General features: G+C 42.3%; 3 protein-coding genes, 2 non-coding genes and 1 pseudogene across 11 annotated transcripts; 3 read left to right on the forward strand and 3 right to left on the reverse strand.

Annotated features, from left to right (window-relative positions):
* Nucleotides 1-24198: 24198 nt before the first annotated feature.
* On the reverse strand, nucleotides 24199-221057 carry LOC126272386 (beta-glucuronidase-like). Of its 3 annotated transcripts, none has more exons than XM_049975224.1 (13): nucleotides 220992-221057; nucleotides 141010-141207; nucleotides 111294-111476; nucleotides 105055-105221; nucleotides 86349-86494; nucleotides 79010-79203; nucleotides 76378-76524; nucleotides 59149-59321; nucleotides 57785-57928; nucleotides 55691-55775; nucleotides 38553-38729; nucleotides 38018-38156; nucleotides 24199-24508 (listed from the first exon to the last, which is right to left on the reverse strand). In XM_049975224.1, the coding sequence occupies exons 2-13, from the start codon at nucleotides 141199-141201 to the stop codon at nucleotides 24339-24341; spliced, it is 1917 nt and encodes a 638-aa protein (XP_049831181.1). In that variant the 5' UTR covers nucleotides 141202-141207; nucleotides 220992-221057; the 3' UTR covers nucleotides 24199-24338. The 3 variants fall into 3 exon arrangements, with proteins under 3 accessions (XP_049831181.1, XP_049831173.1, XP_049831165.1); XM_049975216.1 differs by lacking the exon at nucleotides 220992-221057 and adding an exon at nucleotides 186417-186524; XM_049975208.1 differs by lacking the exon at nucleotides 220992-221057 and adding an exon at nucleotides 149135-149274.
* On the forward strand, nucleotides 121691-121809 carry LOC126288014 (5S ribosomal RNA; annotated as a pseudogene).
* A 64238-nt stretch (nucleotides 221058-285295) lies between the features above and the next one.
* On the reverse strand, nucleotides 285296-753277 carry LOC126272419 (beta-glucuronidase-like). Of its 5 annotated transcripts, none has more exons than XM_049975282.1 (14): nucleotides 753224-753277; nucleotides 500017-500105; nucleotides 372231-372433; nucleotides 362201-362383; nucleotides 352431-352597; nucleotides 345631-345776; nucleotides 335917-336119; nucleotides 331035-331181; nucleotides 329155-329327; nucleotides 324275-324418; nucleotides 311742-311826; nucleotides 306743-306919; nucleotides 293576-293714; nucleotides 285479-285892 (listed from the first exon to the last, which is right to left on the reverse strand). In XM_049975282.1, exons 3-14 carry the CDS (start codon nucleotides 372426-372428, stop codon nucleotides 285693-285695), a joined length of 1962 nt encoding a protein of 653 aa, XP_049831239.1. In that variant the 5' UTR covers nucleotides 372429-372433; nucleotides 500017-500105; nucleotides 753224-753277; the 3' UTR covers nucleotides 285479-285692. The 5 variants fall into 5 exon arrangements, with proteins under 5 accessions (XP_049831220.1, XP_049831239.1, XP_049831259.1 ...); XM_049975302.1 differs by lacking the exon at nucleotides 753224-753277 and adding an exon at nucleotides 683349-683367; XM_049975271.1 differs by lacking the exon at nucleotides 753224-753277 and adding an exon at nucleotides 603118-603201.
* Nucleotides 478015-478089, forward strand: Trnar-gcg (transfer RNA arginine (anticodon GCG)). Its single transcript has one exon. It is a non-coding gene; the product is annotated as a tRNA-Arg (tRNA).
* On the reverse strand, nucleotides 745665-745737 carry Trnaa-agc (transfer RNA alanine (anticodon AGC)). The gene has a single exon. It is a non-coding gene; the product is annotated as a tRNA-Ala (tRNA).
* Nucleotides 753278-945387: 192110 nt separating the features above from the next.
* On the forward strand, nucleotides 945388-992065 carry LOC126272438 (DNA replication licensing factor Mcm2). The gene is made up of 14 exons (XM_049975314.1): nucleotides 945388-945531; nucleotides 946300-946436; nucleotides 952254-952313; nucleotides 952444-952607; nucleotides 958759-958844; nucleotides 958940-959334; nucleotides 959415-959607; nucleotides 972455-972890; nucleotides 973969-974219; nucleotides 975611-975775; nucleotides 980201-980515; nucleotides 982642-982824; nucleotides 983025-983180; nucleotides 990910-992065. Exons 1-14 carry the CDS (start codon nucleotides 945529-945531, stop codon nucleotides 991036-991038), a joined length of 2673 nt encoding a protein of 890 aa, XP_049831271.1. The 5' UTR covers nucleotides 945388-945528; the 3' UTR covers nucleotides 991039-992065.
* Nucleotides 992066-1153433: the final 161368 nt, after the last annotated feature.

The raw sequence follows: 1153433 nt of genomic DNA on the forward strand, positions 1-1153433 counted from the left end.
TGCTTTCTTTGCGATTGGAATTATTATATTCAAGTCTGAGGCTATTTCGCCTGTCTCATACATCTTGCTCACCAGAGGGTAGAGTTTTGTCAGGACTGGCTCTCCCAAGGCCGTCTGTAGTTCTAATGGAATGTTGTCTACTCCAGGGGCCTTGTTTCGGATGAGGTCTTTCAGTGCTCTGACAAACTCTTCACGCAGTATCGCATCTCCCATTTCATCTTCATCTACATTCTCTTCCATTTCCATAATATTGTCCTCAAGTACATCGCCCTTGTATAGACCCTCTATATACTCCTTCCACCTTTCTTCTTTCCCTTCTTTGCTTAGAACTGGGTTTCCATCTGAGCTCTTGATGTTCATACAAGTGGTTCTCTTATCTCCAAAGGTCTCTTTAATTTTCCTGTAGGCAGTATCTATCTTCCCCCTAGTGAGATAAGCCTCTACATCCTTACATTTGTCCTCTAGCCATCCCTGCTTAGCCATTTTGCACTTCCTGTTGATCTCATTTTTGAGACGTCTCTATTCCTTTTTGCCTGCTTCATTTACTGCATTTTTATATTTTCTCCTTTCATCAATTGAATTCAATATTTCTTCTGTTACCCAAGGATTTCTACTAGCCCTCGTCTTTTTACCTACTTGACCTTCTGCTGCCTTCACTACTTCGTCCCTCAAAGCTACCCATTCTTCTTCTACTGTATTTCTTTCCCCCATTCCTGTCAATTGCTCCCTTATGCTCTTCCTGAAACTCCGTACAGCCTCTGGTTCTTTTAGTTTATCCATGTCCCATCTCCTTAAATTCCCACCTTTTTACAGTTTCTTCAGTTTTAATCTACAGGTCATAACCAATAGATTGTGGTCAGAGTCCACATCTGCCCCTGGAAAAGTCTTACAATTTGAAACCTGGTTCCTAAATCTCTGTGTTACCATTATATAATCTATCTGAAACCTGTCAGTATCTCCAGGCTTCTTCCATGTATACAACCTTCTTTCATGATTCTTAAACCAAGTGTTAGCTATGATTAAGTTGTGCTCTGTGCAAAATTCTACCAGGCGGCTTCCTCTTTCATTTCTTAGCCCCAATCCATATTCACCTACTATGTTTCCTTCTCTCCCTTTTCCTACTGTTGAATTCCAGTCACCCATGACTATTAAATTTTCCTCTCCCTTCACTACCTGAATAATTTCTTTTATCTCATCATACATTTCATCAATTTCTTCGTCATCTGCAGAGCTAGTTGGCATATAAACTTGTAGTAGGCGTGGGCTTAGTGTCTATCTTGGCCACAATAATGCGTTCATTATGCTGTTTGTAGCAGCTTACCCGTACTCCTATTTTCTTTATTCATTATTAAACCTACTCCTGCATTACCCCTATTTGATTTTGTGTTTATAACCCTGTAGTCACCTGACCAGAAGTCTTGTTCCTCCTGCCACCGAACTTCACTAATTCCCACTATATCTAACTTTAACCTATCCATTTCCCTTTTTAAATTTTCTAACCTACCTGCCCGATTAAAGGATCTGACATTCCACGCTCCGATCCGTAGAATACCAGTTTTCTTTTTCCTGATAACGACACCCTCTTGAGTAGTCCCCGCCCGGAGATCCGAATGGGGGACTATTTTACCTCCGGAATATTTTACCCAAGAGGACGCCATCATCATTTAATCATACAGTAAAGCTGCATGCCTCGGGAAAAATTGCAGCTGCCCTTGCTTTCATCCGTTCGCAGTACCAGCACAGCAACGCCCATTTGGTTAGTGTTACAAGGCCAGATCAGTCAATCATCCAGACTGTTGCCCCTGCAACTACTGAAAAGGCTGCTGCCCTTCTTCAGGAATCACACGTTTGTCTGGTCTCTCGACAGATACTCCTCCGGTGTGGTTGCACCTACGGTACGGCTATCTGTATCGCTGAGGCACGCAAGCCTCCCCACCAACGGCAAGGTCCATGGTTCATGGGGGGAGGATAAAAAATATATCGAGGTCAAAACATTTTCAAATAAAGCGGAAATCATTTTAGCGAAAGTCTTTCCAATGAGAGACAATGATTCCGAAAGAGGAACCTTTGCGAACAACGACACTACATCGAAACTGACTAAAATATCGGATTTGTTCAGTTTCAGTGATTTCAGTTTGTCAGTGAAGTCCGCAGAGTTCCGTGTGTGATGAGTGCATTTTTCCACCAGAGGCTTTAATAACGACAAAAAGTGTTTGGCATAATCATAGGTTGGAGAACCAATGTTATTCACGATCGGACGTAGAGTAACGCCTTCTTGTGGATCTTTGGAAGTACATAAACCCTTGGAGGAACGGCACCACTTAGTTTCAATATTTGCACAACTTCTGGTAGAAGGGGGGCGGCGTTCAGAAGCGAAGCAGTCTTCTTACCACCTGGTTGGTGGGGTCTTTACTGATCTTCCGTTATGTGTCGTCACTCAGTAAACTGTTCATTTTTTTATGGTAGTTGTCACGAGACATTAAAACAGTCGCATTGCCTTTATCAGCTGAAAGAACCACCGTCTCGGAATCCTGGCGAAGCTTACATAGTGCAGCCCTCTCTGCCACAGATACGTTACTCCTTTGTGGGCAAGCCTTCATAGCTGCCCGACAAGTTTCGTGTCTTACTTCTTCTGCTGATTCTGCAGAAAGAGGACGAACAGCTTCTTCAACGGCAGTAATGAAAGCCGGTATTGATAAAACCTTTGGTGTGGGTGCAAAAGGCCGGCCGGGATGGGCGAGCGGTTCTAGGCGCTACAGTCTGGAACCGCGCGACCGCTACGGTTGCAGGTTCGAATCCTGCCTCGCGAATGGATGTGTATGATGTCCTTAGGTTAGTTAGGTTTCAGTAGTTCTAAGTGCTACGGGACTGATGACCTCAGAAGTTAAGTCCCATAGTGCTCAGAGCCGTTTGAACCATTTGGGTGCAAAGTTCAGTCCTTTACTTAAAACCATCATCGTAGAGTCACCCAAATCTTTATCCATCTTATTAATAACGAAGCGTCGAAAAACGGTTTCTTTCTGCGAAGACGTCTCAAGCCAGCTAAATTTTGCCATCTGTCTCAGTGTGACTACCTCACGAACCCAGTCGGACTTGGCCCACGTTATACCATCAATCCAGTTCCATGAATCGTAGGGTAACTCTACAGATAACTTTAGACGCAAGAATATCCTCACACTGCCTACAAGAGCTCCCAGGGCAAATTCCAAACGACAAAAAGGATTAAAAATAAGAGCAAATAAATAACACAATACGATCATAAAAAATCATAGGTTAAAGTATTAGAAATAAAAAAAACTTCAAAACCAGTTATCCGAATAAAAATAATAATGAAACTCTGTTGGTTAGGTTCAGAAACAAAACAAAAAATACTGCATTTGACGAGATTCGAACTAAACATTGTGATATGTTACAACACTGAGTTTAGTAGTTTTATTTACAGCTGTGGTTACTCGGTCGCACCGAAGAGTTACAGCCACCAGAAATTCTACTTCCCGCTAAGTAATGCGAGGCTTATTTGACGTTAAGTCGATCTCTGTGACTGTGATTATATATGAAATAAAAGTGCCAGACCCATGATTCGGGATCCAAAGATATCAAGAAAGAAAGCCGGACTAAGAACTGAAAGTGAACTGACCAATTGTTTCAGTTTGGCAACGGCGATCGTTTCGGGCGTGACGTTGAGCGCTGTGATTGGAAGACACCAGCACGAATTCGTGAAGTGTCAATTTTAAAGTAATTTTAATCGGTCTATAACAACTAATGGTCGAATCCAAAATCATCAACTAACGTTAAGAGATTCAAAGAGTGTAGTATTCTTGTTCAGTAACAAACAAAAACAGGTACAGCCGGAAGCTAAGTGAAGCTGGCCGTTTTCCTTAGAGGGGTGGGGTTAGATAATGCGAGAGGGGGAATGTTTTTCTTCCAGTAGTGACATCTCAATGACGTGCGTGACTAGTGCCAATCAGATGGTATGGCAAATTTTCAAACTGAAGTAAAATTGTTGTGCAACAGTTTTACAATATTTTTGAAAGGAACACGGCGCAATTTGACTGTTTTATTGTTTATTAAGTGCAATGTAGGTTTCGCCTTTTTATGCCATTTTCAAGTATTTTATTTTTTGTCTAACATATATTGCAGAACACTTGAACCTGAGGACATACAGGAGTGTATATTCGATGTTAACAAATTTCTCTTCTGCAGAAACGCATTCCTTGCCATTGCCAGTATACATTTTATATCCTCTCTACTTCGACTATAATCAGTTATTTTGCTCCCCAAATAGCAAAACTCCTTTACTACTTCAATTGTCTCATTTCCTAATCTAATTCCCTCAGCATCACCCGACTTAATTCGACTACATTCCATTACCATCGTTTTACTTTTGTTGATGTTCACCTTATATCCTACTTTCAAGACACTGTCCTTTCCGTTCAACTGCTCTCCCAAGTCCTTTGCTGTCTCTGACAGATTTACAATGTCATCGGCGAACCTCAAAGTTTTTATTTTTTCTCCTTGGACGTTAGTACCTACTCCGAATGTTTCTTTTGTTTCCTTTACTGCTTGCTCAATATACAGATTGAATAAACGGGGATAGGCTACAACCCTGTCTCACCCCCTTCCCAACCACTGCTTACCTTTCATGTCCCTCGACTCATATAGCTGCCATCTGGTTTCTGTACAAATTGTAAATAACTTTTCGCTCCCTGTATTTTACCCCTACCACCTTCAGAATTTGAAAGAGAGTATTCCAGTCAACATTGTCAAATCTTTCTCTAAGTCTACAAATGCTTGAAATGTAGGTTTGCCTTTCCTTAATCTATCTTCTAAGATAAGTCGTAGGGCCAGTATTGCCTCACGTGTTCCAATATTTCTATGGAATCCAAATTGATCTTCCCCGAGTTCGCCTTAAACCAGTTTTTCCATTCGTCTGTAAGGAATTCGTATTAGTATTTTGCGGCCGTGACTTATTAAACTAATAGTTTGGTAATTTTCATTTCTGTCAACACCTGCTTTCTTTGCGATTTAAATTATTATATTATTCTTGAAGTCTGAAGATATTTCACCTGTCTCATAGATCTTGGTCACCAGATGGTAGAGTTTTGTCAGGACTAGCTCTCTCAACGCTGTCAGTAATTCTAATGGAATGTTGTCTACTTCCGGGGCCTTGTTTCGACTGGTTTTCCATCTGAGCTCTTGATATTCATACAAGTGGTTCTGTTTCTCCAAAGGTCTCTTTAATTTTCCTGTAGGTAGTATATATCTAACTCCTTGTGAGATAAGCCTCTACATCCTTACATTTGTCCTCTACCCATCCCTTCTTAACCATTTTGCACTTGCTATCGATCTCATTTTTTAGACGTTTGTATTCCTTTTTGCCTGCTTCATGTACTGCATTTTTATATTTTCTCATTTCATCAAATAAATTCAATATTTCTACTAGCCCTCGTCTTTTACCTACTTGATCCTCTGCTGCCTTCAGTACTTCATCTCTCAAAGCTACCCATTCTTCTTCTACTGTATTTCTTTCCCCCATTAATATCAATTGTTCCCTTATGCTCTCCCTGAAACTCTGTACAACCTCTGGTTTAGTCAGTTTATCCAGGTCCCATCTCCTTAAATTCCCACCCTTTTGCAGTTTCTTCAGTTTTACTCTACAGTTCATAACCAATAGATTGTGGTCAGAGTCATCTACCCCTTGAAATGTCTTATAATTTAGAACCTGGCTCCTAAATCTTTGTCTTACCATTATACAATCTATCTGATACCTTCTAGTATCTCCAGGCTTTTTCCATGTATACACCCGTCTTTCGTGTTTCTTGAACCAAGCGTTAGCTATGATTAAGTTATGCTCTGTGCAAAATTCTACCAGGCGGCTTCCTCTTTCGTTTCTTAACCCCAGTCCATAATCACCTACGAAGTTTCTTTCTCTTCCTTCTCCTACTATCGAATTCCAGTCATCCATGATTATTAAATTTTCATTTCCCTTCACTATCTGAATAATTTCTTTTATCTCATCATACATTTCATCAATTTCTTCGTCATCTGCAGAGCTAGTTGGCATATAAACTTGTACTACTGTGGTAGGCGTGGGCTTCATGTTTATTTTGGCCTCAATAATGCATTTACTATGCTGTGTGTAGTAGCTTACCCGCATTCCTATTGTTTTATTCATTAAGGCCAGATCAGTCAATCATCCAGACTGTTGCCCCTGCAACTACTGAAAAGGCTGCCGCCCCTCTTCAGGAACCACACGTTTGTCTGGCCTCTCAACAGATACCTCTCCGTTGTGGTTGCACCTACGGTACGGCTATCTGTATAGCTGAGGCACGCAAGCCTCCCCATCAAAGGCAACGTCCATGGTTCGTGGGGGGACACAAAATGTATTGTGTCTCAAATGTTTGATAGTTATCTAGTTAGTCTTTTTAAGGGCGTTCTCCGCAGAATCGGTGAAAAAGGAACATATAGAAAACTCTGAAGAGGAGTCAGAACGATAGGGCATGCGCTAAGACATCAAGGAATAATTTCTATGGTACTAGAGGGCTCGGCAGAGGGTAAAATCTGTAGAGGGAGACAGAGGTGATGATACTAAAAAAAAATTAAAGATAGATTGCTTTGATATTTCAGTGGTATATGAAAAGTATACCTTCTTGCTCTGACGATCTGAAATTGCACCCGTGTATGACTGACTCTGACGAGTTCTGAAATAAAGCTAGAATATATTCACAAGCAACTAGTCATAATGCATAATGTTGAATCGTGTTGGATATCGACAGTAACTAATACAAATGCAACTCTCTGATTTAATAGTTCTGGAAACGGAGAAACAGTGAATAACTTTAATAAGTTTGTTACACGCTGATAGCACTTTCAACACATTTTAAGCTTGCGAAACCTCACATCTGACGACGTTAATCAACTTATTGCGTTATTTTCATGCTTTCTTTCTTCTACTGTTAAAGAAAAAAATGCCTTGTGGCTAGGGGCCGTCGGGGAGACCGTTCGCCTGGTGCAAGTCTTTCGTGCTGACGCCACTGCGGCGAATTGCGCGTTGATGGGGATGAAATGACGATGAAAGGACAACACAACACCCAGTCCCAGAGCGGAGAAAATCCCCGACCCAGCCGCGAATCGAACACGGGCCGTTAGGTAAAACATTCCGACGCGCTGACCACTCAGCTACCGGAGGAAGGGGGGGGGGGGGGGACAACTCTTCATTAAATACAGAGAACCGCAGTTAACAGCACAGTGAAAAAGACATTTTCACCATTTCGGGACCTCTTTGGAACTCAAAGTCAGTGTTATTCTATTTCTAACACTATTGCTTCCCCTCTACTTATTTTGTGCGTTGTTATTCTTTCCGAGCCTAGTGTGGGGTAACAAATGTTTCATGTGAGCTAAACCAGTGGTACTTCACTGCTTTGTTTTCTCGAAATGAAAGGCATGTTCTCCCAGACTGCACCATAGATTAATAAACCCGTACATTTTCTCATGACCCTTTGCCTCATAAACACACCTCAAGCCAATATGAGCGTGATTCGCTGGTGCGTGATATAAATGAAACAGTTGACACATACGTTCTGCCTGGCGAGTTTCTGAATCAGAAACCGACAACATTATCTCAACAAGTTGACCATTTGTGTATCACACGTTTAAAACCAAATATGTCACTTTTTATCTTGTTATCAGAGAACAGATAAAACAACAATCATAGAAAGTTGGAAACTTCAGCCACGTTATCGTCGGTTGACTTCAAAGACATAATTACTCACACACTTTCAATTAGCGTATCACCCTGTATCGTGGGCGTACTCGATGAGGGGAGATCAGTGAGAGCAATTTATTTAATTAGGTGTCCTATCTGTTACCACTTACCCTAACAACAGATAAAGATATCTTACCTGCAGACATCTGTTCACTGACCCGTGTCAGCATCGTAGATCGAATCTCAAGTAGGTTTTTCATCCAGAAAACTTATACGTATAATAAAATACAGAGGCAAAGCAACAAACACGCAACACACAGGCAGTAAATCATTGGTTCAAAATGGTTAAAATGGCTCTGAGCACTATGGGACTCAACTGCTGTGGTCATCAGTCCCCTAGAACTTAGAACTACTTAAACCTAACTAATCTAAGGACATCATACACATCCATGCCCGAGGCAGGATTCGAACCTGCGACCGTAGCAGTGGCACGGTTCCGGACTGCGCGCCTAGAACCGCGAGACCACCGCGGCCGGCAGTAAATCATTAGAATAATTATATATTGATCATTTAAAACACATTTGAATTTGAAGTAGCCTTGTTATCCCTGGGACGACATCATTCCGCAAATCCAGATTATTCGTCGGATAGCCAGCTCGTTACAGGAATTAAAAATTTCAAGAGTAAAACAGTCGAACAGGAAATAAGGCCCTATTCAGGCGGGAATACTTAAGTTTCCGAACGACTGAGGTATTCTGCAGCCAGGAAACCTGGCACGTGTAATTAGATGATAGTTCACACGGGGATACTTCAGTAGCGGCGTTCCAGTCACCGCGACTCGTTGTGCTAGTTGCCTAGTCTCCCAGTCTCTCAGTTGCATTTGTGCCATTGGGTTGCGCAATGTGCGAACAAATGTGTAATTTGAAATTCACTGGGAGAAGTGGAGAAATATCCGAAACTATAAAATTCAAAGAAGGAGGTGACAGAGAGAGCATGGCACGAAGTAGTCAAGGAGGTTGATCTATCACGTAAATTCGTTACCGGTAATTAAAATTTTTTGCGTGAAATAAACACTCCCTATTCACTATGCTTTAAGATCAATTCTATTGAAAAACTAATCAACGATTTATTAGCATCCACTATTCAATGAATGCAATAAATACGTAACTAAAACGCTTTTAATTACGTATTAATACATAAATAAAAACGTACAGAAACTCATTTTTAAGTTTCGCGGAAATACGCATTAGACATAAAATTTTTGTAAAGAAAGACAGTTATAGTAGATCCTGATTATTGTTGATACAGTACTTCTACTGCCATGGGAGGGAAGCACGAGGTGTCAGAAGGTAGTTGGCTAACTATTTCCTTACTTCATAAGCAATAGAATGAGGATGCAGTGCAACGTCTTACCTTGGCTGGATTCTGACTGTTTGCATTTCGAAGTTGCATTGTTGTTCACCACGACTGTATTAGATATCTTCATGTTTTCGAATGAACTTACGCGGTATGCACACGGATTTTATTACGTCACCACTCCTTCTGTAGTTCGAGAACGAATAGGACTGCTCAGGACTTGGAACTTCTGTGTCAGCATTTCAGATGCGCATTCGACAGATTTTCTTCCTCTTCTTAAACTATGCTAATAAATTCTCTTCATATTATCGAATGTTCTTTGTGGGTACTGTCGCATCACGTAGCGTGTTAATGGAAACGCTTCATCTCCTACAAAGTAATAAGGGAAATTATAATCATTGTCATCATCTGGTAATCTCGAATGCAATGGCAAGTTTAATCTTCCATTTGTAATCCAGTGTTTGGTTCCTGAAGCACGAAATATCCCTCCATCACTTTATCTACCTGCATAATCAGTTTCAATGATAATGAATAAAGCATCACCGCATGCCAACAGTACTGTAGAGTGGTACTGTTTTTAATTGAAGTTAGTTGAACCCGTCCCAGGAAATTTTTCGATGGGGATATGTTTCCCGTCCAACCCACCCAAGCAATTAGACAATTAACAGTTTATATTATTCTCAGTGTAAGGACTAACCTACAGCTTCATTCTGTACCGTCGGTAATAATAATACTGGATTATAGTATCATCTTAACCAATAGAGTCACTGGACATTGTAAGACTGGGGCTGCGGCACACAAAAAAGCGCACTACATACGTGCGTCCTTTGCCCACAGCCAATGAAACTGATTTAATTTTCTGTTCACACTGCAAGTGACTTGGCAGTACAGGAGACTAGTGTTGTGACTGTGTGAATGTGATCGGCCACTCGAGTCGTCCAATCTCCGAGTCTCTTTGTTGTCAAACCTGATTTGAGTATTCCAGTGTGAATAGAGCCTATATGTCTGGCCAGACCATAGAGAATCATAGCTAGTGGAACGTGGGAAACCATATTAAGAAACAGACAGGAGATAATTGTTGCTAAGTCTGAGAGATAAGAGATTCGAATACAAATGGCGATAAACGCGGCAACTCTTACACCGTCAGTATCGGTGAGTGGTCCGCAGACACTCTCAAAGCAAGCTCTACCAAGAAAGAACAAATATAAAACTCAAAACAGCATTTTCTATCTTGGAATAAAACTGTACAATAAATTTCCCAAAGAGATTAAAAAGATTACTGAAGCAAACCTACTAAAAAAAGACAGTCAAAAAGTACATGTTAAGCAACAAATTCTGGGTAGATATTTGGTAACAAGGTGTAACACAAATCTATACAGACCTATATAAAAGGCAATATACTGACTGACTCACTGACTCGTCCTCACCCACCCCTAAAGGCTAAGGATGGAAACTAGAAATACTATATTATACTGTAATATATTATATTATGTATTTTAAGAAGGAATATTTCCAAGTTCCATCCGTAAGGGGGTGAAATAGGGAATGAAAGGTTTTTGAAACACGTCACTATTAAGGCACTGTCGAAACTAAACCTACTAAAACTGACGTTTCGTTTGTTGAAGTTAAATCTATTAAATTTTGAATTTGGATTCTCAGAAATAAAAAAAAGTACACATTTCACTGTTTTTGGAAATTCAATCCTATGTGGGTAAAATAGGAGATGAAAATGTTTACGGAAATACTTCATTATGCAAGCATTTTTGAAACTAAATCTTTGAAAATTGTTATCTGGCTTTTCAGTTATACATGAGATTTTCACAGTGTTTGGAAATTCAACCCCTAAGGGGGTGAAATAGGGCCAAATTGAATCATTGACTTATCTTCGTCCAGCCAAACCGCTAAAATAAAAACTTGAAATTTGGAGAAGATGGTGCTCTTATACTGACAGTGTTGTTTATGAAGGGATTGTACGAAATTCCAATCTCAAAGGGATGAAATGGTGAACGAACTTTTTTTTGAAAAATTTCGCTATTAAAACAATCTTCATGCTAGAACTACGAAATCTGGTTCTAGGTTTCCAGTCAAAAATTAACAAAATATGTGTTTCAGCATTTTTGGAAATTCAACCACGAAGAGGGTAAAATAGTGAGTGAAGGATTCTTTGAAAATAAATCATTATTAAAGAAGTACCAAAATATTTTAAAGCTACATTTACGAAAACTGGTATTTGACTTCTCAGTTACAAATAAAGGACTACATGCTTCAATGTCTTTGAAAATTCAACCCCCTAAAGAAGTGAAATACGGAAAAATGTTATGAAATTACTTCATTGTGAGAACATTTTCAAGCTAAACCTATTGCAATTTGTATTTGTCGTCTCTATTAGAAATTAAAAAAAAATACATGTACCACTATTTTGGGAAATTCAGTTCCTAAGTGGGTGAAATAGGAGATGAAAATTATTAAGAAAATTTTTCGTTAATAAAAAAATTAAAAAACTAAATCTGTGAAATTGGTATGTATTTCACTTATCGGTTAGTATACAGAAATATATGTTAGGAGGTGAAAGGTTCTATGGAAATAATACAAGAGAACGCAAAAGGTATGATAAAGAAAAATCTTCCACTCTAGTGACCAGAATAGCTTCTTGGTCAGAAGTACATTCGGAAAAGCTTCTATGACCTCAATTAGCGTGAAAAGCTTAGAAGATGTTGCAATTTGTGAACTACATTTAAAAAATCGGTCAAAGAAAAACAAAAAAAAAAAAGTCTTTGAAGGCCATACAGTCTACGCGAGTGAAGCAGCGGGCACTAAGCTACTAAATGATAAGTACGATAATAAGACATTCGACACAACACTTTCACACTATGTTTTCTTCATTTTTTCTTTTCTTTTCTGGAAAACTTACTACTGAAGCTATGCTTGTAATCTTCAGAAGCTAAACAAGTAACTTATTATGGAGGGATACTAACTTAGCCTATCAGGATAACAAATGGGAAGTCACGGTACAAAAACAGAAATCAGACATCTTTACTATGACCCTGATATCAGCTGAGAGTGTGTGCAGCGTCACATCATGAAACAACGAGTGTGCATTGTGTACAATAAATGGGAGTTAAAAATGAATAAACAGTGCAGCAGTAGCCTTTTACATTTTTAAATAACTTATTTGTAAAACAATATTGTACGTTAGGAATTAACCGAATGAGGCTGCACAGTTTTAAACAGATTGGCATTGTATACGGCAATCCTGATTTACATTTTCTGTGGGTTCCCTAAATTACTGCAGGCAAATGACGGCATGGCTCCTCCTACAAGGCAGTGCCGACTACATGTTCCATCCTTATCAAAGTAGACCTGTGAGAATATAAACTTATGTTCAGTATTTTTGTCAAAATGATCTACAGATAAATAAAATAACAACTACTAAAACCATTGCGAAACTATGCCTAAGTGGGCTCTGTCTGAAATATTCAATCAAATGTAGCCCAGTCAGGGCTTCCCGGTATTTTATCGCCTCAGAGAAAACACGTTGAAGCGAGTGATCCGAAAACAAGTAGTTCCAATAGCTATCCTTACCCGGGAGTCAGCACCGACCACATCTGCGGCTTTTTGCCGGAAGAGTGGAAAAAATATCCTGGTACTTAACATTCGTCATTTTGTGATGGCACCAGAAGGGCAACTAATTCGAAAAAAAGATCTCCTATCATGCTCTTGTGTTAATGTTTCCAACTTTAGCACAACTGCTTCATTCTTTGCCGTTTGCACCATTCTGTGACATTCTGAAACGACTTGTTTGGCTGGTATTAAAATTAATTCCTATCCAATATCCGGTGGTCTTTTACCTAGCGAATACATTGGTGCCTCCAGAAGGCCTATAAAAATTGATACGATACTGTAATAGAAATTTTCACATAACATTTTCCGATTTGTTAAAGATTCATTCACTACCACCACCAGCAGCAGCAGCAGATGAATCAGCATCATCACTAATCCCAGTAACAAGACCAAATATTAACAGAGTGAGAAAACGGAAAACAGTGCTTCCCTCCCATCTAAATGTTTTTTTAGTGGTAGGCCGAAGGGGGAGGAAGATCTCAAGGTAAACAGACTCAGGCACAGATCAGACAATTTTAATGTCCTTCACTGGAATGTACAGTGTTTATCTAATAAGTTGGAAGTAGTGGAAGATGTCATAGAGACTTGTCACTTAGATGTAATCTGTCTCGTAGAACACTGGTTAAAGCATGATGAAATAGATCTATACTGCCCTGAGGGCTACACACTAGCTGACAAATATTGTAGAACTAATAAAAATCTTGGTGGGTGTGTTATATTTCTAAAAAAAAAAAGGGGGGATTAAATATGAACCAATAGCAAAAGTTAAAGCATTATCTCTAGAAATGATATGTGAAATTGCAGCTGTTAGGTTAATAGATTTAAATTTAATAGTTGTAGCTTTGTACTCAGGAGGCAATTCAGCAGATGATTTTGTTGACAAGTTAGTGTCTTTATGTGAAACAGTCTGTAAGTATAAGTGTAGGATACTAATCTGTGGAGATTTCAATTTGAATTTTTAGTTGTCCACTATCTACAACTCATATGTAAATAATTTATTAAATTCTTTTGGTCTTTATATTACAACCACTGAAATAACAAGGACACATTATAAAGGTACTGGTACCTGTATTGACAATATAGTTGAATCGAATGAGTTAATGCATCTCAAGTCAGAGGTAATTAAGACCTGGGTATCTGACCACTGGCCACTACTTCTTAGAACAGATATAACAAGAAATTGTAACACTGACTCAGTGCATATGGCAGAAAAGAAAGTGTGTGTGGTCAAATATGTTTAAGTCTCCTATTGATAAAAGTAACTGGTTGCATGTTTATGGAGAACATGCAATAGATAGAAAGGTGGAAGAACTCATATCTACTCTTTCTGTATATGCTAAGATGTCCTTTCCCATTAAGTTACGAAATAATAAAAAGGCACTTAGAGTAAATAAGGTCAGGGATGAAAAAGTGTTGAAGATCAAGAGGGAGTGTGGTCAATATTATGACTGGTATAAAAGTACAGGTTCTCAAGTATTTAAAGACATGCTCACAGTGAAAAAGAAAACATTAACACAGGCCTTAAAGGAAGATAGGTGTGAAAAAAATGAAGATATAATACTAACATCTGAAAATAAGACAGGTGCAATGTGGAATATCATTAACAGTCTGTGCAACAGGAAAATGACTTCACAGGCTGAAAGCAGTAATCTGAATGCTGCATGGTTAAATAAATTCTTCACTGAGAAGGCGCAAGAAATAATAAAGGTGATTGGCACTTCCAATATAGCTACTGACCATAAATACTACCTGAGAAACAACACAAAGCCTGAAAGTAGATGTAGCTTTAAACTGGTCAAGGTACAAGATGTTACTAATATACTGAGGAAAATGAAGAACAGTTTTAGTAATGACGTTTATGGTTTAAGTTCAGCCATGTTAAAGTGTGATTCAGTTCAACTGCCAGAATTGATAACACATGTAGTGAATACATGTATTTTGGAGGCTCAGTTCCCAAAGGCACTAAAGTTTGTTAAAGTCACTCCAACACACAAAAAAGGCAGCCTCTTAAGTTGTGATAATTTAGGCCTGTTTCAGTTGTGCCAATCTTGTCTAAAGTGATAGATGCTATATTAAATAATCAAATAGTAAAATACTTCGAAGAAAATATTCACTGACAGTCAATTTGACTTCAGATCAGGGTTAGGAAGTGTTAAATCGGCCTTATCACTTTTAACACAGTGTGTGAAGCAACTAGAAAGCAAGCTAGTGGTTCAGAATAAACGCTTTGATTTATCAAAAGCTTTCGACACTGTATCTCATGAAATCTTATTGAACAAACTGAAAGTCTATGGCTTTACAGGAAGTGCTCTGGAATTGATAAAATCTTATCTAAGTAATAGAGTGCAGAAGGTGGTTTTAAATGGTGCAGAATCAAGATTACTTTCCTGTGGGCATGGGTGTCCCACAAGGTTCTGTACTTGGCCCAATTCTATTTATTATTTATATAAATGACTTACCATGTAACATAGTTGGGCCATCAACTAGGACTTACATATTTGCAGATGGTCTTGCAGTCTGTATAACTGCAGAAACAGCACAGGAGGTGAAATATGAAGCAGACTAGTGCACTGTCAAACTTGAAAACTGGTGTAAAGCTAATTCCCTTTGTGTCAACCAAAACAAAATACAAGACCTGTATGTATCGTGGAATAATAACACTGCACTTGAGCAGATCTCAAATGCTGTTAATTTCCTTGGAATCTCAATTGAATCAAAATTATCCTGGAGTAGCCATATAGAAAAAGTGAGAAGCAGCATTAGCAAAGGAATATTTGCTCTAAGGAAGCTCCGTCTTTGTCTAAACGTGCCAGTACTTAAAGTGGTTTATTTTGCTTTAATACACAGTCACATTTCCTATGGTACAATACTGTGGGGACATCAAAGCAGGGCAGCTAATGTCTTCAAACTACAAAAGAAGGCAAAAAGACTGATATGTAGCTTGGCACCCAGAGCTCACTGTAGGCCAAGCTTTAAAAAATTACAGATTATGACCCTGCCATCAATATTTATACTACAGTCTGTAATGCATATTAAGGAAAACTATCCGAGTTATCAACAGTATGACATGCGACATAATTATAATACAAGAAACAAGCAGGACCTAGTTTCTTTCCGATGTAACTATAAAAAAAACACAAAAGTGCTTCTTATACAAGTCCATAAAATGTTTTAATGCCATACCCCAACATATCAGGGATATTCCAATTCAACAATTAAAAAAAAAAGTAAAAGAATTTCTTCTTGGGCTCAGCATTTGTGAAACTGATGAATTTTTAAGGGAGGCAAAGAATATGGTATGACTACACTTTGTGATCAGTTTTTATGTGCTTCTATATATGAGTAAGTCTGTAATTGGCTAAATTTACTATGCAATATCAATTTGTACCAGACGTTTATCTGTTTTGGTTTTGTGTGAAGGTACCATAGTTATTTGTGTATTGTGTAATATTTTTCTTGTTTTTGTAATTATCTGTGTAACATTTATACTATGAAATATTGACTTTTCTAATGCCTCAGATGATCTCTGAGGTCTCTACAACAATAAACAATCAATCAATTAATCAATCAATCAACCAGTTCGTGATTGCACACATTGGAGTTGTAATTTTGTTTACGGTATTGTCATTCAAATAATTAAACACTGTTCCTTTGTAAGGAAGCCGAGGGCTGTCGACATATAGGTGAAGCATCGCGGGAAAACTCAGGTTTACAGCCCTTATCACTTTCACTGTGATTGCTTGCCTAAGAATCATGCAATGTGTGTGTTCTGTATCGCAAGTGTTAGAAATATGCCTTGGTCTCAAATAAGAATCTTTTGAAATAAGGCAGCACCATAAAAAATAAAATTAGAGGACAAGAATTAGAGAAAGATTGCGCAACAATTCTGCTGCTACCACCGTAGGGACCACAAGAGTGATATAAGAGAGATCAAGGAGCCTTGCATTGGATGTAAGCAATCATTTTTGTGTTGCTCAATACATGAATAGAGGACTAAGACAGAATCTCACTAATACTGATACGGAATATCCTCCGCAACGCACTGTACAATGGGTTACAGAATATGTAGATATAGAAGTTGGCGTCTAATGAAGCAGTAGACTGCCTTAGCTTCGTTATCCAGCTGCTCATTAAAATTTGTTTCAAAGGTTTGAAGCTTGTTGTGATACAGTCAAAAGGTTGCTATCGAAATCCAGAACTGAGAGATGACTTGTTCTTGCGATCCTATTAGCACTTTGTAAACAAAGTAACCTTACCTAAATCCATTAGGCACACCAATCAAGATGGTGCAGTGATGTCGCACTGGACTTGGCATGTAGGAGGACGACATCCCACATTTTTTACTTTAGCGTACCAAAATGAATCAAGGCAAATGGCAGTATGGTTCATACGATAAAGTCAGGACAGATTTCCCTGTGTTTCGTCTCTAATAACCCCATCGTCGACAGAGTGTTATTCGTCACCTCTACTATCTTCCTCCCTTTCTGAGTTCTACAAGCGACCGTTTCCTTTTTTCTTTTCTTTTTTCATGGTGTTCTTCACCCTTTATATAACAGGTGTTCGTCAACCCTCTGTGATTGTAGCAATGACGATTAATATTTCACCAGTTTGGCGATCCGTTTGATCCGTTTAGCCATCCGTTTGATCAGTAACTTTTTTTAATCGTCTTATACAGCACGTCACGATTCTTCCGCTTACAGTCCTTGATCATAATGATGACGATCGCATTCTCCATGGCAGTAGGTAAGTACCATTGTTGGCGAACTCGCTGACTGCCTATAGGTTTCCGTATCTCACATTAGAAGTTCATTTGCTTAACCAGCACATAACTGCGTCAGTTCCTGAGAGCTTTCTGTAGCTTGTACAGAAATATCATAGCGGAGAACCTTTCTGTACCAGTACTGGCACCCTACACGTACTGATGAAACATAGTCTGATCGTTGAACAAGGATGATACCCCTAAAATTAATATTCGTTTATTTAGATTGACAGTGCTTTCCATAGCAAAGAGTGGCTCGCCAACATGCCTTTTGCATCTGTGAGGAGTTAAGCGCATCACGTCCTCAGGATTTGGCGAGCACCCCAGAGAGCTCAGCATTTGTTTGCTACTTCCATGTTTGCCAAATCCAGAGTTTCTGAGCTGAGGGTCCGGTGAGTAATTCCAGCCCTTGGTAACCATTAATTTCTGGGCATGCGTCAGCAACCACTGTGCGACATGATGTCGGAACATTGTGCATCACGGACAGCATGGATCTTGACTTAACTTCCCACATTGCTTAGGAAAGTACAAACCTCTGGGGGAAAAAACCTTGTGTTAATGAGTGCCACACGGTGAAAATATGGATGGCTGTGAAGGCAAAATAATTTATAGGGTAGCCTCTGGAAAACCTGTTGCATCTCAGTTTTAAAAGGATTACCTAGGCAAGCAGAGATCCAAGTGGTGGACTGATTCCTCAGCTTCTCATGAGATGCAAATGGCTCACAAAAACAAACAAGAGACTCTCAATGGGTGGGGTGGGCCACTGAAAGATTTTCTCACTCACTCTATAAAGAGCAGTGCTGCTTACCCTCTGTATACAAAGTATGTTTAATTCATCTCATTTGTGGTTGTAGCACAGATGATTAAGAATTCGCTGTTTATGATACATTCTCACCACAATAGACTCCGCCTCCTGAAACTCCTGTCTGGCCGGACATGGGGACTGCTTCCTTACACCATCCTTCACACCTACAAATCCCTGATCTCCCCCGTCCTTTGTTATGCCAGTGTCGGTTCGATTTCCGCCCCTCCCAGATCCTATAAAGCCCTCCAAATCCTAGAATGCCATGAACTCCACCTCACCTTCCATATCCATCTTCCGTCCCCCTTGTGCATCCTCTATGACCTCATCCCCCTCCCTCAACTTCTTCCTCTTTTCCTTCAACACACCTGCACCCTGTACTTTATCCACCAACTCCATCTCCCCCTCCCCCTGGTGTCCCCCTTCCTCTCCTCCCCCAGCCTGTTGCTGCACCTTTACCATTGTGTCCCACCCTCTCTCCATCTCCACACCCTCCACCTCCTTTCCCAACACAACTTCCAGCACCTACCCGTCACAGATGATGAGCTTCACCCTGGCATCTACCCCTCCTACTAACTCTAACCCCACCTTCCCCTTCCTCTTCCTCAGGGCTCCCTCTCCCATCCTCTTCCCTTCCCCTGCATGGTTTTCCTCCTTCCTATGCCCCCCTCCCTTTCTCATGTCCCTCTTCTGTGTCTCTGCACTCCCTCCTGACTTGCCTTCCCTCTTCGTATTCTGCCCCATCCATCTCCTGCCTCTTAGTGTGGTCCTGCCCCCTTTTTTTTCCCTCACACCCCCTCCCGCCAACCCCCCCCCCCTCCCCACTGCACCTTCCTTTCCCCTCTTTTTTCCTCCTCTCAGGCCCCTCATCCCTCGGCAGGTCCCTACCAGCAGTTTTTATTTTTCGTATGTGCCCTGTCACTTACAGTGTCTCTTGCTCTGTGCATTTTTATACTGTGGCCAAATTTTAACTCGTGTGTGTGACTTTGGTGTATTTTAAGTGCCCCACAAATCGCCAACTGTGTTATTTTAACTGTATGTCGACTTTTTTTAACTGACTCTTTTATGTATAAGTTCGCCCTTTTATTATTTATATGCCAGTCAGCTGAATAGCGGTGGCTTGTGCCACTGCCAGCCCTCCCTTGCCCATGCGGGGCTGGGGAATGAAATTACAATAAAGGAAAAAAAATTGCATTCTCATTACAGAGTTCAAGTAATCATTAGAAACCAATGCTCTTATCCTATGTTGTGCAGGTTCTTTCTTGGTTATTATTACATCTGTTTCAGAAATGGATAATATGATGGATATTCGTAGTAAGACAAGAATGTCAAAGCATAAAATGTATTCGTTTTAATGAAGAGAGAAGAGCGTACATTCGATACAATGTTCCTATTCTGTATACAGAGAGATGTAATAGGAACTGTATTAAAAGGCTGAGAAATGGTGTTTTGCTACTAGAGACAATGACATCCATTCAAGTGCAAAGCAAAAAACTTGGGAAATATCCCCTCAATTATTGTAAAGGCATTGCATCAACCTGTGATCTAATGGATTTTGGAAACAAAGAACTGCTACAAGCATGGCAAAATGAAGGCATGACTGAGGTGAAGGACATTTTGAAATGAGTGCATGATGAGTTAGAGAAACATTCATCTTAATATTCATCTTTAACTCATCCACGTTATCCAAATAAATGAAGGCTGGCTTTGTACATCTCTATATCCATCCATATGCCTCAAACTCACTGCACCGCTTTCATATTAAAGATTTGGGCTCACAGTACCAGTCTGCAAGGGGAAGCCAACCTGTGGGAGATGTAGTATGGATGTTCAAGATCCTAGCTCAATATGTACATTACCAAGAGCTCCTTTTAACTGCTCAGACAAACATTCAGTATGGTCTAAGGAATGCTCTGTCTGTTTACAGGAACAGAAAATTCAAGAATTTGGGCCATAACACAGCTACCACACACACAAGAGAAAAAGATTTTCAAGGTTATGCAGTGTTTGCAATATTGTTCTCTACCAACATAATGGAAACATTCTCCAAGTCAGATGCCTCACTACATATGCTTCATGGAGAGGCTGTCACATTCATCTGCACTGGGAAATGTGCTGTTGTAGTTGTTAGTATGACTGACAAACTAATCCTGAGTACAAAAGAAAAGCAGATGGCTTACACCCAGAAAACCAAATTTGGAAATAAGATATCTCTATCTATCTCTTTACCACCTTAATTCATTAGGTGATAAATTACAGGTCACTGGCACATTTTGCGATCTGTCAAAGGCATTTCACTGTGCAAATCACAATATGTTTTTAAGTAAATTAAAATATTCTAGTGTAATAGGAAACACTGCAAAATGGTTCAAAGTGTGTCTCTCTGACAGGAAATACAGGGTATCAATAGTGAAGAGTCCTGTATTAACCTGTTAGGCATCATCCACCTGGGAATAAATTACATGTGGTATCCCACAAGGTATCATCTTAAGGCCCTTACTTTTTCTTGTGTATATCAATGACTTTTCGTAAGTAACATTACCAAATGCCAAGACTGTTGTGTTTGCAGACAATACAAACATTACTCTAAACAGCAAGACAAATACAAGTTTAGAAATATTTGTTAATGAAATCTTCGTGGACATTAATAAATGTTTCTTAGGCAATTTTTATCACTAAACTTAAAGAAAACACACACACAATACAATCAGTTCACAACTTGTAAGAAGTTTTCCCCCTATATATGCTTAAATACAATGAGAAGCAGATAGAAAGTGTTGACTGTATTAAATTCTTGTTGTTACAGTCTGCTAAGAAATGCAACAAGGTGGAACACCCATGAACTTGCTGATGTCCTTAAACACATGTTTATTTTAAATGCAGATATTTTCAGATACAGTTGGTATAAAAATAAAAAAAAGCTAACATTCTTCACTTACTTCCATTCCATTATGTCATATAGTAACACTTTTTGGAGTAGCTCATTAAGTCAAGTTAAAGGTTTTCCAAGTCCAAAAATGTATAATATGCATTATTTTTGGCATGACCTCAAGAACATCCTGTAGAGGCCTGTTCAAGGAACTACAAACATTGATACAAGGCCAAGTGGATGGAAACAGATGAGAAGGATTGTGGCTATATCAAAATAAGTACCCTCAGTGACAACAACAACATCATGCAACATTTGAAGCCCTTTTTGAGTGTTTGTGTGACCATGGGTCTCTTCAGACAGACGAATGTGCAGGGAGGTGGCAGACTGTATGTACCAGATTTGGAGGACTAGTTTCTACAGTATATTAAGACAAACACTAGTACAAATTCTAGGCAAGCGGTCCGTGAACATGGTGTAAGTCAGAGTAGAATTATGTGTGTCCTACATGGCAACTACTGCGTTCCATGGAGGCCACTTTGAAAATCTGTTGTGACATGGATGCAATGCAGCTCTGTGCTGTGTTCCGGGATTTGTAGTCATTTCATGCACACTGTCCATTTCCAGACACATGTTCATAAGACCTTTTTTCCTTCATTTCTAGTCAGGAATCTATCCCTGCAGTTCATCAGTTTTATTAATGTTCACCCTGTATTTATTCATAATGTAATTTGTCACACACTAAGGTGACAAAAGTCATGGGATACCTCCTAATATTGGGCTGGATCTCCTTTTGCCCAGCGTAGTACAGCAACTCAAAGTGGCATGGGGTTGACAAGTCACTGGAAGCCTCTGCAGAAATATTTATTCATACTGCCTCTAAAGCCATCCATAATTGTGAAAGTATTGCTACTGCAGAATTTTTTTCACAAACTGAGCTCTTGATTATGTCCCATAAACACTCAATGGAATTTGTGTCAGGCAGTCTGAGTGGCCAAATCATTTGCTCAAATTGTCCAGAATGTTCTTCAAACCAATTATGAACAATTGTGAGGTGGTGACATGATATTGTTGTTTAGGAAGTGGAAGTCTATGAATGGATGCAAATGGTCTCCAATTGAACCAGAGAACCCAGTCTGTTCCATGTAAACACAGTATTGAACCCATGAACTGAGATGTTGGTTCGAAAAAAGAGATTATTATTTTCAGTGAGGTGACAAAAGTAATGGGACAGTGATATGCACTATACAGATGGCAGTAGTATCACATACCAACTTCCATTGTACCTTGTTATCAATGTGGGTCCATGGCTTGTGGGGTCTGTGCCACACTCTAATCTTACCATCAGCTCTTATCACCTGAAATTGTGACTCATCTGACCAGGCCACAGTTTTCCGGTCATCTAGTATCCAATTGATATGGACACAAGCCCACGACAGGCACCGGAGGTGATCTTGTGGTGTTATCAAACTCACTTGTGTCTGTTGTCTGTTGCCATAGACAATTAAATTTAAATTTCACAGCATTGTCATGGATATTTTTGTCATACATTCCACATGGACTTCGATGGTTATTTCACACAGTGCTACTTGTCTGTTGGCAATGACAACTCTACACAAATGCTGCTGCATTCAGTTATTAAATAACAGCCGCAGTGAGCAGTAATGCCTGAAATTTGGTATTCACACACCCATGATATTGGGGATCTCAGAATATTGAATTTCCTAATAATTTCTGAAATTGAATACCCCGTGTGTCTAGCTCCAACCACCATTCTGGTTTCGAAGTCTGTTAATTGCTGTTGTGAAGCCACAGTCACATTGGAAACCTTTACACATGAATCACCTGAGTACAAATGTGAGTTGTGTCAATGCACTGCCCTTTATAACTTGTGTATGTGATACTACTGCCATCTGTATATGCGCATATTGCTGCCACATTACTTTTGTCATCTCTGTAAAAATAACAATCTCTTTTTTTGATCCAACATCTCAATTCATGGAATCAATATTAGAAATAAAAATAATTTTCACAAAGATTTAAAGTCACCTACCATGGTCTAGAGAAGTATTCATTATTCAGAAACAAACATTCTCAATAACTTGCCAGTGGCCACAAAAAGAAATAACTACTGTAGTAACAAAGTTCCCTTTAAGAGCAGCCTCAATGATTTATTGGTGGCTGACCCCTTCTACTTGGTAGATGAATGTCTTAGTACAAATAACTGATGTGTGTTTATCATTAAAAATGTCAAATAAGTGATATATAAAATCTGACTCTGCACATCTTCAGTGCACTAATGTGATCCATGAAATGAGAGTTGTAAATGAATTTTTCTCTTTGATGAGACATGGCTAACACAGCCTAAGAATTATCATATGCACCTTAATGTATTGTACATTTACATGTTTTGTGGCATGTTTGTTATTACATTTTAAACAAAAACATGTTTTTTTTTACTTATTCTACATTCTTGAGGACCATTTCATTTGTGATCAGTGGAAGGCACATTAGGACATCATTTTTTTCATAAGAATGTATTGTTTTTTTTTAATGTTATGTATCCTATGGATCTGTGGAGTGAAAATCTGTTATCTTCCAGATAGGAACATAAGTAGCTGTGTGGTACACACATTATACCTCATCTTTCTAATTTTTGATTCAAAATAGTATGTCTCACAACATTTCAAAGTGATGGAAAATACCTACTGTGAGTTCACATTGGTGGAAAAGTGTTATAGATCGGCTGAATAAATTGAAAATTGGCACATGGTAACATCACTACTACTGCTCCCTAGCTGATTCTTACCACATATGTAACTGCCCCTTTACATCTGCAATACTCTCCACACTCCAGCATTTAAACCAGTCCACCCTTGTATGAAATATGCCTCAACACGGTCTCTATTCAGCCTCATGTTATTGGTTGTCTCTCCTCAAATTCCGTTTATTGTTTACCACATTTTAGTTATATTACGGAATATACTATTTATAATGATAGCAGTTAACTGTTTGACAAAGTAATTATGTATAGAAATACATGCAAATTTGTATTTGGTTGTAAACAGACACAAAGGATATGGATATGCGTTTTATTTACAAAAGGTTTATTTGAAATAATCTGATGTCATTTAACAACTTATTACATAAACAATATGCATAAAAGCATTAAGTAAAGAGCTGTGAATACTGATACAGGTACAGGTTGCAATGTGGACAGTGGTATCTATTTTTGGCAAGTATTACAGACATATGGAGTAAGATCTGCAGGAACTGTTACATTATCATCTTCTCTTGCAAGGGACCAATAACGTTGCCTCACCAAATTTGCTGCCATCTTTGGTTGGCGTGATCTTGTGAAGACTCCCTTCTTGTTTCCACCAACACGTGTATATGCTGCAATTAATCATTCATATTTTCATATTTAAACATCATGCACATACCATAATATTATAGAGTGATTCATATTATGTAATACAAAAAAGTGGAGGTAATTGGCTCACATTCTGCAACAAATAAAATTGTCACTACTGGAGAAAATCATATAAAAAGTGACATATCCACCAATGTCTGAGTAGCTTATGTCAGGTGTGGTATGTTATTTACAATTCATGCTTAATGCATAAGCTTCCACAGTCAGTGATAATAAAACCAATATTTTGGCCATCTTTGCAATAGTTCTCTTCAGGGAATCTTAACTGGTGATTTCTGGGGATGTTCTTACCTAAACACCATCGTATTGCAGTTGTCATTTGATGACTGACATCATTGTGCTGGAATGCCAGTGGACATTTCAAAATCAAGGTGCCTAGGGAGAGGTGCTTGTACAGAAGGCTATTTGCCTGTCATATTCTGACAGATGATTTATAGAATACAGCAAATTGGCAGCTCTTAACCAGTAACTGTGTTTCCCTGCAACAAGATGATGAGTTGCTGCATGAAAATTCTCTTGTTGCCACTTGTTTATCCTGGTGACGCCCACCCATTGGACTGGGTTCACTGGCAGCCCACTGTCAGCAAATTGTAACCATTATCTGCGTTTGTAATGTTGCACATTTAATTATTTCAATAGCCTCTCTTATTTTCCATTGTTCCATCCATAGCTGTCAGGCAGTCAAATACACTTCTTGAAAACTGATGTGTCAGACATAATCAAGGTGGTATTTGACTATAGCAGATTTGCTGTGTAGCCCCAGTCACAGGCAACATTCCTGTGCCAATATGCGAGTACTTCTCAGTCTCCCAGTTTTCCCAGACAGACATACTTGCATGTTCACAGATGCCTATAGCATAGCTAACATCATCAACAGAATCCTTTTTGGCTTCAAATGATCTCTGATCTTGTGGTCACTCTGAAATACTGGTTGACACCTGCCAATCATCTTCCAGAGCAGAACAGAGAATAGCCTACTATAGAATCACCACTCCACAGCTGTCTTGATTTTAAGCTGCCCAGTATGAAGTTCTAGGGTGGTGATGTCAGTTCTCATGTGACAACAAAAATAGCATGGAATGTAGGAAGACCATCCCAGAAATCAATAGTTTACTCACCCAGAAGAGGATTCCTGCAAAGACAGTTTTAATTGCTGTATTTAGTTTCACTATGATGTGGCCTAATCCCCCAAAAATATTTTATTCAAACATGAACTCAGATTCCATAAATGAAATAATTTGCATCAAAGAGACATATGCACTTCCACATTTTCCTTTAACAGTAGAAATGCACTTGCAAAGAAATATAGCCATGTTATGTTTAACACAGAAGACAGTATCATAAATGATAATTGACAATATGATGACACTCATGTATAACACACAAACTAGAAACACACTGAGGTGACAAAAGTCATGGGATATCCCCTAATATCATGTCAGACCTCCTTTTGCACAGTATAGTGCATCAATCTGACGTAGCTTCAACTACTATTCCATGTTCAATGTCTATCAGTTACTGCCATGTGGCCATAATCATGTCACAAACCTTTTCACATGAATCACCACAGTACAAAAGACAGCTCTATCAATGCACTTTCCTTTTATACCTTGTATGGATGATATTATCATCATCTGTGTATATAATATCACTTTTGTCAGCTAAGTGTATATTGTTAGAAACTGCTGGAGTTTCCAAATACAAAATAATTTAAACAAAGTGTATCAGATTCTAGTGTAGTGTAGAGGCATAAAATATTCCAAAAAGTACCCAATGCATCGAAAACTATTTTCACCAATAGAACCTTCATTGTGATGTTGCAGTTTTTGACTATTCCATGGGCAGATGAATGAAAGTCCTGGAAAACTGATGGATTACAACACAACAACTTCAGATTTTAGAATATTATTATTAAGGATCAACTAGGAAACCAAGAAACTTGTGCCCAATAGGTTCCATACTAACTAGTGAACAACAAGGCTCAAAAAACAGCTGAGTTCCTAAGTCATCCAAAATGCTGAGAGCTACAATATGATTTTATTTTCTCATTAATACTTGTGACAACACACACACACACACACACACACACACACACACACACACACACACACAAGATCTGCCCACCTTTTGTACAGGACATGAATAAATATATTTTCATCTGCAATGGCTGTTTCCATCTTGATCTTGTTATGCATGGGACCTCAGTGAGATGATAGTATTATAAGGAAGAAAATCTGGATGTTCATGGGCAGTGTTATTCTTGTCTTTTGTTTTTAGAAAACAAAAGGCAATGCTCTTTAGGCATTTGGGTGGAGAATACTTCACTATTCATCCATAGCCTGATACCTTTGGTGTACGATTTACACAAGAATACAGTTTACCACCCAGTGGTGGAACATGTCACTGAGCACAACTGCTTCATTCCAATGGCTGCTTCACAATGTGTCCCATCTAGAGTCTTCTCCACAAACAAGTTTCTGTGTGCTACGTAGATAGTTATTCCTGCAACACATCTTTCATTTCTATAATTCTCCTGGCCTCTATTTCTGTTAACCCCTGCCTCAATTCCACCACCAGCCTGCTCCAAGAACCTTTATTTCACTCATCCTGCACCCACACCCTCTTGCACTCTCTCCTTACTCTGTTCTTTCTCCCCCTCCCACTCCACTCCTTCATCTCATCATTATCATCATCATCATAAACTGTAGAAAATCACTAGTGCTAGTGCCTATGTTGCATTCCTACCTCATGCCCCTGCAATCTCTCCCTCCTACATTCCTTCCTGCTCCTTGCTTCCTTTTTCCTTTTGCTCACTCCACCCAATGTAACCCTTCACCTCAGCCAAACTGCAGAACTGCAATGTCAGCACAGTATATTCAGCTGGCACAATGTACAGGGCGTATACATGGACAAGGAAAAAAAATTCCCGGATTTCTCGGTTGAAAATACACTTTCTCCCGGGTCAAAATACATTTGTCCCTGTGTTATGTGAGAGTATACTTTTCCTTGGCACCGTAAAACTTATCAGTCTTTTGGATGTTTATGGTTTTATACGCTGATGCAGAATTTCCCGACACTTTAGAAAACGAAACTTGGGGACCGGGGAGGGAGGGGGGGGGGGGGGGGGCGGGACACATTTTGGAAAGATCTTTGATGTGCAGCACCAATGTGTACATTGCATATGTTCGTGTTACAAAGATATGAATTCGAATTCCACCAAACACCGCATGTTACTTTCCAAGGCATTGAAATCGAGATTGCAACAACCTTTTGTAAGCCAGTCATAGCTCATATCATGTGATCTCGCCAGCTGATGACAGCATACGACACCTGATGTACTCAGCCAATAGCAAGATCACTCTTAAGTAGCGCGAACACACAGATAAGAAAAGTTGATGGTTTAAATTAATATATACAGTGTTGCTACAAGAAAAACAGAGGTTTCACATAAAATCGTAGTCTCGAAGATTAATAAGCTGCAAGAGAAGCTAAGCTTCCATATATAGTGTTGATCTTTTTTACGCGTGTTACACTTTAAGGTATATCACACAAATGTGCCTATAAAATTTTAAATAACGACATAAATGTCTGATCTTCTGGGCTCGAAATTCTTCTAGATAGTAGTCCTCAAAGAGTTGATTTTTAATTGACAGACAAACTCTCTGTGGTTTAAGAAATGCATCATACATTCTCGCATATAGTTCATCTTGTGTGAAAGGAAATTTACTTTGAAAGTAACGATTTTCCAATCATCATCCCCGATAAAACCTGAAAATAATAACATGTTTTAGTCTTCTGTAATTATGCAAATGTATTTAAATTCTTTTGATAGCTCCCGGCAACAGAAATACGTTTTGTTTTCATTTGACGTGAGAGTAATAAATGAAGAAGAAACAGCAAAATCACTAAACGTAAACACAAGTCACGTGGAGACTACCCACCTCCCCACCTCAACTCAGACTGCTCTCTGCATCAGCCCCGGATCTACAATATTTCCGAACTGGGGCAATATTAGATAGTGGCGCCCAGCCACACATCCATAGCCAGAATCGGGAGAAGGTACTACCCATACGTGACTCATCGGTGCATGCACAAGAACCCGCCCGCAACTGCTCAAACGAATCTAATGTCAACAGCTGTCACGTCACGCCCATCGAAGGAAATTCGTCATTATGAATCATTGCATAGTCTTTCTAAAGCCTTTGACACACTTTGCTGTTCGCAGATGCTTGTATGAGCACTATGTTTTGTTGTTGTATATGGTGGATTTCCTTTGCGACGTAAGTTTTATTTTCGTTTTTTCTTCCTCTGGTTAATGTTTTGTTGCTGCAGTATTATCCTGCAGACACGGGATACAGTAATATCCTTTGTTGGAGTATTGGTTCTTACCAGTCAAAGTCACAAAAATTTAACTGAAAACTAAAACAATGAAACATTCCCGGAATCCTAAAAAATTTTCGGGTTTTTCCCGGTTTTCTCCCGGATGAAAAAATTCCCATGTTTTTCCCGGATCTCCCAGTTGTCCCGGGTCATATACATCCTTAATGTAGCTACACGTGTGTGTGTGTGTGTGTGTGTGTGTGTGTGTGTGTGTGTGTGTGTGTGTGTGTGTGTGTGTGTGTGTGTGTGTGTGGAGGAGGGGGGGCAGGGGGGGGGTGAAGGATGGGGGTGTAGTGGGAGGGTGGGGGGCACACATGTACATGAATGTTCAGAATGTTCACGTGTCTGCTCCCAGCTTCTCTTGTATTTGGTGAGTTGTTCCCTTTCCTTCTAAATGATTTACATTCCACCAGAAATTTCCACACCACGTATATTTCCATTTGGAATGTTTTAACATCCGTGGACACAACTGCTGCACTAACATCATTTACTGATACACTCATAATCTTTTCTTTGCTCTGATATTAAGACATTGTCCTCCTGCTTTCATAAGTGCTCGTTAAAACAGTTATGCCACAGGACTCCTAGCATTTGCAAAATGGTCCTAATACTAAAAGGGAGGGAATATATCACAATAAATATCTTTTACTTTCAAATGTGGTACATCTTTGGAGGTAATATTACAGTGATGGACACACAGGTATTGTGACTTCCAAGACAGGTATGTAGATTAATGTTCAAGCTGATCTCATTTTTCTCGTTAAAAAAAGGGTACAGGTGTCAATTTATTATTACCATACTGACCCAAAAGTATGCTGCATTTTTATCCAAATTTCACCCTCAACAAGTAAGGGTGTGGATTATGCTACCTTGTCTTTTTATAAACAACTGCTGTAAAAAATTAAGTTCATTTGCAATAATACAACTAACATCTCTAGCTAAAACTGATGTCAAGACATTTTATTATGCAACAATACAAACATTTACAGGTGTTTTAGTGGTGTTAACATTGTTTTATTAGCTTATAATTCAGTTTAATTTGGCTACTGGTAAGAAAGCCTGATTTATGATGATATGAATGACCATTGAGAGTGCAAATCACCATCAAGCCAAGGACTTTGGCATATTTATGATGCAAGCTTCAAACTTACATTTGTGCAGTGTGCCAAAACCACAACCAACAAAGGGGCTGAAAGAAAGGATGGACTCTATGAAAATAATGTGCAACGGTGAGTTGCTTCAGGAGAAGAATGGAAGAAGTCAGTTTCAATAAGAAAATCATTCAGTGGATCTAAATGTCACAGTATCTGGAACTTGAAGCTAAGGTTCTTTCCTATGTGCAAGATAAGAAGAAAGATGGTGTGCCTATCTCAAGAGAAATTGTCCAACTCAAGACTTAAGTCTTAAACATGCCACAATAAGAATTTTGTGTGAGTATTAGTTGGTATCATCAGTTTATGCAGAGAAATGGTCTTTCCCTCCAATGAAGTGCAGCACAGATAATGCCAGCAGATTTCAGAGAGAGGCTGGTCAACTTCCAGTGTTATGCCACCCACTTGTGAAAGTGAAACTCACTCTCCTTTCATCGAACTATCAATGCTGATAAAACACGAGTATTTTTTCACACACTAAGCAATACAACAGTAGATATAAAAAATTCAAAAAGTATCTCATGAAGAGGAACAAAGAATGAAAAAAAATAATAGAATAACTGTGATGTTAGTTGCTCTGAACAGAAAAACCATGCCCATGGTGTAAGTGACTTGCTGCCAAGAAAAGGACTGGAGACATTGTAACTAATGGCTGATTGGTTGTCTACTGTTCAGAATCACTTGCTGCTTGGTAAGAGAGCCATGCTAGTTTTGGATGCTTTTAAAGGACATCTAACTACTGGAATAAAAAATAAACTTGCTACACAAAACAAGAGATGTTGTTAGAATAACTGGAGGAATGACTACAAAACTACACGTACTTTATGTGGCCATTAACAAACTGTTCAAGGACAACCTCCAAAAAATGTATTCAGATTGGCTCCTGGAAGAAGACCATGTCCTTACACCCTCTGGCAACATTAAAAAGCCACCAGTCACCATTTTGTGTGATCTTAACATGATCTTCTGTTTTCCAAGCTGAGTAGGCCTCCAGTGGTTTTCATTTTTTGTTTCCTCACTCTTGAAGGTGTGGTTTTGGTGTCAAGCTTATAAAGGTACAAACACAATATCAAGCAGTGTTTCAAGAAAATGTCTTTTGAGAATTCTGCACAGTGAAAGTATTTCAACAAAAGATTGTCATCAAAGAGATGTACAGGATTTTTTTTTTTTTTTTGGTCATCAGTCTACTGACTGATTTGATGCGGCCTGCCACGAATTCCTTTCCTGTGCTAACCTCTTCATCTCAGAGTAGCACTTGCAACCTACGTCCTCAATTATTTGCTTGACGTATTCCAATCTCTGTCTTCCTCTACAGTTTATGCCCTCTACAGCTCCCTCTAGTACCATGGAAGTCATTCCCTCATGTCTTAGCAGATGTCCTATCATCCTGTCCCTTCTCCTTATCAGTGTTTTCCACATATTTCTTTCCTCTCCGATTCTACATAGAACCTCCTCATTCCTTACCTTATCGGTCCACCTAATTTTCAACATTCGTCTATAGCACCACATCTCAAATGCTTCGATTCTCTTCTGTTCCGGTTTTCCCACAGTCCATGTTTCACTACCATACAATGCTGTACTCCAGACGTACATCCTCAGAAATGTCTTCCTCAAATTAAGGCTGGTATTTGATATTAGTAGACTTCTCTTGGCAGAAATGCCTTTTTTGCCATAGTGAGTCTGCTTTTGATGTCCTCCCTGCTCCATCTGTCATTGGTTATTTTACTGCCTAGGTAGCAGAATTCCTTAACTCCATTGACTTTGTCACCATCAATCCTGATGTTAGGTTTCTCGCTGTTCTCATTTCTACTACTTCTCATTACCATCGTCTTTCTCCGATTTAGTCTCAAACCATACTGTGTACTCATTGGACTGTTCATTCCGTTCAGCAGATCATTTAATTCTTCTTCACTTTCACTCAGGATAGCAATGTCATCAGCAAATCGAATCATCATTGATATCCTTTCACCTTGTATTTTAATTCCACTCCTGAACCTTTCTTTTATTTCCATCATTGCTTCCTCGATGTACAGATTGAAGAGTAGGGGTGAAAGGCTACAGCCTTGTCTTACTCCCTTCTTAATACGAATACCTCGTTCTTGACCGTCCACTCTTATTATTCCCTCTTGGTAGTTGTACATATTGTATATGACCCGTCTCTCCCTATAGCTTACCCCAACTTTTTTCAGAATCTTGAACAGCTTGCACCATTTTATATTGTCGAACGCTTTTTCCAGGTCGACAAATCCTATGAACGTGTCTTGATTTTTCTTTAGCCTTGCTTCCATAATTAGCCGTAACGTCAGAATCGCCTTTCTCATGCCTTTACTTTTCCTAAAGCCAAACTGATCATCACCTAGCGCATTCTCAATTTTCTTTTCCATTCTTCTGTATATTATTCTTGTAAGCAGCTCTGATGCATGAGATGTTAAGCTGATTGTGCGATAATACTTGCACTTGTCAGCTCTTGCCGTCTTCGGAATTGTGTGGATGATGCTTTTCCGAAAGTCAGATGGTATGTCACCAGACTCATATATTCTACACACCAATGTGAATAGTCGTTTTGTTGCCACTTCCCCTAATGATTTTAGAAATTCTGATGGAATGTTAGATATCCCTTCTGCCTTATTTGACCGTAGGTCCTCCAAAGCTCTTTTGAATTCCAATTCTAATACTGGATCCCCTATCTCTTCTAAATCGACTCCTGTTTCTTCTTCTATCACATCAGACAAATCTTCACCCTCATAGAGGCTTTCAATGTATTCTTTCCACCTATCTGCTTTCTCCTCTGCATTTAACAGTGGAATTCCCATTGCACTCTTAATGTTACCACCGTTGCTTTTAATGTCACCAAAGGTTGTTTTGACTTTCCTGTATGCTGAGTCTGTCCTTCCGACTATCATATCTTTTTCGATGTCTTCACATTTTTCCTGCAGCCATTTCATCTTAGCTTCCCTGCACTTCCTATTTATTTCATTCCTCAGTGACTTGTATTTCTGTATTCCTGATTTTCCCGGAACATGTTTGTACTTCCTCCTTTCATCAATCAACTGAAGTATTTCTTCTGTTACCCATGGTTTCTTCGCAGCTACCTTCTTTGTACCTATGTTTTCCTTCCCAACTTCTGTGATGGCCCTTTTTAGAGATGTCCATTCCTCTTCAACTGTGTTGCCTACTGCGCTATTCCTTATTGCTGTATCTATAGCGTTAGAGAACTTCAAACGTATCTCGTCATTACTTAGAACTTCCGTATCCCACTTCTTAGCGTATTGATTCTTCCTGACTAATGTCTTGAACTTCAGCCTACTCTTCATCACTACTATATTGTGATCTGAGTCTATTTCTGCTCCTGGGTACACCTTACAATCCAGTATCTGATTTCGGAATCTCTGTCTGACCATGATGTGATCTAATTGAAATCTTCCTGTATCTCCCGGCCTTTTCCAAGTATACCTTCTCCTCTTGTGATTCTTGAACAGGGTATTCGCTATTACTAGCTGAAACTTGTTACAGAACTCTTTCATTCCTTGTCCCAAGCCCATATTCTCCTGTAACGTTTTCTTCTACTCCTTCCCCTACAACTGCATTCCAGTCGCCCATGACTATTAGATTTTCGTCTCCCTTTACATACTGCATTACCCTTTCAATATCCTCATACACTTTCTCTATCTGTTCATCTTCAGCTTGCGACGTCGGCATGTATACCTGAACTATCGTTGTCGGTGTTGGTCTGCTGTCGATTCTGATTAGAACAACCCGGTCACTGAACTGTTCACAGTAACAGACCCTCTGCCCTACCTTCCTATTCATAACGAATCCTATACCTGTTATACCACTTTCTGCTGCTGTTGATATTACCCGATAGTCATCTGACCAGAAATCCTTGTCTTCCTTCCACTTCACTTCACTGACCCCTACTATATCTAGATTGAGCCTTTGCATTTCCCTTTTCAGATTTTCTAGTTTCCCTAGACGTTCAAGCTTCTGACATTCCACGCCCTGACTCGTAGAACATTATCCTTTCGCTGATTATTGAATCTTTTTCTCATGGTAACCTCCCCCTTGGCAGTCCCCTCCTGGAGATCCGAATGGGGGACTATTCCGGAATCTTTTGCCAATGGAGAGACCACTTCTTCAACTACAGGCCACATGTCCTGTGGATACACGTTACGTGTCTTTAATGCAGTGGTTTCCATTGCCTTCTGCATCCTCATGTCGTTGATCATTGCTGATTCTTCCGCCTTTAGGGGCAATTTCCCACCCCTAGGACAAGAGAGTGCCCTGAACCTCTATCCGCTCCTCCGCCCTCTTTGACAAGGCCGTTGGCAGAATGAGGCTGACTTCTTATGCCAGAAGTCTTCAGCCGCCAATGCTGATTGTTGTTGTTGTTGTTGTTGTTGTCTTCAGTCCTGAGACTGGTTTGATGCAGCTCTCCATGCTACTCTAGCCTGTGCAAGCTGCTTCATCTCCCAGTACCTACTGCAACCTACATCCTTCTGAATCTGCTTAGTGTACTCATCTCTCGGTCTCCCTCTACGATTTTTACCCTCCACGCTGCCCTCCAATGCTAAATTTGTGAACCCTTGATGCCTCAAAACATGTCCTACCAACCAATCCCTTCTTCTAGTCAAGTTGTGCCACAAACTTCTCTTCTCCCCAATCCTATTCAATACCTCCTCATTAGGTACGTGATATATCCACCTTATCTTCAGTATTCTTCTGTAGCACCACATTTCGAAAGCTTCTATTCTCTTCTTGTCCAAACTAGTTATCGTCCATGTTTCACTTCCATACATGGCTACACTCCAAACAAATACTTTCAGAAACGACTTCCTGATGCATAAATCTATATTCGATGTTAACAAATTTCTCTTCTTCAGAAACGCTTTCCTTGCCATTGCCAGTCTACATTTTATATCCTCTCTACTTCGACCATCATCAGTTATTTTACTTCCTAAATAGCAAAACTCCTTTACTACTTTAAGTGTCTCATTTCCTAATCTAATTCCCTCAGCATCACCCGATTTAATTTGACTACATTCCATTATCCTCGTTTTGCTTTTGTTAATGTTCATCTTATATCAAGACACTGTCCATTCCGTTCAACTGCTCTTCCAAGTCCTTTGCCGTCTCTGACAGAATTACAATGTCATCGGCGAACCTCAAAGTTTTTACTTCGTCTCCATGAATTTTAATACCTACTCCAAATTTTTCTTTTGTTTCCTTTACTGCTTGCTCAATATACAGATTGAATAACATCGGGGAGAGGCTACAACCCTGTCTCACTCCTTTCCCAACTACTGCTTCCCTTTCATGCCCCTCGACTCTTATGACTGCCATCTGGTTTCTGTACAAATTATAAATAGCCTTTCGCTCCCTGTATTTTACCCCTGCCACCTTTAGAATTTGAAAAAGAGTATTCCAGTCAACATTGTCAAAAGCTTTCTCTAAGTCTACAAATGCTAGAAACGTAGGTTGCCTTTCCTTAATCTTTCTTCTAAGATAAGTCGTAAGGTCAGTATTGCCTCACGTGTTCCAACATTTCGACGGAATCCAAACTGATCCTCCCCGAGGTCTGCATCTACCAGTTTTTCCATTCGTCTGTAAAGAATTCGCGTTAGTATTTTGCAGCCGTGGCTTATTAAACTGATAGTTCGGTAATTTTCACATCTGTCAGCACCTGCTTTCTTTGGGATTGGAATTATTATATTCTTCTTGAAGTCTGAGGGTATTTCGCCTGTCTCATACATCTTGCTCACCAGCTGGTAGAGTTTTGTCAGGACTGGCTCTCCCAAGGCCGTCAGTAGTTCTAACGGAATGTTGTCTACTCCGGGGGCCTTGTTTCGACTCAGGTCTTTCAGTGCTCTGTCAAACTCTTCACGCAGTATCGTATCTCCCATTTCGTCTTCATCTACATCCTCTTCCATTTCCATAATATTGTCCTCAAGTACATCGCCCTTGTATAAACCTTCTATATACTCCTTCCACCTTTCTGCCTTCCCTTCTTTGCTTAGAACTGGGCTGCCATCTGAGCTCTTGATATTCATACACGTGGTTCTCTTCTCTCCAAAGGTCTCTTTAATTTTCCTGTAGGCAGTATCTATCTTACCCCTAGTGAGATAAGCTTCTACATCGTTACATTTGTCCTCTAGCCATCCCTGTTTAGCCATTTTGCACTTCCTGTCGATCTCATTTTTGAGACGTTTGTATTCCTTTTTGCCTGCTTCATTTACTGCATTTTTATATTTTCTCCTTTCATCAATTAAATTCAATATTTCTTCTGTTACCCAAGGATTTCTAGCAGCCCTCTTCTTTGTACCTACTTTATCCTCTGCTGCCTGCACTACTACATCCCTCAGAGCTACCCATTCTTCTTCTACTGTATTTCTTTCCCCTATTCCTGTCAATTGTTCCCTTATGCTCTCCTTGAAACTCTGTACAACCTCTGGTTCTTTCAGTTTATCCAGGTCCCATCTCCTTAATTTCCCACATTTTTGCAGTTTCTTCAGTTTTAATCTACAGGTCATAGCCAATAGATTGTGGTCAGAGTCCACATCTGCCCCTGGAAATGTCTTACAACTTAAAACCTGGTTCCTAAATCTCTGTCTTACCATTATATAATCTATCTGATACCTTTTAGTATCTCCAGGGTTCTTCCACGTATACAACCTTCTTTCATGATACTTAAACCAAGTGTTAGCTATGATTAAGTTGTGCTCTGTGCAAAATTCTACCAGGCGGCTTCCTCTTTCATTTCTTAGCCCCAGTCCATATTCACCTACTATGTTTCCTTCTCTCCCTTTTCCTACACTCGAATTCCAGTCACCCATTACTATTAAATTTTCGTCTCCCTTCACTATCTGAATAATTTCTTTTATTTCATCGTACATTTCTTCAATTTCTTCATCATCTGCAGAGCTAGTTGGCATATAAACTTGTACTACTGTAGTAGGTGTGGGCTTCGTATCTATCTTGGCCACAATAATGCGTTCACTATGCTGTTTGTAGTAGCTTACCCGCATTCCTATTTTCCTATTCATTATTAAACCTACTCCTGCATTACCCCTATTTGATTTTGTGTTTATAACCCTGTAGCCACCTGACCAGAAGTCTTGTTCCTCCTGCCACCGAACTTCACTAATTCCCACTATATCTAACTTTAACCTATCCATTTCCCTTTTTAAATTTTCTAACCTACCTACCCGATTAAGGGATCTGACATTCCATGCTCCGATCCGTAGAACGCCAGTTTTCTTTCTCCTGATAACGACATCCTCCTGAGTAGTCCCCGCCCGGAGATCCGAATGGGGGACTATTTTACCTCCGGAATATTTTACCCAAGAGGATGCCATCATCATTTAATCATACAGTAAAACTGCATGTCCTCGGGAAAAATTACGGCTGTAGTTTCCCCTTGGTTTCAGCCGTTCACAGTACCAGCACAGCAAGGCCGTTTTGGTTAATGTTGCAAGGCCAGATCAGTCAATCATCCAGACTGTTGCCCCTGCAACTACTGAAAAGGCTGCTGCCCTCTTCAGGAACCACACGTTTGTCTGGCCTCTCAACAGATACCCCTCCGTTGTGGTTGCACCTACGGTACGGCCATCTGTATCGCTGAGGCACGCAAGCCTCTCCACCAACGTCAAGGTCAATGGTTCGGGGGGGGGGGGGGGGGGGGGGGGGGGGTTTATTTATCAAAATTTAGGCAGTGGCAGGGATTGAACCCGGGACCGAAGACGTTTTTGATTATGAATCAAAGACGCTACCCCTAGACCACGGGTCTCTTCCGTTATGTATAGGGTAATGCACCATAAAAATTGGATATTTTGAAAAGCAGTAAAAGTAATGCATCAGTTTATAATTTTTTTATGCAAACAGTGTACTCAAATATATGTTAATGGGTCAATTACAGAATAATTAATATTGTTACTTGCTACTTACTTTGAGCAGTTTTGAAATCTGCAAAATTCCATATCATTTCTCCTATAAAATAACCTCTTTCTCGGAGCCTGTCAAATGCCTTGAAATACTCAGAAAACAGAGCTTCTTGGTACTCCTCTGACCAGATGTAACTTGGTTGCTGTATTAAAGAAAAGCCTTATGATTTTATGTAGAATTTTAGAAATTAGTTTCAGGTTATTAAAATTCTCATCTCTGCTTCAGCAGTTAGTTCTTTCATTTCCTTGTCATAATCAAGTATACATTAAAACTAAAAGTGCAAAGAAAAGATGAAGCAGATGATAAAGGCATAAATTAAAACATTTACTTGACCAAAATGAACTCTAGTGATTTTAGCTCATATTACTTTCTCATATCTTTGTTTACCATTATAATTTGATGACGTTACTTGTGCAACTGGTTCAGACTGATATGAACTTAACAGAAGCAAAAGTCTACAATTATGTTAGGTCAAGTATAACAAAGTGTTAGTTTTAAACAAAGTATTTGATAAAATGTCTGATATAGCTTTTCTTACCAAGTGCAGTCCTTCCATAGCATCAGCTCCATATTCTGTTATTATTATTGGCTTGTTGTACTTTGTCCTCCAGAAAGCAATTTCCACCAGTAACTGTTCCACAATGGTCTCAGTAAGCCCTCCATTCTCATACCATCCAAGGTAACGATTAACTCCAATGATATCCAAATATTGACTCTGCAGACAGACACATGGCAGAATTATTGAAATACTGTAATCATCAAATTTAATGTTGACATAGAAAAATAACCAATAGTTACTCTCAGACATTTCTGTCAGTAAATAATCTGACTTCCATGCTTCATAAATGTTTAACATCCATGAAAATATACCAAACTTTTTATACTAAAGGTGAAAAAATGTGTTACAACATATAAAATATTGAAGTATCATATACAGTGAAGTAGAGCTGTCATAATACATGGCTTCTGAAGTGTATATACTCTTTCATAGAACTTTGAGAACTATTTTACAACAAGAGCTACTAGGTTGCCTTTCTCAGATGTCTGACCCTGAATAAACTGAGCAATACCATGATAATTTCGTTTACGAGGAACAGTCCATCCCTACCAAGCTAAGATGCTCCTGTGTCACTAAAGACCTCTTAACCAACAACTGCAAACCACTATGAAGTGCTTGGTGGAGAGAATATCAGACTCTGGGTAAACAGAGGAATGTAATGATAGTTTTTTCGGTGAGCCACAGTTGATCCACAGGCACAGTACATTCCTACCATGTTAAGCTGCTCCTCTGTTTCTAGAGAGCCTTCTCCATCCACAAGCATACTCTGCAAACCATTGTGAAATGCATGATGGAGGGTATGTTAGGGATTGTTCCCATTGAGTCACATATGGAGTGCTGGAAAAATGACTGTATGAATGTCCCTCTGCTCATTGTCATTGCACTTTACATCCTATAAAGTTATTATATGCAGTTGGTGTGTGATCTGACCAATTCCAAGTGTGAATCACTGATATTGTAGTCCTGTAGTCACAGGATGCTACTAGTGCACAGCATTACACTGATGAATATTTAAGGCAAGTTAAAACTGTCTGCACCATTTTGAAATCTTATCAATATATGACTGGATTTTTTAAAAAAGTATTTTCGATAATACTTATTAACTGCATCATCTGTGAAAAGTTTGAGGTTACTATTAATAGTGTCTGCAATGTAGTTAATATAAACATAAGCAGCATGGGTACTGATACACATCCCCGAAGCATGCCCCAAGTTACTTCTCCTTCTGTTAATGAGCCTGCATCCAAGATAAAATGCTATACCTTCCTTCTGAGAGATCCTCAAACTAATAACATTTTTTTTTTAATGTGGAACCCCATATGATAACATTTTGAGTAATAAGAATTGATGTGGCAGTGATCCAATGCCTTTTGAATGTTAAGAACTACTTCACCTCTCTTATTTTCTTCATCCATAGCTTTTAGGATGTCATGTGAGAAAGATGTGACTTGAGTTTTGTATGACTAATGTATCTATAATCTATGCTTGTTGCCATATGCATGGTCATTCTCTTTGAGATAGTTCATTATGTCTGAGCTCATAACATGTTCTAAGATTCTTCAACAAATGGACAACAATGAAATTTGATGCACACTTTCTTTGGGTCACTGGACAAAGGTTTTTGTTTGAGGAATCTACGGTATATTATGGTTAAAATTGAAGGTAACTCAGCCAGAAATTCTGTATAAAATCTGGCAGGGAAACTGTTGGGCCCTTGTTTGATTTTTGTTGTTTTTCTGTGCCACTGACACTAATATCTGTTTCACTTGTCTCTGCAGTAGTGTGAGAATTACAGTCAAGCAGTACATCTGGAGCTTCCTCTGTAAATAAACATTTGAAAACAGAGATCAATAGTTCTGCTCTGTTTTCCTACCTGTGTCATCTATGTGTGTCTGAATACTAACTGTGGTGGCAATGAAAGCCTTTAAATATAACCTGAATGTATTCAGATTTTCTGTGAGATCTTTCAATAATATTCTGAATTTTTCTGAAGTACATGACATAAATTATATTGTACATGATTTAAAAAATTGTTTTGAGAATGCTGTTTGAACTGTTTGTGAAATGACTTGACAAAATTATTTTAAGTGTATCTCAAAAAATACCACTATGAATACATGTATTACATAAGTAACTTAGTTTATTAATAAAATTATTTTGTTACTGATTTAATAACAACCATTCAAACATTTATTTTTAATGGCATAAAATATAATGAAAATTTTTGTTGGATATGCAAGGTGCAGTAGAATTTTATTGGAAATTTGTACTACTTTTCTTTGAAACTGCTAACTGTGCTCTAAGTGATTCTTCATACCTAAATTATCTGGTACTAATACAAAATTATTTTTATTTAAAGGGTCTGTGAAAGAGAGAAATGTCCTCATTTGTATTATCCACACCCATCTTTCTCTGCCACCAGACCACATTCTGTAACTGAATAATGGTCATCAACTTTTCTGAGACAGACTGAATTTTTTTGTATATTGTAATGACTGATATTACCACCACAACATTAGGATATTACAAGGGAATTATATCTGATTAGAGTTTGATAACTCCATGTTCATTCCATATCTCTCATTTAGCAGTAGCACATTTCATATTGAAATTTATGCTCAAGGTTGACACATGTTATTTTGAGACAGTCCATTCTACATCCATTCATTTTGTCTGGCATATTTGCCCTTGAGCAGATTCCATCCTTGAATTACAGTACCAGAATATGAGCAAATTACTCATCTAAGGATGAAATGAACTCTTCAGTGGGCATAATACATTATTCACCTACAAATTTAGCTGTGGGGATTGGTGAACATCACAGGCTACCAAATTTAAGGACTTGGTTGGATATCCCCAAGAACTAATAGTTCAAATCTCTTAGATTTCCCATTGTGAAAGCACTTTTGCAAGCCAGCGCATTGTCCTGAGTAAAGGTACAGTAATAGGTTAATTAGTAATCAATGAAATAAATTATTTTTTCATTCACAAAAATATTGGCCACAACATATCTGCAAATGATAATGACTTGGCTTACTTTAGTGCAAGACTGTCGACTAGTTTGGTTATTGTTTCATTCCAAGCATTAAGTCACAACAGTCAAGACTAGGTATCTTGTGTATCATTTCATTAAAATTGCATAACTATGTTCCATTCTGACAGTGGTGAATTCTGTAGATATCAGCAGTTCCAGGTTACTGTAATGTATTTACATCTCTTTACAATCTTCTGACAAATGACCAGGGAAGTGAGTATTTTATTCAAACATTCTATGTTGTTTTACATTATACTTTCTGACATGTTCCACACAGATGAGAGTCATCTCATTTTTGGGTCTATGGAATGGGAAAAAGCAAGAGAGATATGAACATGATATCACCTACACCAAAAACCAACGGACGAGGGGAAAGCCTTGGACGTGGCCAAATGATTCTGTTCATATTTGGTAGGTTGCTTGTTTACAACATAAAATGAGAGCCTTAGGATATTTTGACTCCTCAACACCCCCCACCTCTTCCAACCCAATCTTTGAGAAAATCACCCCTACAGTTCATGACACTCACTTGACTCAAACAAAATTGGCAGACTCAATAGATAACTCAAAACTGAGCATTTTTCATCATCATATATGAAGTCCACAAACATTCATTTTCCTAGAAACTGAAGAAATAAATGTTATTGACTGCTGCTTATGTACCCATAAGGTACACATCATTAACCACAAATGGTTCTGATGTAGCAACCAAGGTATCTGCTGGCTAACACAGAACCTCTGACAGAGTCCCACATGAATTGTACAGATTTTTTTTCCCTTTTCGAAATTGGTAGTAATAGTAAAATTAATCATGTAAGTAAAACAATAAATAGTAAGAAAAAGACAGGAAAATAAATTTCTCTAGCATCTTGCATGAGTAAAGAATTAAACACTTAATTCTGACCACTTTACATTCACTCACTCTGTTATGTGCCCACAGTTTCCTTTGATCAACTAGATGTCATATATTCATCAAAAAACAGACTTTGTTTGCAATATATTTATCTTGAGAATTAATTGTAATGCATAGCAAGCATATGATAATACTGTCTGAAAAACTGATACTGAAAGTTGATCATGAATTATGCTGTGAACAGTTATTGCATGCATGTAGTTGTGCAGTTCTTGCTGGGTTTTCAAAAGTACATTGCAGTTTTGAAGCTTTGACACACAGTAATTGACTTGGCAATAAAAACAAACTTTACAGGGATGACACAGTTGGGTATAATTTGGTGGTACGGCATTTCTTCTACCATGTGAGGCAGTTGAATCTCATCACCTACAAACACGCTTTCATACATGATAGCATTAGTTTGTTCACTTCAGGAATTCAGAATAAGACAAAACATGTTTTTGGCAATGTAAAAGTTTACAATGTAATCAAGAAATGATTTGTAAACTGAAGTTTTCAATTCTCTGGACTTGGAGAGCAAGTGATGTAAACATTTTTTAGTGAGTTGGTTATGTGATTGACCTCTTCTACATGTTGAAGGCCAAATTAATTATTAGTATCTTATAAGCAGAGGAAAATTGTAGGCAACAGTTTTCCAGGTGCTGTGATGGAATATTGCACCATGTATGAATGCATTATTTTATGTATACTACCTACTACATGGGTTTCTTTTTCTCCCTTACGTGACAACATGCAGGAATGCTTGTCTTCCCAGCAGTCTTACTCCAAATTGTTTTTATATAATGGGGTTTAAAATTTTAATTCTTTACTAGTCCAAGTCATCTGAGAAATGTATTTGTCTACTTTGATACTATGTCTTACTTACTTACTTCATTAATACTCCTATTATTGTGAGTTTTTATTCAGAGAGGGTGGGTGACAGGTGGAAGAAGCCTATGAATACATCTGGGAATAAAACACAGGGTTTCTGCTCCCCGGATGCCTTAGTCACTACAGCAGTGATGCTTTCGCTGAACAGTGTACCTTATGAGTATATGGAATTCTGGCTACAGATCCTAATATACATAATAAACAGTTCCAAAGCTTTCTATAAACACATATATTTTACCATAAAGACTTATACACATGAACACTGCATGAAGTACAAAGGTAGACCGAATTAAACATGGCAGTTCATCAGAGCAGTTAATGTTCCAAAGATTGTAATTTGTGTGGTCGATGTGACATATCGACGCCACACAGCCCTCCCCCCACCCCGACCCCCCACACTATGGAGTATGGCCTATGAGCCCTGAGGGGGTGGGGGAGGGGGGAGGGGGAGGTCATGTGGGTGTCAGCGTCGGCATGAGTCGTGCGAGGCAGCAGGCGCACAACCGGAAACTCCATCTCCAATGCGTTAATGTGCGAAGATGATCAGGCAAGTCAGTCCAATAACATTTTCTTGGTGAACATGTACTTTGGTGATGGTGGAGGTGAGTAGGAGATCACAAATTAAATCCGAATACTCGTGAAGATGTGTCACCAAACATAGGAACTTGGAGTTGTCATCAGTCACTTGATGCAGCTCGAAGAGCTGGATTGTCCTTGTATAGGCGAGGCAGCTTGGATAGGTGGCGTGGAGGTGGAGACGAAGGTGGCTTCAGCATGTCTTGGAAGGCCTGCGGCCCCACTGCACAAGAGTTCATGCTGCGATCCGGCATCACCAGAGTGGAGAGGTTACTAGCACACGCGTTCGGAACATCGGCTGGTTGTAATGTCTGAAGACACCTGAAAGCTCAACGCGGCAGGCACGGTCGGTACCATGGAAGCAAACAGGCAAGCAGCACGTAATGAGGGCCCATAAACTGGACCAGAAATTGCAGGAATGGCACTGACATTGTCCAACTCGGAAATGACATGGAAGGCCGGCACAGCAGATGCAGATGGTACTGCGGAAGGAGAGAGCGATTGTATTGTCGGAATCAAGGCCCCCCTGGGTGAGGGGGGGGGGTGGGGGAAGGGGAGTGGCTTGGAGTTTAAAGTGGCAACAATGAGAGTTTTCCATGCACATTGGCCATGCACCCTTCATGATAGGACCGTATAATACTAGTGAAACCTATTGGTGGTCACACTGTCATAGTACAATGTTGCTGTACCGCTGATCTGGTGGTTTGTTCTGGTGAACTGGAGGCATAAAAATGTATGTTACTGATTTGTGAGGAAGGCGAGGCTGGTGTAGCTTGGTAATAGTTGACTGCATGTGTGTTTTGCACAAATGGCGGCATTGCACACAGCACTACTGTAACTGACATGTTAAGTAGAGGATCAAAGCACATGTGCGAATTTCGGTCCCTTTGAACTTGTACGAGTGATTGATTTTCACGCTATTTAGTAGATCATCCACTTCACTTTTCACTTGTTGTTGTGTGTAATCCGGTGAAACAAAACCTGAGTCCATTGTTTGAGGTAACTGCGTAACACACGGTGGTTGTGGAGAAGCTAAAGTAGAGGGTATCCCCATCAAAGATCATAGATCATTGTCCATTAGCTGTGAAATAACTGATGGTGGAGGGTTGTGTTGGCCTAGTTGTAAGAGCTGGGCCTCCAAGTTTTCGTAAAGAATGTTTGGTGATGTAGCCATGTCGTCGTGTCGTCGTACATGAAACCAGCACAGAAGTCACGAAAGACATAGAACTTTTTGTCTGGGTTCATCAATACGGGGTTCTGGATATGGATCGTAATGTGTATAAAAAACAGTTCCCAAGTTTTCTTTATACACATATGTTTTACCATAAAGACTGATACACATGAACACTGCATGAAGTAGGAAGGCAGACTGAATTAAACATGGCAGCTCGTCAGAGCAGTTAATGTTCCCAAGATTGTAATTTGTGTGGCCGATGTGACCTATCGACACCACAAGTACATAATGACAGTGTTAACCCTTAACTCTCGAAGTGTGATCTCTCAGACCAACTTTCAGTCTTGCTCTCTAAGGTCAGCTGTGGTGGAATGCTTCTATAGTCTGCCTACCCTACTTGAGCTGATAGCCCAACAATGTTTTGCTGCTGCTTGCATTATCGCCTTCTTTGGTTGTTGTTAACATGTCTTATTAGGAGGTGTTAGAGTCTCCTAGACTATGCCTCATGAACTTTGTACGAGTATGTTTTCTTCAGTGTTTGCAAGAGCATGACAGTTTTAACTTTCCGGAGTTTGTTGAAATTTCTAGTCAATGGACAGAAAAAGGTGTCAGTGATATAGATCGAGAAACAGACAAAAAAAATGACTATTTTACAGTAGCCAGTGTTGTTAGCCAGTGACCATAATTGTGCAGCTGAATGGGGATCTTCTTGTTGCTCCATAAAGTAATTAAAATGTTAATTAAAATCAAATGTTTTCTGAGTGATGATAAATAAAAATGTAGATCCTATCACTGAGTGTCAGTTTTGCAGACTTTCTCTTTGCACCTACTGAGTGGAATAATTATGTTCAAACCCTGGAATTTAGTTTTAGGCAGAAATTTACTTGCCACAGGGATACTATAATCTTTCACAATGTAAAATTCAGTTCTCTAACATTCCATATAAGTGTACTGTTTAAAGAACCACACAGAAGTAGCCGACTGTGTGGGAAAAAATGAAATGCTGCAAGATTTCTTTAGTACAATAAAATAAACAAGGAGCATTCAAATAACTTTTAAACAACCGTAAAAATAAATGTTATAAAACATAAATTTACAATTTATTTATGCCTTAAATCTCAGTTTAAACATAGGAGTCCCTAAGACCCCTCCTTGTAGCGTATGTTACAGAAAATTCGCCACATGAGTTCTGGTTTAATAGTTTCTTTTCATGATTTCTAGGAAAATATGCATTTGCAGACCCCATATACGATGATGAAAAATGCTGTTTTCAATTATCTGTCAATTCCATCAATTTTGAGTTGATTACACAACACAAACTTTACGAGTGGTTTCCTCAAAAGTGAATGAGCATTGAGCCAAAATATCTTAGACTCCTTCATTTAAGGTTTACATAAGTGACCAAATAAAAGCCAAATCAATGGGCCATGTCTGAGTTCTTCTCCTTGTGAGTTCTTTGTAAAGCAGTCCAAACATTGGTGAAAAGTCCATACTTCATTTCAGTATTTACTTTTTCTCAGCATTCAGCAGCTGTGGCCCACATCTTGAACAGTTGTTAATGTTTCATTTCACATGCAATACAGTTTTTCTCCTGATAACTCTGTTGCAACAGCTACATCACACATTTTTCAATGTCCATCAAATGAATCTTGTGCAATTATTCTTATATTTAATTTATACACACTTCTTAATTGATGGAAACAGTAATTACAAATGAATAAATAAATGAAAGGTGCACTTACGTGATGCCATCTAACAAAAAAAGACCCTAGAATCACATAATTTTTCATTGAATGAAGTCCTTATTTCAGCCCCATAAATTCTGATCATGTAATAGAAATTTCTTTGTCACCATATGAGAATTTAGTTTTTTATATATGCCAGCACTAGTCACTTGTAGCATATCTTTGTAATGAAACTAGTCACTGATACACTTTAACTGTTTTATAAACAAAACAATATTCTTATTTAATCCACATTGCAATCCAATAAACATCTCATAGAATAACATTTTTACATCTGTACTTACAGTGCAGATATTATTAACTTAATGTTCACTTATGTATCAATGTAAAATGTTATTTATCTAAACTGTTTCCACTGAAATGATTAAACCTGAAAATGGTCAAACATATTTTGTGTATTTGTGTAATTTGATACATTGTCATTCTTATTATGATTATCATTATTATCATCATACTGATTTTGATGTCTGGAAAATTTGAAGTAGTTTACAAGAAACAACCTCTGATGAAATTTATAAAGAACCAAATGCCAACATAAAGTTTAATATATTCTATGATAAATTCATATCAGTATTTGAAATTATCTTTCTGTAAAAGCTAATCAGAAGGGAAATCAAACATCCATGTATAAAACTATGAATCACTAAGGGCATTAAAGTATCTGCGAAAGAAAAGGGAAATCTATCTTTTGGCAATAACGAGTAAAGACCCTGGAGTAGCTGCACACTACAAAAACTACTCAGAATTACTAAGAAAGGTTATTACAAAATCAAGAAACATGCACATAATATCAGAAGTCAGTATGACTGACAACAGAATATAGTGAAACAAGAGATATGACAACCAAACACAGAAGAGGATAACATTACTATTCAATTGAATGGAAGGGTTATAAATGACAAGTAACAGGTAGCAAATGTAAATAATCATTTCTTAAACATAGTAGAAAGCATAGGGACCAAGAGTTCAAGAGAAAGATCACTGCTATATGTTGAAGAAATAATTCTCATAAAATTACATCATATGAATGTACCACCAAATTCTACTTCTTAAATTAAGAGGGTCATAAATGCTCTCAAGAATAAAAGTTCTTCTGCTTTTGATGGAGTTTCAAACAGAGTACTAAGGATTTGTTCCCATATAATAACTCCAGTATTGTCTGACTAATACAAGGCATTTATTCAGAGAGACTAAAATATGCTGATGTTAAACCACTCTTTAAGAAAGGTGATAAGAGAGACTTCAGTAACTACCGACCTATTTCACTCTTGACATAATTGTACAAAATTTTTGAGAAGGTGATGTATTCTAGAACAGTATCTCACCTTGGTAACAATGATACCCTCAGCAAATCACAGACTGGGTATCAGAAGTGTTGTTTTACTGAGAATGCCATTTACACCTTCACGCACCAGATATTACAAGCATTAAGGAACAAAATAGCATTGTTAGGCATTTTCTGAGACCTATCCAAGGCATTTGATTGTGTGAATCATAATATACTCTTCGGTAAATTGAAGTTTTAGGGGACTGATGGTATAGCCAACCAATGGATCATGTCATATCTAACCAAAAGAATGCAGAAAGTAATTCAACCAACAAATCCAAGGACATAATTCTGACCTGGCGGGGGGGGGGGGGGGGGGGTGTGTGTGAAAGAAAATTCATGTATTGTATGGGGTCCCCAAGGCTCAATCTTAGGTCCACTACTCTTTCTTATACATGTAAATGATCTACTGCCTAATATACAACAAGCAAAATTAGTTCTTTTTGCAGATGACACCAGTATTGTAATCACTCCCAGTATACATACAGAAATGGAAGAAATCGAGAACAATGTTCTCAAAACTATCATTGACTGGTTTTCTGCAAATGGCCTCACCCTGAATTTCACAAAGACACATCATATTCAATCCTGCACCTCTGGGGATACTGCACCAGTGATAAGTGTAATACATCATATGAAATAATACATAGGTTGGAAACTTCAAAATTCTTAGGTGTCCATACTGATGAGAATATAAATTGGAAAAAAACCATTTTGGAACTCCTAAAACAACTTAGCTCGGCCACATTTGCACCTAGAATCATAGCATATTTTGGGGAGAGAGAGAAATCAGTAAGTTGACATATTTTGCTTATTTTCATTTAGTAATGTCATATGGAATAATGTTTTGGAGTAACTCATCTTTAAGAAAGAAGGTCTTCATTGCCCAAAACGTATGTAAGAATAATATGTGGTGCTCACCTGTCTTCATCTTGAAGACATCTTTTTAAGGAGTTGGACATTCTGACTACAGCTTCACAGTATATTTATTCCCTTATGAAGTTTGTTGTAAATAATCCACTACAGTTCAAAAGCAACAATGAGGTACATAATTACAATACTTGAAGAAAAAATGACATTCATTACTCAAAATTAAGGTTGTCTTTAGCACAGAAAGGAGTGCACAATGCTGTAGCACAAATTTTTGACCACTTGCCCAGTGATATAAAACTTCTAACAGACAGCAAAGTAAAACTTGAAAACAAACAGCAAACGTTTCTCCTTGACAACTCCTCCTGTTCTGTAGAAGAATTTCTATGTTTGTAATGTGTAAAAGGTGGTGGGTAAGAATTGCTAACTGGATCTGCCTATCTTGTTTTCATTTTGGGGAAAAAAAATCATCTGGTGATGTTTAGAGTACAAAAAGATCTGAAAATTAATTAGTAATATGAGTGTAAAATGACTCATTCCACATAATGACAATTTAGTGTGCAAACTGATCCATGGAACATGAAAATAACTAACTAAAGTAAAAGTACGTTTTAAGTGTTAGATGTACAAGTTGCATTTATTTGCATTGTGATCAATATCTGTGAAATGTATTGGCTTTGGAGTTGTGCCCTTGGCGTGAGGAATCATATTAGACTTCTTTTTTTATGTAGAGCTATGTGCTATGTAGATCATGATGGTGAATTCATTATGGTTTTAGCCATCATCCATTTGTTCCAGTCTTCTATCATATATACTTTAAATGGTTTATTTATCAAGACATCAAGAGGTAAATTTTGAAGTAATTCCTTCTGTAATAACAACAACTTTTGTCTTTCCCTGTCTCAATTTCTCTTTCATAAAATTTTTCAAATGAGTACTGAATTTATGGCGGCAAGTGTCAAAGTGCATCGTATTACTCCGCGAAAAAACGGTAATTTTGGTGGTAAAAAGGAAGCCAGCCGAAAATGTACACCCTAAGGTCGAAAAGGTGAAACTAAGGGAACGCTTATCAAGTGTGCAATTCATAATCAGTGGGCAACAAATAGAAATAAATGAACTTAAGGCACGAAATGGTCAACTGGCGCATCCAAACACACCGAGACCTATGCAAGAAATCGCGGACCCTGCAGATAAGTGGAATAAAGTTTTAAGGAAAAACAGCTTTCAGAAAGTGGTAAAAGGTGTGAACAGTTTATATTTAGAGCACGAAAATTCAATCGAAGTATGCCTACTTCCAGAAAAGGACTGTTAACAGTGAATCACGTGGAGATAAACAGGACTGTACAGTAGAGATAGGCATAAAACAAGAAAGTATTGCACCATGGAAAGGAAATTAACACAAAGTGACTGTGAACAAAAATCTGCCAAATGCAAGCCAACAAAGTGGGACATCGATGTCTCATGTCAGAGCTAGTGAAGTTTGCCAACTACTACTATCATTAGTTCAAAAGATGGCATAGCAGTCCACAATGCCGTAGTGTTTTTGAAACATATGAACTTCCCTTAACAAGCACAGTTAAAATTGATCTATTTACAGATAGTCAAGAACAAGGAATAGCCACCGAATTCAGTTACTGATGTACTTACAAAATCAACATTGTTGTGAAACCATGCACCAATTTCAAAGCTGTGACTATAGTAAACTGTGAAAAAGTATTGGAACTGAGTACAAATGATTTACCTGTTTTCCTCACTGGAACATACGACATAGCAATCAGCAATACAAAAGAACTCACGAATTCTCTTAAGCAAAGATTACTTGAATTCAGAAACACAAATGTGATAGTTTTTTCAGTTGCACGTCGCCATGACTTACGGTATCAAACTGGTCCTGCATAAATGAAGAGGCACGAAAAGCAAACAAAGACATTCAAAATATCTGCAGACAATTTAAAAAGGTAACATTCGTAGATGAACTTGAAAGATCAAAAGAGTGGGAAAGAAATTCATTATTTGCAAGATTTTAAAAATAGTAGGTCAAAAATTACACCTGAAGCAGGATATCTCGATAGCCATGCCACTCAACGACACATGTGTTGTGTCTAATTCTTTATATAAGAAGTTCATGGTAACAGAAGTGACATCTCTCATGGCTGGAAGTGGATCATTTATCTCTGTGCCGGATAAGACAGAAAACCATCAAATGGAAGCAGCCAGTAAGGCTGAAAAAGCTAAGAAATGATGGGTACAAGAAGCCAACAACAGCACCACTAAAGATCAGTACATGGATGAACATCCTGGGTGCAGAAAGCATTCAGAAGTCAAGGAGAGAAAAGAAGACTCCAAGCACCTGCACTGGTGATTTTTTGTGGACAGAATCCTTCCAAATAAAACTGGAATAATTGATGTAATAATAATGCTCTTAGGAAATTTTGATGTTAATTTAAAATCCAGTAGACAAATAAATTGCAGTGACAAGTATCTCTCCATATACCACCAGTACGTCCAGTCAATCACAAACAAAGTTTCAGACATTGAGGTTTTGCTAAACACTAAACTGCATTTTGTCAGTGTTCCATGTTTCTTGAAAGACTGGTTAAAGCCAGATCAGATTGCTTCATTCATAATACCAGGCTACACACACTTGCAAGCTACTTCCGTAGAAGAAAATACAAAAATGGGGGTACTGCTATTTTAATTAAATGTGGGTTGGAATTGAAAACTATTGATACTTTACAGTTCCTCAATACAGAAAGAGACTTTGAAGCAACAGTTGTAGAAATCAGTGGTGCAAAGACCGTTGTTGTGTGTATCCATTGCTCTCAAAATGGTAACTTTAAGGCTTTAATCTATAAACTTGAAACTTACTAAACAGGACACGTGTAGGCAAGAAATCAATAGTACTATGTTGGGATTTCAACATTGACTTTCTTGCAACAAGCAGGAGAAAAGAACAGTTGTTCAACCTAACAGATACTTTCAATTTAAAGCAAAAAATTACAACCCCAACAAGAATTACGAAAATGTCTGCTGTTACTGTGGACCAAATATTTGTTAACACACCCTATACTGCAAAATGCGTAAATACAAGTTTTAGTGATCATGAAGCTCAAGTGATAACCCTCTCTGACTGTTTACTATACAGACAAAACCATAAAAGGACTGTGACTGCAACAAGTTTCAAAACACAATGCATAGGAACATTCATTCACTTGTTATAAAGACAATGGCAGGAAGAAATTTCTCAGTTGCATGACACCAACAAAAAGTTTGAAAAGTTCTGTGACATCTTCAACTATTATTTTGAAACAGTATTTCCTCTCAAAATACAGGTGATAAGGAACACGGATCTAAAAGCAAAGTCATGGATTACAAGAGGCATAAAAGTCTCAAGCAACACAAAAAAAACCAAAAAAGCTCAGGTAGAGAAAAAACTGCAACATATCCCCTTTTCTCAATGGTTATAAAACAAAATATATTCAGGTGTGTTGAAAAGTCATATGTCAGCCAAAAATAATGGCCAATAATAAGTTTATATCAGAGCCAGAAAATAAAAGTAAAGCAATCTGGAAAGTAATAAAGCAGGAAGTAATAGGGAAAAGGAAAATATCACACTGAACTGTGACAACAAGAGAACTACTGACCGCAGCAAATTGCAAATCTGTTCAGGCAGTACTATGAAGACAATACAAAAAAGCTAATAATTAATAATAAGAAAGATAGCCCAATTAACCAACAGAATAAAGTAAATTCCTGCCTCCACTCAATCTACCTCTATGACACATCGCCGAAAGAAACCTCCAGAAAAACATACCCAGAAATTGATAGTATTCCAGACTTCATCATAAGAAAAGTATTATAAACATACCAACACCCCTTGCAGACAATCAACTCATCTTGCTCAACTGGAACCTTTCCTGACTGTCTTAAAATTGACAAAGTGATCCCTATTCATAAAAAAGGTGACATAGCAAATTTGTAAAACTATAGACCACTTTTAGCCAAACTCATTGAAAGATTTAACAGATTAATGGAATTTCTGGATAAGAACAAAATCCTTGGTGATGCCCAACAAGGTTTTCGGGAAAATAAATCTACAGCCTGTGCCATATATGATTTCTTACAAAATGCTCTAGAAGCACTGGATAATAAACAAAATATTGCTGGTATTTTCTTAGATCTGAGTAAATCCTTTGACATTTTGGACCACAGAATTCTGTTGGAAAAACTCCAAAAGTATGGAATTAGAGGCAATGCATTAAAACAGTTCTCCTCATATCTGACAAATTGGAAACAAAAAGTAGTAGTAATGTATGAAGTAAATGATAGCACTAGAACACATTTTTCAGATGCAGGAATAATTAAAACTGGAGTCCCTCAAGGATCCATTCTCAGATCTATTCTTTTCCTTCTATATATAAATGACCTAGGTGTAAGCATAGAATTGCATTTAAATATTTTGTTTGCAGATGACAAGCACCCTTCTTACAGGGGAAACATAAACATAGCTACAAGAAAACATAAATAAAGCTACAAACCAGCTAAATGACTGGTTTGGAGGAAATAAACTAATAATAAACACTTCCAAAACAACTGTGCTTAATTTCAGTTTGAAAGAGGAAGCCTGCAACACTTCTGTGACAATAAACAACAGTGGAATTACACCCTCACTGGAAACAAAATTTATTGGCACATGGCTCCAAAATGATTTGAAATGACAGGTACATGTAACAAAAATGAATACAACATTGAAAAAAGTATGCTGTAGCATACACTTACTTGCACACAAAGCAAGCTTCCACACTGTTAGCATTGCATACTTTGCCCAGTTCCACAGTATTCTACAGTATGGAATTATATTCTGCGGTAGTACAACTGCTAGCTCAGTAAACTTCCACACCCAATAAGGAACTACAAGAGCAATGCACCATGCAAAACATCCTGACTCATGTCGGCCTCTCTTTCAGAAGTCTTCCATCGTCCCTCTCCCCTGTATTTTTTTCTAGAAAATTGTAAATATGTCAGGAAAAATATCAAAGAGATAAATAAAATCTGTAATGTGCATGAAATTAATACCATGCAGAAAGAAAAACTCCATGTTCAGTCAGTAAAGACAATAGCCTTTAAAATCTCCAGTAAAAATAGCCCATACAAATGTATGATAGCCTGCCACTTAAAATGAAAGTTATTTCTTCATTTTTTCTGTTTCACAAGTACCTAAGAGCATTCTTATTAGATCACTGCTTCTTTCCAGTGGCAGAATTCTTAAATTATGTGAAGTACAACAGACATGAAGCAAGAATATGTAAAAACTACTGCTGCTAAACCAAGATCAAATATAATGAATTTATTGTACAATTAAAATAAATTTTGAAGTGATTGTAACCTGCGTATGTGTGTGTGTGTGTGTGTGTGTGTGTGTGTGTGTGTGTGTGTGTGTGTGTGTGTAACATGCAAACATCATCCCCCAGATGAATACATAAATAAAATAAAATGGTGTTTTATTTTGGAATAAGTGAAAATGTTGTTAAATAAAATGTGGAAAAATGCAACAAATGGCCTGTAACATTTCATTTAATACCTCATATTAGAAAACTGAGACCTGAAATCTATTGTGGAAGCAGGATCATACCACTGGAAATACTGTGTCAAAAACAATGAAACTGAATAACAAAAGAAAGTAATTTCTTTCAACTTGAAAATATTAATGAACAGTTTTAATTGTATCTTTTATTTTACTTCTCAAGGTATTGAAATGTAATTATACCAAATCAGATCAATGTCAGAGCTAGTGAAGTTTACCAATTGCTACTATCATTACTTGGAATATTTCTGCATAGCATTAATAAGAGATAGGTTAGAAGTTTGTTCGTCCTTTTTGTCTCCATTATCTTCACAGGTGCTGTATTTATTAATCAGTCTGTAATTTTATTTATCTCTATCATCATTACAAGACAGTTGTTGATGATAAATCGAGTAATAAATCTAGTACTCCTGAAACATTTCATTTACGTTGACTACTAAGACATGTCTAAATAAAAAAAAAAAAAAGCAAAGCAGCATTATAAAGATATTATAGCAATAATGGAAATACCTGTGGGAAAAGATATGTAAAATAAAGGAAAGGCAACCACTTACCTATAGCAGCCTGACATGTGGTGTATAACACATGTAACAGAAAACAGAGGGCTCTTTTTCTGGTAGAAAGTACACATATTCGCACACACAACCACACAGACACCAAATGCACACTGTTATGGCTGAGGCAAGCAACTTTGTGACCATAGTAGAGAGCTTTTGGGTGGTTGCATGTACTTTCCACAATAAACAGAGCCACTGCTTAACAGCTAGTGAACAATGTTTTCTGTTACATGTGTCTATGCATCACATTTCCATCTGCTGTAGGTGAGGGGTTGATTTTCCCTTATTTTACTTTATGAAAACATTAGCTACATAAAGTCTTTGGTGCCAATGTGAGTCATGCCCCACCATTACTTTTCTATTAATGAACCATCTGTGATGAACTGATGGGCTTATTTCATACTGAAGAATTCTATAGGAAGTGTACATCACAGTCATAAAACATAAATTCTGTTATTTGTACTTACTGAACGATCTCTGTTCCAAGCTTGGGCCTGTGCAATCGTAGTTGGACGAGTTGTGTCAAGACTTTTTACGTGGTCAATTATTTCCCTGTAACACACACAAAAATATTGTTCAATATATGAGTGCACTCTATATCATGTAAAATATGTTACCTTCAACGTAAAATGTTTTTACCCAGGCTGAACAGTTTTACACAGCCACTGAATAAGAGAAGAAAAGTGTATGTTGTGAATTGAGGAACTGAAGAGCAGATTTATTTTGCAGTATAGTTATTTGCAGCAGTTTAATAAAACTAGCACATGGAGATTTCACCTTACAATTCCATACTGGCAAGTGGACTTCAGATTACATGAGAGCAGGCAGTTTTGGGACATTGCCTACATTAATGAAATACTGCAGAACAAAATTGTATCCAAAGAGTAGTTGTCATATACGAAGACTAAATGAAAAGTGAGAGAAAAAGGCAAATGAGGAAGAAAGAATTATTAAAATACAAATAAGATGAAGATATAACAGGAAGAAATGATGTGTAAAGAGAACAACATAGAAAAAAGTAAAAGAAAAAGAAAGAGTGAAGAGAAAAATGTGAGACATAAAGATCTGTGTGCAGAACAGGATTAAGAAGATTCATATTTGACATTTAGCATGACTTGTTAACAGGCACACACATAAGATGGAAAACTTACTAGCTTTCAGAGTTGTCTAGCTAGTAAGTTTACTTTCTTATGTGCATGCTTGTCAACTAACTGCTTCTGCTTTTTGATATGTGGTCTCCCTTAATTCACAAAAATTTTCCTACAACATTGTTTAACATTTGTAAGATGATAATAATATGCCAATAATAGAATATCTATGAACATATGACTCTTCCACTTTGTATTGCATCATTTGGATATGACATCAGTTTTTAGTTTTTCTCACAGTATAGTGTAATCACAGAGTGCATTGCATTTTTGTGGGCTTGCAAAGTAGAGGAATATTCAATATTTTCTACCTGATAACAGTCTTTCTACAAATTTATTGTTCAAATATTATCTGACTTTATAAAAAATCTCACAATCTGTAAGCAAGTGAATGCTGAAATGAATGTTTGTGATAAATTAACCAAGGATTGATTTTAGTCTTTCACATGGTATTGAGCAATCATTCAACTGAGACAACCAGCACAGTATGTTAACATAGCCATACATCAATGCCCTTTTTTTATTTTTATTTTTTTTCCCACTCTTACATTCTGGAACCACATGTGGCTTGGTCACTCTTCAACACATTCTTCCATCCAATGCTACAGGTCCTGCAAATTTAGTAGTGCAGTCTCTGTGGGTTATGAGAAATTAGAAGTGCCAGTTGAATGAGCCTTTGTGTTGTTCCATGTGGTGGAACTGTTTAGCTTAGCTAGAGAGTTATGTTTGTAAAATGCAGTGATCTGTTCAAGAACAGTTTAAACAGCATTCAAGAATCATTTACTGCATCATTCATCTTTTGATATTCCTTCAAAATGTCTTTTATTTGGTGAATGAAAGGAAGGTTTTTGTTCCTGAATGAGAGTAATAAATCAGTGGCCAGCATTTATACTCAAAACTTGATTTATAGTTTTCACTTTCTGTATTTTTTTTATTCTTTTGTTAGACTATACTGGTTAAAATACTAGATTTGTATTTGAAGTACAGGTTTCCAATGACCATCTGGCATTCCTGATTTGAATTCTCTATTGTTTCCCTAAATTGTGTCATGTCAGTACCAAAAGAGTTGCATCAACAGGGAATGAACAAATTATTTCACAAATTTATTTAACTGTGTTAGGCTTCCACTACTGCAGATGTCAATAATGATAGACATACTAAAGAATTATAGTTAACAACTGCAACCTCCAAATCTATCGCTTTTTACACATTGTGCATTCTGTGTAGTACACTGACATCAATGTTCGTGATTTAAAATCACAGAGATGAAATATGACAATACATCAGTGCTTATGGTCACAAGTGAATGATACTTTGTAAGCCAGAATACTAGTTAATTTGATGAATCTTTTCAGCTAACTAACTTAATATAATTTCAGTTGTTCACAGAAATAATAATTCTACTTTCCTTACCTATAATAATCCTCTGTTCCATTTAAGTATGTGCGTGGCTCGTTAGCTACAGACCAAATGATAGCACTTGGCCGATTCTTGTCTCTGTTGATTAATTCAGTCAGAGAACGCTTATGATTTTCAAGTAGCTCATCTGAATAATTTCTGAAAAAGACATATTAAGAGTTAAAAGTTATGTATTCTGACAATTATGTAACATGTAGAATGAAGGAGGTCACAAAAAGAAAATACCAATGAAATGTAATGCTGTTTGCTCAAGTATAAAAATAACTATTCTAAAATATATTCTTATTTATGTAAGAGTCCCTTTACATATAAAGGTAGTATGTGAGACCATTCAGCTCTCTGTCCATTCAGGACTGAGTTGGTGCATGTGTCATATTGTCATCAACATCCACCTGGCCAGTGATATCTGTGCTGGTGTGATTGTGTAGGTAGGCAAGCAAGGGCAATAACATTGTATTTACATAATTGTGGTAATAAATGTAGGATTACTTGGATTATCTTCTTGCTCCTTCATGCCCATGCATCTGCAACTGCTCATCCTGATGGTAACCTCAAGGAAATCCTTATATCTAAAAGACACAGAGTGCTGAAGTAGAAACTGAGGGAAAATGGCAAAACTGTGGAAAACCTCAAGGAATTTAAATCTGACATATTGTACATATGACTTGCTACATGGGAAAATGAAACACCCCGGGCACCCCTAGTAAAGCAGTGGTGGTCAGAGTCAGATGAAGGTGACAAATAAAAGACAGACTTGATGAGCTTATTGATGTGCATGAGCTAGGGCAAAACACTGAAGAACCAGATTTTTTAAAAAAAATTTCAATCAGAAGATCAAATGGTGGTTTCAAACTTGACTGAAGGCCTTAATTCAATTAAAAAGTGGTTACAAATTCTAGAAAAAAAATAGACTCCAATAAAATACACATTTCTGTTACTAGAAGGAGGATTAGTGTGCTATGAGAAAATTTTATGTGACAAAAAAAAATTAACAAAGAAATGACTTGTCAGATGGTACACTTGGATTTTACGAAGCCTTCAGTGTCACAACAACTTTGGTATACATTGTTGTAATACATAATACTGTACTGTAATATAATTTGTTGTATTGCTGAACACATTATTAAAGATTTTTCTTATAAACTAGATTGTTTTCTTTAGTCTCTGGTCCCAACTGTACATAATTTGGGTGTATTTATATGTAAAATTGGATCTCGACTTATACAAATTCGACTTACATGGTTATCACTCATTCTCACCTATCACATAAGTATGTGGCACTACAATATGCTCAAGTGCTGGTTATTTATGGTAAAAATGTGGCATATTATTTTATTTATTGCAGTTGCTGAACTTACTCAATATTTACTGCAGGGCATTCATCAATGATGATGAAACCTTCTTTATCTGCAAAGTCCATGATTTCCTCTGCATATGGATAATGAGATGTCCTGTATGAATTTGCTCCCACCCACTTCAGCAAATCATGATCACGAGTTACCAGTGGGAGATCAAGACCTTTCCCACGAATCTGTAATATAAATAGCTAGAGAAACTACAGAAAATTTCAGTTTTAAATGAAGAACCATCTCCAGTCTCAACTTTTTGATTGTAAAAATGAAAGAGATAGCTCCACAGATAACATTCAATAATACTGCCATGTGTTTTAGTTTGTATATTGAAAAACTAGAACTCGCCTCGACTGCGAAAAAAGCACCTAGTGTTTACCTAGGTTTCGACCTAGATAACTACACCTTCTTCAGAACAATAAAACCCACAAGTGCCTAAAAAGACCTTTGTCAATTATTAAACGAACACCATGGCTATACATTTATGAACAAAAAAAGGGAACACAAACAGTACACATGTTCAAAGTCTAAAACCATTACTTAACTTAATGGGGCAACCTCCACCTCACACCGGCTTACGTTCAATGGGCCACAACCCGCCATACACTGCAGCTACAAATGGTCGCACCGACAAGTGCCTAAAAGGACCTTTGTCAATTATTAAATGAACACCATGGCTATACAGGTCTTTTTAGGCACTTGTGGGTTTTATTGTTCTGAAGAAGGTGTAGTTATCTACGCCGAAACATAGGTAAACACTAGGTACTTTGTTCGCAGTTGAGGCGAGTTCTAGTTTTTAATATATTAACCAACAACTGCTGACAAGCTGCAATGTTGAAAGTTTTAGATTGTTACATGCCACACATTTCTGCTTTTCAGGGCAGTTTCCTCTTTGGAGCAGACTGAAGTAGTCTGTCCCAACTCTTACTGATCATATACACACTAAAATAGAAGACAATAGAATGAAGGCTAGAATTCTAAATGTTTTGTTATGCAGCTATTTCACAAAAGATCATATTGCAGTACTTACACAAAGAAACATAAATATAGCACTTAATTTCTACATCTACATCTAAGTGACTACTCTGCAATTCACATTTAAGTGCTTGGCAGAGGGTTCATCGAATCACGATCATACTATCTCTCTACTATTCCACTCCCGAACAGCAAGCGGGAAAAATGAACACCTAAACCTTTCTGTTCGAGCTCTGATTTCTCTTATTTTATTTTGATGATCATTCCTACCTATGTAGGTTGGGCTCAACAAAATATTTTCGCATTTGGAAGAGAAAGTTGGTGACTGAAATTTCGTAAAAAGGTCTCGCCGCGACGAAAAATGTCTATGCTGTAATGACTTCCATCCCAACTTGTGCATCATATCTGCCACACTCTCTCCCCTATAACATGATAATACAAAATGAGCTGCCCTTTTTTGCACCCTTTCGATGTCCTCTGTCAATCCCACCTGGTAAGGATCCCACACCACGCAGCAATATTCTAACAGAGGGCGAACGAGTGTAGTGTAAGCTGTCTCTTTAGTGGACTTGTTGCATCTTCTAAGTGTCCTGCCAATGAAACACAACCTTTGGCTCGCCTTCCCGACAGTATTATCCATGTGGTCCTTCCAACTGAAGTTGTTCGTAATTTTAAAACCCAGGTACTTAGTTGAATTGACAGCCTTGAGAATTGTACTATTTATCGAGTAATCGAATTCCAATGGATTTCTTTTGGAACTCATGTGGATCATCTCACACTTTTCGTTATTTAGCATCAACTGCCACCTGACACACCATACAGCAATCTTTTTTAAATCGCTTTGCAACTGATACTGGTCTTCGGATGACCTTACTAGACGGTAAGTTACAGCATCATCTGCGAACAATCTAAGAGAACTGCTCAGATTGTCACCCAGGTCATTTATATAGATCAGGAACAGCAGAGGTCTCAGGACGCTTCCCTGGGGAACACCTGATATCACTTCAGTTTTACTCGATGATTTGCTGTCTATTACTACGAACTGCGACCTTCCTGACAGGAAATCATGAATCCAGTCGCACAACTGAGACGATACCCCATAGCTCCGCAGCTTGATTAGAAGTCGCTTGTGAGGAACGGTGTCAAAAGCTTTTCGGAAATCTAGAAATACGGAATCAACTTGAGATCCCCTGTCGATAGCGGCCATTACTTCATGCGAATAAAGAGCTATCTGCAATGCACAAGAGCGATGTTTTCTGAAGCCATGCTGATTACGTGTCAATAGATCGTTCCCTTCGAGGTGATTCATAATGTTTGAATACAGTAAATGCTCCAAAACCCTACTGCCGACGTCAATGATATAGGTCTGTAGTTAAATGGATTACTCCTACTACCCTTCTTGAACACTGGTGCGACCTGCGCAATTTTCCAATCTGTAGGTACAGATCTATCGGTGAGCGAGCGGTTGTATATGAGTGCTAAGTAGGGAGCTATTTCTATGGAGTCAATCAAAAATACAGTAAGTAAACCTGAAATGGTATCATTTTTCATGAGTATAATACTGGTTCAACATCTGTTGGCAGAAGAAAACACTTAAAATTTAACAAATTGTTAAATCTGAGTTTTGCAATGATGCCAACTCACATACTAACTTATCATTGTCTATTATGGTAGGACATGTATAAAAGAATGTGCCTACTGTGCACACAATTTTGCTATCAGTCAAATTTTCTAATTTCTCTAATTCATTTTTCTATTTATCATTTCCTTCATAAAATCTGAGAGGATGAGCTCCCAAAAATTTTGAAAGTTCTTTTATATATTAAAGATATAACAAATGTGCATGATACCTTAAGGTCTTCATCACACTGAATACTACTTTTACTCAAAGATAACTTTCTTGAATCACCAAACAATATGCACCAACTCTTTAGATTAATGATATAAAAAAAACATGTAAAACAAACTTAGATTAGAAAGATGAAGTAGGTAATATCTGCAGAAGTCTGGAAGAGACCTGTATCTCAACAGCAGATAATAATTATCACCCGTGGTCTAGGGGTAGCGTCTTTGATTCATGATCAAAACGTCTTCGGTCCCGGGTTCGATCCCCGCCACTGCCTAAATTTTGATAAATAGTCAGCATTGGCGACCGAAGACTTCCGGCATAAGAAGTCAGCCTCATTCTGCCAACGGCCTTGTCAAAGAGGGTGGAGGAGCGGATAGAGGTTCAGGGCACTCTCTTGTCCTAGGGGTGGGAAATTGCCCCTAAAGGTGGAAGAATCAGCAATGATCAACGACATGAGGATGCAGAAGGCAATGGAAACCACTGCATTAAAGACACGTAACGTGTATCCACATGACATGTGGCCTGTAATTGAAACAGTGTAATGATGATCTCTCCAGTGGCAAAAGATTCCCGAATAGTCCCACATTTGGATCTCCGGGGACTGCCAAGGGGGAGATTACCATGAGAAAAAGATTGAATAATCAACGAAAGAATAATGTTCTACGAGTCGGGGTGTGGAATGTCAGAAGCTTGAACGTGGTAGGGAAAGTAGAAAATCTGAAAAGATTAGATATAGTAGGGGTCAGCGAAGTGAAGTGGAAGGAAGACAAGGATTTCTGGTCAGATGAGTATCGGGTAATATCAACAGCAGCAGAAAATGGTATAACAGCTGTAGGATTCGTTATGTAGTTGCGCTGGAAAAGTCCCTGAGCTTCAAGCACTAATAGAAAGCACAGAAGCTGATATCGTTATAGGTACAGAAAGCTGGCTAAAGCCTGAAATAAGTTCTGCAGAAATTTTTACGAAGTCTCAGACGGTGTTCAGGAAGGATAGATTAGGCAGAATTGGTGGTGGAGTGTTGGTGTCTGTCAGTAGTGGTTTATCTTGTAGTGAAGTCGAAGTAGATACTCCGTGTGAATTGGTGTGGGTGGAGTTTATACTTAACAGCCAAATTAAGTTAATAATTGGCTCCTTCTACCGACCCCCAGACTCCGATGATACAGTTGCGGAACAGTTCAGAGAAAGTTTGAGTCTCGTAACAAATAAATACCCCACTCATACGGTTATAGTTGGTGGGGACTTCAACCTACCCTCGGTATGTTGGCAAAAATACTTGTTCAAAACCGGTGGTAGGCCGAAAACGTCTTCCGAGATTGTCCTAAATGCATTCTCTGAAAATTATTTAGAGCAGTTAGTCCACGAACCCACGCGAATTGTAAATGGTTGCGAAAACACACTTGACCTCTTGGCCACAAACAATCCAGAGCTGATAGAGAGCATCATGACTGATACAGGGATTAGTGATCACAAGGTCATTGTAGCTAGGCTCAATACCATTTCTTCCAAATCCATCAGAAACAAACGCAAAATAATTTTATTTAAAAAAGCGGATAAAGTGCCACTAGAAGCCTTCCTAAAAGACAATTTCCATTCCTTCCGAACTGACTATGCGAATGTAGACGAGATGTGGCTCAAATTCAAAGATATAGTAGCAACAGCAATTGAGATATTCATACCTCATAAATTGGTAAGAGATTGAACGGATCCACCGTGGTACACAAAAAAGGTCCGAACGCTGTTGCAGAGGCAACGGAAAAAGCATGCGAAGTTCAGAAGAACGCGAAATCCTGAAGATGGGCTAAAATTTACAGACGCGCGAAATTTGGCACGTACTTCGATGCGAGATGCCTTTAATAGGTTCCACAACGAAACATTGTCTCGAAATTTGGTAGAAAATCCGAAGAAATTCTGGTCGTATGTAAAGTACACAAGCGGCAAGACGCAGTCAATACCTTCGCTGCGCAGTGCCGATGGTATTGTTATCGACGACTGTGCCGCTAAAGCGGAGTTATTGAACGCAGTTTTCCGAAATTCCTTCACCAGGGAAGACGAATGGAATATTCCAGAATTTGAAACACGAACATCTGCTAGCATGAGTTTCTTAGAAGTAGATACCTTAGGGGTTGCGAAGCAACTCAAATCGCTTGATACGGGCAAGTCTTCAGGTCCAGATTGTATACCGATTAGGTTCCTTTCAGATTACGCTGATACTATAGCTCCCTACTTAGCACTCATATACAACCGCTCGCTCACCGATAGATCTGTACCTACAGATTGGAAAATTGCGCAGGTCGCACCAGTGTTCAAGAAGGGTAGTAGGAGTAATCCATTTAACTACAAACCTATATAATTGACGTCGGTTTGCAGTAGGGTTTTGGAGCATATACTGTATTCAAACATTATGAATCACCTCGAAGGGAACGATCTATTGACACGTAATCAGCATGGCTTCAGGAAACATCGCTCTTGTGCAACGCAGCTAGCTCTTTATTTGCACGAAGTAATGGCCGCTATCGACAGGGGATCTCAAGTTGATTCCGTATTTCTAGATTTCCGGAAAGCTTTTGACACCGTTCCTCACAAGCGACTTCTAATCAAGCTGCAGAGCTATGGGGTATCGTCTCAGTTGTGCGGCTGGATTCGTGATTTCCTGTCAGGAAGGTCGCAGTTCGTAGTAATAGACGGCAAATCATCGAGTAAAACTGAAGTGATATCAGGTGTTCCCCAGGGAAGCGTCCTGGGACCTCTACTGTTCCTGATCTATATAAATGACCTGGGTGACAATCTGAGCAGTTCTCTTAGGTTGTTCGCAGATGATGCTGTAATTTACCGTCTAGTAAGGTCATCCGAAGACCAGTATCAGCTGCAAAGCGATTTAGAAAAGATTGCTGTATGGTGTGTCAGGTGGCAGTTGACGCTAAATAACGAAAAGTGTGAGATGATCCACATGAGTTCCAAAAGAAATCCGTTGGAATTCGATTACTCGATAAATAGTACAATTCTCAAGGCTGTCAATTCAACTAAGTACCTGGGTGTTAAAATTACGAACAACTTCAGTTGGAAGGACCACATAGATAATATTGTCGGGAAGGTGAGCCAAAGGTTGCGTTTCATTGGCAGGACACTTAGAAGATGCAACAAGTCCACTAAAGAGACAGCTTACACTACACTCGTTCGTCCTCTGTTAGAATATTGCTGCGCGGTGTGGGATCCTTACCAGGTGGGATTGACGGAGGACATCGAGAGGGTGCAAAGAAGGGCAGCTCGTTTTGTATTATCGCGTTACAGGGGAGAGAGTGTGGCAGATATGATACACGAGTTGGGATGGAAGTCATTACAGCATAGACGTTTTTCGTCGCGGCGAGACCTTTTTACGAAATTTCAGTCACCAACTTTCTCTTCCGAATGCGAAAATATTTTGTTGAGCCCAACCTACATAGGTAGGAATGATCATCAAAATAAAATAAGAGAAATCAGTGCTCGAACAGAAAGGTTTAGGTGTTCGTTTTTCCCGCTCGCTGTTCGGGAGTGGAATAGTAGAGAGATAGTATGATTGTGGTTCGATGAACCCTCTGCCAAGCACTTAAATGTGAATTGCAGAGTAGTCATGTAGATGTAGATGTAATAATGGCTGATGATGATAATGATGATGATTCTCTTATTACCTGGCAAAAATATGAGGTATCATGCATGATAAGCTAGAATAGACAAAAATGAATAAATTAATATCTGATGATGAGAAGATTGTCATCCAGAAAGATGGATATATATTTAAACTATGGTATACTTTAACAAACGACCCACGAGGGTAGCCGAGAGCACTAATGCACTACTTCCTGGACTTAGGTAGGGGCGCTGGCCCCAGATCGAATCCACCTGGCAGAATAACGATGAGGGCCAGTATGCCGACCAGCCTGGATGTGGTTTTTAGGCAGTTTTCCACATACCACTAGGTGAATACTGAGCTGGTCCTCACATTCCACCTCAGTTACCCAACTAGCAGACATTTGAACTCATTCACACTATTCCATGTCTTCCACTAGACACAGACAGCTGGGGTACACTAATTCTGTCCTGGGGGATTGGGGGTGGTGGCAGGAAGGGCATCTGGCCACCCTCTGCAACTAACACTGCCAAATCAAGAGTAACACAGATGACCCACATAACACGGGACAAAGGCCCCAAAGAAAGAAAGAAATACATTAACATATTATGTACACTGTAGTGTTATATGAGTATTGATCTTTGCTGGTGTCATGTTGTAGTTGGAACCATTGAAGCACTCAATCATAAATTAATTTTACTTGTTTTCTATGAGCTTTAGGCCATTTGAATATTGGAGGAAGATGTGGAGGGTAAAAATCATAGCGGGAGACTGACAGATGAATACACTAAGCAGATTCAGAAGGATGTAGATTGCAGTAGTTACTCGGAGATGAAGAGGCTTGCACAGGATAGAGTAGCATAGAGGGCTGCATCAAACCAGTCTTTGGACTGAAGACCACAATAACAACTCAAATTGTAATTGTGTACTAGCTATGTTGAAAGATGAAAACATACCACATGGTATAACAATACTGTGATTAATTAATTTTGAAAAGCTCATTGTGTCTTGAAAAAAAGGGTAAGCCATACTCAACGGACCAAAATTCACTCAAAGGTTTCCCACTCACCTTCTGTGCTATTATAAGTTGACCAAAGGATGCTTGCAATTCTGTAGAGTCAAGTTCAATCCAGCATTTAAGATATGGGTGTAGAATTTTAGTGGCATCTGCACAATCGTTGGTATGCTTTACTATTAAACTTTGCATGTGATTGATGATAAAAAGTCTGAGCCAGTCTGTCCTTATCTGTAATTGTAATACAAGGAGAGGTGGAATATGTGCAGTTTCACATCACGTGATACTACACTGAGGTGACAAAAGTCATGGGATACCTCCTAATATCATGTTAGACCTCCTTTTGCCCAGTGTAAAGCATCAGCTCGATATGGCATATACTCAACAATTCATTGGAAGTGCCCTGCAGAAATATTGAGCCATCTTGCCTCTATAGCCATCCACAATTGTGAAAATGTTGCCAATACATAACTTCCCAGTTATGTCCCATGGCATTCATGATGGCAATCTGGGTGGCCAAATCATTCACTTAAACTGTCAAGAATGCTCTTCAAACCAACTGTGAAAAATTGTGGCCTTGTGACATGACATCATTACTTGGGAACCTGAAGTCAATGAATCACTGGTCTCCAAGTAGCTGAACATAATCATTTCCAGTCAACAGTCAGTTGAGTTGGACCATTCCATGTAAACACAGCCCACACCATCATGGTGCCACCACCATCTTGCACAGAGTCTTCTTGACAACCTGGTCCAGTGCTTCATGGAGGCTGTGCCATATTGAACCCTACCATTGGCTCAAACCAACTGAAACTGGGACTCACCACACCAGGCTTTAGTTTTTCAATCATCTAGGATCCAACTGATATAATCATGAGCCCAGAAGAATTGCTGCAAGTGATGTCACGCTATTAGCATTGGTTGTCTTCTGCCACAGCCCATTAATGCCAAATTCCATCACACTGTCCTCACAGATACATTTGTTGTACATCTCACATTGATTTCTGTGGTTATTTCATGCAGTATTGCTTGTCTATTAGCACTGATAACTATATGCAAACGCTGCTGCTCTTGATTGTTAGGTGAAGGCTGTCAGCCACTAGGTTGTTTGTGGTGACAGGTAATGCCTGATATTTAGAATTTTCGGCGCGTTCTTGACACTGTGGATCTTGGAATCTAGCTCTTTGTCTGCATTCTAAGTCTATTAGTTCCCATCATGCAGCCCTAATTATGTTGAAAACCTTTCCAAATGTATCACCTAAGTACAAGTGGCAGCTCCATCAATGCAGCACCCTTTCATAACTGGTGTATGCGATACTACTGCCACTTGTATATGATGTTGCTATTCCACAACTTTTGTAATCTCAGTGTTAGTGATATGTGATGTGTTCACTTCTAGATACATGAGGAGGTGCCCTTGTTTCTTGAATAACACTATGATCTTCTTCACATTAATTCACATCCACTTCATCATCTCTCATATCTACATCAGAATCACTCTCATCCTCATTTACAAAAACTGATTCAATATCATTATAACTCTTCTGTAAATCTGCTAAAGCCTGCTCAAGACTATAGCCCCTTTCAAAATGTACGTCATCACCCATGATGAATAAAGTACAATCCCACTTTTTACTTCAACCAAGCTCAATTCCTAGCTGTGAATATGTTTTCCTCTGAATTGTTTACAATTTACAATTTACAAATGTCAGTTTAGAAGTTGCATTGTTACCAAATTTTTATTTTTGTGATAATGTTAAACACTGAAAATCATAACATAACATTGAATATAATAGAAAGAAACATTCCACATGGGAAAAATGTATTAAAAAAAGATGCTGTGACTTACCAAATGAGATAGCGCTGGTACATAGACACAATAAAAAAACACACAAACACACACACACAAATTTTAAGCTTTCGCAACCCACAGTTGCTTCATCAGGAAAGAGGGAAGGAGAGGGAAAGATGAAAGGATGTGGGTTTTAAGAGAGAGGATAAGGAATCACTCCAATCCCGGGAGCGGAAAGACTTACCTTGTTTGCTGTGTCTGAATATGTGGGAATGGATATGCGTGTGTGTGTGTGTGTGTGTGTGTGTGTGTGTGTGTGTGTGTGTGTGTGTGTGTGTGTGTGTGTGTGTGTGTGTGTGCGCGCGCGCGCTCGTGCGCGAGTGTACGAGTGTATACTTGCCATGCACAGTGTAATTTAACCATGGCAGCATGTGAACAGTTTACAAACTCATAAATATTGGAACCCTTGGCACAAAAGCCAATAATCATGCCTTTCTGTATGTCAGGCAAACTGCCCTATTTCAACATTATGATGACTGCACTGTTTTATATACCCTCTAATATTAGTGCTGCCATCTGCGAGTGGTTACTGCATGTTGATGTTGAACATATGCAGTGGTCATGTTAATGTTACTAGATAGTGTACGAAAGGGATAGACTGCTGTTCACTACAGGGTGGTCCATTGATAGTGACTGGACCAAATATCTCAAGAAATAGGCATCAAACAAAAAAACTACAAAGAATGAAACTCGTCTACTTTGAAGGGGGAAACCAGATGGCGCTACGGTTCGCCCGTTAGATGGTGCTGCTTAGGTCAAATGGATATCAACTGTATTTTTTAAATAGGAACCCCCAATTTTTATTACATATTCGTGTATTACATAAGTAAATATGAATGTTTTAGTTGGACCATTTTTTTCTCTTTGTGATAGATAGTGCTGTAATAGTCACAAACGTATAAGTACATGGTATCATGTAACATTTCGCCAGTGCGGACGGTATTTGCTTCGTGATACATTACCTATGTTAAAATGGACCATATACCAATTGTGGAAAAGGTCGATATCATGTTGATGTATGGCTATTGTGATCAAAATGCCCAACAGGTGTGTGCTATATATGCTGCTTGGTATCCTGGATGACATCATCCAAGTGTCTGGACCGATCAGTTATGATACTTAAGGAAACAGGAAGCGTTCAGCCACATGTGGAACATCAACCATGACCTGCAACAAATGATGATGACCAAGTAGGCGTTTTAGCTGCTGTCGCGGCTGATCTGCACATCAAAATCAGACAAATTGCACTAGAATTGGGAATCTCATAAAGGTCAGTGTTGAGAATGCTACATCAACATTGATTGCACCCGTACCATATTTCTACACACTAGGAATTGCATGGCAATGACTTTGAATGCCATGTACAGTTCTGCCACTGGGTACAAGAGAAATTATGGGATGATGACAGATTTTTTGCTACGTTCTATTTAGTGATGAAGTGTCATTCACCAACAGCGGTAATGTAAACAGGCAATATGTGCACTATTGGGCAATGGAAAATCCTCGATGGCTCCGACAAGTGGAACATCAGTGACCTTGGCAGGTTAATTTATGGTGCAGCATTATGGGAGCAAGTATAATTGGCCCCCATTTTATCGGTGACAATCTAAATGGTGCAATGTATGCTGATTTCCTACGTAATATTCTACCAATGTTACTACAAGATGTTTCACTGCATGACAGAATGTCGATGTAATTCCAACATGATGGATGTCCAGATCACAGCTCATTTGCAGTTGAAGCGGTATTGAATAGCATATTTCATGACAGGTGGATTGGTTGTCAAAGCACCATGCCATGGCCCACACGTTCAGCAGATCTGACATCCAGGGTTTCTTCTGTGGGGAAAGTTGAAGGCTATTTGCTATCGTGATCTACCGACAACGCCTGACAACATGCGTCAGTGCATTGTCAATGCATGTGCGAACATTACGGAAGGCAAACTACTCGCTGTTGTGAGGAATGCCATTATATGTATTGCCAAATGCATTGAAGTTGACAGACATCATTTTGAGCATTTATTGCATTAATGTGGTATTTACAGGTAATCACACTGTAATAGCATGCGTTCTCAGAAATGATAAGTTCACAATGGTACATGTATCACATTGGAGAAACAAAATAAAATGTTCAAACGTACCTACGTTCTGTATTTTAATTTAAAAAACCTACCTGTTACCAACTGTTCGTCTAAAATTGTGAGCCACATGTTTGTGACTACTACAGTGCCATATATCAGAAAATGAAAAACCTGGTCCAGCTACTAAAACATTCATATTTCTTTACATAATACATGTATATGTAATAAAAAATGGGGGTTCCTATTTAAAAAAAACGCAGTTGATATCTGTTTGACCTATGGCAGCGCCATCTAGTGGACCAACCATAGTTCCATCTGCTTTCCCCCTTCAAGCTAGAGAAGTTTCGTTCTTTGTAGTTTTTTTTTTTTTTGTTTGATGCTTATTTCATGAGACATTTGGCCTGGTCATGATCAATGGACCACCCTGTATATAGAGGAGTGATGGGCCATGTTGTGTTGGCAGAAGAGCCAACACTGTGTTACTAGTGGAGGCCGAAATGCACGCGTTTTAGCTCACACAGGCTGGCGTGAGGAGGAAATAACTATACTGACTTGAGGTCTGGAACATGGCAAGGATTCAGAATTCAGAAAGCGGATGTAATTAGTTTGATACTTAACTTTAATCCATTAATGATGCATGTCACTCTTGACAATATTATCTGTTCAGATTATAGTAACTGAATATGGCGCCTTGCTAGGTCATAGCAAATGACGTAGCTGAAGGCTATGCTAAACTGTAGTCTCGGCAAATGAGAGCGTATGTAGACAATGAACTATCACTAGCAAAGTTGGCTGTACAACTGGGGTCAGTGCTAGTTAGTCTCTCTAGACTAGACCTGCCATGTGGCAGCGCTCGGTCTGCAATCACTGATAGTGGCGACACGCGGGTATGAAGTATACTAACAGACCGCGGCCGATTTAAACGCTACCACGTAGCAAGTGTGGGGTCTGGCGGTGACACCACAGGTCATAGGCTGGCACAATTAAAAGAGTGACGTACATTTCATGCACACGCACACATCCATACACACACACACACACACACACACACACACACACACACACACACACACACACACACACACACAACACTATTTCCAACCACTGGAGCCAGACTGCAAACCACAACTACAACTGTGCCTTATGCAAGCAGCAATCTGGTGTGGATGGTGAGGATAAAGAGGAGGCAAAGGGAGAGGATTGGGAGGGGTAGAAGATTACGGGTGGAGGAAGGTGTAGTGCTCCTTGTGGCATATGGGTAAGACGTGGTTGGGATAGTTTAGGACTGCTAGGTGCAGTCAGGAGATTGGGGAAGGGGGCAGGGAAGGGGACCAGGAAAGGGAAGATGTAGAGAAGGGTAGAAAGCTAATGAGTATGTGGCGGAACAAAAGGCAGTGTAGTGCTGGAGTGGGAGCAGGCAAGGTCCCAGGAACATGGAGGCCAGGGGCTAGTGAAAGTTGAGGTAAGGGGGTACGGGAACATGGGCTATACTGCACAAAGAGTTCCCAACAGCACAGTTCAGAAAAGCTGGTGTTGGTAGGAAGGATCCAGATGATGCAGGCTCTGAAGTAGTCACTCAAATGAATCACATTATGTTGGGTAGCATGTTCAGCAACTGGGTCCAATTGTCTCTTGGTCACAGTTTAGCAGTAACCATTATTGTAAACAGACAACTGTTAGTTGTCATGCCCATGTATAAAGGAGCACAAACTTTGCAGATTAATTTGTTTATCAAGTGGCTTCTTCCACATATGGCCTTGCCATTGATATGAAGTAGATGCCTGTGGCTAGAATGGATTAAGTGGTGGTGGTGGTTTGAGGATGAATGGGCAGGTCTTGCATCTAGGTCTGCAGCAGGGATATGAGCCATGATGGAAGGGATTCGGAGCAAGGGCGGAGTATGGATGGACAAGGATACTGCACAGGTTCAGTGGGTGGTGGAATACCACCATGGAAGGGGTGGGAATGATGGTAGGTAGATATTCTTTATATCCAGGGACAATGAGAGGTGGTCAAAACCCTGGCACAGAATGTGATTCAGCTGCTCCAGTCCTGAGTGGTACTGAGTCCTGAGAGAAGTGCCCCTTTGTGGCCAGACAGTGGATATGTGGGAGGTTATTGGAGAAAAAAGATAAAGCAGATCTGTTTCAGCTGAAAGCATAATTTTGGTATGCTGTAGTATCTGGGAATAAGCAAGCCACTTCTAATCACAGACATATTTCATTCCTCTCAGTTTTTTCAAAAGTGTGTGAGAAAGTTGTCTTTGATAAAACACTGATTTATTACACTAAGCAGTACAGACTGGCTTTCATAAAGGATTCTCTGCAGAGTAAGCAATACAAGACCTCTCAAATTATGTGCTAGCTGAGCTAAACAAGAAAAAAATCCTGTACATATATTTTCTGACTTTGCAAAGTGTTTGACTCATGTATCTTCAAAATTCTTCTAAAGTTTTATGATGCCATTCTTCTTTATCAAAGCATAAAGCAGAGTGTGTCATGGGTAGACTATATCACAGACATGGAACTATCCATCGAATTGGGGAACATAATGTGGGGTCCCAGAAGGATCACTACTGAACTCACTCTTGTTCTTAACCTATGTAAATAACCTTTCAGTGACTTTAAAACACAGTTAAAAAAATGTAATGTTGGTTGATACCGCAAACATACCAATCAATGGTTTAAACTCAACATTAGCAGACACAACTCAGATGGTCGCTGAAAAGACATACAAGTGGTTCACACATAATGGTTCAAGCCTTAATTCCACAAAGACTCACATAATGTGATTTAAAACAACCATCAGTAGCAAAAATTAGTATCAGAATTAGATGTAAAATACTGTATGAAACACACTGTGTAATATTCCTTGTGATCCAGTTGGGTAACAGGTTAAAATGGACTCAATACATATACAAACTGAATGAGAAGCTCAGTTCTGTGTGCTTTGTCCTCAGATGCATTTCTCACTGTGTTGACCCAAAGACAAGAATGTTGACTTATTTTACATTTTTCCAGCCCCTGTTGTCTTATGAATTATCTTCTATTGTAATCCTCTTTAACGATCTTGGAATTCTTACATTACTTCCCAATACAACTACTACTTAACTTTTTCCTGAAAAGTAATCATTGGTGCCTCTAAAATGATTAAATATTTTACTCAGCATAAGTTACCAGTAAGGATATTGTGTAGAGTACATAGTCATATATGTTGGAGAAGCCCTTTTAAGATATTGGAATTCTTACAGTGGCTCCAAAATACAGTTGTTCATTAATGGTTTTTGTTACTGCAAATAATCTTCAGTTCCAGCTGAACTATAGTGTAAGATATTAAATATGCTCCCAACTAACACCAAGTCAGACATCAGGAATCCTTACCAGTTCAAAAGAAAAGAAAAAGAAACCATACCTAATTAGTGACACTTTCCACAAATTATCTGAATGGCTGGCTTCAAAGATTGAAAATTTCTGTTAGCTATTTAGTCAGCAACATTATTTTTTGTATATCTGAATGAGAAGAATTAATGTACTGTAAATAGGACTCAGTATTTATAGATGTAGGTAACTATGTTCTTTGAAAAATGACACTGAAAACAACAAAATGTTAAGCTACCAATTGCAAATAAACAGCAACTACTTAATTTAACTAAGGAAGCAGAAACTTTTTCAGAGTTGTTGCGAGTTTTCTAATTTAATTGACTGAAATTACTTGGCAGAAGTGTGGATAGGAATCTGCTTTGTGTATTAATCTCTTGGTCTCCCTCCATGATTTTCACCCTCCATGCTGCCCTCCAATACTAAATTAGTGATCTCTTGATGCCTCAGAACATGTCCTACCAACTGATCCCTTCTTCTAGTCAAGTTGTGCCGCAAATGTCTCTTCTCCCCAATTCTATTCAGAATCCTCATTATTAGTTATGTGATCTACCCATCAAATCTTCAGCATTCTTCTGTAATGTACTGTTAATACAGTATACAAATTAAGTTCCTACCTTTTACTTGTCTCTTGTTAATATAGACCCTCTCATTCTAGATCTCCAAAGATACTCTTTGTTTATTGGATGTGCAGAACACAATGAATGAATGAATGGATATAACAGAGCTTCTGTGAAATTTAAAAAGTAAGAGACATGTACTGATGGGTTTCAAACTGTGACTGTGGGTCAAGAGTTTTGCCTTGATAGCTAAACTGGGAAAAGCATTGCCTACAGAAGGCAACAATCTGTGTTTAAGTCCTGGTCCAGTACACAGTGTTAATGTCAGGAAATTTCACAACAGTGTGCACTTGCTATGGAGTAAAAGATCCATCGTTCAACAACAATTTCCTGTGATGATAAATATTTATTAATGAGTTGGGCAAAGCTCCTTTGTTTAACTTTAGCAGGGACTTCCAAAGCAATTGGCTTAGTATAAGGAATAAATATACGCCAATGGATCATACACAAACCTGTTTTGATTTACCAAAAATATAGTTTCATTTGCTTTGCCTGCAGAAGAATTTCAACAAGGAGTGAATGATCTCAAAACAAAGTTTAACTGAATAATTGTGGGACAAGATTGATATACAGTCAATATGCAGCTGTCCTGTAATGGGTCCATGGCTGTACAAAGGATTATGAAATTGAGTTGTCCTCACTCAGAATGCAGACTGTTGTACAATAATGAGAATCAGTTATGATCACATGCTTCATTTTAAAATCCAAACATGGACTATGATTGTGTTGCATACGATGATATGGTTTATGAATTTATAATATGGCAAGTGCTAATGCACTTTAGTGACACTTGAAAATATCTTATACATTGAAAACAGTTTTGGAGTAAAAAGTGGATAATTCCTAAAGTTGCCTCATGAAAATGTTGTTTCATAAATACAATGCAAACGTATTGCCAACCAGAATGAAACAAAAAGTCGGGATCTGGAATAATGTTACTGAAATAGTTAATGAATTCATAAATTTATATGAATTGAAAATTGTGATGTATTGGCACAGAAACAAGTAAACAGGATGATACAGTGACTTGGAGTTCATTTGATTCATTCAAAACTGGATTCCCAATGTGACTGCAATGGAACATGGACCTAAAATGTGCAAAACCTTCAAAAATTGAAAGCTGCCTCATGGAAATAAGTGTCGTGAATAATGAGCAGGAAAATACATGGATCTGTTGTGTAAGAACTGAAGGTATAGTGAAACCTATGAAAGTGATGGTCATCACATATATTCAGACAAACTATCAAATGAAAGGTGAAGGAAGTTCTTAACTGATCTGCTCACTGAATAACATCCTAGGTGACAATCTAAGGCAAGATTGGTTCATTAACCAGGAAACAGAAATAGCATTCTGCTATGTGTTAAAGTTTAGAATCATAATATACCTAGAAATTTATAAGAAGCCATTATTGAGCAGTGAATGATAGCCAACTGATTATGATAAAGCTTACAATACGATTTTAGCAGAAACAGCAACAAGAGTGTTATCTCATAAGACATAAAATACATGTCTCAATCACGCCAGTAATAGTAACAATAAAATCACTTTGAATAACAGATTTATGTAAGGGCCACAACACTGACAATTATTTACAGTAATTAAAATATAATTTACTCCCTCCTTGTTCACTGAACATCACAGTATGGAAATCCATATAGAATTCATAATAACAGTCTCATGCTAGTTTTCGCTTAATACACAGATTTAGCAGGATCATTTAAAAGAAATAACACTAAGCTACATCAACACTGCCCACTGTTAATAATCTGTTTTCATGCTAATATCACATTCACACTAAAATATACAGAAATATAAAATAGGTGTGGGGAGAGGTCAGAGGTGGAGAACAAGTCTTGGGTGCTTACATCAGAATCTTCATGTCTACCAAATCCTCTTATGTAAATAGGTTTCCCATTAATAAGCAATGATGAATTGTCCCAGGAGAGCTGCCGTATTCCTACTGGTAGCCGGTATACATCATCTGTTGCCATCTCTGAAGAATTCACATGAACCTGTTTGCAAACAACATAAATGAATTATGCTTGACAATGATAATGTACCGATTATAGAATACTATATATTTAAAGGAAAACTAATTTGTAATGAATCTACTACTAAATAATGGTAGTTACACAGTAGGCCTGCTCAGCTGGTAGCATTGTAAGCTACATATAAAACCTTTTAGACTGCTAGGTTAAGAGGTGAAAAGCCTCATGGAGACAGGTTGGTTGGTTTGTGGGGTTGAAAGGACCAGACTACAAAGGTCATCGGTCCCTTCCTCATGGAGACAGAGCAGGTCAGATACAAAAATGGTTAGAAAACACAATGACTTGGAAATGGCAGTGAGATATGTTGAAATGTGGAAGTGAGACTGACATTAGAGGCATACATAGAAAAATGATTTAAAAACAATTGATGAAATTAAACATGCACACCAAATGAAAAGAAGACAGAAGAATCCAGAGAGAGAGAGGGGGGGAGCAGAGAAAGGGAGAGGGGTAAGGAGAGAAGAAATGAGGAAATGGAAGAATATAGGAAGCTGTAAGTAAGTGGAAGAGGTAGAATCAAAGCTGGAAACAGACTGCTGATTGACAGTGGATATGAGGAACACATGAGGAAATAATGGCTTACCTTAGAAGACAGGTTAAAGAAAGGGAAACCTATATTTACAGTCTGTGCAGACTTAGAGAAAACTTTTGACAATGTTGACTGGAATACACTCTTTGAAATTTTGAAGATAGCAGGGCTAAAATATAGGGAGAAAAAGGCTACATAGAAATTGTACAGAAACCTGATGGCAGTTGTAAGAGCCTAAGGACATGAAAGAGAAGCGGTGGTTGAGAAGAAAGTGATACAGGACTGTAGCCTATTCCCAACATTATTCAATCTTTACATCAAGCAAACAGCAAAGGAAGCTAAAGAAAAATTTGGTGGAGGGATTAAAATTCAGGGACAAGAAATAAAAAAAATGAGGTTTTGCAATGACATTGTAATTCTGTCAGAGACAGTAAAGGACTTGGAAGCACAAGTGAATGGAATGGGAAGTGTCATGAAAGGGGGCCATGAGATCAACATTAACAAAAGCAAAACAAGGATAATGGAATGTAGCTGAATTAAATCAAGCAATGCTGAGGGAAACAGATTAGGAAATGAGACACTAAAAGAAGTAGATGAATTTTACTGTTTTGGTGGTAGAATAACTGGTGATGGCTGAAATGGAGGGTATATAAAATGTTTACTAGTAATGGTGAGAAAAGTATCTCAAGAAGAGAAACTTGCTAACATCAAATATAAATTTGAAGTTAAGAAGATTTTTCTGAAGGTATTTTTCTGGAGTGTAGCCTTGTATAGAAGTGAAATGTGGACATAAGAAGTTCAGATGAGAAGAGAAGTTTCTTTAAAATAGTGCTACAGAAGAATGCTGAAGATTAAATAGGTACACTGCATAACTACTGCACAGGAACTGAGCAGAACTGGTGAGAAAAGAAATTTAACTAAAACAAGAGAACAGATGACAAGACATTCTGAGATATCAAGCAATTGTCAGATTAGTACTGGAGGGCAGTGTGGGGGTAAAAATTGCAATGGGAGGCCAAGAGACAAGCACAGTAAGCAGATTAAAATTGATGTACCTTGCAGTAGTTATTTGGAGATGAAGAGTCTTGCACAGGATAGAATAGCATGAAGCACTGCAGCCAACTAGTCTTTGGACTTTAGCTGCACCTCTCAAAAACTGATGAAGTCAAATTTGAGATGTCTCCATAATTGCAAGTAACTTGTTCAGTTCCCAACAAACTACCTGTACAGCTTTGTGAAACAGAGACTATCATTCCATTACATATTATCAAAAAAAGTTACATTCATTGGTGCAGAAGCTGCTCTCTGTCAGGTAAGATCAATAAGCCATTTTCTTATAGAATTTGATTGACAGAATGTCTGTCTCAGCACAGAGTAATATTTGCCTTACCAATGTAATAGAGCTATGGGACTGAGGTCTACAACTTGGTGTAATTTTTGCTCATTCACTATTATTTCCACACAAGCTTTGTTTTAAACAAACTGCAATCATGTATAAAAACAGACTTTTCCTTATACTAAACTTTCTTTATTTTAAGCTATTTCTATTTCTTACAAATTTATCAACTAAAATACACAATTTTTCAGTTCCAATATTTTCTTTTAATTATTTCAATCACTAGTTTTCTCCTCTGATTGTGAAAACATTCTGTTGGCACCTACCTGAATAGGGAAAAATGATCATCATGATAAAATACGAGAAATCAGGGTTGACACAGAAAAATGTAAGTGCTTGTTTATCTCGTCCGCTGTTCCAGAGTGGAATGGTAGAGACAGCTTGAAGGTGGTTCATTGAACCCTCTGCCAGACACTTAATTGTGAGAAGCTGAGAAATCACATAGATGTAGACATAGATAACATTTTATGCAGTATGAGACTGATACTGCTGACATATAACTATAAATTCAATGTAACACTTGCCTCAAGAGTGTAGAGGTAGCCTGGATTGGGATGCATGAGGTATGGCCACCAAGGATTGGCATTTGTCACAATCAGTTCTCCTGTGAAACCAGTGCTTGTAGCCACAGACAGACCTTCTGCATCCAAAAGGGATACAGAACAAGAAGGTATCTCAGCAGACTGTCCATCAAATGTCACATTGTAGTACACAGTGCCTGCAAATACATTACTTCATTTATTATTACAAATATAAAGGAGACAAAACATGGAAGTTTTTTGTGAAAAAAAAGCCTGACAAATTTTTCATTTCTGCAAATACTTTGATCGTATTATTAGCAGTCATATACATAATATTCATATGCTGTAATATTTGTAACAATATGTATATGTACAAAAATTGTACCTTTTTCAGGATTAAGTTAAAAAACGGCATATAATTATTGAAAATGTTCTCCAACTGGTTGCACAGATGGATGTGTTTGTCATATCATGGACTGTTGTACACTGTCAAACACAATGACTAGCGATTAATAGAGCCAGCCAAAGTCTCATTGGACAGAATCTATACTCTGCTATCTGACAATTTTACATACAAAAATGATTGTGGTAGCTGCTAAACTAAGAAAAGAAATGCAACCTTACGCAGCCTGGGTTGTTGACCTACAAGGATTCAACTGTAAATGCAAATTTAAATGGATGTTGGCTACTGTCAGCCTAAAAGTAAGAATTGTGAGTAGATGCAGTGGAACATTAGCTCCCAGTGGCCAGTAAGCACAGTATACTGATATTTGGATTAAGACAACAAGCATGTGAAATTATTACAAGATGGGCTAGCCTCACCTGGTGGAACTTGCCAATTCAATGTAATGCACAGCATGAGCAAGACAGTTTCTGCATCACTGGAGTCTTGGTAGTATCGCCGAGCACATGCGCAGGAGAGGCATATTGGCACAACAAGTACACTGCTTTCTGGTATAAATAACAGCTGATTTTGTTGGTTGGCTGGTTTGTGGGGGATGAAGGGACCAGACCTCAAAGGCCATCAGTCCCTAGTTGACTTTGTAACAGACTCATTTGCAGTCTAGCAATACCAGTAGGATTGGGGAGAAGAGAAGTTTGTGGCACAACTTGACTAGAAGAAGGGATCGGTTGGTAGGACATGTTCTGAGGCATCAAGGGATCACCAGTTTAGTATTGGGGGGCAGCGTGGAGGGTAAAAATCGTAGAGGGAGACCAAGAGACAAATACACTAAGCAGATTCAGAAGGATGTAGGCTGCAGTATGTACTGGGAGATGAAGCAGCTTGCACAGTATAGAGTACCATGGAGAGCTGCATCAAACCAGTCTCAGGACTGAAGACCACAGCAAGAACAATACCATCAGGATTCAGGGACAGTACCAGATGAGGAGATGACATGGAGCTGCCAGCAGCAGTCACAGGGTCTAGTCCCCATTAGGGTACCTGCTTCCTGCATTAGATCTAACCACCAGACCTTGTGCCACAGTGCAGTGGCCCACTGGACCACACCAATCGCATCCAGACTCCTGCACTGAGGTAGGGGGTTGCACCACAAGCACAGTGGTCACCTTCTGACAATGTTGCGACTTGCCTTGACTGCCTGAATGGTGTGGTCACCTATCAAAGAGAGGCTACCTCTGCAAGATTCCAGTATCTGCAGCTGGCATTGGTGCTCTGTTTCATGTAACATAGCTTCAGGACCAGCACAGAGTGTGGATGTCAGCAGAGCAGGTCACCAGCACATGTTGCAGCCAGGTGGATGGATGCTAGTGGCTAACTGAGGGTCTACTGACCCACCCTGCGGCGCAGGGGCATGATTACCCCACCACACTGCAGAATCAATTTATAAATCGGAAATAAAGTGTCAATTTTGACAGCCACTTCTTTCTGGGCCTCTTCATCCACCCATCCAGTCTCACCTCTCAGCCACTCTGCCTCCTGACAATATATCCACCCAATACCCCCCCCCCCCCCCACACACACACAAACTATCCCTGGGGTTGGCTATAAAGTGGTATCAGAAGTACTGACATCACCTTCTGTGGGCAGCAGAGAGTGCAAAGTCTATGCAGCATCATGTCTGGACCACAATCTGCAGTATCGATGTGGTGAGGTGAATGGAGAAACTGTTTGTTACTTTTTATGTGTTTCACAGGGTTGGTGTCTAACAGAGAGTGTCATTGTAACTTGAGGGTTACTTTGCTCAGACTAGAAGAACCAGCTAATGTGTGTGAATTTCATGGCAACATTAAAAAGCAGCATTTAGAGCCTGTGAGGTGTTCACAGTGTAGTCTGCTTGGGCATTCTGCACCGTGATCTGAACTGGTATCTGTAAACTGTTTTACATGCCATAGCTCTGGTCATGTTGTGAAGCAGTGTAGAGAACATAAATGGTTGATGACACAGCACAAGGTATAATTATTTTCTTTTTGTCAGTTGGTAATTACTGCCTATTTGCATTGTGTATGAATGAAGGATAAAGGTGTTGCAATGGCTAAGTGAGAGACTCAGAGTGTCACTGGGCCAGAGGCAGTCAAAGCATTAGTACATCAAGTAGTGTAATGAAAGTTCAGAAAATATGGTCTTGCAGCTAGAAATGAGGACTTAGCACTGCTCAGGGTGCTGAGCCTTGTAATAGGTACAGCTGCTGCTATCTTAGTCAGCCCTTTCTCTGGAAAGTTATTTGAGGATGTGATGTTATTCATGGAGAGCCAGCATTGTTGGCAAGTATTGGTGTTGGTCCAATAATCAGGTGCTGCAGGTAATGAAGTTATATTTAACAATTTAACAGGCAAGGCAAAGACTTTTTTTATATGCACAGAATCAACCAAAGGGAGCCAGTGCAATCTGCTATACTACAGATTGTGTGGGCAGTGTGATAATGATACAAGATCATTGGAATAAGTGGAAATAGATTTTCAGTTGGAGGCAGTTGGGTTTATGTAGCATGTGGAAGTGCCTCACATAAGTGAGGTCTATGGTATGATCCTGTGGTTAGACATTTTGCATTAACATCATGCCATACTTGACCTTTGATGATGTGTGGTCAAACTTAGTGGGAAGACATTACAGCTAGGGGAAGCCATCACCAATACAGATCTGTTGCAAGGTGTGTATGGCATCATGATCAGTCCAATTAAACTACATACGAATACATTAAGGCTTGGTTCGCATGACTGTGTGCCAAGTGACACCCGGAATTCACCTTGGGTGAGTGTGGAGCCACACATACCAGTCAGAATGTTATGCATAACACATGCGCTGTAAGCAAACTGTTTGGTTAAAAGGAGTACTGTAGGCATACACAGAAGGACAGTGGGAAGGTATCACTTGTCAATACTGACAGTTTTGGTGCCGAAGAAGTATAATTGAGAAAGTGGATGTCGATAGCAAGACTGGACATTGTGGAGGAGGAGGATTGCTGCACAGAAGGTGTAAGCCATAAGCAGCCACAGACCACCGGTAAGATTGCGTTACATAACAAGGTGGAGCATCTAAAGGTAGTGGAGATAATAAAGGTAGAGAAGCTGTAGGTGGAGTTTGAAGATCTGATTTTTTCTAAGCGTCCATGGCCTGCGACAGAGAATAAAGCAGATCTCTGACAGAGAATAAAGCACCAGTGTACCACAAACCATGTAGAATACCTCAGTATTTGCAGCCAGTTCTGAATAAGTTTATTACCCAGCAGTTGGATGATGGAATAATAGTCAATGGGGAGCAGGAATTGTGATCATGTCAAAACATTCTATGGATGGTCCAAGAAATACAGATTTTTCTGTGCTTATCACCATCTTAATAGTAAGTCTGAAACAGCTGCATATCCTATTTCCAACATCTGAGAGACCATTGACAGTATGGGGCAGAGGCACTATTTCTTGACCATGGATTGAAGAAGTAGATACCATCAGCTGGAGGTGGTCCCAGAGGGCTGAATGAAGATAGCTTTTCCAACACACTGAGGCCATTACCATTATTGGTAAATGTTGTTTAGCCTGAAGAATACTCCTGCAATATTTCAGCATTTGTTGGGTGGAATACTGGAGGGGTTGAAGGCTTGCCAGCATCTAGTTTGCCTGTATGACATAAATGTGTCAAGGGATGTGAAAGAACACAGACAACATTTGAGAGAAGTATTTGAGAAGTTGTGAGCTACACATCTGATGTCGAATATGCAGAAGTATTACTTTGTATTGGAGGAAGTAATTTTCACAGGGCACATGATTAGATGAGATAAGGGGGGAACAGATCCAAAACTGGTACAGGCAGTGTGTGATTTTCCAGTTCTAAAGATGAGTGAAGAACTACCATCATTTTTGGGACTCTTAAACTATTATAGGAAATCTGCAAGTGGGTTCACTGGGATAGTACAACCACTCACACAAGTGCTGAAAAATGGTGCAAAATTGTATGGATGGAGAAATGTAAGGGATATTCCAAGACCTGAAGAGAACTTTTGATATCACATCCAATGTAGGTGCTCACAGATCCAAGAGGGAGTTGATGTTGTCCAGTGGTGCATCTAATCATGTTCTACGTGTGTTCTGAGTCAGGAGATCAATGGTGAAAAATATTCTATTGCTTTTGCATTGAGACAAGTTAACAGGACTGAAAGAAACTATTTGACCATGAAGAGAGAAATACTTAACCTCACATGTGTAATGATGTATTTTTGATGTGACCTTCATGGGAAGAAGTTTAAAGCAGTGAGCAATCATGCTGCTCTGAAATGGTTATTTGAGGTGAAGGACCTGACCAGTAAACTAATGAGAGGAGGGTTAGGATTCAGTGAGTTTTACTCGAAATTAATTCACAAGCCAGTAAAGAAACAAGGAAATGCAGACACATTAAGCACAAAGGTAGCGGTAGTAAAAGTAATGGGTCAGGACCTTGCTGAATGGCAGGTGGTATAGAATGCTGACAGTGACTGCAAACAAACACGATACAACTGCTGCTCAGCACGTGTGACTGTCTGTTGGGCAAGGTAACAAGGATAGGGGCATGAGTGATGGCACTGGATAAGATGAAGGAAGAAGTTCAAAGGAAGTGCATGATCATGTGCTGTCTGATCATGGAGAATGCAGAGCAAAGAACCAAAGGGTCACGGAGAAATACTGGTGGAAGATAAGAAAAAGGAAATATGGATCAGTATGTGAAGAACTGTGTGCAGTGCGCACAGCATGCTGACATGAAATGTAAGCAAGTACACTTACAGGCACTGCCAGAAGCTCCAAAACCATTTGAGATGATTGGGGCGGATGTGTTAGAGGCATTTAATTGGTCTCCAGTGGAGAATCATTTTGTGCTGCCAATGACTGACTATTTCTCTACTCTGCTGAGTAGTTAATACAGAATGTTAGTCAATATCAGCAAAGGCAATGATAAGTAACCATGATGCCGAGTGCCACGATATCTAGTAGTGACTAACTCTGCTTCGCATAGCCTTCTTGAAGTTGACACACAGAGCCACCCAGCAGTCCGATCTAATGGTAATACAGATCCTGGTAGTATAGATTTCCAGAGTGTGAAAGAGAATATGGTACTGTAAAAAAGCTGTATCTGACAGAATTTAAGAAGATATAAGACCGCAGAGTATATAGTGAATGTTTACAAATTGTCTATGGCATATGTCTTGGCAGGCCATTAGAAGTGTAGAAGCACAAAGTGATGAAAGTTCTTGAGGAACTAATGGACTGTTAAGTGAGGTAGATGTAAGCAACTAAATAGCATAAGGAGGCATTTAGCATGTACGGGTGGAAGTCAAATATGGGCTCCGATCTCTGAAAATCTTGCTGCCAGATATTTTCTAAGAGTACTTTTGTTGTACATGTGACACATGGTAGGGAACAAGTCCTAAAGAAGACCCAAGGGACAAGGTCTTCTCCATGAAGGAGGTAATCTAGTGCCACTACCAGACTAAGGGTGAGAAGGTGCAGCAGAACATTGTATTACACAGTGGTGGCCAGTGAGCACAGTGTCTTGGCATTTGGATTAAGACAAGAACATTTGAAATTATTGCATGATGGGCTAGCCTCACATGGTGTAGTTTGCCAACACTCTGGTAATGCATGGCACATGCAAGATGATGTCTCCATCATCAGAGTTTTGGTGATGTTGCCTACTACGTGACCAGGAGTGGCGCAATGGAACATTAAGTGCAATGATATTTGGTATAAATAACATTGATTTTATAACAGATTCATTCACATTCAAGAAGCACTATCAAGACACAGGGGCTAAACTATGTGGGGAGACAGCATGGAGCTGCAGCTGTGGGTTGGAGAGCACACTGAGGTACCGGCTTCGTGCACTAAGTGAACCTGGTGCCCAGTGCAGCAGGTCTGCTTCTCCACCCCAGCAGCAGTTGAACTCCTGCCAGGAGGGGTGGTTGCACCTCAGACACAGCAGCTGCCTTACTAGTACATGGTGGCCATGTTTCCTCCTGCTTGCCTTTGCCACCTGGGTGCAGCCTGTTTCTGCAAGTACCACTAATGCCAGTGCTGTGGCTCACCGTGGGCCTGACACTGAGTGCAGATGATGGTAAAGCTGGGCACCATCATATATTGCCACCAGCTGGATGGACGCTAGCTGTTGGCTGTACCAATGCACCCCTGTGGAGCAGGAGTGTGATTGCCTATTCACCACACCACAGAACCAATGTATAAGCTGGAAATAAAGTGTTAAACAGCCCCTTCTTCCTGAGCCTCATCAGCCTGCCATCAAGTGTCATCCATTAGACCCTGAGTCTGCTGATAATACAGTCATCCCGTGCCACTCCTGTGGTTGCCTATATTACATATTGTGGGATCCATTTAGCATAAGATTGAGATATCTTTTCACAGGCATTATGCAAGTCAGGTGTGGTGTTAGTGAAAGTGTTCTGAACAGTCAAAACCTTTTTGATTTTAAAGTGGTACAGTGCTTTCTCAACAGATTACCATGTTTCTAAAGTTTCTCATCTACCTCCCACGACTCAAACTCACTGTTCATTACACTGCTTATGAGAAAAGAAAAAAGTGTCTGCTTTATCAAGAGTGCTTCAAAACAACTTGTCTCAAAACTATTGCCATTTGACAATTTACCCAGACTGTACTGTGAAACATACACACAAGGAACTGTGAATTGTTCTTGTTGGTACTGCCATTCAGATGCTAATCATTTGATTACAGTAAAGAGACATGTCAAAATATGGTTACCATTCCCAGTGTGAAGCTACTTGCTAAATATGCCTCAAAAAGGGCATATAGTGGAAGTTTCTTGTAATCAGTCTCAGGATCCCAATGTCTGGATGATTTAAATAAAACAATGAATAATTATTAATGATTCAAAAGTATAAGAATTTACCTGTCCCATCATCTGAGTACTCAGTTGTAATGGTGATGTCATCAATGAATACCTCAGGAGTCGTGTAGAGATGAACCGAGCGATCAATCCCCGCATAATTGAAGAAGTCAAATGTGTAAGTTTGATATGTCCTACTGCCATTTTCACTGCATAAAAATATAATGTAAATAACAATATTCATGACACACAAGACATTCACTGACATTATTTAGCACTATAAAGATTACCTGTATGAACATACGTACACATTCATTTGCAATGTAGCAAAACTCTTAACAGTCTAAAACAGTTGCTGAATCAAGGATATTACTGTAAGAAAAAGTTAAAATATGATGTTTTGTAACTAGTAATTATTTAGTAAGAAACAATTGGTAAATGTGCAATAAAAGGGATGACACCAAGAGTTATGTGAAGTATCAAAGAGATGAGTCTACAGTGTTTCAGAAGCAATAAGGTCTGTATTTTTTTTTAAATTATTAATGATGCTCATTTAAAAAACAAAAATCTGTACAAAAATTAGTATAAATTTTTATGTGTGGGTAAAATGAACCATTAATTATATAATTTCAAGAAAAAAGCAGTTGTAATCATTCATAACATTGACTTCAGCCTTTGATCCTGTTATTTCATGTCAACTGGGTGGTCAAGTCTTGCACTTTAATATGTTACTGCAAACATTGCTAGAAAGATGTTATAGGTGAGACAACAATTAAGACACTAGACTCATGTTTGGGTGGAGTGAAGTCAGTGCCCCTTGTGAATTTCTATGTTTCTCACTAGAAACTTTATAGCATGCAACAATCCAAAGCTAGAATTCTACCAACTCTAGATAAGGAGAGAAAAGAAATAGGATTAAGATTTACCAGCTCCTTGACAACATAGTCACAGAAGTGAAGCACAAAGGGGAAGGAAATCAGCTATGTTGTTTTGAAAGAAACCATCCCAGAACCTGTCTTAAGCAATTTAGAAGAACCATATAAAATGTAAATCAGGATGACTGGAAAGGTATTTGATCACTCTTTCTCCATGACTCAAGGTCCATGTCTTAATCACTGCACCACCCTGATCAGAAACAATTTCAGACATCCTCAGTCATTGTTGTAACAAAAGGGAAAACTCAGTGTAATGTATTGGGCAATATTTGTCAAAAAACCAGTTTTGTGAAGACTTTGCTGCAGGATTTTTTAGGATTTACACCAGACATTATTCTTACAGCATGCATTTGCATTCTACAAAATGTAAATTCCTCAAGAATGATTCCTTGACTCTTTATCAAATGTTAATATGAAAACTAACATAATTTTTTCATTCATAAATAACTCATTGTTTTATATGTTTACTGCAACTGTTGCTGAACCACAGTGTTTCATTAGGTCTTTGGTGAGGGTTATCCAATTCCAGACTGGTCCATCTGTAATCCCAAAAACTGAACACTACAAATTCTTGATATTTTTAAAACCACTAGTTTTATTTCTCCCATTCTATGAGTAGTGACAAAATGTGTGCTCTCAGACCTGAAAAATTAAATGATAATCCATTTACTCTAAACCATCATTTTACATTTTCAAATATTTCTTTATTATTTTCACAGTGAGCGCTCTTGTACTTTCTTTTAATTCTTTAATTCATAAATCTGTATAATTTTCAATAAGGACATAATTTACATCTTTCAATAAGGGCAAGATGAAAATTCTTCTTGGCAGTGAAAGATTAAAAAGGTGCTTATTTTTTGACCAAATTAAGTCATGCATTTTCTCTTTGTCTTTCTGTCGAAAATGCTCCATCATAGAAGAACAATTATGGAAGAACTGCAGACTATCTCTGGCTGCTGTAAGATCTTTACTTCACTCAATATATATTCCAGTTACAATTGTCTTTACCTGCTGGGCATATGTAATTCAGTTTTCTTCTTCTAGTGAATAAGGAATGTACCAACAATTCCCGCTTCTAAGTGTTTAGTTTTCCAGTTTCAAAGCATCTTTAAATGCCCCAATAAAATATTACTTTTTTCCTTGTCACATACTGGAGAGCAGTTCTGTTGTCATATCCAATAGCTTCCCACACCATGAGTCCAGGAGTTTGAGAGGTACACATCTTGATAACTACCATTTCCTGAGACCTTTCACTGGATCACCTAAGTGTGTATTGTGTCTGATCTGATTGCCACTGACAGAATGAAAGACTCCCAGTTAAACACTACAGTATGCCACTTAATGTCCTAGTTGGCTCTGACTCGACACAATGTAAGTCTCTATTGTCTTTGATATGGTGTCAGCAGTAAATGATGGTTAGCAACTCGAGATACTGACACACCTTTCAGTAATCTCTCCTGACAGTGCATGATGGCACTCTGCCTGTAACCTCTACCCAGATTCCAAGTGCCAACATAATTTGTCAGAGCCAGTCAAACAATCATAAAATCTTCTTCCTTCTGGAAGGATGCATGCCTACTCTCATGGTATTGTACTGTGTCTGCTTCACTGCTATCCATTCTACAGCCACTGTACTACCCTGTTGGTCCCTCATGCCAATGATTTGACTTTACCAAATTCCAAAAGATGGAAATAACTGCATGTACTTATCCTGTGGGCATGCTACATTGCAATTTCCACCTGAAAAATTCTAGTAATTTTTGATACACCCAGTATTCATCATGTACTCACACGATACTTCATCAATAGGAATGGCTATTTTTGTACTGAAAATAAGCTCACATAGGGGAAAAAGGGGAAAATGTCCAGATTGGGAAATGTGGCCACTGCTCATTTGATGTGTTCAAAAGTGCTGCTTCCTGCTGAGAAGTGGCCAAACTAGCTGTAATCAAACTGTTAGTGTTGTCAGTGACATTAACAATGGAAGTTTTCTCTGTTATCTGTCTATGTGAACATTTAGGTTTTTCAATCATTTTATGTAAGTTATGTCACTTATATTACTTTAGTTGCTTTATTTTTATATAGAGCAATATATTTTCGTGATATCACAGTTCACGCACTGCCTTTTGGCTTACAAATATAAGTCGCTGTCATTTCCTTTGGTTGTACTGTTTAAGGTATGAGCCACTTATACAAACATGGTGTTCAATCAGGAAAACTGTCCATGCTATACACTGGGAAAAGTGGGCAAGGTGGCCACATTTCCTGACAGATGGCTACTATTCCCAACAATTCATTTTCAGTTTGTTTGTCCCAATGAGAATTAGCTAATTCCACATTGTGTGTGTAGTATAATAATTGAAATTAAAACATTACAAATCAATTTATACTTAAAACTAATATCAGTTGTAGGCCCACCCAGTTAGTTGAGCAGTCTAATGCTCAACTTTCCGGAGTGGGAAGGGGAGCCTGGTCCCTGGCACGAATCCGACCAGCAGACTTGTGTCAAGGTCCAGTGAGCCGGCCAGTCTGTGGATGGTTTTTAGGCAGTTTTCCATAAGCCTTGGCGAATGTGGGCTGGTTCCCCTTATTCTGCCTCAACTACACTATGTTGGCGATTGCTAGGCAAACAAGTTCTCCATGTATGCGTACACCACCATTACTCTACAACGAAAATGTAGGGGTTACACTCATCTGGTGTGAGACGTTCCCTTGGGAAAGGGGGGGGGGGGGGGGTGTACACGGGGGGCCGAACCACACAATAACCCTCAGTATGGTGTGGGGCAGTGGAGGGGTGAAGTGGACTGCAGTAGTCATCGTGGGGTTGTGAACCACTGTGGCTGCAGCAGGGATGGAGCCTCTCTGTTGTTTCTAGGTCCCCGGTTAACATGCAATACATACAATATCTGTTGTACTACTTTCCTGAAAGGTTTTACTTGAGCTTCAAGATGGCAAGAAAATGCACTCAGAAAACAAAGCAACAAACTTGGGACACTGTTATGATGCAAAATGTAACTGAAGCAGTAAAGAATGATAGCATGTCTTTTTCAGCAGCAGAAAAGCAATCCAATATTCCAGGTGATACACTAAAACAAGGAATGGTAGGGAAAAATAGAGGTGCACTTTTTTGAACTACAAAAGAAATTTTATGGAATTACAGAGAATGATCTGCAGCAATCATAATCCCAGTTGGCAGAGCACAACAAAGTACCACAGTGTTTTAACAAAGAGTCTGGATTGGCAGACAATGACTGGAGGGAGAAAATGTTGGAGTTGTAAGCTGGGATCATGAACTGTGCACTGGATGTGACATGGGCGATGACAATTTCATGAGTGGATTTTGTACATGACTTAATATTGTTCCTGAGCATATAAATTGTGAATGAACTAGACTGAAATAGTAACCCATAATTAACCATTTATTTCTCTATTTATATTTGTTGACCTTTTTGTGCCAACAACGCATTGCGACACATTTCTTTTTCATTTTATTATTGTTCTCCTAATAATAATCAATGGTGAAATAAAAACTATAAACCTACCAATCTTGTAAAAGCAAACCATCTGTTTGGGAATGGTGGCAAAGGTCTGGCCACCTTACCCCATTAGGTAGAGAATAGTGGTCACTATTGAAGCTAATGAAGACAGGAAAAGAAGCCGGACCTGACAACATCCTACCAGAATTCTTAAAGGAATTGGGAACTGTAGGAAGAAGGTGGCTGGCCAAACTTTGTACGGAATGCGTAAGCGTGGGGGTTGTGCCTAAGGAATGGAAAGAAGCAAAAGTCATCGCAGTGCTGAAACCCGGAAAGACTGGAGATAATCCTAGGAATTACAGACCAATATCTGTGCTATGTACCTCCTATAAATTATTCGAGAGAATATTGCTGACTAGATTAACTCCATACATCGAAGCCAACCTCCCAACATACCAAGCGGGTTTCCGAGCAGGTAGAAACTGCTGCGATCAAGTGCTGTCCCTCACAACCTATATTGAGAAAGGCTTCCAGAACAAGATGAAAACTGGCCTCGTCCTCACAAACCTCATATCAGCTTATGACACAGTATGGATTGAAGGGTTACTGCTTAACCTAACTAGAATCATAAACTGCAAGCAGACTTACAAACTACTCAAGAACATACTAACGAACAGGAAAATCCAGGTCTCACTCCATGGTACGAACAGTAAGAGCATGGTTGTGAATAATAGTGGCCACAGGGTTCGGCACTAGCACCCGCTCTCTTCAATCTATATATAGCTGACTTGCAAGAAACTAAATCACGCAAATTTGCATATGCAGATGACCTGGCCATCGCATATCAGAGTAAAAACTACAACGATCTCGACGAAACACTGAATGCAGACCTTGAAGTCCTGAACACCTATTACTCCAAGTGGTACCTACTTCCCAACCCCAACAAAACAACCAGCACCATAATGCACCTCAACAACAGAGAGACACACAGAAAATTACAGATCTTTTCGAATGGCCTAAACATAAGACATGAGGATAAGCCTAAATATTTGGGAGTGAAACTAGATCGGAACCTAACGTACATCTCACACCTCGAAGACACAAAGCAAAAACTAAAATCCCGCAATGCTATCCTTTCGAAACTGGCTGGAACAACATGGGGATGTGGAGCGAGCACTTTGAGAACTTCAGCATTACGCCTTGTCTACAGTGTAGCTGAATACTGTTCACCAGTCTGGAGGAGAAGTGCACACGTATCTAAAGTGGATGTCCAGCTGAGAGAGACAATGGGAATAATCTTGGGAACACTCAGGGCCACCCCCTGTGCATGGCTTCCTGTACTAGCGGACATAGAGCCTCCAGAAATCAGGCGATCACAGCTAGCCCTAAAAACCTACAGGAAAATTATAGACAACCTGGACCTCCCTATCCACCAAGATCTGACACCGACAAACAGGCTTAAATCCAGATCACCTTTTTGGAAAATTGGTGAAGAACTACAAGCCTTTGTGCCGAGAACGGCCTGGAATGAAGTATAGTTGGCAAGTGAATTTAAGAACAAAAATTTAGTACACGATCCGAAAAAGAACATTGATGGCTTCAACCTACCAAGAAGAGTGTGGACAGCTCTAAACCGGGTCAGAATGAGTGTTGGGAGATGTCAACACCTGATGAACAAGTGGGGCCTGGCAGACAGCACTGTATGTGAGTGCGGTGAAATACAGACAATGGACCATCTACTCGTGTGCAAAGTGTATGACTATGGTGGTGAACTCATGGACATACATAGACTCAGTGACTCAGCCAAAGAGTGGCTCAAAAACATATCTAATATAGTGTAGAATTATATTGTTTTCTATTTTAGTATATAGTGATAAGAATATTGTAAATTATGCCTCTGTGATGCGGAACGAGTAAGTAAGTAAGTAAGTAGGTAAGTGGTCACTATGTAAGCATTCAGAAAAACATTTACATACCATATAAAATGTAGACTTACCTTAGCTATAAATATTTGGTGTGATACCTTACAGTATGTAGATTCAAGATATATATGCCCCAAGCTTCTGTTAATAGTCATGGTTTCACAAAAATTCAATTTCATTTAGAGTGGCCACTTTACCCCACCTTCCCCTAACTATAAAATTTTAAACAAAAGCACACAAGCATTTGAACACTGACTATCAGCCTGGTAGCATTCAGTGAGTATGTTGTCGGTATTACATATTAAATTTCCATCAATTTTTATGTTGTTGTTGTGGCCTTCAGTCCAGAGACTGGTTTGATGCAGCTCTCCATGCTACTCTATCCTGTGCAAGCTTCTTTATCTCTGGGTACCTACTGCAACCTAAATCCTTCTGAATCTGCTTGGTGTAATCAGCTCTTGGTCTCCCTCTACGATTTTTACCCTCCATGCTGCCCTCCAATACTAAATTAGTGATCCCTTGATGCCTCAGAACATGTACTACCAACCGATCCCTTCTTCTAGTCAAGTTGTGCCACAAACTTCGCTTCTCTCCAATTCTATTCAATACCTCCTCATTAGTTATGTGATCTAACCATCTAATCTTCAGCATTCTTCTGTAGCACCACATTTCGAAAGCTTCTATTCTCTTCTTGTCTAAACTATTTATCATCCACGCTACACTTCCATACATGGCTACACTCCATACAAATACTTTCAGAAACGACTTCCTGACACTTAAATCTATACTCAATGTTAACAAATTTCCCTTCTTCAGAAACTCTTTCCTTCCCATTGCCAGTCTGCATTTTATATACTCCCTACTTCAACCATCATCAGTTATTTTGCTCCCCAAATAGCAACACTCTTTTATTACTTTAAATGTCTCATTTCCTAATCTTATACCCACAGCATCACCCGACTTAATTCGACTACATTTCATTATCCTTGTTTTGCTTTTGTTGATGTTCATCTTATATCCTCCTTTCAAGACACTATCCATTCCGTTCAATTGCTCTTCCAAGTCCTTTGCTGTCTCTGACAGAATTACAATTTCATTGGCGAACCTCAAAGTTTTTATTTCTTCTCCATGAATTTTAATACCTACTCCAAATTTTTCTTTTGTTTCCTTCATGTCTCGCTCAATAAACAGATAGAATAACATCGAGGAGAGGCTACAAACCTGTCTCACTCCCTTCCCAACCACTGCTTCCCTTTCATGCCCCTCAACTCCTATAACTGCCATTTGGCTTCTATACAAATTGTAAATAGCCTTTTGCTCCCTATATTTTACCCCTGCCACCTTCACCTTCAGAATTTGAAAGAGAGTATTCCAGTCAACATTGTCAAAAGCTTTCTCTAGGTCTACAAACGTAGGTTTGCCTTTCCTTAATCTTTCTTCTAAGATAAGTCATAGGGTCAGTATTGCCTCACGTGTACCAATATTTCTATGGAATCCAAACTGGTCTTCCCCAAAGTTGGCTTCTACTAGTTTTTCCATGCGTCTGTAAAGAATTTGCATTAGTATTTTGCAGCCGTAATGTATTAAACTGGTAGTTCGATAATTTTCATTTCTGTCAGCACCTGCTTTCTATGGGATTGGAATTATTATATTCTTCTTGAAGTCTGAGAGTGTTTCACCTGTCTCATACATCTTGCTCACCAGATGATAGAGTTTTGCCAGGACTGGCTCTCCCAAGGCTGTCAGTACTTCTAATGGAATGTTGTCTACTCCTGGGGCCTTGTTTCGACTCAGGTCTGTCAGTGCTCTGTCAAACTCTTCACGCAGTATCATATCTCCCATTTCATCTTCATCTACATCCTCTTCCATTTCCATAATATTGTCCTCAAGTACATCACCCTTGTATAGACCCTCTATATACTCCTTCCACCTTTCTGCTTTCCCTTCTTTGCTTAGAACTGGGTTTCCATCTGAGTTCTTGATATTCATAAAAGTGATTCTCCTTTCTCCAAAGGTCTCTTTAATTTTCCTGTAGGCAGTATCTATCTTACCCCTAGTGAGATAAGCCTTTACAACCTTACATTTATCCTCTAGTCATCCCTGCTTAGCCATTTTGCACTTCCTGTCGATCTCATTTTTGAGACGTTGGTATTCCTTTTTGCTTGCTTCATTTACTGCATTTTTATATTTTCTCCTTTCATCTATTAAATTCAATATTTCTTCTGTTACCCAAGGATTTCAGCTAGCCCACATCTTTTTACCTCCTTGATCCTCTTCTGCCTTCACTACTTCATCCCCCAAAGCTACCCATTCTTCTTCTACTGCATTTATTTCCCGCATTCTTGCCATTTGTTCCCTTACAGTCTCCCTGAAACTATGTACAACCTCTGGTTTAGTCAGTTTATCCAGGTCCCATCTCCTTAAATTCCCACCTTTTTGCAGTTTCTTCAGTTTTAATCTACATCAATTTTTATCCTAAAAAAATTATTTTCTGGCTTTTGATATTTCTTTCTGCTAGTGAGATATGGTTCAGTTAATATCCACATGCCTGCAGCTTCTTGTTTATTGTGCAGCAAGTACTATATCTTAAGAGGCTACTTGCTATTTGTGGAATGACCTGCTGTCCACTGTAATTGTTACTTCCTACTATTGGCCAGTTTTGGCTATTATTCCCCATTTTGAGTAGTAGTTGATATTTAGGAGCATAAGCCACCGTGGTACTTATGGTGTGGGGAGAGTTCCAGTATGTTCTAAATAATTTTTCATAAAAGCTCGAGATGTAGCAGTATTATTGCATTTCCCTTCCCATGTTCATCCCACATTCTTAATTTTTGTAATAACTTAATAATATTGAAAAGTATGATTGTTCTTTGTGTTTTACAGTATGCACCTGAAAAGTCTATGTTTAGTGTTGCACTCCACATCAAAATCATGGCACTGTCAATTTTAAAGGTAGCAGAATTCAGAGATAAACAAGGGACCTGTGTTTTACTTTGTTCTGATGTATGGTGAGGAAGAACACCTAGCAACCAGAGATGACTGCAGACAGGGTGACATAAGTTGCTGGTATGGATGGGAATACACTAAATAGATTCAGAAGGATGTAGGTTGCAGTAGGTACTGGGAGATGAAGAAGCTAGCACAGGGTAGAGTAGCATGGAGAGCTGCATCAAACCAATCTCAGGCCTGAAGACCACAACAACAATGACAATATGGATGGAAGATGTTCCCAGTGGAAGTGCCAATGTAGCTTCTTAAACCCTCTTGATATACACATACACTTCAGAATTAAGGAGAAGCAAGGTGCAGTTTAAGTGGAGGGAAACCCCTTGAGTCAGGAGAACTGGACTTGGCCATTTTCCTGAAATGGAGCAGAGATAAAACAGTGCATCAAGAATGGGGATTACTGTAAGATTAATAGATGTAATAAATTTTCATAATGATTGTTTTGAATGGGAAAAAGCATTCATCACATTTTGTACTAGTAAAACTATTCTGTGTGTTTTATCTAAAAATTGATGCATATTACAATATTTTAGGAACAGTATCTGTCTTTCCCTAAGGAATCTAGTCATTTATTGAACAATTATCTTTTTGCTGTGGATCGTGTTCATTACTAACATTTCACAGTTGTCCACAATTAAACCTCATAATTTGAACAATTAACTTTGGAATACCATCTGTAATACTTATACCTACACCACATCATAAGATTTGGCCTGTATTCTTAAGATTAGCAAATAAAAGAAAGTTTTTAATGAACTAAGATCACAAACACATTTGCAATATGGAAATATTCAAAGTTAATAGAACTCAGATCAATTAAAATATAAATAGCATTTAGTGTAGTTTGGTAATTGCCACAACATTTGCAATGGCATGAAAGGTATCTGAATTGGTACAGAATATTAATGAAACATAATTTTGAGAAATATGTAATTTGAAATTTGCTTATTTACAAAAAGTAATTACCCTTTTGAGAATTTACGGGTCATCAGGAAGCTTAGGACATGGAGTATCTGTAATGTTCTGTAAATCTTGGTAAACTTGCTATATTGGATTGTTATTGAATATCAAATATTTAAGTTGCTTCATATATCATATTTTTTCTTGATTCATAAAATTTTTGACACTAGAATTTTTTGCTGATTTGTGGATTATTCAAATAATACAAGCAATTAAAAAATCACTTTCAGAGAGAAGCAAACTTTAAAACCTAAATTTGTCTAGTAAATTTCAAAACAAATATTGTATTCCAGTTACGTGTAATGTTAAACACAGAAAATATATTTTTTTCATAATTAATGATTATTACATAATGTAGAGATAGTACATGAAAGTATTTTACATATATTTAGTCTTTATTGTAACTACTACCTTCTATTTACTCTCCACATAAGGAGATTAAAATTTAGTTTCTTATTTTATTTTGCAGTAAGTTCACCATGTCTGATGCTTACAAGCTAATGAGCAGAAGATTTTTGGATATTAAAGGAAACAGAAATATTTCTGTAGTGGTTACTTATGTTGAAGTATTGTGCAACAATGGCACCTAATTTCAAGTTCTTCATTACAATGAGTCACAGTGAATCTACAGGTGGAATAAACAAAAACACTCAAATGAGTCACATGGCCAGTGCTTGTGCTTATAATGATATCGAAGCAATTATTCCAAAACTGCACAGAGCGGTATCTGGTTCTGAAGCAGACTACTATGCAGTTTCAGTGTCGAACTGTATGTCAGGCATCGAAGTAAGTACATAAAAACACACTGTTTTTCTGATATAACATGTAATTGGTACATCAATAACCATGTTATGTGAGAGAAGAAAAACTAATTTCCAAATGTGAAACCAGGATAGCATTTGAATATGACATCACATATGGTACAAAACTAATGGCAGGTAGATTAGAAAATTTAAAAAGGGAAATGGATACGTTAAAGTTAGATATAGTGGGAATTAGCGAAATTCGGTGGCTGCAGGCACAAGACTTTTGGTTAGGTGAATACAGGGTTATAAATACAAAATCAAATAGTGGTAATGCAGGAGTAGGTTTAATAATGAATAAAAAACAGGAGTTCGGGTAAGCTACTACACACAACATAGTGAATGCATTATTGTGGCCAAGATAGAAATTAAGCCCTTGCCTATGACAGTAGTACAAGTCTATATGTCAACTAGCTCTGCAGATGACAAAGAAATTAAAGAAATGTATGATGAGATAAAAGAAATTATTCAGATAGTGAAGGGAGACGAAAATTTAATAGTCATGCGTGACTGGAATTCGATAGTAGGAAAAGGAAGAGAAGGAAACGTAGTAGGTGAATATGGATTGGGGGTAAGAAATGAAAGAGGAAGCCGCCTGGTAGAATTTTGCACAGAGCACAACTTAATCATAGCTAACACTTGCTTCAAGATTAGATTAGATTAGATTAGATTAATACTAGTTCCATGGATCATGAATACGATATTTCGTAATGATGTGGAATGAGTCAAATTTTGCTATACATGACATAATTAAGTTAATTTAACAACATAATTAAGTTAATAGAACAACTTTTTATTTTTTTAATAATTTTTAATAATGTTTTTTGTTTGGTTTTTTTCTTTTTTTCTTAATTTATATGTAAAAATTCCTCTATGGAGTAGAAGGAGTTGTCATTCAGAAATTCTTTTAATTTCTTCATAAATGCTTGTTGGTCACCTGTCAGACTTTTGATACTATTTAGTAAGTGACTTTAGTGGCAGACAATTCACCCTTTTCTGTGCCAAAGTTAGATTTAATCTTGAATAGTGAAAATCAACCTTTCTCCTAGTATTGTAGTTATGCACACTGCTATTACTTTTGGATTGGGTTTGGTTGTTAATAAGAAATTTCATGAGAGAGTATATATACTGAGAAGCTACTGTGAATATCCCTAGATCCTTAAACAAATGTCTGCAGGATGATCTTGGGTGGACTCCAGCTATTATTCTGATTACACACTTTTGTGCAATAAATACTTTATTCCTCAGTGATGAATTACCCCAAAATATGATGCCATATGCAGGCAATGAGTGAAAATAGGCGTAGTAAACTAATTTACTAAGATGTTTATCACCAAAATTTGTAATGACCCTTATTGCATAAGTAGCTGAACTCAAACGTTTCAGCAGATCATAATGTGTTTCTTCCAATTTAATCTCTCATCAATGGACATGCCTAAAATTTTTGAATATTCTACCTTAGCTATATGCTTCTGATTAAGGTCTATATTTTTTAATGGCGTCATACCATTTACTGTATGGAACTGTGTGTACTGTGTCTTATCAAAATTCAGTGAGAGTCCATTTACAAGGAACCACTTAGTAATTTTCTGAAAGACATTATTGACAATTTCATCAGTTAATTCTTGTTTGTCAGGTGTGATTACTATACTTATAGCATCAGCAAAGAGAACTAACTTTGCCTCTTCATGAATATAGAATGGCAGTTATTAACATATATTAAGAACAACAAAAGACCCAAGACCGGCCCTTGTGGAACCCCATTCTTGATAATTCCCCAGTTTTAGGAATGTGCTGATCTTTGCATATTATAAGAACTGCTTATTTCAACTTTCTGCACTCAACCAGTTAGGTACGAATTAAACCATTTGTGCACTGTCCCATTCATGCCACAATACTTGAGCATGTCTAGCAGAATTTCATGATTTACACAATCAAAAGCCTTGGAGAGATCACAGAAAATCCCAATGGGTGGTGTTTGGTTATTCAGGTCATTCAAAATTTGATTGGTGAAAGCATATATGGCATTTTCTGTTGAAAAACCTTTCTGGAAACCAAACTGACATTTTGTTAGTACTTCATTTTTACACATATGTGAAGCTACTCTTGAGTACATCACTTTCTCAAAATTTTTGGATAAAGCTGTTAGAAGGGAGATTGGACAGTAACTGTTGACATCAGATCTATCCCCTTTTTTTATGCAAAGATATAACAATAACATATTTCAGTCTATCAGGGAAAATGCCCTGTTCCAGAGAGCTATTACACAAGTGGCTGAGAATCTGTTGAGAACAAGCTTTTAGTATTTTGCTGGAAATGCCATCAATTCCATGTGAGTTTTTGCTTTTAAGTAAGTTTATTATTTTACTAATTTCAGAGGGAGAAGTGGGTGAGATTTCATTTGTATCAAATTGCATAGGTAGGGCCTCTTCCATTAAAAGCCTACCATCTTCTAATGAACAGCTGGATCCTACTATATCCACAACATTTAGAAAATGATTATTAAAACTATTTTCAACTTCTGACTTTTTGTTCATAAAGTTTTCATTCAATTTGATGGTAATACTGTCTTCCTGTGCTCTTGGTTGACCTGTTTCTCTTTTAATAATATTCCAAATTGTTTTAATTTTATTATCAAAGTTGCTGATTTCAGACATGATACGCATAGTTCTGGGTTTTTAATAACTTTTCTTAATACACCACAGTAGTTTTTATAATGTTTGATAGATTCTGGGTCACTACTCTTTCTTGCTGTCAGATACATTTTCCCTTTCCGGTTATAATATATTTTTATACCCTTAGTAAGCCATGGTTTTTTGCATGGTTTGGTTTTTTACGAGTATATTTAACTATTTTCTTGGGGAAGCAGTTTTCAAATGCATTTACAAAAGTGTCATGAAATAAATTATATTTTAAATTGGCATCAAGTTCACAGTACACCTTATCCCAGTCTAACTGCTGTAGGCTTTCCCTGAAATTGGCAATTGTTAAATCATTGACTGCACGTACTACTTTGGAGGACTGTTTAGTACTGCTGAATGGAGCTATGTCATATATTGTAACTAGCTGTGCACCATGATCAGAAAGACCACTTTCAAGAGCCTGAGCATTTATCTGGTTAAACTTATCCTGGCCTATAAAGAAGTTATCAATCAGTGAGCTGCTATCCTTTACCAACGGAGTAGGAAAATCAATAACGGGTGTCAAATTGAAAGAACCGAGTAATACTCCTAGGTCATTTTTCCTATTACCCTCTTTCAGAGAATCTACATTGAAGTATCCACAAATAATAATTTGCTTCCCCCTGTCTGACAGATAGCACAACAAGTAGTCCACATTTTTCAGAAATAGATGAAAATTTCCCGATAGGGACCTATATACAGTTACAATTATAAATGTGCCTTTATTTCATTTAAGCTCACAGGAACATGCTTCTATATGTTTCTCTACACAAAACATATTTGTTTCTATACTTTTTGCACAATGATAACTTTTGACATACATGGCAACTTCTCCTTTCTCCATATTTCCTCTAATTACATGTGCAGAGAGCTTATATCCACTTACATTTACCTTATCCATATCAGTAACAATGTGATGCTCAGACAGACGTAGTATATTTATTTCATCCTCAGCTCCTAAATCTTCTAAACAAATCAGAAGCTCATCTATTTTATTCTTTAAACTCCCAATATTTTGATGAAATATACTTACATTATTTTTAAATATACTTTTATGAGAACCTTTCCTTATTCTAACATTTGCAGTACTCTCCTGCCTGAGTTTCTCATTGTGTTAGGGCCTAGTTCCTATACCAGTGGTCACATGGTGTTCAGAGAGGCAGATTATGTCAACTGGGTTGGGTGACTTTAATTCATTAATGCAATTACCTAGGACTGAGATACAGCTTGGTGGAGATAAAATTTTTGGTGATTGGTGAAAATTTATAAGTGACAGCTGTGATTGGTGATCCAATGTGCTAGAATTGTGCTGTTTAATTTCTTTCCTAAACTGAAGATTTGCTTCAATCCTGACCTCTCGTAGAACTTGACATTTTTATGTTTTACCTATCCTAATAAAGGTTCTGCTCCAACATCAGTAACCACTAGTATTTTACTATTCATGGCAGTGCCTCCCCCCCTTAAATTTCCTGCTATTACCCCAGCCAGTTTACCCTTCCCAGCAAAGAATCATAAAAGGAGGCTGTATACATGGAAGAAGCCTGGAGATACTGACGGTTTCAGATAGATTATATAATGGTAAGACAGAGATTTAGGAACCAGGTTTTAAACTGTAAGCCATTCCCAGGGGCAGATCTGGACTCCGACCACAATCTATTGGTTATGAACTGTAGATTAAAACTGAAGAAACTGCAAAAAGGTGGGAATTTAAGGAGATGGGACCTGGATAAACTGGAAGAACCAGAGGTTGTACAGTGTTTGAGGGAGAGTATAAGGGAACAATTGACAAGAATGGGGGAAAGAAATACAGTAGAAGAAGAATGGGTAGCTTTGAGGGAAGGCAGGAGAGGATCAAGTAGGTAAAAAGACGAGGGCTAGTAAAAAACCTTGGGTGACAGAAGAAATACTGAATTTAATTGATGAAAGGAGAAAATATAAAAATGCGGTAAATGAAGCAGGCAAAAAGCAATACAAACCTCTCAAAAAAGAGATCAACAGGAAGTGCAACTAAGCAGGCATGGCTAGAGGACAAACATAAGGTTTCAGAGGCTTATCTCACTAGGGGTAAGATAGATACTACCTACAGGAAAATTAAAGAGACCTTTGGAGAAAAGAGAATCACTTGTATGAATATCAAGAGCTCAGATGGAAACCCAGTTCTAAGCGAAGAAGGGAAAGCAGAAAGGTGGAAGGAGGATATAGAGGGACTATACAAGGGTGATGTACTTGAGGGCAATGTTATAGAAAGGGAAGAGGATGTAGATGAAGATGAAAAGGGAGATATGATACTGCATGAAGAGTTTGATAGAGCACTGAAAGACGTAAGTCGAATCAAGGACCCGGGAGTAGACAACATTCAATTAGAAGTACTGACAGCCTTGGGAGAGCCAGTCCTGACAAAACTCTACCATCTGATGAGCAAGATGTATGAGACAAGTGAAATACCCTCATACTTCAAGAAGAATATAATAATTCCAATCCCAAAGAAAGCAGGTGTTGACAGATGTGAAAATTACCGAACTATCAGTTCAATAAGTCCCAGCTGCAAAATATTACCGCGAATTTTTTACAGATGAATGGAAAAAACTGGTAGAAGCTGACCTCGGGGAAGATCAGTTTGCATTCCATAGAACTATGGGAACATGTGAGGCAATAGGAACCCTATGACTTATCTTAGAAGCTAGATTAAGAAAAGCAAACCTGCGTTTCTAGCATTTGTAGACTTGGAGAAAGCTTTTGACAATGTTGACTGGAATACTCTCTTTCAAATTCTAAAGGTGGCAGGGATAAAACACAGGGAGCGAAAGGCTATTTACAATTTGCACAGAAACCAGATTGCAGGTTTAAGAGTTGAGGGACATGAAAGGGAAGCAGTGGTTGGTAAGGGAGTGAGACACGGTTGTAGCCTCTCCCCACTGTTACTCAATCTGTATATTGAGCAAGCAGTAAAGGAAACAAAAGAAAAACTTGGAGTAGGTATTAAAATCCATGGAGAAGAAATAAAAACTTTGAGGTTCGCCGATGACATTGTAATTCTGTCAGAGACAGCAATGGACTAGGAAGAGCAATTGAATGGAATGGACAGTGTCTTGAATGGAGGATATAAGATGAATATCAACAAAATGGAATGTAGTGGAATTAAGACAGGTGATGCTGAGGGAATTAGATTAGGAAATGAGACACTTAAAGTAATAAAGGAGTTTTGCTATTTGGGGAGCAAAATAACTGATGATGGTCGAAGTAGAGAGGATATAAAATGTACACTGTCAATGGCAAGGAAAGTGTTTCTGAAGAAGAGAAATTTGTTAACATCGAGTATAGATTTAAGTGTTAGGAAGTCATTTCTGAAAGTATTTGTATGGAGTGTAGCCATGTATTTAAGTGAAACATGGACGATAATTAGTTTGGACAAGAAGAGAATAGAAGCTTTCGAAATGTGGTGCTACAGAAGAATGCTGAAGATAAGGTGGATGGATCACATAACTAATGAAGAGGTATTGAATAGGATTGAGGAGAAGAGAAGTTTGTGGCACAACTTGATTAGAAGAAGGGATCGGTTGGTAGGACATGTTCTGAGGCATCAAGGGATCACCAATTTAGTATTGGAGGGCAGTGTGGAGGGTAAAAATCATACAGGGAGACCAAGAGATGAATACACTAAGCAGATTCAGGCGGATGTAGGCTCTAGTACATTCTGGGAGATGAAAAATCTTGCACAGGATAGAGTAGTGTGGAGAGCTGTATCAAACCAGTCTCAGGACTGAAGAGCACAACAACAACAACAACAACATGGTACAAAACATATTTATAGGGTAGAAGTGACTATTATCATAACCATATCATAATACCACGTACTTTGCATTCACTGTTGGCATCACACTTAATGGTAACATAATCCAGCCGTTTGCCAACCCAAAATCCTTCCAACAGATTGCCACAGGTTGTAGGGTGACTCATCATATCAAATTAGCAGAGGGATGTGCAGTTTAGGAGGAGCTGCTGAACCACTGTACTCCATTCTTTTTAATTTCCTACACATAGCAATTGTGTTAGCTGAATAGCTGATAGCACTTTGGAACTCAAAATTGATTCCTTCTGCTGATTTCATGTGAGTTTTTACCACCACTCTCTACAGTGCTCAACAGTCTCAGTCAGTCAGTACATATGGGCTGCTGGTCTTGGTTTAGCTGCAGCTTTTCCTTTGGATTTCTATTTCACAGTCACATCACCAACAGTAGATGTGGGCAGCTTTAGAAGGGTTGAACTGTTCCTGGCATATCTGTCACTCAGGTGACAGCCAATGAGTAGTCCATATTCAAAGTCACTGAGCTCTCCTTACTGACCCATTCTTCTCTTAATGCTTCTGTACTGACGACATTCTACTTCCCACCTCCCTTTACACTAGCAGGTCCACCTCTTGTGACATTTAGTGGTCAATACCACAGTATGTAGGGCTGTTTGGATACTTTTCACCAGATAGTATATACTCTCAAAGAAGGTTCAAAATTATTGCTATTTTAGGTAGGACATATTCTTAAAGCTAATGAAATTAAGTAGTGCATTCCATACAATCTGTGTACAGTCTACTAATTTACTCATCACCATATAACAGACTTTAAATTCATATCACTCATTGTCTTAATGAACAGTTATAACATCCTGTAACATATCTCAGCTCTGTTCTATGTAACATACTGGACCTTGTTGCCTATTTATCCCACTATATGGAGAGAACCAGAGAGAAGGTTTAACAATTCCATTATGATAGATCAACATTCTCATTTAAGTTATTTTTAGTTGATCATGATCAGACTTTTAATTATTAAGATGTTTTAGAATTCGTGAGATGATGTGAAGATATTTTCATATGTTATTGGCATAATGTCATTTTAATTTCATGCAGAGCATTAAACACAATATAAACACAATCTTGGTTTTGAAACTGTAAATTTTAATATGTTCCTTTGCCTAAAGCTACACACTTACGTTCTCAGAGTTTCAAATGCACCTTGTGGAATGGTTGTATTGGTAAGTATATTGTTCACTGCAACAGTTATTCGGTTGCTTGCTCCAAAATTCAGCAGCGATGTGATCTCAGATTGAAATGGTAGATGTCCAATATCATGTTCCATCACTCTGTAACCATTCAACCACTAAAAAAAGAAGGGAAATATAAGGTGTCAAACTGTTTCCTCAATGGTTGACCCCATAAACTAGAAATGTCTGAAAGACCTGAAGCTAATTGAAACTAAATACTGAAATAGTGAAAATTTTAGCTTTGTTGATCAGAATTGTTTATTGTTGTAGTTTCATTATGGTACAGAAAGTTCCGGAAGAACATAAATAATTTAGAAGTAATGGAGCAACTACCACCTCTTGCCAGACCCACTCACCCATGACTTTAACCCCCCCCCCCCCCCCCCGCCACAGACACACACACACACACACACACACACACACACACACACACACATGTGTAGCTACATTGTGCCAGCAGAACATGTAATGTCAGCGCTGCAACTCGGTTGGTAGACTGGGCATGAGGTGTTGTGTTAGGAGGAGTGGCTAGAGGGACAAAGAGGTAGGACGCAGGAGGGGTGGGGAAGGTTACCTGAAAGCTCAGAGGGAGGCAGCAGATGCATGGGGTAGGAATGCCAAGCATGGGCCCCAGAAACACTGAGTTTGTTTGTTGAGGCCACATGGATTATGAGAGCAGAGGGCTGCCTTGGTCAGAGAAGCTGGTGCCGGGGGTTAAGGACCCAGAGCCACAAGTTGTGAAGCAGCCATTGAACTTGAGCATATTGTGTTCAGCAGTGTGCAACAATTGGGTGATCAACCCTGCTCTTGGACACAGTTTGGCTGTGACTATTCATTCTAATTAACGGCTGGTTTGTGGTCACTTGCACACATAATCCTATGTAGAAATTGTAGTAGATCTGGTAAATGGTACGGCTGCTTTCACATGGTATTTTATCTAGGCATTATCAGCACCCAGCTGCCACCAGAATGAATGGCCATTGTCAAACTGTGTTCAAGAGTAGAGCTCACCACTTAGTAGCAGAACACAACATGCTTCAGTTCATTGGCTGCTTCATAATCTGCACCACTTTGAGCCTTCTGCCCAACACCAGCCTCTGAGCTACGCAGATGAGAGTTGTCCTTGCAACATATTGTCCATTCACACAGCCTTCCTCTCCTCAGTCTTCAATGACCCACTACACCCACACTCTCTACCCAACAGCTGCCCTTTCTTCTATACTATCACTCCTTCCCAATCCACTCCACCAGCTGACTGTCTTCAGTATTCATATCCCAAGCATGTGCTGCTTCTGCCTCACACATTTTTATCTGTTACACATTTTTTCCCCTCTGAGCCATCCACTACCTTTCCACATCTCCTCCTCCAGCTCCCCACTTCTTCATCCTATAGGCACCACACCTGACACAACCCCTCCCCCAAGTATACCTGTTGAACAGCAGTTCCAACATTGTTTCTTCAGCTTGTACAATGTAGCTGTTTACGTGTGTGTGAAGGGGGAGGGAGGCAGTTGTATGACATTGTGTGTGATCAAAGGAATCATCTGAAAGTTAGCAAAGTTTTCATTCTAAAGAATGCAATCTTGTGGCTGTCAGTGACTCAACACTTCCACTATTTGGTGAGTAGTCTTCATTGCTTCTAAATTGTTTACATAATGTAGACGAGTGTTATTTCATAGAGAAAAATCTCAAACAGTTAGGTTTTAGAACTCACAGTCTTGCTAATGGTTGTTTAGTGAACAACTTGCACTGCCCTTGTTTGGAACAAACCTATAGCAAACCTTTGGAACAGCATACAGCAATTATTTACTGTTTTTCCCTTAAATCAGTCACAATAGTGCCTCACTGTTAATTTCACTAAATGATTGTTCATATTGTTACCAAAATTCTAACAGTTTGTCATCAGATGGATGGGATACCACTCCTAACAAGCATTATAAATAACATGAAACTAGTACAAGAATGGCTATGTATCATTTTATTACAAAGTCGCATTATGAATTGTCATGCAGCAGCCACACTAAGCAACATGCAGAAAAATTACTACACTTATAATTAAGAATATCTGGGCTCATGGCTAAGTGAGGACATGTTAGATGCATTACCTGTGGTTACGACAAATCAGTCCAGCTCAGCATCAGAATTATTCCAACGCATTGGCTGTCAATAAATTCTATTTAAACTAATATTTTTGGAGAAGAAAAACAGAATATATTCTTTATTATGTAAGGAAGATTTTATGCTCTGATGATACTAACATTTATGTTTAACTTATAATGAGCAGCACACTATTTTCACTTGCAGATTCGGAACATAATATAGATTGACAGTTTTCAGTGTGGCATAGATACAGTGAGCCTATTTCATATGTAAGCTGCATTGTAAAACAACCATCCTAATTTAGGCATTGTGTTGAGAGGAATCAACATCTTTTAGAGCAACAGTAACTAAAGATCTGGAAAGAGGCTGAATCTATGAATGTCACCACACAACCTTCACCTCTGAGCTCTGTTGTACAAAGCAGGAGGGTGAAGCCAAAAAGTTAAGTAAAATGCCATACATATTTTGCACATGTTGTGGTGCACTTTAATACAAACAAATGCCCAAGATTCAGTCAGGGAAAATTGACATTCATAATCACAATTAACAGGTTATGATTCAAGAATTACACATTATGATTTAGAATTTATTAATATTTAAACTAAGTTTAGAAACAGCTAGAGTTGTACCGAACTTCCCACATATTCACAACGTTTCAGTAATGACACAATCACTAAGAATCTCAGTGGCACAACACAGTTAAATAATATCATATCTTTATTGGGCCTCACAGTTTCAATATAACATTGGAACAATAACTACACACTGTGACACCGAACACTAAATCAGTTATCTGCACTAATTGCTCATTTTAATATTTCAAAACATAGTTTACTGTAAAAACTTAACAATTTCTATCCTTATAGTCCCTTTCCTGCTGGCTGAAGCGATAACACAAGAACTTTCAAACTTTCAACAATATAAATCATTCTCAATGCAAGAACATGTTATTAGTGTCAGTTTCCTTTTAGACCATTTTACATATAAAATAAATCAGCCTGAAAACTGTAATGACCAGGCTTATAGACCATAGGTCCATCTTCAGCATAAAAAACTGCAGTTCATAATTGAATCAATTGAAATTGTCCTCCTCATGTTACTGGAGGTAGACTAGCAACAATATGAACAATACAGATCGCTACTCACCACATGGAGGTGGTGCTGTGTGACAGACAAGCTGAATGAAGAAGACTGCTAGATATTAAGCAGCTATCAGATGAAGTCCTTCATCAGATAGACATCAAAACTCAGTCACATTCACACAAATACAGTTCTCACACACATGGCTGCTGTCATCTTTGTGTGCTAAGACCTGACTGTGAGTGCATCAGAGACAAACTGTGATCTTTAGTGGGGTTACAGAGGAGATGAAGAAGTAGAGAACGAAAAGTAAAAGGCTATGCACTTCTGCTGGGAGCATAGGGGGCACATGGAGGGCTGGAGTAGGTACAGCGAAGGGAATAAACAGGAGGCAGACAGGGATTAGTGAAGACGGAGCCCAAGGGAGTTACAGGAATGAAGGATATGTCACACGAAGAGTTCCCACCTGTGCAGTTCAGTAAAGCTGGTGACAGTGGGAAAAATTCAGATGGCACAGGCTGTGGAACTGTCACTAAAGTGAAGCACATTGTATTGGATGTCATGATCAGCAACTGTTTGGTCCAACTGTCTCTTGGACAGAGTTTGCTGTGGCTGCTCACATGGACATAGAGCTTGTTATAATGGTCACATAAAATGCAGCACAGTGGTTGCAGCTAAGTTGGTAGACCACATGGTGGCTTTCTCAGGTGGTCCTGCCTTTGATTTGGTATGGGGTAGGACACAGCTTTGATAGGATGGGATTAGGAGTAAAGGGTGGATGTATGGGACAGGTCTTGAATTTAGCTCAATAGCAGGGTTTGAGAAATCAGGCAATGGGTTGGGAGTAGAGGTGCAATAGGGACATACAAGGATATTGCATGATGGAATATCACTGTTGGAGGGGTGGAGAGGATAGTGGGGAAGATATTTCTCATTTTAGGGCATGATGAGGGGTAATGAAAACCAAGACGGAGAATGTGATTTAGTTGCCCAGTCCTGGCTGGTACTGAGTAATGAGAGGGGTGCTCCTTTGCATCCTGATATGGAGGGCATGCTCATGGGTTGCTGTGGAGACAGGGCAAAAGAGATCTATTTCTGAACAAGATGGGGAGGGTAATTTTGGTTTGAGGTGACCTCCGTGAGACCCTTGGCATGTTTGGAGAGGGACTGCACATAACTACTCATGCAGTGACCATGAGTGACTAGGCCGTATGGCCTTTGGCCCTCTCCTCTTACCCACAAACCACTTTCACCAAGTGCTGCACCAAAGAGGCCACTACCCTGTAACCGCTATGTCACTGCACACTCCCACGGGCAGCACTAGTGTCTTAGCCTATTCCTACTCTGCTGTCCCTCCCTCTGTCTGCACTACACCCCCTCTACTACTCACACTGACAAAGATCACTGTTCACCTCAGATCCAGTTGTAGTCAGGCTCTAATGTCTGGAGATGATAGTGGCCATGTGTCTCTGAGAGTTTTGCTTATGTTAATGTATGTGAGTTTTGTTGTCTACTTCTTATGAACGTCTTAGTCCAAGAGCTGAATTATATCTAGCAGTCTTTTCCATTGTGTCAGTTTTCTACTGAACACCTGCTATACGTGGTGAGGCCGTCTATCATTTTCACATTGTTGTTATTCTATCCTGGACATCCACTGTTTGGAGTTAAACTAAACTAGATAATCATGCACATCTTACAGTATACATGTACATTATTATATAATGGTTTATAAGCATCAAGCAAGTCCAATCAGTTCAGTAGGCTCTATAACGAATCCAAATCGTCAACTAGCCATCTCCAGACTCAAGAAAACAATATTGTTATATATTTTTGCTTGTGTCATAGAAAATGGTGAGATCAGTCAGAGGTCAGTAACACTGTAAAAGTAATTTTCAGCCAAGTAGATGCATGGTATAACAACTTTAGCTCTCATAGGAACTGAGGTGAATGTCCCCACAGTAGAATTCTGGCTGTGCATGTTTTGCAGTGCAAATGTCAAGCAGCAATTCTCCTGGAAGGTGATGTAACCTGACATGATCACTGTCCAGGCAATTTGTTGTTAGTAGTCCACTCACATTGGTCCATGGAACTCTACAATTCCGGCTGATGAAGCCTTTGATTTAAGAAGTTGTCTTCTGAAGAGAGATTTTTTCACTGACTGCTAATGAACACTTGCCCCAAAGTACTTGTCTCTTCCTCCACTGTTAACTGAATGACAGATTGCTACCCACTCTACTGTACTGCCAGAGCAAGCTGCGAGCATATAGACTCTTGCAAGAGACCTCGATACCTAATATCTTGTCATCTATTGGTTGTTTTACTAATGACCATAAATGACATACTACCAAAGATGGCAGTATGAGAAATTCGTTCATGGAGGGCATAATAAATTATCTGCATGACTGGCACCTTTACATTTCTATCATACAGCACTGTATAACATCCTTTCGACATTAGGTGTGATCATTGCCAGGGCAAAGGGGTGGAAATAGAGTTCTGGTATGGGAATAAACTTTCCAATTGATAATTTTCTAATTTATTGAAAGTGTATGACACATTGGCATCAATCAGACTGAAAAAATATGAACTAAAAATTTTGGACTAGTGGTAGGCCTACACCTCTGTAGGAAAATCAGTGATTCACAAAGGCAGATAGGTAAAAACAAAGTGGTGGTCTAACTTGAATTTCACTTCACTTTGTTCCAGGGTGCTCATTTATCTGGTGGTGGTAGGCACTTGCCTTTCTTCAGTCAGTAAACTAATTTGTTTGGCGATGCAGGACATGGCATTTGTAACACAAGGCGTGAATAGCCATAGGTGAAAGTGACATTTTGGTATAATGACTCAAGCTGGGTGGCTCACCATTCTCAAAGCACAGACCCACAAAATGTCTCCAGGTAGCCTAGATAAGAACAGCCAACGTTGGGTACTTTTGGCCAAATTTTCTGTCTGCAGCACTAGGCGAGAAAGCATTTGGAATGGTTAAATTCACAAATCAGGTTACTGACCACTTCAGCAGAGTAGCAGACACTGCCAAAGCGCAGCCAGACACGTGTGTCTCTGTGCTTCCAGTATCGTGGCACGAAGAAGCTCCGGTCATACCAGACGAGCCCCACATGGTCACGCACCTCCTTCAGTGTTGTCACGTCATTGTAGCTGGCAGGCACTGGCATCGTCAGCACACCACCAGTCTGAAACAGAGAAATAACTTGCACTGTAAACTGGCAGTTACATGTACGGTAGTAAAGCAGAGAGTTCAGTGTCTGAGTCCTACTACAATATCTTTCGACATGAATACTTCTCTTGATTCTATTATTAGTTTTGGATTATACTGTATGGTGAAAACAGTTCTCTATCTATTTATCTTTCCATCAGTCTCTTTTCAATAATACCCAACATTTTTATGGTTGCTGATGCAAATCCATCAGAAACAAACGCAAAATAATTTTATTTAAAAAAGCGGATAAAGTGCCACTAGAAACCTTCCTAAAAGACAATTTCCATTCCTTCCGAACTGACTATGCGAATGTAGACGAGATGTGGCTCAAATCCAAAGATATAGTAGCAACAGCAATTGAGAGATTCATACCTCATAAATTGGTAAGAGATGGAACGGATCCCCCGTGGTACACTAAAAAGGTCCGAACGCTGTTGCAGAGGCAACGGAAAAAGCATGCGAAGTTCAGAAGAACGCGAAATCCCGAAGATGGGCTAAAATTTACAGACGCGCGAAATTTGGCACGTACTTCGATGCGAGATGCCTTTAATAGGTTCCACAACGAAACATTGTCTCGAAATTTGGTAGAAAATCCGAAGAAATTCTGGTCGTATGTAAAGTACACAAGCGGCAAGACGCAGTCAATACCTTCGCTGCGCAGTGCCGATGGTACTGTTATCGACGACTGTGCCGCTAAAGCGGAGTTATTGAACGCAGTTTTCCGAAATTCCTTCACCAGGGAAGACGAATGGAATATTCCAGAATTTAAAACACGAACATCTGCTAGCATGAGTTTCTTAGAAGTAGATACCTTAGGGGTTGCGAAACAACTCAAATCGCTTGATACGGGCAAGTCTTCAGGTCCAGATTGTATACCGATTAGGTTCCTTTCAGATTACGCTGATACTATAGCTCCCTACTTAGCACTCATATACAACCGCTCGCTCACCGATAGATCTGTACCTACAGATTGGAAAATTGCGCAGGTCGCACCAGTGTTCAAGAAGGGTAGTAGGAGTAATCCATTTAACTACAGACCTATATCATTGACGTCGGTTTGCAGTAGGGTTTTGGAGCATATACTGTATTCAAACATTATGAATTACCTCGAACGGAACGATCTATTGACACGTAATCAGCATGGCTTCAGAAAACATCGCTCTTGTGTAACGCAGCTAGCTCTTTATTCGCACGAAGTAATGGCCGCTATCGACAGGGGATCTCAAGTTGATTCCGTATTTCTAGATTTCCGGAAAGCTTTTGACACCGTTCCTCACAAGCGAATTCTAATCAAGCTGTGGAGCTATGGGGTATCGTCTCAGTTGTGCGACTGGATTCGTGATTTCCTGTCAGGAAGGTCGCAGTTCGTAGTAATAGACGGCAAATCATCGAGTAAAACTGAAGTGATATCAGGTGTTCCCCAGGGAAGCGTCCTGGGACCTCTACTGTTCCTGATCTATATAAATGACCTGGGTGACAATCTGAGCAGTTCTCTTAGACTGTTCGCAGATGATGTTGTAATTTACCGTCTAGTAAGGTCATCCGAAGACCAGTATCAGCTGCAAAGCGTTTTAGAAAAGATTGCTGTATGGTGTGTCAGGTGGCAGTTGACGCTAAATAACTAAAAGTGTGAGATGATCCACACGAGTTCCAAAAGAAATCCGTTGGAATTCGATTACTCGATAAATAGTACAATTCTCAAGGCTGTCAATTCAACTAAGTACCTGGGTGTTAAAATTACGAACAACTTCAGTTGGAAGGACCACATAGATAATATTGTCGGGAAGGCGAGCCAAAGGTTGCGTTTCATTGGCAGGACACTTAGAAGATGCAACAAGTCCACTAAAGAGACAGCTTACACTACACTCGTTCGTCCTATGTTAGAATATTGCTGCGCGGTGTGGGATCCTTACCAGGTGCGATTGACGGAGGACATCGAAAGGGTGCAAAAAAGGGCAGCTCGTTTTGTATTATCGCGTTATAGGGGAGAGAGTGTGGCAGATATGATACACGAGTTGGGATGGAAGTCATTACAGCATAGACGTTTTTCGTCGCGGCGAGACCTTTTTACGAAATTTCAGTCACCAACTTTCTCTTCCGAATGCGAAAATATTTTGTTGAGCCCAACCTACATAGGTAGGAATGATCATCAAAATAAAATAAGAGAAATCAGAGCTCGAACAGAAAGGTTTAGGTGTTCGTTTTTCCCGCTCGCTGTTCGGGAGTGGAATAGTAGAGAGATAGTATGATTGTGGTTCGATGAACCCTCTGCCAAGCACTTAAATGTGAATTGCAGAGTAGTCATGTAGATGCAGATGTAGATGTAGATGCAGCAAGTCGAATTCGTAAAACATTAAAGTTAGCGACTCCCTTATCGAATCCATGTGTTGGATAGACTGATACAACCGCCAGTCTTGTGTTGATTTTGGGGAATTTCTCACACTCGTTTATGCAAATTGTGCAATCGAATTTCCATTTCACTCAATAGATATAACAGAAGCGTACTGTGTACAACTTCCTATATGATGTTAAGAAGGCATTCTGCTGACAGATGAGGCTTCTGGCCATGAAGATAAAGAATTTAAATCAAGGAAGAGCAGATGCCCTCTATGTGCACAGACCGAAAAATAGAAAACAATGTGAAAGAGAATGAAGAAGAATAACACGTCAAATACCCTTTTCGAACGATAACCAGTCATATAAGAAATGAGGTTAGTGGCTCTTTCATCATATGAAAACCGTTATGCAAACTACGTCTACCGTATTTAAACAACAGTTACTATTTGTAACCAGTACCGTATCTAAGCTTGTGACTTTGCATAACTGTCTGCAGTATCAAGAATATACTGTAACTACCGTAACTCATAAAGGAATGATCTTTATAGGACAAAGGAAGTCTGCTATGATTTGCAAAATCTCAGTGTTTTATTGACCTTGGCCCCACGCCATAGGACGGGAGCACTTCAACATTATCCTTTTACCCTCTAACGATGATTGTACATATCTGGATATACTGCAAATCTCAGATGTGTTACAGTTGCAGTATCACTGTTACGAAGTCAATGCTAGAAGCGATATTAACGTATGCAGTGCAGTACCGACTGGTATTACAGTCGAACTGCTGGAGAAAACACTTCAAATTCATAAACTGAATCTCAGTGCGAGTTACTATGGAAGAAATATTCGATAATGTGAGAAAGTAAGAAATCTGCTCAGTCTTCTCTAGGTGCATACAATAAAGGCTCCGACGGTAAAGAATCGAGATTTATTTTGTAACTAACAGTGCTTTTGTCTTACTGTATATGGTCTTGAATTGTGCCCCTGCAGCCTGCCAATCACGCCAGTGCCTTTGGTCGGTCAGTTTATTGCAAACTTGATTTGCTGCTTGCCATATAATCTATTGTAAGAGGACCTGCAGCGGCTGTTTTATATAACCTTGGGTAACTTATAAGAGGTTTTCCACTGAGTCGGTAATTCAAGAGGAAAGTGTTAAATGAAAGGTAGGTGCGTTTATCTTAAAACAAACACGCTAAAGAAACAGCAGAATGAAATGATGGAATACTAATTAGCGTGATTACTGGACCTGTCTTCCTTATTATACTTCCTCGGGCTACCTTCAGATAAATAATAGCTTACCTGTAAGATCTTCCTCTCTCCTTGACTGGGGCAACATCGGCGAACGGAACCTAGAGTAGTTGTTCTAGCTGGAAAGAAAGCCCCAGACAAGTGACGGGATAGAAAAAGGCGATTATTTTTATCTGTACTGGACAGCAAACGCAAAAGAAACTCGAGGCAGCCTTTACAGATTGGGGTAACCCCCATCCCCAGTGCCTGCCCTCCACAGGATTATGAATTTATAAAAGAAGAATACAAAAGATGAATAAAATTTTTGTCCTAGAGAGTTCTAATTTGAAAAAGAAGGCTTGAAATTGCTTTGAGAGAAAGAGGAGGAGACATTGATTGGCCATAAGAGTGCATGAGGTTCGAATGGAAAGGGCGGCGACTGTGGCAACTCTTACATCAGCGTTTGGTGTGCAGTCAGGTTGTAGATGGGTTTCCAACTCGTTTAATACGTTCGAAATCGACCCATGATTACAGCCGTTGGATTCGTATTTTTTTTCTTTTCTGCCTGAATTTGTAATTGAATTTTATATCAGTTGAATAATTATGTACTCTTTTTCTGCAACTGCTGGGCGAATCAACCGCTAGGGCCTCTTCACTTATGTGGGAAACCATGAAAAGTCTCAGTTTTATACAATACACAAAAATAAATGAGACGGATACAGGAAACTTATGTTCAGTTATTGATGGCCACTTTCACAGAAAGGATTCCTTTATCTTACATACGTTAGAATCTGTTCTTTCCACAGATAAAAAACATTTCTGCGTGTCATTTCCACCAAGGGTGCGCAGGAGTTCCACCATTTTCGTCCAACGTCGATGCACACGGACACTATGTAGTAAACTGCTCGACCACCCCAACAGAATACACGGATCTTGATAAAACTTGACATATCGTACGTTCTCGGATACCGGGATCGTGAAGTTGTTCAGTCATGTGCTAACGACAGCATACTTCATGCACCGCGACGGAAGGTACGAGATGACGGATAGCACAGCGATGAGAACACCACTGTCTCCTGTAGTACAAGAATTTCTTCATCAAACACTTTGAAGAGCAGTCTATGAACACAGCGACGTTTCCTCCTTGCTTCCTATGGTACGTTGATGACACCTCCCTTATATGGCCTCACGGTGAAGATGCACTGCGGAAGATCACATGAACGGTGTACATTCCAACATTAAATTTACTATGGTGATGGAGAAGAATGTCAGGCTACCATTCTTGGATGCTTTAGCTGAGCACAAGATAGGAGGTCGGCTTGGTCATTCAGTGCACGGGAAACCAACGCACACCGATCGATACGTGAACGCCAACAGTTTTCACCACCCTGTACACAAGAAAGCGGTCCTGACCTCGCCAGCACACTGAGTAAACATTATTTCCGATGACGACCACTTTCAGTCTGCATTGCAGCATTTGAGACGCGTGTTCAGAGATGACGGCTACATCAAGAGAGACATTGCACATGCTTTCAGGTGCCCGCAGAAGAGGCCAAGCCGGCCACTGCCCAAAACAATCTGTAAAATTTTTTTGTGGGGAGCATGGGGGCTATGTAAGTAGGCTGTTCAGGTTTTTTTTATTGGTAACGCCACGTAGCGCTCTGTATGAAAATCATTGGCTGTGCTGTGTGCAGTCTGCGGATGGTTTGCATTGTTGTTTGCTATTGTAGTGTTGGGCAGCTGGACGTGAACAGCGCGTAGCGTTGCGTAGTTGGAAGTGAGTCGCCAGCAGTGGTGGGTGTGGGGAGAGAAATGGCGGAGTTTTGAGAGCGGATGATCTGGACGTGTGTTCATCAGAGACAGTAAATTTGTAAGACTGGATGTCATGAATGACTTTTGAACACTATTAAGGTAAATACATTGTTCTTTATCAAAGTCTTTCATTTGCTAGCTATGCCTATCAGGAGTTAGTGACTTCAGTAGTTAGAATCTTTTATTTAGCTGGCAGTATTGGCGCTCGCTGTATTGCAATAGTTTGAGTAACAAAGACTTTTGTGAGGTAAGTGATTCATGAAAGGTATAGGTTATTGTTAGTGATTCATGAAAGGTATAGGTTATTGTTAGTCAGGACCATTTGTAGGAATTATTAAAAGTCAGATTGCGTTGCGATAAAAATATTGTGTGTCAGTTTAAGCACAGTCATTGATAATTTTTCCAAGGGGACGTTTCAAATGTAGAGCAACGCGCAGCAAGTTAGGAAATGTGCTGCAGAGATATGGATTGAGACAACTATTCCAGCACGCCCCCAAGATACGAGATGTGTTCGCGCTGTGAAAGACGACATAGCTCTTCGAGTGCCCGATGTCCCTTGCGAATGGAGCAGATCTATATAGATCAAACAATTCACACAGTTGTGGAGCGTTGTACTGATCACAAACGGCATAATAAACAAAGGAAGGTTGTGAAGTCAGCCTTAGCTAAGCATTAACCGGAAGAGAACATAAAATACAATTTGAAAAGACGAGAGTCTCGGCTCATGCGTTATCGTATTGGAGTTCCGTTGTAAAGGAAGTGGCCGACAATAGAATAAACAGCAACAATTTTAGGTATCGAGCAAAAGCAAAGACGGATAGCTTACACTTCTAGAAAAGCAGCTGCGGCAGTTTCAAACATGGCGCCGGCTCCTCGCGCCACGTGACGTCACTGGTCCTGCGGCCGTGGCCTACGAGAAAGGCAGGCCGCGGCGCGTACTTCATGAAAGTAGGTAGGCCTGCGCTCGCTCGCTCGCTCGGCCGCTCAACTTAGCAGACAAACTACATTTCTGCACCTGTTAACTCGTAACTAGGTGTGTACGTAGAAACGAGAATTGCATCTTCTACTGGAGTCCTCTATCATCGAGTCTTAGTGTTATTAGTCCTACAATGATTGGAAGTCCATAGGCCTACTGATCTACATCTACATCCATACTCCAATAGTTACAAAAACAAAAAGCACTCCTTCAGGCTGCAAGTGGCCTACCGGGACCATCCGACCGCCGTGTCATCCTCATGGAGGATGCGGATAGGAGGGGCGTGGGGTCAGCACACCGCTCTCCCGGTCGTTATGATGGATTCTTGACCGTAGCCGCTACTATTCGGTCGAGTAGCTCCTCAATTGGCATCACGAGGATCAGTGCACCCCGAAAAATGGCAACAGCGCATGGCGGCTGGATGGTCACCCATCCAAGTGCCGGTCACGCCCAACAGCGCTTAATTTCGGTGATTTCACGGGAACCCCTGCATCCACTGCGGCTAGGACGTTGCCCTATCAATAGTTACAGCCTTTGAAAATGTTTCTGTTGTGCAATCCTCTCCTGAATCCAAATTATCTGCTGAAGTCATACAAGTGGACTTGAGCAAAGCATTTGGTTCTGTAAACCACAGATGGTGTCACATCATTAGGGACCTGGACTCTCCCTCGTTACATCCTATCTCTGTAACAGGAAATAAACTGTAGGCTACTATGGTCAAAATTCTTAGTTTCTGAATGTTACTGGAGGTGATTCCTAAGGATGAGTGTTTGGGCTACTACTGTTTATAACATGTATAAATGACCCGCCCAGTAATGTACCTGCAAATCTGAGCTTTATGCAGTTGATACAACTTTCATCAATTCTGGAAAGGACGTAAATAAACTGAAGGGGCAAAGTAAATATTTTCTTCGATTATCCATTATGTTGTTTGAAGTCAGTGAGTTAGCAAGAAAGTATGTAAATATTTTTTTCCAGTTCATCCTATCATCGGGCTCAGTCCTCAAACTGCTTGGCATACACACTGATACAAAGTTAACTTGGGAGAGTCAAATAGACTACATAGCTCGAAAAATTTCACGAGTTACCTATCTACTCAAAAAATTACACACATCTATTTTTGAAAAACTTCTGATTAACTTCTGTTATGTCTTCTTTCATTGTTGTTTAAACTATGGCATTCTTCTAAGGGGTGATTCTCGAGGGGGCATGAAGATTTTTTATTTGGCAGAAAAAAGTCATCAGGAGCATCTCTGGGATTACGAAAACTAATATAACACTTAGGCCTAATTCCAAAGAATTACAGGCAATGATAGTCCCATCTCTTTTTATATACAGCTCTTTCCTAACATAAAAGAAAACCTTGACAGCTGTAATCTTAAGCTGTCCATTCCTAACCACTATACTCGTCAAGACAGACATACTTACAACTAGATTTTAAGAAAAGACGACAAAGTAGTTAGGAATACGTAGGAATAAAGCTTTTCAACACTTTGCCCGTGCAGGTACATGATACCTCTTTAAATATCTTTAAAGATAAGATCCAAAACTGGCTAAAAGAGAAAGCTTTTTCCACTTATAAAGAATTTGAAAACTCTTCAAAAATAGACCTGATTTACTAAATAACTCGTAGTACTGCTTGCTTGTACCTCCTTTCTACGCTTTTCTGCCTCCTCTGGTATCTTGTCTTCTGTGTGTAATGAAAGTGCAAGTAACTAAATAATTTTAGCTCATATTTTACTGTTAACCACATTGGGAAAAATTTGTGTATGCCCTCTATTCTTTTATTATGAGAAACTTAGTAAGTAACTCAAAGATGTTTAGTTTCATATTTAACCATTAACCGTGGGGAGAGATCTTTATGTATCGCCTGTACTGTTTTATCGTGCATATTCTTTTATTATGTGTAATTTAATTATATGTAGTATCATAGTGCATGTAAGTCCGCGGGACTTTGTGTCAGCAGTGATCTATTACACCTGCATCGTGCAACTGCCAGAGAATTGGTTGCTGACTGGCCAATATCCATGACGTCATAAGAAAAGCATAATAAAGTCCGTAACAATGTCGCCTGGGGCTCGGCCTGCCAGGAGCACTATTGACATTTAAGCTGTGCTCTTAGGTTCGTGCCAAGCCACACCCTCGAAAATTGAGAAATATTTAGAATACACCCAAATGTTTGTGACACCTCGCAGCAATTTCATCTTTCGTCTACTAATCAGACTGAAATTACAAAGTCGAACAAACCCATTCTTGAGACAGCGCGCTCTTGTATGTAAATATTATCGAATATTGCAGAACATACTTGTATTACGTTAATACGAAAGCCCTAAAATCCATTACGAATGCGAAGACGAAAATAAAAGATCATGTAACTACAGTCATTATTCCTCATCTTACGATTTCCTAACTACTTTTACCACTGATGTGTCGGTAGCTGATACTTATTTATAAAAACTCGTAACAAGAATGACGTGTTCGTCATAAATCTTCAGTGCATCATTGCCTTGAAACGACATACATAATAACACCAACCTATAATAGAAACACAATCAAATACGACTAAATCCTATCGAGGGTCCAAATGCTACCGAATTTCGTGGTCACACCGAGTTGCACTACGACTTTGTGAACGTTAGCCAATCAACAAATCTAATTCCTTGGCATCCTCAAGATGCAGTACTCGACTGCACATTTGCTCTGGACATCTGTGCTGTCGAGGCCTGTATCGTGCAGGACACTCTGAACTTGCTCACGTTATTGCACCCTTCGATAACGCTGAACTTTTGGAATCCAAGTGTAAGTTCATTCTATTTCATTTATTTTCTTGTAGACTTTAATTTTTCATTATACAGAAATCTGGCGATTTCGACTGTATTAATATGGGATGCTGTAATTGTGGAAGTGCATTTTTATTGCTATAGCTTACAGCACATCCTAACACACCATGAGAAATAGTTGCTTAGCATTACATCTACATCGGTACTCCCCAACCCATTGTATGGTGTGTGGCGGAGCACACCCCCCTACCACTACCAGTCATTTCCTTTCCTGTTCCGCTCGCAAATACAGCGAGAGAAAACCAACTGCCTATAGGCCTCCGTATGAGCCCTGATTTCTCGAGTCTTATGTTCGTGGTCTTAACGCGCAACGTATGTTGGCGGCAGTAGAATCGTTCAGCAGTCAGCTTCAAAAACCGGTTCTCTAAATTTTCTCAATAGTTTTCCTCAAAAATTTTCGTCGCCTTCGCTCCAGGGATTCCCATCATTTATTGTTTGTAGTACCTTGTGTCCACCTGTGAAGTTAGCCAAAATGGAAGTATTTTACCGCCTTTAAAGTTACGGAGACGGTAAAAAAAATGTTCACATGTGTGTGGATTCCTAAGGGACCAAACTGCTGAGGTCATCGGGCCCTAGGCTCACACACTGCTTAAACTAACTTATGCTAAGAACATGACACGCATCCATGGCCGAGGGAGGACTCGAACCTCCGGCGGGAGGGGCTGCACAATCCGTGACATTACGCCTCTAATCGCGCGGCCACTACGCGCGGCAAAACGGTAAACTGAAGCGTGGTTTGTAAATTCGTCGGACTTGTGATTGCACAAAAATTGTTAAGTCAGTGTTGCTTCGTTTAAAAAATTTAGCTTCGAGGTGGACGACAATTTAGTATTGGATGAAACAGGCCCACTGAGAACTCGTAAGAATTTCCTGTACGAAGCTGTCTTTACTTCAGTTTCACTTCGCAGTTTAGCTACGTCCCTATTCAGACTTCACAGTATTTCCCACAGCTTACTCAATCTTGCATCATCTTATTCCACATGCTAGATACGCAATGCCAACGGCCTTGCCGCCAGCGGTAACACCGGTTCCCGTCAGAACACCGAAGTTAAGCGCTGTCGGGCTCGGCTAGCACTTGTATGGGTGACCGTCCGGTCTACCGAGCGCTGTTGGCAAGCGGCAAACTGAGGAGCTACTTGATTGAGAAGTAGCGGCTCCGGTCTCGGAAACTGACGTACTGCCGGGAGAACAGTGTGCTGCCTGCAATCCCCTCCACATCCTCATTCGGTGGCACCTGTGGGCTGAGGACGACACGGGGGCCAGTTGTTCAAGTTGGGCCTTCATAGCCTGTCAGGGCGGAATATAATTATCCTTAGGTACGCAATAAAAAGAAAGAAAGTAACAAGTATGAAGGTTATATTTAGTGTCATAGGGCCGCATTAGAATCTTACTGTTGACACTGAAGAATTAGAATGCTGTCCTTAACGTTACATGAAGTTCATATCAACTAATGTACAGCATACCACAATACTAATTTACATTTAGTGGATCTAAAATATCCACTCAGGGTAATAAACCTTCTAATTTTTTTGCTTTTTTTCAGATAGTCTACATCTACATCTACATCCATACTCCGCAAGCCACCTGACGGTGTGTGGCGTAGGGTACCCTGAGTAGCTCTATCGGTTCTCCCTTCTATTTCAGTCTCGTATTGTTCGTGGAAAGAAGGATTGTCGGTATGCCTCTGCGTGGGCTGTAATCTCTCTGATTTTATCCTCATGGTCTCTTCGCGAGATATACGTAGGACGGAGCAATATACTGCTTGACTCTTCGGTGAAGGTTCTCGAAACTTTAACAAAAGCCCGTACCGAGCTACTGAGCGTCTCTTCTGCAGTCTTCCACTAGAGTTTATTTATCATCTCCGCAACGCTTTCGCGATTACTAAATGATCCTCTAACGTAGCGCGCTGCTCTCCGTTGGATCTTCTCTATCTCTACTATCAACCCTATCTGGTACGGATCCCACACTGCTGAGCAGTATTCAAGCAGTGGCCGAACAAGCGTACTGTAACCTACTTCCTTTATTTTCGGATTGCATTTCCTTAGGATTCTTCCAATGAATCTGTGTGGCATCTGCTTTATCGACGATCAACTTTATATGATCATTCCATTTTAAATCACTCCTAATGCGTACTCCCAGATAATTTATGGAATTAACTGCTTCCAGTTGCTGACCTGCTATTTTGTAGCTAAATGATAAGCGAACCATCTTTCTATGCATTCGCAGCACTACACTTGTCTAGATTGAGATTAAATTGCCATTCCCTGCACAATGCGTCAATTCGCTACAGATCCTCCTGCATTTCAGTACAATTTTCCATTGTTACAACCTCTCGATACACCACAGCATCATCTGCAAAAAGCCTAAGTGAACTTCCGATGTCATCCACCAGGTCATTTATGTATATTGTGAATAACAACGGTCCTATGACACTCCCCTGCGGCAGACCTGAAATCACTCTTACTCCATTGAGAATGACATGCTGCGTTCTGTTATCTAGTAACTCCTCAATCCAATCACACAATTGGTCTGATAGTCCATATGCTCTTACTTTGTTCATTAAACGACTGTGGGGAACTGTATCGAACGCCTTGCGAAAGTCAAGAAACACGGCATCTACCTGTGAACCCGTGTCTATGGCCCTCTGAGTCTCGTGGACGAATAGCGCGAGCTGGGTTTCACACGACCGTCTTTTTCGAAACCCATGCTGATTCCTACAGAGTAGATTTCTAGTCTCCAGAAAAGTCATTATACTCGAACATAATACGTGTTCCAAAATTCTACAACTGATCGACGTTAGAGATATAGGTCTATAGTTCTGCACATCTGTTCGACGTCCCTTCTTGAAATCGGGGATGACCTGTGCCCTTTTCCAATCCTTTGGAACGCTACGCTCTTCTGAGACCAACGGTACACCGCTGCAAGAAGGGGGGCAAGTTCCTTTGCGTACTCTGTGTAAAATCGAACTGGTATCCCATCAGGTCCAGCGGCCTTTCCTCTTTTGAGCGATTTTAATTCTCTATCCCTCTGTCGTCTATTTCGATATCTACCATTTTGTCATCTGTGCGACAATCTAGAGAAGGAACTACAGTGCAGTCTTCCTCTGTGAAACAGCTTTGGAATAAGACATTTAGTATTTCGGCCTTTAGTCTATCCTCTGTTTCAGTCCCATTTCGGCGGCAGAGTGTCTGGACATTTTGTTTTGATCCACCTACCGCTTTGACGGTAAGACCAGAATTTCTTAGGATTTTCTGCCAAGTCAGTACATAGAACTTTACTTTCAAATTCATTGAACGCCTCTCGCATAGCCCTCCTCACACTACATGTCGCTTCGCGTAATTTTTGTTTGTCTTCAAGGCTTTGGCTATGTTTATGTTTGCTGTGAAGTTCCCTTTGCTTCCGCAGCAGTTTTCTAACTCGGTCCACGAAGTCTTTAAACGGGACGTTCAAATATCCAAGGAAGGAGATACACCAATGCCAATTTCCTTAATTTATTATAGAATAAACACTGATGTATAGTTACACGTAGCCAGCGTCGAAATTCCTCCGATATAGTGAGTAAACAAATCTCTTTACAGTTGTGTAGTGTGGCTTTATAAATTTATTGTACACACATTGATAAAAATTGTGATGCTGCATCAACAATATCTGGTATAGTTTATTGTTTAGGAAGAGAAAGTCGTTTTGCGTCAATCTGTTTGTTCCTTTATTTTCTCACGCTGCCTTAGTTTACTGCTCTTTCGACTTTTTTTCTTTTTTGCTTTCTCTTAATCATTGAAGGCATAAGCGCCCATAGGCTATTTAAGCATAGCACGAGCCTAATTATGCTGTGTATTACAAGATAACCAGTGGAAAGAAGCTTCTATCGGAGCACAAAAAAGGGCGAATATACACCTGTTTAAAAGAGTTTGCCTGAAAAGTGGGACACTGGCCGTCTCATTCTACGTTCCACAGCATCTTTAGAAATTTTGGCACGAGAACAGCTCTTACTAACATGTACCTCATGTCTTATTCCCACAAGTTCCCCCGCCTGTAACTCACTCACACCCACTGATACATCACTAAAGTCACTCATATCCACCCACTCCCCTTGCCCATTCTCATCCACTCATTCAGCCCAACTCATTATCATTATTTCTTTGTGTCTCTCTGTCACTGGCTCCTGTCTCACAGCCACAGTCTCCTTCGTTCTGTCCTACTACCACTGTCTCCCCTCTCACGTTATTCTCTCCCTCGTGCCCTCCGTTACTGCTACTATCCCATTCATTCATTGCCACTGCTGCTGTCTCTTCTCGCTCTCACTTACTCTCTTTTCCTCGCTGTTAATGTCATAGACTCATCTCCCATTATCACTGGCTCTCACCCACTTCCACTTCCTCCTCCTGTTTATTCCGCAAAAAAATGGTTCAGAAGTCTCTAAGCTCTGTGGGACTTAAAATCTGAGGTCATCAGTCCCCTAGACTAACTAACCTAAGGACATCACACACATCCATGCCCGAGGCAGGATTCGAACCTGCGACTAGCAGCAGCGCGGTTCCGGACTCAAGCGCCTAGAACCACTCGGTCACAGCGGCCGGCCTTTATTCCTTTTCCACTGGCACTGTCTCCTTCACTCTTTTCCTAGTACTGTTCTGTCACTGTCAACTGTTCCGCTGTCACTGTATCCCTCTCTTTCTCTCGCACTGCGGTTGTCTCCTTCGTTCTTTCTACTCCACAACCACTGTCTGCTAGCTTCCATATTTATAATCATTCCGACTCCTTCCCACTGCCAATGTCTCTTTCTCTCTCAGTATAAAAAAGCGCGAATACATTCCTATGTCAAAATGTTTGTAAAAAATTTTAAAGGTCCTGAGAAAGGCAGACTGAGGCAGCTGATTTCCCACTTCCCAGTCAGAGTCTTTTAAACAAGGGCATATTCGCCTTTTTATGCTCAGATAGGAGCATTTTTTCGCTCGTTCCCATGTTTTCCTTGCCACCGCTGGGCATGTCATATGAAAAGAATTTTATGGGCCACTAAAATTTTGACAGGTTACGTATGTGAATTTGAAATAATTTTACGCGAAAAAAATTGTGCATATGCCCTAGTACTACAACACGGGGTTTCCAGAACTCTTATGATGATAACGGAGACTCTTTAAACGATATATATTCGTGCTACGTCACTTCATATACCACGTTTATGCCTCACACCGGATTTTAGGTACTTATTTTATGTGTACAAGCAAGGTAGCTTTAAACCTTTGTATCTCGGAAACAATAAAATATCCGTAAAAGTTTCACTTTTGTTGCAGATCGCTGTCCTGGTAATATAGCTCAAAAATGCCAGCCATTTGCTGTTCTTAGCTGTCTTGGCATCCCCGGTTCCGTCTTGGCACCACGAAAAATGGTAAGAAAACCCTTTTTTGGGGTTTTGAAGGAACCGTCCGTTAACTAACGGTGCCCCATAAGCCTTTCAAGGCCCACCGCAGACCAATCAAATGCAAATAGAACCAACCGATCTGTTCTGTTTGCCTAAGCAGGAGAAAGTGTGCAATATTCATACTTTGACCTTGTAGTGTAGGTTAGTAACACTAAGATGATCTTTGTGTTTGATGTACAAATGGTTCCTGATGCCTAGCCCAAGGGCTGTCCAAAACAGTTGACCCTATCTCTATAGCCCCGCGGGATTAGCCGAGCGGTCTTGGGCGCTGCAGTCATGGATTGTGCGGCTAGTCCCGGCGGAGGTTCGAGGCCTCCCTCGGGCATGGGTGGGTGTGTTTGTCCTTAGGATAATTAACTTTAGCAGTTAAGTCCCATAAGATTTCACACACACATTTTTTATCTCTATAGTATCAATAAAATCAGAGATATGAGCCGTGGAAGATGCGCGTATTTATGCACGTCGTCTTGGAACATAGACAGCGCATGCTATCTCATGTGTACCAAAAATGTGTAACGTTGTCTACTATATTAATCACCAGCAGGATTATTGTGGCATCAAGTTTCTCATCCAAAACATGAACCAGTCAGTGTCACAAACAGAGCAAGACGCGTACTATACCGCAGATACTGCGTCGTCACCATAAAAGGGGATGGCTACCGCAGTGGGAGAAATATCTGGAAACACTGCGAGAAATTCATGCTTGAACATGAATGGAGACGCTAGCCACGTCTGCAGATTGCGCTACTGTATTTAACCAGGAAGGGAACCTAAGAAATGTTGTCTACATATTGCAAGTGTCAGTCGCGGTCAGAACAATGTTCTGTGTAGCTTAGTGAATTATGACGGAGCTAAATAAATTCGAACGTGGGCAATTTTTTGGGCTCGTATGGAGTCTGCTTCCGTAGCCAAGGTAGCCTAAGTGTTTGGGGTTTCAAGAGGCACCGCATTGTAGATTTAAACCTCATACAAGGAAAGCTGCAAAGCATCATCCGCGAAGTCGCGACGTCGACGAAAGTGTGTGTTGAGTGATCGGACGGACCGTCATTGAAGACATTTGAGACGAAAAATAAAGAGGACAATTGCAAAAGTCACTACGGAACTGAATGTAGCACTCGCGAATCCTCAGCACAAAAACAACACGAAGGGAATTAAAGTTGAAGCAAATAAGCAATCGGTCGCAATTTTTAGTCTTTTTGACCAGTTTTCAACACTTCTATGAGTGCCTTCATCAGAAATTAAATATTTAAAGTGGCCTATAACGTAAGTGCAAATTTATGAGAAACAAATGTTTATATAAAAGTGTAAGTACTGACTAACAGTACAAGAAAGAGACAGTACTGGCACGTCACGTATAAAATAACTCAGCCAGAAAGGCTTTAGTCACAAAATTTTTAAAAAGAATACATGAAAGGCGAGCCACTGTGGGTTGCTCATACCTATAAAGCCACAGGTAGCAACAGAATTAGGTGCCCGTCTTAGCAAGTGCGGACAGCTGAACATTACACCAAGAGTGCCATCTAGTAGCCGTAAATATAAGTAGGCTACTTAACATTTAAAATATAGACAGCTGAATGTTAAAATGAACAGTATTTAGTACATGAACTCACAGGCAAAGTTTTATTTGACAACAGCAGACGTGGTAACTCTTTGCTTATGTAAAAGCACAGAAATACAGTTTGAAGACTGAAAACTGAAGGCGTTCGATACAATTCCGCACTGTCGCCTGATAAATAAAGTAAGAGCCTACGGAATGTCAGACCAACTGTGTGGCTGGATTGAAGAGTTCTTAGCAAACAGAACACAGCATGTTGTTCTCAATGGAGAGACGTCTACAGACGTTAAAGTAACCTCTGGCGTGCCACAGGGGAGTGTTATGGGACCATTGCTTTTCACAATATATATAAATGACCTAGTAGATAGTGTCGGAAGTTCCATGCGGCTTTTCGCAGATGATGCTGTAGAATATAGAGAAGTTGCAGCATTAGAAAATTGTAGCGAAATGCAGGAAGATCTGCAGCGGATAGGCACTTTGTGCAGGAAGTGGCAACTGACCCTTTAACATAGACAAATGTAATGTATTGCGAATACATGGAAGGAAGGATCCTTTATTGTATGATTATATGATAGCAGAACAAACACTGGTAGCAGTTACTTCTGTAAAATATCTGGGAGTATGCGTACGGAACGATTTGAAGTGGAATGATCATATAAAATTAATTGTTGGTAAGGCGGGTGCGAAGTTGAGATTCATTGGTAGAGTCCTTAGAAAATGTAGTCCATCACAAAGGAGGTGGCTTACAAAACACTCGTTCGACCTATACTTGAGTATTGCTCATCAGTGTGGGATCCGTACCAGATCGGGTAGGCAGAGGAGATATAGAAGATACAAAGAACAGCGGCGAGTTTCGTCACAGGGTTATTTGGTGAGCGTGGTTGCGTTACAGAGATGTTTAGGAAACTCAAGTGGCAGACACTGCAAGTAAGGCGCTCTGCATCGCGGTGTAGCTTGATGTCCAGATTTCGAGAGGGTGCATTTCTGGATGAGGTATCGAATATATTGCTTCCCCTTACTTATACCTCCCGAGGAGACCACGAATGTAAAATTAGAGAGATTCGAGCGCGCACGGAGGCTTTCTGGCACTCGTTCTTCCCGCGAACCATAGGCGACTGGTACAGGAAAGGGAGGTATGACAGTGATACGTAAAGTGCCCTCCGCCACACACCGCTGGGTGGCTTGCGGAGTACAAATTTAGATGTAGATGTAGAACAGTGCAAAAGGAAGCAGTACGTACGCGTCATGTATAAAATAAATATTAAGCAAAAAACTTAAGTCACAATTTTAAAGTAGAATGCATGGAAAGCAAGCCCCTACGGGCTGCTCGCAATTGCCGAGCTACAGGTAGCACCAGACCGAGGCGCCTGCGTGAACAACTGCGGGCAGGTGAACATTACACCGGGAGAGCCGTGGCAAACCCGGTCGCCTCAGTCTGATGCTATCTGTAGCTCGACAATTGTCTCTTTCTTGTACTGACTAACAGTACACTTTTATATTTAAAAAAAATCTCGTAAATTTGTACTTGTATTATAGGCCACTTTAAATATTTAATTTCTGATGAAGGCACTCACAGAAGTGGTCAAAAAGAGTAAAAGTTGTGACCGAGGGCTTATTTTGTTCAACTTTAATTTATAAACGGTCACCGAACCAAGTAGGCATGTTTAAAACACGAAGGGAGCTCAATAAGCATGGAAGTGCAGGGCGATCTGAATTGCTATCTGCAATCTTCTTCGGATCGAGCCAGATTGTAGACGCTAATTTCACAGGTTGACGGACATATAAGAAATTGTCCAGTTGCATGAGTAGAAGTTGTATCGAAAGCTCATTATTTGCAATAGTATAACTAACGATGCTCTCCAAGGTTATTCACTGCCTTTTCATATCTTGAACCGTAGCGGTCGCTCGGTTCCAGACTGTAGCGTCTAGAACCGCACATTTTTGTGACAATGTTCATATTTGGTTTTGTTAATGTATAGGTACTCCGATGTATCGATATATTACAGTGATATGGTTCTTGTGTGTATTCATTTCTGTGAAACTGTCATAATCTTTGACTTACTTGTAATCGTTTTGGCGTGAATGCGCACAGAGCAGTCTTTGTTTTACTTTGCAGAAGTTATGTTGTTATTTCGCTTTGTAAAAGAAGAGGCAAGTCTTGTATTTGGTTAAAGTGGAAGTTAAATATCTGAAGAGTGATACAAAACGGTTTTCTCGATGATGTGAAAATTAAAAAGAAGTATGCACCAAGTCATAAATTATTTCTATCATGCCATTGTTCCAATCTGGGATTGTTTCATCATTAAGAATTTCCTGAAAAACGTATTTGTTAGATCTTCAAATATTGCTAAAATACAGATCCGGACCTTCTAGCAGCCAAAATGGAATCACCCTAGAATCAACAAGATGAGCCATAACGACTTCGACGAAATCTACGTGGGAATCCATTCAAGATAAGTGACAAATTAATGACTTCTTTACAGTGACCTCATTATTTCGATTCTGACGATACCATCCACAGTCAATAAGTTGTTGCCCGAAAAGCGAACATATGCTGCGTGAGCAACATTATTAATCTGATTTCTAATCGACTTTGCAAGTGGTGGTATTGTTAGACGGCGCACAGGATAACTGAAATACGCCGTCACCCCGTCATGTTAGAATCATACGCCCCGTCATGATAGAATCACATGCGCTGTCATGTAGCAAGTGGCACGTCATCCCGCAACTCTGGCGAGGAATTTATAATAATGTCATTTAATGGCCTAGACAGGAGACATGGCTCAATTAAACAGTCACCAATAACATCTGCTCAGACATTCACGCAGAACCACAACTGATGAGCGCTAATAAATATGTTATGTAGATTACCCTCATTCAAAACGTGCGAATTGTGGATGTTGAAAATCCCATCACGCCTGAACGTTGTTTCATCTGTGAACACCACAGAGGACAGAAATGTAGGATGTACTTGTTTTAATGATGTCCACCCCAAATCCTGTATCATCTCAGAGACCCTCTCTCCCCTATTTTGCGATAATACAAAATGTGCTGCCCGTCTTTGAACTATCTGGTAAGGATCCTACACCGCGCAGCAGTATTCTAAAAGAGGACGGACAAACGTAGTGTAGACAGTCTCCTTAGTAGATCTCTTATATTTTCTAAGTGTCCTACCAATAAAATGCAGTCTTTGGTTAGCCTTCCCCACAACATTTTCTATGTGTTCCTTCCAGTTTAAGTTGTTCGTAATTGTAATTCCTAGGTGTTTAGCTGAATTTACGGCCTTTAGATTTGACTGATTTATCGTGTAATCGAAGTTTAACGGATTCCTTTTAGCACTCATGTGGATGACCTCACACTTTTCTTTCCCTGTAATCTCCCAGAGTTGGTCGGTTTAAATAATTTTCACCCTCTGTAAAGTCCACCTTCTTCACACAGTTATGACACTATATGGGTGCTTTATTATTCGTACCAAGCATCGACGAGATTAGATATAACAGACGCTCCACTTACGTGTCGTAATCCTCAGAGTAGTACGTAATGCCTGTGACGGGCCCAGACTGTCTACCTCAGTCATTTTAAAACGTACATACCAACAGCACAACAGGGTATTTACAGCGTAATGGACTCTGTCAGGCTGGCAGAAATCGGACACAAGGCTTTTAAGACATCTTAGGTGTGACTGGTTTGTTGGGAATTAGGCTGCGGTATTTCTGAGGCATATTTTGTACTCGATGTTGCGTCATCTACAACGGGAGACATACTCATAGGCATTGGGGAGGTAGGTAATTTATTCTTCAACGTAAACCGTTTTAAGAAGTGAATCAACGTACGTTGTACTTCATCAGTTAGCCTATACTGCCGAATAAACAGACTTTTTATCGGCATTTTGTGAGTTCTGTGAGCGAATAGCTTTGGTGCACAGGCTCACGGAATCTGAAAAATAAATAAATAAGATGGTAGCCCCGAATTATATCAGGACCAACAAAATGAGCAGATGTGTCCATTTTGTGCGGCTCAGAGATGACAGCGCTGAACATATCAACATCTGCGGTTCAGAGCGCAGAACTGGCAATACATAATGGAAGACTAGAACTATGACTGGACCAGTTTCATATAATTTCTTTCATCAACGGTAATACTTCTGCACTGGTAAATAACGCTCGCTATAGTATATCACCAAAGAAAGTACAATATACGTAAACTACAAGCGTCACCGCTGTACTATATTTTGACAACTGTTACAGAAATTTTATATAACACAGCCCAATGGACAACTGTGGCTCATTCACTAGTGTTAACTGAAAGTGCGTTCTGATAAGTGCTAATGCATTAGTAATACTTCTATATGTTTGAATACCGTGAAATGTGTGAGCAATTTTGACTGATGCGAGAATGATTCTGTTTCATCTTGAGGTTGAAGGTCGCCCTTGCTTACCAATAAATTTGTTTTCGGATAGGTTCCGCCTTGAGCAAACACAATTTTTTCTCCTAATTCATTTCAGAACTGATGTCACTGGCTAAGACACATAAGAGATTCTGAGCTCGGGTGTAGGGACAAGTGGGTAGAGGGGTGGGGGGTGGGGGGGAAGGGGGGGGGGAGCGGATAAAGACTCCCTAATTGTGGGTTGAATGACAAAATAGTTTTGATATTTAACGACATCTACGTCTACATAGACACCCTGCAAATCACATTTAAGTGCCTGGCAGGGGGTTCATCGACCCTCCTTCACAATAATTCTCTATTATTCCAGTCTTGTACAACGCGTGGAAAAAAAACGAACACCTGTATCTCTCCGTGCGAGCTCTGATTTCCCTTATTTTATTATGATGATCGTATATCCCACTGCAGGTCGGCGTCAAGAAATTATTCCCGCATTTGGAGGAGATAGTTGGTGATCGAAATTTGGTGGGAGGATTCCGCCGCAACGAAAAACGCATTTATTTTAATGATGTCCACTCAAATCCTGTATCATTTATGCGATACTCTCTCCCATATTTCGCGATAATACAAAACGTGCTGCCTTTCTCTGAACTTTTTCTATGTAGTACGTCAGTCCTATCTAGTAAGGATCCCACACCGCGCAGCAGTTTCTATAAGAGGACGGACAAGCGTAGTGTAGGCAGTCTCCTTAGTAGGACTGTTACATTTTCTAAGTGTCCTGCCAATAAAACACAGCCTTTGGTTAGCCTTCCCCACAACATTTACTATGTGTTCCTTCCAGTTTAAGTTGTTCGTAATTGTAATTCCTAGGTTTTTAGTTGAATTTACGGCCTTTAGATGTGACTGATATATCGTGTATGAGCTCACACTTTTCGTTATTTAACGTCAACTGACAATTTTTGCACCATTCAGATATCTTTACTAAATCATTTTGCAATTTGTTTTGATCGTCTGTTGACATTACTAGTCGATAAACAACAGCATCTTCTGCAAACAACCTAAGATGGCTGCTCAGATTGTCTCCGAAATGCTTTATATAGATAACGAACAGCAAAGGGCCTGTGACACTACCTTGGGGAACGCTAGAAATCTCTTCTGTTTTTCTCGACGGCTTTCTGACAGTTACTAGGAAATGTGACCTCTCTGACAGGAAATCACGAATCCAGTCACACAACTGAAACGATATTCCATAAGCACGTAATTTCACTACAAGATACTTGTATCGTACAGTGTCAAAAGCCTTCTGGAAATCTAGAAATACGGAATCTATTTGAAATCCCTTGTCAATAGCCCTCAAAACTTCGTGTGAGTAAAGAGCTAGTTGTGTTTCACAAGGGCGATGTTTTCTAAATCCGTGTTGACTGTGTGTCAATAGACCGTTCTCTTTGAGGTAATGGAAAACTTGTGGTATGGTCTTATGGGACCACAGTGTTGACGTCATCGGTCCCTAAGCCTACACACTGCTTACTCTAACTTATACTAACTTACGCTATGGACAACACACACCCCTGCCAGAGGGAGGACTAGAACCTCCGACGGGGTGAGCCGCACGGACCGTGACAAAGTGCCCCAGACCGCTCGGCTACCCCGCGCGGCTCTCTTCGAGGTAATGCATAATGTTCGAATACAATTTATGTTCCAAAATCCTGCTGCATATCAACGTTAATGATATGGGCCTGTAATTTAGAGGGTTACTCCTACTATCTTTCTTTAATACTTGTGTGGCCTGTGCAGATGGCTCTTGGTTCACTTGCTACTAGTAAATATCCATTATTACATCTTGTAGCTTTCTTCAAAGTAATACTGAACTTTTCTGCCTGTCTTTTTGATAGAGCAGTATGCGAGTTAGATTTGCGCAGATTTTTTTTTGTTTGGTTGAGAGGCAGCTGCCGCCCCCAGTCCCCGCTATGTATACCATACAGGGTGAGTCAGGAGGAAAGGCATATGCTGTAACGGGTGATAGTATTGTTTGAAAATCACGGGTGTCAGTCCCAGGTAGTTCTTCACCAGCACTCGCATCGAGATACAACCATACCGACGTGCTGTTGTCTCTACTGACCATTTTAATGCGCACTTGACTTGCGCACGGTTGGGGTAACGAATCCTGCAAGTATGTATGTTATTTATATCACAGTGCTACAGTGGTTGCACCAGCGTTCTTCAGCGTTGTTATGTTTACAGCCAAAACAGTACGGTTCAGTGTAGTGAAAATTAACCAGGTCTTCACACGTGCGGAGTATAGTTACGTGATTTTTGTCTATGGGTTTTGCAGTGGGAATTTCAGAGCTGCTGTATTCGAATACGAACGACGATTTCCTAACAAAAAAAATGGCTCTGAGCACTATGGGACTCAACTGCTGTGGTCATCAGTCCCCTAGACCTTAGAACTACTTAAACCTAACTAACCTAAGGACATCACATACATCCAAGCCCGAGGCAGGATTCGAACCTGCGACCGTAGCAGTCGCACGGATTTCCTAACAGCTGACTTCCGGATAGAAGAGTATTTAGTAGGATGTTTGACAGATTGCGTGATCGTTGTATGTGAACGTCCCGTTCAGCAAGATCTTAGTGAAGTTGAGGACACACTTGAAATGGTATAACGCAGGCCAGGTATTTTACAGACACTAGTGCTGCGCACAGTACATGAGCAGGGTCTGCATCCGTATCCTCGGTAGAGAGTGTGACATCTGCATGTCGGTGGTTGTGCCAAACAAACGGAATTATGCAATGGATCACTGTCAATGAACGCTGTATTCCACATATTCTGTTGACAGATGAGTCAACATTTATCGGCGACGGTGTCAACAAGACGCGCAGCTCTCACGTGTGGACAAAGGAAAATCTGCACGCCACTGTGAGAAACAAATTTTCACCAACGTTTCTCAGTGAACGTGTGGTGCGGTAATATTGACGGCCAACTCATCGCTCCAGTTGTTTTATATAACCGTCTTAATGGAGAACGGTGTCTTGATATTCTTCAAAATGCGTTACGAGAATACTTTTCGGATATTCCTTTTGGGACACGACGTCGTATGTAACTGCAGCACGACGGAGCTCCCGCGCATTCCGTACGGCCAGTGACACGGTTCCTAACTGAAAGGTGTCCTGGTCGTTAAATCGGCCGCCGTAGAGTAATTTCTTGGCCACCGAGGTCACCCAATACGTTACTAGTTCTGAGGTTGGCTTAAGAGAGAAGTCTACAAGACCAGTGTGGACACAGAGGAGGAACTTCTCGCTCGTATCTTACGTGCATGTGCTCAAGAATAGGACTGTTCGAATGAGATCTTATCAGCAAGACAGCAGCTGTGAACAATAGCTGCAAGATGTTCTGCAGTTGACAGTGGGCTTTTGAACATCTTTTGTGAGGAAACGTCAGACCATAATATTTCATTTACTATCACATGCAATTGACTTGCCCCAATTGTTTTCATTAGGTTTCTCAGAAACCGATGAAACGGAATATGGCATTGTTGGCCAGGAGGCCCCATTCGGAGGAGTTCGGCCGTCGTATTGCAAGTCCTTTTTACGTGACGACACGTCGACGACTTGAGAGTAAATGACCAACATCTACATCTACATTTACACTCCACAAGCCACCCAACGGTGGCGTGTGGTTCGCGGGAAGAACGACTGTCTGAAAGCCTCCGTGCGCGCTCGAATATCTCTAATTTCACATTCGTGATTTCCCTGGGAGTTATAAGTAGGAGGAAGCAATATACTCGATGCCTCATCCAGAAACGCAGCCTCTCGAAACCTGGGCAGCAAGATACACCGCGATGCAGAGCGCCTCTCTTGCAGAGTCTGCCACTTGAGTTTGCTAAACATCCCCGTAACGCTATCACGGTTACCAAATAACCCTGTGACGAAACGCGCCGCTCTTGGATCTTCTCTATCTCCTCCGTCAACCCGATCTGGTGCGGATCCCACACTGATGAACAATACTCGAGTATAGGTCGAACGAGTGTTTTGTAAGCCACCTGCTTTGTTGATGGACTACATTTTCTAAGGACTCTCCCAATGAATCTCAACCTGGTACCCGTCTTACCAATAATTAATTTTATATGATCATTCCACTTCAAATCGTTCCGCACGCATACTTCCAGATATTTTACAGAAATAACTGCTTCCATTGTTTGTTCCGCTATCATATAACCATACAATAAAGGATCCTTCTTTCCATGTATTCGCAATACATTAAATTTGTCTATGTTAAGGGTCAGTTGCCACTTCCTGCACCAAGTGCCTATCCGCTGCAGATCTTCCTGCATTTCGCTACAATTTTCTGTTGCTGCAACTTCTCTGTATACTACTGCGTCATCTGCGAAAAGCCGCGTGGAACTTCCGACACTATCTACTAGGTCATTTATATATATTGTGAAAAGCTGTTAGAAGGTGGGCAAGTTCTTTCGCGTACTCTGTGTAGAATCGAATTGGTATCCCGTCAGGTCCAGTGGACTGTCCTCTGTTGAGTGATTCCAGTTGCTTTTCTATTCCTTGGACACTTATTTCGATGTCAGCCATTTTTTCGTTTGTGCGAGGATTTAGAGAAGGAACTGCAGAGCGGTCTTCCTCTGTGACACAGCTTTGGAAAAAGGTGTTTAGTATTCAGCTTTACGTGTGTCATCCACTGTTTCAATGCCATCATCATCCCGGAGTGTCTGGATATGCTGTTTCGAGCCACTTACTGATTTAACGTAAGACCAGAACTTCCTAGGATTTTCTGTCAAGTCGGTACATAGAATTTTACTTTCGAATTCACTGAACGCTTCACGCATGGCCCTCCTTACGCTAACTTTGACATCGTTTAGCTTCTGTTTGTCTGAGAGGTTTTGGCTGTGTTTGAACTTGGAGTGAAGCTCTCTTTGCTTTCGCAGTAGTTTCCTAACTTTGTTGTTGAACCACGGTGGGTTTTTCTCGTCCCTCACAGTTTTACTCGGCACGTACCTGTCTAAAACGCAATTTACGATTGCCTTAAACTTTCTCCATAAACACTCAACACTGCCAGTGTCGGAACAAAAATTTTCGTTTTGATCTGTTAGGTAGTCTGAAATCTGCCTTCTATTACTCTTGCTAAATAGATAAACCTTCCTCCCTTTTTTTAATATTCCTATTAAATTACATATTCAGGGATGCTGCAACGGCCTTATGATCAATGATTCCCTGTTCTGCACCTACAGAGTCGAAAAGTTCGGATCTGTTTGTTATCAGTAGGTCCAAGATCTAATCTCCACGAATCGGTTCTCTGTTTAATTAACTAAACTCAGGGCCCATCCTTTGGATATCTACTGTATGATCATAATAAGTTTAGTACTCAGCTGCTCTAATATTAATAATACCCGTATTAATCTGGCTACCATTTGGCTTCCATTGGGATTTACACGTGATTCTACGCTGTTGTTACCACACAAACACACTAATTGACAAAACAATTCACGGTAGGCCGACATGGTACACGTACCACGGAACGTACCATACAGGGCAGTGCTTGCAGCACGCTAGCTCGCGTGTTAGTGCAGTCCCGTGACATGCGACACACACGAAAATGCGACAGATACATCAACGAGCACCAGCTGCGCGGCCCCCCTCTACAGAGTCAGCACAAAGTACAAAGAGGCGCCGAGGATATGAGACGCCAAAGAGAAGATACTGGCAAGTACGAAAGCTCAAACTCTGCCCTTCGATGTCCCCCATTAAGGATCAGGGGGCCAACGTGAAGTGCACGTAAGCATCACCGTCCCCGTGCAACCAGCAGAAGACATCGCCAGCACTGCGGTTTTTTTAACCTCCACAACACGCTCTTAGCGCCCAGTGGCACAGATAGCAATGTGCTTACAATCTGTTCACATGAATTCCGCAACTTTCACCAGGTCGGTTCAGGAACTCCGCAACTTGCCTAAAATTGATCTTATTGCTACTACCCGAACTCGGTAACTAGCAGCAGACTTCTGATTATGCCATGGCCACTCCCCGAAATGTTATTAAGTCATATTATTGGAACAGAGAAATGTGCTAAAGATTAACATCACATTTTTATTACACATTTTCGGAAAGGCAAACAATTATCTAAAATGCCCAACTGACAGAGAAATGACGATAAAGTGTTCGCGGGAAAGAAGTTATAGTAATGAGCACTCATTGAAAGTACTTTTATGCAGGTGATAAACTAATGATAATATTTACACTTTGTACGAAACACATTTAAAAATACAATCTATCCATTTCACCATTTTGCCGTTGTACAATTTTGATCTGGATGAATCGTTCTTTTTATTTGGTTTTCTTGTAGTTTTTGGTACGGAGCCAGAGCCGATATTATTTAACCAACTACAAGAGTCTGTAATCATCTCGAGTTATTGACAAAAGTGTAACATTTAGAGTGATCCGACTCAAAGAGTTAAAACGACACTGAAACCTGTCGCACGTATTTGTCGTTTTCCCAAGCGCAGAGGACTCCTCTGCCAAATAAAAGGATGTAAAAACGCATTTTCCTCATCAGTACAATTGTCTACGAGAGTGAACTGTGCCGATTACGAATATTCTGGCATGATATCATAGATTATAAAAGTGCATGAATGAAACTGTTTCCCTTTTTGACACTTGGTGCCCTTTATTTTTTATTGCGTTTGTTACCGATTTCTTGCCTATCTGTTGTAATAAAAATGGATCATGAATTTATTTCCCATGTATGTAGACAAAAAAATGATCATTTCTTAGCGTAAAAATTTTGACGTAAGTCATCTTGTTCGATCATCCCCAACCGTATTCACCAGTAGATTTCGGTTTCCTATAATGTCTGATTGTAAATTTTTTAAAAAGTTTCTGGCTCCTTTCATTACCCATGACGTTTACATTATTCTCCATCTTCATTGTCACTACCCTACATGTCTAACAACACTTTGAAGATACTAACTTTCTGGGCACAAGGGACAGCACTACTATGCTCGTCTTTTCCGCGAACAGCAAGCTACCTGGCCAAAGGTGACGTTGCCGGCAGCATCTATTTGGCTAAATACCCTGTTTCCTACCCGAAGACCAAGCTGCAGAATGCGGGTAGGGAGATTAGAGGACCAGCCCTTGACTTTTTCTGAGTCGCGGAGTTCATGTCTGCCTCAAATACCCAGAAGAGGTTTAAAAACGATGAAAAAAATTCAAGAACACAACAGACACCGGAATAACGACAGAATTTGGATCAGACACAAATATAGAAAATCCATAGACGCTATAGCACACAGAAGTCCTGTGACAGTTACCAAATGATGACCTGTAGAACGGATAGAAGTTAATGGTGCCTGATACGATCAGAAAAAAAGGTATTTGTTCTAAAACTTGATGTCTGATGACTGAAGACAAGTTCGCGCGAAAATGTAAATCTAAATCCGTTTGAACCAGCGATGAAAAGAACCGTAGCAACAGCTGGATACACTAAGTCAATTAAGGCTTCCTCAATTAACAGTTGTGTCGAACACCTGTGAACAGCATTAACATTCATCAACAAGGCTGCAGTCTGTTGCTTCAAAGCTAAACTCTGGCCACCTCAGAACTGACTTTGTTGAGTGCTGAAGAGCGCCTCGGGTAGGAAATACACTACTGGCCATTATAATTGGTACACCAAGAAGAAATACATATGATGAACGGGTATTCATTGGACAAACATATTATACTAGAACTGACATGTAATTACATTTTCACTCAATTTGGGTTCATAGATCCTCATAAATCAGTATCCAGAACAACCACCTCTGTCCGTAATAACGGCCTTGATACGCCTGGGCATTGAGTCAAACAGAGCTTTGATGGCGTGTACAGGTACAGCTGCCCATGCAGCTTCAACACGATACCACTGTTCATCAAGAGTAGTGACTGGCGTATTGTGACGAGCTAGTTGCTCGACCACCATTGACCAGACGTTTTCAATTGGTGAGAGATCTGGAGAATGTGCTGGCCAGGGCAGCAGTCGAACATTTTCTGTATCCAGAAAGGCCTGTACAGGACCTGCAACATGCAGTAGTGCATTATGCTGCTGAAATGTAGGGTTTCGCAGGTATAGAATGAATGATAGAGCCACGGGCCGTAACACATCTGAAATGTAACGTCCACTGTTCAAAGTGCCGTCAATGCGAACAAGAGGTAACAGAGACGTGTAATCAATGGCACCCCATACACGCTTCCAATGTGCGTTCACCGTGATGTCGCCAAACACGGATGCGACCATCATGATGCTGTAAACAGAAGCTGGATTCATCCGAAAAAATGACGGTTTGCTATCCGTGCACCCAGGTTCGTCGTTGAGTACACCATCGCAGGCGCTCCTCTCTGTGATGCAGCATCAAGAGTAACTGCAGCCATGGTCTCTGAGAGAGTCATTGGATCTCGACCAAAGCGAGCAGCAATGTCGCTATACGATAAACTGGAATCGTGACAGGCTACAATCCGACCTTTATCAAAGTCGGAAACGTGATGGCATGCATTTCTCCTCCTTACACGAAGCATCACAACAACGATTCACCGGGCAACGCCGGTCAACTACTGTTTGTGTGTGAGAAATCGGTTGGAAACTTTCCTCATGTCAGCACGTTGTAGGGGTCGCCACCGGTGCCACCTTTGTGTGAATGCTCTGAAAAGCTAAACATTAGCATATCACAGCATCTTCTTCCCGTCGATTAAATTTCGCGTCTGTAGCACGCTATCTCCGTGGTGTAGCAATTTTAATGGCCAGTAGTGTAGTTATATGGTGTTCTGTGCACGAAGAAAGATGGAAAAGCTAACTGCTGGTATAGACGTCAGTCCAAAGTGCCATTAATCGCTACACAGGAACCAGAGAGCACGAGGTCTGGTTAGTATTCCCAATTTCTAAATGCTGACGAAGTTTTGACTGAGAGTCGGTATAGACTTACCTTGGCGAGGTCATCGTTGAACCACGCTTCAGTATAGCCTACTTCGTCCGTGTCCAGCTTGAAGTTCCAGAGGCCGTCTAGAGGCCTCACCTCCCTGGACTCGGATTCCCTGGGATACAGCACGCCACTTTTCGCGACTGGCGCCACTGCAGCTGTAGTCAGCAACAGACAGAACCTCCACATCCCGGACATGGCGGCCTGTGAATAAGATGGTCAGAAACAAAAATTAACGTTTCTTCAGTATTTGGGACATGAAGCACATTTAGATCAAAGGAAGTCAGAAGTTAGATACCCTGAAATGAAAGAAAAGTGATGCGTCATCAAAGTTTCCTTTTTTTTAGAGCTCCGTACCTCAATCGGTGAGAGCGGTAGCCTCATAGGGTCACTTCGTTATCCGTCTGTCTGTCTGTCTGACCAACTGTTCAAGTCTTTATTTCAATTTATTTCAATTTCACAACTCATACACATTTCTTTAGGATTGTTACCAAAAGTAATCTGTGAAAAATTTGTCACACTTTACAATTGTCTTTGTTTTTAATTCTGTTTTCTTTAAAGGATTTCGATTCTGTATAATATTGACCTGCACTCACAGCTACATTTCTGTTCATGTATTGTTGTAAAGATGTTATGTTGTAATGATGTAATGTTAATAAATAAATAAATAAATTACAAAAAAAGTGCGACCTTCCGCCACATAATTTTTGAACGTCGGGATGGCGTTCGCACTAACCTGACGAATTTAAAAATAATAATAATAAAGAAAATCCCATTTTCTCAGGAAGGGGAAGACTTACCAAGTTGAAATTTATGTCATACATTAGGGTCTAGGTATAACAAACGTTAGCTTCAAAGTCAGTGCCATCAACATTTATGACACACTCGTTGATACTTGCAAACTCATTCATTAAAACCTATAGGATCCTTCCAGTTGATCTAGAATCATGAAATTTGGCAGGAAGCAATGTTTCGCAGTACAGCCAAAGAAAAAAAATCCCAAAATTGTTAATTTGCAAGTATATCACATTAAAAAATATTTCGTTAGTCATATGTCACCCGACTTCAAACTTGAAATTAAAACATTCTCGAAAGTCTTGGAATACCTGGGAGCAACACCTTGCCACTATCAATGTCGATAACAGGCAAAAATCGTCGAGATCCTCGATTTCCGGATAGGACGAACTGTGTATATACGTAATTAAATGTGTACGGAACCTTCAGTGCATGGGTGCTGCTTACACCTCGACAATTTTTGTTTTCGGTATGACAGAAAAATATTTTAATCACACACAAAAAAAATCGAGTAGTCTAACGGATTCTTACATCACTTCTACAATTCTGCTGTTATATGAGAGCTGTAAGTATCCGACCCTTTTTTATCACTGACACCAACAACGCTATGGGGCGGTGTACACTCTATGTTTGTAGGCATACGTAGTGTGCATGTCTCATTTTTTTCAAGACAGCAGAAACAACCAGCCTCTGCTAGCTGTTGGCAAGTGAATAATTGTAAGTGGTAATCGTCGGATTTTGTTTTGTGGGCAACTGACAAAGTGGAACAACATTGTTGCATCAAATTTTGTTTTAAGATTGGCGATTCTCAAGTTGAAACATACCACAAAATTCGACAAGTGAGTGGGAACGAAGGAATGAGTACCACTCAGATAAAGAAGTGGTACAACTTCTTCAAAGATGGCCGCTCATCAGTGAAGAATGAAGCACGTTCACATAGGCCCTGGACATCCAGAAATGAGGTTGTTACGGATCGCATAAAGACCCTGGTAATATAGGGTAGACGAATCATGGTCAGATAACTTGCAGACGAGGTTAAAATTAGTATTACAACCATTCATTCCATTTTAGCGGAACATTTGAACCTAAGAAGGATCTCAGCAAAATTTGAGTCACAGTTGCTGACATCTGGGCAGAAGCAACTTCTTTCGGAGATCGCACAGGTCTTATTGGATACTGTGAACAGTAATGCCACGTTCCTTGACACAGTGATCACTGGTCATGAGTCCTAGGTTATTGTGGTTACGACCCAGATACAAAGTTCTAGTCATCCCAATGGAAGCATCCATCATCCTCGAGACCCAAAAGAGCGACGTAGGCCTGCAGCATCGCGAAACTCATGCTGACCATGTTTTTTACTACAATGGCTTGGCCCATCATGAGTAAGTTCCAGAAGGTACTAGTGTTAATATGGAGTACTACCAACAAATTCTGCGTCACCTTCGTAAAGTAATGAAACGCAAACGGCCGGACTTGTGGGCAGCGAGCAGTTAGCACCTTTACCACGCTAACGTAACTGCTCATCGTTCTCAATTAATTCAGACCTTTTTGGCCAAACACAACACGACTGTGGTCTGTCAGCTTCCCTATTCGTCCGACCTAGTACCGAGTGACCCTGAACTGAAAAAGTCTCTGAAAGAAGCAGATTTCAGGACAGGAAAGACGTTATGCAGAATTCGACGGAGTAGTTGCGCACCATACCGAACGATGTTTTCAGAGATGTTTTCAGCAGCGACAGCAGCATTGGGAGAGATGCGTAGCAGCTGTAGGGGGCTACTTTGAAGGTGACTGGTGCCAAACAATTCTATCTGAATAAAGACAAATTTCATAAGTAAAAGTCGGATACTTTTCGAACAGCCCTTCTACGTGTGGACCGTGGGTGATTCTCAAATTCACGTAAGAGTGAATTAATTCTTGAATTGCCTCGAAAAACGTTTGTGTACCATGCCCTAGACTCATCAAAAACTTGCAGAGATGCTTTGTGAACATAGATGGAGCTTGACAAGCGATAATTTGACTGGCTCTCAAGTGATTTAATATAATAATAATTCATTTTCCTCATTTTGAGATTAAGAGCAATGAAAATCAGGTAGCGTCCCTGTATTTTGACATTGTGGAATATTCTCACTTGCTATTCCATTATTTATTGTTTACTGCCCGCTTGTTAGGATGTGAGGCCGGCGGCGAAGGAAACCAATGAGGACATTGAGACAAAGTTAGAAGACACGAGGAAAGTAAACCTCTCCTTCTGTCTGGTCAGGGAAGAAGAAAACTCGCTACACCTTTTCAATGTAGCCCTCCACATGCAGCAATTTGGGAAGAACCACTTGCGCTGTTAGCGGGTCCCAAAAAGTAATCTGTTACGGGACGAACATTCCGTATCTCATCCTAATTAGTTAAGTAGTTCGGCAGTGGGGTAAAAAGCCCTAAGACGAAACCGTTCCTAATTACAATAAAAAAGGTTTGAGCCTCACTTAATCATAGTGCAATGATGAAGAGAAAATATTCGAGCAAATTGGGAAAACAATATAGAGGGTACATTTTCAAAAACAATGTCCTAGGCAAAAGCGACATTGTGCCTGTATATATCACAAGGCAGAGTAAAGTTTAGTATCTCCATTACACTGGCAGAATACCACCAGCGCTTCATTCTGTCAACACCCAAAGGACACTCAAGTTACAACAAAATCGGAGTCCAGACGTGAAGTGTCTTGAACAAAATGACCTACATAGTTATCATCAGAAATATCTAAAACACGAATTAGTACCGAGCTTATGCTTACAAAAGGAGATATATTCCCATAGGATAGGTAGATTTCACAACAGAACTGAGGACTTATTGACAACAGAAGTAATCTGTTGAATTACAAACCTATATCACTGACATAGATTTGCAGTCAGATTTTGGAACATACATTGTATTTGAACATTACAAAGTACCCCGAAGAAAATGATGTGACACTAAGCCAGCACGGATTCAGAAAATGTAGCTTTTGTGAAACATCGCTCGCTCTTTATTCACGCGAACTAATGAGTGCTATCGACGAGGCTCTCTGACTGATTCCACATTTCCAGATTTCCAGAAGGCTTTTGTCATCATTCCTCACAAGGGGTTTGTAATCAAATTCCGCGCCTATGGGGTATCGTTGAGGTTGTGCGACTGGATTTGTGATTTCCTGTCAGAAAGGTCACAGTTCGTAATATCTGACGGGAAATCATCAAGTGCGACAGATGTGTTATCTGGCGTTCGTCCCGCGAACCATACGCGACTGGAACAGGAAAGGGAGGTAATGACAATGACACGTAAAGTGCCCTCCGCCGCACACCGTTGGGTGGCTTGCGGAGTATAAATGTAGATGTAGATATATCACCCCCACCCCAATATGGAGCTGGTCGTTCTTACCCCCACCGAATTTCTTTCCAGATAATAAGTAATGTGTGTATCAAGTTTAGTTGGAATCGATTCAGGGGTTTAGGAGGAGTCTTTTACCCATGGCTTTGTCTACATACACACAAGTCACCATGCATTTCACATGTATTTAATATAATTCACACAAATTCGTAGCCGGCCGCGGTGGTCTCGCGGTTCTAGGCGCGCAGTCCGGAACAGTGCGGCTGCTACGGTCGCAGGTTCGAATCCTGCCTCGGGCATGGATGTGTGTGATGTCCTTAGGTTAGTTAGGTTTAAGTAGTTCTAAGTTCTAGGGGACTAATGACCACAGCAGTTGAGTCCCATAGTGCTCAGAGCCTTTTGAACCATTTGAACAAATTCGTGCACGTATTTCACAAGTATCTCTTGTGAATTTCGCCGCGTAGGTTCATTTTCATGCAGCTCAATGTTTATAACGTCGTATCTCCAGAACTATGTGTCATAGTAACGCAGTAATAAATTAGAACGCCATGATTCATGTGGCACTTTCACTGCATGAACAGCGAAAATCTGGTAAGGGATAACCTTTCTTTCTTTCTTTCTTTCTTTCTTTCTTTCGTCATTTTGCAGGGGTTGTCAGCGAGAACAATTTTCGTAAAAGCTTGAAATTATGTGTAATGTTTGTTGCAAGTCACTTAGTGCTCTCATTCTCAAATACTGGCTGAATTAATGATGGATATTCGCGCGTCCTGGGCTGCATAGCTTTTTAAAATCAAATAGTTTAAATGGCTCTAAGCACTATGGGACTTTAACATTTCGCGGCCCTGTGAGCAACTGTATAAATATTAATTTTAATTTTCATAACCAACAGCCTCAGTTGCAATGTTTACCTAGGTAAACATTGCAACTGAGTCGGTTGGTTACTAAAATTAAAATTACTATGGGACTTAACATCTGAGATCTTCAGTCCCCTAGACTTAGAACTACTGAAACCTAACTAACCTAAGGACATCAGACACATCCATGCCCGAGGCAGGATTCGAACCTGCGACCGTAGCAGCAGCGCGGTTCCGGATTGAAGCACCTAGAACCGCTCGGTCACAGCGGCCGCCTCCTTTTTCACCCCCACCCCTCTAATAGATAGGTGTTCTTACCCCACAGCGATTCTTTCCAGACAGTAAGTGATATTTGTAGCACGTTTGGTTTAAGTTGGTCCAGTATAGCTATGGAATACAGTACATCCATACATCTTTTTTGTAATATGTATGGAAGAGGATTACAGTGTCTCAGCTGGACACGTATAGGATAAGAAACTAGTGCTTTGATCACTGAGCTGAGATATTGGATAGCCTGATTGTAACAATACGAGTGAAGATAGATGTAACGGAACTTGAATAGAGTATTTGCCTCTATTGGTTACGGTAGAGAGATCGATCTTTCGGTCCTGTCTGTATATTTATAAATAATATTGCATGAATAAAGGCTGGGCGAGTGTAAAGCTATCGTTAAAAACGCAAGCCGCGCGATTTGTTCAGTCATAATAATAGTAACATGCTTTTGAATACAATAAAAATATAACGGCGATACCGCAAATTAATGAGTAAGGTAGCCGATCCTATAAGAAGAGGTAAAATTGGGCATATTGAGGGGTTTTGCTGTATAGCGACGGAGCCGATGATACGGCATCATTTTTTCGTTTACTCTTAGAAATAAACAAGTAGAGAAGTGCTAATTGTGCGTTTTAAATAACTACGGTATACGATCAGAGTAACAGAAGGACATTCAGTTACACGAAATCGCGGATAGAGAAGTGTGGTCATTAAATTGAGTACACCTACAGTGCGGTCAATTCCGGGATAAATCTATACGCATCTCACGAGGGACGCGGTATTGAGACCTTTTTGTTTTTGTTTTTTTAATTATATTGCGGAGAGCTGGCTCCAATTTATGAAAAGGAGAAAAACGTTAACATTTTCGCGGACCCTTAATAATAGCGGACCGCAGAGAAAAGTGTGTAATTGTCTTACGTCTAACAAACATTCGTGGAGGGCGGTGGCTAAACTAGAAGAGTCAATTACAACATACTGTATGATTATCATTGACTGTTGGTGTCGAGCAACCGAAACTGTTCTTCAAAGGGTTTCGATGGAACTTGGGAGTTAGGGTTCAGGCACTAGCATATACTCCACATCAGAAAGTGAATGAGTGGTGAATGCGAAATAAAACTGTGAACAAAGTTACGTTAAATAAAAGAGAAGAAGCAAGACAGTTTGGTCGTATCTGTTATTATTCTATAAACTGTAACATTTCTTATCGTTGTACGAAGCCTTTATAGACGATCTTTATGACAATTTGCTTCGAAGGGATCTCGTTACGAGTTAAGTTTTGGGGACCTGGTCAAGAGGGGGTAGTTCATAGATCTTAGAAGCCGACCTCGGGGAAGATCAGTTTGGACTCCGTAGAAACGTTGGAACACGTGAGGCAATACTGACCCTACGACTTTTCTTAGAAGCTAGATTAAGAAAAGGCATTTGAGGACTTAGAGAAAGCTTTTGACAATGTTGACTGGAATACTCTCTTTCAAATTCTGAAGGTGGCAGGGGTAAAATACAGGGACCGAAAGACTATTTACAATTTGTATAGAAACCAAATGGTAGTTATAAGAGTTGAGGGGCATGAAAGGGAAGCAGTGGTTGGGAAGGGAGTGAGACAGGGTTGTAGCCTCTCCCCGATGTTATTCAGTCTGTATATTGAGCAAGCAGTGAAGGAAACGAAAGAAAAATTCGGAGTAGGTACTAAAACCCACAGAGAAGAAATAAAAACTTCTAGGATCGCCGATGACATTGTAATTCTGTCAGAGACAGCAAAGGACTTGGAAGAGCAGTTGAACGGAATAGGTAGTGTCTTGAAAGGAGGATTTAAGATGAACATCAACAAAAGCAAAACGATGATAATGGAATGTAGTCGAATTAAGTCGGGTGATGCTGAGGGAATTAGATTAGGAAATGAGACACTTAAAGTAGCAAAGGAGTTTTACTGTTTGGGGAGCAAAATAACTGATGATGGTTGAAGTAGAGAGGATATAAAATGTAGACTGGCAATGGCAAGGAAAGCGTTTCTGAAGAAGAGAAATTTGTTAACATCGCGTATAGATTTAAGTGTCAGGAACTCGTATCTGAAAGTATTTGTATAGAGTGTAGCCATCTATGGAAGTGAAACATGGACGATAAATAGTTTGGACAGGAAGAGAATATAAGCTTTCGAAATGTGGTACTACAGAAGAATGCTGAAGATTAGACGGGTAGATCACATAACTAATGAGGAGGTATTGAATAGGATTGGGGAGAAGAGAAGTTTGTGGCACAACTTGACTAGAAGAAGGGATCGGTTGGTAGGACATGTTCTGAGACATTGAGGGATTACCAATTTAGTATTGGAGGACAGCGTGGAGGGTATAAAATCGTAGAGGGAGACCAAGAGATGAATACACTAAGCAGATTCTGAAGGATGTAGGCTGCAGTACGTACTGGGAGATGAAGAAGCTTGCACAGGATAGAGTAGCATGGAGAGCTGCATCAAACAAGTCTCAGGACTGAAGACCACAAGAACAACTACTGCAGGTATTCTGGAATCAGGTGCTACCGTGACCGTTGTGTGTTGTCAATGACTTAAGGTTACCATATCTCATGCTCTAAGATCAACACGCCTTTTCACTTGACATAACGGTGCCTCACGGCAACAACGACAACGCCGACGACGAAGGAAGATATGGTACATGATGTCTTGATGGAGGAGATATGACTAATTACCGGTGAATACAGACGAGATATGTCGTTATCCGGCGTCTAATACTTTGTATGCAGCTTCTGCACATTATGTTGATAGTTCCAACAGTATCGGGTCAAGGCGCAGCGTGAGTGCCGCAGAGGACAGCGAACGCGCTTCTCAGCAGGAGTCGATACGTACCCTGACCGCCGACATTGCAGCCACCACCCACGCGGGCATCTTCCTCTTTGCTCTCCTTCGTAGCAGCCTCCCTCACAGCGTACAGGCCGCAGACGGAGTGCAACTGACACAAACAACCGGCGACTACACCTCATTGGTCTATTCGAAACGTAGCAGGCGCGCGTTTCGTTAGCGAGCCTTTAACATACGCCCGGGCGTCACGTGACACGCGCCGACGCTGAGTCAAGCCCCCACGCATAGCTGTGAGCGGGCCAGCTGTTAGGTCATCGCAGGCGGGGCTGCAAGGTACACTGCGACTTCGGCACGTGCGCCAAGACGCGCCGCGCTTACGCAGTGAATAGACTTGAAAGCGGAGGAACGCCGTAAGCGATAAAGATCCTTACGAACCGTCCCGTAAGATTCCGTGTGCTATGTATGCCGATTCCGAGGAAGTGCTGCTACTGAGTGGTTATAATTAAAGTACAGCTATTTATAGATGCAGCGAAACTTTGTAGATATGTTAATGCGGAACCGATTTACGTTGGAGCCAGCAAACGGGCGCTGTGAATGCCAGGAAGACGTACACCAGTATCTCCTTATGTAATGGGTAAGGAACAGAATGTGGGCAGGAATTGCCAAACAGGTAAGAAAGGATTGGGTTGTTTGGGGAAGGAGACCAGACAGCCAGGTCATCGGTCTTATCGGATTAGGTAAGGATGGGGAAGGAAGTCGGCCGTGCCCTTTCAAAGGAACCATCCCGGCACAGGCCTCGAGCGATTTAAGAAAATCACGGAAAACCTAAATCAGGATGGCCGGACGCGGTATTGAACCGTCGTCCTCCCGAATGCGAGTCCAGTGTGCTAATCACTGCGCCACCTCGCTCGGTGGTAAGAAAGGCATAAAGTTGATTTTTATTACTAAGCCCCCCTTAAACACTTCATTCAACATGAGCACCAAGACGTCGATGATACGCTGCACAGGACAGATTTTCACCTGATGGCCAAAATTTGAACTAATTTTTCCAGCGGAGGTCGGTTCCGTATTAACGCGTTAGTATATATACCAAGTTAAGCTGCCGTACGGTATCTGCAGTAAAAAATAAAAAAAATAAAAATTAAAAAAAAAATAAAATAAAAAATGCTCTGAGCACTATTGGACTTAACATCTGAGGTGATCAGTCCCCTAGAACTTAGAACTGATTAAACCTAACTAACCTAAGGACATCACACACATTTATGCCCGAGGCAGTATCCGAACCTGCGACCGTAGCGGTCGCGCGGTTCCAAACTGAAGCACCTAGAACCGCTCGGCCACACCGGCCGGCTGCTGTCCACACTGGACTTCAGTGGATAGCTGCACTTTAATTATAACGGCCCAATACATTGTCTTTCTGCGATACATGCCAGTGCCAAACAGAATTATTGATGCAAAATTTGATTGAAAAGAATTTGAACGAGTCTTTAATCCACCACAATTACACGCATTGGCAACCGCAATAATGTCATGGTGCTCGAACTGTAGGCAGTCGATCAGAATTCTAGTGAGAACGATTTTCTCCTTCCGAATTTTGTTCCTTGCATGAGGCACTAGATGGTGATCCGCCCGTCGGTCGGTAACGTGTTTGAAGTCTCGTGTGTCTCACTCCATACCTTTCATTTCATAAACATTTAGAACAGTACAAATGGTCAAGCTTCTTAATTTAGAACTCGTACACAGCTCACACATCAAACACAGGTTTCAGAAAGCTGAGGGCAAACCAAGAGCACCCTAGCCCTTCCCGCTAGCCGCACGGTCTAACGCGCTGCATCACGAGCAGGAAAGCATGCCGGTCCTCGGCACGAATGCGCCCGGCGTATTAGTGTCGAGATCCGGTGTGCAGCCCAGCCTGTGGATGGTTTGTAAGGCGGTTTCCCATCTGCCTCGGCGAATGCGGGCTGGTTCCCCTTATTCCGCCTCAGTTACACTATGTCGGCAATTGCTGCGCAAACACTGTCTCCAGGTACGCGTACACCATAATTACTCTACCACGCAAACATTGGGGTTACACTTGTCTGGTATGAGACGTTCCCGGGAGGATCCATTGGGGGCCGAACCGCACAATAACCCTGGGTTCGGCGTGGAACGGCGGTGGGGTGGGTGTACTCCTGTGGCCTGTTGTGGGGTTGTGAACCACTGAGGCCTCCGCCGGGACGAAGCCTCTCCATGGTTTCTAGGTCCCCGGTTTTATACACACCCTTCCACATTGTCGGAAAAGTCTATTGAGCAAACGCTTCTTGTGGAATTTACATCTGCATGATTACTCTGTACTTTACAATTAGATGCCTGGCAGGAAATTCATCGAACCGCCTTCAAGTTGCTTCTCTACCGTTCCACTCTCGAACAGCGCGCTAACACTTAAATCTTTCTGTGCGAGCTCTGGCTTCTGTTATTTTATTATGATAATCATTACTTCCTATGTAGGTGGGCGACTACAAAATATTTTCCCGCCCTAAGGAGAAAGTTGGTAATTGGAATTTCATGAGAAGATCCTGACGCAACGAAAAGTGCCTTTGTTTTAATGATAGCCACCCCACTTCACGTGTCGTATTCGTGGCACTCACTCCCCTATTTCGCGATAGTGCAAAACGAGCTGCCCTTCTTTGAACTTTTTCGATGGCCTCCGTCGATCCTACCTGATACAGGTCCCACGCCGCGCAACAATACTTCAGAAGAGGACATAGAAGCGTAGGCTAGGAAGTCTCTGTAGTAGACCTGTTGCATATTCTCAGTGTCCTGCCATAAATTGTAGTCTTTGGTTTGCTTTACCGCAAACATTATCTGCGTAAAGGTACTAATTTAAGTTATTCGTAATTCTAATCCCTAAGTGTTTAGTTGAATTTACAGCTTTTACATATGAGTGATTTGTCGTGCAACCGAAATTTAGCGGATACCTTTTGCCATGTGCACGACTTCACACTTTCCATTATTTAAAGTCAATTGCCACTCTTCGCACCATACATTTATCTAGTCTAAATCGTTTTGTAATTTCTCTGGTGACTTTACGAGACAGTAAATGACAGCATCATTCGCAAACAATCTAAGAGTGCTACTCATATTGTCTCCTAAATCGTTCTTATAGATCAGTAACACCAGAGGAGTATAACACTTCGCTGAGGAACGCCGGATATTACTTCTATTTTACTCCACGTCTTTCCATCAGTCAGTAACACCAGAGGAGTATAACACTTCGCTGAGGAACGCCGGATATTACTTCTATTTTACTCCACGTCTTTCCATCAGTCTTTACGAACTGTGACCTTTCTGCCAGTAAATCAAGATTCCAGTCGCACAACTGAGACGATAGTCCATAGGTACGCAGTTTGATTAGAAATCGCTTGAGAGGTACGGTGTGAAAAGACTTCTGGAAATATAAAAATATGGAATCAGTTTGACATCCCCTGTCAACAGCACTTATTACATTGTGAGAGTAAAGAGCTAGTTGTGCTTAACAAGAACGATGCTTTCTGAATCCTTGTAGGCTGTTCGTCAGTAAATCGATTTCTTCGAGATAACTCATAGTGTTCGAACACAGTACATGTTCTAAAATCCTACCGCAAATCGACATTAGCTATGTGGATCTATAATCCAGTGGATTACTCCTATTTACTTTTTTTGGCACTGGTGTTACTTGTACAACTTTCCAGTCTTCAGGTGCGGATCCTTCAACGAGCGATCGGTTATATATGATTGCTAAATAGAAGCTGCTGTACCAGGTACTCTGAGAAGAACCTGAATGACATACAATCAGGACCGAAAGCTTTGCCTTTATTAAGTGGGTATCTACTTCTAAGTTACTCATATCGGCAGTTGTTCTTGGTTCGAATTCCGGAATATTTATTTTTTATTCTTTGGTGAAAAAAGTTTTGATTCAAATGGCTCTAAGCACTATGCGCCTTAACATCTGTGGTCATCAGTCCCCTAGAACTTAGAACTACTTAAACCTAACTAACCTAAGCACATCACACACATCCATGCCCGAGGCAGGATTCGAACCTGCGACCTTAGCAGTCGCGCGGTTCCAGACTGAGCGCCTAGAACCGCTAGACCACCGCGGCCGGCAGGAATTTCGGAAAACAGTATTTAGAAACTCTGCTTTAGCGGCACTCTCATCAGTAACAATATTAACAACAACACTGTTATCGCGCGGTGATGGTCTTTGGAAAGACCATATGACCAGATGGATTTTCTGCCGAATTTCGGGACAGTGTTTCGTTATGGGAAGTATTAAAAGCATTTCACATTGAACTTTGAGGTAGATTTCGAGCTTCTGTAAAACTTCGCCAATCTTGAGGGTTTTGCGTCCTTCTAAATTTGACAAACTTTTTTTCGTGGCTCAAACCACTGTGGCGACGAGTGGTGGTGGTGATGAGTTCCTATGGGACCAAATTGCTTAGGCCATCGGTCCCTAGGCTTACAAACTACTTAACCTAACTTCAAACTAACTCACTCTAAGTACATCACACCCATCCGTGCCCGAGGGAGGGCTCGAACCTCCGACGGGGGGAGTCGCGCGAACCGTGGTAGAGCGCATTGGACTGTGCGGCTGGTCACGAGTTGTTGGATATGAAAATCATTTCAGAAGATAATACTTAGTGCTACCGATATGATCTGAGACCAAGCGAAAGTCAGTGACATGTTCATCGTCTTCTCTGCCTACGTCTGGTAAGATCAAGCACTTGATGTCGAAAAAAGCGATCAACGTTATCTCGTATTTGTCACTCGCTTTTTTTGGGGGAGGGGGGACACTAGGAACACTATGCCCTGAATGTCGCTTGATCTTCGGATCGTACTGTTCGACCGGTTCCACAAGAAGCGTTTGCTGACAATCTCCAAGAGATTTACAACCGATGTCGGAAGTACGGTGAAGATCAATAAAGATACTTTATTTGTAACTCTTGTTTTTTTTCTGAGAACATTCACCGAACTATTCACACGTATCATCTATAGGAATGAGTATTCAAATGCAGAGAGATGTAAAGAGGCAGGATACGGCACTGCTGTCGGCAACGCCTATATAAGACAACAAGTCTCTGTCGGTTACTGCTGCTACAATGGCAGGTTGTCAAGATTTAAGTGAGTTTGAACGTGGTGTTATAGTTGACGCACGAGCGATGGGACACAGTATCTCTGAGGTAGCGGTGAAGTGCGGAATTTTCCCGTACGACCATTTCACGAGTGTACCGTGAATATCACGAATCCGGCAAAACATCAAATCTCCGATATCGCTGCTGCCGGAAAAGATCCTGCAAGAACGGGGCCAACGACGACCGAAGAGAATCGTTCAACGGGACAAAAGTGCAATCCTTCCGCAAACTGCTGCAGATTTCAATTTTGGGTCATCAATAAGTGTCAGCGTGCGAACCATTCAACGAAACATCAACGATTGGGCTGTCGGTGCCGAAGGCCACTAGCATACCCTTGATGACAGCACGACACAAAGTTTTACGCCTCGCCTAGGCCCTGGGTTGATGACTGGAAAAATGTTGTCTGGTCGGGAGAGTCTCATTTCAGATTGTATCGGGCGGATGGACGTGTACGGGTATGGTGACAATCTCATGAATCCATGGACCCTGCATGTCAGCAGGGTACTGCTCAAGCTGGTCGAGACTGTGTAATGGTGTAGGACGTGGTTAGATGGAGTGATATGGGATCCCTGATACGCCTGCCAAGTGACACATATGTAAGCATTCTGTCCTATCATTTGCATCCAATCACGCCCATTGTGCATTGCGACGGACTTGGGCAATTCCATCAGGATAGTGCGCCCCCCCCCCCCCCCCCAAAAGTCCACAATTGTGAGTGGCTCCAGGAACACTTTTCTGAGCTTAAACACTTCCGCTGCCCACCATATTCCCCATATATGAACATTATTGAGAATATGTGCAATGCCTTACAACGTGCTTTTCAGAAGAGATCTCAACCCCCTCGTATTCTTACGGATTTATGGAGGGCCCTGCAGGACTCATGGTGTCAATTACCTCCATCACTACTTCAGATATTGGGAGAGTCGATGCATTTCTGCGGCATTTCTGGGTGTTTTCGGGGGTGGGGTTCCTACACGATGTACCAATTTATATAGTTCCTCGGTGTAGATTTCTCTGTACTATTCAATTACTTCACAGTCTATGTTTTACTGTCCGCTTACTACATTGGTGTTTTAAAAATGTAAAATGTTGTGGTCTTCAGTCTGAACACTAGTTTGACTCACCTGCCCACACTACTCTCTCCTATGCATGTCACTTCGTCTCTAGGTAACTGCTGCAATTTAAACCCGCCTCAACGCGTTTATTCTAATCCTTGGTCTCTCTCCTCAGTTTCCGCTCTTCTTCCCTCAAATACACTTACCTGCGTTATACAGGTGCAAACGATAACTGTTTACAAAGTACTACCATCATGTATGGGAAGTCGAGACGAACGATTTGATATGGGACACTTCCGGTCTACCAAGCCGAGGAACCCTTTAAAATGATCTGCAAAAGTCTCTTAAGCTAATTTGGAATATCCTCTCGCTCTCTACGCCAGCGGACTGGTCGAATGTTAGATGTTTTTGGTTAACTTCAGCAATTTAAAGTTTCCCATGTGGGTAATGAAAGAAAAAAAAGACTTTCGTGAAAATTATACAAAAATTAATTAGGTTTACAGTTCAGCAAACAAAGTAGCCTCGTAGTAGATAGACCAGAGGAACAAAACGATTTGTTAACTGAACGCTAATAAATTCGCAAAAATTTGATTTAAAATTTACACAAACGTCAATTTCATAATAGTTAAGTGCAAGGACAAAGTGTGTTTAATATTCAAGACCGATTGGGAAAGTTATGAACTTCAAATGGTTAAGACCGACGAAGCCGGTGTTGTAAAAGGGCGAGAGGATATTGAGAAAATCGCTGGGTGCGAATGCGCCGAATGCGCTGTACCTTAGATTTTTTCTGTGGGCCAATTTGACGTTGTTTTCTGAAAGACATCATGTTTACGCCAGTGACTGTTAAATTTTTCATTTCCCCTCTTGCAATTTCGGCCTTAGGCCATTATCAAGTGAAGCTGAAATACAAAATGTTTATTTCAGCCGCACTTGATAATGGCCTAAGTTCGAAATTGCAATAGTGGAAATAAAAAGTTTAACAGTCACTGGGGGAAACATGATGTCTTTCAAAAAATTTTACATGACTGACAACACCAGTTACGAAAAGTTAATTAATTTGACGTTCTTTCGTGGCTTGATAGACCTCAAGCGAATTTGTATCCAATACGTGGCAGAAGTAAATCCTCGAAACGACTGGGGATTGAACCTAAATCATTGGATTTCCAGTCGTGCATTGAACTACTCCTTTTTGATAGGTCCTCAAACATCCGGTACATAAGAAGATAAGTCTGCCAGCTCTGGAACGTACCAATATAGGTGCAGACCCTGTGTTAATACAAGGGACGATCAAAATGATTCCGTTTGGTGGCGTTGCTGCAGCGTATTTGCAATGTAGCGCGACTCCGATGCGGGTATGTAAGTACCGGCAGGTATGCAAGGGACTGGTATGGCATTCGTGTCTTTCCGATGTTCGTGCGGTAAATGCGGAAATGTGAACTATAGCTACGTTATTTGCAGATGTGTCCAAACAGGATCGATGAGCTGTTATAATTTCATGGCTGCCGAAGGACAAAGACCAGTGGACATCCATCGGAGAATGAAGAATGTGTATGGGGCATCACATCTGTCGAAAACCATCCCACCACAAAGGCTGCTGCTGCTGTATGGTAACGCACGCCCCAACCGCACATATCGTAACTCAAGTGGGAGACACTCAAGCACCCGTCCCTAGTACTGATCTCTTCCTAAGCAGTTTTCATGCCTTTTGATAGGTCCTCATACATCCGGTACATAAGAAGGCCTTGAAGGGTCGATGATTCTTGTCGGAAGAGGATGTTCAGCAGATAGTTACGACCTATTCCACGCAGCAGGATACGGTATTTTACCAAACGGATATCTTCATGATGCGTCGGTGGGGTGATTGTCTCAATGGTCACGTGATTTTGCCTAATTGGCATAACCATGCATAACCATTCTCGACTGTACTGCCTTCGAATGGAAACTTTTTGACCTCTCTCTCATATGTTTCAAGATCGATTCCTGGTTCGGCCCGTCTTAGAAAATGGGAATTTGATCCTACTCCTCATGATACGACTCCAGAGCCTTAAAGACTCTTCGCCCTCTCTCGATTTAACAACGCGTAACAGTGATCTTGAGTTCACTACAAGTGGCCTATTAGATGTAAACATCGCAGGTAAAATAAATGTACGAGTGTAGGACTTTTGCGTTAACTAAATGAGGCACTCGGTCGTAAAACATGGCATCTAACAATTTTTTCCAATTGGCGTTTTTGACAACGTCGGACTCCTTACAGCTGATTTCACAGGTTTGTGAAGGAATTTGTGGGAGATGTGTACGTTGTAAGAAATTATGTTGGTATTATGTTATGGTAAATGACAGCTGACTGCAGGTAAAACATTGTAAGTAACAAACATGGCGGCCTGACACGGTCTGTTCCGTAGTGATGAGGAACTTGAATCGAAAGTTTCGAGCGCTAACAATAATTCTGACTACAGTTCTTCCTGTAAAGACGAAGATGAAAGCCCAGAGTATTATCCTGTTTATGAGTTCAAACAAATCGGATGCAAATTACTCCTCAGAAAGTTAAGAACAGATGCCTTTATTTCTTACTCTGTTTGAAGTAAAAGATGGCATGTACTGCACTTACCAAGTTTTACTGCCTGTTCCGTATTGAAACTTTTCAAAAACGGAAATTCTGAACGTTCCTTTCATCAAATATGAACTGAGTACGTGGTAATCAAACTTCGTAAAACATAAACACAATGCATTATATAGAAATAACCGAAATAGGTTTCATTTTGACTCTTAAATTATAAATATGTGTGAAGGTGACCACGGTATCTACTAGAGTTACCATGCTTTACACCCACTAGGTTAAATCACTCAGGATTTTTTCTATTATCATGGTGTAACTCAGCTCTTCAGAAGAAATGTCTACCTGAATCGTAAACACAACACTTTTACCTTACGTCCTGTAGTGTAGCGACTTAAGCGCTTGACTACCGAGTCAAAGGTCACGAGATTGAATCCTGGTCGGATCACGAAGCGTTTTCAGTTAATCTTCGGACCGATCGTTTTCAATAAGATACGAATTACGCCAGATACAGCCGCGGTTCGGCTTCCACGATGAACTGTAGATCCCTTCTCTAGCCAAATGGATTCAAGTTGATATACTAGCAAAAGCATCTGGAGGCACACGAGATTTTTATTATTATCCCTTGCACCTTTTTTTTTTGGGAGAAGGGTAATGAGCTTTTCGATACAAGTATTCCTCGTTTTGTTTCAGAAATCGACCGCGCTCAATACCAGTCCGGATTGTGAATCGGAACCATGTACCAGTAGGTCAACAACCAACAGTCATGATGAAAACAGTGTGGATGTAAGGTCACCTACTGCTTCTGGAAAATCTAATCCGCCTAGTAGAGTCCCTAGTGCAGGATCGTCGGTATCTCTTGAACAAATGGTTCAAATGGCTCTGAGCACTATGTGACTTAACTTCTGACGTCATCAGTCGCCTAGAACTTCGAACTAATTAAACCTAACTAACCTAAGGACATCACACACATCCATGCCCGAGGCAGGATTCGAACCTGCGACCGTAGCGGTCGCTCGGTTCCAGACTGTAGCTCCTAGAACCGCATGGCCACTCCGACCGGCCCTCTTGAACAAAAGGATACTGTAGATGATCAGGAAAAATCAAACAAAAAAGGTAGAAAAAGCAAACGTGGGGTAAACCAACAGGAAAAAAGTAAAAAATTAAGAAATTTAGGTAAAAGCTATTTGTCTTATCGAGGAAAAGGAAATCCACAAGCACCTCGAGAAGCAGGCCCAGATTGCCTTTGTAAGAAAAAACATGTTTTTCAAAGATTGATGCTGACGAACGACACTCGGTGTTTCAAGAGTTCAATAGAATGGGAAACTACAACATCCAAAACGCTTATCTATTTGGTCTAACAAATGTTTAAAAAAACTGCCAGAAGTACGAAAAATGTGGAGGTCCCTCTCGAAGAAAATTTACCATTACTTACAATATCTTGGTTGAGGGGCAAAACGTAGAAGTATGTGAAACTGCTTTCCTCAACATCCACGGACTGCAAAAAAGTAGGGGGAGAGTCGAAAACAATGGTGCTCATACTCCACCATCAGATAAAATAGGTACACATGGGCACACAAGAAAAAGTATTCAGAAGACGATATAAAAAATGTGCATACTTTTATATCAAAACTTCCCAAATACGAAAGTCACTATACCAGGCGCAAAAATCCTTATAAGGTGTTTATGGCTATGGAATACACAGTTAAACGTTCTTTTGAAAAATATACTCAGTTCTGTTCAGAAAGTGGTAGCCGTCCTGTATCTTCAGACAAGTTCAGAAGAATATTTACGGAAGAATTAATATAGGATTCAAGTCTCCTAAGATAGACACATTTAAGGACTGCGACTCAATGAGAATTGAACTGCAACAGGCCGAAAACGACAAAAGTGACGCTAATGTCCAAGAAATAGGACACAAAATAGAGAGACACCACCTACATGCTGCTGCCGGCCAAAAAATTTTTGCAATGTATCCCAGAGGACAAAGAAGCCCTTGTTCTAACATTTGATCCCCAACAGGCGTTGCCCATTCCAAAATTATCCACTGGACCTGCATATTACAAAAGAAAATTGTTTTGCTACAACCTCAGCATTCATGATTGCTCCAATAACGTAGGGTACTTTTATTACTGGGAGGAGGCTACTGCTAGGAGAGGAAGTGATGAAACTGCAAGTTGCATATTGAAACACTTCACCGTGAATGACATACAGTGCAAGAAACTGATAGTAATAGCAGATAACTGCTGTGGCCAAAATAAAAACTGGACAATAGTCGCTCTCTGGCTTAAACTACTGGCAAGTGGCCGTGAAAAACGTGTTGAACATGTTTTTCCAGTAGTTGGCCACACTATGTTGCCATCGGATAGAGATTTCTGCCGAGTAGAGCAGTATGTGAGGGATCACATTCAGTATGTGTACTGCCCGGAGGAATGGGGACAGATCTTGTAAAACGCCCAACGCTCACCTCCCTTTAATGTGTACAGAATGCAGCAGGCATTGTTTAGAGCACCCTAGAATGTAATTGTTGCGTCTGTCAAACTTCTGTTGGTCCGCGAAGAACCAGATTCTCTGACTGTTTATAAATCATATTTCGGATCTGGTGAAGAAATATCATTGAAGCTGAAAGATCGTCCTGTTACAGAAGATTTTCTGGGGAAATTTAACGCACCTCCTCCACTGCTGTATAATACACCAATACCAGTCAATAAGGAAAAATCGCGCGATGTCCTCAGCCTGTTCAAGTATATTCCAAAGGCATATCACAGATATTATACGAGCTTAGTTCCTGAGCATTAAATGTAAAATTATTACCTAAAAACTACTAATAAAACAATTGGTAATGCAACTCGTGGCTACTTTATTTTATTTCCAATGTGATTACCATGTTATACCACTGCACTGTAAACATCCTGGTAAGGTTCCATCTATGTGGTAACTGCCACGTACTAGAAGCAACATTAACGTCAGTTGTTGTGAAACATGATAACAAGGTAGCAATGTCTCATACGTGAGTGAAAAATATGGTATCTACGGGCATCTTTCCTCTGATTTTAGTTCTTATATTCGCAAACAAAGAGTTATGAGGAGCAGCTATGACGAATTTTACTGTTCAGTACACATAGAATATCTGCGCAGCATAATTATGTGAGTTTTGTTAGAGCAAACTATTTGATATTTTCCTCAAAACTTAAAAGCCGATTTCCCGCAAGTTTTCAGTTTGTTGGGTACGATGTTTTACGACCGAACGCCTCAAATATTTATAGCTACTCACTGTGTATGAGTGCACTGTCTACGGGTACAGAATCGGCAAACTGTGAACTGAATACCGCAGTATCGAACCCTGTCATCACCGAAACAGCACGATGGTAGCTCCATAAGCTGAAAATTGTCGGACGAGCAGGAATTCCAGAACCACTCATGAGAGTTGCAAAAATGGTTCAAATGGCTCTGAACACTATGGGACTTAACTGGTGACGTCATCAGTCCCCTAGAACTAAGAACTACTTAAACCTAACTAACCTAAGGAAATCACACACATCCATGTCCGAGGCAGTCGCGCGGTTCCAGACTGTAGCGCCTAGAACCGCTCGGCCACCCCGGCCGGCTGAGAGTTGTAAATGCTCGTAATAGCAAAGTATGGTGCCGAACCCATAAAACCTGGGCTATGGAGGAACAGAAGAAACTCATTTGGTCCAATGAACTGTTTCGAACTTCTAGCCGAATTTACGTTCCAAAAGTGATTATTTGGGCAACCATATCGTGGTATTCCATGGGATCCGTGGCGGCCAAGCATTATTTAACTATATTGGATGATCAGGCCCATCCAGTGGTACAATGTTTGTTTCCGAACCATTATGCTGCGTTCCAGGACGACAGGGCTCGTTCAGCCGAGCGATCTTAGGCGCTGCAGTCATGGACTGTGCGGCTGGTCGCGGCGAAGGTTCGAGTCCTCCATCGGGCATGGGTGTGTGTGTTTGTCCTTAGGATAATTTAAGTTAAGTAGTGCGTAATCTTAGGGACTGATGATCTTAGCAGTTAAGTTCCATAAGATTTCACACACACACACACGCGCTCCTGTTCATACAGTTCGCGTTGTCACAAAGATGAATTATCTTATCCCCTCCGGCCACCAATGTTACCAGATGTCAATACTATTTAGCCTTCGTGGTCCACTTTGGAGATAAGGATATGTGATTGCTATCCATCTCAATCATCGTTACCCGAACCTGTCACTATTTTGCAAGAAAAATAGGAAACCAGTAGAACGAAAAACCAATCCTAGTTACAAAATTTTACTTTTTATTCATTCGATGACTAGTTTCTGGCCGAAATACATTTTCAAATCATCATAACAAAGACGAAAATGGCATTTCCGAGGATGTAAAAATGCGCAATGAACATAAATGTTCACTCTCTTGGTGGTGTAAAAAATTAAATCTTAGTCAATGCAATGAAAAGATAAGACCATGTACGTCACATATTTTTCTACTCGCAAGCTCACTAATTAACATACACAGTTGAACTTTCTGCATGCAGTACATGTCGATCCTCGAGGTCCAGTATTCAGTCCAGCTTCACCATCCGAGCAGAGCGGAAATAATGTGCGTTTCCTCCTACAGCGCAAACACGATCGCCTTGTTTACTTCCTCTGGCCAACAATAACCTGACGCCATAGCGCAAGAAGAATCAAAACCGAAAATCAACGTTGAAATTCGGGTTTGGAAACGACTTTGACAAGGCAAATGCGCTCGTTTTAAAGGAGGAGGCCAAGATCCCGGCTCTCTACATCGTCTGCATCCGCTTGTATATCGTATGGTCTACGGGAAACTTTATCTATCATGCTTCGAAATGAGGAGCGTCTTGCTCAATTCATCCATGTGGATCGGCGAAAAACGACCAGAGAATTGTGCACAAAGCTGAATTTCGGCTGCAGTGCCTTTCAAACAATGTTAAAAGATCTTGGTTATGGCAAAGTCTGTGCGAGATGGGTCCCATGGATGTTTACAGAAGGACAAAATACTCATTGAATGGTAATTTATTGGCAGCTGCTATACAAGCGGATGCAGACGATGTAGGGAGCCGCGATCTTGGCCTCCTCCTTTAAAAAGCGCTCGATATCGAGCGCATTTGGCCTGTCAAAATCGTTTCCAAACCCGAATTTCAACGTTGATTTTCTGTTTTGATTCTTCTTGCGCTATGTCGTCACGTTATTGCCGGCCAGCTGAAGGTGATAGTTTTTTGAATAGCATCGCACCACTACGAGCCAGGATCCAAGAGACAGTCCTTGCGATGGCGACATGCGCATTCTCCGTTTAAGAACAAGACAGCCGTCTGGAGGCAAAGTGATGTGCACAGTTTTCAGGGACAGCTAGCATGTGGTTTCTTTTGGATGTCGTGGAGCCTGGAGAAACTGTCAATTCAGGACGATACAAACGACACTGACTAAGCTGAAAGCCCGAATTTCCAGGGTAAGACCAGAGAAGAAAACCAACTTTCACCTGCAACACTATAACGCCATGGTCCACACCAGTTTGCGACCACACAGCTTGTTGTACAATTCGGCAGGACTGTCTTACCAAATCCACAGTACAGTCCCGATTTAGCGCCTTCAGACTTCCAGCTCTTTGGGCCTCTGAAAGATGGACCGCGTGGCGAACATTTTCAAGATTCGGATGCTGTTGTCAAAACTGTAAGGAAGCGGTTAGCCTCAGCTAGTTCCGATTTTTACAGGCGCGGCATCCATGCCTGGTTCATCACTGGCAAAAGTGCATAACGAACGGCGGTGACAATGTGGAGAAATTACAACTGAAATAATGCCTTATTTAGCTGTGCTGTTGTGATTTATGTATCTCCTGTAGTTTCCATGAATAAAAACAGGAGGCATTACTTTCAGAACGACCCTAGTACATAGGGCCACAGAGTATTGCAGAGACTTAATAGCGATCCTTGGCATGCCGCCTGAGAGCGGCGATCTTCTCCATCGATTTCTATAGGACCTTCTACAGAGCGCACCTTAACTTCCTCCTATAAGTGATTCACTGTATGGGATTTCCGCCAATCCTTATCGACAACCTGCGGCGCCTTTTGGCAACAGTCAGCTCTCAGGTACAGGTCAACACAGACGGGGGGGCCCAATGCCTACCTTTATGCAATCATGCTCGAGCCACTCCATGAGGGCCCCAACCGCAAGCTATCTGGCATCACACTGTGGGCATCATCTTCTGCTATAGGGCATACGCTGACGATCTGCTATTGTTGGTTCATCCACCCATGAAGTCTGGATCGAGCGATAAGGACAGGCCTTGGGAAGTCTTCTGAACAAGGTGGCTGTACTGGATATTGGGCGCTGTCTTGAGCTGAGCGCTTTTACCCCCTCCCACCAGCAACTGAACTGAGATATTTGGAAGTCACGTTTATGAATGATGTTCGCGAAACTGCCACAGCAAACTATCGATGGTTACTATGGATCGTACACGTGATGGTATGACAGAACCTACTCCTGGACTTGAACCAACTGCAACGTGTGGAATAGCTGGACCTCTATGTGGTGTCATAACTAGGTCACATGGCACAGGTACTCCCCTACCGGTGGTGATAGGTCGCAGACTTCAGGTGGCTTTCAGTTATAACCTGTTCACAGTAAAGTACGTTATGACTCACCCGTCCCCTGTACGATGGAGGGCTAGGGCTCGTTAATGCCAGGGTACTGGCAGATGCCCTCTATATGAGCAATACGTGGAAACAATGGGCCAGTCAGCGCAGGTACCTCACATGTCGTCTACTGGAAGTTCACATTCCTCTGGTATCAGTGGCACATACTGCGACACATCTCTCCCATGTATCGATATTCATTCTAGAATTCTGCTATGTAATATCGGATCTCCCCGCAACACGGCCGCCAAAGACAAATGATTTTTATACCGGGCAGTTCTGAACAGTGTGGTAGACACCAAGTACCCAATTGTCCATTGGTCTTGAGTGTGGGAAACGACACACCACCACTCTCTGTCCATCACTAGGCGCCCCAGATGATATTATGTCACCAAGGAAAAATGCTATTGCTGCATGCTACTGGATTAGCGGACTCTCTCCTTTGTCCTAACTGTCAAATCCTGGACACCGATGAACATTGCTTCCGGCGTTTGGCGATTGACACAGAAGATATTAGCTTGTTCCCTCCGCATCACACCCGACGTGTTTGAACCTCTGGCCATGCTCTGTCGCTTCCCCCTGTAAAATATCATGCGCTTACATGGTTCAAGGGAATGGCCATGGAAGGGGAGAAATGCTTGATTACTGGTGGTACCTGCAAAACGCTCACAACGCGTCTGAATGCACAATGAAGTGCCGTACGCTCTTCATAAATATTTACACAGTGTTTTCTCCCGCCCCCCTTTCCCTCTCCTCCCTTGTTTGTGAGTACTAGGCTCAGTTTGACGTTCCGCACAGCATCACATTCAAGATAGAAGTCCTGAATTGTAAGGAGTGAGGAAGGAAAGAGATTGGCTGATTCACGGAATACTGCATTCGTTGAGGCATTAGCAAGGCAGAATGAGTCTGGTAGATATTTTGTTGAAGATAGGAAACACCGATGGCAATAGACAAGAAAAATCCAGTTGGACCATTCCTTGAACAAACATCCTTTAGCTGAAGTTGCGTAAGATATACACAAATGTTATTTCTGTTTATCTTTTGAATAACATTCTTTTGTAACATCTGGATTTTCGTTCGAACATGTTTAGTAATTATAATCCTGTAAAAAAATTATACAAATTGTCGATCTTATCACCTTGGGAGATTTTTTGGGAATAGCTATGGGCAACGCCTAAAGAGGGATGTTCATTTCTTTAATGGTAGGGTAAAATTGTCGATGCCAAGTAGCATTGCTTTTTTCTTCATTTAAATGGAAGTGATGTGAGTTCGAGCTCCTTAATCGATGGATCGCCTGTCCGAGTCCCGCTTAGTTTTTTTATTTTTTAAATGCATATTGCACCCAACTGTGGTCATATTATTTTATAAATGTGACATTTGAAAGGTATAATGAAAAGACGAGTGTATTTGCATGACCTTGTATGTGTTTACATGTTGGTATTGCGGTTGCTATGGGTTTATTTGTACATTGACATTTTTTGTAGTTACTCTTGCTACTTAAGTTTACGCATTGTCATTCTGAGATAGTCAGTGGACCTGCGGACGCTAGAAAATGAAGTGCCCAGTGAAGAAATCGGAACATTTCCGACGCAATCTTCTGTTTGAATTCAGTAGGCGGGTGACAGCAACGGATGCATCCATAATCATTAGCGTGGAGTGTAAGGATAATGCCATTTGACAGAGAACGGCAATAAAATAGATTTCTCGTTTTAGGGAAGATTGTTTCGCATTAGTGATTTTCAAGTTCAGGAAGATCTTCAGACTTTTGATGGAGATCGTTTAAACGCGTAAATCTACAATTATCCACGTCAGAGTACTCGAGAACTGGCAGATGTGATAAACTGTGGTCTTTGCACAACAGTGTGACCACTGCATGCAATGTGAAAGGTTGAAAAACCGGGTATATGGGTACCACATGCTCTAAGCCAAAACTACAAAAATCAGCTCGTGGCCTTATGTGCACCTCTACTTGCTTATCAATTGTCTCGTGAACAACACTGACCATTCCCATCTTGTATCGTTACGTATGACGAGAAATGGTGTCTTTACGCTAACGTATGGTAAGGAAAGGAATGGTTGAGCCCAAACAAAGCAGCAAGCCCCCGTACAAAGACCTGCGCGCGTCCGCAAAAGATAATGTTTTGCATCTGGTGGAACAGCGACGGTATGGTCTACTACGAATTGCTTCCCTGAGGTGTAACCATCACTGCTGACATTTATTGTCAGCAAATGAGCCGTCTTGCAGACGCAGTCCAAGACCAACGAACAGGAATACAGTGTCAAGAGGTATTCCACGACAAAGCCCGCCTGCTGCTATGCTAACTTCGCTTGAAGCCTTTCTAAGAGACAGTCCCCATTCCAACCAAAATTAATATGTAAACGTAGACCAGATGTGGCCTAAATTTATTAAAAAAAAGTAGTATCGACAGCAAATGAGAGTTTCATACCAAATAAATGCATGTTATACAAATAGACCAGATTTTTATTGCAGAAGTTACGAAAAACTCATGTCAAATTTAAAAGAACGTAGAATCTCCAAGGTTGGCAATGTTTTACAGAATGTCCAAATTCAATGCGGACTTCAGCGTGAGATGTTTTTTAAAAGTATCCACAACGAAACTCTGTCTCGAAATCTGGCAGAAAATTCAAAGAGATTCTGGTCGTACGCAACGTAGTCTTGCGGCAACACGCAATATATGGATTCACTGCGCGAGAGCAATGGTAAGGCTACTGATGACAGCGCCACTGAAGCTGAGTAATGAAGCACAGTTTTCTGAAATTCTTCACCAAAGAAGTACACTCCTGGAAATTGAAATAAGAACACCGTGAATTCATTGTCCCAGGAAGGGGAAACTTTATTGACACATTCCTGGGGTCAGATACATCACATGATCACACTGACAGAACCACAGGCACATAGACACAGGCAACAGAGCATGCACAATGTCGGCACTAGTACAGTGTATATCCACCTTTCGCAGCAATGCAGGCTGCTATTCTCCCATGCAGACGATCGTAAAGATGCTGGATGTAGTCCTGTGGAACGGCTTGTCATGCCATTTCCACCTGGCGCCTCAGTTGGACCAGCGTTCGTGCTGGACGTGCAGACCGCGTGGGACGACGCTTCATCCAGTCCCAAACATGCTCAATGGGGGACAGATCCGGAGATCTTGCTGGCCAGGGTAGTTGACTTACACCTTCTAGAGCACGTTGGGTGGCACGGGATACATGCCGACGTGCATTGTCCTGTTGGAACAGCAAGTTCCCTTGCCGGTCTAGGAATGGTAGAACGATGGGTTCGATGACGGTTTGGATGTACCGTGCACTATTCAGTGTCCCCTCGACGATCACCAGAGGTGTACGGCCAGTGTAGGAGATCGCTCCCCACACCACGATGCAGGGTGTTGGCCCTGTGTGCCTCGGTCGTATGCAGTCCTGATTGTGGCGCTCACCTGCACGGCGCCAAACACGCATACGACCATCATTGGCACCAAGGCAGAAGCGACTCTCATCGCTGAAGACGACACGTCTCCATTCGTCCCTCCATTCACGCCTGTCGCGACACCACTGGAGGAGGGCTGCACGATGTTGGGGCGTGAGCGGAAGACAGCCTAACGGTGTGCGGGACCGTAGCCCAGCTTCATGGAGACGGTTGCGAATGGTCCTCGCCGATACCCCAGGAGCAACAGTGTCCCTAATTTGCTGGGAAGTGGTGGTGCGGTCCCCTACGGCACTGCGTAGGATCCTACGGTCTTGGCGTGCATCCGTGCGTCGCTGCGGTCCGGTCCCAGGTCGACGGGCACGTGCACCTTCCGCCGACCACTGGCGACAACATCGATGTACTGTGGAGACCTCACGCCCCACGTGTTGAGCAATTCGGCGGTACGTCCACCCGGCCTCCCGCATGCCCACTATACGCCCTCGCTCAAAGTCCGTCAACTGCACATACGGTTCACGTCCACGCTGTCGCGGCATGCTACCAGTGTTAAAGACTGCGATGGAGCTCCGTATGCCACGGCAAACTGGCTGACACCGACGGCGGCGGTGCACAAATGCTGCGCAGCTAGCGCCATTCGACGGCCAACACCGCGGTTCCTGGTGTGTCCGCTGCGCCGTGCGTGTGATCATTGCTTGTACAGCCCTCTCGCAGTGTCCGGAGCAAATATGGTGGGTCAGACACACCGGTGTCAATGTTTTCTTTTTTCCATTTCCAGGAGTGTATATATTCCAGAATTCGAATCAAGAAAACCTCCCAACATGAGTAACTTTGACGCTTAAATCATTTAATAAAGGCCTGTGGTCCAGATTGTACAGCAGATAGATTACTTTCAGAGTATGTTGATACACTAGCTCAATATTTAGCACTCATGGACAACCATTCGCCAGTCGGAAGATCCGTACCTAAGGACTGGAAACTTGCGTAGGTCACACAAATACTCAAGAAATGAAATTGAAATAATCGGCTGAATTATAGATCCATATCATTGACGTCGATTTGCAATGTAATTTTGAAATATATTCTGTATTCGAACATTATGAATTACCTCAAATAAGTTAACCTACTGACACACACTTAGCACGGATCCATAAAATAACGTTCTTGCAGAACACAAGTAACTTTTTAGTCACAAGAAGTAATGAGTGCTATCGACAAAGCTTCTTAGATTTATTCCCTAGCTCTAGGTTTTCAGAAGGCACACCGTACCGTTCCTCACAAGGAATCATATAGGGCGCCTGTGGAGTATTGTGGCAGTCGTGTGGCTGGACTGCGATTTCTTTCATTTACTATGAATTAAGTCATCGATTAAAACAGAAGTGATATCTTGCGTTCCCCAAGGAAGTGTCATAGTCCCTCTGCGGTTCCTCATCTATATAAAAGATTCAGGAGACAATTCTTTTTAGACTGCTTGCACGTGATGCTGCCGCTTACCATCTGGTAAAGTCATCAGAAAATCGTAACTAATTGCAAAATTATTTAGACAAGATATCTGTATGGTGTGAGAAATGGCAGGTGACTCTAAATAATAAAGATTGTGAGCTCATCCACATGAGTACTAAAAAAATCGGTGAAATTTCGGTTATACGATAAATCACACAAATCTGAAGTCTGTCAATTCTACTAAATACCCAGAGATTACAATTACTAAAAACTTAAATTGGTACCATAAAACAGAAAATGTTGTGGGGAAAGCGAGCCAAAGATTGCGTTGTATTGGCAGAACACTTAGAAGATACAACGGATCTACTAAAAAAACTGTCTAAACTTCGCCTGTCCATCCTCTTCTGGAATACTGCTGCGCGGTATGGGATCCTCGCCAGACAGTGCTGATGGAAGACGTTGAAAAAGTTCAGAGAAGGAGAGCTAGTTTCGTATTATTATAAAACAAGAGAGAGAATGTCGCGGATATGACACGCGGGTTGGGATGGCTGTCATTAAAACAACGCCGTTTCCCGTTGCAGCCAGATCTTTTCACAGAATTTCAATGCCCAACTTTTTCATCCGAGAGCAAAAATATTGTTTTGACGGCTACCTGACTAGGGAGAAATGATCATCATAATAAAATAAGAGAAATCAGAACTTTCACGAAATGGTTTAAGTATTCATCTTTTCCACGTGCCGTTCTAGAGTGGAATGGCAGAGGAATAGTCTGTAGGTTGTTCGATGAACCTTTTGCCACGAGCTTAATGGTGAATTGCAGAGTAGTGATGTATACTGAGGTGACAAACGTCATGGAACAACGGTATACGGATCTATAGATGGCGGTGGTATCGCTTACACAAGGTAAAAGGGTTGTGCATTGGTGGAGCTTACATTTGTACTCGGGTGATTCTTGTGATAAGGTTTCCGACGTTATTATTGCCGCACGAAGGAACTTGACGAACTTCGAATGCGGAATGGTAGTTGAAGCTAGACGCATAGGCCATTCCATTTTTGATATTGTTACGGAATTAAAAATTCTGAGAACCACAGTTTCAAGAGTACCGAGAACATCGAATTTCTGGCTTTATCTCTCGCCACGGACCACGCAGTGGCTGACGCCTTCAATCACCGACCAAGAGCAGCAGCTTTTGCATTGAGTCGTCACTGCCAACAGGCAAGCAACACTATGCGAAAAAACCGCAGAAATCAATGTTGGACGTACGACGACCGTATCCGTTAGGACAGTGTGGCGAAATTAGGTGCAAATGGGCCACGGCCACACACGACCGTGGAGAGTACCTCTGCCAACAGCACGACATCGTCACCTCCCCTGGGCTCGTGACCCTATTGGAAAACCGTGGCCTGCTCATACGAGTTTCAATTTCAGTTGGTAAGATCTGATTGTAGTGTTCGAGTGAGGCGCAAACCTCACACACTATTTAACGTAAATTATTCTAAGGACAAACAAACACACCCATGCCCGAGGGAGGACTCGAACCTCCGCCGGGATCAGCCGCACAGTCCATGACTGCAGCGCCTGAGACCGCTCGGCTAATCCCGCGCGGCAGACCCCACGTGGCCATGGACCAAAACTGTCAACAAGGCACTGTGCAAGGTGGTGGGAGCTCCATAATGGTCCACCTGAACAGATCACTTACTGTAAATAGTTATGTTGGGCTACTTGGAATCCATTTGCAGTCTTCCAACAATCGAATAAATATGGCATTGCGCCATGTAAGCGGGCCCCAGTTGTTGGGGATTGGTTTAAAGAACATTCTGGACAGTTCGAGGGAATGGTTTGGCCATCCAGATCGCCCGACATGAATCCCAACGAACACTTATGTGACATAATGGAGAGGTCAATTCGCGTACAAAATCCTACACTGGCAACACTTTTTCAATTATGCACGGCTATAAAAGCAGAGTGGCTCAATATTCCTGGAGAGGACTTCCAGCGACTTGTTAGTCCACGCCACGTCGAATTTCTCCACTACACCAGGCAAAAGAAGGTTCGACACGGTATTCGGAGGTATCCCACGACGTTTGTCATCTCAGTATAGATGCAGGTGTACTCAGTCATCACGTCTTCCACAGATCGCCATCTATTCTGCTTTACAGAGAAGGCAAGCCTCCTACCTGCACTTTCTGTGATGGGGCGTGGTCGTCCAATACCTTGTCACTTACTCGTGGTTTCATCAAACTCTTTCCAAAGACGCTCACGATAGTAGCACGGAACGGCCGAACACCCTCGCGTTCCTAGGCGCCAGAGCGTAACAATCGGCCCGTTATCATAATCATATCAGTGGATTTCCCCATTTGCTGCTCATATCGTCGTCAACATGATTCCCTACTGGGCTCTGCTTCGGTTATGTGCTTTGCTTACCGATTCAAGTGCCCATAACGTCAGCAGACGGTATTCCCTACCGGGGCAGTCTTAAAAGTGGTTTGGCTCTTCGGTGACGTCACTGCAATCCTTTGTCACTACACAGACTCCGAATGACAGCCAAGTGACAAGCACCTATGCATGATGGACAAACAAACGACAGCTGCTGCTCATTGCATCAGTGATAACATTACGATTTTAATCAAAACAGATAAAGCTCCCATGAAAATTAACGATTGTGTGAAAAAAATTCTTTGTGAGAAACCGATTGCTGTACTTTGCTCCGGATGTTATTATTAAACTTCAGTTGGATACTTCAAACATTGTGAAACGCCTTTAATGTTACTGTGGTTATCAGATTAACGTTACAAGCGGTCTATCACGGAATTGGAGTTAGAGGTAGGTTCATGAGACAGCAGATTTTGATAGATTTTTTTTAAATTTCACATTACACGATGGAAAACATGACAACAGATCACTTACTGTAAATAGTTATGTTGGGCTACTTGGAATCCATTTGCAGTCTTCCAACAATCGAATAAATATGGCATTGCGCCATGTAAGCGGGCCCCAGTTGTTGGGGATTGGTTTAAAGAACATTCTGGACAGTTCGAGGGAATGGTTTGGCCATCCAGATCGCCCGACATGAATCCCAACGAACACTTATGTGACATAATGGAGAGGTCAATTCGCGTACAAAATCCTACACTGGCAACACTTTTTCAATTATGCACGGCTATAAAAGCAGAGTGGCTCAATATTCCTGGAGAGGACTTCCAGCGACTTGTTAGTCCACGCCACGTCGAATTTCTCCACTACACCAGGCAAAAGAAGGTTCGACACGGTATTCGGAGGTATCCCACGACGTTTGTCATCTCAGTATAGATGCAGGTGTACTCAGTCATCACGTCTTCCACAGATCGCCATCTATTCTGCTTTACAGAGAAGGCAAGCCTCCTACCTGCACTTTCTGTGATGGGACGTGGTCGTCCAATACCTTGTCACTTACTCGTGGTTTCATCAAACTCTTTCCAAAGACGCTCACGATAGTAGCACGGAACGGCCGAACACCCTCGCGTTCCTAGGCGCCAGAGCGTAACAATCGGCCCGTTATCATAATCATATCAGTGGATTTCCCCATTTGCTGCTCATATCGTCGTCAACATGATTCCCTACTGGGCTCTGCTTCGGTTATGTGCTTTGCTTACCGATTCAAGTGCCCATAACGTCAGCAGACGGTATTCCCTACCGGGGCAGTCTTAAAAGTGGTTTGGCTCTTCGGTGACGTCACTGCAATCCTTTGTCACTACACAGACTCCGAATGACAGCCAAGTGACAAGCACCTATGCATGATGGACAAACAAACGACAGCTGCTGCTCATTGCATCAGTGATAACATTACGATTTTAATCAAAACAGATAAAGCTCCCATGAAAATTAACGATTGTGTGAAAAAAATTCTTTGTGAGAAACCGATTGCTGTACTTTGCTCCGGATGTTATTATTAAACTTCAGTTGGATACTTCAAACATTGTGAAACGCCTTTAATGTTACTGTGGTTACCAGATTAACGTTACAAGCGGTCTATCACGGAATTGGAGTTAGAGGTAGGTTCATGAGACAGCAGATTTTGATAGATTTTTTTTAAATTTCACATTACACGATGGAAAACATGACAACTGAGCTGAGAGTGCAGCTTTGAAACATATCACCTCTCACCATCAAGTCTCTCATCATGTCTAATGACCGTCTGTGAGGACAGTCGCACAGCCACTGTGGCTATCTGACATTTCGCCTTTGGATCTTGTACAGATCTACAATAAATATGAAAATTGTGTAACGATTATGGTACCTCTAAAAATGTCTGGTCAGTGTGAATCAAAGCAACATGACTCGTCTCCGTACAAATTCCAAAGGCGAATTGTCAGATAGTCACAGTGAATGTGAGACTGTGCTCACAGACGGTCAGCAGACATGATGACAGACTGTAATGTCGATGGTGAGAGGTGTGTGTTTCAAAGTTGTAATCTCGGCTCAGTTTTCATTTTTTTCATGGCGTAATGTTAAATTCACAAATTTCTACCGAAATCCATTGCCTCATAGACCTACTCTAACTATAGTTCCGTGAACACCTCCAATAATGTGAACCTGGTAAACACGATAACGTTAAAGGCGTTTCATAATGACTCCCGAATCCAAATAAAGAACTAATAATGTCCTCTCTATAATCTTAGACGTAACATCAGGAGCAAAGACAGCAGTCGGTAGCATACAGTCGTTAATTTTTACTTGAGCGTTACCTATTTCGATTAAAATCTTAATGTCATCGTCGACACAATCAGCAACACATACAAGGTGCATTCAAGTTCTAAGGCCTCCGATTTTTTTTTCTAATTAACTACTCACCCGAAATCGACGAAACTGGCGTTACTTCTCGACGTAATCGCCCTGCAGACGTACACATTTTTCACAACGCTGACGCCATGACTCCATGGCAGCGGCGAAGGCTTCTTTAGGAGTCTGTTTTGACTACTGGAAAATCACTGAGGCAATAGCAGCACGGCTGGTGAATGTGCGGCCACGGAGAGTGTCTTTCATTGTTGGAAAAAGCCAAAAGTCACTAGGAGCCAGATCAGGTGAGTAGGAGCATGAGGAATCACTTCAAAGTTGTTATCACGAAGAAACTGTTACGTAACGTTAGCTCGATGTGTGGGTGCGTTGTCTTGGTGAAACAGCACACGCGCAGCCCATCCCGGACGTTTTTGTTGTAGTGCAGGAAGGAATTTGTTCTTCAAAACATTTTCGTAGGATGCACCTGTTACCATAGTGCCCTTTGGAACGCAATGGGCAAGGATTACGCCCTCGCTGTCCCAGAACATGGCCACCATCACTTTTTCAGCACTGGCAGATACCCGATATTTTTTTGGTGGCGGTGAATCTGCGTGCTTCCATTGAGCTGACTGACACTTTGTTTCTGGATTGAAAAATGCCATCTACATCTCATCCATTGTCACAACCGACGAAAAGAAAGTCCCATTCATGCTGTCATTGCGCGTCAACATTGCTTGGCAACATGCCACACAGGGAGCCATGTGGTCATCCGTCAGCATTCGTGGCACCCACCTGGATGACACTTTTCGCATTTGCAGGTCGTCATGCCGGATTGTGTGCACAGAACCCACAGAAATGCCAACTCTGGAGGCGATCTGTTCAACAGTCATTTGGGGATCCCCCAAAACAATTCTCTCCACTTTCTTGATCATGTCGTCATACCGGCTTGTGCGAGCCTGAGGTTGTTTAGGTTTGTTGTCACACGATGTTCTCCATTTATTAAACTGTCACACCCACGAACGCACTTTCGACACATCCATAACTCCATCACCACATGTCTCCTTCAACTGTCGATGAATTTCAATTGGTTTCACACCACGCAAATTCAGAAAACAAATGATTGCACGCTGTTCAAGTAAGGAAAACGTCGCCATTTTAAGTATTTAAAACAGTTCTCATTCTCGCCGCTGGCGGTAAAATTCCATCTGCCGTACGGTGCTGCCATCTCTGGGACGTATTGACAATGAACGCGGCCTCATTTTAAAACAACGCGCATGTTTCTATTTATTTCCAGTCTGGAGAAAAAAAAAATCGGAGGCCTTAGAACTTGAATGCACCTCGTATTGTCTGCCTGTCTATCAAACAGAAGTGTGAGCCGTTTAGCTGTCATTTCGAATACAGCATTCGAATAGACAGCTAAAAAAATGGTTCAAATGGCTCTGAGCACTATGGGACTTAATATCTATGGTCATCAGTCCCCTAGAACTTAGAACTACTTAAACCAAAGTAACCTAAGGACATCACACAACACAAGAGACAGCTAAGCTCTAAGTACATGATATAGTTTAGTCAGTCAGAAGATGGGTGCTAATGATTGGCGAGGTGATAAATATAATGTCTGAAGATAATTAATCATAGTTAAAGTGCTTAACGGTCACGTCAATATAAGCGATTTTGAGCTACAAGCTTTATTTAAGATACAAAGGAATAACAGGACTTGTCTACGAGTGAGTATTGATTGATATCAGTGGGGAAAATTGAAAAGTTGTGGAGGGCGGGGATTCCAAACCAAGTCTCCTCCTTACTAGGCAGATACTCTGGCCACTGAGCCATCCGGAGACGGCCGTCATCGCAGCTGCACGGACTAACCTTGCACGTCCTCCCCCCCTCCCACCCCTCCCCCGCCAAACCGAAATTTTCTAGTTATCCACACACCACTACTACAGGGTGGTCTATTGATAGTGACCGGGCCAAATATCTCACGAAATAAGCATCAAACGAAAAAAGGAAGGATAATTGACCCTTATTTTACCGATGGCAATCTAAATGGTGCAATGTATGCTGATTTCCTACGTAATGTTCTACCGATGTTACTACAAGATGCTTCATTGCATGACAGAAAGGCGATGTACTTCCAACATGATGGATGTCCGGCACAGATTTCGCGTGCGGCTGAACCGGTATTGAATAGCATAGTTCATGACAGGTGGATTGGTCGTTGAAGCACCATACCATGCCCCGTACGTTCACCGGATCTGACGTCCACGGATTTCTTCTGTGGGGAAAGTTAAAGGATATTTGCTGTCGTGATCCACTGACAACGCCTGACAACATGCGTCAGCGCATTGTCAATGCATGTGCGAACATTACGGAAGGCGAGCTACTCGCTGTTGAGAGCATTGTCGTTACACGTATTGCCAAATGCATTGAGGTTGACGGACATCATTTTGAGCATTTATTGCATTAATGTGGTATTTACAGGTAATCACGCTGTAACAGCATGCGTTCTCAGAAATGATAAGTTCACAAAGGTACATGTATCACATTGAAACAACCAAAATAAATGGTTCAAACGTAACAACGTTCTGTATTTTAATTTTAAAAAAACCTATCTGTTACCAACTGTTCGTCTAAAATTGTGAGCCATGTGTTTGTGACTATTACAGCGCCATCTATCGCAAAGCGAAAAAAGTGGTCCAACTAAACGTTCCTATTTCTTTACGTACTACACGAATATGTAATAAGAAATGGTGGAAACTATTTAAAAAAAAACGCAGTTGATATCTGTTTGACCAATGGCAGCGCCATCTAACGGACAAACCATAGCACCGTCTGGTTTCCCCCTTCAAGCTAGACAAGTTTCAAGTGGTTCAAATGGCTCTGAGCACTATGAGACTTAACTTCTGAGGTCATCAGTACCCTAGAAATTCTAACTACTTAAACCTAACTAACCTAAGGACATCACACACATCCATGCCCGAGGCAGGATTCGAACCTGCGACCGTAGCGGTCACGCGGTTCCAGACTGTAGTGCCTAGAACCGCTCTGCCAATCCGGCGGCTACACAAGTTTCGTTCTTTGTAGTTTTTTCGTTTGACGCTTATTTCGTGAGATGTTTGGCCCGGTCACGATCAATGGACCACCCTGTATAAGAGCTTTGTTTCTTTCAAGCGGTCGGTACAAGCGTCAGTTGAGTAATGGATGCTGCCCTTGCATGACAAAGGATGCATGTTAGAGAGTAACGTTCCGTCAACGTCAACATCATAAGAGACGCAACACCACCTCAGTCTGACACAAATCTGAGACAGGCACTGTGCCCTGCGTAAGGAACCACTTTATGGTGCGCTTAATTGTTTATGAAAACAAGAAAATCAATATTTTCAGGAATAAATTTGATCTCTGTCCCCCGCCCCAAATCTTACTACTCGGACTTTAGCAGTTTCAATAACTCTAGTAACACACTTTCTTCATTATTCTATATTTCACGCGTTTTGAGTCTGTATTTTAATGGATAGCCGTGCCTATAAGTATAAATTTGGCGAACAGCTACTTACTTTTCGAAGACAATGAATTCTAAATAGTGACGAAAGACTGCTTCCATTAGCGTAAGACGAGAAAGAGCGGTTTAAGAGATGAAAAGCCTTTCAGCTGATCACTAGCATTAATAATAAGGGGAAAGTTACGAATCAATTAGTAGTAGAAGTTAGAGAAAAATACGTGAGTGAGACTGAAATCACAACATACAAAAATGAACGCACCATAAATGAACGGAGTGCGTTAGAGAAAATGCCTCCAGACTATCTGAGAAGAAAGCTTTTGAATAGGAATGCGGCCTCAGTTAAATTTTATGGAAGATGAGAGATGAGAAATCGATATACACACATATCCTACACACTTATTCAGTTTTGAAAGTACCATTATCACAAACGTCGGAACTCTAAAACTGGAAATGAAGGTAACCGAAATCATTGTGTGAGCCGTGACGAAGGGAAAATGGGAGAATTTCCAAACGATGGCTGTAGATGTTGCAACCTAGCCGCTCTTTATATATACACAAAATTTGTGTAAACAGGCTTAATAAGTTGTGTGACCAATTTTGAAGATTGTAGGGTACGTTGATGTCTAGGGGACAGTCACTAGTAGAATTTAATGACTAGTATTCTGCTTATTTCCTGAAAACTGACTAAATTGCAAGCAATACAAACACGCTAATAAAAAAGATACCCGAATCTACTCGAATTATAGGAGAATTAGAGCAAAGGAATTCAGTAAACATTGCTGATTTCGTTTCCACACGGTGTTTTATCTGACAAGATTAGAGCCTCTCTTACATTTAACCAGTAATTTATGAATATTGGTAGTGTTTAACACCACAGCAGATTTTGCTTAAAAGTGCTAATGTGTTTCTACATATGCAAGAATTATTTTACATCTAACGTTATTTTACATCTACGTATGTCAGGCGCTTGAATGCTGTTTATTTCTAAGATTGTAGTTTTTGTGGCGAGCTGATTTCAAATGGAACACACGCGCTACGGCAACTCCGAAGAGTTTCTGCTTGTACGTGGTAACGCCTCCGCCCCCGTCATTCCCTACCCGCCACCCAAAGTAAGATTTGCCTCCGAGTGGTGACCGACTATCAGAAAGAACGTGTTCATTCCACGCTACTCCCAGTTATTCTGTAGTGACTCTCCTAAACAGCCGAGATTGTTAACTGTGGCGCTCCACTCTGCTCAGATCTGGATAGTGGTAAAAATGTTCATCACCACTATTTAGCGATGACTGATACTGAACTGGAGACACTACTCCACGAAGCCAAGCCACGACACATGACGTCACGGCCGCCATGATAGCTCGGGCCAAACTGTCAAACTGTTCAATAAACAGGAGAAATGAAGTTACTGTTTGCTAATACTACGTGCCGCTGCCTAGTTTTAGTCTGAGTTCACTGAATTGATCACTCGAAAGTATAAAGCACAAGCACTACTAACGACCCCGAATGACCCTCGACAGAGCCGCTCACAGTTTTCTCTGTAAAGACGCCTTCGAGAGTTTCTGTTTATCTGCATCTTTGTACAAATTAGCCAGTATTAACACTATTGTTACAAATGATAATAGTGATGACGAGAATAAGAAGTGGACAAAACATGCAACGAAGATTCACAATGGTCGAAGGAAAGTGAAACCTGAGCTAATGAACACTGTAACTTTAAGAAGATAAGCATAGATCTGGTACATGAACCTATGGTGAAAACTGTTAAATAAAAAAAATAAAATAAAAATAAAAAACCAGCGTAAGAAAAGAACTGCAAGGTCAACAGTCGCGGAAGCATATTGACGAGCTGATAAAGAATTGAAGCTGCGACAAGCAATCTGGTTTTGAGGCCAAAGACAATAACTACGCCATGAAGACTAAATTGTGGCAGACTAATTCTTTGACATGCGGCCAATATGAGGTGACGTAGTGTGTTTGCAAGTGGCAGTGTGGCCAGAGGGCTTGGGGATGGTAGCTGATTGCGTGATGTATGCATTTGGGACATGACCCGTGTTCGGGTCGTGGGGAAGCAGAGTGGCACGATAAACACCCGTGAATGACAGTAAGCGTGTCTGGCTCACTGGCAGATCAGTGACAGGAAACAGTACGCAGTGTGGGGGACTTGAAAGTCGTCCGTGGCGCCTTTCTAAGGTTGCGGAGAGGACTCTATGCAGAAGGCGCATTCAGTGGCAGGAAAGAAAAGACGGTCACGCTAAGATTGTTATCTTGCTTCAAGTGTCCAAAACTGACTAACCAGCAAAGGACCTACACTGATTAGAACGCAACAGCAGCATTTGGGTCACAGACTACCAGTCAGACTGTAGCTTTGCATTCGAGAGATCGATCTGTTTGCTCGCCGATCCGCTACGTGCTTCCGCGCTTGTATTGTGAAGAGAGATCGCTATGATGACCCTGCCCGTGGTAGAATGATACCAAGAGCCAGTTCGTGTGTTTCGTAGAGGTACTGTGGCGACTGATAGAGCCTCCGACCACCGACTGTCACTGACATTGCCAAAATCTTTGTAACAATGCCGACCCAGTACAGAAAAGGGAAAAGGCTGGAAGCAGGAAGAGGAGGAGGAGGAGGAGGAGGAGGAGGAGGAGAAGAAGAAGAAGGAGGAGGAGGAGGAGGAGGAGAGTGTGAGAGCTACAGTACAACTGGGACGATATACCGCAACAACAGGTGCGGCATTTCTCTAGTGCATGTGAACGTCGGTACCAGCTGATGGACTACACTACTCGATCACTCAGGGCTGGTGTTGTGGACGAATACCTGTAACTTGAGAACATCATACGCCTGCAGTGATAACGTCGTTTCTCAGGTTTAAATTCAACTTAATATGCATGAGGCGACACTAGACTGAATCGCCGCAGCGCTAAGACCACCTGATGAACCAGGGGGCTCTTGTACATCAGTGATAACGTTACCGCAAAACATGCCGTACAGAAGATATCGTCGCCGTTCTAAACAAACAGTCTATAAAACCATTGAGAACATTGAGTTTGCTACAACAGCAGGAGACAAGAAGAATCGTATACCAGTCAAGTCTGTTGCTGCCCAAGCCTTGCTGGACGGACCTTCTGTTTTCTGTGGTTGCCGACTTAATTTTAGTTTAGATATTAATGACTCATTTGGTCATAGTAACGGATGGTTTACTGTAGGTTCTGGAGTACCAAATGTTCCTGAACTTGAAAGTTTCGTTGACAGAGACATTATTGCATTTCGCACCTACCATATGGCCGAACTTGCTAATAAAGACTTTGGTAAATCTGCTTATATGTCGCCTTCTTCTTTGTCTTTGTATACTCGTAACAGGAGGAAAATATCTGTAAATGAGTCTGTATTCATTTGGGTAAAAGGTAAAGGAGTATGTGAATATGTAAAGTTTGTTGGTGACTGTACAGTATATTTTCATAAATAAATTGTTTATTTGCAAACTGATCTGTAGCGTAGCTGAGAACCGGACAGTATAGTGAGTATTCGTGTGCTCTGTGATGCACTGCGAGAGCATCACATCTCGTACTGATGTTCTGTGTGCATTTGGCAGTGGAACACCACACTGTCCATCTCACAATTTTCTTCTGTAACTTCATCAGTGGACGCACGTTTGCAACAAAGAAAGGCTTAGCGTGCCATGCTGCATCTGACCCACGATATTTAGCGGAACCTAGGTATAATAAATACCAATGACAATTTATTCTCGCTATTCTAACGTCTGATAAAGTCGGCGTTCACGCAGGCTGCGAGTTTAATTTCTTGTTGACGGCGGGAACTAGATCTGTCATTGACTATATAATAAAAGATCAGGAATTCAGGAAGGTTGTGAGGGACACACGTGTATTCAGGGGATTCTCTGATGACACTGATCATTATTTAATCTGCAGCGAAATTGGTATTGTGAGGCCGAGAGTGCACGAGGTCAGGTCCATATGTAGGAGGATATGAGTGGAGAAACTTCAGGATAAGGAAATCAGGCACAAGTACATAACAATGATCTCATAAAGGTACAAGTTAGTTGAATGTAGTCAAAGGTACGAGTTAGTTGAATGTAGTCAGTTACAGTCATTGGAAAAGGAATGGACAAGGTACAGGGACACAGTAGTAGAAGTGCCTAAAGAATGTCTTGGAACAGTAGTGTGTAAAGGTAGGATGAAGCAAACAGCTTGGTGGAATGACACAGTCAAGGCAGCCTGTAAAAGGAAGAAGGCGTATCAAAAATTGCTACATACTAGAACTCAGGTAGACAGAGAAAGTTATGTTGAAGAAAGAAACAAAGCCAAACAGATAGTTGCAGCATCCAAGAAGAAATCTTGGGAAGACTTTGGAAACAGGTTGGAGACTTCGGGTCAAGCTGCTGGAAAACCATTCTGGAGTGTAATTAGCAGTCTTCGAAAAGGAGGTAAGAAGGTAATGACAAGTATTTTGGACAGTTCAGGAAAACTGCTTATGAATCCTGTGGATTCCTTGGGCAGATGGAGGGAATATTTTGAAGATTTGATCAATGTAGGTGAAAATACGATCAGTAATGTTTCAGATTTCGATGTACAATGGGATAGGAATGAGGATGGAAATAGGATCACATTTGAGGAAGTAGTGAAAATGGTCAATAGATTGCAGTGCAATAAAGCAGCTGGGGTGGATGAAATTAAATCGGAACTCATAAAATACAGCGGAATGTCAGGTCTTAAATGGCTACACAGGATAATTGAAATGGCCTGGGAGTCGGGACAGGTTCCACCAGACTGGACAAAAGCAGTAATCACACCAATCTTTAAACATGGAAACAGAAAAGATTGTAACAACTACAGTGGTATCTCTTTAATCAGCGTTGTGGGTAAAATCTTCTCAGGTATTGTTGAAAGGAAAGTGCGAATATTGGTTGAGGACCAATTGGAGGAAAATCAGTGTGGGTTTAGGCCTCTTAGAGGTTGTCAGGACCAGATCTTTAGCTTACGGCAAGTAATGGAGAAGTGTTATGAATGGAACAGGGAACTGTATCTATGCTTTATAGATCTAGAAAAGGCATATGACCGAGTTCCTAGGAGGAAGTTATTGTCTGTTCTACGAGATTATGGAATAGGACGCAAACTTTTGCAAGCAATTAAAGGTCTTTACATGGATAGTCAGGCAGCAGTTAGAGTTGACGGTAAATTGAGTTCATGGTTCAGAGTAGTTTCAGAGGTAAGACAAGGCTGCAACCTGTCTCCACTGTTGTTCATACTACATATGGATCATATGTTGAAAACAATAGACTGGCTGGGCGAGATTAAGATGTGTGAACACAAAATAAGAAGTCTTGCATATGCGGATGACTTAGTTGTGATGGCAGATTCGATTGAAAGTTTGCAAAGTAATATTTCAGTGCTAGATCAGAAATGTAAGGACTATGGTGTGAAGATTAGCATCTCCAAAACGAAAGTAATGTCAGTGGGAAAGAGATATAAACGGATTGAGCGCCAAATAGGAGGAACAAAGTTAGAACAGTTGGACAGTTTTAAGTACTTAGGATGCATATTCTCACAGGATGGCAACATAGTGAAAGAACTGGAAGCGAGGTGTAGCAAAGCTAATGCAGTGAGTGCTCGGCTACGATCTGCTGTCTTCTGCAAGAAGGAAGTCAGTACCGAGACTAAGTTATCTGTGCACCGTTCAATCTTTCGACCAACTTTTTTTGTATGGGAGCGAAAGCTGGGTGTATTCAGGGTACCTTATCAATAAGGTTGAGGTTACGGATATGAAAGTAGCTAGGATGATTGCAGGTACTAGTAGATGGGAACAATGGCAGGAGGGTGTCCACAATGAGGAAATCAAAGAAAAACTGGGAATGAACTCTATAGATGTAGCAGTCAGGGCGAACAGACTTAGATGGTGGGGTCATGTTACACGCATGGGAGAAGTAAGGTTACCCAAGAGACTCATGGGTTCAGCAGTAGAGGGTAGGAGGAGTCGGGGCAGACCAAGGAGAAGGTTCCTGGATTCGGTTAAGAATGATTTTGAAGTAATAGGATTAACATCAGAAGAGGCACCAATGTTAGTACGGAATACGGGATCATGGAGGAATCTTATAAAGGGGACTATGCTCCAGAATGAACGCTGAAAGGCATAATCAGTCTTAAATGATGATGATGGCTTGTCACGACCAAAAAATGTTCTGTAATGTGTTTTGAGAGCATTCTTTTTTTTAATAGTTGGCTGTAGCCATTCTTTATTTATTCTGTCCTTAACGGTATGTGTACTCATCTTGGTGCGATAAGGGATCTTCGAGTTTCACGATACAGCATGAGGCACGGCGATAACGTGTGCAATATGAGTTCCTATAGAGTGTCCTGCGAAGGATCTCTGATTTCAAAACGAAATGTCTCGAAAACTAAGATCGATAGATGAGGGCAACAAACAGCATGTTTAATGGAAAAGCTGTAAGAATTTTATACGGAAGTTATACAGAACTTTCGAAATAGCTCGTAAAGCCGATAAAAGAGGATGCCTGTAATCGCAGTACTTAGTGCCTATTTATTACGGCGCCAAATCTCAGAAAGATCACTTCCACAGCCAAATCCTTAAGGGAGGTTAGCGTACCGAAGAAAGAGGTTGAAATCATGTGTTCCATTGAATAAACGTGCTGGAAGACATCAGGTTGCAGCACAGTCCTGTAGCAACAAGGAGCAGTTTCCAAACACAATTTAATGTTCTAAAAGAACCGGATGCGAAAACATTTCGCAAGTTCTTTGCCAATTTTCTACGGACAGTAAAGCGTGGCTGATGACCTAGCGGGGAATGTTGGCCCCAGGTAAACTGTCGTTACCCCTGAAAATGTCGCTTCGTTTTCTGGAATTACTCAGAAAAATACAAGTAAATCCGTACGAACAATTGCTGCAAAGGCTGGTTTTAAGCGCTCCAGCTACACACATTTCAGCTCAAATCCAAAGTCACCAGATCATACCTGGACGAGCTGTGCAATAGAGGACTGATGCTAGCTGCATCTGATTCACAGATGTAGCACACTTCCACCTGGCTATTTTGGGATTCCGAAAATCCCCATTCGTGTGACGCGAGACCACTATATTCTCCCATAGTAACTGTCAGGGCTGCGCTGTGCAGCAGAGGCATTATTGGCCCTTGTTTCGTGCGAGAAACAATCGCTAGTGAACGTTACGTTCCAATTTTGGCACAGTTTGTTGCCACGCAGCTAGCGTTGGAGGGTCGTTCAGAACCAAGTGGTTCACGCAAGATGTGGCCTGGCCACATCGCCATCGAACAGATGTTGCGCTTTCTTGCTGACTACTTTCGGAAAATGAGTCATTGCGTTGCATTACTGAAAATTTATTGGGGAAAGAGTGTATTGGCCTCCATATTTCCCCAAACTGACTTCTTGTGAACACTTTTTTGTGGAGCACATTGAAATACACTATTACAGCCACCTTACAACTCTTGACGAGCTTCAATCCGCGATCTGTGTATCACCTGAATTCATTTCAGTTGACACAGATTCCGTTGGCAGATTTCATTGTTCGTTTGCGCCGTCTCCTTACTGTGAGTGGTGGTCGTTTCGAAAATATTGTGGTGTGATTGCCAGGAATGCTTGCACAGGACGAGTTTAACAACGTATAATGATACTGTATGAGCGTCATCTGTTAGAAATTTTTCGAAATATTACGAAACTTCTTTATAACTTCTGCATAAAACTCTAATCTCCCTCACGATAAACATGCCTTTTGTTACATTCGTCTATCGGTCTTAGTTTTCGAGAAATTTAATTTTGAAACCTGGGACTCCTTCGCTGGTCACCTTGTATGTACTTTGTGGCACGTGACACAGCTATACAGTGTGGCGTTCCGCCGCCATACGCACACATAACGTCAATGGGGATGTGATGCTCTCGCAGTACAACACAGAACACACGAAGACTTACTGTACTGTAGGTCAGGTCATCCGGCCTGTTTTAGCGTAACGTGAATTATCGAAATCAGAGTTACCTACCAGGTCCATTTTGAAGATTAGTGGTAACCTATTTCTTAAGTCCAAAAATTGGGGTACTATTACCATATTGCAGCATCTATATTAAGCTCTACACTTCATACCATGTTGAAAACTGTAGAATGAAACACGCTCATTCACTTTTAAAATTGTGTGTTGTGTTTAGAGGCAATAATAATTTCAATGCGATTTTTTTCTTGTATAGCATTCTGTTTAAGAGATGCGCATTATTAGGAAGTTGTTCTCCTTGTGGTCCTGTCAGAGCCTAATTCGCACGAAACTGATAACTCACTTAAGAGATGCTCGCGCGGAGGACAAGCTTATCTGTGCCAAGCGATTAACTCCCAACAACGTGATACGGACATTATTATTTTCCGAATAGTCGTATAACAATGTGCCTTGTTCAGTGGAATTGGTTTCTATGAGGTTATAGTAGCGCAGCAGCTGAGGAGCCTAATTTGCCAATCATATCTCTAGCCAGATGTAGATCAAATCTAGATCTCTTCTGTGGTTGCTGCAGCCTTTACGTCTGCGAAGCCCGGATTTTTACCACAGTGTAACTTGCTGCTGTTGTAAATGACTCACACGTTTACATTGTTGAGTTACGTTAATACAGTTGTCAAAGAACGCATTTACTCGAGAAACCATGAGGATCTCGCTTGAACGCTATTGTCGTAATGTACCTATGAACGCGAAAGTCATGGTGCAATGTAGCATCACTTGTCATCAACTGTTCGATTTTGCATAGCGTGCGCGCGCCAGTTATTCTTACCTTTCGTAATGTTCAGCTGCGTGCAGATCAAAAAGACGAATGAAGACGCAAAGATTTCCTGCGCGACCACCAACTGATACAGCGGCTAGCCTCTGCGTCGCTTATCGCTGTCCTCTCGCGTTTCTAAACACAAACACACACACACACACACACACACACACACACACACACACACACGTTCAGGAGGGGGAAGACGAGAAGGGCCAGCCCCTCTGCCCTGACGTCAGCCAACCATCAACGAGGAGCATTGGGTAAACTCGACAAGCCCGCTGCTGCAACAGCTGATATTGTCACGTGACCGCTTTACATAGCTCTTTTTTTTCCTACTACGCATACATCCATAAACTGCAATCACTGTCAAGCAAACGGCACATCGTATTTGGCACAGTGTCATTTGTCACAAATATTATGTCCGTTACAGTCCCACTCAGAAGTGACGACTACGGGTGCTCGTAAATGAGTCGACCGCATGCGAAACCTGCTATGTCCCTTTCTTTCGCAAAATAAGTAAGACTGCTTTCTTGTTAATGTCTTCATACAAGGGTAAGATTTGTGCAGGCTCAATTTAATCAATAATACAACAGCCATTGAAATAATGGAGCTCCTACAGAACACAATATGATCCGTGGCTATAATCCAGCAAAACACGCCATGTCCGTAAGCAGCGAACGAGATGCAATGTTTGCTATGACCTACAGTAATACAGTACATAAGTTTAAGTGGCCGGTCGTGGAAAGATTCTTTTCTTACGGGCTGTATTCAGGTTCTTTATTTTCAATGCGTATACGGAGATCTTTGGGAAACTTTAAATGTTAAGCTTGACAATTATGCTTCAAACTGCTGCATTTACCAGCAAAGTATCTGTCAACAGTGTTAGGCATCACAACTTCTAAAATGACATATTCACTCTTCAGCGGAGTGTGCGCTGATATGAAGCTTCCTGGCAGATTGAAACTGAGTGACGGACCGAGACTCGAGCTCGGGACCTTTGTCTTTCGCGGGAAAATGCTCCACCACCTGAGCTATCCAAGCACGACTCACGACCCGTCTTCACAGTTTTACTTTCGCCAGTATCTCGTCTCCTACCTTCCAAGTTTTACAGAAGCTCTCCTGCGAAACTTAAAGAACTGTCACTCCTGGAAGAAAGGTCCCGAGTTCGAGTCTCGGCCCGGCATACAGTTTTACTCTGCTAGGAAGTTCATTACAACTTCTACTGCGTGTGCGTGCGAGTCTAGAAGAATCCGTAATCAGTTCTATGGCGCGCTCAACCGATTTGTTGAATCTATTCAGGTGCCTGAATTGCATCACAGACGCAGAAAAGCGTAATCTTTAGGTATTTTCAAAATGAGCTACGCATTCAAGCACATTGCATAAGCATCAAGATTGTTAAGATGAAAACCTAATTATAGCGTTCGATTTAGGTTCATACTAGATTGCAGCTCCAAGTGCCTCTCGCTTCCGGATGCGCTGTGCCGACACTGTCACATAGCAAAGTCTGCAGCTGATCTAAATATTTATAAAAGGATAACGAGCTCCACGTCGAGGCCACGGAGGCCCAAGGGATGTCTGCCGGCCGAGGAGTTAGTAATCCTCTGCGGACACTGTGCGGTGGGCCGCGTCGGCCAACATACTGCCCTCCTTACCACTTCGCAGATTCTTCCATACAGTGGAGCCACTACCACTCTGTCACATAGCTCCTCAACTGACTTCACGAGGCTAAGTGCAGCTCGTACCAGCCCTCCCACCAAGGAAAAATTCTCAGCAGCACCGAAATTCGGGACCAGGTCCTCCTGATGGCAACTACTAATGCGGGCCACTCAGCTATGAAGGCTGACTGGAAGAGGAACATCGTTTGAGTTTTCACACTCGGAAGAGTCATCCAATCACGCAAATTTCTGACCAGGCAGCGCATTATTTATGCCAATTATACGAGGAGCTCTCACCAAGTCATGTAACACATTTTCTTTCTCGGCCAAGTTCGGTTGGAAAAACGCGGAATTTGCTGCGAGACGTCGTGGAATATTCTCGTTTCAACCCCTATAGTTTCTTGAAGTTCCGACAGGTGGCGGCGCTATACGTAGCCTTCAAAATGTCGTCTAACGGTAGCGCGTTCCAAGCAGACAGCTGTCGTATTTCTTTTGGCAGAAAATCAAAGCATCGCGGATATTCATAGGCGCTTGCAGAATGTCTACGGAGATCTGGCAGTGAACGAAAGCACGGTGAGTCGCTGGGCGAGCGTATGTCATCATCACAATAACATCTCACTAACTGTCCGATCGACGGATCACAATCAAACATTTCTCTGCAGAACTAACTCACATAAATCTGCCCACCCGGGAGGAGATCACATAATATTATTCGACTGTTCTTCCTTAATCTACAGCTCGGATGTCGCACCTTTCGATTTCCATCTGTTTGGCCCAATGAAGGATGCACTCAGCGAGAAGCAGTACGTAGATGATGGGGAGCTTACTGATATCACAAGACGTTGGCTGCGACGTCGTTCAGCAGAGTGGTACCCTGCGGGCATACAGCCCTTCCCAGTGAGGTGGCGAAGACCGTCGCATTGAACAAAGATTGTGTTGAACGATAAGGTTTAGTTCAAACGGTTCAAATGGCTCTGAGCACTATGGGACATAACACCTGTGGTCATCAGGCCCCTAGAACTCAGAACTACTCAAACCTAACTAACCTCAGGACATCACATACATCCGTGCCCGAGGCAGGATTCGAACCTGCGCTCACGCAGTTTAAGACAGAAGGACCGAGAACCGCCTGGCCACACCGGCCAGCAAGGTTTAATAGCCCAAAAAAAGAGGGAATAATATAGTGTATTGTATTACTGAATAAAACCAACTTACTTGCAGAAACGAAATGTACCGTATTATTTACTGAACGCCTTTCGTGCATTTACAATTTCACTTCTTATGAAGTCTCTCAAATATAAAAATGCAGTAAATGAAGCAGGCAAAAAGGAATACAAACGTCTCAAAAATGAGATCGACAGGAAGTGCAAAATGGTTAAGCATCGATGGCTAGAGGACAAATGTAAGGATGTAGAGGCTTATCTCACTAGGGGTAAGATAGATACTGCCTACAGGAAAACTAAAGAGACCTTTGGAGAAAAGAGAGCCACTTGTATGAATATCAAGAGCTCAGATGCAAACCCGGTTCTAAGCAAAGAGGGAAAAGCAGAAAGGTGGAAGGAGTATATAGAGGGTCTATACAAGAGCGATGTACTTGAGGACAATATTATGGAAATGGAAGAGGATGTAGATGAAGATGAAATGGGAGATACAATACTGCGTGAAGAGTTTGACAGAGCACTGAAAGACCTCATTCGAAACAAGGCCCTGGGAGTAGACAACATTCCATTAAAACTACTGACTGCCTTGGGAGAGCCATTCCTGACAAAACTTTATCATCTGGTGAGCAAGACGTACGAGACAAGCGAAATACCCTCAGACTTCAAGAAGAATATAATAATTCCAATCCCAAATAAAGCGGGTGTTGACAGATGTGAAAATTACCGAACAATCAGTGTAATAAGCCACAGCTGCAAAATACTAACACGAATTCTTTACAGACGAATGGAAAAACTGATAGAAGCCGACCTCGGGGAAGATCAGTTTGGATTCCGTAGAAATGTTGGAGGAACACGTGAGGCAATACTGACCTTACGACTTATCTTAGAATAAAGATTATGGAAAGGCAAACCTACGTTTCTAGCATTTGTATACTTAGAGTGAGCTTTTGACAATGTTGACAGGAATACTCTCTTTCAAATTCTAGAGGTGGCAGGGCTAAAATACAGGGAGCGAAAGGCTATTTACAATTTGTACAGAAACCAGATGGCAGTTATAAAGAGTCGAAGGGCATGAAAGGGAAGCAGTGGTCGGGAAGGGAGTGAGATAGGTTTCTAGCCTCTCCCCGATGTTATTCAATCTTTATATTGAGCAAGCAGTAAAGGAAACAAAAGAAAAATTCGGAGTAGGTATTAAAATCCATGGAGAAGAAATAAAAACTTTGAGGTTTGCCGATGAGATTGTAATTCTGTCAGAGACACTAAAGGACTTGGAAGAGCAGTTGAATGGAATGGACAGTGTCTTGAAAGGAGGATATAAGATGAACATCAACAAAAGCAAAACGAGGATAATGCAATGTAGTCGAATTAAGTCGGGTGATGCTGAGGGAATTAGATTAGGAAATGAGACTCTTAAAGTAGTAAAGGAGTTTTGCTGTTTGGGGACCAAAATAACTGATGATGGTCGAAGTAGAGAGGATATAAAATGTGGACTGGCAATGGCAAGAAAAGCGTTTCTGAAGAAGAGAAATTTGTTAACATCGAGCATAGATTTAAGTGTCAGGAAGTCGTTTCTGAAAGTATTTGTATGGAGTGTAGCCATGTATGGAAGTGAATCATGGACAATAAAGAGTTTGTACAAGAAGAGAATAGAAGCTTTCGAAATGTGGTGCTACAGAAGAATGTTGAAGATTAGGTGGGTAGATCACGTAACTAATGAGGAGCTATTGAATAGGATTGGGGAAAAGAGAAGTTTGTGGCGCAACTTGACTAGAAGAAGGGATCGGTTGGTAGGACATGTTCTGAGGCATCAAGGGATTACCAATTTAGTATTGGAGGGCAGCATGGAGGGTAAACGTCGTAGAGGGAGACCAAGAGACGATACACTAAGTAGATTCAAAAGGATGTAGGTTGCAGTAGGTACTGGGAGATGAAGAAGCTTGCACAGGATAGAGTGGCATGGAGAGATGTAACAAACCAGTCTCAGGACTGAAGACCACAACAACAACATTCCATTACTCTCTTTTGCTTTTGTTGACGTTCATCTTCTATGCTCATTCAAGACACTGTCCATTACGTTCAACTGCTCTTCCTGACCCTTTGCTGCCTCTGACAGAATTACAATGTCATCGGCAAACCTCAAAGTTTTTATTTCTTCTCGATGGATTTTAATTCCTACTCCAAATTTTTCTTTTGTTTCCGTTACTGCTTGCTAACTATACAGATTGAATAACATCAGGGATAGGCTACAACCCTGTCTCACTCCCTTCCCAACCACTGTTTCCTTTTCATACCCCTCGACTCTTATAACTGCCATCTGGTTTCTGTACAATTTGTAAATAGCCTTTCGCTCTCTGCATTTTAGCCCTGCCACCTTCAGAATTTGAAAGACAGATTACCAGTCAACATTGTCAAAAGCTTTCTCTAATTCTACAAATGCTTGAAACGTAGGTTTGCCTTTCTTTTATCCATCTTCTAAGATAAGTCGTAGCGTCAGTATTGCCTCAAGTGTTCCAACATTTCTACGGAATCCAAACTGATCTTGCCCGAGGTCGGCTTCTACCAGTTTTTCCATTCGTCTGTAAGGAATTCGTGTTATTAAACTGATAGTTCGATAATTTTCACACCTGTTAACATCTGCTTTCTTTGGGATTGGAATTAGTGATAAGGAATATATAAATATAGTGTTATATATACAGTGATACACAGTATATAAAAGTCTTTATTGCCACGTACCAGTGATTCGGTTACGAATGACCTGTCCTGGTGTGGACCGAAAGGAACAACATACAGTACTAATCGCATTACGAGCTACTATCATAATGTAGGCACTGCAAGACGAGAGATGAGGTAAACTATAACATGGCTGCTGTGAGTTGAAAGCGTACTCAAGCGAGATAAACAATTGACAGCAATCATTTCACCACCACACGAGCGCAGGAGAAATGTGAAATTTCAACACTCGAAAAACTTGCTCATCAAATATTATCATAAACACTTTTAGCCGTTTGTCGGTGTTATTACTGATTAATGGAACGAAAATGAAACCCAGGCTATCGCCCGTCACTGTTTCCCTATCAGCAGATAAAAACATTCTCACCTCGCCAATCTTCTGTTTCCTGGACAGTGTAGACATCAGCCTTCTTCTCCCACAGCAGCCGTTTCTATTGCCTGGATTAACAACTAAATTAATGAAGGGAACAGGAGGATAACTACAGACTAGTAAAAAAACAATGAATTGAAAATAAATCAGATACTCGTATACTGACGAAAAATACGATAAATGCGTGGCAGTCTTGTCACATAAAGTGGAACTTAACGCAGTCCACAAGTATGGGCTATGCGAGCAGTTGCCATCGCGTTGTAAGACGAGAAAAATACATGGAAATGCATATAGAAAGAGATGAATAGTAGGAAGTAAAAATGACGAAAGAAAGTTGTTAGTCATGAGAAGTCACAGGTACCTTCATACCGATAACCGAAATTCGGTTGACAAACTGTTTTCAGTTCAACGTTTCACTTAACTTTCAGATATTGTCAACTTTGACTGCGAGTTTGAAAAACTAGCTGAGGAGAGTTTTGTTTCGAGTTTATTTCATGGTCAGAGAACAAAAGCACGACATGTGGTGTTACTAACCTCAAGATTTCTTCGAGGTGCCTACGTCATTGTGACAAAATTCTTGAAACTTGTCTGTCTTCAATTAGAGCTCCTGCAATTCAGGATTATAAGCTCCACGGGTTTCTCTATGTAAGAAAAGCTTTCTGGACCACGTGCTTCTTTATGGGATTGATTTTCGTGACTAACAATTATACCAATAATTATAGCACGAAGTGCTAACACATCTTGTAACGTTCCCTGGCAGCACACACACTATTAATAAAATGAAATGTCATTTAATTGTACTATGTACGCCGCTATGAAGCAATTCGTATGTACTGTAATTGTTTACCAAAAAATGTTATTTAATTTTGTGTAAAGAACGTTGGTTATTATTGTAATATTTTCTGTAATAATATTCTCGATGTATTTATGATTGTAATATTTCTGTACTCATAATGTAATGACGAAATATGTTAATATCTGCGATGAAAAAATTTAAAATATAGCCACAGAGGAAAATAATTTAATTTAAATAAGTTTCAAATAAATGTTATTAATCAGTTAGTTTGAATTTATCAGCATGAAAGCGTTGCTAAGGTTCACGTAATTTTAAATGTGCTTAATTCTGTCTAAATGAATTTTTATTACCACACGTAAATAAGGGTTCTACAACAAAGTTCGTACTGAAAGAGTAAATAACATAAATATATAAAGCCATTTCACCCCATTTTTTCATCCATTCACATTTTTACATAGTAAATATTTCACATCCTTTTTTTTTTCATCAAAATCTTCAGTCAAAATCCATTTTAAATTGCAGTTGTTTCAAAGAAAATGCCTTTTGCATGCTGCACATCGAAATTTTTAGTTTGTTTATGCACCCAGACGCGTTTCGCCTTTTTTACAAGGCATCTTCAGTGGGTGTCAGGTAACTACTAATTCACTGCATGTAAGCAAACTGCTTTTTCTCATCTGCCAACCAGGTGGACATCTTACAGTTCACCTATTTCGCTACACATCCATTTTCTTTTCTGTAAAAAGGAAAAAATGGAAGAAAAGAGAGAAAAAAGGAAAAGAAGCACCTAAGTGTGTATTTACAAGAGTTTGAAACTGTTGCCGACATTTTGCAACAGTTGAAAATAGTTGCGAGTTATGACAGTTGTAGGTTTTGTTTCTTACAGTCGGTTTTCAAAGTGAAAGCAATTAATACACGGACAGAGGGGTGCGAGTTGTTTGTGATGCTAATACTGTATTTTCCTAATAACGGCGGCTGAGGCTGCCACGAGCGTTCTACTACTAAAGATCTTAACTATAACGGACTGAGTCTATGCATGACTATTTCGAAATTAATGGGTGCCACCTCAAGTGCAATAAAACGGCAGCAACATCCACATTACTAATACTAATGAAGTGAAGCTGACCAGTATCTGCATCGAAACGGACATCGCCTCCTCATGCTTTCTTAAACACGGACGCAGCACAGCAGTGTGCGTGAGTCGACAGAGAAAGGTTGCTGTAGCCAACTAGACTGCGATGGTGGTTAAAACGGTTCCTGCTGTTTTTGGTCGGTGGGGCATTTCGGCCTCTTGGCAGTCAGGTTGGGAAGCCTGTGCAAGTGATGGCAGAAGCGGTCTCCCTACGCGTCGGAATTGTTTCAACTTGAATTTGAAAGTTACAGTCCTCAACTTCTATAGATTCTCACAATCTCGTGAATTTTCTGAATTAACTGAGTGGTGAAACTTCGTCTGGCCTCATCATTTGATAGACCTCTACTCAAGCAGGTCACTGGTGATATTTCTTGGCCAGGGAAAATTGCTTTTAACGTATAAATTGACTGATTATTTTTCTTAACTTTTTTATTAATTGACTTATACATCTGAGACTGATATCATTAAACTAATGAGTCTTTATGCAAACGGACTTTGTAATTGAGAACGTGGTTTTTAATAAAATTGTTTTTCACAGTAAGGGGCCTGGGCTGGATAGCTGCTGAGGCTTCTCCTTGCTTTTATGTGGCTTACGAAAATCTACGGTTTACAGACTGAACAGAAACAAAGTTCTCTTTAGTTGTCTTGCAGCGCAGATTCTAGATGATCTTGAGCTTGAGAGATGTAGGTATTACTCCCTCCCTTCCTGCCTCCTTACAAATGACGAAGTCACCAAGCCACTGTGCATGTACAAGTACCAATATGAACCAAGATAATGTATTCACGCTCCCCTGGGCCAAGATCAATCAAGTTCTCCCCCTCCTGACTCATTATAAATACAATTGCCATTTATCCTCTGTACGTTGTAAGGAAAAGTACCATGTTTTTTTGGGACCAGGTTGTCGGTAATACTTGTAATAATAACAAATCAATATCAATTTTGTTATTACAATGTTTACTTTCACACTTTCCCTTACCCCTATTATTATTTGGACCTCATCATTTGAGGTCTATACATCGTAATCGGAAGAACATAAACCGCAGGGCTGTCCACTTATAAAATGATGGTAAGACACAGTGGTATTCTGAAATACTATACCCTGAGAGGTGATAAGAGTTATGGGATATCGATATGGACATATATAGATGGCAGTAGTATCACAAACACGAGGTATAAAAGGGCACTGCATTGGCAAATCTGTCATTTGTACTCAGGTGATTCATATAAAAAAAGTTTTCATCACGATTATGGCCGCATGACAGGAATTAATAGACTTTGAATGCAAAATGGTAGTCGGACCTAGATGCATCAGACATTCCATTTCAGAAATCATTAGGGAAGTCAATTTTCTGAGATCCACAGTGTCAAGAGTGTGCCAAGAATACTGCATTTCAGGCATTACCACTCACAATGGACAATGCAGTGCTCAACGGCCTTCACTTAATGACCAAGAGCAGTGAAATTTACATAGACCTGTCAATGCCAACAGACAAACAAAAGTATGTGAAAGAACAGCAGAAATCAATGATGAATGTATCTGTTAGGACAGTGTGGCGAAATATAGTGGTAATGGACTATGGCAGAAGATGACCAATGTGGGTGTCTTTGTTAAAAGAACGACATCGCTTGCACTGCTTCTCCTGGGCTCATGACCATATCAGTTGGACCCTAGAAGAATGGAGAACTGAGGACCGGTCAGATGAGTCCCAACTACAGTTGGTAAGAGATGATGGGAGGGTTCAAGTGTAGCACAGACGGCTCAAAGCCATGGACCCACGTTGTCAGTACGGCACTGTACAAGTTGATGGTGGCTCCATAATGGTGTGGGCTATGTTTACATGGAAAAGAAAGGGTCCTCTGGATGTTCAGCTACTTGGAGTCCATTTGCATCCGTTCGTGGACGTCATGTTCCCAAACAATGATATAATTTTTAAGGATGACTATTCGCCACACCACTGGACCACAATTGTTTGTAATGAGTTTGAAGGACATTCTCGACAATCTGAGCGAATAGTTTGACCACCCTGATCGTCCAACATGACTCCCATCGATCATTTATAGGACATAATCGAGAGATCAGTTCGTTCACAAAATCCTACGCCAGCAACTCTTCTGCAACAATAAACAGGTACAGAGGCTGCATGATTCACTACTTCTGCAGCGGACTTCCAACGACTTGCTGAGCCCATGCTATGTTGAGCTGCTGCACTACAACTGGCAAAATGAGGTCCAACGTGATATTAGCAGGTATCCCATGGCTTTTGTCACCTCAGTTTAATGACATGATATCATGACATTTTCTGTATGCTCTCCAACCTCCCATTACCACATGCTACAAGTTCCTCAAACACTCATGCCTCCATTCTACGATGTATGTAAAAAGAATAACGTTTAACCAGTACTTCAGAATGTTATTCTAACATGATGTATTGCGTGATATGTTTACGAAACAAAGTATTATTAGTGTGTAACATCAGGATAATGCATGGTGGTACAAGAAACTAGTCACAGAAAGATTATCCATCACAGGAATGACCACTCAGTCACTGCAAGAGGCCCATCAAATGAGCAACGCCACCAGACCTCGAAGAATAATGATGTAAAAGAGCATTCGCAGTGGCAGTCAAATGCCTCTGCATGTCTGATGTGCATACGTTCTTCAAACAACTGTCGCTATCAGCAACAATGGGACCACTAATGACTGACCTTTGCATGGCTGCCCAGCCAAGACTCTTGCACGTGCTATCCAGTGATTAGCTGCAATGCACTGCCCAGTCTCGGGCTGTGCCGTAACCAACTGTATATCACTGTGAATCACCCAAGCATCGCCACAGTATAGCATAGGATAGGAACAGTAATAAAAAGTAAAAATAAAAGATTAAAAGGCATGCACGTAACAGTCCTGGTGTCCACACACAACCAACCAGGAAGCTGACTCTAGAGAGACTGATGCAGCAGACTCCGACCATGACATGGGGTAAGGTAACTGCACCACTGTGCAGGTAAGACCTAAGATAAGGGACTAGGACAAGATCACGCCCTATGCAAGCCAGCAGGAATCGAATTCTCCTCCCCCCTTCTTAATACGAGTCCAATTGCAAAAGTGTTGTCATTCACTTTCTAAGTGCCAGCAGCAGCAGAGATCAGTAGAAGACTGTTTTGGATGCATCTGGAACCAGCAAGCCAGTCTGTTTGAATATAAAGGAGGCAGACATCTTACTGAAGATAAGGGGGAAAATACATCTCTCACGTATAGGAAAAGAGTTTGATATTGCCTGATATTGTTCATTGCTTTTTTTTCAGAAACATAATTTACTACCAAGGATTCCCCGTGACAGACAATCGATTTGTTCGGAAGGTCCTTGCATTTTGGATGTTTTGCTGTTTTCAAAGTGGTATGATAGTGTCTTTCTGCTATGGACAGTGACTAAATATGAGTTGAGAGAAATCTCTGAAGAAATTTTAATGGAAAACCTCCACAGTCAAAGTAAGGGCGCAGCTGCTGTGCCATTGGAGACCGTGCTCATTGGAATGTGTGTAGTTATCCCACCACAGTGCCACTGTAAAATGATGTGCATGATATGAGGACAAAAGTTACACCCCACTTCCTGCACGTTGACAAACACCAAGCAGTGACTGGAGAGTTAAATGTCGAAATGCTGGAGCAGTGGTGGTGCAAATGCCACAGACAAGATTTCCCACATAATGCCAGTAAGCAGAATGAACCTTGCTTTGAACAATGAGAGAAATGTATTGTATCAGAATGATTGTAAATATGTCATTTAAAGTCTCACTAGAGAGAGACAGAGAGAGAGAGAGAGAGAGATAGAGAGTGAGAGAGAGAGAGAGGAGGTAGAACAATTGGACGTTACAGTGTGTATTGGATTACTATAATAAAATGATGCCACAGGATAAGCTGCAAAACAGGGTACCATTTACAGCAAAAGACGCTTTGGCATTGCAGCATGTTCCTGAATATCTGAGTATTATTATTAAATAAGGATGTAATGAGATTTAATGTAAGTTCTCCCACTTCTCAATGCTATTTTCTATTAATTTATCGATGTTACCCCAATTTCCACACATCCATTCTAAGATATCTGACTGAACAGCTATCACAGCATGATATTTAAACAATATACACAATTAAACAATGATGTTAATAACACAAATTCCACAACATGTACCCCATATTATAAATCTACATCTACATCAACATTCATACTCCGCAAGCCACCCAACGGTCTGTGGCGGAGAGCACTTTACATGCCACTGCCATTGCTCCCCTTTTCTGTTCCAGTCGCGTATGGTTCGCGGGAACAACGACTGTCTGAAAGCCTCCGTGCGCGCTCGAATCTCTCTAATTTTACATTCGTGATCTCCATGGGAGGTATAAGTAGAGGGAAGCAGTATATTCGATACCTCATCCAGAAACGCACCCTCTCGAAACCTGGCGAGCAAGCTACCCTCTCGAAACCTGGCGAGCAAGCTACACCGCGATGCAGAGCGCCTCTCTTGCAGAGTCTGCCACTTGAGTTTGCTAAACACCTCCGTAACGCTATCACGGTTACCAAATAACCCTGTGACGAAACGAGCCGCTCTTCTTTGGATCTTCTCTATCTCCTCCGTCAACCCGATCTGGTACGGATCCCACACTGATGAGCAATACTCAAGTATAGGTCGAGCGAGTGTTTTGTAAGCCACCTCCTTTGTTGATGGACTACATTTTCTAAGGACTCTCCCAACGAATCTCCACCTGGTACCCGCCTTACCAATAATTAATTTTATATGATCATTCCACTTCAAATCGTTCCGCACGCATACTCCCAGATATTTTACAGAAGTAACTGCTACCAGTGTTTGTTCCGCTATCATATAATCATACAATAAAGGATCCTTCTTTCTATGTATTCGCAATACATTACATTTGTCTACGTTAAGGGTCAGTTGCCACTCCCTACACAAAGTGCCTATCCGCTGCAGATCTTCCTACATTACGCTACAATTTTCTAATGCTGCAACTTCTCTGTATACTACAGCATCATCTGCGAAAAGCCGCATGGAACGTCCGACACTATCTACTAGGTCATTTATATATATTGTGAAAAGCAATGGTCCCATAACACTCCCCTGTGCCACGCCAGAGGTTACTTTAACGTCTGTAGACGTCTCTCCATTGATAACAACATGCTGTGTTCTGTTTGCTAAAAACTCTTCAATCCAGCCACACAGCTGGTCTGATATTCCGTAGGCTCTTACTTTGTTTATCAGGCGACAGTGCGGAACTGTATCGAACGCCTTCCAGAAGTATAGGAAAATATCGTCTACCTGGGAGCCTGTATCTAATAATTTCTGGGTCTCATGAACAAATAAAGCGAGTTGGGTCTCACAAGATCGCTGTTTCCGGAATCCACGTTGATTCCTACAGAGTAGATTCTGGGTTTCCAAAAACGACTTGATACTCGAGCAAAAAACATGTTCTAAAATCCTACAACAGATCGACGTCAGAGATACAGGTCTATAGTTTTGTGCATCTGCTCGACGACCCTTTTTGAAGACTGGGACTACCTGTGCTCTTTTCCAATCATTTGGAACCTTCCGTTCCTCTAGAGACTTGTGGTACACGGCTGTTAGAAGGGGGGCAAGTTCTTTCACGTACTCTGTGTAGAATCGAATTGGTATTCCGTCAGGTCCAGTGGACTTTCCTCTGTTGAGTGATTTCAGTTGCTTTTCTATTCCTTGTACACTTATTCGATGTCAGCCATTTTTGCATTTGTGCGAGGATTTAGAGAAGGAACTGCAGTGCGGTCTTCCTCTGTGAAACAGCTTTGGAAAAAGGTGTTTAGTATTTCAGCTTTACGCGTGTCATCCTCTGTTTCAAAGCCATAATCACCCCGGAGTGTCTGGATATGCTGTTTTGAGCCACTTACTGATTTAACGTAAGACCAGAACTTCCTACGATTTTTTGTCAAGTCGATACATAGAATTTTACTTCCGAATTCACTGAACGCTTCACGCACAGCCCTCCTTACGCTAACTTTGACATCGTTTAGGTTCTGTTTGTCTGAGAGGTTTTGGCTGCGTTTAAACTTGGAGTGAAGCTCTCTTTGCTTCCGCAGTAGTTTCCTAACTTTGTTGTTGAACCACGGTGGGTTTTTCCCGTCCCTCACAGTTTTACTCGGCACGTACCTGTCTAAAACGCATTTTACAATTGCCTTAACCTTTTTCCATAAACACTCAACATTGTCAGTGTCGGAACAGAAATTTTCGTTTTGATCTGTGTGACGTCTATGAAGCTGCCGCTTGTTCACTTGTAAATAACTCCACACACAAACACACACATGCACACATTCATGACATCACATTGTAAGTAATTACTACCAGCGTAAGACACGAATGCACCTTTATGTAAAAACGTTAGGGGGAGGCCCAGCACTAACACACTAGAGGTGTGCCTAACTGCCCCATTCTCAACACCCAACAGGCAGCTGCCACCTAACACAATGAAGACACTACCCGTCACCATTGGGTCAATAGTGAGCCTGCTGTTAACTTAGCACTGCAAGCACTGCACACCACTGCCACTGCCATGCGACTTATCTGCTGGCCAAGGAGCAACTGACAACATTTCCGTGGGTGCAAAGAGCTACGCATCCCTCTGGTCGCGATATCAGGTGGCAGATCCACAACACGAGACAAGGCCACCTCCAGTGTCCCACACGTGCTGAAAAGGTGGGAAACACCCTCAGCCAATAAGAATCAGATTTCCCTCTTCCCCCACCCACTTTTGTTACTACAGTCTCTTCATTCTTTGCTCAAGACACTGCAGTCGTATGAAGCACTAGAGTTCTCCTACTTGGCAGATATCCACCACTTATGTTCAACACTGTAGCTGGAGCATTCACTGCCGTAAAATACATAGCAGTGACCATCTGGAGCAAGCCAAAACATATACTAGGCTCCTATTCATTTGCAGGAATCCTATGGGTGTTAACTTAATATCTATGAAAAAAGTGTGGGTGAAAGCAGTACCTAACGCATGACAAAACAATCAATCAAGTAACGCGACTTCATCAGTAGTGTCAGCTAGATATGATACTGGTAGGTTCGATCAACATGTGAGTAACATGGAGCTGTTCAATGAACTCAAATGAGAATCCTGGAAGGCAGACAACAGCGTTTTCGTGGAACAATGATGAGAAAATTTAGAGAACTAGCATTTGTGGCTGTTTTCAGACTGACTTCCCTGCCATCAACGTAAATTTCGTGTCAGAATCTCAAAGACAAGATAGAAATTGCAGCTAGCACAGAAGAATATAACAGTCATTTTGCCCTCATTCTATTTGCAAGTAGAACCGGAAATTGAATAACTAGCAGTGGTACAAGGCACCTTCCGCCATGTACCATATGACGGATTGCAGTGTCTGTATGTGTGCAGATAATGGAGTAGTTGTGTTCTAAAATTTAGGAGTCATAACCAGACGTGACGTCAGATTACGGTGTGGTGATCAGAAACTCTTGACAGAGACAACATTGTAACCTTACACATCGATTCCAATTGTGGCATAGATTCTACCAAGCATTGATGTTGCTACTGTCGAAAAATACGTACATATTTTATAGTAAGTCCCCAACCACATCTTGCTTCGATGCATCCCTTTAAACTAACTTAATGGAGGTTCCAAACACTCGCCCCTTACTAAAGTCATGTAACTCTTCTGTACGAGGTCTCCATTATAGATGAACTACACTTTTCTAGAATTCCCTCAACAAACCGAAGTGGACCAGCTGTGTTCCTACAGTCAACCTTACACATTGCACTCGTTCAATTTCATGTGACTTTGCAGCTGGTGCCGAAACTATGCCCGTCGGTAGCTTAGTTAATTTCTCTGTTGTGCTCATTTTCATTATGTGATCATTCTTTTGAAATTATAAACCATGTGAGTGACCTTGTCTCGGATGCTGGAAATGTGTTAACATTCATATACATTATTTTCGTGGTGTTCATCTCGTCAACACCCTACGATAACAATCTCGCTGATTTAAACTTTATCCCGTTCAACAGACTTGCAATTTTATGTCAGTCATACTGCAGTATTGGCAGTAAGGATGATTTGCAGTTTTGTGTATGGTGATGCGATGCTTTCGGGATGAGATTACTTATAAAGTTGTCTGTGAGCTCATGGGTTGAAAACCGAATTTTTTTTCTGTCAGTGGTGTGACTTCTGCAACATGCAGCATTTTTAGCAGAGCCAGTGTATTGACGCATTCAATCCTTTGAATGATATTGAATATCCTTGTGATATTCACTGTCAGAGCACTTTCTATTTTCTCTATCATTCTTTTGGTGGAGACAATTCAGTACCGGTTCGGCAACAGTAAAGATACTGTTCCTTGTGGAAATCTGAAGTGTTCCAACACACTCCTTGGGTATCAAAAGCTGGCATTATCGAAGGGTTTCTCTAAAACGATGTTCAATACCCCTAATGTTTATGCATGCTGTTGTCATAAGAAGGCTGTTTCTCTATTGTGCTACAGTCTGTTCCAGCCCAACCCTTGGAAAAACAGAGGCGATGCCAACTACAGTTGGCAGTGCATCATCGTTAGTAAACATGTTTCCCGGTCTTGGATCAAACAGTTACAAAGCAAGGATCTGACCTGAGTAAGCTGGTCGCTGAATCAATTTACACATAGTTAACCATTCCGCCAAAAACAGATGCTTGTTAAGTATAATAATTCCTCACGTTGAAAAACCTCAGCAACAAACCTAAAGACTGATGTAATGCATCTGTGCATTCCCTTCACGTGTTTAAGCCAAGTATTATGCATATTTATGCGATCGGGAATGCTCAGTAGTAGCGAGGCTACATGTACATTTAACAATATAGCGTCAGCAAAGAGCATTAGTCATGAAATCATAGGAGGCAATGTTGTGCAACCTTAGTAGGGACTGGATACGACTATTCGGGAGTAGGATCTTACAAACTGAGACAGTGTTCCGTGACAAACTGCCGTCACAATATCCGCAAATGTGACGTAAGATCCGCCTAGCAACAGCGATCTTAACGCCCATTGGCTGAATGTTTGGATATATATATATAGGAAACGAGAGAAGTATCCCTATGGGCTGAAAGAGAAAGGTGGGGTGGTCTCTCTTGTCCTTCGGGAAGACGGGGCGAGTTAGTCGCGAAGAGCCACGCAAAACGCACGATCGAGTGACCGGGGAGGCTCTAAAAGGTGTTAAACAAGATATAAAGTTGATGTTAAACAAGATTTCAGATGTTAAAAAAGATATAAAGTGAAGCTATTAGTTATAAGAACGCTACGTGTCGTGGCAGTGTCTATCATTATACAAAGTCAGAAAACGGTGTTAATGTGTGTAAAGGGTCGAATATAACGGCGTAGTCCAGAGCCGCCCTATTGCAATTGCTGATTCTGTAACGTGTGTGACAAAGCAATTTCTGTATTAAAACAAGTGTAGTACAAACGTTGTTGATAATTAACAACTGGCATCCCTAACCACTCCACTTCAGCAGGATCACCATCTATATGGAACCTGGAAACTGAGCCCTACTTCTGTGCTACGAGGGACTTGCCGAAGCAGCAAGTCACCACGTTAGTGATACCGTCCAGAGAAGCACTTCCATCTCGCTACAATGCCACTGAGGGTGTTGTAGTGACTGTCAGTAATCTCTACGTATTAGCTCTAACATCCTGGATTTTCTTGTTGTGAGATGTATATGGGGGGAAGCATTACCCGTATCTTGCGACTGTATGGATGTTTTGCCTCTGGCTGTGATCTGTACTTAGGCTGTCTAGACTGGCTAACTAACATCCTCTTGGCCAAAGTTGCCCCATCAGTATCAGTATAAATCACACTAACGGGAACTACTCTCTAACCATCCAAATCCCATATGTGCACGATATCTCTGGGTGTAAAACATTGTGCTGCGTCCAATACACAGTTCTCCAGCAGTATTCTTACATACACAACATGTCAGCAGATAGTAGCGCACAATGCCCAACTAAAGTAATTTCCAGGTGCCTTGTGGTACTTTACCATGTGAAATGAGCTTTAGTGAGTTTATCTACAATCTAACTGGATTGTCCTCCATGAAAAATAAACATTGGATATGTATTTGACAATACTATACAACGCCCATCACATCTTTGTTAACAATTTCCTTCTCCTGGTTTACAGGTATAAAATTAAAAAAAACTACAGGCGTTCCGAAAATTCTCCAGTAGACAGAAATGCAGAATGACAGCAGTGTCACATATACAGCTTATACTCCAAAGAATCAAGATGGTAGCACTTTCCATCAGAGATCTTCTAGTCATACCTTCTAAATTTGGTTGTATTTTCATGCAGATGTAAAATTCTAGCCAAATTATACTACGTTATGTGTTTTGGACTGTGAACACCCTGGGGCCAAGGGTAATAGGTGGAAGTGCATCTACTAACAACAAAAAACAATTTACATGTGGTTCTTATATGTGAAGTGTTACTCTGCACATCTGAAGACATACTAAGCAAGAAAATTTAGTCGCTTACATTTATTAGAGCATCAGTCACAAGTGAACAGTACTCCACCGGCTGTATAGAAGAACCGAAGATAATAATGAGGTAATGCAAACCAAATGTTAATGCTGGAAGTGCCCCTAGCATGAAGGGGCACCATAATCTATGAATGACTTTGATATTGTTTTAAATAGAACTAAGATGAGTATTTTGACGAAGTAATAAGGACAATCTAGACATTGGTATAAACAACCATGCATGCCTTCTCCCCCCCCCCCCCCCCTACACCACAAACACACCAAATAGCGTAATGATATCATCCAATACTGCAAGAAGTGATACTAACTCCTATACGACAGTGTCTAGGTCATGTGGAAGAGCAGACCAAAGACTGTGAAACGGGAAGAAAACATAAAATACTAATATTCCCTATCCTCATCTAGGGTATTTCTGGGCAGTTCAGTAACCCTATGAAATAAGTTTTTCATAGGATGACACATACGATTTACATCTAAACCTTGCCTATCCACACATACGATTTACATCTAAACCTTGCCTATCCATCCTCCGTGGTAAATGTTCCAGACTAAATTATTCTATGCTAGTCCACCAACTACAAGAGTTTGTGTAAACAGTTTCCATATTAACTAATTAAAATTATCGACAGACAGGTAATAGTTGATAACTCTATCTTGGTCTTGGTTATTTTGAAGATGTACTTCTATACTAGATAACTTTCGTACGTTCTAATTACGCCAGTGGACAAACTGCAGAATGACAACCTGAAACCATTAATATGGAATGGCTTAACTTTGCTCGACACATTGATTCCTTCAGGAATTAACCATTTTCACCGCTTTAACAGGGTCCTGAATTGAGAAAAAATATATTTTCCATAGAGAGTTGCTTATGTTGAATAATTTTCTTAACACTTGTGGAGTCATATTATTTTTAGGAACCAATCATATGTTAATAACACAGAATACTGTCTTAACTATACCTGTGAGAGCTTCATATATACGCTAAATATTCGATGTGGAAATAATGATTGGATTACTGAGGAACTACAGCCATCAGAACTTCTATATACCTGCACACTAAAGATCCAGGATGTATGTATGACGAAATAAAAATAATAATATCGAGACACTGGCTTTATTCTGCTATAAACACATATTGCACAACTGCGCTATTTCTGCTGCAACTATCAGATCTTCTATATACACTAAATATCCAAGAAATATGTATCTAAGTAATGGAAAATAGTAATAATAATGTTCAAGGAACTAACTTTATCCGTTTGTAAACACAGACAGCCTAATTACGATTTTTGGAGTGTCTGTTTCTCACACTGGGCCCCAAGTGTAGGGTAGGTTCAGGATCAGGGTTGGAAGCGTATCCACCCTCTGTAGATTTGGGGCAGCTTGTGAAGATGGATCCATCAGAGTTGTGTCTTTGGTGAAGGTTGTGCCCCACCCCCCACCCCACCCCCACCCTGCGAGAAAAACACACACCACAAGTAGCGTAATTGGGCACTATTTGTTTACAGTACGATATCATTGCTGTCAGTTTCTGTGCCTATCAAAATGTAATTCAACACCATTTTCTGTTATGGCTTCTGAGTTTTAGAACACAACTATTACTACTTCATCTACATACATACTTCACAAGGTGTCATATGATACACGGCGAAGAGTGCTGGTATCACTATTGGGCATTTCCTTTAGAGTTGTGTTCGCAAGCAAAGTGAGGGCAAAAGGACAGTCTACATGCTTATGTATTAGCCACAATTTCTAACTTATCTTCGCGATCCTTACGCAAAATGTACATCGGCGGCACTAGAACCATTCTCCAGACAGATGCAAGTGCCAATTCTCCTAATTTTCTCATTAGTGCTCAGTGGAAAGACTATTGCCTTCCCTCCAGGGGTTCTCATTGAGTTCGTAGAGCAGTTCTTTATTACATATCAATAAAACTTACTGGTTGGATGGTTGGCTGATTTCGGGCGAGGAGGCGTGGGAGTGACACAAACAGCGAGGTCATCAGTCCCCTAAGTTGGCAGAAACCAAGGGAGGAACAATACAAACAGCACATTCCAGTCAAGGGGTAGGGAAAACAGGCAAACAAAGGGGTAAAATGTACATCGGAGCAGCAGGAAGTGTAAATAATAGGAGGGGAGAGGGCAGGGAGGAAAACAGTGAGAGCAAGGACACCCCAGACACACAGCGTGTGTCTGGGCAACAGTACCAATGCCGACCCTTCCCAGTCTCCACACCATATCATCGAAGTTGCTGGTATTTATCTAGCTGATGCTACTGATGAAGTCGAATTACTTGATTTACAGGAACACGAATGAAAAGGCAGTAGTAATGAAAGAGACTGGGAGGGGTTACAGGTTGGGGAGTCTCATTCTTATTGGCAGAGGGTGTTTCCTGTCCTTTTAATATATGTAGGGTGTTGGTGGTGGCCTCACCTTGTGCCATCAAACTGCCACATAATTTCGTGGCCGTAGACGGAAGCAGCACTTTGTGTGCCTAGCAGTGGAATAGCCACTCTTTGGCTGGCAGCAGCCTTGCACAGCTTGCTGTGTTAGAGAGAAACATTTAGTGATGTGTGTGTGTGTGTGTGTGTGTGTGTGTGTTGGGGAACTCATTTCTTCCCCTGGCACCTGACCTTTTCTTTATTTGTGTAATTTCAGATGTGGTAGAAGATGTTTCTGCATCTACTTCAATATTAGCCTTCCCATTTTTTAGAAGCCATAGCTCCTACTGATGGTTTATTGACTGGACCGTTGAATAAATCATCAATTATTCCTTCATTGCTGGCAATGAAATCTGCATACATGAAAATATGATCGTTTAATAGGTATATTCGTATCATCCTAGTTCATTTACTGCTATACCCCCTGCCTGGCACTTGATGTAAGTCTTCCCAAACAGTTCGGCTTTATCCATGTTTGTTACAGGATGTGCATTTTCCCTCATGCATACACATACCTGCTCAGAATAATAGGCTTCCAAAGGACTCATTAAAGTTCTGTTTAATGGTTACATCCTGTGGGAGGCTTGACGAAGCAGATAAAAGGTGCTTACATAGTTTTACCGTGCGAGATTTAACATCCAGATTCCTGGATTCCTTACAGTGTACCTCCAGAATACGAAGTACCGGTGACTCTGCTGTCAGGTTCACCTTTCTCAGGAAACTTTGAAATCAATCGATGAAGAGCTGGCTTTGAATTCGTCCAGAGGGATGACATGCAAGAATGAACCCAGGTGGGGCACCCCTCATTAGCTCACAGCTGTAGTTCTTATGAGGGAATACCAATATGGGTAGGACAGAATTTCCTGTAGCACTAATGCGGGTGACAACGGCCACAAGCGAGCTATGCTCTGCAGAAGAGATGGCTGCTGCTTGGCGCTTTCCCTCTCTTGCATCGGCGTCTGGAACACTGCTCTGCACGATTCTTAGACTAGTTTTATCGGGTCCGTATATTTTGTCAGGTGGAAAGCTGTTTTTTCATCTCTTGTGAAATCAGAGAGAAAAATATTGCAACATTTTCACTTGTGAAACCTAGAGCTCTTTTAAATGACGTTGCTCTCGGTTTTCAAATCGAAATATCCTTTTCATGCTGATTCAGGAAAACACGTAACCTCCGTCTTCGAAACGGTTCACCCAAAAATGGATCATGGATAGCATTGGCTTTGGCAGACTGAAATACCATCTGTTGGAGGGCCTTTGGGTAAGTTCAAAAACTTTACTGTCGATTGTCATGTTATATTCAATCAGCTGTTGTTCTTGTTCGGGAGATAAAACAGTTTTTCGTCCAAGTTTGGTCTTTGTGGCTAAATCAGCTGGTAAATCTGATTTCACTAGCTTAAATAGAATCGAAGAATCATAAGTGCTCACAGATCTTAAAATTCTCACATAAGACCCATGTTTACTGGACTTTTTTTCTCGTCTTGGTCCATAACACCACCTCTCGAAATATGGGAAGCATAGAGCTTGCATTAGAAGAGATTTGTTTCACAGTATTGAAGAAGAATTGCTCATACCTCTTAAGATATGTATTTTAGGACCTAAGTTTACTAGGCTTTTTAGCTTCGAGTGATCATTCCTGGCATATTCCTGAATATTGACCAGTCCTCATGGGTCACCCTGTCTAGTCCAGCCAATGAAGGAAAATTAGGGGAAAAAATTATTGTACGGTGGCAGGAGTTAGGGCCATGATCAACGTACTTAAAATCATCCTTATCAATGGGGAGTGAGCATGGGAGTAGGGTCGTTTAAAGATCTCGTTTTTATGTTTTTCTTCAGTAACTTAAAATCCGCAGTTTCTAGCGAAAATATTTCCCAGTACAAAATTAAATAAATAAATTTACACAATAAAGGTCCTATTCAATTTTTCAGTTTTTCTTCAGTGATAATGATATGCAGAGAGAGAGAGAAATCAGAAATTATTAAAAATAGTGATTTGCTAGTATGAAATTAACGTTTGTTGTTGAGTGAACTGGGTTAATAACAAACATTAAACGTATGTATCACACGTAAGTGCAGTAGAACTGCACTAAGGGATAAACTGTGTTCTAGTGGTGTAACAGGGCGGAGGGGAGGATGGTGTGAGGGGTGGGTCGATGTGTGAGGGAAGGTAAACTATGGACACACCTTTCTTCATAGGTCTGCAAACTGAAGAGCAAGCACGCGATTCCCCACTTTGTCAACCCCACTATATCACGGGAAGCAACTACACATATACCAACCCTTCTGCTGTGTGACACTGTATGCAGACATGACTTGGATTAGATTAGATTAATTATTCATTCCATAGACCCACAAAAGAGGGGATCCCCCTGGGTGTGGAACATGTCAGATAAATACATTACAAAAATGTAATTAAAAAACTTGAGTTTCATTAATTTTAATGATCCTCAGTCAATAAGGAGTAAAAATTTTTACATGAATTAAAATTAAACTTGGCTGGCTATAACAACCAAGTATTGTCCAAAATTACGGTTTAATACATTTTCATTAAAATGGTCTATTGCACTTGTTGAGAAATTCATGGATGGAATAGAAGGAGTTGGCCACCAAATATTCTTTTAAATTATGTTTAAATTGTGCCTTGTCTGAAACTAAACTCTTAATGGTTGCTGTTAACTTATTGAAAATATGCGTTGCTGAATACTGGTCTCCGTTCTGGGCAACAGTAAGTAATTTTAAATCTTTATGTATGTTTTTCTTATTCCTGGTATTGATATTGTGTACTAAGTAGTTAGTTGGAAAAAGAGATGTATTATTTCCAATGAACTTCATTAAGGAATAAATATACTGAGAAGCTGTTGTTAGTATGCCCAATTCTTTGAATAGGTTTCGACATGATGTTCTTGGATTTACTCTACACATTACTCTTATTATACACTTCTGTACTCTAAAAAATTTTTCTCGATTTGTGGAGTTACCCCAAAATATGATACTATATGACATAATGGAGTGATAATAAGCAAAATATGCCAGTCTTTTTATATTTATATCTCCTACATCTGACATCATTTGCATTGCAAATACAGACTTGTTTAGGCACTTTAGCAGTCCGTTAGTATGTCGCTCCCAACTAAATTTATTATCAGGTTGTAATCCCAAGAATTTTACACTCTCAACTTCTCCTATTTCCATGTCATCATATTTTATACACACACTAGAAGGAAATCCTTTGGAAGTTATGAACTGCATATAGTGAGTCTTTTCAAAGTTTAATGACAGTGAATTGGTTATAAACCACTTATTAATGCCAGTAAAAATTTGATTAGCTGCCCTTTCTAAATTTGTGTTTGATTTACTACTTATTGCAATGTTTGTATCATCTGAAGATAAGACAAACTTGGCGTCTGGTAATAAGACAAACTTGGCATCTGGTAATGTAACAGATGACAGGCCATTATATATACAAGAAAAAGTAGTGGACCTAGTATGGAACCTTGGGGAACACCACATGTAATTTCTTCCCAGTCAGATGATGTCTGATTGCCTACTGCTGAAGTGTTACGTAATGACACCCTTTGTTTTCTATTAGTACGATATGACTGAAATCACTTTGCAGCACTACCAGTGATGACATAATATTTTAATTTACTTAAAAGAATGCTGTGATTCACACAGTCAAAAGCCTTTGATTGGTCACAGAATACAACAGTTGCCTCTAATTTGTTGTCTAATGAATTAAGGACATTTTTCACTGTAAGTGTAAATAGCCTTCTCAATATCAGAACCCTTAAGAAACCCAAACTGTGACTTTGACAGTGTGTTATTTTCACTACGATGCTGAAATAGGCACTTGAACATAACCTGTCAAAAGTGAGATCGGTCGGTAATTTGACGGCATTTCTTTGTCCTCTTTCTTGTGGAGAGGTATAACTTCAGCATATTTAAGACAGTCCAGGAATGTTCCTATGATAAGCGATCGAACACACAAATAACTTAAGATATGTCTATCCTCACATGAACACTCTTTTTTTAACTTTGTTTGTATGTTATCAGAACCACTAGAATGCTTCGATTTCAACGATTTTATGATGGATTCTATTTCTTTGGGTGAAGTAAATGTCAATTCCATTTTACTGAGCCGCCCGCGGTTCTAGGCGCGCAGTCCGAAACCGCGCGACTGCTACGGTCGCAGGTTCGAATCCTGCCTCGGGCATGGATGTGTGTGATTCCTCAGGTTAGTTAGGTTTAACTAGTTCTAAGTTCTAGGGGACTGATGACCTAAGATGTTAAGTCCCATAGTGCTCACAGCCATTTGAACCATTTTACTGAGATTGCTCGTGTGCACTGATCTCAGATACTCCATTTCATTATTTACTGAACCTGACAACCCCACACTATCAGTAACAGAGACAAAATACTTGTTTAAATGGTTTGCAACACAACATGTGTTTGTTACCAGGGTTTCACATAGTTTTAGAGCTATTTCTTCCTCCTCATTTCTGGTCCTATCTGTCTTTGGCTTAACTATATCCCATACTGTTTTTATTTTATTGCTGGATGTATTTATTTTCTTCTCATAATGCAGGAGTTTAGGTTTCTGGATAACCTTCTTCAATATTTTGCAGTCCCTTTTTGTTTCGCATGATATCTTTATCCTTTGTGTGATCGATGGTTTCTTATTAGACTTCTGCTTAATTTGAGTTGCCAGTGATTCATAAGGCGAGTTGCGGACGGGATGGTATAACTTTGTGAAACACGTAGTTGCTTCGTGTGACGTAATAGGGTATAGAGAGTGGGGACTCGTCTGCTTGGTCTTCACGTTGCAGACCTACGAAGGTGGGAAATGCATGCTCACAATACGGTGTGAGAGGCCGCGCAGTTCGTGACATGGCGCCTCAAACCCGGCGGTCACTCCCCGCGGCTCTGCAGGGATAAATACGTGACTGATAACGTACATTTATCTGCATATTTTGTAGTTAGCATGTGTAGGACACCTATTTCAGTCAAAATGAACAATACAGACGTCTTCAGAAGTTAAACGTGTTCGTTCCTGCCGCTTGCAGTGAAGTATGAGTCCAGGAGACTTTGTCTGAAAAGTTGTCACAGTGGTGGAGGAGGAGGAGATTAGTGTTTAACTTCCCGTCGACAACGAGGTCATTAGAGACGGTCTCACAGTGGTGGATGATATGGTTCCCAAATACAATATTCATCTCGTCAACTTAATTTCTTAAATCTTCTTTTCCTCAGTGAACTCCAGAAATTCGTGACTGCAAACAGCAGGATTGCTGAAGGAGTTCACTGCGGGTTATGGTGGTGAGTATAAGGTTCCGGGCTGATGTGTAAATTGGCTGACTTTCTCTCTAATTCTGAGTCTCTTCTAGGAAACGATGATGCGTGTCTACGGTGTTGAATCTTAAAATAGCACACTCTCTCAGAGACTTATCGTCTGGCTCTAAGGCGGTTTAGTACTGCCTTTACTTGTTCAGATAATGTTGGAATGCCGAGAGTCAACATAAAACCAATGTTTTCTCCAGTTCTTCATTTCGATCATTATCTCTCCATGTCACATAATTCACCTCCTACTTTTGCTTCCGCGCCTGTCCATCATTGTTCTGCAAGTCTTTGTACGAGACAACATTATCGCTATGTTGGAAAGCAATGTTAGCTCAAGCCAACCATATTCGTTCTGTTTGCGTTCGTTTTGCTCGAGAAGCACATTAGTTTTCTCCAAACAGATAAAATTCGTTAAGAGCTTGCCTGATTTCCATGTACAGTACCTGCTATGCGCTGCAAGCCTTTGTGTTTGTAAATGACTACAAGTACTTCTTCTGAAGCGAAGGAGCAGAAGTTTAACAAACACTTACTAAAAATCTAGGTAAGTTCCACTAGTACTACAAAAGTGAAAACTTTGCCTGAACCCAAATAAAACTGAAGCCAGCTCATTCCACCTAAGAGAATAGGAAACAGAGAATAGAACGTAATCGTCCGCAATAAAACTTACGGCATTGTCGACACCGCAGATATTTGGGTGTGACTCTCGACATATCCCTGACAATCAGAAAACACCTACAGCTAACAAGGGAGTAGCTAAAATTGAGAAATAACATATAAAGTTAGCTGGCTGGAGTTAGCTGGGGATCAAATGCAAACATCTTAAGAACTACAGCACAAGCACTTGTGTGTTCTGAGGCTGAATACTGTCTCCTGTTTGGAGTAGAGGTAACCATTTCACCCAAATAGAAATGAATCTAAATGATGCGATGAGAATCGTGACAGGATTTCTTAAAATCCACACCAACACCATGACTGTCGGTACTCGACAGTAGTGGCCCTCCAAGTGTCCGACGACAACAATCAATAACACCGTGAACGGACGAAACTCGAAAGATCCAGAGACTTGCAAACTCAAGAAAAATAGAACAACTTACGCCGCACCCGATTAAAATCTGGAGAACCTGACTGAGTAAATACTGGCCATCTCGCCCCACAAAGCTATAATCTAAGAGATGAATGGAAAATATAGTGGATGTACTTTCACGGTTGTAGTAAGGAGATCCGAGAATCAAGCACCCGAGTGTGAAGCAACCAACAGAAACCTCACACAACCCTATCAGAACTTTCCACGCCGTGACCAAAGCAACGCTACACAAGTAGAATGGTGACCACTGCGCCTGCAGAACAAAAACTGGAGTGTATTTTGTACGACAACACAAGGAGGAAATTCATAGTTCCTGGGTTGGGTTGGTTTCTTTTTGGGGAAGGAGACCAGACAGCGAGGTCATCGGTCTCATCGGATTAGGGAAGGATGGGGAAGGAAGTCGGCCGTGCCCTTTCTAAGGAACCACCCCGGCATTTGCCTGGAGCGATTTAGGGAAATCACGGAAAACCTAAATCAGGATGGCCGGCGTAGTTCCTGGAAAGACCTCGTAGACGCAACATTTACAGCACTTACCTGGCTGGAGTCTTTGGATACTCAACTATGACAGAAAATCAACTTCTTCTATCTACTGTCGTTTCTCTAGCTTTTATTGTTACCTATACATACATACATGCAGGGCGGTCAGAAAGTCTGAAACGTTTGTACAGGTGTTGCAGCGTAGGCTGTGCTGCGAAATAACTGTTAAGAAAAATATTCGATACGTTGAACCTTTTTCAAGTTAAATAGCATTGAAGTTAGCCAATCAGGCCGCTGCATGCGGCGTCCCGCCGCAGACAAAGTCGCCAGATGTGTTCTGCGTACCGTTTCCTAAAACCAAACAAGAGAGTGATACAAAAATTGTGCAAGGTACGGCGGTAAGACGCAATCAATACTTTCACTGCACGATAACAACGGTGAAGTCACTGATGACAGTGTCACTAAAGCAGTGTTATTAAACACGGTTTTGCGAAACTCCTTCACAAAAGAAGACGAAGTAAATATTCCTGAATTCCAATCAAGAACAACTGCCAAGATGAGAAACGCAGAAGCTCGGTGTAACAAAGCAGCTTAAATCACTTAATAAAGCCAAGGCCTCCGATCCAGATTGTATACCAGTCAGGTTTCTCTCAGAGTATGCTGATAAAATAGCTCCATATTTAGCAATTATATGCAACCACTCGCTCATAGAAAGATCCGTACCTAAAGACTAGAAAATTGCTCAAGTTACACCAATACCCAAAAAAGGAAGTAGGAGTAATCCGCTTAATTACAGGCCTATATCACTAACATCGATTTGCAGTAGGATTTTGGAACATATACTGTATTCAAACATGAAGTACCTCGAAGAAAACGATTTATTGACACATAGTCAGCACGGATTCAGAAAATATCGTTTTTGCGAAACACAACTAGCTCTTTATTCTCATGAAGTAATAAGTGCTATCGACAGGGGATGTAAAATTGATTCCATATTTTTAGATTCCCAGAAGGTTTTCGAGACCGTTCCTCACAAGCGTCTTCTAACCAAACTGCGTGCCTATGGAATATCGCCTCAGTTGTGCGACTGGATTCGTGATTTCCTGTCAGAAAGGTCACAGTTCATAGTAATGGACGGAAAGTCATCGAGTAAAACAGAAGTAATATCCGGCGTTCCACAAGGAAGAGTTATAGGCCCTCTATTGTTCCTGGTCTATATTAAAGACATATGAGACAACCTGAGTAGCCGTCTTAGATTGTTTGCAGATGATGCTGTCATTTACCATCTTGTGAAGTCATCAGATGATCAAAACGACTTGCAAAATGATTTTTATAAGATATCTGCATGATGCGAAAAGTGGTAATTGACCCTGAACAAAGAAAAGTGTGAAGTTATTCAAATGAGTACTAAAAGAAATCGGCTAAATTTCGATTATGCGATAAGTCACACAAATCTGAAGGTTGTAAATTCAACTAAATACTTAGGGATTACAGTTACAAATAACCTAAATTGGAATGATCACATAGATAATATTGTGGGTAGGCCAAACCAAGGACTGCGATTCATTGGGAGAACACTTAGAAGGTGCGACAGGTCTACTAAAGAGACTGCTTACACCACTCTTGTCCGCCTTATTCTGGAGTATTGCTGTGCAGTGTTGGATGCGCAGCAGGTGGGACTGACGGATGACATGGAAAAAGTAAAAAGAAGGGCAGCTCGTTTTGTATCATCGAGTAATAGGGGAGACAGTGTCACAGACATGATACTCGAATTGTAGTGGCAATCATTAAAACAAAGACGTTTTTCGTTGCGACGGGATCTTCTCATGAAATTTCAGTCACCAGTTTTCTCCTCCGATTGCGAAAACATTCTGTTGCCACCCACCTACATAGGGAGGAATGATCACGATAAAATAAGAGAAATCAGGGCTAGCACAGAAAAAATGTAAGTGCTCGTTTTGCCCGCGTGCCATTCGAGAGTGGAACGGTAGAGAGACAGCTTGAAGGAGGTTCATTGAACCCTCTGATAGGCACTTAATTGTGAATAGCAGAGTAATCACGTAGATGTAAATGTAGAAGGATCGAACATGAGCCAAAGGTTGAGTGGTCCCGTGCGCTATCACCTACGCTATGAGAACAACTGATACCCGTTGTACCTGGCGGGCCGCTTGAATTTGCACGCTCATTGGCCTGATTGGCTAACTTCAGTGTTAACTGACTCGGAAACGGTGCAACATATCGAATTTTTTTCCATAATTATTTTTCAGCACTACATACCCTGCAACACCTTTACAAGCTTTCCAGGCTGTTCTGACCACCCCGTATAGATATATTTGCTTGTACTGATTCATACCATTTATCTTATCTTATAAATTTATCAGCTTAATTGTGTCTACTTGTAAAACATAATTCTGTAAGCCACACACTCTTCTTAGACTCATTCCCCGGGATATGCTACTGGGAGAAAATTTCTTTAAATTCAATGCTCTAGGTGGGCTGCCGGAAGCCCTCTTTACTGAGTTGATGTAGCTGCACGTACACGAAAGGCAATTTAATCATCATGAAAACATATCCAGAGCACGCTGTACACGCTTTCCAAAATATTTCATACTGCCCTTCCCATGGGGAACGTATTCAGTTAAGGAATTGAAAGCCATTTCGTTCCTACAAGCAGCCAAGGAAACAAATTCGAATTATGCAGAGCCTTACATATTTGAACAAGTCTAATACAACTGGTTTGCGGTAGATGCTCCAGTGGTTGCTGCCTGCCCATTATCTCGACAACCGTTTGTCACAGTGCCCGAGCTGGGTTGGACATGGACAGGTTGCTACTCAGGTAGCTGACTGTGTGTGCGGTGCACACAAGGGTTTTTTAGATCAGGCGACTCAACATCCAATCCAGATGGTGACAGCTGTAGGAAACCCATAAGTATCAGTGTAAGGTCGAAAGAAATGCCTCCCACAGGTGAGAGTATTAAAATCGTAATGATAAACTGCCTCAGCATTTTCAACAAAGTGCCACAGTTTAAAGCGCTCATGAAAGGCAGTGAAGCTCACATAATAATAGCCACAGAGAGCTGGTCGAAACCCGAAATTTATAGCAGTGAGATTTAAACGTATGTAGAAAGGATAGGCAAACGGGAAATTAAGGCATGTGTCGCAACAGACGCAATACACCGAGGTAGAAATTGATGCTACATGTGAGATTGTTTAGGCAAGACTCAGCATCAGAGGTGGACATAAAATGATAACTGGACCTTCTGTGACACACCAGACTCATATCCTGATGTAACCGAAAACTTTTGAGAAAAGATCACTTCACTTGTATGCAAGCTCCATAATCATATTGTAATCATAGGTGGAGACTTTAATCATCCAATTCCAACAGTTAAATGGGAAAATTGCAATTTTGTTTGTGAAACGTTACTAAATGCCCTCTCTGAAAACTACCTAGAACAGACAGTTAGGAACACCCTCATGATGGAAGTATACTGGATCTAATGGCAACAATAGACCTGACCTGTTTGAGAATATCAACATCGAAACTGGTATCAGTGACCATGACGCGGTTGTGGCAACAATGATTACCAAATTACAAAGAACAATCACAACATGCAGAAAGAGAGATACGTTCAATAAACTAGATAAAAAATGGGTAGTGTCATATCTTAATGAGGAACTTGAAACTTTCAACGCGGAGCAAGAGCATGTATAGCAACTGTGGCTCAAGTTTAAGAGAATAGTTGACCAGAACCTCCAGGGCATACAGTCACTGTAAAGAAACTTCTAAAGGAACAGTCTATAATTAGATTTGCTTACAAATCACTCGTGCGAACTGGTTCTAGAATATTACCAATGAGTGTGGGACCCGTATCAGATAGGGCTAACAGGGGATATTGAACGTGTATAGAGAAGGGCAGCACGAACGGTCACAAGTTGGTTTAATCCGTGGAGAGTGTCATAGTTACTGAAGAAAGAACTGGAAGACTCTTGAAGAGAGACGTAAACTGTCCCGAGATAGTGTATTAACAAAGCTCCAAGAATCGGCTTGAAATGGTTACTTTAGGAGTATCATACAACCATCTACGTATCGCTCACATAGGGATCGTGACGATAAGATTAGAATAATTACTGCACGTACAGAGGCATTCACATCCCTGCCGTGAACCATACGTGAATCTAACAGACAGAAACCCTGATAACAGGTACAATGCGATGTACCTTCTGTCATGCTCTTCAAGATGGTTTACAGGGTGTATATGTAGGTGTAGGAAATCGACCATGGACCATGCCAACATACCGCTATCTGTTACAGTGCGTAGTTATTACATGGATTCTCTTCTGATTAAACGGTCTGCAACCATTATCTTCATCGCTGTGAACATCAGTTACACGTGATAAATCGCGATCACCAAACAGCGCACCACTCACAAGGAGAGCGGTGCAGTCAACTATGGAGCTCCAACACTAGGTTTGCACGAAATCGTGTCGTTTACCGGTTGCGTAATTCAGCTTTCAAAAGCCATCAACTGATGAAGTCCAAATCGTACAGTCTTCGTACAAAACTCGTTGAAAGGGTGCAGTTAATTTTCTTAACTAGGATTTTGGAAAATATACATAACATTATTTTTACATGCAGCAGATGATTTAAGATAATAGAAACTCGCAGTAAAACTAGGACAGATAGAAAGTGAGGACTCCGTCACAATGTAAAATTATACGTCGAAAGAGAAGAGGAAAGACGATCATAAATACTACACAGTAGTTATTCATTGCTATCGGAGACGTGTCACAACAGTCGCTTACAGTGGCAATAACGTCTAATCTAATCTAAAAGAACATTGAACGGACACAATGAATTGGAAAATCTTTAATAAGTGTGGTATATTCGAATGTTGAAATAATTCATGTCAATTTTTATCGATGGATTTTTTCATTTGACAGGCGTCTTTCTGTACGCTCCTCAGTGATTTTATTTACAATTTCCTTTGCACTGCAGAACTCATCATAAAGTTCGTCCATATCTATGAAGTTGGTGGGTGATAATTTTTCGCAACACATAAACAGATCCTTGTGAATAAATGTATTTTCCATGGCAAATATTCGCATTACTGCCAAATTATTATCTTCCGAAAAATAAAAAACACGCCTGACTTCAGTAGTTTTTCCACGCTATCTTCGATTGATGCTGGCGCCAGAACATTGTAAATTAAAGAGGATGACTTAATTCTACAGAGCGATATTTTGGATGTGATTTGGAAATCATTAAAGATCACGTGGAATAACTCTGAATCGCAGCCAATACAATTGCACGACATGTTAAGGTTTGCGTAATGGTAAACTTTTGCAAACTCTGCAGCTGTCACTTTTTCCTCGCCTGTCGTCAACACATCGAGCTTTAAAAAGTGTTGCACAGTCTTGAGACTCTTTCGGGCTCTTTCATCCCGTTGGCGTTCAGGGACGGTCCCATGCCGCCTAACATCATTCAGATCTCCACGCGATATCATTAAGGATTTCATACGCACATTGCTAAAAGCTTAAAAAAAGAAAAGTTGCGAATTCTCCAATTCTTGTCGGTAGGAAGACATCCGTTTATTCTTAGCGTATTTCATTTTTTCACTGTCACTGTCAATTGTTTCTAAATCAGACATAACTCAAATCCAAACAAACTTTTCAAAGAGAACAATAGCAAAGTGTCGACAACACACTCAACAATATTTATTTTATGACTCGCATAAAAACACCGAAACTCTGCGACAAGTGGAGTACTGAGTAGTAACTGCTGGGCGCCGGCATAATGCGAGACAGCGTTGTAGATGTAGATGAAGGGGAGCGAGCGACCGAACGCGTGCGACACTCTTTTCTTTTCTGTTTCCAGGGGCGGCGCGGGCGCGAGCGGCCTCTGTCATTGTCTCCGCGCCCGACACCGTTGCACATACGCAACGCGTCGCCCGTGCTTTATATGAATGGGGTTTATTTCTAACCTAGGCCAGGTTTACCAAAAGCTGGACAATTAGCGTCCCTCAGTCACAGATCGTGGATCACACTATTTGAGCCGTGGAAACGGGACGTCCCGCCTCACGCAAGGCGATTGGCAACCCGTGTCCACCACCGAATGTGAAATAAAGCTGTGCGGGCCCTTGGTGTTATCCTGGATGATGCCATTCATTATTACCTCTAGGTACCTACATCGATTAGTGGGTGTCACGCTATCATTCCCATAACAATCGATTATAATAAATACGTGTTACACTTTCCATTTTTCCGCACGAAGAGAATACTTGTTAAAGCTCCTCTTCCTAGTGCTTATAGGAACTTTTATTGAGGAGCTTTCCTCCTTACGTTTATATGAAAAGGAGTCCGACAAAAAGCAGTTTCGGAACGAGACGTTGATAGGTGAAGAAAGTGCATTCAGCAGGCGCTCATCAGCATGATCATGATATTGTTTTTCTGCCACAGTCTCTATGAGTACATATTTTAGTATCGTTCTTACATATTCCGACGGCATATGTGATTATTGCAAGCTTAGGTATTCCGATTACATTGACGATAAAGCACTCGAATTGCTATCCAAAGGAAAGCAGATATTCTCTTTATTTCTACCCGTTTTTTCTTGGTATCCCTTTACAGACAAAGTAATAATTCTTGTGAAATATAAGAGAACATGTTATTGGTCACTTAACGCCAATCTACTCTCTTATTTTATCGTCGTTAAGATCTAACATGGAAATTGAATACTAACAAACTGCAATATTGAAATATTATCTAATGCACAATTTATGCGGTAACTACTGCATGCATACAACAATACACTGAAATTAAATAAGTCAGCGCTTTGAACGCGCTACCTGTTATTCGCTACTGCTTTCTGATCTTGCCGCTGCCGGCTGTTTACTAACATCGTTACTGCCAACGAACGACTATCGATGATATTCGGCGCGCATGCGCTTAGTCACGTGATGTAACAACTGCCGCACAGAAGCCGTTGGTAATTTGGTATTGTGGCAGAGCAGTTCGTTGTTCGTAGAACCATTATGACGCAGGTGTATGGGACAGCCTCGACGCTTACTGACTGAAGAAGTAGAACCAAACTTATACAAATCAAACTAATACAATTCACGTTTGGCGTAAGAGATAGTACGTCAACAGATCTCACAACGTGTTACTGTAACGTAACAAGCATCCTCCGAGCGTACAGCATCGACACGACATAAAGGGTCCAGAGGAATTTCCCAATGGGTACTGTTGTAATTTCTACTTTCTTCTAACTAGAACTGTTAAAGACTAGTAACTTGATTCAGGGCATTATTATATTAATTGGAACAAATTCGTTTTGCACTTGCAGATGTTGGTTACTGATTCCTTTTGCTGAATTAGCGGTCTAATCAGTAGGGGAGAGTTGGTGGATTGTATTAACGCGCAAAGTTGACACTCGCCATGGTGTCTGATGTGAGTGACTGGAAAATGTCTTTACGGTCGCTCCCAGCAGCTACCGCGCCAGGTGTCAACTTTGTTTGCGTATACAATATGAACACTAGGATCCTGTGCACGTATGCGCGTCGTATATTAAACTTCTCCTCTCCCTACACCTACAATTTTCCGCGGGTGTCCCGTTAGCTCCATTTTATTTTTAAAGGATATTTGTTGGCGTATGTGTGTAGTGATTTCATTGTCGCCATATTGTATTCGCTGGAACTAGCCGTTCTCACCATATTTATGATCTCTTTGGTCAAAGCAGACTGATTGAATTGGACACTTCTGCCTGAGTGTCACGGAGCACCGGGGGGGGGAGGAAGGGGAGGAGGAGGAGGAGGAGGAGTAGTTGCTTACGCATCCCATTTAGATTTTTACATATTGTAGTGTTCGTTCATGTAGATATGCAGGTTTTGCACTTCGTATACCAGTCATGAACGTTTCTCAACAAACCATCCACAACTTCAAGCATTACTTAATATTACCATTGCAGCACACGTTTTTATATTTCCATAAACAAGGATGTTCCCTTTACAGTTCAATAAATTATGCAATTGATGATAAGAACCACTAGGAATTTGGTGATTTTACAAGCAACTTTGGTAATGTCACTTGAGTGTTGGCCATGCAACGTCACTTTTATTGCTTGTGGAAACCTGGCCCTACACACACGAGCAGATACGAATAACATGAAACATTTTTAATTTCAGAAATAAGATGAAACTAACAACGATTTTGTAACTTAATTTCAGAATATAATGTAGCCTCCATTAGTAAAAAATATTTATATGAATGCCATGAACATGGAACCAGAGTAAACAGGGGAAAAAAGACAAAAAACAGACAAAGGAAACTCCAGGTTGGAATATTAAGACTATTAGGAAAAGGATAAATTGCTACTCACACATAGAGATGACGCTTTACGTTGCAGACAGGCACAACAAAAACCTTCTTCAGAAAGGAAGACACACCACATTCATACTAGCAAGCACACCTCATGCGCACTTGACCGGCACCTCTGACCAGAATTCCAGTCCGAGCTGCCGGAGATGGCAGTCGTGTGTGAGAGGTAGGTAATCAAACATTTGATTACCTACCATTGTGCCCCGAAATGAGGGCATCCTACATGAGATACTTCCCACCCCCTTTTAATGTGGTGTTCCACTGCCCACCCAACATCACTATGCCACACCCAACTACAACCTCTTGCCACAAAGGCTCACATCCATGTGGAAGAACCAGGTGCAAGACCTGCCCAATATTCTCACCCGGCACTTCCTATTCCAGCACTGTCACATGTTTATCCTACCCCATTAATGGTTGGGTCACCTGTGAAAGCAGCCATGTCATTTACCAGCTCTGCTGCAAATCATTCCATAGCTTTTTTGGACTGATGTGTGGAGCACAGAAACATGTAACAGGAAACAGTATTCACACTAAATTTCGAGCTCTTAATCTTTTTCCAGTAAAAGTATATATATTGCTGCGTGCCTGCTGGTGTTCACATTCTGAACAATGTTTATTACAGCACGTAGTGCAGAAATGTGCATTAATTTGTATTTCTTGATTGCACTGGCACCAGTGGACAGGAGATTGGGTACAGGATCTTATTCAATGTTTTGAACCTTGTTTACTGCTACTGTAAAAACCCTTAAATACATATTGTACTAAAGAGAATGGAGTGTGTGGCAGCTGGTGCACGCACAGTACCAGGCATGAACCTCTGCTGTATCTGCCAGTGGCCTCATGGCAGTCAACATGTTAAATAACTTTTTTTTACTTATAATGTAATTGGACAGATTAAAGATCTACTCACCAAGTGGCAGCAGGAGAGTACACATATAAAGATATAGAAATTTGCAAGCTTTTGGAGTCAATACCTCCTTCTTCTGGCAGAAAATTTGAAGGGGAAGGAAGAGGGATGAAGGAAAAGGACTGGTGGGATGTAGGATATAGGGAGAGTTCAGAAAAGTCACCCAGAAACCTGGGTCAGGGGAGGCTTACTGGATGGGATGAGAAGGAAAGACTAATTGTTGGGGACTGCACATGATGCATTTGAGAATTTGAAAGCTTGAAGTTGGGAGGTGGGGTAATATGCAAAACAGAGATTACTGACAAAACATTGTACATCAGTTAATAAGATTGATAAGGTAATTACCTCGCATGTGGCAGAGATGAAGGGGAGGAGGGCAGGGAAAAATAGATGGCACAGAAACTAAAAGAAACTGAACAAAGGAATAGTTACTGAGAAAAAAAATTGAGATGGAATAAATCGACATAAATTAACGCCAGGTGGGTGGCAAGAACCAAGTACATGTTGTAACACCATTTTCCATCTGTGGAATTCTGAAAAGTTGCTGTCTTTGGGAAGAATCCAAATGGCAAGTGTTATGCAACAGGCATCGAAGCCATGCGTGTTCTGCAACAGGATATTGTGTGTTGCCAGTACACCCAACCTGCCTACACCCATTCATCCTAACTGATAACTCTGTGGTACTCATGATGATGTAAAAGGCCAAACAGAGTTTCCTTATTCACATTCCTGCCCATTGTGAGCCATTCCCCACACATTGTACGCAGTTACTATTCAGGGTAGAAAATTATACAAAAACACACATTTGAATAGAAACTTGTTTTATTGTGGTACACAATGTTTTCATTCAAATCTACATTTTTTTTATGAAAGTGGGATAAATGGAGAGATTTTCTTGAAAGTTCCATTTTTTTGTTTACTGTGTGTTTCAAATTTATGGCAAACAATGCTTAAGTGCACACACTTAGTTCCCTCTAGCACCTGTAGTACTTATAACAGATATAGTTTCTTTCCAACTCTAATTAGACGGCAGAATAATAATCTTGGCGATTGTAACAATAATGTAGCAGCTTGGTGACACTATGGGAATTGGGTGATGTGGCATGTTGATTAGCAGACTGGACTTACACTCGGGAGAGAGATGGTTCAAACCCCTGTCCAGCCATTCACATTTTGATTTTCCATGGTTCTGACCATTTTTTCATTTGACTTACATCAAATGAAAGAAATGGTCAATTTCCTACACCATCATTTCCCAGTCCAATTAGTGCTCTGACTCTAGTGACCTTGTCATTGAGAGGACATTAAACTTTAAGCTTCCCTCCTTCCCATTGTTGTATAGAAGAAATATTGTCGTATTTCATAGGGAAAAACACTGAAATTTGTGTTAAAGATGTTATAGTAAATTATACATAAAATTGATACAATCATAATTCCTAATAAAAGCATTCAAAAAAAAGTAACTTAGGTTAGCAATATAATGAAGGAAACTTAAGAAGTACTATTTTAACTGTAGGATTTTTTTCCATTCACTTACGAACACAATGGAAAGAGTGGTACAGGAACAGAAGCCTTGTTGTTGTTGTGGTCTTCAGTCCTGAGACTGGTTTGATGCAGCTCTTCATGCTACTCTATCCTGTGCAAGCTTTTTCATCACCCAGTACCTACTGCAGCCTACATCCTTCTGAATCTGCTTAGTGTATTCATCTCTTGGTCTCTCTCTACGATTTTTACTCTCCACGCTGCACTCCAATACTAAATTGGTGATCCCTCGATGTCTCAGAACATGTCCTACCAACCGATCCCTTCTTCTAGTCAAGTTGTGCCACAAACTTCTCTTCTCCCCAATCCTATTCAATACTTCCTCATTAGTTATGTGATCTACCCATCTAATCTTCAGCATTTGTCTGTAGCACCACATTTCGAAAGCTTCTATTCTCTTCTTGTCTAAACTATTTATCGTCAACACTTCACTTCCATACATGGCTACACTCCATACAAATACTTTCAGAAACAACTTCCTGTCATTTATATCTATACTCGGTGATAACAAATTTTTCTTCTTCAAAAACGCTTTCCTTGCCATTGCCAGTCTACATTTTATATCCTCTCTACTTCGACCATCGGCAGTTATTTTGCTCCCCAAATAGCAAAACTCCGTTACTACTTCAAGTGTCTCATTTCCTAATCTAATTCCCTCACCATCGCCCGACTTAATTCGACTACATTCCATTATCCTCGTTTTGCTTTTGTTGATGTTCATCTTGTACCCTCCTTTCAAGACACTGTCCATTCCGTTCAGCTGCTCTTCCAAGTCCTTTGCTGTCTCTGACAGAATTACAATCTCATCGGTGAACCTCAAAGTTTTTATTTCTTCTCCATGAATTTTAATACCTACTCTGAACTTTCTTTTGTTTCCGTTATTGCTTGCTCAATATACAGATTGAATAACATCGGGGATGGGCTACAACCCTGTCTCACTCCCTTCCCAACCACTGCTTCCCTATTATACCCCTCGACTCTTGTAACTGCCATCTGCTTTCTGTACAAATTGTAATTAGCCTTTCGCTCCATGTATTTTACTCCTGCCACCTTAAAAATTTGAAAGAGAGAATTCCAATCAACATTGTCAAAAGCTTTCTCTAAGTCTACAAAAGCTAGAAACGTTGGTTTGCCTTTCCTTAATCTTTCTTCTAAGATAAGTCGTAGGGTCAGTATTGCCTCATGTGTACCAATATTTCTATGGAATCCAAACTGGTCTTCCCCAAGGTCGGCTTCTACTAGTTTTTCCATTCGTCTGTAAAGAATTGGCATTAGTATTTTTAAGCTGTGATGTATTAAACTGGTAGTTCGATAATTTTCATTTCTGTCAGCACTTGCTTTCTTTGGGATTGGAATCATTATATTCTTCTTGAAGTCTGGGAGTATTTCACCTGTCTCATACATCTTGCTCACCAGATGATAGAGTTTTGTCAGGACTGGCTCTCTCAAGGCTGTGAGTAGTTCTAATGGAATGTTGTCTACTCCTGGGGCCTTGTTTCGACTCAGGTGTTTCAGTGCTCTGTCAAACTCTTTACGCAGTATCATATCTCCCATTTCATCTTCTTATACATCCTCTTCCATTTCCTTAATATTGTCCTCAAGTACACCACCCTTGTATAGACCCTCTATATACTCCTTCCACCTTTCTGCCTTCCCTTCTTTGGTTAGAACTGGGTTTCCATCAATGCTCTTGATATTGATGCAAGTGGTTCTCCTTTCTGCGAAGGTCTCTTTAATTTTCCTGTAAGCAGTATCTATCTTACCCCCTAGTGACATAAGCCTCTACATCCTTACATTTGTCTTCTAGCCATCCCTGCTTAGCCTTCCTGTCAATCTCATTTTTGAGACGTTTGTATTCTTTTTGCCTGCCTCATTTACTGCATTTTTATATTTTCTCCTTTCATCAATTAAATTCAATATTTCTTCTGTTACCAAAGGATTTCTACTAGCCCTCGTCTTTTTACCTATTTGATCCTCTGGTACCTTCACTACTTCACCCCTCAAAGGTACCCATTCTTCTTCTACTGTATTCCTTTCCCCCATTACTGTCAATTGTTCCCTTACTTTCTCCCTGAAACTCTGTACAACCTCTGGTTCTTTCAGTTTATCCAGATCCCATCTCCTTAAATTTCCACCTTTTTGCAGTTTCTTCAGTTTTAGTCTACAGTAGATTGTGGTCAGAGTCCACATCTGCCCCTGGAAATGTCTTACAATTTAAAACCTGGTTCCTAAATCTCTGTTTTACCATTATATAATCTATCTCATACCGTTTAGTATCTCCAGGCTTCTTCCATGTATACAGCCTTCTTTGATGATTCTTGAACCAAGTGTTAGCTATGATTAAGTTATGCTCTGCACAAAATTATACCAGGAGGCTTCCTCTTTCATTTCTTAGCCCCAATCCATATTCACCTACTATGTTTCCTTCTCTCCCTCTTCCTTCTGACGAATTCCAGTCACCCATTACTATTAAATTTTCGTGTCCCTTAACTACCTGAATAATTTCTTTTATCTCATCATACATTTCTTTAATTTCTTCATCATCTGCAGAGTTAGTTGGCATATAAACTTGTACTACTGTAGTAGGCATGGGTTTCGTGTCTGTCTTGGCCATACTAATGCGTTCACTATGCTGTTTGTAGTAGCTTACCCGTTCTCCTATTTTTTTTATTCATTATTAAACCTACTCCTGCATTACCCTTATTTGATTTTGTATTTATAACCCTGTAGTCACCTGACCAGAAGTCTTGTTCCTCCTGCCACCGAATTTCACTAATTCCCACTATATCTGAGTTTAACCTATCCATTTCCCTTTTTAAATTTTCTAGCCTTCCTGCCTGATTAAGGGATCTGACATTCCACGCTCCGATCCGTAGAACGCCAGTTTTCTTTCTCCTGATAATGACGTCCTCTTGAGTAGTCCCCCACCCGGAAATCCGAATGGGGGACTATTTTACCTCCGAAATATTTTACCCAAGAGGACGCCATCATCATTTAATCATACAGTAAAGCTGCATGCCCTCGGGAAAAATTACGGCTGTAGTTTCCCCTTGCTTTCAACCGTTCGCAGTACCAGAACAGCAAGGCCATTTTGGTTAGTGTTACAAGGCCAGATCAGTCAATCATCGGGACTGTTGCCCCTGAAACTACTGAAAAGGCTGCTGCCCCACTTCAAAGAACAACATGTTTGTCTGGCCTCTCAACAGATACCCCTCCGTTGTGGTTGCACCTACGGTACAGCTATCTGTATCGTTGAGGCACGCAAGCCTCCCCACCAACGGCAAGATCCATGGATCAGGGGTGGGGAACAGAAGCCATATCTTCTTTGAAATAATGTGATGAAAACAGTACTAATACCTAAAGAGGAATTCCAGTTTTGGCACCGATCCATCTGCCATCTGGTACCCATCACCCAGTAATGTAATGGTACAAAAAAGTTACACGGTAGCTCCTTACTGCAGGAGATCTAAGAAGTTGCTTTATTTATCCTACGTAAATATTATAAGATCAGAGAAGAGGAAGAGTGAGCAAACAGACACAATGGAAGTCAGTAGTACCATACCCTCATTCCATATTTTTTATACAATTTGTGCATCACTGTCTGAGTGTAAAATTTTTGGCTTCTCATCCAGGTATAATTCAGCAGATTGTTCATAATGGGTTAAAATGTCAGTGTAACAGTAACTTAAGCAGTACTCAGAAGTATCAGAGGGATGATTTATTAAGTAGGTAGCTTCAGAATTCTGAGATTGATTATGTGTGATGCTGTTGCATGCACATAAATTGTGACAGGAGATAGATGTACTAAGTTGCAGGGAGACTGCAGATGCTCAACACTTAGTGCAGGGATTAGCAGCTGGCCCTCAACATAAATAGTAAGAAATTTCACATTAATCAGTGGAAAGATATTATTATTCAGATACACAACTGATAGTAAATCACTGGAAACACTAACATCCATAAAACATCTGTGTGAGTGACCTAACTTTCACCTTCTAGTACTTGTTGCAAGGCCTCATTATACTGTGTGTTCTCTAGACTTTACCACAGATATATATACTTTTTAGTTTATCAGTACACTTCTTCAAACCTACATAACTCAGGTGGATATAGTCAAGAGACTGTAACATAGCTACATAGCTCAGCTGAATATGGTCAATCACTGTAGTTATGTTTCTTTGGCCAAAATACACCCAGGACATCTGCACTCACATTAGTTTGTATAAACAGGACCACTTGATATGTGTCCAAAAGATTTGGGAGTTTGTTATTCCCTTTTTTCTTCCCAAATTATACTGTGCCAGTTTCCAAATATTTCCCTCTGCTTTTTTTCTTATAATGTCTCTATTATTTCATTCTATATCTTTGATGCTTCATGTCTTTATGCCTGTGCCTCTATAATTATGATCACTAGGTTTTGACCACCCCCTCCCCCTCACTGTTGCTAACCTTGGCAAAGTATCTGGAACTTTACAAACTATTTAAATCAATTCAATTTCATTGTCAGTATAGAACACAATAGCATAAGCCTTTTCAGCTACATTAAAGGTCTGTGACTGGTACAAACAATAGTTTGGTAGCCACACCGACACAGTAGATATACACTCCAAAACTGATAGCTCAATGGTAATAAAATGTGATTTTTTTTCAATCAGTTATAGTTTCAAGCCTGTTTTTAGTAACATCTGAAAAACTCATTTAGTAATTGAGAGTATCCTTCTCCTCAGCACCCCATGCACTCTGCTTTCCCATCCTCAGTAGCAGTTAATGGTTGGTACACATTAATAGTTGTACTTGAATTAAACTCAGTCTGAAATACTCAATTTAAAGTGTTGGAGTAAATGATAGAACTTTGTACTTATAATATTTACTCTGAAAATGGAAAACTAATTTCTGCATACTCAGCTAACAGCACTTGCCAGTAATCTACAAAAAGGAAGAAAGGTTATATGTTAACATCTTGTCAATAGATAGGACTTCAGTTAATTTGATGTTAAAAGTTATGTGTTTTAAATAATTTATTAGTGCTTATTTTTATTCCTATGGTATTATACGATAGTGCAGTTGTTTGTTTTGTGTTTATTATTTATTTGAAGTATTCCTTGTATGCTGTGCAGTGCTTGGAGTTCACCACTTGGTACCTTTGTGTCACAGAAAGTATGGCATAAGCTTCCAACATTGCATGGAGTGCTTAAATGTGGTCTCGGAGAAGATTATGTTGAGAGGCATCAATGAATTATATACTAAAGAATGAAGTATAAAAAAGTTTTGTAAAATATTTGCAGATTATTTTAGTGTGAATGATACTGTCACTGAGATTTCTTAGATGTACATGATTTAGTAATAAATGTTCATGGTTATGTGAAACAATTGAAAGTTATTTGAAGAGAATAAATGGAAGAATAATTAATACACAGTACACTGAAATTAAACATGCATCAACAATGTTTTATTATTCTGCCCCACACGACCATTTCATCATCATCTGATGTCTGTGGCAGCTGCTCTGCCCTTAGTAGTTTATGTAAACTGATACATTTACTTATAATTCCTTCAGTTAATTACTTATTAATATTTTAAACGATGGAAAATCCAGGATGGAATCACACAATCTCTCTCTCTCTCTCTCTCTCTCTCTCTCTCTCTCTCTCTCTCTCTCTCTCTCTCTCTCTCACACACACACACACACACACACACACACACACACACACACACACACACAGAGCCATGACACATTAAACTGTGGTAGAGACCAAAGAAGAATGAACATTTATAGATGTACACAATGCTCTTGCAGTACATGTAACAAAAATAATGTAAACTTACAGCTTATGTCAGCTATAAGAACATTTGACTGAATAAAACAAAGTGTGAAATATACAATGAGTTTTAATTGTATTAAACAGACAGTAGATAAGAAAGAGGTCAATGTGGACAAATAATGAATTCCAGGAAAGAAGCAATTCACAGTAAGACAAAAAATGATGGCACAAAGGAATTATCTGAACGGGAAAGAAATTGGTAGATGTGATGCACAGGTACAGACAAACAAATGATTACAGTTTCAGAAAAATTATTCAAGAGAAAGAGCTTCACAATTTGCCAGTAACACATTGGTCCACACCTGGCCCAAATGCAAGTACTTATTCAACTTGGTCTTGATTTATAGAGTTGCTAGATGTCCTCCTCGGGGATACTGTGGCAAATTCTGTGCAATTGATGTGTTAGATCGTCAAAATCCTTAGGTGGTTGGAGGGCCCTGCCCATAACTTCACAAAGCTTCTTGGTTGTGGACAGATCTGGTGACCTTTCTGGCCAAGGTAGGGTTTGGCAAACATTAACACAAGCAGCAGAAACTCTAGCTGTGTGTGAACAGGCATCATCTTGCTAAAATGTAGCTGCAGCATGGCTTGCCATGAAGGCAACAAAACAGTGCATAGAATATCATCAACATACTACTGTGCTGTAAGGGTGCCATGGATGACAACCAAAGGTGTCCTGCTATGAAATGGAATGGCAATCCAGACCATCAGTCCTGGTTGTCGGGCCATATGGCGAACAAGTTAGTTTGGTGTCTCACTGCTGTCCAGGGCATCTCTAGACAGGCCTTTGCTGATTGTCGGGGCTCAGTTTGAAGCGGGTATTATCCCTGAAGACAGTTCTACTCCAGTCAAAGACATTCCAGCCTGAAGACATGTCTGGAGATGCCCAGGACAGCAGTAGGATACCAACCTGATTTTCATCCACTATACAGCCTGACAACCAGGTATGATTTTCTGTGATGCCATTTCATTTCATAACAGGACCCCTTTGGGTGTTATCCATGGCACCATTACAGCACAGCAGTATGTTGATGATACTCTGCACCCTACATTTCAGCATGATAATGCCCTCCGAGATATGGCAAGAGTTTCTATTGCTTGTCTTCATGCTGGTCAAGCCACACCTCCACCAGCAAGGTTGCTGGGTATCTTCCCAGCTGATAGCATTTGGAGAATTATGGGCAGAGCCCTCTAACCAGCTCATGATTTCGATGATCCAATGCATCAATTGGGCAGAATTTGGCACAGTATCTCTCAGTATGATGTCCAACAACTGTGTCGATCATTGCTGAGCCAAATAACTGCTTGCACAAAGGCCAGAGGTGGACCAATGCATTACTGACTTGCTCAATTTGTGAAGCTGTTTCTCTTTAATAGATAACATTTTTTTTAAAAGTGTAATCATTTATTTCAGAATCACAGGTCTCTGGGGGCTGATATTTGACAGTATGAGACTTAATATGATCCAACCTGATCCGTCCATCCTCTTGAGCTGTAAGAGGATTTACTGAATAAAGCAAGCTTGTGTTCCTAGCACTGGCAATGTACTCAATCTGTTGGTGTTTGCCAGCTGTTGTGGTCGAGCGGTTCTAGGTGCTTCAGTCCGGAACTGCGCTGCTGCTATGGTCGCAGGTTCGAATCCTGCGTCAGGCATGGATGTGTGTGATGTGCTTAGGTTAGTTAGTTTTAAGTAGTTCTAAGTCTAGGGGACTGATGACCTCAGATGTTAAGTCCCATAGTACCCAGAGCCATTTGAACCATTTTTGTTGGTGACTCAGTGCAATAAAGAGCCAATAAAGTACGGTGAAAGTGATTCATCTTTGTATTAGTAGCTCATCCCGACCTAGCTAAAATCGTGGACTGGGTGTACTTATTTATTTGTTGTTAGCTAACATTGTTGAAATAGATAGTTTTATATTTCAAGTTTTATGTCACATTTAATATACTACCACCTTATTTCTAGAAATTTGCTTAGTGCTGTCAAATTGATGTGCTGCACTTGGAGCTGGTAAGAAACACTATACACACTCTGCGTTATACAACTCTAGTTGTTTGCATGTACTTTAACAGTTGCAGGAATACAAAGTATTGAATTTTTAGTGCTCTAAGTGATGGGTTTGAACAATGCATGGGGATGAAAAGATTTACTGTGTACATTCAAATTACTTAACACTGCAAAACACTCATCGACAAACAATTTATGAAGATGTTTCTCGAAAGTATCTCTCATTGATGATGGTAGCTTCTGATATAATTTCTTTCCGGTGTGTTTAAAACTACCTTGTATCTTGCATGGCTTTGTAAATTCAATGTCTAGTTTATTTCTGTTTGTATTTTTAGTTTTACAGAAATGGATAGCTGTTCTGTACATTTAAGTATTTATTTGGTTTTTGCTTTCTTCTGCCATGAGAATACTGATCACCAAGAGAGTTGTCCTATAGTTTAATTGCACATTGAAGGTGAGTCTGGCAGAAGAAGTAGTAGGAAGATAGTAGCTGTTGTTTACTAACCAATGTTTTTAATTTGCTTAGCAAAAAGCTTACTCTAGGTAATTTGGTACATAACTGTTCAGCGTGCTGTTCCAGGTCAGTCTGGGATTTACTTTTTCATTTAGCTTCAGCAGAAGGAAGTAGTGGTTCCAGTCTTGCTATTGTTTAATAAAAGCCTGATATTTTTCAGCCTGATTTCAGACTTTACCGGTACTATTGTTTTTTTCTTCACTTTCTCTAAGTTGTTACCCATGGTGTCGTCAGCATGCATTATGGACTTGTGAGGCAAGAAAGTAGGCAACTCATTCATGTAAACCAGAAAAAGGAAGGGTCTGAGCACCAAGCCTTGTGGTATACCTGTAACAACTGGTATGGCATTTGATTGACATTTATTTACCATGGCCACTTGGGTTCTGTTATTCAGGTATGATTTAATTAGTGCCAATTCATAACTCTTGATACTGTACCACTCTAGCTTATTTATGAGTATTTCATGTGACAACAGTGTTAAATGTTTTGCTCAGGTCTAGCAGCAAGGCACAACTGAAGAAATATTCTCGAAACCATCAAGAATATCAGTAACAATAGTTTCAACTGCATTTACTGTAGACAAACCTGGCTTAAAACCAAGGAGCAAATGAAAAATAAATTGTTATCCTCAAAATTTTTGCTAACTTCTAATTTAAACAACATTTTATTACCCTGGATATTATTGGTATGAGTGATATTGGATGGTAAGTTTTGGGTCTGTTTTTGTACCCCTTCCTTTGAATTTGGGTAACAATAGTAACCTTCAGGACCTTGGGAAATTTTCCAGTCTTAAAAGTATTATTGGTTAGAAAGATGAGAAGAGCAACAATAATGTCAGTTGTCTGTTTCACTATGATGTTTGAAATGCCATAGTGATCTTCACTGTAAGAGCTAGATTGGTTTGTTACTACTTTGTATACAGTTTGGCAAATACCTGTCTTCATTTAAAAGATATGTTATTTGAGTCAGGTATGTTATGGACAGTACTTCCGGAAATTGCATCATCTGCAGTGGAGGTAATAGGAGCTTCACACTTAGTGCTATTTACAAAGAACTTAATTAGTACGAGAGTTGGAACTTAAATAGTGGCAACTATTTATTCAGAACCAATAAAAAAGAGCTACACATTTGCACCTGGTACAGTCCTTCAAAACCGTCACTAGCATTGTGTAGGACCCTTTACTAGTGATGTACATGGCGTAGTATACTGTTGGCAGAGCCTGTTCTGTTGATGGTGCGAATGGAGCGGTCTACTGCCTGTCAAATCTCTGGAATAGTTCTGAAGCGAATGCCACCAAGTGGTTCCTTCATCTTTGGAATCAAATCAGTCACAAGGACTTGAGTCTGGGGAGTATGGTGGCTTTTACAGTACTTCCCAGTCCCATCTACCAGACAGAGCAGCCACAGCTTGCACTCTATGCACCCGCACATTGTCATGCAAAATGATGGGTGGGTTGTGCAGAAAGTGTTACCACTTCTTTTGCAAAGCTGGTCACAGGTGATGCTCTAAAAATCAACAGTAATACAGTGCATTTGATTCTGAAGATGAAGGAACAACTTCGTGACATTCACTTCAGAGCTGTTCCAGAGATTTGACAGCTATAGACCACTCCATTCATATCATCAACAAAACAGGCTCTGCTAACAGCATACTACACCTTCCACATTACTGGCAGCAGGTTCTACACAATGATGGCGACTACTTTGAAGGATGGTAACAGGTGCAAACGTGCAACTCTTTTGTATCGGTTGTGAATAAATAGTTGACACTATTTAAGTTCCAACCCTCGTACTGCTGGCAGCATTGAAGTTTGTCTGCTCTTATATTTTTTCCTGCTATTGTGTTTATTGGTGTCCAGGCAGCTTTACTTTGGTGTTGGAATTTTCTATGAAAATCATCATTGGCTCTCTGCTTTGCTTTTGTGTTTTGGCCCTGTATTTCTTCCTGGCTTCTTTGTGCCTCTGATTCGATTCTATGTTACCAGTTTTAGCCATTTTTTGTAGGACAGCAACCGTGTTTTGTTATGAAGTTCAGTTGTAAACCAGTTGTTCTGTTTTTTGTTTGTTTGTTGCACCATCTATTTTCACCTCTTTGGTTACTTGTGGCAACAGCTTTGAACTAAGCTTATTAAGAGGTTAATAAATAAGCTAAAAGCATTATAATTGTTGTCACAATTATATAAGCCTGCTCTATCCCAGTCAATATCTGATAATTGTTGTCTTAGTCGTGTAATGTTGTCTGGATATAACTGTCTGATCCTCTTTATGTCTTTGGGTTGTTGAACTGTTAAACAACAACCTGCATGTGTGACAGGTTTAAAATAACAGATGAATGTCACAAGTAGCTGTTTTCTGCAATGGTGTTCAACCAGCTGTTGTAAACTGAGATGAACATGAATTTCTCCACAGCCATTATAAGTGTAGACACTGTGGACTGGAAATTTGTAGCAACAACAGGGAAGCTTCGAAATTGTTCCACCTGTTGTAGGAAACCATATGTCAAATGTAGTTACTGTACTGACTACATCTGACCAGAATCTTTGAGGCATTTGCTGACAAAAGAAGTATGTAGGTGTATAATGATGAGAAAAGTACATACTGTATGAGTTCTGTTCAAAAAGTTCTGTGACATTTGTAATTTTCCACCAGTGATGTGTTGGAATGAAATGCGGTTGTCATTCTTACACATACCTATGTTTAATGTGTAACTGCTGGAAGTCCCATTGTTGCATGTCTATTAGTTATTGTCCAGTGCAGTATTGAGTAGAATGTTGTGTCACACAGTTTGCAAATTTCGAGATGGAAGAGTTGGGAAAGCAATTTGTTTGCCTTACATTTTGCACAAAACTCAAGAAAACCTGTACAGAGACACACCAAATGATGCAGGAAGCCTACAGTGATGAGTGCTTAAGCTGTATTCAGTGCTATGAATGGTTCACAAGCCTTGAAAATGACTGGATGAAAGTTAAAGATGACCTTTGTTCAGGTGGCCCATCAATGTCTACCGATGATGCTTGTGTCAGGAACATCAGTTAAATTGTGCATGCTAATTGAAGTCTGACTGTTCAACAGATTGTGATGAGGCAAGCTGGGATAATTTTAATTCCCATCTTGTTTTGCCATCTGCCTCCTAAAACTTGTTTTGTTACTTTTTATTTACTATTAACAAATGTGAATATGAGAGACTGGCCCTCAGTTTTAAATAACACGACGCCAGACCTAATTTTGTGCATTGTTTTACATATGTAATTGATTTTCTAATTTATTTAGACTATTCCTAGTTAGTATATTTTGTTTTAGGGTGAAATCAGTGATTATTTCATAATTTAAATTCTATTGTTGATGTATAAACAAATACAAATTCAGTACTAATTATAAACATTTGGAAGACAAAATACTAGTAATCTTAAAGTATCTATTTGGCTCTATTTTAAAACATGTTAGCAAAGCCAGCCTTTAATTAATTCCAAAGTAATTAACAGTTTTGTCAAAAGTATTGTTTGCATAATGATATTTGTTAGTTTCATGATTTAAATAAATAATTCTGCCTAAATCTTGTAGTAGAAGAAACTGTTAAAAAGATGGAATTTTTTGATGTATTCAGTTAATTTAATGAATTAAGTTTTAATTGTAATTTCTCTAAATTTTGCTTGAAACAATGTGTAGTTTCAGACCTAATATTGTGAGGATATAGACGGGGGACGATTTTTGGGCACAAGTCAGTCAGTCCATGGCTGAGTATCAGACGAGTAACCTGTACTGGTTAGGACAACTACAATGCTTCAGTTTAACTGTGTAATAAGTATTAAACAATTAGGACATGTGTTAAAGCAGTGACAGTGACTGGTCCATATGTACTTGATTAGTCTTTAAGAACTGTGAACTTTGTGGTTAGGTTTTACTGCTTGTAGATGCTCAACAGTAAACTATTGTAGCAGTATGTGGACAGTTCACCTGCTAACTATTAATGAGGCTTATCAAAAGCTAAACAATAGTGCACTGGCCATGTACCTGTGTGTTATTGTGAGGTTGTGAACAGCGAAATTAAAGTACTGTGAAACACCACTGTGCACCTGTCAGCTACATAATTTACAGTAGTCAGTGTCAGAATCCAGAACCCATTTTTTTCAGTCAGTGTAGCACTGCAGTACATTGACACCAAGGACACTCAACAAACGAAGAAATAAAAGCAGTTGGAACTACCACAAGATTGCAGAAAAATGTAACATTTGTTAGATAATGTCATGAAATCCTTACACAGTGTCTTGTAACGCATGGTGTTGCCTCCAAGTTTGTCCCATGACTCATGAGTCAAGACCAAAAATACCTGTACCTCACAGTCTGTAAAGACCTTTTGGATCATGTAAATGAGAATGAGATGTTCCTCAAGAGAATCATAACTGGTGATGAGATGTGAGTCTCCAGTTATGATGTTGAGACCAAGGTTCAATCTTCACAAAGGGCCAGGAAAAGTTCTCCAAGACCGGAGAAAGCCTGTCAGATCAGATCAAATGTCAAAGCCATGCTGATAGCTTTCTTTGACTTTGAAGGACTAGTTCATCATTAATTTGTGCCCCAGGGTCAAACTGGTAATTGATGGTAATTGTAGGAAATGTGATACCTGTGAGAAAATGTCAGAAGGAAATGACCTGAAATGTGGTGAGACAATTCATGGCTCCTGCATCACGATAACATACCCACACATCACTGTTTCACAGAAAACAGAACCACCGTGCTTCCTTATCCTCCACAATGTATGGACTTTCTTTAATTTCCAAAGTTGAAAACCACATTGAAAGGGCAAAGACTCGCAATGACAGATGAGATAAAAGAAAATCTGCAGGTGGCACTTCACTTGACCCAGCAAGAGGCATACCAAGACTGCTTCTGAAAGTGGAAATGGTGTTGGAAGCAGTTTATCAATTGTGGAGGAGAGTATTTCAGAGGAGACCAGGCACAATAAGTAAAAGCTAAGCATTAAAAAAAAGTTGTGGACAAAGTTCCAGAGGTTTTTTGAACATATCTCCTATGTGTGTATTTAATGTGTTTACAATAAACGCAAGATATTGGTAGTTGCATGCACTTACTAAATTCACAGACATCCTAGGATATTCTGACTTTAGTAGCAGTGTAAAAATGATGTAAATGTTTCTTCATAACAGGGTGGACCATTTATAATGGTGTCACAATTTCCATAACAACATTGGTCAGAAAGTACCAAAATACCTCAACGGTCACTAAAACAGGGCCAGGGCTATTTTGTAGTTCCAACTGGATAACAGAAATTAAAATACTCATTTGCAATTGTACTGTGTTTGCATTGTAAGACATATTTGCATGGCCTTGGTCACAATTAAAACAGATGCTATGTTCATAAGTTCAGTTTAAGTTATTTGCAAGTTGCTGCTGAAAATATTCTGTATGTCTCAGGAATGGTGTATTAAATCAGTGGTAATGGTATGATTCATATGCTGGGAAGCTGGTTGACAACTGTATTCCATAATCACAAAATAGTAGCTACATACATAAAAAGGTTTTGCACTACCTCGGTTCCAAGAGACCGGAACCTGTACAGGAAATTTGAATAGAGATCAACATAAACATCATTTCCACCCTTTTTACTGCTCATGAAAACCACACATGGCATGTTGTACTACCATACAGCGAGACCTTTAGAACTGGTGGTCCAGATTTCTGTACACACTGGTACTTCTAATACCGAGTAGCATGTTCTCTTGCAGCGACGCATGTCTGTATTTTCCGGGGCATGCTATTCACAAGTTCATCAAGGCACTGTTGGTCCAAATTGTGCCAGTCCTCAATGCCGATTCGGCATAGATCCCTCAGAGTGGTTAGTGGGAAACTTCGTCCATAAACAGCCCTTTACAATCTATCCCAGGCATGTTCGATACAGTTCATGTCTGGAAAACATGCTGGAAACTCTGGTTGAGCTATGTCATTACCCTGAAGGAAGTCATTCACAAGATGTGCATGATAGTGGTGTGAATTGTCCTCCATGAAGACGAATGCCTCGATAATATGCTGCAGATATGGTTGAACTGTCGTTCGGGGGATGGCATTCACGTATTGTACAGCTATTACGGCATCTTCCATGACCATCAGCAGTGTACATTGGCCCCACATAATGCCACCCCAAAACAGCAGGGAACCCCCACCTTACTGCACTTGCTGGACAGTGTGTGTAAGGCGTTCAGCCTGACTGGGTTGCCTCCAAACATGTCTCCGATGATTGTCTGATTAAAGGAATATGCAACACTTATCAGTGAAGAGAATGTGATGCCAATCCTGCGCAGTCTATTCAGCATGTTATTGGGACTGTCTGTACGACACTGCATGGTTGCATGGTTTCGTGTTGCAAAGATGGACCTCGCCATGGACGTGAGAAGTGAAGTTGCACATCGTGCAGCCTATTGAGCACATTTTGAGTCATAACACAATGTGCTGTGGGTGCACAAAAAGCATTATTCAACATGGTGGAATTGCTGTCAGAGTTCCTCAGAGCCATAATATGTAGGTAGCGGTCATCCACTGCAGTAGTAGCCCTTGGGCAGCCTGAGCGAGGTATGTCATTGACATTTCTTGTCTCTCTGTATCTCCTCCATGTTTGAACAACATCACTTTGGTTCACTCTGAGACGCCTGGATGATTCCCTTGTTGAGAGCCCTTCCTGGCACAAAGTAACAATGTGGACACAATTGAACAGTGGTATTGACCCTCTAGACATGGTTGAACTACAGGCAAAATGAGTTGTGTAACTCCTTCCTGGTGAAATGACTGGAACTGATTGGCTGTCAGACCTCCTGTGTTTAATAGGTGCTGCACAGGCATGATTGTTTACATCTTTGTGTGGATTTAGTGACATCACTGAACAGTCAAAGGGACTGTGTCTGTGATACAATATCTACAGTCAATATCTATCTTCAGGCGTTCTGGGAATTGGGGTGATGCAAAACTTTTTTTTTTTTAATGTGTGTAAAAGAAATCCAAGGAATCATCTTAATAAAGATTCAAAACTTTAAATTTTAGAAGCACTCTGTAATTAAAAAAAGGACAGAACAACAGTAACTGAAAGCCACACTGATCACATCACAAATTGACTTTTCCATTATGAATCAGTAATAATACCCAATAAAAAGTTGACTAGAGAAGGTGCTGTCACTACATAAGAATTCCCATAAGGCATAAGACAACAAAAAATCATTGTAAGGAGTAAAGCAACTAATGTTGCAAATGATGATATAAATGGTGTAGATATCTGTGTGAATGAATGAAGATAGTGCCTAGTATTCATAACAGGCAACTGAGCAAGATGTTTAAGGAGTCTCAGTCCAGCACACAGTTTTAATCTGCCAGGAAATTTTCAAGATGTTTAAGCATCTTACTGCCAAATGCCTGAAACTCTCACTCATAAGCAAAGTAAGAAGGTAACTCAATACTTACATTCATGTAGACATCACAATTAGGAGAAACAAATTATATTTATTAAGTAACTATAATGATCATCTAGCTTACAAACATGGCTAATGCAACATAGAAACACAATAAAAAATTGGTTTCAATAAATGCCTCAAGGCAACCAGTAAATTTGTATGGTGAGAGAAGCTGTCAAATGTCCACACAAAGTCATGTGTATACAACAAGCAGAAAGTGAGGGTGTAAATTATGATAAAGCACTAATTAATAATAGATGTCAAAGAAAGTGCAGGAGAAGGGTATAATATTACAGTACTATCTTTAACTCATGGCAGGCAGCATCTCATAGACTCTGAAGATTTCAGAGATTTTAGCTGCACACATGATTTGTTTCCACCAGAAATCTGAACTCTTAGGCATTGTGAGTAAGTTTGTATTCATGCACCAAAATTTTCCCCATTGAGTTAACGTATAATAATTATATTTCATTAAGGACTTAATGTGCAGTAATCCATTTTATAACATCAGAGTGCATGAAAATTTGTAAACATTATGTTGGGACAGTGGTGCAACCAGTGCAGGTTGCTAACAGCACAGACACAAGTTACTTGGCATATACCTATTGGAGCAGAGCTGATGTGGAGTCAAGATTGCAAACAGTGAATTATATCACTTAACAATGATTTTTCTTTGCCCAACCAGCTGTATAGGTTTTAATGAATCATGAGTTAATTCAAAAACTCACACTGCAAAGTAACAAAGAATTGAGTATAAATCATCTCTTAGAGAGCCAAGTAAACAGTAACATGTAATGTGAATATTTTGAACTGAAGTGTGTCCATTAATGTTATAAATGAGAACTTATTTGGAATGTCTGAATCATAATAGACCACCTGAAGGCAGCGTAGGTTGTGGCAAGCAGTGGAGGAAAAAGACAGCAATGATTCAGCATTTCAGCAGAAGAGTGATGGAAAGCCAAGTAGTGGGAACCACTTGGGCAGCAACTGATGTGAGGAGAATGGTGTGACAGACTATGGCAGGTTTGATGTTGCAGCATCTTGTGGTGCAACATATAGTGAGAATGAAGACAAAGACTTGTGAAGTTAAGTATTTTTTGAGCAACTGACACACACAAATCGTTTTTAACAGAGGGGAATGTTAGTGTTGCTCTAATAAACATTAATGTTGTAGATGCATTAAAAGAATTATGAACACTGTTGCACAATTGCAAGGAAGTGTTAATGAGGTTCAAAATGACAGGAAAGCACAAGATGTGCAATTAAGAAGTCAAGGAGAACAATGGAACTAACAATTATATGTGGTTAGGTGTAGGCTGAGGGAAATGAAACACAGCATTCAGCCTGTGAAGAAGAAATTAAGTAAGGGGCTTGCTGGCACAAATAGAAGGCAAGTTAAGGTTAGAAATGGGAGAAACACACAGGAATGTGGCAGATTAAATGTTGAGGTAAGGGAGAAAACTGTTAAGTTAGAACAAAGATACACAATTGAAAATTACAGATTTGTACAAAGGCGGAAAGAAGAATTGAAAAGGTGTCACATTAGAAGAACAAAGACTTTCAGTGAAGTAGAAATTGAAGTTGGTAAATTTAAACTTGATGTCACCACTATGATAAAGACCGATTTCTGTATGAAATGAGTGCTCTGCAAAAGGTTAAGGATTTGAAACAGGCGTTGGAAGGAAAATCATCATGGGTAAATCAAAATCAGAACTGTTTTGTTACCTCTGAAGTCTTTGAGAAGGGATTTTTAAATAAATATGGGGGACAGGTAAAACAATCCAGAATTCAAAATGATTTTTAAAATGGAAAGAGAAATATGAAAGACTTTTAACTTTTATAAAATTGGCAAATTTGGGCAAGCCATTGGGGACATTGTTACACACACCACCAAAATGACGACAACCTCACCCCCATCCCCCACCACTGAGAATGCACTCACACCCACCCCTAACCTACCAGCCACCATGGAAGATGCTACCAATGAATTTGAGTGCATTAATTAGCATCTGTTTGAGGAAGAACTTGGTGGTAAAATTACTACCTAAAATTAAAGTATGTATAATGCAGTGGGTGGGGAGTGGTTTGAGGCTGAAGCACTTTTGGATTCAGGCAGTGAGTGACATAATTACATGGTGATTTCAGCTAGATTGGGATGAGTTATTAATATAAAGATAAATTACTTTTACTATAGTTGCCTAACACCCTGTTGCATTGAGTCAAATGGTTCGAATGGCTCTGAGCACTATGGGACTTAACATCTATAGTCATCAGTCTGCATTGAGTCACCATGAGAGACTGGCTACATTGCTTATGCTCAGAACACATACTTGCCTCAAGCAGCAGATCTCTGAAATTTTTATGAACATCAGAAATCTATTACACCAGTCACCGAATTACCAGTTGCTTGAATACCAATTACAGATGCAAGAAACATGTTAAACCTGTTAAGGCATGGGTAAGGTTGTGTTTTAACATATGTGATATAGGGTTTTGTCTCAGTTGAATCATTGTATCTAAACTATGTATGTATTGTATTATTGGAGTAGATTGGATGAATAATGTAGGTGGTGTGCTAGATTGTAAAACAATAACAATGAAAAATAGAAAGAAGTTGGAGTGTTCTGATAATAGAACATAACAAGGCATTATCTTTGAAAATGATTATAGAGTCACTTGAAGTGGATAAGAGGGCCAGAAAAAGTTCAGAACATTGAAGGGGAAACTACAGTGACATGAAGAAGATAATGTCAGAAATTAAACTCAAAGTAGAGATTACAGAAGTGATAAGTGAAATACAGGAACTGCATGATTTGCTGTGTGAATGTAATGATGTCTCTTCTGAAGTGTCAGGAAGGGCAATAATTCAGAATATGTTATAAATGTCAAGCAATATCATATAAGTAACGCACTAATTAAAACTTGTAATGGGACACTCCCCTTCAACACTACCTTTTTTATGTAGAAATAACCAATACCATTTATATTATCGATTCTTGTGTAGGTTAAAATTATCTCAACTGCTTCATTAAAAGAATTCACTTGATTTTGTATACAATGTATTATGTTTCGAGCTAAATTACATAAAAAGAAATCAGTTTGTTAGTACTCTGTATGTACAGTTAAAATTATTCTTGTTTTAGAAATACTTGAAGCTACAAAATTGATGGCATGCTTAAAATTCATGTTATTAATTGCACTATCTATTCCTAACTATTAAATTTATTTCTGTATTCAGTTATAAAATAATGTTATAAATTGGTGATGATTTTTTTTTGCCAAGAAAGTTTGCAAAGTTTTTTTTTCGTGTAAACTCTTTGGAATATTGTGAGGACAGCAGAAAGTAATGCCTCTGATGGACGTAGATGTTTTTCTGAGTTTGTCGACAACAGTGTAATTATTGGTTTTTTGAAAGTAGAAAATGTAAAGATGGTGTGATATTTAATAGTGTGACAAAGAATAAATTTCAAGAAATATACAGGCAAATCTTCATCAGGAACCCACCATGTTAAGTCAGAATTTCAGCTGCAAGAATGTAGCCCTAGATTCAAGACTTGGGAGCCAACAATAAGAGATAATGAACGTAAGTAAAAAAGTTTTTCTTTAGTATATCTTAGACCTCTCGAAGCTTTTGAAAATAATGAAGAGACTAAAAGAAAATTAATGGTAATGTATGGGAGTGCCAGATTACAAACTGAACTGAAAGAATGCTGCTAGGGATAATAGAGGCAAGTAAAAGGCAGTACAACAGAAAACTGAATATTATTATCTGCAGGGAAACTGATCATCCAGAAAGTATGTATGATCTGGTACATCATTTCTGTGATGCTGAAATAATGCCAGTTTTGTGACAAGTTGCACTAGTCAAGAAGAAGAAGCTGTACTTTGCTTTCTTCTGTGGAGGCAGATGTTACAAATTTAAAGTATACATTAGCAGGTATTTTCTTTGACTGTGAGTACTTAACAATCTCACTTCTTTTTACACATTTTCTAAAAAATATGCTTTAACACAAATGTGTTTCAATCTAACTGCAACACAGGATTAATGACAATCTAATAGAACCCTGGTTGTCATGGGAAATGATTACAGGCTTTTGATATTTATTATTTAACAGTTCTACTGTTAGACATCTCAAACACACTGCCTATTTGGATGCAGAATTTAAAGCTGCATATTGAGCTTCAGTAGTTGAGGTCGCAACATGTTTCCACTTCTTTCTCTTCCAGGGAATTATATCTGTCCCAACAGAAAAGCATATCCATACTGTGATAACCCTATGGTTAAATTATCTACAAAATTTGAGCCAACAGAACAGTTATAAGCAGATCTTTGAAATCTTCTTTGTGAAACAAAATGCCATAATTCATAGTACCCTTGAGATAATGAAGAACTCTCTTTGCTGCCTTCCAGTGCACACCAGTAAACTTAGATTATATTGGCTTAAAACACTACCTGCATAAAATATATCAGGTCTTGTATTAGTACTGACATACAGCAAACACTGCACAAGTTCTTGATACGTTACTTGAGCTTTAGCACCCTGCACATCCCAAAGATTTAATACAGCTTCCCTTAGTGTTCCAATAGAAGTACAGTCAAAGTGTTTCAGTACCTCTGCAGTATAACCTTTCTGGTAAAATTTTAAAGTACTGGAATGAGATTTTCACTCTGCAGCAGAGTGTGCACTGATATGAAACTTCCTGGCAGATTAAAACTGTGTGCCAGACCGAAACTCGAACTCAGGACCTTTGCCTTTTGCGGGCAAGTGCTCTACTATCTGAGCTACCCAAGCATGACTCACGCCCTGTCCTCACAGCTTCACTTTTGCCAGTACTGTCCTCCCCGTTTCTAGTTAAATATGTACTGAGACAAGACTTTGCTTGTCCTAGATCTTTAACTTCAAAGTAATCAGATAATCCTTGATACAATTTGTCTTTTGTCACATTGTCATTACAAAAGACATAAAAATCATCTATGTACAATGCAACAATTTCAAGATTTTTTTAACTTACTTTTTAATGAACACACCATCTTCATCAGTGTTTGCCTAGGCCTGAAAGCACACCTTTTGCCTTTTCTTTCCACTGTCTAGTTGACTGTTTTAAACCATAAATGGCTTTAGATAGTTCATTTCCTTTTGATACAAAACCCTCTGGTTCCTTTGTGAGAATAGTTTCTCTTAAGTCTCCATACAGAAAAGCAGTCTTAATATCAAGATGATAAATCATAAGATTAAGATTCACAGCTAAACTCATGAGAGCTCTAAGAGTACTACATCTCACAACAGATGAAAATGTTTCACAATAATCTGTACCAATCTTTTGTGAAAATCCTTTAGCAACAAGTCTAGCATGTAGAGTGCTGTACCATCATTATCCCTTTTCAGCTTAAATATCCACTAGCTACCTGCAATATTTTTACTCTTTGGTGGGTCCACAAGTTCCCAAACACCATTGTTTTGGAAACCCAATATTTCATCTTTCATGGCCTTATCCAGTCTTCTCTGTCACTCCTCGATATGGCAGCCTCCAAGTTCACAGGATCTTTTCCTAAACTGGAAAAATCACTTACTAAATAGGTGACATAATCGGAGTACTCCTTGGGTTTGGGTACACTGGCTGACCTTCTGACTGGCTGGTCCTCTTCTGGAGCACCAAGATCCATCAGATGCATCTCAGTCTCTTCCATGTCTACCACTGTCTGAGCATCCGGGATGTAGTGTTTGTCTTGATTGTGTCGGGTCTGTCACTCTCAGCACTGCTGACTTCCACTACTTCCTCTGCCTCTAGCCATTCAGCATACTGTTCATTCAGCCAGAACATACAGTAATCTTAATTATTTACAGATGTTGTCCTGGTGCTGTCAGTCATGAACTCATTCTCCACAAAAACCACACTACTGCTTTTCACAATTTTCTTGGGGTTATGTGGATCAGTTAGTCTGTAACCTTTGTCATTTGATTATAACCTACAAAGAATAAGTTCTTTAGCTCTGGCATCCCAGTTTCTTCTATTCTGATCTAGTATATGGAGAATGCCTTGAAACTTTTCCCTTATGTAACTCCTGTCTCTGAGAGGAGCATGCTTCTTTATGTAAACAGCTGTACTGCATGCCTCTGCCCAGTGTTGCTTAGGCAGACCAGGTTCAAATGACACACACAGTGCAATCTCACAAATTGATCTATTAGTCCTTTCCACTCTACCACTCTACTCTGAACTGTAGGACAAATTAACCAAGCTCTATTCTTTTCTCTCTGAGAAATGAATCTAAGTTCACAAATTCACTGCCATTGTCTGATCTACCTGCTTCGGTGTTTCCACCATCTATATTTTCTGCCCAAGTTTTAAATGGACAGAAAAATTCAGTTGTTTGATCTTTAATCTCCAGAAAATAATACAATGTCCTTCTGGAACAGGTATATGAACTTAGTCATAGCATGTGACAATGTTCCATACGGCCATATAAATGCATATGCATAAGGCCAAGCTACTCAGCTGCATATTGTCCTCTAGTCTTAGGAACATAGAATTTTGACATCTCACCAAGCACACACAATTTGAACTTGTCAACAGGTTTGGATTCACAAAACTGCAACTTAAGCCACCACTCTATAAACATAACTTAAGTCCAGCATCAAATCTAACATGACCAAGTCTATAGTGTCACAAGTCTTTCATATTCCTTTTTTAACAGTGAGAGCATGCTCATATGATAATGCACATTCAACATTTTTAGCTTGTAAATGCCATTTAACTCTGACCTAGAATAAAAGTAACTCAACATTTTCTGAGCGTCTTACAGCTATCTTTGTCGGAAACAACACTTGTAGGTTCTTAACCAAATCAGAAACTGGGAAGAAATTATTGACAAGAATAGAAGTACTGATTAAATACATGTCTAGTGAATTGACAGTAACACCTCTTTTGGCTTCGCTTACCAATCCAACATTATTAGCATACTTTGCAATTTTTTTGCAGTTTTCTGGAAGAAAGTCTTATCAATGATGCACTCAATCTGGTTGAAATCTGACATAACAAATGCACAAACCAATGATTTCTTCCCTCTCTTGGAATCCTCATTTGATCATTCTTGCTTCTGGGGACAGTTGGACTTGAAGTGACCATACTTCCAATAATTGAAACATTTTATTTTCTTCTTTCCTTGCTTGTCTTGATAGAAACCCTGCTGTGACATCTTACAATGCTTTGTAAAATAGGCACTGTAACTGTCATCTTTTTCCAACTTGAGGTATTCTTCCACACTTCCATTTAGCAACTATGCTTTGATGCAAACAATCCTGTTGGAAAAACATCTACAACTGAGCATTATACCAGAGGTTGAAAATACTGCTTCAGTTGTAAATTTCTTTTATTATCACGACCTGTTTTGGGCTCTCATAAGCCTATCCTCAGCTTTCATAACTGTGCTGTGGCCCTCGAGCACCATGGTGGACATATACGTCCACCACGGTGCTCTGGGGCCACAGCACAATTGGAAGACCTGAGGATGGGCTTATGAGGGCCCGAAACTGGTCGTGATAGTAAAAGAAATTTACAACTGAAGCGGTATTTTCAACCTTTGGGTTTTCTTCGCTGTTTTAGGATGTGAAATTTTCATCTGTTGTACTGAACTCCGTACCCATCCAGTAAGGTGGACGACGTTTTACTGAACCTTTAAGCATAATGAGTGCAATTAGTTGGCTCTGTCCAGAATATGAGTAACATAACTCTCAACATTTCCTTCAAATCTGAATAATGTAGTATCCTACAGAGCATCCCAAAAGTTAATCCAGTTTGTTTTACTCTTACCAGCAAGCAGATTTTTCCAGGGTATCTGAAGCTTTCTTTGTTTCTGATGTATTTTCCACATACACATACGTAGGTTTATCTACATGCAAAAGGATAAGTGCCCAAGCATCTACATCCTTCTCTGCATTGGAAGCAGCACGTGCACCTATGGCACAATCCCACATTTTTTTACACATTAGAATGAGTTTCATTTCAAAATTCCATGTGTCGTAATCATCCTGGTGTCCCAGTTTGTCTACTGCTGGAATAGTGATTTTCATCAAACTTACATTTGAAAACCTGGATTCACAGGCGCTAAATCACATAACTGATATCTTTTGAAAGTCAAGAGTTCAAACACCAAGGAATGTGGCGAAACACAAATTGAAACAAGTATCACTCACAACATGGTCATATAACATCAAATGCTTATTCATTTATTTATCTCCCTACTTGCACAACATACATAGTTCACTGCACAGATTTACCATTCTGGGCATATAACCTGTTAGCAGAGTGAGGTTCATCGTGACAAAGATAAATGATGATTACATTGTTCAGTATACTTGTATTCACAGAGAATGTATTATGTGGTAAACACACTCAACAGTCACTACTAGTCAAAGGTAGTCCACAGCTCATAGACAGTGAGGACCCTAATAATGAGATACCGGTACATTTAAAGCCCTAAGGAATGTGTGGTTTAGGCCAGAAATTTATCAGGAAAGAAATTGTCAACTTGCCAAATTAACAAGTTACTGAAGAAACATGCAAGTTGGATGTGGTTACAGAACTGTATCAAAAGTTCTCAGGAACTAAAAGACTGCTTGAGTAACAGTGGACTGCTGTACCAACCTGGCCCAACTTTGCTTTACTGTTTGCGTACTGATTATGGTTTCAGTGTGACACTGTCGCAGAAAAAAAGTTAGATAAAAATGAAGGACTGAGGACTATAGCATTTGCATTCAGGATACTTTCCGAACACAAGTGTAGTTATGGGATAACTGAAGAGGCTTTGTCAGCAATTGTAAGGGCATTCACAAAGTTCAATACTTGTCTACTAAGTCATGAAATAATTGTTTTTACTGAACATAATGCAATGAGCTACCTACACAAGCAGTGAATAGCAGCCTAATGTGGGCCAAGTATCTGCAGCAAATTAACTACAGTATTCAATGCATAAAGAGAACTGAAAGTGTCCTGGTTGATGCCTTCTCAAAATTGCCAGCAGGAGATGGGGATATTTACACAAGGAGGAAGAATAAAATAAAGAATTTATATGTTGTACATAAAGGACGTGCCAAGTGAAAAAAAGATCAGGAGAAAATGTAGGGGCATGTGGAGGTCACAGAATCAGGATACAAAGCAAAAATGGATAAAGAGGCACCTGGGCACTAGAGAAGTGAAAAATTTCAATTAGCACTACAAAATACATAAGGAAATCTTTTTCAGGAGGGCAAATAAAACAGTGGTATGTGGGTTATGTTTTTCAGATGATTATGTCAGTGATTTAATTCGGAGGATTATGTCAGTGATTTGAGCTAGAGCATTGTGAACCCAAAAAATGCATTGAAATAATAAAGGAAAAAGTTGTGTTCATTAATATGATCATAAGAATATGGAAACAACATGAGAACTGTGATGTGTCACAATGTTAAGGCCCTGGTCAGAAATACACACACTGTATGATACCTGAGGTTGTCAGGGCTCTGGTAGCTGTTGATCTCTTTAGGCCAATGTCTGCTGGAAGAGGTGGATGCAAATACTTCTTTGTAACATTGGATATATTTAGCGAATAAATCAAATTATGTGCATACAAATGAGCAATCTGTAAGAGTTTGATTTCCAAGTTCATGCATTATTATTAAACTTTGACTGGTGGACTGAAAGCCATTTTAAGTGACAATGGATCCCAATTCTCTGGTAATGAATGGAATACATTAATAGACATTGCTGGGATACAGCCTATTGGGAATCTCAGTATATAATCCATCAAGCAGTCTTGCAGAATGATATGTGAGGGATTGCTAAGGCTCAGCAAGACGTACTTCAACAGTAAACATAATACTAAATGCAATATGTGAAGTATTTTGAAACTGTAATGAACTGTGTGAGGTATAGCTCAAATGAAATTTCACCTTGGAATGTGGAGTTTAACATAAAGCTTCCATATCTGATCTCTAACATTTGCTCAACAGAAAGAAATGAGACAAGGTTTGGAAACACAGGAAAAACATTGAGAGTCACTCAAGGAAAAGAGGAAATAGTCTGTGTCAGTTCTGAGGTATAATGATTAGTTCATCAATACTTTGGTCACAACACTGGATTTGTATTGCATTTTTGTCAAGCTGTGCATGCAGCATGGATGACAAAGTGTTGATTTTTTAAATATCTTTTTGGGTTTATCAAGCTGTACATTTGTCATGCTTTACAGGCAACATGTAAGATGAAAAGGAGATATATTTTGTGAATTTTTGAAGGAAATCAATATGTTTTTGTCATTTTACAGGTGCTGTTCAGGCATTTTGGGACAGTATATCAAGTATACATTTAAAGTTGTTTTTCTTATTAGATTTTAACTTGTGTGTGATTGTTGTACATACAGCAAGAGACAGAACTGAACCAACTGATGACTTATTGAGGGGATATAGTTGGGGACATAGTGTGATATAAAGGGACTGGAGATTTAGTTTTGTTGGTACTGAGAGAACTGTTATCAGATCACGGCTGGGAATTGTTATGCTTTTCTCATTTCAGTTTAAGATTTGAATTCTAACCTTAAAGTCTCATTTGTGAATTCCTTAGCTTAGCTTTGTTTTGTTTTGTTGTGTGGCTATAGTCACATTAAAACTGCAGCTGTTAGGTGCTTTATTTGAAAATCTTTGCTTGCTTCACATTTAGGGATTTGAATATGTGTATGATTGAGGATGGACAAATAGGTCACAGACAAACTGATACTGTGCTCATTTTCTTGTTGTGTAGTCATATTTTGCTTATAGAGGCATAGGGACACACTTGAAGTGCCAGCGACACAATGGCTCACCTGTTGCAGGATGTGAGGCTAATGACACCTGAAGTAGCAGCGAGTGTTGGAAATTTGTATTGTGAACAGGGAAACTGAAAGTGGAATACACAGAAAGCCATAAAATTTTCTGCATTGATGCAAAAATTATGTGTGTGTGTTTTAGAGGGACAACAGCAAATATATTTGTGGAACTGATAGAAGATGTCATAAAATTTGTTGTTTTGATAAATTCTCAGAAGCATCAGAGTAAATTCATTTTCAAGTCATTCATTGTGATTTTTTTTTTTTTTTTTTTTTAAACGCAAACATTTTGAAAGATGAATATACATTCAAGGCATAAAGAGTGGTGAGCATGATATGGAAAGTTATTTTAAGTATCTTCTATACATTTGACATTTAGGTTAATGTCTTCTGTACATTTGTGAACATAGTAGTTTTTTTAATTGTTTTGTGTACTAAGCAAAGAAGGGAAAGCTGAAAGGACTGCACAGCGGGTTAGTATACACTGGATCACGTGGTCGAACAGCTGCTGGGTTATAGCCTCTCATTCTTGCACCAGTGCCTGTAGGAGCTCCTGAAGTGTTGTAGGGATTCGAAGACGTGCAGCAATATGTTGACCAAGAGGATCCCAGACATGCTCATTGGGGCTAGGTCTGGAAAGAGGCAGGCCACTCCATTCACCTGATATCTTCTGTTTCTGTTTCAAGTTACTCCTCCATGATGGCAGCTCAGTGGAGCCATGCATTAAACGTTACACCTGACCTGTTACAGTTCCTCTGTCAAAGACATACTGGGGCATACATGCACCAATCATAATCCCACCCCACATCATCAAACCATGACCTCCATACAGATCTCTTTCAAGGACATTAAGGGGTTGGTATCTGGTTCCCGGTGCACACCAGATGAAAACTGTTCAGACTTTATCTGGACTCATCCGTGAACGTAACCTGTTCCAATGTCCACGTACTGTGTTCTTGACACCAGGCGTTACGGGCTCTCCTGTGACCAGGGTTCAGTGGAATGCACCTTGCAGGTCTCTGGGCGAATAAACCATGTCTGTTTAGTTGTATGTAGACTGTGTGTCTGGAGACAACTGTTCCAGTGGCTGCAGTAAGGTCCTGAGCAAGGCTACCTGCAGTACTCCATGGCCGTCTCTGGGCACTGATGGTGAGATATATTGGTCTTCTTGTGGTGTTGTACACTGTGGACATCCTGTACTGTAGTGCCTGGAGACGTTCTCTGTCTGCTGGAATCATTACCATTATCTTGAGATCACACTTTGTGGCACACGGAGGGCTTTCGCTACGACCTGCTGTGTTTGACCAGCCTCCAGTTGCCCTAGTATTCTATTCCTCATAATGTCATGATCAATATGTGTTCTTTGAGCCATTTTCAACACACAGTCATCATTAGCATATCCGAAAATGTCTGCACTCGTACTCGCTGCACCATACTCTGACATGCACCAACACACCTCTGCGTGTATGGACTGCTGACAGGGCCACAGTGTGATGACCGCAGGTCAATTGCACCATGTGGTCATACCCCGAGGTGATTTAAACCCACAAACTGCCCACCAGAACTGATGCCCTACAGATGTGAATCTGGTAATCTTTCAAATGGTGTGGGCAAAGGCAAGGTCAACTAAACAGTCAGTTCATAGTAAAAATATTTCTGTTAATTATAAATCAGATATATGTACAGTATTTGACAGTCACTTTCTGAGCACTGCTGGTGAATTAAATGAAAACTTAGTTTCTACAGGAATCGTATAACTCTCGTGGAAAATGCCTTTCCGAGATTGATGTCTGAAATACTCCTCTGTGATACTGACAAGGGGGAGATTGAGCTAATACTTAAGTCACCGAAGACTAAGGACTCCGATGGATATGATGGGGTGCTTAGCAGGATATTAAAGCACTCTACTGCACACGTTAGCCCTGTACTAAGCCATATTTGTAATTTTTCATTTAAGAGTGGTCATTTTGCTGAACAATTAAAGTACTCAGTAGTAAAGTCACTTTATAAAAAGGGAGAAAGGGGCAATATAGACAATTTAGACCTATTTATATGCCATCAGTGTTTGCTAAAGTTATTGAAAAGGCTTTGTATGTAAGGATAATTGGTCATTTTGTTTCACATAATTTGCTATACATTGTAGAGTTCGGTTTTAGAAGTGGTTTAAAATTTGAAAATGCTATATTCTCTTTTCTCTGTGCGGTACTGGATGGATTAAACAAAAGATCTCAAATGCTAGGCATCTTTTCTGATTTAACTACAGTGTTTGACTGTGTTGATCACAAAATATTGCTCCAGAAGTTAAAACCATCATGGAATACTGGGAGCAGCTATTAATTCACCTCTTACTTTAACAACTGACAGCAAAAGGTCATTATCCAAAGTGTCAAGAATGGCTCTGATGTAATCTCTGAGTGGGAGATGTTCAAATGCGGCTTGAGCGACAGGGGTAGTGCCCCAGCGATCAGTTCTGGGGCCATTCCTGTTTCTTGTTTACATAGATGTTATGCCCTTTAGCATTACATGTGATTCTAAAATATTTCTGTTTGCTGCCGACACTAGCTTGGTAGAAAAGGATGTTGTGTGCAATATTGATACTGTTTCAAATAGTGCAGTTCATTACATAAGTTCATGGGTTGTAGAAAATAAACTAACTCTAAATCACTGTAAGAATAAGTTTCTACATTTTCTAACACACAATTCAACAAAACCCAACATTTTAATTTCATAGAATGGGCATATGATTAGTGAAACTAAACAGTACAAATTTCTATGTGTTCAGATAGATAGTAAACTGTGATGGAAAGTCCACATTCAGGATCTTGTTCAAAGACTTAATGCTGCCATTTTTACTATTCAAATGGCATCTGAAGTAAGTCATAGTTCGAAATGAAAAATAACCCACTTTGCTTATTTTCATTTGCTTGTGACGTATAGTATTATATTTTGGGGTAGCTCTTCCCATTCCCAAAGGATGTATTTGGCTCAGATATGGGCAGTTTGGGCAGTAAGTGGTCTAAGTTCAATGTATATACAACAGGTGTTTGAAAAATAACTCTCTAGTTTTAATGTGTCCTAACATGACATATACTATTCTAGTTTGTGGTGTTTGATTCATCAACTGTCCAGGTTTGGCTTCCCTGCAGTGGGCAGGTCTTCTTGACCTTGAGGTGGTACCAGAGCTGTTTTTTTCATCTGTTCCCTCAGTTCAGTCCAGGCGTGCGTGCAGTGATGAGGCTAATTTCATGTCAGTGGAACAGTTAACTGTCATAATTGCAGAATTTGGGGGACAGAACATCCACATGAAGTTATTCAGCATCAACGTGACTCTTCCAAAGTTAATATCTGGAGCAGTTTGATGGAAGATTGTGTGATTGGTCCTTTCATTTTCGTAGAAAAAGCAATAAATGGGGATGTTTACTGTGACATGTTAACAGAGTACATCTTTCCTCAAATGGATGATATTGAGGCAGGAAAGGGGCTTGTGTTTTTCCAACAATATCGTGCCCCACCACAGTAACCACGTGTGTGCAACTCTTGACATTTACTTTCCAGGAAGGGGATAGGCACCTTGGCCACTATGAAGCACAGACTCACCCCACTGGACTTTTTCTTTTGGGGCCACATAAAATATGTTGTTTACAGTGAAAAGATCAGACACATCAATCATTTACAGAAAGAATAGTCATGGCGATTGGGACAGTTACACCAGAAATGTCTGTGAATACGTGGCGACAAGTGGAATATCGTCTTGACATGTGCAGGACGACAAATGGATCCCACATTGATGTCTACTGAACAAAACTTGAGGGAATTCTCTTTCATGATATGTAGTTACTGATGTAATTTTTCATTAATTTCCCCATTAAATTTATACATAAAAGTAGGGAGTTTTGTAACGAGGAGCTCCTCGAAAAATTAAGGTGATTTCTGTGTTACACTGATGGTTGTGTTTTCATAAACTTATAGCTTGTCATTTTTTGGGTTCATAAACACTTTATGTTATATGTTACTACTTTTATGTTGTGATTTCATGTACTGACACATCCCATGACCTTGGAGATTTGCTCCTCAATTTGGTCCTACAGAACTAGACATATAAAATAAATAAAATAAAATAAAATAAAGCATTTGAGAGACTAAGCAGAAGTCTTGGCAAGAGTTCCTGAACTCTGTCAATAGGTCCACATCTGCAAGCAAAATATGAGAAGCCATCAGGAGGATCTCAACGTAGAACTCATGAGCACCAACAGCAGCTGTGGGTCCCCTGACACCACCAAGAGACATTGCTCAGACAGTGGCTGAATTGTATTAGACAATTACAGCCAATTCTAGCCAGGATCCAGCTTTCTGTAATTTTTGGGACACACAGGAGAGGCTTAGTTTAACGTTCCACCAACAACCAAATGTTCTCCCTGTGAGAGTTGTATTCTGCACTGTCAGTAGCTTGTGATACTTGCACCTGGTCATGACTTGATAATATAGAGCATGTTGAAACTGTTCAACTTGTGACTGAAGAATGCTCTCTTTCTGTTATTTAATTAAATTTGGATAACTGGAGACTTAACCAACTCAATTTTAAAACCAGGGAAGGCTCAGACTAACACCTTGAAATTTAACAGCTAGGACCTTCCCATTTCTTTAAAGTTTGTTCACAAGAGATTGCCCCTCACATTAATTAATAGAAAAGCTAATAACATGTTAAAAAACAGAAGTCCTAAGCACAGCAAGATATGGCAAACATAAGTACTACTATACTTTGGGAATTGTTATGTTTGAAATAAGACTGTACAATGTTTTCCTTATTCCTCAAATAGACACTGTAGTTGATGGGAATGTTTGAAATCACACTATTTTCTTAAAATCACTAAAATTCAGTTACAATCATTATCTATGACATATATTTTAAATCCAGTGTTATTTGAAAGCAAAGATCAGAATCAAATTAAAATAAGAGTCTTCTCATGTAATCGCAAAGCACTATGTTGTCTACCAGGGATATTTTTGAAGACTTCTTATGAAATGAAGTACATTTTTATTAAATCTAGGAATATGCTAGGAAGAAATTATATTCCATATTTTATGAATAATCTGCTAAAATGTAATATGTGTTGTTATATTTACATATCTAGCTATTTTCATTATGACTGAGATTGATCTGTAAAGAAATTCATACAGTATGTGATGTCATTTTATTTTATGATTTACACAATGTCATTTACTGTTCTGATATCTGACAAAATTCATTGTATTTCTTTAATTTTCTGGTTTAACAGTCATGTCATTGTGGCAAACTGTATGTAAGGCTCACTCAGAGCATTGTTGTGCACCCAGTTTAGCTCAAAGTTTTGATGTGGCCTCCGTGTTGATCTGATATGTGAATGTGTAATGGATTCTTAAAGGCACACACTGTACCCACTTCATATGGCTGCACCATGGCTTGCCTTCTTGCTAGAATGACTTCAACACAGAACTAAACAATGTTGAACTTCAAAATCATGTGTGGCATGAATTAATGTGGGTGGTGCTGCCCACTTTGTCTTTGCTGTACTAGGACTTCAACTTATTTCTTTTCTACAGCAACAGCAAATGCAACAGATCAACTTGATAAATTTAAGTATTTGATCCAAGCCAAAAGAGGAAACATTTCACCCTGTATCTGTCATTGCATTAATCTCACAAGTTGTGCATGAAAGACGGTGCCTACTGGGGGTTTTTGAAACCAGGTCGCCACTAAGTCACTCCCAGTGTGGGTTCAGGAGGTATCAGTCTACACTTGATAACTTAACCCTGCTCAAAGCAGCAATTAAAGAAGCTTTCCACCACAAACAACACCTTATCAGTGTTGCCTTTGATTCTGGAAAGATGTACAATGCTATCCAAAGACATAATACTTTATTGCAGCTCTGTTAGTGAACATTCCATGGACATCCATCCATTTTCATACAATCCTTTCTGTCAGGCAGGTATACAGGTATTTTAGATACAAGGCTGAGAATATCCTGTCTGACCATTTTAAGGAGGAGTGTGGCATCCTTCAAGAGAATGTTATTAAGTGTCATGGAATTAACCATTGCAATCAAAAGTATTGTGTTGACAGTGCTATTTTGTAACTGAATTTGACCATCAGGTGGTTGGATGAATGGTCAAACAGAACATGTTTTAAATTCTCTTTGGAGAATACTGTTGTGCTGCTTTTAATTCCTCCCACACTCTTTCTGATTCACCTGTTTTAAATCTCACCTTTAAGGAAATGATTAAATATCAGGGCCCTTTGATGAGAGGCTATTGTGGCTGCTACACCTTAAAGAGCTGAGGATCAGATGCCTCAAGGCTCAGAACATCTTTCAGTGCACTATCACAGGTTCTGGGGAGCTGACAGGCCACATTTGACCGAACTCTATAATGCATTTATGTGATCCAGCTTGAATATGGATGCCAGATTTATGCATCTACAACACCTTCATGCCTCAAAATACTGTACACAGATCACCACAAAGGTGTCAGGCTGTCAATAATGGCTTATCACATGAGTCCAGATGATAGCCTGAATGCAGAGGCTGGTGAGCCTCCATTGTCTATTTACCATCTTCTCCTCATGCTACACCAAGCATACTGAGCTCTGTTAAAAAATCACCAACATTCGTCTCCACTGCCCATCCACCACTGTCTGTGGGAAGTGAGATCACTTAGGATCCATGTGAGGGAGGGCTTTGAGTTCCTGCATTAAGACCACTAAGGTTGAAAGCCACAGGTAGTGTAGAGGATTCCTGTGGCTAACAAAGGGGCCTGGGTTAATTTTTGAACTGAGTGTATACTGGAAGAATTGTTCCTCAGATTATATTTTTAGACTTAAATTTAATGTGATTTTAAACTGCCATTTGGATTTTATTAATCTTTACACAGATGAGTGTAAGGATGGGGGTTTTATTGGCTGCTACATCATGTTCCTCAACATTTTCCATAGGATAGGTCTTCAAGAGCAGTTTTCAGTTTATTACAGGTAATTTTTTGCTTTGTTGAGGGCACTGGAATAGATGAGACATCTACTTGCAAGAAATTTCTCATCTGCCCAGATTCTCCATTCTTGCAATGGTAGAAAAAGGAAATAATTTCTTATTGGTTAAAAACAGTCTTGGTTGCAATTTTATTTATTTTATTTTTCAACAACACACTTTGCCTTATTTAGGTATCTTCAGGTTATCTTTTCTAGATGGAAGCGAGTGACACCAAGATCTGCATAACGCATTCCTGTTCACAGGAGCGAGAACCTGAAGACGCCTAAATAAGGCGAAACACGTCGTTGAAAAATAGAAAACTAAAATTGCAACCAAGACTGTTTTTAACCAATACTGTTAAACACTGGTTTCTGTATACCACATATGGACTGAAATAATTTCTTGCTGGGTTCCAGGGAATATAGGGGTCTGGGGAAATGAACTTGGTGATGCAGCTGCCAAGGAGGCCCACTTCCTTGCACCTGCTGCTCAGTGTTCAGTCCCCAAGCAGTCCGTTGCCACATACGTGACTCAGAATACCATGTGTTGTTTTTGGGAGGCTTAGTAGCCATAAGTGAGAAATAATAAGCTGTGTTCAGTGAAACTTTCAGTGTGGCTGTGGCTCACCACCCTCTGGCTACGATAAGCTGAAGAAGTAGCCCTTACAAAGCACAGAGTGGTTTATTGCACTATTACACATGGGTTAGTAATGAGGAGCCAGTCACCCATTATTTCGAAGTAGTTAACCACCCACAATTGTCTGTCCCCTTTTAACTATACCTGTTCTGGTATTTTATCCTTGAATTTGTCTGGTTATTTTGCTGTGTTTTGTTTGCTTTTTATGGTTGATCTCTCTAACTCTTACACAGTCAGTGTTGTGTTCTTACAACTTGTGTGAGGATATCACTTGGATTTGCATTTCATTGTTACACTTACATTGTATTTTTTTACCACCCTTGTAAATTTATTTTAAGCAAAGACACTGACGACCTCACTGTTTGGCACCCTAAAACACCCACAACCACACCACCACGGAAATGATGATGTAATACAAAAGCAAAACTGGAATGTGGAAAATAACTGAATATTAATTATCTCCTAGAGAGCCATAAAAACAATAACATTTTACACGAATATTTCAGTCAGAAATGTTGCTTAGTAATATTATATGGAGGAGACACATCATGGTGGTAAGGAGAAAGTACTAAGGCACTAACTCGTGTGAAGGGGGGAACAGCTACCTCATGGTACTGATGCACAAAATGCATGTTCACCAAGAGAAAGGACTGTAGATAGCAGCACAAATATTTACTGGCAACAGTTTGTTAGAAGTGGCACATTGGGCAGCTTCCATCTAATACCTACTGTGCTTTGCCGATTGAGGCAAAAGCAAAATGCGTACCACATCCAGTAGACATAAATCCAATGTTCAATGCTATGAGATCACGAGTCCTACCTTACTCCTTGGCATTATATAGCTACAAAATCTGAGTTGAGGAACAAACAATTTACTAGGCAGAGGAGAGATCATCAGTACTGATTATACAACATTTTGTTGAGTAAATAAAATATGTAAAAACTACAGTAGATAGCTTTGAGGACCTGCAAAGATATATGACTGAGTGAGGTGGAACAGTAGTTAGCACATTAGGCTCTCATTTGGGAGGACGACGGTTCAATCCTGTGTCTGGCCATCCTGATTTAGGTTTTCTGTGATTTCCATAAATCACTTCAGACAAATGCTGGGATGGTGCCTTTGAAAGGGCACAGCTGACTTCCTTCCCTAATCTGATGGGATTGATGACCTTGCTGTTTGGTCCCTTCCCCCAAATCAACTGACCAAATATATAAAATTCCAATATATCAAAATATTTTAATATGGCTCTTTATTTTGTATCACATTGGAAACAGACGGGTGTGTCTGTGAGAAGACAGCAATTCTTGAGTGTGTTGATCTTCATTCTTAATGTTCACTTTCTGTATTGAAATCACAGTATTCAGCAAAACAAAAATAAAAATACCAGGGAAGTATCAGTATGCTAGAGAATAGTATAACTTAGATTTCAGGTTAACTTGGACCATATAAGGCAAGCAGCTGATGAAAAAATTATATATGTATATATAAATTTCATTGAAATTTGATGCAAGAGTGATTAAAAAGTATCAGTATGGAACAAATGTGTACTATTATCATTGATTATTTACTACTACTACTACTACTACTACTACTACTACTACTATATTGGGACTCCACTTCTTGCCAATATTAGGACAATGTAATGACCTCATAAAACTGGTTATACAAGTAAATTCCAGGATGAGATTTATTGGAAGGAAATTTAATTCATGGGAGAAGTAAGTGACATACAAAATACTAGTTCAACAAGTTCCTGAGTACTGCTCATTAGTCTGAGGCCTTTTCCTCAGTGAATTAATACAAGAGAGAAGCCTTTTAAAAAATAGCACTATTGAAATCTTGTTAACTCAGACAAATCCTTGGGTGTAACATTTTATGGGGACATGTTATGTTGTTATTAATTGATGAAGCATTTACAATGAAGTGCCAGTTTTTTAAGTACTCCTAAAAAGCAGCGGAGCTCACATAATACTGCGTACAGTAAGCTAATCATTCTTTCCAAACTACATATAAGGGTGGTTTGAAAAGTTTTCAGAATGGAATAGAAAAAAGTACTTACATCACTAAAACTTTTTTTATTTTTCAATGTAGTCTCCTTTTAGATTAATGCACTTGGTTCAACGATGTTCCAGTGTCTTGATCCCATCTTAAAAATGAGTTTCTTCCAGGCCTGCAAAATAGTTGTTAACTTCGGCTATTAATTCTTTGTTTGATGTGAACCTTCATCCGACCAAGAAAAATTTTCAGTTTTGGGAAGATATGAAAGTCCGACGGAGCTATATCAGGTGAATAATTCAGGTGTGGTAACAATTCATACCTTAGTTTGTGTAATTTTCCCTGGCAATGGCACATGTGTGCGGGCGCATTGTCTTGATGGAAGATTATGTTCTTCCTTGCTAAACCTGGCCTTGTTTCGCATATATTTTGTTGCAGTTTGTCCAGGAGGTTAGCACAATATTCTCTAGTAATTGTTTGTCCAGTGGGGAGATAATCTACAAACTGAACCCCCTTTGCATCTCAAAACACTGATGCCATGACCTTTCCCACCAAAGGAATTGTCTTTGCTTTCTTTGGTGGCAGGGAATCAGCATGTTTCCACAGCTTAGACTGTTGTTTTGTCTCTGGTGTGTAGTAGTGCACCAAAGTTCCATCTGTGGTCACAAACCAGCGCAAAAAATCTTGTTTGTTTCTCCCAAAACAGGCCAAAACATTGTTCCTGTATGTCCAATCTCTTGCATTTCTGATCCAGCATCTAAAGTAGTGGCACCCATCTTGCAGATATTTTTTTACATTTCTGATTCTTCTGTTAAAATGTGATATACCCTTTCAGATGACTTCTGGCAAGTGTGAGCAGTTTCATGCACTTTCATTTGACGATCCTCCATGACCATTTTGTGCACTTTTGCAATGATTTCTGGAGTAGTGACAGATCTTGGCCCACCACTGCGCACATCATCATCTAAGCTCAACCAACCAAATTTAATTTATTTGTCCACTTGGCAACAGTTGAGTATGAAGGAGCAGAGTCCCCCAGTGTATTCTGGAAATCAGCATGAATGTCCTTTGCTTCCATAGCTTTTCTTTACAAAGTACTTAAACATTGCTCGAATCTCTATTTTTTCCATCTTCACAAACAGAGCCACTGATGTGGCACATGTTTACAGGCAACAGTACAATGAGTATCACATGAACAACTCATTGTGCTAGTGCTGACCTCTCATGGTGATTCAGAGAACTTTTCAAACGACCCTCATACATGAACAGGATGGGGAAATACTCTTAACAATTAGTAAAATGAGATGCACCCTATGCTATGTTTTTCACAGAAGTTTGCATAGTTTACAAGTAGATGTAGAAGCTGTGGCTCGGGTTCAAAAGAATGGTTGACCAACACTTTATAGATATGTATGTATGTAGTAGAGCAAGTTCATGGTTCATACCATAAAGAAACTTCTAAGGAAACAAAGACTACTTCACAATAGGCACAAAACCAAGTGTAGAGATAAGGATAGAGAGAGATGCTGAATGAGATACCTTTGGCTGTCAAGTGGCTATTGCCTGAAATCTTCAGCAACTTATAATGATACAGCCTTCCCCAGAATTCATATTAAATGTCTGATACCACATTTTTTTATATGCATCTGGATCTTTATCAGACAATTCAGTGCTCCCTAAGGCCTTGTATATGTGTCTTTGTATATATAATTCTGTCCTATTTGATAAAGAACTTGATATTCTTTGGGAAGGTGTGTGGAATGTTCTGGAAGGACATAAGTTGTCATAATTATCAATGGATTGTTGTCATTGCTAAAATTATTCACATATACAAAATTAAGTAACTAATCAAGAAACTGAAGTAATGAGTCCTTAGAAATAAATAACTAGAGACTGCAGAGATATTAGCATGAAAAATAAATGTTTTAATTAAGAAAATGGTAATCTAAAAATCCAGTGACAGAAGACCTCACTATCTTGAGAAACAGCTTAAAAGTTATTACCAAGTGATGTATCTTCATTTGTTATTTATTTTTATGTCTTCCTCTGTAATTAATATTCTTTGTAATTATATTTCTAACTAACTCTCCAATTGTTTACATCTGACAGTTTTCCAATTTCCAGAATTTGAGGCCTTATTTGTGCATTTTATGTATGTAATCGGACGAAGCACGAGCTCTGTACTACCATTGAATATTAGTAACCAAATCCAAACTGTAATTAATTAGGTAACAAACAATATGAGATACATTATTGTAATTAAAGCTCAGAATGATTTTCTTATGGAAAACTAAAGATATTACTGTAATATATTGTCATTCAATATTGTATTTTATACCTTATTTGGCTGCAACATCAGTTTCTTTACATTTTATAAATTTTAATTGCAACATAAAAATTGTACAAAATTAATAATGCTTTATTTTGGAAGCTATTGTTAAAAGTATATATAAAGTGATGCAGTGATGCTGCGTCAGGTCAGTTTTGCAGTTACTTTTGGAAGTCAAAGAGATCAGTGAAGTCTGTCCGTGTTTTGTTTACATGGCAAGTGTGCAGTTCGGATGTCAATTAATATGAATAAATTTTGTGAAGCATGAAAATTTTGCATTCATCCAGCAATGGACCAGGCAGAAGAAACTTAAGTAACATTCAATGTGAATCATTACAAACTGTTGTTGCATAAAAGGAGTGTTATCAAAAGATCTTGCATAAAATGCTAAGAAAATCTGGTCATATAAGGGCTTTTAGTAGTATCAGAGTTACTTTTTAGACATTGATTGATGACACAGGAACTGAAGTTGAGGGTAGCAAGGCAAAAGCAGAAATGCTGAATTCAGTTCTCAAATGTTCCTTGACAACAGAAACCAAGAGGTAATCTCCTAATTTAATTCTTGCACCACTACAGAGATGAGTGATAGAGGTGTTAATGGCAGTGGTGTTGAGAACTAGTGGAATCCGTATCAGTTTCCGTTCCAAATTTGCAGCCAAATTATAACTATAACCTACTTTACCCCCCTCAAACAAAAAACCGTGCCCAGTAGTTGGAAGCAAGCACAGGTCTCACTCATTTACAAAAAGGGTAGTAGAACTGATCCACAAGGCTACCATCCAACTTCCTTGACATCCATTTGTTACAGAATCTAGAACATATTCTGAGCTGAAACATAATGACATATTTTGAACAGAATGACTTCCTTCATGCCAACCAAACTGGAATCTGCCAATTAGTATGGGCAGAGGTCATTGTTGGCAAATAATAATTGTATCCTTTTACCGACCTCCCAATTCATGCGATACAGTTGCTCAGTGGTTCAATGAAAACTTGAGTTTGATTTAAAACACATACCCGGTTCATACAGTTATAGTTGGTGGAGACTCACCCTCAATATGTTGGGAAAAATACATGTTTAATACTAGACGTATGCATAAAACATCATCTAAAATGGTGCTAAATGCATTCTCCGAAAACTATTTTCAGCAGTTAGTTCATGAGCCCACAGGTATAGTAAATTGTTGTGAAAACACACTTGACCTCCTAGCAACAAATAATTCTGAGTTAATAATGAGCATCAAAATGGATATCAGGATTAGTGAATGCAGGGTTGTCATAGTGAGATTGAATAGTGTAAACTCCCAAAGCCTCCAGAAATAAAGAAAAAATATACCTATTCAAAAAAGCAGATAAAAATTCACTTGATGCCTTCCTGAGAGACAATCTCCATGCCTTTGAAATTAATAATATAAGTGTAGACCAGACATGGCTTGAATTCAAAGAAATAGTATTGGCAGCAATTGTCAGATTTATACCAAATAAATTAACAAACGACAGAACTGATCCTCCTTGGTACACAAAATGTAAACAGCAGCAAAATCTCCAATAATGGTGATCTTTTACAGAAGCCTGAAATTTAGTGCAGACTTCAATGTGAGATGCTTGTAATAGTTTCCACAATGAAATTTCATCTTGAAACCTGGCAGAAAATCCAAAGAGAATCTGGTTGTATGTGAAGTATGCTTCTGGAAAGACACAATCAGTGCCTCCTCTGCACAATAACAATGGAGATACTATCAAAAAGCCGTGCTGCCAAAGCAGAGTTACCAAACACATCCTTCCGAATTGCCCACAAAAGACAACAGAATAAATATTCCAGAATTCAAATCAAGAACAGCTGCCAACATGAGTAATGTAGAAGTAGATATCCTTGGAGTAGTGAAGCAACTTAAATCACATAACAAAAGCAAGTCTTCTGGTCCAAACTGTATACCAATTAGGTTCCTTTTGGAGTATGCTAATGCGTTAGCTCCATACTTAAGAATCATAAACAACCATTTGCTCGACGAAAGATCTGTACCCAAAGACTGGAAAGTTGCACAGGCCACACCAATAATTAAGAAAGGTAGTAGGAGTATAGGAGTAATCCACTAAATTACAGGCCCATATCGTTAACGTCGATATGCAGCAGGATTTTGGAACATATATTATGTTCAAATATTATGAATTAATTTGAAGAAAACTGTATATTGAGACAGTCAACATAGGTTTAGAAAACATAGTTCCTGTGAAACACAACTAGCTCTTTATTCACATGAAGTGCTGAGTGCTATTGACAAGGGATTTCAGATCGATTCCATATTTCTGGATTTCTGGAAGGCTTTTAACACTGTACCACACAAGTGGCTTGTAGTGAAATTGTGTGCTTATGGAATATTGTCTCAGTTATGTGACTGGATTTGTGTTTTCCTGTCAGAGAGGTCACAGTTCATAGTAACTGATGGAAAGTCATCAAGTAAAACAGAAGTGATTTATGGCATTCCCCAAAGTAGTGTTATAATCCCTTTGCTGTTCCTTATCTATATGAACGATTTGGGAGACAATATGAGCAAATGTCTTAGGTTGTTTGCAGATGATGCTGTCGTTCATTGAATAATAAAGACATCAGAAGATCAAAACAAATTGCAAAATGATTTAGGAAAGATATCTTTATGATGTGAAAATTGACGGTTGACCCTAAATAATGAAAAGTGTGAGGTGATCCACATGAGTGCTAAAAGGAATCCATTAAACTTCAGCTACATGATAAATCATTCAAATCTAAAGGCAGTAAATCAAACTAAATGCCTAGGAATTACAATTTTGAACAACTTAAATTGGAAGGAAAACACAAAACATGTTGTGAGAAAGGCTAACCGAAGACTGCATTTTATTGGCAGGACACTTAGAAAATGCAACAGATCTGCTAAGCAGACTGCCTGTACTTTTATCTGTCCTCTCTTAGAATACTGCTGCATAGTGTTGGATCCATACCATATAGAAGTGACGGAGTACATCAAAAAATTTCAAAGAGGAGCAGCATGTTTTGTATTATCACAAAATAGGGGAGAAAGTGTGACTGAAAAGATATAGGATTTGGGATGGACATCATTAAAACAAAGGTGTTTTTTGTTGTGAAGGAATCTTCTCACAAAATTCCAATCACCAACTTTCTCTTCTGAATGCTAAAATATTTTGTTGATGCTGAACTGTATAGGGAGAAATTATCACCATGATAAAATAAGAGAAATCAGAGGTTGTACAGAAAGATATAGGTGTTTGTTCTTTCTGCATGCTATATGAGATTGGACGAATAGATAATGTGAAGGTGGTACAATGAACTCATCTGCCAGGCACTTAAATATGATCTGCAGAGTATCCATGTAGATGTAGAACATTGACCATGTGATACCCAATTTGCACATTTGTCATATGACATCCTGTAGCCAAGTATCAAGGCAGTTGGGTAGATGCAATATTTATCAATTTCTAAAAAGCATTTCACACAGCTCCACGCCTGTGTGTACTATTGAAAGTATGATTCTATGGCATATCAAGTAAAATTTGTGACTGGATAGAGAATTTCTTGGTAGGGAGGATGCAGTATGTTATCTTGGAAAGTGTTTCATTGGCTATAGAAGTAATTCCAGGGAGTTACTTCTGTTCATTTTGTGTGTTAATGACCTTGCAGTCAATACTCATAGTGACCTCAGACTTTTCACAGAGGATGCAGTTCTTTATAATGAATTATACTGCCTGAAAAAGCTGCACAAATATTCATTTAGATCTTGACAAGATTTCAAAGGGGTGCAAAGACTGACAATTCACTTCAAATGTTCAGAAATGTAAAACTGTATATTTCACAAAATGAAAGCACATTGTATTGGAATTTATAGTATCCTATTACTGTATGATAAGCTCACAATTGGAATAAACTAGTACAATCACCTGGGTATAGCAATTTTTGGGGATATGGAAAGGAATAATCACATAGGCTCAGTCATAGATAAAGGAGGTGGCAGACTTCACTTCATTGGGTTGATACTAGGGAAATGCAACCAGTCTACAAAGAAAACTACTTAGAAAATGATTTCACTACCCACCCTACAATACTGCTTCAGTATATAAGACAAGTAGAGGGTGTGGACCATATTATGAAAATACTGAAAACAAAACACATAATCAAGCCTCATGCAGTGCAGGAAAACCCTTGGCATTCAAAAGAGCTCCCAGTCATCTCAGAATGGGTACGTACATGTTCTGCATGGTTTTCATACAATCTTATACCATTCTTACTGCAAAACAGTTAAAAGTTCAGGTAATGGTTATGAAGGTGGATAGCAATCACACACCCTTCTCTCCTAAGTAGACCATAAAGACTCAATATTGAGATCTGGTGAATTTAGTTCCCAGGGGAGATGTGTTAATTTGACATACCCACAAAACCAGTCCTGGATAAGGCAAGCTGTGTGAACAGGGGAACATAGTACCACCATTTGGAAACATATATTGTGCCATTGGATGGAACTGAACAGTCAAAGTTGGCAGTGATCTGTCCTTGAAAAGTACCAATGAAACTATGGGATACCAGAATATGGCTGCCCATATAATTACCAAGCTCCTGCTTTTTGTCGCTCTTGAGATGTAAACTTTGCCAGAATTTGAAAACTCTCCAAATGACATTCTTTCATTACTCCATATTTCAGGTTTTATGTCACTTGTACCACACTTTATTGTTACAGACATATGTGTTGCTGCTGAGTGACGCTGGAATTGTAGCTCACCTTGCAGTTCCCAACTTACGAAGCTCTCTTCATGCTGTTTTGTTGCTGACAGGTTTGTTCAGTGACCGTCTGTCATGATCGCTCAGTACACACTTGCATCCATTTTGATTTAGTGGATGATTTTTGTCCCCCCACTTTCCATGTGTGTGGTGTAAGTTCTAGATATGGTAATTCCTGATATGCCAAACGCTTTTGCAACCTTAGTATGAAACCATCCACCAAATGAGCACTAACAATTTGACCACGTTTGAATTCAGTTAGTTCCAACTTCATGCACTCACAACTACACAGAACGCTTTTCTGGCCTAGATTCGTTCTTGGAACAAATTAAGAATGTTGCATAGGTGTCGTTCATGATCAGATTCAGCAGTGCACCCTGCAAGTTGAGTAGCATCTGCATTTATATTCAAGCAGGCATGTCTCATAGTGTTTCCTTATTTCTGTGCAACCACAGTACAGCATGGGACTAAAAGGGAATGTTGGATATATAGAAACAACAGATATGGTCAGAGATTGGTCTGATGAATGGAAAAGTGTTATGGAGATTCTGAAGAAACTGAACTGGCAGACACTTGAAAATATATGCAAACTGTGCTGAGGAAGTCTACTTACAAAGTTTCAAGGAACATGTTTCAATGATGAATCAAGTAGTATACTTCTGTCACCTATGTATTGCTCCTGTAGGAATTTTGAGGCACAATTAACATTTGATTAATTACAGTAGGCATAAAAATGTTTAAACTATCATTCTCCCTGTGCTCCTTACGTGAAGCGGACAACAGACATTAGTTTCTCTTGCAGCAATTATAGAGTCAATGCATTAGGAATGGTTTCCACAAAGAAAAACAGCCTAAAATTTTTTGGTTAACAGCACAAATCATTCACTGTAGGGAATGGATGGGCATGTGGCACTTTTATACATCAATTTCTGTGTGATCCAACAAGATAAAGTAGAGTAAGACAATTATCATTGTGTTATACTGACTCAAAGTACTATTACATTAGAATCTATGGCATTAAAACAGCTTTTGATCTGATACATCTCTGAATTTTTACTCCGAAATTATGTTAATCTGGAGGGATCTATGACCTCGAATACTGCGTCATGTATACTCAACTTAGTTAAGAGATGTAGCATACAATACAACAGGCACCTGACAAATGTTTCTTAGATGATTTCAAGAACTACTGCTTAAGTCCTGACTGGACTGTCTGCTTTGTTGTACACAAATAGTAATTCTCTATAACCTTGTAGGTTGTGCACCTTTTACTGTGTGTTTGGTGATAGTTGAACTTTTGCACAGAATCACCTACTTACTACTTTAGGTACAAATATGGGTCTTTCTTATTAGTTAACTGCTAAATTTGTAAACACATTATGGCATTTAATATTAATTTACATTTGGAAAGTTTCACAATGCACTGAGAGAAGCCTCTTCTCTATCACTATTATTGCTTTATCATCATCAACATACAGTTTAGACACACTTTCTATTCCACTGTACTCAGTTGAAGAGCCATGCAGTATATTTCAGTTGTTGTCACCTGTTTTTGCATCATCATCATCATCATCATCATCATCATCATCATCATCATCATCATCATATCAGTCATTATATAACAGTTTTTCACTTCACACACAAGGTTCAGATTTTTATTGGCAGTTTGACTCTCAGCTGACCTACTTTGCTAGAACAGCAATGACTTTAGATTTGGTTCAGATGTAAGAAATGTAATACCAATAATACTACTTTGTGCAAAAATGCAGATATGGATAACAGCCTTTCTCAACATCCATAATGTTGTCAGTAAAGCATCCTCACATTCTGAAAGCTTTCCTGTGTTTCTCATCAGATTAGTACTCTGTTAGGCTGGTGGTAATTGAGAGGTAGCTTTTTGTGTGTCTCAAACAAGTACTTCACAACATTATTCAGTTTTCTTTGTCATGGACACCAAATTTCAATAACATCCTTAAGCTTCCAGCAGCATCAAGTTGTTGAATTTGCATGATCTTTTAAGTGATTAGTCCTTGGCCATTACCAAGTGGTAACTGACTTCCATGATGTAATAATCTTATCCTTACAGAGACATGCTGTGCGATCAGTGGCAGTCACTACATTTCCACCTCATAATTGTACTGAGTTGCAAATTATCACCTTTGTTAAGGGCGTTCTCCTATATTTTACATTTAACTGGCCCAGAACCCACTTGTTAATGTAATGACAGGTGCACACTACTAGTGAAGGGTGAAAATATTGCCTTATTTGGTGATGGACTGAGCACTACTCATATCAAAGCCATCAGTACAGCTGTATAAGATAATGTCATCCAGATCATAGTGTTTACCATTTGACAACGACTGACTTGATTATTTCTTTATTACCAGATCTGTGTCATATACTAGTCTTGACCTGATGGACTTTGTTGAAATTATATACATACCAGTTTTTCCAATTTTGCATATGACGTATGATGAAAATTGTTCACAATGAGAACATATATAGTAGTGATATTAATTTGTCCAATCACTTTGATCACTGTTGAAAAATTCTTCAATAGAGAATGAAGAATGCCGTTTCAAATCCTGTGCACTTTTCCTTTTGAATGGTCATAGTGTCAGACATTGCCCTTCTTGACGCAATGTATTAAACATTTTTAGAGCAACCACTGGAAAACTACCTTATGTTCCCAACAGTCAACAGATTGATATTTCAATGTTCTTTTTGTTGTTGTGTCATAATTATGTATTTCTTGCCTCATGCTGAAAGCCCCTTGGTCATCTTTCACACTACTGAAGCATGAAAACACACAAAGGCTGAAAATAGTCATCATTCCTAACTAGGTGAAATAGGCTTGCAGTGCAACAGTATTTTCAGCATTTTTCTTGAAGTTATGATCCTGACAGCATTTTTTTTTTCCTTTTTTTTTCTTAAGCATCAACACGAGTTTGCAACCTGAAAAGTGTCCTCATAGCTGCAGGCCATAATGTGGTTATGAAATAGTGCATAATACTTTGTTATTACGTGCTCCTGTATATCAGATAATGTGTTTTTCCTTCACTAATCATCTGTGGTGTTGATAGTTCATATCGACCACGAAACTTAGTATCTGTGAACTCTAAGTGCTCTGTCGAGCCCCCATCTTAACTTTACTGTATTCAGTTCTTTGTTATACTTCATTCTCTATGGACACAGTGTCAAGAGTAAATATATACACGCTACAACATATATGGGAATTAGGTTTTCTATATCCCAATTACCAATTCCGTTCCCATACTGGTGACCCTTCACGTCTTCCGTGCCGGTGTTTATGCAACAGGTTATATGCACTACACAATGACCATGCCAAACAATGCCTGGTTCAAAGATGTGGAAGCACAACTCCACTCACTGAGTTTTGTTGCTTCTTCGCCAACGGCGTATTCATCATTTACGCACAGTGATTCGCGTTCTCAGCCAATGCCATGTGCTAACCTCATTAGTTTTTAATGGTCGACAACTATGCTATTAGAGCGAACAATGGACTCAGGCTTCGAATCACCAGATTATGCCCATCTGACAGTGAAATGTGAACTAAACAATATTTCAAATTGTGTCTCTTCAAATAGAGTGTTTCATGAACAAAGTGATCTTCATTCAAACACGTGTTTAGCCACCCTCCGGCATGCTATATCAGTTACTGTAAGGCCATGTGCAATGCCACCATCACTACAAACTGTGCCAGATCTATTCTGCTCACAAGGTGTTCCAGTTGTGTCTAATTTACATGCACACTTGAGTTTCACGTATCATGGACCCCTTTCCTCACCTCAGTGGCCCGCCACATGCACTACAGGCATGTTATGCATCAGATGGTGTTCTAAACTCCTACCCCCTCTTGCGGGGGTCCCCATTTCCTGTTATGGTCACTCAACTACCTGCTGCTCCTACAGCACCACCTGTGTCTGCGCGTCAGTCTCTCACCCTGTTCCGGAAGCTTGTTGTTTCTATCCACCACTTGCACTCACGGTCCAATTTCCGGGCCCCCCCTCATTTGCTGTCCATCCATTCGTTTCCACGGTACCATCCGTGCCTGCCGCACTGTGTTTTCATGACACACAGTCAACTATGCCAACTGCCACTACTATGGATTCACTCGCCTGGTTTAAATCCGGGCCTACCGTGTCTGCCTCTGACTTAACCTCAGTTCAGCTACTACCCCAGGAGACACCGAAGCCACCATCGTCACCCCCTCCTGACCGCCTGCCGAAGCTACTGCCCTTATATGAGGACAACTCGGCATTGTGGTTCACGCTCGTCGAGCATCTGAGTCACTTCATGTGTCTGACGACAACTCAAAGTTTATCTGCTTCGTCACACACCTCCACGATCACTCGGATTCGATTTGTGGCCTGCTCCTTTTGCCACCGCCTGCACCAAAATACGAGTTCGCAAAGAAGACTATAATGGAACGACTTGTCTGCTCGCCACAAGAATTAATAATCAAGATTCTCTACGAGAAGCATCTGGGGGAGTCCATTGGCTCCCACCTATGCAAAGCTCACCAGTTGTATTCGCTGCTGTGGCAACATCAGCTGGTTCATTCCACACTGTTCGTCAGCACAGCCGCCCAAGCATATTGACCTTCGGCCAGCAGAGGCAGGGCTCGCTCTGCTGCCAAATCGTCTACTTCTCCTGGCAGCGTCGGCTCACTCTCTCCTCTGTCCAATACTCCAGGATCGACCACACTCCTTACGTATTGGTCTATTTACCGGAACAAATCAACTAGAACAAGCTGCCCCCACTGTTGCAGTCTCCACCTCCTCCTCACCGTGCTCACCCTGCTCATCCTTTCAGCTGGCACCACAAAATGTTCAGCGACGACGCCAAGAAGTGCAGGTTGCCATGCCAACACCCAAACGCCGACCACAGGCACTAAGAGACGCCGAGTCCAGCGGGGAACCTAACCGGCGTCCTCTTACATTACACTCCGTTCACTCGTCCGCCTGGCCGAGTGCTTGTCTCTATGTGGCTGACATTGTATCAAGTCTAGCTTTTCTGGTCGACGCTGGTGCTGATGTGTCGATCACACATACTTTGAAGGCTCCATATGCTTCTTCACAGACAAAGTCACTTCTACGAGCTGTCAATGCAATGACGTTACCTAATTCAGGCTCAGTAAAGGTTACTGTGATTCCTTTTCCTTCTCTACATTTTATGTGGGCGGTCTAGATTGCTGACATCGATGGACCGATCATCGGCATGGTTTTTTTGTCTCATTGTGAACTATCTCCAAACATCGTTCAGGGTTCTGTGCTCCACCATCCTACGAAAACTCACATACTGTGTAGCCGCACCTATGTCCAACGCTCTGTTTCCACCACAACATACAGTATCATACAGGAGTGTTCTACCCTCGTGTGCAACCGTTACTGACCTACTGTCAGAATACGACTCGGAGACTCAACTCCACCAGGACAACGAGAAGCTGAAAAAACGCATCGCATCCTCTTACAGTGAGTCGTCGCGGCTCGTACCTCAGTTCTACAACTGCAGTCCACGGCAGCACCACCTAAACAAGATTGCTCGGCCGAGCCTAGCTCGAACTCTCAGCAGGTTAGCCCACAAACTTTACTTGCGTATGACGGTCCAACCCCCACCCCCTCGCTGACGCGTTCGCCTCATCCAGTGGCGTGTGTTTCAAACAGTGCTGCTAATGACAGTCGCGCGCGCGCGTTGCGCCCACGCCCAACTCTCGCCGCCTGTTCCCCTTTGCTCGGCGCTGCGTGCGAACCCACCCCATCCACACAAGCGCACGCCACGCTCCCGTCAGAGACATGTGACTTTCGTGCTACCTTTCCCCACTCGCGCTAATGGCCACACCTCGTCACGCTCTACTCGTCTGAAGACTCGGCGCCAGGACGTTAACCAATCTCGTGTGCAGTTCTCAGTTTCTTCCATCACTGATGGATGACACACGAGTTAGTTACCACTGCCAGACCTCCTATTAGGCATAAGGTCCGACGCCTCAACCCTATCAAGTTGCGTGCCGCCCGGCAGCAGATTAATGAACTTTTGGTGGCAGGTGTTCTGCAACTTTCAAACAGCAACTGGTCTCCACCAATTCACCTCGTCCCCAAACACTATGGATCTTTTCGAATGTGCGGCCATTACAGATGCTTAAACGCTCGTACTGTCGTGGACAATTACCCAGTGCTGAATATCAATGGCTTCACTCATATGTTATCAGATCCGCCACAATTTTCTTTGCTATTGACTGTAAACGCGCCTACCACCAGATTCCCATGGCGCCGGAAGACATTCCTAAGATGGCTATTATCACGCCGCTCGGTTTATTCCAATACCACTTCTTGCCGTTCGGCCTAAAGAACGCAGTGCAAGCGTGGAAAAGTTTCATTGACTCTGTCTTGCGAGAGTTCGAGTTTTGCTTTGCTTATCTGGACGACATTCTCGTTTTCAGCATCCCAGCGGAGGAACATGAAAATCATCTGTCTACCATCCTCCAGACCTTAAACTCCAACGGTGTCAAGGTCAACAAAGGCAAGATTCAGTTGCGCCAGGCGTCAGTCTCCTTCTCCACTGACGGAATACAGCCTCCCAAATCTCGTTTGCACGCTATCACGTCTCTGTCACCCCCAGCTACTTACAATGAGCTACGCCGTTTCCTCGGCACCATCAATTACTATCGTTGCCATCCGCCTTCCGCCGCCGCTGTTCAGCCACCCCTGACGGGTGCGCTATAAGGCAAACAAACTCCCAGTATCAAATCCGTCTCTTGGACTGCTCAAGGCTTCGAAGTCTTTAGCTCACGCTGTGACACTCGCCCACCCCGACCCCGTGGCCGAGTTATTCATCACTACAGACACCAGCGACATCGCAGTGGAACAGTGTTGCAACAACGCAAGGGCGACATGGTTTCTTCCCTTCATTTCTTCTCCAAGAAACTATCTATGGCTCACAGAACATATTCTGCATTCGACAGAGAGCTCCTTGCCGTTTATGAGGCAATCAAACATTTCCGCCCCGACGCCGAGGGAAATTCGTTTTTCATCCTCACTGATCACAAACCACTGGCAGAAGCGTTCTGCAACCCACCTGAGGACCCACCCCCTCGACTTTACGGCCACTTTGACCTCGTTTCTCAGTTCACAACGGACGTCCATTACATCAAGGGTGCGGATCAGTGCTGTTTCCCACATCATTGATCTTTCCAATCTGGCTTCCCTCCAAGCTTCTGACGAAGATTCTCAGGCTCTCCTACGAGACCCACAAACATCACTTGTTTTCACAAAGGCTAAATTTCCTGGCGTTCCCAACGAGGTGTGGTGTGATTCTTCAACCGGCACCCTACGCCCTTTGCTCCCACCCGGGCTGTACCAACAGGTTTTTGACGCCCTGCGTAACCTAGCCACCACATGTCTCGTGTGAGAACGTTTTGTTTGGAAGAGTATCAGACGGGACTGTCAAACCTGGGCACACAGCTGCGTCGCTTGCCAGCACAACAAGATCAGCCGCCACACCTTCCCACCTCTGGGCAAGTTCAACATTCCCACAGGACGATTCCGTCATGTATATATTGATCTGATCGGGCCTCTTCCTCCTTCATAGGACCATAGATATTTCTTACCAACTATCGACTGTTTGTCTCGTTGCGTCGAGGCTGTTCCTCTCCCTAACATTACTGCCGAGGCGGTAGCCAAAGCTTTCATTGGCTCGTGGATTGCTCGTTTTGGGTGCCCGACCACTATCAGCACTGACCAGGGTTGACAGTTCAAATCCTCCCTTTTCAACATCCTCTGCAATATCGGCAGTATTAAACAAAATACACACTACTGCCTATCACCCACAAAGCAATGGGTTGGTGGAGACATGGCACCACACCCTCGAGACGGCCCTTTGATGCCAGGATTGTCTCTGGTCAGAAGCTCTCCTGTGGGTGCTACTTGGTCTACACTCGACCTATAAACCTGACCTACAGGCGACTATATCCGAATTAGTTTTTGGCGAGAATCCGGTCCCACCATGGGAACCTATTCTTCCCCAGGTTATCAAGGATCTTCCCCCCCTCACCAGATTTCATTAGCCATATGCGCATGCATTTTCAACAAACGTGATTGCACCCACCCATCAGTCTCTCACCGCCTGAGACTTATGTTCCCATCGCACTCTCTGACTGCTCCCACGTCATGCTGCGTGATGATGCAGTTAGGCAGCCTCTTCAACCTCCTTATCTTGGCCCCTAAGCAGTCTGATTGTGCAGACGATCCATTCTTGATCGAGAAAAAAGATGTGCTCCTATAAACCTCATCACACACCTCTTCCACTGAAGACTGTTCGCCACTGTTCACTGGTTTCACGCCCTCACCTAATACGTCGGACACACACACACACACACACACACACACACACACACACACACACACACACACACACACACACACACACACACCTACTATCAGTTTGTCCTGCAGTGTGCCGCCACACTGAGTGACTGACGTTTCTATAATGATGCTTGACGACCGAGTGCTCATTCTTTTGACTGATACCAAGGTCCCACCATCTGACAGTCCCTTACACGTCATCACAACCCCACTCTCCTGTGCGAGTGTGACCAAGCATCTGTACGTGCTTTCATTTCTACGGACAGCTCGATCCACTTAAGGGCACACACACCTCCACCACACCATTGACTGCCCCGCCCGCTTAATCCTGCGCTGGCCATCATCTCATCCGGCCACAGTGGCTGACTGACTATGAAGTGGACCTGCCTCTCACTGCTCCGCCTGCACAACCCACCTCGTTCAAGATGGAAGTACCTATGGTGCACCTGCCTATGCACACGATTTCCACTGATGTTGGCACCTGCGTGCCCTCACCCTTGGACATCTGTAGTACTTCGTACAGGGGTGGGGGGGCCTGGGGGTGGGGGGGGGGTGGGCTGGGGGGGTGGGGGGGCTGAGTGGCATCAATAGTTCCTATCAACCACAAAACTTAATATCTGTGAACTCTATGCGCAATGTCAAGCCTCTATCTTAACTTTACTTTAGTCAGTTCTTTGTTATACTTCATTCTGTATGGATGCCGTGTCAAGTGTAAACATATACGAGCTAAGACATATATGGGAATTAAGTTTTCTATATCCCGATTACCAATCCTTTTCCCATACATCATTTTATTTTTGACAAACCTTTCTTTGATGTTCACAGAGAGCACATCTGTTGCTTTGAGATATTATGGAGCAGTTTTTCCTTTGGAAAAAGGGAATGTGTCATCTGCAAACTATACCATGTGACTGTTACAGTCTGGATCATTGACAGAAATTAGAAACATGAGAGGTCCTATAACAGATCTGTGGGGTATGCCATGCTCCAATTTTAGCTCTTTAGAGATTGCTCGAAGGAATGCCTTTGGTTTTCAAGATAATATTGAATAATTGCCCAAACATCACCTCCAATATCATAATGCTTTAGCTTATTAAGCAGTATTTTGTGCAAGATGTGGTCAGATGCCTTACTAAAGTCACAGAGGTGTCAGTGCAACACTTACCTTGTCCTCAAACCAATGACATACCTATGCAGTTAAGTCCAGTGCTGCTGCAACTATTGCATTTCCTTTCCAAAAGCCATCCTGAGTGTTCTGGAAGATTTTGGTGTCTGTCTTCAAAGTAATTTAATATGTGATATTTTATCAGAGACCCCATAACTTTAGTTAAAATTTGGATTACAGAAAGTGGTCTAACACTGGACACTTCACACGAATCAGCTTTTTGTGGACTGGTACTGTCTAGGAAGTTTCAGGAATTCTGAGAAGACGCTGAAGAAGATAGACATTTGTTGTTTACTATGGCTAGTGGATGAGCAATCTCTGCAATAATTTTGTTCAGGACTCCGCAGGACATGTCCAGGACATCTGCAACTTCTGGTTGACTATGTGAATTCACTGTTTCTGCAATATCCTTAGGATGCACTTCATTCCAGTTTTTAATATTGTAAGGGCCTACATTTTTATATGAAGCTATAGGATCTAGGCGTCAGTCTGGAATTTCATTTGCATTATTTTTTACTATTCCCAACGAAGTTCTGAATGAGGACATAAAGACTGCAGGAATTTGAGACACACAAACTTCTTCCTGCACTCATTTACAAACTTCTAAGCTGCTTTACATGGATTATGAGCCTCTTTAATGAATCTGTCATTGTATTTCTTTTTTGCATCCTCCACTCCCTTTCTATAAACTCTCTTGGCTTTTAAGTTGCTGCAGCAAAGCAGATATTTAGTTAGAAGATCTAAAGCTGTCTTCATCCAGTCCACGAGTGTTATAACAATGCATTTTAATTTATCTGACTCGGGATTGTGTCATGTCTCCCCTTTAACAGAGTTTTTCCTTTCCTTGTCATTAGCCTACAGGGTTCTTCTTGTGGATTTTTGGGAACATGTCATCAGATTTCATTTGTAACATTCGGAATGGAAATTCAAATGAGTCACTGCAGTTTTCTGCTGCCTGTTTACATCAGGCAGTGCTGCTTTCAGTTCATTTAGCCTTTAGTCTTTAATAATCTTTATGTAAGTTGAATGCCATGGAAATGACAATGAGATCAGTGTCTGTTAACACTATTGTAGCCAGTTCCACATGAAGATCTGTACAGAAGTTTTTTAAATCAATTTTCTGTACAGTAAGATTTTTTTTTGCTAACACTGACACACCGCCATGTGTAGATGTACTTCAATGTGTTGCATTTATCATACCCAGATATTCAGTGGGTCAATAATAGTTGCCTTCTACTTCAGTCAGTCAGTACTCACAGGTTTCACTTCTACAAAGAATGATAAAAGGTCTACCTCTTTTCTTGAACACTGCATTTTAACAATTGCTATAACTAAAGACATATCACTGTTAGCACTAATAGCCTTTCTGTGTGATAATCCATTGCAACATTTATCGTCCATATAGCAGAGCCCGTTACCATGTCCCTAGGATGAAATCCAACACCAATCTTGACACTACTGTTTATACGAACTATTGTGTGCTATAATCTGGATAGATTTTTTCCAGTAATCTGTTTACATTTTCAGTTTTGTACCATTTTTCACTTTTCCTAATTGGGACCATACCCTTTTCTCTACATGTATCATTTCTAGCGCACATTTAGTAACCTAATGCAGCTAGAAACATGAGAATATTTTATTAGTGTGTGTCTTTGTGTGATTATGCATTTGGATACTATGGCCTGTTATTCTTAACACAGTGCAAACACATTGCAAGAACATTAAATTAATTTATTACACAAGAAAATATACTTTTCCCATGTTTCATAAACAGATTTTTTAGTATAAAAACAACAATTTTTTGTCAACAATAACTAGTCACATTAATGAAATTGGTGACTTGACTTATTGTGAACAGAAAATAATGGTACCGGTACTCAAGGCCATAGTGCTAAGACACATGATATTATTTGATAGAGACTGAAGGTGCTTCCAACAACAAGTTAACACATATTGAACTGTGAAAGTGCAAGGTGTTCAACTTTGCTTTTGCCTTTTGCTGATAGGTGGCAACAATGGTAAGTAGTGGTTGAAAGAAACAGATCACAGGTGTCAGACAGTTAGCTTGGACCTTGGTCAACATAAACTCATTCAAACATTAGTCCATTTGTGCCTGCATTACAACGTTCTTCTTCATTGAAAATGTCAGTTTATGAGCCTATTTCTCGTCATTTGTGGGAGGTGTTACTGTTTTGTTTCAATATGAAGAAAACAGAGGCTGAGTCTCATTGAATGTATGGTAAGGACGCTATTAGTGAAAGAATGTGTTCTGAGTGGTTTCAACGCTTAAAGGATGGTGATTTTAACGCCGTAGACCAGCATAGTGGTGGGAGAGAGAATGTTTTCTAAGATGCAGAATTGGAGACATCGCTGAGTGAAGACTCAGGTCAAACTCAAGAAGAATTAGCATGATTAGTGGGAGTGACACAGAAAACCATTTCAAAAGGTCTTACAGCTATGGGCAATGGTTCAGGAAGAAGGAAGTTGAGCTGAAACCAAGAAATATTGAACAGCATTGGTGTGTTTGTGAACAGTTGCTTCAGAGGCAAAAATGGAAGGGATTTCTGCATTGCATTGTGACCGAGGACAAAAAATGGGTTCATTATGATAACCATAAACGCAAAAAATCATGGGGATATTCCAGCCATGCTTCCACATCGACAGCCAAACCGAATATTCACAGCTCCAAGATTTGCATTTGGTGGGACCAGCTTGGCCTCGTGTACTATGAGGTGTTAAAACCAATTGAAACAGGCACAGGTGTTCGTTACTGAATGCAATTAATGTGTTTGAGCAGAGCATTAGAAGACAAACAGCCACAATACAGAGAGGGGCACAATAAAGTGATTTTGCAGCATGATAACGTTTGACCCCACATTGCAAAAGAGAACGAAAATGTACTTGAAAACATTAAAATGGGAAGTCCTACCTGACCTGCCATATTTTCCAGACATTGCTCCCTCCAATTGTCACCTGTTTAGATCAATGGCGCATGGCCTGGCTGACTACCACTTCCGATCTCATGAAGTAGTCACAAATTGGATTGATTCGTGGATTGCTTCAAAAGATCAAGAATTTTTTCAATGCGGGATTCGTTCACTGCCCGAAAGATGGGAGAAAGTAGTGGCCAGTGATGGAAAATACTTTGAATTATACACGTGTAACCAATTTGTTTCATTAAAGCCTAAAATGTTGAGGAAAAACAGTGGAAGCAAAGTGTACATCTTGTAGCAAGAAGATGTGCATATGTGTGGGATCCACTGAAATTTATTATTAATTACATCAGTTAGTCACTATCCATGACAAAATAATTTAGAACAGTCAGTTTTACTTTAAGATTTTATGCCAACTGCTATGAAATTTTTTTTTGTTCATTTCTATTTACTATATGGAAGCAGTGGATAAGTTTTACTTATTTGGCATATTTAATTTTTGGTAATTCTGCAGTGTTTGCAACAATAGCAGTGCTGTTTTACTTTATCATGAATTTGGACACACTTTAGTATGTCATGCTAAACTTACCTCTTCATTTTTTTTAACAAGAACAGGACTCTCTCTCTACAGAAATAAAGAAAATTTTCAGCCATACACTTAAAATTTGATAAATCCATGACCTGGAAGATGACAAGCCACATGGAAGTTAAATTTCTGTACAAGTGTGATAGAATTTTTGTGAAAAGCTTCTTTGGAGAAAGATTTGATATGAAAGACTGCTTTCTATCTGACCCATTGCAGCTGCTGAAGCAGAAGAAAATAGTATTTTTTTAGCTGTTGTTACAGTGAATAACATTTCTCTTGTATTATTTCTTTATTAAAGATGATAAAAAACAACACATAATTGAGTAGTTAACAATAATTTAATTACATGCTATTACTGCAGTACAAATGTATATTATTTATAAGTAATTGGCACTTAGAGTTTTCTTAAGGTCAGTTTCTTAAAATAACTCTAATGTCTTCCTCTATATACTGGCATTTTGGAAGTAAGTTAAACACAAAAACATCTTTTACTTTGCAGGTTTTTGCATTACCAACTTTCTGGCAGCCAACCTCGAGTCATTGATGCTTAAAGATGTGCATCAGCTTTAGGTGCTGGTACAAGAATGAAGTCTCAAAAATAATAACCTTAACAGACTGATGGAAGAAGGATTTTAAGTATGAGTGGATCACATAGTTAATGTGGCTCATGTTGTTGCTGCTCCCTTGACATTAGCAGTAAGTGGAAAACTCAAGAAGATATTTCTCTCTCTCTCTCTCTCTCTCTCTCTCTCTCTCTCTCTCTCTCTCTCTCTCTCTCCTTCCACCCTCACACATCCACACCCACACCCACACACATGAGAAAAGGGAACTTGAGTAATAACAACAAAGTCTAGGCATGAATAGCTATGTTGGCACTATTCTGGATAGTATGAAATTATCTCAGATATATGTTGAACAAAATGTTGTATGTTGCAATTGGAATAAAAAATAAAAAAAACACTGCCAATGAAAGTTTGTATTTTTCAATATGTTTTGCTATTTATGTTAAACTAGAGCACTGTATTATCAGTGTCGAGACATCCCAGGCAAGGATAAAGTACTCTTGCCATGAATGGTCGTCTTTTAAAGCAACTGTTAGACTAGTATGACATCTCTTCCAGAGGAAACTTCCAGTCTCTTATACATCACTTATGAAAGACTCCCTCTCCAAAGGAGAACTCTAGACTTTTTCATACTTCATTTATAAAAATCAGAATGAACCCAACGGATGGTCAACAAGTTACCCCTAATGGCAATAGCAGCGACAAAGATTTGAATATACAGGGTGGCCAAATAAAAGTGGCTCGAATGAGTAGATACAATTAGTCATGAATGTTTGTATATAACCACACCTCATGACACACATAACACCTCTACACCTGCCATGTGATCTACACAGATTCTGAGCATAGAGCAGGCTGTGTCAGTGTGAGTGGAGGAGAGTACAAGGGCTGATGGTGCTCTCAGTGGAGCAGCGGGTTTTTGTTGTTGAAAGTTGTGTGACAACAAAGTCATGGGAGTGTCATGGTCAGTTGTTTGCTGAGAAGTTTGTGTCAAAATGCAAGCAAAAAACATTCTGAAATGTGCCCACACACCAGTAAATGTGGCTGCAGTCACCATAAAATGCTTCAGAGTCCTACCACATCAACTCGAAGCCTGTCTGTTCATGCATTCAAACTGGCAGATGCCCCTAAGTGCCTCCAGTTTTTGAGTTGCTGTTGTCTGAGGTAACTGGACAGGGCTCTGCTCTTTATGTCTGATGAAGCTTGGTTTCACCTGAGTGGTTATACATCTTCAGCAGCTTGCTAACCAGGGCCCAAAAGTGCCAACGGATGAATGGTAGGCATTTTCAACATCTGCTATAGTCAGTTTAGTTCTATATTTCCTTTCCTCTGATGTCTCTCTTTGTACCCTGGAACTCCGTTCTCTGGGCCATTTTTATTTGCCCCACCCTGTACATATTCCAGTTTGATCACCTTGAAGTATCTTATGTATGAAGTATCTTACTTCTGAATGCTGCTGTGAAAATTTTTTCATGGTACAGTAACACACTCATGCATTTCCATTAGATATTGCAGGTAGAGAGGTGACACCTCACCTGACTGTCATACAAAGAGCGACAATAAAGTAATGAGACTTATTTTCTTTGCAAGATGTGGCAACCCTGCAGGCTTACGTCGGCACAATACCTTTGACCTTGGGCTATAAGCTGCTTCTGGTCCAAGCGGCACATCGATGCAACAGCTCAGTAGTGAGTTGTACTGTAATAAGTTGACACGTGTTTGTGTCTCTAGTCACGGAAATGGAAGCACATAATACTGTGCAACGGCATGCCATTTCTTTTTGCGTTACATTGGGTGAAAAATTGAGGACAACTTATGGTAAGCTTCATAAGGCTTTTAGAGAGGAGGTTATGTCAAGAGCTCAAGTTTTTCTTGGCATAAAATGTTTAGTGAAGGTGGAATGAATGTTGAAGGTGAAGACTGCAGAGAACGACCATCAACCTCACAGACAGATGTCAGCTTGGCCAGGGTGAATGAATTTCTATGATCTGATTGAAGATTATCCGTGAAAATGATTGCAGAAGAACTGAACATCAATCGAGAGACAGTTTGTCTAATAGTGTTGAAGATCTTGGTATGAGAAAGATTTGTGCAAAAATGGTCCCCAAAAATCTCACACCACAGTGGTGAGAAACATGGAAAAATGTGGCACCTGGGCTGTTAGACAAACAGACATCAATCCAGAATTGTTGAGCCATGTTATCTATCACTGGTGATGAAAGTTGGTTTTTTCAGTAAGATCCAGAGACAAAACGCCAAAGTTCGCAGTGGTGCTCAAAGGGATAACCCAGACAAAAAAAAAAAAAAAAACACACGCATCTCAAAGTCAAAAGTGAAATGCATACTTGTGTGCTTCTTTGATTCCAAGAGAATTGTTCATAAAGAGTGGGTGCCTCCTGGATTAACAGTTAACCAATATTACTACAAAGAAATTTTAGAAAGACATCGTAAAAGAGCTCTTCATGTCCATACCAACATTGCTGATAACTGGATTCTGTGTCACAATAATGTGCCATCACACACTGCTGTCAGTACAGCAATTTTTAACCTCAAAACAAATTTCAGTACTACCACATCCACCTTATTCACCAGATATCGCTCTGTGCCACTTTTTTCTATTTCCAAGAGTCAAAACAGCAGTCAAGGGACACCATTTTCAAACAACACAAGATGTCCAAAAAAGCTGTGACAAGGGTCTTGGAGCATATTACAGAACATGAGTTCCAGAAATGTTACCATCAGTGGCAGAAGCGCTTGAAAAAGTGTGTGCAAGCAACATTTTTTTCACACTGGTGTCATTACTTCATTGTCGCACCTCGTATAAGCATACCTTCTTGTTGATGTTTAGATACTGATGCTGTCTTCCAACATATGTGCAAAACTCCCATACATCACAGTCCACAATTTCAGATCATATATTATAGCTCTGCTCAAATATTCAGCAGTATTTCTTTTCCTAGCTTAAACACTTTTGGTACAATATCTTCATCAGTTGTCAACTAGATGCTAAAGAAACTCTCTGTTCTATGGGCCTAACTGGGCATCCTTATACAGTGACTTGATAGTAAAAAACTGAAAACAAATTCTGTAGGTATGATAACATACAAGTTATCCATGTTTCATTTCTGTGAAACATAACAAAAATATTGATGATTTTCCCACTGTGGTTAAATCTACATTAAAGTTCCACATAGCCCAACAATATTTTCAGAGACAGAGTTACAGAACATTCTGACAAGCACATCAGCTGAATTGCTTCCCTGTTAAAACTGTAAATGTGAAATAGTTACAGCAGGGAACGAACGGGTTGTGAGTGATGCAGCAGGAAAAAAAAAAAAAAAAAAAAAAAAAAAAAAAAAAAAAAAAAAAAAAAAAAAAAAGAGGATGACTGCTATTGTCAGTGAACACAGGCCACATACGAAAATCTATGAAGCTATTACTTCTTCTTCCACTGACAGTGGGATAAGTCGATGGGATATTGATTGTCAGTCGTTCTTGGGAATGAGTGTCGACTAGAGTGGTTTGTATGGACAACAGATACTGGCTTCTGAAAGTTAATGTCACTTGAAAGTACAGGCTTCCACAGCAAGGCAGCAGTCTGCAGCATGTGATACATAGCTGCCAGTTAACTCAGGACACTGCTCCGGTCTCACCACCTGGCGGATGAAGTGTTTGCAGAGTTGTCCGTACTGCTTCTGGACGGAAGAAGGGACGGCTGTCGGCTGTCTGTGACTGCACTCAGCTTACAGCTCGCGGCGCACTGCATTGACAGAGTCTTTCGGGGGAGCGTCGATGACGTAACGGCGGGTGTCCGCCGGTGGCTGTGCACCGTCGAGGCGCTCCGCCAGCGACCAGTAACGTTTCCGCACCAGGTGCGCTGCCGACTTGGGCTGGCGCGCCCGAGTGAAGATACCCTTCTTGTTGCCGCCGACCCTCGTGTACGCTGCGAAAGAAATGTGTCTTGATGAAAAACGCAATAAACGAGCTGGATTTTAGTATTCTGCATCTGCTTGCAATTTTTATTGGATGGTAATTGTTAATTGCTATGTAGTCGGCAAATGAACACAGTCCAACAGAAACTGATGCACATTTAAAAAATATTGAAATCCTGTCACGTACAATTCCAGAAATTTACAATCGAAAGAAACCTCCATACACAGGATGAACCAGAAGTCCACTGAAAAACTTCCAGATTTTGTTTAAGGACCGGTGTGGCCGAGCGGTTCTAGGCGCTTCAGCCTGGGACCGAGCGACCGATACAGTCGCAGGTTCGAATCCTGCCTCGAGCCTGGATGTGTGTGATGTCCTAAGGTTAGTTAGATTTAAGTATTTCTAAGTTCTAGGCGACGGATGACCTCAGATGTTGAGTCCCATAGTGCTCAGAGCCATTTGAACCATTTTTTGTTTAGGGATGTCTTCTGAGGATATTGGTATAAGAGACCCACAATTTCCAGCAGCTCGTTACAGAGTCATAATGTAATTATGATTCATTTGATTTGTTACCACAATCACTCGTTCCTGTAAAAATAACTTCACAACAACGAAGAAGCCTGTAACACGCAATAACGTGACCAACACGTACAACACACAACACAGAGTATGGTTCTGAGCACTATGGGACTTAACTTCTAAGGTCATCAGTCCCTTAGAACTTAGAACTACTTAAACCTAACTAACCTAAGGACATCACACACATCCATGCCCGAGGCAGGATTCGAACCTGCGACCGTAGCGGTCGCGCGGTTCCAGACTGTAGCGCCTAGAACCGTTCGGCCACTCCGGCCGGCCACAGAGTAATGCCGCAACCCTCAGATGAAACACGTACACTTTTATTGTCTACCGGTTTCAGTTGCAAACCATCAATTGGTACGAAACTCTGACAAAAACACATTACGAACTACGATAGTGGAAATGTAGGAATGCAGCTATTGACACACATTGACAAGAATACGTCAGTCATGTTCAGTTGAAAAATAACATTACATGGTATTAGAAACCCACTAGAAGAGCTGAGTACGTACAGATGAGATATAAACAGTTCAGCTGCGTAGTAGACTATTATTTAGTTGATGTGTTTACACCTCATCAGTACGTATGCAGCTCCTCTTGTCGATTTCTAACACCCTGTAATGTTACTTTTCAACAAAGGAAATAGCTTACAATACGTTAGTTCGTACAGTCTTGGAGTATTGTTCGTCCGTATGGGACCCTTACCAGTTGGGTCTGATTCAAGAGATTGAGAAGGTCCAAAGAAGAGCGGCAAGATTCCTGACTGGTACATTTAGCCATCGCGAGAGCGTTACAAATCTCATAGAAAGTTTGGGACACATTTTTTGCAGATAGACGGCGCACTAAACAGAAAGAGCTGCTCACTGAATTCCGAAATCCGATCTTCACCGAGGATGTAGAGCACATATTATCACCACCAACTTTCAAATCGCGCAGTGATCGCTATTCAAAGATAAGGGAAATAAGAGCTCGTACTGAGGCGTTCAGACAGTCGTTTTTCCCTCGCGAGATTCGCGAGTGGAATAGAGGGGGAAGGGGGGGGGGGGGGAAATGACTTTGGCGCGAATTGTGCCTTCCGCCACACACCGCTTGGTGGCTAGCGGAGTATAGTTGTAGATGTAGAACCTGACTGACGTATTTCTGTCAATGGAAATTTGTGGTAAGTTCCTATGCACTAAACTGCTGAGGTCATCGCTGCCTAGGTTTACACACTACTTAATCTAACTTAAATTAACTTACGCTAAGGACAACACACACACACACCTACGCCCGAGGGAGGACTCGAACCTCCTACGGGGGGGGGGGGGGGGGGGGGGAGCCGCGCGGATCATGGCAAGGCGCCCGAGACCACGCGGCTACCCAGTGCGGCTTTTGTCAATGAATGTTTTTATTTTGGTAACATGTAAGGTGTTATTGTTAGAATTCCGTATCAGGTGATGGTTTGTAACTGAAACCGGCATTACAATAGAAGGACCAAACACAGCTTTGTGTTATGAATTTTGCGAATTTTTTTGCGCTATTGACAACTGACTGACGAAAACTTACACAGCGTGTTGAGTCTGTTCTGCCAGTGCACAGCCTAGCACGTAACCAATGCACAAATTTTTCGGGTACAGATGATGTTCAAAATTTCTACCACCATGGTCACGGCAGAGTACAGCTACACACAATCAACTGTCTTACACGCTTAGGGTCTCTAGGAGTTTGGCGTACTGCTTCTGCAGCTGCGAGAATACTAGAAACCTAGTCCGTCTGATTTCGATTACAGTCCCGTGAAGTAGACTCATCACATGCCCCCAGACAAGTAGTTCATTGGTGTCACTTCTGATGATCGAGCAGTATTTAATGCAAACTTGAGGTTAGTGAGGTAAGTAGGTCATTACTGTAGTCAACAGCAGGTACCGTGAGCAATTGGAAACAAGTTACACGGCGCACACCATCGACATTGCAGTGTTGTTCACTGTTATCAGTGCACTGCAAATACAAAGATAAAATAGCGACAAGAAACCAAATTAAATGCCATAACTCTGGAACCTGGTGCCGAAGATAGTGGGTTCGCTATATCAAAAACCTACTGAGCATTCCCGTACAACCCGTGAAAGTTCGTCGGTGCATTTCTGGTTCGCCCCGTATATTGCATAGGGTTACACTACGCTACAAGACCCCACCAAGGTGAAGGCCATAAACAAAATACATTTTGTTTTACTTTCAATATTTTTAGAAAGTTTATACTACTCGTAACTCACTTACTACAGTAATATGATTAATTTGACGTATGAAGTATTTTTGATGTATACAGGGTGGTCCACTGATAGTGATCGGGCCAAATATCTCACGAAATAAACATCAAACGAAAAAACTACAAAGAACCAAACTCGTCTAGCTTGAAGGGGGAAGCCAGATGGCGCTGCCAAAGGTCAAACGGATATCAACTACGTTTTTTTTTTTTAAAAAATAGGAACCTCCATTTTTATTACATATTGGTGTAGTACGTAAAAAAATATGAATGTTTTAGATGGACCACTTTTTTCGCTTTGTGATAGATGACGTTGTAAAAGTCACAAACGTATAAGTATGTGGTATCACGTAACGTTCCGCCAGTGCGGACGGTATTTGCTTCGTGACACATTACCCGTGTTAAAATGGACTGTTTACCAATTGCGGAAAAGGTCGATATCGTGTTGATGTATGGCTATTGTGATCAAAATGCCCAACGGGCGTGTGCTACGTATGCTGCTCGTTATCCTGGACGATATCACCCAAGTGTCTGGACCGTTCACCGGATAGTTACGTTATTTAAGGAAACAGGAAGTGTTCAGACACGTGTGAAACGTCGACCACGACCTGCAACAAATGATGATGCCCAAGTAGATGTTCTAGCTGATGTCGCGGTTAATCCGCACATCAGTAGCAGTACAATTGCGCGAGAACCGGGAATATCGAAAACGTCGGTGTTGCGAATGCTACATCAAGATCGATTGCATCCGTACCATATTTCTACGCACCAGGAATTGCATGGCGTCGACTTTGAAGGTCGTGTACAGTTCTGCCACTGGGCACAAGAGAAATTACACGATGACAGATTTTTTGCACGCGTTCTATTTAGCGACGGAGCATCATTCACCAACAGCGGTAACGTAAACCGGCATAATATGCACTGTTGGGCAACGGAAAATCCACGATGGCTGCGACAAGTGGAACATCAGCGACCTTTGCGGGTTAATGTATGGCGCGGCATTATGGGAGGAAGGATAATTGGCCCCCAGTTTATCGATGGCAATCTAAATGGTGCAATGTATGCTGATTTCCTACGTAATGTCTACCGATGTTACTACAAGAAGTTTCACTGCATGGCAGAATGGCGACGTACTTCCAACATGATGGATGTCCTGCACATAGCTCGCGTGCGGTTGAAGCGGTATTGAATAGCATATTTAAAGACAAGACGCTTGGTTGTTCACCGGTTCTGACGTCCCCGGATTTCTTTCTGTGGGGAAAGTTGAAGGATATTTGCTATCGTGATCCACCGACAACGCCTGACAACATGTGTCAGCGCATTGTCAATGCATGTGCGAACATTAAGGAAGGCGACCTACTCGCTGTTGAGAGGAATGTCGTCACACGTGTTGCGAAATGCACTGAGGTTGACGGACATCATTTTGAGCATTTATTGCATTAATGTGGTATTTACAGGTAACCATGCTGTAACAGCATGCGTCCTCAGAAATGATAAGTTCACAAAGGAACAACCGAAATAAAATGTTCAAAAGTACGAATGTTCTGTATTTTAATTTAAAAAACCTACCTGTTACCAACTGTTCGTCTAAAATTGTAAGCCATTTATTTGCGACTATTACAGCGCCATGTACGACAAAGCGAAAAAAGTGGTCCAACTAAAACATTCTTGTTTCTTTACGTACTACACGAATATGTATTAAAAATGGGGTTCCTATTATAAAAAAAAACGCAGTTGATATACGTTTGGCCTATGGCAGCGCCATCTAGCGGGCCAGCCATAGCGCCATCTGGTTTTCCCCCTTCAAGTTTAGTTCTTTGTAGTTTTTTCGTTTGACGCTTATTTCGTGAGATATTTGGCCCGGTCACGATCAATGGACCACCCTGTACAGTCGATTTTAATAATGTTTTTCAATTATGCATTTTTACTAACCGTACTTACAAATTTATAAAACTGACTAAACCCACATATAAAAGAATTATAGAGGGTTGGTTTTAAGTGACGGGACTGTGTTGCAGCTTTGCGTGTTCTGCGCAGTGTCACCTCTGTACTGTTCTGTTACACTATGCAATGACTTAATATTCGGTACAGTAAATAAACTACCATATCGTGTTACTACTTTCTGGAATTTCCACTGTTTAGACACCATTTTGTGTTAGGTGGCAAGCTATTCTAATGTCCTACAAAATCTAACCATCGAGAAACTAAGGTAGTAATTAGAATAGATTCGTCTCTAGGCCTAATTTTCGATGAGTAATTGTTCCACAAAACATGACTCACTGATAATGATATAGACCTACCTATGCTGAAAAATGTATAGATAACGGGAAAGTAGTTATTTGCGTAATCAGTCGGAATCCAATCCTCAACATTTAGTTTGCAAACGCAGTCGCTCTTAGGATACCAAAACACAAAATAATAATGAAAATCATTCGTCGATAAAGAAGCACATATACCTTTATCTTCTCCCAAGTTAAACTGAATTCTCCAGCTAGGAAGCCAAAGTACCGAAAAAAGAGTTAGCGATCAATTGCGTTGAGTTTATAACGAGTTATTTCCCTGCATTAAATCTCACGCACAATTTTACATAGGTTTTAAAATCGTGATCTTTGGAAACACTTTCCGAAAGCTAGGCGCGACGTAACTGCGATCGATAGCATCATACATCATCTTACCCCTCTCCTACGTAACATCATAGAAGCGGAAATTCTGATAGGAAGTGGCAGAGGGGAAGGGGTTTTTATACACCGAATCCTGACCATTCCCAACAATTTACCGTTTTGCTTTAAACATGTAAAATGCCCGGTGACCATAGGTTGTGCCATGAGCACAAGCACAAGCACAAAGCCACACACAGCGTGTTGCGGGCGTGGACCTTAGCATCAGTTGCTTTTAGCAACTTTAGTTGCTACGTTGCTCCCTCTCTCATGTTAGTGAAGCAAACCAGCTCTTCGTTCATGTTCTCTGTCAGATTACTTCAAACGTTGCATATAAAGATGCTTTAGAAGTCAAAAATAAATTCCAAGCGTACGAAGTGTCTAACACAGCTCTAAATAAATATCCGGATAACTCCGATTTTCTCTGCCAATATTATTACTCATAAGCCCCATCCATGGCTTAACGGTAGCGTTGAAGATTTTCACGTAGTGGAACTGGGTTCGATTGCTGGTGACATAACCAACTGAAACTGACACTCCCATCACTGAATTAGTATCAGATGAAAATACTTGCAACAATCTCTAAGTCATTCGAGATTATTTATTTGTTAATTTATAATTTTACAATAAGGATTCCATCATTATATGTAAAGTGTGGATCATAATTAATAGCCGAACTGACAGTGCGAAAGTATACGATGACAGAAGCAAAAACGTCCCAGTAAACACGCTAACAAGCCGTTTGCGAATGTGTGGTTACGAGCCGTCGCTTAATTCAGTGTGGAAGACAGACCTTCGTAGCACAAATGTATCTGAGATGTAAAGTTAGCAATCAAGTCCGCATATAACTGGGCTCAAATTTGGCCAATGGCCTACCTTATCTTGGAGAACGTGGGGGACTGTAATACATACATGATAGAACAAAGGCAGATTTTCCTAATGCGTAATATGATCTGAGGCAGGCAACATCTGTTTCCTGGCCTCGAGGAGCAAAAGGCATCAATCATCTGCATTCTTCTCTCTAGGACCGTATCAAAAGTGAAGTGTACGGCACTCCTGTTGACACGGTTGAGAAAATGGAGCAGCAATCTTACAGTGTTGTCAAATTTACGTGATAATCTCGGGGTATTTAAAAGCATTTGTAATCCAGTGCAGAGACAGGAGCAGTATTGTCTCCGTATGTGAGAGCATGTGAGAACGTGTGGAAATACTCGTGGAACACCCAGCTTTGACAGGTAAAAGTGTAGAGTAAATTGTAACATGTGACGACATTCTGAAGTAGTATCGTACTGCTTGTTGAGGTAGGTCTTGCGTCAAATTTGAGTCGAATTTCATCGGAAACTATACATTTGAAATACGTTTATATTTCTAAGACAGTATCGGTACCGAGGTCATTGGCAGCACATAACCACACATTCGCAATTATTTCCCAAAAGATTCGTTTGCAGACCCATGTTTACTGGAATGCTTTTACTTCTGCTATCGTATAAATTTTCCAGTGTCAGTTTTCGCTACTACTTACGATGTACTCTGTATATAAATTGTTTTAGTACGCACGCAACGCGAGTTACCCTCTAAGCCTACATAACGAGGCATCCGATGCAGGATTAAAATCCCACGAATAGAATTCGGCTCAACTTGGGAAGTTCGTAGACGGCCTAAACTACTTTCGTCAATTAACTGATTTTTCATCATCTGGGACGCTCTTGTGTCCATCCACAACTTAGACTCATCAATCACCACTTAAAACTGAAATCTATTGGCCCCGGTGGGGGAACCGCACACAAATATGGTAAGTGTGACTATCACGATTATTAAAAATAATCGGTGACTGTAATGTTTAACTTTCCAGGTGTTTCGGAATAAAAGGCAACGGAATTTCGTTTGTGCAGTTGTCCGCTGGAGCACGGCGCACTCAAGTGAAATAACGAACCGAGTAATTTTTTTGCTCTGTGCTGCCAACGGTAATTCAACGGAGTACAGCACGCAGCCACATTAGTCCGGAGAAGAAACTTCAACGCCTGAGTAGAAAAGTTGGAGTTGACAAGACGTAATGACTAGGTACAAGAAAAAGTTACAACATGATTTAAACTAGCCACGAAGTCTTCTGTCTCATTATGTGTTATGATCCATGCAGAACAAAAAAAAATTATGAAGGTTCTGCTGTTTACGATTTAGATTCATGGGTGTTAGTTATGATTTAGGTTTTAGACAGATAACTTACTTTGTGCAGTTTTGAAATCTGCAAAATTCCATATCATTTCTCCGATGAAATAACCCTTTTCTCTGAGGATGTCGAATGCTTTGAAGTGTTCCGAGAACAGCACTTCTTGGTATTCTTCAGACCATATGTATTCAGGTTCCTGTAAAAACGAAAATAACCAGTTAATACTTCAAGAGAAGAAACGTGAAGGCATGTGTATCGCGAATCCTGTATCTGTGTACAATAATTAGGATGCTGGCGGAAATCATGACGGAATACTGTGAGACTATTGTAGAGACGTTGTTGTTTTCCTAATAGTAAAATGTGTTTGTGTGACTTAAAATTTAAATGTTCATTTTTTAAACCAAGAATGAAAAATAATGTTGTTAATAAATACAATAATATTTTGAAGGACTTAACGATTTAGTTTATTGTTTAGGTAATTTGATGTGCACGAGTGACGAACAGTTGGTAGTAATTACGACGACGAAGGTCAAAGCATAAAATTTTTGTGATGGTACTGGGTTATCTAAAAATAATAATAATAACAATAACAACTTAATATCAATAACGGCAGATGATATTCAGAAGAGCAAAGATGACTATAGACGGAAGGAAACGAGAATAAATACAGCCTCTGCAACTTCACGGGATGAAGGCTACTGTCATGATAAGATACACACTGTCTGGTATCTTCTGAAGCTGGCAGGTGGTAGGCAATAGTTTTGTGTAAATGGAGAAATCGAGAAACAACACTTGTTCTGCGGTTGTCTGGAATGGAGACTTTACTGGTGGAAATCAGTAATTGCATCGTGATTCTGAGACAGGGTGACAGCTCTTTAGTGAAACGAAAAGAAAGTGAGGAAGAATTAACATTTTGTTAGCGTCACTAGAGACACAACATTGGCTCGGGTGGGAAAGGTAATGGTTGTGACCCGTTTAAGGATGTCGTCGTTGTTGTTGTTGTTGTTGCTGCTGTTGTCGTCGTCGTTGTGGTCTTCAGTCCTGTAACTGGTTTGATGCAGCTCTCCATGCTACTCTATCCTGTGCAAGCTTCTTCATCTTCCAGTACCTACTGCAGCCTACATGCTTCTGAATCTGCTTAGTGTATTCATCTCTTGGTCTCCCTCTATGATTTTTATCCTCCACGCTGCCCTCCAGTACTAAACTGGTGATCCCTTGAAACCTCAGAACAGTCCTCCTAACCGACCCATTCTTCTAGTCAAGTTGTGCCACAAACTCCTCTTCTCCCCAATTCTATTCAATAGCTCCTCATTAGTTATGTGATCGGCCCATCTAATCTTCAGCAGTCTTCTGTAGCACCACATTTCGAAAGCTTCTATTCTCTTCTAGCCCAAACTATTTATCGTCCATGTTTCACTTCCATACATAGCTACACTCCATACAAATTCTTCCAGAAACGGTACCTGACACTCAAATCTATAATCGATGTTAACAAATTTCTCTTCTTCAGTAACGCTTTCCTTGCCATTGTCAGTCTACATTTTATATCCTCTCTACTTCGACCATCATCAGTTATTTTGCTCCCCAAATAGCGAAACTCCTTAACTACTTTAAGTGTCTTATTTCCTAATCTAATTCTCTCAGCATCACCCGACTTAATTCGACAACATTACATTAGCCTCGTTTTGCTTTTGTTGATGTTCATCTTATATCCTCTTTTCAAAACACTGTCCATTCCGTTCAACTGCTCTTCCAAGTCCTTTGCTGTCTCTAACAGAATTACAATATCATCGGCGAACCTCAAAAGTTTTTATTTCTTCTCCATGGTTTTTCTTTTGTATCCTTTACTCCTTGCTCAATATACAGATTGAATAACATCGGGGAGAGGCTACAACCCTGTCTCACACCCTTCCCAACCACTGCTTCCCTCGCCTCTTATAACTACCATCTGGTTTCTGTACAAATTGTAAATAGCCTTTCGCTCCCTGTATTTTACCTCTGCCACCTTTAGAATTTGAAAGAGAGTATTCCAGTCGACATTGTCAAAAGCTTTCTCTAAGTCTACAAATGCTAGAAACGTAGGTTTGCCTTTCCTTAACCTTTCTTCTAAGATAAGTCGTAAGGTCAGTATTGCTTCACGTGTTCCAACATTTCCACGGAATCCAAACTGATCTTCCCCGAGGTCGGCTTCTACCAGTTTTTCCATTCGTCTATAAAGAATTCGCGTTAGTATTCTGCAGCTGTGACTTATTAAACTGATAGTTCGGTAATTTTCACATCTGTCAACACATGCCTTCTTTGGGATTGGAATTATTATATTCTTCTTGAAGTCTGAGGGAATTTCGCCTGTCATATACATCTTGCTCACCAGATGGTAGAGTTTCGTCAGGACTGGCTCTCCCAAAGCTGTCAGTAGTTCTAATGGAATGTTGTCTACTCCCGGGGCCTTGTTTCGACTTAGGTCTTTCAGTGCTCTGTCAAACTCTTCACGCAGTATTATATCTCCCATTTCATCTCATCTACACCCTCTTCCACTTCCATAATATTGTACTCAAGAACATCGCCCTGTATAGACCCTGTACATACTCCTTCCATCTTCCTGCTTTCCCTTCTTTGCTTAGATCTTGATTTCCATCTGAACTCTTGATATTCATGGAAGTCGTTCTCTTTTCTCCAAAGGTCTCTTTAATTTTCCTGTAGGCAGTATCTATCTTACCCCTAGTGAGATAAGCCTCTAAATCCTTACATTTGTCCTCTGGCCATCCCTGCTTAGCCATTTTGCACTTCCTGTAGATCTCTTTTTGAGACGTTTGTATTCCTTTTTGCCTGCTTCACTTACTGGATTTTTGTATTTTCTCCTTTCATCAATTAAATTCAGTATCTCTTCTGTTAGCCAAGTATTTCTACTAGCCCTCGTCTTTTTACCTACATGATCCTCTGCTGCCTTCACTATTTCATTCCTCAAAGCTACCCATTCTTCTTCTACTGTATTTCTTTCCCCCATTCCTGTGAATTGTTCCCTTATGATCTCCCTGAACTCTGTACAACCTCTGGTTCTTTCAGTTTATCCAGGTCCCATCTCCTTAAATTTCCACCTTTTTGCAGTTTCTTCCGTTATAATGTACACTTCATAACCAATTGATTGTGGTCAGAGTCCTCATCTGCCCCTGGAAATGTCTTACAATTTAAAACCTGGTTCCTAAATCTCTGTCTCACCATTATATAATCTATCTGATAACTTCTAGTATCTCCAGGCTTTTTCCATGTATACAACCTTCTTTCATGTTTCTTGAACCAAGTGTTAGCTATGATTATGTTATGCTCTGTGCAAAATTCTACCAGGCGGCTTCCTCTTTCATTTCTGAGTCCCAATCCATATTCACCTCCTACATTTCCTTTCTCTTCCTTTTCCTACTGTCGAATTCCAGCCGCCCATGGCTATTAAATTTTTGTCTCCCTGCACTGTGTATGTGTGTTTGAGGTTTACGGGCGCTAAACAGCGTGGTCATCAGCACCCACTCCCTGCACTACCTTAATAATTTCTTTTATCTCATCATACATTTCATCAATTTCTTCATCATGTGCAGAGATAGTTGACATATCAACTTGCACGACTGTCGTAGGCGTGGGCCTCGTGTCTGTCTTGGCCACAATAATGCGTTCACTACGCTGTTTGTAGTAGCTTACCCACACTCCTATTTTTTTAATTCATTATTAAACCTACTCCTGCATTACCCGTATTTGATTTTGTACTTATAACCCTGTATTCACCTGACCAAAAGTCTTGTTCCTACTGGCACCGAACTTCACTAATTCCCACTATAACTATAGCCTATCCATTTCCCTTTTTAAATTTTCTAACCTACCTGCCCGATTAATGGATCTGACATCCCACGCTCCGATCCGTAGAACGCCAGTTTTCCTTCTCCTGATAACGATGTCCTCCTGAGTAGTCCCCGCCGGGAGATCCGAATGGGGGACTATTTTACCTCCGGAATATTTTACCCAAGAGGACGCTATCATCATTTAATCATACAGTGAAGCTGCATACCTTCAGGAAAAATTACGGCTGTAGTTTCCCCTTGCTTTCAGTCGTTCGCAGTACCACAACAGCAAGGCCGTTTTGGTTAGTGTTACAGGGCCAGATCAGTCAATCATCCAGTCTGTTGCCCCTCTTGAGGAACCACAGGTTTGTCTGGCCTCTCCACATATACCCCTTCCTTGTGGTTGCACCTACGGTACGGCTATCTGTGTCGTTGAGGCACGGAAGCCTCCCCACCAGCGGCTAGGTCAATGGTTCAGGGGAGGGGGGGCGTTGTAGGATATGGCTGCAATTATATATGAAAACAAACTCCAGATCTGGATGGCTTGATGGCGATTTAAAGGTCGTTCATTCAAACAAGGAGTGTTCTACTTTCAGGTCTGTTCTCTCGTGCATTCATTCATACGTCATGTAATCCACGATTAATAGAAGAAATGCCCGACTGCACTGCACGCAAGCACGTATCACCAGCCTGAGACATAAAGAGAAAGTCCGTCTAAAAGATTTTCGTAGTCCAGCGACTGTACAAAATTTTTTCTATGTTTCTGGAATCAATGGTCAATGCCATTCTGTAAACTGTAACTCTGTTTTCAGCCTGGCTCTAGTGCTCATCTTGTAGAGGCAATTTGTGGTAAGTTCGATGATTCCTCTTTTGCACATTGACTTTTTAGAGAAATTGAATGACAAGAGCGCTCGCACGAAATCTCTTTGAAAATCAGAAGACTGATATTAGGTTCTCCAATTCCAATCACCAAGAGACACTATAAGATGACAGCTACAGTCATAATTATATTTTTGTTTGCATGTAAATACCGTATTTAGTTTAGTATTCTTTCTCACACTTTCTATTGGAAAGGTGCGCACTGACCGACTTTGATGTGGGCATGACCCTGGAGTGGCGGTAATCTAACATGTGGGGTCCCAAAGGGAGCAGTGCTGCAGTAACTACGTATATGTCTACAGGGGCATGATTTTCACTTTTAACTTTCGACTACTCCGTTTCCGGACCAGGGACACTTGCCTCAAATCGATATATTTGTCCACCTCCTTTGTCCTTGAAAGTTTTTAGCATCATCACAGTATCATCTTGCATATACGTACATTTAGGAACTCTGGCGTCTATAACTTTGACCTTCTGTAGCTTCGTTGGATGACGTTTCCGGACAGGTGATCCCATGTAAAACTTAATCTACTAAGTCCCCTCTACAACCTCTAGAAGCGTGTAACATAAATTGTGGAACACCCTATACATGCGTGGTTTGCGACGTTTCCGGTAGTACAATCACGACACATACGTATGTAAGTAGTAACATGTTGTTAATTGGACTCTGTATTCACTATGCATTTAACTATTTTCTTTGAAAAATAGCAATGTAATCTAGTAAATATCGAGCCAAGACACCAGCTAATTAATATAAATGAGGAAGCAGGAGCTTTATTTCTAATTTACTTAGTTAAATTTATCTGGTATAAGAACGAACGGCATTAAGCAGTATCATTATAGTCCACTGTTAACACAGTGTCTTTTTTTTAAATTTGTAACACGCCCGTGTCTTTGACTTTATCATTCCTAACGACGTGATTTATTCAACATCCCCGAAAGTTCACCTTCTTGATTGGATCCACGGAACTGAATGAATGATTAAATTAATTCAGTGAGTTTAATGAACTCACTTTTGGTTTGCAACAAAGTAGTAAATTGTAGAAAATAAACCATGAGTATTACCATTGTCGTTACGAATGACGTTAATACGCAACTGAAGAGACAGGAAAACGCGTAAATTTAAATCTGCACAAGACGTAAATAAATTCCAAAGAAGTCATTCTTAACCGCCCCGGAACCGTGCGACTGTTACGGTCGCAGGTTCGAATCCTGCCTCGGGCATGGATGTGTGTGATGTCCTTAGGTTAGTTAGGTTTAAGTAGTTCTAAGTTCTAGGTGACTGATGACCACAGCAGTTGAGTCCCATAGTGCTCAGAGCCATTTGAACCATCTTAACCGCCGCGTGAAGAAACGTTTCTGGGCAGTGCAGAACAGCCTGTGATTGAGAAACTGTAGTACCTCTCGCCATCAGCTGTGCTAATAAACTAGATGGAGCAGAATACTGAGATGGGCATCTTTAATAGCTCACTGGTCTGAGGAAGAGGTCCAGCGAGATGGAGACTGATATGTTTGAGTAAAGGTACCTTCAAAATTGCTTCAAAGCGTGGATTGCACCACTGCAACGTACAGCGATACGTCTACTTTACATTCTTTACAGATAGGTATTGGCTTGACATAGTGCCAATTAATGATTAAAATAATTCAGTGAGTTTAATGAACTCACTTTCGGTTTGTAAATTGTAGAAAATGAACCACGAGTATTACCATTGTTGTTATGAATGACGTCAATGTACAACTGAAGAGCCAGAAAAAACGTGTAAATTTATATCTGTCGTTCCGTCCGTATAAATGTACAATAGACTGAATATTAAGTTAAAAACTAAACTAGTGTGCTCGTGTAAATTATTGTACCCTGTTGCACAAATATTTATACCGCACCAACTAATGACAACAATCGGTAACTGTTAGAAGAACATAATTTCAGTTCTGCATAAGAAGCTAATCGCTGAATTACTCCAAATTTACCAAAACATCTAGTAATGTTATTTTATGCTCCAACATGCTGCCACAGCTGATTTGCAATGTTTCATGGTAATCATTAACATTATGATGTTCTGTGATGTATGTTTGTATATAAGTGACGTGCTACATTGCTGAGACGTGGATGTATCCCATTATCATCATTTCTTTTCCGTAAGGGTATTTGCTTAAACTGGAATGACTTCTGCAGTGTAGTCTAAATATACGGCTTTGTTACAAAAAGAGCAATGTTGTAATGGTGTCATTATGTATAAAATGTTTATGTTGTTGTGGCTCCGAAGTAGTTCAGAATTATTTTGGGAATGTATCAGTTTTATGTATCGCGTTCCCAGTGAGTAATATGTGATGGATTATTAGGCATAGCCGAGATATGTCTGATAGCCATTCACTGCAAATGTTATACTGTGTCTATCAAGCGGTATAATTAATGATAAAGTGGATCTCTGCTCTGCAATAAACTTAACTACGACAAAACATTTTGGAATCTAAGCAGCTTGCTTAATGTCAGCAGCAGCGTAGTATTTCAGTGAATATCTTGGAGCTAAGTAAAAAAAAGAAAAAAAAAACTTTTTTTAAATTTGACTGGTTTCGGCCTCAGCCCATAATATGGAAATTGAGGATGACTATGTGCTGTAAACATAGTCTTAGAACCATGATACTTTCGGGGCTATTTTTCATTAATAGGTTTACTCTGTTGTGTTCCGGGATTGCGCCTTTCGCCAGGCGATGCAGTGAAGACAACACTTTTACGCCAGGCAAAGCTCTAAATCTGTCGAATAATAAAGTTTTTAACACAACTGCGAGGCATTAGTTTACAGAAGCGGTGACGACGGCTCTCCCTACTCCTAGTTCAGCACGACTTTGCTTAATAGTTTGACATGCACAAAATAACTTGGCCCATAGCTGCAAAGGTGATGTGCTAGGAGATGGAGCGGCGGCGACGGCGACGACTCGGTTGTGAACGACCAAACTGGGGTAGGGAATGAGCAGTTAGACACCTTTATATCTCGCATATCTTGTAAGCTACAGCTGTTTTCATCCTTATCGTTATCGTTACTGAGCGACTGGAATAGCTAACGGTTTCCGCAATCTTCTCAAGTAAAATTTTCAATGATATTTTTGCTTTCTTGTTTGCCTCTTCCGACAAAAATCTAATGGCATTGCATATTATCACACGTGCCTGATTGCAAAGAACGTTCCCTGCACGTTTGATGCGTTGAGACTCTGGTGCTATCCGTCGAGGGCTATTCGGAAAATAAGATCCGATCGGTCGCGAAATGGAAAGCGCTGTGAAGATCCGATGAAGTTCTGAGCAGATGGGTTGTGTGTCTGGTACGCACGTCGATCGCGTCAAGCCGCTCTTTTCAGTTCTAAGCGAACAGTGTTGCCTCGAAAGTAATATCTCCCACCAAATACGAGAGTCTAGTAAGAGATTTCGCCTGATGTCTTGCAGCCCTCATAACATAACCGTGGTCACGCGTTTCGTTTTTCCTGACAGTTCTATGCTGCACTCTGCAGGGACAATTAAGATGCTCCTGTAGCGTTTTCGATGGGAAGTGTTTGATTAGCCACAGCGCACCCCGTAACTGGCTCATCCTGAGTTCCGTCTCTGCGCATATGAACCGCTGCCTATGATGACAACGTTTTGTCACGGACAACGTGCTGTAGAAGAGCGTAGAGAATTGGCGGAAAGCACAGGCGGCTGCCTGCTGTGACGATGGTACTGGAAAGTTGATATAACGCTACGACAAATGTCTAAGTGGGAGTAAAGACTATGTAGAGAAGTAACTGTAAGGTGTAGCTGACTGTTGGAAATAAAATATTTTTGATTTTCACACTGGTTTCCATTTCGCGATCGATCGGAACATTCTTTCCGAATAGCCCTCGTATAAACGAGGGCCCACTGAAAAGTGATGTCCCCTAATTATTTATGTGAAAACTCAAATCTTTTTAAATAAAACAAACTTTATTAACATGGTACTTCTTTACTCTTCATGTCTACATATTTATTTCTCAACATAGTCATCCAATGGCGAGCATTTCTCCCAACGAGAGACAAGTTTGTAGATACCGTTACTGTAAAATGTTTCAATTTGTTGACAGAGCGACAATCTTACCTTTGGTTCCACCGCTTCATCGCTAAGTGAAATGCTGGAAGGTGCTCGTAAGTTTCAGCAACAGATGAGAATCGTCTGAGGCCAAGTCGAGATTGTATGGAAGACTGATTGATTGAGGGGTTATGGGACTAAACAGCGAGGTCATCAGTCCATCAATTCAGAAGTTACATGTGTAAGATAGAGATTTTTGCTAAAACTGGACGGATTTAGCCAGAGAGGTGAAACTATAAAGCGAGGGAGCTAAAAACACACACAGTAGAAGGCATAACTGGGTAAGCCAAATCTAAAAAACTGGAAGATCAGGGAGAAGAAACAGCGGTCCTTTCAAGAGGATTGATCATGGGTCCCAGGCCGGGAAAACACTAAGTGAGGCTCAGCCACAACCACCATGCCCCTGCTCCAGGAGTAAACAAAAACCTTATGTCTGAAAATAAAAACCACTTTCACATAGGAAACTGAAGACCAGTTTGTTTGAAATAAAATTACCGCTACGTTAATGTGAGCAAGTGTAAAAAAAATGTAAATCATACTGGGAATATTCTTTCGAGTTAGTAACAGTGCAGTGTCGTACTGTAAAATTACAATATGGTATACAAACAAACAGTGAAAACGACGGGAAAACGACAGAAAAGTCACAAATCTCCGACACATGTAAACGCAATAGCGTTCACAAAAAACTGATTTATGGAAGACAAGTTTTCAAAATAACAGCAATCGTCGAAAGCTTAAAGATTTATTTCATATTCACTCACGTAATTTAACTACAGCCAACATGAAATGAACATTAAAGCGCATTAGTTTCATTGGCACGGAAGAGATGCATGTGGAATTACACATTAAATTTTATAAATAATTCCTTGATAAGAGAGTGAATTTACGTTATTAATTATAAACTGTGGGCTAGTTTTTCCACGAGGGAACTGGTGCTGGTCACATCAGTTGGTCATGAGGTTTCTCGTGAATCTGGACTGAACTCTTGTGTTGTGGCCCAGGTACTGGTGCACGTTTTTCCACATATGTGGTGTACTTACATCAGACTGCCATTTAAGTACATCCACAGGAACTGCAGATATGACAATCTAAGTATTACAGGTTTTGAAAAACATTTAACAGGCACAGCAACTGATGTCAGAGAAGATGGTAAGCATAACCGCATCACCTGAGATTGAGATCTCCAACCGATTGTCTGGCATTGACTGGATGGTGAAAAGCTTCTGGATAACGCCAACGCTGTTCCCGGCATTTGACAGGAAGACAGAATCATGAACGGGCTATGTTGTAGCTTAGAACAGCATTCCGTTGCCCATGGGGTCTCAGGTGATACCCAACAGTTTGCTTCTTTTGTTGACTTACGCAACATCTGATGTCTATCACCTCTTACAGCAGTTAAATGCTGACATGATACCACATACCTTTAATTTGATTTATGGACATTGAAAACATGTGGGTTAGCGCTAATGGGAGTGGATAGCACAACTGCAAGGACTTTCTTGAGACTTCTGTTTTCATTGTTGCAATACTGAGTGCAAACAGTCGTATGCTGAATCATTCGTTAGGGACATGAGCCTGGTGTATTCTCCAGATGAGGAATTCTGGAATGAGCTGTTCAAATTGAATGAACCATCATTAGCTATGTGCCTTCTCCGCCTGCCTCACATGTGCAGTCCAGGCTTGACCCCACCCTCAAGACTGCCCATTCCACCAGACAAGTGTCCCTCTAGAGATGAAATCACAGGAAACCATCACAACCTTAGGTTACCCTTGAGCAGAAGCTTTTTATCACACATCACAACCAGCAGTGGGGGAGGAAATACACATGGCACTTTCCAGTGAGTGGAGATGGAGGTCCTGATAGAGGAATGTGAGACGCATTTTAGCCAGCAATCCGACGGTGATCAGGAGGGAGATGTCCTTTGTTTGCAAAGAGGGACAGGGTACACAGGATGGCCAGGGACTTATCAAATGGTGATTGCATAAAAAAAATCAGGAGTTGGCTCCATTGTATTTGTAGATGGGGGAATCCCCGCTTCTGTGAGGAGACTCTCGACAAGCGAAAGGTACCGATAGCCAGGCGCACGCCATAGTGATGAACAGGGTCAAGTAGTTTCAGAGCAGGAGGAGTCTCCAAGCCATTAGGTTGACACCTATAATGTAGTCTGGGCAAAACAAGAGCCTGGTTAAGATGGAGGAGAGTAGCATGGTCTGCATGATAGGATGTGTGAGCCAGTAGGTGCAGAGCATTAAGCTTCCACAAGCGAATAGTCTTAAGGTGGCGAATATCAGGCAGGCATGTCAGCTTTTTATCAAAAAGAAGTCCCAAGAAACGGGACTGTACTACAACATCTAGGCGCTGGTTGCCTAAATAAAGTTCTGGATTGGAATGCACTGTGGGTCAACAACAAAAATGAATAACCCGCGGTTTGGAGGGAGAAAATGAAGCCATGGAAAGGGCCCATGCAGAGGACCGTCAGATGGCATCTTGGAGGTGGTGTTCAGCAGATGCTACAAAGTGGGGGCATCGTCGACATACAACACCAGGGTAACCAGAAGCCCAAGAAAGGCTACAAGCCCACTGATGGTGGTGATGAAGAGCGTGACACTTAATACAGAACCCTGTGTGATACAGTTCTCCTGGGCCCAAGGGGTGCTAAATGAAGTGCCAACTTTAACCCAAAACAGCCGGTGGCATAAAGAATCGTGGATAAAGATGAAAACGGGGCTGTGAAAGCCACAGTCATGGAGGGTAACTAAAACATCACGGCTCCAAACGATGTCGTATACCTTATAGACCCAAGAAGACCGCCACAAGGTGTCAGCGTTTAGAAAAAGCCTGTCGGATTGCTGTTTCCAATCTTAATAAATGGTGAGTTGTTGATTGCCCTTCCCGTAAGCCACACTGGTATGGTGACGAAAGACTCCGAGATTCGAGTACCCAACATAATCGGAAGCTAACAGTCCTCTCAAGCAGTTTACAAATGTGCGTTTGTTGGCTAATTGGTCTGTAGCTTTCGAGAGACGTTGGTTTCTTCCTGAGCTTAAGTAAGTAGATGACTGTGCTTTCTCGCCATTATGAGGGAAAGACGCCCATGAGACAGCTGAAGATTCTGAATAGATGTTTCCTCTGGGTAACATCCAATTTTTGTATCATCTGGTTGGATGGAATCCGGACCTGGGGGTGAGTCATATGAAGAGGTAAAAAAAATGAAAGATCTTCCATTCAGTGAATGGTTCATTATAGACTTCAGCTTGGTGGGGATTCAAACAGAGGGGTTTTCTTCAACTCCTCATTTCTGCAGGAGAAAGGTAACAGGAACGTAAGAGGACACCAATGCTGTCTCAAAGTGTGTTGCGAGTTGTTCCGCAACGGGGTCAGGCATTTTCTCTGCCTCGTGATGGCTGGGTGTTGTGTGATGTCCTTAGGTTAGTTAGGTTTATGTAGTTCTAAGTTCTAGGGGACTGATGACCATCGATGTTAAGTCCCATAGTGCTCAGAGCCATTTGAACCATTTTTGAAGTTGTTCCGCAAGGACCAATGGATCAGAACACAGATTATCATGTGGGATAAGACCCTACACAGTTAATTGTCGCTGGTGGCCCGGAAGGATACTGTCGTCGTCGGACATCAGTTGTATTATAGAACAGCACCATGCCTAATCTGGAAGCATTTAACGAACTGCGGTATCAATGACGTACAATACTCCATTTGCTTCAACAGATTAAAAATGTGTGAGACTACAACAAAATTAAGACGAAGAACTGTTCTTCAACCTCAGTTTTCACTCTTTACCACCGACAATCCGAAATGCCTAAATACCGGTACAATCCTCGATTACAACATGATTTTTGAGCAGAGTTTTAAAAGATTTGAATTAATAGGAAAATAATTGTGTTTTTTTTGTAGGATTCAACCACTTACCACTTTTCGAGAAAAGCAGCGAACGGCGGGCTGACTAAGTTTTATTTTATTTGCCTATTTTGTTTGATATTTTGATTCCACCTATCTTTAAACTGCGGGAGGCAAAGTTTTTCAATCTTTGTTTGATTTCTACGTTTATCACACGAAAAAATACAAAAAACCGAAAAGCAGTTATTTCAGAAACCCTTTGTTGTGGGCGATTTTAGATGTTGGGTTAAACTGGCTTTGCAAAAAAAAAAAAAAAAAACTGTGTGACCGAAAACTGATTGTTGCAGCGCGGCAGGCAATAATCAACTGAATCAACCGCCCCTTCGGAACAAAGCACACTCCACGATAGTGCGTTTCTGCACCAGTGCCACGTTATTTATGCGGGTTCTACACACTCATTACCTAATCAAGCCACACTTACCAAATAACTTTGGTACTGGGTACTCTGTCGCTACTAGTAGAGCGCCGCAGTGAGAGCTGAAGTGCTGCGCTGAATTGCGGTTGCAGACTCACTCACCAGGTGCAGGCCCTCGAGCGTGTCGGCGCCGTACTCGGTGACGAAGACGGGTTTGCCGAACCTGGCGTGCCAGCCCTCCGCCTCGGCCACGACGCGCGGCACGATGGTCTCCGTGAGGCCGCCGTTGCTGTACCACGCGTTGTAACGGTTGAACGCGATGATGTCGATGAACGGTGCCTGCAAACACCGACGTAATCCAATGACGTTACCGTCACAAATGTGTTGAAAATTACAGCAGTCACACAATAGACGTCAATCAACATGCAGCCGAAAGTCATACATATACACTATCTGGTCAAAAGTGTACAGACACCGCTACGAAATGCGAAAATGGCCAGTAAGTGTCACGGGGGAGCGGGGAGTATTGCGTTGTCAGTAGAGAAGCAGTGATAGCAGAATGGGCGGTCAGGAAAGCTTAGTGACTTTGGACTGGTCAATGGATGTCGCCTGAGTAACAAATCCATCAGGGACATTTCAGCCCTTCTAAAACTGCCCGAATCGACTGTTGGTGATGTGACTGAGAAGTGGAAGCGTGAAGGAACAACAGGCAGACCTTCTGTACTGAAGTGTATGGATCATCGAGCACTGTGGGGTTGATTTTAAAAAACTCCCGCGAAATCAGTGGAAAGCGGCACCCGTGAGTTACAAAGTGATGTCAGCAGACCAGCTAACACAAAAAAGGGTTTAAATGGCTCTGAGCACTATGGGACTTAACATCTGAGGTCATCAGTCCCCTAGAACAAAAAACTACTTAAACCCAACAAACCTAAGGAATCACACACATCCATGCCCGAGGCAGGATTCGAACCTGCGCCTAGAACCGTTTTTCCACCACGACCGGCTGCTATAACAGTAAATGGCTTGGGGAATGGGGCACAGTGGTCGAGCAGCTCATCATTAGCCATATATTTTCTTGTCAGTGCAAAGCGACACTTGAAGTGGCCTAAAGAGCGACGCCACTGTATTTCAAATGACTGGAATTGAGTGATTCGGAGCAATTAATCACACTATAGCCTGTGGCAATCCGATGAAAGGGTTTGGGTTTGGCGAATGCATGGGAAACGCCATCTGCCATCACGTGTAGTGCCAACAGCTGGTGCTGTTATGGTATGGAAGTGTTTTTCGTAGTCCGGTTATGGTCCCATTACTGTGGTTAAGAAGATGCTAAATGCGGGAGGATATGAACTGTACTGCATACAGCTGAGGAATAGTTCCACAAGATGATTGTTGGTATCAGTCTGATAGTGCACCTTGTCAAAGGAGCACCTCTGAGGCCATGGTTTGCGTACAATAACAGACCTGAAATGAACTGGCCTGCTCGTAGTCCCAAAGTGAGCCCAACGGAACATCTTTGGGATGAGCCAGAACGTAGACTTCACACCTCAACCCACAACATCAGTATCTTCTCTGGTTTCAATTCTCGAGAAAGAATGGACTGCCACTCCTCCACAGATAGTCAGGCACCTCATTAAATTCATCCCCAGCAGAGTATAAACCATCATAAAGGCAAAGAGTGGACACACATATTAATGTCCACTATTAAGTGTCAAAATACCTTTGGTCAGATAGTGTACTCATAATTCGTTCTCTAGATATGAAGCAGTAAATAGTTCAGGTTGCAAATGAATATTTCCTGAAGTGATGCAAAACCAACCACGGCGAACAAAATTTACAAGAAAACATTTTATATTAATCATTAGGAAACTCGCTTGAGACGAATACAGGCAGCTGCGACAGTAAGCTAGAGGGCCCATTTGCCTCCCCCTGCAGTCAGGATCTCAGAATTTTTATTCATTTTAAAAAGGTCAGTAATCTTTAGAAATGTCTGTGATTCCACTAAAGCTGAGAAATACTGTGCTCTTCGAAGTCGTTACGTATCCCTTATTTCATTGATGCTACGATAAATTCTAAGCGTTGGATTACGTGCGTTTTGGTACAACCTCGCGTGTATTACCATTCGTTAGACCTTATTTTACATTTGGTTCAAAAAATGGTTCAAATGGCTCTGAGCACTATGAGACTTAACATCTGTCGTCATCAGTCCCCTAGAACTTAGAACTACTTAAACCTAACTAACCTAAGGACATCACACACATCCATGCCCGAGGCAGGATTCGAACCTGCGACCGTAGCAGTCGCGCGGTTCTTTACATTTGGTTGCTGACAAAATAAATATCCAGAGATGGTTGAACGGAAACCTTACCGAGTGAATCTCAACTGCATTCGCGAAATCTTCAAGGCACTCCGACTTAACATGTATGCTACTGTCAAATGTAAACTCCATAAAAGCTCATCAACAAAGAGAATACAATGTGAGCATCAACTGAGTGATTTGTGTAGATATTATCACAAAATCAGCTTTATTGCAGACATCAGCTGTAGATTTTTCACATTTAATGGCCTGACTTAGAACTTTCATTATAAAAAACTGACATTTTTACCTGATCTTTTTCTGCCCCCAAGTTTGTATTTGTGCGACACCGTTTAGATGACAAAGTCTTTATTGCCTCTTCTTCCACTTTTGAGGAATGCTACCAAACAACACTTTATAACTGGTTATGTTCTTACACAGGTGAGGATTTTTGCTGCTATTCTCTCTTTATTTTTCTATCACATTTCAATTTTTTGGATCATCCGAACATTTAAGAATATTTCATACCTTTATTTCCAAATTTGCAATTTTTTAGACTTAATAAAGTAAAACAGTAATGAGAATAACTTTTTTACATCATTGTGGTAGAACAGGCGACACCAACAATTGTATTAATGTTATAAAAAGTTATTATTAGAGTAGGCCTATGCTAACGATTCATGTGAATCTATAACAAACATTGAGTGGATACCTATCACAAGATCTGGAATGCAGCCAGTTTCATTTATCTCCGGTAAAATTTAATGCTTGGTGAGTGATACGTCTTCAGACTCTCTGCCTCAGTAACATAACAACAATTTTAAACTCGTTCCTCCACCTTTGACAGATCTTTATGGACGTCCATGGTGACAAATACTGATATAAATAAACGACTGCAGTTCCAGGCTAGTAAGACCAAATCAATGCCGAACAATGTTTTTAGCTACTGTAACTGAAGTAAGAACTTCTGTAGCTAACAATAGCAAATCATTAACGTGTTATGATGATTTTCAGAGTTATTGACCATCAGTATCTTTCAAAACTATATCACAGACCGTTGGTGGTGTCTACAGGAGATTATTTATGAGCCACTTACCCTGAATAACTCTTGCATATCTACATAGTTGAATTTATGAATGTTTAATGGGCAGGATAAACACTCGTGCGCTTCAGTCACACGACCTTCAACTCTACGAAACTACATGAGCACTGAAATAATGTGCTCAGTAAAACATGAATCAATAAGGTTATGACACGTGATGATATAGTAATTGTGCACCACAGACCGAATTAGAAGAGCCGTTCTTATCATTGGTATCCGCAGACATTTTTCCAGGGGAAGGCAAGACTCTAAAATTGCAATTTTTGATGTAAGTTAGTTGGTTAGTTTCGAGACATGTTATGCCACAAGAACTGCACGAGTAACTTTCAATATCCCGGAAAACCTATGGTTATCCACTGACTATACAAATAAAATCTTAGTACTCCAGATTGCAGTGGGGGGTGGAGGTGTCCCCTCTTGCCTCCAACCCATCTTTCATCGTGCCATTGCGGACGCCTACAATACTTACCTCTTTCAGCCGTGAGCCAAAGGAGCTGCCGAAGGATACTAGATGTGCATCATTTTTCAAGGATGTATTCGTTCACAGCGTATTGTCTCCTAAGGACTCTGTCAGTCACCTGTCTGCGGGTAAAACAAAAGATTTCTCTTCTATTGCTAGTTTATCAGTTTCGTCTTGCCGTTCAGGTGGAATGATCAGTAACATAATGGAGAACCCACGTCTTTCGTAAACCTCAACAACCATCTGACAGTGAGATTGTAAGAAGCTAAATTGATGCCAAACAATTTCTTCGCATGAGGGTCCAGTTAGTAGATGGAGTAACGCTGACAGTCACTGCAGCCAATATACGTGTTACACCAGCCATATTAAGGGCAACTATTGATAACATATTCATAGAAAATTTCTGAGACATGCCCGAGTTTCTTATAGCAATTTTCGTTTATTTTGGTTGCAACGTGGTCGAATCCATGACGATTGTATAAATGGTAACATTTGGCCTTCCTGGTTGTCAAAGGATGAAGTGAAATTGTCCGTTTACATTTGTTTTACTTAATTCAAAGACAGTCATTGGGTTAAAATATTTCTTAGACAATTTTTGTTTGTGTTGCTTATTTGCCAGAACTACACTACTTATAAAGAGTTCTGCTGCTATCTATTCGTAATAATGTGTAATTCTCTATTACCTACACGCCATGCTACCATTTTACGTGACTAAAATATTGTTATGAGAAGATTATTACTCTGTGCATGTCTGTAAAGTTAGGAGGGAGGGAGGGAGGGAGGGAGGGAGGGAGGGAGGGAGAGAGAGAGAGAGAGAGAGAGAGAGAGAGAGAGAGAGGAAACGGAGGGTGGCGAGGGCGTTGGAGGTGGTCTAACTGATCGAAAATCGAACTGAATGCTGTGGTGGTTAGTACAGTGGCGACAGCCGCTGTCGGTAGTACGAGCGTTGTACGATAATAAATGATGGTATCTGTTTTTTTAAAAAAATGCAAGGTTTCACGCAAAAATGACTGACGCAGCAATAACGCTTTACTTGACAGACATGGCGCTTTTTGGTTTCCACGTTATCATTAAGATAGATTACGAACTGTTTGTTGGCTTTTCTAGTTACCTATGTACCTCAAATGTGTAAGTTTGTTCCTAGGATAATATCGTAATTTATGTACAAGGAAAAAATAGAATATCCTATACATTAAACTACGTCAGATTTAAATTTTGACAAATTCTGTTTGGTCGATGTACAGAAAGATGAATCGGTAGTTTTCAAAGTTTAAGGAAACGTAAATTTCAGTAGAGAAATACTTACAGCCCTGTCCTCGCTGAAGCCCCTGGCGATGGCCATGGTGGTCGGACGCGAGGGGTCCAGGCTCTTCACGTGCTGCACGATCTCCCTGCAACAGACAGCGGGCGGCGTGGTGGGTGAACGGCGCTCTTCCGTATCGTACACGGCAAAGGCGTACCATACTTGAACGGCAGGTCAGCTTTAACGTGTAATAGATATGTACGTGCCAAGTGACTAATCACTAGCTCGGAAGAAAACGGTTAGGAGAGTAATGCTGTGTGTGCCTCACTGCCTTTTTTTTTTTTTTTTTTTTTTAACTAACCTGTGCCTGATTTTATTCTGGGAAATTCATTAATGTATGTAAATACCGTAAATGTAAATGCGATTCAAAAAGTACTTGAAGTGAAGTGCAGCTAGACAGCAAGAAACTCTTTAGCGTGCAATCCCCGCAACGATAGTAGTTGTGAATCATTGAGTATGGCCTCTAAAAAAAAGACAATTGATTTATTAAAAAAAAAACTGTTAATCTGTATCTTGTGGAAAGAAGACGTATTGCTAGGCCATCGCTCAGAACGTATTGTTACATTTAATGAAAATTGATATTTTAATAATAAAACCGAGTTAAGTATGTTTAAGAGTTGCCAAACATTTATGTATACAAATTTCCTGGAAGTGGAGAATTGAAATATCTTGTTTTTGGAAAAGGAGGTGAACATTGTCGTCGCCGTCTATCAATCGACAGAATTTTAAGTGTACAAAGTTCACTAAAATACAGGAAAAGAAATGCATTCTCCATAGTTTTCATTCAATAAGAAACCACCTCTCATAATTTCTTAATTACAGTAATTGGATTATGTTCTTGTACAATAGTATGGTGCTGAACTCCACTGAACAATTTTGATGTAGCGGAGCGGGACGTGTAGTTTGAAGGAAGTTTGTGTGCCAAGAAATCTCCTTTTCTCACGAAAAGTGGATTCCTGTTTAATCTTATCTACTTACAACAGTGGTCCCTTAGGTATGAAAAGCTACGAAAACTTGGGCTCAAAGCTATCCGCAATATGGCCAAGTAACTAACAGAGTCGTATTTTAAACCTTAAAGAACAATAACCTCCTCCAAATTGTAATACGTCACCAACTGGTGCAGAAGCTGATCATTGAAGGAGGCAGCAACCAAAATTCAGATACCAGTTACGACTTAAAGTAAAAATTTCAATCAAAAATCAATCTCTCTCTCTCTCTCTCTCTCTCTCTGTCTCTCCAAACACATATATAAATATTCATATTATTAAGATAAAGGTCATTTTATAACATGCCAAGTGACTACTAGCTCGGAAGAAAACGGTTAGGAGAAACGATAGTCTCCAACTTTATCAAATTCTTGTCAGGTTTACCGCCGGATCAAACTGTCATCAGAGCACAATATTGTGCTCACATGACAGTTTGATCCGGCTGGAAACCCGACAAGAATCTGATGTACTAATACGCTGGGAAAGTCTACATAGTCAGTCTCCAACACTGCTATTGGAAACATCAATACATTGGCCTGAAGTGATTTAAGAAAGCTAAGAAACTTTAAATCAAGATGCCGGGATGGGATCTGGTATTCAAGTCCTGCCATGAAAACAAACGTACGTCTGGGTCTATATGTTTAAAATTTTACCTTTGACAGAGAATTCGCGCAGAAAGTGTGTGTGTTAATTACAAGCTGTCTACCATAATCTTATTATACCGAAGTTTTTCATGCCTCAGTTCGAGATGCAGCAAATGATGGCACTGAATCTTGTTACAGTGAAGTAGATGGCCATATAACATTAAGATTGAACAGTGCGAATACAAGGATAAAAAGAATACTTGATGTAGAAAGGCTCCAGACATAGACCATGTACATTTTTCTTTAATTTATAACGGGACAGGCATGGTTCCTCTGAAAGGGGACGGCCGACTTCCTTCCCCATCCTTCCGTACACCGATGAGACCGATGACCACGCTGTCTGGTCTCCTTCCCCAAACAACCAACCAACCTATAACGGGACACACAATGAGACCATCATCATCTTGAATATTTTCCAGCTCCAGGGTTGGCCTGTACGGAATGTAAGCCTCACCATCTAGTCCTGTTTTCCTACCGTCTTTGTGTGAACACTCTGATCCATTCCTCGTTTCTTTAGTTAACACACTCCTCCACATCGTTCAGACATCTATGCTTTGGTGTACTCTTTTGGTCGTTTTCTTCGCTTCTATATTTCATGTATCTCCTTGGGAACCCTATTTTTTCCATTCTCTTTAAGTGACCATACCATCTTAGCCATGATATGTCTATCCTGCTCTGCAAGAATTCTTTTCCCTTACGCTTTCACTCTTTGTCCTCCCTGTCCTTGTTACTCCTACCCTACTTTTGAGGAACTTTATTTCACATGCCTGTAATCTGCTTAAGTCTCTGTTCTTCATTTCCCATGTTTCAGATGCATAGGTCAGTACTGGGATGTAGTAACTACTACATTTACTTCTTTTCTGTTTTTGAAGGACGTCTTTGTTCCAAACAAGGCTCCTAACATTTCGCAGAAACGTTTCTGTCTGTCTGCCTCATTCGTCTCCTCGCCACCTTATTTCTTCTGCTTTCCTGTTTCACTCTGTGCAAGTACTTTAACTTCTTCAATTGTTCATCTCCAATCCTTATTCCGCTAGTTGGTCTCTTTCCAGCAATAATCAGGATTTCTCATTTTTTTGCATTATATTTAATTCCATACTGTCTCCCAGTTTCTTCCCAAGCATTCAGCTGTTCCTAAACTACCTCCTCCCCCTTTCCCCAGATCGAGTGCAGATTCTGTGAAGGAAATAATACGAGAGCCAGCAGCTGCAATTAAATGTGAAATACTTCAATCTTACCGACAACGTTGTATGGACGATAATTCCGAACAGTCAAGACTATTTTTCAATACAAAGATAGGCACTGTTGAAATAAAAACACTAGAGAAATCATCTACGGGTTTGTCGACTGTAACAGTAAGGAATGACCAAACGTTTCAGAATTGAAGATAAAACTAAATTCATTTACAAAATAAAAGGACTGTAGCTAAAGTAACGTAAAAGAGGCGGTAAAGTCATCATTAGGACATGCAGGAGGTTCGAAGTAGACGCCTAGGTGGAATGACTTTCTCTAGATACAGATGCTACTCAAAATACACTCCTGGAAATGGAAAAAAGAACACCGGTGTGTCAGACCCATCATACTTGCTCCGGACACTGCGAGAGGGCTGTACAAGCAATGATCACACGCACGGCACAGCGGACACACCAAGAACCGCGGTGTTGGCCGTCGAATGGCGCTAGCTGCGCAGCATTTGTGCACCGCCGCCGTCAGTGTCAGCCAGTTTGCCGTGGCATACGGAGCTCCATCGCAGTCTTTAACACTGGTAGCATGCCGCGACAGCGTGGACGTGAACCGTATGTGCAGTTGACGGACTTTGAGCGAGGGCGTATAGTGGGCATACGGGAGGCCGGGTGGACGTACCGCCGAATTGCTCAACACGTGAGGAGTGAGGTCTCCACAGTACATCGATGTTGTCGCTAGTGGTCGGCGGAAAGTGCACGTGCCCGTCGACCTGGGACCGGACCGCAGCGACGCACGGATGCACGCCAAGACCGTAGGATCCTACGCAGTGCCGTAGGGGACCGCACCGCCACTTCCCAGCAAATTAGGGACACTGTTGCTCCTGGGGTATCGGCGAGGACCATTCGCAACCGTCTCCATGAAGCTGGGCTACGGTCCCGCACACCGTTAGGCCGTCTTCCGCTCACCCCCCAACATCGTGCAGACCGCCACCAGTGGTGTCGCGACAGGCGTGAATGGAGGGACGAATGGAGACGTGTCGTCTTCAGCGATGAGAGTCGCTTCTGCCTTGGTGCCAATGATGGTCGTATGCGTGTTTGGCTCCGTGCAGGTGAGCGCCACAATCAGGACTGCATACGACCGAGGCACACAGGGCCAACACCCGGCATCATGGTGTGGGGAGCGATCTCCTACACTGGCCGTACACCTCTGGTGATCGTCGAGGGCACACTGAATAGTGCACGGTACATCCAAACCGTCATCGAACCCATCGTTCTACCATTTCTAGACCGGCAAGGGAACTTACTGTTCCAACAGGACAATGCACGTCCGCATGTATCCCGTGCCACCCAACGTGCTCTAGAAGGTGTAAGTCAACTACCCTGGCCAGCAAGATCTCCGGATCTGTCCCCCATTGAGCATGTTTGGGACTGGATGAAGCGTCGTCTCATGCGGTCTGCACGTCCAGCACGAACGCTGGTCCAACTGAGGCGCCAGGTGGAAATGGCATGGCAAGCCGTTCCACAGGACTACATCCAGCATCTCTACGATCGTCTCCATGGTAGAATAGCAGCCTGCATTGCTACGAAAGGTGGATATACACTGTACTAGTGCCGACATTGTGCATGCTCTGTTGCCTGTGTCTATGTGCCTGTGGTTCTGTCAGTGTGATCATGTGATGTATCTGACCCCAGGAATGTGTCAATAAAGTTTCCCTTCCTGGGACAATGAATTCACGGTATTCTTATTTCAATTTCCAGGAGTGTAGCTCCTGTTCAGAGAGATGCATTTTCTTCTCTGAAGATAGTCATGTGAGCACTGTTGTATCGTTGCTTTCATATCACGTGTTGCATCATTTCGTTGCCCCGAAGGCATTCTTCACAGAAGCAAACGGGCAATAGTTGGAAGTTGGAATGTGTGATATCTAGTCTGGAGTGTGGATGGGCGACCATTGACATACAGGATTTGTCTATCACTTGATATACTTCCAAAGTGTTGTGTCGTCACCCATTGTCGATTTAAATCTGTTTAAAATTTTGTGCAGCCTCTTCTTCCTAATGGTTCCTCATACTTTCTGAATTGTATCACTGTGACGCTCGATTTTGACAATTGGCCAAATTCCAGAAAATATAGGAAAATAGCGCAATTTTCATTCAGAAGTACAATCAGCAAGACTTTCTTGATGGCCGCTTTAAATGGTGTGACATCATACATTGGTGTCCGTTTATGAATTACGAGTATTAACATACGCCAAATTTCATTTATTGTCACCAAACCGGAAAACAATTGATTGTTGGCTTCGAACGCTTCAGGAAAATCGGAGCACATTTACATTCTCCTTTTCGCTCAAAGGTACACATTTTTGCATAGTTTATAATATGTACAATATTTTCGGAGTACCTGATACACGAAAATATAATTTCTGGGACAACTGAAGGCCAAAGGCAAAGAAAAAGATCAAGAATGAGGTGTCGAAGTAATTGTAGTCAGTTGCTGGCTCAATGGATAATTAAACAAGTGTCAGACTATCAATTCAGAGCTCCAGGGTTCGATTCTCTGTAAGCCATAGGGCTTTTTCTACGAATTCTTTCGCCTCTAGCGATAATCAGTCCCTATCTTTCAAAAATAGTTCAAATGGCTCTGAGCATTATGGGAGTTAACATCTGAGGTCATCAGTCCCCTAGAACTTAGAACTACTTAAACCTAACTAACCTAAGGACATCGCGCACATCCATGCCCAAGGCAGGATACGAACCTGCGACCGTAGCGGTAGCGCCTAGAACCGCTCGGCCACCCCGGCCGATCCCTATCTTTCATGCTGGGATTAGTTATCTACCTGTTCTGATGCCACTAAGTTTATCTCCTGTGTTTCTGGGATCGACCTGTTATGTCTACCCCTGCTTAGAGATTGCAGTTCAGGATTTTCAAGGATAATCTTGCACCTCTCAAACAATTCGCAAGAAACCTATCGCTCTCCTCGAGAATAGTATCTTTGCTGCTTGAATTCTGCTGACATCTTTGTTTTTATTTATCAGTTTTCCACTTTCACACAACAATGTCACCTCCATAGTTTAAGAAAGTATATCTTTTGCAGCTTTTCGGATTTTGCAGTTAAATTTCTCCGTTTGTTGTTCCCCATATTATTAGACACTTGCACACATTTTCTGCTATATATTGCGCTGGCCATTAAAATTGCAACGCCATGAAGGTGGCATGCGAAAAAGATCAAACTGATATAGGGAATACTACATTTTTTGATATACAAATGGCTGGTATTTCACCGCAGCTATGCGTAGTATGTAGGCGTAGCTACGTTAACGGTCTATATAAAAGGAAAGATGCTCCAGCAGGTTTGGTTTCTGGTTTTGAAATCGCGTTTGGATGTCGTTTTTTTGAGAGATCATGTCGTGCCTTGTGTAAGAAAAAGATACATCTACCAGCACACGTCGGAATTCGACAGCAGCAGTATCGTGAGCTATGCAGATTATCATGACTGTTACTCGAATAAGGAATCAATAGATTCAGGGCGGTCATTCTCAATGCTATGCAGGATTTCAAACACTCCATGTGACTAGCGGCAGAGAGCGCATGTATTTTTCAGTCGACAGCACAAGTGTAGCCACTTCATGCACTTTGAGTGAAGAAATGGGCTTGTATCAAGGAACTATCTGCAGGGACAGTGCGACGGCGTCTGGAGGAGCGCCGATTGTCAACACGCTGACGGTTGTTGCAGCTTGTTGCCTTGATGGGGCAGGACACAGTAGAGTCGACAGCAGTCATGGACCCAGCAACGCTGGACACAGGTGTGGCAACATGCCGTCTTTTCAGATTAAGCTCGCTTCTGTGTGTATCATCACAATGGCCATATTCATCTGCGGATGCTTAAGAGAGAACGTACGTTGGTGGCGTCATGCGTGGTATGGTGTGCCACTGGGCACACATCTCGTTCTATTCTGATTCAAACAGCTGGTAATTTGTATAGTGGGCATTACATTCATATCGTGCTAAGGCCGGTAGCTTTGCTCTGTTTTCGAGGTCTTTCAACAGGGTAACACAAGACCGAGTGGTGTCTATACTGTCCTGACATTCCTATTTACAGAGGGTGTTCAACTGTTATCCTGAACACCACGTTCTGCAGCTATCTCACCCAGTGAAAACATTTTATCACATTTTTCCGAGAGATTTGCGCGCCACCATTCTCCACCCACTAACATTGATGACTTTGGCAGAGAATTTAAGCAACTTCTAGTGACATATCCAAATGTGTCATCCAAGTTCAGCTCAACTCCGCTCCCAACAGAGTCAGTGCCATTGCTGCAGTCAGGTGGCAGCTCTGTGTACTAAATTTGCACCTTGTATATTCCCAATGCACCAAGAAATTTAACTGCGTATTTTTTCTAATATACTGTATACGCACAAGAAGTAAAATTTTCCTATTCAATATCGTTTCTGCTGTTGCAGTTTTAATTGCCAGCATTGCTTACCATATCAAGGTTGTACCACCACCCAATACTACAGCACTTAGTTAACTACTGTAACGCTCGAATCAATCTCCTGTTGAAGAAAGATTTACTTTATGGAAGAGGAAGAATGGAGAGAAAGGTGTTGTAGTGGAACATGTTATTACAGAGTGTTTACAAATTAATTGTACAAGTAACCGTTAATTGTGAAAAAGGCAATTAACTTAGAGAAATGTTTGATGCAGCAGTGAATGCTGTGTATCTTCAAGTTTTATTTACAATTGATCAGTGTGGTAATATGTTTTGCAACACAGCAAATGTCCCATGTGTAATCAGCTTCCTGCCAAATCCTATAAAGCAACTGTTGATGTATGATATCAACCGCTAGTGTTATCCATTGTCGCAGATTGTCAACGTTTTGCGGAAGAGGAGTAACAAACACTGTCTTTAGTGCAACACCATACACGTATGTCTTTCAGGGTTAAACCACGTGATCGTGGTGATCAGGCTATTGTTTGACCATGTCCAATTCAAGTCAGCTCATTCCTACGGAGATACGTGACAACTTCACGATGACAATGAGGTAGCGAGCCCTATTGCTGAAAAATAAATTCTGTTGTAACTGAGGCATTAGACAATGTTCAAGCATGTTGTAATGGTTCTTTATTTACGTGGCCATAACGGCACTCCAACCCCAGCTCTCGATACCAGTAATATCGCACTACTTTAATGTGAAGTAAAAGACATTTTTGTGACAATACTCACATTTGGTTTTATTAATGTATAGGTACTCCGATGTATCGCTATATTACAATGATATGGTTCTTGTGTTTATTCATTTCTGCGAGACTGTCATAATCTTTGACTTACTTGTAACCGTTTTGATTCGAATGCGCACAGAGTAGTCTTTGTTTCACTTTGCAGAAGTTGTTATTTTGCTTTGCAAAAGAACAGTCAAGTCTTGTGTTTGGTTAAAGTGGAAATTAAATATATCAAGATTGATGCAAAACTGTTTTCTTGATGGTGTGACAATTAAGAAGAAGTATATGTGAATTTACAAGAAATTTAATAAAAATGTGGATTGTGAACACCAAGTCAAAAATTTTTTCTACTATAGCATTGTTATGATCTGGGATTGTTTGATCATTAAGAATTTCCTGAAAAACGCATTTGCTATGTCTTCAAATATCGCTAAAATGCAGATCTGGACCTTCTAGCAGTCAAAGTGGAATCATCCTAGAATCAACAAGATGAGCCATAACAACTTCGACGATATCTACGTGGGAAGCCATTCAAGGTAAGTGCCAACATTAATGACTTTTTTACAGTGACTTCATTATTTCCATTCTGACGATACCATCTACAGTCAATAACTTTGTTGTTGCTCGATAAAGCGAACAAATGCTTCGTGAGCAACATTATTAATCTGATTTCTATCCTACTTTGCAAGTGGTGGTATTGTTAAAATGTTATGGTAAGAAATGTCAGTGACAATTAACTCGGCAAAAAAGAAAAGACCGTAAATCTTATTACAGAGTACAGCGCAAAAAATATTTGCCTTCATGAGACCCGTACAAGTTCGATTTTATGGCGCAGTTTCTGCTCCCCCCCGTATTCGAACATTGTACCGATTCACTTTACCGCAGGTGTGGAAGGTGTCTCGGTCAACGAAAACAATTTTATTTGAAAAATGATTTTCAGTTTGTATTTTGTTGAACATTTTTACACAACACCCCATTTCGTTTTTCTTTGCCTTTTTCTCTGAAAACTTGCAGCACCTCCAATTTATAGGGCTTGAATGACAGGCGCTTCCGTGATACTTTCAATTCTAAGCTACCCAGAGTACGAATGTAAGGATGCCGCACTTGTTCACTTGCTGCGACAGAGACTGTTGGCTGACCCTGGCCTTTCGTCCTATGTCACACACAGCCAGGTTTGGTGAAACGATTTCATCAAGAACAGTTTTTTCTGAGGTCGTGGCTTGTCATATTTAGTCCTGAACTGTCTCTTGACTGTAGGAGCGGAGTTGGATTCGTGAAACCATAAACACTGCATACACTCTGCTCTGTTACACGACACCGTGATGACTGCTGGAATAACACACTCGTGCATGCTACCTAGCGGAATCGTCGGGAGCTAACAGTGTTAGGTGGGAATAAACTTTAAGATAACCACATTCAGCGCTGTATCAAACATTTCTGTAAGTTATTTGCCCTTTCCGCAATGAAATATTACTTTTTGTGACTAATGTATATAAACACCCTGTATGTTACTGAATGCTACACTTCTTCCTATTAAACCGATGAAATATGGTCATGGAGGACAGTTATTTACATAAGAACTATATAGAGAGAACTTCCCACTGTGCACGCACTTTTTTTTTATATCTATGAACAGGTCTGGGGAGACTAGTGTGAGCGCAGAGCATCAAAAAGAAGCGACAGCGATGAAGCGTCTCCACCTGCGACGGAGGGGTCACTTATACTTTGACGTCGCAGCTTGGATATGTCTTGGACATTCTGGAAATTCACAGTACAAGAGTGACTGGCGACAATGGTCACATCCCGAAACAAATGTATAATGTTCTGTAATTTGGCACTTACTTTTGCCATAACATTCTGAGCGATTCTGTCATGAGCTTGGCTATGTGGAAGTAGTCAAACTGTTATCTGTACACCGGCCATTGCAATTGTTTTATGAGAGAAGAGTTTATTGGAAGAGGTCATGTTATTGCCCAGCTACGTGGCGTAGATGTGAGCCCCTTTACAGTCCTCGACTCTCTGCAGACGGTGAAGAAATCACACAGTGAATTAGTGGCACTGCATAGCAAGTCCACAGCAACAAGAAACTATGCGAAGGCAACCGGAAGAAAATAATCAAGGTACTTGCGTAAACGTCGACAAGTGCGAAGCCGTTCTGTTCACTAGAAGACCGAAGCAACTGCGCAAACACTGATACTGCAGACCAATAACTCTACATGCACACCCAATACGTTTCCGTGAGAAAGTCAAATACTTCGGTGTCTGGCTGGACCGGAAATTACTCTGGGGGGAACACATACAACACGTGACCAACCGAGCTAGCGCGAGGCTCAAACAGCTCTACCCCATGCTCAACAGGCGTAGCACACTGAACAGAAGGGTGTCGAGGTCCACGTACATGACACTTTTCCGACTCCTGATGTACGCAGCTCCTGTCTGGGGATACGCTGCGCCACACGCCTGTGCCGTCTGCAGCTCATAGAAAACAAAGTACTCAAAATCATAAGCAATGCTCCACGATACACACGCATCGCGGACCTTCACCGGGAATACCGACTTGAGACTCTCACGGAGGTAATCCACAAACTCACCACAAGACTATAGAGAAACTCCAGACATTCGCAGAACCCGTTTATTCTGAATCTGGGGAACTACGACCACAACCATAGATGGAAACATAAAAGACCAAAAGACATACTTGTAAGGATATAACATATATGGCCAAGCACACGTAAACACAACGGTACAGGTGAGCCCCTGTTAATCAGACGCCATTACTGGATATCCAGCTGGAATACACTGCCGAATAACTGGCACAACGCAGGGAAGTCGTACCGTACACTGCATGCAGATAAGTTCCACACATCCCCCCTACAGTGAGATGACCTATGGCCGATCTCCCACTACTATGTAACGATCTTGATTGTTCCAGGAATGTAGCGGCTGCAGCAACTGGGATACATTGCCATCGCTTGCCACGGTAATGATGCATGATACCCATACAAACAAATCCAACTTTGCATGAACTATCGCAGCTAGTAAACCACTACTACTGCTCTTACTACCCATCCCACTGTCGCAGAGGCTTTTTCCCACGGCACGAGCCTTGGCACTTTTTTCCTTCTGCTCTTCAAATCGCTACCCTCACTCGCGTTTCGTCCACTATCTATCCCCTGATGGACCGTGTTAATGCGTTGTCTTACCCAGACGCACGGGTAACATCAGAGCCCAGCATCCCGTGATCCACTTACTAGACAACTAACATGTTGACGGAAGTGACAATATAACTTTTGGTTTGGTCACCACGTCGGTGCGGGCGTGGAGAGGCCCCATCTCTTATTACAAGGTACTAGTGATCACGAAAAGAACGAGTGTGACAGACCGTTAGTAAAGTTGATGACTCAGCTACAATCCCTAACTTCAAGCGTTCTAACAACCCTACCACAACAAAGGTCAAAATATAATGATTGTGATGTTGCTCACGCTGCTAAATACTGCATTTTCGGGCAACAACTAAGTTATTATGTGGCAAGAGTCGTTAGAGCACAGTTAATAAAGTCATTTCATGTAATAATAAAAAACTAGGCACTCATCTTTTCGTGTTTACCACGCTGGTCTCGTCGTAATATCATGGCTCAATCGTTGAAAATCTAGGTGGTTCTGATTCAAAGCTCGGATGCAAAGAAGCCTAGGTTTTATTCTGCTATATTCAAAAGTTTTGTAGGTGCGCTTCAAAAACCATTGTTGAAGCTTACACTTTTATTGGACAATGGTGATGTAAAAAAAAAAATCAGCACTCCGAATTTAAGCTACACTTCCTTTCAATTGCTTTTATTGCAATATCACGTGACACACAAACATCACTTCACAATACAAAACATGCTTGAAAACATCTTGATCACTGTCACTGTTAAAGCTCACATTTTATAAGCGGACTACAATACGCGTCTTTCCAACATGACGTCCAAGACTTGACTTTTTCAAGGTCCGACTCTCTAACAAATAACTAATAATCGCTAACGCGCCCAAAAATCAGAGTTACAAGTACGTCAAAGATCATAGTGACAAAAGAAATAATACACATAAGAATAATATCATTGCAATATAAATATATCGATGTATCAAAAATGAAATCAAATCTGAATGTTGTCTCATAAATAAGTTAACTACTTTAGAGGAACACAGTAGAATATTACTGGTATCGAGAGGTTCAGGTGAGGTGTCGTAATGGTTGCGTAATTCAAGAACCATTACACCATTTTGCAGTCAATTTATTCGTCATGCAATCGGGAGTCAGAAACGACTTAACGAAAGATAAAAAAAATGCCTTTTGTGAAACGTAATTAGAACATCTTAGACACATTCCTGAGCAAGTGTACCGATCACAATTAGAAGAGTAGAAGAAGGAACACAAGACAACGCATAGTTTCTCCAGCGTGTGGCTTTTACGTGGGGCATATGGGGCCGGTGGTGAGGTTGTGGGTGAGTGAGTGAGTGTGGCATTACCTGAAGTAGGACTCGGCGGCGAACAGCTGTGTGCGCGCCTCGTTGGCGACGGACCACATGATGACGCTAGGCCGGTTCTTGTCGCGCCGAATCAGCTCTGTCAGCGAGTCCTTGTGTTTCTGCAGCAGCGCCGGCGAGTAGTTCCTGCGGCGTACGGGGCAACACGATACATAGTACAGTGGGAGCCAGCAGTCTACTTTCTATGAAAGGAATAGCCGCCGTTCAGACGTTACTACTACAGTATGAAGTAAAAATCGTATTTGTTATTCGTGTAAACCAAAATAAGAGACACCAGCAGCATGTACAAATTACAGCTTCAAATGTTTCCTTAGGTGCGAATTCAAACGCAACTTACATGGGAACCTCCCCATCGCACACCCTCAGATTTAGTTATAAGTTGGCACAGCGATAGACCTTGAAAAACTGAACACAGATCAATTGAGAAAACAGGAAGAAGTTGCTTGGAACTATGAAAAAAATAAGCAATATATACAAACTGAGTAGTCCATTATTAAATAGTGCTGAGACACAAACACCTATCTGGAGGAACCAGTTTTAAAATACATTCCTGGAAATTGAAATAAGAACACCGTGAATTCATTGTCCCAGGAAGGGGAAACTTTATTGACACATTCCTGGGGTCAGATACATCACATGATCACACTGACAGAGCCACAGGCACATAGACACAGGCAACAGAGCATTCACAATGTCGGCACTAGTACAGTGTATATCCACCTTTCGCAGCAATGCAGGCTGCTATTCTCCCATGGAGACGATCGTAGAGATGCTGGATGTAGTCCTGTGGAACGGCTTGCCATGCCATTTCCACCTGGCGCCTCAGTTGGACCAGCGTTCGTGCTGGATGTGCAGACCGCGTGAGACGACGCTTCATCCAGTCCCAAACATGCTCAATGGGGGACAGATCCGGAGATCTTGCTGGCCAGGGTAGTTGACTTACACCTTCTAGAGCACGTTGGGTGGCACGGGATACAGGCGGACGTGCATTGTCCTGTTGGAACAGCAAGTTCCCTTGCCGGTCTAGGAATGGTAGAAAGATGGGTTCGATGACGGTTTGGATGTACCGTGCACTATTCAGTGTGCCCTCGAAGATCACCAGAGGTGTACGGCCAGTGTAGGAGATCGCTCCCCACACCATGATGCCGGGTGTTGGCCCTGTGTGCCTCGGTCGTATGCAGTCCTGATTGTGGCGCTCACCTGCACGGCGCCAAACACGCATACGACTATCATTGGCACCAAGGCAGAAGCGACTCTCATCGCTGAAGACGACACGTCTCCATTCGTCCCTCCATTCACGCCTGTCGCGACACCACTGGAGTTGGGTTGCACGATGTTGGGGCGTGTGTGGAAGACGGCCTAACGGTGTGCGGGACCGTAGCCCAGCTTCATGGAGACGGTTGCGAATGGTCCTCGCCGATACCCCAGGAGCAACAGTGTCCCTAATTTGCTGGGAAGTGGCGGTGCGGTCCCCTACGGCAATGCGTAGGATCCTACGGTCTTGGCGTGCATCCGTGCGTCGCTGCGGTCCGGTCCCAGGTCGACGGGCACGTGCACCTTCCGCCGACCACTGGCGACAACATCGATGTACTGTGGAGACCTCACGCCCCACGTGTTGAGCAATTCGGCGGTACGTCCACCCGGCCTCCCGCATGCCCACTATACGCACTCGCTCAAAGTCCGTCAACTGCACATACGGTTCACGTCCACGCTGTCGCGGCATGCTACCAGTGTTAAAGACTGCGATGGAGCTCCATATGCCACGGCAAACTGGCTGACACTGACGGCGGCGGTGCACAAATGCTGCGCAGCTAGCGCCATTCGACGGCCAACACCGCGGTTCCTGGTGTGTCCGCTGTGCCGTGCGTGTGATCATTGCTTGTACAGCCCTCTCGCAGTGTCCGGAGCAAGTATGGTGGGTCTGACACACCGGTGTCAATGTGTTCTTTTTTCCTATTCCAGGAGTGTATAAACTGATAGAAATTTTGATACAGAAACTATCTATCCGAGGGAAATTGTTACCAAAATCCAGTCGTAACGGCCAAATGTACGTGTTTATATACTAGATCGAGGATATAGACGTCTACATAATTACAATGGTTCTAAAAGATGAGGTGTGAGTCAGTATAATCCATATTACAGAAACTGTGAGCAGAATGTCAATGTAGGGCAACTGAATCACCACATAATAATGATTTCTGACGTTAGCATGGTGAACATTGAACAAATTTTGGAAGAGAGAACAATGGGAAGAATTGATAAGCAGCAGTCGACAGTCTTATCAAGGGTAGATAGTTTTTTTAAGCCACTGGCTGAATACTGCTTACGAAAGCAGACTTCACTCATCTCACTTAAATGCATTTCATGTACGAGCTACTCTAGAACGCCTCTCTTCAGACGCAAATTCTCCACCAATGTAAGAGCGTCGAGTGTCACGTGTTTGTTTGGTTGGTTAATGTTTTACCTCTGAACGAGATACTTAAAAAAGTACGTTTTTTTAAATGGAGCCGTAGACTTTTTATAACTGCATTCAGTAGCTCATAAGAAGACAATTACAGAGATACAGCGTTTGTTAATGTTGACGTTGAAAATTGTCATAAAAACATTCGAAAAGTGTCCTAGAATTTAAGAGCCCGTTGGCTGGAATCTGCGTTAGCGATGCAAAGACCGCCAAGCAGAGTTCTCGTGCTACGCTGTGTCAGAACGTCAACAGGTTTTTTTTTTTTTTTTTTTTTTACTTGTCTGCACCACAGGCCGCTTATTTCTGCTTCGATATTCATTGCCTGCAGACATGTACACCACAGAGGAGAAGTTATATACACTACTTTTATATGGTGGATGTAAAAGAAATACCCTAAAAACAGTACAGCGGTAATGTTGTCGGTTTGCCCTCCACCAACTGAGGGACGAGCCTACGTTTTTCCAACGTGTGCTCTTAACGATGAAGCAACGTTTACTACCCATGCTAATGTAAATTTCCATAACTTTTACTGCTGAGCAGCCAAAAATCCACACTGGCTTTGTCAGGTACAACATCAACGGCCGTGGAGCGTAAACGTATGGCGCTGCGTCATGGGAAATTAAATTGTGAGACTTTACTGAATCTCAGAAATTCTAAGTGAACATTCGTACGCACACTTTCTGACGAACATTCTGGTGGTTCTTCTAGAAGAGGTACCACTGGATATTCGACAGCGTATTTGGTTGCAACACGACGGTTGTTCAGCTCAAGCGTCCCATGCTGCAACGCGAATACTGAGTGAGAACTTTCCTGGACGTTGGATAGGACGGAGTTCTGTTGTCAAATGGTCTGCGCGGTCCCCCGATTTGACTTTTCGATTTCTTTCTTTCGGGAGCATTCAAAGACGCAGTGTGTGAAGAAGCCCCAACTACACCAGACGACATATGTTTCCTGTGCATGCTCCACCATATCATCCACTGTAATTACGTCTGTTCTGTTCGAACAGCGATTGCAAATATGTCTTCCAGCCAATAATCAACAGTTTAGACACACGTTTAAATAAAGGATAAAGGTTTTTTTTTTTTTTGGAAAACAAAATTTGTGTTATGTGATTTGGGAAGTTACCAAATCATTGTCAGTTATTTGCTTATTTCATTTACGGGTGTACGAAATTTCATTTGAAATTCAAGTAAGTCGACTGCGTGTATTCAACGTAGCTGGTGACACTGTCATTACGCGCTTGTGTTCAGCATGAAACGACGTTTCGCTAAGAAGATGATTTATTTTGCGGTGTACAGATGATCACCAAAGTATTCTTAATCAAATGTTTTGTTCAGCGAATGTATCGCATATGATATAATTTAGAACAGTTTAGGTAGGGACAATTAGCATGTATTTTACCTCTAAGAAGCACACAGCCACGTTTATGAAAATATAGGTCAAATTTTCCTTCAGACGTTTAGATTAAATACAGTAGTCCCTTTTTGCAGCGTATAAAATGGCTCTGAGCACAATGGGATGTAACATCTGAGGACATCAGTCCCCTGGACTTAGAACTACTTAAACCTAACTAACCTAAGGACATCACGCACATCCATGCCCGAGGCAGGATTCGAAGCTGCGACCGTAGCAGCAGCGCGGTTCCGGACTGAAGCGCCTAGAACCGCTCGGCCTCAACGGCCTTCTTCGCAGCGTATAGTACCACTTTAGTTTTGAATAATGAGCAGCTGATTTCTCTGTTTCAGCTCACATAAACCTGGGAGGATACACAAATGTGAAAGAGTTTTCCGAAGCCCTTTGTGATACGCTTGATTCTAGCCCTTGTCATATTTCCATATGCAACAAGCGTAGATGAATCTGCATCTAGTTTGTTCAAGGGGAAATACAGCTTTATTGTCTTAGCGCATTCCTACCTTACAGTGTACAACAAAGCAGCCTGGTCCTAGACGCCTACTTGGCAGTGCTTGCACCGCAAATGCCGATTCTAGACACAGTGCTCTCACATTCTAGGACATTTCTCGAAATTTTTGATGACCGGTTTCAATGTCAACATTAAGCAATGTCATATAATTTTCTTCTCAATAGCTATCGAATTTTGTTATAGAAAGTATGCGGTTCTTCTCAAGAAACGTACTTACTTTAGTATCTCCGTGGATACCAACGCTATAAACATTTACCAAACGCGAACACACGTACCTCTCGACGCTCTAAAATTTGCCGAAAACCGCCTCTCCATATGTGTAACCGTTCACGAAATGGAAGTGGTGTTATGTCTTAGGTGACCCAATGGGTATCGTCGTTAACAACAACAACAACAACAACAACAACACCACTAACAACAATAATACAGCAGCATCAACAACAGCAGAAGAATGCAAGCTGCGAGGCACAGCATACTCACTCTGTGTTGACGCTGGGACATTCGTCGATGATGAGGAAGCCCTGCTGGTCGGCGAAGTCCATGACCTCGTCAGCGTACGGGTAGTGGGAGGTGCGGTACGAGTTGGCGCCCACCCAGCGCAGCAGGTTGTGGTCCTTCGCTACGGTCGCCAGGTCCAGCCCCTTGCCGCGGATCTACGGAAGCACCGTCCGTCTGTGGCTGTCATTGCCGCTCTGGGCGGAAACGTAGGGTATGTGACACTACCGGATAAGACCGTGGCAGTGCATCCGAGAAATGTATGGATACAGTATCGCTGAGTAATAAGGTCTCCTGGTGCTGTGTCCTGATTGATAATACAATTAAATAAATTATCAGAACGGTATGAAGATATTAGAGATCAGAATTTCCTGTAAAACCATGCCAAATTACGCTACATCTTTTGGGTGTGCACATTTATCAAACTTCTATAATTAAATCTAGCACATGTAAAAGATACAGGTGGCACTCCTGTATCAGTGCTCTAGGGCCCGATTGGCTTTGCGAAATGTGTTTTGTTGGGCGTGTAATGATAGGAAGTACAGTGACTTATTTTTTCGCAGTTTATACTCTAGTTACTACTATTTAGAAGAGGACATTTAATCCGAACCCATCTTGCTTTGAAACAACTAGGTAGTAAAGTTGCAACAACGCGAAGAAATGTTCGAAAAACTACGAAATTTTTACTATGACAAATAACGTACTGATTAAAATTTCACACCGACTCACTGGGTTTATGTTGAGGGAGAAGCAATGGAAAAACTGTAGACCGTCGGTAGTATGCCGAGGTTAAGGCGCCAAGTGTCTTAACAGTTTCATTGTCTTCTTCCTAACTGGCATATGGTATTATCTGGAGATATGCTATGCTTTTAGGCATAGTTTGCTGCTTAATGCCCCATCTCCTGGTAATTAGCATCGTCGGAAGATAGGTATATGAATTCTTTGGCGTTAACTTTTTCATAAAACGAGTACTTCGACCCCTTCGGTAGTAGGGAGAAAGAAATGCTGTTTCTAGTAACAATTAGTTATTCCATATTCTATAGGTTACTGTGCCATTTCTATCGAAATGAAGTGAATATTCGTCTGTATTGCTACTTGATAGCCGTTTACGGGTCAATAATAATGCAGTGGCTTAAATGTCATAGAACTGGGCGTATTAGTATGTGACGATATACACGTTAGCAATGAAATTAATTATTTTTAGAAGCAAAGTAAATATCTTTGTCTCCTATACTACGCATGGCCCTAATCTTAAATTTTCTATTTCTCTTCATCCTTACAGTTTGAGATGTAAGTGATGAAATACTTTTGTACCAGCAGTTGCAGTTTGAACGTCTTTATGAGTCAATAATACCAAGTGCTATAGCTGTGGACAGTTATGGTCCCTTCAAGTCGTTATTTCTTTTCATGTTTTGGCAGATTTATTTTGATTTGAAGTTTATGACCGGGCGTCCTTGCTGCCACCACAGCCATCAATTGACAAAAGCGAAGGCTTGTGCGCCTTTTGTGTGACTTTTACCATCTTGGTTTTCTGTGCTACCGTATATTCTGCGGTGGAGATTGGGACCAGTCAATCATACCTCTAAACGGGCGTGGAATACCGTGTAAACACACACCGAGGCTGTTCGTTGTACCAGACGAACGACCGTTAACCCGCAGAACGCCTTCCATTCGGGTCTATCCAACCTCCCTGTCTCGTAACGTAGTGTGCTGCCACATAAGCTCTATGAAGAGGTCACACGTGAATAATTTAACTACCTTGTGTATATATATGCTGAAATTGTTGTCGGAATGCCTGTCTACAAGGAAAATGTTGGAGGTATCGCTGTAGGTCTACCATGCAGACAGCAGTGTACAGTACTTACGTCAGCGTCCTCGTGTCGGCCAAAGCCTCGCAAGTAGACGGGTCGGTCGTTGACGAGCAGCGATGAGTTGTCCCAGGCTAGTCGACGGATACCGACGGGCAGCCGGTACACGTCCTCCGTACCCCATTCCGATGACGTCAGCCGCACCTGCAGCGTTGCAAGGCAGCGAATTAGCCAACTTCGGCCACTGTAGATGCAGGGAAACATGTACCTGTCTTCATACAGATCGAAGCTGTTAACTAGGCTACCACACGGTCGGTAAAGTATACGCACTGATTAAAACAGCTTGTCTTTTTCATCTTCCACTATGATTACTTAAAGAATTTTTCATAAATCTATACAAATTACAGCATTAATAAATTCTTGAGAATCCCAAGAAATTTACATCAGGCGGGTATAGAAATGCGAAGATCGATGCACAACCCCCGATATGCAGATTTTGCCCAATATGAACAAAAAATTGATCCAGTCCTGTAACAGAGGCTGTTTGTGAGTTTGACAACTATAATTCTCTGGCTGCGTTATGAGCGCTGCCCATGTTCTGATAAACACAGGTACGAGTCGATTAGAGCAAATAATTACTAACCGAGGTGTTAGACAAGGGTGTGGACTTTTTTGTATTCACATTAACTTCATTCTTTGTAGACGGCAAGGTAAAGTAAAGTAAAAGAAGGAATTAAGGTAACGAATGAGGCATAAGTGAAGGCCTTTTTGTTAACAGGCGACGTCGTAATTATCCAGAGATATGAACAAGACCTCCATACATCATTATACCAGCTGAACGAAATTTGCAAGAAATACAACTTTAAGATTTCTAATAATGAAACGAAAATAATGGAATTCCGATGAAGATATTTATAAAAAAAACTGTTTTGGATAGTTCAGTGTTTGAACAAGTCTCTCAAATCTTTTATTTAGGGTGTACTATAACGTTTGATTTTTACTATGATATTGAAAAATAAACACGCAAATTCCAAGCTGTCTGTGGTACCATTATCAGAACATTTGGCCGTGCAGTACAAAGGGACACCATCCTGAAATTCTAAAAAGTGATAGCAGTTCTTGTGCTAGGCTATGGCAGCGAAATCTGAGGTACCACAAAATAAGAAAGAAAGACACGAAAATAAAATTCAGAGAGCAGCGATGACTTCCCTAAGGCAGTTGAAGGGCTGCAAAAGAAGAGACATGATTAGAAATGAAGGTATTAGAACATAATTAAATAATTTCAACATGAATGAAGAAACTCAAAAATATCATGACGACTGGAGACACCACCACAAAAAATTGCGAGATCACGAGGATTTCCCAGAAGATCGTGAAATACAAGCGAAGTGGGAAAAATGAGATACCGGAAGACCTCGAAAAACATCGGAGTGATTTTGTTTGTCTGGGTTTAGAACAGGCAACAGCCTACTCGTTGCAAAGAAGAAGATAATGAACCAAAAGTCTTAATTATTAGTGTCGCTGCAAAAGCCATGAATTTTAATATTTTAGTATTTCTTCCACGTTTTCGTTATAACTTGTATGTTTTCCAATACGTAGTTTAATGTAACGCATGGAAGGTTGAAGTTTCAACTTAAAAAAAATTCACACTGTCGTTCGTATCAGCAATTCCGTGGCTGACAAACTACATTTGTTCCTGCCTTTTTCAGCCTGACGATAACTAGATAGCATAAGAACGTTATTTAAATATTTAAAAAAATCTGTAGTGTGTCAAGGAAATGGAAAGTGGGGAAGAGTAATCTCGGAAGATAGGTACAAGTGTAATATTAACTTCATGTTCAAAGTTAGCTCTCCCTTTGAGCCCTTCAGTAACTGGAAAAAGGATCCCAGCCGTTTCGGTTGGATTTCGTGATTGAGAGATCTCTAAATAAACCTGTTCTATGCCGTCGTTTGGTTGGCTTGCTCGGAGTTTGTATAGACACACCAAATGCTCATTGTAGACTGAGGTGAGAAAGCTCATGGGATAGCAGTTTGCACATATACATAAAACCAGTGCACTGGCAGAGCTGTCATTTGTACTCAGGTGATCAATGTGAAAAGCTTTCTGAAGTGATTATTCGTGCGCGAATGGAATTAACAGACTTTGAACGCGGAATGGTAGCTGGAGCTAGACACATGGGACATTCCATTTCGGAAACCGTTAGGGAATTCAATATTGCGAGATCCACAGCGGCAAGAGTGTGCCGAGAACACAATATTTCAGACATTACCTCTCAGCACAGACAATGCAGAGGCCCACCGCCTTCATTTAATGACAGAGAGCAGTGGCATTTGCATAGAGTCGTCAGTGCTAGCAGACAAGCAACACTGCATGGAACAACTGTAGAAATCGATGTGAGATGTTCGTCGAACGTATCCATTAGGACAGTGCGGCAAAACGTTGCGTTGATAGGCTATTTGAGCTGACGACCGACACGAGTTTTTCGACGTTGGCTGCAGCGCCTCTGCTCGGCTCGTCACCATTTTGGTTGGACCCTAGACGAATGGTCAGGTGAGTCTCGATTTCAGTTGGTAAGAGGTGATGGTATGGTTTGAGTGTGGTGCAGACCCCACGAAGCCATGGAGCCAAGTTGTCAAAAGGCAATGTGGAAGGTGGTGGTAGCTACATAGTGGTGCAGGCTGTGTTTACATGGAATGGAGTGGATCTCTGGTCCAACTGAACCGATAATTGAATGTAAATGGTTATGTTCGGCTACTTGGAGACCATTTGCAGCCATTCAAGGACTTTATGTTTCCAAAAGACGACGTGACTTATCACTGGGCCACAGTCGTTCACGATTGGTTTGAAGAATATTCTGGACAATTCGACCGACTGATCTGGTTACCCAGATCGTTCGACATGAATTCCATCGAACATTGACGGGGTATAATCGACAGATCAGTTCGTGTGCAAAATCCTGCATCGGCAAAAATTTCGCTTTTATGGACGGCTGTAGAGGTAGCATGACTCGGTATTTCTGCAATGGACTTCCAACGACTCGTTAAATCCATGCCACGTTGATTTGCTACACTACGCTGGACAAAAGGAGGTCGGACACGGTATTAAGAGGTGTTCGTTGACTTTTGTCACTTTATTGCATTATACGTCGCATAAGGTGTGAAAATGTTTCGTGATATAGTTGAATCTCAACTATTGTGTACTGACAGCTTTAAACTACGAGGCGTGTTTTTTTAAGTAAGTACCGTTTTGAAATTAAAAAAAGACGTGGTAAGATATCTCAATAATTTTACTTTTACATGAAAGCCAGTACCTTAATCCACTTTTCTACATAATTTCCGTCAATATTGAGGCACTTGTCGTAACGTTGTACCGGTTTTTGAATACCCTCCTGATAGAAGTCTGCCACCTGACTTGTTAACCACTGCATTACGACTGTTTTGACTTCGTCATCGTCTTGAAGACGCTGACCGCCCAGGTGTTTCATCAAGTGCAGGAACAGATGGTAGTCACTGGGCGCAAAATCGGGGCTGTGCGGAGGATGAGCTAGAGTGCCATCGAAAAGATGTCATGAGATCTTTGGTCTGATTCGCCACATGAGGATGGGCATTGTATTGCAGCAAAACGATGCCCTTGCTCAACTTGCCAGGTCTTTTGTTCTGAATTGAACTGCGCAGATTGTGCAGTGTCTTGCAGTAAGCTGCCGCATTGATTGTCTCATTACGAGGAAGAAACTCCTCAAAGGAATACTCCTTTTCTGTCCCAAGAAACTGTGCACATGATTTCCCGGGCAGAAATTGTATGCTTGAACTTCACTTTTCTGGGTGAATCTGAATACCGCCTTACCATGTACTGTTGCTTGATTGTGGTGTGACGTAGGCCATCCATGTTTCATCGCCCGTAACAAAAATGGTTCAAATGGCTCTGAGCAATATGGGACTCAACATCTGTGGTCATCAGTCCCCTAGAACTTAGAACTACTTAAACCTAACTAACCTAAAGACATAAAACACAGCCATGCCCGAGGCAGGATTCGAACCTTAGACCGTAGGAGTCCCGCGGTTCCGGATTCGACCGTAACAATTTGGCTTAAGAAATCATCACCGTCTTTGTGGCACGGCTCAAGGTAAGTCAATGCACTGTCTAAACGTTTGGTTTTGTGCACATCCGTCAACATTTTCAGTACCCAACGTGCGCACAATTTCCGGTAATTCAAGTGCTCGGTCACAATGCTAAACACAACACTACGAGAAACAATAGTAAAGTCATCCCGCAAGGAGGAAATCGGAAAGCGTCTGTTTTCTCTCACCTTATTGTCCACTTCCTGCACCAAACTTTCATTAACGACCGAAGGACGCCCACTCCGTTGTTCATCATGCACATTTGTGAGGCCATCTTCAAATGATCTCACCCACTTTCTTACCATTCCATCACTCAATGTTTTCTCCGTAAACTGCACAGATCTCGCGATGAATATCGATCGCTTTTAGGCCTTTAGCACTAAGACACCTTAAACACCCCGTACTTCATATTCGGCTTGACTGACGATTATAGGAGGCATCTTGAACACTCAGTGCACAACGTAAACAAGGAAGAATCAGACTGTAATGGCGTCAGTGCGTAGACAACAGATGTAGGTACCCAGTGCGCATGCACAGAACGCCGACCGCAGCGCTGCGGCCGCTGTGTGGCAAAACAGTACTTACTTAAAAAACACGCCTCGTACATGTCCTAATTATAGCTTCTAGCCTCCAGTACAAAGGCACTTGTGGTTGTGGAAAGTTATTCCTCTCCAGGACAGGAGCGAAATTATTTCAACTACTTCAGGTGGAGATTAATGTCATAAGGGAAGACACTGAATTGAGAAATTGAAATAGCGTGCTTGGATAACGCTTGAAATAGAGACCAGGCGTGTGAGGCGAGGTGTGGCGTGCCGCATACCTGCAAGGTGTAGAGGTATCCCGGCCGCGGGTGCATAAGGTAGGGCCACCAGGCGTGCGCGTCGGGCACGCGGATCTCGCCCTGCAGGCCGTTGCTGGAGTCGCTGGAACCCACCACCACGCCGTCCGCGTCCAGAAGGTCCACGCGGCACTGCGGCGCCTCCATGGAGTAGCCCGCGTACGTCACGTTGTACCGTACCGTGCCTACAAATCGCAAGTTACACGATGCCAGCCAAGTCTAGTTATGATGCCGTCAACCACAGCCATTCATAAAGTATCATAATTTCTAAAATGCTGAAAAATCATTATGTACCATCATTATAGCTTGTATAGTTAGTGATTTTATTGAAAATCTCTTTCCCGAGGGTCTTTTCAGCACAGGAAAGAACTAGGCAGAATAACCAATGTGATAGAGTTAAAAGTAAACCTGCATACACTGCAATGTCATTTCGTCGAGTCCGCCCCTGGTAGATGAGTGGTCAACGCGACGAAATGTCATACCTAACCGCCCGGGTTCGATTCCCGGCTGTGTCGCAGATTTTCTCCGCCCAGGGACCAGGCGTTGTGTTGTCCTTATCATCATTTCATCGCCACTGATACGCAAGTCGCCGAAGTGGCGTCAACTCGAAAGACTTGCACCAGGCGAACGGTCTACCCGACTGGAGTCCCTAGCCACACGGCATTTCCATTTTCCATTTCGCTGAGATCGGGTGTTCTGCCCGTGGTCCACATGTTCCCATCACGATATTTCGACGTTGAAACTCGACGTCTTCTTCAGGTGATCGGGAGACTGTCCCAGGGAACACCTGGTGAAGACTTTAAGTTACGGCGTCGAAACATCTAGTTGGGAAGATACGCACAGCCGGCAGGACACCCTATCTCGACGAGGTAACAACGAATCACCGAGAAATACTAAGGAATTACGGCATTCTTATTGTTAGAGCACTTCAAAAAAATGGTTCAAATGGCTCTGAGCACTATGGGACTGAGATTATCAGTCCCCTAGAACTTAGAACTAATCTAACCTAACCTTAGAACTAACCTAACTAACCTAAGGACATCATACACATCCATGCCCGAGGCAGGATTCGAACCTGCGACCGTAGCGGTCGCGCGGTCCCAGACTGTAGCGCCTAGAACCGCTCTGCCACTCCGGCCGGCAGTGCACTTCAACAGAGCACATCGTCTGCCCAATAATTACCGTATTTCAAGGATTTTTTTCTTCGAAAAATTGCCTCTAAAATTCTGGTGCGTCTTATACTCGAAATTAACATAAAAAGATCCTGTGTTTGATTTAAAATTCCCGCTAGTCTTAAAAATGGCCACATATTGGATGCCGCGGGAAATCTGTCTATATCTGGCAATATTGGGTTCAACTGGAAGCAGCAGTGCACCGATGCGACGAACACAAGTTGCGGGGATCCACAAGCTCTCTAACACTGTTGCCTTCAGGCCCCGCCACCACAATCGAGGTGTCCAGCCTATGGTGCGTTATTGCAGTCTACGTTGCCAGTGAACGTGAACTGAAAGTGGTTTGTGTTATCGGTAGCAGCACAATATTTTTGCTGGTACTTGGTTTCGTAAAGGAAAAAAATAAAAGGTATCCATATGCTGTGGGCTGTAAATTGAGACTAATAGCACATTCAGAAGAAAATGGAAACAGAGCAACTGAGTGGCATATCGGCCTTCTACCAATAGAAAAAATTATTCCAGGTCGGCAAGCCAGTAAAGAACGGGAAAAAATTAAGACGACTAAATTGGCAAAGCGAGGACTGAATGTACAATGACCAAAACTAGTAGATGACTACTGAAATGGATTCAAGGACATCGTCGAAATGGCATTGGATTTAATACAAGAATGATTCAGACACGTTTATATGGAACGTAACAGACCTTAAGGGTGGAGTTGGTTGGTGCAACAGGTTTATGAAGCGTCATGGACTGAGCACGCGAACCAAAACGAAAATACCTCAGAAAATGCCGCAAGAGTATGAAGAAAAAATATCTTTCCGCCTATTTATTATTCAATATCAAAAGAAAACCATTGCGGAACGACGTCAAATAGCGAATAAGGACGAAACTGCTCTGACATTTGATGTGCCGAGTAACACAACTGTTGCCACAGAAGGTGCCAAAAATAACTATAAAAACAAGTGGATATGAAAAAATGCTCTACGCTTTTGTCCTTTCACGCTGTGCTGACGGTACTAAACTTAATCCAATAATCATTTTCAAGCGCGAAACAATACCAAAGCCTTCTGAAGTACCGCCAGGTGACAGTGTTCACGTACATCGCAAGGGGTGGATGAACGAGGCTGCTACATAATTATGGATTAACATAGTGTGGAACAGAAGGAAAGGTGTTTCATTGAAGAGGCGCTCTCTTCTCGTGCTAGATCGGTTTAGTAATCATTTGAAAAATTCTGTGAAAGAGAAACAGACAGTGAAATACAGAACTTGCTGTTATTCCGGGAAGGCTTATTTCAGAAGCACGCGGAGTGGCCGCCCGGTTAGAGGCGGCCTCTCCCGCCGGAGGTTCGAGGACTCCCTCGGGCGTGGGTGTGTGTGGTGTTCTTAGCAGAAGTTAGTTTAATTAGCGTGTAAGTCTAGGGACCGATGACCTCAGCTGTTTGGTCCCTTAGGAATCCATTCACATTTGATCATTTTGAACATACTTCACATTTGCAACCTCTTAATGTCTCGATAAATAAATAAGTAAATAAATACATAATTTGAAGTATATGTGAGAGAGGAATGGAACAAATGGATGAAACCCAACACGAATTCGCGCCGAAGGGAGCTTTAAAATAAACTACGCTGTAACAAGTGTGTCATTACTGTTAAATATCTCAAGAAATGCGGAATAAGTAACACTCTCGATGGCAGTGAAGACCATCTTCCATACAAAAATGATGACGATGAATAGGAGGAGGAGGTGGTTCATATGACGATTTTCAGAGATTTTAAAGGTCGGTTCGGTTTGTAAACTAAGAATCTTTTTTAGTCTGGCTTTGAAAATTAATAATAAAAGAGGGAAAAATTTTTAAATTCTTAAAAATTAAGGTGCGTCTTATAACCAGTAGGGTCTTACAGCCCATAAAACGCGGTGACTGAACAATACGACTTGAGTACGGTGTTCAGCCTGCCGATATGGGTTCTAGGGTGATTTCAAGGTTAGACAGTGGGCGCATTGTCACTCTGCGGGAGTCAAGGCTGTCAGCACGGGTTGTTGTCCGCCGAGTACACCGACACCACGCCATCCTAACATTCAACCACTACCGTGAGAGAAGATGATGTGCCTCGAGATCGGCCGAGGTCAACAGCTTCAGCTGACGTCTGCTACCCACAAGCTGTAGCTCATAGGTTACCCAAGGGGACTGAATAAGAACTGCACGCTTCCGTTCTGGAGGGAACAGTACGCGACCCAATCATCTACGCACAATGAATTTCACCTATAAAAGATAGAATAACACTTTACGAGCAGTAAAGATTCACGTGGTGCCCCATAATGCATCTGCCATTTTCCGGAAATTTGTGGAAGATAAGGTAGGCCTTGGGTGAAATTTGAACCTAATTAGATAGGAACTTAATCGAGAAGTTAATATTTAAAATACGTTTATACTCATTGAAGCAATATTTGAACCGAAGTCAGTGGTGACTCGCAGTTACGCATTTGAACTTTTTTCTTCTAGTGCCGTATACTTTCATCCGTATCAATTTTCGCTGCTAATTATGGATTCACGTTGTATACTCTTGCATCCCTCATCCTGGCCTTAAATCAGGTCTCTCTCTCTCTCTCTCTCTCTCTCTCTCTCTCTCTCTCTCTCTCTCTCTCTCTCTCTCTGTCTGTCTGTGTGTCTGTGTGTGTGTGTGTGCGTGAGAGAGAGAGAGAGAGAGAGAGAGAGAGAGAGAGAGAGAGAGAGAGAGAGAGAGAGAGAGACTACCATCACTGGTTATCTGGATGGCTCAGTTGCTCGCAGTTCGACGAACATACTGGGCCAACGCGGTCTCTCAGGCATACAGATCGTCTGGGATGTATTGTTGAGAGAACTGTATCCTGCGAGCTTCCACCAAACGCCTGTCCAAATTTACGTACAACCCGTTCTCGGAGATGGAATGGACACACAATAGAGCTCTTGCATCATGTCAAGTATGTATTAGATTTAGAGATAGCGACAAAATCCATTAACTAAAATGTTGTGGGAAACAAGTGTTTGATTTTGTTTCTCTTTCTGAATGATTATCTCCTTTCCGGAGTCTACCTATTGGGTTGGTGCGTACGTTCGTATCGGTTTTGTTTTGCATGTTGGTATTCCTGTTGTTATGAGTTTATTCATCGATTTTTATTTATTTATTTAGTTAGTTATTTATTTATTTTGGTGTTTGTGCCCACATATTATTATTTGGAGGCAATGAGTGGAGCCGTGCACACTAGAAAATGGAATACCAAGTGGAGAAATCGGAACATTTCCGACATTCTACTGTTTGTGTTCAATAGACGGTTGAGAGCAGAGGATACAGCCATAAACATTTTCGTCTTTTGTGGAGTTAATTACATTAGACAGAGCACTGCAAGGAAATGGTTTTCTCGTTTTAATGAGGATCATTTTGACATCATTGACTCTCCACGTTCAGGAAGACCGTCGGTGTTGTTGATGTTTAATCAGATTAATCCACATTTATCCACGATAATGTATTCGAAAACTGGCAGATGTGATCAACTGTTATCATTCCACTATCGTCCGACGTTTCCATGCAATAGGGAAGGTTCAGAAATCATGTGTATGGGCACCACAAGCTCTAGGTCAAAATCAAAAAAAATCAGAGGGTGGCCATATGTGCATTTCTACTTGCTCGTCATCAATTGGCTCCTGAACAACGCCAACCATTCCTATCCCGTATCGTTCGCGGTGACGAGAAATGGTTTCTTTAAGCTAACATAACGAAAAGAAGGGAATGCTTGAGCCCAAACAAGGCAGTAACTCCCCGTACAAAGATCTGCACCCATCCATAAAAGAAAATGTTACGCATCTACTGGAACAGCGACTGTATAGTGTACTACGAATTCATTCCCCGAGCTGTAACCACCACTGCTGTCAACAACTGAGGCGGCCTGTAAACGATGTCCAGGGACAACGACCAAGAACACTGGGTGAAGTGATGCTTCCCTTCGATAACGCCCGCGCGAATTCTGCTAGACTGACAAATAACACTTCGCAGAAGTTAGGTTGGGAAGTCATTCCTAAGTCATCTTATTCATCTGATCTCACGTCCTCAGATTTTCAGTTTTTCCGCTCTCTGTCTATCAACCCTCAAGGAACCTCCTCTCCGGATGAAAATGCGCTCCGAACATGGGTGGACGAGTTCTTCGGCTGCAAACTACGTGATGCCTACAGTCGCGGAATATACAAGTAACACCAGTGTTGGCAGACTGTTGTAAACAGTGAAGGAGAATATATTATTTATGAAGATTGACAATGGAATGTGTATCTGTTGTGTTTACTAAACTCGTGGGAAGACGCAAGGAACTTATAGACCAAACTATATTTACGAGTACTTGTTTGGACCGTATTATGCACAATGTTTTGTGATTAAACTTTGCCTTGAACAGTCGAGAGAATTGCAATCAAATGCTCAAAATACACTCCTGGAAATTGAAATAAGAACACCGTGAATTCATTGTCCCAGGAAGGGGAAACTTTATTGACACATTCCTGGGGTCAGATACATCACATGATCACACTGACAGAACCACAGGCACATAGACACAGGCAACAGAGCATGCACAATGTCGGCACTAGTACAGTGTATATCCACCTTTCGCAGCAATGCAGGCTGCTATTCTCCCATGGAGACGATCGTAGAGATGCTGGATGTAGTCCTGTGGAACGGCTTGCCATGCCATTTCCACCTGGCGCCTCAGTTGGACCAGCGTTCGTGCTGGACGTGCAGACCGCGTGAGACGACGCTTCATCCAGTCCCAAACATGCTCAATGGGGGACAGATCCGGAGATCTTGCTGGCCAGGGTAGTTGACTTACACCTTCTAGAGCACGTTGGGTGGCACGGGATACATGCGGACGTGCATTGTCCTGTTGGAACAGCAAGTTCCCTTGCCGGTCTAGGAATGGTAGAACGATGGGTTCGATGACGGTTTGGATGTACCGTGCACTATTCAGTGTCCCCTCGACGATCACCAGAGGTGTACGGCCAGTGTAGGAGATCGCTCCCCACACCATGATGCCGGGTGTTGGCCCTGTATGCCTCGGTCGTATGCAGTCCTGATTGTGGCGCTCATCTGCACGGCGCCAAACACGCATACGACTATCATTGGCACCAAGGCAGAAGCGACTCTCATCGCTGAAGACGACACGTCTCCATTCGTCCCTCCATTCGCGCCTGTCGCGACACCACTGAAGGCGGGCTGCACGATGTTGGGGCGTGAGCGGAAGACGGCCTAACGGTGTGCGGGACCGTAGCCCAGCTTCATGGAGACGGTTGCGAATGGTCCTCGTCGATACCCCAGGAGCAACAGTGTCCCTAGTTTGCTGGGAAGTGGCGGTGCGGTCCCCTACGGCACTGCGTAGGATCCTACGGTCTTGGTGTGCATCCGTGCGTCGCTGCGGTCCGGTCCCAGGTCGACGGGCACGTGCACCTTCCGCCGACCACTGGCGACAACATCGATGTACTGTGGAGATCTCACGCCCCACGTGTTGAGCAATTAGGCGTTACGTCCACCCGGCCTCCCGCATGCCCACTATACGCCCTCGCTCAAAGTGCGTCAACTGCACATACGGTTCACGTCCACGCTGTCGCGGCATGCTACCAGTGTTAAAGACTGCGATGGAGCTCCGTATGCCACGGCAAACTGGCTGACACTGACGGCGGCGGTGCACAAATGCTGCGCAGCTAGCGCCATTCGACGGCCAACACCGCGGTTCCTGGTGTGTCCGCTGTGCCGTGCGTGTGATCATTGCTTGTACAGCCCTCTCGCAGTGTCCGGAGCAAGTATGGTGGGTCTGACACACCGGTGTCAATGTGTTCTTTTTTCCATTTCTAGGAGTGTACTTTATTGCTTAAACTTGTTTCAACTTACCAGTCATTTCACTAGACCATGCTCTTGGAAAGCGTCATGGCCTAAGGTCATGGTCGTAAGCGCGAGATTCCGATCAGTGGACTCTACTAAAAGGAGCTTGGCATAGTTTGAAGCTGCCTTTTGCCATTAACCATCCCATGGCGTAATAAAAATAAGCGATGCTTCGAAACCGGTTTGGGCACCAAAATGTTTTACGCAGTATGTGACTTCAGTACACTAACTTATATTACTTAACTGCTAGCCCCATTAATGCGCCACAGACCCTGTTGCACGTTGCTTATGTGACGGCTTCCAACGGCAACAGAAATGTGATTTTGAATGTTCGTGTAACAACTGACCAATTTAAAATTCTGCATAATCTACTCATTAATAGCTATAATCTTATGTTCAAGGTTCAACATGGTAACACGAGCATTATGGTTAGAAATTGTGTTTGCGCGTGCGGTAGCGTTCTCGCTTCCCGCGCCCGGGTTCGCGGGTTCGATTCCCGGCGGGGTCAGGGATTTTCTCTGCCTCGTGATGGCTGGGTGTTGTGTACTGTCCTTAGGTTAGTTAGGTTTAAGTAGTTCTAAGTTCTAGGGGACTGATGACCATAGAGGTTAAGTCACATAGTGCTCAGAGCCATTTGAACCATTTTTTTTTTTGTGTTCGCGCTTTGAGCCACTTGAACTCAGAGCGCGCAAATTACCCGGACTCTGTGCATCCAGTGCTTGATATTGACTTCCAATAAACCTTAACACATGGTCCCAAACTTTTTCTAAACTTTATCTCATTTGCATGCTTAACGAAATATTTAACACATTAACTCATTTGCAACTTAGACGATTGGAACTGTTTTATACACGGGAGTTCGATTATTTAAACAACTGGTTCTATTATTTAAGCAACTGGGGGAGGAGAGTTTACGAGTTAAAAGAAAGATGGCCGTGTCGCTCTGACGGCAACACAGCGAACGTGATAACGATTCATCTTATTCTATAAACCTTCTGACACCTCTTCAGGAATTATACTCTCCTTTCTGGATTGTGTTAAATTTTGCCTTGAGAGAATAACAACGCCGTCTATAATTTTTGGAATGTTACTAAGCGCACTCCTCAACTTCAAGACACATTTTTATTGCCGGCCAGAGTGGCCGTGCGGTTCTAGGCGCTACAGTCTGGAACCGCGAAACCGCTACCGTCGCAGGTTCGAATCCTGCCTCGGGTATGGATGTGTGTGATGTCATTAGGTTAGTTAGGTTTAAGTTGTTCTAAGTTCTAGAGGATTGATGACCACAGTAGTTGAGTCCCATAGTGCTCAGAGCCGTTTGAACCATTTGAACCATTTTTATTACCGTGCCGTGATGGGCACCGCACCGCTCAACTTTGATTTCATGGTGGCGCTTTAGTACGATTCAACTGGGGATGTAGAGGATGCAGTTGCCTTCGCCTTGGCCGGAATACGAGCATCTAAAATGAGTACGCTACAATGGTGTTCGCTGGCGTTTATCTGAAATGGGAAATCGGTCAAATAATGTTCCTTGATCGCTGAGCGGTTCGGTGTTTGTTTTGACAACCGATTTTACGAAAGCGTTGTTAAGGATTCGGTCGCAGCTAAATATTCGTGAGAACCAAGCTTATGGGTGTCATATCTGCTCGTATCACACGCAGCAGTTTCATCTTCCGTTTTTTAATCAGAGAAGTCACAAAATCGAAGAAACTCATCCCTGACACGGTGAACTGTTACATGCAAACAACATCGAATATTGCAGAACGTACTTCTACTGATGCATTCTACCAGATTAAAACTTTGTGCCGGACCGAAACTCTAACTCGGGACCCATCCCTCTCGCGGGCAAGTACTCTGCTATTGAACAGCCCAAGCTTTACTGTCGCCAGTACCTCGTTCCTACTTTCCAGACTCTGCAGAAGCTCTCCTGCGAAACTTGCGAGACTAGCAGTCTTGGAAGAAAGAATATTGGGGACACATGGCTTAGCCATAGCTTGGGGGGGGGGGGGGGGGGGATGTTTCCAGAATGAAATTTTCGTTCTGCAGCGGAGTGTGCGATTAAATGAAATTTCCGATCAGATTAATATCGTCGGACACTGACAAGCTGCATGAACAGGCGTGTGCCCCACAGATGAAGGACAGGTTTTAGGGTTTTAGACAAGGAACTGTACACAAAAGGAGAGAGCATTTTATTAATACCCGTCCAACACATAATTGTCAACAGACATTGAGAATTAGCTTTGATAAGACAAGGATGGGAACGTAGAACCATGTAAGCATTCGCTTCAGTCGAGTTAGGGACACCACGAACATCCGAAGCTTACCTTGAGCATCATTTGAGATGAAACCAACATAAAAATACTGTTTATTCCACTATTTTAACAAAAAGCACAACACACAATTAAAACGATTCATGACAATTGCAACAAGTGTTTTCGCCAGTCCGACTGGACTTTCTCCTTGCACGGATCAACAAACGATTTCTCTGTACATTTGCATCATTAGTTAGCAATGTTCGATTTTCTGCATTGTATATGCATCAGTACCATTAACGACAACGTAAAATGGTGGTGCCTAGTCGAGAATGCGTTTACAGTTGAGTTTGCTGTGCTGGTGTACGTTGCGCACTTACCGGTCCCGTCGAGCGAGTAGTCCGTGGCGACGTTGAGATCGTCTATGAAGACGGAGGGCGTCGTGTAGAGCAGGACGGGCCGATGGATGCCCGCGTAGTTGAAGAAGTCGAACGAGTACGACTGGTACTCCCGCGTGCCGTTGGCGCTGCAACGCGCACAGGAAGAGCACCTCAAAACTCACTGAGTGTCAGGCGTGAGATTTATGAAACAAATGTATAGGAAAGGACAACGCTATGCTGCATATCCTGCTGTAAAAAATCAGAAATTACATTACAGCTTCTAACAAAATACTTTGACAATTTTAAGCTGCTCGCACGCACATGTACTCTGATCAACCAGAACATTATGACAACCGACCCGCTATCGATATAAACCCGTCGAGGCGATAGCAGCGTCACCTGGCGAGAAATGACTGCTATTCAGACACTCACACGGTGTATGTAGCATCAGTCAGCGTTTTCTACGTGTGTAGAATGGGGAAGGCACTCGATCTATCTGAGGGTGACCGAGGGCCGATTGTGATGGCCCGGATGTTCGGCACGAGTATTTTGAAAACTGCACTACTTGTCTGTTGTTCGATGGTGCTGTGTTTAGTGCCTTCAACATGTGGTGAAGCCAAGGTGAAACCAAGATCAGAACTCGTGGGGTTGGGCGGCTACCCCTCATAGGTGGCAGACATCATAGGCTCGTCAGACTGGTAGAGTAGGACAGGGGGCGAACTGTGGCGGAACTAACATCAGACTTTAATGCTGGGCAGAGTACAAGTGTGACCGAACACACAGCGCAGCCAATACTCCTAAAGATGGGCCTCCGCAGCCGACGACCCATGCATGTGCCAATGTTAACACCACAACATCGGCAATTACGACTGAAATGGGCACGTGACCATCGGCACTGGACGTCGGTGCAGCGGCAGAGCGTTACATCTGATGGATCCCGATACCTTCCTCGTCATACCTATGCGACTGCGCGAATACACCGTCTTTCCTGGGAATAACCCCTTGATACCTGTCAAAAATGGTTCAAATGGCTCTAAGCACTATGGGACTTAACATATGATAGATTTAGAACTACTAAAACTTAACTAACGTAAGGACATCACACACATTCCTGCCCGAGGCAGGATTCGAACCTGCGACCGTAGCAGCAGCGCGGTTCCGGACTGAAGTGCCTAGAAGCACTCGGTCACAGTGGCCGGCCCTTGACATCTGTACTGCGGGGTGGAGACAAGCTGACGGTGGCTTTATTATGCTCTGGAGAATGTTCACGTGGGCATCAATCGGTCTAGTGGAGGCCGTGCAAGGCACCATAACGGCCAAGTATTATCGTAAATTGGTTGCAGATCACGTACTCTCCTTCATGACGCTCATGTTTCCCGACGAAGTGGCATTTTCCATCAAGATAATGCGCCATGTCACAAGGCCTGGGGTGTGATGGAGAGGTTCGAGGAACACAGTGGCGAGTTCCAGTTGATGTGCTGGCGCCCACAGCTCGCCACATCTGAACGCTTCTTGGATGTGAATGAACGTGGCTTCAGAGCTCATGGCCACCCCCCCCCCCTTTCCCCGGAATTTACGAGAATTATGTGATTTGTGTGTGCAGACGTGGTGCCAGCTCCCTCCAACGACTCACCAGCGCCTTATTACTTCCATGCCACGATGCGTTACTGTTTTTATCTGTGCCAAAGGCGGACACCTATTGATAGGTGGTCATGATATTCTGGCTGATTAGTGTGTGATCTTCAGGTGGAGATGGGATCTCGATGTCTTAATTTTAGTGGCGTGAAATGCACTTGAGTTTGTATCGTGGCGTCTAACATAACATTCGATATCAATTTCTATTATCTGTATTGTTACACCTGCGCATTGCCACCTCCAGCCCCTTCTCCCCACTGTCGGCTCTTTCGCAATCGTAAGTGTCCCTCTCGTAGTCGTGCAAGACAACAGATCTATATTTTGAGCGGGACATTGCCGACGTCCACCATTTCGTCCTGCGAAGAGCAGAGTGAGCAGTGAATGATTTCCGCGTATATCCGTTATCGCTACCATAATCAGCACCACTTGTCTCAACAACAAACTGGGCTATAAATCGACGTATCTTTTCCTATTATCTTCAGCTCTGGAGATGTTATCATTCTGAGGATCGTCTTTGAGGTCATCTCCAAGATTTTTGCATCAGGTGTTTTGCATCTGTACCTTTTTGACTGATGTCCACCAGGCAACACCTTATACTCATGATCATGTATGAGCAGGATGTCATGAGCCATCTCTGTCCGTAGAACCATGACTTTTTTATAGAATTATTTGGAGGTATATCTACACAGTACCTCATAATTTGTTACATGGTATTGGTATGAAAAGTCACTGATCATCCTGAGACAGTATTGCTAGAAAGTCAAATGTTTGCAGTTTCACAACTGTTCATCGCTGTGGTAATGGCAATAGTCCCTATGAACTTTTTTTGTTATTGAATGAAACGGGAGTAGGCACTTGGATTGAAATATCGCAGACGGCATCTTGTTCGACTTCCATTTGTGACCTGGCATGGTATTATCGAGGGTATGTCCAATTACCATCAGAGACTTATTTTCAAGTTAACACAAAAACCGATCTTTCATGGATATTCGAATTGTCATTTATTTCTTTCAACAATCTCTGCCACTCACTAAGTAGAATGAAGTCCTCCGCAAAAAGTCGATATGTTTAGATTTCTCTCCCATATGATGTGCAATTACATACGAAGAAGGCCATACCAAATGAAAATGGAAGAAGGTGGCAGAAAGCGTCATTGTAGGACCTGTTTACGGAACAGGTGCTACTGTACTGAGGCGCTATGGAGCATCTTCGCTTGAGATGTAGACTGTTTAAATTAATTAAAAGTTTTGTGAAAACATCTGGTATTTGTGACAACGGTTCTCGATGGATTGTATTGAATATCTTCTTCCTGAGTAAAACTAAGTACTACACCGTATGAGCATCGTTTCGCAATGCTGCTCATTATCCATCAGATGTCTGTTCATTTCATGTTGCAATCGGTAGAACCTTATAACAGAGACTTTCCTAGGAATCGAGTAGAGCTAGGAGCTTATCTAGATTTTTCCAATCATTGGGATTTCTTTATTTTTAGTTTCTCATCTCCGGAGATGGTCAGTAATGTAGCGAGCTCATAATCAGTGATTTACCTAATTTAAATCATGTGTATCGTTACTCACTTGAAATGCTGTTACACGCTTGCGTTGTGCTTTCGTGCTTGAACCCACATCTGCTTGTCGTTAGTCTACTTCCGTCATGCTAGTACCATGTTTGTTACAGAGTTATACGAAATATTATAAAAAACATCTCCCTTCTCTTTTCTCCCGAGTGTACTACCGTTCTTGACGTTGATAGTGGTCCTCACATTGTTTTCGGTGACATTTCATTACTGCATTCACTACATGTTATTCGTCTTTGTATCCTCTGCTTTTTGTGTTAGATAAAATCTGAACGCTGCGACCGATTTTCATATATACATTTGATTATCTAGGTAAAACCACTGAATTATCTCTGGAGCGTAATATGTTGAGAAAGTATGCGTATAGTGAGCGCTGGTGGAATATAGTTGTGTGTTTGCGTTGTCACGGGTGATTACAGAAAATATAGGAATGGAGAGCATGAAAGCGCTGCTGGTACACAGCCTTCTGTCACTGCACAGCGTCAATCGACCGCCCAACTTACGTCTGAATCTGACAGACTGATTTACGTCAGCAGTGGAACATGGTATACTGATACACTGAGGAGATGTTTTAGATTTAACCCTATTATAGGGTGTAGCTGTCAGGATGATTTAGCTTTTCTCTCTCCTCCACTTGTCACCAGATACTGGTGATGAAAACTACTTCCACCATAGGTGTACGGGACCTAGACCATCGAATGGAAAGTTACTTAATTGGCGTAGGACTCGAATGATAGTAAGAATAATTACAATAAATAAAGCAGAAAGAATAGTAACCATGGAAACTCTTAGGAAGTTACAAAAGAATTAAAGGAAAAAAAAGCAGAAAACAACTGAGTAATAATTCAATGATGGTAGCATATTTAACTACAGTATAGTACTGAAGGTCGACCAGGACAAAAGATTGTCCAATCAATTCCGTTTTGGCTCCAGTGAATATAGTAATACGTACCGTTGTTTTCGAGAAGCGTAGAGAAAGAAAAGTGTTTCATTTGGCAGAAGAGTGAGTTGTGCTGTTCTTGGTTTGTAGCACGTTTCAGTATTTGGGACTGGTTTTATTGTAGCAAGTGAACACATTCTTTTACGCCACGCGTGAGTATGTGGAGAGCGCGTATGTTGTATGGCTAACTGATGAATTGTTGTTCACCATTCACAGACATCTTGGGTTGAAAATAGCATTTAAAAGTGTCGTTAAATACAGCGGCTAAGTTATATTGGTGTCTAAACTTCCCAAAAAATTCGAATTATGTGTTGGTCCGGGACCAACAGGAAACCTTGCCTTTCTCGGGCATGCTCTTACCGGCTGAGCTATTCAGGCACGGCGGGTGACACGTCCTCAAGGTACCAGTTCTAACAGTGCTTCCCTCTTACTTCCCAAACTTACAATTAGACTTGCAGTGCTGAAAGAAAGTTGTAAATTTCAGTTTTTGAGAAAATGCAAAGGATGTCAAAGATATCTAAGAAAAAGCATATCTCTTAAAACACTGGTATGTTACATTCTGGAGTATTATTCGTCTTTTGTAACCTCACTAAGCTGAGGAAACTAAAAAGGGCAGAGAAACGAGATTTATATAATACGATCAGCATCTCAGAACTCACTCAACTGATCTTAATGGAATTTTAAACTCTGTTCCTGCGCTTGCAAGAAGACAGACCCTCTTAATTCATTATTCCTTTGACTTCACGTTTTCGTCCCACTTCTTATGAATTTTTAGTGTTGTACCTATCTATGTGTGAGATTTCAGCCCTGAATGTCAGATGGGATATTTGAAAGTAACGGTTCTCCTACTCACGAGCATTGTTTAAATTTATTTGCATCTATGGCAAGCTGCTGTTAATTAGGTGACAGCTTGCTATATGCCGGATCAGTTCTACAAGACGAAGAAAATAGCGTTACAATAAAGTCAGGCCAGGATAGGGGACATCATCGAATCGAGCAAAAATTCTCAAAAAACTGTTATATGGATCTGCCCCTTTGTGGAACCACGACCATAAAAAGACAGAAAATAACCAGCGAGGAATGCGCAGAAATTTGCTCGGCACGCGAACGTGCTCTGTTGTTGATAGCACTGCGGTTTTGGCCGGGTAAGTGCTACTGAGTTATGCTGCGGGGATTATGGTCCAGTGCACTTGTCTCCGTGAGTCAGGATTTTTCGAGGGTGTGAGCCAGAAATTGCTTCAATAATGTCATCTACCTAGCGACATCAGAGGAATGAATTTCCAGCGTTCACTATACAGAAAAAATAAAAACAATATTTTAAGAAAAATAGTTCGGTATTTAAGTTGTGGCATTTTCTTAGTTCACACTAACTGATTTTTTTTTTTTGGGACTTCTTAGATTTAAAGTTTATTCATGCAGTCTGTGCATTAGTAAAATTTAAAACATTAGCCTTCCGCTTTCTTGATAACAGTATGGCACATCACATGGCGACTACCTTACTGCAGTGCTTTTTCTGCCTTCGTTCTATGGCCGTAGCTACACAATTGTCCATTTCCAACCTCTGAGTAACATGTAAAATTTAACTCTATCTGAAGTATTCTACCCTGCTCTGACACTACTATCACGTGGGTTTTCCTCCTGCATGCAGATACCGTTCCCTAACAAGTGCCGGCCAGGGTGGCCGAGCGGTTCTAGGCTCTACACTCTGGAACCGCGCGACCGCTACGGATGCAGGTTCGAATCCTGCCTCGGGCATGGATGTGTGTGATGTCCTTAGGTTAGTTAGGTTTAAGTAGTTCTAAGTCTAGGGGACTGATGAGCTCAGAAGTTAAGTCCCATAGTGCATGAAACGTCCCCTTAGAAAAATTATAAATGACTCTGCTTAAACTGACACACAATATTTTTGGCGCCACGCAATCTGACTTTCAATAATCTCTACAAAAGAACGGCCCTGGCTAACAATAACCTATACCTTTCTTCGTTACTCGAGCTACTGCGATACAGCGAGCGCCAATACTGCCAGGTAAATAAAAGATTCTAACTACTGAAGGCACTAACTACTGATAGGCATAGTTCGGAAATGAAAGATTTTGATAGAGAACAAACAATGTTTTTACCTTAATAGTGTTCAAAAGTCATAAAATATATAAGTTCATGACATCCAGTCTTACAAATTGACTGTCTCTGATGGGCACAAGTCCACATCATCCGCTCTCAAAACTTCGCCATCTCTCTACCCACATCCACCACTGCCGGCGGCTTACCTCCAACTGCGCAACGCTACGCGCTGTTAACAGCCAACTGCCCAACACTACAATAGCAAATTCCAACAATGCAGACCAGCCACAGACTGCACACAGCACAGTCAGTGATCTTCATACAGAGCGCTACGTGGTGTTACCAACATAAAAACCTAAACAGCCTACTTACACCTAAACAGCCTACTTACATGCTCAGAGCTATTTGAACCCTGACAAGTTTAAACAAAATGCTTACGACCATTGGAATAGGTATGCGAGTCTTTCTCGGTCACTGCTGTGCCGTAAGGATCATTCCATGATGCCTCGATGGTCATTCAACCAGCTGTGCCCGTCGCGAGCTTCCCGAGAGAGGGAGCGTGGCGGCGCCGCGGGCTGGCGCGGTACTCACGTGTCTACGTGGTGGAGGGAGCCCTGCGGCACGCTGGTCTGCAGCAGCGTGTTGTCCACGGCGACGGTCAGCCGGTTGCTGGCGCCGAACTTCAGCAGCCCCGTCACAGATGCCTGGAACGGCAGGTGGCCGATCTCGTGGGCCATCGCCAGCTCGCCGTTCACCCACTGCGGACACACACCCTGCTCTCAACGACAAGGCTCATTAGCTTCCCAAACGTCTATAATGTAGGCTTTGGTAACAAGTGGTGCAGAGGATCATCGCTTGGTGCAACGAGTGGCAGCTGACCCTCTACATAAATGTAAAACACTGCGAATAAATAGTCAGGAAGACCCATTACTGTACTGGATGGTTATAACTGAACTGAAGTTACCCACAGAGGCCCATTCTGGGCTGTAATTATCGTAAGCGAAGCTTGGTATGTATTCTAATGCGGAACCAATTTGCTTTTATTAGTCCCATTTTTGGCCAACAGGTGGAAATCTGGCGCTGTAAATGCAAGTAAGACATGCAAACGTTTTCATATTTAATGACCGTAGGCAGGCAGGCAGTAAAGGTCAAACAAGTGATAAAGGGGTAATGTTGATCTCATTATTAACTGCTGCTTGCACAGTTTGTTCAGTATGAGCATTGGAGACGTCGGCGAGATGCACAGCGCCAAATTTGCTCCTGGAGGGCAAAGCTGTAACTAATTCTTTCCAGCGCAAATAACTTCCGAATTAAACATTAGGATATCTACGAAGTTTCGTTACCATACGATAATTACAGCCCACACTGGACCTCCGTGAGGCCGGCCGGTGTGGCCGAGCGGTTCTAGGCGCTTCAGTTTGGACCCGAGCGACCGCTACGGTCGCAGGTTCGAATCCTACCTCGGGCATGGATGTGTGTGATGTCCTTAGGTTAGTTATGTTTAAGTAGTTCTAAGTTCTAGGCGACTGATGACCTCAGATGTTAAGTCCCATAGTGCTGAGAGCCATTTTGAACCTCCGTGAGTAATTGCATTTTAATTATGACCACCCGGTAGGAGTGTGATTACACAATTGCCTAACAATTACTGGAAACAGTCACAACTATGAAATATCTAGGAGTATGCTTACAGAGCCATCTAAAATGGAACGACCACGTAAGACCAATCACGGGTGATGCAGACGTCAGCCAGATTCATTGGAAGAATCCTCGGGAAACGTAGTCTAGCAACAAAGGCGGTGGCTTACAGAACCCTCACATGACCAATACTTTAACAGTGCTCCACCGACTTGGATCCGCACCGGATAGCATTGATGAGGTAAATCCAGAAGATTCAAAGAAGATCTGCACGTTTCCTCACATGGTGATTTATTAAGGGGAGCAGCATCATGGGGATACTCAGCCAACTCCATTTGCAGGCGCTGCAACAGAGGCGGTGCATCAAGGTATAGTTTACTCTTAAACTTGCCAGAGCTTATGTTCATAGAACAGTCAGCCGATATATTTGCTTCATGCTGCGTATGTCTCGCAAAGAGAACATCAGGATAAGATCAGTGTGTCCACATATGGGTTACCAGCAGTCGTTCTTCCCGTGAACCTTTGTCGACTGGAAGAGGAGACGGGGAGGGGTTAGTGACAAAGATACTCAAAGTTCCCTCCATTACATGCCGGCTTGCAGAGTATGGACGTAGATGTAGAAAAAAGGCTGTTGTTATACGTTAAAGCTAATATCTTCCTTTCTAAGCATTCAGAATGAAATATTTCAAAGCTATTTGTTAGCCACATGAAAAAAGTTTCTAGATAAGTGGCGAATTTCGGTTTATTTATTTATTTATTAATGTAAGGTCATTGTGTCACAACTAATTACACACTTTGTAAAATATATATGTATCTACCGCGCCGCTTCGACATTTTTCTAGCTCATCTGTTCTTACCGAGTTTATCTCAAGTTGGTAAGGGAGTGCAGAAAATTTATGGAACGTACATAGCAAATGTAACGTAAAATATATCATTACGTGACTAGTTGCGACTACACAAAGTGAGGCAGCTAACGCAGGGTACCAAATAAACGAATATATCCAGTATGAGTAACTGTATCTACGAGCGGTTACCCCTGAATTACAGCACCCACGAAAAAATATTTAACCCCATTTTTATTAGGTTACTTTTTTGGATGTCGGTCTGTTCGGTACAAATTTTGCCATTTATTTTAAATTAACTTCGTGATGAGCTAGAGACCTGAAATTTTAGAGACAGTTCAGAACTGGATGACAATACAGTACTAACTAATTTCGTATATGGTGTGTGGCAGAGGGTACTTCGCGTATCACTTCCTCCTCCTCCTCCTCCTCCTGTTCTAGTCGTCAATGATTCGTGGGAAGGAGGATTTTTGGTAAGTCTGCGTGGGCTCAAATTCCCTAATTTTTACCTTCACAGTAGGTATTCAGGGCCACAATAGTAAAATAGGGGCCAGTGATACGGTTCTTGAAAAATCTACACCACACGTTGACAGCTCAGGGACGATGTTTATCCACTTCTTTCAGCGAGCGTAGGTTTTCAAGTGACCCGTAGAGACTATTGAGAAGATAGATTTTCCCACCATTTATGAATTATTTTTCATCCATAGACAAATTAGTGTACTGAAACGCTGCATCACTTAGAAATTTTCGTAGACGCTATTCAGATTCCTTTATCTACGATAATGACACAGGCTGACGCAATTGAATTAAAGTTTGTACCAGCACTTGGATTCGAACCCCGGTCTCCTGCTTACTAAGCAGATCCGCTGTCCATTGAAACGGATAGGGCATCTGTCTAGTAACCAGGAGACCCATATTTGAATTCCCGCCCTAGTACAAATTTTAATTCATTGATTCAGCCTACACCATTATCATAGGTAACAGACAAGACTCAGTATGTCTCGGGAACATCAACTATACATAATTACTGTTCAGAGAACTATAACTGATATTGAAAATATCTGCCATGAAAATGTTGATGGAGCTAAATGTGGAAAGGATGAAATGTGTTAGAATAAAGTATTCACAGAACACTTCTTTGTATGAATCAACACGCACATTCAATCTACATCCTAATGATGTGTCTCTGTCTTCCCATTGCTAAAATTTTAGTGGCATTTCTCTCATGAAATGCTGTTGGCGCCTAACATGTACTTCGCACTTAAAACTTACTAATTTTTTAAATTATGTTTACAAATACATGTCAAACGGCTTGACAGAATAGCGATACCTTCCAGCATACAACCGCACCGATTCTCTATAACGAAAACCATATCCACTTTTTAGGCTGTAGAGTTCATTGTGAGTGTCTGAATAGGTTCACAATAACTTATCTGTTAGTTACAACTGCAGAAAATATATTAATGACCTCACGTGCATGGATATACACACGAACTGTAACCGACTTGCGTCTCTGTTTAAATCTGTTAAAGTAGGAGAGATGTTTGTGAGGCTTCCATATTATTTTTTGTTTGGCCTTGTCGAACGAAACATTAAGCTATAAACAATGTACATGAAGCGTAACATGAAGATGTGTGTTTAATCTTAAAGTACACCCACTTACATAGATTAACACGGCGTAGTTACAGTTCAGTGTCTGAACTCCATCAGGAATACGTGAATACAACATACATTCTCATTATACAGTCAAAACCTAATACCCACTCTACAATGTGGGATCACTTTCCTCGTGACTGGGCACTGCTTTGCTGCTCTGTTATACTGCTACTATTCGCTCAAGTTCCATCATTTAATTCCATTCTTTAAAAAAGTCATAATTCAGCTCCTGGAAACATTAAATTTTACTTGTGTACATTAGATAAATCGTCACATTGCCGGCAGTAACTTAGAGAAAACCCCGCCTCTACATGTTGCTGCCGTAGTGGGTGTACAGTAATGAGGTTGCGTCACTCTAGACATATAATTTTCGTCACGACCATGGACAACTGGGAGTCAATATCACCACCTCTGTGTTTAAAGTAACACAATGCATAGGAGTTACATGGAACATCGCATCAGTAATTGACGTTCATGTGAAGTGACTTCCGATTAACATTTACCTAACAGGCAAGATGTACTTACGGATCTGTGATACATCTTTCAAGCGAATTCTGCAAAAATTGACAATGTCCTTATTTTGTTCGGTGACTTACAATACATATTATGGTGGTAGCCGAACATGCTACTCATGTAACGGATACAGTCAGCTCTGAGGATGCTTGATGTTGAACCGCAACCGATCATTTAAAAAAAAAGGTAATACTATCAAGACGACCAGTAACAAATCTGTTTTAAAGTCAGGAAATATTAAAGAAGACTGAATACAGCGCAGCTCGCCTTATTTGATGTGGCCACGTAGCTACACCGGATGGAGAAGAGCACTGCCGTCTACAAATTGGAAGCAACTGCCAATGCCACCAAAATACGACTGAATAATTTCACCCTCACTCGAGACCCAATGAAACGTAGCGGCTGACATGCAAGGTCTGTATACTCCACTGATATTGACTCCTGTCTACAGAACCAACGCTGTACAAGGTAAATAAAAAAGGACTTTCAGCTCTGGAATGACATAGAAATTTATTGAGATAACTTACAGAATGGGCAGATTTGTCATCTTGTAGCAAACAAGCTCAAGTTTTGCATGAAAGTGTCAAGTGCATTTTGTTTTTATGTGACTATCATTTCTGATGCGACAAACATGCCACCGATAATCAACTTCTTCTGCAACTTGTTGCAGCGAATCGGGCAGCTGCAGCGTAGATTCGATTTTTCAGGTCGGTTAATTGTTTGGTAGGGGAGCAACAAACACTATGTCTTTAATGAAACCCTAAAGAAAGAAATCCAGTAGTACGTGTCTGGAAGAGAGGTGGCCTTGCAATTGGCTCTTCAAGGCCAATACACCGACCTGGGAAGCGATTATCGAGGAAACCTCGAACCTCCGTGGGGAAATAAGGTGCTGCAGCGTCTTGCTTGTAGTAAAACATCCCATTTCGGTCATCGTCATCTTTCTGCGGATTTAAACGTTTGTCAAATACATCCAGATTCACAATACGAATGACAGTTTTCTTTATAAACAGGAAAGGGCAGAACACTTTCAGTTTGCTACAGGTACAAACTTTGGGTCTGTGTTTGCATTTTCACTGCCCCATATTCTGGAGTTGTGGGTTAACTGATTGATTGAGAGAGTTTAAGGGACCAAACGGTGAGGTTATCAGTCCTGCGATTCCGAAGTTACTTACAGAAAAATGAGAGTCCACTAAAGGTGGAAGGATCCAGTCAGAAGAGTCAAATTATAAAACAACGAAGTTAAAATACACACACCCTAAAAGGCATAAAACGTGAGACCAAATCTAAAGACTGGAAAAGAAGAGCGCTCTTTCCATGGGGGAGCGGTCATAGAGTTCCAGACTGAGAGAACATGAAGAGAGGTCCAACCACCCTGCCCCAGCTCCACGAGTATAGCAAAACCTTGGATCTGGAAATAAAAACCACTGAGGACCAGTTCAGCCATCCGTGAGTCATTACTAATATTAAAATTAAGGAACCTGGAAGACTATACGCAGCACGAAGGGCCAAAAGAAGGGGACATTTCACCAATGTGGGATACCATCAGTCTGGCTTCTGAACCACATTTTGGGGGTGGTTCGTTACGAAGTAAGAAACAATGGGTGAGCGTGGTATGCCCAATGCATAGGCGGCATGAAACAGTGGACTCCTTCAGAGAGGAACGGAAGGAAGAGCGCCAAACTGCGGTAGCTCCTTGATTGGGCGGAATTCATTACTGTGAGCAGTAGCGTACCAAATGTCATTCCACTTTTGGACAAAGAGAGATTTGACGTAGATCCGTACATCTACAGCTGGAATCAAGGAAGGGAATGGGGGGTAAGTATCTGCTTCTCTAGCCAAACGGTCAGCTAAGTCATTCCCTGGGATGCCCACATGACTTGGGACTCAGAGAAAGACAACGGAGCAGATAGCACAGCCAAGGGCAGAGAGAAGATCATGGATAGTAGAGACCAAAAGGTGACGAAAGTAGCACTAGTCGATAGCCTGCAGGCTGCTTGTTGAGTCAGTATAAATTAAAACTGTGAAGGAAGGCCTGAGAATCAAAATAGAGGGCTCTGTGAATGGCTAGATGCTCTACTGTGAACACATTGCATAATTCCGGCAATAAATGGTGTTCTAAGCCAGTAGGAGACGTGAAAGCACATCCCACCTGTGGAGGAAGGCCCGAGAATCAATATAGAGGGCTCTGTGAATGGCTAGATGCTCTGCTGTGAACACATTGCATGATCCCGGCAATAAATGGTGTGTTAAGCCAGTAGGAGACGTGAAAGCATATCCCACCTTATCTACTGTCTTAGAACCATCATCAGTGTAGAAGATGGTGGCACCCTGAAACTTTGCAAGGATGGCACTTACAAGACGCCAGAAGGCCATGGATTCGACAGGGACCTTAGAACCCTGGAATAGGTCGGTCCTAATCCATGGTCTAGACACCATCCAAGTGGGATATGGGAGGAAATACACGGGGTGCATTCCAGAGAGGGGAGATGGCGATCCCGACAGAAGGAAGTGAGATTCATGCCAACCGGAAACACCATCCATGGGCGGTTGTCAGGAGGGAAACATCCCTCGTTTGCTAAGACATGGTAGACGGGGTGATCAGGGAATTGGCGAATGGCGATTGTATAAGAAACCGTATTTGTAGAGGAAGAGTCCTCATTTCTGCAATGAGCCTGTCAATAGGACTGGGACAAAAGGTACCAATAGCCAGATGCACACCCGGCAATGATGAACAAGCTCAAGTATTGGGAGAGTGGAAGGAGCTGCTGAGCCATAAACCTGACTGCCATAAGCTAGTCTGGACAAGACCAGAGCATGGTGAAGATGGAGAAGAATGGTATGGTCAGCATCCCAAGACGTGTGGGCTAGGAGCTGGAGAGCATTAAGCTTCCACATGCATGCAGTCTTAGGTGGGGAATATTGGGCAGCCACGTCAGCTTTTTACCAAAAATAAGGCCCAAGAAATGAGACTGTGGTACAACACTTAGGAACTGGTCGCTTAAATAAAGTTCTTGATCGGGGAGTACTGTGGGTCGTCGACAAAAAAGCATAACTCGCGTTTTGGAGAAATAAAACTGTAAGCCATGGGAGATGGCGGAGGCCCCTCAGATGGGGCCTTGGAGCCGGCACTCAGCAGGTGCTATCGAGTGGGAGCTGCAGTGGATGCAAAAATCGTTGACGTATGATGACGTGGTGAACACAGGCCCAACAGAGGTTGCAAGCCCATTGGTGGCTATGAGGGAAAGTGTGACACTTACCATACAATCCTATGGAATACCTTTCTCCCGAATCCGAGAGACGCTGACTCGTGCAAAACTCGAACCCGGAAGATCCGGCGAGATAAAAACTCGTGGAAAAAAGTGGGAAGGGGACACGGAAACCCCAGTCATGGAGGGTAACTAAAATGTTATCGTGCCAAGTCGTGTTGTATATGTTATTTACGTAGATCAAAGACGACTCAAATGGATTTGAGCACTATGGGGCTTAACTTGAGGTCATCAGTCCCCTAGAACTCAGAACTACTTAAACCTAACTAATCTAAGGACATCACACACCCCCATGCCCGAGGCCGGATTCGAACCTGCGACCGTAGCGGTCGCTTGGATCCAGACTGAAGCGTCTACGCTCGGCCACCCCGGCCGGCTAAAGACGACTGAGACAAAATGCCGGGGGTTAGTAAAATGTCGGATTGCTGTTTCCAATCTGAGCGTATGGTCAGTTGGAGACCGTCTTTCTCGGAAACCACACTGATGTGGGACAAAAGGCCCCAAGATTCGAGTATCCAACATAATCTGAAGTTAACCATCCTCTCTAGCAGTTTAAGAAGTACATTCGTGAGGCTAATCGGAGGTAGCTGTCGAGAGACGTTGGGTTCTTCCTGGGCTTAAGGATAACTAAATAGCCATTGCCATGGGAAATCACCCGTGAGCCAAATGCGGTTGAAGACCCTGAGGAGATGTTTCCTCTGGGGAACGTCCAAGTGTTGGATCATCTGGTTGTGGAGGGAATCCGGGCCTGGGGGCGTGGAACGTGAAGAGATAAGAGCCTGCTAGAATTCCCATTCAGTGAACGGTTCATTATGGGGTTCAGTGTGGCGCGGATGGAAGCAGAGGGGGTCTGTTCAACTCGTTGTTTCTGCCAGAGAAAAGTAGTCGATGCCATAGCAAAGTGTGTCGAGAGAAGTTCTGCGTGGACCAATGGATCAGTGCACAGAGCCCCTTGGAGGATGAGGCCCTCGATAGTTGACTGTCGCTAGCAGACCAGAAGGCTACGGAGCTTGGACCAAACCTTTGATGAGGAGGCATACGTCACCATGGAGGAAACAGTTCTCCCAGCAATTTACTCTACTTAATAAGGTAACGAGCCTTAGCACAGAGACGCTTGAAAGTGAGGAGGTCAGTCTGTTAAGGGTGTCATTTAAATCGCTGCAGCGCCCGTCGGCGGTCCTGGACAGCGACTGGTAATCCTTGGTCCACCACGGTACCAGTCGACGCCGAGGGGGACCTGTGGATAGGGGGACAGCAGTGCCAGCAGCATGTAGTGGTAGAGATGCCTTGCACGACCGCATTACCGCAATTCGAGAGGGAGTTGTCAAAGTGCACAGCAGACGCATATAAAGGCCAATTGGCTCTGCGGAATGCCCAACGTGGGAGCCTGTCTGCCTGGCGGCAGCAGGGGAGCAATAGAATCAATGTCATAACGATCGTCATGGTATGGCCAATGTAGGGAAGCCGTGGGAGCTGGGGAGGAGATCATCAGATCGACAGCAGTAAAGGAGGCATGAGTGGCACTGAAGTGGGTATGGGAACTATCATTGAGGAGATGCAACTCGAATTCTGTAGTAAATTGGTCAATTAGAAAACCCCCTACCCTTTGAAGTGGCACTGCCAGACAGTGGGTGGTGGTCACTGGTCGCCAAGGAGGAGAAATGGGTGTGGGAGTCGCTGTATTAACGTAGACAGTTCAACATAAGGAAGTGGCCTACCTGGAGAAGGGGTAGACATTTTAAACGGTGATTGCCACAGTCGTTTTCACTCTACCCACTATTGCTTCCATGTTGGTACATAGGGGGTTCCAGTCGCTAATGACAACGCATCGAACCAAAAAGCAGACGCCGCCAAATGCTACCCCGAGACCGGCAGGTTCCGACAGAATCCCCGATATCCACGGAATGTTGGAGAGTCGTCATTTTCAGTGCATTTTTTAAGATCAAGACAAAGTGCAGAAAAGGGATGCGCAAGAGAGGATAGGCGATGAACGTAATCCAAAACAAGTGCTATATTATATCCCTGTGGCAAGATCAAACGTTGTCTGGCCTAGTGCATAAGGAGGATGAAGAAAAGGCGAAGAATGGTAAGTGACAGTCGGCAGATCCGAAAAGACTCGAGACACCACTCAGAAAAGAAGAGAAGCTAGAGTCGTAGCATTGTCGACGTCGATATAATTCGACACGAACTGTTAGCTAACTACCCGACGTTTGGGAATGGACATCGGCTGTAAATAAATGTGTGATCTATGTCTTAACGATCTGGACTAACCACAATACGGGTGGGTAGGAATATGAAACCCGCTTCTCTTTAACCCAGTGCTGTAACTGTGGGAGAATCTCGATCGGTGGCAAATGAATTCAGGAGGAGGAGTGGGCAAGGGACTTCAGGCACTTCACAGCGTCGAAAGCTGCAACTGTTAGTGGAAGAAAGCTGCGCCAGCACTTACCACTTGGGCGACGTAGTGTACGCTGCCGAAGCGCAGCCACACTCGGATGTTGGGCGACTGCCAGGAGCGCGGCACGAAGAACCGCCGGTCGTACCAGACCAGACCCACGTGGTCGCGCACCTCCTTCAGCTGCGTCACGTCGTTGTAGCTGGCCGGTACCGGCATCATCATCACTTCTCCTGTCTGGAAATTCCGCAATGTCGCATGCATTAAAAGTAAGAATCAAATTGACGCGCCACTCTGATTACTCGAAGGGGCTTATCCCAGTCGGTAAACGCATCAGAGACTGAGGAAGGTTAAGGGAGAAGGCAGCCCCTTCACCCTTGACACAGCGGCGAAAATGGAAAGTATCGTATCAGAAACACCTTGACCGAGCACTACCTAACATACTCCGTTATTTCCGTACCTATGCGATGTTGTTGTTGTGGTCTTCAGTCCTGAGACTGGTTTGATGCAGCTCTCCAGGGTAAAGCTGCGTGTCCTCGGGAAAAATTACGTCTGTAGTTTCCACTTACTTTCAGCCGTTCGCAGTACCAGCACAGCAAGGCCGTTTTGATTAGTGTTACAAGGCCAGATCAGTCAATCATCCAGACTGTTGCCCCTGCAACTACTGAAAAGGCTGCTGCCCCTCTTCAGGAACCACACGTTTGTCTGGCCTCTCAACAGATACCCCTCCGTTGTGGTTGCACTTACGGTACAGCCATCTGTATCACTGAGGCACGTAAGCCTCCCCACCAACGGCTAGGTCCATGGTTCATGGGGAGGACCTGTGCGATACGTTGGTTAAATTTTCGTCCTTCTACTCGTTTCTTTTCTGTACAGAGAAAAGGCATTCCTACAGAGGAAAAATGAATGAGTACTTGATCAGTATTGGCCGTACGTTACTGGAATTTTTCACGTGGAGATCAAAAGCACTGTGCTCAGAGGACATATACCCGTAGACTGTCACCATCTTTCGGACTCAACTCTTTGGCACTTGCACGAGAGACGTGGGAACATCATGTCAACAGATCGCTGTGGTCCAACGAATTCAGGTGGTAATGAGATTGACTTTGGACGATGGTCTGGCAAAATGAACAGGCACTGGTCTTCCCAGATGGATTGTATCACGAGAAGATCGGACGATTATTTGACTGGCTCTGATGCAAGCACGAATGAGAAGAGCTGATATCTGAGCAGAGGTTAACAGGCAGAGTGTTACCACGAACCGTCATGAACAGAGTACTGGAAGCTGGGTTGAGATCTCGAGTTGCCATGCATCTTTCATCGCTGCCATCGTATGACATACGACATACACCGCGTGTTGCAATGTCAGAGTTAACTGGGACATATAGTGGCATTTTTTCATGTTCAGAAATGAGTGTAACATCTGTTTGCGACTGTCATGTCAACGCTAACATGTATCTAGACAACGAACGTTACAGGAAACAGCCATTGTCCGATCGCTTCTCCAATCAGGTCGCTTCTGTCTCCAATTCCTGGAATCACGGTGACAAAAGGACTGATCTAGTAACTGGTGAAAAGAGGTTGAAAGCTCACCGATATGTGGCAAGAACTGCGAATCCTGTTGTCATACTCTTCATGACCAGGTCACAAAATTACACATTCTAGCAGGATAGTGTAAGACGCCACACTGCCGTTCACACCACTAGATTCTTGAGGAATGTACCAGTCAGTCCTGCCCAGCCTTCTCCTTTGTCACCCACAGAGCATGTCTGGGATAAAACGGGAGGACGTACTCTCATACCAATCTCCATCTATCAATATTCGCGGATTTACATGTGTTTTGGGCATGGCAAAAAGGTGACGATGGTACTCAGAGGCGGTTTGCTTTCTGGCTGCAGTGAATACAAGAGCGGATTAGTACCTGTGGGTTTCACACCTCGCACTCATGTTGACGATGGACATCAGTTCGAAATGAAATAGAAATTTAATCATTAATTACCCATTATGTGATGAGTGTCTCTACAAAATATAATAAATACCAAACAGGTGTTGGGTAGTGTAACACTTTCCATTTCCGTCAGTGTGTGTAGAGTGATTTCTAAGTCTACGTGGAAATGACTATAACTACTGTTAGCTTGATGCTAGTGCACTCCCGCTGTCGAAACATAAACACTATAAATGAATACTGTGTGTATTGAAAGAAAAACACAGTTATTTTAGGAGTAGTGATCAGTATCTTTAGAGAGTCAAAACAGCCACTTAAATTCAAAATTCAATTTATTTTGCCGTCGAATGACTCAATAGGATTCTTCTATCTGACGTCTTGTCACTATGGAAGCACTTATATGGAAATTTTTCTTTGCGCCAAAAGCGTTCATGAAGTTTTATTCTCTCAAAAGTAATCTTATTGGTTTTTATGACTTGTCGTAAAAGTATACACACTTTCTTGAAGAGGTTTCTCAGAGACTGGCACGAGTCACAATTCTTATATAATTCGCCTAAATTATCTACTATGACAATAGTTTTTGATATGTGGTCACATCAGGAAAATGATGAAAAACAGTGTGAATGCTTACACTAGGTGTGTTCAAAAAGTAATAGAAATTTATGTTTTCTGTAAAGAATTTTATTTATACATCTACATGAATGTTATCACCTTCACAACAGTCATCATTAGATACACATTACGCCATCGTTTTGTCCAGTCACCGAAACACTTCTGGACTATCTTTGGGGCATTTTTTAGCTCTCTCAGCGATGTGTTGTTAATCTTGCCTGTGCTTTTAAAACACTGGCCCTTTAAGGTTTTCGTTATTTTTGGGAACAGAAAGAAGCCACAGGGGCACATGTTTGGCGTGTATGTAGTCTGGGGCATTATTATAGTGTTGATTTTGGCCAAGAGTTGATAACAGATGCATTATTGTGGTTCAAAGCCATGGACCTTTTTCGCCACATATCCGTCCATTTCTTCCGGATTGATATCCACAAACGGCATTAGACCTGTAAGTAGTACTCTTTATTAAGCGTTCGGACTTGTGACATGAATTCACGATTAAGTGAGCCGGTAAATCGAAGAACACACTGATCCTAACTTCCACATTTGACAGCACTTTACGAGCTATTTTTGGTCTTGGCGATCCAAAATGCTTCCAGTGGGAAGCCTGACAACGAAACAACCTCAGACACTGCCAAGCGATTATGCTAACGTTTTGTGGCTCGTTTGTATAGAGCGTAAAATGAAAGACTAATATTTTAGCTCAACAATCCTCAGTTTTTGAGAAATCCGTTCCTGAAGTTCATGAAGCATGATAGGCTCACTTCATTGGATCAGTTAACTGCAAATTGAACATTTTTAATCGTAATGGGGTCCGTAAACGCATATTTTCCTAGAAATCTAGGAAAGAAACTGTTTAGACTGCTGTTTACGTTCCCACATGGTAAACGCTATTCGACGAAAGCACCGCTTGGGTAATTCCCGAAGAGGAAGTACTTTTAAAGGTAAACGAAGTCTGTGTTTCGTCGAATATTCGAAAGGAACGGCGTAGTTCCGCGAAGATTGCATTGCTTCGAATGTTTACATGACAAGTACTATTCACGTAGTTGTTGGAAGGAAAGTCAGGACACTCAACAGAGTGAGTGAAATAGCTATTGTAAAGCTATCAGAATGAAAATGTTCTCAAGATATGTTTTGTAAACAGAATTTGCCTATTTACAGGTTTTTGAACAAGTGGCGAACATTTTTAAGGAGTCAGTTAAATGATTTACCCCTTCTGTACTCCGAGGACCAAATTAACCGTTAGTTGTTATAAGGGCAAGAAAACTGTATGCAACGATTTTCCAGGCACTGTGATGGAATATTGCACTTTGAACGAATGCGTTATTTTTGTATACTACCTACTGCGACAAGCGTTCGTTTTTCTCCTTTATGCGCTAACGTATGTCAAATGCTTGTCTTCGCAGCAGTCCTACTCGAAATTGTTTTCATATGACAAGGCTCAAAATTTTACTTCTTTATTAATCTAGTTGCCCGAGAAATTTATTCCCCTACTTTGTTGTTGTTCCTTATTAATTTACTCACTTTATTAATTATCTATTCCTACCAATTTAAAAGCGGAAAGAAACACGAATGAGAAAACTGCAGAATGCATCGGACAGTTGAACACAGGTTCTCCGCTATATGGACTAGTCGCAACGCCAGCGGCGCTTTCGAAAAGTTACCTTCATGTAATGGGGACATAAGCGGCAGTCGTAAGCGTTTCTTTCCTAAGTTTCTAGGAAAATATGCATTTGCGGACCCCACATACAACGTATGACGACGATGAATGCTCAGTTTGCAATGGTACAATATGCGTTAGATGAGTATGTGCCAAGCAAGATCGTAAGAGATGGAAAAGAGCCACCGTGGTACAACAACCGAGTTAGAAAACTGCTGCGGAAGCAAAGGGAACTTCACAGCAAACATAAACATAGCCAAAGCCTTGCAGACAAACAAAAATTACGCGAAGCGAAATGTAGTGTGAGGAGGGCTATGCGAGAGGCTTTCAATGAATTCGAAAGTAAAGTTCTATGTACTGACTTGGCAGAAAATCCTAAGAAATTTTGGTCCTATGTCAAAGCGGTAGGTGGATCAAAACAAAATGTCCAGACACTCTGTGACCAAAATGGTACTGAAACAGAGGATGACAGACTAAAGGCCGAATTACTAAATGTCTTCTTCCTAAGCTGTTTCACAGAGGAAGACTGCACTGTGCTTCCTTCTCTAGATTGTCGCACAGTTGACAAAATGGTAGATATCGAAGTAGACGACAGAGGGATAGAGAAACAATTAAAATCGCTCAAAAGAGGAAAGGCCGCTGGTCCTGATGGGATACCAGTTCGATTTTACACAGAGTACGCGAAGGAACTTGCCCCCCTTCTTGCAGCGGTGTACCGTAGGTCTCTAGAAGAGCGAAGCGTTCCAAAGGATTGGAAAAGGGCACAGGTCATCCCCGTTCTCAAGAAGGGACGTCGAACAGATGTGCAGAACTATAGACCTATATCTCTAACGTCGATCAGTTGTAGAATTTTGGAACACGTATTATGTTCGAGTATAATGTCTTTTCTGGAGACTAGAAATCTACTCTGTAGGAATCAGCATGGGTTTCGAAAAAGACGATCGTGTGAAACCCAGCTCGCGCTATTCGTCCACGAGACTCAGAGGGCCTTAGACACGGGTTCACAGGTAGATGCCGTGTTTCTTGACTTCCGCAAGGCGTTTGACACAGTTCCCCACAGTCGTTTAATGAACAAAGTAAGAGCATACGGACTATCAGATCAATTGTGTGATTGGATTGAGGAGTTCCTAGATAACAGAACGCAGCACGTCATTCTCAATGGAGAGAAGTCTTCCGAAGTAAGAGTGATTTCAGGTGTGCCGCAGGGGAGTGTCATAGGACCGTTGCTATTCACAATATACATAAATGACCTGGTGGATGACATCGGAAGTTCACTGAGGCTTTTTGCAGATGATGCTGTGGTGTATCGAAAGGTTGCAACAATGGAAAATTGTACTGAAATGCAGGAGGATCTGCAGCGAATTGACGCATGGTGCACGGAATGGCAATTGAATCTCAATGTAGCGAAGTGTAATGTGATGCGAATGCATAGAAAGATAGGTCCCTTATCATTTAGCTACAAAATAGCAGGTCAGCAACTGGAAGCAGTTAATTCCATAAATTATCTGGGAGTACGCATTAGGAGTGATTTAAAATGGAATGATCATATGAAGTTGTTCGTCGGTAAAGCAGATGCCAGACTGAGATTCATTGGAAGAATCCTAAGGAAATGCAATCCGACAACAAAGGAAGTAGGTTACAGTACGCTTGTTCGCCCAATGCTTGAATACTGCTCAGCAGTGTGGGATCCGCACCAGGTAGGGTTGATAGAAGAGATAGAGAAGATCCAACGGAGAGCAGCGCGCTTCGTTACAGGATCATTTAGTAATTGCGAAAGCGTTACGGAGATGATAGATAAACTCCAGTGGAAGACTCTGCAGGAGAGACGCTCAGTAGCTCGGTACGGGCTTTTGTTAAAGTTTCGAGAACATACCTTCACCGAAGAGTCAAGCAGTATATTGCTCCCTCCTACGTATATCTCGCGAAGAGACCATGAGGATAAAATGAGAGAGATTAGAGCCCACACAGAAGCATACCGACAATCCTTCTTTCCACGTACAATACGAGACTGGAATAGAAGGGAGAACCGATAGAGGTACTCAGGGTACCCTCCGCCACACACCGTCAGGTGGCTTGCGGAGTACGGATGTAGATGTAGATGTAGATACCTATTGATCCCCTGAGTTTTGTGTCGATAGTGCGTCGTCAACTCTTTTTCTTAAAATCGAACGCTTGTTCAGCTAAAACATAATCATTTCAAGTTGTACACAAGAGACCTGCGAAATATGAGCCGAATCGGTTGGCCGTGTGTGGGCGTTCCTTTGTGGGCCGTCGGCCGGGGTGACCGAGTGGTTCTAGGCGCTACAGTCTGGAACCGCGCGACAGCTACGGTCGCAGGTTCGAATCCTGCCTCGGGCATGGATGGTGTGTGATGTCCTTAGGTTACTTAGGTTTAAGTACTTCTAAGTACTAGAGGACTGATGACCTTAGAAGTTAAATCTCATAGTGCTCAGAGCCATTTGAACCTTGTGGGCCCTATTTCTGCATCATATTCGTAAACCCATGCTTCATCACCTGTTACGACACGTTTCATAAGTTCTGCAGTGCTGTAGACGTCATCTAATGATCCCTTACCAACTTTTATTCGGCGATGTTTTTGTTAGAAATTTAACAATTTTGGAACAACTTTGCTGTCACATGTTTCGTAACCAAAATTTAAAAAAAGAGAAAATACTGTGCCTGACCCCTGTTTATGTTTCGGAGATCGTTCAGTATTGTTTCATTCACTTTCTCCCGATACCACCGGTTGCTGATGAACTGGAGCAATCAGGGCGCTCATCATCTTCAACGTCTTCAAGACCGGCTTCGAAATGCTTATACCAGGACGGGGCGTGAGTCATGCTTGGGTAGCTCAGTTGGTAGAGCACTTGCCCGCGAAAGGCAAAGGTCCCGAGTTCGAGTCTCGGTCCGGCACACAGTTTTAATCTTCCAGGAAGTTTCATATCAGCGCACACTCCGCTGAGAGTGAAAATCCCTTTCTGCTTATACCACTCGTAAACTTTTGTTTTAGTCATAGCCGGCTCAGTGAAAGTAATACTTACCATTTCTATAACTTTGCTATACTTTATTCCGATATTACAGCAAAATTTAGTATAGATTCTGTGATCCATTTTTAGAGAAAATAAATAATATAATTACCTGACAGATTGGAGCTGCCGATCTGTGAACATCGCTGTTTCAGATTTTTTGATAATACGTTATTTGGCCAACATAGCAATACAGAGAACACGTTTACTAGTTTCAGCCGCTTAAAAGGTCCTCATAAGATCTTAAAATTGTTACAAGATTACAAGTCAGATATACTGCGGAGCAGAATATCATTGACCAGAAATAATTAGGCAAAAGCTGTGAAGAGTTCATCGCATAATACAAACATGCAGTGTCTAAATCTAGGGAATAAGTAAGATATTTTGTCCTCCTTGTGTTAACATATATAACGAAATGTCTGTGTAAAACAAATTTAGATGGATAAGATCGAAAGTAAATGGCACGAAGTTATGTGCAACAAGTTTATAGCGAGGAACGTATTTTAGTCATATTTACAACATTCGTATGCGAACCAGTGCACGAGAATCGTTGTCGTATATACAGCTGTAGTGCCTGAGGACAAAGACAGTCAAAGTTAACTGGATCAAAACAGTAGACAGACAGACAGACAGACAGACAGACACTTTGTACATTGGCTCACAGGTTTTTCTGATGAAATACGATAAGGATGCTTATACACTGTTTCACATTCGTATGTCGCAAATATGAGCGTAGGGCATGTTTTTCACCGTAAATTCGTTGCTCGTAGTTTCGTGCCAGTGGCTTTGGATCTTATCCATGTAAATTTACTTCATTTTACAGTGACACTTCCTTATGGATATTGACTCTGTCATGACAAAGTTTCTTACTTATTCTCTGGATTTAAGCACCGCATGTTTGTATCTTGGTGTGTAGTGATCAAAGACTTTGCATAATTATTTCTGGTCGGAGCTCCTGTTCTTCGAAATATTTCTGACTTGTAACCTTACAACGTTTTCCAGATACAAAGATGGCCATTTAAGCGGTTGAAACTCGTAGTCTATATTTTTATATTGCGATCTTGGCCAAAGCAAGGTTTCGACAGTCAAAATAAATAACCGCCGAAACTAAAAAGCATCTGCAACCTTCGATACAGCTTAAAACAGACTAAACATCCGTTAGTAGATACTTTTAAACGTCTTACCAATACAACGAGGAAATTGAGTAAATTGGGCTAATACACTACTGGCCATTAAAATTGCTACACCAACAAGAAATGCAGATGATAAACGGGTATTCATTGAACAAATATATTATACTAGAACTGACATGTGATTACATTTTCACGCAATTTGGGTGCATAGATCCTGAGACATCAGTACCCAGAACAACCACCTCTGGCCGTAATAACGGCCTTGATACGCCTGGGCATTGAGTGAAACAGAGATTGGATGGCGTGTAAAGGTTCAGCTGCCCAGGCAGCTTCAAGACGATACTACAGTTCATCAAGAGTAGTGACTAGCGTATTGTGACGAGCCAGTTGCTCGGCCACCATTAAACAAACGTTTTCAATTGGTGAGAGATTTGAAGAATGTACTGGCCAGGGCAGCAGTCGAACATTTTCTGTATCCAGAAAGGCGCGTACAGGACTTGAAACATGCGGTCGTGCATTGTCCTGCTGAAATGTAGGGTTTCGCAGATCAATGTAAGAACGACTGTTCAAAGTGCCGTCAATGCGAACAAGAGGTGACCGAGACATGTAACCAATGGCACCCCATAGCATTACGCCAGGTGATGCGCCAGTATGGCGATGACGAATACAAGCTTTCAATGAGCGTTCACCGAGATGTCGCCAAACACAGATGCGACCATCATGATGCTGTAAACAGAACCTGGATTCATCCGAAAAAATGACGTTTTGCCATTCGTGCACCCAGGTTCGCCATTTAGTACACCTTCGCAAGCGCTCTTGTCTGTGATGCAGCGTCAAGGGTAACTGCAGCCATGGCCTCCGAGCTGATAGTCCATGCTGCTGCAAACGTCGTCGAACTGTTCGTGCAGATGGTTGTTGTCTTGGAAACGTCCCCATCTGTTGACTCATTGATCGAGACGTGGCTGCACGATCCGTTTCAGCCATGCGGATAAGATGCCTGTCATCTCGACTGCTAGTGATACGAGGCCGTTGGGATCCATCACGGCGTTCCGTATTACCCTCCTGAACCCACCGATTCCATGTTCTGCTAATAGTCATTGGATTTCGACCAACGCGAGCATCAATGTCGCGATACGATAAACCGCAATCGCGATAGGCTATAATCCGACCTTTATCAAAGTCCGAAATGTGATGGTACGCATATCTCCTTCTTACGCGATGCATCACAACAACGTTTCACCAGGCAACGCCGGTCAACTGCTGTTTTTGTATGAGTAATCTGTTGGAAACTTTCCTCATGTCATCACGTAGTTGGTGTCGCCACCGGCGCCAACCTTGTGTGAATGCTCTGAAAAGCTAATCATTTGCATATCACAGCATCATCTTGCTGTCGGTTAAATTTCGCGTCTGTAACACGTCATCTTCGTGGTGTAGCAATTTGAATGGCCAGTAGTGTACAACAACACAACACTTGAAATTACAAGATTCCCGTTACTTTCCGAACACACCTCGTAGAACTTAATTTACTATTTTTTTGTGTTGGTATGTGCTGCGTCCGTGAGCAGAATGGAGAAAGAGGAAAGCAATACTTCCAAGAGTCATCGACCCAGTTGGGAATTGTGTATGTAGACACGCGGAAACTGATTTGGCAGTATTATCACGCCTTTCGGTACAACGCACAACTAGGGAGGCGAGCTGCGTAGTTACTCACGGAGCGCAGGTCGTGCTCGTACCAGCGCTCCCAGTAGCCCTGCAGGTTGTCGGAGAGCCGGAAGTCCCAGACGCCGTCGAGGGAGCGCACCTCGCGAGACTCTGACTCCCTGGGGTAGAGCATGCCGCCCAGAGATACCTCGCCGCGGGTCGCTGACAGCGCCACGGCCACCACCAGCATCGCCGTCACCACAGACATGCTGCCTGCAACGAGACACGTCACTGGGGTCTCGCTAGCACGCAAGCCTACTGATCATCTGGTAGGTAGAAACTACCACCCAACAGCGCTGCAGCAGTCTCTACCAAACATTTACAACATAGGAGCACTTCCGCAAGCATGAAACAATAAAGTAAGTTTTGCACGATTACACAATACTATGCAGTAAGACACTGTTTCCAACATTTATGTGAGTTTTACAAAGACACTTCCGAAAGCATATTGTTTGAAACATTCTCAGTGATCCAACAAAGACAGTTGTTTCTCAACTCATCCCCATTCCCCTCCCCCCTCCCCCCCCCCCCCATACATACACACACACACACACACACACACACACACACACACACACACACACACACACACAGTGGCGATATTTTTCCCAAATATCATTTTCGTAAATTAAAACCTACGTATGAACATGTGCTACTGTTGCAAAAGTATTCAAAATAACAATTTTCTGCTGCTGTCGAGGCCTTCAGTCCTGAGACTGGTTTGATGCAGCTTTCCGTGCTACTCTATCCCGTGCAAGTTTCTTCACCTCCCAGTACGTACTGCAGCCTATATTCTTCTGAATCTGCTTAGTGTATTCATCTCTTCGTCTCCCTTTACAATTTTTACCCTCCATGCTTCCCTCCAATACTAAATTGGTGATCCCTTGATGCCTCAGAGCATGTCCTACCAACGGATCCCTTCTTCTTGTCAAGTTGTGGCACAAACTCCTCTTCTCCACAATTCTATTCAATACCTCCTCATTAATTGTGTGATCTACCCATATAATCTTCAGCGTGCTTCTGTAGCACCACATTTCGAAAGCTTCCATTCTCTTCTTGTCCAAACTATTTATCGTCCATGTTTCACTTCCGTACATGCCCACACTCCATACAAATACTTTCAGAAACGAGTTCCTGACACTTAAATCTATACTCGATGTTAACAAATTTTTCTTCTTCAGGAACTCTTTCCTTGCCATTGCCAGTCTACATTTCACATCCTCTCTACTTCGACCATCACCAGTCATTTTGCTCCTCAAATAGCGAAACTCTTTGACTACTTTAAGTGTCTCATTTCCCAATCTAATTCCCTCAGCATCGCCCGACTGAATTTTAGTACATTCCATTATCCTCGTTCTGCTTCTGTTGTTGATCATCTTATATCCTCCTTTCAAGACACTGTCCATTCCGAAAATTTATTCGACTACTTTGGAGATGACACGCTGTCAAGCCGTAAAAAGAGGTAGAAGCAGGCTAAAGGTACAAATCAATCTTCACTATTAATGTAGCTCCAGGTGAGTAATCAGAACAAAATAAGAACATCTTATTGCTTTAGACCCGAAATAGACAAACAATGATTAACGTTTCATACAATTTTCTTATAGAAACAAATCGATAGTCACTGAAGACGACATGTTAGTGTCGAAACACTTGAGTAAATAGACAAAGAAATACATAGTGTTTTGCGGAAGAAGGATTTTAAAAATTCACATTTAATTCATGAGCACTAAAAAACAAATAGGACCTTCCAAACCCAAAATGATGATAATTTACCACTTCTTATTTACATTCTCGCTTTAACTAACTTTATTTATTGCCGAATGTACTAACTACTTTATATGCTGAGGAAGCGACTTAAAGATGGCAGAGCTTTAAAATTAACAAAACATATATGATAGTGGGTGTTTACGATCAGCACGATTTAAATGCTGGGAATTTTAGTAGTTAATATTTTTCTTCTTTTAAATGCCTACATGCAATTACAGCTAAGATTGGAAATGATGTGTAAGATATTAAAAGTAAGATTGGACTAGGGAAACGTCTTTCTCGACATCAATCCTTCGCAGCAACAACTTCACAAACAAAATGAGAAAGTATTATATTTAAAACAATAGTAGAAATCCTATGGATCAGAAGTGTAGGAAATAAAAAGGAAAAATCAAGTTCAACTACTAGCCATGGAAACAGAAGAGGTGCTGTTAGGTATAACGCGCTCAACAGCGAGGTCGTCAGCGTTCTTACTAAAGTAATTGGAGGCTTTGTATCACAGAACGTACACACCAAACGGTAAAATGTTATCAGCCACCCTGCTTCTCTCTCTCTCTCTCTCTCTCTCTCTCTCTCTCTCTCTCTCTCTCGCCCTTCCCTACCCTTCCATCCTCACACATCCAGCTTCTATATAGTGTTACCATTAAATATCTGATACCAATCAGCAATTTCAATAGTTGTCAGCACCGATAATAGTATGGACAGTGATTGCACATTATGTTCAATTATAAATCTAAATTTGTTATAAAATTTCAGTTGCCTAAAAAAGAAAGGAATTTTCAGATCATTATCTCTCATCTCCCAAAGCTCAAATCCATAATTGTAAGATTAAAAACTCTTATTACCTAAGTAAATAATGCCAAATCAACTAGCATTCTCTCTCTTCTTTTTTGATAACCCAGTAGGAATGTGAGCATAGGCCTTAAAAATGCTATCGCTTACAGTCCCCCTTACGGAGTGCATTGGTTTTGTGTGTGTCTTGTTATCCGTTGCGTGCACTAGTGTTTTATCAGTAATTAAAAGTCAGGGTCGTACTCACACAAAATATTATCACGCATATTCTACCACAGCATCCAGTAGGGGAGATACGAATACTGTGTCGTACTAGTGTATGACCGCCAAACAACCAAGCTCCTTTTGTTTAAGCACGAGGAAATGTGTAATATTCACACTTTGACCCTATACTGGAGGATAGTCACACTAAGACGATATGCTGGGTATACAAATGGTCCTTTGCCTAAGAGCTATACAAAACACTTTACCCTACCCTTTCATTACCAATACAAGTTTAGGTATGGGCACCGGACAAATTCACACACTTATACATTCGTGCACTTTAGAACTGCATATTCTCAATCCATGCGTCAACAAAATACACTAAGAATAACAAATGACGCACCACAGATGAATTATCCGAGTGGGACAGAAATCGATAAATGTTAAGATGTTATCTGTGTGATCGTTCCAATTTAAGTTATTCGTAATTGTACTCCATAAATATTTAGTTGAATTTACAGTCTTCAGATTTATGTGTTTTATCCTATTACCGAAATTTAGCAGATTCCTTTTGGATGACTTCACACTTACCATTATTTTGAGTCGGTTGCCACTGTACGCAATACAGATACCATGTCTAAATAATGTTGCAACCTAGAACGACGTAAACCTAACTAACCTAAGGACATCACACAACACCCAGTCATCACGAGGCAGAGAATGTATATAGATTACTCAGTCTACTATTTATTTAATAAACTGGGAGCAAGTACGTAAAATGCGTTAAATGAATACTTCAAAGTGTCACCAGTAAGAAAAATTGTGATTTAGGTCTCAAAAACAAGAAAATAAATATGCAGAATTAGCAGAAAAAAGGACGAATTAGCAGGGATATAATCGCTAATGTGTGGCAAATTCGGTGTTTTCGGACACTTGCAAAAGTACTAGCGTACTGTCAAGTCGTTTTGCAAGATTATCACAGCAAAAATGTACGTCAGGCTCTGTAAGACTATAAAGTGCCGTACCATACCGAAAACTACCAAAAAATCGAGTGGATCTGAACTGTGACACCTATCGCAAAGAAGCAGAATGTAATATCACTTGCCCTTAAAAGTTACGTAGCTTGTTCATTCCCGGTATCAAAAGAATACTGTTAAAATGTCTGCGCAACATATATAAATAATCCACGACACGTACGAAAAGAGTCCGTCTGTACTAGGGATTTAGTGACATTCTAAATATACAGGGCGCTATACTGACAAACACACGACGTCCTGAGAACACGTGACCAGGCCGGCAATGTATGTTGCGAACACAAAATCTGTTATGCGCATGTGAATGCTCACTCCAAAGATATTTACTCTATGGAAATAACCGCAGATATCACGCAGTACGTAGGACGTACGATGAACGTATCCGTTAGGTCAGTGCGGCGAAATTTTGGGTTAGTGGGCTATGGCAGTAGACGAGCGATGCGAGTGCCTTTGGTACAGCACGACATCGCCTGCAGCGCCTCTCCTGGGCTCGTGACCATATCGGACTCTAGGTGACTGGAAAACCGTGGCCTCGTCAGATGAGTGCCGATTACAGTTGGTAAGTGCTGATGGTAGGTTTCGAGTGTGGCGCAGATCCCACGAAGCCATAGAACCAAGTTGTTGACAAGGTATTGTGCCAGCTAGTGGTGGTTCCATATTGGTGTAAGCTATGTTTACATGGAATGGACTGAGCTCTCTGGATGTTCGGCTACTTGAAGGCCATTTGCAGCCATTCTTGGATATTATCTTCCCAAAAAGCGATGCAGTTTTTCATAGATGGCAATGCGCCATGTCAACAGGCCGCAGTTGTCCGCGATCGAGAGGCCAGTTCGTGCACAAAATACTGCATCGGCATCACTTTCGCACCTATGGGCTGCTATAGAGGCGCATGGCTCAACGACTTGTTGAGTTCACGCCGTGTCGAGTTGCTTCAATATGTCGAGCTAAACGAGGTCCGACACGATGTTAGGAAAGATCCCATGGCTTGTCACCTCAGAGTACGCCTGTCAATAAAAGTAGTGACTGTACAGGGCAGCGCGCTGAATCTCTTGTCGGGGACCGAGCCAGGTGGCACAGTAGTCAGCACACTGGAGTCGCATTCGGGAGGACGACGGTTCAAACCCGCGTCAGGCCATCGTGGTTTTGGTTTTCCGTGATTTCCCTAAACCGCTTCAGGCAAATACCGGGATGGTCCCTTTGAAAGGGCACGGCCGACTTCCTTCCCCATCCTTCCCTAACCCGATGGGACCGATGATCTCGCTGTTTCGTCCCTTCTCGATAATTAACCAATCTTCTCTGGAACCTTGCTGAGCTATGAGGCAGGTGCTTACTCAGACATCGGCATCTTTTCAAAACTCTTGACAGAAAAAGCTTTAATAAGATCAATAGAGAAAATTGCCTGAATCGAAGCTAAGGGAAGCAGAATACTGAGGAAAGAAAATAGACTGGGGTTTAACGTCACGTCGAATAACGCTGACAGGACAAGTATTAGTATTAATTGCTTTGGAGATGCCACGGAAGCAGAATATGTCTGCGACGCTTGGCGCTTCGCGGAAGCGGGGCGTTTACGATAGCTTATCACCCGGATTACGAGCAGCGTTAGATTACTCTTCCATTCTTACCAAGCGATGTGTTTACCAGCTGAAAAATATGATATTGCTTTATGTCATGGGACTACTGAAGCTCCGACACCTATGAGTACAGGGATGAATGAGAATAAAACCTGTAAGATAGCAATACAAGCAAACAAGCTTACAAAAAAAAAAAAAAAGCAAATGACTACATGGAAATAATAAAAATCGTGTTGTGTAGAAAAATTGCGATGATTCGTCTGCAATAGGTGTGTGAAACGTGCAGGGTAATCTTATAACTTCCTTAAATTTGATGAAAGCCCACGGGTGTGTGCATACATCATACTCCTAGTGTAACTGGAAAATGTGGTAAGAAACAAAAAATCCGTGGCATCATCATGAATGAAAGAAAAATTCGAGGAGATTTGCTAGCCGTGTCAATAGTATAAAAAGGAACCGGGCACATATTGATCAAAAAGAATAAATTGTTGATTTAAGGAAGTCATTCTATTTACGTAAACGTGTCTATCCCAGATCAATTTAACTTCCTCCGTTAAATCAGATTCTTTGGAATCGAATGCTTTCGCCGAGACGCGGTTGTGTGTACTGGTCTATATGTTTCCCTTTCACACTAAAGCTGCCCTACTTTTCGTTGGTAGCTGTGCGTAATTCTGACGGTGCGTTATTCGGATGGCGTAACAATGGTTTACCACAGTTTCACTTCTGATGATGTATGAAAAGTTATTAAAGTATACCTTGTGTAAAGGTAAGGTACTAAAATATATGAAAATCTATAGATGAAAACATACTTGCACAGGTAAATGATAGATTATTTCATTTCTTAAAATCAATAACCATATGCTCATATTTTTCCACTATAAGCTGCCCAGGTCGACAATAATCGACTCTAACCGAACGTATTCTATATACATGTGATGCACATTTTGTCATGCAACGTATAATGAATGGTCAGTGAAGTGATCTCTTAATGCGTTTCGAAGAAGCTTGACGCTTAAAATATTGTGAAGGAAAGGGGCATTACCGATAGAACAATGCCAGTTGGAAAAGGAGAAAGGAAGAAATTCACCTTGCTCTCTTTAAGGAACCATCTCGGCATTAGCTGTACGGAAAACACGATAAACTTAATTCAGGATTGGCAGATGGAAATTTGGATTTCAAGTTTCCCGTATACCACATATTTATGTGTGTGTGTGTGTGTGTGTGTGTGGGAGGGGGGTGGTAAGATCTTATGGGACCAAACTGCTGAGGTCATCGGTCCATGGGGAAGGGGCGCGGAGGAGGAAGGGGGAAGGGGGGAGTGTAGAGACAGAGGAGCGGTCTTTTGAAATGGGGTTAACTGTTTTGGACGATGGTGGAGGTAATGTAATTGTTTATTTTTCTGAAATACATTTGCACCCTGAAGATGCAAAGCATATATTACCGATTTCGCCCATCGGGGACCGCGTTTGTGTTACAATGTAGAACCCACACGGAGTGCTCAAATCATTGCTGAGATCTCAAAAACTTGAATGGCAAGTCTTGACTCATTCGCCGTACAGCGAGATCTAGCGCCATTAGAGATTATCTTTCGGGATACTAAAGCAACCTTATCACTGTCGTAACTTTGCTGGGGCATGGAATACGTAACAGCGAGCACCAACGTCTGAGTAACAGAGGCAATGATTTCTTTTCCGCGAGAGAATACGTGCTCTTACTCAAACGTGCGTAAAATCTGTTGAAAACGGCAGGAAAAGTTAACTTGCAAATGAAAGTGTTTTTCTTCGAAATAGAAATAAGGTCAGAGGCATTTTTGCTGACCGATCCTCTTAACCTAAAATCTCAGCTTCTGAGTACTAAACTATAAGAAATGCCGGATTCGAAAATAAACTTACTTGACGCGGCGCTTTTTTGAGCCAGACGCTAAAGTTTTTGTTTCTCTGGGCGTTGAATCTTTAGCTTGCAGAGACTTGTCCAACTTTTTTTCCAACTTTATCAGCAAATACGCGTAAAGCCCTGTACGTTTTCTGTCACTCGGGAATTGGAAACGAAAGCATTCTGAATATGAGTGTGTAGTACGAAATCTGTTCTGGTATAAAAATAAATTTAAAAGTATTTACGGCTTATTGCATTCTTCGCCAATAATCCTTAACGGCAGCGGTGTTCACCAGGTCCAGCATGTGTAAAGTAACGAAAAAAGATAATAAATTTACTGGCATAAGAAAATTCGAAGAACGCAAATAGCAATGACGCGGCATAATACCCAGAAGAATTTTAATCACTATGACAGCGGCCGCGGAAACGTACTTTCTTATAACGCAAATTTTAGTTTCAGAGCTCTTGTGCTTCCCACCTGGAGTTTCATGTTGTTGTGAAGTATTCCACGTCACTGCTATACATCGAGCAATTAATTCATAATGGATTAAGGATTTCATTTTGGAAGGTGCATTATTTATTGCTGCATCAACTTTGCAGAACAAATTGCAACTAATATTAAGAACGCAGGAGCTGACAGCTTTGTCTTCCTCGTATGTTTCTACAGCTTTTCGCAACGTTAATTGCGATAGCTCGCGAATATCTCGAAGGCAAAAACGAGGAAAATTGAAAGACAAATGGCTTATAAACTCACTAATATGAAAAAAAGGCGTCGGAATCCGGAAGAAAAGAGCACCTACAGAATAGAATTACGGAAATATTTAAGATACGATTGTGGCTTCTCATTACAATTCTAAAAAAATATTTAGAGCATACGACTGTGCGTAGATTCCTAATGGAGAATGGGGTAAGAATCGGTGGCTGAAGAATATAGTGTTTGAGATCTGAGGTTTTTCTATCCAGAGACTGAAAGATGCTTCAAGAAACGGTAGACAAGATCGAAACCATGTGTGGTCTGCAAAATGCTGAACAGGTCACTGAGGGAAAAGCCATTGTCAGCAACCTACTTAGACATATGTTTCAACATGGTCGCATACCACCTTCGTGACTTGATGTCACGGTTGTGTTAAGATCAAGAGAATTGGAAAATATTATGGAATAAACATTAATACAAAGGATACGAAAATAATAACAGTAAGACATAAATGATAAAACTAATGCTGAAAAAGTGAGAAATTATAAAGGTGCAGAACAGAAAGTAGAATAGAAAGCAACTGTAGGTGCAGCACACACATTAATTAGAAAATGACAGTGGCAGAAAATGGGCATTTTCTAAGAAACGGAGGATGTTCTATAACGGTAAGGAAATGAGAAAAAGAGAACTTTTAATAAAATGTTTTACCTTTTGTGTCCTACTGCACGGTGCCGAAACGTGAACCATGAAGTTAGCACGGGAATAAGTTGGAGGCGTTTGGTATGTGGACATGGTGCAAAACGGAAAAAAAGACTCATGGTGCATGAGTGTGACTAACGAAGAGATGCTGAGAGAGACTAGGAGATTGATCTGAGAAAACGCGGTGTTCTAAAAACCGTGTGAAGCATACGTGGAAGAAAGGAAAAGGCAAGACGAGAGATCCTGAACGATTTGCTCCGTGGAAGTCATTACATCACCCTGAAGTAGACAGCGCTCGAACGCAAAAAGTGGACACAACAAGGTTTCACACAGAGATAATAATAATAATAACTATATAAATAAAAATATACATGTTCGTGCGTTCAAAATCTTAAATCTCTGGGAGTTCTTCACCGATTCCTCTGAAATTTTGGCCCATCGACTCGTTCTAATAGTTTTTATTTGCCTACCGGAGCGCCAAATGGTGTGTGTAAGAATGCTATCTATGCAATATATACGGTGCCCCAGTGAGTAGCCTATATAAAAATACGAGCATATTCAAATGCGACGTTGTGTTAAAATTTCGAAGCTATCGGCGAAGAACTTTGGGAAATTTAATATTTTGGAGAAAGGAACTTTTAAATCTACATAAATAAAAATGTAAATGTTCGTTTGTTTAACTTTTTGATATTATTATTATTTCTTTCTTATCTCAGACGTTATGTCTGGTCAAAAGTGGAAAGTGACGCGGACCTTGATCAAGTGTGACTTCTTTTAACTGTACAGTATATGTTATATTGCATTTAGGAACTTTCGGGTAATTGAACATGTATCAATAATTACGGATTTCTGTAGTTGTATATATAAGTTTGGATGTAGCTGTATTGCATTGATGTACTGGTGGATATTGTGTGGCATGACTCCTGTAGTTGATAGTATAATTGGTATAATGTCAACTTTATCCTGATGCCACATATCCTTGACTTCCTCAGCCAGTTGGATGTATTTTTCAATTTTTTCTCGTGTTTTCTTTTGTATATTTGTTGTATTAGGTATGGATATTTCGATTAGTTGGTGAGTATGATGTCAGGTTTGTTATGTGATGTTGTTTTATCTGTTATAATGGTTCTGTTCCAATATAATTTGTATTCATCGTTCTCCAGTACATTTTGTGGTGCACACTTGTATGTGGGAACGTGTTGTTTTATTAGTTTATGTTGTAAGGCAAGCTGTTGATGTATTATTTTTGCTACATTGTCATGTCTTCTGGGGTATTCTGTATTTGCTAGTATTGTACATCCGCTTGTGATGTGATCTACTGTTTCTATTTGTTGCTTGCAAAGTCTGCATTTATCTGTTGTGGTATTGGGATCTTTAATAATATGCTTGCTGTAATGTCTGGTGTTTATTGTTTGATCCTGTATTGCAATCATGAATCCTTCCGTCTCACTGTATATATTGCCTTTTCTTAGCCATGTGTTGGATGCGTCTTGATCGATGTGTGCCTGTGTTAGATGATACGGGTGCTTGCCATGTAGTGTTTTCTTTTTCCAATTTACTTTCTTCGTATCTGTTGATGTTATGTGATCTAAAGGGTTGTAGAAGTGGTTATGAAATTGCAATGGTGTAGCCGATGTATTTATATGAGTGACTGCTTAGTGTATTTTGCTAGTTTCTGCTAGTTCTAGAAAGAATTTTCCTAAATGGTCTACCTGTCCATAATTTAGGTTTTTTATGTCGATAAATCCCCTTCCTCCTTCCTTTCTGCTTAATGTGAATCTTTCTGTTGCTGATTGTATGTGATGTATTGTATATTTGTGGCATTGTGATCGTGTAAGTGTATTGAGTGCTTCTAGGTCTGTGTTACTCCATTTCACTACTCCAAATGAGTAGGTCAATATTGATATAGCATATTTATAGCTTTTGTTTTGTTTCTTGCTGTCAGTTCTGTTTTCAATTTCGTATTATATATTCCTATTTTTTTCTGTGTCCTAGATATTTATAGGCATCTGTTTTTTCCATCGCTTCTATGCAGTCGCTGTGGTTATCCAATATGTAATCTTCTTATTTAGTGTGTTTTCCCTTGACTGTGCTATTTTTCTTACATTTGTCTGTTCCAAAAGCCATATTTATATCATTTCTGAATACTTCTGTTATCTTTAGTAATTGGCTGAGTTGTTGATTTGTTTCTGCCAGTAGTTTAGATCGTCCATGTATAGCAAATGTGTGATTTTGTGTGGGTATGTTCCAGTAATATTGTATCCATAATTTGTATTATTTAGCATGTTGGATAGTGGGTTCAGAGCAAGGCAGAATCAGACAGGACTTAATGAGTCTCCTTGGTATATTCCACGCTTAATCTGTGTTGGCTGTGATGTGATATTATTTGAATTTGTTTGGATATTAAGTGTGGTTTTCAAATTTTTCATTAGTATGTTTAGGAACTGTATCAATTTAGGATCTACTTTGCATATTTCCAATATTTGTAGTTACCATGAATGGGATACACTGTCAAAAGCTTTTCGGTAATCAATGTATGCGTAGTGTAGCGACCTTTGTTTAGTTTTAGCTTGATGTGTCACCTCTGCATCTATTATCAGTTGCTCTTTACATCCTCGTGCTCATTTGCAACAGCCTTTTTGTTCTCCATTTATAATTTTGTTCTGTGTTGTATGTGTCATTAATTTCTGTGTAATGACTGAAGTTAATATTTTGTATATTGTTGGTAGGCATGTTATGGGGCGGTATTTAGCTGGGTTTGCTGTGTCTGCTTGATCTTTAGGTTTCATATAAGTTATTCAATGTGTAAGTGTATCAGGGAATTATTATTATTATTATTATTATTATTATTATTATTATTATTATTATATAACCACTGGAGATATATATTTATATATGTGTGTGTGTGTGTGTGTGTGTGTAAAATATATAAAAGTGAGACGTTGCTAACAAACAGAAAGTTGTATTTATGACTTACTGGCTTATCATTAGAATAGTTCTGTAAATTTGCAATAACAATGAACGATGTTCGAAGAGAGAGAGAGAAAGAGAGAGAGAGAGAGAGAGAGACTGGGGAGGAGACGAACAGAGGGGTGGGGGCAAATGGACATAGAAAGCAGAAAGGAGGCGACGAAGAGAAAAGGGGGTAGGGGCAGGAAGAGATGGAGGGGGAGGGAGGAGGAGAAGAAGAAGAAGAAGAAGAAGAAGATGATGATGATGAGAGAAAGGGGGAAGAGGTGGTTGTCAGAGAGAGGGGTAAAGGGGGCGTAGGAGGCGGTGGAGGAGGAGATGGACAAATTGAGGGGCACGATAAAAGAGGCAGAGACAGGAGAGAGAAGCAGATGTGTATCCAGTTACTACACATATTAGAAACGTGTGCTTCTTCTTTTCCTTCTTTTCCAGTTAACCAGACTGAGCCACAGAAATGCAATAATAATAATAATAATAATAATAATAATAATAACAGACTAATAATAATTGTCCACGCGTAGTCGTAATGCGTAGATTATTTCTGGAAAGGATCTATTTAACGAGTGTGTTAGTACTTCACTTATTTATGGAAAGCAGATGTGGTTCGTGTGTAGCGTCGAGTGTGCAGATTTATCTACTACAGTTTCTTGCGGATTAATGTGCGTTCAGCGTCCCTGCTACTCTCCTTACAGGGCGACAAAGTCTTACTCCAGTAGCGCTTGCTGTCTGGTAGTCCCGGTGGTTTACCTTGGAGTGTCGAAGAGACATTTACACTTGTTGGACAAGTGTGCACAGCCGTGGCTCATAAATCAACCGCCGCTGTTTCGGGCAAGGGTCTGTATAGTCCCTTTATACATTCACGTCAGCTGGCTGAGAACAGCTTACAGCAAACAAGCTGTTGACTCCAGTGGTTGGGACTGTCGAAATATTGTTCGTAACGAAACATGACATTTAGCTGGAAGCGGACAACTCGTTCAACCTTCAAACGAGGCAGGAGAGTCTCAGAATCAAGATTTACTTCGTCCGTAATTTCACCGAATTAGACTCAAATAAATGCACAGTCGAACTTTGTCTCATTTATAATTTACTAAATACCACTGGCTTTAGATGAAGACTGGTATTTGTGTTTCACATTAATTCTGCACAATGTAGAACTGTTTTTTGTACGACTGTGTTACCTGCAACATTGTTTCTGCATGTGCGGGCCACATTACTGTGCAAGGCACACACACACATTATATATATATATGATTAATCCTTCTCAGTTACACAATCATAGCAGAGGGAAGAGAGAATGGAGGAGTAAATTTTAATAACGGTTGGGCAACGGGGTCCTTGGAGCCTCATTTGGGAAAGCACGCGAAAGAAAATTGGCTTTAGCCTCTTCGAATGAATCATGCCAACATTCGTCTCAAGCGATTTAGGGAAATCAAGCAACGAATAAGATCGAAGGCATCACAGAGCAAAAGCACTTACGGTATATCGGCGTATATAAAAATTTACCAATTACTTTAACAACAGAAATAGAGTTTAATACTCAAACATACCCATTCTGTGGCTTCCTCCAATGATTACTTCCTGTCGGTTGCCAGAAACATAGGGATGCGCAAAGCATTGCAATCTATTTACATAAGTTGCAGCCGTTTCGCCAAATGGGGTCTTTACCAGATAAGCTTGACCAAGGACATCTATTAAGTTCAAAGAAACAGGAGCGAGTGTCACGCTTACGATAAGCTAGTTGCTGTGGCCATCTTTAAAATTGCTCCTTCTTCATAATGCCTGACATTTTCAATGAAGGAGAAAGCAATCTTACGTAATTTTTTAAAATGTAAAAAATCGTTATTGCCTAGATCACGTACATATATGAAAGTTAAAATACAATGGCTAGACTAGTTTCAGTTGTCAACCCAATTATCTTCGTGGTTTTTTGCGCTTGTTCGCAGATCTGAACTAGTGTGGTCGCCATACTTTAACTCCCTCGTGTGTATACGATCTAGGCAATTAAAAGATTTTTTTTTTTTACTTTTTAACAAAGGCTTCTTCATTGCAGCCAGACGTTTTTACTAAATTTCGGTCACTAACTTTTGTGTTCTGGTTAGGAAGGAATAACCATCATCGTAAAACAAGAGAAATCAGAGTTCGCACCGAAGGCTGTAGGTGCTCAATATTTCAGCGTGCTATCTGAGGTTGGAACGGTCGGGAAGTATCCTGAAAGTGGTTCTGTGAACCATCCGTCAAATATGTAAGTATGAATTTGTAGAGTAATTATATAGATGTAGCCTCACCGAAGGGTAACTGAAGACGGCAGTGTCATTCAAGCAACATTTAATAGCACATTCGAGACTGCGCCGAAGTAGACCTCTAACACGAGCGCGTACCGTTCACAGCCAATACTTTTTCCTTTGAGCCATTTTCGTACAGGATTTCTCACGTAGCGATTCTTAGCGTTAAATGCCAATAACTGTCTCCTGCTACTTCAGACTCTATACCGTGCTACAACTTTCTGTACTTTATAAAGAGGATATAATTAATAATTCTAGATGGTGCGACAAGTAATATTACTGTTGTTGTTGCTGCTGCTGCTGCTACTGCTACTGTTTCACAGCGTTGGACCTCGGATAATCACCTGTACGAGATCTCTCCGACGTCTTAATCGGAGTTACTTAAGGGCGGCCTCTGTCATCCACAACATGCTGAATAGGTCAGCGGATCCTGGAGACGGTTTTACCGCAATGGCAGTGTTCACTGGAAGTCCTCAGGATGGCCATTCGGGACTTGTTTGTCTTCTCACAGTTTCCGCAAGCAATAAACCGCCCTTTACACAGCCGAGTAAAGCTGCAATCTTCGTGGAAGGCCGGAAGATCTGATCTTCGAGGAAAGAGCACCCACATAGGGAAAAAGCACACTTGATATGAAGGAATTACTATCTTCTTCCCCATCACATACCTGCATTCCAGGTGGTGGTGGTGGTGGTGGTGGTGGTGGTGGTGGTGGTTAGTGTTTAACGTCCCGTCGACAACGAGGTCATTAGAGACGGAGCGCAAACTCGGGTTAGGGAAGGATTGGGAAGGAAATCGGCCGTACCCTTTCAAAGGAACCATCCCGGCATTTGCCTGAAATGATTTAGGGAAATCACGGAAAACCTAAATCAGGATGGCCGGAGACGGGATTGAACCGTCGTCCTCCCGAATGCGAGTCCAGTGTGCTAACCACTGCGCCACCTCGCTCGGTGCCTGCATTCCACATTTTACACTGAACGCTCTACGAATTTGTTGCGGCGAAAATCCATTCGCCTTAAAATGATCTTGAGGTATGCGAGTTGTTCCTGCAAATTATCATTATCGGATATACAATGCACCCGATGCGCTAACGTTTTAAGGACACCTATGGTATGTGAAGGGTGATGGCATGTAGATATAGATTACCTCTGGATATCATGTACATTTAGGTTTGGCTCTTTCCTCGAAGATAGGCCGTTGTTGTTGTTGTGATGGTCTTCAGTCCAGAGACTGGTTTGATGCAGCTCTCCATGCTACTCTATCCAGTGCAAGCTTCTTCATCTCCCAGTACGTACTGCAACCTACATCCTTCTGAATCTGTTTAGTGTATTCATCTCTTGGTCTCCCTCTACAATTTTTACCCTCCACGCTGCCCTCCAATACTAAATTGGTGATCCCTTGATGCCTCAGAACATGTCCTACCAACCGATCCCTTCTTCTAGTCAAGTTGTGCCACAAACTCCTCTTCTCTCCAAGTCTATTCAATGCCTCCTCATTAGTGATCTGCCTATCTAATCTTCAGCATTCTTCTGTAGCACCACATTTCGAAAGCTTCTATTCACTGCTTGTTCAAACTACACTCCTGGAAATGGAAAAAAGAACACATTGACACCGGTGTGTCAGACCCACCATACTTGCTCCGGACACTGCGAGATGGCTGTACAAGCAATGATCACACGCACGGCACAGCGGACACACCAGGAACCGCGGTGTTGGCCGTCGAATGGCGCTAGCTGCGCAGCATTTGTGCACCGCCGCCGTCAGTGTCAGCCAGTTTGCCGTGGCATACGGAGCTCCATCGCAGTCTTTAACACTGGTAGCATGCCGCGACAGCGTGGACGTGAACCGTATGTGCAGTTGACGGACTTTGAGCGAGGGCGTATAGTGGGCATGCGGGAGGCCGGGTGGACGTACCGCCGAATTGCTCAACACGTGGGGCGTGAGGTCTCCACAGTACATCGATGTTGTCGCCAGTGGTCGGCGGAAGGTGCACGTGCCCGTCGACCTGGAACCGGACCGCAGCGACGCACGGATGCACGCCAAAACCGTAGGATCCTACGCAGTGCCGTAGGGGACCGCACCGCCACTTCCCAGCAAATTACAAATTAGGGACACTGTTGCTCCTGGGGTATCGGCGAGGACCATTCGCAACCGTCTCCATGAAGCTGGGCTACGGTCCCGCACACCGTTAGGCCGTCTTCCGCTCACGCCCCAACATCGTGCAGCCCACCTCCAGTGGTGTCGCGACAGGCGTGAATGGAGAGACGAATGGAGACGTGTCGTCTTCAGCGATGAGAGTCGCTTCTGCCTTGGTGCCAATGATGGTCGTATGCGTTTTTGGCGCCGTGCAGGTGAGCGCCACAATCAGGACTGCATACGACCGAGGCACACAGGGCCAACACCCGGCATCATGGTGTGGGGAGCGATCTCCTACACTGGCCGTACACCTCTGGTGATCGTCGAGGGGACACTGAATAGTGCACGGTACATCCAAACCGTCATCGAACCCATCGTTCTACCATTCCTAGACCGGCAAGGGAACTTGCTGTTCCAACAGGACAATGCACATCCGCATGTATCCCGTGCCACCCAACGTGCTCTAGAAGGTGTAAGTCAACTACCCTGGCCAGCAAGATCTCCGGATCTGTCCCCCATTGAGCATGTTTGGGACTGGATGAAGCGTCGTCTCACGCGGTCTGCATGTCCAGCACGAACGCTGGTCCAACTGAGGCGCCAGGTGGAAATGGCATGGCAAGCCGTTCCACAGGACTACATCCAGCATCTCTACGATCGTCTCCATGGGAGAATAGCAGCCTACATTGCTGCGAAAGGTGGATATACACTGCACTAGTGCCGACATTGTGCATGCTCTGTTGCCTGTGTCTATGTGCCTGTGGTTCTGTCAGTGTGATCATGTGATGTGTCTCACCCCAGAAATGTGTCAATAAAGTTTCCCCTTCCAGGGACAATGAATTCACGGTGTTCTTATTTCAATTTCCAGGAGTGTATTTATCGTCCACGTTTCACTTCCATAAAAGGCTACACTCCATACAAATACCTTCAGAAACGCCTACCTGACACTTAAATCTATACTCGATGTTAACAAATTTGTCTTCTTCAGAAACGCTTTCCTTGCCATTGCCAGTCTACATTTTGTATCCTCTCTACTTCGACCATCATCAATTATTTTGCTCCCCAAATAGCAGAACTCATTTACTACTATAAGTGTCCCATTTCCTAATCTAATTCCCGCAGCATCACTCAGTTTAATTCGACTACATTCCATTACCCTCGTTTTGCTTTTGTTGATGTTCATCTTAGGCCGTAATCTCGGGAAACAGTGTGGTAAGGTAATCTTTCGGGCTCCCACGAAGATGGCAGCTTTACTCTGCTCTGTGAAGGACGTTTTATTGCTTCGTAAGGCGGGTGTGCATCAGATACCTTGCGCAAATTTCGAGAAGTCAAACACCACACACCGTTCATGAGAGATGTGAGGAACATCGAAGATACACACGTTTATCACAGTCGGACAAGTCAGCTGTGGCCGGACATTGTATAAATATAGGGCACTCCATAAACTACAGTGATGTGAAGATCCTAACATCCACCTTTTCCTTTTGGAATTGCCTTCAAGGGGGCTATAGAGAGTAGATTAGCTAATAATTTAATAAATATAGATAATGGTTTTAATTTGGACAAAGCACGGAATCTGGCTCTTAGGATAATTAAACTGCAAAGGAGTCGTCATGGCGTCATCGCCGTCGAACATACATCGATAAGAGAACCGAATGTCTGTACGCCACATGCGTCTAGTCTCTAAGCGTATCTGTTTGTTGCCGCCCACCGTCTGTAACTCGAAGGCGCGTACCACCGCGGTGGAGGATATAAGGCCGCGCTTGGCACCTCGTCGTCAATTTTGCTATTAATCTTGTTAGTAACTAGACAATACGCAATTGAAATATTAGTGGAAATAATTAAATTTTAGAGGCTGAAAACCCGATATCTGATGATGTATCAGGTATTTCTGCTACATATGGGGATTGTGTCCCAAGCACAATGAAAAACGGATGGCGTTTAGCTCTTTATGCGCCTTTTTGTCTCAGGACAATTATGAACTGAATTTTCGCATCAGATGCGGTACGATCTTGCCGTGGTGTTTGCGGTTACCTACTTGACAGTGGAACAACTGTTGACTGCCGAACATGTGCAGTATGAATGATATGAATACTACACATGATGCGATGTGCATTTCAAACTATGACGGTCGCATTGCGATGCATCTGTCATTTGTAGCACAGCCCATTTACGTTAAGAAGTTAGAGCACCATCTGTTGGTTGTTTCATTATGTTCCCCCCATCAATAATACGCCATTGAAATCTGACGTCATTCTGAGCAGTGGTTCCATTTCTACATCGTTTTAAAAGAGAAACTTTAATTATGGGCACCCTGTAAAATACACACGAACCAAAAAAACCACTGAAGATGTGTAGTATGACTGGGCAAAACATGTCTGACAAAAGCCGTAATAAAAATTCAGTTGCAGAATACAAATAACATTTAGTCTTTTCTATGTGATAAACGTAATTGAGGTAGCAACTGAGGAAGAATGGCTACACGTATTAACTATGTAAATAGTTTATTAAACAATGGAAAATCCAGGACGAAATTTAACACTGTTGTGAAAAAGAAAGTTGCTACTCACCATATAGCAGAGATGCGGAGTCGCAGATAGGCATAACAAAAAAAAAGATTGTCACAAATAAAACTTTCGACCATTGAGGCCTTCATCAATAACACACACACACACACACACACACACACACACACACACACACACACACACAGTCTTACGCAGCTAAAAGCAGAGTGTGAGCAGCAGCACCAGAGCATGATGGGAGTGGCAGCTGGGGGTTAGGAAGAGGCTGGGGTAGGTAGTGGAAGGGATAGTATGGTGGGGGTGGTGGACAGTGAAGTGCTGCAGGTTAGATGGAGGCAGGGGAGAGGTGGAGGGGGGACTATCGAAAATGAAAAAAAGTAAAAAGACTGGGTGTGGTGAAGGAATGATGACTGTGTAGTGTTGGAATGGGAAAAGGGAAGGGGCTGGATGGATGAGGACAGTGACTAATAAAGGTTGAGGCTAGGCTGGTTATGGGAACATAGGATGTATTTCATGGAGAATTCTCTCCTGCACATTCAGAAAAGCTGGTGTTGATGGGAAGAATCCATATGTCACAGGCTGTGGCATCCTCCCACCATTACTTACTCCAGTCCAATCACTAACATCACCCATCCCATCAAAAGCAAGGCTACCTATAAAACCAGTCATGTGATGTACAAGCTTTGTTGCAACCACTGTGCTGCATTATATGTGGGAATGACAACCAGCAAGCTGTCTGTAGACATGAATGGCCACTGACGAACTGTGACCGTGGACCACCCTGATGCAGAGCACGCCGCCGAACACAATATCCTTCATTTCAATGACTGCTTCACAGCGAGTGCCATATGGATCCTTCCCACCAACACCATCTTTCCATAACTTTGCAGGTGGGAACTCTCCCTGCAATACATCCTACATTCCTGTAACCCTCCTGGCCTCAACCTTCGTTGGTCACAGTCCTCACCCATTCAGCCCCTTCCCTGTTCCCATTCCAACACTACACAGCCATCATTCCTCCACCACACCCAGTCTTGTTACTTTTCTCATTTTCGATAGTCCCCCCTCCACCTCTCCCCTGCCTCCATCTAACCTGCAGCACTTCACTGTCCGCCACCCACACCATACTATCCCTCTCCCTCCCACCCAGCCACCTCCTTACCCCGCCCAGTGGCCACTCCCATCATGCACCGATACTGCTGCTCGAAACGTGGTTTTAGTTGCCTGGGACTTCAGATGTGTGTGTGTGTGTGTGTGTTGGAGGGGGGAGGGTCTCCTTAATGGCCGAAAGCTTTATTTGTGACAGTCTTCTAATTTTGTCGAGTCTATGAGCGACTCAGTATCTCTGCCATATGGTGAGTAGCAACTTTCCTTTTCATAATATTGTTAAATAATTCATTAATTGCAGACTGATTTGGAATTCCTAAGGCAAAGGAAGGCGAAAATTTCAGTTTCTCCTCCAGTAAACTTAAGTTTACATCTTTAGTAGATAAAACATAGTAGGAGCAGATTAAAAGATTTGTACATTACCTTCCTTGTTACAAACCACACATTTTATCACCTTAATTGGTAGCAGGGCAGAAGCTAATCACAGTCCCCTAACAGCGCAGCGTGTGCGGCTTCCTTATATAAAAATGTTTGGAAACCGTATTCACTGAAAGTATATCCGAGGGGCGTTCAATAAGTGGGGGCAACACATTTTTTTCTCGGTCAATTTCGATTGAACAAAAGTTGAATTTGTGGTGGAGAATATTCTGGCTTGTGTCCTTATAGTTTCATGAAGTTCCTATATGTTGCGGCGCTGTACGTAGCCAACAAAATGGCGTTTGTAGCGGAGGTGTGTTCCAAACAGAGAGCTGACACTGTCTTTCTTTTGACGGAAAACCAGAGCATCGCAGGTACTCAAAGGCGCTTGTAGAAAAGTTACGGAGACCTGCCAGGGAAGATAAGCACGGTGCACGGTGAGTAATTGGACGCGGCGTGTGTTATCATCCCGGCAAGGACGTGCAAACCTGTCTGATTTCCCACAGGCCGGCCGACCGCACACAGCTGTGACTCCTACAATGTTGGAAGGCACAAATACATTTATTGGAGGTGATCTATGGACCACAATCAGACACCTCGCTGCTCAACTGCATGCCACTGTTGGCAGTACTGACTCACTCTTCTACCAGCTGGGGACTCAAAGCTGCCCATTAGGGTCCTCGCCGCCTAACCGTAGACAATAGTTTCCATCAAATTAGTCCAATGAAGGATGCACTCCACGGGAAGCAGTACGTGGATGATGAGGGCGTTACCAATGACGTAAGACGTTGGCCCCAACGTCGACGGGTAGGGTGGTACCACGTGAGTATACAGCCCCCTCCCCCCCCCCCCCCCCCCCCCAGTAAGATGCCGTCGCGTTGACAGGAGATTACGTTGCAAAACATGGCTTTGCAGCCAAAAGAGTAGGGAATAGTATGGTATACTGAAATCCTGAATACAATCGACCTGTTGCCAGAAGAAAAACCTGTGTTGCTTTACTCATTGAAGGCTCTTCGTAATACGTGATCTGACTGTACCAAATGAAGCAGACCAACATCAAAAGTAGATATAAACGTAGGAGTATAGATTAGTACCAGTAGCAGTAGTTTGGTATAAGTAGTCACTTTTATGCTGCACCAGCATCAGGCTCCAAAACTAAACAAATGAAGTAAGAAGAACTGGAAATATTTTTTGTTGTAGCCGACTAAATGGAAATGTCCCAAAAAGTACACACAGAGTAGGGGGTAGGTAGCCACCAGCATACACTACTGCCCATTAAAACTGCTAAACCACGAAAATGACGTGCTACAGACATGAAATTTAACCGACAGGAAGAAGATGGTGTGATATGCAAACAGCTTTTCAGAGCATTCACACAAGGTTGGTTCAAATGGTTCAAATGGCTCTGAGCACTATGGGACTCAACTGCTGTGGTCATGAGTCCCCTAGAACTTAGACCTACTTAAACCTAACTAACCTAAGGACATCACACACATCCATGCCCGAGGCAGGATTCGAACCTGCGACCGTAGCAGTCGCACGGTTCCGGACTGCGCGCCTAGAACCGCGAGACCACCACAAGGTTGGTGCCGATGGCAACAACTACAACGTGATGACAAGAGCAAAGTTTCCAACCGATTTCTCATACACAAACAGCAGTTGACCGGCGTTACCTGGTGAAACGTTGCTGTGATGCCTCGTGTAAGGAGGAGAAATGCGTACCATCACGTTTCCCACTTTGATAAACGTCGGATTGTAGCCTATCGCGATTGCGGTTTATCGTATCGCGACATTGCTGCTCGCGTTGGTCGAGATCCAATGACTGTTAGCAGAATACGGAATCGGTGGGATCAGGAGGGTAATACGGAACGCCGTGCTGGATCCCAACGGCCTCGTATTACTAGCAGTCGAGATGACAGGCACCTTATCCGCATGGCTGTAAGGGATCGTGTAGCCACGTCTCGATCTCTTGAGTCAACAGCCGGGGACAACAACATTCTGCACCAACAGTTCGACAACGTTTGCAGCAGTATTGACTAACCTCCCGGAAACAATGGCTGCTGTTACCCTTGACGCTGCCTGCGATGGTGTACTCAACGACGAACCTGGGTGCACGAATGGCAAAATGTCATTGTTTCGGATGAATCCAGGTTCCGTTTACAGCATCATGATGGTCGCATCCGTGTTTGGCGACATCTCGGTGAATGCACATTGAAAGCGTGTATTCGTTATGGCCATACTGGCGTATCACCGGCCTGATGGTATAGGGTGCCATTGGTTACACGTCTCTGTCACCTCTTGTTCGCATTTACGGCACTTTGAATAGTGGACGTTACATTTCAGATGTGTTATGATCCGTAGCTCTACCCTTCATTCGATCCCTGCGAAACCCTACATTTCAGCAGGATAATCCACGACCGCATGTTGCAGGTCCTGGATACAGAAAATGTTCGACTGCTGCCCTGGCCAGCACATTCTCCAAATCTTTCACCAATTGAAAACATCTGATAAATGGTGGCCGAGCAACTGGCTCTCCTGGAAATTGAAATAAGAACACCGTGAATTCATTGTCCCAGGAAGGGGGCCGGCCGTGGTGGTCTCGCGGTTCTAGGCGCGCAGTCCGGACCCGTGAGATTGCTACGGTCGCAGGTTCGAATCCTGCCTCGGGCATGGATGTGTGTGATGTCCTTAGGTTAGTTAGGTTTAAGTAGTTCTAAGTTCTAGGGGACTGATGACCACAGCAGTTGAGTCCCATAGTGCTCAGAGCCATTTGAACCATTTTGAACCAGGAAGGGGAAACTTTATTGACACATTCCTGGGGTCAGATACATCACATGATCACACTGACAGAACCACAGGCACATAGACACAGGCAACAGAGCATGCACAATGTCGGCACTAGTACACTGTATATCCACCTTTTGCAGCAATGCAGGCTGCTATTCTCCCATGGAGACGATCGTAGAGATGCTGGATGTAGTCCTGTGGAACGGCTCGCCATGCCATTTCCACCTGGCGCCTCAGTTGGACCAGTGTTCGTGCTGGACGTGCAGACCGCGTGATACGACGCTTCATCCAGTCCCAAACATGCTCAATGGGGGACAGATCCGGAGATCTTGCTGGCCAGGGTAGTTGACTTACACCTTCTAGAGCACGTTGGGTGGCACGGGATACATGCGGACGTGCATTGTCCAGTTGGAACAGCAAGTTCCCTTGCCGCTCTAGGAATGGTAGAACGATGGGTTCGATGACGGTTTGGATGTACCGTGCACTATTCAGTATCCCCTCGACGATCACCAGAGGTGTACGGCCAGTGTAGGAGATCGCTCCCCACACCATGATGCCGGGTGTTGGCCCTGTGTGCGTCGGTCGTATGCAGTCCTGATTGTGGCGCTCACCTGCACGGCGCCAAACACGCATACGACCATCACTGGCACCAAGGCAGAAGCGACTCTCATCGCTGAAGACGACACGTCTCCATTCGTCCCTCCATTCACGCCTGTCGCGACACCACTGGAGGCGGGCTGCACGATGTTGGGGCGTGAGCGGAAGACGGCCTAACGGTGTGCGGGACCGTAGCCCAGCTTCATGGAGACGGTTGCGAATGGTCCTCGCCGATACCCCAGGAGCAACAGAGTCCCTAATTTGCTGGGAAGTGGCGGTGCGGTCCCCTACGGCACTGCGTAGGATCCTAGGGTCTTGGCGTGCATCCGTGCGTCGCTGCGGTCCGGTCCCAGGTCGACGGACACGTGCACCTTCCGCCGACCACTGGCGACAACATCGATGTACTGTGGAGACCTCACGCCGCACGTATTGAGCAATTCGGCGGTACGTCCCCCCGGCCTCCCGCATGCCCACTATACGCCCTCGCTCAAAGTCCGTCAACTGCACGTACGGTTCACGTCCACGCTGTCACGGCCTGCTACCAGTGTTAAAGACTTCGATGGAGCTCCGTATGCCACAGCAAACTGGCTGACACTGACGGCGGCGGTGCACAAATGCTGCGCAGCTAGCGCCATTCGACGGCCAACACCGCGGTTCCTGGTGTGTCCGCTGTGCCGTGCGTGTGATCATTGCTTGTACAGCCCTCTCGCAGTGTCCGGAGCAAGTATGGTGGGTCTGACACACCGGTGTCAATGTGTTCTTTTTTCCATTTCCAGGAGTGTATTTGTCCAATGAATACCCGTTTATCATCTCCATTTCTTCTCGGTGTACCTATTTTAATGGCCAGTAGTGTATTACAACGGTAGTGATCGGAGGAAACCAAGCATAGGATAATTAATATGAATCTATTTCACAAAAATTGAGAAAAACTTCCCGATACCGATAACTTCCAGCCACGATATTCGATCCAGGGTCTTCTGACAGTCTTCTACTGTGAACTGGCTGAAGTAATCTCCCCTCTACGGAACCCGCTGCCAAAGTGTACAGAGTGTTCTCCCAAGTTGAGGCGCAGGAATTACTTGAGTCTAAACACCTTTACTTTAAGCAGCATGTTCAGAGAGTCCCCCCGACGCCCACTCCCATTGACTGGTCTCAGTTTTTAAAAGCTAGATTGAGTATCCTCAATTCCTCACTTTGATCATTCGTATCTCCGTTTGCATGTGAAGTTACGGTATTGCAGCCTTCGAAACCAGTAGAAGAAACTAGAGATGAAACATTTAGTAAGATAGTTTCTCACTTCTAGTGTAAGTAATATAGCTGAAATCAGTTCAAATAATCGTAAATATGAAGATGGAAGTGAAACATTGACGATAAATAGTTTGGAGAAGAAGAGAATAGAAGCTTTCGAAATGTTGTGCTACTGAATAATTCTGAAGATTAGATGGATTGATCACGTCACGTAACTAATGAAGAGGTATTGAAATTGGAGAGAGGAGGAGTTTGTGGCACAACTTGACTAGGAGGAGGGATCGGTTGGTACGACATGTTCTGAGAAATCAAGGGATCACCAATTTAGTATTGAAGGGCAGCGTGGAGGGTAAAAGTCGTAGAGGGAGACCAAGAGATGAATACACTAAGCAGATTCAGAAGGATGAAGGTTGCAGTAGTTACTTTCAGATGAAGACGCTCGCACAGTATAGAGAAGCATGGAGAGCTGCATCAAACCAGTCTCAGGACTGAAGACCACAACCAAAACCACAACATCAACATGAAGACAAATGAAGTAGACAGTTATCTATCAACAGATAGGAAATAAATCATTGTATAATGCTGAAAGTTCTCCCCTTCCGGTGATATAGGGAATTCTTTGTTCAAAAATGTCGATAACTGTACGCACTGAATAAATGCATGTTAGCACATACTACTGAGTATGAAGATGGCATGTGACCTCCCACAACACATTGCTCTTAGAGATGGCGATTTGCGATTGCCTGTATTCGGGCTGAGGATGATTTCATATTTACATATTTCTTTCGTAAAAAGAACTGAAGAATACTTGTGTACAGCATTATCGTAATTTAAAATTTATTTCGCTTCGTTTAGCTGCATTCAATATACTGCTACGTGATAACCCATACGCTCAAATCGGAAATATTTTTCAACGTGCAACATGTGTGGTCAGTTCAACCCTAAACCTCACTGTCCACACACCTTGTGGTAGCGCTCGATACGAAAGACCTCACGCGACCCGAAATAGAAATAGCAACTCAGAGAGGGGTGGGGGTAGGGGAGGGAGGGAGGGAGGGAGGGAGGGAGTGAGAATGTGTACGGTAGCGACGCAAATTTTGCAGACGGGCGTGCTGCGAACGGCATGCAATCAGGGGCCGGCACGCGACTGCTGCTCGCTCCTGCCCCGTGATAAATGACAGTAGATGTGCCTTCATGATACGCTCTGTGCCAGCTCTCACACTCGTCCGTTAGTTGTACATCAACGCTCGCCGAGTGCCATTACAGGCAAAAAAAATTATGTACCAAGATGTCAACATTCTTCCACGCGCTCGATACAATACTCGTACACAGTCTGAGAAAACACGACCCTGGCACAACACGATATTTGTCACGCCTGAGAACCAAAATAAAACGTTGCTATTGGAAACGAATGAAGGCATCCCCCGTATGCCCAAGAGAACGCCGAACAGACTAATACGAGTCAACAATTTATCTGCCGTGCAGCAGTTCGATGACAGTGACAGACATTGCTGAAAGTTCAGATGCATCAGCGAGCAAAGACCATATCGACATGCATCCGAATGAGCTGCGAGGGCGACCAAAAGCGACTACGCGTACAAGTGCGGTAATCCGTGGAAAGCGTTAACCATTCAGAAAGCTCTTTCAGAAGTTAAAGCCAAGGCTTAATAGGAATCAAAGGCATGTCATCAGCAACTATTCGCAACGTTGCAGTCCAAGCAGGTACACGGTCCATCCACATTAATGTGACTACCGTGGACGTCAACGTGGAGTAACCACTCTCAGAGGGCAGATGGCAGCACTAGTTATACAAAGCGTGTCGAGGGACGCGGAAAACAGTGCAGAGGTTGTCACAACGCGGGAACGAAGAGAGATATCTGAGGTTCAAAAGGACATGATCATTGGCTTTCGGACCAGACGGCTAAGTTCATAGGTTGTTGGCATGCCGCAGTGCTTACATCTACATGGATACTCTGCGCATCACTTTTAAATGCCTGGCAGAGGGTTCATCGATCCACATTCACAATTCTCTATGATTCGAATCTCTCTCTCCCATATTTCGCGATAATACAAAACGTGCTGCCTTTCTTTGAACTTTTACGATGTACTCTGTCAGCCCTATCTGGTAAGGATACCACACCGCGCAGTAGTATTCTAAAAGAGGATGGACAAACGTAGTGTAGGTAGTCTCCTTGGTAGGTTTATTACATTTTCTAAGTGTCGTGCCAATAAAACGCAGTGTTTGGTTAGTTTTCCCACAACATTTTCTATGTGTTCCTTCCAATTTAAGTTGTTCGTAATTGTAACTTCTAGGTTCAAAATGGTTCAAATGGCTCTGAGCACTATGGGACTTAACATCTGTGGTCATCAGTCCCCTAGAACTTAGAACTACTTAAACCTAGCTAACCTAAGGACATCACACACATCCATGCCCGAGGCAGGATTCGAACCTGCGACCGTAGCAGTCGCGCGGCTCCGGACTGAGCGCCTAGAATCGCTAGACCACCGCGGCCGGCTAACTCCTAGGTATTTAGTTGAATTTACAGCTTTTAGATTAGGCTGATTTATCGTGTAACCAAAGTTTAACGAATTCCTTTTAGCACTCATGTGGATCGTTTCACACTTTTCGTTATTTAGGGTCAACTGCGACTTTTCGCACCATTCAGATATCTTTTATAAATCGTTTTGCAGTTTGTTTTGATCTTCTGATGACTTTATTAGTCGATAAACGACGGCGTCATCTGCAAACAACCGAAGACGGGTGCTCACATTGACACCAAAATCGCGTGTACATCAAAGGGCCTATAACACTACCTTGGGGAACGACAGAAATCACTTCCGGTTTACTCGATGACTTTCCATCAATTACTACGAACTGTGACCTCTCTGATAGGAAATCGCAAATCCAGTCACATAACTGAGACGATATTCCATAATCGTGCAATTTCACTACGAGCCGCTTGTGTGGTACAGTGTCCAAAGCCTTCCGAAAATCCAAAAATACGGAATCGATCTGAAATCCCTTGTCAATAGCACTCCGCACTTCATGTGAATAAAGATCTAGTTGTGTTTCACAGGAACGATGTTTTCTAAATCTATGTTGACTGTGTGTCAATAGACCGTTATCTTCGACGTAACTCATAATGTTCGAACACAATGTATGTTCCAAAATCCTGCTGCATATCGAGAGCCAGTGCTGACAAAACTCTACCATCTGGTGGCAAATTGTATGAGACAGACGAAATACCCTCAGACTTCAAGAAGAATATAATAATTCCAATCCCAAAGAAAGCAGGCGTTGACAGATGTGAAAATTACCGAACTATCATTAAAGTCACGGCTGCAAAATACTAACGCGAATTCTCTACAGACGAATGGAAAAACTGATAGAAGCCGACTTCGGGGAAGATCAGTAGAAATATGGGAACACGTGAGGCAATACTGCCCCTACGACTTATTTTAAAAGCTAGATTAAGAAAAGGCAAACCTACGTTTCTAGCATTTGTAGACTTAGAGAAAGCTTTTGACAATGTTGATTGGAATACTCTCTTTCAAATTTTATAGGTGGCAGGGGAAAAATACAGGGAGTGAAAGGCAATTTACAATTTGTGCAGATACCAGATGGCAGTTATAAGAGTAGAGGGACATGAAAGGGAAGCAGTGGTTGGGAAGGGAGTGAGACAGGATTGTAGCCTCTCCCCGATGCTATTCAATCTGTATATTGAGTAAGCAGTAAACAAAGAAAAGAAAAGTTCGGAGTAGGCATTACACTCCATGGAGAAGAAATAAAAACTTTGAGGTTTGACGATGACATTGTAATTCTGTCAGAGACAGCAAAGGATTTGGAAGAGCAGTTGAACGGAGGGTATAAGATGAACATCAACAAAATAAAAACGAGGATAATGGAATGTAGTCGAATTAAGTCGCGTGATGCTCAGGGAATTAGATTAGGAAATGAGACACTTGAAGTAGTAAAGGAGTTTTGCTAGATGGGGAGCAAAATAACTGATGATGGTCGAAGTAGATAGGATATAAAATGTAGACTGGCAATGGCAAGGAAAGCGTTTCTGAAGAAGAGAAATTTGTTAACATCGAGTATAGTGTCAGGAAGGCGTTTCTGAAAGTATTTCTATGGAGTGTAGCCATATGTGGAAGTGAAACATAGACGATAAATAGTTTGGACAAGAAGAGAATAGAAGCTTTCGAAATGTGGTGCTACAGAAGAATGCTGAAGATTAGATGGGTAGATCACACAATTAATGAGGAGGTATTGAATAGAATTGGGGAGAAGAGGAGTTTGTGCCACAACTTGACAAGAAGATGGGATCCGTTGGTAGGACATGCTCTGAGGCATCAAGGGATCACCAATTTAGTATTGGAGGGAAGCATGGAGGGTAAAAATCGTAAAGGGAGACGAAGAGATGAGTACACTAAGCAGATTCAGGAGGATGTAGGATGCAGTACGTACTGGGAGATGAAGAAGCTTGCACAGGATAGAGTAGCATGGAGAGCTGCATCAAACCAGTCTCAGGACTGAAGACCACAACAACAACGACATCGACGTTAACGATATGGGCCTGTAATTCAGTGGAGTACTCCTACTACTTTTCTTTAATATTGGTGTGACCTATGCAGCTTTCCAGTCTTCGGGTACGGATCGTTCGTGGAGCGTACGATTGTACATGATTAAGTACGGAGCTAATGGATCAGCATACTCCGAAAGGAACCTAACTGGTATACAGACCGGACCAGAAAACTGCCGTGCAAGGCAAAAATGATGCCACCGGAAACTGGCTTGGAGGCAACTGTGGTTCACCAGGGGCCATGGATGACATGGGTGATCGACAGTTCCGAAGATGTGGATGTGTACAGCGAATAGACGTCGAACTGTTGAGCGGCTGACGGCACAGATGAACCAAGCGGGCTACGAACAGTGTCTCCTCAACAACTCTCACGGACGCTGCTGCATACGGGCCTCCACAGCAGGCGCCTGAATCGTGCACCCGTGCTGACTGCTGCTCATCGACGACGAGGGCTGGGATTTGTACGCACTGACTGATGACAGGCGGTCTTACCAGGTAACAGACGGGCGTATAACGCTTGAAAGCGAACACATCCAGGCCGGAGGAGGGAGCGTTATGGTCTGTGAAATGTTTTCGTGGCTTTTCCTGGGTGATCTCGTCATTCGTGAAGGTCTAATAGGTCAACACAAGTATCATCTATCCTTGAGGACCATGTCCACCTCAACATGCAGTTCATTTCTCCACGGCATGATAGCATCTGCCAGCAGGTCAAAGCAACGTGTCATACAGCTCGTAGCGCACTTGTGTTATTCCGAGAGCGCCAGCGTAGTAAGTTTACCGTAGCTCCCTGGCCACCAGACTCAACTGTTTTAAGCCCAATCGAGAATCTGTGGGACTACCTCGATCGAGCTGTTCGCTCTATGGATCCTCAACCGGGGATCCTATCGCAGCTGGCCACGGCACTGCAGTCGGTACATCTACATCTACATCTACATCTACATACATACTCCGCAATCCACCATACGGTGCGTGGCGGAGGGTACCTCGTACCACAACTAGCATCTTCTCTCCCTGTTCCACTCCCAAACAGAACGAGGGGAAAATGACTGCCTATACGCCTCTGTACGAGCCCTAATCTATTATCCTTGCGGTCTTTCCGTGAAATGTAACTTGGCGGCAGTAAAATTGTACTGCAGTCAGCCTCAAATGCTGATTCTCTAAATTTCCTCAGTAGCGATTCACGAAAAGAACGCCTCCTATCCTCTAGAGACTCCCACCCGAGTTCCTGAAGCATTTCAGTAAAACTCGAGTGATGATCAAACCTACCAGTAACAAATCTAGCAGCCCGCCTCTGAATTGCTTCTATGTCCTCCCTCAATCCGATCTGATAGGGATCCTAAACTCTAGAGCAGTACTCAAGAATAGGTCGTATTAGTGTTTTATAAGCGGTCTCCTTTACAGATGAACCAAAATTCTACCAATGAACCGAAGACGACTATTCGACTTCCCCACAACTGCCATTACATGCTTCATATCGCTCTGCAATGTTACGCCCAAATATTGAATCGACGTGACTGTCAAGCGCTACATTACTAATGGAGTATTAAAAAATCACAGGATTCTTTTTCCTATTCATCTGCATTAATTTACATTTATCTATGTTTAGAATTAGCTGCCATTCTTTACAAGAATCACAAATCCTGTCCAAGTCATCTTGTATTCTCCTACAGTCACTCCACGACGACACCTCCCAGTACACCACAGCATCATCAGCAAACAGCCGTACATTGCTATCCACCCTATCCAAAAGATCATTTATGTAGATAGAAAACAACAGCGGACCTACTACAATTCCCTGGGGCTCTCCAGATGATACCCTCACCTCCAATGAACGCTCACCATCGAGGACAACGTACTGGGTTCTATTCCTTAAGAAGTCTTCGAACCACTCACATACTTGGGAACCAAGCACATATGCTCGTACCTTAGTTAGGAGTCTGTAGTGGGGCACCGAGTCAAACGCTTTCCGGAAGTCAAGGAATATGACATCCGTCTGATACCCTTCATCCATGTTTCGCAAGATATCCCTGTTTGGATCTTCCAGAACCTCAATTACTCTCTTCCTCCACGTCTCGCAGCCGTCCACGCTACAAAAAGTGGTTATTGAGGCTTTTGAGAAGTTGTGAAATGGGACTTGACATCGTGAAAGCTGGCCTCTAAATTTCTGAAACTTCTTGTCTTTCTACCTTCTGCAGCCTACTACGACATACGCAACGACAAACGTATTTTTCAGTTTCATGCATTATTTTATTCCAGTAGCTTACATTGGATGTTCCATTCTCTACATTTCGTCTTCCTAGAACGTGCCACCTTGTGATATATTGTTTCTTAGACCCTGAATTAAACGCTACCTAGTGTCCACAGCTGTCAACTGTTCCTTTTTTCGGCCTCTGAGAGCTGCCATTGACCCAGTTTTGCTTATACTAATGTAAAATTTTGTGCAAAGTCATCTGAAAATCTTGTAAGTTTACTTTGAGCCAGAAAGACTGTTTCATCTATAAATCTCAACCATATCTTAATCTTAGCACAATCCATATTAATACTTTCGTTTTCCTTCATACAACAAGGGAATATCTTATTCAATTGATCCTCGCAATCCGCAGAGGACTTTTTTGAGTTTGCTGCTCTGGTTAACAATAACAAGTTGATCGGAGCAAACTGTTATCAAATGATTTGGTGACTTTAGTCATCAGCAAAAGGCAATTGATTCACAACTGCCTATATATATTAGAATAAATAAGAGTCCTAACTATGGTGAAGACACGCCATACAAATGTGTTCCAAAGCGAACTTTTTAACTATTTCCCTTAAGAAACATATAGAAGCAGTATCAATGATGATCACTTCGACTTTAGGGAAGACAGGAGGCACATGAAGAGAAAATCTGGCTTCCTGCTTAGTAGTGGAAGAAAGTATTTTGATAAACCATTATATCTCGTCAGAATTTATGGGCACCTATTTCACCAAATGTTAGAGCAACATGACAAGATTTACGAGAAATATACGAAGAAAGTCACTTCATAATCTGTAAACTAATAAAAAGAACGAGAAATCAATGAAGGGCCGCTCTAAAGACAAGAGTATGATTTCACCAAATGTTAGAGCAACATGACAAGATTTACGAGAAATATACGAAGAAAGTCACTTCATAATCTGTAAACTAATAAAAAGAACGAGAAATCAATGAAGGGCCGCTCTAAAGACAAGAGTATGATGCTGTATTTTGAAATCTGTATTTTTTAAATCGAAGAAACAGTCAAGAACCAAAGTTTGTACTGAACACAAGTAACGATACAGTATACTTCAAAAACTAAGGACATATACGTCAAAGTATTAGGATTCAGTCACGGTAACATAACTATACGAGAACTCTTAATAACATGATAAGTTTTAAAGAGCTCTTTATATACAACAGAATTATTATCTTCGATATATGGCAATAGGACTTGGATAACCGCAGGAAACGGCAGCAAAATCCAAACTGAAAACTTAGTCTTTTTAAAGAGAACGGCAGGCTAAGACGATACGAAAATGGACGCAAAATTAGCAATGGAATAAGAAGGAAAAGTGTGAATGTGCAAATCAAGGAAAACAGGAATAACTGGGTTGACCACATAGCAAGAATGAGAGCTGCAGTAAGAAACCGTAAAAAGTTGCCGGATGCAAGAGGGATACTGAAGTACTAGTGCAGAATTCGACTTACATAGAAGACTAACAATTAAAGGGTTAAAACGTGAAGAAATCATTAGATTTATTTTAAATGTGTGTGGGTAGCATTACACTGGGTTGCTAGAATTAAGTGTATAGCATAAATGGCATAATAAGAAACTGCAGGGGTTTTGACGACGAGTATGGTTAAGATAATGCCACGAATAGAGTTTCGGAATCCACAAAGTAGTAACTAAAATGCCAAAGCAGTTGTGTGTGGGTGATCATTAGAGTAAAAATCGGTAAGCCACTCTGCAACATACTGGAACGTTCACAATAAAAACTTAGAGTGGATTCTAGACAATGTAATTTATTCTTTTATGTTGTACCACAGGTATCTCTTCGTGTGTTAAAACTGAGGACAGGTCTGCACTTCTGTCTACCGGTACCCTCTAGTAGAGATATAAAACACCTTCTGTTAAAGTGTGGCATGAAATAACTTGTCTAACACAAAACGACGTTAACTGATGGAGGCCTAATAAATAAATAAATAAATAAATATATCAGTCTTATTCGGAAGTCGTGTTGACGTTTCTGACCACATCCGTCACTTCATTCTTTGTATATTTCAATAGAAAACGCTGCGTATTGCGTTATCAAGAGAGATCGCTCTGAGACGATGTAACATCGGAATCAGGTCTTATGGTAAACTGACGCATCCACCGAGAGCCGACAGAGACGGAGGAAGGTCTTGTATGTAATGTGATTACAATCATTCTTAAGCCGGAACCGCACATAGGTTTTCTGTAATAGCAGTAGACCAGGTATGTCTGTTTCTCATTTCTCGTGACAAATGCGATTTGAAACGTCCGTTTTCTGAGGGGCTGCGCTCTCAAAAAATGGGCCTGAGCACTGTGGGACTTCACAGCTGAGGTCATCAGTCCCCTAGAACTTAAACCTAACTAACCTAAGGACATCACATACATCCGTGCCCGAGGCAGGATTCGAAACTGCAACCGTAGTGGTCCCGCGGTTCCAGACTGAAGCGCCTAGAACCTCTCGGCCACTCCGGCCGGTCTGCGCTCTCACACTCCTTAGGTGATAGTCAGTTACATGTTCCACAGATCATCTGAATGATTCGTTTACCGAAATGTGGAGTGAGTCCCTTTACAGGATATGGATGCACGATTACTGTTAACAATGTGTCTAGCAGGTGAATTTATATAGCAAGCAAAGATGATAGACCTCAGAATTTTTTTAAATTTTGTGTCGCTTATTCTAATCAATGTAATGCTAAAAATGACGTGAGTGGATAAAACAACAACATGGCAGTTCAGTAGAAAATTTAAGACCAGTATTTTCTGCCCACATCTGTAGTCTCTTAATTGTGTATTGCAGACTGTCCAATGGTTGCATGGATACGGCAAGACTGGAAAATTAGAAAATGAAGAGCGGTAAAACGTGCTTCTCACCATGAAGTTACATTATTGTGGCTATTTAGGAAAGAGATGTATTTAACACATTATCATCGGGAAACCGGGTTATCTAGTATAAAAATATTTAATATGACGTTACTGACCGTAAGTAACGCGAGGATGTATAGGCTGACCAGAAACAGTCTGAAAAGCTTGTAAGGTTGTTGCAGGGCATGTTGTGCTGAGAAACAACTGTTGAGAAAAAAAAGAAACATCGAACATTTCGCCGTTTCCGAGTTAACTGACACTGAAGTTAATCATTGGGTTGCGCGCGCAAACTGAAGCGGCCTCCCAGACAATTAGTGTCAGCTGTTCTCATAGCGTAGATGATAGCGCAAGAGAGTCAGCCTTAGGTACGCGTTAGATCCTTACTACCGTCTCGTGTCCAATTTCTGCATCTTGTTCACTTTTAGGGTATCAAACTAAGACACCGTCTCTGGCGGACCACTTGAATTTGCTCACACAATGGTCTTATTGGCTCTTTGCTAGTAATTAACCCGGAAATGGCGAGAAGTATCGGCTTTTTTCTTAACAGTTATCTTTTTAACAGTCGCGTCTCAGCACAACCTATCCTGCAATCCCCTTACAAGCTTTTCACTCTCCTTCTGTCTACCGCGTAGGAAAGAAGACTGGCTCGGGACCACCATGCGTTGAACTGGTTGAAGGTATTTTTGCCTGCAAATACACTTACAGGCAACCTGGAGGCGGATAAGGGTTTCTATTAGATGAAACGTGCGTAGGAAATCATATCGTCTAGCCATCTTCAGTAGGATCGGATGATCAACGATGCAATTTCGCTTCCTGAACCCACAACGAAAGTGATAAAGGAGCTGCACGTATTTTAAGATACCGAAAAGACAGGATGTTGATTAAACTGAAAGTGTCACTGAAGAACAAAACCAGCCATATTACAGTGGGCTTCATTTGAGTATACTAGTGTATTGTACTGTCAAGGGTCCACTCACATTTCATCGCAAGCTACCAACTGTGCGTAAAATTAAGTCACCATTTTAGAAACTGTTAATGTGTTTGACCTCCTATGGTGGAACGAGCGGGCACATATTATTAGATTACTTTATGTGATGGAAGAAGCAGGATCTGCTGTTGTCTGCTTAAAAATCTATACTCCTCCCGAACTATCCTGAAGGCCCAACGGCACTGACCGGCCGGCGAGTCATCCTCAGCTCATAGGCGTCATTGGATGCGGATATGGAGGTGCATGTTGTCAGCACACCGCTCTCTCGGCTGTATGTCAGTTTCCGATAGCGGAGCCGCTACTTCTCAACCAAGTAGCTCCTGAGTTTGTCTCACAAAGGCTGAGTGCATCCCCCTTGCCAACAGCGCTCGGCAGACCGAATGGTCACCCATCCAAGTGCTAGCCCAGCCGACAGCGCTTAACTTCGGTGATCTAAAGGGAACCGGTGTTACCATTGCCGCAAGGCCATTGGCGCTGTTGTCTGTTACCCTTTTCAATAAGAACCACTACTGGCAGCCACTGACAATTGGGGTATGGAGTGCTGCGAGCGCTATTTTCCACATGCAGAACAATGGGCGCGCACAGGCATATTCTTAGGTTGTTTGTGCGTGCCGGTTTCGCTCTGATGGCTCACAGCCATGAGGCGAAATCCATAGCCATCTCCTCTATTCGTACTGTTCAGATCTTCTTTGTCTTGACATTCACCATCCCTAGTTGCACGGGAAGTTTCTCAAGTTTAAAATAACTGTTACTGGGCGAGTACAACCAACGTTTCCGTTATGGTTGCTATCAGGCATTCCTCTGGCGCTACTGGTGTCTGGTCACTGCCAATTTGTTGTGGGGCCCCAGTCGAATTCTTACTGCTCGTAATCTCGAAGCGTGTTGCTGTTGGCCCACCTGTTTTGCCGATAAACCGGGTGGTTATAATTGAAGCGCAGTTACTCAGAGGTCCAAAGTGGGCTGTATTTGTCGTGCGGCAGTAAAACATGGTAGGGACGCCGCAAAAGAGTTAGTTCCACTTTTGGCCACCAGGTGAAAGTCTGGCTTTCTTATATAAGAAATACATACAGAAATAATTCTATTATTTTTATTATTATCTTTTTTGCAGTCGTCAGTTTTCTACTGCTTTGATGCGAACCGCCATGAATTCCTCCTCTGTGCCAACACCATATCAGAGTAGCTTTTGCAACCTGCGTCCTCCACTAGCTCCTGGATGTATTCCAGCCTATGTCTTCCTTTACAGTTTTTATCCTCTACACCTCTCTCTAGTATCATGGAAGTTATTTCGTGATTTTTTTAAAGATGTCCTACCATATTTCCCCTTCTTCTTGTTAGTGTTTTATGTACTTTCCTTTCTTCACCGTTTCTCTATAGAAGCTCCTCGTTCCTTACCTTATTGGTCTATATGTAATAGGAACGGGAAGTGGACAGAAAAGGTAAAAAAAAAGAGAGAGGCATCATGTTTATTTTATTGATAACTGCCGCTTACACAGCTGGCTCAGTATGAACGCCGGAGTCTACAAGATCAACAGTTGCTAACAGCTATTCCGGTGCTATCTGACTAATGTGTTCCTGTGTACTCGCCTTCTGATCAGGTAGAGACCGAACGTGTCCCTGGTAAATGCGTTCTTTTTTATATTCCCGGAGCCAAAATGGATTCAGATCAGGTGATCTTGCAGGTCATGCATTTGGAAAACCTCTGGAGATAACACGTTCGTGGAAGGCTGCATTAAGCAGATCGTTCAGTGGGCGAGCGACACGAAGTGTCGCCCCATCTTGTAAGAAAACAGTTTCGAGCTTGCGAAGCAGGAATCACATGCTGTAAAGGGGTCTCGATAAGGTGCAGACGCTACGGTAAACCTAGCAGAACCGCTTGGGTGTATTCTCATCAAAGACCGAGGAAAAATATGCTTGTGAATCCACACCAAACAGTCATACATGGAAAATGCAATGGCTCTTCGCGCACAACACGTGGTTTAACATTAGTCCATGTTCGGCAGCTCCGTGTATTCATTGCACCCTGTAGTCTAAAATGTGCCTTGTCACTCCATACAATATTGCCCGGCCATATGCCATCAACTTCGAACCGTGCCATAATCAGAAGAGTAAATTCAGAACGTTATTGAAAATCACGAGATTTCAGTGTCTGCACGATCTGGATCTTGTACGGGCGTCAGTGTGAAACAGACCGCAAAACTTTCCGTGTTGTTGACGATGGGATGGGTAATTACAATGAACGAACACTAGCGCTATCCAGGGTATGTGCTGCGTGGACAGCTAGGGAAATATCGACCTCGTCAAGAACTTTCACCGGGACAGGACGCCTCCTCCTTCCAGGAGCCACACAAAGCTCACCTATGTGTTCGAATTTCTTCATCATCATCTTTAAACCGTTTAATGACATCGGGCGTCTCCTCAGACCTTTCAGTTGGCGATACTCAGTGCATTCCTGTAACTGCTGATGTTCGCAAAGAACAGTTTCACTATCAGCGCGCGGTCTCTCTTCTCGATAGCCATACTATTCACTCACATTATGGCTTGCCAAATGACAGTGTGAATGTCATATCGTCATACAAACAGTCTACAGCGCTAGATTTACAACTGTTGGGACAACTTAACTTTTTTTGCAGCGTAAATCGGTTCCACATTAACAAATCTACTAACTTTCGTTACCATACAATAAAAACTGCCCGCTGAACTTCAACTATAACCTACCGGTATAATACTACCAACTGCCTACTACTACTACTACCACCACCACCACCACCACCACCATTTTCTCTCGGGACCCCTTTGCACACGCCCACGGTGTGTAGACTGTATGTTTCGACTTTGCACTTAAACAACACACCTAATGGAACAGTAACATCACCCACAGTTTAGGTGCTGGAGTGATGCACAAAACCTTATCAGGTTTCATTTCTGCTTTAAAGGTGAGGGTTAGGCTATCAATTTTCAAAATGTGAACGACGTGTTGCAAAGGTCATGGAAATCACGCCCGATACTGTAACCGGTCGAATAGGCATAAATTTTCCTTTTCCGTCTCCGTCACGAATTTTTACAACTGTTAAACCGAAGTTGGTTTTTTACTCTCGGGATTAGTGACAGTCTTTTTCGTGCGCTCTTCGGTACAACATCTCGATTATCTGGAAAATTTGAGCGTAGTAGCTCTATACTGATGAGTCAAAACATTATGACCACTTTCTTAATAGCTTCTTTGTCCGTCTTTGTAACGAAATACATCACTCATTTTGGATATCAGGGCTCCAGCAGTTTAGCTGGCCGTGGTGGCCGAGCGGTTTTAGGCGCTTCAGTCCGGAACTGCGCGACTGCTACGGTCGCAGGTTCGAATCCTGCCTCGGGCATGGATGTGTGTGATGTCCTTAGGTTAGTTAGGTTTAAGTAGTTCTAAGTTCTAGGGGACTGATGACCACAGCAGTTGAGTCCCATAGTGCTCAGAGCCATTTGAACCGCTGATTTGCGTACATAGTGATGGGACCAGGTAGCAAAAAATGTGTATGAAATCTTATGGGACTTAACTGCTAAGCTTACACACTACTTAATCTAAATTATCCTAAGGACAAACACACACACCCATGCCCGGGGGCGGACTCGAACCTCCGCCGGGACCAGCCGCACAGTCCATGACTGCAGCACCTTAGACCGCTCGGGGACCAGGTAGCGACCCAGGTCGGTTCCACAGGATTTACGTCAGATGAGCTGGTCTCGGAGACATCAACGTGAGTTCACTGCAATGCTTCCCCAACCACTGAAGCACGGCTCTGGCTCAGAGAACCGGACAATTATACCCCTGAAAGATCACATCGCCGTCGGGGAAGACATCGAGCATGAAGGGATACACGGGGTTCATAGCTGTCAGCGTGTCTTCGATTACCACTACAGGTACGATGCAAGCTCAGGAGATTGTTTCCCATACCATAACACTGGCCCCACCAGCCTGCGTCCGTGGCGCGTTGCGTGTTTCGTGCCGCCTTTCACCTCTATGACGGCGTTTGTGGAGACGAGCAACGACCTAGTTTAGCAAAAATGTGATCCTCCTAAAGAGCCGAAACGTTTCCATTGATCGACGGTAGAGTCCTGATGGTCCCGTGCCCACTGCTATCTTAACTGACGACGTGTGAACAAACAGAAGTGGTCCGCTGTGGAGCTCCATGTTCAACAATGTACGATGAACGGTAGGCTCCAAAACACTTGTGTGTGCGCCAGCATTTTGCTCTTTTGGCAGAGATGTCACAGGTCACCATCTATCCTACTTTACAGAGGAGACTAGACTCCGAATCCCACCGTTCTGTGAAGAGTAGTCGACGTCCAATCATTTAACGCCTAATGGTAGTTTCACTGCCTTCCTACCTCTTTCCGTAGTTCCTCACGACAGTAGCACGTGAACATTCAACCAGCTTCGCCGTTTTCGAGATGCTCGTTCAACGGCTCTGCATAATAACAATCTGTCCTTTCTCGAAGCTGCTTGTCTCATTGGATTTTCCCATTTGTAGCCCATATCTTCGATAGGGTGATCCTCCGTCCTGGTCTGCTCTGCTTACGTACTTTTGATTAAAAAAATAAGAGCGGAAGGTAAGAAAGATAAAGAAGCAGTTGTTAACAGTTGGCATGAAAAAAAATTGATGTGGGTCAAAATATATAAATCTTGGACCTCCAATGATTGGAAGCGTGTAGTTTTCAGTGATGAGGCACATTTTATTTTTCAGTGTGAGGGTTGCCAGGCGAAGCATCCATGAGGCAGTGAGAGCTGACAGTCTTGAACAGACGTCTTTACCGCAGGTGGCCCTCGGACACTGTTTCCGGTTGATGGCATGATGAATTCAACCAAATACATGTAAACACGTAGGCGTATGATTGTGGCATTGCTACAGACCTTTTGCAGATGGAGGAGGAACATTTCAACATGATCTGGCCCTATGTCACACTTCTAAAGCAGTCAAGACGTTCATGGAAGCAAACAACATTGATAAGCTTCAGTGGCTTGGTAAATTACCAGACTTAAACCCCTTCGAGAATTTGTGCAGTACTGTGAAAAGGCATCGTGAAAAAATCTTTTCAAGAAGAGATGGCATGTTAGTTTATGTGGTAGAAACATAGTTTCATGACGAAGTGTGGAACACTTGCTCTAAACTGGTCGAATCTATGCTACAGCGTCTTCAGAAGCTCATTGAGGTAAAAAGGAGGACACAGTAATTATCAATATTCAGTAAGCCATTAACTGTGTTGTACGTCTAGTAATAAGTGTGCAGAATTTAAGTGTAATCGTCTTGCCCCACTTAATTTACACGCTACTGTAACATGCTAATGATTTTGTAGATGACCCGGAACATCAACATGAAGAGCCAGTACTGAATCGAATATTTCATACCGATCGTTTTACTCGATCCAAACTTCACCTGTTTTCTCGCCAGAATTATAGCGGAAATAAGTTTGCGGTTAAAAATTTGGAGCGGAGGCTAATTTGCTGATTGGCCAACGAAGAACATTACTACAAAATCATAATTTCTAATGAACCATATTTTCATATGAACCTTGTTATACACAGATCTAATGTTGCACTCTGGGAAAAGCAGTAACCGCAGACGGTACAAATGAATGACGTACTGGCTGAATTGAAGCTGTGGGGACGGGCCGTGAGTCGTGCTTGGGTAGCGAAAGGCAAAGGTTCCGAGTTCGAGTCTCGGTCCGGCACACAGTTTTAATGTGCCAGGAAGTTTCGTATCAGCGCACACGCCGCTGCAGAGTGAAAATCTCATTCAGTACAGACGTTGTAATGTGGGAACAGAGCGATTTGTCTGACGTGGAAAAGGCTGCGATCAGTGGCTTTTGGACCAAGGGTGGAAGCATTTTCCAAATGGCTAAGTTTTTAAACTGTTCGCGCGCCACCGTTGTTAGAGTAGTGTCTCTTCGACACTCGTTAAGTGAACGTTTCTGCGTATGAGCCAATGTAGCAGGCGCCTGGTTCATGTACGCATGGTTACTGCCGTTCGTCCACGGAAAAGGCTGGAACTTGCACGCCAATGTTGTAACTGAACGTCCACTGATTGGCGGCAAGTGGTCTTTTCAGAGGAATCACTTTTTATGCTCCATCACACAGATGTCCGTTGCAAAAACAGACAATGTCTGATGGGATACCGCAATCACTGGTTACAAAATGTTACTTATAAACCGTCTTGTTAGCAAAAATCTTTATATCCGTTGCGTGTACCGCGTGAAATGGAAGAAAACAACCTTGCAACAATCGTCCTAAGGGTTCAGCCCTTAGGAGGGATTGTTATGGTCTGGAGATCTTTTTCTCAGCATTCCGTGCGTGATGATCTCATTCTACACTCATGCTCATAAATCAAGGATAACTGCAGAATCTGGTTCCGCAGAACGTGGCACTACACAAAACCGAGCGCAAATAGCGAAGGCACATAGGGAACACACACACGACACAGATCTGTAAGTCCACGGTGTTGATGATACGTTGAGAAAACCGTCCCGAAACCCATGTGCTACAAAACGCCACTGTTTCCTGCGCATGTATCCCGACATCAGTATGGCATATGATCACCATGCACAGGTACACAGGCCACACAACGGGTTGGAATACTCTGGATCTGGTGGTCGAGCAGCTGCTGGGGTATAGCTTCCCATTCTTGCACCAGAGCCTATCGGAGCTCCTGAAGTGTCGTAGGAGTTTGAAGTCGTGCAGTGATATGTCGACCGAGAGCATTCCAGACGTGCTCGATGGGGTTTAGGTGTGGAGAACACTGAAGCCACTCCATGCGCATGAAATCTTCTGTTTCAAGGTACTCCTCCATGATGGCAGCTAGGTGGGTCCGTGCGTTATCATCCATCAGGAGGAAGGTGGAACCCACTGCACCCCTGTAAGGGCGGACATACTGGTGCAAAATGACGTCCCGATACACCTGACCTGTTACTGTTTCTCTGTCAAAGAATGCAGAGGTGTACGTGCACCACCGCGCGACTGCTACGGTCGCAGGCTCTAATCCTGCCTCGGGCATGGGTGCATATGGTGTCCTTGGGTTAGTTCTAAATTCTAGGGGACTGATGAGCTCCGATGTTAAGTCCCATACTGCTCAGGGCCATTTGTACCATGCACCAATCATAATCCCACCCCATACTATCAAATTACGACCTCCATACAGGCCCCTTTCAAGGACATTAAGGGGTTGGTATCTGGTTCCTGGTTCACGCCAGATGAAAATCGGGCGAGAATCACTGTTGAGACTATAACTGGATTCGTCCGTGATCATAACCTGGAACCACTGTTCCAATGACCATGTACTGTGTTCTTGACACCAGGCTCTACGGGCTCTCCTGTGACCAGGGGTCAGTGGAAGGCACCTTGCAGTCTCCGGGCGAATAAACCATGTCTGTTCAATCGTCTGTAGAGTGTGTGTCTGGAGACAACTGTTCTAGTGGCTGCGGTAAGGTCCCAAGCAAGGCTACCTGCAATACTCCGTGGCCGTGTGCGGGCACTGATGGTGGGATATCGGTCTTCTTGTGGTGTTTTACACTGTGGACGTCCAGTACTGTAACGCCCGGACACTTTTCCTGTCTGCTGGAATCGTTGCCATAATCTTGAGATCACACTTTGTGGCACACGGAGGGCCCGTGCTACGACTTGCTGTGTTTCACAGCTTCCAGTCGCCCTAGTATTCAACCCCTCATAACTTCGTCAATATGTGTTTAAAAAATGGTTCAAATGGCTCTGAGCACTATGGGACTTAACTTCTGAGGTCATCAGTCCCCTAGAACTAAGAACTACGTAAACCTAACTAACCTAAGGACATGACACACATCCACGCTCGCGGCAGGATTCGAACCTGCGACCGTAGCGGTCGCTCGGTTCCAGACTGTAACGCCTAGAACCGCTCGGCCACCCCGTCCGGCTCAATATGTGCTCTTTGAGCCATTTTCAACACAGTGTCACCACTAGCACCTCTGAAAATGTCTGCACACTTACTCGCTGCACCGTACTCTGACATGCACCATCACACCTCTGCGTATGTGGACTGCTATCAGCGCCACCGTGCGACGATCGCAGATCAAATGCACCGCATGGTCATACCCCGAGGTGATTTAAATTCGCAAACCGCCCACCAGAGCGTTGTTTCACCATGTATCAGCATTATCCTTAATTTATGAGCATGAGTGTAGAAGGAGCACTGGATCAACACAAGTATCCATCTGCGCTTGGGCCACTCCTACATACAGTTTTTTTTTCGTCTTCTAGGTGGCATCTAAGAACAGGAAAATGCTACCTGGCACACAGCTGTAAGTGTATGTGCGTGGTTCGAAGAGGACCAGGTTGAGCTTACCGTACTTCCCTGGCCACCAAACTGCCCGGATTTACACCAAATCTATAATGTGTGGACCCACCTCTATCGGGCCGTTCTTCTAAACCGAGAAACCTAGCGCCACTGGCCATGACATTGAAGTCGGCATAGCAGCACACCCCTATCGATGCCCAATCAGAACCACGCTGACACTCTTCCCGCGGTCCGTGCGGTATCAAATGCTTTCCCAAGCTTTTGACACGTTGTGACTGGAGGGTGTACTTACTGTGCTATGCTTTTCACGATATGGCCGGTAGCTAACATTTCTATCTATTAATTGTTAAGTAATGTATTGTTGGTACTTCGGTGAGCTGCGTACTGTAAGTACAGTGGATGGTGACGGAATGGAGGAATGTTCTAGTTCCTTTGGAAATGTGTGTTTTCAATCTGACATTTCCTCGCTTTAATAGTGTCCTGGGTTGACTTCTGTTGTATCTGAGTGGAATTAATTTGTTGTCGGTTCCTTATCACTTTAATTCCTCATGAAAATCAGAGCTTTCGACAGTATCCAACACTCTTCGCTAGGAAAACAACTTGCTGTCGAAAAACTAACGTATCTTACAGATGAAAATGATGGAAACAGAGAATGTCAGGTCGCCAATACCCATGGCTTACTTCAACGTCAAGATATTTATTTTTCGACGTGCTTCTAGCACTGTGTTTTAAGGGGTTCAATATAACTCTTTTGGGCAGAACGATGGAAGCTGTGCCCATTGAATTTTCGGACAGTGTAGGTCGGTTTTCATTACATCGAGTGGATTAGTCATAGTTTGAGGGCTACTCAACTAGAGAGTCTACGAAAGGTAGCTCTCCTTCCTTCTTCCTTTTCCGTATTTAACTTTATATTAGGACGCATGTCATTTACGTGACACATAGATGAATTCCTCGTTTCCTCCCTAAGAGACCAAAGTAAAAAGACGCTAGTGACTTACAGAGGCTGCACACAGCACACGAAACTGACGAATTGTTTTGTTGCTGAAACGTACTTTAAGATCAGAACATCTTCCATACCGGTTGTCATTGTAGAGACAAATGCGACAATAAGCTGTAATAAATATTAGAACATAACGGTGTCAGAGCAGGCTAAGAGATGCAGTCAGTTGTTTTCCTGACGAAGGTAATGGTGAACATGGTCGAAAGATATTCTTTTTGTATTTCTTTTACACAGAGAACCAACATGCAAACGTATCAAGAACTTGTAATGCAACAAATCCTCTGCAAAAAACTTCATGTTTATCTACGCATAACGTTTAAAGACTTTGAGGACATCTAAGCGTGAACTCTAAATTTCCTCCTTAGTGCCACTATCTTCCTGGAAAATTATGATGCTGATTATTTATCAAAAAATAAATCATAATTAATGCCTAGACTTACATCTGAAGTGTAGATAGTAGTACAGCATTTAATTCCCTACATTGGTGATATTTTTTTCGTATTTGAGCACATCCGTAATCGTTGAGGTAATGGCTTAGAAAACAGTTACCAGGAATGCGGTCTTCTTAAGAACTGTAGCGACACCCGCGGTTCCTAGAATTAAAATTTCCAAGAACTGTTGGAATCTCCGTCACGCGATGCTCCCGTGTTAGGCTCCTGAACTTCGATTTTCCCTATTTGCCGCCACCCTTCACCTGCAAGAACTTTCCGTGAGCTAGCCATGCGATTTCACGGTTCATTCATACTGGACCATGGTTCATTCAAGCATTTGTTACGCTAAGACACTTGTCATATCGAGACGCTGGAAATACAATATTTTGCACCGAAGATAACAGCGAAAAGAAAATCACCTAGCGCATACAATGAGAATTTACTGCCAAGTCTTTTTCATGAAATCAGTAAATAAAATAATATGATACTCTAAAGAAACGAACAGGCGGTATGAACTAAGTATCTGCGCAAATATGAACTGATATCTCAGTAGCAGTGTCTTACTGTGTAGTGTCAAACAGCATACAAATTATTCTACGGAACACACAACGATAAAGACTGCGGAAAAGTATATCTCAGTATCATTAAAAATGATGGTCCTAAGGTAAAATGTTCGTTTGATAATAGGTACCCTCTTGCCTGCTCCAACATGAGAAATAACACCGAGGATGTAGGGCTAAAGTTTATACGAGAATGATCATTGTAATGCAGCTTAGCATTTATAACACTGACAAGTCGTGCTACCATAGCGAAATTTGTTTTTTAACGGCAGGAAAGAAGTACTAGTATCGGCACCTAATTTCGATCCACCACGTAGTCTGATCTTCACCTGCTGAAACTTAGCCCCACAATAATATCGTTCAGTGAATGCTTCAATTAAATCTATTGTCCACTAGCTGTAGTGTGGTGACGGAGAGACTGGATGGCTAAGGACAGTCAGATGTGTGCATGCAGCTATCACGTCCAAATGCAGGATGAATGAATGTAAGAACAAGATTATTTTGTTTACTACTTTCCATCGAAGGTGACGAAGAGAGAGAAAGCGGTAACGTGGAAAAACATGAAAACATTAAGTGACTGGAGCGGAAATTGAGAACTGCAAGGACCTACTATCAGGACGCTAGTGGTGCTATAAACAGCTTGCGTCGTCTATACTCAGTGGCCAGCTACCGTTCAGAAGCAGAACTGTGGTCTGTGCAGAAGACGTCAGCTGGGATAATCACATTCGTTTAATGACAGCTTCCAGAAGCACTTCGGAGGAGGACTGTTGACGGATGTGAGGTAGGTGGCTAAATGTTTATGCTTATATTGGTTCAAATGACTCTCAGCACTATGGGACTTAACATCTGAGGTCATCAGTCCCGTAGAACTCAGAACTACTTAAACCCAACTAACCCAAGGACATCACACACATCCATGCTCAGGATTCTAGCCTGCGACCGTAGCAGTCGCGGGGTTCCAGACTGAAGCGTCTAGAATCGCTGGGCCACTGTGGCCGACTATGCTTTTATTGTGACTAGAGCGTGCCATCAATGGTTCAGCAACTGAAAGAATCAAACAAGATCGACTATGACATATTTGCTGTTATATGCTCGAGATGGTAAGTTCACCTCATCCAAGTTTTTGTGATTATTTCCCTTGATTTACAGAGAGCAGTATGTAGAACAATAGTTGTGAGACGTAAATGGGCACAATCATATTTTTTGCCGCTATGACAGAACAGTTTTAAGAGCATTTAAGAGCAGGAAAGAGAAAAGCGGTCATTGTGGTTCCATTTACACTGCCAAAAAAAAGAATCGTCCAGAAAGGGAAGAGTAAAAGAAATGAAACTTCAGGGGTTGGGAATGTGCGTGGTGTTTTTGCAATGATTACGAAATCTTGTTAAATTTACAACATAACTAGGGAGTATGAGCACACTTACCAGTATGACGTTCCAGTTCCTTTGGAATGGATACGTACACTGATTCAGTTGGGAAGGACGTAAAAGCCGTTGTATCCTCCCCTGAGGCAATCTGGCCCACAACTGCTGTAACTGGTCCTTGATATCTGGGACGGGTATGACATCCTATGTAGTTCCACACACGTTCTGTGCAGACAGATTCAGGGACCTTGCTGGCCACGCTTGTACCTTAACAGTTCGTAGAGACACGATGGATGTTTGGAGGAGCATTGTGCTGTTGGAAAAGGGCGCTACAATACTGTCGTATGAGAGGTAACGTGACGACGTATTGTATCTGTGACATACCGTTGTGCCATATGTTCCCTCCCTACCGACCGTGACCTGGAGTCATATCTATTGGTTGTCCACTCCATGACGCTAGGAGTAACGCCGCTGTGTCACAAAACGCTGCAAACATTGAAAGTCCCCTAATGTAGACGATGGCCATCCGGGGCAGGCAGAACAGCGATTCATTGCCGAACTCAATGCGACGCTCTTCACCAGTAATCCGCGCTTCCTGGTCACGGCATCACTCCAAACGCTGCCGTTTGTGTTGTGGTGTTAACGGGAGCGCACACGTGGGACGGTGATTCTCTAGACCGGCTGCTGCTAGTCCCCGACCAATGGTGTGAGATGGCACATGATTTTGCAGGGAATCCATTTCTTGCTTTCGGGTGACAGGCTCGGATGTGAAGGTGTTCCGATGTGCTTGATGAGCAATAGGGTGATGTGACGTGGTCGACCACAATCTTGGCGGCATGAACGCACGCCCTCTAGGTTGGTTGGGTGCGGGATTGAAGGGACCAGACTGCTAAGGTCATCGGTCCCTTGTTCCACGATAAAATCACACGAAATAAAAACTGTCAGTCGTTAAAAACGGAGAACTGAGACAAGGGACGACACAATACAAGAAAGACAGACAAAGACCAGACAAACGGAACTAAAATCACACCGAGTGTGAAGGTGGTTGGCCGACCACGAAAATAAGGAAAAGCCAACCACCAAATGACATTAAAACCCACAGTTTAAAACCACAGGCCAAAGGCCCAAGTCAATACAGGAAATAAAAGGACAAACACTCAAATCATACGATAAAAACCCCCTGCCCGAATAAAACTCAACACGAGGTCCGCCATAGCAACGTCATCACATAAAAGGGCAGGGAGGGTATCAGGCAGCGCAAACGTCTGCCTGAGTCCTGTTAAAAGCGGGCAGTCCACCAAAATGTGGACCACCGTCAGAGCTGCCCCGCAGCGACATAGCGGTGGGTCCTCCCGGCGCAACAAATGGCCGTGCGTCAGCCACGTGTGGCCAACGCGCAGCCGGCAGAGGACGACAGAGTCCTTCCGAGAGGCCCGCATGGAGGAGCGCCACACACCGGTCGTCTCCTTCACCGCCAGAAGTTTGTTGGGCGTGGGCAGGGTGCGCCACTCGTCACCCCAGGCACCAAGCACTTTCTGGCGCAAAAGCGACAGGAGATCACACTCCATAAGGCCGAGTTCCAGAGCCAGTGAACTCACTGCCTGTTTGGCCAGCGTGTCAACCCGCTCATTGCCCGGGATGCCGACATGACCTGGGGTCCAAACAAAGACCACGGAGCGGCCGCAACGGGCAAGAGCATGGAGCGACTCATGGATGGCCATCACCAGACGGGAACGAGGAAAGCACTGGTCAACAGCTCGTAAACCACTCAGGGAGTCATTACAGATGACAAAGGACTCACCTGAGCGGGAGCGGATATACTCTAGGGCGCGATAGATGGCAACCAACTCTACAGTGTATACACTGTTCCCGGGTGCCAGCGACCGTTGCTCACAATGATCCTCTAGAGTAAGAGCGTAACCAGTGCGACCAGAGACCATCGAACCGTCGGTATAGGCCACGGCAGATCCGGGAAACTCGGCAAGGAGAGAAACAAAGCGGCGGCGGAGGGCCGGAGGAGGGACCGAGTCTTTCGGACCCTGTGCCAAATTCAGCCGAATGCATGGTCGGCGCACACACCAAGGGGGCAGACGGAGATTGGCCCGGAAAACAGGCGGGAGAGGAAAAAACTCAATCCCTCACAGTAGAGCCCGGACGCGAACCGCGATCGTACACCCTGACCGGGGCCGCCTGTCTGGAAGATGGACGATCGAGTGCGGGAACAGGAGACGGTAGTTGGGATGCCCTGGCAAGCTACAAACGTGGGCAGCATAAGCGGCCAGAAGTCGGTCGCGCCGGATCCGCAATGGAGGAACACCAGCCTCCACAAGTAAGCTGTCAACAGGGCTTGTCCGAAATGCTCCTGTGGCGAGTCGGATCCCGCAATGATGGATGGGATCCAGCAATTGCAATACTGATGGCGATGCCGAACCATAAGCCACACACCCATAATCAAGGCGGGACTGGATCAGCGCTTGATACAGCCGGAGAAGGGTGGACCAATCGGCACCCCATCCGGTGTGGCTAAGGCAACGGAGAGCGTTTAAATGCCGCCAGCATGTTTGTTTAAGCTGCCTAATATGAGGCAGCCAAGTCAACCGGGCATCAAATACCAGTCCCAAGAACCGATGCGTCTCTACCACAGCAAGAGGTTCACCGTCAAGGTAAAGGCGTGGCTCAGGGTGAACCGTGCGACGCCGGCAGAAATGCATAACGCAGGTCTTAGCGGCCAAAAACTGGAAGCCGTGCGCTACAGCCCACGACTGCGCCTTGCGGATAGCGCTCTGCAGCTGGCGCTCAGCAACTGCAATGCCAGCGGAGCTGTAGTAGAGGCAGAAGTCGTCTGCATACAACGAAGCTGCGACGGACGATCCCACCGCCTCAGCGAGTCCATTGATCGCAATTAAAAACAGGGAGACACTGAGGACAGACCCCTGTGGGACCCCGTTCTCCTGGACCCGGGAGGAACTATGGGACGTAGCAACTTGCACGCGGAAGGAACGAGACGACAGAAAATTCTGAATAAAAATCGGGAGCGGGCCCCTAAGACCCCACCCATGAAGTGTGGCCAGGATGCGATATCGCCAAGTCGTATCGTACGCCTTTCGCATGTCGAAGAAGACGGCAACCAGATGTTGGCGGCGTGCAAAGGCTGTACGGACGGCAGACTCTAGGGAGACCAGATTATCGACGGCAGAGCGGCCTTTACGGAACCCACCCTGAGACGGAGCCAGAAGGCCTCGAGACTCGAGGAGCCAACTCAACCTCCGGCTCACCATACGTTCTAGCAACTTGCAAAGAACGTTGGTGAGGCTTATGGGGCGGTAGCTGTCCACCTCCAGCGGGTTCTTGCCAGGTTTCAACACGGGGAGGACGATGCTTTCTCGCCAATGAGACGGGAACACACCCTCAACCCAGATGCGGTTGAAAACATCTAGGAGGCGTCGCTGGCAATTCACAGAGAGGTGTTTCAGCATCTGGCTGTGGATGCGGTCGGGCCCAGGAGCCGTATCAGGGCAAGCAGATAGTGCACTCTGGAATTCCCAGTCGCTGAAAGGAGCATTGTACGACTCCGCGTGGCGCGTGTGAGAGGAAAGCCTCCAACTTTCCAACCGCTCTGTCCGGGAGCGGAAGGCCAGTGGGTAATTCGTAGATGCGGAACACTGAGCAAAATGCGCTGCTAACCGGTCCGCAATCGTGTCGAAGTCAGGACACACTACTCCATTCAGCGAAAGCCCAGGGACAGAGACAGGCGGCCGATAGCCACGGAGTCGCCTAATCTTAGCCCAAACCTGCGATGTAGAGGTACGGACGCCAATGGTGGAAACATACCGTTACCAGCACTCCTGCTTCCGTTGGCGAATAAGGCGTCGGGAACGGGCACGGAGCTGTTTAAAAACGATGAGGTTCTCCAAGGAAGGGTGCCGCTTATGGCGTTGAAGAGCCCGCCGGCGATCTCTAATCGCCTCTGCGATCTCGGGCGCCCACCAAGGCACAGTCCTCCGCCGAGGGGACCCAGATGAACAGGGAATCGCAGATGCCGCTGCAGAAACGATGCCGGTGGTGACCAACTGAACCACCGCATCAATGGTGTCATGGGAAGGAGGTGCAATAGTGGCGAGAGAGGAGAACAAGCCCCAATCAGCCTTATTCAGAGCCCATCTGGAGGGGCGTTCAGAAGAGTGACGCTGTGGTAGTGACAGAAAGATGGGGAAATGGTCACTACCACATAAGTCGTCATGGACACTCCAGTGGATGGATGGTGAAAGTCCGGGGCTGCAGATAGAAAGGTCGATGGCCGAAAATGTGCCATGGGCTACGCTGAAATGTGTTGGCTCTCCCGTGTTCAAGAGGCAGAGGTCAAGCTGCGAGAGAAGAGTCTCGACATCTCTACCCCGGCCAGTAATCGCGGCGCTACCCCACAGGGGGTTATGGGCGTTAAGGTCGTCCAGTAACACAAAAGGAGGAGGCAGTTGTGCTATCAATGCAGCCAACACATGACGCGAGACATCACAATCTGGCGGAAGATACAAACTGCAGACAGTAATAGGCTGAGGCGTCCACATCCTTACAGCGACAGCCTCTAAAGGTGTGTGAAGAGGTACACATTCGCTGTAGACAGAGTTAAGGATGTAGACGCAGACTCCACCAGATACCCTCTCATAAGCTGCCCGGTTCTTGTAATAACCCCGATACCCACGTAGGGCAGGGGTCCGCATTGCCGGAAACCAAGTTTCCTGTAGGGCAATGCAGAGGAAAGGGTGACTGCTGATGAGTTAGCGAAGCTCAGCAAGGTGGTGGAAAAAAGCGCTGCAGTTCCACTGGAGTATCGCTTTGTCCATGCCCGAAAAAGGCGTGAAGGGGCCGAGGAGGCAGATCACGCCACTGGGTCACCTGCTGCCACCGATGGAGGACCAGTACAATCTGCTTTCATGGTGTCCGAGGGTCCGGCGAGATCCAGGTCCTCAGCAGACGCCCGGATCTCCACCTTATCCTCGGACGCAGAGCCTGTAGGGAGCAGTGGGGTGGATGCCACCGCGTGTTCCTTGGCCTTAGAGGTCTTCTTCTTCGTCTTGTCTCTCTGGTCCTTGGGTTTCATTGGCTGGGAGGGCTCCAGCGAGTCAGTCTCCGGGACGGAGGAGGAGCAGGAAGCCCTGCGACCAGCCGCTGGTCTGCTTTTCTTCCATTGGCTGACGTCACCCTTCCCAGAGGCGGAAACCTGGGAAGGAAGGGGCCCAAGGGACCCTTTCCGTGCTATTCGAGCCGGGGAAGTTTGAGGCTTCCCCAGCTTAGAAGTGGGGACTGATGTCCCCGATGGTTGGGGGGTTGCTGCTCCTGAGGCAGGTAGTGCAGGAGCAGCAGGGAGTGAAGTGCCCCCCACCATCAAGGGGGCAGGTGTAGCATTCCGGCTCTGAGAGGTGGCAGCCTGAGGGAGAGCTAATGGGGCCATAACAGTAGTAGCCGCGGCGTAAGAGGCAGTCATTCGAACAGGATGGAGGCGTTCGAACTTCTGCCTGGCCTCAGTGTGTGTCAGACGGTCCAGGGTCTTATACTCCATGATTTTGCGCTCTTTCTGGAAGATTCTGCAGTCCGGCGAGCAAGGCGAGTGGTGCTCTCCACAGTTTACACAGAGGGGAGGCGGAGCACATGGAGTATTGGGATGTGATGGGCGTCCACAATCTCGACATGTGAGGCTGGAAGTACAGCGGGAAGACATATGCCCGAACTTCCAGCACTTAAAGCACCGCATCGGGGGAAGGATATATGGCTTGACGTCACAACGATAGACCATCACCTTGACCTTCTCAGGTAAAGTATCACCCTCGAAGGCCAAGATGAAGGCACCGGTGGCAACCTGCTTATCCCTTGGACCACGATGTAGGCGCCGGACGAAGTGAACACCTCGCCGCTCTAAATTGGCGCGAAGCTCGTCATCGGACTGCAATAGAAGGTCCCGATGGAATATTATGCCCTGGACCATATTAAGACTCTTATGGGGCGTGATTGTAACCGGAACATCCCCCAGCTTGTTACAATCGAGTAACCGGCGGGACTGGGCGGAGGACGCCGATTTGATCAAAACCGAGCCCGAGCGCATTTTGGACAAGCCCTCCACCTCCCCGAACTTGTCCTCTAAGTGCTCGACGAAGAACTGAGGCTTCAAGGATGTAAAGGATTCACCATCAGCTCTCGTACACACCAGGTAGCGGGGCGAGTATGGTTCGCTGGCATCCTTAGTCTTTCGTTCCTCCCATGGTGTAGCCAGGGAGGGGAACGATTTGGGGTCATATGTAGTTGCGTTGTATTGAGCCCTGGAACGCTTAGAGACTGCTGGCGGCTGGCCGCCAGCAAGAGATGATGTACCACGCTTCATTGCGGGTCATCCGCCCTGATGCCACCTACTCCGACCAAGGGCCCTCCCCACGGGCGCCACCCAGCCTCAGCAACGACCACCTGGCAGGATGGCCATTGCCGGGAGTCCCAATGCCCCAAGGAGATAGGCATCTACTCCTTGGCATACGTGGGGAGTTAACGGCGCTGGCATCAGCAGAGCGATCCCTGTGTAGTCAGGGGGCTACAACCAACAGGGTACATGGCGGCCCCACCACAACGGACTGGCTACCGTGCTGGATTTCAGGTGATGTAGTCCAATATCGTCATTGGCGCACAAAGCGACACAGCATAGCAGACTGCCATAAACAGCACCCAAGAACAAATCCACGCCCAAGAGATGGTAGGTGAGCGGGACTGCTAAGCGATGACGACAAACCTGGCTAGAGATGGTAATGCATGATGGACACATCGCTCCTTGTAAGGCGCCCTTCCCCAATCGGCTCGCTCTTCGGAAAATTTAGAAGGATGGAGGTCAAACCCGTTAGGGGACCATCTCACAAGGCCAAAACGTTTGAGACTCCTTTTAGTCGCCTCTTACGACAGGCAGGAATACCGTGGGCCTATTCTTACCCCCGAACCCACAGGGGGGCACGCCCTCTATTCCCATACTTCCCAACATCGGGAAAGTGCCACATCCAAAGGCCCCATAAATGTGAATATACCACGATTCGACCAGTCAGCCAAATGGTGATTCACAATGCACAACGAGCACCCTTTTAAAACTGTCAGGTGCTGGTAACGCAGTCTCACACGCGTGTGCGGCATCTCTGTGTTCTTCACAGTGACTACAACAGCTGATACTGTTCACGCCGAGGCCTGGTGACAACAATAGAAACGAACAACATAAATTGACTCTAGTGACCGTTCTATGTCTCAAAGAGAATTACAACTATCATTTACGTGCCCATCGATATCGTATACGTGTACGTGTACGAAATTACACTGACATTCAAACATCTCTTCTACATGATTTACTTTTCTTATCAGACAGTGTCAGTATCGACAAAGATGTATTTTTAAAAATGATCGCATATTAGGGCTTTTCTACTGTTTCGTCAGACTTTTTCACGCATACAATGTTCCGATTTTTCTTAATTTTCTACATGCGCACGTTTTAATGTGGTACCATGTGCCCTCAGGCGTATGCAAATGTTTGTATTAAGATGTTAACGACTGCAGAAACAACGAGGGTAATTCTGACGGATGAAATGAATACTAAAGTCATTTGTGAAGAAACTGCTCAAGTGAGCTTTATCCCACAAGAGCGCGGTTTTCATTTGCGTTTGGTGACACGACTGTGTGTGTGGTGTGTGGTGTGTGTGTGAGAGAGAGAGAGAGAGAGAGAGAGAGAGAGAGAGAGAGAGAGAGAGAGAGAGAGAGAGAGAGAGATACATACCCCTTCTGGGCAGCTATGGGTATTTATGAACGTACTATATTTCTGTAAAGTTCTTTCTCTCCCTAAAATAGCTTCCATGTACGGAACCTCATCAAATGCTTAGCCTGGAGCACAACTCGCAGATGCAGCATGTACCAATATGTGTGAACAGTGTTATGTAAGCGAGTGAATGCTGACAGAAAGGCATAGAAACCGTAGTGCTCGCGTGCGCAATGCAAGAGAGCCTTACAGGACGCTATGGAACAACAGAAAACAGCTGCGAATATTGTCTAATTACACCAGGATCATCTTAATGTCATGAGTAAAATTGTGCTGTACACCCCAGCAAAAAGTAACACATCAAGACGAGCAAATCCGTGTTCGCCCGTTTAGTTTTGACAGCTGATATCTTTGACCTCAGAGCCGGACGATGTGGCCGAGCGGTTCTAGGCGCTTCAGTCTGGAACTGCGCGACCGCTACTGTCGCACGTTCGAATCCTGCCTTGGGCATCGATGTGTGTGATTTCCTTAGGTTAGTTAGGTTTAAATACTTCTAAGTTCTAGGGGATTGATGACCTCACATGTTAAGTCCCATAGCGCTCAGAGCCATTTTTCGGCCTCAGATTTATCGGCGCTTGCGTCTCACTCTTAGTGCAGCATCGCTGCTCACTGCTACACGCTGTTATTTGCTTCTTCTACATCGACATGGAAGTCGCCCTCACTTCGAACTCTACACGATATATTCTTGAAGTAACCAGCTTTGCAACTGCCTAAATTCATAACTAGCTGCCAATAGTTCCACCATGTTGGTTGTTCACCGATTCCCGAATAAAACTGCCACATATTTGATCAGATACACTTTCTTTGCTATACTGTGACACACTAGCTCACCAATGCAATACGACAATATATCCGTAATTACCATGTCTTAACGACACGTTAATTATGGGATAAATGAAGTAAAAATCCTGTTGTGAACACACGTATCATTGCAATTCCATCGGTAGAAGGTATTCGCCTTACGTAAGGAACATACCTGTTGGACGATCCTTCGAAGGAAATAATGTACATGCCAAAAATGGTGCAAATGGCTCTAAGGACTATGAGGCTTAACATATGAGGACCTCAGTCCGCTAGACTTAGAACAACACTACTGGCCGTTAAAATTGCTACATCACGAAGATCATGTGTTACAGACTCGACTTTTAACCGACCGGAAGAAGATGCTGTGATATGCAAGTGATTAGCTTTTCAGAGCCGGTGGCGACACCTACAACGTGCTGACATGAGGAAAATTACCAACCGATTTCTCATACAAAAACAGCAGTTGACCGGCGTTGACTGGTGAAACTTTGTTGTGATGCCTCGTGTAAGGAGGAGAAATGCGTACCATCACGCTTCCGACTTTGATGAAGGTAGGATTGTAGCCTATCACGATAGCGGCTTATCGTATCGCTACATTACTGCTCGCGTTGGTCGAGATCCAATGACTGTTAGCAGAATATGGAATCGGTGGGTTCAGGAGGGTAATACGGAACGCCGTGCTGGATCCCAACGGCCTCGTACCACTTGCAGTCGAGATCACAGGGATCTTATCCACATGGTTGTAACGGATCGTCCAGCCACGTCTCGATCCCTGAGTGAACAGATGGGGACGTTTGCAAGACGACAACCATTTGCACGAACAGTTCGACGACGTTTTGCAGCAGCATGGACTATCAGCTCGGAGGCCATGGATGCGGTTACCCTTGACGCTGCATCACAGACAGGAACGCCTGCGATGGTGTACTCAACAACGAATCTGGGTGCACGAATGGCAAAACGTCATTTTTTCGGATGTATCCAGGTTCTGTTTACAGCATCATGATGATTACATCCTTGTTTGGCGTCATCACGGTGAACGCACATTAAAAGCGCGCATTCTTCATCGCCGTACTAGCGTATCACCCGGCGTGATGGTATGGGGTGCCACTGGTTACACGCATTGACGGCACCTTGAACAGTGGACGTTACATTTCTGATGTGTTACGACCCGTGGGTCTACCGTTCATTCGATCCCTGCGAAACCCTACATTTCAGCAGGATAAAGGACGACCGCATGTTGCAGGTCCTGTTCGGGCCTTTCTGGATACAGAAAATGTCCGACTGTTGCCCTGGCCAGCACATTCTCAGGCTCTCTTACCAATTGAAAACGTCTGGTCAATGGTGGCCGAGCAACTGGTTCATCAGAATACGCCAGCCACTACTCTTGATGAACTGTGGTATCGTGTTGAAGCTGCATGGGCAGCTGTAGCTGTACACGCCATCCAAACTCTGTTTGACTCAATGCCCAGGCGTACCAAGGCCGTTATTACGGCCAGAGGTGGTTGTTCTGGGTACTGATTTCTCAGGATCTATGCACCCAAATTGCGTGAAAATGTAATCACATGTTAGCTCTAGTATAATAGATTTATCCAATGAATACCCGTTTGCCATCTGCATTTCAATTTTAATGGCCAGTAGTGTACTTAAACCTAGCTAACCTAAGGGCATCACAACATCCACGCCCGAGGCAGGATTTGAATCTGCCACCGCAGCAGCAGCGCGATTCCGCACTGAAGCGCCTAGAACCGCTCGACGAGAGGCGCCGATAGAGGATTCCAAATCTGATATTCCTGCATCATTATTTTCCTTTGAACAGAGTAAGTTCGAAAATGTTGCTACTTCCTCAAACAAGTCATCCACACATGAAATACTTCTTGTGGAAGAGAAAGGACTCCCTAGTTGTACTCCTTACTGAGCAGTTCTTGGGTGTCTTGGAATGGTAAACCGCCTCTCTCTCAGTATGCGCCCTACCTCCTTTTATACATTGATGGCCACTTTACACGCACCGCGGTTAGCCGAAAACACACTGCCTCGTCGGATCAATGTGCACGGACAGAGAAAGGAGAAGCTGTTATTAGGTAGGGTGTTATAACTCACAGCTCATACATGGTACAGTTACTTCAATACCTATTTACATAGGAAAGTTTTGTTAGGCTGTCCCCATCAGCTCAGACAGTTTAAATTTACTTCTATCCACCGATACGACGGAATGGAAGAGTTCTTGAATGATCTGTCAGGATGATGTTTCAGTGGCACATGAGCCACAAAAGTGGTCTACCGACTAATAAAAATGTGTAATTTGATGTTCTTTTTACAGTGTTGCCTAACGCAGGACGTGATTTTGAAGAGAATCACGAGAGGAAGACGCATACTGAATTCTGCAACCAGCCAAACGTAGCACAGGACCCCTGATGATTCAAACGCCCGTGCCATGGTTGTTAGTTGAACTATATTCACAGTCAAAGGAAATGTCAGTGCAACCATTGCAAACGATAACGTTCGTCACTGATAGAGAGGCACTTTTATGGTTAGGACATTGTTTTCTCCACACTACCTGATTGTCGCTTAATGATACGGACCCCTCAGTCGTCGTAACTGCCGTCCGCTTCACGTCTGCTGTGGAGCGAGCTACCTTAATTTAAGTATTAACTGTATTTTTCATACTTGTCAATTCTTCTTCCGTGTGTTTTTGCTTATAGGAAGCTTTGTCGAGTGCTAGTAATACTGTTCCATAGATTTCGTATTTGTTTTGAAAACAGCCAGAAAGAGTCCCTTTAGTCAGCCATAGTGCCAGTAGTGCTAGTGTTTGTTTTCAATACAGTCCAGAGACAGGTAGTGCTATTGTTTTCTACTGGAAGTGGCTAGCAAGCACAGTTTAGTCAACTATCAGCCGCCTTTAGTGAATTAGCAGCTTAGTTAAAAGTTGATTAACTCTACAGTAAACTGATTTCTTAGGATGGATAGGATGTGTGACTGCTGTGTACGGACGCAGGAGGAGCTGGCCACTCTTCGCCAATAGCTGAGCATGTTGATGGCCGCGGTCAGCCGTCTTCAGGCTGCTGCCTCGGAGCGTAGCGACAGTGGGGAGTCTGGTGCGTCGCATGGTACACCCCAGGTGTTACATGCTTCACCCACTGTCCCTGCTGTCGAGACATCTTCGCGGGTACCGGGCGCGGTTGGGCCACCCTCTCCCCAAGGGGAGTGGCGGGTTCAGCGGCGTTCGCGGCGCACGAGGCGGAGGGTCAATGTGGAGGCTGGCCGTGTGGCATCGCCCGCTCTGCCTGTGAGTGGACATGTGGCCGCTCCTTCAGCAAGGTCCGAGCAGGCACACGGGGGGGGGGGGGGGGGGGGGGGGTTTATTAGTTATTGGGAGCTCCAACGTTAGGCGGGTGATGGAGCCCCTTAGGGAAATAGCGGAAAGGTCGGGGAAGAAGGCCAGTGTTCACTCTGTCTGCTTGCTGGGGGGTCTCTCATACGAGATGTGGAGGAGGCCCTGCCGGCGGCGATAGAGAGCACTTGGTGCAGCTGACTGCAGATTGTTGCTCATGCCGGCACCAGTGACTCCTGCCGTCTGGGTTCAGAGTTAGTCTTCAGTTCGTACAGGCGGTTGGCGGAATTGGTGAAGGCGGAAAGCCTCGCTCGCAGGGTGGAATCAGAGCTAACTATTTGTAGTATCGTTCCCAGAACCGATCGCGGTCCTCTGGTTTGTAGAGGAGTGGAAGGCTTAAACCAGAGGCTCAGACGATTCTGCGGAGATCTGGAGTGCAAATTTCTCGACCTCCGCTATCGGGTGGAGAAAAGTAGGGTCCCCCTGAATAGGTCAGGCGTGCACTATACGCCAGAAGCGGCTACAAGGGTAGCGGAGTACGTGTGGAGTGCACATGGGGGCTTTTTAGGTTAGAGAATTCTCTCCCTAGGCCCGACAAGACGCCTCCTGAGACGCGGCAAGGTAGGAGCAGGCTAAATGCAACAGGGAATAACAATATTAATGTGCTAATAGTAAAATGCAAAAGCGTCTATAGAAAGGTACCAGAACTGCTCTCATTAATAAACGGTCACAACTCCCATAAAGTATTAGGGACAGAAAGTTTGCTGAAACCAGACGTAAACCGTAATGAAATCCTAAACTCATATTGGAATGTATACCGCAGAGACAGGCTGGACAGTGAAGGGGGAGGCGTGTTTAAAGCGATAAGAAGTGCAATAGTATCGAAGGAAATTGACGGAGATCGGAAATGTGAAATAATCTGGGTGAAGGTCACTGTTAAAGCAGATTCAGACGTGGTAATTGGATATCTCTATAGGCCCCCGGGCGCAGCAGCTGTTGTGGCTCAGCAACTGAAGAATAATTTGGAAAATATTTCGAGTAGATTTCCCGACCACGTTATACTTCTGGGCGGAGATTTTGATTTACCATATATAGACTCAAACGTTTATAACGGGTGGCAGGGACAAAGAATCCAGTGAAACTATTTTAAGTGCTTTATCTGAAAACTACCTTGAGCAGTTAAACAGGAACCGACTGGTGGCCATAACATATTAGACCTTCTGGTGACAAACAGACCCGAACTATTTGAAACAGTTAACGCAGAACAGGGAATCAGCGATCATAAAGCGATTACAGCATCGATGATTTCAGCCGTAAATAGAAATATTAAGAAAGTTAGGAAGCTTTTTCTGTTTAGCAAAAGTGACAAAAAGCAGATTTCAGAGTACCTGACGGCTCAACACAAAAGTTTTGTCTCAAGTACAGATAGTGTTGAGGATCAGTGGACAAAGTTCAAAACCATCGTACAATATGCGTTAGATGAGTATGTGCCAAGCAAGATCGTAAGAGATGGAAAAGAGCCACCGTGGTACAACAACGGAGTAAGAAAACTGCTGCGGAAGCAAAGGGAACTTCACAGCAAACATAAACATAACCAAAGCTTGCAGACAAAGAAAAATTACGTGAAGCGAAATGTAGTGTGAGGAGGGCTATGCGAGAGGCGTTCAATGAATTCGAAAGTAAAGTTCTATGTACTGACTTGGCAGAAAATCCTAAGAAATTTTGGTCTTATGTCAAAGCGGTAGGTGGATCAAAACAAAATGTCCAGACACTTTGTGACCAAAATGGTACTGAAACAGAGGATGACAGACTAAAGGCCGTAATACTAAATGTCTTCTTCCAAAGCTGTTTCACAGAGGAAGACTGCAGTGTAGTTCCTTCTCTAGATTGTCGCACAGATGACAAAATGGTAGATATCGAAATAGACGACAGAGGGATAGAGAAACAATTAAAATCGCTCAAAAGAGGAAAGGCCGCTGGACCTGGTGGGATACCAGTTCGATTTTACACAGAGTACGCGAAGTAACTTGCCCGCCCCCCCCCCCCCCCCCCCTTCTTGCAACGGTGTACCGTAGGTCTCTAGAAGAGAGAGGGAAAGGGCACAGGTCATCCCCGTTTTCAAGAAGGAACATCGAACGGATGTGCAGAACTATAGACCTATATCTCTAACGTCGATCAGTTGTAGAATTTTGGAACACGTATTATGTTGGAGTATAATGACTTTTCTGGAGACTAGAAATCTACTCTGTAATAATCAGCATGGGTTTCGAAAAAGATTGTCGTGTGAAACTCAGCTCGCGCTATTCCTCCACGAGACTTAGATGGCCATAGACACGGGTTCACAGGTAGATGCCGTGTTTCTTGGCTTCCGCAAGGCGTTCGATACAGTTCCCCACAGTCGTTTGATGAACAAAGTAAGAGCATACGGACTATCAGATCAATTGTGTGACTGGATTGAGGAGTTCCTAGATGACAGAACGCAGCATGTCATTCTCAATGGAGAGAAGTCTTCCGAAGTAATAGTGATTTCAGGTGTGCCGCAGGGGAGTGTCATAGGACCGTTGCTATTCACAATATACATAAATGACCTGGTGGATGACATCGGAAGTTCACTGAGGCTTTTTGCTGATGGTGCTGTGTTGTATCGAAAGGTTGCAACAATGGAAAATTGTACTGAAATGCAGGAGGATCTGCAGCGAATTGACGCATGGTGCACGGAATGGCAATTGAATCTCAATGTAGACAAGTGTAATGTGATGCGAATACACAGAAAGATAGGTCCCTTATCATTTAGCTACAAAATAGCAGGTCAGCAACTGGAAGCAGTTAATTCCATAAATTATCTGGGAGTACGCATTAGGAGTGATTTAAAATGGAATGATCATATAAAGTTGATCGTCGATAAAGCAGATGCCACACAGATTCATTGGAAGAATCCTAAGGAAATGCAATCCGAAAATAAAGGAAGTAGGTTACAGTACGCTTGTTCGGCCACTGCTTGAATACTGCTCAGCAGTGTGGGATCCGTACCAGATAGGGTTGATAGAAGAGATAGAGAGTATCCAACGGAGAGCAGCGCGGTGCGTTACAGGATCATTTAGTAATCGTGAAAGCGTTACGGAGATGATAGATAAACTCCAGTGGAAGACTCTGCAGGAGAGACGGTCAGTAGCTCGGTACGGGCTTTTGTTAAAGTTTCGAGAACCCTACCTTCACCGAAGAGTCAAGCAGTATATTGCTCCCTCCTACGTATATCTCGCGAAGAGACCATGAGGATAAAATCAGAGAGACTACAGCCCACGCAGAAGCATACCGACAATCCACCTTTCCACGAACAATACTAGACTGGAATAGAAGGGAGAACCAATAGAGGTACTCAGGGTACTCTCCGCCACACACCATCTGGTGGCTTGCGGAATATGGATGTAGACGTAGATACACAAGGTGTCGACGTCCAGGGTTAAGCCCCTAATCCTTTCCACAGTGGCTCTCGAAAAGGCATCATCTGACACGTCTGAGAGACTACCGCAGACAGACATGAGAGTTCACAAAATACATATCCGAAGTAATGTCGCAGCCAAGATGATGTGCCAGGTTTGATACGGCGTAAGACTGAAAGAAAACAGTTCTGGTAATTATGATCATTCACTTTCAGTTATTCGTTTAACAGTTTTTTTCTATTTTCTGGACATTTATAGTGTGCTGTTAACCGCCATTTGAGGAGGGCACCAACATACGCCTATTTTTTGTTAGTGAGTTTGAAGGTCAGGTAGGGTATTGCTATGTTAGTCCCCTTTTCCGCCTAGACTCACTCTGGGGTCGACAGGTATCTCGGTTTCGAGGCGTGACTGGGTTCAGCAGGCCATTAAGATCTGCAGCTAGGCTCTTGCGAGTAAGGCTTCTTGAGTAGCTTTGCAGAGGTCTGCAATCAACTCGAGTATTAAGCAATTAGCTTCTGCTCTAAACAACTGCCTTCAAGGTAGAGACAAGATCGCAGAGCACAGGGTATTGCGCGTGCAAAAAGCCTTCCTAAAACGTTTGTCTAAACTGTACTTTATGTGGTGGTTGTACAAAGAGAGACACATCACAAGAGTTATGCAATTGACACAGGATACAGATTCCTTACGTGCTCTGATCCAGCCTATATAAATAACAGCTAACAATAAAATCAAAAAGGCACTAAATTCAACCCTGTCCGACGAGGTGTATAATTTGTCGAATTCATAAAGAGACGTTCGCTTATGAACAACTGTATTTCAACGAAAGCACTGGGTATTTCTCCATGAATTTTTCTACGTCCCAGTAGGGTCTTGGTACTGTTTAAAGAAATTTCTGGTATTTTAAAATCATATTTTGCATTCTTACAGTCCTCGCAGAATCGGAAAAGCTGGTTTTTGAAGACTGAACGCAAAAATGATCCATCCTGTCACATTACTTTAACAAACGTTACTTCCCTGGAACAAAGAACTTTCTTCACTTCAGATTTTCCCAGACCTGAGAAGTAACCGGAATTACAAGAAAGAACCTACAAATATCTTTGTAGTGACACTAAAAAACCTGTTGTCATGCGAGAGTAAAAGCATTTTTGCGATGTTTTTCTAATGCATCCTATTCGAAGACAGAGATCCGTACCTAAAAAACACATTTTTGTGCATTTGATAACAGATCTATCAGCAGTAAATTATGACATTATTACACGATCTAAGTGAGAGCATAAAAGCGATTTTCAACGAAAACATTTTTACTTATGATTTTCTGTTAATAGATTTAATGCTAGGAAAGTCATAAGATATTCCGCCTCCAGATGACATACTTTGACAAAACAATCTTCGTCTTAAAATATACATTTTGAAGTAGGGAGCGGATTTAGTTCTACCAACAATTTCTATGAAAGAATTGCATAATGCACACCTCCCCCTCTCTCCCCTACCCATCCATTATTCATAGCTGTTGTACGATAAACTTATACAATATCCATGAAAATACTTGTTCGGGGGTTGTTTATTACGTAAAACATCTATTTTTTATATAGGTAGGGAGCACCCCTCTATCGACTCTACAAACCAGTTACCACAATCTTTACGGGTATAATATTCGCTACGAGTTGTCAGATTTGTCCATTGACATAGGGAACATGCGACAAACGCCGTAAACCATATGTCCATCATAACTATGTTATTGGCGATGTTTTGAAACGGGCTGAGCTACAGATCACGTTGTGTTTCTAGTACCACATTTTTTGGCTTCGCCAACTGTCAACCAAACTGTTACCTTCCAACTTAACCTATGATTCAGGCTAAGCTACAGAGCATTGTGTCGCCACCACCAGGTTTTTTTACCTTTTTTTACTTTCACATTAGGTGGCTTTGCCAACTACAAACAAAACTGTGAATGTACGCACCAAAAGTGAGTGACAGTAGCCGTTAACATTACGTCACTGGCCAAACCCGAAGACTGATAACGAACATTCGTATTGTACCCTCCTCTATTTCCTGTATACATTCGGTGCCTTTACCAACTCTTAATCATACTGCACCTAACAGCAACACCGAGACCTCGGGCTAGGTGGTGATGTCGTTCATCGCAACGAACAGTCGCACTTCGTTTATTGCCATAAAATTGAGACAGGAGATTTCCGTTATTGTTTGTGAGTACAGGCCTCTATACGCGCACCAATTCATCGATCGAGCGACCAATTTAGTGGCAGCCTACACACGTCCCGACAGACTGCACCCAGCGATTACGCGTCGCCATGCTGTTGTGTTTTGTTTATCTTTTAAGTTCATTGTGTTTATTATACGCGAGATCCCGCTTGGTTTTTACACAGAAACACTAACGGGTGGTTGGCTTGGTTCTTACAGAGGTAACAAAGCCAGAAACAGCTGAACGAAAGCTGTGGGCAAGGAAGTGGCTTATACAAGGAAACAAATTCACCCAAGTTCTGTTTTTAGAACCGATGGGATCCGATGATTTTCGTAATTATAGAATAATGGACGAATCATGTATTCATAAAACAATTCTTAATTAAAAACAACACGGTCATGAGAGAGGCTGTAAGCTAACGGGAGGGACTGTTAACTATTTTATGATTTGTAGATACTGACAGAAGTGGACTTCAAATTCAGTGCTGTCGTATCTGCGCTATCATTAACTAAAATGATTCCTGAAACCTACAACTTGATTTCTGGTTGACTCAGGGAATACATAAGCCTACAGGAAAATAAACAATATAAAAGGCAACTGAATAAAACACAATTTTAGTGCCTTACGCGTTTCGCACAAAAAAAAAAAATACGCGCGAGCTCACACACACACACACACACACACACACACACACACACACACACACACAAATGCATACATGAACAGATCACAGATACTTCAATAGTTACACTCGAAACTTTAGCAATAACATTCGATATTTGGCAAAAACATTTGACAGTCGGCAACAGAAACCGAAACATTGCATTGAAACAAGCGTTCAGTTCATAGTGCTGTGGAATGTGGAAAAACAACCGCAAATTAGCATTCATAAGAAGAACAACACCAAAAATGCAACAGGAGCGTAATATGTAAGAAATTCCAGAATGAGATTTTCACTCTGCAGCGGAGTGTGCGCTGATATGAAACTTCCAGGCAGATTAAAACTGCATGCCCGACCGAGACTCGAACTCGGGACCTTTGCCTTTCGCGGGCAAGTGCTCTACCATCTGAGCTACCGAAGCACGAACGTAACGGTGGTGAAAGTATATAAGCGTGTTGATTACTGTGTGACTGGACACCGAGTAATGAAACGCAAATATTTGTGCCTCTGACTATTGTATCGATATACGTGCACAGTTGGGCAGAGGGAAAAGTCAGTGTGGTAGCCACCGACAACTACCACATTACATAGCCAACACTGGAGTACACCTGTGCCTACACTGTCGTTTCGCTACGACGAAGACGACTCGCGGCGAGCTGACTTACCGACGGACGCGGCGTAGACGACGTAGCGACGCCGCCGGTGACGGCGTCCGCCGGCGTCGCTGCCCCCATCGTCGGCATCGGCCATGCAGCGGCAGCGACTCCTCGCCGGCCCGCGTGTACACGCACTGCCCTCTCAGCACGTAGCGCTGCACGGCTCGGCTTATCCGCCGGCGCGCGGCGCGGATCGCGTGTCCGATATCACACTGCGGGCGGCGCACTCCTCCTGCTTCCTCCTCGCGGCTTGCCCGAGGTCAAGTCGCTGCCCAGCCCTCTGTTGTTTCCAGGCACTCACGTCGCTCATCGATCTCGCTGCTCAGTCTGCGTCCTGTTCGCTCCACTTTTCCTTCTTGCGCAATTATATGGCAAGCACCACTTGTGGGAGGGAGGGGGGGGGGGGGGGGGGGGAAGTACCTGGAAGTGCCGCGTCATCGTCATCCTGGCGGGTCGTGTTTTGACCGCCGATAGCGTGAAAATGTTTCCACGTAAGGAAACGAGTGAAGTGGCTTAGAAGGATTCATTTCTGGTAACCAGTATAAAAAGAGTTACGAATTACAAGTTTAGGCAAGATATCTAGGTATCTGGATAATTTCCCAGAAACACTTGCAGCGATGTATATCGAACGGGCGACTATCATGGTCCTAGATGTCGATTTCATTTACAGCGTTGACAACACAGTGTAACATAACAGTCACGTCACTCCGTTTGCTTTTTGTTACACATGGCTATACTAGCGCGTTAAGCGGCCAGAAAGTGACACTTCCGAGTACGATACCGGATGAGTGCGAATACTATCGTTTATATTTATTTGTGACATAATTCTTACCATACGGAGCGTGCGTAGTGCCACAAAAAATCGACAATAACTAAAAAAAAGTCAATCACGTTTGTCAGTTTTCTGAACACGCATGGGGGTATAAAATCACAGGTTAGAGGGCAGTTCAGTCGGCCGAGGTGGCCGAGCGGCTCTAGGCGCTACAGTATGGAGCCGCGCGACCGCTTCGGTCGCAGGTTCGAATCCTGCCTCGGGCATGGATGTGTGTGATGTCCTTAGGTTAGTTAGGTTTAAGTAATTCTAAGTTTTAACGGAAGTTAAGTCCCATAGTGCTCAGAGCCATTTGAACCAGAGGGCAGTTTACTTACGATTCTCCTGCAACATACGGATACTTACTGATGAATATCATTTTCCTTTAGTAAAAAAAAAAAAAATTGCCAATAAACAACAGGAGACCTGACCTTTTGCAGAAAGATGTCATATATCTACCTAACAACGCGATATTTTGTTCGCTACACTTCCAGCCAAATCATTGAATGAGGAATGTAGGAAACCTGTATGGAACGTAATACCTACATTATTTAATGTACCACACCTGTAGCTGAAGGGGCCGGCCGCGGTGGTCGAGCGGTTCAATGCGCTTCAGTTCAGAATCATGTTGCTGCTACGGTCGCAGGTTCGAATACTGCCTCGGGCATGTAGGTGTGTGATGTGCTTAAGTTAGTTAGGTTTAAGTAGTTCTAAGTCTAGTGGGCTGATGACCTCACACGTTAAGTCTCATAGTGCTTAGAGGCAAATGAACCATTTGTAGCTGAAACTAAAACCGCACAGACCACAAAATAAAACATCAAAAAGCAATAAAACAACTTCACAGAAGGGAATAAGCCGATTCCACAGCTGATGCTATATTTGAGCCACAAACAGCAAGATTCTGCAACGTACTTTTGAAGCAGCAGTAATTACTTTTAGAAAAATATTTGTCTACCAGAAAGTCGAGAGAAGTTTAGTTTAGTTTAGTTACACTCCTGGAAATTGAAATAAGAACACCGTGAATTCATTGTCCCAGGAAGGGGAAACTTTATTGACACATTCCTAGGGTCAGATACATCACATGATCACACTGACAGAACCACAGGCACATAGACACAGGCAACAGAGCATGCACAATGTCGGCACTAGTACAGTGTATATCCACCTTTCGCAGCAATGCAGGCTGCTATTCTCCCATGGAGACGATCGTAGAGATGCTGGATGTAGTCCTGTGGAACGGATTGCCATGCCATTTCCACCTGGCGCCTCAGTTGGACCAGCGTTCGTGCTGGACGTGCAGACCGCGTGAGACGACGCTTCATCCAGTCGCAAACATGCTCAATGGGGGACAGATCCGGAGATCTTGCTGGCCAGGGTAGTTGACTTACACCTTCTAGAGCACGTTGGGTGGCACGGGATACATGCGGACGTGCATTGTCCTGTTGGAACAGCAAGTTCCCTTGCCGGTCTAGGAATGGTAGAACGATGGATTCGATGACGGTTTGGATGTAACGTGCCCTATTCAGTGTCCCCTCGACGATCACCAGAGGTGTACGGCCAGTGCAGGAGATCGCTCCCCACACCATGATGCCGGGTGTTGGCCCTGTGTGCCTCGGTCGTATGCAGTCCTGATTGTGGCGCTCACCTGCACGGCGCCAAACACGCATACGACCATCATTGGCACCAAGGCAGAAGCGACTCTCATCGCTGAAGACGACTCGTCTCCATTCGTCCCTCCATTCACGCCTGTCGCGACACCACTGGAGGCGGGCTGCACGATGTTGGGGCGTGAGCGGAAGACGGCCTAACGGTGTGCGGGACCGTAGCCCAGCTTCATGGAGACGGTTGCGAATGGTCCTCGCCGATACCCCAGGAGCAACAGTGTCCCTAATTTGCTGGGAAGTGGCGGTGCGGTCCCCTATGGCACTGCGTAGGATCCTACGGTCTTGACGTGCATCCGTGCGTCGCTGCGGTCCGGTCCCAGGTCGACGGGCACGTGCACCTTCCGCCGACCACTGGCGACAACATCGATGTACTGTGGAGACCTCACGCCCCACGTGTTGAGCAATTCGGCGGTACGTCTACCCGGCCTCCCGCATGCCCACTATACGCCCTCGCTCAAAGTCCGTCATCTGCACATACGGTTCACGTCCACGCTGTCGCGGCATGCTACCAGTGTTAAAGACTGCGATGGAGCTCCGTATGCCACGGCAAACTGGCTGACACTGACGGCGGCAGTGCACAAATGCTGCGCAGCTAGCGCCACTCGACGGCCAACACCGCGGTTCCTGGTGTGTCCGCTGTGCCGTGCGTGTGATCATTGCTTGTACAGCCCTCTCGCAGTGTCCGGAGCAAGTATGGTGGGTCTGACACACCGGTGTCAATGTGTTCTTTTTTCCATTTCCAGGAGTGTAGTTACATGTTCCATTGATCAATAGCACGGAAAACCTTTATGATGTGGAACGTGTGAAATGCACATGAAACGAGCACAGGATAAAAGTTTTTTTTCTTTTTTTTACATTATAGCGTTATACCTAAATATTTCTATTATCTATACCATTCCCTTAAATGACACAAAATGCATATATTATATCTCCAGATTTATTTACTCATATTCAAGAATTCATGTATGGCATAGAAGTAGTTGTCATGGAGGTTCGATTTCAATTTGTTCTTGAAACTATTACTGCTGTCTGTCAGACATTTTGTTTCATCTGGTAATTTATCAAAAAGTTTTACAGCAGTATATCTTGCCCCTATCTGTGCCAAAGATAGGTTAAGTAAAGGATAGTGTAGGTCTTTCTGTTTTCTGGTATTGTAATCATGAATGTCGCTGTTGATTTTAAACTGGTCTATGTTGTTGAGAAAAAATTTAATTACTGAATAAATGTACTGTGAAGCAGTTGTAAGAATTCCTAACATTTTGAACAGATGCCTACAAGATGTGCGATTATGTACCCCACACATTATTCTAACAACTTATGAGCAGTGAATACCTTTTGCCTAAGTGTTGAGTTGCCCCAGAATATTATTCCGCATGACATCAGAGAGTGGAAGTATGCAAAGTATGTTAGTTTACTAATTTATACATGCTCAAAATTGGCAGTTATTCTGATTGCAAAAGTTGCTGAACCTAATCGCTTTAGGAGATCCAAAATATGACTCTTCCTCGCAACGTAAAGAAAATATAATGCAACGTACCAATACTGAAGTCACACAAACCGTATTTTTCAGAAAATTGGTGCTTATCAAGAAGTCAGTTGTGCGATTATTACACATAAATATATTTAACAGAAGTCACTATTAAGTTATGCTAACATTCTTAAATTATCTCTAATTTTTTTGTGGTTGCCGATCATACAGTCCATCCATGATATCTTGATAATTAACGTATATATACGTTTCAAGACGCCTTGCAACAGGGAAGAAATTACTGCCTCTTCTTGTGATTGCAGGTGAAAGTCACGAATAGAAACAAAAAATTTTCTTGCGTCTATAATACTTCGTAATATATATAGTAAAAATTACACGTCCTTTTTGTGTGAGATCTAAAACATAAATACTCTCAGGCGAAATTCAAACAAAAGTTGCAAAAGCTGATAAAAAATGAGTATTCTCCTGAAATCCTTCTTTTGTTCCAAAAATAATTTTAAAAGCCTATATTTGCATCTTCTGTGGCGATGTACTATTTCTTGTTACTAATAAGTAAAAGAAAACATTCATATAAATTGATACTGCGAGAAAAAATAAAAGGGTATTACACACTTTGTACGGAGAGATTGCATTCGGGATTTGGTATAGGCGTTTTGTAGGCACGTAGCAGTTTACGTTTGATACCTGGAATAAACTGGGTTCTCCGCTTTGAAGAGCAAGATGAACGGCCATCACGGCAGGGCACCGTCACGTCAGCGTGTATTTACACTGTCAGTCAGGTCTCGTCTCATCTCGTCAATTCGCTTAGCCCAGCATTGTACAGCGAAACAGAGGTTACGAGTCGCTATCCGTAATGAAAACGAAGTCAGAGTATAGTATCGTAACTGAGGACCCAACAACGACAAAATTTATTAATGACCAAAGAAAACTAAATAACTTACGATCATAATCAATTTTGTTCGGTAAGGTGCTGAGGAGTGAAACAGTATTTCAAAATATCGACCTTTATTTGCTACGGAAAATATATATTTACAGACACATCGAACAATAACCGTAAAGGAATATATACTGTTAATATTATCAGAAAGTTTTTGTCTTATCTAACTAATGACGTTATAATCAACTGTATTTTTCTCTTTCATAAAAGCTTACTTCCACATCTACATCTAGATCACTACTCTGCAATTCACATTCAAGTGCTTGCAGAGGTTTCGTAGAACCACAATCATAATATCTCTCTACCATGCCAGTTCCTAATAGCGCGCGCGAAAAACGAACACCTAAACTTTCTGCTCGAGCTCTGATTTCTCGTATTTTATTTTGATGATCATTCCTACCTATGTAGGTTGGGCTCAACAAAATATTTTCGCATTCGGAAGAGAAAGTTGGTGACTGAAATTTCGTAAAAAGATCTCGCTGCGACGAAAAACGTCTTTGCTGTAGTGACTTCCATTCCAATTCGCGTATCATATCTGCCACACTCTCTCCCCTATTACGTGATATTACAAAGCGAGCTGCCCTTTTTTGTACCCTTTCGATATCCTCCGTCAATCCCACCTGGTAAGGATCCCACACCGCGCAGTAATATTCTAACAGAAGACGAACGAGTGTAGTGTAAGCTGTCTCTTTAGTGGACTTGTTGCATCTTCTAAGTGTCCTGCCAATGAAACGCAACCTTTGGGTCGCCTTCCCCACAATATTATCTATGTGGTCTTTCCAACCGAAGTCGGTCGTCATTTTAACACCCAGGTACTTAGTTGAATTGACAGCCTTGAGAATTGTACTATTTATCGAGTAATCGAATTCCAACGGATTTCTTTTGGAACTCGTGTGGATCATCTCACACTTTTCGTTATTTAGCGTCAACTGCCACCTGACACACCATACAGCAATCTTTTCTAAATCGCCTTGCAACTGATACTGGTCTTCGGATGACCTTACTAGACGGTAAATTACAACATCATCTGCGAACAACCTAAGAGAACTGCTCAGATTGTCACCCAGGTCATTTATATAGATAAGGAACAGCAGAGGTCCCAGGACGCTTCCCTGGGGAACACCTGATATCACTTCAGTTTTACTTGATGATTTTCCGTCTATTACTACGAACTGCGACCTTCCCAAGAGGAAATCACGAATCCAGTCGCACAACTGAGACGATACCCCATAGGCCCGCAGCTTGATTAGAAGTTGCTTGTGAGGAACGGTGTCAAAAGCGTTCCGGAAATCTAGAAATACGGAATCAACTTGAGATCCCCTGTCGACAGCGGCCATTACTTCATGCGAATAAAGAGCTAGCTGCGTTGCACAAGAGCGGTGTTTTCTGAAACCATGCTGATTACGTATCAATAGATCGTTTCCTTCGAGGCGATTCATAATGTTTGAATACAGTATATGCTCCAAAACCCTACTGCAAACCGACGTCATTGATATAGGTCTGTAGTTAGATGGATTACTCCTACTACCCTTCTTAAACACTGGTGCGACCTGCGCAATTTTCCAATCTGTAGGTACACATCTATCGGTGAGCGAGCGGTTGTATATGAGTGCTAAGTAGGGAGCTATTGTATCAGCGTAATCTGAAAGGAACCTAATCGGTATACAATCTGGACCTGAAGACTTGCCCGTATCAAGCGATTTGAGTTCCTTCGTAACCCCTAAGGTATCTACTTCTAAGAAACTCATGCTAGCAGCTGTTCGTGTTTCAAATTCTGGAATATTCCATTCGTCTTCCTTGGTGAAGGAATTTCGGAAAACTGCGTTCAATAACTCCGCTTTAGCGGCACAGTCGTCGGTAACAGTACCATTGGCACTGCGCAGCGAAGGTATTGACTGCGTCTTGCCGCTTGTGTACTTTACATACGACCAGAATTTCTTCGGATTTTCTACCAAATTTGGAGACAGTGTTTCGTAGTGGAACCTATTAAAGGCATCTCGCATTGAAGTCCGTGCCAAATTTCGTGGGTCTTTAAATTTTAGCCAATCTTCGGGATTTCGCGTTTTTCTGAACTTCGCATGCTTTTTCCTTTGCCTCTGCAACAGCGTTCGGACCTGTTTTGTGTACCACGGTGGATCAGTTCCATCTCTTACCAATTTATGAGGTATGAATCTCTTAATTGCTGTTGCTACTATATCTTTGAATTTGAGCCACATCTCGTCTACATTTGCTTAGTCAGTTCGGAAGGAATGGCGATTGTCTCTTAGGAAGGCTTCTAGTGGCACTTTATCCGCTTTTTTAAAAAAAAATTATTTTGCGTTTGTTAATGGTGGATTTGGAAGAAACGGTATTGAGCCTAGCTACAACGACCTTGTGATTACTAATCCCTGTATCAGTCATGATGCTCTCTATTAGCTCTGGATTGTTTATGGCTAAGAGGTCAAGTGTGTTTTCGCAACCATTTACAATTCGCGTGGGTTCGTGGACTAACTGCTCGAAATAATTTTCGGAGAAAGCATTTAGGACAATCTCGGAAGATGTTTTCTGCTTACCACCGGTTTTGAACAAGTATTTTTGCCAACATATCGAGGGAAGTTTGAAGTCCCCACCAACTATAACAGTATGAGTGGGGTATTTATTCGTTACAAGACTCAAATTTTCTCTGAACTGTTCAGCAACTATATCATCGGAGTCTGGGGGTCGGTAGAGGGAGTCAATTATTAACTTAGTTCGGCTGTTAAGTATAACCTCCACCCATACCAATTCGCACGGAGTATCTGCTTCTACTTCACTACAAGATAAAGCTCTACTGACAGACACAAACACTCCACCACCAATTCTGCCTAATCTATCTTTCCTGAACACCGTCTGAGACTTCGTAAAAATTTCTGCAGAACTTATTTCGGGCTTTTTCAATTAAAATGCTATGTAACGGCATTTGGTTCGTCAACTTACGTTCTTATTTATATACACTGCCTCCTCCCCCGGTAACTGAGTGGTCAGCGCAAAAGACTGTCAATCCAAAGGGCCCGGGTTAATTTCCGGCTGGGTCGGAGATTTTCTTCGCTCAGAGACTGGGTGTTGTGTTGTCCTAATCACCATCATTTCATCCCCATCGACGTGCAAGTCGCCGAAGTGGCGTCAAATCAAAAGACTTGCACCAGGCGAACGGTCTACCCAACGGGAGGCCCTCGTCACACGACATTTCATTTCATTTATATACAGTCATGCTCATAAAGTAAGGATAATTGCAGAATATGGTGCTACAGAACGTGGCACTACACAAAACTAGCCCTAATAGCATAGGCACATAAGGGAACACACGTGACACAGATCTGTAAGTCCACGGTATTGGTGATAAGTTGAGAAAACCGTCCCGAAACACATGTGCTACAAAGCGCCACTGTTTTCTGCTCATGTACCCCGACATCAATATGGGAGATGATCACCATGCACACGTAGATAGACCGCACAACGGATTGGCATACTCTGGATCAGGTGGTCGAGCAGCTGCTGGGGTATAGCCTCCCGTTCTTGTTTGCACCAGTGTCTGTCGGAGCTCCTGAAGTGTCGCATTGGTTTGAAGACGTGCAGCCATACGTCGACCGAGAGCATCCCAGAACTGCTCGATGGTCTTCAGGTCTGGAGAGCAGGCAGCCCACTCCATTCGCCTGATATCTTCTGTTTCAACGTACTCCTCCACGATGGCAGCTCGGTGTGGCCGTGCGTTATCATCCATCAGGAGGAAGATAGGACCCGACCCACTGCAAAGATGGGACCTACTGAACCCTTGAACAGGCGGCCATACTGGTGAAAAATGACGTCACGATAGACCTGACCTGCTACAGTTCCTCTGTCAAAGACATACAGGGGTTGTACATGCACCAATCATAATCCCAACCCCACACCATCAAACCACGACTTCCATACAGATCTCTTTCAAGGTCATTAAGGGGTTGGTATCTGGTTCCTGGTTCACGCAAGATCTCTTTCAAGGTCATTAAGGGGTTGGTATCTGGTTCCTGATCACGCAAGACGAAAATCGGACGAAAATCACTGTTCAGACTATACCTGGACTCGTCCGTGATCATAACCTGGGACCACTGTTGCAATGACCATGTACTGTGTTCTTGACACAAGGCTATACAGGCTCTCCTGTGACCAGGGGTCAGTGGGATGCACCTTGCAGATATCCGGGCGAATAAACCATGTCTGTTCAGTCGTCTGTAGACTGTTCCAGTGCCTGCGGTAAGGTCCCGAGCAAGCCTTCCTACAGTACTCAATGGGTGTCTGCAGGCACTGATGGTGAGATATCGGTATTCTTGTGTTTTTGTACACTGTAGACGTCCCGTACTGTAGCGCCTGGACTCGTTTACTGCCTGCTGGAATCGTTGCCACAATCTTGTGATCACATTTTGTGGCACACGGAGGGCCCGTGCTACGACCTGCTGTTTTTGACCAGCCTCCAGTCGCCCTAGTATTCTACCCGTCATAACGTCATCAATATGTGTTCTTTGAGCCATTTTCAACTCACAGTCACCATTAGCACGTCTGAAAATATCTGCACACTTACTCGCTGCACTGTACTCTGATACGCACCAACACATCTCTACGATGTGGACTGCGCCACCGTGTGACGACCGCAGGTTAAATGCACCGCATGGTCATACCCCAAGGTGATTTAAACCAGAAAATGGCCTACCAGTGCGTTGTTTCACCATTTATCAGCATTATCCTTAATTTATGAGCGTGAGCGTAAGTTCTGTTGTGTTATTGTAAAACATGAACAAGTCTTCGCTTTCAGATATCTGATCTCGCTTGTGTAAGAAAACTCAGTGCAGAAAAACATTCAAGTCGGCATGGAACATTTACAATTTGCCATTACAATAACGCATACTAATAAAATAAAGATTATGAAGACACAAAAGGACGAAATTCACTGATATAAGACTCGTGGAGGCGGCGAAAATATGTTAACTGACGATGTTAGCAGACGACGATACCCTCTACACTTGCTTCCCGAGGATCTTAATGTGCTGTGACGTGACGTGCCGGTCCGCTGACGACCTGTGTGGATGCTGCCATTTGAAGTGCACTGTGGAATGTTTTGGCGTGACGCGAGGAGGCGGCGCATACGAACTGGCCTGAAGCAATTAGCGTCCTACCAAGATACCGTGACAATTCCAGCTTAATGTTGACAACTTGTGCAGTATGCACTGCTGGCGCCGGAGATACTTCTACTCTAAGGTTGGCAACAACGACAAAACATGAATCCCCAGCAGTGATGAAAGTAAAGGTCATTTAACTCATCTCACTCATCGCTGATGCCTTCATCCTGGACATTTCCGCGTGTTGTGTATGCAGCTGGGAGCAATTGCTTTTTCCCGAGCCCGGATGCACTGTGGCTATATGTAAAGAAAATGGGAAGCGTTTCTGATGGAAGTTTCTTGCAGCATAAGTGAGTTTTGTGGAAGTACAGGTATTGAAAAATAAACGTCACTGTGTACAAGTCAACGACTTCTTCTGATAGAGGATTTAAGACATTTCCACAAGCCCTCAGTATTTTGCGTTTGAACTGACGAATCTTGGGAAGACACGCATTCCACTGAGTGATTCACAAATTACTAATCAAATCGTCCTTTCTTGAAATAGTTGTACGAGTTCTATTTGTCAGTAATTACTCTGGTTACTTCTTGATAAGGGCCACTAAAGTTCCTCTATCTCTCGAATACACTTTAACTATGAAACACTTCTGAGACTCTCTTTCTATGCCTTCAGTTTCCTTCTTCAAAAGTCATCATTTCCGGTATTTACAAGTTATGACGTACGAGTCACCTATTTCTGCAACCTTGTTTAAACACCTATAGCAGCAGTGTCATTCGTCACAATCACGTAACATGCCTCACGACAAATAACAGTCGCGAACAGTCTTAGTGGATAATTCAGTTTCTGAAGTTGTGTTTTCCAGTAAGACACCAAAATTATACTCTGCTGTATCGTTCATTTACACGTCGAACCACGTATTTTTTATGGCAGTTCTTTTGCGACATTTGGTGCAATATAACTGTAATGTGAGGTCGACATCGCTCGTTTTTGTGCCCAGTTTGACACACATCTCACCATAACAACTCACGCTATTCGTACTGCCGTTAGTCGGCAGCAGATGGTATTCTGAACATGACTGTACACAACGTTGTATAGTGCTCAGTCTCGTAATTAACTCACGGCATGTGAGAGTATTACACGTCGAAGCTGCACCGGCTTCACTCATCTCGTTCAGTTGTCCACGGAAGTCGATCAGAAACAGTCGCAAGACTCTCTCAGTGATATTGTCATCGTTACTGCAGCAGGGCCAAGCGACTGGTATATACAGGGTGTTACAAAAAGGTACGGCCAAACTTCCAGGAAACATTCCTCACACACAAAGAAAGAAAATATGTTACACTCCTGGAAATGGAAAAAAGAACACATTGACACCAGTGTGTCAGACCCACCATACTTGCTCCGGACACTGCGAGAGGGCTGTACAAGCAATGATCACACGCACGGCACAGCGGACACACCAGGAACCGCGGTGTTGGCCGTCGAATGGCGCTAGCTGCGCAGCATTCGTGCACCGCCGCCGTCAGTGTCAGCCAGTTTGCCGTGGCATACGGAGCTCCATCGCAGTCTTTAACACTGGTAGCATGCCGCGACAGCGTGGACGTGAACCGTATGTGCAGTTGACGGACTTTGAGCGAGGGCGTATAGTGGGCATGCGGGAGGCCGGGTAGACGTACCTCCGAATTGCTCAACACGTGGGGCGTGAGGTCTCCACAGTACATCGATGTTGTCGCCAGTGGTCGGCGGAAGGTGCACGTGCCCGTCGACCTGGGACCGGACCGCAGCGACGCACGGATGCACGCCAAGACCGTAGGATCCTACGCAGTGCCGTAGGGGACCGCACCGCCACATCCCAGCAAATTAGGGACACTGTTGCTCTTGAGGTATCGGCGAGGACCATTCGCAACCGTCTCCATGAAGCTGGGCTACGGTCCCGCACACCGTTAGGCCGTCTTCCGCTCACACCCCAACATCGTGCAGCCCGCCTCCAGTGGTGTCGCGACAGGCGTGAATGGAGGGACGAATGGAGACGTGTCGTCTTCAGCGATGAGAGTCGCTTCTGCCTTGGTGCCAATGATGGTCGTATGCGTGTTTGGCGCCGTGCAGGTGAGCGCCACAATCAGGACTGCATACGACTGAGGCACACAGGGCCAACACCCGGCATCATGGTGTGGGGAGCGATCTCCTACACTGGCTGTACACCTCTGGTGATCGTCGAGGGGACACTGAATAGTGCACGGTACATCCAAACCGTCATCGAACCCATCGTTCTACCATTCCTAGACCGGCAAGGGAACTTGCTGTTCCAACAGGACAATGCACGTCCGCATGTATCCCGTGCCACCCAACGTGCTCTAGAAGGTGTAAGTCAACTACCCTGGCCAGCAAGATCTCCGGATCTGTCCCCCATTGAGCATGTTTGGGACTGGATGAAGTGTCGTCTCACGCGGTCTGCACGTCGAGCACGAACGCTGGTCCAACTGTGGCGCCAGGTGGAAATGGCATAGCAAGCCGTTCCACAGGACTACATCCAACATCTCTACGATCGTCTCCATGGGAGAATAGCAGCCTGCATTGCTGCGAAAGGTGGATATACACTGTACTAGTGCCGACATTGGGCATGCTCTGTTGCCTGTGTCTATGTGCCTGTGGTTCTGTCAGTGAGATCATGTGATGTATCTGACCCCAGGAATGTGTCAATAAAGTTTCCCCTTCCTGCGACAATGAATTCACGGTGTTCTTATTTCAATTTCCAGGAGTGTATGTGGACATGTGTCCGCAAACGCTTACTTTTCATGTTCGAGCTCATATTATTACTTCTCTTCAAATCACATTAATCTTGGAATGGAAACACACATCAACAGAACGTACCAGCCGGACTTCAAACACTTTGTTACAGGAAATGTTCAAAATGTCCTCCGTCAGCGAGGATACACGCATCCACCCTCTGTCGGATGGAATCCCTGATGCGCTGATGCAGCCCTGGAGAATGGAGTATTGTATCACAGCCGTCCACAATACGACCACAAAGAGTCTCTACATTTGGTACCGAGGTTGCGTAGACAAGAGCTTTCAAATGCCCCATAAATGCAAGTCAAGAGGGTTGAGGTCAGGAGAACGTGGAGGCCATGGAATTGGTCCGCCTCTACAAATCCATCGGTCACCGAATCTGTTGTTGAAAAGCGTATGAACACTTCGACTGAAATGTGCAGGAGCTCCATCGTGCACGAACCACATGTTGTGTCGTACTTGTAAAGGAATATGTTCTAGCAGCACAGGTAGAGTATCCCGTATGAAATCATGGCGGTGAATCGAGGAAGTACAGTACATGCTGACGAAACTAAAATGAGCTCTAACATGGAAATGAAGCATTTCAGGGCACATGCCCACATAACATCTTTTCTTTATTTGTGTGTGAGGAATGTTTCCTGAAAGTTTGGCCGTACCTTTTTGTAACAACCTGTATAAACAAAATCGATATCATGAAACAAAATCGATATCTGGAGCTCTGACAGTGACACGTTCGATATATATCGCTTGCAAGTGTTCTTGTAGTTGCCAGCATCTGTAACGGTGCGAAAAATGGCAGTTGGCCCTGAACAATAAAGAAGTGTGAGGTACTCCACAAGAGTTCTAAAAAGAATCTTTAAATTTCGGTTATACTATAAGCAATATAAACTGAAAGGCTGTCAACTAAATAACTAGGGATTACAATTACGAGCAACTTACATTCGAACCATGATACAGTTAATGTTGTGGAGACGGCGAAACTAAGACTGCCTTTTAGTGGCAGAACACTTACAACATGCAACAAATCTGCTGTAGGTACTGCCAATCTCTCGCTTGTCAGTCCTCATCTACAACGTTGCTGCTCTATATGGGATCCTTGCCAGATAGGATTGTCGGAGGATGTAGAAACGTTCAACGAATAGCAGCTGGTTTTGTATTGTCACTAAAACGGGAAAGGATGTCACAGTTGGTGTGGCAGTCATTAAAAAAAGAGTGTCTTTCGTTTTGGCGAGATCTTTTCTCGAAATTTCAGTCAAGAATTGTTTCCTGCGAATTCGAAAATATTTTGTTGACTCCCATCTGCATAGGGAGAAATCACCTTCGGAATAAAATACGGGAATCAGAGCTCGGGTGCAAAGATTTGGGTGTTCATTTTTTCTAAATAGTTTTCGAGAGTGGAACGATCGAGAAATAGTCTGAAGATGGTTCTGTAAACCCTGTGCCAGACATTTGAATGGCAACTGTACAGTAGTGACGCGGATACAGAGGCTGTTAACCGCCCCTTTTAGAGAAGCACCTTTTTTTTACTCTTGGTAAGTGAGGGTAAGTGAGTCTACTGCTGTACCCCTGTCGTGTTACTCCTGTACTAGGTTTCTCCTGTTACAAATGGTCGTTTACCTTTATATGTCAGCAACTCATAATCACGATGTTGTTATGGCTGTGTGCTGTGCACTGAGCGGTGAAAGTTAAGTTGTAGGGACCATCATTTTCACTTAAAAATCGAAATAGAGAAAGAGAATATTGAAGCATGCAAAGACAGAAAACTTAATGAGCAATGCAAAATTCATATTGGATATTTTTGACAAAGATCACATGGTCAACATTTAACACGCCGGAGAACTCGAAGCAATGGGAACTTGTCGTCCAGACGTTTCAAAACACTATTTACTCGAAAAACTGTCAGATAACATCGAACACTATTTTTCTCTTCAAACAGGTGAGCGACTGATCCCGGCGGAGGTTCGAATCCTCCCTCGGGCATGGGCGTGTGTGCTTGTCCTTAGGATAATTTAGGTTAAGTAGTGTGTAAGCTTAAGGACTGATGACCTTAGCAGTTAAGTCCCATAAGATTTCAGACACATTTGCACATTTCGTTCTTCAAACAGGTCTGACATTTTCACTGCTGAAACAATTTTAATTAGAAAGCTATTCCCTATATATGCTGTCAATTATTCATAGTCTTTTTCTTTGTCCAGGTATCATAAACTGGAAATACGTTGCGCATACTCACTCAGAAGCCTACTCAAGATGTTAGGACTCCTCGACAGTCAGATGAGCATTAACGTCACTGACCCATTCACGACATGGTAGGTGTCCGATTTACTCGGAAGCATGTGACACTCATCCACAATGGGTACTCGATTTTGAGCAGAAGGTCATCGTGGTCTCCACTGCTGTTTACTAGACCTCTCGGATGTATCGTTCTTGTAAGTTCAGCCACGGTAGGGTAACACCAAAGCAAGAAAAGTTCTGGATTCCACTGTTTTATTTGTTAATCTTTCCGTCTTTAATGTTTTATTGTTAGTTTCATGAGTCGCTATTGTTAGGTACATGGGTCTCGGATAATTTGTAGGACATATGTGAAATGATGTGAAACGAGTCAATTTATGAGCTCTCCGATGCAGTTGATATTAATGTACAGCTGCATACTTATTAATTACATTTTAATAGATCCAACGGTAAAATAATAACACAAGTAGATACATAACCCTTTTGAATTACATACGTTGTATGTTTTTAGAAGAATATTTCTCTACGGGATAAAATTTGAGTAGAATAAGTGTTTCACATATACTTTTAAGTGTAGTTTTTCATGTAGTCGGTTATTTAACTTATGATAAAAATTAGAATAGTAACGTCAATTCCATTTTCTGATCCAAAATCATTTTGGATATAGTACTGAAACTCATTATATCTTATAATGTCATGATTGTAGACATCATTACCATACCGTAATTAGCTATCTGCTACCAATGGAATGAGGGAATGCGTATATAGACGTTGCCGTGAAAAAGAGTGACTCCTTTATCTGGTGTCTACAAGACGACTGCGTGAGCACTGCCTATCACTCTGTGCTGCAGATTTTAGTCAGTAAAAATTTCCTTTCTTAAAACTGAGTCGCCGTAAGATATTACTGAATAAAAATAAGAAAATGTCGTTAACTCACAGTTTTGGTTTTCTCACAGAGACTTGCAAATTCGACTGAAAATAATTTTTTTTTAAATGTCCAGAATGTGTTTTCTCCAATCAAAGCTGTCGTCAAATATGTCTGAAAATTTGGAATATTCTGCTTTTGTCATTACCTTTTGGCAATATGCTGAGTTCAGCGTTAGCAAAGTAATTTCGAAAGTGAAAAATTGACTTTTGTCTTTAGCAAAGGCCATTTGCGTGCAACAGGACAGTAATTCTTTACAATTAAACCTGTTACTTTATTTTATTTTAGCTCGGAGTTACCCAAAAACAAAAGATTCATGTTTAATGACAATAGAGGAAAAGTTTTGATCTTACTTAGTGGCATTGTTGTGTCCTCTATTGTCCTATGTGCCACAATTATTTTTATCTCGTTCTCCGTCACTTTCAAACTTGAAACTTGAGATCAAAACAGTCAAGTCGATTTCATATCTGACGGTGTTTGCAGTCCATGCTATATATAACTGGAATATACTTTTTCTGGTTGTAACGTTGAGATAGACGGTAAAACTTGAATAACTCATCTCATTTCTGAGAGGAAATGACATGTCATCAAATATCACCATACGTACACCATCATCAAAAAGAAACAGTGAAAGAGATAAAAAGGAAAAAGTCTTGCTCTTCACCTTGAAGTACATTTCCAACTGTAACACTTTCTGGCAACTACTTGCTGTGCACTGTGTGTGGTCCACGAGAACTGATGTTACGTTTCAGATGCAACATTTTGGTGCACCAACAATACAAAGAACCTTGTGATTTACCTCCACTTTCAAAATGAATTTTCGCTGCACAACAGATTGTGCAGTGTTTCAAAAATTCCTGATATCTTTAAGCTGTCTGGCGACCAGGGGAGTACGGTAAACTCACCCCGCTGCTCTTCGAACCACACACGTACACTGCGGGCTGTGTGACACGTCGTATTGTCCTGTTGGTAGGTGCCATCGTGCCGAGGAAAAACAAATTGCATGTAGGGGTAGACACGATCCCCGAGGATACATGCGTACTTGTGTTGATCCATTGAGCCTTCCAGATTGACAATATCACCCAGAAAATCCCAAGAAAACATATCCCACATCATAACACCCCCTTCTGCGGCCTAAACCATCCAGACAATTACTGCAGGATGTTTGCTTTCAGACGTTCCACGCCGTACGCGCCAACGGCCATATGCCCGATGGAGCATGAAACGTGATTCATCTGAAGAGGTCACCCGTCGCCACTCAGTGGACGTCCAGTTGGGGTTCTGGCGTGCAAGTCGTTGCCTTCGTCAGCGATGAACAGCACTGATGCACGAACCAGGTTCCGCTGCGGATGCCCATAGGTAGCAACGTTCGATGAAGGGTCGTTGAGGAGACACTGCTGGTAGCCCCTCGGTTCATCAGGGCGGTCAGTTGCTCCAGAGCTGCGCGTCTATTCCCCTGTCCACATTTCCGCAGCCGTTGTTCACCCCTGTTATCTATCGCCCGTGGTGCATCCCAGTTGCCTAGGCGTCGGTTGTGGCTAGCGCCGTTTTGCCATGCGCGGTGTACTTCAACCACAGCAGTACGCGAACAGTTTACAGACTTAGACGTTGCGAGCATGCTTCAATTCCTTGACCGAAAGAATGATCATACCCTTTCGAACTTCAGATGAATCACTTCGTTTCCACCTTACAACGACTGCATTGGTTACCCATTCCCTACCCCTCCCCTCCCACCTGACTCACTTTATGTAACATTCGCTGTTAGTGCTGCAATCTGATGTCTATGAGTGCTTACTAAACGTTGACGTCGTACGTGGAGATGGTGTCACATTAATGCGACTGGACTGTGTATTATTATTACTCGTATTATTGTTATTATTATTATTATTATTATTATTATATATTGCTTATGTACTCCGTCTTCAGGCCACGAGTGGGCCTATCGGGACCATCCGACCGCCGTGTCATCCTCTGAGGAGGATGCGGGTTGGAGGGGTGTGGGGTCAGCACACCGCTCTCCCGGTCGTTAGGGTGGTATTCTTGACTGAAGCCGCTACGATTCGGTCGAGTAGCTCCTCAATTAGCATCACGAGGCTGAGTGCACCCCGGAAAATGACAACAGCGCATGGCGGTTGGATGGTCACCCATCCAAGTGCCGGCCACGCCCAACAGCGCTTAACTTCGGTGATCTCACGGGAACCGGTGTAGCCACTGCGGCATGGTCGTTGCCCATATATTGCTTATGTACTATACAAACTGTAGTGGTCCGCAGCTCGTGGTCGTGCGGTAGCGTTCTCGCTTCCCGCGCCCGCGTTCCTGAGCTCCATTCCCCGCGGGGTAAGGGATTTTCTCTGCCTCGTGATGACTGGGTGTTGTGTGCTGTCCTTAGGTTAGTTAGGTTTAAGTATTTCTAAGTTCTATCTGATGGCCATAGATGTTAAGTCCCATAGTGCTCAGAGCCATTTGAACCATTTTGAAATTGTAATGTTGACTCACTAAGGATGTCTCTTAATGTACTACTCTTGCGAAGTGAAAGAGATGCAATAGAAATTGCCACTATGCCATGCAAAAAAAAAAAAAAAAAAAAAACAACTGCAGCTAGCGTAGTCTGTATACATTTTTTGTTCGTGGGTTTAACGTCCAGTCTAGACTATAATCATTGTTGAAGGAACCTCATTTCGGTTGGACGTGAAAGGAAGAAGGAGATGGGCGTGTCTATCTTGAGAGAATGGCCCCAGGACTGCTTACACAGTTACACCGTTCAAATAGAGATGGCTCACGCTATTTTTCCTATCATCTTTATTGTTAGACAGACGTGATGATGGGGCAACAGGAAGCATATCCGGCCAAGGAAACAAGATATCGGTAATTCCAATAGAAGCTAGTGTCTGCTGTATCATAGACCTTCATTCCTGCATTAATTAAGTTTTGACGCTGCAGATCGAGATCCTTTCCTTTCGCTGAGGAATGTCACTATATGAGTATGTCAGGATGATGACATGGCTCAAAGCATTTCATGTACTGACACTGGCTCCGGCCGGCGTGGCCAAGCGGTTCTAGGCGCTTCAGTCTGGTACCACGGGACTGCTACGGTCGCAGGTTGGAATCCTGCCTTGGGCATGGATGCGTGTGATGTCCTTAGGTTAGTTAGGTTTAAGTAGTTCTAAGTTCTAGGGGACTGATGACCTCAGATGTTAAGTCCCATAGTACTCAGAGCCATTTGAACCATTTTTTGAACTGACACTGGCGATTTCGACGCAGTGCTCAAAAGGAAACACGACAGCACAGACCAGGGAGAAGTAGAGTTACGAGATTCTTTCCGAGTACTAATTCACGTACTGCAACGACAGGTTTAAGTAGTTCTAAGTTCTAGGGGACTGATGACCTCAGATGTTAAGTCCCATAGTACTCAGAGCCATTTGAACCATTTTTTGAACTGACACTGGCGATTTCGACGCAGTGCTCAAAAGGAAACACGACAGCACAGACCAGGGAGAAGTAGAGTTACGAGATTCTTTCCGAGTACTAATTCACGTACTGCAACGACAGAATCGCTCTGCTTATAATCGACACTCACGAAGGTAATTACTGTTATTTTCATAATGCTTGGGCCCGGTATTTTCGTCCTTCGTTAAGCACAGTTTACGAAAATGGCGCCGGCCGCGGTGGTCTCGCGGTTCTAGGCGCGCAGTCGGGAGCCGTGCGACTGCTACGGTCGCAGGTTCGAATCCTTCCTCGGGCATGGATGTGTGTGATGTCCTTAGGTTAGTTAGGTTTAAGTAGTTCTAAGTTCTAGGGGACTGATGACCTCAGATGTTAAGTCCCATAGTACTCAGAGCCATTTGAACCATTTTTTGAACTGACACTGGCGATTTCGACGCAGTGCTCAAAAGGAAACACGACAGCACAGACCAGGGAGAAGTAGAGTTACGAGATTCTTTCCGAGTACTAATTCACGTACTGCAACGACAGAATCGCTCTGCTTATAATCGACACTCACGAAGGTAATTACTGTTATTTTCATAATGCTTGGGCCCGGTATTTTCGTCCTTCGTTAAGCACAGTTTACGAAAATGGCGCCGGCCGCGGTGGTCTCGCGGTTCTAGGCGCGCAGTCGGGAGCCGTGCGACTGCTACGGTCGCAGGTTCGAATCCTTCCTCGGGCATGGATGTGTGTGATGTCCTTAGGTTAGTTAGGTTTAAGTAGTTCTAAGTTCTAGGGGACTGATGACCTCAGATGTTAAGTCCCATAGTACTCAGAGCCATTTGAACCATTTTTTGAACTGACACTGGCGATTTCGACGCAGTGCTCAAAAGGAAACACGACAGCACAGACCAGGGAGAAGTAGAGTTACGAGATTCTTTCCGAGTACTAATTCACGTACTGCAACGACAGAATCGCTCTGCTTATAATCGACACTCACGAAGGTAATTACTGTTATTTTCATAATGCTTGGGCCCGGTATTTTCGTCCTTCGTTAAGCACAGTTTACGAAAATGGCGCCGGCCGCGGTGGTCTCGCGGTTCTAGGCGCGCAGTCGGGAGCCGTGCGACTGCTACGGTCGCAGGTTCGAATCCTTCCTCGGGCATGGATGTGTGTGATGTCCTTAGGTTAGTTAGGTTTAAGTAGTTCTAAGTTCTAGGGGACTGATGACCTCAGATGTTAAGTCCCATAGTACTCAGAGCCATTTGAACCATTTTTTGAACTGACACTGGCGATTTCGACGCAGTGCTCAAAAGGAAACACGACAGCACAGACCAGGGAGAAGTAGAGTTACGAGATTCTTTCCGAGTACTAATTCACGTACTGCAACGACAGAATCGCTCTGCTTATAATCGACACTCACGAAGGTAATTACTGTTATTTTCATAATGCTTGGGCCCGGTATTTTCGTCCTTCGTTAAGCACAGTTTACGAAAATGGCGCCGGCCGCGGTGGTCTCGCGGTTCTAGGCGCGCAGTCGGGAGCCGTGCGACTGCTACGGTCGCAGGTTCGAATCCTTCCTCGGTCATGGATGTGTGTGATGTCCTTAGGTTAGTTAGGTTTAAGTAGTTCTAAGTTCTAGGGGACTGATGACCTCAGATGTTAAGTCCCATAGTACTCAGAGCCATTTGAACCATTTTTTGAACTGACACTGGCGATTTCGACGCAGTGCTCAAAAGGAAACACGACAGCACAGACCAGGGAGAAGTAGAGTTACGAGATTCTTTCCGAGTACTAATTCACGTACTGCAACGACAGAATCGCTCTGCTTATAATCGACACTCACGAAGGTAATTACTGTTATTTTCATAATGCTTGGGCCCGGTATTTTCGTCCTTCGTTAAGCACAGTCTACGAAAATGGCGCCGGCCGCGGTGGTCTCGCGGTTCTAGGCGCGCAGTCGGGAGCCGTGCGACTGCTACGGTCGCAGGTTCGAATCCTTCCTCGGTCATGGATGTGTGTGATGTCCTTAGGTTAGTTAGGTTTAAGTAGTTCTAAGTTCTAGGGGACTGATGACCTCAGATGTTAAGTCCCATAGTACTCAGAGCCATTTGAACCATTTTTTGAACTGACACTGGCGATTTCGACGCAGTGCTCAAAAGGAAACACGACAGCACAGACCAGGGAGAAGTAGAGTTACGAGATTCTTTCCGAGTACTAATTCACGTACTGCAACGACAGAATCGCTCTGCTTATAATCGACACTCACGAAGGTAATTACTGTTATTTTCATAATGCTTGGGCCCGGTATTTTCGTCCTTCGTTAAGCACAGTTTACGAAAATGGCGCCGGCCGCGGTGGTCTCGCGGTTCTAGGCGCGCAGTCGGGAGCCGTGCGACTGCTACGGTCGCAGGTTCGAATCCTTCCTCGGGCATGGATGTGTGTGATGTCCTTAGGTTAGTTAGGTTTAAGTAGTTCTAAGTTCTAGGGGACTGATGACCTCAGATGTTAAGTCCCATAGTACTCAGAGCCATTTGAACCATTTTTTGAACTGACACTGGCGATTTCGACGCAGTGCTCAAAAGGAAACACGACAGCACAGACCAGGGAGAAGTAGAGTTACGAGATTCTTTCCGAGTACTAATTCACGTACTGCAACGACAGAATCGCTCTGCTTATAATCGACACTCACGAAGGTAATTACTGTTATTTTCATAATGCTTGGGCCCGGTATTTTCGTCCTTCGTTAAGCACAGTTTACGAAAATGGCGCCGGCCGCGGTGGTCTCGCGGTTCTAGGCGCGCAGTCGGGAGCCGTGCGACTGCTACGGTCGCAGGTTCGAATCCTTCCTCGGGCATGGATGTGTGTGATGTCCTTAGGTTAGTTAGGTTTAAGTAGTTCTAAGTTCTAGGGGACTGATGACCTCAGATGTTAAGTCCCATAGTACTCAGAGCCATTTGAACCATTTTTTGAACTGACACTGGCGATTTCGACGCAGTGCTCAAAAGGAAACACGACAGCACAGACCAGGGAGAAGTAGAGTTACGAGATTCTTTCCGAGTACTAATTCACGTACTGCAACGACAGAATCGCTCTGCTTATAATCGACACTCACGAAGGTAATTACTGTTATTTTCATAATGCTTGGGCCCGGTATTTTCGTCCTTCGTTAAGCACAGTTTACGAAAATGGCGCCGGCCGCGGTGGTCTCGCGGTTCTAGGCGCGCAGTCGGGAGCCGTGCGACTGCTACGGTCGCAGGTTCGAATCCTTCCTCGGGCATGGATGTGTGTGATGTCCTTAGGTTAGTTAGGTTTAAGTAGTTCTAAGTTCTAGGGGACTGATGACCACAGCAGTTGAGTCCCATAATGCTCAGAGCCATTTGAACGAAAATGGCTGCAATTCTTGGTAACACAAATCCGTCTGTGTTATCACCGAGCGAAATGGAGTGGTTGTCAGCACAATAGATTCGCATTCGGAAGCACGACGATTCAGACACCCTCCGGCAGTTCAGATTTAGGTTCCTCGTGATTTTCCTAAATCGCACCAGCAGTCTCCAGGAGGTTTCCTTTGAAACGGACACGGCCGATTTCCTTCCTCATCCTTCAGTAATCCGTGGTTGTGCTGCGTGTCTTATGACCGGGCCGTCGATGAGACTTTAAGCTATAATCTTCTTTCCTCCCATCTTCTGTGTTCTCACAGTCTATCGATTGGGTTGACCTCAGCGTCACTCACGTCCCACTCAGAGCCATACAAATATTTGGAGAAGATAACTTATCTCCGACGCCATGTGTGACTGGCAGCTGTTGTAGTGAACGCCCCCAACTCGTAGGTGTGCAGTGAGAAACGCACACTTCCTTTTTCAATCTGACGTATGCTTTGTTGATGCCGATCTACATAGAGAGAAACGATCATCATAATTAAGTAAGGGAAATCAGAGCTCGCACGGAAATATATAGGTGTTCGATTTTTCCGTGCGCTGTATGAGATTGTAATGAAAGAGAATTACTGTGAAGCTTGTTCGAAGAGTCATCTGCCAGGCACTGAAATGTGATTTGCAGAGTATCCATGTAGATGTAGATGGTATTGCCCATTCCTTTTTGTAGCTTTCGTTAAGTACATATACTGCAGGCACTAAAACAATGTTGTTTACCGTCGTTAATTCTTAGTTATTAGCTATAATATGCAGGTTGTGGCCCAATTTCACTAGCTGTTTTTCCGTCTTTGGGCATTATGGTAGTATATCAATGTGATATAGAAGACTTGTGAGTGAGAGTTTGGCGTGTGGTGATAAGGGTGAGCAGAAATGAACTGAAAGAGGCAATGAAATCCAGTGGTAGTACACAGCCTACCCCGTGGAATACCACTAACATGACTGCAGATTAGCATTATCCCTCTCATTATTTTTGATTCTACAGACAAATTTGTAGTCCAACCCACGATTCACACACAATCTGGCGATACGTTAATGTATCAAAACACATTTCCTCCAACCGACGGCCAGATAATGGAGATGAATAATCGTTTCAGAACTGTCATATGTCAGCAATGTTAGTCATGGGATTAGGCAATTCCATCACACGTTCTTGGAAAACATGGACAGAAAAAATAAATCTCCCTCACGCCTCATATTTTTTTTGTATCACTAAAACTGAAATCCAATACGATTAGATTCTTAATGGTCAGTGTGCTGTAGTGTACAGAGAAGTTGCAGCATTAGAAAATTGCAGCGAAATGCAGGAAGATCTGCAGCGGATAGGCACATAGTGCAGGAAGTGGCAACTGATCCTTAACTTAGACTAATGTAACGTATTGCGAATACATAGAAAGACGGATCCTTTATTGTATGATTATATGATAGCGGAACAAACACTGGTAGCAGTTACTTCTGTAAAATATCTGGGAGCATGCGTACGGAACGATCTGAAGTGCAATGATCATATAAAATTAATTTTTCGTAAGGCGGGTACCAGGTTGAGATTCATTGGGAGAGTCCTTAGAAAATGTAGTACATCAACAAAGGAGGTGGCTTACAAAACACTCGTTCGACCTTTACTTGAGTATTGCTCATCAGTGTGGGATCCGTACCAGGTCGGGTTGACGGAGGAGATAGAGAAGTTCCGAAGCAAAGCGGCGCGTTTCGTCACAGGGTTATTTGGTTAGTGTGATAGCGTTACGGAGATATTTAGCAAAGTGGCAGACTCTGCAAGATAGGCGCTCTGCATCGCGGTGCTACGGTCGCAGGTTCGAATCCTGCCTCGGGCATGGATGTGTGATGTCCTTAGGTTAGTTAGGTTTAAGTAGTTCTAAGTTATAGGGAACTGATGACCTCAGACGTTAAGTCCCATAGTCGTTAGAGCCATTTGAACCTTTCTTTTTTTTTTTTTTTTTTTTTTTTTTTTTGCATCGCGGTGTAGCATGCTGTCCAGGTTTCGGGAGGGTGCGTTTCTGGATGAGGCATCGAATATATTGATTCCCCCTGCTTATACCTTCCGAGGAGATCACGAATGTAAAATTAGAGAGATTCGAGCGAGCACGGAGGCTTTCCGGCAGTCGTTCTTCCCGCGAACCATACGCGACATGAACAGGAAAGGGAGGTAATGACAGTGTCACGTAAAGTACCGTCCGCCACACACCGTAGGAGTGGCTTTCGGATTATAAATGTAGTTGTAGATTTGCTGTCTGGCTTCTCGCCACCGTTACACTACACTTCACATACGACGTATTCTGAGGGTTGTTTCGTGGACTCACTTGGAACGCAGTCTCATAACCTGCAACGGTGTTACTAAAATTCCGCAATTCTAGTCAATACCTCCTCATTAGTTATGTGATCTACCCATCTAATCTTCAGCATTGTTCTGTAGCACCACATTTCGAAAGCTTCTATTCTCTTCTTGTGTAAACTATTTATCGTCCACGTTTCACTTCCATACATGGCTGCACTCCATACAAACACTTTTAGAAAAGACTTCCTGACACTTAAATCTATACTCGATGTTAACAAATTTCTCTTCTGGAGAAACGCTTTCCTTGCCATTGTCAGTCTACATTTTATATCCTCCCTACTTCGACCATCATCAGTTATTTTGCTCCCCAAATAACAAAACTCATCTACTACTTAAGTGTCTCATTTCCTACTCGAATTACCTCAGCATCACCCGACTTCATTCGACTACATTCCATTACCGTCTTTAGCTTTTGTTGACGTTCATCTTATATCCTTTTTCAAGACACTGTCCATTCCGTTCAGCTGCTCTTCCAGGTCCTTTGCTGTCTCTGACAGAATTACAATGTCATCAGTTTTTATTTCTACTCCGTGGATTTTAATTCCTATTCCGAATTTTTATTTTGTTTCCTTTACTGCTTGCTCAGTATAAGATTGAATAACATGGGGGTGGGCTACAACCCTGTCTCACTCTCTTCCCGACCACTGCTCCCCTTTTGTGCCCCTCGGCATTTAAGGAGACAGAATTTTAGCACAGTACGTTCATTGAAAAGCACCCTTTACCACTGCGCCTGATAGTTAATTTCTCCACATTCTTGTATTTTCAGGTATCAATTAAATAACAGTACCTCCCCTCTCTCTTTAGTTAGAGTAAGTGATAGTGTGGACTGATTTCTACATTAACTGCTAAGTGAAGAAAAGGAACAAGGTCACCTTTACAAAACTTAGGAGAGTCACAAAACTGTTTTATGCAAAAACTTAATAGCAAAATTATTCTACAGTTTATTCTAAGAATATGTAGTTGTACGGTGTTTCGATTTTATTTTTAGCTGGACATGTTACCTTTTTCCAGTAAACAATGTGGCATATAAATTAAAAGTCTTAAAACTGTTTCACACACTTCCCTCAAACTAAATACATTTTAAACATTATTACATCAAAACAAGTTCATGGACCTAAAAACTCTCTTCACATTCACCTCTCTTTGTTGTCGGATACGTCAAAACGTCTTTCCAAAATTGACTGTTTTTCTCATTTTCATTTTAATCTTCCTTAAGTAGATAACGTTTTATATTTTTCTAAATAGGCCAATAGGATATGTTAGCTAAGATGAATTTTATGAACAGTGACCTTTCGTAATATAACATTATTTTATTTTCTAATATAAGAGTATTTTACAAAAGTAACAGTTTTAAAATCGTATGAAAATGTTGCTTTTGATGGATGATCCCCTTTCCAAATGCTCAATTGTCTTTATTCTTATTAATAGTAGCATTAGCAATGGTAGTATAAGCAAACAATAGCGTCAAGTCCATAGCGATGAGTTTTCAAGTCACCAGTAACTTCATTTCCTTGAACCGTCCAGAAGTCAGAAGCCCTACATCAGAGACATCACGTATCCTTGGGCTAATGGCAGAGGTGTTCCCCAGCCGCCGCCAGTGTTATCACCCCAGCCATTAGGAGCGACCTCCTTCTGTTGCCAAGCAATACGTCTAAGCTCAGAAATAATCTGCACATTTTTTTACAGTAAAATCAAGCCACTGATCGATTGGAGCTGATCTCCAACTCAACAATAAAGTATCAAAATTCTAATGCCCAGCAATCTGTACAAGGTGGCAGAATTCTCTCGGTAGACTATGTGTTTAAAATGGTTCTAATGGCTCTGAGCACAATGGGACTTAACATCTGAGGTCATCAGTCCCCTAGAACTTAGAACTACTTAAATGTAACTAACCTAAGGACATCACACATATCAATGCCCGACGCCGGATTCGAACCTGCGACCGTAGTAGTCGCGCGGTTCTGGGCTACAGCGCCTAGAACCAGACTATGTGTTTATTAAATGCACAAATCCAGTCCTGTGTACCAGTGATTCTGCAACAGTTCAATAATACATTTCATCTGTTGGTTGAAAATGTGTATACGATCGAAGCACAGGCATTATTTATTTCGTTTCTGCTCCAGCAGTAATAGCAAAGCCACCCTAAAATATTTTCACAACGTACCTACTGGCTGCCTTTCCTCATCTGAACATCTCTTGTAACTGAGCTCTGCCAGTCGGTGAGGCCGAGCGGTTCTAGGCGCTTCAGTCTGGAACCGCGCGACCGCTACGGTCGCAGGTTCGAATCCTGATCGGGCATGGATGTGTGTGATGTCCTTAGGTTAGTTAGGTTTAAGTAGTTCTAAGTTCTAGGGGACTGATGAAAATGGTTCAAATGGCTCTGAGCACTATGGGACTTAACATCTATGGTCATCAGTCCCCTAGAACTTAGAACTACTTAAACCTAACTAACCTAAGGACATCACACAACACCCAGCCATCACGAGTCTGATAAAATCCCTGACCCCGCCGGGAATCGAACCCGAGATCCCGGGCTCGGGAAGCGGGAACGTTACCGCACCGCACGACCACGAGCTGTGAACGGGGAGGGGGGGGGGGGGCGGGGGACTGATGACCTCAGATGTTAAGTCCCATGGTGCTCAGAGCCATTTTTGGACAGAGCTCTCCAACACTCGCATCAACATATGGGTTCTCTTTTCTCGCGTAGACTGCTTCTGATCTCCAGCAGCCGTTCTGCTCGTCACTGTATCATGAGCAAAAAATAAAAAAAAACTGTGTCATTTTCTATTAATATTTACTATTACAGTGAACAGCAACACAGACACTCTATTAGATTCTGAAATTCATGAAAAGCTTCATGGAGACCTCGGTTGACTAGACGTGATACTGACGGAATTAAAGTAATTTTTCCAGAATGATATTTTCACTCTGCAGCAGACTGTGCGCAGATATGAAACTTCCTGGCAGATTAAAACTGTGTGCCCGACCGAGACTCAAACTCGGGACCTTTGTCTTTCGCGGGCAAGTTTCAAGACGTCACTGGTGGCAGCACAAGTCAGTTGGTGGACATGGTCATCCACGAGGTGGCAAATGGAACAAAGTGGAGAGTCCTTTAGTCCGATGGCGTGAAGACGATGATTTGTGGCGAATTTTTCATTTGCGACTTGGTACCCTGTGGTCCGGACGTTGGAGGGAAGAAAAGGCTGGTGGATGTGACGCCAAACCCTGGGCCACCGCGTAGACGGATGCCTCAGTTCGATATTGTTGCTGGATATGGAACGAAAGAGTGGGGTGTAAAAATCTTTAGGTCGAGGAGAACGCGTGGTCGGTAAGTGTGTGTGAGCATAACTGAAGTCGACGATGAAATCAGAAATGTGTGTCAGATGGTGCTTGATGTGTCCGACTGGTACTGGTGGTGTTATGGTCGTGGGCACAAGAATTTCCAGTAAGCTGCGCGTAAGGGAGGTGCCCCCGTGCCACTGCTTGTGCATGGTGGACATGTACAAGGACGCCGCGCGGAGTCGCACATTGACAAGGCCGAGGCCCCACGCTCGCGGAGGAAGGGTGAGCGTGTCGTAGCGGACCTTAAAGAGCGTACCGGCCGTAAGGAAGTATCCGAAGGCAGCCTGGAGGCTGCGTCCAATAGTTGATGGCAGCGGGAGGACCTGTGCAATGTGGACCATTCTGGACGCCACATGTTGATTCAGGTATTGGACACGTTGTAAAGAATCGAGTCGTCGGAGAAGATTTTGTCGCACCGTTGTGCGGATAGTTTAGAGTGCCCGCCGAAAATTGATGGCAGCGGAGCGGCGCACGGTGGAGGTGAAAATGATACCAAGGTATCGTAGGTTTTGTACACACGGGAGAGGTGCTAAGTCGTCGTGTGAGAGGCCGCGTCCAATTGGCATCGCCGCGGATTTAGCCACATTCAAGTTACTGCCCGTATCAAATGAAGTACCGTGTGTGTTTCACTCCGTGAGCGGATAAAGAGGAGGAGGTCGTCCGCATACGCACGACATCGAAAAGTGTGCTGTCGCAGAGTGAGACCAGAAAGGTGGCTCGTCAGACTCCCGATGAATGGCTCCAGGCTTCTGGCATAGAGTAGGGTCGAAAGTGGGCAGTCTTGCCGTACGGAACGCTGGATCGGCACTGGACCCGCCACACGGCCATTAACCTGAATCAAAGATTCGGCGGTGCCGTACAGGCGCCGGATCACGTCGATAAAGGCTGGTGGAAAACCCATGCGGTTCATCACTGAGAACAGAAAACGATGCCGCACTTTGTCAAATGCGCTGTCAAAATCAATGGCAACCATTGCGGCGCGGAGTCTGCACGCCGCTGCCAGTGCAATTAAATCGCGACATTCTCCTGTGGCCGTTTGTATATTAACAGAGCCGCCGGGAGTTGTCTGTTCCGGAGATAGAATGCTGGGCAGGACCTTGCTGCATCGCGTGCCAGTAGGCGTGTAAAAAATTTACAGTGTGCGTTAAGCAGAGTCAGGGGACGGTAATGTGCAGTCGTCACACCTGGTGTCGGTTTGTGGATGGGTATAACAATTCCCGTGACGAAGGACGGCGGTACGGCGTTCCCCGTCGTCAGCAGTTCATGAAACATCGTTGTCCACCGTGACGCCATTAGTGTGAAGAAAGCGCGATAAAATTCTATTGGCAATCCGTCGACACCAGGTGACTTATTCAGAGCACCTTTTTTGATTGTATCGTGGATTTCGTCACGCGTAATGTGGTCCATCACCTCGTCCGCTTCGTCGCTGGTGAGGGTGAGAGTTACGTGTGGTAACACAGACTCCTCAGCGTGGTTGTTGGTAGTCTCCTCCTGGTACATTGTGCGGTAGTGGTCGACAAAGGCACTGACGATTTCGGCCTGGCAAGTGACGTGCTGGCCGCGACAGGTGGTGATCTCGGTGATGAGTTGTTGTCGTCGATGTTTCCGATCGGAGGCGATATGATGCATGGTCGGATGTTCTTGTTCCGCCGAATCTTGACATCGGGTTCACACCATAGCCCCCTGCAGTCTACGGCGTGTCAACGTTACAATTTGCGCCTTAATCCTGCTGCGTTCCCTCTGGGTGTCGGGGGTGGGCGGTTGGGCGTCTGGGTCGCGGAGAACGGCGCAGAAATAGTCGGTAGTGTGCCGGCGCCACATAGCAACTTCCTTTCCATACTGAATCAAAGTACGTCGAATGGCAGGTTTGGCACATTCCAGCCACCAGGTCAAGGTCGTGCAGTATTTCGGTATGCGACGTTCACAGGTGGCCCATGTCTCGGTAACACGTTGAAGACATTCGGGATCATGAAGATGGGAGGTGTTAAGCTTCCACGGTGCACGACTACGCCAGACCACTTGCTTGTGGAAGAGAATGTTGCAGATTTAGGCACAGTGGTCCGAAAAGGCCAGGGGCCAAAGTTCTGCACCTTGGAATGCAGGTGTGAGTTCCCGAGAGACGTAAATTCTATCAAGGCGGCTCGCGGAGTGACTCGTCTGGTAAGTATGTCCAGGCGCGTCGCCGTGCTGGACTTCCAAGTGTCGCGGAGCAACAGATCTCGGACGACAAGACGCAGTTCTTGACAAGTGTTATAGTGGGCCAATTGATCTTTAGGGTGCAATACACAATTAAAATCACCCCCAAGCAAGTAATGGTCGCAGCGTCCAAGAAACAAAGGAGCGATTTCTTCTGAGTAGAAGAGTGCGCTGTCGCGTCTGCGGGTGGAGCCTGACGGAGCGTAAACGTTGATGATACACGTCCCCATGACGGTGACGGCCATGCCTCTGGCAGATGAAAGGTATGTGATATCGGCCACTGGAATGCCTTCTCTGGCGTAGATGGCTACGCCGCGTCCCAGCTGGTCACCAGGAGAAGGATAAGTGTTATATCCCGCGACGTCTGGAAGTGTGGCCAAGTGTACTTCCTGTACTAGTGCGATGTCGACGTCCGATGCCCATATTATCTCTCGCAGCAGTTGAAGTTTCACTGGTGAGCTAATAGTGTTGATCGTCGCTATTCGGTAGGTTTGGAGCCGTACCCCGCCGTGGAGGGGAGCTCCACCGGTGGAGGATGAAGAGGGGCGAGGCAACGGCGAGTCGTGCCGTACGCCACCTGACGGCGCTATCAGCGGCGTAACGATGCTTCCGTCTGGGGTAACTCTGTCCCCAGCGTGTGGTCCGGGTCCTCATCGACGTCCTCACTCCAGACCATTGAGGGCGCTGTCGTTGTGATGGTCGTATGTTCCACTTCGGTAGTAGGGGCGGAGGACGTCTCGGCGGCAGTCGCAAAGGTGGAGTCCATTGGTTCAGGAGCACCTGAGCGAGCCAGTAGAGTAGGCATCGACACAGCCACAGTCGGCGTCATGTTGTCGTCATTCGTATCGTTGTGTAGATTCTCCGAGGCCTCGTCGGGTCGGACGGCCTCTGGAGCATCAGGGGGAGGTGATCCGTCTCGTTCCGAAACCGTACGGCGCCTCCTCTTGCGCCTCTTAGGTGAACGTTGTTTCTGGTTTCTTCCCTCCGTGTCGGAAGACGGCAGGGAGTTACGTCGCTCTGAGAGGAAGGCTGTCACGGGAACGTCAGATGAAGGGGCGTCCATATGGTCTGGCGGGTGGGGGTCGGAATTCGTCGCTGTTGGTAGTGGCGCCGGAGTAGCGTCAGGCTTTGAGCGCGACGTGTCGGCCCCGGCGGTATCCGTAGCAGCTGGAAGAGTCACCGGTACGTGGTCCGATGGGCGGCGGCCAGTGGGAGGAGAAGAGAGCGCCGATGCGTAGGTGATCGGTAAAACCGTCGTCGGAGCCGGAGATGCCTCGGTAGCGGCTGGCAATTGGGTGATTCGTCGCAGAAGACACTCAGATCTGAGGTGTCCTTCTTTGCCGCACCCGGAGCAGGTCTTGGGTTGACCGTCGTATATGACAACCGCGCGGCACCCGCTGATTTGCAGGTAAGGTGGCACGTGGCGATGGAGGTCGATGGTGATCTGTCGTAAACCGTTAAGAACGGGATACGTTTGGAATTGCGCCCAGCGTTCGGCAGTGTGGCCATGTACAGTGCCATAGGGGCGAAAAGCCGCGATAACGTCATCCGCCGGAAGCTCGAACGGGTGTTCGAAAACTCGTATGGTGCGCATTCCTAAGCCGGCATGGTCGACACTGACCGCTCCGACATTGCCGTCGGCTTGGCAAAAGCGTAATCCATGTTTGGTGTCACGAAGTATTCTTTCACACACCGCGTCGTTGACAACTTTCACGTACACATTACTGCTTAATATAGACAAATTGATGCCCAAGATGTCGGAAGCTGGGATCTTAGCAACGTCGCGTAGGAAGCGTTCTACTTCCAAGGCCTTTGGTCGTGCGTAGTCGTTGCAGAAGTTGAATCGTAATGTTGATTTTCGAAAACGGTTGGCCATGGTTCTAGTGCACGTTAGCGACACGTAAGTGACGGCCGTGGAAATGTAAACAACAGCGAGCGCGAGCGCTCCGTCGGCGGAAACAACAACACGTCCGCACTGCACGGCGGCGAAAGCCGGACTGTCATCTGAGCTACCGAAGCACGACTCACTCCCGGTCCTCACTGCTCTACTTCTGCCAGTATCTCGTCTCTTACCTTCCAAACTTTACAGAAGCTCTCCTGCGAACCTCACAGAACTAGCACCCCTGAAAGGAAGGATATAGCGGAGACAAGGCTTAGCCACAGCCTGGGGGATGTCTCCGCTATATCCTTTCTTTCAGGGGTGCTAGTTCTGCAAGGTTCGCAGGAGAGCTTCTGTAAAGTTTGGAAGGTAGGAGACGAGATACTGGCAGAAGTAAAGCTGTGAGTACCGGGAGTGAGTCGTGCTTCGGTAGCTCAGATGGTAGAGCACTTGCCCGCAAAAGGCAAAAGTCCGGAGTTCGAGTCTCGGTCGGGCACACAGTTTTAATCTGCCAGGAAGTTTCAAACTAAATTTCATTCATAAGAATCTAGTTTGGAAGATACCTAGTGCAATAACGGGCGAGGAATTGTCGGTTGCCAATGACAGTGTTATCGGGCTTGACACAAGGGTGACAAAGTAGACGAGGCAACATTCCTTTACGCAGGATTTGGCGGCAAGTAAATAATGTGCCCTGAAATGTCTAACCATTCGCACAGTTCTTATTATTAGTTAACTTCAAAATTATTGCGAAACAAATATACCTCTAAGGTAACAAAGCAGTAAATCTTACTTCAGAATTTAGTATGTCCAAGTGAACTTTTGTGTAAAACCATAAATAACGCTTCACAACTACTGCAAGAATGGAGAAATTTTGTTACTGGACAATTAAAATAATGAACCCTAATTAACAAAGTGTCCGCCGCTCATGGTCTCAGGGTAGCGTTTTCGCTTCCCCAGCACGGGGTCCCAGGTTCGATTCCCAGCAGGGTCAGGGATTTTCACCCTCGTCGAGATGACAGGGTTTTGTTGTGCCGTCTTCGTCATCATCATTCATACATATTACGGTCGGAGGAAGGCAACGGCAAACCACCTCCATTAGGAACTTGTCTAGTACGCCGGTGCGGGTCTCTCGCATCGCCCCCCTACGCTCTATCAAGAGGCATGGGACTTCATTTCCATGTCAATTAACAAAGTATCTGATGCATTATCATAACTAATCGTATTGTACATTCACAAAACACTGAAAATTGTCTCTTAGGGTGCGGAGATACAAACACGGATATAAGGAAATTTTCTGGACTTGTTGTTGCCGCACAGAGAAATGATACGAATCAGTTTTTCGTTAATTATATAATTTTCCGCCTGGTGCAAGTCTTTCGATTTGACGCCAGTTCGGCGACTTGCTCGTCGATGGGGATGAAATGATGATGATTAGGACAACACAACACCCAGTCCCTGAGCGGAGAAAAATCTCCGACCCAGCCGGGAATCGAACCCGGGCCCTTTGAATTGACAGTCTGTCGCGCTGACCACTCAGCTACCCGGGGCGGACAGCACTTTTGCTATTTTACTGATTACTACGCGCAATAACATGCAATTGGGAAGAGTTCAATTCCCAAACAGTGAAAACGAAGAGTCTCTGTGTTTGTCTGCAATGTTGGTGATTATAAGTTCCTATGGGACCAAACTGCTGAGGTTAGACGGCAGGAGTGGCCGAGCGGTTCTAGGCGCAACAGTCTGGAACCGCGCGACCACTAAGGTCGCAGGTTCGAATCCTGCCTCGGGCATGAATGTGTGTGATGTCCTTAGGTTAGTTAGGTTTAAGTAGATCTAAGTTTTAGGGGACTGATGACCTCAGAAGTTAAGTCCCATAGTGCTCAGAACCATTTGAAGCATTTTTTGTTGTTGTTGTTGCTGAGGTCATCGGTCCCTAGGCTTACACCGCACTACTTAATCTAACTTAAACTAACTTACGCTAAGGACAACACACACACTCATGTCGGAGGGAGGACTCGAATCTCCGACGGGGCAGCCGCGCGAACCGTGGCAAGGCACCCCAAACCGCGCGGCTACCCTGCGCGACGCCTGCATTTTTCCCTTAATTAGGTGGTACAGAACTTGTCGAAATCAACCATGCAGTCAACATCGACAACAGCTATGTGTCACCAAAGGATAGCCTGAAATCAATATTAATGTTACCTACTGAGTTCTATTAAGCTACAAATGGAGCACTAATTTTTCTAACATACCTCAACAGTTCTACATAGAAGTTCCAACAGCTTAAGAGAAACTAACTGGAACTAAATTAGAAACACACAGCGCTAAACTTGCAGGGTGCCACTTAGAACCATAGCCGTAGCTCAGCTTCACATCCTCTTAACTTATCGGTAGTCATAATCGCGTCCGAACACTTTTTTTTAGCTACTCTTTAGCCGTTCATACAAACAACAGAAACTGGAATAAAGTCCCATGGAGTACGTTTGTGATATTTTGGTACTCCTCCAGCTCGACAGCCCACAGCGCCTCATCTCTGATTGCTGGGCGGTGTGCGCTTCGCTAAGCAGCGTCATACGTTGAGATCCACTCAAGGAAAAGTTTGGCCTCGGAAACACTCTCTTCCTACTGTTAGTGTAGGTGGCCGGAACTGATGGGCAACCATATTATCGTCTTCTGACTTCCTGGCGTTGCGCTAAATCGTTCCTCTAGATTATGTTTATAGTAGCTTTTCAACTTGACGAAATATTCTCATACTTCACAAGAAAGATGTGAAACTGAGTTCGTATGTTCAAGGTCGTTTCACACCTCATCTGCTACTGCTCGAATCTTTCATGCGCAGTGAGCACTCTGTCTTATACATTGTCAGATTAATAAGAGAGTGTTCAAAGCAGCAGAGTCTCACTAATCTCGTGGAGCAATACCCACGTAAAGGTCATTGCATAAGTTAAAATCTCCGTAAAGGATGAATACATTTGAAATTAGTTTTTCTTTCTTTCTCTTTAATCGATCTGTAAACAGCCAGAAAGAAATTCGATAACGAAATGGTAGGAAAATGAAGACCCCGGCGGTCAAACTGATGCTGTTGCATAGTGTGTTCGTCAGTTTCTAATAATTGTCAACCTTCTGTTTGAATGTGATCAAATTCACTCGTTCTTAGTATATTTTCATTACTATTATTTCCTGCTGATGTCAGAACTATAACATGATGAAGAGTTACCAGCAGAAGCTACTACTCTGAATTTCTGGATTGCCGTAAGTTTTATCATATTTATCACTCACCGTCGTATATGTTTTGGAAAATTAACTGCTTTTTATCATATAGTGGGAAAGGGAGGGAGGAGGAGACATCCTAGCATTCAACTAACGAGCCGGAACAATATTTTTCTTCGGGGAAGCACATAAAAATGCGAGTATCAAAAATGACTTCGAACTTACGACCATCCTTATAGGAAGTTTCGGTGTTGTTCTGATCCACCAGTTGCTACCCAGTTTATCTTTCAATAGTAACAGAAAAGTTTTTGTATCTTGGTATTATACGTGTAGAATACAGAGAAGGCCATTTACCCGTAATTCTTGAAGTAATATTGAGGGCATTGCTAAAACTGCAAAACCTAAATGCTGCGTTACGTACGTGTCAGTGTTATACAGGAATTTCACTGTGTTTCCGCCGAGAAAATTTTGTGCTTGTGTATCGATATGATACTGCGAAGGAATATTATATCTCGTTACATTTTGAAGAGGACGTGGTAAATATATACGCCACTTCGGTGTGTATATTCTGACAGCTTATTGTGCGATCTGAGGAACGCTTGAAGGATGTAGCTGCACAAATACGAGTGAATCCAAGATGTGTGCAGTACGCCTGGTTTTAAGAGGGCAATAAATGAATGAGTGCAACCGTTGATGGCAGTGGTACAGTAGGCCGTGGATCACGCTGTTACGCACGATGACACGCCACCGCAGCAATCGGCTAATGGGCTACATCGATTACCGAGCACTAAGTTGCGTGACTTTGTGCTGCTGAAGCGAAATGTTTTCGATGGTAACATGTGCGTTGTCTAGTAATGTCCGTTAATGAATATTGCAATTGAAGGAAGGACGGAAGATTATGGTTTAACGTCCCGTCAACATGGAGGTCACTAGAGACGGAACACGAGCTCGGACTGTATCAAGCCTGGCGAACGGATTAAGCTGTGATCTTTGAAAGGAACCATCTAGATACCTTCCAGGAGCGATGTATGGAAATCACGGAGAACTCAACTCTGGATGGTCCGTCGCGGATTTGAACCATCGTCCTCGCGAGTAGGATTCCAGTGTGCTGAACACGGCACCCTCTCGCTCATTTATTCAGATTGCAACAACATATCGAGACAATGTTGCTGTCGGTATAGTGTCTCCTTGTCGTCCAAAATGAAGTTCTGAAGTGATGAGAGACGATTCTCCTGTTATCAATTTGCCGGCCGTGGTGGCTGAGCGGTTGTAGGCGCTCAGTCCGGAACAGTACGACTGCTACGGTCGCAGGTTCGAATCCTGCCTCGGGCATGGATGTGTGTGATATCCTTAGGTTAGTTAGGTTTAAGTAGTTCTAAGTTCTAGCGGACTGATGACCTCAGATGTTAAGTCCCATAGTGCTCAGAGCCATTTGCACCATTTGTTATCAATTTAAACGGGACAGTGCGACGTGTCGTATGACGTTAGACCTTGTAAGGGCGCGACTGTTGAGCGTCACATTAATGAGCATATGCTGATGGCGAGCTTAGCATACCACTTGCCAGCTGAAAACAGTTATGTCATCGTTGATCTTTTCTTGAGTGGAGGATGTTTACATCGGTGAAAATGAGCATCTGATGCGCCTGCCGTTCTCTCTCATCAACGAGCGATACAGGAATCTGGTGTCCAATCACGTTCGCCCGTTTCTTCACTTCAGCTAATACGCGATCTCTTCGGTAAGCATAATAATATTCGACTTTATCGTACTCGCATGAACTGTGGCAATTAAGTTTGATATTAATTCATGAATACGCGGTTTAGTTACCTGGACTTTTGTATAACATAACTGCTGAGAGAAGTCAACGATTTGTTAGTATGGCGAATTTTATGTATGCTTGCATGAATGAAAGTGATGGGGAACTCTGTTACTTGCTAAGAGTCATGTTGTCGGCTGCCAGGCCTATAGTAACTGCCCAGTGGCAGCTTGCTCCATGAGAGTTACGCGATCATACGACAGCAGCCAACGAGCTGGAGGGTGCGCTCGTCGAAGAAATGAAATGACTCATAATAATGTTATATTCTCAGTTCATGCTTGCTTTGTATAGTGCCATGATCACCGCAACAAGCAAAAGTTCATATGATACTGATTGACCACGATAAATGATGACAGCCAAAACAGTTACTGTTTCAGCCATGTTTAAAATCTTGGAATACTGATTGAAACTGAACTCACAACGCCGGCCGTTGTGGCCGAGCTGTTCTAGGCGCTACAGTCTGGAACCGCGCGACCGCTACGGTCGCAGGTTCGAATCCTGCCTCGGGCATGGATGTGTGAGATGTCCTTAGGTTAGTTGGGTTTAAGTAGGTCCAAGTTCTAGGGGACTGATGACCTCAGATGTTAAGTCCCATAGTGCCCAGAGCCATTTGAACCATTTTGAACTCACAATGTTCAGTAGATAGAGAATATGACGGCCCAACAGCTGTGTACAGGAATTCATAGTACATGAAGATTAGCGACGTAAATGCATTCTTCTGACTTGTGGTTGGTGATCATTGAAGTTTATGATATGTAATGAAGGTTTACTATAGTTTGCCCGTAAACAGTATTTTATACGAGTCTGAGAAATATTCAAGCGAATGCGACAGACTGTTTATTCGTTGGAAAGGCTGAAAGGTCTGTGGGAAGCTGCAATTTTAGGAGCGTTAGCATGTGCGATCTCTCTATTGTAGCCTTTCGCAGTCAGTCACTAGAACATTTCAGGTCCTACTAATGACTGAAAACAGTGATTTAATTTAGGACCCTTTGTTGTCGTATTTGACCCGGGTCGATGGAGAGTGTTAATACATCGAGGTTTGGATTGGCAGGGAAGGTGTTCTCTACGTGGGTCAAAGAAAAGAAGAAAAAAAAGGTTCAAATGGCTCCAAGCACTATGTGACTTAACATCTGAGCCGGTTCTAGGCGCTTCAGTCTGGAACCGCGCGGCCGCTACGATCGCAGGTTCGAATCCTGCTTCGGGCATGGATGTGTGTGATGTCCATAGGTTAGTTATGTTTAAGTAGTTCTAAGTTCTAGGGACTGATGAGCTCAGATGTGAACCATTTGAAATTAATATCTGAGGTCATCAGTCCCCTAGACTTAGAACTACTTAGCAGCCGCGTGGTTCCGGACTGAAGCGCCTAGAACCGCTCGGCTACAGCGGCCGGCTCTACGTGAGTCACCAAGAGTAATTAAAACTGCTTCCGATAGAAAATTGTGTCACAGCAGTATGAAGAACGGTAGACGAAAGTGTTGATGCTTGCGTGGCTCTTCAGATAACGTGACCTCGGTGCTGTTCAGCAGATCTGGGACGCCATCAAGCGGCGTGTGCATGTCTTCGCCCGGTCGTGGCCAGCTGTCGTGAGTCGAGCGCCGAGGTGGAACACTCGAACTCTCACGGATGAGAACGGCTCCAAATGCTTCAAATGCCTCGTGGTGTCGTTATCATGGCGCGGCGACGTACTGCAAACTACTGCGAAGTTTTCTGGTGAATATGTGCCATATAAGTATTAGCAATAAAGTTTCAACTGTCACTTCTAAAAATAAAATTTCGTTACTAACTTTTAGTTTGTTTAGAGGTACGTGTCTGAGTTGCTCCTAAACACTGAAACCTCCGCGCCACAGTATCGGAGCACATCGCTGGAAGAGGCTAAACAAAATAACACAGCAAACTGATAAAGTTGGGTTCACGGTAGTTCATTTTTGTTTGATGGGAAACAATGCTGAAACAACCCACGCTGAAATGACAGTAGTATACGGCAACAATACAGCATATGACAAAGTGCGTACGTAGAGTAGGGGCTTCCAGTGCGGTCGAGACGTCTGAGTGACCAAGAATGAAGTGGAATGAAATTTTCACTTCCGCCAGTACCTCGTCTACTACCTTCCAAACTACACAGCAGTTCTTTCGCAGGAGAACTTCCAAACTTCACAGAAGTTCTCCTGCGAAAGAACTGCTGTGTAGTTTGGAAGGTAGGAGACGAGATACTGGCAGAATTGAAGCTGTGAGGACGGGTCGTGAGTTGTGCTTGGGTAGCTCAGTTGGTAGAGCACTTGCCTGCGAAATGCAAGGGTCCCGAGTTCGAGTCTCGGTTCGGCACACAGTTTTAATCTGCCAGGAAGTTTCAGAATGAAGTGGCACACCTCTCTCTGTGAAGAATCGGGAATCGTAAAAGAATCAGAGGTCCTGGTGCTCGAAGGCCGGTGTACTACATCCGAGGCGATAGTAAAAACGCCGACCGTGTTGGCCGAGCGGTTCCAGGCACTACTGTCTGGAACCGCGCGATCGCTGCGGTCGCAGGTTCGAATCCTACCTCGGGCATGGATGTGTGTGGTGTCCTTAGGTTAGTTAGGTTTAAGTAGTTCTAAGTTCTAGGGGACTGATGACCTCAGATGTTAAGTCCCATAGTGCTCAGAGCCATTTGAACCATTTGACAGTAAAAACAGTGCAACTCAGTGATCGATCAGTTGTCAACATCTTGCACAATATTTTCAACATGTCAAAGGTCTGCGCCGTCTCGGCTCCGCGATTGCTCTCCCCTGTTCAAAAAACCCGCCAAGCCGAAGCTGGGTTTTAAATGTTGCAGCTGTGGTAGGACTAATCATATGACTTCTTTAGCCCCTTAATCAACTTGGACGAGTGCCGGATGTACCACTGTGGCCCCGAGACAAAGGAGCAAAGTAATCAGTGGATTCACCACTGACTGCATATTCACCACCGCCGAAAAAGATGAAGAGCGAATAGCCGTCATGTGACATGACACTGGGTGTCTTTCGGTACTGCTGTGTCGCGGTGCTAACAGGTTATTCTCGTAAGAGGCAGATCTTCACAGGAGCATACTATCGAAATCTCCTGTCGTGATTTCTGAAGGCTCGCAAGGCGAAGCGTCCCAGGTAGCTGCCAAAAGCGATGATTTTGCTCCATCCTCCATAGGACACAATCAGATGTGTTGCCTCTTTGCTCCATCAAATTTTACATAATCCCTCGAAATTTCCTGACACAGGACCAAGTGACTTCTTCTTCTTTCCTCGTATGAAGAAATTATTTCGTAGAAGGAATGACATCGAAGACGTTTCCTCTTCTTCTAGTGCCTTTGTCCGGCATCGACGCACCGTCTGAAAGTTTATTTACGGATGTGGCATGGTTAATTTGAGGGGTGGCTGGATACCCTTCCTGTCGTCATCTCCTCACCTCCAGAAACGGAATATGTGTACCCCCAACTCTATGCGTATAGTGTTATTCATAAGGATGTTTGCGGACAGTTGTACTTGCGTACTAGCCCTGTATTCACCTAATGGAATGTGGGAAACCGCCTAACCCTCACACCCAGGCTGGCCGGCACACCAGACCTCGTCCCTAACCCACCGTGCTTCAGTCTGGAACCGCGCGACCGCTGCGGTCGCAGGTTCGAATGCGGCCTCTGGCATGGATGTGTGTGATGTCCTTAGCTTAGTTAGGTTTAAGTACTTCTAAGTCTAAGGGACTGATGACCTTAGATGTCATAGTGCTCAGAGCCATTTGAACCTAACCCACCGAGCGGACTCGATCTCGGGCCGGCTCACCTCCCTGTCCCAGGAGCGGCGCTTTAATCCGCACTGCTACCCGGGCGAGTACGAAGACGAGGACGACGGCGTTTCCTGAACAGCCAAAACAGAGACTTCTTCAACAAACGTCTTCGTCAAGTCATCCGTTGTTGGGAACAATGTGTTGCACTAAAATGTCCTGTGGTAGCGTAATTTTTTTTAGGCGATAAAGAAAACTTTATGACTAAGTGTCGTACATACATTGTTAATCGGCACTCTGCGGAAGTGTTATTTCGCAACTCTGCAAATATGACACTACCTGGATCCACTGCTTATTTGTTTTTTAAGAGCTCCTAAATGAATTACGACAGTCAGATGTCTTCCATGCATTTCATAGAGAATTTCTCGTTTTTACATAAACAGCTTTTATATAACCAACTTTTATAATAGAGATTGAAAATACCGCTTCAGTTCAAATGTTCAAATGTGTGTGAAATCTTATGGGACTTGACTGCTAAGGTCATCAGTCCCTAAGCTTACACACTACTTAACCTAAATTACCCTAAGGGCAAACACACACACCCATGCTTGAGGGAGGATTCGAACCTCCGCCAGGACCAGCCGCATATTCCGTGACTGCAGCGCCTGAGACCGCTCGGCTAATCCCGTGCGGCTACGCTTCAGTAATAAGGTACTTGTTTCTTTTTTATTTTTCAGTGCATAGTCCATGACCCGTTTCGGGCTATTTCATGCCTATCGTCAGATGTGATACTGAAAATAAACAATGCACATGAAAAAAACAAAAAAGAGAAGTACCATATAACATTTTTAGAAAACAGCGGTCGGGCTAGGTGCTGTAAAACGCAAGTCAGTGCTAAAGCGACAACAGACAATACAACGGACGACTGCCTGGGTAAAGAAGCATGGAATGAACACCCAGACACGTACACTTCGTTCTGTGACGTCAAGCGCCGTAGTGAATGGGCACAGGCTGCGGTGTACAATCAGCGAGCACAGAGCACAGAGTAGCGTACACTTAGGAAGAGGCAAAGTGGTAAACAAGATTGGCTGAAGTACTGCCATCTTCTGACGGGGAGAAAACGCGGAACCAACTAGCCCGCCCGTTCACAGTTTGAAGTAGTGATTTATATGCACAAGAGGAAGAAAAAGATTACAAGAAAGTTGCATGAAAACCGTTAAAAGTTCGTTATGCGTAGTAAAGGAATAGGAGCAGTACAGAACTGTAGTAAAACTCATAACTGGAAGCCGGTGACATAATGCTTATGCACAGACAGTAAAAAACAAGGATTTTTTTTCCTGTCATGAGTGGTATGCAAATTTTTGACTTAGTGGGGACGCATATGGCGACGTGGAATAACGTGACATAACAATGAGTTAAAAGAATCCACACGTGTGCTACTCCTATTTAAAAAAAACGACTTGCTACTAATCGAAATGAAAGGTAGCTAAACCATAAAATCGACACTGACAAAACCCCTATACGATTTAACACCTAGCAGCAATGGCAATAAAGGAACACATTAAAAGTGCGAGCAATTCAAAAAGCTACTGACTAAAAGCTGGCGACTCAAAAAATTTTCGTAAGATAAGAAGCGAAACAATTAAATTTTACATCGTGAATGGCAGGCAAATTTAGTTTAGGGGGAATGCAGATAATGACGCACAATAACGCGCCATAGCCATAGACTAAAAAACTAAAACCACACAAACTTCTATTAAAAGAACCCATTTTACAGCTATGCAGTTTTTTACGCTTTTCATGCAACTTTCATGTAATGTCCTTTTTTCCCTTTTACATGTAAATCACTAATTCAAATTTGAACGAGCGGGCTAGTTGTTCTTCTCGCCAACAGATGGCAGTACTTCTGCCAATATTGTTTACCACTTTGCTTCCTAATTCGTGCCCTGCGCTCGCTGGTGTACTCTACACCCTATGCTCATTCATGGTGGCGCTCGGGGTCACAGAACAAAAAATTGTGTGTCGGGGGTGTCCGTTCCATGCTTCTTTACCCAGGCAGTCGTCCGTTGTATTGCCTGTTGTCGCTTTAGTATTGACTTACGTTTTGTAGCACCTAGCCCGACTGCTGTTCTCTAAAAATGTTGTATGATACTTCTTTTTCTGTTTTCTGGTGTGTATTGGTGCATGTAAAAATTATTATTAGCTTCGGGCTCTTGTTTACTTTAGTATTATATCTGACACATGGGCACGTAGTAGACCGAAACAGGTCGTGGTCTAAGTACTGCAAAATAAAAAAAACTTTACAACTGAAGCGATATTTTCAATCTCTACTACAATGATCAGTTGAGGATTCTCCTCCGGTAGGATTGTTTGTAGTTTTTATAGCTATTTAATGTTGTTTGCTACTGGCTATTGTACAATCAGTTCCATGATAAACAGGTTGTCATGTAATGATGGACAAAATCTTGGAAGAATAGAAGAACATAAAATGGTATCTTGAACTCCTTCCTTTTCCCTACCAGACAGTCTTCAGTATTGGAATGTGGACAAATGGAGTCATCTACTCTGGTGAAGAAAAAAGGAGGAGCCCGTGACAAGCTGAGGCTTTGCGTCTGTGTGTGCAGTTATTGGATGGTCTATACCGTCGTGCGTCCGAATCCTGGTCTCGCACACAGTTACGGCTTGCCAGTCAGTTCGCCTATCACATCGGAATGTGAGAAGCGACTGATTTGTAAGGATCCAGGGGGAGATAAGAACGGATTTGTTTTTAATTGCCTGCCGCGGTGGCCGAGCGGTTCTAGGTGCTTCAGTCCGCAACCGAGCGACTGATACGGTCACAGGTTCGAAACCTGCCTCGGGCATGGATGTGTGTGATGTCCTTAGGTTATTTAGGTCTAAGTAGTTCTAAGTTCTAGGGGACTGATGACCTCAGGTGATAAGTAACATAGTGCTCAGAGCCATATCAACCATTTCTTTTCTCCAGCCTTTAGGCAAAAATTCGCAGGCTTGTCCTTGTCACTTAAAGCGGCCTGCACAAACTCAGTTTCTGTTAACAGGAATGTATGAAAGAAACACATTCAGTATTAGTTCAGTTTTATCTCCACGAGTAACATTTATCAATGCTGTCAAATGAACTGCTAAAAACTGCTGTTCCTGGGTACTAAGTGAGTTGCAAATTCCAGAGAATCGCAGTTATGCACAACCGTGTCAGATAAACTACAAAAAGGAACTGAAGATTGCTTTAGGCATTACGATCTGTATATGTCGTGCTGCTGTCTGCTAATAAGCCCTCAAAGCTGTGCAGCAACCATGCAGTGCATGTGCATTCTGCTCCGACTCTGCTACAGGCGTACATTCCTCGAGCCACCAGCCGCGATTACTCCAAAACAAAGTTTCGAACGAAGTAAAAGCGTACGGACAGCTATATGAAAAGCGTTCAATGAAGTTGAAAGCGATATATTTGTATATTCCGCAAAGCATTGGATATAACACAGATGAAGGTACTTTGTATCAATATTAGTCACGAATTGCCTTACTTTATTCACGTGAGGAAGAGGGAGAAACCTTCGGTCGGACTCTGATCCTCCTATGAAATTCTGTTCATCGAATGTCAAATGCACGTAGAGTTGTTGCATAGTCTGTTTCGTATAGTGGTTGCCCAAATATCCCATCTGGGTAAAGGCAACTTTCTGTCAAAGATTTTCATTTAAATTCCCTGAATACCTGTGTTATACTTTCTTAAAACGCCCTTTTGCGATTCTGTCACATCGTCTTTATATTCCTTTGACATCCGTTGTCAGTTCAACTGATGAGGATTACAAATACTCTCGAACAGATCGCACTAGTTTGCGGCTTATTTAATAGATATAATGCAATTCTCCAGAATCCTTCCAACAGTAGACCTAAGACACTCGTTCAATTTCTTATCGATTTTTAGTGTTATCCTAAGTATTTAATCAATGGGATAGGCACCAGCAGCATACCACAAATTTAGTAATAAGATACTGCCGATATTTCTTGCTTCTTCATGAGCATTATACTGCGTTGATTCATGTGAAGAAAGTGTTGTCATTCAATACAGTGAGAGGAAATACTGTAGAAGATATTTTGTGTTTATCTACAATGAGGCAGCGACGTTAGTTTCATAGAGGCAGCTGCATCGTCTCTAAACAATTTAAAAAAGCTGCTAAGTTTAAAAAAAATGATAATTATTATTGAGAAAGCTAGAGATTCTATTACACTCCTTTGGGGCACAAATGATATAGCATTTAGCCTTGCTGACCCTTAGCAAAACGCCAACTTTGGCCAAGTTATACTGAAGCTCGAAATTTAAAGCGAAATTCAATGCGAGATGCTTTTGATAGTTTCCAAAACGAAACGCTGGTCTTAAGTACATCGGCGGAAAAACACAATCAAACCTTCACTGCACGATAACAATTACGATGTTGCTGATTATAGCGCCATTAAAACAGATTTATTAAACACGGTTTTCCGAAATTGCTTCACGAACGAAGACAGCGATTAATTATCTTCAGTGCCGCTGCATTATTTTTCTGTTCCAGTAACGAACATTCGTCAGGGAGAACGATTGTAGGTAATCCACTGTGTGAGCTCGAATCTCTCTAATTTTAGCTCCACGGTCTTTTAGCGAGGTAAACGTAAGAAATTGTATTATCTTGGTAGATGTTCCATGAACGTGCGCTCTCTGAATTTCGACAGTGACCCAAGCTGTGATATACAACGCCTCTATTATATTTAGATGACCATTACCGTGACGATTACTGGCTTATTAAACGTAATTGTAACGAAACGCGCTGCTCTTCTTTGGATTTTCCCTATTTTCTCTGTCAATACTATCTGTTAAGAGTCCCAGACATTCAAGAAACACTTCAGTGTCGATCGTACAAGGATTTTATACGCTATCTCCTTCGAGAGTGGAGTACGCTTTCTGAAGATTTTTCTAACGAATCTGCCTGGCATTTGCCTTTCCTACTGTTGCTTTTATGTGACCGTACCACTAAAACGTTCCTTAGGCTGATTCCCCGATGTTTAACGGATAAGACTGCTTACATGGATGCTTTTTTTTTTTGCATTCGTGTAACCATGCAGTAACGGGTCTCCGCCTATATATAAGAAAAACATTAAATTTGTTTATGTTGAGGGTCAGTTGCCGATCCCTGCACCAAGTGTCGATCGCCCGCTGTTTTCTCCACTGCCACTTCTCTACATACAACAGCAGCATCTGCGAACAACCTCATGAAGCTTTCGATGTTATCTACTACATCATTTATATATGTTGTAAGCAGTAATGGCCTTAAAATATGGCCGTGGGGTACATCCGAAGCCACTGATGAACTCTCTCAATTAAAAATGGCGAGTTTTTTTACTATTTGGCAGAAAGCCTGTAACCCAATCAGAAAGATTTATTACAAAAAACTTAACAAAAATTAAAAAAAGAATTCCAGACTGTTATCCTATAGTGGTGTTCCTACTTGTCTGGTACGAAGCTAACTTTACATAAAAAAGACATGCAAAACGGAAACAGTCTATTCCCTGCCCTACTTTTATCCTCCCCTTCACTTTGATTCAGAGTACCAGGGACGAGCCAGTGTTAAAGAGAGGGAATCGTGTCCCCTTCTGACCACAACGCAGGAAGCCAGAATGTGAAGCTATCGACCAGCACAATTAGCCCGCTGGAAAGCTTGAGCAAGGTAGCGAGGAAGTCGTTAAGATTTCCTGTCACCTCGGAGATGTCATCAGTTGTGAAACCGTGCGCCTGCCGCGGTGGTCTAGCGGTTCTAGGCGCTCAGTCCGGAGCCGCGCGACTGCTACGGTCGCAGGTTCGAATTCTGCCTCGGGCATGGATGTGTTTGATGTTCTTAGGTTAGTAAGGTTTAAGTAGTTCTAAGTTCTACGGGACTTATGACCTCAGCAGTTGAGTCCCATAGTGCTCAGAGCCATTTGAACCATCTTTTTTGAAACCGTGCACTGTTGATGTAGATGGAGATTTAGAAATTCTGTTTTCGGGTACTATGGCCTCTAAGATCTCAACTAATGCTTTTGGAGAAGGATCACACGTCATCGAACAGAATCCTGTATTTTAAAAGACGCCTTGACTAGTTTTCTTCCACTTGCAGCCTTCAACGAGTTCCATCGTGTATGTTCCTAAGCTCTTTTTACTTATCTTATTTGTTCAACATGATCATTAATAAACTACCTGAAAAAATGATAAAACCACTAATGCTTTACTGTGAGCATATAACATCATGGTAATGATGGGCAAGGAATTTCGGAACACAGGAATGAGTCAGAAGAAAACTTCAAGCTTGCAAAAACACTGATTCTAATGAAAATAGAGGAACTTCAGAATGCTACGATCGCTTTAGCAAAGCATTTATTCATATTACCGGTTTCGGCAAAATATGTTGCCATCTTCGAATCTTATGCACAACACTTCAAAAATCTCGTCCATGCGTACAATAAGTTGTGTCACATAATAAATAGACATTCGAAGAACATGCATGGAATAGTACGCGCATCAAAAAGAGTTTTCCATCACCGCCGTTCCCAGAACTCCTAAAGATAGACGTTTACTGTGGATTTTGTATCACAGACACAGTCTCTTTGACCATTCAGAGATGTCACTAAATCTGCCCAAAGATGTAAGCAATCATGCATGAACAGTCCCTATTAGACGGAGGGGGTCCGACAGCCGATAGTTTCAGTCATTCCACCAGGAAGGAGGTACACGCTTTGTGTTGTCTGTAGTTCAGCCATGCCTAGACGGTCAACACCTCGGTTCGATCGCGTCCGCATTTGTACTTTGTGCCAGGAAAGGCTCTCAACAAGGAAAGTATCCAGGCGTCTTGGAACGAACCAAAGCGGTGTTGTACGGACATGGAGAAGATAACAGAGAACAGGAACTGTCGATGGCATGCCTCGCTCAGGCCGCCCAAGGGCTATTACTGCAGTGGATGGCCGCTACCTACTGATTATGGCTCGGAGGATCCCTGACAGCAACGCCACTATGTTGAATAATGTTTTTCGTGCAGTCACAGGATCTCGTGTTACGACTCAAACTGTGCGCAATAGGCTGCATGACGCGCAACTTCACTCTCGATGTCCATGACTAGGTCCATCTTTGCAACCACTCTGAGGTATCTATGCCGAATCGCCATTGAGCAGTGGGACAATCTGGAGCAAGAGTGCCTTGATGAATTTGTGGATAGTATGCCACGACGAATACTGGCATGCATCAAGGCAAGAGGTGCCGGTGTGTACAGCAATCTGGACCACCATCTCTGAAGGTCTCGCTGTATGATGGTACAACATGCAATGTGTGGTTTTCATGAGCAATCAAAAGGGCGGAAATGATGTTTATGTTGGTCTCTATTCCAATTTTCTGTACATGTTCCGGAACTCTCGGAACCGAGGTGATGCAAAACTTTTTGGATGTGTGTATATCGGCATGTCGAAAGTGAGACAGTCACAACACAGAATATTATACGCAGTGCACCGAATATACGTTCTTATTATCGTTTAAAAGTCACACACAGACTCTGTGTACAGAGTCCGGATGATATTTTATATGCTGTCCCTTTTACGTTCGACATTGCGATATACTATGCCATGCATGTTCTATCGTGACACAAATTATTGTGCCCAAGGACGAAATTCTTTGAAGTGTAGTGCGTAAGATCCGAAGATGGCAACGTAGTTAACCACAACCGTCAATCTGAATAGAATCTCTAGTAAAGTAAACGTGGCGGTTTGAAATTTGATACTTCTATTTTTATATGAGGCTACATCATTCACAGAATTGATTAATGTCAAGTATATAAAATACTGGTTCAGCTACAGGTATCAAGCTACAATCTTATAAACTGACAATGAAGTTAAAAATAATCCGAGGAACGTATATAGATAGCAACAGAACGCTAATATGCCAACACTGCTACTAAAATAGTGTAAGTAAGTTTATAAAGTTGGTAGTTAACAAACACTCAGTACCGATTTCTCTACCTCTGATCAGAGTTCTGACACTAGAATTCGTAACAGTAATTGAAACGATGTTTAAACATTAACAGGCTACATGATCAGAGTTCTGACACTAGACTACGTAACAGTAACTGAAACGATGTTTAAACATTAACAGGCTACATGATCAGAGTTCTGACACTAGAATACGTAACAGTAACTGAAACGATGTTTAAACATTAACAGGCTACATGATCAGAGTTCTAACACTAGAATACGTAACAGTAACTGAAACGATGTTTAAACATTAACAGGCTACATGTTCAGAGTTCTGACACTAGAATACGTAACAGTAACTGAAACGATGTTTAAACATCAACAGGCTACATGATCAGAGTTCTGACCCTAGAATACGTAACAGTAACTGAAACGATGTTTAAACATTAACAGGCTACATCACCAAATTCCAACATGTGTGTACTAGTCTCAGATTAGCACACTGTTTTTAGCTGTCATGAAGTTTCATATTTGTTAAATTATGGCACTCTAAATAACATTGCGGATATTTAAGGGTATTGAGCAAATCATCACTGTAAAGATACAGTTACTTCATTCTTATACTTGCACAAAGAATGTCAAATACCAGTTAGGTAGCAGTCGTACATCCCTAAATCGGTCGCTTGTGCATACAGGGTGTTTAAGACGGGATACCAGTAAACCAATACCCTGTCATCTCATACATTATACGTTCCAATTCCAGTCGATGTTTTCCTTTATATATTATCCGATCCCAAGCCCTTTTTTTGCCTTGAGAACTAGAATGAGAAACTAGTCTATTTTTTCTTAACTCTTCTGTTCAATCACTTCTTGTCGATAATGTTCTGTAATCACTTTATTGTTCACCCTATAATATTTTCTTAAATTCTTTTCTTTGGAATAATAACCACTCACACTTTAAAAAAATATTATTCTTGGGAAAATGATAAGATTATGAACGATTTAGAAAGAACTAAATCTTAAATGTAAAACAGAGAACTCCCATAGTAGCAGTGCTTTCCTCTAAATTATTAAGTTTCTCTTTGCGCAAATAACTTTTCTTTCTACTTTTGCTTGTTCTCTCTGTCGGTGACAAGTACAAACATGCATTTTGCGTTTGCTTTCGACATACAGTTTTATGTGTAGAAAAGTATCGTACAAGCACAATCTCTGAACTTAATGTCAAAGAGAATTGTTCACAAAGCTGAACTTCGCTGATTCGTGAGGTCAGAGTAATATACGTCGTCGGATTTTCATTAAGTTTTCTGAAGAACAAAACACACTTAAACAGAATTTTGGTAAGACAGTTCAACGTAGATTGGCTATTGCTGGCTTTTAATGTCATTTAAGAGTACGAAATTTGATAATATTTATTGCAGAGTGTTTCACAAAATGTACAGTAGTGGCACTAACAGCTTTAGGAGAGTCACGTGTAGGAGGAGTTCGTTTAGATTACAACAGAAAGGTAATGTGAATATTGTTGTACAGGATGAAGACTTCGAGAGATATTGACAGTTTTTACATAATGAAAAGCCTTTAGGATTACCGTCGCAATAGTGTGAGTTTGTTTTCAAACAACTCAGCAGAAATATGTAGAAAAACAGAGTAAAATGAAACAATGTCCAACGTATTTCTAGGTAATTTTTAAGTATTTTGTTGAAATGAGAAAGGAAAGGACGATTTGTGACTGGTATGGAAACCACACTCTGAAAAATAGATCGGATAAAGCAATTTCCCGAAACATTCATCGTTATGGTACATTACTGACTGTGGAAGATGCTTGTGTTTACAAGCGAGAAAATAAGTACTTTTTATCTCCAATTTTTGATAGTTTGAACATCTAAATTACCGTTTGTGGAATGCGCACTCGAAAATTCTGTCAGGAAATGTTACTTTCGACACAGTGTCTGATGTTGCACTTTCATATGCCGCTTGAAATTTGACACCGTCGACAATGAAGTTTGCACACATGAAAGTTATCACTAACAGAAATATTGTTGTATTGCTTATTGGGGGTTTGCATTCTGAAAGAGCCTTTCCACCACTGATTATATATGTCATTCAAATTACTATGTTTTCTACTGATCAATCTGTAAGTACTGAAATGTGAATGTCAAAGTTTGCAGCAGTGTGGGCGTTAGAACCACCTACGTCCCATATGATGGAAGTTAGGATGAAAAAAGGTTTTTTCAACCCATGACATCTAGGCTGCCATCCCTGACAGGTGTTCTGTGTGGATAGCATCAGTATGCATTGCTGGGGCTAGATGTGTGGATGACCATGACTCAATGGAGAGAGGTGAAAGGAGGTGTTGGATAGGGACAGAGGGAAGGATGAGATGTGCCGAGATGGGCTGGACGAGATGAGCAGAGTGAGAGGGGTGAGAGATGGATGGGCAGTGAGTGGGTAGGAGGATACGTACTGAAAGAGGGGGGAGGAGGAGATGGGCATATAGACTGGGGAGGAGCAGATTACAAGAAAGGGGGTGGAGGGGATGGTCAGAAAGAGGGGAAGAGGTGGAGGTGGACAGATAGTGAGATGGAGAAGATGGACTGTGATAGGACGGAGGAGGATTTGGACAGAGAAACTTGAAGGAGGTGATGGATAGAGAGGGGTTAGGGTGAGATGGTCATAGAGAGCGGGGGATGAGGTAAACAGAGACGCAGGTGATGGACACAGAGAAATGTGGAGGGGGACACGGAGGGAGACGGTGTAGGAGGAGGTGGACACAGTCACAGAGATGGAGGAGATGGACGGACACGTGGTACATCTACATCTACATCTACATTTATACTCCGCAACCCACCCAACGCTGTGTGGCGGAGGGCACTTTACGTACCACTGTCATTACCTCCTTTTCCTGTTCCAGTCGCGTATTGGTCGTGGAAAGAACGACTGCCGGAAAGCTTCTGTGCGCGCTCGAAGCTCTCTAATTTAACATTCGTGACCTCCTCGGGAGGTATAAGTAGGGGGAAGCAATATATTCGATACCTCATCCGGAAACGCACCCTCTCGAAACCTGAACAGCAAGCTACACCACGATGCAGAGCGCCTCTCTTGCAGAGTCTGCCACTTGAGTTTGCTAAACATTTCCGTAACGCTATCACGCTTACCAAATAACTCTGAGACGAAACGTGCCGCTCTTCTTTGGTTCTTCTCTATCTCCTCTGTCAACCCGACCTGGTACGGATCCCACACTGATGAGCAATACTCAACTATAGGTCGAACGAGTGTTTTGTAAGCCACCTCCTTTGTTGATGGACTACATTTTCTAAGGTCTCTCCCAATGAATCTCAACCTGGCACCCGCCTTACCAATAATTAATTTTATATGATCATCCAACTTCAAATCGTTCCGCACTCATACTCCCAGATATATAACAGAAGTACCTGCTACCAGTGTTTGTTCCGCTATCATATAATCATACAATAAAGGATCCTTCTTTCTATGTATTCGCAATATATTACATTTGTCTATGTTAAGGGTCAGTTGCCACTCCCTGCACCAAGTGCCTATCCGCTGCATATCTTCCTGCATTTCGCTGCAATTTCCTAGTGCTGCAACTTCTCTGTATACTACAGCATCATCCGCGAAAAGTCGCATGGAACTTCCGACACTATCTACTAGGTCATCTATATATAACATAGTGACAGAGGGGAAGCACAAGATGTGCAAAGATAGGGGGAGGCTGAGATGAACAGTCTGAGAATGGGCTGGACGAGATGAGCAGAGAGCCGGCCGCGGTGGTCTCGCGGTTCTAGGCGCGCAGTCGGGAACCGTGCGACTGTTGCGGTCGCAGGTTCGAATCCTGCTTCGGGCATGGATGTGTGTGATGTGTTTAGGTTAGTTAGGTTTAAGTAGTTTTAAGTTCTAGGGGACTTATGACCACAGCAGTTGAGTCCCATAGTGCTCAGAGCCATTTGAACCATTTTTTTTAGATGAGCAGAGAGATGCATATACCGTAGCGACAGTATACCCCAATAGTTGATACAGCGTAAGGGAACTCCTGGTAAATGGGTACACTTCGAACAGCTTTCATCTGTGAACCCATATCTACTACAAAATCAAAACGACATCCATCAACATAGCACCAGTAACACTGATGCGTTTCCATAGAGACGTACACAAATCCGTCTCACTGATGTAAAGAGGTAGACGCGCAAGGCAGTGGCGCCCTGCACAGTGCACCTGTTCGTACCCATCTTACGCCGCCGCGACATTAGATTTACGTCTAAGGCAAAAAAACCTGATAATTTTCGCTTATTTGTTCCAACGAAGCATTCCTGTACCAATACGAATACCGTTCCCTCACCACAGCTGAGCACGTTGTGCACATCACTGTTCTGCCGGTCACCAGCGACAGCATACTGAAACCTATCGCCATCGACACTGCCCCATCAATAATGACGCGTTCTCACTGAGACGTGCACAGATTCACGTCATTTCATTCGAGGAATCAGGTGCGTGCAGAAACGGCGCTGCACCCACACCAACTGTCTGGCTTCATATCGCGCCAATGTTCCTATAGAAGTACGCACGAGGTAACAACAAACGGCTACTTTCCGCCTATTTTTGCAACATACCATTTTTTGCATCTCGAAATTTGATAGAAAATCCGAAGAAATTCTGGTCGTATGTACAGTACACAAGCGGCAAGACGCAGTCAATACCTTCGCTGCGCAGTGCCGATGGTACTGTTACCGACGACTGTGCCGCTAAAGCGGAGTTATTGAACGCAGTTTTCCGAAATTCTTTCACGAGGGAAGACGAATGGAATATTCCAGAATTTGAAACACGATCATCTGCTAGCATGAGTTTCTTAGAAGTAGATACCATAGGGGTTGCGAAGCAACTCAAATCGCTTGATGCGGGCAAGTCTTCAGGTCCAGATTGTATACCGATTAGGTTCCTTTTAGATTACGCTGATACTATAGCTCCCTACTTAGCACTCATATACAACCACTCGCTCACCGGTAGATCTGTACCTATAGATTGGAAAATTGCTCAGGTCGCACCAGTGTTCAAGAAGGGTAGTAGGAGTAATCCATTTAACTACAGACCTATATCATTGACGTCGGTTTGCAGTAGGGTTTTGGAGCCTATACTGTATTCAAACATTATGAATCACCTCGAAGGAAACGATCTATTGACACGTAATCAGCATGGCTTCAGAAAACATCGCTCTTGTGCAACGCAGCTAGCTCTTTATTCGCACGAAGTAATGGCCGCTATCGATAGGGGATCTCAAGTTGATTCCGTATTTCTAGATTTCCGGAAAGCTTTTGACACCGTTCCTCACAAGCGACTTCTAATCAAGCTGCGAGCCTATGGGGTATCGTCTCAGTTGTGCGACTGGATTCGTGATTTCCTGTCGGGAAGGTCGCAGTTCGTAGTAATAGACGGCAAATCATCGGGTAAAACTGAAGTGATATCAGGTGTTCATCAGGGAAGCGTCCTGGGACCTCTGCTGTTCCTGATCTATATAAATGACCTGGGTGACAATCTGAGCAGTTCTCTTAGATTTTTCGCAGATAATCCAGTAATTTACCGTCTAGTAAGGTCATCCGAAGACCGGTATCAGTTGCAAAGCGACTTAGAAAAGATTGCTGGATGGTGTGTCAGGTGGCAGTTGACGCTAAATAACGAAAAGTGTGAGATGATCCACATGAGTTCCAAAAGAAATCCATTGGAATTCGATTACTCGATAAATAGTACAATTCTCAAGGCTGTCAATTCAACTAAGTACCTGGGTGTTAAAATTACGAACAACTTCAGTTGGAAGGACCACATAGATAATATTGTCGGGAAGGCGAGCCAAAGGTTGCGTTTCATTGGCAGGACACTAAGAAGGTGCAACAAGTCCACTAAAGAGACAGCTTACACTGCACTCGTTCGTCCTCTGTTAGAATATTTCTGCGCGGTGTGGGATCCTTACCAGGTGGAATTGACGGAGGACATCGAAAGGGTGCAAAAAAGGGCAGCTCGTTTTGTATTATCACGTTATAGGCGAGAGAGTGTGGCAGATATGATAAACGAGTTGGGATGGAAGTCATTACAGCAAAGACGTTTTTCGTCGCGGCGAGACCTTTTTACGAAATTTCAGTCACCAACTGTCTCTTCCGAATGCGAAAATATGTTGTTGATCCCAACCTACATAGGTAGGAATGATCATCAAAATAAAATAAGAGAAATCAGAGCTCGAACAGAAAGGTTTAGGTGTTCGTTTTTCCCGCTCGCTGTTCGGGAGTGGAATAGTAGAGAGATAGTATGATTGTGGTTCGATGAACCCTCTGCCAAGCACTTAAATGTGAATTGCAGAGTGGTCATGTAGATGTAGATGTAGATTACGCAGTCTGTTACTGTCACAATGCGTTTGAGGAAACGTAGGGAAATCGGTCATTTGTACCGACAGCTCAAGAAACTTAAGCAAAATCGCAGACGAGAAAGAAGCCAGGAAATGAACGCAAGGCTTGTAAGGCTGCACGCTACAGCTTCTACACGCAGAGCATCGGATACGGACCAGCAGCGTGATACCATTTAAAGGTTGGAATAAATGAACACTCCGCATCCGTACAAAGAAGTGGCGGGAGGAAAAGGTGAACATGATATGGGGAAGGAGGTGTATGTGCAATCTATGGGTCCAATGCGTACGTGGGCGAAGCCGTGGGGAAAGGGCTATATTTCCTAACTCATAATTTTTTTAATTTGCCGTTGTCTTTTTAATTCTTCGATGTGTGTGACAACGGAAATTTTACACCTTTTCCTGATCGACGTTTTATTCTTGGTAACTGTAATAACGATCAACTAACTGGAAAAGTATTAGGAAACAGCTGACACTTGTAACCTGGGGATGCAATGGGAACATGGCCATATCTTGTAGTTACCCAGCTGCTGACGACAGTATATGTTCCATATTCCTTGACCTTAAACACATTCATAACGTGGGAATAAAGCAAGGTCCGATCCTACTCCTCTGCTTTGATCCATGACATCAAATAACGAGTAAGGAACACACTTTACGCTAGTTGCTAAGACAACAACAGATAACATTTAATAACAGGCTGATTACATCTCTGAAGACTGCAACCATAAACACGAAAAACACGCCAAGTTTCAGTCACCCTATAAAATGAAATTAACTGGACAACCGGGGCAGTGCCGGGATTTTGGACGGGGACAAACTAAAAAATTTTTAATAAAGCTAAGATCATTCCTAAGCAACCAAAAAATCGAAATATCAGGCACACGAAATTTTCTAGAATAATCCGAACGCAAAAATACAAGAAAACACGAAATTGGAATAGAATAATTTGGTTGACCTACGAGGGTTGGAACTTAAATAGTGGCAACAGTATTTAGTCACAACCGATACAAAAGAGTTACATTTTTGCACCTGTTACTGTCCTTCAAGCTAGTCACCAGCGTTGTGTAGAACCCTTTGCCTGCGATGTGGAAGGCGTAGTATACCGTTAGCAGAGCCTGTTCTGTTGATGGTGCGAATGGAGCGGTCTACTGGCTGTCGAATCTCTGGAACAGCTCTGAAGCGAATGCCACGAAGTGGTTCCTTCATCTTCGGAATGAAATCAAAGTCACAAGGACTTAAGTCCGGGGAGTGTGGTGGATGGTACAGCATTTCCCAGTCCCATCGACCGAACAGAGCAGCCGCAGCTTACGCTGTATGCGCCCGCGCATTGTAGTGCAAAATGATGGGCAGGTTGCGCAGAATGTGTCGCCGCTTCTTTCGGAAAGCTGGTCCCAGGTGATGCTCGAAAACCGAATACCGTGCATTAACGGTCTGCCTTGGAGGAACGTAATGCGTTAGGATAACACTATCACAGTCGTACACGAGAATCACCATAACTTTAGACCGCTCCAATCGCACCACCAACGGAACAGGCTCTGCTAACGGTATACTGCTCCTTCCACATCGCTGGCAACGGGTTCTGCACAATGCTGGTGACTACTCTGAAGGACAGTAACAGGTGCAAACATGTAACTCTTTTGTATCTGTTGTGAATAAATGGTTGCCACTATTTAAGTTCCAACCCTCGTATATAGGGCAAACGAAACTAGCGATACCAGATGGCCCCCCACAAAACAGCATAATCGAACAATGACGCACACACGAATTTCTCCAGAACAGACCGAAAAAAAACTCGCACAATTATTGGAATCAAATATTTCACTTGATTAAGCAGCTCAAACGAAGACAGTTAAACTAGACATCCTGCCTCCCACAAAACAACTACAGAATCGAAAAATAACAGATGATTTCCTCCAGAATAAACCGAACAAAGAATGTAAAAAAAAAAACCACAAGCGGAATCGTAGTTTACGCTGGACCTACGTAATCAAACGAAGACAACGATATTAGACACTCTTCTCACCACCCTCCAACCCTCCCCTCTCTCGACAGAAACCACATAATCGAGGTATGGCACACATGGATTCCGCTAAGATAAACCGTCTTTGGAATCACATATACAGCTATAAAGATGTTTATAGCCATATAGCTAAAACGAAGACTGTTATTAAAAAAACTGGACTAGCCTACACAAAAAAATCAACAAATAAAAGACCAATAAATACCAAAGATTCGATGCCTTTCAATTGAACCATTGTTACAAACCACATCACAAAAACAAAAACCCACAATACGAGCCCTATTAAGTACCACCGATTTCATATATGCAGCGCCTCCACGTGACACAAATAAAGCTAGATATTTGTGAGGACCAAAACTGTAAGTAACATCGCTACTCGTCTCACTAACCACCTCTTGAGCTATGCACTTAGGTTCTCACTAACCTCGCCCTCAACAAATTTGCCGCATTACAAAAACAACCAAATAATTATAAGGAACAACACGATAATTATAATCACTAATCGTTTCACTAGCAAGAATTTAACTTGTGCTTTTATATTCGTGCCTGATCTTACCCTCGGAAATCGTACCAAATGCAGGAAGAAACAGCCAAATATACGCGAGAAAAAAATAAAAATATAATCGCTGCTATTTTCTCAATAAATGACTTGAGCTACGCTCTCAGGTTCCACCCAAATCATACCCCCGTCCATCAATACATATTTGGAATAAACAACATATATTAAAAACATTACAGATTGTAATAGTAAGTAACATTTAATAACAGGTTGCTTGCATCTTTCGCAACGTAAACTCATGACGTCACACACTATGCCATGGGTCAAAGCTGACGGGTGGAATCAGACCGTGTGCTTGACCCCACAACGTTGACTGTATGTTCAAACAGTTGCTGAATACGCACGAATCGTGACATGAATTATTACAAGTCGAGAGAAATCAAATATTTCACGGAGCTCCTTGAGATACCGGGATATGTTGCAGTTACGCCTTGTAATGTTTTGTTGGAACATAAATCTAGTCAGTTGGTGTCACAGTGCACGTAGAGGCTCATAAACGTCAAATAACTTCCGAAAACCACCGTAATGTTGACAGTCAGTAGGCAGTGAACTTTTCGCATAAACAATATGCGAAATATTTTGATTAAGATAGTAGAAAGGCTTTTCAGTCTGACCTATCGCACGTGTTTAGAGCATCCCCAACATTACCTTTTTAGGGTTTTCGCCATCCAATAGAAGGAACTGCGCTACGTAAGGTAAAATTTGGTCGAGCCTATCACACTGTGACACAACAGAATAGAAAATTCTGAAATATTGCTTTTTTCACTTTTATAAATTGTTCTCACTGTTTCTCATTTTGTGTGGCGATATCGAATACTGTATAAATATTGAGAACTATATATAAACAACGTAAACACTTAGAACTTATACCATGTGAAACGTGAAAAAAATATTTTTAAAAACTAGGAGTATGTTAGTAGACGCACTGGAAATATCAGGGACTTTTTGTAATGTTACCTCAAATATAGTGTTAGTGGCAGATCAAAGCAGAATAATGCATATTTGGAGGCGTGGAAGGGTGGTCATCGAGGCCTTTAGTGGTGGAAGAGAGACAGAGAAATTGAGAGAAATAGAGAGAGAGAAAGAGAGAGAGAATCTGAAACGTCAGAATCTGGAAGCGAGCCATGTTACTGTGGAAGAATGAAACTTTGTCGGTAGCGAGCTCTAACTGCACGTCTGCGGTAGTAAAATTGTGTAGACAACAACACAATTCTATATGAAATGTTACAGTCGTCACTAGTGATCATTCTACCAAGCCAACATTGCAGGCAACAGGATTATTATCTTGTTGTCCTGTATTTCGAATGTCATGCTATGATTAACTATTTAAATGAGAAATGATTTCATTTATGTTTCGAGGAAGTAAAAGTAAATTATTCTCTGTATGAAAGTTCAGATTTGCTTCTAAATAATTACCTCATTAATCAAATATAAAATAAAAATAATAATAATAACAATAGTTTTAAAGTTCAATTTTGCAAGCAGTACTGTGAAGGGTATAGTCTGATAAATTTCAATAATCTTCTTTTGGTTCTGAGTACTTTGATTAATTTTGTGATTATTGTAACTATGTGTATTGGTATCTTGGCTGTCGTGTTCAAGAGTTGGAATAGTGTTGTGTTGCTTATCTGAAAGTACTAATAGCTCTATGAATGAATACTAAACTGAATATTCGTAACTGAAAAGATGTATTTAAAATAATTTGTGACAGTAAGGGCTATAAGGAAGTCACGCATTATCACTATAACGTGTTGCATACATTCTGTTTGTCAGTGTATTAAGTGACTCTATATAAATATATGATACTAAAGTGTAAACAACTCAAATTTGCGATCCTCTAAGTGCAAATTTTGCGTGCTCACGTGTAGTGACTGACTTCTTCAGTGCGAGTATAATAGAACGTTACGTGAATCCAATTACAGTCATAAGTAATTGGTTCTTACGCAGGACTAGTGAGTGAATTCATTTATAATTTAATTACTATTTCATTTAAATACGAATACTGATCAGACATACTTCCTGCTGTTCGGCTGATGTAACTGAACTAGAATTACGATTTCTTTACCTCGGTGTTTGCAAAGATAGGCAAGTAAACTATAATATATAGTGTTGTGTTGCTTATCTGAAAGTACTAATAGCTCTATGAATGAATACTAAACTGAATATTCGTAACTGAAAAGATGTATTTAAAATAATTTGTGACAGTAAGGGCTATAAGGAAGTCACGCATTATCACTATAACGTGTTGCATACATTCTGTTTGTCAGTGTATTAAGTGACTCTATATAAATATATGATACTAAAGTGTAAACAACTCAAATTTGCGATCCTCTAAGTGCAAATTTTGCGTGCTCACGTGTAGTGACTGACTTCTTCAGTGCGAGTATAATAGAACGTTACGTGAATCCAATTACAGTCATAAGTAATTGGTTCTTACGCAGGACTAGTGAGTGAATTCATTTATAATTTAATTACTATTTCATTTAAATACGAATACTGATCAGACATACTTCCTGCTGTTCGGCTGATGTAACTGAACTAGAATTACGATTTCTTTACCTCGGTGTTTGCAAAGATAGGCAAGTAAACTATAATTCTGCTGATAATATTCACAATTTCCCATATCGTTTCGATTGAAGTACTATTGAATCGATGGTGTATTCAGATCTAGTAAGTACACTTAACCACGATGTAATCAGTTAAATGAGCGAAGTGGTAAAGATGCAGTATATCTACGAAAATATTTTCTAAGCTCGTTTTTTTTCTTTTTTCTTTATCGGTTGACAGTGTATCGCATTATGGGGTGCATCTCGTAAACATAGAAATACAATATGTAACATCTCAGTTGCTTTCGCAACTTGGAAGATAAAGAGAGAGAAAAATGATATAGAACATGTTTGCACCTTTGAGGAATGTAAGCACGACAGCGGATACACAGAGATAACGATGATTGACGTCCGTCGTTAGTGAATATACATACAGCTTTTTTAGATAGATATGTTTACTTTAAGGAATAGTACGCAATGGGTTCCCGTCATTTTATTAGCTTCATATTTTTTTCTAGAGCAGTTTTATGTGAACAATCTGTATCTAAAGTAGTTACCGTTGCATTTATGTTACTTTCAGAAGATTTACTCGGCTCCTGCATGGTTTTGGTTTTTACTTACATTTATATAATGTCCCATTCATGCATCCATTTGTTGTTCTGTATGTGCTAAATGCACATTTAAACATTTTTTTGCACATAACCTTTATTGGAACACACTGCTCGTATTCTTTTTCACTTGCTTTAGGGCTGACTGTTGGATCATAGGATCTGGAGAGGTGGAGAGAGAAGTGCGCTGTTCGAGTTGGGATGGAGGAGAATGGGTGATGGGGCACTGTGTGTGTGTGTGTGTGTGTGTATGTGTATGTGTGAACTTTTTTATTTTGTTTTTTATATTTTTTATTTTTATAATAACTATGAAGTAGCTTGAATATTGTTGTTCTGTTATTGAAGTTAGCAACTGAGAGATATTGCAGCAAATATTAACAGCATTACTTCATATTACTTTCTTTTAAGACTTACCTAACTGGTTGCAGGTACGAGACGCAGAAACACAACGTTTCCTTACAGCTTCGACGATACAGTCAGCACCTTAGCAGTAAAGTGTCGACCTGTTGATGAGAGAACGCTTATGACACAAATTTGAAGTAATCACACAATACCATTTCAGATAAGTAACAAAAAATATACAATTTTTTAATCAGAAAGTTGAAAATCGGCGGCGAAGGCGGAGATGATAATCTGGCGGTGCTGGCGGAAGAGGCGACCCGTTATACTGTCTTGTTGGAAGGATGTTGAATCATCAGAGGTGAAAGGAAGAAAGCCTCGAACCGAAGTTACCTGGTCCTCGTGGTATAGGGCTGGGACGATGCACCTACATCCGTTCTCCTCCCAAAACGCTAAACCCGCTGATAAACTTCAAAGTAATCCTCGGAACCTGACTAAAACCAAAAGACAAAACAACAAACGAAAACTGATTTTTAGCATAGGAATTTGGTACATGCAAGAGTTAAGTACCAAGCAAGCAGACGTCTTCGAAAAACTAGATAAGTATAAGATCGACACAATTGCCCTTACCGACACCAAAAAAAGGGACAGGATGGATGTAAGTTGAAGAGTCAAAGCGTTCAGGAGTCGTGTAATGTTAAGCGAACTATTTCGCTGCGTCCTGCTACGTGGCGCAGTTGTTAAGAGTTCTCCAAGTAACTGAAACGACTTGATCAGTCCATGACAAGAGAAAAGTGCAACTATCAAGATAAATCGCTAATCACTTCACTTATTTCCCCATTTTGTCGGTGAGTACGTGTCATCTGTACAGAGATTTTGACTCAAAGACGGCCCGGAATTTCCTGCTTCGAAATGTCTGATGATTAACAAATTGATGGACGAAACCTTAGCATCGCCACAACAGGACGATACGTTGTCTATGAGCAAATCAAACGAGTATATCAGGATTTCAAAGGTAAGGAACTGCGGCAAGGAAAGAAACAAATTAAACCGTACACTCATTATACCATGTCCAGCCGCAGAAGGACGCAGAATTCAAAATAAATATCTGAGCGAATATAAAAAAATAGAACCAAACTGTACTATAACCTATTTACGATAAATTATTTTTCTTCATTCATTTTGTTTTTCTGTCCCTTACTATTAAGTGGATCGCTCTGTATTCAAGAGTCCCCTTCGTCTCTGAACTGTACTTCTACGATATAAATTTTCTGCCTTGTCACTGGCGTTTTGCTGGGTAAATTTCTTATCTGTACAATACTGAAAAATACTCTTATCTTATAAAGCCCAACGTATAGCACATTAAAAATGTGTCACATTCTTAGAAGAGACGGTATCCATTAGAATTATATAAACTCCAGTTTTCTTACTCCTGTAAGACTATCGGAAATATAAGGAACTCAAAATAAGCAATATTTCAATTTTAAACGATTCAAATGATGGAACCGATAGTTATTTGGCCTCATTTCGGCCGGCCGTTGTGAATGAGCGTTTCTAGGCGCTTCAGTCTGGAACCGCGCAACTGCTACGGTCGCAGGTTCGGATCCGCCTCGGGCGTGGGTGTGTGTGATGTCCTTAGGTTAGTTAGGTTTAAGTACTTCTAAGTTCTAGGGGACTGATGACCTCAGGTGTTAATTCCTATAGTGTTCAGAGCCATTTGAACCATTTGGCCTCATTTTTCTTGAGATATATTGGTAGTTGTTGCTTTTCTAATTTAAGATCTAGGAGTTATGCTCCGTGTTTACTTTACTGTAAACTTACTACTGACTTCTGTCAGTCGTCTTGTACATAACAGTTGATGGTAATATCAATTCGAATTTTTAAAAGTTTATTCTAGCTAATCTTCTGATGTGCATCATGATGCTGATACAGAGGAAGTGACTAACAGGGTCGAACAGCTAAGGTCATCAATCTTCTATTAACCCCCCAGGACAGAAGCGATGTAACCAATCTGTGTGAAGAGTAAATTCTATGTGCAAGTGTACTGTTTGCATACTTTATATCTGGGGCGATACACAGGAAAGAGGCCGGTATTCACTTAGTGGGATGTGGGAAACTGCCTAAAAACCATATCTAGGTTGGCTGGCACACCCACCCTTTCTCGTTACTCCAACGGGCGAATTCGATCCGGGATTGGCATATCTCCCGCCATAGAAACGGACGCGTTAACACGCACGGCAACACGTGCAGGTCTTGTATACTGTTAGACAGACTTGGCATTCCGGTTGTTATGATATTTTATGTCATTAGTCTTCGTGCTGTGTTAAAAAGGAAAATGTAATGTAAAATCGGTTATAACTTGTAGAGTTATGGGTTTTAAGCTAATTTAATCAAACTCTATAATTAAGAATGAACAAATGCTGTAACTGTGGGATCATGCTCACAAGGTATTAAAAAAGCAACAAAATGAAAATAAATATAACTGTTTCAAATCATAATTTGAATCACCTGTACACAGAAACCCTTCAAGAAAAATTTGATGCGCATCAATGCAGAAAGAAGTGACAAGTTACAAATTAGTTTCTCACGTAACATTTTGCCCAAAGAAGGATGTAAAGACACTGTGGCAGAAGGAATCGCCGAAACTACTACACAGGCAAAGAAAAACTGCGAATAACTCAAAACGAGAGTATATCATAAACACAGGAATAGAAATCAAGAAATAGAATAAAAATTATATGAAATCTCCTACAAGAATGAAAACTCTTAGTACGTGTAAAATTGAACAGAAGTTCAAATGCCCGACGCACCACGAAGGAATTATCCGAATGGGGCGGAAATTGGTAAACAGACAAAAGATTACAATTTCAGAAAAGTTGGATGATTTATTCAAGAGAAAGAGATTCGCAAATTTAGCAAGTCAATAACGTATTCGTCACCTCTAGCTCGTATTAAGCATCTAGTCACCACGGCATTGCTTGATACAGTTATTAGGTACAGTTATTAGATGTCCTCCTGAAGGGTAGAGTGCCAAATTCAGTCCTGTTGGTGAGTTAGATCGTCAAAATCCCGAGCTGGTTGGAGGGCCCTGCCCATAATACTCGAAATGTTCTCAACTGGGGAGCAATCTGGTGACCTTGCTGGCCAGGTTTGGCAAGAGTGAGAACAAACAGTAGAAGCTCTTGCTAAGCGCGTCGGGAATTATCTTGCTGAAATGTAAGCCCAGTATGACTTGCCACTATGGGCAACAAAACGGGGTGTAAAATATCGTCGATGTCCAGGCTGCGCTGTAAGGATGTCGTGATTGACAGTCAAAGGTGTCATGCTATGAAAAGAAATGACACCTCAGACCAGCGTTCCTGGTTGTCTGGTGGTATGGCGGGCGACAATCAGTTTGGTGTCCTACCGTTATCCAGGGTGTCTCCAGACTTCTTCGGCCTGCAATGTCGTTGGCTGGAGTAGAACTGTCTTCCGTGATGAGTCCCGCCTCGAATAACTGTGCTATATGGCCCGACAACCAGGAGTGATGGTCTGGGGTTCCATTTCATTTCATAGCAGGGCTCCTCTGGTTGTCATACATGGCAGCCTTCCAGCACAGCAGTGCATCTACGATATTCTATGCCTAGTTTTGTTGCCTTTCTTGGCAAGCGGCCCTGGGCTTACATTTCAGCAAGATAATAATCGCGTGCACACGGCAAGAGTATCTACTGCTTGTTTCCGTGATTGCCTAACCCTATCTTGGCCAGGAAGGTCGCCGGATCTCTACGCGGTTGAGGACGTTTGAAGCGTTATGAGCGAGGCCCTCCAACTAGGTAGAGATTCTGACGACCTAACGTGCCAGTCGGACAGAATTTGGCATGAAGTCCCTAAGGAGGACATCCAACAACTCTTTCAATCAATTGCAATTCAAATAACTGCTTTGCATAAGGGACAGAGGTGGACCAGCGCCTTATTGACTCTCTCAATACGTGAAGCTCTTTGTTTGGAGTAAAGCATCCAATTTTTCTGAAACTGTGCTCATTTGATTCTCAGCATATGCATATCACATCTATCTATTTCCGTCCCATTAGGGTCATTTTTTCATGATGTGTCTTTTTTATTTTTTCTTAGAGTGTATTATACGGAAACTGTTGCAGAGATAGAAAGAGAAACATGCAAACACCTTTCACTGGCAAGACAAAGAGGCCAGTCTGTTGTACTTTTCTTCTTCATGTGCTGAAAACGATCATGAACGTAAAGAATCGAGATATTTCACGTACTATCGACGCGGACTTCATTAAAGGCAGCGTTCATCACAATCGCATCGCATTGTAGGACCGCGCTGCGAATTGCGTAGACTGTTCTGCTATGTGTCGCAGCGCGAAAGTAATTTCATTTCTGACACGCTTTCTCTGCGATGCTAACTCGTGCCAAACAGGTCGTCGTCGACACGCTTGGCGTTGATCCGTGCGTTCTTCTGCCGTGTCACTTCATCCGCGAAAAGGGTTTACAGCGAAGCCCTAAAACTTAAAGCAACCTGACTGGAAAGGGGCACAAGAGGAAAGAGGCATTCATTGGTAAATTGTAAAAGGAGCAAGTCTCCAGTAGTTAACTCCACCAAATCCAATAACGCTTACAACACGAAAGTTATAAATAAGTCATGAGAGATGAATTCGTAAGTACGGGTTTTCAAACTGTGACGGTCTAATGCACAGCTGATCTTAGAAAACTTGCCTTTGGTATGGATTTACAGTTGGCCCGCGTTACTGAGATCAATACATCCAATTTGCGGGATTTATCGTTTCCAGTCTACTGGAGCGAGATATAGCTGACTGTCGGAGACTGTAGGATGCGATAGACACAAAAATAGGCCGACTGTCAATGCAACGCTTTGTGTCTTGAACATGTTTTCAGTGTGTGGCTTCTTCCCTCTCCTCCCACATTTTTTTAAATAGCCCAAGGTTGTCGTATAAGCGACTTCCTTAGACTACGGTGCAATGCCCTGGAAGAGTTTATGAAGAATCTTTGTGGAAGTATGGGTATTTAATTCTGAGGCATATGAGAGAGATATATAGAGCCGTTTCTTATCCAAAATACGGCAAATTTCGTGCCCGAAATACGTAAGGTATGTAATATTCTCCATGTTCATGGTTAAATACGTTAACCAATAAACAATTAGTTTACCCGAAGTAATAATAGAATGTTAAATAACTAGTGCGTCTTCTGCGGTAATACTAAAGCGACTTCAGGCACCAGAGTTAGCATAGTGGAGATAACGATGATTCCACGTCAGTTGGATGTGGCATGCTTTCTGACCGATGCGTTACGGAAAGAGGCGTAGAGTTACTATTTTACATTTCATTTACTCTTCTTGCTATGATGAAACGACTCCGTATCTGAAATAATAAACTATCGCATTTGACACATGTTCTTTCCTCTACTGTGAATTCAGCGATGGTGCGCTTACAGTACGCTAAAGTTTCAATACATCAGTAACAGACAATATGAGAGACATTAGTTTAGAAGCAATCTACTGGTGAGTGATAAGCGAACTCTTTTTCACTATTTCAGAAGACAGCAGGGTAACATACAAGACGCTATGTAGCCCTCTGCCGTTGGAGACAGTGAGCGAGTGACAGAGCATTCTTTTTATTGTGGACCATACTTCTGTATAAGGAGTATGACCAAAGGGAACTCCAGATTGAGGTATGAGAGTGCTTCTACGACTAAAATGTGACGTGCTCTTATGCTCTTATGCTCAGCGGTGACATACAAGACGCTATGTAGCCCTCCGCCGTTGGAGACAGTGAGCGAGTGACAGAGCATTCTTTTTATTGTGGACCATACTTCTGTATAAGGAGTATGACCAAAGGGAACTCCAGATTGAGGTATGAGAGTGCTTCTACGACTAAAATGTGGCGTGCTCTTATGCTCTTATGCTCTTATGCTCTTATGCTCAGCGGTGGCAGTGGGGACAATCCAGTGTTGTAACTCCTGGTGAGTTTGGTACCGATGTATTAAAAAGGCAATTATAACAGAGAAAGATTAATTCACTCGGAAGCGTAAGAAACTAATGGTTGCGCGATTAACAGCAAATCACCAAAAACAAAGAGGAAACAGCGATACCATTCGTAGTGCAGATATTGGCGCGCTTACAAAGGAGCATCTGAAGCGGACACGTTGTCTCACTTTCTTATAGGACGTCGTTCTTGCTCAGTGTACTTACATTAAATACCGAGGCGACGAGGAGCGTCCAGCACACTGGAAGCTGTCGTGCTAAGATGTCCCATGTACCAGAAACACTGACCAGTTCGGCTCCCGTTCCGTTTTGACATAATTATAAGAAATCACATCTCTTAAGAATGATATTACTCCGTAGTGGACCGCGCACTGACACCAGTCGTGTGTGTGACGACAACGACGTAGCAGGTTTGTAGGTCGCCTGGGGGTTCCTTCACTGTAAACATGCTGTCAATGCATATGCAGCGTCATTTCTGAGCGGAGAAGCAGCTGTTGGTTGCACCATCGCCTCACGAGCGCTCCTCGGACGATAACGCAGGCAGTGTCACACGTGTCAGTGTTGCAGTCAGCACTGACAAGTCTGTTTTATTTATGTCGTTACGCCGAAGCAGTTCGTTGCAGTGCATCAAAGTTTCCGCAGCTTGCTACTGCCAATCTCATAAAGAGGACAAACTGCCTGACATATACTACCTAGGTAGTGGCTCAAATGGCTCTGAGCACTATGGGACTTAACATCTGAGGTCATCAGTTCCCTAGCCGGCCGGGGTGGCAGATTAGTTCTAGGCGCTACAGGGTGGAACCGTGCGACCGCTACGGTCGCAGGTTCGAATCCTGCCTCGGGCATGGATGTGTGTGACGTCCTTAGGTTAGTCAGGTTTCAGTAGTTCTAAGTTCTAGGGGACTGATGACCTCAGATGTTAAGTCCCATAGTGCTCAGAAGCATTTGAACCATTTGAGCCATCAGTCCCCTAGACTTACAAATACTTAAAAGTAACTAACCTAAGGACTTCACACATCCCTGTCCGAGACAGGATTCAAATCTGCGACCGTAGCAGCAGCGTGGTTCCGACTGAAGAGTGTAGAACCGCTTGTCCACAGCGGTCGGCTAAATACCTTTCTTTGTCTCAAGTGAACGAAGTTAACATAACCTTTAAGCAACTAAACTTCTGAATGTTTGATTACAAATAAGTTCTTTCTCGAAAGTGATAACCTTTCTACTCTTTTCCTAGCTTTAATTCTGATTCCACTTTAGCATCAGAATCTATTGTTTTAAAGGGGTATGTCTCAAAATTTGAACAATTTTCACTTTCAGGTCTTTTCGGAAACTTTTTAGAAAACATTACCTATCAGTTTTAAAAGACATTTGTAATGCCTCAAATTCAGCATGAAACTCAGACAAAATACTGCAGTTGTCTTTGAATGGGTTGAGCTCACTGTCTTACGCCTATTTATAAAGCTGTTTCAGTTTGCTCCTTATTTTGTGACAATTTAGAATATATATAGGTTTTGAATTATCGCTGTCCAGTTCACAGTTAGTTCACATCAATGAGTGATGTTGATAACGTGTGTTACGGTGATCATTCGGACAAATCATGTAAAAGAAAATGTGGTAGACAACCTGAATACAACAAATTCTCCCTGTGACCTCTTGGCCACAAACAATCCAGAGCTGATAGAGAGCATCATGACTGATACAGGGATTAGTGATCACAAGGTCATTGTAGCTAGGCTCAATACCATTTCTTCCAAATCCATCAGAAACAAACGCAAAATAATTTTATTTAAAAAAGCGGATAAAGTGCCACTAGAAGCCTTCCTAAAAGACAATTTCCATTCCTTCCGAACTGACTATGCGAATGTAGACGAGATGTGGCTCAAATTCAAAGATATAGTAGCAACAGCAATTGAGATATTCATACCTCATAAATTGGTAAGAGATGGAACGGATCCCCCGTGGTACACAAAAAAGGTCCGAACGCTGTTGCAGAGGCAACGGAAAAAGCATGCGAAGTTCAGAACAACGCGAAATCCTCAAGATGGGCTTAAATTTACAGACGCGCGAAATTTGGCACGTACTTCCATGCGAGATGCCTTTAATAGGTTCCATAACGAAACATTGTCTCGAAATTTGGTAGAAAATCCGAAGAAATTCTGGTCGTATGTAAAGTACACAAGCAGCAAGACGCAGTCAATACCTTCGCTGTGCAGTGCCGATGGTACTGTTATCGACGACTGTGCCGCTAAAGCGGACTTATTGAACGCAGTTTTCCGAAATTCCTTCACCAGGGAAGACGAATGGAATATTCCAGAATTTGAAACACGAACATCTGCTAGCATGAGTTTCTTAGAAGTAGATACCTTAGGGGTTGCGAAGCAACTCAAATCGCTTGATACGGGCAAGTCTTCAGGTCCAGATTGTATACCGATTAGGTTCCTTTCAGATTACGCTGATACTATAGCTCCCTACTTAGCACTCATATACAACCGCTCGCTCACCGATAGATGTGTACCTACAGATTGGAAAATTGCGCAGGTCGCACCAGTGTTCAAGATGGGTGGTAGGAGTAATCCATTTAACTACAGACCTATATCATTGACGTCGGTTTGCAGTAGGGTTTTGGAGCATATACTGTATTCAAACATTATGAATCACCTCGAAGGGAACGATCTATTGATACGTAATCAGCATGGCTTCAGAAAACATCGCTCTTGTGCAACGCAGCTAGCTCTGTATTCGCACGAAGTAATGGCCGCTATCGACAGGGGATCTGAAGTTGATTCCGTATTTCTAGATTTCCGGAAAGCTTTTGACACCGTTCCTCACAAGCGACTTCTATATCAAGCTGCAGAGCTATGGGGTATCGTCTCAGTTGTGCGACTGGATTCGTGATTTCCTGTCAGGAAGGTCGCAGTTTGTAGTAATAGACGGCAAATCATCGAGTAAAACTGAAGTGATATCAGGTGTTCCCCAGGGAAGCGTCCTGGGACCTCTACTGTTCCTGATCTATATAAATGACCTGGGTGACAATCTGAGCAGTTCTCTTAGACTGTTCGCAGATGATGCTGTAATTTACTGTCTAGTAAGGTCATCCGAAGACCAGTATCAGTTGCAAAGCGATTTAGAAAAGATTGCTGTATGGTGTGTCAGGTGGCAGTTGACGCTAAATAACGAAAAGTGTGAGATGATCCACATGAGTTCCAAAAGAAATCCGTTGGAATTCGATTACTCGATAAATAGTACAATTCTCAAGGCTGTCAATTCAACTAAGTACCTGGGTGTTAAAATCACGAACAACTTCAGCTAGAAGGACCACATAGATAATATTGTCGGGAAGGCGAGCCAAAGGTTGCGTTTCATTGGCAGGACACTTAGAAGATGCAACAAGTCCACAAAAGAGACAGCTTACACTACACTCGTTCGTCCTCTGTTAGAATATTGCTGCGCGGTGTGGGATCCTTACCAGGTGGGATTGACGGAGGACATCGAGAGGGTGCAAAGAAGGGCAGCTCGTTTTGTATTATCGCGTTATAGGGGAGAGAGTGTGGCAGATATGATACACGAGTTGGGATGGAAGTCATTACAGCATAGACGTTTTTCGTCGCTGCGAGACCTTTTTACGAAATTTCAGTCACCAACTTTCTCTTCCGAATGCGAAAATATTTTGTTGAGCCCAACCTACATAGGTAGGAATGATCATCAAAATAAAATAAGAGAAATCAGAGCTCGAACAGAAAGGTTTAGGTGTTCGTTTTTCCCGCTCGCTGTTCGGGAGTGGAATAGTAGAGAGATAGTATGATTGTGGTTCGATGAACCCTCTGCCAAGCACTTAAATGTGAATTGCAGAGTAGTCATGTAGATGGAGACATGTAGATGAGAGCTCATAATTATCTTGTGACCGCGATTTTGCAATCATCAACAAACGTCTTTTTTTTTTTTAAAAAAAAAAAAAAGGGTGTCTGCACCATTGAAGTTTGCGGTGAAAGAAGTGGCAACCAGAGATATTCTGGATTTCAAAAGCTGATGGAAACTTCACAGCAAAAGAATGCATTCTTTCAAGAGACAAAATGAAACCCGAGAGAGGAAAGAATTAAATTTCTATCCAGCAATCTTTGCCACTATGTTGATTGCCATGAAAGAAACGGTTAAATCAAGCGGTATTCGAATACAAACGATTTGGTCTGTCATACCTTCTTCATGGGTCTTTGTTCAAAGTCGCCTCCAACGCCCTCATCACCATCATACTCTCCTGGAAAAATTCCCATTAAAAGAGCAAAGACTGAATACCCGATGAAAATCATCGATACACACATTTCTGAAGAGGAGAAAGCTTCTGAACAGAAATAATTTCGTGTTTAATTGAACATGAAAAGACACAGAATAAAAATAAAGAAAACGTTTAATATAGTTGAAAAAGCTATTGATGGTATGCTAGTTACTAATCATCGTGATTTGAAACAAAATATAGCCTTAATAAGGCGTTGCATGCCTTAGAATAATCATTAAAGCAATTCACAACATAAATCGAAATTCAATAAATACTGACTTTATTTGTTTAAATTAGGTTGTATTTTTTTGAAAGTGCATGTATCAATAAAGTTTACAGTTCTGTAAAACATAACATAATTACCTAAGGTGAATGTCCGTTCGATATAACCTCAAATTCTAACTTTCAATCACGTAAAACCAGCAAAATGCATATACACTTTGTGATCAATAGTATCCGGAAACCGCCAAAAACATACATGTTTCATATTAGGTGCATTGTTCTGGCACCTACTGCCAAGTACTCCATATCAGCGACCTCAGAAGTCATTAGACGTGAGAGAGCAGAATGGTCGCTCCGCGGAACTCACGGACTTCGAACGTGGTCAGGTGATTGGGTGTCACTTGCGTCATACGTCTGTACGCGAGATTTCCACACTCCTAGCATCCCCAGGTCCATTCTTTCCGATGTGATGGTGAAGTGGAAACGTGAAGGGACACGTACAGCACAAAATCGTACGGGCCGACCTCGTCTGTTGACTAACACGAGACAACCGACAGCTGAAGAGGGTCGTAACTTATCCAGACCATGGAGAGGAATTCCAAACTGCATCAGGATCCACTGCAGATACTATGACAGTTAGGCGGGAGGTGAGAAAACGTGGATTTCATGGTCGAGCGGCTGCTCATGAGCCACACATCACGCCGGTAAATGTCAAACGACGCCTCGATTGGTGTAAGGAGCGTAAACATTGGACGCTTGAACAGTGGAAAAACGTTGTGTGGAGTGACGAATCACGGTGCACAATGTGGCGATTCGGTGGTAGGGTGTGGGTATGGCGAATTGCCCGGTGAACGTCATCTGCTAGCATGTGTAGTGCCAACAGTAAAATTCGGAGGCGGTTGAGGTATGGTGTGGTCGTGTTTTTCATGGAGGGGGATTGCACCCCTTGTTGTTTTGCGTGGCACTCTCACAGTATAGGCATACACTGATGTTTTAAGCACTTGAAGAGCAATTCGGGGATGTCGATTGCATTCTTCAACACGATCGAGCACCTTTTCATAATGCACGGCTCATGACGGAGTGGTTACACGACAATAACATCACTGTAATGGAGTAGCCTGCACAGAATCCTGACCTGAATCCTATAGCACACTTTTGTGAAGTTCTGGAACGCCGACTTCGTGTCAGGCCTCACCGACCGACATCTATACCTCTCCTCAGTGCAACATTCCGTGAAGATTGAGCTGCCATTCAGCAAGAAACCTTGTAGCTCCTGATTGAACGTATGCCTGCGAGAGTGGAAACAGGTCATCAAGGCTAAGGGTGGGCCAACACCATATTGTATTCCAGCATTACCGATGGAAGACACCAGGAACTTATAAGTCATTTCCAGCCAGGCGTCCGGATACTTTTGATCACATAGTATATATTTCTCACTTTAGTCTGGACGCAGATTTTAGTGTTCCCTGAAAAGTTTATTCCGCATTACGTATGCCCCTTTAAAAAATAATCCATTAACTTTCACTCTCATAAATAAACATTGATCTATATCGTTCTCAATAGCTTCACCTACTTCTCTCTTCATCGCCGAATCCAGTCAGAGACGAGAGAGATGTCAGAGAAGACATACCCTGGGATGGCATAGGATAACTGATGCTGCAACAAAGTCTGCCGCCTTCGTTACACCCACCAAGATAAAATCACAGTCTGTAAAATAAAAGATCTTGGTAATGGCATATCTCTAATGTTTAACATCCGTAAACAGCAGATTAAAATTCAGAGCGTTAGGACTTTGCGCTGGAAGCCCACTGTTAGTTTGCGACTTGCTAAAAACCTTAACATTCATGGACAGATTCCAGGCTGAGAATTTGATGTCCAGTGGGAGCAAAATAGTATCAATAGGATAAACAGTACACGCTCGTTCGAAGTTCATTTTATCAGATCGTGCACATTTATTTTATTTCACACGCACTCAACATGTAAAACGCGCGAATGGCAAATACAGGGTGGCGCACTGTAAGTCACCTGATTTGTTTCGTGAATAACATACTTGTTATGTTAAACATTCTCGGTTTTCTTGCCGCTTCATTTCGGGATAACATCTCAAGCTTTCGACGATGGTCTCCATCTTCACCGTCAGGAGCAACTGACTGTCTTCACTGCTTCTGTGGTGGCCTTATACAGCCCGTGGACGGCTTCTGAGTGATGTGTTTGTGATTGGTCGGCGGTTACGTACTGCTGTCGCAGACGGTGTCAATGTCTGCGCTGGTGGCGCCACCGCTTCCGTGGGAGCGTAAACCTTGCCAGGAATATGTCTGCTGCTTCTCCGCATCGAGCGCTCGTTTCCATGCACCGTTCAGATAGTGTCCACTATCACGGTTGAAGTTCTTCTCGCTCATTTTTATTTCAACAGCCTCCTTAATAACAGAATCTCAGTATCTTGAGGCATGGGACAAAATTTTGGTTTCATCGAACAGTATTTTATTTTTGTACGTGAGGCTGTGCTCTATTTTTAATAATGCCGTTGGTTTTCTGAACAGCGGTCGGAAACGGTACGAATGGTCTGACCTACATAATTGCTTCCACACTCACACGGGATACTAAAAATTCCAGAGTCCCTTGAGGCCGAGACTGTCCTTAACAGGGCACATCATCTCCTTAATTTTATTGGGATGACGAAAAATCGGTCTCATACCCCGTCTACCCATGACTCCTCCTGTTTTGCTGAATATAGCTCCACAAAAAGGAGGAACAGCAATCGGTGTTCCATCGTGCGAGTGTGCAGCATTTTCGCGTTTCCTTTTCTTGGAGAACGCTGCCTTTATATCGCGTGCACCATAGCCATTCTTTCGGAACACCTACTTCAGATGGTTAATTTCGGACTTCAAGTGGTCCTCGTCAGAAATAGTTTTTCCTCTATATGCCAACGTGTTCAAAACGGCTCTCTTCTGAACAGGATAATGGAAGCTCTGTACATTAAGGTATAAATCGGTATGCGTCAGCTTAAGGTACACAAATGGCCGAGACGCCCGTCAGCCCGTCGTTGTAGTAAAACGTCTAAGAATGGGAACCTTCCTTCCTTCTCCATCTCGACTGTGAGCCGGATGTTCGGATGTACGCTGTTCATTGGTTCCATGAATTGTTCGAGAACTTATGCGCCGGGTGGCCATACTATCAATGTATCGTCAACATAACGATAAAATAAGGAAGGATCATAAAATTGATTACCATACTAGAAGTAGGGGGTCGTCATCACAAACCGAAACAACTTTATAGTTTCAGGAGGAAAAAGATCCTCCAGAATTTGCAAAGTGTGCTCCACAGGAACTTTTGTGATCAGCGATACCAAATACAGGCTGACTAAAATGTCATTTGGACCAATTCAAATCTGTTTGAAATTCTCAATGAACGTCTGGAAGTTTTTGATGTGATGTTCACGGCGTTCGACTATAGGAGTTATCAACATTGTTAGGTATCTGGCCAGCTTGTAGATAGGAGAACCAATTGCACTGACTAGAGGTCTCAAGGGAACATTATCCTCGTGGATCTTCGGTAGTCTGTACAACCTGGGAAGCCGAGGAGCACGGACTCGACCGGAATTCTTCAGCAGAGCCATGGCTTTTCTGCTGTACGTCAAAGCTGGGTCCTGTTTAAGACATCTGTACGTACTGCCTTCCAACAATGATGTCATTTTGCTATGATATTCGGTAGTACAGTACACTAGTGGCCATTAAAATTGCTACACCAAGAAAAAATGCAGATGATAAAAGGGTATTCATTGGACAAATATATTATACTAGAACTGACATGTGATTACATTTTCACGCAATTTGGGTGCGTAGATCCTGAGAAATCAGTATTCAGAACAACCACCTCTGGCCGTAATTACGGCCTTGATGCGCCTGGGCATTGAGTATAACAGAGCTTGGATGACATGTACAGGTACAGCTGCCCACGCAGCTTCAATACGATACCACAGTTCATCAAGAGTAGTGACTGGTGTATTGTGACGAGCCAGTTGCTCGGCCACCATTGACCAGACGTTTTTAGTTGGTGAAAGATCTGGAGAATGTGCTGGCCAGGGCAGCACTCGAACATTTTCTGTATCCAGAAAGATCCGTACAGGACCTGCAACATGCGGTCGTCCATTATCCTGCTAAAATGTAGGGTTTCGCAGGGATCGAATGAAGGGTAGAGCCACGGGTCGTAACACATCTGAAATGTAACGTCCACTGTTCAAAGTGCCGTCAGCGCGAACAAGAGGAGACCGAGATGTGTAACCAATAGCACCCCATACCGTCACGCCGGGTGATACGCCAGTATGGAGATGACGAATACATGCTTCCAATGTGCGTTCACCGCGATGTCGACAAACACGTATGCGACCATCATGATGCTGTAAACAGAACCTGGATTCATTCGAAAAAAAATGACGTCTTGCCATTCGTGCACCCAGGTTAGTGGTTGAGTGCACCATCACAGGCGCTCTTGTCTGTGATGCAGCGTTAAAGGTAACCGCAGCCATGGTCTCCGAGCTGATAGTCCATGCTGCTGCAAACGTCGTCGAACTGTTCGTGCAGATGGTTGTTGTCTTGCAACCGTCCCCATCTGTTGATTCAGGAGTCGAGACGTGGCTGCACGATCCGTTACAGCCATGCGGATAAGATGCCTGTCATCTCGACTGATAGTGATACGAGGCCGTTGGGATCCAGCACGGGGTTCCGTATTACCCTCCTGAACGCACCGCTTCTACATTCTGCTAACAGCCATTGGATCTCGACCAATGCGAGCAGCAATGTCGCGATACGATAAACCGCAATCGCAATAGGCTACAATCCGACCTTTATCAAAGTGGGAAACGTGATGGTACGCATTTCTCCTCCTTACACGAGGCATCACAACAACGTTTCACCAGGCAACGCCTGTCAACTGCTGTTTTTGTATGAGAAATGGGTTGGAAATTTTCCTCATTCAGCACGTTGTAGGTGTCGCCACCGGCGCCAACCTTGTGTGAATGCTCTGAAAAGCTAATCATTTGCATATCACAGCATCTTCTACCTGTCGGTTAAATTTCGCGTCTGTAGCACATCATCTTGGTGGTGTAGCAATTTTAATGGCCAGTAGGGTATTAAGAAATAAGGTGGCATTTCCATTCCCAGCTGGTAATACGACAAGATCTTCATCTCTCCGCAGTAAGCGGAGCCCCTCCCTCTCCTCTCTACTGAAATTAGATCTGGGAGGCTTAACTGAGACCAAAAACCGAGAATGTTTTACATATCAGTGCCATGGCGAAAGACTTCGTTCTCAACACATTTGTTATTGACAAGATTTGTAATTTATTGACGTAGAAGTAAAGAATACAGCTTGTAAATACAACCTAATGTATCACATGTTCAGTATGACTGCCATTTTAGTTTAAAACTTCTTCAAATCGCGCACGTGCATTTGTGACGACTCTCCAATACAAATCTTCTGGAATGGCGCTTCATAACTCCACAATGACAATGACAACTTAGTTGCACTGCATTTTCCGGTTTTCTGCGGTACACCTTCTCTTTAAGGAACCCCCAAAAGAAGAAGTAACATGGGTTAATGTCCAGGCTGTTGCGGCCACATTCCTCCTCCGGCATAACGTCCTGGAAATCTATTTGACAATAACCCAAGGCCAAGTCTTTTGTGTAGGGAATTAAGCACAACGTTGGCAGTATGGGGGCATGCTCCATCCTACATGAACTATTGTGTCTGCAATGGAAGACATAAGGCCGTGAGTTGAGGAAAGGACTGGTTTTGCAGCATGTGTAAAAAGCGTTTACCGGTTATTGTAGCATCGAAGAAGAACGGACCGGTGATATCATGGCTCGACATTGTGACCCACACGCTCACTTTCTCTTTGTAGGTGTCTGGATTATTCGCAGAGGTTCACGTGCCCAGGATCGAACGTTCTGTGTGTTCACAACACCGTTCACGTAAAAATAAGCTTCATCAGAAAACCATGTGTTGTGCAGCCCTGCTTCTTGGTCTTGCTCGATTTCCCACCTTGCAAACTACAGTCTCCACTCCTTATCCCTCGCAGCAAGTTTATGCGCCACGGTCATCTTGTATGGATACAAGCGAAGGGCGGGTTGAATAATTCTTTGTACAGGTCGGCGTGAACTTTGCAACTCGGCACTGGCTGTTCTTGTTGATTCACTCGGATTACGAGTTAAAGCCACTCGAACTGCTTCAATGTTTTGCTGCGAACGTATGGTACGTGCATGTGACCGCTGACACTCCAAAACAGATCCAGTACCTTTTGATGTAATCTGCGTATTGTCTGTATGCTGGAAGCCAACCGTGTGCCGAAATGAACACGAAACGTTCTCTGTGTCAATGTAACGCAGTTCGTCCCTCCGAACAGTAACACAATCTACGTCTTTTGTGCAACGGTCAACCATGCTTTGTCCACCATCGTGGCAAATTGAAATGACGGACTTACAATGGAAGCCGTGAACTCGCAACGACGTCTGGCGTAATTTCCATGAACTGCACGAAGCGCACAATTTGAAAGCTGTTGAACCAGTAGTATACTTGTAGGATCAAAAATCAATCGGGTGACTTGTGCGCCACCCTATATTATCGTCAGCTTCTGGCTGTTTAAATTGTGGCCTATTACTTAAGGTTTTAACTTCTCCTTAATACAGCCCTGAAGAACAAATCACACTCCAATACACTTCAGTACCTAATTAACAAATTCACAGTTATTATTAGAAATTCTCACTTAATAAACTTCCACGTACCAATTCAAGAGCGTAGTTAATTTTTTATAACCTTCGAGTGTAACTAAACAGTTACCTCCATTTGTATAAAACTGCGGCGGACGAAAGGAGCAGCCGACAAGCTTCGCCATTATCGCGATGCTCCTTTCCTTGGCCGGACCATAGCAATCTTCCATTTGTCACTCTTATGTCAGTGGGTCTCCCGATTTTCGGCCCGTATTGTTGCAAGAACGACTCCCCATTCTTTTTTTCTCTTATTGTTATTTCAGTTCCCCACAAGGGTGCCGGGGAGGGGGGTGGGGGGTGAGGCTGGCAGCGGATAAAAACCGCTCTTCAGCCAAAGGTAACATGAACTTTCCGTTAATATATCTAAAACATGACAATAACAGACGATTTTGTAAAAAACGTATTTGTGGACGGTAGTTACGATTTTTACATAAGAACAACTGACAATAAATGAGGTTCTTCTGAAATACACATAAATGGAAGATGTTGATGGTTATTCAAATCGTCTGATGATTTTATATAACAGTTAAAAAGTAGTCACTGATGAATGTGAATGTTGCTGTGGTGTAATGGTGTTGCTAGATGGTATATGAAAAAATCGTCATGATGAAGGTGCGACGACAGGTATGACTATGACGTCCTGTAGAACCACAGCTAGCGACTAGAAGTCAGCAAGGTGAATGAAGGGGGAAGGAGAAAATTCAAGGAGGACGTGAGCTGGAGCATTGTGATTAGGGTTGGAAAGAGGGGTATATGTCGGGATGCATTTCAATGTTGCATAGTGGGAGTTGGTTGAAATTCCGGCGGGAGGGGATAGATAAGGTATGAAGGTAAGTGGAAGGTGCAATATGGTTGTAGTGGCGCAGCATGGTACCTGCATTGGTTATTATAGGGTAGAAAATTGGGTGTTGAGACTGGGTTTTGCGATTAATGCGTCAGATCCGAAGATGCTCTAGGAAGAGAAGAAGGTGTGGGAAGTGTATGAAATGGAACAAGTTGCGAGCTGGGGAAGGTAGATGGATGCGGAAGGTGAGACGGAGTGCATGTCTTCCCAGGATGTCAAGGGATTTGCAGAATTTGGGCAAGGCAGACATCCAGGCGGCGTTGGCGTAGGTTAGGATGGGGCTGATGAAATACTTATAGGTGAGGATAGTGGTAGAAGGATGTAGATCCCAGGCGCGGCCTATTAGTTGTTTCAGCAGTTTTAATCGGCTTCAGGCTTTCTGTTGGTAAGGAGATGTGCGTTCAATGTTAGTCTTCTGTCGAGAGTTAGTCCTAAATACTTTACAGTGTTATTCACAGGGATAGGTTGGTTGTAATTGGAGAGATGGAAGGCTGGGCGACGAAACGCCGAGTGGTGCAACCAAAGATGATGTCTTGCTTTTCTGTGGATTTACTTGATGTTTCCACGTATTACGCCACTCGACCAGGGGATTTGGGTAACGTTGGAGGGAGGCATGGGAGAGTTGAATGCTGTGGTGGGTTTCTATGTAGGCGGTGTCGTCAGCCAGTTGCAGGAGTTCGTTTGTGATTGGGCCACCCATTCGTCGCTGCCCCGCTTTAGTGCCTTCCTTACTGCCGGATGTGGCAGTACGCCTACAGGCTGCATTAGTCTCGGGCTGGGCATTGATTAAAACGTTTTAGCTTATGAATACAAGGAGGTCAGAAACAGTCTGAAAAGCTTGTAAGAATGATGCAAGGTAGGCTGTGCTGAGAGATAACTGTTAATACAAAATTCAATAAGTCGCGCCATTTCCTGAAGTTAACATGGAAGTTCGCCAGTCACTGCGTTGCGTGCGCTAATTCAAATAGTCCTTCAGATACAATCATTGACAGGTGTTGCCATAGCGTAGATGGTAGCACACGAGACTGTTCTACTTTTGGTTCGGTTCGATCCTTTCAACCTACCGTCCCATGTCCAGTTGTATCGCTCTCTTCTTCATGTTTAAGAAACCAAACAAGAACACGTTCGGCGACACCGTCTCAGGCTGGCCGCTTGAACTTGCGCGTGCAACGAGCTCTCTGGCTACCTTCAATGATCGGAAACGGTGAAACTTATCGTATTTTTTGTTAACAATTATTTCTCAGTACAAACTACCCTGTGACACCCCTATAAGCTTTCCATATTGCTTCTGACGACCCTGCATAGCTGCCTTGTATTTCGATTTCCACGTCTACATCTACATTCATAAGTCATAAGCCAACGTCTAACGCGGGGAAGGATACACTGTACCACAACTAGACATTTCCTTTTCTTGTTTGCTCACAAACTAAGCGAGAAAAACGACTGTCAGTATGTCTCCGTACGAGTCAAAATCTCTCTAATCTTATCTTCGTGGTCTATACAGGGAATGTTCGTTCGCGGAAGTAGAATCGAAACGCAATCAGCCTCGACTGCCGGTTCTCTAGATTTTCTCAGTAGTACTCCTCGAAAAGAGTCATCTTCCCTCCAGTGATACAAATTTGAATTCCCAAAGCATCTCCGTAATACTTGCGTGTTGTTCGAACCTACCGGTAACAAATCTAGTAGCCGATCTCTGAACTGTTACGATGTCTTCCTTTAATTCGACCTGTTGTGGATCCCAAACATTAGAACAGTATTGTTCTAATGTTGGGTTGCACTAGTGTCCTATATGCGGTCTCCTTTACAAATGAACCAATCTTTCACAAAATTCTCCCAATAAACGGAACTCGATCACTCGTATTCCCTATTACAGTCCTTACATGGTAATTTCATTTTGTATCGGTTTGCATCGTTACACCTTGACATTTAATCGTCGTGAGTGTGTCAAGCAGCACACAACGAACGCTGTATTCGAGCATTAAGGGGCTGTTTTCCCTGCTCATCTGCATTAACTTACATTTTTCTACATTTAGAGCTAGCTGCCATTCGCCATCTCGCGGGTGTTTGGCGCTCGGGGCAGTTGTTGCTGGACTCGCTAAGAGGCGCAACGACGTCCTTGCGTGGACGAAAGCCCTGCACAAGGCCGCACGCACGGAGACAGAGCTCACGTGAAACATAAGTAATTTAGGTTGTAATTAATTAAAGTTGAACACTTTTAAGTAATTAAATATTTCATTTAGTGTACTCTTCAAGCTCACCATTAAAAGTTTTTCTTTTATTGGCGTGGTGTTCTAGTAATCGCAAAAAGTTCGTTTGTTTACTTACTACTGCTTAGGCCTAATTTTTCGAGTGTGCATATTTAGAATTATACCGCAATCGTGTGCATTTGCTGTAGTTTAACTGATTAAATACGTTCATTACGGTGCATTTCAAGCTCACCATTAAAGGTAAATATAGTGGTGAATGAATATAATAATTCCAATCCCAAAGAAAGCAGGTGTTGACAGATGTGAAAATTACCGAACTACCAGTTTAATAAGTCACAGCTGCAAAATACTAACGCGAATTATTTACAGACGAATGGAAAAACTGGTAGAAGCTGACCTCGGGGAAGATCAGTTTGGATTCCGTAAAAATGTTGGAACACGTGAGGCAATACTGACCTTACGGCCTACCTTAGAAGAAAGATTAAGGAAAGGCAAACCTACGTTTCTAGCATTGGTAGACTTAGAGAAAGCTTTTGACAATGTTGACTGGAATACTCTCTTTCAAATTCTAAAGGTGGCACGGGTAAAATACAGGAAGCGAAACCAGATGCCAGTTAAAAGAGTCGAGGGATATGAAAGGGAAGCAGTGGTTGGGAAGGAAGTGTGACGGGGTTGTAGCCTCTCCCCGATGTTATTCAATCTGTATATTGAGCAAGCAGTAAAGGAAACAAAAGAAAAATTCGGAGTAGGTATTAAAATCCAGGGACAATAAATAAAAACTTTGAGGTTCGCCGATGACAGTGTAATTCTGTCAGAGACAGCAAAGGACCTGGAAGAGTAGCTCAACAGCTGGACAGTATCTTGAAAGAAGGATATAAGATGAACATCAACAAAAGCGAAACGAGAATAATGGCACGTAGTCGAATTAAGTCGGGTGATGCTGAAGGAATTAGATTAGGAAATGAGACACTTAAAGTAGTAAAGGAGTTTTGCTATTTGGGGAGCAAAATAACTGATGATGGTTGAAGTAGAGAAGATATAAAATGTAGACTGACAATGGCAAGGAAAGCGTTTCTGAAGAAGAGAAATTTGTTAACATCGAGTATAGATTTAAGTGTCAGGAAGTCGTTTCTGAAAGTATTTGTATGGAGTGTAGCCATATACGGAAGTGAAACATGGACGATAAATAGTTTGGATACGAAGAGAATAGAAGCTTTCGAAATGTGGTGCTACAGAAGAATGTTGAAGATTAGGTGGGTAGATCATGTAACGAAGAGGTATTGAATAGAATTGGGGAGAAGAGAAGTTTGTGGCACAACTTGACTAGAAGAAGGGATCGATTGGTAGGACATGTCCTGAGGCGTAAAGGGATCACAAATTTAGCATTGGAGGGCAGCGTGGAGGGTAAAAATCGTAGAGGGAGAGCAAGAGATGAATACACTAAGCAGATTCAGAAGGATGTAGGTTGTAGTAGGTACTGGGAGATGAAGGAGCTAGCACAGGATAAATTAGCGTGGAGAGCTGCGTCAAACCAGTCTCAGGACTGTAGACCACAACAACAACATTAAAGGTTTTTCTCTTATTTGCGGATTGTTCCAGTAATTGCGAAAAGTTCAATCTGTTTATATTTCGCGGCTTTGCCTTACTTTCCGAGTGTGCATACTTAGCTTTACACCGAAATCTTAAGTGCATTTTGTGGTGTCACCGCCAGACACCACACTTGCTAGGTGGTAGCCTTTAAATCGGCCGCGGTCCAGTAGTATACGACGGACCCGCGTCGTGTCGCCACTATCAGTGATTGCAGACCGAGCGCCGCCACACGGCAGGTCTAGAGAGACTTCCTAGCACTCGCCCCAGTTGTACAGCCGATTTTGCTAGCGATGGTTCACTGACTTCTACGCTCTCATTTGCCGAGACGATAGTTAGCATAGCCTTCAGCTACGTTATTTGCTACGACCTAGCAAGGCGCCATTATCAGTGGCAATTGATATAGTGAACTATGTAGCGTCCAAACCGACGTTCGTCATTAATGGATTAAAGTTACGTATTACACCAGCTACGTCCGTTTTTCTAAATTCTAATTTCCTTGTCCTGTTCCAGACCTCACGCCATCCTGCGTGAGTTAAATGCGTTCATTAGTGTGCTATTCAATCTTGTCATTAAAGGTTTTTCTTTTATTTACGTATTCTTCCAGTAATCGCAAAAAGTTCGTTTTGGTTACATTCGGCTGTTTAGGCCAAATTTTTGATCGTGCATATTTAGCGTTATACCACAAATTTAAGTGCATTTGGTGATAGTTTACTTACATATTAGTTTCTAAAACATATTTAGTGTCCTTTTGCATCTGTATTTAATATATTATCGTTATCATTTAGTAAATCTCTTAACTAATTTCTAAACTACCATGGATACTAAGTGTGTGAGTTGCAGTAGGAAAGTTAATTCAGGGGTTTTGTGCAGCTGCTGTGACAGGTGGTTTCATAGGGGAAATTGTAGCGGCGCGGGAATTGTGGAAGCAAACGAGACTCCTCCATTCTTTTGCAGGGTTTGCTCAAGAGATAGAATTATAGCTGAACAGGAGGAGAAAATTAGAGCCCTTCAGCCTGATTTGGACAGAGCGAGGGAGGAACTGAAGAAGTTAAGGGGGGAAGGGGGTAAACAGCGGTGGGAAGTGGTAGCTGTAAACAGGGGCCACAAAAAGAGGACAGTGTCTGACAGGTCCCCTATTGGTACAACCAATAGATTTGTCTTGATACCACAGTTATATAAGGATGAGGCTCCAGTAGAAGTAGATGTAGTTAAGATGCAACAGAATCTCACAAGGAAAAAAACTGTTTGAAAAAAAGTAGAAAGTAAGAGGAAAGTTCTCTTGCTAGGTAGCAGCCCTGGAAGATGTGTGGGCCAGATTTTGCAGGAAAAATTAGGTGAAAGGTACCAGGTTACAAACTTTTTCAAGTCAAGTGCATGTCTTAGCCAGGTGGCAGAGGATATAGGTTCCTTGTGCAAAAGTTTCACAAAGCAGGATCATGTAATGTTAGTGGATGGAGTGGGAAACAGTATTGACAGAGATCTGGGCTATAGTATTGAGTGTGACCTGATGAAAATAGCCTCTGCAACGATCCATACCAATGTTGGGCTGGTGCCTTCTTTTGTACGGCATGATAAGCCCCAGTTGAGCCGCTCTGTCAAGAGGGTAAATGTGGAAGTGGATCAGTTGCTAGGGTGGCCACTCTGTCGAGGTTATTGATAGGGGGGGGGGGGGGGGATTTCACAAGGCATGGCCTACACCTCAGTAGGAAAGGGAAGGGTAAACTGGCAGGGTTGTTGATGGAATACATAAAGGGGGACACTAGTACTCATGGATGTACCTCTTTTTTAGACTAATGTCAGTGTCCAATGAGAAGTTCAGGCAGGCAAGTGCTAAAGAGATCCAAAACTCACAAAATTCTCACAACAAGAAAGTAAATAATAATGTTACCATATTTAACCAAAATATTGGTGGATTAAAGAAAAAATAGATTCTCACAAAAGTAAAGTAGAAAATAATGTTACCATCTGTCACCAAAATATTCTTGGATTGAAGAATAATGTAGAGGAGCTCCTGGTTTGTTTAGATGACATTTAATCTGATAATGTAATAGATATACTATGCCAGTCTGAGCATCACATTGTGTCTGATATGGAAAAGGTAAATATCAGTGGTTATAAACTAGCTGCACATATGAGTAGAGAGAATAAGGTGAGAGGAGGAGTTTCCATATGTGTCAAAAGTTATAACTATGTAAAAAGCTTAGATACAAAAAAGTTTTGTCTAGAGCAACATATAGAAGCATGTGCCTGTCAACTTAAACTGAAGGAGCGATCTTTTATAACTGTAACAGTATATAGGTCCCCTTCAGAAAACTTTCATTTATTCCTGGAAAACTTGGATGCCTTGTTGCGTTATCTGTCAGATAGGGGAAAGCAAATTATTATTTGTGGGGACTTCAATGTTGCTTCACTAAAAGAGTGCAATAGGAAGAATGACCTGTAAGTCTTCCTCGGTTCTTTCAATTTCACATCTGTCATTAATTTTCCTACTCGAGTAGTAAAGGACAACAGCACATTGATAAATAACGCTTTTATAGACCAAGATAAGTTTAAAAACATAAATTCGTGTCCTGTTGAGAATGGTCTTTCTGATCATGGTGCTCAGCTAGTTACAGTATATGACATAGCTCCATTCAGTAATTCAAAACTACCCTCCAAAGTTGTGTGTTCACTTAATGACTCAACAATTAGAAATTTCAGAGAAAATCTTCAGCAGCTAGACTGGGATGAGGTGTACAAGGAACCTGATGCCAATTTAAAATATAACTTATTTCATGATACAGTTGTAAGAGAATTTGAAACTGTTTCCCCAAGAAAGTAGTTAAATCTAATTATGAGAAACCATGCAAAACACTTTGCCTTACTAAAGGAATAAAAATATTTTGTAACCACAAAAGGGAACTGTATCTGACAACAAGAAAGAGTAATGAACCAGAAACAGCCACATATTATAACAACTACTGTGCTACATTCAGAAATGTTATTAAAAAGTCCAGAAGAATGTGCATCATGTCTGAGGTTAATACCTCTAATAACAAAATCAAAACAATTTGGAATATTATTACAAGAGAGACAGGACAAGGAAGAGTACAGGATGATGGCATCACCATCAAAGCGAATGGAAACTTGATAAACAACAAGCCGGAAGTCGAAAACATTTTGAATGATCATTTTTTAAATGTTGTGGAGAAAATAGTATCTAAATTTCGTTAGAAGAAGCAAGGCAGTTAATGGAAGAGGCCTCACCCACACCATTTGATACAATTGAAATTCCACCTACCTCTCCTTCTGAAATTAAGAAGATAATAAACTCTCTCAAGAATAAAAGCTCACATGGTACAACCACAACAGAGGGGTATCTGTTGAGAGGCCAGACAAACGTGTGGTTCCTGAAGAGGGGCAGCAGCCTTTTCAGTAGTTGCAAGGGCAACAGTCTGGATGTACTTGAGGACAATATTATGGAAATGGGAGAGGATGTAGATGAAGATGAACTGAGAGATATGATATTGCGTGAAGAATTTGACAGAGCACTGAAAGACCGGGGTCGAAACAAGGCCCCCGGAGCAGACAACATTCCATAGGAACTACTGACAGCCTTGGGAGAACCAGTCCTGACAAAACTCTGGTGAGCAAGGTGTATGAAACAGGCGAAATACCCTCAGACCTCAAGAAGAATATAATAATTCCAATCCCAAAGAAAGTAGGTGTTGACAGATGTGAAAATTACCGACCAATCAGTTTAATAAGCCACAGCTGCAAAATACTAACGTGAATTATTTACAGATGAATGGAAAAACTAGTAGAGGCCGACCTCGGGGAAGATCAGTTTGGATTCCGTAGAAACACTGGAACACGTGAGGCAATACTGACCTTACGACTTATCTTAGAAGAAAGATTAAGGACAGGGAAACATACGTTTCTAGCATTGGTAGACTTAGAGGCAGCTTTTGACAATGTTGACTGGAATACTCTCTTTCAAATTCTAAAGGTGGCAGGGGGAAAGTACATGGAGCGAAAGGCTATTTACAATTTGTACAGAAACCAGATGGCAGTTATAAGAGTCGTGGGACATGAAAGGCAAGCAGTGGTTGGGAAGGGAGTAAGACAGGGTTGTAGCCTATCCCTGATGTTATTCAATCTGTATATTGAGCAAGCAGTAAAGGAAACAATAGAAAAATTCGGAGTAGGTATTAAAATCCATGGAGAAGAAATAAAAAGTTTGAAGTTCACCGATGACATTGTAATTCTGTCAGAGACAGCAAAGGCCTTGAAAGAGCAGTTGAATGGAATAGACAGTCTCTGGAAAGGAGGATATAAGATGAACGTCAACAAAAGAAAAACGAGGATAATGGAATGTAGTCGAATTAAGTCGGGTGATGCTGAGGGAATTAGATTAGGTAATGAGACACTTAAAGTAGTAAAGGAGTTTTGTTATTAGGAGAGCAAAATAACTGATGATGGTTGAAGTAGAGAGGATATAAAATGTAGACTGGCAATGGCAAGGAAAGCGTTTCTGAAGAAGAGAAATTTGTTAACTTCGAGAATAGATTTAAGTGTCAGGAAGTCATTCTTGAAAGTATTTGTATGGAGTGTAGCCATGTATTGAAGTGAAACATGGACGATAAATAGTTTGGACAAGAAGAGAATAGAAGCTTTCGAAATGTGGTGGTACAGAAGAATGCTGAAGATTAGATGGGTAGATCACATAACTAATGAGGAAGTATTGAATAGGATTGGGGAGAAGAGAAGTTTGTGGCACAACTTGACCAGAAGAAGGGATCGATTGGTAGAACATGTTCTGAGGCATCAAAGGATCACCAATTTAGCATTGGAGGGCAGCGTGGAGGGTAAAAATCGTAGAGGGAGACCAAGAGATGAATATACTCAGCATATTCAAAAGGATGTAGGTTGCAGTAGGTACTGGGAGATGAAGAAGTTTGCACAGGATAGAGTAGCATGGAGAGCTGCATCAGACCAGTCTGAGCACTGAAGACCACAACAACAACAACAACATGGAATTGATGGCATTTCCAGCAGGATAATAAAAACTTGTTCCCAAGAGATAAGTTGGATTCTTAGGCACATATGTAATATCACTCTGAAGCAGGGTATTTTACCAGATAGACTGAAGTATGCCATTGTTAAACGACTGCATAAAAAAGGGGATACGTCTGATGTCAACAACTACTGCCCAATCTCCCTCCTGACTGCGTTATCCAAAATTCTTGAAGAAGTAATGTATTGTAGAGTGGCTTCACACCTTTGTAAAAATAATGTTTTAACAAAATTTCAGTTTGGTTTCCAGAAAGGTTTTTCAACGGAAAATGCTATATCATGTTTCACTAATGACATATTAAATGTTCGGAGTAACCAGAAGTCACCCATTGGGATTTTTTGTGATCTGGCAAAGGCTTTTGATTGTGTAAGCCATGGAATACTTCTAGATAAGGTCAAGTACTGTGATATGAATAGGACAGCGCTCAAATGGTTTAAATCATACCTGACTGGAAGAGTGCAGAAAGTTGAAATAAGCAGTTCGCATAATATGCAAAAAACTGGTGATTTCTCAAACTGGGGAACAATCAGGGATGGGGTGCCGTAAGGTTCGGTCTTGGGTCCTCTGCTGTTCTTAATATATATTAATGACTTTCATTCTGTATTCACCTAGATGCAAAGCTGGTACTTTTTGCCAGTGATACAAGTATAGCTTTCACACCCAACAGACAAAAATTAACTTGTGAAACTGCAAACGGTGTTTTTCAGAAAATCATTAAGTGGTTCCCTGCAAATGGGCTCTCATTAAACTTTGAAAAAACACAGTATATACAGTTCCACACAGTAAATGGAATGACACCATTAATAAATATAGACTTCGATCAGAAATCGGTAGCTAAGGTAGAATATACAAAATTTCTTTGTGTATGCATTGATGAGGGGTTGAACTGGATGAAACACACTGAAAATCTGCTGAAACGTCTGAGTTCAGCTACTTATGATGTTAGGGCCATTGCAAATTTTATCTATACACATCTCAGTAAATTAGCTTACCACGCCTATTTTCATTCTCTGCTTTCGTATGGCATCATATTCTAGGGTAACTCATCATTGAGTAAAAGAGTGTTCATTGGACAAAAGCGTGTAATCAGAATAATTGCTGGAGCTCATCCAAGATCATCCTGCAGACACTTATTTTAAGAGCTCGAGATCTTCACTGTAGCCTCACAAATTATGTATTCACTTATAAAATTTGTTATTAACAATCCGAACGAATTCAAGAGCAATAGCAGTGTACATGGCTACAACACTAGGAGAAAGGATGATCTTCACTACTCAAGGTTAAATTTAACTTTGGCTCAGAAGGGGGTAAATTATGCTGCCACGAAAGTGTTTGGTCACTTACCTAATAGCATCAAAAGTCTGACAGATAGCCATATAGCATTTAAAAGGAAATGAAAAGAATTTCTTAATGGCAACTTCTTCTACTCATTAGATGAATTTTTGGATGTAGTAAGTGGGTAAATTAAAAATATTAAGTGTCATGTAATATTTTGTGTAATGTAATATCTTGTATAGACACATTTTATTAACCTGACGTGCTCCACATCATACCGAAGTGTCGTGTTCATGATCAGTGGAACAAGTACTAATCTAATCTAGTCTAGAAATGTTGCCTAAGTCATCTTATATAATCCTACTGGCACTCAACGACGTCACCTACCCATACACTGCAGCATCACCAGCAAATAGCCACAGGCTGCTGCTTCCAGCGCGTCAGATCATTTATGTACACAGAAAATAACAGCGGTCCTATCACACTTCCTTGAAGCATTTCTGATGATGTTGGCGGTATGAGTGCTTAAAAACACAGAACGCCCGTAAATACTGCGTCACAAGTGGTCAAGACGAACTATTCATTACCGACCTACAGGGGTTGAACAAAAGTACGGAAACACCAAAATCACACAACATTAAGGTGCCTAATACGGCGTAGAAAGCCTTTGGCGTTCAAAACAGCTTTCACAGGTCTTGAATGGTTTTCAACGGAATATTACACCATTCTTCTTGCAAAGTAGTTCAAGTTCAGTAACTATGACGGAGTAGGATAGTGGTCACGGTCTTGCCTTTCCAAACTTGACGAAAAAGCTCAATAGTGATGATATCTGGTGACTGTGGAGGCAGGAGTAGATGCGGCAATGCATCCTAGTGGTCACAAAACCATCTCTGGACGATGCGAGCTGTGTGAATGGCGGCCCTGTCGCTTGGAATGCAGCATTACCAGTAGGGAACAGCCCAACCTATCATAGGACTGATCTGATCAGCTAAAATGGTCAGATAATCCTTGGCAGTAATGCGACCTTGCGAAGCAAGCAAGGGCCCACGAAGTGTCCAAATCATCACCAAACGTCCGCTGACTCCTGCGACGTAAACTTTAGAACATGTTTTTTGCTTGCGTATCATTTCATTTCTGGAAACCCAGAACCTTCTCTGCAGGGATCAACATGGGTTCCGGAAACAGCGATCGTGTGAGACTCAACTCGCTTTATTTGTTCATGAGACCTAGAAAATATTAGATACAGGCTCCCAGGTAGATGCCATTTTGCTTGACTTCCGGAAGGCGTTCGATACAGTTCCGCACTGCGCCTGATAAGCAAAGTAAGAGCCTACGGAATACCAGACCAGCTGTGTGGCTGGATTGAAGAGTTTTTAGCAAACAGAACGCAGCATGTTGTTCTCAGTGGAGAGACGTTTACAGATGTTAAAGTAACCTCTGGTGTGCCAAAGGGGAGTGTTATGGGACCATTGCTTTTCACAATTTATATAAATGAGTTAGTAGATGGTGTCGGAAGTTCCATTCGGCTGGGCGCTGATGACCACGCTGTTTAGCGCCCGTAAACCTCAAACACACACACACTCCATGCGGCTTTCCGTGGATGTTGCTGTAGTATACAGAGAAGTTGTAGCATTAGAAAATTGCAGCGAAATGCGGGAAGATCTGCAGCGGATAGGCACTTGGTGCAGGGAATGGCAACTGACCGTTAACATAGACAAATGTAATGTATTGCGAATAAATAGAAAGAAGGTTCCTTTATTGTATAATTATATGATAGCGGAACAAACACTGGTAGCAGGTACTTCTGTAAAATATCTGGGAGTATGAGTTCGGAACGATTTGAAGTGGAATGATCATATAAAATTAATTGTTGGTAAGGCGGGTACCAGGTTGAGATTCATTGGGAGAGTCCTTAGAAAATGTAGTCCATCAAAAAGGAGGTGGCTTACAAAACACTCGTTCGACCTACACTCGAGTATTGTTCACCAGTGTTGGATCAGTACCAGGTCAGGTTGACAGAGGAGGTAGAGAAGATCCAAAGAAGAGTGGCGCGTTTCGTCACGGGGTTATTTGGTAACCGTGATAGCGTTACGGAGATGTTTAGCAAACTCAAGTGGCAGACTCTGCAAGAGAGGCGCTCTGCATCGCGGTGTAGCTTGCTGACCAGGTTTCTAGGGTGCGTGCGTTTCTGGATGAGGTATCGAATATATCGCTTCCCCCTACTGATGCCTCCTGAGAAGATCACGAATGCGAAATTAGAGGGATTCGAGCGCGCACGGAGGCTTTCCGGCAGTCGTTCCTCCCGCGAACCATACGCGACTGGAACAGGAAAGGGAGGTAATGACAGTGGCACGTAAAGTGCCCTCCGCCACACAACGTTTGGTGGCTTGCGGAGTATAAATGTAGTTGTAGATGTAGATGTAGAAACTCGGCTAGAAATTGGAAGCAGTGTGAAGCAAGACTCTTCCGACCAAATGACTTTTTTTCCAATGCTCCATATTCCAGATTTTATAGCTTCTGCACCACATTTTCCTAATATGGGCTTTTGCATTACTAACGAGTGCTTTTGGAATTCCAGCGCGCCTTACAATTTCCTGGTTCGTGTTTTATATACATTCTGAAATGGATCACGAGTGCGACATTCAGTTCTGCAGTGACTATTGCAGGTGTCTTCCTTTTATTTTTCATCACAGTCCTCTTCAGTCACGATCACACAACAGAAACTGTCGTCCTCGTTGCGACTTAGGGGGTGATGGTCTTCCGCTTTCACTGTATGTGGTATAAATTTCGATACGGTGCCTCTTGAAGTACCAAACCCTTCCACTACCGTGGTTACGGAAGAACCAACCATACGAGCATCGACAATTTGTATACGTTTGAACTGATTTCGAAATGATGCTCTCACAACTACACAGAACACTGTTCGCAGTTCGATGGACACTTGCTCTGTATTGAGGACAATGCACAAGTGCCTTTCGTTGTGAAATACAAGAGCGCAACCTGCCATCTTGGCTAGCATCGGCATTTATGTTCACGCATGAACTTCTGGCGGTGTTTCCGTATTTTTATCCAACCCATGTATCTGCATTGCGTAAAGGTGACCAGTTACCAGAAACGTCAAGGACTGCTGGATACAACCCTTTCCTGTCTGATGGCGTTGCTAATGTACATAAATATATGCATTTACAAATTAATCTGTGCCTTCCCCTGCAAGAAGATAACCAACCTCACTGACGATATGTTGTCAAACAGAACCTTCCAAGTAATAATGGAGATTGAGAGAAGTAAACAGATGAAACTCAATAATGGACTCCCACAATGCTCTGCCCTTGCGCCCCTTTTTTTCAGCCTTTAAATCGCTGACATGCCTGCAACCAGATGGCGCATATTAGGCTATGCTGACGACTGGGCCCTGGCAACAGCCCACAGAAATACAGAAACTGCCGAAGATATCCTTACGAGTGACCTAGGGATTCTCAGCGAGTACTTTAGAAAATGGAGGCTACAACCTAGTGCTACAAAGACGGAAGTATCTGCCTTCCATTTGAACAACAAAATGGCCAACAGAGAACTACATGTACATCTAGACGGGAAATTACTAAATCAGAACAAACACCCAAAGTACCATGGAGTTACCCTAGATGGGACACTAACATTCAAAGAACGCCTGACGAAAACTGCAGCGAAACTTAAAACACGCAAAACATATTGCAGAAGCTCTGTGGCACCACTTGGGGCTCCACAGCATCTACCTTAAGAACATCCACACTTGGCTTGGTGTATCCAGTGGCTGAATAATGTGCCCCAGTGTGGCTCAACAGCAAACACACACACATGGTAGATATCCAACGTAATGCAACAATGCGTATTATATCAGGCACAATCAGACCAACTCCTACAGTGTGGCTGCCCGTTCTCAGTAACATAGCCCCTCCTAGCCTGCGCCGAGAACACGCTCTGTTTAGAGATTTCAACAAATCATGACCAACCCTCAATTACAAATCCATGAAGATACTCACGATATCCAAGGAATCTGACTCCGGTCTAGGCATCCTCCACTGAAGACCGCACAGGCGGTGCATCAAACCAACTTTAAAATAAATTACCGATGGAAAGAGGAATGGGAGAGCAGAACAGCAGTAAATGCCACAGTATGCCATGCATCTTCAGTAAACAAAAAGGATGTGATTGCCGTCGCAAGTTTGGTCAACTCGTAATCGCATCAGAACCAACTGTGGGATATGAGCCGACTCCTTACACAGATGTGGTAAACTTCCTTCGGCCGCTTGCGACTGTGGCGCTGAGAGAGAGACGGTCAAACACATCGTGCAGGAATGCCCATCAAGAGCATATGAGGGTGACCCACAGGATTTCCTAACGGCGACCCAAGAGGCAATCGACTATATATTATCTAAGCTGGACGTTTCTTTGTGATTGCTCTTCTGTGAGTGTATATTTACAGTTGGTGGTGTCCTTGTATACAAACTGTTATTTATTGTTCTGCTTATACATATGTGATTTTTTTTTTAAATCGTGTTGTTTCTGTAATTTTTGCTGTGTTGTTATGAGCCATACGCTAAATAAATAAATAAATATGCATGAGTAAGCTAATAAACTCGATGACTTGTAGCTAAGTCGGAGTCGATGGTCGCACTGAAATCTGAATTATCATACGAGTCTTGGGGTTCATGAATATAGACCGGAGGTAATAGTAACCGATCTTAAACAGTGGAGAAGCGGTGCGGTAGAAAGGTCGCCAAACAGTGACCATATGCACTACAGCCGCAGGTGCCCGCCTCAGGTTGTTGCACCACACGCATTACACCAGTGGTAAGAAGTGGTGACCCAAGTCGTCATCTTACCGCATCCGCCTCAGCAAAAGTCAAGTGGAGGCAGCGTACCACCGGTATTCTAGCACATGACACGTCCTAATCTTTTACAGGCGTTTGGTTACCGAATGCTGAAAGCACCTTGTAGTCTCGAGAGACATAGTCCGTGTATGTTTCTCTATCTTACATTTCACGAATATTTCGGAATTAAGGCAAAAACCGTTCTACATGCGCTTAGCTTTCCCCCCTTGCAACAATACCGCTCACTATTCTCAATAAACCATAACTGTCATCTGATATTTCGAATATGAGTATAAACAACACTTTATTTCTCCCAAAATATAAATATATAATCCTAAATATTTATAATGCGAACAGAAAAACTGTATTTTAGTTTCATCAAAGTCACTGGCTGGATGCAGCTGAGTATGTGCGCCGCTTCCCTACTCCCTCATTCCTATTGCTTCTCCCCTTCCTACCACTCACCTCAGCTTTGCAGTTAGTGCTACCGCCACATCTTTCTGCTAACCTATCAGCTGCCAACGAAGAGTTTGTTTGGATTTGATTCTGAGAGACTGTAGACACACCAGCCAGAGATAATGATCATGTGTGTTTGACTTGTCTGAGTGATAGTTTCTTCTCGTTTCCTAGCTATGGCTAACAATTCAGTTGTGAGAGTGTGATTGCCTGTCTGCAGCTCAACAATCATCTTTACGATATGTTGCTACCGATGCTCATTATTATTGATTCGCAGAGTATTTGAACAAGTTACCTATTGCGTGGATAGATCACCTTGGTCTCATTTCGTCAACTTGCTGTCTGTAGCTTGTGAATATATGGTCACACAAGTGGATTTCCGCGACAGGCCAAAACAGGAGGCTGTTTCTGCGCGTATCTGTAATGGATTGGGCCTGCCGATCTGAAACCATTCAGTTCCCACTAAAGTGCATGCCCTGTCTGTCGGGTCTAGTGTCACTCATCTGTCCACAGGCCGGGTCTGTTTGTGTGTGTGGCATAATACAGTGGATTTCCATGGTTTATCCATGGACCCAGGACGGCAGTGCTTCTCAGCAGGACAGAGGCCATGGGCGATGGATTTCAGGAATTGCGACTGTCTCACCGCAAGTAAATTGTACAGTGTGGCTTTGTTATAGACGTTTTAGGTGTTCTAGTATACTTTGCCACTTCAATAGTAGTTTATATGTTAGAAAGTATAGACCATAAGAAGAAAAAAATTGTCAGTCGCTCGTGGTTTGTACACTACGTACTCGTATATTTATTGGAAGAAAAACCACGCAATACCGGTAATGTAATAGATGTAACAGAGTGGGTAACAACCGACAATAAAGAACATAGTAGAATCAACATTTTATTTGTGGTCTCCTACAGTGTTAGTTTACACAATTCTTCCCCTCCTTAAAACACGCTCCTTTCAAGAGGCCTTCTTGTTTCTGAGGTTATTTCTGATATCAGTGAAGGTATTTTAAATCTGTCATGCAACTCCATGGAAATGTGTATTTTTGTCACCAATGGATTTAATTACTGCATCAAAAAATTCTAGGCCGCAATCAATAATTTTTTGCAGGTTTTGCGAGTCTATACGATTTAACATAACCTTAACGACGAGAGAGAGATGTTCCTCGCTTATTAAGTGAACTTCACGGATACGTCTGTCCACTGTATTCCAGACTCTTTCCACAGGATTACAATCAGGTTTCGGGACGGCCATACCATATCGTTCCAAACCCCTGTTTTTTCTTTGATCCAATGTACCCCTTACAGAACGTCAGCCGATGTTTTAATGTAATGTGAACCCTTTCCCTGTTAAGCGCAACCCACATAATATCGTATGATACTGAGCTATGCGGTGGTAGTGCTTCTGGTCCATACAGTCTTTTGTTTTCACGATGTCGCCATCTCTATCTTCTGCAAAACACCCCAAAATCATAACAGAACCCCCACCGTGTTTCACTGTAGCTAGAATGCAGTGATGGGACACACTTTCTCCTTCAGAACGACAAACAAATATCTTCCTTCTGTACCAAAAATCTCGAATTTCAATACATCTGTGAATAACACTTTCTTCCACAATTTGTGTATCCACTTATTATTTCCTAGACTATTTGAGCATCTTCTTTTTATTTATTGGCCTCAGAATGGATTTTTTGGCTACCACACGTCTTTTCAAACCGGCATCAGACAGTATCCATCTTACTTTTGAAACGGTGAAGTTTTCCTTATTCATTTCTACCAATTCTGCACGAATCTGTGTCGCTTTTTGGATCCATTTATCTTACTATAAATTCTGATGAATTTGTCACCACATTCAGTTGTTTCAAGAGGTCGCCCTGTTCGTGATAGGTTATATTCTAGTAGTAAAGGATGTGTTGTACTCGCCCAATAGGCACGAGACATTGTTTCGCAGTGTGGGGCATAGAAAAGTCTGCCTGTCTGATCACTACGTTAGAAGCAGGTTTGTCTGTGGAAACCTCCATTCTTGGAGCCTTAATAACGATGTGCACACTGTCAACTGTCTCTGAGGAACTGAAGTTCAGTAATCATGTAGTATGTATCGTACCACTGCTTCCAGAACACTGCCAATATCACAACAATACAGGGAACAACAGTTCAGGCAACTATTTAGTATGTACACAACACTCTTCTGGATAAAATTGCCTACAGATAAAAACAAACACATAAACTTGACACGTTTGCCAATGTTGTACTATTCCTTTGTTTGTATGTATGTAAACTGGGGGCCTGGAAACTACGGAGAGACTCTGTCCCCTCCGCAGCCGCAGTGGTCCACAACCCCACGACGACTACCGCAGTCCACTTCACTCCTCCGCCGCCCCACACGGAAGCACTCATTCAGAGTTATTGGGCGGTCGGTTAGCCCCCCCCCCCCCCCTCCCCCTCGGAACGTCTCACACCGGACGAGTTAACTCCTATGTTTGCGTGGTAGACTAATGGTGGTGTACGTGTACATGGAGAACTTAATTGCGCAGCAATGGACGACATAGTGGAGCTGAGGCGAAATAAGGGGAACCAGCCCGCATTCGCCGAGCCAGATGGAAAACCGCCCAAAAAATCATCCATAGACTGGCCGCCTCACCGGACCTCGACACCTTCGGGCGGATTCGTGTTCGGGACCAGGCGCTCCTTCCCAATTCGGAAAGCCGTGCGTTAGACCGCACGGCTAACTGATTCCTTTGTTTACTCAACCGTAGCGACGGTATTATATAGCATTAACAGAAAATTAGATGTCAATTATTAGGTTTATTCAAATTAATGAGCAATAGTGTATTTGTACAGATAGCTGAATGCTGTGGTTATCTGTTCATGATAGTGTTCAGAATAGTTATCCATTACTTCATCACTGATCGTTACAATTGCTACACCATAAAGATGTCATGCAACAAACAAATTGTTATGAAGTCTACTACATGGACGAGCAAATAATTAGCATTTAAGTATAACCACACAAAATAGAAAGGGGTAATGCCATCCACGATCTGTATGTAAGTGAAGATTATGCAGTGGGTTCCTCATTCAGTAACCGCATTATTTGGCATCCCACGACTGCCATCCACGATCTGTATGTAAGGGAAGATTATGCAGTGGGTTCCTCATTCAGTAACCGCATTAGAATATTTTTTGTATGTGAGAAGATTGTATTATGCCTCGAGTAAGAACAAAAACCGCCTACCAGCACGTGTCAGAACTCGACAGCTTCCTTATCATGGTGGATCAATAATGCGATTTATCATTCCGTGATATTGCTTCTGGCATTATTTGGCATCCCACGACTGCCATGTGAATATGGAATCGATGGGTTTAGGGCAACCATACTCAACGCCATAGTGATCTCAGTGGACCACGTGACTAGCGCCAGAGAGGATATCGTTTGCTTGGCTGTACAGAATCGTTCAACCATGTCCCATACCTTGAGTCAGGAAACAGGAGTTGTTTGCATCGAGACAAGTACACACACGGACAGTCCGACCATGTCTGAAGCATCACGGACTGTCAGCATGGTTACCATTGTTGCAGCTTCCACTGATATAACTGCAGAGGGAGAAGCGCTGACAGTGGTGCGTCCAACGACAACAATGGACGCAAGTGTGGCACCACGTCGTCTCTTCAAACGAGTCTCTGTTCAGAATACAAAACTGTGATGGGAGCATCAGTGTGTGGAGGCTCCGAGGAGAATTAATGTTGCCAGATTACATTTATTATCGATATATTGGCACTGATCATGGCGTGACGCAATGGGATGCCATTTGGTGCCTGGTCCTATCTTCGACATTACGTGACGTTGACATTCAACAAGATAACGCATTCGAGCCTGTTGCTCGTACAGTCATGACCTACTCCGATACGTGGTGTTGAACAGTCAACTAGACCACAATGGTCTCTAGATTTCTCACCCACTGGAAACATCCGGTCATGGGTTCTCGAGATTCTAGCATGCCACAGCTCACCATCAACTGCGACTACGACAACTACGACAAACTCTGTCATAGAGTCAAAGCAGCGTGAAATGAAGTATTCGCGTCTGTCATCCAAGCTCAATTCGTCTGGATGTCCAGTCGGTTCAGAGCCACTGCTGCTGCCCAAGATGGTTGCGCTGTGTACTACTTTTAACAACCTGTATATCTCCAGATTACCTAGAAATTTAATCATTTATTCTTTCTACTATGTTTTACACGCGATACAAATAAAATTTCATCATTAATTTAATTGCTAACAGTTTTTCGATTTTCCCTTACTCAACATCTGGGCTTTTCGCTATCGACCGAATGTTTATCCTGTATTTAAAAGGGAAACGAGAGCCTTTTTTCTCATTATAGCTGAAATAAACCATCTAGAGCGATGAACTCAACTTCGCTGAGCTACAAACTTTTTCGGGAGAGAACTCGATGAAGGAAAGTTTCACACCCTTTGACATCACTGTCACTTTAAGCCTGGGTGGGGCTGGTAGGAGACTCGAAAGAGCAAAATCAACAATTACGTGTAGTGGTTTAAAGAAATGAAACGAAACTTCAGAAGAACTATGATCGCGAACCCCATGCGCTATGGGGTGTGTCTACCAATGCACCACATAGCTGGTTATACCAACTCGGGCTCTTTTGGTTCTTCTTTTCCCCCACAAGGCGGCACTGGACTGTAATGCCAATTTGTTTGAAACTGCCTTTGTTTCTTCCTACCGAGAGAGGTGGCGCAGTGGTTAGCACACTGGACTCGCATTCGGGAGGACGACGGTTTAATCCCGCGCCCGGCAATCCTGATTTAGGTTTTCCGTGATTTCCCTAAATCGCTCCTGGGAAATACCGGGATGGTTCCTTTGAAAGGGCACGTCTGACTTCCCATTCTTTCCTAATCCGATGAGACCGGTGACCTCACTGTTTGGTCTCCTCCCCCTAACAACCCAACTCAACTCTTCCGACCTCCACTGAATCCACGAGGATTCTAAAAGTTGTGTGGTCTGATAAGAAATGACGTTCTCCGCAGAGTCGGCGAGGAAAGAAAAATAGAGGGTGATTCAAAAAGAATACCACAACTTAAAAATGTGTATTTAATGAAAGAAACATAATTGAACCTTCTGTTATACATCATTACAAAGAGTATTTAATAAGGTTTTTTTTCACTCAAAAACAAGTTCAGAGATGTTCAATATGGCCCCCTCCAGACACTCGAGCAATATCAACCCGATACTCCAACTCGTTCCACACTCTCTGTAGCATATCAGGCGTAACAGTTCGGATAGCTGCTGTTATTTCTCGTTTCAAATCATCAATGGTGGCTGGGAGAGGTGGCCGAAACACCATATCCTTAACATACCCCCATAAGAAAAAATCGCAGGGGGTAAGATCAGGGCTTCTTGGAGGCCAGTGATGAAGTGCTCTGTCACACACTGCCTGGCGGCCGATCCATCGCCTCGGATAGTTGACGTTCAGGTAGTTACGGACAGATAAGTGCCAATGTGGTGGCGCTCCATCCTGCTGAAATATGAATTGTTCTGCTTCTTGTTCGAGCTGAGGGAACAGCCAATTCTCTAACATCTCCAGATTCTGTAGTCCAGTTACAGTAGCACCTTTGAAGAAAAAGGGACCAAAAACTTTATTGGCTGAAATGGCACAGAAAACGTTCACCTTAAGCGAGTCACGTTCATACTGAGTTGTTTCCCACGGATTCTCAGTGCCCCATATACAGACATTGTGACGGTTGACTTTCCCGTTAGTGTGGAAAGTTGCTTCATCACTAAACATAATGTTTGAAACGAAAGATTCATCTGTTTCCATTTGAGCAAGGATAAAATCACAGAAATCGATTCTTTTAATCTTATCAGCTGCAGACAGTGCTTGAACCAATTTCAGACGATAAGGTTTCATAACTAACCTTTTTCGTAGGACTCTCCATACAGTTGATTGTGGAATTTGCAGCTCTCTGCTAGCTCTGCGTGTCGATTTTCCTGGGCTGCGAACAAATGCTTGCTGGATGCGTGCTACATTTTCATCACTCGTTCTCGGCCGTCCAGAACTTTTCCCTTTGCACAAACACCCATTCTGTGTAAACTGTTTATACCAACGTTTAATACACCACCTATTAGGAGGTTTAACACCATACTTCGTTCGAAATGCACGCTGAACAACTGTCGTCGATTCACTTCTGCCGTACTCAATAACACAAAAAGCTTTCTGTTGAGCGGTCGCCATCTTAGCATCAAATGACGCTGACGCCTAGTCAACAGCGCCTCAAGCGAACAAATGTACAACTAAATGAAACTTTATAGCTCCCTTAATTCGCCGACAGATAGTGCTTAGCTCTGCCTTTTGTCGTTGCAGAGTTTTAAATTTCTAAAGTTGTGGTATTCTTTTTGAATCACCCTGTATTGTGAACAGCGACAAAATGTGGGGCACAATGACATATAGTGTGTTCAGGCATCGTTGAATAACTTCCATGGTACCAGAAGGAACTGCATAGTGTAAAAACTGTAGGTGTTTCAGAGATTGGAATACATGCGATGGTAACTGACAACAGTGGGTCCATGCCGCATCAGAATAGAAGATTGATGAACGTTCAGCTCTAGGTCCTTATATTACATAAATAATGCCTATATTTGAACCGAAAGCCGATGGTGACTCTCACAATAGCTTCTTCCTTTTCTCATGACAACAGCGAATGATACCGCGCAGATAGTGAGATACCCTTATGCGTGTCGTGCCCCTTCTGGATTATTGCTGCACGATGAAGGATCCGCATCAGATACAATAACAAAGAAAAAATTCAAAAGAAGACAGTTGCTTTTGTACTACTGTGAAACAGGAAAGAGGGCCACAGGTATGATACGCGATTTGGGGTGGCAATAATTAAAACGAAGGCGTTTTTCACTGCGGCAGGAACTTCTCATGAAATTTCAATCAACAATCTTCTCCTCCGAATGCGAAAATATTTTTTTGGGGCCCGCTTTCTTAGGGAGACACGATCATCATAATAAAATAAGAAGAAATGAGGGCTCTCAAGGAAAAGTGCAAGTGTTCGTTTCCTACTCATGTTGTTCGAGAGTGAAAAGGTAGAGAAATTTCTTGAAGGTGTTTCGATGAACTTTACCAGGCATATAATTGTGAATTGCAGAGAAAACATGTAGATGCAGATCTAGATGTAGATGCGCTAACTTCATCAGTACACATCAATTAATAATACCTTTACGTACTGCAGGTATTCCTTAAATGTGGCTCGACATTGCAAGAAGTAGTGGAAACCGTCTCCGTACAAGTCACATCACCAAGAAAGTTCGGTAGACGGCTCAGCCTCTGATAGAGGCACTTGCTGCAGCTCGTCTGTGTTGTCCAAAATCGATTTCCAGATTCCTGGAAGCAACGAATCTGTGATCTCCTTACAAGAGCTTTTTTAATAACAGAGGGATGAGAGTCCTGTCTGCAGTGGAACTGAGCATGTCTAGGATGGATAGCAACAACCAGATTACAGCGAGAACTAACTCCCGTGAAATCTCTACAGGAATGTTCGGCATACTGCAGCAGAAACGACAGAAATTTTCAGGCGATAAATACGAGGAAGAATTCAGTAAGTAATGCAACACATTTTATAAATCAGGTTGGTTTTATTCAGAAATCCAATACACCATACGATTCCACACTCTTTTGGCTACAAAACCCTATTTTTCAACATAATCTCCGTTCACTGCGACAGCCTTACACCACTTTACTGCGAAAGCTTGTTAGCCCGCATGGTATCAATCTTCTCCACATCATCTACATACTGCTTTCCGTGGAGTGGTCCTTAGTACTCTTTATGATCTTCTGTTAAGCGGTGGATAACCCAGCGGCCATACACATCTTTGAGTACCCCAACTGGTGGACGAGTGTGTCAGCAAACACTGACGTCACTGACGTCCAGTTATGCAGCGAGGTGTTTGTTTCTCATCCGTCGATCACCTCAAATGAGAGTGTCCGCACGTTCTAACATTGCAGGAGTCACAGCTGGGTGCAGCTGGCCGGCACGCGAGGAGATAGGACGTGTTTACGCTACCTGGTAGCGATGTTGTCAGACGTCCGTCCAACGACTCGCTGTGCTTTTGTTCACTTCCGTGACTCCACTGACATTCCGCAAGCGCCTGTTAGTGTTTGCGATGCTCTGGTTTTCCGCCAAAAGAAACTCTATGACTTCTCTCTGCTTAGTTATAGGTGCCTTTTTGAAGGCGATCACCTATCTAACTTCATGAAACTTTAGGGGATGAAGCCAGTTCCGCATTTTCTTCCACCGCAATTGGTCCCGATAAATAAATGTGTTGCATTACTTATTGAACGCCCCTCGTACAGCAAATTGTTGGAAAGTGTTGTGATAGCTTCGAGGTACGAACCTACGTCATCAGAACATCTCGAGATAATCAGTTTCCTGTTGGTGTCTGATCATTCCTGGCAGCATCCCAACATAGAGGCGGCTGCAGTTGGGCTACAGCCGGTGCACACAAAGTAACGAGTAACACGGTGACAGCAGGCGGCGAGGAGTCGTGGGAGAGGTCGTGTGACGCAACGCGGCAGCCGCTGGACAGTGGACACTGGCCGCGCGGCGTCCTCGCCCACGGCTTTCGCCGCAGCTTTCTCCCTGCTCTGCCGCGGCCGCTGCAGCCACTCGGTGCGGCGCGGCGCCGCCCACACACGGCGGGATCAGCGTTCACTCGGCATTAGCCTGCGATCGGGCAACGCTCCGAACAGAAGGTCTGATTCAAACATCACCTGCAGCGGGAACACGTAACTACGACGCTGTGCTATACAGGGTCTAAATTTTTAGCTTCACAAACCAGAATAACTCGAAAAATAAGCTTCACACGAAAAAATGTGCAGAATCCAAAGTTTATTATTTTCGAGGGGGACATCTGATGGTGCTAAAATTAGGCCGCCAACCCAGCTCCCTGGGGGTGGGGCGGGAGGCAACTTTAAAGTTTCCAATGGTAACCCCCATTTTTTATTGTATAATCAGATTCTACATAAAAACCTACGTACATTTTGTCTCAAACATTTGTTTTTGGTACTTGGTAGTTGGCGCTGTAGTTCAAGAAAATCCATGTTCTCATTTTTGCTTGGAAAATGGCTACGGATAAATAAAATAAATAATTAAAATAATTAAATTAAAATAAATAATTGAAAGTTGTGTGGCCTCATGACCACGAAACAAACAAAAAAAACTTATCCGAAACTGCGGCAAAAATTAATATTTGAGTCAACATTTGTAAAACTCTAATGCCTCTCTCTCAAATCCCACCCTAAGGGGAGAGACGGAGAGTTTTAGTTTTAGCGAATCAAAATTTACGAATCAAATAAGTATTTTTTATTTATCCGTAACCATTTTCCACGCAAAAATGAGAACATGGATTTTCTTGAATTACAGCGTCAACTACTAAAACAAATGTTTAAGACAAAATGCACGTAGTTTTTTACGTAGAATCTGATTATACAATAAAAAATGGGGGTTCCCATTTGAAATTTTAAAGTTGCGTCCCACCTAATCTGCAGGAGGCTGGGGTGGTGGGCTAATTTTAGCAACAGGAGACGTCCCTGTCGAAAATAATCAACTTTCGATTCTACACATTTCTTTGTGTGAAGCTTATTTTTCGAGTTATTCTGGTTTGTCAACTTAAAATTTACACCCTGTATATTGTAAATATCTGATCGAAAGTATCCGGACAGAAGTCTGTTGACATTAATATGGGCAGTGTCCACACTTCGCCTCTATGGCGGTTTGAATTCTGCTGGAGACACTTTCAATGTGATGACTGGGTGTCTGTGGAGGACTGACAGCCCATTTATTTTCAAGAGCGAAAAGTAGAGAAGGTAGTGATGTCGGACGTTAGGGTCTGAAGCTGATCTGAGGTCCTAACTCGTGGCAAAGATGCTTAGTTGGGTTCAGGTCTGGATTCTGGACGTGTCATTCCAATTCAGGAATGTTATTGTCCACAAACCATTTCCTCACAAATGTTGCTTTACACTAAGGTGAAAAAAATCGTAAGGTACTACTTAATATCGTGTCGAACCTCCTTTTGCCCGGCGCGTTGCACCAACTCGACGTGACAACAAGTCATTGGAAGTACGCTGCAGAAATACTGAGCCATGATGTCTCTATAGCCGTCCATAATTACGAAACTGTTGCTGGTGCAGGATTTTCTGCTCGAACTGGCCTTTCGATTATGTCCCATAAATTTTCGATGGGATTCATGTCAGGGAATCTGAGTGGCCAAATCATTCACTCGAATTGTTCATCAAACCAGTCGCGAACATCTGTGGCCCAGTGACATGGTGCATTGTCATCCATAAAAATTCCATGGTTGTTTGGGAATGTGAAGTCCATGAGTGGCTGCAAATAGTCTCCAAGTAGACGAACATAACCATTTCCAGTCAACGATCTTTTCAGTTGGACCAGAGGACCTAGTCCATTCCATGTAAACACAGCCTACACCATTATGGAGCAACCACCAGCTTGCACAATGCCTTGTTGACAACTTGAGTCCATTAAATGTAACTCCATCCTACACTCCTGGAAATGGAAAAAAGAACACATTGACACCGGTGTGTCAGACCCACCATACTTGCTCCGGACACTGCGAGAGGGCTGTACAAGCAATGATCACACGCACGGCACAACGGACACACCAGGAACCGCGGTGTTGGCCTTCGAATGGCGCTAGCTGCGCAGCATTTGTGCGTCACCGCCGTCAGTGTCAGCCAGTTTGCCGTGGCATACGGAGCTCCATCGCAGTCTTTAACACTGGAAGCATGACGCGACAGCGTGGACGTGAACCGTATGTGCAGCTGACGGACTTTGAAAAGGGCGTATAGTGGGCATGCGGGAGGCCGGGCGGACGTACCGCCGAATTGCTCAACACGTGGGGCGTGAGGTCTCCACAGTACATCGATGTTGTCGCCAGTGGTCGGCGAAAGGTGCACGTGCCCGTCGACCTGGGACCGGACCGCAGCGACGCACGGATGCACGCCAAGACCGTAGGATCCTACGCAGTGCCATAGGGGACCGCACCGCCACATCCCAGCAAATTAGGGACACTGTTGCTCCTGGGGTATCGGCGAGGACCATTCGCAACCGTCTCCATGAAGCTGGGCTACGGTCCCGCACACCGTTAGGCCGTCTTCCGCTCACGCCCCAACATCGTGCAGCCCGCCTCCAGTGGTGTCGCGACAGGCGTGAATGGAGGGACGAATGGAGACGTGTCGTCTTCAGCGATGAGAGTTGCTTCTGCCTTGGTGCCAATGATGGTCGTATGCGTGTTTGGGGCCGTGCAGGTGAGCGCCACAATCAGCACTGCATACGACCGAGGCACACAGGGCCAATACCCGGCATCATGGTGTGGGTAGCGATCTCCTACACTGGCCGTACACCTCTGGTGATCGTCGAGGGGACACTGAATAGTGCACGGTACATCCAAACCGTCATCGAACCCATCGTTCTACCATTCCTAGACCGGCAAGGGAACTTGCTGTTCCAACAGGACAATGCACGTCCGCATGTATCCCGTGCCACCCAACGTGTTCTAGAAGGTGTAAGTCAACTACCCTAGCCAGCAAGATCTCCGGATCTGTCCCCCATTGAGCATGTTTGGGACTGGATGAAGCGTCGTCTCACGCGGTCTGCACGTCCAGCACGAATGCTGGTCCAACTGAGGCGCCAGGTGGAAATGGCATGGCAAGCCGTTCCACAGGACTACATCCGGCATCTCTACGATCGTCTCCATGGGAGAATAGCAGCCTGCATTGCTGCGAAAGGTGGATATACACTGTACTAGTGCCGACATTGTGCATGCTCTGTTGCCTGTGTCTATGTGCCTGTGGTTCTGTCTGTCTGATCATGTGATGTATCTGACCCCAGGAATGTGTCAATAAAGTTTCCCCTTCCTGGGACAATGAATTCACGGTGTTCTTATTTCAATTTCCAGGAGTGTATTTCCTGAGTGCGGAACTTCGGCTGGTCGATTTACAATAATAAAATACCAACAGGCGTTGTTTTAGTTTTATTTGTTAAGCCTGAAGATGGCATAATGTAATGCCGAAACTGGTTGACTAACAAATAAATCCTAAATAACGTCTGTTGGTTTTTCATTATTGAACTTGCGTCCATTGTTTCATGGGGTATGTGTCACACTTGAACCCTAATAGCAGCTCTTACCAACTGAAATCGAGAGTCATCTGACCAGGCCCCGGTTTTGCAGTCGTCTAGGATCCTACCGATATGGTCACAAGCCAGGAGAGAGGCTGCAGGGGATGTCGTGCTGTGAGCTAGGGCACTAACGTCGCTCGTCTCCTGCCATAGCCCACATGGAATGTCCCATGCGTCTAGCTGCAAAGTCTGCTAATTACCGTTCTGCTGCGTAACCTCACTGGACACATTTTCACATGCATCATCTGAGTACAAATGACAGCTCTGGCAATGCTTTGTTCTTTCATACCTTGTGTTCGCAACACTACCGCCGTCTGTACGTATGCATATCCTTGTCCCACGACTTTTCTTAGATCAGTACATGACGGGGTCATTGTCATGCTAGTGCGATCATCGTCTTCGAAATGTTCCTGTAATGCACGCAGTACGCAATACTTTATATCCTTCCTCACTTAGAACCTTTTCAAGCGCAGTAAGGAGACCACCACTAGTCACGAAAAACACCCCATACCGTGACACAACCTCCTCGATACACCACATATGATAGCAGGTAACATTACGTTCATTCGCCAAACGTAGACTGTACCGTCATAATGCCACAGGGTACAGCGCTATTCATCACTCCAAATCAATCGTATCCAGTCACCCACTGTCCAGTGTTGTCCTCTTGAAAGATGGGATGTCCAGAGGATAATATGAAGATAGAGAAGAAAACGCTACAGTTGATCATAGAGAATGTTGAAAATAAACTTCCTGGTCCACGTTCACGTTAACCAGAATGGGTGGGCCCAAGTTACGGCACGAAAATCACGGCCAACACGTATGCAGAAAATATCGTTCACGAAAGCACGACTAGTCTTTATTCTCACTAAGTAATGAATGCTATCGACAGAGGATGTCAAATAGATTCCGTATTTCTATATTTGCCGACGGCTTTCGACACCTTACCTCACCAGAGACTTTTAATCAGATTGCTCACTTATGCACGGAGTATCGTCTGAGTTATGCGCCATGATTCAAAAGATTGACGGATGGCTCTGAAAAAATTCAAAGAGAAACAATTTATTTTGTATTATCGTGAATCGGGGCAGAGTGCCGAGGACATGATACTCGCGGCTGGTCCCGGCAGAGGTTCGAGTCCTCCCTCGGACATGGGTGTGTGTGTTTGTCCTTAGGATAATTTAGGTTAAGTAGTGTGTAAGCTTAGGGACTGATGACCTTAGAAGTTAAGTCCCATAAGATTTCACACACATTTCTGAACATGATACTCGTATTGGGATGGCAATCGTTAAAACAAAGACCCTTTTTTGTTGCAGCATGGTCCTCTTATGAAGTTTCAATCGCCAACTTTCTCCTCTGAATGTGAAAATATTTTGTTGACGCCCTGCTACATAAGGAGAAACGTTCGTCATAATAAAGTAAGAGAAATATTTAAGTGTTCGTCTTTGCCGCGTGCTATTTGAAAGTGAAACGTTAGAGAAATACCTTGAAGATGGTTCGATGAACTCTGGTAATTCTGAACTGCAGTGTTGTCATGTAGATGTAAATGTAGATGCAAGGAAAGAGTTAACAATGAAACAAATAAATGTAGGAGCCTTCTGATTGCTTAAAAGGCAAAGATTTAAACCAGTCTACGATGAAACAATGAATCATTTCTCAAAATGAGCTTAAAGAGTTTTAATAGTTGTGACTTGTTTACATGAATTTAGGTGAATTACTTTCTATTTTCCTTCATAGTGTTCTCTTTCAATTGATTGACGCCTGATTCCTGCTAATCTAAACAAGTAATGTTTCAGAATAAATATTTCTAAATTGTGCCAGATAATTGTCTGCATTTCTTACGATAGTTTCTTCAAACCAAGACAGAGATAATTGTGTCTAATTGCACGGGTTGCACAACAGACATCTTGAAGTGTCGTGACTGAACTTACTGGACTGTTTACCGCAGCGTTAATCTTTCGAGTAAGCCGTTATGAACGCCACAGCAGATCTGACCCTCTTTCGTATTGTCAGCTTTGGATTGTTTCACGAACTGACATAGGCCCGCGGCGTAATTCTTGGGATACAGAGAAACGTGAACTAAGCTACAGTACAGAAAGGGCTGCGACAACAAGCAACACCTGCGTTTGTCTGGCCGCGATGTTCGCACGGTACATAAAATACAACTGTGTGTGCCGTGCAAGTCCAGATAAAGTTACAACGCACCATGAAGCTAAGACAAAAAGAACATTATGTGCGGCAAACAATGAGACATAAAAAGCCTTTCACTGTAACGCGATGTCTGGGGATTAAGACGAACACAGTGCGGTTGACACTTTATTCACGTAGCACGCAATACTCTTGCCGCAAAAATTTTGTCCTCTTTCCTTTCTCATTGATCGTATTTCATATTTGTCCCTAAGGAGAATTAAAGATCGTTCGGAGCGAATTCGTTGTGTGGGCGAGATTTTCTGATGTAACAAGAATGGAAACCACCCAAAAGACGCATCCAGACAGACAGCTGTTAAGTCTGCACCTCGTGGTCGTGCGGTAGCGTTCTCGCTTCCCGCGCCCGGGTTCGATTCCCGGCGGGGTCAGGGATTTTCTCTGCCTCGTGATGACTGGGTGTTGTGTCATGTCCTTAGGTTAGTAAGATTTGAGTAGTTCTAAGTTCTAGGGGACTGATGACCATAGATGTTAAGTCCCATAGTGCTCAGAGCCATTTTTAGGCACCTGTTGGCGCCAGATATCTGTTCCGATTGCTTGCTGCTATGACATTTCGATAACGCTTTCATTAGAATTTGCAGAACTATCTTATTCTTCCGTTCTGTTCTTCTACAACCTGTAACATACCATACCTTGGCCACGCCCATGTGCTCATACCGTCTGCTGCTGGGAACGCCAGGGGTGATTTTTGGTATCCGATGGACGCGAGTTTTTGTTGGCCTCGACGTACCCGTCTTACCACAACTATTCTTTACGCCTTGGGATCGGAACTGACTGGCCTAGCTTAAGAGATCCTGATTCCTCACAGTTGCCAGTGTTTTGGAAAGAAGCTTCTGGAAGTCTTTTTTCAGTTCATTCCAGGATGGTACACCAACCAATATGTGCGATATGGAGAATGTGGTGTCACCGCCAGACACCGCACTTGCTAGGTGGTAGCCTTTAAATCGGCCACGGTCAGTTAGTATACGTAGGACCCGCTGTCACTACTATCAGTGATGGCAGACCGAGCGCCGCCACACGGCAGGTCTAGTCTAGAGAGACTCCCTAGCACTCGCCCCAGTTGTACAGCCGACTTTGCTAGCGATGGTTCACTGTCTACATACGCTCATGTGCAGAGAAGACAGTTTAGCATAGCCTTCAGGGACGTCATTTGCTACGACCTAGCAAGGCGCCATATTAATTTACTTCAAGAATGTATTCTGAACTGATATTGTGAATCATGTGCCGTCAAGAACGACGTTCATCATTAATGGATTAAAGTTAAGTATCAAACTAATTACGTCCGCTTCCTGAATTCTAATTCCTTGTCATGGTCCAGACCTCACGTCAGTATTGTCCTTCCCTCCTCACACCAGCCTGCGTGAGCTAAAACGCGTGCATTTCGGCCTCCTCTAGTAACACGGTGTTGGCTCTTCTGACAACTACAACCAAGAAAAAAGCAGTCTTGGTTGCAGTGTTAAAATCTTTTTGTTATTTCCCAATTGCTCGTCTCACCTTTATTCACGAATCTTCGGATTGGCTGATATTTGTAGCGATGCGTAGGATACCACGCACAAAAACATCCCAGCCGGTAATTGCCTGAGATTTAAAAACACTGTACGGCGTCCTCTTATTACGGCATATGGTGCACCCCATTGGAAACCAAACAGGATGAGGTCTAAAGTAAATCTTTACATCAACAACATGGCGGAGGTGTAGCGCGTATTCTGATTGCAGCGCATATTCTGATGTGAAGCCAGAATATGCACTACATCACCGGCATTTTATTGATGTAAGCACTTACTGTTGACCCCATCCCGGTTGGCTTGCAGTTTGCATTGGACTGCGTCACATGCTGTAATAAGGACACAGCGCATTGCTTTTAAAAGCTCTCACGAGGGACATTTACCTGTTGGGACGTTTTTAATGCTTGGTATCTGGAAGGTCCTAAGTAAAGGTGAATTCCGTCATTGGGAAATAATAAAAGAAATTTAACTCTGCAACCAAGACTCCTTGTTTCTTCAGAAGCTTCTGTTGGTCGTGGGAGGAAGTGGCACCTTGTAAAGAAGTTCTGTTAGTGGAAGTAGGAAACGACCAATGGAAACACCTGAATCCTGTTGCTAAGACTGACTGGCTGAAAGGGCTGAATCTATATACATAAAGGTAATGTCCTGACCGACTCATCATTGCCCAGTCCAAACTACTAAGGACGGAATAATGAAATATGGAGGGTTTCACAAGCTGCAACATCGTGGCGAAAAAACACAGTGACCCGTATATGTAATAAGTTTCCTTTAATTTACGTCTATGGTCAGAATATTTTCTGTTTAACAGATTACCGCTTTCGGTCTTTAATAGCCATTATCAGATGTGTCTCATAAAAACAAAGTCATTAGGACTAATGAATACCGATAATCTGTTAAACAGAGAAGATTGTGACCATAGACGTAAATTAAAGGAAACTTTGGAGAGGGTGTTGGTCTCATACCGCAGGCGTCGTTCAATAAGGGCTTTTTCGAAATCCCTCACCTATGAGGGTTAAATAGAGAATGAGAAGTTTTTTAAAAATATGTCGCTATTAAGGCAGTTTTGAAGTCATACCTACGAAAAGTGGAATTTGATTTCACAGTCAGAGATAAAGAAACACACGTTTCAGCGTTTTTGGAAATTTAGCACCGATGAGGGTGAAATAGTAGGTGAAAATATTTCTGAAAATAAATCATTATTAAATAACTACTTAAGTATTCCTAAGGCTACATCCATGAAAACTGGTGTTTGATATCTCGGTTACAAGTAAAAGAAATACGTGTATAATTGATTTACAAATTCACCCCTTAAGATGAATGAAATAGAAGATGAAAATTTTTATGAAAATATTTCATTACTAAAGCGTTTTTAAAACTAAGTCCTTGAAAATTTGTATTTGACTTCTCGCTTAGAAAATTAAAAAACGCGTATTTCATTATTTCTTTTTGAGAACTCAACCCCTAATGGAGTGAAATAGAGGATGAAAATTTTTATACAAATGTTTCGTTACCGGTATGTTAAAACATTTTTAAAGCAAAATCTGTGGAAGCTGGTACAGGTTTTCTGAGGAAATATGTGTGGGGGATGACAGTTTCTATGAAAATGTCACAGTGAGAACTCAAAAGTCACTATTAACAAAGACTTGCGACTCTGGCTACCAGAATCACTTTTTGGTTGGTAGTACATTCGGGAAAGACCACGCTTCTATGACCTTAATTAGTGTGAAAAGTTTATAAGTCATTGCAATATGTGAACAACATAAAAATTCATTAAAGAAAAACAAAAATTATGTGCAGACCAAACAGTCTACGTGACCGAAGCAGCGGGCGCTAAGCTAGTATTTGAATAATTTCTTGGAGCGTTCTGAAGCTTGAAAGAATGAAGAATCGGCTGGAAGCCCTCACATGTTTACGAGGAGAAGTCTCGTGCCCTCTGCGGCAGAACTGATGTTTCTGAAGCCGGGATTTAGTGATAATTTGTAAAGTCGGAAGTGCGTTTCCAGGAGTGGGTGTGAACTTCAGTTTAGTCATTTTTCGGATATTTCGAGCAGAATGTTCAGTTGTAGTGAGCGTGCACAGGCTAAGTAAGAAGAAACCTTGTTTTAATATGTGAATCCAGGAGTTAGCTGGAGGTTATGTTCCGTGAACGAAGCGCATTTGCCGAGAAGAAATTGAAGCAAAAAAATCCACTACTTGTGTGGCAATTTGAATGTTCTGTTTTTGTGTGACTTTGTCCCTATTGAGTTTGAACTGTACTCCTGTTTTTTTGTTGTTTATCGAATGAAGCGTCTCAGAGGCATCTAGAGGCAGCGTATGAACTGTTTAGCGGTGCACATTTTACAGCCCACTTGTCGGATGTCATAGCACAAGGGTCACTCCAAAAGAAATGCACACTATTTTTTAAATCCATCTTTTATTCTACATGTTTGAAAGTTTTACAGTGTGTAGATACATCATTTAGGAACAATATTTTCATTTCTCCACATAATTTCCACCCCTCTCATCTGCCTTACGCCATCTTGGAACCAGCGCCTGTATACCCGCACGGTAAAATTCTGGACCAACCTGTTAGAGCCACTGTTTGGCAGCGTGCACAAAGGAGTCATCATCTTCTAACCTTGTTCCACGAAGAGAGTCTTTCAGTTTCCCAAAGAGATGATAGTCACATGGAGCCAGGTCAGGACTGTAAGGCGGGTGTTTTAGTGTTGTTCATCCGAGTTTTGTGATCGCTTCCATGGCTTTTTGACTAACATGTGGTCGTTGCATTGCCGTGCAACAGCAAAACATCCTGCTTTTGCCGATGTGGTCGAACACGACTCAGTCGAGCTTCAAGTTTCTTCAGTGCCGTCACATATGAATCAGAATTTATGGTGGTTTCACTTGACGTGATGTCCACGAGCAAGAGCCCTTTGGAATCGAAAAACACAGTAGCCATAACTCTTCCAGCAGTAGTTATGGTTTTGAATTTTTCTTTCTTGGGTGAATTTGCATGATGCCACTCCATTGATTGCCTCTTCGTCTGGTGAAAAATGATGGAGCTATGTTTCATCACCTGTCACAATTCTTCCAAGAAATTCATCTCCACCATTCTCGTACTGTTCTAAAAGTTCGCTGCATACCGTTTTTCTTGTTTCTTTGTGAGCCACTGTCAACATCTGGGGAACCCACCTGGCACAAACCTTTTTTAACGCCAACACTTTCAGTATTCTGCAAACACTTCCTTCTCCTATTCCAACGTAGCGTGACAATTCGTTCACTGTGATGCATCTGTCAGCAGTCAACAATTCGTTAACTCTCTGCACATTGTCTGGAGTGTGTGCAATACGAGGCCTGTCGCTGAGAGGACAATCCTCAATATTGCCGTGCCCACTTTCATCACGTAACCTGATAGCCCACCGACTAACTGTACTGCGATCGACAGCAGCATCTCCATACGCCTTTTTCAACCTCTTGTGGATGTTTCCCACTGTCTCGTTTTAACAGCACAGGAATTCTATGACAGCACGTTGCTTCTGACGAACGTCAAGTGTAGCAACCATCTTGAAGACATGATGTGATGGCGCCACTCACGGGAACAGGTTGAACTAAGTTTGAAGACAAGCGGGAAGGATGTATCTACACACAGTAAAACTTTCACACATGCAGAATGAAAACTGTATTTTTACAAAAATAGTGTGCATTTCTTTTGGAGTGACTCTCGTATTTCTAGAAATAGATTGTTCCACGGATTTTTACTCTAAAGCGGTAAGAAGTTTAATTCTGAAGATAAAATCCGCTGAGCTGCTAGGCTGCGCCATATTCATCATAATTTTAAATACACTACGCTTCGCTTCCTTCGATGGGATCCTTCAGGATTGTACTGGCGTCCTAAGGAAACAAATTCACAGTTTTTTTTTTTTTTTTTTTTTTTTTTTTTTTTTTTTTTTTTTTTTTTTTAAGAAGTGGAGTTACTGCGTAAGACTCTTCTGGTTGTCTCTGATGGGTCGTCGTCACTGGATAAATACTTATATTAGATAGAGGGACGAGGAATGTTATCATACTGTGCTGAGGTTGTATAAAAAGTAATGCAACACTGTCGTAACATGAAGGATGTGGGTTAAATTCCGTGCGCGCTGTCTGCGGTTGCAGTAGCGCAGTGAGCGGTGACGACTGTGTTTCAGCCTGTTGCAGTGTTAACGGGCTAAGAGTGCGGGAGGCTTTTTGAATCCTCCTAACAGACGGTCACTGCTGGCTACTACCGCTATTTCTTGCGAAAGCACTTTCGTCCCTCCCTGAGAAGAAAGCGGCGGCACCTTCTGGCACTGCATTATATCATCCTTCATGACAGAGCACGATGTCACACGGCAAACCCCTTCTGCATACGTGGAGCCGGTAGATACTGGAACAGGCACAACCTGTCCGCCAAAATAAAGGAACCCATTCGTGGGACGCGCTACTGCACAAGAGGAGACATTATCCGTGCTTTAGGGCGGTCCTTCGGAGACATCGAGAGACGGACGCGCTGACTGCGTACGATGCCTTCCACCTGTGTGGGGGAAGGTGATCGAGAAGCGGAGTTATTAAATTGAGGGCATGTAATACGGTGAACGTCTGTCATAAAGTGTGGTACGAATTATAAGAGTGTTGCCGTTACTTTTTATTCAACACTTGTACTACAGCTGTCGTGTCGCCGAGTTGATTCCTGTCTCGCGGGCCAAAGAGAGGTTAGCGACCCTGATGTAGACTCAAAGCATAGGTGTGACAATGCAGAAAATCAATAAAAATCTGCCAAGAAACGTTTCCTAGTAAACTTGTGAAGTACTACGTCGCTTAATATGCCTCGCACGCGGCACATCGCTAACGCCGTTCTCAAACGGGACGTAAAGTCTGATGTGCACGTGGAGCTGTACGAGTTTTGTGACACCAGTTGCTGTTATTTTACGATGAAGCATTGCCGTGCGTAAAGATCAAAATAAGAGTTCTGATATTTCGGCGATGTGTAACGAAACGTTTAATTAATAAGAGACAAGAACGCTCTGTACGGTACAAGCAGAAGTTGAAAGATGTCGTTTTGGGTTTCATCGTTTTCAGTCAAAGATAATATTTGATAGGTTTTGTATTATAACTTAAGTCATCTGAATATGTGCCGTCTTACAGCGCTAGCTCATCCAGGATCTCTCGTAAATGCGTCGTTACTGGGACACTTTATTCTAATAAAATGACGGGAATTTTTGAATTTTTGTATTTAGCTGTTTTCATACTATAACTTGCGTGTTATGAAAGGATGTCGTTTCAAGGCAACGCCACACTGAAAATTAATCGAAAGCATATTGATTTTGGTACGGCCATCAGAAGATCGTAACATATAAGACACAGTTGTATCGTACGTAAGTTTAACGTAGTATAGCGGACTGAGATGTGCAACAGTCTAGAACCGGTTTGTGTCTCACTTTATTCGAGCTGTTTTTTATTTATCTCCAGTTTTTCTAAACTGTTGTGGGATTATGTAATTAATTTAATACAATTATATTCTGTAATATTCGATGTTACGTGAATATAACAGCGCTCTCTCTAAGGAGTGAGTTTGTTCAGTTTTGTGAACATGTCAACATACATGGACCAACAAATTGCAAGATTGCTTCTTATGTCACGGCCAGATTAGAGTGCAGTTGAGTGTTTAAGACTCTCTAGATTTTTAAGGTACACAATTCTTTTATAAATATTGCTTGCGACACACACACACACACACACACACATATGGGAAGTACAGAAAATGTCACAGTAATATTGCAGTAAATAATTTTCTCTTTTATTTACAAGATAGGTTAGACGCTCACTGCGCTTTCTTGTTTCAAGTCCAGTATTCCCCATGATATCAAAATTCTGTTACTGAATAGAAACTGTGATGAAGTGAGAATAACTCTGCGGATTTGATAAAATGTGAGAATGATTAAATAATTTGTTTTGTTTGTGGGAGACTAATGTAAATTTGCATCCCACTCTTTGTAATGAACTTTTTATAAAATGATGTCCTTATTGACTGGACATGGAACTTTCCTTTCTGTGTTATAATGTGTCCATGGATACTGAAGTTTTTGCCTATGTATACTGCAGACAGTACAATATGACTAGCACATGGGAAAGGGAGTCAATACGCATTTTGATTTCCATTTTCGTAAACAAACTATGCGATTTGCGAGCCAGATGCAGTCGATAACTGCCGCTAGAGAGCGCTGCAGTCGCAAATCACGCTGAGTGGCAGGTCCCACGTGACGTGGGAGCTTCGTCCCGTGCGAGGCCCATGATCTCGTACACTAACGGGCTTCAGCGCCCACGTCCACGGCGACGTCAGCTGCCTGTGAGGACAGCTTGAGGCCTTTACACATGCACCAATTTATCGGCCGATCGATCGACAGACCAATTTGTGACAGCCTACATAATTCCCGACCGACTGCACTCAACGACTACTGCGTCGCCCTGTTACTTTGTTTACGTTAAGTTCATTCAGTTTATGTTCTACAGGATCAAAAAATTGGTTCAAATGGCTCTGAGCACTATGGGACTTAACTTCTGAGGTCATCAGTCCCCTAGAACTTAGAACTACTTAAATCTAACTAACCTAAGGACATCACACACATCCATGCCCGAGGCAGGATTCGAACCTGGGACTGTAGCGGTCGCGCGGTTCCAGACTGTAGCGCCTAGAACCGCTAGGCCACTCCGGCCGGCTCTACAGGATCGTGCTTGGTTTTACACAGAAGGAGAAACTTGTGTTTGCCTGTTTTAGAGTTAATAAGGCAAAAAAAAAAAAACCAGCCAAGAGGAAGTCGTGGGCAAGAAAGTGGCTAATGTTAAGTAAAGAAATTCACCCACGTTCTGTTACTTAAGCAGCTGGGATCTGAAAATTTTCCTAATTGTATAAGAACGGATGAATCATACATTTTGGAGCTGCTGAAAACAATTAAACCATTCTTAACGAAAATGAAAGCAATCATGAGACAGGCTGTAAGCTGCGACGAGAACCTGTTGGCTACATAGCGGTTTCTATCCGCTCACAGAAATTAAGAGGACCGACAATTCAGTTCAGTTACATCCCCACCATAATTAATAAAATTATTCCTAACATTTACAACGCCATTTACGGTTGATTAGGAATAAATTATGTTAACAGCAAAGTAAACAAGACAAGACATTCATGTAAATGTTATTAAGTTATTTATGTATGTAGCATTAAAGATAAACTGCGAGTTTAATAAACTCATTTCAAATTAGAAGAAGAAAGACTGCACAAGGCGGTGACAAACATCATCTGATAAATACAACAAAATATATGTAAGGAATAAAACATTTAGACTTGTAAAAAAAGCACACTTTGCTCTTCATAGCAGATGGATTATATGGGGTACATACGCCAGATCTTTCATGTGTCCCGACAGAAAAAAATCACAGAGTGAGATCTAGTGATCGGGGAGGCCATTTCATGAAACAGCTGTCCCCTACTGTAGCACGGTCGATCAAACTCGCCGTATTTGCGATCAGCGCTGACTATCGGCAAATTACCAAACTACGCTGTGGTGGTATACATGAAAAGAAACTTTCAGGGTTACTCTTCAAAATGAAATATGTATGATACGTGTACAATGTTTGGTTCTTGTGCAACAAATAATTGAAAGTGTTCCCGGACTTTATGTACATTCTGTATGTAGGCTGGACTTTTTTTAACACTTAGGTTAATAGCAATGAAGAAAGTAATTATGTGAAATAACTTCCCCTGAATGTGGATATTTCGGGTTTTAGATTTCATTTCTGATAACTGTAAGAAATAAAACCTGAAAACGGAAATATAAAAGATCTAAGGACTTTTATCCTCTCTACGTGGCAGACGAAACCATTCTGGATTTGTTAAAAAAATTAAAAAATGCTCCATTTCTTGCGTCTTCATCCCTATACACCTCGCACATGTCCCACAATCATGGGCAGTCTTTAAATTTCTCCAGAAACTCTGTCCTTGAAGTTTCTTCTGCCTCGCACCCTGTTGTGCACGTTAGAACAACATTTAATACCACGCGCACTGACAAAAGACAAACTTTTGTCGGGTGGTAACTACACCAGCGCTACACTCGGCACTATTTGTTGGGTGGAGAGGTGGAGGGTTCGGCTGTAGGGTCGTCCTACCCGCCTGTCATCCCGACAAGAAATGTCCGTCGGTCGATCGGTCGCTCAAAACGCCTACATACGACTAATTTGTTGGTCGGTCGGCTGTTGCGTAAGTATTACTCTTGAAGTGCCCGGATTTTGGACGCGGTTGCTTATGGTTCAGATGGCTCTGAGCACTATGGGACTTAACACCAGTCCCCTAGAACTTAGAACTACTTAAACCTAAATAACCTAAGGACATCATACACATCCATGCCCGATGCAGTATTCGAACCTGCGACCATAGCGGTCACGCGGTTCCAGACTGAAGCGCCTAGAACAGCTCGGCCGCACCGGCTCGCGATGCGATAGCAATTGGGAATTTGCGCTTTGCTATGGTAGCTCCAAGAACAGACGTACGTAACGTTTCAAATTTTAACATACAATTAAATACATCGGTGGTCATGAAAAGCTACGTGTTTATCCTTCAAGAAACTCTAAGTGATTGCATATGTGCAAAACATAATTTGAATTTGAATCTGATTTTCCAGGACAAGACTGATTATTTATGATCAAGTCTCGTGGAGAATTCTTGCCTCATTGAAGTTTAAAGAGAATCGGCGATCGGTATTTAAAGTCAAGGCAAAGGTAATACCCCAATTGTGGATTTCAGGGAAGTCTCGGAACTTTTATGGAACTAATGAGACGCCAATGACTGAAATTTTCTTCTCTCTCTACTTCCAAGTCTGCAGAAAGTTAATCTGTTTCATAGAAGTAATTCAAATTCGTTGTGATGTGCCCCTCCGGAAAAGAGGTCTGAAACGATCAAGCTGAATTCATGTACGTACCAGATTGAAAATTGTCGCCATCTGGCTGTTTCGAACGACGTTTACTGATGTTGTATGTTTAAATAATAACGTAAAGAGGGGTATGGCGCCGCACTATCTTTAAGTGAAAACTGGAAGGAAACCTTGCTGAAACATCTTAAATTTTGAAGTCCATGCTTATTTCCTTTACAATTTTCTCGTTGTATAATTGTTAATTCTGCCTCCAGACTAATTTAGGTCAATCTTAAGGGTGAGGACACTCAGAAAATCAGGAAATTCTGTGTCTATTGGCGAATGCGTAAGACACCGTGTTAACAGTTGTGAGAAAGCACCAACTGAGGTGGACTGTAGACAGTGGTAGTCATCTTATTTTGAAGTGGCTCGTTTCGAGGACTCGACAGCTTTCGCTGGCAAGGTCAGCTCACCCTGGCCATCTGACAAGGTGCCCGATGTGCCTCACATCACGTACCCGGAGACTTGGCAGCGCACGCTAACAACAGCTGCTGCCGTTGGCGGTCAAGACGTGCGCACCACACCGCCACACGAGAGGTGGTGGCAGGTCGGCCTCTTTTTACACACTCTTTCTAACTTCGCTTGCACTGAAGAACAGTATACACTCAAGATGAAGTACCAACCATTTTTGTGATGGATAATTTGTCGGCAGATCGTCTGGTATTTCAGGCTTTCAGGAGGCACGAGACTGCTTTGCTTCCGCAAACTACATAAAGACCTGTGCCTTGTGTCATTGTATGGCAATAACGTAGTCCGATTATTGACCTAATAGCACCACTGGTTCTGCAGTGAAAGAAAGACTGTAATGGAAATACTGTCCTATATCAAATAATTTGAATCAAACGTAGCACAATGGACAGTACTAATGACTACTCATTAGTTAATTGCCCGTGTTCCGTAGAATTTGTATTAAGGGAGAAATTTCAAGGGTGTGGAACAAATCAAAGTGTGCCTCAACAAAAGTGAAACAGCTCTTAAAATATTAATCTGCACACTGCATTAACAATAATGAGTCAATGAGCTGCTTAATATCATTTGATCTTGAACCATAAAAACGTATTCTAGATCATTGCTGTCTGGAAAGTCAGTACGTTCAATGAAGCCGCTGGTCCCTCATTTATACGAAGTATTTATGTATATCTTCAAATCACAAAAGCGCTATACCATTTTTTTCTCAATCTGTGACGAAACCATCTAATCTACATTAGCGAAACAGTTTCAGTGAACTGTTAACTCATTTTAAAGTACGAAAAATCACAACCACGCAATCGTTTACCATTCCATTGCACACATTAGTATGAAATTTCTCAGGATACACAAACTAGAGCATATGGGTTTTGGTCAACCTTGACCAAATTACTTACATTGTCTTTGTGTTGTTGTAGTCTTCAGTCCAGAGACTGGTTCGATGCAGTTCTCCATGCTACTCTAACCTGTGCAAGCTTCTTCATCCCCTACTACCCTTGTCGGCCGAGTGGTTCTAGGAGCTACAGCCTGGAACAGCGCGACCGCTACGGTCGCAGGTTCGAATCCTACCTCGGGTATGGCTGTGTGTGACGTCCTTAGGTTAGTTAGGTTTAAGTAGTTCTAAGTTCTAGGGGACTGATGACCTAAGAAGTTAAGTTCCATAGTGCTCAGAGCCATTTGAACCCACTACCTACTGCGACCTACGTCCTTCTGAATCTCATTAGTGTATTCATCTCTTGTTCCCCCTCTACGATTTTTACCCTCCTCGCTGCCCTCCAATACTAAATCGATGATCCTTTGATGCCTCAGAATATGTCCTACCAACCGATCCCTTCTTCTAGTCAAGTTGTGCCACAAATTCCTCTTCTCTCCAATTCTATTCAATACCTCGTCAATAGTTATGTGGTCTACCCATCTAATCTTCAGCATTCTTCTGTAGCACCACATTTCGAAAGCTTCTATTCTCTTTCGTTCATGTTTCACTTCCATACAAATACTCCACACACTCCACACAAAAACTTTCAGAAACGACTTCCTGACACTTCAATCTATACTCGATGTTAACTAATTTCTCTTCTACACAAACCCTTTCCTCGCCATTGCTCAGCCTACATTTTATATCCCCTCTACTTCGTTCATCTTCAGTTATTTTGCTCCTCAAATAGCAAAACTCATCTAATACTTTAAGTGTCTCATTTCCTAATCTAATTTCCTCAGCATCGCCTGATTAAATTCGAGTACATTCCATTATCCTAGTTTTGCTTTTGTTGATGTTCATATTATATCCTCCTTTCAAGACACTGTCCATTCCGATCAACCGTTCTTGCAAGCCCTTTGCTGTCTCCGACAGAATTACAAGGTCACCAGCAAACCTAAAAGTTTTTATTTCTTCTCCCTGGATTTTAAATTCGTACGTCAAATTTTTGTTTGATTTCCTTTTCTGTTTGCTCAATATACAGATTGAATAACACCTGGGATAGGTTACAAGCATGTCCAACTCCATTCTCAACCATTGCTTCCCTTTCATGCCCTCGATTCTCGGAACTGCCATCCGGTCTCTGTACAAATTGTACATAGCCTTTCGCTCCCTGTATTTTACCCTGCCACCTTCAGAATTTGAAACAGAGTATTCAAAAACTTTCTCTAAGTCTACAAATGCTATCAACGTAGGTTTTTCTTTCATAACGTATCTTCTAAGATAAGTCGAAGGGTCAGTATTATCTCGCTTGTTCCTACATTTCTACAGTATCCAAATAGATCTTCCCCGAGGTCGGCTTCTATCAGCTTTCCGACTTGTTTGTAAAGAATTTGTGTTAGTTCTTTGCAACTGTGACTTATTAAAGTGATAGTTCGGTACTTTTCATACTGTCAGCACCTGCTTTCTTTGGAATTGGAATTATTATATTATTTGAGGGCATTTCGCTTGTCTCATACATCTTGCCCACCAAATGGAAGAGTTTTGTCATGGTTGGCTCTCCCATGGCTATCAGTAGTTCTAATGGAATGTTGTCTAGTCTCAGAGTGTTGTTTTGACTTAGGTCTTTCTGTGCTCTCTCAAATTCTTCACGCAGTGTCATATCTCCCATTCCATCTTCATCTACATCCTCTACCATTTCCATAATATTGTTCTCAAGTAAATATATACTCCTTCCCTCTTCCTGCTTTCCCTTCTTTGCTTAGAACTGTGTTCCATCTGAGTTCTTGATATTCATACAAGTGGTTGTCTTTTCTCCAAAGGTCTCTTTAATTTTCCTGTAGCCAGTAATCTATCTTACCCCTAGTGATATGCGCCTCTACATCCTTGCTTTTGTCCTCTAGCCATACATGTTTAGCCATTTTGGACTTCCTATCTATCTCGTTTCCGAGACGTTTGTATTCCTTTTGCTTGCTTCATTTACTGCATTTTTATATTTTCTCGTTTCATAAATTAAATTCAGTATTTCTTCAGTTACTCAAAGATTTTTATCAGCCCTCGTCTTTGTGCCTACTTGATCCTCTGCTGCCTTCACTATTTCATCTCTCAAAGCTACCCATTATTCATCTACTGTATTTCTTTCCACATTCTCGTCATTTGTTCCCTAATGCTCTCCCTGAAACTCTGTACAACCTTTGATTCTATCAGTTTATCCAGGTCCCATCTCCTTAAATTCCCACCTTTTTGCAGCCGGCCGGAGTGGTCGAGCGGTTCTAGGCCCTACAGTCTGGAACAGTGTTAGCTATGATTAAGTTAGGCTCTGTGCAAAATCCTAACAAGCGGCTTCCTCTTTCGTTCCTTGCCCCCATTCCATATTCACCTACTACGTTTCCTTCTCTTCCTTTTCCTACTATTGAATTCCAGTCACCAATGACAATTAAATTTTCGTCTCCCTTCGCTATCTGAATAATTTCGTTTATCTCATCACACATTTCACCAATCTCTTCGTCATTTGTGGTGCTAGTTGGCATGTAAACTTGTACTACTGTGGTAGGCGTGGGCTTCGTATCTATCTTGGCCACAATAATGCGTTCACTATGGGGTTTGTAGTAGCTTTCCTGCACTCCTATTTTTTAATCATTATTAAACCTACTCCTGCATTACCCCTATTTGATTTTGTATTTATATATTGTCTTTAAGCAAAAGAAAAGGATGTAATGCTAACTTCATGTACAGTAGAGTGTTGTGGCTTGGAATACTTCCCAGACTTTCACCTATAGCTAGACTAGTAACACAAACATTTGCGATAAGCACTGTGTCCGAGTGGTGCCGTGGTTGACGCAGCTGTCTAGTAAGCAGGAGATCCCCCGTTTGGTTCTTGGTGCGACACTCATTTTCGCCCATGGCCGTTGATTCCACATAAAGTCCTAAAGCAGATTAATTCATCAGTTCGTTCCCTGTCCTTCCCTTTCTTCCCCCTCCACTTTCAGTTTACGTAATAGAAGGTTAATCTGCATCTACATCTATTCTCCGCAAGCCGCGTTACTGTCGTGGTGGAGGGTACATGGTGTACCAGTGCCAATTTCACATTTGCTTGTTCCATTCGCGTCTGATTCGCGAGAACCACCATTGCTAGTAGCTCTCCGTGTGGGTTAGAATCGCTCTGTTTTTATCATTATCGTCTTTTCAGCAGCTACCAATACACTGTTTGACTCTGCTAGGAACGTACGCTCTCCGAACTTTAACAGTAGACCATTTGCTGACGCCGAACGATTGTCTTGCAGCATCTGCCAGTAGAGTTGCGTGAAAAACTTCATGTTACATTCACGCTTGCTAAATGAACCTGTAACGAAACATGCTACTTTTCTTTGCCTCGTCTGTACTTCCCCTGCCAATTCTATCCAGAACGAATCGCAGGCTGACGATCAACATTAAAGCACTTTCTTATTCCATTTTGTAGTAACAGCATTAACGTTTGGTGTGCTGGAGTCTTCTTGTGAAATTAAAAATTTTTCCTTGCACAATACGGTCATGACCCTACCAGCAAAATATACTCAACTGAAACTTAAAAGTGTCGCAGTCGAGAAAATCTTACCAAAATTGCATTTAATAGTCTATCTGTTACAGTATTACTCTATTACACACCAATAATCAGTAAGTGAAATCAAATTAAGAAGCAGTATTACCAAAAGACCATTGAAAAGATAAATATATTTTAAAACAGAAGCTATTGCAAACCGACGCAGATTTCTATTTCAAGACTGATAAAACTGGTAAGACAAAGAACCTCAGTTAATTTGCAAATATCACGTAAATAAATGTCGTGTGACTAGGGCCTCCCGTCGGGTTGACCGTTCGCCGAGTGCAAGTCTTTCGACTTGAGGCCACTTAGGCGACTTGTGCGTCAAATGGTTCAAATGGCTCTGAGCACTATGGGACTCAACTGCTGTGGTCATTAGTCCCCTAGAACTTAGAACTACTTAAACCTAACTAACCGAAGGACATCACACACATGCCCGAGGCAGGATTCGAACCTGCGACCGTAGCAGTCGCACGGTTCCGGACTGCGCGCCTAGAACCGCGAGACCACCGCGGCCGGCACTTGCGCGTCGAGGGGGATGAAATGATGATGATTAGGACAACACAACACCCAGTTCCTGTGAGGAGAAAATTTACGACCCAGTAGAGAATCGCACCCGGGCGCTTTGGATTGACATTCTAGCACGCTGACCACTTTTTGTTGTTGTTGATCTTTGCGTTTGGTCGTTGCGGACGTCACATGACATCCGTTAAAGATAGTTTGTTTATGCTTCCACTCAGTTTTTTATTACAGAGGCTAACTAGCTCCTCTAATAACACGCTGAGCTACCGTGCCGGCTAATCCACTCAGATAGTGGGGGCGGACAAATATCACCTACCACATAGCAGTCCTCCTTCTGTTTCAAGTTGCAAGATAGTACCTGACCGACAAAGTGTAGCTTAACTATTTTTAATAATATGCATAATTTTTACTAACCATAAGGCTCGGTAACTGAAAGGGCAAAGTCTGGACTGTAAGGAGGATGATGGGAGACAGTGAACCTAAAACACATGGCGTCGGATTGTTGCAGATGTCTCAGCGCTCGTGTGTGGTATGACATTGTCACTGTGGAGGAGAGGGTGCTTCATGTCTGTACGAACTCTTCGCATTCGTACTTTCAGAAACTCGACTACAACACACCTACTCTAACTCACTGACGTAGTAGCGGTACACACCGTCATGTTACACGCTACAATTCAAAATCCTGCAGTGGCAGAGCGTTGCAACTTGTGTCAGAGAAGCGGGAAAGTCCACCGGGTAATATGCATTATATGTAATACGTCAACGGATATTGAGAACAGAATAAAAGAAATTGGAGAAGTTACTTCTCAGCATACCCTCGTACGTTACACAGAACATAAATAAGTTACTTAAAAATGCTGAACGTAACACAACAAAAACAGTAGAACTTTCCAGAAGTTTTTTATGGTGATGTATAATGCGCATTCCTTGGCGTGATTCTAAAATCTGTCACCAGAGTGAAACACTACCAGAAACATCGAATAAATTTCGGGCATGCAGGCGCGCAAATATTACTTCTTCCACGGATATTTCGGTCGCGTACGGTCCGGCCATCCTCAGAGTGAGTAGCAATCCTGACGGCAAGGTCTTTTTTCTTTATTGTTATTTCAGTTCTCCACAACAGGGGCGGGCAGGCAGAAAAGCCGCTCTTCAAATGGTTCAAATGGCTCTGAGCACTGTGGGACTTAACATCTAAGGTCATCAGCCCCTGGAACTTAGAACTACTTAAACCTAACTAACCTAACATCACGCACATCCATGGACGAGGCAGGATTCGAACCTGCGACCGTAGCGGTCGCGCGGTTCCAGACTGAAGCGCCTAGAACCGCTCGGCCACACGGCCGGCGCCGCTCTTCAGCCAAAGGTTACAAAACTGTATTTAAAAATGGTTAATATATTTAAAAGCTGACAATAGATGATTTTGTAAAAGAATGCACAGGTGAACGTCAGTGACGATTTTTACTTAAAATGAAGTGACAATAAACGAGTATTTGTAAAATATGCTTAGATGAAAATACTGATGCTTTTTAAAATTCGTTTGAAGATTTTATATTACGGTTGAAATGCAGTCAATCTTGATCTTGAATGATGTCATGGAGTAACACTCGAAAGCTTGTCATGATGAAGGTGCGATGATGAGTATGACTACGGGGCCTCGTATAACCGCAGGTAGCGACTAGGAGTCAGCCAGGGGGGAGGACGGCAAGGTGGCAAGTGCGATCATGTACACTTCACGGCTGCGATACTGCACACGCGGATCACAGGCGTGTTCGGCGGCAAACAGGTACACATTCGCACTCGCTACCTGTGGTAAAAGCGCTCAGACGTTCGATTCGCTATTCGAGGACACCGCTCGTAGTTTGGCCTAATAGGAAAGATGTATTGTGTAGCTGCTAATACTAAATTTACAATGTAAATAGTAAAGATAGATGCCTCCATTTTTTGGATGTTTTCGTTCGTCGTAAAGTCGATGGCTCATGAGGATAAGTTGCACATCTTACACCAAAGCATGCTAATCTATATTTACGTGCCAGTAGCTGCCATCACCATTCACAATTCGTAGCTGTCCTTCTACGCCTACATCTACATCCATATTCCGCAATCCACCTAACGGTGTGTGGTGGAGGGTACCTTGAGTACCTCTATCGGTTCTCCCTTCTACTCCATTCTCGTATTGTTCGTGGAAGGAAAGATTGTCGGTATGTATCTGTGTGGGCTCTAATCTATCTGATTTTATCTTCATGGTCTCTTCTCGAGATATGCGCAGGAGGGAGCAATATACTGCTTGACTCCTCGGTGACGGTATGTTCTCGAAACTTCAACAAAAGCCCGTACCGAGCTACTGAGCGTGTCTCTTGCAGAGTCTTCCACTGGAATTTCTCTAGCATCTGCGTAACGCTTTCACGATTACTAAATGATCCTGTAACGAAGCGCGCTGCTATCCGTTGGATCTTCTCTGTCTCTTCTATCAACCCATCTGTTTCGGATCCCACACCGGTGAGCAGTATTCAAGCAGTGAGCGAACAAGTGTACTGTAACCTACTTCCTTTGTTTTCGGACTGCATTTCCTTAGGATTCTTCCAATGAATCTGTCTGGCATCTGCTTTACCGACGATTAATTTTATATGGTCATTACATTTTAAATCACTCCTAATGCCTATTCCCAGATGATTTATGGGATTAACTGCTTCCAGTTTCTGACCTGCTATATTGTAGCTAAATGATAAAGGATCTTTCTTTCTATGTATTCGCAGCACATTACACTTGTCTACATTGAGATTCAATTGCCATTCCCAGAATCATGCGCCATTTCGTAGCAGATCCACGTGCGTTTCAGTACAATTTTCCATTGTTACAGCCTCTCGACATACTATAGCGTCATCCGTAAAAATCCTCAGTGAACTTCCGATGTCATCCACCAGGTCATTTATATATACTGCGAATAGCGTCGATTCTACGACACTCCCCTGCGGCACACCTGAACTCACTCTTACTTCAGAAGACTTTTCTCCATTGAGAATGACATGCTGCGTTCTGTTATCTAGGAACTCTTCAATCCAATCACACAGTTGATCTGATAGTCCATATGCTCTTACTTTGTTCATTAAACGACTGTGAGGAACAGAATCAAACGCATTGCGGAAGTAAAGAAACACGGCATCTACCTGTGAACCCGTGTCTATGGCACTCTGAGTCTCGTGGACGAATAGCGCGAGCTGGGTTTTCACACGATCGTCTTTTTCGAAACCCATGCTGATTCCTACAGAGTAGATTTCTAGTCTCCAGAAAAGTCATTATACTTGAACATAATACGTGTACCAAAATTCTATAACTGATCGACGTTAGAGATGTAGGTCTATAGTTCTGCACATCTGTTTGACGTCCCTTCTTGAACACGGGAATGACCTCTGCCCTTTTCCAATCTTTCGGAACGCTATGCTCTTCTAGAGACCTACGGTGCACCGCTGCAAGAAGGGGGGCATGTTCCTTCGCGTACTCTGTGTAAAATCGAACTGGTGTCCCATCTGGTCCAGCGACCTCTCCTCTTTTGAGCGATTTTAATTGTTTTTCTATCCCTCTGTCATCTATTTCGATATCTACCATTTTGTCATATGTGTGACAATCTAGAGAAGGAACTATAGCTTCTTATGAGCTTAGTGCACAGGGCGAGTTGTATATCCGATAATGATAATTTGCAACAAGAGCTCACACACCACAACAGCATTTTTAAAGCGAACAGATATTTCCAGCAAGAAAATAGCAGAACGTAGAACGTGAGCTCTAGAATGCAAGTACGTGATCTGTAAAAATAAAGTAATACCTTCAGGTCAATGGCGTTCTTGTCTTATGTGGCTGCTCTTTCCTCGAAGATGAGCCGCGTTCTCGAAAAATACCGTGTTAAGGTGATCTTCCGGCCTCATACGAAGATTACAGCCAAACTTAGTTCTGTGAAGGATGATTTACTGGTTCGTAAGGCGATCAGATTCCTTGCGTGAATTCTGTTACGTCATCTACAGATCAGACAACACGCACCGTTCATGACAGGTGCGTGGAACATCGAAGACACACAGGCTTATTACAGCCAGAGAAGTCAACTGTGGCAGCACATTATATACGGGTCATACGATGAACTATAGTGACGTGAAGATTTTAACATCCACCACTTTCTTTTTGGGCTTCTATTTTCAAGGAAGCCATATAAAGTAGCTTAACCAATAACTTAATAAATAGGGATAATGTTTTTTGATTTGGATAAGGCATGGAATCCAACTCTTGGTGTAACGAAATTACAGAGAAGTCATCAAGGACTTACCGCCACCGAACAAACATCGATAAGTGAATCGAGTGTCTGAACGCTTTCACCACAGGTGGCGCGTGTGTAAGTGTACCTCTTCGCTGCCGGCCAGCATCCGTGATCCGCATGTACAGCACCGCCGCGGCGAAGTATGTAAGGCAGCACTTGGCACCCAGAAGTGTCCTGCGACTCATTCTGAGGATGGACGGACGGTGTGCGGCTGAAATATCCGTGAAGGAAGTAATATTTGCGCGGCTGCGTGCCTGTAATTTAATGGATTGTCCGTTACGCCGCGGAAAGTTAAAAATGCACTATCAAAACACTTTATGTGCTTCTAAATCCACTGTCCTTGAGGTGCAACACTTCCCGCTACTAGAAGAACCTATTCCCAGAATTCAGTCGACACTGATAATCACGTAGGCTACAAAGCGCAAACTAACAGCAGGAATATTAAGTACAAGTTCTGGCGATGTTAAACGTCCTTTTTCTTACTTCTGTAGGCGAGAATGCCGCAAAACGTATTTAGCAGTGCCTCTTCATGTTGTTGTTCTGTGAAACTTCTTACACTTCCAGGAAAGCTCATACTAACATTGAATGACCCGATTGCTGGTTGGCACTTGTGCCCATTTGTGGAGGCTATGATGAGGTGGGTTAAGATACTCGATTCGTATTCACGATGACTGTTCATCCATATTTAACTAATCTGTGGTTTCCCCAGATCACTTAGGTGGATTCCGGGATAACTCCTTTGAAAATGGTACGGGTGGTTTTCTTACAAAGTTAGAGCTTGTCACCAGTATCTAATGACTTCGTCGTGGACGATATGTGAAGAAGAAGATGCGATGAATGAAGTTTTCGTCGTTGCGGGGACAGCATACCGTCATTAAGCTGTTCTGCTGATGCATTCCGCCGGGTCATACGTAGAATTCACTTTGCCGAGCTCTGTGTACGCAAATACACTGCGGTGACAAAAGTCATGGGATGGAAAAGAGCAGTGCATTGGTGGAGCTGTCATTTATACTCAGTTGATTCGTGTGAAAAGATTTCCAAAGTTATTATGGCTGCACGACGGGAATTAACAGACTTTGAACGCGAAATGGTAGTTGAAGCTACACGCATGGAACATTCAGTTTCGGAAATCGTTAATTAATTCAATATTCCGAGATCCACAGTGTCAAGAGAGAGCCGAGAATACCATTCTGGCATTTCGTCTCATTACCGAAAATGCAGTGGCCGTAGGCCTTCACTTAACGACCGAGAGCAGCGGCGTTGGTGTAGAGTTCTCAGTGCTAACAGACAAGCAACACAGCGTGAAATAACCGTAGAAATCAATGTCCGTTAGGACTGTGCGGTGAAATTTGGCGTTAATGGGCTATGGCAGTAGATGACCAACGCGAGTGACTTTGTTAACAGCACGACTTCGCCTGCAGCACTTCTCCTGGGCTAGTGACCTTACCTCTTGGGCCCTAGATGGCTGAAAAACCTTGGTCTGTGAGTTGAGTGCCGATTTCAGTTCGTAAGAGCTGATGATGTGGTTCGAGTGTAGCGCAGACTCCACGGAGCCATGGAACAAAAATTGTCCACAAGGCACTGTACAGGCTGGTGATGGCTCCATATTGGTGTGGTCTGTGTTCACATGGTATTGACTGGGTCGTCTGGTCCAACTGAACCGATAATTGAATGGAAATGGCTATATTTGGCTACTTGGAGACAATTTGTAACCATTCATTGACTTAATATTCCCTAACAACGATGGAATTTTTATGGATCAAAATGCTTCATGTTAGCGGGCCACAGTTGTTCACGATTGATTGGTTTGGAGACAGTTCGAGCGAATAATACGGCTACCGACGCCGCCCGTCGTGAACGCCATCGAACATTTATGGGACTTAATCTCATTCATGCTCATAGTCCTGCACCGGCAATGCTCTCGCAATTATGGGTGGCTTAGAGGCAGCGTACCTCCATACTTCCGCAGGAGTCTTCCAACGACTTGCTGAGCCCATGCCGCCTCGAGCTGGTGCATTACAGTGGGCAAAAGGAGGGCCTATACAATATTAGGATGTATTTTATAACTTTTGTGACGTCAATGTACATCTGTGCCTTCTCAAATTCGAAAAAAGGGTCGAGAAACGACTGAGGAGTACAGAGTTGAAGCCCAAACGCGAAGAGAGTATGGGACTCCATTGTCAACAGTGGCCGGCCGTTGTGACCGAGCGGTTCTAGGCGCTACAGTTAGAATCCTGCCTCGGGCATAGATGTGTGTGATGTCCTTAGGTTAGTTAGGTTTAAGTAGTTCTAAGTCTCGGGGACTGATGACCTCAAATGTTATGTCCCATAGTGCTCAGAGCCATTTGAACCATTTTTTTTTTTTTTTTTTTTTGTCAACACTGACTACCGCTACAGACTTTCCAAGCAAAGAATTACAGACGTATTGTGGTAATAAACCGAACGCAATACATATCCTGAATAACAAGCCAGTGACGTCTGTGGGCGCATGTCAACCCACCTAGCAAATACCCCAAACTGTGTATTCGTCGGTAGAGATGATAAACTCACCAGAAAAAAAATATTTGTCACCTCCTTAAAAGAGGTCAGTAGTCGCTTCTGGGCTCTTTAGACGGTGTAGGAGTGGTACTAGGAGGTCATGTGGTCGACTATCGCAGACGTCAGTTATGGCAATGAAGAATTCGCCAGTCGGTTGTGTGTGAACAGCGCAGTCAGGCGACTCGATGTGGAAAACTGATAGAATGGTGGAAGGATCTAACGTCTTTTGACATACTCGTACCTCTCCGTGAATGAAGTTTCCAGATGTATCAGTGGGTACCGTCCAACAGGTGTGCAACAAAGCCGGCCGGAGTGGCCGATCGGTTCTAGGCGCTACAGTCTGGAACCGCGCAACCGCTACGGTCGCAGGTTCGAATCCTGCCTCGGGCATCGATGTGTGTGATGTCCTTAGGTTAGTTAGGTTTAAGTTCTAGGGGACTGATGACCTCAGAAGTTAAGTCCCATAGTGCTCAGAGCGATTTGAACATTTTTTTGTGCAACAGATGGTGTACTACTCGGAGCCACGCATCACGCCGTGAGGGGAGCGATCGCAAAAAGCTCGTGACAGGCACCGGAGAGGAGTGTCATACCTTGTCAACGACAATCGATTTCAACCACGACAGGGAATGCTAGTATCAGTGTATGTATCTCTTCACCAATAAACTTCCGAGCGAATATTACAACGGGAATGCTCACAAAGGACGTTTAGCGATGAGTTCTTCCCAAAACGCCGTTTTTCACAGCAACATATAAGGCTCATTATAGGCTCTTCAGTACATCTACATCTACAAGAATTCTCTGCAAATCACATTTAAGTGCCTGGCAGAGGGTTCATCGAACCACCTCCACAGTTCTCTATTATACCAATCTCGTATAGCACGCGGAAAGAACGAACACCTACATCTTTCCGTATGAGCTCTGATTTTTCTTATCATTCTGATCGTTTCTCAACAAAATATTTTCGCATTCGGAGAGAAAGTTGGTGATTGCAATTTCGAGAGAAGGTTCCGTCGCAACGACAAACGCGATCCTTTTAGTGATGTCCACCCCAAATCCCGTATCACTTCAGTGACACTCTCTCTCATATTTCGCGATAATACAAAACGTGCTTCCCTTCTTTGAACTTTTTCGGTGTACTCCGTTAGTCCTGTCTGGTAAGGATCCCAGAACGCACAGTAGTAGTCTAAAAGAGGACGGATAAGCGTAGTGTAGGCAGTCGCTATAGTAGATCTGTTACATTTCCTAAGCGTCTTGCCAATAAAATGCAGTCTTTGGTTAGCCTTCGCCATAACGCTTTCTATCCGTTCCTTCCAATTTAATTGTTCGTAATCGTAATTCCTAGGTATTTAGTTGAATTTACGACCTTTCGATTTGACTGATTTGTCGTGTAACCTAAGTTTAACGAGGTCGTTTTAACACTCACGTGGATGACCTCATACTTTTCGTTATTTAGGGTCAACTGCAAATTTTCGCACCATTCAGGTATCTTTTCTAAATCGTTCTGCAATTTGTTTTGATCTTCTGTTCAGATTGTCTCTCAAATGGGATATATATAGAAGGAACAGCAAAGGGCCTATAACACTAACTTGGGGAACGCCAGATGGTACGTACCACTGTACATGCTCAGTGGGCGGCATGTGAAGATCAGGTGACTGAAAGTTTATGTAACCTCTCTTCAAACTTTACATGGTATCGAGTTCACAATCGACCCAATGACGTGTTCAACGCGCAGTGTAATTAAGGCCGTAGGTGGATCTGTAATACTTTTGGGGGTGATTTTCGCTCCATGACTTGGGCCTACTGCCTCAGGCTACTGTGAACATGAACCAGGATGCTAATATCAACATTGCCCTTTCTTCTACAGTTTTATGGCGAGGATGCTGTGAGAACTACCGTGTCGATAGTGTTGAACACGAAGATTCCTGGTTTGGCGAACACTAAAGCATGTTATTGCACCTCACCTGGCTGGCTAAGTCAACATATACCAGTTCCGTAGAAAATGTCAGGTAATATTTGGATCAGTGAGTGAAAAGTTGGAGACAACATCCCCGAAGATTGGTAGCTCATAACCAGTCAACGAGTGACTTTAGTTGGATACGGCGTACTGTAAGAAACGTGTCCTCTCTTCCTCGTAGAATTGAGACCATTATGAATGTTACTCGGTTACTCGGTATTAACAAGATGTCTCCCTGGAGTCAGTAGCTTTCTGGCGTGTGTGCTTGTCTATTCTATACAGGGAATCGCGGGAAGAACGAACAATATTCAGGGATATCGCGGAAACAATCATTTGAAGCGAAGAACTTCATATGGGCATATGACCTATTCCGAATGATTTCCCCGATAGAATGCATTTAACTATATTGTTCCTTATTTTTTGTAGTATTGAATACAGGAAAATGATTTTTAAAGCGGAAATTTACTTACCAATTCGATAGAGCGATCCCACATTAATCAAGTGTGGTATTTGTTTATCGGCATGTATTGACAGGGACAATATAACACTAATAATAACCAGTGCTCCAACAGTGACAGCAACCGCCCTGGTCTGCGCTGACTACTACCGCCACGAAGCACCCTCTTATTCTTCGTGCCCTACTTTCCTTGTTGAAACATATTGATAAACAAATACCATACTAAGACAGATTAAAACTGTGTGTGGGACCGAGACTCGAACTCGGGACCTATGTCTTTCGCGGTCTAGTGCTCTACCGACTGAGCTACCCAAGCACGACTCACGACCCATCCTCAATGCTTTACTTCTGCCAATATCTCGCCTCCTACCTTCCAAACTTCATTCTGGAAACATACCCTAGGCTGTGTCTAAGCCATGTCTCCGCAATATCCTTTCTCCCAGGAGTGCTAGGTCTGCCAGGTTCGCAGAAGAGCTTCTGTGAAGTTTGGAAGGTAGGAGGCGAGGTACTGGCAGAATTGAAGCTTTGAGGACGGGTCGTGAGTCCCCTCTATCGTATGAGGGCGTAAAATTCCACTTCAAAACTAATTTCTCCGTACTGAATAATACAGAAAGTAATTGAGAATGTACATAAAATGTGTTCTACCTCAGAAACAATGCGGAATAGACAGTATGTCCGTATGAAGTCTGTTTCATTCATATCTGCGAATACTGAAAATTCCTCTTGGGACATGCTGCATATGTGTTAGGAACAAATAACATCAGAAAATTCGTTGCTCAGTGCTGAGATGGAGAGAAAACAATGACAACCGCCCCTACTTGTCCATCAGCACAGTGACTTCGTTTGCAACACTCGTTTATTTGTTGTTATGAGGAACTGAGTTAGTCTTGTTGCGGAAGAAATGCCCGTTCTCTCGCTTGGGAGCTCTTACCAGCTCGTTGCGACACGAGGCTGTGCTATCAATAGGCCGTGGCAGTGGCGCGCAGGATGTGCCGGAGACGTGGAGTCGGCGCCTTTCGTGCCGGTCAGATAACTGACAACTGACACGCAAGCCACGGCGTATCCTGTTTCTTCGAAATTTTACAGCACTGAAGACTCTTAGCTTAGTTGTAGAGCTAAATGGAAAAGGAAGATAAGGGATTATCGCTGTCGACGAGGGGATCATTAGAGTTGAAGCTCGTATCGGTGAAACGTGGACAAAGAGATCGTCCGTGGCCTTTCAAAGGAACCAGCCACATCTTATGTAATTTAGAAAAATTACAGAAAACCGATACCTGGTTGAGCTGAAGGTGATTTGACCTCCGTCCTCCAAAATACAAGTTCAGCGTCTACCAACTGCGCCACCTCACAATATGGTTAAAACTGCCGTCAAGATTGAAACATACAATATCGACAGTATGTGCAAAAGACACTACTCTTAGTTTGATGTCGCGGATTGGAACAACGAAAATCTGAGTCACACTGCAGCAGATCGCTGGCTACTTCATTGCTGCTCAAGACTTTGACTAGCTATACAATCGAGGTCCATGTTTTTTGTGTTCCCATTGTGGCTTTAGTCGGAAGACTGGTTGGACGCTGCTCTCTGCGCTCTTCTATCCTGTACGGGCCTCTTCATCTCCACATAGCCACTGTAGCTTACAATAAGCTCAACCTGCTTATTGTTCAAATGGGTCAAATGGCTCCGAGCACTATGAGATTTAACTTCTGAGGTCATCAGTCCCCTAGAACTTAGAACTGCTTAAACCTAACTAACCTAAGGACATCACACACATCCATGCCCGGGGCAGGATTCGAACCTGCTACCGTAGCGGTCGCGCAGTTCCAAAGCATAGCGCCTAGAACCGCTTGGCCACACCGGCCGGCTGCTTATTGTAGTCAAGTAATGGTCTCCCTCTACAGTTTTTACCCATCCTCCTTCATTATCAAATTGACGATTCATTGATGCCTCAGGATGCGTGCTATCAACCGCTCCCCTGTGTTAATCAGTTTGCAGTATAAATTTCCGTTATCACAGTACAAATGGTTCAAATGGCTCTGAGCACTATGGGACATAACATCTGAGGTCATCAGTCCCCTAGGACTTAGAACTACTTAAACCTGACTAACCTAAGGATATCACACACATCCATGCCCGAGGCAGGATTCGAACCTGCGACCGTAGCAGTCGCGCGCTTCCGGACTGAAGCGCCTAGAACCGCTCGGCCACCGCGACCGTCTAACTCAGTTCCCATTAGTCATTCGATCTTCCCATGTAATCTTCAGTACTTTTTCTGTCTCATCACATTTCAATCGCTTCTACTCTCTTACTGTCCAAACTACGTATTATCGACGATTCTTCTCTATACAGAACTAAAGTCCATACAAAATACTTTTGGAAATGACTTGCTAACATTTAAATTTTTGTCCGGTGTTAACAATTTCCTCTTTTCGAGTAATGATTTTCTTTCTGTTGTTAGTCTGCATTTTAGATCGTCTCTACTTCGGCCATCATTAGTTATAATGCTGTGCAAATAGCAAAATTAAACTACGACTATTAGTGTACGTTCCTAATATAACTGACTCAGCGTCGCCTGATTTAATTCGTCTACATTCTGTTACCATTGTCTTACATATGCTGTCTGTGTTTCAGAACACTATATATTTCGTTCAACAGCTTTGCCATGACCTTTACCGTCTCTCACAGAATTACAATTTATTGACCAAACCTCATGCTTTGTATTTCTTCTTTTATTTCACTGCGGAACAGAAAAGCCACATCCCTCGAGAGGTGGAATGCCTCAACATACCATCTAGAACAGGATGGATGCACAATGTCGTAAAGATAGTAGAGCAGCATATGTAGGTCATCGGTTTCTCTCTGATCGTGCTTGTTTTGGTAAATAGTTTACTTTTTGGCACAATCTCAACGATTTGAATATAAAGTTATCTATTCGGTCATCATCGGCCATCTTAATATAGTAAGACAGATTCCGTGATTCGATCCAAACACTAAGGAAACCACGTGTTCATAGACGATGGGGTTTCCCTCATGATTAGATTGAACCGGGGCATCTGCCTTACTTCCTTGAGGTGGCCGGTGATGGCCGAAATCGGTGATATCATATTGAAATTGTTATTGTGCCGAAAATATAAGTAATAGTCAAATAAAAAAATTATTTCAAATGTAATCACCATAACTGTTAATACATTTATCTCACTTTGGTACTAAAGACGTTCAGCGCCTTTAAGGAAAAGTGTTTGCTGTTGCCCGCACAAATGTTGTCAATTTTGTGTCGAGTACGTCGCACGAGTTTCGCTGGGGTGCCCTTATACATCCTCCATATGGTCCCCATCTCTCCCCATGCGATTTCCGTACTTCTGAAGAGCTTAAGAAAGACACCAGTGGTCGTCGATTTGCTTCGGACGAAGAGGTGCGCGGCTGGGTACAATTATGATTTCGTAGGCAACCGCAAAAATTTTTCCATGAAGGCGTTGACCGTCTTCTCTCACAGTCGGATAACGTATTAACTGTTACGGCGATTACTTTTCATATAATAAACAGTTTACTTTCTTATTTCCATCTGCATCATTTTAATTTGACTGCCCCTTATAACCTATTTTCCGAAATAGGTATCTGAAAATTCATGGACGCGATTCCAGGACGGCGAAAATGCCGTTCGTTCCAAGAACGTTCTGCTCATGAGAACCTAACTTAAGTTTTCTCTGCTTCTACAACATCTCGCGAGTCAGAGTGACTTGCTGGTTGATGTTGACAGGGCGCCTTAGGTGCGAATATACAGCACAAGATAAATACCAATGCGGGTAAACTTCACCTACATTCGACATCTATATGCTCACTCCATAAACCGCTATGAAGTGCTTGGTACATGGTTTTTCCTATTGTACTAGTTATTAGGGCTTTTTCCGTTCCATTCACTTATGAAGCGCGGTAAACAGGACTGTTTATACTCCTGCGCGCGCTAGAATAATGTCATCTTGTCCTGACGATCGCTACAGAAGTGATACATATGGTGTCGCAGTATATCCCTATATTTATGTTTTAAAGCTGGTGCTTGAAATTTTGTAAGTAGGCTTTCTCTGGATAGTTTACGCCTATCTTCAAGAGCCTGACAGTTCAATTCCTTCAGCATTCTCTTGACTCTCTTCCACGGATCAAACAAACTTGTCACCGTTCGTGCTACTCTTCTGTGTATACGTGCATTATCTACTGTTAGTGCAATTTAGTACACACTTGAGCATCATTCTAGTATGGGTCGTACGAGTGATCTGTAAGCAGTTTCTTTTGTAGACCGATTGCATTTCCATAGTATTCTAACAGAAATCTGCCACATGCCTCACCTACGACTGAACCTATGTGATCGTGCCATTTCATATCCTTACAAACTATTATACCCTGTTATTTGTATGAGGTGGCCGGCCGGAGTGGCTGTGCGGTTCTAGGCGCTACAGCCTTGAGCCGAGAGACCGCTACGGTCGCAGGTTCGAATCCTGCCTCGGGCATGGATGTGTGTGATGTCCTTAGGTTAGTTAGGTTTAATTAGTTCTAAGTTCTAGGCGACTGATGACCTCAGAAGTTAAGTCGCATAGTGCTCAGAGCCATTTGAACCATTTGTATGAGATGGTTTGTTTATAAATAACTCATCTGCTACCAGTCACGATTTTCTATATTTTATTTTTCGCACGACGCGTTTCGGGAAATGATTTTCGAGTGCTTTTTTTGTGTTGGTTAAGCCATTTCTACACTCCTGGAAATGGAAAAAAGAACACATTGACACCGGTGTGTCAGACCCACCATACTTGCTCCGGACACTGCGAGAGGGCTGTACAAGCAATGATCACACGCACGGCACAGCTGACACACCAGGAACCGCGGTGTTGGCCGTCAAATGGCGCTAGCTGCGCAGCATTTGTGCACCGCCGCCGTCAGTGTCAGCCAGTTTGCCGTGGCATACGGAGCTCCATCGCAGTCTTTAACTCTGGTAGCATGCCGCGACAGCGTGGACGTGAACCGTATGTGCAGTTGACGGACTTTGAACGAGGGCGTATAGTGGGCATGCGGGAGGCCGGGTGGACGTACCGCCGAATTGCTCAACACGTGGGGCGTGAGGTCTCCACAGTACATCGATATTGTCGCCAGTGGTCGGCGGAAGGTGCACGTGCCCGTCGACCTGGGACCGGACCGCAGCGAGGCACGGATGCACGCCAAGACCGTAGGATCCTACGCAGTGCCGTAGGGGACCGCACCGTCACTTCCCAGTAAATTAGGGACACTGTTGCTCCTGGGGTATCGGCGAGGACCATTCGCAACCGTCTCCATGAAGCTGGGCTACGGTCCCGCACACCGTTAGGCCGTCTTCCGCTCACCCCCCAACATCCTGCAGCCCGCCTCCAGTGGTGTCGCGACAGGCGTGAATGGAGGGATGAATGGAGACGTGTCGTCTTCAGCGATGAGAGTCGCTTCTGCCTTGGTGCCAATGATGGTCGTTTGCGTGTTTGGCGCCGTGCAGGTGAGCGCCACAATCAGGACTGCATACGACCGAGGCACACAGGGCCAACACCCGGCATCATGGTGTGGGGAGCGATCTCCTACACTGGCCGTACACCTCTGGTGATCGTCGAGGGGACACTGAATGGTGCACGGTACATCCAAACCGTCATCGAACCCATCGTTCTACCATTCCTAGACCGGCAAGGGAACTTGCTGTTCCAACAGGACAATTCACGTCCGCATGTATCCCGTGCCACCCAACGTGCTCTAGAAGGTGTAAGTCAACTACCCTGGCCAGCAAGATTTCCGGATCTGTCCCCCATTGAGCATGTTTGGGACTGGATGAAGCGTCGTCTCACGCGGTCTGCACGTCCAGCACGAACGCTGGTCCAACTGAGGCGCCAGGTGGAAATGGCATGGCAAGCCGTTCCACAGGACTATATCCAGCATCTCTACGATCGTCTCCATGGGAGAATAGCAGCCTGCATTGCTGCGAAAGGTGGATATACACTGTACTAGTGCCGACATTGTGCATGCTCTGTTGCCTGTGTCTATGTGCCTGTGGTTCTGTCAGTGTGATCATGTGATGTATCTGACCCCAGGAATGTGTCAATAAAGTTTCCCCTTCCTGTGACAATGAATTCACGGTGTTCTTATTTCAATTTCCAGGAGTGTATATGATGTTGTCGATGTTTGAGAGTTTGCTTCATTTGGTTGACTTTACTGCACTATATAAGAAAACACGCGATTTTTAATTGGTTGTCTATCTTTTTGCGAAGTTAGTGGCGAAATTTAGAAGAATTTGTACTTACAGTTTCCTTATGGTCCATTTGTGCAGAGTCATATCACACTCTGTGGAAAACCTATAATCTCTGCTGACTACTTGTAGGAACATCTGTGTAACTGTTTTGTTTATGTAAAATGTTTTCTATGTTTTAATGTGTACAACAAGTTATGTGTGACGTTTAGTGTGTGTGTGACTGTGCACAAATGGACCATAAGGAAACTGTAAGTACAAATACTTCTAAATTTAGCCACTAACCTCACAAAAAGATCGACAACCAACTAAAACTTTCGTGTTTTCTTATATATTGCAGTAAAGTCAACCAAATGAAGCAGACTCTCACACATCGACAACATCACATAGAGATGGCATAGCAAACACAAAAACACGTACTTGAAAATGGGAATCATTTCCCGAAACGCGTAGTGCGACAAATAAAATAGAGAAAATCGTGACTGGTATTAGATGATTTATTTCTAAACAAACCGTGCGACTGCTACGGTCGCAGGTTCGAATCCTGCCTCGGGCATGGATGTGTGTGATGTCCTTAGGTTAGTTAGGTTTAAGTAGTTCTAAGTTCTAGGGGACTAATGACCACAGCAGTTGAGTCCCATAGTTCTCAGAGCCATTTGAACCATTCTAAACAAACCTGTTGCTTTCATAGTCGCAGGCTTTCAGAACCATTTATAATGGATCAAATCAAATTTTATGAGTTGATCTATTCCAGATGTTAAATCGATAAGATACTACAGTTTTTCTTATTGAGAAGTCCTTAATCTTTCGTATCTGAACATATGAAGCTAGTCACCAATCCTTGCACCACTCTGAAATCTTATCAATATCCGACTGAATATTCGTACAGTTCTTTTTTCCCGCAGTACTTTATTATAGACAACTTCATCATCTCCAAAGAGTCTGAGATTACCATTAATATTATCTGGAATGACTTCAATACTCTTCCCGTCAGGAGCAATGGAGCACCGAGAAGAGGAGGAGGAAATGAAGTGAAACTTGATAGACTGAGCCGATATGGCATGTTATTGAAACTTGATAGACTGAGCGGGTATGTCACGTTATTGCTGTTATTACAAAATCGAATCAAATTTACAAAGAACTTTGTAGTTTGTGCCCACTTAACAGATGACGTTCGGCACCTCTGGCTTGATTCGGACTGATTCGGCTAGGAGGGCTGTCATGAAGCCGCTGTGTCCTCTTCTGGCGTTAGCTGGCCCACAACTGTTGTAACTGGTACTTGATATCCTGGACACTGACACTAGGATGGAGCTTGTAAGGTGCCTCTTACGTGATGAAGACATTTTTACCAGTTTTAATAAATTTTTGTCTCTCATTGATGTATTCACGATAGTTAGGAAGTGCTGCAGTCCGTAGCCGGCCGCGCTGGCCGGCTAGGTGACGAAGCGACCATATGTCGCGCGTAATGGAGTGTGGCCCGGCGATGGACCTTAGCAACAAGCGTTAGCCTGGGAAATATACATGACGGGAAGTACCGCCATCTTGGCACCAAAGTCACCGAATTTGTTTATTTATATTTAATAATTAAAGTCATTCATGACAGCATGAATACTAGGAGGAGCCTCTGGATGTTTAAAACTATTTATCATAATTTTGCCTATTTAAAATTCATACTCGTTCATTAACAAGTGCATATCATAGTAAGTACGATCTTGATCGGAAATCCACGAACTGTGACGAAACTAGTAAGAGATACGGACTGCGCGCCAAAGTCGACAGTCGGCGTAAGGAGCTCTTCCTGTCTTGTTCGATGGTAGCCATGCTCTCGGTTACGAGTAGTTTGTGTCATGAGTGTTTCATTATTGATCTAATAGGAATAAAAGTGATATTACGGCATTCTGAATGTTAATTTCGAGTAAATAGATACCCCAAAGTTGATCGACAGCTATTTCAGATAATTAGCTTCAACCGACAGACACATCCAATGCGCCAATGAAGAATCTGCACAGGACGACATTTAGGAGAGCCGCACCGCGCACAGGTCGGAGGGAATCCGACGACACGACCCACCAAGACGGATCAAGGAAGGTCCGACTTACACTCGCAAATTCCTGGTGGAAATGCTGACCAGTCATACTGTACGTCACATATACCACCCTCTACGGACTCGCGGCTAAGCGGAGTAATAACAGTATCAGTTTAGAAGCAAGGGGATCTTGCAAGCTGACCTCCGATCTCATTCCACACAGCTTCTACAGGGATCTTGGGGATCTGGCCACGGACCACGGAAGTACCTCAACATCAATCAGAAAGTTCATAGAGCCACGTGCCATGTCCTGAAAAGCATTATCCTGTTGAAAAGTGTTGCATGAGAGGTGACACATGAGGATCCACGATGCCTGTGAAGTACCACTGTGATGTGCCGTCAGTGTTCCCCTAGTCACTACCAGCCACGACCTGAAGTCATACGTGATAGTTCCTCGCTCCATGACGCCATGCGTAACATTGCTGTGCTCTCCTGAGCACTGGAAGAATGGAACCTCTCAGGTCGCCGCTGTACGCGCTTATGGCGGTCATCAGGTGTAATGCAGAGAGGCGATTCATCGCTGGAACACAATGCGGCACCAATCATGTTTCCCAGCCGCAATACCTCTCCAGTGCAGCCGTTTCTGTTGTGGTACTACGGGACGGTGATTCAGTTCGGCTACAGGTCGTCTCCGACCAAAGGTATGGGACGACACAGAATGTTGCACGGATTCCATTATTTGTTCTTGGACGATAGGCTCAGATTTGAAGGGTTTACGAGGTGCTTGGTCCGTAATATGGTGATCTTACCTTGTGGCGGTCAGACATAAGAGACCGGAACTTTGACGACGAGTATGCCAGCTGTCACTTTCTCATGCAGTCCAACATCGGGACACTGTCACATGCGATTGAGCCACAGATCTGGCTAAAGCACGATTCTACCAGCTGGCAAAATGGCGGCCCACAAAGAGGCCCCTTTCAAACTCTGCAAGTTGCTGATGGCGCCGTCTCACACTTGTGCGCGATATATCCAACCATCCACAGTGATCAGTCAACATGACGCTGTTCACGAGCGGAAGACAAATGTCTGCAGAGGGTAGACGTTCACATTTAAGTCTTAACTTGGAAATTTTAAGCACTGTGTGAGTTAAGAAAATTTCATCCCTGATTTCTCTGTCTTCATAAAGGTACTATGATAGCAAATGTCAATCATTTTGTTAGTTTCTCAACAACAGCTGTCAAAAATCATTACTCGTAGGCAGTATTTAGCTGAAAGAGAGGAGTTTCTTCACTGTTGGACTGCTGCAAATGTTTCGTAGTCAACGTTCACATCACGTAGGGGCCAGCAATGTACCTGAAGGATGGTGTACCCGGGGCCACATGATGTTTCCTGGTCAGAGTATCGATTTAGTGACTTATTTTAGAACCGCATTAAGGAATGCTCACAAGGGGCCTCGGTAAGCTGTTTCCGGCATTTTCTACTGTTTTCCTTGTCGTGAGGCTGATACTGTGTTTTGTTTAAAATATAATGAGTTCTGCATATTTAAGTGATTTATAATATATTTAAGCTATTTGGAGGATAATGTTAATTCTTCAGCTACAGGTGAGCAAAATTATGTATATTTTTAAAACGAGTTACATAACGTGTTCACGGTTAAGCCGTATTTCGTAGGCCATGCACAATCTTGAACCATGAATCAGGTAATATTTATAAATACACAGAGTTTTTTAATGTTTTAACGGTGTTCCTTGTCTTAAAAGCGAAAATTTGTGTTGTTTGCCAGTACGTTCTATTTCAAAAAGTTTTTAACTTGTAACTGGCTTTTGATAATAATTCTTCTTAATTTGACATCATTTACTGATGTTGATGTGCAGTAGATTAATTATGTAACAAATGAGATATTAAATACAGTGTTGACAAGATTATCTCGTTGGCAGCACTTTAAAATTTGAATAGAATATTTGTTCCTAGATCCATAAATGAAAGTCAAGAGGGTTGAGGTCAGGAGAGCGTGGAGGCCACAGAATTGGTCCGCCTCTACCAATCCATCGGTCACCGAATGTGTTGTTGAGAAGCGTACGAACACTTCGACTGAAATGTGCAGGAGCTCCATCGCGCATGAACCACATGTTGTGTCGTACTTCTACAGGCACATGTTCTAGCAGCACAGGTAGAGTGTCCTGTACGAAATCAAGATAACGCTCTCCATTGAGCGTAGGTGGAAGAAACTAAAATGAGCTCTAACATGGAAATTATGCGTTTCCGGACACATGTCCACCTAACATCTTTTCTTTATTTGTGTGTGAGGAATGTTTCCTGAAAGTTTGGCCGTACCTCTTTGTAACACCCTGTATACGTAAATGACTTTGCGGACAGGGTGAGCAGCAATCCGCGGTTGTTCGACGATGATGCTGTGGTGTACGGTAAGGCGTCAAACTTGAGTAACTGTAGGAGGGACAAGTTGACTTAGACGAAGTTTCTAGTAGGTGTGATGAATTGCAACTAGCTCTGAATGTAGAAAACTGTAAGTTGATGAGGATGAATAGGGAAAGAAACCTGTAATGTTCGGATATAGCATTAGTTGTGTCCTGCTTGACACATTCACGTCTTTTAAATATCTAGACGTAACGTTGCAAAGTGATATGAAATGGAACGAGCACGTGAGGATTGTGGTAGGGAAAGGAATGGTCGTCTTACGTTTGTTGGGAGATTCAAGGCAAGTGTAGTTGGTGTGTAAAGGAGATCGCCTGTAGGACACTAGTGCGACCAACTCTTGAGTACCATTAGAGTGTGTGGGATCCATACCGGTTCGGATTAAAGGAATACATCAAAGCAATTCAGAGGCGGGCTGCTACATTTATTATTAGCAGGTTCGATCAACACCCAAGTGTTACTGACATGCTTCGGGAAATTAGATGAGATTCCCTGGAGGGAAAGCGATATTCTTTTCTAAGAACACTGTTGAGAAAACGTAGCAAACCGGTATTTGAAGCTGACTGAAGAACAATTATAGTGCTTCCAACATACGTCTCGCGTAAGTACCACAAAGATAACATAGACCAATACTCAAACGGAAGCATATATGTAGTGGTTTTTCCCTCGCTCTTTTTGCAAGTGGAACAGGAAAGGAAATGATTACTAGCAGTACGTGCTGTACGTGCTGTACGATGGAATGCTGAGTATATATACAGGGTGAGTCACCTAACATTACCGCTGGATATATTTCGTAAACCACATCAAATACTGACGAATCGATTCCACAGACCGAACGTGAGGAGAGGGGCTAGTGTGATTGGTTAATACAAACCATTAAAAATGCACGGAAGTATGTTTTTTAACACAAACCTACGTTTCTTTAAATGGAACCCCGTTAGTTTTGTTAGCACATCTGAACATATAAACAAATACATAATCAGTGCCGTTTGTTGCATTGTAAAATGTTAATTACATCCGGAGATATAGTAAGTAAAGTTGATGCTTGAGTACCACTCCTCCGCTGTTCGATCGTGTGTATCGGAGAGCACCGAATTACGTAAGGATCCAAAGGGAACGGTGATGGACCTTAGGTACAGAAGAGACTGGAACAGCACATTACGTCCACATGCTAACACCTTTTTATTGGTCTTTTTCAGTGACGCACATGTACACGTACACACGTGGTTTCCGTTTTCAATTACGGAGTGGAATGGAGTGTGTCCCGACATGTCAGGCCAATAGACGTTCAATGTGGTGGCCATCATTTGCTGCACACAATTGCAATCTCTGGCGTAATGAATGTCGTACACGCCGCAGTACATCTGGTGTAATGTCGCCGCAGGCTGCCACAATACGTTGTTTCATATCCTCTGGGGTTGTAGGCACATCACGGTACACATTCTCCTTTAACGTACCCCACAGAAACAAGTCCAGAGGTGTAAGATCAGGAGAACGGGCTGGCCAATTTATGAGTCCTCCACGTCCTATGAAACGCCCATCGAACATCCTGTCAAGGGTCAGCCTAGTGTTAGTTGCGGAATGTGCAGCTGCACCATCATGCTGGTACCACATACGTCGATACGTTTCCAGTGGGACATTTTCGAGCAACGTTGGCAGACCATTCTGTAGAAACGCGATGTATGTTGCAGCTGTTTGGGCCCCTGCAATGAAGTGAGGACCAATGAGGTGGTCGCCAATGATTCCGCACCATACATTTACAGTCCACGGTCGCTGTCTCTCTACCTGTCTGAGCCACAGAGGATTGTTCAAATGGCTCTGAGCACTATGGGAATTAACATATGTGGTCATCAGTCCCCTAGAACTTTGAACTACTTAAACCTAACTAACCTAAGGACATCACACACACCCACTCCCGAGGCAGGATTCGAACCTGCGACCGTAGCGGTCACGCGGTTCCAGACTGAAGCGCCTAGAACCGCACGGCCACACCGGCCACACCGGCCGGCAGCGAGGATTGCCCACGGACCAGTAATGCATGTTCCATAGATTCACTGCCCCGTGGTTTGTGAAACCAGTTTCATCGGTAAACAGGTAGAAGTGCAAACGCATTCTCTGTTAATGCCCATTGACAGAATTGCACTCGATGATTAAAGTCATCACCATGTAATTGCTGGTGTAGCGACACATGAAACGGGTGAAAGCGGTGACGATGCAGTATGCGCATAACACTACTTTGACTCAGTCCACCGGCTATCGCAATGTCCCGTGTATCCATGTGTGGGTTCATGGCAACAGCAGCTAACACACCAACCGCACCCGCTTCTCCTGTGACGGGCCTGTTACGGACCCGTTTGCGTGCTACGACAATACCTGTTGCATACAGTTGGCGGTAGATGTTTTGCAATGTGCGGCACGTTGGATGCTCTCTGTCTGGGTACCGTTCTGCATACACCCTGCAGGCTTAAGCTGCATTTCTTCGACATTCGCCATAGATGAGTATCATCTCCGCCTTTTCAGAGTTCGAATACACCATGGTCACAGTTCCTACAACACTACGCTATCACAGAAGTCTGGTAACACGGTGAACTACACTTCATCTGTGTGCGGAGACGAATGCAGAATAACAATAGCAGCAAGCGCTACATGCGGACACTGCGATAGCTAGACCAAATCACAACAGAGCACTACAGCCACACTCGTAAACACGGTCGTCATCGTAAAAATGTCCCTGCAGATGCTGCTCGCCGACCGTGGCCCGTGTTTGTTACAACACGCAACTGAACGTCGGAGGTTTCAAGAGTCAACTGTAGGTTACAATATCTCCGGATGTAATTAACATTTTACAATGCAACAAACGGCACTGATATTACATATTTGTTTACATGTTCAGATGTGCTAACAAAACTAACGTGGTTCCATTAAAAAAACGTAGGTTTGTGTTAAAAACATACTTCCGTGCATTTTTGTATGGTTTGTATTAAACAGTTATACTAGCCCCTCTCCTCACGTTCGGTCTGTGGAATCGGTTCGTCAGTATTTGATGTGGTTAACGATTTATATGCAGCGGTAACGTTAAGTGACTCGCCTTGTATATAGATGTAGATGTTGTGCCTGGGCACAGATTTTATCATTTTGGAAAACCATACTTTTCTGGAGTAATTTTTTAATTTTAGAAAAGACTGCAGTACATATTAATTGAATACTATCAACTCAAAATGGGATAACAAATTATATTGAACTTCTATTACAGGGCTGTCGGCTAGAGGCAAAAGTCTGAGAAGTGTTCCAGGGTACAAGACTCTTCCCTACAGAAAACTGGTAGAAACAGTGGTACGCTAGCTGTGTAGAGAACGTGGATTTGCTCTGATTTGCAGCCTCTAACCGGGTCAAGGGACACATACCATCACGTAGTGGCGCAGTTAACGTGTGTAGGCGCACTACCTACTATCTGATGCGGACGAAAGATCCAGCAGTGCGGAAACGAACTGTTCCAACTAGCTGACAGTCAGATTATGTTATCTGACAAATAAGTCAAAAACGTTCATCACCTCTTCAGCTCAAGCAAAATGATGTTTTGAATTTTGTAGTTCAAAATTTACTTCTACCGTATCAGTAAAAAAAGGCTATTCAGGTACTTTAGAAAGAACACACCGAACCCTTGTTTCAGAAAACAGTATTGTAATAGCTGTGCGAATCCACGACGCGCAAACAGAAGACAACGGTAACAGAATAGTTCCCCCTATTGTGCGGTACTAAGAAAAGTTATTAAAAAGTCCAGAAGCATGTGTATCATGTCTGAGATCAGTAACTCTGATAATAAAATTAAAGCAATTTGGAATATTATTGAAAGGGAAACAGGGCAACCAAGAGCACAGGAAGACTTTAGTGCAATAAAATTGAATGACAAGTGCACTAACAAACAATCAGAAATTGAAAATATTTTGAATAATCATTTTTTAAATGTTGTGGAGAAAATAGGATCTAGATCTTCACTAGAAGAGGCAAGGCTATTAATAGAAGAGGCCATACCTGCACAGTTTGAAACAGCTGTAATTCCACCAACCTCTCCCTCTGAAATCAGTAAAATAATAAACTCACTGAAAAGTAAAAGCTCTTACGGAATTGATGACATTTCCAGCAAAGTACTTAAAGCTTGTTCCCCACAGATAAGTAGAATTCTCAGCCACGTATGTAATAGCTCTTTGGAGCAGGGTGTTTTCCCTGATAGACTGAAATATGCCATTGTAAAACCATTGCATAAAAAGGGGGATATGTCGGATGTCAACAACTACCGCCCAATCTCTCTTCTGACAGCTCTATCAAAAATTTTTGAGAAAGTAATGTATTCAAGAGTAGCCTCCCATATTTGTAAAAATAAAGTACTAACAAAATGTCAGTTTGGTTTTCAGAAAGGCTTTTCAACAGAAAATGCTATATATGCTTTCACTGATCAAATATTAAATGCTCTGAATAACCGGACATCACCCATTGGTATTTTTTGTGATCTCTCAAAGGCCTTTGATTGTGTAAATCATGGAATTCTTTTAGATAAGCTAAATCATTATGGTTTGAGTGGGGCAGTGCACAAATGGTTTAATTCATACTTAACTGGAAGAATGCAGAAAGTTGAAATAAGTGGTTCGTGTAATGTTAAAACAGCTGATTCCTCAAACTGGGGTGCTATCAAGCACGGGGTCCCACAGGGTTCGGTCTTAGGTCCTTTACTGTTCTTGATATACATTAATGACTTACCATTCCACATTGATGAAGATGCAAAGTTAGTTCTTTTTGCTGATGATACAAGTATAGTAATAACATCCAAAAACCAAGAACTAAGTGATGTAATTGTAAATGATGTTTTTCACAAAATTATTAAGTGGTTCTCAGCAAACGGACTCTCTTTAAATTTTGATAAAACACAGTATATACAGTTCCGTACAGTAAATGGCAAAACTCCAGTAATAAATATAGAATTTGAACAGAAGTCTGTAGCTAAGGTAGAATTTTCAAAATTTTTAGGTGTGTCCATTGATGAGAGGTTAAACTGGAAGCAACACATTGATGGTCTGCTGAAACGTCTGAGTTCAGCTACGTATGCTATTAGGGTTATTGCAAATTTTGGTGATAAGAATCTCAGTAAATTAGCTTACTATGCCTACTTTCATTCACTGCTTTCGTATGGCATCATATTCTGGGGTAATTCATCGTTGAGTAGAAAAGTATTCATTGCACAAAAACGTGTAATCAGAATAATTGCTGGAGCCCACCCACGGTCATCCTGCAGACATCTATTTAAGGATCTAGGGATCCTCACAGTAACCTCACAGTATATATATTCCCTTATGAAATTTGTTGATAATAATCCAACCCAATTCAAAAGTAATAGCAGTGTGCATACCTATAACACCAGGAGAAAGGATGATCTTCACTATGCAGGGTTAAATCTGACTTTGGCACAGAAAGGGGTAAATTATGCTGCCACAAAAGTCTTTGGGCACCTACCAAACAGCATCAAAAGCCTGACAGATAGCCAACTAACATTTAAAAATAAATTAAAAGAATTTCTAGATGACAACTCCTTCTACTCATTGGCTGAATTTTTAGATATAAAGTAAGTAAAAAAAAAAAAAAAAAAAAAAAAAAAAACTTAATCATTAGTGTCATGCAATATTTTGTGTAATGTAATTAGATGTACAGACATCTTTTATTAACCTGACACGTTCCACATCATTACGAAGTGTCGTATTCATGATCTATGGAACAAGTATTAATCTAATCTAATCTAATCTAATCCTACCATAAATATCGTTTCGCGGCTCCGCTTGGTACAGGATTCTAAGACGTGTACCCAAACATCTCACGAGTTGCGCCAGTTTGAGTGGCACACTTCTTTGACAGGATGAGTCCATCTTTGACCTATTGGACTTGGTCTGTGGTTAAGACACTAGGCTACTGCCCAAGAATCCGTGGGTTTATATGCGCGACTAGTCCCTCTGTCATTTCCCATTGATCGCTAAATCACCTCAGGCGGATGGCGAGAAGGCTACTAACAGTAAGACTACTATTACTTTCGTCCTTTCCCTATCGACCATCCTTAGCGTTCACTCTCTAATTGGGTCATGGTGCCCTAGGAGACAGACTATTCACGTGAATTATTGCAGTTCAACGCTCGCATTATTGGGTAGGAACAGATTTATCTTACAATGAAGACTTTAACGACCAGATGTCGTCGTTGCTGACGAGTTTCCCGGGCTGTATGGGCGTGGTCGAAGAAACTTTTCGGTTACTGACATTTCGTCCAGAGCTGCACTGGACATTTTCCGTGGTGTTCCTAGTGGCGCTGACGCTTGCCAACTAACGAGTCGGACGTCGAAGAGCGACATAAACAATGTGTACTGTGGGTGTGGTCAAGTTTACACGTGACTAGCAGAGATATTATTTGCAAGAGATAAAAAGTAACCGATTGTAGCCAGTCAAGGACAAAAATTATCTATCGATTCTGCAGAACCACTGTCAATATTTCATTGAGTTTCATAAAAAGTACACGTAACCGAAGTACCAGTTATATCTCATGCGACAGAGAAATAAACATAAACCGCTGAAGTTCTTATGCAGCGTCATGAGGAGGAAGTTTCGATAAACGAGACGCTAAAATATTTGAAGCCTTAAGGTGAGTCACTTGATGTGGCGAACCGTTCGTAACGCTGCCTCTACATAGGGACAATAAGACCGATGTGGTCGTAACGGCAGCCATTTGCAACAATAATAGACTATCCAAGCTGACCTGGGGAACTAGACAGACACAAGAAGCAATTACAATGTAAAATGATAAAATATCTCTTACAACCTGAAACACACGAGAACCGAACGAGGTGTTACATTTTCACAGTGCATATAGAAGGATTAAAACTGATAAACGGCTCACCATTATATCTACATCTCCATCTACATCCATACTCCGCAAGCCACCTGACGGTGTGTGGCGTAGGGTACACTGAGTACCTCTATCGGTTCTCCCTTCTATTCCAGTCTCGTATTGTTCGTGGAAAGAAGGACTGTCGGTATGCTTCTGTGTGGGCTCTAATCTCACTGATTTTATCCTCATGGTCTCTTCGCTAGATATACGTAGGACGGAGCAATATACTGCTTGACTCTTCGGTGAAGGTATGTTCTCGAAACTTTAACAAAAGCCCGTACCGAGCTACTGAGCGTCTCTCCTGCAGAGCCTTCCACTGGAGTTTATCTATCATCTCCGTAACGCTTTCGCGGTTACTAAATGATCCTCTAACGTAGCGCGCTGCTCTCCGTTGGATCTTCTCTATCTCTTCTATCAACCCTATCTGGTACGGATCCCACACTGCTGAGCTGTATTCAAGCAGTGGGTGAACAAGCGTACTGTAACCTACTTCCTTTGTTTTCGGATTGCATTTTCTTAGGATTCTTCCAATGAATCTCAGTCTGGCATCTGCTTTACCGACGATTAACTTTATATGATCATTCCATTTTAAATCACTCCTAATGCGTACTCCCAGATAATTTATGGAATTAACTGCTTCCAGTTGCTGACCTGCTATTTTGTAGCTAAATGATAAGGGATCTATCTTTCTATGTATTCGCAGCACATTACACTTGTCTACATTGAGATTCAATTGCCATTCCCTGCATCATGCGTCAATTCGCTGCAGACCCTCCTGCATTTCAGTACAATTTTCCATTGTTACAACCTCTCGATACACCACAGCATCATCTGCAAAAAGCCTCAGTGAACTTCCGATGTCATCCACCAGGTCATTTATGTATATTGTGAATAGCAACGGTCCTATGACACTCCCCTGGGGCACACCTGAAATCACTCTTACTTCGGAGACTTCTCTCCATTGAGAATGACGTGCTGCGTTCTGTTATCTAGGAACTCCTCAATCCAATCACACAATTGATCTGATAGTCCGTATGCTCTTACTTTGTTCATTAAACGACTGTGGGGAACTGTGTCAAACGCCTTGCGGAAGTCAAGAAACACGGCATCTACCTGTGAACCCGTGTCTAAGGCCCTCTGAGTCTCGTGGACGAATAGCGCGAGCTGGGTTTCACACGACCGTCTTTTTCGAAACCCATGCTGATTCCTACAGACTAGATTTCTAGTCTCCAGAAAAGACATTATACTCGAACATAATACGTGTTCCAAAATTCTACAACTGATCGACATTAGAGATATAGGTCTATAGTTCTGCACATCTGTTCAACGTCTCTTCTTGAAAACGGGGATGACCTGTGCCCTTTTCCAATCCTTTGGAACGTTTAGCTCCTCTAGAGACCTACGGTACACCGCTGCAAGAAGGGGGGCAAGTTCCTTCGCGTACTCTGTGTAAAATCGAACTGGTATCCCATCAGGTTCAGCGGCCTTTCCTCTTTTGAGCGATTTTAATTGTTTCTCTATCCCTCTGTCGTCTATTTCGTTATCTACCATTTTGTCATTTGTGCGACAATCTAGAGAAGGAACTACAGTGCTGTCTTCCTCTGTGAAACAGCTTTGGAAGAAGACATTTAGTATTACGGCCTTTAGTCTGTCATTCTCTGTTTCAGTACCATTTTGGTCACGGAGTGTCTGGACATTGTGTTTTGATCCACCTGCCGCTTTGACATAGGAACAAAATTTCTTAGGATTTTCTGCCAAGTCAGTACGCAGAACTTTACTTTCGAATTCATTGAACGCCTCTCGCATAGCCCTCCTCAAACTACATTTCGCTTCGCGTAATTTTTCTTTGTCTGCAAGCTTTGGTTATGTTTATGTTTGCTGTGAAGTTCCCTTTGCTTCCGCAGCAGTTTTCTTACTCCGTTGTTGTACCACGGTGGCTCTTTTCCATCTCTTACGCTCTTGCTTGGCACATAATCATCTAACGCATATTGTACGATGGTTTTGAACTTTGTCCACTGATCCTCAACACTATCTGTACTTGAGACAAAACTTTTATGTTGAGCCGTCAGGTACTCTGAAATCTGCTTTTTGTCACTTTTGCTAAACAGAAAAAGCTTCCTAACTTTCTTAATATTTCTATTTACGGCTGAAATCATCGATGCTGTAATCGCTTTATGATCGCTGATTCCCTGTTCTGCGTTAACTGTTTCAAATAGTTCGGGTCTGTTTGTCACCAGAAGGTCTAATATGTTATGGCCACCAGTCGGTTCCTGTTTAACTGCTCAAGGTAGTTTTCAGATAAAGCACTTAAAATAATTTCACTGGATTCTTTGTCCCTGCCACCCGTTATAAACGTTTGAGTCTCCCAGTCTATATATGGTAAATTAAAATCTCCACCGAGAACTATAACATGGTGGGGAAATCTACTCGAAATATTTTCCAAATTATTCTTCAGTTGCTGAGCCACAACAGCTGCTGCGCTCGGGGGCCTATACAGATATCCAATTACCATGTCTGAGCCTGCTTCAACCGTGACCTTCACCCAAATCATTTCACAATTCGGATCTCCGTCAATTTCCTTCGATACTATTGCACTTCTTATCGCTATAAACACGCCTCCCCCTTCACTCTCCAGCCTGTCTCTGCGGTATACATCCCAATCTCAGTTTAGTATTTCATTCCTGTTTACGTCTGGTTTCAGCCAACTTTCTGTCCCTAGTACTATATGGGCGTTGTGACCGTTTATTAATGAGAGCAGTTCTGGGACCTTTCTATAGACGCTCCTACAGTTTAATATTAGCAAATTAATATTGTTATTCCCTGTTGCATTTTGCCTACTCCTGCCTTGCCGCGTCTCAGGAGGCGTCTTGTCGGGCCTAGGGAGGGAATTCTCTAACCTAAAAAAACCCCATGTGCACTCCACACGGACTCCGCTACCCTTGTAGCCGCTTCCGGCGTGTAGTGCACGCCTGACCTATTCAGGGGGACCCTACATTTCTCCACCCGATAGCGGAGGTCGAGAAATTTGCACCCCAGCTTTCCGCAGAATCGTCTGAGCCTCTGGTTTAAGCCTTCCACTCGGTTCCAAACCAGAGGACCGCGATCGGTTCTGGGAACGATACTACCCAATAGTTAGCTCTGATCCCACCCCGCGAGCGAGGCTTTCCGCCTTCACCAATTCCACCAACCGCCTGTACGAACTGAGGATGACCTCTGAACCCAGACGGCAGGAGTCATTGGTGCCGACATGAGCAACAATTTGCAGTCGAGTGCACCCAGTGCTCTCTATCGCCGCCGGCAGGGCCTCCTCCACATCTCGGATGAGACCCCCCGGCAAGCAGACAGAGTGAACACTGGCCTTCTTCCCCGACCTTTCCGCTATTTCCCTAAGGGGCTCCATGACCCGCCTAACGTTGGAGCTCCCAATAACTAATAAACCCCTCCCTCCGTGTGCCTGCTCGGACCTTGCTGAAGGAGCGGCCACATGTCCACTCACCGGCAGAGCGGGCGATGCCACACGGCCAGCCTCCACATTTACCCTCCGCCTCGTGCGCCGCGAACGCCACTCCCCTTGGGGAGAGGGTGGTCCAACTGCGCCCGGTACCTGCGAAGATGTCACGACAGCAGGGACAGTGGGTGAAGCATGTAACACCTGGGGTGTACCTTGCGACGCACCAGACTCCCCACTGCCGTTATACTCCATGGCAGCAGCCTGAAGACGGCTGACCGTGGCCATCAACACGCTCAGCTGTTCGCGAAGAGTGGCCAGCTCCTCCTGCGTCCGTACACAGCAGTCACAAATCCTATCCAACCTAAGGAGTCAATTTACTGAAGAGACTTAACTTTTAACTAGACTGCTAATCCACTAAAGGCGGCTGATTATTGACTAAACTGTGATTGCTAACCACTTCTTGTAGAAAACAATGAAAATAGCACTGTCTCTGGACTGTGTTGAAAACAAACTATGGCACTATGGCTGACTAAAGGGACTCTCTCTAACTGTATTCAAAATAAACACGAAATCTGTGGAACACTATTAATAGCACTCGACAATTAAAGCTTCCTAAAACCAAAAACACACGGAAGAAGAAGTGACAAGTAAGAAAAATACAGTTAATACTTAAATTAACGTAGGTCGCTGCACAGCAGACGTGAAGCAGACGGCGGTTAGGGCAACACAGACTATGTCAACGGTGAAGAGGAAAAAGAAGAGCAGCGTGCAAAGAGCATCAACCTTTGCAGGTTGCTAGGGCAGAGTCAGAAGCGAGCAGTCGCGTGTAGTATGTTGCTTTGTACTTGGGTGCATTCTCATGTGTCAATACAGTGGGTATCTGGGTAGATTTCTTATGGTGTGGGTCGAAATATCTCTTCTCACGTCATTTAGGCTGTTGATCAAATAGTTCTAAGGGACAAATGCACCTCTGAAAAAACCACATTATTCAGTCAGTACGTCAGAGTACTCGTTGACAATCATACAGCCGGTAGAACTAATAGTGACATGGCCACGTCAACCATATGTTGCCGGCCGTGTGGCCGAGCGGTTCTAGGCGCTACAGTCTGGAACCGCGCGACCGCTACGGTCGCAGGTTCAAATCTTGCCTCGGGCATGAATGTGTGTGATGTCCATAGGTTAGCGAGGTTTAAGTAGTTCTAAGTTCTAGGGGGACTGATGACCTCAGAAGTTAAGTCGCATAGTGCTCAGAGCCATTTTTGAAACCATATGTTGAAAATCCCTCCGCAGTTTAAATAGTGGGTCATCCTGAGTGCTGGTAAACGTAAACCAAAGATTAACGTGTAACGCGTTCTCCGTTTATTCAGAAGCGATGGACTTTATTACGGACGAGTGTCTTACCTAAGCTCAACACGACACTACAGAGAGCTCCTGCACAGTCAGTTCAAGACCTCTACTTGCTGGAGACAAGAATGACCGTCGTTGGTAGCACACGCAGCTGCTGGGCGAAATAGACGTGACTGCGTCAGCTGTTGTCAACAGTGCGTTCCACAGCTACCGAAGGTTTCATCGTAAAGGATCCACCATCGAATTCCGGTAACAAGCGCTCAAGTGTATTACATTTCGGGGAATTTAAGAGCCAGGAAAGTACTTCGAACGCCTAATAGTAGTCTTCCAGCAGCTTGTGCGCAGTTATGGATGTATGTCAAGGCGCATTCTCCAGGGAAGACAATTACCATTCCGAATACATCGATAACATGAATGCAGTTCACACTTTTCTGATATGACTACCTGGAAGCTACGGATGAAAGCGCTTCGGTAGATGAATTATTACTTGACTTCCGAAAAACATTTGACTCAGTACCACATATGCGCTTGTTGTCGAAAGTACGATTCGTGTTGGGTATCATGCGAGGTTTGTGGCTATGTTGAGGATCCTTGGTAGAGAGAACGCAGCAGACTCAGCGACAGATGTAGGAGTAACTTTAAATATGCTGTGACAAAATGTGTTGGAGTTCTTGTGGTTCGTGTCGTACATTAATGACCTTGTAGACAATATTAACACTAACCTCAATGTTTTCGCAAATGATGCAGTTATCTAAATGAAGTACTCCTAAAAACTATGTTCACAAATATTCAATCACAGACGAGCTGTAACAAGAGCAATGAACTTTGTTCTGTGGAACAAAAAGATAAGACAAACAACGAAGAAGAGAATGTACAAAACTATAGTCCAAAGTGTAGTTTTGTACTGAGTAGCAACCTGGGGCGTTAGCAATAAATAAAAAAATAAAAAATAAAAATAAATTGCTTACCACTGAAATGGATTACTTAAGACGAAGTTCAAGGTGTACTAGGATAGATAGTATAAGAAATTAACGTAATCAGATGAAGGATGAAAATGAATAGGGATATCTGTGACGACAGCCAACAAAAACAGCTGATGTGGTTTGGGCACGTGAATAGTATGAATGAACACAGCATACCAAATTGGATTCTACGATCGATACCATCCCAGCGGAAGGAACAGGGTCGCCCACGACGCAACTAGCAAAATGATGTGGAGGAGGAAATCCAAGCAAGCAATTAAAAGTTGAGGAAAGTCAAGACAGTAGAAGATAGCAACTGGGGACGAAGAAGCGGCGTCAGCCGTAGACACACCACAAGAACAAGAACAAGATAGTTAGTCACATCTTGACAATATTTCAAAATGGTGCAAAGACTGGCAATTTGCTTAGAATGTTCCGAAATGTAAAACTCTGCGCGTCACAAAACGGAAAAACGTAGTTTCCTATCGCTGCAATATCAGTAAGTCACAGTTGCAACCGGTCAGCTCATGCAAATACCTATTTCTATCTAACAGTTTGTAGCGGTATGAAATGGAACGATGCAGTTAAAGCAGGTAACAGACTTCGCTTTACTGAGAGAATAGTGGATAAACAGAATCAGTCTACAAGGGAGATTGCTTACAAGTCACACCTACGATCCATATTGCTCAAGTATGTGGGACCCGTAGCAAGTAGGACTAATAGGGGATACTGACATGTACAAAGAAGGGCAGCAGGAATTGTCACAGGCTTGTTTGACCTGTGGGAAAGAGTCACAGATATGACGTTTGAAGACAGACGCAAACTATCCCGTGAAAGCCTACGTACCAAGTTTCAGGAATTAGCTTTAAATTTAGGAATACAGTACTACTCTCTACGTATGGCTCCTACAGGGATCACGAAGACAAGGTTAGAACGATTACAGCGTGGACAGAGGCGTTTAAGCAATCATTGTTCCCGCGCTCCATACCTGAATGGAACGGGAAGAAGCCCTAATAACTGGTACAATGGGAAGTACCCTCTGCCATTCACTACACATTGGTTTGTAGAGTATGGATATAGATCTTGGTGCGGATGTCAGTGGCGTGTGGGCCCTCGCAGTTCCCATTAACAGTTATTCACAATGATATCATGATAGCCAACGTTGCCATCGACATGTGTTAATGCCCATAGACAATGGCAAAAAAGAAAAAAATCGTTTTGCATGTCTGAACGGTACCGCCAGCATTATTTTCTCTTCCAGTAATGGTTGCAAATTATCTATTGACCCGCGCTTTTTGCAATACACGCCGGATAACCAGTTCTAATAAGAAGAACAAGAAGAAGAAACTCATGACTGATTAATAAGTCTAACCATATTCAATATATAGCAGTTCCACTTCGATACTATCCCAAACACTATCTCATTCGAAAGGACAGCGACTGAAATCCACGTCAGACCTTACAGATTTAAGTGGTCCGTAGTTTTCACGAGTCGCTTCAGGAAAAAGCGGAGATGCTTTCTTTGGAAAGGATACGGCCGATACTCATTCCCATCTTGCCTCTTACAGCGCTCCATTAGTAATGACCTCGTCGACGAATGGGAGTTAAATCCTAGTCTTTTCTTCCTTTTCGCTTAGAGCATCCATGGCAAATGGAAACTCACAGTTCTCGCAAGGTTTATACACAATAATATCATAAATAGCGTCAAGATTAACTTTAACCAGATCAGCAAGCAATAAGGTCAACATTCTCACCCTTTCAGAAATACAGCTCCGTTTGCTACAATATCGTGCTAAACAGCTAGGTCATCAGCGCCGTTGCATTAATGTTATACCGAAGAAGATTTCCATAATCTATGGAAGAGAGAACAATAAACTGGAAAACTACGTTTTATTCCATTACAGGAAACGTAAAGCAACACTAGAAAGGCAAGGTTTAGAAAAGCCCATAATAAAACCCCAGCGAGACACAGTGCGATAACTAAACGAAATCATGGAGAAAATTCCTGGAAAGATACTGTTGAGAAAGGGACAAATAAGCGTGGCTGGATGACGACTTAGAAATAATACGTGACCCAGCCAATCTGTGACACATTAAAATTGCACACCAAGTATTTTGGGAGAAAATATTAAGACACGAACAACACTCGCCTCGTTATCAGTTGAAATAGAGGGAAGATCCTGTGGGAGACCCAGTTCAACCCTCAGGTCGTCATGTAGAACACACTCGGTTAAAAGAAGTACTAACAGTTGTGTCCCACATCTCTAACATACTGGGGTCTCCTCCCGACGTAAGAGGAATCCGTGTGTCCGTGTGTCAATGTCCCACTCTAAGCAGAGTAATGGCTACTTCTTCACACCGTCGCAAGCGGAAGGAGGAGTTCCATGGTCGCACTGAAATTTGGATGGAACGCAGTTAATTGTTCCTCACTTCCAGCCACTGGGACTCCCACCAACGTATGGCCTTCCTGGTTACAAATGAAGTGACAGCCCGCAGAGGGACTGAACATCTTGAGTTGCTTGTTGGTAAAACCATTACGAGTTAAATTTGAGATGGAAAGGCTCAATCTTTCGCCAAGATATAGGATTCGTAGAGGCATCATCTGCATAATATGAAAACGAAAATGAATAATACAGGCTAGTGGATTGTGGCACTAGTTACATTCCTCATAAGTCTAGGAGAAGGTGGATAGCAAAAGGAATACACAGAACTCGGAAATGTGACGTAGTATTAAAAATACTAGGTTTACAAATCCATAAGAAAATGGATTAACATTTTAGAGAAGCCATAGATTTGTAAGTCATATTTTGTTCCATTCAGGTGACACTAGCTTTCTTTCATGGAAATGATAAACAAACCAGAAAATCAGAAACGGTAGAGCATCAACGTCTCGTGTGGAAGAACACCTTAGATGGAAGTCGTCACACTATAGTTGATAAATATAGCTTTATCCTACATCTTGTAATAACATAATCGTTGTCAGTGCTTGCTTTAACGAAGTATGTGATTAATAAAATTTCAGGGAACCGGCTAATGCGTGTTTGGGAATTACGTGGACAACTTCAGTAAATGCTAAATTACCATACGACCTGGAATGTGTGCTGCGTTTTGCGGTTAGTTGCATCTGACAATGATCTTGTTTAACGGAAAACTAATATTCGCGTTTCTTGCTTTGATTCATTTTATGTTCCTGATCTATATAAATGACCTTGGTGACAATCTGAGCAGTTCTCTTAGACTGTTCGCAGATGATGCTGTAATTTACCGTCTAGTAAGGTCATCCGAAGACCAGTATCAGCTGCAAAGCGATTTAGAAAAGATTGCTGTATGGTGTGTCAGGTAGCAGTTGACGCTAAATAACGAAAAGTGTGAGATGATCCACATGAGTTCCAAAAGAAATCCGTTGGAATTCGATTACTCGATAAATAGTACAATTCTCAAGGCTGTCAATTCAACTAAGTACCTGGGTGTTAAAATTACGAACAACTTCAGTTGGAAAGACCACATAGATAATATTGTGGGGAAGGCGAGCCAAAGGTTGCGTTTCATTGGCAGGACACTTAGAAGATGCAACAAGTCCACTAAAGAGACAGCTTACACTACACTCGTTCGTCCTCTGTTAGAATATTGCTGCGCGGTGTGGGATCCTTACCAGATGGGATTGACGGAGGACATCGAGAGGGTGCAAAGAAGGGCAGCTCGTTTTGTATTATCGCGTTATAGGGGAGAGAGTGTGGCAGATATGATACACGAGTTGGGATGGAAGTCATTACAGCATAGACGTTTTTCGTCGCGGCGAGACCTTTTTACGAAATTTCAGTCACCAACTTTCTCTTCCGAATGCGAAAATATTTTGTTGAGCCCAACCTACATACGTAGGTATGATCATCAAAATAAAATAAGAGAAATCAGAGCTCGAACAGACAGGTTTAGGTGTTCGTTTTTCCCGCTCGCTGTTCGGGAGTGGAATAGTAGAGAAATAGTATGATTGTGGTTCGATGAACCCTCTGCCAAGCACTTAAATGTGAATTGCTGAGTAGTCATGTAGATGTAGATGTTTTAAGCTGATGACGTATAAACAGCAAATGTTCCATTTTGGAGTATTAATGTCAGCTCACATTCAAGAATTACTTTTATTAAGCGTGACCGACAACGACGGTTTACATTATCAAGTAAGAGATCTTCATCATCAGCAATAAAAAATATTAACTGGGGGATTCCTACATCTACAACTCCATTACAAGATATTCTTCCAAGGGGGAATATCGTCAGAAAACTACGTCCGATGCACTGACAAGTCAGGCAAAGGTTCACCCAAATGTACAGTCAGGTCGAATCACAATGCATCGCTCTGAAGTGGAACAAACGTTTGTTTACGTTTGTGGCTGTCACAGTTAACCCGCTTTCTCTTGTACAGCCGTGCTCTCCGATTGTCTCCACAGGCAATTAGCATTGTGAGCGAGGCGTGCCCCTCTTTCCGTGGTGGACGTGGTCTGTCTACAGAAACAGTTCATTTCACGCCGCGTTCACGTATGTGTCACTTACACCGTTATCGCGGAAGAGTGGATCACGCGTAACATCGTAACATACGATACTAGACAGGTCTATGAAAACATCAGCATCTCACAAGTCGAAGTGTAAGAACAATAGCTACCAAATCTACTCTGAAGTAAAACGTGAGGTACTGTGTGAACTATTTTTTATTAAATTGGACGGCATTTGGTAAAAATAAATAATACCAATTGCTACCACCAATCCAGAAAGATTATACGGTACAACTTATGCAGAACAGTCAAGTCCATATATCAGGTAGTCATTATCTCTTTTTACTAAGGTGTGAGCTAGTTCATAATAGTTAGGTGGAGAAGTGCTGCACAGCTCTCATAGATAGGTTCCGATGACACTAATGCGTATGTGTCTTCACTTGCTGAAGGCAAACAAAACTAGGAAATACTTCCTCCAGAAGGAAAAATAAACATTGTACGATACATATTGTCAATGAAAATGCTTCAAATAATAAGACATTGATCAAAACTAAGTGTTAACGTTATAAATGAAGTGTATTAATTGTATGCGACCAGCAGACGTAGTCATTTGGTGAGAAAAATGCTCCATAACAAAATGAGCTGTGAAACGTTGAGGCTTGTGTCACATACGATCAAGTACAACTATTCCACGACAGTATGCACTTCACTGTTTCTAATAATTGGTTTCCCTACAATTACAAAAGTAGCCTGACCGTCTGCGGTGTGCAGTGAGACATGGACCTCTGAACAGGCTAGCTCGTGATGTGATTCTCTTCCAAAGCTACGTCGTTTCAGAGAACTGAAGTTGATATTTCCTTTCGTTTTTCCTGTTGTTTACGACACAAAATTGGTTTTGCACGGGATAATTTTGTCCGATGAAGAGAAAAACAACAACAGTCAAATCTTCCTCAATAAAACACTTTCTTACTATTCTCATTCATTCGTAAAGCTTCGCACAGTCAAAAAACGCAAACATAGCTGTAATCAAGAAAAAAATTTCATCAACCGAGAATCTAGTTTGGACTACATTTTGACAACTAGTTGACCCACAAGTTTCAAATAGGGGCCTTAGAACAAAACTTAACGAGACCCCTCACGCAGACACAGCACCTTTGAAGATGCTCGTAAATCATATCCAATTTTTGGCAATTTGTGTTGAGGCCTTATGGGACAAAACTGCTGGGGTCTTCTGTTCCTAAGCGTACACACTACTTAATCAAACTTACGCTATGGACAACACACACACCCATGCGCGAGGGAGGACTCGAAGCTCCGACGGGGGAGCCCCACGGACCGTGACAAGGCTCCTAGCCCGCCGGGCTACACCGCGCGGCAATCATGTCCAAGAAAGACACCCTAAATATTTGAAAATGTTGACGACAAAAGTACAGATCATAAGATATCAGTAAAATTTAGTTTATAGCACTGGTTGTGAACCCATTACTTTATTTGTAAGATTTCTCTGTAATAATATCTTTGCGTTAAGTTGCATGTCGGATGAAGACGAGAATAATAATCTGAAATCTAAATCGCAGCGAAAAATAAGTTATATTAAATATTGGCTAACAAAATGAGTATGTGAGTGTAATCATTACAATATTCCTCTACCAACCTGCAATTAACTCTATCGAAATGAGGAAAGCAAACAAAATATTTGACAGAAATATTCGTGGAAAATGCACCCTCATGTAAAATTTTACTTTGGATGGGAGTCGAGCCCGTGGTAGATGACAGCTTTGCTACAGAGTCACACGGCCCATGGGAAAGACGATCTTTTAGTAGAGTAGAAAACATCAAAGCCGATTTTCTCGACAATTTCTTAGAGTTGCATCTTAATAGTTTGGTTGACTGATACGAGTCTTGAACTTTACAAAAAGAAAAAATACAAAAAAACCGATTGACGTATGGTCTCCAGACACATACTAACATGTGACTATTACGGAATAATGAACAATATGTACTGAACAGTAAAAAGAGTGATAAACAGAGAGAAAGAAAAGAAGCGGACTTCGATAGTGCATAAAAAGAGGCCGGGGCACGTGTAAGTCGAGCCCCAGTGCCTGTGAATTTGAACCGTCCGCCAGAGGTAAACAAGATAGGTCCGAGCACACAGCCGCGCGGAGCGGACTCACCTGTGGCCCGGGCTGGGAGCGCGCGGCGGCAGTGAGTGTCGCCGGCAGACTGAGCGGCTCGGGGAGAGCACCGCAGCCTTGGCGCCCAGCTGGGACCAGCGGCGCTGAGCCGCGCCAGCCTTCACATCGGGGCCGCCCAGTAATGACGCTGACGTCCCCGTGGGTGGCACGCCACGCGAGTTGCACTGGCACCGGACAATGGCCCCTAGCGCTGGGCGGAGCTGACCAGCCACCTACACGTTTGCACCTCTACTATACCCACGTGTGTGCTCCACTGGCCACCTTCTGGTTTACGGCAGAGAGTACACTGCGTACCATTATCCTCCCGTCGTCTTATAGTCGAGAATGGTGCGCAGGAAGAACGATTACTGGTAAGCCAAATGTCAGCCAGAATGTATCCTTGTTTTCTTTTTTCCCACGAGATATTCACTGAGGTCACAAACGTCATGAGGTACCTCTTAATATCGTGTCGGATCTTCTTTAGAATGGCGTAGTGTCGCAACTCGACGTGGAATGGACTCAACAAGTCACTGTAAGTCCCCTGCGGAAATATTGAGGTAAGCTTCCTCTATAGCGGTCCGTAAAGGAGAAAGTCTTACGGTGCTGGATTTTGTGCACCAACTACCTCTCGATTACGCCTCATAAACGTTAGATGGGACTCATGTCAAGTTATTGCTCGAATTGTCCAGAATGTTCTTCAAACCAATCGCGAACAATTGTGACCCTGTGACTTGCCGCACCGTTGTTGGGGAACAAGAAGTCCATGAACGGCTGCAATAGGTCTCCAAGTAGCCGAACATAAGCATTTCCAGTCAATGATCGGTTCAGTTTGACCGGAACACGCAACCATTTCGTGTAAAAATAACTTACACCATTATGAAGCCACACCAGTTTGCACAGTGCCTTGTTGACAACTGGGTCCACGGCTTCGTGGTGTCTGCGCCACACTCGAACCCTACCATCAGCTCTTACCAACTGAAAGAGGGATCCATCTGACAATGCCACGGTTTTACGGTATTCTAGGGTCCAACCGGTATGGTTACGAGCCAAGGAGGAGTACTGCGGGTGATGGAGTGCTGTTAGCAAAGGCACTCCTGTCGGTCGTCTTCTGCCATAGCTCATTAACGCCGAAATTTCGCCGCACTGTCCTAAAGGATGCGTTCGTCATACGTCGCATATTGCGGTTATTTCATGCAATGTTGTTTGTCTGTTAGCACTGAGAACTCTACGCAAACGCCGCTGCTCTCAGTCGTTAGGTGAAATCGTCAGTCAGAGTGGTGTGTGGTAATGTCTGAAACTGACACTGCTGATCGCGGTATATTGAATTCTCTAACATTTCCCGATCTGATATGCCAAAAGCGTCTAGCTCAAACTACCATTCCGTCGAACGGCCATAATCACATCGGAAACATTTACATATTAATTACATGCATACAAATGACAGCTCTGTCCATGTGCTGCCCTTTTATATCTTGTGTACGCGTCACTACCGCCTTCTGTATACGTGCATGACTCTTGCCATCTCAGTGTATACAGGGTGGTCCACTCATAATCACCGGGCCAGATATCTCACGAGATAAGCGTCAAACGAAAAAACTACAAAGAACGAAACCTGTCTAGCTTGAAGGGGGAAACCAGATGGCGCTATGGTTGGCGCACCAGATGGCGCTGCCATAGGTCAAACGGATATCAAATGCGTTTTATTAAATAGGAACCCCCATTTTTATTACATATTCGTGTAGTACGTAAAGAAATATGAATGTTTCAGTTGGACAACATTTTTCGCTTTGTGATAGATGGCGTTGTAAAAGTTTCAAACATATGGCTCACAATTTTAGACGAACAGTTGGTAACAGGTATGATTTTTAAATTAAAATACAGAACGTAGGTACGTTTGAACATTTTATTTCGGTTGTTCCAATGTGATACATGTCCCTTTGTGAACTTATCATTTCTGAGAATGCATGCTGTTACAGCGTGATTACCTGTAAAAACCACATTAATGCAATAAATACTCAAAATGATGTCCGTCAACCTCAGTGCATTTGGCAATACGTGTAACGACATTCCTCTCAACAGCGAGTAGTTCGCCTTCCGTAACGTTCGCCCATGCATTGACAATGCACTGACGCATGTTGTCAGGCGTTATCGGTGGATCACGATAGGAAATATCCTTCAACTTTCCCCACAGAAAGAAATCCGAGAACGTCAGACCTGGCGAACGTGCGGGCCACGGTATGGTGCTTCGACGACCAATCCACCTGTCATGAAATATGCTATTCAATACCACTTCAACCGCACGCGAGATATGAATCGGACATCCATCATGTTGGAAGTACATCGCCATTCTGTCATGCAGTGAAACGTCTTGTAGTAACATCGGTAGAACATTACGTAGGAAATCGGAATACATTGCACCATTTACGAGCGGTTCTAGGCGCTTCAGTCTGGAACCGCGCGACCGCTACGGTCGCAGGTTCGAATCCTGCCTCGAGCATGGATGTGTGTGATGTCCTTAGGTTAGTTAGGTTTAAGTAGTTCTACGTTCTAAGGGACTGATGACCTCCGCTGTTAAGTCCCATATTGGTCAGAGCCATTTGAACTATTTTGCACCATTTAGATTGCCATCGATAAAATTGGGGCCAATTATCCTTCCTCCCATAATGCCGCACCATACATTAACTGGCCAAGGTCGCTGATGTTCAACTTGTCACAGCCATCGTGGATTTTCCGTTGCCCAATAGTGCATATTATGCAGGTTTATGTTACAACTGTTGGTGAATGACGCTTCGTCGCTAAATAGAATGCGTGCAAAAAATCTGTCATCATCCCGTAATTTCTCTTGTGCCTAGTGGCAGAACTGTACACGACATTCAAAGTCGTCGCCATGCAATTCCTTAGTGCATAGAAATATGGTACGGGTGCAATCGATGTTGATGCAGCAGTCTCAACACCGACAATTTTGAGATTCCCGATTCTCGCGCAATTTGTCTACTACTGATGGATGGATTAGCCACGACAGCAGCTAACTCACCTACTTGGGCATCACCATTTGTTGCAGGTCGTGGTTGACGTTTCACATGTAGCTGAACACTTCTTGTTACCTTAAATAACGTAACTATCCGGCAAACGATGCGGACACTTGGATGATGAAGTCCAGGATACCGAGCAGCACACATAGCACACGCCCGTTGGGCATTTTGATCACAATAGCGACACATCGACCTTTTCCGCAGTTGGTACACGGTCCATTTTAACACGGGTAATGTATCACGAAGCAAATACTGTCCGCACTGGTAGAATGTTACGTGATACCACGTACTTACACGTTTGTGACTATTACAGCGCCATCTATCACAAAGCGAATAAAGTGGTCCGCGTAAAACATTCGTATTTCTTTGCATACTACGCGAATATGTAATAAAACATTGGGGTTCCTATTTAAAAGAAAAACAAAAAAAAACGAATATGATATCAGTTTGACCGATGGCAGCGCCATCTAGCGGGCCAACCATAGTGCCATCAAGTTTCCTCCTTGAAGCCAGACGAGTTTCGTTCTTTGTAGTTTTTTGGTTTGACGCTTATTTCGTGACATATTTGGCCTGGTCACTATCAATGGACCACCCTGTGTACTCCGTTGGCCACCTTCTGGCGTGTCTCCGAGACGCTACTACTATCACTTTTCCCCTCTTCTTTTCCAGTCGCGATTGGTGAGGGGTAAGAACGAGTACTGTTACGCCTTCGTTGAGCTAGGACTTTTCTAATTTTAGCTTCATGGTCTCTCCGCGAGATACACGTAGGACTGTTCTAGGAACGTACGATCTCATAATTTTAACAGCGAACCTCATCCTGTTGCACAACGCCTCTCTTGTAACGTCTGCCACTGGAGCTGATTGAATATTATATGTAAATAGAAGCTGGAAGGTGGAAGAAATGAAAGGAAAGCGAAGAGACTTGTGATGTCAGCTACATATGGACTTTACGCGGAATTAGCGGCGACGAGTGAAAATATGTGCTGGACTGGGATGCAAACTCGGGATCTCCTGCTTCCTTGGCAGGTGCGTTAACCGACTGCTCCACCCGGACGCAGCGTTTATCGCAGCTAGGTCTCTCGGCCGATCTACATTTCCACCGAATGCCACCTTCCCGCAGTCCTGTCCATTTCCTCCATACTCGCAATTCTGAGATTCCCGCTGAAGATCAGACATATCTATGCATCCACACTAAAGAAGGTGGATTCGTTGTACATTGAGGCGACATGTCCGAAAGAAGAGACACCACGCATTCATATAATTGACTGAATATCTCCATGACCCTTTCGCACTTTCTAAATGAACCTGTAAAGAAGCGCGCTGCTTTTCTTTGGATCTTCTCTTATGCCCTTTAACAAACCTACTGGAACGGATTCTTGACTGAGGAGCAATATTCCATGAGGGGCTCTCCAATGAAAACAATAAAGTTTATATCTGCCTCGTTTCTATTTGATGGTCCACTATACAAGGCTATGTCCGCCCCGATAGTTGAGTGCCGGATTGCCGTCCTACGGGCCCGGGTTCGATTCCCGGCTCGGTCGGAGATTTTCTCCGCTCAGAAACTGGGAGTTGTGTTGTCTTCATTATCATTTCATCCCCATACGGCGCGCAGGTCGCCCAATGTGGCGTCGAATGCTATAAGACCTGCACCAAGGTGGCCGGACCTGCTCCGCAAGGGGGCTCCCGGCCAATGACGCCAAACGCTCATTTCCGTACAGGGCTATTCAAAAAGAAGGAACAGATTTCAGACCTTTATTGCTTCCAAACTAGATAAGATAGGGACACAATTTCAACGTTCCTGGAAAGAGAAAAGTTTAAATTTTTACGCATTCAATGTGAGCACCATATGTTACACGACAAATACCTAAACGGTGGCACATTTCCTGCCACATGCGAAGCAGTTGGTCTCTTCTTATCGAATTCACAAATTCAACAATGCCATGTCGCAGACTTTGAAGAGTGCAGGCATGGGGGTGGGGGAGTGGGGGGGGGGGGGGGGGAGGGACAGATATTTTACGTAACCCCACAGGTCGCCGTTTATTGTGAATTTAATGACTGGATCACATCCGAATACCTTATGTACTGTTCCAACTGCGAAACAAATCAGACGGACATCCCCACGTGCGCTGTTTGTGGATACGTGAAGCGCATACCGTCTAGGACGGTAAGTGCGGAATGATCAAGCTGCGAACCTATGAGGTATCGTCTCAGCTGTGCGACTGGATTCGTGATTTCCTGTCAGGAAGGTCGCAGTTCGTAGTAATAGACGGCAAATCATCGAGTAAAACTGAAGTGATATCAGGTGTTCCCCAGGAGGCGTCCCGGCACCTCTGCTGTTCCTGATCTATATAAATGACCTGAGTGACAATCTGAGCAGTCCTCTTAGGTTGTTCGCAGATTATGCTGTAGTTTACCGTCTAGTAAGGTCATCCGAAGACCAGTATCAGTTGCAAAGCGATTTAGAAAAGATTGCTGTATGGTGTGGCAGGTGGCAGTTAACGATAAATAACGAAAAGTATGAGGTGATCCACATGAGTTCCAAAAGAAATCCGTTGGAATTCGATTACTCAATAAATAGTACAATTCTCAAGGCTGTCAATTCAACTGAGTAGGTGGGTGTTAAAATTACGAACAACTTCAGTTGGAAAGACCACATAGATAATATTGGGCGGAAGGCGAGTCAAAGGTTGCATTTCATTAGGAGATGCAACAAGTCCACTAAAGAGACAGCTTACACTACACTCGTTCGTCCTCTGTTAGAATATTTTTGCGCGATGTGGGATCCTTACAGGTGGGATTGACGGAGGACACCGAAAGGGTGCAAAAAAGGGCAGCTCGTTTTGTATTATCACTTAGTAGGGGAGAGAGTGTGGTTGATATGATACGCGAGTTGGGATGGAAGTCATTAAAGCAAAGACGTTTTTCGTCGCGGCGAGACCTTTTTACGAAATTTCAGTCACCAACTTTCTCTTCCGAATGCGAAAATATTTTTTTGAGCCCAACCTACATAGGTAGGAATGATCATCAAAATAAAATGAGAGAAATCAGAGCTCGAACAGGAAGGTTTAGGTGTTCGTTTTTCCTGCGCGCTGTTCGGGAGTGGAATAGTAGAGATATAGTATGATTGTGGTCCGGTGAACCCTCTGCCAAGCACTTAAATGTGAATTGCAGAGTAATCATGTAGATGTGGATGTAAATGTAAAAGTCACAGATTGTGGCGTCTGGATACGTGGGTGACCGCCAGTGTGATGAAGTCCATCTTCTGTTCCTCCTCTCCCAATCCAACTTTCTGTAATGGTGTCATTCACTTCACGTCGGACGTCCTTAGAGAATTTCTCTAAGTACGGTAATGAAACGCCAGGGGCGCTGCAGTAGACGCACGTGTGTCTAGTAAAATGGTTCAAATGGCTCTGAGCACTATGGGACTCAACTGCTGTGGTCATTAGTCCCCTAGAACTTAGAACTACTTAAACCTAACTAACCTAAGGACATCACACACATCCATGCCCGAGGCAGGATTCGAACCTGCGACCGTAGCAGTCACACGGTTCCTGACTGCGCGCCTAGAACCGCGAGACCACCGCGGCCGGCTGTCTAGTAAACGGAGACTAGAAAGTCGACCGTGTAAAAGGGGCTTAAGTAATCATAGAACAGCGTATTTATTTATATATTTATTGTTTGTTTGGGCCTCCTACCTCCCCTATAGCCCTACCTTGTCCTCTACAAAAATGCCGCCATCCTCTGGTGTCGACGCAGCGCAGAAAACAGCGTGCTGTGAGTAGCAACACTTATTGCCATAAATCGAAAAGAAAAGCGGAGGCAGACTTTGCTATGCCTCAGGGTGTGACGACACACTACTCAGAAAACACACCTCCCTCTGCAGGTGTCAAGCAAGTGATGATGTTAGAAACTAAAGAGAAAGAATCAAATAAAGGCAGAAATGAATGCAAAGGAAAATACATGGATGGCAGCTCGCTGAAATGAAAACAGAACTGGGGAGATAGTCCCATCGCCTATATAAGTAACGGAGTAATAATCCTCTAAGACAGATTACGTGTTTTCCAATGGTCCAAGAATTTCTCATACAGGGTGTACACAATGTCCATGTTACCAATGTCCATATTATCGGTATCATAGAACAATCTATGCTAACGATGCCCAGAAGGCCAGTGTCAAAACCGGGGTATAGGCAAGTCGGGGGTAGTTGGAAAGTCTGAGTGGCAGAAGATTCTCGTCGCTGAGACGCCGTCCCTCGGGTCTCCGTCCCAGAAGCGGCGAGCAGCGCGGGCGTCGCAGCAGGCGGCGCGCCTTTGATGTGCGCTCCGCGCCTTACGAGACTCGTGTCCTAAGCCGGGAGCGCCAGCCGCCGCTGCAGGAGCCAGCCGTGCGGCCGTGACGCGATGCGGTCCCAGGCTCGACGATTCCGTCTGCGTCGCCCGGAGGAATTCTCTGCAGGATCTACTTGCCGCCCAACAGTTTCGCTATCTCCGCCGAAGCCAGTACTGTACCGACAGTGCCAAAAACTAGTGGCGTGCGCGCTTTTAAAATGTGCCGAGCGCCGTAGCTGTCGCCGTTTGTCGTGAATTTAATGACTGGGTCACATCCGAATACCTTATGTACTGTTCAAACTGCGAAACAAATCAGACGGACATCTCCGCGTGCGCTGTTTGTGGATACGTGAAGCGTGTACCATCTAGGACGGTAAGTGCAGAATAATGAAAGAAATTTCAGACCCAACACAAAGAGTGTTAGGATGTTAGGTTATATTCGGAAACAGTCAGTACAGATTGTTTCGAGAGGATTCGTCAGATTTCACAGGACTTCTACTAGAGTGACCATTGGGATGACTTTTAATTTCTGCTCCTACATCCATACTCTGCAACCCACTGTGAAGTGCATGGAAGAGGATACTTCCCATCGTCCCACTTACGAGAGATTCTTCCCGTTCCATTCACGTATGGAGAGCGGGAAGAATGGTTGCTTAAATACCTCTGTGCGCACTGTAATTAGTCTAGCCTTGTCTCCGCCATCCCTACAGTAGCGGTACCTACAGGGTTGTAATACATTCCTGGATTTATCATTTGAAGCTGACTCTTAAAACTTTGTAAGGCCAGCCGCAGTGGCCGAGTGGTTCTATGCGCTTCAGTCTGGAACCGCGCGATCGCTACGGTCGCAGGTTCGAATCCTGCCTCGGGCATGGTTGTGTGTGATGTCCTTATGTTAGTTAGGTTTAAGTAGTTCTAAGTTCTAGGGGATTGGTGACCTCAGATGTTAAGTCCCATAGTGCTCAGAGCCATTTGATCCATTTGAACTATGTAAGTAGCCTTTCTCTGAATAATTTACGTCTACCTTCAACACGTTGTCAGCTCACTTTCTTCACCACCACTGTGACACAGGCCAAAAGAACTTGTGATCATTCGTGCTGCTCTTCTGCGTATACGTTCAATAACCGCTGTTAGTCCTATCTGGTATTGGTCCCACACGCCTGTGCAATACTCTAGAATGAGTCCTAAAAGTGATCTGTATGCAGTTTCTTTTGTAAACTGATTGCATTTCCGTAGTATTCTACCGACAAATTGCTGTCTGCTTTACCTAGGACTGACCCTGTGTGATCATTCCATCTGATGCAGCTACAAATTGTTACACCCAGGTAGGTATTGATATGAGTTAATCGATTCCAGCTGTGACGCCTTGATATTGTAGTAATAGGATGCTACTTTTTTCCCTTTGGTGAAGTGAAACATTTTGCAATTCTGAATATTTAAAGCAAGTTACCAGTCTTTACACGACTTTGAAATCTTATTAAGATCCGACTGAATGTTTGTGTGGTTTTTTCAGACAGTACATCCTCCGAAATGTCTTAGGTTCTATTAACATTGTCTTGAAAGTCATTAATATACTGTATAACGCGAGGAGCGAGTGTCTCAACACACTTCCATGCAGCACAGCTGAAGTTACTCCCACATCTGTCCATCATCCTCCATCCAAATTAATATGCTGTGTCCTCCCTCTATGAAACCCTCAGTCCTGTAACAATTTTCGTTTACACCGCACACGATGGCGCTTTTGATAATAAGAGCAGATGAGGTACTCAATCAAATCCTTTTCGGAAACTGGGAAAGACTGCTTCTACCAGACTTTCCTGATCCATGGGTTTCAGAACATCATGTGAAGAACTATAAAATTTTAACATTCAAAAGAACTATTCGATTTAACAAGGCTATATCTTTCACACGGAGACACATAGATACTTGGATTGTTGTTGCTGTTGTCTTCAGTCCTGAGACTGGTTTCATGCAGCTCTCCATGCTACTCTATCCTGTGCAAGCCTCATCATCTCCCAATACTTACTGCAACCTACATCCTTCTGAATTTGCTTAGTGTATTCATCTCTCGGTCTCCCTCTACGATTTTTACCCTCCACGCTGCCCTCCAATGCTAAATTTGTGATCCCTTGATGCCTCAGAACATGTCCTACCAACCGGTCCCTTCTTCTAGTCAAGTTGTGCCACAAACTTCTCTTCTCCCAAATTCTATTCAATACCTCATCATTAGTTATGTGGTCTACCCATCTAATCTTCAGCATTCTTCTGTAGCACCACATTTCGAAAGCTTCTATTCTCTTCTTGTCCAAACTATTTATCGTCCATGTTTCACTCCCATACATCGCTACCTCCATACGAACACTTTCAGAAACGACTTCCCGACACTTAAATCTATACTCGATGTTAACAAACTTCTCTTCCTCAGAAACGCTTTCCTTGTCATTGCCAGTCTACATTTTATATCCTCTCTACATCGACCATCATCAGTTATTTTGCTCCACAAATAGCAAAACTCCTTTACTACTTTAAGTGTCTCATTTTCTAATCTAATTCCCTCAGCCTCACCCAACTTAATTCGACTACATTCCATTATCCTCGTTTTGCTTTTGTTGATGTTCATCTTATATCCTCCTTTCAAGACACTGTCCATTCCGTTCAACTTGTCTTCCAAGTCCTTTGGTGTCTCTGATAGAATTACAATGTCATCGACAAACCTCAAAGTTTTTATTTCTTCTCCATGCACTTTAATACCTACTCCGAATTTTTCTTTTGTTTTCTTTACTGCTTGCTGAATATACAGAAGAACCTTGGATTATTTTTTACAATTACGTTTAAGATCAAAGTTCTCGTATGCCTTCCACAAATCTTCGACATCCTCTCCACAGAACAAACGCCAAACATCCACATGGTAGTTAACCTCGGCCCATACTATTGCGAGCGTATCGGGAGTTACTGCCTTTACTGCTGTTGCTATGCGATGTTGCAGTTCACCCAAACTTGTTGGAAGAGAAGTAACACAGACGGAGTGTTTTACAAAACCCTACCAGAATATCACATACCGTGAGATCAGGCGACGTTGAAGACAATGGTGCAATTCGAAATCCGTACGCTCGTTCTTAAGAACCGCTGTTACGTGCCGGTGCCAGGTGGTGGCGCTCTGTTTTGTTGCAAAGTGAAATCTCCGGCACGCTCTCACCATTGTTGAAAAAGCTATATTCCCAACACATCCAGCGAGGTATGTGTTTCCTGTAATTGTTGGTCTCGCAAAATCAAACGAGAAGTAAGTAATTCCCCTCGAAACGAAGCGAAACAAATGAAGCTTTGAAGATCCCGTCTTGTTTCGACTGTGGTGCTGTATTCCTCACATTCTTGACTGTTCACTTTTCCAAATAACGAACGTAATCTCATCACTGAATACTAAACATTAAGTGAAATTGTTTTATGTCATCTCCGCTACCAGTACGCTACCAGTACGAACTGACGATGTAGATTATCACCACCACCAAGGGTTTGTAGTAGCTAAGTCCAGTATGGTTTGAAACACAAATGTAGCCCCAAAACACGCCACAAAGATACATCAGGAAAGAGTAAATCACCGTTGCCAAGGCGAGTAGACTTTCGTGTATTACGTGAGTAACTCGTTAGAGAGCGATCTACGTATCGAACGAGGATTTCTCCTTACATAAACAACCAGTCTACTGATACTGCTGCTGCCACTGTCGAGCGTTTCGAGCTGTAGAAGGCGCAGTGACGTACTCTAGACGAAAAACACGACACACAGTTGTAACTTAACTGCACCTGCACGTACACATGTCCGGAAGAACAGACACCACGCATTCGTATAACTGAGTCGCTTAGATGGACGACGAACCCACCTTCTTCAATGCGGATGCACATATACGTCCGACTCCACGCGGGAATCCAGGAGTAGCGAGCATGTAGGAAATGGACAGGGACAGCGAACAGGTGTCGCTGGGTGGGAGTGTGGGTCGACTCAGAGGCGTGCCAAGATAGTCCGAGTAGTTGCGATAACCACTGCGTCCGCTGGCGCAGTAAGTTAAAGTACTTGGCCCGCAAACATTTCCACTCGTCGCCACTGATTCCGCGTGAAGTTCCGATGCAGCTACGATCACTAGACCCTTTCCGTTTTTCCTCCCTTCACCTTCAATTTGCATCTAATTAACACATTGAAACGGAGAACCCAAATCGGGTTTTGTTGCTGTGTTATAGCGACCTCCGTCGCCCCCGTAGGTAAGTGGTTAGCACATATGACTGCCATATAGTGGACTTCGGTTCGATTCCCGGCCGGTTAGGAGATTTTCTCCACTGGAGGACTGGTGTTGTGATGTCGTCATCACCATTTCGCCTTCACCAAGACGCAAATCGCCCCATACGGCGTCAAATGAAAAGACCTGAGACTCGTCACCTTCTCCAGGTAGGGATTCCCGGCCATCAATGCCATACGATCTTCTTTTTTTTAGACGCATCAACACGATACTTGTCGGGTAGTGAACGCTGAACGCGTCAGCGAGCAAGCTGCATCAGGGTGACCTCCACCGGAAATCACGCACAGAAGACAGCTTACAATTGGTGTCAATTTAAAATTTAGCTCACGTTTCCATTTTCAATCATGTAGAAGATATAGTCTGTGAAATCGGATGAATAGTCTTGAAACACCCAGAACATACAAACCAGAATATGCTTTGTATTATGCGTCTTCCACAGCGAGGCTAAAGCCTTTGCAAGAAAGGAACCATAGTGCTTTGATACAATGGTAGTTTTCAGCATGCAACCGTAACACATTGTATCCAAAATTGATAATATCATGAAACTGGGCAGTGCACATGTAAACAAGTGGTATACCATGACCGGAAGCAATTACAGCATTACAACCAAAAAAAGACTAGATCACAAAACATATTTTAAGTAATCATGTTGTAACACAGTCCAAAGGCTAACCCCTTGTTATATAAAATTATAACAGTTCGAATGCAATGAGTTTTCTTGAGAGGGAAAACTTCTGTCCACAAATCGGATTTAGAAAGTATAGCTCGTACGAAATTCAGCTTGCCCTTCTCTCACATGAGATCCTGCGAACCTTGGATCAAGGGCAACAGGTGGATTCCATATCACTAGATTTCCGTAAAGTGCCACTCCACCGACTGTTAACGAAATTAGAAGCATACAGTTTAAGTTCACAGGTACGTGAGTGACTCGAACATTTCGTAAGTAAGAGAGCAGTATGCTGTCCTCGACTGCGAATGTTCATCTGAGAGAAGGGTGTCTCAGGGAAGTGTAACAGGACCGCTGTTATTTCCTACATTCATAAGCGATCTGGCGGATAGGATAGGCAGCAGTCTGCGGCTTTTCGCTGATGATGCTGTAATGTGTGGGAAGGTGTCATCGTTGAGTGACTGTAGGAGGATACATGATGACTTATACAACATTTCTTGATGGTGTGATAAATAACAGCTAGCTCTAAACGTAGAAAATGTAAGTTAATGCAGATGATTAGAAAAGAAAAAACGAAATGTTGGAGTACAGTGTTAGTAGTATGCTGCTTGACATAGCCACGTCGATCAAATATCTGGATGTAACGTTGCAAAGCAGTGTAAAAATGGGCAAGTAAGAAATAATTGTAATACGGAAGGCGAATGGTCGACTTCGGTTTATTCGGAAAATTTTAGGCAAGTGTGGTTCATCTGTAAAGGAGATCACATGCAAGGCACAAGTACGCCACATTGTTGAGTATTGTTCGAGTGTTCGGTATCCGCACAAGGTTGCTAGATTGGTTACCGGTAGGTTCTAACAACACGCAAGTATGACGGAGACGCTTTGGAAGCTGAAATGAGAATCACTGGAGGAAAGGCGGAGTGCTTTTAGATGAGTACTACTGAGATAATTTAGCGAATCGGCATTTGAGGCTAAATGCAAAACAAACTTACATTTTGCGTAAGGACCATGAAGATAACTGTAGAGAGATCAGGGCTCGTAGAGAGGCGTATAGACAGCGAATATGAAGGGGTACCCTCTCCCACGCACCTTACGGTGGCTTACGTCGTATGTATGCAGATGTGTGGATGTAGATGTAGAATTAAGAAATGTTTTTGCAGTCCAGTTGATAAAGAAGTGTCAGACCTGCCTTGCCAGTGTTTCATAAGACGAGTTGCGGAAGGGTCGGTATAGCTCTCTGAAAATCCCTGTAATAGCTTTTTTGTGACATAGTGGAATAGAGAGAGTGGGGAATCGGGTGCTCACTCTAGAATTTGTAGTCCTACAAAGGAGGGAAGTGCATGACCACAATCTGGTGATTTGCCATCCCTCCGGTTCTAGGCACTTCAGTCCGGACAGCGCTGTTGCTACGGTCGCAGGTTCGAATCCTGCCTCGGGCATGGATGTGTGTGATGTCCTTATGTTAGTTAGGTTTAAGTAGTTCTAAGTCTATGGGACTGATGACGTCAGGTGTTAAGTCCCATAGTGCTTAGAGCCATTGTTTGCCATCCTTCATGCGTCTTCTCTCCACCCCGTCTCCCCTCCTGCAGATAACACCCCCAGAACACAATTTATCCCTTAATGCTATTCTAGTGCACTTCGACGCGCTACACACATATTTGTGCTAACCAACTGCGTTTAGTAATAAACATCAATTTTATACCATTAAACCACTATTTTTAATAATTTGCGATAATTACGTTCCCTGCAAAGCTGAAACTATAGTCCTAGAGAAATAAAATGATAGGACCTTTTTTTTACAGTAAATTCAGTGCAGCTTCGTTTTGTACTGGGAAACATTTTCGATAGATCCTGCGGTTTTCGAGATATTCAAGAAAAAGATAAAAAAGTGACCCACTCCTACGCCCACACTCTAAAGGTCAGGTTTTTGGTGTGTTCCTGAAGCTACTCCTCTCTACGACAGTTCGAAAGTTAGTGACAACACGGATTTTATCCCCCAGGCGATCTTTTTTGTTCTTCTTCGACTGGGCTATTGCGTCAGTTTTCATCATCAATAACAGAAACACACTACAACGTTACACAGTCATTTGCAACAGCCATTTGCACCACACAGTTACACACAGGGCATTATCATCAGGTTGAAGCAAGACACGGTTAGGCACTTCCACTAACGCCTTGATAAGAAAGCGGTGCAGAATGCCAGGGTTATCCCAAGGCTTAACGCGTGGAAAAGGCACAGCGTAATCCACAGGTCTTACAATCACAGTCAATAAAGCGCAGTGAAACTCATATCCGCTAAATAAGTTTTCTGAAGGTGATACCTAACTTCCACATGAGGTTAGCATACAATCTCGAACGAGAGCATATAATGTATCAACAAAAATTGAAGACTCTGCAACTGGTGCACCTTGCTTGTGACTCGAGAGTGTACAGAATCGAAAATTATTTGATTTAGTGTTTAGCACTGGATTTCACACGGGTTTACTGAGGCCATGTAGCTATTTTAAAATTGCGTCTAGAAATATAAGTAGGCTGTTAAAATACCACCGAACTCACTTCCTCCTCGTAGACACTTAAGTTCTGTAAGATCAGGTCTCTGTATAACACTAGTGGGATGTAGAGGCGTGTATACCAAATTCGATTTTTTTAACACCACAAACTAATGAAGAAATTGTAAATTCCAAATATTCTTTTAGGAAAGTGTGCACAGTTTGTTTGGCTCAAGACGAGTTTGTACGTGACATGTACTTTTCTCTCTTTCATTTTTCAAGCTTCACCTACCATAACTGTTTGTGAATCCGCGAATCTGTTAACGAGACGTGTTTCACACAAATATAGACAGCAAGTCACACAGATTCTGGTGAGGTGCCTTTACATACAGGACCAAGACAAAAAACATGGGAACACAAAAAACACAACACATATCATGCCTAATACGATGTAAGATTCCCTCTGGCATTCAAAACAGCTTCTAGCTCTTTCGGACTGTACAAACAAAAATATTGTATGGTTTTAACGGGAATCTTATACCATTCGTCCTGAAAAGTAGTCGCAGGATGAGGTAACGATGATGTAAGAGGACAGCGATCATGCACTCTTCTCTTTAAAGAAGATCACAGAGGATAATAATACGAGGGCTATCCACAAAGTACATTACGTTTTGGAATTAAAAATAAATAAAGTACTGGAATTTTTTTTATTATGTACAGATGAAAACCACACTTAAATACTACTTTTCTACATAGTTGCCATTTAAATTAAGGCACTTATCGTAGCGATGGACGAGCTTGGCAATTTCTTCGTCGTAAAATTCAGCCGCCTGCGCCTTCAACCACGTGGTTACCTCTTCTTGAAGCTGTTCGTCGTCATCAAAACGCTGCATAGCCAACCACTTCTTCGTTGCTAGGAATAAGTGGAAGTCGCTCGGTGCCAGGTCGGGACTGTACGGCGGATGAGGAAACAACTGCCACTTAAAAGATTCGAGAACTTCACAAGTGGCATTTTCCGTGTGGGCCAGGGCGTTGTCGTGAATCAGTAAGATCTTTGAGCCCAACTTTCCCCTGCGCTTGTTTTGTATTGCTCTTCTGAGGCTGTGCAGAGTTCGGCAATACCTTTGAGAGTTTATTGTAGTGCCTCTTTCCAGAAAATCCACAAAAATCACACCTTTTCTGTCTCGAAAGAGGTAACCACGTGGTTGAAGGCGCACGCGGCGGAATTTTACGACGAAGGAATTTCCAAGCTCGTCCATCGCTACGGTAAGTAGCTTAATTTAAATGGCAACTATGTAGTAAAGTAGTATTTAGGTGTGGCTTTCATCTGTATATAATAAAAAAAATTCCAACACTTTATTTATTTTTAATTCCAAAACGTAATGCACTTTGTGGATAGCCCTCGTAGTTAGAACTGGTGACTATGGTGGCCAGCAGAGATGGACAATTCGTCCTCGTGTCCAAAAAAACGAGTCCTGGGCTATGCGAGCTGTGTGAATATGTATCCTACCGTCTTAGAACACGGTATTACCATCGAGGACCAAGTCTTGTTCCATGGGGTAAATATGATCAGCCAAAATGGTCACATAATCCTTGGCAATAATGCGACTTACAGAGAAAACCATGATGCCCTCGGAATACCACAGCCCAGATCGTCACCGAACCCCTGTAATGTTTGACTCTAGACACGTTAACTCGGCCTGAAGTTCAAAACGACCAGTTTTTCGATTTCAGCTCGACGTGCATTTCCTGCTTCGTGCCTTTCGATGCTGAAATGGTTCGCCAGCGCTATACTCATTTCTGCAGTGACTTATGCAGCTGTCGTCCTCTTATTCTTCGTGACTATCCTCCTCAATGACCGTTTGTTACGATCACTCAGCATATATTTTCGTTGGCGTCGAGACTTAGAGGATGATGTTTTCCCTCTTCCCTGTACGTACGTGGTATAGACCTCCGATACGGTGCCTCTTGAAACACCGAACGTTTTGGCTCTCTTCGTTACAGAAGCACCCACCACACCAACACCAACAATTTGTCCACATTCGAATTCCTTTACCTTCGACATAATGCACTCAAAAGTTCACAGAACACTTATCTGACCACGGCTGGCAATGTGTTGAGGACACTGCAGAGGTGCCGTTCGTGGTCAATTAGAACAGCGCAAAGTGCAGGCCTGGCTAGCAACTGCATTTAGGTTCAAGGGTGCATTCTCACAGTGTTTCTATATTTATGTCCAACCTAGTTTTCCCCACATGTAATTGCTATGAAGATGCAATCATTTTGCCTGAAGTTCCTTAATTGCTATGTATTGAAGTGGCACAATGGGTAAGAACATCGAGCCATGTTAAATAAAGGGTTTAAAGCTCCTTACCACCTACAGTGACACAGATATACTACGGTCTTTCTAAATTCCTTGATTTATGACGGTCTTTCTAAATTCCTTCAGGAAAATATCCGTATTCAGTTCTCAACAAGAACACAGTCCATTTGTTCCCCAATCACTTTTTAGTGACCTCAATTTTAGCGTTAGGAGAAAATTACGAGTTAGCGTCAATAAAGGCAGACGATTTACCTCATTCATGAAGGACGCCATCATGAGTACTTCGAGCGATAATTATTTAATACAATTTTCTGCGTCTCTCACTTGCTTGTCATATGATCAGGCACTTCGATGGTTTACACCACCATCTTCAAGTGGAAAAATCACATAGTTAATTTCTTGGTATTAGCGCAGCACACACATGTTGCCTTTGTATGCAGTACAGTGAAAAGACATTGCAGTATAGTTCTAAAGGAATGCGGCAATTTTCCACATATGCAATTATTTACCTAAGCTTTTCTTCGTTTCTCAACTAGTTTCTTCTATTTAAACCGGCATCCAATATTCAACAGTATAAAATTAAAATTGGCCAGCTACAAGGAGAAGTCGCGCACTGAGGATAGCGTACAAACTTAATTATGTACATAAATAGTTCGTTCATTCCGGAAATCGAGATCCTCGATGATTTTTTGCCTGTTGTCGACATTGACAGTGGCAAGGTTTTGGTCCTGAGAGTTCCAATACTTCGGAAAATGGTTTCATTATAAGTTTGAAGTCGGATAACTAATGACAAAGTATAATTTTTTGTTTGATATAGTTACTAACTAATAATTTTCAGATTTTTTTCCTCTACTTGTACTATGAAAGCTTGCTACTTGTCAAATTTCATAATTCTGGATCAACAGGAACTACCGTATAGTTTTTGACGAGTGGGTTCGTGAGTATCGAAATGAGTGACATAAATGGCCTTAGCTTTTTATTACACTGACTAAGGGACAGGAGACCTTAGTGTGTGAAATAAATTTCAACTTGCTACGTCCACCCGTTCCTAAGAAAAGGGTTTCTTAACAGTCGAGCAGACAGACAGATAGACAGACAGACGGACAACGAAGTGATGCTACAAGGGTTCCGTTTTTACCGACTGACGTACAGAACTGTAAAAAGTACACTACGTTATCGCTTCGAAACAAATGAAATGTCGACAGATTTACTGGAAATTTGTATACGAATAATCAAAACAAAAGTAGCATTTCCATTCGTAGTTTTCATACTTCAAAAAATGGTTCAAATGGCTCTGAGCACTATGGGTCTCAACATCTTAGGTCATAAGTCCCCTAGAACTTAGAACTACTTAAACCTAACTAACCTAAGGACATCACACACACCCATGCCCGAGGCAGGATTCGAACCTGCGACCGCAGTAGTCCCGCGGTTCTTGACTGCAGCGCCAGAACCGCACGGCCACCGCGGCCGGCAGTTTTCATACTGACAGGATTATTTACACTGTCTGTATACTGAATATTTTAAATTTTCCAATAGGTACATCTCTTTATTAATTTTATTTTTATTAGCTTTTTTCTTTAAATGTGCACATGCAAATTCACAAATAGATCTCCGAAATTGTTAGATCCCCCCTCATTTTCGTTCTTTGGTCAACGTTATATCTTTGCACATTCCACGCGTTATGTACATAAGTTAACTCTATATTGCAAGAGGACAGTTTCACATCGACGATTCTAGTGATATTGACCCATAAAATGATGTGAGTGTATACTATAGTCACTAAATGATGTATTAATTCAGTAGTTAGAAAGTTGTTTAGTAATACCTCGACACAGTACTTGCTTGCAACAAAACAAGAAGGAAATATTGACGTAGTCGAAATATAAACTTTGAGTCTCAGACGTTTTTAAATGTCTTGTTAAGTGCCTTGGTTCAAGGATTCCTAAATTTTGAAACCCTTGGTAAATTAATCAAGCCATTTTTTGTATGGTGAAGCATATATCAATATCTAAAATAAATATACCTCAAAATGCGCCAGAGCGTAACATCTGAGCACTAATATAAAAATAAACAGAAAGGCACAAATTGGTTAATGTAGCAGAATCCTGCCCTCTAAAAACGAAAATGATGGCCTTGTATTTAATCGACATGGATCGGCGGTTCAATTTTTTCCGTCCTTGAATATCCCTGCAGTTAGTGGAACCTTCGCGCATCTAATATAAGAAGCGAAATATGTACGTTTCGTTCCAGAACGAAAGCAATTTCTCTTCTCTCTCTCTCTCTCTCTCTCTCTCTCTCTCTCTCTCTCTCTCCTTTTTTTTTTTTTTTTTTTTTTTTTTTTTTTTTTTTTTTTAAAGCGGGAGCCTGGCCCTTGTGTATATACTCTGTATGCCAGCGCAGTTTCCTCTTAGCAAGTCTGTCAAAACCTGTTGTCTTGATTATCTCGTGGGAGGTGGTGTCATGAACTTTATATGACAATAGAAAGTCCAGGAACTACAACCAACTGGGTTTCTGTTTTGACAAAAATCACTTTATTGTATGTATGGTTTATATATGTTATTAGCCTTTCAAAAGCGGCTTCGCCCTCGTATGCATTATGCGCATACACGGTGATTCCGTGATGATGTTACTTTCATGCATGATGGAGAAGAGTAAATGTGTCGGTTTGATGTAAGGAAACCTGTTAGTTAAGCTACTGAGTCGAAAGTTATCTATGTATTTTTGGAGGCGGTAGTGTGGACCAAAACGCTTAAAAAATGTCCCCTAAACAAGTGCATACATAAACAGCTATAAGCACATGTTTATCTTTACTATAGTAAAGAAGGGCTCATAGTTCTTGGGCCATGTATTTTAGAGTCCATGTTTACTAGAGACTTTTTTATCTCTGTCCATTTCCTCCCGCTCCCGCTCTCTTACCCTTCTCTGTCCATCTCCTTCTGCACCTCTCTTTATCATAGCCTTCTTTCCTCTCTCTGTGTGTATATTCTCTCTTCCTCCTCTCTCTGTCCATCCTGTCCTGCCCCCTCTCTATGACCATTTCCTCCTCCTCCCTCTAGCTTTTCATCCACACCTCTTCTACACTCTGTCCATCTCCTACTGCCCTCTCTCTCTTTATCTGTCCCCTCCTCCCCCCTCTGTATCATTCTCCCTCTCTCTCTATCTCCTCCTCCCCATTGTCTATTCATATCCTCCTCCCCTCTGTACCTGGTCAAAGGTGCCCATTGACACATGTAAACCCTGAAGCACAGTCTGATACTACCTGCACAACATGCCAGTCATGCAGGCAGCCAAGATGCCAGGCATTACCAACCCTTTTCACCCCCTATTCCATCCCTCAGGAAGCTACGTGGATTCTTACATCCACAGTACTTCGTACCAGAGAATAAGTACTGTGTGTGCCAAATTTGGTTAAAATTAACCTAGTGCCTCAGGAGAAGATGTGGAACACACACAACACACACGTATATATATATATACGAAACTTTAAAGTATTTTCTTGTAGAATATGTGTATGAAACCAACGACTGATGAAATAGCAAATGTGAGTCTCGTTTTTGTAAGTACCCAGATTGTAATTTTGATTTGATAATCTTCACAACAGTTTCCTTGGTTTTCCAACACCATTGTACAGTTTTTCTTTTTAAAACTGTGCGAATAGTCAGTCTCTGGTTTTGACATGAGATGAAACACCAAGAAATGAAGGAAGACATTAATGGGGTCTGTATAATTTATGCCGTTCTTATACATACTGTTGCATGTCTAATGAATTCTGACGCTATAACAGCCTGTGACTCAGTAATAGACGCTGATGTTCTTGTTACGTCGTTATGGTGGTATACCATTGTACTGTGAAAAAGAGAACTGTACAGGGACGTTTCACAGTGTGAGACAGCATTTGGAAAACTCAGAAGCTGTCTTTGTGAATTCGTTAGATCTCACCTGTAGGTATGTCATCAAACTCCTACCAGTGTAGCAGTAGTTGTTGGTGACATAGTTGACAAATATGGAGGATGTGAAGGGGTGGCACTGTGTCATGGCTTCGAGCAAATATTTACAGTGCTTTGACCGAGACTATACACATTATTTCACTTCAGATTCACAGGTGGTCCCTTGTCTCGATTATGCTCCTTGCTCTAAGCAACTAATTAGTTGAGTGATGGTGATGCGGTATGAGGACCTGTGGGAGGAAGTGCGCTAGATATCAGTCCACAGTCCTTGAGACTGTTCTCACCTGTAGTTAAAACTACGTTGAAAACATGAGCATTGTCTTTGGAATAGAAACAGAAAACAAACGGTGTCTTGTGCTACAAAGAAATGTGAAAGAAGCACTGAAAATGGCTCACTTCTTTATATGAATGCTGACAGAAGTAATGGAATATTTTCTTATCGTTGCGAGCTTCATAGTTAGTCGCAAAACAGCAAGAGGTACACAAGTGCAGAAAAAGACGTCACTGCTGTAGTTCGAAAATTCTACTCCACCCACGAGATATTGATAGCTGTCTGTCTCACCGTAACGCCAGTACAGAAACTTGAACTGCTCGACTGTTATAAAGCAGTAAATCCAAAATAGTACAAATACGAGGAACAATGCCTATTCTGAGTCGTAGCGGCTCTTGCAGGCATCATTGAGACGCGACATATGTTGTTGTTGTTGTTGTTGTTGTTGTTGTTGTTGTTGTGGTCTTCAGTCCTGAGACTGGTTTGATGCAGCTCTCCATGCTACTCTATCCTGTGCAAGCTTCTTCATCTCCCAGAACCCACTGCAACCCACATCTTTCTGAATCTGCTTAGTGTAGTCATCTCTTGGTCTCCCTCTATGATTTTTACCCTCTACGCTGCCCTCCAATACTAAATTGGTGATCCCTTGATGCCTCAGAACACGTTCTACCAACTGATCCCTTCTTCTGGTCAAGTTGTGCCACAAACTTCTCTTCTCCCCAATCCTATTCAATACTTCCAAGTTAGTTATGTGATCTACCCATCTAATCTTCAGCATTCTTCTGTAGCACCACATTTCGAAAGCTTCTATTCTCTTCTTCATAGTTTGACAAAATAAGGGAAGAACTTCTGATGAGTCTATAACTACAGAAGGCACCGCTATGTAAGTCTAGTCACGCGCCACTTAAATTGTATTGCTTTTTCAATAGGAGACTCGACTGGGTAGAGACCGATTTTATGTTATGATTGAATAAGTCTAACAGCTGTCGAGAAACACTTGACAATATTATTCGTTGTTTTTGAATGATTTAGAGGTGCAATGAGTAAAGCGGAAAACATTGTGGAAGAACGAGATGTACTGAAACACTACTTGATGCCTTTGACTAAATTTTGTGTTAAATGCAACACCTTACCAACATTATCATTAAACTCTGACAACCTTATTTTCTAATTCCATATGCCACTTTTTCAGAGTGGATATAGTTAACTGTTTGAGAAATATCGACAGTACCTAACACTACCTACACTCATTATGCAGCGTATTAGGGGATTTGGATAAGCGTCCACGAGCGACCTTGCGTAACAAATAGCTGCTCATGCTGTCCGCGAAGATGAGTGGATACCGTGCCATGCAAGCGCTCTTCCCGCACACTATTGACGAATGCAACGTGAAAGAGCGAGAAATGATAGTGCCATCAAGAAGACCCTTCGCTGCGCAACGTAGCGTCGCTCGTGGAGAGTAGGTGTTGATGTAGACTTCGAAAACGGTCTGAGGAGAATCTCATCGAAACTACCTTTAACCACAGTGATCGTTGGTACCTAGATATGTACCCGTTTCAGCGTGTTAGTTGTTTTTGTGCATCTAACAGAGTTCCTACTAACATGTAGCATAGTTTACTACCTGATGTTTTTTGCAAGTTTGTAACTGCACCACTAAGTGGACTATCCTGTCAGTACAGACTAACCGTTTTGTGTTCATGTGTCTCTAATTAAACACCTGATCTGTAGCTCAGGGGAAAATAAGCTTTAATGGCTTGCCCTTGCAACATGTACTAAGAGGCACTTATCAACCTATATATAGTACCCGCAATAGCTGTAAGCATCAGTTTGCAAATGGAAAAAATACTGATACACTGTCCCATTGATCAATAACAATATCTGCACCTATACCCCTAACGCATCTGTATCTATACAGGGTGGGCAGAAACAGTCTGCAAAGATTGTAAGGGTATTGCAGGGTAGCTTGTGCTTAGAAATAATCGTTAAGAAATAAATTAGCCATGTAATACCATTTCCGAATTAATCACAGTAGAAATTGGCTAATCAAGCTGTTAGCTCTCAAATTCAATCGCCCTGCTAGATAAAAATAGTGTCACTGTTCTCATAGCGTAGATGAAAGCCACGAGACTGCTCGGCCTTTTGCTCGAGTTCGATACTTACTGGATTCGCACATCCAATTTCTGTATCGCTCTCTTATTCGGCTTTAAGAATACAAACGAAGAACGTGACTGGCGCCACTGTCTCTGGCGGGCCGCATGAACTTGCCTTCTCAACGGCCTCACTGGCTAACTTCAGTTCTAGTCCAGTGGAAAATGGAGCATGGTATTGCAGTTATTTCTCAGCACAATCTACCGTTCTACATCCTTACAAGCTATTCAGAGCATATCTTACTACACGGTAACCTGCGGACTTTAATTTCTTAACAGTTTTAACTGTGCTGAAAACGGATATGTGTGTTAGTTTACGACTTCAAAATGTATTTCACTTGTAACTGCAGTGACGGAAAAAACAACACACAAAAAATAATTAATGTAAAGAATTTAATTTTCGGTAATACATTTGTCTAGGTAACATATTTGAGCGTTTAACATACCAGGATCTCAGGTTAATGTAAGCGCGAGGTAAAGCCACTGCAGGCCGCGCGGGATAGCCGTGCGGCCAGGGGCGTCTTGCCACGGTTCGCATGGTTCCCCCCGTCGGAGGTTCGAGTCCTCCCTTGGGCATGTGTGTGTGTGTGTGTGTGTGTGTGTGTGTGTGTGTGTGTGTGTGTGTGTGTGTGTGTGTGTGTGTTGTCCTAGCGTAAGTTAGTTTAAGTTAGATTAAGTAGTGTGTAAGCCTAGGGACCGATGACCTCAGCAGTTTGGTCCCATAGAACTTACCAGATTAACTCATTACAAATGAGAAATGCTGGCACATTAATGTCTGGTGAACCGTCAGAATGTTGAATACATGCATGCATTTTACAAGTGCTGGTTATCAATTTTTGGGATGCAATCCCATGCCTGTTGCACTTGGTCAGTCAATAAAGGGAAGGTTAATGCTGGTTGTGGATGACACAGGAATTGTCATTTGTGCCCAACTGCAGACAGGTCTGGCGATCGAGCAGGCCAAGGGAACATGTTGACGTTTTGTAGACAACAGTGGTATATGGGCGAGCGTTATCCTGTTGGAAAAAAAAACTCCCTGGAAAGCTGTTCATGAATGGTAGCACAACAGGTCGAATCACGACACTTGCGTACAGATTTGCAGTCAGTATGTGTGGCAAAACCACGAGAGTGCTCCTGCTGTCATACGAAATCGCACCCCCAGACCGTAACTCCAGGTGTAGGTCCGGAGTGTCTAGCGTGCAGACAGGTTGGTTGCAGGCTCTGAACTGTCCGCATTCTAACCAACAAACGGCCATCACTGGCACCGAGGCAGAACCAGGTTTCATCAGAAAACACAACAAACCTCCATCCTTCTTCCAATGAGCTCTCGCTTGAAAACCATTGAAGTCCCAAATGGTGGTGGTTTGGGGTCAGTGGAATGCACGCTACAGGTCATCTGGCTCAGAGCTGTCCTTGAAGTAATCGATTTTTAACAGTTCGTTGTGTCACTGTGGTGTCAACTGCCGCACAGATTGTTGCTGGAGAAGCAGTATGGTGAGCCATAGCCTTACGCCCAATACGATGGTCTTCCCTCTCGGTGGTGTCACGTGGCCGTCTGGAGGCCGGTTTTCTTGCGACCGTAATTCGTTCTCGTGACAACTTCTGGAAGCAATCGTGTACAGCCAAGTCTTTCTGCAGTATCGCAAAAGCAACCATCTTCTCGTAGCCCTATCAGACAATCTCGTTTTAACTCAGTGTGGTTATGATAATGGTGTCTTTGTCACTTGAAAGGCTTTTTTCACTTACATCAACTCACTACGTCCAGCATCAAAGGTAACTAACGCTCACAACCGTTATAGCGTGTATTTCAAGCAAACGTGATTTCCATTGTTATAGTGGCGCTGCTACCGACGCTCTTACGTGACTGACTCGTAATCTGAATAGACATCATCTTTCAAATGTAGCAACTGAAACGTCCCCTTAGAAAAATTGTACACGACTGTGCTTAAACTTACACACAATATTTTTTTAGCGCAACGCAATCTGACTTTCAAAAATCCCTACAAAAGAATGGCCTTGACTAACATTAACCTATACGTTTCACAAATCACTTACCTCACAAAAATCTTGGTTACTCGAACTACTGCAATACAGCGAGCACCACTACTGCCAGCTAAATAAAAGATTCAAACTATGGAAGGCACTAACTACTGATATGCACAGTTAGCAAAAGAAAGATTTTGATAGAGAACAAACAATGTATTTACCTTAATATTGTTCAAAAGTCATATTATATAATATATATCATTTCATGACATCCAGTCTTACAAATGTACTGTCTCTGATGGACACAGGTCCAGATCATCCGCTCTCAAAAATCTGCCATCTCACTTCCCCACATCCACCACTGCTGGCGGCTCACCCCCAACTGCACAATGCTACGCGCTGTTAACATCCAGCTGCCCAACGCTACAATGCCGAGTATTACAACAATGCCAACCAGCCACTGACTGCACACAGCACAACCAGTGATTTTCATACAGAATGCTACGTGGCGTTACCAATATAAAAAACCTAAACAGCCTACTTAAACAACAAGCCTACAAACTTTTGTTTACACCGCACAACTCCTTCCTGGTGTTGCGATTTTTTCCATCAGTGTAGTTTTTGATAATACTGTTGCTTAATTTGATTTCACTTACTGATTATTGATGTACTACATAATAATAATGTAACAGATTATTAAATACAGTATTTTCAAGATTTTCTAGATTGCAAGGACTTCACGATTAATAGAATATTTGTTGCTAGATACATTATCATGTTGGGCTTTGGAACATGTTTTCAAAGTTGGAGAAACCTTAATTTTCTGGAGTAATTTTTGTGATTTCAGAAAAAGACTGAAACACTTAATAAGTGAATGCCATCATTTAAAAATGGAATATGACAGTACATTAAACTTCTATTACAGAGCTGCACAGAGGCGAAAGTCTGAGAAATGTAGCAAGGCACAATTCTCTCTCCTATTCTTAACCGATCAAGCAACATTTGGTAGATATGTCATTCCTTACCAAAACAATCGTCATCTGTGGGCCACAGAATGGTTCAATCGGCCTACCAGCAACGGTTTACGATCCCTGTTTTAGCACATATTAACCCTACAACCAACTTGAACCACTTGCTCTGATGCAACGCCTTAATGGAATTTCTGTAGAAAATTCTGCTTCTTTTGCTAGAGAATGTTCCTTTAGCAGTACGAGAGATAGCGTGGACGATGCATGTTGGAGCACCAGTCCACTTCCATACCATTGCTCATCAGCGCCTCAACGTCTTCTTCAGGAGATGAATTGGACGAGGAGGCCCTTTTGCTTTACCACCTGGATCACCGGCCTCAGACTCCTCTTGATGTTTATTTGGAAAGGAGGGAGGGTTGGTCTTACAAATCGTAGTGTGTGCTGAACCAGTTATTGGTCTGCATACCTCTGAACAACGTGTCTGTGAAGCCTGTAACATTATGTGGCTACAGTCTGGAACATTAAAAATATGAGGCATTCCATGACCCCACGTACAATCGCTAGAGTTGCATCTCATGAAAGCCACTATAAGCACTTTTTTTTAACGTGGTACAAATTAATATCTCAGCCCAAATTCTGAAATGTGGATACCCCGAATTCATTCAGCATCTTACTAAACTGTGTGAATACTTGTTGGCAAACAATGTACGTTCTAGAAGTCTTGAGGCGTGGCATTTGTGTTAAATTACCGAATAGCTTGATGTTAAATTACCGAAGAAAGAGAAGTCAACCGAATTCACAAACTGGAGCGGTATCAGCCTTATCGAAGTGTCATGCAAAGACTTTTCCCTCGTTCTTCTAAAAAGAATACAAGAGGCAGAATATTGTCGACTACGAGGACAACAGGCTAGCTGCTGAAGTGGGAAATCCTGTTCTGAATAAATATTTCTTCTGCGAAACGTACTGCTGGAACTTTGCATAAGACATCAAGTATCCACTGCACCATAATTTTGTTGATTCAAAAAACTTTTCATACTACACGCCTAAAATCATTGTAGGGTACTGTCAGTATATATGGAATTGCAGACCATCTCACTGATGGTTTGCGAAACCTGTATGTAGATTCAAGTTGCGAAGATGGGATCAGCCTGTCTTTAGTATTCTGATAGGCATCAGACAAGGATGGAATTTGTCATGAGAAAACTATGGACTGTTCTAAAATATGCATACATTTAAATAGGAAGTCTAGGCTTACGGATCTACTATCGATGACAGTGCTGCGAAAGCAGAGTTACTAAACACAGCCTTTCGAAATTCCTTTCTCAAAGAATCAAGAACAGCTGCCAACATGAGTAACTTAGAAGCAGATATCCTCAGAGTAGTGGCTCTGAGCACTATGTGACTTAACGTCTATGGTCATCAGTCCCCTAGAACTTAGAACTACTTAAACCTAACTAACCTAAGGACATCACACAACACCCAGTCATCACGAGGCAGACTCAGAGTAGTGAAGCAACTTAAATCACTTAATAAAAGCAAGTCTTTTGGTCAAGACTGTGTATCAATTGGGTTCGTTTCAGACTATGCTGATGCAATAGCTTCACACTTAACAATCATACACAACAGTTTGCTCGACAAAAGATCAGTGCCCAAAGACTTGAACTTGCACAGGTCACTTCAATATTCCAGAAAGGTTATAGCAATAATCCACTAAATTACAGATCCACGTCATTAACGTAGATATGCAGCAGGATTTTGGAAAATATATAGTGTTCGATCATTATGAATTACCTTGATGAAAACGGTGTATTGACACACCTCAACACAGATTTAGAAAACACCGTTCTTGTGAAACACACCTAGCACTTCACACACACAAAGTGCTGTGTGCTATTGACAAGGAATTTCGTAGATTTTCAAACGGCTTTTGACACTGCACCAAACAAGCGGCTTGTAGTGACAAGGCGTGTATGGAATATCGTCTCAGTTATGCGACTGGCTTCGTGATTTCCTGCCAGAGAAATCAAAGTTCCTAGTAACTGACGGAAAGTCACCGAGCAAAACAGGTTTCTGGCGTTCCCCAAGATAGTGTTATAGGCCCTTTGCTGTTCCTTAGCTATATAAACGATTTAGAAAACGTCTGAGTAGACGTCTTAGGTTGTTTTCAGACGACGCTGTTGTTTATCGTCTGGTAAACTCATCAGAAGATCAAAACAAATTGTAAAACGATTTAGAAAAGGTATCCGAATGGTACGAAAATTGCCACTTGGCCTTAAATAATGAGCAGTATGAGGTCATCCATATGAATGCTAAATGTAATTCGGTTCACGATAAATCAGTCTAATCTAAAAGCCGTAAATTCAACTAAATACCTAGGAATTACGTTTATGAACAATTTAAATTGGAAAGAACACATAGAAAATGTTGTGTGGAAGGCAAACCAAAAACTGCGGTTTATTGGCAGAACACTTAGAAAATATAACAGATCTATAAAAGACGCGGTTAAGGCGCTCAGTCCGGAACCGCGCGACTGCTACGGTCGCAGGTTCGAATCCTGCCTCGGACATGGATGTGTGTGATGTCCTTAGGTTAGTTAGGTTTAAGTAGTTCTAAGTTCTAGGGGACTGATGACCACAGATGTTAAGTCCCATAGTGCTCAGAGCCATTTGAACCATTATAAAAGACGCTGCCTACACTACGCTTGTTTGTCTTGTTTTGGAATACTGCTGCGCGATATGGAATCCTTACCAGATAGTATTAACGTATTACATCGATAAAGTTCAAAGAAGAGCAGCAAGTTTTATATTGTCGCGAAATATTGGAGAAAGTGTCAGGATACAAGATTTGGGATGGACACCATTAAAACAAATGCGTTTATCGTTGCAGCGGAATCTTTTCACGAATTTCAATCACCAACTTTCTCCACGGAATGCGAAAATATTTTGTTGACGCCGACCTACAGAGGGAGAAACGAGCATCATAATAAAATAAAGGAAATCATAGCTTGCACGGAAAGACAAAGAATTATTGTGAAGGTGGTTCTATGAACCCTCTGCCAGGAACTTAAGTGTGATTTGCATAGTATCCATATAGATGTAGATGTAAATGTAGATGAAGATTACAACTAATGACTACCAAGCTGGATGAAATGGCTAGTTCTGTAGGGCTAAAATAAATAGTGATAAAACAAAACAATGTGCATTAAAGTGGAAATGTACCTACTTATAATGCTACGAAAGGTACTAAGGGATATTGACTGATTTCCACACCTCACCTGGCTTATCTGTCACAACGCGGACGTACACGCAGAACTGCTTAAGCTCTCGCGGTCTTTCAACGAATATGATCCATTTGGCAATTAGACACTTTAAATAAGTCCACAAACTTCGGCTGACTCATCTGTCATCTTACCGATGGCAATACACGGATGCGAGACCTGGATAATGTAAGCAGAACCAACAAAAAAGTTCAATGATTTTCATCAATGACGCTTGAGGCGAATTTTGGAGGTCAAGGTCAGCTACAGTGACAGCGGTTCAAATTAAACGCTGAGAACAGGTGGTCTACGTAACCTGCTAAAAATGTTGCTGAAAGAAGGCCGAAAGCTGCAGGGAATGTTTTCGCATGAAAGATGCAAGTATCCCCAAATAAGTACTGTTGTGGAAGCCATATGATGTATACAGAGGTAGACGCAGTCCTCTTAAAAACTCGAAACGAACTTTTGTAAAGGATTTTCAGTGCATGGTCATAAACTGGGAGGTAGCTGGAACCTGGCAGGTGGTCGAGTTTTGCTGAAGCAAATTTCTTGTTCGGTATGCTATCAAGCACAGGAGGAACCAAGTCTAAGTAACCTGTAATGTAAGGTAATAGAACTAATTGCTTTATTGCTGACTCACCGTCCATTTCTGTACATGTGTTGATATGCAGCTTTTGGTTCCTTTTCACGTCACAAATCAGCTACTGAAGTTTGTCCCCTTACTTAACATTCATCCTGTACAATAATAACTGCTGAGTACCTATACTCTGATACTATCTCGCTCTCAACTACTCAGTTTTCTGGCGCCTGAGTAATAGCCGAAGAAAACAGCGTGAAGAGTCAACGGAGCGGATCGTTGCAAAAGTGGCGCCTCGGCTGCTGCGGTTTGCCGCCTTATGCAAGAGTGGGCCGTGTCGCCAAGGCTGAAGGGTGTCCACATCCACCTGCTGCTCAGCTTCCAGATGTTAACGAAATTGCGAGGGCCGCCAGTGTTATGCGGCTTCCGACCATAAATTAATCTCTGCTTGCCGTTCCAGGAATTACTTGGGGCTTACAAGCGACTTCCTCTCCAAAATGCCGTTTCTTGATTAAGTGAAACCAGCTAATGAGGTGTTCCCTTGTTGCGACTGCGGTAATCAGGAAAATTAATTCAGCACTTTTTGTAAATCTCAACTTTCTGGCGTACTGGATTACAAACAATCTTAAGGCAAAGGCTGAGCGCTTAACTCCGGGTGCGACCAGTCTGCAGAACTCTTCAAAAGTTGTGCTACGTTTTCCGGCAATGGTTTCATCAGTGGTAAAGACAAAAGAATAGGTAATACAGAAAGCACTACTGCACAATATCAGACGAAATCTACATTCTCAACTCTCCCTTAGGTTACTCCGATGCAGAGAACCCAGTACGTTGTCCTCGATGGTGAGTGTTCATCGGAGGTGAGGGTATCATATGGAGTGCCTCAGGGAAGTGTGGTAGGCCCGCTGTTGTTTTCTATCTAAATAAATGATCTTTTGGATAGGGTGGATATCAATGTGCGGCTGTTTGCTGATGATGCTATGGTGTACGGGAAGGTGTCGTCGTTGAGTGACTGTAGGAGGATACAAGATGACTTGGACATGATTCGTGATTGGCTACAGAATGGCAGCTAACTCTAAATACAAATAAATGTAAATTAATGCAGATGAATAGAAAAAAAGATTCCTGTAATGTTTTAATACTCCATTAGTAGTGTAGCGCTTGACACAGTCATGTAGATTAAATATTTGGGCGCAACATTGCAGAGCGATATGAAGTGGAACAAGCAAGTAATGGCAGTTGTGGGGAAGGCGGATAGTCGTCTTCGGTTCATTGGTAGAATTTTGCGAAGATGTGCTTCATCTGTAAAGGAGATCGCTTATAAAACACTAATGCGAACTATTCTTGAGTACTGCACGAGCGTTTGGGATCTCTATCAGGTCGGATTGAGGGAGGACATAGAAGCAATTCAGAGGCGGGCTACTAGATTTTGTACTGGTAGGTTTGATCATCACGCAAGTGATACGGAAATGCTTCAGGAACTCGGGTGGGAGTGGCTCTGAGCACTATGGGACTTAACATCTATGGTCATCAGTCCCCTAGAACTTAGAACTACTTAAACCTAACTAACCTAAGGACATCACACAACACCCAGCCATCACGAGGCAGAGAAAATCCCTGACCCCGCCGGGAATCGAACCCGGGAACCCGGGCGTGGGAAGCGAGAACGCTACCGCACGACCACGAGATGCGAGCTCGGGTGGGAGTCTCTGGAGGAAAAGAGGCGTTCTTTTCGTGAATCGCTACTGAGGAAATTTAGAGAACCAGCATTTCAGGCTGACTGCAGTACAGTTTTACTGCCGCCAACTTATATTTCGCGGAAAGGCCACAAAGATAAGATAAGAGAGATTAGGGCTCGTACAGAGGCATATAGGCAGTCATTTTCCCTCGTTCTGTTTGGGAGTGGAACAGGGAGAGAAGATGCTAGTTGTGGTACGAGGTACCCTCCGCCACGCACCGTATGGTGGATTGTGGAGTATGTTTGTAGATGTAGATGCAGATTCCTGTTATCGTCTCTATAGCCAATAGTCACTACGTGATTTTGAAATCTACTCAGTCAGTTTCTTAGGAGAGATTCTGTTAACTATATTTCATTCTCTTCTTTTTACGGAATAGCCAATCCTTTTCCTTTTTTTTATTTCTTAAGTCGTAGTAGATGTCACGACAGTTCCATACAGTTTCAGTTCATTATTAACAATGTGATGTTTCTTGTTTTTTTAATAAATCTAGTTACCTAATTGTACCTTTATTACGCAGCCGTCTGAAGTGCTGCACTTACTCGCTTTCCAATGAAAATTTATTGTGCGTTCACCGATTCATGTTTTTGGCAGTAATGTGTACTGATTTTCATTAGTTATGTACTAGTGTTGTGCATTAACTGGAAAATATAGTTACAAATAAAGTGCAAATGCAAGTAGTTAATACACATTTATTTGTTTCTCACGCTTAAACCAAATTCGTCTAACTGAACATCGTAAAGTCGGCCTTATAGGATGCTGAGATTTTCCGTTTCAAATATTACCGAAACTTTTAGCAGGGACAGATTTTTCTCACAAATCTCTACAAATTTCTGGCTGATGTAGGTGACTCCAGGTCGATAAATCTAGTGACATATCAGCTCCAGATTCAACAACACTGGGAGAAAGTCATCGATTTTACTGGGTCATGTTCATACACTGAGGGGACAGACGTCCTGGGGCAACGATATGCATATATGGCTGTGGTGGTAGCATTGCGAACACATGGTGTAAAAGGACAGTCATTAGCTGAGCTGTCATTTGTACTCAGATAATTCATGTGAAGTGTTTTCCTACGTTATTATGGCTGCACGATGGGAACTAACAGACTTCGAAGACGGGCAGAATGATAGATAGAACTAGACGCATGGGACATTCCGTTTCGGAAATTGTTAGGGAATGCGATATTCTGAGAACGACAATGTCAAGAGTGTTCGACGGTACCGAATTTCAAGCATTACCTCTAACTACGGACAAAGCGGTGGCCGACGGACTTCACTTAACGACCGAGAGCAGCGGCGTTTCCGTAAAGTTGTCAACGGTAACAGACAAGCAGCTCTGTGTGAAATAACCGCAGAAATCATTGTGGACATACGACGAACGTCTTCATTACGACAGGGCGGCGAAATTAGGCAGCATACGACCGATGCAAGTACCATTGCTAACAGCTCGACATCGCCTGCAGCGCATCTCTTGGGACTCATGACCACATCGGTTGGACGTGAACGACTGGAAAACCGTGACGTGGTCGGACGATTCCCGATTTCGGTTGGTAAGAGCTGATGGTAGGGTGCGAGTGTGCTGCAGACCTCACGAAGCCATGCACCCAAGTTGTCAACAGGCACTGTGTAAGCTAGTGGTGACTTCATAATTGTGTGGGCTGTGTTTACGTGGAATTTGCTGGGTCCTCTGGTCGAACTGAACCGCTCATTGACAGGAAATGGTTACTTTCGACTACTTGGAGACCATTTGCAGTCATCAATGATTTCTTGTTCCGAAACACTTCGAGCTGATGATTTGGCCACCCAGATAGCCCGACATGAATCCCCTCGAACATTTATGAGACATAATCGTGAAGTCAGTTCGTGCACAACATCCTTGACGGTCAGCACATTCGGAGTTACAAACGGCTATAGACGCAGCATGGCTCAATATTTCTGCAGGGGACTTCCAACGACTTTTTGAGTCCATGGCATGTGGACTTGCTGCCCCACGGCAAACTGAGGTCCGACACGATATCTCATGACTCTTGACACCTCAGTGTAAACAAACATTTACAGTGGGTAAAATGGGTAAAATCTCTGGCGCAAGTACATGACCGTGCTATCGGTCTGTCTGTAGATGCAGTGCAGCCTTTCTTCGCCAAGGCATCGCCCGGCTACATTTAATTTCCGGGCAAGGTCCCTTGTACTGAATATGATAGTAAGCTGAGCGGACGTACTGCCGTCCTGGAGGGACTGAAAAGAGGAAAAATCTCAGTTCCCACTCGGGACTGAATCCAGTAACATATGTGGCCAGAGTTTAGTGCTGTATCCAGTAGATCATCATTACCGTACGCAGTTCGTGGTCTCGCGGTCACGTTCCCGCTTCCTGCGCCCGGGTTCCCGGGTTCGATTCCCGGCGGGGTCAGGGATTTTCTCTGCCTCGTGATAACTGGGTGTTGTGTGATGTCCTTAGGTTAGTTACGTGTAAGTATTTCTAAGTTCTAGGGGACTGATGACCATAGATGTTAAGTCCCATAGTGCTCAGAGCCATTTGAACCATCATTACCACACTTACATTGGACTTTCATAGTTTTTAAGGATATCTACAAGACCCTCTTCATGATTTTCCTTAACGTTCAACTTAACACCTCTGGCACCTCAATTATGGGTCCACACTATCAACTAAATTAAGAAAAGACTAGCAGCTGAGAGTATCTACAGTGGCCACAGTGTATATTATCTTTGTTTCACTTTACATTTCACTAAGATTCTTGGTAATTATCCGAGCCCCACACGCATATTAAATACATTTATGCGCAATATGTCAGTATATACACTTTCTCTTCCTCTCACTTGATGAATGAAAAGCATGATACAAGCTAAATTTCAATATATAGGAGTAACAGTAGTCTGCTACTATGGCGGACTTGCCAACCATATGAATCATCTACATCTACATCTACGTGATTACTCTGCTATTCACAATAAAGTGTCTGGCAGAGGTTTCAATTAACCACCTTCAAGCTGTCTCTCTACCGTACCACTCCCAAACGGCGTGCGGCAGAAACGAGCACTTAAATTTATCTGTGTGATCCCTGATTTCTCTTATTTTATCGTGATGATCATTTCTCCCTATCTAGGTGGGTGCCAACAGAATGTTTTAGAAATCGGAGGAGAAAACTGGTGACTGAAATTTCATGAGAACATCCTGTCGCAACGAAAAACACCTTCGTTTTAATGGTCGACACTCCAATTTATCTATCATGTCTGTGGCACTATCTCCCTTATTTCGCGATAATACAAAACGAGTCACCCTTCTTTGTACTTTTTCGATGTCATCGGTCAGTCCCACCTGATGCGGATCCCACACCGCACAGCAGTACTCCACAATATGGCGGACAAACATGGTTTAAGCGGCCTCTTTAGTAGACCTGTTGCACCTTCCAAGTGTTCTGCCACTGAATCGCAGTCTTTGGTTTACCACAACATTATCTATGTGGTCGTTTCAGTTTATATTATGTGTAATTGTAATCCCTAAGTATGTAGTTGAATTTACAGCCTTCAGGTTTGTGCGACTTATCATGTAGTCCAGATTTAGCGGATTTCTTTTAGTAATCCTGTGAATAACGTCACACTTTTCTTTATTCAGGGTCAATTGCCACTATTCACACCATCTTATCTAAATCATTGTGCAATTCGATTTGGTCATCTCATGACTTTACAAGGCGGTAAATGACAGTGTCATCTTAAAACAATCTAAGAGGGCTGCTCAGATTGTCTCCTATGTCATTAATATAGATCAGAAACAATAGAGGTCCTATAAAACTTCCTTGGGGAACGCCGGATATTACTTGTTTTACTCGATGACTTTCCGTGTATTACTACGAACTGTGACTTTCTGACAGGAAATCACGAATCCAGTCGCACAGCTGAGGCAAGCAGTTTGGTTAGATGACTCTTGTGGGGAACGGTGTCGAAAGCCTTCTGGAAATCTAAAAATATGGAATCAATTTGACATCCCCTGTCGATAGCATTTATTACTTCGTGAGTATAAAGAGCTAGTTGTGTTTCACAAGAACGATATTTTCTGAAACCGTGCGGACTGCGTGTCAATAAATCGTTTTCTTCGAGGTACTTCATAATGTTCGAACGCAATATATGTTCCAAAACCCTACTGCAAATCGACGTTAGTGATATAAGCCTGTAGTTCAGCGGATTACTCCTATTTTCTTTTTTGGGTATTGGTACGACTTGAGCAATTTTCCAGTCTCTAGGTGCGGATGTTTATGTGAGGGAGCGGTTAAATATAATTGGTATATGGAGCTATAGTATCAGCATTCTCTGAAAGGAACTTGACCGGTACACAATCAGGACCGGAGGCCTTGCCTTTATTAAGTGATTTAAGCCGTGTTGCTACACCGAGGATATCTGCTTCTGTTTCTCATCTTGGCAGTTGTTCTTGATTGGAATTCAGGAATATTTACGTCGTCTACTTTGGTGAAGAGGTTACGGAAAACTGTGTTTAATAACTCTGCTTTAGTGTCACTGCCATCAGTGACTTCACCGTTGTTATCGCGCAGTGTATGTATCTATTACTTCTTGCCACTGGTGTGGTTTCTGTTTTATGTTATGGGTTTTCTACCAGATTCTGAGACAGAGTTTGGTTGTGGAAATTATTATAAGCATCTCGCTTATCTTTGGCAATCTTGGTAATTTTGCGCTCTTTTAAATTTGGCATGCTTTTCTCCTTGCTTCAACAACAGCGATCTGTACCATGGGAATGGGTACCATCACTTATTAATTTATGTGGTATATTTCTCTCAATTGCCGTCGATACTGTCTGTGTGAAATCATTCCACATCTTTTCTACGCTGATATATTCAGAAGGGAAGGAGTGGAGAATGTCTCTTAAAAAGACATTAAGAGCATTTTTAAATAGTTATACTTCGCGTTTCTTTTTGATGGTTGAGGGTTCTACGGTAGAAAATAGGTTTTTGTTCGCCTTGGACGAAGCTCTTGTACAGGTTAGCACCACACATATGGAGTTCTCTGGGCACCTTCTCATGAATGGGACGGGTAGGTTCCAAAAGAGTTCGCTCAGCAGTGATGTGCATCAACAAAATATTTTCACACTCTGAGGAGAAAGTTGGTGATTGTGCGGCGGCGCTGTTTCTTTCGTCCATGACCTGCATCTATCTGTGAACTCGTTGCAGCAGATCACCGGTAGGAAAGCCGAGCAGAAACCTACTGTACTGAAACTCGCACCAGGCTGCATACAACGTAACTATTCCAAGAATCGGGAAAAGGCCTTCAATTTTGAATGAAAGGTGGAAATACTGGCAAAACTTCGGTATATTCTGAACCCTGATAATGTACACGTTCACTGCCAAGCCCATGCTAATCTTAACACAGTCATGCACAATGTACTGTATTTCCTGGGATGGTCATGAATTTGAAACTTATAAATTCCATGTAGTTATAATTACTGTATGAATAGCTACCGATTATGCCAACGATTAAAAAAAAGCATTGTGTTCCAATATGAATGAATGTGTGTGAAATCTTATAGGACTTAACTGCTAAGGTCATCAGTCCCTAATCTTACACACTACTTAGCCTAAATTATCCTAAAGACAAACACACACACCCTTGCCCGAGAGAGGACTCGAACCTCAGCCGGGACCAGCCGCACAGTCCATGACTGCAGCGCCTTAGACCGCTCTGTGTGTTCCAATACATTCCATGGCCATTAGAGATTCTGTGACTGAATTGTTTTGTCTTCTTATGTTCTTGGACTCAAAGAGCAAAGAACGATTGTCTGAGGTTCATCTTGCTGTAACAGTCTATGTAAAATGTAAACGAAACCAAAATATAATTATTCATAACTTGAAATTGGTGTACGGTCTTCGAGACGTGCCGCCGGTTGGGACACTAAACTTTCTTTTAGATTCCACGAGCTATCCGACCGCTAAGAATGATTTAATATAGTTCATTTCAGATTTTCTCAAGGTTGCGAGGTAAAAGCCTAGGCAAAAAGACCTGCTCACACGATTCTAGTCCAAATATAAGATTTCATCAGCAAAACATTATGCTTGTTATGTTGGTATTCGAGACGAAACCACGATCTGAAGTTATGGGTTTTATTAGTTCTCATTGAACTGACTTACGATATATTATCTTGTGCTATAAGCACATTGGTTTTAACTATACTTTTGATATAAATTGAGGAATATCTGTGATGTTGAAGAGAGAGACAATTAATTATTTATAATCCCGTAACCACCCTGAGTACTGAGTTAGTATGCTGATTGCTGATCCGCGTCGGGCTGAATTAAATTACATTACACTGTTCAAACTATTATTAGAGTTATTTATCTTTTGTTTTGACGTCACTTTATTAAATGCTATCCAAGTATACATAAATAAAATTAAATTGAATTACACTGGCGTCCAACGTGGGGCCAGGCAAAATTAAATTAATTACAACAAATCCTTTCATTCACGTTAGCTAGCTTGTGGTATCGTATTTCCCGAAATCTGAACATCTACTAAGCACGGATTGTTCTCAAATGAAAATACTCGCCATACTATTAAGTTTATCGGTGTCTAATGCACTCAAGTTACTAGTCAGTGATCTCCTCAATATGACTCGCGGAATTACTGTCTTTTCTCATACACAAAATTACTTAAAAAATCCATATTTTCTAAAAAACACACCGGAATAAATATGCCTTCTCTTTACAACACTTTTGAAGCATATAGCACAACTAAAACCGGCTAATTATAACTTCCTTCGGAGCTCATACCACACACAACCGTACCACCGAAAGGCTGCGCTCCGACTGCTGTAAGCATTCTATATGTGCAAGAGAAAAGACACGCGAAGAATACTCCGTTCTGACTGGTCAATTTTCTTGAACGCCAATAGAAAAACATTATTCTCCCGCGTTACTCCGCGCTTTCCATGACTGACCAACCAATAAATAACACACTTTCGAACTGTACTTTTTCCCGAAATAAATATTTAACGCTTTGATATTTTGTTTGTAATTTACGTTATTAACTATTTTCATTTGCACTCGAATTAGCTTTCCCTTCACCATAAACTTATTTGAGATGTTAAGATACAAAATTCCCAGTCGTCTGCATTCACACCGTCATAAAACTTTCTGTCAAGAGTTGTACAGCGTTCATCAGTAGAACAATGATCTACATATTTACTTTAGACCATATTCACGCATCATTCACACTACGAAAAGCATAAACAAAACTCTAAAAACATAAATAAACGAAAAAGTCTTCACGAAATAAACAGAACAATTCACAAAATCATTCTCTTGATCAGTTTCTTAAATGTCTCTGTGCACTACTGTCCTCTAGCAGATGAAAATAAGAACTACGTACTCGACTGAACCCGCTTCAGACCATCTGTCACTGAGCACGCATGAGACATTCTCCAGATTCACAAGTTCTAGACAGGAACGATATAAGGCGCCACGCCTCAATTGGAGTTACGTGAGAAGATCCTACCATAAAGAAAAACATAATTTTTTAATGAACGCCACCCTAATTCGTGTATCACATCCCTGGCGCTCTCTCCACTATTTCGCAATAACACAAAACGAGCTGCCCTTCTTTGTACTTTTTCGATGTCCCCCGTCAATCCCACCTGATGCGGATCCCGCACCGCACAGCAGTGTTCCAAAAGAGGGCGGACAAGCATAGTGTATGCATTCTATTTAGAAATTTTCTACGTGTTACGCCGCTAAATCTCAATATTTGGTTTGCTTTCCACACAACATTATCTATGTGTTCGTTTCTGTAACCGAAGATACATGTTTTGACGATGTCTTGTGTTCAACTCAAGTCTAACGATTTATAAAACGTAAGTAAGAGAACAAATCATGCAGCCCATACAGTGATTTAACAGTTTGCGATGCTATTTTCTGGTACTTTGATGCTTGTACTTGTATTGTGTTTTAACATGTTGGAGTTATGACAATTGATAATGGCGTAAGGTCGAAATATAGATAGTAAAATAAACCTGTTCTACAGTCAAAATGTCTATTATACCTTTCGAAAAATTTTAAAATGGCTGTGGGTCCACACAAAAGTAAAATCATCTGTGTGTCCGTTGCAAGTTACTCGTAATTGTAATCTCTAAATATTTAGCTGAGTTTACAGCCTTTAGATATTTATGAGTTATGGTGTAACTGAAATTTAGCAGATTCACTTTAGCGTTCATATAGATGACTTCATGCTTTTCACGATTTAGAGTCAATTGCTGCGATTTCCACCATACAGATAACATTTCTAAATCATTTTACAATTGTTTATGATCATTTTCTGGCACTGTATCACGGTAAATGACAGCACCATCTGCAAACAATCTAAGAAGAGTTTTAAGATAGCCTCCTAAATCGTTTATGTCGATCAGGAACTACAGCGGGCGCATTAACACTTTCTTGCGAAACGCCTGATATTACACTACTGGCCATTAAAATTGCTACACGACGAAGATGACGTGCTACAGACGAGAAATTTAACCGACAGGAAGAAGATGCTGTGATATGCAAATGATCAGCTCTTCAGAGCATTCAAACAAGGTTGGCGCCGGTGGCGACACCTACAACGTGCTTACATGAGAAAGTTTCCAACTGATTTCTCATACGCAAACAGCAGTTGACCGCCGTTGCCTGGTGAAACGTTGTTGCGATGCCTCATGTAAGGAGGAGAAATGCGTACCATCACGTTTCCGACTTTGATGAAGGTCGGATTGTAGCCTATCGCGATTGCGATTTATCGTGTCGTGACATTGCTGCTCGCGTTGGTCGAGATCCAATGACTGTCAGCAGGATATGGAATCGGTAGCTTCAGGAGGGTAATACGGAATGCCGTGCTGGATCCCAACGACCTCGTATCAACAGCAGTCAAGATGACAGGCATCTTATCCGCATGGCTGTAGCGGCTCGTGCAGCCACATCTCGATCCCTTACACTACAGACAACAACCATCTGCACGAACAGTTCGATGACGTTTGCAGAAGCATGGACTATCAGCTCGGAGACCATGGCTGCGGTTACCCTTGACGCTGCATCACAGACAGGAGCGCTTGCGATGGTGTACTCAACGACGAACCTGGGTGCACGAATGGCAAAACGTCATTTTTTCGGATGTATCTCGGTTCTGTTTACAGCATCATGATGGTAGCATCCGTGTTTGGCGACATCGCGGTGAAGGCACACTGGAAGCGTGTATTCGTCATCGCCATACTGGCGTCTCACCCGGCGTGATGGTATGGGGTGCCATTGGTTACACGTCTCGGTCACCTCTTGTTGGCATTGACGACACTTTGAACACTGGCCGTTAAATTTCAGATGTGTTACGACCCGTGTCTCTACCCTCGATTCGATCCCTGCGAAACCCTACATTTCAGCAGTATAATGCACGACCGCATGTTGCAGGTCCTGTACGGGCCTTTCTGGATATAGGAAATGTTCGGCTGCTGCCATGGCCAGAACATTCTCCAGATCTCTCACCAATTAGAAACGTTTGGTCAGTGGTGGGCGCGCAACTGGCTCGTAACAATACGCCAGTCACTACTCTTGATGAACTATGGTATCGTGTTGAAGATGCATGGGGAGCTGTACCTCTACACACCATCCAAGCTCTGTTTGACTCAATGTCCAGACGTATTAAGGCCTTTATTACGGTCAGAGGTGGATGTTCTGGGTACTGGTTTCTCAGGAACTATGCACCCAAATGGCGTGAAATTGTAATCACATGTCAGTTCTAGTATAATATATTTGTCCAATGAATACCCGTTTATCATCTGCATTTCTTCTTGGTGTAGCAATTTTAATCGCCAGTAGTGTACTTCTGTTTCACTCGATGACTTTCCTCATTTGGTATGAACTATGATCTTTCTGACAGGAAATCACGAATCGTGTCGCACAAGTTAGACGATACTCAACAGACACTCAATTTAGTTATAAGCCGGAAGTGAGGAGCTGTGTAAAAAAGCCTTCTGTGTGGGCCTTTCTGTAAGTAAATCATTTTCTTCGTCGTAGTACATAAACTTAGAGCACAGTATATGATCCAATATCCTAATGCAAAGCGACAATAGTGATATGTGCCTTTAATTCAGCGGATTACACCTAACTTGCTTTCTTGGGTCCTGCTGTGACTTTCGCAGCTTTCCAGTCTTTAGGTGCGTATTTCTCGATAAGCGAGAGTTTGTATGTGATTGCTAAGTATGGAGCTACTACATAAGCATACTCTGAGAGGAACGTAACTTTTATATGATCTGCACCGGAGGCCTTGCATTTGTAATACGCGCAGTATATGGCGCTGCTGTGTACTATTGGTCAGGGTTTTTAAGTATTTGACTCTTTCCGGTAAAGATTTAAAAACAGTATTAATTTTATTGTGGACTTGTACGGTTATTGTATAAATTGTATTCTTGACTGTTGTAGAACATTTTATAAAATAAAAAGGTTTCCTGTATCCTGATAATGCGCCCCCTTCCCGAGGTTTCCTTACGACAGAGGAAGAAGTAAACACTGTGAACGTACATTACACAGTTTGTTGACATATTCGGAAATGCCATTTACGACTTTGTTTTGTAAGTTTAAAACAATATGTTCTGTATCTTTGGCATATGCTTAAGAATTTGGTAATAACTATATTATGGTTGAGTGTAAATTTGGTTTTCTGCCCTGTAGGTTGATTTGAACATGGGTCTCGGGCCGAATAGAAGTCATCGAATGAAAAATAAAAATATTTCCAACTTGGTATGGTTTTTCGTTCTATTGAGTAACAGAAGTTGCTGACCCAAGTTACTCCAACTTCGCTGAAGTTCGTAAATTCCATTATGCTTTCGTATGGATCAAGCAAAGCTGTGTCCTTTCTTGCTGCGCTTCTTTCTGTACGTTTCCTATTAAGTCTTACTGCGTATGCACTGCCCATGCTTGGCCAATGTTCCAGGAGGGTTCGCATAAGTGTTTCATAAGCAATCTCCTAGTAGACTGATAGCGTTTTCCCAGTATCCTGTCAACGAACTGAAGTCTGTAGTCTGATTTATCTACGACCGGACCTACGTGATCATTTCCCTTTTTGACTGACAGGGGATCTTGTTAGGAAGATGGGGGGGTTCATTTTCCTGTCCAGTCACTCGTATTTCAGCTACCCGCTGTTTACTCCAGCTACTTCAGGCGAATGTCAAGATGTTATCTAATATGTCCACCGTCCTCCTACTAAGCCACTCCCAGATTCTGATAACGACGGGACATGTAAACGTGTGCTAAACTTATGCAAAGAAGCACATTAAGAGCAAGGTTGCTGCTGTCATGGATTGTGCGGTGGAATTGACATCAAAGTTCAACTGGACGACCAAACAAACAATAAATGATATAACGCCCAGTTCCAAACAATTATTTGTTTCCTAAGACTTTCGGTTATAATATAGAGTTTGACTCAAGACAGCAATGGACATGTTGCCCTAAAGCAGTTTAGATGTAACGGCATTGAAACTTCGGTAGACATTCGCGTGTGGAGTTTATGTGTGCAGAAGTTTAACAGAAATTAGTTCTCAAAAAAAAAAAAAAAAAAAAAAAAAACGGTTCAAATGGCTCTGAGCACTATGGGACTCAACATCTTAGGTCATAAGTCCCCTAGAAATTAGAACTACTTAAACCTAACTAACCTAAGGACATCACAAACATCCATGCCCGAGGCTGGATTCTACGAGGGTCGGTCAAAAAGTAATGCCTCCCATTTTTTTTCTACTTAAAAAAATTAAGTTAAGTGAAAAATTTGAATTTGGCGCCATTCCTCAAACCTTCTTCTGCAATCCACTGCAGTAGTAACTTTCTGTGTCAACAGGTGGCAGCACAGCAGAAGTTTGTAAGATGGCCGACACCGATGTTCGTTTTAAGACAGCGTTGTGTGATTGAATTCTTGAATGCAGAAGGTGAAACGCCCATACGCATTCATGAAAGACTGAAGAAGGTGTATGGTGTTGTGACAGTGGATGTCAGCACTGTTAGACGATGGGTTCGTCGTTGTAAGGAAGCTGAAGGGCAAACACCGTTGACTGACGAAAAGCGGAGCGGCAGGCCGGTAAGTGCAGTGACTCCACACAACATTCAGCAAGTTGATGACATCATTCGTGGTGACCGTCGGGTGACTGCAGATGAAGAGTGTCGCATTATTTCTCTTAGTAAAGGCAGTGTGATCACGATTATTAAACAATTGGGGTACTCAAAAGTTTGTGCACGGTGGGTTCCAAGAATGTTAACCGATCAGAATAAAGAGGCAAGGAAAACAATAGCCTCCCAACACTTGCAGCGCTTCCGTTTGGAGGGAGATGAGTTTCTGAAAAAAATTGTGACCGGGGACGAAACATGAGTGCATTTTTTTGAACCCGAATCAAAGAGGCAGTCAATGGAGTGGCGTCACACAAGCTCGCCGAGGAAGAAAAAATTCAAAACTGTACGATCGGCAGGGAAAGTTATGGCAACAGTTTTCTGGGATACAGAGGGTGTGATTCTGGTTGATTTTTTGGAGCAGGGATGCACAATAAATTCTGTTCAATACGTCACAACCCTCAAAAAACTTAAAGCACGTCTTCAGCGAGTTCGCCCAACAAAATCAATGGCAGATGTTCTTCTTTTGCATGACAATGCAAGACCACACACCAGTCGTCACACCTCTGACGAGATTGTCAAAATTGGATGGGAAGTTTTGCCTCATCCCCCATACAGCCCTGACCTGGCACCATCAGACTTCCATCTGTTCGGGCCACTAAAAGAAGCTCATCGTGGGATTCATTTTGAAGATGAGGAGGCCGTCAAAACATCCGTGCGTCAATGGCTTAGGAAGCAGAGCTGTGATTTTTACCGTGCTGGGATACATGCCCTTGTTCAAAGATGGACCAAAACTGTAGAGATGGGCGGAGATTACATTGAAAAATGACAAAATGATCCTCAATGTTGTGGTTTTCAACCTATGTAATTGCATTTAAATTTCCTGGCAATTAAACGTAGAAAAAAAGAATAGGAGGCATTACTTTTTGACTGACCCTCGTAACCTGCGACCGTAGCAGCCCCGCGGTTCCGGACTGCAGAGCCAGAACCGCACGGCTACCGCGGCCGGCAATTATTTCTTCCAATTATTAAACCGAACAGAGAGTTAAATGAGCAGGGGTGATGACCACGGTAGTACCTGCTGCATGATATAGTCCGCAAGCTCCTTTTGCCTGAAGGGCCCGGTTACCTCACGACAGTCGCGCACGTTGCGTTAGAAGCTGGAGTGCTCCGTGGCGAGGCGTGGCTGCTATGCTGGCGCACGGTGACCCTGTACCCAGAACGGGGGCCTTGGCGTGCTGACACAGTCGCGTATGCTAAGAGGTGTGTACACAGCCTCATTCAGGTCGCGTCTCTGTCGGTATTATGATGCTCTGGTGTACCACGTGGGACGCGTAGCGCGTTCTTCACATTAACATTATCACACAAGGACTACCTAGAAGGACGCCATTTGTATGAGTTATTAAGCCTGACTGCATGTATTGCTTTAAGAAATACAGGTTTCCGATCATTTGTAATATTAATATGGGCGAATGAAAAGCTTCTAAAAAAAGTCAGAAGAGCATGAAATCGAGGCTCGCCCCTTGCGTCACGTTTCCGTCGATGAGAGCAGAATTCTCGATTGCTTCGACCCATGTCGCTTAAAGTCAGCCAATAGTCTGAACGATAGAGAGCTCTTACACAACGCTTCGGCCTGCATCTCTTCATATCACGGGCAGAAATCTAAAACTGACCTACCGAGTTCGGTTCCTGCCCGATTATGTGGACTAAAGAACTTGAGGAGTCAAACAGTTCGAAGGTTCAAATGGCTCTGAGCACTATGGGACTTAACTGCTGTGGTCATCAGTCCCCTAGAACTTACAACTACTTAAACCTAACTTACCTAAGGACATCACACACATCCATGCTCGAGGCAGGATTCGAACCTGCGACCCGGTCGCGCGGTTCCAGACTGTAGCGCCTAGAACCGCTCGGCCACTCCGGCCGGCCAGTTCGAAGGTTTGACATGAAGGTTGGAGCATGTCTCAGTTCTCAGGCAAAGTTTCTGGCTTGAGTCCTCGTTCGGCACACAGTTTCACTCTGTCAGATTGGTTAACATCGCAACACCACCCCAAAAGAAGGGAAGATTAGAGATTAATCTACCGTCGACAGTGCTGTCAGTAGGGACGGAGTATAAGCTCTGATTAGGAACGCATTGGGAAAGGATATCGGCCGAGCCATTTTCAAAGACCGGCCGCTGTGGCCGAGCGGTTCTAGGCGCTTCAGTGTGGAACCACGGGACTGCTACGGTCGCAATTATATCTCAAAGAACTTTGTAGGCGAACGTAGACCTGATGTGCTGAATGAACTTTCGTCAGAATGCGTTCTAGGGACAGCTGCAATGCATTCCGCTTTCAGCAGCTTTTCTGGCTGAGCTGCATTGTGTGTTCCTCTAGATCAGGCAGCAGACTTGTGGACCTCACTCAGCTTAGCGGAATAAGCAGAAACTCATTCTGACTTGTAAATATGTACTGTGTATCTGTATTGATGCTGGGGATCTAGAACCGATGGGGAGGCGCCGTCCTGCGGTAGCTCTCAGTGGTTCACAACCCCACAACAGGCTACAGCAGTCCACCCACACCACCGCCGCCCGCACCAACGTTTGCATGGTAGAGTAATTATGGAGTACGAGTACGTGAAGGCAGTATTTTGCACAGCAATCGTCGACATAGTGTAACTGAGGCAGAGCAAAGGGAACCAGTCCGCATTCGCCGGCGCAGATGGAAAACCGCCTTAAAAACCATCCATCACCTGGCCGGCGCACCGGTCTTCGGCACTAATCTGCTGGATGGACTTGTGTGGGCACCAGCACGCCTTCGCGCTTGCGAAGCAGTGCGTCAGACCGCGCGGCTAACCGGGCGGGCTACTTGCAAATATAGTCAAAGGCTTTAAATGACACCTCATGGCTGTTGGAGATGTGGACTCTGAGCGATCCACTTGAAGGTGTCCGTGGATTCTAGTTAGAGACACCGGATCTAAATACCATCAGACAGCCATCCCTCGAAGAACTTCACACACCCATTATGTATCTTACTATGTATCTTATTACGGTTGATATCCATATTAACTTTCACAGCAACGTTGTTCGGAGGCCATGGAGAACGGCGCACACATTAGCTGTTAACTAAATCTTCTTGCGGGACACCATTGTTTTACAGTGATTACTAGTCTTCCTTCTTTCCGTTTTTCCTCTTTTCTTGCTTAATTTCTAGCGAACGTTGTAAGAAAGTAATTACTGTGAAAGCATACGTTACAAACAAAGCAAAACATTAGTCAAAAATAGTGCGTTCAATTTACAGTTTAGGGAAAGCTTGCAGCAATCAGATTGAGATGACATGTACTGGGAACTTGACACTAATTTAAGCTATAACTAACAAACTGAAATACGCTCGTAGGAAACTATGTAAAAGAACCATGGCTTACTAAAGGATTAAGAATGCACTGTAAGCGGAAAGGAAAATGTATCTAATAGCAAGAAGGAATAATGACCCAGAGGCAGTCAAATACTATAAACAATACTCTACTATATTAAGGAAAGTTATTAGAAAGTCCGGAAACTTGTGTATTGTGTCTGAGATTAGGACCTCTGATAATAAAACTAAAACAATTTGGAATATTGTTGAAATGGTAACAGGGCACCCAGTACAGGAGGACAATACTATCATCAAACTGAATCAAAAGTATATTTATAAAAAGTCCAACGTCGAAAATATTTTTAATAATAATTTTTTTAATGTTTTGGATAAAATAGAATCCAGATGTTCATTAGAATAAAGCAAAGCTATATATGAGGCAATAAACATGAAATTTGCTAAAACTGAAATACTATCCACCTGTCCTCAAAAGTTAAAACTCGCATGGAATTGAAGGCATTTCCAGCAGAATACTAAAAGCTTGTTCCCAACATATATGTAGGATTCTCAGACACATATTTAATAGCCCATTGAAACAGGGAATTTTTGATGATAGACTGAAATATATTATTGTTAAACCATTGCATAAAATTGGGGATAGGTCTGAGGCCAACAACTACCGCTCGATCTCACTTCTAACACGTTTATCAAAAATTTTTGAAAAAGTAACGTAGTCCAGAGTATCTTCGCGTATTTGTAAAAATAAAGTACTAACAAAATGTCGATTTGGTTTTCAGAAAAGCTTTACGACAGAAAATGCTCTATATGCTTTCACTAATTAAATATTAAATGCTCTGAATAAGCATACATCACCCACTGGGATTTTTTGTGATCTCTCAAAGGCTTTTGATTGTGTGAATCACAGAATTCTTCTAGACAAACTTAAGTATTATTTTATGACTGCGACAGTGCACGAATGACTTAATTCATATCTAAATGGAAGAGGGCAGAATGTTGAAATAAACAGTTCACATAATGTCGAAAATCAGGATTCCTCAAACTGTGGAGATATCAAGAATGGGATCACACAGGGTTTAATCTTGAGCCCCTTTCGTTTTTAATATATATTAATGACTTGCCACTGTATACTCACAAAAATGCATAGCTAGTTTTTTTGTTGTTGACGCAAGTATAGTAATCACACCCAACAAACAAAAATCAGACGAGGAAATTGTAAATAATGTCTTTCAGATAATTATTAAATGGTTCTCAGAAAATGGACTCTAATTAAATATTAATAAAACACAGTACATATAGTTATGTATAGTAAATGAAATAACACCACTAATAAATTCAGAGTTACAACAGAAGTCTGTAGCTTAGGCAGAATATTCGTTTTCTGGGTGTGTTTTTTGATCAAAGGTTGGAAGTTTTTGGGTGTGTGCGTTGATAAAAGATTTATGATCCACTGACAAACTTTAGTTCCCGCAACTTAGGCTATTAGGTTTATTTCAACGTTTGGTGACAAACATATCAGTAAATTAGCTTACTGTGCCTATTTTCATTCGCCGATTTCGTATGGCATAATATTTTGGAGTAATTCATCACTACGCAAAAAAGTATTCATTCCTCAAAAGCGTGTAATCATAATAATAGCTGGAGCCAACCATAGATCATCTTCCAGACATTTATTTGAGGAACTAGGGATATTCATAGTAGCTTCACAATATATGTATTAACTTACGAAATTTGTTTTTAATAACCCATCCCCTTTCAAAAGCAACAGCAAAGTACACAGCTGCAACACTAGCAGAAAGACTGAATTCACTATTCTGGGTTAAATCTAATTTTGACCAGAAAGAGGTGAATTACGCTGCCACAATGCCACAAAAGACTTGGGTCACGTACCAAATAACATCAAAAGTTTGACAGACAGCATACCAGCATTTAAAAACAAATTAATAGAAGTACTTAATAGCAACTCTTTCTACTCAATAGATGAATTTTAAGATATAAATTATTATTCGCATAATTTACAAAAAGTTGAATTATGGTATATAAAGAAACTTTTGTTAAACGCACATGTTCCACATCATTACGGGGTCGTACTCGTGATCTGTGTAATAACTATCAATTTAATCTAACACTCTGATTGTTTTCTGTCTTCCGTGCATTATCCACCCATCATGATCTACATCCACCTTCTATAATTCTGAGAAGCTGTGTTCGAGATCTTTTACACGTCCGTGATAAGACACTTTGAGCTTTCTGTATCACCAACAGGGAGCGTTCTTGCTTATAATTTATAACTGGGCAAGACCTTCTTGTTCGTGAGCTGACCCAATTCCCTGCTCATAATAAGAAAAATGTATATTTTCTAACAACGAAGCCGAATAGCACTGACAGATAACAGTGCTGTTGGCGGCACTGATGAGTCATTATACGAACAATAACAAATACGTATGATTCTAATATCCTTATTTACCCTCCCTTCATTGCAGAGCCGGCACACTAAAACAAAACTACGAGTTTGTAACCTAGTAAACGTATAGTATATTTTTGTGTATCTGTCCATCCTGCTAAAGCTCTGAGAGACTGTGCAAAATTATTAATTTAATTAATTAAAATGTGACATAAAAGTAAATGGAGTTCCACAAAGATGAGAAGCTGTTACTGGAAACTTACATTTCTTTGAGGGACGGAAAGAAGCAGGGTTAATAGAGTTCAATGAGAGAAGCAATACTGGCTTACCTGAAGGACGAAATCGCCATGAACTAACTAAAATAACTATCCCGTCATTCTTCTTTAGAGATTCAGGGGTACACGGGAAAATGTAAATCAGAACTCGCGGACTGTAGTGTTAATCCCGTTCTTCCCTAAAGGGAACCAAGCGCCTTGATGGCTATGCTGCTGGCGTTAGGTGCAACGGTCAGAGGCCGATGGTTTAGCCCTCGGAGGGGAAGGCACAAAGGTGTCTCACTGATAGTGTGTAATGTTCAGACTCATAGGCTTCATGATTATAGATGTTCTATCAGGGTAAAAAGAATATTCCCGTGAAGGACGTCCTGGTGAATGAAGAAAATAAATTGTTAAAATAGTGGCTCTTAAGTAGTACCTTGCGCAGTAGAGGATGTTGAATTGAGGGTTATAAGGGAATGCAAATAAATAACAAAAGTTTCTTCATTATCAACTTAAACAGTGAGAGTCAGACCATTGTGAAAAGCTTTGTAAATAATGTTTATTTACCTGTTTGTGTAGTGTGGCCTACTTTTGGCATAGCTGAAAGCATTCAGACAGAAAGATGTCTGAGAGACAATGTTGTCTGCTCACTTCGTATGTGACAGTGTACAAAATTAAGGAAACGAGCATGTAAGAAGTGGGACTTACGTCATAATCTGTTTATGTATGTATACAAATTTACTGTGTTCAGTTTTATACGGAACTTTGTCTACAGCTTAAGCTAAATATTTTGAATTATTTAAATAAAAATATTTAACTAACAACGTAATTTTTGCTGAAGATTTTTGCATTTTCCTTTTCAGAATAATTTTTCGAGCAACTATAGATTTGTATTCTACCCGAGATGACCCGTAAACACGATTCTCTGATAATTCCCTTTTTCTAAGAGAAAGACGGAGTAAATGTAATGTGCAAAAAAGGAAGACAGAACCTGAATTAACCTTGTAATCTTAAATAGTACTGTACTTGCAGGAAAAATGAGCAAGAGACAGAGGCTTGGACGAATAATGGTAAACAGGTCAAATGTTATGGACGCACGATGCATACGGGCTGCGATAGTGAAAATGCGCTTAGACAGCAAAAAACCACTGTTGAAACACATCTGCAAAAAATTTGTGGTAAGGTCCTATGTGTCCAAACTGCTGAGGTCATCGGTCCCTAAGCTTACACACTGCTTAACCTAACGTAAACTAACTTACGCTCAGGAGAACACACGCACTCATGCCCGAGGGAGGACTCGAACTTCCCACGGGGGGAGCCGCGCGGACCGTGACAAGACGCCGTAGACCGTCCGGCTATCCCGCGCGGCACACCTCTGCAGAATTTGGACTGAAATAGTTTATGACGCTCATAGCTAAGACGGACTCAGTAGCTTTCTGTCCTCTTTCAGGTGAGCTGCTGCTCTGGTCCAAATGACCCAAAAGTTTACGAGACGTTAAACTCTACCCACGCATCCTTTTCGCTTATTCTCCTCGCCCTTTACGCTTCGAAAGCACTTCAAGACAGCGACACTAGGTTTTATTTAAGAATAGCGTGAAAAGGAACTATTTTTTAATTGTATGGCTAATATTCGTAAATTTTTTGTGTAGTTAGATATTTACGCAACAACTTGTCTTTCAAGGAGAGACCTACATTTTTAGCTCATGAAAAGAGAAGTGCAAAAGTGTACAACTTGGCAGTTTCCGCCTTCGCATAAAAAGAATTGAAACGTGTATGTCTGGCGGTATACGCTCCTGGGCTAACGCAGTCTTACCTTCGTTTCTACGTAAGCTGCACAACGGGCATGCGAATGCGGTGGGCGCCTTGGGCCAACCTCTTCGTATTTAGAACATTTCTCTACGCTGTTTACTTCTCGAGTGTCAGAACATTGTACGCGTCTTTTTCTCAAATGTGGAATGGCGTCACAAAAAATTAAAAAAGCTAAACTTTAAACAAAGAAACATTCCTCCTTCAGTAACTTGGTAGGTAAAGAAACTGTGGGTGTTAACAATGCAGTAAAATTGTCACTCGTCAGCGTTTCGTCACTTGCCAGGAACCTCACTTTCATGTCATAAGCTGTGCGCGAAATGTTTGGGTTGTCATGTACCAGTTTTCATAACTTGAGCTCTGGTCGCTCACGCACTTTATATGGACATAAAAATATAAGTCGCCTAGAAACGAAAGAGAAAGGTCTTAACTGCAGAGAGGCAGAGGCAAGAACTAAATTGCAACAGTCTCCCAGAAAATGTTTTCTTTATAGATGGCGAATTTAGGTGATGGCAACATCACTTTGTCCTTTTGTATCGGACTCATAATAATCGAAACAGCTTTCATCGACAATACTCATAAAAAATCGTCTCCTCGGTCTGGGAATCTCTAAACAAGTTTTAGGCGATGGCTTTCCTCCAAAGTTTGTGGCCATTACTCAATAAACAGAGGACCTAAAGGATACACAGTTTTCGACATTTGAAGCTTTCTGTCATTTCCTACATTGAAGATTGTCCTATAGCAAGGTTTGTTTCGATTTGATTCACAGCGACACGCCGCCAGTCGTCTCTAATGAACTCCTCAGCTCTTTCCTCGTTGTGTGTCGTGGAGGCAGTGTGTGACGCTCACCGATACACGTTGTTTCAGTCTTTGAAGAGCTTCTGTACCTACCACTCAACGCAGCTGACTCCAATCAACGCATATCCTTTTCCCCTTTGAAGTCTGAGATGAATGTTTGTCTTTTTAATGAGGAATTAAAAGACATGAAACGAATCATCAAGGTCGGCCATTTTATAAATATAGACTGTGGTAACAAGATCGAAGCTAATGACCACACAATGTCTTCACAGCCTGACAACACATAGTGTAAGGTCTTTAAATTTCAGTGTGGCCCTCGTAAAAATTGTAAAGATTGAGTACGATGAGACCAGACAGTGTAGGAGTAAGTATCATCTTTGGATGGTCGTAAGAAGTTACAAACTTGGTCAAATTTTCTACTTAGTGTCATGAGTGGAACTGGTTCAAAAATGGTTCAAATGGCTCTGAGCACTATGGGATTTAACTTCTGAGATCATCAGTCCCCTAGAACTTAGAACTACTTAAACCTAACTAACCTAAGGACATCACACACATCCATGCCCAGGGCAGGATTCGAACCTGCGACCGTAGCAGCAGCGCGGTTCCGGTCTGAAGCGCCTAGAACCGCTCGGTCATCCCGGCCGGATATGAGTGGAATTCTCCTTCAGTGTAGACAAATGTGAAATAATGCTTATGACTACGAGAAAGAAATCGACAGTATCTGATTACAAGATAAAGACGAACATCATACCAAGAAGCGATATGGAATGGGACGATAACGCAAGATCAGTATTAGAGCAAGCTAGGATTTGTCAGAAGGGTGGTAGCAAAATTCAGTGTGTCCGTGAAAGAAACTGCATGCAAAACACTAGTGCAGCAGTTCCTACTGTGTAAGAAGTACTTATTGAGAAATCATATACTACTATGAAGTAAGCACGACAATAGACAGTGAACGAACTCAACTCTCTGGTAGGGTCATCAACAGTCGGTATCCCTCGTTTGGATGTGTAACAGAAATGCTCGCGTAACGTAAATGAGAAATAGAAAGACGACATAGTTCTCACGAAGCCCCGTTTGGAAATTTAGACCACCTGCATCCAGAGAAGACTCTGAGCCCATTATTCTGCCACCGTGGTGTATCTCGTGCGGGGATCATCGTAATAAGATAGTAGTGAATAGAACATAGCCGTTCTACTACGGCTCGTTACGACACAAGTTGATAATATCAGTGTGACGTACCCATTGTGTAACGTTACGCGTATGTAGGCGAGTTGTCCCGCCGCATTGAACTGGCATGGGGTAAGACAAATTTGTTTTGTACGACTGTACTCTAAGCCAGCAAGCCCAGGGCCGAGAGCGCGGCTCCGGCCTGTGTAGACGAGCGGTTCTAGGCGCTTCAGTCTGGAACCGCGCGACTACTACGGTCGCAGGTTCGCAGGTTCGAATCCTGCCTCGAGCATGGATGTGTGTGATGTCCATAGGTTAGTTAGGTTTAAGTAGTTCTAAGTTCTAGGGGACTGATGACCTCAGATGTTAAGTCCCATAGTGCTCTAAGCCATTTGAACCATTTTTCGAGAGCGCTGCGCCGCCAGCCCAGCCGGAGCGAACGTTGCCGGTCGGCCTGAGTACACAGGCGGTCAGCGTGGCCGGGAATGTGAAAATCCCGAGTGCAGGGAATTTGCAAATGGTTCAAATGGCTCTGAGCACTATAGCACTTAACATCTGAGGTCATCAGTCCCCTAGAACTTAGATCTACTTAAACCTAACTAACTAAGGACATCACACACACCCATGCCCGCGGCAGGATTCGAACCTGCGACCGTAGCAGTCTCGCGGTTCCGGACTGAAGCGCCTAGAACCGCACGGCCGCCGCGGCCGGCGGAATTTGCATGGTGTTTGCTAGCTCACATGGGGACCAGGGGAACTTCTCCTCCCCACTTTGATTCATATTGACCGAAGGTGTACGACACAATATGTAAACTGGACGACGAAACTCTCGACCGTTTTCGAGAAAATAAAGTTTGAAGATTTTGCACTGATTTATATATTTTATGCAGGCGGGACTACTCCAGAAGTCCGCAGCGGAGCTTAAAAGCAATTAATGTCAGAAGCGCGTTTCATGAATCGAATGTCGCTATCTGCAGTTCTTTTACCCCCATAATTATTATAACTGTGCAAGCTGTCATTACTGAATGCTTCATTTATAATTTTCATAATATTTATCCTAAAAATAGACACAAAAGTTTCGTAAAGAGATTGGAAAAATGGATACACAAAACCTTTCAATCAAATCTGTACAGTCATTTTATTTATATTATTTTCTACGTGCGTGGCAAGTATAATGTGTAACTTGTGAAGCACCATACGAAACAGGGTGATACTTATCATACACATTGGAAACAATAATTTTGCGATAAACAGCACTTGTAATGAACGTCGAGCATTTTTATGTGCACGGGTTTTTCAAAGGTCGGCCGCTGTGGCCGAGTGGTTCTAGGCGCTTCAGTCCGGAACCGCGCTGCTGCTACGGTCGCAGGTTCGAAACCTGCAACGGGCATGGATGTGAGTCATGTCCTTAGGTTAGTTAGGTTTAAGTAGTTCTAAGTCTAGGGGACTGATAACCTCTGATGTTATGACCCATAATGCTTAGAGCCATTTGAACACCTTTTTTCCCCATGTTTCTATTGCAAAACAAACTTGGGTTGGATTCGTAAGTGGTGCTTAGTCATCATATAACATCACGGCATCCACGCGTACCTATTGTTATAAATACGAAGTGCATTCAAGTTCTATGGCCTCCGATTTTTTTTATCCGGACTGGAAAGAGATAGAAACATGCGCATTGGTTTAAAATGAGGCCACGTTCATTGTCAATACGTCCCAGAGATGACAGCACCGTACGGCAGATGGAATTTTACGGCCAGCGGCGAGAATGAGAACTGTTTTAAATACTTAAAATGGCGACGTTTTCCTTACTTGAACAGCGTGAAATCTTTCGTTTTCTGAATTTGCGTGGTGTGAAACCAATTGAAATTCATCGACAGTTGAAGGAGACATGTGGTGATGGAGTTATGGATGTGTCGAAAGTGCGTTCGTGGGTGCGACAGTGTAATGAAGGCAGAACATCGTGTGACAACAAACCGAAACAACCTCGGGCTCGCACAAGCCGGTCTGACGGCGTGATCGAGAAAGTGGAGAGAATTGTTTTGGGGGATCGCCGAATCACTGTTGAACAGATCGCCTCCAGAGTTGGCATTTCTGTGGGTTCTGTGCACACAATGCTGCATGACGACCTGAAAATGCGAAAAGTGTCATCCAGGTGGTTGCCACGAATGCTGACGGACGACTACATTGCTCCCCCTGTGGCATGTTGCCAAGCAATGTTGACGCGCAACGACAGCATGAATGGGACGTCTTTTCGTCGGTTGTGACAATGGATGAGACGTGGATGCCATTTTTCAATCCAGAAACAAAGCGCCAGTCAGCTCAATGGCAGCACACAGATTCACCGAGACCAAAAAAATTTCGGGTAACCGTCAGTGCTGAAAAAATGATGGTGTCCATGTTCTGGGACAGCGAGGGCGTAATCCTTACCCATTGCGTTCCAAAGGGCACTACGGTAACAGGTGCATCCTACGAAAATGTTTTGAAGAATAAATTCCTTCCTGCACTGCAACAAAAACGTCCGGGAAGGGCTGCGCGTGTGCTGTTTCATCAAGACAACGCACCCGCACGTCGAGCTAACGTTACGCAACAGTTTCTTCGTGGTAACAACTGTGAAGTGATTCCTCATGCTCCATACTCACCTGACCTTGGCTCCTAGTGACTTTTGGCTTTTTCCAACAGTGAAATACACTCTCCGTGGCTGCACATTCACCAGCCGTGCTGCTATTGCCTCAGCGATTTTCCAGTGGTCAAAACAGACTCCTAAAGAAGCCTTTGCCGGTGCCATGGAATCATGGCGTCAGCGTTGTGAAAAATGTGTACGTCTGCAGGGAGATTACATCGAGAAGTAAGTCCAGTTTCATCGATTTCGGGTGAGTAGTTAATTAGAAACAAAATCGCAGGCCTTAGAACTTGAATGCACCTCGTACTGGGACCAAGTTAAAAAAAGTGTACTGGAAGCGAGATTTGATTCACAGACCTCACACCTATGAACGTATTCGCTTATTCGCTTGCCTGAGGAACTCTTGATTACTTGATACCGTACGAAGTATGTAAGCATGCTTAAAATGTTCTAACTCGATTTTCTCGAAAACGGTTGACAGTTACGTCTTGCTATTTACATATATTGGAATCTTTGTCATGCTTTATACAGACTGTCAGTGTGAAACAAATGTGCGAGGGGAAGTTCGTACAGTGCGCTAGTTAGCTGAAGAACAGACGAAGCAGCAGAAATGACAGTGTGACAGACAGTCTGAAGTATGCCTACTTACTACTGTCAGAAATTCTATAACAAATCACAGTTTTATAATGAAGCAAATCTGAATACATCTGCAATCTCAGAAAAATTACGCACACCGAATGAAATATTAATATTGTGAATATTTTAAAAACTTCAATAATTAACATTTTAATGACTGAATATTTTAACATTGAATCTTTGAATTAACAACTTTTAATCGCTTCGAGCGATTTCATCAAATGATACCTCAGATGACAGCATTGCACTATAGCTATCATCCCTGAGAAACACTCATCTGTTTTTGATTTATTTACTGATTTATCATGTATTTAAATCACATTCATTGTGCAAATGGAACCGCGCGACATCCTGCCTCGGGCATGGATGTGTGTGATGTTCTTAGGTTAGTTCGGTTTAAGTAGTTCTAAGTTCAAGGGGACTCATGACCACAGATGTTAAGTCCCATAGTGCTCAGAGCCATTTGAACAGTTGTGCAAATGTTTGTCAGAACATCGTAACCTCCACGATAAACACCAACTTAATGCAACATGAACACCTCGTATCCTATCATACATGCGTAGTTATTTAAGGGATATTTTACTATTTCGCTAATGATTTTATTGAAGTGTAATTATAGTCGATAGTAAAAAACCACGGAAATTTTAAAAGTAGTCAACTACATGTGTTACTTGACAGCACTTTTGAAAAGAGCGCCGAAAGATGCTGCTGCCAAGCAGGCATAAATTACTATGCTACCTTATTTATGTATCAACAAACTATTATTTATACTTATTGCGTATTTTCTGAGTGTGGGACCGAAAGTTCATAACATTTCTTTATTTAAATATTGTTATGGAATAGTATATTAGTTTGGTGTGGGAAGTGAACACGCTGAGTCAAAATCATATTCGTAGAACATAATAACGATGTACTTTTGGTGGGGTCGGCCTTCGGCTAGTGAGAATTAGACAGTGGCAGGACACGGCTGACGTCAGCAGAGAGAGACAGTCGTTGAGTGGTACGGTCGACGGACCGATTCTGTACTTTCACGTCTGATGGGGAAAAAGGCAGACCTGGATGCGGTAACGTGTGTTATTCCGTCGTGTCGGTAACTGATTCGAGCAGAGCACTTTAATTACTGAAGGCCGGCCGCGGTGGTCTCGCGGTTCTAGGCGCTCAGTCAGGAACCGCGCGACTGCCGCGGATGCAGCTTCGAATCCTGCCTCGGGCATGGATGTGTGTGATGTCCTTAGGTTAGTTAGGTTTAAGTAGTTCTAAGTTCTAGGGGACTTATGACCTCAGATAAGTCCCATAGTGCTCAGAGCCATTTGAATTACTGAAGGGCCACTAACTTTCGCGAGGTCTGAATGTGCACCATTGCAGTACACTAACTTACCCACTGTATAACGAAATTAAGAAGAAACTGACCATGAGTTTCTACTCTTTAACTCTCGTGTGTTAATTTTCAAACTGTCATACTGAATTACTTTGAGCAGGCGAATATTTCGTGTATTGTGGTCACGAAATGACTTAGATTTTCGAGTGTCTTTGACGATTGTTCAATTTGGGAATTTTGTTACAGTTCTCGTGTCGCTTTCAGCGCAGCTTTGTTGTCTGTGGTATAATTGGTTATCGTAGGACCACTTTCTGTAGATCTGAGAATTACTTTCTTGGATGAACATTATTCAAAAGAACTCTCTGATGACATCTACAACAGTTACTGGTTTAACAATAGATCTCTTTTTATTACTTATGCATTTATCTTTATTTTTTACTAGCTGACCCGGCGAACTCTGTTCCGCCTTAAAGCCAATAAATAATCAGATTTTAGATGTTAAGTTCAATTTTTTATTAGGAAATACAAATTAAAAAATTAAGTATATTATTTATGTTTTTTGGCGCATAGCTTCCACTCTTCAATTAAGTACCTTGTGATACACGACATTTTTTGTTTTATTATCAGGCGCAAGAACAAACAACGCAGATGGTCTTCCGACCCGTATACATGCAATATATGTTACTGACCATGTGAAAAACATGGGTATTCCAGATATAAACCACAGACTTTCAAGGACTGGCCTTGTGATTTGTTAATGGTTATGGCGAATGCAAGACGGATCGGAAATTGAAGTCTTTCAAACTCAAACGGCTTATCGGTTGGGATCATCGGGATCCTCGGAATGAGAACTTCCTCACCTTCGACTTTTCCTTTGAGTATCGTCGCGTAAATAACATTGTTCATCAATTTGCTTACCGCCAAACGCGTACCGTTGCACACTTTTGGTTGGTTTATGTTTCGAAGCATGATTACTACGGAGCCAACGTTAGGCGTAAATTGTGCGGTGGTAAGTCAGGCACATCCAAGGAGTTTAAAAATTCAATTGGATAGTTGGTGGCTTCATCTTCATTTGTTACACAGTCAATAGATTTGAATGAATCGACGACTTCGCATTGCCAATCGAGCCGTTTCCCGGGCTGCCTCACTTTGCTCTTGTGATTGAGAAGCACGAAGTCGAGCCATACTAACGCGGCGCTCTTCACGGGCAATTTGTTGTTCTTCTTCAGTCCTTTCATTCGCAATGTTTTGTATCCTTCTTGCATTACGGCTTTGTCGAGAAATATGCGATCATCTTGGTCGCGGCATTGTTAATGATTATCCAAAGAAAATACAAATTATTTCTTGAAATTTTTTATTAATGGTGTATACTGATACTTAACCATAGACGTTTAGCTGTCATTTGCATTTTGTTATTCCATGTCAAACGCGTTTTTGTTATACCACATTTTATAGTGATTATGGGAGCCTTTATATTTTATGAAGTAACAGCTTTTTCATGAGATGAGAAAACATTTTATTTTTTAGGCACAGATCAAAAACTAACAAGAATAAACAACTCGTAACCAAGCCGACTACGGCAAAGATAAATATCTATCAGCTGTTTTTGGTGCAGTGGATAAATGACGTCGCCACATGATGTTTAGCTGACATTTGCGTTTTGTTATTCCATGCCAGATGCGTTTTTGTTATACGATGTTTTATAGCGGTGAAACGGGATAAAAAGTATCCTATGTCCGTCTCCTGGTTCTAAGCTACGTCTCCACCAATTTTCAGGCAAATCGGTCCAGCTGTTCTCGAGTTATAAATGTTGTAACTAACACGACTTTCTTTTACATATATAGATTTATTTCATTAATTCATAACTCTAGCCAGTGCATAGACTATCTAGTTGCAGGATCACACATTCATGTTATTAGTTGGAGCGAGTTAGCTGCTGAGCTTGAGAGCAGCTAAACCCTAGGACATTATTGAGGTATTCGTTTCAGAGAGGGTTATAACTGCAGGAAAAGTCGCAGTTGGTTTGCCCGTATGAGGTGCTATTAGAGAGGAACTACTCAGTAGAATATCAATTAGGTAACACCGCAATGCCACGGACTGTATAGGGTCTTGTGAAGCACGTTTGCAGTAAACACAGTTGTAGCCGTGGACCAAGTCATGATACGACCCAACATATGAACAGATAATTGTTATTACGACCAGACGTGAGGGTGGAGCCTCAGGTAAGTGACAGATCGGAGTAGGCAGGTGCAGTGAGGATTCGCCCGACCAGCGATAAATATTGCGGCTGGAGGACAGGTTTCGCTGTGACTACTGAAGGCCTTCGCTCTGGGTCAGGGGCCTAGTGAGCCCGCAGTGTAAGCTGACACCGCCTCCCCCCTTCTCCCACCCTCACCCCCCCCCCCCCCCTACCGTGCCTCCAAGCCAGTGCTCCATACCACGTGTATCTGGTTACCAAATACACGCAGCACAATACGTGCCCTCCGTCCTCCAGCAAACCGGACTGGAGTTAACGCGATTACGTAAAGGCTCTGGGCAAAACACGCGACGTCGCGTTCGCTGTCGACAGGGTTTTACTGCCATGATTTCGACCCTAACGAAGCTATAAAACTCCCCGCCGTAGGACGTTCTCTCACACAGTCAAAATTTTGCTTGGCGAAAGACGGATGAAACTAAAGGGCCACCTGTTTTGTCTCACGTGCCCACAATCAATAGTTTCCGAGAAAATAACAGTCAACGTTTTGATGCTACTTCGACAGATCGTGCGTACTGCACTGAACAAAGCGAGTCAGTAGCATACTGGCTAAGAGCACAGTTCCGAATTTTTGCGCTCCATGTTCAAATCCGGTAGTATGTTGTATTTTTTTTCTATTGCTGTAGCAGAAGGATGTAAGATTAATAAAATCGGTATTTATTGTGAGATCGAGTGATGCAACAGGATTACCGATACAGATATCACCATTTCAAATCTTATTAAAAATATATCATCGCTAATATTATACATAAAACCTTACACACTACAAGGGAAGAAAAAAAAGACATAGAGCTGCCGAATTCTGTTTCTACTTGAAAGAATCGCACCAGTTGCTTGAGACTTTGTATTCAAAAGTTCGCAACAGTAATGAGGCTGCTACAGCCATTGCCCACGGCCTCAATGCTCGTGTAGTAACCACATGTCTACTTTTTAATGCCGCGCGTGCGATCTGATAAAGAAGCATCAAAACTTTTACTGCCATTTTCTCGCAAACTGTAGAGTGTTGGCACCTAAGAGAAACAGGTGTCCCTTTATTTTCACTCTTCTTTCAGCAAGCGAGATTTCGACTATGTCAAGAGAGAGGGAGAAACCTGTGGCGACTCCTTTGTTAGAGTACTAGTTGTGGCATCTCTGCACTTATTTTAATCTTTGGTGTCCTGCTCTGGCCTTCGGCCAATCAGGGACTCTGGTGGTTATCTACGCCATTAGGCTATATGTATTTTAACAAAGCACTGTGTTTCGGAATTCGAAGTAAAGCATGTCGGAGGTGACGTCTGCAGCGTTGGAGATTTCGGTCAAATTAGCTCCAGTTATTTTTCCATAGCTGTTCGTACACGCTACTTAGATCATTTCGGTCCTGTGCACAAATTTCTGCACAGTTACTTTGCAAATCATTCCGCGTAACGTGACGTAGTATTCATGCGCGTTGCATTAGGAGAGCTCAGAGAGCGATAGTTTTTCGTAAGCTGGAAGCTTACGTATTAGCTTACATAATCGTGCAGTAATGTACACTCAGACTTATCATCCCCTCCCACATTAATATTGGTTTACTGTTTTTACTGATAGACGTGAATAGAGAACATTTAATTACAATGATTTTTCTAAAACTTCTATTCATGTGTACAGGGGTTCTATGTGTTTTATGTTATTTATCTGATCAATTTGATAACAGTTTAGTAACTACGTTTAGTATCCTGCTATTTATTTTCTTACTGCCCTATTCTTGTGTTATTGCACATAAAATAGATGTATCCTTGGCGCAACGCCTTTTTGTGTCACCTGTTGTTAAAACCTCTCTTTGTCCCATCAGTGATGAATCAGTGTGCAAATAATCAAATACTTCAGCCATTCATAGTGCTTACACTACGTTGATAGCAATTTACGGATGCAGAAAGGTAAATCTGATCGCTATATTCGGATTTCTGACTGTTGTGTACATTCAGGGGACAGCGATAGATCCTGTGTATCATCTGGTAGCAGAGCTTTCCCTAATTTTGGTTAGTATGTGGAAATTGTGTATCTGAAAGACGTTATGATTCTCGTGGTTTGATGATAAATTTTTCTGGTTTAAATTCGACAACTCCAGTCACGATAAAACATCCACACTGCACTAACTTTGGTTACAAGCTGAAAGAATCCATATTCTACACTTTTTCGTAAGATTTTATGAGTGCTTACCTACTGTCTGATGCACAAAGTTTCATTTATCGTTGCGCAGAGTTACTTAAGTGTGTGTGTGTGTGTGTGTGTGTGTGTGTGTGTGTGTGTGTGTGTGTGTGTGTGTGTGTGTTTCTGTTACAAATGTCTTGAATTATGTGTGCTCACATTATGTTTTCAGTTGATTACTGGGTCATGAATAATAATATACAAGATGTATCAAAAGAATCATCCGATTAAAAAAAAATCGTAACTATTATCTTATTTGAGATACGTGCGTGAGCAACGTACTACCGGAAAGAGCAAACTCTCGAGCGTTACAAGGTTCCCGCTAGGTAGTAGCAATGTGCGCCCACCTCAGTTCTAATAAAAATGGTGTCGGGACAACAGAAAGTGTTTTGTGTTTTACGTTTTGCGTGGTTTGGGTCAGGAATAACTATTCACTGTGACTTTCGTACTAGGAATGGTGTGGATCCTCCTACAGCACAGAGCATTAGACGATGGCATGAACAATTCCGAGAAACTGGTTGTTTGCGTAAAGGCAAATCGCTGAGCCGTCCCCAAGTGTCTGACGCAGACGACGAACGCATTCGCCATAGTTTCACAAGGAGTCCGCACATATCCGTTCGCTGTGCAGCTCGACAGCTCAGCATGCCCCCAATGTCTGTCTGGAGTGTATTGCTTCGACGTTTACACATGAAACCATACAAAATTTAGCTACTGCAAGCTGTTCGTCAAGGTGACAAACAACAACGTGTGGAGTTCTGTAATTTCGTTCTTGGCTAGATGGAGGAGGACAGTTTTCTTCCACGTTTAGTGTTTAGTGACGAGCCAAAACCATGTACATAAAAAGTCTCGGCGTTCATTACACGTGCTGTTTGTCGTAATAATTATTGTTTCCCTTGTCTATGATAAGTATCATCCTGTTTCGTACGGTGCTCCACAGGTTACACATTATACGTGCCACGAACGTAGATAGTAATATAAATAAAATATCGACATCCTCCTGAGTAGTCCCTGTCCGGAGATCCTCATGGGGGACTATTTTACCTCCGTAGTATTTTACCCAAGAGTACACCATCATCATTTAACCACCCAGGAGAGCTCGAAAAATTACGGCTGTAGTTTCTCCTTGCTCTCTGTCGTTCGCCACAGAAAGGCCCTTTTGGTTGACGTTAAAGACCTGATCCGTCTGTCATTCGCACTGTCGCCTCTGCAACTACTGGAAAGGCTGCTACCCCTCTTCAGGAACCACCCGTTTGTCTGGCCTCTCAACAGATACCTCTCTGCTGTGGTTTTATCTACGGTACAGCTATCTGTACTGCTGTGACACGCAAGCCACACCACTGACGGCAAGGTCCATGTTTCATGGGAGGGGGAGGGGGGGGGAGGGGGATATGTGTGTAATACACATACATTTACATACATTTGTTGCGAGAGTTCTAAGACTGATGTTAAAGGACTGGTACACAGATTTAGTTATCTGAATACTAAGAATAACGTACCGCAATTTGAAAGTTGTAAGTATAGTAACCTTTGAGAAAATATTTCTCATGTGATAGTATGTGTTATAAAATTATCTAGCAACGTCCTGACAAAATTATTTGGAAAAAAAAGATGAAAAAAAAAACTATGGCCAATAACATAATGAAAACACGTGCAAAATCTGGTTCAAATATCTATAAAATAGTAAAACTTACATAGTTTATATGTACCCGTCTATTTTCTCATGCGTTCCCCTTTGACACGCAGAATGTAGTTCAGGTCAGAGGTGATTCTGTGATGTTTTCTCACAGTTTTTCCTACCTTGACTAGGATACATTCATTTAGGTTACAGGCAATATGAGCTACAATGTTTGTTTGAACATCTCAGTGTTCAAGTATTGCCCCTTTTTTTACATTTTCAGTGTGAATACACTGTCGACACTCCCGTCATCCAGGACGACAACAGCCCTGTTATGACTGCGCGTACACGTTGCTGGTCTGATGAATACTCAAGCACCCTATTGCACCCTGATCTGTTCATTAAATATCCCTATCTGAATGGGCACTTAAAGACCTAAATGGAAACAAGGCTGCGAAATAGACACATTCCACAGAACTACTGATAGCCTTAGGAGAGGCTTTTCCACCTGGTCTGCAGGACGTATGAGGCAGGCGAAATACCCTCAGACTTCAAGAAGAATTAATTCCAATTCCCAAGAAAGCTGATGCTGACAAGTCTGAATATTGTCGAACTTTTATAAGTCATGGTTGCACGATAGTAACACAATTTTTTACAGAAAGATGGAGCAACTGGTAGAAGCCAACTTCGGGGGAGATCAGTATCGATTCCAGAGAAACGTAGGAATACGTGAGGCAATACTGACCCAACGACCTATCTTAACAGAAGGTTAAGAAAACAAAACTTACGCTCATAGCATTTGTAGATCAAGAGAAAATGGTGACTGGAGTATTCTCTTTGAAATTCTGAAGGTAGCAGGGGTAAAACACATGAGACGAAAGGCTGTTTACAGCTTGTACAGAAACCAGTTACGAGAGTCGAGAGGCATGCGAGGGAAACTGTAGTTCGGAAGAGAGTGAGACAGGATTGTAGCCTATCCGTGACGTTATTTAATCTGTACCTTGAACAAGCAACAAAGAAAACCAAAGAAAACTCTGGCGTGGGAGTTAATATTTATGGACAAGAAATGAACACTTTGACGCTTGCCGATGACATTGTAATTCTGTCAGAGACAGTAAAGGTCTTGGAAGAGCAGATGCACGGAACGGATGGTGTCTTGAAAGGGTGGTACAGGATGAACATCAACAAAAGCGAAACAATGATAGCGAAATTTAGGCGAATTAAAATAGGTGATGCTCAGCGAATTAGAAGGAAGTACTTTTGCTGTTTGGGCAGTAAAAACCTGGTGATGGACGAAGTAGAGAGGATATAAAATATAGACTGGCAATGGCCAGAAAATCGTTTCTGAGGAAGAGAAATTTGTTAACAAGGTATCTAGGAAATCTTTCGTGAAAGTATTTGTATGAAGTGTAGCCACGTACAGAATGAAACATAGACAATAAACAGTTCAGACAAGGAAAGTATAGAAGGTTTTGAAATGTGGTGGAACAGATAACACTGTAGATTAGATCTACATCTACATTTCAACTCTGCAAGCCACCCAATGGTGTGTGGCGGAGGGCACTTTACATGCCACTGTCATTACCTCCCTTTCCTGTTCCAGTTGCGTATGGTTCGAGGGAAGAACGACTGCCGGAAAGCCTCCGTGCGCGCTCGAATCTCTCTAATTTTACATTCGTGATCTCCTCAGGAGGTATAAGTAGGGGGAAGAAATATATTCTATACCTCGTCCAGAAACGCACCCTCTCGAAACCTGGACAGCAAGCTACACCGCGATGCTGAGCGCCTCTCTTGCAGAGCCTGCCACTTGAGTTTGCTAAACATCTCCACGCTTACAAAATAACCCTGTGACGCTTTTCTTCGGATCTTCTCCCTCCCCTCTGTCAACACTACCAGATACAGATTCCACACTGATGAGCAATACTCAAGTATAGGTCGAACGAGTGTTTTGTAAGCCACCTTCTTTGTTGATGGACTACATTTTCTAAGGACTCTCCCAATGAATCTCAACCTGGCACCCCAACAATTAATTTTATATGATCATTCCACTTCAAATCGTTCCGCACTTATACTCCCAGATATTTTATAGAAGTAACTGCTATCAATGTTTGTTCCGCTATCATATAATAATACAATAAAGGATCCTTCTTTCTATGTATTCGCAATACATTACATTTGTCTATGTTAACGGTCAGTTGCCACTCCCTGTACCAAGTGCCTATCCGCTACAGGTCTTCCTGCATTTCGCTGCAATTTCCTAATGCTGCAACTTCTCTGTATACTACAGCATCATCCACGAAAAGCCGCATGGAACTTCCGACATCATCTACTAGGTCATTTATATACACTGTGAAAAGCAATGGTCCCATAACACTCCCCTGTGGCACACCAGAGGTTACTTTAACGTCTGTAGACGTCTCTCCATTGAGAACAACACGCTGCGTTCTGTTTGCTAAAAACTCTTCAATCCAGCCACATAGCTGGTCTGATATTCCGTAAGCTCTTACGTTGTTTATCAGGCGACAGTGCGGAACTGTATCGAACGCCTTCCGGCAGTCAAGGAATAGGGCACCAACCTGGGAGCCTGTATCTAATATTTTCTGTGTCTCATGAACAAATAAAGCGAGTTTGGTCTCACACGATCGCTGTTTCCGGAACCCATGTTGATTCCTACAGAGTAGATTCACTTGAGGAAATACTGAAGAGATTTGGGGAGAAAATAAATTTGTGGCGCAACATGACAGGAAGGAGGGATCGATTGAGAGCACAGTTGTGAGACATCAAGGAATCACGAATGTGGTAACCGGGAACAGTGTAGGAGGGGGGGGGGGGGGAGCTGGAGGGGAGGAGGGGCAAAAATCGCAGAGGGAGACCAAGCGATGAACACAGTAAGCGCATTCAGAAGGATGTAGGTTGCAGTAGTTATTCGGAGAGGAAGAGGATTGCATAGAGTAGATTTGCATGGAGAGTTGCATCAAACCAGTCTTCTGACTGAAGACCACAACAACAACCATATCTTAATCACATAGAAGATTTCTGGGACTATTTACTACTGCAGGCGAAACGCCGCAATCAGCATGCCTGCAGTTTAGTTTCTCAGTAGGATCTGCCAATAACATAGTGACTATCAAGAAGATAAGATAAATGTCACGATGCTAGTGCACATAATGGCAGCCAGTCAAGGAATCATTTAGGAAATTGGTTCAAAAAATTTATTCCAGAGGCCCAGTCAAATCTTTACAAGTTTACTCCCAGAGTAACTTACGCTGTGCCTACGTGACACAAGTTGCCTGTCTTTCAAAACCGAGGCAGTTCTGTCCAGTTACAGCTGCTGACAGAAGACGCCCTGAGCCCTCTGCTGAAACTGCTAGCGAATTCACGCCATTGATTTTAGCCAAAACAGTTGATTCTTTCTCTTGTAATCCAGATTTCGAGGAGAACAGACGTCTTCTTGGAAGGCAGAGCCTCTGGCTCTGCTTTTCACGACCGGCCACCAACGTCAATTAACATGGACAGCTTCCCCTTCTGTTGTCCATTTCAGTTAATTGTTCGATCTCCAAGGCTCTCCTAAACCTGGTAACTTCAGATCCTAGGCGCGCTCCTTGTACACCGTACATTGACATACGCCCTCTTTATTGTACCTAAGTTCCTGTTTTGTCATTTAACTGCAGCCGTGGATCCCCACTCTCACATTTTGAACTCTCTACCTCCTGCACACTGCCGCCACGAGGCATATGCAATGACCGCCTATCCCCTTTCCCAAACTCTGTATATATTTACACTAGTTATTATAACATGCGACATCTGCCGGCAAAGACGGTGAGAAAATGATAAGAAGGGTGAAGTTCAATACTGACATTGCCGGCCCAGGTGGCCGAGCGGTTCTAGGCGCTACAGTCTGGAATCGAGCGACCGCTACGGTGCTCAGAGCCATTTGAACATTTTTTTTTTAATACTGGCTTTACACATGTCTACCCCTCATCAAAAGGAAATATTAACGTAAAGCGGGATGTGATAAGGTGGGTACATTCCGCGAGCTTTATTGGACATCGTTAAATGTAAAACAAAACATAGGACGAACCGCGCTGCCACCGCCTGCACACGAATCACGAGTTATCCGCTCGCCTCTGTAGCTTGCATTTATGCGTCAAGGTCGCCCATAACTTTTCTTACTCTTGACGCCATGTCGATAACCACGAGCAGGTCGCTGTCTTTTATGAGCGGGCGTTAACCCACAACGCGCAGCGACTAGCTGACGTTCCAGAAACACTCGAGTAGAACGATGGCCCTCAGCAGTCAACGCCCTAGCGCGAACTTATTGATCAGAGAACGGCAGACGTAGAGTACTTGGGGGTGGAGTTCTATTCCTGCAGAACTTGAATAAGACTTCTCATTACATACTGTGTTCCAAAGAGAAAACTGACATGTGTCATTTCTATTGCGTAGTGTAGTTAGTGTGTTTCAAAGAGAGAACTGTCATGTGTCACTTCCATCGCGTAGTGTCGTTACTGAAATATTGCACTTTTAACAGTGTGTGCTCACTATTTTGGGACGCACCACTGCATCAACGTCTACGATAAGCGGTCTCATTGACTCAATAAACCCTTTAAAAGAACCAGAGCACCATCATATGCAAAGACAGAATCATTATGATTTATTTAAATAGATTTATTTGTAACTGAATTAATATCTGCGTTCATCCCGTTTACGTACTGCTTTAATTCCTGTTGCATAGACTTAGTATATCATAATGTAGAACGTAATGTACAGAGTTATTTAACAACATAAATTGATCTATGTTATTCAGCTTCGTCATTATGACAATGATCAGTTGCATCGATATTCTGTTATTACGTAATCACATGTTCTGTGTTCAGAGTTGGTAGACAAATGTTCTGCTGCTAGAATGTGTCCACTAGTCAACCATGCTCTTCAAATAGTTACCATCTTCAGTGTTTTAACACCGTTCCTCACAACCAACTTCTAATCAAGTTGCTTGCCTATGGAGTATCGCCTCAATTGTGCGACTGGATTCGTGATTTCCTGTCAGCATGGTCACAGTAAAACAGAAGTAATGTCTGGCGTTCTCCAAGGAAGTGTTGTTCACCGTCTGCTGTTACTGATTTATATAAACAATTTAGGAGACAATCTGAGCAGCAGTCTTACATTGTTGCTGGCCGTGGTGGTCTCGCGGTTCTAGGCGCGCAGTCCGAAACCGTACGACTGCTACGGTCGCAGGTTCGAATCCTGCCTCGGGCATGGATGTGTGTGATGTCCTTAGGTTAGTTAGGTTTAAGTAGTTCTGAGTTCTAGGGGACTAATGACCATAGCAGTTGAGTCCCATAGTGCTCAGAGCCATTTGAACCATCTTACATTGTTTGCAGATGATGCAGTCATTTACCGTCTTGTAATGTCATCAGATAATGTTTCAGGGAGACCATAAGGGAGCAATTGACAGGAATGGGGGAAAGAAATACAGTAGAAGAAGAATGGGTAGCTTTGAGGGATGAAGTAGTGAAGGCAGCACAGGATCAAGTAGGTAAAAAGACGAGGGCTAGTAGAAATCCTAGGGTAACAGAAGAAATATTGAATTTAATTGATGAAAGGAGAAAATATAAAAATGCAGTAAATGAAGCAGGCAAATAGGAATACAGACGTCTCAAAAATGAGATCGATAGTAAGTGCAAAATGGCTAAGCAGGGATGGCTAGAGGACAAATGTAAGGATGTAGCGGCTTATCTCACTAGGGGTAAGATAGTTACTGCCTGCAGGAAAATTAAAGAGGCCTTTGGAGATAAGAGAACCACTTGTATGAACATCAAGAGCTCAGATGGAAACCTAGTTCCAAAGCAAAGAAGGGAAAGCAGAAAGGTGGAAGGAGTATATAGAGGGTGTATACAAGGGCGATGTACTTGAGGACAATATCATAGAAATGGAAGAGGATGTACATGAAGATGAAATGGGAGATACGATACAGCGTGAAGAGTTTGACAGAGCACTGAAAGACCTGAATCGAAACAAGGCCCGCGGAATAGACAACATTCCATTGGAACTACTGACGGCCTTTGGAGAGCCAGTCATGACAAAACTCTACCATCTGGTGAGCAAGATGTATGAGACAGACGAAATACCCCCAGACTTAAAGAAGAATGTAATAATTCCAATCACAAAGAAAGTAGGTGTTGACAGATGTGAAAATTACCGAACTATCAGTTTAATAAGTCACAGCTGCAAAATACAAACGCGAATTCTTAACAGATGAATGGAAAAACTAGTAGAAGCCGACCTCGGGGAAGATCTGTTTGGATTCCGTAGAAATGTTGGAACACGTGAGGGAATACTGACCCAACGACTTATCTTAGAAGCCAGATTAACGAAGGGCAAACCTACGTTTCTAGCAATTGTAGACTTCGAGAAAGCTTTTGACAATGTTGACTGGAATACACTCTTTCAAATTCTAAACGTGGCAGGGCTAAAATACAGGGAGCGAAAGGCTATTTACAATTTGTACCGAAACCAGATAGCAGTTATAAGAGTTGAGGGACTCGAAAGGGAAGCAGTGGTTGGGAAGAGAGTGAAACAGGGTTGTAGTCTCTCCCCGATGTTATTCAATCTGTATATTGAGCAAGCAGTAAAGGAAACAAAAGAAAAATTTGGAGTAGGTATTAAAATCCATGGAGAAGAAATAAAAGCTTTTAAGGTTCGCCGATGACTTTGGAATTCTGTCAGAGATAGCAAAGGACTTGGAAGAGCAGTTTAACGGAATTGACAGTGTCTTGAGGATGTAAGATGAACATCAACAAAAGCAAAACGAGGATAATGGGATGTAGTCGAATTAAGTCGGGTGATGCTGAGAGAATTACATTAGGAAATGAGACACTGAAAGTGGTAAAGGAGTTTTGCTATTTGAGGAGCAAAATAACTGATGTTGGTGGAAGTATAGGGGATATAAAATGTAGACTGGCAATGGCAAGGAAAGCGTTACTGAATAAGAGAAATTTGTTAACATCGAGTATAGATTTAAGTGTCAGGAACACATTTCTGAAAGTATATGTATGGAGTGTAGCCATGTATGGAAGTGAAACATGGACGATAAATAGTTTGGATAAGAAGAGAATAGAAGCTTTCGAAATGTGGTCTACAGAAGAATGCTGAAGATTAGATGGGTAGATCACATAACTAATGAGGAAGTATTGAATAGGATTGGGGAGAAGAGAAGTTTGTGGTACAAATTGACCAGAAGAAGGGATCGGTTGGTAGGACATGTTCTGAGGCATCAAGGGATCACCAATTTAGCATTGGAGGGCAGCGTGGAGGGTAAAAATCGTAGAGGGAGACCAAGAGATGAATACACTAAGCAGATTCAGAAGGATGTAGGTTGCAGTAGGTACTGGGAGATGAAGAAGCTTGCACAGGATAGAATAGCATGGAGAGCTGCATCAAACCAGTCTCAGGACTGAAGACAACAAGAACAACAACAATGAAAACAAATTCCCAAATGATTTAGACGTGATATCTTTGATGTGCGAAGAGTGGAAATTGACTGTAAATCACGAAAAGCGTGAAGTCGTCCACATGAACATTAAAAGGAATCCGGTAAATTTCAGTTACACGATAAGCGACAAAAATCTAAAGGCTGCAAACTCAACGAAATACTTACGGATTAAAATTACGAATAACTTAAATTAGAGCGGTCACATAGATAATGTTGTGGGGAAATCAAACCAAAGACTGAGATTTACTGGCAGAACACTTAGAAAATATAACAGATTTACTTAAGAGACCTCCTACACTACGCTTGTCCGCTCTCTTCTGGAGTACTGCTGTGCGGTGTGTGATCCGCATCAGATAGGATTGATGAAGGACATCGATAAAAGTTCAGAACAGGGCAGCTCGTTTTGTGGTATCATGAAATAGTGGAGAGAATGCCACGGATATGATACGTGAACTGTGGTGTCTATCTTCAAAACAATGTCGTTTTTCACTGAGGCAGGACCTCCTCATGAAACTTCAATCATCAACTTTCTCCTCCGAATGCGAAAATATTTTGTTGTCGCCCATCTACACAGTGAGAACTGATCATCATGGTAAAGTAAGAGAAATCAGAGCTTATATTTAAGTACTTGTTTTTACCGCGCGCTGTTCGAGACTGGAACGGTAGAGAAATAGCTTGATGGTGGTCCGATGAATCTTGTTGCAGACACTTAGTTATTAATTGTAGAGAATGATGTCGATGTAGATGAACAGAGTATGTAATTCAGTGTAATCTAAAAGTGAATGCAGACAGCGTACTTCAAGCATGCGTAATTACGCTTGTATTTCCTTTTGTTGCAAGGTATGTCTGTGTCAGACTTGTTAATTGGAGGGTTCCAGCTTTATACGTGGAGTTTCAGAAGTATACTGGAAACGTAAGTTAGGAAGATTAATGAAAACTGGGATTTCAAACATTATTGAAAAAAACGTACCCCGAGGTTGTGTGTGCACGCATGTTAAAGATAAATCCCAGTAAAATTGGATGGTTCTTTCGAAAATTAAAGCTTTTTAGTCCTGTGCATAAGTTAACATTTATACCCTAGTCTCTATCTTAATTAATGTGGAAGTTAAAATGTTGCGAAATCGAATGAATTCTTTTGATGCACCCTACTTGTAATACAGGAAATAATAAGAAACTTTTGCCGCGCAAATACAGTTGAAGTTGTACAGTGACACTAAGACCATTTGGGTCTATTTCTTATTTAATAATTACCGATTAAATACAAGCGCGTGCTGAAAAATAATGCCTCCAAGTTATTTTATATCAAAACACTTAAACCTTTTTAAATATAACAAAGGTTATTGAGCCGTGCGTTGCTCGTGTTCGTGTCATCTCTTGTTTAACACCCTGTTTTTAAGGTACTGCCGCCTCGGTATGTTAATTTTCAATTACTGGTGTCACTGAGTTGCTGCCTTGCCGTCCGTGTGCGGCAGCAGCAGCGCTTATCGATATAGGTCCTGCCGTATTATCTTTGCTGGACTGCTATTACTTTCTGCTCGTCGTGTGTCGTCCAACGTGTTGGAACACGCCAGCACTGCAGTCCGGACCGGGCAATGAAGTTAGTTGGAACGCGCCAGAATGGAGTTCGGACCTGGCAGTCGGACAGTTGGGACGCGGCAGAAGTTTGGTCGGGTTGGAGCGGCACTCAGGTTCGGCTAGCCATGACTCGCCCGACCGTTGCCGGCACACCTGGTTTCATTAGGGACGGTCTTGGTTGATAGTCTCATTGGTCGACGTGTATCATTTGCTCACCGATCGTTTATGGGTTGGCGGTGTGTGTCTCAACTCGTGGTTCCTCCTGGTGATTGCACAGTCACTGCTTTTAGCATTGGTCGCGTTCTTCGGCCAAGTGTTTGTGAAATTGTGTGTAGCCTGTGATGTTCACTGCCAGTTATTTAAGTGCTGTGTCCGTGCTGATGTGTATCACTTAGTCGGTTGGCGTACTCGCGTTGTAGCACCAGTGGGGCATGCAGCGCCAGGGAGGCGCGGATAGCCATCACTCGCCGATGACTGCCGACACACTAGATTTGAGTGGGGACGACTGTGGTTGATCTTCGGTCGGTCGTGTTGTCGTACGACGTACATTTGGCCGGCGATCGTTTATGGGTTGGCTGTGTGTGCCAACTCGTGATTCGTCCTTGTTTTGCTCAGTCACTGCCGTTAGCATTGTCTAGTTCTTCGTGCAAGTGTTCATGAAATTGTGTGTAGTTTATGTGATTTGACTGACAGGTTATTTAAAGGTTGTCGTGGAGCAGCGGGGAAGGCCAGGATAGCCATCACTCGCCCGACGACTGCACACACAAACGTTTGAGTGGCAACGACCTTGCTTGGCCGTTTGGTCGGTCGTCTGATTAGACGACGTGTATCTGGGTCGTCCACCGCTTGTGGGTTGTCTGTGATCCGTTGTGGTTGTTGTTCCAATCTCCGCTGTAAGCATCGTTTGAGTTTTGGTGCAAGCGTGTAGCGGAACTGATTTTGAAAACTTATCTGTTGACTGTCTGTCGGTTGGGTTCCCAGCGGGTTGAAAATGGTTGGCCCGACTGCCTGTCTCACCTAAGCGAGCGTTAGGGGGAATTTCAGGCCGACCTCGAACATCTGAGCGCCCTTGGGTGTACCGCCCTATTTTTTTTTTTAAATTTGTTCTTGTTTGTACTTGTACGGCGTCTAGCCGATTTAAAAAAATAGAGTTGTTTTGCTCTTAAGGCCTTCAGCCTGGTTTAAAGTACTGTTTCTTGTAAGCCCTTGGACGTTTTAAAAATTTTAATATTTTTGAATTTTTGAGTGTGAGTTGTTAGCTCTAATTCCGTCAGCCTAAATTAAAGAAAGGTTTCACGTAAAGCCTTTGGTATTTAAAAAAATGTTATGGCGTTTCAAGTGGTGGCACCTCAGCCGATTTGAATTTAACTTGTTACTTCAGCCTAACTAAAGAACTGTTGTAAGATAAGGCTTGCCTTTTTAAACTTCTGATTATGCTTGCGTTTTAAGTTATTGCCATTCAGCCGTTTTTAAATTAAAATGGCTTTCACACGGTAATTAAGTCCCAAAGAATAAAGCTGTACGTCTATTTTTTTTTTTTTTTTTTTGGAGGGGGGGCGGGGGGGAGGGGGTCTAGCAATGTTAGATCAAATAATAAAGTTGCATGTTCGAGTGTAACTGACAGCCCCTTATTTTGACCCCTTTCCATAATGTTACTATCTGTCCTGTCCTGCGGGTTAAGCAGGGCGTCTCAGTTATTAACATTCCACACCTTCATGACTGCATATTTGCAGTCCTCTCCCGCCAGGGGGCTCCGAACTGTAGTGTGTAACATTGTGGTGTGTAACTTAACTATGTCAGTGCTTGAGAAACAGCGGGCTGTAGTCGAGTTTCGAATTCGTAGAGTTCGTGCACGCACGGCGCACACTCATCTTCATCATGAAAATGCCGGACAACACACGGGTGCTGAGACATTCGCAACAGTCCGACTGAGGCCTTGAGTCGACTGTTCGGTCATTGGCTCATCGCAGTTTAAAAAAAATGATTCAAAAGGCTCTGATCACTATGGGACTTAACTTCGGAGGTCATCAGTCCCCTAGAACTTAGAACTAATTAAACCTAACTAACCTAAGGACATCACACAGAGCCATGCCCTAGGCAGGATTCGAACCTGCGACCGTAGCGGTCGTCGATCATCCTCCATACAGTCTCCAATTGGTTCCATACGATTTGCATCTGTTTCCTAAACTTAAAGGACAGCTACGAAGTATTCACTTTGATGGTGATGAAGCGGTGCAAGCAAAGATGAGTTTATGGCTCTGTCAAGAGAGTCAAACTTTCTACTGCGATGGTATCAACAAAGTGGGATCTCTTTGGGAGAAAAGTGATCGTGCCATGGTAACTACGTTGAGGAGTAAATATACAGATGTCAAGAATGTTAATAAAGTTTGTTTTATTTGAATAGTTTCCAGAGTTTTCACATAAAATATCTGGAGTTATTACTTTCCAACACACCTTCGTATTTATGTAAATGACATTCCAAGCTGCGCATAAATTGAAACAAATCCCTCTAACTAACAATACACGAATGAAAAAATACCGCAATCTGTTGAAGAAAGAAAAAACTCAGCAGACAAGTAGGCTGTGCAATGAACTTGATTGCTGTGTCGTACGAGAAGCAGTTCCACCGCGCCGCCTCGGACCTCCGTCCCATAGCTCTTTTCGAGGTCGCACGTTTTTAGCGTAGATTCACTGTAAATGCACCAAAATTTTATTTTTGAACAGCAAGAAAAAGTTTAAATAAACAGTGTGGTTCAAGCAAATACTTTCAGATTTGATAAATACTTTAAAAAAATGTATTCTGCTTTTTCGAATCTCATTTTCCATCTTGGTTAAAGGACTGATACAGTAGTGAGTGGAAGGGGAATACCCTCTTGTCATTCCCGCTTCGACCTGTTATCTCTACGGTCACACAAACATTTGGAAGGTATTCCGTTTTTCTAAAGAAAAGTGGCGCTCCACGAGATCGGGGTACAGCCCGTTACCTCTTACATTAAATATAATAGATGATATAAAGTGCAATTACTGCAGGAGATCACTGACAAGGAAAGTGAAAGTTTACGCTGAAATTCTCCCTGGTTGTGTTTATTTATTGCCAACCGTTCAAGGTGGCGCAATGCTTCAGACACTGAATTCAAGTAAACGCTTCAGAAAATGTATTATATATGGCAGCCTGAACAGACTGATCACTGTGAAGGACACAGAACAGAGACGCAGCGAACTCGTGTGAGACAGCGTTTTCAGCACCCGGCCGGATTTGAAACTGATCTCATGGTGGACGACAGTTTGGCGCCTTGTCGAATCGTGCAATGGCAAGATTTATGGAGCTTTCGAATGTGACAGTGGCCCTATGTTTGGCTGGAAGGGACGTGAGGGAAGACATATTTGTCATAAAGGTTGTGGTCGACTGGGCATCACAATGGAAGATTCAAATGGTTCAAATTGCTCTGAGCACTATGGGACTTAACTGCTGTGGTCATCAGTCCCCTAGAACTTAAAACTACTTGACCCTAACTAACCTAAGGACAACACACACATCCATGCCCGAGGCAGGATTCGAACCTGCGACGGTAGCGGTCGCGTGTTTCCAGACTGTAGCGCCTAGAACCGCTCGGCCACTCCGGCCGGCACAATGTACCGAGCACATCGTAACGCCTTCTCATCTGCGTCTGCTCTCCGACATCAAATAATAGACTACCGGCAACATCCTGTGTCATCCCACACCACTCGACAGAGACTATCAGCAACCCGTCTAGAGAATAACATCGCATGTGCTTGTTGCTGTTACCTTCACTGCACAAACGACTGCGTCAGGAATAGTGCAGTGACTAGGAAACATGAACTGTTGTTGAATGAAACTTCCTGGCAGGTTAAAGCTGTGTGCCGGACCGAGACTCGAACTCGGACCTTTGCCTTTCGTGGGCAAGTGATCTACCAACTGAGCTACCCAAGCACGACTCATGACCCGTCCTCACGGCTTCAGTTCCGCCAGTCCGCCAGTACCTCGCCTGCTACATTCCAGTGCCTCGTCTCCTGCCTGAATGTCACAGCATTGTGTTCAGTAATAAAGTGTGGTTCTGCACTACTTGGAATGACCTTTGACGCCGAGTTTGGCGGTGATCTGGAGAGAGATCCCCTTCTAATAACGTTGTGGAGAGACACATCGGTGTAATTACTGGCATCATGGCGTGAGCAGTCATCGGGGATGACTTTATGTCACACCTGGTAGTGATTTAGAGAACTCTGGCGACGCAACGGAACGTCAAGAACATCCTGCATCCTCGTGTGTTATTTCGCATGCGACAGTATCGTGGCGTCATTTTTGAATAGGACAATGCAAGACACGACCACGCATGGCACGTCTCTTTATAAACTGAGTGGTTCTGAGATACGGTACTACGGTGGCCAGCAAGATTCACACACCTGTCCTCGACAGAACATGAGTGGATGTCATCTGCAACCAGTGCCAGTGTCCAGGATATCAAGCACCAGTCACAGCTTCTCTCAGAAGAGGATGTAACGGTTTTGTGACAGCCTGCTCAACCGAATAAGTGCGTGCATCCAGGCCGGATGGATGTAATGTCATATAGATACGTGATCTCAAATTCCCAAGATGTTTCTAAATTTTATTCCGTTTTGTAATCATTTCGGTAACATCGTATACCCTCCCAACTAGTGAAGCTTCATTTCGTTTCCTCCTGCCCTTCTGGGTGATTCAGTTTTTTTTGTCAGACAGTGTATATTCAGAACGAACCAGAACTCCACCGACAAACTTTGAGATGTGTGGATGACAATAAGAAAAAATGTCTTGTCAACATGGGGTCTAAGCCGGATACCTTGAGACCTATGAGTACTTGTTCATCTTCGATACCGTGAGACACTTCTACTGCAAGCTCTTTGCTTTCCACATTTTGGAAGGAGCTAGTAAGGACTAAAAAAAAGACAAAAAATGTCTCTAAAACGCACACCTTAAAATGTTGAGAGCATTTGATCGGTAGAAGAGATGTATTTCAATGTAGCGACGATGAACAAATGGTCATAGCTCTTAAAGTATACACTCTAAAGCCCATATTTACTGGACTTTTATTCTTGTTTTGGTCTGTACTGCCACCTCTGAAGGTTTGTCACTAGAGTTCTTATTCGCGCTGTATACTTAAAGGTGAGGTACGACAGTAGCCCTACTCACGGAGAGTTCAGACAACGGTTGTGAGCGTGCAGCCCAGTAGGAAGTTCGTTGCGGGCACGCCGCTGATATCTTCCCGCCATAGTTGTTGACAGTGCGGTGGCATTTGATAACACAGTCGGCGAAAGAAACGTGAAACGTAGCTACTAGATAGCGGTACGACATGTATCCCTTTTTGTGCACATTCGTGCATTTAGTGTAAAACGAGGAGAAACCTCACATATGGCCTTGTCGAAAGAAACATTCCTGTTTTTTACCTAAAGTCGTTTATCGGAAATCACGAGATATCTAAACTTGTGTAATCAGACTGTGGTCTAACGCTTTTCCTCCTGAACACGGATTCTTCAATGTTTGTGGAAAACCAGTTAATGACACGCACTGAAAAGACATTTATTATTCTCTCTGTTCTTGCTTCTCTGGTCACTTCACATTACGTACATCATCTGCAAGAACTACTAATTCTGCCTTCCAGTTAAAACTGCGATGAGCCGGTGACCGAACTCTGTGGAACGCGTGTTTCTATTTCTACCCATCTGTAGTCTAACATAGACCGCTGCCGGATATAATACACTAGTTTCTTGTTTTATGTCACATAAGCTGGAAATTAGAGAAATAAATTAAATTAACGCTAAGACTTCAGTACTATTCCTGCAGACTATTTTGTAGATCACGAACAACTTGTAAAGTTAAGGAACTGCAACTAAATACTTCTGTGCTTCGTCACTCTTTTACCTACAGACGCTTTTCATATACATTGTGCTCTGCAATTCGAGCGAAACTCAGACTTAATTTTTATTATCAAAAGTCGACATCGTCTATAGGATTTACTGAAAACAATATTCATGCTGGGCCGGTTTCGGACTATATCCCGCTGAAGGCTGCTCTGTGCCCCATTCATTACCGGTCGGCATAGCAAATTTAAAGTAAATCCTGTGCAGCTGATGTGAATCTTTAGTGAACAGAAGTTAAGCTCCTGATCCACACAAGCGTCACGAAACGCAAAGTTCACTCTTTCGAACGCTAACGTAATTCTCGGGAAAAACGTTTGCCCATTTGCTGAACATAAAGGCGTCGTTCTTACCGTAGACGAGTATTGCGTTGTGCTAGTGAGGTCAGAAGGCATTAAGAGAAGGGCGGACCACCACTGCTGCTGTGTTTGTACTGCGGCGACACGAGGCGGATATCGATCTCCAAAAAGCGCGAATTCTGTCACTCGTGGCAGCACCACAGTACAGCACGACATTGCGTCAGAGGTCGTCCAGACAGAACAAAAGAAGCTTCAGGCCCTCTTCCGCATAACGAGAATTCAGAGTCGATAAAGTCAGCACATTTTTTAAAGTCGTGCATAGCTTGCATTACTGTCGTAAAAATCTCTACGTAACACTCATTTTTTTAATGTAACTCTAGGACGAGTTGTTGTAACTGAGTGAAGACATATCTTGTGTACTCACGCTTCGTTAGACATGCGTTTGCCGTCTTGAAGCTTGATGTGGTTCCACTGAGCGCTGCCACTCGAAAGGAAGCCATATCTCGAGACGCGGTACTCGCTGGGCAGCGGGCCACTGAACATGCAGGACGCGCTTAAGTATGGTAATTTACATAGACATCACGTACGACTGTGTCGCGGTCTGCCGATAGATGCATAACCCTTGTCGCTTTCACCACTGCTCCCCTTCTTCTGTCGTCCTACCCAGCTTTGTAAACAGGCCCTAACACAAAATGAACCACCTTCCGGCAAGATTCTTTCTTCAATTCCGCGTACGGTTTCCTTCCATTCTGTTCAAAAACGGAATGCAACAAGCTTTCTATGGCTCTCACAAATCGAGAACTTTCATGTCTCAATTTTCATCAGGTACCATCTCCTAACAGTTTACTGTTGTTTACTTAGACAGTGCCACATTTCACCGATGAATTACTTTTTTTCGTGAATTTAAAGGCTGCCGGACAATGCCATCGGTTCTTATTATGTGAGTTACAGGAGAGTTGAGACTATGCGGGCTTGTCAGCTTTCGAGGTGATCAATATAATTTTCAGTTAAATACACACACACACACACACACACACACGCAAACAAAGGTCGATCAAAAAGTAATGCTTCTTGCTTTATAAAAAAAAATAATAATCATCATATAAAAGCGGAATTACTACACATCATAGCCTGAATTTTCCTCTGCATAACACTACCGTTCAACATAGTCATCATGCCAGCCGGAGTGGCCGAGCGGTCCTAGGCGCGACAGTCTGGCACCGCGCGACCGCTACGGTCGCAGGTTCGAATCCTGCCTCGGGCATGGATGTGTGTGATGTCCTTAGGTTAGTTAGGTTTAAGTAATTCTAAGTTCTAGAGGACTGATGACCACAGCAGTTGAGTCCCATAGTGCTCAGAGCCATTTGAACTCTGCAATTCACACTTAAGTGCCTGGCAGAAGGTACATCGAGCCACTTTCATACCGCTTCTCTACCATTCCACTCTCGAAATGGCGCGTGGTAAAAAGGAACTCCTAAATCTTTCCGTTCGAGCTCTGATTTCTCTGATTTCTCTGATTTCTCTTATTTTACTATGATGATCATTTCTCCCTACGTAGGTGGGTGTCAACAAAATATTTCCGCGTTCGGAAGAGAAAGTTGGTGATTGAAATTTCGTAAATAGATCTGGCCGCAAAGAAAACCGCCTTTGTTTCAGTGACTGCCACCCAAACTCGCGTATCATATCAGTGACACTCTCACCGCTATTGCGCGACAACACGAAACGAGCTGCCCTTCCCTGCACGTTTTCAATGTCTTCCGTCAATCCTACCTGGTAAGGATCCCACACCGCGCAGCAATATTCCAGCAGAGGACGGACAAGTGTAAAGTAATCTGTCTCTTTAGTGGGTTTGTCGCATCTTCTAAGTGTTCTGCCAACAAAGCGCAGTCTTTGTTTCGCCTTCCCTATAGTATTATCTATGTGGTGTTTCCAATTTAAGTTGCTCGTAATTGTAATGCCTAGATATTTAGTCGAATTGACAGTCCTTAGATTTGTGCCATTTACGCATATCAAAAATTTATCGGATTTCTTTTAGTACCCATGTGGATGACCTAGCACTTTTCTTTTTTTAGTACCAATTGCCATTTTTCGCACCATACAGAAATTCTCTCTAGATCATTTTGTAATTGGAATTGATTGTCTGATGATTTTACTAGACAGTAAATTACAGCGCCATCTGCAAACAATCTAACGGGGTTGCTCAGATTATCACCTAGATCATTTATGTAAATCACGAACAGCAGAAGGCCTATAACACTACCTTGCGGAACGACCAGGGATGGGGAGGGGGGGGGGGGTTGAATTATTGTCTCCAGAAGTTTCTTCCGTTCCATAGGTTTCGCTGTTGCTTGTGAATTCTAACGCGTCTGTCACCTCATACTATTTCATCAGCACGTTCTCGATTGGCATCTGTGACAAATGTTGTCGGCCGCCCGCTGTGCGGTTTATGTGCAATGTCCGTTTCTCCGTTACGAAACTTCTTCACCCAACGCTGCACATTGCTGAAATCTATTACAACGTCCCCAAACACTTTCTTCATGGTTGTGGTTAAAACAGCCCAAAAATCACGACTCAAGAAGCAAAACCCTGAATGTTTTCAAACTGGTATTGATGCCTAGGTTCAATGATAGCGTGCAAATGCATGGTGTCTGTTCAACAGTAGTGTAATGTGGAAGACAGTTCAGGCTACGATCCATATTAATCCTGCTGTTTTAAGTTCATAACTAAATTTTTTTATGATGCGGGAGGCATTACTTTTGACACACCCTCTCACACACACAATTCACATAGACTAAGTTTCAGTTTTTGTGTAGGACGATGGAGAACACTACCACAAAAATAAATTATGATACACTCCTGGAAATTGAAATAAGAACACCGTGAATTCATTGTCCCAGGAAGGGGAAACTTTATTGACACATTCCTGGGGTCAGATACATCACATGATCACACTGACAGAACCACAGGCACATAGACACAGGCAACAGAGCATGCACAATGTCGGCACTAGTACAGTGTATATCCACCTTTCGCAGCAATGCAGGCTGCTATTCTCCCATGGAGACGATCGTAGAGATGCTGGATGTAGTCCTGTGGAACGGCTTGCCAGGCCATTTCCACCTGGCGCCTCAGTTGGACCAGCGTTCGTGCTGGACGTGCAGACCGCATGAGACGACGCTTCATCCAGTCCCAAACATGCTCAATGGGGGACACATCCGGAGATCTTGCTGGTCAGGGTAGTTGACTTACACCTTCTAAAGCACGTTGGGTGGCACAGGATACATGCAGACGTGCATTGTCCTGTTGGAACAGCAAGTTCCCTTGCCGGTCTAGGAATGGTAGAAAGATGGGTTCGATGACGGTTTGGATGTACTGTGCACTATTCAGTGTCCCCTCGACGATCACCAGAGGTGTACGGCCAGTGTAGGAGATCGCTCCCCACACCATGATGCCGGGTGTTGGCCCTGTGTGCCTCGGTCGTATGCAGTCCTGATTGTGGCGCTCACCTGCACGGCGCCAAACACGCATACGACCATCATTGGCACCAAGGCAGAAGCGACTCTCATCGCTGAAGACGACACGTCTCCATTCGTCCCTCCATTCACGCCTGTAGTGACACCACTGGAGGCGGGCTGCACGATGTTTGGGGCGTGAGCGGAAGACGGCCTAACGGTGTGCGGGACCGTAGCCCAGCTTCATGGAGACGGTTGCGAATGGTCCTCGCCGATACCCCAGGAGCAACAGTGTCCCTAATTTGCTGTGAAGTGGCGGTGCGGTCCCCTACGGCACTGCGTAGGATCCTACGGTCTTGGCGAGCATCCGTGCGTCGCTGCGGTCCGGTCCAGGTCGACGGGCACGTGCACCTTCCGCCGACCACTGGCGACAACATCAATGTACTGTGGAGACCTCACGCCCCACGTGTTGAGCAATTCGGCGGTACGTCCACCCGGCCTCCCGCATGTCCACTATACGCCCTCGCTCAAAGTCCGTCAACTGCACATACGGTTCACGTCCACGCTGTCGCGGCATGCTACCAGTGTTAAAGACTGCGATGGAGCTCCGTATGCCATGGCAAACTGGCTGACACTGGCGACGGCGGTGCACAAATGCTGCGCAGCTAGCGCCATTCGACGGCCAACACCTCGGTTCGTGGTGTGTCCGCTGTGCCGTGCGTGTGATCATTGCTTGTACAGCCCTCTCGCAGTGTCCGGAGCAAGTATGGTGGGTCTGACTCACCGGTGTCACTGTGTTCTTTTTTCCATTTCCAGGAGTGTAGATTCGATCCTCCCGATTTATTGGTAGGTTTTTCTTGGTTGCCACGTAAATGCCAGAACAAGGCACTCTGTCCCACTACCAGCTCAGCCGGTTATTGACTCGAAAGAACCACGACTCGACAGTGGGCCGATTTTCATTTCCGGATTTGCACGGGATAGCGACTTGTCTAATGCTGCGGTAATTTTGTTTGCGTGCCACTGAATAGAGTTACGATTAAAAATCAGGGAACGATATTAGGTAACTGAATATTAATTCCAAATTCTAGTATTGATCAAATAGAAAGCCGAACAAAATTTGTTGCATTTAGATTCCAGAATTTTCTATGTATTTAAACCATTTCTTTGTATTCTAAGTTGATGCCCTGTGTAGGATTAAGTACAAAAATGAACATATTACGTTTTAATGTCACTCGTTACATGGTCAAGTACAACTGACTGTGTGGAAAACACTCACGCCTAGTTCGGTTCCAGCAACATTTAGTGTCTCGCCTTATGCTTTGTTGATTGCGATACCAAAGGCGAATGTAATGGGGAAACTGGAGCCGTTTGGATTGGAAGGGTAAGTACGTGAGTATCACTGGCATTTTTTGTATGAAAACAGTTTGTCCAGCTCCACAGTCTGTTAGTACTGTGAGCTGGATTAAAACATTCTCAGATTGTTTGTTCAGTGTCTTGTTCCGTTGTGTCTAAGTAGTAGGTGCACCTACTATTGCTTTCTCTCTAAGACCGTGTCAACAGAGTAATATACACTCCTGGAAATGGAAAAAAGAACACATTGACACCGGTGTGTCAGACCCACCATACTTGCTCCGGACACTGCGAGAGGGCTGTACAAGCAATGATCACACGCACGGCACAGCGGACACACCAGGAACCGCGGTGTTGGCCGTCGAATGGCGCTAGCTGCGCTGCATTTGTGCACCGCCGCCGTCAGTGTCAGCCAGTTTGCCGTGGCATACGGAGCTCCATCGCAGTCTTTAACACTGGTAGCATGCCGCGACAGCGTGGACGTGAACCGTATGTGCAGCTGACGGACTTTGAGCGAGGGCGTATAGTGGGCATGCGGGAGGCCGGTTGGACGTACCGCCGAATTGCTCAACACGTGGGGCGTGAGGTCTCCACAGTACATCGATGTTGTCGCCAGTGGTCGGCGGAAGGTGCACGTGCCCGTCGACCTGGGACCGGACCGCAGCGACGCACGGATGCACGCCAAGACCGTAGGATCCTACGCAGTGCCGTAGGGGACCGCACCGCCACTTCACAGCAAATTAGGGACACTGTTGCTCCTGGGGTATCGGCGAGGACCATTCGCAACCGTCTCCATGAAGCTGGGCTACGGTCCCGCACACCGTTAGGCCGTCTTCTGCTCACGCCCCAACATCGTGCAGCCCGCCTCCAGTGGTGTCACTACAGGCGTGAATGGAGGGACGAATGGAGACGTGTCGTCTTCAGCGATGAGAGTCGCTTCTGCCTTGGTGCCAATGATGGTCGTATGCGTGTTTGGCGCCGTGCAGGTGAGCGCCACAATCAGGACTGCATACGACCGAGGCACACAGGGCCAACACCCGGCATCATGGTGTGGGGAGCGATCTCCTACACTGGCCGTACACCTCTGGTGATCGTCGAGGGGACACTGAATAGTGCACGGTACATCCAAACCGTCATCGAACCCATCTTTCTACCATTCCTAGACCGGCAAGGGAACTTGCTGTTCCAACAGGACAATGCACGTCCGCATGTATCCCGTGTCACCCAACGTGCTCTAGAAGGTGTAAGTCAACTACCCTGGCCAGCAAGATCTCCGGATCTGTCCCCCATTCAGCATGTTTGCGACTGGATGAAGCGTCGTCTCACGCGGTCTGCACGTCCAGCACGAACGCTGGTCCAACTGAGGCGCCAGGTGGAAATGGCCTGGCAAGCCGTTCCACAGGACTACATCCAGCATCTCTACGATCGTCTCCATGGGAGAATAGCAGCCTGCATTGCTGCGAAAGGTGGATATACACTGTACTAGTGCCGACATTGTGCATGCTCTGTTGCCTGTGTCTATGTGCCTGTGGTTCTGTCAGTGTGATCATGTGATGTATCTGACCCCAGGAATGTGTCAATAAAGTTTCCCCTTCCTGGGACAATGAATTCACGGTGTTCTTATTTCAATTTCCAGGAGTGTATCTGTGATTATAATAGCTGCTAGTAAAACCGACTTAAGCTGCGTAGGAAGTTTTATTCAGTTGTTGATTACTAGTTTCTGACGACTTGTCCATTATCAAATCATCTGTGTACTGAGTCTTGTATTACAACCAGACGTGCTGGTGTGGCAATATACAATGTAGCTTTATGTCAAAAAGTAGACGTTTACGTACAAACGTGGCAATATACGATGTAATACGCTACGCTGCACTTTGTGACGTTTATAAGTTTTGTCACCAGTAACTTACATGCACGTCTGGTTGCAATGCCAGACGGTTGTAATGGACGATTAGGTAATGGACAAGCCGTCCGAAACTAGTCATCAATAAAAAAAAAATGTCTACGCAACGGTTGCCCTAATAGTTTCTGTAATCGTTTAAAACTTGCGGACTTGTTTCAGCCCAGCGTGCCGGAGATACGGTAGTAAATCTCTGATGGAACTTCAAGTTTCGATAGAATGAAGTCATTTACTTTATTGTGTTGTTCATCTGAAGGTGACGATATAGCACTTTCTTGAAACGAATCGAGCGCCTCAGTTGATATGTTGTGAATATACGATCATACTTTTTCAATTAATTCCAAGACGTTTGGACAGAGAACAAAGCGGCTCAGTCTCTCAAGGAGCTATTGTTGTTACGCTAATTTTTGCATTGTTCTGTCTAACGCTCCAGCGGATGTTTTATGGGTCATCGAAACTTCATCCCTAACAAAATGCAACCTTGCATCAGTTGATCAGTATTATTTTGCTTAGAAATGTTACTGATGCTGTAAGTCAGGTCACCATAAAATTTCAGGGGAAGTTTGAATGCAGAATGAGCCGCTGAGCTGTCTTCTAAAAGCGTGGCACCAATGACAGACGATGCCACACCGGGGCAACTTTTACACTGGATCTGACTTTTGTGAGTTGTAGATTGATTAAAAATGTCTTGCCAATGTCTCCTGGCACATATAAAAAATTTTCTTTCGTTGTTCTTGATTGTGACATTATTAAGTAGTAAAAAATGTTTTAAATCGTGATTCTGACAGTAATTTTGAACGGTCTGTAGAAGTCGGTAATGATCGTAATTTGATTCTCGCAAATACTCCGTATTGGTTGATGTGTTTATATTGAAATATATCGGTAAATAAAGCCCATAATGTGTATCAGATTTGCCTGATGAAGATTTACCCTCTTCATTCATCAAACATATTTTAATCGTAACCCGTATATTTCGACGGCAGTTCCTGTCTTTTACGATTCACTGTGTACTGAGTCACGCTTTCGAGAGGATTTTGCTTCAGGTGCATGGTTCAATAATTGCACAAAACGGAACAATGATAGCAAACTGATGTTTGAGCGATTTTGTTATGCAGCATACAACAGCTTCTGGTGGGGGATTTTGCCAGTGAGAATCGTCTTCTAACAGACCCATGACTTTGCACGTTTCTTGGAAGGTATCGTAAATCGCGTATCATCGCATCTGAAATACATTTCGTCCAATCATAGAGAGATGATTGCTAGGTTTAAAAAAATGGCTCTGTGCACTATGGGACTTAACTGCTGTGGTCATCAGTCCCCTAGAACTTAGAACTACTTAAACCTAACTAACCTAAGGACACCACACACATCCATGCCCGAGGCAGAATTCGAACCTGCGACCGTAGCGGTCGCGCGGCTCCAGACTGTAGCGCGTAGAACCGCTCGGCCACTCCGGCCGGCCACTAGATAATAAAACAGGTTCAAAAATCCGCGGTCCGACCGGGATTCCGCGACCTTCTGATTACCAGACATGCGGTTTGCCACTTTATTTTCATTATATTTCTTAGGCTCTATTTATTCGTCGTCTACCGTGAGTGGTTCTGTGCGGATGGCGCAGGGCGTATTTCAGTTTTCATTGATGAGAATTTCACAGGTTTTTTTTAAAATATTTTTATGCTACATAGGGTGGGCAGTCTCCCAGCTTCGCTAGACTACAATGCCCGAGTTCGACATAGAGTAAGATATCACGTTTCGCTGCTGGCGAATGACCACGTCACTGAGAGGCCAAAATACAAATAAGTTAAAATGCACAGTAAAAAATCCGTGGTTCGACCGGGATTCGATTCCGCGAGCTTTTCGGTTTCGGTTTTCAGGGGCGCCGTTCACCGCTACATCACAAGGCCCGATTCGTATTCCACTCAATCTTCGCTGTCCTCTGGTGTTGTTGTGGCTGAACCGCTAGATGGTAATGTCATAGTTTTCACAGCGGCAGCATACTTCAGTTCTCAAAAGTTCAACCAATTTCCACGAAACTTTTATAAATTAATATACAAGATCTTCCTCGTGAATTAAAAGCAGATCAGAATCCCTACTGAAGTTCCTGAGATTATCCTGGACATGTAGACAGAAGCGAGCGTAAAACTTCACTTGATATACACCGTCCAGTCACATTAATGTGCCGAGGAAAAACGGACTACAGGCATGGGTGGAAATGGTCTCCAAGGATAGACGCATGCTTGTGTTGATCCATTGTGCCTTCCTAAATGACGAGATCTCCTAGGGAATGCCACGAAAACATTCCCCAGACCTCAACGTAACCTCGATTGTTGAGAGGTGGTTGCCTCCAACTTTTCACTCCGTTCCCGCGAACGGCCATCAGTTTGACGACGCATAAAGCGTGATTCCTTTGGAAAGGATGCCTATGGCCACACAGTGGATGCCCACTTGCAGTGTTAGCGTGCTGCCAGGTTTAGTCGGCAGTGAACGACACTCAGCAATGGTTCATGAAGAAGGCGCCTGTTACGGGGGCTCATATGCAGGAATGCAGGAACGTCCGCTGAAGGGTCGTCGAGGAGACACCGTTGGTAGTCCCTTGGTTCATCTGGACGGTAAGTTGGTCAATAAGTGCGCGTCTGTTCGCCCGTATCCATCTCCGCAGCTGTCGTTCACCCCTTGTCATTTTGGCCCATGGTGCATCACCGTTGCCTCGGCACAAATTTTAAATAGGGCCATTTTGCCACGCACTTCATTGTTTAACGACGGGTTAAACCATATCAGTTTCTGAAATGCTTCCAATTTTGGACCAAATGCCACTGATCATTCGCTTTTTTACGTTGGACAAATAGCTCAATTTCAACAGTGGGACAACGACTGCACTGTTTGCTCATCACTCAATTGCTAGTACTGCCACATGACGTCTGTGAATTTTTGTAGCATGGTGACGTCGGACATAGGCGGTGGTCACGTCAATGTGAATGGACCGTTTATGTTGAGTATCCCAAAAAACTAAGACCAACAGTACTCAATATGTTGTACAGGAAGGCAAACTGATCACTGTTCAAATAGGCACCCATATCCGGAAACTCATGGCTTGGGCCCTGGAGAGCGTCGCAGTCTGAGAGAACTAACGGTTGTGACGATTTGTTCCGGTTCTTTTTGGTGTGTGAATACGGAAGGTATGCAACCCTTTAGCCATTTTTGTACTCCGGATGGACGACCTGTGCCTAATTATTCTACTGGCCAAAAAAATTGTTACACCACGAAGATAACGTGCTACAGACGCGAAATTTAACAGACAGGAAGAAGATGCCGTGATATGCAAATGATTAGCTTTTCAGAGCATTCACACAAGACTGGCGCCGGCGGCGACACCTACAACATGTTGACATGAGGAACGTTTCCAACCGATTTCTCATACACAAACACCAGTTGACCGGCGTTGCCTGGTGAAACGTTGTTGTGATGCTTCGTGTAAGGAGGAGAAATGCGTACCATCACGTTTCCGAATTTGATAAAAGTCTGATTGTAGCCTATCGCGATTGCGGTTTATCGTAACGCGACATTGCTGCTCGCGTTGGTCGAGATCCAATGACTGTTAGCAGAATACGGAATCGGTGAGTTCAGGAGGGTAATACGGTACGCCGTGCTGGATCCCAACGGCCTCGTATCACTAGCAGTCGAGATGACAGGCAGCTTATCCGCATGCCTGTAACGGATCGTGCAGCCACGGCTCGATCCCTGAGTCTCCAGAAGGGGATGTTTGCAAGACAACAACCATCTGCACCAACAGTTCGACGACGTTTGCAGCAGCATGGACTATCATCTCTGAGACCATGGTTACCCTTGACGCTGCATCAGACAGCAGCGTCTGCGATGGTGTGCTCAACGACGAACCTGGTTGTACGAATGGCAAAACGTCATTTCTTCGGATGGATCCAGCTTCTGCTTACAGCATCATGATGGTCGTATGCGTCTTTGTCGACATCGCAGTCAACGAACATTGGAAGCGTGTATTCGTCATCGCCATACTGGCGTGTCACCCGGCGTGATGGTATGGGGTGCCAATGGTTACACGTCTCGGTCACCTCTTCTTCGTATTGACGGCACTTTGAACAGTGGATGTTACATTTCAGATGTGTTACGAGCCGTGGCTCTACTCTTCATTCTATCCTTGCGAAACCCTAAATTTCAGCAGGATAATGCACGACCTCATGTTGCAGGTCCTGTACGGGCCTTTCTGGATACAGAAAATGTTCGACTGCTACCCTGGGCAGCACATTCTCCAGATCTCTCACCAATTGAAAACGTCTGGTTAATGATGGCCGAGCAACTGGATTGTCACAATGCGCCAGTCACTACTCTTGACGAACTGTGATATCGTGTTGAAGCTGCATGGGTACCTTTACACGCGATCCCAGCACTGTTTGACTCAACACCCAGGCGTATCAAGGCCGTTATTACGGCCAGAGTTGGTTGTTCTGGGTACTAATTTCTCAGGATCCATGCACCCAAATTGCGTGAAAATGTAATCACCTGTCAGTTGTAGTATAATATGTTTGTCCAATGAATACCCGTTTATCATCTACATTTCTTGTTGTTGTTGTTGTTGTTGTTGTCTTCAGTCCTGAGACTGGTTTGATGCAGCTCTCCATGCTACTCTATCCTGTGCAAGCTTCTTCATCTCCCAGTACCTACTGCAACCTACATCCTTCTGAATCTACTTAGTGTATTCATCTCTTGGTCTCCCTCTACGATTTTTACCTTCCACGCTACCCTCCAATACTAAATTGGTGATCCCTTGATGCCTCAGAACATGTCCTACCAACCGATCCCTTCTTCTGGTCAAGTTGTGCCACAAACTTCTGTTCTCCCCAATCCTATTCAATACTTCCTCATTAGTTATGTGATCTACCCATGTAATCTTCAGCATTCATCTGTAGCACCACATTTCGAAAGCTTCTATTCTCTTCTTATCCAAACTATTTATCGTCCATGTTTCACTTCCATACATGGCTACACTCCATACATATACTTTCAGAAATGACTTCCTGACACTTAAATCTATACTCGATGTTAACAAATTTCTCTTCTTCAGAAACGCTTTCCTTGCCATTGTCAGTCTACATATTATATCCTCTCTACTTCGACCATCATCAGTTATTTTGCTCCACAAATAGCAAAACTCCTTTACTACTTTAAGTGTCTCATTTCCTAATCTAATTCCCTCAGCATCATCCGACTTAGTTCGACTACATTCCATTATTCTCGTTTTGCTTTTGTTGATGTTCATCTTACATACTCCTTTCAAGACACTGTCCATTCCGTTCAACTGCTCTTCCAAGTCCTTTGCTGTCTCTGACAGAATTACAATGTCATCGGCGAACCTCAAAGTTTTTATTTCTTCTCCATGGATTTTAATACCTACTCCGAAATTTTCTTTTGTTTCCTTTACTGCTTGCTCAATATACAGATTGAATAACATCGGGGAGAGGCTGCAACCCTGTCTTACTCCCTTCCAGACCACTGCTTCCCTTTCATGTCCCTCGTCTCTTATAACTGCCATTTGGTTTCTGTACAAATTGTAAATAGCCTTTCGCTCCCTGTATTTTACCCCTGCCACCTTTAGAATTCAAGAGAGTATTCCACTCAACATTGTCAAAAGCTTTCTCTAGGTCTACAAATGCTAGAAACGTAGGTTTGCTTTCCTTAATCTTTCTTCTAGGATAAGTGGTAAGGTCAGTATTACCTCACGTGTTCCTGTATTTCTACGGAATCCAAATTGATCTTCCCCGAGGTCGGCTTCTACTAGGTTTTCCATTCGTCTGTAAAGAATTCGAGTTAGTATTTTGCAGCTGTGGCTTATTAAACTGATAGTTCGGTAATTTTCACAACTGCCAACACCTGCTTTCTTTGGGATTGGAATTATTATATTCTTCTTCAAGTCTGAGGGTATTTCGCCTGTTTCATACATCTTGCTCACCAGGTGGTATAGTTTCGTCAGGACTGGGTCTCCCAAGACCGTCAGTAGTTCCAATGGAGTGTTGTCTACTCTGGGGGCCTTGTTTCGACTCAGGTCTTTCAGTGCTCTGTCAAACTCTTCACGCAGTATCGCATCTCCCATTTCATCTTCATCTACATCCTCTTCCATTTCCATAATATTGTCCTCAAGTACATCGTCCTTGTATAGACCCTCTATGTACTCCTTTCAACTTTCTACTTTCCCTTCTTTGCTTAGAACTGGGTTTCCATTTGAGCTCTTAATATTCATACAAGTGATCCTCTTTCTCCAAAAGTCTCTTTAATTTTCCTGTAGGCAGTATCTATCTTACCCCTAGTGATATAACCTCGACATCCTTACATTTGTCCTCTAGCCATCCCTGCTTAGCCATTTTGCACTTCCTGTCGATCTCATTTTTGAGACGTCTGTATTCCTTTTTGCCTGCTTCATTTACTGCATTTTTATATTTTCTCCTTTCATCAATTAAATTCAATATTTCTTCTGTTACCCAAGGATTTCTACTAGCCCTCGTCCTTTTACCTACTTGATCCTGTGCTGCCTTCACTATTTCATCCCTCAAAGCTACCCATTCTTCTTCTACTGTATTTCTTTCCCCTGTTTCTGTCAATTGTTCCCTTATGCTCTCCCTGAAACTCTGTACAACCTCTGGTTCTTTCAGTTTATCCAGGTCCCATTTCCTTAAATTCCCACCCTTTTGCATTTTCTTCAGTTTAAATGTAGAGTTCATAACCAATAGATTGTGGTCAGAGTCCACAGCTGCCCCTGGAAATGTCTTACAATTTAAAACCCGGTTCCTAAATCTCTGTCTTACCATTATATAATCTATCTGATACCTTTTAGTATCTCCAGGATTCTTCCATGTATACAACCTTCTTTTATGATTCTTAAACCAAGTGTTCGCTATGATTAAGTTGTGCTCTGTGCAAAATTCTACCAGGCGGCTTCCTCTTTCATTTCTTAGCCCCAATCCATATTCACCTACTACGTTTCCTTCTCTCCCTTTTCCTACACTCGAATTCCAGTCACCCATGGCTATTAAATTTTCGTCTCCGTTCACTATCTGAATAATTTCTTTTATTTCGTCATACATTTCTTCAATTTCTTCGTCATCTGCAGAGCTAGTTGGCATATAAACTTGTACTACTGTAGTAGGTGTGGGCTTCGTATCTATCTTGGCCACAATAATGCGTTCACTATGCTGGCTGTAGTAGCTTACCAGCATTCCTATTTTCCTATTCATTATTAAACCTACTCCTGCATTAACCCTATTTGATTTTGTATTTATAACCCTGTAGTCACCCGACCAGAAGTCTTGTTCCTCCTGCCACCGAACTTCACTAATTCCCACTATATCTAACTTTAACCTATCCATTTCCCTTTTTAAATTTTCTAACCTACCTGCCCGATTAAGGGATCTGACATTCCACGCTCCGATCTGTAGAACGCCAGTTTTCTTTCTCCTGATAACGACATCCTCTTGAGTAATCCCCGCCCGGAGATCCGAATTTAGGACTATTTTACCTCCGGAATATTTTACCCAAGAAGACGCCATCATCATTTAATCATATAGTAGAGCTGCATGCCCTCGGGAAAAATTACGACCGTAGTTTCCCCTTGCTTTCAGTCGTTTGCAGTACCAGCACAGCAAGGCCGTTTTGGTTATTGTTACAAGGCCAGATCAGTCAATCATCCAGACTGTTGCCCTTGCAACTACTGAAAAGGCTGCTGCCCCCCTTCAGGAACCACACGTTTGTCTGGCCTCTCAACAGATACCCCTCCGTTGTGGTTGTTCCTACGGTACGGCTATCTGTATCGCTGAGGCACGCAAACCTCCCCACTAACGACAAGGTCCATTGTTCATGGGGGGGGGGGGGGGGCTTCTTGGTGTAGCAATTTTAATGGTCCTGCGCATGCCCTAGATTCCTCTACACAGCACTTGTGCGAATCCCATTTCAGACCTTTTGTGGTCTGGCAGTGCAATAACGTTGTTGCCACCAGTGTGACGTGTACTAGTACACAGCAGTGGAGGTGATCCCAATAAAGGGCGATTGTGTATGGCTGTGCGAGCCTTTGTCTACAGACTGTAATGATATGTAGACTAATAGCTTATTACGAAATGAGCGCGCTGGAGCAACACCTACAGTGACGGAAGAAAATGTGACGAACTTGCACCGAAAAACTTTACTACGTCCTCAAGAAAGCGGTAGTAATTCTGAACATCTTGGGAGAATTAAGTGTGCAAACGAATCCTCACGTATTCAGAAACCACCAATATTTATCAACTTTTCGGAGTACAGATCGAATACATCTAATTGAAGTGGTCAGCACTTTGATAACAATGTGGTTACACAAAAGCTTTTTTATAAATTTATTTTTATGTGGAATTATTGCATGCTTTTGATTAGGGGTTCCTGCTAAGATATACGAGTTTCGTTCCACATTGGCCTTGTGTTTGTGAATTCTTAAGGGACCAAACTGCTGACTTACACACTACTTAAACTAACCAAACTTACGCTAAGAACAATACGCATACCCATGCCCGAGAGAGGACTCGAAACTCCGGCGGGGGAGTCCGCGCCATCCGTGCATGGCTCCTCAAACCGCGCGGCCACTCCGCGCATCCTAGCCTTGTGAAAAGGCTCACAAAATACTCTATATCTCAGTATCACAAATATACAGTGGTTCAGACGTTTCTAACGGTGCCTGGAGTTGAATGCACATAAAATACTTAGATGGTAAATACTGAGATGAAAGTTCCAAAAAATAATTCTCGGCATGTCTCGAAAGCGTCAAAGTTAACACAACACACCTGACTCTTGCTCCCACAAGTAAGAAAACGCTAGATTAAGATCTTAGGCCCGTGTACACCTTCCCCCCTTCCTTCTCCCGCCTATCCCACTTCTCCTCCTTGAACAAACTGTCCAACTACCCTCGTCTGTAGTTTACATAGATCATTCCAGCACTTACACAACAGAGAATATACAACATTTTATAAATAACTTTGCGTGTGTCATATAACATAGATGGCATTAGTGAAAGAAAATAGTGAGGAAGAACAACCACACAAATTTCGACAGAGTACCTAACGCCGCCGACCACTTCCTGTCCCCCTTAACTTCCAGTTGGCTGCTCGGTACTTTGACCGCGACCCATGGCCCTGCTCCGACGGTCACTAGCAGGTCTGCTCCCATGCCTATGCATGGCCAGTACTTTCAGTTCATGCCCCAAACATGTACACACCGTTTTGCGTGCAACTATGGCTCCAGGCGTTAAAACTTACTGTCCCCTTTCGTATTTCCCGTTTCGGTACAAACTCTAATGACCTCTCTGTCGACAAGGTTAGCTTCCCTCCCTCTTTCATTCCTTCCTTACGCAGCTTTCGTGGATGACCTTGACCTTCCCTTCCACGAACAGTCCTGCATTTCTTAAAAAGTGGTACAGCATTCGTGAATTTACGCTCGATGTTTACCACATTCTGTGATCAGCTTTCGTCTTATTCCACCACTGGCTCGTTTGTCCACAGATCTCGGGATATCAAGTTGTCTAGGCACTGAAGTACCTCTACTGAAACCGAAAGGAGGGAAGCCGATAACTCCTAAAGCTCCCATACTGGATCTGCATCACGCTATCCAGTTCCGTGTGTGGTCGACTTGTTTGAGGGAGTGGCAGTTTACAGTGCCTTTTCTTGTTGTAATACGCCGCGACTACACACAAACTCGTCCAAGAAACAACATTAGCTCCAGGACGTATCTTCACGGACTCACTACTTTGTGAGCAGTGTTTTCCTAGTAGGTGCCACTAGGTAACCAACAGTAAATCTGCACGTAACAGATGTCTTTTAGAAAATAGTAAATGTGTACATTACTTATGACTGTACTATCAATGTTGTAATTATGCTTGTTTTTATCTGAAAATTATGTTTGTGTGTCATGATTTCTATCGACTGGACAGCTTTGTCATGTTGTTTTTGAGACTGCAAGTACTTTGCTTACTAGTGCTATGTCCAGACTGCATTTATCCAGTTTCCTGTTGTGTGTGCGCGACGAAAGTTGCTGATGTCGGAAAATTATTCATGAATTTGAAAGCTAATGCGATTTTATGGTCCAACATACTTGATAAGTAACTTTTATTAGACAATATTTCCTAAGTTTACGTTTTGCATTTTAATGTCTTTGTGACTTTTGTACATTGAGATTTTGTTGTCATTACTGCTTTTAGCGTTGATCCATTTGGCAGATGATGGTCGTTGACCGAAACTAGTAGCACATTAGTACATTGATCTAATATAGCCAAGTTTCATGACTTTCCTGAAGCACATAGCCGGTTCAAAAGGCTCTGAGCACTATGGGACTTAACATCTATGGTCATTAGTCCCCTAGAACTTAGAACTACTTAAACCTAAGGACATCACACAACACCCAGCCATCACGAGGCAGAGAAAATCCCTGACCCCGCTGGGAATCGAACCGGGAACCCGGGCGTGGGGAGCGAGAACGCTACCGCACGACCACGAGCTGCGGGCACATACCCGGTGCTGACAATTGCCTGAAGAAAATATTTGAGAGGTCTTTTAGATAGCTGCCGGATAAAAACTGTAGTGAATGTTGTCAATGAGTCCCACTGGTGGTGCCAGCACTTCCGCAATGCTGCGTTGTTGTCAGAAGCAGCCACTTAACATGTTATACGAGACAGTGAATGGGTGGAGGACTCACAGCATGCGCCGCACGTATAAGGAAGATGTCATACAGAGTGCATACAATAATAAAACTTACACAACACGTATAGTAAACGCGTCACCTAAGTAACTTGTACTGCATGTTATACGCGCGTTGACTATCCAGCGTCGCGTGAGAGGAGCACGCATCGAGTGAATACACTGCTGTTTGCTTGAAATATTTTGCAATATTTGACGTGTCTTCTGCATTATGATATACTAGAGCCGTTCAAGAAGTAATGCAACACATTTTTTTCCTTACCTGTTCCGGCTGAAAAAAATGCAGAATTCGTTATGGGACAACGTGTAATATTCCTGCGTCAGCCCCTATAATTTCATAAAGTTCCAAAATGTATCGGACCCTCTGAAACGTCCCCTTAGAAAAATTAATGAATTACTGTGCTTAAACTGACACACAATATTTTTTAGCGCTACGCAATCTGACTTTCAAAAATTCCTACAAAAGAATGGCCCTGACTAACATTAAGCTATACCTTTCACAAATCACTTATCTCACAAAAATCTTCGTTACTCGAACTACTGCAATACAGCGAGCGCCACTACTGCCAGCTAAATAAAAGATTCAAACTACTGAAGGCACTAACTACTGATAGGCAAAGTTAGCAAATGAAAGATTTTGATAGAGAACAATATTTACCTTACTAGTCATTATATATATATATATATATCAGTTAATGACATCCAGTCTTACAAATTTCTAAACTCCGCCATTTCTCTCCCCACAACCACCACTGCTGGCGGCTCACCTCAAACTGCGCAACGCTACGCGCTGTTCCAGCCAACAGCCCAACACTACAATAGCGAATATTACAATGCCACCCAGCCACAGACTGCACACAGCACAGCCAGTGATTTTTATACAGAGCGCTACGTGGCGTTACCAATATAAAAACCTAGAGAGCCTACTTACACCTTCAAAATGGCGTCAGTAACCGAGGTACGTTCAAAGCGCAGTGCTATCACTGATTTCCTATAGGCTGAAAAGTAGAGCAGAGCAGATATTCGTAGGCACTGGCACAATGTCTACAGTGCTGGCAGTGAAGAAAAGCACGGTGAGCCGTTGGGAGAAGTGTCTATCATCGTCGCGACAAGGTCGCACAAACCTGTACGATCTCCGCCGTACCTTCAGGATATTCCACAAAAATGAAAACGAACTTCTTCTTCTCCATGACAAGGCAAGGCCTCACACAAGTCTGCGCACCCGAAAAAACTTCATCGGACTTCCCTTCCTCATCGATCCTACAGTCTAGATCTCACACGTTCCTACTTCCATATGTTTGGTCCAAAGAAGGAAGCACTTCGCGGGAAGCAGAACATGAATGACTGGGAGGTTACTCGTGCAGCAAGACGTTGGCTCCAACATCGAACAGATGAATGGTACAGTACTGACCATTAAAATTGCTACACCACGAAGAAATGCAGATGATAAACGGGTATTCATTGGACAAATATAATATATTATAACTGACATGTGATTACATTTTCACGCAATTTGGGTGCATAGATCCTGATAAATCAGTACCCAGAACAACCACCTCTGGCCGTAATAACGGCCTTGATACGCCTGGGCATTGAGTCAGAGCTTGGATGGCGTGTGCAGGTACAGCTGTCCATGCAGCTTCAACACGATACCACAGTTCATCAAGAGAAGTGACGCGTACTGTGACGAGCCAGTTGCTTGAGCACCATTGACCAGACGTTTTCAATTGGTGAGAGATCTGGAGAATGTGGTGCCCAGGGTAGCAGTCGAACATTTTCTGTATCCACATGCGGTCGTGCAGATATCCTGCTGAAATGTAGGGTTTCGCAGGGATCTAATGAAGGGTAGACCCACGGGTCGTAACACATCTGAAATGCAACGTCCACCGTTGAGAGTGAGGTCAATGTGAACAAGAGGTGACCGAGACGTGTAACCAATGGCACCACATACCATCACGCTGGGTGATACGCCAGTATGGCGATGACGAATACGCGCTTCCAATGTGCGTTCACCGCTACGCCGCCAAACACGGATGCGACCATCGTGATGCTGTAAACAAATCTGGATTCATCCGAAAAAATGACGTTTTGCCATACGTGCACTCAAGTATATCGGTGAGTACATCATCGCAGGCGCTCCTGTCTGTGATGCAGCGTCAAGGGTAACCGCAGCCATGGTCTCCGAGCTGATAGTCCATGCTGCTGCAAACGTCATCGAACTGTTCGTGCAGATGGTTGTCGTCTTGCAAACGTTCCCATCTGTTGACTAAGGGATCGAGATGTGGCTGCACGATCCGTTACAGCCATGCGGATAAGATGCCTGTCATCTCGACTGCTAGTAATACGAGGGTGTTGCTATTCAGCACGGCGTTCCGTATTACCCTCCTGAACTCACCGATTCCGTATTCTGCTAACAGTCATTGGATCTCGACCAACGCGCGCAGCAATGTCGCGTTACGATAAACCGCAATCGCGATAGCCTACAATCAGACATTTATCAAAGTCGGAAACGTGATGGTACGCATTTCTCCTCCTTACACGAGGCATCACAACAACGTTTCACCACGCAACCCCGGTCAACTGGTGTTTTTGTATGAGAAATCGGTTGGAAACGTTCCTCATGTCAGCACGTTGTAGGTATCGCCACCGGCGCCATCCTTGTGTGAATGCTCTGAAAAGCTAATCATTTGCTTATTACAGCATCTTCTTCCTGTCGGTTAAATTTCGCGTCAGTAGCACGTCATTTTCGTGGTGTTGCAATTTTAATGGCCAGTAGTGTACAACGCGAGAATACAGGCCCTCCCCGTAAGATGGCCGAAGTTCATCTCATTGACTAGAGATTGTGATGAAAAATAGGGTTTTGTAGCCAAAACAATGGGGAATAGTATGGTGAATTGGAATCCTGAATAAGACCATTCTGGTTTTAGAAAAAAAAATGTTGCATTACTTATTGCGCCCCTTGTATTTTGCAATTGCAGGGGAGTTAATGAAGTGGTGAAGAGTTCAAAGAAATGGCTCTGAGCACTGTGGGACTTAACTTCTGAGGTCATCAGTCCCCTATAACTTATAAATACTGAAACCTAACCAACCTAAGGACATCACACATATCCATGCCCGTGGCTGGATTCGGACCTGCAACAGTAGCGGTGGCCCGGTTCCAGACTGTAGCGCCTAGAACCGCTCGGCCACTCCGGCCGGCGTTGATGAGTTCGTTTTGCCCATTAGATCACTAGAACTCAGCAAGTCACTACTCTTCCTTCAATACGAAGGATTCTCTCTAGAATAAATCTGATGCTGTCTGGAATAATCATACCGATTTGTGAGTGCGTTCTAGTATAGCGTTACTTAATAGCCTCCTGGTTCGAAAGAGTCTCTTCCGTTTAAAAAAAATGCATTTAACTCTGTCAAATGGGGCGACCTTGTCACCTCTCCTAGCAAAGATAAATATCATAGGTCTGATAGAATGACAGTGGTATAGCTTTTCCATGTTAAGAATTATCAAACTGGGCTTTTTGTAGCTCGCGGTTTGAACACAGAGAGTTGAAAGTAGAAGTAGTATAATGTGACTGATTAGGAGACCATGTGGAATAGGCCCTTCCTATCAAATGGAAGATTTCTTTCTCCTTGTACACGAGCAAGTTTCCATCTCAGAATGTCAACATAAATACGGGATTTTCAAAAAGTCTCTCCGCAGTGCCGTATGAGTGTTAGCCGCGCGTGCCGTATGCTGCAGTGAATATACCGAAATAAAACTCAGTGAAATAAAAGTTATTAATTTATTGAATTTTCATTTTTACTTACAAATTTTCCCATTAAGTGTTTAAACTATCCCCCATCTTGTTGAATACACAATTCAATTCGTCTAATCATGTTTCCAAATACAAGCTGTAACATTTCTTCTGTAACAGAAGCAGTGAAAGTGGATACTTCAGCTTACAATTCATCGATGAATTTTGGACGGTTTTTTTAGACAGTTGCTTTAGTTGCACCCCTGAAGAAAAAGTCACGTGGTGTTAGGTCAGGTGATTGTGGAGGCCAAAGTCCCTGTGGAATTATGCGATCAGCAAAAACATCAGCAAGCAGTGACATTGAAACGCGAGCTGTTTGCGCGGTTGCACCATCTTGTTGAAAATATCCGTTCAGTATTTAGCTTACCACAAGTTCTGCTATGAATGGGTACAGAATATCACTGCAGTATCGTTGTACGTTTATTGTTTCGTTGAACAATCCAGGTAGGCGAGCACGTGCGGTTAATAATCATACGGCACTGCGGAGAGACTTTTTGAAAAACCCGTACAAGTATTTACCGTATGTGACAGCGATGAGGGCATGTAGAGTGAGACGTCATGTGTATGACACGTGCAGAATTTCGACAGTAGCAGGACAGAGTGCTATCGAACAGAAGGGTTCATGAGTGCTGTGCTCACAAGATCTGTGAGTCCCACATGAGTAGCACCCGAGAGGACAGCCAAATGTATCGCACTGCTGTGCCACATCAGGCAGAGCTAGTGCAAGAGAAAGTGCCCCTGCTCATAAATGCTCTTCTGGACCGCTGGGCGGGTCCTTTCCTTGTAAAGGGGTGACCGTAGCGTTTCGCTTGCTGTACTATGTGCTTAATCTTACGCCTCAAATGTCAACTGACTGTCGTCTACTGACTATAGTAATGCGAGCGTTCTCGTTACTGACTTTTTACTACACAACTTGGCATCGCAGTTTTTCATAGTCAGGCGCGACAAATTGTGGCCAATATAGCATAAAATGTAAGTCGGAAAAGGCAGATAAGTTGTAAAACGTTGACTCAAAAGTGTTCTGTAGCGGTTTGGGACAGCCACTGTCGTTTCCCACCGCACAGTAAAGAGAACACAGACGGAATGAAAACGTAGCTACAGACACTCCTCATGGCTTCCCTACACCAGGAAAGACGTGGAATTAAGTTTTATATTTGGATAATTTATATGAACAGATTGTCAGGAGATACATCTATAGGACTAAGCCGCGCGGGTAGCCGTGCGGTCTGGGGCTTCATGCCACGGTTCGCGCGGCTCCCCTGTCGGAGGTTCGAGTCCTCCGTGGGTCACGGGTGTGTGTGTTGTCGTTAGTGCAAGTTATTTTAAGCTAGATTAAGTAGTGTGTAAGTCTAGGGACCGATGACCTTAGCGGTTTGGCCCCGTAGGAACTTACCACAAATTTCCAATTTTTTTTATACGACTAATTTTTATTGGTACATAAACAGCGGCCCGTATCGAGGTCACTAAGTTCTTTTAATCAGAGAACGTACGTCATTTAAAGGAGACCTTTCATCATTACTTTTCTTACTGTACAAGTTAGGCTTCAGGTACGCATTTTTTGTTCTTATCTTATTTATATATTTATACGTTCGTATAATTCACGTCTAGAAGATTTGCCATGTATTCCTGTTCTCTGTGGACGACAACAGGAAGGTGTTAGTAGAACGTTTGTATACACTAAGTAAAAGTATTTACTGAAATACGAGAGAAATTATCGTAAAGAGGCCAGATCCATCAAATATGTGGATGAAACATATATTCATAGTTCTCACATTAGACCGAACGAGTGGTCAGTTGAAGCGACGAAGGAGTAAATGCGCCTTTTTCAAAAGGACAATATCTCATGGAGTACACCTAAGTACCATGTGAATGTATAGTTTTCAGGATACTAGATATTTATTCACCTCTTGAAAATAAGTAAACAATTGCTCCCACACGAGAAAAATCTGGTTTCGTTAAAAATGCTCTTTTAACTTGCAAGTCAGGAAGTATAGTGAGAGATTGCATGAAGAGATGAGTGCCATAATTTTTTAAGGTAATTATTTGAGTCATTGCCCTCCATTTCAAATCCATGCATACAACACTATGGCAGTTAGACCTCATTACTGCGCATTTCTGTATCATGAGACTTGAACAGAAGTTAATTCCCAATCTTCTGAGTAATCGATATTGTCATTATTATGATGGTGAAAGCATGCAAGCTGTTTTGTGTGATATCCATCACTGGTAGAAACACAACCAATTCATTCTAAGGTGGACACTTACAGTAATTCGATTCGGAATCCTTGAAACATTTTATATTTGTATTTGATTGCTGCACTATGAATTCTCCCGGCATCTGCTTCCCTAAAATTCGTCATAATGAGTCACAGCTGGACGCAACATCAATTTCATAACATGTCAATAATCAACATTTGATGCAAGGTATTGTGTAGTATTTTCTAGCTTTTCTCGTGCATAAAGGTACCGCGGTAACTGACAGTCATGTGTATTCAATCCTAGGCACCGTTACAAACGTCTGAACCACTGTACATTTGTGATCTTGAGATATAGAGTATTTTGTGAGCCTTTTCACAAGGCCAGGCCACGCGGAGTGGCCGCGTGGTTTGAGGCGCCATGTCACGGATTACGCGGACCCTCCTGCTGGAGGTTCGAGGCCTCCCTCGGGCATGGGTGTGTGTGTTGTTTTTAGCGTAAGTTAGTTTAAGTAGTGTGTAAGTCTAGGGACCGATGACCTCAGCAGTTTGGTCCCTTAGGAATCCATACATACAAGACCAATATGGAACGAAACTCCTATATCTCAGTAGGAACCCCTAATAAACAGCATGCAATAATTACACATAAAAATAAATTTGTAAAAAAAAGCTTTTGTTTAACTAAATTGTTATTAAATTACTGACCACTACATTTAGCTGTATTCGACCTGTACTGCGAGAAGGTTAAGTAAGAAGATTTTATATATAACGATGGTGATAAAGATCGGTGGTTTCTGAATACGTAAGGATTCGTTTGCACACTCAGTGCTCCAAAGATGTTCAGAATTTTTTTCGTCACCGTAGTTGTTACTGCAGCGCGCTGTTCGTAGTAAGCTATTACATGTCATCACAGTCTGAAGACAAAGGCTCACCCTGCCATACACAATCGCCCTTTATCGAGCATGGTAAGATCACCTCAACAGCTGTGTAATAGTATACAACGCACCGGTGTCAACAACGTTACTGCACTGCCAGACCACAAAAGGTTTATGTTTAAATAATGCCAATAATGGCTCTCTCTCCTCGGGCTCCTAAAACGTCCGTGTTAATCAATGCCTAGATGAGCAGGAGTCCTTGGTTCATTGGCGCCTGCCTGTAATGCTCCGTGTCGCCATACATTCAGTCAGTGGTCAGTGCTACCCGCAGAATGCACTTCTCTTGTCGATTTACATGAATAAAGATGGTCCCGGGTACCGGTTTACAATTAGTTGCATTGTTGCTGGCACCTGAGCCCTTTCATTGTATCAAAATAGATGAAATAAACATAACCATTACCAGATATCCTTGACCATTTCTTTTACCATCTATTACATTACACCTCCGATGGAGCTGTATCCAGTATGGCGATTCTTCTTTCTTGAATTTCACGAAGTTCGCCGTTAAAATTGTTAAAGGTTTTGATATGAATAGCAGTTTCTGCAATGCAGAGTAGTTTATGTTTTGACACGATGGATATTAAAAGTTCATTCAGACGCCAGTTTCAGTATTATGAGATAACACTTCCAGTTTATATTTGAATGAAGGAGCGACTCTTCTTTGAATACGAACCCCAAAATATAAGACGTCTATACCGTAATAGTTCACAGCATACGAAATCATACTTTCTTAGCACTACTTATGTAGAAACCTTTCACATCGTATCATTCTTCCTCTGAATACATATGGCACACCATATATACAACGATCATTCAGAATGTTATGACTACCTATCTTACAGCCGGTACCTTTGGCACAGTTACCAGTAGCGACGCATCGTGGCATGGAAGCAATGAGGCCTTGCTAGGTCACTCGAGGAAGCTGGCACCACATCTGTACACACACGTTACCTATTTCCGTAAATTCTTGGGAAGGGGGCGATGAGCACTGACGCCACGTTAAATCATATGCCAGATGTGTTCAATCGGGTTCAGATCTGGTGAGCTGGGGATCCAGCAACTTCAATTGAAACTCGCTAGAGTGTTCCTCGAACCACTCCATCACACTTCTGGCCTTGAGACATGGTGCGTTATCTTGTTGAAAAATGCCACTGCCTTCGAGCAAGTCTGATGTTAGTCTCGCCACAGTTCGCCGCCTGTCCTCTTTCACCAGTCTATCCAGCCGACAACGTCCAACATCACGTATGGACGTGGTTTCACCTTGGTTTCGCCACGTGTTGAAGACACTCACCACAACAGTCCTCGAACGCCCGACCAGTCGTGTAGTCACCGAAATGCTCGTGCCGAGCCTCCGTGGCAACACAATCTACCCTCGGTCAAACTCAGATACACTATTGGCCATTAAAATTGCTACACCACGAAAATGACGTGCTACTGACGCGAAATTTAACCGACAGGAAGAAGATGCGGAGATATGTAAATGATTGGCTTTTCAGAGCAATCATACAAGGTTGGCGCCGGACGCGACACCTACAACGTCCTGACATGAGGAAAGTTTCCAACCGATTTCTCATACACAAACAGCAATTGACCGGCGTTGCCTGGTGAAACGTTGTTGTGATGCCTCGTGTAAGGAGGAGAAATGCGTACCATCACGTTTCCGACTTTGATGAAGGTCGGATTGTAGCCTAACGCGATTGCGGTTTATTGTATCGCGACATGGCTGCTCGCGTTAGTCGAGATCCAATGACTGTTAGCAGAATATGGAATCGGTGGATTCAGGAGGGTAATACGGAACGCCGTGCTGGATACCAACGGCCTCGTATCACTAGCACTCGAGATGACAGGCAGCTTATCCGCATGGCTGTAACGGATCGTGCAGCCACGTCTCGATCCCTGAGCCAACAGATGGGGACGTTTGCAAGACAACAAATCTCCCCGAACAGTGCGACGACGTTTGCAGCAGCATGGACCATCAGCTCGGAGACTATGGCTGCGGTTGCCCTTGACGCTGCATCACAGACAGGAACGCCTGCGATGGTGTACCCAACGACGAACCTGGGTGGACGAATGGCAAAACGTCATTATTTCGGATGAATCCAGGTTCTGTTTACAGCATCACGATGGTCGCATCCGTGTTTGGCGGCGTAGCGGTGATCGCACATTGGAAGCGTGTATTCGTCATCGCCCTACTGGCGTATCACTTGCTTGATGGTATGGGGTGCCATTGGTTACACGTCTCGGTCACCTCTCGTTCGCATTGACGGCACCTTGAACAGTGGACGTTTCATTTCAGACGTTTTACGACCCGTGGGTCTACCCTTCATTCGATCCCTGCGTAACCCTACATTTCAGCTGGATAATGCACGACCGCATGTTGCAGGTCCTGTACGGGTCTTTCTGCACACAGAAAATGGTCGAGTGCTGCCCTGGCCAACACATTCTCCAGATCTCTCACGAATTGAAAACGTCTTGTCTATGGTGACTGAGCAAACTGGCTCGTCACAATACACCAGTCACTACTCTTGATGAACTGTAGTATCGTCTTGAAGCTGCCTTGGCAGCTGAACCTTTACACGCCATCCAATCTCTGTTTCACTCAATGCCCAGGCGTATCAAGGCCGTTATTACGGCCAGAGGTGGTTGTTCTGGGTACTGATGTCTCAGGATCTATGCACCCAAATTGCGTGAAAATGTAATCACATGTCAGTTCTAGTATAATATATTTGTCGAATGAATACCCGTTTATCATCTGCATTTCTTCTTTGCGTAGAAATTTTAATGGCCAGTAGTGTAGAATTGGGCGCGACCCCATTCTACACACGGACAGCACTGTCACTGATACTGTGGAATGCGTGCGGCTGACTAGCAGTCATGCCTAACCAGGTGACGATGCTATCTCCTGGACGGGTTTATACTGATATTAGGTGTGTGGTTATAATGTTCTGAATGACCAGTGTACGCTCTGTAGCAGTTAACTAACCGAATTCTGCTTTCTTTTAATTACCACTCGACCACCAATATTCTGCGCTTTCCTTATATTACCTTACACACTATTAAGCAATTCCTATCATCTTATACCTTTAGTGCCTCTTGAGCGTTGTTCAAAGGAGAAGACAAAAAATGCCATTATGGTAGGCGAAGTAAAAGGTGCGCCCTTTATACTTTTCCATTTATCCCGTGTGATTTTCTTGTTACATGACAATGAAAATTATACAGGATAAACCTAGAATCATACTTTTTACGACATCATCAGTTTGCTTTATGACCTATTAACGTTATATTTAAATATATGTTACAAATGAAGAAAATAGTTGTTTGTCACAGGCTTGGAGTAAACATCCCTCTGTTGCGGGACAAAATTCCACACAAAAAGAAATTATGATAATATGAGATGAAAGGATAATTACAGTAATTGTCAGGTACTGCCATTACTGACTTATATAACGTCTTGGCATACCAAAATCATCACTACATTCTGAATCACCGCCATTGTCTGCGTCATCGTGATCGTGTTAAGCATCAAAACATGACACTAACATAACGCTAATTTAAATGCATTACATTTTAACACAAGGAAACACGACGCATTATTATTATTATTATTATTATTATCATCTTAATGCCAATAGGCCTCGTTAAAATTTCAGCTCTTCGTTCTTTTTTTTCTTCCAGTACGCTTTCATCTTTTCGCTGTGTTTCTTCTTTCTGTCTTCAGACCATTTTAACCCAGTCTTTTTAGCTGCCCTGCCTTAGAATCATTCCAGTTTCAATACTTTTCCAGAAAGACTTCTCTGTTGTTTATATCTTTTGTTTTCATATTGTTTTTTTTTTCTAAACCCTTCTTTACTTTGTTGACCCAGCTTGTTGTGGACTTCTCACTCCACAAATATTTGAAAATCTTATCAGTTAACCTATCCTCTTGCATTCCAAATAAATGTCCAAAAAATATGAGTCTTCTTTTTCTCGGTATGTTTGAAGTATTTTAGATATTTAGTTGTATTTCAGTACTACTTCGTGATTTCCAACCTTCTGCTGTGTTTTGTGTTTCTAATATTTTCCTTATAATTCGCCTTCCTAGTACTTCTGATTTATTTAAGTTATAGTTTACTGCCAGGCGTTCGCTTGCAATTATTCTGTTATTATTATTTGGCCTATTATTATTATTATTATTATTATTATTTGGCTTTTTCTTTCGAGAATTTTCTGCATTTTTCCCTAAACTGTTTGTATTTCTGTTTCGTCATCGTTATCGACTGGATACTGCGGAAAATTATATTTAGACTGCAAAGTTTCCAAGTTGTTGAAAAAAGTCCCATTTTTACTTTACTGAATCCCATTATTTTTCCGATGCTGATTTCCTCCGGTTGTCCCGGACTTAAACTATGACGAGCGATGAATTAGCGAGCCCAGTCTTTCCTTCCCACTTGAGTTTTTTTGTTAAACGGTTGGGTTACGCCATTACTTTCGGCAAACTGATATGCTGAATGGCGGCAGTGTTTAAACGTAGGCCCGTAGAACATACGATCCAAATCGATACAGTGCTCCGCCAGTTCACTTTCCTCTGTCTCACGCTCTCGTGAAACACCCCTATGATGCAACACCATAGCTTCATTTAGTATGTATTCATTACATACAAGCCTTTCAGCTGCATTTCTAATGGAACATACATTTTATTTCAGCTTCTTACCCTCCTGTAACGTTTTAGAAGACAACGGCGTGGAGGACGTTTCTCTTTAGTAGTTTCTGTTACATGTTCTTGAACTAATCTCCTTGAGTCAATCGATGCGAAATGGTAAACTACAAATTAGGGTCCATTAAATATGTCAAATAAACCTACGCGATAAGTATTAAAACCGAATAAAGAGAAGACAAACGTTTTGGGGCAAAGTACGCATGCAGACATCTGTCCCAGCTATTTTGTTGGATCTTTGCCCCGTGGCTCCGATTTCTGGACTTCTGGTATCAGCTGCCGTATATGGCAACTTGTTAAACTAACTACCAAGCTTAAAGCCTGAGTTAGATCATTTACTTACGTACGAAGTATTGGTGATTTGCGATTTTCTTATAGCAGATAACTGAATACTTGTTTCGCTACAAACCAGCCTATTTCATGACTCAATAGCCCAGTCAATGAAGGAAAATTAGGGGAAAATAACAGTGCAGACGCAAATTTTTACACAGTACTCGGAGGGAGTACCACGAACAACATATTAAAATTCTGACCTCTGGAGTGTGAGAGTTGGAGTTGGGGACGTTGCGTTTAGAGGTCACTTTTCTGGGTTTTTATTTTTCTCGAATAACTCGAAAATTGTGGTTTCTAACGAAAATATTTCCCAGTACAAAATTAAGCTACATCAGATTTTCCACAAAAAATGTGATATTGTTTTTTTTCTCTAAGACTAATGTTTCCACGTTGCAGGGTACGAAAAAATTGCAGATTATTAAAAATGCTATTTTAACATTATGAAATTGACGTTTAATGTCAGTTTTACTGGGAAATAACAGAAATTCTACATTACTTATTTCAAAATAACGTCTTATTTCCAATGTGTACATTTAAAAAAATCGTTGTGTCATCATCTTGCTGATCGAGCAACGGTGCACTATTTGCAAACAGACCACATCATATGCCGCAACCCATGGAGCATGGAACCCGAATTTTCGGCATCCATATCGTCCCCACATCCAATACCACATCGGCGACAGATGCTGTTCAGTTTAGCTTCAGGTTCTGTTGGATATTTGGTTGTCAGTGTGAACCATCCTCTGCTCAGGAGCATCCTCACTCGGTAGGCTGCAGATGGTTGTTGAGGCATTGTTGTATATGTAAGTAGCCGCGATGGTGACAGTACTATAGTGAGTCGTGGGCTAGAGATAGCTGCCCTGCATCCCACTGTCACGATAGTGGTGATAGGTGTCGACTTGATAGTTTAACTCATTGCTTTTGCACGACTAGATGCTAACGTATATTTCATGAAAACTGGTAGGAGTAACAACGTCCTCCACGCCGTTGTCTTCTAAAACGTTACAGGAGGGTAAGAAGCTAAAATACAATGTAACATAGAAACTCTGCGATTTACATCAAAGGCAAATGAGGAATGGTTAAGCTGTTCAGCAATATTCTTAAATAAATGAAGACAATATCGAACATCTTCACCAACCCGTAGAGACAAACAGGAAGATAGCACTGATGGTGAGAGGATGTTTCTAGAAATATACCAAGCCAATGAGTAGCACGAAGATGTGAATAAACTCCAGTGCGGAGTATTCTTAAAAGCATCAACGAAGCCTAAATCAGATCTTGTCTCACTGACGTGAACCTCAGGAGCAGCTTGCCAATAATTTTTAGATCTTCTTTATATTTTACGTTTTATATAATTCTTTTACATCATAATTGCTCCTTGCTTATATGAGTTTGGTTACTTAAAGAAACAACAGCGGGTCAACAGCCCCTTACCGCTAACCGAGTGGAGATGGTACTGAGCAGAGGACGAATCACAGTGGTAACCAAAGATGAAGTAGATCCTGAGAGAATTTTTTTTTCCGATGTTTTTCTGGATGTGGGAGACAATGTGTATGCCGAAAAGCCGGGAATTCCGTGCGGCATGGTGTACAGCACGTGTTGCTCTCATAAGAGTGCAAATAGTGCAGCGTTAATCTACCAGCAAGCTCATGATGACTATGATACAATTACAGATTTTTTAAATGTACACGTTGAGGATAAGATGATATTTTGTAATACGTAATGTAGATTTTCTGTTATTTCTGAGTGGAATTGACACTAAACATTAATATTGTACCGTTAAAACACAGTTTTTAATAATCTGTCCTCTACAACACGGAAACTATTAGGCGTAGAGAAAAAATGAATAGAATTTACGTTGTAGAAAATTTAACGTAGTTTAATTTTGTACCGGGAAATTTTTTCGTTAGGAGCCGCTGTTTTAGAGTTACTTGAGAAAAAAAATAAAAATGTGATCTTCAGACCAATTCTCCCTCCTCTTCCCCAGACCCAAAAGATCAGGATTTTTAGTATGTCGTTCAGGACACACCCTCCTATCGCTGTGTGAAAATTTGAAACTATACAATTTCTTTCCCCCAGTCGACCTTATTTTATCTTCGTTGGTTGGGCTACAAGATACGTGACGGGGTTTAAGATTCTGTACAGGCGAGTGAAAAATATGTCTGTTGTCTCGAGTGCTACTCGTGTGGTTTCACTGGGATCCTAGCGAGACGCTGAGTATGACTACCCGAGACCCATCGATTCCGTAGTCGCATTACAGCTGTGGGATCTCAACCAACACGCGCAGTAACACTGATGAAAGAGAAACCACTGTCTGGATTAGCCGCGATCTCGGTGCTGTCAACAGCAGATGTCGAACCTCGCTCCCTCTTACATGAGGCACACCACGAGCTTCTCAGACACAAATTAAAGCGAAATGAGATTCCTAACTGACCAAACCGCTGCGTAGTTACCCCTGTTATCCTCCTACGGTTGCGCTGGAATGCTCCATGTACATATCCAAGCACAGCACACTTAATGACGATTTGACGTTTGGACCTTGCCGTTGGTGGGGAAGCTTGCGTGCCTCAGTGATACAGATAGCCGTACCGTAGGTACAACCACAACGGCGGGGTATCAGACAAACGTATGGTTCCTGAAGAGGTGCGGCAGCCTTTTCCGTAGTTGCAGGGGTAACAGTCTGGATGATTGACTGATCTGGCCTTGTAACACTAACCAAAACGGCCGTGCTGTGCTGGTACTACGAACGGCTAAAAGCAAGGGGAAACTACAGCCATAATTTTTCCCCGATGGCATGCAGCTTTACTGTATGGTTAAATGATGATGGCGTCCTCTTGGGTAAAATATTCCGGAGGTAAAATTGTACGCCATTCGGATCTCCGGGCGGCCACTACTAGGGAGGACGTTGTTATCTGGAGAACCCTGACAAAACTCTACCATCTGGTGTGCAAGATGTACGAGACTGGAGAAATACCCTCAGTCCTCAAGAAGAATATAATAATTCCAATCCCAAAGAAAGCAGGTGTTGACAGATGTGAAAATTACCGAACTATCAGTTTGATAATTCACGACTGCAAAATAATAACGCGAATTCTTTACAGACGAATGGTAAAGCTGGTAGAAGCCGAACTCGGGGAAGATCAGTTTGAATTCCGTAGAAATGTTGGACACCTAAGGCAGTACTTACCCTACGACTTACCTTACAAAATAGATTAAGGAAAGGCAAACCTACGTTTCTAGCATTTGTAGACACAGAGAAAGCTTTTGACTGGAATACTCTCTTTCAAATTCTAAAGGTGGCAGGGGTAAAATACAGGGAGCGAAAGGCTATTTACAATTTGTACAGAAACCAGATGGCAGTTATAAGAGTCGAGGGGCATGAAAGGGAAGCAGTGGTTGGGAGGGGAGTGAGACAGGGTTGTAGCCTATCCTAAATGTTATTCAATCTGTATATTGAGCAAGCAGTAAATGAAACAAAAGAAAAATTCGGAGTAGGAATTAAAATCCATGGAGAAGGAATAAAAACTATGAGGTTCGCCGATGACAGTGTAATTCTGTCAGAGACAGCAAAGAACCTGGAAGAGTAGCTGAACGGAATGGACAGTGTCTTGAAAGACGGATATAAGATGAACATCAACAAAAGCAAAACGAGGGTAATGGATAGTAGTCGAATTAAATCGGGTGATGCTGAGAGTATTAGATTAGAAAATGAGACACTTAAAGTATTAAAGGAGTTTTGCTATTTGGGGAGCAAAATAACTGATGATGGTCGAAGTATAGAGGATATAACATGTAGACTGGCATTGGTAAGGAAGCGTTTCTGAAGAAGAGAAATTTGTTAACATCGAATATAGATTTAAGCGTCAGGAAGTCGTTTCTGAAATAATTTGTATGGAGTGTAGCCATGCATGGAAGTGAAACATGGACGATATACGGTTTGGACAAGAGAAGAATAGAAGCTTTCGAAATGTGGTGCTACAGAAGAATGCTGAAGATTAGATGGGTAGATCACATAACTAATGAGGAGGTATTGAATAGAATTGGGGGGAAGAGAAATTTCGGGCACAATTTTACTAGAAGAAGGGATCGGTTGGTAGGACATGTTCTGAGGTATCAGGGGATCACCAATTTAGTACTGGAAGGCAGCGCTGAGGGTAAAATTCGTAGAGGGAGACCAAGAGATGAATACAGATTCAGAAGTATGTAGGTTGTAGTAGGTACTGGGAGATGAAGAAGCTTGCACAGGATAGAGTAGCATGGAGAGCTGCATCAAACCAGTCTCTGGCTGAAGACCACAACGAAAACAACATTCATAGTATTTCAGATTTTGTGGCAACAGTGTACATGTTACTATTTATTCACTTCTTTAAAGGCATAATATGTACTTTGCTATAAAACTTATTTTGTCTTTCTACACCGGTGTGCAAAAGTAGCTTTCACATGATGTGTCATTGCTACGTAGTGTAGGTCGATGAAACTTGGACCATAAAGAGAAAGAACTGCTACAATGTACTGGAGAATGTAACTGAAAGAAATACGTAACATGATGAACAAAAGAAAAGGAATAATTACACTGAAGCAACTGCAACTTATGATAGATGCCTGGACATTACAGAAGGCAAAACACGGTTCTTAACAGGGTATGCAGTGTGTGTTCTGAAACGTGCTCCCATGCTAGCCACAAAGTTGGTAAGTAGCTCTTGTGGTTGAGCGATGCATTCCTCTACCACTGCAATTGGAAACTGCTGGATGGTCGTTTGTACAGTGGAGCGCTGCACTACGCCTCACAAACGCATTCCACATGTCGGGCCAACGTGCAGTCCGTTCGTGGAATATCCTCTCGTACCAAGAGCGTCTCCAAGTGAGCTGTTCGAGATTATTCTCCATTGTCATTCATAGTAATGAAGTAAGGACAAAGTGAACCACTGAAAATACGGACCTTGGAAAGGAGTAGAGCGCCACAATAACGTTGACTGTTCAATGTACCGTTTTGAAAAAACTGGAGAACAGTACACAATTCAACATCATGTATCCACACACTTTAACAAGTGGACCACCAAAACGAACTTGCCCCACCGCGTTCCTGGGTTTATTACCTGGCACCAAGTCTCGGCATACGAGTGTTCGTCTAGTACTCTCGAACATGGTTGTTTTGGTGGTCCAGATAGTGTGTTGTGGAGAGACATAATGTTGCATCGATGCACTGACCGCCAAAACGTTTAACGCAGTGGACTCAATAGAGCTGTTGGAAAGACAGGATGTTTGGCAAATGGACTGGTCTGCACGTAAGGACAACTTAAATCCCATCGAACACGTCTGGGATGGGTTGGGGAGACGTATTGCAGCATATATATATCAAAATGGTATCTGTTCTTTCGGACATGTCCGAAAGAACAGACACCATCGGTGACCAAGCAGCTCGTTAGAATGAAATGAATACGCCTAGCTGCACACAGGTGTTGATATAAGCCAAGGGGGACAGTTGAAAATGTGTTATATCAACGCCTGCATGCACCTGGGCGTATTCACTTCATTATAATTCTATTGCAGCATGTTCACATGCACCAACGACCATGCACCATTTGTCAACCGCGCTGGTGAAGGAATAGAGAGCGACATCACAAGAAATCCTTACCAACATTATGCCCAGCATAGGAGCACGTTGCAGAGCGAGTACTGCCGTCCAGGTGACCACACCCAATTAAGATATAGATGTTCTGCCCTTTTTCAAGTCCAGGGTCTGATCATAAATGTTGCTGTGCGGTGTGGGATTTACACCAGATATGATTGACAGAGGACATGGAAGTAAGTCGAAGATCAGCAGCTGGATTAGAATTATCACGAAATAGGGAAAGAGTACCACGGATATGACAGGCGAATCGGGGTGGCAATCATTAAAACAAAGGTGTTTTTCGTTGCCGCAGGACCTTCTCGTGAAATTCCAGTCACCAAATTTCTACTCAGAGTGTGAAAATATTTTACTGGCGCTCGCCTATATAGGGAGAAATTATCATCCTAACAAAACAATAGAAATCAGAACGCGTACAAGAACGATTTAAGTCGGCGTTTTCCCCCTGTTGCTCTGCAAAGAAATAGCTTAAATGTGGTTAGATGAACCCTCTGCCAGGCACATAATTGTGAATTGCAGTGTAACCATGTACAGTGAAGCGCAAGAGAAACTGGTACAGGCATATGTATTCAAATACAGAGATACGTAAAGAGGAATAATACGGGCCAGCTGTCGGCAACGCCTATATTAACAACAAGTGTCTGCCGTAGTTGTTAGATCTGTTACTGCTGTTACAATGGCAGGTTATCAAGATTTAAGTGAGTTTGAACGTATTGTTGTATTCGGAGCATGAGCGATGGGAGACAGCATCTACAAAGTTATGGTGAAGTGGGGATTTTGCCGTACGATCATTTCACGAGTGTGCCGTGAATTTCAGGAATCCGGTAAAACATCAAATCTCCGACGTCACTGAGGCCGGAGAAAAATCCTGCAAGAACGAGACTAACGACGACTGAAGAGAATCTTTCAAAGTGACAGAGGTGCAACCTTTCCACAAATTGCTGCAGATATCAATGCTGGGCCATCAACAACTGTCAGCATGCGAACCATTCAACGACACGTCATCGATATGGGCTTTCGGAGCCGAAGGCCCACTCTTGTACCATGTCCTTAAACACCGACATTGGACTATTGATGACTGGAAACATGTTGCCTAGTCGGACGAGTCTCGTTTCAAATTGTATCGAGAGGATGGACGTGTAGGAATATGGAGACAACTTCATGAATCTACGGGCCCTGCATGTAAGAATGGGACTGTTCAAGCTGGTGGAGGCTCTGTAAAGGTGTGGGGCGTGTGAAGGTGGAGTGATATGGGATTCCTGATACGTCTAGATATGACTCTGACAGGTGATACGTCTGCATGCATTCATGTCCATTGTGCATTCCGACGGACTTAAGCAATTACAGCAGGACACTGCGACAGCTCACACGTCCATAATTGCTACAGATGGCTCCAGGAGCACTCTTCTGACTTTAAACACTTGCGCTGGCCACCAAACTCCCCAGACATGGACATTATAGAGGAGATCTGGAATTCCTTGCAACGTGCTTTTCAGAAGAGATCTCCACGCCCTCGTACTCTTACGGATTTATGGACAACTCAGCAGGATTCATGGCGTCAGTTGCCTCCGGCGCTACTTCAGACATTAGTAGAGTCCATGGCACATCGTGTTGCGGCACTTCTGCGTGCTCACAGGAAGCCTACGCGATATCAGGCAGGTGTACCAGTTTCTTTGGCTCTTCAGTGTAGATGTACTATTCAGTAGTAGTTCTTTCTATATGTTGTCGAAGATAGATCAAGCTATGTTACTAATCAGTTATTTGGGTCAAGTTTTGAACACCAGTGTATTATCAAGAGCTCTCATCAGCTCCACAGCCGCGAAGATACTACATTGGCTCTGCGTAATTCTTTTTTCTTATAATACAGAAAAGATTTTATGAAACTTTTAATCATTCTGAGATATAATGATCATTCTATATTTCGTGACTTTGTCATTACAACAGGAAGTTCGGGCCTAATATGTCAAACATAGTGAGCTTTACGGAAATAGGCGGCTCAGTGGTCAGACACTGCACTCAGATTCGACATGATGCTGGTTATTAGCATCGTCCGGTCATCCATAGTTAAGTGTTCCATGGTTACCCTAAATAGCATAAGGTAGGTGACGGTATGAAGAGCGCCAGTTTCCAATACGAGCTCGTGCCCCGTCTGTAACAATCTTGTCGTGGACGAAGCGCTAAACCGTAATGTTCCATCCTTCCATTGACTGTATGACACCACTCGTATTCTTGTATGTTCGTTCCGTTTGGCAGATTTGTGGGGAGACGGCGCAGCCTTTTTCTAGTTTCAGGTGCCGGCCGCCCACGCTGACGGAACCAGGAGCGGCGGGTTACTGGCCCGCCTAAAGACTCGTCTCGTGACGGAAATGTCAAGGCCGCGGGGTCGCGGGGCTCGCCTCTGCGGGTACGCCACCCGCCATACGACTTCGCTTTCGCTACTTCTGCCGAACAGCATTGCTTAATAGGTGGCTTCATGGAGCTGTGCTCTGTGACCACTTTGCTCTCATTCCGTTGCTTCTTGATGAGAATCCATAGGGCACTGCACAAAACTGTTAACGGTGAGCCTAACACACAGAAAGGTTCCTCAGAATCTGAGTAGTTTGAGTACTTTATAAAGTAATAGAACCCAGATACTTTGTCCAGGATGGCGAGTGTTCATAAGAGACGAGAATATCGTCAAGACTGACCCACGAAAGTTCTCTATATATGGTGTGTTCCATGAGGAATGACCAATATTGAGGGCTATGAAAGGAGGACTATTCGAAGGGAAAAGGTCTAGTAAACGTGGACTCTAAACTGCGTACCTTAAAAGATATGACCGCTTCTTCATCTCCAGTACTCTGAAACAAACCTCCGATACTGCAACCTCTTTGCTTTCCATATGTTGAGAAGAGGTAGTATCAACCAAAACGAGGAAATATTTTGTAGTAAACATGGGCTAAAATGCGTACCTTAAGAGCTATATGCTTGTGTTCAGTAGAAGTGACGTTTTTCACATTATCGAACGTGAACAAGTACTCATACTTTTTAAGGTATGTATTTTAGTGCCAATGTTTATTAAACAATATTTTCTTGTTTTGATGAGTACTACCTCTCTCAAAATATGGGAAGCAAAGAGCTTGCAATAGAAAAAGTTTGTTTCACAGTGTTGTTGTTGTTGTGGTCTTCAGTCCTGATACTGGGTTGATGCAGCTCTCCATGCTACTCTATCCTGTGCAAGCTGCTTCATCTCCCAGTACGTAGTGCAGCCTACATCCTTCTGAATCTGCTTAGTGTATTCATCTCTTGGTCTCCCTCTACGATTTTTACCCTCCACGCTGCCCTCCAATTAAATTTATGATCCCTTGATGCCTCAGAACATGTGCTACCAACCGATCCCTTCCTCTAGTCAAGTTGTGCCACGAACTCACCTTCTCTCCAGTTCTATTCAGTACCTCCTCATTAGTTATGTGATCTACCCATCTAATCTTCAGCATTCTTTTGTAGCACCACATTTCGAAAGCTTCTATTCACTTCTTGTCCGAACTATTTATCCTCCATGTTTCACTTCCATATATGGCTACACTCCATACGAATAGTCTCAGAAACGACTTCCTGACGCTTAAATCTATAGTCGATGTTAACAAATTTCTCTTCTTCAGAAACGCTTTCCTTGCCATTGCCAGTCTACATTTTATATCCTCTCTACCTCCACCACCATCAGTTATTTTGCTCACCAAATAGCAAAACTCCTTTACTACTTTAAGTGTCTCATTCCCTAATCTAATTCCCTCAGCATCATCCGAGTTAACTCGATTACATTTCATTATCCACGTTTTGCTTCTGTTGATATTCATCTTACATCCTCCTTTCAAGACACTGTCCATTCCGTTTAACTGCTCTTCCAAGGCCTTTGCTGTCTCTGACAGAATTACACTGTCATCGGCGAACCTTAAAGCTTTTATTTCTTATCCATGGATTTTAATACATACTCCAACTTTTTTCTTTTGTTTCCTTTATTGCTTATTTGTGTACAGATTGAATAACATCGGGGAGAGGCTACAACTCTGTCTCACTCCCTTCCCAACCAAAAATGGCTCTGAGCACTATGGGACTTAACATCTATGGTCATCAGTCCCCTAGAACTTAGAACAACTTAAACCTAACCAACCTAAGGACAGCATACAACACCCAGCCATCACGAGGCAGAGAGAATCCCTGACCCCGCCGTGAATCGAACCCGGGAACCCGGGCGTGGGAAGCGAGAACGCTACCGCACGACCACGAGATGCGGGCCTTCCCAAACACTGCTTCCCTTTCGTGTCCCTCGACTCTTATAATTGCCGCCTTGTTTCCGTACAAATTGTAAATAGCCTTTCGCTCCCTGTATTTTATTCCTGCCACCTTCAGTATTTGAAAGAGAGTATTCCAGTCAACATTGTCAAAAGCTTTCTCTAAGTCTACAAATGCTAGAAACGTAGGTTTGCCTTTCCTTAATCTAGCTTCTAAGATAAGACGTAGGGTCAGTATTACCTCACGTGTTCCAATATATCTACGAAATCCTAACTGATCTTCCCCAAGGTCGGCTTCTACCAGTTTTTCCATTCTATCGAACATGAAAAAGTGCTCATAGCTCTTAGAGTCCATGATTACAAGACTTTTTTGTTTCGAATGGTCGTTGCTGTTGCATTCCTGAACACTGACGATTCCTCCTGGAACACCTTGTATATGAACGTTCTGAAGGATAGGGTGAGCAGCAATCTCCAGCAGTTTGCTGATGAAGCTGTAGTCTACGGAAAAGCACCGTCACTGGCTGACTGTAGGAGAATGCAAGATAACTTAAGACAGAATTAACAATTGTTGTGATGAAAGTTAGTTTGGGCTAGATGCAGAAAAATGTAAGTTTATGCATATGGGTTAATAATCCCCTAATGTTGGAATACAGTACATGGTATTTAAAAATGGATATATGGGCTTGGGGCTGTATAACATGTAGTACATTCAACTATCAATTATAAGTAATAGATCAAATGAAAGAGCAGCTCAGACAGCCCTGTTTGTATACCTGTGCCCAAAGGGATGAGTATGGATCGACCAAAAGTGACTGACGAATGTGTTGAACGAATCAGGGTATTTCACACGCACCCGCAAGAAGTCCGTTTGGAAGGCTACTCGTGAACTAGCAATTCCAGTGACGTCTGTGTGACTGTTTGTAAGGAGACGCTTACAATTATGTCTTAAGTTTGCAGTTGCTACAAGTTCTAAAGCCTAAAGACTAAGGTTTACGTGCCAACTTTGTAAACGAAATGTTTCTGCAAGACGATGAAGATTTCCGAAATCGGGTCGTTTTCAACGATGATTCGAAGTTTCACCAGAGTGGAAATGTGAACACATGATGTACGCAGCAAATCCCCACTAGATGTTTTTTGTGCCGTATCCCGTTGGAATATTTATGCGCCCTTCTTTTTCGATGAAGCAACTGTAACTAGTTTTTATGAACTTGATGCGTTGTAACTATGTGTGTATCTTCAACTGGAAAAAGTTGCACAGCAGAACATTATTTGGCAGAGAGATGGTACTCCGCCCCACGAGCGTTACTTAGCAAGTAATACGATAGTCGACGTTGTACGCGAGCGCTGGACTGGCCTCTATGGGACAGAGTTGTGTTACATGACCTCATACACTATCTGACGCCAACGATCATATGTATGTGCCTCCGCTACCAACCAATCTACTCGACTTTAGAAACAGCATTGTTGCTACAATTACTCCAGACACACTGATCAAGGTTTAGGGAGCACTCGCCTATCCACTCGATGTCTGAGGAATTGTGCTCACACTGAACACCTTTAAGAAAAAATGTTGCTCTTTCATTTGATGTAACATTTATGATTGTAAGTTGAATGTAATAAATATTACAAAGTCTTAAAACCCGTATATTCATTTTGAAACATCCAGTATTAGTGCTGTGCTGCTCAACAGTCACGTAGCTTATATATCCTGCCGTTCGTGCAAAGTGATATGAAATGGAGCGAGCGCGTCGAGTCTTTTAGTAAGTAAGGAAAATGATCAGCTTCCGTTTATTTGGAGTATTCTAGAGTGTAGTTCACCTATAAACGAGACCTCGCACAGTACTAAAAATATAAATGTCATGTGACTAGGGCCTCCCGTCGGGTAGACCAATCGATTCTTTCGATTGGACGCCACTTCGGCGACTTGCGTGTCGTATGGGGATGATGATTAGAACAACACAACACCCAGTCCCTGAGCAGGAATATCTCCGACCCAGATGGGAATCAAACCCGGGCCCTTAAAATTGACATTCTGTCGCGCTGACCACTCAGCTACCGGGTGCGGACAAAAGACTACTACCACCGATTCTTCAGAACTGTTCGAACATTGGAACTCCCACATCGTCGGATTGAAGGAAAAGTCGAAGCAATTCGGAGGCGCGCTGTTAGATTTTTTATCGACAGGTTCGATCAGCACGTATTAGGGTGACAATTTGTGAACTCAAATGGAAATCCCAAAAGGGAAGACGACTCGTTTTGCAAAACACTATTGAGAAAATATAGGATACCAACACTTGCGGATGACTACAGAAAGTCTCTGCTGCTGCCAAAGTTCATTACGAGTAAGGACTGCGAACACAAGAGAAATTTGGGTTGTACAGAGCGATACAGAGAGTCGTTTTTCTATCGCTCCATTTGCTAGCAGAACAGGGAAGTGGATGACGAGTAGTGGTACTAGCTATCCTCCGCCATGCACTTCATGGTGGCTTGCGGGATATGTATGTAGAGGTATATACATAGGTATCTCATAGTGTAATCAATTTTAATGAAATTTTGCTGATACTTTTAGGCTGATCTGATGTGATCCCCATTCCTTACTAAATTAGATTTGTCTCCTTATCACACAATACTGGCTCAATGAACATCATAACCATCAAGGGGGTGCGGAAAGGGTAGAGTCAGTGTGAAATAAACTATCTTACGTAGCTATGAGGCACAGTGGTTGACTATAAACTTGATCCTACTGAGCCAAACGCCTTGGCAACAATTCACTCTTGTTGTTTCAGGTCAGTTAAAATTATCGGCACATGACACGGAGTACACCTGAGCTACATTGAATAACAGGAAAATTTTGTCCTTCTGTGGGCACAACTCCATGACCCACTCTAATATGCCTGGATCATCAGCTTTCTCGTGAATTTTGTGATCTCATAAAAGGTTTGTTTCCTTTATATTTAATGTTTTCTGTATACAGTCAGGATTTTCGATTTATTATTACATTGCTCATATGGACTGTTCCCGTTCGCTCGTGTCCTCTCAGTCCCTATCTAGGTCACTACAACAGTCTTCAGTTGTCTGAAAGAGAGCTTTCTAGATGATACTTCAGAGACTTTCTAGGAACAGGCGTATTGCATTTCACCGGCTAGATTACTAAATGAATTAAGTCTGTTAACGGCACGTGCGAGCTCGCATTACACCTCGTAATCTTGGAATGGTAGTAACCTCTGACGCCATCAACAGCTTGGCTCAGGATGCAACCGGTTCTGAGCAGTTGCAGTCGTCTCGGATGGTTCTCGGTATCTCTTTCGACAGTCTTAATACCGTCATACCTAATTCCATTAAGCATTTAAGCCATACAACGAAAGGCTGTCTAGGCATACCTCTATTTCGCTGATTTTATTGCTTGCTAGTTCTAAAACATTTATATAATTTATAATTAACGTAATGTCCATGATGAACCACGAAAAACAATTTCTGTATCTGTCTTTTTATTAAACATACACACAGAGAAAGAGGTGATAATGAGATATAATGATATGCAAGAGGAAAAGTAGTTACTCGATTTTTTTTTGCGGTATCAAATGACTATACTACCAACGTAACGGACATGATCTACTGTAGAAGAACGGGGCGATGAAAATCACATATTCACAAATGCTATAAATTCGTCACGAAAATACGTCTAATGTATTGATAGTGGAGACATTAATTTCGCTCGCTGTTCAGTATCACGTGCAAATGTCGAACGAAACAGAACGTTAGGAAAGATTGCAGTCAAGTTTTAACGACTGAAAGTTCAAGAAATTGATGCAGTTATGAAGAAAATTACTCCGAACTTTTCTGCATCGTAAGTGATATGAACGATACCTGGCGTGATGTCACTTGATTGTTGTTGTTGTTGCGACCTTCAGTCCTGAGACTGGTTTGATGCAGCTCTCCATGCTACTCTATCCTGTGCAAGCTTCTTCATCTCCCAGTACCTACTGCAACCTAAATCCTTCTGAATCTGCTTAGTGTATTCATCTCTTGGTCTCCCTCTACGATTTTTACCCTCCACGCTGCCCTCCAAATCTAAATTAGCGATCCCTTGAAGCCTCAGAACATGTGCTACCAACCGATCCCTTCTTCTGGTCAAGTTGTGTCACAAACTTCTCTTCTCCCCAATCCTATTCAATACCTCCTTATTAGTTATGTGATCTACCCATCTAATCTTCAGCATTCTTCTGTAGACCACATTTCGAAAGCTTCTATTCTCTTTTTGTCCAAAGTATTTATCGTCCATGTTTCACTTCCATACATGGCTACACTCCATACAAATACTTTCAGAAATGACTTCCTGACACTTAAATCTATACTCGATGTTAACAAATTTCTCTTCTTCAGAAACGCTTTCCTTGCCATTGCCAGTCTACATTTTATGTCCTCTCTACTTAAACCATCATCAGTTATTTTGCTCCCCAAATAGCAAAACTCCTTTACTACTTTAAGTGTATCATTTCCAAATCTAATTCCCTCAGCATCACCCGACTTAATTCGACTACATTCCATTATCCTCGTTCTGCTTTAGTTGATGTTCATCTTATATCCTCCTTTCAAGACACTGTCTATTCCATTCAACTGCTCTTCCAAATCCTTTGCTGTCTCTCACAGAATTACAATGTCATCGGCGAACCTCAAAGTTTTTATTTCTTTTCCGTGGATTTTAATATCTACTCCGAATTTTCTTTTGTTTCCTTTACTGCTTGCTCAGTATACAGATTGAATAACATCGGGGAGAGGCTACAACCCTGTCTTACTCCCTTCCCGACCACTGCTTCCCTTTCATGTCCCTCGACTCTTATAACTGCCATCTGGTTTCGGTACAAATTGTCAATAGCCTTTCGCTCCCTGTATTTTACCCCTGCCACCTTTAGAATTTGAAAGAGAGTATTCCAGTCAACATTGGCAAAAGCTTTCTCTAAGTCTACAAATGCTAAAAACGTAGATTTTCCTTTCCTTAATCCTTCTTCTAAGATAAGTCGTAGGGTCAGTATTGCCTCACGTGTTCCAGTGTTTCTACGGAATCCAAACTGATCTTCCCCGAGGTCGGCTTCTACTAGTTGTTCCATTCGTTTGTAAAGAATGCGTGTTAGTATTTTGCAGCTGTGGCTTATTAAACTGATAGTTCGGTAATTTTCACATCTGCCAACACCTGCTTTCTTTGGGATTGGAATTATTATATTCTTCTTGAAGTCTGAAGGTATTTCGCCTGTTTCATACATCTTGCTCACCAGATGGTAGAGTTTTGTCAGGACTGGCTCTCCTAAGGCCGTCAGTAGTTCCAATGGAATGTTGTCTACTCCGGAGGCCTTGTTTCGACTCAGGTCTTTCAGTGCTCTGTCAAACTCTTCACGCAATATCATATCTCCCATTTCATCTTCATCTACATCCTCTTCCATTCCCATAATACTGTCCTCAAGTGCATCGCCCTTGTATAGACCCTCTATATACTCCTTCCACCTTTCTGCTTTCTCTTCTTTGCTTAGAACTGGGTTTCCATCTGAGCTCTTGATGTTCATACAAGTGGTTCTCTTATCTCCAAAGGTCTCTTTAATTTTCCTTTAGGCAGTATCTATCTTACCCCTAGTGAGATAAGCCTCTACATCCTTACATTTGTCATCTAGGCATCCCTGCTTAGCCATTTTGCACTTCCTGTCGATTCATTTTTGAGACGTTTGTATTCCTTTATGACTGCTTCATGTACTGCATTTTTATAATTTCTTCTTTCATGAATTAAATTCAATATTTCTTCTGTTACCCTAGGATTTCTATTAGCCCTCGTCTTTTTACCTACTTGATTCTCTGCTGCCTTCACTACTTCATCCCTCAAAGCTACCCATTCTTCTTCTACTGTATTTCTTTCCCCCATTCCTGTCAATTGTTCCCTTATGCTCTCCCTGAAACTCTGTACAACCTCTGGTTCTTTCAGTTTATCCAGGTCCCATCTACTTAATTTCCCACCTTTTTGCAGTTTCTTCAGTTGTAACCTACAGGTCATAACCAATAGATTGTGGTCAAAGTCCACATCTACCCCTGGAAATGTCTTACAATTTAAAACTCGTTTCCTAAATCTCTGTCTTACCATTATATAAACTATCTGATACCTTTTCGTATCTGCAGGGTTCTTCCATGTATACAACCTTCCTTCATGATTCTTAAACCAAGTATTAGCTATGATTAAGTTGTGCTCTGTGCAAAATTCTACCAGGCGGCGTCCTCTTTCATTTCTTTGCCCCAATCCATATTCACCTACTATGTTTCCTTCTCTCCCTTTTCCTACATTCGAATTCCAGTCACCCATGAGTATTAAATTTTCGTCTCCCTTCACTATCTGAATAATTTCTTTTATTTCATCATACATTTTCTTCAATTTCTTCGTCATCTGCAGAGCTAGATGGCATATAAACTTGTACTACTGTAGTAGGTGTGGGCTTCGTATCTATCTTGGCCACAATAATGCGTTCACTATGCTGTTGGTAGTAGCTTACCCGCATTCCTATTTTCCTATTCATTATTAAACCGACTCCTGCATTACCCCTATTTGATTTTGTGTTTATAACCCTGTAGTCACCTGACCAGAAGTCTTTCTCTTCCTGCCACCGAACTTCACTAATTCCCACTATATCTAACTTTAACCTGTCGATTTCCCTTTTTAAATTTTCTAACCTACCTGCCCGATTAAGGGATCTGACATTCCATGCTTCGATCCGTAGAACGCCAGTTTTCTTTCTCCGGGTAACGACATCCTCTTGAGTAGTCCCCGCCCGGAGATCCGAATGGGGGACTATTTTACCTCCGGAATATTTTACCCAAGAGGACGCCATCATCATTTAATCAGACAGTAAAGCTGCATGCCCTCGGGAAAAATTACGGCTGTAGATTCCCCTTGCTTTCAGCAGTTCACAGTACCAGCACAGGAAAGCCGTTTTGGTTAGTGTTACAAGGCCAGATCAGTCAATCATCCAGACTGTTGCCCTTGCAACTACTGAAAAGGCTGCTGCCCCTCTTCAGGAACCACACGTTTGTCTGGCCTTTCAACAGATACCCCTCCGTTGTGGTTGCACCTACGGTACAGCTATCTGTGTCGCTGTGTCACGCAAGCCTCCCCACCAACGGCAAGGTCCATGGTTCATGGGGGGGTCACTTGATTACAGTACCTGTATTTTAAGACATACCAGGATATGGTTAACATGCGCATGTAAAATGTAAGGATATTTGAATTAAAACATGATCTATTAAACATGTTTCACTTTTAAGACCCACAGTTGTTGTTGTGGTCTGCATTCCAGAGACGAGTATGATGCAGATCTCCAAGCTGTTCTATCCTGTGCAAGCGTCTTCATCTCCCAGTACCTACTGCAGCCTACATCCTCCTCAATCTGCTTACCGTATTCTACTCTTGGTCTCCCTCTACGATTTTAACCCCACACATGTCCCTCTAGTACTAAATTGGTGATCCCTTGATGTCTCAGAACGTGTCCAACCAACCGATTCCTTCTTTTAGTTAAGTTGTGCCATAAATGTATGTCTCTCCAATTCTATTCAATACCTCCTTCTTAGTTACGCGATCTACCTATCTAATCTTCAGCATTCCAGCTTCACATTTCAGAAGCCTCTATTCTGTTCTTGTCTTGTCGTTCATGTTTCACTTCCATACATGGCTACATTCCACACAAACGCCTTTAGAAAATACTTCCTGTCACTTGGATCTAACATCGATGTTAACAGATTTCTTTCTTCAGAAACGCTTTTCTTGCCGTTGCCAGTCTAAATTTTATATACTCTCTGTTTCGGCCATTAACAGTTATTTTGTTGTCCAAATAGCAACATTCATCTAATACTTAAGTGCCTCGTTCCCTAATAGAATTCCTTAAGTATCACCTATATGGCGGCCGGTGTGGCCGAGCGGTTCGAGGCGCTTCAGTCTGGAACCGCGCGACCGCTACGGTCACTGGTTTGAATCCTGCTTCGGGTATGGATGTGTGTGATGTCCTTAGGTAATATAGGTTTAAGCAGTTATAAGTTATAGTGAACTGATGACCTTAGATGTTAAGTCCCATAGTGCTCTTAGCCATTTGAACCATCACCTAAATCAATTCGAATACATTCCGTTATGCTTGTTTCGCTTTTGTTGACGTTCGTCTTATATCCATCCATTCTGTTCAACTGTCCTTCCAAGTCCTTTGGCGTCTCTCACAGAATTATAGTGCCTTCGACAACTCTCAAAGGCTTTGTCGAAACAGTTCATCGGTCAACTGCCTGAAGTTAATGTCCAATGGGCACAATATTTCGGCAAACGAGGAAGATGTCATTATCCAGTGCGCTGATGGACTGACACGAAGTATACCGGGAGAAGCTGAAGATTCAGCTCAAAGGTTTTGTTTATTATCCCTGAACTGTTATTCCTGCTCCAAATTTTCCTTTGGTTTCCTTTTCTGCTTGCTCAATGTGCAGATTGAATAACATCGGAGATAGACTACAACACTGTCTCTTTCCCTTTTCAACCACTGCTTGCTTTCCTTGCCCCGCGACTCTTATAACTGCCGTCTGGTTTCTATACAAATTGTAAATAGTCTTTCACTCCTTGTATTTTCCCCCTGATACCGTCAGAATTTCAAAGAGTATTCCATTCAACATTGTCAAAAGCTTTCTCTAAGTATACAAATGCTACGAATGTTGGTTTGTCTTCCATTAACCCATCTACTAAGAGAAGTCGTAGGGTGGGCAATACATTTCTTCGGAATCCAAACAGATTTTCCCCCTGGTCGGATTCTACCAGTTTTTTTGTTCCTCTGTAAAGAATTCGTGTTAGTATTTTGCAAACTATGACTTATGGAACTGGTAGTTAGGTAACACACACACTTGTCAGTACCTGGTTTCTTTGGAATTGGAATTATTACATTCTTCTCGAGGCGTGAGAGTATTCTACCTGTCTCATTCTTGTGGTACAACAGGTGTCATATTTTGTCGTGGCTGGCTCTCCCAAGGCAGTCAGCAGTTATGACGGTCTGTCGCACTTTCCAGCGGACTTGTTTCGATCTAGATCTTTCAGTGTTCTGTTAGATTGTTCTCGCAGTATCATATCTCCATCCCGGCCTCATTTATGTCCTCTTCCATTTCTTTAATATTGCCTTCACTTTCATATCCCTTGTATAGACTTCCTATATAGTCCTTCCACTTTTCAGCTTTCCCTTCTTTGCTAAATACTAGTTTCCCATACAGAAGCTTCTCTTCTTTCTACAGGCCTCTTAAATTTTCCTGTGGGCAGTATCTATCTTTCTCCTAGTAAAATATAATTCTAAATCCTTACACTTGTCCTCTGGCCATTCCTACTTATCCATTTTGCACTTCCTGCCAGTCTCATTTTTAGACTTTTATATTCCTTTTCACCTGTTTCATTTGCTGTATTTTTATTTTATACTTTTATAAAAAAAATGTTCTGATGTCTGTGAAATCTTATGGAATTTAACTGATACGGTCATCAGTCCTTAAGCTTACACACTACTTAACCTAAATTATCCTAAGGACCAACACACACACCCATACCCGAGAGAGGACTCGAACCTCCGCCGGCACCAGCTGCACAGTCCATGACTGCAGCGCCCAAGTCCGCTCGGCTAATCCAGCGCGGCATACTTTTATCAAATAGATTAAATATCTCCTGTCATATCCAACGATATCTACTCCTCGTCGTTTTACTTATTTGATCCTCTGCTGCCAGCGCTATTTCATTTTATTTCATTTCTTCTCCTGTATTTCTGTCCCCTGTTCTAGTCAATGGTTCGTTAATGCTACCCTTGAAACTCTCAACAATATCTCGTTCTTTAAACTTCTCCAGGTCCCGTCTCCTTGATTTTCTATCTTTTAGCAGTTACTTCAGTTTTAAACTACAGTTCATTACCAATAAATTATGATCATAGTCCACTTCTGCGCTGGAAACATCTTACAATTTAAAATCTGATTCCGAAATCTCTGTCTTACGGTTAACCATTAGATAATCAATCTGAGGGTCTCCAGGTCTCTTCCACGTATAAAAAAGTCTTTCATTATCCTTAAGCCAAGTTTCAGCGATGATAAAATCATGCTCTGTAAAAAAATCCAACAAGGTGACTTCCTGTTTCTCTCCTTTACCTCAGTTAATATTCACCTACTATTTTTCCTTCCGTTCGTTTTCCTACTATCGAATTCCAGCTCCTCATCACAATTAAACTTTCTTCTCCATTAACTACCTCAATAATTTACGAGGGTCAGTCAAAAAGTAATGCCTCCTATTTTTTTTCTACGTTTAATTGTCAGGAAATTTAAATGCAATTACATAGGTTGAAAACCACAACATTGAGGATCAGTTTGTCATTTTTCAATGTAATCTCCGCCCATCTCTACAGTTTTGGTCCATCTTTGAACAAGGGCATGTATCCCAGCACGGTAAAAATCACAGCTCTGCTTCCTAAGCCATTGACGCACGGATGTTTTAACGGCCTCCTCATCTTCAAAATGAATCCCACGATGAGCTTCTTTTAGTGGCCCGAACAGATAGAAGTCAGATGGTGCCAGGTCAGGGCTGTATGAGGGATGAGGCAAAACTTCCCATCCAATTTTGACAATCTCGTCAGAGGTGTGACGACTGGTGTGTGGTCTTGCATTGTCATGCAAAAGAAGAACATCTGCCATTGATTTTGTTGGGCGAACTCGCTGAAGACGTGCTTTAAGTTTTTTGAGGGTTGTGACGTATTGAACAGAATTTATTGTGCATCCCTGCTCCAAAAAATCAACCAGAATCACACCCTCTGTATCCCAGAAAACTGTTGCCATAACTTTCCCTGCCGATCGCACAGTTTTGAATTTTTTCTTCCTCGGCGAGCTTGTGTGACGCCACTCCATTGACTGCCTCTTTGATTCGGGTTCAAAAAAATGCACCCATGTTTCGTCCCCGGTCACAATTTTTTACAGAAACTCATCTCCCTCCAAACGGAAGCGCTGCAAGTGTTGGGAGGCTATTGTTTTCCTTGCCTCTTTATTCTGATCGGTTAACATTCTTGGAACCCACCGTGCACAAACTTTTGAGTACCCCAATTGTTTAATAATCGTGATCACACTGCCTTTACTAAGAGAAATAATGCTACATACTTCATCTGCAGTCACCCGACGGTCACCACGAATGATGTCATCAACTTGCTGAATGTTGTGTGGAGTCACTGCACTCACCGGCCTGCCGCTCCGCTTTTCGTCAGTCAACGGTGTTTGCCCTTCAGCTTCCTTACAACGACGAACCCATCGTCTAACAGTGCTGACATCCACTGTCACAACACCATCCACCTTCTTCAGTCTTTCATGAATGCGTATGGGCGTTTCACCTTCTGCATTCAAGAATTCAATCACACAACGCTGTCTCAAACGAACATCGATGTCGGCCATCTTACAAACTTCTGCTGTGCTGCCACCTGTTGACACAGAAAGTTACTACTGCAGTGGATTGCAGAAGAAGGTTTGAGGAATGGCGCCAAATTCAAATTTTTCACTTAACTTAATTTTTTTAAGTAGAAAAAAAATGGGAGGCATTACTTTTTGACCGATCCTCGTATTTTCTCTCTTTATACATTTCTTCAATATCTTCATCATCTGGAAGTAGTTGGCATATAAAATTGTACTACTGTAGTTGTTGTGGGTTCATAGTCTATCTTGGCTACGATAATGCGTTCACTATGCTGTTCATAGTAGTTTACTCGTATTGTTATTTTTTTATTCATTATTAATCCTACTCCCGAAATACTCCTATGACCACAAGTCCCGATCCTCCTGCCACCGAACTTCTTTAATGTTCACTACATCAAAGTAGCTGTTCCATTTTTAAAATTTTTAGTCTATCTATACGATAAGGGAATGTGACATTCTACGCTCTGACCCGCAGTACATCAGTTTTGTTTCTCCTGATAACGACGTCCTACAGTTATAATGCTGATAATGCCACTTCACAATTTTTTACATTCATTTCGTAAATAAAAAGTCTTACTTCCCACGTAGACATCTTGATGACCTGTAATCTTGTTTCTGTGGTAAACGAGGCTGAAATTTTGTTGCGCTTGTAAGAAGGCCCCATCACCGTTGATTACATAGTATTTCTGTCCTCAGTAGCTTGCTCATACCCTGTAAGAGGTCTCATGTGACCCACGACCACATACAGTGGTTGAGGCGATTGTCTCAGTCAGCCGGCACTATGCTGAAATTTTCATTTGTTCATCATCTACTAGTTTACCCGTTATTGCGTCAATCGCTTCAGTGTGTCTCTGATGTTTAGAATAAGACCTTACAACTACTTTGCGCAACTGATCTAGTATTCTATTTTCAGCGAGCTATTTATCGAAGAGATGTCGGTCTTTTCTTTTCTTCTTTCTACATGGCCCCAAAGTATCCGGTTTCAACTTTCAATTCATCATTTCGAGACTGAGAAAATGTGATGTTCAAAAAATTCAAAAGATTGGTGAAAAATCAAGTGAAGGAAGAAGTCAAGTTCGGTCACCTTCCTGGCCACTGACTGAATCTTTCAGAAAGCGTGTCATGTACTGTTTTCAAGGTCAGCGTTAACCTTCTGTGGGATTCGTCACCGCATCCTTATAGGACCATTATACTCAAGGAAACGAACAATGGAGTTTGGCCGTCAAGGTAAGTCTTTTGTCGAAGAACTTTGTGAATACGACGCCAGAGGCATGCTCTGCATCCTCGGACTCAACTATTCTTGTGCTGTTCCACCTGTGAGACGTTGTTGGGATGGCTGTACTCAGGAAAGTAAATTTTCATCGAAAGTGAACTAAAACTAAATTACCAAGACTATTATGTCATGCTCGTAGCTAGTTTCCGGCCTGATCAAGCTCAGTATCTACACTCTGCTACTCACTATAAAGTACATGGCAGAGGATACTGTTTCACCTCATATTGATGTTTCCATTCACTGTTAGAGAGGGAAAAATTACTGCTGGCGCGTCTCTGTGTGCAATCTGTCATTAATTTTATTTTATTGGCATGTGTGACAATGGGGACTTATGAATATTCCTTAAAATCAGTTCTTGAAATTTTATAAACAGGTTTCCGTGTTTGATTAGACGTCTGTCACCTTTTTCTCAAATAAACATTTATTAGTATCTTACAAACTTACGTGGTTAATTCAGCATTGCAATTTGGAAATCATATGACATTTCACACAGTTCATTGTTGCTGGATGTTACTGGGAGGCAAACTCCACTTAGATCAGATGTGTCCAACATTTTAGCTTACACGGGCCACAATGGAAGAAGAATTTTTTGTGAACAGTAACCGCTGAGAATATAGATGAGATCTAAAAGAGAGAGAGAGAGACAGAGAGACAGAGAATAGCACCTGGAGCGTGAGTTTCCAATTTAAAATATTCAGTTCATTACAACTTTTCATAAACTGAATTTTATACATTTTTTTTCCGATCGTGTGAAAGATGCTCACTTCGGGGGCCGCATTGACTCTTTGGGCCACATACGTCCCGATTGTCGTGGGTTGGATACACCTGGTTTAGATGCTGCAGGTTTCTTCCTTCCCAAGTCTTGACATATTGCTTTCTTGCGTCTTGGTGGCGGTATGAGTCACTTGGTATGTTGTTTTTAAACAATTTGTTGACCGGTCCTACCGCAGACATTCACGACTGTTCTTTAAAGCCCGTGCCTAAAGCAATAATTTCGTTATATTTTGGTATTTTCCTTTTTTTCTCATGTTGATCCCAAAAATAATTTAGAAAGTGTAATTTCTTAGTTTGTCTTAGATGATAGATGGAGTGCTGTGGCGAGCGACTCTCCTTGTGGTGGTAGGTCGCTTTCAGGAAGGGAACGGCTTACGGTGTGGTGCCGTGATTGTACATACGATGAAACAGCTCGGCACGGTTCTGTTTATCAGTCTGTATTTTAGTTTACTAGTTTCCCAAAGGTCTACGACCGTTCCTCACAGAATCCTGTGCTCCAGAATGTCTGGTTCACCGCTCGTTTGTCATTGGTCGGTTTTGTCCTGTTAACAACCTTGTACCATGTTGTGCGAACTTCTTGTGGTAAAAAACACGTACATATTTTGTGATATGATGTTCCACCAATATTGCGGGAACTACAACTTAGTGGTATTGTTAAGTGGATTGTCTCTCACTAAGTCATATATTTTCTCTGAGGCCTTCCCTCTGGGAGTGAGGAACCTTCCTAATACGCAGCTCCCCTGCATGTAGCATTGTCGTATGGAGGCGAGTGGAATCTTCGTGTGGTCCATAGGCGCTGTTGCGGACTCTGAACTGAATTTGTCGAACAAGACCGCTGTTGGACTGGCTCGCTTATTTTCTATAATTTTGGATGTCCTGTGCTTCAGCACAGTAGGATACTTTGACACAAAAACGATTACGTCGAGACCTCCTTCTTCTGATGTTAGAGTGGATATTGTGTATGCAACCATAAATTTTTCTCCACGCCACAATAGCCTGGTGACCACTTGTATTATAGACCGACCCAGTTCTTTGGAAAGGTGTAGAATTCGAACCATAGACAAAGATTTTGATAGTAAAAATATGTTTATTAACTTCACCTTTTCTGTCAGTGTCAGGTTTCTTGTTACGTTTGCTTTAGTTTGTGCCCTGGCAGAATATTGTTCGCCAGTTGGAGTTGTCATATGTTGAATACTGAATTGGACGTGTACTACGGGCATTTTATGTTTCTCTTTTGTTACATACCAAGACAGCTGGAATTACCTTGTGAATGTCCCTGTGCGTACGAGCAGTGTTTTCGTAGGGTTTATCGCTGCATCCTATGCTCTTTTGTACAGAATGGACTCTCTCGTTTGACCCACTTTTTTTCTTTTTTTTATGTCTTCTTTGCTCTTTCAGAAGCCAAAATCGCCAGTGATCGTGACTGTGTATGTGTCAAATGTTCTCGGTCACAGCGTGACCACGTCCGCTCGGGCTGGCCGTTGTGGCCAGCGGTTCCAAGCGCTTCAGTGGATGCCTCGGGCATGGATGTGTGTGATGTCCTTAGGTTAGTTAGGTTTAAGTAGTTCTAAGTTCTAGGGGACTGACGACCTCAGATGTTAAGTCCCATAGTATTCAGAACCATTTGAACTTCTGCTCGGTATACTCTTTTTTATCTGCGACTGATGAGTTTTAATGTATTCAGTGCGTATTGGACTTCGTCCTTTAACCATTATTGGTATGGCAACCGTATGGGTTGGGTTGATTTCGAGGAGACCAAAGAGGGAGGTCATCGGTCTCATCGGGTTAGGGAAGGATGGAGAAGGAAATCGGCCGTGCCATTTGAAAGCAACCATTCCGGCATTTGCCTGGAGCGATTTAGGGGAATCACGGGAACCCTAGAGCAGGATAGCCGGACGCGGGGTTGAACCGTCGGCCTCCCGAATGCCAGTGTGCTAACCATGGCGCCACCTCTCTCGGTTTGTCAAAAGTGAAACCCAACAAATTCACACAGTTTGTAAAACAAAAACTAGTGTCCTTCATTTCGAGTTCAAGGTTCAAATGGTTCAAATGGCTCTGAGCACTATGGGACTTAACTTCTAAGGTCATCAGTCCCCTAGAACTTAGAACTAATTAAACCTAACTAACCTAAAGTTATCACACACATCCATGACTGAGGCAGGATTCAAACCTGCGACCGTAGCGGTCGCGCGGTTCCAGACTGTAGCGCCTAGAACCGCTCGGGCACCCCGGCCGGCCGAGTTCAAGAAAACTATTAAAATTCACGCACACAAACTTCCCTGACGAAAGTTTAATGCCTGTGCTAATTGCCCATTGCAGTCGCCTTGCGGTTAGTTGCAGCTGAAAGTTTGGGGAGGTACAGAAAAATGCAGGGTGACGAGTGTCAGTAATGCAGCCTTCCTGTAGAGGAGGCTGTATCGTCAATATCTTGCAGCAGCTAGATACTGAGAGACGTTCAAATGGCTCTGAGCACTATGGGATTTAACGTCTGTGGTCATCAGTCCCCTAGAAGTTAGAACTACTTAAACCTAACTGACCTAAGGACATCACTCACATCCATGCCCGAAGCAGGATTCGAACCTGCGACCGTAGCAGTCGCGCGGTTCCGGACACTGAGAGACGTTATTAAACGTATAATTATAAAGTGCGTGGTATCATAGTATGCCACGAAGTCGTGCGACACAGCTTCGAAACCGTTTTGGAGTCACAACAATTTGTATGAAGCCATGGAAGCAATAGCTAGATATTTCTGAGCCCTTACGAGGTTCTACAAGGGACGCAGTTAGTTTGGCGCCAACGTAAGAGTGGTGAAATCGGAAAAGTTGAGACTGCACTTGAACAAATCGCGAAACAGATGAACGTATGAACACAGCTGAAGAAACGTTTTGTATCACCACATCGAATGATAGCGAGGAAGAAAAGAACAGAGTTTTCTGGGACTGTTATTTCATACTTAAAGCCAAAGAATGGATGTACATCATGTATATCTCCTGAGGCTGCCATAGATCCTAACGGATAGAATGTAGATGCCCAAATGGGCCTAATTGCATATTTCTTTCAGTTACCTTTTGTACTGCACTGTAGCAGAGTTTTCTGTGTTGGCCCATGTTTCATCGAGCTGTGTTACTTGGCAGTGAGACGTCACACGAAAGTTACTTTTGACCTTCAATTTTGCACACCACTGTACACTTTTCACTGTAAGTATTGTACCTACAGCTCATGGTTCAAGCTTAGTCTCATGCCACAGCCAGTTTCCTTCCCCGTTATTGCCCAGTATAAACGCAGATGTTCCTTACTTTGCGTTGTCTTAAATATCATTAAAGTCTCAGTGTTCATTGTATTTATCCCGTCAGCTGGTATCTCCTATAAATTGTAACTAAAATGACATAAAACGGTGACTGTTGCGCTCGTATTCATGTTGATAATTAGTCATTGTCTCTCCAATGCACCATCGAACGGTGAGTAGTAGTCGTCGTCGGCAGCACCTGCAACCAAGTTGCTGTTTTCGACTCCCAGAGACTGTGTTTACATAGTAGGACGACCTGCAACTGCATCCGCTCGGTGCACTGCGATTAACTGGTGAACTTCACAATTCAAAGGGCAGCACTTTTGGCACGTAAGTCAACAAAGTGTTTGAGACGTGGTCAAAATTGCAGTTTTGAAGAGCGCGCCGCAGCGCGTAGTGTGAAGCAGTCGCCCTCCGTTTCTGGCGGTGGCGCCGCTGTGGCAATCGCAGCTTTGGTGTCTCCCTCTGGTCGGTTATGTATATTCTTTGTCGCCATTGTTAATATCTGTGGCTGAAGAGTAGCGTACTGTGCTGCTGCCAGCCCACCTTATGTAAAGTGTGAAATAACAATGAAGGGGAAAAAATAAAGAACTCGCCAGTCGGTCAGTCTGGGTTAGTCTCACGTCCCCTGCTTGCTAGTCTGTCTCTCGTTCGCATTTGTGAGGCAGTTTGTCTGTCGTTCGGAGTGCTAGTACGTCTTTCGTTTGGATCAACCTTTCATGCCGGCAAAATGGTGGTGGTGGTTAGTGTTTAACGTCCCGTCGACAACGAGGTCATTAGAGACGGAGCGCAAGCTCGGGTTAGGGAAGGATTGGTAAGGAAAGCGGCCGAGCCCTTTCAGAGGAACCATCCCGGCATTTGCCTGAAACGATTTAGGGAAATCACGGAAAACCTAAATCAGGATGGCCGGAGACGGGATTGGACCGTCGTCCTCCCGAATGCGAGTCCAGTGGCAAAATGAGTCTTTCCACTCCGCCAGTAAGAGAACTTAGCGACTGGTCGCCCCGTCGGGACGTTCCTGCATCTGAGTCTGCGCGTTAGGCCGCCAGTCTGCTCAAGTCTGCTCAGGCAATAGTCATTGACGGTTGGATCGATCGGTTGGCACTGAGACACAAGATGACTTGTCCGGCTTGAGCGTCGGCGCATGTGAGGTCGCCACGTGAGTCCAGTGGGCGGCGCCGTAAAGCGAGGGGTATTGGCTTCGCGGTCGAGACGAGTGCAACAGGAGTCAACCCACGACATCGGTCTGGCCGGAGCGAGCTGCGACGCCATGAGCCATGAGACGGGAGATCGGCGCGCCTTCCTGCGTCCGTTGAAGCTGCTCGCAGAGGACGGTTCGGGACAGCGATTTGGGGGTGCAGCACCAGGTCTTCTCAAGAAGTCGCAGTTTATTAGAAGTTAAGTGATTGGTGATATGTTGTGTGATTTACTCTTGTTAAATTCTACTTGTTTTCTTGGTCAGTCTCTCGTCCCCAGCTTGTTCGTCTGTCTCTCGTCCGTATTTGTTAGGCAGTTAGTGGCTGTCTGTCGTTCGGAGCTGCCTCTGTCATGTTTGTCGGTTTTGGTGTGTTAACGAATTTATTGCTTGGAAGGTAACGGCCTAGTTCCTGAAATATGTTTTTATCTTGCCTGTCATCTTGAGAGGCGGTATCTGTGCACTGTAGAGCATCTTAACTTGTTTGGCCAACCTTGTAGAATTTTAGATAAGATAAATGATCATTTTAGTATATAAAGTTGCCTCCCTTTCACCGTAAGACTTTTCTTAGAAGTTAAAATCAAGTTGTACCTACGGTGGCAAATTTAATATTTTAATTTTGTGTTTTCTACCATTTCCATCCCTCCTACGGGGGTGCATAGTTCGTGTGCTTGTGTAAATTGTTAAAACTTTTAGTTTAAAGTAATCTGGTGTGTTGGAGATTTGCACCAGTGTAGTCTTTCAGAGGCTGTTTTGAGTGGTCGTAACTACGGCCCTGTCAGAAGGGAGCGGCAAGGTTCTCTGCCCGAAAGCTCATACAGTCAAAACTTGTTTCTTCCTGCCTCTGAATAAATTGTAACTTGATATTTAGAGGGTGATGTCTGCAATTTTCGTAAAGTAATATGGCTAACTGTCGACTGCTTCGTTGCAGTTTAATTGGAACGCTCTGCTGAGCTTGCCACATCGCTTAATAAGACGTGAGATATCGAAGTCGTGGTGCCAGTACACTTCTGTGGCTTCAGGCGTCGCCGTGAATTGCAGCTTCGCGGGCGGTCGTTCACGCTCTTACTCAAGATCACCTGCAGCAGATTTTCCAAGGCTTACTGCCACACAGTAACTTGTACAGCGACAACTGGGAGGAAGAACACTGGCCAGTAACATGGCGAAGGGACTTTGTGGCACGTTAAAACTGCGTGACTGACCGAAACTGAAACCTTTGCCTTTTGCGGGGAAGTGCTCTACCGACTGAGCTGTCCAGGTCCGGCTCGCGACCGATCCTCACAGATTTACTTCCTCCAGTACATCTTCCCAACCTTGCAAACTTCACACAAGTTCTCGTGCATATATCACGGGACGAGCACTCCTGCATTTTTGAAAGATAAGGTATTGCCACTACCATCTTTAATAACATATCAGATACATTCCAGTAAGTCTTGGCTGTAGTGCAGTATGCAGCTGTATAGTTGTTTATGTTTTGCGTTTTATTATGTAAAGGCACCGAGTATTTCTTGATCTCTATATGTTTCTTAACCATTCGATTCACAAAAATATTCCGCCATAGTAGTCTTCTGTGCATTTACCAGAAGAAGGACTTTGCCTCTTTGTCTTATTGACTCACTGCAAAGATTTTCGAGCTTCATGATCCTAAAACTCGTAGACGTGTTGCTTTATTTTATAAAGGAGTTACAGCAGGGAACTTAAGTAGAAGTATTTTCTGATCTCGGAAATTATTAATGGTATGCTTTGCGTGTTCAGCAGAATTAGCTGAAACAACCCGAGAACACGCCTTTAAACCGAGCGAGGTGGCGCAGTGGTTAGCACACTGGACTCGCTTTCGGGAGGACAACGGTTCATTCCCGCGTCCGGCCATCCTGATTTAGGTTTTCCGTGATTTCCCTAAATCGCTCCAGGCAAATGCCGGGAGGGTTCCTTTGGAAGGGCACGGCCGACTTCCTTACCTAATCCGATGAGACCGATGACCTCACTCTTTGGTCTCTTCCCTCAAACAACCCAACCCCAACACGCCGTTAATCAGTCACGTCAAGAAAACCTGAGAGATCACGTGAAAATTATGTTCATGAACATCAAATCATACCGTACTTTTTGCACTTAAGTCTTCGTTCATAGACCAAATGTGTCATCTTTGAGTTACTACTTGCCTCGAAATTCTTTGTAAGAGAACATTTTCTTTTTTATTTTACATCCATTCCTCATCAGACTCTCTTTGGGAAACAACCGTGAATTTCTGAGCTCGTAGAAATTCGTGTAGTCATAAGTTATGTAACTTGTAGTTGTGTATATTTATGTGTCTGAGCTAAATATCCAGATGATTCCTTGAAATACGGACACGGGCAATTTCCTTTCGTTGTCCTTTCCCAATCTGAGCTTGTTCTCCATCTCTAATAGCCACATCATCGACGGAAAGTTGAAATTGAGAATTCCTTCCACCATGGTTCAGTTGCCACATATGATACTGCAAATTCAGAAGTAACAAATTTGATTCCAGGAGGGTTTAGCATATTTTATGTCTTTATCGTGACTCCGGAGTTACGCAATGCATGTTAAACACTTTTAGAGGTTGTAGAGGGGACTAGATAGAACACGTAGGAACCCATGTCGGGAAACGGTTCGTTTCCATGTGACGAGAAAACAAGATGTACGGATTTCACTCCTGTTTACCGTGATATTGCAACAGCTGTTTAATATGACAACCACCAAGTTCGGTGCACGCAGAGTATGTGCGCAGTAAGTTCGCATAAATTCTGTCCAGCACGCGTGCTGTACGGTTAACCACTTCCGCCGCAGCCATAATCCGTGCAAACAGAACTTTCTCTGACTGTACAGGGACTTCGTGAACAAGAAAAAATCCTAAGGGGTTAAATCTGGGGATGTTGGTGGCCATGTATGCGGTCCACTTCGACCGATCCCTGTGTTCAGATGGTTTCGGACACGAACTACAAAATGTACTGCCGCGCCATCATGCTGGAACCATAATCCGTGCCGGATGAGCAATGACACATTTTCCAAAAAACTCCGCCAACGCTTGTTGCAGGAATATCGCGTACTTGGTACCCGTCAGCTGGAGAAGAAGGATGTACGGGCCAATCACACGACTTTCACAGATACCTGTCCAAACACTAATGTCAGAGGTGTGCTGAAATCTTCATGTGCACGTGACTTTGTAATTTTCTTGATCCCCAGTGTGACTATTTAGAGCGTTCAAAACCCCTTCCATGTTGAAATGCTTTTCGTCGGTGAACAAAATTCGCCTTGGAAACTGATATAAATCCACGTAACGGTATAAAAACTGAAATTGACACGTGGTACAAAATTCTACGGGAGCATAGTTTGTGTTGTCTGAGGGTATTACAGGTGGGGTTGCTGTTCGTGAAGAACACGCCAGACAGAGAGTGAGACACACTCCAGTACTCGTAGATGAGTTCCCTTCAACTTGATGAAGCTCTTCCTCTTCCAATACTACAGTGCGCAGCCTTCTTGGAGAACCACAATTTTCTCTATATCTTATCGATTTCCCACTTTCCCGTAGCCGCTGTTCCGCTCTGGCTAACATGGGATGACATGGTGCCAAACGATTTGGAAAATACCCGTAGTGCACAAGTTGAGCTTCTCTTCCATTACAGCGAATTTCGCGGTAAATTAAGAACATATCGGTGTACGCTGCGAACATGTATTCAGGCATCGTGTTACTGCGGTACTAGTCGCCGTAATGTCAACTGACGCACCACTAGGAAGCATGAAGAAAAGGCAGATGGAAGCACAGGACATCACATTACTTTGGGTCATCGCATCATCAGTGGACGTAGGTAGCCTACCATAATAGGCGAACTGCGTTAGAAACATCTAGGGTGTGATTGGGTAGCTTTTGTTTTCCTTGTAACTTGGAAACGAACCGTTTCCCAACATAGGTTCCTATGTAACACTTGATCTACTAAGTGCCCTCTACGACCTCTATAAGTGAATTACGTTAATTGTGAAACACCATGTGAGAAATATCGAAAAGCAAATGTCTGTTGCCCCTGGAAGCTGCTAGATAGGCAATCTGCAAGTAGTACCTGTTTTCCATGGTCTGGCTCAGCTGTTCAGTAACATATATAGACTTTCTTAAATTCAATCGTTGACATCACTCATCCCGCATATAGGTTAACTGCCTAATCATTAACGACAGATTTGTTCAATAATAGAACCAAAAACCCAGTAATTTGTGCAGTCTTCATTTTTTAAGAAATTAATTTTAGGGATACTAGCCTTCTCTAGGTTTTGTAAACATAACAGCCTGCCGTATCTGTTGATGAAATGATGTTTCGATGGAACCTTGGCACACTAAAAAGTATATGAAACAGGCGTCAGTGAACTCGAATTAGGAACATAGGATGCAGAATTCTTCATGTTAAGATTCCTTATGAAAATGATAAGTCCATAAATTTTGAAGCCACAAAACCGGGATGCAACGGCAATAGTTAGTGTTTCGAGACCTTACCAGATACGTTTAACTATGGTTCAGAACAAAGCTGTATAATGATCAAGCTCACACCCGAGAAAGGGCCAGAAGTGCAACATACGCTCTGGTTTTCATACCAGGAAGAAATTTGTGTGTTTCGTACGTACATCAATAACTGGGAAATGGTCGACGCTTGTTTTCGACAATACTGTTCGCACACTGCCATTTGCAAGCACTTATTCTTCTAGTAACGTATGCGGATAAACACGTCGTTTTAAGCCATCTTTGGTCGCTGGAAGTTCGATGCTTCATTGATCTTTACCAATACTCTAATCAAAACTCTCTATTGGGAACTATGTCGTACTATCTGCATATGTTCACCGTCTAATCACGCCATTTTCGGGAATAAAATCAAATCCCTGAATAATCCTTCTGATAGTTTCTCTGTTAACCTTTACGCCTAGCTCTGTGTCACGAAAGATGGTAGGTTGTTGCATAATTGCTATTTCTTTGTATTGTTCACCATAGTACCGCAAATACTGCTGCCTAATAGTACATTTATCAACATCGTTAATAGGAAAAAGACTATAAGCGCTATGGAATTTCGTCTTTAGGGTGGATCTCAACGTCCCCTTCTTCCCTTAGCTCACAGAAGGAGAACTTCCGTTGTTAGACGCAATCGATTTCCTTAACCCTAACCTTTTGCAAGCACGGCCTGTCCCTTCGGCGCTGTCACTCCTTTGTCTTCGTCATTGTCAATAAAATGAGAGACAATAGAATGGCGTGGCGCCTGTGCGCAGGGACGTTTGCCGCGATTATTTCACGTCTTCGCACATCGAATTATTAATGTCCACTACTTGGAACTGGAACACGGCTGTGCGTTATGACACGGTTTTACTTTCAAATTTGGCGTTTGGCTACTCGGCATCACATGAAAGACTTCAGCGCACATAACTCTGCCACCTGTAATGCAAGGTGCGCATGTAGGTGTGTTAAAAATTCTGGAGACGCTGGGTATCGATCCCAGTACCTCTCGCACGCTAAGCGAGCGCTCTACCATCTGAGCTACGCCCGCAAGCCACTATATGGTCTGTATAGGGGGTTACCTAAGAATCGCCTCTTTTCTGCTTTCCCTGTATCATTTGCGGATTGTGCGCAAGATGACTGTCTCTCCCGCTCTTCATACACCTGAATTCCTATAAGTTCATGGTCATAGGTATCAGCTGGTGCAAGCAACGTGGCCTCAACTTTACGTGGCAGCAGTGCTACATAGAGCACACTGAGGCTGACGGTTGTCCAAGTCAGTTACCGCTGCGGCAGCCACCAGAATTGATTCTGGCGAGCAATATGTTCTATGTAAATGAAGTAATGAGTTCGATTTACCAAGACTGAATAAACAGTTTATTTATGGAATTTTCATGTAAGTTTGAATATTAGCAGGCGTTTCTTATATTTTTGGCAACGTTCCCCATAATTGCAAGTTCCCACACGATATGCACTGACTGTCCCTTGTTTCTAAAGAAAACATCCTCATGAACAGTGAGTGGAAATAGGAAAGAGAAATGTTATTTTGAATCCCGCCAAACACAGTGATTTTGAAATGCGTGACACAAGCGCATGCGCCTGAGATCGACACAGCCCTATAGAGCTGGCGACGTCGTGACCGGCCGGCAGTTCGCTGTTTACGCGATGCCACCGACATTCTAGTTGAGTCAGCTTGTGTTCTCAGTATGTCTCTGATTTCTTTTTCCGCTGTCATTTTCTCACCTTCAACACCGTCGTCTTCCATTAGCACTTGTGATTTTACTCGAAATCTGGTCAGTGAGCTGGCTAACTCACGACAGCCCTAGTTGTCCGCGAGACTTGTGACTTCTGCTATTTTGTGTAAAACTGACATGGTGAGACCGTGGCTGTGTGCAATTAACGTAGGTTAATTCTTACAAAGAAGAAAACAGCAACCAGCCACTATTAATACTGCTATTTATTTAGGTAAATAGCGCCGTTACCCGTTTCGAACTGGCAAGTTCATTATCAGACGGCTGTTCGCATGATTTTCAAGACACACATTACATAATCGTCCTTTTTCGCCACAGTAGAATAATAAAAATTGAAAATAGACGATAATGTAAAGTGTATCTTGAAAATCATGTGAACAGCCGGCAGCCGGCTGCGGTGGTCTCGCGGTTCTAGGCGCGCAGTCCGGAACCGTGCGACTGCTGCGGTCGCAGGTTCGAATCCTGCCTCGGGCATGGATGTGTGTGATGTCCTTAGGTTAGTTAGGTTTAAGTAGTTCTAAGTTCTAGGGGACTGATGACCACATCAGCTGAGTCCTATAGTGCTCAGAGCCATTTGAACCATTTGAACAGCCGTCTGATGATGAAATTGTCAGTTCGAAACCGGTAACGGCGCCATTTACCTAAATAAGTAGCAGTTTTAATAGTGGCTCGTTGCTGTTTTCTTCTTTGTAAGAATTAACCTACATTACTTGTGACTTGTCGTGAAGCACACCACTCATGTGTGTTGGGACACTTGCTGCTCGTGTTTTACATTAATGACCTTCAGACAGTATTAAGAGTAACATCAAAGTTTCCGCAGGTGATGTGATACTTTATAATGAAGTACTGTCTAAAAAAATGCACATATTTTCAGTTGTATCTTGATAAGATTTCAAAGTGGTGAAAAGATGGGCAACTAATTAGTGTAAAGTGTGCACTTAACACACCAGTAAAAACATAGTATACTATGATTACAATATCAGCGACTTACAAATGGAATCAGTCAACTTATACAAATTGTAAGTAGGCTGTTTAGGTTTTTTTTGTTGGTAACGCCACGTAACGCTCTGTATGAAAATCACTGACTGTGCTGTGTGAAGTCTGTGGCTGGTTGAACTCATTGTTGGAATATTCGATTGTGTAGTGTTGGGCAGTTGGATGTGAACAGCGCGTAGCGTTGTGCATTTGGAGGTGATCCGCCAGCAGTGACTGATGTGGAGAGAGAGACGCCAGAGTTTTGAGAGGTCACTATAAGCGAAAGATCTGGATGTGTGTCCGCCAGAAAAAGAAAATTTGTAAAGATGGATGTCATAGAACATTGTTAAGGTAAATACATTGTTTGTTCTCTATCAAAATCTTTCATTTGCTAACTATGCCTGTCAGTAGTTAGTGCCTTCAGCAGTTAGAATCTTTTATTTAGTTGGCAGTATTGGCGCTCGCTGTAACGAAGATTTTTGTGAGATAAGTGATTTATGAAAGGTATAGGTTACTGTTAGTCAGGGCCATTTTTTGTAGGGTTTATTGAAAGTCAGGTTGTGTTACGCTAAAAATATTGTGTATCAGTTTAGTGATCAGAATAAGCAAAGAGACAACTGTTTGTGTACGTTGAGTTTTGCTCAGCTGTTTGAAAATCGAATAACGTAGAAGTTTACCAACACAGTCATTAATAATTTTTCTAAGGGGACGTTACAAAATACCTGGGGTGCAACAATTCGTAAGGATATGAGATGGAACTATGATACAGCATCAGTAATAGATAAAGCGGATGGCAGACCTCGGTTATTTAAATGAAATGAAAGTGCGGCATTGGCGGCTGCGAGGCCTCATCCGTGGAAGTTCGGCCGCCAGGTTGCAAGTCTTACTCGAGATGATGTCACAGTGGTCGACTTGCACGTCGGTGATGATGAAATGATGATAACAGCACAACACTCAGTCCACGAGCGGAGAAAATCTCCAACTCGGCCGGGAATGAAACTTGGGTCCGCTTCATGGGAGGCAAACACGTAACAACTTTTTAATTTTTTTGTTATTAATCATATCTTGTTCGTCATTCTTCATTGCATTTATCGGGGCGGACGTTCAAGTTCAAAGTTGGTCTATTCAGGTTTTTTTGTTACAGAGGACAACTTTCCCTCTGACCGAACACGCTGAGCTACGGCGCCGGTGCCCTCAGCCAAGAAGGCGGATACTTCCGTTCACTGGTAGACCGCTATGGAAATCAGTCTACGAAGGAGACTGCTGACAAAACACCCGTTCGACTCATCCTAGAACATTGCTCTAGGATACAAGACCCATACCAATCAGGACTAACAAGAGATAGTGAACTTGTAGAAGGTGGGGCAGTATACAAGAGGGAGTGTCACGGAGATGCTAAGAAGCTGAACTGGCGGACGCTTGAGACACATGCAGGCTATCCGGAGAAAGTCTCCTTACCAAGTTTCAAGAACCACTTTAAAGTAAAGAACATAACAATGTACTACAGGCCCCTACGTACTGGCCCCATAGGGATCACGAGGACAAGGTTAAACTAACTGCAGCGAACACAAAGGCGTTTAAGCAGTTATTGTCCCATGCTCCACACGTGAATGGAACGGAAAAAAGCCGTAAATTGTAAAATTGTGGTAAGGTCTTATGGGACCAAACTGCTGAGGCCATCGGTCCCTGAGCTTACACACTACTTAGTCTAACTTAAACTAGCTTACGCTGTGGACAACACACACACACCCATGTACAAGGGAGGACTCGAACCTCCGACGGGGGAGCCGCGCAGACCCTGACAAGGCGCCACAGACTGCGAAGCTACCCCGCGCAGAAAAAGCCGTAAAACTGGTACAAAGGAAAGTACCCTTGCAATGTACATCAGTGTTTCCCGGACTATGGATGTAGACGTAGTATACGATCAGACTGTGTCACATATCAGAAAGTGGAACTGGGCCGGAAATATTTATAAGGCTGATGCGGAACTGACCCTCGCTAATGAGCGGGAGATCTACGGATCATTGAAAACACTCAAACCGTTATTTCCTTCGCCTATCGGTTGCTGTTAAATGTCTGCACATGCGCATCTCCAGCATGTTCTGAAGCCAGTACTTCGCTAGGTCACTAGGCTTGAGTGTTCTGTTAAGCAGAACGTTTGCTGGTCTGTTTAAGCAAGAGTTTAAGAGTTTTGGCAAAACCTCCAGGAAAATCTGCAAAGCAAGAGTTAGTGCCAAAATGTCGCAAACGGACTCTGCAGCGAATAAAAAGTATACGTACCGTAATGAGATCGAACACCAGAAAACATTGCTCGAGTAAAGGAAAGCCTGTTACGATGTCCGTCGGAATGTCAATGCCATTTATATTTGTAAGTGGGAGTTAAGGAGGTTGTCGTGTCGAAATATTGCCAAAAATTTGTTGTTGTGCATGAGTTAAAGCGTCCACTCGAACTATCGAATATTGGGTTAAGTCGGAGGTGTCTCAGTGAATTGGAATCAGGACTTTCGTATCAAGTTTTTCATTTCTTAAGATGAGGCCTGGTTCTGTCTGGCAGACTGTGTGAACTAACAGGCCACGCACCACTATGTATCAGAAAATCCCCACCAACATTTTGCATAATCTCAAGATTGATTTATAGTACGCAGTCTCGCGTCGGCACCGTAAAGCGATTCTTTCACTCAACTGTTAATCCTAACTGGTACATCCAGAAACTGTTTAAGCCATATGTGATACCTCACAGAAGATGGTCGACAACGTCGTTACGATAGCATTAGCTGCCGGCCGCGGTGTCTCGCGGTTCTAGGCGCGCAGTCCGGAACCGTGCGACTGCTACGGTCGCAGGTTCGAATCCTGCCTCGGGCATGGATGTGTGTGATGTCCTTAGGTTAGTTAGGTTTAAGTAGTTCTAAGTTCTAGGGGACTAATGACGACAGCAGTTGAGTCCCATAGTGCTCAGAGCCATTTGAACCATTTTTTTGATAGCATTAGCTGTTCGGTGAGGAGAGGACAATCTGCAGAAGCAGTTCAATCTCCTGGCCTCGACCTGGAGTTCGCTTTTGACTTACTCAGTGGGCACATGTTGACTGTGACAGTCATCTGCGTACCTTTTTATAAATTATATTTTGCCATTTTGATGTCTGATACTAAGAGGCGTTTTTCACTGCGTCAGTCACCAGGATTGAGAGTGAATCATTGGTTCGAAATCAGTCGCCAAACATATGTACTGCAGCTGTTACACAGTTGGAGCCGGCCAGAGTGGCTGTGCGGTTCTAGGCGCTGCAGTCTGGAACCCAGCGACCGCTACGGTCGCAGGTTAAATCCTGCCTCAGGCATGAATGTGAGTGATGTCCTTAGGTTAGTTAAGTTTAAGTAGCTCTAAGTTCTAGGGGACTGATGACCTCAGAAGTTAAGTCGCATAGTGCTCAGAACCATTTGAACCATTTTTGTTACACATTTGTTAATAAGCGCTTCGTGAAATATTAAAGAAGATGCTGGTACTGTGTCAACGAAGTGTTGAAATTGAAGAAATCCAGTTTGTTTCATAATTCTCTGATTACATGGAGTCGTTTGATACAATTAACTATAACATTCTGTTTCACATTGATTTTGGTATTTTCGTAGTGGTTTTTGTTTTTGTATAGTTTTTTGTTCCACTCCCTTTCAACGAGGTTGAAGGGATGTATTATTATAAACAGGATTTGTATGCGAAGGCATCCGACAATTTGTGAGAGACTCGGAATGTCATTTAGACAGACAGCTGACCATCAGCACAATTTAAAATTACGTGGAACTTAATTTAACTCATACATAATTTGCCTCGCAGTTATGACGTAGGGCTTGTATGGAAAAGACATTACAAGCCACTTTAATAATACGAGCAGTCTCAGTTGAAGATGAGGTCTTGTGTGTACAGTTGTCTAGTGTACGCAGTTAGTTTGGGCCGTGATTCTGGTTTTTAGGTTTCATTAAATAATACGTTGGCAACGCTAATCAAGTCAGGTGCATGATGTATTTGTTTTTGAGCAGAACAATAAGAAACGAACAATATTAAATGTTTTAATTTGCTACTGTAAATGTAGGTCGTCGCTAGCATAAAACGACCACAAGATATGAAAGGGAGTTGGGAATTTGAGTATACGCTGATGGGAGTTTCGCTTTTTGTAAATTAAACAGTGAAACATAGTTATTGCTCAAAAAGTATGAGGAAAATACTGTTTCATTCCGACCGAAGTTACGTTAAGATATAGCCTTATACTATAACTAGGTACATACTGTGCAAGCCACCACACGGTGCATGGCGTAGGGTAGCTTGCACTCACGCTAGCCATTCCCTTTCCTGTTCCACTGATAAATGGCGCAAGTGAAAAATGACCGACTTTGTGCTACCATACGAGCCCTTCCTTCTCTTATCTGGTCTTAACGGTGGCGCTGGAGCATAGCGGTAACAAATCTAGCAGCACGCCTCTGAGCTGCTGCGATGTCTCCCTTTAATTCGATCTGGTTGAGCAGTATTCTAGAGTGTGACGCTTTAGTGTTCTGTATGTGGTCTCCTTTACAGATGAGCTTCACTTAAGTACCCGTGTTAGTCGACCATTCATTCGCCTATCTCTCTGTGCTCACTAAGTAATGAGTACTATCGAAAGGGAATGTCAGATTGATGCCATATGTTTAGATTTCAAGATGGCTTATGACACCGTTCCTCACAAGCGGCTTCTAGTTCAACTTCGTGCATATGGAGCATCGCCTCAGTTGTGTGACTTGAATCTTGAATCCCCGTGTGAAAGGTCACAGTTCGTAGTAATTGGCAGAAAATCATAGTGTATAACAGAAAGGACAGCTGGTGTTCCCAAAGGAACTGTTACAGGCCCTTTGCTGCTCCTGATCTGTATAAATGATGTAGGAGACCCCCTCAGCAGCCCTGTTAGATTGTTTGCAGATGATGCTGTAATTTACTCTCTCGTAAATTCATCAGATGATCAAAATGATTTGGACAACATATCTGTATGATGTGAAAACTGCCATTTGACTCCAAATAATGAAAAGAGTGAAGTAATCTACATGAATATTAAAGTAAATCCGCTAAATTTCCGTTACACGATAAACCACACGCAGCTAAGCGCTGTAAATTCAGCTAAATACTTAGATATTACTATTACGGATAACTTAAATTAGAACGATCGTATAATGTTGTGGGGAAAGCAAGCCTTAGACTAAGATTTATTGGCAGAAGACTTAGAAAGTGGAACAGGTTTATTAAACAGACTGCTTACAGCACGCTCTGCCGACCTCTTCTGGAATACTGCTGTGCCGTGTGGGATCCGCGACGGATGGAACTGACGGGGGACATCGAAAGAGTCCAAAACCCGTAGCTCTTTTTGTATTATCCCGAAATAGGGGAGAGAGGTCCGTGGACATGATACGTCAATTGGTGAGGCAAAAGTATGCTGTTGGCACCCACGTACATAGTGAGAAATGAACATCACGATTAAATAAGAGAAATCAGAACTCTCACAGAAAGATTTAATAGATCGTTTTTCTTGAGCGCAGTTAGAGATTGGAAAGGTAGAGGAATAGCGTGAAGGCGGTTCGATGAATGCTCTGTCAGCACTTAATTGTGGATTGTAGAGAAATCATGTAGATGTACCTCATTTCCGTAAAATCCTTTAAATTTATTAATAGTCGCACAACAACGCAATTCCTCGCTGCACTCCCCTCTGCTATCTAGATGTCTACTCGTATGTGTAGCGGTTCTTGGTGGAACACCGCCTTCGGGACGGAAGGCGATTGCTAAGTGGCGGCGCCGTGACTCACCCGCTACTGGAGCGCCGCTGGAGAGACGCGCGCCTGGAGGCTGCTGGAGCGGAGTGTGGGCCCTTCTGCTGCGTCCTGCGCCACGCCGTCTGCTGTACAGCCGTGGCCGCAGACGCCTCGCAGCCGATTGGTCGCGCGTGGCTGGCTGGCTGGCTGCAGGCGCCGCACCACTTCTGGGAGACGCCTCTCCCATCTCACAGCCGACACGCCCCCCAACGCAACGAGCAGCTCGCCGCGTTTGTTAAGACGTCCTCTCACGGGACGCGAAAATGCACGTGGGCGAGGTGCTGGTGACGTCACAGCGTTGAATTCCACCTTCCACTACACTGAGGAGCGTGAAATAAATAATGTCACATGTCAGATTTTTGCTTCGTGGGGAGTAAAGTGCCCAATGAAATGCAACGTCTTGTTAGATTTCACGCAGAACATAGAAGACACCATATTATATGGCGTTAAAGATCGTGTTTACTGTGTTTCCTTTCTCATAGAGTGGCACGAATGTAAGCGGTTTAAAAGAGAATCTCTCGAAACTGCGTCGTTCTAGCTACGATTTCCTATAATAAAATGACAGGACTACATATCGATAGGTAAAATCTTCCTGTAGCTCACGTGTTTAGTGTTGTAACTAGTCTGCTACGAAAGTATACCATTTCAATGCTACACCACAGTGATGATCTACTATAAAAAGTGCGTCTCTATGGTCCAATTTGCATATTAAGTATCAGACAATGACATTTGCAGATAGTCTTGGCAGATATTTTCTTCAATAATTTTTCAGCTGATGATCTGGGTATTTTGTCAGTTGAAGCGTTTTGGACGATTGGGGCTACTTGTCGAACCTTTTCTATCCGTATAAATACATTTGTTTGTCATTTTCAAGCACTCTTATTTTACTTCATATAAAAAAAAACTTGCGAAATGACAAGTTAAGCAGACGCGAGACGAGCACGTCGAAATGGTTCAAATTGCTCTGAGCACTAACATCTGAGGTCACCAGTCCCCTAGAACTTAGAACTACTTAAACCTTACTAACCTAAGAACATCACACACATCCATGCCCGAGGTAGGATTCGAACCTGCGACCGTAGTGGTCTCGCGGTTCCAGACTGAAGCGCCTAGAACCGCTCGGCCACTCCGGCCGGCAGGAGCACGTCCTTTCAGATTGTTTACCATAAACAAATTACGTTACAGAGAAATGTCTTCCCGCGAAAAATGTTGTTTAGGTGATACTAATACCCTCTGTGATACCATCCGAAACTAATAGGCCCATTCCGTCGGTAACTGTACTACGTTGATTGCATTCGAGGGCTCGGATGCGCGAGACCACCAGGCAATTAATCGCGGTTTCAACATATTTTAACATTTATGGAACCCTTTACATTAATGACTCTTAAAAATAGCCAGAAAAAAAAGGTAGGCTACCCTGGTATACGTCCTTAAAGCTGGTTCTTGAAACTTGGTAATTAAATCCCCTCGGGACATTTCACGCATGTGCTGCCTCCTTTTTCTTTACGTATGTTATATGTGATACGAATCCCACACATCTGAGCACTCTTTTGTTATCAGTATGCTTTGCAGAATCATTTCCCTAATATTCTACCACTGAACCAAAGTCTACCACCTCCTTTTTGCCTCCTACGACTGTAATATTAGTGAATAAGATTCATTGATATTGAAGTCGTAAGATACTACTTTTCCGTTTTGTGAAGTGCACAGTGTTACATTAATGAAAATTTAAAGCAATTTCCTAATTTTTCTACCTTTGTGAAATCTTTTAATAAGCGTCTGAATATTTGTGCAGCCTTTTCCAGAGAATACTTAACAAAGCGCATTTGGTAATTAATGCAATACATTTTTTCTCCGCCAATTTCGGCTGAAAATTTGCCGAATTTGTTGTGGGACACTGTGGAATATTCTTTCAACTGCTGTAGTTTCATGAAATTCCGATAGGTGGCGGCACTATACATAGCCTTCAAACTGACGTCTGTAGCGGAGGTGCGGTCCAGGCAGAGAGCTGTGATTTTGTTTCTTTCGGAGGAACACGAGAGAGGCGCTTGCAGAATACGGAGATCTGGCAGTGAACAAAGGTACGGCGAGTCTTCGGGCATGACGTCTGTCATCATTACAACAAGGTTTCGCAAACCTTTCCGATATCCAGCGTGCGGGCTCTAACTCCTGCAATGCTGAAACGTGCGGACACTCTCAATCGATGTACAAACGAATTTATCCGTCTTCATGACAACGCAAGGTTTCACGCAGCCTGCACACGCGAGAGGAACACACAAAACTTCTTTCAACTGTTCTTCCTCGTCTATTCTACAGCCTGGATCTCTCACATTTCGACTGCCATCTGTTTGGCCCAATGAAGGATGCACTTTCCGGGAAGCAGTACGTGGATGATGGGAAGGTAATTGATGCAGCAAGACGTTGGCTCCGACGTCGGGTCATAAAGGCCCTCCCAGTAAGGTGGCGTAAGGCCTCCGCATTGAACGGAGATTAGGTTGAAAAATAGGGTTTTGTGGCCAAAAGAGTGGGGAATAAAATGGTGTATTGGAATCCTGAAAAAAACCAACCTACTTTCAGATAAAAACGCGTTACATTACTTATTGAACGCCCCTCGTAGATACTTCATCATCTGCGGAGAGTGTAATGTTACCCTAGAACACTAAAGGGGAGGGGGAATGTTACATTGTTACTGAAGCACCACTGTTTTGTTCAGAGGAAGTCATAGTTTGTAGTTTATGCACTAGTTAATTACGATATAAGGTATCTAATTATATGTCACATACAATATAATTACAAAATGTACTTTTATAAACTCTATACTGGCAATATGAGATAGGCAAGCATTGCGAATTGGTACAAACTGTAGCCGTAAATTTTATGAGGGTTTAGTAATCTAGGGTAACACTGTCTGCAAGTTACTGATATACATTGTGAACAGCAAGTGTCCCAACACACTTCTGTTAGGCAGACCGTGAATGACCTCTACCTCTTTCGAAGACATGTTGCGTCCTGCCTACCAGTGAATCGTTAATACTGTCACAAATTTCGCTTGATACTCTAAATGATCCAATCAGGTGATAGGAATATGTGAGGTACTGAGTCAAATGCTTTTCGGAAGTCAAGAAACACCGCATCTACCTGACTTTCATGCTCCATGGCTTTCAGTATGTTATATGAGAAAAGAGCGAGTTACTTTTCATGTGATTGATGTTTTCAGTATCCTTACTGGTTTGGGTGGAGGAGGTCATTTGTTCAAGATGGCTCATTACATTTAAGCTCGTTATATGTTCCAGTATTCTACAAGAAATGAATGGTAAGCATATCTGAAGGTAATTTTATGAATTACTTTCGCTACACTTCTTGTGGACGAGTGTAACGTGTGTTTTCTTCTCACCACTGGGCAACTGTTTTTGTTCAAAGTATTTACAGAATCTAAAATGGTTAAAAGAGGAGCTGAGTCTACTTTCTTACACAATTCAGTTGCTTCCTCCAGCAGAAGTGCCTCCTCAAAAAGTGACGCATAGAAATATGAGGCATACGTGACAGTTGCATGATGGAGTGTGAAGTTCTGGACGTAAGAAGCAGTGCAGCCACTTTCGGACAGCGATCCTGAGAACAAAGTTTACTATTATTAACATGAATTTATTAATTTAAATGACAGTATTTTGCACAGTTTTAATCTGCAGATTGACAGAATTATAAAGTTTCGAACTACTCAGATTCCGTACTAATGATAGGTCAGTGAAAATGGAAATGAGCGTTTGGTGTCATTGGCCGGGAGGCCTCTTGCGGGGCAGGTCCGGCCGCCTTGGTGCAGGTCTTTTTACATTCGACGCCACATTGGGCGAGCTGTGCGCCGGATGGTGGTGAATAAACACAGCTTTCTCGTTTTCTGTCAAAACCAGCTGCGAGGTACAAAACAAAAAAGTTCGTGATTGTGTATACAATTTTAGTTTAAAATTGTACTTCAGGAGAGACAAAATACACTCCTGGAAATTGAAATAAGAACACCGTGAATTCTTGTCCCAGGAAGGAGAACTTTATTGACACATTACTGGGGTCAGATTCATCACATGATCACACTGACAGAATCACAGGCACATAGACACAGGCAACAGAGCATGCACAATGTCGGCACTAGTACAGTGTATATCCACCTTTCGCATCAATGCAGGCTGCTTTCTCCCATGGAGACGATCGTAGAAATGCTGTATGTAGTCCTGTGGAACGGCTTGCCATGCCATTTCCACCTGGCGCCTCAGTTGGACCAGCGTTCGTGCTGGACGTGCAGACTGCGTGAGACGACGCTTTATCCAGTCCCAAACATGCTCAATGGCGTACGGATCCAGAGATCTTGCTGGCCAGGGTAGTTGACTTACACCTTCTAGAGCACGTTGGATGGCACGGGATACGTGCGGACGTGCATTGTCCTGTTGGAACAGCAAGTTCCCTTGCCGGTCTAGGAATGGTAGAACGATGGGTTCGATGACGGTTTGGATGTACCGTGCACTATTCAGTGTCCCCTCGACGATCACCAGAGGTGTACGGTCAGTGTAGGAGATCGCTCCCCACACCATGATGCCAGGTGTTGGCCCTGTGTGCCTTGGTCATATGCAGTCCTGATTGTGGCGCTCACCTGCACGGCGCCAAACACGCATACGACCATCATTGGCACCAAGGCAGAAGCGACTCTCACCGCTGAAGACGACACGTCTCCATTCGTCCCTCCATTCACGCCTGTCGCGACACCACTGGAGGTAGGCTGCACGATGTTGGGGCGTGAGTGGAAGACGGCCTAACGGTATGCAGGACCGTAGCCCAGCTTCATGGAGACGGTTGCGAATGGTCCTCGCCGATACCCCAGGAGCAACAGTGTCCCTCATTTGCTGGGAAGTGGCGGTGCGGTCCCCTACGGCACTGCGTAGGGTCCTACGGTCTTGGCGTGCATCCGTGCGTCGCTGCGGTCCGGTCCCAGGTCGACGGGCACGTGCACCTTCCGCCGACCACTGGCGACAACATCGATGTACTGTGGAGACCTCACGCCCCACGTGTTGAGCAATTCGGCGGTACGTCCACCCGGCCTCCTGCATGCCCACTATATGCCCTCGCTCAAAGTCCATCAACTGCACATACGGTTCACGTCCACGCTGTCGCGGCATGCTACCAGTGTTAAAGACTGCAATGGAGCTCCATATGCCACGGCAAACTGGCTGACACTGACGGCGGCGGTGCACGAAAGGTGCGCAGCTAGCGCCATTCGACGGCCAACACCGCGGTTCCTGGTGTGTCCGCTCTGCCATGCGTGTGATCATTGCTTGTACAGACCTCTCGCAGTGTCCAGAGCAAGTATGGTGGGTCTGACACACCGGTGTCAATGTGTTCTTTTTTCCATTTCCAGGAGTGTATATGGGAGAATCAAATAGCTTGATGGTTTAAATGCAATGCTGTCGCAGTTAAAACCGACTGCGTGAAAGATAACCAAAACAAATTATCTTCACGACAAAGAATAATACGCTCTTTTTTTCTCGCAGGCGGTTTAAACGGGAAACGGGAAACGTTTGGTGTCACTGGCCGTTGGCCGTCTGCATGTCTGTTGTAGTATCGTGCAAAAAGCCTGAAGAAAATCGTTCAAGAACTTTTCGAGATTTCTGACAACAACGTTAAACAACATAGTATATACAGGATGTAGGGTGTCTACAAACTTCCATTTTCAAAAAGCTGTAGGAAGAGAACCACTGCTCAGAATGACGTTAAATTTCAACAGCATATTATTGACGCAATGGTAAACGTCATGGAACAAAAAGAAATTGATCAATAGATGGCTCTGTAAGCGTCAGAATAAGCATACCAACGGAGGTGCGACACACGGCTGTTCCTCAGTTTGCGTCGGGAACTCTCTACATGACCGTCTCCACGCAGAATCACACGCCGCTGGTAAAGCTCTTTTGCAAGAACGGTGACTACGCCCCTGTTGCCGCTCGGAGTGGCCGCGCGGTTAGAGGCGCCATGTTGCTGATTGAGCGGCCCCTCCCGCCGGAGGTTCGAGTCCTCGCTGGGTGTGTTGTTCGTAGCATAAGTTAAAATAGTGTGTAAGTCTAGGGACTGATGGCCTCAGCAGTTTGCTCCCTTAGGAATTCATACACTTTGAACATTTGTGGTGTTCTAGGTTTGTGATGGCGGGGCGGGAGGGAGACAGCGTTACCAAGCTTATGAATTCCCGTAACTCAGGTTCGTCGCATCGGTGTACCGGTGCTGCCAATTGAATTTAATGTTGCTAGAAGGAGACAGATTTCACACGGAATCGAATATAAGTAGTGTGTAAGTCTAGGGACCAATGACCTCGTACCGAGCGAGGTGGTGCAGTTAGACACTGGACTCGCATTCGGGAGGACGACGGTTCAATCCCGCGTCCGGCCATCCTGATTTAGGTTTTCCGTGATTTCCCTAAATCACTCCAGGCAAATGCCGGGATGGATCTTCTGAAAGGGCACGGCCGACTTCCTTCCCCATCCTTCCCTAATCCGATGAGACCGATGACCTCGCTGTCTGTTCTCCTTCACCAAAAACAATCCAATCCAATCCGATGACCTCGGCGGTTTGGTCCCATAGGAATTCACACACATTTGAACGTTTGTGCTCCTGTAGCCGAGTAAAAATATATGAAAAAAGGCACTGGGACGATGTCTGCTAAGGGTTAGGAGAAAATGGCTGCAAAATTCGAAAAGACAGGTTCTTTTGAAGTGCAATGTGGCAGAGGAAGGAAAGCAGTTGTACCGATCACTGTCGAAGATGTGGCCACAGTACTGCAGGAGGAGTCGAGCGGTGGTGTGAAACATGCAGTGCACTGGAAATTTCCCGAACGCTGGGCATCCCTGCAGCGTATAAAAACCTACGAAACTCCATGCGTTGCTATCTATAGAAAATCACCCAAATTCAGGTGTTGCTTCCTGCTGACCTAACAAACGTTCGCTCTGGAACTTCTTTTTCGAATGGAAGTGTACAGTGAATGGCCATGGAACATTTGTGGACTGACGAAACCCATTTCCATCTCCAAGAACATGTGAACACGCAGAATCATGGAATATGGACGACGAAAATCCGCACGCACATCAAGCGCAACCATTTCATTGTGCAAAGGTGACTATGTGGAGCTGATGGATCGCGTCGTTTATCGTAGCGCAGTATTCTTTCGAGGAGGCGGGCCCTGCGGCTCCCGTTGTCTGTAGGATTTCTATGGGATCCTGTCCTCCGAAGTATCAACGTTTTTGCCTTTTGCCTTCATTTTCTGAGATGTCTCGTTGCTGAGGTCTAGGGTGTTTTGTAATGTCTTGACGGATGGAATGTGTTTCTAGAGAGTTTAATCCGGTAGTCGGTGTTATTCATCGATCTGTGGTCTTATGTCTGTTATCCGCGTAGGAGGTCAGGCCATCTTGTACTAGCCCTCCAATGTAACCGCTGGCCAAGAGAGCGGATGCTTTCATTGTTTGATCGTGCGCAACTTTCATAGAAAGAACAGGCTGCACTTCAGAGGCAGCACTTCAGCAAGATCACGCAGCTGCTGCACTGGGTAATCTCTCGGAGGGTGCAGCGCTGCTCTGAGGACTCTATTTTGAAGACTCTCTTACTGTGTGTATCTGCAGCATTTTCCCATTTCTCCACACTGTAGCCGCTTATTCCATAAGCGGCCATATGAGGCACTGCTAAAGAGTAATACCAAGGTGCGATGGAAGCACTGAAATTGTGATTCCCAGATACCTTGCTGTCTTTCCACTCTACTGGGCTTCCACGGATGACAACTGGTGGCATTGCAGCTGGTATACGTCAGCGTGTGATGATGATGGCTTGTGTCTGTGCAGCATTGAAGGCTAATCTCAAGATTTTCGCCCATTCAGACAGATCAGCCACCCCTTGCTGGAGTCGACGGCGCGTCAGATTTGACGCTGTGTAGAGCGCCTTATCATCAGCACACAGTGCAAGGTGGATTCTAGGTTGATCCGGCGTGTACAATATCTACAGTGGAGGGGCAAGTAATGAGGCTTGTGGAACGCCAGCCTGGATGTGGGGTCCGGTGGAGATGCCCCTGACAAGGCACCTTATGAACTTTGGCAGCGGACGCAACTGAGGACGCGGAGCTTGTTGTGCTCAGTGTGACGGTTGTCGGTGCACGAGCTCACATTTGACAGATAAAGGGGGGGGGGGGGGGGGGGTTGGCAGCAAGCCACGTGCTGGCGGATACGAGGATGTAAGTGCGCCCTCGGTACGATGAATAGTTTTTAAATTATTGTATGTTAACAACTTCTGAACTGTATGTCAATGATCTCCTAGAGACCCGTCAGAGAATCAAACCAAAACTGCGATAAACACAGTTTGTATTATGTGCTGAAAAATCAGCAAATTTAGTCACATGATTAATATATAACGTAAAAATACCGCCAGCGATAAAGAATAACAATAGTTAGTAAAGTCTAAATAGGCTCATAATTAGTTGTTTATATTTGTTGACAATAATATCACCAAACACGTTTTTTACGTTAAAAGTGTAATTTATGCAAAAACCAGTGTGCAATGAAAAGCTGATAAAATTTGGAAGTTATTTTATATATAATACATCTATACATCAATAGATAATATGTTTTTGCTTGATCAGGAAACAAATACACTTGAGTTTACTCATGTGACCTATCCGAGAGTATAAATACCGGGCCGCCTTCCTGTCTCAGGCAGGTTGGTTCGAGCACTACTCGCGAGCAGTCTGTGTGAGTTGGATGGGCAGCGAGTTGGTCGTCTCGTGAAAGTAGAGAGATTTTCCTTAGAGCCCGGTTGTGGACTTACAAAATTTTGAAGTGTGTCGCCAGTGAACATTTTCTACCTGTGGACTTCGAGCATTTTTTCGTCAGGGGACGATTCCGAAATATGAAATTTTCCCGGCGATGTGGAGTATGGATTCGGACTTGTTATTTTTGCCAATTAGAATCTCAGAACTTTAACTAGAACCTGAAGAAAGATGGACTTAGAATTTTTTGAGACTTTGGAGTAAGTGTGGACCTAGCTGAGGTACTGCGTTCTCACATAGAATAAACATTCATCCTTGGAGGTTGATTAAACTTGTAGCTGCGGGTCAGAAGGAAAATAAATCTAACAATTTCGTGAAACTCAAACCCCAGTGAGCTGTGAAATTCATTACGCAAATTCCTGCCTGCATTCTGTTGAATAATTTGGGCAAATGCGACGAGTGAACAGTTGGTCCCTAGAAGTTAACGCTGCCAGATTTCATAATAATCCAATTGTGGCCTGTGATGATGTACTGCTAACTGAAACTTATAATTTGCACAGTAGTGCTGGGGCTCAGAGCTGTTTCAGTGATCTATTGGGCACATACTTTCAAGTGACATTTGCCCGCATCTCGTGGTCGATCGGTAGCGTTCTCGCTTCCCGCGCCCGGGTTCCCGGATTCGATTCACGGTGGGGTCAGGGATTTTCTCTGCCTCGTGATGGCTGGGTGTTGTGTGTTGTCCTTAGGTTAGTTAGGTTTACGTAGTTCTAAGTTCTAGGGGACTGATGACCATAGATGTTAAGTCCCATAGTGCTCAGAGCCATTTGAACCATTTTTTGAATCAAATGACATTTGTTCAGTACAGTATTTCTATTTCACGTTTACATTTACAAGTTATCCAGTGCACGTAGGAGATAGTGTACAGTGCAGTGCAGTACAGTCGCAGCCGCCACTAGTAAACGATATGAGCGCCTTTTGCCAACCGTTTAATAGCGTGGGTGTGTGGGTATGATCATCTTTATGTAAAATTGCGCTCCTCCACACGTTGCACTGCCTGTGAAGCGGCTGCTGCACAGGTATTTCAGAAATGCTTGAATTATCAGCCGTCTTTTCCCTACAGTCTGCTTGTCCAGATCACTTAATCTTAATCCATATGACTTCTGGCTGGGAGGGGGGGGGGGGGGGTCATCTGAAAGATGTTGTCTTCAGTGCTCCTGTTACCATCGTAGCTGAATTGAAGGCACGCATTGTGCAACGCATTTTGAACATGACCCCCGAGACTTTCCTATCTGTTGTGGAAAATGCGGTTTCTCGATTTCAGCTTGAGGCAGAAAATAGTGGACAGCGTATTTAACCTGACTTGCGGCAGTTTCATGACAATTAAAAACCGATGTCTTGCTTTTTATGCAGTTTTTTTGTTTTTCCTTATTGGTTTAGTACGCTGCTCTTCAGCCTATAGAATTTTAAAAACTCAATTAGAAGATAATAATAATAAAAGCAGGCGATAAAAAACAATGACTTAAATTTTAAGAATGGCGGAAATTTGTGGATGTTAAAATATAAAACAAGAGTTGGCGACGATAATTATAAAACACAGCAAGCAGACAGGTACTATAGTAGACAAAAAGTGAAAAAAAACACGATGACATTATGGTTTCTGTTTGCTACACTTCGGAAAAGAAGCATAACACTTAACACTTATTTAAAACACTGCACTAAAAGGATGGCATGGAGATGACACACCACAGCATATGGCAGAGGGGGGGGGGGGGGGGCAGACCCGGACAGATGAGGGGGAAAAAAGGGGGAGGAGAGGAAAAAAGCAAGGGGGGAGGAGCTGATGGAGGGAGAAGACCCTTGGGGGAGGGGGCAAGGTGGACAGGAGAGGGAGTGGGTGAAAGGCAGAGGAAGGGATTGCAAAAGGACTAAGGGGAGAGAGGGGAGTCAAAAAGAGGGTAGATGGGGAAAACAGGATGGGAGGGTAGGGGAAAGAGGGAGCCCAGGAAAATGACAGAGGTAGGGAGAGGGAGGTCAGGATCAGAGTTGACAGGAGGGATAAATGGAGGGAGTGAGAGCATCATCCAGGAGGGGGAGTTGATGGAACCTACCTTGTGAAAGGAGATAAAGGGCATAAAGCTGGAAGGTAGGTGGGACATGACGGTGAAGGTGCGGCTATGGGTGGGGGAGAGGAGAAGAGGAAGCAGGGGATTGGGGAGGGAGGGGTCAAGTCTGCGGGAGGTGTAGAGAACTCGGATATGTTTGAGGAAAAGGAGCAGATGGGGAAAAGGAATCAGGTTACAGATGATCTGTGAGGGGGACAGGTGGTGTATTCGGAAGGCGAGGAGAAGTGCATGGCGCTCGAGGATCTGGAGGGACTTATAGAATTTGGGAGTGGTGGAGATCCAGGCAGGACTGGCATAGCAGAGGATGGGATGGAAAAATCAAGGCGCTGGAAGGAGGAATTGGTACAACCTATGATGATTGCCTGGGTCTTGGATGGATTGATTTTAATGAGCCACTGGTTACACATGTGATTCTGGAGAAGGCAACGAGATCGTTGAAGGGTAAGAGCGAGGGCAAAGAAGGCAGTGTTATTGGCATTCGACAGGAGGTAGGCTGATGTGGGCTTATGGCCGGCTCACCTCACACTTGTAGGACGTGAATCGTGGACCACGTGGTGCAGAGCTGGGGTTTTAAAAGTGTTAAGCGTATAGACTTGTCAATTGATCCTCAGTCACCAGTGTAGTTGTTTCGCCATTTTTCTGAGAAACAGGAGAGATTTAATGAGCGAGATTTTGCTAGGCCACCAGAGGTCTCGCACTAGAGCGTGAAGACATCATTTAGCTGATGGCAGTATGTAACAATGGGCCAATAAATCGCATTTGTTCCAGCGTGGCGTGACACTATATAGTGAGCCTGATTCACCAAGAAAATATTAAACTACTTATTGGCAGCAATGGGTACATGGAACGCTGCGCGTAAAATATCGCAGCAGGTGAATGCCCCTTATCAAAGCTTTAAAAACACTGAGCGGTGTCCTATAAAATAGAATAAAACAGTAAAAGATAACCACTATTATGAAATTTTGTATTTCTTCAGTGTTAAAATCCGAAGATGCCTAAAGAAAAGCGAAAGCCGTCATACGGAAATAATAAACAAATTTTAACACTGCAAATTGTTTCTTCATATCACACATAATGGAACTAGTTAATGCACTATGTCTATGGTTTCAGAGGTTTATTATTCAACATGCAGACATTCTCTCCCTAATACTTTTCACGTATGAAGCATCGTCCATCTGTCAGGTTACACCAACACACAAATATCATATACTGAGCTGGTGTAAAAACCCGTATCATCCACGGAACGTCACTGCCTGATGAAAAAGTTGGAGTGTGGTGTGCGGTGCCAGCTTCGAGGGTTATTGGTCTCGTTTTCTTTAATACGGCCGAAGATACTATGGTTTGTATGGGCATCTTCAATACGTTTCTGGAGCAGCTGGATGACGTCAAACTTATAGGTTATTTCCAATAACATGAAGTAACGTGTCGCACATCTAACGCTTCCATATATTTTGTAACCTATAATCTCAAAAAAGTCGTACGGATTTTTTTCTTGTGGAGTGTATGTTAAAAGTCGCGTGTACAAGAATTTCGCTGATAGCTTGCAGAACTCCGTGAGGCTATTACGCACGACAATAGCAACATTTATGAGGGCACACTTCACAGAACGTCGCGGAATACGGTGAAAGGAGTACAGTTATGCAGCGATGCTGGTAGACGGTACTTCAAACAATTACTGCGAAGACTTTGTATATATGTACATAATTTCCCAGTTGTGTATTATCATCTCCCAGATTTATCGTTTCAAATGTTAATGACTCATTACAATAGTTCATTTTATTTGGATCGCACTGTAGTTGGATTGCTACAGAGCATCAATTGGTGGTATAGTAGAAATGACTGTTCTAAGCCTGTCTCGGGTCAAATCGAGACTTGCGGCCCTTATGTAGCAACATTGTACACGTGGAGCAGTGGAGAGAACTAATCTGGGTCAGTCAACAAACGTTTCGAAGAAAATATACGAAGTAATCGTCGCACGATACGTCTCGAGCACCGTACGGCGCTAATGTAAAGCAGTTCTACGCTGAGAAAGCTCCGTGGCGACAGACGAGAAGAAATAGTTACTAAATAAAAGGCTGCCTAACTATTAGGTCCATGTAAATACGCAACTCGGGAAATGTGGAAGCTAACCGTATTGTCACTTCGCATACGGCAGCTGCGCTTTGAAGATGCGGTCTACAAAAAGTTTATTATTGAGGAGGATCTGAATGTATTAAGTCAGTTAAACATGACTGAAAACCCGAAACAGAGCTATACAAAGAGTTGCTGGTCGCTGTATTTCTTCAAGTAATTTCCTCTATTTTTGACGGAGACAAATTTTCATATCTTCCTTTGTCACAAACGACTATTACGGTTGAATGCTACCAACTATTTACTGCCTTCCACTGTCCCTTTGAATACTCTGAAGGAATATTCAAATGTTACGTGATGTTCAGTTTGCTGTTCTTTGCCGCACTCACATTCAGGGGACCATTCATGCAGCAAAGACATTTCTGCCAGTCATTTCTGATCCGATTCAGTACGTATCAGTGTCATCAGGGTAGATGAAAACCTGCTGCTCAGTCCAAATGAATTTTGATTAGTTGGTGAACCTTCAAGGAAGTTTTCTCCTACCATTGATTATTCGCGGCATCTCGCATAGTGAAATGACTGTCCTGCAGGCTGCTAGCTGTTCACCACTATGGTTTTCTAGACCTCAGGCGCTGGAATTTTGATAACGAAATTTCTGCATGAAGTGATAATGTTTTTTTTTTAATTCTTTTCTGCGTATTCAGAAATGATTCTAAATTCTTTATGGATGGTGGTGGAATATTACTAAGAGCGTCTAGGCAGTGCGTGTTTATGGGCCGAATACACCCTGTGAATAGACGGATTATTTCGTTGAGAACGTGTGTGAGTAGTGTTTAGCCAAGTGGAACAGCAGTATTCTGCGACTGAGTATGAAAGACATAAAATTGATGATTTAAGAACTGACGCAATGCCGTCCCAGACAGTTCGCGGGTGAAATGCCGGTTACAAGTTTTTTGCTCTGAACAGGCTAGTGTCTGCTGAGGAAGGTTCAAACTAGTTGTAACATACACCATCATTGTTGTCATTGAGTCTGTTTAGTAAAAACTTTTTTTTATTTTCGTTCGTCTGGTATTTGGTAAGTCATTTATATTATCATGTTATCTCACTAATACGCAGCGTAGTACGCAACATAATACTTTTTTACCATATCACTGCTCAAACAACATCTCTCGGCCTAAAAATTTATTTCCTTGTTAAAGGTTTCTTGTAATTACTGCACCCAGCCACCTTTTGTTTCGTTCTTCAGTTTTTATTATTCCATTACCGGTTTCGAGCCGCCTAGCGACTCATCATCAGATGGTACATATGAAATGATTGTCTGCAGCAGTGTGGGAGTCGTGTAGCTGTGGCAAGATGTATAAACGAAACATGTAAGCAGTCATTGTAACGAGATATTCACAATATGAGACCGATTTTGTTGTGTTTATTATAGTTATTAGTACCTGTTGGTTGGTTGTTGGTGCACATAGTAAACTGAATACTTTCCAGTGACGTTAATTTTACTGCACTTCACACACTTAGCAACAAATAACATGTTCCACATGCTTTATACACAAACATACATTTCTAGACTGGCAATACCCTACACAGTAGCACTGGTGTCACTGAAGCCATTGCTTTAGAGATAAAACAGTCTTAAGATACGGGGATAAACTGCTGTAGCTACGTTACCTTTAGAGTTTTGACAAAATGGTTAATACATGCGTCGTGTTTGTAATTTCTCGTACATCAGACGGAAGGTACAAGGAAACGAACATGTCACAAAGCAAGAATAACTAGAAACATCTAACGTATTTTTGATTTTCTGGTATATGTAATGCGAAATAATTACATTACAGTTTGTCTCATTTAAAATTTCGACAGTGATTAAATAGTTTATGTACATTTTAGGGAGTTTTATGTATCTATTATTATCATATCTTGTTTAACAATGTGTTTTAATCAGTTTTGATCAACTTTTCCTTTTCTTCGAATAGAAAGCACGCTGTGCAAGTACTCCTACAAGAAGAAAATGTTATTTGTCGTTTAAAACAAGTGTCTTCATTTATTTGAGTTTTCTTACAAAAACTACGGTCTGTTTTAAAGGTGTATGTGTGAGAAACTTGGTGTTCTTCTCATAACACCATTCTAAAATTTGTGTTAACCTCAATTAATCAAGTTTTCAACTTCTTAAATTCATTAGATCATATCTAAAGTTTACTGGATTTGGTTTCAGGAAATCGTAGTAGTACCGTAGACAAACATGCTGACGCCGCCATATTTTCTCACCAAACGTCAAGCTTCATTAAAAGATGCATCTTTACCAGTCTAATAACGTATTTCTGTGGCTTTACAAAGCGTAGATAAACCAAAAAGTATAGCTAAAGTTATGACAAGTAGCGTGTGTTAGGTCAGAGAGTCTCTTTGTTCAGCTCTTGTAATACACACTGGCTACGGTAAGTATGAATCTATTTCTCTATTGCAAAAGTAATATGCAGTTTATGGCAAAATTGGCATATACTATTTGTAAAACCTATTAAACAATGAGTTTGTAGGATACTGCATCTACAGTTTTAGCACTGAAATTTCGTTTGACATTCCATTTATATTTTGTTTAACAAACAGAAAGATGGTTTAGCAATGAGAAGTAGCTTAGTTGGCCTGGTAGCTGGCATCTATATTAATGATCCAGAAACCAAATCTTTCAAAACAAACAAAATTGAAATGTCAGGATTATTTATTATAAACGTTATGTTGATGACACCTTGATCCTATGCAATGGGACGACCACTAAAATAGAAAGCTTAGCTGATAAACTGAATAATATATATCCCAAAATACAATTTACAGTTGAACACCAAACACAACAGGGAATTAATTTTCTCGACCTAAGCATAACTTGTCATAATAACAAACATTAATTCCAAATTTATACATAACCAACCACATCAGATGTTATTATAAATAACACATCATCCCACCCAAATCAACACAAATTAGCACTTTATTTCAGCACTCAACTCTGTAAACAAAATTCATGCTGAACCTGACGTAAAAACAAAAGAATCAAACATTTTAAAAACAGTAGCCCACAATAATGCTTATGATCCATCCATAGTTGACAAATTAGATTTAAAGATAAAAACCAACCAAATACCATCAGAAACACAGCCCTCCATAGCAGAAAGAAAGTATATATATCTGCATGCCATGCCTCGATAATATCTCATATGAACTTGTAAAACTCTCTAAACCACACAAAGTAAAAATAAGTGACCACGCAACCAACAAAATACAAAACTAAATAGTTCATAATACTAAAACAATCAAGCCACATTTTCAAAAGTCTGGTATCTATAAATTAACCTGCCACAGCTACTCGTGCTACTACATAAGCAAACAGGATGAAACATTGAAATTCGATACAAAGAACACACAAATGCATTACGTGAAAAATTTAAGTAAATCTAGTTTTGCAACCCACCTAGCACAAAACAGTCCTTCAATTACAAACATCAAAACAAACCTCCACATACTACACATAGGAGACTAACGAATAAAAATGGACCTCCTGGAACAATTAGATATTGTCGCTCATAACAGTAAATCATCTCACACCATCTTAAATGAGAAACGGACTTAGTAAATAACATATTTTTCCAAAATTTCAAAGAATCATTACGCTTGAGAAACTATATAACTGTCAAATAAGAAAAGGAAACAGGTTTCTCTCTCTCTCTCTCTCTCTCTCTCTCTCTCTCTCTCTCTCTCTCTCTCTCTCTCTCTCTCTCTTCCTTTCTCACTTGCATCTCTCCCTCCCCCCCCCTCTCTCTCTCTTTCTCTCTCGCTCTCTTTCACACTGGCACACCTGCTCAACACTCTCTCTCGTTCTAGTGCACGCGCACGCACACGCGCGCATGCACATGCACATGCACATGCACATGCATTAGATATTTTCGCTCATAACACATGCACATGCACATATATGCACATGCACATATATGCACATGCACATATATGCACATGCACATATATGCACATGCACATATGTGCACATGCACATATATGCACATGCACATATATATGCACATGCACATATATATGCACATGCACATATATATGCACATGCACATATATATGCACATGCACATATATATGCACATGCACATATATATGCACATGCACATATATGCACATATATGCACATGCACATATATATGCACATATATGCACATGCATATATATATATGTACATATATGCACATATATGCACATATATATGCACATATATGCACATATATGCACATATATATGCACATATATATACATATATGCACATATATGCACATATATATACATATATGCACATATATGCACATATATATACATATATGCACATATATGCACATATATATACATACGAGGGTCGGTCAAAAAGTAATGCCTCCCATTTTTTTTCTACTTAAAAAAATTAAGTGAAAAATTTGAATTTGGCGCCATTCCTCAAACCTTCTTCTGCAATCCACTGCAGTAGTAACTTTCTGTGTCAACAGGTGGCAGCACAGCAGAAGTTTGTAAGATGGCCGACATCGATGTTCATTTGAGACAGCGTTGTGTGATTGAATTCTTGAATGCAGAAGGTGAAACGCCCATACGCATTCATGGAAGAGTGAAGAAGGTGTATGGTGTTGTGACAGTGGATGTCAGCACTGTTAGACGATGGGTTCGTTGTTGTAAGGAAGCTGAAGGGCAAACACCGTTGACTGACGAAAAGCGGAGCGGCAGGCCGGTGAGTGCAGTGACTCCACACAACATTCAGCAAGTTGATGACATCATTCGTGGTGACCGTCGGGTGACTGCAGATGAAGTGTGTCGCATTATGTCTCTTAGTAAAGGCAGTGTGATCACGATTATTAAACAATTGGGGTACTCAAAAGTTTGTGCACGGTGGGTTCCAAGAATGTTAACCGATCAGAATAAAGAGGCGAGGAAAACAATAGCCTCCCAACACTTGCAGTGCTTCCGTTTGGAGGGAGATGAGTTTCTGAAAAAAATTGTGACCGGGGACGAAACATGGGTGCATTTTTTTGAACCCGAATCAAAGAGGCAGTCAATGGAGTGGCGTCACACAAGCTCGCCGAGGAAGAAAAAATTCAAAACTGTGCGATCGGCAGGGAAAGTTATGGCAACAGTTTTCTGGGATACAGAGGGTGTGATTCTGGTTGATTTTTTGGAGCAGGGATGCACAATAAATTCTGTTCAATACGTCACAACCCTCAAAAAACTTAAAGCACGTCTTCAGCGAGTTCGCCCAACAAAATCAATGGCAGATGTTCTTCTTTTGCATGACAATGCAAGACCACACACCAGTCGTCACACCTCTGACGAGATTGTCAAAATTGGATGGGAAGTTTTGCCTCATCCCCCATACAGCCCTGACCTGGCACCATCAGACTTCCATCTGTTCGGGCCAATAAAAGAAGCTCATCGTGGGATTCATTTTGAAGATGAGGAGGCCGTCAAAACATCCGTGCATCAATGGCTTAGGAAGCAGAGTTGTGATTTTTACCGTGCTGGGATACATGCCCTTGTTCAAAGATGGACCAAAACTGTAGAGATGGGCGGAGATTACATTGAAAAATGACAAAATGATCCTCAATGTTGTGGTTTTCAACCTATGTAATTGCATTTAAATTTCCTGACAATTAAACGTAGAAAAAAAAATAGGAGGCATTACTTTTTGACTGACCCTCGTATATACATATATACATATATGCACATATATATACATATATACATATATGCACATATGCACATATATATATACATATATACATATATATACATATATACATATATATATATACATATACACATACATTAGCTCTTCCCACATACTACCCCACTTAACTTTTCATTATTAAAAAAAGCTAAATAAGTATATAAAAATTAATTCTGTGATGTTTATTGTCTATTTCATAAGTGTTGATCAATGTTAGTTAAACAAAAGGTAAACGAAGTGTCAAACGAAATTTGAGTGCCAAAATGGAAGGTGTAATATCTTCCAAACTCATTGTTTAATAGATTTTAGAAATAGCAAATGACTGTTTTGCCATACACTATATGTTACTTTTGCTATACAAGAATAGGTACGTACTTACTATCGCCAGTGTGTATTACAAAAGCTGATCAAAAAGACTCTTTACCCTACCACAAACTCTTTGACATAACTTCAGATAGGCTCCATGGTTTATTTATGTTTTTCAAAGCATGTGGAAAGTGCTGCCTATGGCTAAGTGTGTGAAGTGTAGTAGAATTAACGTCACTGGAAATCTTTCATTATGTTTTCCAGAGTATGTGTGCACCAACAACCAACGAACGCATAGTAATAACTGTAATTAGAGCAACAAATTCGATCTCATAATGTGAATAATTCTCGTCAAACTCAGTGCTTCATGTTTTGTTTATATATCTTGCCACAACTAACGACTCCCACACTGCTGTAGACAATCAAAAAATATTTACCGTACCATCTGATAATGAGTGCTAGGCGGTTCGAAACCGGAAATGGGATAATAAAAGTTGAAAAAGAAAACAAAAGGCGGCTGGTTGCAATAATTTCGAGAAAGCTTTATTCATCACAGTCGCAGAGATCCTCACCCATAGCGGATAAAATTTTCTGTTCCTTGTTATATCTTTCGGTTTGATAATTTCATTTGTGAACCAATGATGCTAGCATGGCATCCAGTTGCGAGAAGTGGCCACACTACCTGTTGGGAAAATGGTCCAAAGTGTTTACCCCGATAAAAGTAAGTTAGTTCCATACATCAAGCATACGAGATCGACTTCTAAGCCGTTTTATGTACAAAACTTATCATGTATCATTCTATTCTTTAAATGGCGATTCTGAATTAATTAATTTTTATTATTTAAAATCGCCTCTGGTGTGCTATATTTGACGAAATACAAAAATACACCTGAAAATGGACAGCCACAGCCGCTTGGTAATGTTTCGGACACAAGGGCATCAAGGTGCCTAGAAAATTCAACCGAAAATCAGAATAGCAAAAATGAGACCATGTTGCGACAGCACTGACCACTATACTGCGCTAGATAGGAAAAAGTGGCCAATAAGTAAGCCTTCAAAAAATTGCATGTACGAGAAGCGTTCAACAAAGAATGCAACCCATTTTTTTTCTTTCGGACGAATTCTGTCAAAAAAATGTGGAACTTTCTGTGGGAAATCCCGCTACCGTCTCTATACTTCCAAGAAGTTCCGACAGGTGTTGGCGCTATACATAGCCCTCTGTAAAGGAGGTGCGATCTACGCAGAAAGCTGCCATTGAGTTTGTTTTGGCGGAAATCCCGAGCATCGCAGATATTGACAGAAGCGTGCGGAATGTCTACGGAGACCTGCCAGTGAATACAAGCTCGGCGAGTCGTTGGGCGAGGCGTCTGTCATTATTGCAACAAGGTCAAGCTAACTTGAGCTATTTCGCGCTCGCCGACCAGCGGCATTCAGCTGCGCTACCCTCAGGAAATTGAAGAAACAAGTTCAATGTGTTCGTCACCACAAAAATGCAAACGAGCTCCTGCTCGTCGCGCAAGTCTGCTCACCTGAGAGGAGCTCAGAAAACGACACTGGACTGTTCTTCTTCCCCACCCTACACAACTGATCTCGCACATTCCAATGAAGGACGCACTCTGCGGAAAGCAGTAAGTGGTTGATGGGCAGCTTATTCATGCTGCAAGACGTTAGTTCCAACGTCGGCCATTAGAGTGGTACAATGAGCAAATACAGGCCCTCCCAGTAAGACGGCGTAAGGCTGCCGCACTGAACGGAGATTATGCTGTAAAATAGGGCTGTACAGCCAAAAAGTGTGGAATAATGTGGTGTATTGGAATCCTGAATAAAACCAACCTACTTTCAGGATTAATGTGTTATATTACTTGTTGAATGCCCCTCGTGATTCATATATATTATTTCCTTCTTCACTAAAGAAAACTACTTTAGTTTCCTACCGGACCGGGATTTGAATCCGGATTTCTCGATTGTTGCGAGCGGTCTCATTACATGCGTGTCCAAAGGAACATTGCATTACTTCGGAATAACAGAGGCACTGCAGTATCGTATTTATTCGCCGATATCCGGCAAGAAACTTTGAAGTGAAATGTCTCTCCTGTACGGGAATACACATAATAATGTAAGAGTGCGGGTTGCAGAGAGATATGGTTGATGACATATGGAAGTTTGCTTCTGGCAGTAAGGCGTGCTCGGATAGCCTTGTCGTAAGGCGACCGCTCGCGATCCGGCACAAATTTTCACCGTCGTTCTCCATCATACAACTGATGGTTGTCCATATTCGCAATTGTGAAAACATTTTATATATTTCATGACTGCTGTAGTCGCCGCTGTGCCTGTTCCATTGGATGTACATGCATCTTCAAATTAACATTACATCGTAAATGGGCGTAACACAGACACTGCAATATCGTATCGCAAAAAACATTTGGTCCGATTCCTTGATCAAAATATATAAACGGTTAGCTTCCGTCAGTAACCGTAGTTCGGCGAAAATTTTACACTACTGGCCATTAAAATTGCTACACCAAGAAGAAATGCAGATGATAAACGGGTATTCAGTGGAAAAATATATTATACTAGAACTGACATGTGATTAAATTTTCACGCAATTTCGGTGCATAGATCGTGAGAAATCAATACCTAGAACAACCACATCTGGCCGTAATAACGGCCTTGATACGACTGGGCATTGAGTCAAACAGAGCTTGGATGGCGTGTACAGGTACAGCTGCCCAGGCAGCTTCAACACGATACCACAGTTCGTCAAGAGTAGTGACTGGCATATTGTTGCTCGGACACCATTGACCAGACGTTTTCAGTTGGTGAGAGATCTGGAGAATGTGATGGGCAGGGCAGTAGTCGAACATTTTCTGTAACCAGAACGGCCCGTACAGGACCTGCAAACAGGCGGTCGTGCATTATCCTGCTGAAATGTATGTTTCCGCAGGGATCGAATGAAGGGTAGAGCCACAGGTCGTAACACATCTGAAATGTAACGTCCACTATTCAAAGTGCCGTCAATGCGAACGAGAGGTGACCAATGGCACCCCATACCATCACACCGGGTGATACGCCAGTATGGCGATGACGAATACACGCTTCCAATGTGCGTTCACCGCAATGGCCCCAAACACGGATGCGACCATCATGATGCTGTAAACAGAATCTGGATTCATCCGAAGAAATGATGTTCTGCCATTCGTGCACCCTGGTTCGTCGTTGAGTACACCATCGGAGGCGCTCCTGTCTGTGATGTAGCGTCAAGGGTAACCGCAGCCACGGTCTTCGAGCTGATTTTCCATGCTGCTGCAAACGCCATTGAACTGTTCGTGCAGATGGTTGTTGTCTTGAAAACGTCCCCATCTGGTGACTCAGGGATCGAGACGTGGCTGCACGATCCGTTACAGCCATGCGGTTAAGATGCCTGTCATCTCCACCGCTAGTGATACGAGGCCGTTGGGATCCAGCACGGCGTTCCGTATTACCCTCCTGAACCCACCGATTCCATATTCTCTAACAGTCATTTGATCTGGACCAACGCGAGCAGCAATGTCGCGATATGATAAACCGCAATTGCGACAGGCTACAAGCCGACCTTTATCAAAGACGGAAAGGTGATGGTACGAATTTCGCCTCCTTACACGAGGCATCACACCAGCGGTTCACCAGGCAACACCGGTCAACTGGTGTTTTTGTATGAGAAATCGGTTGGAAACTTTCCTCATGTCAGCACGTTGTAGGTGTCGCCACCGGCGCCAACCTTGTATGAATGCTCTGAAAAGCATATCATTTGCATATCACAGCATCTTCTTCCTGTCGGTTAAATTTTGCGTCTGTAGCACGTCATCTTCGTGGTGTAGCAATTTTAATGGCCAGTGTATCTACCATATTCCGGAGAAAGATTTTGTACATTAAAGACCTGTGTAGTGCCATACTTTGCAGTGCTGCAATGTTGGATCTCTAAATGTGATGTCAGGTTTCTAGTTTACGTGTTTATTCCGTAGGTAGAAAGTTGATGCAATGGTCGTTTGAAGATTCGGTCGGAGAGAGTTATGTCTGACGTATTCATCCAATGTGTAGTTTCTCTGAGAGTTGGATAGTTCTCTTTTTTTAAAAAAAAAACAGGTACGAGTGCGTGCGTGCCAGTGCTAACAGCGGCCACCCCCTTGCTTGCATTTACTTGCGGTGGACGTGTGTGGCAGAGGAAGGTTAGCGCCACGCCGGCTCTGTAGGATCCGTTAGCCTGCGACGGCAAAGACAAAAGCCGCGCAGGCTTCCCGGAACCGCGGCGAGAGCTCGTAGTTACAGCCCACTCTGATTAACGTTCGCGACCAGACCGAAAAAGAGCAACGGGCAGCAGATGAGAGCAGAGCCCGGGAAAAAGGAAAGCGCGGAAAAGCGCAGCCAGGCCGGCTCTAACGGCCCGATCAAGATGGCGGGCAGTCAGTTTCCTCGCCGTCCTCGTGATAGGTCGCTTCTTATTAAGTGCAGCGGCTTTAATACAGCCTCAGACAAAGAACGGAAGCAATATTTGTATAACGTTGCCTGCACTGAAGTAACAGACTCGGTTTAACACGTAATTTGCTGCGAAAATGATTAATTACCTATGCACAAAGCTGAAGCCGAATCCTTCGAGGAACTGCAACATTTAAGAGGCGGCAAGAGGCCTGACTCCTAGGCGCTCTGCAATGGCTTTTGAAGCAATTGTCTTTCTCTTTGCGTTTTATTTAAAGTTAACTGTCTACAAAAAATAGAAGGAATTAAGAAAGATTGAATGCTTCTTGCAACATCGACAACGAGATCAATAGAAGGAGCACAGGCTCGAATTACGAATAGATGGGAGAGAGAAGTAAGCCTTCTCATAGGAATCGCACGGGTTTTACGTTAACTACAAAAAAAAAAGGTTCAAATGGCTCTGAGCACTATGGTACTTAACATCTGAGGTCATCAGTCCCTTAGAACTTAGAACTACTTAAACCTAACTAACCTAAGGACATCTATGTCTGAGGCTGGATTCGAACCTGCGACCGTAGCGGTCGCGCGGTTCCAGACTGTAGAGCGTAGAACCGCTCGGCCACTCCGGCCGGCTCGTAAACTACAGTACTACATTAAATCTACACTGTGCAACACAGATGAAGGATCACCTTTTTTAAACATCATAATTATTTCACATTGCGACACATAAATTTGATATTTGGCAGAATGGTGTGTACAACCTCCTCTGTAATTGTACAAAATTGTGGCCTTCCCCGACCTCACCCTTGGGCTCAGTGACGCTTCAAACAGCAAGGTGTTCCCGGATGCGAGGAGAAGGCCAAATTTCAGAAATTCATAGGTTACAGATGGATTAATGATGTCACACTGATACCAAATTTCAACAAAATTCTGCTCTGCGCCACCGTGCACGTTACACAATATGGAAATGTCGTCGCACACCCTCTTTAAATTTCACCCCTTCTTTTGACGCCTCCGTGAGGGAGATAAGGACAGTGACATCCAGCGGTTTCTTATTTGTTGCCCAGTGAAACATTTCAGACAACAACCTTTCAGAATAGACACTGAAGGGCCTCAAAGGGTCATATGAAGAGAGTTACTTTCCCCTGAGGCGTTGATTCCCACACATTTTGCGGTCGGTAACGACAGTTCACAGTGCACAGGGCAACTGGACAATGTTCTCGACAATCACGGACACTGCTGACGCTCTAAGGATACTTCAACACCTCTCCAAGGACATTGTGGACCAGCAACCGCACTGAACATGATCACATTCCTCTGGAGTGCAGTGCGACCATAATTTGTGGTCTGGTGTACACTGTGAAACCACTTGGAACCGTTCAAAACCATTCGGCCGAGTTTGAACGTATCTGTAAAGAGAAAAGATGTGTGAAAGTAATAGCCCCCTGCTAGCACCAGAGGTGTTAAGGGGTTGCCTACCTGCCACACCTACGACCTCTGTAGTGGTTTTTTTCTGTACAGGCACATGCTTAAAGTGAACAACAAACGTGGACAGATGACACCGACAGTGTTGCCCAACCCGTGACTCTTAAAGAGAGCCTTTGAGATTTTATTCATGCATGTGTCAATGTCGCACCTTATCACGTCACAGAAGGGCATAAGGCAGGAGGGCTGGAAAGCTATAAGCATACTTTGCTGCTTCCGATCGCCTTCAGATTTGATCGTACGTCTTTGAACGGTCCCTAGTGGTTCCACACTTTGCACCAGAGCAAAAGCTGCAATCGCACTGCACTCCAACGGTCTGCGATCAGGTCCACTAGAGTTGCTGGCCAAAAATGTCCTTAGAGAGGAATAGAAGCGTCCATGAGGTTTCACCAGTGTCAATGGTTTTCAAGAGCGTTGTCCTGTTGCTCCTCCTACTGTGAACTGTCATTTCCGACCGCAAAACGTGTTGGGATCAACGCCCCCTGAGGTCTTTTCGTGTCGGTTCTGAGAGCCTGGGTTTCTGAAATGTTTCCCTGAGCCACACTTAAGAAAACCGCGTGATTTCAGCGATGGCGTTGCGGATCTGCCCTCCGTCGCACAGGCGTCAAAAGAAGGGACGAAATGTGGATAAGAGGGTGTGCGTCGATCTCCCCTTCGTGTGACACGTCCACGGTGGCGTTGGGCAGAACTTTTATGAAATTTGGTGTCAGTGAGACATTCTAAACCCACCTTACTACACCACACATGAAATTCCGAGCTCCGGACGTCGCGACGTCTTGCTAATTGGAGCTTCGACGAGCACGATGATTAGGTCTCAGGAAGATTATAGGCAAATTTGAGCTGAATAGTTCAGAAAAAATGATCTTTTAATATTCTCGCGCAGGGTATATGGCTAGATAGGGATCTGACTCGCCGTTCTGTGAAGTGGAGGTACAAGTTCCTGACCGAAAAAAGTTTGCTTACACCGCCTCGTCTCGTTGACAGTACTAGAGACGGGGAACAACAGAGCAGTTTCGTGAGATGGTTGGAAGGAAATGGACGTGTCCTGTATTAGGAACCTGTCTTGAAGACGCTTGCGGTCGTATTTTTGATTGAATACTCCACGGAATTAACTCATTTCCCAGCGCACGTTAATGTTCAATATTTTCCGCAGCGAAACGTTCCGCTTAACGACAAAGAGGAAAAAAGTCCTCTCACTGCTGTTTACAAACGGTGTTAAAGATGCACAGAATTACCGAACAACATCTCTGATGTCCATCTTTTCCTGGGATACTCCAGCGTAAACTAATCTCAAACATAAGGACGTTTCTTGATCAAAAGAAGCTTCTCTCAAATAAACAGCACAGACGGAGGAGAAACTACCGATGCGAATCACAATTAGCATTATTCATACACGACGCCTTGAGAAACAATTGATGTACGCGAGTGGTTGGATTATTTCTCCCTTGATTCCAGAAAGAGCACGACACTGGATTGCATAATCGATTACTAATCTTGCAACACAATGACTTACAAAAGAAGTGAAGCACCCAAAAGGGAAGGAGGGAACGGAGTGAAACTTCACGGGTAGAGAGGGTATGTGATGCTTTATTAGTAATTACAATAGCAAGTCATATTTACAATGAACTTGGCAGTATGAGCGCCCTCATCACTATGACTTTGGAATCCTTCTGTTCTGGAGGCACGCGCTGATTCGATTTGAAAAGGTGTCATAAAGAAATTGTATCCTCTCCTGAGGAAATCTACCCCACAACAGTTACAACTAGTCCATGATATCCTAGGAACTTGCACTGGGATGGAGCTGACGTCAAAGCTAGTCCCACACACGTTCTTTCGGGAACAAATCTGGGGATCTTGCTGGCTACAGGAGTACCTCGACATCATGTCTCATTTGTGGACGAGCACTGTCCTGTTGAAAATGGCACCAAGATACGTCCACGAGAGATAACACATGAGAACGCAGGATGTCCGTGACGTACGGCTGCGCCGTCAAGAGTTCCTTCGGTCACTATCAGGCGTGACCTAAGGTCATATCCGATGAATTCCCACACAATGACACCGTTGTGCCTCCACAAAACATTGGAAGAATGGTACTTCTCCCCAGTTAGCCGTCGTACTTTCCGAGGATGGTCATCCGCTGTTGTGAAGAACCGCAATTCTCCGCTCAGAAGAGTTCAACGTTATTCGTTAGCAGTCCATGCATCCCTGTCATGATACCCCTCCAAACGCAGTAGTTTGTGTTGTGGTCTTTATGGTAGCTAGATGATACTGATCTCTGACCAATGGTGAGGGATGTCACAAGATGTTGCAGGGAGTATATTACTTGTTCTCAAGTGGCAGACGCAGGTGTGAAGGGGTTACTATGTTTGGTGCACTGTACGGCGATCCTCCCTTCTAGTGTTTACACGTGGTCGACCGGAAACTTCACAATGAGTACGCCTGCCCTCAGGTTCCGATGCAGTGCAGTTTCTGGTCATTGTCACAACCGAATGCCTCACAAATTTGGATATTGCACGATTCGACCTGCCGGTCAAGTGAAGCCCGCACATACTCTAGCAGACAAGGTAGCAACACTAAATACGGGCAATACTAACACACTTTGGTGGGCGATTTACACGTCACAGAGAATTACAGCTGTAATCATTTACATACACATATCTGGTGTGTATGTGTACGATATTACACTGTCATATATTCTGGACGCTTCACATTTTATTTCTTTTTTTGGTCAAGCAGTAGGTTTGCCACTCAGCGCCCAGTACTTGGTACGGGGCGGCGAATGTTCCACATAAACCGAAGTAACCTTGACTGTGCCCTAAGGAAGCGAAATAGCACCTCCAACGTTTACGGTGTTCATATACGATTTATCAGATAGGGTCTACACCACTGTAAGTTCGTTCGCTTAAGATTCTGTTGCGTACAGGTAAGAATCGTAATGAATTACTCAGAGACTAGGAAAAAAATTTACGGAATGTGTAATGAATGACATTTCTCATTAGATGCGAGTAAATCTAGGATATTGCCCAAGGAACCCCGTAGAAACTGATTACAGATTAGCGGTGAACACCTTAAGAACGTCACGTCGTATACACTCTAAGAAATAAAAAAAAAAAAATCATAAGCACCACGAAGAAATTATCCGAATGAAACGGAAATCGATAGATGTGATGTATACGTACATACAAATAAATGGTTACAATTTCAGGAAAACTGGATGATTTAATCAAGAGAAAGAGTATCGCAATTGGTCTACCCTTGTCCCTTATGCAAGCAGTTACAGGGATTGATAGAATTGTTGGGTGTCCTGATGGATACCGTGCCAAATTCTGTCCAATTGGCGCTTTAGATCGCCAAAATTCCTAGCTAGTTGGAAGATTCTCCTCACAATGTTCCAAACGTTCTCAGTTTTGGAGGGGGGAGGGCGGAGATCCGGCGACCTTGCTGTTCCAAGATAGCGTCTGGCAAACACTCAGACGAGCAGTAGAAACTCTAGCTGTGCGCGGGTGGGTATTATCTCCCTGAATGGTTCACCATGGAGGATAAGAAAACAGGACGCAGTATATAGTGCACGTACTGGCTGTGCTGTTAAGGATGCCGCGGTTGACAACCAAAGGCGTTCTGCTATGAAAAGAAATGGCTCTCCACATCCTCAATACCAATTATCGGTCCATATGGAAGGCAATAGTCAGGTCGGTATCTCACCGCAGCTGCCAAATCAGTCCGCTAAGCATTCGCTGTGTGTAGCCAGTAGGGTTGGTGGTAGAGGAATCAAATTTTGATTGATAGCTGCCCAAGAGAGTCTACCGACTCTTTGTTAGCCAGGCTGTGTTTTCTTCCTAACTCTTTTGTGGACTTCAGTTGCGTAGTGACTAACTTACATTTCTAACACAACATCTTCTGGCTTCGGTATGACTTGCTGGCGCCTTGCAAACCAATCTGGGGTGCCCAGCTGTACTCCGCATAAGTAATAATGTTCCGTTTTGTTCATAAAAATATGTGTTTTATGGTTTAACGCCCCTGAAGATATCCACGTTCAAATTAACCTGACCAGGCTCGCTCTTCACCTCAGCACTGGGAAGGCGAATGGAAGACTTACATCTGTTTGACCGTTCTGGGAAAATGCAGTACACCTACAAAGGAAATCGCACTCGAGATGCTAGTGGGATCAGTTCTGCTGTTTCAGCTTTTCAAGTCCTTATCAGTAGGCATGACAACAGGCACTATATTCAGAGATGCGCTGCGGGATGATAAAACAGTAAAAGATAAAGGTACTTAAACGGGATTCCTTGGAAGAAAGATGACGTAGTTCCTGCGAAATTCTGTCAGGTAGGTATAGAGAGCATTGTACTCGAAGGAGACTGTGCAAGTATTATGCTGCCACTATCGCACTTCTCTCGTAGTGATCGTGACGATAAGATAACAGAGATTAGCGATACAGAAACAGGGATTTTACCCTCGCTGAATTCGTGAGTGGTATAAGAAAGCAGATCGATATTATTGGTGAAAAGCACCCTACGCCACGCACTATACAGTGACTAGCGGAGTATAAACTGTGTGGTGTCATCCGCACAACAAGGTCTCATGCTAAAGTAGGCACCTCAAGACGGCACCATAAGTAAAGACTATCGTTGCTAGACGCTGTAACGAAATGGAGATCTCGGCGTAGACACGCCTCCAAGTATTTCCTTACGCCGCAGTAACTGGAAAGTCTTTTATGTGTGATAGCAGAGTCACTCACCCTATTCTCTACGTAACCAACGATCGACTGTAATCATCGCTCACGTCGGCATACCGTCGTAGTACAGATTCGGTTGCGTATGACTAGAAGAGTTGTACTGATCATTATACCACGTTGAAGACACTCTTAATGAAGTTCTAAATGCTATAAGTGTCAGGGGGAGCATCCATTGCATGCCATCTGTGTGAATACTACTTGTTTTCAAAGTTACAGTCAGCAATTACCATGTTAATGTTTTAGTAAATTACTAATAATTTGTGTCAGTGTTGTAGCATCCACTCGACCTCATGCTCAACTAGAATGCTACGATAAGCCACGTACGTGGTGTTTAAAAAACGTGTCCCCTTATAGTACATCAGGCTTTGCTAAGAGTTTTCTGTTCACTGGAGCTCCCATTGTCTGTGCAGCAGAGATTTTCTGTGCCCAATGCGTATTACTCTCTCTGCTGCCAGTCTTTTTTTCGTTATCCACTACCTTATGAAGAAATGAAATGTCACAGCTCTGTATCGATTCAAGATAGAAGATAGATGTGTATAAGCTTGGGCAAGGAGACTGCCATCTTGACTATTCAGACATTATATCGAGATTTATGGACTAAAATTTAGGATACCAATCAATGTCTATACTAGCTTATGGTGAGACTTGTTGCTGTATTGGAGTGTCCGCGTAGTTATTCTTAGTTTGGGAGATTACCTGTTTTTTCCTTTATGGATTAAAATTTTGTGGCGTGGTACCTATTGGCGTTAATGAAGGCGATATAGAAAGCTTGCAGTCGGTGATGAGTTTAATCTTGATATTTCTACTATTTCGAAACTTATATCCACACCCACCGTGCGAGGCACACTCGAGCAAGCATTGCATCACGCTTCACTGTCTACCAGCCACTCGAAGAAAAGACAGTTCATTTAAAGAGTAATGTGATTTAACCTATACCTACATGAATAACTATAGGTCTAAACTAGAAATGTTCAAATGTGTGTGAAATCTTATGGGACTTAACTGCTAAGGTCATCAGTCCCTAAGCCTACCCACTACTTAATCTAAATTATCCTAAGGACAAACACACACACCCATGTCCGAGGGTGGACTCGAACCTCCACCGGGACCAGCCGCACAGTCCATGACTGCAGCGCTTGAGACCGTCGGCTAATTCCGCGCGGTTCTAAACTAGAAGAAAAGTTTCTGTGATGATACATGCAGAAACAAATACCTGCTGAGAAATAGGCCATTCTGTCTTTTGACCGTTAGCACGCATCCTGACACATAGTTCAGCCGTTCTTCCACGAGCTGTTTCATTACACTTTGCTCCATGCGGATTGCGACACATGCATTGGTCACACGCGCCTGTAACGTATGTACAGTCGTGGACAAAACGAACGAGACTCCTCGCCTTTTCGTTATGCTGATCCGCACAGCTTTAAAGTCTGCTACACAGCATAACAGGCAAGGCGACGAAGTGCTACCAACATACTATGCAAGTTCGCTTAACTAATGTCTGAGATGGCTAGCACTGGAGAAACTCGCGCTTCGAAGACGCCACAGCATCGTCTGCCACCACCTTGTGGGAAACGAAATACCTCAGGTATAAGTCAATGTGTTGTATTGGCATATCTGTGACTATGACTTGGATCTAAAGTGTGGTTATGGATAGTACGTATGCTCAGATTGCGAATCTAAGATCATGAATAAAGACAAGGGGAAATGAATTAGGCGTCCTTCCTCTTCCGTATATTTTAGTTATTCTTTCTTAAATGAACTGCGCAGAAAATCATTCACCACAAGTGAATAACTTTTTAGCAACACCAGATGATATTAACAGCTTTCCGGCGCGGGTTAGCCGTGCGCTCAGCGGCGTCATATCGCGGACTGCACGGCTCCTTGTGCCGTCAGTTCGAATCCTTACGCGGGCAAGGATGTGTGTTAGGTCAGGTAGGTTAGGTAGGTTGAAGTAGTTCTAGATCTAGGGTACTGACGACCTAAGCAGTTTGGTCGCATAGTTCTTAGAGCCATTTCTTGACCTTTCGCGTAAATTTTCTTTACATAACTGGTCGTATCTTTAGATTGCGTTGACATAGCTCACTTTTTTTTACACCACCGATGGACCGTATACCGCAGGAAGTGCAGTACATTTTCGCTTATTATGACAACCCGTATTCTAGGGAAAAGGGTTTAAAGGGTTGGGCAGACAGATAGACAGTGAAGAAAGTGAGATTAGTAGGGTTCCATTTTTACCGATTTACGTGACGAAACCCTAACAACGAAAATAGCTACCACAGTTTTCATTGCAAAATTGCCGGATTATTCATATTTGTGGTAATAATAGAGGTCTGTTTACCTGGGTTGTCTGCCAGCGTCGTGAAAGGTGTTTTCTACTGCAACGGAGGTCTGGTTTGTTTTCGGTTCTAATCTCGATACAGGCAGAAAGACTATCAGTAAAGTAATTTTAAGAAATTCTCGCGCCCCCAATACGTTTTATTGCTACCTTTATTCTGTGCCGTCGCCCTGTGGATGCCGATATGAAACTCTTGTAGAATTTCATACTTGTTACTGCCTACTTTTTCCGCTTCTTTCAATAACTGAATTGATTTAAGTGCGGCACTGAATGATTTTTAACTGACATTCGTTATGAATCTTCATGCATTGCTAAATTTGCACACTTTCTTGGTAGGTCAGCAACGGTAATCCAGTATGACTGGTCTGAACGTTGACACAGACCATTTGAGGCCGAATGCACATATTTTGCTAATTCGTAACGATCTGGGGTACCTTGTCTTACTAAAACAGTTATGTTATCTCGATAAGCTGAAATTCATTTTTATTAGTACAGATCATACTAATTAGCGTTTCTTCTTTCATTTATATCTTATATTTAGGGTACCTTGTCACACACTAATCAGCAGAAATATAGTCTTACACATGATTGAAAACAGTCTGACAAATTTCGGATAGTTTTTCAATTTCACGCATAGTATGTTGGTAGCACTTCGTCGCCTTGCCTGTTATACTGTGTAGCAGACTTTAAAGCTGTGCGGATCAGCATAACGAAAAGGCGAGGGGTCTCGTTCGTATTGTCCACGACTGTACATCATCGGTGGGCTCGGCGTACACTACGCTTTTAAATGTTCCCCTTGCCAGAAATCCAACGGAGATCTGGTGAACGGTGAGGCCACGGTATCGGACCTCCCAGACTAATCCGTCGTCCATGCAATATTACTGTCGCACGTTCTGTAGGAAATGGCGTGGTGTCCCATTGGGCATAAAAAACAGTGGCTGTCCTTCTGCAAGGGTAACGTTCTCCAATATATAGTAATTCATCGCACAGAAATCGGTGATGCACTGCTCCTGTTAGTCTTTTTGGTATAGCACATGACCCTATCAATCTGCCACTGACAGTTCCTGCACATATAATAATAATGAAGCGATCCTCATACTTCGCCATCACGGATACTCCAGAATTTGCATCTGTGCACTATGTCACAGTAAGACGGTCCATACCACCAAATATTACACATTATTCGCCACAAACAAAACGGTCCATATTTCAACAGGCATTAGTTTCCTTATATGTACTGGGTCCCTCTCCTAACAGCCGTCAGGCGCATTTTCTGCGGTGTTTCGGCAGATATTTGCAATTTAGTTTTTGCGATGAGTAGCGGGTGTCAGCCAAACAAATACTGCTTGTCACATGTTTCAGGCGACACCCAGCGTCGGCGGAATGCGTCAGTATGTTTCCTGTTTCAAACAAAATTATTTTTGAATCGGAATTTTGCGTGCCCTTTGGGCAGAGCCCTACGAGATTCGGCTAGTGCGATATGTTTGACCGGTATATATTAACAGGAGCAGTATATACTAACAGACTCTGGCTGGCTCTGAGCACTATGAGACTTAACTGCTGAGGTCATCAGTCCCCTAGAACTTAGAACTTCTTAAACCTAACTAACCTAAGGACATCACACACATCCATGCCCGAGGCAGGATTCGAGCCTGCGACCGTAGCGGTGGCGCGCTTGCAGACTGTAGCGCCTAGAACCGCTCGGCCACTCCGGCCGGCTACTAACAGAAGAATAATCACTACTCCACTAGGAACTGAGCAACACGCTTCTGCATGGCTGTAGCAGTCAACCTGGGCCAGGACTACGCTGCCAGTGCTGGAGTACTGGTAATTCCTCATGCTTTACTGTCTTTACTAATACTTATCGATAAAAAGAATATCGCACCACATAAATCTGGGACCGCTCTGTCGAATGGGCGTGCTAAATTCCACTTGAAAACTCATTTTGTTTGTAACAGGAAACTAACTGACGCATTCCCGATACAGGACGTCGCGGGGAAGACTTGGTGAGCAGCTTTTGTTTGGGCTGACCGCAGCTAAACGTGCCGGTCGGGGTGGCCGAGCGGTTCTAGGCGCTACAGTCTGGAACAGCGCAACTGCTGCGGTTGCAGGTTCGAATCCTGCCTCGGGCATGGATGTGTGTGATGTCCTTAGGTTAGTTAGGTTTAAGTAGTTCTACGTTCTAGGGCACTGATGACATCAGAAGTTAAGTCCCATAGTGCTCAGAGCCACCCAGGTACAAGTTGCAAAAACAACATTGCAAATATCTGCCAAAACATCAGAGAATATTCTCCTAACGACTCTTAGGAGAGAAGAGAGACGTCCTCCTCCTGGTTGTGACTAACACTATCCGTGTAAGAATATGTGACACTTTCTGAAATATATCTTGTATATAGATACAGATTTTGGGAAACCACGAAAAGCGTAATCCAGGGTGACCGGAGAAGGATTTTCCTCTGGACAGACGTTTTCTTATACAACGACTGGCGCTGCGAAAGTTTAAGACAAACCAGCGGATCTCGCCTGCTGCTGCTACTCTCGTAAAATGTAGGTTCGTCAGCGGCTGACGCGACGCACGAGAGGCGGAGCGAGATGTCTGTGTCTGGAGCGGCCGCTGGAGAGACGGGACGAGTCCCGTAGTGAGCGAGCGAGCCCCTGCGGCTGGTCTGGGCAATCAGCGCGGCACGGACTAATTGTCGCAGACGCTGCATAGCCCGCCGGCTTCTTGCGCCGCGTCGCCGCCGCTTCCGGCCGCCTAGCTTCCTAGAACACAGCTAGCTCAGCCGGCGTCTGCGTCTGCGTCTGCCTGTGCGCGGCTGGCTGGGCACGCCGCTCTTCAGCTGTTTGGACCAGACGAGCGAGTGCGACACTTGGACCGGTTTCCTCGTAAAACTGAAGTTCGAAACAGCGCTACAAAGATGAGACAGGCCGTTGTAATTCAGGGTGTACTTACTGCTGCAACAGTGGATGCTGGACAAAAGAACGCTGACATTTCAGTCGTGCCTTTCGACATCAATGGCCAGCCAACTGCAGTCGTGCCAACCAACGTTGTATAAGTATGAATGAGCTCACTGAGCAAAGTAATAGTCACCCCCTTCAGGAGATACGGAATCGGATTTTGGGTTAAGAAATCGATTTCTGTTTTATTGACAACCTATATTCCGCCAAGTTTCCTCTTTAAAATGACGCATCATACATAGCTCTACTAGAATTATAACTATTTTATTTTTATAGATTTGTGAGCTTCCCCATGAACCATGGACCTTCCCGTTGGTGGGGAGGCTTGCGTGCCTCAGCGATACAGATGGCTGTACCGTAGGTGCAACCACAACGGAGGGGTATCTGTTGAGAGGTCAGAAAAACGTGTGGTTCCTGAAGAGGGGCAGCAGCCTTTTCAGTAGTTCCAGGGGCAACAGCCAGGATGATTGACTAACCTGGCCTTCCAACATCAACCAAAACGGCCTTGCTGTGTTGGTACTGCGATCGGCTGAAACCAAGGGGAAACTACGGCCGTAATTTTTCCCGAGGGCACGCAGTATTACTGTCTAATTAAATGATGATGGCGTCCTCTTGGGTAAAATATTCTGGAGTTAAATAGTACCCCATTCGGATCTCTAGGCGGGGACAACTCAAGAGGATGTCTTTATCAGGAGAAAGAAAACTGGCGTTCTACGGATCGGAGCGTGGAATGTCAGATCCCTTAATCGGGCAGGTAGGTTAGAAAATTTAAAAAGGGAAATGGATAGGTTAAAGTTAGATATAGTGGGAATTAGTGAAGTTCGGTGGCAGGAGGAACAAGACTTTTGGTGAGGCGAATACAGGATTATAAATGCAAAATCAAATAAGGGTAATGCAGGAGTAGGTTTAATAATGAATAAAAAAAAGGAGTGCGGTTAAGCTACTACAAACAGCATAGTGAACGCATTATAGTGGCCTAGATACACTCCTAGAAATTGAAATAAGAACACCGTGAATTCATTGACCCAGGAAGGGGAAACATTATTGACACATTCCTGGGGTCAGATACATCACATGATCACACTGACAGAACCACAGGCACATACACACAGGCAACAGAGCATGCACAATGTCGGCACTAGTACAGTGTATATCCACCTTTCGCAGCAATGCAGGCTGCTATTCTCCCATGGAGACGATCGTAGAGATGCTGGATGTAGTCCTGTGGAACGACTTGCCATGCCATTTCCACCTGGCGCCTCAGTTGGACCAGCGTTCGTGCTGGACGTGCAGACCGCGTGAGACGACGCTTCATCCAGTCCCAAACATGCTCAATGGGGGACAGATCCGGAGATCTTGCTGGCCAGGGTAGTTGACTTACACCTTCTAGAGCACGTTGGGTGGCACGGGATACATGCGGACGTGCATTGTCCTGTTGGAACAGCAAGTTACCTTGCCGGTCTAGGAATGGTAGAACGATGGGTTCGATGACGGTTTGGATGTACCGTGCACTATTCAGTGTCCACTCGACGATCACCAGAGGTGTACAGCCAGTGTAGGAGATCGCTCCCCACACCATGATGCCGGGTGTTGGCCCTGTGTGCCTCGGTCGTATGCAGTCCTGATTGTGGCGCTCACCTGCACGGCGACAAACACGCATACGACCATCATTGGCACCAAGGCAGAAGCGACTCTCATCGCTGAAAACGACACGTCTCCATTCGTCCCTCCATTCACGCCTATCGCGACACCACTGGAGTCGGGCTGCACGATGTTGGGGCGTGAGCGGAAGAGGGCCTAACGGTGTGCGGGACCGTAGCCCAGATTCATGGAGACGGTTGCGAATGATCCTCGCCGATACCCCAGGAGCAACAGTGTCCCTAATTTGCTGGGAAGTGGTGGTGCGGTCCCGTACGGCGCTGCGTAGGATCCTACGGTCTTGGCGTGCATCCGTGGGTCGCTACGGTCCGGTCCCAGGTCGACGGGCACGTGCACCTTCCGCCGACCACTGGCGACAACATCGATGTACTGTGGAGACCTCACGCCCCACGTGTTGAGCAATTCGGCGGTACGTCCACCTGGCCTCCCGCATGCCCACTATACGCCCTCGCTCAAAGTCCGTCAACTGCACATACGGTTCACGTCCACACTGTCGCGGCATGCTACCAGTGTTAAAGACTGCGATGGAGCTCCGTATGCCACGGCAAACTGGCTGACACTGACGGCGGCGGTGCACAAATGCTGCGCAGCTAGCGCCATTCGACGGCCAACACCGCGGTTCCTGGTGTGTCCGCTGTGCCGTGCGTGTGATCATTGCTTGTACAGCCCTCTCGCAGTGTCCGGAGCAAGTATGGTGGGTCTGACACACCGGTGTCAATGTGTTCTTTTTTCCATTTCCAGGAGTGTAGATACGAAGCCCACACCTACTACAGTAGTACAAGTTTATATGGCAACTAGCTCTGCAGATGACAAAGAAATTGAAGAAATGTATGATGAAATAAAAGAAATTATTCAGATAGTGAAGACAGATGAATATTTAATAGTCATGGGTGACTGGAATTCGAGTGGGAGAGAAGGAAACGTAGTAGGTGAATATGGATTGGGGCTAAGAAATGAAAGAGGAAGCCGCACTGTAGAATTTTGCACAGAGCACAACTTAATCATAGCTAACACTTGGTTTAAGAATCATGAAAGAAGGTTGTATACATGGGAGAATCCTGGAGATACTAAAAGGTATCACATAGATTATATAATGGTAAGACAGAGATTTAGGAACCGGGTTTTAAATTGTAAGACATTTCCAGGGGCAGAGCGGACTCTGACCAAAATCTATTGGTTATGAACTGTAGATTAAAACTGAAGAAACTGCAAAAAGGTGGGAATTTAAGGAGATGGGACCTGGATAAACTGAAAGAACCAGAGGTTGTAGAGAGTTTCTGCGAGAGCATAAGGGAATAATTGATATTAATGGGGGAAAGAAATACAATAGAAGAAGAATGGGTAGCTTTGAGGGATGAAGTACTGAAGGCAGCACAGGATCCAGTAGGTGAAACGACGAGGGCTAGTAGAACTCCTTGGGTAACAGAAGAAATATTGAACTTAATTGATGATAGGAGAAAACATAAAAATGCAGTAAATGAAGCAGGCAGAAAGGAATACAGACGTCTCAAAAATGAGATCGACAGGAAGTGCAAAATGGCTAAGCAGGGATGGCTAGAGGACAAATGTAAGGATGTAGAGGCTTATCTCACTAGGGGTAAGATAGATACTGCCTACAGGAAAATTAAAGAGACCTTTCGAGAAAAGAGAAACACTTGTATGAATATCAAGAGCTCAGATGGAAACCCAGTTCTAAGCAAAAAGGGGAAAGAAGAAAGGTGAAAGAGTATATAGAGGGTCTATACAAGGGCGATGTACTTGAGGACAATATTATGGAAATGGAAGAGGATTTAGATGAAGATGAAATCGGCGATACGATACTGCGTGAGGAGTTTGACAGAGCACTGAAAGACCTAAGTCGAAACAAGGCCCCTGGAGTAGACAACATTCCATTAGAACTACTGACGGCCTTGGGAGAGCCAGTCCTGACGAAACTCTACCATCTGGTGAGCAAGATGTATGAGACAGGCGAAATACCCTCTGACTTCAAGAAGAATATAATAATTCCAATCCCAAAGAAAGCAGGTGTTGGCAGATGTGAAAATTATCGAACTATCAGTTTAATAAGTCACAGCTGCAAAATACTAACACGAATTCTTTACAAACGAATGGAAAAACTGGTAGAAGCTGATCTCGCGGAATATTAGTTTGGATTCCGTAGAAATGTTGGAACACGTGAGGCAATACTGGCCCTACGACTGACCTTAGAAGAAAGATTAAGGAAAGGTAAACCTACGTTTCTAGCACTTGTAGACTTAGAGAAAGCTTTTGACAATGTTGATTGAAATACTCTCTTTCAATTTTAAAGGTGGCAGGGGAAAAATACAGGGAGCGAAAGGCTATTTACAATTTGTACAGAAACCAGATGGACATGAAAGGGATGCAGTGGTTGGGAAGGGAGTGAGACAGGGTTGTAGCCTCTCCCCGATGCTATTCAATCTGTATATTGAGCAAGCAGTAAAGGAAACAAAAGAAAAATTCGGAGTAGGCATTAAAATCCATGTAGAAGAAACAAAAACTTTGAGGTTCGCCGATGACATTGTAATTCTGTCAGAGATCGCAAAGGACTTGGAAGAGCAGTTGAACGGAATCGACAGTGTCTTGAAAGGAGGATATAAGATGAACATCAACAAAAGCAAAACGAGGATAATTGAATGTGGTCAAATTAAGTCGGGTAATGCTGAGGGAATTAGATTAGAAAATGAGACACTTAAAGTAGTAATGGAGTTCTGCTATTTGAGCAGCAGAATAACTGTTGATGATCGAAGTAGAGAAGATATAAAATGTAGACTGGCAATGGCAAGGAACGCGTTTCCGAAGAAGAGAAATTTGTTAACATCGATTATAGATTTAAGTGTTAGGAAGTCGTTTCTGAAAGTATTTGTATGAAGTGTAGCCATGTATGGAAGTGAAACATGGACGATAAATAGAATGAGATTTTCACTCTTCAGCGGAGTGTGCGCTGATGTAAAACTTCCTGGTGCCCGACCGAGACTCGAAGTCGGCACCTTTGCCTTTCGCGGGCAAGTGCTCTACCAACTGAGCAACCTTTTTTTTTTTTTTTTAATTTCATTTTGTTCGCTTTCGTTCATTGCAACTGCTCGGGGCGGTCGTCGTAAGACATACGGTTTAAGTTCGTTGTTGATCGATTAACTCAGTTTTTTTTTATTACAGAGGGCTGCTAACCCTCTGACCGAACACGCTGAGCAACCGTGCCGGCAAGTACCGAAGCACGACTCACGCCCGGTACTCACAGCTTTACATCTGCCATTTATCTCGTCTCCTACCTTCCAAACTTTACAGAAGCTCTCCTGCGAACCCTCTTTTTCCCGTAAGTTTGCTTTTTACTTCTTCTAGGAAGATTATCTCAGGTACTGGTGAACCTAGAAGTCTGAAATTTTTATGACTTAGTCACATGGGTTTCTTTTACACACTAAAACAACGATTTTTTAATTACTTGATTTACGAAAGACTTAGGGGTGATAATCTAGTAAAAAGTGATGGAAGAAATTTACTTAAAAGTAAATGTTAATATCTCTATAAGGAAATACTTTGACAATAAACTGTTGTTTCAGTATTGTTATAACATATTAATGCACATACAATAAAAATTTTCTCTCCCTGTCTCCAGTAGTTTGTGAGAAAATGATCCCTATAGTAGGCATATTTTAACACTGCGGGGATAGGCGATTGCGTATCCCCTTAAAAGAACGCACTGGGCGCTTTTTGAGTGCCTTAGATAACAGAATGGCAGAAACGAGCTATCGCCTGTTAGGCGACGTGGAAGTAATACTGGTCCCAAAATACGGTCGCCAATTATCCTGGCGCGCACATTCCGGATGCACCGATGTTGATGTTTCGCTGTCACCACACCATGGGGGTTCTGTATACTATCCCACAGACGACTGGTATGAAAATTGAACATATCAATCCGCGTAAAGATGGCATCATCTGTGAACGGGATGGAGGACACAAATCCCGGAATCGTGGTTGCCTTGTGAAGAAACCAGTGACAAAACTGCTCCCGATGTGGAAATTCTGTCGCTAATAAGCACTGCACACGCTTTAAATGATAAGGGTACTATCAGTTGTCATGAAGAATGTTCCCTGACTTCCCTTGTGTTGGCGGGCCAACTGCCTGGTACTGACATGGTGGTCGCTTTCCACAGTGTTAATCATATTTTCCAGTATGTTTGGTGTCCGAACTTTTCGGGTACGTCCTTCATGATTTCCTGCTTCCTGAAACGACCCTGTCTCAGAAAAAAGGCGACACACTGGTGCAGACATTGAATCCTGTAGTTGTTGTCGACGGCAACAGCTCTCCCTCTACAACCTTGGTGCCTGCCGCTCGTTGCCGTTTGCCTTTCGGTAAGTAAACACTATGTCGCCAAGCTCTAGATTGGAATACGGAACCACTGTGTACGACGCTGTATCACATCCACTAGAAAGTGAGTCCGCAAGAGAAGTGAATCGGTCACAACGTTGCCAATTACTGTGACATGGGATGGCGCTGGGGCATGACGTATGAGGAACAGTAGCACCCCCTTGGAGGAACCCAAACACACTGTAATTGGGGCTGCAGTGTACAGCACGTATTAGCCCGCAGTCTCTGTAACAAAGTGTGACTGAGTAAATGGTCTCTGGCATGGAAACCATGCATTCCATTAAACCTTTCTTGTTCCGTATCCTCTCATCAAAAAATCCCTAGAATTTGTACACCGTGGAAAACATTACCCTGTATACATACACTCCTGGAAATGGAAAAAAGAACACATTGACACCGGTGTGTCAAACCCACCATACTTGCTCCGGACACTGCGAGAGGGCTGTACAAGCAATGATCACACGCACGGCACAGCGGACACACCAGGAACCGCGGTGTTGGCCGTCGAATGGCGCTAGCTGCGCAGCATTTGTGCACCGCCGCCGTCAGTGTCAGCCAGTTTGCCGTGGCATACGGAGCTCCATCGCAGTCTTTAACACTGGTAGCATGCCGCGACAGCGTGGACGTGAACCGTATGTGCAGTTGACGGACTTTGAGCGAGGGCGTGTAGTGGGCATGCGGGAGGCCCGTTGGACGTACCGCCGAATTGCTCAACACGTGGGGCGTGAGGTCTCCACAGTACATCGATGTTGTCGCCAGTGGTCGGCGGAAGGTGCACGTGCCCGTCGACATGGGACCGGACCGCAGCGACGCACGGATACACGCCAAGACCGTAGGATCCTACGCAGTGCCGTAGGGGACCGCACCGCCACTTCCCAGCAAATTAGGGACACTGTTGCTCCTGGGGTATCGGCGAGGACCATTCGCAACCGTCTCCATGAAGCTGGGCTACGGTCCCGCACACCGTTAGGCCGTCTTCCGCTCACGCCCCAACATCGTGCAGCTCGCCTCCAGTGGTATCGCGACAGGCGTGAATGGAGGGACGAATGGAGACGTGTCGTCTTCAGCGATGAGAGTCGCTTCTGCCTTGGTGCCAATGATGGTCGTATGCGTGTTTGGCGCCGTGCAGGTGAGCGCCACAATCAGGACTGCATACGACCGAGGCACACAGGACCAACACCCGGCTTCATGGTGTGGGGAGCGATCTCCTACACTGGCCGTACACCTCTGGTGACCGTCGAGGGGACACTGAATGGTGCACGGTACATCCAAACCGTCATCGAACCCATCGTTCTACCATTCCTTGACCGGCAAGGGAACTTGCTGTTCCAACAGGACAATGCACGTCCGCATGTATCCCGTGCCACCCAACGTGCTCTAGAAGGTGTAAGTCAACTACCCTGGCCAGCAAGATCTCCGGATCTGTCCCCATTGAGCATGTTTGGGACTGTATGAAGCGTCGTCTCACGCGGTCTGCACGTCCAGCACAACGCTGGTCCAACTGAGGCGCCAGGTGGAAATGGCATGGCAAGCCGTTCCAAAGGACTACATCCAGCATCTCTACGATCGTCTCCATGGGAGAATAGCTGCCTGCATTGCTGCGAAAGGTGGATATACACTGTACTAGTGCCGACATTGTGCATGCTCTGTTGCCTGTGTCTATGTGCCTGTGGTTCTGTCAGTGTGATCATGTGATGTATCTGACCCCAGGAATGTGTCAATAAAGTTTCCCCTTCCTGGGACAATGAATTCACGGTGTTCTTATTTCAATTTCCAGGAGTGTATATATAGACTTATTAAATTTGTCATAAATAATTCATTACAATTTGAGAAGACTAATGAGGTCGTACCTACAGTATTAGAGGAAAAAATGACGTTCATCAACCATTATTAAAGCTACCAATGGCCTAGAAAGGAGTTCAATTGGTAGCAACTAAAATGTCTGATCATTTGTCTAATGACATAAAATGTCTGATAGGTAGCAAAGGAAGATTTAAATCTAACCTAAAATCATTTCTCCTGAGTAACTCGTTCCACATCATGGATAAAATCTTATTTAAAAAGTGATAACCTGTAAACCATAAAAAATAAAGTTTCTTTGCGCAGCTGCGTGAGTATCATTAAAAATGAGTTTTTTAATGTTGACATTAATCGTATATATCTATCCTATAAACTGACTCGTTTCACATATTTCGATTAAAGAATCGTTGAAATGATAAATGGAAGATGTAGATAAATAGCTAATTAAACTCACTTGGCGCACGCCTCCGATAGGCCAGACATCATAGAAGGCAAACAGCAGCTAAGATGAGGCGTTAAGTGAGGTCCAACGGACAGTGAAGTTCCTTACCTCTTTTCAAAAGAGTTTTGCGACGGCTCAAAGTGTGTGGAGTGTGCATTTCACGCTGGACGTGACGCCTTGGGGGCGTTTTGCATTCCATTACTCTGGCCCACTCAGTCGCGAGAACGTTTATTTCTACATTCTCTGTGACCAAGAGTTGCCCTTTTTATACGTCTTCATGGGTATGCTGTGCCCCTCCCGTCTTCCAAGATGAGAACATTCTTCACAAGGCTGCACGTATTCGTTCCTTATTTGAAAACTATTCACAAGCCCTATCGCGCCCTCTAAATCACTCGATGTAAAATCTATTGTGTCCCACGAAATTGTTATAATCTCACACCAAATATCTGTAACTGTTTGGAACAGCGGGTGAAACAGCATGGAATATCCCGCAATTTCTTAGTTCTATGCGATGCACGAGGGCTGTTGAATAAGTAATGCAACAAGATTTTTTTCTGAGATCAGGTTGGTTTTATTAGAGATTCCAGTACACCATATTATTGTCGACTCTTTTGGATACATAACCCTATATTTCTACATAATCTCCGTTCAGTATGACGGCCTTACACCACCTTACTAGGATGACGTATCTGCCCGCATGGTATGACTCTACTGGTCGAAGTCGGAGCCAACGTTTGGCTGCATCAATAACCTCTCCAACATCCACGTGCTGCTTCCCGCAAAGTGCATCCTTAGTTTGGCCACACAGATGGAAGTCTGAAAGTGCGAGATCCAGGCTGTAGGGTGGAAGAACGGTCCAATGAAGTTTCGCCAGGTCTTTTCGGGTGCGCAAACTTGTGTGAGGCCTTCCATTGTCGTGGAGAAGGAGAGCTTCAATTGCATTTTTGTGGCAACGAGCACGTTAAAGTCGTTTCTTTAGTTCAGTGGGGTTAGAACAGGACACTTCAGAGTTGTCGATTGCACCATGAGGGAGGACATTAAATAGAATAAGTCCATGTGAGTCCCAGGAGACCGTCACCATGACTTCATCGGCTGTAGGTACGGCTTTGAACTTCAAAGGAGTCACAGTTGCATGCCGCAATCCGGAACACGGGAGATCGGACAGATTTGCGGGACCATGTTGCGATGATGGCAGACGCCTCACCCAGAGATTTACCGTGCTTTTATTCACTGCCAGGTCTCTCTAAACATTCTGCAAGTACCTACGAACATCGATTCTCTGGTTTTCCGACAAAAAAGCAACTCAACGCCAGCTCTCTGCTTGGAAAGCACCTCCGTCGTTGTTATTCTGATCTTCAGTCCTGAGACTGCTTTGATGCAGCTCTCCATGCTACCCTATCCTGTGCAAGCATCATCACCTCCCAGTACCTACTACAACCTAGATCCTTCTGAATCTGCTTAGTGTATTCATCTCTAGGTCTTCCTCTACGATTTTTACCCACCACGCTGCCCTCCACTACCAAACTGGTGATCCCTTGATGCCTCAGAACATGTCCTACCAACCGATCCCTTCTTCTTGTCAAGTTGTGCCACAAACTCCTCTTCTCGACAATTTAATTCAATACCTCCTCATCAGTTACGTGATCTACCCATCTAATCTTCAGCATTCTTCTGTAGCAGCACATTTCAAATGCTTCTATTCTCTTCTAGTGTAAACTATTTATGTCCATGTTTCACTTCCATACATGGCTACACTCCATACAAATACTTTCAGAAACAACTTCCTGACACTTAAATTAAAACTCAATGTTAACAAATTTCTCTTCTTCAGAAACGCTTTCCTTACCATTGCCAGTCTACATTTCATATCCATCATCAGTTATTTTGCTTCTCAAATAGCGAAACTCCTTTACTACTTTAAGTGCTTCATTTCATAATCTAATACCCTCAGCATCACCCGACTACATTCCCTTATCCTCGTTTTGCTTTTGTTGATCATCTTATACCATCCGTTCAACTGCTCTTCCAAGTCCTTTGCTGTCTCTGACAGAATTACAATGTCATCGGCGAACCTCAATGTTTTTATTTCGTCTCCATGGATTTTAATACCTACTCCGAATTTTTCTTATGTTTCCTTTACTGCTTGCTCAATATACAGATTGAATAGCATCGGGGAGAGGCTACAACCCTGTCTCACTCCCTTCCCAACCACTGCTTCCCTTCCATGTTCCTCGACTCTTATAATTGCCCTCTGGTTTCTGTACAAATTGTAAATAGCCTTTCGCTCCCTGTATTTTACACCTACCACCTTCAGAATTAGAAAGAGTATTCCAGTCAACATTGTCAAAAGCTTTCTCTAAGTCTACAAATGCTAGAAACGTAGGTTTGCCTTTCCTTAATCTTTCTTCTAAGATAAGTCGTAGGGTCAGTATTGCCTCACATGTTCCAACATTTCTACGGAATCCAAACTGATATTCTGCGAGGTCAGCTTCTACCAGATTTTCCATTCGTCTGTAAAGAATTCGCGTTAGTATTTTGCAGCTGTGACTTTTTAAACTGATAGTTCGGTAATTTTCACATCTGCCAACACCTGCTTTCTTTGGGATTGGAATTATTATATTCTTCTTGAAGTCAGAGGGTATTTCGCCTGTCTCATACATCTTGATCACCAGATGGTAGAGTTTCGTCAGGACTGGCTCTCCCAAGGCCGTCAGTAGTTCTAATGGAATGTTGTCTACTCCAGGGGCCTTGTTTCGACTTAGGTCTTTCAGTGCTCTGTCAAACTCTTCACGCAGTATCATATCTCCCATTTCATCTTCATCTACCTCCTCTCCCATTTCCATAATATTGTCCTCAAGAACATCGCCCTTGTATAGACCCCTCCTTCCACCTTTCTTCTTTCCCTTCTTTGCTTAGATCTGGGTTTCCATCTGAGTTCTTGATATTCATGCAAGTGGTTCTCTTTTCTCCAAAGGTCTCTTTAATTTCCCTGTATGCAGTATCTATCTTACCCCTAGTGAGATAAGCCTCTACATCCAAACATTTGTCCTCTAGCCATCCCTGCTTAGCCATTTTGCACTTCCTGTCGATCTCATTTTTGAGACGTTTGTATTAATTTTTGCCTGCTTCACTTACTGCATTTTTTTTCCTTTCATCAATTGAATTCAGTATATCTTCTGTTACCCAAGGATTTCTACTAGCCCTCGTCTTTTTACCTACTGGATCCTCTGCTGCCTTCATTATTTCGTTCCTCAAAGCTACTCTTTCTTCTTCTACTGTATTTCTTTCCCCCATTCCTGTTAATTGCTCCCTTATGCTCTCCTTGAAACTCTGTACAACTTCTGGTGTAGTCAGTTTATCAAGGCCCTATCTCCTTAAATTACCACCATTTTGTAGTTTCTTCAGTTTTAATCTACAGGTCATAACCAATAGATTGTGGTCAGAGTCCACAACTGCCCCTGGAAATGTCTTACAATTTAAGACCTGGTTCCTAAATCTCTGTCTTACCATTGTATAATCTATCTGAAACCAACCAGCATCTACAAGCCTCTTCCGTGTATACAATCTTCTTTCATGAGTTCTGAACCAAGTGTTAGCCATGATTAAGTTATGCTTTGCGCAAAATTCTACTAGGTGGTTTCCTCTATCATTCCTTACCCCATTCCATATTCACCTACTATCGAATGCTAGTCACTTATGACTACTAAATTTTCGTTCTCTTCACTATCTGAATTTTTTTTTTCATCTCATCATACATTTCATCAATCTCTTCGTCATCTGCGGAGCTAGTTGGCATAAAAAAACTTGAACTACTGCGGTAGTTGTGAGCATGTCTATCTTGGGTACAGTAATACGTTCACTATGCTGTTGGTAGCAGCTTACCCGCACTCCTATTTTTTTATTCATTATTAAACCTACTCCCGCATTACCCCTATTTGATTTTGTATTTATAACCCTGTATTCACGTGACCAAAAGTCTTGTTCCTCCTGACACCGAACTTCACTAATTTCCACTATATCTAACTTTAACATATCCATTTCCCTTTTTAAATTTTCTAACCTACCTGCCCAATTAAGGGATCTGACATTCCACGCTCATGTCCGTAGAACGCCAGTTTTATTTCTCTTGATAACGACATCCTCTTGAGTAGTCCCTGCCCCGGAGATCCGAATGGAGGACTATTTTACCTCCGGAATATTTTACCCAAGAGGACGCCATCATCATTTAATCATACAGTAAAGCTGCATGCGCTCGGGAAAAATTACGGTTGTATTTCCCCCTTGCTTTCAGCCGTTCGCAGTACCACAACAGCAAGGCCGTTTTGGTTAATGTTGCAAGGCCAGATCAGTCAATCATCCAGACTGTTGCCCCTGCAACTACTGAAAAGGCTGCTGCCCCTCTTCAGGAACCACACGTTTGTCTGGCCTCCCAACAGATACCCCTCCGTTGTGGTTGCACCTACGGTACGGCTATCTGTATCGTTGAGGCACGCAAGCCTCCCCACCAACGGCAGGGTCCATGGTTCATGGGGGGGGGGCGTCATTTAGGTGGCTAGGTATTGTGCCACCATTGCGTCTGAACTTATGAAACTGTAGGAGCTGAAGCGGGAATGTTGCACAATTCCCATAACAAATTTCACATTTTTTCAATCCAAACTGACGGAGAAAAAAAGTATGTTACATTGCTTACCGAACACCCCTCGTAGTCGTCCAAGTGGCTTTAGCAATTGCGGACCATTCTCCTTCCCGAGTTGACACCGTTATCACGCCAAGAGTTATCCCTATACGCTATTATAGTGATGTCTCCTGAAGATACTATTTTCTTCGCCTGTGTAGATATGTTTCGTAGCCAACTGATGCATAAACAGCCGGCCGCTGTGACCAAGCGGTTCTAGGTGCTTCAGTCTGGAACCGCGCGACCGATACGGTCGCAGGTTCGAATCCTGCCTCGAGCATGAACGTGTGTGATGTCCTTACTTTAGTTAGGTTTAAGTGGTTCTAAGTTCTAGGGGACTGATGACCTCAGATGTTAAGTCCCATAGTGCTCAGAGCCATTTGAACCATTTGATGCATAAACTAAGAGGTATTGTATTCTGGCAGTCGTGATTTAGGATACTGGTAGCTTCCCTGAGCCACTACCGGAAATTAATGAGATTGTGCCTTAAAAGCAGTCTGCCACTTTGCTGATCTATTCTTGCACTCTTGTTCAACTATAACTTATACGGAATCCGCTGTTTTCAAGACGTGGCAAATTTATTTTTATTTTAACTTTGTGCCCGGAAGTTCTTCCTTAGCGCTGTAGGCATCAGTTAATCTAAAGGGTCGGAAGCCAACTGTGAATCACGTAAAGTGTTTTGTGTGCAATCGTATTTCAGCCGTTTGCGTATCGTTCTGTCTAAAACTTAGGCCTCGAACTAATCCAGTATTTGCCTAAGCAAGCGTGTAAAACAGCTTTTAGACTGGCCAATGCACGAAATCAAGGATCGTTAATCCACCGCACCGATCTGAATCGGGTCTAGGTCCCTGCCTCGCAAGCTAGCTCGATGGGCATTTAGCTATACGGGCAGAGAGTGTTCTCGTCTAATTATAGGAATTAGCAAAAGTGAAGTACAATCAATAAATGAACTGGGAATCAGAATAGCTTCATAATAGGCAAAGGTTACGCACGATATGTTTGGAAGTCATAATTGTCCAAAACAAATTCAGAAAGATCCTACAAGGAAAAAATTTGACCAGGTGCGAATAAAATGGTTCAAATGGCTCTGAGCACTATGGGACTCAACTTCTGAGGTCATTAGTCCCCTAGAACTTAGAACTAGTTAAACCTAACTAACCTAAGGACATCACACACATCCATGACCGAGGCAGGATTCGAACCTGCGACCGTAGCAGTCACGCAGTTCCGGACTGAGCGCCTAGAACCGCTAGACCACCGCGGCCGGCCCAGGTGCGAATAGAACTCGACCACTGAAGATTCCGTACAGACTTAATTATGTATGCAGATAGTCCGGAAACCGAGAATCTCGATCATTTTTTCCTTTTATTGACATCGATACTGGCATGATATCTGTCCCACGGACTGAAGGACTTTCGAGGAATGTTTTAATATCACGTTTGACGTCGGATGACAAATGACAAAAGTAATATTTTTCCGTGTGATATAACTACAAATTAACAGTTTTCTGTTTTTTTCCCTTTACTTCTACTGTGAAAACTTTCTGCTTGCCATATTTCATGATTCTAGGTGAAAAGCAGTTTTTAATGAGTGAGTTTGCAAGTATCAAAATATATGACATAAATAGCCATATCTTTTGACTTCATTGACTTGGAAACTTAAAATTATTAGACCGCACAAGGCCAATAGATCTCTGTATATGACACAAATTTCAACTCTATGTCTCCCTGATCATGAGAAAAAGGGGTCTTAACAGACAGTCTGATAACTTTTTTCTGCGTGTGATTTGATTAAAATGAACGCTTTTCGGATTTTTTAAGTTACTTATACAGTAAACCCTTGCTTCTTGCCAAATGTCATGATTCACAACCAAAGGAAGTATGAGGGTCACCCAGAAAAATGTTTTATTCAACAATTCTTTATATAACATAATGAGGATTACACACACGAATGAATGATGTTTTATCTACACACCCTATTTTTCCTCGTAATCTTCATCCCGTTCTATGGCCTTCCTCCAGCGTGAAACAAGGGCGCGTATGCCCTGTCGGTACCAATCCCTGTCCTGGTGGCGGAGCCAATGCCTCACTGTGTGAATCACCTCCTCATCATCCTCAAAATGTCTTCCTCGAATGGCACCCTTTAATGGCCCAAACAAGTGGAAGTCCGAGGGAGCTAGATCAGGGCTATAGAGTAGATGGGATAACACTGTTCAACCCTGTTTTGCAACGCATCCAGCAGCCCTTAGACTTGTGCATCCACACTTCCTTTGCTGAGTCGTAATGCGTCTGCTCTCACGAATGACATCAGCTCGCTGCAACATGTCGGATGTGACAGCCACGGATGGTCTCCCCGACTGCTGCAAATCGAACCTCCTTCTGATAACCTTACCCTCTGTGCCCAGCGACTAACTGTACTTCTGTCTACACCATACGTTCCATACGCTTCGCAGAAGCGTTTGTGAATATTCCCCACACTTTCTGTCTCTGCAGTGAGAAATTCAATGACGGCAACTTGATTGTAACGTACATTACCTACAGACACCATTTTGAAACTATCCTACAGCTACGCTATCTGTCGGAAGTGACGGTAACTTGGCGCACTCACTCGGAAGACTTCAAATAAGACATACGCAACGTTTGACATCCGTAGCATTGTTTTCGGCTCAGAAAAAAATTGCGGTGCTTTACTTTCTGGGCAACCATCTTACCCCCGTAGGTTCTGATGAGTAAGTTTGCAAGTATAAAAATAGGTGACATACAATGAGGTGCATAAGTCTTAGGATATCTTCTAATATCGTGTTGGACCTCCTTTTTCCCAGTGTAATGCAGTAGCTCAATGTAGCATGCACTCAACAAATCGTTGGAAATCCCCCTGCAGAAATACTGAGCCATCCATAATGGTGAAAGTGTTGCCGGTGCATAATTTTGTTAATGAACTGACTTGTCGATTATGACCCATAAATGTTAGACTGGTGTCCAAATTATTTGCTCGAATTGTCCAGAATGTTCTTCAAACCAGCTGTGAACCATTGAGGCCCAGTGAAATGAGTAGTGGGATAAAGCAGACATTAGGGCACTTTGTTAGTGCATGCCGCCTACATTCAGGGGCAAACCTATTGTTATCTTTTGATTGACAGGTCCTTCTGCTAAGTGGATTATAGCCCCTGGGGATAATCTGTCCTTCTAAGACCCATCCACCCAACTTCTCAGTATACCTCCAACCTTCCACCATCCTCCTTGCTGATTCAGTTACACTTTCAGGCCTGCGTTGTTCAGATAGCCCACCCCACTCCAACAATTTGATTGACCAATTACTTAAATTGATAAATTAATTAACACCTCCCCCTCTGGTAAATCTCTCATCTCTCCCCTCCTCTCTCCCCCTCCTCCCACCCCTCCCTCTCAGAAATTGGCGGCTCTGTGCTGGAGAGGAAGGATCTTACAACAGGAAGTTCAGTTACTTGGCAGAGGATATATTGTTTATTTATTAAAAAATTCTGTTTTTAGCGGTTGAATTTCTCTTGCTCTCATTCTTTGCTGTTTGTGAAGATGCAGGTCTTGTAAAATGCATTGAAAAGAAGTAAATAAATAGATCACTTTTATTATTCCCATCAGGCTAGGAATACTGTCATGAAACAGTCATCATACATAATTAGACTGTTAAAAATCTTTCGATTGCAAAGCACGCTCTGTCCATTGTCTCCCTGTCTGTTGGCCTGCACCCAGTGCTGGCTTGTGCTACCGCAAGAGCATGTGGCTCAGGGTCCCACAAAGCGACACATTCATCAGTGGCTGCACTACATGCTGGTGTCCAGGAGGTGTCCACTTGGGCTCTGCAACTGACAGATGGATGTCACACTAAACCCCGAACAAAAGCATCAGGTGTTTGACACCTGAGAAATTCCTGTCAAAACACCAGCTCTCTCTCTCTCTCTCTCTCTCTCTCTCTCTCTCTCTCTCTCTCTCTCCTCTCCCTCTCCCTCCCTCCTTCCCTCCCTCCCTCTCTTGTCTTGTAGTGTGCCACTGCTGGTTAGAACGAACCACAAACAAAGCAGGATTTACCTGGTAAAACACCAGCTGCGGATGTCTTGGAAATATTCCCTCACTCTCTCAGACTGATTGACTAATTAATTAAATCTATACCATTTGTGTGGGAGAATTTTGCCTTGCTTCCTATTGGTGGATCCTAGGATTGGAATATTTGGTGAGATTCAATCCACCTACAACCTGGTTTCCAAGCCCTACTGCCTTTTGTTCCTCGCTTGCCTCCTAACGGTGGACACTGGCACAGTTAGGTCATCACATTGTAGGTAGCTGAAAATTTCAAATTTCAGCTTTTGGTTGCATGCTGTGTCCTTAAACAATTTGCTAGAAGGGCTCGAGAGATGTGTGCTTGCAATACAGCTATCAAAAATAATAAATTGATCAATCGAGAATCTGACATCACAATTGGGTTTTTAAGGAACTATGGAATTTCTAAACTGTTCCTCTCCACTACATGTGGAAGGAGGAGGAGGGTGTATCACATGATGGAAAAGTAACAACAACAGAAAATGCTACTACAAGATAGAGTCCACTGCAATGCATTGAGAAGCACTATACATGACACACTTAAACCATGATCCAATCCACAGTAATAGTAACTGTTGTGGTTAGATGATGGAGATAGCTATCAGTCGAGAATTTGAGGTTACGACTGGATTTTTCAAGCATTTGGTTGTCTGCACTACATGCAGAAGAAGGGAGGCGTATTGCATGATGGGATAGAGACAATAGCGAATACCACTGTTATACAGAGTCCAGAGCAACGTACTGAGAAGCACTAAACATGACACACTTAAACAATGAGTGAGTCCGTAGCAATAGATGCCATAGCTAGATGCCTGAGATCGCTGAAACACTCGCACATCCCATGTACTCACCTCCCAGACATCCACATGCAGCATGTTCATCCCCTCATACACCGCCAGCGCTGATGTTCAGAGGTCGGTGAAAACTAACGCCACGATCACAGCCGTAGTCATGAGCACACATGTATGCCAGAGTGCGTGCCCAGCTCCGGGGATACAGGATGATTGGAGTGGTAGGAATTCAGATGTTATCAATGTGTCCAGCACAAACATCCATCATGTTGAATCTCCTCACATGCAACACACACATTCGCTTGTGTCGCACTCTCCCAGCACAATGCTCACTTTGCTCACTCTGCCATGAGCAAAATCAGACAGACTGGCCAATTCCCTTCACAGGCTGAGCTAATCTATTACAACTGCCACTGCAGCCAGCTGCAGTGCACTGTGAAACAAGCCCACACTATTATGGAACCATCACTAGCTTTCACAGTGCCTTGTTGACAACTGCAGTCCATGGCTTTGTATGGGCTGAGCGACACATGAACCTTACCATCAACTCTTACCAACTGAAATCTGGACTCATCTAACCAGGCCACGGTTTCCAACCGACATGGTCATGACCCCAGGACAGACGCTGCAGGCAATGTCCTGCTGTCAGTGAAGCCACTAGCGTCGGTCGGCGGCTCCCACAGCCCATTAACGCCAAATTTCGCCACACTGTCCTACCTGGTACGTTCGTCGAACGTCCGACATTGATTTCTGCGGTTATTTCAAGCAGTAATGTCTGTCAGCACTGATAAATCTATGCAAACGCCGCTGCTCTCGGTCGTTAAGTGAAAGCAGTAGGCCACTGTGTTGTCCTTGTTCAGAGATAACACCTTGATGACAATCTCTTTGCACTGTAGATCTTGGAATACTAATTACCTAACTATTTCGATTTGCGAAATTATATGTCCCATGCGTCTAGCACCAATTATCATGCCGCGTTAGAAAACTGTTACTTCCCATCATGTAGCCAGAATCAAGCCAGAAATCTTTTCATTTGAATCACCTAAGTACTAATAACAGCACCTCCAGTGCACTGCCCTTTTATACAATATGTACGCGATACTAACAGCCATATGTATATGTTTTGATATATTTTGATGAGTGAGTTTGTATCAAAATACGTGCACAAACGGCCGTATCTTTTGACTGCACTGACTTAGAAGCTTCACTTTTTTTTTACATCTCCATGGAGCTATAGACTTTAATACGTGACATAAATATCATCTTGATACGTCCACCTGTTCCTGAGAAAAAGGTTTTTGAATAGTCGGGGGGGGGGGGGGCTGAAAGACAGATAAACAGCCAACGAAGTGATCCTGTAAAGGTTCCTTTTTTATCTATTGATATACATAACCTTAAAAACGCATTGAAATAATAAACCATAAATCTCTTCCACAACAGTAAACCAGTTATCACTAAACGATATCTAGCATAAAATAGTCATCAACGTGGCATATTATCTATAAAGTGATTCAACATCTCTATTTTCCGTGGATACGTTTTTCTAATAAAGAGCTTTTCAATAGATGAGAAGCGTCATTGATGATGGAGTTGAGGACCTCAGATCGTTTCCATAAAGCATTCCATAACTGCTGCGGAACTGTATTTGGAGCCTAGTTGGCCAGTCTATGAAATGATCATCTTTACCTGTCAGAAATTCGTATACCAGGGCAACCGATGAGCGAACAAGAAGTATCGTAAGTGAGTGGCAAGTGTGGTCCAAAGACAAAAAACGAAACACCACGAGCGTATTATCAGAATGAGACGGATGATGCCATGTAGATGTACAGACAAACAAATTATTATAATTTCAGAAAAATTCTGTGTTTTAATCAAGACAAAGAGCTTAACAAACTAGACGAGTCAATAACGCGTTCGTCCACTTCTGCCTCTTATGCAGACAGATATTCGGCTTGGCATTAGTCGATAGAACTGTAGGATGTCCTCCTTAGGTATAACGTGCCAAATTCTGTCCAATTAGTGCTTCAGATCGTCAAAATCATGACGTAGTTGGAGAAACCTTCCCCGTAATGCTCCAAACGTAGTAGAATATGGCAAGGTAGGGTTTGACAAGAGCGAAGACAAGCAGTAGAAACTCTCACCGTTTGCGGATGGGCATTATATTGCTGAAATGTAAGCCTAGGATTGCACGCTATCAAAGATAACAAAACGGGGTGTAGAATGTCGTCGGCGTACCGACTGTGCTATAAGCGTGCCGCGGATGGCAACAAACAGGGTCCTGCTATGAAAAGAAACGTCACACCAGACCATCATTTCTGGATGTCGGGACGCACGGCAGACGACGGTCAGGATCCCACCGCTGTCCACGTTGTCTTCAGACACGTCTTCGGTCTGGACTCTAACTGAGTGGAGTAGAAATGTCTTAAAACTGAGCTCCAATGACCAGCGAATCATTTGCTTGTCTACACATGTGCATCACATTTACCGATTTCCGTACCATTCGCCCTTCAGATGATTCCTTCGTGGTGGGTCGTTACCTTTTCCTTTTTCTTTTATTATGTATGTAGCGTCTGTGCTTGCAGTAAATCACTAGTGTACAACGATCTCATCAGTATTACTCCAAATAGCGACGATGTTGCGAAGCTTCAGTTTGGTCCCTCTTTGCAGCATGACCCACCACGTAGCAAACAGATCTCTTTCCACGATCATCTTGTCACCGCGCTGTCATTGCAACAGTTTCACTCTAGACGAACGTGTTATTAAGCTGAAGCTGGAGTAACCAGTAAAGTTCACATTCCTCCATTTATTGCTATGCCAGTATCGGCGTTCCTCTCAGGAAATGTAGTACATGAAGTAGATCACATATAGCCGGATGTTTGGCATATAGATCAGCTGCTCCGAGGCAGCCCATTAACGCCACAAATTGTGTGGAAGAATTGGTAGCACGTGTTCATACTGCTCTTGTTACTGTGTACGCAGCTTTGCTGCGAAGTGTCCAGAGCTGTATCATCCGACAGGTTGTGCAATGTTTGGACTTGCAAGAAGGTAACTTTGAGCATCTGTTGTTTTGAGCACAACACATTCTGTTGCAAAGGTCTTGTAGTCATTAATAAGGACATTATTAGTGGCACTGGTTGCTAATGTGCGGCATCTGAGCACTCATATTACATGTAGTACAAATGTCAGTAGATGTTGTGTCACTGTGCTGTGCTAACATCTTTAGCATCTGGACGTTGATATTGTTTTTGTAGTTATTCTGTCCTATGACAGGTCATTTGTTCAAGTGTCTACTTCTTACTTGTCTAACCACGTAATTGTTACGTTCAGCGTTACAAAATTTTGTAAATTTAGAATACATGTGACCTAAGAAACGGTGTATATTACAGTATGAAATGTCAGACTGAAATTATCAAATAAACCGAGGATCGAACCATCGTCTTCCTGCATGCTAACCCAACACTCTACCCACTGCACCAACCGTACAACAACAGAAATATGCGCTTACGGAAGTAGTTAGCATACATGTGGTTACAGTGTTACCAGATTGTCACTCTTTAACGTCCTTTTCCTGCTGGATGTACTCACCAGAAGAAATTATGTGACAAGACATTTTTTTATCGCTGGCATGCGAGGAGTCGCGCTACGAAGCCCAAGTGCGGGAATTTCGCTTCACCTTGTATGTAACACTTCTTCGAGTAATGTGCCAAATATGCATGTGAATGTCCCATAGTCTTCTGGCTACATGCATGCGTAGTAAAAAGTTCAAAGTTTTCTCAACTGTTCAAAATTCTAATCTGAAGACAAAGCAAGTACAGTTAGTCATAAAATACGTATAGTTTCCTACAAAATAATGCATCGGCGAGTCATAGGTAAATGTTAATACTGAAAAAACCACAAAAATGTTCCATAAATCAGATTATTTCAGAAATATATGCCTTGCGAGTAAAAGTTGAAAATTTTTTTAGATACTAGTGTTAATTTACATTGAATTCAATACTAGTCTAATAGAGTCATATTTTTTCTTCACGATGTGCAGTGGGCTGAGTGGGCTGTTATATGAACTGGCTGCAGGTTCTGTGGTTCCTTGTTCTACGATGGACTTGTCAAAAAGATCCTTTCTGTCTGTCCCGGTTCGGCGTTCTACCTTTTCCTGAATCAAACACTGTATGCCAATTTCCTGACCAATTTCATCATGAAATCATGGACAGCGTGTCATTACGAAAGCACTCTGGTGGTAAATGTGATTCATTATTTGTTAAAAAACGTAAACAATTTACTTTCTCTTCCTGTCTCGAAATCCAGTCTTGAAATATTGAAGTGACAGACTTACCTCCAACTTCCAATCCAACTTCAACTTCGTTAAAATTCAAAACAACTTCATACTTATGTAGAAAATCTGTGGACAAAAGAGGAACAATCAAGAAATTCATCGAAAACCTACGGCCCTGAAACACAAAGTTTAAATAGATTTGATGCTTCACACCTACACCTTTTCCAGAAATTGCATCGTGTATTTTAATCTTTGTATTGGTAAAGTCGGACAGTTTGTTGTTTTTGTACTTCTGTAGAATGCAGCGTCAGAGATATAGGTCTACCAGAATCGAGAACACTGGAAAGAATATTGTTACCTATTGAAATTTTTATTATTCTATGTACTACAGAATTTTGTTTATCGTCAGTCTGTTCCACTAGAATCTCTGATGCCTTCAAAAAGTACAAAGATTAATGTTAGGGCTTCGTATTATCTACAGCAGTGATTGCTGCAGGAGTTCTGAGCCATTCTTTTGCATTGCTTCCTCGTCATTGATTATGTCGTGGATTTGGTGATCTACCTTCAGTGTAGAATTTCGCCGATATGGGGATGGACGATGAGTATTATGACTGTTTTGATTCCTGTTTGGATGACTGTTGGCATGCCGCGTATTTTGCGCACTCGATCTGCCTGAACTGCGCCCATCAGAATTCGCATGATGACTATTTGAATTTGAATACTGCCCGTTAAAATATGAACAATGTTCATAAGAGTGTTATGTGGATTTATCTTGACAGTTGTGCCTGTCTTAATTACATACCGTTTTGTAAAGTTGGTTGTGATTGTTGTTGTGGTAACTGCCTTTAGCACCAAAATATCTCTAATGCTTGGTATCAAACTTATAGTCGTTGCTACAGAAATTACTTTTATAACGATAATCATTATTCAACTGCGAGTATTATACCTCGTATAGACGATGCGAGTTGTCTCGTCTGTAACTGTCTCTATTGTTATTTGATATATTTGTTTTGCGCGTTCCGATCGCTTTTGTTTTCATGAGGCGCAAAAGAATCTCTGTCATAATTATTGTTGTAACTGTTACGCCATATTCCTGTTAAGCTGTTGTCACTAATTTCAGTTCCTGAACTAGTGTCTGAAATGCTTCTAAATCGTCTTTGCGTCAGCCGATCAATTTATGTGTTTAAAATGTCTAAGTAATTTGTTAAACAAATACGAATAAGCTCTGACGGTCTGTGTATGTTTGTTAAATACTGATTTCTGCGTACCATATCTTCAAAATATTTTGCTGGGCTAGAAAATTCTAACTGTTTAAAGTTACTTAAAATTGTAATGCTGTGTTTACGCGATCCCATTTGGATTGTGAAATGTAAACTGACAAAAATGGTCAAAAAAAGTCAGTTACGATATAGAAATCTCTCACGATCAAACCCATTCTGGCTGCGGGTTCATTTTCTAAACATCCGCAGATGAATTCCAGCTTGTGTTCTCGCGACCAATTTGATGTTGAAGAACATAATATTGATCAAGCCAAGCTTAAGGATGTATTTCGTCATTGTAATTTCTGAAAACTTTAAATCTACATGCTGTCGAATAGTGTTTGTAGTCGAAATTGCAATTTTTATGTATTCTTTGTTCTATATTGCGTCACGTCAGCAGTTCATTATAGTATCTGAAATGTGTGGTACTGTTCACGTGGAACATCACCTAAACGCCATAAATTTGTGTTGTCTTCAAAATTTCTTGAACAGGAAAGTGAATGTGAACGGTCAAATTCGTCATTTTCGTCGCTGCAGTCAAGCTCTCTTTCTATGTGTTTGAGCGGATCGTGCACAGTGTTCATATTACGCTTTTGCTGCTGATTGATTTTTGCTTGGTTGTCTTTTAAGTATTTCAGTGACTGGTATTCTGCTATGTCTGAAAATTGTACTTATAGTTTGTCATTTGAATTCCTATCTGCACTGGCTGAAAAATTAGCCATGTTTGTTGTCAGGTCACCAACTACTGTGCGTAAGTGCTCTTTGTGTTCTTCAGAATTTATTGTCGAAGTTTCCACTTGTTCGTTAATTTCTTTTACCATTGTGTTAAACTGCGCTCTCTGTTCTTTTATCTGTGTAGCTATCGCACTCTGAACTACAGTGTTGATTTTAGCTAACAATTAGACCTTGTCATTGCTCTGACTTGTTCTGTTTCAAGGTTGCGTAACCTAGTTGCAGAACTGCTTATGAATCGTTGAAGATCATTTTTAATTTCTTCCCTAATCTCAACATAAATTTCACATTTTCAATTTTATTTCTTCCTGTGTTTTCTCTTCTCTTCCTATAATGTTTCACTCTCTTCCTGACATTTGTCGACGATTGTTCACTGAAGGTGATGTAGTTGTGTTCGTTCAAAAGACTTTGACCCAAAACTTGATTCTGATGTGTCTGTTACAGGTTGTTGCAACATTTCGTAAGACTGTGGAAACTTATTGCCTGCCGACTATTTTTCAGAATTTACGTTTTCACTACTCAACGTTTATTTTGTATCATCAGTTGTCACTAGGTTGGTAATTCCAAATCCGCAGTGTCATGTAAATTACTGCTGGTGCTAATTGTTCAAAGTGGTTTGTTTCATCCTGAGCTGAAACATTATTCTGCAACATGACGTATCACCTCACCTCATCTCACTAGAATGGAATCAACAGCAATTGAAACAAGATTATTCAACAAAACCATCACCATAGCAGCAGCTTACAATCCACCAACAGGAAGGAGCATATGTCTGCAAGACCTTGAGAACCTTTCCCAAATGCATCAAAATGTTCTGATCGGTGGTGACCTAAATGCTAAACACAGATCCTGGAATTGTCATGCCACAAATACCAATGGCAGAACGCTCCGTAGATTTCAGGACAACAAGCCGAACATCTCCATCATAGCTCCAGACAGGCCAACACACATTCACTACGACACAAGATGCCACCCAGACATATTGGGTATTTTTCTATCAAAAAATCTGACATGGAATACGACAACCGAGGTGGTCAACGACTTAGACTCGGACCACCACCCTGTAATATTAGAAATCAATGGAAATCTGGTCAACTTTCATGACAACAGAACCATCAAGGAATCCACAACAAACTGGATAAAATACAACCAACTACTCACAGCATACACTCCAGAACTACCTCCTCTTCAATCAAAAGCCCAAATCAACAGAGCCATACAAGAAATCACCACAATCATAAAGGATTGCAGCAAAAGATCTTCAACAACAATAACCCACACCACAGGAAGAGACACACTACCCTCACACATCCGGAACCTAATAGAGGAAACAAGAAACACCAGAAAGAGATGGCAAAACTACAGGGACCCAGCCGACCGACGAAAATCAGAACAATTGGCCAGGAGGATCAAAAGAGAGCTCCAAAACCACCGTAGCGAGGCGTGGAAGGCAACGTTACGAGAAGCAGAAAGGAACCAGGAAAAATTCTGGAAAATTCTTAAAACTCGTAAACTAAACGAAACATCTATACAGCCGCTCCATGGGGAACGTGGAATAGTCTACGACCCCACAGACCGAGCTGAAGCGCTGGCGGATTCACTAGAAAGGCAATTCCAAGCACCAGAAGCGGTAGATGACGAAAGTGATGACCACCAGGAAATGGTACTCAGAAGGGTAAACCGCATCCTAGGCGACCCGATCAGAACATCCTTCAATCCAATAAACGCAGAAACCATATGTTATCACATCAGAAACATACATTCTAAGAAGGCATCAGGCCCAGATTCCATCAAACCGCAACTACTACATCATCTACCTCCAGCAACTATCAATTATCTAACATCAATATATAATGCTTGCTTAAGACTAAACTACTTTCGCAAAACTTGGAAACAGGCCCGAATCATCACATTACCAAAGCCAAATAAGGACTTATTATTTCCGCAAAACTATAGGCCAATTTCCCTGTTAGACTTCCTTGGAAAGGTTCTAGGAAAGCTCATTCAAACGGAACTGAAGAAATTCCTCAAGGATAACAACGTAATCATCCCAGAACAATTCCGATTCCGAGAAGAACACAGCACCATCCACCAGGTGACCAGACTCGTCGAGCACATATGTCAGGCCAGAAACATTAGACACAGTACTAGAGCAGTCCTGCTTGACATTGAAAAAGCATTCGATAAGGTATGGCATCAAGGCCTTATCTACAAGCTCCACCAGTACAACTGCCCCAACCACATCATCCACATTATTGCTTCTTTTCTCCGCAACAGAGCGTTCTATGTCCATGTACCAGGAGCGGCAAGTAACACTAGATCCATAGAGGCTGGAGACCCGCAAGGCTCAGTGCTGGGGCCCATTCTCTACTCGATTTACACAAATGATATCCCCAAACAGCTGGGAGGACACTTGTCACTATTTGCAGACGACACTGCAGTCTACCGCAGCAGTTCAAACCTGCAATATCTAGTCACAAAAGTAGAGCAACACCTACAATCCATCCAGAAATGGGCTAACCAATGGAAAATAACAATCAACGCGGAGAAAACCCAAGCCATACTATTCACAATCAAAAGAATACCTCCTAACCTACATATATGCTTCAGCAACAACAATCTTCCATGGTCAGACACAATTAAGTATCTAGGCATCAAGCTAGACAAAAGGTTGACATTTAGAGACCATGTTACACACATTTGTAACAAGGCTGCAGGAGCAATATTCAGACTGTACCCAATCATCAAAGGAAACAGAATAAATATGCGCGCCAAAAAGAAAATCTTCAAAACCATCATAGAACCAGCCATCACTTACGGTTCTGAAATCTGGTCAATGGCCCCAGACACCAACATAACGAAAATACAAAGGGTACAGAACAAATACTTCAGAATTGCTGCTGATGCTAGCCGGTACCAGACAAACCGAGACATATACACAAATCATAACATACACAAAATCCCGGAAAACATCCAAAGAAAATCCATAAAGTTTTTCCACCAAACCACGGATTCGAACCACCCACTCATCAGAAATCTGGGACAAAATCCACCCGACCCAAGAACGAGATTTCCCATCACGACAAACACCAGAAACTACAACATACCATGATAAACAGTATACAAAAAAAAACACCATAACACTCACTTAAACAACAAACATCTACACACACTCAAGACCCTATCATCCCATCATTTTGTTACCCAACATAATCAGACAGAAGGCAGGGATCAAGACAGATCCGGTCCTTCGAGCACAGGGGTTAAATACCCATCAGACCACCTCTCTCTCTCTCTCTCTGTGGTCTTCTGCTACGACGAAATTCCGTATTGCTATCCATCGTAACAAACATGATGAAATTCTATTACGCGAAAAACAAATTACCATAAAATGACCAAATGAACGTAAGAAACTGTTTTTTGATACTACAGTGTACACAGATTCTCAACAATAAATGTAGTATTCATGGAACCTGTACTATAATGGCTTCCGTCGACGTAACAAAGTCGTCAATAACCGTCCCACGTATTTGCACAGAAATTTCAATTTTTTTTAAATGAATTAAAATGCCTGAAAAAGAAGTCTGCTTCTCTCTATATGAGTGAATCTTCCTAAAACCGTGTACCAAAACTGTTCAAAAATGAGGAACGTAGGAAATCTATATGAAAAGTAATACTTACGTAATTTGAAGTATCATGTAAGCATGGAACGTAGGAAACCTATATGAAACATAATACTAACATTATTTAATGTATCAAGTAAATCATCACAACGTAGCATAAGGGAAAATCACACAGATGTGATAATCAATCGTCAAAAGCAATAAAACTGTTTCCCAACACAGAACAAACCTATTCCACAAGTGTTGCTAAATCTGACCCACAAACGGCGAGAATCTTCAACACATTCAGTTTTGAAGCAAAAGTAATTACATTTGCAAAAATATTCGTCTATTAGAAAGTCGAACGAAGTGTAAGAAACGGTGAATCATTCGACTCCATACTTTTTTTTTATCTGTCAAGGAAAGCGTCTGTGACAGAAACAACAGACAACAACAGAAATATATGCTTTTCATGCATGAAATGTGTTTATATTCTACTTGTTTTAGGGCAATGAGTTGCATATATAGACATATTCGAAAGTATTTCTTCATGAATGAGTTGTAGCTTATGTCACTGAATCAGTGTGATTCGGCTTTTTACGTGCATTTCACGATAACTCATGTTTCTTGGTAACTAACTAGCGCATGGAACGCAAAATATATAACAATCATTCCATTAATTAATTAATTAATTAATTAATCATAAAAACAAACATTAGCCTTACACACGTGACTACTTTCTCACCTCTTCTACGTCTACATTTACATCCATACTCCGCAAGCCACCTGACGGTGTGTGGCGGAGGGTACCCTGAGTACCTCTATCGGTTCTCCCTTCTATTCCAGTCACGTATTGTATGTGGAAAGAAGGATTGTCGGTATGCTTCTGTGTGGGCTCTAATCTCTCTGATTTTATTCTCATGGTCTCTTCGCGAGATATACGTAGGAGGGAGCAATATACTGCTTGACTCTTCGGTGAAGGTATGTTCTCGAAACTTTAACAAAAGCCCGTACCGAGCTACTGAGCGTCTCTCCTGCAGAGTCTTCCACTGGAGTTTATCTATCATCTCCGTAACGCTTTCGCAATTACTAAATGATCCTGTAACGAAGCGCGCTGCTCTCCGTTGGATCTTCTCTATCTCTTCCATCAAACCTACCTGGTACGGATCCCACACTGTTGAGCAGTATTCAAGCAGTGGGCGAACACGCTTACTGTAACCTACTTCCTTTGTTTTCAGATTGCATTTCCTTAGGTTTCTTCCAATGAATCTCAGTCTGGCATCTGCTTTACCGACGATCAACTTTATATGATCATTCCATTTTAAATCGCTCCTAATGCGTACTCCCAGGTAATTTATGGAATTAACTGCTTCCAGTCGCTGATGCTATATTGCAGCTAAATGATAAGTGATCTTTCTTTCTATGTATTCGCAGCACATTACACTTGTCTACATTGAGATTCAATTGCCATTCCCTGCACCATGCGTCAATTCGTTGCAGATCCTCCTGCATTTCAATACAATTTTCCATTGTTACAACCTCTCGATATACCACAGCATCATCCGCAAAAAGCCTCAGTGGACTTCCGATGTCATCCACAAGGTCATTTATGTATATTGTGAATAGCAACGGTCCTACGACACTCCCCTGACGCACACCCGAAATCACTCTTACTTCGGAATACTTCTCTGCATTGAGAATGACATGCTGCGTTGTGTTATCTAGGAACTCTTCAATCCAATCACACAATTGGTCTGATAGTCCATATGCTCTTACTTTGTTCATTAAACGCCTGTGAGGAACTCTATCTAACGCCTTGCGGTAGTCAAGAAACACGGCATCTACCTGGGAACCCGTGTCTATGGCCCTCTGAGTCTCGTGGACGATTAGAGCTTCATCTGATGAGAATAGCAATAATTAGCATAACAAAATAAGATAAAGCAAAGATGATGTTTCTTACAGGAAATGCTCAATATGTCCACCATCATTCCTCGACGATAGCTGTAGTCGAGGAATAATGTTGTGAACAGCACTGTAAAGCATGTCCGGAGTTATGGTGAGGCATTGGCGTCCCTAGAGATGTCGGTCGATCACGATACACTTGCGACTTCAGGTAACCCCAAAGCCAATAATCGCGCGAACTCAGATCTGGGGACCCGGGAGGCCAAGCATGACGAAAGTGGCGGCTGAGCACAGCATCATCACCAAACGACAGGCGCAAGAGATCTTCACGCGTCTAGCAATATTTGTTTTTTTCCCCTTGGTTCTAATAAAACCCCATGTCATTCCAAGCATGTGTGTCAATTTTTACCTCTCTATCTACATTATTTCGTGGTTTATTAAGTTTTCAAATTTATACTGACTTTTTGAAAGTCATATAAATATATATATATACACTTTGAATGTATGTTACGTGCCATTGTCATGCTTTGTGCTGGAACTGCCAATTGCGTAATTTGAGGATTCCTTGCGTTCCACTTAACACAATCTCTCGCTATAGCTTATTGTCCGTCGTTATACCCACAGCACTAATATTATACTACATTTCACTTTAACATGCGTTGTTCGCGTTCAAGCAGGTGCCTTGGGTTTTCTCCTCTGGGAAATTATGAGGGTCTTAGAGGATGTAATTTCGCTCTTTCTTTTTTTTATCAACATATGATTTCTCTAAAGTTCCCTGAGTGTATGCACAGAATAACCTACTTCCTTTGTTGTCGGATTGCATTTCCTTAGGATTCTTCCAATGAATCTCAGTCTGGCATCTGCTTTACCGACAATCAACCTTATATGATCATTCCATTTTAAATCACTCCTAATGAGTACTCCCAGATAATTTATGGAATTAACTGCTTCCAGTTGCTAACCTGCTATTTTGTAGCTAAATGATAAGGGACCTATCTTTCTATGTATTCGCATCACATTGCACTTGTCTACATTGAGATTCAATTGCCATTCCGTGCACCATGCGTCAATTCGCTGCAGATCCTCTTGTATTTCAGTACAATTTTCCATTGTTGCAACCTCTCGATACACCACAGCATCATCTGCAAAAAGCCTCAGTGAACTTCCGATGTCTTGGAGCACTAGTGTCGCCCCAGATGTCAAACGGTAACAACTTTCGCAACACAGTGTCGTGACTGTATTTATTAGACTGTGTTTTTGCCCATGTGAACATATCTACACTCCTGGAAATTGAAATAAGAACACCGTGAATTCATTGTCCCAGAAAGGGGAAACTTTATTGACACATTCCTGGGGTCAGATACATCACATGATCACACTGACAGAACCACAGGCACATAGACACAGGCAACAGAGCATGCACAATGTCGGCACTAGTACAGTGTATATCCACCTTTCGCAGCAATGCAGGCTGCTAATCTCCCATGGAGACGATCGTAGAGATGCTGGATGTAGTCCTGTGGAACGGCTTGCCATGCCATTTCCACCTGGCGCCTCAGTTGGACCAGCGTTCGTCCTGGACGTGCAGACCGCGTGAGACGACGCTTCATCCAGTCCCAAACATGCTCAATGGGGACAGATACGGAGATCTTGCTGGCCAGGGTAGTTGACTTACTCCTTCTAGAGCACGTTGGGTGGCACGGGATACATGCGGACGTGCATTGTCCTGTTGGAACAGCAAGTTCCCTTGCCGGTCTAGGAATGGTAGAACGATGGGTTCGATGACGGTTTGGATGTACCGTGCACTATTCAATGTCCCCTCGACGATCACCAGAGGTGTACGACCAGTGCAGGAGATCGCTCCCCACACCATGATGCCGGGTGTTGGCCCTGTGTGCCTCGGTCGTATGCAGTCCTGATTGTGGCGCTCACCTGCATGGCGCCAAACACGCATACGACCATTATTGGCACCAAGGCAGAAGCGACTCTCATCGCTGAAGACGACACGTCTCCATTCGTCCCTCCATTCACGCCTGTCGCGACACCACTGGAGGCGGGCTGCACGATGTTGGGGCGTGAGCGGAAGACGGCCTAACGGTGTGCGGAACCGTAGCCCAGCTTCATGGAGAAGGTTGCGAATGGTCCTCGCCGATACCCCAGGAGCAACAGTGTCCCTAATTTGCTGGGAAGTGGCGGTGCGGTCCCCTACGGCGCTGCGTAGGATCCTCCGGTCTTGGCGTGCATCCGTGCGTCGCTGCGGTCCGGTCCCAGGTCGACGGGCACGTGCACCTTCCGCCGACCACTGGCGACAACATCGATGTACTGTGGAGACCTCACGCCCCACATGTTGAGCAATTCGGCGGTCCAACCGGCCTCCCGCATGCCCACTACACGCCCTCGCTCGAAGTCCGTCAACTGCACATACGGTTCACGTCCACGCTGTCGCGGCATGCTACCAGTGTTAAAGACTGCGATGGAGCTCCGTATGCCACGGCAAACTGGCTGACACTGACGGCGACGGTGCACAAATTCTGCGCAGCTAGCGCCATTCGACGGCCAACACCGCGGTTCCTGGTGTGTCCGCTGTGCCGTGCGTGTGATCATTGCTTGTACAGCCCTCTCGCAGTGTCCGGAGCAAGTATGGTGGGTCTGACACACCGGTGTCAATGTGTTCTTTTTTCCATTTCCAGGAGTGTATTTAGGTAAGAAACTGAATTTACAGGATGACCAAAATACTATACAAATCTCACAAAGTCACGACTTGATTACCATTACATATGATAAACTATTTCAACGAGGACATGCAGGCATGAAACTCTTTTTACGATATGAACAACGGAGGAAACCACGTTGTAAAAGATAAGCACTTACATGTGCCATAAACATCATTAGTATCTCCTTTTCTATTTATATTCCAAAGGAGTGTAATTTCCGCGTGACCTTTATGGCTATCATACTTTAAGAACTTTCCAGATAAATGGACGTTACTGCTTCCCGCTACCTATACCTTTCATTTTTTTTCTATTTCTTCGTCACTAGTGGACAAGTTATCGTCTGCTGTGAATGCGTTCTTTAGGAATCTAAGATTACAGAAAGGAACATCAGATAAACCATGTGAATTTTGCACATCACCTTGTGAAGGAAGAAAACATTGTTTCAGACTAAACTTTGAGGCGTAACCAACTGTTGTATTCTAACAAGCAAAGAAACGGCTTCCGAGGCAGAGAGGAATTCCAGTTGAATGCATGTAGAGAATTAGGGGCATTTGTTGTACTCCAATCTGGGTGTACAGTCGCAGTGTCGATATGAAATGGGTAGATCAAGTAAAATCAGCATTACGGAAGGCGAATGGAAGTCTTAGATTTCTCTGTTCCCACATTCCATTGATATGGCCTAAAAACAGTACATATCAATAGAACGTGGAAACAGAGACGTGTTGCTCGGATAGTAACAGGTCGTTATGAGACTGTAACAGTGTTCGGGGTATATGAATGGGAATCCTTGGGAGAAGTACGATATAGTTTTTCTGAAACCCTAATGGGTAAATTGAAAGAATACTATATTCGAAGATGATCGTGCGACCATTATGCTGCCACCATCCAATGTATACGTCGCACAGGGTTCGAGAGAAGAATAAGATTTGAGAGATTAGGGGACGAAAACAGTCATACAGAAAACTCACCTCGCTCAGCAGGAGCAGAAAAGAAAATCTGTAATTTAATAGAGCATAACCTCCGTCATGTACTGTACACTGAGTTATTTCAAAAAACAAATAACGTACACCACAACACCCAATTCGCCTTTAAACAGAAGCAAGAGATGCAGTACGCTACGTCGATCTCACAATCATAAAATCCAACAACAGACACAGATTCAACATTTTGATAAAGGAAACATCAACAGACCTGATTATTCCATAGGAGTCAAACCACTAGCAATCTCAAAACCTTGCAGCCATCAGATATATGGTATACAGACTATGCAGAATACCTCTCAGCAAAAAGATCTATCAAGAAGAACTAAACATCATCATTAACATAGCATAAAACAATGGATACAGCAGCAACACAGGGCACAAATTATATGACACTATTAAAAAGAAAAACCCACAGAACACATAAAAATTAAAAATAGTCCAAATAATCCAACAAATAACAATAACACACAAACCATATTCACACAGAAAGCACATCTTTCGACAAAAAAATGGCATATGATGACATATCACAACCAGCTCACATACAAAATTAATAACATCTTCAAGAAACAAAAAAGACATATATTCCTTAAGACAAGTAATGCAATAAAAATAAACTAAAACTGCGACAGAAGAGAAAAACAAATAGAATAATTCACGTATAAATGAATCAACACGTAATAGCTGCAACTCTAAATATATTGGGATGACTACAAGAAATTTTATAATCAAGCACAGAGAACATATAAGGGCATTGAAGAGCTAATGTACCTACTCTATACACGTTGAAAATCTAGTGACAGGAAATCACCGACACACTGAGATAAAAATAGACATGGCGGTCTTCTGTCATAATAACAAAAGAAAGGCAGTGCTCACTCTACAGGAGCAGTATTTCATACAGAGGGCTATAAATAAAAACGAAAATATTCTCAATGACCAAAAGAGCAACAACAGAAGACCAATGTTCAAACTAATTCACATTCTACCATAAAAAATACTTCAAAAATTAAAATTTAAATAAATAAAAAATAAAGAAAAATTTTAAAAATCAGACACGGAGACAGCGTGCCACCATCCTCTATGCCCATCCCTACACCCTTCCCAGGACCCCTCAGTCAGTTCTCATAATCCTTCAGTCATTTCTGAAGCACGTTTCCAAGAGAAGTGCAAGCATGTACAATTTCTACAGTATGCGTTGAGTGCAAAGAATCACTTACTGGAAGACACCTATGCCACGTGCATTTAGCACATGTAGGACGACAAAGGGCTGCAAGACGCCGGCCGCTGTAGCCGAGCAGTTCTAGGCGCTTCAGTCTGGAACCGCGCGACCGCTACGGTCGCAGGTTCCAATCCTGCCTCGGACATGAATGTGTGTGATGTCCTTAGGATAGTTAGGTTTAATTAGTTCTAAGTTCTCGGGGACTCATGACCCGGATGTTAAGTCCCATAGTGCTGAGAGCCATCTGAACCATTTGACTGCATGACAGGACACAAATATGAATGTGAGTAAAAAAACACAAATATATATTTATAATTATAAAAATAAATAGCTAGATCTAAAGAAACTCCAAAATAATCACTACAAATCTCACACAAAAATATATATAATTAAGTAATTTTATTTATATTTTGTATCACTTAGAATGTCTAACATTAATAGGCGAAACACATCTGGTACTCAAGAATAAACTTCAGTTGTAAAAGACAGAAGTTTTTATCTTTGTGATACAACATAATTGAAGTTATTATTAGCAACTGAGGAAAATGGCAGCAAATACACACATCAAAAAAATGTTACACCACCCTGGTTCCCCAAACTCCTGAAGACAGACATTGGCTGTGGATATATTATCGCAGACGCCGTCCATTTGACTGTGCAGAGATGTCACTAAACCCGTCCAAAGATGTAAACAACCATGCATGAGCAGCGCCTATTAGACGGAGGGGATCCGACAGCAGATTTGTTCCAGTCATTCACCAGAAATGGCACACGGCTCGTGTTGTCTGTTGTTCAACCACGCCTAGACGGTCAATACCGCGGTTCTATCGCGCCGGCATTGTTACTTTGTGCCAGGAAGGGCTCTCAACAAGAGAAGTTCAAATTGTTCAAATGGCTCTGAGCACTACGGAAATTAACTACTGAGGTCATCAGTCCCCTAGAACTTAGAACTACTTAAACCTAACCAACCTAAGGACATCACACACACACCCCTGCCCGAGTCAGGATTCGAATCTGCGATCGTAGCGGTCGCACGGTCCCATACTGTAGCGCCTAGAACCGCTCGGCCACCCCAGGCGGCACAAGAGAAGTGTCCAGGCGTCTCGGAGCGAACCAAAGCGATGTTGTTTGGACATGGAGGAGATACAGAGAGACAGGAACTATCGATGAGATGCGACGCTCAAGCCGTCCAAGGGCTATTACTGCAGTGAATGACCGCTACCTACGGATTATGGCTCGGAGGAAACCTGGCAGCAACGCCACCATATTGAATAATGGTTTTAGTGCAGCCACAGGATGTCATGTTACGACTCAAGCTATGCGCAAAAGGCTGTATGATGCGCAAATTCACTCCCGACGTTCTTGGCGAGGTCTATCTTAGCAACCACGACACCATGCAGCTTGATACAGATGGGCCCAACAACATGCCTAATGAACCGCTCAGAATTGGCATCACGTTCTCTTCACCGATGAGTGTCGCATATGCCTTCAACCAGACAATCGTCGGAGACGTGTTTGAAGGCAACCTGGTCCGGCTGAACGCCTTAGACACACTGTCCAGCGAGTGGAGCAAGGAGGAGGTTCCCTGCTGTTTTGTGGTGGCATTATGCGGGGCAGATTTACGTCGCTGGTGGTCATGGAAGACGCCGTAACCACTGTATGATACGTGAATGCCATCCTCCGACCGATAGTACAACCGTATCGGCAGCATATTGGCGAGGCACTCGTCTTCATGGACGACAATGAGCGCCCCCATCGTGCACATCTTGTAAATGACTTCCTTCAGGATAACGACATCGCTCGACTAGAGTGGCCAGCATGTTCTCCAGACCTTATCGAACATGCCAGGGATAGTTTGAAAAATTGTGTTTATGGATGAAGAATCGCCGATGAGGAGTGGGACAAACTGGACCAACAGTGCCTTGTGGACAGTATGCCATGACTACTACAGGCATGCATCAATGGAAGAAGACGTGCTACTGGGTATTAGAGGTACAGGTGAATACAGTAATCGGGACCACCACCTCTGAAGGTCACGCTGCATGATGGCACAACATGTAATATGAGATTTTCATAAGCAATAAAAAGGGCGGGAATGATATTTATCTTGATAAACATTCCAATTTTCTGTACAGGTTCCGGGACTCTCGGAACCGAGGTGATGTAAAACTTTTTATGATTTGTATATTAACAATATACATTTAGATTTAGATGCAAACGCAGGATTTCGATTTAGTCCTGCATAATGCGGAACTGACCCTAGATGTCACAAGAGGCGAACCTGCCAGCATAAAAGTAGGGTATTGTGGTGTCAGTAGGAAAGCACCAATAGCAGAATATATCAGTTAGGGGATCCCAATAACTTAGGACCTGGAGTGGTTTTTGAATGTCATCTGAGTAATAAATCCATCAGGGACATTACAAAGCTTCTAAAGTTGCCCAGGTCGATCGTTGATGATATGATTATGAAGTGGAAACACAAAGGGAGAGCCACGAGTAAACCGAAGCCAGGCAGAGTTCATGCACTGGCGAACAGTGACTGTCGAGCACTGCTTAGAGAGGTTGTAAAAAATAGGCAGTGCAAGGAATCACTCGTGAGTTCCAAAGTAGTAAAAGCAACCCATATAGCACAAGGAATGTGTAAAGGGAGCTGAAAAGAATGGGGCAGAGAGAAACATTTCTGCAATCAGTGCTAAGCGACGCTTGAGGTGGTATAAATACAGACGCAACAGGTCAGTAGATGACCGGAAACGAATAATTTGGAGTGATAAATCACGCTGTACCTGTGGCAACCCACTGTAGAAGGACTGTGTTTGGCGAATGACTGGAGAACACTACCCGTCGTCATGTGTAATACCAACTAAGAAGTATGTATGAGGCCATGTTGGGGTACGATTGTGTTTCTCGTGTTTAGGAAGAACATGAACGCATTTACACCACTGTGTACTGCCTACAGCAGAGGAGTAGTTCGGAAACGATGAATGTATTAACATGATAATGTACCCTGCTATAAAGCAGCATTTGTGGGGCAACGGTCTACGGACAACATTCCTAAAACGCACTAGCATGCCCAGAGACCCGACGTGAACCAAATGGAACATCTTTGGGGTGAGTTAGAACGTTGGCTCCAGATCCCAGCGTCCAAAATGGCTACCTTCTCCAGTTTTGGCTCTAGGGGAAAAATGGGCAGCCATTTCTTCCCAGACACTGAGACACCTCATTGAAAGTGTCCCTTGCAGAGTTCAAGCCGTCTTAAAGACGAAGGGTAGATGAACTTCATACTAACGTCCGCTCATGTCCGGATACTTTTGATGAGAGTGTATTTGTCCCATACCTCTCTCTCTCTATACGGTTTGCCCATCGTAGTATTCCGAAATAGTAGCAGTCTCTGTAATTGTGACACCCATAGAGCGTTGAGGCATGCACTATCGGAATAAGTTCTGGCAAATTTTCTGCTGACCACGTTCACAAAATTTTCTCTATGTCCAATGTAGCAGCTATGGCCGTGATGCTGTGGAAGCAGCCATTGCCCATTCATACCCAGTCATGGGAAACGATACCATGAAAAACTCTAAAATATATCTTCGCTTTTTCGTTGTACTTTGTAATTATCATTCATCTATCCCTTCAGCGGGATATGGTGACAGCGATATTTTATCTCTTTCTAAACAATGACACTACATGCAATGTAATCGCCTTGTTGTAATAAGATGTTTCTCGTTCTCATCATAGCAGCTGGTCTCCAGAATAAATTATTATACTGAAATGGGATTCGTCAAAGAACATAAGAGAATCCAAAGCCTTAGTATCAAACTTGTAACAACAGTAGTACGACCTGGGGTTCTTTGTGATAGGGAACTAACTATCAGAAATGAAACCTAGATTTTTGTTGAGCTAAACAACACACACATAGCAACAGCCTGAGCTCGTAGCAACTGTTCAAAGTAGCGAAAGCTAGTAGCAACTAATGCATTACCACAGCACAATCCCCTGGAACAAGTGCACTCTGGTTTAAAAATCATTTGGCCCCACCGCTTGCTCATCCAGTTCTCTCTACATAGCAGTCTTCGAAGTGTGCATTTTAGACATATGTTAATGAATTTTCTCCCAAACGATCCAAGACTATCTCTTCAAACGCTTCTGTATAGACAAGTCTTTAACCGGTTCTCTGCAGCTTGAACAAAACAGCTTCGGATAAGTTTCCATCCAGGGCTATACATTTCTTCCATTTGAGATAATTCCCCGTTACGAAACTGTTCTCTGTTCATCCGTTCAAATATCCAAGCACTATATCCTTGTGCATCATAGAGGTGATTCATCTATGATTTCAACTCAGACATTTCTAAAGATGTCATAATTCTGTTTTCACTCAAATAAGTTATAAAAAACTGCTCAGTAAATGAGGCATGACATATTTTCATAGTCATTTTAATCACCGGTATATAGGTGTCAACTTCTGTTTTCCTAATGGAACTATAGTAATTTCTGCTGATGTTATCGAGTTCTCAAAAAGATTAATTCAATTCCGTTTCACTCCTCAAAATCCAAGTAATAGTTTCAAAGAAATTACAATATTTCGAGCTTGAAATTTATTAGTTTTGAACATGAAATCGTTTTTTCTTTCACCCGGAAAATCGTGTTGTTACATGGAACTGCTGATAAAGCACTCCCGTTTGACACAGCCAGTTTACTTGCGTAACAGGAATCGTCGACAAAAATTTAATTTAGCACTGGAACTCATCACACCTGGCTAGTTGTGGCTGGGGCGACACACAGCTGGAAGACAAAGGACGTGGCGTCGAAGGATGGCTCAAGTACCGTGACAATTCTTCCCTTGTTTCTGCCAGAGTCCTGAAAGAAAGATTAACGTCAAATATCGAATGGGTTTTAAAACAAGTAAATTAGATATAAAGATTATTAAATAAGAACTTCGAGCCATGAATCTGTTGTCAAGATACATACTTACATGCACAATACAATATTTATAAAATGGTTTCCCTAGTAAGGTTTTGTTTACTGCTTGAATCATTTTATGATGGTCTACTACATACTCTAGAATTACTGCTGGAAATCGAAAGCTTTTAGAGTTAAGGAATTTTAATTGAGGTAAAAATGATACAAAAAGCGGATAAGAACTCAATTAATTAGAAAACAATTCCCACAAGGGACGACTTGACAATTCTACTGAGTGTTCTATCTATGTATCCTAGCTATAAAATCCAATTTTAATCAATGCAAAACGTTTATTACTTGTTGACTTATCAAGCAAACCATCAAAACCAACATTCCTGCTAGGTTAAATGTTAATTGTTAATTACGACATTTCCAAATCAGTTACTTATCCAAGTATCTGTCTTCCTCGTTTCCTGTATGCGTATATCTTCACGGAACAAATTGCCTTGACTTATCTGTAGTATTTTTTGAAGGAAAAAAATTTGAATGTACCCTTACTTTACTATGCTATAACTGTATCTACCCTCTTAAGGTCACACCCTTGTTTCCAGCGACAGCGATGGTGACGCTGTGGTTCGTCTGGAGCAGAGCTGCTATCGTGACGCGCTAATAATACGTCGGAAGAAATCTTGGAGCCGTCGCACAGCACTGATTGTTCGCTTACCACATCAGTAACTGTTTCTTCCAATCTGGACTGTCTCTCTAAGAAACAGCCTAAAGACGGATTGACGTAGTCTCCCGTGACAAATGAAGTTAAATGACGGTGTGTATTTTATTGTTTTGGTCATGATGTATGTGTCCAGCTTACATAGTTCCACAACTGTAGAAGTTTAAAAGAACTACCATTCTCTCCTTTTCTATTCCATTTCGTGCTTGGGAAAAACGAGTGTCGATAAATCTCCGATTTTTCTCGCCGTTGTTATGTGGTGAGACATGTGTTCGAGCGAGTAATGTCAGTCTCTTCTTCGAAGGTGCGCTCTCTATATTTCAACATTAAACCTCTCCGTGATACACGACGCCTCTCTTGCAGCGTTTGTCACTAGAGTTTGTTAAGCATCACTGTAATGCCCTCGTTCTTACTAAATGGGTACCGATGACCTAGCTGTTTGGTCCCTTCCCCCTTTTTTAAACTAACCGACCAACCTTACTAAATGATCCCGTGACGAATCGCGCCGCTCTTCGTTGTATCTTCCCTGTCTCTTCTATTAATCCAATCTGATACGAATACCGGGCTGATAAGCAATATTTAAGAATCGGTGAGCAAATGTTTTGTAGACCACTTATTCCCTTGGATGAATTACGCTGCTTGACAACTTCTAAGAAACAACTGACACTTGCCAGTTGCTACGGAACAACTAAGAATCCGACCAATAACTGTAAAAGGAAAATGTAGAGGGTGGGATGTCTTAACTGCAATGAAGCCTGTTCACGAACGCTCTGAGCACATTTGACAGTTCATGCAGTACGGTGTTTGACGAAAGTTGTTGTGGAACCGATTAGTGCGTCATTCCGCGTGGCACGGCAACATGTCTGCAAGACGTCTTTGAGTGCTTACGATCGTGGACGAGCAGTTGGTCTACCTCTAGCCGGTCAAAGTGTCACTTCTGTGGCCACAGTAACAGGTGTGTACAAAAGTGTCATCTTGTGCTAAAATGGCAGCTGAAGGTGGAAATGCTATGCGAAGGCATGCCGGTGTTCGTTGACGAGACCACCACACAGCGAGAGGCTCGATAGGCAGGTCCGGTGGCGAAAAGGAATTGACATCTCACTCCTAGGCAGATCGCTGCAGACCTTGCAACCGCTACCGGTACTCGCCTGCCTGCCAGAACCATTTTGGAGTGATTAAATCAGACTGGTTTGTACACTCGAAAGAGCGTTAACTGCAGCTCACTTCCATCACGCCATCGTCGAGAAGTAGTTCGTCGGTGTAGGGAGCATGTTGGTTGGGATCAGCAATAGTGGTCCAGAGTGATGTTCTCGGACGAATCCCGCTTCTCTGAGGCAGGAGTTTCTGGCCATCAATTGCTGTGGAGCGAGAGAGAGGAAGACGTTACACACCACAGAATGTTCTCTTACATCTTCGTTATGGTCTAAGCATTATGATGCGGACAGGTGTTATGTACTATGGCCGAACACCTCTTTTTATCTTTGTGCGAGCTACCGCTACTGCACAGCAGTATTACAGGGAGACTTTTCTGGATCAAGTCCGTCTGTTTGGGGGTGCGGCAGGTCCCAAATTTCTCCTGTGGGCAACAATACCCACCCATACATGACCGCTGAGGTGTCAGACACAACGGCAAATGAAGAGATTCAATGTGTGGAATGGCCTGCGGATTCCCCGGTCCTAAACCCTATAGAGCATGCCTGGGATACTGCAGGCAGATGTTTTTCTCAAAGAACAACCCCTCCCCGAATCGTGCAGGAACTGAGAACCGCCTGGTGAGAGGAGTGGGACAATATGCCCCAAGGACTTCCTCATAGTTTGGTAGCCAGCATGAATAATATGAGCGAAATGTGTATTAATGCTGGATGAAGTCATATTCCCTACTAAAACTCAGATATACACCTTCAAATTTGGAGTCTGACCTTTGTCAACCATGAAAATTATCTGTATCTGTTCAAATGGTTCATATGGCTCTGAGCACTATGGGACTCAACTGCTGTGGTCATCAGTCCCCTAGAACTTAGAACTACTTAAACCTAACTAACCTAAGGACATCACACACTTCCATGCCCGAGGCTGGATTCGAACCTGCTACCGTAGCAGTCGCACGGTTCCGGACTGCGCACCTAGAACCGCGAGACCACCGCGGCCGACTATCTGTATCTGTTATCCTGTTTTCGTATGTGATGAAATCTGTACCATTTTTAGTAATAAATAAGCTACTCCACCTCTATTATGTATGCACTGTTTTTCATGTCGTCCATCGATGACTGTGATAGTTCCTGTCCAGTAGCATCTCTCTTCCTTAACAATAAATGGTCGAGAAATGTACGTTTATATAATACTCCTCCAACGAATCAGAGTCTACCTGCTTTTCGTACAATTAGTTTTATATGGTCATTTCGTAATAGGTCGCTCGGACGGTTACTCCAGTGTGTTCTACAACCGTTACAATTTCTGCTGTTTTACCGCCAACAGCGTAACAGAACAGCAGTGGAATCCTCCGCGTATATGCGCAGTTTTTACATTTCTTTACGTACAGAATCAGTCATTGATCCTCAGCAGGTATTTTGCGTTTCGCCGCACTCTTCTCGAATTGCGACGTCCCATACACAGCAGAATCATCTGCGAACAGCCTCATGGAGCTTTCGACATTATGCACTGAATAATTCACGTATATTGTGGACAATAAGAGCCCAGTAACACTCCCTTGAGGTATTTCCGAAATTGTTTTACATTTGTCGCTTTCGTCCCATTAAGACTATGGCGTACTATTTGGGAGGACGCTCTGACCCCAGGGGGCAGATAGTCGGCGAACTCGTACTATGATCATGTAACAGTGCGCTCTAGAAGTCACTGTAACTTCTTTCAGATTATTTCAACAAAGTGTGCTATTTAGAAGAGAATTTTTCCACCAGCAACTATCGAACATTGTCGTAGTTTGATGCAGTTTCTTGAAATATAGTTGTTTCTGAAGCCATAGGTGATACACCTAGACCGTGTTGTAGAACTGGATAAACGTTCGGCGAACATCTTCCCTAGCCTGGAGTCCTGGAGCGGCGGCGGTAGCAGGGGAAGAGGTCAGTGACCTCGCTGCGATCGGAGGCGGCTGTCTGCGGCCGCTGCTGGTGTCTGTCTGGGGCAGGTATGCCGCGCATCCGACGGCCGAGCCCCGCCAGTGTTAACACATGCCCCTGCTGCGGGTCAAGGAACTCCACCACGGGCATTCAGGTGTCTGCGTTTGTCTGGGGCTTCTCTCGCCTTTCCTCTGAGGGACGTTGAACTTCTCAACGCCGTCTTTAGGAGCTACACCGGAAAATACACAGCGACAATTTTCCATTGCTGTAATATAAGCGATATTTTAAGACTTAACACACAATCTATATAAAAATTCAAAGGAATGTTCCAATTGATTTCCAAGTTATGTAAGACACCACTAAGGCTTACAATGTAGGCCAATAAAATTCCAACGCCAAGAGGGATTACAAATAACGATTTTCTTTTTTTAATTAGTCCTATCCTGTGCCAGCCTTTTCATCTCCGAGCAGTAACTGCAACCTATGTCTTCAGTTATTTGTTGTATGTATTCCAATCTCTGTCTTCCTCTACAATTTTTACCCTCTACAGTTCCTTCTAGTATTGTGAAAGTTATTCCCTGATGTTTTAACAGATCACCCTGTCCCTACTTCTTGCAAACGTTTCCCATATATTCCTTTTCTCGCCGATTCTGTGTAGAACTTCCTCATTGCTTGCCTTGTCAGTGAACGTAATTTTCGTCATTCGTCTATTGCGCCAGATCTCAAATGCTTCGGTTCTCTTCTGTTTCGGTTTTCCTACAATTCATGTTTCACTACCATACAATGCTGTGCCGCTAGCTAGTGCTGGTCGGCTTTTCATGTCCTCATCTCTCACTGGTTAATCTGCTGGACAGGTAACAGAATTCTTCAACTTCGTCTATTTTGTGATCACCAATCCTGATGTTAAGTTTATCTTTGTTTTAATTTCTGCTACTTCTCCTTACTTTCGTCTTTCATCGGTTTACTTTCAAACCACATATTGTACCCATTACACAATTTATTCCATTCAACAGACACAGCAGGGGCTAAAGACTAAGTCCCAGTCTTATACCGTTTTTAATCCGAGCACTTCGTTCTTGGTCTTCCACTCTTATGTTTCCCTCTTGGTTCTTGTACATATTATATATTCCCCATATTCCCCTATAAGTTACCCCTGTTTTTCTCGGAATTCCGAACATCTTTCACCATTTGACATTGTCAGACTCTCTTTCCAGGTCGACAGATCTTACGGACATGTCTTGATTTTACTTCAGTCATGCTTTCATTATCAACCTGTATGTTGGAACTGTCTCTATGGCGTTTCTAGATTCCCTAAAGTCAAAGTGATCGGCATCTAACAGATATATGCGCATACAGTATAGCAGCAAGAATACATGACTAAATTTGTAGCCGTTTTGGGGGTGCAAAAACTAGTTCACCAAACTTACGCCTCTGGGAGTAGCAACGGCTGTAATACAACTGGGCTTCGAGTTGAACTGAACTTGGTTGATGGGTAGTGTAAGTCGCCCCCTGCTGTTCCGACTCTGTCCGGAAATTCACGAATGTTGGTGACCCTGTCTCTCGACAAGCCATGCAGAGATGTTTCTGATGGGTAGGGATCCGGAAAACATGCTGGCTGGACAACAGTAGAACATCCAATATCTCGAGGTGGATCTAGACAGTAAGACACCCTCTCTTGCGTTATCGTATTGAAAGACAATGTCACAGAGACTTGGGAAAATCAGGTGTAGCCATAGGCCTGAACATATCACAAATGTACTGCTGACCAAATTACCGGATATACGAAGCAGAAATGATACCATTACCCAAGGTTCTAAGCCCATAAGACGATGATGAAGGCAGTCTGGTAAGATTCGTTCTCCGCGGATCCTCCACATAAGAATCCGCCCTTCATAATACTGTACGCAAAAAGGAGATACGTTTGAAGGCTGTAAACTATGTATGGACTGTAAAGCTGCTGCAGACTTCAAATCCTGTAAATGATCTTCTTACAATCTACTGTTTTCACACGTCACGTGATCCTGGTTTCTCAGGTGAAGACTCGTCCGAAAAACTCGCTTATTCTATGAATCGGTCCTGCAAATCTGACTTTCAGTTCGCCCAAGTGATCGAAGACATTCTAAATTCAGATTTCTTGTGTCATTTAGGCGAATTAATAAATGCTGGATGCGGGATATAAAAGGAAGGTTTAAAATCCGATCTGTGTCGAGGTAACTCGCGAGGAAGCACCTACTCGGACAAAAATGTCAGGCAAGTTGACCATGGCGCTGTTCAAGGAGTTATCACGGTAATCTACTAAACATATGTTTGGAAGTCGTGGGTGTCACATTGTGACGTAATTCTACTCAACTTGCCGCGCTTTTTATAAACTCGTGGTCAACTGTGAACTATTCCAAGTCGACTGCTTCGCAAAACACCGCTTTATTCGCCAATCTAAATTCTGTATTAAAAAAATGTATGTGATGAAACAAATAAGATTCTTTTGGCCATTACAAAAAATTGCCTGTTATTACCCGTGCCTTTTCATATCGATGCTGATGCTTATATTTACTCATACTTCATCAGTCGTCTCGTCTGCTTCAAGTTTTCGTATTTGCTTTTTATTTCAGAACTTATCCGCAGCTTCACTTATATTTACTCGGTGCCATAACCGCTCTTATTCAGACTGAAGTAATAGGTATTGTGGGCGATGGACTCTATCAAGCAAATCCCCATGCGAGAACACTTCACCTCAATTTTGACACGTTTCAGAATAGCGTTTTGAAGCAGTTGGTGTGTTTTAACCGAAAGAGGAGGTCAAAATATCTCACTTCCGACAACTAATTTCAATTAAGACGATGTATTGTAATCCTCTGCTGAAACAGAATCGTTTGATGTGCTTCAGGATAACATTCTGTTAGACATTTTCTTTGGTTTTTTTTATAGTGATTTTTGTTTTTTTTATGTGTGTAGCCCTTTCTACCCCTTTCAGCTTGGTTCAATCGAAACTTTATAATTACATCTTCAACTTTTGTAGTCCTGTCGTCCTCAGTTGCGTATGCGTATAATATTGCGGTATATTGATAGCGTTGGTAACTTTTGATTTGGGATCGTCTAATTACAACTAAAAGAAAAGCAATTTTTATGCCATATGCGTTTCGCCTTCGTTTTTTGCAAGTGATCTTCATTGGCCTGGAATATAAATAGTATAATCAAAAATATGTATATATTCCAGGCCACTGAAGGTGCCTTTCAAAGAATAAAGGCGAAACGCATATGGCACATACGCTGTCGTTGTAATTAGATGGTCCTAAAGTAAAAATTACCAACGTACCGTAACATTATGAACAGAATCTGCATGTGACAAGAACCAGTAATATCTAACAGATACCAATTATCATTTGGATGTACTGAAGCATATGTATTATTAGCCATGGACTACTTTAATTTACACGGTACCTAATTTTAGTCTTATTACAGGTTTGTTAGATGTCATAGCAATGATGTAACTGGCCGCAATAATAAAAGCAGTAGCCTGAGCTGAGGGAGGCGCCGTCGTGGCAGTAGCACTTGTCTGGCCGTTTGTTGCAGTGAGAAGTATTGATAGGTGCTTTCTTTAGCAGACATCAGGTGCGTATACGATTTGTAAATGTCGTTGCATTGTTTTTACCTAGAAATAGGGTGGTAACACTCACTTCTTGAGGCAGAAACATAGTTCAGTCGTTAAGTGCATCGAGCTCATGTGGTTCGTGGAGAGAACAATTACAAAACCAAGATCATTCGAAGTATTTGTATGTTACTTTTAACACTCGTATATTTCAGGCGTGGTCCTGCAATCTGGACAACAAACGATTACTAGGTAAGTAGAGCCACTGGAGTTGTGGATTCGGGAATCTACATTATTAGCGTTGGTACGAAAAAGGGCAAGTTAAAATAAAAAAAATAAGTAGATCTTGTCTGGATGGCCGAAAGAAAGATTTGCACCCCAGTCTTCCAGAATACGTATCCCATATCTTGACCTCCACAAATCATTTACATTTATGAAGCCAATGAGACGATATGGGAAAAAAATCGAGGTACTGTTTGTACACTTAACGTAAATAAACGTAATATTTTGTAACGGCATCAGCAGAAGAGGAAAAGTATTTTTCTGTACAATTAATATACGCAACATTTTTGTTTAGAGAGATATCACAAGAGCTACAGAGAAAAAGTTTTGTGTCATGTGAGAGCAGGGTACATTCAGGAAATTTGTGATATAACACATATGCAGAAAACCAGGAAATTTTCTAAATACGAAACCGAAGCCAAAAGAAATATCGCTGTTTAACCAGTAGCCCTTTGTAAGAATCGGATAAAAGGACGGAAGTATCAGTATACCAGCACGCTGAAGATTCTAGTAAGTACATTCCTTTTATATATACAGTATATGAAACATTTGTTCGAAGATGTTGATGTATGTTATATCTTTATATTTTTTCGAAAAGGAAAGTTTCTGCTCAGCATATAGCGGAGATTATGAGTCGCAGATAGGCACAACAAAGAGACTGTCATAAAGCAAGCTTTCGGCCAACAAGGCCTTTGTCGAAAACAGACGATATACACACACACATTCACTCAAACGCAACTCACACACACTTGACCACAGGCTCTGGTCATCGGGACTCAATTCGAAGGGGGATTCATCGCTGAAAACAATTCTACTCCAGTCAATGAGACTCCAGACTGAAGACGTGTCTGGAGACGCTCAGGAGGGCAGCTGGCTACCGACCTGATTGTCACCCACCATTTGGACCTACATCCAGGAGTGATGGTCTGCGATGCTATTTCTTTTCATAGCAGTATCCTTATGGTAGTCATCCACGGCACACTTACATCACATCCTCCACGGAAAATCATCTTGAGCTTGCATTTCAACAAGATAATAATGGCTTCCACATATGGCGAGAGTTTCTTATGCTTGTCTTCGTGCTTGCCAAACCCAACCTCGACCAGCAAGGTCACGTGATCCCTCCTCAATTGAGAATGTCTGGAGCATTATAAGCAATTATCTCGAGCTTTTGACGATCTAACGTACCAATTGGACGCGCAGTATGGGACTATATCCCTCAAGAGAATATTAAACAACTCTGGTCAGTCAGCACCAGGCCGCATGACTGCTTGCATAAGGGTCAGAGGTGGACTAACGTGTTATTGACTTGCTCAATTTGCGAAGCTCTTTCTCTTGAATAAATGCTCCAATATTTCTGAAATTGTGATCATTTGTTTGTGTGTACATCACACCTACCGAATTCCATCCCATTCGGGTAATTCCTTCGTGGCGCAAGACTTTTTTTGTCTTAGAGTGCATATATGGGATTAAGATCGAGTGATTTAGCAAACCAGTCAAGCTGTAATACAGTGCTTGACTGTTTGTCAAATCTGGAAGTATACGTGCAGGCCTTAAGACATGGCTGTTGGCGTCTTGGAACGTGGGAGGGTCCACAGCATACTCTTCATGAGGGTGTAGAAGAAGTAGAAACATCCATCCGAATTTAAATTCACGGTACCATGAATGAGTGGGACTAAGATGTGGTTCAAAAACCACACACCAAACACCACAGAAGCAGCTCTCTGACCTGAACTGCACCCTCCACATAATACGGCTTAAACACTTCACTGTGACGCCGGTGCAATTTGAAAGCAGGTAAAATCCCGACTTGTCGATGCACACTATACATCTACAGTCAGCTATTGCTCAGTCAGAAAAATACGATCCATGCCTCTCAAACCCTTAAGCATCTGCCTAGGGTGAAAGATCCACGCCTCCGGCAGTCAGAAAAATAGAACCCATGCCTTTGATGACACTTAAGGGTCCGTCTGGAGGGCAGAAACCACGCCTCCCGTGATCAGAAAAATAGGACTTAGGCCTCCTGGATTTTTAAGGATCCACCTGAGGAGTAGGATCCACATCTCGCATGGTCAGAAAAATAAGACTCATGCCTCCTAGAACCTTACAGGTCCGCCTGGGCTACTCGAACCGTGCCTTCAGAGGTCAGGGAAGGGGCACAGTCTTTCTGTTGAAAGCAGATAGATACATACAAACTTCTAGTCGAGGTGGTAAAATATTTTTCGCACCTGTCGTCAGTAATAAGGAAAGAACGGCTCAGATTATCCAGCATCTCGATGTAAAAAGAAAATGAGTGTCTAATACCTAAATATGAATTACTGGTTTTGTGCCAGTTTGTTTGATGTCACCCAGGGTGCATCACGAGTGGGCAAATTGTCTCACTCCCCAAAAGTATTCATAGTTTTTTTTACAAACTTAATTTTTTTAAATTTAAATATTTTTATAGTTTTATTATCATACTAGCCTGCAATATATGCCGTTTTCTAAATCTGGCAATATTTTTCATTTTGCCTGGTACGTCCAGGTTTCATTTGATAGAAAACTGATTTCACGTACTGCATTCTTATAATTTTTCCACATTTGAAGTTCGCCACTTGCTCCATCATGGATCTGAAAGGCGGAAAAGACCTTACCTTGCTGAGCAGTTAGCGTTCGTGGAGTCGTGGGCCTGCTCCGTTCACAGCCACCGTCTGCCATCATGGAGTGAGGTCTGATGATGGCCTAAAACAGACAGAAACCGGTAACCTCATAAAAAAAGAAGTTTCTTGGGATTATGACTGTTCATTTTCATTTTTAATCAATACAAATGACCGATGTGCTCCAAGAGAAGTGTTCTCAAAAGTTACCTTACCTTGCCCTTAGTTTTTGAGGAACTGATTGCAATTTTGGTATCGGTTTGATTTTCATCCAGTACGTCAAAAAATTTGTGTATATCTGAGCTACAGTAGTAGGACTGACTACTGTACTTCTTGCGGAAACTTTCTCAAGCATTGGCTGCTCTCTGTTTGTTACAACTTAGTTCTGCCAACATGCGTGGATGAAAGAGTATGTTTTCATCTACCATACCTAAGTATCCACAAGCATTCACAAACCATTTACAGTTTTCCAAGCACAGGCATCGCTGGAATGAATTCTTCAGCAAAGCAGACACTAACCATATAGGGATCCAGCATTGGCAAGTCAAATATACAAGCCAGAAACTTCCCAACTTCATTCCTGGAATTTTAATTATGTTCAAGTCCCAATGTCTATATCCTTTGATGAAATTTACAACATTGGATTCTTATATCAGTCGACACTTTACTTCCAGCATTGTTGATGGAGATAATTTCAGACCTATATTGTCACATTTTACCAACAAAATGTGTTAGAGGACATGCTGATACTTTGAAGTATTCTTATCGTTCAACAAAGAAAATATTCGTTGGAGTATAACGTCTACTAAGAAGACCATGGTCGTAAACAGCTAACAGAAACCTCTGTGCAATAAAAACTTCCATTAACACTCACTGAGATGACCAAAGTCATGGGATAGCGATATGCTCATAAACAGTTGGCGGAAGCGTCGCATACACAAGGTATGAAAGGGGGAGCATTGGTAAAGTTGTCATTTCTTCTCAGATAATTCGTTTGGAAGGTTTCTGACATGATTATGGCCACATAACGAATGACTCTGAATGCGGAATGGTAGTTAAGCTAGACGCATGGGACATTCCATTTCAGAAATCGCTAGGGAATGCAATGTTCTGAGATTCACAGTGCCAAGAGTGTGCCGAGAATACCAATTTCCAGCCATTACATCTCAACACGTACAATTCAGTAGCCGACAATCTTCACTTAACGACCGAGAGCAGCAGCTTTTGCATAGAGATGTTAGTGCTAACAGGCAAGCAACAATGCGTGAAATAACAGCAGAAACTAATGTGGGACGTACGATGAATGTATCCGTTAGGACCGTGCGGTGAAATTTGGGGTTAATGGGCCACGGCAGCAGACGACCGACGCCAGTGCCTTTAATAAAAGCACGACGTCATCTGCAGTGCCTCTCCTGCGTTTGTGATGGTATCAGTGGACCCTAGACGACTGGAAAACCGTGGCTTGGACGGATGAGTCCAGATTTCAGTTTGTAAGAGCTGATGGTGGCACAGACCCCATGAAGACCTGGACCCAAGTTGTCGTGAAGGTATTGTACAAGGTGCTGCTGGCTCTATAATGATGTGAGCTGTGTTTACGTGGAATAGCCTGGGTTCTCTTGTCCAACTGAACCGATCATTGACTGAAAATGTTTATTTTCGGCTACTTAGAAACCATTTGTTGCTAAACAAAGATGGAATTTTTGTGAGTGACAATGCGCCATGTCATTGTGGCACATCTGCTCATGATTGGTTTGAAGAATACTCTATAAAATTGGCGCGAATGATTTGGCCACCCAGATCGGTGGGCGTGAATCCCATTTATGTGGCATAATCAAGAGGTATCCTATGCCTTTTGTTACCTTAATGTGTATTGTGTCACACTGACTAAGTATCCTGAGGGTATTTTTATAATTGTGATTTCATTTCCCTGCCGCATATAGGCAGAGGGAGGGGCTGGCAGCAGCACAATCCGCTGCTCTTCTGCTGAGTGACATTATGTTGGTATAAAAAAGGCAAAACTATATAAAAAAAGGCAGATAAAGGGGGACATAAAAACATAATAAATGGAGACAATAGGGGTTAAGGTTAAAATATACACTGGCATAGGGACGATCATTGTGGGACAGTTAAACAAAAAGTCGACATAAAGTTTAAAGAACGCAGCTGGCGAGTCGTGGAGCACTTAAAATACACTAGAGTCACACACACAAGTTATAAGTTGGCCACAGTATAAAAACACACAAAAATAGAGTCACTTAAAAAACCAATGAAAGTGATGGAGGACACACACAAAAAGTAAATCTTGCTGGGAGGGACCTGCCAAGGGAGAGGGGGCCTGAGAGGAGGGATAAAGAGGGAAAGGGCAGCGAGGCAGGGAAGCTGGAGGGGGTGGTACAAAAGGGAAAAAAGGGAGGCTGGGGGGGGGGGGAGATGGAGAGGGAAGGCAAGTCAGGAGGGAGTGCAGAGACACAGAATGGTGACATGGGAAAGGGAGGTGGGGTGTACGATGGAGGAAAACTGCTCAGGGGAAGAGAGTAAGAGGGGAGAGGGAGCCCTGAGGAGTAGGAGTGGAGAAGATGGGGTTAGAGTTGGTAGGAGGGGTAGAGTTCAGGGCGAAGCTCATCAGCCAGGAGGGGTATGTGCTGGAAGTTGTGTTGGGAAAGGAGGTGGAGGGTGTGGAGATTGAGAGAGAGGGCAGGACACAACAGTAAAGGGACAGCTATTCGATGGGGGTAGACAGGACACTAGGGCGTGGGGGGCTCAAGTCAGTGGATGATGTAGAGGGTGCAGATGTATTCGAGGAAAAGAAGAAGATGTGTGAAGGTGATGAGGTCATAGAGGACTTGCATGGGGTGTGGAAGGCAGATATGGAAGGCGAGGCAGGGTGCATGGCATTCTATGATTTGGAGGGCTTTATAGAATCTGTGATGGGTGGAAGTACAAGTGATGCTGTCATAACAAAGGATGGGTTGGATCAAGGATTTGTAGGTTTGAAGGATGGTGGAAGGAGGCAGTTCTCATGTTTGGTTGGACAGGAGTTTCAGGAGGCAGAGTCTATTGTGGCCTTTGTGTTGGGTCATAAGGATGAAGAGTCCAGGTTAGGTGACGGTCGAGGCTGCGGCCGAGATATTTCAGTGTAGGAGTGAGGTGGATAGGGTGATCATAAATGGTGAGGTAAAAATCGTGGAGCCAGAACAAGTGAGCGGTATGACCTATGATGACTGCCTATGTCTTGGAATGGCTGATGCGTAGGAGCCACTGGTTGCACAAGGTGGATAAAAGGCCAGGAAGGTGGTGTCGTCAGCAAATCAGAGGAGGGTAATGGGTCTGGGAGGTTTGGCCATATCTGTAGTATATAGGAGATAGAGGAGAGGGGAAATGACAGAGCCTTGGGGTACGCCAGTGGTGGGATAGAAAGTACAGGAGCTGGTATTGTGGATAGTGACATAGGAGGGACGTTTGGAGAGGAAGGAAGGAATGAGACAGATGAAACTGGGTAGAGCATATGTCTGGAGCTTAAAGAGGAGCCCGAGTTGCCAGACACGACTTTAAGTGTTCTGGAGGTCGAGGAAAGCAAAGATAGCAGAGCGACAAGGGTTAAGTTAGAGGGAAAAATTGATAAGGTTAAGAAGCTGAGAGGAGGGCCATAAGTCACACTAGGTAAGGGGAAGGAGGTGGTGCTGGTTAAACTCGTGATGAATAAGGCAGGAGAGGATGGACGTAAACACCTTACTGAATGGAGGTAAGACAGATGGGACGATAGGAAGAGGTGTCAGAGGGGGGTTTGTCGGGTTTGGGAACAGCAGGACACAGGAAGTCTTCCACAGGTCAGGGTAAAAGCTGGAGAGAGGAGGACGTTGTACAGGGTAGGAAGGGCAGCCAGGAAGAGGGACTCCTTGAGGAGGCAGTAGGTGACACTGCCATGACCAGAGGCAGTCTTGCATTTGGGATGGAGGACTAGTTTGATGTCATGTGTGGTGATGGGAGTGTTTACGACTGAGAGGGTAACTGACTTAAGTACTGGAAACTAGGGCCAAGTGGTGGGACACAGGTATCAGTGCATTCAAGGACAGTGGGGAAGAGGGAGTAATCAAAATGGTGGTCGTCAGGAATGGAGAAGACATCGGAGAGTTGGGAAGAGAAATGGTTAGCCTCCTGAGGTTGTCAGTGAAAGAGCAGTTGTCATGGACAAGAGGGTAATGCAGGGTGGGATGGCTACCAGTAAGGCAGTGGGAAGAAGACCAGTACTTAGAGGAGTTGACAGGCAGGGTGGAGTTGAGACATGTACATGCCTGGTGCATGTCCCAGAGTTTCTTTACTGTGAGGATATTTCAGATGTGTCATTGTAACTGCTAGTGGTGGAGGAGTGTATCCTGGTTATGAGTGCGGAGAAAGAAGTGGTAGTTGGAGCCTGCGTGATTCACAGAGAAGGATGGCCTGCAGAGGAAGCATAGGGCAGTGAGGCTGGATGTGTCTGGTAGGAACTTGGGACTCCACAGCGTCAGTGATGATCTGCTGGAGGAAGGAAGAGGCATGGGTGATGTCAGTAGAATGGTGAAATGTAAGGGGATGACTTACAACCTGCGAGGCAATGGATTCCTGGTAGGCATCCCAGTCGGTGACGTGGTAGTAATGGATGGACTTTCGAGGGGCAGCAGGGTGGGGGGCAGGAGGGGGGGCGATAGTAGGAGGAGAGCACCAAGAGGGACAGAAGGACAGGGAGGTGGTCACTAACAATGGGGTCGATGACGTCCATGGTTATACAACCAAGGAGATTGGAGGAAGTGAGGATGACATCTGGTGTGGATACTTTCAGGACAGGTATGATGCGGTAGAGGAACGAGGTACCATTGAGGATGGCAAGGAACTGAGTGGTGGAGTGCTGGCTGTGGATGTTGACTTCAGTGGCAATATCATACGTGGAAAAGGTATGGTCAACATGGGAAATGAAGTCATAGGGGAGAGGAGCTGCAGGACAGACATAGTGGCACAGGTGATGGTGAGGAAGGGAAGAAAGACGCTGAGGAGAAAGTGTTCGGTCAGGTCATTGAATAAGGTTCGTGGCCAGTCAGGGATATGCTTGAGGTGGCCAATTATGACCCCACCTCATGTGTGGGGAAGGGGGTTGTTGGTGCAGTGAAGGATAGAGGGAGAGGTGCAGACAACATGGCGAGGTTGGAGGATGATGGAGTCGGCCTGGTGCTGGGACAGGGTATGCTTGAAGAGGTATTTGTTGGCAGGGAAGGAACGAATGTTTAGGAATAGGAGGTGGAAGGGGGGGAGTGTGGGAGGGAGTGAAGGGAGGAGAAGAGAGGAGCTTAAACGAGGGTGTCTAGGTAGGTAAAAGTAAAGTGGGCCTGGTTGTGGGAGTAGGTGACGTAGATATTCAACTGGAAAACAGAGTGGACGGCAAGGGAGAGCTGCTGGAGGGTGTGGGGCACTGGAAGGGATGGATATACTGCAGGATGATAGTCAGGAACCGGATGACGTCTTCAGCCATACGTGGTGGATGGAGGGAATTGTTGGGGTTGATGGGCTGCTCAATGGAGCAAATGGGGACAGTGATCAGAGGGTTGGTGGGAGGGAGATTGGCTTTGCATTTGGAGGATTAGGTGGGGTGGGGTTCATTGCAGGTGTTGCAGGAAGGAGGAGAGGTGGGGTTAGGACATCATTTGAGGAAGTGGGAAACTTTACAGGTGGGGGGGAGGTACTTGCAGTTTTGGGTGAGGTGGTCATTGTAGAGGAGACAGCATGGGCAGCAGTAGGATTGAGGAGGGGAATGGGACTGATCAACGGGGTGGCGACAGTTGCAAATCAGGGCTCCCTGAATGAAAAGGTGATCTATGGAGGAGGCAAATTGAAAAAAACATGCATGAGGAAGTTACAGCTGGAGTTGTACATATGGCGGTCTGAGCGGATTTTCAGGCTGGGATAGGCATTCAGTTTCGCTAACACCTCTGCCTCTGTGACCACAGAGCTGAGTTTTGTGATCACAGCAGTGATGATTGGAGAAACCCAACACATCTGGCCACAGCACTGGAGTTAGCATATTTCCACATCCCTGTTGGTACCTCCCAGAAACACAATAACTCTCTTCCTGCCTATCTCGCAGCGATCTGCGCTGCAAAAGGTAGTTATTCACACTTCTGACATGTGGTCACATTAATCTGACTTGACAGTGTATAACTTTTGATGGTACCTGCCATATATCCTCACTAGCTTTCCTCTTCAGATCACACTCTTTTTTGTCACAAGGTATTTCTGCGTGGCTGAGGTTGTCTTCACTCTCGAGCACATTTGTGTCTTCAATGGAGGATGTTTAAGTAAAACTTTTGCTATTCTTGATGTTGCACGTCTATCATTCTACAACATCTTTTAACAATTTTTAGGATCCGAAAGCGTAACCTTGTTGAAGTAACACTTTCCTTTCCATTCTACTCAGTGTAGTTCAACAGTGTCGGAGAAAGTGTTCACTATGAAATGGTCTGCTGTAGAATGAAACATGAAACCATTAACTGTCACTCTGAGGAAGCTGGGAAGGCTCAGAGCTATTACCTGTACTTGATGGTAATTAAAATTGTATGGGAGTTTCGAGGTCCTACTACTTGCTAAGCCTACATGGTTAGGAGGGATGTGGATCCTCTTCTGAAGAAGAGAAGTTTTTACATCGAGTAAAGATGTCTTTTCTAAAAGTACTTGAATGGAGTGTAGGCATGTGCGGATGTGAAACAAGGACGATGAATAGTTTAGACAAGCGGATAATAAAGGCTTTCGAAATGTGGTGCCACAGAAGAATGCTGAAGATTGGATGGGTAGATCGTGTAGCTAATTAGGCGGTACTGAATAGAATTGGGGAGAAGAGGAATTTGTGGCACAACTTTAGAAGAAGGGATCGGTTGGTAGGACATGTTCGAGGCATCAAGGAATCACCAAGTTAGTATTGGAGGGCAGCGGGAAGGATAAAAATCGAAGGGATAGACCAAGAGATGAATACACTAAGCAGATTCAGAAGGATGTAGGGTATCGTAGTTACTTGAAGATGAAGAAGCTTGCACGGGATAGAGTAGCATGGAGAGTTGCATCAAACCAGTCTCTAGACTGAAAACCACAACAACAACAACAACGGATCCTGGGCGCCGCTAGACAGTCTGCTTTGATACACTAATAAATCGAGCAACTTCAGTCATTGGACACGTCCAAACCCGATAGTTTCTTTCCGCCATTCTACGAGTATCACCGCTCCACATCGTTCCATATTACTGATTGTCAGCTGATTCCGCGCAGTCAATTGTCCCACATACAAGCACACCATTTCATTACCATGCCTCACGTCAATAATGGAGGGTCGTTTGTTGTACCTCTACAGAGCTCCAAAACTCTTTTAGGAGGGCGGGGGGTGGGGGCAGCATTTTTCCTATTAAGCGTATTTTCACCATATACTGCCCCAAATTCATCATTTCAAACAATATGATAAAGATGCTCGACAGATAAGAAAAATCTATCATTGCATGAGAATTTATTTTGTCAATTTTCTGTTAAAAATGAAAACAAGAAAGGAATTGTGTTTGTAGAGTAGAATTCCGGACAGTTTGTGTACACTGGACGCATCGTGTCTACAGCACGATTTTGTAAACGTCTCTATAATGACGTCTCTTCATAGCTCCATAGATGGCGATTGTTTTCGCCTACAGCCGTTCGCACTTCCAAGTTTAAATCTGTCAAAAGCACTGTTAGATGTGAGCGATATCCTTATGTTGAATCGACTTTAAAAGTGTCTCAACAGCAAAGAATAAATGTGTTAAAACTTCATGCATGATGCGGCATTTTTCCACGCATCTTAGTGTTTATGAGGTCAAATCTCTTGATCTATATGTCGTACAACGGTGTATTGTGTGTGTACATTCAGCGGCGTATGTGAATACTGGCTGAAAATGTTATGCGAATGGATTTAGTAGCAAAGAAGTAATAAATTTAGACATCATGCGCGATGCGGCAGTTTTTCACGCATCTCATTGCTTTTGACGTCATGTCTCTCAATCCAAAGCACTCGGTTACCATGATAGCGACACGTGAGTCAAGGCAGAGCGGCCGTTGTCCGCTGTGGTCACAGGCTGGACGGACGCAATCTGGAAGGTTGCTTCCCGGCTCTGGAGGAAGGAATCCGGCGGGCCCGACATAATAGCCGCAGAAACAAGGCGAGGCGAGGATTACCGGCGGCGGCTCGGCTCCGCATTCCGCCTGCTTAATGAGAGGCCGACAGCCGGAGGAGGCGCTGCTGCATCCCAAAAGAGGGCGAAGCAAAAGGACGAGCCGCACGGGGAGCCCACAGGCCGCTCTCGACAATGCGTGGACTGTCGTTACTCAGGGAATTGAGGCAACTGTGAAGTCTGGCTGCATGCTGGGGCGGCGCGTTCCTTCCGGACATCTCATATCTCAAGATACAAGGTGAGCTTTAAAAGCACATTTCATCCAGTATCTTACTACATGCGGAGATACGCTGTCTGATCAAAAGTACCTGGGCACCTACTAACGGACAGTAGAGTAATGATAATAAAACCAGTGGCTATATTTGAATGTATGTCGTTTATTCTTTTTAACACATGCTACCAGTTGCGACACCAAATGGTGTCATCTTCAGGCCCCAAGCGTAACCTGCTATCCACAACGGTTTTCACCTGCAATGAACATTAGCGTATGCAGTGGGCCAACATTAACTGTATTCTGTACCTTCCAAGGCAATAACAAGCAAACTACTTGGTGTGTGACTATTATTCAAGCATTTCGTGTCCGACTGCAGTCCCAGTTCCCTTGATGGATTACCAGGGACTATTAATGGACAATTGGGATGTGTCCATCCTCCGCCTTTACGAGTGCTAGAACTGTGCAAGGGACACTTTCAGTGAGATTTCTGAGTGTCTGTAGTGGAATGGCAACCCATTCTTCCTCAAGCGCCGAAATCAGAGAAAGTAATGAAATTGGATTCCGGGGTCTGGAGCGAAGTCGACGTGCTAATTCATCCCCAAGATGTTCCATTGAGTTCAGGCGGTAACTTTGGACAAGTAATTTTAGGAATGACGTTGTCCACAAAGCACTGCCTCACAAGATGCTGCTCAACGACATGGTATATTTTTATAGTGGTACAAACGACCATTGCCTCCGAGCCCACTGCACGCCGTACACATTGCTGCAAAATGTGTTCGTATCCTTCGGCATTCAGCATTATCTTAAGGTCAATAAGAGTACCACACACAAACCACGAGAAACACTTCCATACCATAACACTACCTCCTCCGCATTTGGCCATACAAAGTCAATCACTGTCCAGTCGCGTGGCTCTTTACACCTGCTCTAATGTCTCTTAGCGCTGATTGTGGAAATTTATGGCTTATGGGGAGCTTTTCGACCATCATACCCCATTGTTTTTAACTCTGTATGCAATGTAATTGTGCTAGCTGGACTTAATAGTAGCATTTGGAACTCACGAGTAATTCTTTCTGCCTATTTCATGTAAATTTTTACAGTCACCACATCACCATTAGTCGAGTTGGGCAATTTTAGAAGAGTTGAAAAGTCTCTGATGGAAGTGTTAGTCACATGCCATGCAATGACAAAGTCGCGTTACAAGTCGCTGAACTCTCGTAGCAGACCCATTTTACTGTTACTGCTTCTGTACTAACAATTTTATAGATATCTCAGCGTAAAGCAGTTCGATATTTATTGCCTTTAGAACCTACTGTGTTATGTCTGACAATGGATCAAGAGTTACACAGCCTTCAGCATCATATTGAGAACTTATTTTCTGGGATTACATGTAGCAGATACAGAAGCTTTCCGTCTATATACACAAGAAATCTGAAAGCTGTTTAAAAACGAAATGCGTTGTATACTGCTCTAAAGTATAAGGAATTGTCTCATAGTCTTTAATCAAAGCAAGAGAAAAGGATGACTGGACACTTGATGGTACAGGAAATATGAGTTGCCGGTCGCGGTGGTCTCGCGGTTCTAGGCGCGCAGTCCGGAACCGTGCGACTACTACGGTCGCAGGTTCGAGTCCTGCCTCGGGCATGGATGTGTGTGATGTCCTTAGGTTAGTTAGATTTAAGTAATTCTAAGTTCTAGGGGACTGATGACCACAGCAGTTGAGTCCCATAGTGCTTAGAGCCATTTGAAACATTTGAAATATGAGTTAAATACCTTCCTAGCCACCAGTATCATCTACGCGACACAAATTGAGTCTTTGCACCACAGACGATTTTACTTAATAGTAGCCTCCGTTTGTAAATGCAGGATTACTCATGGTTCTGAATAAAGGATGTCCCCGGAGGAATGATCACTATTGGGGATATGACAGGAACAATCATTCGAAGCAATAGTATCAAAGGAAATTGACGGATATACAAAATGTGAAATAATTTGGGTGAGGGTCACGGTTAAAGCAGGCTCAAACATGGTAATTGGATGTTTCTATAAGCCCCTGGCTCAGCAACTGTTGTGGCAGAACATCTGAAGGAAAATTTGGAAAATATTTCGAGTAGATTTCCCGACCATGTTATACTTCTGGGTGGAGATTTTAATTTAGCATATATAGACTGGGAGACTCAAACGTTTATAACGGGTGGCAGGGACAAAGAATCCTGTGAAATTTTTTTTAGTGCATTATCTGAAAACTACCTTGAGCAGTTAAACAGAGAACCGACTGGTGGCCATAACATATTAGACCTTCTGGTGACAAACAGACCCGAACTATTTGAAACAGTTAACGCAGAGCAGGGAATCATCGATCATAAAGCGACTACACCATCGATGATTTCAGCCGTAAATAGAGATATAAAAAAAGTTAGGAAGCTTTATCTGTTTAGCAAAAGTGACAAAAAGCAGATTTCAGAGTACCTGACGGCTCAACACAAAACTTTTGTCTCAAGTACAGATAGTGTTGAGGATCATTCAAAACCATCGTATAATATGCGTTAGATGAGTATGTGCCAAGCAAGATCGTAAGAGATGGAAAAGAGCCACCGTGGTACAACAACCGAGTTAGAAATCTGCTGCGGAAGCAAAGGGAACTTCACATCAAACGTAAACATAGCCAAAGCCTTGCAGACAAACAAAAATTACGCGAAGCGAAATGTAGTGTGAGGAGGGCAATGCGAGAGGCGTTCATTGAATTCGAAAGTAAAGTTCCATGTACTGACTTGGTATAAAATTCTAAGAAATTTTGGTCTTATGTCAAAGCGGTAGGTGGATCAAAACAAAATGTCCAGACACTCTGTGACCAAAATGGTACTGAAACAGAGGATGACAGACTAAAGACCGAAATACTAAATGTCTTTTTCCAAGCTGTTTCACAGAGGAAAACTGCACTGTAGTTCCTTCTCTAGATTGTCGCACAGATAACAAAACGGTAGATATCGAAATAGATGCCAGAGGGACAGAAAAACAATTAAAATCGCTCAAAAGAGAAAAGGCCGTTGGACCTGATGGGATACCAGTTCGATTTTACACAGAGTACGTGAAGGAACTTGCCCCCCTTCTTTCAGCGGTGTACAGTAGGTCTCTAGAAGGGAGTAGCGTTCCAAAGGATTGGAAAAGGGCACAGCTCATCCCCATTTTCAAGAAGGGACGTCGAACAGATGTGCAGAGCTGTAGACCTATATGCCAAACGTGGATCAGTTGTAGAATTTTGGAACACGTATTATGTTCGAGTATAATGACTCTTCTGGAGATTAGAAATCTACTCTGTAGGAATCAGCATGGCTTTCGAAAAAGACGGTCTTGTGAAACCCAGCTCGCGCTATTCGTCCACGAGACTCAGAGGGCCATAGTCACGGGTTCCCAGGTAGACACCGTGTTTCTTGACTTCCCCAAGGCGTTCGATACAATTCCCCACATTCGTTTAATGAACAGAGTAAGAGCATATGGACTATCAGACCAATTGTGTGATTGGATTAAAGAGTTCCTAGATAACAGAACGCAGCATGTCATTCTCAATGGAGAGAAGTCTTCCGAAGTAAGAGTGATGTCGCCAAACACGGATGCGACCATCATGATGCTGTAAACAGAACCTGGAATCTTCTGAAAAAATAACGTTTTGCCACTCGTGCACACAGGTTCGTCGTTGAGTACACCATCGCATGCGCTCCTGTCTGTGATGCAGCGTCAAGGGTAACCGCAGGGACGGTCTCGGAGATGATAGTCCATGCTGGTGCAAACGTCGTCGAACTGTTCGTGCAGATAGTTGTTGTCTTGAAAACGTCCCCATCTGGTGACTCAGGGATCAAGACGTAGCTGCACGATCCGTTGCAGCCATGCAGATAAGTTGCCTGTCATCTCCACTGCTAGTGATACGAGGCCGTTGGGATCCAACACAGCATACCGTATTACCCTCCTGAACTCACCGATTCCATATTGCGCTAACAGTCATTGAATCTCGACCAACGCGAACAGCAGTCTTGCTATACGATAAACTGCAATCGCGATATTCTACAATCCGACCTTTATCAAAGTCGGAAACGTGATGGTACGTATTTCTCCTCCTTACACGAGGCATCACAACAACGTTTCACCAGGCAACGGCGGTCAACTGCCGTTTGTGTATGAGAAATCGGTTGGAAACTTTCCTGATGTCAACACGTTGTAGGTGTCGCCACCGGGGAATGCTCTGAAAAGCTAATCATTTGCATATCAGAGTATCTTCTTCCTGTCGGTTAAATTTCGCGTCTGTAGCACGTCATCTTCGTGGTGTAGCAATTTTAATGGCCAGTAGTGTAGATAAGCTCCAGTGGAAGTCTCTGCGAGAGAGACTCTCAGTAGCTCGGTACGGGTTTTTGTTGAAGTTTCGAGAACATACCTTCACCTAAGAGCCAAGTTGTATATTGCTCCCTCCTACGTATATCTCGCGAAGAGACCACGAGGATAAAATCAGAGAGACTAGAGCCCACACAGAGGCATACCGACAATCTTTCTTTCCACGAACAATATGAGACTGGAATAGAAGGGAAAACCAATAGAGGTACTCAAGGTACCCTCCGCCACACATCGTCAGGTGGCTTGCGGAGTATGGTTGTAGATGTAGATGTAGAAGCAAAAAATATTCAGTACCGTGGTCTCTACATACCTTAAGAGCTATGAGCACTTGTTTATCTTCGCTTCTGTGAAACTCATCTTTTCAACTACTTATGATATATACTTTAGTGCCCGTCTTAACCAGACCTTTTTTTCTTGTTTTGACTCCGTAAAACCATCTCCCAAAATATGGAAAGCAAAGACCTTGTAGCAGAAGAGATTTGTTTCACAGTAGTTAAGATGAAAAAGTACTCATAGTTCCTAAGGCACATATTCTAGAACCCATGTTTACTGGACTTTTTTGCCAGTATGATAGTTCCTGTCGTATCCCTGAGTATTTACCATTCCTCCTGAGATATCCTGTCTACTAAAGCCATAACCACTCTTGATGCGGGATACATCTGATTGTTTCAGAAATTCACCGCACTGCTCGATCTTCAGTTGTCCCGTTCAGCATTTGAGGGAGGCCACACATGCTGAATGCAAAGCCCATTTTGCGGTATGTTCTCATTGTGCAAGGCAGTATCCTCAATCCGCTGGGTCCTGTGCCAACCAGTATGTGCATTACTTTTGTTGCTTTGTCAGCTATCTTGTGTATGTAACCTGTACAGTTTCACTTTCGCCTAAATATACGCGGAAATACTTACTATTAAACGATTAGTTGTCTTCGAAATTTTTGTTATTAGGTTTTTACCTGATTTTTCTAATGGGCATCATGTGGAGGAGGAAGAGATTAGTGTTTAACGTCTCGTCGGCAACGAGAGAGACAGAACACAAGCTCGGATTTGCGAAGGATGGAGAGGGAAATCGGCCGTGCCCTTTCAAAGGAACCATCCCGGCATTTGCCTGAAGCGATTTAGAGAAATCAGGGAAAACCTAAATCAGGATGGCCGGATGTATGTTTGAATCGTCGTCTAATGAGCACTATGTAAATGCTATTGTCTACAATAGCTGGGAGGTTCTTGGCCGCCCACACTACCACCGTACGCATCCCAGCGCACCGTAGCTTTCTCACTCTAGTCCCGTAGTGATTGTGTGACGCATATGTATTTGAGCTACAGCAGAGATTTAACTTTTCAAAGATGGCGGGTAATGGACCACATCAGCAATCTGTCCTCGATCCACTGCTGTTTAATCTGTAAAGCTCCGATATGCATCAAATTACATCTCGTAATTTTGGATGCGTCGCCAACTGCGTACTGGCAGTGGGAAATCAAAATTTTGAAGAAACGGAAGTCATCTTAACATCTGAGATGGCGATAACGGGAACATACTTTAAGAGAGAGAGACTGAAACCAAACCCTACCAACCCGTCTCGGATTGCTTTCATTTGTGCAGCGGAGCGGCGAATATACAGCTCCATGTCTATTTTGGTGAATGATTACCTCACCACAATCAGTACCCAAAATATCTGGGGATTACATTTGACCAGACACTGTGCTACAAGTAGCATCTGTAAAACACAGCTGCCAAGATATGAACTAGGTACAACATCATAGGTAAACTGTATGGAACAACCGGAGTATCCACGGCTGAAACTCTGCACACTTCAGCGCTTGGGGTAGTCTACTCTACTGCGGAATATGAAGCCATGTCACAATGGGTGGCAGGACAGTAGGCGGATATTCTACATGGACCATCTATCCGTACCGCGTGAAAAAACAATGCGTCTGTGCTGCAGCCGATCCTATTTGGGCATAATATCTATTTAGTTTTTGTGACTGTTTCTCGATTTTACTCTGGCGTACAGTGAAGAAGCTTTAGGTATTTCGAGGACAGCGCATAATTCTCGCCGAGAGCTTTTTCGATGACGTAAAAATAATAATTTTCTGGAAATTTCTCACCCTTTGTGATTTTCTTGAGTTCGCATAATTCAGTACCTCCTTAGTCTCTGACTGTAATCGCGAATCACCTATCTCTTCCAGATTCACCTCATTCTCAATCTCTAACACGTTTCGGGACACCTCTTAATCCTGAAATAGAAATTCGATGTCGGCCTATCCTCGCTGTCTCTTTGTACATTTCCTGGCATGTATCAAGGTTTTATTTTTAGTTCGTGAAAATAGCCTCAAATATTCATGTTCGCAACGTAACATCTCAATCTGCCACTTCATCGTAAATACTTCACATTTATTTTTCAAGCAGTCTACCACATTTCTGTTTGGTTTCATAACGAATCCTCCTTTGCACAGTAAAATGAAAGAGGAAGCAATATTTACGAAAATGTAGTTGATACAAGACGAACAAAAACAACCACTGGAAGATTCGTGCCGGCTGCTGTGGCCTAGCGGTTCGAGGCGCTTCAGTTTGGAACCACACGGCTGCTACGGTCGCAGGTTCGAATCCTGCCTGGGGCATGGATGTGTGTGATGTCCTTAGGTTAGTCTCAGGTTATTTAGGTTTAAGTAGTTCTAAGTCTAGGGGACTAATGACCTCAGACGTTAAGTCCCATAGTGCTTAGAGCTATTTGGAAGATTCGTTCTCCATGGATACGGTGAAACTAGAGGCGAAGCCAGTGCGACACTGCTGGAGGGAGGTAGTTAAGTGATTGAGAGTGCGTCGGGGAAGAAACTAACAAGGTACAGAAGTGAAGGAAAACTTAGTTACGGATATAAAATAGAAATGGATTGAGATTCGAAATGCATAAGGAATGTCTTCCACAATGTGCATCTGTAACATTGGTTCAACATTCCTTCGAGGCCTCGAGCGGTCGTTTATTATATTCGACGCCACCAAGGGACAACAGATAACTTCACACAATCTAAATACAGACGCAATGAAACTCCACATCCATGTTCGCAAAGGTTATAAAACCAACGATAATTTTGTTGCCAGTTATTCTCCTTAGCGACACTTCTGCCTGGTACACCAAGGCCAAGACTCCAAGGCGCACACAGCAGTTACGTTGCCATTTGGTACCAGAGCATTGCCCGCTCCCTCCACAGAGAGTTGGCGACGGCCGCTCCTCAGACCTTGTATTGGTCCGCTGGAAGACAGGCAGTGTTCTGGTTGATGGGTGATAATCCAACCAGCCTTGACGTAAGCGGATAGGGCGCCACAGTCAAGGCTGGCCGGTGTGTCCGCATCGTTATTTTAGCCGCCTGATCGCACTCGCCTTAAAGACAATGGGGGATTTTTCTGCGGGAGCTTGCGGTCGCCGACCGGCAAATCCAGTACCACTCGCCCTTCTACCTGAACTTCTCCCTTAAAAGCTCGACTTTAGGATGAGCTTTGTGCAGCAACGTCCATTTTGCAGGCCTGCCTAGTGCTAACACCGTTATCACTCTTAGATGACCATCATAATCCTTTACAGAAAATGGGTTGCGGGTTGTGGGGTGTGGGGGAGGGCGAAGGGGACGAGAGCAAGGGGTGGAGTGCAAGCGAGAAGTGACTCATTCCAAGTTGCGTCGAGCGTATAAAAATATCTGCACTATTGGACTTCGGTATATTACTAGCCAAGAGTACAGCAAAAAAATCGTTAACAGGTTTGATTCGTAAAATAAGGAATTTAATAACAATCTTAGTCCTCACTGACAAACATTTAAAAACAATATCCCTAGAAATGCTTTCTTTTTCTCGCAGAAGTATGACTGCTGCTCGTTCTACATCTACATCAAAACGTGTAATCCATAAGTCACAGTACAGAACAAGACGGACGGTACTTCCCATCCTTAGGTGTTATTTTTTTGAGCGGAGTCAATAATCACCATATGTTAGAGCTGACGTCAGTTGATAGACTCCTTTTCTCCTGCATAAATAACTACAGACTTCAGAAATAATACACGTATTTCTGAGACGTGCAGTATTATTCTCGTCTACAGTTTGAGAACTCAAACTCAGATAAATAAATAGTATTCGACCCGAGTGGACCTCAAACTGCATTAGACTACCGTGTTTTTAGTTCTCCTTATTGTCTGTGAATCAATTCAATCGACCCTCTCGATATTTTCTTTCTCAAGGCTCTCGCGGGTCGTCCTACGCTTTTTGTGAGGCTGACCTACTGCTTCTTTAATTCTCTCGACAATGCTGAATTCATCACGAAGCAGTTGATTCGCTATTAATAATGCGTCTCTCCGTTTTCTTTGAGTTAGTTTTTATCTCTTCGCTTCAACTCTTATTGAAATTCTCTAACAAATTATTTTAATGACAACACAGTGTTTCTTGTGCGCTCTTTAAACGAAGTGTTTAGCCCTTCAATATTAGACAGTGTGTCTATTTCACACCTACGGTAAGTTAACCTGAGAGGAATCTTATGAATGTCAGTAACACGCATCCTCTACGTAGCTCTTCACATGAAAACCGACTGGCCGGCCGAAGTGGCCGAGCGGTTCTAGGCACTACGGTTGTAGGTTCGAATTCTGCCTCAGGCATGGATGTGTGTGATGTCCTTAGGTCAGTTATGTTTAAGTAGTTCTAAGTTCTAGGGGACTGATGACCTCATATGTTGAGTCCCATAGTGCTCAGAGCCATTTTGAACGTCGAGTTTTATTCTGCCATGAAGTTTCATAACAGCCCAAACTCCATTGCAGAGAGAAAATTTCATCCTACGAACGTAGACAGTATGTGGTTGCATAGAGGTGAAAAGAAGTTACTATAGCAACATGAATACTTTCCACAGATTTTAACGAAGACCATGCAAGTTAGCTTGTGACTGCATAATACAATTTAAGTTTAATTTTACGACACAAAATAGAAAAGTCAGATATATTACTAAATAAGTTTCCCCTCATTGATACACATAAAATGAAAGTATAAACACTTGCACAGGATAGAGTAGCATGGAGAGCTGCGTCAAACCAATCTCTGGATTGCATTGTGCAAGACATAATGTGTTCTAACAATCACGTTTCAAAATACAATTGCCGTTTGGTATTGTGCTTTCTAATAAACCGACCAGTCACTTATATTTGAAGTTTATCAGTTTCAAATAAGTATTTATATCAAAGTTAATTCTTTATTTATGACATAATTACTGCATCTGATAATACACTGTTAGTTCATTATTTATAAGTTAACGCCATTAGTACATAACATTAAAGCATTGACCATGAACTACATATGTCTTTTAACGGAAAACATTCTAATATGTATAACAGAAGTCACCAAAATCTGCTCACAATTTTTTATTAGTTTTAAGGAAGACATGTTTAAGACAGTTTTACAGCGTAAAATTCTCTTTTAGATTTTGTACCTTACTGTTTTTATAAGATACTTAATTTGTATTATTTCTATAATAATCTGTTTCCTGTCGTGACAAAATGTACAGTCGTGCTCATTTCGCCTGATTAGCATGCAACCGGCATAACGCAGCTGTCTAGTAGGTCCTCTAATCGCTCCTTGGTACAGTCGTTTGACTATTGAAAATTGTTCCACCAAGTCACCACTAGAAAACACTGCTCTGCAAAGCAATAACTCAAGATGTAAAGTAATACCACGATACTACAAATATCAGGGTACACCTTATCACAGATAAGACTGTCCTTAACGCTTGTAAGCTCACATTTATTACAATGAAAGACATACCTGAAACTTTACCACTCTCATTATTACGTCAGACAGGTAATGCACATAGTAAGTTCGTCGTATTCATGATTTACTCTTGGAAGTAACATACCGTACTCACCGTTAGTGTTGACAACGAATGAAAATACATTAAACATCAAAATTATTATCCACCAGCAGATAGGTGTTCTCATGCTAGAGCTTGATAATACATAATGAAATCTTTTCTGCCGGACCAGGATTCGAACCCATTCACGCGCAACATGTGGAGATGTTGAGGAAACTGCAGTTTTCAACAAACAACAAATTGCAGCCTAGCTGCATTGTCACGAAGGGATCAAATTCCGTGTTAAGGGCGGTCTGAGTTGCATTCCCAGTTCAGAACCAATTTTATCAACATACAGAAGCTCAAATAAAAGATGGAATAAGTGTCGTGTGACCCTACATAACGTTTGTTTCGTCACTAGACATAAATAAATAGTACAAGAGAGGTTACTGGTGATTGAGTTTCTACATGTCGCCACTCCTGACTTTATTGTGGTTCAAACTAACGTCTGCTTGGTAGAGAAGGAATATCATTTTTAATGTGATTTCAGACCACAGAGCCATTATATCTTCTTCACTTGGTGTATCCAGAAGAGAAAGGAATCTGTCTCTTCCTATATAAAATCATTGACAGGAGTTGGAATCGAACCCAGACTGTAGGTATATGAACTTATCATCAGTCCAACAGACCACCAAATCCACTTCTCTGTGACTCATTTTTCTATCATAACGCCATTGCTCCACACTGGATGAGAATTCTTAAACACAGGCACCCTGTAGTAATTTGCAGCATGTTCAGTAAACTCATTTACTTGGTTGACCAAATCACCATGAACTAGCTGTCTCGGCTACCCAGTGCATACATTTGACTCTATTTTGTAATCACCAAAATAAAATCACGTAACTGCCACCTTCACAGAGATATCTGTGAACGTTGCAGCGTAAGACGATTTAAGAAGAAACTAAATTCCTTCAGCTACTACAACGTTTAAGGAAATCGTCTTAACGGCAATAAATCGTGGTTTGTGAATCGTTTACCGGTCGTACTCTGCTACATTTCGCTGGCTGTAATGCGAAAAGCTTACTGACAAATTTCTCAGAAGGAAAAGAGGGACGAAATGTCGCCCACTGGAAGGTCATGTTGTTTTATTTAAATGATCACAAAATCAGGTAAAATAAACAGTCAGGTTGTCAATATCAGCACATTACTATTGTCAGTACGATGTTGCATTGCTCAGGGCCTGCAATGATAAAGGGCCCGTTTAGGTCAGGCATGTTGTATACAGAAGTGGAAGAGAGAGAACAACTAAATTCTACAACCTGTATGCATTGTACACACACAGAAATTACTGTTACAGTGTACTTATGGAGCCAAATGAGTGAATTGTGTATGTTCCAGTGAGAGAGAGCACTGGTAAACAGTCCTCGCTACATTAAGTTACTTTAACCGGTGTCACTCTGAACTAGGATTTATGGTCAGCGCTAAGTGTAAGGTCAATGAGTTGGATGCGAGTTTTGCAACTGTGAAATACTTTCCTACATTATAGAAGCGAATATTAAATTTGAACTAATATTGCGAAAATTTTGTACTTGGATAGCTTAGAATGAAAATCTTTCCGTTTATTGCAAAGGAAAACAATTGATTTTCTAAAGCATTGTCTGTAATACACAACTTGAAGCAGGTCACGTCGACCAAATCAAATGGAAGAACTGACAGCGACGTATATCTGAAGGCAGTAAGATTTCTTGCCTTTTGGTTTGGCACTGCTCGATAGCCATTTCTAGATGCAAGTAAATAAAGAAAGGCAGTGCGTTTTTGTTATCAAGTAACGTCTTCATCTTACTATACTTTTAATGTAATCTTCGAGTAATTGCTGACATTTTATATTAACATGAAAAGGATTCCACAGACAGGGAAAGAACCTATTCTTGGGAAACTACTTCTATAATAACCAAAAGGCATTAAATGATCTTCAAGCACATGTTTTCCAGCAGCGGTACGAAGAAAATAATAGTAATAACGACGGTAATAATCGAATTATCCGGTAACGTCACACTTCACAGTGGATTTTCTCGAACATCCTGCTGACATGAGAATAGCATAATCTCCGCGTCAGAAGCTGGCTTCTACTTAACCACTGAATAAATTCGCATTTTTTTCACCGTGACTAATTTTGTACGCTAACCACATCATCCGTTACAGCACACTTCTGGGGCTGGGAAACGTGGCCACAATGGTCTGGTGGAACGAACTGTCACAGGTGCAGTGCGTGGGTTCAGGCATTTACTTGTAAGAGGCCCAAACAGATTTGCTTTACCACTGGTAACCTCAAGAGAAAGACGTTCTAATCCAGAATCCGCATTAAACATCACGTTCCTTCATTACCAACTGGGCAGAGCAGGTTTACGTTTGGAAATGACACAGCGGTAGTCATGGTAAACAGAAATACAGTCGCCAGAAAGCTTACTTACATTAGAAAATTTTATTTTATTTGATGAACCAATAGCCATTTAAAGGAACAGGGCTCTTATTTTACTAGTAATTGATTGAATTAGAGACGTTGAAAATTTGGTGCTGGACTGTGATTCGAATTCGTATCTCCTCTTTCAAGGATCTGAATCTCTCGGAATAGTATAGTTCAATCACTTAGTTCCTTTTCCCAAGACTGCAATCTTTTCTAGGTCTCCTCCAAAGGTAAGTATGTGGGACCGAATACTGATCCAATACACAAATATTCATAATATCATTTCAAGCCCTATCACGTGCTTACCGGCCTGCCAGTGAAAATTAACATGAATTTTAATGTCTGTTTATGTGTTGCCAACAATCGAATTAGGTGCCGTTATTTCTGGTCAAACACGCACGCATCTTACTGTTGGTGAGTAAGCAGCTGATACTTAAGCTATATTCGTGGATTCACGGTAGGTGTGCAGTTCGATTGTCGCTTAGGCACGAAAGTTTGTATCCTTATTTTAGATTCAAACACATTTGAATTTACTTAGTTAACAATCCGATTATGTGTTGGGTTCATATCTCCGTCACAGAACTCCACATCATGCACTACATCTTTAAATGCATGCACACTTTGTTACTTCATAATGGAGGTATGTCAGACATCTTTCGTGGTTAGTTAAGAGGGACGAAGGGTCTTGATAGGAGTCCCGGTTTATTACAAAAACTGTCTTCTTTTATTGTCAAGTTTAGATTTGGTTACTGGAATTGGAAAAAGTTTCGGTATTTCATGACTCTTCATTGCTATTTCTCAATATGATATGATTAGATTAGATTACGACTAATTCTTGTTCCATAGATCATGAATAAATTTCGTAGTGATGTGGAACGTGTTATTTTAATGAAATATTTCTTTACATTCCATTATTTAATTTCTTTACAACAATTTTTTACTCTCTCTCTCTCTCATTCTTTTTGATTTCTCTCTCTCTCTCGCTCTCTCTCTGTCACACACACACACACACACACACACATTATTTTTTTATTTGTTTGTTGTGCTCGACCTTCAGCGAGGCACGAAAATTTCTGTGAATGAGTTCTTAGTTTTGAGAACACTTACGAAAGAAATATAAAAACAACTATGAGAGTTACTGATTTATGATGCTTAGTTTGCAGTCAGTTCTGAGTATTATTAGTAACTACGCTCCAGTCCCTAAGCCTAGTTACAGAAATGCGAATCAGACGCATTTATGTATTCCAGGCCGTCGCAGCCGCGACTTGGAGACGCCAGCTATGGTCACTTCCCAGCCCGCTGTAGGATCACATCGGTTCGTCTTCTTTCTGTTGGTACTGTAACTGAGATTTGGCAGCAAGGCAGGGAATGTTTGGCAACTCTGTGATCGACGAGTTACTTCCTGGTGTACCCGTTAGTAAGTCTCAAACTTCACTTGATTTTACCTGTCATTTGCATTGAATAATCTGAGTTATTATCGCTTGAGGTGTAAGAAAAGATTGAACATTTACGGTTTTCAGCCCAGAAAAGTCGTTGCACGTGGAAATCGCAACTAATCTCGTCCTTTAAGTAGCGGTTTAGGAGTTCTAGTAACCATTGGCCTCGTTAGACTAAGCTAAGACACATACCTCTTCACCAGATCTTTGGTAACATGAAGACCTGTCAAAAAGCGTCCGTTATGGTTCACAGTTCCAGTCTCACTAACTTTAAATTTTTTATTCCTTCTGTGGAAGAGCTTCAGGCAGTCAGGTCAAACATCAATAAGGAAGTCGCAAGAAAACACTTTCAGCTAATAGTGCAATGGTGAAAAACTTAAAATGCTGCACAACAGCTAACGCCTCTTTCCGCTGCTGGCAAACAAATTTTGGGTTCTAGGAACATGTAACTTTATCTATGAAATGCCACATTTGTATACCCCTTGAGTATGTCACAGCATACCAATTAAACACAGACCCAATCTAAATGAGTAGTATTTTACTAATCCGTGTCCATAGAGGCACGCTTGTGTACAGATACTCAGTTTTATTAAAACAGACTCTCGTCGTAAGGTTATTGTGGGTAGCTTTATTTCATTTCTTATAATACAGTGCACAATTTTCGTAAGTTTTCCATTAGTGTTGTTAAAACAATAGTAAACATGAGAGAGACATTAATCATCAAGGATATATGCGAATTCTCTGATGTTATCTATGACAGTCTGACAATGCACATGTAGTTTATTGATTACATCATGTAGAAAACTTGTTCTGAGTTACAGCTGTCAAACAAGGTTTGAGGAAGAGTAAAATGCCATTACCACACGACAGCTAATGTAGAAAATACTTTTCTGACATATTTTGGCACGATACGCTCTCCCCATACATAATACAAAAGTTCCGAGATGCATCAGCTGCCTGGCTGTCTACTAAACCTGAAAAGAACAAAATGTCATAGAAGTTAGCTATTTTTTGACATGCGACTATTTTGGGTTGAGAAGTGAAGGGAATTATGTTCAAAGTTCCATTAGATTGATAACTTTAGCAGACAGCAGAATTGCGTTTTAAAAAACGTTTCAGTGAATGTACTCGAACTCGCGACATCTTATCTACAGTGCGCGACAATTACCAAGACCTCAACAATTCCTCTAGAACTTCTGCATTCCACTGCGCTGTGAGACAAGGGATATGGCCGAGTCTAGACTTCTGAGAGACAAAGAGTTACAGCTTTTCTTTTGCGCTGCATGACTTTTTCAACAAACAGAAAGCGCAATAGAGTAGTTCAAGTGGACAGGAACACTTCCTATTTAAATTTCTGCATCCTACACTGTTGACTGTTCTGTGAAGGTGGCAGTTACGTGATTTTGTTTTGGTGATTACAAAATAGAGTCACATGTATGCACTGGGTAGCCGAGACGTTAGTTTGAACCACCATAAAGTCTGGAGTGGCGACATGTAGAAACTCAATCACCAGTAACCTCTCTTATACTAGTTATTTATTTCTAGTGACGAAACCAACGTTATGTAGGGTCACACGACACTTATTCCATCTTTTATTTGAGCTTCTGTATGTTGATAAAATTGGTTCTGAACTGGGAATGCAACTCAGACCGCCCTTAACACGGAATTTGATCCCTTCGTGACAATGCAGCTAGGCTGCAATTTGTTGTTTGTTGAAAACTGCAGATTCCTCAACATCTCCACATGTTGCGCGTGAATGGGTTCGAATCCTGGTCCGGCAGAAAAGATTTCATTATGTATTATCAAGCTCTAGCATGAGAACACCTATCTGCTGGTGGATAATAATTTTGATGTTTAATGTATTTTCATTCGTTGTCAACACTAACAATATTTGACGTTTTTGACTCCCAGTGAGACACAGACCTCTCTGCTAGATCACTGTAAGTTCAAGATATTATTCCGAGCTGCCGGTGGAGAAAAATTCGGTAGCTGACGTCTCTTTGCGTGTTGTCAACAATGATATGTGTGGGGCTCTATTCCCATTCAGCACTGAACTCTTCGTCATATTATTTCTAGTTCAAACATGCTCACATGTCGCTGCTGTTGCAACAAACCCATATTTAACGTTCGTTTTCTCTAGAATATAACAGCGATAGGTGCCGGGTTGGAGTCCTGGGAAGGAAAAAATTAATGTTTCGTCTCGTCATTTCTGTTAAAACATCTAGCTACTGCCGAGAAAATCCGATATGTCACAGTTGATTGTGCTTCGATATCAATCCGATTAGGTTCTGGGTTCGAATCCCTGACCAACACAAAGCTTTACCTCACGGTATTTCAAGTAAGTTACTTGTAAACAAGCAATGTTTAACGTCTCTCGTAGTTCGTTAATAGGGACAGTAGATGCTGGGTAGGAATTCGCGTCCGTTAAAAATGTCTGCGTTAGGTAATTTAAAGTTGATATTTGCTAACTGATACTGTCTAAAATCTAGGTATATCACTCTCTGTATGCCTAATCAGGAATGACTGTCAGTTTCTGTAAGTCACGAAATCTTTGCTTAGTCTTCATGACCTGGGCTTGAATCCATATGCAGAAACAGACGGTTCGTCGTGTCATTTGAAGTTCATACATATTCTCAACTAACTGCTCGTGAATAACTTAAATTTTTAATGTCATTTTGTGTTAAATAATAAGTACGGTATGTCACTTTCAAGAGTAAATCATAAATACGACGAACTTACTACGTGCATTACCTATCTGACGTAATAATGAGAGTGGTAAAGTTTCAGGTATGTCATTTATTGTAATAAATGTGAGCTTACAAGCCTTAAGGACAGTCTTATCTGTGATAAGGTGTACCCTGATATTTGTAGTATCGTGGTATTACTTTACATCTTGAGTTACTGCTATACAGAGCAGTGTTTTCTAGTGGTGACTTGTTGGAACCGTTTTCAATAGTCAAACGACTGTATCAAGGAGCGATTAGAGGACCTGCTAGACAGCTGCGTTATGCCGGCTGCATGCGAATCAGGCGAAATGCCACTCATGTCGTTCTGATACTTTTCAGCACGACTGTACATTGTGACCTTCAATGCTAATGTTAAGTTTCTCGCTGTTGTCATTTCTGCTGCTTCTCATTACCTTTGTCTTTCTTAGATTTACTCTCAATCCATACTCTGTACTCATTAGATTGTTGATCCCATTCAGCAGACCACGTAATTCTTCTTCACATTCACTCAGGATAGCAATGTCATTAGCGAATCGTATCATTGATATCCTTTCACTTCGAATTTTAATTCTACTCCTAAACCTTTCTTTTATTCCCATCATTGCTTCTTCATTGTACAGATTGAATAGTAGGGGTAAAAGACAACATCCCTGTCTTACACCCTTCTAAATCCAAGCATTTCGTTCTTGGTCGTCCACTCTTATTGGGCGGCCACGGTGGCCGAGCGGCTCTAGGCTCTTCAGTCCGGAACCGCGCGACTGCTACGGTCGCAGGTTCGAATCCTGCCTCGGGCATGGATGTGGGTGATGTCGTTAGGTTAAGTTCTAAGTTCTAGGGGACTGATGACCTCAGATGTTAAGTCTCATAGTGCTCAGAGCTATTTTTCCACTCTTATTGTTCCCTGTTGGCTCTTGTATATATTGTATATTTCCCGTCACTCCCTGGATTTTACCCCAATTTTTCTCAGAATTTCGAACATCTTGCACCATTTTACATTGCAGAACGCTTTTTCCAGCTCGACAAATCCTATGAACGTGTTTTGATTTTTCTTTAGTCTTGCTTCCATTATCAACCGCAACGTCAGAATTGCCTCCCTCGTACCTTTACCTTTTCTAAAGCCAAACTGTTCGTCATCTAGCCCACTCTTAGTTTTCTTTTCCATTCTTTTCTATATTATTCTTGTCAGTTACTGTTACGCCGATTTTGCGATAATCCTTGCATTTGTCAGCTCTTGCAATTTTCGGAATTGTGTGGGTGATATTTTTTCGAAAGTCAGATGGCATGTCGCCAGACTCATACATTCTACACACTAACGTGAATGGTGGTTTTGTTGCCACTTCCCCCGATGATTTCAGAAATTCTGGTGGAATGTAATCTATCCCTCCTGCCTTATTTGATCTTAAGTCCTCCAAAACTCTTTTAAATTGTTATTCTAATACTGGATCCCTTATCTCTTCTAAATCGACTCCTGTTTCTTTTTCTATCACACCAAACAAGTCTTCTACCTCATAGTGCGTTTCAGTGTATTCTTTCCACCTATCCGCTCTCTCCTCTGGATTTAACAGTGGAATTTTCGTTGCGCTCTTAATGTTACCACCCTTGCTTTTAATGTCACCGAAAGTCCTTTTGGCCTTCATGTATGCTGAGTCTGTGCTTCCGACAATCATTTCTTTTTCGATTTCTTCACATTTTTCGTGCAGTCATTTCGTCTTAACTTCCCTGCACTTTCTATTTATTTCGTTTCTCAGTGACTAGTATTTCTGTATTCCTGAGTTTCCCGGAACATTTTTGTACTGCTTCCTTTCATCGATCACCTTAAGTATTTCTTTTGTTACCCATGGTTTCTTCGCAGTTACGTTCTTTGTACCTACGTTTTTCTTTCCGACATTTGTGGTGGTCCTCTTCAGAGATGTCCATTGCTCTTCAACTGCCTACTTAGCTATTCCTTATTACTGTATCTACAGCCTTAGGGAATTTCAAGCGTATATCGTCATTCCTTAGTACTTCAGTATCTCACTTCTTTGCGTATTGATTCTTTCAGACTAATGTCTTAAACTTCAGCCTAGTCTTCATCACTACTATATTGTGCTCCGAGTTTATATCTGCTCCTGGGTAGGCATTAAAATTCAATATCCGATTTCGGAATGTCTGTCTGACCATGATGTAATCTAACTGAAATCTTCCCGTATCACCCGCCCTTTTCCAAGTACCTCCTCCTCCTGATTCTTGAACAGAGTATTCGCTATTACTAACTGAAATTTATTACAGAACTCAATTAGTCTTTCTCCTCCCCCATTCCTAGTACCAAGTCTATATTCTTCTGTAACCTTTTCTTCTACTTCTCCCCCTACTACTGCGTTCCAGTCCCCAGCGACTATTAGATTTTCATCGCCCTTTATGTACTGTATTACTCTTTCAGTATTCTCAGATACTTTATCCCTTCATCTTCAGCTTGCGACGTCGGCATGTATATCTGAACTATCTTTATCGATGTTTTGCTGTCGATTCTGGTAAGAACAACCTTATCACTGAACTGTTCACAGTAACACGCTCTCTGGACTACATTTTGTCCATAACGAATCCTACTCCCGTTATACCATTTTCTGTTGCTGTTGATATTACCCTATACTCATCTGCCAAGAAATCCTTGACTTCTTTCCGTTTTACTTCACTGACCCCTACTATAAGTAGACTGAGCGCTTGCATTTCCCTTTTCAGATTTTGACGTTGAAGCTTCTGACATTGCACACCCCGACTAGTAGAACGTTATCCTTTCGGAGGGTATTCAATCTTTTGCTCGTGGTCACCTCCACCTTGGCAGTCACCTCTCGGAGATCCGAATGGAGGACTATTCCGGAATCTTTTGCCAATGGAGAGATCATCATGACCCTTTTCCAATTACAGACCACATGTCCTGTGGGTACACGTTACGTGTCTTTAATCCAGTAGTTTCCACTGACTTCTGCATCCTCATACCGTATGCTCTGCTTTCTTCTAGCAAAAAAAGAATGAATGTTCTTGTTTGTGTATTGTATCCAGGTTCTGCCTGAAGATAAGCGTTGGGTCAAAACTAGTTGCAGAGTAATATAACAAAAAATGATAATAGCTTGGTGTGAGTATTAATGTATTTCATAGAAGATGTGACGCACAATTTGAAGAAGATCTTAAACGCGGCTGTGAATCTGCAGCTGTATAAATCTGAACTGGTTTTAAAAAAATCATCCTACTAGCTGCAAAACAAAGGTTTATTAGCCCTTGACGTAGGTTTCGGTATTTTTAAAAATATCTTCTTCAGGAGGAGTGGACCTTGTTACATCACCTGGTGGTAAATTACATTAGCTGAAACCAAGCGGCTCTTATCATATATAAAATTGATATAAAAACCAGAAACATCACACGTTATGGCTTAAGACAGAAGGTAGATTACATTTAGGGTACGTCAGAATAAATGTGCAAATGTATTCGCCCACTGGTAAAGGCTCTTTTCAACATAAAATTATAACAGGAGTCAAAGGATAAAATATTTGCATAACTTAAGTATACGCCCTACCAGAGAGAAAGGCTAAATGACTTGGCCTCCACCAGTGACAATTTTTTTCCCTTTATTGTTATTTAAACACCTTTACATAAGGTGGGCTGGCAGCAGCATACTACGCTACTCTACAGCCACAAGGTTGACAATGAAAATACAAAGAGGACACATAAGATATTGAACAAAGTGGCGGGCAAAAAACAGCAGACACAGAAACAAATAACACGGAGTCGTTCACACTCGACGAAAACCACACGAAAAAACTGTTGGCACTTCGCACAAACACTGACGATGTAGACGGTACAGGTGAACGAAGGAGATTGTGCAGCGGAGTACACTAAACCACAAGCACGATGGCACACACTGGAGAAACTGATGGCGATGATCTCCAGCGCGTGAATGTCCACATAACGTGTGCGAGTCCAGGGACCTGCCGAGGAGAGGAGAAGAAAGGGGTGGAGGGGGGGAGAGGGGAGAACAAAGATGCCAATGGCAGAGGAGATGGTAGGAGGAATGGAGGTATGCGGGTAGGGGAAGCCTGGGGGAGGACTGGGGAGAAAGGAAGGAGGGAGGGAAGGGGGAGAGAAGGGAGAGAGGTGTCCTTGGAAAAAACACAGGGAGTGGGAGGGTAGGATCAAAGTTGATAGGAGGGGTAGATGGAGGAGGGCATCATCAGGGAGGGGGAGCTGGCGGAAGCTACCTTGGGAGAGGGTAAGGAGGGTAGAGAGATGGAGAGCAGGTGGGAAGTGGAAATACAGGCGTCGCAGTGGATGGGGGTGGGAGAGGATGTGAGAGACAAGCAGGTGAGGGAGATCTAGTTTATGGGAGGTGTATAGAATCTGTATCCATTCGAGGAAGTGGAGGAGGTGGGGCAATGGAATAAGATCGTACAGGATCCATGTGGGGGAGGGGAGACAGATACGATAGGCGAGATGGAGAGCATGGCGTTCAAGGATTTGAAGGGATTTGTAAAAGGTAGGAGGGGCGGAGATCTCGGCAGGATGGGGGTAGCAAAGGATAGGACGGATGAGGGATTTATAGGTGTGGAGGGTGGTGGAGGGGTCCAGACTCCATGTGCAGCCAGAAAGGAGCTTGAGGAGACGGAGCCGGGAGCGTGCCTCGGCTTGGATTGTCTGGAGATGGGGGTCCAGGAGAGGCAACGGTCGAGAGTGACGCCATGGTACTTAAGGGTAGGGGTGAGGGCGATAGGACAGCCACAGGTGGTGATATAGAAATCGAGGAGGCGGAAAGAAGGGGTGGTTTTGCCTACAATGATCGCCTGGGTGTTGGAAGAATTGACCTTAAGCAACCACTGGTTGCACCAAGTGGTGAACTGGTCAAGATGGGATTGGAGAAAGTGTTGGGACCGCTGCAGGGTGGGGACAAAGGTAAGGAAGGCGGTGTCATCGGCGTACTGGAGAAGGTGGATGGGGGGGTAAAGGCAGCGACATGTCCACCATATACAAAAAGTACAAAAGAGGGGAGAGGACGGAACCATGGGGCACACCGGCAGAGGGGCAAAAGGTGTAGGAATCCGTGTTATGGATGGTGACATAGGAAGGACATTGGGAAAGAAAGGAGCTGATCATAAGGACGTAGTTAATAGGATGGCCAAAGGTTTGGAGCTTGAAGAGGGAACCGGAATGCCACGCGCAATCATAGGCACGTTCAAGGTCAAGGGAGAGGAAGATACAAAGCGACGGGAATTAAGCTGTTTGGAGAGGAGATGAGTGAGGTGAAGGAGAAGGTCATCAGAAGAGAAGGATGGCCGAAAGCCACACTGGGTAACGGGAAGGAGGCGGTGCTGGCGGAGACGCTGGTGGATGCATCGGGTTAGGATGGATTCCAGGACCTTGCTGAAGACCGAAGTAAGGCTGATGCGATGGTAGGAGGAGACTGGGTGTAAGGAACATCAGGATACAGGAGGTTTTCCATAGGTCAGGGTAGTAGCCGGTGGACAGGACTACATTATAGAGCCTGGCCATGGTGGAGAGGAAAGAGGTGGGATCTTCACGAAAGTGGCAATAGGTGACACGATCGTGACCAGGAGCAGTATTGTGTTTCATGCGGAGTGTAGCGATGAGATCCTGTGTAGTGATAGGGGCATTGAGTTCAGTGTGTGCAATGTTGTCCAAGCACTGGAAACCAGGACAGAGGTGTCAGTTTGATCACAGACATCCGGGAAGAGGAAGTAATCGAACTGGGGATCATCGGGGATGGTAAAGACGTTGGAGAGGTAGGAGGCAAAGTGATTGGCCTTACTAAGATTGTCAGGAAAGGGTTGATTATCACGAAGGAGAGGATAGTATGGGGGGGGGGGAGGTTTAGGTCTGGTAAGGCGGCGGAAGGCTGACCAGAACTTGAACGAATTTATAGGAAGTGTAGCATTTAAACAGGTGCATGTCTGTCGCCAGTCCCGGCGTTTCTTAGCTGCAAGCAAGTTTTGGGTGGGTCGTTGGAGTTGCCGGAGGTTTCGTAGTGTGTCCGGGTCACGCGTGTGGAGGAAGGCACGGTAGAGAGGGCAGGATTCACGGAGGGGGAGGACGGCCTGTGGGGGTAAGGTAGGATGGTGCAGGTGGTTGGCGACAGAAGGGACGTGAGACTCCACGGCCTCAGACAAGGTCTGCTGGAGACAGGAGGCAGCATGGGTTGACCATCTACCTGGGTAGATAGGGTATCCTGGTAGGCATTCCAGTCGGCATGGGAATAATCATGGACGTACTTTGGGGGAGGTTCATTACAAGGGTTGGAGTGGGGCGACGACCATCTGAAACAGTGAGGAGGACAGGGAGATGGTCTCTACCAGTGGGGTCCAAGACATCCAAGACATCAGGAGTGGAGTTGGATTCAGGGCGGGTGTGCTGGGTAATGGGGATGAGGTCGCCTTGTAGGAACCGATGCCAGCGCCATAACTGGGTGGCAGAACGACTATGGATGTTGAGGTCGGCGGCGATCACGTAGGAGGAGAAGGTACGGTCAATGTGGGAGAGGAAGTCAAAAGGAATAGGGGTGTTAGGGCGGACATAGATGGTGGCGCAGGTGATGGTAAGGCCAGGGAAGAAGAGACTAAGGATCAGGTGTTCGGTGGGGTCGGGAAGGAGACATTGGAGCCGAACTGGGATCTGGCGGTGGTGACCAATGGCAACTCCACCAAGGGCTGTCGAGAAAGGATTATCAGAGTGGTGAAGGAGGTAGGTCGAGATGAGTATGGTGTGGTGGGGCTGAAGAAAGGTTTCATTGAGGAGGAAGGCATCCACACGGTGGGTGGTGAGGGTGTGCAGGAAGAGATTCTTCTTGGCGGAAAGGGAATGGATGTTGTTGAACAGGATACGGTGCTGTCGCGCAATGACAGGAATTTAGATGAGGGTGTCGCGACGGGAGAAGGTAAAATGGGCCTGGTTGTGGAAGTAGGTGGCATACATTTTGATGTGGAAGATGGAACAGGCGGCGAGGGATATCTGCTGGAGGGTGTGAGGGCGCTGGAAAGGGTCGACATTTTGGAGAACGATGGTGACGAACCTGATGTTCTCAGAGGTGGGGGGGGGGAGGGGCGAAGGGAATTGCCAGGAGGGGTGGGGGCGTCTAGAGGGCAGACAGGGATGGTGAGTTCTGGAGTGGTGGGAGTGGGTCGGGCCTTACATTTTTGGGAGTACATGGGATGTGGGGGATTGCAGGTGTTACAGGAAGGAGGGGACTGGAGGCTGGGGCACTGCCAGAGGAAATGCACTTGTTTACAGTGTTGGCAGATGGGGGCCTTGTGGCACTCAGGTGTTGTATGCGCATTATAGTGCAGATACCTCTGGCAGTGGAGGGACTCAGGAGGGGAACAGGATTGGTCGACTTTGTAGCGTTGGTTTAAGAGGGCACCCTCCTTCAGGAGATGGTCAGTGGAGTGGGCATGTTCCAAAAAACCTGCATAGACAGGTGGGTCCGGCTGAGTTGAAAATGCGGCAGAGTGCCTGTACTTCGAAAGAGGGATGCCCCTTGAGCTTTGCCAACACCTCCGCCTCCATGATCGTTGGACTAAGCTGAGTGATCATGGTGGTGAGGGTCGGCGGGCGACGTGGGGTTTGGGAATGGTGGGAGGGAGATGGGGAAGGTGGAGGGGTGAGAGAGGCATCGGGGCCAAAGTGGGTGACGGGGATGCAGGAAAGGATGTCTGTGTGAAGGGTAGGGCTGGGGAAAGAGATGACAGCAGTGTCACGGCGAGGAGTGAGGAGGGAGATGGGGGCACCAGGAAAGTGTTGGGCCTTGAGGAGGGAGGGATCAGGACGGGATTGGAGGTATCTGTAGGAGGAGGGGGATGAGGAAGGGGGAGCAGGAACAGGTGGGCAGACATCCATGGCATTCTGAGGAGGGGGTGAAGGATGACAGGGCTGGGTCTTTTTAGGAGCAAAGGAGGCAGGGGTGCCACTGGGGCGTTTGATGGTGATGGAAGAGTGAGAGGATGTGTGGGGGACAGGTGCAATGGGAAGATTGTGCGAAGTGGCAGGTCCCGGCGTGGATGCTGGAGCCGGCGCCAGAGATGGTGATGGTGAAGGCGATGGCGATAATGAGGATGGCGACAGTGAAGGCGAGAGCGGGGCATGGGCTGTGGCCCTCTGGGCCACCACTCTAGTGGGGGCCGCAGAAACAGAAGGAGCAGAGGGAGGGAGTGGAGGGAAGGGGTCAGAGGAGCAGGTGCGGGAGGAAGGAGCAGGGGCAGGGGAGACAAAAAGCGAAGGAGAAGGGAGAGTGAAGAGTGGGGTGTTGGAATGAGGGGGGGGGGATTGGGCACACCACGTGATGGTGGTGGTGGCGGCGGATGAGGACGTGTAGACCATGGCGGTAGTGGTGGCAGTGGTAGTGGTGGTGGGAGTCGACATGATGAGAGGAAAAAAAAGGCACAGGACAGGCCAAAAACGACAGAAGAGAGCAAGGGACTTACAAGGCGGACGAAAAACAGAGGAAGGCAGACAAGGACCGATGAAGCCGAATGGGGCCAAAGCCCAACTCTGCTGCCGCTGGCGAGGGGCGACCGCAAGGCTGGCCGGCTGGCAGGCTGGCAGGAACACTGGCTGGCTTGCAGGAACGCTGGCTGGCTGGCAGGAACGCCGCTGCTGCTGCTGCTGGCTGGCTGGCTGGGCTGGCTGGCATTTCAAAACCCTAACACTTCGATTAATGACGAACGCCTCAATCGAAGGGCGGTATTCATAGCGAAGTACCGCCGCAGATGTACCAGAGACAAAGGGCAACTCAAACTTTGTTGGTGGGCTGATTTTTTCAACTCTTCAATTTGAAGAAGATTACTTGTTATTTTCACTACACATTTTTGTGCAATTTTCGATTTATTCCGACACTGCTGGTTAGTGAGTGCAGAGTGGTCCATTGATCGTGACCGCCAAATATCTCACCAAATAAGCGTCAAACGAAAAACTACAAAGAACGAAACTTGTGTAGCTTGAAGGGGGAAACCAGATGGCGCTATGGTTGGCCCGCTAGATGGCGCTGCCATAGGTCAGACAGATATCAACGGCGTTTTTATTACATATTCGTGTATTACGTAAAGAAATACTAATGTTTTAGTTGGACCACTTTTTCGCTTTGTGATAGACGGCGCTGTAATAGTCACAAATGTATGGCTCACAATTTTAGACGAACAGTTGGTAACAGGTAGGTTTTTTTAAATTAAAATACAGAACGTAGGTACGTTTGAACGTTTTATTTCGGTTGTTCCAATGTGATACACGTACATTTGTGAACGTATCATGTCTGAAAACGCATGCTGTTACAGCGTGATTACCTATAAGTACCATATTAATGCAATAAATGCTCAAAATGATGCCCGTCAACCATAATGAATTTGGCAATACGTGTAACGACATTCCTCTCAACAGCGAGTAGTTCGCCTTCCGTAATGTTCGCACATGCATTGACAATGCGCTGACGCATGTTGTCAGGCGTTGTCGGTGGATCACGACAGCAAATATCCTTCAACTTTCCCCACATAAAGAAACTGGGGACGTCAGATCCGGTGAACGTGCGGGCCACGGTATGATGCTTCGACGACCAATCCACCTGTCATGAAATATGATAATCAGTACCGATTCAACTGCACGCGAGCTATGTGCCGAACATCCATCATGTTGAAAGTGCATTGCCATTCTGTCATGCAGTGAAACATCTTGTAGTAACATCGGTAGAGCATGCACCATTTAGATTGCCATCGATAAAATGGGGGCCAATTATCCTTCCTCCCATAATGCCGCACCATGCATTAACCCGCCGATGTCGTTTATGTACCACTTGCCGCAGCCATCGTGGATTTTCCGTAGTGCGTATTATGCCGGTTTACGTTACCGCTGTTGGTGAATGTCGCTTCGTGCTAAATAGAACGCGTGCAAAAAATCTGTCAACGTCCCGTAATTTCTCTTGTGCCCAGTGGCAGAACTGTACACGACGTTCAAAGTCGTCGCCATGCAATTCCTGGCGCATAGAAATATGGTACGGGTGCAATCGTTGTTGATGTTGCTTTCTCAACATCGACATTTTTGAGATTCCCGATTCTCGAACAATTTGTCTGCTACTGATGTGCGGATTAGCCGCGACAGCAGCTAAAACGCCTACATGGGCAGCATCATTTGTTGCAGGTCGTGGTTGACGTTTCACGTGTGGCTGAACGCTTCCTGTTTCCTTAAATAGAGTAACTATCCGGCGAACGGATCCCGACACTAGGATGATGTCGTCCAGGACACCGAGCAACATACATAGCACACGCCCGTTGGGCATTTTGATCACAATAGCCATACATCAACACGACATCGACCTTTTCCGCAATTGGTAAACGGTCCATTTTAACACGGGTAATGTATCACGAAGCAAATACCGTCCGCACTGGCGGAATTGTACGTGATACCACGTACGTATACGTTTGTGACTATTACAGCGCCATCTATCACAAAGCGAAAAAATTGGTCCAGCTAAGACATTCATATTTCTTTACGTACTACAAGAATATGTAATTAAAAAAATGGTGATTCCTGTTTGAAAAAAACGCAGGCGATATCCGTTTGACCAATGGCAGTGCCATCTATTGGGCCAGCGATAGCGCCATCTGGTTTCGCCCTTCAAGCTAGAGGAGTTTCGTTCTTTGTAGTTTTTTCGTTTGATGCTTATTTCGTGAGATATTTGGCCCGGTCACTACCAATGGACCACCCTGTATTTATAGGAGAGCAGTGTCAAATGCAGCGGTGTGCTTTTATGCAGTGATCGCCTCGAGGCAAAAGTAATTGCAACATGCGCGGGAGCTAATAAAGACAAACTTTTCTTTGTTTTATTTTACGTTAACATGAGAGCAACAGTTACCAATCATCAATGAGACTCGCGTGGTTTTTAGCGTAGGGAATTAGGTGTTGCGGAACACCTCAAGGAATGCACCCACTCGAATGGGATCCATTGGCAGGTGTCATAAGAAGGTTTCAACATGACATCTCGTCAATGTCGAAGTCGTGTGATACGGGGCAGTAACATGGATTACGCCAAAAAGGCTTTCCAGATCTGTTTAAGAAACCTAACAAAAAATCAACTGTAGTGATTTTGGGAACTATTCCAATATTCGCCTAATGGAGGGTAGAACATCTCGTTTGATCACAGTTGCTTGTGAGTATGCCTAGGGTAGATCGACCACTGCTCCAACTTTCTGTGTAGCTAGAGAGCATGACTGTTATGCTTAGGGACAGCGCCGCTGCCACACACAATGTTCTGAGGTACTTTTTTCAGTTGCACGTAGTTCACATAACTGCCATCGTTCCATTTCAAAAAAGGGTTCAAATGGCTCCGAGCACAATCGGACTTAACTTCTGAGGTCATCATCCCCTATAACTTGGAACTGCTTAAACTTAACTAACCTAAGAACATCACACACATCCATGCCCGAGGCAGGATTCGAACCTGCGACTGTAGCGGTCGCGCGGTTCCAGACTGAAGCGCCTAGAACAGCTCGCCACCCTGGCCGGCCGTTCCATTTCATTAATAGTACAGGCTGTTATTGCTTGCTAGTTCAGATTCCCTCGAGCCACTTATTTATCCTTAAGAGACTGTGCAGATACGTGCCGCATGAAATGTTCACTGTCTTCCTGGTCGGCACATTTGCTCCAGCCGTCGTCTCTTAAGCAAGACGCTTGAAGTGGCTGCAGATGATCTCAGGCAGCGTGGAGAAACGACTCCAGTTGACGTACAGTAGCCATATCAAATCACTGGTCACTGAATTACGGTCCCTTAACCATCTGTAAGCCCTAGTATGTGGCCACGTGATGGTACACTACTGTGTAACCACGTCGTGCATAACGATCTATGTAGCCATCAGTAGATAACTAGCATGAGGTTAAAAGGAAGTGTTCGTCTAAGTTTGTGAAGAAAATATAAACACTTAGAGGTTTGGTGCTGAGAGCTTGCGAACGAGCACTCTTTTATAGGTAAAATAAAAATGTCTCGTGATCGAAGACAACAGCAAAACGCCAAATCGTCGGAAGAGCTTTAGAAAACGACGTTAAGTAAATAGTCTTTGAAAACACTGGGTTGCATTGTTTTCTGCCAATTGAGGCATATCTTTGACCATAAGCCGTCTAAAATGTTTGGTTGGTGTCTAGTATCTAAATGGCATATTGTGTCAAAAATGTCCTTCCGAATGTGCAAGGAAACGAAGGAAGATTAGGGTTTAACCGTTGAACAAAGTCAGAATCGTCTTAAACAGCAACCCGGAGTAGGTTCGAGTCCTCTCTCGGGCATGGGTGTGTGTGTGTTTGTCCTTAGGATAATTTAGGTTAAGTAGTGTGTAAGCTTAGGGACTGATGACCTTAGCAGTTAAGTCCCATAGGATTTCACACACATTTGAACATTTTAAACAGCAACACACGATCACACAGGATTTCAAACCGAAGTTCACGTCCAGCAGCGAGTTAACAATTGTCTGTGAAAATAATAACACGAAGGCTTCAGTGACAAGATACGAACTGCCGGTCTAGCCAAAGAGCCGAGTATTTATTTCCTCTGGCGGAGCAAAGGCAATCCGCATGTGACGTATATGGAGTCGAGGCAGCCGAGAGCGGACCAATGTACCATACAAATACACTGCGCAACAGAATTAAACGGATCATCGTTTTGAAATCTCGTCATTTCCCCCCATTGTGAGATTTGTGTGAAAGCTGTCTACAACATTCCTCTGTAACGGAGCAAAATCTTGGCGTCTTGCGACGTCACCCTATGGCTCGGTGAGGCTTGAAACAGCACGGTGTCGACAAATGCAAAAGAAAGGACAGACTTCTGTTCATGCGATATGAAAGACGGGTGAATGACGTCACCTAGGCACCAAACTTCACCACAGTTATGCCCAACGCCACCGTGGAAGTGTCACAAGATGAGACGGTCGTCACATCCCTCCTTAGCCATATCTCAACCTTTCTCTTGACGTTTTTGCAATGGACCAGAACCGCGACACCCAACGTTGAAATCACGTGGTTTTCGTATGGGTGGCCTCGGAAAACATTTCAGACACACCGCCGCTCAAAATCGTTCATATGGCTCTAAGCACTATGGGACTTAACGTCTGAGGTCATCAGTTCCATAGACTAAGAACTACTTAAACCTAAATAACCTAAGTACATCACACACATCCATGCCGGAGGCAGGATTCGAACCTGCGACCGTAGCAGCAGCGCGGTTCCAGACTGAAGTGCCTAGAACAGCTCGACCACAGCGGCTGGCTACCGCCGCTCAGAATCGACACAAAAAGACATAAGGAGGTGTTATAAACCACCCCTTCCCTTGGGGCGCTTATTTGCAGTCATTTCGCAGTCGAAAACGACAATTTGGAATGCGATGTGCAACAGACCTGCGTTCTCCACAACCTTTGACTCTGCTGGCACCACCTCACCGGACGATTCCCCCCTTCTCTAAGAAAATCGTGGGGCTTCAAACGCACTGGACATGATAGGACCACTTTAGAAAGTACACCAAGCGCAATTTTTGCTATGGTGCACAGGGCGAAATCACTAGGAACCGTTCGAAACCATATCGCCTTTTCACCCTGTAACTGAAGGAATCGGAAGAGCCGCGCGAGATTAGCCGAGCGGTTTAGGGCGCTGCAGTCATGGACTGTGCGGCTGGTCCCGGCGGAGGATCCAGTCCTCCCTCGGGCATGGGTGTGTGTGTGTTTGTCCATAGGATGATTTAGGTTAAGTAGTGTGAAAGCTTAGGGACTGATGACCTTAGCAGTCCTATAAGATTTCACACACATTTGAACATTTTGAATAGGGAGGATACTATATCGTACATGTTTGTTTCTGGAGCAGCGAGCTGATACGTTTTGTGGTGTGGTTTACCATTAAGAATTGTACCACATCTGCTCTGAGTACGCCGGCCAGAGTGGTCGAGCGGTTGTAGGCGCTACAGTCTGGAGCTGCGCGACCGCTGCGGTCGCAGGTTCGAATCCTGCCTCGGGCATGAATGTGTGTGTTGTCCTTAGGTTATTTAGGTTTAAGTAGTTCTGAGTTCTGGGGGACTGATGATGTTAGACGTTAAATCCCATAGTGCTCAGAGCCATTTGAACCATTTTTTGCTCTGAATACAAGTCATAAAGTATGTCTGGGAATGTAGACACATTAACATAACCGTAATTAACCCGCTAACGGTGTATCAGAGTCGTTTCACAGCTCTTGCCTTTCGCTGCCCGTGTTTGTAAAGGCCTGAACAGTAAACAGAAGTGCCGGCAACGATTAGCGCAACACTTAATCTTCTCCAGCGGTGACGTCAAAGTGGGCGCGGAGAGTGGGCCTGCCTGGAGCAGTAAACACTGTCTGCGTGATGGCGCCGGAGCAATGAGCGCTGCTAACTGCCGGTTTCCGCCCCGTAGCCAGCGGCAGCTTCTGAAAGCATACGCGGCAGCAAACTTTTCCTAAGTCCAGGCATGCGGAATTAATTGCCGCCTTGTGGGACGCATGCTTTCGGAGACCAGACTCAGCGTTGCAATTTACACTCGACCAGCCTCTAGTCTGTGGACGCTTAAAAAGCTGTCAAAACCTGTATTTCCTTTTCAGGTAGATTCCGCCGGAGCGATGCGGTGATAACTATGCAAATAAACACACAGCAGCGATCTGAATAACTGTCGTAGTTGTTGGGCTTTAGGTCTAGGAGTCTCTGGGATGTGGACATATTTTAGACAGAGATATGAACATTTATTTATTGTCCTTCAAAAAAATCGGTTTCCGTTGCTATCAGGAATCATTACTGTGAAGCTCTATCCTTTGTGGCAGTGTTGTTTTACCCTACGTTATACAACAGTCAAATGTTGTGTATTTATCCTCTAAATGATTGAATTAGCGGTGAATCAGCAAAGTTAAATAAGTACAGGATATAACGTTAAAATTCCATTGCTTAAGATGAAAGTTATGGCTTTACATGGTAAATCCATTTCTATTTACAACAGAATAACAGAACAGGTGTCACATTTTCAATACCTGGGCTGTTGTGATTATGATAATGATGTAGATTCTAACCGGTATGTGAAACAATAAACAGAGCACTTAACTACAAAACCCGAAAAGAAACAAAAAATAAATTTTATAGAACCGTGGTGATACTATTACTGTTCTATGGGTGCGAGATCTGAATAATAATAAAAGCAAAGATGATGAGCTAGAAACAGTAGAGATGAGATTCTTGATGAGAGTGGACCACTGTAAAAGAAGAAATTAAATAAAAAATGAAAACATTGAAAATCAGTTGAACGTGCAAGCCATCCATTAATGTGGAAATAACTGAATGCAGTGAGAAGTGGGAACGTGTGAGTGGAATGAGATTTGAAAAACTAAACCTAAGTAAATCCTGAATGTAACCCCAAAAAACAAAGAGCGACAAAGGTTCCAAAGAAACGTTGGACATCAGCTTTGTAAAGACGACGACAAGTATAAGAAAAACATTGTTAGAAGACCTGAAAGGAGTAGGGAAAGTTCAACATGAAATACAAGACAGAAATAGTTTGAGGGAAAAATTTCAATTGTAGGGAGTTGGTCAGGTAAAATACCCAATAAGACCGAGTTACTTGGTCTAAGGTTCGGAAAAGAGACCATTGTCGATAGTAAAGCTAAGAGGGTACCTAGATAAAGTAAAAGAACATTCTGAAATGGCCTTTTTTATACATGGCGTCACTAGCGTTCAAGTCTGAATAACAATAACAAAAAGTACACTACTGGTCATTAAAAGTGCAACACCAAGAAGAAATGCAGATGATAAACGGGTATTCATTGGACAAATATATTATACTAGAACTGACATGTGATTACATTTTCACGCAATTTCGGTGCATAGATCCTGAGAAATCAGTACTCAGAACAACCACCTCTGGCCGTAATTACGGCCTCGATACGCCTGGGCATTGAGTCAAACAGAGCTTGGATGGCGTGTACAGGTACAGCTGCCCATGCAGCTTCAACAAGATACCACAGTTCATCAATAGTAGTGACTGGAGTATTGTGACGAGCCAGTTGCTCGGCCACCATTGACCAGACGTTTTCAATTGGTGACAGATCTGGATAATGTGCTGACCAGGGCAGCAGTCGAACATTTCCTGTATCCAGAAAGGCCCATACAGGACCTGCAATATGCGGTCGTGCGTTATTCTGCTGAAATGTAAGGTTTCGCAGGGATCGAATGAAGGATAGAGCAACGGGTCGTAATACATCTGACATGTAACGTTCACTGTTCAAAGTGCAGTCAGTGCGAACAAGAGGTGACCGAGACGTGTATCCAATAGTACCCCGTACCATCAAGCCGGGTGATACGCCAGCATGAGGATGACGAATACCCAATTCCAATGTGCGTTCACCGCGATGTCGCCAAACACGGATGCGACCATCATGATGCTGTAAACAGAACCTGGATTCATCCGAAAAAATGACGTTTTGCCATTCGTGCACCCAGGTTCGTCGTTCAGTACACCATCCCAGGCGCTCCTGTCTGTGATGCAGCGTTAAGGGTAACCGCAGCCATGGTCTCCGAGCTGATAGTTCATGCTGCTGTAAACGTCATCGAAATGCTCATGCAGATGGTTGTTGTCTTGCAATCGTCCCCATTCTGTTGACTCAGGGATCGAGACGTTGCTGCACGATCCGTTACAGCCATTCGGATAAGATGCCTATCATCTCGACTGTTAGTGATACGAGGATGTTGGGACCCAGCAAGGCGTTCCGAATTACCCTCCTGAACCCACCGATTCAATATTCTGCTAACAGTCATTGGATCTCGACCAACGCGATAGGCTACAATCCGATCTTTATCAAAGTCGGAAAGGTGATGGTACGCATTTCTCCTCCTTACACGAGGCATCACAACAGCGTTTCACCAGGCAACGCCGGTCAACTGCCGTTTGTGTATGAGAAATCGGTTGGAAACTTTCCTCATGTCAGCACGTCGTAGGTGTCACCACCGGCGCCACCCTTGTGTGAATGCTATGAAAAGCTAATCATTTGCATATCACAGCATCTTCTTCCTGTCGGTTAAATTTCGAGTCTGTAGCACGTCATCTTCGTGGTGTAGCAATTTTCATGGGCTGTAGTGTATTTTCCGAAAATTAAATTCCTATGAGAAAAATTGTAGCACTCCTTATGAACACGCTTCACTTGAGTAGGCGGAGTTCACCTTAAACTGCACTATATCTCTCTAAAGATAAATTTTTGAACACGCTGTAGTTGCTGTTCAGCTAGAGTTTTTGTAAATGAATGATTTAAGGAGATTAGCCAACCAGCTGCAGACAGTTGTTAATAAACGTTTATACCCCCCGACTGGCTCGCTGATTTTCTTTTCAAAATCGTTAAAAAATATTTAGCCATGTTATTATAGTCAGAGTTATCAGTGTATACGTTGTGAAAAAGGTGTATGAACTCAAAGCAATTTCAAGACGACTCTGTAAGACGTTCTGAGACTACCGTCAGATATAATACGAGTACGTATTACAAATTTCTGTTAGCCTCATGAAGCAGACTATAAATCTGTCGGCGTCGTAACAGTCTTAGTTCATCCCGTACACGCTTTATGTTGCTAAACAGAATAAACTCTCGTGAATGTTACTTTGAGTAATCCACAGAATCGTACGAAAGCGCCAGTAGGTCTTGATGAAAAATATGCACGCCCCCTGCTCACAGATACAAATAACGATAGAAAGGCTGGTGGAACGAAGGCTGTAAAGCAGATTCGTGCGAAGAACTTAAAATGTCCGTTAACAGCACAGTAGGCCAAAGATGTATTTCTCTAGGAAGATAGTTTTCCATTAATTCATTTATTTCAATACAGCTGAACTCCGTCCGAACAGGCCTTAGAAGGTTCAACGGTACCGACCGGCCGCCGGAGGTGCATGTGGTCAACACACCGCACTCCCGGCTGTATGTCAGTTTAAGGAGACGGAGCCGCTACTTCTCAATCAAGTAGCTCCTCAGTTTGCCTCACAAGGGCTGAGTAGACGCTGCTACCCAACAGCGCTCGGCAGACCGGATGGTCACCCATCCAACTGCTAGCCCAGCCCGACAGCGCTTAACCTCGGTGATCTGACGGGAACGGCTGTTACCACTGCGGCAAGGCCGTTGGCATTTCAGTACAACACTAACATTGTTTGCAGTAACGATTGCTACCGTTGTCGATACAGGGCGAATAGGATCTCTAGCGAAAAGCTCTCAAGAGATGACCATTGGTGTATGCTGAATGTTTTGATGTAAATCTGTGGTCTTTACTGGCCCGCTGCATAGTACCTAACAAGGAACCCTTTCAGTCCAAAGTCGCAGAAGGCCAATGACGTTTACAGCATTCGACTCCCCACATACCATGCAACCACAATATTGGTTGCTAATGGCAACATGGGACGGACGGGAGATATGCAGTTTTGAGCACAGCATAAGGCAACAGTGCGTAGTTGAACTGAAGAATGAGCGAGTAATTAACAACATCGTTACAGTGCTATTGGTGTTGATACAAAACAGAGCAATGGCAAAGATAAACAAAGCAAACATTGCATCTTATGTAAAACAACAGTTTCCGAAGTTGACATTTCGCCTGAAAGGTACCCAATGAATTTCTCAGACTGATAAAGAAGTGGCAGATGAAATATTAGCGTTTCTGCAAGATGAGTCAGTGGGATGTGTGGTGTCGTGCACGCTCGATCGTGAGGATAATGTACACGGGGAGTACTATGATATGTGCTTAACAAGTGAAAATGATACTGAAACAAGGTTCGAGGCATGCAGTTCATCATCCTGGACGGACAGTGAGCCACAAATCCTGTCTCCAATGAAACGCAGAAAAGGAAAATCGTTGTCCAGGGAGCGGGTACTATACATAAGACATGGAGGACCACCCGCAGCATGGTTAAAAAGCAATTGTGAATAGATTTCGAGTAAGTCCGCAGCAACATGACTGTGTAGTGCACAAGAAAAAACTACGGATATTCAGGGGAGGACAAGCCGCAGTTGTGTTGCGTGTTTGCGTGTTTCAAGAATGCTCGATATAATTTACAGGATATGCGCGATAGCGACCTACTACGTTATGCACATCAAATTGCGTGTGACATAGATTACAGTGATTTCAAGGAAAGCAGTGGATGGCTGAATAGCTTCAAACAGCGCTGCAGAATTGGAAGACGTAAGACAACGAAATCTTAAACAAAGTATTAATATGACGCTGCACAGGTAACTGCGAAATCGGTCCGAAAATCTGTGGATGTAATAAACAAACTTATCCCATCAATCAGTGAGGAATTTGTATTCAGCTCCTACCAATCGGGATTTGAAGAGGAAATACATATGAAAGGAGCCCTGGAAATTAGAGGTACCAAGAGAGTTGTATCAAGATCAGCTAACATGAGCGCCTTAATGCATTCGCAAACGGTTATGTCGACTGTTAATCCGGACGGTAAATTCGCTGGGAAGTTGTTTATGTGCTGTGAGAAGATGGAGGTGCTCTGCCCCCTACGATTCTTTCTAGTGTGCGTAATTTTGCAAGGGCAGTAGGGAATATTTACGTCACACAAAAAAGAGTGAAGAAATGGTCGTAAGAAAACTACAACTGTAGCATGACCACTGCTTTCAGTCAGTAACTGGTCAAAATAAGTTGTATTTGCTTGATTCCCGGTCTGCGTATAAAAATCATAACCCTTCAGACCAAACTATCCCTCCTGAAAAGTGTGTAACATTGGAACCACTGGACAAATTCAGCCTCTGAATTTTTTATTTTTCTTTTCTTTTTTTCTTTTACATATGAACCATATTATCACACTATCGGCAGCTAGGCATTCAAGGAGAGCCAGTTTCGCAATAAGCCCCATGACAGACTATTGAGTTCGGATGCATGCATCATATTCCATAAGTTACACCAATATTATTCTATGTGCATTCTTTCTACATCTACATGACTACTCTGCAATTCACATTTAAGTGCTTGGAAGAGGATTCATCGAACCACAATCATACTATCTCTCTACTATTCCACTCCCGAACAGCGAGCGGGAAAAACGAACACCTAAACCTTTCTGTTCGAGCTCTGATTTCTCTTATTTTATTTTGATGATCATTCCTACCTATGTAGGTTGGGCTCAACAAAATATTTTCGCATTCGGAAGAGAAAGTTGGTGACTGAAATTTCGCAAAAAGGTCTCGCCGCGACGAAAAACGTCTATGCTGTAATGACTTCCATCCCAACTCGTGTATCATATCTGCCACACTCTCTCCCCTATAACGTGATAATACAAAACGAGCTGCCCTTTATTGCACCCTTTCGATGTCCTCCGTCAATCCCACATGGTAAGGATCCCACACCGCGCAGCAATATTCTAACAGAGGACGAACGAATGTAGTGTAAGCTGTCTCTTTAGTGGACTTGTTGCATCTTCTAAGTGTCCTGCCAATGAAACGCAACCTTTGGCTCGCCTTCCCGACAATATTATCTATGTGGTCCTTCCAACTGAAGTTGTTCGTAATTTTAACACCCAGGTACTTAGTTGAATTGACAGCCTTGAGAATTGTACTATTTATCGAGTAATCGAATTCCAACGGATTTCTTTTGGAACTCATGTGGATCATCTCACACTCTTCGTTATTTAGCGTCAACTGCCACCTGACACACCATACAGCAATCTTTTCTAAATCGCTTTGCAACTGATACTGGTCTTCTTTAAGAGCGGATACCTTGTTGAACTTTCTGCACTGTTTGTAGACTCATGTTCATAAAAAAAAATAGAACACCTTGAAGGACCGGAGATTGGACGTTCATGTTCATAGGACTGGTACATCAGTATGTTCTGTAGAAATGATTAGCGTCTGAATCATGTCAGCCTACGGGTTCAGGCTCAACATCGATTTCACGGTGCAACACCACCTACAGGTGAAATGTGCCTGCGACTCTCGTCGTCGGTATAAACCGAAGGCAATGGATCAGTGTGACTTGGGAAGACGTGCAGGATGCCTCACAGACGTATACACGAACCGTACCGTCAAACCAATGAGTTCGGAAGAGGGCGCACTATTGGCATGAGAGAATGTGATTTTTCCATCCAGCAAACTGCTGCTCGCGTGGGACGAAGTGTTTCGGCAGTGCAACGGGTGAATGCAGATTGTTTTGGGTCCGGTCGCATCACTCAGAGCTCCCCCCGGGAAAAGCGACATCTCATCCGAATGGCATTAAAGGACACAGATCTGCGCTCTCTTCGGCTCTGGGGCAACAGTGGAGCACACCGTACACTATCAGCGGTGACAGTCCGTCGCCGTTTATTACGGGATGGGTTACGTGCGCATCGTCCACTTCTCCGCCTACCTTTCACGAATGTGCAGAAACATGCTAGAGGGCACTGGTGTGTGGAACGACGCCTCTGGGGACAGGAAGTACATCAGACAGTGTTTTCGGACGAATCAAGGTTCTGTTTATTTGAAACTGATGGCCACATTTTTGGTTCACCGCAGACAAAAGAGCGGCACCACAGTGAGTGCATTCACACAAGACATACACCGCCAACTCAAGGCTTTATGGTGTGGAGTGTTATTGAGTACAACCAACAATCACATTTGGTGGCTGTTCAGGCACTGTGACCAGAGGCACCTGCGTCCATAGCCATACTCTTTCTGCACAACATCTCAGGCGCCGTTTTTCAGCAAAGGCAATGCACGACTACATGTTGCTGGACGAACACGTGCCATCTTTGTGTTACAAGACGTCAACTTTTTTCCATCGCCCGCCATATCCCCAGACATGTCACCAATCGAAATTGTGTGTGATGCGGTGAAACGACGGGTGCAGCACTGTTAACCAATGCCACGCACCACAGATGCAATTTGACACCAGGTGAATGCATCATGGATGGCTATACCACAGGATGCGCGCCATTCGCGACTTACACGTGTCAATGCCATCACGCATGGAACAAGTTATCAGAGTCCACGACGGACTCCGTACCTACTAGGCAGCAGGACACATGCTGAACAGAGGTGACTGAAATGCTAATCATTTCTGCAAAATATACTAATACACATGCCCTGTGAACATGAAAGTCCTATCTGTAGTCGATCCAGATGTTCTGTTTTTCCTGATCATGAATGTATCTCGCAGGAAGTTCGTCTTCGATATTGATGGTGAGAACCTTATTGACCACTGTGGTCCACCATTTTTCATTCGGAATTCTTAGTGCAAGTTAATGGTTCGCTTGGTCCTCCTGATGCACATGGTGACTCATCAACATCTATTACTTTTCCTGTCATAATGGTTAACACAACACTTTCAAACGAGCCTCACCAAAGATTGGCCGGCCGTTGTGGCCGAGCGGTTCTAGGCGCTACAGTCTGGAACAGCGCTACCGCTACGGTCGTAGGCTCGAATCCTGCCTCCGGCATGGACGTGAGTGATGTTCTTAGGTAGTTAGGTTTAAGTAGTTCTAAGTTCTGTGGGATTGATGACCTCAGAAGTTAAGTCCTATAGTGCTCAGAGCCATTTGAACCATTTGAACCATTAGGGACAGATCAAAACCATTCAAAGAAATTTGAACGTGATGCTAAGCAGCAAAAGGGTCTTCTGCTTTTTCAGCGTTCCTGTTTCACACCCTATTGTGGCGTGCCACCATCTCTTAAGGGTGGAGCCCTTCAACGACCACAGCGACGTTGTGACCATCAGAAAAGTTCTTCGTCTTTGTTAGTTGCTAATGGAGGACTTCACAGGATGTGGGCGTAATGTTAGCCGTACATCAGGGTAGGATTATCCACTAATACGGTCGCATCGATGAGATAGACAGTGGATGAAAAGCGAACGAAAGGTAGCGGTTTCAAGGGCAGAGGGAAAGAAAGTGCCAAGGCGAAAAAAAAAATAAAAAATAAAAACTGTGCGTTAGCCTGGTCGGATAGTAAGAGCAGTAGCGTTTTTCTTGCAGTCTGCGAGGTTGTTGTTAGTTTCCGGTATCGTGCAATGCTTGGTACCCTTGTCATAGCGTAGGTCGTCATAAAGAGGAGGGGTACTGATGGGCTGAGCATCTCTGAGTCTCCTGAACCAGCTGCATCGGCTGTATATGTAACAGCCAAGGTCGTTATATGACTGCTCGATTCATCATTAGTCGATCGTACTGTGTAAGGATTTTAGTTAGCGCTGTTTGCGTTTTAGTGTGCAGTACGGCTTCCCTGCGTTGGCTGCTGGTTTACAGCTGGCAATGCCAGTAAGCTTAGCTGTGCTGTAGGGATTCACCAGTATTTGCTATGTCTGTGTGTTGGTGCTACCCATAAGTGGTTAATTGTCCCTAACTACACGGAGGTACAATATTGGCACATCCGTGAACAAAACGGCAAAGGGTCCCCCTTTAAATGCCTCAGTTCGGCAATAATATGTCCTTACAGAGAAAACCTGCAGGATGGCGACTGCCACGGAAGGTTTATCGAGTGGTAGCCTTCCTGTAGGCGCCTAGCACTACTTCGAAGCTTTTCTCTGTAAAGGCATATTTTCAACATTCTCAGTATGAAACGTCCCCTTAGAAAAATTATACAAGACTGTGCTTAAACTGACACACAAAATTTTTAGCGCAACGCAATCTGACTTCCAAAAATGGCCCTGACTAACATTAACCTATACGTTTCACAAATCACTTACCTCACAAAAATCTTCGTTACTCAAGCTACTGCAATACAGCGAGCGCCGCTACTGCCAGCTAAATAAAAGATTCAAACTACGGAAGTCACTAACTACTGAGGCACAGTTATCAAATGAAAGGTTTTAATAGAGAACAAACAATGTATTTACCTCACTAGTCATAATATATATGACACCAATTCTTACAAATTTCAAAACTCCGCCATCTCTCTCCCCACGTCCACCACTGCTGGCGGCTCACCTCCAACTGCGCAACGCTACGCGCTGTTAGCATCCAGCTGCCGCTGCCCAACACTACAATGGCAGACAACAATGCAAACCAGCCACAGACTGCATACGGCACACCCAGTGATTTTTGTACAAAGTGCTACGTGGCGGCGGCGTTACCAATAAAAAAACCTAAACATCCTACTTACAAGTATGCTAGGGCGGGTGCCTCCGAGATTGTTGCTGAACTGGGCAGTCTTAGAGAATACTTTTGCCGTTTTATTTATGCATGTGTCAATTTCGAACCCCTCTCTGATCACTCGAAAGAAGGGCATGAAACAAGAGCACTAAAACACCTCAAGAATGCTTCGGGTGGCCTTAAAATTTCGTCGAATACACTAGAGTGAAAATTGTGGTCACACTGAACTTTCATACGGCTTGCTACGCCACAACGTCCTTAGAGAATCGTTGCAGCGTCAGGGAGATGCCAGCAGTATGAAAATTTGCTAGTAACGTCTTTCTGTCGCTAATAGTACTGCAAAATGCCGGTTACGACCATGAAATGTGTGGGAATCAATGCCCCAAGGAAAGAGGTAGTTCCATTGACACCGTTTTCGCAGCCTCCTGAGGCTTTTTCGAGACGATTCTGAAAGCGATGTGTCTGACATATTTTCCTCGGCCACTCATAAGATGATGCATGATTTCAACACTGGGAGCACCCCCCACCTCCAGACGATCCAAGCCAAGGCAGGCTCCCGGCTCTGCCTCCTCAAGCTGTTTTCTGGCTGCACATGGGGTCAAGACCCCTCCACAATCCTCCACACCTGTAAATTCCTCATCCACCTCATCGTCTGTTACACCAATCCTGCCTGGATCTCCTCCCCTCCTACCTTCTACAAGTCCCTTCAAATCCTAGAAAGCCATGTGCTCTGCCTCGCCTATCGAATCCGCCTCCCATCCCCCACGCAGATCCTCTACGACGTAATTCCTTTCCCACACCTCCTACTCTTGCTTGAACCGATACGTATCGTTTACACCACCTGTAATCTTGATTCCCCTCACCTGCTTGTATCTCCCATACTTTCCCACCCCCATCTGTTGCAGCGCTTGTACACCTGCATCCCACCCATTCTCCATCTTACCACACTCCATACCCTTGCCAAGGGTGGCTTCCATCAACTTCACCTCCCGGATGATGCTCTCGTCTCCTCCATCTACCCCTCCTACAAGATTTAATCCTCCCCTTCCTCCTCCTGTGTTTTTCGTCCAGGGCACCATCTTTCCCTTCTCTCCCTCCTCACTTCCTCCCTCCTCTCTCCATCTCTTCGCCCTCCCTGGGCTTCCACCCCCCCCCCCCCCAAAATATCTCCCCTCTCTCTCCCATCTTCTCTCTGCCTGGCATCCTCCCCCCTCCCCTCCCGGATTTCCCTGTGGCAGGCCCCCCTTTTTTTCTTGCAACAGTGTGTTTATAGTCCGCTGAAGATCGCCATCACTGTGTTAGTGTTTCTCTTCGTCGTAGTGCAACGGTGTTTCTCGTCAGTGCTCCTATGTTCACATGTTCAACCGACTGTCGACGTTTGTGCACTGAGCTGAACTTCCCTGTGCGACCAGTGCCTTCCGTGAACGACTTCATTTCTTTTTCATTTCTCTATCTCATGTTTTTATCCTACATGTACATCTTAAGTCTTCATGCTTCTTGTATGTTTTTTTCTGTGGCCAAAGAACGACGTGGATAGGCCGCTGCCGGCCTACCTTTTGTAAAGGTTTTAAAAAAGAATAAAGACAAAAAGTCAACGCTGGGCGTCGCGGTTCAACCCTCCATCGCAGCGTCGTCAAACGAAGGGGTGGAATGTTGGCAAGAGAGGCCGTGACGACCTTCCCATCGCGTGACGCGTCCACGGCAGCGTTGGACAGAACTGTAGTGAAGCTTCGTGCCAATGGGACATCATTAATTCACTTTACTCGTCATGTGAACTTCTGAGCTCGGACCTTTCCTTTGCGCGTGTCGACACCTTGCTGTCTGAAGCGTCATCGAGTCCGGGGTGACGTCGCAGGGCGCCATGTTTCTGCACCAGTACAGAAGGAATATGTAGATATCTTTGAGCTAAATTTCAAACTTATGTGTCGTAATCGGATACAACTGCAGAGTTTCAAAGAAGTTATCCCTTAAAACTGTTGCACAGTGTGTTTTACTAGGGATACTGTTACCAGCAAATTTGTTACCAATAGTGCAGGTGGACAGCAGTGGATTTCTTTTCCTACGTATGCACAATAGTTTATGCTTATTTACGCTCAAAATCAAATACCAGATCCTGCACGATTCATCAGTCCTCTTCAGATCATTCTGTAACTCGATACTGTCTTCTGGCTGGCTATCTTGTTATAGTCAACTCCGTCATCTGCGGACAGTCTCAAGGAGCTTGCGATGTTTCCCACTATGTCATTTATGTACAAGTGTTGTCGACGGGACTACTAATCCCCTACAAAACCGAGTGTAAACAGTAACGGTCCTATTACAATCCATTGAGAAATTGCCTTTACGTCTGTCGATTTTGTTCTATTAGGAGTTTCGTGTTATTAAGAGCAACGTGTTGAGTTCCGTCTGCAAGGAAGTCTTGAATCCACTGCGTTACTAATTTCCTTCGTGCAAAATTTCTGAACTTCCAGCATTTCCTCTATCGACTGTAATTGCTTTTGACTTTCTCCTGTTTGCTGATTTACGCTGTTACGCCACTGACAGGAGTGACCGTTCAGCCACTGGCAAATAGCGGGCAAACATAAAACGCGTGACTAGTTGTCGTACGTAAAATTGGTGTAGAAATACACTACTAGCCATTAAAATTGCTACACCAAGAAGAAATGCATATGACAAACGGGTATTCATTGGACAAATATATTATACTAGAAGTGACATCTGATTACATTTTCACGCAATTTGGGTGCATATATCTTAAGAAATCAGTACCCAAAAACAACCACCTCTGGCCGTAATAACGGCCTTGATACGCCTGGGCATTGATTCAAACAGAGCTTTGACGGTGTGTACAGGTACAGCTGCCCATGCAGCTTCAACACGATTCCACAGTTTATCAAGAGTAGCGACTGGCTTATTGTGACGAGCCAGTTTCTCTGCCACCATTGACCAGACGTTTTCAGTTGGTGAGAGATCTGGAGAATATACTGGCCAGGGCAGCAATCGAACATTTTCTGTATCCAGAAAGGCCCGTACAGGACCTGCAACATTCGGTAGTGCATTATCCTGCTGAAATGTAGGGTTTCCCAGGGATCGAATGAAGGGTAGAGCCACTGGTCGTAACACATCTGAAATGTAACGTCCGTTGTTCAAAGTGCCGTCAATGCGAACAAGAGGTGACCGAGGCGTGTAACCAATGGCACCCCACACCATTACGCCCGGAAATTCGCCAGTACGGTGATGACGAATACACGCTACCAATGTGCATTCACCCCGATGTCACCAAACACGGATGCGACCATCATGATGCTGTAAACAGAATCTGGATTCATCCAAAAAAATGACATTATGCCATTCGTGTACCCAGGTTCGTCGTTGAGTACACCATCGCAGGCGCTCCTGTCTGTGATGCAGCGTCCAGGGTAACCGCAGCCATGGTTTCCGAGCTGATAGTCCATGCTGCTGCAAACGTCGTCGAACTGTTCGTGCAGATGGTTGTTGTCTTGAAATCGTCCCCATTCTGTTGACTCAGGGATCGAGACGTGGCTGCACGATCCATTACAGCCATGCAGATAAAAAAAATGGCTCTGAGCACTTAACAGCTGTGGTCATCAGTCCCCTAGAACTTAGAACTACTTAAACCTAACTAACCTAAGGACATCACACACATACATGCCCGAGGCAGGATTCGAACCTGCGACCGTAACAGTCACGCGGTTCCGGACTGAGCGCCTTAACCGCGAGACCACCGCGGCCGGCATGCAGATAAGATGCCTGTCTTCTCGACTGCTAGTGATACGAGACCGTTGGGATCCAGCATAGTGTTCCGTATTACCCTCCTGAATCCACCGATTCCATATTCTGCTAACAGTCATTGGATCTCGACCAACGCGAGAAGCAATGTCGCGATACGATAAACATCAACCTTTATCAAATTCGGAAAGGTGATGGTACGCATTTCTCCTGCGTACACGAGGCATCACAACAGCTCTTTACCAGGTAACGCCGGTCAACTGCTGTTTGTGTATGAGAAATGGGCTGGAAACTTTCCTCATGTCGACTGATGACCACAGAAGTTACGTCGCATAGTGCTCAGAGCCATTTTTCTTCATGTCAGCACGTTGTAGGTGTCGCCACTGGCGCTAACCTTGTGTGAATGCTCTGAAAAGCTAATCATTTGCATATCACAGCATCTTCTTCCTGTCGGTTAAATTCCGCGTTTGTAGCACGTCATCTTCGTGGTGTAGCAATTTTAATGGTCAGTAGAGTAGTTTAAAAGCAGTAGTAGATACGGTAACACTGCTCAGTGTCAACTCATTCGCCTACAACGCCTCAACGTACACACAGCTGCTGATATCTGTTTGACGATTGTCGGTGCTATGATAAAGTATTTTATCACAGTTGACTCGGACTCGACAGCGTTCGTCTAATGCTTCTAGATTGTTTTTATATCAGATGTACGCCTGACTATACGTAACTACTCTTATGTTTGCGCGCTATGTGCTATAATGACTAGGCAGCTTGATGACCTGCCATTTCTCATGTGGGACAGCTTCCGCGTGGCCGAAACTGACATATAGTGGAAAGTAAACAATAACTACATTGGATGGCAAAAATACTGTCATTCCAACTATGATTATACTGTGAACATATTTCGGAGAAGCAGGCTGTGACTAACCACGAGTGTTTCGCTCCAATTCTGGCACAATCGACTTCAGCAGCTTGTATATCATCAGTATTGTTGCTTTATACAAGCGGCTTCTCGAGGGATACAACAATAGCCAATTAATTCCTGTTCCAGACATCCTGGTTCCCTAAAAGTTTGAAGTAATCATCTGGAATGGAAACCGTGACATTGGTATCGGCAGGCAGCGGTACTAGCTACGAGTACTGAACGACTGACGAATTAAAGGCGGAATGATTCAGTAAGTTATTTCGACCTACAGAAATAATGTATCAGCAATATTGTGTTGTATAAGGCACTGTGTGGTTCCTGAAGAGGGGCAGCAGCCTTTTCAGTAGTTGCAGGGGCAACAGTCTGGATAATTGACTGAGCTAGCCTTGTAACACTAACCAAAACGGCCTTGCTGTGCTGGTACTGCGAACGGCTGAAAGCAAGGGGAAACAATAGCCGTAATTTTTGCCGAGAGCACGCAGCTTTACTGTATGGTTAAATGATGATGGCGTCCTCTTGGGTAAAATATTCCGGAGGTAAAATAGTTCCCCATTCGGGTCACCGGGCGGGGACTACTCAAGAGGATGTCGTTATCAGGAGAAAGAAAACTGGCGTTCTACAGATCGGAGATGTCAGATCCCTTAATCGGGCAGGTAGGTTAGAAAATTTAAAAAGCGAAATGGATAGGTTAAGGTTAGATATAGTGGGAATTAGTGAAGTTCGGTGGCAGGAGGAACAAGACTTCTGGTCAGGTGACTACAGAGTTATAAATACAAAATCAAATAGGGGTAATGGAGGAGTAGGTTTAATAATGAATAGGAAAATAGGAATGCGGGTAAGCTACTACAAACAGCAGAGTGAACGCATTATTGTGGCCAAGACAGATATGAAGCCCACGCCTACCACAGTAGTACAAGTTTACATGCCAACAAGTTCTGCAGATGACAAAGGAATTGAAGAAATGTATGATAAAATAAAAGAAATTATTCAGGTAGTGAAGGGAGACGAAAATTTAATAGTCATGGGTGACTGGAATTCTGTTGTAGGAAAAGGAAGGGAAGGAAACGTAGTAGGCGAATATGGATTGGGGGTAAGAAAGAGGAAGCCGCCTGGTAGAATTTTGCACAGAGCACAACTTAATCATAGCAAACACTTGGTTCAAGAATCACCAAAGAAGGCTGTATACATGGAAGAAGCCAGGACATACCGACAGGATTCATAAAGATTATACAATGGTAAGACAGAGATTTAGGAACCAGGTCTTAAATTGTAAGACATTTCCAGGGGCAGTTGTGGACTCTGACCACAATCTATTTGTTATGACCTGTAGATTAAAACTGAAGAAACTACAAAATAGTGGTAATTTAAGGAGATAGGGCCTTGATAAACTGACTAAACCAGAAGTTGTACAGAGTTTCAGGGAGACTATAAGGGAACAATTGACAAGAATGGGAGAAAGAAATACAGTAGAAGAAGAATGGGTAGCTTTGAGGGATGAAGTAGTGAAGGCAGCAGAGGATGAAGTAGGTAAAAAGACGAGGGCTAGTAGAAATCCTTGGGTAACAGAAGAAATATTGAATTTAATTGATGAAAGGAGAAAATAGGAAAATGCAGTAAATGAAGGAGGCAAAAAGGAATACAAACGTCTCAAAAATTAGATCGACAGGAAGTGCAAAATGGCTGAGCAGGGATGGCTAGAGGACAATTGTAAGGATCTAGAGGCTTATCTCATTAGGGGTAATATAGATATTGCCTACAGTAAAATTAAAGAGATCTTTGGAGAAAAAAAGAACCACTTGTATGAATATCAAGAGCTCAAATGGAATCCCAGTTCTAAGCAAAGAAGGGAAAGCAGAAAGGTGGAAGGAGTATATAGAGGGTCTATACAAGGGCGATGTACTTGAGGACAATATTATGGAAATGGAAGAGGATGTAGATGAAGATGAAATGGGAGATATGATACTACGTGAAGAGTTTAACAGAGCACTGAAAGACCTGAGTCGAAACAAGGCCCCGGGAGTAGAAAACATTCCATTAGAACTACTGACAGCCTTGGGAGAGCCAGTCCTGACAAAACTCTACCATCTGGTGAGCAAGATGTATGAGAAAGGCGAAATTCCCACAGACTTCAAGAAGAATATAATAATTCCAATCCCAAAGAAAGCAGGTGTTGGCAGATGTGAAAATTACCGAACTATCAGTTTAATAAGTCAGAGCTGCAAAATACTAACGCGAATTCTTTACAGACGAATGGAAAAACTGGTATAAGCTGACCTCGGGCAATATCAGTTTGGATTCCGTAGAAATGTTGGAACACGTGAGGCAATACTGACCCTACGACTTTTCTTAGAAGCTAGATTAAGGAAAGGCAAACCTACGTTTCTAGCATTTGTAGACTTAGAGAAAGCTTTTGACAATGTTGACTGGAATACTCTCTTTCAAATTCTAATGGTGTCAGGGGTAAAATACAGGGAGCGAAAGGCTATTTACAATTTATACAGAAACCAAATGGCAGTTATAAGAGTCGAGGGACATGAAAGGGAAGCAGTGGTTGGGAAGGGAGTAAGACAGGGTTGCAGCCTCTCCCCGATGTTATTCAATCTATATTGAGCAAGCAGTGAAGGAAACAAAAGAAAAATTCGGAGTAGGTATTAAAACCGATGGAGAAGAAATAAAAACTTTGAGGTTCGCCGATGACATGGTAATTCTCTCAGAGACAGCAAAGGACTTAGAAGAGCAGTTGAACGGAATGGATAGTGTCTTGAAAGGAGGATATAAGATGAGCATCAACAAAAGCAAAACGAGAATAATGGAATGTAGTCGAATTAAGTCGGGTGTAGCTGAGGGAATTAGATTATGAAATGAGACACTTAAAGTAGCAAAGGAGTTTTGCTATTTGGGAAGCAAAATAACTGACGATGGTCGTAGTAGAGAGGATATAAAATGTAGATTGGCAATGGCAAGGAAAGCATTTCTGAAAAAGAGAAATTTGTTAACATCGTGTATAGACTTAAGTGTCAGGAAGTCGTTTCTGAAAGTATTTGTATGGAGTGTAGCCATGTATGAAAGTGAAACATGGACGATAAATAGTTTGGACAAGAAGAGAATAGAAGCTTTCGAAATGTAGTGCTACAGAAGAATGCTGAAGATTAGATGGGTAGATCATATAACTAATGAGCAGGTATTGAATAGTATTGGGGAGAAGAGAAGTTTGTGGCACAACTTGACTAGAAGTAGGCATCGGTTGGTAGGACATGTTCTGAGGCATCAAGGGATCACCGATTTAGTATTGGAGGGCAGCGTGGAGGTTAAAAATCGTAGAGAGAGAGACCAAGAGATGAATACACTAAACAGATTCAGAAGGATGTAGGTTGCAGTAGGTACTGGGAGACGAAGAAGCTTGCACAGGATAGAGTAGCATGGAGAGCTGCATCAAACCAGTCTCAGGACTGGAGACCACATCAACAAAAACAAGGCACTGTCTGTCGTTTATATCGAGAAAAAATAGCTACGGGTTCACAAACATCTTCGGAGGATGAGGTTTCACAATTTTTGAGCAGTGTAGTGTCGTGGCAGACTGTATAAGTCACGGTATCAGAGAGCTCTTCTTCATCTTAGCATAAATCGGGGAGTCTACTTTATGAACGGTTTGTTCGCTGGCAGAAAATGGTGAAATCATAAGGTTTGAGAAGAGGAATGGCCTATCATTTAGCTGAAACCACAATAGAGTACCTGAAAAATATTAATCCATACTGGCTTAGAGAGAGATTCCCACTACGCCTACAAGGGCTTTCGGTGACGAAGTAGTAATGGTCTAGTTTAGAATGCTATATACACTGTTTCAGCTGGAACACTATATAAGGTTCAGAATCACATATTTTCTGATATCGGGTAGAAAAATGAAATTTCTTAATTACTTCGTGAATACAAGAAAACGGAGTCGTAAGGCATCTCGACTGAAGTGGAGGACATAAAGTGAGACCTCTTAAGAGTATCGTTTATTCAGTAGGACGGAGGAGCTTTGAAAAAAGCTTGTTACCATTATTTTGGTGCTAGCTCAGGAAATTCTACGTAGCCTTAAACCTGAGCGTCGCGTTTGCTGGAAGAGCGATCTTCATAACGTAAAGCAAGCTAGATTTCCTGCAAGCGAAACAAACAAATGATTAAACACTAGGATTGGATTAAATGCCTACTACTGATAAGCTAAAAAGGCAGTAACTCGCGTTATTTTGTCCGTAACGCAATGTTAATACAGTCATCTCTTGACTGTTGCCCATCAATCCGATCTTTCGCTAATATTTTCAGCGCTGTGGGAAGTGTAGCAAAATCTGCATGCTTTTCACTAACAGAATATGATACATGAATATTGAACTGTCAGCGTGAAGATAAAATTTTATATTGAAATTCCAACTGAGGAGAAAGTAAGAGTTTCGAATTTTCATTACAACCTTCCTTGTGCCTTGAACGTAAATCTCTTGCGCAAAAATTAAAGTGAAAAAGTTTCTGATGGCAGGGATAACTGTGTCAGTTTTCATCAGCTAAATTTTCTAAGTTGGAACTAAATCAATAGCCCAATAACTAGAAACAAAGTTAAATGCAGCAACGTAATTGTAAATCCAAAGTATCTGCTTAGTCTTATTGCCAAAATATGAAAACCATTAGACGTGACAATTGAGTCACAAGATCTATTACCATGAACTCGGTTTATCTTATGACAAACATTCGCTGTAGAGACTACAATGTGTCTTCTCACAGATGAAGACGTGATAGGAACTAAACAACATCTGTATTTTTTTCTCTGTGTTAAAAAACTTAGAAATCTTCAGAATGTAACTGTTGTTGTTGTTGTCTTCAGTCCTGAGACTGGTTTGATGCAGCTCTCCATGCAAGCTGCTTCATCTCCCAGTACCTACTGCAACCTACATCCTTCTGAATCTGCTTAGTGTACTCATCTCTCGGTCTCCCTCTACGATTTTTACCCTCCACGCTGCCCTCCAATGCTAAATTTGTGATCCCTTGATGCCTCAAAACCGATCCCTTCTTCTAGTCAAGTTGTGCCACAAACTTCTCTTCTCCCCAATCCTATTCAATACCTCCTCATTAGTTACGTGATCTATCCACCTTATCTTCAGTATTCTTCTGTAGCACCACATTTCGAAAGCTTCTATTCTCTTCTTGTCCAAACTAGTTATCGTCCATGTTTCACTTCCATACATGGCTACACTCCAAACAAATACTTTCAGAAACGACTTCCTGATACATAAAGCTATATTCGATGTTAACAAATTTCTCTTCTTCAGAAACGCTTTCCTTGCCATTGCCAGTCTACATTTTATATCCTCTCTACTTCGACCATCATCAGTTAGTTTGCTCCCCAAATAGCAAAACTCCTTTACTACTTTAAGTGTCTCATTTCCTAATCTAATTCCCTCAGCATCACCTAATTTAATTTGACTACATTCCATTATCCTCGTTTTGCTTTTGTTAATGTTCATCTTATATCCTCCTTTCAAGACACTGTCCATTCCGTTCAACTGCTCTTCCAAGTCCTTTGCCGTCTCTGACAGAATTACAATGTCATCGGCGAACCTCAAAGTTTTTACTTCGTCTCCATGAATTTTAATACCTACTCCAAATTTTTCTTTTGTTTCCTTTACTGCTTGCTCAATATACAGATTGAATAACATCGGGGAGAGGCTACAACCCTGTCTCACTCCTTTCCCAACCACTGCTTCCCTTTCATGCCCCTTGACTCTTATTACTTCCATCTGGTTTCTGTACAAATTATAAATAGCCTTTCGCTCCCTGTATTTTACCCCTGCCACCTTTAGAATTTGAAAAAGAGTATTCCAGTCAACATTGTCAAAAGCTTTCTCTAAGTCTACAAATGCTAGAAACGTAGGTTTGCCTTTTCTTAATCTTTCTTCTAAGATAAGTCGTAAGGTCAGCATTGCCTCACGTGTTCCAACATTTCGACGGAATCCAAACAGATCCTCCCCGAGGTCTGCATCTACCAGTTTTTCCATTCGTCTGTAAAGAATTCGCGTTAGTATTTTGCAGCCGTGGCTTATTAAACTGATAGTTCGGTAATTTTCACATCTGTCAGCACCAGCTTTCTTTGGGATTGGAATTATTATATTCTTCTTGAAGTCTGAGGGTATTTCGCCTGTCTCATACATCTTGCTCACCAGCTGGTAGAGTTTTGTCATGACTGGCTCTCCCAAGGCCGTCAGTAGTTCTAATGGAATGTTGTCTACTCCGGGGGCCTTGTTTCGACTCAGGTCTTTCAGTGCTCTGTCAGACTCTTCACGCAGTATCGTATCTCCCATTTCGTCTTCATCTACATCCTCTTCTATTTCCATAATATTGTCCTCAAGTACATCGCCCTTGTATAAACCTTCTATATACTCCTTCCACCTTTCTGCCTTCCCTTCTTTGCTTAGAACTGGGCTGCCATCTGAGTTCTTGGTATTCATACACGTGGTTCTCTTCTCTCCAAAGGTCTCTTTAATTTTCCTGTAGGCAGTATCTATCTTACCCCTAGTGAGATAAGCTTCTACATCCTTACATTTGTCCTCTAGCCATCCCTATTTAGCCATTTTGCACTTCCTGTCGATCTAATTTTTGAGACGTTTGTATTCCTTTTTGCCTCCTTCATTTACTGCATTTTCCTATTTTCTCCTTTCATCAATTAAATTCAATATTTCTTCTGTTACCCAAGGATTTCTACTAGCCCTCGTCTTTGTACCTACTTTATCCTCTGCTGCCTTCACTACTACATCCCTCAGAGCTACCCATTCTTCTTCTACTGTATTTCTTTCCCCTATTCCTGTCAATTGTTCCCTTATGCTCTCTCTGAAACTCTGTACAACCTCTGGTTCTTTCAGTTTATCCAGGTCCCATCTCCTTAATTTCCCACATTTTTGCAGTTTCTTCAGTTTTAATCTACAGGTCATAACCAATAGATTGTGGTCAGAGTCCACATCTGCCCTGGAAATGTCTTACAACTTAAAACCTGGTTCCTAAATCTCTGTCTTACCATTATATAATCTATCTGATACCTTTTAGTATCTCCAGGGTTCTTCCACGTATACAACAATGTAACTGTATGTACAAATTAATTTGCGATGTTAATGTAAAATGATTCGTTCCATATCATTGCGATCTATCGTGTAAAACGATCCATGGAACATGTAACTAACTAACTAACAAAAGCTATCCTTAGTGTGCGGTGTTGGACAGCCTTTAGGTATTTAGGAAATGTCATTTAGTGATTGAGCAGCTACACTAATGCTTTAATTTGACAATCAGTTTCGGTCAGTTTTAAAATGCTGTTAAAACTGAAAAACAGTCTATTGTTAAAATCTAGAGTAAGTACTGCTATGTAATCATAAGGTGAAGTTACTTCCAAATGTAATCCGTTGACATATTTTGTGACTTTGACTTTGGTTTTGGCTTTATTTAGAATTTAATTATTGGAAATAAAGTCTGTACACTGTTTGGAGAACCTTGGTATCATAGTTCCGATTGGTAAATTTTTCAGCTTTCCTCGAAAGCTGTTTTTGCACATGGCATCGAGTACGACTGTATAATTTTTAGTTAAAAGCAATAACCGCCATCAGTATCATCAGTTACATTTCTCTAGTGTATAACGTAACGCGTTATCTTTTCTCCCCTTCCCCCATAACATGGTGCTTGCTAAAGTGAAACATTACTAAAAAACTTGAACAAAGTCAGGCAGATATTGACATTCGTTCTGACAATCATCAATATCATAGCATCAGATTGAAATGCCAACACCCTTTACGTGTTTTAGATTTGAAGATACCATTTGTAACACTTGACATGAACATTGTGTGTGTTGCTGACACATGTTTTTGACAAGATGTAGAGCTAACATTGGGTAAATATTATGTTACTGATGTATTTTTGGAGACTTTTATACTTTGTATTGACATCGTGACACTTGACAAGAATCGTAGATCATTTTAGTTGTGGAAATATCTAATTTAGGGGGGGGGGGGTAATTGAGACTGCCTGTTTGTATGCTTTCCTGCTTAACATACTATTTCAGCCAACGTGTTTTCTGCAGCTACAGGCTTGGTCAAGTTAGTTTTGCTGCATAAACTATAAAGGTGTATTTCGCATAATATTTAGTAGCCACATGTGTCTTGTAACTAGTTATACATGAAAATAACATTGTGGAACTTAACTTGAGAGTTCACGATCACGTTTTAGGAGGTAGTTTTGAAAGGTAGGTGTGTGTGTGTGTGTGTGTGTGTGTGTGTGTGTGTGTGTGTGTGAGTGTGTGTCTGTGTGTGTCTGTGTGTGTCTGTGTGTGTCTGTGTGTGTTTCTGATGTATTTTAGATGACGGAATCAGCATGATACATCCTTTTCAAATTTTATGAAAAAATGCTTTTAAATGTGATACAAAAAATTGTTTTGAGTACATCTACAATGGCTGCTCTGGGGATACATTATTACTGCCTGTTTCATTTTAAAGAGCGCTTAAATACCACACTGAGATTGGCTGCTGTAGTGAGGGACAGATGGAAGGGAGGAGGTACAAAGGGCAACTGGGTTAGTTCCACCGTCTTGGATTTTTACATTTCCCACTAATTCTATCTTGGATTTTTAAATTTCCCACCACAGCTGTCTTGCATTTATTAAATTTCCCACCATCATCATTTTGCGTAATTGAATTTCCCACCAGCGCCATCTTGAATTTTTGGTGACTGTCGTGTCAACTAACTGCCGACACCTGGACTAAACCACTACTGACAAATTAGAATTAGACCCAGTAAACTTGCAAAATGTGAAAATGTAATTATGCATCCAGTTCTTTTGGGAAAGTGACAGCTGTGAACGGCGTTGCAACAACAGTACGTCTAGCTCATCAACAACAGCACAAATGAGAACTAAAGGGCAGATGTCTTTGCAACAGCGGCACTTAGGGTAATTAATACAGAAGAGGGACAAACCATCATCAGAAATCACCTAATCCGCCTTTCCAACCGGATGAGGAAGACTGGAAAAGCTTTCATCGTGGGGTACTGCTTCATTTAAAAGAACACAAAGTTATAAGTTTGTCTTAGAGCGAGCTTGTGTCTTATATGGTAACTCAAAAGTCATTACTTTGGAAATTTCGATCGTTACCGCATGCTAAAACGTTCGAATTTTCTGAATTTGGTACCACTATCACATTATGCGCAAAAATGACAAAATGTTGCACTGTGTTTAGAACTTTTCAAACACCACAGATTGGAAATCAGTCATAGTCAGAATGGGCGGAAGAGCTTGAAGGATTGCCTCGATATAGCTGTTTTATGCAGAAATCCTACTGACTACGAATGCAGTCATAAACCGAATCACCTGCCAGAAATGTCGTAATCCGCCTTGCTGATGATTCTGAAGTTTGTTTACAAGCACTGTAGTTGGAGAATCCCACGCATTTTTCTGTGAAAAATTGTTATATTACAAATGGTTCATCGCCCGGGGATTCATTCGACGATATTACAAGGGTCGCCGGTATTGTAACAGCCCAGTTTTTTCTTCAACAATGTCAGGGTGGCTGAAAATAAGTGTTAGAAAGTGTCTCTATACTGTGGTTTAATCGTGCGCCTTGACAGTCTCCTTGTGGTATTTGTGTGTTGTAGCTCTGAAAGTCTATAGCTTACTCAACAACGTCTCAATGCGCTTTCTGAATGGAAGGGCGAACGGTGGAACAGTGCTTGTTTATTCTAAAGATGTGTATTCAACAACACATTTGATCCAATTGCAGCACCACTTCTCCGTGCCACTACAATACTGTAAGGAAGTCCGGTTGTGATGATAAAATTGAAGCATCCTTTGATGTGGATTTAGTGTAATGTTTTCCTTCTTTTTACAGGTTGATGAAATTTTCTGAAAATATTGGACCCCTACATGATCCATGCTAGGACCAGCTACAATCCTCGAGAACGTGAAACTAGTTAGAAACCTCTTCAGTGAGGTGCAGCCATATCAGAAACGCATATGAGTACAGCAAACTGAGGGGTACGACTGCAAAAAAAAAAAAAAAAAAAAAAAAAAAAAAAAAAAAAAAAAAAAAAAAAAAAGTTCAAATGTGTGTGAAATCTTATGAGGCTTAACTGCTAAGGTCATCAATCCCTAAGCTTACACACTACTTAACCTAAATTATCCTAAGGACAAACACACACACCCATGCCCGAGGGAGGACTCGAATCTCCGCCGGGACCAGCCGCACAGTCCATGACTGCAGCGCCCTAGACCGCTTGGCTAACCCCGCGCGGTGTACGACTTTCTCTCCTGAGGATAATAGAAGAGAAACTTAACCTTTTCCCTGATAAAATTCAACTATGACAACTTTTGAAGGAGACTGAGTGGAGCAGCGAAGTTCTTTTGCAGCTGAGGTGATTGATGCCTTTCAAAATGGAAGAGGCACACTTCCATCTCCACGGCGACGTCAACAAACTAAACTGGCTCCACTGGGGTACTGTGAATGTTCACGTTCAAATTCCAGGACATGGTATGGAATGACCCCCTTATAGCTTCGCTCCCCTTATGATTATTCCAGGATTATCTAAACGATAAAGTCTTCGGAGATTCACCTTCAAAACTCCAGGATCTTCGTTCTGCAAATTGCAGAAAGATCCGTACATTCGTAGATGATGATCTCTAGTTATTCATCACGGAATTCAGTTCAAGACTCTGCATACTCGTTGCTCCAGAGGGAAAGCACCTTGAAAATCTTTTCTATTACATTTTGCGTTGTCTGCTGTAGCATAAATATGATAACAAAAATCTATTTCCCTATATTACGATGTATGTCGTAGACGACAAAAAATTTGCAACACCTATTTTCTGCCGCCTTGTATTTATTCCACACAATGAATAAATATTACACGCATGAAAGAGTGATGTTTTATCAACACACTTAATTTTTCCTGGTAATATGCTTCCAATTGTGTCTCCTTCCAGCGACACAGAAAGACGTGTACGCCTTGCCCTCGTTTTGGTCACGAATCCATTATCGCTGTGCAAATGATCTCCTCTTCGTCCTAAAGATATCTTCCACGAATGACATCTTCAAATGGCTCAAACAAGTTAAAGTCCGAGGGAACTAGAACGAGGCCATAGGATGGATGGCCTAACACTTTCCAGCTTTATTTCGTGATATTTTCAGAAGTCTGGACTTTTTAGGTAAGATTACAACAGGTTCAGTTTTCACTCAATAGACCCAAAAATGAGATGATTATCGTGGCTATGGAACGAGTCATAAAGTATAAGATAAAAAACATAAAACATTTGAATATAATAGTCACTATCCTGATTATTTGTCAGGAGAATGCCAAAATAGGTGAATATATTACTGTACGCTGGAACTGCTAATTTTTACAGAATTAATACACTGTAAGACTGAAACATAGTCAGGCACTTTTAATAAATTTATCATACACAAAATACCTAATCTTGATTCCTGTGATCAAGTGCTGTCAAAACTAAAATCTACCAAACCTTTTTATTTAAGCTGGTCTAACAGCCACTGTTAAGATATTCATCTACAGTGTGGAAGGAGTTGCCTGTCCAAAAGTCTTTCAAACTCTGTTTACACTGTGCTTTATCTGAAACAGTTTTTAATGGTTGCTGGCAATTTATTGAAAACGCGTGTTCCTGAATATTGGACCCTTTTTTGGACAAAAGTAAGTGATTTTATATTTATACATAGATTGTCCTTAATCCTAGTATTGAGCTATTGGTTGGAAATAGAGATATATGACTTGCAACAAATTTCATTAAGGATTAAATATACTGAGAAGCAGTGGTTAGAATACAAAGTACCTTGAACAGGGATCTTCGTGATGTTCTTGAATTTACATCACAAATGAGTCTTATTACAAGCTTTTGCACGCTAAAATCTTTTGCTAGGTTTGACGAGCTACCCCAGAATATGATCCCATATGACGTAATAGAATGAAAGTGATCAAAGTATGCATTTTTTATTATATTTGCATCTCCTAAATTTTCCACCATTCTCACTGCAAATACAGGCTTGTTTAGGCATTTCAGCAGTTCTGTGATATTCCCTTACCAACTGACTTTATTATCGTGTTTTAAGCCCAGAAATTTAACACAGTCAACCTCTTTGATCTGCATCTTTTTATATGTTATACATACGTTGCAAGGAAATCTCTTACACATTCTGAACTGCGTATATAGTGTGTGTCTTCAAAGTTTAATGACAGTGAAGTAGCCTTAAACTATTTATTAATGTCAGCGAAAATTTGATTAGCAGCCATTTCTAAATCTGTATTGGCTTGCTACTTATTGCAATGTTTATAACATCTGGAAAAAAACTTAGCCTTTGGCAATGCAACAGACGAGGGGGTCATTAATGTATAAAAGAAAAAGCAAAAGATCCAAGATGAAAGCTTGAGGAACACCACATGTAATTAATTCCAATCAGATGAAGGCTGACTTCTTACTGCACAGGTAAGTCACAACGACATACTTTGTTTCTTGTTAGATAAGACTCAAACCATTTTGCAGCACTGCCAGTGTCATAATATTCGAATGTACTTAAGACAATGCTGTGATTCACACAGTCTGAGGCTTTTGACAGGTCACAGAAAATGCCTGTAGTCACTAATTTGCTGTCTAATGAATTAAGTAAATTCTCACTGTACAAGCAAATAGCTTCCTGTATATCAGAAACCTTAATAAACCCAAAGTGTGACTTTAGCAATATATCATTTGCAGTGAGATGCTTAAGGAGACACATGAACACACGCTTTTCAAATATTTCTAAAAAAGCTGGAAAAAGTGGAATTGGTCGATAGTTTGATAGTCTCTCTTTATCCCCCTTCTTGTAAGGAGGCTTAACTTCATCATATTTTAGCCAGTCTGAAAATGTTCCGCTGATAAGAGATTGATTACACAAATAACTGAAAACAGCACTCAACTCGCATGAGCACTATTTGATTACCTTCCTTGATATATTATCATAATCAGTAGAACACTTTGATTTTAAGTATTTTATGATGAATGCTACGTCTTTGGGAGACGTGAGTGTCGTGTCCATTTCAGTGAAGTTATTTGTGAAGACTGGTCTCAGATACTCCATGCCACTGTTTACCGATCTGATAACCCCAAGCTGTCAGTAACAGAAAAAAGTACTAGTTTAGGAGGTTTGCAACACTATATGCCCTTTTTACCAATGTCTTTGAGACGTGCGACACACGCTCAAGTGTACTTCAACTCAGTAAATCCAAGGCAATAATTACCAATCAAACTCAAATTCTGGCTTGTGATTTCCAACAAATTTTACTTAACAATTCCATGAGAATAGCAAACTGCTGTTACCCCAGAATAATATACACAATTGCCCTAGAATCTGAAACATTACTGAACAGACAAAATGTCTACTGGCGTCAAAGTCCACCCCAAACAATAAATAATTTTAAAACCCTCTTTACATAAATCTTAAGAACCATATAAACAATAAATGGTTTACTGAGAAAAACCTCCACGGAAGCAGGACACCCTTTAAGATATAACAGCGGAAACAACTCACAGTTTCTCTTTCTTAATAGGGTATTAAAAACCCAGTACAACAAAAGACATCTTTCAGGTATTACAAAATTTCAGTGACAAGTAATGGCTCAGAGGTGCTCGGAAACTGCAGCCCAGATCGAGCCTGAATGGCAGCTGAAAGGAACGGTGAAGAAGGAAAGACGGACTCCTCGGCGTCACCAAGAACTCATAATAAAATACTCAACTCAAATTTGCCGAAGAGCTGCAGTCGGCTGATAAACACAGCGACCGCGCTATCGGTTACAGTTCAAACTGGCCGCCTGCAAGGCGCCGTCCCCCAGTGAAAAGACCAGCTACAACGGACAACGCGCACCGAGGATTTTACCACTGAAACAACAACATAGAACCACACAGCAACTGGGCAGTATCCAGAGTAACACAAGCATACAATTACTCTTTGCAGCCAAATTAAATCTCTTGCAATCACTGTATATAACAAGAGTTCACACTCCGTTTGCACAGGAACAACGATACATCAAAATTCACCACGAGAACGCTGCAGAATGTGTAGAAAACAGAACAAAAGCTCTGCCCTATAATCCTAAATAATAATAATAATTACATATAAGTAGAAAAACAAGGTCATAAATCTCTTAATTTGGCAAAAGAATGCCACCATAGGTGGATTACACTTAATAGCAAAAGGTAGGAAAAGGTGCCAGAAAATCGAACCTGTATGTACTTCGGAGTGCACAGACATGCATTTAGATTCGCACAGGTAACCACTGCTCAATAAGTTGTGCACCAGTGGTCTATACAAAACAACTAACATGGGCTCAAAACATTGGGAGAGCCGTTAACTGCAAACAGCACGAAATTCAATATACCTATCTGCAGCATGACTTTAAGAACCTCAGTAATTTCCACCGTTTGATTCTGTAGCGTATCCGGTTGCAGGCTGAAACAGTGCAAAGCCACTTCCACATGTTCACACCGTTTAGTAGCACAGACGAGACCATCGCCCTCTCACTAGACGCAGTACACCCCCCCCCCCCCCCCCAATTCCGACCACAAGCACGTCTCCTTCCGAGCCCCACTGCTCACGTAACAGAAAGAGCGACCGCAGTCAACCAGACTACCGACTGGAGTGCCAACCAAGTGACCGAAACCAGCCAAAAAGCGCTTAAATAGCCAAAAAGCGACCAAAGAGGAAAACCGCCGCCACACGATGCAGAGTCAACCGCAAAGGTCTTAAATGAATACAAAGAAGCGACTGGCGCCAACGGTGCCACGCACCAATATCATTTAGAGCTATGTGTCCCTCTTCCTCTTTGGCCCCACCTCTCTTTTTCTTCACTATATCCCATATAGTTTTCATTTTTTTGCCTGATCTAATTATCTTTTTCTCATGATAAAGCTGCTTAGATTTCTGTATACTTGCTTCAATATTTTGCAGTATTCTTTGTAATGCATGAGAGCCGTTCCTACATAGTAGATACAGTCTCGTTTTTGTCCCATATATCTCCATTCCTTGTGTAACACACGGTTTATTTTTTGACTTCTTTTTGGTTTGAGTTATCTTTAGTGGAAAATAGTTTTCAAAAGAGGAAGTAACTTTGTTAACGAAAGCTCTGTATTTTCCATTTGAGTCAGAAGTGCTGTAAGCATCTATACAGTTCATATCTTTGACCAATTACCTAAAATTCTCAATTTCTGACTGAGCTATTACCCTCCTGTACTCAAATTTAATAGATTTTATATCCTGACAATCAACATTTAACACAGGATGCTACCTGTCATGATCAGACAGCCCATTTAGTGTTGGTTTTGTAACATGAATTCTTTTCCTGGATTTGTCTACAAAGATATTATCAGCAGCAGTCTCAGAGCATTTACATAGCCTAGGTGCAGAAGGAATAAAATCGAATGACAGTGTTATTGATTGCAGTAATTGTTCACTGACAGAGCTTTTCAATAAATCCTTGTTGAAATAACCAGCAATCACTGTTTCCTTATTTTTTACTGTGAGATGGGACAACAGAGCTTTCAAATCTTTTATGAAGAGGTTGAAGTTTCCTGAAGGTACTCTTGTATACATACTAATTCTGTTGCATAAGCTTCGAAGTGCTGCTCTGAGCAAAATTTATTAATATCAATCTCCTTGAAATCAAAAAAGAGTCTGACAAATGTGGTAACTCCTCCTTTTTCCATATTTTCTCTCCAGAAGAAAGAAGCTAACTTGAATCTTATAGCATTTAACATATCTATACCAGTGCTCACATGATGTTCAGAGACGTAGATTATATCAACTGTTTTGCTCAACTCTAATTCTTCAACACGAATAAGCAACTCATTAAGCTTACCGCTTAGGCCTTGGATATTCTGATGCAATAAGGATAACTGATTTTGTGTCATGGCTGAATTACAACTGGGCGAGTCTAGTTGTTCTGTTAGTTTTTAAATTTCTCCAGTTTCAATCAGAGGCTGTCTGCATAATCTGTGAACATAAAAATTTGCTTTCTGGTTGCCTGTTTTCATGAATGTGAATATCATTTTCAGCCTGTCTCTGATCATCTTTTGCTTCTGCCCTCCCTAACGTAAAGAAACTTCTGTTACCACTGGTACTTTACCATTTGTGATACTGCGCCCCCCCCTCTCCCTTTAAGTTGTTTGCTATTAGCCCAGACAGTTTTCCTTTCCCTTTTCTGTTGAGGTGAATGCCGTGCCTAGTACATTCCCACATATTGATAGAGTCAACAGGAGCCACACCGATATGAGACCCCACCACTGATCCAAGCAGCATATCCACCTCCAAATGAACTCTCCTAATAGAAGAGTTTAAATGAGGCCAGTCATGGCGCCTCAGAACAGATACAAGCCCAGCACCTATAAGTCTCGTTGCCGAAACTGTCTTTATCAGGTCACCCTTAATTGAATAATTAGGTTACCTGTTTATGCTGTTTCCCGCTCACCACTGTTACCACGGTGTCTTCCTTCGTGAAGTCTTCGCAAAGTCAACCAACGTCCTTTACCACCTGACCCAAACTCGCACTAGAATTTGTGACCTAGTAACCTGACCCTGTAACAGCCGGCCAACACCCTGCCATGTGAATTACCTAATAAAATAACTTCCTTCTTTTTCAGAACTTTTTCTGGCATCTTACTTCTCAAACACTTTCTGAAAGTTTGTTGTGTTTTGTCTGCTCCTATACCTACTTGTGGTTCATCAGTTCCCAACTGTGACCACAGATCAGACCTGTTTTCCACATTGATAACAACACCGTCTGAGAAAGTCCTATTTCTTCTGTAACCTGTTATCACTCTCAACCTCTCTTTTCCCTTCTCCCCCCCCCCCCCTTAACCTTTCCAGATCCAGCTCCTCCTGAAGGGCAGCAGTCTTCTCCTCCTTTTTCATTATCTTCCTATCTCTGCAGAAATACTACACAACCAACGAGCCTTCTTTATTTCCCGGATTCCCATGCCGTTACAGTCACCCACATGAAAGAAACTGCAACAAACCTCACACCACACCCCGTATTTAACAATCCTATGGCAAGTCGTACACTTCTCACTAATGGCAAACAAATTTTAGCTATAGTCTAAATTAAACAAGAATAACTTCCTAGACTACTCAATTAATATTCAAAACTTCTAGAGAAATAGAAACGATTAAATCTGTATTGTTTAAATGACGAAACAAAAGTAACCAAATAATTGAATCTACACTACACGAACTTTTCACTTATTTCCGAACTTTTCATTTTGGCTACTTACTAGAGAATAAAACATATAGCTTGTAAGAACACACTAAACAACACGAACTGTACTTTATTGAAATGATCACGTAACTTGCAGTATACGGTAATGTAAACAAAACGTAATCCAAAATTGGCGCCTATGGAATGTTTTCTTTTCCCGAAAAATACGCAAATAAATGTGACAACTTCAACTGATAACTTATAATAGGTAGTAATTTACTTATTTATGGTATAATGTTGACTTCATTAATTGTTATTACTCCATTAAACACTAATCATTACGAGAACACTGAATGTACACGACTCGTCAACCAAAGATGCTACTGCCAGCAGAGCAGCGTTATCGTGTTGAATCAAAACATTCCCTGAGTTATTAGGCCTTCGAAGTCTCTAAAAATGTTGAACCCAGCTTTCCACACCTGTCACAATTTCGAATAAGATGGCTTCTGCCACAGCGCAGATGTTTTTCCGTGTGATATGTGTTCCACTGTAAGATAGCGCTCAACCCATCTTGCATACTCTTTTTAGTATTCAGAGACAAGGAGGATTGCATCCACAAATGCTGACCGACAGCAGCAGCGCCAACTACCGGGTTTTAACGCGTCGATCCTCGCGAATGAGAGCACCAACACGCTACTACATGTCAGATGTGACAGCCGCGGGTAGTCTCTCCACTCGCTGCAAATAATGGAGCTCCGCCAAACTCTCTCTGCACTCAGTAATTCAACTGTACTTCTGTCGACCGCAGATGCTCCATAGACTTCACATAAACTTTTCTCAGTTTTCTCCGTAATTTCATTCTCCGAAGAGAGAAATTCAGTGAATGCATGGTGCCTGTAATTTACACCACTTACAGACGCTATTTTGAAACGTTCTGCAGCTGCTTTATCTGTCTCAGGAAACGGATATTCTGTGCATACACTCAGGGAACTTTAGAGAAATCATATGTTGATAAAAAAAAGAAAGAGCGAAATTACATCCTCTAAGACCCTCATAATTTCCCAGAGGAGAAAACCCAAGGCACCTGCTTGAACGCGAACAACGCATGTTAAAGTAAAATGTAGTATAATATTAGTGCTGTGGAGATAACGACGGACAATAAGCTATAGCGAGAGATTGTGTTAAGTGGAACGCAAGGAATCCTCAAATTACGCAATTGGCAGTTCCAGCACAAAGCGTGACAATGGCACGTAACACACATTCAAAGTATATATATATATATATATCATCAAAAAGTCAGTATAAATTTGAAAACTTAATAAACCACGAAATAATGTAGATAGAGAGGTAATAATTGACACACATGCTTGGAATGACATGGGGTTTTATTAGAACCAAGGAAAAAAAACAAATATTGCTAGACGCGTGAAGATCTCTTGCGCCTGTCGTTTGGTGATGATGCTGTGCTCAGCCGCCACTTTCGTCATGCTTGGCCTCCCGGGTCCCCAGATCTGAGTTCGCGCGATTATTGGCTTTGGGTTTACCTGAAGTCGCAAGTGTATCGTGATCGACCGACATCTCTAGGGACGCCAATGCCTCACCATAACTCCGGACATGCTTTACAGTGCTGTTCACAACATTATTCCTCGACTACAGCTATTGTTGAGGAATGATGGTGGACATATTGAGCATTTCCTGTAAGAAACATCATCTTTGCTTTATCTTATTTTGTTATGCTAATTATTGCTATTCTCATCAGATGAAGCTCTAATCGTCCACGAGACTCAGAGGGCCATAGACACGGGTTCCCAAGTAGATGCCGTGTTTCTTGACTACCGCAAGGCGTTAGATAGAGTTCCTCACAGGCGTTTAATGAACAAAGTAAGAGCATATGGACTATCAGACCAATTGTGTGATTGGATTGAAGAGTTCCTAGATAACACAACGCAGCATGTCATTCTCAATGGAAGGAAGTCTTCCGAAGTAAGAGTGATTTCAGGTGTGCGTCAGGGGAGTGTCGTAGGACCGTTGCTATTCAAAATATACATAAATGACCTGATGGATGACATCGGAAGTCCACTGAGGCTTTTTGCAGATGATGCTGTGGTATATCGAGAGGTTGTAACAATGGAAAATTGTACTGAAATGCAGGAGGATCTGCAACGAATTGACGCATGGTGCAGGGAATGGCAATTGAATCTCAATGTAGACAAGTGTAATGTGCTGCGAATACATAGAAAGAAAGATCACTTATCATTTAGCTGCAATATAGCATCAGCAACTGGAAGCAGTTAATTCCATAAATTACCTGGGAGTACGCATTAGGAGCGATTTAAAATGGAATGATCATATAAAGTTGATCGTCGGTAAAGCAGATGCCAGACTGAGATTCATTGGAAGAAACCTAAGGAAATGCAATCCGAAAACAAAGGAAGTAGGTTACAGTAAGCGTGTTCGCCCACTGCTTGAATACTGCTCAACAGTGTGGGATCCGTACCAGGTAGGTTTGATGGAAGAGAGAGAGAAGATCCAACGGAGAGCAGCGCGCTTCGTTACAGGATCATTTAGTAATCGCGAAAGCGTTACGGAGATGATAGATAAACTCCAGTGGAAGACTCTGCAGGAGAGACGCTCAGTAGTTCGGTACGGGCTTTTGTTGTAGTTTCTAGAACATACCTTCACCGAGGAGTCAAGCAGTATATTGCTCCATCCTACATATATCTCGCGAAGAGACCAAGAGGATAAAATCAGAGAGATTAGAGCCCACATAGAGGCATACCGACAATCCTTCTTTCCACGAACAATACGAGACTGGAATAGAAGGGAGAACCGATAGAGGTACTCAAGGTACCCTCCGCCATACACCGTCAGGTGGCTTGCGGAGTATGGATGTGGATCTAGATGTAGATCTGTCGGACATTTTTTTAACTTTTGTATTTCTTTGGTTCTAATAAAACCCCATGTCATTCCAAGCATGTGTGTCAATTTGTATCTCTCTATGTACATTATTAAGTGATTTATTTAGTTTTCAAATTTAAACTGCCTTTTTTTGACATCTCCTCCTAAATCAGAAGACTGAATTTGGGAGACACACTAGCTATTGTTAACGAAGAAACGTTGCAGGTGTGAAAATCATGTAGCCCCCGTAGGGGTGGGGTGAGAAAGATATGTAACATCTAAGCAGCCCTACACGACATACATGTTGTGCAGTTAGAATGAATTGCAGGAGCTATATGTGCAGATGGGCGTGGCTGAACAGAGAGAGAGGAAGAGATGTGTAGTGAGAGGGGGGAGGGTGAGATGGACAGAGAAACAGGGAGGAGGAGATGGACAGACAGAGAGGGGGAGGATGACATGGACAGAGAGATGGGGGAAGAAGAAGGTTTAAGCAGTCTACCGATGTACTCCATATACAGGGTGAAAAGTATTTAAACCTACAAAGTCAGGGAGGTAGTAGGGGACATCAAAACAAATATTTTTTCCCTAATGTTAATTTTTCCTGTGGGGATTATTTAAACCGGTGGAGGCCGTATTACGCTCTTCAGTTGTTGGAAGCTGTATTACCATCTTCAGTTGTAGGTAACTGCTGTCCACCAGCGTAGTAGTGCATTGCCTCTGTTTACTAATGGAGCGATACACCTGGAGTGAGTACGCTGATACGGCTGGTGCGTACTGCGTAGCGCACCACAACGGACGAGCTGCACAGCGGGTTTATCAACAACAATATTCTAATCGCCGAATTCCGCATCATACGACCTTTGCTGCGGTGTACCAACGCCTTCGAGAGACCGGGTCATTTAGCAGATTTCCTGGACAGGGACGCCATCGCACGGTAAGAACGCTGCAATTTAAGAAAGCTGTCTTGCAGCATGTGGAGCGGGATCCTTCAATCAGCGCTCGTGCAACTGCACGTAACATGGGAACGAATCAGACGAATGTAAGAACAGTCCTTCGAGAGCAATTGTTACGTCAATTTCACTTACAGCGCGTCCACAACCTGGAACCAGTTCATTATCCACCCAGAGCACAGTTTTCGCAGTGGTACCTGGAACAGTGTGAAATGCATCCTAAATTTCCATCCTCTGTGTTGTTTACCGATGAAGCAACGTTCGGACGTGATGGAGTCTTCAACATGCACAATTCGCATGTTTGGAGTGAAGATGACCCACATGCCACAGTTACTAGCGCTCATCAAGTGCGGTTCTTCGTTAATGTGTGGGTCGGTGTTGTTGGAGACTGTTTAATTGGGCCGTATCTGCTACCTAGGCCATTAAATGACAGGCACTATTACAATTTTCTCGCCAGAGCATTGCCAGAATTGCTGGAAGACGTCCCACTCTCTACAAGACAACGCATGTGGTTCCAACATGACAGGGCGCCGACACATTTCAGTCGTCGTGTGCGTCGATTCCTGGACCGACGGTTCCCAGAAACGTGGATTGGCAGTGGTGGTCCTGTACCATGGCCTGTGCGAACCCCAGATACATTTTTGTGTGGGGAGAGATGCGCAACCTTGTTTACGCAACTCCTGTTGCACCAGAAGAGGATCTGGTTGCCGGGATAGTAGCAGCAGCAGGAACAATTCAGGATACTCCTAGGGTTTTTGCCCGTGTCAGACAGAACATGATCCGACGGTGTAACCTTTGTTTACGTGTCAATGGAGGCATTTTTGAAAATCTACTATAACTGAAATTGGGTGGTGTTGATGTGTTGTCTCTTGGTCATAAAAAATGGAAAAGTGTTTGTTGGTTTAATTAATTTGCCGCAAGAGAAATCTTCCTCTACCGGTTTAAATACTCCCCATAGGAAAAAATGACATTAGGGGAAAATATTTGTTTTGATGTCCCCTGCAACCTCCCAGAGTCTGTCGGTTTACTTTTCACCCTGTACAGTCGAAACCGTGGGTAAAAAGCTTGTCTTCTGTAATGCTCTAAATTTTATAAAAGATATCTTGAATGCACCACAGCAAACCATAAAGTATTTTATGAAACGTATTTTATAAAGGTATTTGATTAAGGTCTTTCACAGTGTAACTGACTCCGAAGGGTGGCACCAAATCAAGCATTAGGCGTACTGAATGGCATTACTGCAGATGGGCTGTTGGGCATAGGCCAGCATTTCTAACTCCACTATATCGTGACCAGAATAACAGAGTTATTGAAGTAGATCGTTGGAGGTAGCGTTGTCATTTCACATCTGTCTGCACACAATATGCCTGTGACAGCAACAACTGAGGGTTCCCCATCCGGATACATTCGCACATCGCCCGTGCAATATTGGGTTGCTTGGCAAAGTGGTAATAATGTTTCAGTTTTTATCGTATAGCCATAGTTCTGATACTGAACTAACCGGTATTGTTATTTGTATTAATATATTTGGCTAGAAAACATGTGGCTATTGAGACCGTCACTTACTGCACGCCGTGCGGGATTAGCCGAGCGGTCTGGGGCGATTCCTGGACTGCGCGGCTGCCAGTACGTCCTGGTTTATATCACTGTGGCAAGCTGAAAATTTGTGCTAGATCGAGATTCGAACCCGGGTTTCCTGCTTAGTGTCTGTGCTAGATACGATGGCCGATTTTCGCAAGATAGCTGGGCGAGTTCATTTGTTTCTTCTAAATGGGAGGCCGACACTGTCTGCTACCTTTATGCCGATCGGCAACGACAGAATCGAGGCAGTCTTTCTCAACGATTTTAAAGAACCTGTTCGGTAAAAAAATTAAGTTTTCTTTACTTTTAGCTTTATATGTCAGGTTCGTTACAAAGTGCCCATAATTTCGTTAATGATCATAATTGCTGCGATGTTTATGTAGTAGTAAGAAGAAATTCGAAAAAGTTAATAATGAAAACAGGGGTCACAATGATTTTGAGTGTGGTGCATATTACGTAATATGTAGTTGCATAAAAAATTCAGCTAACATATTGAATTTTTCTAAAGAAAAGTCTAAAGTTAGATTTTGTTGGAGGTCTCTATCTGTCACGAATCAAGAGAAAATTGATCTGACGCAGCACACTCGTTTGCGGTCGCGCCGTGCGAGTAATAAAGCCAGGGTGAAATATCCACAATATTCCTCATATTTCATCAATAGTTGGAGAGATCGAAACGAGATTTTGGCAAATGGTAGCAAGCAAAATGGAGAGTATTTTTCAGTGTGGTTATTAAGCAAAACTTCATTGTATACCGTGCTATTCCACTAACTACAGACTTTTTCAATGAAAGAATGTAATTGTTAATTGCCATCGGTAGCAGGTGAAATAAGAAATTTTATGGGTTTTGGAAAACGTAAGTAAAGACATTACACGTTCATTCTGAACCGAGGATGTGTTTTTTCATAAGATGCTGACCTTACTTTTCCTCAGTTCCTCATTTAATAAAGCCGGCCGCTGTGGCCGAGCGGTTCTAGGCGCTTCAGTCCGGAACTGCGTGACTGCGTGACAGGTTCGAATCCTGTCTCGGGCAGGATGTGATGTGCTTAAGTTAGTTAGGTTTATGTAGTTCTAAGTTCTAGGGGACTGATGACCTCAGCAGTTAGTCCCATAGAGCTCAGAGCCTTTTGAACCATTTCACTTAATGAACTCAATAAATCACTGTTTCGGAATTCTCTTGCAAATTGCGTCTGCACAAAATGTTACTGACGTTAGACCGTGTAAAGTCCACTGTGTTTTGGTAAAAGAGGCAAATTTTAACAAGGCACCAAGAGGAAAGCGCAGGTTTTACTCAAAATTCGCTTCTTGTGACACTTCTCTGAAAATTGCTTATGATTAACAGGCTAGGCGAAAATAAATTTCATCATTTTGGGCGGAATTGTTTTTAGATTCTAACCAAAGCAGAGGTGACAGATCTTTTTAAATTTCATCACACAGATCTGGGAGCGGTGGGGCCTCGCTTAACACTTGCAAAATATGCTAGTGTAGCTTCAGCTTAGCAGTTGGCATTTCCCCTGCAGTGGCTGCCCGCAGCTCCCACCACTACCGTTCTCCCTACACGTTCGCTGCTGTCTGTACATCTATCGGCCACGATGCTCTGCGTGGACTGTACTAGGCAGGTGCGCTGATCATTGTACGATCTAGACACAGTTGGTCATCACCACAACTGCATGGACTACCCTAGCGCGCCTCCCGTAGGACCCCAGTTCTCACCTTGTACCACACACTACTGGTGTAGTGTCCCTATTCATTAGCCTCATTACTCGTGGCATCTCACCGGTTCCCTTAAGAGTTCGAGCTTGGGGTGCATCTGCACTGAAGGGATCATTGACCACCATCGTCTTAATTAATTAGATAAGTGGTGTCTGTTCTTTCAGATATGTAGGAAATAAATATTGTCACATCATAACCACTGTCATGTCGAAAGCTGAGAGCAGAGTCATCAATGAAGTACAATACTTAGCGTTGAAAGCATGTGTACCATTGTGCAAAGAGAACTGTCTCTTGAATGGTTAGTGCGGCTGTTTATACAAACATCGAGTATTTCAAAACATTCAAACATTACAAACATTAGAAATTTCGTAAACCTTCTATACATAAAGAATACGAAATGACAAATATTTGCTTTTGATCAGATCTGAACTGGAGTCCCACGAACTCCAGCCACCGACGCTAACAAAATACTCCACATTTCACGCACTCCAGTTCTTAGCATTGCTCCCTCTCCTGGAGAAACCACAATCTCCGGTTTCGGAAATTCTCGTTGGAGGTATAAATGTCTTGACACTCATCCTCTGTATGGTAGCACTGAAAGACCCTAACGTTCGACTTGTGTTGTCTTATAATCTCCACTACTACGAGCACATAAAGTAGCCTCTCCCATTGAAGCTTCGCGATTATCGAGTGGGCCTTCAGTTCCCTTGCATGATAAGCACCATTGTCTGTCTGCACTTCCAGCATGTAGTGAGGCTTCATATTGAGGACTTGGAAGATACTTTTACGTTTTTGTCTTCTTAATGATTTTCATCTTCGATTTCGTGTGTGACGATCCACAAGAGACGAAGGACAGCAAATTTCCCACAGTAACTTTTCCGATGTCACACTTTCCACACAGGTGTAAAAATTCATACCAAGCCTCAAGGCCCGTACCTCATTTGCCGATGCTTGGCAGTACAGCACTCTCGGCCTTTCTCCTGGGCGTCCAGGGTCTGTATACGAGCCACCTGTCTTCTTCTTCACTGCTGATGATGATTTGTTTCATATAGTCATCCTGAATATTATCCGTTTGAAACGAGAACAGCGCACCCATTGTTGTTTCGACCTCACAACAGTGAAGCAGAAAAACAGTATGAAACCTGTAGCGTCGTTCTTCTGTGTGTTACATGTGAATGTCACAATGGGCTATACTGTACACCAATTTTTCTGTATGACATCAACGTACGTACGTCAGGAGCTTAGCTGCCAGCGTCTTATTAAATCCGTAGCACAATTATCAATATTACTTATAATGGTCTCATCTAACTTCTTTGTGTGTGTTTACTTAATGTGACTTGTGTATAATCACGCTCTTTGATGTAACATACGTGTAAATGTTTTATTCATTATTTATGGTAATTTATGCAATTGTAATTAATCTATGGATATAATAATTTCAAAAGTAATGTGCTGTAAAAGACTGAAAAAGTGAAAACTTTACGTGTAACATTGGTTCATGCAGAGGGTATGTAGGTTGGTAATCATGCGAAACATGGAGCCTCCCTGCAACGAAACTGGCTTGGCGAGAATAGAAAAAGTGGTTTTGGCGGTCGAAATGCAAAGCTCCTTTATGACTGAGTCAGTCGGTGGTTAGGAGGCAAAGTGTGCGCATCTTGTGAATAGGAAGAGGGAAGGGGAACTGCAACATTATATAATATAGCCTCGGACGCCGAAGTAATTTGGCTTACTGTTCATGTACAACGAAAATCCGACAAGAATTTTCAGAGCTTGTTACACACCAGGAGCCTTGGATACTTTTATCGCCTTCTTTTTTTATATATAATTCCGAGTATCCTATTTTACTGAATTGAGAAACAGTTACATTCCTTAATAGAAATTAACATATTATGTGGGATTATAAAGTACATAATTAATTAGTGAGCATATGTTTTGGAATACTCCATGTGAATTTCATAAAGGGATAGTTAAAGTTTCATCAAAGTATAATTATTAAGCGAAGATTTTAAGTCTGAGCTCAAACATTCTTGTTATTGAATTAACAATGTTCCTTACGTGTGCTATATAGTTTCTAATATTGTGTTGTGACTAAAACATTCGGCCCAGATCTTAGCTTAATGACAGACTAGTTTCTAGATCCCCATGCTAATAGTTGAGTTAGATTTAAATTTCATGTTGCAATAACAGCACTCAAGAATTACAACTTTCATTCTTTCTAATATAACACGTCTGCACTGCAGTACGCAAACGACTACAATTATTCAAACGATACTAGATTTAGGTATCACATGTTCCATCTGAGCTAACTGGTATAAGGAAGTGAATTTTTCTTGAAAATACAAGCAATAGCCAGTACAAAAGATACAATTGCTTGATGTCTATTTCTACAGTAGTAATTTCCAATAATTAAAGTGACAAAAGAAACGCTTGTCCAAGAGAGTATTGCTCCCCCATTAATAATCATTTACCTATAATTATCACTAGCTTCTTACTGTAATGTACAGATAGTAAGTGTTAGTGAAAGTCAGTTGTTGCCTAAACGAATTAAAATTCCTCCTGTGTAGTTTATGTCAAACCACTGCTACATTGCTTGCTAAACTGCGCTGCTGCCTTGTACCTTATCATCAAAACAATTTACTGTGTCAAGTAAAGTTAACTTTCTGTATGAAATATGATAGTACTTGGTACAACTTCGCCTAATTAGACTGGCGACTGTTTCCTTTTATGTAATTATAGCTTACTTGATTACTCTGTTCTGCTGTTTCCTTTCAATGGGAATCTTTAGAGAAACAAAAACAGTCCGATATCTTTCCAATATGAACAATCAGGCTGAAATAAATGTCCTTTCACAGGCGTAACATTATGGGTGTATTGCTAATTTAGTAGTAGCAGGTAGTGTTCTAAAGCGTTTCTAAGGTTATTCATCTGTATGTGGTAGGCAGTTGTCATCCTGTGGTTTATATCGCAATGTCAACGTACTTCTGACTGGAAAACTTTCCTACGATCAGAGCCCATCGCACATAGCGCTCCGTGTTTCAAAATGATTCTTTCTTCACGGAAACTAGCAATTTCCAGAACTGCAGCAGTCGGCACAGATTTCGGTATAGTGTAGTGGGTGAGGCAGTCAGGGCAGACTATTGTCCATAAACTCCCATTTATCGACTTTGGGATCCTCTCTAAGAGGTGATTCCAATCTGGTAGAGTGGGGCTGCTGCAGACGAAAGTGGTGCCAGACGTCCAAAAGGTAATTTCAGCATGTATTTCTGACTCTGTCATTACTTGCAGGAGCTCACATAGTGTCTTACAGGCTGACAGGGCTTGACAAATGATACCTACGTCTGATTCCATCTAGAGTCTTCATGAATGCCAGGTGATCAGGTGTTGGCGCACCATGGAATCAGTCCAAAAGATTTGGAGACTAAATTAACGTAAGCCATGAAAGAATTAATGCAGTGATTTTAATGCTTCAGGCGTTCTACGTTCTCTGCCCCTATTGGAATACAACACATAGAACGTTCATACAATCATGTGAAACTGTCAAAAAAGTCTTTCTATAGGTAGTTGTTCAGCTGCCATATCACACTGGGTTGAATATCAGTTATGCTGTCAAAGTGTTGACCCTTCATACGAATTTCTGCACTTTGTCATTCTGTGGTAGACTGTCATTGGGAACATCAAGCTCATCGAGCATGATGATTTTCTGCAGAAAAGAAGTGTCCGTCTTTTGCATTTCAATCAGATCAGATGTACAAATGTCACTGTTTCAGTTCAGAAGTCAAATACACAGAATAAACTCTGCAAACACTTTTCTCTTCTTCAAAGCATTCTTGAATGTCTTGAGGACTTGATTTAGAGATGTTGCTACATTGCGATTTATGACGTAACAGCAGTGACACATCATGGTTTCGTTCCATCACTTAACACACTCCACTCACAACTGATTGATCAAATGCATATCTGTTATTTGCAGTTGTTAGATAAAGCTGGCATTGTAGTTAGTGCACTGATATTGCTTGTACGCCAGGAACAAAATCAGTCTCAGAACTTTTTGGATAGATAGTGCATGTGAGCAGGGATGATGAGTTACCATTTCCCCCACTGGACCATAGTTCATCTTATATAACGTCTCTTTAATTTAATTTAATTCCTCCTTCTTTAAGGTGTCTGTGGTTTTCAGCAGTGCTGGAACTTTCCTCGGTTCACAGTGCACATCTCGCCAGTCGACGTGACATGTCTTCACAGCTAATCAGCCAGCATACGAAATTGCGATCCATCACAACTGTGAATAGTTTACCAAATAAATATGGACAGACTTTGTTGATGGCCCAGACAACTGAAAAACATTCTTTCCTGGTTGTAGAGTAGTACATATCCAACTTGAAGATTACTTTGAAAGCATGAGCTATCACTTTTCCAGCATCTTACTGCATTTGCACAAGAACTGCATGTATCACTTAACCACTAGCATCAACGTAAAAATCTGTCTAGACATTTTTGACGTACACTGCTACGACTGGAGAAGATCTTGGTGCCTCCTTAAGGGCAACGGAGGATCTCTCTAGCAATTCATTCCAGGAAAATTTGGCGGCTCCTTACAGTGGTTCCTGTAAGAGGGATGTCTTCATACAGAAGTCCTTCGTGTTTGACCAGTAATATGATAACATTCAGAGAAAGCTTCTTACATCATGAGTGTGCCGGAAAATCTGTGATTGTTCTCATGTTCTTTGGATCGGCACAAACTCCATTTCTATTCTCTAGGTGCCCCAAGATTTTATTTCTAGGGTCACGAAGAAGCACTTTCTGAGATTCTTGTGGTGGCCTGCAATCTGAACACAGCTGCCAGGCAGTTTATATGCTTTTCAAATGTCTTCGAAGAAACGACGTCATCCAGGTAGCAAAGACACATCGTCCATTTAAGGCGTCGAAGTAGGCTACCCAAAATACTCTTGAAGGTGGCTGGGACGTTACGTAGTCCAAACGTCACAACTTTGAACTCATGGAACCGTCAGGTGCTGCAAAGACAACTTTTTGAAGGTCAACCTCGCCACTCCCGATTTACTGGCAGTCTGTTTACATATCCATGGCTCAGAATACGTTGCTCTTTCAGTCAGTCTAGGTGTTATCTATGTGTAGCAATGGATGAACGTATTTTTCTTGTGATATAGTTCAGTCGTCGGTATTCGATGCAGTAATGCCATGTACTGTACTTCTTCGTCACAAGGACGTGAAGAGAAGAGCATGGACTCTCTGAAGGTTCAATGATGTCATTTTGCATATCTGTATGAGTGCTGGCTAACTAGTGGATGATATGGTGTTTTACCATGGCTGCTTGGTCTGTTCTTTCTCCATGCTGGATTTAAGAGCCTCCGAAACTGGGTGCAGAAAGGCTCTCACCTAGCGTGGTCAGGCAAGGTCTACCGACAGTTCGATAGTAGCTTCACTGCATTATCCGTGGTGGTAACAAGGTATTGATACTTCATTGATGGCACTGAGCTGCTCATCCTGGGCTGGTTCAGCTGTTCCTACATACTTATTCCTAGGTATGAATTGTGGCTGCTCCTTAACTAACTGCAATGCTCATGACTGTAGCTGGCGGGTAGTTCTTCCTTTTCGTGAGCCTGAGTAGCTTTTTGCAGTCAACGAAAGCTTCACAGTTTAACTGAGCACCTAAAATTCATCTCATTGACGGTCGCATGAAAACAGCGTCCTCAATGGCAGATAGTTGCCCATAGAAATGTTTGTTATGTGTGCATATTGGAAAAGATTCATCAATCTCTAATCTTCCACAGTCTATGATTGCTTGTAAGCCAACAAGAAATCCCATCTGAGAATAATATTTTGATTACTTTCTGTCGGAACGACAAATCCGAAGATCTGACTTCTGTTAATGATAATTATTCTTGCAATACATTTTCCTGATAGCTGGATGTATTTCCCATTTGTGACCTTCGGCCCAATCACTTTCACATCATGGATAATTGTCTTCTTTAGCACATGACCACATGAATTCGACATTACAGGACAAAAAACCCTTGAGATGGATAGTGCCTGGACAGGTTGGCCATCGATGATGTAAGCGATGAGCTTCCTGATAACTTGATAACTGTAATCCATGAAGGATTTTCGTATGTGGGGGTCTTCCCTCCATAGATAGTTACCCCACTTAGTTTTCCTGAATCTGGCGGCTAAGAAAGCAGTTGGAACCTCTGTACGGTGACAGGGAATGGCTACAACGTGTTGGAAATCGACGTCTTCCACGGGATGGCGATGGGCTTCGTCCCAAAGTGCCAGTCTAAGGGTCTGCAGTTGTCTGACGTGAACTGGACTGTTGTTATGTGTGACGTAGTGCGTATTACAGCATCTTTCTCTGCAGTAGCGTACAATGTGTTCTGGACGTCCACAATGCAAACATACTGGCATGTTGTCCATCCTCTAAATGACTGTTCTTCTGTGGTTCATTATATTTGGCAGAGGAGTTGGTTGTACCTGCATTTGTTGTATGGTGGGATGTTAAACGGCTACAGCATAGTCAAAGTTGGCCAAGTCAATTCTTCATAGCATGTTTGACAGCTGGGACACGTTACTACCAAAGATCAATACAATGCTTCTCAATATTCTCTGTTACCTTGTAACACAGAGGTCGACATTCTTAGCTGCTCTCTCTTGTGTATTGTCTCCGGCCATCCTGATTTAGGTTTTCCGTGATTTCCCTAAATCGTTTCAGGCAAATGCCGGGCTGGTTCCTTTGAAAGGGCACGGCCGATTTCCTTCCACTTCCTTCCGTAACCCGAGCTTGCGCTCCGTCTCTAATGACCTCGTTGTCGACGGGACGTTAAACACTAATCTCCTCCTCCTCTTGTGTATTTGGTCTGACATTTCTGCAGTATCTGTTCTCTTATTAATTGCTGTACGAGAGAGACGAGGTCATGATGGTGTTCCACAACTGCTATAGAGGCCCAGTTTGGGAGTGTCCTTCATATGATTCTTCTCTGTTGCATTTCTTCGATACACTGACACCACTTGGTGATTTCCTTTGTTGTTGAGACATCCTATACCTGAAGAGCTTGGTACATGTCTTTCGTGATTCCTTTCATCATTTTTTGTTTTGTTTTTTCGATTAGGCCTGGAATTTGTCCCAGTTATCGAACTTCTGTTTGTTGTTCTCAAGCCACTGCTGAGTGACGCCATCCAAGTAAAAGTACACGTTTGTCAAACACACAGTGTCATCTCTTCTATTATATCTGGTGATTTAGTTGAGTATTTTCAGCTGTTTCATAGAACCTTGACCAATGTCTGAAGAAAACACTGATCGATCATGGCGTGCAGCTTACTTACTGCTGCTGTGGAATCTACTGGTCTCCTAAATATAGGGACGTCAGGAACGATATTTTATATCCACTCTGGTCCGAGTCCTAGTAGGCAACGGCCTTTGTGTTGCCTAATTCAAGCCATGGTCATGTACAAGGGCAGTTCAGTATGTAATACAACACTTTTTTCTGAAAGTAAGTTGATTTTATTCAGTATTCCAATACAACGCATTATTCCGACGGCTTCCAACTAGCAGAACATCCCCACTTCCTTGCCTTAGGTTGGATAAACAGTTGGGGCTCCTGGTGGCTTAAGGCCGTCGCATGGAATAGAGATTATGTTGAGGAATAGAGATTTGTAGCCAAGAATGTATACCTGCATCGTACCACTCTACTGGTCGTCATTGGAGACAATGTCTTTCTGCATCAATAGCCTTCCCATCATCCACGTACTGATCCCCATAGAGTGCATCTTTCATTTGCGCAATTTCACATAGATGGAATTTCGTCGATCTATATGGTCTTCTGTTAGGTCGGTAGGAACCCAGTGATCACATAGGTTTGAGTAGCCCAAATTGTGGACAAGTGTGTCAGCACAACCAACAGAGACGTCCAGCTGAGCATTGAGGTATTTGATTGTGATCCGTCAATCACCTTGAATGAAAGTTTCTGCATTTTCTAACACTGCCAGAGTCACAGCGACCTTGTTGTGATGATGACAGATGCCTCGCCCAACGACTAACTGCACTTTTGTTCACAGTCGGGTCTCCATAGACAATGTGCAAATTTGTATGAATATCTGCGATGCTCTGGATTTCCACCAAGAGAAACTCAATGACAGCTCTCCGCTTGGAATGCAACTCCGTTACAGACGCCATTGTGAAGGTTACGTATAGCGCCACTACCAACGGAACTTCATGAATCTACAGGGGCTGAAGCAGGAATATCCCACGACAATGCGCAACAAATTCCGTATTTTCCAACCGAAATTAGCCGGCAAAAAGAAACTTGTTGAATTACTTATTGAGCGCCCCCTGTAGATCTTTTGAATGACTCAGTGTCTCCTCTAAACATTGTCACATAGTGATCAGAATCAAATCCAAATACGAAAACTGGGTCGTCAGTGAAGTACAACGTTTAACACTGGAAGAAAGTTTATTATGGACTATTATACAGATAAAAGAGAACTGCCTCCTGTATGGAGAGTGCTGCGATTTACACAAACCTCGCGTTTTCCAGAAAATGCTAACGTTACAAACATAAGAAATTTCGAGAACATTCTAGAAATGATAAATACTAAATAAAAGATACATGCTGATGATGTGATTTGAACTGGCATTCCGTTGCAAGTTACCCATCGATGGTAACTGCTAACCCATACTATATGCAGCGCAGCTCATGGGAATATATTTTTCAGTCAAGGGGACAAACGTTGATTGGTGACAAAGAAAATATCTTGTCTTCAGTGGTCGAAAACGTGGATGGTACATAACAATTATCTTATAGTGACATACAGATGAGATAAACAAGGTTGAAAGTATGATAACAGAGTAGACAAAATAGGAAGGTTTAAATACTGTAGACGACTGAAATGCCTAGAACTATGGTCTAATAAAGAGAATGTAGAAGAGGTACTGAAAGAGAAACGTGACAATAAAAATGAAGAGGAGACAGGCTTCAGCAGTGACGCATGTGATTCAAATAATGGTGCAGGTAAAGTGAAAGCATTATTGATTTGGGATGACAATGAACACTAATGGCTGAGGCACAGTTAGAGGAGGAGGCAGTGCTACTAGAAGAATTGGAGGCTAGAAAACTTGTTACTTAGAGCTGCAAATTGTCGTAGTCACAAAGATTAGAATGACTGAAAGCAGTGCATAGAAGAGTTAAGCATTCAGTGGACAGTGGACTTTATCGATTGGAGCATAGTGTAGATGTAGTAGTTGCTTTTGGGAGGAACTTAATCAAATCATCAGTTGTCCTGCATGTGTTCTCTTACCGCAAGCGTTTCGACTTCCAGAGCTTGAGAGATAAAGAATGAAAGGACAGAGGGAAAGCAGCATATAAGTAACAGACAGCAACTTAAAACAATCAAAATAAATAGTTCGTCTAAATCAAAATTAATGCGAAGTAGTCTTGTTACACAACTGAAACAAAATAAACCCAGATTTCTGGATTACTTGGGGCGGAGCTGTTTTGTTGTAGGGAAGGAAAAATGTATTAAAATACTATACAACACAACTGATAATTCAACCAGCCCCTAGAGAAGGTTATTGGAGAACTGAGATGATCTATTAATGGAAGTAAGAAGAACGAAAGTGGTTAGCCACGAGGAACTACGGATATGAAAGTAAAAATAGGGGCAGGATGACAAATCTTATTAAGCCAGGTTTGCAGAAATCGTGGTACCAGCTGCACGTGATCAAGCAAACGAATGAACTTTAAATTAATCTACAGACTTTTCTTGCTTTCTATTTCACAGCTTATTTTATGTATGGCATAGAAGACAGGCATATATGTTCAAAGTTAGTGGGCTAATGATTTCACTGGCTTGCTTTTTATTGTGCTCAGTTATTTCTTTTATTTAGGAAGGATCCGGTAATGACAGACAGATTTAGTCAAATAAAATATTAATGTAATGAATACTCGTAATACCACTTAGGTTTCATTATAGTGATATCAGTTTGCAAAACAATTACCATGCTGTGGTGTTATCCACACAAAGGAGCACAGTCCCGAAACTATAAATAATCTAGGTTTCTACAAACTATGCTGGGATAGTCTTTCTGGGAACAACATATTAATTAATCAATGAATTCATACGTATGTGTGCCCGCATCTCGTGGTCGTGCGGTAGCGTTCTCGCTTCCCACGCCCGGGTTCCCGGGTTCGATTCCCGGCGGGGTCAGGGATTTTCTCTGCCTCGTGATGGCTGTGTGTTGTGTGATGTCCTTAGGTTAGTTAGGTTTAAGTAGTTCTAAGTTCTAGGGGACTAATGACCACAGTAGTTAAGTCCCATAGTGCTCAGAGCCATTTGAACCATACGTATGTGTGAAACCGTTTTTCCCTTTTGCATACTTTGTTCCTATGTACACTTTTTCGAAACCCTGTAATTCTCCCATTGTGACGACTAAGTTTGAAATTTGGTTCAAAGGTGCCTTCAGCCTCACTCCACAATGGTGCGAAAGCGTGGCGCTCTCCAGCGTCACCCTCCACGTGCGGAAAAAGGCCTCAGCTCAGGAGTTTATGTGGCGTGTAAAGTGGGTTAATGATGTCACATTGACATCAAACTTCACGAAAATTCTGCCCAGCGCACCACGAACATGTCACACGATGGAAACGTCGTCACAGCCCCTCTTACCGACATTTCACCCCTTCTTTTTACACTTCTGTAATAGAGGTGAGAACCGCGACGACCAGCGTTAAAATCACGCGGTTTTCATATGAATAGCCGTGAAAAACATTTCAGACACACCGCCGCTCAGAATTGTCACGAAAGGGCCTCAGGGGTATCATAAAGGGCATCAATGACACCACCCCTTCCTTGGTACATTGATTCCCACATATTTCACGGTCGAAACCGACGGTTTGCAGTGCTTTGAGCTACAAAAAGACGTTATCAACAATTTTTCATACCGTTGTCATATCCCTGACGCTGCAACGCTTCTTTAATGATATTAGAGCCTAGCAATACCGTTGAATGTGGTCTATCCCCTATGGAGTGCAGTGCGACCGCAATGTTCGCTCTGGTGTCCAGGATGGACGAAATTTCAACGCGATCCAAAGCAGCAAAGGTTCATTTAGCTTTTTCAGTGCTCCTGTTCCACACCCTGCTGTGGCGTGATCTTGTAACATAAAAACATGCATGGAAAAAAGTGCAGAGGGTCTTCTAAGATGCTTCCCCACTCCCCAAGTACGGAAGTACCTTCGTTGGCACCTGCCCACATTTACTGAGAATTTTAAAAACGTACCTTTACAGAGAAAAGCTACGAAGAAGTCCTAGGCGCCTGCAGACAGGCAAGTGGCGTCAGAGGTGTGTCAATAGTTTCCCACCTTCAGGCGCCTGGGATTTGGAACTACTTTCCTAGCTCTTCTCAGCCATTGTCTCTTTCCACATGTGCTCAAGTGCTGGAAGGATGGCGTATCATGCAGCCAGGTTTGTTGATCCAATGAAGGGGTTCAGTCATTCAGGGTGACAAACACATGAACAGAGTATGCCACTGCTGACAACTGCTCTCAGCTGGCTAGCCAGAACCATTGTGAATAGTGTTTCAGTGACACGCTACTGATTCGCTACCTAGGAGGCAGCCATTCAGCACCCAGCTGTTGCTATTTTGAGCAGTCTGCAGTATCCACTTGTTTAAGTCCCTTCCACATGACTTTACCTTAGTGCACTCTCTGCTTGCTTTGCTGACAACATACCAGCCATTGTGGCCCAGCTGTGAGCAGACCTCTCTCATGCTCCAGGTTTGATTCTTATACATTTTATTGGTAACATCACAACAAGTATAGAGAGAAAGTATGAGAGGTCTTCCATGTTGATTAACACTTTTTTTTATCCGATCATTCATGGTGCGACATTTGACTCATCATTACAGTTACAAGTATGTAACGCTTTGGCCTAGCTTTTCGGTAGCACAATCACTATAAGAGTAATCCCTGCATCGTACAGCCCAATTTTCTAACTGCTGTCGCTACATGACCAAAGATCTGTTCAGAACATTGCAAAGATCTGTTCAGAACACTGGGGATTTTAACTGCTCCATGTGAATACATTTACCAGTCAGTTGTACACATCAAAAATAACACTGGTAATTACTGCACAAACAGCTCTGTCCATGACCATGCAACAAGAGATAGACTCAACTTACATTTCCCAATAAACATAAAACTCAAAACAGCATTTTCTACCAAGGACTAAAACTGTACAATAATTTAGCAAAAGAGATTAAAGAATTTGCCAAAATACAATTATTTAAAAAGGCAGCTAAAAAGTACCTGTTATGCAATACAATTTACACATTGAAGGATTACTTAGCTAAAAGAGAGTAGGGGTTTGATAAAAAATGTTATACAAATAAATAATAATAATAATAATTATAAAACATCCAACATTCCTCATAACACCTTCACTTTATGTTTTTTCCTTCTTTTGTTCCTTTCTAGAAATACTTACCCCCAAGCTATGCATAGTACAATACTAACACCTCTTCCTCTTTCTGAGCTCAACATCTTTGTCATTGTGGAGGGATGCTGACTCAGTTTCTCAGGATAGCAAATGGGAGGTTGCAGTACAGAGAATGGCCCAGAGATCACCAGTGTGTGTGTGTGTGTGTGTGTGTGTGTGTGTGTGTGTGTGTGTGTGTGTGTGTGTGTGTGTGTGTGTGTGTGTGTGAGTGTGTGTGTGTAGTGAGTGAAGTGTTATTCAACAATGTGTGCATATTGTGTGCAGTGACTGATAGTGAGATATGAGTGAATAATGTGGCATTACATTATTTAATAAGTTATTTGTAAAAAAATATTATATACCAATAGTAAAACTAATGACTGTGTCTAACTAAAAGTCTGTAAATGTATGTGTATATGAATTAGCTTATTTTAAATTGATCTAAATTTGTAAATACTTTGACATGTCCTATATCCTTGTAAAAAGAGATCTATGGATGAATGTGCTGGACAACGTGGTTTCTATGGAAGGAGGGTGCAAACACTGTGGATGTGTAACACCATGAAAAGTGCCCTCGTGTATGAGTCAGAAAACCGTTGCTGCCATCACTGAAATAAGGTTCCAGGTGCTACCATAATCATGGTATTCTCTTTACTTTGCCCCTATAACGTTTGTAGGGCCTTCATGAACAATATTTCTGGAGTCTGTCACATTCACCTCAGGACAGGTGCTGCGATTCCTGGAAATTTGTCTTTTGTCTTATAGTGTATCTGGAATGATAATCCTCGTTTCATCACTTTCATGATACCATTCACTATCATCAGTGTAGATTTCACCAAATGCGCTAATGATACATGAAGTAAATAACGTACTTTCATTTAAGTTTTTCATTTGCTGCATTTAGTGCTGTCATGGGTTTTATAAGGATAGATTGTTGTTCTGTGGCCTACTTTCTTACGATTATTATGTGCAAATCTACTCTTTCCTCAGATTTTTACACGATAATTAATTTGGTTATTCCGTTTTCCACTTTTAACAACAGGTGCTGTTGTGAACCAATGATATCATACCCAAAAGATTTTTTTTAACTTAGCATATTTATTTTCTCACATAGACAATATTATAATATTTTCAGAGGAGGCTTTTCTTCATATTTATTTGATTCACGTACTACATATGCTAAAAAAACTTACGCATCTTAGCCTCATATTTGCTAACATCTTCTTTTTTGTTGCATTTAAACTGAAAGAAGATTTTAATTAAAATATTGAAATATTGAGCATTTCTTCTTTTTAGGATGCCACTTTATACAAAAGGGTGGTTGCCCATCTGGCTCTAATTTTACAGTGAATCATGAGAAGTTTCTTTCAGTGTGCAACTGTACCATCTTCGAATGTTTTTTGGCTTTGACTTTCTCCATCTTCCATTGGATCTTGGGCATATATCTTTCCTTTAATAATAAACTGTACTATCACTTGCCCCTTATAATATGCCCAACTATGGGGTCTTCTTTGTTTTATAATATGTAGTAGCTTTTTTGCTTTTCATTTGATATTTTCAATGTCCAAAGTATATGCAAGAGATAGCAACAGCAATGCATTTTAATGTTTCATATCATTCCTCAGTATTTGGGTCCAAGATCCAACTTCATCCCCATAAAAGAAAACAAAGGATGTGTATTTGCCAAGTCATTGTAGTTGTCAGTTACAAACTGAGGTCTGATCTCATGCAGACTTTTCACATGTTTACGAATTGTTTTCTGATTTGTCAGTTCTGGATTTTATCTCTCGCTTTCCATCACACTTCTGACTCACAATGATGCCAAAGTATTTGAAGGAGGGGGCTTATTCCACTGTATTGCTTTTATTATGAGATTTGCTTGGATTTCCATCTTCCAGAACACCATGGCTGTGGTCTTGGAAAGGTTGCTAGATAGGCTACACTCTTCACTGTGCTGAACTAGGTAGTCCAACATGCAGTGAAAGGCTGGCAGCTTGTATGCAATGCTGACACTGTAGTCTTCATACTTGCTGTTGTTAATAAATTTCTCATTTGTAGTGATTCCTCAACAATCCTCTCTCAGTACTTCCTTCAGAAATTATCTCAGAATAAATGAACAAATACAGAGACAAGACAATATTGACTAACACCTGTCATGAATGAGGTTATTTCTGTAGTTCTTTCATCAGTTTTGATATCTGCTATGTCATTCCAGTAAAGGCACTGTCGTAATAGAACATTTTTAAATATATGTACATCTATGTTTCGTGATATTGATTTGTATTTATTACTGTGACAACTCCTGTGACATTGTGAGAAGAAGCTTGGAGGAAATAAATAAATAGATAAATAAATTTTCATGATGTGTCATTGTTCTTTGTTACCTCAGAGCTAGTTTTACTTATTTCTCATCTGATGACACAAGAACATCTCTGTTATCTTTGAAAAGTCTTTCAGTGTATTCTTTTCATCTTCTGAGCTTGTCTTCTATGCCTAGCAGGGCGCCATTGTCATTTCTCAGAATCTGACTGTACAGTATCCGCTTAAGACCTCCACACTCTTTTACTTTTTTATGCATTTCTCGAGTTTCTCTCCGTTTTACAAATGTTTAACTTTTGCTTATTTCATTCTTAGGTTCCAGATTTCATCCCTAATCCAATTCTTCCTTTTTTGTTGTTGCTATGGACAACAGAAATTTCCTGGATTTAAATCATATCATCTTTGACAATTATCAACATTGACTCTAATTCTGCTGGTTCAGTTGTTTCTGTTATTTTCATCTTTTCTGCAAGAGCATTTCCCACTTCAGTTTTTAAATATTTGTTTTTCTTGTAACTTTTATAAAGAGGAGCATTTTAAAACACATTATCACCATTAATATCGGCGTCATAATATTATTCATGGATGTTGTGTATTTGTTCATGGATTGTCTAACCAAAATTAAAACAATCTGGCTACTAATAATGTTTGCTTGGTTGTCAGTAGGTGGAGTCCATGTCCATGTCCATGCTACTTGCAAGGGAGTTTGAAGAAGTTTTGGAAATGAATAGGCCATGTTCTTTAGAAAACTGTAACAGCCTGTCTTCTCTCAAGTTCCTTCCATTTAGACCAGTACAGCTTGCAGTATTAGTTCCAGCATCAGACCCTTTTTCCAAGTTAAGATTACCCAAAACTTGGGGTATCTCTCTCTCCTTGGCGAATTCTGTGTCACAATGCAGTTCTATTCTTTATCATTTTATTGGCATTTTATGAACAGACATGAATAACAAGCAGGACCCTATGTGTTGTTTGCAATTCCAGCAGTATTACTCATTCACTAAGTCAGATAACATCAAGAGCTAATTTTGTCATCATTGATGTAACGAGAATGGCTATTATCTTTAGCATTACTGATGTAACTACCTGGGTTACCTGGTACCCTTGCTATCATTGCTATCAGCTGGAAGCACAGATGCAAGTGGGATAGACCATGGAGATAATGTTCCCTCCCTACCCTCCCATTTAAACAACATTTTAATAAGAGTGCTTATATTTTTACATAACTGCTAACTTTCGAAGACCAAAATAGCATGTAAACCAAGAACCCTAAAAAAAGTAAGGAATTGTAGACAATTACTATGTCTGCTTCTTATAAAATACTTTTCAGTTTGCTTGGCTGAAGGTCTTTGCAGTGGATGAGTTTGTGGCTTTACTGTCTGCAGTTAAATTCCAGCCAGGAAAAAGTATAGGCCAGAGGCGTCCAACTCCTGACCTGCAGGATGCATGTGGCCTGAAGCAAGTATTAGTGTGGCCCAAGTTTGCAAAAAGAAAAAAAAAATCCTTAAAATTACCTCTCTGTAAACGTATGATGAATTGAATATTTTCAATTTGAAACTCCCACAACATGCTGCTATTGTCTCATTGGTCGAAATGGTCTTATCCTTGCCATCTGTGCTACATTTGAATCCCTGGAACCTCGTTCTTATCACTGTTCAATCTGTCAGATGTGCCGGTCTGTTATCTTAAGGCTACTTCAGTTACAACTGCAGCACCAAGGATCTAGAGATGAATAAGGAAGTTAAATTACGGAAATACAAAGAAATTCTGTGTTATTTTTGGAAATTGTCATAAAGAACCTTTTTCACCTTGGTTCTGATAACAAAAAGTTGGTAGAAGTTAGCAATTTTTATGTAAATTGCAATTACTGCCAGTGTTAGGTATGTAACAGTACTGTAATTCTGAAAGTACCATAAATCAAATGTACCTTACACCACTCAGTTTCTTCTTAAAGGTCATAGTAAAAGACCATAAGTTAAATGCCACATTAATACTACAATTTTTAATTAATTATATATAAAATTATTAATGATATCTCAAATATAAAATGTCAAATTAAATTAATCTCGCTTTTTTACAGTAAATAACCATAAATTAACAAATTCTAAGGTACTTAAATCTATTAAATAAATACCTCCAACCATCCTTTTTCCTTTTCTTGGCAGTTACTGTTAGTAGTAACTATATTGTATATGGCCCAAAAACACTTCTTTTCTTCCATTGTGAACCAGGTAAGTTAAAACATTGGACAAACCTAGTGCAAACTCTATTGTTTTGCTTTCAACAACAAATCTGACACAGCTTGTAAGAAACAGGTGGAACTAGTAAGCCATAGAAAACTGAGTTAGTCAATGCAAATGAAAAAATAAGTTCTAATAACAAATAAAAAACTCAAGGAAATTTTTTAAATGAAACAGTGACTTTCCTGGATGGAGGTGGAAACAAATTGAAAGACATTGCATTCCCCCTTCCCTCCCCCCTTCCCATTTACTCTCTTACATAGCAATAGTTTGTAGACTTTTGTTCTGAGTTGTGCTAAATTAAGTGGTAAGTGCAAATATTGATTCTATATCATGGAAATTGTAGCCTCAGAGCTGTAAGAGTTTTTGTTATTATACTTGTTAAATCAATTACATCATACATGCAATTGTCACATGATCATTCACCTAAACTTAAGAAACTCTAGTCATCTGTGAAGCCTGTTAGTGGCATCAAATTTAGAGTCTAGACACTTGTGGGTAAGACAGGAACTGAAATTGATGCTAGGTATCCAAAAGAAGAAATACATAACTTCATTTTCAAGGCTTCTCAGTAAAAAAGTTTTGACTGTGTCATCGTCTGATAAAATAGAAAATAAACCTATTTTCGCCACGCTCATTGGTGTTATAGTTTTGTATGTAGTGGTTTTAAATCTTCTTAACTTTTATTTTCTTATTGTGCTTTGTTTTCACGGCAGACTTGAAAGTTCCGTGACGACCTGTATATTTTCACAAGCTTAGGCAGATATCTGAAAGCGAAAAATTATTTAGGTTTTACATAATAGATCAGAGATGACATCAACACTGTAAATGAATAAGAACATAAGTTAAATACAGTTGTTTATGACATTATTAGTTACATAAGAAGCAAAACATAATGGATCACGTAAATATGTTCTGTTTATTTCTTTATAAAAATTTGGTATGTTTGTATGTAGAATTTTCACTAGAAAATAAATACTTAGAAATGTTGTTTAACTTCTCAGTAGTTTGTCACACAAAATTGATGAAAAACTTACATGTTGAAGTTTGCTTTAGCCATTAATAAACTTTATAGCTGCTAGTTCCTCAATTCCGATATTACACTCTGACTTATTGTACCATGAAGGAACTGATAAGTTGAATAGATATATAATGAATATATCATCAAAGTTTACTAATGTGAATGAAATTGATGTCAATCTATTTTTGTAAAGATGTAAGTACACTAATCATGGGCAACACCTGAACCAAATAGGAAAGTTCATCCTGTGCAAAAACATTGCAACAACAACAGCAAACACATGGAAACGTGGTGATGAAATAAAAACACTTATAACTTGCTGAAGAAGCTGCTTCATACCAAGCTCTCAGGGAAACAAATATGAGTACAATGGATACATCTACATGCGTCTAAGACTAACACCGTTAAACCTAGAGAAAACAGATTCTTTCTTGGGTGCATGGTAAAGCCTTCTTCAAAATCGCAAAATAGAGAAATAATTGCATCAAAAATATCATCTACAAAAACATTAATCTATATAATGTGACATCCAAAGAACCTCAAGAGCAAAGTATTCCTGCTGCTGCATGGACAACTGAAAAATCTGCACCATGAGTTTCAATGAAACCAAAATGAGTGTCAAAGAGAAGCAGTGATTTCTTTTATGATTGGCGCCATTGCGACCAAACCAACAACATCAAGCAGTCCCCAGCACAAATCCCCTCGCCCGGATTTGTGTCGAGATCCAGTGAACCGGCCCATCTGTGAATGGTTTCTAGGCGGTTTTCCATCTGCCTCGGCGAAAGCAGGCTGGTTCCCCTTATTCCACCTCAGTTACACTATGTCGGCGGTTCCTGCGCAAACAAGTTCTCCACGTACGCATATACCACCATTAATCTACCACGCGAACATAGGGGTTACACTCGTCTGGTGTGCGACGTTCCCTGGAGGGTCCACTGGTGGCCGAACCGCACAATAACTCTGGGTTTGGTGTGGGGCAGTGGAGCGGTGAAGTGGACTAAGGTAGTCATATGGGGCTGTGGACCACTGCAGCTGCGGCGGGGACGGAGTCTCTCCATCATTTGTAGGTCCCGGTTAAGATACAATACAATACAACTACATCAAGTAATCAAACCTCCAGATACAACATAGGTCACAATATAGACAACTCAGCTCTGTTCCAAGATGGCCGCCGAGTAAGTGACACCAGAAACTATTTCCAGAAAGTTAAGTGATTTAGACAGGAATATAATTTAGTTTAACGCCGACAACAAATTAAATACGTGCGTTGTGTATCGTTCCGTCTTGCCGTTAAAGGTATGACTTTTCTTTGCGTATTTTTTCAGAAAACACGACAAGGTCGTAAATTCGCGAAGTCGCGCTTAGGCTTAAATTTTGTAAAAGTGTTTGTTTCTTGTCTCACGGTAATCTAACTAGTTCCTCGGTAACAATTAAGTAAACTACCGTAAATAGCATGTAACTTCATTGTTTTAATACAGATTTCAGAAAAACATAGTAACTTTATATCAGAAATTTGCTTATATACTTTTGTTTATAGGCCTAATTCTCGTAACGTTTTTGGAGAATCAAATTTAAAGTATCTCGTTTAATTGTCCTTTTTTCATTCCATCGAGTGAAATATATAATAAATAGCGTATACCTTCATTGTTTTAATACAGATCTCAGAAAAACAGCAGTTTTAAATCAGAAACTTGCTTATATTCATTTGTGAATAGTCTTAATTCTTGTAACGTTTTTTTTTGTAATTTAATTGATTTATTCTAGCTAAAGTATTATTTTTGCCATGAGTGAGATGTGCCTGACTTGCCGTAGAATTGTTAGTTCTGGGGTTTGGTGTGATGGATGCAGTAGTTTTTTTCACTGAGGGGACTGCAGTGGCGTGGGTGTCGAGAAAGTGGATCAGGCTCATCAGTGGTTATGTAGGATTTGCAGCAGAGATAGGAAGATAGTGGAACAGGAGGGGAAAATTGCTGCCCTTCAGGCTGAGCTAGATCAGGCTAGGGAAGATCTCGACAGGTTAAGGAGGGAGAAGGGCAAAGAGAGGTGGAAAGTGGTAACAGGTAACAGAAGGAACAGGCCTAGAACTAAGTCTGACAGTTTTGTGATGAATGTCAAAAATAAGTTTGACCTGTTGCTTCAGTTAGAAACTGATGAGCCTCAAGGAGAGGTAGGTGTAGATAGGACACAACAAACTTTCAATAGGAAATTGAAAAAGAATATAGGAAAGTCATTGAAAAGGAAGAAAGTTTTGTTGTTAAGCAGTTCTCATGCCAGAGTTGTAGGCCAACTTATGCAGGAGGAATTAGGACCAGAATACCAGGTCACAAATGTTTTCAAACCAAGTGCTAGTCTGGATCAGGTGATAGAGGATTTAGGTTCACTCTGTAAAGGATTTACCAGGGAAGACACCGTGGTTATTGTGGGGGGGGGGGGGCGGGGAAAAGCATTGACAGAGATCCTGGGTACAGTATAGAGTGTGACCTGGTAAAGATTGCGTCGGCATCGAGACACACCAATGTTGAATTTGTATCTGTCCTGAGACGCCAAGCACGGCATCATTTGAACTCTCCTGTTTAGAGAGTTAATTTGTAGATGGAACGGCTGCTTGGGTCGGGTGCGGGGGCTCATATTGGTGTGGTTCCTGTTGATTCTCTCACTAGGTGGGACTATACCAGGCACGGCCTACATCTCAACAGGAAAGGGAAGAGGGAACTGGCTGAGGTAATAGCAGGAAATTTAAGGGGGGAGGCACTGCCATGAATGGTAAAATACCAGTGGTTACAGGTGTTGGAGCAGCACCTTTTTTAGGATAGGTAAGACAGAAAGATGTAAAGTTCTACGAGAGGTCAGGATTGAATCAAATCTTCAGTTTAGGAAAGAAATTAAACAGCACAATTCTAGCACATTGGATCACGAATCACAGCTGTCAATTATAAATTTTCGCCTATCACCAGAAATTTTATCTCCACCAAGTTGTATCTCAGTCCTAGGTAATTGTATTGATGAATTAAAGTCACCCAACCCAGTTGACATAACCTGCCTCTCTGAACACCATGTGACCACTGGTATAGGAACTAGGCCTAAGCACAATGAGAAACTCCGACAGGAGAGTACTGCAACTGTTAGAATAAGGAAAGGTTCTCATAAAAGTATAATTAAAAATAATATAAGTATATTGCATCAAAATCTTGGGAGTTTAAAGAATAAAATAGATGAGCTTCTGGTTTGTTTAGAACATTTAGAAGCTGAGGATGAAATAGATATACTATACCTGTCTGAGCATCACATTGTTACTGATATGGATAAGGTAAATGTAAGTGGATATGAGCTCTCTGCACATGTAATGAGAGAAAATATGGAGAAAGGAGGAGTTGACATATATGTCAAAAGTTATCATTGTGCAAAAAGTATAGAAACAAAAAAGTTTTGTGTAGAGAAACATATAGAAGCATGTGCCTGTGAGCTTAAATTAAATAAAGGCACATTTATAATTGTAACTGTATATAGGTCCCCATCGGGAAATTTTCATGTATTTCTGAAAAATTTGGACTCCTTTTTGTGCTATCTGTCAGACAGGAAGAAGCAAATTATTATTTGTGGGGACTTCAATGTAGATTCTCTGAAAGAGGACAATAGGAAAAATGACCTTGAAGTATTACTCGGTTCTTTCAATTTGACTCCCGTTATTGAATTTCCTACTCGGGTGGTAAAGGATAGCAGCTCACTGAAAGATAACTTTTTTATAGACCAAGATAAGTTTAACCAGATAAAGGCTCAGCCTATTGAGAATGGTCTTTCTGATCATGGTGCACAGCTAGTTACAATATATGACATAGCTTCATTCAGCAATACTAAACAGTCCTCCAAAGTAGTACGTTCAGTCAACTATTTAACAATTGCCAATTTCAGGGAAAGCCTACAGCAGTTAGACTGGGATGAGGTGTAGCGTGAGCCTGATGCCAATATAAAATATAATTTATTTCATGACATTTTTGTAAATGCATTTGAAAACTGCTTCCTCAAGAAAATAGTTAAATATACTCGTAAGAAACCTTGTAACAAACCATGGCTTACTAAGGGTATAAAAATATCTTGTAACTGGAAAAGGGAAACGTATCTGACAGTAAGAAAGGGTAGTGACCCAGAAACTAACAAACATTATAGAAACTACTGTGTTATATTAAGAAAAGTTATTAAAAAGTCCAGAAGTATGTGTATCATGTCTGAAATCAGCAATTGTGATAATAAAATTAAAACAATTTGGAAGATTATTAAAAGAGAAACAGGTCAACCAAGAGCACAGGAAGACAGTATTAACATCAAATTGAATGAAAACTTTATGAACAAAAAGTCAGAAGTTGAAAATATTTTTAATAATCATTTTCTAAATGTTGTGGATATAGTAGGATGCAGCTGTTCATTAGAAGATGCTAGGCTGTTAATGGAAGAGGCCATACCTATGCAATTTGATGCAATTGAAATCTCACCCACTTCTCCCTCTGAAATTAGGAAAATAATAAACTTGCTTAAAAGCAAAAACTCACATGGAATTGATGGCATTTGCAGCAAAATACTAAAAGCTTGTTCTCAACAGATAAGTAAGATTCTCAGCCACCTGTGTAATAGCTCTCAGGAATAGGGCATTTTCCCTGATAGACTGAAATATGCTATTGTTACACCTTTGTATAAAAGGGGGATTGATCTGATGTCAACAATTACCATTCAATATCCCTTGTAGCAGCTTTATCCAAAATTTTTGAGAAAGTAATGTATTCAAGAGTAGCTTCACATATCTGTAAAAATGAAGTACTAACAAGATGTCAGTTTGGTTTCCAGAAAGGTTTTCCAACAGAAAATGCCATATATGCATTCACCAATCAAATTTCGAATGACCTGAATAACTGAACAAACCCATTGGGAATTTTTGTGATCTCTCAAAGGCTTTTGATTGCGTAAATCATGAAATTCTGCTAGACAAGCTCAAGTATTGTGGCATGAGTGGGACAGTGCACAAATGGTTTAATTCGTACCTAACTGGAAGAGTGCAGAAAGTTGAAATAAGCAGTTCTCATAATATGCAAAGATGAGCACATTGCTCAAACTGGGGAATTATCAAGAATGGGGTTCCACAAGGGTCAGTCTTGGGTCCTTTGTTGTTCTTAATGTATATTAATGACTTGCCATTCTATTTTACATGAAGAGGCAAAGTTAGTTCTCTTTGCTGATGATACACATATAGTAATCACACCTGACAAACAAGAATTAACTGATGATGTTGTCAATACTGTCTTTCAGAAAATTACTAAGTAGTTCCTAGTAAACGGACTCTCACTGAATTTTGATAAGACACAGTACACACAGTTCTGTACAGTGAATGGTATGATGCCATTAATAGAGATAGACCTTAATCAGAAGCATGTAGCTAAGGTAGAATATTCCAAATTTTTAGGTTTGTCCATTGATGAGAGATTAAATTGGAAGAAACACATTGATGATCTGCTGAAACGTTTGAGTCCAGCTATTTATGCAATAAGAGTCATTGCAAATTTTGGTGATAAACATCTTGGTAAATTAGCTTACTACGCCTACTTTCACTCATTGCTTTCATATGGCATCATATTTTGGGGTAATTCATCACTGAGGACTAAAGTATTTATTGCACAAAGCGTGTAATCAGAATAATAGCTGGAGTCCACCCAGGATCATCCTGCAGACATTTATTTAAGGATCTAGGGATATTCACAGTAGCTTCTCAGTATATATACTCTCTTATGAAATTTATTATTAACAATCAAACCCAATTCAAAAGTAATAGCAATGTGCATAAATACAATACTAGGAGAAAGGATGATCTTGACTATTCAAGATTAAATCTAACTTTGGCACAGAAAGGGGTGAATTATACTGCCACTAAAGTCTTTGGTCACTTACCAAATAGTATCAAAAGTCTAAGAGATAACCAACAAGTATTTAAGAATAAATTAAAAGAATTTCTGAATGACAACTCCTTCTACTCCATAGAGGAATTTTTAGATATAAATTAAGAAAAAAAAATTATAAAAAAATAGGAACTGAAAATCAAAAGAAGCTCAAAAAAACAAAAAAGTTGTTATATTAACTTAAGTATGTTGTTAAATTAACTTAATTATGTCATGTATTGGAAAATTTGACTTCTTCCACATTATTACGAAATATCGTATTCATGATCAATGGAACTAGTATTAATCTAATCTAATCTAATCAGCTCTAAGTGAAAAAGTGAAATATTGTGCTAATACAAAGAAGCCAACATAAGGGTAATGAAGGTAGCTGTAACAATCATATTATTTCTCAGTAAAATATTAGAGGTATCAAAAATAAATTAGATTTTTATCTGTAAATGTATGATATATGTATCTTGTTAATCTTACTGAGCACCACACGATGGTTGGAACTGCGTAACTGCAGCTTGATGGGTATGATTTAGGCACCTATTATTGCAGAACTAACAGAGGGAAAGGTGGTACTATCATGTATACTCATAATACAATTAGTTATAAGTATTTATATTTTAAAAATGTATTATAGGGATCAACATTTTGAGGTCTTGGGATTGAAATTACTGAAAAGAATATGTGTGTTATAGCGCTTACAATTTACAGAGCTTTGGAAGGGAAGTTTTGTATTTTTCTGTATAATTTATATCTTTTTGGCTAAACTTTTTTTCAAAAGCAGAATTTTGTTGGCTACAGGGATCTTTAATGTTAATTGCATAACTGATAACTATAAGAGTGGCCTATAACATTTAAGGAATTCTTCTAGAGTTATAGAAAAACGCAAAAGTTGTGCAGGCATTATTTTCATTGACAAGAATGGAATCAAATGTGTAAGTACAACTCAGGTATTAAATTCCGGGGACTGTTGAAATCAGACGTTAAATCCCATAGTGCTCAGAGCCATTAAATGCCCTGATCATGATTACCAACTGCTTAAGGTCAACAACAATTGGTGTAACAAGGGTTCCCTAATCTATCAGCCCTTTAGATATATAAACACTGAAAATCTTTCTTATTTGATTACCGTTTGTGACAGATTTCTTGCAGTCCAGTGTATAGGATAATTAATGTAAATGATATATTTAATATTTTCCGAAATGACTTGTTGAAACAAAACTGTCAAGAGGAACAACAAGGTTTCTTCCAGTAAACCAAGGATTATGGAAAGAATTAAAATTCCTTCCAGGTCTAATAGAGAATTACATCGCTCATTAAAAGTGTAAATGAAACCTTGAAAAATCATATTAGAAAGTATGCTGCAAAGTTTTAAAAAGGATAATAAACAAACCCAGAAGCTTATGTACTTAATCTGAAACTGATAAGTCTAAGATCAAAATAAAATCAATTAGGAACATCACAAATAAAGAGCATGGCAAGAGGAGTAGGAATGAAAATACCATAGAGATAAGCTGTGATGATAAGGTGGTAGTACAACTTCTGTAACAACATCTAGCACATTTAACAGCCATTTTGCAACTGCAGTGGTACATATAGGTTGTAAGGGCTTGTTAAACACAGTCATGAAATTATTACAATGAGCTGCCCACAAAATGCATGATCCAGTTTCTATAGTTCCAGTCACTGTTGAGAAGTTAAGAATATAATCAAGGCCTTCAAAAATGAAAATACAGCACATATTGATAACATTTCAATAAGTTATAAAGCACTGTAGTATTATATAAGTCATGTGCCACATTTTCAATGAATCTTTGCAGCGACATGCTGTCCCATAGAGATTAACATTTGCTATTGTGAAAGCGCTTTTTAAGAAAGGTGACAGCGTAATTTATTCAACTACTGTCCAGTACATCAGCTATGTTGTTTCTCAAAAATGTCAGAGAAACTGATGTCTAAAAGAACTGTAGACCACTTCACAATTCAGTTTCCTCAACCAAAACCATATTGGTTAAGAAAGATAAAATGTAAGATCAACAGGGAGGAATTTTACAAATGAAATTCTTCAGTCCTTGAGTCAGTAAATAACAAAATGCCACCTACTAGAATTTTCTATGACTTGTCAAAGGTCTTTGACTGTGTAGATCACTACAGTCTCTTAAGAAAACCCGTAGTTTTATCTGAATTGGAGCACTAATGGGTGGATGGAATCATATCTGCACAATGGAAAGCAGGTAGCACTAGTGGGTGGATTCAACATAAATACACACAATGGAAAGCAGAAGGTAATGCTTAATGGCACTGATGGCTGACTGGAGCACATTAAAGTGAGAATGCCACAAGGGTCCGTTTTGGGCCCTTTACTGTTTCTTACATTCATCAACGATCTCCTCGTCTGTATGAACACTGAGAGCAAATGTACTCTTCTTACTGATAACATATTGAAATGAGAACATCTAATAAACTAAAAAATTAATGTAATACTTTGCTTGTAGACATATTACCCTGGTTTAAGTATAATGGATTAACATTAAGTATTGAAAGAACTCAAATGTTCAATTTCTTGCATTTCAACACACAATTGCAGTAATACACTTCAACTGTGATAACCAAAATATATTACTTGCGAATCTTCTAAGAAGCTGGGCATTCTAACTGATGGCAAGTTAAACTGGTCTGAGCATATTCTAGACCTAAAAAAAAAAGACTTATGCCTGGTGCGTAACTACCCTGCTTGTGATATGAGTTCTATCAAAGCTGCTTATTTTGGCTACTTTTCACCCTATCATGTCATATTGCATAATTTTTGGAGGTAATCAAACTTTAGTCCAAAAAAATTTTGCAGCACCATAGAGGCCAGTTGGAATCATGAGTTGCATTCATCTGAGATATTCTTGCAGAAACCTATTCTGTAAGCCTCAATTATTAATCAGCACACACTTATTTTCTTCGATGATTTTTGCCTTGAATAACTATTCTCTTTTTACTCTTACAGTGCATACCATGATCACAACTAAAGATCAAAAAATGATTTTTATATGGATCTGAAACCTCTAAGTCTTGTACAGGGAGGTGTTCACTATTCTGCGACAAACATTTTCAATTCTCTTCCCCCAGATATCAAGAGCCCAAACTAATGATCCATCTACATTCCAATCTAAATAAAGAAAGTACCTTCTGGATAGATCATTACACTCTTTTGATAAGTGCACGCAGATTAATTGATAATTGTTTTTCTATGTTTGTTTTGTCGATCATATTTATGTTTCGAGACTTTATTTTTATAAGGAGTCAACCATTCTTCGGTTTCCATGTTTAAGATGGTCCACGCGTAAAGATTCTTTTTTCAGTACCGTCAGCTATCCCAGTAATTTATATCATGTTTAATTGAATTGTGGTTATTGATTTTATTCCAACTTTTAAGTCTACTCTGAAATTTGCTACATTTTTGTTATGGTACATTTCTTTATTGTATCACTTTACTGATGTATACCTGACTCATTCCACATTTTTGCAATTTATCATGGTATGGAGCCACGAAATTTGTAATAAGTAAATAAAACAAATAACCTCACTTTCGTCATTCACTACTGGGGTAAGCGAATTGACATGACGTGACATGGCATGATGACCAGTGTGAATTGGTCTTAATGAGATATCTCGAATACAAAAAGTCCTCCAAGCCATCAGTCATGTGAAACCAAACTTGTGTTTTTTCACATGACATCCTGAAAGCCATGGATCAAGTCAGAGTTTCTTGACTTCCAAAAGTATTTACCTCAAAATCACACATATGTTTATCATCAAAAGTAATGTCATTTGGCTATCAAAAGCGATTTGTGATTGAACTGAGAATTTCTTGACAAGACCTCTTAGGAAATTTCTATATTCGACTTTAAGTGATGAATCTGGGGTAAAACCACATACCCCTACATATCGCTCCCATGGGGATTTTGAAGACAAGGTAAGACTAATAATAGCACACAGGGAGACCTTTAAGCAATTATTCTTCTCACGCCCCATACGTGAATGAAACGATGAATTGGCATAATAACTGGTACAGTGGGGTGTACCCTGTAACGTGGACTTCACAGTGGTTTGCAGGGCATAGTTGAAGGTGAAACCCCACACCAACGCCAATGTCAAAACTTTTCCCCGAAAAACCGTGACTTTAACTTCCCATTGCGTTCCGTCAACGCCGTGTGCGAATATCGCCATTAAAAGCCATTTCACAATAGATGACAATGGAACAGAGCAGGACGAAACGGAACAGAAAGTCAGGCGCCATTGTCATCATATAGTGGTATGTTCACACTAGGTGGGACAGCAACTGGACGTTAATTCAATTAGCCCAGTACCGAAAAGTGAAAGTAAGGTTATCAGACACAACCGGTGAGATAAAAAAGTCAGAATACGCTGTCACAAGTAAGAAACTAGCAATGATAAATTTTATTAACGGCCATAAAAAACTTATATATATATATATATATATATATATATATATATATATATATATATATATATATATATATATATAATCAAGTCGAATAACACTTAAATAGTAAATAACATCAGAATCAACAGTATTTTTCTACTTCAGTAGAACTGACTTTTTCGATATCAAATTGCTTCATTAATTTATGTTATTATTTGTGTACAATTTAATTGTCAGTTCTTTTCAGTAATTGTATAAATCTTCGATCTTCCGTGTTTATATATAAGGCCTCTCCTGTGTAAAAGCTCCAATGTTAAAAAGTCCTGGTCGTCATAGAACAAGTACAATGTGTCTCGGAAACAAAAGAAAGTAATAATAAAAAAATAAATACATAAAGACTAAGACGACCGGAAAGTACCAAATCCAGTACTGTAAAACGAGTAAACGAAATGAAAATACATCAACTTACGATGTTAGCAGCGACGATGCAATTTCCCTTAGCAAAGTCAACGTCGAATTTTTCATACTGCCATCCCTTCCTGCCTCCTTTCGTTGTTTTGACAGGCTGTGTGAATTTGGCCCTTTGAGATGTATTGTGGAACGTTTTGACATTCTGTTCTGCTCCGTTCTGTTCTGTTCTGTCGAGTGTGAATCGACTCTTAATTATGAAGTTGTAGTGTTTATCTTTGCTATATGAAAGATTACTGTCTGTGATCTATAGTCTTTGGAGGCGGCAACTTTTCCCGCGTAAATTGGTCATTGTTTGTGATACTGCTGTGTGTGGTGTAGTTTATTTTGAGGAAGTAGGGTGAATTATTGTTTTTGTTTTATAATGGTAAGACTCCACATCGTGAACGATGCAGTTATTTACTACATTTTATCCGTTAAATACGTGCTGTGATAAAAATTAATTTCTGCGCGTGACGACAAAACTGAACACTCGTGGAAATCGCAGGAATTTCACGTTGGATTTATTCCGTATCAATACTGGTATTACTGCCGATGTGTTACTTGTTAGTAGATTTTTAACCTGTGATTCGTCAGGAACACCGTTCGTTAGTATTAAATTCATTGATCGTTATGTATCAGATGTATAGTTCTTATAACGACTCGTGATATAGAATTTTTTTTGTAGTAGTAGAGGTTTAGACCAGTAACTTCTAAGTGTCATGTCATGGGAAACCGGATTAGTGGCAGAGTTACGCAGTTGCTTCGCGATGTTACATGAAATTACATTTTCAGTTTGTTAGTTAATTGCCAGCCAAATATGTCATTGAGGACAAGTGAGGAGCAAACATTGGTGATGAATTACATTGGAAGGGCATTTGTTCCACGCTACCCTACATATTAGTTTTTCCAGCCCACTCTTGCAGCTTACATGTTCTTTGAGTAGTAGACTTAAGCGCATTACATGCGCAATTCGTGGAAATTTGTGTGTGTGATTGCGGCAGAGAAGTTGCAAGAATCATTTATTGTGGACTGTGTTACTATTGCCTTTATCTAATATTTAAAGGCATCTAAAGTTGTTGTTAGTCAGTAGCTGAGTCACTTACTTTTTATATAAAGAAGGGTTGTTCATAAATTGTTATTTTTCTTTCCCCAGAGTAATCCACCATCTGTTGTTCCACCATCACCTGGTGGGTCAGAAGATGGCTCAGACTTTGAAGGCCCATTTCGGATGCGCGCTTCTCGAGATGACGATATCCAGTCTCCCTTCACCCCGCATGACGCAAGTCGAGGGTAAGATCCACATTATGCCATGTAAAAATAAATTATTTAATGCCAAAAGTTGTTAACCACACTCACTTGTCAGAATCCAGTGTAGCCCTCTGTGTATTAACTAACTTGTGTCATGTTACTCAACTTTGCTGTGAGCGTATTTATTCTTCTGGTTAACTACAGATAAAAGATAGCTAGAGGAAGATAAAAATGAACCACTGTTGTTGGAGACTTCTTTGAGGAAATAGAAAATATTATCTTGAGCAAAGAACCATGTAGATTCAGTTCTGTTGCGTCACTGTTTTTAGTACACCCCAAGAAATAAGTGTGCATGCCACTGAAAGTCTTTGTATTCCACAAGTGTTTATCGAATGCCATTAATCGATACTTTGTGAGATATGGTTGAGATGTAGTGAGAATTTTTGCCCTCCTGCACTGTTGCTCATCAGTGGAGGGAGATGAGTGTTTTGTCCTACTTGCATTGATAGTACGAACTGTTTTACTTGATAGCCTTTTTTTTGTACACAGATCATGGCAATGTGGAAATGTCCAGTTTCGACCATCTCCTTTGTCACGTGACATCAAGATGTTGGACATACGTATTTCCACCATATAGAATATTGTGACCTTAATGTCCTTAAAAGCACCTGCAAATGAAGCTGTATATGACTCTAAATATTTCAGTCTAGCAATAAAATGAAACTTTATGGGAAAACCACACGAAGAAGAGGGTATGGTGGGGGTACGCTAAATACACAGCAGTAAGATGAGTGCCGTATGGTACACACAAAACCAAAAAATAACTCACATGAAATCATTGAGAAGATATATATATAAACACACACAATTGGATTAGATTGATTTGATCTAAATAGCTCAACCAAAGACAGTGATACCAAAATTCCCCTTATCTCCATTTAAAAAAGGGGGGTGTCTTGCAAAGTTCACTAAACAAAGCCAACCATAGCAGTAACTTACTACAACTAGTGGTGCTATAGCTTAGGGATTATTAATGAATAATAATATATCATCAGTTATAACATTGTGTATTTTAATTGCCATGTTTTGGAGCTACAGCTCCATTTTCAAGGTCTGTCTGGCTATATTTGGTGTTACATCAGATTTTTACCTAATGGTAAAATAACGACTTATTTGTTAGATTTTACGAGATAAACTGAAAATCAGGTGGGATTGAAGAGAGAATGCTAGATCGGACTTACTGTTACCCCCACCTACATAATTGTGAATCCAATACTCCATCATGTCACTGTAGCATACATTATAGGCTATATGCAGCAGTACGTCATGTAATACTTTCATAACATGTTAAATAGTTTCAAAATGTGAATGCAAATGTTAAAGTCGTTCATCAATGCAAAAGATGAAAATTATGTGGTCAAATGCAGGTTTTGGTAATATGTTACTGGATTTTCTCACTTTTCTATAGCATTTCCTCATTAAACCCACTTGAGGTGTAGTTCATCTCATTAAATCTAACAATTCTGTCTTTCTGTTACTATTAGGTAAAAGTCTGAAGCAGGTGTAACACCCTTTATAGCCATAAAGTCCTCGAAAATGGAGTTGTAGCCCCCAACTGTTTTGTCAGCAAATGAAAAATTAAAATTTTTGACTTACGGCTAAATATTATTAATTAATGTTCTTGTGAACACATTATGTAAACAAAATCTTGAGAATGCATCATACTTTCACCTACTTCAAAATTGTACAGTGTTGGAGATCTCTAACGGCAGGTAATTTCAGTGAAATGTGATGCACAATTCTGTACTCACACTATTAAGTATCATCAATTGTCTGTTTGGTGTAGCCTAACAGAGATAAGCGGAGAACTAGTCTTATACACTGCAGTACTAGAGGAACTGGTATAGGCATGCATATTTAAATACAGAGGTATGTAAAGCGAGAATACGGTGCTAAGGGACACTGCATCTCCGAGGTTACGATGAAGTGGAGTTTCCCCACACCATTTCACAAGTGTGCTGTGAATATCAGGAATCCGGTAAAACATCAAATGTTTGATGTCACTGTGGACAGAAAAAGATCCTGCAAGGACAGGACCAATGACGACTGAAGAGAATCATTCAGTGTAACAGAAATGCAACCCTTCTGCAAGTTGCTGCAGATTTCAATTCTGGGCCATCAAGTAGTGTCAGTATGTGAGCCATTCAACAAAACATCATCGATATGAGCTTTCGGAGCCAAAGGCCCACTTGTGTACCCTTGATGACTGCTTGACACAAGCTTTAGGCTACACCTCCGCTGGGCCCCTCAGCACATACGTTGGACTGTTGGCGTCTGGAAACTCATCCCAGTCTCGTTTCAAATTGTATCGAGCAAATGGACTCTGGATGTCAGCAGGTGGCTGTTCAAGATGGTGGAGGCTCTGAAATAGTGTGGGGTGTGTGCAGTTTGAGTGACATGAGTCCCCTGATACATCAGATATGACCCTGGCAGGTGACACATACATAAGCATCCTGTCTGATACCTGCATTCAGTCATGTCCATTGTGTATTCCGATGGACTTGGGCATTTCCGGCAGAATAGTGCAACACCCCACACTCTAGAATTGCTACGGATTGGCTTCGGGAACACTCTTCCTAGTTTAACACTTCTGCTGGCCACCAAACTGCCCAGGCATGAACATTATTGAGTATATTTGGGATGCCTTGTAACATGCTTTTCAGAAGAGTTCTCCGTCCCCACATACTTCTATGGATTTATTGACAGGACTGCAGGATTTATGGTACTCCCTCCAACACTGTTTCAGACTTTGGTTGAGTCTGTGCCATATCATGTTACTGTGTGATCACGGGGGCCCGTGCACGATATTAGGCAGATGTACCAGTTTCTTTGGCTCTTCAGTGTAGCTGTGTGTTATTTCTACTTTTTTGTAACAAAACAGTAAGGATATTGAATGTTAATCGAGGTGAGGAAACTTAGCATTTTTCAAGAAAGAAGAGTTGTAACAATAAAATACACTACTCTAGTATTAGAACAATTATAATGTAGATGTTGAGAGAGAGTTCATTTGTGGAAATGTATGGTTTCGAGCCCATACAATTGTATTGGTTTGTAGTGGTAGTGGCAAGTTTTTATAGCAATATGCATATATGGTTTTGCCACCTTGTTGATTTTGTATATGAGGACTGTGGCATATGGACAGGGATCAGATCCATAAGCACTAATTTTTTAAAACTTCTTATTCACTTTGTGTCTTGACACTGAAGCCAATCATCTTCTTTTGCTTTACACAGTGTGTGTCTCATCAGCAAGAGAATGGTTGGGTGTCTTGTCAACAAGAGAATAGTTGGGAGTATTGTAAAGAACAGTTGGTGTTGGGGTAGCTACATAACAAGCAAACAGTTATTGTGGACTGATCGTATAGGGGAGTTCCTTGGCTAAGAGAACTATGACTGACATTTCCACTGAATAACATTTAATGAACTTTTTTTCTGGTGTCATTCAGCATTACACTACAGACAATAGTAATATGTAGTTTCAATATTGTTGAGGGAGGACTAAAAGCCGTGAAGGAATTAGAGGGTGAGGCTCGTGAGATAAAGTATGAACCCTGCAACTGTAAGGACTAAAAAGCTAAATTTCATTTTGCACTGAGAGATAACTCTCAACAACAAATTGCTTGAAACTACAGAATAGTACAAACAGGAAGTGTCATGGTGAGAAATGATGGGTGGTTGCTGGGATGCAGGTTTCCTAAGAATGGTTGAATTTGCTCTGTGCCTTCCTCACACACCTCGTCCCCCCCGCCCCCCCAATTCCTGCACAGCTTTCAGTCCTGAAGTAATTTTGAGCAGCCTATAGAAATAAGTGCTGCTGTTCATTGCCAAACTTTCAAAATCAAGCTGGTGTGGGTCTCTTTCTTGTTACATTGTTGCTCCCTCAACAATAAAGAAATTGTTACTTACTGTAAAGAAGTTACATCAAATTGCAGGCAGGCAGGCACAATTAAATATGTACCTGTCTGCAACTTGGCGTTTCTTCTTTATGATAAGCAACAATTTGTCTTTTCCTACACAGATGATATTCCTACCTGGAATTTCCATTATGTTAAGTGAGATGTTGTGAAGCAGTAGATATGATGGTTCTTCTGCATAGTTGGACCAAACAGCAACCTTTGGTTGATTAGCAAGCCTCATACAACTATTCACATAATCGTAACAGAGTATTGCAAATTGTACATAGCAAGATATATTTCATTATATTTTAAGAATGAACTGTAACTGTTTATTGGTACAAATTGTCTTCTGCAATCATGTTGTCCATCCCCTTAGCTGAGTGATTAGCACATCTGACTGCCATGCAGTCAATTACAAGCCGGACTGGAGATTTTCTCCACATAGGGACTGTGTATGGGTTGTTCTCATCATCATTGGCATGCAAGTCGCCTAATGTGGTGTCAACAGAAGAGACTTGCAACTCGGTGGTTGAACTTCCTCAGATGTAGGCTCCCGGCCATCAATGCCACCACAAGCATCTTAACATATTGCTGGCATTTGATTCATGGGTATGAAGCATAATTCTCTGCCTAATGTTTGTCTTCCGCTCCTGGAGATTTCATCAGAGGCATTAATACTGAAATCTTAGGTAGATAATTATGCCTTGGTTCATGTCCTTATGCCCATGGATCTATTATTATCAATATTGCAAACATCGGCATGAAAGCCTGCATTGCATGATCATAGTAATGCAGTTGGTTTTTCAAAAAAAGTTCTTTGAATATATGTCCAAGAAAATTTACTGCCTGTTATTTCACAAATGATCCTTACAGTTCTGAAACAGATGATATGTGATTCTACGCTCAAGTTGCATGTTCATAACAGAGAAGGTAGTCTCAGGCAAACTTTTTTCCTCCAAGAGCAGGTTGAGAAGTATTGTGCAGGATACTGTGACACATGAGAAGCCACGGTGATGACATAAAAAATGCAGAAGCCAACCAGCCCTGGGTGGACAATGGTGGCCGAATGCAGCCAGTGGTGCAATTCTTGAGAAGAATGCTTGTGGGGAGATTGGAAAGACATTGGTTGGAAGTAAAGGGGGGAAAAAATATTTGCTTGACCAAACCGGCTAACTGATTGTATCGTACTTTCACTCAGTCAATCACACGGTAATGTTGCCTTCATCAGTATGTCACGCCCTCAGAGTGACACGTGTTATAAATTTTAGTTTTTGTCTCATTGGTACATAATGCACAAGCCAATGTGTTCTCCGTTCTGATAATGAGAACTTTTATAAATAGTCTTGGTGTTAATAAAACCATTATATTGCTCTAGTGGGATGCTGTGAGAGTGGGAATTTATTATAGTAACAAAGTGTTTTCATTTTGAATTTATCACTTTTTGTCATTAGAGGCAAGTGAAGCCAGTCTCTGCGACATACTACTGAGTGAGGTGGCATAGTGGTAAGACGCTGGGCCTGTATTTCTGAAGAGGCAAATTCCAAGTAGTTGTTTTGAAAGACTTCGAGCAATTTCTTTCCATATACTTCTACAAACCTAGTTTCCACCTTGTCTGCAATAATTTCATTGTCAATGGGGCATTAATTGATGGGTGAATATATCAAGCAGTAGGAACCAATATTTCAGAAATAATGTGATTATTGTCGTAGCCATGTCATTTCTGTGGGTGTGGGTGGGTGGTATTTTTTTTCCACTTTGTAGAAATATCCACCCATTTCAAAATCATCTGTAATTTAATAATTCTCCAGTGAGATTTATTGTTAAATGTATTTGGATGGGATGGGAACAGAATGATTACATGACACAAATATTTGTCTACACTTCTATATTTTATTGATTTTCAGGTCAGGAGCAAGTGATGAGGAAAGTGATGGAGAGGAGCTCTTTGGAGACAACTTGGAGAAGTAAGTTTTTAGACTTTTTTTTATTATACTTCAGTTTTGAGAAAATACCTCTTTTGCTGATCTTAATGCAACATTTGTAAGTAGAAGCTTTGCTTTGGGACAAGTGACATTGAAATGGTTTCGCTTGCAGTGATTATCGTGCAATACCAAAGCTGGATCGATATGCGGATGAAGGCCTGGATGATTTTGACTACGATCCAATATCAATGGCAGATCGTTTGGCGGCTGAAATTACAATGAAAAGACGTGAAAGAGAAGCAGATGCTCGCCGAGATGACTTTCATCTTATTTATGGTATGTCGGTACCTCTTTGTTGCGAAAGTTTGTCAAGTGGCCTGTCACGCAAATGTGTTATTGTGTTTGTTATCTCTACTTTAGCATGCTCTACACTTACCTGTTACTTAACCTGCCTACGCTACTAATAATCTAATGTAATCCTGAGTCCTACATGACGTTCCCTACAATATTGCAGTGATGCTTGATTTGGAATAAAGAACTTTGGGGCCAGTTCTCACGTAGAAGATATTTTGACAACTACGTGTCAGGAGTAGAGACTAAAACTGACATTCCTTACTGTGTTTCATACAGAATCAGATATTTTTCCCCTCATAGACCATACTGTAGATTTTTTTTTACATGGGAAACCACTTGAATGCTTACAGCAGTTGTCATCAAAAGGTGTGAACAGAAATCACCCACTGATATCCAATATGCACTGGAACAACAATTATTTATTCTCATGATGTCTCACCCAAACTTCCACCTTTCAGCCTAACGTATATGTCGATCTGTGCTGCACATTGTGTCACACCAACCTAAATTCCAGAAAATGTAGGAACCATATAAATACTGTCAGTGTTTTACTTATGTTTGTGCTCATGTGACATGTCATATTATCTTACAGTTGTCAAAGCTGGTATCTATTATCAGTCAATTCAGCCAACCTGTAAATTATACATTTGAATTAATGATAAATCACCCTGCCACATGTTTAAGGGACCAAAGTAAAGGATACATTAGAAATAAATCTGTAGGAAACACTGCTCAGAATGTGAAGGGTATATAGTAGTGAGAGATGTGTTGTTGGGAGTGCATTATATTGCCATTTTGTTATAATTCCATGAGATGTTAAGATGTACACTGTGGATTAATTGCTAGAAGGTTCAAAAACAAGGAATTTATTGTTGTGGTACAAAGCACAACTATTGTAACTGCAAACCTGGTTGTTATTTTCCTGTTTGTGATTGAAAGAAAATATTATGATAGTTTTCAATTGTGAGATATTGTAGATCACCAACTGGAAAATCTCTGGTGTGTTAGAATGCTGAAATTATCAGTTTGTGAAGATATTGTTTCAGAAATTTTTCAGGATTTTTGGAAATTAATATTCTGGTGCCTGTGGATGTAGCATTGACGTTAGTGTAAAAACTAATTGTGAAAGTCAGTGACCTTTTTGTCAGCAGTTAAGCAACGAATTAGCCCAGACAGTCGTGATTTTCTAGTGCTGTCCAGGGTTGCAAAATGTTTGGGTTTGAGGATTTTATGGCTGACATGGATTTTTTATTTTTATTTTAGACCTGTGTTTTTGACATAATATTTCTAATCATTTTCTTACTGCCAGGCCTCTCTCAGCCAAGCTAGCAGCAAATGTTCACATCGACATATCTATCTGTTTCACCACAATTTTTCAGTTAGTGATTTGGCAATACAGCAGGGGCATTGTGTGTGTCATTTTCATGTGAACTCTTGACGAGTTTATCATTTTAGCTGTATTCATTTTTTCTCTCGTTGTTTTGTTTAGCAGCAGGCAAAAGAAAGTAAAGTGTGTGTTTGATGTTAGCCAGCAACAGGAATACAAATTTTTGAAAATTTGTAATAATAGTAACAATGAACAGATATATAACACATTATTTACTGTAAAATTTTCTGTTACACAGAAAGGAAAGGGCGAAGACAACTTAAAAACAGCTAAACACTGGAGTGCTATCAGTGCTATCGGTTCACCATTACATAAGAGATAATTTTAAAGTGAAAGGTGGAAATAACAGTGTTCATGAATGTTCTGCTAAAGAGATGTTATTTTGAGACTACACTGCTAGGCACAAACTCATTTTCAAGACGTCAGATGACACATCAGAGTTGTTTAAAAAGTTACCCCACCCAAAATCTTCATCTGATAGCACAAAAAATCAGGCAATTACTGTTAACAGTATTTCGCTAGTTGTATTTGATAATGTGTTACAGTCTTTGGAAAGAATTAATTATATAACAATAAGAATGTGCAGCTCTCTAACAGAACTGAAGTAAAACCTGTTCCGATTGTTGTAAGATATGTCTGTCTAGAGGAAGGAATTGATGTTAAACTTTCAAATTTTGATGAAGTGTCTGGTGAAATTGCGCAGTGGAAAAATAACACACTTGAAGAAAAGTTGGTTTGTTATGCTGCTAATAACACTAATTTTAATGGTGTGAAGGGAAAGGGGAATGAAAACAAGTTCAGTAAAGTTATTTGGATGATTCTACAAACTTGTGGTAACAGATAACAAACAAGTATTATCTTAGTAGCACAAGGTTCTTTAGCTTGTTACTTGCAATAGAATTATTTCCATTTTTGATTGCCTAAAGTCTTGTGAAAAATACCCAAAATTATAATTTGATTTTTGAAATTCTATAAATTTGGATACAGTGTTCTACAGTTAATTACTAAGGTAGTTCTGAAACTGGAAGCTAATTGTATTGTGCCAACAACAGCATTTCAAACATATTCTGAATTAGTTTATTGGTTTTAAGGAGAAAAAACCACAACCTTTTAGCACCTTCTCCCAAAGAATTACTACTCAGTCTAAAAGAAAGTAATTATTCTCAGGAACAGAAATCAGGCTATATACACTCCAGGAAAAACCCTGGAATTTTTTCATCTCGGGTATAACTGGGGAAAACCCAGGAATTTTTCATTGTTTTAGTTTTCAGTTAAATTTTTATAATATTGACTGGTAAGAGCTGATACTGTACCAAAGAATATTACTGTTTCCCACTACTGCAGAATAGTACTGCAACAGTAAAACAAATGAAAGAAAATAAATACATAAAACTTAAGTTGCAAGGGAAATCTGCCATTTACAGCAACAAAATACGCTGCACACAAAGCTGTGCCAACAACAAAATTTGTCAAAGGCTTTAGGACAATGTCTATGTAACACGTAATAACAACCAACTTGCTTTCAATGAGTGTGATGTCACAACTATTTACATTATGTTTGTATGAGCAGTTGGTAGCAGGCTCTTGTGCATGTCCAATTGTGTCGCGTATGAGCGGTACCTTCTCCCACTTCTCGTCACTGAAGTGTGACTGGCAGTAGCATCAAGCAGCCAAATCCTATCTGGAAAACATTTTATGGCATGCCTAAGCTGCAAGATTTGTGCATGCGCAGAGCAGTCTGGGTTGTAGTGGGAGAGGATACTCTACATGACCTGTGTTTACGTATAGTGATTTTGCTGTTTCCTCTTCATTTACAGCTTTCATGTCAAATAAAAACAAAATGGATTGTTGTGGCTGGGAGCAATCAAGTAAATTGAAATACACCCACCTAGTTACAGAAAGCTGAAATATGTCACTGGTTTCAATTTTGTGATCTTATTTTATTTCCACATTTTTGGCAGTCAGGCAGTAATTGCCTTTCAGAACAATCGAGTTTTTATTTGGTTTGCTAAAGAAATTTGGCTTTTATTAATCTTCTCTGCTGAGGCAGTCAATTTACTTGAAAACAAGTGTTTCATTCCACACTATTGACTCTTTTCAACTGTTCACTGAATTTCAAGTTAATGTTTTCATCTTCTGGCACATATGGCAGTATGCCATAATAAAGAACCATACATGAGATAATACATTACTGTAGTCCAAGAAAGTTAACAACCCAAAAACCACACTGAAAAGCTTAGTATCAGGTTGCAGCGTACTTCATTATGAATCTGGACGTATGAGTGTACACTTTAAGCCAAATTATGCATTGCAGTATGGTTTATGAAATTCCGTTACTCTTAGAGTATCTTCTGATGTCCTATTTCCTTTATGACGTAATGTAAGATCTTTTATTGCTTTATACATATGACTACATGGTTTTCTACGACGTCATAGCTGCGCACGTGCAGAATGCGTGTCCACGTGTCATTTTGTGCTCACTAGCAACTGCTGAAACGAACCTATTTCTAACACATTGTGGGAAAATATTGTTAATGGTGACTTGAAAAGTGCAACTTTCAAAGTAAATTCCTTTTTACACAAGATGAATTATATTACTTGTGAAAATGTGCAATGTTTTTCATAAACCACAGAGTGTTTGACTCTCATTTGAAAGTTAGCTCTTTGACGACCAGCCGCTAAGAAGAATTTCAAGCTCAGAAGACCAGAAATTTGTGACGTTCGTTAAAATTTTATTGGCATATTTGTGTTATGTATTTTGAAGTGTAACACACACAGAAAGACCAATATTATATGTGAAAGCTAGTTTTTTCTTGTAGTTACACTATGTGTATTAATTTAAACCAGTAACTTTTTCTATTTGCGTGTTTGCACTGCTTACCAGTGATATTGCTACTGGTTGACATATCACGTGTCCTATGCTCTGAAAATCTGCTGTCATTGGCTGGTGAGATCATGTCACGCGAGCCGTGATTGACTTTCAAAAATGCAACGCAAATCTCGATTTCAATGCTTTGGAAACTAATCTGCTATGTTTGGTGGAATTCGAATTTGTACTTTCGTAATATGAAAATACGCAGCATATATGATGCTGCACATCAAAGAACTTTTGTATATTGCTGTTTTCTAAAGCATCATGAAGTTCTACACCGGCATATAAAACCTTAATCGCTCGAAATATTGATAAGTTTTACAGTTCTGAGAGCAAGTATGGTGCATTTAACAAGGAAAAAGTCTATTTTTACCCAGGAAACTTTTTTCTTGTCTGTGTATACTCCCTGAGGAATTCTTTTCAAGCATAAGCAATTATTATAATCCTAGTATCCAATAATTAAAATTGTGGAGAACCAGTTTTGTTGAAGTTCGTAAATTTCAGTAGATTAATTTATGAACCGAAATTGCATAGTCAGATTTACTAGAGAGAGAAAAAGTTGTTAATGAAATTATAGAAGATCCCATAAATACTGATGAACTATTTGATGAATGTTCATTGTTGAACAAAGAAGTTCAGAACAAAGGGATAGGTTGTGGTTCAAGTTCTGAAAAAGACCAGGTACTATTGATGAGAGGTGGAGAGCAGTTTTCAAGTGTTTCAAAAGACCTATATTTCCTTTTGCATTATTTCAAAAATGTTTCAGTATGCAGTGTATGTGTCTGAGACATCAGCTCCATTTGAAGGATTCAATCAATAATGGGGAACATTTGGTCTGCGGAGAGGAGTGGACTTACCGTAGTGGTAAACATCTGGTAAAAGTTAAAATTAATCAGGAACTTCCCAGTTGTCTAATGAAAATCAACAAACTATTTCTGACAAAGTCTTATCTAGGGAAAAATATACCTGAAGAAATAAAGTATAATGTTTCAGTACACTCTTAAGACTTTCAAGAAATTAGAAAAATATGCTCTGCATTGGACCCAAAAAAATATGGTAAGCCTATTATTTTCATTTACACTTTAAACAGACCTTTAGTACTTGGGCTCATGAACATTTGTTGCACAATTTTGTGCTACTGTCTGGTTCATAATAGATGAATTTAGTGGTAGTGGTGGTGGACTCTCCTGTATTGTTTAGGCAATGCTTTCAAAAAAGGATGGCTATATAGAGGCTGAAAGTGACGACAGTTTGTCAGTTGAATGACAAGTGCTTGTACGTGATACAAGATAAATATATCCACTTTGCTCCAGGAAGTTCCTCCAAGATTTGTTTTCACAGGAAACCATTGTGAAATGCATGATTAGGCGTAATAGCTACACAGAAACTAAAAAAATGACTTCAATTTTTTGGATATTTTAGTGAAAGTCCAGTGCACAAATACACTTGGGATTTTGTTATAGGTGATCTTCAAAATTTTGTAATTAATTATTTTGAGCTTTAAAAGCTCTCTTTTTTGTATCTATGTGTCATTCATTCATTCTAGGATGTTTTTCATTAATAAACAAAATCTTACCTTCTGGAACATAATTTGAAAAATATGACATAAACTAGTAACCTGAATAATCAGTATAAATTGGTAACACGTGAGATTTTGGTTTAATGTAAGTAGTGATATTACAAAATTGTATATCTGTTTATTGTATAGTGTAAAAACGATGCTAATAACATTAATTCTGGACATTTGTTTGAAAAACTCATATTATGAATAAGATTTCGTTTTTTGTAAAGAAAGATGAAGCACATAATTGTTTTTAGTTACTTTAAAACTCTCAGCAAGAGTAGTTTGATATATCCCATTTATGCCATTTCAGATCCAAGTGATGATGAAGATGCGCCTACAAAGAGGAAAAGGAGATTGGCAGAGAAGTCTGCTGCTGGGGAGCTTGGAGAAGATGAAGTAAGAATCAGCATCTTAAGCAACCCAATGTTGGGTACTTATTTGCCTTGGATGGAACTTTAAATTTTTGTTATAAAACTTATAATTCCTTTCAGATGATTGAATCCTTGGAAAATCTTGAGGATACTAAAGGACATCCAATTAGAGAATGGGTCTGTATGTTAGGTCCACGAACTGAAATAATGAACCGTTTCAGGCATTTTTTGCGGACATACACTAACAAAAAAGGTCAAGCAGTGTATAAAGACCGAATTCGTCGCATGTGTGAATACAACCAATCCAGCTTTGTTGTTGACTTCCCACATCTAGCATTCAAAGAACAAGTGCTGGCATTTTTCCTTCCTGATGCTCCAATAGAAATGCTGAAAATATTTGATGAAGTAGCTACAGAGTTGGTGTTTAACATATTTCCAAGTTACGGGAGAGTTACAAGTGAAATTCATGTCAGAATTGCAGAACTTCCACTGAAAGAAGAGATACGTTCATTGAGGTAAATATGTAAATCACAATGAAATTATACTTAGTTGTGAACTTTTGTTGTTTTTACAAATAGGCCAATTTTTGTCACAGGAAAGTACATCTAAATCAGCTGGTCCGTACTAGAGGTGTGGTTTCAACAACTACTGGTGTTCTGCCACAGTTATCACTTGTGAAATATGACTGTAACAAGTGTGGCTGTGTGTTGGGTCCATTTGTACAGAATCAAAGTGAAGATCTGAAACCTGGATCGTGTCCAGAATGTCAAAGCAGAGGGCCTTTCATGGTGAGCATTGATTTTAATTATTAACCATACTACAAGAAATTTTGATGCGTTTTTATAATATTGGGTTATTTGAAATAACTATTGAGCAGATTTGACTTTCAGATCTAACATTCTCACTAATTCAGTTTTGACTGAAATTTTGTATTTCTTCAAATTTAAGTGAACTGTTTATCATAACAGCAATATGGTATCTATCAAATTGGATGATTGCAATATATTTAGTTTGGTCAGAAATGTGGCTATTTGTATATTGCTACTCTTTCTATTCAGTGTCTTACTTCATTTACTTAATCTTCCTATCATGTTTACTGGAAATGTGTGTGTCCTCTTATATCATTGTCATGTGTGTCTTCTGTATAAGGTGTTGCTCTGATAACAACTCAAAACACAGCCCAACATATCAAAAGCGATCATCTACATATACATCGATACTTCACAAGGCACTGTACGGTGTGTAGCGGAGGGTACCCTGTACCACTGTTAGTCATTTCCTTTCGTGCTTCACTCGTAAATAGAGCGAGGGAAAAACGACTGTCTATATGCCTCCGTACGAGCCCTAATTTTTGATATCTTATCTTCGGCGTCCTTATGCGCAACGTATGTTGGTGCCAGTATGATCATTTGACAGTCAGCTTCAGATGCCGGTTCTATGAATTTTCTTGATAGTGTTTCTCGAAAAGAATGTCGTCTCCCCTCCAGGCATTCCCATTTGAGTTCCCAAACAACCTCCATAACACTTGTTTTGTTCAAACCTACCTGTAACAAATCTAGCGGCTCACCTTTGAATAGCTTCAATGTCTTCCTTCAATTTGACCTGGTATGGATCACGAACACTCGAGTACTACTCAAGAATAGGTCACACCAGCATCCTATATGCTGTCTCCTTTACAGGTTAACCACTCTTTCATAAAATTCTCCCAATAAACAGAAGTCAACCATTCGCCTTCCCTATGATGGATCTCCCATGCTTGTTCCATTTCATACTGCTTTGCAACGTTACACACAGTTATTTAAACTCCTTGATGTGTCATGTTGGTCACTAGTAACACTGTGTCCTAACATTATGGGTTCATTCTTCCTACTCATCCACGTTAACTTAACATTTTTGCACGTTTAGAGCTAGCTGCCATTCATCGAACCGACCCGAAATTTTGTCTTAAGTTGGCGTGTATCTTCCTACAGTTGCTCAAATTTGGCACCTTACCATACACCACATCAACATCAGCAAACAACCACAGATTGCTGCCCAGTCGGTCCACAAAGTCATTAATGTATATAGAGAATAGCAGCTGCTCTATTACACTGTGGCACTCCTGACGATACCGTTGTGTTGATGAACACTCGCAGTCTGGGGCAGTGTATTGGGTTCTATTACTTAGAAGTCTTCACGCCACTTGCTTATCTTTGATATTATTTCATATGCTCATACCTTTGTTAACAGCCCGTGTTGAGGCACCATGTCAAATGCTGTCCAGAAATCTAGGAATATGGAATGTGCATGTTCCCCTTCATCCATTGTTCGCAGTATATCGTGTGAGAATAGGCAAGCTGTGTTTTGCATGTGCGATGCTTTCTAAAACCGTGCCTATTTATGGACATAAGCCTCTCAGTCTCAAAAAAGTTTATTATATTCAAACTGAGATTATGTTCAAGAATTATGCAACAAACCAAAGTTAGGAATATTGGTCTGTAATTTTGCGCGTCCATTCTTTCACCCTTCTTATACACTGGTGTCACCTTTTTTCCAGTTGCTTGGGACTTTGTGCTGGGCAAGAGACCATGATAAATGCAGGTTAGAAAAGGAGACAGTGCTCATGAAACCAAATTGAGATTACATCCAGACCTTGTGATTTATGTGCTTTCAGTTGTCTCTCTTCACCAGGGATGTTTATTGGTATGTCATCTGTATGGGAGTCTGTCTGATGGTCAAGTGACGGTATGTTAGTATAATTCACATAGTCTTTGCACTTTACTTATGACCTTGTGACTCGTCAAGCAGATTGCTTAATCTGTCAGGAGAGATACTAGATGTACACTATAGCAATGAGCCCTTCAGTTTAGCAGCTGAACTACATCATGAGATCAACCAGCCATGAATATGGTATTAGTTTTTAATTTCATTTTGATTTTCTTCGTTTTATGAGGGTTGTCCAGAAAGTAATGCACAGCATTTGTTTTTTCTCAACTGGAAACAATGCTACAAATACGAAACATTAGTTATTTATTATTTGGCGTCGCCTGAGAGACCGCACCAAGTTTCCGTCACTTCCGACACACAGCATAGCTGCAGGACAAGCTATTCCTTCCATGTCTCCTTGTGTTCCAGTACATGATCAACTTCTCCTTCTTTATTGATCATCTCGAGATTTTCCACTGTGCCTCTCTTCTTACACTTAACCATTCTGTAGTGCATCTTTTTACTCACCTCACTGTCTTCTATGATTTTTAGTCCATTCTTCCATCCATTTCCTCTTCTCATTTTATGGTGAATTTTGGTATTATGTTTTGCCATTTTTGGTGTTGTTTTCCCCATTGTGTATTTTTCATATTTGTTCTTTATTTCTGTCTACTTGTTTTCCGGATTGTGTTCAAAATGAAAATATACCTCTCAGATACATTATACACACCTGGAAATTGAAATAAGAACACCGTGAATTCATTGTCCCCGGAAGGGGAAACTTTATTGACACGTTCCTGGGGTCAGATACATCACATGATCACACTGACAGAACCACAGGCACATAGACACAGGCAACAGAGCATGCACAATGTCGGCACTAGTACAGTGTATATCCACCTTTTGCAGCAATGCAGGCTGCTATTCTCCCATGGAGACAATCGTAGAGATGCTGGATGTAGTCCTGTGGAACGGCTTGCCATGCCATTTCCACCTGGCGCCTCAGTTGGACCAGCCTTCATGCAGGACGTGCAGACCGCGTGAGACGACGCTTCATCCAGTCCCAAACATGCTCAATGGGGGACAGATCCGGAGATCTTGCTGGCCAGGGTAGTTGACTTACACCTTCTAGAGCACGTTGTGTGGCACAGGATACATGCGGACGTGCATTGTCCTGTTGGAACAGCAAGTTCCCTTGCCGGTCTAGGAATGGTAGAACGATGGGTTCGATGACGGTTTGGATGTACCGTACACTATTCAGTGTCCCCTCACAATCACCAATGGTGTACGGCCAGTGTAGGAGATCGCTCCCCACACCATGATGCTGGGTGTTGGCCCTGTGCACCTCGGTCGTATGCAGTCCTGATTGTGGCGCTCACCTGCACGGTGCCAAACACGCATACGACCATCATTGGCACCAAGGCAGAAGCGACTCTCATTGCTGAAGACGACACGTCTCCATTCGTCCCTCCATTCACGCCTGTCGCGACACCACTGGAGGCGGGCTGCACGATGGTGGGGCGTGAGCGGAAGACGGCCTAATGGTGTGCGGGACCGTAGCCCAGCTTCATGGAGACGGTTGCGAATGGTCCTCGCCGATACCCCAGGAGCAACAATGTCCCTAATTTGCTGGGAAGTGGCGGTGCAGTCCCCTACGGCACTGCGTAGGATCCTACGGTCTTGGCGTGCATCCGTGCGTCGCTGCGGTCCGGTCCCAGGTCGACGGGCACGTGCACTTTCCACCGACCACTGGCGACAACATCGATGTACTGTTTAGACCTCACGCCCCACGTGTTGAGCAATTCGGCGGTACGTCCACCCGGCCTCCCGCATGCCCACTATACGCCCTCGTTCAAAGTCCGTCAACTGCACATACGGTTCATGTCCACACTGTCGCGGCATGCTACCAGTGTTAAAGACTGCGATGGAGCTCCGTATGCCACGGCAAACTGGCTGACACTGACGGCGGTCGGTGCACAAATTCTGCGCAGCTAGCGCCATTCGACGGCCAATGCCGCGGTTCCTGGTGTGTCCGCTGTGCCGTGGGTGTGATCATTGCTTGTACAGCCCTTTCGCAGTGTCCGGAGCAAGTATGGTGGGTCTGACACACCGGTGTCAATGTGTTCTTTTTTCTATTTCCAGGAGTGTATTTGTTAGAAATTAAACATCAAATTTATTTCGATTTTTTTTTCACGGGAAAAGAGCTTTTTTCAACCTATATTTAAGTTTCTTATCCTCTTATTTCATTGTAACTCAGTACTTTGTTGAGAACGAAAATGTACCTCTCAATTATATTGTATTTTTTAGATTTTAGGGATCAAATTTATGTACATTATTGTAGAGAAACCAATTAATTTCCCCAAAGAAAAATTAACACTTAGGTGTACATCACGGACAGTTTTTCATATGAAATCATTATCATTAGTTCTATGTTCTCTTCTGAGAGATTGGATCACCAGTCTGTTACTACTTTCTTCTATTGAGTCTGTGTTTGAACATGGAATCCCAATTGCATTCAGTGTGATTGCAGCAAATAGTTGGTTGTCAGGTTAAGTTGCGTGCTGATATTTGACAGTGTTCACGGTTCTTGCTGAAAGCTACTGTTCAATTAAATTCTGAAGAGATTTGTTTCCCTTCATAATATTCATATTGCTGAGAACTGCCATGCCAGGTATACACGAGACACTTTTACATGTCAGCAGTAACAAGGTTTGTGGTTGCTGTCCTATCCCTCAGAACAGAGACTTGGGTGGATCTGTAACCACGAGCTTTGTCAGCTTTGTTTGGAGATGTAGTGTCAGGTGTGTCTCATCTCTGCCTCTGCAGCTTATTCACAAGCTTTCGCCATAAATTCCACCTGCCACAATATGGCTATTAAATTTAGGTATAAGTACATGCTATCAAATCATTTCTGTGTTCCTTAATGAATGTGGCCTCCACAATAATTGAATTTACATCATCACTAGACAGTGAATTAACATAATCGGCTCCTGCGTTGGATAATTCCTGCATTTTATCGCTGCAGAATAATTCCACCAGGTTTTCAAAATATTCTGCCACACATGTGGTTGCAGAAAGCCAAGAGTTCTAGTGTGTCAACACTGGAAGGGGAAATGGCTTTGGGTCCCACTTCTTCTCCTTTAAAAATTGTGGATGTAAATGGTTCCCTGGTATTCAGGAAAACACACTTTTTAAAGTTAGCAATAGCTAAGTTAAATTTCAAAAGTTCCATGGAGAAAAATGCATTGTGTCTCTAAAGTCACTATCCATTTCAATGAAGGAAGACAGTGACTGAAAAATCAGTTTTATTGTGAAGTTCTGCGCTTCTACATGACTGCCATCTAGGTCAAAACACATACTCCCATCTTTCTGTAGTGAAACAAAATGTAGACCTCAACATTTCAACTATTAATTGGCCTGTTGCTTCCCTGATATGATTCTGTAGATTAGGCAGATCTTTCACTTGCTAGTGTACACATTGGACTGCATGTACCCCCATACAAAATAGTCAAAAGGAGTATGGTCCGATGAACAGGAAGCCCCCAGTCGAGGTGATCCTCTGCCTCTCCACCTCCTGGAAGGATTGTGTTCAGGTAACCACGGGTGATGTGTACAGACTGTTGAGGTGCACCTGTGCTGTCATCCTGAAGCTGCGGCTCAAGGAACAGTTCTAACATGTTAAGGTAGTTGTTACCTATTATTGATCTCTCGGCAAGTAAAGATTTTGTCACATTGACCTTTGGTGTATCACATTCCCTCTCCGATACTTTATGTGGTTCCTCATATGCCTGTATTTGCCTGTTGTGTCTGTGAACTTTCCCACAAATGGGGAATGTAGCTTCATAGGAGAATAAAATGTTGTCCATTAAATTCTCATTCTCTACAGATTCCAGGAGTTCATAACACATTGCCCGACAACAGGCGAGATCCTCATCCTCAAGATCGTGCAGAACCTGAATGTGATAAGGACATTTTTGGAGAGTGAAACAGGATTTTCCACACTGTGTTGTGTTGTTGTTGTTGTTGTTGTTGTTGTTGTGGTCTTCAGTCCTGAAACTGGTTTGATGCAGCTCTCCATGCTACTCTATCCTGTGCAAGCTTCTTCATCTCCCAGTACCTACTGCAACCTACATCCTTCTGAATCTGTTGTGAGGGACATTCAATTCCGCTCTACCATTTCTGATGATAAGTGTGATTGTCCACGACTTACCTCATCACACATACCTACTGGTATGCTTAAATTAAAGCAGACGAATTTGTTCCCTTGATGGGGATGGTTTGCGGAATTCATGGGTAAATTCTGCCCGTGTGTCTTCGTATGACAATCCACGTACCTGTGCACAAACAGTGGCAACCTGTTCATCTTTGCGAAATATCTTGCGCGAAGGAACCAGTATCTGCAGAGAAAAGAAAAACAAATTAGTTTTCGTGGAAATGGGTAGTGACTTTAGAGACACCCTTATTTGTGACCAGATTGAGTTTATGTGACCAATACTGAACATGGCTTAAATAGTCTCCTATAATTGTTTTCAATGAATTGACACATATATTCATACACATAGTACTGCCACTTAAGGTAACATTAATGCTATCATATTAAATATTATAGTCTTGCAAAGCACAAGGACACTGCGAAGAGTAGGCTGTGTCAAGAACTTGCATGCTCGCAGCAAGAAATTTTTGTTTGTTCCATGGCTCAACAGTCTTCAGCATCACGGCCAAAACACAAAATAACTTCTTTTCAAGTGATCTTAACTGCTGAAGCTACAGTTGCTGCATCACCTTATCCTTTCGTTGTTTTTGTGTTGAAGATACAACAGTTTCCCTTATTGTGTTGATGCAGACTGTCACCAGTATCTTATACAAAAGTAACCCCACTGTTAGCATTCAATTTAAAAATAATTTGAACCTGTGCTGACAAAATTTATTGCTTTATTGAAATATGTGGCAAGCTGCAAACACCGAGCGAGGTGGCGCAGTGGCTAGCACACTGGACTCGCATTCGGCAGGACGACGGTTCAATCCCGCGTCCGGCCATCATGATTTAGGTTTTCCGTGATTTCCCTAAATCGCTCCAGGCAAATGTCAGGATGGTTCCTTTGAAAGGGCACGGCCGACTTCCTTCCCCGTCCTTCCCTAATCCGATGAGACCGATGACCTCGCTGTCTGGTCTGCGCTAAACAACCCAAGCTGCAGACTATAATTTGATTATTGTGCCGTTTACTGTCAGCAACCTCTGCTTATTTTCGATGAATTCATTCATCTATTCCTGAAAATCTTTATTTTCCAGTTTGTGAAGCGAAATTTTCACTTTCAGAAGTGTTTCGATGGTCCTTCAAGCCAGATAATCGCAGTCATTTTTCTTTTTCTTGGCAACTTCAAAGCTGCAACTAAAGGAAGCTTACTGGTTTATTTGCACATTTAATATCTTGTATCTATTTCCTTTGTGCTTCTCACTCTACACATGTTTCAATATAGTATCTTTCTTGTCCCATGATATCCTACGGTTGCAGTATTTACAGAATAATGTAGATGTATCGGGAGCATACAGACTACTAGCTTCAAACTCCTGTGCTCTTTTTTTTTCGGCATTTCTTACGGTTAAGAAAACTACTATTGTGAATGAGATAAAGTAAACAGCAAGAAATCACAAGAAAACGTGGACACTACTGTGCTATTTGGACAAAGATGTGAAACATAACAACCACTCTGCAAGGTCAGAGATCTGGGAGTGAGGCGAATTTTGGCTTGACAAGTGCTGTTGGAAATAATTCGCTTTTGAGAAAGATACACTTCAAACTGTTTTGATGGTGATGTCCACACAATCCAGTTGTCATTTAATGACATGTCCATTGGTTAGTATAAACATTATAATCTGAGTCTGCAACGTGATAGAATTTTTCATGCTCCAGGTAGTTTCAAAGAGATATACTCTGTCTCTGGTCTTGCATCAGATGCTTTAAGTGAATTGTAGGACAGGAATTGTTTTCTTGAGAAATGGTCATTTGCAAGATTATATGCAAATGTCAACCTTAAGATCCGATTTTAACATTAAATAACTATTTGTGGTTCCTGGTGTGGGTTCCTGTAGTCATGTCCTAGTTCGTGAACCACGGGCAATGTGAGTGGCCAAGTAAGTGGTCCCGACAGTCGGGATACCATTTACTTTGGAATAAGGCAGGGCATGTCGGACATATTCTGAGTCGTGGTTTCAGATCAAGATAAGATTGATAGTTTTTATGAGGCACTCAGTGATGTAGTTGTTAGAGTAAAGGACAAGGACAGTGTTCTGCTCATGGGTGATTTTAACGCCAGGATTGGAAATCGAACAGAAGGGTATGAAAAAGTTATGGGTAAATTTGGAGAGGATATCGAGGCCAACAGGAACGGGAAACAACTCTTGGATTTCTGTGCCAGTATGGGCTTAGTAATCACAAACTCCTTTTTTAAACATAAGTACATTCACCGGTATACTTGGGAAGGTAGGGGAACCAGATCTGTCATTGACTATATAATAACAGATCAGGAATTCAGGAAGGCTGTGAGGGACACACGTGGATTCAGGGGATTCTTTGATGACACAGATCATTATTTGATCTGCAGTGAAATTGGGATTGTGAGGCCAAAATTGCAGGTGGTCAGGTCCATATGTAGGAGGATAAGAGTGGAGAAACTTCAGGATAAGGAAATCAGGCACAAGTGCATAACAGCGATCTCAGAAAGGTACCAGTTAGTTGAATGTAGTCAATTACAGTCATTGGAAAAGGAATGGACAAGGTACAGGGACGCAGTACTAGAAGTGGCTAAAGAATGTCTTGGAACAGTAGTGTGTAAAAGCAGGAAGAAGCAAACAGCTTGGTGAAATGACACAGTCAAGGCAGCCTGTAAAAGGAAAAAGAAGGCGTATCAAAAATGGCTACATAACTAGAACTCAGGTAGAAAGAAAATGTTATGTTGAAGAAAGAAACAAAGCCTAACAGATAATTGCAACATCCAAGAAGAAATCTTGGGAAGACTTTGGAAACAGGTTGGAGACTATGGGTCAAGCTGCTGGAAAACCATTCTGGAGTGTAATTAGCAGTCTTTGAAAGAGAGGTAAGAAGGAAATGACAAGTATTTTGGACAGGTCAGGAAAACTGCTGGTGAATCCTGTGGATGCCTTTGGCAGCTGGAGGGAATATTTTGAAGAGTTGCTCAATGTAGGTGAAAATACGATCAGTAATGTTTCAGATTTCGAGGTAGAATGGGATAGGAATGATGACAGAAATAGGATCACATTTGAGGAAGTGGAGAAAATGGTCAATAGATTGCAGTGCAATAAAGCAGCTGGAGTGGATGAAATTAAGTCGGAACTCATCAAATACAGTGGAATGTCAGGTCTTAGGATAATTGAAATGGCCTGGGAGTCGGGACAGGTTCAATCAGACTGAACAAAAGCAGTAATCACACCAATCTTTAAACATGCAAACAGAAAAGATTGTAACAACTACACAGGTATCTCTTTAATCAGCATTGTGGGTAAAATCTTCTCAGGTATTGTTGAAAGGAAAGTGCGAGTATTAGTTGAGGACCAATTGGACGTAAATCAGTGTGGGTTTAGACCTCTTAGAGGTTGTCGGGACCAGATCTTTAGCTTACGGCAAATAATGGAGAAGTGTTATGAGTGGAACGGGGAATTGTATCTATGCTTTATAGATCTAGAAAAGGCATATGACCGGATTCCTCGGAGGAAGTTAGTGTCGGTTCTACGAGATTATTGAATAGGAGGCAAACTTTTGCAAGCAATTAAAGGTCTTTACATGGATAGTCAGGCAGCAGTTAGAGTTGACGATAAATTGAGTTCATGGTTCAGAGTAGTTTCAGGGGTAAGACAAGGCTGCAACCTGTCGCCACTGTTGTTCATATTATTTATGGATCATATGTTGAAAGCAATAGACTGGCTGGTTGAGATTAAGATATGTGAACACAAAATAAGCAGTCTTGCATATGCGGATGACTTAGTTGTAATGGCAGATTCGATTGAAAGTTTGCAAAGTAATATTTCAGAGCTAGATCAGAAATGTAAGGACTACGGTATGAAGATGAGCATCTCCAAAACGAAAGTAATGTCAGTGGGAAAGAAATATAAATGGATTGAGTGCCAAATAGGAGGAACAAAGTTAGAACAGGTGGACAGTTTCAAGTACTTAGGATGCATATTCTCGCAGGATGGCAACATAGTGAAAGAACTGGAAGCGAGGTGTAGCAAGGCTAATTCAGTGAGCGCTCAGCTACGATCCACTCTCTTCTGCAAGAAGGAAGTCAGTACCAAGACTAAGTTATCTGTGCACCGCTCAATCTTTCAACCAACTTTGTTGCATGGGAGTGAAAGCTTGGGTATATTCAGGTTACGTTATCAACAAGGTTGAGGTTACTGATACGAAAGTAGCTAAGATGATTGCAGGTACTATTAGATGGGAACAATGGCAGGAGGGTGTCCACAATGAGGAAATCAAAGAAAAACTGGGAATGAACTCTATAGATGTAGCAGTCAGGGCGAACAGGCTTAGATGGTGGGGTCATGTTACACGCATGGGAGAAGCAAGGTTGCCCAAGAGACTCCTGGGTTCAGCAGTAGAGGGTAGGAGGAGTTGAGGCAGACCAAGGAGAAGGTACCTAGATTCGGTTAAGAATGATTTTGAAGTAATAGGTTTAACATAAGAAGAGGCACCATGTTAGCACTGAATAGGGGATCGTGGAGGAATTTTATAAGGGGGCTATGCTCCAGACTGAACGCTGAACGGCATACTCAGTCTTAAATGATGATGATGATGATGATAACTATTTGTTACCAATATTAATAAACCACTGCCCTAACACTAATGGCATTTCTAATATACAAATTGGAAAAAATGACAAATTTTGTGACAGTTTCTTAAAAATAGCTAGTTTTGTGATGTGTTAATAAAAACTGCCAATTTGCTGTTATTTTTCGCATTATTGTTAACACAAAATTTTCCTGTCCCTACATATTGGAAAACCTCATTTTTCTTTGTAACGTCTTCCCTTACTCTATAATTCCACCAGGGTGTATGTCTCCAGTTTTTCTTATCGCTGGTTTTTTCTCACACTTTTTCTGCTGCTTCCACCATTGTTGTTTTGAACGTTCCCCATTCCTCCACTACTGACTGTATGTCATCACTTGGTATGTTGCTTTTTGCTTTTTCTAAAGTTTTCTTTACATTTCTCTTCTTTCATATCCCACACTCTTATCCTTCTTTCCTCCCTGTCCCTTTTTCCTCTTTAATCCCTTTAATCATCACTCTTAAAAGACCGTGATCGCTGTCTAGGGCTTTGGAAGTGATGGCCTTACCATGTTATCTTAAGGCTTTAACTCAGGTGTTTGCTGTCACCTGGTCCAGTCCTTTTACGAAAGTCTAACAATTTTCATCCTGAAACTTCCTTTCTGATGAAAATTATGCGCTGGTCAGAGACTCGAATCTGAGACTTTTGTCTTTTGCTGGCAACTATTCTGCTAACTGAGCTGTTCAAGAATGGCATATGACCCACCCTCACAGCTTCCCTTCTACCAGTACTTCAACCCCTACTGGTCTCCTGCCTCCTTTCTGAGCCTTTTTCCATGTTTGAAAGCATGTTTTTATCCACTACTGGCTTTCTGAGCCTGTTGCAGCTGAATTTGGTATGAGATTTCTCTCTGACTTTTAGGTCTGTGGGCTGTATTTTAATTTCCCTCCTACCCTTCAGTACCTAAGAGCTACTGACCAGCTTTCTCAAAATATCACAGTGTTCTGAGGGCAGAGTGATTAGTTTCATATTTTCTTATTTCCTTTTCAGTAAGACCAGAAACCCTGACAGAAGACTAAGAGTGATGCCCAGATAGTGGGAAATAATGCTGAATTCTTGAAATACCTTTGCACTTTTGGTGTAAAAACATTGCCATTATTGTAGAGTCTTTGTTTTGAGAGCCACAAGAATCGCAAAATAATCTGAGTCTACTTTTTTCTGCACCTTCTTTCATTAGATCTTGCTTTAAAGAATTTAAATAGTCTGTCACAGGAGACGCAGTTTTACTTGTCCCCATTCGGAGTCAGTCTCAAGCCATGTATAGTTAGCTACTTTGTGTGATTTCTTTTATAAATGTTTCAAGATCATACAGTTATACAACCAGATCTGTGTGGAGTAAAATGCTTCAACACACAATTTGGGATAAGGGTTGATTCTGATGGCAGTCAAAACAAGCTGTCACAGTATTTTTTTATTTTCATTTAAAGTATTAAAAAATCTTTTGTCCTTATTTTGTTCAGCCTGTAATCTGTTCTTATATTATATTTTAAGTCCAAGTCCTTAGCTGATTTTAACTCTACGACAAAGTGTACCAAAGTTAAGAAACTATCAGTATGAGCATTTACAAAACTTGACAAATGGTATTTCAGTGATACACACCCAGAGTTTTCATTTTAGAGTTCTGTGTTTTGTCTGACAGAATTCTGTGGGAACAAGCACTATTGGGTGGTTAAGGCACTAAACTCTTATTCAGATTTGTGTGTGTCATTGTTTTCTTAAATTGTGTATGACAGTGCCAGAATGGTTTACAGGCTCATGCTCAGTCTCTAATGGCCTCATCTTTGACAAGTGACCTTTACAGTGTTCTTTCCCTGTCTGCCAAACACAAGTAGGTGCACAAGAAAATGATTTTCCATAACACCTATTATGCCTTGCAATGATAATTCTGGTTTCTTTTGACATGCCTGTGGAAGAGAAAATATGTGCTTTGAAGGGTTCAGCAGTATATGAGTGTTTCGAGAGCTGTTGCAGTTCTTTGCATGCGTAAAGCACTAAATATCATTTCCTCTCCGTCTTTCTTCAGTTTCTTATTTGAACATCCATTTTCGATTGTCAGAAATGTAGTGCTCTATTTTTTTCTAAAAAAATTTGTCCGATTTGTTCCAGGTGAATATGGAGGAGACCGTTTATCGTAACTTCCAAAAGATTACAATTCAGGAGTCACCAGGGCGTATTCCCGCTGGTCGTATTCCACGATCAAAGGAATGTATACTATTGGGTGATCTTTGTGACAGGTGTAAGCCAGGTGATGAGATAGATCTCACAGGAGTATACACAAATAACTACGAGGGCTCCTTAAATACAGAACAGGGATTCCCTGTCTTCAACACTGTTATCTTAGCAAATTATATTGTTGTAAAAGACTGCAAGCATATTGTTGAGTCATTATCAGATGATGATGTACATGCCATCATGAAGTTGTCCAAGGATCCACAGATTGCTGACAGAATAATTTTTAGCATTGCACCATCCATCTATGGCCATGCTTTTATTAAAAGGGGTCTGGCACTTGCATTATTTGGAGGAGAACCAAAAAATCCTGGTAAGATGCAAGTATTTATGTTTTGTGTGTGTGTGTGTGTGTGTGTGTGTGTGTGTGTGTGTGTGTGTGTGTGTGAGTGAATATAGAGACTTAGGCGAATATTAATATTTTTCATGTAAGATACTATAGATAATTTGGTGGCTATTGTGAAATGGAAATAGCTTCTAGAATAATTATGTTCAAAAAATATGTTTTGTGGTGTTATTTTATCCTTTTTAAAAAAAGTCATTTGAAGTGAACACAGTACTTGTTCTTTCTTGTGAGGATCTTTCCTATGGATTGAAAATTAAACTGCTTGCCCCCCAGCCAGTTGCTTCTGTGAGGTTGGATCTGGTGTTATTTTAGTTGTATATCTTCTATAGTTTTTTACTTTAATTCTCTTGTAAGTGACATGTCAAACAGGTGGACCATGAAGTTCTTGGTATAATTCTAAACGATCATCAGTGTTTACTTCTTGCACACTAGAAGCTCTGTGTAGAGATAGTTTGTTTGTCCATTTTGACAGTATACAGTTCTTTTCCTTTCCTCTTATCCTCCCTTGCTCTAGCTTGCAGGTATGTAATGCTGTATCATTGTTCTTTTTTGCTCAAGTAGCTGATTTCTTCAAGTGTCCACCACCACTTCATTTAGTGGCACTGTCGGATCAGTCACCATTCACATGTCATTTCCAGGCAGATAACGCTGATGACTGATATATTCCATCCAGTTAAGAATTGTGTATTAAAAACACACTGAAAGAAGCCACAGTATTGTAAAATTGCTCACTGAACGAACGGTAGATGTGGTTTCACCTCTCAAGTATGTTAGGCTTACTCAGTTTCTTTCCAATGAATGTGCTATTACCTCAGTGCTATTATATTGTGTCCAATCTCTGTAATTCTTGATTCTGTTGAGAACTGTCAAAAATACTGCCTGTTCAGTGGATTTTGAAGCAGATGACCTAGACCCCCGTTTTAGTAGTGATTGTTACTGAAATTTAAAGATACAGTTCTATTGCATATATGGGCAAGAGGCTTGTTTTTGCAAAATTTGCATGTATTGTATCAGGTGTACGATCATTATTATCTTTATTTCTCAGGGCAAAAACACAAGGTGAGAGGTGATATCAACATGCTGATTTGTGGAGATCCTGGTACAGCAAAGTCACAGTTCCTTAAGTATACAGAGAAGGTAGCTCCCCGAGCAATATTCACAACAGGCCAGGGGGCATCTGCTGTTGGTCTGACAGCATATGTGAATCGAAACCCCATTACACGTCAGTGGACGCTGGAGGCTGGAGCACTTGTCTTGGCCGACAGAGGTGTCTGTCTCATTGATGAATTTGACAAGGTATTGTAATTGTAAATATTGTTCATTGATTTATTTTGTGTGCGTGTGTGCTATTCTTTGTTGTAGAGTAAGGTGAGAGGGAATGGAGGCTTTCATGATAAATAACATTGACAAAATCTTCTCGGGGTATCAGTCAAGAAACAACTTTTCCCTAAACTATTTAGAATCACTCTTTATTGAATCTGAATTGAAGCTATCCTTTGCCAAGGAGCTATCAAGCATATAAATTGTGCATACTTAGATGTAAAGGTTGTAGCTAGTGTTGGAGTGACTAGCCAATGTGTCCTTGTTGTCGTCGTCATTCTGTAACTTCCATATGTGCAAGTACCACCTTCAGCCTGAAGTGTTCTTCAAATATCTTGTTCCAGCTGCATCTGATGCAGAACTTGATGGAAACTGTTGTTACGGGTGACTAGATCGATAACAGTGTGTTTCCACTGTCTTCCCATACTACTGCTGTAGACTTCTCCTTGTGGTGTGACAAATGCCTCTAAGGTCTTTCACCCACTGCTGAAAGATAGAACATTGGATTTGGCCATAGTGGGTGATTACGCTCACACCTAGAGCTGCAAAGAGCAAGTCATTTGTAGTACCAATGAGCCAGTGTATAGCTCTGGTTGGCTTTGATGGAGCCCAGGTTACATTTAATATAGGTATGTGTATCTTTGATGGAGCCCAGGAAGTTCTTAATTTAGATGTATAGTCTCGGAGCAGAGAGGTGTTGAGAATGAGTAATATTGCAAGTTGTAGTAAAACTAAGCACATGTTCTTTAATAATTTTATTATTCATATTTGTCTGAAGATTGGTAGGTATGCCCCCATGTCTTGTGATGAGATGACCCAACTCTGTGCAGATGCTACTTCAAACATGTGCCATGGAATGCTAGTGTGTGCTATCCACAATCTTTATCGTAATGTTTCAAAATAATAGGTATAAAATTTCTTCCATCTCCATTGTGAACTTCCTGTTGTTACACAGCGTGTGAAATTGGTACTGCAATTTAGTAAAGTTTCCTCACTGTGGGACGAAAGTAGGCCAAACTTTTCCAAAATGATGGCTTCATACATGACCAGTATACCTCAGCAGTAAGTGAAGAGGAGAAACACATTGAAATTGGTCAACAACAGAAATGAGTTACTGGGCTAATAACCTGAAATGATTTTGTCAGTAAAATGGAAGTTTATCTTGAAGTTTTGTGGAAAAGGTAGTAAAAGGAGGTAAAAAAAAAGCTGAACTAATCTTCTTGAAAATTTCAAAACAGTTGCAGTGTATCAATCATTTTCTGTTGTTTTATAGCAAAAGTTTGTAAAAACTTTATGTATCTGTTTTTTTCTATGAAATGATTCAACATAATTGAAAATAATTGTATAATTTGTTTTGCCATTGAAAGATGAATGACCAGGACCGAACATCCATTCACGAAGCCATGGAACAACAAACCATATCTATTTCCAAGGCTGGCATTGTCACATCGCTACAAGCACGATGTTCTGTTATTGCTGCAGCCAATCCAATTGGTGGAAGATATGATGCGAGCATGACCTTCAGTGAAAATGTGAGTTAGGTTGAACTCCTTCAGTAGTCAGTAGCATGCCATTGTATTAGTACCATGTCTGAAGAGTAACAAAGCTTTGAACTTTGTTGCTCTTTCAGTTCATGTGTGCAGATAGTTTATATCTTAAATGTGCAGATAGTTTATGTCTCAGTGTTAAAAGTAAGATATGGTACAGTGTTTCCACTGTATTTGAAGGTGTTGTCGTGGTATATTATAGTTTTCAGATTTATTTGCGAGCACAGTGCTTTGCAAACCAATATAGTGTTTGACCAGTAGTGCCTCTTCATTTAAGGAAGCTACAAAATTGTCATGTGTATGTAAGGGGGAGTGAGTTATTGTGTGTTCGTTAATTGGTGGTGCCCTTTGATCAAGCAGATTCAGTAGCTGGTGTCTGAAAGGCCAACAAAACATTCACTTGCAGCTGCCATTACCTTGTTATTAGATGCAAAACATTCCAGCCTGAAATTACTTTAGACCTGGAAATAGGTGAGAGTCAAGAGGGATCAGATCTGACAAACAGACTGGATGCCCAAACAATTTGTACTTAAGATCAGTCCCTGTTTTCTGCTTGCTAAAGTAGCTCTGTGCGCGAATGCCTTATCCTGAACAAAAGTCTTTACTCCTGTATTTATTTTATTCCATTGACAAGAAATTTTGTGTGGAGCAAGGGTGATAAGAAAAGTTCTTGGCCGTGCCATTATACTGTATTTACCTGAATATAAGATAACTCTTCTCCTATTTTTAGAGGCTACCTCAGAAAATTTTGTTGTTAACATAAATTACAAGCTGTTTTACTGACATGAAGTTAAAATTTTAGCATTATGCCTATTTTAAACTTAAGCCATTAATGGGTTGTCTACATTTTCATAATACAAGAATAAATAAAAAGAAAAGCTTTACATTTTAACTTTTACTTTCAATTCCTTTTATGCTTACAAAGCCTGTCAGCTGTGGTATTACTGTTTTTGACCATCATGTAGATCCTAAAAGCAAGTTGAAATGTATATCTTTGTTGTCACAAATATTTTTCTGTTCCTTCTGAATATGTTATGATAGCTGAGGTTGTGGTTACTGTGGAACTTAAGAATGCAGCTATTTCATGCCAAATGCTTATGAGATTTTGATCAGTTGGATGACTTTAGTTCTTCATCCAACTTAATGTGGGTTCACTTACCATTGCTAAAGATTTGTTGCATACATGTTTATTGCAAAAATGTGTCAGCCCAAATATGATTATACGTAGTCCAGAGATATTTAACATCAATAGTATGTTCAAATTTGTCTTTAGAGTATTCAGTTGCTCTATTACCCAAACTCTTTGATTTTACTACCATTACGACTCGAGAACATGTGTACATCTTTTATGTACCAAAGTAAACCTGTTTTTATTAAATATGATGTGCTGCCACTAGTATTTACTAATCTTTTTACAAGATATGATTTTTACATCTGGCATTTTGTGAGGAGCGAATAATTTTTTTAAATTTATGGGCAGTTTTGAGCTTGATGTCCTGCAGTGTGTGCTAATGACATAAACTGTAAGTTCATATTTCATTATTACACACTCATTTAAATTCATTCTTTAAGACTTTTACATCTCTTGAAATTTTATGTGGTTGTACTGTATGCACTTGAAAATGGTACAAAAGGCAGAAACCTGGGTCGTAATTAAATAAGGAACAATACAGTTAAGTGGTGGTGCGTTCATTTATAAATTATTGTATGACTATTGCTCAGCAACATCAAAAACAGTTTAAAGAATTATTATGCTCCTCCTATTTCCGAATTAACAGCCTATTTGTAAACACTAGACGTAGTCATCATTGGTACGATCTTAAAGTTGTGATGTTGTTATCCTGAAGGAAGTTATTCACAACTTCCAATTCTGAACTTGAAAAAGAAGCATCTGGCAATTCATTTTAACGATAAGCCCTACTACAGCATTTTCAGGTGGCAATCCAATGAAACTGCAGCTACCAAAGCTTACTCATTAACCAGTAGGACTAATTTATTTGAGTTTCGTTATCAGGGCCATGTTTTAAATAGTCTCTTCCTTAGTTTCTAAATGAGATTTTCCTTAGGAAGTAAATGTCTTTAAATATACGCCCATCAAAAAAAGTTTCTCATCACCTCGGTTCTGAGAGTTCCAGAACCTGTACAGAAAATTGGAATAGAGATCAACATATCATTTCCACCCTAATTATTGCTCATGAAAACTACACATTGCATGTTGTACCATCATACAGCGAGATCTTCAGAGGTGTCCAGATTGCTGTACACACTGGTACCTCTGATATTCAGTAGCATGTCCTCTTGCATTGATGCATGCCTGTATTCGTTGTGGCATACTATCCACAAGTTCATCAAGGCACTGTTGGTCCAGAGTCTCCATCTCCTCAGTGGCGATTTGGTGGAGATCCATCAGAGTGGTTGGGGGGTCACATCGTTCAGCAACAGCCCTTTTCAATCTATCCCAGGCATGTTCTATAGGGTTCATGTCCGGAGAACATGCTAGCCAATCTAATTGAGCGATGTCGTTATCCTGAAGGAAGTTATTCACAAGATGTGCATGATGGGGGCGCAAATTGTCATCCATGAAGACGAATGCCTTGCCAATATTCTACCGATGTGGTTGCATTACCAGTCGGAGGATGGCACTCGCGTATTGTACAGCCATTATGGCCCCTCCATGACCAACGGCATATGTCGGCCCCACATAATGCCACCCAAAAACAGTAGAAAACCTCTACCTTGCTGCAGTCACTGGACAGTGTGTCTAGGGCCTTCAGCTTGACCGGATTGCGTCCAAACAAAGTCTTCGATGATTGTCTGGTTGAAGGCATACAGGACACTCATCGGTGAATAGAATGTGATGCCAATCCTGAGCAAGCCATCGATTCAGCATGATGTTGGGCGCATCTGTACCACGCTGCGTGGTGTTGTGGTTGCAAAGATGGACCTTGTTATGGACGTCGGGAGTGAAGTTGCACGTCATGCAGCCTATTGCGCACAGTTTGACTCATAACACATCATCCTGTGGCTACACGAAAAGCATTATTCAACATGGTGGCATTGCTGTTAGGGTTCCTCTGAGCCGTAGTCTGTAGGCAGAGGTCATCCACTTGGGTCGCCTGAGCGAGGCATGTCGACAGTTCCTGTCTCTCTGTATCTCCCCCATGTCCGAATGACTTCAGTTTGGTTCACTCGTCTGGACACTTTGCTTGTTGAGAGCCCTTCCTGGCACAAAGTAACAATGGCAACGTGATTGAACAGTGGTATTGACCGCTTAGGCATGGTTGAACCACAGACAGCACGAGCTGTGTAGATCCTTCCTGGTGGAGTGACTGGAACTGATAGGCTGTCGGACCCCCTGCCGTCTAATAGGCGCTGCTCATGCATGGTTGTTCACATCTTTGGGTGGATTTAGTAAAATCTCTGAACAGTGAAAGGCACTGTGTGATAGAATATCCACAGTCAGTGTCTATTTTCAGGAGTTCGGGCAACTGGGGTGATGAAAAACCTTTATTGATGTGTGTGTGTTTCCTGAAAGAATACTCAAGTGCATGCATGACTTGAATATTTGTGTTTTTGATCCCTTGGCATGCTCTTGGTCAGACTCAGTGTTTCCCAGTGGTATTCTTCTTGTGTACCCCCAGCTGTCCTGCAAACACAGGGCCATTGTTGAAGTGAGAGGGAGAGAAACTTTTGATGTCCATTAAGCTTGGAGGAATTCCCATCTGTGTGGAGACAAAGTACACAGCGCAACAGTCAAGTTCTATTTCAGTTCTATTTACTGGATTGATTCTGGTCTTGCAGTTGGTCTAGGTTGAAATGGCAAGAGTATACTATCAGGGTGGGGTAGATTTATGATTACGGAAGTATTAGTAAAATGCTGCATGCTGTTTTCTTCTTATAATCTCAGCTTAATTATAGACAGGCTCTTTTCTTCCCCCAGAAGTTTTGATTACTTACTTTTCGAATCCTTTAGTATAATGTATATATAAAGTGCCTTTCCAGTTTCTGTGTTTAGCTAAGTAGTGTATGATGTTTGGAGGTAATACATGTAATATTTACAGTTCATTTCAGATTTCTTTCTGTTAATCTCTTGACACCTGGGCATCTGTTTTTATTTATTTAATTTTTCCAACCTGTTAGTCTGTATGAAATATTTAATTAATTTTAGTCCTCATTCATAGTGAGTTCCCTGTGTGTGTGTGTCAGCCAGTGTTACATTTCTAAAGCTAATGGTTTTCTTACACCTAAGAGTACTTTTCAGCTTTAGGGTTTCTTGTTGTTGATTAAAAGCAGTGATGCTGTGATTAATATTTTTTAATGTAATTGTTATTTTTACATTCCTTTGCACTATGTTAATTGTTTAATGCATAAGGCTTGAATGACTTAAGATTTTGTTGGATTGGTTTTCAGGTTAATCTCTCGGAACCAATTTTGTCAAGATTTGATATTTTGTGTGTTGTGAGAGATGAAGTTGATGTGATGCAGGATGAACAGCTCGCTCGATTTGTCGTGAAGTCTCATAGGAAGGTTCATGCAATGTACAGACCATGCAATTACGCAGATGAGCCACTCCCAGATCCAGGTCTGAAACAAGTCGATGTCATACCTCAGGATCTGCTTAAAAAATATCTACTTTATGCACGTCAAAATGTCCACCCAACACTCAAAAACATTGACCAGGACAAAATCGCAAATATGTACAGCAAATTACGCCAAGAGTCTCTTGTAAGTAACCAGGAACATTTGCCATTCCCTTATTTTACATAACCATAAACTGAGATATATGTTTTCTTAATTGATAAGACTGTAAATTTATTGAAATCTACTGCCTTTTAAAAGAAATTTTTATTGTATGTTTCATGTTTTGTGTGTTCCTTTGCATTGTCAGAATTGACATATGAGAAGTACAAACAAGTCCAAAGTGGTCTAAATTTCTTTATTTTCTTTATATTGCCAAAATATACACATGTCAAAAATGATTTACATATGTATATCAAATTAACTTCATTCATGGTCTTTAATTTGGATATCAAGCAGTCTCCTAAGACTAAAGAGTGCTCAATATTTCACATTACGTAACTATGTGAGAGTTGTTACAATTGTTACAAAATACTGCCCTTAACCTGAAGGTTGATTTGAACATCAAAGTTTTTTTGCTAGACATGGCAGTACTGGATGTAGTATGCTCCTGCTTTTCTTAGGCCTGTGAACTCATTTACCGATCTAGTTTAATATGGATAGAAGCCTTGTTGGGATGAACAATGTGAAAACAAAAGTTGAATGACAAGTATCTTAAATTAAACGGTATTATGAAAAAAGGAAATTGCTACTCACCATATATTGGAGATATGCTGAGTCATAGACAGGCACAGCAAAATGACTTCTAAACAAGTAAGCTTGTGGTCAAAAGGTCTTCTTTTGAATTAGACAATGCAATTTGCTCCATCCAAAAGAAAGCATTGTCATAACTTCAAACTTCTTTTCTGAGATATTATGCCAGCTGTCCACTAACACTTCTGTATGATGTGAAAACAACTGCCTAGAGTCTGTAATTGCTCGTGGAAAACAAACTATCTATAGCATAATACCAAGATTTTGACAATTCTACATTTCCTGTCAGGATGGAAAGTTACTTTTCCACTAAATTATAATTATCATCATAGTTAAGACATACCATCCCAAGTATACACACAACATTCTGTGCCTTGTCAGCATTAATGGAGTTAATTACCATCATCCTATGGATGGAACAAAAACGTAGGACTGTGAACATAGACTTGAACAGATTTATGGCCATAACAGTTGCTTGTCTAGCATGAAGGTGCAATCAGTAGTTTCAGAGCTTGCTCACCTCTGCTGGAAGTCTTTCTGTTAATGTTTTTTAAAGCTTTCTATGAATTTTGAAAAGATCTTTAAAGTTGTGCATCAATTAAACTGCATATTCTGTGCTGTGATGAGGTGAAAGAAGTGAACTGAACAGATATGATGTTGATTTATGAGTTTGCACAGAAAAAATGTCATATTTTGCAGGTTTTCATATTTATACACACTTACCATAAAAGTGTGCAGTTTAATTGGTGCACTGCACTGGAGGTAATCTCTGCTAAATTGTTGTGAAAGGTAATGTCAGCAATTAAAACTGTTCCACGAATGAAGTTTGTAAGAAGCAGATTTTTTTTTCATTTTTTATCACTTCTAGGACTCCAGTTCGTAACAAGAGAAATGTACTCTAATTTTAAGTTTATATGTGTACCTCAGCCTCGAGCAAAAAGGCAAAACCTAATTTCAACACTGAATAACCATCAGATGCTATCTGATGCATGTTACAACATTTTTACGTGAGAATGGGGAAAATGGTGAATTTCATTATATTTCATAGAAAGTGTCAATTTCTAGCTTTTTTGTGTGTGTGTTCTCAATTACTCGAAATTTTCCTGTCCCTTGTTATTCATTCTGTACTGCAATATGAAAATAAACATCGTCACATTATATCAATATGTATGTGTGACTGATGCATGAAATATATGTCTTCTGCATTCATGTTTGCTGCATTATTATTATTATTATTATTATTATTATTATTACTATTATTATTATTGTTGTTGTTGTTGTTGTTGTTGTTGTTGTTGTTGCAACATTTTCCAGTTATTATCAGATAAATGGCACATTATCTGATAGATTGATTTATGTATTCATATTAAATAGTCGGAAGGTCTCAGAGGGAAAGACATCAAGTATCTCAATTTTTACTAAAAATTGCCGAGTGGAGCTTTTACTTCCATTTATATTTTTACTATCTGAAGAAACTGATGAGAGTTACCATTTCTGTAATACTAACTTTTCAATCGCAGGTGACTGGAAGCCTTCCAATTACTGCAAGGCATATAGAAAGTATAATTAGAATGTCTGAAGCTCATGCAAGGATGCACTTGCGTGAATATGTACAAGAATCTGATGTCAACATGGCTATATGCATGATGTTGCAGAGCTTTATCCAGACACAGAAATACAGTGTCATGAATGCTATGAAAACGGTAAGCTCTGAATAAAAATTTCTTAATCATGGCTTTGTTATTTGATTGTGTATGTTTCATTTGGATTGTTTACTTTTCTTGTTCCTCCAAGCTCTTATATTCTTGTAAGAATATTCTATTCCTTCTACACTTAATTTCAATATCTGCATTTCTTTGTTGTATCTTAATATGCACAAGAGGCATTGCATTTTCTTTTCCAGACATTCCAGAAATACCTTTCATATGACAAAGACAATAATGAATTGCTGTACTACATCCTACAGTCCATGACAAAGGATCAATTGATTTTCATGAGAAGTTTACATGGAACAAAAGTTCGTATGCTGAAGCTGAGAGAGAAAGACTTCTTAGATAAGGTGTGTAGCAGTTTGTGAAAATTAATTTAATAATTAAATGTAGGATTAGTTTTGTCCTATTTATAAAAAAAAGGCTCTACTTGGTGTGTTCAAATAAACATTTAAAGTATATCTAGATTAGAGTTCACAATTGATTAACTTATAAATTTTTGTTCATTTCATTAAAAATTTTCATAAAATTAAAAATCGAATGGTTATTCACAATGTTACATAATTATTGTAGTTGTAGTTACTTGTGTGGTTATGAACAAACAACTGCCTGTTGGTTTCTGTCTTGAATTCTTCAGCCAATGTTTGTTTGATGATCTTTCAGATGTTTTGCCAGTATGAATTGCTGGCATTATCAAATTTTCACCCTCAGTTGCCAACAGGCAATGTGTCAACATTTGACCATGAAAGCCATACCAGTTTTGTACCTCGATTACAGTTCGGAATTTTGGATGCTTTCTCTCTCTCTCTCTCTCTCTCTCTCTCTCTCTCTCTCTCTCTCTCTCTCTCTCTCTCTCTCCTGTGCGTGCGTTTGTGTGTGTGTGTGTGTGTGTGTGTGTGTGTGTGTGTGTGTGTGTGTGTGTGTGTGTGTGCGCCATTGTAATCTGCCATCGAACTACTTCCCCTGAAAATGGTGGAGAAAGGGTTAGTTGATTGAAATAATAATAATATTGCTTTCTTTCTTGTAATGCTATTAAATAGATTGAAAATTCTGGCATTATCAATTTTTGAATAGTTGACTGTTTTTGTCTACTTGTTTGTTGTCTTGTAGTAATTATCTTCCTTTTATGTTTACATCTTAATTTTTTTTATCAGTGTAACCATCTTAAGGACTTGGGTTATTAAGAACTTCTGCATAAGCCAAATGAATTTTCTATGATAAAATCATATTCACTATAATAATAGTAGAGAGTAAAATTGTGGAAGCTACTGTGCTATAACATCAGAAAGTCTATTTTTATAGATGTTCTTTCGTGAAAGCTATGTTATAGTTGCCTCGTGTTGGCCTTTCTTGTAATTCATAATTGCAGCGATCTCAGTTACCTGCAAATTTCTTCAGACTGTTACTAACTTTTATGTCATGTCCTGTGTTCCGGGAAGGAATGCTGAATTGAGTGTGTCTCTTGAACAGAACTTTATCCTCAGCTCACTCTTCATTTTCCTGTAGCATATATAATGATAAATCCAGTTGAGTAGCAGTTGAATTTGTGAAGAAGGTGAGAATCGTGTTCTTTACGAACTGGTAGGGCACCTGTTCAGTTTGTTATGCATGTCTAGTATGCTGATCCCAGTTTGTGTGCACTATTAATTCTTTAGTAGTTCCTAAGAAGAAAATGGAACACATTTAGTGCAGTAAACTGCTTTACAGAAACTCTGTAATTCAGTAACTTCATTATTGAGTGCTATTGGCTGTCAAGAAAAGTGAGCACCAGTTTGAAAAAATGTCAGTCCTTCTCTTTCTTCCCTGGTTCAAAAATACTGTAACTTGTAATAGGATTCTTCAGGTAAGCTCAAGATTCATTGGTTATGTCTACAACTCATACAAACTGCAGTTATAAAAATAATACTGACATGAAAGGGAAGCAGTAGTTCAGAAGGGAGTGAGATGATTGTAGCCTGTTCCTGATGTTCACTGTGTACAGCGAGCAAGCTGTGAAGGGGACTGAGTTCTGGAGTGTAGTTGAATTACATGGGGCAGTGCTAAGGGAATTAGATTAAGAACTGAGATACTAAAAACAATACATGAGTTCTGTTGTCGTGGCAGCTACATGAATGATGATGGCTGAAGTAGAAATGCAGATTGGCAATAGCAAGAACAGCGTTTCTAAAAAAGTGAAAATTGTTAACATTGAATATAAGTTTAAATGTTAGGTCATTTCTGAAGATATTTGTCAGGAGTATAATGAAACGTGGATGATAAACAGTTCAGAAAATAAAAGAATAGAAGCTTTTGAATGTGTTTGTATGGTAGAATTCTGAAGATTAAATTGTCGCAAAGTTTCCAGAACATTCAGTTAGAGATGTGTTTTATGTATTTCTAGAACATAAAATGGAAATTTCTTGTGATAAGTTTGAGAAACGTGACATAGTGGATTCATATTCCAGTGCACAAATCACTTTAAGGATAGTCACGTGCAGTTACTGCGAAGAGGTTTGGTATTTAAACCAGCAACAGTGTTATGTAGTCTGGTCTCATTACCACACAAATGCTCGTGGTGAAAATTTCTTGTGTCGAGAGGATTTGGGCCAGCTATGTTGTACTTGAGTAATTCTTTATTTCCAGGCATTAGTGAACTGTGCTGCTGGTATAAGTTAGGTCACATTTATGGAATTTAATTAATTTTCCCAGCAGAGTGCTTGCACAACTAAAAATGTGATTGAAATGATCAAACGCGTGATAATGCGGTCGCACAGTGACAGTCGAAAAAGAAAATTAAAATTGTAGGTGATGGCATGACAGATGACAACCTCTCACATTATGGAAGAGGTAGTAAGCAGTGCACAGGTTCGTAAACTGCTATACACACAGTGTATCGTCACACTTTTTGCTACTATACACACAATATAACTTGACACTGGGAGTTGCTACAGATGTGGGGGTTAGAACCGGCCTGCAGTATTCCTGCCTGTCATGAGAGTTGACTAAAAGGTGTGTGTCACTTTTCGGCCCAATAAGCTCAGGTCCCATTTTATGGCTTGACCTGTCACTTTCCAAATTCTACACAAGTGTGGGCCATATGGGGATGGTGCACAAGGTATGCATAATGCCCTTAGATTCGATCTCCTGAACCTCTTGTCATCATGGCTTTGCACCTCCACCTGCAATTCAACTATTTGTGTGAGTACACTTTCTGGGGTGTGTTATCTTCTTCCACTGGCTCCTGTCCTCTTTTGCACCCATGACAGTGTTAGATTTCTCTGCACCCAATATCCAACACGGTAGCCAGTCCGTTACAGTGGGACCGTCATGTACCCGTTCGTTGGCAGCCCCCTGAAAACACAGGGCTCACACTGCTGATTACTGAGCTGCAAACTCCCCACATATGCCAAGGAGTAGACACCTGTCTTCCTAGGGCATCAGGACTCCTGACAACGGCCATCATGCCAGTTGGCGTTTGCTGTGGCTGGGTGGCGCCTGTAGGGAGAGTCCCCAGTCGGAGTGAGTGGCATCAGGGCGGATGACCCACAATGAAGCGGTCTAAGCCATCTCTTGCTGGTGACCGTACGGCGCCAACTGTCTTTAATCGAGTACAATGCTGACAGGTATGGCCCTTAATCATTTCCCTCCCTCACTACACCATGGGAGGAACATTGGGCTACAGAAAGAAGAGAGCTATATTCACCTTGGTATTTAGTCTGTAGCAGAATGGATGGGGACTCCTTTCTAGTTAGGAAGCTGCTTGAGGTGGGTAGGTTAGAAAATTTAAAAAGGGAAATCGACAGGTTAAAGTTAGATATAGTGGGAATTCGTGAAGTTCGGTGGCAGGAGGAACAAGACTTCTGGTCAGGTGATTACAGGGTTATAAACACAAAATCAAATAGGGGTAATGCAGGAGTAGGTTTAATAATGAATAGGAAAATAGGAATGCGGGTAAGCTACTACAAACAGCATAGTGAACGCATTATTGTGGCCAAGATAGATACGAAGCCCACGCCTACTACAGTAGTACAAGTTTATATGCCAACTAGCTCTGCAGATGACGAAGAAATTGAAGAAATGTGTGGTGAAATAAAAGAAATTATTCAGCTAGTGAAGGGTGACGAAAATTTAATAGACATGGGTGACTGGAATTCTGTTGTAGGAAAAGGGAGGGAAGGAAATGTAGTAGGTGAATATGGATTGGGGCTAAGAAATTAAAGAGAAGCCGCCTGGTAGAATTTTGCACAGAGCACAAGTTAATCATGGCTAACACTTGGTTCAAGAATCATAAAAGAAGGTTGTATACATGGAAGAATCCTGGAGATACTAAAAGGTATCAGATAGATCATATAATGGTAAGACAGAGATTTAGGAATCAGGTTTTAAATTGTTAGACATTTCCAGGAGCAGATGTGGACTCTGACCACAATCTATTGGTTATGACCTGTAGATTAAAACTGAAGAAACTGCAAAAAAGTGAGAATTTAAGGACATGGGATCTGGATAAGCTGAAAGAACCAAAGGTTGTACAGAGATTCAAGGAGAGCATAAGGGAACAATTGACGGGAATGGGGGAAAGAAACACAGTAGAAGAAGAATCGGTAGTTCTGAGGGATGAAGTAGTGAAGGCAGCAGAGGATAAAGTAGGTAAAAAGACGAGGGCTGCTAGAAATCCTTGGGTAACAGAAGAAATATTGAATTTAATTGATGAAAGGAGAAAATATAAAAATGCAGTAAATGAAGCAGGCAAAAAGGAAAAAAAAAGTCTCAGAAATGAGATCGACAGGAAGTGCAAAATGGGTACGCAGGGATGGCTAGAGGACAAATGTAAGGATGTAGAAGTGAGTATCACTAGGGGTAAGATAGGTACTGCCTACAGGAATATTAAAGAGACCTTTTGAGATAAGAGAACCACTTGCATGAACATCAAGAGCTCACATGGAAACCCAGTTCTAAGCAAAGAACGGAAAGCAGAAAGGTGGAAGTATATAGAGGCTCTATACAAGGGTGATATGCTTGAGGACAAAGTTATGGAAATGGAAAAGGATGTAGATGAAATGAAATGGGAGATATAATACTGCGTGAAGAGTTTGACAGAGCACTGAAAGACCTGAGTCAAAACAAGGCCCCCGGAGTAGATAACATTCCATTAGAACTACTGACAGCCTTGGGAGAGCCATCCTGACAAAACTCTACCATCTGGTGAGCAAGATGAATGAAACAGGCGAAATACCCTCAGACTTCAAGAAGAATATAATAATTCCAATCCCAAAGAAAGCAGGTGTTGACAGATGTGGAAATTACCGAACTATCAGTTTAATAAGTCACAGCTGCAAAATACTAATGTGAATTCTTTACAGACGAATGGAAAAACTAGTAGAAGCTGACCTCGGGAAATATCAGTTTGGATTCCGTAGAAATGTTGGAACACGTGAGGCAATACTGACCCTACAACTTATCTTAGAAGCTAGATTAAGGAAAGACAAATGTACGTTTCTAGCATTTGTAGACCTAGAGAAAGCTTTTGACAATGTTGACTGGAATACTCTCTTTCAAATTCTAAAGGTGGCAGGAGTAAAATACAGGGAGTGAAAGGCTATTTACAATTTGTACAGAAACCAAATGGCAGTTATAAGAGTTGAGTGGGCTTGAAAGGGAAGCAGTGGTTGGGAAGGGAGTGAGACAGGGTTGTAGCCTCTCGCCGATGTTATTCAATATGTATATTGAGCAAGCAGTGAAGGAAACAAAAGAAAAATTCGGAGTAGGTATTAAAATCCATGGAGACGAAATAAAAACATTGGGGTTCGCAGATGACATGGTAATTCTGTCAGAGACAGCAAGGGACTTGGGAAGAGCAGTTAAACGGAATGGACAGTGTCTTGAAAGGAGGATATAAGATGAACATCAACAAAAACAAAACGAGGATAATGGAATGTAGATGAATTAAGTCGGGTGATGCTGAGTGAATTAGAATAGGAAATGAGAGACTTAAAGTAGCAAAGGAGTTTTGCTATTTGGGAAGCAAAATAACTGACGATGGTCGTAGTAGAAAGGATATAAAATGTTGACTGGCAATGGCAAGGAAAGCGTTTCTGAAGAAGAGAAATTTGTTAACATCGAGTAGTGATTTAATTGTCAGGAAGTCGTTTCTGAAATTATTTGTATGGCGTGTAGCCATGTATGGAAGTGAAACATGGACTATAAATAGTTTGGACAAGAAGAGAATAGAAGCTTTTGAAATGTGGTGCTACAGAAGAATGCTGAAGATTTGATGGGTAGATCACATAACTAATGAGGGAGTACTGAATAAGATTGGGGAGAAGAGAAGTTTGTGGCACAACTTGACTAGAAGAAGGGTTTGGTTGGTAGGACATGTTTTGAGGCATCAAGGGATCACCAATGTAGTGTTGGAGGACAGCATGGAGGGTAAAAATCGTAGACGGAGACCAAGTGATGAATACACTAAGCAGATTCAGGATGTAGGTTGCGGTAGGTACTGGGAGATGAAGGAGCTTGCACGGGATACAGTAGCATGGAGAGCTGCATCAAACCAGTCTGAGGACTGAAGACCACAACAACAACAACAACAACAACAACAACAACACCTTGAGTATCAGTTTGGGGAAGTGACAGCACTGTCCAAGATGAGAAACAGTGCAGTCTTGATTCATGCAGCATCTTCAGCCCAATCTTGGGCATTACTCGCCTGTGACCAGCTGGGTGATACTTCCGTTTCTGTCACTCCCCTTGACAACCTAATAGATTTTAAACGACTCCTTGCCTGTGTTCGCCAGCTTATAAAAAGACGGAAACAGGAGTGTTGGGAGAGGTGGGTCTTAACTATTGGTGCCATAAATCATCTTCCCAAGTCTGGACGAAGATCAGACGTGTTTTTTTTTTTTGTACCAGACCCCAAGTGTCCCTGTCATTAACATCAATGGCGAGTTATCTACCACACAAACGCATTTATCGAGCACTTTGCTGAGCACTGTGTTCGAGCCTCTGTGTCGGAGAATTACCCTGCAGCCTTTCGCACTGTCAAATTGTGGATGGAAAGGAAAGTCCTCTCATTCACTGAATGTCACAGTGAGCTCTATAATGCTCCTTTTACAGAATGGGAGCTCCTCAGTGCCCTTGTCCACTGCCCCGCACAGCTCCTGGGCCAGATCGGATCCACAGTCAGATGATCAAACATCTCTCGTATATCTACAATGTCATTGCCTCATCATCTTCAACCGCATCTGGTGCGATGATGTCTTTCCATTGCAATGACGGGAGAGTACCATAATTCCAGTGCTCAAACCTGGCAAATACCCACTTGATGTGGATAACTATCAGCCTCACCAATGTTCTTTGTAAGCTGCTGGAACATATGGTATGTTGGCGGTTGGGTTGGGTCCTGGAGTCATGTGGCTTGCTGGCTCCATGTCAGGGAAGCTTCAGCCAGGTTCTCTCTACCGCCGATAATCTTGTGTCCATCGAGTCTGCCATCCAAACAGCCTTTTCCAGGTGGCATCACATAATGTCCGAGAGAACAGGCACCATACTTACATAAGTATATAATTCTGGCAACACCGGCCATGACCTCATCCTTCTGTGCAGATGCACACATATTCCTCGAAGGCTTACAGGACTTCGTAAGAATGTCTTCCACGAGTAATGAGTGTGTTGGGGTGGGACACTACGAATGTAGTGTGTGGACATACAAGGTGAGAATGTGGGTCTCGCAGTAGGCATGCGCGAGATAGTCCCTGCAGTCGCTAACCTCTGTGCCCTCAGTGGCTCAGATGGATAGAGTCCCTGTCATGTAAGCAGGATATCCCGGGTTCGAGTCACGGTTGGGGCATACATTTTCACCTGTCCCAGTTGATATATATAAATGCCCATTAGCAGCTGAAGGTATTAATGTAATTCTAATTTCGTTCTAGACAGCTGCAGGTCTTCTGTGGTGTCTGTCCTTCCGGACATGTCTGAAAGAACAGACACCATATCCATATAAGTACATTAAAGATACTTCTTACTATTTGACACGTCTTTTCTTTTAGAGATATGCAGCATTGGTGTTTTGCATAAAATAATTGCATTTTTCTTTTGTTGCAGGCGAGAGTCATTGGTATTACTGATGTATCAACGTTTTTCAAGTCTCATATTTTCACTGGTAATGGTTTCAAGTATGAAGCTGACAGACATCTGATAATCAAGAAAATAATACACCCAGATAATGAATGAACCTTCAGGGTATATGTTCCAAAACAGTTGTTTTAAACAATCCCAGTGATCTGTTGGAGACGAGACTGGCTCCCCTAGTGAGCTCATCTCATTCGCATCTGATGTGTATACATATTGTAAAAATTGCCGTTTTCTGCCAAAGTGCTTTCTGTCAGAGGGGTGTGTGTGTGTGTGTGTGTGTGTGTGTGTGTGTGTGTGTGTGTGTGTGTGTGTGTATGTGTACACATGTATGTACATGCACAATATACAAAGACCATGTTTTGAATGCTTAAAAGAAAGATTTTAGTTTTTTGTGCCAGTAGCAGTGAAGAGTGTGATGGATATCATGGATCTGCAAAAAGACTATTTTCATCAAGTGGTTAACCATAGTGATATAAAAAAAATACAGCCTGCCTGTTGTATTGTTCAAATGATCAGTCTCTCTTGTCTTCTTTTGTCAATGTATTGTATTCTCACTTTTCTCAAGGCATTGCATTTTCACTAATGAACATGTGTGTGCTTGTGCATGTGTAGTTACTCGAGTCTGTCTTCCCTGTTCTTGTCTGTAAAAGTTAATTTTTAACATTGACTTGGTTGCTTAATTTTTAACATTGACTTGGTTGCATACCATGTTTATTGAAACATCACAGTTATTTTGTGCATTTCAAATATGTAAGTTATATGTGAATTCCCTCAAACACAATTGCTCTATTTTGGTATATGAACAAAAGTGCAACAAATTTTAGATTTATGGATTTCCTAAGAAACATTGATTGTAAGAACTGGACGTGTAAGATAAGGATGAAAGCGTACAAATATTTTGCAGACTATTAATTTTATTAAAGAAACTTAAATTTTATGCCAATATCACAATTATGGATTGTTGTATTTCTTTGCTGTGTGATGTCTCAAGAAGTAAAGTATTTTTATAATCTTATAAAGAGGATATTAGTAAAAATTCAGACATATAAATTCTGGATACTGCGAAGTTTAAAATGCTAACTTTGGATAAAATTGTATATAAGAAATAAAATTAAGTTACAATTAAGTAAGTTTCAAAATCTGAGATATACTGTCACCCATGATATATTTGTAATCTTAGTATTCCCTTCGCCAACATAATATTCTATAGCACTGAACGAAATGGCACAGAGGTGAGACACTGGACTTGGATTTCGTAGGATAGAGATACAAATCCCAGTCCAGCCATCCATATTTAGGTTTTCCATTGTTTCATTATGTTATTTATGGCAAATGTCAAGACAGTCCCTTTGAAAAAGGCATAGATAATTTCCTTCCTGAAATATACATCTACATCCATACTCTACAAACCACTAAAAAGTGCTTAGTGGTGAGGATGTCCCATTGTAACATGTATTAGGGTTTTTTCTCATTCCATTTTCATATAGAGGATGGAAGAACGACTGCTTAAATTCCTCTGAGTGCACCTCTCATCCTACTTCATTACCTGCTGTTCCTGGGTCAGTCTTATTTTTGGTTGTAAATGAGGTACTCTCATTTCGTGCTGCTGTAAAGTTAAGTTGTTGTTAAGTTGTTAATTGGATTTGAACCGTTAGCTCTGTAAGTTTGTTCTAGTTCATATTGTTGCAGTTTCAAATTTTCATTTGTATTTTTTATTAAAAGGGAAAAGTTCATAAGAAGAGAAAACGTGTTTAGCTTTAAATTGGGTATTGATTGGCATGAGATCAACTTGTCTGGATTTAATTTTTAATGCCTTTCTTTCATTAGGCAGGCTGAGTATCACACTGATTAGAGCTTATTTACAAAAAATAACACAGTTTGAATTTGTTTAAGCTTTTATAAGGCTCTTCAGTGTGTAGACACATGCAGATCTGCGAAATTATTTCTAATATATGAACATAAATGACAGCTGTACATGTTGCTGCAAGTTAGTGAATAATAGTGTGGGCTGATTTTTGGGATGGTAAGTTGCGGTTTCATTAGGACAGCTGCAGCGGATCCGATGAAGGTTCTCCTATGGATATGTAGGGTATGTTTAAAAGATCTGTAGATGGCAAAATAAAAAGTTAAGATTTGTTCCCAACAGGCACAGACTGAGGCAGCAAAAAATTTATTATAAAATATGGGGGTGGGGAGGAAATGGGCAAAAAGGGACTAATTTGGGAAATCATCTTACCACTGAGGTCAAGGACAAATTTAGCTTCTTGTCTTTTTGAGAAAGAAGCCTGTTGCAGGTGTAGAAGAAAGAAGTGCACAACAGAACATTAAGAATTTGAAAGTTGCATTGGAAAGTGAGTAGAACAGAAAGATACTGGTGCTAGGTAGCAGTTTTGGGAGGAAGGTTTGAGATCAGTGTACCAGGTCTCAGGTACAGGTGACAGAACCGTAGACAACTGATTGCCTAATCACTAGAGATTTGAGTGAAGCAATTGAGGATCAGGTAACAGCCTGGCCCTGAACGGAGAACTCATTATCTGCCCTCCACTCTAACACGATACGGAGAATGTTCATAGAACGCCCATGTGAAACTCAGAAAACTCCTTCTTTGGCATGAACTCGGATGCCACACTGGCCTGAATGTAAGTATGTGATCAAAGAGTTGACCCTCCATGTGAATTTCTGCACTTTGTTGTTTTGTGGTAGGTTCATATTAATAACACTAAGTCTTGAAAGATATGAATTGTCTGGGGTTTGCATTTCAGTCAAGCCATGTCTATGATTTTATTTGGAATCACAATTTGTGACACAATATTGATACACTATGGTCGCACATCAACTACTTAACATTGCCTGCTCGCAACTGACTTGTCAAATGCACTTCTGTTGTTTACAGTTGAAGCTACCCCCATAGTTGCTGTGCTGAGCTTGATTATAAGCCAGAAGAAGAATCAGTTTCCTATTGTGGTGGTACATGTTGCTATTCAAGGTAGCAACTGACCCTTTTCCTTTCTACTGCATAGTGAAAGATGGTTGAATGAAATCCATGCAGAAATCAATATGGGACATATGACGAACTTATCCATTATGAGAGTGTGGCAAAATTTATTATTAATGGGGTATGGCAGGAGATGGCCAACGTGAGTGACTTTGCTAACAGCATGACATTGGGTGCAGCGCCTCTTCTAGGCTCGTGACCAAATTGGTTGGACTTTAGATGACTGGAAAACTATGACATGGTCAGAGGAGCCCCACTTTTGGTCAACAAGAGCTGATAATAGGGGTTCAAGTGTGGCACAGACCCAACAAAGCCTTGGGTGCTAGTTGCCAACAAGGCACTTTGCAAACCGGTGGTGGCCTCCATATGGCATGGGCTGTGTTAACAAGGAATGGACTGGGTACTCTGATCCAACTAAACCGATCATTGACTGGAAATGGTTATGTTTGGCTACTTGGAGACTATATGCAACCATTCAGGAACTTCTTGCACCCAAATGGTGGAATTTTTATAGACAATAATGTGCCATGTCATCAGGCCACTGTTGTTCACAATTGGTTTGAAGAACATTCTGGACAGTGAGCAAATGATTTGGTTACCAACATTGCTGGACATGAACCTGATTGAATGTTTATGGAATGTGATTGAGAGGTCAGTTCTTGCACAGAATCCTCCACAGGCAACACTTTTGTGATTATTGATGGTTGTAGAGGCAGCACAGCCCAATCTTTCTGTATGGAACTAAACAATGACTTATTGTTGTCCATGCCACATCAAGTTGCCGCATACCATTAGTTTTTGTCACCTCAGTTAATACGTGATATTTGTTCATCCAGTAGTGAACGGCGTGTGACCAAGATATGCAGCTGATTGAAATGAAATAGATAAAGGGAAATAGAGTAGTTAATGAACAGCCAACCAAGTTTCAAAGCTGCCTTACATGATGTGGGTTGGAGGGATGTGTATAATGTGACAGGTATGAATTCCAAATTTAATATTTTTATAAATGGGCTTTTATCTATCCTTAACTGCTGATTTCACAAGAAAACTGAGCTTGGTAATAATAAGACAACAAGAACATAAGGTTTGCAAAAAGAATCAGCATATTGTTTACAAGGGAACTGTTCGAACTGGTTTGCACAAACAGAAATGGACTAATTACATATGTAATAAATATGGTTCTGTCTTGAAAAGTGATTAAAATGCTAAAGAAACCTTGGTATGTCTGAAATTAATTATCTGGATAGTAAAATTAAATTTATGTGGCCAATATTTGAAGGGAAATACAGTATGTAATGTGACAACTGTATTATTGCTGTCAGGCGGCCAACATATTTGATAATCATTTTTTTGAAGTAACACAGGAGGCTGGCATGAACAATTCAAGGTACAAAGCAATAGCATAAATGCAAGTTGCAATACATCAGGTAAATGGCGAATACGTCAGGCTCCACATAAAAAATAAATAATGCAATGTAACACGTGCAGAAACGATAACTTTCATGATGTTTATAACATCACAACCACTAAAATCCTGTTCTTCACAAAGACTATTGGAAAAAAAAATGCAACACCAGGAAGGAGTTGTGCGACATAAACGAAAGGTTGTTAGTGTGTTTCTTTAAATTAAAGGTGATGTCTATTCAAATTTCATGTAAGAGTGATCCAGTAGTGCCACTATTAGGATGCAAATCTGGTTTGCTTTAAATAAATACTGCAACAGTCAACATTACCTTTGAGATTGGCCTTGGTTAGTTGATGTTGGGCAAGAAAGCCTTTTAAGGTGACAATGGCACCATTGTCAACACCTCACTGAATTTGAACAAGGTAATGTAATAGTTCTAAGAAGTCGGATGTTTCTTCTGTGATCTTATAGGATGACTTGGCAGGAATATAGCCACTGTACAGGATGTTTGCAGCAGTGGCTATGAGAATGTATAGTCACAAGATGACGGCTCTGGGCAGCCACGTGGTACTACTACGAGGGAAGTCCATAACATTTGGTGTATGGCTGTGGTGCATCATACTGCATCTGCAGCAGCAGTTGGCACCACAGTGACATTATGAACTGTTGCAAATCAGTTACTTGAAGGACAGCTCCAAGCCAGATTCCGTGTAGCATGCACTTCACTTACCTCAAACCACTACCATTCGTGACTTCATGGGCGTCAAGTGAAAGTTTGTTGGAGGGTAGGGTGGAGTACTGTTGTGTTTTCTGATCAAAGCTGGTTCAGCCTCAATGATAGTGATGGCAGTGTGTTGGTTTAGGAGAAGGCCAGTTCAGAGCTTGCATCCAGCTCCCACACTTCAAATTTGTACATCAGTCAGGTGACTCAACCTGTTGTACTGTCATTCATGAACAGAATTCCAACAGGATAACATGTGCCTGCATACTGCTGTTGTAACCCAACATGCTCCACAGTGTGTCAACATGTTGCCTCAGTCTGCACAATCCCCAGATCTTTCTCCAACCGAACATGTATGGGACATTATCTGACGACAACTCCAGCCTCATACACAGGCAGCATTAATCGTCCTTGTATTGACCAACCAAGTGCAATAGGTGTGGAACTCCATTCCACAAAGTCACATGTGGCAACTGTACAACAGAATGAATGCATGTTCCATGCTTGCCTTACATTGCTTATTAATGTACCAACTTTTCACATTTGCAATGACTTATCTTGCACTTATGTTAAACTGTGATTCTCCAGTGTTGAATCACTCAGCATCAGTGGTACACAGAGAAGAGTAAGGTATTTACCCATAAAAGTCTTTGACCATCTACCCCGAGAAAAAAAATGTAATCTATGTAGTAAGACAATACACTGTTACAAAAAATTCTTGACGGCTTTACTTCAAGTTATTACTTGATATTCTAATTAACATTCAGATGGACATAGGCTGTATATTTTTTCAATAATAATGATAAGGTTTTCTGTTAACACTGACAGTGAGTATGAAAACGCTGTGCAATGTTGTGAAAATGTGTGGTGTAGTTTTGTTTCTCAGTTTTAACTATCATAGCAAGCCATTTAAACTTTTAGACAAATTGTTTCTCCCATATTTATTCTTTCTCCTTATATAGAATTTTAAACAAAAATTTTGTACATAACAGTGTTTTTTTTTTGTTTTCTTCCTTGCAGTTGGTTTTAACAGAAAACAGACTAAATAGACTCTGAAGCTAGTATCCTCACAGCTGCAGCAGCTGGAGAGGTCTCCCTCCCATTCCATATTCCCATGATCCCAAGTGATTTACCCACTCATTTTAAGTGACTTTTTGTTCACTATCAAGATTTTGTTTGCAGTAACATTAGGAAGAGGAGATGAACAATGAAGGGTAGGCAGAGGTGAAATGGACAAGTGGGTTAGGGTGGTGAGGAAGAGTAAGAGATTAAGACTATATCCAGGGTGTAACAGGTGTAAGTGCAGATATTTGTGTTGGTGACAAAGGATGCTGTACTGAACAACATTACATCAGTATGTACACCATTTGCAGATATATAATTAGCTGTTATAAGTCGTATGGTTTTAGGTCTGGTTGTACATGCAAGTGCATATGACATTAATAATTATTTTCCATTGGGAAGCAGGTCAGGTGTTGCAGTGTGGATGCAAAATCTTACTCTGTACAGATAGGTGTAGTCCATGTACTGTGTAGTTACAGCCATGCAGAAAACATCAGATTGTAAAGTTTGTGACATGTCTGTGGGAAGACTGTTTGATGCAGAGAAAAAAACAACCAACACACATGAACCAATCAACATACTGATGTGTGTAGATATTAAGTCACAACATATAAAAACACCCTGTATAACTCCAATACATATTTAGCAGTTGCGAAGTGTTTCGGGGTACGCTAGTAGATATTAAAATTAACTTTCAACCAAACATGAATCACGTTTACACTATCTGATCAGAAGTATTTGGGCATTAACCACTACATGTCACAAGAGGCATGGCATAAGTATAGAATGGGGTGGAAGGAGGGGTGGGGAGTATTATTTTGTCTTGGAGGAGCAGTAAGAGTAGAGTGGGTCCGTCTGGGAAGCTCGGTGACTTCGAACATGAGCATACCATTGTGTGCTGCTTGAGTAAGACATCAATCACAGACACTTCATTTCTTCTAAAGCTGCCCAAATCAACTTTTGGTGATGTGATGGTGAAATGGAAGTGTGAGGGAACACTCACAGTTAAACCAAGATGAGGCAGACATTATGTACTGACATACAGCAACCACAGACTGTTGCAGAGGGTGGTTATAAAAAATTGGAGGAATCGCTCATGAGTTCCAAAGTGCTACCAGCAGTCCAGCTGGCACAATCAGAATGTGTAGATGGTTAAAAGGAATTGGATATAATAGACAAGCAGCTCCTCATAAGCCCCACACATTTCTGTAGCAGTGTTAAGTGACACTTGAGGTTGCATAAAGAGTGATGCTATTGGACAATGGATTGCTGGAAACGAGTGATTTGGGGTGATGAATCATTCTGTATGCTGTGGCAATCTGATAGAGGTGTTTGGGTTTGTCAAAAAATGCCTGGAAAATGTTATTTATAGCACCAACAGTGAAGTACAGAGGAAGTGCTGCTATGGAAGAGGGATGATTTCTATGGTTTTTGTGTGGCCCCATTATTGCCCTTAAGAACATGCAAATTATAGAAGTATATGAACACATGTTAACAGTATTGTTCACTGTGTACAGTGTACTCAATGAAACTGAATTTTCAAAGTGGAGAATAATCATTACAGGCGTGCCACAACATACAGGGTTCAGCTCGGAGACTGTGACTGATTGTATCAGCATGACAGGGCATCCTGCCATTAAGCAAAACCCATGAGGTAATGTTTCGTGGACAATAACATTTTTTCTGATGCCTTTTAATACACACTTTGTGAAATCTTAGTAAAATGGTAGTCCTAATTTAATGGTTTTTCTAAAACATTGTTTTATCCGTAATGTATGACTTCATGACAGACTTCTGTAATGATAATTTTTGTTTGTGATCTCCTGTGTAAAAAAAAATAATAATAATAATAATTCTGGAATCATTTATTTTACTTTTCACTTCCAGTCTTAATAGTTTTATATGAATAAATTGTAATGCTGTGTAATTGATGAGAACCTGCAAAAGAATGGAGCAGTTATTTCTTTATATGGTACACAACTACTTTCTTTTAAGTGGGTATATTCTTATGGAATGACCTATTATTGATATTACATTATCTGACAATGTCTAGATACATCTCACTGGCCCAGTTTCAGTGATATAGCGCTGAATGGAAAATATGTCTTCAGTTTAGACTGACTAGAAACTAAATTGTGTAAGGGTTGGCTCTTAGAACATGGCAAGAATAAACATAGAACAAAATGCATTGTGTCGTGTCAGTTATATGAATGTGCATGTCCGAAAGAACAGTGCCCACTCAGAAATCTTAGTTGTGTTACATTATAAGTAAATTGAAGGGGAGAAAGGGAAGGGAGAGTATCACTGCTATCAGGACATTAAGCACATCAGATGGGAAAAATCTGTTTTTAGTTGTCCTGAGGCCAAAAACCACACAAAGAGCAAAATGACAGCAAAAACCGCATAAAAACCATAATTCCATCGGTTTCTAACTGTCATGAGACTGGCACAAGACATGTTGAATATGCTGACCACTTTTTCCTGCAACAAATTGAAATCTTAGAAACAGAATGTTCCACAACAGATCGAAGTGTCTCGAGGCTCACGTTCAGAAAGAATTGCGCAGTTCGTGCGTTCAGTTCAGCTAAGTTCGTAACTGGAGTACGGAACACAACATATTTCAGATAACTCCACAGCCACAGGTCACACGGATTAAGATCAGATGATGCAGACGGCCTGACAGTAGGGAAATGACTGATGATAATTCTAGCATTTCCGACATGACTGTGCAGCAGCCGCTTCACTGGTTGTGCATTATGCGGAGGAGCACCATCTTGCATAAAAATGATCGCACCCATGCTGCTGAAGGGCTGGAATGGTGTTGGTGTGGAATAGACTCTCATAGTGTTTACCAGTGTCAGTATAGGTAAGAGGACCCACCGGACTCATCTCCCTCAAAAAATATGGCCCTACAATGCGGTCGACCAGCACCACACAGTCATCTTTGCAGAATGAAGTGGTACCGGCTGATGTGCATGTGGATTTTCCGTTGCCCATATTCTGAAGTGCTAACGACCTTGCCACAGTGGTAACACCGGTTCCTGTCAGATCACCGAAGTTAGCACTGTCGGGCTGCGCTAGCACTAGGATGGGATACCATCCGGTCTGCCAAGCACTGTTGGCAAATGGGGTGCACGCAGCCCTTGTAAGGCAAACTGAGGAGGTATTCCGGTTCCGGTCTCGTAAACTGACATGGCCAGGGGAGCGGTGTGCTGATCACATGCCCCTCCGTATCTACATCAAGTGATGCTGTGGGCTGATGACACGGTAGCCGGGCGGTACTGTCGGGCCTTCCAAGGCTTGTTCGGAAGAAGTTTAGTTTAGTTTTATATTCTGAAGTTCTCCGTATTGCCATGTCACTGGAGACGGAAAGGAGCTTTCTTTGTTCGCAGAATGTTCCATGGCCATTCACTGTCCACTTCCATGCGAACAAGAAATTCGATAGATGACGTTTGTCTTGCTGGCAGGTGAGCAGGAAGCAACTCCTGAATATAGGTGATTTTATATGGATAGCAATGCACGATGCTTCATAGGATTTTACCCACCATCGTCATTGGCATGTCCCAAGTTCGGACAGTTGGACATGTGCTGCATGTTTGCACACCACCACTCTAACCCTCTAGCAGTGCTGTGGCCACATCTTTGACAATGTCGGATGAACTGCTTTCCTCCCTCTGCCTTATTTCACTTCAAAAAAACCTGTCTTTTCGAATTTTGTAATCATTTTCTCCAGACCCTTGGCAGACATTTCACTGATGTCATTTTTCATGTATGAGACAGGCGAAATACCCTCAGACTTCAAGAAGAATATAATAATTCCAATCCCAAAGAAAGCAGGTGTTGACAGATGTGAAAATTACCAAACTATCATTTTAATATGTCACGGCTGCAAAATACTAACGCGAATTCTTTACAGAGGAATGGAAAAACTAGTAGAAGCCGACCTCGGGGAAGATCAGTTTGGCTTCCGTAGAAATGTTGGAACACGTGAGGCAATTCTGACCTTACGACTTATCTTAGAAGAAAGATTAAGGAAAGGCAAACCTACGTTTCCAGCATTTGTAGACTTAGAGAAAGCTTTTGACAATGTTGACTGGAATACTCTCTTTCAGATTCTGAAGGTGGCAGGGGTGAAATACAGGGAACGAAGGGCTGTTTACAATTTGTACAGAAACCAAATGGCAGTTAAAAGAGTTGAGGGGCTTGAAAGGGAAGCAGTGGTTGGGAAGGGAGTGAGACAGGGTTGTAGCCTCTCGCCGATGTTATTCAATATGTATATTGAGCAAGCAGTGAAGGAAACAAAAGAAAAATTCGGAGTAGGTATTAAAATCCAGGGAGAAGAAATAAAAACTTTGAGGTTCGCCGATGACATTGTAATTCTGTCAGAGACAGCAGAGAACTTGGAAGAGCAGTTGAACGGAATGGATAGCGTCTTGAAAGGAGGATATAAGATGAACATCAATAAAAGCAAAACGAGGATAATGGAATGTAGTCGAATTAAGTCGGGAGATGCTGAGGGTATTAGATTAGGAAATGAGACACTTAAAGTAGTAAAGGAGTTTTGCTATTTGGGGAGCAAAATAACTGATGATGGTCGAAGTAGAGAGGATATAAAATGTAGACTGGCAATGGCAAGGAAAGCGTTTCTGAAGAAGAGAAATCTGTTAACATCGAGCATAGATTTAAGTGTCAGGAAGTTGTTTCTGAAAGTATTTGTATGGAGTGTAGCCATGTATGGAAGTGAAACATGGATGATAAATAGTTTGGACAAGAAGAGAATAGATGCTTTCGAAATTTGGTGCTATAGAAGAATGCTGAAGATTAGATGGGTAGATCATATAACTAATGAGGAGGTATTGAATAGAATTGGGGAGAAGAGGAGCTTGTGGTGCAACTTGACTAGGAGAAGGGATCGGTTGGTAGTACATGTCCTGAGACATCGAGGGATTACCAATTTAGTATTGGAGGGTAAAAATTGTAGAGGGAGACCAAGAGATGAATACCTAAGCAGATTCAAATGGATGTAGGTTGCAGTAGGTACTGGGAGATGAAGAAGCTTGCACAGGAAATAGTAGCATGGAGAGCTCCATCAAACCAGTCTCAGGACTAGAGACCACAACAACAACAACATTTCTTTGTGGCTGGTGTTGTAATGACGTTCCATTAAATGTTTCTCCACCACATAACAGTGCAGTGGCATATTAAGCCCTTTGGTTGGCCTGTAAACAATACGAAAACAGGCAATTCCCATTCGACGCTGAAGACGTGGCTTCTCCTCTTCTTCTTTTATTTGGGCAAGTGCGTAGACACAACGTAGATCCAATTGAACGCAGATTATGCCATCAGCAAACTGCTCGGCGTTTGCCAAGTTGAGTGTCCAGCTCTAGCGTGCGGCGTCCGGATGCAGCGGCCTTCATTGTCCTCTTCCTCCTCGACCCTCAGCCCCTCTCGACGGGGCGCTCGCTCTCGCGGAGCCAGGTCTGATTTCAGAAGTCTTCGAGTGACTCGCATATCTGAAAAGTTATACCGTATGCTTCGAACTTCGTAAACAGTGTGCAGTGGTGCACCATATCAAACGTTTTATAGAAATCTAAGAGATACGGAATTTGCCCGTTGCCCCTCATCCATGGTGCTTAGAATATCGCGTGAGACAAAGGCAAGCTGAGTTCGGCCTGACCGATGTTTACCAATTCTGTGCTGATTTCTGAACAGAAGCTTTCATGTCTCAAGGAAATTTATTATATTCGAACACAGAATTGCTCAAGAACCCTGTAGCAAACCGATGTTATGAATATTGGTCAGTAATTTTGTGAGTCTGTTCTTTTACCTTTCTTATATGAGACAGTCACTTGCGCTTTTTTTTCAGTCGCTTGGGACTGTACGCTGGGCGAGAGATTCGCCATAAATGCAGGCTAAGTAACAGGCCAATGCTGAAGGGATTCCCTGTGAACCTGGCGACTTAATTATTTTCATCTCAGGAATGCCTGTTTCCATATCTTCTACAGAGCAGTTTATGTTTTGCTCAAACGATGGTTTGTCTACTCGATGATCTTTTAAACGTGAAATTTACTCTTCAGTTTTCCATTTGCTGTTTTCCATTACCACACCAGAGTGGTCGGTGCGTGATTGACTGAATAGAAGCTTTCGATCCGCTTAGTGATTTTAAGGAGGACCAGAATTTTCTTGGGTTCTAAGATCTTTCGCTAGCATATGACGGTGGTAGTTGTTGTCCGATTTGCGATATTTTTATAGGTGCCCAAATTACTACTAACCTTTGCCTGTCGACACTTCCATGTTCTTTTTTGAACCGAGGGTGCTACAATTTCTGTTTTCTCAGCATCTATCGAAATTTGTTATTAAACCACGGTGGCACTTTTCTGTCCTTAAGCCACTTACTCGGCACACTTTTTCCTGTGCTCGATTCGCACTTAGTTTAAACTTTACCCATAATTCCTCTACGTCCATCATATTGGGATTAAGTAGGATGCAAACAGCAGCTTATGTGCTCTTTCCAGCATAAAATCCCTCCTAGACTTCTTGCTGGATTTATTAACTTCGAAAACCATCATCGCTATGATACCGCGATCATTAATCCCTTTCTCTTTACTAACACTGTCGATAACGTCAGACTTCTTTCTAACTACAAAGTCTAAAATTTTCTATTGTGAGTGGGTTATCGAACAAGCCGGTGAAGAAAGTCTTAGGAAAATGTGTTCCGAACTACTTCAGAAGACTGTCTGGCGTACTACCTGCAACGAATTCATAGGCGTTCCAGTCTACGCTCGGTAGGTTAAACAGACCTCATATTGCATGTAGTCGTTCTTTTCCCGTTTTCCGTCGTACCTTAGTTGCTTCAGAACTCACGGCGGTATAATGTATATATCCAAACTGAAGCGACGAATGAAAATTTGTACCAAGGCTGAGGTTCCAACCCGGTGCAAATTTTCATTTGTCGCTTCAGTCTTCATATATCTGCAATAGACGTTTGAGACTTGAAAAGGTCTCTAGAACCGTATAGTTTCACTTGATCATGGAGGTATGTCGAGTCTTTGCAACTAAGTGAAAGCCAGTTTGTTTATTGCCATAAGCGTTTGGCTTCTTTTATTTATGTAGCATCTTCAGTGGTTTGTCATACATGTTCCTTCTTACAAATAAATAATAAATGAGTAATGTAATAGTTACAAGCATGTTACTTTTTCTCGTGTAATTCTCTTGTGTTTCAGGTTAGAGTCAGCCTTTTCAGCCCGACTTTCGTGAAGTTAAATTATCTTTTGGTGCTGGTACGATTTCCAATGTTGCTAGTCCATGTGTGTGGGCTACTTCTGCACCACCGAGCACAAACTTCCTTTGAATGATTCCACAACTGTTACGGCGGAATCAAGCGACCAGTAGAAATATCCGATGATTAATTTCTCTTAGGCCGGTTACTCGCATCCAGGAACCTCACAGTCAGAATCAATTACTGTCTTGTGAAGCAATATTTTTGTTGACTGCAAATAACACTCTCCTGCCTACGATGCCTAAGCTGTCTCTCAGATATACATTCCATGCCTTGTTAAATATTGAAAGATTTCTGCTTCGGGTTTCTTCCAGATTCAGTTCCGAATATAATTTGAAGTGACAGCTTTCCTGGAGAGCGATAAATTAAGGGACATTTTTTACGAATGCTTCGGACATTTATTGTTAAAATTTTGATATCTGAAGTCTCTACTTTTTACGCGATCTTTTTTCACTCTGTTGTATGTCTCACATAGGGGTCGTGAAGATCACGTCACTGAAGGTGAGATGGTTAGAGGTGGAGCATACGCTGAGATTGGGGAAGGTTGTTTAAAAGCACATGCCTGTGATCTTATAGTAAGTTCTCGTAATACTCGCTTGTAAAAGAAAATGACAGATGTATCTGGGGCTACAACTCATCGCATATAAACATACACCGTACGCAAACATCTACCACCTGCATGAAGGAAGCGCAATCGCGTTTTTCACATACTTGCACTGTGTCGCCAGCCTTTACGAACGTGACCCGACTCACCATTCAAAATAATCTATACCCATACTTCGAGCGTCCAAATATGGGACTTGTGTCCCTCGCTGATATCTTTACTCAGTGACGGGTACCGAGAGGAAGCACTCGTCTGGGGTGCTGACTTCTGTACCTCATAGCGAGGAGGTCGTTCTAGGTGGCAAGACTCTTCAGCATTGTTGTTGTCGAGCTCTGAATTGCGGAATGATTGCTGCTCCGAGCCTTACGTATACCGGCTGTGCATTTTAGTGGCAATCGCGGTCAGCAAACTCTGTACTTCTCATCTCTTGGGGTGAATAGGTAACGAATATTTTTTACCTTATCTACATCTACAGTTAAATCTATATCATTATCTACATCTATACCCTACAAACCACTGTGAACTACATCTACATACATACATACATACATACATACATACATACATACATACTCTACTAGTCTCCATACGGTGCATGGCGGAGGGTTCCACGTACCGCAACTAGTCATTTCCCTTACTGTTCCGCCGGCCGATGTGGCGAGCGGTTCTAGGCGCTTCAGTCTGGAACCGCGCGACCACTACGGTCGCAGGTTCGAATTCTGCCTCGGACATGGATGTGTGTGATGTCCTCAGGTTAGTTAGGTTTAAGTAGTTCTAAGTTCTAGGGGACTGATGACCTAAGATGTTAAGTCCCATATTGCTCAGAGCCATTTGAACTATTTTTGTACCTTACTGTTCCACTCGCTAATAGAGTGAGAGAAAACGACAGTCTATAAGTCTCTGTATGAGCCGCAATTTTCCTATCTTATCTTCGTGGTACTTGGGCGAAATGTACGTTGGCAACAGTAGAAACGATCTGCAGTCGGCCTCAAATGCCATTTCTCTAAATTTCCGGAATAGTGCCTAGCGAAAAGAGCGTCGTCTTCCCTCCAGGGACTCCCATTTGAGATCACGAAGCATTTCCGTAATACTTACATGCGAATCGAACCTGCTGGTAACAAATCTAGAAGCACACCTCTGAATTGCTACATTTACCTCGTTTAGTCCGAGCTGCTGAGGATCCCAGACGCTCGAACAGTACTCAAGAATGGGCCGTTCTAGCGTTCTGAAAGCAGCCTTCTTTATGGATGACCTGCACTTTCCCCAAAATTTTCCCAATAAAAAGAAACCGAACATTCGCTTTTCCTACTACAAACCCGACGTGCTCACTCCATTTCATATTGATTTGCAACGTTATGCTTAGATATTTAATTGATGCGACTGTGTCAAGCAGCGCACAATGTCGTACATTTTTTTACATTTAGAGCTAGCTGCCATTTATGACACCAATAAGAAATTCTGTGTAAGTCATCTTGTTTCCTCCTAAAGTCACTCAACGACGTCACCTTCCCGTACACGACAGCGTTATCAGCAAACAGCCGTTAATTGCTGTTCTCCCCGTCGCTAAGATCGTTTATGTTTCCAGAGAATAAAAGTGGTCTACATCTACATCTACATAACTACTCTGCAATTCACATTTAAGTGCTTGGCAGAGGGTTCATCGAACCACAATCATACTATCTCTCTACTATTCCACTCCCGAACAGCGAGCGGGAAAAACGAACACCTAAACCTTTCTGTTCGAGCTCTGATTTCTCTTATTTTATTTTGATGATCATTCCTACCTATGTAGGTTGGGCTCAACAAAATATTTTCGCATTCGGAAGAGAAAGTTGGTGACTGAAATTTCGTAAAAAGATCTCACCGTGACGAAAAACGTCTATGCTGTAATGACTTCCATCCCAACTCGTGTATCATATCTGCCACACTCTCTCCCCTATAACGTGATAATACAAAACGAGCTGCCCTTTTTTGCACCCTTTCGATGTCCTCCGTCAATCCCACCTGGTAAGGATCCCACACCGCGCAGCAATATTCTAACAGAGGACGAACGAGTGTAGTGTAAGCTGTCTCTTTAGTGGACTTGTTGCATCTTCTAAGTGTCCTGCCAATGAAACGCAACCTTTGGCTCGCCTTCCCGACAATATTATCTATGTGGTCCTTCCAACTGAAGTTGTTCGTAATTTTAATACCCAGGTACTTAGTTGAATTGACAGCCTTGAGAATTGTACTATTTATCGAGTAATCGAATTCCAACGGATTTCTTTTGGAACTCATGTGGATCATCTCACACTTTTCGTTATTTAGCGTCAACTGCCACCTGACACACCATACAGCAATCTTTTCTAAATTGCTTTGCAACTGATACTGGTCTTCAGATGACCTTACTAGACGGTAAATTACAGCATCATCTGCGAACAATCTAAGAGGACTGCTCAGATTGTCACCCAGGTCAATAGATCGTTCCCTTCGAGGTGATTCATAATGTTTGAATACAGTATATGCTCCAAAACCCTACTGCAAACCGACGTCAGTTATATAGGTCTGTAGTTAAATGGATTACTCCTACTACCCTTCTTGAACACTGGTGCGACCTACGCAGTTTTCCAATCTGTAGGTACAGATCTATCGGTGAGCGAGCGGTTGTATATGAGTGCTAAGCAGGGAGCTATAGTATCAGCGTAATCTGAAAGGAACCTAATCGGTATACAATCTGGAACTGAAGACTTGCCCGTATCAAGCGATTTGAGTTGCTTCGCAACCCCTAAGGTATCTACTTCTAAGAAACTCATGCTAGCAGATGTTCGTGTTTCAAATTCTGGAATATTCCATTCGTCTATCACATTTCCCTGAGGCACTCCTAGCATACCCCTGTCTATGATAAACACTCGCCATTCAGGACAACGTACTGGCTTCTGTTACTTCTTGAGCCACTGACGTATCTGGAACCTAATCCGTATGCCCCAACCTTCGCCAACAGTGCATAACAGAGGGTACATCTCATTGTAGCACATATTAAGGTTTCTTCCACTGATAAGTATAGCCCCCAGAATTCCTGGTCTCCATATTCTGTCTCCAGTTTGACAACGGACGGTTCCGAATGCGCCTCTATTGGCTTCAGCTTATTCACTCACCTCTGTATAGTTGTGGTGTAGAGGAGGACGTAGATCACATCATTTTAGGTTGCCCACTGCGATACTACGCGAGAAACAATGTACTACAATGCTTAGCGCTTCATAGACAACAAATTACGACAAGAATAAAGACATTACTTAACAACTTGCGTGTGTGTTTGATTGAACATGTCTTTTATTTACTAAAATAAGAATTACTCACTCTAAATTGTAGCATGTTATGTATTGGAGGCTGTCTGTGTGGATAATGTCCGAAGAAAAAAAATGGCTCTGAGCACTATGGGACTTAACATCTGAGGTCATCAGTCCCCTAGAACTTACAACTACTTAAACCTAACTAACCTAAGGACATCACCCACAACCATGGCCGAGGCAGGATTGGAACCTGCGACCGTAGCGGTCGCACGCTTCCGGACTGACGCGCCTAGAACCGCTCAGCCACACCGGCCAGCCATGTCCGAATACTACAAAGAGTATACGAACACATAAAAAGTCTCAGCATACTTCCCTGGGACACACTTGAAGCTCTGTCTGTCAATGACTCTTCATCCAACATGATACACTGCGTCCTTCCTACGAAGAAGCCTTCAGTCCAGTCGCCAATTTCGATACCCCGTATGATCGTCCTTCCGTCAACACACGTTGATGTTTTTCTGAGACCTATGCTTTTCGAAAGTCAAAAATACTGCATCTACCTGACTACCTTGATCCATGGCTTTCAGAATATCATATGAGAAAGGCACGAGTTGAGTGTGTATAGTCGATTTTTGCGGAACCCGTGCTGGTTTAGCATGGAAGAGCTCAGTTTGTTCGTCATATCTCTTTCTGTTGGAGCTGACAATTTGTTCTAAGATCCTCTAAAAGATTGATGTCAAAGGGACTGGACGGTGGTCTATTTAATTGACCATGTGGAATTTCAGTACCGCTTTTAACAAAAAGTGTAATTGGGAATACATTTATAGTACCAGTGCACGTACTTGTGGCAAAACTTAGGCGTCGATCGTTCTTACCTTACATCTAACTGAAGCTATCAAGCGGCAGTATGTTCTAGTAGACGCCGAAAACACTTTCAAATATAGCGTTGCGATCAAATTCTTAACATCGTCCTTCGTCTGCTGCTGGAGATATCTTCCACTAATTTCGCCGAAGACAATCCTCTTTCTTTAATGATCATCAAGTAGGCGGACCGTGGGACACCGCATCCGCCCCTCCCGAAAGAGGGAACGCCGCCATTTTACAAACAGCCGAGAATTTATGACCGCAGAGCTTTCGCAGTTGGTGAGTCCTGCGGTCTGACGTTCAGATCTGCAGTCGGCAAGCGAGCCCGTCCTTGATGTACGACATGCCGCCCATCCGCTGCAGTCCTCGGAAGCCGCGCATCCGGCGTCCGGGTTTGTCGTCACAGTGTTCGCTGAAAAGGGGAAACAGTTGTAGCCGCCACATATCCTCCCTCACACGTGTCTCGCTGCCGCTGCAGAGAACAAAGACCCAAACTGCTTGTCAGTCCGCAGACATTAGTGAACCTGCGTCAGTTTCCGCGAGGAGTGGTAGGGATAAGGTGCCTTGTCAGGTGACACTCCTTTCCATTAAATCTGCAGACGTGACTGGACACTCAAAGAGCTGTTAAAGAAACGAAAATACACATCTCCTTCATAACGGGTGGATGCGCACAGTATCTCTCTGAAAAGATAAAAAATTAGAGAGATGAAGGAGGGAGAGTCGTTTTAGAAACCGCAGATCCGCCAGAATGAGATTAATGAATAAACAACCACAGAAGAAAATTAAAACATCCACTTCCGCCTTTAGATTTAAAAAATCAACAAGTCTGCTTGCGGGCACAAATAATATGTGTTAAATATCAACTCTAAGTTACCTCCATTTTCCGCAAGTAGTGTAAGAAAAACACAGTTTTTTACCTGAAGATGAGTGATTAAGCTCACAAAATTTACGGTGTTTATAATTTATGAATGAATTCGGAGACGTTCATTACTTATTTAACTATAAGGAATCGGCAGAAATGTCCTAGTGTGTGTTTTCAGTTCTCATGCGTTATAATTCTATTATTCATTATCAACAAGCAGCAGGTTAATCTATGCTCGGCAGGTCTTCTACGTCAAATGACTTTACAACACACCAAAATAAGAGGCTCGCTACCGTTAAGTCTAATACATATTATCACGAAAAATTGCCGTGATTGAAAGGATCTGTCATATTGCTTTTGCGATCCACGCCGGATTGCACGTTTTCATTTTACAGTATGTCTGTTTACAGTTTCTTGGTATGGTGTCTGAAACTGCAGTACATTGTCTACAGAACGAATTCGGATATTTCTGCTTTGATTCTGTACGTGTACCTAAGCAGTATCAATAAAGGTAAGGTAAAACGTGTATTAAAGCCTGCATATAGCACAGTGGACGGAGAATTGCCCTAAAAGGTTACACACGAGCGTTCTCTTCAGTTTTGTTATGGGTATTTGCATGTCAAGCTACTCGTAGCCTGTTGATCCACCTGGTCTCATGTGTGTTATAGGTTTATTTTTCACGAGATGACCTGCCACAATCAATTATTTCTACAACGTTTATGCAACTGTACAGACTACCATTTTCCCTTCATGCAAATAATAGACGAGAATCATTCTGTAACAGGAAAGAGAATTCAACTAAGAAGAGCGCATTCCACCACTTACTCACCATCGAAGCTCCTGTTACTGACTCTTAAAACGCGCGGTCAGACCCCTGGCATGCACATCAACTGCTCTGAGCTTCCCACACAAAGCTTTCCAGGAAACCGCAGTTCCTGAAACAGCTGTAGCCTCTGTTAAGTATCATCTCCCAGACATGGTCGTGTAAACAGATATTGGCCTTGTTGAACGATGAATGCTCTTTATGAACCTTACATTGGACTGCAAGGATACGTGGTCTGAGCCACTATATGACACTTAGTGAGTTTCAGCGCTGCTGTGGATGACTAGTTTCGAGCGTCTGCACATTTTTGACATGTTTTTGCATTTTGGAAAATTACCATTTGTGACTATGTTACGATGATTTGAAAGTCGGCCCCGGCCCCAAACAAGTCATCGAGTGAACAAAAAATAGTGAAATTTGCAACTTTAGACTAATTAACAGAAGTTACTGACCCACAGCTATTCCAGCATACTGGAAGTTCGTAAACTGTTGTCTGTGTCTGACGTACTCTATGGGATCTAGGTGCTTCAGTCTGGAACCGCGCTGCTGCTACGGTCGCAGGTTCGAATCCTGCATCGGGCATGGATGTGTGTGATGTCCTTAGGTTAGATGGGTTTAAGTAGTTCTAAGTCTAGGGGATTGATGACCTCAGATGTTAAGTCCCTTAGTGCCTGGAGCCATTTAAACCATTTTCTTTCTTTTTTGTCTTCTGGTAGGCGGCGAGGAACTCAGCGGGCACACAGTCCGAGTACCCCAAATGGTGGATGAGTGTGTCGGCACCATCAACAGAGACGTCCAGTTGATCAGTAAGGTGTTTGGTTGTGATCCGACGATCACGTCGAATGCGAGTGTATTGCAGGAGTCACAGCTGCGTACGGCCTACCACTACGCGGGATGTCGGACAGCTTTGCGCCGCCTTGCGTCGCTGATCACGAACGCCTCGCCCAACGACTCACCGTGTGTTTTTTGTTTTCTTTTCTTTTTTTCACTGCCAGGTCTCCGTAGACGTTCTGCAAGCGTCTAAAGGTATTATTTCGCCGTAGCGGCGGGCAGAAACTGCCAGCCGTAAATGCCGACCGTCACTGCCTGTGTATTTCGTTGAGACTGCTGACCGCAGCGGCCACGCCACGCAGTGAATTTCCTCTGTGAAAGGAACACGCACGCGAGTTCGCAACATGGATGCTAATACCATTCTAGGTTTTTTGGTGGACGAGGAAGAGGAAATTATTGCAATGCTTACAAGATCTTATCCCCACAGCATTTTCCAAACACGAAAAAGTGAAGGAATTTATGCTAACTTAGTAACCGGTCACTTGCGAAACGATGAAGAGAGATCCAGAAATTTCTTTAGACTTGACCCATCTCAGTCCGATTTTGTTTTAAGTCTGGTGAAAGAAGATATAGTTGGAACAGCTACCAGTGCAGTGCATTCTCCAATAGAAGCCGACGAAAAAATGACAGTGACTTTACGGTTATTAGCTGTATAAAAACATACGTGTTCATCCTCAATGGTTTAAAATGGACAATTTCGTATCTCTATGAAATAATATAAATTTCTATTAAAATAATAGGTTTATTTGGAAATGACTCAGGGCCTGTACAGTTTGTTGTTTATTTTTACATTATCTTTACACTGTGTTTACATTTCATTATGATTAGTAATTATTTTCAAAACCGTTATCACCTGCTTGTGGTACGACGTTTATTAATGGGGTGGAAGTATGCGTATCGTCTCCAACCGATGAAGTTCGTTCGAACGGGGATGAAAGGGAAGACGAGCCGGAAGGACTGATGCTGACACGTAGTGGCACAAGAGATGATTCTGAAGAAGTCAAGTCCCGTAACATAGTTTAAAATGTCAATTTTCGCTTTATTAATGAGGTGACGTGGTAGTTTCCTAATGGACGCTGCGATGCTTCTCATGAACACCCCCACACCATCTTCCGGCTCCCGATTATTAGCCAAGCACTGCAGCAATTCCAATCGTTGTTGGCCCCTTTGGTTGTTTGAATCCCAGTGTGTTTTCCTCGATCTGCGAGCTGAGATGGAAGATTTGGCAGCAGGTGAGTCACTAGAGGACAAGGAAGCAATAGCTTGCGGAGTGTCAGGCCCTGTTTCATTGGCATATTGTCCGTCTTCATCAGATAGCAATCCTTCAACACTTGTTGGCTCCATTAGCGGAACACTAGAAAAAGACGACCACTCCCTTTCTACATCTCTCAAAAAGCCTAGTCTGTTGAACAGCGCCAATTTTGTTGTTGAACTTGGTGCTCCAGAACCTGTTTGCAGTTGTTCTTTTCGAACTGTTTTCCAGTAGTTATCTCTGATGTCTTTCCATCTCTTCTTACACTGGTAACCTAAAACGGAACGATACTTGTTAGCTGTGTAATTAGGACAAGACATATTATTTATGTTTCATGTATTAATAATAATTATGGTTTGTGTTACAGGTTTCTAGCTACAGGGGAGAGTTTCGTGTCCCTTGGATATGGTTTCCGGATATCACGAAGCTACGTGAGCATCTTAGTTCGTGAAACAGTAGAAGCTATGTGCCAACACTTGGCACCTATCTTCCTGCCTTCTCGATCTCGATAATCTTTCAGGGAAGGTGCGAAAGAATTCTACACTCTTTGGGGTTTCCCTAACTGCTGTGCTGCGATTGATGGGAAACATATAAGGATACGGTGTCCTGGAAAAAGTGGTTCCCTTTTCTGGAATTACAAAGGGTACTTTTCCATAGTACTTTTAGCATTGGTTGATGCGAACTGTAAATTCGTTGCGATAGACGTAGGTTCATATGGGAAGGAAGGAGACAGTGGCATGTTTAATAAGTCAGCAATGGGGAAAATGATCATGAAAGGAGACGTGTTTCCAGCAGATGAAGAGCTTCCATTAACTGACATCAAGATGCCATTTGTTATAGTAGGCGACGAGGCACTCCCCTAGCGAAAGCATATTCTCAAGCCTTACACTCGATCGTCTGCCCAGCAAGATAAATCAAAAGCGACCTTCAACTATAAATTGTCACGAGCGCGCCGAGTTTCTGAAAACGCTTTTGGACTTTCGTGTCAGGCGTTTCGAGTGTTCTACACAAATCTGAATTTGGAACCTAACACATGTGATAAACTCGTTACAGCTTGTTGCTGTCTACACAATCTCCTCAGGGACGCCTATTTAGAAAAAAAAGAGGATGACCTTTTTATGAACGTTCAAAAATGGCTCTGAGCACTATGGGATTTAACATCTATGGCCATCAGTCCCCTAGAACTTAGAACTACTTAAACCTAACTAACCTAAGGACAGCACACAACACCCAGCCATCACGAGGCAGAGAAAATCCCTGACCCCGCCGGGAATCGAACCCGGGCGTAGGAAGCGAGAATGCTACAGCACGACCACGAGATGCGGGCTTTTACGAACGTGACCATGACGTGAGTTTACCTCAGAATATTATTCCCGTGCCCCGAACAGGGGGATTCTACCAAGCTGAAGGGTTTCAGGTACGAGATACATTTAAGAATTACTTCTGTGAGCCTATAAATCAATGATTACAACCTGGAAAAGAACTAAGGCTGAAATAAAGGAAATAAATTATTGTTACTACTCGTAACGACTATTGTTGTAATCGTTTGGTGACAGAAGGAATGGAAGCATTGTTGTAGCTTCCACATTGCACAATTTGTCACAGTAGGAAAAAAACATAAATAACTGAATGTGTATATGCAAAACACGTACCATCTTTTTTCATTGCTTCTCCTATCTTCTTCACACCTTATCCTTTGCCATCACATTTCTCAAATCTGTATTCTTATGATCATACAGTATAGAGCAGGGCTTCCCAACGTGTGGTCCGCGGACCCCTTAGGGGTCCGCCAGCTCTTTCTAGGGCGTCCGCGGCCACCTTGCACCAAATCGTGTAAAAGAATGAGTAAAATTACTGAATAAAAATTTGAAAATAAAATTCATCACTATTTTTTTCTTGTGAAAAACATGTGTACTTTTACTTCAGGTCGTATCCCCAAGGAGCCTTTGCGGTTCCTCAGTGAGTACGTATACACGTTTTAGAGCCGGAGAATGCGGCTTCTCTGATCGATTGCGTAGCAACAATACGGGGGCCGTTTGTGCACCGGCTCACGCCGGCGCTGAAACATTTTACGCATGCGCGGTGCGAGCTTTGTCGACCAATCACAGCGCTCGCTGGCACGTATGCGGCCCCGGGCATCATGAAATGTTAAATTTGTTTTGTCAGTGCACTACCTATTTCATAAGTCGATTTTTGACCAGTTTATTACTTCTAACATGGATCGGTGGCTGAAGTCAGGATCATTGAAGAAGGGTGCAGTTTCTCTATCGCCATCATAACAAGGGAAGTTTCCAGTTGAAATGAATGAGGAGGGAGGACGACCAAAGGAAGACTTTACATACATTTGAACATTTTTCTTCGGATTTCACGAAAAACCACACACACACACACACACACACACACACACACACACACACACACACACACACGACTGTTACGAAATATGCATGCTCCTTACACAACAGTAGCCAAACAGTGGAAGTGAACAAACAATAAGCGGTTGCTTGTCAACAGCGAAACAGTTTGGACTTGACGTTAAATGCTCTTGGAGGAAGACAGCTCCATCGTGTGAAATTTCAATTAGCAAGTAATTTTAATCAGACTATACTGTGTTTAACAAAGGGAGTAAATCCACTAGTAAATGTCTGGATGCAGTAGGAATTCAAATTTGATCGTTAATTTCAAGTTGCTATCATTCATCTCAAAACCGAAGAATATTGATACTTCGGTCGGGGCGGGGGGGGGGGGGGGGGGGCGGGGGGGGGGGGAGTTGGGGGTAGTGGAGGTCATTGGGAACATGGCACTTGCATTAAGAAGCTCTCAGTACCCATGGGTTTCGCTCTGAACTTTAAAGTTACTGTGCTCTTGACTGACTAGGGGTCCGCCATGGATTTTCGACTGAAGAAAGGGTCCGCCAGCTGAAAAGGTTGGGAAGCCCTGGTATAGAGTATCTCGTCGTCGACATCGTGAAAACCGTTCTTCGACATAGCGTGTCGTTGATTTCTGCAGTCGTCACACACCTGGCGGTCGCGGCCCAACTGTTTGACTGCTTCTGCAGCGGCCGAGACGCGGCCAGTCGCGATGACGTCACGACCGCTGACTGCTGAGCAGTTACAACGACGTATGTTCCGTTGCTTTGCCTAAGAGCAGCAGTCAACTTGCCCGCAGTCACTGCCAGCCGCTACGGCTGACAGTTGTAGCGAACTAGTACCTTAAGAACACGTCCAGTCGTCTCCTCACTGTGGGCTAAGGAAGTCGTTTCCCTGTAAGTACTACTCAGCTCACAACTTGTTACAGGATACAGAGAGAATACCTCCACTGTACACTCCAGCGTGATGGTAGTTCAATTGGTCTTATGAGTTGCTGCACATGTTGCTATACGCCAAGGGGAATAATAGCGTGCGTGCGATGCAGTACGCTTGCCAACAGGCACTATTCAGGCTAGTGGTAGAGTATTCTCGTGTTCGGAAAGTTTAAATGGAGTAAAATGTGGCCAATTATACGTTTATCATCTCTGAGGCGGTAACGATACCGCAGCTCACTGTCTGGTTATACACATCCGTTTGTTCATTTGTAACACCAATCTAGACAATGCATCACCCACCACAATGATTTGAAGGACAATCCGCGGACATGAGGTTGTTTGTAAGCTCAGCCCGTACACTTCATCAGGTACGAGAAACAATGTGCATGACCCGATTCCAAATTATTATGATAGTTGCCAGTATCTGACAGCCACTATCAATCTGTCAAGATGTGAGTACTAGAAATGGAGGTTACTTGGTTGCTAGCAAGTGGTGAAATTGCCCGAAATTGGTGTTGATGTAGATGCGTTAAAAATCTGCGGCTGTCATTAGGAATGGAAGAAAGTAGTACCTGAGATGGAAAAGTGGTAAAATACTGAAGAGGCAACCTGGAAACACAGCTCGGCGACCAAGATTTTCCGTAATATTCCTAACTCTCCAGAAGTGGACTCCAGGCTGAAGCCTAAAATGACGCAGCGCTGTCCTGGCGAAATCCAAACAGCTGTCTGATCTCCATTCGTTTCTTCGTCGGTTGCGTGTGTTAAAGATAGTAGACATAAATCTAGGACGCTGTTGATGAAGCAGCTGAAACCGTCACTATAAACCAGCGCACCCCAGTATGACCTAAACAGGGCGAGCGAAGCGCAGCACCGGCGGTTGTGTGGGAGGGTGGCAGGATGTTTACACCCAGCTGACGCTAGCTGAGGCCTACACATGTGCGGCGAGGGCGCATAAGCCACCCTGCAGAGCAAACACTCCTCGATCAGTCACTGTGTGTGTAGGAGAGACAGAGACAGAGAGAGAGAGAGAGAGAGAGAGAGAGAGAGAGAGAGAGAGAGAGAGTGAGAGAGAGAGAGAGAGAGGGGAGGGGAGGGGGGCACGGCGCCCCTCAGTTTTCCACATCAACAAAATTTCGACTCTAGACGTCCTTTGGTGCGCCTTTCTCTGTTACGTTGCAGAAGTACGTCCTGCGATAGTAGAGCGAAAGGACAGCGCTTTTGGTTTCCTGACTCGACACAAGGGCTCAGAGCTAGAATCAAACAGGCATGACACATTTACAGATGTAATAAAATTCGCCATTTTCAGGTTCTGCTGCATCTCCCACTAGAAAAAAAGATTAGTGTTAACTGACAATGATCACAAATGGCCGTCCAGAAAGTGACATGTTTCGAAAATTGTTAGTCTTTCTTAGCCGCTTGTTGACATATTGTCTGTTGGCTTGCGTCTCTGGTTTTTCAGCCGACATTTGTTTGAAGATTTTTCCTGCAATGTCGAGAACATACTGCATATCATATATATGTTAAAAAAGTCTATGTTGGAATGACTGGATGATCAGTCAACACGAGGATCACAGAATATAAGTACCGCTGCAGTTTGGGGCAGGTGGAGAAATCGGTCGAAGCAGAGACCGACCACATAGCAAAATTCGCTGATACGGAAGTTCTTGCTGTAGCGAAGAGCTGTCACACCCGCTTGTTCAGGGAAGCTTAGAAATGCACAAACATGATAATAACTTCAACAAGAAAGAAGAAACCCTCGAGGTGAACGGATCTTGCATTCCCGTGCTGCAGAGAACGATGGTTGCGGGTAGCATGGGAAGAACCGCAGCGGTAATGGCCACGGAAAAGCCTTTGGACGTTGGCGCACAAGATGGATATATTCTGCGACCGCAAGCTCGAATCTAGTCCACAACCAGTAGTAGAGGGTGAAGCTCTGACAATGCCAGCCTCTCGTACTGGCGAAACGTCAGAAAAATCTTCAAACCAACGCCAGCAAAAAACACGAGACAGAAGCCAACAGGCAGTTCGTTGACATACCTCCATTACGGAAGTCTTATCAAAATAAAAATTCCAATATAAGAACAAATGATTTTAAAGTCTTAGGGTACAGCATGTGGTTCACACCACTTTTTTTCACTTGATAAGATGATAATATCATCTAAAGGGCAAAGACAAATTAAAGAGGCAAATATTCCCACTAGGGTAGTGGATATTATCAGATACAACTTAGAAAGTTTGAAACAAAAGTCTGTACAATTTATTTACAACTTACGGTTAGCAAACAAACTGAGGCATCTAGAAGAAGAAACGGCTCAGCATATGTCTTAAGCAATCAAAAGGTACATGCATGAAGCAGGCATTGAAGCACTGAGGCAACAAAAAGTAGAAAAGAAGCGCGCCCCACCAGGGTGGACTCAAAGCACTAGAAAAGTTAAACCAAACAGGATGTATGATAACTGGTTGAGGACAAGGGACAAAAGGATAAAGCCTTGCATGTTAGAATGAACAGAGAAGTCGAAATTGATATGTATAAAAGGAAGAAAAGGAAATCTGGGATTATAAGTGCGAGGGAATCGATCGATGCACGTGGGCACAAAAGTGGCGCAGCATGAGAAATAGTTGCTAGTCTGAGAAAAGAGTTAAAAGAAAGACCAAGCCTGCCGATATCAGTCTGTTAGAGAGGGAAAACAGTTTGAAGCGCCGTTTACAAAAGAATGGATGGAGTACAGTGGCTTTCGAAAATGTAGGTAATATATTTACACTAAGACAGATCACGGAGAAAAGATTGGAACCGAATCTATGCAGTCATTTGCTCGTTACACATTTTGACAAAGCATATGATACGGTGTCACTAAAGATACTGTTCGAGGTGCTGTGGTCAGGAGAATTCAAAAAAATTATGTAACAAGTATCATAAACCTCCACAAGTCGACAGAATGTGTCATTAAAGTTGAGAAAGAAATCTCTGGAGAGATCTGCAGAATGACTAAAGGAATGAAAAATGATACTGTCTGTCTTCCACATACTTTACCATGTATGTGTAGAAGGCACTAAATCTCTGGAGTAGAAAGTAGGCGAGCATGGGGACTGAAGTAGGGATGATCAGGTAGCTCCAGCAAACGATGAGCAGAATACATTTTACATGCGAAGGAAGTTGTTGGAAGAATATAATTACAAGGGTTTGAATATTGTGAGAAGGTGAAATATCTGTGTTGTGGGGAGGAGGGAGGTGACTTGGACATTGGCGAAGGTCAAATTAAAGTGTGTAAAGAAAAATGGCTCTGAGCACTATGCGACTTAACTGCTGAGGACATCAGTTGCCTAGAACTCAGATCTAATTAAACCTAACTAACCTAAGGACGTCACATACATCCATGCCGAGGTAGGATTCGAACCTGCGACCGTAGCGGTCGCTCGGTTCCAGACTGTAGCGCCTAGAACCGCGCAGCCACTCCGGCCGGCAAAGTGTGTAAAGATTTTAAGTATTTGTATAATATCCTATCATACGATGGAAGATGTAACGGAGATATATGATAACGGATCAGACAGGGAACGGTGGCTGTCCTAAAATTAAATCCTGTACTTAGTTCTCAAAAATGAGTTAATGGTTAAAATGCGATTATACAAATCCATCGTGGGAACAATAACAAGTTAAGGAAGTGAGTGTTGGGGGACTCACAGGAAGAAATGAAAAGGGACTTAGGACTTACAAATGAACCACCTGAGAAGAGAAAGTAGGGTTTCCAGACTTTACTGCTTAAGAAATGAGGAAATACGACAAAGGACACAGATTCATTACAGTATTGCGGTTAGACTAGAAGAAAGACAACTTGGATGGCTATGGCATGCCAAAAGAATAGAAGAAGGCAGAATGCCAAAGAGAGCACTTTTGTGGCAACCTTCTGGAAGAAAAAGAAGGGGGAGTTCGGGAAAAGGGTTCTGCCGTATGTTGACACAAACGACTTCAAGGTACCATATCTTGCAAAACTGCTTGATAGTATGCGAAATCTATCACAAGTTTGTCGGAACAGATGATAAAACGGATCCATCGTGCGTCCTTTCGGGTAATATAACAAAACCTGCCACCCTTCCACCTCTCAGAGAGCAACAAAAAAGTAGAAAATTAGGAAACACGGAAAATTCGGCCAAAGTAAAGTGTCTCCAAGACTGCAGCTCCCATATAATCTTTGGAACTGCTGGAGTACCTCGCAAATCAAGTCTTTATTCTCATATCCTCGGCAGATGCTCCAATATCAGCCACCTGTCGGCATACTTACTTCCCGCTCTTGCTTTTGACAGCTCTGCCAGATACTGTGGTTGCTCTACAGTGAACTGTCCGCTGTTACCTCACTCCAGACAGCTACGTTGAGAACTTTACAATCATTGAAACTTTTATACTGCTCCTACTACAGAGACACATAAGAGCCATTAAGTGTTTCGAAACACTTTCATAATAGGATAACAGCTTTATATTGCTTGTGCAATTTCTCTGAAAAATCTACGAGAATGTTTCTCCTCTTGAGAAATTATTATACAGGGGACTATCTGTCCCCAAAGATAAACTCAGAACTAGGAAGCAAATACACGCTGTTTGGCTTGCTTACAAAAATGCCAAAAACATTTGTGTACAACACAATGCACGCATACCACGAATATAAGTATATCTGTTTACGTGTACGTATTCATGTCTGTCATATGTTATATTAATTTCTGAACCATCAGAATTTCTGCGAACCCTCTCATATGTTAACCTTGATAAGTTAAAGGGAATGGCGCAACAGAAACCACAAATTAAATCTTCATTGATTCTTGAGCTAATTGATTAGTCGAACAACATAAATCCTCATTTATTCATGAGTTAACTGTGTGGCCGGACAACAGTAAAGTACACACGAAAACCAACATTTAGAACAATTATAATATCCTCAGTACGCTTTGCTCCAAAGAACTCCCAGTACGGACTTGCAGCAACTACTTGCATGATGAGTTTACCTGGTGGTTTAAAAAGACCGATTTTTTTTTTGTGTGTTTCCCCTCAATTCTCGACACTCAATTCAGTCAGCCGGCACATCTACATCTACATCTACATGACTACTCTGCAATTCACATTTAAGTGTTTGGCAGAGGGTTCATCGAACCACAATCATAATATCTCTCTACTATTCCACTCCCGAACAGCGAGCGGGAAAAACGAACACCTAAACCTTTCTGTTCGAGCTCTGATTTCTCTTATTTTATTTTGATGATCATTCCTACCTATGTAGGTTGGGCTCAACAAAATATTTTCGCATTCGGAAGAGAAAGTTGGTGACTGAAATTTCGTAAAAAGGTCTCGCCGCGACGAAAAACGTCTATGCTGTAATGACTTCCATCCCAAGTCGTGTATCACATCTGCCACACTCTCTCCCCTATAAAGTGATAGTACAAAACGAGTTGCCCTTTTTTGCACCCTTTCGATGTCCTCCGTCAATCCCACCTGGTAAGGATCCCACACCGCGCAGCAATATTCTAACCCACTAAGGTACTGAATTTCCAGAATCAGCGAATCTTGTGTTTTATTTCTGACAGAGAAACCAAATACAAATCTTCCTAGATTTAGCTTTAAAATGCTTTAGTAATTTTTTTAATAACGATTTATTTTCGAACAAATTTTTCACTCACTATTTTACCCCTTAGTGGTTAAATTTTTAAAAATACTGAAATACCTTTTTTTAATTTCTGACTGAGAAACAAGAGAGCAATTTTCGCAGTTCTAATTTCAAAGTTCCCTTAACAGTGACACATATTTTCACAAAGCGTTTCAATCCTTATTTCACCCCTTAGGAGTAGAATTCCTAACGATTCCTTCTTAAACGATGCCTCAAGATCCACATTCCCTCCATATCTCAAGTTTCTATCCTTAGCGATTTGGGATGGTCGAAGCTGAGTCAGCCAGTCTGTCTCTATTTGTCTCCTCAGAGGTTGAATTAAAAAGAAAAAAAGTGAAACACGTTCCTTTTCATTTCAAACCGGGAAGTCAAATACCAGTTTTCAAAGATTTAGCTATAAAAATTCTTTCCAACTGAAATACACTCCTGGAAATTGAAATAAGAACACCGTGAATTCATTGTCCCAGGAAGGGGAAACTTTATTGACACATTCCTGGGGTCAGATACATCACATGATCACACTGACAGAACCACAGGCACATACACACAGGCAATAGAGCATGCACAATGTCGGCACTAGTACAGTGTATATCCACCTTTCGCAGCAATGCAGGCTGCTATTCTCCCATGGAGACGATCGTAGAGATGCTGGATGTAGTCCTGTGGAACGGCTTGCCATGCCATTTCCACCTGGCGCCTCAGTTGGACCAGCGTTCGTGCTGGACGTGCAGACCGCGTGAGACGACGCTTCATCCAGTCCCAAACATGCTCAATGGGCGACAGATGCGGAGATCTTGCTGGCCAGGGTAGTTGACTTACACCTTCTAGAGCACGTTGGGTGGCAGGGGATACATGCGGACGTGCATTGTCCTGTTGGAACAGCAAGTTCCCTTGCCGGTCTAGGAATGGTAGAACGATGGGTTCGATGACGGTTTGGATGTACCGTGCACTATTCAGTGTCCCCTCGACGATCACCAGAGGTGTACGGCCAGTGTAGGAGATCGCTCCCCACACCATGATGCCGGGTGTTGGCCCTGTGTGCCTCGGTCGTATGCAGTCCTGATTGTGGCGCTCACCTGCACGGCGCCAAACACGCATACGACCATCATTGGCACCAAGGCAGAAGCGACTCTCATCGCTGAAGACGACACGTCTCCATTCGTCCCTCCATTCACGCCTGTCGCGACACCACTGGAGGCGGGCTGCACGATGTTGGGGCGTGAGCGGAAGACGGCCTAACGGTGTGCGGGACCGTAGCCCAGCTTCATGGAGACGGTTGCGAATGGTCCTCGCCGATACCCCAGGAGCAACAGTGTCCCTAATTTGCTGGGAAGTGGCGGTGCGGTCCCCTACGGCACTGCGTAGGATCCTACGGTCTTGGCGTGCATCCGTGCCTCGCTGCGGTCCGGTCCCAGGTCGACGGGCACGTGCACTTTCCGCCGACCACTGGCGACAACATCGATGTACTGTGGAGACCTCACGCCCCACGTGTTGAGCAATTCGGCGGTACGTCCACCCGGCCTCCCGCATGTCCACTATACGCCCTCGCTCAAAGTCCGTCAACTGCACATACGGTTCACGTCCACGCTGTCGCGGCATGCTACCAGTGTTAAAGACTGCGATGGAGCTCCGTATGCCACGGCAAACTGGCTGACACTGACGGCGGCGGTGCACAAATGCTGCGCAGCTAGCGCCATTCGATGGCCAACACCGCGGTTCCTGGTGTGTCCGCTGTGCCGTGCGTGTGATCATTGCTTGTACAGCCCTCTCGCAGTGTCCGGAGCAAGTATGGTGGGTCTGACACACCGGTGTCAATGTGTTCTTTTTTCCATTTCCAGGAGTGTATTTTAATGAGATTCCATCCTCTTTCGCTCTTTTAGGGGCTGAATTTCCTGAAATAGGGAAATGTATAAATTTTTATTTGTGACAGAGAAGCCGAATTAGAATTTTCATAAATATAGTTTAAAAACAGTTACGTGATGAAATATATTAAAAAACTTTTATTCTCTATTTCACCCCTCTAGTGGCTGAATTTCCAAAAACAGTGAAACACACATTTTTTTAATTTCTAACCGAAAAGCCAAATTCTTAGTTTCATCGATTTAGCTTAAAAATGCTTTCGTAACGAAATATTTTCACAAAACATTTCATTCCTTATTTCAATTCAAATTGTGTAAATTTCGTATACTGCCTCCTCTTGGCTTGGGCAATTAGACAGACATTATCTAATGCTTGAAATGTCATGTTGGCTCGAAGACTTCCTAAGTAATAGAAGACAGTATGTTGTACTCGACGGCGAGTGTTCATTAGGGACAAACATTATCAGGAGTGCCCGAGAAAAGTGTGATAGAACCACTGCTATTTTCTGTATAGATGAATTATCAGTCTGCGACTGTTTGCTGATGACGCAGTGGTGTGTGGGAAGGTGTCGTTGACTGACTGTAGGAGGACACAAGACGACGTAGACAAAATTTATGGTCAAATGATAATTAATTGTACCCTCAGCTGCCGACAAGTGTTGTTGATATACCTCGATGGGGACAGATGAGAATGTGTGTTCCGACCGGGACTCGAACCTGGGATCTCCTGATTACATGGCACACGCACAATCCGTCTTTTTTTTAATTATTCATTTTGTTCGGTATTGTTCGTTGCGTTTGGTCTGGACGGACGTCACAAGACATCGGTTCAAGTCGATCGTTGATTCTTTGACTCAGTTTCTTTTATTACACAGAGCTCACAGCCCTCTGACCGAACACGATGAGCTACTGTGCCAGCTCCATCTAAGCCACCGAAGACACAGATGAATAGTGCGACTGCACGGAGTTGTCCCTTGCACGCTTCCCGTGAGACAAACATTCCCAACTGTCCACAATCTACACACGTAATGTACCTAATATATATTTGCCCACTCACTCATTACTCGCGCACACTAAGGTGATGATTCCCGTAAGAGTTCGGGCAACCTGTGCACATTTGCACACACGAAGGTCAATAGATGGGCAGCCATTGACCTTCGTCTGTGCGAATGCGTACAGGTTGCCCGAACTCTTACGGGAATCGTCTGAGCTAGTGATGAGTGGATGGGCAAATATCTATTAGGTACATTACGTATGTAGTGTGTGGACAGTTGAAAATGCGGGTCTCACGGGAAGCGTGCAAGGGATAATTCCCTGCAGTCGCACTGTTCATCTGTGTCCTCAGTGGCTCAGACAGTCAGCCTTCGGCGGCGCAGCGGTTCGGACGGTGTTTACGTCCCTGCCGTACGTCTGCGCGAGAGGTGTTTACCTTAAGTGTGTAGCGGTGTGTCGCGGTACACATAGAACGAATCATGGCCTTGTCGTTCCGCAAATCGACACTGAAATTCAGTTTTGATAACGAATATGCTCGACCGAAGGCTTACCAGATCGAACGTTATTTACGGGACGAGGTGAAAATCGCACCTGACGTTCTAGTTGGAAAACATTTATCTATAGTCAGCAGCGTGGTCTATGTCAAGCTCATTAATGAAGCGGCATGTGACGTATTACTACTTCGACACCGACAAGGACTTCGTTTCTGTCATTCGGACGGAAATGTTGGAGCGGTAACAGTTGAACACGCCGGCATGGGCCTCCGAAAGATCCGCGTCTTTGAGCTTCCATTCGAAGTGCCAGAAGAATTGGTGACAGACGCCCTGCGTCCTTACGGAACGGCCCTAACCCACGTGGCTGAAAAGTGGGCGAGTTTCAAGACGTATCCTGTTCTCAATGGCGTCAGACAAATACGGATCGAACTCCGATAACACGTCCCGTCATACTTGTACATCGCCGGCTGTAGGGCGATTGTCATTCACGACGGACAACCAAGGACGTGCTCTGGATGTGGGAAGGAGGGACACATACGTTCTGAGTGTGCTCAACGAAGGTTATTACAGCTGCCACGGGATGATCCACCCCTCACGTCGCATCCGACTGTGCTCCCCATGACTTATGTCGCCGCGTTACGTGATGACGTGGGCCGCGAGACAGACGCGTACCAGAACACACAGACAGCGGCGGATCGTGGCGAGCCACAGAAAGACGACATTGCGCTGGACCGCCTGCAGCAGTCACAGGACGCCCTCTCGGTTCCACTTGCGGCCCCTTCAGATAAGGCGCTTCGAGACGTCGATAATACGACGGCGCACGATTCCGACGCCCCCCACGAACAACTGGAGACCATGCTCACCTCTGATTCCGAGGCCCGGCAACGTAAACAGCGATCATCAAAACGCCGGAAGAAGCGCCGCCTCACGGTGGAGAACGACCACTCTGATCTAGCAGACAATTCTGAGCAGTTTAAGGGAACAGAACAGAAGACCATTGATACAGAAGAACTGCCTAGCGTGGATGCACCGGTGTCCAGCAGGAAGACGGCACAACCTATCGCTGACGATGCTCCAGACACAGCGAAGGAGCTCGATAGACGGCAACAGGCTACTGAGGAGGCTACGGCGCCTGCACCGCACGACGACGATGGGACACTAGGGGACTGGTCAGGAGAGCCACCCCCGTGGGGAACAGATAATGCCGGAGGAACTGCCCCCACGCACTCTCCCGGTGTAAGACCGGCAGAGCGCACGGAATAACGACAGACCATATGAGGGGACGGCAGGGGGGCGTTAGACCGACAGCAGCCTATACACGGTAAAATTAGCGACCGTACGGTACCCTATCTACGTTGACCGTCATGCAACAAGCTTATCGGATTGCGTCTGTTAACATCAATAGCATTGGGACGCCGGTAAAAATCAAGATGCTCAGTGACATGATAAAGGCTGCGGATTTAGACATAGCACTATTACAAGAAGTTCGGGTACTTCCACCCTCGGACTTTTACGTTTACGACATTTACCGTTCCCCGTGTGACGAGAGAGGCGTTGGCACAGCTATACTGTTAAAGGAAGGGATACGTGCAGACGACGTCGAGTATTTGCCTTCTGCACGTGGTACGGCCGTGACCATAGGTGGAATACGTTTGATCAACATATACGCACCGTCAGGCTCGGATAAGAGAAGGGACAGAGCAGATTTTTACGCCCATGAGGTTACACCGTTGTTCCAGGGACGATACGATGGTTGCATACTCGGCGGAGATTTTAATTGTGTGCTCGACAGAAAGGACCAACAACCTAACTGTACTACTAGCCAAGAACTTAGGGAGCTGGTCAACGGGATGGAGCCCCCGGGCTCAGCAGCTGTTGTGGCTCAGCACCTGAAGAATAATTTGGAGAATATTTCGAGTAGATTTCCCCACCATGTCATAGTTCTGGGTGGAGATTTTAATTTGCCGGATATAGACTGGGAGACTCAAACGTTCATAAAGGGTGGCAGGGACAAAGAATCCAGTGAAATATTTTTAAGTGCTTTATCTGAAAACTACCTTGAGCAGTTAAACAGAAAACCGACTCGTGGCGATAATATATTAGACCTTCTGGTGACAAACAGACCCGAACTATTTGAATCAGTTAATGCAGAACAGGGAATCAGCGATCATAAAGCGGTTACTGCGTCGATGATTTCAGCCGTAAATAGAAATATTAAAAAAGGTAGGAAGATTTTTCTGTTTAGCAAAAGTGACAAAAAGCAGATTACAGAGTACCTGACGGCTCAACACAAAAGTTTTGTCTCAAGTGCAGATAGTGTTGAGGATCAGTGGACAAAGTTCAAAACCATGGTACAATATGCGTTAGATGAGTATGTGCCAAGAAAGATCGTAAGAGATGGAAAAGAGCCACCGTGGTACAACAACCGAGTTAGAAAACTGCTGCGGAAGCAAAGGGAACTTCACAGCAAACATAAACATAGCCAAAGCCTTGCAGACAAACAAAAATTACGCGAAGCGAAATGTAGTGTGAGGAGGGCTATGCGAGAGGCTTTCAATGAATTCGAAAGTAACGTTCTATGTACTGACTTGGCAGAAAATCCTAAGAAATTTTGGTCCTATGTCAAAGCGGTAGGTGGATCAAAACAAAATGTCCAGACACTCTGTGACCAAAATGGTACTGAAACAGAGGATGACAGACTAAAGGCCGAATTACTAAATGTCTTCTTCCAAAGCTGTTTCACAGAGGAAGACTGCACTGTGCTTCCTTCTCTAGATTGTCGCACAGTTGACAAAATGGTAGATATCGAAGTAGACGACAGAGGGATAGAGAAACAATTAAAATCGCTCAAAAGAGGAAAGGCCGCTGGTCCTGATGGGATACCAGTTCGATTTTACACAGAGTACGCGAAGGAACTTGCCCCCCCTTCTTGCAGCGGTGTACCGTAGGTCTCTAGAAGAGCGAAGCGTTCCAAAGGATTGGAAAAGGGCACAGGTCATCCCCGTTCTCAAGAAGGGACGTCGAACAGATGTGCAGAACTATAGACCTATATCTCTAACGTCGATCAGTTGTAGAATTTTGGAACACGTATTATGTTCGAGTATAATGTCTTTTCTGGAGACTAGAAATCTACTCTGTAGGAATCAGCATGGGTTTCGAAAAAGACGATCGTGTGAAACCCAGCTCGCGCTATTCGTCCACGAGACTCAGAGGGCCTTAGACACGGGTTCACAGGTAGATGCCGTGTTTCTTGACTTCCGCAAGGCGTTTGACACAGTTCCCCATAGTCGTTTAATGAACAAAGTAAGAGCATACGGACTATCAGATCAATTGTGTGATTGGATTGAGGAGTTCCTAGATAACAGAACGCAGCACGTCATTCTCAATGGAGAGAAGTCTTCCGAAGTAAGAGTGATTTCAGGTGTGCCGCAGGGGAGTGTCATAGGACCGTTGCTATTCACAATATACATAAATGACCTGGTGGATGACATCGGAAGTTCACTGAGGCTTTTTGCAGATGATGCTGTGGTGTATCGAGAGGTTGCAACAATGGAAAATTGTACTGAAATGCAGGAGGATATGCAGCGAATTGACGCATGGTGCACGGAATGGCAATTGAATCTCAATGTAGCGAAGTGTAATGTGATGCGAATACATAGAAAGATAGGTCCCTTATCATTTAGCTACAAAATAGCAGGTCAGCAACTGGAAGCAGTTAATTCCATAAATTATCTGGGAGTACGCATTAGGAGTGATTTAAAATGGAATGATCATATAAAGTTGATCGTCGGTAAAGCAGATGCCAGACTGAGATTCATTGGAAGAATCCTAAGGAAATGCAATCCGACAACAAAGGAAGTAGGTTACAGTACGCTTGTTCGCCCAATGCTTGAATACTGCTCAGCAGTGTGGGATCCGCACCAGGTAGGGTTGATAGAAGAGATAGAGAAGATCCAACGGAGAGCAGCGCGCTTCGTTACAGGATCATTTAGTAATTGCGAAAGCGTTACGGAGATGATAGATAAACTCCAGTGGAAGACTCTGCAGGAGAGACGCTCAGTAGCTCGGTACGGGCTTTTGTTGAAGTTTCGAGAACATACCTTCACCGAAGAGTCAAGCAGTATATTGCTCCCTCCTACGTATATCTCGCGAAGAGACCATGAGGATAAAATCAGAGAGATTAGAGCCCACACAGAAGCATACCGACAATCCTTCTTTCCACGTACAATACGAGACTGGAATAGAAGGGAGAACCGATAGAGGTACTCAGGGTACCCTCCGCCACACACCGTCAGGTGGCTTGCGGAGTACGGATGTAGATGTAGATGTAGATGTAGAATTAGTCGATACATGGGACCTGAAGTATCGCAACCAACCAGGATATACATTTTTTACTAGCCACTCCGCGGGCCGTTTGGACCGGATCTACGTTTCAAGGCCGTTAGCAATGTCGACGGTGGACGCAGAAATATAGCCGACAGCGTTTACAGACCACGAGGCATATATTTGTACCGTTAACCTTGATAGCAGGTATGGAGACGGAGGGGTAAATGGAAGATGAACGTCTCCCACCTGCGAGATGCAGAATGCCGACGCATGGTGGAGGACGCGTGGCATGGCTGCCTCCGTCGACGAAATGCTTTCGGTTCTGTCCTGCAGTGGTGGATCGAGTGCGCGAAACCAGCTTTACGGAGGACGTTAATAGGTTACGGGAAGGAGGTTTCTCAATGGCAGCGCACGGCCAATGACTTTTACTTTAAGGCTCTCCGGGAACTGTTAGCTCAACCACCTACGCCAGACGGCCGTCCATCGAGTTAAGACCAACCTGGTACAGCTTTCGACGCAGAGGATGGCAGGTACGATGATACGCGCGAGGTCGCAGGATTTCCTGCCCAACGAGGTTCCCTCGATGCATTATGTGATAAGGGAAAGACGAAGAAGACGCAGGAATTTAATACATGAGATCGATCTCGGCGATGGCCGTCGTTTTACAACACAAAGGGGCATAGAACAGGCGTTCACGGATCATTTTAGCAGATTCTATGCGAGCAACGGGGAGGGTCAGAGGGAGCTGGGGAACGTCCTGGAAGAGATCCCAGACGCGACGAGTGTGAACGGGGAAGCGGACGGGTTATCTGAAATTACGTGTGAAGAGCTGGAGGAAGCGATTACACGAGGTGCTTGCATCAAGTCCCCAGGTCCAGACGGATTCAAGTTGGAATTTTATCGTGCCTTTGTGACCATTATGACACCGATGTGGCTATGTATGTTTAATGAGCTTCTGCGGCAAGAAGTACCGGTTCACATTCAATTCACGGAAGGGCTCATGATAACCGAAGCCCCGTGGTGGCAAACGGCCTTGTGATTATCGCCCCTTGACCCTTCTTAATAGTGGCTACAAGATCTTCATGCGCATCCTGGGAAGTCGTATCAAAAAGTCGCTGGAGAATCGAATACATGCCGACCACACTTGTCTTGGCGGCATCAGTTATAGCCTTGGGAGACTATCGTGACGTCGTCGCCCTCGCGGCTGCATGCCGCCTCCGGGGGGCGATGGTTGCAGTAGATTTCGATCATGCTTTTGATCGCGTGGATCATGTGTACCTCGCGGCGGTGATGAACAGGATGGGTGTCTCGCCATTATTGACCAATGCTGTGATGCGGCTGTTGCACGGCGCCAGATCAGCGATGGTGGTCAACGGAGGGAGAACTGTGTATTTTAAGATCTTGAGATCAGTGAGACAGGGTTGCCCCTCGTCGATCCTCCTTTATGCGATCGCCTTAGAACCGTGCCTCGCAGGCCTTCGCCGCCGTCTTACTGGGATCTCCCTATGGCATTTATCATTCAAATGCAGAGCATACGCGGATGATATTGTGTTCCTCGTGCGGAATGAGAGGGAGACTCAGACGGCACTGGATTGGCTACGGACGTATGGGATGGTAGCTGGAAGTGTGATCAACTACCGAAAATCACAATTCATGCATGTGGGGCGTGGACTAGAACCAGGAACGGAAGGACCCATACCTGCGTTGGAAACCCTCCGCTGTTTGGGTATCACCTTTCATAAAGAGACAGCGAGAACGGCTGTGGACAACTACTGAAGACTGTTACTCAGAGTCCGCACGGCAGTACAACTAAACGCCCTACGGTCGATGGATATGCTGCAGCGAGTGTTACTCGTCAACCTTTATCTCGCGCCCATGATGTGCCACCTGACACACCTTCTCCCCTTGACGCGCACGATGGCTATGAGGATTCAGGCGGCTTTTGGGTACTATGTGTGCCTGGGACAACTCTTTAAGCTGGAGTACAACACGCTTACCCTCCCAGAGCGAGAGAGGGGCGCTGGTTTAATGAACGTGCACGAGAAGGTGCGTGCCATCTACATTAATACTATGCTCAAACGGTGGCGCAACAGGAATCACTCGCTTACGGGGACGATCATCGAAGAACTCGTACCAACATCGCATCTTCCTCCAGTCAGTGTCGGCCATATTTCGCCCCCTTTAACGTATGTGTGCACGTTCATCGTGGAACACAGTTACGTTCGAGAGCGTTTACCGACGACCCGAGAGTCGACATCGAAGGACGTGTACCATCTGCTTCTTCTACAGATCGCCCGGAATAGGGTGGAACGCAAACATCCAGCTGTTAATTGGCACGTGGTGTGGCGCACGGTCCACCACGCCCACCTACCTACATCAGTCAGATCAACATGGTACATTGTCGTGAACCGAAAATACCCTACAAATGATAAAATGTACACAATACGTTTGGCGGATTCGCCCTTGTGTCAGCAATGCGGCGTGCTGGATACGGACGACCATCGGCTGGTCTGCGGCGAGGCATTGGCTGTCTGGACTCTCGCAAGAAAGATAATAGCGTTCATGCGGCGTACTATCTATACACCAGTCTCTTCTGACATAGTATTTTCCCAGAGGAAACGTATTTTCCGCGTCATAAGACGAACGCAGTGGCGTGGATCACAGGTATGACGGTCCATTACATCTATAGAGACACACGTACGAACTTACTGAACGTCCTGGATTACTGGCAATACTTGCAAGATGGACACACAAAACTATTACGGCAACAAAAGTACAAGGATTGGTATGCCAATTTCCTCATAACGGTTTTTGCGGACCAGCCATATACTTGGGGTGTGCCGGGTGCGCAAAGATGAGCGGCAGTGCTTTCGTTGTGAAACCGACCAAGTAATGTGATCGACTAAGAACACTATGCGAGTATGCGACCTACGAAAAACTCACGCTTGAACAGTTAGCAAATGGATGTACTTCAAATTTTGTTTTCATATTCATAAATACTTTTCTTTAGGGTGCCGGAGGTGGCCCCACTTTGATTTTGTTGTTACTTCATGCTGTATGGTAGGACGGCAGCGAGGTTCCTTCTAGGACAGTTATCATGTGTCAGGACGTACTATGTTTATTTTGTGAATAATAAAGGTTTCTGTTTCTCCTAACTTCCTTATCCATATCAATTTTTAAAAAAAGTTGGTAGATAAAAAAAAATAAAAAATAAAAGAAGTGGTCAGCACGAGAGGATGTCAACTCTAAGGGCACGGGTTCGATTCCCGGCTGGGTCGCAGTTTTTCTCCGCTCAGGGACTAGATGTTGTGTTATCATAATCAGCATCATTTTCTTCCCATCGACGCGCAAGTCACCGAAGTGGCGTCAAACCGAAAGACTTGCACCCGGCGAACGGTCTACCCGACGGGAGGCCCTAGCCACACGACATTTATATTTACTTTGCCCCCCCCCCCTCCCCCACCCAAAAAAAAGATGGATAGAGCGTCTGCAATATAAGCAGGAGGTCCTGGGTTCGACTCCCAGTTGGGGCACACATTTTCAGTTGTCCACATCGAGGTATATCAATAACACCTGTCTGCAGCTGAGGGTTCATCAACAGTATTCTGTCCTTTCGAGAACAGTTACTGTCTCCATAAATCCTCAATATTGCCGTGCCTGCTTTCATCACGTAACCTGCTTGTCCACCGACTAACAGTACTGCGATCGACAGCAGCATCTCCATACACCTTATTCAACCTCGGTCGGGTCACAGATTTTCAGCTCTCCCCATCGAAGTATGTAAACAACACTTGTCGACAGCTGAGGGTTTAAATTAATTATCATTTATTCTAGAGAAGCAGCACGGTCATCAATGGTATCTGTTCTTTCAAGAACAGTTACTACATGTATATAAATGTATGGTTGGAGTGATCAATGGCAGCTAGCTCCGAATGCAGAAAAAATGTAAGTTAGTGCGTGTGAGCAGCAAAAACAGACCCGTAACGTTCGAGTACAACATTTGTAATGTCCCGTGCAAAGCAACATGAAATGGAATGAGCGTATAATGATTGTATTATGGAAAGTGAATTGTCGACTGCGGTTCATTGGGAGAATTTTAGGAAAGTGTGCTTCATCTGTAAAGGACACCGCATATAGGACCCTAGTGTGACCTATCGTTGAATACTTGGTTCGATGGTTTGGGATCTGCACTCGGTCGGTCTGAAGAAGGACATCGAAGCAATTCAGAACCAGACTGCTAGATTTGTTATTGGTAGGTTCGAACAACACGCCAAGTATTACGCAGATGTTTCGGAAACTCAACTGGCAATCACTAGGCGAAAGGCGAAGTCCTTTTCGAGGAGCACTGGTGAGAAAACTTAGAGAACCGGCATTTGAAGCTGCTAACTGTAGAACGAGTCTACTGCCACCAACATGCCTTTTGGGTAAGAACCACGAAGATTAGAGGGATTAGGTGTCGTACGGAGGCATATAGATAACGGTTTTTCTCTCGCTCAGTTTGAGGGTGAAACAGGAAAGGAAATGACTAGTGATGGTACAGGGTACCTTCCGCCATGCAACATACGGTGGGTTCCTCCCGTGACGCACCGCACGGTGGCTTGCGAGCTATGTATGTACGCAGATGTAGATATGTCAGAGATAAATATACTCTCGTGGTACAGATAGCGCTCCTTTATGCTTCTGTACAGAAAAAAAAACCTTCCTGGCATTCGGTTAAACTAATTTGACCGAAATGGCAGGAAATCTACACTGAAGCACCAAAGAAACTGGTATAGGCAAGAGTACGCAAAGACAGAGACATGTAAACAGGCAGAATATGGCGCTGCGGTCGGCAACGCCTATACAAGACAACAAGTTTCTGGCACATTTGTTAGATCGGATACTGCTGCTGCAATGGCAGGTTATCAAGATTTAAGTGAGTTTGAATGTGATATTATAGTCGGCGCACCAGAGATGGCACACAGCATCACCGAGGTAGCGATGAATTGGGGATTTTCCCGTACGACCATTTCAGGAGTGTACCGTGAATATCAGGAATCTCGTCAAACATCAAATCTCCAACATCGCTAGGGCCGACAAAGATCCTGCAAGAACGAAACTAACGACGACTGAAGAGAATCGTTCAACCTGACAGAAGTGCAACACTTCCGCAGATTGCTGCAGATTTCAGTGCTGGACCATCAGCTAGTGTCAGCGTGCGAACCGTTCAACGAAACATCATCGATATGGACTTCCTGAGCCGAAGGCCAACTCGTAGTATTCTCGGAGTCAATAATGGTGATAGGATAGAACCCTGTTAACTAAATGATTGAAGTGAATTTCATTTACACTACTCGTACAACAGTTGCTGCACTAAACACTCTGTTATTCAGTTACGAAAAACTACTATGCCCGCTAGCCTTGTACAGTCTAAAGGTGAAATTGGTCGGATCTTACATTGATGAGTTACTGCAGTAGCGATGTGAGGCATTATTCGTCGACAACATATGGTAAAAGGCTCTTCTTCATTGTCACTCCACATAACAAAAATGGTTCAAATGGCTCTGAGCACTATGCGACTTAACTTCTGAGGTCATCAGTCGCCTAGATCTTAGAACTAATTAAACCTAACTAACGTAACGACATCACACACATCCATGCCCGAGGCAGGATTCGAACTTGCGACTGTAGCGGTCGCTCAGCTCCAGACTGTAGCGCCTAGAGCCGCACAGCCACTCCGGCTGGCTCCACATAACAAGTTTGGACCCACAGTGTTCTTCTTGAATATTTTTGCTCTTAATGGCAATTTACTGTACCCGTTTACAATCACGTAATATGCCTGGCCACATATTAAAAATCTTGCATCTTATTCTCTGCATTCTTATGCACCACATCACATTGTTCCCAACGCTCTAGGCGCGCAGTCCGGAACCGTGCGACTGCTATGGTCGCAGGTTCGAATCCTGCCTCAGGCATGGATGTGTGTGATGTCCTTAGGTTAGTTAGGTTTAAGTAGTTCTAAGTTCTAGGGGACTAATGACCACAGCAGTTGATTCCCATAGTGCTCATAGCCATTTGAACCATTTGTTCCCAACGCGAAATGCGGCAACTATTGTACGAAGGGAGTAAAATTATCGTAAATGGGCCAAATTTAACCAAAATTATCGTACTTACCAGCATATGAAGTGATCATAATACATAACATTGAATGTCAAATCTGTTTGTGTAAACTTCAGAGCGAATCCCATCTAAATTATACTACTGGTTTCGAATCAACAGAGATTTTTTAGAATTAATATTTTATTCATCACATTTAAAACCATTTCATGAAAAGTTGTGTGATGGCCTCCTGGTCAACTTCCATCATATATCGACACCATCGCCAACATTCTGTGTCCGCTCCCTTCTTTTACCCATCACTGCCATTTACAGCGACCTAACAATAGTGACACCATAGTTCCGTGATTGAACAAAGTGTTTTATTCCTTGCCACCATGTAGTTGTCAATAGGGGGGCAAAGCAGGTTCTGGAGCGTTTTGTTGGTGTGGGTTCCATACATTCAGGGGCAAACTCGATAAATTTATTACCCCTTCCCCTCCACTTAATGCCCCTCCCCAAAACCTATTGTTCTGTTAATTGACATGATTTACGATGTCCTGGGAATAATCAGTCCTTCTGAGAAAACCCCACCCACCTATCCCTCTCCACTTCCTCCTTCCTCACCCCTCTGGAAACCTCTAACCTTCCCCCATTCCCGTGCTAATATAAGTCCACTTTTGATATCAAATTAAATGCCTAATTAATTAAATCGATCACTTCATTAAACCATCCTCCTCTGGGAGTCCTGCAGCTCTCCCCTCCCTGCCCCCCCCCCCCCCCCACCTGGAAATTGGTGGTAAAAGGACTCAGTCTGTGCTGGAGAGGAAGGATCACACAATAAGAAATTCAATTACATAGCAAAGAATATACTGTTGTTGTTGTCTTCAGCCCAGAGACTGGTTGGCTGCAGCTCTCCATGCTACTCAATTCTGTGCAAGCTTCTTCATTTCAGAGTAACTACTGCAACCTACATCCTTCTGAATCAACTTATTTATAAAATTCAGTTTGCAGGTGTTGGGTATCTTCCTTATTTGGTGAGAAAAGCACATCGCTCTCTGCTGTTCTGCAAGATGCAGGTCTTGAAAATAAGGAACTAAAGAGATAGCTTTTTTATGGTTGTACAAGGAATACTGTCACGAAATCGAAGTCAACATAACTCACTGCACATAATTACACTGTGAAAAATCGCTTGACCCCGTCTTTCCAGATGGCTGCTCTCTGTATTCTCGATTGCGCAAATAGGGAGAGAGGCCTCGCTACCCGAACTTGCACCCTGCGACTGATTTCGGTCGCCACCCTGCCATGCGTCCCGCGGTATTAGCTCATTTCTAGCGGCTACTTCCTGTCATGTGCCACTGCTTTGGAGAATTCCTACCAACATGTCCAAACCAGGAGATCATAATGTCTCAGAATACTGCGGTCATTTTTTTGTGACAATCCAACAGCCACATCACCCACCACAACCACAGTCCCCTTTGTTCATGGTGGTGTCCTTTGCCCCCTTAAGTGGCTATATCTGGCTACAGCACCAGCACAATCTGTTCCCAAACACACACCTTCCATAACAGGTCAGTGGAAGTAGCTGCTCTAGGTGTTCGCCCTGCTTGGCTTATGCTGACTGAGTTAGCTCACAATACCCCATCAGAGGACGCTTTGAGAAGGAATGCTCCCCTACACCTCGGCCTTGCGATTCTTTCCTCTCCTCCCACTCACACTTCCAGTTACTTCCAGTTGGGCAAAGCATCAGGTGGTGGCAAGTCTTCGATACAGGAGGTGGCACCTCTTTGATGTTGATACCATTGGAAATTCCTCTATTCCTCTCAAAACGTATTCTCTCTCTCTCTCTCTCTCTCTCTCTCTCTCTCTCTCTCTCTCTCTCTGTTTGTCTCTCTCCCTCCCTCTCTCAGTTGGCTATTTCCTGCCCAACGAGCGACACTAACCACTCGTTCGTCCTGCACAAAGTAGTGGATGCCTGGTAAATCCCTAGCTGTAGATGTTTTGGAATATTCCCTCATTCTCTCAGGTTTGATTACTTAATTAACTAAATTGATACCCTTTGTACACAGGCACTTTTTTCTTGCAATCTATTGGTGGATACTAGGACTGGTCGTAGGTTGTGTTCCAAAAATGAACAACATAGAGACAGAATTGGTGAAACTTTCTGCAGGATCTGGCCATCATTTTGCAGAACAATGCTCAAGCACGTACAATGCAACCTGTTACTGATTTGTTTGACTGATGGGGCTGCTAGATGCTATACCACCTATAGCACTCCCCTGACTTAAGCCCTCGTGAGTTCAATTCGATTTGTAAACTGAAGGAAACACTTCACGGCATTCGCTTCAGAACTGTTACAGATTCGTCGAGCAATGGACTGTGCCACTCGAACTTTCAACACAACTGGCACTGCTAAGAGTATCCTACGACTTCTACATCGCTGGCAACGTGTTATACACAATGCTCGTGACTACTTTGAAAGTCAGTAAAACTTTGAAACACGTATCTATTTTGTACGAGCTGTACATAAATAGTTGCCACTATTACAGTTCCAACCATCGTATGGTAATTCACGAAAAGCTGTATCACTGCTTTCTGTGATATTCACTTAAATGTGGGATCAACGGTGATGTGCTTTAGGCCCTAATAGACCTCAGTGCCTCATTTGTGTTCTACTCAAGTGACTATGTTGGTAAACATTACTACTGGAGTTTAATCATTTTCACAAATGTCAGTTTGTGTTTGGAGTTTGTTGTCTACTGTGCAAGAATCAGTTTTCGTGTGCAGTGTGATCATGAACGATGTTGAATCTATTTCAAATGTTAACAGAAAAGTAAAGCTGTGAGGATGGGTCGTGAGTCATGCTTGGGTAGCTCAGTGGGTAGAGCGCTTGCCCACAGAAGGCAAAGGTCCCGAGTTCGCGTCTGTCTGGCACACAGCTTTAATCTACCAAGAAGTTTTATATCAGCGCACTTTCAAATGCAGAGTGAAAATCTTATTATGGAAACACAAAAGAAAATTAAGAGGAAAGGTTAGTCGCAAATACCTATGGCCTCTGGGAACAGATCCTTTGATTGAGAGAGTGACGAAATCAAATAAGTTTGACTACAAGCGAACATCTAAGAAGAAAGTATATAGTTAGCACAGGCTGCACCCATAGAATATCTGATTTTCAATCCAGAAGTAAATTCGTGAACTAATACATCTGTTAGGGATCTCGTACAACTGTCCGAAAAAATAGAAAAACACGAAAACTCCTACTTACACTAAAATCCAAAACGGAGAGTTGCGAAAGTTAAACATTATTTTGTTATTGCCATAAACTGTAGTCAATTATGTACAAAACAACAAAAATCCACAAAAATAGTTCTTGCTTTTCTCAGATACGTTATGCATATTATTATTATTATTATTATTACTGGCAGTGGCTGTAGTAGCATAAACTTGTTGGAAACAAACTGTCATACAGCAAACGCTATTAATTTCACATTCTAAAGTTTATCTGAACCTAAAAACTTGCGAACACCGAGAATGTATACTCATAAGTCACTAATGCCAACGACTAAGTTACTGTCACCCTGCGTAAAAAGGAGACTTGGTTTACAGGCACACACAAGTATTGCTAACGATATCCATATTAGAAACTATACATGCTTTATAAATCAAGGTATGGCACTGCTTCCGAATGAAGTGGTCTTGCACACAAATACCGTGATACTGAATATAGATGGTGATCAGGTGAGTGTGCATTAACGGATCGCAAGTGCAGGTGGACGACACCAGAGGGGTAAGCTAGTAATAAAATCACCCTTCTCACTGGATTTAGAAAGTGATTCGCTTCAGGAATTTGCTGTGAAGCCAATGTTTGCACCTCCCTCAAGTCGCTGCTAGATTTTTTGCCACGATAACAAGCAGTATTTGTAATGCATTCCATTTTGATACTATGTAAACAGTGTGATAGAGGTTCTGCGATATATCCACAGGGTTATAGGCGAGGGAGGATGGTGGTTGATTGAGAATGATCACATACAGTAGATGGTGTGCTATACGATAAATCACTTAAAAAATCCAACTCCTGTTTGAGGTCATAAGAAATGTACAAAATCCTAAGACCAGTACACTGGCTTCTCAGATCTATAGAGTTATGTTTTCTGATAGAAATCCTGTCTGCGATTTGGATTCAAGCCTCTCCATCCAACCACATACTTGCTTTGGATCTTATGGAGATGTCTCTTAAGGATTACAGCCACTGGTGAATCACGTTTGTGCCACTCTCATATCTCGAAACAAGCCACCTTTTTCGAACCTATCTGCTAAGAGCCCCATATAGCAAAACTCCAGCTTGGTTTTAGATAGTCTCTCTGTAGCTTGAAGCAGTTCCTCGGTCTCTACCCCACCCTATCTGCAATTTTGTCCATGTGATCGTCCCAATTTAAATCGCAACTGAGCAGAAGTTAGAGCGCTCTATATCAATAACCTCCTGCATCCCATAGAGAAACATGGTGAGCTGAGTTAATGCGACAGGAGCGTCTTTGACCACTCAATGGAAATGGGAACGTGTTATTGTAGCTCTACCAACCGTGTACAATGAGAAAGGTCAGCGCCAAACGAGGCTTTCTCCTGCAACACAAGGTGGTAGAAAAGACAGTAAAACCAGTTACGGAGGTGTTCCTTAACAGGAAAATTAGGAAAACTTCATATCATATGTGAACTGAAAGAATTACGAGGATATTTGCTTCTGCATCGAGGTGTGTTTCCCAACTACATAAGGATACTGCAGTCTCTAAGAGTGCTTTCATCTCTGTCACCCAAACATTCTCTCCCTCCTCGTTAATCTGTACACTTCAACAGAGAAAAACTGTGACCTGTAAAAACTTCACTAATGTCACCCAGTAGAGAACTCGATAAGATATTATCAAGTACCTCTCTTTTGATATATCGAAAACAAACACCATCTACTTGCTGAAATCGAGCGTATGTGTTGGTCCTATTAAATATACGTTTACTGGACAATTGGAGCTGGTGCCCAGTGATCAAAGTTGCTTGCACAGACCAGTGTAAAGTTTCGTTTCCTGTACTATAGGAGGACCATATCCCACAGACTATTAATCACAAGAGAGGGCTCTTGTTCTTTCAAAAGCAGTTTGATACATTGTTTTCCTGCTGTATCACATCCAGGCAGTGTATGGTTACAGTTTTGTACACCGCCATACATTTTGTTTTTCCATTACAACTTTTAGATCTGTGTCAGATGCTAAGCCAACATTAAACATTTCAATCCATTGGCTTCACAGAAAGCTGGTCATTGCATGATGCAAACTATGCTGAACACACAACACACATGATAGTTAAAATAAAAGGTAGAGGCTATCTTTCTCATTGACACTGTAAGTGATTATTCTCAATCAACCATTATCCTTCCCTCGCCTATAACACTGGGGATGTATTGAAGAACCTCTGCTACACTGTCTACATGGCATCGAGATGAAATGCATTACAAATATTGTTTATTATCATAGGAAATATCTAGAAGCAGCATGAGGGAGTTGCAAATATTGGCTTAACCACATTCCTTAAACAAATCACTTTCTAAATTCGGTGAAAAGAGTGAGTTTATTACGAGCTTACACCTTCATGCACCCGCACATGTGGTCCGTTAACACATACCCTCACGATCACTGTTTATATGCAATGTCGCGGTATTTGCATAGAACACAATTTCATTTGGAAGCAATACTGTACCATGTATAGCTTTTAATATGGACAACATTGGCGATACTTATGTGTGTCTGTGGAACCAAGACCATGTTTTATGCAGGGTGACAGTAACATAGTAATTGCGATCGTGCTTTTAATAACTGTTCGTTTATAAGGCAATTATGTGTCTCTTCCTAAGACACACTGGCACCACACGCAAGGAAAAAAATGGGGCATGTCCAACCATTGTGGATTTTGGCTGAGTATAGTCCTGTGCCACCAGCATTCAGTTACTGGCCAAGTATTATACCTAATAGTGGATAGATAGGCTTATAAAGTATATGTCGAGGTGTCGAGTTACTGTGGTCAGTGTTCTGTCATGTTCAAAGATGTCCAGTCGTAAGGTAGGTATCGATTTGACATGGAAAGTTGCGATTTCAGTGCATCGATAGTCATAAGGGGGATGAATGATTTTATGTGGAAAATTACATCCACTCATAAGGAGGATATATATGTTGATATTTAGATGTGAGATTCGTCCCAGATCTATAAAGTACAGGAGGGGGTATTTCCGAGACTTCATTCAGTGTCGAATGTCACTAGGTATGCAATCGTAATATGTAATTGCAATTACTCTGATAAATATGTGGCTGGTTTGTTAAGCCGACACTGCCGGCTGTTTGTGTGCATGTCGGAGGTATCCAGTGACTGGAGCAAATTGATGTTTCCAGTTTGAGGCCTTCATGAGCGGTGGGCACAAAGAAAAGTTCTGGCCAGCCAGCCGGATAATCAGTTCTTGCCCCCAGCTGCAGGTACAAGTCACAGCAGCAGCCCCCATTGTGCTCCCTGGATAGCTGAATAGCGAACTGACTCAGTACGAATTGGGCTGTTTCCACAATCGTGTGTGTTGCTTGTATTCTCTGCGAAAAACTGAGTGATTCAGTATCGATCACTGCCAAGTATTGGCAATCGACATATTGATAACATCCAAATTCCTACCATTCCAATCAGCCCTTAATGCCCTCCAAGGTTGGTGTGGTGCATTCTGGCACACATGCTCATCCACATCTGCAGCTGCAGTCAGGGCAGCATTTTCTCCGACCTCTCAGTACTTTCACTGGCGGTGTATGAGGGGATGGGTGTGCTGCGTGTGGACATCTGTGGGTTGAGTAAGCTGTATGTATGAGTGTTTTCAGCCGTCTCAGACATCTAGCTGTGACAAATACCAGGACTGTGGTTTAGAGTTTCTCGATACACTGCAGTGCACCCTGTCTTGTAATGGTATTTGTTGTTGTTACTAACCTGTCAGGCGGTTGACCCTTTCCTCCTCCTTCTTCGTCCTGGTGTAGCTGAGAGAACAAACTTAGCAATTCTCTAGTGCTTTATGAAATACACTTAGCTGACCTGTAGTGCTCAGGGAGTCTACAACCATGATGGTATCTATTCATGTAGAAATTTGAAAGTCTATCATTTTATACAGTACCACTTCCAATCGAGACGTGAAATCCCAGTGGTGGTACTGAGAGCACACACATCAATCCAACCACTTCACAGATTGTTTAAGGACACAGCATGCAGTTGCGCTTCAATTTGATAGTCTCAGCTACCTCCACTGTAATGGAGTTCCTGTCAAATGACTTAACTGTGCTATTATCCGCCAACGTTAGACAAGGGGAAAAGAAATCCGTAAGTGTTTGGAAATTGGGCAGTTGCAGGACCTAATCCCACAATATATAACAGTCCTAGTATCCACCAATAGGATGCAATGAAGAACTGCCCACCTACAAAGGATATCAACTTAATTAATTAGGCAATCAGTCTGATAGAATGAGAGAATATTTGGAAAACATCCACTGCTTTGTTCAGGAAAAACGAGTGGTTAGTGAGGTGTATGACATGCTCTCTGGACAAGAAGTAGCCACCTTAGAGAGAGAGAGAGAGAGAGAGAGAGAGAGAGAGAGAGAGAGAGAAGAGGGGGAGAGAGAGAGAGAGAGAGAAAGAGAGGAAGAGGGAGAGAAAGAGAGAGGGAGAGGGAGAGGGAGAGAGAGAGAGAGAGAGAGAGAGAGAGAGAGAGAGAGAGAGAGAGAGAGCCTATGTTTCAAGAGGAATTCCCCAGGTAGCAATATCAAGGAGTTGCCGCCACCTGTACGAAAGAGTTGCCACCACCTGATGCTTTTTCTGACTGGAAGTAATTGTAGGAGTGAGGGAGAGCTCAGTGAACACATAGAGCAGCTGCTTCTACTGATCTGGTATGGAAGGAACAAAGTGGATTGCGGTTGTGGGGTGACATAAAAATGACACAAAAAAAAATGACCACAGTATTTTGAGACACTATGGTATTCTGTGCTGGTATGGACCTGTTCCTCGGAATTCTCCCAAATGGTGACACACAACAGGAAGTAGCCACTTGGTGTGTGCTAATATCTCAAGACATCTAGCGGTGAGTGCGGGGGGGGGGGGGGGGGCGCTGAGCAGCCATAGTGCAGCCTCTCTCATTACCTGCATGTATGGGAATACAGGAAGCAGCTGGCATATCTGCCATGCAGTTGGTACAAACATGGGATCGAGAGATTTTTAACAGTGTAACTATGTGCGGTAAGTTGACGCAGATTTTGTATTGGTATTGGAAAGAGAAAGTGATCTATTTAATTATTTTCAATGTATTTTATACGAAATGCATCTTCGAAAACAGCAGAGCATGATGAGTTTTCCTGCTTTGATCCAACCCCTGCGAACTGAATTTTATAAATAATCAATATGTAATTTACCTGTTGTGAAATCCTTCCTCTCCAGAACAGACCGAGTCCTTTTCCTGCCAACTTACATATGGGAGAGGGGAGGGGGAGGACTGGGGGATTTACTTTATGAGGAGGTATTAATTAATTGATCGATTTAATTAATTAGTCATTTAATTTGATATCAAATATGTGCTTGTATCAGTGAGGGGGAAAGGGCTGGAGTTTTCCAGAGGGGTGGAAAAGGAGAAGGTGGAGGGGAAGAGGTGGGGTGGTTTATTAGGATAGGTTATCCCTAGGGGGTCATAAATCAATTAACAGAACAATAGGTCAAGGGGAGGTGTAGGGGTCATAAATTATTCAAGTCTGTCCTGAATGTATGCAAACCACTTTAAGAAAACGTCCCAGAATCTGCTTTGCACCCCTGTTGTTATGCATTTGTGGACAATTGCCTGAATAATGCGTTTTCACCAATCAATGATAGTTCAGTGTAAATCTGAACCTTAGCCAGGCGTGTAAATCTCATTCTACAAGCATTTCTTCTTTCTATGTCAGCATTTCGTCTCACATGTTTCCCACACGCAACGACAGAAATAAGACGTGACCTCTTTACTTATGGTCTTCGATTACGATGAATGAGGCTAGATGAAGGGAAAAAAACAGATTTTTGAGGCACGCATTTCTGAATTTTTATTAACGATGTTTATTACTAATTTTGGCAGTTTTTCTCCGGGTGATTCAGTTCGCTGACTGTCATTATTTTCCAATGAAGGATACATATTTCTTTCTACAAGGAAAAATATTATAGAGTGTAACGATATAGGTACACATAATACGCAGCCGAAAAACTAACATATTTGAGAGATATACTTATTTATCAATGCAAAAACAATCACTCGTCCAGTCCTGAAGCTGTTGCTTCAGAATGAATGCGAGAAACTTCATCAGTGGCATCAACCACAAGATAAGATCACACGTTTCAAACACGGTTAACGCAACAGCCATCTCTCAGTAGATAATATGTGCAATGAGTAAAGCGCGAGCATCAGCAACCAAATTACTGACATCGAGCAGCGTCATTGTATTTTCGCTCACTGATCAGTAGATGTTCACAGCCACTGGAATGATTAAAGCGACAAGTTCACTTACGAAATTACAAGGCGTGATTTTTAAGTAAGTAGGTACCGTTTTGCCACAACGTGGCCGCAGCGATGCGGACGGCGTTCTGCTCATGGGCACCTACATCTGTTGTCTACACACTGACGCCATTACAGTCTGATTCTTCCTTATTTACGTTGTGTACTGAGTGTTTAAGATGCCTCCGATAATCGTGAGTCCCGCCGACTGTGAAGTACGGGCTGTTATAAGATTTGTTAGTGCTAAAGGCCTAAAAGCAATCGATATTCATCGTGAGATCTGTGCAGTTTACGGAGAAAACATTATGAGCGATGGAATGGTAAGAAAGTGGGTGAGATCATTTAAAGACGGCCGCACAAATGTGCATGATGAACAACGGAGTGGGCGTCCTTCGGTCGTTAATGAAAGTTTGGTGCAGGAAGTGTATAATAAGGTGAGTGAAAACAGACGCTTTACAATTTCCTCCTTGCAGGACGACTTTCCTAATGTTTCTCATAGTGTTTTGTGGCATTGTGACCGAGCACTTGAATTACCGAAAATTGTGCGCACGTTGGGTACCGAAAATGTTGAAGGATGTGCACAAAACCAAACGTTTAGACAGTGCATTGACTTTTCTTGAGCGGTACCACAACGACGGTGATGATTTCTTAAGCCAAATTGTTAAGGGCGATGGAGCATGGGTGGCCTACGTCACACCAGAATCAAAGTAACAGTCCATGGAATGGCGGCATTCAGATTCACCCAGAAAATTGAAGTTTAAGCAAACAATTTATGCCCGGTAAATCATGTGCACAGATTTTTGGGACAGAAAAGGAGTATTGCTTGTTGAATTTCTGCCTTGTAGTGAGACAATCAGTGCAGCAGCGTACTGTAAGCAATTGTACAATCTGCGCCGTTCAGTTCAGAACAAAAGACATGGCAAGTTGAGCAAGGGCATCGTTTTGCTGCAAGACAATACCCGTCCGCATGTGGCGAATCAGACCAAAGATCTCATCACATCTTTTCGATGGGAAACTCTAGATCATCCTCCGTACAGCCCCGATTTTGCGCCTAGTGACTACCACCTCTTCCTGCACTTGAAGAAACACCTGGACGGTCAACGTCTTCAAGACGATGACGATGTCAAAACAGCGGTTACCAAGTCAGGCGGCAGACTTCTATGAGGAGGGTATTCAAAAACTGGTACAATATTGACGGAAATTATGTAGAATAGTAGATTAAGGTACAGGTTTTCATGTAAAAATAAAATTATTAAGATGTCTTAGCAGGTCTTTTTTTAATTTCAGAATGGTACTTACTTACTCGTAATACGTCAGTGTGAGTCAAATACACCTTTCTTAGTTATTTAATTGTTGTCAATCAGCGCAAGAGCACAATTTATTGTCGGATATTTTATTACGTTGAAAATTATCGTACATCTGCGTACGATAAATATGCTTTCGTACATCGTACGCAGGCATGAAACTATCGCAAATGTACGATAATTATTCTACAGTTGTGAATAATGGCGCGTCTGTACTTGACCACTTGTCGTGTTTTCTCTATGCAATAGCTCTATGCAGTAGTAAACTTCCCTGACAATGGCAGCGCTATTACTACATCATAATCACAGTATTCTTTTTTCATCAGTTCGTTTGAAATAACTCCTTGACACTTAGTTATATGTCAACATTAATAAAATAATACAAAGTTCATGTATGACAGAAATTATGTCACAGTTACATTATGGTTACATAATCAATTACAAGAAAAAAGTATGGGCACTGTGTTGTTGTGTTTCACGGTCTTTACGTCATATGTAGGAAGCGGGAAACCTGAAATAATGGCAATCCAAAAGTGTTAGAATATAAGAGGAATACTAGAAATATGAACAATTCGAAAATACTGTCAGATGCGCGATGTCGTTTTGTGCAGAAGGACTTGTTTTCTTTTCAGAATGGAAAAATTTCTTCTCGAATACATACATGTTTCAAAGGTGGCACTGAGTTTGATCTAGTTGCAGTGTCGTCATCTAGTACTGCTGACAATTCTGTGCAATTGGCCTGCCGTTAAGCGACTCGCGTCTCCACACCACATTTGGCAGGCACTTTACACTGATTTCACTTGTACCTGTTCGAAAATCCATTACACAGCGGCAAAAAATATCTCCTGAAATAATAAAGCTGTACTACTGTTGAAAAGAGGAAGAACATTAACAATAAGTTATTTTCTTAAACTAGAAAATAGAAACATTGCGTGCATTTATATGAAAATTACAGACCATTAGTAGCAGCTCTTAGCGAATTATAGATTTTTACTTTTTACTTATACACTTGAGGACAAAGAAAATACCGAACCACAAAGGAATTATCTAAATGAGCCGGAAACCGGTAGATGTGATGTATATGTCCGGAAAAAGAAATGATTACGATTTCAGAAAAAGTGGATAAGTTAGTCAAGAGAAAGCTTGGGATTTTGAGGCTTAACACTCCGATTGCACAGAATTTGGCACGATATCGCTCAGGAGGACATCCAACAACTCCTTCATAAGCTTGCATAAGAGCCAGAGCTGGAACAATGCATTATTAATTTGCAAAGTTTGAGACGCTCTTTGTCTTGAATAAATCATTCAGTTTATCTGAAATTGTAATTTGTTTGTCTGTAGATGTACATCACATCTACGGATTTCCGTCCAGTCTGGATAATTCCATCACTGTGGGTAGTTTCTTTTATTTTCTTCTTAGAGCGTATTTAAGTATACCAATACTAATTCAGAAACAATTTTCTGCGATACAAAATAAAAAAGAAAGAAGATGATTGTTTATAGTCACATTGCGACTATGGCCAATACAGTTTAGCACACAATACCTAATCCAAAGCAGACGGACACCTATTAGGGGACATTCATATGGCGTGTGTCCACTCGCCGTCCTTATGACGGCTTAAATTCTGCCGTGGATACTTCAGTCAGGTTTCTGATTGTCCGTCGAGGAATAGCAGCCCATTCTTCGTCAAGAGCGGAAACCAGTGACGATAGATATGGGCATGCAAGTCCATTTCAGAAATGTTATTGTCTACAAAAAATTGACTCACCGACGCTACTTTATAACTGCTTGCTCTACAATGCTGATACACTGTTATCGCTCCCGAACTGTTCCTCTACTATATGCAGTGCAGAATACTCCAAAATGTGTTCGTATCCTTCCACATCTGGCGTTCCTTAAGTGCAATAAAGGGACCACAATTAACCACGAAAAACACTCGCATACTACACTGGAGCGCCAAAGAAACTGGTATAGGCACATGTGTATACAGAGATATGTAAACAGGCAGAATACGGCGCTGCGGTTTGGCACAGTTGTCAGATCGGTTAGTGCTGCTATAGTGGCAGGTTATCAAGATTTAAGTGAGTTTGAATATGGCGTTATAGTCAGCGCATAAGCGATGGGGCATAGGATCTCCGATGTAGCGATGAGTGGGCATTTTCCGGTACTGCCATTTCACGAGTGTACCGTGAATATCAAGAATTCGGTAAAACATAAAATTTCCGACATCGCTGCGGACGAAAAAAATCTTCCAATAACGGGACCAAGGACGTTTGAAGAGACTCGTTCAACGAGATGGAAATGCAACCCTTCCACAAATTGCTGCAGACTTCAATGCTAGGCCATCAACAAGTGCCAGTGTGCGAACCATTCAACTAAACGTCATCGATACGGGCTCTCGGAACGAAAAGTCCATTCGTGTACTCTTGATAACTGCACGACACAAAGCTTTACCCCTCACCTGGGCCCGTAGACAGGGACATTGGACTGTTGACGGCTTGAAACGTGTTGCCTTGTCAGACGAGTCTCGTTTCAAATGGTATCGAGCGGATGGACGTGTATGCATATGGAGACAACCTTATGAATCCATGAGCCCTGCATGTCAGTAGGGTACTGTTCAAGCTGGTCGACGCTCTGTAATGGTGTGCGGCGGTTCAGTTGGAGTGATAAGTCTAGATCCGACTCTGGCAGGTGACACGTACGTAAGCATCCTACCTGACCACGTGCATCCACTGATGTCCACTGTGCATTCCGTCAAACTTGGGCATTTCCAGCAGGACAATACGGCACCCCACACGTCCAGAATTGCTACAGAGTGGTGGTGGTGGTGGTTAGTGTTTAACGTCCCGTCGACAACGAGGTCATTAGAGACGGAGCGCAAGCTCGGGTTAGGGAAGGATTGGGAAGGAAATCGGCCGTGCCCTTTCAAAGGAACCATCCCGACATTTGCCTGAAACGATTTAGGGAAATCACGGAAAACCTAAATGAGGATGGCTGGAGACGGGATTGAACCGTCGTCCTCCCGAATGCGAGTCCAGTGTGCTAACCACTGTGCCACCTCGCTCGGTGCTACAGAGCGGCTCCCGCAACACTCTTCTGAGTTTAAACACTTACGCTGGCCACCAAACTTCCCAGACGTGAGCATTATTGAACATATCTGGGAAAACCTTGTAACGCGCTGTTCAGAAGAGATTTCCAGCCCCTCGTACACTTACGGATTTATGAACAGCCATGCCGGATTCGCGGTGTCAGTTCCCTCTAGCACTACTTCAGTCATTAGGGATGTACATGCCACGTTGTGCTGCGGCATTTTTGTGTGTTCGCGGGGGTCCTACACGATATTAGGCAGGTGTACCCGTTTCTGTGGCTCTTAAGTGTGTAACACTATATCCTTCGTATTTCACTGTTGGCGCCACACCTGACGAAAAGTAGCGTTTCCCACGGATTCGCCTAACCGAATCCCTTCAATCCGACTGCCACAGGGTATAGCGTAATGCATCACTCTGACTGACTTTTCTCCGCTCATTCAGTGTCCAGTGGCGTGATGTTTACACAACTTCAGGTTTCGCATAACACTAACTAAAGAAATGTGTGGAATATGACGAGGTGCTCGACCATTTTACCCCATTCATTGTACTAGCTGGACTGCTCATAACACTTTGGAACTCACAAGTGATTCCTGCCGTTGATTCATGCGGTTTTTAACATCCACCCTTCACAGTGCTTGACGGTCCTTCTCCCTCAGTACATGAGTTCCACCTGGTCTTCGTTTAGCAGTCGTTCTTGCTGCACGCTTCCACTTCATAATCACATCATCAAAAGTCGACTTAGGCAACTTTGGAAGGGTTAAAATGTCACTGATGGATTTGTAACTCACGTGATATGAAATGACTAGTTAGTTGGTTACATGTTCCAAAGAGCATTTGAACGGTTCTTTTATCGACATTATGTGTAACTAGTCAGTTTACCGGGTATGTACACATGCATACTGTTAACAATAAAAAAATATTACTTTATTCCTACTTACGTAGCCATGATCAAAAACAAGATTCGAAGCCTGCGAGCTCTCCTGGCCTACTCTTTGTGCTATTCTGCTTCTGTGCCGACAATACAATACTCCCTACCTCCTTTTATACGGGCGGATGAGCCTCTTCTGATATCTAGTGGTCAATTCCGCATTACACAGGGCTGTTAGGATATTTTTGATCACATAATGTGCGTAGGCGCTACGGTTGCTAAGGAAATGTAATCTATTCGCAAAAGTGTTCGACCAGTGCTTGAGTATTATTTATCAGTCTGGCATCATAATCGGTTAGGATGAGTAGAGTACATAGAAAATATCCATAGAAGAGAGCCGCGTTTCTTTGCCGGTTCGTTTAGTAAGCGCAAGAACTTTCTGTTCAAAAAATGTTCAAAAAGAAAATGTTTTAAAATGTGTGGAATCTTATAGGACTTAACTGCTAAGGTCATCAGTCCCTAAGCTTACACATTGCTTAACCTAAACTACCCTACGGACAATACACACGCCCATGCCCGAGGGAGGACTCGAACCTCCGCCGTGTCAGCCGCACAGACCATGACTGCAGCGCTCAGACCGCTTGGCTAACACCGCGCGGCTTCTGTTCAAATGGCTCTGAGTACTGTGGGACTTAACATCTGAGGTCATCAGTCCCCTAGACTTAGAACTACTTAATCCTAACTAAGCTAAGGACATCACACACATCCATGCCCGAGGCAGGATTCGAAGCTGAGACCATAGCAGCAGCAGCGCGGTTCCAGACTGAAGCACCTAGAACCGCTCGGTCACAGCGGCCGGCAGAACTTTCTGGAAATGGCCATCACTCACCAGTGACGGACGCCACGAGAGCGCAACACTGAGAGGTTTACAGTTAACAATCCGAGAGTATTCGTGACACAAACAATAAAGTAAAGTATTTTATTCCTTTCACGTGAAATGGAATTGCGGTAAACAGAGAAGTTTGTGCTAATACGAATGACTACCAATTCTCTCTTTAGCAGGAGAGGCTGGATATGGTAACAGTACTCGAATTACCCTCCACCATACGCTGTAAGGTGTCTAGTGAGTACAGATGTGGACGGTTATTAACCCTAAATTTCTCGTGAAAAGAAAAATGTTATAGAAAGCATGCAAACGTTTGCAGTGAGATATTTTGTAAATACAGCCCATAAATTTGTTAAATGTGTAGCTGAAGGCTTACTGGACGACCTGTTTTCAGTTCATTAGCCGATGTTTACGCGATAAAGGTGATTAAACTGCTCCGTGCTAGCGAGCTTCAGCCTCGCGTTTAACAAATTTCCGGGCTGTGTTTGCAGGAAAATTCACTGGTAACATTTGCATGTGTAATTTTCTTCATATTTCACGAGTCACTGAATGTTATTTAAAGAATCCATGGCTCCATTTTTTTTAAACTGTTGGCTGCTTCTGATAAAAGTGTCTTATCCAAGCAGCAAAATATTTCCCGCCATGCGTACTGCCGGTTGCCGGAAACCTCGCCTTCACACCCTGAAACGTTTCTGACACATTACATGTGTGTGGACATTTTGTCTGTAAGTAATAAAGAAAAAAGCACCAATTTTAGTGATTTTTTTCAGTGCAGGAAAAGTATTTAAGTTTACACACCGGAATGCGCTAATATTTGTCGTTGGACTTATTTCAAACAACAAACAAATTCATTCAGTAATTTGTATGTTGAACGACACAGTGCTGCCAGTCGTTTCTCTATTTCGCCCGCCTCCTCCACTTGATCGTGTGTAAGTGTGCGTGTGTGCTTGTGTGCATGTGTGTCTGTGTCTGTGAGAGTGTGTTTGCATGTGTGGGAGATGGTGAGGGTGCGTGCGTATTGGTAAGAACACAATCAAAGCGATGTGACGGGAATTAACCTAGATTGAAAGCGCAGAGCTTCCTCTGCGTACGCGGATCGACTGTTTGCGGGGAGCACATGCGGCGCTTGTTTACACTGGGAGTAAACAAATGAATAAGCTCGGTTCGGTCATTCAGCTCAAGCAGCGGATGATTTCAGCCTTCCGTCTCCCACGCAGGCCACTACACACCGGAGTGAATGGAGTTTCCTGCTCTGGTTTTCCCTCGCTGTAACTCATCCAGCGGCCAACGATCGTAAAAATCACATACCGTATGAAATTCCTGTTTCGCAGAACGCGATCGGCCGATGACTGATAGACAACTGCACCCACTGTCGCACTTCCTCGTCCGACTGAAAGCGACGTCCGCCCATGTCTTTCTTCTGGATGCCAATGATGTCAGATTCCTATGGTGAAAGATCCGGGCTGTACGGAAGGTGCTGCAGTGTTTCCCAACCAAATTGGTGAAGCGTGCCTTCGTCCGACTAGCAGTGTGGGTGCAGGTGTTAGAGTGCAGCAGAATGATTCAATCCAACAGCATTTCTGGGGGTTTTGACTGTCTGGCGTGTAGCAGTTCCCGCAAAATGTGTTCACAGTGCTGTACGCTGATTGTGGTTCCACCCACTAGGAAATCGATCAGTAGACGGCTCCTGCAGTCGGAGAAGAATGTCAGACGACCTTTCCAGGACTAGTGTGAATAGCTTTGATGTATTTGGCGGGGGAATTTGGGATGTTTCCACTTTTGGCTTTGCCGTTTACCTTGGACTGTCGGAATGCTGCCGCAGTAATCATCCTGCTGCAGGATGATCACCGCCCCCACACTGGCAATCAGACGAAGACGACAATTTGGCCATTTGGTTGGGAAACATCGCAACATTCTCTACACAGCCCAGACCTTTCACCGTCTGATTTTCACATCTATGGTGATCTGAATAAGACATGCGTGGACGTCGGTTTAAATTGAACAAGGAAATGCAAGATTGAGTACGGTTGTGGGGCCTTAAGCGGCCGACTGCGTTCTACGAAACAGGAGTTGGTTATCTCGTCTCCCGGTGGGATAAATGTGTTAACTTGTGTGGTGATTACTTTTAAATGGAGCCATTCCATGGTCCCATTGTGGCGGGTGTTCGGTTTTCACTTGACTGCCCTTCATACAAACGTTACAAATTTAAGACAAACTTAATATATTTCAAGAACATTCCAGAAACAATGAAAACTGAGTAACAAATAAGTGCAGGTGATGGAGTTTGAATTGAGGACCCACAGAACGCCAGCCAGCCTCGCTATGCACTACGCCACACTCCTTGCGACAAAGCTTGCCCTAATATGAAAAAAAAACCTTTACTGACTACTGAAGAAATTGTAGTGACATGTATACCATCAAAAAGCGTGAGATGCATGGAACAGTCAATGGAGGCAATACAGTCATTTGAAACATGTTCTTAACAAGAAGGCCGTAGTCCACTGAATGGGCAGAACATCGTAATTTTAGAATAATTCGTCAACTTAGGAGGGTGAATAACAAACAGAGAATACGAAAAGAGAACGTAAGGGATACATTAATGGCACACATCTAGATAATCGCTTAATGTTTGCGCCATAAAGAAACTTCCATTATGAGTGATCGGAAGTGAGACGCGAAGTATTTTATTGGATGTAAGTAGGCACGCAGAATATGTTTTTTTATATGTGGTTAGTGAGGAGCTGTTATTCTAAAATACCATCAAAATAGGACGCGAAGGAAAAAAAAACGATGAGACACAAAAGCCCTGCACAACCTATACTTGAAGGTTCTGTGGATGAAAAGAATTCGAGAATTCGAGCAGGAAAGGAGTAGCTCCAACAGCTTCACCAGGCCTGACGATGAGAAATTAATCGATACAATTAATGATGACAAATAATCGATATACAGACAAATCAGTAGTTGCACAAAGCAGTCTCACAAAACAGCAAAGAATTATATACCTTCGTAAGCTCTCCCGGTGGAATAACACATCCTACTCCTAATGCAAACTGAAGAAAAATATCAATACAGAATTATGTTTAATGACACAAAAATATTGTCCCTACGTACAGATCAACTGTATTTTTTGTCGTCAAGGAAGTCGTTGAGATCATGAGATCAACTTGTGCAACAACTTCAACTGAGAGAGCGAGTATTGCTCTGCGCCGAATCGGATAACGGCGAGCTTTAGAAATGTGGTGCTATAGAAGAATGCTGAAGATTAGATGAGTAGATCATATAACTAATGAGGAGGTATTGAATAGGATTGGGGAGAAGAGAAGTTTGTGGCACAACTTGACTAGAAGAAGGGATCGGTTGGTAGGACATGTTCTGAGGCATCAAGGGATCACCAATTTAGTATTGGAGGGCATCGTAGAGGGTAAAAATCGTAGAGGGAGACCAAGAGATGACTACACTAAATAGATTCAGAAGGATGTAGGTTGCAGTAGGTACTGCGCAGGATAGAGTAGCTTGGAGAGATGCATCAAACCAGTCTCAGGACTGAAGACCACAACAACAACAACAGCAACAGATGAAAATTTGGGCCAAGAGCAATCATAATGTCAGATCTCCGGTGTAAGAAATGGGTTAGAATGGCCTACGAAATTTTAGCGGCCTTGAATTTCGTTAAAGGACTTGCGAATACGAATGAGGCACTTGCGGATGCAGTACGAATCTCTTTTACCTTAATGTATACCATACGCTGTGCTGAGATACAGGTGATCAATGCCGAGAGGCTACAGAGGAATATGCGGAGCTGTTTATTTTCCGACGAGATCCGACGATAATACCGCCATAATAAGATCACTCGATAAAGTATTAGTCATCCCCATAAAGAGCTTGCTTGTCGCTTTGGAACGACCCCACACTGCTAACTTAGGTCATGGCTTTGAAGCGGTGCTTGTAAGTCAGTCGATCGTACGGAATCAGTATAGTGAGATGGGTTGATGTGGAGACGTGAGAGAATGGAAAAAAGAAGCTATCGAATTTGGACAGGGTGAATGCAGGTACTCGATTTGTTGGTGTAGTAACGTAGAATGTCCAACTTATGTTGTATATTACTCAGAGTGAAGTAGAATGATGTTCGAACGGTGGCCATAAAAAGATACTAATAGACAGGTTGGGAGATGCTTCTTGTGTCTTGTAAATAAGAGGCAGTTTCAAACAAGGAAGGAATCTCTGCCGTTAATGAATGCAAGTTACCGAGTAAACATTGCGAAAGGAACTGCACGCAATGGTCATCTGGAGTACGATGCCTCACAAAAGGCCATTGCCCACAGCGGCACAATAAATTACAGGTCTTCAGTGGGCCAAACTACACAGAAACTGGACAGCAGCTGACTGGAGGCGTATAGTACGGTCCGACGAGTCTCAGTTTTGCCTCCTTTGCCTCGGTTGTGCCAGTCGCCTGATGAGGAGTATAGCCCGCAAAGTGTGGCGGGTGCAGCTTAGGCCGCATTTGATTTTGTGATGTTTTGGTCTCTTATTCATCCCATACATTCAGTTTCCATGAACATGAACCAGGATACTCCACATACTACTTAAACCTAACTAACCTAAGGACATCACACACATTCATGCCCGAGGCAGATTTCGAACCTACGACAATAGCGGTCACGCGGTTCCACACTGTAGCAACTAGAACCGCTCGGCCACTCCAGTATGCTCTTGACATTTCTGTCTTGCAGGCTGGCAACAGCCATTTTCACAAGGCTGCCCAAATGGTGCCTGGTTTGGCGAATGCTCAGGCACTGGTTTGGCGAATGCGCGGGCACGATATCAGACCCTGAATGGCATTCTAAGTCACACAGACGTAATTATATGCAAAATGCCTTGAACTGTATGGAACTACAGGTGAAACATAGCAGCCACCAGCCTCACAACATTTTGCATGTCCAGGATCTCCCGCCAAACTCCTGCATCGATTTCAACTCTATGTGGCACAGAAATAGGAATCCTCTCGAGTATAAGCATTATGGTTATAACTTCCTAGCTCCAATAGGACGGGGATATTGGCAGAAACGTATTTTCCCACCCCTGACATATAGGTATATCGACTGCCCTACATGGCAGATGGATAGTGTTGGAACAATATCGACGTGCTGTACCACCTTGATCTGCAGCGCAGCCTCCATATCAGGGGCAAGAAAAGTTTTCCAGCCCCCAAGTCATCTATCATGCATAGCAGACTTTTTGTGTGGCAGTAGTATTGGCCTGCTTTATTGTCCTCCTTTGCAGGGGTTACAGTGCAGATAACCACTGCTAACAACGTGATGACGGGAGGAAATGGATAGTGAGAGAGAGGGGAGGAATAGCGGGGCAGAGAAAAGGGGGAGGAGGAGATGAACAGAGAGAGGGTGCAGAGGATGGACAGATACAGAGGAGAAGTATGAGATGGACAGAAAATGAGGGGAGCAGAAGATAGACAGAGAGAGGGGAGGTCCTGTGTTGTGCAGGTAGCATTGGCATTTATTACAGGGCCTACTTCTGTGGATGGGCACAGCTGAGCAGAGAAAGGGGGGACGGTGGAGATGGATAGTGAGAGAGGCATAGAACGAGCTGGGCAGAGAAATGGGAAATGAGGAGATAGACAGTGAAGGGGGGGGACAGTGGATACAGACAGAGAGGTAGACAATGTGGGATGGAAAAAGAGAAAGGGAACGAGCAAACATAGGCCTACATTGAGAGGAGGGAGATGAAGGAGGAAGGGAAGAGATGTAAAGGGCAGGTGGAAAAGGAGAGGATATGGACAGAGGAAGTGGAGCAAAATAAGAACAAGGGGAGGGGGAAGCTGTAGTCGGAGAGGTGGAGGAGATAGGCGAAGAGAGGGGAGGTGGAGATAGAAAGACAGAATGAGAAGGAGGAGCGGACACATACAGTTCGGACGAGAGGTAGTCAGAGAGATGTGAGGAAGGAAGAGGTGAACACAGAGAGGGAGGAGGTAGAGATGTCTGCAATATACGTTTCGAATGCATACACGAGTGAAGTTGAGGGGAAAAGGCTAGGCATCAGTAAGAGGCTCAGCTAGGTATGCAGTACTTGAAGGAACTCCTAGACTCGTTCCCCGCTCAGCTGAGACTGCTATCAGGGCGAGAGGTGGTGTTAGGGAGTAACTAATTTTTTGTCTGGTATGCTTACTTGGTACCATATAGAAGTCTTGGCCTTGGCACAATGTCAATCTGGGGCAATTCTGTCGATTGTTACGTAACAAATACCGCTGCAGCGTCAGTTACGGCATTTTGGGTACATCGACGGAGAAAGTAATAGAGAGCTTGTTATAGGTATAACACCAAGCAGCGTTCTCATTAGGGCATCTTAGTTAGACATAAACAATTTCAGGGAATTAATTTTCGTTTCGCCTTTTACCAAACCACACATACAACAGTCATACATGAATAATAAACAACTAAAAACAAAATCAAAAAGTCAGTAAACGTAATAGATCGATGGCTGTAACTTTATAGCAAGTTCAATCAAGTACTTTTCTTAATTTTTTGTGTAGCTCTGATTCGCTGAATATTAAATCTCAGATGCTCTCTTTCAAAGAGTGGTTCCAAATATACACCTTTAATGTTATCTACCAGTTCAGTGGGTAAGAGGAAACCTTACAAGAGCGCGTGTCACTCATACAAACGACTTTTTAATAAAAACGGTGTAGTGCCTTCTGCATTTGGCAGAACGTTTCCTTCTAAGTATATAAGAAACCCGGAACACAAAATATTTTAAATACGCTAAATACATTCCTTATGCTGAAGTATAAGCAGAATCATGCACCGACGTCTGTCGTGTTCCCGGATTATAACAACAGAAGGGTCCACAAATGTGCACGAACACCTGGTCCTTACATATAATATCGCTTTTGCTTTCGAACCAGGGCCGGTTTAAGACCCAAGCAACACAAGGAGCCACTTGGGGCGCCAAACTATAGGATTTCTATACATGATGTACAACAATTATAGCGGCTGCTTGGGTGTCAACCTGACAGGCAAGCAAGGGGCACTTAAGTACAAGATTCACATACAGCTCGTATCAAAATTAGTAACGAAAAGTGACACGAGTGAAATTGTTCAAAGAAAAAGGGGATCAGGGAGTGGTGGAGGGAAGGGGGGAGGAGGGGAGAAGGGTTTGTGCCAAATGACTCTGTGAGACAACCATATTTCCAATTATCAAGTAGTGGACTGGATGAACTATATCTCTGTAACCACTCTTCAAAATTTACGCAGAAGCACCTCAGTACAAATCCTACGAAGACTTTAGCTGCATGTTTCTCACGTCCCCTGTAGTTCCATTTGAAGAGGATTCACCACTGCTTACTTCTCACTAATAAGTCTGTATTTCTTTGAGAGGTTATTGCTGTAAGGGAAACTCTGACTTTCGGGAGTGGTACAGGGTACATATATCTATCTATCGTAATTGATTCGAACAATTTAAAAAAGACCGATAATGGAAGAGGATAATGAACTACCGATAGCGGACATGGCGCGCAAGACAACGGGAAATAACTGTACAGAATTTATTTCGACCTGTTTGCGTATTTCAGGTCGTACCACAAGATCAGCAGACTTCTTGTTATAAGACTAGGATGAAGTGTAGCCAATCACGACAGTTAACCATCGCACCTTTTTATAACTGGTGTTGCGAATAATCCTCAATGAGACTACAGAGCTCCTCTCCGTAGAAGACAGAAATAATAATCTTCGCATGACATGGAATGAATAACATACAAAAGATCAAATCCATCAATCGATTAAATAGAATTCCAGCTTCCTTGTTATTTGCCTGGCTTGTTGTTTAACAACTTTCTGCGCGTGCATAAAATAAAAGTACAGGTTTGTCTCAAGCTGTTTGTGGGCTCCCAGCAGTCAATTTAACAGCAATATATTTACAAATTCATAGCTGATATCATAAATACGTCAACATCAACATCATAATTGGAGGGAATTTGCGTTTATGGTATGTATATTGCTTGTAATTGTGAAGTACAGGATGAGCCAAAAGTCACGAAGGAGCTACAACTATGAATAAATTTTCTATTTATTCTTTTATCCTTTCTTTTGTTTCAGATTCTGACAGTGCAAGGGCGGGAGATTCATCATGGAACCATTCGTACCGCTCAACGAACCAAAATTATGAAGCTTTACTTTGAAAACCAGCAACCTCTTCGTGATTTTCGACACATCCTTTGCAATCCTGAAGAACCATTTTAAGGTAGAGATTTATGTGAATGTAGAACTGAAGGTTTAATAAGACTGTTTAAATTTTGATGCCGGCCGCAGTGGTCTCGCGGTTCTAGGCGCGCAGTCCGGAACCGTGCGACTGCTACGGTCGCAGGTTCGAATCCTGCCTCGGGCATGGATGTGTGTGATGTCCTTAGGTTAGTTAGGTTTAAGTAGTTCTAAGTTCTAGGGGACTAATGACCACAGCAGTTGAGTCCCATAGTGCTCAGAGCCATTTGAACCATTTAAATTTTGATCTATGTGAATAACATCCTTTCGAGTACCAGGCTGAGCCGTTTTGTGTACTTCAACACTTCAAACTACTACAAAACAAAACCGTCGCTTTCGTCACAATGTGGAGGACCACTGAAAATGCAGTTGGAATGTGGTTTTTTTATAGTTGTTCTACTGATAAGAATGTGAGGCGGGTCATTATCGAAAACGAAACCATTCAAACTGGCACCGACACTTGAAGACTGTGCACTTCATATACCATAAATGAGTCATTAATCTTTTGATTCTCTGGAACCGCACGACCGCTACGGTCCCAGGTTCGAATCCTGCCTCGGTCATGGATGTGTGTGATGTCCCTAGATTAGTTAGGTTTAAGTAGTTCTACGTTCTAGGGGACTGACGACCTCAGATGTTAAGTCCCATAGTGCTCACAGCCATTTGAACCAGGAACATGTCAATGGCACATGCTGCATGCTGCCAATAAAAATTATGTTGAGCCTGTTGGCTTCATTCACAAATACCTGATTTGCTTTGTCGATGAAGACTAAATTAATCGATTTTATCCAAATGAAATTCAAGCGGATTCATGTCTCTTACTCGGTGGTGAGTAGTTCTGTTCACGTTCTTTCACTTACCGTTAGAGGGTTTGAAGATTAGCCATTAGTCACAGGTAAGTTTTTCCTCATTTTTTATGCCATTTCTTCCGCTTTCTTATATCCTCAATGGTGTTGTATAGTTGTGTTTGGTAATAATGTTAAAGCGTAACTGCAATTGAGTTCCTTTTCTCTATTGTAGAATTATGTTTTTATTATTTCTTGGATATGGAAAGACTTCAAATTCTTTTGTTTATTTTATCTGCATTTGTAATATTAACTGCGATGTGGAGAACACCTACGTAAATCGTTGGCATAAAAGCACAGAAAGCGATAGCTAGAATAATGGTTGGGCAGCGATATACAGTGAGCGGGTGTTAGTGTGTAGCAGTATGATGAGAGACATGTTGATTTGAGATGCAAAAACTTGCTCAGACAGTGAATTGGGAACTTTACGACTTACTGTTTGGATCTCCGTCATAATGCGTAGTGAATGTTGAACTGATCATTACGAACAGAAAGATCATAAGGTTTGAGTATTACTCAGTAGACTGTCTGTCAATCGGTAATGACGATGCTTTCGCGAGTAGATACACGTAGTTATTACTACCGTGAGAGTGAAACTGCTTTTACATTTAATTGCATCGGGAGAGCCAAGGTTCTTTAAAACTGTGTACGATATTTGTCTTATAAATGAACAGGTGTTTGTAGGAATTTTCATGGTGAACACATTACGAATGTGAATCAGGAGTAAAAACGATTTTACTGACTGTGAATTCACCTTTGCTGTAGTCATTTGCAAAAGTGACGAGCAATTATTCCCAGTCGGAAATGATCGAGGACAATGTATGCATACTGAAACAAGATCTAGGTGTGTATAATGAGTAGTAAACGTGTATATGTTAATCCTGTGGACTATCATCAGCAATTACGTTTAATCAACCAGTGGCCCACTAAACCCCTCTGCGGATGTCTTTGCAACCTAAGCGAGAGGATACTTGACCAGCACACTTCGCCGTGGAAACATTGCTAACGGAATTGAAGCAGTAACTTCGTCTGCAACGTCACGAGCCGCTGCCGTCATCTCAACACGCCGCCGCGCATCTCCAACAACGAACAGATAAGCTGCATTGCCATTTGCTCTCTCCAGTGAAAGACTAACGAAATCCAGCAATTCAAGTTGAAAGTCGTTTGATTCATTATTAAACTATTTTCTTTCTTTGCGTTTTCTTAACTTTTGCTACGTAAATTATATTGCCTGAAGTGAACTATTAACTTCCAACGTAGTTCCGATGGCCCACCATTAGTTATACGTATTTTTCTTTTACTTAAACAGTCTCTTTTTTTAATTAATGTTGCAGCAGTTGCATGTGTTTAGGTGGCTTTTGGAGGGAAGTACTACAAACGCATGTGTAGTGTTATCTACAAAGTGAGTTGGCGTACCTCAATGTTTGATAAAGTCGTGCGCGTTAATCGTGGCGTCCACCATTGGTTTCTGGGCACCGAGCAACATCTAAAGTTATCAGTGTAACACCTTTAACTTTTGATTATATTGCACATTTTGTACATGGACGTACATGTATGGGACACAAGCAGACATATTCGCCATACCCATAACAATAAATTCATAAAACTTCTACATTTTAAATTTTCCCAGGTTTAGAAAATTTTACAAATGTAGAATTTACTAATAACGAAATAAATCTCCCCACAAAAGATCTGAAATACAACATAGTCCCAACACTACACGAAGATTCCGTCAAGTACTGATAGCCACTTATAAAGTTGTAATAGATGCAGCGAATCTCTCATACAGAAAACAGAATGAAATTACAGTTGATGTAACAGACAAGATACTATACAAGATGGACGGAAATTCCCGTTACAGTCTTCCAGGACTTGTAGAGGGGAGTGAGTATATCGTATTTTGAATAGGAACACATGCCCGGAAACGTCACCCAACGAGACTACAGAGCGTCAAAGTTATAGGCACTGGCGTTTGTAAATGTACGTATACACGGGGTGATTCCGTGATGATGTAACAGACTTTCTAGGATGATGGAGAACTATAAACGCATTAATTTGAAGTAAGGATCCCTGTACCGGAAACGAACGAGTCGAAAGTCATAAACAAAAACTGTTCTGATACCCGTGACAGTTGAATACATGTAGCGGTTCTTGTGTTGCGAAGAGTGTAAGGTTGGTTACTTTCAGAGGTGGTAGTATGGACAAAAACAAGAAAAAATGTGGAATAAAAGTGGGCTCTAAAGTGCGTTCCTTAACAGCTATGAACACTTGCTCGATAGAGAAGATGTGTTTCACGTTAGTCAAGATGAACAAATGGTCATAGCTCCTCAGGTATGCATTTTAGAGCCCACGTTTATTGGACATTTTTTCTTGTTTTTATCCATACTACCACCTCTGAAAGTTACCAACCCTACACTCTTCGTAACACAAGAACCGCTACATGTGTTCAACTTTCAGAGGTATCAGAACGGTTTTCGTTTATCACTTTCGACTCGATCGTTTCCAGTACAGGGATCCTTACTTCAAATTAAAACATTTATTGCTCTCCATCATCCTAGAAAGTCTGTAATATCATCACGGACTCACCCCGTGTATGTGTACATTTACAGTCCCCGACGCTTATAACTTTGACGCTCTGTAGTCTCGTTGGGTGACGTTTCCGGACATGGGTTCCTATTCAAAATACGATGTAGTCACTCCACTCTACAAGCCCTAGAAGTCTGTAACGGGAATTTTCGTCCACCCTGTAGAAACAGAATGCACACAAATACCAGCCCAAAACACAACATAAAATTCTGAACAATGTAAACCACAAATTGCTATTAAATGATCCTATAGCATTAAAAGCTGAATTAAAGCTGCTTATTCGCTATTGGTATAAGCCTCGCGACGAGGGCAAGTTGAATATACCAGCTGTCAAACCACGCAGGCTATGTTTAAATCTTACTTAAAGTCATGCTACCACACTTTCACCAGTAATAACTTGATTACTAATGATTACAGGGATAAGTGAATTGATGTATAGTCTAATCCTACAATATTTATGGGATCAGTAACAGAATTGTGTGTGGTTTACGTAATATAGTTACCAGTGGAATTCTTTTCTCAGGCTAAATAATCACACATCAACTGAGTTACGTTATCTCCAATAAAACCTCTTATAAATACATAGTCTATAATCTCACGAAGTACACGCCTCAGAACCGTTTTCTCCACAAGAGACGCTGAAAGCGTTTGAATTGCAGATTCAGTCGTTCGGTAGTGATGGTAATCTATCTTCAAAGACTTTCTTTTCGCCTTGATTTTTAGGAAAGGATTTCTTCCAGGACGTAACGCCATAAAGTAACGCCACTGTCACCGTTAGTATCATTTTGTTGCGCTACTAAACATGCGATCTTCCTTTTCCTTTATTCTGTCAAAAGTTTATTTGTGTTTTACGCTAAACGGTTAAGAGTTCGGTGGAGTGCATGTATTTCTGAGACGTCCATGCAGAGGGCAAGAAGAAGGTGCAGAACAAAACGGTTCAGACACAGGACATTTGTAGAAGACCGACTGTCCGATCTTAACCCTTATAGCGGGCTCCTACGAAAGGAAATGTCATGGTGCAGCTCCTCGAAATGAAATTTCCGCCTGGAACTGCCAGAGGCGCTGGCTGCTTGCAGTCTGGGATACAGCTTCGCGGTCGCTCGATAGCATTCTCCAAAGGGAGTTGGCTGCCATATCCCACTCATCAAGTTTTCATGTCCTTTCTGCACTCCATATTGGTTGGTTCGTTATTCAGTAGGAATTCCAGTAACGCTCACTGCGCATACTGCTGCCGACGAAGCCTGCTATTCCTCTGCGTAGAGGTCCCTTAAAATTGCAGTGGATTTCTGCGGTTGCCAGTGAGAGCTAGCCTTCAAATTTGAGTCAGTTTCACCTGAAATTGCCAAATTAATTTTTATTGCGCACTATGAAATTAACTGCGGTGATATGGCGAAGAAGCTCCTGCAGAAATCTGGCACTGATTAACTTCTTATTGACCGTTAAAGAGACAATTAAATTTTATATTACATATGCTATCCCGACGTTTTTCACTGTGTGCATTGATCGAGCTGTAAACGAAACCATTGAGAAATGTCTGCCATCTATTTACGTCTACTATCTACGAGGGTGAGTCAAATGAAAACCTTAAATTTGTAATAACAAATCGAAACTTCGCGCCGTTATCCTGTAAGTTGGTAAGTGTGCTACAAACACCGTGCAGAATGGCCTGTAGGTGGCAGCATAGTGCAGATGCACACATACCGTCGCAGTAACAGTATAAAGATGGCCGCCCCACTTGCGACTTGCACCAGGGAAGAACAGCGTTCTGTTAGTCGGTTTTTGCGTAGTAAAGATGTGAAACCTATTGAAATTCATCGACGAATGAAGGTTCAGTACGGTGATGCATGTTTGTCACAGCTGCAAGTCTATGAATGGAGTAGGAAGTTCGAAAATGGTGTGACTTCAGTGGAAGATGCTTCTCGTCCAGGTCAGGCACAACGAGTTGTGACTCCACGGAGCATTGCAGCAATTGACGCCATAGTGAAGGAAAACCGCCGAGTGACACTGAATGACATTGCAGCATATTTACAAATTAGTCAAGGGTCAGCACACCACATTGTACATGATGTGTTCCAGTTTAAAAAAGTGTTTGCAAGAAAGGTGCCACGGCAGCTGACTCCTGAAATGAGAGAACGACGTGTTGATGCTTGTGATGAACTTCTGCGGCGCTTTGAACGGGAAGGTGATGGTTTCCTTGCAAGAATCGTTACTGGGGACGAAACCTGGGTTCATTTGCCCGTACAACAGTTTCAACAATCACAGACCTGCATTTTGAGTGTCTTCCTCATCCACCATACTCACCAGACCTTGCCCCAAATGATATCCATATGTTTGGACCACACAGAGATGCAATGACAAGAAAGAATTCCGTTCTGATGAAGAGGTACGCCACGCAGGGCAGGAGTGGTTGCGCGGACTACCAAAAGAATTATTTTCTAAAGGAATTTATGCACTTTGTAAGCGCTGGAGGAGTTGCATTGACTGTGGGGGAGATTATGTTGAAAAGTGATACAGCTTTGTACCATTTCTACACAGTAAATAGCATTTATAAAATAATTAAGGTTTTCATTCGACACACTGCGTAAGCCATCGTATGGTGCATGGCGGAGGGTACCTTGTACTACTACCAGTTATTTCCCTTTCGTGTTCCAGTCGCAAACAGTGAGAGGGAAAACGACTATCTATGTGCCTCCGTGCGAACCCTAATTTCATTTATGTTATCCTTACTATCTATTCATTTGGTTTCAATCGGAGGTTTTTTGAATTGTGGCGCGGAAAGCCTCACACTTTTTATTGTCCAGGGTCAGCTGCTGCTTTTCGCACTTTTATTTAAGCTGTCACAACAATTATTCAAACATTTAATATTTGATATTTTAAAAACTGTAGAACTTCATACGCTGGAATTCTTCACATACGATGAGAACCTCTGTGGATTTTTTGCCAGATATCGAGACATAGTTTCGTTCTACAAATTATTAAAAGCGTTTAAAATTCAAATATGCCTAAGTTTCGAGCATTTGTCACACTTTGCGATGGTTACATACCGTGAACCGGATGTACTTTAGCCATCATGGTTACTTTGACTACCAGTACACCAAAAGTGTGTGTGGTACTCCATTTGAAAATGTCCCCTTGGAAAAATTTTTACAAGACTGTGCTTAAACTGACACACAATATTTTTAGCGCAACGCAATCTAAACTTTAAATAATCCCTACAAAAGAATGGCCCTGACTAACATTAACCTATACCTTTCACAAATCACTTACCTCACCAAAAATCTTCGTTACTCGAACTACTGCAATACAGCGAGCGCACTACTGCCAGCTAACTAAAAGATTCAAACTACGGAAGGCACTAACTACTGATAGGCATAGTTAGCAAAAGAAAGATTTTGATAGAGAACAAACAATGTATTTACCTTAATATTGTTCAAAAGTCATATTATATATATATAATTTCATGACATCCAGTCTTACAAATTTCAAAACTCCGCCATCTCTCTCCCCACGTCCACCACTCCTGGCGGCTCACCTCCAACTGTGCAACGCTACGCGCTGTTAGCATCCAGCTGCCGCTACCCAACACTACAATGGCGAGTATTACAACAATGTCAACCAGCCACAGACTGCAGACGGCACAGCCAGTGATTTTCATACAGAGCGCTACGTGGCGGCGGCGTTACCAATAAAAAAACCTAAACAACCTACTTACACATTCTAGAAATTTTCATTATAATGTTGATTATGGATCACAGTATATGATTTATGTACCATGAAAGGATTTTTCTTTTATGTTGCTTAATAAAGTATCTAAGAAAACCTTAGATCACTGTATTTATTTCTGGGTGAGAAAAATTTAATTGTATTTCTGAAATACTGACCACATATATAATGATAACTGGCAGTCGTGTTGGAGGTGCGGGCCGGTCAATGTATCCCCACATTCATTCTAACTTTGAGCACCGACAGTGTTTTCCATTACTTCGTTTGCATTTTAGAAAAATGTGTTGTACTAAGTAGTACGTAATCTTTTCATACAGACCCTCATCTTCAATAACAAAAATATCATATAAGTTAAAAAAACAGTCATGATAATCACGTTTGAATATTAAATTCGATCAAAATATACCCGGTTTATAGTGATCGCAGTTTATATGGAATGAACGGAGGAACTCTCCCTGTATGATACATAGTACAGGGGTTCGTAGCCGAAGCACGTTTAGCGTGACACACACACACACACACACACACACACACACATACACGCGCGCACAAAACACACACACAAGGGCAATGCCAGGATGCTTACCTTGAAACGACATGAAAGATCAGTTTGGGAAGTGAGCAAAGAGCTTAACTTCCTACAGAGATACTGCAGCAAATGCAAAGAGTGAAAGTACCCCTGGTGACACCTGGAATGTAGATGAAACTGGAATCACAACATTTCCAAAGGTCTGACAGAGTAGTCGCAGGAAGGAGATTATGTCAGAAAGGACGTGTAACATTTGCTGAATGAGATGACTTATCACTGTTGCTTTAGCTGTTAGTGCAGTTGGGAATAACATGCCTCCATTTTTCACATTCCCTGGGGTTAGCTTGTAGCCTCATTTTGTCAGATACGGTCCAATTATTCATGGTGAACGACAGAGATGAGCTATTTGAAATACATGCAGCATTTTGTATCACATGTTCGATGTTCAAACTACCAACTTTTAGTAAGAAAATGGTGTCACTCTTTTGTTATTTACAGCTCACTACAACCACAAATGACAGTTCTTACATGGAAGTCTTCATGGCAGTTTTAAGAAGTTTGTAATCTCAGCGTGCAATGCATGGGTGACAGCAAACCAAAGACATCACAGGCATTGTCAAAACTGCACTACCAAACGCACTTATGCCCAAAAATATACTGGCTGGATTCAAAGTGACAGACATCTCCACTTTGAACAAGGACATCTTCACCAACATTGGCTTTCTACCTTCTTACATAACAGAAAAAGTTTTTCCAATGCTGTTGGGTAGGCCTGTACTATGAGTAATAATGTCTGTTAAGATAAACATCACATCAACTGACCAACAGTGCTTCCCATTGCCTTGAGAAATCCAACGAAGAGACAAAGACAGCAAAGGGACGAAAAAGAACGTCAGCAATACTGACAAATACTTCAATGGAAGACGTGTTACACCGCGAACAACAACAGAAAAGAAAAAAGTTTAAAGAGAAGTATGTATGTTCTGCGCAATAATATATTTTCTAAAAAAATGGCCAAGATCAAGTTAAAGCACACTATATAATCCTGAAATAAAGTGCAAAAAAGTAGGAATTCCTAAGAATGTTTTTAAAGGAAAAAAGAAGAGGATGAGGATGTTCTGTGTCTTACGTTTCTTCATTCTCTCTCAGTAGTCCTGGTCGCGACTGGATTCAACGCGCAGATTGTATGCGGTGGGCCCATCTTTCAAGTGTTAAGATGACGCCAAAGGACCTTTTTACGAATGTCTGACTGATAAAAATTTTGGACATACTTTTCTGTAAAAACAGTTATTATAACAATGATAACACAGTTTATGATCGCAGTCTTTGTCATAAAGCTGTAGGAATTCGTACTGAAATAAAATGTGAGTATTAAAGCCAATATATTCGGAAGTAGATAATCAATGTCGTAACTACATTAAATAATAAAATCATTTGGACCAACTTGCCCCAACTGCTCGTCCATCTTGCCCTTTGTATGGGGGAGGTCGGCCCAGATGGTACTACTGTACTAAACATTTTTTTATGAGTAAACAAACACTTAGAGGCCTTAATTCCTTATTATAAAGGTGCTGAAACAATGTACCGATGTTTACAAATAAAAAGATAACTGGAAACATTTAAAATACATGGTGGGAAAAAAAAACAAGGGAAAATAAGAGGACAAACCTGCTCCAGTCTCCCCTATATGTGTACGAGAACAACATTACATTTACATTCACGTATCGTGTTGTCGATAACTGATATAATTTATTTATGGTTATTTAAAGATGACTTTTGGGAGAGAGGTCTTATAAAACGATTGTGAAAGGATCTTGTTATTGATAATTCAACATTCTATTTCGTTGCTATATATTTACCTGTTTAAAACAATAATATTTGTAAAATATGGTCTCTTACAGGACAAGTAATAATTTCTTATAATGAAAATACACTGAAGAGTCAAAGAAAGTGATGCACCTGCCTAATATCGTGTAGGCCACAGCGAGCACGCAGAAGAGCCGCAACACGACATAACATGGACTCGGCTAATGTCCGAAGCAGTGCTCGAGAGAACTGACACCACGAATCCTGCAGGGCTGACCATATATCCGTAAGAGTACGAGGCGTTGGCGATCTCTTCTGAACAGCACGTTGCAAGACATGCCAGATATGCTCAATAATGTTCATTTATGGGGAGTTTGGAGCCCAGTGGAAGTTTTTAAAGTATGATGAGTGTTCCTGGAGCCACACTGCAGCAATTCTCGACGTGTGGGATGTCGCATTGTCCTGCTGGAGCTGCTCAAGTCCGTCGGAATGCACAATAGACATGAATGGATACAGGCCATCAGACAGAATGCTTACGTAAGTGTCACCTGTCAGAGTCGTACCTAGACTTATCACTCCAACTGCACGCTCCCCACTCCTTTACAGAGCCCCCACCAGCTTGAACAGTCACCTGTTGACATGCAGGATCCATGGATTTATGAGGCTGTCTCCATATCCGTACACGTCCATCCGCTCGATACAATTTGAAACGAGACTCGTCCGACCAGGCAACATGTTTCCATCAAACAGTCCAATGTCGGTGTTAACGGGCCCAGCTTTGTGTCATAAAACCCATATAGATGATGTTCCGTTGAATGGTTCGCATGCTCACACTTGTTGATGGCCCAGCATTGAAATCTGCAGCAATTTGTGGAAGGTTTGCACTTCTGTCACGTTGAATGATTCTCTTCAGTCGCCGTTGGTCCCGTTATTGCAGGATCTTTTTCCAGCCGCAGCGGTGTTTTACCGGTTTCCTGATATTCACGGAACACTCGTGAAATGGTCGTACGGCAAAATCCCCAACTCATCGCTACCTCGGGGATGTTGTGTCCCATCGCTCGTGCGGAGACTGTAACACCACGTTCAGACTCACTTAAATCTAGATAACCTGCTATTGTAGCAACAGTAACCGATCTAACAACAGCGCCAGACACTTGTCGTTTTATGCAGGGTGTTAGAAAAAGGTACGACCAAACTTGCAGGAAACATTCCTCACACACAAAGAAAGAAAATATGTTATGTGGACATGTGTCCGGAAACGCTTACTTTCCATGTTAGAGTTCATTTTATTACTTCTCTTCAAATCACATTAATCATGGAATGGAAAGACACAGCAACAGAACGTACCAGCGTGACTTCAAACACTTTGTTACAGGAAATGTTCAAAATGTCCTCCGTTAGCGAGGATACATGCATCCACCCTCCGTCGCATGGGATCCCTGATGCGCTGATGCAGCCCTGGATAATGGTGTATTGTATCACAGCCGTCCACAATACGAGCACGAAGAGTCTCTACATTTGGTACCGGGGTTGCGTAGGCAAGAGCTTTCAAATGAGCCCATAAATGAAAGTCAAGAGGGTTGAGGTCAGGAGAGCGCGGAGGCCATGGAATGGGTCCGCCTCTACCAATCCATCGGTCACCGAATCTGTTGTTGAAAAGCGTACGAACACTTCGACTGAAATGTGCTGGAGCTCCATCGTGCATGAACCACATGTTGTGTCTTACTTGTAAAAGCAAATGTTCTAGCTGCACAGATCCGTATGAAATCATGATAACGTGCTTCATTGAGCGTAGGTGGAAGAACATGGGGCCCAATCAAGACATCACCAACAATGCCTGCCAAAACGTTCACAGAAAATCTGTGTTGATGACGTGATTGAACAATTGCGTGCGGATTCCCGTCAGCCCACACATGTTGATTGTGAAAATTTACAATTTGATCACGTTGGAATGAATCCTCATCCGTAAAGAGAACATTTGCACTGAAATGAGGATTGATGCATTGTTGGATGAACCAATCGCAGAAGTGTACCCGTGGAGGCCAATCAGCTGCTGATAGTGCCTGCACACGCTGTACATGGCACGGAAACAACTGGTTTTCCCGCAGCACTCTCCATACAGTGACGTGGTCACCCTTATCTTGTACAGCAGCAACTTCTCTGACGCTGACATTAGGGTTATCGTCAACTGCACGAAGAATTGCCTCGTCCATTGCAGGTGTCCTCGTCGTTCTAGGTCTTCCCCAGTCACGAGTCATAGGCTGGAATGTTCCGTGCTCCCTAAGACGCCGATCAATTGCTTCGAACGTCTTCCTGTCGGGACACCTTCGTTCTGGAAATCTGTCTCGATACAAACGTACCGCGCCACGGCTATTGCCCCGTGTTAATCCATACATCAAATGGGCATCTGCCAACTCCGCATTTGTAAACATTGCACTGACTGCAAAGCCACATTCGTGATGAACACTAACCTGTTGAAGCCGGCCGCGGTGGCCGAGCGGTTCTAGGCGCTGCAGTCCGGAACCACACGACTGCTACGGTCGCAGGTTCGAATCCTGCCTTGGGCATGGATGTGCGTGATGTCCTTAGGTTAGTTAGGTTTAAGTAGCTCTAAATTCTAGGGGACTGATGACCTCAGACGTTAAGTCCCATAGTGCTCAGATGCTACGTACTGATATGCTCGATGCTAGTACTGTAGAGCAATGAGTCGCATGTCAACACAAGCACCGGAGTCAACATTACCTTCCTTCAATTGGGCCAACTGGTGGTGAATCGAGGAAGTACTGACGAAACTAAAATGAGCTCTAACATGGAAATTAAGCGTTTCCGGACACATGTCCACATAACATCTTTCCTTTATTTGTGTGTGAGAAATGTTTCCTGAAAGTTTGGCCGTTCCTTTTTGTAACAGCATGTATAGGCGTTGCCGACCGCAGCGCCATATTCTGCCTGTTTACATGTCAGTTTTTCTGGCGCTTCAGTGTAGTAGTATTCAGCTAACGAAGTGGGAAGCCATTAGGGCTGAGAACAGCCAAGCTTTTTCCTTTGTCGTTCCGTTTCTGGAACGCCTTTTCTATGAGAGAAAATATGCAGTAGGCTGCGGCAGTGGACAGTGATGGTATAGCGGTGGCAGATGGGCCATGTTGTTTCCGTTGCCACAAATGTCTTTTTTTTGGAACGAGGTGTACGGCTAACAGACTGAAATGAAAGAGAGCGGCCAGCTAGCAGTGGCTATGTGGGGGCACCTAATGCTGCGCTCTTCAAGATTTTAATATTTTGTGTTATCAATGATGCATACAGAGCAAAACGGTAATTAATACTTCTGCAGTAGTAAGTCGCCTCATGTAAATTATAGGCACGTAAACAAGATTTTTCCAGGGAAATTTATGAAGTTGCAAGCCGTGCACCACTTTACTTCAAGAGTGCTTCCAAAAGGTACACATTATGGAGAGTTTGGTCTATTTGACTAATATGAGACGTGAAGATACTGTGGAAGGAATTTTGCACTGCTTCCGACAAAGCAACATACTAACAATTTATTTCGTAAATAAATGTGTAAAGAAAAGCCGCACTTGTGTTAACATAAACTGGGGTGACAGTGTTTTGGGACTAACACTCGTTCAATAACAGTTAACTCTCAAAAGTTTTATCTTCTTATCTCAAGTAAATGCTATTTACGTTTCTTAAAATCTTAAAATTACTACTTGGCAAATGGGAAAGTAACTGCATTTAATGCAGTGTATGTGAAATCAATGTTTGTAAGAAAATGGAGAAACACAACTTTCAATGGGACGCATTCTAACAGTACTCGCTTAAATTCATTTGCTTAGTTTCTCAAGACTACTAAAGTTTTTTGATATCAATAAGTAACTCCATTATTCTTCAAAAAGTTTTGTAAAGTAATCGTTGACAAGGAAGACATTAAAAATCTTATTAGTTTAATTCTGGTACTAAAAACAAAAATTACATTGATTGAAAAATAATTCCATTAATTATTCAAAGTTTGATGAACAGAATAGCTTTGACAGTTCATCTATTGAGGATTGGAGATCGGAACTGGAAGGTACCATTATTCGTTTCCGGAAGGAAAGTTCTCAACGTGAGTTATTACTGTCTCCTGCCTCAGTGGTAAACACTAACACTGTGCTCTAGTGGGAAACATCAGTCATCAAAACGACTGTTAAAGGTATGAAGTGAAGTGTATACATTTTTTCCTGGTACAACAGTCCCCGAGGTTCCACGTCACGCGCCCGAAGAAGTGCGATAGCGTAATTAATATTCAAATAGGTACAACCGCTGTTAACATTTGTAAAGGAATTCAGCTTAATTCAAAACATTGCTCAGCGTGTAAATTTTATTGATTTCAATTGAGAGTCCGCAGCTAGACACTACGAGAGACATCCAAGGGTAGAGCAAGGTCACGCAGTTTAGCACGCACAATCGGCGACTGTTAATGAAAGATGGCAAAAGTACATAACATTTACGAATAGAGGAGGGATGTGCAGGGTGGTTATAAATTTATAAACTGACTTAGAAAGCGGGGATTGGTCGCCGATCGCAACAACGCGTTTAACCGTTGGCTGACAGCAGAGGGTATTCCTTTCGACGTAGTGGAAGAATGAAAACGAAGAGGGCATTTTCCAGTCGCACGTTCCCCAACATAAATTTACTGTGTGGACCATCAATCGTCGAGTCATCGAACGCTGTTTCTCGTCACACTCTCCTCACAAAATACAGAATGATTCATCTATTCCCCTCAAATATTTCACGAGCCGTTCAGAATGTCGTAATTCTGTTTTCACCGGATGAATTGTGAGAAAGTGCTCACTAAACGACTCATGGTCTCTTTCTCGTAGCTACATTAACTGAGGGGCTCAGAGTGCAATTGGTATATCATTTCCCAAGAAAATGATCTTAATTCGCATCTGGACAGCTGAAGTGCGGGTCTCTTCTGAGTAAAAGAATCACAAGCTATTTACAGCTTTGCGCCACAACCTGTGATGATAAATTTTAAGCTGTAAACCAATGCTTGGACTGTATTTAGAAAACACAACTAGTGTAAGTGAAATGGCAGACACAAGAAGAACTGCTGCTGCCTTTAATGAGGGTTCAGGTAAGTATTTTTTCAAAGTACAGCAATAGCCTTCTGAGTATGCTTTTAAGAGTACTTGTACTAATATTTAATGCATGCTTAAACAGGTCATATTTTAAAGTACCCACTGTGCATATCGAGGCAAAATCACTTTACTGACACAATATATCACAAAGCCCTTGAATCTGGCCATACATGTATGGTATGTAATACAGATTCTGGTCTCTCTGAAAAGGCAAAGACGCGCTTCATACATGTATTTGTTCCCTAAAACAGGATGAAAGCAACGAAGCAAGTCATCAGAAGGTTTCCCTTAGTGCAAATGAAACAGAGAATTTTCTTTTTACAGCGGTGGACGTCATAGCAAAGGATAAAGTTGCTAAAGACACAGAAGGAAACTAAATTTAACGGAGGAAACCCGGCTGGCTGTAAATCAGCAGAGAAAATCGTCTAATAATGCAGTTCAAGTATTGGCTAAACGGTGATCTTGAGTTTACAGAAGCGGATTGTAACTGACGCCAATATTGGTCCCCAATCAATACCTCTTCTACAGCCTTTACATCACGATGTTTTCGAAACAGAGTCCGAGAAATGAAAAGATGTTCAGGAGGTGTTGAACTACATCCCTCCATTTCAGCATGAGTTCTGTAACAATATATTCCGTTCACAGACAGCAGCTACTATGGGTGTAAGAGGTGGTATTGGAGAAAGAAAGGGACATAGTCAAAGAAGGGACAGACTAAAAAATCCACAACACAATGGTACAGCATTACGATTGTTGCCCAGGAAGGACATTCTAAGAGAAATACCACAGATGGACACGATTTAGAATCAACAGACACTGAGTGTGAGGGGATTTAGAAAAAAGTAGCTATGCATTATTTCTTGTGTGTGTTTGAACGGCACCAATATATTTTCGGTTGGTATTTTAATTTTATTTGATATCTAATTATTTTTGCAGCTTGTAATATTAATTTATCTTTATTTACTCAAATATCCTTGTATATCATGTATCTTGTAGCAAAAATCATCAAAAAATAGGCCAGCAAATCAAATGTTTTCACTTGTAGTTGTTTTACTCTAAAACGTTTTAAGACACAAGGAGTATAAGTATTTTTAATATATCAGAAAAAATAATGCAGGGGTATTGAATCTCTAGCAATACCTACAACTAAACACTGACAAACTGCCAATTAGGGAAAAAATATCTGTTGTTTCGATAGAAACTCATTTAATTTATAAAAAGTCATTTAAATTTGGCAGTCATTTACTCGGAACATTTACATGGAGCTATAGTAATTTCTCTTGTTAGTAGCATAGCTCTAAAAGAGAGGAGCACAATGGCATTCCACTCTTAAAAACCCGTTTACTAGTTACAGAGTAATTGAGATATTTAGAACTTGGGATTTATCTGCTATGAACATGAAACTTATTGCTGTATTACGTGGCCGCGTGACCTCATGAGCATATGCGCAGATATATAATGTTAGGCAAGGAGGAAAGTGGGTGTTGCACACTGCGATACCGGTCTAAAAGATGCACAAATGTAGCTTTCATTCCACAAGTCAAGAGAAACTAAATATGCTACTTATGTACGGAGACTTTAAGAGCAACACGAACAGAACAGTTGAGTTATACACTCAACGGTATCCCGACAGACGGTATACTATACAGAATACTATACAGAAGGTAAGGAGAAAGCTTGCAACGAGAGAAGAGGACGGTATACAGGGCGTCAGCTATCCCTACCGATGTCGTTTTATCCAACCAGCAATGTTATATTTGGTCTTTAAAAACTACGCACGAGATTTTCATATTCTCTTGCTCGCTACGGGCAAACTATTAGCCCTACAAAAAAAAGACAGGAACTTTTTGTAGGAAATTTAATAAATTGGGTTAGTGCATAAGTTCGTGGCGTTTCCAAGTTCAATAAATACAAAAGATAAACACAAAAAAAACTTTAGCCGTCAATAATATATTTTCCTTCACTATTTACAACAGTCTGCCAATGCTGAAGTAGCTTTCCGATTCTGCGACTATAGAAATCACGTGGTTATGAGGCGAAGAAGTCGTCGTGTTCATTTTCATCCAGAAAGGAAGTTCCTTGAAGGTTGATCGATAGAGAGCGGAAAAGGTGAAAATACGAGGGCACAATATCAGGTGTGTAGTGTAGAATTACTTGCCAACCGAACTCCGTACGGTGTTTTTAGTGAGCCTAGCAGAATGTGGGCGGGCGTTATCGTGGAGTACCATCGCTTCATACAGTCTTCCTGGTCGCTGTTCTTGGATTGCGTCTGTAAGACGTCTCAGTTGATGACAATAAACGTCAGCAGTGATGCTTAGACCTCGGGGAAGAAATTCGTAGCACACCACACTTTCATTGTTCCACCAGGTGCATTTGTGGATGGGCATAGTGCTTTGTACCGCGTGTTGCTGCTTAGTTTGGGTTCAGCCATTCCTTTCTTTTCCTTATGTTAGCTTAAAGACACCAGTAGCGATACAGGTCGGTGATGTTCACGAGCCAGTTGATGACGAGAAAGCGGGGATGCACATATGGTCATCCTCCGATTTTTGTGATTTCCGATTACAGCATGCTGTACTGTACACCCGAATTTGTAACCTTCCCCTTTGCAAGCAAATGTCGCGCGATGGTGGAATGATCACAGTTCATTACAGCTGCCAGTTCTCGAGTACACTGATGTGGTTCATTGTGGATTAATGCGGTTAAACGATCATCAGTCCCCGAAGGTCTTCCAGGACATGGAGAACGGTTAATGTCGGAACGATCCTCCCTAAAACGGAAAAACCATTTTCTTGCCTTGATCTGTCCGATGGCATTATACCTACTCAAGGCGGAAAAGTTTCTGGCTGCCTCTGCTACTCTCTTCTCTCTACTGAACCCAGACAGAAAAATATGTCGGAAATGTTCCGATTTCTCCACTTATAATTCCATTTTCTACAGCCCACAGCTGCACTCACTGTCTTCAAATGACAAAATGTAAACTAAAATGGCAACAATGAACTCGCAAGAAAAAAGGACAACTGGTAAATAAACCCATAGCAACCAGAATACCAGCATGCAAAACGTACAAAAATGACCTTCAAATGCGTCTTCACCCACACAGTCATCCGTCACCAGTCATGATTTTTAGTATGTTGTTCGTGGCATCCCTTTCCACCACTGAACAAAAATGTCCACCCACATGAACTATTCCAGATATTCAACCTGGTTTGGTCCCTACTGAGTTGGATATTTCGGTAAAACTGTTAATTTAAGTGTGCCCGAGGGGGTAATGAAAGAAAAACGACTTTTGTAAACGTTATGCTAAAGCTAATTATGTTAATAATTCGATCCAAATTGGAACCTTACAAGCACGGTAGTATCGTAGTCAGAAGACCTGGCGAATACAACGATATAGCTCTTTATTTCATTCTGTTACGATTCAGAAAACTGTTAGGTAAAATTTACACAAACGTCAGTTTTACATTTGTAAGTGCCCGACTACGCCGTAATAAGACCAGTCAATGAAGACCCAAAACGGTCTATTGTGAGAAATAATTCATAGTCTCAAATTTTTCTACGGCTGTAGGAGGTAGTGTCAAGAGCAGCATATTAGAAATCTTGACAGGTGGAGACTGAGGGTGGGAGTACGTTTGAAGTTCACTTTTGTACGTTTTTCTCGTATAACTCGAAAACTACGGCCTCTAGCTGACACGTATCCCAGTGCAAAATTTAACTACATAATATTTCTTACAAAAAAATGTCCAGTATATTTAGTTCTGTATGATTAATAGTTTGTGAGTGGCGACGAAAATCTCGCTCGAGGTTTCTGAAGGCTAGATATGACATTGCGGGGAGCATGAATGATATCAGTAGGGCCAGCTGTATCACCCTGTAGATGTTCTGCTTATACTGAGATGACAAAAGTCATGATATACCTCCTAATATACATTCATGCTCATACATTAAGGATAATGCTGATACATGGCGAAACAACGCTCTGGTAGGCGGTTTACGGGTTTAAATCACCTCGGGGTATGACCATGCGGTGCATTTGACATGCGGTCATTGAACGGTGGCGCTGGCAGCAGTTCAAAAATGGTTCAAATGGCTCTGAGCACTATGGGACTTAACATCTATGGTCATCAGTCCCCTAGAACTTAGAACTACTTAAACCTAACTAACCTAAGGACATCACACACATCCATGCCCGAGGCAGGATTCGAACCTGCGACCGTAGCGGTCACGTGGTTCCAGACTGAAGCGCCTAGAACCACACGGCCACACCGGCCGGCGCTGGCAGTAGTCCACATACGCAGAGGTGTGTTGGCGCATGTGAGAGTAGGGTGCAGCGAGTAAGTGTGCAGACGTTTAATGACGTTCTAATGGTGACTGTGTGTTGAAAATGGCTCAAAGAACACATATTGATGACGTTATGAGGGGTAGAATACTAGAGAGACTGGAGGCTGGTCAAACACAATAGGTCGTAGAATGCGCCCACCGTGTGCCACAAAGCGTGATGTTAAGATTATAGCAACGATTCCAAGCTCATAGGAAATGTGTCCAGACGCTACAGGACTGGACGTCCACAGGATACAATACCACAAAAAGACCGATATCTCACCATCAGTGCCCGCAGACGACGACCAAGGAGTGCTGCAGGTAGCCTTGCTCGGGACCTTACCGCAGCCACTGGAACGTTGTCTGGAGACCTGCAAGGTGCATTCCACTGATGTCAGGTCACAGGAGAGCCCGTAAAACCTGGTGTAAAGAACACAGTACATGGTCATTGGAACAGTGGTCCCAGTTTAGATTCACGAATGTCCAGGTATAGTCTGAGCAGTGATCCTCTCCAAGTTTTCATCTGTCGTGAACCAGGAACCAGATACCAACCCCTTAATGTCGTTGAAAGTGACCTGTCGTGGTTTGATGGTGTGGGGTGGGATTGTGATTGGTGCACGTACGCACCTACATTTCTTTGACAGAGTAACTGTAACAGGTCAGGTGTATAAGGACGTCTTTTTGCACGAATATGTCTGCCTTTTCAGTGGTGCAGTGGATCCCACCTTTCTCCTGATGACTACGGTCGTAGGTTAGAATCCTGCCTCGGGAATGGATGTGTGTGATGTTAGGTTTAAGTAGTTCTAAGTTCTAAGGGACAGATGACCTCAGAAGTTAGGCCCCATAGTGCTTAGAGCCATTTGAATCTTCTGATGGATATTAACGCGCGGCCCCACCGAGCTGCCTTCGTGGAGGAGTACCTTGAAACAGAAGATATCAGGCGAATGGGGTGCCCTGCCTGTTCTCCAGACCTTAGTCCCAATGAGCAAGTCTGGGATGCTCCTGCTCGACGTATCGCTGCACGTCTTCACACCCCTAGGACACTTCAGTAGCTCCGACAGGCACTGGTGCAAGAATGTGGGGCTATACCCCAGCAGCTGCTCGACCATCTGATACAGAGTATGCCAATCAGTTGTGCGGCCGTTATAAGTGTGCATGGTGATCATATCCCCTATTGATGTCGGAGTATATGCGCAGGAAACAGTGGCTTCTGTAGCACATGTGTTTCGGGACTGTTTTCTCAACTTATCACCAACGCCGTGGACTTACATATCTGTGTCGTGCGTGTTCCTTAAGTGCCTATGCTGCCAGTTTTGTCTAGTACGACGTTATGTGGCACCACATTGTGCAATTATCCTTCATTTATGAGCATGAGTGTAGTATAGGACCACCTTTTGCCAGACGTAGTGCAGCAACTCGTCGTGTCATGGACTCAAGTGGTTGGCAGCCCCATGCAGAACTACTGAGCCATGTTGCCTCTACAGCTGTCCATAATTGCAATAGTGTTGCGGGTGCAGGATTTTGTGCAGGAACTGACTTCTCGATTATGCCCCATAAATGCTCAATGGGATTCATGTCGCGCGATCTGACTGGCCAAATCATTCGCTCGTATTGTCCTGAATGTTCTTCAAAATGTTTACCAACAACTGTGGCCCGGTGACATGTCATTCACAAAAATTCCTTCGTTGTCTGGGGCCATGAAGTCGATGAATGGCTGTGAATGGTCTCCATATAGCCAAACATAAACAGTCAACCATCAGTTCAGTTGGACCAGAGGACCTAGTCCATTCCATGCAAACACAGCCCACACCATTATGGAACCACCGCCAGCTTACACAGAGCCTTGTTCACAACCTGAATCCATGACTTTGTGGGGTCTGCGCCACACTCGAACCCTACCATCAGCTCTTACCAACTGAAATCTCATCTGAGCAAGCCACGGTTTTCCAGTGGTGAATGGTCCAAGTGATATGGTCACGATTACAGGAGAGGCGGTGCAGGTGATTTCGCGGCGTTAGCAAAGGCACTTGCGTCGGTCATCTGCTGCCATATCCCGTTCACGCCAAATTAAGCCGTAATTAACGGATACGTTTATCGTACGTCCCACATTGATTTCTGCGGATGTTTCACGTAGCGTTGCTTGTCTGTTAGCACTGGCAATTCTGCGAAAAAGCCGCTGCTCTCGGTCGTTAATTGAAGGCCGTCAGCCACTGCGTTGTCCGTGGTAGGAGATAATGCCTGAGGTGTGGTATTCTCCAGACGCTCTTGACAATTTGGATCTCGGAATATGGAATTCCGTATCGATATCCGAAATCGAATGCCCCATGCGTCTAGCTCCAACTAACATACCGTGTTCAAAGTCTTTAATTCACGCAGTGCGGCAATAATCACCAGAGTACAAAATCCCTTTAATGACAGCTCCGCCAATGCACTGCCCTTTTATACCTTGCTTACACCATCCTACTTCCAACTGTATATATGCATATCGCTATCCCATGACTTCTGATACAGGTACAATCTACATGTTAGCTCCGCAGAAGCTGCGAGTGCCTCTGAACGAAGGCAATCCAGCGTTGTTCGAATTTTGTGCGCAGACAGCTTGCATCCAAAACATATGTCACTTCAATAGAAAAGTAACCAGCGGGACTGCAGAAGACACATGTAATTCTGTCGTTCGCTCATGATGTAACTTCAGGATAATAAGTTGTTTCTTCAAAGAATCCCCTTTGTCCATGAAGCTACCTTTACAAATCACTAGAAGCTGAATGTAACAAATATGCACTATTGGGCTGATGCGAATGCGCACTGGTTGAGGCAGGCTGAACAGCAGTGGCGATGGAGTGAAAATTATAGGTGTGGGAGTATTGAAAACTACGTGTCCGGCCCTTTCTTCACTGAAGAAGCCTTAACTGGTAAAAGATACACACTTATTACCGAAGCGCTACTGGCTGTCCTAGAGGCAGTACCACGTGAAGTGTGTAGGTGTTTGTTTGTGTTTGTTTGTGGTACCAGTACGATGGGTGCCCGGCTCGCGTGTGGTTAGAAAAGCTCTCACCCATCTCTTTCCTGATCGTTGGTCGGGACGAGAAGAAGTTATCAGTCGGCTTTTTCGTTCGTTTAGTTGGACACCACTGCACTTTTTTCTCTGGAGGAAACTGAAAGATGAATTCTTTGCACAAGTGCTGACAACCCGAGGGGACTTAAAACGTAGTATGGTTGCAGCTTGTCCTATCATGTGGACTGAAGCTCTTCACAAAGCCCACCACAAGTGACTTCTAACGCATATTGCAACAGACGGTGGGCGTTTCAAACACTTGATGACATAAAAGGTATTTCAAGTAAGTGCTTCTGACCAAATTGTTTTGTGATTTCCTGCTGCTGATGTAATTCTGCAATGTAAGTATGTATCCCGATATAAAGCTCATGACGTAAAACTATTATTTAACATTATTTATACTTCAATTTCCTGTTTTGCAAATCGGTTCAATTTTTGACGTGCACCTTTATTTCAAGCCTCTGTCACAAACATTAACAGAACAGTTAACGTGGTTAACTGGTGAACCATCCTTAGGTACCACGTCCTTTGCCTTCCAGTTGTTCCGTCAGTGCAACCACAGGTAACCAAGTGTGATTAGCATGAGCTTTAGATTAAACTTCTCTCCACTGTTTTGCTTGTGTAACTAAATCCCTGTCAAACTGACGAGCCCCATCAGCCCGGCGAGACAGTTCCGTATAACCACACGAACTTCTACTGCGACAGCAGCCGGTTTCGTGTTTAAGAGTGATAAATCCTAAATTCTAAATATTGTAATTACTCTGAAACCAGTAATCCAATTTTGAAGACTGAAACACCATGTATCACCATTGTCAGTACAGTTTTGCAGGTTGTGTATTCGGGGCTGTGAAAAAAACAAACCGGGACGAATCTTCCACATGCCCTCTCTGAAAATATTGCACTAGTTGCTATTTTGATAGTCATCGCTCTGTTTCATGTTTTTCATGTTTTTCACAGACGAGAATCATTCTTACTTTTAATATCGTCTTAATCATGGTAGAGAAATATGTAATAAGCACATTTTATCGTTCCCCGGATTCTGAACCAATATATTCCCCGTGTAACTTTCTTGAACTATTAAGAAGTGTTTACACTTCCTTATCTAGCACCTGAAAGCACTTGTAGCATTATTCTATTAGTATGTTGCACGCTGTAAACACGACACAGCCAGACACGATTAAAATTTGATTTCATGAAGTGCAGTGAATATTTGGAAAGTATGTGGTTGGTAATGCCGTCATGCCACCAACATAGAAGGTATAACATTGTGTCTAATTTTCAAGAATCAGTGAAATACTTCGCTTCGAATATTACGGATAAGGCGATGTTACAAAAACCATCACTAGCACCCAGACAAAAATTGACATATTAATCTATTCGTACAAAACTATAGAATTTCCGTCAGTATAACTTTGTTTTCTACACGGAAGTACTCTCTCCAGCAAGCTGCTCAGTAACACCTGTAACTGTGTCGCGTTTGGTATAATTTATGATACTTATTATGCTAACGACGTGATCTATCGGTTTGTCTTTTGTACTTAGTTTTGGGTTTAGTTATTCGTTCACCAGAATGCATGGAAACCATTATCACATAAGTATTAACAATGGCTTGTCACTTCGATGTTGTCACTCACCTGAGTCGCGTACGTTTTTCAACATCCATCTTCGCCACAGAACATTATTAACGGCTTTTATCTACGCTTAGCATTTGATCGTGGACGCGACTGCAGTGCGCTACCCGAATTTTTTTTGTGAAACGTTGCACCAATCTACCTTCACATTGCTGTAGTGCTGCACTTACTGAAGTCGAACAGGTGTAAATATTAACATCTTCACTCAAAGTTGAGTACCCTATCCCACAAAATATTTACTGTGCCTCATGAAACAATGTAACTACGAAAGCACTATAAATCTAATGAACACTGTTTGACATTTAATCGACTTCCTTGATGCATTTGTCAACAAAGCCTTTGTGCGTTCGCGTAAGCAAATACGACCCACTGCTGCACCTGTTTACGCCCTACAATACATCACAGATCCGTGAAGAACGTTGCTGATGCTTTCCTCGTAGGTTTAAACAAAGTACCTATTAACTCTACTGGACACAACCAGACACGATTTAGATGAACGCTTGTGGACAATTGAATCAGAGAGAGAGAGAGAGAGAGAGGGAGGGAGAGAGAGCCACGGAAACAAAGAGTAACTCCGCGATCAGACAGATTTTGGCAGTGTCGTTAACGCTTCTCGAAGACTATGGAACTAACTTTGATCAGTAGGGCTCTGTAGTTTTAGGCTATTCACATTACGATTCTTATTAGACATTTGCTGTTGGGTTACTGGCATTGGTAATTCGAGTTGTCTGTTCATACATACGTAATAAAAAGTATAATGAGAAACAATTTGTTAGAAAACAGAGTACGACCATTTACGCGGTCTGAACTTTGTGGAAAAGAAATGGCACTGACGTCGATGTATTAATATAATGATATAGAGACGATCAAAAGACAGGTTGAGAAGTTATGTTGTCATGTGAATTCTATACATCAATACCCTTTATATATATAATAACCATCCACGTATAGCGAATTAAGAAATACAGCGAATGTAAAAATAGAAGATGCAAAATTTCTTCGGTTTTACAACAGGAGAAAATAGTTTTGATTGATAAATCAACAGTTGTTGACGCTTTACACATAAAAAACCACGTTCAAATAGCTCTGAGCGCTATGGGACTGTTGAGGTCATCAGTCCCCTAGAGCTTAGAACTACTTCAACCTAACTAATCTAAGGATATCACACACATCCATGCCCGAGGCAGGATTCGAACCTGCGACCGTAGCGGTCTCGCGGTTCCAGACTGAAGCGCCTAGGACCACATGGCCACTCCGGCCGGCCTTTACACTGTCAATGTTTCCCTGTAGCCTCGTATAATCTTCGGATGCTTCGAGGAACTGATTCACTCTAATGTCGCAACTTACACTTTCGGCCTATCTGAACCGCCTTACGAAACTTCGTATTGCAATTACTAATTTGCAAAGCAATAACACGAAACCTCGAGCGCAGCTGTCTCGTAAATATGGCAGGACTGTCACAGCTTGAGGCGTCGGACTCTAATAGATAAAACTCTTATGTTTACAGCAATCATATTACAATTTCAAATTTGGAGGGTTACAACTACGTCCATTAATTCAGACTCCTCCTCCTTCCAGCGCAGGATTTTTTCTTTTTTCTCCATCCCAAGTAATATTTCGTTCTCCATGACTCCATACTCCAATGAGGAGAAACAAATACAGCGTGGTCTCTTGCATCCCTAATCGATTGTACACTGCTGGCTGAGACCTTCAGAAAAAGAACTCCAGGATGCTAAAATCGACATGTTGGTCCTTTGTTTCCTTGGCCTGCTATATATAATTCCCGCCTTGGATATGCTACTAAATATTTCATTCATGCATTTCTAATGAACGTCACTAGTGTTACAAAAATATGTTTGATGTTTGATGTTATACACTTACACATCAGCGTATAGGGATTGGAGTCCATTAAAATTCTTAAATACAACAAAATTCAAAGGTATGTCTTACTAGATTAAAACTCAAGCATAGCATACTTTTAATTTTGACGTTTTTTTGTTATTATGTTCACTTACCACAAGATTGTTCACAACCATAGTATATAGCATCACAATATAAACAGTTGACATGCGCACTTTCTTATAATAACGACAGTAATAATAATAACAATAATAATAATAAATCCTTTGGCCAGATACGAGTGGAATTCGCGCACTGAGCGTTCTGTACAAACTTAATTATGTATATACACAGTTCATCCATCCCGGGAATCTACCTTTTGGAAATTTTTTATCTGTAATCGACACTGATACTAGGAAGGTACGGGTATTGGGAATTCCTAGACTTTCAAGATTGTTTGAATTTTAAACACGGTTGTTCTTCTTATTAAAGAAGTTCATTCACCAAGATGGCCCAAAAATACAGAATGATTACTGGTTTCAGAGGAATTAAGTAGCGGTCTTCAGAACAGTTGTACAGAACAAATTTTTACAGGGCCACTCCATTTTGTAGACTCTTCACACAACTGTAATACATTTAAAGGTACGATTATGGAAAATTGTAACTTCAAACCAACATTACATGCATACAAATTCAAATTAAACAAACTTTATAGAGAAGATATTCCATAATATCGTATTTCGTCGTACAGTAAGAGAATATGGCAAATGCTGGGATGGTTCCTTTGAAAGGGCATGGCCGACTTCCTTCACCATCCTTCGCTAATCCTATGAGACCGATGACCTTGCTGTTTGGTCTCTTCCCCCAAACAACCCATCCCAACCCAACCCAGACTCTGGTGCTAGCCACTGTCAGCACCGGGCCACAGCCATCGTCCTACTGTATAAAAATCGTCCATTAATGAAAGTTGTTTTACTGAGTCAACATTCTTGACTCAATGTTCACCTCTATACCGGAAGATCCCTTCCCCAGTCTTCCGGCACGCCATTCTGAAGGTAGAGGTGACCATCCTGCAACGCTGGTGTCAACGTAGTGGTCAATACAAACTCATTGTCACTTTGTGAACTAAACATATTAAAAGTGTGATAAAAACATAATAGCTCCTACGTACAGAGTAATAAGTTACGGCCGGCCGCGGTGGTCTAGTGGTTCAGGCGCTCAGACCGGAACCGCGGGACTGCTACGGTCGCAGGTTCGAATCCTGCCTTGGGCATGGATGTGTGTGATGTCCTTAGGTCAGTTAGGTTTAAGTAGTTGTAAGTTCTAGGGGACTGATGACCACAGATGTTAAGTCCCATAGTGGTCAGAGCGATTTGAACCATAATAAGTTATGTAGGTTTGAAAGATCCTAATCAATGACTTACTACCTAATAAAGCACCTGAAGGGTTCCTAATGAAACAGCAACACCTAAAGCAGTTCCAGTTTCTTCAGATAATACAATGATTTGGCACACATTCTAAAAATCTTGATGAGTTTCATTCCAGCTACGGTTAAATGGCTACAGATTTACAATGAACTACCTGGCATTGAAATCTCCACATCCTGGCGAATTTTACATCTTGACCATTCTGTTGACGCTAATTTCCGAAACAGAATGGTAATTTTTGACAAGGGTTTGTTCTACTCTCACGAAACCGGCAACCGAAAACAGGACACAGAAGTAACATAACAGAAGTTGTTGAGCCCTTTATAGGTTCTCTTACTGAGCGAAGTGATAGCAGTTGAGACACAAGCATCATATTCGGGAATTCAGTGGTGATTCGTCAAGAAGGCCACGTTGAATATCCTCCCTGTTACGTCCGCAGGTGAACTAGTGTTACGCACCTAATGACGTAGCTGCTTCTTTTCTTACACCCGCCTCAAATTAGACAGGAAAGGGAAGATACATGATTCGTAAGAGGGCGTTCTTTCTACCAGTGGCTGCTGCGATACAACTGGACCTACTATTTCTCTCCTCTCTGCCTGGTCAGTTGGCTCCGATTTTGAGTCAAGGAACTGGACGCTTCATACACCACATTCTACAGCTACTTGCTGCCACCTCACGTAGCACTGAGGTGTTATTACCGCAGAGGGGGCGTAACCTTGGAGGTATTCAGTGATCCATTGGAGAGGTGCGCCCAGAGAATTAGGGGAGGTGACGCAGCACCAGCTTGCATCTTCACTTCCTCGCACGGCCCCAATGTTCTATGTCCGATAACGGGAACGTATAATCAGCATAAATAAAGATATAAGTTGCCAAACTGCGACCCAGGTGCGATGGACTTTTTTTGAACTACCTTCTTGATGTACTTCTATGTGATTTTGGGAACTACTTACGGGAAAAAAATCGTAGCGAAGCGATGTGGCCAAGTAGTTAAGTTACTGGAGTAGTGTCCAAGATCATCTGGATTCAAATCCCAGTTCGGTAATCCAGATTTAGAAATCCCATGATTACGATAAATCATTTCATGCCAGCAGTTTGACAGTTGCTTCGATAAGTCTTAGACAGTTGTCCTCCTCACTACCGAGCTGGCATGTCGTTATTAGTGACATCGACATTCACGATCTTTCTTGCTCTTAAATTCTTTTTCAGTAACTAATTATTGTTAGCGGTAGTGCACTTTTGTTATTACGAACAACCTCTACATTTTATCTTTGGAAAAGATATTTGTATTTGGATGAAGATACGTTGTCGGGTAGTCACATGTTTATGGCAAGGCCGTAGTGGACGCGCTTCATCGTTGTGTTCCTTCTAAATGTGGTTGGTGAGGCAGACTGTAAATGATTATTATTGCTTCTATAGTTTAGTGCCGTGTTTATCCTGTTAGGAGTGATTATGCGATGATGGAAGGAGAAGCCTGTTACTAGATCAGAGCCTCGCGTCTCCCACTGCCCCAACGGCCGTCGAGCCTAACACCCCCGCTCTGGACTCTGAATGTATGTTTCAAATTGTTATAATACAACAATGGCAAACATTATCAGAGAAAACTTAACAGGCATAGCTTCCAAAGTGAAGTATAAGTGAGAATTGTCCCAACCATTTGAAATGAAGACAGGTATGTGAGAGGGCGATGGATTATCACCAATACTATTTAACTGTGTCCTGGAGAAGGTTGTGAGAATTTGGAATAATGAACATGATAACCAAAGGATTTGGCAATCTGTCTAGGAAGAAAATCTGGAGGAATCAAAGTCAACTGCTTGGCTTTCGCTGATGATTTTGCAATACTATCAGAGAACTTAGAAGAAGCGGCCACACACATCAGCTTACTAGAAAGGATCGCTGGCAAGACAGGACTTAGGATCTAGAAAGAGAAGACCAAATTCATGACATGTGACAAACATGGGCCATATTTCCTTGAAACAGATTGGACGGACTGAGAGGGTAAAAAAATCTGAATACCTCTGTGAAGCCATACAAGAGAACGGATTGGAGAAAGTTGCTGTGGGCTTCCGGATCTCAAAAATGGAGAAAGCTTACGGATTAACTAAAAACATTTACAACAATAAGTGCATGTTTTGGAATGCCAAAATAAAACACTACAATGCTATGGTAAAAATGGAGTGCCTGTATGCCAGCGAATGCCTCTCAAAGCAATACAAGTTCGAAAAGCTGGAGACACTAGAAAGAAGATATTACGGAAAATCATGGGTCCAACCAAGGTTGAAACTGGCTGGAAGCTTCGAAGCAACAATGAAATCAACAAAAAGGTGGAGAAAACCTCGGAGACCATGAAAAAGAGAAGGTTATCATTTCTAGGACACCTGTACGGGATGGACAAATCCAGACTAACCAAAAGGATATTCAATTACCTGTGGAAAAAGAAGACAACTACGACATGGATTAAGGAAGATCTGGAAAGGTTAGACATTCAGAAAGTTCAGATGTTAAATAGGGTTACCTTCGGGGCCATGATTCAAAATTTGGAAGAATATCAAGTCAGAAGAACTCAGAAGACTGGAAGAGCCTGGAAGGATGACCAGAAGCAACAGGACAGGAGTACTGGAGAAAATGGAAACTTCAGACAAAGAATAAATGAAACTGTAACGAGACCATGTTATTTTCACTATCACAAATCCCTCTACTTTAAACACTATGCATCTTCATTTAAATAATTTATATCCTAGTTAACTGCCACTGTAGTAGTTCATATCCATTGATGAACTAGTACTTAAAGAAGGAAAGAAGATATTTATGGGCTGCGATAAAACGAGCGTATCATTTCGTTAGTACCATTTCATAATTGCTAACAGTTATTCACATTGCCGCGCGGGATTAGCCTAACGGTGTAAGGCGCTGCAGTCATGGACTGTGCGGCTGGTCCCGGCGGAGATTCGAGCCCTCCCTCGGGCATGGGTGTGTGTGTGTTTGTCCTTAGGATAATTTAGGTTAAGTAGTGTGTAAGATTAGGGACTGATGACATTAGCAGTTAAGTCCCATAAGATTTCACACACATTGGAACATTTTTTGAGTTATTCACACTTAAGGAGACTTACGTGAGCGCTGACATTTGAGCCCAAGGACCACATCAAATTCTACGTGATTTGAGCCTGTTTTCTAATGCAAAATGCGCTTTTGTAAAGCATTAGTCACGCACTGTTATCGAGGCGGGAAATTTTCAGAAAGCACGACCCTACAAAGACTTGCATGTTTCTGTCTGCCTAAATTTATCGCCTAGGAAGTAATGTTGCAGCTCATCTGTAAGACATGAGGTGAATGTACTGGGCACGAGATGCCTCACAAGTGGCAAATTTCCGATTTCATCGGCAACGCGGTTACACATCTAGATCTGTAAAGTGTGCCTTTTTCATATTATTGTTGGCGGTTTTGTTGTGACAGCGGAAAACTGACAATGGACCGCCCGTTCCAAGTACTTGTATATGTCATCATTTACATAAGCCTCTTCTTCTTTTATGTAATAAGTGACTCGACTGTTCTGGCCACAGTAGACGTTGTTAACAACGTTTCCTTGGACTCTTAAGTCTCTTATCTTTTGGTCGATATGATAAAACTTCTATTGGTATTCTTCTTTCTTGCTTTCTGTTCAGATAGCAGAACCATCTTTCGTTATTTACTTTTATTCTGCCTCCAGTGGATATCTCTGGAAATTGGCAATTTTTAACCTACCCTGTCTCGTGGTTTTCTCGGATCTCAGGAATATAATTTCAGATTTGTTTATGTCACCATGATGTTTCTTTTTATTTGTTACCAAATTCTATAAGCACTCCAGAGAAAAAAAATTATCGACTGTGCCACTTCAGTCAGGGATGGATTACCGAAAATGATAATAGATTAAGAAGTTGAACTGCCACGCTGACAGGTGGCGCAGCGGTTAACGTGCTGGACTCGCGTACAGGAGGACTGGGACGCAAACTCCCTCCGGACCTACAAATTTATGTCGTCTGTTATTTTTCGAAACCTCTTAAAGCAAATATCTGGATGGTTCCTTTGAAAAGTACGCTGCCTCTTTCCTTCTCCATACCAGACTTGTGTTACGTCTCTAGTGACGACGTCGTCGACGGGACGTTATACACTAATATTTCCTTCTTTTTGAGCAGAATATACTGCTAAAAACTTACAGGTGCGTTCATATCGCTGCTTCCGACGGCAGAAAGTTAGGTAATGCTGGTATATTGACGTAAGTTCTCAGAACCGAACAGTGATTACGCAGGTAGGAACCGTGGGTAGTGCTGTATAAGCAGTTACCGTAGAAATAACTAGTGAAATGTTATACAGATTAAAACCATAAATAAGCCAGAATAGGAAGTAATCCTGTCACACTTGCTTGTTAACTATAAGAATGGTTGAAACCGAACTCTGAGTCTAATCCATGCAGTGGGAAATACTTGTCTATCTCTACAGAGTGAAAAGCTCCGCTCTGTAGTAAAAGCTTTTTATTCATTTGACAAATGGAAACTAATTTTAAGATCTTGCTATATTTACTATTTACATGCCAGTGCAATTTATAGTCGTGATAACAGGTACAACTTTACATGTTTTAGAGAGCAAAAATGGCATACACTCTTATTTGTTACTGACATAGCTGACTGTTACTAGTGATAGATTTACACAGTAGTTGGAACCTCTGCACCAAAATACACTCGACAACAGTCCGTTTGTTTATTCTTCACGTTACGGATTCGCACCTGTTCGCTGTCCTTCATAAAACCCCTCATTAAAGCCACTAGTGCAGTTTTAATGCCAAAGGAACTTGCCAAGATTCCCTGGCCCGGAACGATCCCACCTATTCTAGCCTATTTCTGCCACCACAGCACTTCCATTCAGTGTCTACAAATACAGCTGCTTCAGTATCATACGTCTATCCATGCGATGACGAATTAAAATATTCATACCACTACAGCCGAGCAGTGTGCCTCAGACTTGATAAACGATTTTAAACAACTTATTTTCTCTATATAGATGTACATATATACTACCGCTTAGCTAGAGGCGGTCATTTATTAGATACACATGGGTGAAGACCATTCGAATATTCTACAACTCCCAGGTCCGAGTGTACCACGAACTAGATGTTTTTACACGAAGTTGTGGCCAGAGTTGAACCTTTTCGTTGCTACAGGGACAAATAATTATCATCACAATTTCGAGCGTTCAATGTTGTCGCTGTTTCAGAGGTTCGTGTGTCCATTCTGCAATGGTAGTTGCAGCCATTTTTTATCAGGTGACTTGCGTGTCTTCTGTTACTTTAAGTGACAAGTAATACTCTATCAGCAACATTTGCATCGTAGTTCTAAGGCTTACCAATACATGTCAGACCAAGGCGACTGGTGCTATACAGTTTCTGTTGGTATAACACCTATCTCGTAAAACAGCACTTCTAGGTTTTCCTTTCTGTTTATAGCATTTATTCAGTGTTCCTTTCGCTAGGAGAAAATTTCTAATGACCACATTAAATATGAATGTCAATCTCTTCCCGGAGATTTAAATAATGCTGCCGATACAGCCAAGAATAATATCTTGTTTACAGAGGGCGAAGAAATCTTGGATCTGTACTGAAATATAGATTTTATTGAAACAGCAGCAACTAGTCATATGTGTAGAGCGAACTTTGTTTCTTCACAGCATGACCGATTTGGTGTACACACTTACTGCAGCCAAAGCAGGTACCATTCACCGGTCACGATATATGAAACAAAACCAAGAAACTTTCGTGAAAGTGTCAACTCTCTAAACGAAAGTTTCAGTCTTCTACTTGATTTTTATTTCTACACGGAAGTGCTCAAAGCCGGGCACCGAATTTGAGCACAAAACTGTAGATAAGTATCTTTTTGTTTTTGTCTCTTCCTCAAGCGCACGGTATTTCACATTGGACAACATACTGGTGCTGTTTTTGGAACATTGACTGTTTACTGGCCTTCTTCCAAACGATTTTCTTTTTCTCAACTGCCTAGATATCTGAAAAAATGGTTCAAATGGCTCTAAGAACTATGGGATTTAACATCTGAGGTCATCAGTCCCCTAGACTTAGAACTTCTTACGCCTAACGACGTCACACACATCCATTCCCGAGTCAGGATTCGAACCTGCGACCGTAGCTGCAGCGCGGTTCCGGACTGAAGCGCCTCGAACCGCTCGGCCACGTCGGCCGGCTGATGGACTCAAATTTCATTCCCCCGCTATCCTCCTGTCTGCAATGTAATTCCAAGATAATAAGATTGTGTACTAATACAGACAGACTTTAAGTATTAAAAAGTGAGGAGTCCTGTTTAAGCAACTAAAGGGGGTACACTTCAGCGACAATAGTCTACATTTTTCTACCCAATGCATTTGGCACCAGACATCTCAGTGAAACAATTTAACCAAAAACATTAACCATAAACGTACTATTGAAGAACACATATACGTTGAAAGAATTACCTGCCAATACCGAGGAGAAAAAAAAAAAAAAAAAAACAGAATACAAAAAATGAAGAAAGAAATGCAGCACAATCCAAAGACTTTTTCCATTGTCAGAAGATGTAATGGCGAACTGATAACTAACAAGTGAAGCGTGGGTCTTGTGTGCTAAGCTACAGATTGGTAGTAGCCTGAACTATAATTTACATGTAGTCCCATTAGAGTTCAGGAGAATGCAGATCCAAGAGACCAGGAGGTCCGTTTTCTTGGGGGGGGGGGGGGGGGGGGAAGGAATCCATTTTAAGGCATTTTCCTCCATTCTTCCGAGTGTCACGGACACTTGACCGTGAAATCAGAGTAGCGCCCGTGGAAGAGAATGACGTTTGAACAAACCGTTCTGAAATCCGTAGCAGTCTTTTCCTCTCCCCACTTCCTTGAGATCCACGATCCTTCGGACGGACAAGGAGGCCCGCGCTATCGGGACAGATGAGACCGGGACACCGCGGCAGGTCCTCTTCCATCTCCCCCCACCCCCGCCGGCAACGCCGCTCTTCGCCGGCCAGTGTTTTTCTTCCCCCGCTGAGTGCTGAGTGCGCTCTATTCCCGGAGATGGCGTTTCTCTGTTGTTTACACTTCCGCCCGGCGGGCCGTGCGAAACGCAGGAGGCCTCCCGTGCAGCCCCGGATGGAGCCGTCAGTCAGCCGGGCAGCGCCGGCGTACCATCGACCCACTCAGACGGCGACGGCATACCGGCAGTCTGCATGTGAGGCAACGTCGCGCGGAGAAGTATTCTAAATAGTACGCGAGATACTTTGTTATGAGAGCTCTGTTACTAAATAGACTTGTACCAGGTTTACACACGGCTGTAAACACACTTAGAAATAAATTTTTTGTTTTTTGTTTTTGTTTTTGATGTTCTATCAAGTACGCTTTTGACGTGAAATTGGTCCCTACCAAACTATCTCGAACAGTACAAAAGGTTCTTGTGCCATGCTATTGACTTAATGTCCTTTTTGTATTTTATGGTTCAAATGGCTCTGAGCACTATGGGACTTAACTTTTGAGGTCATCAGTCCCCTAGAACTTAGAACTACTTAAACCTAACTAACCTAAGGACATCACACACGTATATGCCCGAGGCAGGACTCGAACCTGCGACCGAAGCGGTCGTGCGGTTCCAGACCGAAGCGCCTAGAATCGCTCGGCCACTCCGGCCGGCTTTTGTATTTTATTTTACTGACGTTTGGTACGCGGTGAAGATCAGAAAACTAGTTTACCACAAGGATCCGACTTCTCATGCTTGTTCTCGTATTCTGATATATATGTTGGTTGAAGTCTATGAGGAATGGGCCAACCGGATAACGACAATCTTACAACGTAATGGACAAACGCTGAGCACATCGTGTAGCCATTATGTGTTATCACCATCATTTGTCTTGTTCTGTGCAACATGCAAAGCAACCTTTCACCTCCCTCATACATCTCTCCCCCCTCCCCCTTCTCTGTCAATTTCCTCCTCCCCCTCTCTCTGTCCATCCCATCCTCTGTACATCTCAACATGCTCCCAGCTATGCTCATTGGCACGTGTAGCCCCTGTAGTACAATTCAGTGAACTAGGCTGATTTTACTCTCACCACACATCTGTCATTGAGGGCAGGCTAAACATCAGGTGCCTGATAGGCCACCAAGTGAAGCAGGTCAATAAATTACGCCAATACTACTACAACACAACGCGCCTTTTAGGTAAGGTAGCCTATATGTGAGGATCCAGAAAACAATTTCTTGTCCCTCACTTGTAGGGTGCCCTGCAAAGAAGGTTGATTTGACAGGCCTATACCATCCCCACACAACATGCCTATCATGCATAGGAGACTACCTGTTATGGGCTGGAAAAAAAACCGCATTTCTGCCTGGATCTCTGCTTCTATTAGAGCTAGGAGGTTATAAACACCACACTGCTGATACTTGTGAGGCATGCTATTTCTGTTCCACATCTGACTGAAATCGATCAAGGGGTTCAGTAAGAAATCCCAGACATACACACATACATGCACTCTGCTTTTTATTTACAACAGATTACACAATTGCACAATAATCACCGGAAGCACTTGTTTCAATAAAATATGTTGGATGAGGGGCGCTCAACATCGAGTTCATCGGCGCTCAAACAAGTTCCCAGTTTTTTTTTTATGGGACTTAACTGCTAAGGTAATCAGTCCCTAAGCTTACACACTACTTAACCTAAATTATCCTAAGGAAAAACACACACACCCATGCCCGAGGGAGGACTCGAACCTTCGCCGGGACCAGCCGCACAGTCCATGACTGCAGCGCCTTAGACCGCTCCACTAATCCCGCGCTGCCAAGTTCCCAGTCTTTCCAGTTCTAAACTCGCCACTTCCCGAATGACGATGAGATGATGGGGACAACACAAAGACCCTGTACTTGCCCGGAGAAAATCCCCGTCCCGGCAGGGAATCGAGCCCGGGGCCCCGTGATCCAGAGGTAGGAACACTAGCTACTAGACCACGAGCTGCGGACACGAACTTCAGAGAAGCACAATTTTACTTCTGGCTGTGTGCATCTCCTACCATACAAACTCCACAAAAACTTAAACTTCCTGGCGGATTAAAATTGCGTGCCGGTGAATCTTTCACTCTGCAGTGGGGCCTGCGGTGCTCCATTTTAAGACATTTCGCGGGTAGCTCTTAGCGACTGAGTTACTCAGGCACTACTGTCCCCCCCCCCCCCCCCCCAATAGCTCCATTTCTGTCAGCACCTGGCACTTTTGGGAGGGAGGCTATTGCATAGTGTGCGCCATTTTGAAACTGGTTTACAGATTAAAGCTGTGTTTGTCGAAGTCTTTGACCTTGGCAGCCATCGCTGTTGTCAGTATGATATCGACCCTGTTTCAAATAGCTGATATTTTTGGCAATACGGCGACCTTGATCAGAATGTGGATTCTTCCTAAACTCTGACATTCCCTTTCTTCCATGACAGCGCAAGGTCCTGCATCATACCGTTCATAACTATTGCAGGGCTTCATTATACATGCTGATGTTGAAGAGGATGTGGGATAACTGCCACAGAGAAATGCTGTGTTGACGTGGCCTCTATTTTGGCAGGACATGTTAGTTCTTTCTCCTTGGACTTCGGACGTGGTGCTTAGAGTTTTTTCCCCGTTTCTTTGATTTATGATGCTTCCATGTTAGTGATAATGCGTCGTCGATTCTACTTTCCATATCCTGACACGGTGGAGCGACTGCAGTGTTGTTGTAGCGACCAACGCTTGTGGCGTTTATTAGTCGTCGGAGTCATTCCCTTCATAGCCGTCAATGAATTTGATCACTGTTACAAGAAACGTTTAACCTTTTTCAGGTGTCGGGGCTGGCAGAACCAATGAAACATAATGTATTCGCACTCGGGAGGACGATGGTTCAATCCCGCGTCCGGCCATCCTGATTTAGGTTTTCAGTGATTTCCCTAAATCGCTCCAGGCAGATGCCGGGATGGTTCCTTTGAAAGGGCACGGCCGACTTCCTTCCCCGTCCTTCCCTAATCCGATGAGACCGATGACCTCGCTGTTTGGTCTCCTCCCCCAAACAACTAAATCCACAATGTATTCGCTTAGCTCATTGAATTAGACTGATATATTTACAGGAAAATCTAGCTCAGCACTTCCGTACAATTCCGTGTCACGTAGCAGGCTTTATAACTCAGCTGATGTTATGCAGCTCGAGAAAGAGTACCAACAATGACTAAACAACGTTGGCAGCTGCACGCGATGCTTGTTACAAGGTGAAGGAATATACCGAACCAACATACACCTCGTTTGTTTCGGAATGTTTCAGTTCGCTGCCTAGCGTTTTACCAAAACTTAGCGTTTATTATAGTAACCTTTTAAATAAATATATTGATTGTATAACAGACTAACGCCATTACTGTTCAATTTGGTTTTGAAAAAGTTATCACGGACGGCAAAATGAAACTAAAAGTATAAATATTGCAAAAAGTCTCCGAAACAAAATTCGCCTTCATTTTCTAGCACTTCCTGATGATAATACAGTCTTCTGCAGAGAAAGGCTAGAGGCAGTCCAGTCTGTAGAGAAACTGGATGAAATAAGGGAAAAAATCTGAGCTCCAAATTCTTTATGGGAAGGGACCAGATCAAGATTCCACAAGCAATAATAATCCAGAATTCGAATCAAGAACAACTGCCAGCACGAGTAACTTCGAAACAGATATCCTCCAGTGAAGCGAAGCAGCTTAAAACACTTAACAAAGGCAAGGCTTCCGGTCCGGCTTCCTTTCAGATTATACTCATACAGTAGCTCTATACTTAGCTATCGTATACAACCGCTCGCTCGTACAAAGATCTGTATCCGAAGACTGGAAAGTTGCACAAGACACACAAATACCCAAGAAAGGACACAGGAATGACCTGCTGAATTACAGACCCATATTACTAACGCTGATTTGCAGTAGGATTTTGGAACATATACTGTGCTCGAACATTATGAATCACGTCGAAGAAAACGATTTATTTGCAAATAGCCAACACGGATTCAGAAAATGTCGTTCTTCGGAAACATAACTAGCTCTTTATTGTTAGGAAGTAATGAGTTCTATCGACAGGGAAAGTCAAATTGATTCCATATTTTTTGATTTCCAGAAGGCTTTTGACATCGTTCTTCAGAGCGATTTCTAATTAAACTGTGTGCATGGACTATCGTCTCAGTTGTATGACTGGATTCGTGGTCTCCTATCAAAACGATCTCATTTCGGAATAACTGAAGGAAAGTCATTGAGGAAAACAGTAGTAATACGTGGCGCTCCCCGAGGAAATGTTGTGTGCCCATCTCTCGTTCCTGGTCTACATAAACGATTTAGGAGACAACTTGAGCAGTCTTCTTAGACTGTTTGCAGATGATGCTGTCATTTCTGTCATGTAAAGTCATCAGATGATCAAAACGAATTGCAAAATGATATAGGCAGGATAACTGTATGGTGCAAACAGTGGCAATGATGCTAAGTCATGAAAAGTGTGAAGTCATCCAAGCGGGCACTAAAAACAATCCTCTACATTTCAGTCACACGGCAAATTACACAAATCTAAAGGCTATAAATTCGACTAAGTACTTAGATATTGCAATTACGAATAACTTAAACTGGAACGATCACATAGATAATGTTGTGGAGAAAGCAAACGAAAGACTGAGCAGCTACAATATGTAACAGGTTTCCTAAACAGACTGCTTACACTACGTTGTCCGCCCTCTTCTGGAGTCTCCTGATTGACGGAGGACACTGAAAATGTTCAAAGGAAGGCTGAACGTTTTATATTATTGCGAAATAAGGGAGTGAGTGCCATGGATGTCATACACGGAATGGAGTGACAGTCATTAAAGAGAGCAATTTTTCGCTGCGGCAGGAGGTTTCCATGAAATTTCAACCAACTTTCTCCTCAGAGTGTGAAAATATTTTTTTGCTGTCCACCTAGGTAGGGAGAGACGATCATAATAATAAAATAAGAGCAACAGAGCTGACACGGGAAGATTTAAGTGTAGGTTTGTCCCGCGTGTCGTGCGAGAGTGCAACGGTAGAGAATTAGCTTAAAGATGGTTCGATGAACCCTCTTCCAGGCACTTCATTGTGAATTACAGAGTAATCATATAGATGTAGAACATTTTATCATCAAGTTTGGAGAATCTCTCGTGTAGACAAATTCAGGTACCTAGGGGAAGCCTGCAGGGCTGGCCGAGCGGTTCTAGGCGCTACAGTCTGGAACCGAGCGATCGCTACAGTCGCAGGTTCGAATCCTGCCTCGGGCATGGATGTGTATGGTGTTCTTAGGTTAGTTAGGTTGAAATAGTTCTAAGTTCTAGGGGACTGATGACCTCAGAAGTTAAGTCCATAGCGCTCAGAGCCATTTGAACTATTGGAACCTCGAGGAAATTATTTAACAGGGGTGCTAAATCTGGAAGTAAAAAAACTGCAAAACTACAAAGACCTTGTAAGCTCCCCCTCACTAATCGGCCTATCCTGCTTGCGATATAAAATATGACTGTGGATCGCGTGTATGCCTAATGGATTTTTTACTAATTAGAGAGGGCTATCTTTCCCGAAGAAATTATACCGATACGTAGGAGGAAAGTGTATAACAGATACTTCTGATGGAAAAGTCTACTAAAAATAAAAATAATTAAACCGAACAGTGTTATAATTTGGAAAAATGAAAGTTATTTTGTGCATTCACTCACGAACAACACTGTACAGAAAAGGGGTACCACTTATCACGAATCTAAAAGTTACACCAATGAACGAAAAGGAAATAATTAACGGTCGACAGCCCACTAGGGCAATTTACATCCAAAATCCTGTACAAGATGATGGGAAAGAACACTGATGTGGCAAGTGAAGGTTGTCTCGTTTTTTGACACTAATTTTAAGTGAGTATGTAATGATAAAGAAAACTGAGAAGCCACTTTTATGTTTGTCATTAAATTTTGAAAAAAAAAAAAAAACAATCGAGTAATGATTTAAAAATATGCAATTGAAGTGTGTGTTACTGTTGAACTTCGTTACGTGAACAATGACTTTTAGAGACCTCAACGTAACGTCATCTAAGAAAGTAGGAAAAAAGCAAACACTTTTTACTTTGCAGTTACTTATTTTACAAACTGGATTTCAAATTATTGTCTGAGCAACTGAGCCTTTTTTACTGACATGAACAGAAAAATATTAATAGAATACGTGCCAAACCAAATAGCCATGTGCTCCAAGCTGTATGTAAAATAAATAAAACTTCCTCACTCTTAATTTGTGCATTTATTTAGATTTGGATTTTTCCAGTGATTGATTCTCAAACTTGAAAAATGAAATTGCCTTACTTTACTCATATACTGGAGCCTCTGTTGTACAACAGTTAATTGAAAGTAGATTGAGGCTAAAAATCTTAAAAGTGAAATTATTCATTAATAAACTGGCTGTAACTATTCGATTTGTTTCGTATGACACTCGGTTAGCATATAAGGAAAAAAAAGGAACAAGGACCCTGCTTGGTAACAATGTCTGAGGACGATGAGGACACAATTGCCCTGAGTTTGATTATTATTTAAATAAATCTTATCAATCAAATCACATTCAGTTGAGCTGCTGCGTTAGCCGTTAATACTTTCTACCAATTGACATGTCTTACTTCAGTGCTGTGCACACGACGAAACTCGGAGCAGACGACGAATCTGTGTTGCTGGAACTGTTGCTGTTGTTGAAGACAGTAACATCTTGTGGAGCATGGCTGATTACAGGAACGGACAATCATAATTAATACAGCCTCTTCCACCTGCCCACTGTCCTTACTCTTGCTACTAGTCATCTGGCCAGCGTGCGTACATGATGCCGCCGGAAATGTTAGTCTCTACTGTGAGGGCCTTAACACCACACTTCACACACTACAATCACTGGAAGCCGTCTCCCTCTTTCTGCGCGCTCCGTGCAACAATTCACTACACAAATATTTTACAACGCACAACCACTGCTATTATCGTTGCTAGTCGATGCAAATAATAATTCTTTTGGTTTTTTCCCAGAGCTTATAAGTTTCACAGTGAGACACAGATAAATACCATGAAATGTCAACAGACATGTACCTAAATTTACAGGTACAGTGAAGCAATGTCTTATTAAAAGAAAGCATTTAAATCACAAATATTTACATACAATTCAGCAAAAAAATTATATATCGGTAGCAGGTTCCAAGCATCCCGCATTTTCGCTGTTACAACCTCACACACTCACTTGGAAAAGGGCAGATCACGGGTGCACTGCCGGTTCTCGATATCCAACAGCACAATGTTTCGGCGAGCAATCGTGTCACCACCGTCAGATGTGCTGATGAACTAACCTGTTAGGGCATGCGGATGATTTGTATCTCATTCTGCGTTCCGTGCTCGGTCCGTGCGTGAAGTCTGTCACAGGCCGAGTCCGTGCGAAGCCTTCCAGGTTGTATTGGTCAAAGTCGCCATTTGTGACGGCAGCTGCGGAGCCCGTTAACATCGGGAACGTTGATATTGGCGCCCATCGGCCTCGGAAGTCATCTCATTGTCTGATGAATAACGCATTCAGCGATCGTACGGTCGGTAACAAGCACTGACGTCAGACACCACTACAGTCGGTCAGCTTGTGCATCAAGCTCACTCGTTATTCGTGAGCGTGGCAGATGTTAAGGAGTTGGGCAGCGAGTAATTCGTGGCTCGAGCACAGGCGCTCACGAGCGAGGCGACTCGGTCGTACTCGCAATGGAGGGGAAATACCCCAAGCGTGGTAATCAAACGCATGCCATGAAACCAGCACGTATGTTGTGTACACGTCTGATGAGTCCATTATTTCACATTCATAATTTTTTGCATTTTCGTGCTGTCTCGTTTAGAAACATTGTAGAAGCAGGAAATGGTCACACAGTTTCTTCGTTGAGCATGTGCCAAGAAGTTAAACTTTTCTCTGCTATAATCAAACTAAATCTATGAAGTCATTTCATGGCTGTTTGATGGAAGAAATAACGTTCTTCATACTTAGATGAAAAATAAGATAAAAATTTCTAGAGTACTGGATGATCAAATAGAATTAGTTAATGAAGTAGAGATTGAAGATAGTCTAACACAGTACATGACGTCTATGTGTAGAGGACAAAAATCTATTTGTAGCAGAAACTTCTGAATACAAATCTATATACTACATTTATACTGTAAAAGTGGAAGCTATTTAGACAGATTTTTTTGTGTTTCATCTCGTATAATATGATTGTCTTCATAAAATAATTTTCTAGGGCGTCTTATTATTAACAATAAACAAAATGTCATTGACACTTTCTGGATCGATATAGCAGCGCTCCTCGGACACAACTAAGTCTGCCCAGTTGAAAATTCTTTCGCTTGCTCCGCTACTAGCGGGAATGAAGAGGGCTTATTTCGCCACTTTAAAGAGTTTGCGGAAGGCACACGCATTTGCCTTCCTCCACGACAAAAGATTTTTAACGTTTTAAATTATCACCTAGCTCATCTCCAAACATTTCTCAAGCTGATCTTTGCAATGAATGCCAGCTTCGAAACTTCTCTATGCAGTTCGTTAACGGTTTTAGGTAGGTTTCTACACGTCCTTTCGTCAATTTAACAAAAGCATTGCCGTCTTCACGGTGGCATGTACCTACTAAGCAAAATGCCCACGGTGCAACAAAATGCAGAGTTGGTTCTGTTTCACACTCCAGCTCATTTGTGGCCTCTTCAGAAGGTTCAAGAAATTTAATTACGCCCTCCATTACATCAATCTGATACGAAGATATCATTTCCTGTTCGTTTTTCTTTCAGCAACAAATTCTCAATTTCACTTTTTGTGAATGAAACGAATTTCAACATCATATATATACTATTCCATTTCGTTACAATATCTTGATGTAATGTTTTTTCAGACCTTGCTACCACACCGGAGCATCTCATATATCCTACAGTTCTGTACACTGCCTGGATGCATTCATACGTATCAGTAAATTCTTCACCAAGGAACCTATCATCCAGAGTCCTTAACGCTTTGCTTATGCTATACAGTGCACTGCTCATGGCATACATTTGTGGTGTCGAAAAGCTCTCTTTGTTTCGTCCCTTCATCTGTCACAAATGTCGCTTTCTTTAGTTCCAGAGGAAATATATCTCTCAGACAGTTTTTCATATACATCCACATCTACATCTACATGGGTACTGTACAAATCACATTTAAGTGCCTGGTAGAGTGTTCATCGAACCAGCTTCACAATTCTCTATTATTCATATCTCGTATAGCTCGCGGAAAGAATGAACACGTATATCTTTCCGTACGAGCTCTGATTTCCCTTATTTTATTGTGGTGATCGTTCCTCCCTATGTAGGTCGGTGTCAACAAAGTATTTTCGCATTCGGAGGAGAAAGTTGGTGATCGGAATTTCGTGAGAAGATTCCGTCACAACGAAAAACGCCTTTCTTTTAATGATGTCCAGCCCAAATCCTGTATCATTTCTGTGACACTCTCCCATATTTCGTGATAATACAAAACGTGCTGCCTTTCTCTGAACTTTTTCGATGTTGTCCGTCAGTCTGTCTAGTAAGGATCCCACACCGCGCAGCAGTACTCTAAAAGAGGACGGACAAGAGCACTGTAGGCAGTCTCCTCAGTTAATCTGTTACATTTTCTAAGTGTCCTGCCAATAAAACTCAGTCTTTGGTTAGCCTTCCCCACAACATTTTCTTTCCAATTTAAGTTGTTCGTAATTGTAACACCTAGGTATTTAGTTGAATTTACGGCTTTTAGATTAGACTGATTTATTGTGTAACCGAAGTTTAACGAGTTCCTTTTAGCACTCATGTGGATGACCTCACACTTTTCATTATTTAGGGTCAACTGCCATTTTCGCACCATTCAGATATTTTTTCTAAATCGTTTTGCAGTTAATTTTGATCTTCCGATGACTTTATTAGTCGATTAACGACAGTGTCATCTGCAAACAACCGAAAACGGCTGCTCAGATTGTCTCCCAAATCGTTTACATAGATAAGGAACAGCAAAGAGCGTATAACACTACCTCGGGGAATGCCAGAAATCACTTCTGTTTAACTCGATGACTTTCCGTCAATTACTACGAACTGTGACCTTTATGACAGGAAATCGCAAATCCAGTCACATAACTGAGACGATATTCCATAAGCACCCAATTTTACTACGAGCTGATTGTGTGGTACAGTGTCAAAAGCGTTCTGGAAATCCAGGAATACGGAATCGATCTGAAATCCCTTGTCAATAGCACTCAGCACTTCATGTGAATAAAGAGCTACTTGTGTATTACAGGAACGATGTTTTCTAAACCCACGTTGACTGTGTGTCAATAGATCGTTTCCTTCGACGTAATTCATAATGTTCGAATAAAATATATGTTTCAAAATCCTGTTGCATATCGATGTTAACGATTAATTTAGTGGATTACGCCTACTACCTTTCTTGAATATTGGTGTGACCTGTGCAACTTTCCAATATTTGGGTACGGATCTTTCGTCGAGCGAACGGTTGTATATGATTGTTAAGTATGGAGCTAATGCATCAGCATGCTCCGAAAGGAACCTAATTGGTATACAGTCTGGACCAGAAGACTTGCTTTTGTTGATTTAAGTTACTTCACTACGCCGAGGTGGTTTCTCATGTTGGTAGCTGCTCTTGATTTGAATTCTGGAATATTTGCTTTGTCTTCTTTTGTGAGGGCATTTCGGAAGGCTGTGTTTAGTAATTCTGTTTTGGCATCACCGTCTTCGACAGTATCTCCACTGCTATTGCGCAGAGACGGCATTGATTGTTTCTTGCCGCTAACATACTTAACATACGACCAGAATCTCTTTGGATTTCTGTAAGAACTTTTTGAGTCTTTTCTGAAATGTCGGGAAACTTCGTTGTGAGGAGTATACTGCTCTTCAGTTCACAACTATCCTCAGAGCCTACAATAATACTAGAAGTGACAGTAACATAATGTATTTTACCATAATTGTCAATACAAAGATAGGATATCGTAGAAGACTCTTTCTGGTCAACAGCTTTCATTACTTCAGGCAAGATCTGTCTTCTCACTTGATCGACAATATCTTGTATATGTCTACAGAGGTATCTCGGAGGAGGCAAAATCACTTCCGCTGGCACTGTCGGGTACTTGGCACCGGTATCGATCAGTCCTAGTGAAAGCTAATAGGTCTTTTCCCACTGACAATGTTGAGAGGCCGTAGGTACAACGCGCACACTTACACACACTTGTCCCTGATGGCCTCTTTACTGCTGTTCGAAACTGTGTAAGTAGACTGTTTAGGTTTTCTTATTGGTAACGCCGCTTAGCGCTCGGTATGAAAAATCACTGGCTGTGCTGTGCGCAGTCTGTGTTTAGTTTGCATTGTGGTCTGCCATTGTAGTGTTGAGCAGCGGCAGCTGGATGCTAACAGCGCGCAGCGTTGCGCAGTTGGAGGTGAGCCGCCAGCAGTGGTGGACGTGGGGAGAGAGATGGTGGAGTTTTGAAATTTGTAAGAATTGGTGCCATGAACTGCTGTATATATTATGACTAGTGAGGTAAATACATTGTTTGTTCTCTATTAAAATCTTTCATTTGCTAACTATGCCTATCAGTAGTTAGTGCCTTCAGTAGTTTGAATCTTTTATTTAGCTGGCAGTAGTGGCGCTCGCTGTATTGCAGTAGCTTGAGTAACGAAGATTTTTGTGAGGTAAGTGATTTGTGAAACGTATAGGTTATTGTTAGTCAGGGCCATTCTTTCGTAGGAATTTTTGAAAGTCAGATTGCGTTGCGCTAAAAATATTGTGTGTCAGTTTAAGCACAGTCTTGTATAAATTGTTCAAAGGGGACGTTTCATATGTCGACCCTTAGCCGAGAATACCTCACTGCAATCTTCTGATTTTTTTCCTTGTAGTTTGTGTAATTAGTGTAGCTTTTGTTTATTGCTAGCGTGTAATCATAGAGAGAATTTCCTTTGTAGTTGCAGTCTTTCATTGTTGTACAGTAAAATAGTTGTGGCATGCATGTAGTTTTGCACGAAGTATTTCGCAGCTGCGCTTGCAATTAACTAGATATTATTTTCAGTGCTATGTTAATGTGTTCTCTTATTTTTGTTCTTCAAATTGTGTTTTTTTGTGTTGTCGTGTGAAAAATTGTGACAATAATGGCGTGTGAAAAACGTAATACTAGGCTCCAAAGTAAACTGAGAAATGACAGTGAAGAAGAAAGCAGTGTGTTAGCGCCACCATGTAATGAATTAACTAATGTTCAAAGTAGTAATTTGGTAATTGTGCATAGGGAAATGGAGCGGGTTGCAAATAATTGTGTAGGCAGTGAAACAATTAGTGAACAGGAAAGCGTTATCGATCGATCGGTCGGCAACAGTTCGCCTCAGGATTCCGAAATGACAGGGCACAATATTGCAAATACTGTACATTCAGGTTTTGCGTCCTCACCGTTTTCTCAAATAAGTCAAGACACATTTTCTGTTTTTCAAACTGCGAATATTGCCGGTGCAAATACATTGCCGAATAGGACTAAGGAACATGTTTCAGACACCAGTGCATTGTTATTACAATTAATGCAACAAATGGGACAAAAGCTTCAAAAGTTAGACACAATGGAACAAAATCTTCAAAAGTTAGACACAACGCTTGAACAAAATCAGAAACAAATGGGACAGAATCTTCAAAAGTTAGACACAATGGAACATAATCTTCAAAAGTTAGACGCAATGGAACAAAATCAGAGACAAACACAGCTAAAGCTTCAAAAGTTAGACACAATGGAACAAAAGCTTCAAAAGTTAGACACCACACTTGAACAAACACGTGAAGATTTAACTAATGAGTTACATAGCATCGAATCGAAATGTCAAAAAGTATGTAATGACGTAAAAACACAAATTTGTGAGCATTTCCAACCTATTTTTTCGCGGCATGAAAATGCATTACAGAATCACGAAGTAGCCATAAAAGAACTGCAAACTATTGTTCATGAAAATCATGAGACCTTGCAAGCTAAAATTGACTCAGTTGCATCTACCGATTCGGTTACGCAACTTGCAAAAACTCAAGCGAACTTAAAGGACACAGTAGATACTCTGAAAATTGGTTCAGAAAGACACACAGAGGAAATAATTTCACTGTCGGATAAAGTAGCCGAACTTTCAGATCAGTTCACTAACTTATCTACGAAGGTAGATGATGATCTGAATGACACAAAACCTGTAGCCTTCACTGACACTGAAGAGTATGAACAAATTAGGAAATTCAAACACAATCAAAATCAAATCAACACACAGTACAAAAGAGAAATGCGGGAAGTACAAGATCAGTTGGCTCAAGTAATACAAGAATTACATATTACAGAGGACACTCGCGCCCCAGTATGGGAAGAGGGACATAGCAATACAGAACAACCACAAAATAATAACACAGGGCATTTCGGAAATCATGAAAGTAATTGGCAAGGTGCACCGAATTTTGAGATGGAACCGCCGATACGACGTAACAATGACCGATATGCTACCCGCCGACACGATGATTTTGACTATAAGCTGTTCATTACTGCACGCAAATTCAAAACATTCAAGAATTCTGGCAACGACATTCATCCACAAGCGTGGCTCCATCAATTCTCTCATTGTTTTCCTCCCAACTGGTCATTAGAACACAGATTAGAATTTATGTGTGGCTACTTAGAGAATGAACCAGCTGTAAGAATGCGATCGGTCATTCACGATTGCCACAGTGAAGGAGAATTTTACCATACCTTCCTCTCAGCATATTGGTCCCAAGCCACACAAGACCGAGTAAAACATAGCATCATAATGATGAAACATTTCGAACAATCTGAATTTTCCAGTCTTGTCAAATATTTTGAAGACATGTTACACAAGAATCAGTATCTTTCAAACCCATACAGCCCCTCAGAACTCATCCGCATTTGCTTAATCAAATTACCTGAACATTTACGGCATATTATTTTGGCAGGCCGTTGCAAAGACAACATTGAAGCTTTTCAGGGACTGTTACAAGAACTGGAAATTGACACTGACAATCGCGGAACGCGAAAACAGGAGCACAACAATTACAGATCACACCTGTCACAATTCCGCGATGACAGAAATAATACACGACAAGGCTATTCGTACAACGTAAATCGTGACCAAAACAGACACCACCCGTATGACAACCGTTGGCAGAGTAGTAATTATTACAGGGAAAGATCACCTCTCCGCGGTAATGAATATCACAGACACAATCAGAGAAACAGTCAATACGGGAACCAAAATAATTATTATCAAGGGAGACGGAATAACTTCAGACGCAACGGTCCAGCGCGCAGTTACGATTCAGGGAGAAATTCTCCACCACATGACCGACAAACAAGAAACTATGTAAACTACCGACAAAACGACAGAGCTGAATTCCATCAGAACTGGCGAGCTTCCAACAGGTCAGGGCCTTCTCGTCAAGGTGAATTTGTAGAAGTTAGGTCTCCTAATCCCAATAATGGCGCGCGCCAACAAAGAGACAGACAATGACCCGCACCGCAGGCAGCCGCGTGCGCCGGCTGGCTCAGAGAAAAATAATATAGGCACTAACCTTGAGAAAAATTCCAGTATTCTTTACCGACGTATACCGCATTATAATTGCATTCAAGTTCGAACTCTGAGTACTATAAAGGGTAAAAGGTTTACACCACATTTCACATGTAAAACCGTTTATTGAAAGATAATCCGCTTTTTAACTTTGTCTTTGCCATAAAGCTGTTCACTTCACGTTACTAGTATACTTTGTCAGACTTAGAATCTGTTAACATGCAACAATGTTTTGAAGTTAACTATCCAGTCTAGAACTTAGAGAACTTATTTAAACAGAAATTACGAATGCATTGTTATAGAGAGCAGAGGACTCTGTGGTTAGTTTATTTGACAGCTACACGATTTTATCACGACGCTACTAATGAGTGATAATTTACAATGTTGCTTTTGCTGTGTATCTGTTTTTTATCTGCAAAGTTTTGCTGAATTCTTCTGGAAAGGAAAACATGTTTTAGTAGTAACTTTGTGGTATAGCTACAATGAAACAGCCTTTTCTGTAGCACAATAATACGTTACAGTACAGTACTTACTTCATCACAGCAATAAGCGTAATAACTAAGATATCTATACGCAAAGCATTTCACTTTCGTTTATCATGAGGTAAGTACATTGACTTCTGCAGAACTTAGCTTTCGGAGGACAATAACTACGACACTTCCACAGAGATTGTCTTACAGCAAGACGCACATTTAGCGCTACAGGACATGCATTTGAGTGATTAAGTTTGTACTTAAACCATTTATTTTTCAACATATTTGAATTACAAACAAAGTTTTCCGTGATACATTTCATTCCATTGCTGTAATCTGTAACACCTGAGGATATAATTACATTAATCCTCAGGGGGGTACACGCCTACTTTGTGTACCATGTGTATGGCAAGCACAAGGAGCCCTAGCTAATATGGTATTTGCTTATACAACTTTACACATCGGTACCATATTTCTCTAACACATTAATTACACAGCTATCTGATCATTTAACTGAGAGAGAGACAAACATTTACTTTACTACATCAGTGACAGATGTTACGTAATTACACCATTGGATAACTTCACACTTATGAAATTGCATTTTGTCTGCACTTTGTGAACTGTTCACATTTTTTCGGAACCATTGTGATACTATGAGAGCTTTGAATGACATATTTGGTATGGGATCATGATTTTTAAAGTACGTTTGAGGCAGATGACACTTTTGACATGAGCAGAGCATTTTTTTAGGTTTTGAAATTATTGGAGGAAGCTACGACGATTTTGAGAATTGACTGAGGTGTTATGATGTTATTTTTACGACGACGATGTGTATTATGCTGCTGAGGTATGTGTAAGCTGATGCTATATGAGTTATTTGGTTATGCTACGTATCTGTTATGATGAAATATTGAAGAAGTGTCGACGAATAAGTTAAGGAACAATGAGTAGTGGTTAGGGACTCTGGTTTGTGAAAAAGGTTTTTGGAAACCAGGAATCGTACTTTAAGAGTTATGAAAACTATGTATATGCGTGAATGTATCACTATGCTGTCGAAAATTTTTGAACACTATTATTTTTAAATGATTTTATTTCTACAGATTTGTAACGCAAATTCTTGACCTGTGAATTTTTTTTATATGAGACTGCCACTGTAGCGGAAACTGGTGTCGTAAATATTTCGGTAAGACAATTAAGTGACCACCTGCACGTAATGCGTCGTCGGCGCCCAGCTGGGCGACAGCCACCAGGAAACAAGCCATTAGTGTGTGCCTTTCAGAGGCACAGGTAAAAAAAAGGGAAGCCATTATCCTCGCTATTGACATTTCTTTGTTGAAAGCGTCGCAAATACGACATGCTCATTACTTGGAAACATTCTTACATCTGCACACCTGATTAACAAGTGTCTTTCTACGAGAGTTGAGAGAACTTCTACTCACTTATGAAATGCCACATAGCTATTGAATTATGTTTTTATTCTTTGCTTTGCATAATTGCTTATTTCATTTGATATCTGTTTTCCAGCTGTGTTACAGCATTGGTTTTATAAAATAAAATTAAATGCATTTTCTAATGTGAAAACTTTCTGTCAACAGATCTGTTAAATAATAATTTTATGATCCACATTCTTAAAAAAAAAAGGAGCACTTGATAAGGAAACAACAATAAGAAGGGACTAGTAACAGGAACTGCATACATAATTTTCTTTTCAAGTACTTGGTAATTTATTTAATATAATAAGTTGTGGTGCACCATTTTAATTACATAGACTTTAAGATGTGAATGGACATTGTCTGTGTCTGCATTGTTGTCTTTAGTGTACATTTTTTTCTGCTTGAGCTTTGTCATGTTTAGGTATAAGTTATAGCATTTTCTGCGGCTGTTTGCCATTCATAGTGCTACTGAATGTCACTTTGTATTACTAGGTTAAGCCAGTTTTACTACGGATTTATTTGTTCTTGTTTGCTGCGCATTGCCTTATATTAGTTGTAATATTGCTGCCTTTTTTGCCAATTTCCATTTTTTTTAAATTGCTGTTTGTGTAAATTGTTTTGTGCTGCTGCATTGCCTCGTCCCTTAGTTAAGCATCTGAGCTCAGTAGATTTAAGTTAGCTTAAGAGGGAGTAACCTATATAAGAGAATGAGTTGCGATGGATTTGAAGAAATGCACTGAGAGGTTATATGAGAAAAGTACAGAAAGCAGGTATAAATAGGACTTTTTGGAAATAATGAAGAACGAAGGGAGATCTCCGAGAAGTAAAGAAAGTTTTGTTTGCAAAATACTGCAGTAAAACAAACCCTGCCCTTTCCTTTCGTATTATGTACCCTTGTGTATTTGTCTTTTTCCTGTCTTTATGTGTTTAGCTAATAAGATTTATGTTGTAGAATTTTTCAAATACTATGTTATTTTCTTTGTAAATATGTTCAGACATTATTTATTGTGTTTTGTTTTAATGCTCATGTGTGAAGTTGATGTTTCAAAAGTTATTCTGATCTTTTATGTATGTACTTATGTCGTAATTTTGTAACACTGATGTATTTGCTATTTCGATTCTTTTGTAAAGCCTGTACTACTGCTAATGTTATCTGTATTGTTATGTTCTTTAATGATGTATTTTGTACCTTTGTTATTGTATTCTCATGTTATAAAATTGTAATTGACACCTGTTTATCAAATTAAGTAACTTGTAAGTTGCATTTCACTGCACACATTTCTGTTGGTCATAGTATATGGACAATATGTGAGAAGTAGGGACTGATAGTGTTTGCATGTGTGTTAATAATTCAGTAAGGGACTGGATAACAGCATTGCGGGTTGTAAGGACATTTCAAAAACAATTTTTGTGAGTGCACAAGTGGTGGTTATGGAGTTGCTATATTATCCGCAAGACTCTTCAATGGTGATTGTGCGCCTGCACAGTCGCAACAGATGGCTGCTGGCTATCTCTACCAGGACTACAGTGGGTCTACACCTTTGATGACCCACCAATACCATTATTTCTACAAGGACTGCAGTGGGTCTGCACCTCTGGTGGCCCACCAATAGTAATCTCTACCAGGACTACAGTGGGTCTGCTCTGTGATGACCTACCTACCGATAGTCTTCAACGTTGACTGACTCTGCTGTGGCCCATTACCTGTCTGCATGTCAAGAGTCAGCACTGTCTTTCGTTGGGAGGACAACACTACTTCTACAAGACTGCATGGAAATCCACTACTTCCATGTGCATTTTCTTTTACTACTCAGACTTTGAGGAAAACACTGCAATTTTACTTTGATGAATGATCAGGACTGTCTTTATGGACTGGAATTTTAGCTTCTGACCAACATTTTATCAATAAGTGTGTGCATTTGATATCTTTGTTATAGTAATTTTGAAAAATTTTATCAAATCATTATTGGCCACTGCCCAAAACAATTTGTAAAAATTTTTAGTGGGGAGCATGGGGGCTATGTAAGTAGGCTGTTTAGGTTTTCTTATTGGTAACGCCGCTTAGCGCTCGGTATAAAAATCACTGGCTGTGCTGTGCGCAGTCTGTGTTTAGTTTGCATTGTTGTCTGCCATTGTAGTGTTGGGCAGCGGCAGCTGGATGCTAACAGCGCGTAGCGTTGCGCAGTTGGAGGTGAGCCGCCAGCAGTGGTGGACGTGGGGAGAGAGATGGCGGAGTTTTGAAATTTGTAAGAATTGGTGTCATGAACTGCTATATATATTATGACTAGTGAGGTAAATACATTGTTTGTTCTCTATTAAAATCTTTCATTTGCTAACTATGCCTATCAGTAGTTAGTGCCTTCAGTAGTTTGAATCTTTTATTTAGCTGGCAGTAGTGGCGCTCGCTGTATTGCAGTAGCTTGAGTAACGAAGATTTTTGTGAGGTAAGTGATTTGTGAAACGTATAGGTTATTGTTAGTCAGGGCCATTTTTTCGTAGGAATTTTTGAAAGTCAGATTGCGTTGCGCTAAAAATATTGTGTGTCAGTTTAAGCACAGTCTTGTATAAATTGTTCAAAGGGGACGTTTCAACTGTTGTACATGTTGAATGAGTGACAGGTTTGCAATATGCCTTTTCATGCTCTTGATGCTACCCTGGTAAGGCTTTGCATCCCACTCTCCGGCTCTGAACATGACCATCAGGATTACACATATCATTTTCGTCCACTATCTGGAATTAAACATAGCACTTATGAACGTCTGTTCTGTGGAATACAGTTCTTGTTTTTTCCCTCGTATCTCTTTAAAAAATGAAGCAATTATTTCGGAAACTGTACGTAATAGAAAAGTAGAGCGGAAAATATTATGACTATTATTTTCGCAACATCCCAAGCTGAAATCTGGTGCATCACAAATATCACTCAAATTTCGTAGAATTCGAAGGATTCCGGCCGCAAATTGCATTGTTCATTTTGTTTTATTTATTTAATTATTTATTTTTTTAACGGTGACCTTTGTCCGTGACTGAGCTTTTCAACTTTATGTGGAACTGAGTTAAATTAAACAATGAGTGAAAGAAATGCGTCCCTTTTTATAGTCTGTAATACGCACGTCCATCGTCCTGGCCATCTGACGTTAATCCTGTTTTGTAAAGCTTTGAATTAAATGTAAATAAACTTGGCAACGCACTCGTAAAAACGCAACGCAGGTTCTAAACTGTGTCGTGTTACTGTAAAAACACACTAGGCAACGAAAGTTTGCACTACACGCCACAATATTATTAGTCCATTAGAGTAGGAAATTCAATCAGTGGAGCTGAGGGCACTACAGCAAACTGTGTACTCGGCGAAGTGCGTCACTAATTAATTCAACTTACGTGATGACGAGACAATTTAAATCGTGCATTCAAAATATCTTCAGATCACTGAAGTTAAGCGCTGTCGGGCTGGGCTAGCACTTGGATTGGTGACCATCCGGTCTACCGAGCGCTGTTGGAAAGCCCTTGTGAGGCGCACTGAGGCGCTACTTGATTGAGAAGTAGCGGCTCCGGTCTCGTAAACTGACATACGGCCGGGAGTGCGGTGTGCTGACCACATGCCCCTTCATATCCACATCCAGTGACGCCTGTGGCCTGAGGATGACACGGCGGCCAGTCGGTAATTTTGGACCTTTATGGCCTGTGCGTGAGGAGTTTAGTTTAGTTTTATTCAAAATATCTGGTAGACATCGATTTATTTCCACTATTAAATACAGATCGTACTTTTCCTCGGAAATCTGAAAATACACGAAGCGAACACTAGAAGAAAGTACGATATGAAATGAAATTTATTTCTACTAGTTTCCTTGGTTAATATGTAAAAGCAAATAACAGCATGGAATACAAAAGTTTTTACACAGTGTAGCGTAGTTGGTTCACTTACTCGTAAAAAAATATCTGTTACGAGAGCGCGAAGTTATGCATTCGTAATAACATTCGCATATAAACCGAACGCTCTAATAATACGAGCATACCACAAGCTTTAACCCGTCAACGCCCAAAAGGTAAAAGATATATGAAAATAAACCTTGAGCCCACTTATTTGACTTGACTGTAAGAGTAAACTTCAGACAAATCGGATAACTTCATTGTGGGCACCTCGTTCATCTAACATGAAATGACACAAATTCCTAATAAATTTAAATTAGTACCTTGAACTTATCCCAGAAGGAACTACCCCGGCTTGTTCCGAGTCTGTTCATCAAAAAGTACGTTACGTCTGCTAGCATTCGCAGAACATACTCTTCCGTCGCGATACCTCTGTAAGGAACGGCACTGGAGCACCTACGAGTCTCAGGAGCGCAGTGGAAACTCGTGGCAGGAGAGCCGTGGCGTACTCGCCCGGAGACTGAGGTGGCCGGCTCTAGACTCCACACTGTACAAAATATTCACTAAACTGCTTATTACTTGTAAAGAAACAAGAACTAATTTTATTTACACCAAGGACCAAGGTAACTTCATAAGCGAATATAGCACAATGGACCAGTTGGGAGCCGTAAATGAAATTTCAGAATGGGGTAGTTGGTATGAATTGCTGCGTTGCCTGGTGTTCACTGATCTGTAAAAGCTGTTCACTCAGTTTCAACCAAAATCGTACCAAGAGCCACTGAGAAACTAGACATTTATTCAATCTATGTTACTACACTGAAGAATACCACCATAAACTGTTCAGCTTCCATTACTCGACAGCAGGGTTATGGCAAATTCAAAACTGAAAGAACAGAAACTCAAGAAGTTTCTATATCACCAAACAGTAAACAATTTTTTGTTCTTAGGGTAGCTGAAGGATAACTAATTGTTGGACAAGAGATAAATAAAAGAGTAAAATACGGCAAAGTCGTTTTGGCACATGGATTATATAGAGGTTTATAAACTTAAGTTATATACGTGTCTGGAAAGTAATGGTTGCAGTCAATGTGTGTTACAATTTTTTTTCCTACAGCTAAGAGACACAAAATTCTAATGTGAAAACCATTAAGAAGCCGACAGTTGCTCAGGCAATAATGGAAAGACGTACAGATGAAATTACAAAAGACCGGCAGAATGTAATCAAATATACCAGGAACGAAATTGTAGTGGAATACGTAATTATTATAGTAATGAAAGTGAAGCATGGTTATGCTGGGCAAATACCCAGGCGAATGGCTGGTACATGAAGTGAAAAACCTGTTCGTTGGATAGCAGTGAATACGAAAAGAGTGAGACGGCAACGTCAAGGTAAGCAGAGGACGTTAGAAAACTCTTTGTAGAGGTATGGGTGACGGTTGGTGAAGACAGTAATGCACAGTGAGGTCGTGACAGGATCGGTATCCAGCAGTGGATCTTCTTCTCCTCAATTCTATTCAATACCTCCTGATTAGTAATGTGATCTACGCATCTAATCTTCAGCATTCTTCTGTAGCATCCCATTTCGAAAGCTTCTATTCTCTTCTTGTCCAAACTATTTATCGTCCATGTTTCACTCCCATACATGGCTAAAGCCTCCAGCATAAGGAAGAAAGGGCCCAGATCTTTTAAGATAGGACGAATTTTAAGGAATTTATCATTAAGAGTGTTTGCCGTCCACCTTCTAATATTAGGACTGTGCTCGGCTCTGTGAAAGATAATTTGTGGCTTAGGAAACTCGGTGTGAACAAAATTCCGTGTCAATGTGGGAAAGCTTAGATTGGCCGTTCGATTCGCACAGTGCATGACAGGTGTGTGGAACATCGCCGTCATACGAGGCTACAACAGCTGGAAAAATCGGCGATAGCAGAACACTGCCTAAATGAGGGAGACAGTATGAAATTTGGTGAAACTGTGGTAGTTGCCAACATTTCCGGTTTTGGAACAGTGTCTATAAAGAGGGGATTGAAATTAGGCTGGCTGACAATTTAATCAACAGACAATGGGTTTCCTCTTAGCAAGACGTGGAATCCTGTATTATCTTGCATCAAAACTGAAGTTCTTTGGTGAGGCCTTGATTGCGATATATCGTTGCCAGCAGTGTTTCACTAAGGGCGGCGCCACCTCCCCCTCTTGGAAGGCAGAAACCGTGATGGGCGGCGCATGCTCCGTGTACTGTGGCCTCTATAGGGCGTCGATTTGCAACCTGGCGTCAGTTCTCAGTGGGACTCATCAGCAGAAGCAGCATTTTCCTGAAGATGGCGAAAAGCTGCATCGCCGAAATATCGAGTCAAGTTGATTTCAGCATCCGGCAGCAAACCCGAAGAGACTTTCAAGACTTATTACGCCCGGAAAACCTACGTAATTCACAGTAATTTCGTTATTTACTGCCGTTAAGTAATTTCGTTATTTACTGCCGTTACTGGATTACTATCTTAATGAGCAGCGACGTGCTGTTTTTTCAACCTTACCACACAAGAGTGTCATTTGTGCTGCTGACAGCCCACCGTCACCAATGAGAGACGAATGAATGTTATAATAAAAAGCAGCTGTGTGTTGTGAGCTGGAGTGGAGACCACGTCGCGGCTCGCCGAGTGAGCTGTTTCGGCGGCGGCCCTTTGACCCGAGCCGCGGTGGCCCAGCGCCGGCTCGCCGGCTTATCCCGGGCCTGCGCTTCCTCTGGCGGAGGGCGGCTGCTCCTATTTTTAAAGGCCGCGGCGCCGTGTGGCAGGTCCGTAATCCCGCACATGTCAGCCGGATTAGTGGCGCCGCCGGCAGACGTTGAGGAAGCCGAGGTCGCTTCTTGCCAGTGGCTTCTGGCCGGCGCTGCGGCAGGCCGCGAGGTCGGGCCCAGGGGCCGCGGCGTTTTGGCGGCTCGCGAAGACATCTGGCACAGGCATGGATTACATCCTGCCTCCAGCGCGGCGTCTGCGAACTGTCTGCACAAGTCTGTATTCTGCCATTTCGTCATCTTGGTTCTATCTAACTGCCGACGTCGGCACGGGTTTTATTCGTGTCTGTATACATCCTGTGACGGGCCAAGCGTTGTCTAGGTAAAGATCTTCGTACGGACTCGGTTACGACCTGTAGTAAATGATTAATATTTTTTGCCATTATGGCTACATGTTTATGCATTTTGTTTGCTCGGCATGTAAACCTTGTAAGTAAAGTGTGTTGTGTGTGTATTAAGAAAAGGAGAAAGCAGCTACAAGCCAGGAACAACAGCAAGAACAGCCGGTCGGAGCAGCATCACCAGAAGTGACACAGCTGGCTTCCCGGAAATGTAGCGGCGGCCACCTACAAAAACCAGAATATGGTTACAAGTACTAAAAACACTGTTCTGTTCTCGATGGTGAATGGCCTATAGCGATATACACTACTGGCCATTAAAATTGCTACACCAATGAGAAATGAAGACGACAAACGGGTATTCATTGGACAAATATATTATACTAGAACTGACATGTGATTACATTTTCACGCAATTTGGGTGCATAGATCCTGAGAAATCAGTACACAGAACAACCACCTCTGGCCATAATAACGGCCTTGATACACCTGGGCGTTGAGTCAGAGCTTGGATGCAGTGTACAGGTACAGCTGACCATGCAGCTTCAACACGATACCACAGTTCATCAAGAGCAGTGACTGGCGTATAGTGACGAGCCAGTAGCTAGGCCACCATCGGCCAGACGTTTTCAATTGGTGAGAGACCTGGAGAATCTGCTGGCCAGGGCCGCAGTCGAACATTTTCTGAATCCAGAAAGGCCCGTACACGTCGTGCAACATGCGGTCTTGCATTATCCTGCTGAAATGTAGTGTTTCGCAGGGATCGAATGAAGGGTAGAGCCATGGGTCGTAACACATCTGAAATGTAACGTTTAATGTACAAAGTGCCGTCAGTGCGAACAAGAGCTGACCGAGACGTGTAACCAATCGCACCCCATACCATCACACCGGGTGATACGCCAGTATGGCGATGACGAATACACGCTTCCAATGTGCGTTCACCGCGATGTCGCCAAACACGGATGCGACCATCATGATGTTGTGAACAGAACCCGGATTCATCCGAAAAAATGACGTTTTGCCATTCGCGCACCCAGGTTCGTCGTTGAGTACACCATCTCAGGCGCTCCTGTCTGTGATGCAGCGTCAAGGGTAACCGCAGCTATGGTCTCCGAGCTGATAGTCCATGCTGCTGCAAAAGTCGTCGAACTGTTCGTGCAGATGGTTGTTGTCTTGCAAAAGTCCCCATCTGTTGACTCAGGGATCGAGACGTAGTTGGACGATCCGTTACAGCCATGCGGATAAGATGCCTGTCATCTCGACTGCTAGTGACACGAGGCCGTTGGGATCCAGCATGGCGTTCCGTATTACCCTCCTGAACCCTCCGATTCCATATTCTGCCAACAGCTATTGGATCTCGACCAACGCGAGCAGCAATGTCGCCATACGATAAACCCGCAATCGCGATAGGCTACAATCCGACCTTTACGCATTTCTCCTCCTTACACGGGGCATCATAACAACGTGTCACCAGGCAACGCCGGTCAACTGCTGTTTGTGTATGAGAAATCGGTTGGAAACTTTCCTCATATCAGCACGTTGTAGGTGTCGCTACCGTCGCGAACCTTGTGTATATGCTCTGAAAAGCTAATCCTCTGCATATCGCAGCATCTTCTTCCTGTCGGTTAAATTTTAATGGCCAGTAGCGTAATACGAGACTGTCGAAAGTGGAGTTGATCATTGGATTCTAAACTGTCATAGATAAAAAATAATCGTAGGTAAACTTCACAGTACATAGCAAATGAAACTTACAACGTCGGTTTGTTCACTCCTAAGAAATCGCTAAGGGACGTTCTCTGTCTAAAGTCAGCCCTGGACGATGATCTATAACCAACTGGGCGAGAGCTGCTCTTCTGTCTTCCGAGTAGGTTTCTGTTGTCGTACGGTAATTGACGGATTGTACTCGACATGCAATTGGCTAAGGCGAAGTCTTCGTTCTCAGTGCCACCTATGGAACTCGCCCAAGTGGCGAGTCTCTTTGGCACTGACACCAGCTCGCATCTTTGGGCCTTTGGTGCTTTTGCCCTGGCTGTGTCTTGTTAGTACGACACAGCAAATACATAAGGGGTTGATTCAGGTTTTGACGATTCTTTAGTATGAGGTAGTACATGACTATGAATTTAAGGAACCATCGACTATCGATGAAAAGCGGTTTTAATCGCTTGATGGGATATAGAGTTACTACAATCTGCTGTATTAAATCATTGGGAATAGTAGCATAGAAAGTAGCCAACGCCTGAAGAGATTGTGATTTGCTAGAGTTTTAATAACAAGTAGAGTTGAAGTGGCGGTATTAGGCCAAGGTATACTACGATGCAGTGGAATTCAGTTGCAGCAAACGGATAATGGATTAATGGACAATGACTAAAGGACTAAATCGAAAAAAGGAAGTCAAAGACTAGATCTTATTTTTGTCGATCTTAGATCTCGTCAATACATAGTGTTAAACAGAATCTATTCTATTTGGTAACAGCTGCATCTTAACTTTAAAAAGAAAGATGAGTTAATATAAAGGGGAAAACGAGATCGTAGTGAGATGAATCAATAAATAAAAGTAAATTTTTTGAAAGGAAAAACAGAAAAGGCAGAAAAACTTTAAAAAGAGACCTTGAGAAAAGGGAGAGAAATAATTACGCATGTTTCATACGATGTATCAGCAGGTAGAAAATGACCGTGTGTTGAATTGCAGCATCTCTGACTGAAACGATATTAGATTTTTGTCCTACTATCATGCGTGTGGAAACAAAAGAAGCAGTTTTACACTAATTTTGAGCCGGCCGAAGTGGCCGAGCGGATCTCGGCGCTTCAGGCTGGAGCCGCGCGACCGCTACGGTTCGAATCCTACCTCGGGCATGGATGTGTGTGATGCCCTTAGGTTAGTTAGGTTTAAGTAGTTCTAAGTCTGGAGGACTGATGACCTCAGAACAAGACGAAGCGACAGTCCTGTTGCCTGGTGAAACCTTGTTGTGCTGCCTCGTGTAAGGAGGAGAAATGCGTACCATCACGTTTCCGACTTTGATAAAGGTCGGATTCTAGCCTATCGCGATTGCGGGTTTATCGTATCACGACATTGCTGCTCGCGTTGGCCGAGATCCAATGACTGTTAGCAGAATATGGAATCAGATGGTTCAGGAGGGTAATACGGAACGTCATGCCGGATCTCAACGGCCTCGTATCACTAGCAGTCGAGATGACAGGCATCTTATCCGCATGGCTGTAGCGGATCGTGCAGCCACGTCTCGATCAGTGAGTCAACAGATGGGGACCTTTGCAAGACAACAACCATCCGACCTAAGATGTTAAGTCCCATAATGCTCAGAGCCATTTTTCAACCTAATTTTGTAAGATTTAGTACATGAAACTGAATATTTTATTCCAAGCAAAAGTATGAATGATAGCTTACGAGTCGTATATCATCTGAAAAGAAAGAGAATACTCGTGATCATTTGATGATTTGTGTTATAGCAGCAAATGCCAGAGATGATGATGATATTTGTTTTTGTTGGGCGGTCAACTGCTCGGTCATCAGCGCTCATACGAAGTCCCAATTTTTCGCAGTCCAATTTAGCCTCTTTCATGAATGACAATGGTGATGAAATGTAGAGGACAACGCAAAAACCAAATTACCGGGCAGAGAAAATCCTCAACCCGGCCGGGAATCGAACCCGAGACCCCGTGATCCAGAGACAGCAACGCTAACCACATTTTTTTTTGGTATGGGCTGACGTCACAAGACATCCGTTCAAGTTGATCGTTGATTCCTTTAGATTCCTTTACTCAGTTTTTCTTATTACAGAGGGCGTGAAGCCCCCTGACCGAATACGCTGAGCTACCGTACCGGCTAAATACGACTAGACCACAAGCTGCGGACAAATGCCAGAGACTATTTACATAGTATCGTAATACGTCGACAAAAATATCACGTAAATGAAGCGCCTTCCGTGAAGCATTTTGATTTGTACATGAATACTTGCTTTGGACTACACATTTAAAGCAATTACTGATTAAAGGTAAAAGCGGCTCTTTTTGTCAAGAGAACCGTATTGACATATTTTGTAGCTAACATCTCTAGTTAGTCATTGGCTTGGCTCAGAGGAAGACAGAGGGTAGTTAAATCTGCTCCTTGTAATCAAAGGCACAATGGTGACCGCTAGCCTCACAAGCCAGGAAGGATATCAAATAACAGAATTTTACTTATTGTGAGCGCAGAAGAAAAATAAGTGGGACGAATGCTTCGGTTACTCCGGTGTCCATAGCATTGCCCAGGATCCCCACGTCGTAGCGCCTTCCGATTCGCTCGTCCTGGCCGGTCGACACTCACCTAACTGTGAATGGCATACAGGGGTGGGGTCGCGAATCTCTGGTTTGCAAGTGAAAGTAGGTACCGGGTGCACGGCTGTTCCCTTACGCCATACAGGCTGAAACATATTTGAGGCACCAACCACTGCTGAAAGTACATTTGAGACATCATGTTGCGCTTCGTATGCAGGGAATGGAACCGGCCTTCCTGCACAGTAAAGCAAGCACCCAGAGGGTAGAACTGGGGACTCCAGCGATCTGCAACTGGTGAGTCCCTTTAGTTTTTTGTCGACCAGTTTTGTTTGAGAAGTGGAGGAGGCTCTGCTGGTCGAATAAGCGTACTCGGAACAGACTTCTGCAAAACATGGCTTTTGTCTGCGCGAAATACGACTGCTGTCTTGGTCAATGTTAAACAGTCATGTCTCAGACTCAAAACGTTGATTTTAAATGAACAAAGCTCAAGAGTACTATACGATATGTCTTAGACAGTTACGTACTGAGCAAAGTTGTGAGGGATGGGAAAGGCCCACGATAGTTAGCCACCAATGGTAGAAAGCTGATCCAAAAGGAGAGAGAGATTCACTGCAGTTTTATACGTAGTCAAAGCCTCGTTGAAAAACAAAAATTGTACGCAGTTGAAATTAGCGTAAGGAAAGCAATGCATGAAGCGAATTCGAGAGAAAAATTCTGTCTAAGACCTAAGCAATTTTAGTCTTACTTTAAATCAGTAAATGACTCAATGTCAACCTGTCCAGATACTCTGTGTCCACAATGGCACTAAAATGGACGACGAGAGAGAGGAAGCAAATATTAAATTCCTTTTTCCAATATTATTACACAGATGATAATCGTACTGTGGTTCCTCATTTGAATCTTGGCAGTGGCGTCAAAATGACACATGTCGAAATAAGTGAGGATGGAATAGAAAATCAGCTAAAATGCCTACATAGTGGAAAGGCAACTGAACTTGGTGTACGATATCTGTTCTATTCCACGTAGAGGATGAGAAAGAACTTTCTCCTCCACTAGCAGTGTAGGTGGTTGGAGAAACAACGTTTTCCCTGTGACAGAAGGAATGCGCAGATCACTTCGTTTCCAAGAATGGTAGACGAACAGAAGCACGAACCTTAAGACCAATATCTTTGATGTCAGTTTCTTGTAGAATTCTGGAATTTATGCTGGCGTATTATGAAATTTCTGGAGGCCTAAAATATCATCTGTAGGAATCAATATGCTTGCGCAAATAACGATCGTATGAAACCGAACCCGCTCTGTTCCTCTGCGAGGCTCAGAAGGCACTAGGTACTTGCGCCCAGGTTCAAACCTCATAAGTTGACTTCCAGAAGGCTTTCTAAACAGTTCTGCACTGACGCCTAATGAACAAAATACGAGCTTACGAAATTTTAGACTAGGTCTGTGACTGAACGGAAGAGTTCTTGGCAAACAGCACACAGCTTTCTGCGGGTGATGGTGTTATACAGGGTGTCACAGGAGAAATGACCCATATTCAGGGATGTGACAGGAACGATCATTTGAAGCAAAAAACTTTAAAGTGCATTGCATTTTTATTTCCTGTATTGTTCAGTACAATGCATGATTAGATACGTACGTACGTACAACAGTTAATAAACATTACGTTTTCCAAAGTATAAATTGGAAAATACCGATTTTTAACACATTTATCTCTAATCCTCATCGCAAACGTCACATTACAGCTGTTGTACAAATGATTCAAATGGGTCTGAGCACTATGGGACTCAACTGCTGAGGTCATTAGTCCCCTAGAACTAGTTAAACCTAACTAACCTAAGGACATCACACACATCCATGCCCGAGGCAGGATTCCAACCTGCGACCGTAGCGGTCTCGCGGTTCCAGACTGCAGCGCCTAGAACCGCACGGCCACTTCGGCCGGCAGCTGTTGTACAGCTCACAGTAAATGTTCACCGACAATTTCAATACAGTTGTTTACTCTTCGGAGAACGTGTTGTGTTTCTTGCCTGATTACCTCTTCACTTTTCCTAATCATGCGACCAATCAGCTCATCTCGTGTATTCCCCTTTCGTTTGTACATCTCAGACTTCATCCAACACCATAATCAAAAATCTAATGGCGTAAGGTCTGTTAATCTTGCTGGCCGGTTAACTGTACGTCATGACCAATCCAGTTATTACGATAAGTGAGGTCGATATGTTCCCTCACAATCTGGTGTGCCGTCATGCTGGAAGTACATAGTTGTCCGCGTGGACAAAGAAACGTCGTCAAAGTGTTCAACAAACGTGTTTTTTTTTAAAGTAATTGTGTCCTGTTGTTTACTCTTCTAAAATGACCAAGCTGCACATCGAGTTCTTTGCGGGATGAGTGACAGGCAGTTCGGCTTCAGGCCTGGGCGGTCGGCGGCTGACGCAATCGCCCTGGCGGCCGAGGTCTGTGATTCAGCCCCGTACAAGTACATATAGTTGGCATCATGGTGGACATCTGTGGAGCCTTTGACCGCTTGTGGTGGCCTTCGCTCTTCTCCTGTTTACGGGAGAAGGTGTGTCCAGGGCCGCTATAGGGTTGTCTGAGGAGTAATTGCGAGGGTCGGGAGGCCTGGCTACCGTCCCCTAGCGGGAGAGTTAGAAAATCAATAACAAAACGGTGCCCCCAGGATTCTGTGTTGGGACTTCCATTACTGGACAGCATGCAACAGAGTGAAGGTGATAGCCTACGCGGATGACCTCCTCCTGTTGGTGGGCGGCCGTAGCATCGAAGATATGGAGCCAAAGATTGAGAGGGCTATGGATATATTACAAAAATAGTGCCAAAACACTAAAATGAAAATATCACCAAATAAGTAAAACTATCTCCTGTTGAAAGGACAACTAATTAGGAACGCAACAGTCAGAATCGAGGGCTCACCAGTTCTCCGGCGATGAGAGGCGCGTTACCTGGGTGTTATCACTGATGAAAGATGGAACATCACAAAGCACATTGAAACCGTAACTCAACGGGCCTTAGAAGTGCTTCAAACCTCATATGCATTGGACACAAAAGATTCCACCTCCTACCCCTCAAACTAATAAAGTTATACCACAACAGTATAATTACATCAATAGAGGGTGACGGCTCGGGAGTCTGCGCACACAGGCTCACAAGGGGGTGCCTGCCATGACAGTGGAAAGGATACAGAGAAAAATGTTATTAAGGTCAGTTGGGTCCTACAGGACATCAGGACATCTCTGGGTAGGGCCTTGTTGGTAATAGCGGGGCTTTGCCCCCCCCCCCCCCCCCCACGATAACAAAATTAGGGAGCAGAAGAAGGGAGAGATCGGGAAAACAGGGGATATTCTGGGCATTCAGGCTGGGGATAAGGATGCAACCAAGAGAAGAGGCGTAGACATGTGGTAGGAAGCATGGAAAGCCAATGATAATGGACGAAGAACTTTCCAATTCTTACCAGATGTAAGAGAACGATTAGGTTTGGGATACTTTAAGCCGACAAGGGGACTGTTCCATTTTGTTACTGGTGATGGGCCGTACCGAACATACCTGGTCGGTTTGGAAGAAGGGCTACGCCTTGGTGCGTCTGTGGTGCACTGGAGGGTACTCCTGACCATGTGCTTTACAAGTGCCCCTACGCAATGATGTAGCAACTGCGCTGGGACAGAAAATACCGAACCACGACACCTTCATCCTGCTACGACATGAGGATGTATGTCGAGTATTGAACCACCTGGTCAACGAGGTATCACAGGAAGTTCTCTTAAAATATCTAAGAGACAACCGTGATTAACGACAAATAATAAAATGTATCCCAATCCCATAACGCCATGGCGTGCATAGGCCGACTGTCGTTACAGTTGAAATCTACCAAGTCCAAGATTAGGCGGAGTGAAAGACAACAGCCGGCCTGAGTGGCCGTGCGGTTCTAGGCGCTACAGTCTGGAGCCGAGTGATCGCTACGGTCGCAGCTTCGAATCCTGCCTCGGGCATGGATGTGTGTGATGTCCTTAGATTAGTTAGGTTTAATTAGTTCCAAGTTCTAGGCGACTGATGACCTCAGAAGTTAAGTCGGATAGTGCTCAGAGCCATTTGAACCATTTGAAGCACAACAACACTGAATTAGACAACGCACCGGATTTGACGTAGATTAGGTTTTTCTAGTAATTAGGACTTAGACATAGGAAAATAAGCAATAGGAAGCTGCAGCGAGTAGCCAAGACATTGGGCCTGCCCTGTGCCAGGTGTATGCTATCCGGGATTAGCTCGGTGGGCAAGGCCACGCAAAGTGGCTTTGTACCTGACTGGCACATCTGTAACGCTGCAGGCAGTGTAGAGGTCAGTTTTAAGGAGAGTTAGAGCGGGAAATTTTTTTCTTCAAGTTTTCGGATTTTTAGCTCATTATAAAATTTGTAATTTTCCGAATAAAATGATATACACATCACTTATAAACTCACATGGGAAGTGTTTTATTTAATTTTTTTAAATATGATCTACACCACTTGAAAATGTTAAAATTTTTACTTGCATTACTTCAAGATTTAACAAAATAGGTAATTTTTTTATATAGAAGGCTCTGGATTGCTGTGTTATAAAGGTTAAATTACGTGTTTGTATTGGTAGCACTGACAAAAACAGTATCGTATCGTTTCATAGTATAAATACGTGTTGTATGTCGAAGTGCTAAAGTTTTTGCGAGGAAAAGTGACGAATAGATTGGTAAGTGTCTCAAGAAGTAAAGTATGAGGCGAAAACGAAGTGTTTTCAAGAAACGTGGGTTTCATGGTAATAGATTTTCGAATAAAGGGAAACATTGTGTTCAACATGCGGCATGTGAAGTTACAGGCAATGAAAAACAGGCAAACTCGTCAATATCTAGAGAAACACTCATTAGTGCTTCGAAGATTAAAATAAAACGTTATGATACACAGTTTTCTCAAAACGAAACTGATGTAAATGGTAGGTCAGGTTACATTCTGAAAGATTTACACATCCTAACAAGGGTGTTAGGTGAATTTGTGTGTTGTAAAATATGGAGGGCCACTTAGTTTACATGAAGACAGTGAGGTATCAGATGGACTAGCCAGGAACCTTATCATTAATTGTGCCAGTTGTAAATATACTCGTTCGTTTTGGAATTCTGATAAGTGTAAACGTAATTATTTTGAAGTAAATGTTAGGCGGGGCAAAGGAAACACTGCAGGAGAAACAACGTGTACCGTTATGAATATGCCACTTCCACCTTGTAAAATCGACATGTTTGCAGGATTTATTGGAGCTGCTGTGGAATCTGTTGCATGTGAGTCAATGAAGGGTGCTGCAAACGAAGCTTTTGAAATAAATAAAAAAAAAAAATAAAAAAAAATAAAAAATAAAAAAAAAATAAAAAAAAAACTTAATCATTAGTGTCATGCAATATTTTGTGTAATGTAATTTCTTGTACAGACATCTTTTATTAACCTGACACGTTCCACATCATTACGAAGTGTCGTATTCATGATCTATGGAACAAGTATTAATCTAATCTAATCTAATCTATGACCGACATACCAGTAGCTTTTGATGGCACTTGGCAGAAGCGCGGCTACAGTTCTAAGAATTCTGTTGCTGCGGTGACCAGTGTGAACATTGGAAAGGTAATAGATTTCCAGATTTTAACCAAAAATTGCTACAAGTGAAAAACAGGGAATGAAGAAGGGCATATCTGTGAAAGAAATTATGAAGGAACAAGTGGTGGCGTGGAGGCCTCTGCACCTATTGAAATTTTTAGTCGATCTGTGATCGGAAGGGGAGTGTGTTATTCTAAGTCCTTAGGTGATGGAGACTCAAAAGCATATAACAGTGTAGTAGCCGCTCGGCCTTATGGTGAGAAGATTATCACAAAACTGGAAGGTGTTGGTCATGTCCAGAAGTGGATGGGCACCAGGATGAGGAAGTTTAAACTAAGTTTGAGAGGCAAGAAACTTACTGATGGTAAAACCATAAGAGGCAGGTTGACAGACAAATTGATTGATGAACTACAGCAGTATTATGGGATGACCATTAGAAATAATACTGAGGATTTGTTGAAAATGAAGCAGGCAGTATAGGCTATCTTCTTCCACAGACTGTCAACTAATGAAAAACCAGTACACCACCTTTGCCCTCCTGGACCTGATTCATGGTGAAACTACCGCAATGCCCAGTACTCAAACAGTTCATACAGTCATAAACATTCCATCCCAGCAGCAGTCACCGATATCATAGAACCTGTTTAGAGAGACCTGGCAAATCCTGAATTACTGAAGAAGTGTCTGCATGGTCAGACTCAAAATCCCAATGAGTCGTTCAATAATTTTATATGGACTCGCTTACCAAAAATGAATGAAGACACTAAAGTGGTGGGGCAGTGATGTTGTTATTGCTTTTAATGATGGCAACATTGGTAGGGTGAAAGTGCTACAGCATATGAGAATTAATCCTATAGCATACTGCGTCAGAGAACTTGAACGGATGGACAATGTTCGCATTGATAAAGCAGAGTATGCAGCACAGCTGGGCAGTAAGGAGTCCAGAAAGAAGGAAAGAAGAAAAAGCTTGGAAAAGGATAAACAGGATGATATGAAGTATGGTGCAAGGCGCTTCTGGGTGACTAAAAATAAAAAAATAAGCATATATTAAGCGAGTTACAGTCTTTTGGAACTTTAGAAGCCGTTCCCGAAAATTTACGTTTTCTGTTGTATTTTTCCCTAAATCTCAGAAACTGCTGTGAGTAGAATATTCAAATTTTCAGGGAGTAATAACATACATATTATGAGTCCACTGAACTAAAAAAAGAACATAATGTTATGTATAGTTAAAATTATTTACGATAAGGTACAAAAAAGTACACAAAATTTTAACTGTATAATCAAAAATTTGTATTTCCGAAAGCAGTGGCTGAAATGCTATTATTATAGTTCAGTAGACTCAGATCATACAGTTTAACGTCCAGTAGAAGTTTCATGTCAATGGCTATAGTGGTTTCTGAAATACAGGGAAACCAAGTCAGTAAATTTAACATTGTCGGGATAGGGCGTTCCAACTCCCCGTAAGTATACAGCTAGAGAAAATAATCAGTAATAATATACCATGCCCATTGCAATTAACACTACATGTAGTTAATTGTAAACTAGCTGCAAAAAACCATTGTAATAATTTTAGGACGCACTAATTGTATGAGGTAGTGGGTTATTATGTATAATAAAAGATTAAAAATAAAGAATTTAAAAAATGACCTGATGTATCAGCATGTTACATAGTACCTGTATAATGTGCTCTCTCTCTCTCACACACAAACCATTCGGAATGAGTAATACATCCATATGACGTTTTTTGCTTCAAATGAGCATTCCCGTCATATCCCTGAATACTAACCATTCCTCCTGGGATACCCTGTGTACAAAAAAGCCGTAACGTAAGACAACTGCAGCGAAATGGAGAGAGACCTGTAGAGGATCGAGGCTTGGTGTAGGAATCGGCAGTTGACACTCAGCATAAAAGAAATATGTAATGCAGTACACATAAATAAGCAGATGTATTATTTTGTAATTAACGACTGCAGATCATTAACTGAAAGGAGTCACATCTTTGAATATGAGTACGGATTGACTTACAGTGGGACAACCTCATAAAACCAATCATCCACATATAAGGTAGATGCAAGGCTGAGAGTCATTGGAAGAATCCTCAAAGGATGTAGCTTGCAAAACCGTCGTCCGACCAATACCCGAACATTGCCTATCAGTCTGGGTTCTGCACCAGGTAGAATTGACAGACAAATAGAGAAGATTCAAAGAAGAACAGAGCGTTTTGCCACAGTTTCAGTAATACTAGAACACTGAAGGTGGGAAAATGTTGCATTGCTACTAAACAAATGCAGGTTGTACTACTCCAAATTTATCCAAAAATGGTTCAAATGGCTCTAAGCACTATGGGACTTAACATCTGAGGTCATCAGTTCCCTAGACTTAAAACAAACCTAACTAACCTAAGGACATCACACACATCCATGTTCAAGGCAGGATTCGAACCTGCGACCGCAACAGCAGCGCGGCTCCGTACTGTAGCACCTAGAACCGCTCAGTCACAGCGGCCGGCTAAATTTATTCAAAGTAAGTTATAATTTATAGGTTATGTATTAATTAAAGTTATTATATCTCCAACGGTATGTTACATTCGAAATTAAGAACAAAATATCCTGTTTTATACAATCTTGCAATCATAAATCTTACCAGGGTTTAGTGATGTAGTCTCAAGCAAGTGTGAATGCGTCACAAAGAGGCTCAGCAAATTCCAGCGGCAGACGCTACAAGAAAGGCGTTGTGCAACACAGTGAGGTCTACTGCTGAAATTACACGAGCGTGTGCTCCTAGAAGAGCCGACAAATATATTTCTCCCTCCTACGTTTTCTCGCCAAAAGACCATGAAGTTAAAATTAGAGAGACACGAGCTCATACTTCTTCTTCTCGCGGATTATTGGTGAATGTAACAAGAAAGGGCGGAAGTGAGGGTGGTACATAGAGTACCCTCGGTCACATACCATAGACTCTATCCCGGCTGACTAATGAACTTTGATGAAAGATAAGACAAATTCATAATGGATGCCTTAAACTCTATGCCAAAATTCATCAGTCGTAGAGTGACATGTGGTGGCGTGCCGGTGTCCCCTTGAGCTGATGTTTACAAATAGTGAAAGGGTGGGAGAATGTGGTAGCTAGGGCAACAGTGGAACTCCATCTGTGTCGGAGACCTCTAAGAGCGGACTTCATATTGTGGGTAGAGCAAACCAAAGACTGCGATTCATTGGCGTAACACTTAGAAGGTGCTACAGGTCTACCAAAGAGACTGCTTACACTACGCTTGTCAGGGCTGTTCTGGAGCATTGCTGTGCGGTGTGGGATCCGCATTAGGTGGGACTGACTGATGACATCGAAAAAGTACAAAGAAGGGCAACTTGTTTTGTACTATCGCGAAATAGCGGAGACAGTGTCACAGACATGATACGTGAATTGGAGTAGCAATCATTAAAACAAAGGCGTGTTTCGTTGCGACGGGATCTTCTCATGAAATTTCAATCACCAGTTTTCTCCTTCGATTGCGAAAACATTCTGTTGGCACCCACATACGTAGGGAGAAATGATCATCACGATAAAATAAGAGAAATCAGGGCTCGCACAGAAAAATTTAAGTGCTCGTTTTTTCCGCGTGCCGCTCGAGAGTGGAACGGTAGAGAGAGAGCATGAAGGTGGTTCATTGAACCCTATGCCAGGCACTTTATTGTGAATAGCAGAGTAATAACGTAGATGTAGATGTAGACATGTCAGAAACGTAATGACTTTTATCCAAATTAGCGGCTCTGTAACCCTTGGTGATCGTGTTATACATCCAATGGCATCCCATACCGTTCCGCCATGTGCTGCGCCTTTGGGACGGTGACAAATGCAATCTGGTAACTCTCGTGCTGCTCCGAACCTCCACACACGGCTCATTCCTTCGTGAAGCTGCACGAAGAAATTAGACTCGTCTTGAAGGACGACGTAGTACCACTCCAGTGTCCAGTGTTATCGCTGGACGCGCACCTCCATCTGCTGCCACTTGAAAGGAAGCCGCAGCAGTGGTTTCCGGCTGACATTCCGTGGTCACTGCACTATCCGCGCGGATATTTTTCTAGGTACCTGTAAGTCCAAAAAAAGATGCGTGATGTCGTTATACGAGCTTTCAAGGACGGGCAAACAATATGAATGTCAAACTTCCTGGCAGATTAAAACTGTGTGCCGGACCGAGACTCGAACTCATTCTGGAATATGAATGTCCTCTCAGGCGCTAGTCACTTGGGGCAGTGGAGATTCTGCATAACGTTGACTACGGTCATCCTGAACACGTCGAGATCATACTCTCATGACAGCCGTAGGATCGCCATCAACGCTAACAGCAGTGTCGCAGAACGATAAACCGTGATTTAGATAGGCCACAGTGGCGGTGCACATTTCTTCTCCTTGCACGGTCATCTCACAACCTGTTAACACTCAAATGTAATTTAGTAATTTGGCTATTAAAGAAATAAAATATTAAACAAATAAGCCACATCTGAGGTACTCTGTGTGAGCATTGACCTTCGTCGTTACGCAGTCGCTTATCTCTCTGTGTTTACAAACATGACAAGCCAAGCGAGACGCGCGCTGCTAGTACTACTACAGCACGCGCCCGGGATATCCACCCAGCGGCGGACATAGAAAATTTCTGATCCACAGCGTCGGCCGAGAACCGCTAAGCGTACATCGAGAACCGGGGGCTCCAAGCAGGAACAGTTTTGTCTATATAAGTAACGATTTTGGTAAGAAGGCGTCAGTCTATGGGGACTATGGGGACAAACCATAAAAGCGAAAGACACGGCAAGATATCTAGGCATTACACTAGACAAATATATGTCATGGGAAGCACACTCCAAGGACATCACGACAAAAGCCAAAACAAGACGAAACCTACTCGGCCTACTCAGAGGCAGGACAAACGGAGCCAAAAGGGATACAATGATCTACACCTACAAAGCTTTTGTCCGCCCCATTCTGGAATATGCCGCTCCGGTATGGATGGCGAACAAAACAGTGACACAGAGGATAATGACAACAGAAAGGAAGATACTAAGAATAATAGGTCAGATGAACCCCAGGACACGAAATGAGTTAGTATACAGGAACGCACAAGTACACCCCCTAAGGAGAAGATGGCTAGAATTAACTGCTAAAATCGGCACCAACAGACTGCACAATAGAACAGCCACAACAGATATTTTACAAAGAAACTACACCGTTCTAAGATACCCTAAAACAAAATACCCATATCCGCCCATAGTAATCAAAACAAGCATAAAAGCAACAGATGCGAATTCAGCAACAAACTTCACTATCGATGACATACAACAGGACATGATAAAACACCTACAGGACGAAGAACCAGAAGAGGAAGACGACACTTAAAACAAGAATGAAAATCACGGTCACGACCACACACTAACAAGACACCAAAGAAAAGAAAACAACAATACCAAGAAAGAGAAGATTCAACAGATCCTTGCTGAGGTTTTAGGGAGGTTTCCCTCAGCACTTGGGCAAATGCCAGGATCTCAAGACCCTCCCACACGACAGAAAGTGATAGCATATGAGATGAGACAAAAAGATTAGGAAACCCACATCCCACTTCTCAAAATAAAAAAGTGCCACAACAGCGTACCTTAAGCTAATATAAGGCACCAAAGAGCAATAGGCTCTCCATGTGCCCGCCTCACCCCATAAGGGAGAGGAATGAAAGATGAAAAAAAAAAGTCTTCGTGCAGCCGCGCGAGCAACAGTATTGGACCGCTCACACAGGAGATGTCACGATATTATAGGAGGATAAGACGAACCCGACTTACACTCTATAAAACAATAGACAGTATTGCTATTAATACTGAGAACCATCTAAGTGCACAAGTCGTCCTGCATGGTCCATCACTCTTTTGTGGTGGAGTTCTGAACTTTACCCTAAGCAACAATGATACCTTGCAGCATAGTAACGGCTGGCTAACCGTAGCCCTCGTCCGTAATCTCTCCTTATATGTAGAATGAAGACTGTGCTATTACTATTTAGTTTGTGCGGATGCACTGAAATGCTTATCATTTGCGTATCCGAGCATGTATTAGACCTTATGGAAATTTGACGTTTGTTGCATGCCGACTTCGGGCTGTTGCACTTTCAATTGACAGCGCTGTGTCTGGACACGGGTCTGAAATTATCATCGATATTTCTTACACAGCAGAACCAAATACGGTCCCAAAGAAACTTTGTCTGTATTGGAGTGTCTTGAGTAAGAGGTCACGAAGTGCGTACCTACTGTAACGTTTTGTGGTGTTTTGTGGCGTAATGTCAATATTCTTGCGATCTTTTTAATAAAAATTTTAGCTGATAAATGCGTGTCAGTTTAAATTAGCTTTTCTCGACGACGTCGACTCTCGCCAGTTTACAGTTCACAACAGTTAGCTGTGTAGAAAACTTGGTGTAACACGTGAAACAATGCGTATACAAGGAAACAGCAGGTCGTGTAAGTTGGCATATAAACTTGTACTACTGTGGTAGGCGTGGGACTCGTGTCTATCTTGCCTACAATAACGAGTTCACTATGCCGTTCGTAGTAGCTTATCCGCGTTCCAGTTTTTTTTATTCATTGGTAAACCAACTCCTGTTTACCTCTACTTGATTTTGTATTTACAACCATTCATTCACCTGACCAGAAGTCTTGTTCCTCCTGCCACCGAACTTCACTAATTCCCACTACATCTATCTTCAACCTATCCATTTCCCTTTTTAAATTTTCAAACCTACCTGCCCGATTAAGAGATCTGGAATTCCACGCTCCGATCCGTTGGACGCCAGTTTTCTTTCCCCTGATAATGACGTCCTCCTGAATAGTCCCCGCCCGGAGGTCCTAATGTAGCGACTATTTTACCTCCGGAACAGTTTAATCAAGAGGACGCCATCATGATTTAACCACACAGCAGAGCTGCATGTCCTCGGAAAAAATTACGGCTGTAGTTTCCCCTTGCTTTCAACCGTTCGCAGTACCAGCAGAGCAAGGCCGTTTTGGTTGATGTTACAAGGCCAGATCAGTCAATCATCCATATAAGAATGTAAACTTTTGATATAATATTATACGTCGTTGTGAAAAGATTATGACACTATTTTAAATTTTTGACCAAATTTAAAAATTTAAAATAGTGTCATAATCTTCTCGTTACGACGTATAATCTTAAAAGTTTAACGCAATACTCGTATGACAACTAATACACTCAGAAACGGTGTATTGAGACCGTATAGCTGATCACAGGCAAACACTCAGATTTTATTCATCCAGAATTTAGAGCACTTAGGCACTTCTAACAAACTTTAAATATAATTTCAAACCTTTAAGAATGTTTTCCTCGTTGACATCCGCCACGAAATGACGAAAAAAGTGTATAGCTTAGCATACTTTCGCTGTTCGTGCATCAGACATGACGATTTAATTATTACTTCTTCACTACTGACTGCATTCGCAACCCAGTTTTGGAGACACTATTCACATATACCATTGAATGTACCTTCAGAACTACATCGTTGTACGACTCATAGTTCAGAAAATACTTACGTCATAAACACTGACATGCGTAAAGAACTTGCTTTTGCTTAAAATGGAGAGCAAGTTATCCAGACGTAATTCAATGAGTCCCTTAGTGACTTGCAACAAACTTCAAGCATAATTTTAAAACTTTCCTAAAGTTTTTCTCGATCACATGCGAAACGTCAAATATTTAACACATTAATTAATTTGTAGAATAATCGGATGTTTAAAGCTTTTTAAAATAGGAGTTATATTCCTTAAAGAATAGGGGGTTTACTAGTTCGCTCTGAGGAGCTTGACCAGGACAAAGATACGGGACTCCTGCATTGTCCCCAACGCGCAATTCTTGAGTAAGCGACCGTCTTTGACTTTTAGAATTGCCCCATCCAACCAACGTTTCCCTTCACCGCTGTAAATTTGTGTGGTGTTTGCATCTTAATATACTAGAGACACCATCACTGCTTGACTGTTGTGGCCGGTTCCTGTGACAAATACTATTTCACTACAGCACAAAGCCTGCAAATTTTTTCACTTGATTGCTCGAAGTGCCTTATTTCCTCCTGTACTGACAGACAGCTGGCGTTCCTGGATAACGATGTACTTTTCTAGCAGGTACCAACCCTTCTGCTTCCAACAGTGCTGCGCGTAAATTTACAAAACATTCACGTAAATGTCCGTAATATTGGTCCTGACAGGCTACCCTGACACATTTATTTCTCTCCTTCACGACGTCTCTATAGTTGGAGCAATTCTCTGTACTGGGACATTCTCAATCCGCTTGTATATCTGGTGAGAATTATATCCTCTTTTCTTCTGGACATAAAAAATTATTATGAACCAGTTCACGATTGTCTGCAGGATCCCTAATTTCGCGAACGACTGAAACTGTCGGATCAAATAACTTACGGTAATGCAGCTGGATGACGTTGTCGATATCGGTCAGTACTTCGACAGGGTACCACCCTGTCATTTGCAGGGCAACACTGTAGCAAATAAGAGCTGTGCGAATGAATTTAAAACTTACTTGCAGCAGTGCTGTCTTGAACACAGAAAATAGTGACTAGAAGTGAGAAATGACTTCCGCATACTCTCTTTAAACTAGGCAGTGAGTTCTGTGACGTCATCTCGGAATTCGCCGTTTCTATGTGCCGGCAAACTCTACTGGTGTGTCCCGATACAGCCCATTCGTCACCTGCGTCTGTTGTTGGGTACAAGTGGAGAAGGAGAGCGATTACACAAATTCGCAAGTACAGCGGCGGACTCGCGGAATCCTCGCAACCGTTTTGACAGAAATTTCAGCTACTGAACTGCAAATTACTACTGATTTGTTCCGCAGTATCATGATTTCGGCTTTATAACCGTTCTCAAGTGCAAGCTGAAATGTAACTAAACGTCCAAACTGCCTACTAAATGACAGAGGCAAGTTATATGCCAATATAATGTCTATTGTTTGTACGTACTTCTACACAGATAAAATTTTTTCGAAGACTGCTGTAAATTTATTTTAATATTTGATATCTATTCAGAAAATGTCTACCAATTACGAACTTGCAACAAGCTGCCCCTGAAAAATAAGTCCACAATTTGTTTTATAATTGAAATAAATGGTTGTAGCTCCGTCAAAAGTTGCGTTAAGAAACATATTTTCTATGTTTTATTTGTTGACAGTGACTAGTTTCGGACACCTGCGTCCATTTTTAAACCATCTATATCGTAAATGGGACAAAATAGGCGAAATCCTATGAACAAAAATTTTCCCTGCAGTGACTATCAAAGCGGCACTGTTACCGACTCAACAACGGTGAATAGACCACATAGGATAGACATTGAAGAATTTTCCAATGTCTGTCCTTCGTTCTCCAGTGCCTGTCCTAAGTGTTCTATTCACTGGTGTTGAGTCGGCCACAGTGCTGTTCTGATCGTCATTGCATGGGAAATTTCTGTACATATGCTTTTGCCTGTATTGTCAAGGCCGGCCGCTGTGGCCGAGCGGTTCTAACGCTTCAGTTCGGCACCGCGCGCCTTTTACGGTCGCAGGTTAGAGCCATTTGAGCTATTCTCTACTGTCATGCTTACGATACGGATGGTGTGAAAATGGACATACGTAACTGAAACTAGTCACCATCGTAAATAAAAAATATGCTTCTTAATGTAACTAATGACGAAGTTATAACATTTATTTCCAGTCTAAGAATTACTTTGACACAAACACTTCCGAGGCGTTCCCGAGACTATAAAGAAAGTAACAGAAACATGAGGTAAGTATGAAGCGAAATCTGTAAAAAGCGACTAATTATTAAAATAAATTACGGGTATGAATGATGAGCTACACAACTCATTGTTAGCCCAGAAGCGCAAATTGCCAAGACCGAATGCTTACAGACATAGAGCTCTTTATTGTCGCAAGGATATAACAATGACGTTGCAGTGGGTCCAGTTTTTGCTTGACGCAGCACGTGCACCGAGTTGCCACGGGATAGCGATGTGCACATTTACGGATGGTTGTAGTATCAAGCACACCAGCTGTAAAAGGGACGTGCACTGGTGAACTGTCATCTGTATTCAGGTGATTCATGTGAAAGGTTTCCTGCATAGTAACGGCTGCACGACGGGAATTAACAGACTTTTAACGGGAAATACTAGTTGGAACTATACGCATGGGACATTCCGTTTATGAAATTGTTAGGGAATTGAATATTACGAGATCCACATTGTCAAAAGTGTGACAAGAGTAACAAATCGCAGGCATTACCTCTCACCACGGTCAGTGCAGTAGCCGACGGCCTTCACTTAACGGTCGAGAGCAGCGGCGCTTGCGTAGAATTGTCACTGATGACAGAAAAGCAACACTGCGTGAAATAATCGCAGAAGTAAATGTGGGACTTACGTGGGCTCGTGACCATATCAGTTGGACCCTAGATGACTGGCAAACCGTGGCTTGTTCAGATGAGTTCCAACCTCAGTTGGTAAGAGCTGATGGTAGGGTTCGAGAGTGGCGCAGACCCCAAGGAGCCATGGACCAAAGTTGTCGACTGCGTCAGCCAGCTGCATTCTCTTAAGTTATCTGAACATTGCACAGGCCGGGAGAAACTCAAGTCATACAGTGAAACAGTCTCAGCTGATTAACGACTATTCGTCTCGTATAATGGCAATCGTGCATTGGTACTTTTAGATGTTTTCCCTTGCTCGGTTTGCTGAATAACTCCACTTACATAAGATGTCTGAGTGCCATATCCTAGTGGAAGAAATAACACCAAATGTTTGTTCGATATCCGAATAAGAATGTGAGACAATATCACAAAAAGAAAACGAGTTACAGTCCGTAAATTCAACCAAATACCTAGGAATTACTATTACGAAAAACATAAATTGGAAAGAGCACATAGAAAATGTTGTGGGGAAGGCTAACCAAAGACTGCGTTTTATTGGCAGGACACCTACAAAATGTAAAACATCTACAAAAGCGACTGCCTGCATTACGCTTGTCCTTCCTCTCTTAGAATGTTGCTGCGCGGTGTTGGATCCTTACCAGATAGGACAGACGGAGTGTATCCAAAAAGCTCAAAGAAGGACAGCACATTTTGTATTAACGCGAAATAGGGAGAGAGCGTCACTGAAATACAGGGTTTGGTGCTGACATTTTCAAAGAAAGGCGTTTTTCTTTGCGGCGGAATCTTCTCACGAACCGTCCGCTGTGACCGAGCGGTTCTAGGCGCTTCAATCCGGAACCGCGCTGCTGCTGCGGTCTCGGGTTCGAATCCTGCCTCGAGCATGGATGTGTGTGATGTCCTTGGGTTAGTTAGGTTTAAGTAGTTCTAAGTTCTAGGGGACTGATGACCTCAGATGTTAAGTCCCATAGTGATTAGAGCCATTTTAACCAGTCTTCAATCACCAACTTTCTCCTCCGAATGAGAAAATATTTTGTTGACATCCACCTACATAGGGAGAACGATTGCCATCATAAAATAAGGGAAATCAGAACTCGCAAGGAAAGGTAAAGTTGTTCGTTTCTACCGCGAGCTGTACGATATTGGAATAATATAGAATTATTGTGAAGGTGGTTCGATGAACCCTCTGCCAGTCACTTAAATGTGATTTGCAGAGTATCCATGTAGATATAGATGTAGTTTCTAACGAAATCTATTCTCGTTCCCTCAAAAGTAGTCATAAGTAAGAACACACATCAGAAAAAGGTTGCTTCACCTCGGTTCCGGAAACTGTACAGAATATTGGAATAGAGATCAACATAAACATAATTCCCGCTCTTTTTATTGCTCATGAAACCACACATTGCATGTTGTACCACCATACCACCTTCAGAGATGGTGGTCCAGATTGCTGTACACACCGGTACCTCTAATAACCAGTAGCACGTCCGCTTGCATTGATGCATGCCTGTATTCGTCGTGGCATACTATCCACAAGTTCATCAAGGCACTGTTGGTACTGAATGTCCCACTCCTCACCCTCAGAGTGGTTGGTGGGTCACGTCGTCCATAAACAGCACTTTTCAATCTATCCCAGGCATGTTCGATAGGATTCATGTGTGGAGAACATGCTGGCCACTCTAGTCGAGCGATGTCGTTATCATGAAGGAAGTCACTCACAAGATGTGCACGATGGGACTGCGAATTGTCGTCCATATAGACGAATGCCTTGCCAATATGCTGCCGATATGGCTGCACTATTGGTCGGAGGATGGCATTCACGTATCGTACAGCCGTTACGACGCCTTCCATGACCACTATCGGCGTACGTCAGCCCCACATAATGCCACCCCAAAACAGCAGGGAAGCTCTACCTTGCTGCACTCGCTGGACAAAGGCGTTCAGCCTGACCGAGTTGCCTTCGAACACGTCTCCTACGATTGTCTGGTTGAATGCATATACGACACTCGTCGGTGAAGAGAACATGGTGCCAGTCCTGAGCGGCCCATTCGGCATGTTGTTGGTCCCATCTGTACTGTGCTGCATGGTTGTCGTGGTTGCAAAGAAAGACCTCGCCATGGACGTCGGAAGCGAAGTTGCGCATCATGCAGCCTATTGCGCACAGTTTGAGTCGTAAACGATGTCCTGTGGCTGCACGAAAAGCATCATTCAACATGATGGCGTTGCTGTGAGGGTTCCGCCGAGCCATAATCCGTAGGTAGCGGTCATCCACTGCAGTAGTAGCCCTTGGGAGGTCTGAGCGAGGCATGTCATCGACAGTTCCTGTCTCTCTTTATCTCCTCCATGTCCGACCAACATCGCTTGGCACAAAGTAACAATGAGGACGCGATCGAACCACGGTATTGGCCGTCTAGGCATGGTTTAAACAGACAACACGAGTCGCGTACCTCCTTCCTGCTGGAATGACTGGAATTGATCGGCTGTTGAATCGGAACCCCTCCGTCTTAATAGGTACTGCTCATGCATGGTTGTTTACATCTTTGAGCGGGTTTAGCGACATCACTGAACAGTCAAAGAGACTGTGTCTTTGATACAGGGTCCGCCTCTGTAGTGTAGAGGTAGCGGTAGCGTTACCGCCTACCATGCATGGGACCCAGGTTCGATTTCCGGCAGGTGATTGGGTGTTGTGTGTTCTTTACTATCATTTTCATCATCATTGACTCTCAAGTCGCCGATGTGGCGTCACCTAAAAACGACTTGCACTACGGCGGCTGAACTCTCCGAATGGGGCCTCTCTGCCGACAATGCCATACGATCATTTCCATTTTTTGTGACACAGGATCCACAGTCAACGTCTACCTTCAGGAGTTCTGGGAACCGTGCTGATGCAAAACTTTTTTTGATGTGTGCATTATGCTATAATAAGCGTCAGTCATGTATCTCTGCTGCCCTCGTCTACAGTTCGTTTAACAAACTCAAGCGACGTATTGTCCGACGGTTCAAATAATTAAAACTGTTTGTCGGACGACAGCACGGACCTTTATCCTTGACTTTTGCAGGCAATGTTTTCTAATCACAGCCTCCTACCTGACATAAAACTTAAATTTTGTAGTACTTACTCCATATTCCCCAGAGACCGTATTTAACATATCGCTGAACAACGTCACTAGGCAAAAGGATGTGTGCAGAACGGCGTGGATAAGCTAAGTGTCTGTTTACAACAGATGTAAACTGTGTGATGCTTTGTGGCTCAATCTCGGAGCCCTACCGTTGGCGTGTAATTTTTGATAGATCAGCATTGCATAAAGGCTAAACCATGTGGTTTTGAAAACTGGAGAGAGATGTTGGCGAAAGGGAGAGATAGCATACCAGTGCAACACATTACTGTGTTGCGTCAGGAAGTGTCATTACATCGTACACCTCACAATTACACAAAAATTTCATTCGGATGTATGCTATACTCCATGGAAAGCGGTGCTTAGTTTAGACACCTTCTGCGGCAGTACCCCGCTATTATCGCTGCAGTTCACCCTCAGCACACAACCACACTGCATTAAGTTCACAAATATTGACATTAGATTGCTAAAAGGAAAGGAATTGTCTTTCCCGACTAATTCCGCTCCAGTTTATAAGATTTCGTCGTCTAATCCGTGTTCGGCGACCAGAATCGTGTCGCTCCCATACAGTGTCACACTGACCAAACGGTCGCTCTGAGATATGCTTGCGTATCAGTAGTCTCAGTCATGTCTAGATAAAAGTCATGTTTTCAGCACTGGGTAAGAATTCCAACTTGACAGCAGTTGGACGGTGTTTTTACAGTACTGAAGATCTCTTCATTACGGATCTATGGAACTAAGGGTACACTATGTGATGAAAATTAACCTGACACCTGACTGAAAATTACAAGTTCGTGGTGGCCTCCATCGATAATGCTGATATTGAATATGGTGTTGGCCCATCACTAGCCTTGATGACAGCTTCCAGTCTCGCAGGCATACGTTAAATCAGGTGCTGGAAGGTTTCTTGGGGAATGGCAGCCCATTCTTCACGGAGAGCTGCTCTGAGGAGAGGTATCGGTGTTGGTCGATGAGACCTGGCGCGAAGTTGGCGTTCCAAAACATCCCAGAGGTGTTCGATAGGATTTAGGTAAGGCTCTGTGTAGGCCAGTCCATTGCAGGGATGTTATCGTCGCGTAACCACTCCGCCACAGGCCGTGCATTATGAACAAGTGCTCGATCGTGTTGAAAGATGCAGTGGTCATCGGAGAATTGATCTTCAACAGTGGGAAGCAAAAATGAGCTTAAAACATCAATGTAGGCCTGTGCTATGATAATTCAATGCAAAACAACAAGGGATGCAAACCCCCTCCATGAAAAACATGACCACACCATAACATCACCGCCTCCGAATTATACGTCATCGGGTCGCCACATTGTGCACCATGATTCGTCACTCCACACAACGTTTTTCCACTGTTCAGTCGTCCAATGGTGACGCTCCTTAGACCAAGCGAGGCGTCATTTGACATTTACCGGCGTGATATGTGGTTTATGAGCAGCCGCTCGACCATGAAATCCAAGTTTTGTCACCTCCCGCCTGTCATAGTACTTGCAGTGGATCCTGACGCAGTTTCGAATTCCTGTGTGATGACCTGGAAAGATGTCTGCCTATTACACTGAAACGTCCTCTTAGAACAATTATACACGACTGTGCTTAAACTAACACATATTATTTTTAGCGCAACGCAATCTGACTTTCAAAAATCCCTACAAAAGAATGGCCCTGACTAACATTAACCTACACCTTTCACAAATCACTTACCTCACCAAAAATCTTCGTTACTCGAACTACTGCAATACAGCGAGCGCCACTACTGCCAGCTTAATAAAAGATTCAAACTACGGAAGGCACTAACTACTGATAGGCATAGTTAGCGAATGAAAGATTTTAATAGAGAACAAACAATGTATTTACCTTAATAGTCAATATATATATATATATCAGTTCATGACATCCATTCTTACAAATTTCAAAACTCCGCCATCTCTCTCCCCACATCCACCACTGCTGGTGGCTCACCTCCAACTGCCCAATGCTATGCGCTGTTAACATCCATCTGCCCAACACTGCAATGGCAGACAACAATGCAAACTAGCCGCAGACTACCACCAGTGATTTTTCATACAGAGCGCTACGTGGCGTTACCAATAAGAAAACCTAAACAGCCTACTTACAACACAATACGACCCTCTTCAACTGCCGGCGGTCTCTGTCAGGAAACAGACGAGGTAGGCCTGTATGCTTTTGTGCTGTACGTGTCCCTTCACGTTTACATTTCACTATCACATCGGAAACAGTGGAGCTAGGGATGTTTAGGAGTGTGGAAATCTCGCGTACAGACGTATGACACAAGTGAAACACAATCACCTGACCACGTTCGAAGTCCGTGAGTTCCACGGAGCGCCCCATTCTGCTCTCTCACGATGTCTAATAACTACTGAGGTCGCTGATATAGAGTACCTGGCAGTAGGTGGCAGCACAATGCACCTAATAAGAAAAACGTATGTTTTTGGGGGTGTGACATAGCGTATATCTATCTACCGTACTGAAGTAACTTGTGAGCTTACCTCACGAGGCCCACTGGATGTCGTTCCAAACATTTCTCTCAGAGAAATTCCACCATGGTCCCCAGATATCGGAGGCCTCATGCGCTATGACGGACTTTGTGCAGATAGTAGTATCCACCACCAAACTTCGTAATCTTACTACAGCACAATGCACAACCGCTATCGTACTGACATTTACTCGACGATGCACTGACTGAATATTTGTGAAACCTCGTGCCTACAGAGTCGTTCGGAAGAGGCTGTCCGACTTCCTTTTCCTGTTCATCGGAACAGACTGTCTAGACTCGGACTGAAGCACTCAATGAAGTGGCGTTCTGTTAAGGAACTGCATTAGTAATCGAAAGAGGTTGCATTCTGACCCCACACTGACCAGGCAGTTTAGGACTTCCGTGGTGTCGCTTCAGGCAATAACTTGGTGGTTCCTTAAACGCGGTCACGAACGATTCCCTTCTCATTCTTTTCTATCTCTAACTTTCCTGCAAATAACCAGGTCGTCGACTGGACAGTAAATCCATATCTACCATCTGCACCATGACAGCCAGGGCCTCATGGGAAGATGCTCACCAGTCAATGTCACTACACGCAAATGGAAATTTTGCACACATGGATTTTAATAGCGCAAATGAAATGAAATTAACATTTTACAAAGAGTGATTTTACTATATGACGGGCGGTCAATAAGTTTTCGTTTGATGACGTTGCTGCAGCGTACCGTATATACAACGTAGTGCAACTCCGATGCGGGTATATAAGCACAGATATGTAGGCAGTTGATTAGTGAGGCATTAGTAACTTTTCGGCGTGGGTGCGCTAAATGCGGGTACGTGAACTATGACGACGTTATTACCAAATGCGTCCAAACAGGATCGACGTGCTGTTATTGTTTCCTTGGCTGCCGAAGGACGAATGCCAGTAGATATCCAGCTGGAATGAAGAATATGTGGGTATGAAGAATATGTACGGAGCAGCATGTCTGCCGAGAACCACCATTGTGGACTAGTGTGACAAGGGGTGCCGCTGTTTCAAATCCTCACATCGCAAATATAACCTTGAAGTTACGCCAGTTCAAGTGGGAGACAGTGGAACGGCCGTCCTATCGCCCTCAAGCAATTATCACTTCTTCGGTAGCTTAAAAAAAGCCTTGAAGGATCGACGATTGCTGCCGGACGCGAGCGTCCAGCAGGCAGCTACGGACTTCTTCACGCAGCAGGACTCGGTGTTTTCCTGAACAGATATCTTCAATCCGAAAGATCGGTGGGACGATTGCGATTTTGTCTGATTGGCACACCGATTCTGGAAGTACACCCTTCGAACGAAAACTTTTTGGTCGCTCGTTATAGATAACATGTTTCTCGCGATAGCTAAGATTCATCAATCAGTCGCCGTGTATAACGCGCTTCAGATTAGCCATGTCATCAGCAACGAGTGGAAATACACTACAATGCGTTGTGTTATAGAAATTTTGGCTCAAGATTGCCAATAGTAGTGTTTAATACTCATGTATGTCTTAAAAGTCTATGTCCAATGTGATGAGTTCTTGTTGTTGTGGTCTTCATTCCAGAGACTGGTTTAATGCAGCTCTCCATACTACTCTATCCTGAGCAAGCTTCTTCATCTCCCAGTACCTACTGCAACCTACATCCTTCTGAACCTGTTTCGTGTATTCATAACTTGGTCTCCCTCTACGATTTTTACCCTCCACGCTGCCGCCCAATACTAAATTGGTGATCCTTTGATGCCTCAGAACATGTCCTACCAACCTATCCCTTCTTCTAGTCAAGTTGTGCCAAAAATTTCTCTCCAATTTTATTCAGTACCTCCTCATTAATTATGTGATCAACCCATCTAATCGTCAGCAATCTTCTGTAGCACCACATTTCGAAAGCTTCTATTCTCTTCTTGTCCAAACTATTTATCGTCCACGTTTCACTTCCATACATGGCTGTGCTACATACAAATACTTTCAGAAACGACTTCCTGACACTTAAATATATACTCGATGTTAACAAATTTCTCTTCTTCAGAAACACTTTCCTTGCCATTGCCAGTCTACATTTGATATCGTCTCTACTTCGACCATCATCAGTTATTTTGCTCCCCAAACAGCAAAACTCATTTACTACTTTAAGCGTCTCATTTCCTAATCTAATTCCCGCAGGATCACCCGATTTAATTCGACTACATTCCATTATCCTCGGTTTGCTTTTTTTGATGTTCATCTTATGTCCTTTTTTCAAGACACTGTTCATTCCGTTCAGCTGCTCTTCCAGGTCCTTTGCTCTCTCTGATCTGTCATCGGCGAACCTCAAAGTTTTTATTTCTTCTCCATGGATTTTAATTCCTACTCCGAATTTTCTTTTTGTTTCCTTTAGTGCTTGCTCAATATACAGATTGAATAACATCAGGGAGAGGCTACAACCATGTCCTATTCCCTTCCCAATCATTGCTTCCCCTTCTATGCCCCTTGATTCTTATAACTGTCATCTGGTTTCTGTACAAATTGTAAATAGCCTTTCGCTCCCTGTTTCTTACCCCTGCCACCTTCAGAATTTGAAAGACAGTATTCCAGTCGACATTGTCAAAAGCTTTCTCTACGTCTACAAATGCTAGATACGTAGGTTTGCCTTTCCTTAATCTATTTTTTAAGATAAGTCGTAAGGTCAGTACTGCTTCACGTGCTCCAACATTTCTATGGAATCCAAACTGATCTTCCCCGAGGTCGGCTTCCACCAGTTTTTCCATTCGTGTTAGTATTTTGCAGCCGTGGCTTACTAAACTGATAGTTAGGTAATTTAAACATCTGTCAACACCTGCTCTCTTTGGGTTTAGGATTATTATATTCTTCTTGAAGTTTGAGGGTATTCCGCCTGTCTTGTACATCTTGCTCACTAGATGGTAGAGTTTTGTTAGGCCTGGCTCTCCCAAGACTGTCAGTAGTTCTGATGGAATGTTGTCTACTCCGGGGGCCTTGTTTCGATTTAGGTCTTTCAGTGCTCTGTCAGACTCTTCAAGCAGTATCATATCTCCTATTTCATCTTCGTCTACATTCTCTTCGATTTCTATAATATCGTCCTCAAGAATATCGCCCTGGTATTGACCCTTTATATACTCCTTCCACCTTTCTGCTTTCTCTTACTTGCTTAGAACTGGGCTTCTATCTGAGCTCTTGATATTCATGCAAGTGGCTCTCTTTTCTCCAAAGGTCTCTTTAATTTTCCTGTAGGCAGCATCTATCTTACTCCTAGTAATATGCGCCTCTACATCCTTGCATTTGTTCTCTAGCCATCCCTGCTTAGCCATTTTGCACTTCCTGTCGATCTCATTTTTGAGACGTTTGTATTCGTTTTTGCCTCTTTCGTTTACTGCATTTTTATATTTTCTCCTTTCATCAATTACATTCAGCATCTCTTCTGCTACCCAAGGATTTCTATTAGCCCTCGTCTTTTTACCTACTTGATCCTCTGCTACCTTCATTTTTTCATCTCTCAAAACTACCCATTCTTCTTCTACTGTTTTACTTTCCCCCATTCTTGTCAATCGTTCCCTAATGCTCTCCGTGAAGCTCTCTACAACCTCCGGTTCTTTCAGTTTATCCAGTTCCCATCTCCTCAAATTCTCACCTTTTTGCAGTTTCCATTTAATCTACAGTTCATAACCAATAAATTGTGGCCAGTGTCCACATTTGCCCCTGGAAATGTCTTACAATTTAAAACATGGTTCCTAAATCTCTGTGTTACCATTATACAATCTATCTGAAACCTTTTAGTATATCCAGGGTTCTTCCGTGTATACTACCTTCTTTCATGATTCTTGAACCAAGTATTAGCTATGATTAAGTTGTGCTCTGTGCAAAATTCTAGCAGGCAGCTTCCTCTTTCATTTCTTAGCTCTAATCCATATTCACCTACTACGTTTCCTTCTCTTCCTTTTCCTGCTGTTGAATTCCAGTCACCCATGGCTATTTTAAATTGCGTCTCCCTTCACTTCCTGAATAATTTCTTTTATCTCATTATACATTTCATCAAACCTTTTCTCCAAAGGTCTCTTTAATTTTCCTGTAGGCAGTATCTGTCTTACCCCTAGTGATATGCGCCTCTACATCCTTACATTTGTGCTCTAGCCATCCTTGCTTAGCCATTTTGCACTTCCTGTCAATCTCATTTTTGTGACGTTTGTATTCATTTTTGCCTGCTTCATTTACTGCATTTTTATATTTTCTCTTTTCATCAATTAAATTCAGGATTTCTATTAGCCCTCGTATTTTTACCTACTTGATCCTCCGCTACCTTCACTATTTCATCTCTCAAAGCTACCCATTCTTCACCTACTGTATTTCTTTCCCCAATTCTAGTCAATCGTTCCCTAATGCTCTGCCTGAAGCCCTCTACAACGTCTGGTTCTTTCAGTTTATCCAGTTCCCATCTCCTCGGATTCCCACCTTTTTGCAGTTTCTACATTTTTAATTTACAGTTCATAACCAATAGATTGTGGTCAGAGTCCACATCTGCCCCTGGAAACGTCTCACAATTTAAAACCTCGTTCCTGAATCTCTGTCTTACCATTGTATAATCTATATGAGACCTTGAGTAATTTTCGTAATAATTATTATCCTTCTAATCCCACTGTTGCATGAGACGTAATAACGTTTCGGATCTGGTGCCTCATGCCCCTCGAATGTGGATAAGAAGTGACGATGCAAGGCGTGCGTGAGAAGAAGAAGAAGAAGAAGAAGAAGAAGAAAAGGTTATAGGTTAACGCCTCGAGGACATCTATTCTGTTAAGGAAGAACAAGTAGTTGGTGAAATATTTATCTTGATGTTCCTAATGTTAGCCGTTGGCTTTTAATTTCGAAATGTGTTGGGCCCATTTGGAGACTAAACGAGGAAGTGATAGTGGGCTCGTTTCGCTGCGGCGTTACGAGCACGTAAGAGGCGGCCAAACACGGCCCGTGCTGAGTGGCAGACGGCCTGTGGGCGGAGGGCAGCCTGATGCACTGGCGTGAGTCAGCCCAGCCGGCGCTGCATCTGGCGACGCGGAAGCGCCACCACGAGCGTGTCTGCGCTGACGCTTCTGCCGGCTTGCCGTAACGGGAAACTCTGAACAGTCTCCGGCCAAGGCCCGAGAGCCTTATGTACAGACCACTTGCACATTCGAGATAGCTTTGCGACTGTGTGTCTGGTCATTCAAACTGAATCATTTGCTTCCGCTCGTGCAGAACTCAGACAAGTGTCAGTCTGGCTATTTCCATTTATTAACCTCGCCAGCGAGTCTACATAATAGGTTACCGACCACTTGCTGAAGCTGTCACTTTTCGATCTCTCTACGTGACTGTTTCCTGCCAGGGCTGGACGGCCGATGTGGACAAGCGGTTCTAGGCGTTTCAGTCCGGAACCACGCGACTGCTATGGTTACAGGTTCGAATCCTGCCTCGGGCATGTATGTGTGTGATGTACTTAGGTTAATTAGGTTTACGTCTTTCTAAGTCTAGGGGTCTGACGACCTCAGATGTTACGTCGCGTAGTGCTGAGAGCCATTTGAACCATTTTGAACCTGCCAGGGCTCTACCCTTAGTTTTTGAAGAACTATGTTTCCCCAGAACACACAGTGCCTAGGACGTTCCTTCGACCAGTTCTGTCGTACTGAAGAACGTCATTGTGTGCTCGAAATCACGTGCAAGAAGCTATTGCGGCCAACTGTAGAATATTGTTTCATTGTTGGGAGCCCATATCGACTAGGCGTGGCAACAGGCATGGAACGAATTCAGAGACGCGCTGCTAGGTTTGTAAAAGCTCTGTGTAGCCCATACGAATAGTGCAGCAGAAATCCTCGGGGAACCTGAAAGGGAATCCTTGGAAAAACGCACTTCTGTTGAAACCGTGGTGGATAAATTTAGAGAACTTGTATTCAGAGTAGACTGTGCGACTATGAAGCTGCCACGAACTTTTATTTCGCTTGGGGATTACGACGAAAAATTAAGAGTGATAGATACCGTACATGACCATAAAGGCCGTCATCATCCTTCATGGAAACGGGGGGGATCGGGACTGTGCGGAGGAAGTGTAAGGGCTTTTCGGGGCAACTTCTGCAGCGTAGTCGAAACAACCTTGGCAATACGTTGGCGGGAATAATCCTGCAACAGAACATTACAGGACATTTGGACTTGATGGTGTGCTTCAATTTTTGCAAAGTGTTCACGTACCGCTGTGTGCTGATAGTAGCGCCATGTTCCAGAAGGTCAATAAGCAGCGGGTTCTTGCAGTCAAAGAAAAAGGTTATCATGACTTCCCAAAAGCTGGCGTGGCTGGTGTTTCGATTACACATCAGATGTTATGACGTAGGGGTGCACGCCCGGGTACAGTCATGGTTCTGCAACCCAGCTTAAACATTTTTAGATGGAGGCATTGACCATCTTCACTCACTATCAGATAAATATGATAATAGTTAAGGCGACTGATTCTTAAATAATGAACAGTTAACTTACTTTTTTTTCATCTGACTTGTTTTCATTTGACTCCCCTCGTAGATGCAGGTGATCAAAAAAGTTTCATTTACTGTAAGTTTCAATAGTGGGTCATCAAATATCATAAAAGCTCAAGCCAGTAAACTTACCATAGAGTAGTGCAATTGTAATGTCACATAATGTGTATTTGTTATGACTATAATAGAATCCCACGCATTATATTTTACTACTAGAGATGTTATCGTATGATATCTGATGATGATCTGTGTAATGGAAACTGATAATAAATAAAACTGCCAGCGTAGCCAGCAGCTTCCACCGGTATTCCGTTTCTCAGTTACCGATGCAGATGCTTGTGTATTTGGGAAGGATATTAAAAAAGAAAGTTTCACACGATATTTTTGATAACTTACTTTTATAGACTGAAGAGAACAAAATAACTGCATCATCTGGTTTATGAACAATTCACGTAATCCATTTCCATTCCAAAGAGCTGTGGCAGTGCAATATTTGTTTATGTGTTCTTGAATTTTAACACAATTCTCTTTCAGACTAACTTTTGCAGCCTTATCCGAAAACAGTGCCACACACTCGCTACATATCGTTCTTTAAGTGTGTGCGTCAATTATTAGCTTGTAAGTATTTGGTATGTGAGTTGTTACCTATGGAAGGATGTACAAGTTCTGAGGATATGAAGGGCGACTGAACTAAGATTTACAATAATAATGCCCGCATCTCGTGGTCGTGTTGTAGCGTTCTCGCTTCCCGCACCCGGGTTCCCGGGTTCGATTCCCGGCGGGTCAGGGATTTTCTCTGCCTCGTGATGGCTGGGTGTTGTGTGAGGTCCTTAGGTTAGTTACGTTTAAGTAGTTGTAAGTTCTAGGGGATTAATGACCACAGCAATTAAGTCCCATAGTGCTCAGAGCCATTTGAACCATCTTTTTTTACAATAACAATACACGCGCAGACGTCATATTATATACATAATGCAATTCATGTGAATGGAAATAAGGTTTCGAGACACCTTGTGTATGGCACTACAAGACGGAAGAGGTTCACTGACTTTGTTCTTTTGAATCTAATCTTAAGTGTTACAGTCTTTTGAAAACAACTGTTACATCTACAGAAATCACGTCATACTATCTGCACACTACAACTGCATGGAGGTCCAGTCGAATAATGGCATGTTCTTTGGCTGACCTAAACACAAGAAGGAATGTGATGGGCTACTTACGATATTGGTTGAAAAGAAACAAGAACTTCCCTCCAACGCTGATACACTTGGCTAGAGTGAGTATAGACGGTTGTAAACTGCTCATAGGAGTCCTGTTAAAAGTAGTAGTCGATGATTTTTTCGCGCCGTGTGTGTGTAATCTGGAAAGTGAATGGATAAAAGTTAGAAGGTGACTGGGATTATGTGCAGTCAAGAAGCTATTGTGACCGATCCTAGAATACTGATCCAACGTCTAGGGTTCACATCTATTAGAAACGATAGCATGAATCGAATTCAGAGGTGCATTGCTACATTTGTAACAGGTTGGCACAGCCCGTACGAAAGTGTAGCAGCGATGTTCGAGGGAGCCTTACTAGGAATTGTTGGAGGGAAGGGGACATTGCGAAACTTTGGTGAATAATTCCAAGTAACGGGAATTCGAGAAAGTCTTAGCGACAATTTTTCTGTCACTATCGTATATATTGCGTAGGAACCATCAAATAAGAAAAGAGAGACTATGGCGCGTACAGAAGCAGATAGAAAGTCGTCACACCTCGCTCAAAAAGCGAATGGAGTAGGATTGAAATTCCTTAATATTGATGTACAAAATATCCTCCGCCATGCATTGTACAGTGGCTATCGGGGTGTATGTGTAGATATACAGGATGAACCCAAATTCTATCAATAAAATATCGAGGGTTGTTCAGACAAATTTTCTGAGCGTTTTGGTATAAGAGACACGTGGTCGTTACAGAGTAACTGCATATCGTTAGATGTCTTGCCTTACTTACTCATATACCTCTATTGCTTTGCAAATACTTGAAAAACGCTGAAACTTCAGCAGTGTGCGCTGTATATTATATTTGGGAACAAACCTGTTACGCTCGTTCACCTTTTGTCGACAACAGTAATGGCCACTTCACTCTTCGCTTTGAAGCCTGGTACTGCTTGGTTCTGTCTCGGGTTTATTTTTTCCGGCCGTCTTAGTTGTACGTTGATAGTGGTTGGCGGCAGTATGGATAGGTGTGTTGCTAAGAGTTGGCCCATTAAACGTCGTATATAGGGTCACCGAGTGCTCTGGGAGTGGCACAGAGTGGCTTTGCTGAGCTGTTGTAACAGTAACGGCAACTACATTACTGTACATTTGGGTCTATTTGTTGTTGCATTGCTCTGTGTTTGGCGTTGTACGTTTAGGTGAATGCACATAAAGCCCCTTTACAGCGAAGCGAACGCGTAATAGCGAAAGAGATTCTCTCTGTGCCTGGCGGTGTGGCCGAGCGGTTCTAGGCGCTTCAGTCTGGAACCGCGAGACCGCTACGGTCGCAGGTTCGAATCCTGCCTCGGGCATGGACGCGTGTGATGTCCACAGGTTAGTTAGGTCTAAGTAGTTCTAAGTTCTAGGGGACTGGTGACCTCAGACGTTAAGTCCCATAGTGCTCAGAGCCATTTGATTCTCTCTGTGTCAACGTAGAGCACGTGATGTGTCACGCACGGAACTCATTCGCAAGTGTTCCCTTGTCATCAGCTTGGTGGCGGTTTTCGAGTGAACCACCAAAGAAGTTCGAGTCCTCTTCGCTTTGGCGCTAGCTTCGATGCACTCGTTTTGCCGTTGTGTACTCTTTTCCGCGCGAACTGTTGTTGGTGTTGTTTGTTGTAGGTCTATTTCGTGTCGACGAAGTGGTTGGATGAAAACGTGTTTCTGTTGATAGAAGAGTACAGGTGCCATAAAAAGGATGAAAAAAAGTCAAGCTTGGTAATAAATTGGCCAAGTGCTGCTAGTGTCAACAGAGAGAAGTTAAATAGAAAATGAAGTCACTGCCATGTTCTTTTTGGTTTGAAAGGGATAAACAACGCGCAGCTTCGGGAACGAATGTAGTCGAAAAATTTAATTCAGAGTGGTTTGCTTCAAACCACTATTATTCCTCCTTGGTAAATCAGATACATGGAAAAGCGAATGTTCTGAGGTTAGTTACGTCATAAGCATGTATAACACTACTTTTGATTTATTTAGTTTTGTGAGAGATGTAGAAACAATATTTACTCAGCTTAACAATATTTATCCTGTGTCCTTAGAGTCTTTCGTGTTGGCATTCTCCAGGCTGCGACACTTCGAATAAAACACTCGAGCTTCCGATTGAAGTCTCTGTCGTCGTCATCAGGAGCTCAAATCACTGACTGCCGGGGCTGGCTTGGTGTTGGGCTTATATAGATGCAAAGGCAGCGTCTTTAATCTTCCAGAGAGGGCAGGAATGGCGCATGTGCGGAAGGCGAGCTGGGCAGCTCCCAACGCTTCTGGTGGAAAGGGAGCTTTATTCGCAGGTACAAGTCAATGATGGCGCGCACAAACGAACCCACTGCGCATTGCTGGCGAAAGTGCATTCGCCTGTGTTCGCTTCGGTTTAAATGGGGCTTTACAACCTTCTTCACCAAACAGATTTGAGCCTCAAACCCTGGAACAGCAGCCGGTAACTGGTTAAGCTAGCTTATTGGTTCAAATGGCTCTGAGCACTATGGGACTTAACATCTATGGTCATCAGTCCCCTAGAACTTAGAACTACTTAAACCTAACTAACCTAAGGACATCACACAACACCCAGTCATCACGAGGCAGAGAAAATCCCTGACCCCGCCCGGAATCGAACCCGGGAACCCGGGCGTGGGAAGCGAGAACGCTACCGCACGACGACGAGGTGCGGACAGCTAGCTTACTAATTGCGGCATCTTTCACAGGTGGACCGCACACTCCAGGTACCCTTTCAACTATTCTAAATTATCCATTTGCCTCCCATACTACAGATTTTACTCGTT

This window comes from Schistocerca gregaria, chromosome 1, assembly GCF_023897955.1.
Source record: "Schistocerca gregaria isolate iqSchGreg1 chromosome 1, iqSchGreg1.2, whole genome shotgun sequence".
Classification (NCBI taxonomy): domain Eukaryota; kingdom Metazoa; phylum Arthropoda; class Insecta; order Orthoptera; family Acrididae; genus Schistocerca; species Schistocerca gregaria.

Excerpts from the sequence above, each read along its gene's own strand:
- LOC126272386 (XM_049975208.1), bottom strand. The coding sequence starts at position 149,173 with ATGCCCGCGTGGGTGGTGGCTGCAATGTCGGCGGTCAGG. Across the intron at positions 57,929-59,148 it reads TGCCCTGCAGTAAATATTGA|AAATTATTCAGATGAGCTAC; the intron begins GTAAGTTCAGCA and ends TGTCTTTTTCAG. Across the intron at positions 38,157-38,552 it reads CTATGGAAGGACTGCACTTG|CAACCAAGTTACATCTGGTC; the intron begins GTAAGAAAAGCT and ends TCTTTAATACAG.
- LOC126272419 (XM_049975263.1), bottom strand. The coding sequence starts at position 438,267 with ATGGCCGATGCCGACGATGGGGGCAGCGACGCCGGCGGACGCCGTCAC. Across the intron at positions 362,384-372,230 it reads ACGAGCACGACCTGCGCTCC|ACAGGAGAAGTGATGATGAT; the intron begins GTGAGTAACTAC and ends CGGAATTTCCAG. Across the intron at positions 293,715-306,742 it reads CGCTCGAGGGCCTGCACCTG|GAACCTGAATACATATGGTC; the intron begins GTGAGTGAGTCT and ends TCGTTTTTACAG.
- LOC126272438 (XM_049975314.1), top strand. Across the intron at positions 946,437-952,253 it reads CCGCATGACGCAAGTCGAGG|GTCAGGAGCAAGTGATGAGG; the intron begins GTAAGATCCACA and ends ATTGATTTTCAG. Across the intron at positions 972,891-973,968 it reads AGGAGAACCAAAAAATCCTG|GGCAAAAACACAAGGTGAGA; the intron begins GTAAGATGCAAG and ends TTTATTTCTCAG.